The sequence below is a fragment of the Mesoplodon bidens genome (genome assembly GCF_964165515.1).
Source record: "Mesoplodon bidens genome assembly, chromosome: 4".
Lineage (NCBI taxonomy): Eukaryota > Metazoa > Chordata > Mammalia > Artiodactyla > Ziphiidae > Mesoplodon > Mesoplodon bidens.
In genome coordinates, this window is record NC_138160.1 from 113021947 (window position 1) to 114096587 (window position 1074641).

At 46.4% G+C, this 1074641-nt stretch overlaps 5 protein-coding genes and 1 pseudogene across 15 annotated transcripts; 1 reads left to right on the plus strand and 5 right to left on the minus strand.

Annotated features, from left to right (window-relative positions):
* Positions 1-10036: 10036 nt before the first annotated feature.
* Positions 10037-54231, minus strand: LOC308616355 (cytochrome c oxidase subunit 7C, mitochondrial-like; annotated as a pseudogene). Its single transcript has 2 exons — positions 54175-54231; positions 10037-10327 (listed from the first exon to the last, which is right to left on the minus strand). The product of its transcript is annotated as a cytochrome c oxidase subunit 7C, mitochondrial-like (transcript).
* A 5445-nt stretch (positions 54232-59676) lies between these two features.
* FSTL4 (follistatin like 4) lies at positions 59677-783488 on the minus strand. Of its 5 annotated transcripts, XM_081231113.1 has the most exons (20): positions 783258-783488; positions 778477-778679; positions 685648-685750; positions 644728-644830; positions 538161-538343; positions 482116-482251; positions 450385-450418; positions 302841-303089; positions 210809-211002; positions 207192-207315; positions 125205-125371; positions 110934-111054; positions 90555-90716; positions 90036-90170; positions 89082-89108; positions 85722-85840; positions 81322-81471; positions 72112-72219; positions 63065-63174; positions 59677-60923 (listed from the first exon to the last, which is right to left on the minus strand). In XM_081231113.1, exons 5-20 carry the CDS (start codon positions 538229-538231, stop codon positions 60215-60217), a joined length of 2616 nt encoding a protein of 871 aa, XP_081087239.1. In that variant the 5' UTR covers positions 538232-538343; positions 644728-644830; positions 685648-685750; positions 778477-778679; positions 783258-783488; the 3' UTR covers positions 59677-60214. The 5 variants fall into 5 exon arrangements, with proteins under 5 accessions (XP_081087239.1, XP_081087238.1, XP_081087240.1 ...); XM_081231112.1 differs by lacking the exon at positions 644728-644830; XM_081231114.1 differs by lacking the exon at positions 644728-644830 and having other exon boundaries at positions 538149-538343.
* Positions 783489-880190: 96702 nt separating this feature from the next.
* Positions 880191-892029, minus strand: LOC308617166 (keratinocyte-associated transmembrane protein 2). Its single transcript, XM_081233962.1, has 3 exons — positions 891855-892029; positions 883181-883707; positions 880191-881688 (listed from the first exon to the last, which is right to left on the minus strand). The coding sequence occupies exons 1-3, from the start codon at positions 891991-891993 to the stop codon at positions 881557-881559; spliced, it is 798 nt and encodes a 265-aa protein (XP_081090088.1). The 5' UTR covers positions 891994-892029; the 3' UTR covers positions 880191-881556.
* A 3361-nt stretch (positions 892030-895390) lies between these two features.
* Positions 895391-920544, minus strand: VDAC1 (voltage dependent anion channel 1). 2 transcript variants are annotated; one of them, XM_081230882.1, is made up of 9 exons: positions 920438-920544; positions 910279-910351; positions 909697-909746; positions 908867-909019; positions 908720-908772; positions 902785-903012; positions 899007-899157; positions 897248-897305; positions 895391-896327 (listed from the first exon to the last, which is right to left on the minus strand). In XM_081230882.1, the coding sequence occupies exons 2-9, from the start codon at positions 910343-910345 to the stop codon at positions 896236-896238; spliced, it is 852 nt and encodes a 283-aa protein (XP_081087008.1). In that variant the 5' UTR covers positions 910346-910351; positions 920438-920544; the 3' UTR covers positions 895391-896235. The 2 variants fall into 2 exon arrangements, with proteins under 2 accessions (XP_081087008.1, XP_081087009.1); XM_081230883.1 differs by having other exon boundaries at positions 910279-910348; positions 920438-920527.
* Positions 920545-999824: 79280 nt separating this feature from the next.
* TCF7 (transcription factor 7) lies at positions 999825-1032672 on the plus strand. Of its 5 annotated transcripts, none has more exons than XM_081232775.1 (11): positions 999825-1000232; positions 1000425-1000491; positions 1001005-1001129; positions 1022629-1022740; positions 1023584-1023674; positions 1025285-1025377; positions 1026634-1026753; positions 1027176-1027338; positions 1027450-1027557; positions 1028077-1028125; positions 1030681-1032672. In XM_081232775.1, exons 1-11 carry the CDS (start codon positions 999981-999983, stop codon positions 1030701-1030703), a joined length of 1203 nt encoding a protein of 400 aa, XP_081088901.1. In that variant the 5' UTR covers positions 999825-999980; the 3' UTR covers positions 1030704-1032672. The 5 variants fall into 5 exon arrangements, with proteins under 5 accessions (XP_081088901.1, XP_081088900.1, XP_081088903.1 ...); XM_081232774.1 differs by having other exon boundaries at positions 1030704-1032671; XM_081232777.1 differs by lacking the exon at positions 1025285-1025377.
* Positions 1032673-1039083: 6411 nt separating this feature from the next.
* On the minus strand, positions 1039084-1055884 carry SKP1 (S-phase kinase associated protein 1). The gene is made up of 6 exons (XM_081232779.1): positions 1055735-1055884; positions 1052891-1052987; positions 1047005-1047078; positions 1043158-1043301; positions 1040613-1040753; positions 1039084-1039968 (listed from the first exon to the last, which is right to left on the minus strand). The coding sequence occupies exons 2-6, from the start codon at positions 1052985-1052987 to the stop codon at positions 1039933-1039935; spliced, it is 492 nt and encodes a 163-aa protein (XP_081088905.1). The 5' UTR covers positions 1055735-1055884; the 3' UTR covers positions 1039084-1039932.
* Between the last annotated feature and the right edge of the window lie 18757 nt (positions 1055885-1074641).

Sequence of the window (1074641 nt, forward strand, 5' to 3'; positions counted from 1 at the left end):
CAGTAGTTGTGGTGCATGGGCTTAGTTGCTCCGCAGCATGTGGCATCTTCCTGGACCAGGGCTCGAACCCATGTCCCCTGCCTTGGCAGGTGGATTCTTAACCACTGCACCACCAGGGAAGCCCCTGATATCTTTCTTTTTCTACTATATATTATAATTGGTTAGTGTTAGTATACAGGAGCCATTGATTTTTTGTTGTATAAAAGTTTGACTTTCTTGTAGTCAAATTTATGTTTTTGTTTTTAATTGCTTCTGGATTTTGAGACATAGTAAGGAAAGTTTTCCTCACTTTTTCCAATCATGCTGGATATTCACCCATTTTTTTTCTAATTCTTGTATGGTTTCATTTTTAACTTCTAGAACTCTGATTTGTTTGGAATTTATCCTGGTGTTTAGTGTAAGGAACTGATCAAGTTTTATCTTCTCTATGACAATCTAGTGTACCAACACTAATTTTTTTTAAAGCCCATCTTTTCCCTGCTGATTTGAGATAGTGCATTATTGTAGACTAAATTTTCATATTTCTGGATTTTCTCTTTGGTTCCATTGGCCTGTGTCTAGTCATGCATAGTATCACGCTGTTTTAATCATAGAGGCTTTATCTCGAGTTTTCATATCTGGTAGGTGTGTGTGAGATTTGTTTTAGCACTCACTGGGTCCTTTCTTCCTGCAGATGCATATATTGATATTGATACGTCTTTAGCTGTGGGCCATGTTTAATGTTTGTTTTTCTTCCCTCTACTTTCCCCTCACTAATTTTCTTATGTAGTTTCTATCTTTCTATTACTTGGTGCCCTATTCTAAAAGCGTTTCTGGCCTCTGATTCCTTCTTTAGATGTATCCATCCTGCAACTCAGCTCTTTTATTGAGTTTTTTAAATCTCAAAAGTTTAATTTTTATTAAGAGTGGTGATTTTTCTAGCCTATTCTTTTTATTTAATGGATGTTATCTTCATATTTTTCTAAGTATGTAAATATAATATTCTTATGATAAAAAATCCTGTCCTAATTGCTCTCCTAACTCTATTTCCTTGGACTTAGCTGTCCTGTTTGTCAAGTTTCCCTCTTTCAGGTTGTTGGTGTTTGGTGATCCATCACTGTGCACCTATCTTTAGCTGAGCAGCCCTTAGTGTCTGCCTGTTCTGTGCACAGTGCGTTTGTCAGGATGGGTGGGAACCACTATTGCTGCTTTCCTGAGAAGGACATCTTGGGGGCTGATCTTCTGGGCATGAGTAAGGCTTGTCCCCCTTTCCACTAGCATTGTTCCCTTCTATTTGGGATAGTACCTCTCTCTTACCTAAGCATCCACAACCACTGCTTCTCCCTGGAGGCAGACACCTTCATGATGATGCTTGGCACATTGCGGGTGGTGGTGGGAATGAGCAAGGTTACATCTGTGTTCGTGTTACCAGGTCTCTGTTAGTCACCATGGACCCAGGCCTTCTCTGGCCCTGAGTTTCCACCATGAGCACGAAACGTTTTTCCCCCCACTCTTTCTTTTCCTTCTTCTTCTTCTTCTTCTTCTTCTTCTTTTTTTTTTTGCTAAGTGAATTGTTTTTGTTCTGTGTCCTGGTCAGTGGCATCCCTTTGCAGTTTTCAGCTTTCTCTCTTTTTTGCCTTTCATGGATTCCTCACATTTTGTGGTCAACTAGAGTTTCCTTTCTTGCTTTAAACATAAGTACAGTATATATTTATTATTAACGATTTTACCAACACTTTTATGGATTTGTTGCCAAAGGAGAATACCGTGGCCTTGATTTAGCTTACCATCTTGAAAGTGACACTTTGTTGTTTTTTTCTTTTCTTTCCTTTTTGGAATTTTGAAATGTATTTTTGTTTATTAAAAAAATTAGAAAATTATACCCACCATCCAGAGCCATATTTATATTAAGAATAGATTATTACAGTTTACAGATTATACTTGTATTTTATACTTTAAATAATAAGTATAGCAATGAATTAATTAAAAAAAATAAGACATAAAATAAAGGATAAATGTTGCAATTCTTTCAAAATTCTTAAATTATTTACAGTCTGGGTCTAACTTTAAAAATGTGTTCATTATATAGGGAAGTGTATAGCAAACTCTGATGTGCCCACCTATTATCCACCACCTGCTCTGTCACATGTCAATATCCTGCCATATTTTCTTTGGATTAAAAAATAATAGGATATTACAGATACAGTTGAACTCTCTTACATGCCCTTCCCTTATCCTATTCTCTTCACTCTCACTCCTGAGCTAACTCCTGATAGGGATTCTTTTGGTTGTCTTTATTATGTTTTTGTACGATCATTACATATGAATGTAACAATAGGCAATGTATAGTATATTTTCAATGTTTTAAAACCTTTATATATAAATGACATCATATTGTACACATCTTTAAGTAAGTTGATTTTTAAATTCAATCTTACGTTTTTGAGATTTATCCATGTTAATACATGTAGCTCTAATACATTCATTTAACATTTCCTTTCTGTGATTAGATGATGATTTTTTTTTTTTTTTTTTTTTTTTTTGCGGTACGCGGGCCTCTCACTGCTGTGGCCTCTCCCGTTGTGGAGCACAGGCTCCGGATGCGCAGGCTCAGCAGCCATGGCTCACGGGCCCAGCCGCTCCGCGGCATATGGGATCCTCCCAGACCGGGGCACGAACCCGTATCCCCTGCATCGGCAGGCGGACTCTCAACCACTGCGCCACCAGGGAGGCCCTAGATGATGATTTTTTAAAAAATAAATTTGTTTATTTTGGGCTGCATTGGGTCTTTGTTGCTGCACGTGGGCTTTCTCTAGTTGCCCCGAGCAGGGGCTACTCTTTGTTGCAGTGTTCAGGCTGCTCACTGCGGTGGCTTCTCTTGTTGCAGAGCAGAGTCTCTAAGCGCATCGGCTTCAGTAGTTGTGGCACGTGGGCTCAGTAGTTGTGGCTCGCGGGCTCTAGAGTGCAGGCTCAGTAGTTGTGATGCATGGGCTTAGTCGCTCTGCGGCATGTGAGATCTTCCCGGACCAGGGCTCAGACCTGTGTCCCCTGCATTGGCAGGTGGATTCTTAACCACTGTGCCACCAGGGAAGTCCTAGACCACAATTTTTTATCTGTTTTTTTTTTTTTGCCAATGGTCATTTAGGTTGTTTCCAATTTTTCTTTATTACAACCAGTGGTACTGTGAATATTCTTTAAATGTTACTTCATGCATATGTGCTAGACTCTCTAGGGTATATACTTAGAAATGTAACTGCTGGATTACAGGATATACACATCTTTAACTTAATTAGATTTTGTCAAATTGCTCTCCAGAGTGGTGGTGCCAATTTGTACTTCCTCTAGAAGTGTATAAAGATCCTGTTTCCCCAGGAACTCATCAGAACTGGGTGCTATTGGACTTGTTAATTACTGCCACTCTTATGAGGGTGAAATTGTGCTGCAATGTAAATTTAAAGAGCATTTTCCTAGTTATTAATGAAACTGAGTAACCTTTCATTTTATTGTTGCCCATCAGGTTTCACTTCTGTGATATGTGTGTTTATCCATCCTATATATAATAGTTTGCATGTGCTCATCCCAAACTCTCAGTGCATCCCTCCCCTGCCCCCCTCCCCCTTGGCAACCACAAGTCTGTTCTCTATGTCTGTGAGTCCATTTCTGTTTCATAGATATATTCATTTGTGTTGTATTTTAGATTCTTCACATAAGTGATATCATATGGTACTTATCTTTCTCTTTATGACTTACTTCACTTAGTATGATAATCTCTAGGTCCATCCATGTTGCTGCAAATGGCATTATTTCATTCTTCTTTATGGCTGAGTAGTATTCCATTATCTATATGTAACACATCTTTATCCATTCATCTGTCAGTGGACATTTAGGTCGTTTCCATGTCTTGGCTATTGTGAATAGTGCTGCTATGAACATAGGGGCACATGTATCTTTTTGAGTTAGAGTTTTGTCTGGATATATGCCCAGGAGTGGGATTGCTGGATCATATGGCAACTCTATTTTTAGTTTTTTGAGGAACCTCCATGCTGTTTTCCATAGTGGCTGCACCAATTTATGTTCCCACTAACAATGTAGGGGGGTTCTCTTTTCTCCACCCTCTCTAACATTTGTTATTTATAGATTTTTTTAATGATGGCCATTCTGACTGGTGTGAGGTAGTACCTCACTGTAGTTTTTTTTTTTTTTTTTTTTTTTTTTTGGCGGTACGCGGGCCTCTCACTGTTGTGGCCTCTCCCGTTGCGGACCACAGGCTCCGGACACACAGGCTCAGTGGCCATGGCTCATGGGCCCAGCCACTCCGCGGCATGTGAGATCCTCCCGGACCAGGGCACAAACCCGTGTCCCCTGCATCGGCAGGCGGACTCTCAACCACTGAGCCACCAGGGAAGCCCTCACTGTAGTTTTGATTTGCATTTCTCTTAGCGACGTTGAGCGTCTTTTCATGTGCCTATTGGCCATCTGTATTTCTTCTTTGGGGAAATGTCTATTTAGGTCTTCTGCCCATTTTTCAATTGGGTTGTTTCTGTTTTTGTTGTTGAGTTGTATGAGCTGTTTGTATATCTTGGAAATTTGTCCAGATATTTTATGTTTTCTTCTAAAGGTTTTATAGTTTTGCTCTAAATTTATCTTATCTCAATATGGATAGTTAATTATCTTAGAACTACTGATTGAATTGCATATATTTTCTCCCTGATTTTTAAAAATACTGCTTCTTATGCTGTGTATCTGGCTCATCTATCTGTCTGTCTGTCTATCTATCTATCTAATCTGTTTCTGACCTTTCTACTCAGTTCCATTGGGGTATTTACTCATTCCTGCAGCAATATGACTATATATATTTTGTTTGTTTGTTTGTTTGTTTGTTTTCAGTACGCGGGCCTCTCACTGTTGTGGCCTCTCCCGTTGCGGAGCACAGGCTCCGGACACGCAGGCTCCGGATGCGCAGGCTCAGCGGCCATGGCTCACGGGCCCAGCTGCTCCACGGCATGTGGGATCTTCCCAGACCGGGGCACGAACCCGTGTCCCCTGCATCGGCAGGCGGACTCTCAACCACTATGCCACCAGGGAAGCCCAATATGGCTATATTTTAATGGTTATAGCTTTGTAAGAAATCTTATCTACCATTCCCTACCCCCTAGATTGTCTTGGCTATTCTTGGTCTTATTTGAATTTGATTAGGTTTGATTGGAAGTACATAAAATTTATAGTTAATTTGGGGGAGAATGTCTACCTTTAGGATATTGGGCCTTCCCAGTCATGAACATATATCATCATTTGTATCAGTCTTTTATAAACATATAATTTTCTCTATAAAACACTTGCATATACTTTGGTTAGATTTATCCTTTGGTACCTTGTATTTTTTGTGCTATTATATATTATGCATCATTTAAAAATGACACTTTCAAATTGTTTGTATAAAATCACAAGTGACTTTTCTGTATCTCTTGTCAAAGTTGCCAAACTCTTTTATTTGTTCTTAATAGTATGTCTTTAGAAATTCTTCGATTTCCCACATATTTATATATACCATAAATAATAACTTTTTTGTTTTTCCTTTCCAATCTTATGTATGTCTGTCATCCACCCACCCACCCATATCTATCTATCACTCCCTCGTTCTGTCCATCCATGTTATTACCTATACTTGCTAGAGTCTCTGGCACCATACTGAAAGGAGGGGAGACAGTGAACATTCTTTGTTTTCTTTTATTGAAGTTACAACATTGTTTTAGTTTCAGGTGTATAGCAAAGGGATTCAGTTATATAAATATGTATATATAGTCAGATTATTATCCATTATAGTTTATTGTAAGATATTGAATATTGTTCCCTATGTTATATAGTAAATCCATGTTGCTTATCTGTTTTATGTATAGTAGTTTGTATCTATTAATTCCATACTCCTAATTTATCCCCCCCTTCCCCTTTGGTAACCATAACTTTGTTTTCTATGTCTGTGAGTCTGTTTCTGTTATGTACATAGATTCATTTGTATTATTTTTTAGATTCTACATATAAGTGATATCATATAATATTTGTCTTTCTCTGACTTCACTTAGTATGATAATCTCTAGGTTCATCCATGTTGCTGCAAATGGCAATGTTTCATTCTTTTTTATGGCTGAGTAATATTCCATTGTGTGATACACACACACACACACACACACACACACACATATACCACATATTCTTAAACCAGTCATATATTTGATGGACACTTGGGTTGCTTCCATGTCTTGGCTGATGTAAATAGTGCTGCTATGAACATTGGGGTGCATGTATCTTTTCAAATTAGAGTTTTCATCTTTTCCAGATATATGCCCGGGAGTGGCATTGCTGGATCATATGGTGGCTCTATTTTTAGTTTTTTAATGAATCTCCATGAGACATTGAACATTCTTGATCTGTTGCTGACTCTAAAGAGAATGAGTTTAACATGTCACCTAAAATATGATGTGGGATTTAGTTACCTCTGTTAGTTAAGATAATATTAGATGCTGTAACAGACCTCAAAACCTCAGTGTCTGCAGCAAAAAGTGAGTTTATTTTTTGCTCAGTTAACTTTCATGTCATGTATTTCTGGTGGATGGACAGTTATCTAAATGATCACACAAGGGACCCAAGTCCTCTCCAAAATGTGGCTTCTAAGGCCACCATGGAAGCAGAAGGAACACGGGAGGGTCATGCATAGGAGAATTTTATGGATCAGGCCTGGAAGTGGTGTGTACCACTTATGCCTACTTTCCAGTGGCCAGAGCTCAGTCATATGGCCACACGTAACTGTGATGGAGGCTGGATTCTGTAGTGGATGGGTGTATCTGGAAGGAAGAAAGAATGAGGTTTGTGAACAGCTAGGTAGTTTTTGCTGCAGTCTGCCCTTCCATGTACAGAAGATCTATTTCAATCCTTGTCACACATGTAACATGGTGCCCTCTCCCCAAGGGATACAAGCCAGGGCACATCTAGTTGCTCCTTCTAGGTCAAATACCGGGAGCTCTCTGGGAGATGCGCAGGCTCTCCTTTAGGTCCTGATATAGGTTCATGTCATCCGATGAGCTGTGAACTCATAAGACAAGTCTCGGCCCTCCCCTTGCCTAAGCAAATGACCGGTGGTGAAGCAAGTGCAGGATGGAGCCCTACATGAATTTCTCTTCAGAAGAGGAAAGATGACTACATACACAGCATTTCCTGGTCAGCAGTAATGACGAAATGCTGCCAGGCAGGCTCCGGGAGGTCCCCCGTCCACTCGGTTTCAAGTGCCAGTAATTGTACCCATTGGGCATTACTAGCGATAATCCTCAAAACTAATTTATTTCCCAGGGGAGTTCCCTTCTATTACTAATTAGTTAAGAGGTTTTTTTTTTTAAATCATAAATGGGTGTTTAATTGTATCAGGTGCTTTTTCTGTATCTATTGAGGGGATCACAGATTTTTCTTCCTTAATATGTTAATGTAGTGAATTACACTAGTACCTTAGAATTTATCAATGCTTGTATTACTGGGATATGCTCTTCTTGGTCATGAGGTATTATCTTCTAAAAATCTGATTTGCTAGAGTTTTATTTGGAATTTTTCTATCATTGTTCATAAGTGAGATTGGCCCATAATTTTCATTTCTTTTACTGTTCTTGTCTGGCATTTGTTTTAAGAATTTCCCAGCGTCATAAAATGAATTGAGGGGCTTTTCCTTCTTTCTATTTTCTGAAACATTTTGTGTAAGATAGAGATGCCTCTTAAAGTGTCTGGGCCTGGTGTTTTGTTTTTGTTTTTGTGAGTTGATTAACTATTGATTTGCTTTCTTTTATAGGCTTATTTAAGTTTTCCATTTCTTCTTGAGTTCATTTTGGCAAACCATTTTTCTAGGAAATGGTCCATTTCATTTACATTTTCATATAGATTGCATAAAGTTGTTTGTAGTAATCCGTTATGTTTAAAAAAATCTCTGCTAAATCTGTGAAAACTATGTCTTCTTTTTTGTTCCTAATGTTGTTTATACTCTCTTTCCTGATCAGTCTTGCTGTGGGTTTGCTATTTTATTAGTTTTTGCAAAGAATCAATTTTTGGTTTTATTAATCCTTGTTGTGATTTGTTTTCTATTTTAAAAATGTCTGCTCTTACTGTTTCTTTTTTGCTTTCCATTTTCTTCAGATTTATTCTGCTGTTCTTTTTGTAATTTCTTGAGCTGAATTCTCAGATCTCTGCTGTATAAACTTTTTATTCTTTTCTAATATAGACATTTTTTTCTAATGCACATATTTCCCTCCATCTGTGGTTGTACATGCATCATACAAGTTCTGATATATATCTCTAATAGGTATCAGATAATATATATATAGATGTATCTCTAATCACTTAATTTGTAATAGTTTCTAATGTCCATTATAGTTTCTTCTTTGACTTACAAATTATTAACAATTACACATTTAAGTCTCCAAATGTACAGAGATTCTTTGGTCATCTTTTCTGTTATTGATTTCTGTTTTACTGAATTATGATTAGAGAACATGTTTTATGATTTTGATTATGTGGTACTGAAAGTCTTTTTGTGGCATTGTGCCTGGTACATGGTTTTTTGTGTAGTTTTGTGTGAGTTTGAAAATGTTTTGTTTTCTCTAATTGCAGGGTTCTACATACATCTCTCAATCAAGCTTATTTGTTGTGTGGTTCAAATATTCTATTCCTATCACTTTTTATTTGCTCAAGACAATTATTGAGAGAGCTATGTTAAAATCTCCTGGCATGGTGGTAGATTTTTTGTTCCTCCTTGTAACACTATCAAATTTGCTTTATATGCTTTGAGGCTATGGTTTTATAATTTGTTTTATCTGCCTGGTGAATGGCAACTTTTATTATGTAGTAACTCTCTTTAACCTTGCTGTTTGCTCTGAAGTCTATTGTGAGGTATTAATATGACCAGAACAGTTAAAAATTTTTTTATTTTATATTGGAGTATAGTTTTTTTTCCAGCACTTAAAATATTTTTATATAGCTCAGCGAATGTAAAAATAGGAAAGAGGCCCTATTCCCATTCCCTCCAAGAAAATCCAGAATGTTACATTTGTATTTGAGCAAAGATTCGAACCAAGAATTCAAAATCATTTAATGAACCCTAAACTCTTACTCCTGCTTCTACTGTTCCCAAAGGTAGAAATTCTTAATGTTATATAGAAACACTCTCCAAGCACAGAATAACATCTGACTCATCAATGGATAATCAAAAAACAACACACAAATACATGGAAAGGTTGGACACAGTCATTTAAACTAAATTGCATCCATATTTAAGTAGCTGCCAGGTGGTTACTGAAGAGCCTAAAGAAAGATAGGTATTCTAGGGACCAAATTGGGATTAAAATACTCAGTAGCTAATTACTTTTCCCCTGCCCTAATATAAAGCCCTAGGAACTAAGTCATTACATTTTAAGTGGTAAGCAGCATTTCACTACTCATAATTTTGATTCACTGATACAAATACTAATCAGAGCCATCTCGTAACCCATTTCTAGTAGTCAAATCTGCAGAATAAAATGGGAATATTTCCTATGTTGTCTAATATGCGATTACATTCCATTTCAAATATTCTTTCATTCATTCTAAAAAAGACTACTGTTGGTCAGTAGCACATTTATCAAGTGAAAAATTTCAGTTTTAGGGTACAGGTCTAGATGAATAAAATGAAGCTCTTGAACTTAAATCTGCATACACTACTGGTTTTCCTAATGGTTAACTAATTGTCACTCATGGAGAAAAATGAATTTATTCCTTCAAAGTAAAAAAAGACTAAAAGTGTATCTTTTTTCTCCCCTTAAATTAAAAAAACGTACAGGACAAAGTTTGCATTTCTCTTTTACAGTGAATTACTGACAAATTCCTGAACAAGCAAATGAAAATTAAAATTCAGAATTTAAGACCAAGAAACAAGCTTAATCATGTAATATTTAATTAAGAAACTAATAATGGAATATTACCCAAATAAAAAGTAAGTACAAGCTCAATTAGCATGCTCCATATTTCAGAGGAGAAGCATTAAGGGTTTATGCCATAAGTTTATTTACAAACATATCTAGGATGCTGAGTTCAAGAATTTGATCCTTTTTTCCAAGAGACTGCCCCTCTTAAAATCTGCTCTACATATCTATCTCATGGATTATTTTTTAAGCAGTTGTTGTCTTCCCCTAAAGAAAGGCACAGCAAATCCAGACCCAAAGTACACACTCATAATAGCTAGTAACTGCTACTTCTTTTCCACTGAAAATGGTAAATTCTTCCCTGGACCCTCCTCATAGTGGCTCCTATGGACCACAGAGGTTGTGAACCTCTGGATGCTCTATCCCAACATAGTGCTGTGGGAAGCTCTGCGAAAGGCATAGAGACTGAAAGTGCAAGAAATAGTGGCGGCACACCAAGCTGTATTGGAGCATAGTTGAGTAGCAATGTTGTGTTAGTTTCAGGTGTACAGCAAAATGATTGAGTTATATATATACTTGTATCTATTCTTTTTCAATTTTTTTCCCATTTAGGTTATTACGGAGTATTAAGCAGAGTTCCCTGTGCTATAGAGTAGGTCCTTGGTTATCTATTTTATGTTTTATTTTTTTCCCAAATTTTATTTATTTATTTTAAACATCTTTACTGGAGTATAATTGCTTTACAATGTTGTGTTAGGTTATCTATTTTAAATAGAGCAGTGGGTACATGTCAATCCCAAACTCCCAATTTATCCCTCCCCCTCACCCTTCTACCCTGGTAAACATAAGTTCATTCTCTAAGTCAGTGAGTCTGTTTCTATTTTGTAAATAAGTTTATTTGTATCATTTTTCTTAGATTCCACATATAAATGATATCATATGATATTTGTGTTTCTCTGTCTGACTTAATTACTTAGTATGATTATCTCCAGGTCCATCCATGTTGCAGCAAATGGCATTATTTCATTCTTTTAAATGTCTGAGTAGTATTCCATTGTATATAGGTACCACATCCTCTGTTGATAGCCATTTAGCTTGTTTCCATGTCTTGGCTATTGAAAACAGTGCTGCAATTAACACTGGGGTGCATGTATCTTTTTGAATTATGGTTTTTTCAGGGTATATGCCCAGGAATGGAATTACTGTATCGTATGGTATCTCTATTTTTAGTTTTTAAAGGAACCTCCATAGTAGTAATATCAATTTACATTACCACCAACAGTGAAGGAGGGTTCCCTTTTCTCCATATCCTCTCCAGCATTTATTGTTTGTAAACTTTTTGATGATGGCGACTCTGATCAGTGTGAGGTGATATCTCATTGTAGTTTTGATATGCGTTTCTCTGATAATTAGTGATGTTAAGCATCTTTTCATGTGCCTCCTGGATATCTGTATGTCTTCTTTGGAGGAATGTCTATTTAGGTCTTCTGCCCATTTTTTTTGATTGGGTTGTTTGTTTGTTTTGCTATTGAGTTGCATGAACTGTTTGTAAATTTTGGAGATTAATCTCTTGTCAGCACCATTGTTTGCAAATATTTTCTCCCATTCTATGGCTTGTCTTTTCATTTTGTATATGGTTTCCTTTGCTGTGCAAGAGTTTTTGAGTTTAATTAAGTCCCATTTGTTTATTTTTGTCTTTATTTCCATTACTCTAGGAGGTAGGTCAAAAAAGATCTTGCTGAGATTTATGTCAGAGTGTGTTCTGCCTATGTTTTCCTCTAAGGGTTTTATAGTATCCAGTCTTACATTTAGGTCTTTAATCCATTTTGAGTTTATTTTTGTGTATGGTGTTAGGGAGTGTTCTGATTTCATTCTTTTACATGTAGCTGTCAAGTTTTCCCGACACCATTTGCTGGAGAGACTGTCTTTTCTCCATTGTAGAGTCTTGCCTCCTTTGTCATACATTAGGTGACCATAGGTGTGTGGGTTTCTCTCTGGACTTTCTGTCCTGTTCCATTGATCTATATTTCTGTTTTTGTGCCAGTACCATAATTTTTTGATGACTGTAGCTTTGTAGTATAGTCTGAAGTCAGGGAGCCTGATCCCTCCAGCTCCATTTTTCTTTCTCAAGAGTGCTTTGGCTATTCGGGGTATTTTGTGTCTCTATACAAATTAAAAAAATTTTTGTTCCAGTTCTGTGAAAAATGCCATTGGTAATTTGATAGTAATTGCATTGAATTTGTAGATTGCCTTGGGTAGTATAGTCATTTTCACAGTATTGATTCTTCCAGTCCAAGAACATGGTGTATGTTTCCATCTGCCTGTGTCATCTTTGATTTCTTTCATCAGCATCTTATAGTTTTCAGAGTAGAGATCTTTTGCCTCCTTAAGTAGGTTTATTCCTAGGTATTTTTATTCTTTTTGATGTGATGGTAAATGGGATTGTTTCTATAATTTCTCTTTCTGATCTTTCATTGTTAATGTACAGAAATGCAACAGATTTCTGTGTATTAATTTTGTATCCTGCCACTTTACCAAATTCATTGATGAGCTCTAGTAGCATCTTTAGGATTTTCTATGTATAGTATCATGTCATCTGCACTTACAACTTTACTTCTTCTTTTCCAATTTGGATTCCTTTTATTTCCCCCCCCTCTCTAATTTCCATGGCTAGGACTTCCAAAACTATGTTGAATAAAAGTGGTGAGAGTGGACATTCTCATCTTGTTCCTGATCTTAGATGGAATGCTTTCAGTTTTTCACCATTGAGTATGATGTTAGCTGTGAGTTTGTCATAAAAGGCCTTTATTATGTTGAGGTAGGTTCTCTCTATGCCTACTTTCTGGAGAGTTTTTATCATAAATTGTGTTGAGTTTTTTTGAAAGCTTTTTCTGAATCTATTGAGATGATCATATGGTTTTTATTCTTCAATTGGTTGATGTGGTGTATCACACTGATTGATTTGCAGATACTGAAAACTCCTTGCAACCCTGGGATAAATCCCACTTGATCATGGTGTTGATCCTTTGAATGTATTGTTGGAATTGGATATTTTGCAGGTATTTGTTGGAGATTTTTGTGTCTATCTTCATCAGTGATACTGGCCTGTAATTTTCTTTTTTTTGTGGTATCTTTGACTATTTTTTTTTTATCAAGGTGATGGTAGTCTCATAGAATGAGTTTGGGGGTGTTCCTTCCTCTGGAATTTTTTTGGAATAATTTCAGAAAGATAGGTGTTAACTCTTCTCTAAATGCTTGATAGAATTCACCTGTGAAGCCATCTGGTCTTGGATTTTTCTTTGTTGCAAATTTTTAAAATCACAGGTTCAATTTCATTACTTGTGATTGATCTGTTCATATTTTCTATTTCTCCTTGGTTTAGTCTTGGGAGACTGTACCTTTCTAAGAATTTGTCCATTTCTTCTAGGTTATCCATTTTATTGAAATATAATTGCTTATACTAATCTCTTACGATCCTTCGTATTTCTGTGGTGTCCATTGTAATGTCTCCTTTTTCATTTCTAATTTTATTGTTTTGAGACCTCTCTGTTTTTTTCTTGATGAGTCTAGCTAAAGGTTTATCAATTTTGTTTATATCTTTTCAAAGAACCAGCTTTCAGTTTTATTGATCTTTTCTGTTTTTTTCTGTCTCTGTCTCATTTATTTCTGCTCTGATCCTCATGACTTCTTTCCTTCTACTAACTTTGGGTTTTGTTTTTTTTCCTCTAGTTGCTTTAGGTGTAAGATTAGGTTGTTTATTTGAGATTTTTCTTGTTTCCTGAGGTAAGATTATATTGCTATAACCTTCCATTTTAGAACTGCTTTTGCTGCATCCCATAAATTTTGGTTCATTGTGCTTTCATTTTCATTTTTCTCTAGGTATTTTTTTGATTACCTGTTTGATTTCTTCAGTGATCCATTGGTTGTTTAGCCTCCAAGTGTTTGTGTTTTTCACAGATTTTTTCTTGTAGTTGATTTCTAATCTCATAGCATTGTGGTTGGAAAAGATGCTTGATATGATTTCAGTTTTCTGAAATTTACCAAGTCTCGCTTTATGGCCCAGCATGTGATCAGTCCTGGAGAATGTTCCATGTGCACTTGAGAAGAATGTGTATTCTGCTGCTTTTGGATGGAATGCTCTATGAATATCAATTAAGTCCATCTGGTCTCATGTGTCATTTAAGGCCTGTGTTTCCTTTTTTGATTTTCTGTCTGGAGGGTCTGTCCATTGATGAAAGTGGGGTGTTAAAGTCCTCCACTATTATTGTGTTACTTTCAATTTCTCCTTTTATGGCTGTAAGCTTTTGCCTTATATATTGAGGTGCTTCTATGTTGGGTGCATATATATTTACAGTTGTTGTATCTTCTTCTTGGATTGATCCCTTGATCATAATGTAGTGTCCTTCTTTGTCTCTTGTAACAGTCTTTATTTTAAAGTCTATTTTGTCTGATATGAGTATTGCTAGTCCAGCTGTCTTTTTTTTTTTTTTTTTTTTGCGGTATGTGGGCCTCTCACTGTTGTGGCCTCTCCTGTTGTGGAGCACAGGCTCCGGACGCTCAGGCTCAGTGGCCATGGCTTACGGGTCTAGCTGCTCCGCGGCATGTGGGATCTTCCCGGACCAGGACACGAACCCGTGTCCCCTGCATCAGCAGGCGGACTCTCAACCACTGCGACACCAGGGAAGCCCTCCCCAGCTGTCTTTTAATTTCCATTAGCATGGAATACTTTTTTCCATCCCCTCACTTTCAGTCTGTATGTGTCCCTAGATCTGAAGTGGATCTCTTCTAGGCAGCATATATATGATTCTGGTTTTTGTGTTCTTTCAGCCGGTCTATGTCTTTTGGGTGGAGCATTTAATCCATTCACATTTAAGGTAATTATCTATATTTATGTTCTTACTGCTATTTACTTAATTGTTTTGGATTTTGTTTGAAGATCTTTTGTGTTCCCTTCTTCTTTTGTTTTCTTTTGTTGTGATTTTATGACTATCTTTCGTGTTGCTTTTGGATTGCTTTTTCTGTTTTGTGTATGTTTCTATTGTAGATTTTTGATTTGCAGTTCCCATGAGGTTTTGATATGTCAGTCTATATATAAACAAAATTGTTTAAGTTGCTGGTCTTTTAATTTCAAATGGATTTCCAACATTCTGCATTTGTACTTACCTCTTCTCATGATTGCTGGTTTTGATATCATATTTATGTGTGGATGATTTCCTATCTCACTGTATTTTTTTTCTAATTTTTTTTCTTCTTACTGTATTTTTGCCTTTACCGGTGAACTTTCCCATTCCTAATTTTCTTGTTTCTAGTTGTGGCCTTTTCTTTTCCACCTAGAGAAGTTTCTTAAGCGTTTGTTGTAAAGCTGGTTTTGTGGTGCTGAATTCTCTTAGCTTTTGCTTACCTGTAAAGCTTTGGATTTCTCCATTGAATCTGAATCAGAGACTTGCTGGGTAGAGTGTTCTTGGTTGTAGGTTTTCCCCTGTCATCACTTTAAATATGTTGTGCCGCTCCCTCTGCCCATCAGAGTTTCTGGTGAGAAATCAGCTTATAACATTATGAGTGTTCCCTTGTATGTTATTTGTTGCTTTTGTCTTGTTGCTTTTAATATTTTTTCTTTGTCTTTAATTTTTATTAATTTGATAATTATGTGTCTTGGTGTGTTCCTCCTTGGGTTTATCCTGCCCGGGACTCTCTGCGCTTCCTGGTCTTGGATGACTACTTCATTTCCCATGTTAGGGAAGTTTTCAGCCATTATCTCTTCAAATATTTTCTCAGTTCTTTCTCTCTCTCCTCTCCTTCTGGGCCCCTTATAATGCAAATGTTGGTGTGTTTAATGTTGTCCTAGAGGTCTCTGAGATTTTCTGCATTTCTTTTCATTCTATTTTCTTTATTCTGTTCTGTGGCAGTGATTTCCACCATTCTGTCTTCCAGCTCACTCATCCGTTTTTCTTCCTTACTTATTCTGCTATTGATTCCTTCTAGTGAATTTTAAAATTTTAATTATTGTATTGTTCATCTCTGTTTGTTTGTTCTTTAGTTCTTCTAAGTCTTTGTTAAACATCTCTTCTATCTTCTTGATCCATGCCAACATTTTTTACCGAGATCTTGGATCATCTTTACTATCATTACTTTGAATTCTTTTTCAGGTAGATTGCCTATCTCCACTTCATTTAGTTTTCCTTGTGAGTTTTTATCTTGTTCCTTCGTCTGGGACATATTCCTCTGCCATGTCATATTGTCTAACTTTCTGTGTTTTAGTCTCCATTTTGTAGGCTGCATGATCATAGCTCCTCTTTCTGGTATCTGCCTCCTGGTGGGTGAGGTTGTTCCAGAGGCTTGTGCAGGCTTCCTGGTGGGAGGGACTGGTGTCTGCCCTCTGGTGGGAGGTGCTGGGTCTTGCTCTCTGCTGGCCATGGCCATGTTAAGTTTGTGTTTAGAGGTGGTTGTTGGCTCAGTATGGCTTTAGGCAGCCTGTCTGCTGATGAGCGGGGCTGTGTTCCTATCCTGCTGGTTGTTTCGCCTGAGGCGTTCCAGCACTAGAGCCTGTAGGCTGTTGGGTATGGCCAGGCCTTGATGCCAAAATGGCAACTTCCAGGAGAGTTTACACTGATCAATATTCTCTGGGGCCTCTGCCACCAGTGTCCTTGCCTCCTCAGTGAGCCACAGCTGACTCCTGCCTCCACAGGAGACCCTCCAAGACTCATAGCTAGGCCCAGCCCAGGGTCCTATGGAGCTACTGCTTTATGCTGGGTCCCAGTGTACTTGAAACCTTGTGTATGTCCTTCAAGCGTGGAGTATCTGTTTCTCCTTGTCCTGTAGAGCTCCTGCACTCCAGCCCTGGTGGATTCAAGGGCAAATGTGCTGGGGACTCCTCCTGATGCCAGACCCTCAGGCTGGGTAACATGACGTGGGGCTCAGGAACCTCACTCTTGTTGGAGAACCTCTCTGATATAATTATTTTCCAGTTTGTGTTTTGTCCCCCACCTCAGTAGGTATAGGATTTGATTATATCACGAAAGCACCCCTTCTATCATCTCGTTGTGGCTTTTTTGTCTTTGAATGTAAAATATATATATATTTGGTAGGTTCCAGTCTTTTTTGTCAATGGTTGTTCAACAGTTGGTTGTGAGTTTGGTGTTTTTGTGAGAAAAGGTGAACTCAAGTCCTTCTACTCCATCTTTTCTGGAATTGAGGGGCTGCTTTTAGTTTGGATGCTTGCTGTCTCTTTCCTCAGCATGTGCTGACCCTTGTCCCCTTTATATCGTGTGTGCAGGTCAGTGGCCCTTGCATGCCCCTTGGATGGTGGAGGCAGGGCTTGATGCCTGCTTGCAGGTCTCATATAGGTGACTGCTGTCCTTGCACTCCTGGGGCAGTGGGGGGCTGCACTTGGCGCCTGCTTGAGGATCTCCTAGCTGTGGTTGCTCTCCTCTCACTCCTGGGACAGTGGGAGTAGTGCTTGCGACCTGTCCACGGGTCTCATAGTGGTGGCCCATGCCCACCTCTGGAGCCCACAATGGTGGCGGCTACTTGCGTCCACCCCTGGAGTTTCTGTAGGCAGTGTCCTGTTTTCTGGGAGCACTCATAGGGAAAGAAGCCCTTATGGTGGTCCCACCTCTCTCCTTGTATGCTCCCCAACAAAGGTGCTTGCCTCTTTGGTGGACCCAGGCTTGTTCTGAATACACCCTCAGTTGCCACAGTCCAACCTCTTCAGGCTGTGTCTGTGCAGCCAACCCCAGCCTTCTCCCTGGGTCTGACGTCTGAAGCCTGTGCTTCAGCACCCAGCCCCCACCCACACTGACAGACAAGCATCTCAGTCTGGGGAACACAGGGCGGTGGTGCTGACCTTCTGTGCATGTTACTGTCCATTTTGCCTTCTGCACACCAGTTGCTGTGCTCTCCTCCAAAGCTCTGAAACTCCCCCTCCATCCAGGCTGATCTCCACGACAGTGAGGAGACTTCCCAGGGTGTGAGAACCTTTCCGCCTTCACAGCTCTCTCCCTGGGGCACAGACCCCATCTTAATTCCTTTCTTTTTCTTTTTTCCTTTTGTCCTACCTGGTTACATGTGTGTTCTTGCCCTTTCGGGAGTCTGAGGTCTTCTGCTGGTGTTCAGTAGATGTTCTGTGTGAATTGTTCCACTTGTAGATGTATTTTAATGTTTTTGTGGGAGAAGGTGAGCTCCCCATCCTACTCTTTTGCCATCTTGATCCTGTCCTCACTGTTAATTGTTTAAACTATTTGGAAGGGGAAATGGGGAGAGTCCCTCCACTCAGCCCCAGGGCTGTTCTAATGTCAGGGCTCCACTGGTCACTTGGGGCTCTTCCACCTCCTCCTTCGTGTCCTGCCCTCAGCCGACCTGGAAGCAGATGTCTATATTTAAAAATTGACATATGTATATGTATAACTGATTAAATTTGTTATAAAGCAAAAAATAAAAAATAAAAAAAATAAAAAAATTGAAGTATAGTTAATTTACAATGTTGTGTTAATTTTTGAATCACAGCAAAGTGATTCAGTTATACATATATATTCTTTTTCATATTCTTTTTCATTATGATTTATTATAGGATATTGAATATAGTTCCCTATTGTTTATCCAGTCTATGTATAACAGTTTGCATCTGCTAATCCCAAACTCCCAATCCATCCCTCCCCTGCCTCCCCGCCCCCTGGCAATCACAAGTCGGTTCTCTATGTTAATGACTATATTTTTATACTAAGTCTTGTTATTTGATAGGGCAAGTCTCCTCAGCTTTTTCTTGAGTTTCTTAGCTATTTGTGGCCTTTCAAACTGCTATAAGTTATAGAATTAGCTTGCCAAAATCACCTCTTGAATTTATGATTGAGATTGTTATTATTTTGTAAATCAGTTTGGGGAAAATTAATATCATTATATTATTAAATCTTCCAATCCATCAACATGGTATGGTTAAAGACATCTTCCATTTAATGTCTTTAATGTATACACTCAGAGTTCTCTTCAGAGACAACTTATATACCTTTGCTGATTTTATTCCTCAGTACTCTTTTAATGTTATTGTAAATGGTATCTTTCAAAAGAATAAGTTTTATTTTTATTGTTTGTGCTAGTATACAGAAATAGAATTGACCTTGTCATACTATTTTTTAAATCCAGTAACCTTACTCAACTCTCATTAATTTTAATAATGTATCTTGTATGTTCATTTTAATTTTCTACCTACATGATCATATAACCTTGTTTTTTTGTTTTCGTTTGTTTCAATCCCTTATACTTTTTGTTTCAATTTCTTGGTTTATTGATCTGGCTAGGACCACAGTGCACAGGGCTGAATTGAAGTGGCAATAGGTGGGATCTTTGTCTTGTTCCCTATCTGAAAAGGAGCACTTACAATATTTTACCATAAAGAATGTTTGTTGTAGATTTTCATCTCTAATAATCAAGAAAGTTTTCTTCTATTTCTACTTTGCAAAGAGGACACCATGAAAGTGAATGAATCTAGAATTTTTTTCAATGCTTTTTCTACATCTTTCCTGTGTTTTTCCTCCTTTAATCTGACAATGTTGTAAATTACATCAATTATTATTTCCTGATGTTAAATCAAGTTTGCTTTTCTGGGATTAATTCAACTTGGTCATGATGCATTATCCTTTTTCTAAGTTGATGGATCCAGTTTGTTGATATTTTATTTAGGATTTTGGTGTCTATTTTATGAGTAAAATAGGCTTGTAAGTTTTTCTGTCTTGAATTGATCTTGTTGGGTTTTGTTATAAAAGAGTTATTCTAATATCACAAAATAAATTGGGAATTTTAGTGCTTTCATTCTTTTCTCTGGAAGAGTTTGTGTAAAATTGTTATATCTTGCTTAAGTGGCTGATAGAATTCATTGGTGACACTGTCTGGCCTGGAGGCTTTAAATTAAAAAAAATTTGGTATAATTGTAGATTCACATACAGTTGTGAGAAACAATACAGAGAGGTCCTATGTACCCTTTACCCAGTTTTCTCCAAAGGTAATATCTTGAAAAACCATAGTATTATCTCACAAACAGGATCTTGACATTGACACAATCAAGACAAAGAACATTTCCATAACCACAGGGATTTCCCATGTTGTCTTTCATAGCTACACCCAGTTTCCTCTCACTCTTGTACCATTTCTTTAATTTTTTAAATTCTTTTTTACATCTTTATTGGAGTATAATTGCTTTACAATGGTGTGTTAGTTTCTGCTTTATAACAAAGTGAATCAGTTATACATATACATATGTTCTCATATCTCTTCCCTCTTAAGTCTCCCACCCTCCCTATCCCACCCCTCTAGGTGGTCACAAAGCACTGAGCTGATCTCCCTGTGCTATGCGGCTGCTTCCCACTAGCTATCTGTTTTACGTTTGGTAGTGTATATATGTCCATGCCACTCTCTCACTTTGTCACAGCTTACCCTTCCTCCCCCCCATATCCTCAAGTCCATTCTCTAGTAGGTCTGTGTCTTTATTCCCGTCTTACCCCTAGGTTCTTCATGACATTTTTTTTTCTTAGATTCCATATATATGTGTTAGCATACGGTATTTGTCTTTCTCTTTCTGACTTACTTCACTCTGTATGACAGACTCTAGGTCCATCCACCTCACTACAAATAACTCAATTTCATTTCTTTTTATGGCTGAGTAGTATTCCATTGTATATATGTGCCACATCTTCTTTAGCCATTCATCCAATGATGGACACTTAGGTTGCTTCCATGTCCTGGCTATTGTAAATAGAGCTGCAATGAACATTTTGGTACATGACTCTTTTTGAATTATGGTTTTCTCAGGGTATATGCCCAGTAGTGGGATTGCTGGGTCGTATGGTAGTTCTATTTTTAGTTTTTTAAGGAACCTCCATACTGTTCTCCATAGTGGCTGTACCAGTTCACATTCCCACCAGCAGTGCAAGAGTGTTCCCTTTTCTCCACACCCTCTCCAGCATTTATTGTTTCTAGATTTTTTGATGATGGCCATTCTGACTGGTGTGAGATGACATCTCATTGTAGTTTTGATATGCATTTCTCTAATGATTAATGATGTTGAGCATTCTTTCATGTGTTTGTTGGCAGTCTGTATATCTTCTTTGGAGAAATATCTATTCAGGTCTCTGCCCATTTTTGGATTGGGTTGTTTGTTTTTTTGTTATTGAGCTGCATGAGCTGCTTGTAAATTTTGGTGATTAATCCTTTGTCAGTTGCTTCATTTGCAAATATTTTCTCCCATTATGAGGGTTGTCTTTTGGTCTTGTTTATGGCTTCCTTTGCTGTGCAAAAGCTTTTAAGTTTCATTAGGTCCCATGTGTTTATTTTTGTTTTTATTTCCATTTCTCTAGGAGGTGGGTCAGAAAGGATCTTGCTGTGATTTATGTCATAGAGTGTTCTGCCTATGTTTTCCTCTAAGAGTTTGATAGTTTCTGGCCTTACATTTAGGTCTTTAATCCATTTTGAGCTTATTTTTGTGTATGGTGTTAGGGAGTGTTCTAATCTCATACTTTTACATGTAGCTGTCCAGTTTTCCCAGCACCACTTATTGAAGAGGCTGTCCTTTCTCCACTGTACATTCCTGCCTCCTTTATCAAAGGTAAGCTGACCATATGTGCGTGGGTTTATCTCTGGGCTTTCTATCCTGTTCCATTGATCTATCTTTCTGTTTTTGTGCCAGTACCATATTGTCTTGATTACTGTAGCTTTGTAGTATAGTCTGAAGTCAGGGAGCCTGATTCCTCCAGCTCCATTTTCCGTTCCATTTCTTTATCCCTCACAACCACTAATGTGTTCTCCATTTCTATAATTCTGCCATTTCAGGACTGTAATATAAATGGAATCATGTATTCAGTATGCAACCTTTTGTAATATGCCTTTTCAGTCAGCATAATTCTCTGGAGGTTCATTCAAGGCTGTTTCGTGTGTCAATAGTTTGCTCCTCTTTTTTCTCTGAGTAGTGTTTCATGGTGTAGATGTGCCACAGTTTTGTGTAATTATTCACCCATTGAATGAAGAACACCTCAGTTATTTCCAGTTTGGGGCTGTTATGAATAAACCTGTTATGAATATTTGTATGCTGTTTTTTTTGTGTGTGTGTGAAGATAAGTCTTCATTTCTGTGGGATAAATGCCCATGAATGTAATTTTGGGTCATATAGGAGTTGAATGCTGATTTTTTTTTTTAAACCTGCTCAACCATCTTCCATTTTACATGCCCATCTGCAATGTATGAGTGATCCAGTTCTTCTTCATCCTCAGCAGCATTTGGTGTTGTCACTATTTTTTATTTTAACTGAGTAATATTTAAGCAGTTCTGATAGGTGCATAGTGATATTTCATTGTGGCTTTAATTTACATGTCCTTAATGGCTAATGATGTTGAACATCTTTATTTTATTATATTTTATCTTAATTAATTAATTTTAATTGACATATAGTTGATTTACAATATGTTAGTTTCAGGTGTACAGTAAAGTGATTCAGTTACACATGTATATGTGTGTGTGTGTATATATATATATACACACATTCTTTTTCAGATTCTTTTCCATTTTAGATTATTACAAGATATTGAATATAGTTCCTTGTGCCATACAATAGGTCCTTGTTGTTTATCTATTTTATATATAGTAGTGTGTATCTTTTAATCCCAAACTCCTAATTTATCCCTCCCCCTCTTTACCCTTTGGTAACCATAAGTTTTTGAACATCTTTTCATGTGCTTATTTACTATCTATATAACCTCTTTGGTGAAATGTAGCCTTTAGAATTTTATAATTCATGTCCTTTGTCCATTTTCTAATTGGATTGCTTGCTATTTTAATGTTGATTTTGAGTGTTCTTTGCAATATGCAAAGTTACTAGTCCTTTGTTGGATAGGTGGTTTGCAAATATTTTATCCTAGTCTATAGCTTATGTTTTCATTCTTTTAACAGGATTTTCACAGAGTAAATGTTTAAATTTTTGGTGAACTCTGATTTATCAGATTTCTCTTTATGGATCATGCTTTGGTGTCAAGCTAAGAACTCTTTGCCTAGCTGTAGGTCTTGAGTATTTTCTACTATTTTTTTCTTCTTGAAGTTTTACAGTTTCATCTTTTACACTTAAGTTCATGATCTATTTTGAGTTAACTGTTTGATAAGATGTGTCATATAGGCTGAGGTTCTTTAGTTTTTTGCCTATGGATGTCTTAACTGCTCCAGCAGCATTTTTTGAAAAGGCTCTTTCCTCCATTGAATTGCTTTTGCATCTTTGTCAAAAATCAGTGATGAGTGTGTTCCCAGTTATGTTGCCTCATTCCCAATTATATCAGTCAGAGTCCAATCAGGAGACCAAATCTATACCAATTTGAAGAACAGAAATTTATATAAAGAATTCTTAACTAGCAACAGGTGGTTAACTACTAAAAGAGATTTAAGGAGATTCTATGGTGTCTAAAAGTATGAAGTACCAAAAAGTTGCTTATATCCCTAGAAGACTGGACAATGAAAGAACTAGGACTTAGGAGGGAGGGCACATCCCATCCCTCCATGAAGGCTGAGATTCAGACCACATCAAAAAGGGCAATGGTACTATAGGAACACACAGACTGCTAGTGCTGAAAAAAATTGGTAGAGATAGTGAGCCACAGTTGTTTGGGCAGATGGGAAGATAGTTGCCTGAGGGTGTGGCTGAAGCTGTAGCAGAAGTGAGTGCTAGGCTGTGACAGTGTCATCTGAGGGCTCTGGCCAGACTGTCACAAAAGTATATTCCAGGTGAGGAGAACATGGCTTGTGGCGGCCCTGAAAATGCAGCTGGGCTCGTGTGTCAGGGCTGCTGAGTTGAGTACCAACAAGTTTTCCATACCAGTCCTCTGGCTCCTCAGCTTAATGGAAAGGAAGGAGAAATGGATTCCAAAAGTAAAGTACCTACTGATTCAGTGTCTCCCAGAGCCCTCTATAGAAATGCAGAACTCTGAGCCAGCTGGCACAGAGGAAATGTGTACAGAGTTCACAACGCAGGGGAAAGAAACGTAGGTTTGAAGTTGAGAAGTAATTAGTTGATAACTGGCATACCAACCTTGAGGGAAGGTGTATTAGGGTTCTCCAGAGAAACAGAACTAATGGAATGTACGTATGGATGTGGGTAGGTGTCTGTCTGTCTATCTGAAGGAATTGGCTCACGTGATTGTGGAGGCTTGGCAAGTCCAAAATCTGCAGGGTAGTTGTCAGCTGGAGACCCAGGGAAGAGTTTATGCTACAGTTTGAGTCCAAAGGCAGTTTGCTGGCAGAATTCCTCTCCTTCCAGGGAGGTCAGTCTTTTTGTATTAAGGCCTTCAACTGATGGATGAGGCTCACCCACACTATGGAGGGTAATCTGCTTTACTTAAAGTTTACTGCTTTAAATGTTAATCTCACCAAAAACACCTTCATAGAAACATCTAGAAAAATGTTTGACCAAATATTTGGGTATTGTGGCCTAAGCAAGTTGACACATAAAATTAATCATTACAAAAAGCATTCAGCCTTTCACCATTAAAGATGATGTTAGCTGTAAGTTTTTTATAGGTGCCCTTTATCAGGTTGAGGAAGCTCCTTTCTGTTCCTGCTTTGCTGAGAGTTTTTTTTTAAAAATTATGATTAGGTAGGGATATTATCATATTATTTTTCTGCTTCTCTTAACATGATCACATGATTTCTCTATTTTCACTCTGTTTTTACAGTAAATTACATTGATTTTCAAATGTTGAGCAAATCTTGAATTTTGGGATAAGTTCTACTTGGTCATGATGTATTATTTTACTTATATATTATTGGATTGGAATCATTTAAATGTTGTTAAGGAAATTTATATCTATGTTCTTGAGAGATATTGGTCTATTTTTTTTTTCTTTTGCCTCATAGGATGAGTTGGGAAGTGTTCCCTCCTCTTGTGTTTTTCTGGGAGAATTTTTGTGGAATTGGTACTATTTCTTTCTTAAATATTTGGCAGAATGAACAAATGAAACCATCTGGCCTAAAGTTTTCTTTGCGGGAAGGTTTCCATTTATGAATTAATTTTCTTCAATAGATGTAGAGCTATGCAGATTATCTATTTCTTCTTGAGTGAACATTAGTAATTTGTCCTTTTGGAATTTGAGTGACAGTTTGATTAGTGGAGACATAAATACAAATTTATATTGATATTTCCAATCAATCCATATTTAAATTGTAGGGCTTTTAATAAACTTTTCTTGAGTTTATGCTTGCATCTCTTTTCTTGTGTGATAACATAAATTTTCTGTGGTCTTTAATGTTGCTTATTGATACTCTGTTTTCAGCTCTGCAGGGGCGTGTAAAATTCTGAATTTCCTGGTCCTCTTGTAGTTGGATGTGCGCACATGACATAATTCTGGCCAATGAGCTGTGAGGAGAAATAGAACTTTTCCACTTCCAAGCTAGAGAACTTAATTGCTCATTCTGGCTTCAATTCTCTTTTGCCCAGCCTCAGCAATTGTGGAAATGTATTGAGAGGGAGTTTTAATCAGCCTGGGTCCTTGAGAAACTATAATGCACAGAGCATCCTGACAGCCTCTACTGGATATATGGCATGTGCAAGAAATAACTCTTTGTTGTTTCAGGCCACTGAGCTCTGAAGTTGACTATTATTGCAGCAAAATCTCCTATCCAGATTGATATCATTTCTTATTTGCTTTATCCTGCTAAATAAGAAGGTAGCTTAAAAATAACAATACAAATAATATTAATCATAAAATATTATAGTATATACAGTATATGTACTATAATAATATTATTAGTGATAAGACTACTGAGTGAAGTATAATATTTCTTTGGCAGTTTGTTTAGCTCTTAATATGACCTACTAAGGATGAGCAAACTACTATGTTCCAAAGTCTCTTGAAATTATTATTTTCTTTCTGTGATTGTGTTACCTAATTTTATATATTGCTGAGTCATCTTTAAACTAAATTTGAGGCTTTTTGAATGTGGGTGATTTGAATTTGGTCTGCAGATGTGATTACAGCCACACAGGGACCTTCCCCCCATCTCCTCAGCACTAAGGCAACTTTCCTTGAGGTTCCCTGGGGCTGGGGTGGGGATGAGCTAGTCAACTTCTAGTTCAACCTTAGCCTGAGAGTATAGCCCTTCGAGGCCCCAGCTTTCTGTGGGATATGGTGTCCTAGCAGACTCCCACCTCGAGTGGGTCCTGCTCATTTCCCTGTGAGACTGTTGGAATGAAAGCCTGTTTACCTGGATAGACAAGTGCTCTCAGGAAAATAGCCTCACGGCCCTGCTTCTCTTTCTGGGTTCACATTTATTTTCTCATGCTCTTCACGCCTCCTTGGTGTTTAAGAAGATGTTCTTCTTTAAGAATTTTTAATCCAGTATTGTTAATGGTAGAATTGTCTGAGTGATCAAATCTGCCATATGCTCAGGGAGGGAAGTCTGACTATTGGTTCTGAGGTAGAAATTAATGAGGTATTTATATGGTGGTGGTTGGACCATAGGAATGATTCCACTGTCTTTCCATTAACCCTCATCTGTTTTGTTTTTCTTCCTTCAGTTGCATGGGAAGGATAAGGCAGGTTCAGCTCTGTTGTCGTTGCTTCTACTTGGGAGATGATCATCTCCCCTCACAGTGCCCCATTCATCAAAGATAGGAGTCCTTCTTGTCCTTGCCTGCCCCAAAGAGAGCAAGAGTAGATGGGAAAGTACTGCTCTCTGCCTTGCACCTATGCGGCTCATGAGTGGGTGTCAGTGTTAGATTTCTCTTCTTAATACAAAAGTGGTATACATAGCTCCTTGTAGAAATTTTAGAAAATACAAATAAACATATGAAGAAAATTAAATCTGCTTATAATCCCAGAATTTAGTGATAAACATTTGGGCCCATTTGCCCCCTAGTATTCTTTTATCAAAATGAGAATATACAGCATGAGTTTTCTTATATCCTGAAGCAACGGTAGTGTGGTTACCTAGCAGTACATCAGGAAGTGCTGATTCAGAGTGTCCTTGGATTTTCAGAACGCCTGATTAGTGTGAGCACAGGGCCATTTCTCCTTTTAGGGTTTCCTTGGGATATCTATGAGTTACGTTCTCTTTCTTATCTCCCAGGGTTGTTGAAAGTCTTCCTGTTGTTGGTCTGTCTGGGGGTGCATTCTGCCCATTGTACACTGAGTGGGCCCTATTGGTTGTCACTTGCCATCCTTTCTTCCTGGACTGCTCAGAACACTGCCTAGCAGTTCTTCTGGCCACTGCTTACCAATATCTCTTGTCTGGTAACTGGATTTCACGTTGGCAGGAAACTCTGTCTTGAAGAGATGAACTCCGATGGCCAGTGGACTTAGAGAAGTGGGAGCTAAGAAAACAAGCTAATTTTCTGTGGACGTATAAAAATGGTACCTTTGTACACATAAAGGTGATACCCGTCTAGACTTGAATATGATGTACTATTTATTGCATCAAATTTAGTTTTTAAAACTTTGATATTAATTTAATTTAAAAAATTGAAGTGTAGTTGATTTACAGTGTTTCAGGTGTACAGCAAAATGATTCAGTTATATATATATATACACACACACATATATATGTATTATTTTTCAGATTCTTTTCCATTATAGGTTATTACAAGATATTGAATATAGTTCCCTGTGCTATACAGTAGGTCCTTGTTGTTTATCTATTTTATATATAGTAGTATGTATCTGTTAATCCCAAACTCCTAATTTATCTCTCTCCCTCTTTCCCCTTTGGTAACCATAAGTTTGTTTTCTATGTGAGTTTGTTTCTGTTTTGTAAATAAGTTGATTTGTATTATATTTTTAGATTCCACATATAAGTGATATCATATGATATTTGTCTTTGTCTGATTTACTTCACTTAGTATGACGATCTCTAGGTTCATCCATGTTGCTGCAAAAGGCATTATTTCATTCAGTTATTTCATATATATACCACGTCTTCTTAATCTTTTCATCTGTTGATGAACACGTTTAGGTTGCTTCCATGTCTTGTCTACTGTAAATAGTGCTGTTATGAACACTGGGGTTGATAATAATTTTAGATTCAGGCGTAGCCAGCCCCAGTTAATAGAGAATTATGGCTCTGGGACCGTCTTCTAGCCACCATCCAATCTTCATTTAGAAGATGAAGGGGGCCCACTGGCCCACTGGCCCCCTGCATATTGGGATATTTAGACCCTAGGCCTGTTAGTCTTCTCACCCCTCACTCCCGGGGCCTGCATAACCCCTACTTCTTCTTCTTCTTTTTTTTTTTTTTTGTGGTACGCGGGCCTCTCACTGTTGTGGCCTCTCCCGTCGTGGAGCACAGGCTCCGGACGCGCAGGCTCAGCGGCCATGGCTCACAGGCCCAGCCGCTCCGTGGCATGTGGGATCTTCCCGGACCAGGGCACGAACCCGTGTCCCCTGCATCGGCAGGCGGACTCTCAACCACTGTGCCATCAGGGAAGCCCCAACCCCTACTTCTTAGTTTTCTCTCTCCTATATTCTTCTCCCTCTCATATATCATCTGGATATGCCTCCACCCCTCCCTGTGCAGCCCAAGCTTGTTTGGACACCCCTTGCCTATCTGGCTCCTGCCCCTGTAGCCCCTAATAGAAGCTCCTCTCTAGGCCTCAAAGTCCCAGGGTTCTGTGCTCACAGGAAAGGATCTGTGCAGGGCCATCTGTCAGCTTCTGCCTGCCTCCCCAAGGGGCATCTGCTTTCACTGTCTTTTCTCTGACAGCCCTTCCTCACTCCCTGAAGACAAACTCCTCTTGAGCAGAGTGATCCCAGGCTCTGGGCAGCTGGGTGCCCGAGCTGTGAGGCATCTGGGTCCTGGGTACAGGCCAGTAGTCAGAGTCACTGCTCTTTGCAGCACCTCTCTTTCTTCCACTTAGCCTGGACACTGTGCCCCCGGTGCCTGGCTGGGAAGATGCTCACCAGAGCCCAGAGGATGCTCTCCATCTTCACCACACCATGGCACCCCACCATGCAGCCATCAGCCTTGCTGTGTGCAATGACCTCCCCTCACAGAGCTGGTGTGCCTGCGGTGCCATTGTTCTCCACTTCTCTCTTGTGTCAGCCCTTTGCCTTTGCTGTTCCTGTCTGCAGGCAGGCGCTCACCCCTGCTGTTCTTCACTCAGGCCTTCTTGTGACTTCCACAACACCTCTTCTAGAGGACCTTTCCTCACCAAGCCCCCCTGCAGGTCTCTCGGTGACCCTATGTGCCACTGGTTCCTCTTGGGTCCATTTGACTCCTGCAGACTGTGGGGACCATGTGAGCAGGACTTGGGTACAGAAATGGTTTTTGGAAAATGATGGTTGAACAAGAGAGTGGATACATTGTGAAGGCTGTGAAAGTGGTCTAGCTGTGGGCAGGGCTGGTGAGTCTGTCCTCCTCCTCCTTCTCCCAGACCTTTGCATGCAGGAGCCAGACCCAAGCACTTTGCCTCTCCCTGAGTGGCCTCCTTTCAGCCTGGTTAGAAGGGAATGGGTGGAACACCAAATAAGATAGAAGCTTCTGTCACCTGTTGGGGGCAGGTCTGGTGGTAGGCTGCAGCTTTGCTGCCCCACCCTACCCCAGTCTTGACACCTGACATCCTGGGGCTTGTGAGCCTAAAGGAAGAATCTAGGGCATGTGCGGTGATGAGCCCAGCCTGTGTGGGCAGTGAGCAAACAGACTACTGTCTACTTTCAACCAAAAGTTTTTGGCTTCTAATTAGAAGCATTTCTTCTTGCCTAGGGGGTTGGCCAGACCCCGCATCTTCAGGGCTAGTCTGGGCAGTTAACTTTCTTGAGCCCCTAGCATGTGTGGCCTGTGCCACCTGGGGTCTGCAAGGAGGTGAGGCTGGTGCAGCTGGGATTCTGCTTTTTGTCAGGGTGGGTACTGCAGGGAGCAGGTTTAGTGGTTAAGAGCATGTGTTTTGGCCCCTGTAGACTTGCATTTGAATCCTGGCTCCGTTGTTCTGAGCCTCACTCAGTTTCTTTTTCTGTAAAGTGGAGATATAACAATACCTCCTGCCTTGTTGGGGTAAGGTTTAAAACAAATGCTTATTAAGCGCTTACCACAGGGCCTGGCACAAAGCAATCTACTCCCCCAGGAGAGAAGGAGCAACATCTTGTTTGTGTCATCATGATAGTTAATTTTGTGTCAACATGGCCAGGCCATGGTACCCAGACACATAGTTGGTCACACACTATTCTAGATGTTTCTGTGGAAGTATTTTTTGTTAGTGAGATTAACTTTTATTTTTATTTATTTATTAATTTTTTTTTTATGTAGGAGTATAGTTGATTAACAATGTTGTTTTGGTTTCTGCTGTACAGCAAAGTGAATCAGTTATACATATACGTATATCTACTCTTTTAAAAATTCTTGTCTCATATAGGTCATTACAGAGTATTGAGAAGAGTTCCCTGTGCTATGCAGTAGGTCCTTATTAGTTATCTATTTTATATATAGTGTGTATATGTCAATCCCAATTTTCCAATTTATTCCTTCCCCCTTTCCCCCTCTTGTAACCATAAGTTTGATTTCTACATCTGTGACTCTATTTCTGTTTTGTAAATAAGTTTATTTGTACTATTTTTTAAGATTCCACATATAAGCAATATCATATAATATTTGTTTTTCTCTGTCTGACTTACTTCACTCATTGTGACAATCTTTAGCTCCATTCATGTTGCTGCAAATGGCATTGTTTTGTTCTTCTCTATGGCTCAGTAATACTCCATTGTATATATGTACCACTTCTTCTTTATCCATTCCTGTGTCAACGGACATTTAAGTTGCTTCCATGTCTTGGCTACTGTAAATAGTGGTGCAATGAATGTTAGGGTGCATAAATCTTTTCAAATTATGGTTTTCTCCAGGTATATGTCCAGGAGTGGGATTACAGGATCATATGGTAGCTCTATTTGTAGTTTTTTAAGGAACCTCCATACTGTTCTCTATAGTGGCTGATCCAATTTACATTCCCACCAACAGTGTAGGAGGGTTCCCTTTTCTCCACACCCTCTCCAGCATTTATTGTTTGTAGATTTTTTGATGATGGCCATTCTGACTGGTGTGAGGTGATACCTCATTGTAGTTTTGATTTGCATTTCTCTAATAATTAGTGATGTTGAGTATCTTTTCATGTGCTTTTTGGCCATCTGTATGTCTTCTTTGGAGAAATGTCTATTTAGGGCTTCTGTCCATTTTTTGACTGGGTTTTATTTTTTTTGATTCTGAGCTGCATGAGATGTTTGTGTATTTTGGAGATTAATCCCTTGTCAATTGCTTTTTTGGGAAATATTTTCTCCATTCTGTGGGTTGTCTTTTCATTTTATTTATTATTTCCTTTGCTGTGTAAAAACTTTTAAATTTAATTTGTCCCATTTGTTTATTTTTGTTTTTATTTTCATTACTCTAGGAGGTGGATCAAAGAAAATCCTGTTGTGATTTATGCCAGAGAGTCTTCTGCTTATGTTTTCCTCTAAGAGTTTTATAGTATCTGGCCTTACATTTAGGTCTTTAATCGATTTTGAGTTTATTTTTTAATTTAATTTTATTTCAAATTTATTTTTGTTTTATTTTTCTAAATTAGTTTTTGTTGGAGTATGGTTGCTTTATAATGTTCTGTTAGCCTCCACTGCATAAAAATATGAATAAGCCATACACATACAGATATCCCCTCCCTTTTGGACTTCCCTCATATTTAGGTTACCACAGTGCACTAGGTGAGTTCCCTGTGCTATACAGCATGTTCCCATCAGTTGTCCATTTTATACATAGTATCAATAATGTATATATGTCAATCCCAGTCTCCCAATTCCTCCCACCCCACCCCCTTCCCCCTTGGTATCCATACATTTGTTTTCTACTTCTGTGTCTCTATTTCTGCTTTGCAACTAAGATCATCTATACAATTTTTCCAGATTCCATATATATGCATTATTATATAATATTTGCTTTTCTCTTTCTGACTTACTTCACTCTGTGTGACACTTTCTAGGTTCATCCACGTCTCTACAAATGATCTAATTTCATTCCTTTTTATGGCTGAGTAATATTCCATTGTATATATGTACCACACCTTCTTTATCCATTCTTCTGTCAGTGGACATTTAGGTTGCTTCCATGTCCTGGCTATTGTAAATAGAGCTACAATGAACATTGTGATGCATGTCTCTTTTTGAATTATGGTTTTCTCAGGGTATATGCCCAGTAGTGGGATTGCTGGGTCATATGGTAGTTCTATTTGTAGTTTTTTAAGGAACCTCCATACTGTTCTCCATAGTGGCTGTATCAATTTACATTCCCACCAACAGTGTAGGAGGGTTCCCTTTTCTTCACACCCTCTCAGCATTTATTGTTTGTAGATTTCTTGATGATGGTCATTGTGACTGGTGTGAGGTGATAGCTCATTGTAGTTTTGATTTGCATTTCTCTATTTTTTTGGCTCTTTTTTTAAAATAAATTCATTTATTTATTTATGGTTGCATTGGGTCTTCGTTGCTGAATGTGGGCTTTCTCTAGTTGCGGTGAGCGGGGTGCTACTCTTCACTGCGGTGGCCTCTCTTGTTGCGGAGGATGGGCTCTAGGTGTGTGGGCTTCAGTAGTTGTGGTGCGTGGGCTCAGTAGTTGTGGCTTGCGGGCTCTAGAACAGAGGCTCAGTAGTCATGGCGCATGGGCTTAGTTGTTCTGCAGCACATGGGATCTTCCTGGACCAGGGCTCAAACCCGTGTCCTCTGCATTGGCAGGTGGATTCTTAACCACTGTGCCACCAGGGAAGCCCTGCATTTCTGTAATAATTAGCAATGTTGAGCATCTTTTTATGTGTTTGTTGGCCAACACATGGCCAACATTTTTTCTGTATGTCTTCTTTGGAGGAATGTCTATTTAGATCTTCCACCCATTTTTGGATTAGGTTGTTTGTTTTTTTGATATTGAGCTGCATGAGCTGCTTCTATATTTTGAAGATTAATCCTTAGTCAGTTGCTTCGTTTGCAAATATTTTCTCCCATTCTGAGAGTTGTCTTTTCATCTTGCTTATGGTCTCCTTTGCTGTGCAAAAGCTTTTAAGTTTCATTAGGTCCCATTTATTTATTTTTGTTTTTTCATTACTCTAGAAGGTGGGTCAAAAAAGATGTTGCTGTGGTTTATGTCAAAGAGTGTTCTGCCTGTGTTTTCCTCTAAGAGTTTTAGTGTAACAGGTCTTACATTTAGGTCTTTACTGCATTTTGAGTTTATTTTTTGTATGGTGTTAGGGAGTGTATTTATTTATTTATTTATTTGCTTTTTAAAAAATAGATCTTTATTGGAGTATAATTGATTCACAATACCATGTTAGTTTCTGTTGCACAACAGTGTGAATCAGCCATATGCATATACATGTCCTCATATTGCCTCCCTCTTGAGTCTCCGTCCCACCCTCCTTATCCCACCCCTCTAGGCCATCGCAAAGCACTGAGCCGATCTCCCTGTGCTGTGCTGCTGCTTCCCACCAGCCAACTATTTTACATTCAGTAGTGTATGTATGTCGATGCTACTCTCACTTCGCCTCAGCTTCGCCCTCCCACCCCATGTCATCAAGTCCATTCTCTATGTCTACCTCTTTATTCCTGTAGGGAGTATTTTAATTTCATTTTTTACATGTAGCTGTCCAGTTTTCCCAGCACCACTTATTGAAGAGATTGTCATTTCTACATTGTATACTCTTGCCCCCTTTGTCATAGCTTAGGTGACCATAGGTGCTTGGGCTTGTCTGTACTTTCCTTTTTTTCTTTGAATTTTTGAATTTTATTTTATTTATTTTTTTATACAGCAGGTTCTTATTAGTCATCCATTTTATACACATCAGTGTATACATGTCAATCCCAATCTACCAATTCATCACGCCACCACACCCACCCCCCGTGGCTTTCCCCCCTTGGTGTCCATACGTTTGTTCTCTACATCTGTGTCTCACCTTCTGCCCTGCAAACTGGTTCATCTGTACCATTTTTCTAGGTTCCACATATATGTGTTAATATATGATATTTGTTTTTCACTTTCTGACTTACTTCACTCTGTATGACAGTCTGTAGATCCATCACGTCTCTACAAATGACCCAATTTCGTTCCTTTTTATGGCTGAGTAATACTCCATTGTATATGTGTACCACATCTTCTTTATCCATTCATCTGTCGATGGGCATTTAGGTTGCTTCCGTGACCTGGCTATTGTAAATAGTGCTGCAATGAACATTGGGGTGTATGTGTCTTTTTTTTTTTGTCTTTGTGAATTATGGTTTTCTCTGGGTATATGCCCAGTAGTGGGATTTCTGGGTCATATGGTAATTCTATTTTTTGTTTTTTAAGGAACCTCCATACTGTTCTCCATAGTGGCTGTATCAATTTACATTCCCAACAGCACTGCAAGAGGGTTCCCTTTTCTCCACACCCTCTCCAGCATTTGTTGTTTGTAGATTTTCTGATGATGGCCATTCTAACTGGTGTGAGGTGATACCTCACTATAGTTTTGATTTGCATTTCTCTAATAATTAGTGATGTTGAGCAGCTTTTCATGTGCCTCTTGCCATCTGTATGTCTTCTTTGGAGAAATGTCTGTTTAGGTATTCTGCCCATTTTTGGATTGGGTTGTTTGTTTTTTTAATATTGAGCTGCATGAGCTGTTTATATATTTTGGAGATTACTCCTTTGTCTGTTGCTTCATTTGCAAATATTTTCTCCCATTCTGAGGGTTGTCTTTTTGTCTTGCTTATGGATTCCTTTGCTGTGCAAAAGCTTTGAGGTTTCATTAGGTCCTGTTTTTTAATTTTTGTTTTTATTTTCATTACTCTAAGAGGTGGATCAAAAAAGACCTTACTGTGATTTATGTCATAGAGTGTTCTTCCTATGTTTTCTTCTAAAAGTTTTATAGTGTCTGGTCTTACATTTAGGTCTTTAATCCATTTTGAGCTTATTTTTGTGTATGGTGTTAGGGAATGATCTAATCTCATACTTTTACATGTAGCTGTCCAGTTTTCCCAGCACCACTTATTGAAGAGGCTGTCCTTTCTCCACTGTACATACCTGCCTCCTTTATCGAAGATAAGTTGACCATATGTGTGTGGGTTTATCTCTGGGCTTTCTATCCTGTTCCATTGATCTATCTTTCTGTTTTTGTGCCAGTACTACATTGTCTTGATTACTGTAGCTTTGTAGTATAGTCTGAAGTCAGGGAGTCTGATTCCTTCAGCTCCATTTTTCGTTCTCAAGATTGCTTTGGCTATTCGGGGTCTTTTGTTTTTCCAAACAAATTTTGAAATTTTTTGTTCTAGTTCTGTGAAAAATGCCAGTGGTAGTTTGATAGGGATTGCATTGAATCTGTAGACTGCTTTGGGTAGTAGAGTCATTTTCACAATATTGATTCTTCCAATCCAAGAACATGGTATATCTCTCCATCTATTTGTATCATCTTTAATTTCGTTCATCAGTGTCTTATAATTTTCTGCATACAGGTCTTTTGTCTCCTTAGGTAGGTTTATTCCTAGATATTTTATTCTTTTTGTTGCCATGGTAAATGGGAGTGTTTTCTTGATTTCACTTTCAGATTTTTCATCATTAGTGTACAGGAATGCCAGAGATTTCTGTGCATTAATTTTGTATCCTGCTACTTTACCAAATTCATTGATTAGCTCTACTAGTTTTCTGGTAGCATTTTTAGGATTCTCTATGTATAGTATCATGTCATCTGTAAACAGTGACAGCTTTACTTCTTTTCCAATTTGGATTCCTTTTATTTCCTTTTCTTCTCTGATTGCTGTGGCTAAAACTTCCAAAACTAAGTTGAATAAGAGTGGTGAGAGTGGGCAGCCTTGTCTTGTTCGTGATCTTAGTGGAAATGGTTTCAGTTTTTCACCATTGAGGACAATGTTGGCTGTGGGTTTGTCATATATGGCCTTTATGATGTTGAGGAAAGTTCCCTCTATGCCTACTTTCTGCAGGGTTTTTATCATAAATGGGTGTTGAATTTTGTCGAAAGCTTTCTCCGCATCTATTGAGATGATCATATGGGTTTTCTCCTTCAGTTTGTTAATATGGTGTATCACCTTGTTTGATTTGCGTATATTGAAGAATCCTTGCATTCCTGGAATAAACCCCACTTGATCATGGTGTATGATCCTTTTAATGTGCTGTTGGATTCTGTTTGCTAGTATTTTGTTGAGGATTTTTGCATCTATGTTCATCAGTGATATTGGCCTGTAGTTTTCTTTCTTTGTGACATCCCTGCCTGGTTTTGGTATCAAGGTGATGGTGGCCTCGTAGAATGAGTTTGGGAGTGCTCCTCCCTCTGCTATATATATATTTTTTGTATTTTTTTTCCTCTGCTATATTTTAGAAGAGTTTGAGAAGGATAGGTGTTAGCTCTTCTCTAAATGTTTGATAGAATTCGCCTGTGAAGCCATCTGGTCCTGGGCTTTTGTTTGTTGGAAGATTTTTAATCACAGTTTCAATTTCAGTGCTTGTGATTGGTCTATTCATATTTTCTATTCCTGATTCAGTCTTGGCAGGTTGTGCATTTCTAAGAATTTGTCCATTTCTTCCAGGTTGTCCATTTTATTGGCATAGAGTTGCTTGTAGTAATCTCTCATGATCTTTTGTATTTCTGCAGTGTCAGTTGTTACTTCTCCTTTTTCATTTCTAATTCTATTGATTTGAGTCTTCTCCCTTTTTTTCTTGATGAGTCTGGCTAATGGTTTATCAATTTTGTTTATCTTCTCAAAGAACCACCTTTTAGTTTTATTGATCTTTGCTATCATTTCTTTCATTTCTTTTTCATTTATTTCTGATCTGATCTTTATGATTTCTTTCCTTCTGCTAACTTTGGGGTTTTTTTGTTCTTCTTTCTCTAATTGCTTTAAGTGCAGGGTCAGGTTGTTTACTCGAGATGTTTCCTGTTTCTTAAGGTAGGATTGTATTGCTATAAACTTCCCCCTTAGAACTGCTTTTGCTGCATCCCATAGGTTTTGGGTCGTCGTGTCTCCATTGTCATTTGTTTCTAGGTATTTTTTTATTTCCTCTTGATTTCTTCAGTGATCACTTCGTTATTGAGTAGTGTATTGTTTAGCCTCCATGTGTTTGTATTTTTTACAGATCTTTTCCTGTAATTGATGTCTAGTCTCATAGCATTGTGGTCGGAAAAGATACTTGATACAATTTCAATTTTCTTAAATTTACCAAGGCTTGATTTGTGACCCAAGATATGATCTATCCTGGAGAATGTTCCATGAGCACTTGAGAAAAATGTGTATTCTGTTGTTTTTGGATGGAATGTCCTATAAATATCAACTAAGTCCATCTTGTTTAATGTATCATTTAAAGCTTGTGTTTCCTTATTTATTTTCATTTTGGATGATCTGTCCATTGGTGAACGTGGGGTGTTAAAGTCCCCTACTATGATTGTGTTACTGTCGATTTCCCCTTTTATGGCTGTTAGTATTTGCCTTATGTATTGAGGTGCTCCTATGTTGGGTGCATAAATATTTACAATTGTTATATCATCTTCTTGGATCGATCCCTTTATCGTTATGTAGTGTCCTTCTTTGTCTCTTCTAATAGTCTTTATTTTAAAGTCTATTTTGTCTGATATAAGAATTGCTACTCCAGCTTTCTTTTGATTTCCATTTGCATGGAATATCTTTTTCCATCCCCTTACTTTCAATCTGTATGTGTCTCTAGGTCTGAAGTGGGTCTCTTGTAGACAGCATATATATGGGTCTTGTTTTTGTATCCATTCAGCCACTCTGTGTCTTTTGGTGGGAGCATTTAGTCCATTTACATTTAAGGTAATTATTGATATGTATGTTCCTATTCCCATTTCCTTAATTGCTTTGGGTTCGTTATTGTAGGTATATTCCTTCTGCTGTGTTTCTTGCCTAGAGAAGTTCCTTTAGCATTTGTTGTAAAGCTGGTTTGGTGGTGCTGAACTCTCTCAGCTTTTGCTTGTCTGTAAACGTTTTAATTTCTCCATCAAATCTGAATGAGATCCTTGCTGGGTAGAGTAATCTTGGTTGCAGCTTTTTCTCCTTCATCACTTTAAATATGTCCTGCCACTCCTTTCTGGCTTGTAGAGTTTCTGCTGAGAGATCAGCTGTTAACATGGTGGGGATTCCCTTGTGTTTTATTTGTTGTTTTTCCCTTGCTGCTTTTAATATGATTTCTTTGTGCTTAATTTTTGACAGTTTGATTAATATGTGTCTTGGTGTATTTCTCCTTGGATTTATTCTGTATGGGACTCTCTGTGCCTCCTGGACTTGATTAACTATTTCCTTTCCCATATTAGGGAAGTTTTCAACCATAATCTCTTCAAATATTTCCTCAGTCCCTTTCTTTTTCTCTTCTTCTTCTGGAACCCCTATAATTCGAATGTTGGTGTGTTTAATGTTGTCCCAGTGGTCTCTGAGACTGTCCTCTGTTCTTTTCATTCTTTTTTCTTTATTTTGCTCTGCATCAGTTATTTCCACTATTTTATCTTCCACCTCACTTATCCATTCTTCTGCCTCAGTTATTCTGCTATTGATCCCATCTAGAGTATTTTTCATTTCATTTATTGTGTTTTTAATCGATGCTTGATTCATCTTTAGTTCTTCTAGGTCCTTGTTAACTGTTTCTTGCATGTTGTCTATTCTATTTCCAAGATTATGGATCATGGAAATAGAATCTTGGATCAGCTTTACTATCATTATTCTGAATTCTTTTTCAGGTAGACTGCCTATTACCTCTTCATTTGTTAGGTCTGGTAGGTGTTTATCTTGCTCCTTCACCTGCTGTGTGTTTTTCTGCCTTCTCATTTTGCTTATGTTACTGTGTTTGGGGTCTCCTTTTTGCCGGCTGCAGATTCGTAGTTCCCGTTGTTTTTGGTGTCTGACCCCAGTGGCTAAGGTTGTTTCAGTAGGTTGTGTAGGCTTCCTGGTGGGGGGGACTAATTCCTGTGCTCTGGTGGTTGAGGCTCGATCTTGTCTTTCTGGTGGACAGGTCCACGTCTGGTGGTGTGTTTTGGGGTGCCTGTGGCCTTATTATGATTTTAGGCAGCCTCTCTGCTAATGGGTGGGGTTGTGTTCCTGTCTTGCTAGTTGCTTGGCATAGGGTGACCAGCACTGTAGCTTGCTGGTCGTTGACTGAAGCTGGGTGCTGGTGTTGAGATGGAGATCTCTGGGAGATTTTCGCTGCTTGATATTATGTGGAGCTGGGAGGTCTCTTGTGGACCCGTGTCCTGAAGTTGGCTCTCCCACTTCAGAGGCACAGCACTGACTCCTGGCTGCAGCACCAAGAGCCTTTCATCCACCCGGCTCAGAATAACAGGGAGAAAAAGTAGAAAGAAAGAATTAGTAGAAGAAAGAGAGAGAGAGGGAAAGAAAGGAAGAAGGGAAGAAAGGAAGGAAGGACGGGAGAAAGAAAGAAAGGAGGTAGGGAGGGAGGAAGGATGGAAAGAAAGAAGGAAAGAAAGGAGGGAGGGAGGGAGGAATGAAAGCAAAAGGAAGAGTGAATGGAAGAAGGGAGGGACAGGGGAGGAAGGAAAGAAAGAAAGACAGGAGGGAGGGAGGGAGGAAGGAAAGAAAAAGAAAGTGGAAAGAAGAAGGGTGGGTGGGAGGGAGGGAGGGAGGAAAGAAAAAGAAAGAAGGAAAGGAGGAGCGGAGGGAGGGAGGGAGGAAGGGAAGGTAGGAAAAAAAGAAAGAGCAGGTAAAGTAAAATAGAATAAAGTGTGAAATATAGTAGCGTTATTAAAATTAAAAAGTAATTATTGAAAAAAAAACGGACTGATAGAACCCTGGGACCTATGGTGGAAGCAAAGCTATACAGAGAGAATCTTACACAGAAGATTACACATACACATTCACAAAAAGAGAGCAGGGGGAAAAATAAAAAATCTTGCTCTCCAAGTCCACCTCCTTAATATGGGATAATTCGTTGTAAAAAGAGGAAAAGGGGGGAAAGTCTTAAATCTTGTCCTCAAAGTCCACTTCCTCAATTTGGGATGATTCGCTGTCCATTCATGCACTCCACAGACGCAGGGCACATCAAATGGACCGTGGAGCTTTAATCCGCTGCCTCCGAGGCTGCACAGAGAGATTTCCTTGTCTCTTCTCTGCTCTCACAGCTCCCGGGTCTCAGCCTTGGACCTGGCCCCGCCTCTGCGCGTAGGTCGCCGGAGGGCGTCCGTTCTTCGCTCAGACAGGACGGGTTTAAAGGAGCCGCTGATTCGGGGGCTCTGGCTCACTCAGGCAGAGGGGAGGGAGGGGCGCGCAGTGTGGGGCGGGCCTGCGGCGGCAGAGGCCGGCGTGACATTGCAGCAGCCCGTGGCGCTCCGTGCGCTTTCCCGGGAAAGCCGTCCCCGGGTCCCGGGACCCCGGGAAGGCGGGGCGGACAGTGACCCGCGTTCGCACACAGGCGCGGCGGTGGCGGCGGCGGGCGGCGGCGGCCCACGCCCGTCTCCGAGTTCCGCGCCTTACCCGCGGCTCGCGCTTGTCTCCGGGGCTTCCCCAAGCAGCCCTCTTAATCCCCTCTCCTCCCGCACCAGGAAACAAAAGGGAAAAAAGTCTCTTGCCTCTTCGGCAGCTCCAGACCCTTTCCCCGGACTCCCCCCGGGCTAGCCGTGGTGCACTAATCCCTTCAGGCTCTCTTCCTGCCGCCAGCCCCAGTCCTCTCCCTGCGCTCCGACCGAAAGCCGATACCCAAGCCTCAGCTCCCAGCCCCGCCCGCCCCGGTGGCCGAGCAGACAAGCCTCTCGGGCTGGTGTGTGCCTGAGGGCACTGGTCCTCTGTGCCAGAATCTCTCCGCTTTGCCCTCCGCACCCCTGTTGCTGTGCTCTCCTCGGCTACTCCGAAGCTTTCCCCCTCCGCCACCTGCAGTCTCCGCCCGCGAAGGGGCTTGTAGTGTGTAGAAACCTTCCCCCCTTCACGGCTCCCTCCCACTGGTGCAGGTCCCGTCCCTATCCTATTGTCTCTGTTTATTCTTTTTTTCTTTTGCCCTACCCAGGTATGTGGGGAGTTTCTTGCCTTTTGGGGGGTCTGAGGTCTTCTGTCAGCGTTCAGTAGGTGTTCTGTAGGAGTTGTTCCACGTGTAGATGAATTTCTGATGTATCTGTGGGGAGGAAGGTGATCTCCGCATCTTACTCTTCCGCCATCTTCCTCCGGGCCCCCCTGTTGCCAGTTTTTTAATCATAGTTTCAACTTCAGTATGTGTGATTGGTCTTTTCATATTTTCTATTTCTTCCTGGTTCAGTCTTGGGAGATTGTACCTTTCTAAGAATTTGTTCATTTCTTCCTTAATATTTCTGTGGTGTCCACTGTAACTTCTCCTTTTTTGTTTCTAATTTTATTGATTTGAGCCCTCTCCCTGTTTTTCTTGATGAGTCTGGCTAAAGGTTTATCAGTATTGTTTATCTTTTCAAAGAACCAGCTTTTAGTTTCATTGATCTTTTCTATAGTTTTCTTTGCCTTTGTTTCATTTATTTCTACTGTGAACTTTATGATTTTTTTTTCCTTCTACCAACTTTGGGTTTTGTTTGTTCTTGTTTCTCTAGTTGCTTTAGGTGTAAGGTTAGGTTGTTTTTTGGGGATTTTTCTTGTTTCCTGTGGTAAGATTGCATTGCTATAAACTTCAGTCTTAGAACTGCTTTTGCTGCATGTCATAGGTTTTGGATCATCGTACTTTCATTTTCATTTGTCTCTAGGTATTTTTTAATTTCCTCTTTGACTTCTTCAGTGATCCATTGGTTGTTTAGTAACATTGTTTAGCTTCCACGTGCTTGTGTCTCTTAATTTCTTATAGTTGATTTCTAATTTCATACACTGTAGTCAGAATAGATGCTTGATATAATTTCAATTTTCTTAAATTTACTGAGGCTGGCTTTGTGGCCCAGCATGTGATCAATCCCGGAGAACGTTCCATGTGCTCTTCAGAAGAATGTGTATTCTGTTGCTTTTGGATGGAATGCTCTGTAAAAATCAAGTCCATCTGTTCTAATGTGTCATTTAAGGCCTGTGTTTCCTCATTGATCTTCTGTCTGGATGATCTGTCCATTGATGCAAGTGGGGTATTCAAGTCCCCCACTACTATTGTGTTACTGTCAATTTCTCCTTTTATGGCTGTTAGTATTTGCCTTATATCTTGGGGTGCTCCTTGTTGGGTACGTATATATTTACGATTGTTATATATCCTTCTTGAATTGATCTCTTGATCATTATGTAGTGTCCTTCTTTGTCTCTTGTAACAGTCTTTATTTTAAAATCCATTTTGTCTGATATGAGTATTGGTACTTCAGCTTTCTTTTGATTTCCATTTACATGGAATACGTTTTTCCATCCCCTCACTTTCAGTTTGTATGTGCCCCTAGATCTGAAGTGGGTCTCTTATAGATAGCAATATATATACAGGCCTTGTTGTTGTATCCATTTAACCTGGCTTTGTCTTTTGGTTGGAGCATTTAATCCATTTACATTTAAGGAAATTATTGATATATATGCTCTTAGAGCCATTTTGTTAATTGTTTTTGGATTTCTTTTTTTTTAAGTTAGAAAAATTAATTATTTTTATTTTTGGCTCTGTTGGGTCTTTGTTGCTGTGCATGGGCTCTCTCTAGTTGCGGCAAGTGGGGGTTACTTTTCGTTGTGGTGCATGGGCTTCTCATTGCGGTGGCTTTTGTTGTTGAGGAACACAGGCTCTAGGCATGTGGTCTTTAGTAGTTGTGGCATGCAGGCTCTAGAGAACTGGCTCAGTAATTGTGGCACTTGGGATTAGTTGCTCTGCGGCATGTGGGATCTTCCTGGACCAGGGCTTGAACCCATGTCCCCTGCATTGGCAGGCAGATTCTTAACCACTATGCCACCAGGGAAGTCCCCTGGATTTCTTTTTGAAGGACTTTTTATTCCCTTCCTCTTTTGTTCTCTTCTGTTTTGATTCAATGACTATCTTTAGTGTTGTGTTTGGACTGTTTTTTTTTTTTTATGTATCTATTGTAGATTTTTGGTCTGCGGTTCCCATGAGATTTTGTTGTAGCAGTCTGTATATGTACAAGATTGTTTTAAGTTGCCAGTCTCTTAATTTCAAATGCAATTCCCATATCCTTCATTTGTACTCTCCTCACCACTACTGGTTTTGATATCATATTTGTGTGTGGGTGATTTACTACATTTACTGTATTTTTACCTTTACCAGTGAGCTTTCCCATTTGTGATTTTCTTGTTTCCAGTTGTGGCATCTTTTATTTTTTATTTTTTTATTTTTTTAATTTTTTTAATTAGTTTCTGCTTTATAACAAAGTGAATCAGTCATACATATACATCTATTCCCACATCCCTTCCCTCATGCATCTCCCTCCCTCCCACCCTCCCCATCCCACCCCTCCAGGCGGTCACAAAGCACCGAGCTGATCTCCCTGTGCTCTGTGGCTGCTTCTCACTATCTATCTACCTTACGTTTGGTAGTGTATATATGTCCATGCCTCTCTTTCGCTTTGTCACAGCTTACCCTTCCCCCTCCCCATATCCTCAAGTCCATTCTCAAGTAGGTCTGTGTCTTTATTCCCGTTTTGCCCCTAGGTCCTTCATGACTTTTTTTTTTTTTTAAATTCCGTATATATGTGTTAGCATACGGTATTTGTCTTTCTCTTTCTGACTTACTTCACTCTGTATGACAGAGTCTAGGTCTATCCACCTCATTACAAATAGCTCAGTTTCGTTTCTTTTTATGGCTGAGTAATATTCCATTGTATATATGTGCCACATCTTCTTTTTTTTTTTTTATAAGTTTATTTATTTATTTTTTTAATTAGTTTCTGCTTTATAACAAAGTGAATCAGTCATACATATACATCTGTTCCCACATCCCTTCCCTCATGCATCTCCCTCCCTCCCACCCTCCCCATCCCACCCCTCCAGGCGGTCACAAAGCACCGAGCTGATCTCCCTGTGCTCTGCGGCTGCTTCCCACTATCTATCTACCTTACGTTTGGTAGTGTATACACGTCCATGCCTCTCTTTCGCCTTGTCACAGCCCACCCTTCCCCCTCCCCATATCCTCAAGTCCATTCTCAAGTAGGTCTGCGTCTTCATTCCCGTTTTGCCCCTAGGTTCTTCATGACATTTTTTTTTTAAATTCCGTATATATGTGTTAGCATACGGTATTTGTCTTTCTCTTTCTGACTAACTTCACTCTGTATGACAGACTCTAGGTCTATCCACCTCATTACAAATAGCTCAGTTTCGTTTCTTTTTATGGCTGAGTAATATTCCATTGTATATATGTGCCACATCTTCTTCTTTTTTTTTTTTTTATAAGTTTATTTATTTATTTTTTTAATTAGTTTCTGCTTTATAACAAAGTGAATCAGTCATACATATACATCTGTTCCCACATCCCTTCCCTCATGCATCTCCCTCCCTCCCACCCTCCCCATCCCACCCCTCCAGGCGGTCACAAAGCACCGAGCTGATCTCCCTGTGCTCTGCGGCTGCTTCCCACTATCTATCTACCTTACGTTTGGTAGTGTATACACGTCCATGCCTCTCTTTCGCCTTGTCACAGCCCACCCTTCCCCCTCCCCATATCCTCAAGTCCATTCTCAAGTAGGTCTGCGTCTTCATTCCCGTTTTGCCCCTAGGTTCTTCATGACATTTTTTTTTTTTAAATTCCGTATATATGTGTTAGCATACGGTATTTGTCTTTCTCTTTCTGACTAACTTCACTCTGTATGACAGACTCTAGGTCTATCCACCTCATTACAAATAGCTCAGTTTCGTTTCTTTTTATGGCTGAGTAATATTCCATTGTATATATGTGCCACATCTTCTTTATCCATTCATCCGATGATGGACACTTAGGTTGTTTCCAGCTCCGGGCTATTGTGAATAGAGCTGCAATGAACATTTTGGTACATGTCTCTTTTTGAATTATGGTTTTCTCAGGGTATATGCCTAGTAGTGGGATTGCTGGGTCATATGGTAGTTCTATTTTTAGTTTTTTAAGGAACCTCCATACTGTTCTCCATAGTGGCTGTACCAATTCACATTCCCACCAGCAGTGCAAGAGTGTTCCCTTTTTTCCACACCCTCTCCAGCATTTATTGTTTCTAGATTTCTTGATGATGGCCATTCTGACTGGTGTGAGATGATATCTCATTGTAGTTTTGATTTGCATTTCTCTAATGATTAATGATGTTGAGCATTCTTTCATGTGTTTGTTGGCAGTCTGTATATCTTCTTTGGAGAAATGCCTATTTAAGTCTTCTGCCCATTTTTGGATTGGGTTGTTTGTTTTTTTGCTATTGAGCTGCATGAGCTGTTTATAAATTTTGGAGATTAATCCTTTGTCAGTTGCTTCATTTGCAAATATTTTCTCCCATTCTGAGGGTTGTCTTTTGGTCTTGTTTATGGTTTCCTTTGCTGTGCAAAAGCTTTGAAGTTTCATTAGGTCCCATGTGTTTATCTTTGTCTTTATTTCCATTTCTCTAGGAGGTGGGTCAAAAAGGATCTTGCTGTGATTTATGTCACAGAGTGTTCTGCCTATGTTTTCCTCTAAGAGTTTGATAGTGTCTGGCCTTACATTTAGGTCTTTAATCCATTTTGAGATTATTTTTGTGTATGGTGTTAGGGAATGATCTAATCTCAAACTTTTACATGTCCCTGTCCAGTTTTCCCAGCACCACTTATTGAAGAGGCTGTCCTTTCTCCACTGTACATTCCTCCCTCCTTTATCAAAGATAAGTTGGCCATATGTGCGTGGGTTTATCTCTGGGCTTTCTATCCTGATCCACTGATCTATCTTTCTGTTTTTATGCCAGTACCACACTGTCTTGATTACTGTAGCTTTGTAGTATAGTCTGAAGTCAGGGAGCCTGATTCCTCCAGCTCCGTTTTTCGTTCTCAAGATTGCTTTGGCTATTCGGGGTCTTTTGTTTTTCCAAACAAATTTTGAAATTTTTTGTTCTAGTTCTGTGAAAAATGCCAGTGGTAGTTTGATAGGGATTGCATTGAATCTGTAGATTGCTTTGGGTAGTAGAGTCATTTTCACAATATTGATTCTTCCAATCCAGGAGCATGGTATATCTCTCCATCTATTTGTATCATCTTTAATTTCTTTCATCAGTGTCTTATAATTTTCTGCATACAGGTCTTTTGTCTCCTTAGGTAGGTTTATTCCTAGATATTTTATTCTTTTTGTTGCAATGGTAAATGGGAGTGTTTTCTTGATTTCATTTTCAGATTTTTCATCATTAGTGTACAGGAATGCCAGAGATTTCTGTACATTAATTTTGTATCCTGCTACTTTACCAAATTCATTGATTAGTTCTAGTAGTTTTTCGGTAGCATCTTTAGGATTCTCTATGTATAGTATCATGTCATCTGCAAACAGTGACAGCTTTACTTCTTCTTTTCCAATTTGGATTCCTTTTATTTCCTTTTCTTCTCTGATTGCTGTGGCTAAAACTTCCAAAACTATGTTGAATAAGAGTGGTGAGAGTGGGCAGCCTTGTCTTGTTCCTGATCTTAGTGGAAATGGTTTCAGTTTTTCACCATTGAGGACAATGTTGGCTGTGGGTTTGTCATATATGGCCTTTATGATGTTGAGGAAAGTTCCGTCTATGCCTACTTTCTGCAGGGTTTTTATCATAAATGGGTGTTGAATTTTGTCGAAAGCTTTCTCCGCATCTATTGAGATGATCATATGGGTTTTCTCCTTCAACTTGTTAATATGGTGTATCACATTGATTGATTTGCGTATATTGAAGAATCCTTGCATTCCTGGAATAAACCCCACTTGATCATGGTGTATGATCCTTTTAATGTGCTGTTGGATTCTGCTTGCTAGTATTTTGTTGAGGATTTTTGCATCTATGTTCATCAGTGATATTGGCCTGTAGTTTTCTTTCTTTGTGACATCCTTGCCTGGTTTTGGTATCAAGGTGATGGTGGCCTTGTAGAATGAGTTTGGGAGTGTTCCTTCCTCTGATATTGTTTGGAAGAGTTTGAGAAGGATGGGTGTTAGCTCTTCTCTAAATGTTTGATAGAATTCGCCTGTGAAGCCATCTGGTCCTGGGCTTTTGTTTGATGGAAGATTTTTAATCACAGTTTCAATTTCAGTGCTTGTGATTGGTCTATTCATATTTTCTATTTCTTCCTGAGTCAGTCTTGGCAGGTTGTGCATTTCTAAGAATTTGTCCATCTCTTCCAGGTTGTCCATTTTATGCGCATAGAGTTGCTTGTAGTAATCTCTCATGATCTTTTGTATTTCTGCAGTGTCAGTTGTTACTTCTCCTTTTTCATTTCTAATTCTATTGATTTGAGTCTTCTCCCTTCTTTTCTTGATGAGTCTGGCTAATGGTTTATCAATTTTGTTTATCTTCTCAAAGAACCAGCTTTTAGTTTTATTGATCTTTGCTATCGTTTCCTTCATTTCTTTTTCATTTATTTCTGATCTGATTTTTATGATTTCTTTCCTTCTGCTAACTTTGGGGTGTTTTTGTTCTTCTTTCTCTCATTGCTTTAGGTGCAAGGTTAGGTTGTTTATTCGAGATGTTTCCTGTTTCTTAAGGTGGGATTGTATTGCTATAAACTTCCCTCTTAGAACTGCTTTTGCTGCATCCCATAGGTTTTGGGTCGTCGTGTCTCCATTGTCATTTGTTTCTAGGTATTTTTTAATTTCCTCTTTGATTTCTTCAGTGATCACTTCGTTATTAAGTAGTGTATTGTTTAGCTTCCATGTGTTTGTATTTTTTACAGCTCTTTTCCTGTAATTGATATCTAGTCTCATAGCATTGTGGTCAGAAAAGACACTTGATACAATTTCAATTTTCTTAAATTTACCAAGGCTTGATTTGTGACCCAAGATATGATCTATCCTGGAGAATGTTCCATGAGCACTTGAGAAAAATGTGTATTCTGTTGTTTTTGGATGGAATGTCCTATAAATATCAATTAAGTCCATCTTGTTTAATGTATCATTTAAAGCTTGTGTTTCCTTATTTATTTTCATTTTGGAAGATGTGTCCATTGGTGAAAGTGGGGTGTTAAAGTCCCCTACTATGATTGTGTTACTGTTGATTTCTCCTTTTATGGCTGTTAGTATTTGCCTTATGTATTGAGGTGCTCCTATGTTTGGTGCATAAATATTTACAATTGTTATATCTTCTTCTTGGATCGATCCCTTGATCATTATGTAGTGTCCTTCTTTGTCTCTTCTAGTAGTCTTTATTTTAAAGTCTATTTTGTCTGATATGAGAATTGCTACTCCAGCTTTCTTTTGATTTCCATTTGCATGGAATATCTTTTTCCATCCCCTTACTTTCAGTCTGTATGTGTCTCTAGGTCTGAAGTGGGTCTCTTGTAGACAGCATATATATGGGTCTTGTTTTTGTATCCATTCAGCCAATCTGTGTCTTTTGGTGGGAGCATTTAGTCCATTTACATTTAAGGTAATTATCGATATGTATGTTCCTATTCCCATTTTCTTAATTGTTTTGGGTTCGTTATTGTAGGTCTTTTCCTTCTGTTGTGTTTCTTGCCTAGAGAAGTTCCTTTAGCATTTGTTGTAAAGCTGGTTTGGTGGTGCTGAACTCTCTCAGCTTTTGCTTGTCTGTAAACGTTTTAATTTCTCCATCAAATCTGAATGAGATCCTTGCTGGGTAGAGTAATCTTGGTTGCAGGTTTTTCTCCTTCATCACTTTAATTATGTCCTGCCACTCCTTTCTGGCTTGTAGAGTTTCTGCTGATAGATCAGCTTTTATCCTGATGGGGATTCCCTTGTGTGTTATTTGTTGTTTTTCCCTTGCTGCTTTTAATATGATTTCTTTGTGTTTAATTTTTGACAGTTTGATATGTGTCTTGGCGTATTTCTCCTTGGATTTATTCTGTATGGGACTCTCTGTGCTTCCTGGACTTGATTAACTATTTCCTTTCCCATATTAGGGAAGTTTTCAACTATAATCTCTTCAAATATTTTCTCAGTCCCTTTCTTTTTCTCTTCTTCTTCTGGAACCTCTATAATTCGAATGTTGGTGCGTTTAATGTTGTCCCAGAGGTCTCTGAGACTGTCCTCTGTTCTTTTCATTCTTTTTTCTTTATTTTGCTCTGCAGCAGTTATTTCCACTATTTTATCTTCCACCTCACTTATCCGTTCTTCTGCCTCAGTTATTCTGCTATTGATCCCATGTAGAGTATTTTTTATTTCATGTATTGTGTTTTTAATCGATGCTTGATTCATCTTTAGTTCTTCTAGGTCCTTGTTAACTGTTTCTTGCATTTTGTCTATTCTATTTCCAAGATTTTGGATCTGGGAAATAGAATCTTGGATCATCTTTACCATCATTATTCTGAATTCTTTTTCAGGTAGACTGCCTATTACGTCTTCATTTGTTAGGTCTGGTAGGTTTTTATCTTGTTCCTTCTCCTGCTGTGTGTTTTTCTGTCTTCTCATTTTGCTTATGTTACTGTGTTTGGGGTCTCCTTTTTGCAGGCTGCAGGTTCGTAGTTCTCGTTGTTTTTGGTGTCTGTCCCCAGTGGCTAAGGTTGGTTTAGTGGGTTGTGTAGGCTTCCTGGTGGAAGGTACTAGTGCCTGTGTTCTGGTGAATGAGGCTGGATCTTGTCTTTCTGGTGGGCAGGTCCACGTCTGGTGGTGTGTTTTGGGGTGTCTGCGGACTTTTTATGATTTTAGGCCACCTCTCTGCTAATGGGTGGCGTTGTGTTTCTGTCTTGCTAGTTGTTTGGCATAGGGTATCCAGCACTGTAGCTTGCTGGTCGTTGAGTGAAGCTGGGTGCTGGTGTTGAGATGGAGATCTCTGGAAGATTTTCGCCGTTTGATATTATGTGGAGCTGGGAGGTCTCTTGTGGACCAGTGTCCTGAAGTTGGCTCTCCCACCTCAGAGGCACAGCACTGACTCCTGGCTCCTCAATTTGGGATGATTTGTTGTCTATTCATGTATTCCACAGATGCAGGGTACATCAAGTTGATTGTGGAGCTTTAATCCGCTGCTTCTGAGGCTGCTGGGAGAGGTTTCCCTTTCTCTTCTTTGTTCTCACAGCTCCTGGGTCTCAGCTTTGGATTTGGCCCCGCCTCTGCGTGTAGGTCGCCGGAGGGCGTCTGTTCTTCGCTCAGACAGGACAGGGTTAAAGGAGCAGCCTCTTCGGGGACTCTGGCTCACTCAGGCCGGCCGGGAGGGAGGGGCACGGAGTGCGGGGCGAGCCTGCAGCGGCAGAGTTCGGCGTGACGTTGCACCAGCCCGAGGCGCGCTGTGCGTTCTCCCAGGGAAGCCGCCCCTGGATCCCGGGACCCCAGCAGTGGCGGGCTAAACAGGCTCCCGGAAGGGCGGTGTGGACAGTGACCTGCACTCGCACACAGGCTTCTTGGCGGCGGCAGCAGCAGCCCCAGCGTCCCACGCCCGTCACTGGGCTCCGCGCTTTCAGTCGTGACTCGCGCCCGTCTGTGGAGCCCCTTTAAGCAGCGCTCTTAATCCCCTCTCCTCGCGCACCAGGAAACCAAGAGGGAAGAAAAAGTCTCTTGCCTCTTCGGCAGCTCCAGAGTTTTCCCGGACTCCCTGCCGGCTAGCTGTGGCACATTAGCCCCCTTCAGGCTGAGTTCTCGCCGCCAGCCCCAGTCCTTTCCCTGCGCTGTGGCATCTTTTTTTTTCCCCCCTGCCTAGAGAAGTTCCTTTAGGATTTGTTGTAAAGCTGGTTTGGTGGTGCTGAATTCTCTTAGCTTTTCCTTGTCTGTAAATTTTTAATTTCTCTGTTGAATCTGAATGAGAGCTTTGTTGGTTAGATTATTCTTGGCTGAAGGTTTTTCCCTTTCATCACTTAAAAATATATCATGTCACTCCCTTCTGGCCTGCAGAATTTCTGCTGAAAAATCAGCTGATAACCTTATGGGGATTCCCTTGTATATTATTTATTGCTTTTCCCTCATTGTTTTAATATTTTTCTTTGTCTTTAATTTTTGTCAGTTTGATTAATATGTTTCTCGACGTGTTCCTCCTGGGTTTATCCTGTATAGGACTCTCTGTAGTTCCTGGACTTGGGTGACAATTTCTTTCCCATGTTAGAGAAGTTTTTGACTATAATCTCTTCAAATATTTCTTCAGGCCCTTTCTCTTTCTCTTCTTCTTCTGTGACCCCTAAAATGTGAATGTTGGTGCATTTAATGGTGCCCCAGTAGCCTCTGAGACTGTCCTCATTTCCTTCTATCATTTTTTCCCCTTTATTCTGTTCTGTGGCAGTGATTTCCACCACTCTGTCTTCCAGCTCACTTATTCGTTTTCCTGCCTCAGTTATACTGGTATCAATTCCTTCTAGTATATTTTTCATTTCAGTTTTTGTATTGTTCATCTGTGTTTGTTTGTTCTTTAAATCTTCTAACTCTTTGTTAAGCATTTCTTGTATCTTGGTCTGTGCCTCCATCCTTTTTCCAAGATCTTGGATCATCTTTACTTTCATTACTCTAAATTTTTTTCACGTAGATTTTCTATCTCCTATTCATTTAGTTGTTCTTGTAGGTTTTTATCTTGCTCCTTTGTCTGAAACATATTTCTCTGTCATCTCATTTTGTCTAACTTACTGTGTTTGTGGTATCCTTTACACATGCTGCAGAATCGTAGTTCCTCTTGCTTTTGGTGTGTGCCCCCTAGTGGGTGAGTTTGGTCCAGGGCCTTTTGCAGGCTTCCTCGTTGCGGGGACTGGTGCCTGCCCTCTGGTGGGTGGATTTGGGTCTTGTCCCTCTGGTGGGCAGGGCTGTGTCGATTGGTGTGTTTTGTTTTGTCTGTGAGCTTAGTAGGACTTTAGGCAGCCTGTCTGCTGATGGGTACAGCTGTGTTCCTGTCTTGCTGGTTGTTTGGCCTGAGGCATTTCAGCGCTGGAGCCTGCAGGCTGTTGGGTGGGGTTGAGTCTTGGTGCTGAAATGGGGACTTCCTGTAGAGCTCATGCTGATTAATATTCCCTGGGGCCTCTGCTACCAGTGTTGTTGCCCCCACAGTGAACTACAGCCAAGCCCTGCTTCCCCAGGAGACCCTCCAAGACCCCTAGGTAGGTCTAGCCCAGGTTCCTATGGAGTTACTGCTTTGTGCTGGGTCCAGGTGCTCTTGGTACCTTGTGTACACCCTCCAAGAGTGGAGTCTCTCTTTCCCCCAGCCCTGTGGGGCTCCTGCCCTCAAGACCCACTGGTCTTCAAGGCTAAATGCTCTGGGGGTTCTTCCTCCAGATGCCAGACCCTCATACTGTCTTGGAGAGTTATTTTTATGTGGGAATGTCCCTGTGTAGCCTGCATGGGTTTGAATTTTTTTTTTTGGGTGCAGTGTTTGTTTTCAGTATGGTTGTCATCTCTTCAGTGTATGCTAGCTGTTGTCTCCCTGATAGGGTATTTGACTGGTGTTTTGGTGACCAAAGCCTGCCCTGGGTATTGAGTGGAGCCTCCCCTTTGCTCTGTGGTTGTCACTGCCCTGTCAGGGGTGGGGTCTGCTCCCTAGGTATTGGAGTAGAGGCCTCCAGATCTGTTTCTTAGCTGTGTTTCTGATCTGCAGTGCGAGGGAGGTGGTGTTGGAGCAGTCCCAATAAGAGAGAAGCCACTGAGTATTCCTCCTTCGGCGCTATTCACCCATGAACATGCTCTGTTGTGTCACCTTTTACCCGTTGTTTGAACTCACAAGTTACTCTGTTGTCGGCTCTGCTCTCAGCCCCACCTTAACCACTGGTAGGCCGGCAATTGGCCTTGGTGTCTCTCAGGAGTTGTTTTCACCAGGCCACTAGCGTAGACCCACTGATGTCAGGTCCCAGGAGATTGCAGTAATCATGGATCTGGACCTGCTGTGGGTACTATGGGGGTGGCTCAGACTCTGGCCTGGCCCATCCCCCACATGTATGTGCTCACAAAGTCCACAGCTGCTAAAGCTAGACCCGTCTCAGCTGCAGGAGCATTTGTTGACTGTTTAGATGTTCTTCAGGTGCTGAGTTTACAAAGCCAGTTGTGGGGGTGTAATTCTGCCATTTGTGCAGCTGTGAGGAGAGATTTCAGCTCTTCTTTCATAGTTGCACAGTCCCTGGGGCTCAGCTGTGGTTTCAGCTCCACCTCTGTGTGTGGGCCACCCACAGGCATCTGCTCCCAAGGCTGCCCTGGAGCACAAGAGCCCAGCCCTGTGGGGATGGGTCACACAGCAGAGCCAGAGGCCGTGGGTGCAAGAGAGCTGGCTCTGGAGGGGATGGGGTGCATGGGGGAGCGAGCCAGTGGCCATAGGTGTGAGAGAGCCAGCCCTGGCGGGAGCCCTTCCTAATGCTCATGGAGGCAGGGGCTGGTGCATGGGCAGAGAGGCTTCAATGGCGACCTCGCCCTTTGTGTGTCCCTCAACAATGGCGCTTTGCTTCTATGGCGATCCGGGCTTTTTCCAGGAGGATTCCTGGTTGAGGAGCTCGTCTCTCCTGTCCCCTCAGGCTGTCACCTTGCAGAGAACAGCAGTTCTCTCCCTGGGTCTGCTCTCTAAACCCCACGTTCCAGCACCCAGCCCCTGGGCACATGTCTCAGTCTGGGATGTGCAGGGCCGCGGCTTGGACCCTCTGTGTAGGTCTCATTCTGCCCTGCCTGCCACAGACCAGTTGCTGCACTCTCCTCTGAGCCCCCAAAGCTCCCCTTCTGTCCCACATGATCTCCTGTCAGTGGGGGGCCTTCTCCGGATGCGGGAACCTGTCCTCACCTTCAGCTCCCCCCAGGGGTGTAGGTCTCATCCTGCTTCCTCTCCTCTTCCTTTTTCCTTCTTTCATCCTACCCAGTTATGTGAGAATCTTTCTTGTGCTTTTAGGTGTCCGAGTTCCTCTGCTAGTGTTCAGCAGGTGCTCTGTGAGATTTTTTCCATTTATAGATGTATTCTTGATGCATTTGTGGGGAGAGATGAACTCCATGTTCTCCTACTCCTCCGCCATCTTGACTCCTCTCTAACAAATCAGTAGACTTTGAGTAAAGCAGATTACCCACCATAGTGTGGGTGGGCCTCATCCAATCAGTTGAAGGTCTTAAAATCAAAATACTGAGCTCCCCTGAAGAAGGGGGAATTCAGCCAACAAACTGCCTTAGAAGTTGAACTGAAACTCTTCTCTGGGTCTCCAGCTGCCCACCTGCCCTACAGATTTGGACTTTCCAGCCTCCACAACTGCATGAGCCAATTCCTTAAACTATATCTCCCTTTCCCTACACACACATACACACACAGAGACATGCACACACATACACACAGAGTGTGTGTGTTTCTTTGTAGAACCTGCACTACTGGTCATGGCACAGAGGACTTGAAACTCACCAAGGGCAGGGACTGTGTCTCCTTTGTGCGGCCCTGGGTCCCCCTCCCTAGCGCCATGCTGGCACATAGCAGGTGCTCCATCCACATGGTAGCTTGGTGATCACCAAGCACTTTATACATTCTGCATCCTAGCTGGAAAGTCTGCCCCAGTAAGAATCCAGAGTGACTGGACTCAAGAAATGGATAAGAGTCTGGGGGCTGGGGTGGATTTTAAGGGCTTGCAGGGCAGATGACGAGAAGTTTTGAGCCAGATGTTAGTTGTGCATTTTGGGACCTGAAACTTCAACATGGGGAAGAGAGACTTCTGGGGTCAGATGCCTGCCTTTGTCCAGGCTCTCTTTGGACTGGGCCAGAGCAGGGTCCATTTTGCTTTGACCATCATGGACCTATAATGGCGATGGAGAAGGGGGAGAAGGCCCCCGAGTAGTCCTGCCTTAGGCAGTTCTCGCTTTAGCAAGTGCATACAGACTGGGTAACTTTTTTCACGTTTTATTGTAAAGTCCTCAGAAAAAGAGCATTTACAATGACAATACTTTATGATAATCTGTGAATTGTCTTTATATCAAGTGGTACTGCAAATACATGGTGTGTCCAATACTGTGAAATACATCAAAGCAAACACAAACTTATCTCCAATGCCACATACAGTTGCTGTGTTGGTACAAATTTCTACTAAAGTTGATGTATTAAAAATAATTTATATATATTTTATAAATAAGGAAAAATTCACATGTATAGTAATTATAGGAGGCCTTTTGAGAAATACCAGTGATTACAGAAAATATATTTTGGAGTCTACACAACTGCTCAAAATAATGTAATCTGCCTCGACATAAGAGATCTGGAAGTTTTCTGAGGTGGGGGAGGATGAGAATCCTAACAGGACAAATTGTGTGTGTGTGACTGCATATCTCGAGGGTCGTTCACTACACTATAGCATGAACACAGCGTGTGTGACTACAGCAGCAAAACTCCATGCCTAGTCTGCTTTTAGATCATCTCACATGGCCTTCAGGAAGCACGAGCAGTGGGGGAGGGGGAGATGGGGTGCGAAGGGGAAGGGCCAGGAACGGAGAGGGGGCTGGCCAGCCGCCGGAGTCAGGGTGTGGGTCGGGGGCACCACAGAAAGCTGTGCTGTGGGTCTGGGATGGGGGACTTGCAGACCACTGTCCCTCACCTCTCTGAAGCAGCTGAAGTAGCAAGGGACAAACAACTCTTAAAGCTATGGCCAATGTCATGCTGGGCAGTGCATGAAGGTTTAGATTTAGGAAATTTTCTCATGTGAGAGCTCTTGGGCCCCCCATATCCAGCCAATAATGGTTGCCATTCCTCAGAAATGATCTTGAAGACAGTGCCCCCACTGGGCAGCATTGTCTGATCCCGCCTTGGTGACATGTGGAGAGCTGCGTGTCACTGGGCTGGGGGTAGGGTCGAGTTGACAGTTATTGCTTTGTGGCATGCAGACTGAGCCCTCTACAGCCCTCCAGGGCATGGCCTGCTCCCTGGGGCCACAGCAGAAAGGGATGGTCCCATGTTAGTCAAGGTGAGCTTGGAAAGAGGGGTATGTGAATTGCGGTTTGTCCAAAAACCACGCACATGCTCAACACTCTTGTGCTGGCTAAAGAAGCCTTGCTGTGAAGTTTGGAGGTCAATTCCTGCTCTCCCCCTATCTTCCATAATTTCACACATTGCGTTTGGTTGAATTCCCAATGCTGCTCACAGGTCCAAAGGATGGGTGAAACTCTGCTTGCTGGGCTCCAGGTGTCGGCTGGGTGGCTGGTGCCTAAACCCTGAAGGCCCAGATAAGATGCTCAAATCCTCAAGTGGCTTGGCAGGTAACCTGGTGTAGACAGAAGCAGGAAGTGGGTTGTAGTCCACCAGGTATTTGGGGTCTTGCAGTCACACCTTGAGTATAAACACTGTATATTTCCCCCTTGAACTTTTTTAAGCCCCTCTGTTCTATGATCTCTTGATTTTGGAGAGAAATCAAGGCAGTTAGTGACTTTCTTGAACAAAACTGCTTTGCCTATGTGCCAATCTGGGAGCAAATAGTAACATCTGGCCCTATGAGTGACTTTTCACTTGTACCCAAAGCAAGGAAGCAGCATGCAAAGGCCACTGGGGGCTGGTGTGGTGGTCAGGTGAGTTGCCCCTTGAATTGTAGGAGTGGCTCATGAGCAGGAGGCCCCAGGCATAGGAAGGGAGCAGGAAAGGCAGAGAACAAAGTGAGGATGGAGGGAGGTGTAGCTCAGCCCTCTAAGGGCTTGACTGAGATGTTATGGTCTATATTCCCGTCTGACAGTTTCTGTCTGATAATAGCCGACTTCCCTGACAGTTCTGAGTTCTCGCTTGTCTTGGTCACCTAACTCCAAAGGGCTGTGAGCTAGGGTTTGGGGGGTGTGATTTTGGGTAGCAAGCGGCTATGTCCCAGTGGGTTCTGATTGTACTTGGAGTGGGATCTGGGGTCCTGGGTGGGGGAGGATGGCAAAGAACTTTGCCATCGATGTCGGCATCGTTGTCATCCTACATCACCTGTCTGGCCTCCTGGCTCAGAGGTGCCAGGTGCAAGGAGGAGGTGCCGGGTGGAAGAAAGAGGATGTGAGGTAGATTGGTGGATGTGTAGGAGGGCGTTGGGAGCAGTATCATTGCTCCTGGAGGCTGGCTTCTGAAGAGGAGGATGGGAGAGTGAGCTGTGGGATTTGGTAATGAAATGGTGCAGTGTCCGTGGTACCTGAATGAAACACATTGTGAAAAATGAATGGATTACTATTTAAGCCCCTTGTAGAAAAATATATCCATCATGAAGCTGTTTCACATCTCAGTTCTGAAATCTCCTTTAGTTCACAGGTTATTTGGTCAGCAGAAAAGAAGTGGGGGCCACACAAAGCCAACTCCAGGTTTTCCTCAGTGAAGACTCAGCAGTTACAATTCCCTAGGGCAGCAGGCGGTTCTTGGCTTTATTTGGGCTGGAGTGCTGTCCTCCAGGGCACTTACCTGGACCTGGGAGGCTGAGATGGGGCTGGGGGGTGGTGGATTGCAGGGACTGAGCTGTCTCCCGTGACGCTATCTCTAGGTCACAGAATATGAAGCTTGGTATGAGTGTGGCCCCAGCCTAGATTTACAGGGGTCTTCCAGCTACTTCTGGGGGCTTGGGGAAAGTAGCAGGACCCTCAAATGACTTGGAGCCTTAAAAAAGGGGCCTGGGCCAGCCCCAGGCAGGGCTCGCTGGCTCAGTGTTACTGGGGCTGCGATGATGGTATCTGCCTTACTGTGTGTGGTTCACAAGCAAGCTTACTTGCACAGAAAGTCCATGCAGGCGTCTAGAAGCAGACAAATCCCTCTTCCCACCATCAATCCGTGGGTGGCTGCGTGGGCTTTTGGACCGAGAACCTCCATGTGGGGTCTTGCTCACTTGGGCAGAAGGAGGATGAGGGCCTCCATTTCAAATCTTTAATGTCACCGTAGGTGTCAATTACTTCTGTTTGTTAGTCTGAAAAAAAATCTACGTTAAATTTTTGTGAAATGAACTTTATTTCAAAATCCAGTAATTTTGAAATAGTTCATCACGTAAGTGGCTTTGGGGGTGATTCTTTTGGTAAAATGAATACTCCTTTAATGTGAAATATTAGTAGATAGCTGATAATTTGTGTTCATCAGAAGGATCGCTGGCTGTTGTGATGACTTCGTACCGCAGTGGCTTTCAAACTGTGTTCCATGAGCCTCGGCTGGGGCTAATGTGTGGGAGAAAGGGGCGGGTGGAGTCCTAGCCAGCCCTTCAGTCGGTTGCACTGCTAAAAACACATTGACTTTCCTTTGTGAATTTGCAAATTTCACAGTTTTCAGGGCTGTGATTCCCCTCTCCTATATAATTGTGTCTGAAATGCTGGCAGCAAGACCTAAACTGGCCATCTCCAGCTTTGCTACTTCACAGTTACGACGAGAGGCAGAGAAGCTTTCCAGACACACTTAGAAGCGGAAGGAATTGTGGAAAAGGAACAGGTGCTGCTGAAGTCACTCCCAGTTGAAAAGGCCAGTTGGGACTGGATTGGTCTTTTACTCAGCAATCCTGCAGTCCAGAGGGGCCAGTGTTCTGGCCTGGCAGTTGGTGGGCTCTTCTTCATGTAGGCTCAGAGACTTTCTTTTTCTTCCAGGGACCGCCACAATTCAGAAGATGTTTTCCAAAGGAAGAAGCTCACGAAAGTTGGAGAATTTCAGGGATAGAAGTGGGACTTTGGAAGAAAATGTGTCAAGACATTGAGGCAGGAAAAAAAAAAAAAGGTGAGATGTGTTTTCCATCCATCCCAGTTATTGTGAAACTAAATATTAGGCTTTTGAGGTCAGTTTCTTCAACCTATATCTACATACTGTATCTTAAAAAAAATCCATGAATGTTATTTGTCTAGGCACACCCTGGGAGTTGTTGGGGACAAGAGTTTGGTGGACTGAGATGCATGAAACACACTAGAGGACTGGCCAATGTCGGGAACTCTGTGGCGGGCAGGTGGGTTGGGCAGTTAGGTGGGAGTGAGAAGCTCTGTTTCCAGTGAAGCAAGGTCTGTGTCTTCCTTTCTCTGAAAGGGGCCATTCCTCAGCAGCCCAGGAAACTCATGACCATGTTGGCAGGTGAAGGCATCTAACCTAATGTGTCTGTGATGGGACCACCTCTTCCAACTTCAGGTGGCTTGAAAAATGACCCTTCAAGCCAGAAAGCATACAAGTGCAATTTGGCCACTGATGTGCACAAGAAGGAAAGGGGTGTTTTGAGAGCCCAAGGGGGCCTCTTCCTTGCTGAGATTCTCTGATATGGGCTATCTTCATGGGGCTGTTGGGTTGTACTTCTTTGATGCCCAGTGGAGAGCCTACCACAGCCTGAGACATTTGGGAATAATGCAGCAGTGCCAGCCCGTATCCTTGTGTTATTACTGGGGAGAGAGGGACCCAAGTGTAAGAAACACTTACTGAAATGTGCTGTGCTATGATGATGCAGGGACTGGGGTGCCACAGCTGAGTGTGAGGGCCACAGGGAGAAGAGAAATGGGGTTTTAAAAGGGATAGCCTAAGGAACCCGCCTGAACCCCACTTGTATCCTTCGGGTTTCTGCATTGAGCCTGGAGGCCACTTTCTGCAGGCCGCACACACCTTTCCAGGCAAGCCTGGTCTGCCCTGAATCTGGGGTACTGGGCTGGCTAATAAATGTCCCCCTTCAGTACTGAAAAGCAGGCACGCAGGGTTTGTCTTGGTCTCTTGGGGTCCCAACCCAGAACGGAGCCTTTACCAATGTGGTGGCCTGATCTGCACTTGGGGGTGTCCCTGGTGCAGAGAACCACAATCGCTTGATGGCCATTGTCTTCTTTCTGGATGTGGGGTGGTGACTCTCAGAGCCATGGCCTAAGGCAGGGAGGAATACAGCTGGACCTCGGAGAGCGTCTTTCTGCTTACTAGCATTTGAGATTATAAAAAATTATTTTTTAATCAAAAATTCCAAAATAAAGTGAGTGATTTCCCCATCCCCCAAGATGCAATAAGTCTTGTTGGCTCTCCCTCAGGCTTACAACAAGTCAAATGGAAAGAAAAGCAAGAAGCAACTGCGAAGGAGAAAATGAGGTCCAGAGCGAGGGCAATGTGGCTCTCACGCCATGAGGGAGAGCCCTGCTCCAGGGAGCCTGTGTCTTCAGGCCACATCAGGGTGAAGTCTGGCCGGACCCTGGAGAATGACTAGGCGAAGGCAACGGACAGAAGCATCCGCCTGGAAAGCAGGAGCTCCTGGTTCCATGGCAGCCCAGGTAACGTGGCGCGTAGCTGGGCGCAGAAATGATTCCTTTACACAGCAGCATATTCTCATCGTAGCTCAAGGCAGAAATCATACGTCCTAACGAAAAACCCCCATCTTGTTAGCAGCGCATACCTTATACTAGGAAACTTGCAAGGAGACCAGTGTTGAACCACAAAGCGAATACAGGTTTTTGCTTTTGTCTGTAAAAATGTACAGGGTGCCTGCTTGGGGCTGCGGTGTCAGTACCAGGCGGTGCTCGTGGCTGCTTCATACCTCGCCCACCCACACCACTGTGGTCCCTCCCTTTACTCCCGCCACCTCACACCGCGGCGCGTTTTGTCTCGCGTTGATGAGAAGCAGTGACTCTTGGGCTGGCGTGAGGAGGTACTGCCCGAACAGCCCGCTGTCCCTCACGATCCTGCGGGGCCTGGCCCAGGCTCGGGCTGGCCCCGCGGGCGCGGGCGGCTCCTTCAAGCCCTTCAGCACGCCCGTCTTCCCCGTGGACAGCTCTAGGAAGAGCAGGTCCGGCTCTGTCTCCAGCGTGGCGTAGACGTAGTACTGGTCGCCCTGGGTGAAGGAGGGCTGGAAGGCCACGTCTGAGACGCCCTGGCTCACTTTCAGGTCATAGAGGGTCTGGATCTCCCCCCGCAGCGTGATCTCCTGCACGTGAAGCTGGGGGCTGTTGGAGGCGGCGCTGACTAGGAAGCGCCCATCGGGGGAAGTGTGTGGGGTGCCGGTAACGTGGCCGTTGGGGCCGACCACGGTGTCCGTGACACTGTCGAGCAGCAGCTGCGGGGCGGCTGGAGAGGAGCTGTGCTGTCGGCACTGGATGAAGAAGTAGCCGCCCAGGTGGGTGTGGGCCATGGCCTGTGGCAGGCAGCCGTGGCTCTGCAGCCCGATGGTCTTGAGGAGCATCAGTGTTTCCAGGTCGACTTTGTGGACTGCAGGGTCAGACTTGTTGAAGATGAAGCCGAACCTGGGAGGAGATGCAAACTGAGGTCAGAGGTCAGGAGGACATTTTGGGTAGGGGATAGGTCATTTGTCTCAAACGATGGCATCCTTTCTCTTTTCCTTTATCGTAACCCTTTGGGGATCTAGCAGCCTATTAATAAGATCTACCATTCTGCAGGAGATGGCTTCATAAGCGATTCATCTATGATCTCAAACCAAATGCAGTTGAGTTACAAAATGTTCCTGGATTTATGCTCTTGTAATATGCACGCATCTTTAGAAATGGTAAAGGAAGAGCATAATTGTGCCTCAGCAGCTTCTGCCTCGGGGGTGCCTTTGATTCAGCTCCCTAGAGGCCTTGTGGCAGCTGGGAAGTGGCGGGCCTGTGGCTGGAGGGAAAGGACAAGAGGTGTCCGCCCTGACTCTGCCTGCTAGGAGGACAGGAGAGGTGAGTCTATATCTGAGGTGGTTTTTGGACTACTGGCTGGGTCGGAACTTGGGGATGGAGATGCAAGAGAACAAGGACAGATGTCCTATCCATGCTCCCTTACCCTTGGAGAGGAACGTGGGTAAGGGTTGAGGGCAGCCTCTTCCCTGGCCACGTTGATGATGCTGGTCGCAGGAAGTCCCTTTGGGCTGGGGCTAAGGACAGCTTTTACCTTTACAGCCAGATGGCCTGGCACTGCTGCGGTGCCCTGCTAGCTGCAGAGCCTGGGGCAAGTTGCTTGCCTCTTCAAGCCCCTGCTAATATAAAGAGGGTAGTTCCTTCCAAGGGCTGTTGGGAGGATTAAATCTAAGAGGGAGCTTTAGTGGAAGAGGTCAGTAGGTGGAAGCTGCCACATCTGGACTTTGTGAAATTCCTCTTTGGAGGCTGGTTGTGAGCTGCAGAAGGGCCTGATTCCAGGCAGGACTTCCCTCTGATTGTGAGAGCCTCTGCCTAAACCCCTCACTTGCAGAGGCCTTTGGGTGCTGTGTACACCTACAGGAGTAGAGAAAAATCTCTTCCACAATTTTCTCTTGAATAACAAACAAGCTATGCCTCAGAGTAGGGAAAATGCCCACTTTACAGCATCTTTAAAGCATCCTTAAAGAGCTAGAGCATGGAAAGAGCAGGAAAGAAAACCCCATGCTTATAAGAAACTGTAATGTAAAAGTCACACACAGGCTCTGCAGAGCCTGAGTTTGCATGACTTCTGGCTGAATTCAGCTTCTTTGAGGGGGTTTACCATTTACAACCATTTTAGAGGCTCTGTCCCAGGTATTCTCTGCAGTGAGGTAGGGAGGTCATAAAGTGATTATTTTCTCCCTTGGGCAAAGATGAATGGGAGAGCCCTATTTTTACAAGTCCAGCTTCAGCTTGCAAAAATGAGTCATTTCTTCCTGGAAAAAGGTGCTTGATGTCAGAGTAAAGGAAGGCATAAACACTGCCACAAGACATTTGGGTCTTGATGACTTTATAAAAGGGCATGCTCAGTCTTCTGGCAGTGGTGCCTTGACAGAAAATGTCAGGGGTTCTCTGAAATGAACAGGGAAGGGGAGGGCCAGGGTGGGACGAGGCTTGCAGTCGAGGCCATGGCTGTTATTGTTAAGCTGTTCTTTTGGATGGTGGCAAACTAGACACCCAGGAGGCCTTGTTTCCTTGCAGGCCCCTGCATGGCTGCTCTGGGGACTCCTAGAGGAACCACAGGTTGTGGTTAGCAGAGAATGAGGCCAAATGGAGCACTGAAAGGAGACCCAGCTTTGCATTTAGTCTGACTCTGCCAGTTCCTGGCTGTGTGACTTTGGCCAGTGTCTTAACTTCTCTGGGCCCAAGTTTCCTCATCTATAAAACAGATTCGAGACCGCCTCTACTAGTTTCTTGCGTCTAGCAAGGAGAGGGTACTCAACTAACCACGGTTGTTTCCCTCTTTCCTCTGCTGTCCTCACCCAAGGGTGAGACTTCCTGACCTCACTGGGCCCCTGAGGGCATTAGGAGCTGGGTGCCTTCTTTAACAATTAAGGACTTGGGATGGGGCCATTTCTCTGTCCATTCCTGATGGGGTCCAAAGCCAGCCCAGGAGGAGTGGGGGAGAAAGAGAAAGGAGCAGGGCCACCCCGGGCGAAGCTGCCCCGTGCAGGGCTGAGCTGGGGCACGGAGTAGGTTAGGGCATTGCGGGCCGGTCTCACCTGACGTGGTTGATGATGAGGTTTGTTGGAGGAATGAAGAAATCGTCCACTCCTGCAAAGGGCGTGCGGATGAGGTGCTGGCCCTGACCGGTGCTGGCCTCTGTGATCACCTGCAACACAGAGCGGAAGTCCTTGTGAGGGCCCATCCCAGCGGGGCTTGGAAACCTGCAGACACATGCACGCTCGGGTGGAGACCCCGGCAGACAGGCTGCTTGAGAGAGAGATGATGGGCAAGTCACCATCTTGGCGGTGGTGGTGGGGGGCGGGCCAGGAGCAGAGTGGGAGATGCTTGGGAATGGCGTAGGCAGGGACCCATCCTTCCAGGCAGGGGAAGTGGGGAGACAGGAGTGAACGCCTGAATTGCTCCCTCCTGCTCGGTCAGGCCTGCCCCTGACTGACTGTGGTGCATGTTGTCAGCCACCGTGACGTGACAGCAGGGTGAGGACTCGGAGGGGCTGTGCTGGGGCTTCTGAGGGAGGGTCCTCAGAACCTAAGCACCTCTGCTCAGAGACGGCCTCCTCCACGACGGGGAGTCCCACTTCTCAACACCTAGGCCGCCCTGGGAAAGGCGGCGAGGTTTCAAATAACGAAAATGCTCAACGCGGAATCGCTGACTGGCTCTGTATTTTCCCTTGATGCCAGGCACCTGGGCTGGTTTGTTGAGAGTCTCTGTCATATGCGCCTCACAGAGGCGCTCTCTGAGAACTGTGGTTCCATAATTTATTAGAGAAAGCAGGCATCCTGTCAGAGGTGCTGGCCGTGTCATTTATTTTATTTTTTATTTTTATTTATTTATTTACTTATTTTAACATCTTTACTGGAGTATAATTGCTTTACAATGGTGTGTTAGTTTCTGCTGTACAACAAAGTGAATCAGCTATAGGTATACATATATCCCCATAGCCCCTCCCTTTTGCGGCTCCCTCCCACCTCCCTATCCCACCCCTCTAGGTGGTCACAAAGCACCGAGCTGATCTCCCTGTGCCATGTGGCTGCTTCCCACTAGCTATCTATTTTACGTTTGGTAGTGTATATATGTCCATGCCACTCTCTCACTTTGTCACAGCTTACCCTTCCCCCTCTCCGTATCCTCAAGTCCATTCTCTAGTAAGTCTGTATCTTTATTCCTGTCCTGCCCCTAGGTTCTTCAGAACCATTTTTTTTTTTAGATTCCATATATATGTGTTAGCATACGGTATTTGTCTTTCTTTCTGACTTACTTCACTCTGTACGACAGACTCTAGGTCCATCCACCTCACTACAAATAACTCAATTTCATTTCTTTTAATGGCTGAGTAATATTCCATTGTATACATGTGCCACATCTTCTTTATCCATTCATCTGTCGATGGACACTTAGGTTGGTTCCGTGTCCTGGCTATTGTAAATAGTGCTGCAATGAACATTGTGGTACATGACTCTTTTTGAATTATGGTTTTCTCAGGGTATATGCCCAGTAGTGGGATTGCTGGGTCATATGGTAGTTCTATTTGTAATTTTTTAAGGAACCTCCATACTGTTCTCCATAGTGGCTGTATCAATTTACATTCCCACCAACAGTGTAGGAGGGTTTTCTTTTCTCCACACCCTCTCCAGCATTTATTGTTTGTAGATTTTTTGATGATGGCCATTCTGACTGGTGTGAGGTGATACCTCATTGTAGTTTTAATTTGCATTTCTCTAATGATTAGTGATGTTGAGCATTCTTTCATGTGTTTGTTGGCAATCTGTACATGTTCTTTGGAGAAATGCCTGTTTAGGTCTTCTGCTCATTTTTGGATTGGGATGTTTGTTTTTTGATATTGAGCTGCATGAATTGCTTGTAAATTTTGGAGATTAATACTTTGTCAGTTGCTTCATTTGCAAATATTTTCTCCCATTCTGAGGGTTGTCTTTTGGTCTTGTTTATAGTTTCCTTTGCTGTGCAAAAGCTTTTAAGTTTCATTAGGTCCCATATGTTTATTTTTGTTTTTCTTTCCATTTCTCTAGGAGGTGGGTCATAAAGGATCTTGCTGTGATTTATATCAGAGTGTTCTATGTTTTCCTCTAAGAGTTTTATAGTGTCTTGGCCATGTCATTTAGATGCCTGTGATTAGGATGCTGGGGAGGGTTCCAGTTTCACAAAGGGGACTTGCTGTGAGAAGTGAAGAATTAGGCCCCGTGTTTTGTACAAATTGGTAGTGACAGAGCATGCTGCCTCTGTTTCCCTGGAGGTACCACTTTCTCCCCTGCGTGCCTGGCAGGAAGCAACTTGAGCCACTCCTTGGTGTGTGTCCCTGCTGTGTCTGTATCAGGGAAGCACATGGTGGCAGCACAGAACAGAGCCAAGTGATGTCTGGGGTTAGACAGGACGAGAGCATGGTTTGGAGGCCCTGCCAGAAAGCCCCCTGTGGTCAGGCTGGGCTTTTGTCCATCAGCTACTGAGGCCTTGGGCACAGGCAGGCTGGAGACACTGAGCCAGCGATCTTGTGTCCTCTTGCTTTCTGCACGTGCTCTTCAGCCTCCAAGTTCTAGGTGATTGCCCAGAAGGGTGGCAGACCTGCAGCCAGATGAGGGGCTTGGCCAGTTTGTGGGCAATTTTGGCTGGAGGACCCCAAGGACAAGCCCAGACCCTCTTAGCAGGACAGGAGGCAGATGCCAGACCCTGACCAGGGAGGGAAGACACTTTTCCTGATCTTCATGTTGTGGCCATTTATACAGAAGGAAGGATTCAGATTTTTGCAGCCTGAGGCTGAGGACAGTTTGTGATGGGGCTTTGTGACTCACATGGCTTAGAGCTCTGGATGCTTTTACCTTTTAAGAATGGAACTGCCTTCTGCCTCTTACTTTAATGACAAGACAAACAGCACCTGCACTGCTTCCTCGGGCAGGTTTGAGGCTTTAGTTTTTTGGATCATGCTTCCCGAGGGGTCAGCAGGCAGAATGCCGGATTAGAATGATGAGAGCTCTGATTTTCAGACGTGGGCAGCTCTAAAGTTAGGTTATTTTCCTGTGATTAAAAAAAAAAAAGGCCAAATGATGCTTCCATGGTAAGTCCATGGGAAAAGCTTAGAACTAGGCATTAAGAAAATATCAGTATTAGGAAACTGGATCTTAGAGAGTCCAGGTGAAAATGCCAGAGAATTCCGAGAAGCCATGCAATCATTGCTTGATATAAGGTCTGTCATTTTAGCTTATAATAGAGATGGAAAATTACAGGCTGTCAGCAGTCAGTGTCATTCATGCTTCACCACCCTGACACCCTATATCCAGAGGTTACTTCATCAAAACCCGGTGTCATGGGCCACTGAACTGATATGGGCTAGTCAGCCTCATTTCTCCAATGAGTCATGAGTTCCTTCTTGGCCTGTGTCCCAGCGCATGGCTGGGCACATTTGTGACCAAAAGATAATTATTGAGCCTCTCAAATTTCCTGGCTCTAGGGGCTTGGTTCAGGAGATGCACATAGTTGGCTGGGTATCAGGAGATGTAAGTTAGTAGTGAGTGTGGGGTAGGGAAGTCTGAGCATCTGCTTCAGAGGAGTGGACAAAGCCAGGTGAGAGGTGACAGCTGGGGAAGGGCAGGGTGCAAGATATCGAGTGCGATGGGCAGAGAGGCAGCTGAAAGCTGGGAGTGGGTGGGCGAGAGCATGATGGGCAGGATTTGAGACGGTGCCAAAGGTTCCAACACTGGCTCCTGGGGCAGGGCCTTGGTGGAATAAGCGTAATTTATAGAACCACCTTCATTTAGTCATAGCAAAGCTTGTTTAACCAATTCCTTAGTGTTGGATATTTAGAAACATTAAGATGGTATTTTCAATGTTTTGCAAATATAAACATTGCAGTAACATATAATGTTGTAGCTAAATCTTTGTGCCCATCCCTGATCCTCGTCTTTGGATAAGTTCTGAGAAGTCAAGTTGCTGGATTGAAAGTAATGTTCTGAGGCTTTTGGTTCACATTTCCAAATTGCTCACCATAAAGGCTCTGCCCACTGACATTTCCAGGAGCAGTTTCTGCAAGCAGTGGTTTCCTGAACCCTAGTCCACAGAGATGAAGGTAGGTTTATTCAATTTATTTCATTTTCTTGTCATAGTGCATTTCTAAGACTTTCCAATTATGGTGATGGTGGGCATAATGGTCTAATTCCTGCTATTAATTAAAATGCTTTTAGTGTTTTGTCATTTAGGCAAAATTTCCTCTTGGTTTCTCGGAAATAGTCTTCATTATGTTTATGTCTTCTATTCCTATTTTTAGTTTTTTTAAAAAAATTAAGAATGTCTGCTGTATTTAGTTAAATGCCTTTCCAGCATTTACTGAAAATATTATAGCTTTTTTTCTGTTTTGTGTTATGAGTAATGTTGACTTATTTCCTGAGAGTGAACCATTACTGCATCCCGGGAATTTGTTCCCTGCTTGAGCAGTTAGATGCATTGTTGGACTCTATTTTTAATACCATGTTTAGAATTTTGCTTCTGTATTCATAAGTGAGATTAGTTGATAGTTTTATTTTTTAATTTCTTCTGAATTTTTAAATTTTATTCATGTTTTTATACAGCAGGTTCTTATTAGTTATCTATTTTATACATATTAGTGTATACATGTCAACCCCAATCTCCCAATTCATCCCACAACCCCCCACCCCCCAGCAGCTTTCCCCCCTTGGTGTCCATACATTTGTTCTCTACATCCATGTCTCTTATTTCTGCCCTGCAAACCGGTTCATCTGTACCATTTTTCTAGGTTCCATATATATGCATTAATATACGACATTTGTTTTTCTCTTTCTGACTTACTTCACTCTGTATGACAGTCTCTAGATCCAACCACATCTCTACAAATGACCCAATTTCGTTCCTTTTTATGGCTGAGTAATATTCTATTGTATATATGTACCACACCTTCTTTATCCACTCATCTGTTGATGGGCATTTAGGTTGTTTCCATGACCTGGCTATTGTAAATAGTGCTGCAATGAACATTGGGGTGCATGTGTCTTTTTGAATTATGGTTTTCTCTGGGTATATGCCCAGTAGTGGGATTTCTGGGTCTTATGGTAATTCTATTTTTAGTTTTTTAAGGAACCTCCATACTGTTTTCCATAGTGGCTGTATCAATTTACATTCCCACCAACAGTGCAAGAGGGTTCCCTTTTCTCCACACCCTCTCCAGCATTTGTTGTTTGTAGATTTTCTGATGATGCCCATTCTAACTGGTGGTAGTTTTATTTTTTAATACTAAGGAGTTGCACCTTTTTTTCCATATGGTCTGGGATAGTTCAAATTATATTAAAATTATCTACATTTGAAAAGTTTGATAAAACTTGGCTGTACATTTTACTATGGTAGATCTTTGATCTTTAAAAAACCTCTTCTCTGGTAATTGTTCTATTTCAAGTTTTCCTTTTCTTAGGTCAGTTTTTTTTTCCTCCTTAATTTTTTTTTATTGAAGTATAGTTGATTTACAGTGTTGTGTTAATTTCTGCTGTACAGCAAAGTGACTCAGTTATATATACATATTTTTAAATTTATATAAATATTACATAACTATTATATTTATATCTTTTCTATTATGGTTCATCCCAGGACATTGAATATACTTCCCTGTGCTATACAGTGGGACCTTGTTGTCCATCCATTCTATATGTAATAGTTTGCATCTGCTCACCCCAAACTCGCAGTCCATCCCTCCCCCACACCCTTGCCCCATGGCAACCACAAGTCTGTTCTCTATGTCTGTGAGTCTGTTTCTGCTTGGTAGATAGATTCATTTGTGTCATATTTTAGATTTCATATATGAGTGATATCGTATGGTACTTGACTTTCTCTTTCTGACTAGGTCAGTTTTTTTTTTTTTTCTGCATTTTGCGAACAATCATCCATTTCTTCGAGGTCTTAAAATGTGCTGCCCCAGAGTTGCAGTGTAGTAGTATTTTACAATTATTTTCATCCTCCTTTATCTGCAGTAATATGTCTTTTCTCATTTCTCACTGTTTATATTCTTTTTTCTTTATCAGGTTTGTGAAGGATTTATTGGTTTTTGTTTGTCTTTTTTTATTTCTACTAATTTGAGTCTTTTAAATAATTCCTTCCTGCCAGTTACTTTGTTCTTTTTCTTATTTCTTAATACAAATACATTCTCTGCAGGCTTTTAAGACACAAATATTCCTTGTGTACAGCTTTCTCTGAATCCTGTAGGTTTTGATGAGAAGTAGTCTCTTTTTCATTGCTTTTGAGACAGTTTGTAATTTCTCCTTTTAATTTCCTCTTTGATGCAATAGTGATCTAGGAGTGCTTCCTGATTAGGTAGGTCACATTTTAATTGTTTCTAATTATCAGATAATGTAGCCTATAACACTGACTTTTACAAAATTTGCTAAATTTTTGTGATTACTGACACATATGTGGACATGTGAAAAATTTCTATTTGTCAGAGGAAAGGTTTTCTATATATTTATTAAACCAAGTTCCTTATTCATATTATTCATTTTTCCCATGTCATTATTTTGCCTCTTTGGAATGTACAATTTAAGTGCATTGTAAATCAAGTTCTTGTATTTTTAATCACTCTTGTATTATGTGTTTAGTTATGTTGTTTGCTATCTGTTGGCTGTTTGTCTCCACATAATGCTCCTCCTTATGCTGTTTAGTGCTTTTAACCTTAAATTTGACCTTGTCTGATATTAATATTACACTCATACATCTTTTTGTCCACCTACCATCACTATTTCCACCCCTTTCAATTCAACCTTTTATTATCACTTTATGGGTTTCTTGTAAACAAGTTACAGCTAGTTTTCTCTCCCTCTGTTCCAAACCCAATCTCATCATCTCTGCTTTTAATAGGAGAAATCAGTTTGTCACATTTGGAATAATTAGACAGTTAACTATCTCAACTATTAATTCAAAGAACATTCTCTATATCCTCTTATCCCTGTAAGATGACATTTTTGAGTATTTTTACTCTCTTTCCTCCACTCCCTACCCTTACTTTTACAGAAATAAATAACTTACCATCTTTAGTTAGAGCCTGGTATCAGAATTTCTCTTTCAGTGCATTGCTCCTAATTCAAATGCCCTTATTTAGCACTTATTAATACATTTCCCGGTAGTCTCTCCTCATCCATCTTATTTTTGGACCCTCCTCTCTAGGTTTCTTACTTAGGCCTGTTTCCTCTTTATCTTTCACCATATCGATGTCTCTGATCTGGTTCACCTACTGTTTTTCTGGTATCTTTCATGATCTTCTCTCTGAATTCTTGCATATCCTTAGGTCTTTCTTTTGTCCTGACAGGTAAATGATACCTTGGATATCAGCCCTTTTATCTTAATAGCATTTAGATGTGATGCCACGGTCTTCCAGCAGCTGTTGCAGGTGAGAAGTCCAGTGCCAACCTAATTGTTCTTTTACAGGTGACTTTTCTTTCTGCCTTGAAGCTTATAATATTTTTCCTTTATTCTTGGAAGTCCAGAGTTTTACCAAGAGCAGAGATGCGTTCTTTCTCATCAAGTTAGCCTGGAACTTACAGATCCCTTTTAATCTACATGATTTACTTTTTCAACTTGGAAATTTTCTTCCAAATTTATTTAATGTTTGACTCCATTCCAACTATTACCTTTTCTCTTTCTAAACTTCTTTTGACTTTGAAACATCTTTTGAGACTTCATATCTTAATCTTTTCTTGTATTCTGTGATTTGAGAATTTTTCTTTTTCTTTATCTTTCAGGCTACTATTTTGAGTCTCAGTAGAAATCATGCATTTTCAACTCATCTATCTACTGCAGTTTTAAAGTAGGAAGTCATTTTTTGTTAAATTTTAGTTTTAGAAAGATATTTTTTGGTGGCCCCTCCCCTTGAATTTCCTTACATGCTTTCTTAGAGCTGCCAGAGGAACCAATTTTCTGGGCTTATACTCTGTTCTGAGTGACCTTTACTCTGGCTCCCAGGTCCTCTAATTAATTGTTATTATTTGTCATCAGCTCACCGGGGCCCAGGATGTGTTGATGGTGTTCACTGAGGGACAATAGTCTTGTTTTGTAGGAGGTGAAGTAGTGTCCTTCCCCTGGCCCAGCAGCACAGAGGTAGGTAAGGCAGGTGGCCAGTCCCCAAGAGGAAGCTTCTGTAGACTGGGTATCCCTGGCCTCTTACCAGCCTTGGGAACAGTGTGAACTTGGCTCCATCCACAGCCCTTCTCAGCTGGGGTTCTGAGAGAGAATAAAACCCTAATATCCCGAGGAATCCACTGTATGCAGTGAATTCTCTTCTGTGCATCTAGAATGGTTCTATGCACCATCACTGGGAGAATCGAGGGAACAGGCATTCAAATCACCTTTTGTAGGGCTTAATCCTCTCATGTACCCCTGATGAGAAAGGCTGAGCCGGACACACTCAACATAGGGTTGGTGATGACCTTTCCTGACTGGTGGAGGAAGGGATCCCACAGATGTCCTGGTCCCAAGCTCTTCCCAAGAGGCAGTACAATGCAGTGGCTGAATGTATGGGCTGCAGGGCTGAATGTATGCCTAGGTTGGACCAGGGGCCAGTTATTGAAACCTGTGCCTGGAACACTGTGAGCACTCAGTAATGTGCTTCCATTTATGAACATAATTGCTGCTGCTGCTTTTCCTTCTCCTTCCTTATCATCTGGTGCCTGCTTTGACAATGTTCTCCAGCCCATGCACCCCAAGGTAAAGAAAGCCCTGGCTCCCTTCTCACTGCTTGAAGTCCAGAGGTTCATTTCTGCTTGGCCCCAGGAGCTCCTGGCTCAGAAGAGGCAAGTGTTTTGGGGCTGGGCTGGGTGGGGCCCAAGAGCCACATTCTGGTTGTCATGACATTAGAATCTTATCCATCATCAGTGTTATTGTCTTTAATAGCAGGCCTGGTGGAAGATACCCTGTTCATTGCCTATAAGGGGCATTATCCTGAGGATGTTTCCTACTCTCTCCTTAGGCTTCATGGACATACTTTGGATAAATGTGATTAGCCACCTAGGGAAGCAGGAGACATTTATTAGCTAGGGAGAGAGCCCTTTCCTGCAGGTGGGTGTTGTCTTCCATGTACTCAACATACCTGGAGGCTTGGTTGGGACTTATGCACGTTCCCCCAGCTCAGGACCCACACTTGGTCATGTGATTTGTCATAGGACAACTTAGCCGGCAGAGGGTCGACACCTATGGACTTGAAAAAAAACAGCAATAAGTTGGTCATTGTTGTAGAAGCTGATTCATTTCTAGGCCACTCTTGGGTGAGTGGAAAGCCAGCCTAGCAGCCTTGACAATGAGCCAGTTTGGGAACCCAGGGTAGAAACATCCCTTCTGGGTTTGTCTTCAGAGGCATAAAATTGGTTGTCAGTAATGTTCTTCCTTTTAAAAATTTCTTGCAGGGACTTCCCTGGTCACGCAGTGGTTAAGAATCTGCCTGCCAGTGCAGGGGACATGGGTTTGAGCCCTGGTCCGGGAAGATCCCACATGCTGTAGAGCAGCTAAGCCCCTGCGCCACAACTACTGAGCCCACATGCCTAGAGCCCATGCTCTGCAACAAGAGAAGCCACTGCAATGAGAAGCCTGCGCACTGCAAGAAAGAGTAGGCTCCGCTCGCCGCAACTAGAGAAAGCCTGCATGCAACAACGAAGACCCAACACAGCCAAAAAGTAAATTAAAAATTTATTTAAAAAAAATTCTTGGGTATCCCTGGTGGCACAGTGGTTGAGAGTCTGCCTGCCGAGGCAGGGGACGCGGGTTTGTGCCCCAGTCTGGGAGGATCCCCCGTGCCGCGGAGCGGCTGGGCCTGTGAGCCATGGCTGCTGGGCCTGTGCTCTGCAGCAGGAGAGGCCCACGTACCGCAAAAAAAAAAAAAAAAAAAAAAAAAATTCTTGCATGTCTTACTTAAAGGGTACCCAGACCATCTTGACAAAAGCCTAAACACAGAGTTTTTTTTTTTCAGTTTTCCACTCAAGAATCAGCTTCAGGACCCTCCCATCACTTCTCCTGTAAGCCTTTGGGGGCCTCTTGAACCCTCAGCATCCTTCTCTAGCTCTTCTTCCTGGGTCATCTGAGACTGACTTTGAACTCATCCATTATCATCTGTTTGTCTCTTAACTTCGTGCAGACTCTATCTGGTACATCATTCACCTGGAGCCTCTGGGACTCAGACTGTAGCATCAGGCAGAGTCTTTTCTACTGCTGTAACTGAAACGCTGCTATTTTCTGAGGACAGAGCTTCCCCAGTGGCCCTGTCAAATGGTGACTTTTCTACTTCTCAGAATGTAGTTTTTTTTTTTTTTTTTTTTTTTTTTTTGCTGTACGCGGGCCTCTCACTGCTGTGGCCTCTCCCGTTGCGGAGCACAGGCTCCGGACACACAGGCTCCGCGGCCATGGCTCGCGGGCCCAGCCGCTGCGCGGCATGTGGGATCTTCCGGGATAGGGGCACGAACCCGTGTCCCCTGCATCGGCAGGCGGACTCTCAACCACTGCGCCACCAGGGAAGCCCTCAGAATGTAGTTTTATAAGTTCCAAAACTGTTTTGTTATGCCACTATGACCCCTGCTCTTTTTGGCATTGGCCAAAGTTCTAGTCACTCCCTTTGTTCACTAAAGATGCTCTGTTTTCTCTGTCCCTCCCTGAGTCACCAACTGTGGTGCCTTCATTCAAAGCCCTACTTTCTCAGTTCCTTCTTGGTTTCAGTGGTCTTTTCCTCACTGCAGCCACCATAACTTAAACCTTGTCAACAGATTTCTGAAATTTCAGTCCACCATATTCTAGCCTTTCTGATCTTGGGGGAAAACCATCTTTGCACCCACTGGTTAAAACTTCTCTAAAGAAATGTCTATGGAGTCTATGGAGTCCCTGAAACCACTTCTTCTTAACTGTTTGTCTTCACCACTCCACTGAACTGCTCTAGAGCTTCATGTCAAATTCAGAGATCACTATGTGATCCTCCTCTAACTTGACATTTCACCAGGATTCCACATGGTTAACCATTCCCTTCTGGAAACATTTTATTCACTCAGCTTCCCATCTCCCTGGCTTCTCTTCCTCATCCTGACTTCTAAATGGTGGCATGTCCCCCGTCTTCATCTTGTCTCTGTCTATATCCTTTCCCTGGGTGAGCTCATTCAATACATGGCTTCAAATAACCCATTACACTCTGATGACTTTAGAATTCATTCCTCTGTTGATGACCACAACTTTATACAAATCTGAACTCTTGATTTTGCCTATCCCTGCTGAAATATATTTCTTCTCCAGTCATCACCATCTTTGAAGTCTCCTTGTACTTTCTTTTTTTTTTGTTTGTTTTTTTTTGTGGTACATGGGCCTCACTGTTGTGGCCTCTCCTGTTGCGGAGCGCAGGCTCAGCGGCCATGGCTCACGGGCCCAGCCGCCCCGCGGCATGTGGGATCTTCCCGGACTGGGGCACGAACCTGTGTCCCCTGCCTCGGCAGGCAGACTCTCAACCACTGTGCCACAAGGGAAGCCCTCCTTGTACTTTCTTGCTCTAATTAAAACTTCCTCTGCCCTGAAGCCTCAAGTAGAGGCTGTTTCTATTTTCCTATACTTCACACACCCCAGGTCCTTTGTTCATGCCTCCAGCTACTCTTCCTTGATCCTCTCATCCTGGCTGCTTCCCTTCATTTACCAAAGGCTTTATGATCTGGCACTGTCTTCCTCTACCCAGAGCTTCTTTTCTCACCAGTAATGATACCATTCTGACACTATCTCTAGTTTCTTGTATTTTCTCTATCACTCTTTAAAAAACCCTCTTGATTACACATTCTCCTCCAGGTATCCCATTTGTCTGCCCTCTTCACAAACTTCCCCAAAGTTTGGACTGCAGGCATTATCTCTCCTTTCTGCTTAACTTTCTCTAATCATTTTTCATATTCTCATTCTGACTGAAGTGGTATGGAGTAGGAGACTGAAAACCTAAACTAAAAATCTCTTACGTTCAGAACAGAGCTTTCCACAGTCTCAATATGCTAAGGAGCAAAGACATGGAAGGGAAAAGGTCCTGAAGAACACACCAGGCTCTCAGTTTAAAGACCTGAAGGGCTACCTAACTAGGAGTGAATCAGAGACTGACTAAGCCTTATGAAAGCTGCAACTCAGCCTTGATTCAACTTCGTACTTGATTAAAGTGATTCATTCTCTACTCTCTTTTCCTAGCAGAGAAAAGGGTAAACCCTCTTCAGTGGATGACAGCCATTTAAAGTCTCTACAATGTAATATGGAATGTTTGACATTCAGAAAAAATTACTAGGCATTCCAAGATACAGCTTATATAACTGAAAACAACATAAAAAAGACAACAGAAACAGACTCACAGGTGATCTGTAAAAAAATAATTTAAAAATTGTGTATATAAAAGGAATTAAGCAGAAATTCTAAAAGTGAAAAAATGCAACACCTGAAATTAAGATCTCAATAAATAGGTTTTGTTATATATACCTTACACACAGTGGAAGATAGGATTATTGAACTGAAAGACAAGTTGATAGCATATGCCCAAACTGAACCACAGAGAGACAAAAAGGATGGAAAATAAGAGTGAAAGAGATGTGTGGGACACAATGGAAAGGTCTAACTTTTTTTCTCTCAGAGTTCCCAAGGAAGAGGTGGGAGAGAATGAGGCAGCAGAATACTTGAAGAAATAATGGTTGAGAGTTTTCCAGTCTGATTAAAGATATTAATCCACACATTTAAGAACCTCTGAGAACCCCAAATCAGAGAACCCCAAATCAGAATAAATACAAAGAACACCATACCTGGGCATGTAAAACTGCTAAAGACCAAAGAGAAAAATCTAGAAAGTAGCCAGAGAGAAAAAAAGATACATTATCTTCAAAAGAGAGACAGTAAGACTGACAGTTGACCTATTAACAAAAACAATGGAAGATAACGGAAACGGCATCTTAAAATGCAGAAAGAATTTAACTGCCAATGTAGCACTCTATATCTAGTGCAAATATCCTTTAAAATAAAGGGAAAATTTTCAAACAAACAAAAACTATGAGAATCTGTTGCCAGCAGACCTGCACTAAAAGAACTATTAAAGAAACTTGTTCAGTCAGAATGAAAATGATCCCAGACAGAACTATGTACTTCAGGAAAGAATAAAGAGCAATGGAAAAGGTAAATATGTGGGTGAATGTAAATGACTATCAACTGTACAAAATAATAATAATAGTCATGTCTTGTGGGGTTAAATTACATGTAGAATTAAAATTCATTCCCACAGTAGTGCCAAAGGCAGGAGGAAGGTTAAAGGAGTTAAAGTGCTCTAAGTTTCTATCATTATTGGGCAAGTGAAGCAATAATTTGTATGAGACTGTATTGAGGCAAGGATGCATGTTGTAATCTCTGTGGTGGTAATAATAACAACAATGATAAGCATGGACAACAAGCTAATAGAGGGAGAAATAGAACAAAAATGTTTGACTAATCCAAAAGAAAGCTAAAAGACGAAGAAAGCAACATAAAGAGGTAAGTCAAATGAAAAAACAGTAAGATGGTAGACATAACCATATAATTACATCAAAAATACATGGATCAACTAATCCAAGTAAAAGATCAAGATTATTAAACTAGATAAAAGCCAAAATCCAAATACATGTGGCTTTATAAGAGATCACTTTTTAAATATATGAGATAGAAAGATTGAAAGTGAAAGAATGGAAAAATTATACCATGGTAACTCTAATCAAAATAAATCTGATTTAGCTATATTAATATTAGACAGAATGGACTTTCAGGCAAGAAGTTTTGCCAGAGATAAAGAGGGATATTTTGTAAGAAGAAAGAAGTCTTCCCCCCGAGGAAGATACTATAATTTTTAAGCAAAAATGGATGGAACTTGATAAATCTACAATAACAGTGGGAGACTTCAACATGCCTCTCAGCAGCTGGTAGACTAAGTGGACAAAAAAATCACTTAGAATATCTGAACGATACAATAAACCAACTTGACATAATTGACATATGTAAAATCTACCTTACACATTCTTTTAAAGTGCACATAGAACATCTATGAAAGTTGATAAGCTGAGTTATAAAGCAAGCGTCAATAAATTTCAAAGGATTGAAATTATTCAGAGTACTTTCTCTGGCCAGGGAAATCAATAACAAAAAGATAGCTGGAAAGTCTATCATATTTTTCAGGAGAAACCACCACCACAACTCTGGTTTTTATACAACTTTCTCCCAACAATGATCCTGCACCTGGGCAGCTGAGCATTCCTGGGAAAAAAAAGATACAACCCTCCTCACTGGTCTGACTTTACATTTGCACCCCTCATCCTTAAGTGGGCCTTCACTATTGCCCTGCAGTCCTATCACATTTCCCTGGTCAGTTCAATCTCACATCCTTTACCTCTTTCCTTAGACCTCCAGCCTTGGTGATAATTTTCCGTCTTATTTCACTGAGGAAATAAAGGCAACCAGAAGAGAAGGTCATCCAGCTATCACCAGTTGTATCACCTATTTGCACCCGTGTCTGAATACTTTCTATTTCTTCCTGTTATGATGAAAGAATGTGCTTTTATCTTAGGCTAGTATATCTACTTGTATGGTCTGGATTCCACTGACTACTGCCTACTTCGATGATGCAGAAGAAAGGGAAGACTTGTGGGAGAAGTTTTTCCCATTAGCATACAAGTGCTGTAATATCACCTATTCTAAAAGCTTCTTAGCATCCTCTTCCAGCTACTGCCTCATTTGTCTACTTCTTCTCATATTTATAGCAAAACCCCTGAAAATAGTTGTCTATATTCACCATCTCTACTCCCTCTGATTCTAACTTGAATCCACCCCCTCAGGCTTGCATTCTGCCATTATAGTCCTATCTGTTCCCACCAAGGTGATCCATGTGGTACCACATCCAATGGTTAGTTTTCAGTCTTCATAACATACAAATGCTTTCAGCAACCTTTGACACCACTGGCCACTAACTCTCCCTTAAAAAACTATTTTCTTGGCTTGTGGAACACCACCCTCTCCTCATGTTCTTCCTACCTTTCAGGCTACTCCTTCTTGGTCTCCTTTGTTGGCTTCCTCTCTCATTCCTGATCTTTAAGTGTTGGAATACTTCAAGGCTCCAACCTTGACCTCTTTTCTATCTGCTTCCCTCCATGATTTCCTCCAGTTAACTGGATTTAACACAGTTCACATGGGGATGACGCCCACATTCATATCTCCAGCCTAGACCTCTCCTTTGACTCCAGAACTATTTATCCAATTGCATATGTATATATATATATAAAATGGCAGCTCAAGCTTAAAAAATCTAAAGCTGAATTACTAATTTTCCCCTGTATCTGCTTCATGACCTGTATCCCCTGCCTTGCTCAAAGCCTCTGTCAGAGTGTATTAGCTTCCCATTGCTGCAATAACATTGCCACAAACTTGGTGGCTTAAAACAACACAAACTTATTCTCTTACAGTTCTGAAGGACAGAAGTCCAAAATTAATCTCACTGGCAGAATAAATATGTATGCAAGGTAGTGCTCCCTCTAGAGGCTCTGAGGGAGAATGCATTTCCTTGCTTTTTCCAGCTTCTAGAGCTGCATTCCTTGGCTTATGGCCTCTCCCTCCAATCTTCAAAGCCAGCAGTGTAGCAAACCTGCTTTAGTCCTTAAACTGCCTCCTCCTTCTATGTTGTCACATTTTTTCCTGCCTCCCTCTTATGAGGATACTTGTGCTTGCAGTTAGGGCTTGCCCAGATAATCCAGGATAACGCCCCATTTAAAAATTCTTAATTTGAACAAAAATGTTTACAATTTGCATGGAAACTCAAAAGACCCCAAATAGGCAAAGCAATCTTGAGAAAGAAAAACAGAGCTGAAGGCATCAGACTCCCTGACTTCAGACAATACTACAAAACAGTATGGTATTGGCACAAAACTAGAAATATAGATCAATGGAACAGGATAGAAAGTCCAGAGATAAACCCACACACCTATGGCCACCTAATCTATGAGAAAGAAGGCAATAATATACAATGCAGAAAAGACAGTCTCTTCAAAAGTGGTGCTGGGAAAACTGGACAGCTACATGTAAAAGAATGAAATTAGAACATTCTCTAACACCATACACAAAAATAAACTCAAAATGGATTAAAGACCTAAATGTAAGACCAGACACTAAAACTGTCAGAGGAAAACATAGGCAGAACGATTTTTGACATAAACTGCAGCAAGACCTTTTTAGATCCACCTCCAAGAGTAATGAAAATAAAAAGAAAAATAAACAAATGGGACCTAATGAAACTCTAAAGCTTTTGCACAGCAAAGGAAACTATAAACAAAACAAAAAGACAACCCACAGAATGGGAGAAAATATTTGCAAACGAAGCGACTGACAAGGAATCAATCTCCAAAATATACAAACAGCTCATGCAGCTCAATATCAGACAAACAACCCAATCAAAAACAGGGCAGAAGACCTAAATAGACATTTCTCCAAAAGAAGACAGACAGGTGGCCAAAAAGCATGTGAAAAGCTGCTCAACATCACTATTAGAGAAGTGCAAATCAAAAGTACAATGAGGTATCACCTCACACCGGTCAAAATGGCCATCATCAAAAAGTCTACCAACAATATATGCTGGAGAGGGTGTGGCGAAAAGGGAGCCCTCCTGCACTGTTGGTGGGAATGTAAATTGGTACAGCCATTATGGAGAACAGTATGGAGTTTCCTTAAAAAACTAAAAACAGAGTTACCATATGATCCAGCAATCCCACTCCTGAGCATATATCTGGAGAAAACCATAATTTGAAAAGATCCATGCACCCTAATATTCATTGTAGCATTATTTACTATAGCCAAGACATGGAAGCAGCCTAAATGTCCATCAAAAGAGGAGTGGATAAAGAAGATGTGATACACACACACACACTGGAATATTACTCAGCCATAAAAAAGAATGAAATAATGCCATTTGCAGCAACATGAATGGACCTAGAGATTCTCATACTGAGTGAAGTAAGTCAGAGAAAGACAAATATCATATGATATCACTCACATGTGGAATCTAAAAAAATGATACAAATGAACTTATTACAAAATAGAAATAGAGTCACAGATGTAGAAAACAAACTTATGGTTACCGGGGGGAAAGAGTGGGGGAGGGATAAATTGGGAGATTGGGAATGACATATACACGTTACTATAGATAAAATAGACTACTATAGATAAAATAGACAACTAATACGGACCAATTGTATAGGACAGGGAACTCTACTCAGTACTCTGTAATGACCTATATGGGAAAAAAAATCTAAAAAAAGTGGATATATGTATATGTATAACTGATTCACTTTGCTGTACAGCAGAAACGAACACAACATTGTAAATCAACTATACGCCAATAAAAAAAGTAAAAAAATATCTTAATCATACCTGCAAAATCCGTTTTGCTATACAAGGTGACATTCATAGGTTCTGAGGATTAGGATGTGGACATCTTGGGGGCCATTATTCATCCCACCACACATAGTAAATGGCATTACCATTCTACAGTTGCTTAAATTATTATTATTATTACAATTATTATTATTCCTTTCCCTCAAACCTTACATTCAATCGAGCAGAAAATCTTTCGGGGTCTACCTTTAAAATACAGCAAGACTTTGATAGCTTCTTACCACCTCCACTGCTGTCATCATCGTGCCCAGATTATTTCAGTGATCAATATCTCTGTTCTATCTTCCAGTCTGCCCTTAACTGAGCAGCAGATTGACTCTTTAAAAATGTCAGATTATGTCACTCCCCTAATTAAAACACCTGAATGTCTGGCTATCTCACTGGCCTTTGTTTACCCCTGACTTCGCCACATCCTACTCTCCCCTTCCTGGCTGTGCTCCAGTCCCACTGGCCTTCCCTCTGCTCCCAGAGCGGGAGTCCCACCTGGCATTCGGATCTCAGGTTCTGTTCACTTCCAGAGTGAGGCCCACTTAACAACAGTCTTCCAGTTCCTCTGCCCCTTTCAACCTGTAAGTAGCTCTTACCATCTATAGCTCCTAAAATTCTGATTTATGGTCTGTCTCCCCAGCTAGAATATAATTTCTAGGACTTGCTCATTCATGGCTGTTTTCCAAGCACCTAGACCAAAGTTTGGCACATAGTAGGCGATAAATACTTGATGAAAAATGCACATGAATCTTCTTTGCTCCCTCCCACTTCTGACCACCTCTCCTAGGAGCTGGGGAGTGTGCGGAAAACAAAGAAGGATGTGGCCGGCTGTGCCCCAGAACTGGAAGCTCCCCCCTCCCTCAGAGAGATGTACCTGGAGGACTTTCTGGGCCTGTACGTCGACCACGAGGACTCTGCTCAGGGCGGGCTGGGCCACGTAGATGTAGCGGTGCCTGACGTTCACTGCTGAGGCCCACTGGCAGGGCTGGGTGGCGCCTCCTTCCCTTTGAGGACAGATTTCTTCCTGTAAAGGAGATAGGTTGCCACATGTCTTCTTAATTTCCTGTTCCCCCATCATTGCTGGGTTCCCTCTCCCCGACCCTGCTCTGTCCCTTTCTTCCTCTCTCAGAATTCTTCACATCCAAAGAGCACGGCACGTGAGCCCTCCCGCACCACCAGGTTTTCACTCCATGTTCTGTTCATCTTTCACCTCCTCCTGCTCTTACTGAGGCTGTAACTTCCTTTGCCGGCCTCTCAATCAGCAGCTGCGTGGTCCGTGTTCTTCCACTCTGTGAGCTACCTCCTCCCTTTCCTCATCCCCATCCATCGTATAAACAACTTCTGTCAATGACCAGACTCCTGAAGGAGTTACCTATGCACTCTCGGCTTCCTCACCTCTCACAAGCTCCTTAATCTCCTCTGGCTCTAGTCCTCAGCACAGAGCTGGTGGTGTTCTCACCAAGCTCCAGGCTGACTTCTCAGTTATTACATTCAAGCTCTGCCATCATTTTATTTGAACTTGGGGCATCATCTGACAGCGTCTTGACTACTCCTTGGTTCTTTTCCCTCCATCCTCCCCAGTGGCTGATCCTTCTCTGTTGCTCAGTCCTACTCTGTTTGCTGATCTCTAGATGCCGGGATGCTCAGAGGTCGCTCCTGGACGACTTCTCTAAAATCCACTCCCTTTGCTAATCTTTGTTAATCCACGCCTATGACTTTAGACACAATCTACGTGCTTACAACTCCCAAATTCATATCTTTCGCTCAGTCCTCTTCTCCGAACTCCAGACTTAGCCACTTCCTAGGTCTACTTGGCTATTTAATTTACATCTCAAATGTATAAGTCCAAAATCAACTCTCAATTTTGCCTCCCAATCCTGCTCATTCCACTCAAATAAATGGCAGCTCCCTTGTTTTAATTCCTTAGACCAAACCTTTCAGGTCATCTTTGACTGCTTTCTCTCCCCATGCCCTCAGCCTTCATCCAATGCATCAAAAATCATTTCAGTTTTACCTTCAAGAATATATTCAGAATTAAACTTTCCGACCACTGCCACCTCTGTCACCGTGGCTCAAGCCACATCTGTCCGTTGAGTAACCGCTGCAGCATTCAGACTGTGCTCCTTGATTCCACCCTGACCTCCTGCTAGTTGTTCTTGACACAGAAACCACAGGGATCACTGTGAAATACAAGTCAGCTCAACTCCCTCCACCACAGGAACATTCTTTCTTGCTCAGAACAGGGTCCAAGTCTTCCTTGAAGCCAGCGAGGCCCTGAACACTCTGGCTCCTCTGCCCATCTCTTCTCCTTTTCCCATCCTTCCTGTGCACACGGCATGCTTGCTCTTCTGCACTCAGGCCGCCCGCCTGCACCAGGGCCTGTGCAGCTGGCTGTTCATCAGATGTCTACCTGGTTTATTTCCTCATGTCCTTTGGGTGTCAGCTTACGTGTCGTCGTCTTGAGACACCCTCTCTGGTCTCACCTAGCTTAGCGCCCCGGCATCCTCACTGCCTCACCTTGCTGCATTTGTCTGTCTACCTATGTTTAGTCTTTCTTTTTTCACTAGATAGTAAACACCTTGAGAGCACGCTCTTTGTTGGGCTCACTGCCATACTCTTAGCACCTAGTAAAGCGCCTGACACAGAATTGGTGCCTAAAATATATTTGTTGAATGAATAAATGGGAGAAAGGGGGACCTTCTTTTCCCTTAGTCTTCCATGATACACATTCTCATGTTTCTCCTCATGACTCATGTCCAACACTGTCTCAACCTTTGTGGTTCCTCTCGGTGCCTCTGCCCCTTAACTGCTGATGCCTCCCAGGATTCTGTGCTAGGCGCCCCACTCAAATCACTCACATGCACCCTTGGCGATCGGGTCTCCCATCCAGGCTTTCGTCAGTACCCTCATGCTGATGGCTCCCAGATCTGTCTTTGGCTCAGAACCACCTTCCCCAGTTCCCACGTGGTTCCCCTACAGTCACCTCATACACAACCATCCACATCTGAACCGGTCCTCGCCTCCATCCCTGCTCCTCCTCTGGGTCCTCATCACCATCTGGTCAGCCAAGTCCAAAGCAGGAACACCATCTTTGATTCTTCCTTCTCCCACACAAGTCACTGTGAATTAGTCCTCGAGGACTACAGAGATTGCCTCCTAAATCTCAGAGTTCTTCTACTTTCCATCTCCAGCCCCGTTTCTTTCCTAAATGGCTGCAGTAGCTTTGAAACAGGTCTTTCTCCCTTTACACTTGCCACTCTCTGTCATCACATTTAATCCTCACAAGAACCCCCATTTGCCTGTGAGAAAACGGAGGCTTAGAGGGGTTAAGTAGCTTTTCTAAAGCCACTTAGCCTGCTGAGTGACAGAGGTGGGGCCTGAACCCACCTGTGCAGATCCTGTTCTAAAGCCTGTGCCCTATTAATCCTGCCACTTCCTGCTGGGCAAAGTGGACATCTCATCCAGCAGAGGGGCCGGAGATGAGATGCCAACCTCCTACTCACTCAGCACTTGAGAAAGAGGGTCAGCTCATTGTAACCCTCCTGTGAGGTTCTAGACATTTTTTAGATGAGGAAAATGTTATTTGGGACTGTTCCATAGCTCATGGAGGTCTTGTGTTGCCTGAAATGCCTACGAGACCTCTCTTACTGTGTCTTGTTCTAGTTTCTTCGGAAAACTGAGCCCTGGTTAGGATTTGAGAGATGCCCCCTACAAGCTACAGGTTAGGTTATTGCAAATGTATGAGAAATTAATGCCAATGTGATGGGTTACAATTATTCAAACCTAACTGCTGGAAATTTACTAGGACCACTCTTTCTCGATGGTTTTGTGGCTATCACGTGGAGGGAAAACTTATCAGAGGTAATACTTTAAAACACGATTAATTCAAAGGAAATAGCCTGGAAAGCAGCTGCTTCCAAGCCGCAAATGTGAGAGATGCGACGCTCTGAGGTACACCACCAGTCAGGACAGCAATGCAACACACTTGTTTCAGGAACTTGTCTGGGCCAGGCCCACTTGCTCCATTAGCTCCAAGCCCATTCCTGTGCCCCAGTTTTATCCACTGTCTGTCCTCAAGGAGAGGGCACGTGGGGGCTTTTAGATGACTCTTGGATTAATGCCATACTTCTACCCTCAAGTTGCTAGGGATTAGAAGAAGCGGTCAGACCTCGAGCAAGAAACCACGAACACAACACCGAGTGGGATACCGGAGGGAAGGACAGAGCCGTGGGCCGGGGGAGCACAGCTCTGGAGGACGCCTCCTGACAGCTGGGTCTTGAGGGTTGGAAGGGCTTTTCTGGACCTGCTACCCGCAATCATCTCTTTTGCCTCTGCCCACTGCATGTCACGTTGCCACTTTCTACCTGGCCTCTTATTTGTTCACAGCAGCTCTGATGTGTGGGCCATTCACACGTTTCAAGCTCGCTCCCTTGTGCCCTGGAGGCCACTGAGGGCCTCCAAGCTCTAAAATCTACTCAGTGCTTCCCATTCCCACCACCACTGGCTTAACCCAGGTCACCACCCTCACCTGGGTGATCACAACAGCCTCTTCACCCCCTTCTGTGTTTCTAGTGCAACCCTTCTGATCATTACCCGCCGTGAGGCCCTGCACAGGTCCCAAAGCACCCTGATCCTGGCCATCCTTCACTTGAAGTTCTTCAGCGCTTCCCATGAGAACTCCTCAGCTTTGACCCTTACCTACTGTCATCCTAAATCTGAGGCCCTTCCCACATCCATTCGTCCCTCCAGGCATAGAGAACATTTGCGGCTCCCTGAATGTGACCTGATGTTTTATGCCTCTGTGCTCCATATTCATGACATTTCCTTTCGAAACCCATCACCAATTCCCACCTGTTCTTCACAGCTGAGCTCAGGCATCACCTGCCCCAGGAGCCTTCTCTGACTTTGTCCCCCAAGGTCTGGAGAGGCCTCTCTCCTCAATGTTCCAGTGCACCTTACACATCCTTCTAGTAGCACTTGTTTGGCAGCTGTCTGTTCACACTTCTGTTTCCGTCATTTGACTGCAAACTCGCAGAGGCCAAGAACCCATCCGTCCGCCCTGGGCCTCCCCTCAGGCTCAGTGCATGGAAGTGGCCGCTGGAGGAAGGAATGAGAGCTTAAGCCTCATATGCTCCTTCCTTAGCCTTGAACCACATCTGGAGCCACATCGCATGTAGCAACTGGAATTTAAGAAATCAAGTGGCACACATGGTGAAAGGCTGCCTCTCAGGATGCTGTGTGTGAGGTGGACGTGCCCCAGGCACAGACACTTACGTAGCTCATGAAGATCTTCTCCGTGGGTCTGAGGTGCCTCTGGATCTCACAGTCCACTGGGTGCAAGATGATTATACCATCGTCGGAGAAGATGTAGAACATGTTTCCCACACTGAGACCTGCAAGGAGAAGCACAGCCATACTTATGCCCCTCCTAGCAGTTGGTCCCCAGGCAGGGTCACATGCCACATCAGGCACAGATGAAACCTACAGTTTGGCTGTGTCTGATACAGGCACAGAGTACAAGGCCTGGTCGAGGTGGGGTGAAGAGAGATGAGCAGGCAGTGTGTGGGGAGCAAGTGCCCGAGGGCTGCGAATCAGTATGTACACCGAGGGCTCTGCAATCCCCAGGCTGTCCTCCCAGACACGCATACCTGTGCCAGGTCATCCAGGGCTGGCCGCCAACCCAAGTTTTCAAATAAGTGATAGCCTTGGCTTTGACATACATTTGACCTTTTCTGTTCTGAAAGGCAAAGTCTCCCGTGGTCCTTGTCAACCAGTCAAATCAGAATGGATCAGGTGATGCCAAAAAAGCAAAGGCTTTTATTTTTTTAAAACACATTTATGTACCGTGCTGCTACCTGGGATGTGAGGGCGTAAGCAAGCTGTGGTTGGTATTCCTTTGTCCAAACCAGGCCTGTCTGTGTCCGTGGCCCTTCCTTCAAGACAGTTTGCTCCAACATCTGCCCTACCAGTTTCCCTACAGCAGCCCCAGGCCAGGCGACGGAGCCCACAGCCTGGTCAGGCCACCTGCCTGCACCCCCATCCCAGCCCAGGACTGTCTGGGGAGAAATCTCCTTAGACCAGCAGAGAAGGGGCCTTGGGGACAAGTTAGTTCAGCCTCCTTATTTTAAAGACAAAGAACCTGAGGTCCAAGACGGGGAGGGGCTCGGTTGAGGCCTTGTGCCTTCGTGCCCGAGACGGGGTTAGACCCCGAGCCCCAGCCCTGGGCTGTGTCCCCTCACCCTGCTCTCCATAAAAGGTCCACATGGCACAGGGGTGGGCAAGGTCTAGAGTTCTCCCTCTTTCTCCCCTCCCCTTCCTCCCTCCCTTCATTTCGTTTGAAGGTAAAACATTGAAAAGATTGCTATGGATTCTAAGAGAATTAGCTATGTGGAAAATTCTCTTTCCAGTCATGCTGAGAAAACCAGTGTATTGACTTAATTGACTAGCTGGGTAAGTTTTTAGTGAGTTAGAAAATAAAACAGGCAAATAGGAATCACTGTTCCACTTGCTTTCAGGGGCTCTGCAGGTCATTTTCACCAGTGCCTGTGGTTCCCAGTTTGGACAGAGGTCCCTGACTGTGTGACACAGCCTCACCTGCCTCTGGTTCTGTGCTGAGAGGGGCTGCGGGCAGGAGGGCTCCTGCCACTAAAGACAGCTAGAAGCCAACCTCTCAGAAACTGGGAGCACACAGGAGCACTGCATAAGTCCCAGTGGGAATCCTGGAGTGCTGGGCAGCCTGTCCTGAGAGCCAGATGAAGCAGGCCAGCGCCTCCTACACGGCAGCCCAGTGTTTGGAGTGGGCTAGGTAGTACACATTCGCTCTGACCCCAATCTATCCTGTCTCCAGGAGGACTTTCTCTTCTGTACACTCTCACCTGGCACGCTTCTCTCACTCAAACCTGTAGGGGCCAGAGGGGGTCAAAGTCCCTGCAAGACCACACACCCTGCAATAGCCTCCCAAGGTTTTTGGAAAATCAGTAGCTGGAAGAACCCACATGAGATGGAAAGCTTCGTAGAGCCCACGTGGGCTTTGCAGCTGTGGTTACACTGCAGGCTGAGCACCGGGCCTTGTCCCAGTTGACAGTGCAATGTGAGGCTCAACAAGGCCTTGCTCCACAAATAACTGACTTCACCAGAGAGCTGGCCTCACGAGCCAGCCCCTGGAAGGTTCTGCTTGTGATTAGCTTGACCAAGGGGGCACACAGGAGCTTTCTCTGCCTCCTCGCGCCCATCATTTCACTGCTCCTATTGGGAGCTGAAGCGCCCTGGAGCCCTGCTGGCTTCTCTGCTTTTGCTTCTGTATTTCCCTGCCTCCAGGCCTGGAGTTTGAGCAGGGAGGGGTATGAGCAGCTAGCTGTCCAGGCGTGATGGAGTTTGTTCGCTGCTGGGCTGTCCAATATTAGCGCAGCACCAGCCAGCCTAAAGCCCCGAGGCAGCTGTGGGTCTTAAGTTGGCCTTTGGGCCTCCAGAGCTGCATTTAACACTTTCCAGGGCCTCCTGCATTCTCTGCAGGTCTCCACTTTTGAAATTTGGAAACACCCCTCAGAAAACACCTTTTAAAGACACAGAGCCAAAGCTCTCTGTGTGCACTGTGGCCTAGGGACTAAGTTCAGGCGGTGTCAAGGGACCACTGTCCATGATTAGCAACTGCTGCTCTGACTTTCCTTCTGAGGATTCCTAAAGCCCACGGGCAGCAATCCCTCATTTCCCAGGCTCTGCCTTTGTTTTGCTCCCAGACTTACTGTGTGAGCATTTGTGCGTGACATTCAGGAAATTACTCTGAGTGCGTGTATGCGTGCATATGCTAGACTGTAGGTAACATGGAAGTTCTTAAGGAAAAAATATGAGGAAATATGATGGGTTTTAAAGAAGGAAATTTAGTGCTTAGCCCCGAAATTGCATGGTGCTTTCTGCTGCTTCTCATACCGTCCCTCTGTCCACCTAGCTGGAGAATAAGTTACCTCAGGGGATTTGGACTCTCTGGTGGAGGGGTTCATAGGTAGGGTTGGGGTCCACGAATGCATGTACACCCCACAGAGTGACTCGGGCTCTTTAACCCAGCACCCACATGTGCCCGCTATTTTTGGAGCCATGTTATTAGACCATTTTTGATATACAAAAATGGCAATTTTGTATGGCCCAACCTAATATCTACAGATTGTTAGATAGATATAAATTTTAAAAACCCATTCATTTAGAAATATACATGTAAACATACATTTACAGAAATCATGGTAGCTTTTTAGTTCAGCATTTCCTCAAAGTATACACTAAACCCCAACACCAGTATCAGTTACTGGAAAAAAGTCTAAGGCCCAGCTCTGACCAGGACCCCTGCCAAGAAGCTGGCTTTAGCGGAGGTTTCAAAATTGCTTTAAATGGAAACTTTTCGTTTTAAAAATTCTAATCGTCTAATGTCCGTTAAAGACACTAGTAAGTTTAAATCTGCCTCAAGTGAGCCACTTGATTTTGACATGGACTTCCCCTCTCCCATCTGATTTGGCCAGTGGACCCCACTTGTGGGGACTGCTTGATGTCTGGAAAAGCTGTTGGTGGCTTATGGAAAGATGGCCTGTTATGGAACCATGAACACACGTGATCACAGGCACGACACAGAATAAGAAAGCTTGGTACCTTCTTCTCGCCATAGAATGTTTGCAACTGCAGCATCAGAGAACGGTGAAAGCAGGAATGTGATGGAGGGAAGGAAAAAAAAGAAGAAAGCAACTTCAGAACCTTCCTTGTAGTGATTCAGTTCATGAACATACTGGTATCTAGTCCATCATGTTTAGAACCTGCACCACTCATGGCCCCAGCAATACTGAGGGGGGACGCTGGATGTGGACAAATGCTTCCAGGGCTCAGGACCCTTTTGGTTCCTAACGAATCAGGTTACAGGATCACAGAAACTAATGGGACTCTCCTCTTCTGTGGATGATAAAGAGCAAGCAACGTCTCTCCCAGACCTCCTGGTCTACTTCCAGGACCAAGCTGGTTTTCTGCTAGGATTCTCCCTAGGAGGACCATCTGCAATACTTCTGATTTTTTCCCTTGATGATAAAGACTCAGCTTAGAGCCTTTGATCAAGGGAAAGAGACCGTGTCTAACACCCATATCCATGAAATCAACCTTGCAGGGTCTCTTGGGGAGCAGTAGCTACGAGGGAGAGCCTGCTTAGCACCCCTGGTGGGCAACAATCCCTGGAGTAAAGACAGGTGTGTGAGAGTGCACAGGCCAGTTCCTGGGCTGTGGATGGGCAGCAGCAGCTGGTGCGTGGTCAGCATGAACACTTTTGTGGATGAGGGACAGAGCAAGTAGGAGGCAGAACTGGGGGTATGATACGCGAGCTTCCTTGTGGTCCTGGGTTCTGTCTGTTGTCCAGAGTTTCCCTGTCTATGCCTCCAGAGTTGTCTAGGTTTACAGGGAAGGTCTACCCACCTCTGGCCACCCTCTGTCCCCAGCTTTGAGCACAGAAGGATATGAGGTTTACCCCTGTCTCAAGGGGCTCATGATTGGTGGCTGTGGCCCTTGCCATCCAACATCCCCCAACCAGCTCAGTGAGGAGCTCAAAGGCAAGCGTGGACTCACGGGTCTTTCTAGCCGAGTCTTCGATGAAGAGGGAGGAAATATCTTCGTCCACACCCACTTCATTTTTGGCAATGCAGGTATACGCCCCTGTGTCTTCATACCGAACACTGCCGATGTGGAGTTCGCTCCCATTGGCTGTAGAAGGGACAGTGCTCAGGGCGGCCTGTTCAGCTGGGACCTCCATCCTTATCCCTTCTCCCTTCTATTGAGAGTGTTGAGGTTAAAAGCACAGCCCCTCAGCAGGGTTGAGGGCAGCCAGTACCCTGATATATGCCCAGGAAGGGCTGGAACAGCAGAAATGAACTGCAGGTGACCTGGGACCTGATTGACAGCGTCTCATCATTGTGCTCAGAAAGATCTGTGTGAGTCCAGACAGCAGGGAAACTGGGGGAGATATCTGTTTGCTCCCCGAACGTCTGACTTAGAAATAAGTCACTCCTCTCATTTTCATTCCTGGGGAGAGCGTCAGCTTGAACTTGATGGGAATAATGGCAGAGAGACACCGAGCGGAGCTCTTACCTAAAAGGGAAAGCTGTTTCGACATCTGGGTTGAGACATCCATGCCATTTTTTAGCCAAGTGATTCTGGGCATAGGAATGCCCTCTGCGTGACATCTCAGGCTAGCTGCCACTCCGGGTTCCTGTGCCTGGGTCTCTGGATAGACACGGATGACGGGTGGCACTGTGGGTGAGAGTTAGTGCTGGTGAGAAAAGGCCTTCATCTGCCTCAGGCCTGTGGTCCAACTCTGAGACCCTGCCCAGAGGGCTGAACCGAGAGACAACTCTGGAGTTCTCTTTGTAACCAGCTTGCAGTCATCCTGCAGCAACTCAAGCCCTAAAAGAAAGGGCTATAAAATGGATTGCTGACAATAAACATGTCAGGCTTTGTACGCTGTAATTCATGGCGTTCATCATTATTCTAAATATGATCAGAGACATCCAAATATTTAAGGCTGTTTCAGCTGCTACAACTGCCAAAATTTATTTCTGAATGAATAAAATTCAGATATATTATTTCTCTTATCGGAAAGCCATTGGACAGGGGCTTAATTTCTTGCAGGAAGTGCTTCACAAAGTACTTATGGGCACTGACTGGCAGGGCTCCTAATTACATCACTGCTCTAGGGAAGACCATTGGTTTTCCAGTGGGTCATTTTTATTTTTCCACTTCTCATCCCCGGAACATGGGTGAAAGGCAAGTGTGCCCTCCTTGGCTCCTGACTCACTCATGGGTCCTGGCAGTCAAGTTCAGGGCTGGGGATGTGACCAGGTCCACTCATCAGATGAGCATCAGTACCCTCTACCCTCTGGCCTTTCCTACATGGGCTGTCTGTGGGGCAGGAAGGAGTGAGGACTGTCTGGAGGATCTTCCCTCCTACCCCTAGCTCTGGGCCCAGGAAATAAAATAATTATCATTTTCAGTGGAATTTGGGGCTCTTATTCATGCATTTTTCTCTATATACTTCCAAAAAGGGTTTATGAGAGCTTCTGTAAAGGCACCTGGATATTAAACTAAACAACAACAATAACAAAAACCACATCATACACCTTTTGGAAAGTTGGGAGATGCATTCTTTGCCTTGAAGCCAGCAACTACATTTTTCCAGAGTTATCTGGACACTCCTATTGTCCGATAAAAGAAAGTGACCCAGGACAACTTTCCTGGTGGTCCAGTGGGTAAAACTCTGCGCTCCCAATGCAGGGGGTCTGGATTCGATCCCTGGTTGGGGAACTAGATCCTGCATGCATGCTGCAACTGAGAGTTTGCATGCCGCAACTAAGAAGTCCACATGCTGCAACTGAGTCCGCATGCTGCAACTGAAAGATCCCGCATGCCACGACGCAAATCCCACGTGCCGCAATGAAGACCCAGCACAGCCTAAATAAATATTAAAAAAAAAAAAACTTAAAAAAAAAGAAAGTGACCCAGTATGTTAGGAGAGAGATTTTTCTTGGGACTAGAGGTGGAACAAACTGACGCATATATAGAAGGAAGTGATAATGTTGATCCTAGAACGTGAAGATTTCTAGTGATCTGTGCTTGGGTAGGCTGAGGACAAAAGAAAAATTCTATTACCTTATTGTGAGAAACAGATGCTGCAGGTCCTGTCAAAACCCAGGAGGCTGGTAATAATCTGATCAACTTAGCCTGAGTTTCAAGGCTTTCCTCTGGTTGACCTATGGGGCAAAGTAGGGGGCCGAGGACAAAGCCAAATGGATAGCTGGCAAAGGGCACAAACCCACCTTCAGAGTGGCCAGAGCTGTTTCCATAACATGAGCTCAGAGGCACCCATGACTAACCACACACAGACCAAACAATAATAAACTCTGAGTCATTTCCTTGGTTTCTCTCTGTTTGCAGTTCTGGGGGAGAGTCCCAGGGTGTGGGAGAAGGTCCTTGTCATGGGTCAGGCCACTTGGGATGGATGAAGGAAAAGGGGCTCTAGCTAAGGCGTATCTGGAGGAATGCTTAGAACACAGAAGTGGATCTCTCTTCTCTGATTCCCCTTGGTTCAAAGAAGGAAGAAACAGTAATTTATCTAGGAAAACTTCCTATACTCTGAATTTGTGGTAAAGAGAGGAATGGGGTTCAAGCTGCAGAGACAGCAGAGTTTTTTTCAAGAGGCTATGATTCAGAAGCACAGAGATAGAGCGGGTGCCCAGGAACACTGGACTGGTGGGGAGTTGGAGACGGAGGTAGAGCAGCCCGGGCTCTAGAACGTGGGTGGCCAGGACCTGGGAGTGAATAACCTTGGGCTCCTGCTAGATCACCATTTATTTATATAAGCCTGCCAAGCAACCACAGAGTAAACTTAAAGAAGGAGAGGGAAGAATCAAGAGAGATAGAAGCAGAAAGGAATGAATCAATTTGCCAAAAAAGAGTGGAACTGATAACTCTGAGACCTGGATGTTCGTGAAAATGAATAAAATAGCCAAATTTCTGGCAAGTTTGTTTCGTGAAAAAAATAAAGAACACAGAGGAGATGACAAAAGATGGAAGTACTTTGTTCAATTATAGGTAATAAACATGAAACTCTCAATGAAATGAATCACTTAAAAGGAAACTTTAAAGTATTTACATGGAATCAAGAAGAGAGCATTTAAAACATTTTAAAGCACTACTTTTCAGTTATGCAGTGAATAAGTTCTAGAGATCTGTTATACAATATACGGCCTATAATCAGCAATATTATGTTGTGCACTTAAACATCTATTAAGACAGCAGATCTCATGTTAAGTGTTCTCACCACAAAAACGAACAAAAAGAAAACCAAAGGGACACAAGGAAACTTGTGGAGGTGATGGGTATGTCTGTGACCTTGATTGTGGTGGTGGTATCCTAGGCGTATACATGTACAAGTTCATCAAATTGTATAGATTAAATATGTGCAGTTTTGGTATATAAATTATAAAGCTGTTTCTTTTTCTTTGTTTCTGCTGCCTCAATTATCCTTTATTTGTAGTTTACCTTGAATTACTCTGGTGACCTATTCAGGTTTTTTTTTTTCCTTCAATTCACGGTGTCTCGGCACACCTACGTCACCGGCTCCTTTACAAAGAAAGTCCATAAAGCTGTTTTTAAAAAGGTACTACTAACCCCCAAAGAACCCTGATTAGTTTCATAGGGAAGTTCTTTTGTACACTTCAGGAACAGATAATTCCTAGAGCATACAGCAGAGAAGATGTCCCAAATTTTATAATGAAGCTGTATAACCTGGACATGGAAACCTGCCAAAGAGAGCACAAAATAGATGATTACAGACCTAACTCAGTCAGCACTAGGTATACCAAAATCCCAAGTAAAATATTAGCAAATCAGGATTCTGGACAAGATGGTAGAGTAGAAGGACTTATGCTTACCTCCTCTCACAAAAACACCAAAATCACAACTAACTGTTGAACATCCATCGACAAAAAAGACTGGAACCTACCAAAAAAGATATTTTACATCCAAAGACAAAGAAGAAGCCACAAAGACACAGTAGGAGGGGAGCTTCTGCGATATAATCAAATTCCATACCTGCCGGTGGGTGACATACAAACTGGAAAATAATTATATCACAGAGGTTCCCCCACAGGAGTGAGAGCTCTGAGCCCCATGTTAGGCTCCCCATCCTGAGGGTCTGGCATCAGGAGGAGGAACCCTCAGAGCATGTGAATTTGAAGGCCAGTAGGGCTTGAGTGCAGGAGCTCCACAGGACTGAGAGAAACAAAGACTCCATTCTTGGAGGATGCACACAAGATTTCACATGCACTGGGACCCAGCACAAAGCAGTGACTCCATAGGAGCCTGGGCTAGACCTACCTGAGGGTCTTGGAGGGTCTCATGGGGAGGCAGGGGTTGGCTATGGCTCACTGTGGGGGCAAGGACACTGGCGGTGGAGGGCTCAGAATACTGATCAGTGTGAGCTCTCCATTTCGGCAATGAGGCCTGGCCCCACCCTGCAGCCTGCAGACTCCACTATGGGACACTTCTGGCCAAACAACCAGCAGGGTGGGAATCCAGCCCCACCCATCAGCAGACAGGCTTCCTAAAGTTGTACTGAGCTTACAGCTGCCTCTAAACACAACACTTGACACGGCTCTGCCCAAGAGAGGGACAAAACCCGGCTCCACCCACCAGAGGGCAGGCAACAGTCCTTCCCACCAGGAAGCCTGCACAAGCAGCAGGACCAACCTCACCTACCAGGGGGCAGACATCAGAAGCAAGAAGAACTATGATCCTGCAGCCTGTGGAAAGGAGACCACAAACATAGAAATTTAGACAAAATGAGATGGCAGAGGAATATATCGCAGACGAAGGAACAAGATAAAAACCCAGAAGAACAACTAAGTGAAGTGGAGATAGGCAATCTACCTGAAAAAAAGAATTCAGAGTAATAATAGTAAAGATGATCCAAGATCTCAGAAAAAGAATGGAGGCACAGACTGAGAAGATACAAGAAATGTTTAACAAAGACCTAGAAGAACTAAAGAACAAACAAACAGAGATGAACAATACAATAACTGAAATGAAAAATACACTAGAAGGAATCAATAGCAGAGTAAATAAGGCAAAAGAACGGTAAGTGAGCTGGAAGACAGAATGGTGGAAATCATTACTGTGGGACAGAATAAAGAAAAAAGAATGAAAAGAAATGAGGACAAGCTAACAGACCTCTGGGACAACATTAAATGCACCAACATTCACCTTATAGAGGTCCCAGAAGGAGAAGAGAGAGAGAAAGGACCGGAGAAAATATTTGAAGAGATAATAGCTGAAAACATCCCTAACATGGGAAAGGAAACAGTCACCCAAGTCCAGGAAGTGCAGAGTCCCAGGCAGATAAAACCAAGGAGTAACACACCAAGACACTTAGTAATTAAATTGACAAAAATTAAAAACAAAGAAAAAATATTAAAATCAACAAGGAAAAAGCAACAAATAACGTACAAGGGACTTCCCACAAGGTTATCAGCTGATTTTTTCTGCAGAAACTCTGCAGGCCAGAAGGGAGTGGCATGATATATTTAAAATGATGAAAGGGAAAAACTTACAGCCAAGAATACTCTAGCCAGAAAGGCTCTCATTCAAATTTGACAGAGAAATGAAAACCTATACAGATAAGCAAAAGCTAAGAGAATTCAGCACCACCAGCCCAGCTTTGCAACAAATGCTAAAGGAACTTCTGTAGGCTGAAAAGAAAAGAACACACTAGAAACAAGAAATGAGAAAGCTCACCAGTAAAGTCAAACATATAGTAAAGGAAGGAAATCATCTGCACACAAATATGATATCAAAACCAGCAATTGTGAGAAAAGGAGAGTACAAATGCAGGATATTGGAAATGCATTGGAAATTAAGAGACCAACAACTTAAAATAATCTTGTATATGTATAGACTGCTATATCAAAACCTTATGGGAACGACAAACCAAAAATCTACATTAGATATGTACAAAAAAACAAAAAGTAGTCCAAACACAACACTAAAGAGAGTCGTCAAATCCCAAGAGAAGAGAACAAAGAGGAAGGGAAGAAAAAAGTCCTTCAAAAAGAAATCCAGGGCTTCCCTGGTGGCGCAGTGGTTGAGAGTCTGCCTGCCGATGTGGGGGACACGGGTTCGTGCCCCGGTCTGGGAGGATCCCACATGCCGCGGAGCGGCTGGGCCCATGAGCCATGGCCGCTGAGCCTGAGCCTCCAGAGCCTGAGCCCCACAACGGGAGAGGCCACAACAGTGAGAGGCCCGCGTACCGCAAAAAAAAGAAAAAGAAATCCAAAACAACAAAATGTCTCTAAGAACATATATATTGATGATCACCTTAAATGTAAATGGATTAAATGCTCCAAGCAAAAGACACAGACTGGTTAAATGCATACACAAACAAGGCCCGTATATATTGCTGCCTACAAGAGACCCACTTCAGATCTAGGGACACATACAAACTGAAAGTGAGGGGATGGAAAAACATATTCCATGTAAATGGAAATCAAAAGAAAGCTGGAGTAGCAATACTCATATCAGACAAAATAGACTTTAAAATAAAGACTATTACAAGAGACGAGGACACTACATAATGATCAAGAGATCAATTCAAGAAGAATATATAACAATTGTAAATATATAGGTACCCAACAAGGAGCACCCCAATATATAAGGCAAATACTAAAGCCATAAAAAAAGAAATTGACAGTAACACAATAGTAGTGGGGGACTTTAACACCCCACTTGCATCAATGGACAGATCATCCAGAGAGAAGATCAGTGAGGAAACACAGGCCTTAAGTGACACATTAGAACAGATGGACTTAATTGATTTTTACAGAGCATTCCATCCAAAAGCAGCAGAATACACATTCTTCTCAAGTGCACATGGAACATTCTCCAGGATTGATCACATGCTGGGCCAAGAAGCAAGCCTCAGTAAATTTAAGAAAATTGAAATTATATCAAGCATCTTTTCTGACCACAATGCTATGAAATTAGAAATCAACTATAAGAAAAAAAACCCCAAGAAACATAAACATGTGGAAGCTAAACAATATGTTACTAAACAACCAATAGATCACTGAAGAAATCAAAGAGGAAATTAAAAAATACCTAGAGGCAAATGAAGATGAAAGCACAATGATCCAAAACCTATGGGACACGGCAAAAGCAGTTCTAAGACTGAGGTTTATAGCAATGCAATCTTACTTCAGGAAACAAGAAAAATCCCAAATAAACAATCTAACCTTACACCTAAAGCAACTAGAGAAAGAAGAACAAACAAAACCCAAAGTTAGTAGAAGGAAAAAAATCATAAGATCACAGTAGAAATAAATGAAACAGAGGCAAGGAAAACAATAGAAAAGATCAATGAAACTAAAAGCTGGTTCTTGGAAAAGATAAACAAAACTGATAAACCTTTAGCCAGACTCATCAAGAAAAACAGGGAGAGGGCTCAAATCAATAAAACTAGAAATGAAAAAGAAGAAGTTACAATGGACATGACAGAAATACTAAGGAAGAAATGGACAAATTCTTAGAAAGGTACAATCTCCCAAGACTGAACCAGGAAGAAATAGAAAATATGAACAGACCAATCACAAGTCCTGAAATTGAAACTGTGATTAAAAAACTCCCAACAAACAAATGTCCAGGACCAGGTGGTTTCACAGGCGAATTCTATCAAACTCTTTTTTTTTGCAGTACGCGGGCCTCTTACTGTTGTGGCCTCTCCCATTGCGGAGCACAGGCTCCAGACGCGCAGGTTCAGCGGCCATGGCTCATGGGCCCAGCCGCTCTGCGGCATGTGGGATCTTCCCGGACCGGGGCACGAACCTGCGTCCCCCGCATCAGCAGGTGGACTCTCAACCACTGCGTCACCAGGGAAGTCCTATCAAACTCTTTAGAGAAGAGTTAACACTTATCTTTCTGAAACTATTCCAAAAAATCGCAGAGGAAGGAACACTCCCAAACTCATTCTATGAGGTCACCATCACCCTGTTACCAAAACCAGACAAAGATACCAAAAAACAAAAATTACAGGCCAATATCACTGATCAACATAGACACAAAAATCCTCAACAGAATACTAGCAATCCAAATCCAAGAATACATTAAAAGGATCATATACCATGATCAAGTGGGTTTTATCACAGGGATGCAAGGCTTTTTCAATATCCACAAATCAGTGTGATACACCACATAAACAAATTAAAGAATAAAAACCACATGATTGTCTCAATAGATGCAGAAAAAGCTTTTGACAAAATTCAACACCCATTTATGATAAAAACTCTCCATAAAGTGTGCATAGAGGGAACATACTCCAGCATACTAAAGGCCATATATGACAAACCCACAGCTAACATCATTCTCATCAGTGAAAAGCTAAAAGCATTTCCTCTAAGATCAGGAACAGACAAAGATGTCCACTGTCACCACTTTTATTCAACATAGGTGTTGAAGTTCTAGGCACGGCAATCAGAGAAGAAAAGGAAATAAAAGGAATTCAAATTAGAAAAGAAGAAGTAAAACTCTCACTGCAGATTACATGATACGATACATACAAAATCCTAAGGATGCTACCAGAAAACTACTAGGGCTCATCAATGAATTTGATAAAGTTGCAGGATGCAAAATTAATACACAGAAATCTCTTGCATTCCTACAAACGAACAAGATCAGAAAGAGAAATTAAAGAAACAATTCCATTTACCATTGCATCAAAAAGAATAAAATACCTAGGAATAAACCTACCTAAGGTGACAAAAGACCTGTACTCTGAAAACTATAAGATGCTGATGAAAGAAATCGAAGATGACACAAACAGGTGGAGAGATATACCATGTTTTTGGATTAGAAGAGTCAGTATTGTCAAAATGACTACACTAAGCAAGGCAATCTACAGATTCAATGCAATCCCTATCAAATTACCAATGCCATTTTTCACAGAACTAGAACAAAAAATCTTAAAATTAGTATGGAGACACTAAAGATCCCGAATAGCCAAAGCAATCTTGAGAAAGAAAAATGGAGCTGGAGGAATAAGGCTCCTTGGCTTCAGACTATACTACAAAGTTACAGTCATCAAAATAATATGGTACTGGCACAAAAACAGAAGTACAGATCAATGGAACAGAACAGAAAGCCCAGAAATAAACCCATTCACCTATGGTCAATTAGTCTACGACCAAGAAGGAAATACTATACATTTGTTGTCTCTTCAACAAATGGTGCTGGGAAAACTAGATAGCAACATGTAAAAAGATGAAATTAGAAAATTCTTTAACACCATACACAAAAATAAACTCAATAAGACTGGATACTATAAAACTCCTAGAGAAAACATAGGCAGAACACTCTTTGACATAAATCGCAGCCATATGGTTTTCAAGCCATCTCCTGGAGTAATGGAAATAAAAACAGAAATAAACAAGTGGGACCTAATTAAACTCAAAAGCTTTTGCACAGCAAAGGAAACTATAAACAAAATGAAGAGACAACCCACAGAATGGGAGAAAATATTTGCAAATGACATGATTAACAAGGGATTATTATCCGAAAGTTACAAACAGCTCATGCAGCTCAATATTAAGAAAAACAAACGACCCAATCAAAAATTGGGCAGAAAACCCAAATAGATATTTCTCCAAAGAAAAGATACAGGTGGCCAAGAGGCACATGAAAAGATGCCCAACATTGTTAATTATTAGAGAAATGCAAACCAAAACTACAATGATATATCACCTCACACCAGTCAGAATGGCCATCATCACAAAGTCTACAAACAATAAATGCTGGAGAGGGTGTGGAGAAAAGGGAACCCTCCCCTACACTGCTGGTGGGAATGTAAATTGGTACAACCACTATAGAGAACAGTATGGAGGTTCCTTAAAAAACTTATAATAGAATTGCCATATGATCCAGCCATCTCACTCCTGGGCATATATCCAGAGAAAAACATGATTTGGAAGGATATGTGCACCCTGATGTTCACTGAAGCGCTGTTTACAATAGCCAAGACATGTAAGCAATCTAAATGTCCATTGACAGATGAATGGTTAAAGAAGATGTGGTACATTTATATAATGGAATATCACTCAGCCATTAAAAAGAATGAAATAATGCCACTTGCAGCAACATGGATGGACCTGGAGATTATCATACTAAGTGAAGCAAGTCACACAGAGAAAGACAAATATCATATAATATCACTTATATGAGGAATCTATAAAAATGATACAAATGAACTTATTTACAAAATAGAAATAGTCTCACAGACTTAGAAAACAAATTTATGGTTACCAAAGGGTAAAGGTTGGGGGGAGGGATAAATTCGGAGTCTGGGATTGACATATACGCAGTACTATGTATAAAACAGATAATCAACAAGGACCTACTGTATAGCACAGGGAACTCTACACAATTTTCTGTAATAACCTAAATGGGAAAATAATTTGAAAAAGAATAGATAAATGTATATGTATAACTGAATCACTTTGCTGTACAGCTGAAACTAACACAACACTGTTAATCAAGTATACTCCGATATAAAATAAAAATTAAGAAAAAACTGATGGACCTAGAGATCATTATGCTTAAGTGAATAAGTCAGACAGAGAAAGAAAAATATCATATGATATCACTTACATGTGGAATTTAAAAAAAAGATACAGATGAACTTATTTGCAAAACAGAAACAGACTCAGATTTCGAAATGTGGAATCCAAGAAAAAATGATACAAATGAACTTATTTGCAAAACAGAAACAGACTCACAGACTTTGAAAGCAGACCTGTGGTTGTGGGCAAGAGGAAATGTTGGGGGGGGGAGGAATAAATCAGGAGTTTGGGATTAACATGTACACACTACTATATGTAAAATAGATAATCAACAGGGACCTACTGTATAGCACAGGGAACTGTACTCCATTTCTGTAATAACCTATATGTGAAAACAATCTGAAAAAGAATGGATATATGTATATGTGTAACTGAATCACTTAGCTGTACAGCTGAAAGTAACACAACATTGTAAATCAACTATACTCCAATATGAAATAAAAATTAAATTAAAAAAACACAAAAAACAAATACCCACATAAAAATATTAGCAAATCAAACCTAGCATGGTATTATTGGGTAGGATGTATTATTTTCCGTAAGATGTTACAGAAAAACCTCACGACCTTTTTGGCCAACCCAATAAAAGAACATACTGTGACCAAGTATAATATGTTTCAATGACTAACTATTAGGAAATCTATGATTAATCATATGCAAGTCAAAGGCAGTCAAAAAAGTAAAACCATTTGATTCTCTTGCTAGACACTAAAAGGCCTTTGAAAAAAATTCAAAATCCATTTCTTGAGGGAAAAAAACCTCAATAAAATAGGAACAGAATAATATTTTCTTCCTACAATGAAGAATATCTCTATAAAAAGTGGGACCAGCACCAATCTTTTCAGAATGGTGAAACATCAAGTGGGGAAAAAACAAAAAGGAAAGAGGAAAGGAGGCAATATCAGACTCTCAACATTTTGCTGGATGTTACTGTCAATAGAAGGCAAGAAATGAGAGGGATAAATATTAAAGAGGTGGAGAAAAATGATACTTTACCTGGATATGCTCCAGATAACGAACCAAAAGTGTAAGGTTTAATAAGTGAGTACCATAAAGGGGCCAGTACTCAGACAGACAAAATTAATAGCTCACTTATGTACCAGTAGCGGCCAGATAGAAAACACAGTGGACCGAAATGAATGAAACTATAACATCTCACTGAAGACATATAAAAAGACTTAAAAAATTAGAGAGAGATGATCTTGGATAGAAGACTTACTGTTGTTAAGAAATAAGATACTCCAAATTACACCAAACATTTAATCTCATTCCAGTTAAAATCAATTGGTGGGGTCTTGACAAAATAATTCTCAAATTTAGCTAGAAGAAAGAATGTGAAAGAACAGCAGAAGAAATTCTGAAAAACAAGAGTGATGACTGTCAATTTTCCATACCAGATATTACAAAGTATTTCAAGTATTACAATAGCAAATAGGGGGAGGGGGAGAGGCAGGGGGAGAGGGAAAGGCAATGTGGGGAGGAGAGGGGAGGGCTGAGGCACTTCCCAGCTTTGAGTCCAGCAGCACATTATGGTCTTTATAGAGTTTACAAAGTTCTGTCAACTCAATATTGTACGGTCAACATTTATTACATCCCAACCAAGTGTCAGGCATTACACACAGAGCCGTGAATAAGATCGACCCAGTCCCTGGCCTCATGAAGCTTTCTGTCAGGGGGAAGATGAGTAACATAATGGCAAGTGTGATGAGGATTACCAGAAGGCAGCTTTGGGGACATAAGGACACGGGTCTGGGAAGACTTATCAGAAGAGAGCACTTGGATCTACTCTCTCCACCTCACAAAGGAAATACTGACCTTCCTTATGCCTGTGGGGCCTACCCCTTTATTGATAGTAGATTTGTCCAGTGAACTGGTGGTTTGTGGACCACCTCAGTGAGGTGCCCAGTAGCCAGCACAAGCCTTGAAGACTAGCCTTTGCCTCTGCCCTGCTCTTTGATGGGAATCTGTGGACCCAGGAACCTGTCACACTTGAGTGTGTATCTGCATCCCCTGGCTGGAGCGGGGGCTCTTGTTAAAACAATGTTGGGCCCACCCCACAGTGTCTGATTCCGGAGGTCTTGGTTGGGGCTGAGGGATTTGCTTCTACCTGTCAGGTTCCAGGTGAGACCCTGCGTCAGCCTGGACTTGGAAGCTCTTGCAGACCGACTGAACTGAAATAGGTGGTGCTGTTCTACAACAAGACGAAAGCTGACTGAAAGTCAAGGGAGTGGAACCGTCCATTCACTTAAAAACAAAGGACTATCTGCTGGGCAAAGACACCTGGGCCTCCAGTGACAGGGGTTAGAAGACAGCTCACGTATGCTGAGAGAGAGGAAACCCTGGCTGGCCTGGAAGTCTCCAGGAGCCGAAGTCATCCTGGGGGCTACGACCACTCGTCCTTGGACCTCCATCCCTCCATCAGCAGGACTAAAGATGGGCCTCAGAACCGCGCGTCCTCCACCTCCCAGTGGCCCCTGTCCCTAGTCTCCTCATCTCCAGCTGAAGACCATCAGGACCCTTTCCCTCATGCCCTTGATTTGGGATCCTGTCAGTCTACAAGAGCCTAGGCTGCTGCGGCATCCATCATCCCCAAAACCTTCTGTTGTGCCTTCTAGAACTCATGTTCTGCCGTCAGCAAAATGTCCTCTATCCTTAAACTCCTCTGTGAGTGTTCCTCACCTTCTTGCTCAGATGGAAACCTGGTGACACTCCTTCTCTTGCAGCCTTTTAAGTGGATGTGGCTCTCTCTCCCCACACTCTTCCCCCGGCCCCGTCCCCTACCCCATGGGCTGGGAGGTGTGGCAGGTGTTGCCACCGCCAGACCATCCTCCTTCCATTCTCCAGAAAAGGACCCAGTTTTGAGTTTCCTGTCCCGCGAGCCTCATTCCTAGATTCCTCACGTCCTGTCCAGGACGTCCCTCTAGCACTTCTCTCTCCCTCCTGCATCAGTTTCCCCCTTTTTACTGGATCTTTCCTATTAGTCCATAAAATGCTTTTAATTTCCATCTTGGAGAAAAAACCCCAAACCTCTTTACCCCAGCTTCTCTCCCCAACTCTGCCCCGTTTTTCTTCTTGGAAACACCCTGGAGAGTTGTCCATACTTGGTGGCTCTCACATCTCCTCCCCATCCCCCCCGGAGCCAGCTCCAGGCAGACCTTTCCCCACCACGTGTGGAAATGGCTCTGCTCTGGACCACAGTGCCCTGCCCCCCCGGTACACCGACCCTGACCCAATGGCCAGTTCTCTTTCCTCACCTTCCCTGACCTGCCGGTGGCACTCACCACAGCTGATCACTCCTCCTCCTTGGCCCCAGACACCACTTGGCCCCAGACACCATACTCCTAGTTTTCCTGTCTCTGTGGCTTCTTCTCTGCTTTCCTCGCTGCTTTTTCTCATCCCCCAGGCTCTCAGTGCTGTTGTGCTCGGCTGCTGGATGTTCTCTGTCTGCACTCCTTCAGCATCTATTCTGGTCTATTGACTTTAAATACCAGCGCCCCCCTGTCAGGCATCAGAAATTTATACCGCCAGTCACACCTCTTCCTTCAACTCCAGACTTAGATACCCCATGGGCTGCACGACATCACACGTTTATCACGTCCCCACGAGCTCCTGATCTTTCTTCTCCTAGCCTGCTCCTCCACGATCTTCTCCTCTCAGTGAATGGCCTCTACTTTTCCAGGTGCTCAGACCAAGATCCTTTGGAGGCATATTTGACTTTCCCACCAAGTGGACACAAATGTCATCTTTTCAGTATGGCCTTTACTTGCCATCATACCTAAAGCTTCCACCTTTTATCTGAGTCTCCTTATCCCCTCCTGTTTTAAAATTTTCCTCCTTAGTATTTTCCATCCTCTGAATTGCTCCATGAGGATGGGGATTTTGGTCTGTCCACTGCTGTTTTCAGTGCTCAGCCTGGTGAGTGGCATGGAGAGAACCTCAGTAAATGCTTATTGAATGAATGATGACGACAGTGAAGGATGAGGTGGTGTTGGCAGCAAGGCAGGGCGGAGTGGGGAGAGGGGGGTGGGAGGGAGGATTCTTAGCCAAGGGAACAATTAGTGCAGGGCAGTGGAGTCAAGAAGGCAGGGCGGGCATGGCAGAGAGAGAGAAGGTCATGGGGCAGGGGCACGTGGGAGGGGTGGGGCAGGGCCCGGGTCCCAGTGTGCGTGCGTGTGTGCGTCTGTGAGCGTGCACGGTGGACTCCCGGGGATGCAAGCTGCTGTTGCCTCTCCGTGAACCAGTGGCTTGGGCCTGCCCTCCTATGGTTCTTGAGGGATTGGCGTGGAGGAGGCCAAAGAAGCACAGCCCAGTCAGCAGCAGTGGGAGGGGGCCCTGCAGACAGGCCCAGATCCCTGGCTAGATCGGGGCCAGTAGCCTCCTGGATCTTCCCAGCTCCATGCCTGGCACGAGCGGGCCTGTGACATCGAAGGCAAACCCCGGAGTACCAAGGAGCTTCACCAAGAAGCCCGTTTTGCCCTGACCTGACCTTTGCTAAGTTGAAAACTGGCAATAGGATGTTAGAGGGAAAAAATAATCATCCCATCATTTGGGTAGAAGCTCAGCCACTGCCTTCAGGACCCAAATGTCCTCCTTGCATGTGATGAGGCATCGCTAAGACTGCAGCTGGTGTGGAACAGGCCCCGGGCTCTGAGAGAGCACTGCAGCCAGAGCCCTGATCCAGCCTCCTGCCAGGACAGGGAGGGCCTACGGAGAACCCTGGGCAGGGAGGCATCAAGGACCTTGGTACCCTTGGCCCCTTCTTGGCCAGGGTCCTGCCAGAAAAAGTCCTGCATTTTCTTTGTGAGAAACTACCCTTCCCAGGGTAGGGATCGGGTGGAGACACAGCTTTCTGCCAGCAGCAATGCAAAGGCCCAACTCTTTTCCTCTGGCCCTGATCTCCCCTCTTCCTTTGTGTTAATTCACACACTAAAAAGCATTCAAATTAATGTATCTGGGATAAACACATTCGTTTTCTTTTAAATTTGCAAAACCTTCCCATGAAAATATTTGAATACATAACACAAAGACACATTTTCTTTGGGAAACATCAATCATTTCCAAGGTGAAAGGCAGCATAAATATGTCTTAAGTAAGAGGCACATTCACAAAAGTACCAAGCTAGAGTAATAAACAGATTTGAGAGATTACTATTGTGTTTTGGGAATGAATCGTTACTTGTCTGAACTGTGGGGCGGTTGAGGGTGTTTTTAATTTAATGGATTAATCATTTATTTTGGAAGTTTCTGTTCCTCCTATGGAAGCAATGTGGGAAGTTTGCATGAAGTTATAAATCATGCCAGTGTTTGGGCCTCATCTCTGGGAGGTCTGGCCTATGGGGAAGTTATACTAATAATTTCAGAAAGGAAATAGTTGCCTGGAAGGGTTTCCTTTAGCAAACCAGGTCAAGGCAGAGTCCTGGATGGAGAAGAAGCTCCAGAAGATGGTGACCCACCCTGTATATGGGGCCCTGCCCCTGCCACCAGGGAGGAGGCAGCTCCAGGGAGAAGTCTATATTTTATTCCTGGCTTGGCAACTTCCTCTGGGTCTTGATTTTCCCATCTGTATAATGAGTTGGAAGGTCTCTGAGGGGCTACCAGCTCAGACCATCTGTGTCCACCAACTACAGTTAAATATGGCTTGAGACAAAACAAAATCTCCCCCATATCTGTCCCATCTTGGACTTTGAATTATATCTGGCCAGACATTTCCCAAGCATTTGACACATATCCTATCTCATCAGGCCTATAAGGGAGGAGGCACTATTGTTATTCCCATTTTACAGGTGTTTACTCGCCAAAGATGTACGTCAAGGAAGTACCAGCACTTGGATAGGTACTAGGCTTGAATCCAGGTCTCTCTGGCTCAGAGTTCATGTCTTGACCCTATGACAGAGGCGTCTCCAGCTCAGGTCTGCGCCGTGCCTTGGGTGGAACAGCGCCACCCAGCTCCTGTTCGCACGTGCGGTATCCCTGCCTATTGGGCCCACTGGCTACACATTGCCTCCCCAGCACACCTGACATTCACGTGGAGTCTTCTGAGCCCTCAGAGAGGCAGGGAGCTGGCAGGGCCTCCTCTCCCCGCTTCATCATCCTCCCCTTCTTGTCCTCCCTCTGACTGAGGAGAAGCAAGGAGAAGGAACCGACAGAAAATTGTTCCCTATCTGTGTGTTCTGGGCACCGCCTCGGCTCAGTAAGCCACAGGCCATCTGCCTGGCCAAGAGGGGACCAAATCCCACCACCCACAGCACAGCTGGGCGACCCCACCAATTCTACTCAAGCTGCTCTGGGACATCTTTCATGCTTTTGACTCACGCTTGGGATGACTGACGAAAAGGAACAAATCCCACAGATGAATCTGTTATAGCTTTCTCACATCTTCTCCATGAGATGCCTCAGCAAAGCAGTGCTCCTTCTGTCCTGAGCACAGACGGTGCCTTCTCACCTTCCCAGTCCTCCTGCCCGGAAGCCCCCCGTGCCCACCGCCTTGGTGAGCCTTCCGCAGCAGCCCAGCCCTCCTGGGCCTCCCCCTGGGAACCTGAGCAGCATCAGGCACCTGCACAGTGATCTGCCAAGCCCACCTGGAGCTGGACGACCAAGCCGTGCAGGTCATCAACTTCAGTCCTGCTGCAGGCAGGGCCTGCCCTTATATCTACGCTGTGGGTCCTTCATTGGGTGCTCGCTAAGCCAGCTGTTTCGGGGATAAACGAGGCAGGTTTTCTGTCCCTGGTCCCCCACAGTGTGCCCCACCCTTGACAGCAGATCAACACTGACCTGCTGAATGACCACATCTGGATTCACCAACAGCAACAGTGCAATGTCCCAAAGGGGAGGATGGGGCAGAGAAGGCGTCAAGAGTCTAGGCTTTGGTGTCAAGATCCATTTTGCAGTTATATACTAATTGTAGGGCTGGGGTTCCTGGGCAAATCACTTAATCTCTCTGAGCCCTAGTTTCCTCATCTGTGAAACAGAGATGGTGCCCAGTAATTATTCAGTAAATGTTCCTACTGTAATTGTGTCTTTCGTACCATTTTACTTTCAATGACATTTTCCCACCTTCCCACACAGATAGGGAGGTTTTCTCTCTCAGTCAACACAGCACGCTTCACTTCTAGAATACTCTGAAAACCTCGTGTCTTGCTCCCTGGTCAGCAGGCAATGGACTCATGTCCTTGGGAGGCAACACCAGATCTACCTTAGTATGGTGCTCCCATGAGAAAGCTGCTTAATGGACCCTAATGCCACTCCCAAGTGCCTGGGGGTCAGCCCAGCCCAGGGACCTTGTGGGCTCCTGGAGTGAGGCCCACCCTAATGGCCCAGCCCAGCCATCATGGAACTGAGCAAAGTAAGCCATGGAATGAGGTGGAAAGCCCACCACAAAATACAGAGGTCCCAGCATGCTGCTGCTGACTCTAGTACTTTGGCTGGAAGAGAAGTCTTAAATCTCTCAGCAGTTAGGAAATGGATCTCAGGTGGCCTCTCTCTGGATCTCAGTGGGGAGGTTTTGCTATTTAGACTCCCCTAGGCCCCAAGCAGCCTCTTTAGCAATCGCTGGGCTGGGGGGTGGGTGGGAGTGGAGTGCCTGGGGAGGCTCGAATAGAACTCTCCAGTGCCAGCTGCAGAGTCCACTCCCCACTCGGGAAGCAACAGGAAGCAGCCAAGTCTCTACTTTCAGCCCAGCAACACATGGTGCCCGTGGGCCTGGGCCTTGCTCCCAGATTCAGCACCGGGAGGAGGAAATGACTCATTCCCATCATGAGCTCTGTCTCAGAATTCTGGGGGAACAGGAGGCAGAAGGGCCCTCCCAGCACCGTGGACCTGCCATTCATGTATTAAAGGTGTTTAAGACCACAGAGTCTCCTGCAGGCGCCTGAGGCGAGGACAGGCTCTCACTCACGAGTTACTCTGGTTCCTGGGCTGGTGGATCCCCTCCCTTCCCCACAGATTTGTTCTGGAGGAAATGAAGGGGACCAGGCTCAAGCCCTCTCCTTGTACCCTCGGTTCTTATGAGATGGGGGCAGGATGCGAAGGGCTGGATGGAGGATCTGGGAATCCTGGGTGATTTCCCTTTTTCAGGCTGGTCTGAGGACCCGAGGGACCTGGGCCAAACCGTGCGGAGTTCTGCAACCACACATTCACCAACACTGTACAATGCTGGGCACCACTTTCTAGCTATAGATGATAAAGCCCTCTTCACACTGCAGAGTACACGCTCCGCCCCTGGAGCAGCCCTGCTCAGGGAGCGGCCCAGACACTGCCCGCCTGCTGCACACCAGACCGGCCTCTGAATGGCAGCCTGGGATGACTCACCCAGGGGGTATTATAACTGGGAACCCCTGGGTTATTTCTGATGAAATCCAGAAACTTCAATGTACACCCTGATTCAAGACAACAAACACAGCCACAAAGCCCCAAAGGATTAAATATGTCCCAGCTCAAGGGAAATACTAATAAAATATGGCTTCGGCACATATGAACATAAAAATCCCTAAAACATCCAATAGGACAAATGTAGAGGCAAGCTGAGCTCACTCTGTTGTCCTTAAATGGCTTGTCACCCAGGATCCCAGAGGTAAGTGACACTGAATCTCATGATGTAATTATTCTCAACACCGTGTATACTTTATCAGAGCAGAAGCCCTGGACACAGCTGGCACAAAGGACCTGGGGCTGACTTGGAGCTTTCACGTTATTCTCTGGTGCACAGACGCCCTGCTCAGGTCTGCTTGGTGAAAGCAGTGATGCCCAGCTGGGCGTGGCTGGACACGTCTAATTTCCCTGGAGTGCTGATCTGCCATGGCACTGTGATGGCTTGTTTGTTGTGATGGCTGGAGTGGCCAGCAGTGTGACAGAGGGCAGAGCACAAGCCCTGGGTCTAGAATGACACCTGGGTGTGACCCCAGGAAAGTGACCTTACCTAGAGACTCATCCATAAAGTGGGTTAAAATATACTGATTGGGAGAGTCCATGTGATGTGTTAGCCCACGGACTGGCCAGAGAAAGTCTCAGAAAACACTGCCTATTGTAATTGCCTGTTGTAATTGTTGATGTGGTCATCAGCAGGGGTTAATTCTTCTCAGTTTCTGGGAGTCCTGGCAACACAGGGGCCTGTGAGAAGCAAAGAAAACCTGCCCAGCCTGCTGAGGTTCTGCTTGCCTGGGCCCAAGCTGAGGCTCGTTAAGCCTCTGGGGGAGGGAGGTGGGAAGCAGACCCTTTTGCAGAAAGTAAGGCCTCCCAACTGGATACGTGATTTGGGTCCACAGTACCTGGAGGAGGAGTGGCGTGTTCTAGACAGTGTCTGCTTCTCACTGGATCAAGACCACAACAGCTTGCCATCTCCATGTCACTGTAACCGAGCAGGAAGGACCCTATGGGGCCTTCCCGGGACAGACTCCCTCCACAACCCCCATGTCCTCCACCTGCCTTTTGCTATAGAAAACCTTTAGACTCCCAGGCCTGCCCTGAGTGCCAAAGAATAAATTTAATCAGACAAGTGAGAAAATGCAGAAAGGAAAACAGTTAAGCAAGACAAAATAATAATAGTTTAGTCATTAAACAAAGTCAAGGACCTTTAGTTCCTCCTCAAGGGCTACAGATAACATTCTGAGCCATGTCCTTTGAGCTGTTTTGCAGATACTGAAACCCCCACCAGGTGGAAGAAGTTAACTCTATGCTGTCCACAAGTACATAGAACCCAGACTGGTTGGAATCAGAAGGTTGACAGTGTTGACTCCCGATTACCTCACCACCAACCAATCAAAAGAATGTCCACGAGCTGATCACGCACCCCAAAGCAAACCCCCCCCCAACCCCGTCTTTGAAAACCTCTCCCTGAAAGCCTTCGGGAGTTGGGTCCTTTTGAGCACTAGCTGCCTGGACTCCTTGCTTGGCACCCTCCAGTAAATGCTGCGCTTTCCTTCACCACAACCCAGTATCAGTAGACTGGCTTTACCTTGAGCAGGCGGGTGGACCCAAGTTCGGTTTGGTAACATCACCTACAGGGCGCACTCCACATTCTACAGGGGCCTGCTGGAGATGCTGGGTGTGACCTGCCTAAGTGATTCACCCCCTCCCACCTTGACTCACTTCATCAGAGGAGGCTCTGGGGAAAGCCAGACCAGTACATGAGTTGGCAGACTCTGCCCCTGTCTGCCCACCCCCCTCCCCAGCCCCTCTCTACTTACAGGAAAGATGGGACATTTTGGGGTCAGGTATTTCTTTAAGAAGACAGAATGCAGGAGGGGAGGAGGATTGTTCTGAGCAGCGTTTGGGAACACTTTGGGGGGACAACATGCATGAAGCCATTTACTAACCATTCACCTGCAGGACGTGGGTCTGGAACAGCTGCTCGTAGCCAGAGGCATGGCAGGTGTAATTGCCCATGTGGATGGTGGTCACCTTGGTGATGTAGAGGGAGTCGTCCTCTCCAAAGTCCTGCTTGGGCAAGGAAGACAACAAGATTGGCTTCTCTGTTGAGTAGCCTGGGAAGGATAGCCAGGTCTCTGGTTTTGCAGGAAAACAGAAACCCTGTAGCTGCGAGACACTTCCTTTCTGCCTGGCCCCCTTACTCAGCCAGAGCTCCCTGCAGGGCTGGGCAGCAGGCCCTCCATGTCTCTTCTGTGTTGCTTGCCCAGACCCTGTACATCCTTTTAAGATCTTGTTCACCTTCTCTGCGAGGTCTGGCTTGAACACCTTCCCCAGCACCCTCCCTCTCCATTTCTACAACTGGGCTCACCTGCCCCTCCTGTGCTGCTGCTTGGCTGGTTTCCTGATCTCTTGTCCACCTGCTGAGAAGCTCTGGAGGGCGGCCTCCTTTAGGGTCAGCCAGCTTTTTCTTAAAGGGCCAGATAGCAAACATTTTTGGCTTTCTGGGCCATAGGGTTTCTGTCAACTACTCAGCCCTGCCTTGTAGCATTAAAATAGCCATACCAATGCCTAAATTAATGAGTATCACTATGCTCCAATGAAATTTTATTTATTTATTTTATTTATTTTTTTATTAGTTTCTGCTTTATAACAAAGTGAATCAGTCATACATATACATCTGTTCCCACATCCCTTCCCTCATGCATCTCCCTCCCTCCCACCCTCCCCATCCCACCCCTCCAGGCGGTCACAAAGCACCGAGCTGATCTCCCTGTGCTCTGCGGCTGCTTCCCACTAGCTATCTACCTTACGTTTGGTAGTGTATATATGTCCATGCCTCTCTTTCGCTTTGTCACAGCTTACCCTTCCCCCTCCCCATATCCTCAAGTCCATTCTCAAGTAGGTCTGTGTCTTTTTTTTTTTTTTTTTTTTGCGGTATGTGGGCCTCTCACTGTCGTGGCCTCTCCCGTTGCGGAGCACAGGCTCCGGACGCGCAGGCTCAACAGCCATGGCTCACGGGCCCAGCCGCTCCGCGGCATGTGGGATCCTCCCAGACCAGGGCACGAACCCGTGTCCCCTGCATCGGCAGGCGGACTCTCAACCACTGCGCCACCAGGGAAGCCCCAGGTCTGTGTCTTTATTCCCGTTTTTATTTAAAAAAATGTGGTGGGCTGCCTTTGGCCCATGGGCTATAGTTTGCCTACCACTGGTTTAGATCTCACCTTCATCGCTAAATAATTTCAGGCAGCTTACAGAGATCTGGGTAACCTAAGAGAAGGGAAGCTGAACTCTGAGGAAAATGAGGGCAAACAAAAAACAAGGGCAGGGATGTACTAGAGAGCAGGAGGGGCGGATGCCAGGGGTTCCATGAGAAATGGCTCAGTAAGCCTTGTCCCTATGACCTCTGCAGCCTCACAGAGTGGGATCCTATTTGGCCAGCACGTGGGGAGGGATGGGCAGGAGGGGGCTTTGAGCTGGTCAGAGTCCCCTGGTGAGCGCTGGGCACACAGCACTCCCCCAGGGCCTCTCCAGCCAGCTGCCTTGTCTCCTGCAGAACAATGCACAATGCTGGCCCTGTCCAGGCACCAACTGCAGACATGCTGGGGAATGGAATTACCGTTGTTTCAGGGAGACCTTTCATCATGTTTGGCTTTAGCTACCAAACATCTCCGAGGTGTGGTGCTCAGAGCTGATGGGACAGAGGAGGTCCTGGCTCCCTGTTGAGAAACAGGGCTGGGCAGTACTAGCTGTGAGGAGTGATGGGGGAAGCCCAGTGCTGGCACTCAAGATACTCAGGTTTTAGCTTGAACTCTGGCACTGACCAATGTTCCCTCATCCCTCTGGGCACTGGCTTCCCCACCTGTAAGTTTTGGACAATTTATATGCCCTATCTGCCTCCTGGGGTGATGGGGAGATCTGGCAAGAGAATGCCCACGAGTACATTTTCCAGTGTGGGAAGTGTGACATACATGGGGGCTGCTACTTTTCTTACTATTAACAGAAGATGCAAAACTCCTCTTGACCCCCTGGAGACAACACCAAACCATCCCTCCCATCATTCTCCCTGTCCTTCCTGAGCTTCCTTTTTCCACAGAAGCAATCTCGTGGCAGGAGGGAAGGAAGGCCACCAAGTCCGTGTGGCACAAGGATTGTCCAAGGGCCTGGCCACAACCATCATGAGTCCTCTAAAGATGCTTTCTGGCTAATTAACCCAATGAAGGGTGCAGGCCCAAGAGAGGTTTGGGTTAAGGCACAGGTTGGAAGGTGGAGAGTGGATGCATGCAGCCTGCTTTCGGTATCAAGGAAAAAATACTCAGAAGTGCTCCCAGTGGAGTGAAATATTGGAGAAGGCTGCTGTGAGAAACCCTTAGAGTTTTCTCTGAAACACTGCTCTGCTGTAAAAAGCCCCATTCCTATCACGCAGTGGAAGCTTCCCTAATAAAAATAAAACACTAGATAGCTTAATTGTCCTGTGCCATAACAGAGACATAAAGGGTTCATACCTGAGTTGCTTATGAAAAGTTAATGATTAGTCAGTTCTGGGGCTGACATATTTCTAATCTAAGCTGTTTCCTGTGTCAAAACCTAAATCTGCAGGAAAATACATTTTGCTTGGAGTCTCAGTGGTGGAATGGCATCTCGAAAGAGGGCTGGGGAGCTGGGTGTGGCCCCACCTTGGGGAACCTCAATACCTCATTTGGTTGGTTCCTGGACAGACTCCATCCCAAAGGGCAACACCAGAGCTGCTTGTAAGGGGTTTGGTGCTGGGGCTCCCCTGGCATTTCCCTCTGTGCTGCCTTCTTGAGCCTTCATACCCACAGCCCTTCCTCACAGGAGGGCCCTTGTAGTCAGTCTCAGGTTCTGGCACCCCCTGCTCTTCTCGCCACCTCAGTGGGGTTGGGTGGTCATGGGACCCCAGGCTGAGAAGAGCCCCCAGGCTGAGGCTCCCACAGATCAACTGCAGAGTGGTGCCCAGTAATAACACCAGCTTACAGTCTCCACGAGCTAACTGTGTGCTAGGAATCTTGACATACGTCACTTTGTTTAAGCCTCAGAAAAAACCCTGAAAACCATACAGCAAAACACATGCCCAGTCCCCAGGGGGTGAGAAAGTAGAGCTCTCCTGCGCAATATATTCAGAGTCTGACCTTCTCTCACCACCTCCACTGCTACTGCCGTGGGCCAGACGCACAGTCCTCTGCCGCTGCCCCTCTGTGCCGCAGCCAGACCACGCCCCCCTCAATCAGAGTTCCAGCCCTAGAGGGTCTGCAGGGATGACCTGCCGTCCCCTCTCCGCCCCGTCTCCTTCCACTCTCCCTTGCTCACTCCTCTCCAGCACTGTGGCCCCTTGCTGTTGCTCCAACATGCCTGGCATCCTGCCCCCTCAGGAACTTTCTCCTTGTTGTCCCACTACCCCAGGACTATCAGTCTGGCTTGCTATACCTCCTTCAAGTCCACTCATATGTTATCTGCCGGCCCTATCTGTAACCCCCATGGAGCACCTGGCACTTACTTACTCCCATTTAGCATACTGTTTGCCACGTGTCTCCCCAACTAGAATGTGAGCTCCACCCTCGTGCCTGGTGCTCACTGCTGTGTCCCCAGTGCCTAGCGGGGCCTGACACAGAGTGAGCCCTAGTAGATATTTGCTGAGCAGACTGTACAAGGCGCTGAGCTAGGCTCTCTGCTGGGGCTGTGCCCTGGTTCCCGTTCTTTGGGTTTGACAATGGAGGCGCCCACCTCCTGCCTTCCTGTGCCCCCAAATGTTACCAATCACATGGGGTCCAAAGCAAGTGGCTGGTGGGGAGGCAGAGAGCTGGTCTCAAGTCTTGTCCCTGCCTTCCCACCTTGCCCGCTTCTCCATGCTGCATTCCCAGGCCTGGGCACACTGGGAGGGCTCAACTCAGCGCAGCAGGCAGAGCCCATGCGTGTAGTCCCAGACCAGGCTGATGGCTTCTGGGAGCCCCTAACAGAGTTGCTTAACCTCTCTGTCTGTTTTTCCTCACTGCTCCTGGGAACAGAGGCATATCCCTTGGGTGATAGCTCAGGTGTGGACGTGTGTGGGTTGCCGGATGCGTTATGGCTCTACTTTGAGCACCTAACTCATTACCAGCCTGTGAGTTAGGCTCTGGGGAGAACCTGACTCTGTACTAAATAAAATAATGGCTCTGGGATGAAACAATAGGCATCATATAATTATAGCAAAAAAGTGCATATTATTTTCTGGAGCATGAATACTGGCTACAGAAATCAGAGTTACCTCATTGGATGTAAGAAAATTACTTTAAAAATTGATTTATAAGAAATTACATAAAACTAAACCTGCAATCCTTCTTCTCCTGAAGGTTTTCTGAGGTGTGTCTGAATGCTGCTATCAGTGCTTGATTGCATCTCTGTAACTGTCTTTTTTTTTTTTTTTTCTTTTTGCGGTACGCGGGCCTCTCACTGTTGTGGCCTCTCCCGTTGCGGAGCACAGGCTCCGGACGCGCAGGCCCAGAGGCCATGGCTCACGGGCCCAGCCGCTCCGCGGCATATGGGATCCTCCCAGACTGGGGCACGAACCCGTATCCCCTGCATCGGCAGGCGGACTCTCAACCACTGCGCCACCAGGGAGGCCCTGTAACTGTCTTTTTATGGATGGCTTTTTTTTTTCTTTTGCTCTGATGCGTAGAAATGTATTAGCAAAATCAAGGTTCCTTCCAGAAATAAACAGATGCCAGATTAGACCATTCTTTGTATTGATGCACATCTGTCTTTGGAAAAGAGACAGTTTTACTTAAAGATACATTTTTTGCCTTTTAAAAAGCTATTTTCTAAGTATCTGCCCTTAATAAAGTAATTAAACGAAACTTCAGTATTAAACAATATTTAAGCAGAGGCAAGATGGGGGATGTTGTCATAGTGATACATGTGAGTCAGGTCTAAGTAATACGAAAATGAGCCATCAGTGCTGATTACTTAGTGACTAAACGTTAGACACAAGGACTCCAGAGTGATTTCAGAGGTTAGGTTAATGGTACTGTCAGTGCTACAAAGTTTAGAAACATTTATTCAGAGCTTTTCTAGCTCTGCCCTTCTCAGGAGCACTCTTGGCTCTCTTTGGAGAGGATGGAGTAAAGGAGAGGGTCTTTTCCTCCAGGCTGGTTTGACTCTGGCCCCCAGAATTCCACTAACCCTAGCATCTCACCTGCACAAATGCACCCAAACACTGAGCGATGCAGCGCCTTGGTGATAGCCGGTCCTCAGAGATGTCTGCACTCACATGAACACACATATCCATCATCCAGACCCAGCAAAGACCAGATGCATCACTGGTGTGCACAGACAAACATCCTTGTGAACACATGCAGTAAACATGAGCATGTGTGCACACACGTGTTCCAAACCACTGCTCTCTCTACACAGCTGACCCCTCGGACTCACACTGGGGTTCCCGTGTCGGTCACCTCCTTCTAGCCCCTCAGAGGACAGACCTGTCACTCTGGGCCTGCAGAAGCAGTCCTCTTGATCAAAGTCCTCTTAAAAGAGAAGTCCCTGCAACTTGAAGCAATGCCTAAGTGGCCACCGAGCCCCCAGGGGAAGGCTGCTATGGACAGTCACGTTCAGTGAGCAGCCTGGAGTGGGTCTGTCCTCCTGCCCACTCCCAGGCCTGGCCCAGGACAGGGAGCCACAGGTGTGGGAGAAGACACTGTGGGGAGGCTCCGGGCTTCCCCAGGACTGTGGGGAGTGTGCAGTCACTTGCTGCCTGGGGTTTATGTGGTCAGTGCCAAAGGGGAGGCACCTCATCTCTCTGTGCACCCCTGTCCTGTGCCCATGTGTGGCATGGTGCCTGGTGCATAATGGGTGCTCAGTTAGTGTTTGCTGAATGAATGGAGGTGTGTCAGCCTAGCGTGCTGGCTCGTGGGGAGCCATAGGAAGTGAAGTGAAGAAGTAACGTTACCCAGAGAGAAGTCTGGCCTTTGCCCTCAGCTATTGGGAGGTGAACTCTAGGCCTTGGGATGTGCCTTTGTTTGCTTGAGTAAACCAGAGCATCTAACTATGTGATTTATGATGGGAGCCCTGCACCACATGGTACCAGCTCTGCCTCCTGTCTCCTGGCTGGATACTAGGGGTCAGCCACGCGAGCAGTATGGGATCGAGTGCTGGTGAAGGCTCTGGACACAGACTTGGTAGGTTTGTTGTTACATGTCTATGCCGGGAGCCATGACCGCGCCAGGAGACAATGGAAGCTCCGCACTTGGACACTCCTGGACTCTGCCCTGTGGGCTTTTTCTCCTGGCTGATTTTAATCTGTATTCCTTCCTGATAATAAACCCTAACGGTGAGTGTAACAGCTCTCAGTGAGTTCTGTGTGTCCTTCTATTTAAATTATAAAACCTACAGGTAGTTTGGGGAACTCCCCAACTTGAAATCTATGTCAGAGTGAGGACGCTCTTGTATGAACTGCTGTCTCTAACTTTGTAATTGGTTCCAGAACTCAAATGGGGGAGATTCTGACCCAGTTGTGTGGATGCTAAGCATTTGCCCTGGGGACAAGCTTGAGTGTCTGAGTGCACACAGGGGCCTGGGTACCTGTACGAGAAGGCTCACGCCAGAGACATTGCTTTGAGCACCAGCTCGTCCATCCCCAGAGGCCAGACACCTCTTGACTGGCCACGACTCTAGAGTGTATCACGTGGATGAGTGGCAGCTCCTGGGGCCTTCCGGGGAGTTGCAGGCCTGAGCCCCTGAATGGGGCTTCGGATCCTTAACCGATCAGCCCTGTGTGCCCAGCCTGGGTGGGAAGGGACTCAGGCGCTAGACTGCACAGCAGGGTCAACTGAAGTTCCACACCATTTCGAACCTGCTGCCTTCATCTGGGAACCCTGCAACCCTCCCCCCGGGGGCCCCTTGCATCACGAGTCCCCAGGCCTAGAGGGCCTTACCAGCTCCTCTAACCTGGATCACACTCCCAGCCAAGACAGCTGATAGGCATTCTTGCTGTTCCGGAAACACCCCAGGGAGGATTTGATTAAATTTCCTTTCATGGCTCATTTCAGGGACCAACAAGGCTTGCAATCAAGAATTTTCTCCTGCTATGGTGTTTAAAAATCTTATACACCATTGGAGGGAGTATAAACTGGTGCAACTTTTTTGGAGGGAGATTTGGCAATATCCATCAAAACTGAAAACATGTCCACTCTTGGATATAGTTATTCCACCTCTAAGAACTTATCTTACAGGGCTGCTTACACAAATGTGCAAAGAGGTATGTATAAGGATGTTCACCACAGTATCGTTTTCATTAGATAAAGCCTGAAAGCAGCCTGAATGTGAGCTCCCCTGCGTAGGGCTTGGGGCTCTGCATTCAGGGTCTAGAAGCTGGATCAGAACCTTCCTGAGGGACTCTGTACCTTTGAGATGGGGCCACAAGAGGTCACTGAGCACAAGTAAAGCCTTGAAGCTAGTACTATTGAGACAGGTTGGGACCTGGGCCCCTTTGCTGCAGTGCTGCAGTGCTTGCACCTGGACACACCTCTCCTCGAGCAACAGAATACAAAGAAACTGTATGGGACTACAAATAACTGTGTGCACGGGCAGTTGGGGCAAATTCCGGACGAAAGATACAAAGAGACCAAAAAACCCAACTGCCGCTTTTGAAGAGCCTGGAGCAAAACCAAGGGGTCGGGAGCAAAAGCAGGGTACTGCGCATGCCCTCTGCACACACCACCACCGAAGGGGTGGGCAAACCACGTAAGCTGGCCCCCCAGCTGACCCACCCCGGACACACCCTACTCTCACCGCATATAAAGAACAAGCTCGCTGGTTCCACCCCGCTCAGCTAGTGAGCCAGCAAGGGATCCTGTTGTTTGTTCTCGCTCCCCGCTGCTGCTGCTGCAGCAGGGGCCCCAATAAAGCCTTGCCTGAATTTCTTGTCTGGCCTCTGATCAATTTCTGCTGATTAAAGAGGCCAAGAACCCTGGTGGGTAACACTATGGGGAAAGAGGGGTGATCCTGAGGAGGCCACTGAGAAAGCCAAGGCCGGTGGAGGTATTTGGGAGGGCAGAGACCTCCATGCGTTCCACAGGCTGATGTACCATGGGCCCGGGCCCTGTCTCTTGGAGAGCTCTGGCCAATTCTCCTTGTGGCTTGAGCTCATCCAAAGTTCAAAAGAACTGGTTGTTCATCTGTAACCAGGGTTTCTGACACGAGGTGGCCAAAGGCTTTGAGTGCTTCAAGTATACTGTTTTCCAAGATTTTAAACCAAAATGTACCCAAGCGTTTAATGAGATTATTTTAATGCAGAACCTACAACCACTGTCTAGCATGTTGCAAACAGCTCTCCATGCTAATCAAACGCTTCTCATCTTTTTACAATAGATTCATGACTGGTTCATACAAAGACAATAAAAATTAAATGAGTCATGAGCTCTTAAATCATTCTCTTTTGGTCTTTTTAATAACTCACTTCCAAAGAAGAGCTGGCTGAGAGCATATGCTTCATTAGAGTTATTTGTTCATGGTTTTACACCATAGAGGCACGGGGAAAAAGTGAATCTTTTAACACCTCCTTCAAACACTGCCACAAATAATTTCTTTTAATGGCTTTTGCTTTTCTGCTTTTGTCACTGTACTCTGCCTGCCGACATCTGAAAGCCCCCAATAGGGAGATTTGGTGAAAGAAAAAAAACAGCAAAAAAGAGTGGCTTTTTCAAGTCATTTGCAATATATGGGGTTTGCTATAAGCCTTTTTTTTTTTTTTTTTTTTTAAAGAAGAATACAATAGAAAATTTTTCCCTCTCCCTGAGAATATCTCAGCCAAACAATTCCACGTGCTGGTCTCAGAGCCTTCTGCCTTCTCTTTGCTGTGGCAGAGGCTGGTGGCTAACGAGATCTGGAGCCCCAGACACACAGGCTGCACCAGGAGGGGACACATCCACTGGGGCTCGGACACTGCAGTGGTTACTATTGAAGCAGGAGGCAGGCCCAGCTGCCCCAGGGCGAGGCCTTGGCAATGCTTGGTGCTAGGTGCTGTGTCCTAAGAGCAAGGAACCCGGGGAGCTCTGGCTGGGGTGTGCAGGCTGGCTGCAGGCCCTGGCAAGTTCCTGGATCCTCTGACTAACAGAACCCCACTTGCCTCACAGGGCTGCGCTGAGGATTAAATGCTTGTGAGTGGACTAGCATGGAAACTGGCTCCTGGACACAGCAGTGGCTTAGTACCGATGGTAGAAACACCAGCATTAACGCTAGCAAGGATTCAGGAGTCAGCCATTTTCTGGGACTTTGGGGATGATTTCTCCCTGCTTCTCCTCCCCTGACGGGCAGCCCCTGTCCTTGGGGATATAAGGGACAGTGAGGAAGACAGTTACGAGGGGAGGGCAGGTGACACTGTTGGGGCAGGGCGTGAAGACTGGGTTTGGGGATGGTCACTTTACTTCCTGAGTAGCTACTGTGTGGTCTGGGCAGGGCGCTGCAGCCTGGGATGGGTTCCACTTCTGCAGAAAGTGAGGCAGCCTCCCCCTCACCTCAAGGACACCTAGTGTGGAGGCCAGGGTAGGGCGAGAAGTGTATGGATCTGCCTCAGAGATGGGCCCCCACCCCAGCCCCGATGCCTGTCTCAGGGGACAGGCCTCGGGAGACAGGAAAGATGGAGGCTCTGTGGTCCAGGTGAAAAAGCAAGGTTCCTGGCTCCTGTGCAGGGCTTTCATGCCCCACACATCCGTGCTTCCCACACAATTTCCTTATCACAGCACTGTATGACCCCAGAGCCCAGAGAGCCCTCAGGGGGCACCTGTCTGGTCCCCTTTCCGCTTGGGTACCGCTGTTGAGAGGCATCTCCCTGCCTCCTAAGGCAGAGTCCTTCCTGAGGGTAAACGTCCCCCATGGACTCTGGTTGTGGCCCTCCAGAGTGACAGGCTGCCCTCCCCCACGTGGCACAGGGCTGTCTGAGCAGAGCAGAGGCCTAGGCTGGGCATGCTGACCGCAGGCGCACAGTGCATGGCCTGCGGGGTGCAGGCTTGCCCAGGCACGCCAGCATAGGTGCTCTCCTGGCTGGCAGCCTGGCCCAAGATCAGGGCAGGTGGTGCTCAGGGGGCTGCTGTGCCTGTCCCCTGCCCTCAGCTTCTGAGCTGGAGCAGTGGCTGTGGGTCCTTGAGGGCTGAGGTGGGGGCCACAGGGCCAGGTCTGAAGCCGCCAGACCCACCACTGCTTCTGTAAAGAGCCCAGCAGCTGGCCAGGAAGTAAACAAATTACAGGCTGCCCTTTGTGAGCTCTGGGGAACATGCATGAACAGAAACTATTGATTTTTTATCACCCAGGCACAGAAGGAGGTATCATAATCCAGAGACCCGCTGCTGGGAGGTGAGGCAGAATTCCCGCCCTTCCTGGGGAGCACCTGTCTTGGGGGCCTTTGCACTCCTGGTACCTAGTGCTGCCCTCTGCCTGGGGGGTTTGTTTTCCCGGCTCGTGCTGAGGCAGGGACCCTCATGGCCTGTGGTGCAGTGAGGCTGAGGCATCCTGCAGAGGGGGCTCAGGCATCCCAGGGGCGGCGCACAACAGGTCTGTGCTACCTTGCACCCTCGAGGCCGGGGAGAATGTCTTTGCTCTACGCTCTGGCACAGGGCTTGCCACTCGCAGGCACTTATTATGTGAATCCAGAGGATGGCTCCCCACGTAGGCCATCTGGATGGCCGTGTACACATTGGTGACTCCTGACAGCAACATTGCTCACTGGGGAATCCAAGTGGCTCCTTCTTGCTTGGCTCCAGGCTAGAAGGGTACATTTACTTTCTGATCAAATATTATTCTGATGCTTGAGGCATCCTTGATGTTTGCAAGTCAGAAAAGTTTAATTACATGTGTCATTAGCATGGCCTTCTGTAATAGCTCTGTGACTGAATTCATTAACAGAATTCTTAACAGGTAAGACAAATTAATATTTTGTTGCCCATGAAAGCCTCTCATTAAGAGAGTAGTGAAAAAGTGATTAATATTTTGTTGCCAATCAAGATGTCTCATACAAATGACAAAGAAAGGAGGCCCACACCTATCGGTGCTCTCTAATCTGCCCGCCTTGGGTTTTGTAAGCTGATCAGCTTCCCCTGTTTGTGCAGCACTTCGGAGCCTGTCGCTCATTACAAGGCCTGTGATCGTGTTTCATCTCTGACTGTGGCAGGTGGGGGAGGGCGCTGAGATACCACAGGCTGGGGGGCTCTAAGAACCCCTCGATCCTCGATCTTTGCTTGACCAGGGTAGCTCCCTCTGGGCTTTTCTCCCCGGACCAATCTTGCTTCAGAAATGCCCTGTGAATCCTGATGACCCAGCTCTACCCATCTCCAGCCTGATGTCCTCCTGGGGCTGCTCTCCTCACTGTCCTTGGACACGCTCAGCCTGAAAATGCTCACGCGAGAAGGACAGCCTCATCCCCGTTTCCCTGCAGGCTCAGAGAAGGTGGCGGCCCTGGACTTGTCGGAGGTGGCTGGTCAGTGTCTCCCTCCGGATGAATCAAGGCTGACCTGAATCAAGGCGACTACAGGCAGCAGGGGCACCCCAGGGTCACATGTGCCTGACGGGGAGCCTCACCAGACTGCGCTGGCTGCTGTTTGGGGACTCAGGCTGCAAGGGGTTGACAGTGTGGTCTGGTGGGAGCAGTAATCATCATCATCATCATCATCATCATAATAATAATAATAATTAGTAATATTGTGAAAATGAGAGTGATAATAGTTAGCATGGAACATTATATGCTAAGAATTTCATGTGTCTCTTAATCCTCATTATAATCCTATGAGGCAGGATCTATTATTTATCCCTTTTCCACAGAGGAAGAAACTGAGGCCTAGAGAAGTCAAGTGCCATTTCCAAGGTCACTCAACTAGTAAGTGGCAGAGCTGAGACTTAAACCCAGGTCCTTTTGACCCCAGAGCCTGGCCCTTCATGAGTAGCCTGTGCTGCGTCCCTCCCCTCTTAAAGGCAGGTGTGTGTGTGTGTGTGTGTGTGTGAGCGTGTTGTGTGTGTGTGTTGTGTTGTGTTGTGTGTGTGTGTGCTCGCATGCACCGGGCAAGGACCCCTGCGGGGCTGGCGCTGCCCTGCACCCTCACGCTGGGGTTTCTGAGAAGCACAGGTCCCTGCCTGCTTGTGGGCTGCTGACTTGCCCAGAGCAGCAAGTGTTTCCTGGGAGGTAACAAGAGGCCATTAATCTCCAGTTGCACCCACAATTACCCAAATTGCTAACCTCACTGTGAAAAGTAGAAATTCAATTGAGCTGGTGCTGGAGGCATGTTCGAGGGAGGGGAAAGACAGAGTAATTTAATTAACCGTTGGCAAGTGCATTAAGAGGAGTTCTGCCTCTGCCTTTATTTCTAATGTCTTTAAATAGAGCATCAAGCAATGCACATGGATGTTCAGACAGACACAGGAGGACCTGACCTAGTTCTGAATTAATCACTACTGGCCAAACATGGTTAAAAGCTGACAACCCACCTTGAGAGAGATGCACACACAAATGTGCACCCCACCACACACATGTGCACATGCACACATACACATACACCCTAGTCTTTACAAATAGGACAGTGCCTTCCCTTGCTAAGATTGTAGACAAGCCCTGGGCACCTTAGGCTCAGAAGATGAAGAATTCTGCTCACCCAGCATCTGACCATCAAGCAGCCACCAGGTTTGTGCTGGTACTGACATTCAGAGATGGGTGGGATATAGGCTATGCTCACTATAGTGGGGAAATTGCAAGGAAACCATCCTGCCTGGTGTGACCAAGGTGGGGCAAGGGCACTTCTGCCCAGCTCTGCCCAGGGTGGGACTCTAGAGTGACCCCCTCTTCCCATCTGCTTCCCCCATGTTCTCCAGGGCACATCCAAAGGGGCCTAGGGAGTAGCAGAATTCCAACTTTGTGGTTCCTGCAGGATTAAACGCTGGACCTCTCTCCCCACAAAGCAGTCTCAGAGTTGGGAGGGATCTTCAAAGTCATGGGGTTTAGCTGCCCTCTTGTGGCTAGCAGCATTGTTTACCATGATCCTGCTTGAGTTTGTATGCCTCTAGGGATGGGGAGCTCACTGCCTCCTGTGATGCTCACTCCATTGCAGGGCAGGGCTGATGGCTGGAATGGTGTTGCATCTAAGCAAACCAATTGGTCTCTTTTTGGTCCCTTGCCCTTTGTGCTAGTCCATCTCATGGGTCACACGGCCCAGGCCAGCTCCCTCTGCCCCAGCATTTCCCTCACCACCTCACAGCGGCTACAGGAACTGTTGGGACCTCTCATCCCAACAGGTCTTCCTTCTTGGGGCCAAGCAGCCCATCCTGGGTTGGCCTGTCCTGAGCCAAGGAGACCAGGGCTGCCCCTTTTCTGCCTGAAACTTGTATTCCTGTCACAGTAGCTCAAGACCTGTCAACCATCCTGGCAGCGCCCTGTGTGGGTGACATCACTCCATCTTCTCACATGAACTCCCAGGAAGCCACCTTATCCTGTGCCAAACCAGGGCCAGTGCATATTCTTGACTCAATCCCTTTATTCCTCAAGTCCAGTAGAAGGGAGGCACCGATAATGTTGCTCTTCTAATAGATTAATTCACTGAGGATCAGTTTAAGAAACTGTCCAGTCATAAAGGCGGAGTGGGGTGATGCTGGGACCCCAGTGTGGGGTGCCTGGGCCCTCAGAACCCAGGAGGCTCCCATTGCTCACGTTAGGCTGTGAGTGCTCTGGAGCTCTCTTCTTCTGCTCAACTCATCACATCCATACCCCCTCTCCCAGCAAACAAGGCTCCTGGGCAGGCCCCTCTGGCCTGATCTTTCCTTTCACCACCCTGCTGCCCCTGCCCTCCAGCCAACCCAGCCCAGAGGCTCACCTCTGCCCTCCACAGGGAATACCCCCTCCTCGGCATCCAGCTGTCTGTATCCTCCCCAGCTTCAGGGTCCAGAGTCTCTCCTGGGGGGCACCCAGCCAGATGCTCTCCCCTGCCCAGGAACCTCCTGCCCTGCCCACCGCGCCTCCCCTGTTCACCTTATTCTGGGGCTGGCTAGCAGCTTGCAGCCACCATCCATCCTATTCTCTGCACGAGGTGGGACTGATACCTCCAGACACCAGACAACAGGCTGAATGGCACCAACGTGGGATGTGAAAAGAAAGCCCTCTGGCCCTGCAGCTACCACATGGCATCTCGGCATCTTGCACAGTTGGCTTCCCTGGGAGGTGCGTCTGAGCTCAGAGTCAGAGCCAGGTGACTTACATTGATGTCTTCCAAATCCAGGAAGTTCAGGGCCAGCCCGTTGCGCTTCCAGACGATGGGTGGCCGCAGGTCTCCGTGGACAGCGCAGGTCAGCACTGTGCTCAGGCCCACAGTCACTGTGGCCACACTGACCCTCTCCTCAGGGGCGAGGCTGAGCTGTACCACCTCTGCAGGGAAAGGAGACGCCGTCAGCTGTAGGCCCAGGGGATGGAGTCTATACCTGAAGGGATACAGCCACAGGGATCTACTGCAGGTCAGGGGCCTCGGGCAAATTCCGGGAGCAGGAACATTGTCCACGATGTGCTGACTAAATGTACAGATGGACACACCTCCTGGGAGAGGGGCCACAACTTACGTTAAATGCTCAAAGGGCTGTTTGAGGCAAATCAGGTCAGGAACCACAGCTAGCGTAGGGGAAGTATCTGGGCTGTGGATCTGTGAGTCAAGCTAAGAGTGTGGGCTGCCCCTCCGAAACCAGGGAACCAGGTGTGCTGGCCCTGCCCTGTGCTCTCCAGGCCCCCTGGAGTCGGGGCCTTGCCAAGTGCTGTCAAGGTCTGCTGGCTGGGCCGACAGGTTTCTCATCCACCTGGGGGCAAATTAAAGGTTGCACTGTCTGAAGTCTGGGGAATGAACTGGCTGACCTTTGAAGGTTTGTTTCTGTCTAAGGATTCTCTGAACTTGGATTTGGATTTCTGCTCAGCCACCGTGCACTGTAGCCTTTAATTTTTTGAAGTGTACTTTAGGCTGTACAAATGATTCATCCTTGCCATTTTATACTTGATAACTGGCGTTAAGACTGATCATCCGTCAGGCAAAGAGGAAGGGTCTAAAATATCTCCCTGCGATCACAGGCCTTTTGAAATTCTCAGGATTAAAGAAAAAAATCAAACTCAGGGTATTCAAATGCCAAAATGGGATGAGGCTTGGAGGGGGCGTCACTAGCTCACTGACTGTACTACCTCTCCACTGTTCTGCCCCCAAATCTACTTGGGGAGCTTGGGGAGGCAGCCAGAGGCAGCAAGAGTGGAGGGAGGGGGCTGGCTCTGGGGGCCTGTGTTACTCTGGGATGCCAGCAAAGACGCTGGGACCTGGGGGCCTGACAGGTGTGCAGCAAGGCACAGAGCTGGGACCTGAGCTCTGTGACTCAGTGAGACACTTTTGAGCTGTGACCAGGCAGCACACCTGTGCTCACACCCTCTTGCCAGTGTGTGTGGGAAAGGAGGAGGGGACGAGGAGCAAAAACAGCTGTAGATGCCATGCACCGCAAAGCAGATGCAGGGAAAGCAGGTGCACTAAGGTCTGATCCTGAGCCCCAAAGCCCTTTCCCCTCTGCAAACATTCAGTGGCCTGGCCCTGGGCCCACAAAGAGGAACAAGATATACACTAGGTGCTTAATCAGTGCTTGTTGGATGGATGGATTGATGAAAAATGGAGAAAATGGAAATAAAGAAGGAAAAAAAAGCCAACAGGCCAGTGGAGAGGGGACAATCACACACAGGAAAAATGTGACTCCCGCTGAAGGAGCCACAGGAGGAAAGATAAGCACTGAGTGACTGATGCAGACGCAACTGGCGTTAATATTTTACAAACATTAAAGTGATGCATTTCAAGTTCCCTCTTAAATCATGTTCTGCTTGCTGCCCTCCCACCTCTGAGTCACGAGGCTTATTGCTCAGGGCAGAGAAGCTGCTAACCCTCTGTAGCAAGGCCCAGGCTCTGGAGATTCAGAGGGGTAGAGAGAGGGAGAGAAGAATTTGCTAAAATAGTTTAGCTCCCACTGTGCCCAAGTGCAGAGGAGACAACTCGTCCTCCTCAGAAGAGCCACAAGGCTCCGTGCTCTGTGGAAGTGGGAGGGGGTGTGGAAGGCACCCCTCGTCCCAGGCGTGTGGGAATAAGGAGGGAGACAGCGGGAAGGGCAGAGAGCATGCCTGATGGTGTGCGGGTGAGGGGAACCATGGGGGGCTCTAGGAGGAGGCTGAACCCTCCCTCAAGCGGCCTGCATCCCACCACCTCAGGCGACCACAAAGATGTGGCAGAGAGCCAGGGCCTGCGCTCGTCTGCCAGAGCCCCCTCGGTCCCTTGCGGCATGGAGGGGCCCAGAGGTTCCTGGCTGGGTCAGGGTGTGCTCTGGGCCTCTGTACCTGAGGAATGCATTGGACTCTCAGACCTGGGCCTGACGGAACGGCCTCCAGACCTCGAGGGTGCATCATGCCAGTGGGGACTCTGGACTCCACTAGGCTGAGAGTGTCCAGACCAAGAGCACAGCAGGGCTGACCTCTGCCGCGGGTGTCCGTGGACAGCGTGACCAGGGGTCCTCGTGGTGGGGACCAGAGGTGGCAGTGGACAGCCGCACGCTTCCCTCTACACTCAGAAACCAGCTTGGGGAGCTGGGAATTGGAGACACAAAGCATTTTTATTAGCTAGGGCATTACTTACGTGGACTGTTAAAATGATCAGCTCAGACTAAGCTTTACAATGGACTGAACATTTAGGGACATTTTTCTCCCAGTGGCTGGTGGGTGGGGTGTGTGAAGCGGTCAGTTATGTTACAAAAGGCACCTATGTTTCCTCTGCACGTATGAGCACCAATCAGAGTAAAAGTAAAAGGCCAACTGGGAAGTCAGGGAGGGGCCCTCAGAGGAAGCAGGACCTCCTCTGGGCTCCAGAACTCTGCTTCTCCAGGTATGGTTCCTCCCGCCACCTGCATCTCATCTCTGGGGCAACTGATCAAAACGCAGACTCCTGCCCCTCAAGCCCAGGTTGGTACAGACTGTCTGGTGGCAGGATGGGTATCAGGTTTTAACCATCATCCAGGGGCTTCTGTGGTACCTGAGGCCTGAGAGCCACTGCCTTAAAAGATTGGGGTGTGGTGGGAATGGGGAGATGGAAAGGGAGAATGTGGGTGCAGGTGGGGAGGGGAGGCAGTGTGGTCGGTGGGGTCCCGGGGGACTTAATTACCGGTCTAGGAGCATGGGAATGTAAGATTACGTGCAGTGTAGGAGCCCCTTCCACCACGTGTCCCCAAAGTCTTGCATTTTAAACAGTTGTAGAAAAATGGCTGGAGGAGCCTATAGCACAGGGCTAAAAACCAACCAACCAACCAACCAACCAACCAACCAACCAACCAGCCAACCAACCAACCAACCAACCAACCCGAGTGGGAAGCCTGTGTGGTTCGCCATCCGCCGCTGGGATAGCTAGTTCCCGCATCTTTCCTGAGCGCACCCTCGAACATTTGTATGTCTGAAGATGTATGATTTTCACGGAAAAGCCGCATGCAAAACTAGAATGCACGAATACTGACAAAACCATCATAATTCTGCTCCCATCAGCTACACAAATATTAACCAAACAGCAAATATTTGGGTCATTTAAAGTTTAATTAAATGAGTATTTTATTAGATTTAGTCCATGTCAATATTCCCCAGATCCTTTTAAAATTCTGGAGATATTTATGGCAAATGAACTGCCCCTCACTCTCGGTTATTTACTTTTCAACACGTCTCCCCCGCAGGCCCCATCTCCCAGGGTGATTTCCCAGTGAGGGAAAGACGGGGCAGCATCGTGGCCTGGGGCTCGAGCGAACTGGGCACATGCCTGGCTGTGGCTCTGGACACCTGGCCTCCAGGCCTGGCTCTGCTGGTGACACCCGAGTGGCCTCGGGCAGGTCCCTTCCTGTCCCTGGGCCTCAGTTTAGACATCCATATAATGAGGGATTGGGCTAGGAGGGCTCTGGGGGCCCGGCTGGCTTTCAGGCTCTAGGACTCAGAGTGCATGGTTCTGAGTAGACATCCCTGCTCACTCTCCCCGGTCCTGCTGGGAGCTGCCCGGCTGCTGCTTCCCTCAACGCCACCTGCCTCTGTTCCTTGCCCACTTGCCGTGATGGTACAAGTGATGCCTCAAGTGACAGCGTGAACAGCTGCCAAGCCCACAGGGGCTTCCCTCCTGATATCTCCTGAACCCTCCCATCCCTCTCCATCCAGGTCCTCAACAGCCTCCTGTGTGGTCACCCCTCCAGCTTGTCCCTTCTGCCCGTGAGTGTCCTGGTCACCACTTGGAGTACAAAATAGATCACAGCCCTGCTCAAAAGCTACTAGTGGCTCCCCATCACCCACAGATTCATGGTGAATTGAGAATAGTCCCTGACCTTGCCCCACATTCTCCTCCCAGGTGACTCAACATGGTACCCACTGGTCCCCATCCCATTGTAGTTTGGGGCCTAAGCTTGTGCCTCCTTGGCACCTTCTACTTGTCTATTCTGAGACTCTCACACTCTTGGTCCCCATCTCCAGGATGACCTCATAGGATGTTTCTGGGACTCTGAAGTCTTCACATAAGGAGACACTTGGACAGACATTGGGTGAAGATTGAAAGAAATCATCCTGGTGAACTTATCATGATCTTTTCAGCCTTAAGTAACAGAAACACTCAGAAATGCTCAACTAGCCTAGGAAAAAAAAAAAAAGAAAAAACAAGAACGGGGGTGATCTTAATGCCAGTAATTGGGAAATCTAAGGGGGTGGAGGAGGCTGCAAGCATCCAGGGCCCTCAACAATGGCACTCTCTGCGTGGCTGTAAGATGTCCAGGGGTGGCCCCACCCTCACACTGTTCCTGTACACAGGATCCCGGAGAAAGGGCCCAAATCCTTCCTGAGAGCCCTGCCAAAAAGCACGGGGGGAATCTAATTGCCCAGACTCATCTCCTGCGTTCTTTCCTGAAGCAATCAACCAGGCCAGGTGGATGGAGTACTCTGCAGTCGCAGTACTGATCGACCCACAGGCCTGAGCCATGTGGTCACCTCTGGGCCGGGTGCTGGGTGGTTGGGGGTGGGGTCAGATGTCATGACAGAAAGGGTGTGCTGGGCAGATCAACACCCTGTGACCCCCACAGAGACACAGAGAGGGCCCCTTTGGTCCCCTCCATTCCTTCACAGCCCCGTCTGGAAGCCTCTACGTGGTGCAAGATGATGGGACGGTGGCTGGAGCCATGTTGTGAAGACAATGAGAGTCATCAGAAGGAAACCTGATTTCAGTTACCACCGTCTGCCCCCCACCTGCCCCCTCTTTGGAGAGTGATCTGGAAGGGCTTTGTGGTGGTGGTGTGGCAGTGCTGAGGGGACCCCACAGTCCTCTCGAGCCTCCCATGGTGATGGGGACAGGAGGAGGGCCAGGCAGCCTGGGATTTGTGTAGATGGCCCTCTTATGTGTTCAGTGAACACACTGACTGAACTTCTACTGTGGGCTGAACCCCACCCCTGCCCAGGCACGTCTGTAGAGCAGGGGACTCAGGTATGTCTGCACCTGGACTCTGCTCTGGTGGGGCCCAGTGTCACGGGAGAGGGAGGTGGAGAAGCCACACTGCAGCCCTCCAGGGAGCAGCCTGCAGAAGAGCTGACAAGGGATCCTTCCAGCTCTTGGCTGTGGCTCTGCTGCTCCCATGGTGTTGACCATCTGTGGTCCCATGGGCCACTCTGTGGGAAGCATCCCTAGGTTTCTGGGGGACCAAGCAACAGGATATGCCTTGTGCCCCAGAGGATGGTGGGGGCAGTGACAGAGGGCTGGGCTGGGGTCTCCTGTCAGGTCTGGGGTGACAGTGAATCTGTAGAAAGAGGCTGGTGTCCCTGGAAAGGGAGGGCCAGGGTGGGGACCTTGTCTGGCACTGCTAGGCAGAGGTAGATACAAAGAGACAATGTCCTCACTATAAGAACCAGCACTGGAAGGCTGCCTGGTGTGTAGGCAATTCAAGGAGGGCAAGGGAGATGGGGGTTCCTCACAGCTTGGGACATCTGTCTCCCTATGGGCCAGGCCCTCAGACATCAGTCAACTTTTCTTTATTCCTCCTGGGATGAAGAGGCTCAGGTAGCATTGCCATGATTGTCAAAGTCAGCGTGGGTTGCTCAGCACAAGAGAGACCTTCCTGCTTCACTTGAGGCAGGAGATAGATGGGCCCCAGGCTGAGCAGCTGGAATCTATCCCCTATGGACAGATACTCCAAGATAAAGATAATGGCAGGAGCAAGGAGGAGCTGAGTCCTGCTTGGATGAAAAATAAAGAGACTACATATTTCTCATTTCTGAGGTCAAGGAGATTGCCCAAACTACACATGCACAGAAAGGTTCCTCAGAGATCAGAGAAGGGAGGGGGCGCCAGACCATAATATGTTCTGTCAACTTCTCAGAAACCCTTGTGCTGGAATCCACCTTGGCTAAGAGATGCACACGCACACAGGGGAGGGCCCTGAGTCAGACCAAATATGGACTCAGAGCCAGGCAAAGCAAGATGATTGGCCAGAGGAAACCAGAAGAACTGTCCCCATATACGTGATTTAAACTACCCCAAATGTGCAACTCTTCCTCTGAGCCCACCTGTGTGAGTCTATCCACACATACTTTTTTCCTCCTAATAAACACTGTTTCACTACTTTCCATCTCTTTGTTGAAATTCCTTTCTCCAAAGCTGACCTTGTCACTAACCACTGGCCCTGGTGGTCTAGTGGCTAGGATTTGGTGCGCTCGCTGCCGCGGCCTGGCTTCAGTCTCTAGTTGGGGAACTGAGATCCTGCTTTGAGCCACTGCAGGCCAAGGCCACCCGAGATCACACTCAGCAGGCTGCACGTCGGCAGGGGGGGTCCCAGCAGCGCTGTTTGGCCCTCCCGTATCTAGTACAGTGCCTGGCACACGGCAGGCGGGCTTCAGGTCCAGTCCAGGGAGACACCTCCCTGGCTCTCTAGGCCCTTCAAACCACAGTGGGAACACCCTTGGTTTTCCAGACACAGCCCTCACTCTCCTCCCCACACATGCACTCTCCCTGCTCCTTGGAGCTTGGAGAGAAGGGGCAGCACGGCGGATTAATGGACCCACCATGAGCGAGCGAACAAGCACGCTGCCTAGGAGCAGGAGGCCATAAAACTTGAATTGTGGGAGAACTGGGTTTTAGTTCCTATTACAGCTTTCCCTTAATCTCAGGCGCTATTTCTCACACTGACTTGAACTCAATGAGACACTCATAAACCCATCAGCACCCTCTCAAGCAGGCTTCTGGTGCTTCACAGCAATAGAAATTAAATTTCTTAAATTCCTGTCAAGTTGGTATTAGTTTTCTTATGCTAGAAATGCACTAATGGAACACATTCCTACCTGGACATTTGCCATTTTTCAAATGATGCTCTTGGTGGAAAGACTCTATTCAAACCTCAGTCTACCGGCCCCCACATCCCTGTGTTGACTGAGCTAGGCTCAGGGCAAACCTGGGCTCAGGGGCTGGCTGGAAATGAGGGAGACCTGGACAGACACCGCAGGCCAGGTGCTTAGAGAGCTCTCTGCAGTGGTGGCCTCTTTTCGCACTGCTCTCCTCCCATAGTAATGTGCTTCCCCTGTGCCCCGGGGAACACCCCCTCCCTGGGTGGCCTGGGAGTTGCCAAAGGGGGTGTGGCCCTGTGTGACAGACTCTATTAAGCTGGTCTTGTTCCTGTGACCAGGGCCACACTGTGAAATTGGTGAGTGGAACAGAAACCAGGGTAGAATGTGCATGCCTAAGGTCACCTGATCAAGTAGGGGACAGGCAACATCTAACATCCCCTGGGCCTGATGGCTTCCCCTGGCATTCATAGGGTGGGGCTGCTTTGGCTCACCCCATGAGGAGGTGATGGGGGTGCTTCGTGCCTCCCCTGTTCCCCTCCACCAGAGCCTGCCTCTCTGGGCTCCCTTCAAACACCTGCTGAGACTGTGTGGGTGGGAGGCTGGGAACAGGTGGTCTTGGGGCCTTTCATCTTGACACGCATGTTTTGAACACTGGGGTGTGTCTGGCCTGGGCAGGTGGCTCTGGACCAGCCAGACTTGCACTCATCCAAAATTTCCTGTTTCTTTATGCATAATCAGATTTAATTTTTGTGCCACTGTCATATTCCCTCTTGCTTGCTTCATTTTGGGGATGGTAATAAACGTACTAGTTAATTACCTCCAGGGAATTCCCTGGAGGTTCAGTGGTTAGGCTTTCACTGCCAAAGGCCCGGGTTTGATCCCTGGTTGGGGATCTAGGATCCCACAAGCCGAGTGGCGTGGCAAAAAAAAAAAAAAAATTACCTCCAGATCTGGGGGTAATTTCCTTTCTCAGTTGACTTATGTTGTTTGGGGCTGCTTCAACCATTTTTGCAGTTCAGTTAAGTTCTACTCTCTGAGGTGAACAGACACCCTTATAAGCTGCATGAAGACAGAAACCATGTCTTTTCTTTCTTTTGTATCCCAGCACCTAATACAATTCCTAGCACACAAAAAGGCTTAATAAGTAGTTTTAAGCAAGTGAGTGATTAGGGCAGTGTTCATTCAACAATTATATACTGAGCACTTGCCAGGATACAGTGGGTATCTGCTAGCAAGCAGAATAGGCCCAGAGTCCGCTAATCTGCGACTCCTGGCTCAGCACGGGGACAAGTGTTGTATGGAGGGAGAGCAGGCCCCTGAGCCTGTCCACAGACCCTGGTGCAGAGCCCCTGGCTCCTGCAGAGCCTGATACCCTCTTTTGGTAGAGCTCCCTGTTTGCCCAGTGGTGGGCCCTGCAGGGGTGGATGCAGAAGGTAGACCCATGTCCTGCTCCCAAAGAGCCCCGGTCTGGTGTAGCCTTCTCTTTGTTTGCAGGAGAGGCCTGTGCGGGGGCCAGGTCAGCTGGGCATCCTCTGAGTTCTAGGGTTCTGTTTTGCCTCCTCTGGCCAATGAACCCTTTTGGCTTTGGGAAAACTAAACCACACTGTGACTACTGTGGGCAGATGAGGGGAGGTGAGAGGTGAGCTCAGCGCCCAGAGACTGTGACACCACTGTCTCAGGGTGCCCTGGGGTGCCACGGGTGTGGCAGGCAGCAGACGCATCACTGGAAGCATGGGGTCAGCGCCAAGGTTCAAAGCCCAGGGTCTCCTGGTTAGCAGGGTGCGTGGCCTCCATGGTGCCTCCCAAGCTGGTCTTTGTGGCCTGGGGGAGCCTCGGCCAGGCCAGCCAGTCTATGTATTTCCCACACCCTGCCAAGCTGGCTCCCAAAAGGGGTGGAAGCGCCTCTGCTCAATATATTTGCAAAAGGAAAGTATTTTAACCAAAGTTGTCTTTTGGTGACTGTAGGGAAAAGAATGTATTGTCTTAGGTAATTGTATACTAGTTACTCGGAATTTGCAAAAATTCATACAGATGTCAAAGACTGGATCTAGAATCTCCTGGACAAGCTGTTGGTGGAGATGAGCAGACAGCTTTTATCTAACAGCACGAGGGTGCCATGCTATGTGTTCCCAGATGCTGGTTCATTTTCCAATCTCTGAGCACTCATGAAGACTATTTCTCAGCCCCTCTTGAAGCCAGGGTGCAGTGATATGACTGGTTCTGACCAAAAGAATCTGAACATGCCTGGCTACACAAGCAGTCCTTATGATGGTTAATTTTATATATCAACTTGACTGGGCCATGGGGTGCACAGAGAGTTGGTTAAACATTATTCTGGTGTATCTATGAGACTGTTTCTGGATGAGATGAACATTTGAATCAGTAGACTGAGTAAAGCAGATTGCCCTCCCTAATGTCCATGGGCCTCATCCAGTCAACTGAAGACCTGAATAAGACAAAAAGTCTGAGTAAGAGAGAGTTTCTTTTCCCTGACTGCCTTCAAGAGGGGCAGACTCTTCAGACTTGAACCAAGACAACATCTCTTCCTGGGTCTTGAGGTTGCTGGCTTTCAGACTGGAACTTACACCACTGGCTCTCCTAGGCCTCCTGCTTACTGACTGCAGATCTTAGGACTTCTCAGCCTCTATAATCATGTGAGCTAATTCCTAAAAATAAATAACTCTCCATCCATCCATCCATCCATCCATCCATCCATCTATCCATCCATCATCATCCATCCATCCATCCATCCTACTGGTTCTGGTACTCTGGAGAACCCTAACTAATGCAGTTATCATCCGCGCTCTCATTTCCTTCCATGGAGACTATATGGCGAAGCATTTTGTGAGAACAAAGAACAAAGTAGTCTCCTAGTTGCTGCTTGAGGAGAGCTGCCTGACCCTATCAGAACTGATGAGGGTGAGAAGTCAGTCTTTACTGCATTATGCCGCTGAGATTTTAGGGTTTCTATAGCACCTGGTGTTGATTACCTAATACATAACACCGCAGCCCCTCCCCCACTTAGAGGAAGAAATATAAGTTAATTTACTTCCACTGAAGAAATTGTAATGAGATGTGGAAGGGACTGGTGGGAGGGCAAGGCATTCAGGTCAGGAAGCCTCTGAGAATCCTCTGACAAGAGGAGATCTAACTTCTGTTCCAATCCCCAGAATATCTGTCCAGGGGTCTCATTCCCTTATCCCATAGCTATTACTACTGCTTTCACTATTAGTGTTTAAACTCTGTGCCCAAGGGAGGGGGCATCTAAGGGTGGGATGGGAGAGAATGTGTAAATAAATTACACAGTATAATATGCTCTATAGGTAGAAGGAACAAGATGCCAGGAGGGAATATCAGGGGAGCCCTATCAAGATGCAGGTGGAGACATTCAGGATCAAGATGGTGGAGTAGTAGGACATGAAGCTCAACTTCTCCCACAAATGCATCAAAAATACATGTACATTTGGAACGATTCTCACAGAATATCTACTGAACGCCAGCAGAAGACCTCAGACTGCTGAAAGGGCAAAAAAATTTCCATGTAACCAATAGGAAAAGAGAAAAAAAAAAAAGAAAGCGAGAAAGGAATAGGGATGGGACCTGCATCCATCCCTGGGAGGGAGCTGTGGAAGAGGAAAGGTTCCTGCACCCTGGGAAGCCCCCTCATCTGGCAGGGAGATTGGCTGGGACAGAAGGGGAGCTTCAGAGCTTCAGAGGAGAACGCAGCAGCCAGTCTGTGGCAGCCAGAGCAGAGGGAGAACTACACAGATGGTCAGTGCCACTGCCCTGCACTCTCCAGCCTGAGAGATGTAACCGCCCATGCGGGCAGGGGCTGGAGGCTGGAACTCGGGCTTCAGAGATCAGAACCAGGGAGAGGATTGAGGTTGGCTGTGTGCAAACAGCCTGGGGTGGCTGGAATCCTATGTGACCTCAACTGAGGGTGTACGCAGAGGAAATCTGGGCTGCCTTAGAGGTCCGTCGCCATTGTTTGGGGGGTGCCCAAGGGGAGAGGTGGGACCCAGATTGTAGCCCTTTTCCCTTTGTGCACACTTGCAGAGGGCAAGACACTGCCTGCACAGGCTCCAAGGGCAGTTGTGAACCATCATTGCTGCTCATCCAAACACCAGGAGTGGTTATGAGCCTCTGCCACTGCCCTCGCAGACTCCAGGAGTGGTTAGGAGACACATCCACTTCCATCATGTGCTCTGGGGATGCGCCTGAGCCGCCACTGCTGTTGAGAACCCCAGGACTGGGAACCAGCTGCCACATCTGTACACTCCCTATCAAGGGGATAATGACCAGCACTCCCTGAGGAAAGAGGCGACAGGCATCCATACTAAAAACAGCCCTCGCACCAAATATATTAAACCCACACAAGCTACACAGGGGCACCCTCACATATAAATAGTCCTCCAAGACCACAGTGGACAATTGTTTCTCCTAAACTCACAGAGTAAGACAAATATAAGTAAAATGAAGAAGCAGAGGAACCACTACCAGTTAAAAGACCAAGAGAATTTCTCTGAAGGAACAAATAATGAAACAGACTTCTTCAGTCTAATCGGCACTGATTTCAAAAAGGAGATAATGAAAATATTAAAGGAATTCAGAAAGGCTATTGACAGAAATGCAGAATACTGTAAAAAGGAACTAGAAACTATAAAGAGGAATCAAGAAAAATTAGAAAACTCATTTTCAGAGATGAAAGCTGAGCTAATGGCAATGAATAGTAGAATGAATAATGAAGAAGAACAAATAAGGGACCTGGAAGACAGAATAACAGAAACCACCCAATCAGGCCAGCAGACAGAGAGCCAAACAAACAAACAAAAAAGAAAGCAATGTGAGACCTATGGGATAATATAAAGCGTGCCAATCTACACATAATAGGGATTCCAGAAGGGGGAGAAAGAGAAAAGGGTACAAAAAATGTATTTGAAGAAATTATGGCTGAAAACTTCCCAAACCTAAAGAAGGAAACAGATATGCAGGTATAGGAAGCACAGAGGGTCCAAAATAATATATACACAAACAGACGTACACCAAGACATATTATAATAAAAAATAGCAAAAGTTAAAGATAAAGAGAGGATTCTAAAGGCAGCAAGAGAAAAACAAAGAGTTAATTACAAGGGAACCCCCATAAAGCTATCAGCTGATTTCTCTACAGAAACACTGCAGGCCAAAAGGGAGTGGCAAAATATTCAAAGTCCTGAAAGGGAAAAATCTGCAACCTAGGATACTCTACCCAGTAAGATTATCATTTAGAATAGAAGGAGAGATAAAGAATTTCTCAGAGAAGCAAAAACTAAAAGAATACAGCAATATTAAACTATCCTAAAGGAAATATTGAAAGGTCTTCTCTAAATAGAAAAGAAGAATCTATAGGAAAGAGAAAATCACAGTTAGAAAGTAAATCACTTAAATAAGCCAGTACACAGATTAAGAAAAAAATCAAAAAATTTCTGTGAAAGTGAAAATAACCACAATTAACAGCAAAAGGATGAACATGAAGATGTAAAAGAGGCCATCAAAATCATAAAATGTGGGGAAGCAAGAAAATGTAGATTTTTTCCCCCTAGAATGTGTTTGAGCCTATATGACCACCAGTCTAAGGCAAGTAGATATAGGAAGGGGCTAACATACTTGAAAAACAGGGTAACCACATATCAAAAACATATAGCAGATTCACAAAAACTGAAGAGAGCATAATTATAATACAAAAGAAAATCATCAAACCACAAAAGGAAAAACAAAAAGAAAAAGAACAAAGAAAAAATATAAAATCAATGGGAAAACAAGGTTTAAAATGGCAATAAATACATATCTATCAATCATTACCTTAAATGTCAATGAACTAAATGCTCCAATCAAAACACACAGAGTGGCAGATTGTATAAAAAAGCAAGAGCTTACAATACGCTGCCTACAAGAGACCCACTTTAGGGTAAAGGACACACATAGATTAAAAGTGAGGGAATGGAAAAAGATATTCCACACAAACAGAAATGACAAGAAAGCAGGGGTTGTAATACTCATATCGGACAAAATAACTTTAAAACAAAGGCCATAAAGAAAGATAAAGAAGGACACTATATAATGATAAAAGGATCAATACAAGAAGAGGATTTTACACTCATCAACATATATGCACCTAATACAGGAGCACCCTAATACATAAAATACTAACAGACATAAAGGAAGAAATTGACAGGAATACAATAATAGTTGGAGACTTTAACACCCCACTCACATCAATGGACAGATCTAGACAGAGAATCAATAAGGCAACAGAGATTGTAAATGAAACAACAGAACAGTTAGACTTATTGATATTTTCAGGACATTACATCCAAAAAAAGCAGAATACATATTCTTTTCATGTGCACATGGAACATTCTCTAGGATTGACCGCATACTATGGCACCAAACAAGCCTCAACAAATTTAAGAGTATAGAAATTATCTCAGGCATCATTTTTGACCACAACAACATGAAACTGGAAATCATCCACAGAAAAAGAAACAAGGAAAAACAATTACACAGAGAGAAATAACATGCTACTAAAAAAGCAATGGGTTAATGATGAAATCAAAGAAGAAATTAAAAAATATCTTGAGGCAAATGACAATGAAAACACAACCATAGAAAATATATGGGATCCAGCAAAAGCAGTTCTTAGAGCGAAGTTCATAGCGATACAGGCCCTATGTAAGAAACAAGAAAAATCTCACATAAACAACCTAACCCACCACCTAAAAGAATTAGAAAAAGAAGAATAAATAAAACCTAAAGTCAGCAGAAGGAAGTAGATAATAAAGGTCAGAGAGGAAATAAATAGAGATTAAAAAAACAAGCAAAAAAAATCAATAAAACCAAGAGCTGGTTCTTTGAAAAGATAAACAAGATTGACAAACCTCTGGCCAGGCTCACCAAGAAGAAGAGTGAGAGAACCCAAATAAACAAAATAAGAAATGAAAAAGGAAACATAGCAACTGATACTGGAGAGATACAAAAAACCATAAGGAAATACTATGGAAAATTATTTGCCAACAAATTCAACAACCTAGAAGAAATGGACAAGTTTCTAGAAACATACAGCTCACCAAAACTGAATCAAAAGGAAATAGATAGTTTGAACAGACTGCTCACTAGAAGTGAAACAGAATCTGTAATTAAAAAACTCCCTATGAACAAAAGTCCAAGGACCAGATGGCTTCACAGGTGAATTCTACCAAACATACAAAGAAGAACATATACAGATCCTTTTCAAGCTCTTACAAAAAAATGAAGAGGAGGGAACACTCTCAAAAACATTCTATGAAGCCACATGACCCTGATACTAAAACCAGACAAAGATACCACTGAAAAAGAAAATTATAGGACAATATCTTTGATGAATATAGATGCAAAAATTCTCAACAGATATTAGCAAACTGAATCCAACAACACATAAAAAAGATCGTACACCATGACCAAGTGGGATTCTTCCCAAGGTCACAAGGATGGCTCAACATATCCAGATCACTTAAAGTGATACACCACACAAACAAAAGAAAAGACAAAAACCACATGATCATCTCAATAGATGCAGAAAAACCATCTGACAAAATTCAACATCCGTTCATGATAAAAACTCTTACAAAAGTGGGTATAGAGAGAATGTATCTCAATATAATAAAAACTATTTATGGCAAACCTACAGCCAATATAATACTCAATGGTTAAAAGCTGAAAGCCTTCCCACTAAAATCTGGAACAAGTCAAGGATGCCCACTGTCACCTCTTCTATTCAACACAGTATTGGAAGTCCTAGCCACAGCAATCAGATAAGAAAAAGAAGTAAAATGTATCCAAATTGGAAGGGAAGAAGTAAAATTGTCATCATAGCAGATGATATGATACTATATACAGAAAACCTTAAAGACTCCACACGAAAACTACTAGAACTGATAAACAAATTCATCAGGGTAGCAGGATACAATATTAACATACAGAAATTGGTTGCATTTCTTTATACCAACAATGAAATATCAGAAAGAGAATGTCAAAAAACAATACCTTTAAAATAGCACCCCCCAAAATAAAATACTTAGGAATAAACCTAACCAAGGAGGTGAAAGATTTATACACTGAGAACTATAAAGTATTAATAAGGAAACTGAAGATGATTCAAAGAAATGGAAAGATATCCCATGCTCTTTGATTGGAAGAATTAATAATGTTAAAATGGCCATACTACCCAAAGTAACTACAAATTTAATGTGATCCCTACCAAATTATCCATGACATTTTTCACAGAATTAGAATAAATAATCATAAAATTCATATGGAACCATAAAAGACACAGAATGAATTGCCAAAGCAATCCTGAAGAAAAAGAACAAAGCAGGATGCATAACCCTCCCAGACTTCAGACAATACTACAAAGCTACAGTAATCAAAACAGCGTGGTATTGGCACAAAAACCGACATATGGACCAATGGAACAGAATGGAGGGCCCAGAAATAAACCCACACACTTATGGTCAGTTAATCTTCGACGAAGGAGTTAAGAAAATACAATGGGAAAAAGACCGTCTCTTCGGCAAGTGGTGCTGGGAAAGTTGGAGAGCTGCATATAAATCAATGGAGTTAGAAAACACCCTCTCACCATACACAAAAATAAACTCAAAATGTCTTGAAGACTTAGACATAAGACATGACAACATAAAACTCCTAGAAGAGAATAGAGGCAAAACATTCTCTGACATAAATCATACCAATGTTTTCTTAGGTCAGTCTCCCAAGGCAATAGAAATAAAAACAAAAATAAACAAATTGGACCTAGACAAACTTACAAGCTTTTGCACAGCAAAGGAAACCATAAACAAAATGAAAAGATAACCTACAGAATGGGAGAAAATATTTGCAAATGATGCAACTGACAAGAACTTAATATACAAGCAGCTTATACAACTCAATAACAAAACCCCAAACAACCCAAATGAAAAATGGGAAGAAGACCTACATAGACATTTCTCCAAAGAAAAAATACAAACAGCCAATAGGCACATAAAAAGATGCTCAACATCACTAATTATTAGAGAAATGCAAATCAAAATGACAATGAGGTACCACCTTATACTGGTCAGAATGGCCATTATTAAAAAAGTCTACAAATAACAAATGCTGGAGAGGATATGGAGAAAAGGGTACCCTCCTACACTGTTGGTAGGAACATAAGTTGGTGCAACCACTGTGGAAAACAATATGGCAGTTCCCTAGAAAACTAAAAATAGAATTACCCTATGATCCAGCAATCCCATTCCTGGGCATATAACCAGAAAAAAATATAATTCAAAAACGTACATGGGAAAGGGGGAAGATGGCAGAAGAGTAAGACGCGGAGATCACCTTCCTCCCCAGATACATCAGAAATACATCTACACGTGGAACAACTCCTACAGAACACCTACTGAATGCTGGCAGAAGACCTCAGACCTCCCAAAAGGCAAGAAACTCCCCACATACCTGGGTAGGGCAAAAGAAAAAAGAATAAACAGAGACAAAAGGATAGGGACGGGACCTGCACCAGTGGGAAGGAGCTGTGAAGGAGGAAAGGTTTCCACACACTAGAAGCCCCTTCACAGGTGGAGACTGCGGGTGGCAGAGCGGGGAGGCTTTGGAGCCACGGAGGAGAGCACAGCAACAGGGGTGCGGAAGGCAAAGCGGAGAGATTCCCGGACAGAGGATTGGTGCCCACCGGCACTCACCAGCCCGAGAGGCTAGTCTGCTCACCCGCTGGGGCGGGCGGGGCTGGGAGCTGAGGCTCGGGCTTCGGGTCAGAGCGCAGGGAGAGGACTGGCGGTGTGAACACAGCCTGAAGGGGTTAGTGCACCACAGCTAGCCGGGAGGGGGTCCGGGAAAAAGTCTGGAGTGACCGAAGACGCAAGAGACTTTTTCTTCCCTCTTTGTTTCCTGGTGCACGAGGAGAGGGGATTAAGAGCACGCTTAAAGGAGCTCCAGAGACGGGCGCAAGCCGCAGCCATCAGTGCGGACTCCAGAGACGGGCATGAGACGCTAAGGCCGCTGCTGCCGCCACCAAAAAGCCTGTGTGCGAGCACAGGTCACTGTCCCCACCTCCCCTCCTGGAGCCTGTGCAGCCTGCCACTGCCAGGGTCCCGTGATCCAGGGACAACTTCCCCGGGAGAGGGCACAGTGCGCCTCAGGCTGGTGCAACATCACGCTGGCCTCTGCCACCGCAGGCTCGCCCCGCACTCTGTACCCCTCCCTCCCCCCGGCCTGAGTGAGCCAGAGCCCCCGCATCAGCTGCTCCTTTAACCCCGTCCTGTCTGAGCGAAGAACAGACGCCCTCCAGCGACCTACACGCAGAGGTGGGTCTAAATCCAAACCTGAACCCCGGGAGCTGTGCAAACAAAGAGAAAGGGAAATCTCTCCCAGCAGCCTCAGGAGCAGTGGATTAAATCTCCACAATCAATTTGATGTACCCTGCATCGGTGGAATACCTGAATAGACAAAGAATCATCCCAAATTGAGGAGGTGGATTTTGAGGGCAAAATATATTATTTTTTCCCCCTTTCCTCTTTTTGTGAGTGTGTATGTGTATGCTTCTGTGTGAGATTTTGTCTGTATAGCTTTGCTTTCACCATTTGTCCTAGGGTTCTGTCTGCCCGTTTTTTGTTTGTTTTTTACTTAAATTTTTTTTTTCTTAATAATTATTTTTTATTTTAATAGCTTTATTTTATCTTACTTTATTTTATCCCCTTTCTTTCTTTCCTTCCCTCCTTCCCTCTTTCCCTCCTTCCCCTTCCCCCTTCCTTCCTCTCTCCCTCCCTCTCTCTCTCTTTCTTTTTCTACTTTTTCTCCCTTTTATTCCGAGCCGTGTGGATGAAAGGCTCTTGGTGCTGCAGCCAGGAGTCAGTGTTGTGCCTCTGACATGGGAGAGCCAACTTCAGGACAGTGGTCCACAAGAGACCTCCCAGCTCCATGTAATATCAAACGGTGAAAATCTCCCAGAGATCTCCATCTCAACACCAACACCCAGCTTCACTCAACGACCAGCAAGATACAGTCTGGACACACTATGCCAAACAACTAGCAAGACAGGAACACAACCCCATCCATTAGCAGAGAGGCTGCCTAAAATCATAAGGCCACAGACACCCCAAAACACACCACCAGACGTGGACCTGCCCACCAGAAAGACAAGATCTGGTCTCATCCACCACGACACAGGCACTAGTCCCCTCCACCAGGAAGCCTACGCAACCCACTGAACCAACCTTAGACACTGGGGGCAGACACCAAAAAAAACGGGAACTATGAACCTGCAGCCTGCAAAAAGGAGACCCCAAACACAGTAAGATAAGCAAAATGAGAAGACAGAAAAACACACAGCAGATGAAGGAGCAAGATAAAAACCCACCAGACCTAACAAATGAAGAGGAAATAGGCAGTCTACCTGAAAAGAACTCAGAATAATGATAGTAAGGATGATCCAAAATCTTGGAAATAGAATAGAGAAAATGCAAGAAACATTTAACAAGGACCTAGAAGAACTAAAGAGGAAACAAGCAATGATGAACAGCACAATAAATGAAATTAAAAATACTCTAGAAGGGATCAATAGCAGAATAACTGAGGCAGAAGAATGGATAAGTGACCTGGAAGATAAAATAGTGGAAATAACTACTGCAGAGCAGAATAAAGAAAAAAGAATGAAAAGAACTGAGGACAGTCTCAGAGATCTCTGAGACAACATTAAACGCACCAACATTCGAATTATAGGGGTTCCAGAAAAAGAAGAGAAAAAGAAAGGGACTGAGAAAATATTTGAAGAGATTATAGTTGAAAACTTCCCTAATATGGGAAAGGAAATAGTTATTCAAGTCCAGGCAGCACAGAGAGTCCCATACAGGATAAATCCAAGGAGAAATACGCCAAGACACATATTAATCAAACTGTCAAAAATTAAATACAAAGAAAACATATTAAAAGCAGCAAGGGAAAAACAACAAATAACACACAAGGGAATCCCCATAAGGTTAACAGCTGATCTTTCAGCAGAAACTCTGCAATCCAGAAGGGAGTGGCAGGACATATTTAAAGTGATGAAGAAGGAAAACCTACAACCAAGATTACTCTACCCATCAAGGATCTCATTCAGATTTGATGGAGAAATTAAAACGTTTACAGACAAGCAAAAGCTGGGAGAGTTCAGCGCCACCAAAGCAGCTTTACAACAAATGCTAAAGGAACTTCTCTAGGCAAGAAACAAAAGAGAAAGAAAAGACCTACAATAGTGAACCCAAACCAATTAAGAAAATGGGCATATGAACATACGTATCGATAATACCTTAAATGTAAATGGACTAAATGCTCCCACCAAAAGACACAGATTGGCTGAATGGACACAAAAACAAGACCCATATATATGCTGTCTACAAGAGACTCACTTCAGACCTAGGGACACATACAGACTGAAAGTGAGAGGATGGAAAAAGATATTCCATGCAAATGGAAATCAAAAGAAAGCTGGAGTAGCAATTCTCATATCAGACAAAATAGACTTTAAAATAAAGACTATTACAAGAGACAAAGATGGACACTACATAATGATCAAGGGATCGATCCAAGAAGAAGATATAACAATTGTAAATATTTATGCACCCAACATAGGAGCACCTCAATACATAAGGCAAATACTAACAGCCATAAAAGAGGAAATCGACAGTAACACATTCATAGTAGGGGACTTTAACACCCCACGTTCACCAATGGACAGATCATCCAAAATGAAAATAAATAAGGAAACACAAGCTTTAAATGACACATTAAACAAGATGGACTTCACTGATATTTACAGGACATTCCACCCAAAAACAACAGAATACACATTTTTCTCAAGTGCTCATGGAACATTCTCCAGGATAGATCATATCTTGGGTCACAAATTAAGCCTTGGTAAATTTAAGAAAATTGAAATTGTATCAAGTATCTTTTCCGACCACAATGCTATGAGACTAGATATCAATTACAGGAAAAGACCTCTAAAAAATACAAACACATGGAGGCTAAACAATACACTACTTAACAACGAAGTGATCACTGAAGAAATCAAAGAGGAAATCAAAAAATACCTAGAAACAAATGACAATGGAGACAGGATGACCCAAAACCTATGGGATGCAGCAAAAGCAGTTGTAAGAGGGAATTTTATAGCAATACAATCCTACCTTAAGAAACAGGAAACATCTCGAATAAGCAACCTAACCTTGCACCTAAAGCAATTAGAGAAACAAGAACAAAAAAAGTCCAAAGTTAGCAGAAGGAAAGTAATCATAAAGATCAGATCAGAAATAAAAAGAAATGAAGGAGATGATAGCAAAGATCAATAAAACTAAAAGCTGGTTCTTTGAGAAGATAAATAAAATTGATAAACCATTAGCCAGACTCATCAAGAAAAAAAGGGAGAAGACTCAAATCAATAGAATTAGAAATGAAAAAGGAGAAGTAACAACTGACACTGCAGAAATACAGAAGGTCATGAGACATTACTACAAGCAACTCTATGCCAATAAATTGGACAACCCAGAAGAAATGGTGACTAAAAATCTTCCAGGAAACAAAAGCCCAGGACCAGATGGCTTCAGGGAGAATTCTAACAAACATTTGGAGAAGAGCTAACACCTATCCTTCTCAAACTCTTCCAAAATATAGCAGAGGGAGGAACACTCCCAAACTCATTCTATGAGGCCACCATCACCCTGATACCAAAACCAGACAAAGATGTCACAAAGAAAGAAAACTACAGGCCAATATCACTGATGAACATAGATGCAAAAATCCTCAACAAAATACTAGCAAACAGAATCCAACAGCACATTAAAAGGATCATACACCATGATCAAGTGGGGTTTATTCCAGGAATGCAAGGATTCTTCAATATACGCAAATCAATCAACGTGATACACCATATTAACAAATTGAAGGAGAAAAACCATATGATCATCTCAATAGATGCAGAGAAAGCTTTCGACAAAATTCAACACCCATTTATGGTAAAAACCTTGCAGAAAGTAGGCATAGAGGGAACTTTCCTCAACATCATAAAGGCCATATATGACAAACCCACAGCCAACATCGTCCTCAATGGTGAAAAACTGAAACAATTTCCACTAAGATCAGGAACAAGACAAGGTTGCCCACTCTCACCACTTTTATTCAACACAGTTTTGGAAGTTTTAGCCACAGCAATCATAGAAGAAAAGGAAATAAAAGGAATCCAAATTGGAAAAGAGGAAGTAAAGCTGTCACTGTTTGCAGATGACATGATACTATACATAGAGAATCCTAAAGATGCTACCAGAAAACTACTAGAGCTAATCAATGAATTTGGTAAAGTAGCAGGATACAAAATTAATGCCCAGAAATCTCTTGCATTCCTAATACACTAATGATGAAAAATCTGAAAGTGAAATTAAGAAAACACTCCCATTTGCCATTGTAACAAAAGAATAAAATATCTAGGAATAAACCTACCTAAGGAGACAAAAGACCTGTATGCAGAAAATTATAAGACACTTATGAAAGAAATTAAAGATGATACATATAGATGGAGAGATATACCATGTTCTTGGATTGGAAGAATCAACATTGTGAAAATGACTCTACTACTCAAAGCAATCTACAGCATCAATGCAATCCCTATCAAAGTACCCCTGGCATTTTTCACAGAACTAGAACAAAAAATTTCACAATTTGTATGGAAACACAAAAGACCCCAAAGAGCCAAAGCAATCTTGAGAACGAAAAACGGAGCTGGGGGAATCAGGCTCCCTGACTTCAGACTATACTACAAAGCTACAGTAATCAAGACAGTATGGTACTGGCACAAAAACAGAAAGATAGCTCAATGGAACAGGATAGAAAGCCCAGAGATAAACCCACGCACATATGGTCACCTTATCTTTGATAAAGGAGGCAGGAATGTACAGGGGAGAAAGGACAGCCTCTTCAATAAGTGGTGCTGGGAAAACTGGACAGGGACATGTAAAAGTATGAGCTTGGAACACTCCCTAACACCATACACAAAAATAAGCTCAAAATGGATTAAAGACCTAAATGTAAGGCCAGAAACTATCAAACTTTTAGAGGAAAATATAGGCAGAACATTCTGTGATATAAATCACAGCAAAATCCTTTTGGACCCACCTCCTAGAGAAATGGAAATAAAAACAAAAATAAACAAATGGGACCTAATGTAACTTCAAAGTTTCTGCACAGCAAAGGAAACCATAAACAAGACCAAAAGACAACCCTCAGAATGGGAGAAAATATCTGCAAATGAAGCAACTGACAAAGGATTAATCTCCAAAATTTACAAGCAGCTCATGCAGCTCAATAACAAAAAAACAAACAACCCAATCCAAAAATGGGCAGAAGACCTAAATAGACATCTCTCCAAAGAAGATATACAGATTGCCAACTAACACATGAAAGAATGCTCAACATCATTAATCATTAGAGAAATGCAAATCAAAACTACAATGAGATATCATCTCACACCGGTCAGAATGGCCATCATCAAAAAATCTAGAAACAATAAATGCTGGAGAGGGTGTGGAGAAAAGGGAACACTCTTGCACTGCTGGTGGGAATGTGAATTGGTACAGCCACTATGGAGAACAGTATGGAGGTTCCTTAAAAAACTACAAATAGAAATACCATATGACCCAGCAATCCCACTACTGGGCATATACCCTGAGAAAACCATAAATCAAAAAGAGTCATGTACCAAAATGTTCACTGCAGCTCTATTTACAATAGCCAGGTGATGGAAACAACCTAGGTGTCCATCATCGGATAAATGGATAAAGAAGATGTGGCACATATATACAATGGAATATTACTCAGCCATAAAAAGAAGTGAAATTGAGTTATTTGTAGTGAGGTGGAGGGACCTAGAGTCTGTCATACAGAGTGAAGTAAGTCAGAAAGAGAAAGACAAATGCCGTATGCTAACACACATATATGGAATCTAAGGAAAAAAAAGTCATGAAGGACCTAGGGGTAAGACGGGAATAAAGACACAGACCTACTAGGGAATGGACTTGAGGATATGGGGAGAGGGAACGGTAAGCTGTGACAAAGTGAGAGAATGGCATGGACATATATACACTACCAAACGTAAAATAGATAGCTAGTGGGAAGCAGCCACATGGCACAGGGAGATCAGCTAGGTGGTTTTTGACCACCTAGAGGGGTGGGATAGGGAGGGTGGGAGGGAGGGAGATGCAAGAGGGAAGAGATATGGGAACATATGTATATGTATAACTGATTCACTTTGTTATATAGCAGAAACTAAATCACCATTTTAAAGCAATTATACTCCAATAAAGATGTTAAAAAAAAAGGTACATGCATCCCAGTGTTCATAGCAGCACTGTTCACAACAGTCAAAACATGGAAACAACCTAAATGTCCCTTGATGGATGAATGGATAAAGAAGATGTGGTACATATGTACAATGGAATACTACTCAGCCATAAAAAAGAACGAAATAATGCCATTTGCAGCAACATGGATGCAACTAGAGATTATCATACTAAGTAAGTCAAAAAGAGAAAGACAAATACCATATGATATCACTTAAATATGTAATCTAAAATATGACACAAACGAACCTATCTATGAAACAGAAACAGAATCATGGACATAAAAGAACAGACTGGTGGTTGCCAAGGGGGAGGGGGTCGGGATGGAGTGGGAGGTTAGGGTTAGCAGATGTATACATTTTTATATATAATGGATACACAACATGGTCCTGCTGTATAGCACAGAGAATTATATTCAGTATCCTATGATAAACCATAACTGAAAAGAATATAAAAAAGTATATATATATATATGTATAAGTGAATAAATTTTCTGTACAGAAGAAATTAAGACAACATTGTTAATCAACTATATTTCAATTAAAAATGTATATATATTGATTAAAAAAAGATGCAAGTGGCGAGTAGTGGTGGAAAACTTCTGAGTAGGAGATATTTAAGTAGAGATCTGTAAGAAGAGAAGAAACTAGCTAGGCCAAGAATGGGGGGAAAGATATTCCAGTCAGAGAAACAGCTTGTGCAAAGGCCCTGAGGTAGGACGGGGCTTAGAGTGCTCTGGGAACTGAAGAAGGCCAGTGTGGCTGAAGCACAGGGAATAGTGCAGGTGTGTGTGGCACAGATGCAGTCAGAAAGGCAGAATGCAGCCAGGTGGAACAGGCAGAGCCATGGTTCCTTGAAGGGAAGATGTAACAGTGTTAATTTAAGGCAATGGAAAGGGATGGGAAGGATTTTAAGTCACGAAGGGCTGTGATCTGATTTGCATGCTAAAAGGATCACTTTGGCTATTGTGGGAATGGACCATTAGGGGAGAGGAGAGGATGCGGGGAGACCATCCAGGAGGCTGAGGCAGTGGTTCAGGGGAGACAGGTGGTGACTGTGGAGATGGGGAGAAGAGGAAGGCTTGGAAATAATGTGGATGAGGGGGCAAGGGAAAGGGGTTTCAGGATGACTCCCTCCTGCATTCCTGGCTTGATCCTCTTGCATAATACAGTGGCATGCCCTAAGGTGAGGCAAGCTGGGAGTGGAGGTCCAGAGACCCACACACAGCCTTGAGGTGCCACCTCTGTCTTGACTGATAGCCGCTAAACCTTCCCAAGGCGTGTGATCTGAAATGTAGATTACAAGCACATTCTTGTTCTCTTCAGTGAATAAGAGGTGAAGAGGATTTCTAAACTGTGGCACTCTTGTTACTACACAGCCTCAGCCAAGGAAGAGGAACAGACACAATCCTCTACTGTCCAGGGGCTGGGGGGTGACCAAGCAGCAGAAGCCAGACAGGGAGCCTGTCCCTGATGCATCCCCTCACTCCACCTCTGCCCTGCAGCACAGGCTGGACCCTCTCTGAGCAGGGACCAGGCTTCATGCATGCAAAGGGGAGAAGCCATCGGGCCTTGCAAGAACATGAATAATATAGCCTGTTTTCTGTTTAATTATCCGGTCTCCTGAGGACGCTAAGTCACAGCTGCATTTTGTAAACAGGCATCAGCAGGCCACTTTGGAAACAGCTTACATCAGTGTAGTTGTTTTTGTCTCAATTCCAACTTCCGGAGTGCACCACAGCTCCGATGAACTTCTGATGAGGGGTTCCTGAGCCTGGCGGTGGGCTCTGCTTCTCCAGGGCCCACGGAGCTCCTGCCAACTTCTGTCTTAAAGGAAGCATTGCTCACGGCCTCCGTCCTTTCCAACACGGCCCCCAAGGACCTTGGCCCACCACCTCCAGGTCCAGGGTGAGCCATGTTCAGACTGCGTACTCCCTCTGTGTCCCCCCTCTGCCCCCAAAACTTTGGTCACTGAGTATTTATCAATGGGGCAGGGAGCTCAGCTGAGTCCAACTGTTGGAAGGAGAGGAGGTCAGTGTGGGGCGCTGGCCCTGACAGCCTGGCTTGGGTCTTGGCAGAGGGGGTGCAGGGTTGAATTTGGAGGAGCCTTTCCCTCACCAGAGTGTGACGCTATGAGCACAAGCAGGGAAAGGGCAGCACGGAGTTAGGGAGGAGGCCTCTGGGGGCAGTGGTCAGAGGTGAGGCTGGAGATGTGGTCAAGAACTGAGCTGGAGGGGCCCCATGACGACAGTGAGGAGTTTGGGTTTTATTCCATGAGAAGCCAATGGAGGATTTTTTTTTATTAGTTTCTGCTTTATAACAAAGTGGATCAGTCATACATATACATCTGTTCCCACATCCCTTCCCTCATGCATCTCCCTCCCTCCCACCCTCCCCATCCCACCCCTCCAGGCAGTCACAAAGCACCGAGCTGATCTCCCTGTGCTCTGCGGCTGCTTCCCACTATCTATCTACCTTACGTTTGGTAGTGTATATATGTCCATGCCTCTCTTTCGCTTTGTCACAGCTTACCCTTCCCCCTCTCCATATCCTCAAGTCCATTCTCAAGTAGGTCTGTGTCTTTATTCCCGTTTTACCCCTAGGTTCCCAATGGAGGATTTTAAGTAGGAGAGTAAAATGGTCTGATTTACACTTTTAAAGACCTTGTGCATTGGTTGAGACATTTTCAGCTGCATTAACAGAAAACCCTGAATGGGAATGGTACTGCCTAGTAAGGAAAAGCTATTATCGACACAGCGAGAAGGCCCTGGTAGGTTCATCCTGTGGTCCCAAGATGGCATGCAGGCTCTCCGCTTCCTGCCCTGCAGCCCTCAGAGTGCGGCTGTGTGGCACAGCTTTAGGCACTGCACCAGAGGGTGAGAGGAGGGACTCTCCCTTGAGCGTGAACTGTGGGGACAAGGAAGCCTCTCCCAGAGGCCCTCACGCCCCGACTTCCCCTCAGGTTTCCTTAGCCAGATTTGTGTCATGGGCTCACCCCAAAGCAACCATTGGAGAGAACCACCACGACTGGCTTGGGAGGCATGCAAATGTGGGAGGAGGTGGGCTGACCAAGGCTCTGTCTGAAAGAGGTGCACGGTGCTGGGGCAGCCTGCTGGGGGTTGCATGGTGGGTGGACAGAGCGGGCAACAGAGGAGGGAGACCTGTTAGGAGCCAGAGTGTTCTGGGACAACTGTTAGAGGCAGGGCCAACAGATGTGTTGATTGACTGAATGGTGGGACTGAGAGAAAGGAAAGGATCAAGCACGAATATTAGAATTTTGGCCAGAAAAACTGCGTGGGGTTTGGTTCCATTTACTGAAAGGATAAGGAAGAAAGAGCAGATATTTCGGGTGAAATTCATGTTCTGTTTTTCCCACAGTAGGTGGATTGAGGGGCAGGCAGTTGGCTATTTGGGTCTGGGGCTCAGGAGCGTGGTCCATGCCAGGGATACTGCTTTAGAATTCATCAATGCTAAGTGATATTTAAAACCATGGGACCCAGTGAGATCACCAGGGAGTGTGTGAAGAGAGGGGAGACATCTGAGAACTAAGTACTGGTCCCCACTGAGGTTCAGAGTTGGGAAGATGAGGAGAAGTCACAATGAGCCTGGGCAGGAGTGTGAGGGAGGGCGGGGGTCACCTGCGTCCAGTGCTGCCAACAGCTCCAGTCATGCCAGGACTGAGACCATGGGCTTGGCAAAATGGAAGGCACTCAGGAACTAAATGTTTGGAACCTCTAGTGTTTCATTAGAGCACTGGGGAGTGAAGTCATCTTCGGAATAGGCTGAGAGAGGACAGGAGGTGCAGAGGAGGAGTTCATTAGAAGAGTTTTGCCAGGAAGGGGAGCAGAGAAATGCGATGGCGGGTGGAAGGCCAAGGAAAGCCTAGCTTGCAAACACAGCAGCTTAAAAAACAAACCTGTAGGAACGATCAGATGGAGAGGGTGAACTTCATGATGCAAAAAAGAGAAGAGGTGATTCTAGAAGAAAAGCTTCTGAGTGGGTGAAGGTGGAGGGCCCCCAGAGAATCAGTGGAGGCCTGGGCAGGGTTGAGACTCTGCGCTTCATGACAGAGGGTGGGCAGAGCCTGGGTGCAGGTGGAGATGTGGGAAAGTGCACCCGATGGTGAGAGATGGGGAAAGGCCTGTTTGCTGTATATTAGTGCTTCACAACCTGGGGTGATTCTGCCCTCCCAGGAGACATTTGGTAATTTCTGGAGATGGCTTTAGTTGTCACATCTTAGGGAGGGAGTGTTTTCCTACTGACATCTAGTGGGTGCAGGTCAGGGATGCTGCTAAACATACTACAAAGCACTTAAGAGTCCCCACAACAAAGAATGATCTAGTCCCAAACGTCAACAGTGGCACCACAGAGAACCGTGGTTTACATTAATAACCACAATTAACAGTAATAATGTGACTTGTACAGCCCTCAAAGAAACACTGATCCTTAATCCTTGAAAGTAAAAGCCCCTTCACAAAATTTAAGAAAATTCAAGCATCTTTTCTGACCACAACGCTATGAGATTAGAAATCAATTACAGGGAAAAAGGCTGTAAAAAACACAAACACACGGAGGCTAAGCAATATGTTACTAAAGAACCAATGGACTGCTGAAGAAATCAGAGGAAATAAAAAAATACCTAAGACAAATGACAATGAAGACACAACAATCCAAAACCCATGGGATACAGCAAAAGCAGTTTCAAGAGGGAAGTTTATAACAATACAATCTTACCTCAGGAAACAAGAAAAATCTCCAGTAAACAACCTAACCTTACACCTAAAGAAACTAGAGAAAGAATAAACAAAACCTAAAGTTAGAAGAAACAGCCATAAAAAGGGAAATCGACAGTAACACAATAATAGTGGGGGACTTTAACACTCCACTTACACCAACAGACAGACCATCCAGACAGAAAGTTAATGAGGAAACACAAGCCTTAAATGACACATTAGACTAGATAGACTTAATTGATATTTATAGGACATTCCATTTGAAAGCAGCAGAAAACACATTCTTCTCAAGTGCACATGGAACACTCTCCAGGATAGATCACATCTTGGGTCACAAATCAAGCCTCAGTAAATTTAAGAAAATTGAAATCATATCAAGCACTTTTCTGACCACAACACTATGAGATTAGATATCAATTATTGGAAAACACCTGTAAAAAACAAACACATGGCAGCTAAACAATATGCTACTAAATAACCAAGAGATCATTGAAGAAATCAAAGAGGAAATTAAAAAATACCTAGAGACAAATGACAATGAAAACACAATGACCCAAAACCTATGGGATGTAGCAAAAGCAGTTCTAAGAGGGAAGTTTATAGCAACACAATCCTATCTCAAAAAACAAGAAAAACCTCAAATAAACAACCTAACCTTACACCTAAAGCAACTAGAGAAAGAAGAACAAAAAACCCCAAAGTTAGTAGAAGGAAAGAAATCATAAAGATCAGAGCAGAAATAAATGAAATAGAAACGAAAAAAAAATAGCAAAGATCAATGAAACTAAAAGTTGGTTCTTTGAGAAGATAAACAAAATTGATAAACCTGTAGCCAGACTCATCAAGAAAAAAAGGGAGAGGACTCAAATCAATAAAATTAGAAATGGGGCTTCCCTGGTGGCGCAGTGGTTAAGAATCTGCCTGCCAATGCAAGGGACACGGGTTCAAGTCCTGGTCCAGGAAGACCCCACATGCCATGGAGCAACTAAGCCCATGTGCCACAACTACTGAGCCTGAGCTCTAGAGCTCACAAGCCACAACTACTGAGCCCACGTGCCACAACTACTGAAGCCTGCATACCTACAGCCCATGCTCTGCAACAAGAGAAGCCATGACAATGAGGAGCCTACGCACCACAACGACGGGTAGCCCCAGCTCACCGCAACTAGAGAAAGCCCGTGCACAGCAACAAAGACCCAACACAGCCAAAAATAAAAAAATAAATAATAAAAGAAAATAAAATTAGAAATGATAAAGGAGAAGTTACAACTGACACCACAGAAATACAAAGGATCATAAGAGACTACTACAAGCAATTACATGCCAATAAAATGGACAACCTAGAAGAAATGAACAAATTCTTAGAAAGGTACAATCTTCCGAGACTGGACCAGGAAGAAATAGAAAATATGAAAAGACCAATCACCAGTACTGAAATTGGAACTGTGATTGAAAAACTTCCAACAAACAGAAGTCCAGGACCAGATGACTTCACAGGTGAATTCTACCAAACAATTAGAGAAGAGCTAACACCTATCCTTCTCAAACTATTCCAAAAATTTGCAGAGGAAGGAACACTCCCAAGCTCATTCTATAAGGCCACCAACACCCTGATACCAAAACCAGACAAAGACGTGACAAAAAAAGAAAATTATAGGCCAATATCACTGATCAACATAGACGCAAAAATCCTCAACAAAATACTAGCAAATTGAATCCAACAATACGTTACAAGGATCATACACCATGATCGAGTGGAATTTATCCCAGGGATGCAAGGAGTCTTCAGTATACGTAAATCAATCAATGTGATATACCACATTACCAAACTGAAGAATAAAACCATATGATCACCTCAGCAGATGCAGAAAAACTTTTGACAAAACTCAACATCCATTTATGATAAAAACTCTCCAGAAAGTGGGCAAAGAAAACATACCTCAACATCATAAAGACCATATACGACAAACCCCCAGCAAACATCATTCTCAAGGGTGAAAAACTGAAAGCATTTCCTCTAAGATGAGGAACAAGATAAGGATGTCCAGTCTCACCATTTTTTTTTTCAACATAGTTTTGGAAGTCCTAGTCACAGCAATCTGAGAAGAAAAAGAAATACAAGGAATCCAAATTGGAAAACAAGAGGTAAAACTGTCACTGTTTTCAGATGATTATATATGTACAAAGAAAATCCTAAAGATGCTACCAGAAAACTACTAGAGCTCATCAATGAATCTGGTAAAGTTGCAGGTTATGAAATTAATACACAGAAATCTGTTGCATTTCTATACACTAACAATGAAAGATCAGAAAGAGAAATCAAAGAAACAATCCCACTTACCATCACATCAAAAAGAATAAAATACCTTGGAATAAACCTACCTAAGAAGACAAAAGACCTGTCCTCTGAAAACTGTAAGATACTGATGAAAGAAATAAAAGATGACACAAACAGATGGAGAGATATACCATGTTCTTGGATTGGAAGAATCAATATTGTGAAAATGGCTATACTACCTAAAGCAATCTACAGATTCAATGCAATCCCTATCAAATTACCAAGAGCATTTTTTCACAGAATTAGAACAAAAAATTTTACAATTTTTATGGAAACACAAAAGACCCTGAATAGCCAAAGCAATCTTGAGGGGGGAAAAACCCCCCCAAAACAGAACAAACAAACAAACAAACAAACAAAAAGGGAGTTGGAGGAATCAGGCTCCTGACTTCAGACTAAACTACAAAGCTACAGTCATCAAAACAGTATGGTACTAGCACGAAAACCGAAATATAGACAATGATAGAAAGCCCAGAAATAAACCCATGTATCTATGGTCAATTAATCTACAACAAAGGAGACAAGACTATACAATGGAGGAAATACAGTCTCTTCAATAAGTGGTGCCGGGAAAACTGGACAGCTACATGTAAAAAAATGAAATTAGAACATTCTCTAACAACATACACAAAAATAAACTCAAAATAGATTAAAGACCTAACGTAAGGCCAGACACTATAAAACTTTTAGAGGAAAACATAGGCAGAACACTCTCTGACACAAATTGCAGCTAGATCTTTTTCGAGTGGTCTCCTACAGTAATGGAAATAAAGACAAAAATAAACAAATGGGACCTAATTAAACTCAAAATCTTTTGCACAGCAAAGGAAACCATAAACAAAATGAAAAGACAACTCAGAATGGGAGAAAATATTTGCAAATGATGTGACTGACACAGGATTAATCTCCCAAATATACAAACAGCTCATGCAGCTCAATATAAAAAAAAACAAAAACAAACCAAACAACCCAATCAAAAACTGGGTGGAAGATCTAAGTAGACATTTCTCCAAAGAAGACATACAGATGGCCAAGAGGCACATGAAAAGATGTTCAACACAGCTAATTATTAGAAAAATGCAAATCAAAACTACAATGAGGTATCACCTCACACCAGTCAGAATGGCCATCATCAATGTCTACAAGCAATAAATGCTGGAGAGGGTGTGGAAAAAAGGGAACCCTCCTACACTGTTGGTGGGAATGTAAATTGGTGCAGCCACTATGGAAAACAGTATGGAGGTTCCTTAAGAAACTAAAAATAGAGCTACCATATGATCTAGCAATCCCACTCCTGGGCACGTATCTAGAGAAAACCATGGTTCGAAAGGATACATGCATCCCAATGTTCACTGTAGCACTATTTACAATAGCCAAGACATGGAAGCAACCAAAATGTCCATGGCCAGATGAATGGATCAAGAAGATGCAGTACATATATGCAATGGAATATTACTCAGCCATAAAAAGAATGAAATAATGCCATTTGAAGCGACATGGATGGACCTAGAGATTGTCAGACCGAGTGAAGTTGAGTCAGACAGAGAAAGACAAATATCATATGATATCATTTATATGTAGAATCTAAAAAAATGGTACAAATGAACCTATTTACAAAAAAGAAATAAGAGTCACAGATGTAGAAAATGAACTTATGGTTACCAAGGAGGAAACGGGGGGAGAGGGATAAATTGGGAGATTGGGACTAACATATACACACTACTATGTATAAAATAGATAACTAATAAGGACCTACTGTACAGCACAAGGAACTCTACTCAGTACTCTGTAATGACCTATGTGGGAAAAGAATCTAAAAAAGAGTGGATATATGTGTATGTGTAACTGATTCACTTTGCTGCACAGCAGAAACTAACACAACATTGTAAATCAACTATACTCCAATAAAAATTAATTAAAAAAGAATAAAGACTATAAATAGCACCACAAAAAAGAAGAGTCTCCACAACAAAAATGATCTGGTCCCAAATGTCAGTAGTGGCACCATGGAGAACTGCGGTTTACATTAATAACCACAAATAACAGTAATAATGTGACTTGTAGAGCGCTCTAAGAAACACTTATCCTTAACCCTTGAAAGTGAAGGTCCTTTCTCTCACTGCCCTTCCCTAGGCAGGGCCGGCTTGCACATGTGGACGAAGCCCCGTGTAGACCAACCTAGGTCCTGGCAGTTACACTGTGGGGGCTAGAGGAGGCCCTTTGTTCCTCCCCGTTGCTTGACAAGGTTTGACAATCCTTACTCCGGGGCTCGGCCATCATGCTTTGCTGCTGACACCAGGATTGGTGGACCCCCTGCTGCTCCTGGGGTGGCAGGGTCTCCATTCAGGGAGGTGACTGGGGAGGGGGGACCTCAGAAGAGTGGGTGTTATGACACGGGTAGTTGTGACATTAGAAACCGACTCATTTGCCTTTGCTGAAACCTTCCTTGTGTCGGGCAAGATGCATGGCACCAAAATATTGGGATGTGAGAAATCTCTTTTCCCTCTATGGGATATTTCTCTCTCTCTTTTGTCTTGGGTAGGTTCTTTAAATTATCTCTCAGAGAGAACCCTATAATGTATGCTTTGTCCAAGGACAGATCTTGGTAAGAAAAATGCCTCCCGTTTCCTCTCTTAAGACTCCACTACAGGCTTCCCTGGTGGCGCAGTGGTTGAGAATCTGCCTGCTAATGCAGGGGACACGGGTTCGAGCCCTGGTCTGGAAGGATCCCACATGCCATGGAGCAACTAGGCCCGTGAGCCACAACTACTGAGCCTGCGCGTCTAGAGCATGTGCTCCACAACAAGAGAGGCCGCCACAGCGAGAGGCCCGCGCACCGCGATGAAGAGTGGCCCCCACTTGCCACAACTGGAGAAAGCCCTCGCACAGAAACGAAGATGCAACACAGCAAAGATAAATTAATTAATAAACTCCTACCCCGGGGCTTCCCTGGTGGTTCAGTGGTTGAGAGTCCGCCTGCCGATGGAGGGGACACGGGTTTGTGCCCCGGTCCGGGAGGATCCCACGTGCCGCAGAGCGGCTGGGCCCGTGGGCCACAATTACTGAGCCTGTGCGTCTGGAGCCTGTGCTCCGCAACAGGAGAGGCCGTGGTAGTGAGAGGCCCGCATACCGCGATGAGGAGTGGCCCCCGCTTGCCGCAACTGGAGAAAGCCCTCGCGCAGAAACGAAGACCCAACACAGCCATAAATAAATAAATAATAAAAAAATAAACTCCTACCCCCAACATCTTCTTAAAAAAAAAAAAAAGAAAGACTCCACTGCCATCTGTCAGTTTGGAAATCTCCACATCTTGACCCACAGCAAATCGCTTCTGGCTGCATCCAACAACGTAGTTCCTGCCCTGCGAGGCACACTCAGAGGCTGCAGGCTGGCTGAGTGAATGGTCCATTTTAGGGATGAATGAGCCAAAAATGTCATCTACCTCTCCACATCTTTACAACTATAGCCAAACCATCCTTGCACCCCTCTGAGTTCACCCCTTTCTCTTCCTCTCCTCCAAGGTTGCTCCGGTCAGGACCTCATTATTGGCCGGAACAGCAGCCTCTTGGGAATGTCTCCACCAACAGGCAGCTTGCCTCCAGGCCACCTCCCTGTTCACTGTCTCTGGAGGGAGCCCAACTCCTCTGCCTGGTGTTTAAGGCCCGCGAGCATCTATTTCCAGCTGCATCCCCACAGTTCCCGCTTAGTCTGAGCCAAACTGAACACACTCTCCACATGTGTCTTGCCCTGGACCCAGAGAGAGTACTCAGGGCATAAATGCTCAAAAACAGAGAAATTCCAACGATCACAAGAGTAGAGGTAAAACTAAAACATCCTCTACAACTTGACACATGCAGCATTTAGTGGGCTGAATTTTGGAGAACTGACCTCCAGACCAAATGCAGGGGAGTCATCCCCTTACCAGGGACTCACAGGCTGGCAGGAGGTGCCCGGCAGGCAGGCCGCCCAGCATCCCTGTTGGGCTGGCCATCCGGGGTCTCATGCAATTGACAGGCCTGTCCCCACGTGGAGGAATGGGAAAGGCGAGGCGCAGAGAGTTACAGTGGCAGGACCAATACCCTGCAGTTCTGAACACTGCTGTGTACTTCTGAGCACCCCATTTCAGTGGGGTCAGAGGGAGAGGGGGCAATGATAAATTCCAGAAGAGAATCTGGGTCTCAACCTCACGAGAGGACGGTGACTGAAGAGTTAAACACAGTGCCTCCGCAGCCTCCCTCACAGTCCCTCTGCCAGGCTGGGGGAGGGGGCAGGGGAAGCCCTAAGGACGCAGCAATGGCACCCTGTCCCTGGCCATGGGGACCAATTTATCTTGATCTCATGTGTTTTGCTCACGGTTGTGGCACTGAATGACTTTACAGCTGTATAACTGAAAAGGCTCATAGAGGCCGGGCCACTGCAGGGGTCCCAGTGCCCCGGGTGGAAGGGGACACACGCACAGCCTGAGCAGAGGTCAGCGTGTGACAAATGGCTCTCTCATGGGGAGGCCTGCACGTGGTGTGTGGGGACGTGTTTGGGCCTCACCTGGGATGCAGCCCATTTCAGGAAGCTGTGCTGGGTCCATGCCCAGTTCCTCTTTGGCTCATTGTACAAACAGACTCAGGTTCAAGTTCAAAGGCATCAGAATTCTTTGGAATAAAACAATCATCTGGGTTCTATAAATACCCCGCAGATAAACAAATTGCACAGATACCCCAGGACCCTGACCTGACTTCTCCATCCATGGAGACCCCAGTTTCATACCTCCCACCTGCTTGCTTGATTCTGACATCTGGCTGTCTGGAGTATCCTCGGGATGCCATCCTTCCTGCCCACTTATCTGTGCCAAGATGACCCTTCCAGGCCTCACCTCCGTCTCCACTCTGGCCCATCAGGAAGGAAGGGTTCTGAGAAACTAGTTCCTGCTGTGGAGCCGACAACAGCCAGATGTGTGACCCTCCTGGGTCCTGCCTGAGTTGCTTCTGATCTCACCTCACCTCTCCATACCTGAGCCCTCATCTGCAGGCATCTTGGGAAGGCTGGGGTTGGAGAAATGACCCTGATACCAGGAGGCCTGCCACCTGCCCTCAGCTCCATGGACGACACACACCACGGTCCCCCGACAGACCATGGGCTGGCCCAGCAGTCCTCGGGAAGAACTGGGAGTCACTGGCCACAGGCTCCTTCTGTTAAACCCAGGTGCTTCAGGAGAGTGGAGTTAAGGTCTTGAAACCCAGCCGAGCCCTCCCTCCTTAAGCCAGCGTGGCATGGTTGGAAGCAATCACCAACAGGAAAATCCATCTGTCCGTTCAGTCACTCACACCACGCCCCATGGGCCGAGTGCCTGCTGGGAGCCAGACCCTGTGTGCCCGGAGCTATCAGACCCCTGGCCCTCCTGGCTGGGGCCGCCCTGAGCTCTTGTGGAACCGGTGCTCTGACGTCCACAGGACCTCTACCCTAGGCAGCCTGGCCTTCTCCTCCCCTCGTCTTCCCCGGCCCGTCCCCCTTCCCGGGCCCTGCCACGCCATCCTTTCTCATTCCTTCCGCCTCTCGCCCCGACGGTCCCAGGACTGGTCCCCTCCTCCTTCCCGAGCCTTTCAGCTCGGCCTATCCTCCACTTCCATAACCACAGGCCAGAGCCTCCTGCCTCCTGCCCCACATCCTGGACAGCCACCCCGATGCCTGGGGAAAGCCTGGAGCCCTCGTGAGAGCTGGTGCAGCCTCTCATTTCCTGTTCCACCCGCCGCACCCTCCTGAGGCTTCCAGCCCAGGCTGCCCCTGCGGCCACACCCTCCTCTTGCACTTAATGTCGGAACCACGGCCTTCTCAGGGTGCCCTATATCATGTTTGGTGAGGGGTAGGCAGGGTTAGGAGCGGCAGGAACTCTCTGCCTGGTTTTCGGCTGCCCTCTCAGCACCTTGCACGGGACCTGGCACTCAGCCGATACTAATAAACGCCAACTGAATCAAGGAAAAATAAGCTTACCGATTGAAGAGGGAGCAAACAGGCAGCCGAGGCACCGAGGGACAGAAGAGCGGGAGCAGCGGGGAGCTGGAAGTGCCTGGGCCGAAGAAGGAGGAAGGGAGTGGCAGGGCGAGGATCATGGCGGCCCTGGTTTCCAATCCCGCTGTGCGCAGGCGCCACGGGAGTTACTCCACATCACGGCCACCTGGCTGGGCGGTGCCTCATTCCTGCGGCTCAGAGAGGAGAAGGGATGGCGCAGGGCTGCACGGCTGAGAAGCCGCGAGGTTGAAGCTGAGCTCAGGTTTAGCCACTGAGTGAGCGCGCTGCCCCCAGCAGTGAGGCTGGGATACACAGCAGGGCCTTATTTTGCCTCCCATCCCTCCCCTTCACGCCCACCACGTGATAGGGATTGATTGTTTGATAGCTCCAACCAGAAGGTACTCTGCCTGAAGGCAGGCAGTAGCTCTGTGAGTCCCAGTCATGCTGCCTCCACACCCCAGGCCCACAATGGGGTGCTCGGTAAGGGTGAGGGCACAGTGACTACCCAGCAAGGTGGCCCCAGGGCTGCCAAGTTCAAGGGCCCCACTACGGGTGACCACAGCACTCCCATCAGCTCCTGGCTGGGCGTCGTGAGCCCAGCAAGTACTGGCCAGGATGCTGAACATGCACCCAGCATGGGGGCCTCTGTGTGCAAACATGGGGTACACAGACCACAGCACGTGCAGCCAATGTGGCAGCTGAATGCCGTTTCCCCAACACTGACCTTGGGAGCTGAAATGAGTTTCCTTTCTCCTGGCGGCTCTACAGATAGGCCAGGAAGTCGTGGGCAGAAAGGCTTCCTGCTGTCCTGAAACAACACTGCTTTAATGAGCTCCTGCACACGTGGGGCAATCGCCAGTGAAAGGTGTCCATTAAAATGTATGTGGTTCAGGAGGCCTGGCCCTCTCCCGGCTGAGGAGCAGCTGAGGGTAGGCTCCTGGTGAGCCCTGTGCCTGCCTAGCTTGGACAGGGTCCACTTAGCAGCCCCAGCCTCACCATCCGCCCCCAGAGACACCCTCTACACTGGCTCCTGACCTTGGAGAGAAGATGGTGAGCCAAGAATGGCGTGGAACAAATGCCTGGGTGTGAGCGGAGCCTGGGAAATGCGGGAAGGCCAGGGCTTCTGGATTTCTCTGTTCTTCCACGGGAAGGGAGTGGGGCAGCTGCCTGCCTCCGCCCACTCCTTCACTAAGACGCGGGGCGTCCTTGGCAGCAGAGAGCAAAGGACACCATCCACCCCTGCCTCCTGGGAGCTGGGCACGTCCCCTTGTGGAGTAGGTGTGGTAAGCCTGCAGCAGCTGCAGCCATGGGCATCGCTGGCCCAGAGCAGTGACCAGGCTTCCCCTTGGTCCTGGGTCCCGCTGGGTGTCCTCAGCCTTTAGAATGGTTATGACCCTGTTCCCGTCCATAGGAACCAGATAGGGGCAAGCATGCCCCTATCTCCCCCCATGCCCTCGGAGAGCACCGAGGTCCCCACAAGTCACAAAGGTGGAGGGTCTGGCCTTCTGGCTGGGCAGGGTAGACCCCATCTTTGCATTTCCTCTACCCCTGGAGTCTCTGTGACCCCATTTCTCAGGACCACTCTCCTGGGAGGTGGAACAGTAGCAGTAGGAAAAACCTGGGTGATTTTGATTTGATAGGTCCTGTTGGGGAGGGGGAGGGAAGGAGTGAAAGACAAGCGACCAGGGGAGGGGGAGGAGGACAGAGCTGGCTCAGGCACCCTACAGTCTAACAAGATTCTGGGGGCCGGGTTCGGAGGTGGCCACGGGGCAAGCACGGAATCGGAATCGACAGGTGCTGAAGGAGGTGGGTGTTAACTGTCAGAAGGCTGCAGACCCACCGCCTGTCAAAGATCAGCATGTCTGCAGTGGCTGCGAGGGCCTCTCCCTGAGCCCAGGCCCAAGAGGCCCACAGGGCGGATGAGAGGGCATCCTCGGGCTGCGGTTAACTGGGCAGTGGCAGAAAGGACACCACTTCATCACAAAACACTTGTACATCCAGGGTCACATCACCCCATGGGGAGGCCTGGGAGGGGAGCATTTGCCCATCTCACAGATGAGGATGCCGCGGGCAAATGAGGCGAAGCAAGAGGCCCAAGGTCTCAGATGGGGGGGGGTCCTCTCCCTAACACCCTGGATGGTCAGAGCGGGTGTCCTTCGGAGGGAGACACTGAGGGCACAGTGACGCCTCAGTGCCTGGGGTGGGGAAGGACTCAGTGTTGCCCTCCTGCCAATGGATACATGGGTCCATCACTGAAGGGTCATTTTGCAACTGAAACTCACCTGGAAAGACAGTGCCTATCACAGCTATTAGTCATTAGCACTGAGGAGACAGCTAGATCTTTCCAGCTGTGGGGGAATTTGGTTTGCTAGGAGCAAAGGAGGGGTCCAGAGATCAGAATGGGAGCTTCCAGGAATAAGGTCATTAGACACAGGAGGCAAACTTCCCCAAGCTCCACATTTCAGTGGCCTGGCTTGGGTGTGAAGGGTCAAGGGCTCCTTCTGGCAAGCACCTTCCCTTTCCGCTCCTGAAGGATGCTTTCCTGGGGAGTACAGCTAACACCCCACACTTCAACTCACATGCACCTCAAGCGCTGTGTGCTAAGGATTCCCAGGCTGTGTCACCCCACACTTGGCTCCAAACAGTATCAGAGCTGCTGTTTGGCTTCCTAGATTGCATCACAGGCTCTGGAAGCTTCACCAGTATTTTCAAAAGCCATTTTTGTTTTCCAACTATCTGTAAACCAACAGGTTAAATGCTAGCATTCAATCAAATGATGCTCTAACCCTCCAGGTAACACTTGCATCCCTCCTTTGTGCTTGTCTCAGGATCCAGGAGCTCTCATGACAGATGAAAGGTCACGGTGCCAGGTCCTTCTAACTCACTGATTGGTCCACCCACTCTCTCGGCGGCCGCCTGCCCCCATGCACTGCTCCCAAGCTGATGAGGATTGACATGGCTGAGAAGCCAAGCGTTTGCAGCACGAAAGCAGGCTGGCTGGGATGGGAGAGACCCTCCCCTCCACTAGCCAAACCAGCGGAAGGAGATGTCAGGCCCAACCCGGGTGGGGTGATGCTGTGAGGGGCCAGTGTCAGCACCTGCACAGAGCTGGAAAGTCCACCTGGCATCCAGATGTTTTCCTCCAGATGTGGCACCAGATCAAACTCTGGTCTGAGAGTCAGTGCTGTCCTGTGGAAGACGTCTTCTCTGGAGGGCAGTGAGGAGTGTGTGTACGTGTGTGCGTGTGTGTGTGTGTGTGTGTGTGATGTTCTTGCTGTTACTATGAGGCTGCCAGCAGCCCTTCCTTTAGTCTGAAATTATTTCCTTTCTGACTTACACCCTTTTTTTATGATGCTGTGGTAATTGCAGAAGCTATGAGTCATTACTTGGCCAAATGAAAATTTGGCAGCCCTAAATTAGTCCTCTAAGTTTTTGTTTTTAATTAAAAAATTAAATTAAATGTAAAAAAACTTTAAAAAATTAAACAAAGTAAGTGTGTGTAATCTGGGCACCACAGGTGTTGGTGTGATGTTGGGACGCCAGCTTTCACCTCACTTCTTGGTCAGCCTCCCGTGCCTGTGGCAGCAGGGGTGGCAGGTGGTTCAGTGTCTGCACCAGATCTAATTGGTCGCATTGAGAAGGAGTCTGGGCTACATCCAGGCTCAGCAGAAAATAACAGTATCATTGATGTGCCGTGTCTGCCAGCAACTTGGGGAGGAATTTGCTTTCACTAGCACCAGCCTTTGGGTTGAAAGTGAGCAATTTCGCATCTAAAGAAAAAGAGCCAAAACCAGTTCAATGGGCTTAAATAAAATTGTAGCCAATACACAGTAATTTCTGAAAAGTCCAGATGATCATAACTCAAGCTTTAAGGAGGGCTTCACTTTGGAAACCTAGATGTCAGAGACATCTGGGTTGGTAATCAGAACATAAGGATAACTCAGGATAAATCCACTCAACAGGCCTTAGAAGGAGCACTGCTCACCAAGAACAGAGGCTGGATTCACTCCTGCTTGGAGCTTCATCTGCTGGAGTCCGAGCTCTGAGGTCACCAGGCTACAGTGCAGAAGACTTTGGGTTTTTAAACTCAGAGCTGCTCAAAGTTGTGCCTTTTCACTGGTGGATAGTTTCATAGCAACACCCAGAGCTCCATCTACCCCACTTTCTGTGCTGTTGCTTTTTGGGGGGCAGGAGTCTGTAAGCCACCACTGCCTGCCACGGGAGTTGGTTTGAGAAGCTGGGCTGATGCATACGAGTTCCTGGATGACTGAAGAGACCCAGGGACTTCTGAGGCCTCTGTAGGTCAATCTGGAGGTGGTGGAGGCATGGTTCATTTATCTTTGTAGCCCAGCTTCTCAGGAGCAAATTCTAAGTGCAAATCCCAGTTGCCTCTCTCCTCATTCCAAGATAGGGAGGAGAGCGTGGGCTGTTTAGTCTTTTCCTAACTTTGGAAACCATAAGATACAGAGACAAGAGCCTGTCTTTTGGAGGAGCTGGCAGGCACCTGCAAAGTCAGGTCCCTCCAGAAGTCTCTGTGAATTTATTTGATGGTGTATTTATGTGCAAAGATGTCTTTGACCAATGATGCTGATTGCAGTATTGTTTGTGATAATGAAAAACTAAGAACAACCTGATGCCCATCACCAGGGGATTGGCTATATACACTGTTTCAGCCCCCAGTAGAATATTATACAGCTATTGGAAGGATCCAGGTTCTGTTTGTACTGACTTGATGTGGTTTTAAGTGAGAAAAGCAAGTTGTAAAACAATGGGTAGATTCTGATCCTAGGTCACAAAAATACCTCTGCGGGTGTTTGTACACGCAGGAAGGAAAGCCTGGATGGGTCCCACCAATTTGTCAATGGAGGTTGTCCCTGAAGCACGGAACTGGGGGTCAGTGGGTTTGGGGAGGGGTTATCCTTCAACTTAATATGCAATTGTGTAAAATTAGCATATACTACTTTGAAACAAAAAAGACATTGCAAAAAGAAAATGAAAGAAAGCCCTTGGAGGCACCACTGTTTCAGGGTCTCACGATGACTGGATGGGAGAAGTTGGATTTGAGGGATGAGTTCTTAGGAGTTCATGCTGTGGGAGTTTTCAATCAGCCTGATGCTCTGGTCCAGGCCCTCACCAGAGGTGAGGCCTTTGCTTTGCTCCATCTGAGATTTTTCTGTTCATGTGTTTGCCTTTCAGCTGACTTTGGGATCTACAGATTTCTACAAGGCACAGTAAAGTGTCCTCTCTCATCTTGTTGGGTTATGGGCCACAGAGTTGACTGCTGCTTGAACTTTTATGATAATTGGTTTGGTGAACACCATGCTTGTAAACCTGATGAAGAGAGGAGGCTGCACTTGATGCCATCAGACCCTCATTACCAATTTCTGGTTGGAAACCTAAATGCCCACATACCTGGCTGTCTTCTCTCTCTCCATCCCTCTCCGAGTCTTGAATTCAGGTCAGACTTCCCTGGTAGCCCCTAACTCAACAGAGTGCGGGTGCCTAACATGGCCCTTCCTGTAGGGTTCCCCTTCATTATCTCCCTAATCCAACATGGAGACGGGGAAGATGAGCACAGCCGCTCTCTGAGTGATTTAACAGGATGCTTTAATGATGTATTGAAAATGAACACTGACCCCAGGTAAGAGGGGCTAAAGTGATACTTTCAAAGCATACCATCCATTTCGCTCTGATGGACTCTCCTCCTTAAATCACTGTGTTGTCACTTTTACGATGCCAATCTAGCTATTGAGGCTACAGGACTGTGAAATGTCATATAAAAAAGCCAATAAGAAAAAAATAAAATTAAGTTGCGGGGAGCAGGCATTAGCATTTCAAAAATGTTCTGTTGCAGTATGCTATTATTCTCTCTCTGTCAAGGGGCACCGGGATCCCGTCCTCCCCATAAAGAGACTATGCCACAGAATGTATTAGCGCTCCATTCCAGAAACGACGTGGTAGCTGAAGGGCATAGTTACGATAATGGTGAAATACATTTTGAACTAAATTTGATAGGACACTGGGGCCGTCTGTCTCCTCTGATGACAAAGCCTTGATTGCTTTTCTCCTTGTTGGCTCAAGCCTGTGGCTTTCAGAATTTTGACAAATTAGTGTTTTCAGTATTTCTGCCCTGGAGAAAAGTAAGGAGTGACATCTGCTGAGGTGAGGGTCTGACTCTCTGTTGCAGGTGACAACGTAGGGGCTGGGATTCCATGAGGCACAGGCCACCGCCACCCTGCACTTCCCTGCCTGGCAGCACGTAAAATACCCCAAATTACCCAAAGCCAAGTCCGCTTGAATTGCTGGATCTAGGGTTGAGTAGGCATAGTCCATCTGGAAGGGGCAAGTTTAATAATTCATAGTGGGCCTGGGTCAGCAGGACTGGTCACCTCAGGGAAAATTTACCCCCGTCCCTGGAGTTCAACCCCTTGGCTCTCTGAGGGGCGTCTTACAGTCTAAATGGAGTATAGCAAGTGCTTCTTCATGGGCTTCCAGGCCTGAGCTGGGCCAGAGGGAGGGACAGTGTCTGCAGAGGGGAGGAAAGCCTGCCAACCCTTGCCTTGAGGAGCCTCCAGTCTCCTGGTTAATTATGGGAATGTGATTCCTTTCTATGGCTCTGAATTTGGGGAAAGATAAATTGGGGAAGGTGAATCCAGTGCTCTTGGTAGTCAATTACACTAAACCACTGAGACAACTGCAGTGCTTTATCTGGAACCTTCAGAAAGCTGACTTGTTCCTTAGGAGCCATTGGCTTAGTGGAATTCCACTGTATTATTTTCCAATGTGATGTGCTGCAAAACTGGGTGGGTCAGCACTTTGGTTTGGGGAACATATTTTCATTTGAGAAGATGCCTCTGCTGGGCTTCTTGCAGCATTGGTTTAGGAAGCACGAGGCTCTTAGCTCCGCTGAAGGAAGGGGTCCTGGGGAGGCCATCACGGCAGTGCAGGGAAGAGGGGAGCACAGACCTGCCAGCAGTGGCGGGGGCTTTTAATTTTATTTTTTAAAAATATATTCAGCATCACGTCCAGCATGTGAGGTTCTCCACTGAACTGAATGTTACTCTTAATGAGATACCATGTCCCTTCTGTTGTCTGTAACAGAGACCTTGAGAGTTTTTATTAGCAAGCGAAACCACTTTTCACTGTTTTCATGTTTCCTAATAACGGCCTGAGTCGTAACCTGAATTTTTAATGCAACTAATTATGAGCGCGACTTGGGCATGAAAGATTTATATGATCAGATATTACCTGTGTTATCTCTGGGCAGGCGGGGGATGAGCCAAGAAAGGAAGTTGGTCACACAAAAGGCACCTGTGAGGTGCTGGCTGAGAGGTGGGGTGGATGGAGGGAGGCGGGAGATGCCCTCCTGGGACACGCCCCACCCGGGAGCTGCTTGCTCCTCCTCCACCCCAGGCCAGCCAGCACTGGCCATGGAGCCCTGGGAATCAGCACTTTTTCCTAGTGTGACATTTCCACCCTCTGCTTCCTAAGACCACCATAGCCAACTAACAGTCCTGAGGAAATGACATCAAGCACATGGCGGTGACAGCATTAATGGGAAACAGAGACATCTCAAAAAGGGTCAATTCCCAGGACCAGAATAGAAGCCAGAATTCTAATAAATGTTGCCACTTAAAATTTCATTTTAGGGACTTCCCTGGCGGCACAGTGGTTAAGAATCCGCCTGCCAGTGCAGGGGACAAGGGTTCGAGCCCTGGTCCAGGAAGATTCCACATGCCACGGAGCAACTAAGCCCATGCGCCGCAACTACTGAGCCTGCGCTCTAGAGCCTGTGAGCCACAACTACTAAAGCCCGTGCGCCTAGACCCTGTGCTCTGCAGCAAGAGAAATCACCCAATGAGAAGCCTGCGAACTGCAACGAAGAGTAGCCCCCGCTCGCCGCAACTAAAGAAAAGCCCGTGTGCAGCAACAGAGACCCAAGGCAGCCAAAAATAAAAATAAATAAATAAATTTAAAAAATTTATTATAAAAATTTCATTTTAGTTAAAAGCAAAGACAGAAAATGAACTACGTGGCCGTTCCTCGAAGCCCGCAACTGAAGGAATGCGTGTCTGCCGAGAAGCAATAGCTCTTGCCACCAGTCACACTCACTAAATGACTAGCGTATTGTTTATCTGTGGAAAAAGCAGCTTGCCCAGGGTGGCGGTAAGGAGTGCGTGATGGAGAGCCGGCCTGGAGAGCATGGGAACTCATGCGTGTTGAGGGCCGTAATGAGCATTTAGTTACACGGCCATTTGCTGAGGCCCACAACTGATTAATATACACAGGCCTGTTCATTTACTCAGCATTATGTTTAATCATTTAATTTCACAAGAGTTTTCAGATCTTTTAATCATCCTAATATTCTTCTTATTGCAACATATTACTAAGCTGTTAGTTCAATTAAAAAGTGTCATCTAAAAGTAATTTATTCCATGTGTATCGTTAAGTGGATATCCCAGATACGCTTGCAGTTTAAAGGAATAATAACTCTTCCGATTTATTAGTCTGCAAACGACTGCACTGAGTTAGCACTAAGGACGATACTGCGAGTGGTGAACGTCTGTGGGCACTAATGTGGTGGCAGATCTGTGACTGTTTCTCCAGGTTTTGCTCTAAGACTCAGAAGAGAATATGAAAACTTGGACCATCTGTTAGTACTCAGGTGGCCCCTGAAAACCCAATGTGACTTTCTGGCCCTGATCATATTTGTAATAGCACAGCCTCTGGTTTCCCCCTTTGGGGACCTCTTGGCCAGAGTTCCCACCAGCGCTGCCTCACTTCAGGAGCAGGTGCAGGAGGCCTTCGAGGGCCGGGGTTCAGGAAATAGCCTGCTGTGGGTCTGCTGGGGAGACTTCTTCCCTTGTCAGAATTCTGACCTTCCTGGTTGAATTTTTAGATATTTCCCCTGTCCTCTCTAGAGCAGTGCTGTCCAGTGGGAATGTAATGCAATGCAAACCACATAGCAGATTTAAATGTTCTAGCAGCCACATAAAGTAAAAAGAAACAGGGGCTACTAATCCCGCTAATATACTTTATTTAACTCAATATATCTAAAATATCATTTCAACATGTAATCAATACAAGAGTCAGATAGGAGAATGTAATGAGATATTTTACTTTCTTTTCCCATATAAGGCTTCAAAATCCGGTGTGCACATCTCACTCTGGACAAGCCTCATTTCAGGGACTCGGCGTCCACATGGAGCTAGTGGCTACCATACTGGACAGCACAGCTCCAGAGTCCTCAGGCAGGGGGCCCTGTGCCGCCCAGCTGTGGCTTCTCTGTGCCTGTGGCTCCCCTGGATTGAGGTGGTGAGACAGGCTGGAACCTGGGACCCTTTGCTGCAGTGTTGCAAGGGAACCTGTTGTTTGTTCTCGCTCCCCCCCTGCTGCAGCAGGGGCCCCAATAAAGCCTTGTCTGAATTTCTTGTGTGGCCTCTACTCAATTTCTATTGATTGGGGAAGGCCAAGAACCCTGCTTGGTATCAGTGGGAGCTGCTTGGGGCCCTGGGGGATCTGCCTTCAGAAATTGGTGACGTTCCCACAAGTGTACAGAACAGGGCACGCTGGTCACTGATGACCTCTGAGGCTCATCTGACCCTGAGGTTGCAGGAATCCAGCAGGCCTGGGAAGGGATGGCTTGTTGGAAAAAACAGCTGCAAAGATGCCCCTTGCTGTCTTTCCTTGTCCCTATGCCTTTGGGGAGCCAAAGGGAAACCCAGGTTTCAGGTGGTGGAAGGAGGAAAACCACTCCAGTGCTAACAGGGGACACTGATGGGAGGGTCCACATCCACTTCTCAGTCTCATTCCTGCCCCGTCAAGCATGACGCTGGGCATACATGGGATGTGCCGACTGATGAGCAGGTCTCTTTTGCCCCTCCACCAGGAGACTAGCCCTGAGGGCTGATTATCAAGCTCAGGGAGTAAACTTAGTCCTTAGTCTGCTGTGTCTTCCAAGGAAAGACTGACTTTCCTTGGGGAACAGAGTCCTCCATGATGAGGACACGTGGAATATTAATGCCTGCACTTTGAGTCCTAAGTGTTCCTTTTCCTTTGGCAGACCAAAGGTCAGTGGCCAGGGCCTGATGGAGGGTGGTTGCAGAGATGTGCTCTGGGCGGGCAGGGATGTTCCTTGAGTCTGGTGACAGCAGCTAAGTGCCATTTCAACATCCTACAACTTTGAGCAGTTAGTCCCCTGGGTCTGTCCCCTATCTGGGCCAGCTGAGAGCCTCAAGAAATCAGGGACAAATAGAGAAATCTTCCTGCTCTTTCCTGCTCTTGCAGAATGCCCTGATTATTAATATCTCGCTCTAGGAAGGGGCTATTTGTGCTGTTTTATAGGAGAACAGCAATAAAAAAGGGAAATTAAATTAGCAACTCTGTGTGAGCTTCTAATCCATTAGAGTGTCTTCAACTCCATAACCTGCTATCTTAAACTCTGCAGAGTGTCTTCAACTCCATAACCTGCTATCTTAAACTCTGGTCACCTACTTAAGAGGTTTCAAGAAAATAGCAGTATTCCGCCTGGCCCCATTTTGCACCAGTTACGATAAAAGTGATTAAATGTCAGCAGAGTCTGGTGGTCTGGTTCTGAGTGAGTGAGAGGGCTCTGGACAGGTCACTGTGCTCAGCCTGCCCACATGATCACAGATGCTAACCCCTCCATCAACAGACCCATGTCCTCGCCCCAGAGCACACACCCAACTCCAAGAATTAGTCAAATACAATTACCCGCATGAGGTGGCCTCTCCAATCGCTACTAAATAATGGGAAGATAAAACTGTCTTCAGAGGAAAACATCACAAAGGAATTGCATTTAATAACAAGAACAGGGTGCCAGCAACAGCAGCTAACTATTACTGAGTGCCAACTGTGTGCCTGGCTCTGTGCCATGCAGAGAACTGGCTACATAATTTGTGGGGCCCAGTACAAGATGAAAATGCAGGGCCTTTGTTCAAAAAAGTAATAAGAATTTCAAGATGGAGGTAGCAGAGCATTGAACCAAGCACGTGGCCTTCTGAGAACGGAGGCCTCTGTGGCTGCAGAGGTCGCCCGCCCATGGCCAGTCTGGCTCTGTGCTGTAGACGCATCAACTAGCTTAATTCTCACAACAAATCCTATTACTGCCTCCATTTTACAGATGAGCAAACAGAGGCTCAGAGAGGTCCAGAGACTGCTGGGATGAAGGTTTTGAAGTGGTCTGAATGGAGAAAAGTGGTGGGAGGGCTGAGTCATCCCCCAGCATATGGTGAAGTCTCAGAAAACCTCACAGAACTGCAGCAGGCTGCCCCAGAATCATGCTGTGAGCGCTGATTTAGTTTCAGGAAAACAATATCATTTGTTCCATTAAATTAATGTTGTTAATTTGAAGTTTATTGGTTTTGCAGTTTGTTTTTATTTCATTTATAAATTTGTTTTAGTTTTATGATTGTAAAAGAGCTCTTACTCATGAGGAACGTGTACCTAGTTTTATGTTTGTACATATTTAACTAACATTATACTAAACATAATTCAAGTCAACAGAGAGAAGCCCCTTTAAGTGGGGTCTGCATATTTCTCCAGGAGGGAAATGCATCTCTTGTCCCCCAAGGTGGGAGCCACAGGGTGTGCTCGCAGCCCCGCCCCTCGGCTGGCTGCCAGCAGGGGCCGTGCTGGCTGGATGCTGGACCCCGATGGAGGGGAGGGGAGGGGAGGAAGTGAGGGGGAGGGAAGGGAGGGAGAGGGAAGGGAAGGCAGGTGGCTCCTCTGAGCAGGTGGCTATCTAAAGAATCCCTGAAGGTCTGTCTGGCCCTGGCTCCTCTCCTGGCTGCTGCTTCACATCCCTTTGCCTTGGCCCAGGGAGCCCTCAGTCTATGATCCAGATTCCTGGAGAGTGGCCCAGGCCCGAAGGCAGGGAGGGGCCTGCAGGAACACCCAGGGGCTCAAGACTGTGGTGGGGGAGCATTTATGACCTCTCAAGGGCATGTCACTAGCTGACCCTGAACAGGTGCCTTTGGGCTAAAGGTCATCCTCCACCTCCCCACCATGGTCTAAGTCCCCAGTCTCATAGTAGGAGCATGTTTAAAACCAGCAGACAATACCTTGGTACTCTTGAATGGCAATGGCACTGCCAAGATATATTTCCCACAGAAATGCATGTCAAAGACTTGCACAGAACGTTCATAGGAACATAATTTATAATTGCCCCCAGACAGAAACAAGCCAGGTACATCAACTGTGGTATAATCTTACAATGGAATATTATACACCAATGAAAAGAAACAAACTTCCGCTACAGATGAAATTCAGTAGATGAGTCTCACAAACACAGTTTTGAGGAAGCAGCCAGACACAAAAGGGTCATATTATAGGATTCCACTGATATAAAGTGCAAACACAGGCAAAATGACTCTATGGTATTAGAAAGGCAGGATAATAATTACACTTGGGAGGAGGGAGGGCGTCTGGGTGCTGGACCACGGGGCCCTCAAACAGCAGGAAGGCATGCCTACTTCACAGATGGGACAACTCTTCCCAAGAACCTTAAGAGGTTTGCATAGTCACCTCCAGGGTTGCCCCCAGCATATCCGTGGGGACCTGGTCTCATGGCCTATGCAAAGCGCCGCTGGGCTGATGCAATTAGTGCAGCGATGTTCAGAAGCAGAGTGGTTTCACAACTGCGAGCTAAAAAGTGCCAGTTCATGGGGGGGGGCCGGGTGCCCACACCCTGTCCAAAAGCCTGCCTCCCCTGCAGCTCCTGGGTCTGATACGGCACGTGTGTTTGGAGCAAAAGGGATCTTGAAAGACCTTGCGTAACTCTTGCAGAGGCTCCTGCCCTCCTTGGCTCACCACGACTTCTGCCACGCCTCAGCTGCAGTCTTGACTCTTACTTAGCCCCACACCTCACCTGCCTGCCGGCCACATGGACAGCATTTCGGCTATCAAGCATTCCAGGAGGGCTCTGCCTCTGCTGGACCTTTCTTTCCTACATTCCATCAAGGCTAACACCAGCTTATGCTTCCTGTTCTGTCATGACTCAGATGGGGTTCAATGATGACTTTCCCCCGCCACAGTGTAAGGGAGCCAGGGTCCGTTCCCCTGCCTGCCCTGGGAGGCCATCCCAGAAGAGGTGCCTCGGGAGTCCCTTGGGGAACATTGGAGGTGGGAGGAAGTTCACAGCAGAAGACTGGCACCAGGTGCTGGGCTCAGAGGGACATGCTGGAGGTGGGTAGCCCTCTCTGGAGGGGCCTTGTGACAGGCCTGCACATCACTCTCACCTTAAAGATTCCAGCCACTCCCAGACAGCTGGGCAGGGGCATATCTGTGCTTCCCGCTCAGGACATCACGGAGGGAAGGGCCCTTGAAGACCATCTGGTCCCCCGCTCCTCCTGTGGACAAGTAAACCAAGGGATCCTCAGGTACACAGGACACTGATGGCCTTGCTGGGTCTGAAACTCAGGCCCCCGGACTCCCAGACCAGGGAGGGGGTGACGGGCATCATCTCCGCAAGATGCAGCTGCACACCTGTCAAACCCTCATGCAGAGGGAGGCCCCAGCCTTGGCCAACCTGCTCATCCTGTGTGGCTGTAATTCAAGTGTGGCTATGATGCTGGGGGTTTGTGTAGAAGAAGGTCAGTTTCAGCAGAGAAGTTCTTTAGAGCTGATTGTGTGTTCTCTGGACTTCCAGTGCCCTAGACTGTAGCCAAACTTGGGTTCCAGGAGCCTGGGAGGAGGTGCAGGCTGAGCCTGGGCTGGCCAGTGCACATGCATCCTGGAAAGTTCAGGGGTTCCTTGAGCGGACCCCAGGGAATGTAAGAACATGGTGACAACGGGAGTCACAGAGCACAGAGTGGCTGGGACGTGGAGGTGCCACAGGGCAAGCACCTGTGAGGGCCAAGACAGCACACATCAGGCACCGCACACCAACTCCCTGCCAGGCCCACCTCCTTATGGGCTATAGTGGGTTGAACAGTGTCCCCTTCAAATTCAGGTCCATCAGAACCTCGGAATATAACCTTATCTAAAGATAGGATCTTTGCAGATGTAATTATTTAAAGGTCTCAGGATAAAATCATCCTAGATGTAGGGTGGGCTCTAAATCCAATGACTTAGAAGAAAAGATAGAGAGAAAGAAGAGAAGGCCGCGTGAAGATGAAGGCAGAGACAGGAGCTGTGCTGCCATCAGCCATGGATCGCCGGGAGCCACCAGAAGTTGGAAGAGGCCAGGAAGCATCCTGTCCTAGAACCTTTAGAGGGAGCATGGTGCTGCCAACACCTTGATTTCAGACTTCTGGCCTCCTGAGCTATGAGAGAATAAATTTACATTGTTTCAAGCCACCTTGCTGCACTTTGCTATGGCCCTCCAAAGAAATGTACACAGGGGACTCCCTTGAGTTCAGGAGGTCGAATCAACCTGCAGCACCTTCTAGGCCTACATTTGGCTACCCGCTCGGACCCTAGCCAATCATTTCAGTGACCTCTGGCTTCCGGAAGCCACATTACTTAAGCTGGCTCCGGTGGAAAGTGGCAGGAGGAAGGGCTTGAAGTCTCAAGCCATAGGCTCAGTACTGCCCACTCACCCAGCTGCAGTTAGCTCAGAGCTCTCTACCTTGAGCCCAAGCATGAATATTCATGAGCCAAGTTACTGCAAGTACCTCAAACTCCCAGCCAAGGACCATGCCACGAGGGAGGTGGACTGGGCCAGGTGGGTGAAAATGAGGCATAAAACTCATCCCCTACCTGCTCTGAAAATTGCTCCTGAAATGTGGCTGCACCAAGGCCCCAGCACCAAAGGACTCCAAGACACTTCCCATCAGGCGGCGGCTCCCCAGGGGCAGGGACCAAGACTGCCTGGTCTCACAGGGCCCAGCGCAGAGCCTGGCACCCCATGCCCCCAAATCAAGCCCTACCCAGGGCCACAGAGATCTTTAATAAGCAGCTCTCCACCCCACACTGTGTAAAATCCAGCCTCCTTCCTTTTGAGAGCTGCCCGCTGACAGCTTCCCTGCACCACTACATCTCAGCCATGCAGCCTGCCTCCCGTTCCTGGGACACAGTGAGCCTGTTCCCGCTCCAGTTCTTCGCATAGGCTGTGTCCTTGGCCTGGACTTCGGCTGGCTCCTTCTCATGCTTTAGGTCTCTTCCTTTACTATATCTCTCAGTGGGGCACCTCACCCTGTAACTACCCTATCTAGAGGGAGTAGCCACTGTTTTTCTGTCTCTCTCCCCAAAGACTATAAGCTCTCCGAGAGCAGGAACCACATCTAGTTTTGCTCACCATTGAATCCCAGCGGCCTGTCCAGTGCCTGGCATGTGCAACACAGGTAAACACTTGGTAGTGGGCAGAGAGGCTCGCACACTGTTTCTCTGGGTCTGGGACACACTGGGATGCTCTGATTTGTGTGTGGGTGGGGGGGTCCACCTGATTCCTGCCTCTTCCATCAGCCATGCCTCCAGAGCCCTGAGCCAGCTAGCTCTCCTATTTGCCTGGTGTTTGTGATCTGCATTAATGGCCCTGAGGGCCACTTGAAGGTCATGAATTCAGAGTTCCCAAAAGACCCCTGCTGGCTGTTGCCTGGAACCCTCTTTCTAGGAAATGCTCCCAAGTAGATTGGATTTAGGAGGCCAATAATACTGATAATAAAAATAATGTTCCCTAAGCATCCCTGCCTTGCACTTGACTGAGTCCTATAAACACAATACTCATTGAACCCTCAGAACAACCCTATGAAACAGGTACTCTTTTGACTCCCATTGTACAGATGAGAAAACTGAGACTCAGAGAAGTGAAGCAACTCAGCTCTTCAGGACTCCCCACCTGAGCTCCCTAAAGGCTGCCGCAGTCCTGGTCCAGGTCTCTCCTGAGATTCGAGCTGAATAACTGGAACGAAGGACTAGAAGTGGAACAGTGTGATGGGACTGGAGACTGAGGAAAGTGGCCAGGGAGTTTTCTTTTTTCATGAGTTACCAGTTCAGGGTCGGCACTGGGCAGGCCCCCCGTCCTGGTATTCGGTTTTTCAGGGATGGGTTGGGTCTCAAGGGAGCCAGTCAGAGGCAGGTGTGGCCGTAGGGTTTTATCAGGACTTCTGGCCCTAGAAGATTTCACTACATGAGTGGCTGGCAAACCTGGGTCTGGGGTTAGGTTTCGTGGCTCTAAGCCTGAAGGTCAGGCCAAGGCCTGGCCTTTCAGGTGGTGGAGGTGTTTGGGAAGGTCAGTGCCTATTTTTTCCCTGAATTCATGGAGCACCCACTATGTGCCAGGCCCCACATGGCTTGGGGAATGGGAGACGAGTAAGTCCAGGAGAGGGAGCTGAGGACAGACTTGGGCGGTGAGGAAAGACTTGGGGGGCATCTGTTCTGTGTCCTTGGAGGTCACCCTGAGCAGGGGACACTTAAGCTGAGCCTCGAAGCAGTTTAACCAGAGGACGGGGAGGGGTGGGACCTAGGAAGGGGGTTCCAAGCAGAGGAAACAGTATGTGCCAAGGCACATACTGCTATGGGGACAGATGAGCAGTGGCAGGGGCACCAGGCCACATGCTGAGGGCTGAGAGCATGGCGGACATGCCTTAAACGTTTGGGGCCCGGGAGGAGTCCTGGTGTATCCTTGTGTGTTCTGGGGTGGGGAACCTGTGGCTGTTTGGGGGTGAAGCTGTCAGTTCTGGTTTCCTGCCAGCTCACAGTTGCACTGTTCCAGTTAACATTCACAGAGTAACTAAAATATGTGATTGGAAAACTCAAAATGTAGTTGAATCCCATTAGCAGTAGGATTGCTTTCTCCCCATAGGACTCCCCTTGTGAGAGGAGATGAAGGCACAGCAGTGGCTCCTGGGGGCGGAGTCGAGGCCTTCTGTCCCAGAAGATGTCCCTTCTTCATGCCCCAGGCTAGGGCTGTCCCCGGGGTTCTCTGAGCAGATGCCTGGGTCACTACGGCCATGGGTGCAGCCTGCTGATTCTGCCTGGTCAGCAGGACCTGCCCTGAACCTTGACCTGGGCTCAGCTCCATCGAACCAGGGGTTTGTCACATTCACTCTAGTCCTCTGAGCTCCGGGACTCTGCTCTGGAAGGGTCTGTACTGATCTTTTCCCACAAGGAACAAACAGCCCCTTTACCGGGAAGGCTGTTTTCTCTAAACAAACCCCACAGTCTCACAAGGCTCATCTGACATTTACCTCTTTGCCAAGACACAGCTGTTGACACTCATCAAGTTCTGAGAAATAATTTGGGAGCAGAGGGGCACGAAATGCCTGTTAGCACAAAGGGGGGGACCCAGGCGGGAGGAGGTGCCCCCATCCCAGCAGACATGCCATTGTTTTGTCACCAGGTCACAGAGGAACCTGCTGCCTGCCTCTGAGGACTGGTCACCAGTGACAGAGTTTGGTGGAGGGATTAAGTGCCCCTAAGCATTTTCCCCCTGAAGGTGTGTTCCAGGAGCCCTTCCTGGGGCCTTTGGGCCCTGAGCCCAGTGTGTGGTGTCTTCAAGGCTGTAATGGGGCCAGGCTGTGCCTTGAGGACCCAGCTCTGGGGCTGGCCCTTGGCTGTCCAGATGGTGGACAGTGACTCGGGCCCTGTCTTAGAAAGCTGTGTCCATTGGGAAATGAGAAATAAAGCCAAACAAGGCAAGTCACCAAGGCACAACTTGTGAGCACTCTGTTGGAGGTCCAGATCCAGGGGGGCAGCCTACCCTCTTGCTCAAACCAATCATGTCAGACGCACAGCTTTCCTCCCCATAGAGACCCCAGGTGGCAGATCACCAGGCGAGCAAATTCTGGGAGCTGCTGGGGGGGATTGAGAACAGGCCCTGAAGGTGTTTGGCCTGAGGGTGAAGAGGGAGCTGGTGGCTTCTCACGGAAACCGTGCTGGGGACCGTGAGCAGGAGACCCGTGTGCCAGATGAAGTCTGATCTGCACAGATGTAGGTGGGGGTCCTACCCTATCCGGCTGCACCCTGGGAGAGACCATTTGCACATCTGGAACTCCGAGCACATCATAAGGAGCAAACCTCACAAGTCTGTGCCCCCAGGTCAGACTGCTGCTAATCAAAGTGTTGTTTTCTTGACTTAGAACTGAGTCATGTCATTAAAAACACTATCTTTCTATTGTTGAAGTGCGCCATTCTTTCTTGATCCTAAGACATGTGTCGCTTGGGGCAGAAACTAGGGGAAGGACGTGAACATCTTTGGTATTCGCAGCTGAAGCTCTGCAGGTGTGAGCAGTTGCCTGCCAGTTAAGCGCTCCCTTCTAGGTATCCCCTCCCCCCGAAATCTTCCCCATTGTGCTCTTCCTCCCCCCACCCAACTGTGCAGACATAGTACCTGGCACAGCTCTGCCCAGCGCATGTGGCTCTATAGCCGCTCTGGGCCCTGACTCTGCTCTGGGCACTTGATCTTTTTCTTAAGTCCCTAGCCAACCCTGTTGGAGAAGACTCAGGCATCCAAGACCTGGATAAAGCCCCCATCTGCCAACCTCCTTCCCACTTCCTGCTTTAACATGGTTAGTAAAATAACACTCTAAAATCTGAGAGGATGTCCAGTGTCAGATGCTGGAGAGACAGGTGAATCAGACATAGCCCCTGCCCTCCTCGAACAAATGACCATTTTGGGGGGGAGGTGGGAGGGGGAGGGGAAGTGCTGGGGAAATGCAAATAGACGCAGGCAAGAGTCAGGCTGGGTAGAGCATTGGGGCGCTGTGAACGGGGTTGGCTGGGGCGTGAGTCCTAAGGAGCAGGCACAGGTGTTGAGACTCCGTGAGGCAGGAAATAGGAAGCCATCGAAGGCTCTGGAACAGGTGAGCACAAGGTGATGGGTGATCTTTGGGAGCCCTGCCAGGCAGCCTTGCGAGTGGTCAGAGCTCGGCACTGAGTCAGCCTTGGCGCTCTTGATGCTGCCCCCCCTACGCCTGGCTAGTTCACGGGGGACAGGGAGGTCGGCACACGTTCCTGTGCCCTCTTACTGTAAATAGGCAGAGCTCTGACTGAGAGAAGACAGAGAAGGCAAGAAATAATTATGAAAAATGAAAAGAGAAATGAAAAGACAGAGGGAAATCATGATGGAGAGGGAATTGCTAAAACCCTGTAACAGGAATGATATTTTGGTTTTGTACAGTGCCTTGGCGAAATGAGGGGAACGGATAAAGTTCCAGTAAGTCCAGCCAGGTGCCAGCCCGGCTGGGACCCCAGCCTTTCCTCCGCAGGCTGCCTCTGGCACCAAAAACTCTCTCAGACCTGCAGCAGAGACCTGCCCACTCCCTTGGCCCTGACACCTCACCCTTAAAGCCACCATGGAGTAGGATCTGAACTCTCGCATTTTCCTCTCCACAGTTCCGAAGGTATCATCTCCCAGTGTCCTTCAAGTCCCAAGGGTTCAAACACTGCCACCCCAGGGAGCCTCCCTGAACCTCTAGCTCACCTCATCTTTCTCCTCCAGAAGAGGCCTTTGAGGCCCTGGCCAGATGGAGTTAGGCACCCCCAGACACAGCTTGGGGCTGGGATGTTCCAGCAGCAGCAGAAGCAGGAGTTGGCATCTAGCTTTCTGCAGACCCCAGGATAGGCCCTCGGGCTTGACCACAGCCAGGCACAAACTCTGTCAAGACCTGCGTTGTGGGTTCTCAGCACCCTCAGGGTCGACCACAGTCCTGGGCACAGGGTCTTAGGGAGGGAGCGGATCAGTGGCCCCATTACCAGGGCATCAATAGCTCATCTCTGCACCAAGCCCTGTTTTGGGTGCCAGAGCACAGCAGAATCTGCCCTGCCTTCATGGAGCTTGCAGCCAGGGTGTGTGTGTGATACGGTCATAACATGAGGCCGGACTGCTGAGTGTCTCGGGGTATGAGGTCAAGCAGCGCTTGGGAGCCTCGGTTCTAATCCCAGCTCTACCGTTTACTGACTGTGCCACTTGAGCAAATTCCTTTACCTCTCTGGGCCTTGCTTTCCTTTGCTATAGCCTGGTAATCATTATAGGGTGTGCCTCCCAGGCTTTCCATGAGGATTTAATATGTGAAGAATATTTAGCATTGTGCCAGCTCATGGTAAGTATCTGTCCACTTGTATTACCACCAGGGAGGAACAACAGACTCCAGGGCTTTGGGAGACCTGCCCAGACCTCAAAACTCATGTACCTAAAAATACTTGGACCCAGTTTTTTCCCAAAGAGCTCTTGTTTCTATGGAGCACATTTTAGATACACATCCACCCACTACAAATTAATCATCTCTTTAGTCTTGACAAAAACTTTTCTCGCCCACAAGCCACGGTTCAAAAGAGCTTTTTAGCTTTTTAATTTTTTAAAAAACATCACCTCAGAGAAGCTGTTGTGTGAGGAGGGAGAAGCACAGCCTGGGGAGGGGTGGGGGCCTGACCAGTCACTGGAGACCCTGCCCCTGCTCACAGACACATCCCGGCATCAGGGACCCTCCCCACACATCCCAAGCAAGCCAGGGCCAGAGAGAAGGGTCCCGGGGACAGTTTCCTGGCGGAAGGGACATTTGAACTGGTCCATAATGACTGGAAAGATCCTGACAAGCCAGCGGGCCTTCCTAGCTGCTTTGTGGAAATGATTTTGGTTGTCTTTGTTTTTACTCAAAGCGTGTGTGAGTGTCTGGAAGTTATGAGACACACTAATCACCTCGATGCTTGCCCCCAGACATATTCCTCCTCTGGGCTTGAGTGAAGCGTTTTTAATTCCATAAAAGGAAAACCTAATTCAAGAAGTATTGATTTTAAATTTCTTTCCATCTCTTTCACTTAAAAACAAACCCTCAACTGCGGGCGGGTTGTGTGGACTGGTGATCTCATCTTTACATGCACAGGCCAAATGCCAGTGCTTCTCAGCCAGAAAGCCTCAGCTCTAAACGCATCAAAGCTTTATAGAGTAACTATTTTGCAGAGGAATGAAGCACAGCTGCTGGGAGTTTATGAGTCACAGTCTTTGTTAAGTCAGCGTTGGTTTGGGGATGCTACCTAGGCTCAGGCTCGTGACAGAGGAGCAGTTGGGTCATTTCCTTTTGTAAGATGCAGGCATGGGAGTCCCACCCACTTCAGCCCTGGCCCTGCCTCTACTCTGCCCAGAGCTTTGGATGGCTGTCCCTGGCCTTGCGTTGGAGGCCTGTGTGTTCTGGATGACCTCACCACTCTGGTTCCCATTGTCCCCTACTGCCTGCACCCCGTGCTCTGGGATACAGCAGTGACCTCTTTGCTGAATGTATTCTGTGCCCTCCAGTTTCCACGTCTTTCCTCACACTGTTCTTCCTGCCATTTGGTTCAATCACACGTATTCTTCTGGGTGCCATTCAAATGCCAAACGCCACCTCCTCCAAGGAGCCTTCCATGACCGCCATACCACAAGCACCCTGCATCCTTCTCTTACCCTCCCTTTCTTCTGGGAAGCAGAATAGTGCAGTGGACAAGCTGTTAGGAGTTGGACTTGCCTGGGTTTAATCCCAGCTCTGCTATTGCCTGATCTCAGTCACCTTATCTGTAAAAGGGGGTTAATAATAGTACCTGCAGACTGAAAACATAAAATATATAAACTACTTAGGAGAGTACCTGGCACAGAATAATGGCTCAGTAGAGAATAGTTATTGCCCTTTTAACAAAAGTCATTGACTTTTTAAGTATCCCAGCTCTACCTCTCACTGGGTGGGTAGCCCTGAGAGCAACTGACTTATCTCCCTGAGGCTGCGGTCTTGTGGAGTCTGCGGACCTTAGATGAGGGTCTTGGGGATGGGCGGGGCTGGGGGGAGCCGCTGCCCGCCCCTCCCAGGCCTCCATCCGGCGCACGCACTGTGCAGAGCTGTCTGCGGCAGGGCTGCTGCTCATGTGGAAACAGCGTCACCTTCAGTACTCACGACATGGAACACAGAACCTGCCCAGCCATAAGCGGCTTCAAGCGTGGCACAGTCACAGTGCTCAGAGCCCTGCAGTGAGAAACTCACCAAAACAAAGCACCAAACTTTTAACAAGCCCCGACCCTGTCCCTCTTAGCCCTGGACGCTGGGACAGGACCTTCTTGGGGGGGGCCTTTGTTCCGGAATTGCTGAGCTGAACCCAAGGCCTGGGGGTACCCGTGAGAAAGGCTGTGGTTCAGCTCTATTGACCTACCCAAGTGGCAGCCCCTGTCAGGACAGCTGGACAGCACTGAAGGGGGCACCTGGGGACGAAGGGGTACCCCGTCTCTCTGAGTCTCATGCCACCTCGCTAATTGTTCCTGGGTCACAGGAACAACTTCTTGCCCTCCCTCCAAAGACAAATGTCAGAGTCCATCAGTGGCTGCTCTCCACACCCCAGAGGTGGTGCTGTGCCCTCCCCTCCTGTCCCTGCAGCCTGGGCTCAGGGAAGCACAGCCCTGTAAGAGGGCCTTTGGGCAAGGGAGCTCCAGGAACAGCCCCTCTCTGATGGGGCACTCACCAGGAGCAAGACAACTCAGTGACACTGGCTTTCCAGCTGCTCTGTCAACATTTCAATGGTGCTAGAAACCCCAGGGGAACCCAGGCATGGGACACCCAGGTCCCTCCCTGCCCATGGGGTGAGCACAACCCCTACTACCCTGGAGGCTGGGATAACGGTGAGGACCTTGGAGGCTGCCAGGTCTGGAGCCCCAGGGTCAAGCAGGACAGAGCTGGAGGTCACATGTCTCAGCTTGGCCTGGAGGCTCAGTTGCGACTGTCCCACCACTGATCTGTCCAACTTCAGCCCTCCAGTCATGCAGACTAGGAATACAGCAGGTACTTAACCAGTGTTGGATGAAGGTAAATTCTTGAACCTTCTCTCCTAATCCCTCCTCTGAACCTTTGTCTCACCACAAGGTAGAGCCCTTTCCTTTTTTCTCTGTCTATTCATGTCTACCCCATCTCCATTCTTCAAGCCCATCTCAAGTCCATCTTCCTCCACGAAAGCTGCTGGCCTTCACCATAGCTCCATAGCACCTAGCACACAGCCCCTGTCGTTTAGTATTCCATATTCACGCACTGCCTTCTGCCCGTGGGCCTCATTTCCCTAGATGGGTCGGGAGCTACAGAGTGCACGGCCTGGGCCACCACTTCCTCCCCCTCCCCAGTGAATGACTGGGCATGTCTTTCTTCCCCAGAATCTTTGCTGATAAAGAAGCCTTCTAAGATAGTGTTTCAGACCCCAGGAATGAGGGAGGGACCATAGCGTGGCTGGACAGGTGTCCTGCAGTTGGGGTCACCTGTCTCCTAGCTCAGCTGACTCCTGGGTGGTCCAGCAGCCAGTCCTGGCACAAAACTAGCCCCAAGCCTGCCATTCTGCCTCCAGAGCTGCCCGAAGCCAGGTATCAGCCCTTGGCTGGTAAAGTAACCTGAGAGCTCCACGTGGCAGTAAGAGGTGGGGGATTTCGTTCACCTGACACAGCCAGGCACACAGTTGTTTATTTCCACTCTCCTTGGCCATCAGTTCACTTGATGAGAACCAGAAATGGAGCAATGGCTTCGGAAACAAAAAGAATTTTGTCTCAATTGCATTTGCATCCAAACGGGCAAAATAAATTCCAGCGCCTACCTGAGTGTGCCAACAGTGGGGTCTGCGTACCAGGGGGTTGCTGACAGCTTTCCACCCCTGAGAGAGAGAGACAAGGATGAAAAAGGAGGCCATAGAGCAAAGCTTCGCGGTCAATCTATTAGCGGTGGCGCAGGCCGCAGCACCAGGAGGTGTGGCCTCCAGGCGGGGTGTGACTCTCGCCCCTCCCAAAGGAAGCTCCGTGATTAATTATCGCCTAGGTGGCCCGGGACTGCAAGGAGGAGAGTGAATGAGTAAGATGGAATTTTATCTCTGCATGCGCTGGTTGGGAAGCATGTGAGGCTGTTTGTTGCTCTAAATGAACAGGAGGTTTAGAGCGCAACAATCAGCAGGCACATTCGGCATCCGCACCCACCACTTAACCCCTCCACGCCCGCGCCAGACACTCAACCCACAAGCGAGCTGGGGGGCAGGGCCCCTGCAAGACCATGGCGAATCCTGCCAGCTTCCTCCACGTGGAGACAAGATATAGCCCGAACCTGAGTCTTCCCTCTCGGTCCAGAGCCCTGCTTCCTGCCATGTCAGCAGCCCTCGGGGAGGTGGTCCCACGAGGGCAACAGGGGGACGGACCCTCATGGAGTTATACTTTCTGCAGGGTCTGTGGATCTTGACATGGATGTCTGAAGCCCCTGAATTTTAGCTGCCCTTCACCTGTGGTCTCTTGCCTGCACCTGGCAAATCCATCCGCAGACTCCTTTCCCTTCAGCATAACTCTGTGGGGCCCTGTTGAAATGCCAAGACGCTGGTTTGTTGGCCAGCCAGCCCGTCGGCAGGCAGCGACCCAGGCCCAGCAAGCCCTCGGAGGGCGGCTTCCTACTCTGGTGCTGCAGTCTCTCCACGGGGCCCTCGGAGACCCAACCACTCTCTTGGAGGCACTTAGCAATCTGATTACAAGTGAAGTACACTGAAGGGAAGAGGTGAAAGTACATTGGTGAGATAGGAGATGCAGAGGAGAGTGGGGGGGGATGGGGAGTCCGGTCACTTCAGTGTGTGGAGGCCACAGTGATGACCGAGGGGACACCAAGGGGCTGGTGAAGACCTGCAGCTAGAAACTTGGTGTCTGGAGGTGTGGGTGGGGCAAGACCCCCCTGAGGAGAGAAGCTTGCCTAAGTGTCTCAAGAAGGCCCTCTGCCTGCTTTTGTAAATAGAGTTTTCCTGGAACGCAGCCACACGCATTGGTCTTATGGCTGCTTTTGTGTCCCGATGTCAGAGTACTTGCCACCTGGCCACCTATGGAAAAATTTAAGAGGCTGCAAAGGAGAGGAGGTGGAGAAGAGGTGGAAGGCAAATGAGCGTCTCAAGGAGAGGGATCAGTAGGGCCTGCAGAGGTCACATCTGCTAAAGGCTGAGGTGTGTCCATGGATATGCCAACTGTAGGTCCCCAGTGACCTCTGTGGGCCTCAGTTTCCTCATCTGTACAAGGGTGTGGTGGAGATAGTGAGGGAAGTGGACAGGCTGCAGATGGCAGAGCCAGGAGTGAGGGGTAGGGTCACGGAGTCCATGCACACAGATGAGCCCTTGGTAATATGCTTGGCTGTTTCAGCAAGGAGCAGGGGCTGCAGGTATTAGGGTGTAAAGGGCAACCGGCAAACCCTTCTATATCAGATCCAAGCCTTGAAAATATTTCTGAAATATCTGAGTCTGCTTTCCTACCTTGGTTACAATTGTCCAGTCAGCTTCACAGACTTGGCCTTGTCAGGCCTCGAGTCTCCACAGGGGTCTGTGGAAATGGGAGCTGGACTGTAGAGAGGGGAGCAGCAGACCCAGGGCCAAACCTCGTGGGTCATGTTACCCTGGTGCTGGCCCTTGTCGGGGTCAACTCACCAGTTCTTTCCCATCTCTTACCCTCTTTCCACACCAGAACCCAGAAAATGTCTACTTAGTCTGCTGAGTTGAGGCTTTGCCATGCAGGCTCCAGCCCTTCCTCCTGGAGCTGCACTGGCCCCCAGGTTCTCTGTGTGACCCAAGAAAGAGCTCAGCCTGCCAGGCCTGGCCCCAGTTCTCCTGCCTCTAAGTGCTCCTCCCAAGACTGTACCTCCCTGCACCGTGGAGGTGGGCTTTGGGGTCTCTGTCCCACCTTACACAGCCTAGCCCCAGTGGCCCACTCCAGGAGGGGTCTGGGCAGCACTCCCCTGCCCCGCCCTGGCCTCCTAGAGCATGTCGTCTTGATTCCTCCCAGTGGTGCCACAGCTAGACCTGCAGGCCAGCCCTTGAATCCCCCCCCAAAAAAAGTGTGAAGTTAGGTAGCAAACTCATCATTTGAAAATCTCACGTTTCCTGAAATGAGATGATTCCCATTAACAAAACACCTTCGTTTTCAGAAAATCCATGTTCACAGCTTGCTCTGTAGAGCCTGCCCCCACAAGTTATGATTTATATTTTATTACAAGGTGAAAAGAGACAAAAAAAAAAGCCTCACAAGGAAAAAAACAAAAAAGCCCACTGACTCTTTATAGCAACTCTCAGGGCATTTGATTTAAAGGGACATTGTCATCTTTAATGTTTTCATCCAGAGGAATTAGAGAGCACCACCATGATAATTTAGAAGCCCCTGATTTAAGGGGCAGCCTCCGTGGTCTGGCTTCACTGTATTTCCCTTTTTATGGTTCCAGAGAGTATTTTCTGAGCAATAATAATGTTGGGTGATATTTCTCCTTTGTCATGTGGAGGCCCAAGAAGAAAATGAAAATAGGTCCTTTCTTCCTCCCTCTCTGATAGCCAGGCTGTGGATTGAGGAGGACTGTCATGGGCCACCTGCAGCCACTTCAGTTTCCCAAGGCCTGAGCCTGTCTCTTGGTGCTCCCACTGCGGAGATGGGGAGGTGGGCGGCCATCTTGGCCCCGCGGGAAGCAACTCCTGCCCCAGCCACTGATCACAAGGGCCTCTCAATGTCATCTCTTTCTGTGGCCCTTTCTGATCCCACTCCTGCCTCCACGTTCAGGTCTCCATCACCTCCCGAGTTCTCCAGCCCGTCATCTCCCCTGTGGTTATCTCCGGGTCAGTCCTTCGCAAGCTGGCTTTGATCATGTCTCTTCCTGCTCCCCTGGTCTCCCTGACTTCCTTGATAAGCCCAAACCCTGTGGCCTGATCTGGGGGCCTATGGCAGAGACTGCCATGTGTTCATCTAACCTGCTTCCTTTCCCTCCTGCGGACATAGCTGGACTACATTTCCCAGCTGCCCCTGCAGTCAGGCGTGGCCATATGACTGACTTCACTTCTGGCCAATGGAGTATGTCAGGAGGGATGCACATAAGTCCTAGCTGGGCTCCCCACAAATCTCCTGCAAGATCTTCTCTCTCTTTCCCTCTCTATATACTGGCCAGGTGCAGGGCATCTGGTAAAGGAATCTGAGGCCCTATGAGATGGTAGAGCCACAAAAATGAAGATGCATGGGTCCCTGTGTCATCATATGGCCGTGAACTGAACCCCAGCACTGAACTGTTACATGAGGGAGAAATAAATCTGTATTGTGTTAAGCCTCTGAGACTTGGCGGTATTTGTGCCTGCGTTTAGCCTCCTGACTAACACAAGCCCTTGCTGCTCTGGTTCTAATCTTTCCCTCCAGCATCACCTTCTGCTTCTCTCTTACTTATCCATGACACAAGGGATACACTGGCCATGCAGGATGGTCCTGGGCCTTCCCACATCTGGACTTTTGCCTGGGCTGTTCCCTCTGACTGGGATGCCTTTCCCTACTCCCATATTTGCCTATGAAATGCCAGCCATCCTTCTCTGAAGACTTCTGGCATCTCTTTGATTGGAGGTGTTACACCCTCCTCAGTTTCCAGGGCATTCTGTAGGCAACCATCTCCCAGCCTTTTTGCCTTATCTCTGCACATGTACTGATGTCCCACAGGAGAGTGAACTCCTTGGGGACAGGAACCACATCACGCTCATGCCCACGGTTGGAAGGTATGCTGTGTGGTGGCCAGGGAGCCAGCCTTGGAGGCAGACTCCCTGATTTGTGTTTCAGCTCTACCACCACTTACTGACAATCTGGTGCCTCAGTTGCTCGTCTGTAAAATAGGAATAAAAAGAGGACTCCACCTCACAGAACCTGCTCCTAGGGAGAGATGGAAACACCCGTGCAGGTTCCATGTACCACTGCCACCCCTCTCTGCTGCAGTCACCTGCTGAGGCTGGGTCATTCCTCACCCCATTTCTGATGCTCATAGCCTTTGGCTGACCATAGTCTCTCTGATGCTCCTCCTATGTTTACATCCACTGGGTGATATAAACATCCAAGTGGATTACCCTGCCAGCCCTCCACTTTACAGCCCTCACTCCCATGACTGTATCCCGGAGCCTAGAGATCGTCATTATAAATAATGGCAGACTGAAAAGGCTTATCTTCAGGCATCCTCCTCTCTGATCACTGCCCCACCCCGCCCCACCATCTCTTCTGGTTTATTCCCTCTGGTATCCAGACTCTGAAAACTCTTCAGCTCCACTGGGACCCACAATCTACTGACCTACCATCTAATTTTCCATTAACCCCTTTATGATGCCAATTCCTTCTCCCCCAGCTTCAGCTCCATGGAACTTAAGTCACTGGAATCATCCATTGCACACGCCCTCAATTCTCTGCCCTTCTCGGCCCTACTCCAGCCCTGGTTAACCCTGTCTGTGTGCTCTGTGCTTACATCTGAGTAGCTGAACATGGCTGGGGACAGCACACCACCCTGCTGACTGGGGTCCCTGTGAGTCCACGACTCTGCGCTTCACAGTGACCATGTCACCTCCTCTCCATATGGCCACCCTCCCACTCTCCTGGACGATCGTTCCAGACCTTCTCTCTCCTCAAGCCTCCGCATCTCCTTCCCCATCCTCATTCTCAGCCATGACCTTGCTTCCTGACTCACTGAGAAAACAGACATCTACACATGCTACCACCACACCTTTCCACCTGTGCTCACACCGTGGGCTTCTCTCCTGTTGGTATGGATCTATTATCTACCAGCCTCACCCTGGGTCAGCCCCTCCACCCCGGCACTGGATTCCAACTGCCCTCACCTGCTCAAAGAAGTCACTCCAGGTGTGTCACCACTTCCTTCCACAGCATCAGGTTTCCCCTTTCACTTGATTATTTCCATCACTGTGCAAACATGCTCTTACTACCCCTCCCTACTGTCCCTCCAGCTACTGCCCTATTCCTCTATTCCTCACAACAAAACTCCTCAGAAGAGCTCTTTATACCTCGTTCCTCCAGTTCCTCTCTTGCCACTCGCTTTTGCCCGCCCCCCACCCCCGCCCCCCGCCATCCCATGGAAACTGCTCTTCGAGGTCACTAAAGACCCTGGAACTCACAAGCCAGTGCTCTTTCCTCTGTCTTCATTTTAACTGACCTCTCAGTTGCATTCGCAGAACTCACCACTTCTGGCACATTCTTCTCTTGGCTCCTGGGACATCGCGCTTGCCTGGTTTTCCTCCCACCTCTCTGGCATCTTCTCGCTCTCTTTTGCTACCTCCGCCCACCCCCATCTCCTGACCTCTTCATGTCGGACACTCGTCGGACTCAGTCTTGGTTACTGACTGAGAGTTTCCATCTACTCTCACCCTCTCAGTGATCTCATCCAACCTCATTGCTTCACACACTGTCAACATGCTAAGGACTAGCACATTCCATCTCCAGGCTGGACCTTGCCCTAACTCAGTCTCGTATACCCAGCTGCCTGTTCTGCATTGCCACTTGTATGTCTGATAGGCACCTTAAACTCAATATGCCCCCAAAGTCACAGCGATCTTCCCTCCCAAACCTACTCCACCCACAGTCTTCTCCATCGCAGTAAATGGCAACTCCATCCTTCCAGTCCTCATGTGGAAAACCTCAGAGTCATTCTGGACTCATCTCTTCTCTCATAACCACACCCAACCCATGGGCAAATCTCCTTGGTGCTACCCTTCAAAATAAACCCATAACTGACCACTTCTCACCACTGTCATGCCTGTCACTTTGGTCTTTGCCACCATTATCTCTCACGCGGATTATTGTAAATGCCTCCTAACTTGTCTGCTTGTTTCCACCCTTGGCCTGCAACAGTCTATTCTCACTACAGAAGCTAGAGTGATTCCTTTAGAATATAAAGTCAGATCATGTCACTCCTCAACTCAAAACCCTCTGAAGACTTGCCGTTTCACTCAATGTAAAAACAAGTCCTCACACTGGCATCCAGGGCCCTGCAGGACCTCTGACCTCACCCCCTCCTTCCCACGCCAATCCAGCCACTGGATGGACCTATTCTCACCTGAGGGCCTGGGATGTGTCTTCCCCAGGTGACCTTGTGGCTAGTGCCCCTCGCCCACCCCAACACCCGGCTCAGACAGCCACTGCTTGGTGAGGCCTTCCCTGGAGTTCTGTGTTTAAATTCTGCCACCCACCTGCCGCTGCCTGTCCCCTGCCCCGCCCGCCCTCATCCTCTGGGTTGTTCTCAGAATCACTTCTTGTCTCCTAATCTATGCTTCGCTTGTTGTTTATTTCTGTCTCCTCACTGGAATGCAAGTTCCATGAGACTGAGAATCTGTGTCTGTTTTGAAACCTGCTGAATGCCACGGCCTAGGACAGTGCTGCCAGGAGGTGTTTGTTGTGTGAGTGACTGCACCCTGCTTCCAAGGTGAAGTGCTTTTCACCTGCAGACCAACCTCGAGGGGCTGGGGGGTTGTGGGAGCCTCGTGGAGGCTCGGGTGTAGGTTCTGCAAGGGCACCTCTGAAGCCACACGGGCAGGACGCACCGGCCTATCTCAACTGCATCAGGAGGCCCTCCAGAGTCAGTAATTGCACCCTTTGATGCAAGACATTTTGAAAAAGGCCAGGAGCCAAGAGGACCATTTTTCATGCCAAATAGCATCACCCAAAACTGTTTTGCACTAACGTGTCCTGTCTTACGTGTGAGAAAAGCATTTTGCAAACGCGTATTAATTGATTTTTACAACATCCCTGCCAGACAGAGGAAGAATCAGTCCCCCAATTAAAGAAAATTCAGTTTCATGATTGAATCAGGCACAACGATGGAGTGTGGGGAGCCCCAGGGCGCCAAGGGCAGAGGAGAAACTCCTATCTGCCCTCAGGCCAAGGCTTAAATGTGGTCACAAGTGGCCTCATCACAAATGTGCTGGAGGGCGCAGCAGCTGCAGTGCCTGGGTTCAAATCCTCTGCCTTCTGGGTGACCGCGGGCAAATTACTTAATCTTTCAGTGCCTCGATTTCCTCAACTCTAAAACGGGGATAAACGATATCCTTTTCATAAGGATTGTTGTTACTAGACAAGATAATGCAAAACCGGTTAACACTAGACAGATGTGATTAGTGGTAACAAATGCCACAGCCCCTGCTGCCTGTCTCTTCCATCTGAGTACTTGTGTGCCTGACTGGCCCCAGCTCCCTGTCACTCACAGCCCACAGAAGCCCCAGGCTGGACACAGGAGCCTCTGGAAGTGCTTGCCAGATTGGTCCTGGCCAACTGGGAGGAGGGCCCCTGCAGCGGTCCTTCACAGACCTGTGGGTAGGACAGACTCTAGAAGCAGGGGTGCTTCTGGTGCAGCGGCCTTTGTGGGCCAGGATGCAGGGGGTGGGAGTGGGTGGGACTGGGCCAGCTGTGCCCCCTCCTCTGGATACACTCCCTCCCCGCCAGCTACCGACATCCACGAGGCTAACACCTGACAAACTTGAGGTACCACAGGGGCCCTGCTGAAACACTCTGGGCATCACAGTGTCTAGAATTCCTTGAGTGGCAGTATAGCCTAGCTTGGCCTCTGAAGCCAGACTTCTGGGTTCAAATCCTGACCTGCAACTCCAGCTCTGAGACGCAGCAAGTTACTCTAGTGCTTGGTGTTTCTGGGCTTTTTCTGCAGAAAGAAGCTAATGACCGTCCCTCCCTCATAGACTGTCGCAAGGACTAATGGATTCACTTAGAACAGTGCCAAGGCATGTGCTAAGCACTCAGTAAGCATCGGCTCTTAAAGCTGTTATTATTCCCCAAGATTCATTATATGGCTTCAGAGGCAAGCTCTGCAACACATCACGGGCCCTGTAGCTGCTCTGCCCCAGAGTCCTGGGGCCTCTGCACCACCCTGTTGGGTGCTGGGTCAGCTCACACAGGAAATACCCCATCATGGGAGGGCTTCCCTGTGTGGACCCCAAACCATTTCCTCAGCAAGCAACTTGTAGACAGGGTAACAGGGCCAGGCCTGCTATGGTCACCACTATGTTCTCAGGGCCCAGGCTGGCACTTGCTAAGCATGAATGCAAACCGGAGAGCAAATATTTACCTGTTGCTTCCATTTGGAAGCATTTCCTTAAACTTGTGTTTACTCAGAGCTTCCTAACCTGATGGTTTTGTGACTTCATAGACCACGGCTGTCACATGGAAACCTCCTCCAGTAAACTAAGCCATGGTGCTGAGCCACCTGACACCTGCCGGGGGTGTCTCGGTCACTCTGGAAGCTCACTGTCCTCCGCAGAGACCGCAGGGACAGCTGCTGGTCAGGCCGCTCACGCTGGAAGCAACCATACATCACAGTGTCCCCATCTGAGTTAGGAACAGGGATTAGGGTCTGGAGGCCATCCCTGTACATTTGGGGAGACCCCCTGGCTGTGTCATTGTAAAGACCATCTGCTCTCCCGTGATGAAGGCCACCTCCCACACCCTGGGCATTTGGCAGATTCTGTGTTTGCAGATGTTACAGAGCCTGCAGGGCCTCAGCCTTCTGAGCCACGGCTCTTCAAAGAAGCAGGCTTGGTCTAGCCCAACACAGGCATTTTAAAGTTGAGCTGCCTAGACTCTGGGCCTGTGAATATTTCATCTACCCAGCTGCCCGGCTAGGGCTGCTCACAGAGAGGCTGTAGCCTGCGGCCTCGTGGCCACAGATCACAGGCTTGGGCTGGGTGTGTGCCCTTCACTTCAAGCAAGATCAATAACCTCTCCTGACTTCAAAGGGAGGTGGGCCCACGAGTGTGGAGGCTCAGGTGGGGCCCACGTGGACAGATAACCCTAGTTCTTCCTCCTGTGTCCGTTTCACCCTGGTTCTGCCCTCCTCTCCAAAACCACTGCTGCCCAGAGACATTAATCAGCAGCCCATCTAGCTGCCTAGAGTTTTCTCCCCACCTGTCTCTGCTTCCCCTTCACAAGAGCTGCTTTCAAACTCTAATGAGGCAGTGGCTGGTAGGCAGGGAGGCAGGGAGGCTGGGAGGCTTGGGGGAATCTGGGCATGAATAATCCAAAGTGAACAATCAGCCTCTGAATGATGGAGGGCTGACTCTAGGGGACCGGGAGCCCTGCTCAGCCCATGTTAATTTAGAGAATGCAAGGAAAACATTCAAAGTGGAAGCACATTGGCATTCCTCTTTGATTAGATGCAGCTACCGACTGCTTCTCCATCCAGCACATGCTGCTGCTCCCTTAGAAGCTACACAAGCAGCACTTAGAAGGTCTCCCACCACCTCCCCTCCTGTCTGGTAAGGGGTGTGTCTGTCCCTGGCTGGAAGCAAGGGGGGCGGGTGAGGTGCTCTGTAATGATGGGCTGGGGACAGTGAGAGCCCAGGAAAAACTAGTAGAACTTCTGTGTGGGGCACGGTCAGTTAGAGAATCCATGGGGCAGACTGGACCTTTGCGTTTAGGGTAAGATATGCCAGGTTGCCTCCGAGCCTCCCTGTAGGTGTGACACCTGCTGCTCTCTTTCCAAATCCCCTCCCTTCCTCACAGCCAACGCCTTGCCTGTGAACATTCCACATTTTCTGTTTCTTCCCAACCTGAAGCCCTGAGCTTCATCAGGAAGTGCTTCATTGACTGCCCACCAGTTCACGGGACAGTTATTCTGTACGTGATCTAACCCTCAGGCCACCAGGGTCCCCAGGGAGGACAGGGCTGTACCACTGGTCATGACACAGCAGGGCCCCTGATTCAGCCCTCACTTTGCACCTACCCCCTTCCTCCAGGATGGGGGATGTGGTCCAGGAGACATGACCACCATTGTCTCCACGGAAAGAGAGAGCCTGAGTGTCACTTGTCCACTCAGCACCCCCAGGTGTCAGGGCCGGCTGGGCCCTGGGCAGCCTCAAGAGCTTTGTCGATGCTCTTATTTGACCTCTAGTTCTTTTCAACCCAACTCCCAACCCACCGTTTTTCCTGTCTGGGCCAGCCATGGGTGGCCTCCACTGACCCTTAGATCCTGCACCGTGCCCTGTGCCCTGGGTGCTGGGCGATGGCGGCCCCACGTGTGGTCGGATGCAGTTGCCGCCTGGACAGTGCTAGGCCTGGTGAGCTCCTTCTTGGCTGTCAGCAGGGGGACCTCAGGGGAAGGGTGGTCTGAACACCCATGAACAGCAGTGTTGTTCCCAAGACGTCCTGCTGTAAAGCACCAGCACTTTTCTAAGTACCGCTGCACAGAGGTGGGCTTTTGAAGACTGGGACCAACACCAGGGCTGGACAGGCCCAGGAAGAGGAGGCTGTGGATGTGCTTTTACTTGTGGGAGCTGAGAAGGGATTGCACACGGACTTCAGGATCCAGAAAGGGCACACAGCGAGGGGCACTGTTCTGCAGCAGCATGTGATGAATGGCCCTCAGCGAGGATTTGGCCTCACTGACCCCTCCCTCTGCCCCATCCCAGAGTCACAGATTGTGGGGATCTTTCTGGATCTTGGCCTCTGGGGGAAGAACTGGAAACTCCAAAGGGTCCCGTCTAGAGCAGGGTGTGTAGCCAGTGCCTAAGTGCGCAGGTGTGATTCTGCAGACCTGGCTTTGTGTTGGTGTCTGTATTAGCAGCTGTGGGCACCTCACAGGCCCCCAGCCCCCCCGGCCTCAGTTTCCTTACCCTCAGAACTCGGGAGGGAGGCCCTGCCAGGCGTGGGTGTAGCGTCTGGCATGCAGCGTTGTGTGCTCTGGAGAGCCTTCAGCGCCTCGCCAGTGGGGCTGTGTCTGGAGAGGCTCGAGAGCATTTGGGAAGATGAGTGAGCCGGAGGAGGCACTCAGAGGGACCGCCCACCCATCTCACTACCCCTCCTGCCACCTGTGGAAGGCAGAGTCCTTTGGGCCCCATTTCTGCTCCCACCAGGATTCGATCTGTAATCCTGACAAGTGTACCAACAGTTGTGCCTGAAGCACCTGAAGACAAACGCCCATGCCGTCTGGAGCACAGCGGCTCTCCAAGGCTCAGCTCACGGGTGGCTGGGGCAGCGCACGCACAGCCTCCCTCCCACCTCCCGTGGGCAGATCGTACTGTGGAGGATCCAGGAACGGGACCGCGCCAGAGGACTTGGAATCCTGGCCAAAGCCCGAAATGGAAAACCATTGCCAAGTAGCCCCATGTTTAAAGAGCACCAGAAGGCCACTTAATGCTGGTGGCCCAACCGGTCAGTGGTCCTCAGCTCATCCTCCCCCTCAGCCCACAGGCAGGAGAAGCCTCAGGATTCACTGGAAAGTCTGCACAGAGGAGAATGAAACTGGTTTCCTGCCTGGACCTCTGCTGAGTCCTCCTGCAGTTCAAAAGACTGGTACTGCACATTGTTTGTTCTAGTCCCAGCCTGGATCCCACGGGTCCAAGAGCAACAGCAGAGTCCAGAAGTGGAGGCAAAGGTCTGAGGCCCTCAGAACCCCACCAAATCCTGTGTGAGCTGAGGCAGGAACTCGGGGCTTGGAGCACACGGCCGTGAGTAGCTTGCCTCCTACCCAGAATTGGAACATGTTCTCTTCCGTCAGTGGGGACACCTCCCAAGTCCCCATTTTACTGAGAAAGGCATTTGAATCCCAGTCCCCTCCTTGGCCTGGGGCCCCCTCCTTACAGCGTCCAGCCTGGAGCCTCCAGGGGGCATTTGGTAAGGACTTGTCAGATGCCGTAGTTATAAGGGGATCTACAGGTGGCTTTGCGCTCTCCCTCAGAGGGCCAGCTTTTGGGGAAAAACAAGTCCCACTAGGAGAGGGGTGAGTGAACTACAGCAGGGGTGGGAGCTGTCTTGGCAGAGGGCACCTCTCTGCCAACCCAGTGACCCAGATAACCCAACACCCCTGAGGAACAACGGTGGGCAGCTGACCCCGGCCAGTGTCACGCGTGGGCAGTAGGACGACCTCCACCACCAGAGAACCACCTGACTGTTCTGCATTCTCTCTGGGAACTGCTACAACTGCCTTGAACCTTTTTGCTTTGCTGAGATTTAGAAAAATCCATCATGGTTGTCAATCCTTTCAACAAGTGTTTATCAAGCACCTACTATATACCAGGCTGAACAGCCACCTTGTGGAAAGCTCTAGGCTTCTGTCTCTCTCTCCTGCTCCTTTGTCCTCCAGCTGGAACAAAATGCCTCGGGCAATAACAACCTTGCCTGCTCTCAGACGCAGTCCCTACCTTCCTTTGCCCTCTTGCCTCCTGGGTTTGCTTCTGCTTTGTCCCTTCTGCTGCTTCCTGCGTTCAGGTACTCTTGGTCACGTGGGCTCCGCCCATACATCCACCACCTACCATCTTTCCTCCCCTCAGTCCCAGGCCCAGCAGGAGGGCCTGGGGAGGGGCTGGGCCCTGGGCCAGTGGGAGGCACCCTCAGCCTTAGGGGCTGGAGAGTTGCTGAGTAATAGTCACGATAAGGTGAGGACCTGCGAGCCAGCAGGTGTGGCCGGTGCAGAGGACACCTGGATGGGTCACCAGGGTCTCCGACCAGCCCCTCATGTGCCACCCGAATGCCTGTTTCAGGCAGGCAGCAGCAGCTTGGGCGTTCCTTGCCCTTCCCTCTCGTCTCCCAGAAGAAGACAACTCCCTCTGACTATCCAGGTTCAGTCTGCGCCCAGAGCCTGGCTCTCCATCCACCTCCTGCCAGGGGCCACCCTGCTGCTGGGGCTTGCGAGCGCCCCCAGCCCCAAGAGTGGCCCATATGCCGCCCACCCTGTTGGTGGCTGTGCCCATGTAAGCAGAGCCCTCGCCCCGTCGCTCCCCAGCACTCTGTTCCTTGCCCGGCCCACAAGCTGGACCTGCAGAGTGGTAGTGGCCGGGGAGATCTTGGGGGGCGCTGTCACAGAGCCTGAAAGGAGGTGGCTAGAGACGAAGGAAAGACCACAAGGCACAGGACAGTGATTTATGCTCCAAATATCCTCCCCAGGGGCGCACAGCCCTGGGAGGGCTCATCTCTCAGGCACATACCAGGCAGCCCTTCTCCACGCCTCAGACCACGGGGGTCTCAGGTGCCACAGAGCCCACACCACCCCCAGGCCACATCCACACTGACATGTGGGTGTTGCCGGTAGGACAAGGGGGCAGCGAGCTGGGGGGCACCCTGCATTGCTTTCTGGGCTCTTGCCTGGAGCCTGAGAGGCAGCCTTGGCATCTGAGGAACCCCTTGGAGATCTGGGCTCTGGACAGCTCACCCATTCACATCCCAAGCCTTCCCAGCACCTTAATCCCAGGGAGCAAGCTTGGAGATCAGTAATGTGACCTTCAGTGCTTAACTGCGCGTTTAGGTCCTTGAAGTCCTCACAAAAGTTTTGCAAAAACAGTGAAATTTATGAGGACAATAAGGTACTATCCTGGTAAAAAGTTGACATTTAAATTGTTCTCATTTTATATCTTTGTAATGAAATTTTTTGTTTCCTCTGCAGCCATTTCTGAGTATTTACTAACATTTCTGTTCTATGCAAAACTTCAAGTCAGGCTGGCTGGGTGGCACATGAGCATAAGATCCACAGCCTGGCCTGGAGTGCCACCAGGACTTCTTACCTCAGAACAGGGAGAAACAAGGTATCCAGCCACCCTGCCCCTGCCTCTCCCTCGAAGAGGAGGGTTTAAAAAAAAAAAAAAATCACCAAAGCATCATATTTTAATGAGTTTTCTTTGCAATTTGTATATAATAGATTTTCGATAACAACCTGTAACAAGTTCATTTTCTACTATTCAATTGCTCTGCACTGAGGCCATTGACAGCCTCCAGCTGGGATCTTTAAAAATGGAAAGTGCTTGAAAACTCAGCTCCAGACAATGCTAGAAAGTGGGTCCAACAGTGCAGCTGTTAGCAGCAAAGCACTGGAGATGGGAAAGAGGCCATCTGGGTTTGAAAATTCCAAGGAGAAACTAGCAGAGGGCAAGGTGGCTGGTGAGCAGCAGTTCTGGCTCAGAACTGATGCCTCCATGGTGTGATGCCGGGCGAGACTGTTTCACCCCAGAGCCCTGATACATGCGTGGGGGGCCCCATTTTACCACCCTGGCTCCCCATGGGGATAAGGCACTCATTGAACACCGCCCCTCCCCCCACCCCCCCATCACGGGCTGCCAATGGCTTTTCCTGCCCAGCTGGGGGTGTTGGAGGGGTGAGCATGCCCTCGGCTGTGTTTCCACTTTCACAGAGAAGGGAGAGCCTGGAAGGACAGAGTTCAGGCACTGGAGCAACTGTTCCTTGGGACCTTAGACAACAGCCCTGCTCACTTTATCATCCTGACAGTCATCGCTGGAGATCTGAAGCTAAAAGGGCTTCCAAGGCGAAGTCTGGCTTTCCAGGTGATGCTCAGTGCTCTCTCCAGCGCCTTATGGGGTATGGGGTATGGGGGGGAGTGCGGGGGGAGGCAGGTGCGCACCTGCAGTGAAGGGGCCTCACCACTCCCCAGCAGCGCCTGCCAGGCCTGCCGGCCGGCTGGGGTAGGCCCCCGCAGATCCAAGTGAAGTCAGCCTTCTCCTGGCCCGGCCCCTCTGTCCGAGATCTGCCCTCTAGGGCCCCACTGGTCAGCCACCACTCCTCGTGACAGCCTCCTGACTCACTCCAAGTCCTTTGCCCCTTTGGGACCACACCCTCCCCGCATCTGTTCAGGACCCTTTCTCCTCCTCCTTTGCCTGATTATCCCCAGTTCTGTGTGCAGGCCTCCCTGCCAAGCCTGCACCCAGTTATTCTCTGTCCCAGCTCCTACTGTATTTGGTGGTTGTTCTGTTTCCCAACTACAACAAGCTCCCTGCTGGCAGGGCTTGGGGGTCTTGCTCATGTTGTGTTCCCTGCCTGGTGCTTGGGCTCTGGGAGTGTTGGCTGACCTAATGTTTTCCTCCTTCTAAGCTTCCTCATCTGTGTCTGCACCTTTCCTCATGCGTGCTCTCCCTGCCCTGGCCAGGCTCCCCTAAAGTGTTCTGGTCGCCCGCCCGGCCCCTCACTCAGTGGACCCTGCACTCCACGTGCACCTGTGTGGAGAGAATGGGCCAGAGGCTCCCTGCCCAGATGCTCCCTCCTTTCAGAGCCTGGCCCACACCAGCACCAGGGCAGATGCGCCCAGTCTTCCTACGGTGCTCCAGTAATAGTGCTGCTGCCTTTTCTGGTGCTGGCCTGAGTCAGGGAGCTTGGGTCTCTGTGCTCAGTGGTTGTGATCCAGAGGCTGGTCCTCCCAGCCTGCCAGGGCCCAGCTTGGGGGTCTCAAGCTGCCAGGGGCTCCAGTTTTCAGCAGGGCATGCTGTGTCCTCCTCCGTGGGCGCTGGCTTTGTGATGTGGCCTTAGGTGGGAGGGAGATGGCCGCAGGGCCTGGCAGGGGCCTGTGCCAGAGTCTAGGAGGAAGTGCAAACCCACATTCCATGCTAGTGAATTATTTTCCAAGGTGCACAGATTTGCACCAAGATGGCAAAGCTGACCTCCTGGTGTGGGAGCAGGACAGGAGCAGTGGGGCTGAGCCTGGACCGCTCAGAGCCAGGGTCTGTTGCCTCTGCTGGGCATGTGGCTATGGGCTGAGGAGCGGCTCTGAGCATGATCCCTTGTCTGCACACATAGTTGTCGGGAGTGGGAGTAATTAAGCAGTGGGCAGGTGACCTAATAGATTAACAGAACACGCATCCCAAGGAGGCTGAACGGTCGGTCAGTGGCCCTGGGAGTAGGACAAGAGCTTTATGGGACAAGCAGCTTCTGTCTTCATTAAGGGAGCATTAGGCACATGTGGGCATCAGGGGCTCACCTCACACCCCAGTCACTCATCCAGCAGATCAGGGGTGTCCGTGGAGGTGCCCTCTGGCCTGGCCTGGCCTGGCTGATGCTCCCCCACCAGTGATCCCACCTGTGAGGCCCCAGCAAGCTGCTTCCTCTGCCCCCCTGGAGACATGCTAAGGCCCTCCGTGACCCTTGGTGACACTGTGCTTGGATGCCTCTGCTTGCCATGAGCACATGGTGAGCAAAACAGCCTCTGGTCTCTTGGAGCTTATGGACTAATACGGGCCAGATGACAATAGTGTGGCACAGAGTGACAGGGGCTGGGAGGGAGGGGCTGGGAACACACAGAAATCTTTATCATCACCATCCTCACCTCCATCATTGACCTAGCTGGCTAATGATTACTTAGCACTTATCATATGCAAGGTATCATTCTAATCACTTTACACGTATTATCTCATTTAGTGCTGAGTGGTGGTTAGTATACCCATTTTATAGTTAAGGCACTTGAAGCTCAGCTTAACCTCTGGTAAAGACCTGTCCAGGGTCACACAGCTAGTAAGTGGCAGAACAAGGATTTGAACAAGGTCTGACTCAGTCCACACTCAACCACCAGGTCACAGTCTTATTACCGTGTAGAGATGAACCCAGGGCTATTGGCACACAGAGGAAAGCATGTGGGGCTTGGTAGAGGAGAGAAATTAAGGAAGACTTCCTGGAGGACGAGACCATTGAGCTGGGACTTGAAATTCAGGGAAACCCATGGTGGGGACAGTGAGATTCTCCTTAATGGAGAATGCTGATGAGTTGCAACTTGTGTTTAAATGCATGAAATGTTTCTGGAACCAGGCATTTGGGATCTCCTACCTGCTGGCTGTGTGACTTTGGGTTAGCTACTTAACTTCTCTGAGTTTCAGTTTCTTCATCTGTAAAATTGGGACATAATCACAGTGCTGACACATGATAAATGTTAGATATCATTTTATATGACTCAAGTAGTAAGAGCTCATGACTAACTAAAGCAATATTAACAAGCAAAAAAGCATTCAGATGGCACACTGACACACTTCAGGGGCACTGAAGCTCACGTGGAAACTTTCTGGAGCCCCTCTCTCTACTGGAGGTGAGGAGAAAGTCCTTGACAGGGGGTAGTGAGACTCATAGCACCTTCTGATACCAGTTTCCAGTTCCTCCCTCCAGTGGCCACTCCAATTTAGCTGTTTTATGCCCTTGAGCAAATGAGAGACCAAGAGCAGTGAATCTGTTTTTTTTTTTTGCCCCTTGATTTGCAAGTCCTGCATGAGGCCTCACACATGTTGGGGTTGGGGAGGCATCACACTAATGGTCTTAGCATCCGCCAACACCGACACCAGCGCGCAGGTTATTCCTCCTCTCCAAACTCAAGAGACAAATCTTCTCAGATAAAACTATTGATAAACCCCATGCTATCTGAAATTTTGTTATTCACTATCCCAAACTAAGGGAATGAACAGAGTAGGATAAAGTGGTATTCTTACCAGCTGAATTTCCTGTCTGAACTCATGCTACATGGATAAAGAGCCGGACAGATTTGGGGGAGGGATGGTTGCCGTTGTTTTACAATCACAGGGTGGCTGTGAGGGCTGACTAAGATAACGAGCCTGGCACAGCGTCTGGCCTGGGCGGGCATTATTCATTCCAGAGGATAACGACATGCGAGGTGAAGCCGTAACCATCCTTTCATTACGCAGAAACAATGGCAGAAAAACAGCTGTAAATTCGCCAAGCGACCACCTCCTCTGTTTCACAGAGTTGCCCTGGATACACAGGTATTGCAGTAATCAGATTAAATCACTGTTTTCCTTCCTGCTTGCCTGGAGCTGAGGGAGGGCATCTGACTCTCACACAATCAGCTCCCTGCAGTCCCCCTGACATGGGTATTCCTCCTGGACACTGTGCACCTGTGATCCCGGGACATTAACACGGGAAGCCCTTTATCCTGCACCACGAGCTGCGCAAACCCTTCCTTTGCATGCAGCACATTGCTCTCATAGGAAATGGACAAGTATCTTTCTAAAAAGCAGAAGGAACTTGTAATGAATTCAAAGTGAGAGAAAAATCCTCATTTAAAGCAACATGTTTTTCCCATGCTCCCAGCCCAAGCATTCAGAAAAGTGCAAAAACATGCGTTCTGAGAAAGATTTTTAAGCGAGCAACTTTTAGATTTATTTATCGAGATGAACAGACAGGCTGGCATGCACCACGCTTACCAGCAACCCTGGGGCCGGGGTCTCTGTCTCATAGCAGGGACGGGAGGTTCTGGGGCTTGTTAGGGATGGGGAGGGAGGAGTGGGGAGGAAGGGTGGGGGACATGTGCGGAGGGGACACTGTGTCTTTAGTTCCGAGATCAGCCTGTGATTTGGAAAGCCAAAAGCAACCTGAAGAGAATGTTTGGGTGATAAATAGAGGAAGAGAGGGAGGCCACCCTCCTATTCCACTGCCATCACTGTACAGAGACGGGTGATTTGCAGCCTTCCCACCTTCTGACAGAAAGAGGCTGACCTGACTTCCACGGCTAAGGGATCTGTCCTCTGCCCTCCTCGGGGGAGGGTCACCTGTTCTGCAAAGCCAGGAGGAAGGTGCAGCCCCACCACGAACCTGCTCAAGTGAGCGCGGCAGCCAGCAGCCCTAGGATCCCTGGCATTGCCCTCAGCCATCCATAGACAATGGCAAACACTGGCCCAGCCTGGGCTACGCCAGCTGCATGAGAAGACACGATTTAGGAGATCAAGCCGCAACACCAAAAACTCATAAGTACAACCCACTTCTCCAGGGAAAAGTCCCCTAGACCCATCCTTTAATAGAGCGGCCGAGTCTGTGCCAGGAGTCACCCCACAGACCCTGCCCTGCCTGGTACCCAAGGATCCTGGCAAAATAGACACTAAAAAATACAATTTTAAAGTCTCAACTTTTGCTAGCCTGTCAGCTGCAGTTTTGAAAATTAAACCCAAGATGTTGCTGCTGAAATGTTTCAGATATTACTTTCTGAGTTTTAGGGAGATTTCTTTAATGCCCATTGATTTCTGGTTAAGAAGTTGTACCTATATGTCTCATTTCAATTTCCTATTTAACATTTACTGAACCATAAATCCATTTCCAGAGCAATGGGAATTTAGAGTTCTTGTGACTTTGAAAGACCATTGATCCTGTGTGCTCCGAGTAGCCGACTGTGAGGCCTCTATGGCAGGGTTAACTCATGCTGCAGCTTCCTTAATGGCTGTGAGTTTATGTTTTATTGCATATCTCTTATTTGGGTTGGGCTGTGATGAATGGTTTGGCTGCCCAGTTCAAAACAAGTCCAAGGCGACAGCAGAATCTGATTTGCTTTAAAAACGGTGATTATAAAGCTTTTCAAACAATAATCCAGGAATGAGGGAAACAGCACATTGCTGTGCATGGGACATATGGCTGGAGGTGAAGCAAGGACTTCCCTCCTTTTCCATGGGCAGCTCTGCTCATCATGACCTCACTAGGGAGGCCAGGGAGGGCTTCTCTTTCATCAGGGGTAAAAGGGATGCTGCCATTTCCTTGAAAGTAGAGCCATTAGCTCCTATTTGGTCCCAGACCAATTCGCATGGAGCGGGCTCATGAGCTAGAGGCTTCTGTGGCACCAGGTACCAGGATGGTGCCTAAGCAGTCCCCTTCTCTGCCTAATGATGCCATTGTGGAACATCTGAGTGCGATGCTCAGTGTATCCCCCAAGTCCTTGAAGTCCAGCCTTGGCCCCCAGCTCTTAAAAGGCACTGATCTTTTTTTTTTTTTTTGCGGTACGCGGGCCTCTCACTGTTGTGGCTGCTCCCGTTGCGGAGCACAGGCTCCGGACGCGCAGGCTCAGTGGCCATGGCTCACGGGCCCAGCCGCTCCGCGGCATGTGGGATCTTCCCAGACCGGGGCACGAACCTGTATCCCCTGCATCAGCAGGCGGACTCTCAACCACTGCGCCACCAGGGAAGCCCCAAGGCACTGATCTTTTTCATTACAGTTCCTTTTTCAGAGGGGCTTGAGCGCACAAAGCACTGTCTCAGGGCTGCCCCCAGAGAGCATGCTGCTGCTTCCCTGATGTGGAGGGCGGCTCACCCTGTCATCTGCCCTGACATCTACTCTCTTTTTGTTCACTTCCTGTGGGAATAGCATCATCAAGAGGGCTCCGTTTGGGGAAGCTGGATGGAGAGGAGCTTGAGGGAGGTGGATGCTGAGGACAGGAGAGGAGGGAGGGTCTCGCCCAGCGTGTGCAGGTCAGTGCCTCACAATGGGCTCTCCAGAGGGTAAAGAGCAGGCTCGCCCTTTTGTAGCATTTGTGTAGTGTAGATTTCTGTGTTGTAAACACTCCTACTATGGCTGATTTAAAGCTACCAACCATTTCACTGTTTGCCTTGCAAAAGTCCTGAAAATCTAAGAATCGTCTCACGAGCTAGGTCTCTGGAGTTGCTGAGACTTCCATACATTCTAAAATTTAGAGATTTATTTCATGGAATAAGCTCCTCAATCCACAAAGCAAATCCCTCCCAAAGCAGATTGAGCCTATAGTCATTCACACCTTATTATGAACTACCAGATGTAGATATGGGTTTTAGCCGTAGGCAGGAAGGAGGAGGCTGGGGAGCCACACCTAGCCACTGTATATCAAGCAGAGCCCGGGAACTGGGGATTGGACTTTGGGTCTTGGTAACAGGGATGTCGTGGACTGGAAAGGCACCGCCTGCAACAAGCTCATGGACATTCCCCACAGGGAAGAATCACACTCATTTTTCTCCTCTTAGGTCACATGAGTACCTCTTCTATCTGCCACCAGAGCTCTTCTTGTCAACAAATCCCAAGGATTTTCAGGCCTTGTGAATGTTTGGAATAACAATAGCACACAGAGATGTCCACGAAGCAGGAATACCTTCCTGGAAAATGGAACTCCAGGTACAGGCTGGGGCCGGGGCCAAGGATGCCAGGACCTGTGGCTCAGAGTACTCAGGGCACCCTGGGGATCTCGTCCCTGCTTCCCCAGTTCCACGGCCTGCAGTTAGGAGCTGTGAGCTTGCAGGTCACGTCCAAGGACACCTCACACAGGGCACACACATTACCTGCTTTAAGCAGAGCCTGAATGCTGTCTGTCGTAAAGGGACTTGACCTCTTTGGGGCCAAGAATGTCCCCTCTTGTCTCGGGTTAGGGCCCCCGCATCATCCTTCCCTCTCCTCTCCTAGTGAGCTTGTCTGCAGTTACCTGGGGCTCCTTCCTGCATGTCGCATCTCTTGGAAGCCCTGTTGCAGCCCCAGCTACAGCTGGCGTGAGGTCATGTCTTGGGGCAGCACCTCAGGGAGAAGACCTGCATCCTTCAGCAGCCCTACCCACTTGCCGTATGTACTAGCGGCCCCACAGAGGGTCCACTCCGGGCACCTCCTCCGTTTTCAGGTAGAGCACCCCGTCTCTTCTTCTCCAGGGATTCCCCTGCCTCTCATTAACCAGGACCCTTGCTCTTCATCACCCTCCACAGTGACTGTTCCCTCTCCTGCCTGGCCAAGCCTCCAGCACCCTCCTGTAGGATTTACCCCCAGGTAGGGTTCCCTGATGGGGTCAGGCCACTGCCTGGGGAGAACCCTAACATCTGCTCCCCCCAGGTGCAGTCACAGAATCCCCTAGCGATGTGAGGCAGTGCCCTCCTAACCGTGCTCACGTCGCAGTCCCGGGTTCCTCAAACCATAGCAACAGCGCGAAGAAACTTTATCCAAAAGGAGCGGAGCGAGTCCCCCTACCACCCCACCCAACTCCTACCCTCCTTACTCTTCCCTTAAAGCTCAGGCTTGTTGCAAAACAAATTCAACTGCCTTCACCTATAGAAGAAGCCAATCTTGGAAACAACCAAGGACAGACTCCAGGCCCCTGACACCATTTTGGTGCAGGAATGTGTTTGCCCACTGTGAGCCCCGACTGGGGCCTGACTTACGGAAGGCTGTGTAGAACTCATGGAGGGTCAGGAGGCTGTCTTTGTTGTAGTCATCAAATCGGAGGAGGTCGCCTGGTAAGCACCCCAGGAAGTCCTCTTCCAGGCCTTGCTCCTTCAGCATGTGCTGCGGGTGAGAAAGGGAGCAAGGCTAGAACCGGGAGTGAGTTCAGAGCTGTGGGCACTGCTGGAAAATGGCTCAGGCCAAGTGGGTGGGGCTGTGCTCACTGGTCTGGTTGTGTGTGTGTGTGTGTGTGTGTGTGTGTGTGTGTTCGTGTGGGGACTCCAGCAACAGCTCGGTGGGCCATGAGGAGCATCCAAATCTCTTTGGTATTGTCTTGTTTGATCCTCTCATTTTATAGATGAGACAACTGAGGCTCAGAGAGGGAAGGGACTTTCCCAAGGTCACACAGTGATTGGGGCCAACTTGGGATTAGCATTCAGGCCTGTCTTCTCCCTGCCTGGGCAAACAGACCCCAGACAATCTGAGGTGGGAAGGACCCTGTGGTCACCTGATCTACCCCTTCACGTTGTACATGGGGAAACAGGGAAGAGAAGGGGCCTGATCAAATAAGCCCAGCAAACAGTGGCTGAACTCAGTAGCTCCCAGCTATGTAGAGCTGGAAGGTCACTGCTCCATCAGTGTTCCCCTCCCCGCCTCACCAGCCCACTCCAATCTCAGGGCAGCACGTCCTAGCCACAGCACTACCCCCAGGAAGGGGAAACTGCCATTCTACTGACCTAGGCTTGGGCCCCTGTCTCTGCCTGCCCTGTCCTGCCAGGAACACAAACCACTACCCTTAGGATTCTGTCGTGGGGACCACAGGGTGGGGTGGGGCTGTGAACTCCTCTCTGGATGTGGCCTGGGCCACAGGGCAGAGGTCTCCCCAGCATGACCAGTCACCTTTTGGCATGTGTGTCTGGAACTAGAGTCTTGCAAGGAAAATGCTCAGAAGGAAATCTCAGAAGAAAGAAAATGTTTTTATTTTTGCAGGGACAGGGGAACAGAGGCATTTCCTCTTTATTTAACAGTCTCAGTTGGGCCTGCTACGTTAAAGGCAATTTAATGTGATGATGTTCAAAAAATGACCCCCTTCACCCAGCAAATAAGAGTGTTCGATAAAAGGGCGATCAACCGTAACGCCCGAAATCAATCTTCCAAAGATGGAAATTTCCCTTTGTCTATTTCTGTATTGGAAATTGATTAACTTTTCATAGGACTGACAAGCTTTTCCCTGACGCCTCTGATTCAGTGTCAAGGAAAGGCCCATTTTAGCTGGCCCCTGCTCGGCAGATTTATGAAATGTACTTTAAACACATTAAATTTTAAAGAGGAAATCATAGTCCAATTACCACGCTTGTTAATGGCTTCAGGTGCCTCGGGACATGTCTCTGCCAGGTTAGAGCAATGTGCCCAGGAAGGTTCTGTTTACCTGGCAGCTACCGGGAGCCACGTGGGCCTGGGGCACCAAGACCCCACAGCTGCCTCTGTTAAATACGGAGAAAACGCCTGCCCTCCGGGCTCCCCGCACAGCCTGTATCGCGGGGAATCGAATCGCCAGACGGCTCTTCTCACAGGTAACCGTAACTAACAGGACCTGGGCTCTCCCCAGAGCGGCGTGGGTCACCTGTGGGTCCCTGGCCCTGCCCCTTGGGCTTTTAGCCATAGCTGGGGGCTGAGTGTTGCTGGAAGTGGTGACATGCAGGCTGGCATGTGCCTGGGAGGCCTCCTGGGGTGCAGGCCGTGGATGGACTTGTGCATGCTGCCAGGTGTGGGTGAGCGGGGGGGTGGGGGGCGCGGTCTGCAAACGCCTTAGGATCTGTGTTTCCCAACATACTTCCTGGAAGCAGGCTCTGGACTGGCTGGACTTGAGAAGGGGACCCTGCACGGGGAAGCGTCTGGATAACTGCTCTGTACTCAGATTTTATGGGCACCTGTCATCCCCACAGACTTGGAGAGGATCAGGTGGAGCCTGTGGTGGGAGCCCTCCCCCCAGGGAGCCCCCTGTACCATGAGGAGAGCAGGTCCACTCACCACCACCACCCCCCGGCCCCCGGGTTTCGTCTTAGTCCACCATGTTCTAGGTAGTACACACTCTGTGGGCAAGTCTCTTGATTTCTTGGAGCTGCTTCCTCATCTAAAAATACTTGGGAAGGGAGGATAACACTAGCACCTACCATAGAGCAAAGGGTGGCTGAAAGGTTTAAGGAGGAAATAATAACAATAAAGGTGATGATGACGAAGTGATGCTGACAGCTGTCACTTACTGAGAATGTGCCGCGTGCTGGGCACTAGGCTGAGAACTTCACATGTCTTAGCTCATCTAACCCTCCTGATGACCCTGCGACAGTCACAGACAAGAAACGAGGCGCAGAGAGGTGAAGTTGTCTGCCTAGACCCACTAGGTCCCTGTAAATGCTGGAGCTGGACCTGAACTCAGGCAGTCTGACCGTGAAGTCTGCGTTCGTAGCTATTCTACCTCCAAGTGAGGCACACATCTGTGTTGGGCACATCACAAGTAAAGGGCCTTGTTTAGGGCCGAGCCCACAGTGGGTGCTCCGTAAACGTCAGGACCCTCCCTAGCCTGGTCCTTCCTGGTGACCTGGTCACAGCTTTGATGAGGTCATTGCTGTGCCTTGTGAAGGATTTCTTTAAACCAGCATCAAAGGTGGGGACTCATCCTATTACCTGCCCTCTGGTGGGGGGCACTCTGTGGTCTCTGGGGCAGAGCTGCTAGGCCCTCCCATCCTTCCTGGGAAGGCTGACCTCGTCCTCCCTCCATATCTGCCCCTGGTGTGGCTCCAGGGCCCCAGGCCCTCAGAGGCAAACCAGCAGAGTAGGAGCAGGAACTCAGGCCCTCGGGCCCACCCAGCCTGCCTTTCTGCCACCAGCACCCAACAGGCCCATCCTGCAGCTGGCCTGCCTGGTGCCTTAGGTTGCTCCTTCCTCGCTTCTTTTTGCTGCAGATGCTCCAGGCCCTTGTACCACCTTGTAGCTGGACAGAGGGACACGTGTGCTGTGTCTGGGAGGGAGGCCCCATCCAAGTGTTTTCTCAAAGGGAAGAGCAGTATTTGGGGGTGGCCACAGGGCTTCCCGCAAGCCAGCAGGCTGGGGTGTGGGCTACTGATTCCTGGATACCGCAAAGGGCGAGGTCCTAGCGGAGAGGACGTGGGGACACCCAGGTTACAGCTCCAGAAGTGTTTGGTGGGAACCAAACCTGCTTCCTTTGAACCTTCCTGCTGAGGAAAGCAAAGGACTCAGGAAGAAAAGACTTATTTCCTAATGAAAACCTCAGAGCCCAGCCAGTGTGCAGTGTGTGTTTCGCCAGCTAGCCAAGAGTGCCTCAGAGCTTGTTTGTAAATATTGGCTGAAGGTGGCTGGTGGGAAGGAGACACTGACATCGTTCTGTTTGTCAGATATTCTCAAGAGGTGTTAAACACAAGCTCTCTGACTCCCGGGAGATGGCTTTCTCTTGCAGGAGCAAGGCCTCCTCGGCATCCCATTACAGAGATGGTTACAAATGACTCTCCCCATGTGGATCTCCCGGTTCTCTTCCTTCACACGCGGAATGGAAAACTGGATTCCTCCGTGATGCAATTTCACCGAATGCCGTACCCACCTGGGCCAGTTCAGAGCGGCTGAGGTGGCCATCCCCGTCTACATCCAAGTCCTTAAACAGAGATTCTACCAGGAGCCGCTTCTGGGAAGCAGGGTCTTCTCTGCTGTCCCCTTCATGGAGTGGCTGCAGGCGAGTCTGCAGCGCCAGAAGGGCCTTCTTCAGGCGGGCGTAGTCGGCCATGGTGCACGGGTCACCTGGAAGAGAAGATGGGGTTATTGCAGCCAGACTCCTCTCCCGATCTCGAGAAGACCCCCATCCACCCCACCCATCGGCAGTTACTGGGCATTCACTATGTGCAGTGCAGGGTGTTACCGGAGTACATGAGACCTATTCGTCCGTCTGTCCACCAGTCCATCCCATAAATATTTATGGAGCAGTGGATACATGCTACACATGATGCAAATGCTGGAAGGAGCCTGTTTGTTCATCTCGCAAATGTTTATTGAGCACCTACTACAGCCAGACACAGAGTGTTTGCCAGACGGAATGGGGAGATTCGTCCAGGAGAAGTCCCAGCACAGCCCCACAGCGGCTTTAGGAAAGCCGCCCCAATTCCATTTTGTAATAGCTCATCTTTGCCTTAATCCTACCTTAAAGGCTGCTTTGTAATCCTTGGTCTCATAGATTAGCGAGTTCCAGTTAACAGGACTAATAAACCCTGCTTAAGTTAATTAGGTACACTCCCAGAGCTGGATTACTTCAAAACCGAACATGAGTACACAAGCTTATGACCAAGACACAAAAGGCAGCTTTTACAAAATTAAAACCAAAGCGCACAGCCCATTGCTCTTAGGCCTTTTATCATGGCCATGCTTGGTCCACAGCATCCGAACCACACAGTGTTTTGGCAAATGAGGCCTGTGATGCACTGTGACACGACATAGTTTATCTCGCTGGCAACAGGCCATGAGGATGCTCCCCGCACAGAGCTGCACCGTGAGTGGAGGCTGCCGGGTTGTTAGCGAGCGGGAGAGCCTCTCTGGCCCCACTTCCCCACTTCCCGGGATGGAATATGTACTCCAGCACGTGGCTTTGCTGAGACCTGGAGCATGGGTGTGCACTCCTCCTCACCCAGTCCAGGGTGAAGCCAGTGTCCTGCTGGGAAGGGAGTGTCTGGGGCCTGGGGCTCGTCTCCTTAATTCCAAGGCCAGTTTAGGGCACCAGGTGATAGCTCAGGGGTGCTGGAGGGCACTGGATCTGGAGTCCACCAGGTTTGAGTCCCAGCTCTGTGGCTGCCTGAATGTGTACCTTGCACAAGGTGCCTCAGTGATTTCATCTGTGAAGTGGGGAGAGCAGTGCCTCCCACATAGGGCTGTTAGGAGGGTTAAATAAGATACGCACATAAAAGGCACAGCAGTGGTTTGGCACCAAGTAAGGGCTCATAAAATGATAGCTACTCTCCCCCTTGTCATTATTGGAACCACATTTGCTGAAGAGAAACAAACAGGGGAGCTGCTTGGTGGGGAGAGTACTGGTGGGGAAGTCTGCCTGTTTCTCTCCCTGCCTCCCTAGACAAGCCTGGATGGTCCAATCACTTTCTCTTGTGCTTGTTTGCGTTTCTAGATTTTCTTCCAATTTGGGTCAATTGATTCTTGTCAGAAACAGATGCCTGTTACCATCTCCTCCTGCATGTTTATTTAGAAAAAAATCAATTGCTGTGCTCAATATAATCAAATCTATTTGCTCTCTGGGAGTTTCTATGCTCTGACAAGAACAACTCACCCACCCCTCTTTGGCCTTGTAGGGTATCCACTCCTGGGAGCTCGTAGGACCCCCGGTTGGCAAACCCGATTCTCAAGTCTGTACGGTGTTGAAAATTGTGGCCATGTCCCACGAGCACACACTCCCGCCCAGGGGAAGACGTGGCGGCCTGCTGGGCTCTGCTTCCTGAGCCTGAACAAAGGTCAGTCTGGGGAAAGTAGAGGAAGAGCTTTGCCCGAATCCTGGCCTCCAGCCTCCAAGAGGGTGAAACTAGTCCCGGCAAATGGATGGAAGCTGGATGTGGTATCTGAGTGGAGAGAGAAGCGTTGGTGGAGACGGAAGTGGAAGTCTCTATGGGGGGATCTGCAGGGGCCTGAACTGGAGGGCCTGTCAGGCTTTCCTGGGGACAGGCATTCATGCCCAGATGCTGGGAAGCTAGTGCACACGGCGGATGTATATGGGGTTGATAGGAGGCTCGACTCAGAAATGCTAGCGTACACTTAGCCTCCTAAAAAAACACACTACAGCACGGCCACCTGAAGGATAGGCCAGGCCAGGTCAGATGGGCAGAGATGTCTCATCCTTACAGGTCCTCCCAACCCTCCAATTTTCCTCACAGACCCTGGTGGGGCACAGATCTCCTCTGAGCTCCCTGCTGCCCTAGGCCAGGGGTCCGAAGCTAGACAGCACCTCCCACTCTGGCAGGCCAGAGAAACCTTCAAGGTGGGTTCTGTCAGATGGGCTGCAGCAACCTCCCCAGGCTCTTGCCCTCTTATCACATCCCTACAGTTCATTGTCAGTTCACAGTGGCTTCTCCACCCTGGCAGCTGCCCAGCACATGACTCTTGGTGAGGAAGGTATGTACATGTCTAGAAATCAACTTGGGGGAAAGAGGTGGTTGCCCCCAGTCTCCCTCAGGGCCAGCTCCCTGAGCCCCTGGTCTGGCCTCCTGCTAGGGCTCATGCCAGCCATGCCCTTCCCATCCTTTTACCAGCATTTACTCACAACCTGTGCCCGATGCGGGGCGGCACTTTGAGGATACGATGGAGCTTCCCATCCTGGGCATCAAGGGTGCCCGTGGAGGGAGAGCTAATGAGGCCGGGGTGAAGGAAGTCTCCCTAAGGACGGGACCTGCAGGATGAGGGATCTGTGGGCAAAGGAGGCAGAGGGAAGGGAATGCCAGGTCACAGGGATTGCAGGTGCAGGAGCTGGCGGCACAGTGTGTCCGGAGCCCAGAGGAAGCTGGTGTGGCTGAGCCGGAGTGAGGCAGGGATGGGGGCACAGACAAGGCTGGAGGGAAGTGTGGAGCTGGCGTAGGATGCCAAGACCTGCAGATCACACTTTGCCAAACTTCCCGTGTCCTTCTTTCCTTTCCTGAGGGCCTCACTGTGCCTGGCTGCTGCTGGGCATGGGGGTCCTGAGATAAACTGAGCTGCTCCTGGAAGACGATTTGAAATCCTTCTTTATCCGAGGAGCACTTGCACTTTACATGAATTTCAACCTGGAATAATTAAATCATTGGCCCAATGTTCCTGAGCTCCTCTAATATCCCTATAGCTCTGGGGGACCATGAGCATCAGAGGAAAGACACCCTAATGGTGTCACTTTAGATTCCAAAATTCAACCTCTTTCAAGACTTCTGATGCTTCATCTCCAGCAAGGACTACCCTCTCAAAAGCCTTCCCTTTTGGTTTCCAGGATGAGTTTACCAAGCCCCAGGTTTATTTTTTTCATTCACAACCCCCCTGGTCACACTGCGGGGTCAGATGGAACAGCTCACCGAGGTGGAGCGTGGGCATCTGTGAATCTGCCAGAGCTGGTCTTTAGCTAGATGTTCCCACCCTGCTGCTAGTTTTAAACCTTTGTCTTATTGTAAAAGAAACACACATCCATCAAAACAACACACGTCCATCAAAACAACAACAAAAAAGAAACACATGTCCATCAAAACAACAACAACAAAACACTTGGAAAGTGCAGATGAGTATAAAGAAAGAAAATAAGTTACCCATAATCCTTCCCAGAGGCTGGCCAGAGGTGAAGCCAGGCCCTCTGCACAGGTGACCCTGACTGTGAGCCAAACTAGTGGAGCCCTGGCTGGCCTTGTGTGTTGCACGGGGCTCGAGGCCAGGCCCACAGAGCCTCTGTTTTCAGATCTTCCTCTTCCCTTACTCAATTTGGGCAAGAGCTTCAATACCCAAGGGTTGGGTCTTTCTCAGTATCATGCGGGTCATCGCTGCCCGCCCACCCAGCAAGTCCACAGGGGACTTGAAGAGGTAGGGGTGTGGAGGGAGAAACAATCTTAATAGCACCTGCCACACAAATGTGTTGCTTGGGGTTGGTGCTTACTGCTCCCTCCAATGTTCTTTTATTTTTCTTTATATAGCAGGTTTTTATTAGTTATCTATTTTATACACATCAGTGTATACATGTCAATCCCAATCGCCCAATTCATCCCACCACCACCCCACCACCGCTTTCCCTCCTTGGTGTCCATAAGTTTGTTCTCTACATCTGTGTCTCTATTTCTGCCTTGCAAACCAGTTCACCAAAAAAACCCCATTTTTCTAGGTTCCCCATATATGTGTTAATATACAATATTTCTTTTCTCTTTCTGACTTACTTCACTCTGTATGACTGTCTCTAGATCCATCCATGTCTCAGAAAATCTACAAACAATAAATGCTGGAGAGGGTGTGGAGAAAAGGGAACCCACTTGCACTGTTGGTGGGAATGTAAATTGGTACAGCCACTATGGAGAACAGTATGGAGGTTCCTTAAAAAACTAAAAATAGAATTACCATAAGACCCAGAAATCCCACTACTGGGCATATACCCAGAGAAAATCATAATTCAAAAAGACACATGCACCCCAATGTTCATTGCAGCACTATTTACAATAGCCAGGTCATGGAAGCAACCTAAATGCCCATCGACAGATGAATGGATAAAGAAGATGTGGTACATATATACAACGGGATATTCCTCCAATGTTCTTTACCCAAACCTCTGCCCGGCTTACTCTTCACTGTATATTGGCCACTGCAGAAACATCACCCAATCTAAACTAGCACCACTTCATAATTCTCTGTGCCCCACATGTCTGGGGTGGGCCTGGGTCCCAGGGACGGACCCTGCCCCTTTGGAGGGCAGGTCCCTGGAGGGGATACAGCAGAGGCTTGGGGACCACAACACCCCTCCCTGGTGCCCCTGTGGGGGCTGACTGTGATGATGGTGAGAATGGCCTTGCCCAGCCTGTCCTGGGAGCCCTGAGCCTGGGCATCTGTGGCCTAGCCTGCAGTATGGTCAACTTCCTCACTATTGATCCAGGGCGGGTGGGACTTCCAGAGAGGACTCTGGAGAGGAGGACATTTGTATATGATGTTGAGGTCTGTGCCTTGAATGAGCTCATCTGGAGCTGCCCAGCTGGGACCTTAGGGGACCTGCTTCATGAGTAGGCAGACTAACATAATTTGTACATGCTTGGAAAGTCATTTAAGTGTTTCCTCTGTGTCTTGGTGTTTTCAAGGAAAAGAAAAATTTGTGTCATTATAATATGGGGATTTTGGGGTCTCTTTGGTGACTTAGGCTTTTAGTGAGGCTTGGAGAGTCCCAGGGAAGACCCCTCCAGACCCGTAAACTCACTGTGCCTGACTGCAGCCGATGTTGGCCTGCTGGGTGCCTTCTTGCGTGCTTTCTCCTCTCCTCTCTTTCCCCTTTCTCTGGGGCCCAGCTCAGCCCCCTCCTGCGCACATACAGAACCACTGTCGTCTATCCATCTTCTTACTCTCTGCCCCGTACATATGGACTGTTTTTGTGTGTGTGTGAGGCTTGTCCTCTGTCTTAGTTTGGCCTCCTGCTTAGCAGCCCCTGCGACGAGGGTAGAGGGTGAGCAGTGTATTTGGAGATGATCCCAAGAAGTGCAGGGAGGAAGGAGGAAGTGAGACTGGGGACAGGGAGAGACAGTGGCCATCAGGGCTCAGTCCACAGGACCTTGCAGAGACGGTGTTGAGTAGACCTCGGAGCTGCTCCACCGAGGTGCCGGGAGCAGGGTGCTCTTCTACCAACTTCTGGCCCTCCTGGGCTGAGGGCTGCTCCTGGGGGCATTAACCCCACCCCAATCCAGCACTTCTGAACTCCCCAAATGTGGACTCAGCTCATGCTTGAGGCCAGAAAGTGCCCTCAGGCTGAAGATGAGGTTGGAAGCTATTTACAAGTGTCATGGGGACTGATCACCCAAAGCTGCACGGAACCTCTGGGTTGACTGCGGTAATCTGGATGGGGTGTTATCAGCATCGGCTACATCCCTCTGTGGGACTGCAAGTTCCAAGCTGGTGGGACTGGCCTGGAGAGTCACACACACAGTGTGACAGTGTTAAATGCTTGTGAATGTGGTTGAGTCCTGCAGCTCTAGGCAGACTCTCTCCTCAAGAAGCTAGGGTGACAGGACCACCGTGTAACAACCTTAGCTGGGGTCCTCAGGTAGAGACAGGCTTCATCATAGGCTGCCACACCTGACACCAACTCCACTAATGACAGTTGTTGCAAGGCTGGATGGAGCACTAGACGGGGAGGCAGGAGACCATCTCGTTCTGTTTTTGAGCAGCTGTGGGACCCTTGGAAAGGCATCCACCCCTGCCCTTCTTGCATCCACTTCCTACCTTAGAATGGGGGCAATAACAGCCCTTGACCACCTTACAGGGTCCTTTTACGTAAAACTAAATATAAACAGACTTTGCCATGTCTGAGTGGTCAGCCAGCCCCGAGGGCTTCTCTGCATGAAATGGGCCCAATGCCCTATGTGAGCCGGGGCCTGGTGCATTTGTCTTTGTCCCCTTCACTGATGCCCAGCGCCTGGCACAGGTGGCCACAAAATCAGTGAAGACATCTTCACTCCCTTCCCCTCCCCATGAACATTTCTGCTCTAGGGCCTTTCAGGGAGGGAGGCTTGTGTCCCGGCCAGCCTGGCAGTGATGAGAATCCCCAACAGGCCCTTGGAAGGGCCCAGCCATCCTCCGCTGGCTGGGGTGCCCCCTGTGCCGCAGCGCTGGCCCCTCTCGGCCAGCCCCCAGCACTGGCCTCGGGTTTCCTGCCAGCATGTGTGCGCGGGGCCCCTCCTGCTCACAGACTGGGCCTGTTTTGGCAGATAAAATATTGATCAGCCTGCTGAGGAGCCCAGAGTGTGATCCTATTTTCATGTCAGAACTTGGTAATGAACTACATTTATCAAGCCCGTTCTCCACGAGAAAGGTCAGCCGCAGATCTGGCTAAGTTGTTATGACACCTCATTAATCTAGTTCCCTCAATAATTGTCCCTCTTTGAAGATTCTAATGTTCTCCCATTCCAGCCACAGTCCTTCCACTCCGAGGGAGATTATTATAGCAGGAGCACAGGCACATCTGCATTTAATTTTTTGAGCAAAGAGAGATAGGAAGCAGGTAGCAGCTTCTGGAAGTAAACGTCTATCAAAGGCATGCTTTCTATTGCAAAACAAAGGGAAGCAAGAGAGACACTGAGAATATTCTATGAGTCACATGCGCCCCTGCCAGCCTGGGCCTCAAAGGGACGGTCTTCACTCTGTGGTAGGCAAAGCTTCCGGTCCCCAGTGTGGGAGGGGCTGGTGGCTCCAGAGTTGAGGAAAGGGGGGTTGCACAGGGTGGGAGGCAACAGCCAGGCAGAGGGACGCTCAGATTCTAACTGAGAGGGAGACAGGCCATGTGGTTGAGGCCCCGGACAGGCCCAGGTCCCAGATTCCGGGGGCGCCTGGAGCAGGGGACAGGGTGGGCTGGAGACCCGTAGCACCAGGAAGGGAGGTGGTGCAGGAGACTGGGGAGGGGCTGTCTCTGCCTGCCACCCTCTCCGACATCCCCCCGCCCTCCGTCTTCTCTGTCGTTGCCCTTTCCCTAGGCTTCACTCTCTGTTATTCATACACTATTGGTGTCAGGCTGCCCCGTCAGATGGGAGCCCCTGGAGGCCAGGGCCCTGCCTTGTTGCAGGTGTGACACCAGCACCTGGCCCACGTGCCTGCCTGCAGAAAGTGCTCATTAAATGCCTGCTGACTGGATAAAGGTGGAATCTTGGTGGAGAGCTGCTACAGCCCTGTCCTGAGGCGGGAACAATCCTGGCCACCCTGAGCCACAGTGACTGAGGTCTGGAACTCCGGAGAGGGCTGGGGGCTGTGTCATCACCCATCATTATCAGTTCCTGGTTGGAGCGGGGTGTGAGATGCACGTGTGGTGGGGCAGCTGCAGTGTGTGTACGTGTAGCTGTGCTCACTGCCGGGGGCACGGGCCCTACCTCGCTAGTAGGGGCACCCCAAAACGTGCGACAGTGCCCCACAGAGTTGCGCATGGCCGGGCTGGGAGTGGTGGTGGTGAGCCACAGAGGGGAGGCTGCCCTGCTGGACACTGGGTCACATGGAAGATGTCTCCTCTGAGCCCCTGTGGGGACACACACAGCTCTTTGGGACCTGCCTCTGGAGAGGAGGAGGATGAGAGGGTCTGTCCTCTGGTTCTGCCACTGCTGGTCAGGACACCCTGGACAGCCCTGTGAAAAGGCCAGGCGGGGGGTAGGGGGGCTAGGCTAGGAGCAGCAGCCCAGGTGAGGAGGCCTGAGGGGGAATTTGGCCACCGCACAACTTCGGGAAAGGCCTGGTCCCATACCAGGGATCTAATAAGTAACTGAGCACAAACTGACCCTGGGGACCATCTGAGCTCCCAGGGAGAGCTTTATACACAGGCAGAATTGGGGGGTTGGGGTAAGGGGGATCCTGAGGCCCCTGTGACGACTCCAGCTCCCAGAGGTCTCCAGGGTGCTGGCTCTTCTCTCACCAGGGCAGCCCTGCACTTCAGAAGTCCCCTGCAACCCCCATATTTATGAGAGAGGGGACTGCAGGACAGAGGTTACTTGATATCATGAAGAACTCCTCTGCCATTAGCAGAAGCCATCCCATTTGGGCATGGGTGTGAGCTAAGGAGCCGAAGGATGGGAAGGAAGGAAGCGCTGGGTGGGGGCCGGTGGGTCGTGCTCTGAGATGCCCACTTGTGGGGGGAGGGCAGCTCCCTTCCCGAGCCGCACACAGGCCATCCCTTCAGAAGCCACACAGCAGCCAGCCATGCCCTCAAGTCACAACCTCTGAACTCCAGTCCTCCTCGACTTGGCAGGGTGGCCCAGCCCCTAGGGTCAGATCGAGACCCCCACCTGGGAGAACCCCCAGAAGGGTCCAGGGGAGAAACTGGATGTGGCCACAACCTCTTGGCAGCTGTTGGGTCCGCTCATGGGTAGGCTCTGCCCCGAGCCCCACCCAAACACCAGCAGGTTCTCACATTGTCCCCAGATGGCCTGATAAGTAATGTCACTGCTGCAGGCAAAGCTGGGATCTTCACCACCAAAGCAAAAACTCAGCTTAATCGTCTGGCACCAACATCACAGCTGAACATGGTTGTGTTACATGGGCCTCCATTGCAATGTGTCATTCGGAAGTCTATTTTGAAACCGCTAAGCTGTGCAAAGAGCAAGAAGCATTTTACTTCCTGGTCTAATTTATGAGCCGCCATAACTTTACTGGAGTTTAGTTTAAGAGGAACAGATGTTTAACTTGATGTAAATGCATGAATGTTAACAATCTTTCTGCTGCCATTTCTGGGACAATTCAATTAACAATAAATGCCAAAACCAATGGGTTTATCTTTAGGATATGTTTTCACTAATACGATGTACTTTCACTGATGGTGTTGACCAAGCCACAAAATTCTGAAAATTCCTGGCGCTTGTTAAGCACACATAATACGGCCTCCTCACAATCCCCAAACAGACACAAAGAGTTGTACTCAAAGTCACTCCACCTGGTGACTCCCTGCTGGCTGTCCCCTGGGGCCCGTAACTTCTGAGCAGATGGGTCACTACTGCCACACTCAGGCCCCCTGGGGAGGTGTTTGCGCCATGGCCTGAGCTGCGATTCCTGGCTACTCCCACTACCTGCCAGAAAGCGGCCTGCAGATTTGCTTCCAGGTGTCCCTTCCTGGAAGGCCCTCTCTTCAGATCTGACTTTTCTCCCAAGGCCCGGCTCTAAGGAGGTGCTCTGTCTGCTCCAAGCCACACACTCTCGTCCTGTCTTCGTCTCTGCCCGTCTCCTCCGAGACCGTGCTCCAACGCCTTTGCATCTCCTGCCTGACTGTCTTCAGTCTCCTAGAGAACCGGCCGCAGGGACTGCAGTGGACGCTGTCACGGGCCACGAGGGTACCGGCGAGTTGCTGCCTGCCCTTGGTTCGGGGTGCTCGGCCAGCCTCCCACCATACCATCACTTTGGGCTCTGGCTGGCTCCCCTCCTCACGCACTAGTCTCAACCCCAGAACCAACAGCAGGCCCACCATTCATTCATTAGCAGCCCCTCATCGGCCCAGACCCCAAAGAGGGCCTAGCCTCAGTCTGGCCAACTGTCCTTGCTCACTGTCCTCTGCTCTTTTCCCTGGCCTGTGCTATTTGTCATCCCAGCTTCTTTGGAATGTTCTGGGTTGAAGGTACAGGACCCACTTTGGGCCCACAACAGGATCTGCACATCTATGGCTCCACGTGGCCTCCTGCCCAGCTTGGCCCAACACACATGCCACGCAGACCATGCACCTTCTTCCCCAGCTGCTGCACCAGAGCCTATCAAGGCTGCTCAGATGCTGGGTGGAAGTAAACACCTCCACCTGCACCTGAGTTCCCGGACAAAACCTCCTCTCAGTTTTCGCCCCAGCATCAGGTAATTTAAATTAACAAAACCACCCAGAGCTTTGCTAGACAAACGGTACATTTGCTCATCAATGCCTGGTTCAATTGATGTTGCCATACAATCTGCTTTTTGACATTTATAGTCCTCTCTATTCCTATTAGAGAAAGCAAAATTTGTTGGATTCCTAGGAGAGGGATCCACATACACTTTTAATGGTTGATTGGCACATCTATCAGGTGGCCCCAGAGTGAAAGAGTAATGTTTGAAAACTTGAATAAATGCTAAAGCCCTCCTGGCATTAAGAACTTTAGTTTTTACTCTTGTGTTCATGGGAACCTCACACAACTAGGTTCCCGACCAAGTAAGTCATGCTTTCTAGAAGGAGGACACTGACTCCTTACAGACTCCACTCCCCTAACTTTCTGGCCTGGAAGCTCAGGACCCTGCCTGCTCCTCACCTGCCCTCACCCACACTAAGAGGAGAAGCAGTAGTGCCGGACCAGAGGACGGCCAGCAGTGGGGAAGCCGAAGTACGTGAGGGGGAAGAGAGTGGGCACCAGCCCACTTGCTGTGATTCCATCAATTTTGTTCCTGAGAATTGCTGGGAGGCTTCCCAAACACCTAACCAAAGGGCAGGGTCCAGCTACTGAGGCTGCAAAAGTTTAGTTCCTTAGGGGTCAGATTGCCCAGAAAATGTTACTGCTTTGAGCGTTCGGCTGCCGTGTTTTGTTTTTTTTTAAAACATTTTTATTGGAGTATAATTGCTTTACAATGGTGTGTTAGTTTCTGCTTTATAGCAAAGTGAATCAGCTATACATATACATATATCCCCATATCTCTTCCCTCTTGCGTCTCCGTCTCACCCTCCCTATCCCACCCTTCTAGGTGGTCACAAAGCACCGAGCTGATCTCTCTGTGCTATGTAGCTGCTTCCCATTAGCTATCGATTTTACATTTGGTAGTGTATATAGGTCCATATATACACTACCACTCTCTCACTTTGTCCCAGCTTACCCGTCCCACTCCCCGTGTCCTCAAGTCCATGCTCTAGTAGGTCTGCATCTTTATTCCCGTCTTGCCCCTAGGTTCTTCATGACCATTTTTTTTTTAGATTCCATATATATGTTAGCATACAGTATTTGTTTTACTCTTTCTGACTTACTTCACTCTGTATGACAGACTCTAGGTCCATCCACCTCACTACACATAACTCAATTTCGTTTCTTTTTATGGCTGAGTAATATTCCACTGTATATATGTGCCACATCTTCTTTATCCATTCATCTGTCGATGGACACTTAGGTTACTCCCATGTCCTGGCTATTGTAAATAGAGCTGCAATGAACATTGTGATACATGACTCTTTTTTTTTTTTTTTTTTTTTTGCTGTACGCGGGCCTCTCACTGCTGTGGCCTCTCCCGTTGCGGAGCACAGGCTCCGGACACACAGGCTCCGCGGCCATGGCTCGCGGGCCCAGCCGCTCCGCGGCATGTGGGATCTTCCGGGATAGGGGCACGAACCCGTGTCCCCTGCATCGGCAGGCGGACTCTCAACCACTGCGCCACCAGGGAAGCCCCATGACTCTTTTTGAATTATGGTTTTCTCAGGGTATATGCCCAGTAGTGGGATTGCTGGGCCGTACAGTAGTTCTATTTTTAGTTTTTTAAGGAACCTCCATACTCTTCTCCATAGTGGCTGTATCAATTTACATTCCCACCAACAGTGTAGGAGGGTTATCTTTTCTCCACATCCTCTCCAGCATTTATTGTTTGTAGATTTTAATGATGGCCATTCTGACCAGAGTGAGATGATATCGTATTGTAGTTTTGATTTTCATTTCTCTATGCCGTGGTCTTTGAGTGGCCATTGAGCTGAGGGGGACCTCGCCCAGAGACGTGGTAGGGTCTGAGGCCGCCGTGGGCTCAGTGAGTGGTGGGGACAAGGGCTCCTGGTGCCAGAGTGAGGCTTACATCCAGGCAAAGTGAACACTTTGCTCTGTGTGGAGTCACAACACAGGAGAGGCACTCTACACACGATCTCAAGAAAGGCGGTGCTGTTCCCAGGATGCATTTTGGAATTCCATGTGGGTGTTTCTGGTTATCACAATGATTGGTGGGGGCCCTAGTAGCACTTAATGGGGGGGGCAGAGACCTTAGGGATCCTGCTCTCTGTAGCACAGTCCTGGAGGATCACTCCTCCACACACAATGTCACTTGAGTACTCAAACTGTCAACCTAACACGCCTGTCACAGGCTCCATCTGCAGCCGTGGTGTTCGCAGGATCCACGTGCCAGGGCTGACGTCTGACCACTGTGAGCTGGTGTGTGTAGCTGGTGTCCAGTTACATACTGAAAGGCATGTTGTATGCCCACGACTTTTCTTGTATTTCTCCTTTATATCCAAGGTTTGGTTAAGACATATATTCATTCAAGATAATACACGGATGTTACAGAATACTTGCTGTGAAAAGGTGGCTTTGGGTCTGACAGGGTTAAAGGCAAGTCACCTATGTGAACAACTAAAATCTGTTTTTTTCCTCCAACTTTTTTATTGTGGTAAGACACACATAGTATAAAATTTACCATTTTAACCATTTTTAAGTGTACAGCTCGGTGATATTCAGAATATTGTGCGACTCTCACCACCACCCATCTCCAAAACTCTTTCCATATGTAAAACTGAAACTTTGTTCCCATTAAACAACAGTCCCTCATTCCTCCTCCCTCAGCCCCTGCAACCACCATTCTTTTTTCTGTCTCTATGACTTCGACTCCTCTGAGTATCTCAAATAAGTGGAATCATACGGTGCTTGTCTTCTTTTTATTTTTTTATTTTATGGTCTATTCTCTTTATTTTCTTGGCATGTTAAAACTAACTGTACATCCAAACTACATAATTCCATTTATTTAAAGGTCAAAATTGAGCAGAAGATATATATGGTGCTAGAAGTCAGGGTAGTTGCTGTATTTGGGGGAGAAGTGACTGGGACAATGCATGGGGGTGCAGAATTTGGGTGGGTTAATAATGTTCTGTTTTTGTTTTTGTGGGTTTTTTTAATATGGATGCTGGTTACACGGGTGCTTTTGTCTTATTCAAATGCATTAAGTTGTACTCTTATTCATAGTACTTGTCTTTTTGTGACTGGCTTCTTTAACTTCACGTAATGTCCTCAAGATTCATCCATGTTGTAGCATGTGTCAGAATTTCCTTCCTTTCCAAGGCTGAATATATTCCATTGTACGTATATACCACATTTTGCTTATCCATTCATTGGTTGATGGACACTGACTTGCTTCCCGGTTTTAGCTACTGCGAATAATGCTGCTATGAACATGGGTGTATAAATGTCTCTTCAAGACCCCGCTTTCAATTCTTTTGGATAAACACTCAGAAGTGGAATTTGGATATGATTCCAGAAGTAGAATTGCTGGATCATATGGTAATTGTATTTTAAATTTTTTGAGGGACCTCCATACTGTTTTCCACAGCAGCTGCACCATTTGACATTCCCACTACCAGTTCCCAAGAGTTCTAATTTCTCCACATCCTTGCTAACATTTATTATTTTCTGTTTTACTGTTAGTGGCCATCCTAATGGCTGTGAGGTAGTGGCCTTACTTCTTTGGACATTCCTTGGTTCTGGGATTTTAAAGGACAGTGGGAACAGTGCAGGAGTGTACCTGAGTGTGTGCGTGCAGCCCCATGGCTATGCCGTGTACACGTGTACCTGTGTGCAAGCCCAGCCTGCAAAGGCCAAGCACAGGGAGGCAGAGGGTGCAGGGCCACACCTTGGGCTGTGGAGCTGTCTGGCCCTAGGAAGGAGGCTAGCAGCAGCCTCCGAAGACCGGGCTTCATCTCTGTGCCCACGCCGCTGGGGACGAGGGGCCCCGCATGGGCACCACCAGGGGGCAGGGACCTGCCTCCCTCCCCCTTTCTCCAGAACTGGGCTCTTTCCTGGCTCTTTTCTTCTGGGACGCCCCCTGGGCAGGGAATGTGCACTCTGGGCCCACAGGTGAAGAGACTGGGATGGGGAGTATTCTGAGCCCATGTCTCACACGCCTGGCGTGGCCCGTGGTGTTTTTCTCTCCTCCGTGTTGTCTGGGGGTGTTTGCTCAGATGCAGTAATCCTCAGCTTCTGAGTAAGCCAGAGAGCCACTGACTTTTAAGACAGCAATCAGAGACGCTCCTTCTCTGGCATGCAGGGAGTGTGGACTGCAAATCAATGCCACTGAACTAGGTTCTCCAGGAGAGAACTGCCCAGACGGGAATGGGGTCCCCCTTTCCTCCAGCAGAAGCTTAGCTGGGCTCGTGGGGACATTTACTTTAGAAGGAAAAGTATTAGAGGAAAACTGCCTGAGAATGTTCTCAGAAGCCAGGGTCTGCTCTAAGCTGGGGATTCATGTCTTTATGTGGCCTTGGCAGGAAATGGCATTTCAGAGAGAATTACCTGAACAGAGGTTTTTAGACCCAAGACGACTTGGAGAAGTTTCTTGAGGTTTGAAGATTTATCTGAACCTCTCTGACTTGTATGATTGACAGTAAATCCCAGGTCAAAACAAAGGAAAACAAAACTCCATAACAACTCTGAGAGAGAGCAACAGCTTTTCGGGGATAGCTTTGGAGTATTTCCAGTGCTTGCCGGAGGAGAAATAGAATGCTCTCCCTCTATGCATCTACACGTCTGTTCTGGGGATTATCCACACTGGAAACCTATTAAAATGCAGGCAGCCTGCAGAGAGAGCCCCAGAAACTCTTGTCTCCCTGAGAGTCAGCTCCAGGCCGGATGTGTCTGAGCTGACGGGCTGGCCACAGCGGTCCTGGTTCCATGTCCAGACCCAGAGCCTGGCAACGAGGAGCCGGGGGCCGACAGTGAAGGAGGGGGGCAGTGGGACTGAAGAGGAGTCCGGGGTACGGCTCCTCTGCTGCTCAGAAAGCCCCTCCCCCCCAGCAAATTGAGTTATTCCAGTCACACCTCAGCCACATTACCGTCTGCTCTGTTCGCTTCCCAAACACCGCTGTGGGATTTGCCGATGCGCTGACTCTCATTAGATTCACACGCTGGGAAACTGCTTGGCCTGCTCCTTGCTCGCCTTCATCATAAGGTCTCCCATCCCAAGAATGGCCTCCTCGTTGCCTTATCTGGGACGAAACTGGATTCAGGAGTTTTAAGAGGGCTCAGCACCCACAGGAGATGGGCGTGACAGGGACCCTCCAGGATTCTCCCAAGGACGATGTATACAGCCCGGAGCACACCTGGGGGTGGACCAAGGGGGGCCAGTGCCCCACAGCTTGACGCTCTTCACACCTGAAGTTGCGGCAGGTGCCCTGTGTGCATCCCTGTGGATGGGGTGCAGTCTGCATGTGACACAGGACTAGCGCGCTGTGCCTCAGCCTCAGGGGATGCTCACCTGCCTTCTTTTGAGTTGGGCTTTGAAAAAGGTGGGTAAAAATTTCATAAAGAACTTTCCATGGAGAAGGGCAAATCTGAGAAACCACCTGGTGAGGCTCAAAACCCACCACTTCATGATGCTAATGGCCCCTAGTAAAAATGGGAGCCATCGATCAAATAAGCTTATCCTACTCTTGCCTTGATTTGTGATTTTCCTGCTAATGGTGCTGTTTAATGAGTATAGTGTCCTGGTGAGATTTTCAAGAGCGTGGGGATGAGACGCTCTTTCATTTTTTTTTGTAGGCCCTCAGCATGCCACCCAGGGCCAGGTGCACAGAGGACACTGGGTAAAAAGTCCTTATACATGTAGACAGACACACATGCACACACACAGCTGCAGATTCAGGGGCGCAGCCCAGTGACACTGATCCTGTACCAGCGATTCAGCCCCAGCCTCGTCCCCCAGCCCTGTTCGCCTTTTAGAGACCCCTACACAGGCTGCCCAGCACAAATCATAGGCCGCAGATCCTAAGAGCAGAGGGTAAAGGCCTCGGCATGATGTAGTCCAGACTCCTCATTGTATTGGCATGGAAACCGAGGCCAAGGAAAACTAAGGGGTCTGTCTTCCTGCCCCAGTCTTCATCCTTCTTTCTTGTAAAGAAACCCCATGAGACATAAATAAACCTGTGGGGAAGGATGAAGGAGACTGTGATGGAGAGAGAATGGGATTTTCTGTAGCATGAGGAGGATGTAGAAACCTTGCCCAGACGTGAGGGCCTCTTCCTGGGCAAATCTTATTATCACCAACACACTGGCAGGTCTGGCCTTTTTCTGCCAGCAGCCTTGGCTCAGAGCTGCTCTTAGGAAGGGTGGAGTGAACTGGACCCCGCCTGACCTGGGAGGGGCCTTCAATGCCCTGTGTCGGACCTCTGGGTCATTAGAAGGTCCAGGCCCCACCCAGGTCCCAGGGCAACACCAGTGGCAGGAAGAGCCAACAGATCTCTGTTTTCTACTCCACTAATAATTTTTACTGCTTCCCTTCAATAGTCTCTCCTCCTTTGGGTGTAGAGCCTAGAAAGGGCCCGAGTTTGGGGTTGATATTGTAACCCATACTAGTAAATTCCTAGGCCATTGTTTTGTGTTCTAAGTGCAGTGACACGTCACAGTCGGCCTGTGCCTGCCAAACTCACTGGATCATTTTCTTCCACACTCACATGAAGCTTATCTTAACCCTCTGGCCTGTGTTTTCTTTCTCAGTATACCCTCTCTTCCTGGGGCCTCCTCTAAGTGACAGTGTTGGCTTTTGTCACTGATCTGGTTTGTCATCTTTTCCTCTTTCAAAAGGCAACCTGAATAGGGTGACACTTGGACGGGGACTTGAATGGAGCATAGTGTGGGGTGCTTCCGGGTGCTGGTCAGGAGATGTGTTCTTTGTGAAAACTCACTGAGCTGTACACTTCTGATTTATTCATTTTCTGTATGTGCTATACTGCAATATGCTTATTTAAAAGAGGCAACCTGATGGCTCTCAACATAAGCTGCCTTGGGTAGGGTCTTTGTTCTTGGTCAGGCACCTGCCTGGGTATACAGACTGGGAGCGGGGCTTCACAGCAGGGGGTCTGTGATGTGGAGTAGCAGCCGCCTGCCTGGTCCCTCAGGTTCTGCCTGCGGGCATGGCTCCGGTCCACACACCAGCCTGAGCGCCGGGATGCCCACCTTCCCTGGAGGTGTTCCTTGTTAGGGTCTCAGGCCTGGGTCTCTGCGGAGGGGGTGGGAGTGGGGTGGGGTTTGCAGAGGAGCCTTAGGAGAAGGAATGGAAGAGACTGAGATCAGGGGATCCCTACTATCTGGGGCGTCCTGGCCTCACCCCTGCACTCTGCTCCAACCTCAGCCCAGCAGCTAGGACAACCCCTCGTGGGCTCTGTGGGCAAGGCTCCGAGGCACCCTCCTGTGGAGCTCTGGCTCACGTCACGGGCCCGGCCGGCAGTGGGCGGCTCTTGACTCAGAGGTATTGATGTGGAGTCAGGCTATTCTCAGTGAGAGCCCTGAGTGCACAGGGCTTGGGGAAGGCCTGGGAAACCTCTCACAGAACTGGCTCCCGTGTTGGTGAGGACTGAAATGAGGACTCAGGCCCAGCTAGGACTGACCTCCATGGCCCTTCTGTTTGGCTCATGCGACCCAGAAAGGGGCATCAAGGGTCCCCTGCTCAGAGGGGATCGAGATGGACCCTTCTGCAACCTCACCTCATGGTCCAAATGCGCGCGACGCGCTTTCCATGACGACGGCACAGCGGACCCAGCTGCATCCTCCTCTTCCTATGCTCCTCCTGCCAAGGCCCTGGCCTGCCCTGCTGGGCATAGCTCAAGTCTCCACCTGGAAAGCTGTCCCTGGCAAGCTCCTCTCCCCTTTTCTGTGGCAACCAAGGTCCAGACCCTGCACCTGATGTCCAGCATTCACTCGTTTTCCAGTGGGTGGTGCACGCCTGCCAAGCAGATAGCCTGATGTGCCACAGTGGCAGCCGCAGGGGCGGGAAGGCTGTGAGCCCTCTCTTCACTTCCGGCACCCACCACGCCGATGCGGGATGCTCCATCCCTGGGGACGGACTAATTGGTCCTAAGCAACATGATGTTCAGATAATTTACACCAGGGGAGCAGAGGGCAGTTCACTCCACAGCGGGAGATAATTTACAACCATTTTGGACATCTGGCTTGGCAGGTGGGCAACCTCGTCACTCACCCCCGATCTGAATTCACGAGCACATGAATTACCACCGGGCTTACCGTAACTCTACATCTCAGCACGAATGTAGGCCAAAGCGGCACTGGGTGAAGAGCTCTGAATCCAAAAATCCAGGTGGGCAGCCCATTCTCCCCAGTGAAGCTGTCTAGCTGGGGAGGAGGGAGGGGTGTGGGTGTGCAGAAAGAGCACAGCTAACCCTGAACAGCTCTTAGGTTCTCTCTGCATGCATTCAATAGACATGCACTGACTCCTTGCTGCACTTGGGGTGTAGGTGTGCCAACCCTGGGCCAGGCAGTGGAGCAGAGAGGGGACAAGGCATAGGCCCTGCTCTCCAGAAGGCCAAGCCCTAGGACATGGAAAGATGAGCAGCACGACTGGGCTGCATCTTTCCCTCCTGTACCGGGTCAGGTCTCACTCAGGGCGGTGGGGTGAGGGGCTGCAGACCCCTGGTGCTCAACTCAGGGCAGCATCCTCCTGGTAAGGTCCAGAGCCTCCCGCCTGCCCTTTCAGGAGTGCAGGGCTGGGATGGGCATGCCCAGTCCCACCTCTGGACCACCTGCACAGGCTCATCAGACAAGCCACCCACCCAGGGAAATCATGCTTGCATTCCGGGTGGGCGCTTCTCTCCCTGGGACCCAAATGACAGAGCCAAAGGTACATTTTCCAACTAAGAAGAGAACTGTAAAGAATCCTGTGTAACTAATTTGTGTACACATTTTGCCTGTCTTTTAAAGATGAGGGGAGGAGCCTCAAGATGGTGGAAGAATAAGACGTGGAGATCACCTTCCTCCCCACAAATACATCAGAAATACATCTACACGTGGAACAACTCCTACAGAACACCTACTGAATGCTGGCAGAAGACCTCAGACCTCCCAAAAGGCAAGAAACTCCCCACGTACCTGGGTAGCGCAAAAGAAAAAAGAAAAAACAGAGACGATAATAGGGACGGGACCTGCACCAGTGGGATGGAGCTGTGAAGGAGGAAAGGTTTCCACACACCAGCAGCCGCTTCGCGGGCAGAGACTGCGGGTGGCGGAGGGTGAAGCTTCAGAGCCACGGAGGAGAGCGCAGCAACAGGGGTGTGGAGGACAAAGTGGAGAGATTCCCGCACAGAGGATCGGTGCCGACCGGCACTCACCAGCCCGAGAGGTTTGTCTGCTCACCCGCCGGGGCGGGCGGGGCTGGGAGCTGAGGCTCGGGCTTCAGTCGGATCCCAGGGAGAGGACTGGGGTTGGCGGCGTGAACACAGCCTGAAGGGGTTAGTGCGCCACGGCTAGACTGGAGGGAGTCTGGGAAAAGGTATGGAGCTGCAGAAGAGGCAAGAGACTTTTTCTTCCCTCTTTGCTTCCTGGTGCGCAAGGAGAAGGGATTAAGAGCGCCGCTTAAAGGAGCTCCAGAGACGGGCGCGAGCCACGGCTAACAGCAAGGACCCCAGAACGGGCATGAGACGCTAAGGCTGCTGCTGCAGCCACCAAGTAGCCTGTTTGCGAGCACAGGTCACTATCCACACCTCCCCTCCCGGGAGCCTGTGCAGCCCGCCACTGCCAGGGTCCCGTGATCCAGGGACAACTTCCCCGGGAGAACACACGGCGCGCCTCAGGCTTTTGCAACGTCATGCTGGCATCTGCCGCCGCAGGCTCGCCCCACATCCGTACCCCTCCCTCTCCCCGGCCTGAGTGAGCCACAGCCCCCGAATCAGCCACTCCTTTAACCCCATCCTGAGGGCGAAGAACAGACGCCCTCAGGCGACCTACACGCAGAGGCGGGTCCAAATCCAAAGCCGAACCCTGGGAGCTGTGCGAACAAAGAAGAGAAAGGGAAATTTCTCCCAGCAGCCTCAGGAGCAGCAGATGAAATCTCCACAATCAACTTGATGTACCCTGCATCTGTGGAATACCTGAATAGACAACTAATCATCCCAAATTAAGGAGGTGGACTTTGGGAGCAACGCTATATATATATATATATATATATATATATATATATATATTGCCCATTTTCTCTTTTTGTGAGTGTGTATGTGTATGCTTTTGTGTGTGATTTTGTCGGTATAGCTTTGCTTTTACCATTTGTCCTAGGGTTCTGTCTGTCGGGTTCTTTTTTTTTTTTTAGTATAGTTTTTAGCACTTGTTATCATTGGTGGATTTGTTTTTTGGTTTGGTTGCTCTCTTCTTTCTTTTTTTTAAATTACTTAAAACTTTTTTAATAATTATTTTTTATTTTAATAACTTTGTTTTATTTTATTTTGCCTTCTTTCTTTCTTTCTTTCTTTTCTCCCTTTTATTCTGAGCCGTGTGGATGACAGGCTCTTGGTGCTCTAGTCAGGCATCAGGGCTGTGCCTCTGAGGTGGGAGATCCAAGTTCAGGACACTGGTCCACAAGAGACCTCCCAGCTCCACGTAATATCAAATGGCAAAAATCTCCCAGAGATCTCCATCTCAACACCAGGACCCAGCTCCACTCAACGACCAGCTAGCTACAGTGCTGGACACCCTATGCCAAACAACTAGCAAGACAGGAACACAACCCTATCCATTAGCAGAGAGTCTGCCTAAGATCATAATAAGGCCACAGACACCCCAAAACACACCACCAGACGTGTACCTGCCCACCAGAAAGACAAGATCCAGCCTCATCCACCGGAACACAGGCACTAGTCCCCTCCACCAGGATGCCTACACAACCCACTGAATCAACCTTAGCCAATGGGGACAGACACCAAAAACAACGGGAACCACGAACCTGCAGCCTGCGGAAAGGAGACCCCAAACACAGTAAGTTAAGCAAAATGAGAAGACAGAGAAACATACAGCAGATGAAGGAGCAAGGCAAAAACCCACCAGACCTAACAAATGAAGAGGAAATAGGCAGTCTACCTGAAAAAGTATTCAGAATAATGATAGTAAAGTTGATCCAAAATCTTAGAACTAGAATGGAGAAAATACAAGAAACGTTTAACAAGGAACTGGAAGAACTAAAGAGCAAACAAACAGTGATGAACAACACAATAAATGAAATTAAAAATTCTCCAGAAGGGATCAATAGCAGAATAACTGAGGAAGAAGAATGGATAAGTGACCTGGAAGATAAAATAGTGGAAATAACTACTGCAGAGCAGAATAAAGAAAAAAGAATGAAAAGAATTGAAGACAGTCTCAGAGACCTCTGGGACAACATTAATCACACCAACATTCAAATTATAGGGGTCCCGGAAGAAGAAGAGAAAAAGAAAGGGACTGAGAAAATATTTGAAGAGATTATAGTTGAAAACTGCCCTAATATGGGAAAGGAAATAGTTAATCAAGTTCAGGAAGCACAGAGAGTCCTATACAGGATAAATCCAAGGAGAAACATGCCAAGACACATATTAATCAAACTGGCAATAATTAAATACAAAGAAAGAATATTAAAAGCAGCAAGGGAAAAACAACCAATAACACACAAGGGAATCCCCATAAGGTTAACAGCTGATCTTTCATCAGAAACTCTGCAAGCCGGAAGGGAGTGGCAAGACATATTTAAACGGATGAAGGAAAAAAACCTACAACCAAGATTACTCTACCCAGCAAGGATCTCATTCAGATTTGATGGAGAAATGAAAACCTTTACAGACAAGCAAAAGCTAAGAGAATTCAGCACCACCAAACCAGCTTTACAACAAATGCTAAAGGAACTTCTCTAGGCAAGAAAGACAAGAGAGGGAAAAGACCTACAATAACAAACCCCAAACAATTAAGAAATGGGAATAGGAACATACATATCGATAATTACCTTAAATGTAAATGGATTAAATGCTCCAACCAAAAGACACAGACTGGCTGAATGGATACAAAAACAAACCTGTATATATGCTGTCTACAACAGACCCACTTTAGACCTAGGGACAGATACAGACTGAAAGTGAGGGGAGGGAAAAAGATATTCCATGCAAATGGAAATCAAAAGAAAGCTGGAGTAGCAACTCTCATATCAGACAAAATAGACTTTAAAATCAAGACTAGTACAAGAGACAAAGAAGGACACTCCATAATGATCAAGGGATCGATCCAAGAAGAAGATATAACAATTGTAAATATTTATGCACCCAACATAGGAGCACCTCAATACATAAGGCAAATACTAACAGCCATAAAACGGGAAATCGACAGTAACACAATCATAGTAGGGGATGTTAACACCCCACTTTCACCAATGGACAGATCATCCAAAATGAAAATAAATAAGGAAACACAAGCTTTAAATGACACATTAAACAAGATGGACTTAATTGATACTTATAGGACATTCCATCCAAAAACAACAGAATACACATTCTTCTCAAGTGCTCATGGAACATTCTCCAGGATAGATCATATCCTGGGTCACAATCAAGCCTTGGTAAATTTAAGAAAATTGAAATTGTATCAAGTATCTTTTCCGACCACAATGCTATGAGACTAGATATCAAATACACGAAAAAATCTGTAAAAAATACAAACACATGGAGGCTAAACAATACACTACATAATAACCAAGAGATCACTGAATAAATCAAAGAGGAAATAAAAAAATACCTAGAAACAAATAACAATGAAAACACAATGACCTAAACCTATGGGATGCAGCAAAAGCAGTTCTAAGAGGGGAGATTATAGCAATACAATTCTACCTTAAGGAACATCTCAAATAAACAACCTAACTTTGCACCTATAGCAATTAGGGAAAGAAGAACAAAAAAACCCCGAAGTTAGCTGAAGGAAAGAAATAATAAAGATCAGATCAGAAATAAATGAAAAAGAAATGAAGGAAATGATAGCAAAGATCAATAAAACTAAAAGCTGGTTCTTTGGGAAGATAAACAAAATTGATAAACCATTAGCCAGAGTCATCAAGAAAAAAAGGGAGAAGACTCAAATCAATAGAATTAGAAAGAAAAAGGAGAAGTAACAACTGACACTGTAGAAATACAAAGGATCATGAGAGATTACTACAAGCAACTCTATGCCAATAAAATGGACAACCTGGAAAAATGGACAAATTCTTAGAAACGCACAACCTTCCGAGACTGAACCAGGAAGAAACAGAAAATATGAACAGACCAATCACAAGCACTGAAATTGAAACTGTGATTAAAAATCTTCCAACAAACAAAAGCTCAGGACCAGATGGCCTCACAGGCGAATTCTATCAAACATTTAGAGAAGAGCTAACACCTATCCTTCTCAAACTCTTCCAAAATATAGCAGAGGGAGGAACACTCCCAAACTCATTCTACGAGGCCACCATCACCCTGATACCAAAACCAGACAAAGATGTCACAAAGAAAGAAAACTACAGGCCAGTATTACTGATGAACATAGATGCAAAAATTCTCAACAAAGTACTAGCAAACAGAATCCAACAGCAAATTAAAAGGATCATACACCATGATCAAGTGGGGTTTATCCGAGGAATGCAAGAATTCTTCAATATACGCAAATCAATCAACGTAATACACCATATTAACAAGTTGAAGGAGAAAAACCATATGATCATCTCAATAGATGCAGAGAAAGCTTTCGGCAAAAATCAACACTCATTTATGATAAAAAAAAAAGTAGGCATAGAGGGAACTTTCCTCAACATAATAAAGGCCATATATGACAAACCCACAGCCATCATCGTCCTCAGTGGTGAAAAACTGAAAGCATTTCCACTAAGATCAGGAACAAGACAAGGTTGCCCACTCTCACCACTACTATTCAACATAGTTTTGGAAGTTTTAGCTACAACAATCAGAGAAGAAAAAGAAATAAAAGGAATCCAAATCGGAAAAGATGATGTAAAGCTGTCACTGTTTGCAGATGACATGATACTATACATAGAGAATCCTAAAGATGCTACCAGAAAACTACTAGAGCTAATCAATGAATTTGGTAAAGTAGCAGGATACAAAATTAATGCCCAGAAATCTCTTGCATTCCTAAACACTAATGATGAAAAATCTCAAAATGAAAATAAGAAGACACTCCCATTTACCATTGCAACAAAAAGAATAAAATATCTAGGAATAAACCTACCTAAGGAAACCAAAGGCCTGTATGCAGAAAATTATAAGACACTGATGAAAGAAATTAAAGATGATACAAATAGATGGAGAGATATACCATGTTCTTGGATTGGAAGAATCAACATTGTGAAAATGACTCTACTACCCAAAGCAACCTACAGATTCAATGCAATCCCTATCAAACTACCACTGGCATTTTTCAGAGAACTGGAACAAAAAATTTCACAATTTGTATGGAAACACAAAAGACCCCAAATAGCCAAAGCAATCTTGATAAAGAAAAAAGGAGCTTGAGGAATCAGGCTCCCTGGCTTCAGACTATACTACAAAGCTACTGTCATCAAGACAGTATGGTACTGGCACGAAAACAGGAATAATGATCAATGGAACAGGATAGAAATCCCAGAGATAAACCCACGGACATATGGTCACCTTATCTTTGATAAACGAGGCAAGAATATACAGTGGAGAAAAGACAGCCTCTTCAATAAGTGGTGCTGGGAAAACTGGAGAGCTACATGTAAAAGTATGAATTTAGAACACTCCCTAACACCATACACAAAAATAAACTCAAAATGGATTAAAGACCTAAATGTAAGGCCAGAAACTATCAAACTTTTAGAGGAATACATAGGCAGAACACTCTCTGACCTAAATCACAGCAAGATCCTTTTTGACCCACCTCCTAGAGAAATGGAAATAAAAACAAAAATAACCAAATGGGACCTAATGAAACTTCAAAGCTTTTGCACAGCAAAGGAAACCATAAACAAGACCAAAAGACAACCCTCAGAATGGGAGAAAATATTTGCAAATGAAGCAGCTGACAAAGGATTAATCTCCAGAATTTACAAGCAGCTCATGCAGCTCAATATCAAAATAACAAACAACCCAATCAAAAAATGTGCAGAAGGCCTAAATGGACATTTCTCCAAAGAAGATATACAGATTGCCAACAAGCACATGAAAGGATGCTCAACATCTGTAATCATTAGAGAAATGGAAATCAAAACTACAATGAGATATCATCCTACATTGGTCAGAATGGCCATCATCAAAAAATCTACAAACAATAAATGCTGGAGAGTGTGTGGAGGAAAGGGAACCCTCTTGCACTGTTGGTGGGAATGTGAATTGGTACAGCCACTATGGAGAACAGTATGGAGGTTCCTTAAAAAACTAAAAATAGAACTACCATATGACCCACCAATCCCACTACTGGGCATATACCCTGAGAAAACCATAATTCAAAAAGAGTCATGTATCACAATGTTCATTGCAGCTCTATTTACAATAGCTAGGACATGGAAGCAACCTAAGTGTCCATCGACAGATGAATGGATAAAGAAGAGTGGCACATATATACAATGGAACATTACTCAGCCATAAAAAGAAATGAAATTGAGTTATTTGTAGTGAGGTGGATGGACCTAGAGTCTGTCATACGAGTGAAGTAAGTCAGAAAGAGAAAAACAAATACCGTATGCTAACACACATATATGGAATTAAAAAAAAAAAGTTCTTACGAACCTAGGGGCAAGATGGGAATAAAGACACAGACCTACTAGAGAATGGACTTGAGGACACGGGGAGGGGGAAGGGTAAGCTGTGTCAAAGTGAGAGAGTGGCATGGACATATATACACTGCGAAACGTAAAACAGATAGCTAGTGGGAAGCGGCTGCATAGCACAGGGATATCAGCTCGGTACTTTGTGACCACCTAGAGGGGTGGGATAGGGAGGGTGGGAGGGAGGGAGATGTAAGAGGGAAGAGATATGGGGACATATGTATATGTATAACTGATTCACTTTGTTCTAAATCAGAAACTAAGACACCATTGTAAAGCAATTATACTCCAATAAAGATGTTTAAAAAAAAAAAGAGATGAGGTAAACTGGCAGTATCCGGCTCTGCCTGCTAATTTGGGGTGCTTTAGTGCGGAAGTGGAGCCCAGGGCATCTTCAAGGAGAGGTCTGGATCCCCTTATCTGGATCACATCCACCTGAGCAAATGGCCATGACCCTAGCTTTTAAATGACTTAGTAGAAGTAATGGATCACAGGAAAGAGTGTGGGACTAAAAGTAAATATGAAAGGAGGGAGTCTGCCGGCTTGAACGCTGGGGCTGCTGCGTCGGAACACCAGCGATAATTACATGTAAAATGCCGGCCCTGTCTTGGGAGATTCTTTTCCCTGCTCATGTCTCCAAGTTTCAGGCTGCCTGTTAGAGCTGCACCCCTCTCAGAGCTTTAAAGATGCACCAGGAAGTGAAGGATCATCATCCTATTCATCAGAAAGCAAACCTAAGAGCTGGAGAAGCATTCTTCCCAAGGTCAGCTAGCTCAGTGGAGTTGATTTAGCTTTTAAGTGATATGTAGTGAGCATCCTGGGGGACACTGCTTGTAGAAATGGAGACTTAAAATTGAAAACAGTTATGCCTCTCGCCTACAACTCACTTGTACCTGTGTGGCTCCAGATGACGGTGTTGCGGTGGTTTGTATGTGTGTGAAGGGCACCTGGCAGTGGACTTCTGGGAGTGTTGTGTATCACAGGTGTGTACAAGTGTGAGGCTGGGTCTCTGGGTATGTTGGTCTCCTGGCTCACCCAGGAGGTGAGCTTGAGAGAGGGGGCTGGATGGAGCCGGTCACCTCTGGCAGGTCATGAGCGAGTACTGGTTGAACCATGTTTCTGGAGGGGCCTGGTTTATCCTTACTACCTCTGCTCTGGCCCAGACCACCCTGTGTGCACTGGAAGCCGCTATCTGCCCAGGGGTGGGGCAGCTTGGGCTATTCACTGGCCCTGCCCACATCACGCTCGGCTCTTGGAGGCCCCAGTGGGGTGTGCTGACCTGCTCATGCCAGTGCCCCTCTCGGGATCAGCTCCTCTGAGCAGGTCGTGAGCGTGGCCCCCGGGTCTGGCCTCTCACCATGCTCCATCTTCCCACCCTGGTCTCTGCAGGCCCTTCTACACCTGATCATCGCTGGGGTATTTGGACTGTTTCTCCTGCTCCAGTGCCTTCCAGGTTTCCAGAAGCTTTGGTTCTTTGAGGATTGGACTGACATGAGCTGGTTGGAGCCTCTGGCTGCTCCCCAGTAGACGCTCAGTTCCTTTGATCAAGGGCTGGAGCTGGGGAAGGCTGGAGAGGTATCCACTCACTGTCCAGCCCAGACCCTCTCCTGAGCTCCAGACCTCACACCCCACTGCTGGCCTGACATCTCTCCATGTTGTCCCGCAGGCTCCTGCCTCATCACGGCCCAAAGTGAACTTGCCATTGAGACTGCTCCTTCTTTTACCTCCTAACCCCAGCCAGTGGCCCCTCTACCACAGCCCTCAGCTGCCCAGCCACACACCTGAGGTTGCCCTCAACACCCCGCCATCCCCAGCTCATCAGTCCTGGCTCAGGCCACTCCTGCCTCCTAAGTGTTCCTTCACGGTGTCAGTTTTCCCCACTCCTGAAGCCTCCATTCTAGTTCAAGGAAACCACTAACATGACTTGGATGACCCCTCTGCCCTGGTTAGCCCATGGCTCCAATCTCGCTCCCACTGACCCCATCCACTCAGCGGCTGGAGGAATCTGTGGGGGGCACCCCACCGTCCTCAGGGTAGAGCCAAGCTGCTCCCCTTGGCCTGAAACACCTTCTCCAGCTGGCCTGGCCCCTTCTCCAGGCTCACCTCTTCCCACCGCGCACACTCACCCCAGGGAACCTGAGCCACCCCCAGTACTGCAAACCAGCCTGGCATCACCCGTGGGCCGTGGCACCATCGCCACACCGAGCCCGTCTTCGCAGACTCCTCACCATCTCTGGGTCTTAGCTGGCACACAGCTTCCCCTGCATATCACTGCCCTGAGCGCTCTGGCTGGGTTCACACTCCTCCTATGTGTCCTCAGAGTGCCCTGGGCACCCCCTTCAGAGCATTTATTCTCTCTGCTTCCTCAGCTTGTCCATCATGGCCCTCCCGTCATGGCCTGAGAGCCAGTGGGGGTCCTGGCACGTGATTAGTGTTCAGCAAGTACACGCCACAGAAACGAAGGAGTGACCAAATGAACAGGCAAATGACTTCTGTCCAGAGTCCCTTCTACTGAGACACACATGGCCTCTAAGTTTCCTTCTGACCCAGGATGCCATAGAAGAGCCGTTGGGTTAGCTAAACATGGATATTCCATGCTCACAGGCCTTCCTTCCACCTCCACTTGGAACCTTCCTCCAGTCAAACCTTCACATGAGTGGGGGCAGGAGAAGAGGAACGGTGGCAAGTAGGCCCGAGTGAGCATGAGGCGCTCTGGCTGCGAGCCCTGCCCATGTCCAGGAGCTGGCCTGGGCCATCTGGGGTCTGCTGTCCCTTTCACTGATGGTGGAGGGAGCTCTGCTCACTGCGTGAACGTACGGGCACTGGGGTCAGAGTGGCTTGATAGTCCTTCCTTCCAGCTCTCTCTTTCACTTTATTTTCCCTCACGTGTATTCACAGGACAGGCTGGAGGGCTGGGTGTGCCCACATCTCTGTGTGCTCCTTCTCTGGGTATGTGTGTGAGCCGAGCAGCGCCTGCTTGCTAGAAACTTAGATCTTCTCTCCCTGAGCCGTGTTTCCTCTTGTGCACGAGGGGGCTGACCACCTGTGTCCTCCGGGGCTGTCTGAGTCAGGGCCCTGGATGGCCCCTCGCCTGGCACAGAGGAAGAGGACTCTGGATGGCCGGGAAATCCTTTCTGCATTTAGTGGGTCAGATTGCGAAGACCTCTGGGTTTGGGGGGAGTGTGGGCTCTAGGAAGTTACTGGGAATTCAATCTCTTTCCAGAGGAAACACCTCCAGGGCCTTGATCCCAGGGAGGCCCCAGGGCCCAGGATGGACACCCTTCTCTCTGGTGGCACTGGTAGTCGAGGGGGGAGGGCACCCAAGAAATGACTGTAATGGAAATATAAAATATCCTACTTCAAAGCAGGCACTTGAATATTTCGTAACGACCATTATAAACCTGTTCTCTGCACACTGCTAATAAATATCTCAGCCCCACACCACATTTTCAGGTATCTCTAAGGACACAAGGAGAAGGCAGGGGAGCCATAAAAGAAACATAAAAATACAGTTGCAGATGAGCTAAAAACTCATTTTGTTGAAGCTTAATTGATGGGAAAAGCTTCTGGCCCCAAAGAACTTAAAGGTCCATCATGCAGATATTTGATTAAGCATACCCATAGCATAGACCACACTAAACTGGAAATAGTTATGCAGTAATTGCAGATACATTAATAAAATGATGATGTGGGTTTGTTCGGGACATAAAACAGGAATAAAATAATTCATTCAGATAACTCAACAAAAATGTACACAATGCCCCTGAGCAAGTGTTGTTTGGGTCTCAGTCCTACGAGCCCTCTTGGGTTGTGGCCCAGGCCTCTGTTTTCAAAAGCTCTTGGGGTAGATGGAAGCATAGCCAGGCTTCAGCACCACGGACTGAGTCCAGGTATGTGACCCCCAAAGGTCCCCTGAAGTTACTGTCCAGGGAACCACCAGCCCACTTACATTCCTGTCACACAGCCAGGGAGAGACAGCCCCGCTCTGATGACAGTGTCTTTAACTATCATCTCTCTCCTAAACCACTAAAGGGGAATGTAGAAAATATGTGCAGGAAGTCAATCACATTTGCATTGACTACCTAAGATCTCAGCCAAGGCCAGGATGACTACCCCTAACCATGAGCTGGCTTCTTACTGGACATTAGGCAGGCTCTGCCACTGACTCCCGGACCCCAGAACACAGACAAAGAAAGTTCACCAGCCTCTTCTGGTGGTCCCAGGACTCTCTGCCAAGCTGCTATGTGAAAGTGTGTGCGTGTGTGTGTGTAGGAGAAGGGAGCGGGTAAGAGAAGTGTCATGAAGTCCTTTCATGACAGGAGGAGGAAAACATCTTCCTTTCTTCCCTGTTCTCATCTACCAATGGAGCACATCCAGCCACCAACACCTTTGTACAAACTCCAGACCCTGTCACTCTGTACCACTGCCCCCATGCCCTGCTCATACCCCATCTGTCCTTCCAGACCCATCTTGAAGCAGTCTTCCTCTAGGAAACCCTAGGTATGGACACCGGATATGCCACTTACAAGTTGTGTGACCTCAGGTAAGTCACTTCACCTCTCTGAATCCTATTCACAAAGCAATAACTGTATGAGTACCTACCTTATTGACATGTCTGAGGCCTCCACTGCATTGTCGTCTACGCCCCCCGCCCCCAGGCCCACGAGAGTGTGGGTATCTGCCCCAGGTGCGTGAGAGTGCCTGGTACCTGCTCTAGCACTGCCTCTCAGGTACCCACAGCTTCCTCAGGGCCCGAGTCACCTCATCTCTGGCTCTGGCAGCTCACATAGTGCTCTCACAGAGGGGACTTGTTAGAGAGCTGGGACCAGATGATAAGTGGACAGGAAGGAGAGCTGGGAAGGACCGGCCCAGGGGAAGGTGGGGCTGGAGAGCCTAAGGCAGCATCACTCGAAGTTCAGGGAATGGCGGGTGTGGGACCAGAAGGGGAAAAGGTGCTGGACCCTCATGTGGCCAGAGAGGGGCAGGAGGAGGCGTGTAAGGAGAGGCTGTGAGGGTCGGGGGGATGCACAGGGGAGGGGCAGGAGCAAAGACAGCTCAGAACCAGAGAAAACAAAACCGTGTCTTCGTTAGAGCAAGGTACGCTGGCAAGATGACTATGGAAACCTTGTGTAATTCATCCCTGAATGAGTAGCATTGTTCCTCTTCCACTTGCCAATACTTTAGTGAGGAGGCAAGCTGTTGACTTGCTCATTTGCTACATTTTTACCCCAAACGGCAGAGGAAGGACAAACATTTGGAGATGGTTTCTGTCTATTGGCTCTGGCAGGGGCCATGCATCTCAGTGGGTCCAGGTGCACAGGAAATGCACGGATCTTTAGTGAGGGCTGCTCTGGATACCTGGGTGAGCGGCGGGCACGCAGGGCCTCTGCACTTCCACAATACGTGCATGCGCACATGCCCAGGATAAGAGGATGCAGTGATACAGAGATGACATGTGTGCACCCTGGTCAGGTGGGGTGGGGAGAGGATGGGTGGTTTTCTGGCAGCCTCGACACTAGGAGCAGGTGGACAAATGGGACGTTAGGCAGGGCTGCTCAGGGGCAGGGACTGGGGCAGCTGATGGGGCCCCAAGGCTGCCTAGACTTGTTACTTTATGGGTACCCACCTGAGTAGGTCTTTGGAGACTTGCATGTGTGTCTGATTTCAGCCCCCTCCCGAACAGAAGGTATCCCTGGGAGAGCTCCATCTCTGACACAGAAAAGTGTTCTTTTCTCTGAGCCTGAATCTTTTGGTAGTCGGGGTGTTCTCCCCTCGCTGACAACAGGAGAGAGAAGGAGGGGTGGTCAGACCCAGGCAGTGTGGCTGAGTCTCAGCCCTACACCCTTATCCCTATGCTGTACTGTGGCTCACTTGCTTGTAAAATTATGAAGAGCCCAGGGCACTGGGCAAACTTCTGTTCAATGCAAATAACTAAGTGGTAGCCCTAAAAGTTCCCCTTTCATGGGGATTATGAGAAAATTTTGAAAAAGGAAAAAATAATCGCCAGTGGTTCTTGAACCTCTAACAGCAAGGCCACCTCTATTTCTGCATGGTCCCTTTTGCTGTCTGCCTTCATGCTGCACATGTTTGCATTATGGCAATGACCACACTCATGGCACCCAGAGTTCTGCCTTTGTAACCATCTCTGGGAAGATTTTGTTTACATTTGCTCACTGATCTTTTCACTGCAAGGGGAACCACTTCCTGCCATCCCTGGAACACCCCAGTGCTTATCAAAGTGACTGTGGGCCCTGAGGCAATTCCTTCCTTCTGAGGAGAAGCAGGCCTGGGAGCACCCCTGCTAGCTCATCAGGATGAAAGATGCTCCTGTCATGTGTGTTATTATTATGCATTATAATGAGGGCCCACCTGCCCTGGATAAATCCATTTTATTTTAATTAGCAAGAAGTAAAGCAGGACATAGATTTCTCTAGCAATTCTGGAAAAAGAAGGTTTCTGGACCCATCCTCTGAGCCCTCCACGAGGAGGACAGAGAGAGGGCCGAGGCTGGCTCTGATATGGAAGTTCTCCTGTGGGCCGCAGGCTGTGTCAACAGAGGCCTGGATGCTCAGCACAGATACAGAGACAGCCCACAGCCAGCCGTATCTGGGCTCCCTGGGAGGTCCGCCCAGGGCTACCTCGCTGTCCTGGAAACATCTGAGCAGCCCTGGAGCTTCACAAGGGAATACAGGGAACTTTTCAAAACACCGTGTCATCCTTCTGAACCCTGGGATTTGAGAATCTCAGATCTAAAATCACACGAGTCAAAAATACACTTTTTGCTCAAATTGCTTAGCACATCTGAAAAAGGACTCTGACCCTACACTTGTGACATAAAGTTTTTATGACTAGGGGCTGCATTTGCTGATATTTGCTTTGTTGTGTTCAAAGCACTAGGAGACATTTTTATTAACAGCACAGTTCCCATCACTGGGTTTCTATTTACTCTGCGAGATCTAATTCTGTATCGTCATTCCAAGAGCAGCACCACTGGAATCTAATCACTAGATTGTAAATTTCCTCAAGCAACTTCTATTTAGTCAAGGCCAGAATCTCAGTGGGTCGTAATAAATATCAAAGTACAGGATGGTTGAGAAAGCAAAGTAAAAAGCCCAAATCAAATATGATTATTGATCAACACTGAACTGCCTTAATCATCTCTTTGCTAATCCCAGATATATACATACATAGTGGCACTTTCATTGCATAACTACACTGACATTTTTAGCTGAGAATATATATTGAGCAATTCAAAATGGCAGTTTTTGGAGAACAGCAAATAAATAAAAATATAGTAAAAGGCACAGAATAGAAAATGCAGGGAACTCTTATAAGCATGAGATAGCCTGTGTCAATGAGTTGGGTGGAAGCTCTTCAAATATACAATACAGTGCCACTTTTTAAAACATTTTAAAAGCAAAATACGCACACCATAAAAACAAAACCCTAAACTTTAACACATTAAGATCAGTTAGGCAGTCTTTCTTGCCCCTTCACTGTGGAAGAAATCCAATCCCCGATCCCTCCCTGTTAACTTCTGATTTAAATGATCTACGTTAATTTTTACCTTGTTACACTCTGTAACTGTATGTAATAGGTGCCAGTTTCTATTCATTGAACCTAAATGTGAAAATGCATAAAGAGCATTATGAACATTCTGGTCCATCATCCTCAGCAGAAAGACACAGTGACCCTCCCTTCCAGGAAGGAGGTGGCAGCTCCACTGACTCACCTGTGCTGTTTTAGGCCTCAGTCAAATAGTTCTGTTTCTTCACCTTCCTTCAGTTACTCAAATATGTGACATATTTGAGTTTGCTTAATATGGGACCATGTCTTTCTTGTTCAGTAATTTGTTTTTCCCAGAATTTTTAACTGCCTTAAAAGATTTCTTTCTTTATCACTGAGGTTTAGAGCTTCTTAATCTTATTTTTGTGAAATGGAATCTGCTTTGTTCTTGAGGACTTTCTTCTCAGAACCTTCTGACTTCCTCTTCTAACCTGACTGGATCATCTCCCAGGTTCCCAGGTGGTCCCACCTGTCATGCTGGGATCTCCTTCATTACACGCCTGGGTTAGTTCTGCTGTTTCTTGGACCAGCTCTTCTTATTAAATACCTTTCCTGCTTAGTGGATTACACCACCCCTCCCCGCCCCCCGTTTTTTTTTTTTTTAATTAAAGGCTCCCTCTATTCCCTCTTTGAATTTTATTTATTTATTTATGGCTGTGCTGGGTCTTCGTTTCTGTGCGAGGGCTTTCTCTAGTTGCGGCAAGTGGGGGCCACTCCTCATCGCGGTGCACGGGCCTCTCATTATCGCGGCCTCTCTTGTTGCGGAGCACAGGCTCCAGACGCGCAGGCTCAGTAATTGTGGCTCACGGGGCTAGCTGCTCTGCGGCATGTGGGATCTTCCCAGACCAGGGCTCGAACCCATGTCCCCTGCATTGGCAGGCAGATTCTCAACCACTGCACCACCAGGGAAGCCCCCCCCGTTTTTTTTAAATTAAGAAAGAAGGTAATTTTCTGTGTCCTTGCATGTCTGAAAATGTCTTTATTTGGTATAGGATTCTAGGTAAAAATTGGTTTCCCTCAGACATTTGAAGGTAACCGCTCCATTGCCTTCCAGTGTTGATAACTCCTATCTGATAACAATGATCTCCTGACTCTTTGTTGATGACACGTCTTTTCTCTCTGGAAGCTTTTACAATCTTCTCTTTGTCCTTGGTGTTCTGAAATCTCAAAGGGATATGCAGCTGTGGATCTTCTTCATTTCCCCCTTCTCAGTTCTAATCTGGTCTTTCCACCTGAAGGTCTGTATCTTAGTTCAGCTTTGAGGAGTGTTCTTCTGTTCCTCTCTTGATAATTTCCTCCTCTCAGATTTCTTGGTTGTAAGTCAACTCATCTGAGTAGACAGATGTTCATTCCCCTAGGTTGATCGTCCATATCTCTCAGTTTTTCTCTCACCTTTTCCATCTCTTCAGTTTTTAATCTATATTATAGGATAATTCCTCAACTCTTTCTTTGACTCCTACTGAATTTTTTAACTTTAGCAACTATATTTTTAATTTCCAAGAAATATTTCTTGCTCTATTCTTCTTTCTCATAACAGCACTTTCTGATTATATGAAAACATATTCTCAAGTCTGTCTAAGGGTTTTTATTAGATTAAAAAAATTTTCTTTTGTTCCATATCCTCCAGGGTTAGTTGTGGGTTTTTCTGTTGTTGTTCATCTTGGTTCTTCTCTTTTATGCTGTTGGTTTTCTTCAAATGTCTCATGACCCCTGTTTGTCCAATCTATCTGTATGGTTAGTGTACTCAGCTGACACTAGTTTCCTCTGTGGTTGTATAGGTGTCTTACCCTGGGAGGGCTGGCTGTGAATTCTGTGCACAATGGTGTGTGTGTGTGTGTGTGTGTGAGAGAGAGAGAGACAGAGACAGAGACAGAGAGAGGCACCCAGCAGCTCACTTCAGGATGCACAGACAAGGTACCCTACCCAATCCTCCAGGACTTCCAAATGCTTGGAATGCCCCATGTAGTTTCCTCTTCTTAGCCCTCAAGAAGACTTTGAACAAGACAATTAACTAATAAAAACAAAAATAAAAAAGTTCTTACTGTTCATTAAGGGCCTACTTGAGCCAGATGTTTTATAGCTGCTTTATATCCATTTATCTTATTTAATTCCCCAAACCACCCTATTTTTCCATTTTGGAGGCAAGGAAAAAGACTCAAGGAGTGTAGGACACCTGCTCAAGTTCACACACGTGGGAAGTGGCAGAGCCAGAAGAACACAGTTCTCAGTGACCCCAGAGCATTGCTCTTTCCAGTACTGCTTCCACGTTTGTTTGAGGCCAACAGACCAACCATTATAACTTCCAGAAATCTACGGTCACTACAAACGGCCCTCACCTTATCACCTCCATGCTATGTGCTTCATAACTTCATAGTGTAGGGAATTATATTCAATATAATCTCCAGGTCTGAGCTTGAGCAGATGTGCAGTCATGTAACAAAGCCTCCATTATAACACAGCCGGGGAGGTAGGTGTTCTGGTTAGTAAAGCGCTCCCAGGAGAGACTTACTAGAAAGTACTGAGGCCCCTCCCGTGAGCCACTCATAAACAGGACTCCAGCTTCAGAGTCGGGCCTTATCTACCCCATGGGGACTTCTGGTTCTCCAAACGCAAGAGGGCAAAAATACACACTGCACAGTAAACACAGCTGGGCTTGCTCTGATGACCCAGGTGAGAGCTGTCACTAAAGTCGGTAGCAGCACTGTCACCGGCAGTTGTCCTGGCTCAGAGAGGCTGGTCTCAGCCTCCTAGAGCACCAAGCCTGATTCAGCCCTTTGCTCCAAGGCCCTGGAGCTCCTGGAGAAAACCAGCCATCAAGAGGCCAAAACACATCCAGACCAGTCATCCCCAACCCTCCTACGGACAAACCCCACAAACCCCATCTCTGTTGTGAAACTTCCGAGCCACAGTTCCAGGGACTTCCTGCCCAGCAACAAGCAGCAAGTTGTGGACCCAAGAGTTAATGCAGGAAACAAAAGAGGGCTTGGAGGGCTTTATCATGGACTTGCAGCTACTGAAAATAACCCCTGTGGTCATGTGAATACTGCAAAATCAGTTCATGCACTGACATACTGAGAATCACAGCAGCCTTGGGAGGCAAGCAGAGCATGGGGCATTACCCCCATCTTACAGATAGGCAAACTGAATCTTGGCAGAGTATATTAGTCAAATTCCTCTAAGGGCATAAAAGAATAGCTTAGGAAATTAATTTTCTCCACTAATTCAATTTTTAAATTAAAATTACACTTTGATCCAGAACGTTGCCCTATGTGCCCCCAGAAGTGTAATGGTTGTTTGACAGAGAAAACCTTGCTCCAGAAGGATCTAAGGTGGCTTCAACTCCCTCAAAGCGTGCTGGGGCTTGAGTTGAGCCTGGTCAAGCTTGCCCGTTCCTCTTTGCTGGTCTCAAATCTTCCCTATCCCTCCTCAGGGGCTGAGGAGGCCCAACTCCAGCTGCACCAGCATTCCGGGCCTCTTCCCAACATGTCCTGCTCACAGGACCTGGACCCCTTCAGAAGACCTGTCCCCCACCAGGCCTGGAAACAGAGGACACACCAAGACAGGCAGAGGAGGGCAGAAGTGCAGACCCGCGTTCAGCTGCAAAGCTCGCGTTGCTTTCAAATCTCTGCAAACTGGGGCAAAAGCCCTGCAGGGTCTGAGGATTTCCCCAGGAGAAAGCAGACAAGGGCAGCCCCTGGTGCTAGGCAGTGGGAGCTGATGGGAAGTGCCCCACTCAGCAGTGTGGCACCTGTGGTTCTCCTGTCCAGTGGCACTCTCCCCATGCCCACCTCACTGTCCCATCCCCTCCCCTTCACCCTGCTTCCCACACTTACTCCACAGCCCACTCCATTTTATGAATGCATGGAATGTGAAATCACCCAGTCGGAAGATGGAAGATGCAATGTGTTAGCTGCAGCCGGAGACAGCAATGAGTTTTACAAATAGCTTTCTAGAAGCCCTCATTCAAGTTCACAAATCAGGCCCATAACAACCCCAATTCTACATCCCTGCAGGTGGAGATGGCCAGCTTCTCATTTCTGGCGAGACCATTTGTCTTGGGCCTAATTTTGTTCATGCAGTGTGGAAGGCTCAGACTGATCCTGAATTTCCCCAATTGCCTCAAATTGCAGAGGAGAGAGACCCTTCCTCGCCCATGTCCATTTTGAATGGGTCCCAGCTATTCTGCTGGAATGCAGGAATCATGGGTCGTCACAGCCAGTAAGGATGGAGAGACCAGCAAGTTCAACTCCTCCCTCAAAAGACAAGGAACCCAAGTCTCGGTGTTACCCAAAGCCAAAGTCAGGGGAGCAGGACAGTCTTTCAAAATGATAGCTGGTGGTTTTTCATTTTCAGCAAATTAGTTTTTCTCCTACATTCTTTCACCATTAAAACTAGACCCAAGGCTGAGCATTATAGCCTCAGGGGAGGGTATGGTGCACAGAACACAAAGGTGTCAAATTCTTGGCTCTTGAAGCTCATAGCAGAGACGATTTTCTGGAAACATGGCTTTCAATTTGCAGAAGACAGGGTTTTTGAAAAATAATTTATTTCTAAAGCTCTAAAAGCTTGGCTTTTAATATCAAGAAATAAAGCTATGGAGTCCATAAAATGCAGAGCATATGCAGCTGAGCTGGGGAGAATGTGTGGGAATTTAAGAGCTTGTTTTCTCTCCCAGTAGGAGATCAAGTTACTGGGCTGGGAGAGGAGGGAAGAGGGGCTGGGCGATGAGATCAGTAAAGGTCATCCCTGGTTTCCCTCTTCTAGAGGGGGCCTTTATGGCCCCTTTACTTGGAGGAGATTACCAAAACCCCATAAAAGCTGGTGGGGGTCCCAGGAGAGAGGAGGCCTGTGCCATGAGGGGCTGTGAGCCTGCTAGATTAGACAGGCCCTGAGTCTAGCCAGGCCTGGGAGCTGGAGGGCAGAGGGGCTGCGGGTTGTCCCTCAGGGTGAGTCCCTGGGCAGGAGCAGGACCCTCTCAGCTGGGTGTCCCCACCTCGCCTCCCATGACTTTCAAGTCCAACAGATCTGAACTCACCCCTGGTCTGCGTCCTCCACTTCCTTGTGGAGGGACTAGTAGCTGATCAGTGTCCTCAACGGAAAAGTGGGGACAGTAATAGGGCTGACCTCACTGGGTAGTCGTGAGGATTGAGATGATGCATGCAAAGTCCTTAGCACGGAGCCTGCCACAGAGAAAGTACCTGAAGAACGCAGCTCTTATTATCATTGCTAACAACGACATGCTACCTTTGAAATCAACTCACTTAAACAAGCAGAACCAGGGAACTCCTGCAAGCAGGCTAATTAAAACATCTAAGTCATCATCATCTCTTCAATAAGTGCCAGTTAGAGTCAGGGCGCAAGGGCTTCTGGGGTCTGTAATCACATTCAGCGAAAACTCAGAATAGTTCTCTCAAGTTCACAGGCCAAAAATGAAACACATCTTGTGACAACTTCACTCCTCTTTGCAGAGGAGAGGCTGGGGTGTAGACCCTGCCTCTGTGTGAGAATCATGAACACAGAGAGGAGCACTGGGCAGTCCTGAGGGGAAAAGAAACAATGCTCTTCTAATTGCTAGAAAACTGAGTGCAAGGCTGCTCCTCCTCTTGGAAGCCAACGTGCATGTGTATGGTGTGCGTGTGTGTGCGTGTGCACACATGCACATGGGTTTCTCTGAGTGTCCTCCTCCTCCCTGTGGCCCCAGCTCTCTGAGGAGCTTCAAATAGTACAGAAACCACTGACCGACAGGACACAACCCCACTGCAACAAAGAATCTAAGAGCCCAGGCAGCACAGCTCAGCACTTTGAAATTTGTAAGTCTGCGATGCCAGCTGTGAGTGGTCATACCATAAAGGACCCACTTTATGCGGTGGGCTGTAGTTTTGTTCATCCTTGGAGAGAGTGTCATACATCTCCCAAGGGTGACAGTTATTGGAAGCACTGAAGTAGGACCCTTGGGGGCCAGCACAGCTGTACGGGAGCCATAGTCAGCCTCTCTTGGCCTCTTGCCCAGTGAGAACTTGCTGTTGCAGGAAGGGCCCATGCTCTGTGAACACAGGAGGGTCTTCCCTCCAGGCCCAGGCTCTCAGACTTGACCACCTCCCTTGGTTTCCCCCACATCCCTCCTTCTCAAGGTTTATCCCAAGGTTTGGGTCCCTGTTTTAGTTTCTGCTGTCAAAAGCTTTTCAGCATCAGTTAAGATTAAATTTGCTACAGCAGAAATTAACACAACATTGTAAATCAATTATACTTCAATAACATTTTTTAAAAAAGATTAAATTTGCTGTAACAGGAATCCCCAAAGGGTGACTTAAACATGTTATAAGTTTTTGTCATCTTTTTCATGTAAATATAAGAATCCAGAGGCAGGAAATTCAGAGCTGGGGTGATGTCTCCACTAGCTTGTCATAGACCTGGAGTCATCTCAGTTCACCCTCCGCCATCCTTTTGGTGTGGTCCTTGGCTTCATGGTCCCAGATCGAGCTAGAGCCTCAGCCAGAATTCCTCCTTCCCGGCAGCAATATGGGGGAAGGGAAGGGGAGGGCATGCCCCCTCTACTGTAAAGCAGCTTTCTGGAAATCTCACATAGCACTTCTGCTTCATCCCATTGGGCAGAACTTATTTGCAAGGCCAACTGAGTGATGAGGAAGGCCGGGAACATAGTCTTTTGTCTGAATGGCAATGTGTCCAGGTAACTTTGAGATTTTATTACTGAAGAGGGAGGTGAGGAGAGGAGATTGGAAGGCAACTAGCAGTACCTGCCCTATATAAATTTTTTATTTTGGCGAGCAAAGGGAACTGGGCACAGATCTCTCCACTGCCTCCACACTGCTTTTCCACTCCCTATCTCTGAGGCCACCTTGCCATTCCTAGTATTATTTCATTGTGTTCTAGCACCTATTGTTGTTGTCTTCTGCCAGTCTAAACATTTCCCCTTTGTAGGTAATACATTTTTTTAAATCTCTGGTTGCTCTTAAACTTTTCTCATTGTCTCTGGTGATCTACAATTTTACCATTATTTGTTTAATTTTGGATCTGCTTTTATTATCTTGTCCGGAACTTGCTGCACGTTCTCAATCTGAAGATTAAAGTATTTCTTCAATCCTGGAAAATTCTCAGCCATTATCTTCAAACATTGCTTCTCTTTCATTCTCGTTATCTTCACCTTCTATAACTCTTACTAGATGTATTGGACCTTCTTATTCTGTCATCCATATTTTAGCCGCTGTTTTCTATTTCCCTTCTCTTTATCTCTCGATGCTGCATTCTGGGTTATTTCTTCAGCTGTCTTCCAAATCATCAATTCTCTCTTCAGCTGTCTAAACTATACTTTAAAACTTTAGTCATAACGGCAATTAAAAACTTTTTCCTACAAGTTCCATTTGGCTCTTTTTTAGAGTATTTAGTTCTCTCAGGATGATCTAATCTTTCTGATACCTTAAAAAATTTAATATCCTTTAAAAAGTTATATTTTAAACATGTTACATAAGCCCATAATTTAAAGAGCCCAATAGTTACTTAAGGCTTTTTATGAAAAACAGCAAGCCTTTGCCCCTTCCTTCCATTTCCCTTCCCTAGAGGCAATCCCTTTCAGCATTTTTACTTGGTTATTTTAGAATTAACCTAAACAACACACAACTTATTTATTTATTTATTTTTTAGTGTTAGGCATTTTCCATTAACTTCCCAGTATGGAAGATGAGAATTTAGCTACCTTTTGCATAATTCTTCCCCCATCTCCACTAGAAACAGGCACCCTCCTGTCTACCCTTCCTCCCAGTAGAAATATGCTCTATTTCAGTTAGCTCAATGTTTAGTGTTTATGTTACTAGGCTTTATAAAGGCTATTCACAGCCGAGCCATGAAGTGCACTATGATGGCAACCTGATCCATGGGAGGAGGTACTGGGAAATTTTCTTGAGCTTTTTTTTACTCTGGAGATAATTTTTGGTGACAAACAAACAACCCCTCTGCAGAGGAGGAAACAAAGGTCTGCAGGTGGGCTGGAACCAGACTGCGCCCCCAGGTGGAAGGGTGCACGAGGGGTCCCTTCCACACCCCAAAAGAGGTAAGGGTGTGCTCTGGACTCCCTGGGGTTTGGTGGGAGGGTGTGTGGGGCGTCCTTTCTCAGATGGCAACAGTGTGGAGGGAGAATGGGAGTGCTGCACAGATACCTTGAGGGGCCAAAAGATGATGGGGGGGCAGCTGGAGCCACAAAATGACAGGTTAACACTTTCTGGAAGGCTTTCTTTAGAAAGTTGCTTCCTGACAGTGTTACAGCAGAGACTGAGGAGCTGTGTGCGCGTACACGTACTCCTGAAATAACAATTTCAGAAGCAGGAAGGAAGCATGCTGCCTGCCAGGACTTTGTTGGCCTCAGATGTACACCACATTCCTAGAGTTCAGTTCTTTCCAGTGGCAGCAGGAACCCCAAACATGCTGGGCAGTGCAGGGGGCACTGTCCCCCTTGTCACCTCCCCTGCTGAGGATGAGTCAGGGCCAGAGCTATGACCAACAGGGGCAAAGGAACAAGGCGAGGGCGGTGGCTTTAGAAAACAGGTGGCCCCGCCGCTCTGCACTGTGTGCAGGCTCAGGGGGCTGGTGTGGTCTGGACTTTGCTCCTGCTGGGTGGCCTCAGGCAGCTCCTGCAAAATAACCCCAGTTATGCAGGACTATCCTAAGGATTGAGAGAAATGATATCAGCAAAACAAAGCAAAGCAAAGCATGGAAAGTTTGTAATGCCACCCTGGAGTGATGGGCAGCTCTTACCAGGGTGGAAAGAGAGAAGGAGCTAGAACAACACACGATAAGCCGGCCCCAACTGGCCTTGGAACAAAGGAGGGCAACATCCCTGCTGTTGAGACGGGAACGCGATCGGAGGTTCCTAAAAAGGGTCCCCGTGAATGTGTCTGGAGCAGGATGGAGATTGTGGAGTAGCTGTGGGAGTTTCCTAGCTCAGCCCTCCTGGCTGAGTGTGCATGGAAGCTGTGAGATGGAGAGGACGTCATGGAGAGCTTTGGTGACCCAGGCCCAGGTCTCTCTGCCTTCTGCTCCCAGCAGCCCTGTGGTCACCCAGCCTTTGGCTATGCCCATTACCACTGGGTATGGATTCATTGTTACCTTCGCAGTGAGACCACATAAACTTCTTGTGCACAGAGACTGGACTCATCCCTGCTATGGCCTGAGATGGAGCTGCAGAGAGTGGTACAGCTAACGGCTGGGCACTGGGCAGGTAATCAATGAGACCACCCACAGGTATTAGTATAACTAAGTGGGCATGGCACCAGCCCTCTAGTTGATGGCTTTGTGACAATCTTTTTTTTTTTTTTTTTTTTTCAGTACGCGGGCCTCTCACTGTCGTGGCCTCTCCCGTTGCAGAGCACAAGGTCCGGACGCACAGGCTCAGCGGCCATGGCTCATGGGCCCAGCCACTCCATGGCATGCAGGATCTTCCCGGACCGGGGCATGAACCCATGTCCCCTGCATCGGCAGGCAGACTCTCAACCACTGCGCCACCCGGGAAGCCCTGTGACAATCTTATAATCCAAAGGTTGTGTCTTTGCCTATGCAGATCTCATGTGCCTTACATCAAACCTACAGCCCCAGGAACACTATTTTTCCACCAAATGAACAGACTGATGGCAGCGATGGGTGTGCGTGCACAGGTGTGGGAAAATGTCACTGCCCACTCTGGTGTGAGCTTCATGCCTGCTCTGTGGCTGCTGGCTCCTGTCACACCGACCGTGGACTCTGTCCACAGCTAATTGAATTTAGGAAGCCCAACTGTTAGCAGCAGTCAGGCTCCAGCTGTGGTATAGACTTTACTGGTCCCGAGCAGCTGTTAGTAAGTAGTCTGCATGTGAAAAGACAGGAAATACAGAATACTAGTCACAGGTGGCAGCAGCCTGTGCTAGACGTTTAACCAGAATAGTTGAGGGAACAGTGTTCTAGATGCCTGAGCATTCTAGTTCACAGTTATTCCCAGACGGCTCGTCAAGTGTCGAAGAGAGAAAACAGATAAGCAATACTTAGCGTGGAATTAAACTGAATTTGACTGAATCTTTCTTCCGGCTCAGAAGACATGCCAAGCTCCAGTGGAAACTGAGAACCAGCGTTAACATTGCCAAATTCAGTTGTAAAAGAGGATCAAAATCAAATTCTTCAGCTACTTAGGTTTTAATGGCCAAGAAGCGGTTTCTAATCCTTTATTGCAGACTCAGTATTCCCTTTTTTGTGCTGGTCTGAGATCCCCTTTGCACTCCTGGGGACTTGAAACCAACACCAGTGGCTACAGCCTTGTCTGTGGGAGGAGGCATCGGCTGATGCTCAGTGAGGGCGGGTGTCTAGGCCTCCTGGGCAGCCCAGTCTGGGTGGCGTTGTACCTTTTAAGAGGAAGACTCTCAAGGCCTTTCACAGAGGCATGGGTCCCGGGTCCCGAGGGGCCCTCAGGGATATGGAGGCCAGGTATGACTCACTACCCAAATCCTCTCTCCAGCCGAGAGCTGAGGGGGTCCTGCTATAAGAAGTCTTCATGATTAAAAGATAGTCTTTTATCCTCCTCCTCCCACAAAGCAGAAACGTTGGGGTGCATTATTTACATTGCAAAGTAATTCTTATTTACCAAAGATGCAATCACAAACACGTACTCCGTGTCTATTTTGTGCTAGACCCCAGGGACACAGCTGGGGCACTGCCAGCCTCAGCCCCTCTGGGCACTTTGGGTATTCCCAGGTGGGGGCTGAACCTGGATTTGGGGATGGGGTCTGGAGGGCCATGTGGAGGAGGTACCTGGAGGGTGCACTGAGAGAAAGAAGCATGTCACGGCAAGCCTGGGTGGCCAAGGCCAGGCCCCTGACCCGAGGTCTGGCCACATCCAGTGGGGCGAGGGCAGGCCAGAGAGGACAGGTTGGAGGCCCCTCAGCAAATTTCAGGGGACTCTCCAACCTTCTCCGGGTGGGAACAGGTGCCAGAGTGGCCAATAGGGCATCTGCTGATGGGTAAATGGTGGCAACTGGGCAGCAGGAGACCAGAAACCACTTTTGAGGGTAGCAACTGCAGGGGACGCCGTGAGACTAGAAACTGAAACCGAAAAAGGAGTGAAGAGCCCACCGTCTTGGTTCCAGGCACGGCTGCCCTAGGTCTGCCTTCTGGCCTGCCTTGCAGGGAACCTCGGGCCTACGCAGTCTTTTCAAAAAGGGGCCTCCTGAAGCTTCCTCTGGGACTTTAATGAGGATGCTGGGCATGCACGCGAGACCCTCTAGGCCACATCACACAGCCCTTGGTCTGGAACAGTTCATCTCAAAGTGCACTTACTCACAGCTGAGCAAATAAAGGGGCACTTCCCTGTCCCCGTTTTAAATTTGAGGTAAGTTTTATGATCTGGGGCAAGAAGGGGTGCAGAGCCCAGTTAAAGCTGCATCAGCCCTGGAGTCTGAGAGCCCAGGGGACCCGAGTGTGGAGCTGGGGCACATGGAGACCAGTAGGCACCCTTCGGGCAGGAACTGGCAAGCTGCTGGTCAGCGGGGCCGGATCAGACCGCTGGCAGGTAATGGAGGAAAGAGAGCATTTGAGATGGCCACTGTAGCCTCAGGCCAGGGCTAAGAAGAGCAAATGTGATGGTTTGGGTAGTTTTTCACTTCCTTCCTGTCTGTGCTCTCCTGGATCCCTGCCCCTCCCCCATCAGAAGTCCCTGTTTGCCGTCTGTCTCCTCCAGACTGGGCTCTCTCCCCTCTCTCCTGGCTGGATCCTCAGTGTCCGCTCCCAGGATATGCCACTGAGTAATCATACAAATAACCAACTGGCAGGAAGTAAAAAAGGCACGTGGACCGGGGTGGGAGCCAGGGAACCAATTTCTAGCTGGGTTTGGGCTTTCGCCGTTTTATAGAACGCAGTTTGGAAGGTGCTGATTTCAGCGAAGCCTTCAGGCTCTGTCTGACATCATCCCTCGTTAAGCAAAAGTGAATTCTTCCTTTGGATGCTGCCTCCCCACGTGACCTAACCATAAGAAGTGCACCCCTGCTCCCCAAGGCTACAGAGCCCTCTCGCTGCCTCATTGCTCCCTACAGGCTTCACAGACTCGGCTGCCTTCACAGAGTTCCCTGCCTGATTCATGCCCGAAGATTTGCCTCCTTCAGGCTCACTCTCTATAATCCCCCTCCCCAGAATGAGGCAGGAGCAGGTGACTTGGGCTCTGAGACAGCAAACAAACATTAGATATGCTTGAATAAGTCAAACATTACATTTAAGAAGAATTAAAGGAAAAAGAATCCCGTTTTAACTTCCAATATCATGAATAAAAAAAATTCTATCATCTAAGCAATCGGAAACATAGAAAGAAAAGAAAAAAAGAACAACACGCACACTGAGGCCCCCAAAGGAAAAGTATGCTGGGGTCAACCTCGCCCCAGACCCTTCCCAAGAATGCTCCCACCTTGTCTTCTCCGGCCCTCCCCACTGCTAGCTGCGTGTGGTAGAGCGGCCCAGGCGGGGCCAGCTCCGCTCAGGTTGACCAGTCAGCCGGTCATGGTGCCAGCTCAGCCTGGTGAAGTGTGCAGCAGGCCTGGACCCACCTGCATCTGCAGGGCCTGCCCGCACCTCCCCTGGGGCATGGCCTCACCCACTGCTCTCCCTTGGTCCTTCTCTCTCAGGGCAACTGTTGGCCTGTAGTCATCTCCTGTGGCTGCCTGGACAGACTGCCATGGACTTAGTGACTTAAACCAACACAGATTTGTTATCATATAGATCTGGAGGTTGGAAATCCAAAATGGGTCTCAGTGGGCTAAAAGTAAGGTGTTGGCACTTCCTCCTTCCTCTTCTGTTTGCAAGGACCCTTGTGATGACTTTGGGCTTACCTGGATAGCCTCCCCATCTCAAAGGCCTTAATTTAATCCCACCTGCAAAGTTCCCTTTGCCATGTGAGGAATAGAGTCACAGATTTCGGGATTAGGGTGTGGGTACCTTTGGGAACGGGCATCACTCTGCCTACCACACTGCCCAACTCAACCCGTCAGCTCCAACACTAACCAATAAAATTGCATTACAGAAATTAGGCTTCACATGTCACTTTCCCAAAGGCTCAAACAGCAGGGCCTTGGACTCTGACAGCAAAGGAGTCCCCACAATGGAGGGGCACTGTGGGGATCATGAGGGGGCCCAGGCCCTCCCCCGACGACCCCTGAGGCCGTGCCCAGACACCCTGGGTTCACTTGGGCGATGGTGCCTGTCCAGCTGGGGTTTCGTCCCTTCTCAGGATTTGGTCTGACCTGGCTCCTCTTCTCTGAGGACAAACCCGCAGCAGGTGATGGATTTGAAAATGCTTTCAAGGGCTTTTTTTTTTTTTCATAAAAAAAGAATTTTCCTGGGATCATTCTTTTTAATGAAATATTACAAAATAACCCACATTCCCTCAAGACAAGTTGGAATGTAAAGAAAGGCACCAAAAAGGAAATAAGTCTCCTGTGATCCCAACACCCGGAATGAGCATCTAGGTACAGTTACGTATAAGGAAATTCTTATGGTTGGGGGTCGGGGGGGAGCAACCATACACGCTGTTCTGTAACCTTTTTGCTCTTAACCTGTTGTCAACATTTTCTGGTGTCACTGGATGTTCTCTGAGCTAGAACATGATCTGTGACAACACAGTCGGACTCTCCCCTTCCCTCTACCATAGGATACTTAGTCCCTGGCGGCCATTCTGTAAGCTTTCCTCACTATTGTAAGCAGTGCTGCCATCTAAGCCTTTTGCATTGTTATGATGGTTTGGGAAACACCCCTGGCCATGGAAAAGCTGGATCAGAAGGTGCAGAGTAAACTCTAAGAACGCTGGTACCACGACTGTCTTTTCCACGGTGTGTCCACAGTGTGAAATCTATGGATATTTAATGACTGACTGGGGCACTGATGAATAAATGTGATGAATCTCAAAACTATTCAGCTGAGCAAAAGAAGCCAGATGCCAGAGAGTACATACTATATGATTACTCTTAGTAGACATTTTAGAACAGGCAACATTAATCTATAATGATAGAAATCAGGCAATTGCCCTGGGGGGTGAGGCGACAGACTGAGAAAGGAAGACGAGGGAGCTTTTTGGGATGATGGTAACGTTCTGTATCTTCATTGGCGTAGTAGTTATGCAGGTGTGATGCGTTTGTCAAAATTCCTGAGTTTAGTCCCTTATTAAGAGTAATATTAGTGTTTTGTTCTTATAGATTTAGAGTGTGTTTTAATGAACTAACATCCACCTTCTCTCCATCCTCTTTTCTGTTTTTAACAGCATTTCTTTACTATTCTTTGGCTTGATGGAAACTCTTATCTGGAACCCTCTCTCTCTGTTCCTCTGCTGACTGTGGCCTCAGCATCCCTCATGGGAGCATTCCGGAAGAACCAGAGAGGGTGGGGCAGGTGTAGAAGCACTCTCCCTGACCCTCTGCGCTGCTGGGTCTTAGATTAAAAACTGCCCTGACAGAACAGAGCCAGGTGTCCAGAGCTCCAGCCTGCCTGCAGGCTCCTATGCCTTCTACTTTCTAAACCCCACAAGGTGGGTTCCAAGCAGAGCAGATTTGCTACAGTGCTCCTGGGAAACAACAGTCCCGACAGTGGACAGAGGCTCGGGGCGTCCCTCTCTACCACGTGCAGGTGCTTGGGGGCAACACACCCCCGCTCCTCTCCACCGCCAATCATTTAGCGGCATTACACAGTCCAAGTACAATTTTCTCCTAAATTTTTTTTTCAAACTGTGAAGGAGGACTTTGGGTGACTTCCCCCCTACATGCACCTAGCTGTTCTCTGACCTTTTAAAACCTCTTTTATGGTGAGAAAGGAAGAACCCATTGTTTAATGCAAAGCTGGCTCCGTGATCTGACCTTAACGCATGGAAATGTGTTGTGGCCCAATGATCATTTTGTAGAATCTAAATCTGAAAATATTCTCACTTCCAATCTGAAGTTAAAAAACATAAACATTATCATTAGTGTCTCTTAGAGTTTATTTTTCAGGTAATGAAAACTTTTTGCAATAAACCAGCTTTCATTCTTCGTGAACAATCTTTAAACTCACTAAGTTTGATAGGCTGGAAAAGGAAACTAGACAAGGCAATAAAATCCCCACAGGAAAGTTCCTGTTGATGTGATTACAGCTTGAGGGAAATAGGAGATGACACATTTAAAAAGGAAACTTCTCTTCACATCATCCAATTATGCTCAGTAAAAATAAAAATATGCTCAAAGAAGTGGCTATGTTTTCAAAATTCAGGCAGTTAAGAGCAGCAATGCACTTACCCTTCAAAAATAATAAATAAAGTTCCAGAGTAATTGTAAAGACTCTTCATCTCTTCTGAGATGGCATGTCCCATTCTCTGTCATGTTTCCCAGTTATCACCGTGAGTAATACTCCCTTACACAGGGAGTTTAATTGCCATCTTACCATGTGTAGCATTTATTTTTTTTTCCTAAAGCAAAATTTAGGGAATTAAATCTTTGAGAATAAAACGGTTCAATCACAATAACACAACTGTGTATTAACTTTCTCCTCTCCTTGGAGTTTATAAACCTCAAAATTCTGCTCTGAGCAAGAAGCCAATTTTAGAAGTGAGTTATATGACCCAGAGCAAGAAGAATATCCGATTACCTTTTTTTCTGGGCCCTTCCAGCTGAGACTGAGTCTGAAACACGACTCCTGACTTCTTGCTCTAATGAATTTTCCAAGGGGTTCACATTCCAACTGTGCAGTGTTGGCTTCTTTCCAGAGCTTTCTAATAACTAGATGAAAAGCATTGTGTCTAGATGAACACCATGCCAGGAATGGGAGCCCCTTACCTCTGACTCTTTATCTGTTATCTTGAGATGTTACAGTCAATTACAATAATTCTTTATATATATTTACTACTCTAACTGAGAAGCATCCTCTCTTCCGTCAGCTCCTGTTCGTTCGACAACAAGCAGCAGGCTCTCTAGTGGGTCCTTTGGCCCTGCTTGAGCTCACACCTCTCCTTTTCTCCAGCAGTTGTCTTCTGTCTCCATGAGACCCATTTCACTGTTCCCTGCCTGAGAATCTACAGTGCTCCCCACAGCATCACACTCATTCACCTTGGCCTAAGCTCAAAAGCCTCTCTTGCAGGGTTTCCTGCTCTTGTTCCTAAATATCTTCTTTTGCAAAAAAAAAGTTCCCTGCCATTTCTGAGGCTTGGAATGTGTACCCAGATAGCCATGAGGAGGTCCAAGGGGCTGTCAAATGCTTTTTTTTTTTTTCTCAATTTTTCAATTTTTATTGGAGTATAGTTGACTTACAATGCTGTGTTAGTTTCAGGTATACGGCAAAGTGAATCAATTACACATATACATATATCCACTCTTTTGTTAGATTCTTTTCCCATATAAGCCATTACAGCGTATTGAGTCCCCTGTGCTATACAGTGGGTTCTTATTAGTTATCTATTTTATATATAGTAGTGTGTATATGTCAATCCCAATCTCCCAATCTACAGATTCAATGCAATCCCTATTAAATTACTGATGGCATTTTTCACAGAACTAGAACAAAAAATTTTACAAGTTGTTTGTAAACACAAAAGACCCCAAATAGCCGAAGCAATCTTGAGGAAGAAAAACGGAGCTGGAGGAATCAGGCCCCCTGACTTCAGACTATACTACAAAGATACAGTCATCAAAACAGTATGGTACTGGCACAAAAACAGAACTAGAGATCAATGGAACAGGATAGAAAGTCCAAAGATAAACACACCCACTTATGGTCAATTAATCTATGACAAAGGAGGCAAGAATATACAATGGAGAAAAGACAGTCTCTTCAATAAGTGGTGCTGGGAAAACTGGACAGCTACATGTAAAAGAATGAAATTAGAACACTCCCTAACACTATACACAACAATAAACTCAAAATGGATTAAAGACCTAAATGTAAGGCCAGACACTATAAAACTCTTAGAGAAAAACAGAGGCAGAACACTCTTTGACATAAATTGCAGCAAGATCTTTTTTGATCCACCTTCTAGAGTAGTGAAAATAAAACAAAAATAAACAAATGGGACCTAGTTAAACTTAAAAGCTTTTGCACAGCAAAGGAAACCATAAACAAAACAAAAAGCAACCCTCAGAATGGGAGAAAATATCTGCAAACGAAGCAACCAACAAGGGATTAATCTTCAGAATATATAAACAACTCATGCAGCTCAATATCAAAACACCAAACAACCCAATCAAAAAATGGGCAGAAGATCAAAAGCATTCTTGATCAGCCATGTTTCCCCCTCTAAGACGCTCGTTCTAAGTCAGGCAGAACTGCCTCCCAGCAGATTTTCTGGATATCACTGGAGCATTTTGGATTGCCACAATGACTGGGGGTGTGGTTGGTGGGGGAGGGTTGCTGTTAGTATCAAATGGAAAAGGACCAGGGATGCCAGCCATCCTGCATTGCACAGGATTGTTCTTCACAACAGTGAACTGTCACACGGCCCTATTTTGGGGGAATGTCTCATTGGGTATTCATGTAGGTGAAAATAATGGTTTAAGCCTAAAACCTAACACTGATTATACATAAACACAAGCTATCTTGTGCATAGTTTTAATATATTTGGAATTTTCCTGGGATACAACTGCTATGAAAACCAAGGGAAGAGCATACATTGTTTTGTTCAGAACTTTATCAAATGCTGTTCACTATGACCTCATTGCCTATGACAACACATTGTTCGTGGTATGAGCTGCCAACTCCATACACCTGAATCAGCTGCGTTTATGCAGGTTGCTTTCATGCCAACATCTGGCTTCCTCATTAGGAATTCTGTTGTGCTCTCACATGAGTACCCACATATTGAAATACATAGTATTTGACTACAAATTACCTTCTTTGTATTTTTCATTTATATTTCAGTCAGGGCATCCTCCTTTGAAATTACATGTATAAGTACATTATATTATCTATAATTTTCATTTTGGGATAATAAAGAGGGCATTACAAATAATTTGTTATAAAAAGCGGGCACTAGGTCTGATAGAGTTGAGAACCAGGGCTTGAAGATTTAGCTGTGGAACCCAGCCACCCCTCCCCAGAGAGGGCAGGGGAAGCCTTTGTTCATGCATTTGCTTGTATATTGGTTTCTTAGCTCTCACTCCCCAGCCTTCTAGGGGGCCATGAGGGGCTTGCTACCTGCACACTCAGGGTTTCTCTGATGGGTCCAGGCCCTGAGGCCTCTGGGCCTGCTTGTGTGTAAAGGAAGGACAGCCCTCTCCCACTCAAACTGAAAAACGCTGTCCCTCTGGCATGGGAAGAAAGGACGAGGGCTGGGGGCTGTGAGCAGGAGGTGTCAGGGCTGCGCCCGCTCTGGGACCTTCTCCTCAGGCTCACCTGCCTGGACACCTCCCGCCACCTCTGCTTCTCTTTTGCTCGGCAGCTATTTCTTCACTCTAGTTACCTTTTATATATATATATAATTATTATTTTAAAATTTATTTATTTACTTTTGGCTGTGTTGGGTCTTCATTGCTGCATGCAGGCTTTCTCTAGTTGTGGCGAGCAGGGGCTACTCTTCATTGCGGTGCACGGGCTTCTCATTGTGGTGGCTTCTCTTGTTGTGGAGCATGGGCTCTACGTGTATGGGCTTCAGCAGCTGTGGCACATGGGCTCAGTAGCTGTGGCTCACGGGCTCCAGAGTGCAGGCTCAGTAGTTGTGGTACACAGGCTCAGCTGTTCTGCGGCATGTGGGATCTTCCTGGACCAGGGCTCAAACCCATGTCCCCTGCATTGGCAGGCGGATTCTTAACCACTGCGCCACCAGGGAAGTCTTACCTTATATTTTAACACTCTATCTCCTACTTTTATTTGATCTTCACTTAATTTCTATGTTTTTAACCTATCTTTTTAATACTTAATTTCAAAATTCATCTGTTTTTTTTATAACTTTCTTTTCTATTTTACCTCAAGGTTAATATCTGGCATTTCAATTCTAGTCTTCTAATTCCTTTTCTCCTGTCTCATGTAGCTGCCAGCTTTCCAAACCTCTTGTCTTAAACTTCATCTGTTTTACTGATTCTCCTCTCTTCTAACTTACGCCTGGTTTATTTCCATTTCGGGGTTTTATGTCTGCTCTATCATCCTTGAAGAAAAAAATAACCTCTTTTTATTTTTTTCTCTTTGCAAATAATCTGGATGATCCACAGAGGGAAAAACCAGGTGTAGAGATAAACTCATGGTGCAGTGTTGGTGGGGACACAGCTGGCAGTGACAGCCAGGTGCCAGTCTCTCACAGGAGGAGGTCTCCCGTGCTTCCATGGGTGGGGTGTCATACAGGGTGGGGGTGTGCTGGGAGGTCCCCGACCTCCAGCTCCAGCCCTGCAGTGGGGGTCATCTACTGCAGCCCCCATCAACCCTTGCTTTTCCACAGGAATCCTGGAAACTCCCACCCAAGATGACTCCCCTTTTTCTTCCTACCCCCAACCTTGCCTTCCCCAGAGCTCAGCACCCCCGGGGAAGTCCTCTCTGACCGCTGAAGCCTGCAGGAACCTGGCAGCCCTGAATGCCTATCACCAGCCGCAACTCAAGTCTTTAATAACTCTATCAGCTACCTTTTCATTTTGCCTCCTTTGCTCTTTCTTTTAAAAACAACAGCATGCAGCCTCGATGTAGGAGGCCAAGCAAGGTTGTTCTTGAACCTACAGGCAGTACACTTGGTGCTATAGGATGATACTTGGGCTGCAGGGTGAGGGGCATCTCAGAGCTGGGAGGCTGGAGACCCGAGGAACCAGCTCCCACTCACTTGCTTGATTCTGCTGCAATTTCCCACACCAAGGGTTGCGTAAAATGCAGGCCGCCCACACCCTGCTCCACGTCCTGTCCTTCCGTCAGTGTTAAAGCTGTGTGCAGGCCTCTCGGCACTGAGAACACCTCACACTGAGCTAACGATGGTTTTCTGTGGCTGGGTTAATTCAGAGGTGGTGGTACAGAGGGCATTAAATTATGAACACTTGCCACTTTGCAATAACCCACCAGCCTTCTTGCTGATTACAGCCCCGCTCTGGGCCTTAAATGTGCTGCCAGGAACAGATATTTAAATAACACCTTCCTACTGAACACACTGGCTAAGGTGGCACATACTGAATTCCAGCATCAGCAGGCAGATTGACAGCTCAGAAACACAGGACCAAATGTGCCCGTGGGGTGGACGGTTCCAATCATTGCCCAGTGGGGACATGTTCAAAGCACATCTTGAGCTAGGCTCTATTTCTGAGAGACTCCAGACCACTCTCAAGCTCTAAAGTCGGGTTCTGTCACGGGGGGGCGAGGGTGGGCCTGCTGTCCCCAGGCCTGTGTCTCCAGAGAAAGTGCCATCATGCTTCCAGGGGACCAGGAGACTCTGGCCCCAGGAGGCAGGGGGGCTGTGAAGGAGAAAATCGGTGGGCTTGCCCTGTGCCAGGCGCCTCCTGCTTCTGTTGAGTTCTGATTTAAGGCCCCATAACCAAGACGCCTTGGCCCTCCTGCACAAGCCATCCCTCCCGACGCACATTAGCAAACAGCATTTGGGAAATTGTGCAGTTATGAGGCAGGCGCCGAAATGAATCCTGAAGGAGATGGTACATTTTTTAAGCCACTTAATTGAATCTGTGGCAGTAAATCTTTTAGTCTTCTCTTAGTATTTAGAATTTCAATTTACTCCATGGATTTTTGTGCTCAACCCCCAGTGAAAATGAGCATTTGTGCCGAAAAGCTTTTAATCAACTGTTCTGAAAATGTCAGTCCCCCTTATCTCCAAAGCCCACTGAAATCTCTGTGCCTTTGGTTTAAAAAATATATTCTGTGTATCCTGTTTCTCCCTTTCAGTTTCTAGCATCCTTTATCATGGTTTAATCAGAGTCATTTTTGATGTTCATCCCTCTCTTAATCTTCTTAGATTTCTTTTTAAGGTGAGCTTTCCACTTCAATCTGGCTTCGCCGATCTATTAAGATTCTCTGCAGCTGTTGCCTCATAGATGAAGACACACTACTGTGGAAAGCCCTCACAAAGCCCTCTGTTTTAGCACACAGAAGGTTAATCGCCCAGTCTTTAATTAAATCAGTCATTTTTCTTGAACGTTGTTTGTGGAACTCCATAATAAATGAAGCCATAAACCTATACTCATTTTATGAGCAGTCTGAGTTTTGACTGTTCTTGCTCACTCTTTTTCCAAAGGCTGTTCATGGCAAAAGCTAATTTCTAAAAAACCTTAGTAGAAAAAAAAAATTACAACTTTAGGGATTTTAGTGGCAAGTGTTTTATTTAGCCATGGTTTAGGGAAAGGTGGTTTTTTAATACTTCAGTGGTAAAACAGAAAAGGCTAAACCACTGGCCTGGCAGGACCCCTAGACAGGGCCTCTCTCCCCAGGCGCGACCTGGACCTGGACCAGGATCCCCTGGGCCCTCCAGCTCACTTCCAGACCCTGCTGTTTTTTGAGCAGCCACCAGGGGGCAGCATGCTCACCACCTGCTGATCTGCTAATCAGCACTGTGCTGCCCTGACTCCCTGCATGGGGCAGTGATGTTCTCCCATCGATTTCTCCCTGGCCCTCTGATTTCCAATGAGCCTAATCAGCTGTGCAGTTCAGTCCTTGCTCCTTGATTTGTCAGGAGAATGAGTTATTTGAGCAGACACTCTCTGTGATTTGTAGGTTGGAGGACTCAGCTATACTGCTATGACCTTTTTAATATTCTGTTATTAGATGGGCTGGCCATTTCAACTTCCTCCTGAACAAAGTGTCTTCCACGTGTGCTGAAGTGGGAGGATGGCCAGTTAATCAGAACACCCAATGCTGAAAAGGTCGGACCAGGACCAAGGGTATTAACACTCACCATCTGCATGAGCATCCCACAGCCTGCAAATCTCACATCCCAAGGTCTCTGGTGGGACCAGACAAAGGGATGAGGTTCAGCCTGAAGATCCTCTCCTATCTCTAGCAGACAGATCTACAAGGTTCCCTCTGCCTGGGTTTCTGGCTCCTTCCCTGACCTCGTCTCCTACCAGCCTTCACTTCACTTTTGATGCTCCAGCCACAGTGACCTTTCTGTGCCTTGAGTAGCCCTAGCTCCCTCCAGTCTCAGGGACTTTGCACGGGCTGAGCCTCAGCTTGGATCTCTCTTTTCCCAGATTTTTGCATGGCAGCCTCCTCCTGAACATTCAGCTCTCAACTCAAGTGTCACCTCACACAGGCCTTCCTGACAGAGACCCTAGCTATGAAACTCCCCATTGAAACATTACCCTATTTACTTCTTTTCAGAGTCATTTATCACACTCATCTGTTCATGTGTTTATTCTCTATCTCTGCTTGAATGTAGGCAGCTCAAGGGCAAGGATGCTGTCTGTCATGGTCACCACCATATCCCCAGTGCTTGGCATAATCACAAGGATACAGCAGGTCCTCAATAAATGATTACTGTTATGGCCTGAATGTTTGTGTCCCCCCAAATTTCATATTTTGAGATCCTAACCCCTCTAATGTGACAGTATCTAGAAGTGGGGGTCTTTGGGAGATAACTAGGTTATGAGGGTGGAGCCCTTGTGAATGAGATTAGTGCCTTTACAAGCAGAGTCAGGAGATCTTGCTGCTCCCTCTGCTCTCCACCACATGAGGATACAATGAGAAGGCAGTCATCTATAAACCAGGAAGCAGGCCTTCACCAGACACCAGATCTGCTGACACCTTGATCTCAGACTTCCCAGACTCTAGAACTGTGAGAAATAAATGTTTGTTGTTTAAGCCACCTAATCTATGGTAATTTGTTATAGCAGCTTAAAGGAAGACAGAATGAAAGCAACAGTGGTCTACTAAAATATAATCCCGTAATTCAGACTCCACAATGGCCACTGAAAGCTTTCTCCCACCTGCTTCCCTGTGCCCCCTTTCTCACCCCTTCTTGGGAGGTTCCAAAGCACATGTTCCCGTGACACCAAGGCCAGGTGAAACCCAGGACCCAGGATTTTAACTCACTGCAGTTACTTGCTCAAAAAATCAGCAAGTGATAGATCTAAAATAGAAGTTTCTTATACAAGCACAAAGCAGCAGTATCATTTGCATCATTGGCAGCAATGAAACCATTTTCAAAATCGAAGGTTTGAAATTAGACCTACTTAAAGCACTCACCCTAGCTTGAGAAGGCAAAAAAAAAGAAAAACCCTTTGCTTAATTTTTTGGTGCAGGGCACTTTAATGCTGACCAATGATCCATCTAAACTTGGATTTGCATTGAATGTTGAAGCTAAACAGTATACACTCTGTGAGATGATAGGGACCAACTCCCATGATTCAATGCCCTCCCCTTGAAGGTCTGTCCTGAGAGTGACTCTGTTGTAGGATCTTTGGAGCAGATGTAGGTGGAGGACAGCAGTCCTTCTTTCCTGGGAGAGCTCAGCTCAGTGCTGGTGAGGGATGAGCAGACCTGACTGCATACCTGCTTAAGGCAGCACAGAGGGGTGGATACCAAGACACCCAGAATCACTTGCCCTACAGTGAGTGAAGCCTCCATTCAGCCACCAATGCCATTTCCAAAGGCCTGAGATGTGTTTCACAACGCCACAAAGTGGGGGCCACTATTTTTAGCATGATCTAAAAATGTGTGGGGTTGGAAATGTTGTCTCTGAAACAATGTGGAAGATTCTGGCCCAGAATGTCTCCCTTCAGCCCTAAGGTAAACAAAGAAGCAGCCATATGGCATACTTGATTCTTAGACGTTTTTTAGGAATCCAACCAAAGCATCACAGAAAGGCCTATGCTGCTTTAATTCCATTCCAGACAGCCCCCAGGGGTTTAGGATCATGCTGCGAAGAGGCCTCAGCACCATGGCATGGGCATTTTTCCATGAGCACTTTCACACCGGATGCCGGTTGGCAGCGAGCAGAGCCATGGAATTTGGCTTAGCCGCGCTTCCTCCCCTCAGCCCTTCCTCACCTTGAGGATGAAATGTTCAGAAGTGCAAGGAAGCAGGTTTGCCTGCCACTGTGGGGTTTTCTGCAGTAGGCCACACCAGGAGTTTGGATTCAAAGATCAGGAGAGTAGAAAATTAAAGCTAATGGTTTTAAAGGGTCTGCCAGCTATCATCTTTGGGGGAGAACAAATCAAACGCAATTCCACAGGTAATATGGGATGTACCTGAACAGAAATCTAAGTTTCTCATTGCATTTGGCTGGTTGGCTGGAACTTTGTTCTCCATGCTCTGCTGTTGATAAACTGAGGCCCAAGAGGCAGGATCAAGACCCCAGAGCCTGAGACCTTGAAGAAGCCAGGAGACCAGGCTCTCATCTGACCCCTTCACTGTGTGCGGATGGAAACTGCAGTGAAGGATTAGCCTTGTCCAGGGAGAATCTGGCCTCTGCCCCCTGGCTCCTGGGAGATGATCGCTAAGCCCTTGGAATGTCTGGCCTGATAGATGTCTTTGTTGACCTGTGAGCTTTGGGCTGCATCAGACAGTCTATGCTAGCTAGCTAGCTAGCCAGGCAGCCAGCCAGCCAGCCATCTATCTATCTATCCATCTATTTATCTATTTATGCAGCGTTGGGTCTTTGTTGCTGCGCATGGGCTTTCTCTAAGTTGCAGTGGGTGGGGGCTACTCTTTGTTGTGGTGCATGGGCTTCTCATTGCGGTGGCTTCTCTTGCTGCAGAGCACAGGCTCTAGGTGCGCCGGCTTCCGTAGTTGCAGCATGCGGGCTCACTAGTTGTGGCATGTGGTCCCTAAAGCGTGCGGGCTTCGGTAGTTGCGGTGCTTGGGCACAGTAGTTGTGGCTCGTGGGCTCCAGAGTGCAGGCTTGGTATTTGTGGCGCATGAGTTTATTTGCTGCATGGCATATGGGATCTTCCTGGACCAGGGCTCAAACCCGTGTGCCCCACGTTGGCAGGTGGATTCCCAACCACTGCACCACCAGGGAGGTCCCAACAATGCAATTTATGATGGGGGCCAAGGTCCACATGGTGTCAGCTCCACCTCTGCAAGGGCTGGGGACTAATTGGCCACGTGGGCAGTCAGCCATCTCTATGGGACTGAGTCCCAATAAAATCTTTGGACACCAAGGCTCAGGTGAGTGTCCTCTGTTGGCGTTACTCCGTGTGTTGTCACACGTCATTGCTAGGAGAAACAAGCATGTATGCACAACTGCTGGGGGAGGACCATTAGAAGCTGTACTTGGAACCTCCTGGACCCTGCCCTACGTGGCTCTTCTTTCTGCTGTTTTTAATCTGTATCCTTTTACTGTAATAAACCATAACAACTAGTATACTGGCTTTTCTGAGTTCTGTGAGCCCTTGTAGCAAATTATCAAACATGAGGGTGGTGTTGGGGACTCTTAAACTTGCAGTTAGTATATGAAATTAGGGAGGTCTTGGGGCCTATCCAACTCTGTAGAGATTGAGGTTCAGAGAGGAGGAGGGAGACCCAGAAGAGAACTCAGGCCTCCTGACGGCCAGTTCAGATCCCTAGCACCACGGGGGAACGGCACGCAGATGCCCTGAGCTAGGAAACAAACATGTGCTAGAACAGAACTATACGTGGGGACCCTGCAATCTGGTCCCACAGGCACCTGTGCTCTTGACCTTGCTGTCAGATGCACCTGGATCCTTCAAGCCAAAGTCTACTAGGTCCTTTCCTGGTGCCCTAACTGGACACATTGCTGGCTTGTCATCTGGCCCAACTAATCACTGAAGGAAGATCAGCTAGCAGGCCAGGATTTTTCTCCTCATGCCAACTGGCTTTTCCTGCAAAAGATTTTCTGGCCAACAGCCCTTCAGTGGGAAAAGCCAGTCTTGAGCCAAATATAGGTGACCCTCCCAATAGGCGGAGAAGCCATCACAGTAGATGGAAAAGCAGCAGACGCCAGCTTCCAGGTCTACTTGGTATCCACACGGGGTCTGTCAGGCACGCCTGCACGGGGCCTGCTGAAAGCCACCAGCCTCCAAGCCATCCAAGTCTGCCTTTTCCTTGATAATGTTAATCCCTTTATATCTTTCAAAGCTCAGTGCCCATCTGGCATTTGAGAATTGGTTGAAGAGAATCATGCCTCTTAAAACAAGAAGCCAATTATGCAAGTTGTTGCGTTTGACAACTGGCATCTAGCTAATGCACGGCAAGCACCGTCCCTCTGTCAGCCGCCTCCCTGGGGCTCCTTGTTCCTGTGGGTCCTCAGCAGGACCCGGGCTGAACCCCCCACTGAGACATGTAACACAGCTCATGGAGGAGTCATGGAATATCACGGCGGGAAGGCGACAGAGAATCAGATCAACCCCTGGTTGTACAGAAGCAGAAAGTGAGGCCACCTGCCAGGAGGCAGGGCGGGGACCAGGTTTGTTCAAAGTCAGGACCCCAGGAGGTTGAAATGCCAGGCCAGCCCAGCACACCCCAGCCTAGCGCCGGCCTTGTTCCCTCCACCCTGGTGCCTGCTTTCTCATTCTCCGCAAAAGCTCAGCTTAGGCGGGCCCCATTCTGACAGGTGGGCGTCTCCTACGTGGTGACACTCTGGAGACTCCATCTGGCATGTAGAGCCTGAAATAACATTGTTAAATGGCACTCGTGTCATTTTATTTCCTGGGTGGACTCCTAGCCACCTGGTCACCTGGCATCAGCAGGACCCCATGAACTCACTCGACTCCCCTCCCCCTTTCCAAAGCCCCAGAGCCTCAGAGCTGAGGGAAGAGCCCTGGGTGGCAAGGACACAGGACAGAGGTGGACGAGTGGCACTTGTCTGCCTGGCGACAGTGAGGGCCTGCTGGTCACTGCCCTTTGTTGAGGCTGGTCCCTCTCTGACCCAAGACCATCGCACTGGATTCCAATCCCACCTCCTCCAGGAAGGTCCCCCAGTCCCCCCAGTGCTCACGGTCCCTCTCCTTTGAAGTCTTGCCATGTGTGTGGTGAGTTCCCCATACCCTCTCCTGGCGAGCATCCTCTTAAATCATGTCCTAATTATTTTCAGTCTGTCCTTATGAGACTCTGAGCTCTCCAGGGCAGAGCAGAGAATTGGTTGCCTCCAAGAGTGCTCAGCTCATGGCCGAGGGAATGACAAGGTAACTTGGATACTGCAGCCGTGGTTGGCAGGCTGGGCAGTGGGCAGCCAGACATGGGCTGAGACAGACTGCTTCAGCCCTGCTTCTTTGCCAGAGATGGTTCCATCATTGGCATCTGACCCTGAGGGCAATCCCACTAGAGTGAATCATCTCGATCATTTAAGGAGTCTATCCCTGGGGCAGTTTTAATTTTTAAAAACATTAGCCATGGGCCCTGCAGGAAGCCTAGCAGAGGAGACCTAAAGGAAGAGATGGAGGGCCTGTCCCAGCCCGGAAGAGAGACATGACTGGGATGTGTCCAGGGCAAGCCAGGGTGGTGAGGGACCTGAGGACGGGTTGGGGAGAGAGCTGCATGGGCCTAGGAAGCCTGGTCTATAGGGGGCATCAGGGTTTGGACTCCGTAGTTTCACCCACTCGAGGTGAAGGATGGGAGATGAAGCGGTGCTGGGGGAGAGAGGAAAGGCCAGAGAGTTCAGAGGAGGACCTGTCCAAGTCCGAGGTGACTGGCTCCATGGAGTGACATGGGCAGGTCAGTGGTGGCCGAGGGGAGGCTGGGTGCTGAGTTAACCTGGGGTTAAGAGGCCGCTCTGTCTCAGAGGAGATGACTGGGTGCAACCTGGGCCCCAGCACAGCCGTGGGCTTATACATCAGGCCTATAATTGGAGAGACCTCGGCTGCTTCCCCTCCCAGCTCCAGGCCTGGCTCTTGGGCAGTCTCGGGTAACGGTGGCAAGATGGGCCCATGGAGGAAGGGGCACAGCGGCCCGAGTGCCCCAAGGCACTGAGAAGGGGGCCGCTCCCAGGCCATCAATAGAGGACAGCCTTGGGGGATTGAGATGAGCCTCCCAGCCTGCACCTCGGCTTCCACGGACTGGGTAAGCTCTGCCCACGTTTTGGGGTTGCCCGGAAGCCGGCTCTGCTCTCTCACACCTACATAGCAGGTGATGTTCCTGACGTTGAACACACCTGTTCCTGAAGCCTTTCTCCAATGTGGGTCTCATGGAATTTAAAGCTGGAGCTGGTTAGTGTCCCCAAGGCCCCCGTGAGTGAAAAAGCAGTATGCCTGAAGAGGTCTGGGGAGAGCGTGGGATGCCTGGTAGCAGGCTGAGGCCCGTCTGGGGGGTGAGAAGCTGCCTGGGTGTCTAAGGCAGGGCTGCCACTTGCCTGTACAACCCAAGAATTCTCGGAGGGGGGAGAAGCCTCCTCTCCGTTTGAAGAGCCTGCAGAATAATACAGAAAGTGGCAGCTGATTCATGTGCATAAACATCCACTGGAAGACAAGGAAATGTCATCTTCTCCTTTGTTCTCAGACCCCTTTGAAGTGCGATGGAAAAAAGATGGCCACACTGATCGTTGGGCACTGTTTGTTATGGGAGCGTCATTTAAATAAACTGATTTGGGCTTGAAAAATACTGCTAAGGCCCAGCAGTATCTATTGGAGTGGACACCTCCAGGCTTGAGGGCCCTCCAGGTGACCTTCCCTCCCAGGGCAGGAAGTTCTCCCTCTCTTCCACCAGCCTCCACTGCTGCATCCCAGGATGGGAGGTCCCATATTCTGCTGCACATAAAAAACCCCCAGATGTTGGAAGGCTCACCATTTTATGGTAGAGGCTGCTTCCAGAGGGGAGGAGATGAGATTCACGATACTGACAAGAAGACTTTGAAATCTGCCTCTGACCCACAGGCCCAACGTCCACCTGCCATGGGGCCCAAACGTCCCACATCAAACTCCCAGGTGAAGGCCCTTCACACTTAGAGTCCTGTTGTTTCTCTTACTAGGGAGACTGTGCTTTAGGCTGAGATTTTGGGGAGTGTTGGGGAAAACCTACAGTGTTGTTTTTACTGTCCTATGGGAAGAAATGTCTAGACTGAGTGCTACTCTAGTCTTCCCTCCTTGGAGGCCACCTACTTGTCAGAATCCCCTTCAACAGGCAAAGCAAAGGAGAGAATATGCAACACAGCCTGGTCCAGCCAGTGCTCAGTGGGGTGTCCCTTCCCTCCCTCGAGGTCCCCGTGAGGACTGGGTCATTGCTCAGGCCTCCTGGTCGCCGCCCAGCCAGAGAGTCCATCAACCACTCCTGGAGCCAGCAGGAACCCCACCTCCAGCCTTCCATGGAGGGACTTATAAGGTGGGAAAAAGCCAATGAGGGGCAATTACAGAGATGCTGCTTCACTTTGGACCAGTTCCAAGTGACACTTGCAGTGAGAATAAGCCAGAATGAAAGTCAGGTGTTGTAGTATAAACATCACATACCTGGGGCAGATGGGGACACTCTCTCTAGACCTCTGGAGGGTGCCAGGAATCTGCATTTCAAATGTGGTGTGTTATGGTGGAAACTGGGCTTCCAGGGGGAGAAGTAGAAATTCATGACACTGACCAGGAGGGCACTGCCTCTAATTGTGCCCAGAGGAAGGGCAGCTCCTTGTGCCAGGCTCTCCTACCAGCTGCCCCCTGGTGGGAACTGTGTGGCCAACCTCCCACACTGAGGAAGAGGCTGGGGCTCTGAGGCCAGCAACCTCCCTGTTGCATTTATGGGGACCCCGTAGGGGGCTGTCTGCACCTTAAATCCCAGGCCTCGGGAAGTGCTGGGGACTGGGAGGGTTTGTTCCAGTGTGTTAACTCCTCCTGGAAACACATCTCAAGAGTGATAATGTGAAATCCACGGGCAACAGCGCGGGAGGGCTGTGTAACAAGGTGTCTACAGAAGAAGAGATGCACTGTGTGCACGTGAGAGGGAACTGGCGTCAACAAGCAGTAGTACCAACGTGAGAATGTGTGAGCTGGAATATTCTGCTTCTGGGGCCAAGCCAATCTACTCAGTAACAGCCCACTGCACTGGCTTCCCCGCTGGTCTCCACAGAGGTGGCTGAGTGTTATGGGGGGACAAATATCCCCTGGCCTTAATGACTCGGCACAGGTTGGCACAGTCCTTAAGCAGGTTGGCTGTGAGTCTGGGATGCTGGCCCCGCACTGAGTGACCATCTGGGGCAGATCCCACAACTTGCACACTCTCTGCATGGGAAGCCCCGACCGCAACCTAGGCCGTGCAGTCTGGGATGGAGCCACAGTGCCCCTTGGTCCCCCTGGGTGGGGTACTGACGTGGGTGGCAGTGGATAGTACCCTAAACTTCAGCATGAAGCATCATCTGGCATGCAGTGTGATGCTCTTCTCCATGCTGGCTTAAATAGCGCCTCACAGTTATCCACCCCCACCCTTTGGGAAGCACAGGAAGCTTCTCCCCTAAAGCTCTGCCTCCCCCCTGATCAGGACAGGTAGAAGAGCCAAGCCACTTGCCTCCGCCGGACCTGAAATGGAGGCCGTCGGGTAAGGGAGCCCTGAGCCCACCCCGGGTGGTAATTTAGGGTGATTTCACAAGCTCTGGGGAGGTCCTCCTGCCCACTGCTACCCCACTTGCCCCACACTCAGGCTTACTGCCCTGGGCACAAGGAGTTTATTTTATAATTAAAGGCAGTTGTACAAATTTCTCCTATCCAGTCACTATGGAGACAAGTTTGTTCACACTAAGGTCCTTTCAGGGGAGGGTTCATGTCAGTGGCAGAGCTGAAGGGAGAAGGGCAGGGTCTCAGCAAGGGGCCTGAGCCCAGGGCACACAGACACTTCACCAGAGACAAGCTCTGAAACACCGTCTCTTCTCTGTACGAGTAAGTTGTGCAGATGGAACGACCTTGTAACATTTCCCTTCTAGATGGAAATAGGGACGGCACTATATCCTGGTTAAATATGGACCCTTCCAATCATGTTCTTGGTGAAAAGCCAAACAAAACATCATCATGGCAACCATTCAGCCCTATGACAGGGAGATCTTGGAATCCCAACATTTTGGAGTTGGAAGGAACCTAAAGGTCATGAAAATCGTGAGTTAACCATCTAAAAAATGAGTGGGCTGAGCACCATGAGTGAACTGGCACGTAACCTAACCAAGTACATGATTTTAAAAATGCTTATATGATGCAGAACTGCAGGGGCTGTTTCAATTTGGGCACTTCTGCCTCTCCTGAAGGAATTCTCTGCCCACTTAACCTGCAATGCACCTCTGCATCCCCACCACCTGCCCTGCCTAGGTTGGAGGCCCTTCTCCCAAGAGAGTGATGGCTTGACTTACAATAACACTTAAAGTGTTATTTTGGAAAAAAAAAAAGGGTGTATGTATGCACATGGGTGCATACATACACATAAAGAAAAAAACTCTAAAGTTATATGCCAAAATATTATCCGTGGCTCTCTCTGATGGCAAATACATTTTATTTTTCTCCTTTGTGCTTTCCTGTACTTCCTAAATTTTCTGCAAATAATACATAATACCTTTGTAATCAGAAAAACAACAATAAAAAGAAAGCAACAGTGGTTACTTTAAAAAACCCCAATCAAGGTTTTGCTGCCTTGATTGAAGTAGCAGAGCCTCACGCTAGTTTCCCCATTGTCAGAAAATGGCTGGAATGTTGGTGAAAGCATGAAAGGAAACAAACTGGTTAGTTAACAGTGGTGGAGGAGCTTCAAAGTAGGTGCTACTTTGAAATGTACTTTCCTCTATTCTTGCTCCCATTGGGTATAGTTGGATCCATTAGAGGCAGCTCCCCAAATATCTACCTGTCTGGAAATTTGGCTTTCTGTCACATCTGGATCAGTAATAATCTCTAAGGTTAATTTGTTTCTCTCCCACGGACACAATTTAAAGTGAGATCAACCCTTGTGACAAAGGAGCGGAGACAGGAGAAAATGTTACAAGTCACTGAAAGATCCATGGCCTGGAGAGCAAACATACTGCTTGTATCAGTTGATATTCAGACCTAAAGAAATGGAGGGATATGGTATGTTTGGGGATTAAAAGATACAGTTGTGTAAATATGTCAAATCTCCCAAACTGACCCATAGATTCAATTCAATACAAATTAAATTTCCAACAGGGTATGTGCACACACGCATGTGTGCATGTGCACATGGGTGCGTGCACTGAACAAGCTTCTTCTACAATTTATTGATAGGTATAAAGGACCAAGGACAGCTGCAGTGCTCCCAAAGAGGAACAAAAAGGGCCTGCCTTATGACATATCAACACTTATTATAAAACTCTACTAATTGAGACAGTGTGGTATTGGTGTAGGAATAGATCAAATGAACAGAAGAAAGGGTTTCACAATAGGCCCCTGAAAATATGAGCATTTGCTATAGGACAGAGATCTTATTGTAGATCTCCAGGGGAACAGATGGACCTCTTAAGAAATGATGTAAGCACAATGTGGGAAAAAATGGCCTCTGTTTGACACTATTCATAAAAAATTACTTCCATGTAGAAGAAAAAATAAATATGAGATTCTACTTCTGGAATGATGGCATAAGGAGCTCTAGAGACATGCTTCCCAGAGAAACAATCATAACTGGTAAAATGATCTTTAAAACCATTTTTTAAAGTGTCTGGAAATTGTCTTAAGGGCATACGATACATGAAGAAACATTTTTTAAAAGAAAACCTAATAACTCTCAGTAAGAGCAGTGAGAGTCTTACTTGAGCAATGACCTGCTTACTTTCCCGTCTCTACTCTGGATGGGAGTGGTCCAGGACATAGAGCTCCTTCTCTTCCAGCTCTCAGTCAAGGCCTATAGTACCTTCCTGGGAGGGCAGGACACCAGCATTTCTCATACTTCCTTCCTCCATTTTGCACAAGCTAAATTCAAATCAAGTGCAGCTGAGGGATATGGGGCTCGCTTCTTATATCCAGCCCTGACTCATAGGATGGAAATTCTACTGCTGGCAAGGCAGGCCAAGAATACTGAGGCCCCAGCTGCTCTCACCCCAGCTCACTCAGAGGACACAGGTCTCATGATGGGAGAGGCAAGCTGAGAAGACCAGAGGCTACAATCGCCACCTAGCTAGCACCTCAAACCTAAACCAGGGGTGTCACTCTGAGAGAATCGGGCCACTACCCCCGCCTCAAGCTCTGGAGCACTGGCTTGGAGACTTTGCCCACGGGGAGAGGCAGGCCACAAAAAAAAATGGAGAGCTGTGACTAAGAGGAAGTGACTTTATTTGGAACAAAGTGTGGAGAAGTTCAAGCCTAAGAGTGCTCTTATAACAAGGAGGTTTTGGTGATAAGCAATTAAGAGGAGGCTGTTTGCTCTACAAACTAGACTATAGGCTGGCCAATTTACCAGGGAAGGAAATAAACAAAACAAAAATGAACAAAGCTTCAAAGACATATGGCATACCATTAAGCACACCAACATATGTATACTGGGAGTACCAGAAGGAGGGGAGAGAGAAGAAGATGCAGAAAAAATATTTAAAGGACTAATGGCTGAAAACTTCCCAAACTGGAGGAAAAACATTAATCTACACATCCAAGAAACTCAACAAATTCCAAGTAGGAGAAACACAAAAAATCCACACTCTGCCATATAGTAAAGATGTTGAAAGACAAAGAGAAAAATTTGAAAGCAGCAGGAAAAACAAACAAACAAAAAAACAACTCCTCAGGTACAAAGGAACCTTCAGTATGGTTAACAACTGACTTCTTATCAGAAACAATGGAGGCCAGAAGGCAGTGGGATGGTAAAAGAAAAAATAAACTGACAGCAATGAATGTTATTGCCAACAAAACTGTTTTTCAAAAATGCAGGGAAAATAAGGACATTCCCAGGCAAACAAAAACTTAGATAATTTGTTGCTAGCATATCCACCTTACAAGAAATACTAAGGAAGCTCTTCAGGCTGAAAGCAAGTGACCCCAGATGGTAATTCAAATCCACACACACAAAAAAACAAAGAACACTGGTGAAAGTAATTATTCAAGACAATATAAATATATTTTTCTTCTCCTTTCTTGTCTTAGCTGATTTAAAAAGCAACTGTATAAAACAATATGAAAATAATTGTATTGTTGTGCCTATAATATATAGAAATGTAATATATTTGAGAATGACAGCACAAGGGAGGCGAGTGGATGCAAAATTGTATTGGAGTAAGGAAATGATACCAAATGGCAACTTGAATCCCCAGAAACAATGAAGAGAACCAGAAACAGTAAATATGGTTAATATAACAAATTCTATAAATTTATACTTGCCCTCCTTTTTTTCAATCATCTTCTTTAAATGACATAAAATTACATAAAGTAATAATTATAACAATGTATTGTTGGGTTTGTAACATACATAGATGTAATATGTATAACCATAAGAGCAGAAAAATGGGAAGAGGAAATATAGGTATATAGGAGTAACGTTTCTATATCTCACTGGAATTTGGTATGAATCTGAAGGAGATTCTGATTTAAGATGTATATGATTAGGCTTAGAGCAATCACTAAGAAAACAAGTACAAAAATATAGTGAAATTGAATTAAAAGACTTAAAATATTACATAGAAAACATTCATCTCATGCAAAAGAAACCAATAAAGGAAGAATAGAGGAACAAAGTGACGTAAGACATACAGAAAACAAAATAAAATATCAAATGTGAATACAACTATGTCAGTAATAATATTCCATGTAAAAAGATTAAGCAATCCAACCAAAGGACAGTGATTGTCTGGATGTATAAAACAACAAGATCCAGATATATGCTGTCTATAGGAGATATACTTCAGAATTAAAGATGTAAACAGGTTAAAAGAAAAAGGATGGAAAAAGGAACTATAGAAAGCTAAACTGATTATACAATATCAGACAAAATAGACTTTAAAACAAAAAAATGTTACTAGAGATAGAGAGGAATATTTTATAATGATAAAAGGATCAATTCATCTGAAATATTTAACAATTATAAACACATATGCAACTAACAACAGAACCCAAAAATACATGAAGCAAAAACATGACAGAATTTAAGGGAGAAATAGACAATTCAATAATAATAGTTAGAGGATTCAATACCCACTTTTAATACTGGAGAAAACAACTACGCAGAAGATAAACAAGGAAATAGAAGACCTGGACAACACCATAAACCAAGTAGACCTACTAGACCTTTATAGAATTCTCCATCCAACAGGAGTAGAACACACATTTTTCTCAAGTGTACACGGAACATTCTCTAGGATAGACCATATTCTATACCATAAAACAAGGCTTAATACACTTAAAAGGACTGAAATAATATAAAATATGTTCTACCACAATAGAATGAAATTAGAAATCAATATCAAAAATAAAATTTGGGAAGTTCACAGATATGTGGAAATTAAACAACATACTCCTAAATAAACACTCAATCACAGAAGAAATAACAAGGCAAATTAGAAAATATTTTGAGATGATGAAAATGAAGATGCAATATAACAAAACTTAAGGTATGCAGCTAAAGGAGTGCTCAGAGGGGAATGAATTTATAGCTGTAAATTCCTCATTAAAAGAAAAACAAATCTCAAATCAATAACCTAACCATCTACCTTAACACACTAGAAAAGTAGAGCAAACTAAACCTACAGTAAGTAGGGGATAGAAATAGTAAAGATTAGAGTAGAAATTAGTGAAATAAAGAATAGAAAAATAAAATCAACAGAACCAAAAGTTGTCTCCTTAAAAAAAAACTGACAAAATTTTAGCTAGACTGATAAGAAAAAAATACAGAAGGCTCAAATTCCTAAAAACAGGAATGAAAGAGGGTACATTACTACTGATTTTACAGAATAAAAAGGATAAGGTAGTAACATGAACTACTGTATACCAACAAACTAGATAACTTTGATGAATTGGATAAATTTGTAGAAACACACAAACTACTGAAATTGACTCAAGAAGAAACAGAAAATCTATACAAGTAAAGATATTTAATTAACTATTTAAAAATTTACCACAAAGAAGTGCAGGACCAGATGGATTTATTGGTGAAGTCTACCAAAGATTTAAAAAGATTTAATACCAATTCTTCATAAAGTCATCCATAAAATAGAAGAGATGGGAACACTTCCCAGCTCATTCTATGAGGCCAGTATCATGCTGATACTAGAGCTAGACAAGGCATTACAGGGAAAATAAAACTATTGACCAACATCTCTTATGATTATAGGTACAAAAAAAAATCATCCTCAACAAAATACTAACAAACCAAATCCAGCAACACATAAAAAGGATTATATACCATGGCCAAACGGGATTTATCCAAGTAATGTAAGGTTGGCTTAGCATATGAAATCAATCTATGTAATATACAATATAAATAGAAAAAAGAATAAAACCACATGATCATCTCAAGGGATGCAGAAAAAAAAAGTTTGATAAAGTGTAAAATTCCTTTTTCTGATTAAAAAAACACTCAACAAAGTAGGAATAGAAGGGAGCTTCTCAACGTGATAATGAACATCTATGGAAAACCCACAGTTAATATCATACTTAATAGCAAAAGACTGAATGCTTTCCCCTAAGATCAGGAACAAGACAAAGATGTCTGCTTTTGCCACTTCTATTCAGCACTGCACTGGGGGTTCTGCCTATGGCAATTAGGCAAGAAAATGAAATATAAGGCACCCAGATTAGAAAGGAAGAAGTAAAACTATATTTATGCTCACATTATCTTATATATAGATAATTCTAAGTCATACCAAAAAAAACCTATTAAAACTACTAAATGAGTTTGGCAAGTTTACAGGATACAAGACCAATACACAAAAAATCAGTTGTGTTTCTATATATGAACAATAAGCATTCCGAAAATGAAAATACGAAAACAATTCTATTTACAGCAAATTCAAACAGAATAAAATACTTAGGAATAAATTTAACGAAAGAAGTGTAAAAGTTATACTCCAGAACTGCAAAAAAATGTTGAAAGAAACTAAAGAAGACCAAAATAAATGGAAAGACATCCCATGGTCATGGATCAGAAGACTTAATACTGTTAAGACAGCAACACTTCCCAAACTGATTGACTCATTCAATACAACACCTATTAGAATCTCAGCTGACTTTGCAGAAATTAACAAGCTGATCCAAAAATTCATATGGAAATGTAAAGGACCCAGAATAGCCAAAATGATCTTACAAAAGAATAACAAAGTCAGAGGATTCACATTTCCTGATTTCAAAACTTACTACAAGCCTGCAGCAATAAAGACAATGTGGTACCAGCCTAAGGATAGACATACAGATCAACGGAATGGAATTAAGAGTCTAGAAATAAACCGTCACAATTACGGTTAATTGATTTTCAATAAAAGTCCCAAGACAATTCAAAGGGAAAGAGTACTCTTTAAAACAAATGGTTCTGGGACAACTGGATATCCACATGTAAAAATGTGACACTGGACCCTTGTATCACAATGTATGCAAAAATTAACTCAAAATGGACTTAAGACCTTAATATAAGATCTAAATGTAAATGCTAAAATGTACGTAAGATGTAAATGTTACAACTGTAAGACTCAGAAAAAAAAACGATAGTAAATCTTTGTAATCTTGGGTTAGGCAAAGCTATCTTAAATATGACACCAAAAGTACAACTGACAAAATAATAAACAGGTAAATTGAACTTCATCAAAATTAATAACTTTCATTCTTCAAAGGATAACATAAAGAAAGTGAAAAGAAGAACCTATAGAGTAAGAGAATATTTGCAAAGCATATATACTATAAGAGACATGTATCAGGAATACATAAAGAACTCTTGTAACTTGATAAGAAAAAGACAAATTGTCCAATTAAAAATGGGTAAAGGATATAAATAGTTTTCCAAAGAAGATATACAGATAACCAATAATCACATGAAAAGATGCTCAAAATCATTACCCACCAAGGAAATGCAAATCAAAACACATGAGATACCATTTCACACCTGCTTGGAAGACTGTAATTAAAAAGACAGATAATAACAAGCGTTGGCAAAGATATGGAGAAATTGGAACCCTCATGCACTGCTGGTGGGAATGTAATATGGTGCAGTCACTTTGGAAAACATTTTGGCAGTTCCTCAAAAGGTTGAACACAGAATTCAGATATGACCCAGCAACTCTACTCCTATGTAAATACCCAAGAGAAATGATAACATATATATGTCCACACAAAAACTTGTACACAAATCTTTATAGCAGCATATTTATGACAGCCCCAAAGGGGAAATGACCCAAATGTTTCTCAACTGATAAATGAATAAAGTTTAGTGTATCCATGCAATGGAATTTTATTTGGCAATAAAAAGGAATGAGGTACTTATATATGCTACAATGTGGGTGAATCTTGAAAACACGATATTAAGTGAAAGAAGCCAATCATGAAAGACCACGCATTCCCTCAAATGTCTAGAATAGGCAAGTAGGTAGAGGCGGAAAGTAGATTACCATGTTTGCTAGGGCTGCTAGGGTTACAGGTGGGATGGGAGAAATGAGGACTGACAGCGAGTGGTTCAGGGTTTCTTTTTGGAGGGGAGGAAGATGTTTTAAAATTGTTTGCATAACTCTTGGGATATTTTAAAAATTATTGGACTGTATACTTTAAAGAAGTGAATTGAATGGTATGTGAATTATATCTCAATAAAACTATTATATTAAAAAAACTAAATGTAAAAAGCAACACTATAATAATGATATAGAATAATGTAGGGGGGCAGGGAAGGATTTATTTAAAAAAGCATAAAATCCACTAAGCGTGATGGAAAAGGTTTTTTTTAAATTGAGATATAATTGACATATAACATTGTGTATGTTTAAATGGTACATGTTGACTTGATACATTTATATATTGCAATATGAAGGAACAGTTTGATAAATTCAACTATATTAACATGAAGAACTTCCATCCTTAAAAAGAAAACAAGACAGAGTGAAAAGTCAAGCCACCATTGGAAGAATATGTTTGTAATAAACATAATCAACAAAGAATAAGTATCCAGAGTATAGGAAGAACTCTTACAAATCAATTTTTAAAAAAGACAAACAGCTGAATGGAAAAATGAACAGAAAACTTGGGCAGGTCCTTGAGAGAAGAGGAAATCAAAATGGATAATAAACAAATGAAATGATGCTTAGTCTTACTGGTGATTAGAAAAAAGTCTCAGTTAAAACCACAATGAGATAGCATTTCATACCCCCCAGACTAGCAAAAATTAAACATGTTTAGCTGTCACAAGTGTCAGTGGGAAGGGCAGGAGCTCTCATACCCTGCTGTTTTCAGGGTAAACTGGTCAACAATTTTGGAAGACAGTATGACAATATCTAGTAAGGCTAAAGAAGCATACTGCCCAGGGATATACACTAGAGGAGCTCTTGCATGTGCACAGTGGAAGACATTTATGAGAATGATTCCAGTGGCATTGCCTAGAATAGCCCCGAGTGGGAACTGATGCTGGCTGTCAGCAGGATGGATAAATGGTGATACGTTCATATAAGGGGTTTTCAGCAACGCAAACAAACAAGCTACAGCTGTACTCAACATGGATGAGTCTTACAGATAACGATGTCACGTGAGGGCAGCAAATCAAAACAGAACATCTACAACGCAGTTCCGTTTATATGAGATTCAAAACTGGGAAAAAGCAAACCATGTCTCAACACATATTTAGGTGAGACAACTATAAAGAAAAGCCAGATCATGATGATCACAGAAGGCAGAGAGGATAGCACACACCTCCAGGGCAGGGAGGAAGATGTGAGTTTGGTGGGGGACAGGAGAGAGGGGGTGTTTCTAAAGCACAGCCCAATTCCTAAAACATGGCTCTTCTCAAGGTTTTTTTAAATTGCAAATATACATTTTGTATCCTCTTCTCTCTGCATGTCATATTTCATCATAAAAAATGAAGAAAACCATTCCGTTTTCAACAAGTGGCTTCCCTTCCACTTCTCTGAATGTGCCGGCAGGTCAGCACTGCACATGGGCACATCTACGTGCAGGGGATCGCCAAGGCTCATGGAGCCCAACCTTGGAGGAAGAGGTGTGTCTGTGGGAGTGGGCATGGCCTTGGAACACTTCTCTGGCCTGAGCACACCCTGCTGTAGGTGACGCTGCCATGTGAGTAACAGACTGAGTGCTGTTCATCAAGGTTTCCTCTCCTTCTCAGCTTTGCAATCATCAACTGTTTGTTGTTCTACTGACCAAGGTGAAAACCAGGCTTGCTTCCGTCCAGTCCTTCCCCTGCTCTCCCTCCCTCTCCTGAGCACGTGTTTATGGCATGCTTAGTCCATGCCAGGTGCCCAGGATACAGCACTGAGCAAGGCGGATCTGGTCTCTACAGTTCAGCGGAGGGATGATGTTACCTATTATCTCTTAATTAATTGATCGCTATCGTTCCAACAGCTAAAAAGGAACATTTAGGCTTTATATACTCACGCTTGTTAAACCAGGCGCGTACCCAGGCCCAGGGCAGAAACCTTGGAAGACCTTGTGAAGTCTTTTAGTCCTGTCCCTAAAATGTTAATTTTGTGGATATTCTTAAACACTTGAAGGTTTCAGGGATGTAAAATTTGGTCACTAGGAAGTACTTTGTGTATGATTAATGTAATTGCTTTTGTTATGCTAGAAGTTTCAAACTGCTCTGACACGAAACTTAAAAGAACAGCTTCTTTTCGTGGCTTCATCATTTCTGTTTGCGTGTGCAGGATACCTGGTGGGCAAAAGTGAAACCTAGATATAATAACCAGGAGGTACTGAAATGACGTGTAAGGAGGTTGTTTCCTTCTGAGGCTACGGAGAGATGAATTTTAGCCTTAAACCCATCAGCCCTTATGTTCTGTTTTCCGGATTTACAGCCTCCATTGGATTTTCCCTAGTAGTAGAGTGGGACCAAGACGTGAAGGGGAATGCTGTTTAATTTTATCCAACGCACTCCCATTAGGGAACGCATTCTCATGGAAGGATACATGTACGCTTGTAGAGGTGGTATCACACACGACTTCAACTGACATGTCAGTGAGAGGACTCCAGAGAACAGCCCAGCCGGAGTAGTGCTCACTCACCATACCCACTTCCCCATCAGCGATGATGGGGGCGCCGGTGCTGAGGGGGGTCTGTGTGACTTGCTGTGCTGACTGGCTGTGGGGTGCGGTGCAGAGTACACCTCAGAGCCTTGGTCTCTGCTTCACAAGAGGGAATAATTCCCACCCACCAGCCTGACTGTTAGTTCCCATCATCCCCTCCTCCTCCCTCTTTAAACTGGAGGCAAGAACCATGAGAAATTACTCACTTGTTTGTTGAGTTAGTCACTTATTTATAATCTGGACTGTGATGGAAAAGCTGGAGAGAAGGATTCCTCTAACAAAAGACAACCTCGCTGGCTCATATGGAGTCACCACCATTCACACATCAGGAGAGTCATATGGAAGGGGTTCCATCCCCTACCCCACACTGGGTGATGATGTCCAGGGGAGGGTGGACAATTCCTTATTTCAACTGTGTCTAAACGCCAGTGAAACTGCTTAAGTCATTAAAACTACTTGTGCCACCCAGTTCACTGAGAAACAGGTAATTTTCCAGCTGCTTGTTTTAGGTATGCGTGGGCACACTCAAGCCAGACTTCCTGGGGAGAGGGGCAGAGAGGGAAAGCAGAAAGGGGGAGGTGAGAAGATGGGGGAGGGGGCAGGGGGGAGGAGAGATAGAAGGGGGAACTGCGCCTGCCTGGTGGATGTGCAGTCAGCTCCACCCCCCTCTTAACTGGCCTCCAACTTCAGCTGGCGGGGGCCCGTGTGCCCACGGGGCCGTTACTGAAATCTACTCCTCGGCCCATTCGGAAGTCAGCCTCTCCCTCGGCATGATCACCTCCTCCCCGTCAGAGCAAGCCTAGACCACCCTGACTTTGCCCTCCCCTGAGCTTCCAACATCCTGCGTCCCAGCCTCTCCTGTGGCCCACATCCTGCACCCCTTCCTGGTCATCCTGGGATCCCAGACCCCAGCGGGGTCCTGGCAGGGGCTCTCCAGACTCAGCCTGGACAGGGGAGGAGAGCTACCCTCTCACGGACCACGGACCAGGTGCACTGGGCACCTCTACTGCAAAATTCTCCTGGCTTCCCAGATTCGTAGCCTTGCCCTCTGGCTCTGTGAACCCCTGGTGAGAAACCCAACCACACAGTCTCCATGGTGGTGGGTGGTAGGGACGGGGAACCTATCTGAAGGACATGTCTTGTTCCAGTTCAGGCAAAGATACCTGTCAAAAACAAACTTCGGTCCCAGTAAATGACAAGCCAGTGCTCACTTCCCTGGAAGGAGTTTTTCTCCAATTAACTCAAGTCATGTACCTGCCTGTCTGACTGACTGGCCCCCAGGGGGCTCTGGGAGAAGAAAAGGCATCCCATCACTCGGCGGGGACACCTCAAACATTTGCTCTGTTAATTGGTCACTGTCTTATTAAGAGGCGGGTCTCCTGCTGCCGCCTTCATATCCAGGAGGTACTGCAGCTCCCTGTTCTCCCCGCAATGCTCCCGTCAACCAAGGCAGCTGATTAAATACTTTGATTCCTGTTTCTCTGAACCTGGCAGCTTGCCGGCTGAGGTGTGTGGTTCCAGACAAAGGTATCCTTGGAACGGAGCCACATTAAGATTTAATCAGCAGCCTTTGTGCCCTGCCACCATCTCCCGCCACGAGTACATCTTCCTTGTGTTTGGAGAAATTTGATGCCTTTGTTCCCCTTTGATTTTTCTCCTCTCAAATTTGCATCTTATATCATTTGAGTGTTTAAGTATAATTTCAGACAGTTATTGTTTAAACTATTAAGCTTGTGGGAGAGAAGAACTTTACTAGGAAAACAGCCATTGGCAGAAAGCACCTCTAAGGTTGGTGGGTGCAGGAGGGTGGGGCCTTCTGGGGTGAGTGCCACCACCCCCCTTCTGTGGATCTCCTGGGTGCTGGGTGGGGGTGGGGGCTGGGTTGCAATTCAGGAGAAGCAGGTGCAATGACCCTGTGAGTCAACACTCCATCTGCAGCCCAGGGTCAGGGACTGAGCCCCAGGGTGGGGGAAGCACACCTCTCACTGGATGTCTAAGCAGTGCCTCCTTCCTGACTCACGTCCTGCTCTCTAGATGGAGTGGCAATGAGATGCGCCCCTAACAAAGGGCCAGCATGTCTGCACGGCTGTTCAGGGCCTGGTCCAGATGGGATGCTTGGTTCCTGTGGATCGAAGAACCTCATGCAGACCTACCCAGCGATGGCCTATACTTACAGCTAGACGAGGACTGGCTAAGGTCTGACGAAGGCAGTTAGAACAACCCTGGGGTGAGTAAATAGTGCTTAGTTTTATGTGTCAACAGCACCCTGATAGGTGATCAAACATTATTCTGGGTATTTCTGTAAGGGTGTTCTGGATGTGATTAAAATTTAAACCAGTGAACTTTGAGCAAAGCAGATGGCCTTCCACAATGGGGGTGGGCCTCATCCAATCAGCTGAAGGCCTGAATAGAACAAAAAGACCAACTCTCTCTCAAGTAAGACAGAATTCTCCAGCAGAAGATCTTCAGATTCGCAATGGAACACTGGCTCCTTCTGGGTCTCCAGCCTGCTGGCCCATCCTGCAGATTTGGGACTTCTCAGCCTCCATAATCTCATGAGCTAATTCCGTATAAAAAATCTCTTTCTCTCTCTAAACACATCATACTGGTTCTGTGTCTCTGGAGAGCCCTGACTAATGCAGTAAGGGTAGAAGGCAGGGCTGACTCTGCCATCCCCAAAATGTTTGAAAGCCTCTTTAGGCAGGAATGGCTGAAGTCAGTTATAGAAACTGAGTCCCTCTTCCCCCAGCCTTCCTGCAGGGCCTTAGACTCCCCACGTCCACAGCAGACGGGGTGAGTCTACCACTCACAAAGCTTCCGCTCCTGCGTCCCCATCTCGGTGGAAAAGGCATGCGCTCCATCCAGGCCACGAGCCTCGATGTCGCTCCCACCTCCTCCTCCCAGGGTGTTCAAGCAGCCCCTGGTCCAGCCAAACTGATTTTTCCTGAAGAGTTCCCCAGTCTGTCCACTCCCTTAATTCAGGCTCCCACATCTCTCTGCTGCAGGCATCAAATGCCTCCACGCTGGGCTCTGCCCCAAGCTGCTCCCCATGGCAATGCCGGGTGATCTTTCTAAACACCAGCCAGACTGTTTAAAACCCCCAAATCCTGCCTGCAAAAGAAAGCCCCCATCCCCTTAACCTGAAGTTCAAGGTCTAGCCCAGAATTGGCCAAAGCCCCTCCCCAGATTCAGCTCTTGCTGCTTTCTCCCACCTTGAACTTCATATTTTGGAGAAACAGCAGGTGGCTTGTGGCTCCCCATACTGGCTTCACACCCCAACCCTTGGCCTAAAAGGCCCTTTCCCTTCCTCTTTGACTAACCCATTTCTACCCATCGTTCAGTACTCAGCCCAGATGGCACCTCCTCCAGGAGGCCTCCCGGTTCCTTCCATAAGAGCCTGGAGGTGCTCCACCGTGGTGCTCCCCACCCTGGTTTACATGCATCTCCACTAGGAGCTCCCCACAGGCAGGGGCCACTTCACACTCCTCTTGAGTCTCCAGCCCCTAAACTGGGCCAGGCACACAGTGCTTGTGAAATAAATGAAACGCTGAGTTGTTGAGACCTGCCAAGTCATGAATAGCCAGATATGAGAACCACAGATTTTTTTAAACAATCCTGAAGCCTAAGAGTGAACCTTGGTCCACGTAATGTTGAAAACAGGCCCACTGCTTTACTTGCCCCAGGAACGAGAGCGAACAGGTGGAATGAAGTCAGGGCACACCTTGGTGCCGCTTGTAAACCCTGCGTGATGCTGTGCTTTCCCTGATCACACCCGCTCCTATCCCCTTCTCCATGGACACCATCTCGGGCCATCCCACAGGTTCCTGGTCCTCCCAGGACCCCGCCTGGGGCCGCAGTGGGAGGCCAAGTCAGCAGGCCTGGTCGGCGGCTTGGCCCCAAGCCCACTCTGTCCACTGGCACCTCTGAGAACACACACGGTTCCCAGCTCATCCTGACCCACGGTTAGACTGGGTGGGGCTCACGGCAAAATCTCTGTCCTTTTTTATTTATAAAAATCAGCACATATGCAGAAGGCATAGGAGAAGGAGCAAAGACTACAAAGGAAGAAACGTTTAAAAAAAAAAATCACCATTTCTTTGTTGAGACAAGAGTGGCTAACAGCAAGGTGCCCGTCAGCTGCACGTGTGAAAAATCCCTCCTTCAGAACAGAACGTGGACACAGGCACCATCTGCCACAATGGTGAGCAACAGTCACTGAGTGCTTTAAAAGTCTAATGATTTCCAGAGCTTATTTCCTTTTGTTAATTGTAAAAATCACTCTAGGTATAAGAGATGCAGTACAGCAGTAGGCGCTAAGACAATATGTAACATTTAAAATCAAAAAGACAGAGCTGACTCTGAAGTGCAGCTCTCCCCCTCACCAGCTGGGTGGTCTTGGGCAAGTCACTAAACCTCTCTGAGCCTCAGTTTCCTCATCTGCCTAGTAGGAATACTAATAGTCCGTATCCGGGAGGGCCGTGTGGGGTTGATGAGAAAGAGTGAATAAAGTACTCAGCCTTGTGCCCGGCACACTGCATGAGCTTCTTGCATTAGCTACTACCCTGCCTTCCATTCCCAGTCAAATCTCTGATCTCTTCAAAAGGGTGAGAAGAGTGAAATCACAATAATTTGCTGAAAATTTTGATGATTGTAATTGCAGCCAACTGAGTCCCCGTGGACCTGCACCCAAAGGAAGGCCGACGGAGCCTTCACTTCGAGTTACTTCTTCCCCAGCCTTCTAGTCAGGCACGTTCAAGGGTGCATCTTGTTTCCCACCAACTGTTTCTCTAAATGAGTACATGGGCTCCAGTCGGCGTTTCTCAAGGGAGAGAAACCACATTTCCCAGCAGCGGACTCTGCCTTCTTTCTCTACAGATGCCCGTTCTCATTAGGTCTTCCTGATACCCACAACTGTTGGCCCTGAGAGCCACAAAACATTTTAAAATGCAAAGTCTGTTCCTTTAAAACCATGAGCAGACAGACACAGAAAACAAATTTATGGTTAACCAAAATGGAAAGGGGGGAGGAATATATTAGGAGTATGGGATTAATAGATGCACACTTCCATATATAAAATAGATAAACAACAATGATTTACTGTATATAGCACAGGGAACTATATTCAGTATCTTGTAATAACCTATAATGGAAAATAATTAAAAACAGAACACACACGCACTTATATATATATCTGAATCACTTTGCTGTACACCTGAAACTAACACAACATCGTAAATCAACTATACTTCAATTAAAGAAAAACAAACCTGTGAGTAGAGTGTTTCCTGAGAGAAGCCTGGCATGTAAACAAGACCTTCATGCTGCTATAGTTTGGCAGGGGTGGGGTGTTGTGGGGGTGAGCAGGCACACAGGTGAAAGGGAGATGCGGGGAGGCACGGGAGACACGAGCGTCCCCTTCTCCTGTTGAGCAGAGCCCGCGGTGGCTCCATGGCAGGGAGTGGGACTTCCTTTCTGTGCAGCGTGCTCACCTCACTGGTCATGGCACACATCCACGTGGAGACAGACACGGGTGTAAAACAGAGTGTGTGTGAACGTGCCAACCTCTCTTTCACATTCAAACAGGTCTGTGCAGGCTTCACTGCCGTTGACTCGCATCCCGGCCCTGGCGAGATGGTCCAGACTGTAGAATTACGGCTACCTGCATGTCACTGCCACTAAATACCACTAAAGGGTTGTAACTTCCCTGTAACCAACACTTGCGGCCACATAGTTGAGAGGCACCCTTGAAAATCTGGTTTTGTTCATGGGGGGAAAGGGGAACTCACAAGCTCACTCTCTAAATAACTGGCATGATGCGTCACTGACCCTTCCTGCCACCACCTCCACTGCTATCCTGGTGTCCCTGGGTGTCCCACTTTGAAACGCCTTCCTCTGGGGTTTTCTTCCTTCTGCAGCTTGGCAAAGAGCTCATCCTCAGTCCCTTTTTCCTTCCCACTACCCCCTACCAGGAAAGCTTCTGCTATCAGACCCATCATCCCCTGGGTTCCTGAAATCACTGGACAGGCTCAGGTGGGGGAGAAATTTACAACCTCAGCTACGAGGGCCCATGTAGAGCTGGGTGTGCACAAGTTCCACCTGACTGGGTGAAGCGAAGGTCTCTGCAAAGCCCATAAAAAAGACCTTGAACTTGCTATATTTTAATGGAAACAGGAATGATTAAGTGAGCAACACACACAAGAGACAGGGAGAGAGAGAGGTATGGGTAGAGGATCAGAGAACTCAGCCAGACAGAATGAAAGGGGCATGTGGGGCTCACAGAGGCATTTGCTGGTCCACCGGAGACAGGCCTGTGGGCCACACCTCACCTGACCAAAGTGGGCAGGAGAGGACTAAGGGACAGACAGTGGAGCACAATTCCCTAAGGAAGACAAGTAAACAGACATGTCTGCCAGGTCACTGGATGAGCTCTTTCCTCCCGCTGCAGAGAGAAACACACAACACATACACCCTGCTTATAACAAGTGGACAGAGTTCACTGCATCTGGTGATTTTAATTACCTGCAAGCAGAGTGATTCTACTACTTTCATTTAGGGGAGCTTTCTGAAAGTAGTTTCACTCTGCTTACCTTCATTAATGAGGGATCGGAACACATCAAAGCAGAAGTGAGCACAAGAAGAATCAAGGCAGAGGGCAGGGCTTGCAAGGACCGGGTGCCCAAGTCTGGGAGTCACTGTGAAGCTCTGCTCTCATTAGCTTCAAGAAAACCCCATGTTCTGGGCCCTGCTCTTCCGTGGCATGTAGCACAGGGCCAGGCACAAGTCCACCCACAATAGGAAAATGGGCGGTTCCTGAGCCCCAGGATGCTGCAGAGGGCTGGGCCCCAGCTTTCTGTAGCTCTGCCCCTTGGCTGTCCCAGGTGGGGACTCACCTCCACAGGCTGAGAGTTGGATCTCCTTATTCATGCATTTGATGAGCCTGCTCTGCTGGGGGAGATCAGCCATCACCTACCTCTCCCTGGGTCACTCTGTGGGTCTGCTCCACCCCCAAACTTCCCTGCTTTATTTCAGTTAATTTGGCATAGTGATAAGTGCACCTCCCTCTCTTTGGAGAAAAAAGATGGCCCAAACTGGTACGTTGCTTCCCTGTCCAGAAAAGCAGGCAGAGAGTCTGGGCACCCACGCCAGCCGCAGGGGCTGCAGGTGAGTCAGAGGGTTGAGAACCAAGAACTGCAGGCTGACCTGCAGGCCTCGCTGGACTCATGTACCCGCTGTCTCCCCAGCCACTGGCCCCTTTAACACCTTATGTCATCAGGGAACAGAAGAACCTGAAAGGGACTCCCTGTGTACAGAAGAGAGAGAAAGCCCTTGCCGTCAGCCTGTCAGTAAGCAGGAAACACTTTCAGGCAGGGACCCAGAGTCAACATATTTGAGTTGTGCCTGGCCTGACAGCTGCTGAGTTTGTCACACAGATAATTAAATAAACTGCTTGAGCACAGAGATTCAATATGTGGTGTCATTTAGCGGCTGCTACACGGGGGCCTTGATCTTCATTGAAGGTGCAATAGGGGAGAACCTTAAAGAAGTCCCAAATCAACTTCTTGCTCTAGTAATTAAACATTTGACTCCTGGTCATCATCCAAAGCCTCCCAAGTTTTGGCCTTAGTTCCATTAAATGGTGCTAAGCAGCCTGAACCAAGGGCCTCCCTCCTCTCCACGCAGGGCCTTCCTTGAGCAGCCTCCTGCAGGGAAGCTTGGAGGGCAGAAGGCTCCATGTCACCCCCTCACCCCACCTCCTTCTCCCTCCCTCCTTCCTCATGCTCCCTCAACACCCACTGATGTGCTCCCCCCACTGCCCCTTTGAGCAGGGTCCTACTTATGAATCTATCCCCTCCTTTGCTGGGACCCTGTGATTTGTGTTGCATGGTGGGCCTCCAGCTAGCGCTTTCCATCCTCTCATGTGGGGCCCTCTATGGGACTGTATGAGCCCTATAACACATAATCATCAATTTGTGCATTCATCTAAGAAATGAATGGAACATCTCCAATAAGCAAAGAATAGAAAGACAAATCACATTTCCCCACTCATAAGGACATCCAAGATAGTGGGAGGACACGCAAGCTAAGAAGAAGTTGTGACAGAGGGAGGATGCTGCTCTTGCTAGAAGTTCTGATGGCACCTTGAGCAGCTTGGGGCTTATGCAGGAAATCCCCTGGGCCCTATAGGTTTATCTCAGTTAAAGCATGAACCTAGAAATCCTTGGTGATAAGCCCCTGGACAGGTCGTCTTTTCCAGCCCACAGCACACCCCTCAAGATTTCTGGGGTGGTGATGAAGAGGGAGGTCCCCTCAAGGCCATCCCTGGGTGAGAGTGGTGGAAATTAGAAAGAAAACATAGCACAGTGGCTAAGAGTTTGGGCTTTCAGTGCTGACAAGGCCCTACCTGGATGATCTGTCCCTACACCTCTTGGATGTCTCTACCCTTCTGCACTCTGCTCCAGCAACCCTAGTCCCCTTTTTGGTCCCCAAAAGTGCCAGGAGACCTCTCACACCAGGGTCTTTGCATCTGCTATTTCTTCCGCTGGGATGCTCTTGCCCCAGATATTCAAACGCCTCCCTCCCTGACCTCCCAGCCTCCTTCAGGCCTTTGCTCAAAAGTCACTTCTCATGTTAGATGTTCTCACTAACTTTTTTCTCTGTCTTCCTCTTCTCTGGCACTTGTCACCACCTAAGCCACCTCATCTCCTGTTTACTGTCTCCCCCATAAGACTGTATGTTCCACGAGGGCAGGAACCCTGTCTGTTTGTGCACTGCTGTATCCCCAGTGCCCAGAGTAGACCTGACTCATAGGAAGTGTATGTTCTTTGGATGAATGGATGAAAGGGTTCAAGCAGGAGAGCACGTGGTCAGAATTACCTCTTGGAGGGTTCACTCTTCAAGCCACATGGAAGGTGGGTTTGAAGAAATATCTGACCAGGAGCTGGGAGAACAACTAGGGGGCCTGTGAAGAGTCAGAGGGGCAGGGGCTGGACCAGGAAGACTGATGGATACCCATATAGGAGGGATGTAGTAAGACGAGACCTGGAAAGTGTCACCTGGACTTGGCATTTACAAGGATACGGTGTTCTTAATGGGGACAAGAGCCAGGTGCAGGCCTTGGTGGGCAGAGCGCCAGGGAGCTGGGAAAGCCGAGGCAGCCAGCGCAGGCAAGGCTTCAGGTGCCTGGGAGAGGAGGAGGGGAGAGGTGAAATGGTACCTTGAGGGATGCTGGGACGAAGCCAGCTCTTTAGGCTGTAGGGTGAAAGAGTGTGAGCCTGTCGGTGGACACAGAGAAGGAGGGGCTGGAATAAGGGAGTGGGTGCTGGGAAAGAACAGGGAACATTGTGGGGGGCCTCGGAGACTGCAACATAAGTGAAATCAGTGCAGTGCGAGCCTTTCTCAGCTCAATAACTTATTAGCAATTTTTAATTACTGGAATGTGTTTGAAGTGTGGTGGTTCTGTGAAGCACACCACATGTGCTGAACTGGCAGCATTCTTGTGTACTTGCAGGGTGCTCATGTCAGGACACTGTCTCGCATAACACCTAGAGGAGGCATCTAGAGGGGACACGTGGTTAAGTCATGTTTCCTGATCCTGGAAGCAGATACTACTAATGGGATGACTGCGACCTGAGGGCCACTGTGCTGGCAGGCTCTTGGTGATGCACTGATGCCAGCAGAACCTATGGAGGAGGCTGCAAGAAGGAGACGGTCCGTGAAGAGTCGCGTTGGTCCTTGAGACCTTGGGGTGTCTCTGGCTAGAGCAGCCCCACACAGTGGCCCAGAGAGTGGGGGCGCTGGGGACTAGAACACAACCTTCTTTTGGCTGTTAATTCCATGATGTCAGGCCCGGCATCCTGATCATACTGGTACCCTCAGGTCCTGCACAGCCTTGGCACCCCAGTGGACATTCAACAATGTCTCTATCTCTTCGGCAAGTGGTGTTGGGAAAGCTGGACAGCTGCAGGTAAATCAATGAAGATAGAACACACCCTCACATCATATATAAAAATAAACTCAAAATGGCTTAAAGACTGAAATATAAGACATGACACCATAAAGCTCCTAGAAGAGAACATAGGCAAAACCTTCTCTGACATAAACTGCACCAATGTTTTCTTTGGTCAGTCTCCCAAGGCAATAGAAATAAAAACAAAAATAAACAAATGGGAACTAATCAAACTTATAAGCTTTTGCACAGCAAAGGAAACCATAAACAAAATGAAAAGACAACCTATGGACTGGGAGGAAATATTTGCAAATGATGCAACAGACAAGGGTTTAATTTCCAAAGTATACAAACAGCTCCTACAATTCAATAACGAAAAAACAAACAACCCAATCGAAAAATGGGCAGGAGACCTAAATACACATTTCTCCAAAGAAGATATACAGATTGCCAACAAACACATGAAAGAATGCTCAACATCACTAATCATTAGGGAAACGCAAATCAAAACAACAATGAGGTACCACCTCATACAGGTCAGAATGGCCATCATTAAAAAGTCTACAAATAACAAGTGCTGGAGAGGGTGTGGAGAAAAGGGAACCCTCCTGCACTGTTGGTGGGAATGTAAATTGGTGTAGCCACTATGGAGAACAGTATGGAGGTTCTTCAAAAACTGAAAATAGAATTGCCATATGATTGAGCAATCCCACTCCTGGGCATGTATCCAGGCAAAACTATAATTCAAAAAGATACATGCACGCCTATGTTCATAGCAGCACTATTTACAATAGCCAAGATATGGAAACAGCCTTAATGTCTATTGACAGATGAATGTATAAAGAAGATGTGGTACATATATACAATGGAATACTACTCAGCCATAAAAAGTAATGAAATAATGCCATTTGCAGCAACATGGATGCAACTAGAGATTATCATACTAAGTGAAGTAAGTCAGAAAGAGAAAGACAAATACCATATATCACTTATATGTGGAATCTAAAATACTATACAAATGAGTATCTATGAAACAAAAACAGACCCACAAATATAGAGAACAGACTTGTGGTTGCCAAGGGGGAGGGGGTGGGGGAGGGAAGGACTGGGAGTTTGGGATTAGCAGATGCAAACTAGCATATACATGATGGATGAACAACAAGGTGCTACTGTATAGTACGGGGAACTATATTAAATATCCTGTGATAAACCATAATGGAAAAGAATATGAAAAAGAATATACAGATGTATAACTGAGTCACTCTGCTGTACACATAACATTGTAAATCAACTAAACTTCAATAAAATTAAAAAAAAACAATATCTCTGAAGAGAGACAGCTTGGTGGCAAATGGCCACATCCCCCTGCGTGGAGCTCAAAGTGAAGGACAGGAAAGGTACAGAGAGGTTCCTTTGCAAGGGCTGGGGAAGCAGCAGCAGCCTTTGGACAGAATGCAGGTGGGGCCAGGAGTGCAAGGACAATTGGAAGAAACTGGAAACAGGTAGGGGGGCTGGAGAGAAAGTAGAGGCCAATGCCCAGAGGCCAGAGCAAGCTAACAGCGGGCATGCCCCAGAGGCTCTGTGGCTTCGTCTCCAGGCTCCTCTGGCAGCTCTGGGAGATGCTGAGTTTCCCACTCCCTCCTTAGGGGAGAGGAAGTGGTCTGGTGCTCTGGTGTGCAGAGGCCCTGTGGGTTCGGGATGACTGAGCCAGTTCTCCTGGAGGAGCTCCCAGATGGGCCTCTTGCTGACCTGCACAGCAGGGAGGCCTGGCCCAGCAGCAGAGGCCTTTCCCACTGACCATGGCTCCTGAGTCCTCCCTCCACAAATTCTCCTGGGGGAAAAGGATAAAGCAGTTGCATCTGCTGTGAACATGCCTTGCTGGGACCGAATTAAAAAGAGCCCCGAAGCTGGGGGTGATTATGAAGGGTGGGCTGTAGCGGCAGAGCCTGTGGAACTTGGGGCAGGTACTTGTCCTCTCCCGGCCTCCGGGTTCCCATCTGAGAAACGGGAAAGCTGGACTATCTTATCTGACACTCAGTCAGCTTGAGTTCAAATTACCTAGGTTGGCACACAGGCCTCACTCTTACCCACTTGTCTGCATTCACCTGTAGTCTCCGTCACCACCACCCCCCGCCCCCGCACCCAGGACCTGCATCTGAATCACCTGCTCTGTCCCGTCTGCACCCTAGGATGCCCTCACTCACCTTTCAAGATTCACCTCAAATGTCTCTTCTCCAGCTCCCTCCCCAGACATTCCCCTTCTCATCCTCTGGTGGACCAATCCCTCCCTCAGGCTCAACTGACAGTTTCTGAGAGCCTTTTATGCATTCCAGAAACTTCCTCTAGACCTGGAATCAGGAGCTCTTGGTTCTTCTCTTCCATCTCTACTAGCTCACAGGGTGAACTTGGATGACTCACTGCCATCTCTTTTCAAAAAGCAAGGCCGACTTATAGGGCAGGAATAGAGATGCAGATGTAGAGAACAGGTATGTGGACACGGGTGGGTGGGGAAGGGGAGGGTGGGATGAACTGGGAGATTAGGTTTGACATAAATACACTACCATTTGTAAAATAGATAACTAGTGCGAACCTGCTGTATAGCTCAGGGAGCTCAGCTCGGTGCTCTGGGATGACCTAGATGGGGGGAAAGCGGGCGAGGGAGGTCGAAGAGGGGGCGGATGTAGGTGTGCATATAGCTGGTTTACTTCATTGTACAGCAGAAACTAACACAACGTTGTAAAGCAATTTTACTCTAATTAAAAAAAAAAACCAAGGCAGTTGGAGAAGCTGATAGAAGTTTGATCATTTGGAGGTCAAATTCCAGTCATTCGTTAAATACACATGGAGGACAAATGTTCTTCTCTCCCCTTGTTCACAGAACATCCACACCCCTGACCTCTAAGCCCATATCCAGTGTGGTCACATGTGGGCAGGTTCTTACAGCCTCCCGTGTCTGCCTCTCGACTGTGCCCTGACATTTGCAATGACAATACCATCCTCTGGAGTGCTGCTGATACTGCTTAGAGAAGAGCCCTGATGATGTGACTGGCACTGCTCATTTTATGCTCACGACACCATGAGGTAGGCACTACCATCATTCCCATCTTACAGACGCAGTAAGTGAGACAGATCTTATGTGTCTTCTCCAAGGCAGTGTGGAATGGCCCCACGCCTGACCTAAAGCTGGTGCCCTTGGTCCTGTGCCACCCGCTCCCTCAGCATGGGCCTCTCCCCAGGCTCCAGCACCTCCCTGCTGTAGGGGCCACTCCAGCAGGGTGAAGCCAAATCCCCTAGATGCCTGCCACCATCAACACGGCCCTGTGCCCGCCGCTCCCACACCGTGGGACGCTGAGTCTCTCTGGGGCTGGGCCGATACAGCTGGGAATGTGAGTAGCTCTCCCTGGCAGGGCAGAGGAGACTTGTCGAAGTGTGGAAATGCCCTGGAGGCATGGGACTCAATTTATGTTTCTAAAGCAGTAAGATGCGAAGTAACAACAACAACTAAATACCCAAAAGAAGAAAAGAAGTCTTTGGCAGCAAGATCTATCTGCTCTGCTAACTTGTAACAGATGTTTGGTTTTTTATTCCTGTGTTTAGTAACACTTAAGAAAAAAAGGTTTATTAGTGAGCCTATAGTATGTTTAATTTTTAAAATAAAAAGTGGCAATTATTTCCTCTGATTTCATAAGCCTGGGAACTCCCCTCTGAAGCACCAAAGCATACCTACAAATTCCATGCAGGATAAGGAAGCTTAATGGTCTGTTTAGAACTGAAGCCCTAACAGGCTTCTTTCTTCCATAATTTCATGGTTTGTTGGGAAAACTGCCCAACTATGACACTATCATCTGGGATAATACACGCCAGGCGTGGTGAGTGATAGCTGAGTGGCAAGCTTGTCTTCTCCAACAGTGTAGGAGATAAAGCGTGAATTCAGAACTGAGTCAGAAAAATCATTTAAAAAGTGCCAGCTAGTACACAAATAGGAATGCCATGTCACAAGATAACTTTTAAGACACAAACTCTAGAAGAAGTTAAAGGTACAAAGAAATCCACCTACTATCTTCGTGTTCACTGGTAATATTTGGTACCGAGGACAAATGTGACTCTAATTTTGCCTCAAGGAGAAGGAGAGACAGTATCCCACCTCCCTTGTCCCCCTGACTTTCAGCAAGTGAGACCCTGCTTGGGACGTCAGGACTACTGGTATGGAAGCTGCCAACACCCGCTGAAGCAAGGCTGCTGAGTTCAGTTTTGATTTTCTCACCAGCTAATGACCCCTAAATCATGTTGTATTTCATTCTGTATTCACACAGTATCCCATTGCCATAGCAACGGGAATGTGATACCACGAGTTTTCTTGTACATGGGCTTCGAATGCTGCCTCTCCTCCTTGGCAGAGGGGTTAGTGTCATGTCCCCAGGCGGTACCCCTGAGAACCCCCTCTGCACCCCAGTGAGGGCTCAGGGGCTCTGGTGGCAGAGCGAGTGCTCTGGACTGTGGTGGCCTCGCCTAGGAACCCACCACCACGTCCCCGTCCCCCTCGCTCTACGTGCTCCAACCTCATAAGGACGGTCCTAATATAGTGACTTCTGGGGGCAGAGAAAGCCCCAGAGAGTGAAGTCATAACTTCTCTTTGTAAAGCTGGTAGGAAAAGACAGTGAAACATTATGATTTTAGAATTTTTGTTTGCATGGGAAAAAGGTGCTTTTAAGTTTCCTAGATCAACAACTTCCTGGAAATTCGGGATGACAGACAAATCGTCATCAATGGAGCTCAAGATGGCATTAAATACTCTGCTGCCATCTTGGGGTGAGGACTGAAGGAAGCTGTCCTTTATATCCACCAGACTTTTTCCCAAGAATCTCATCCTGCCTGCCGGCCAGCCCTCTGTCAATCCATTACGCCCCGCTCCCCATTGGAGCCATGGTTCTGGCGAAGGTGGAGAAGTACGCTCCCAAAGCACCCTCCTAGGCCTGGCTGCCTCCGTGCCCTCCAAGGCCCTGGGACCACTGAACAGGTCTCTACTGCTTGCTGGGCATTCCCTATGGAAACGCTAGAGAAGGAGAGGCCAGCTGGCCTCCTGCCTAGGAACTGGAGCTGATGCTGAACCAGAGGCAGTGAAGGCTTCTCCGTGGGGTCCAGACCCACGGGGCCAGGGCTACAGACGGGGGAGCGCTAGCCCCAGGTGGGCATCTCCAGGATAGCCTGAGGGCCTGACTCTCAGCACCTTCCTCTCCCGCTCTCCATCTACCAGCAAGCCATCCGGGCCCAAGACCTGCTGGTCAGAGCCCTTGTTCCTGCCTCTGCATTCCCCTCACAGCTTGTGCACCTGTCTGCTCCAGGCCTGAGGCCACACTGAATTAGATAAATGATGACATCAGGTGTCATTAATACCTGACACGTGTAACATACCCGGCCCACGCTAAGTGGTCTCTGTGCTGCATCTCCTTTACTTTTCTCCACGGAGCAGGTGGGAACTGCCAATAGCCCCTTTCTACAGCTGAGGAAAAGGCCCAGAGAGGCGGAGTCATGCACCCAAGGTCACAGAACTGGGCTGCAACCCCAGGTCCCTCTGGGACTTTGCAGGTACCCCTTTCCACCGAAAAGGGATCTTTTGCAGAGCGGCTCTGTCTGCCACTCGAATGGGTGGGAATTCACAAAATTGGTGAAAAACCCAACGAATCAGAAGGATTCGGTGGATAAATTCAATCAGCACGAAGCAGAACCAAGACCTAATCTGCCTGCCCCTCCCGCACGCTCTCCAGCTCTCCCCCAGCACCCCTCACCATGGCAGGTTTTGTGGTGGGTGATTTTCCCTCACGTGACATAAGAAATGCTGTTTGAATAACCGATGGTGAGGGAGGCTGTGCACACTCCGATGCAGAAATAAAAACCTTTAGAAAGATGCAAGTTGGGGGATACTAGAAACCGGAGAATGGAACATCAGTCTATAAAATTCAACATGGCCAATAAGGCTGGAGCAAGTGGTCAAGTGTTTTAGTGCTCACGGCTGCTGAGGCATCGGCAGGCCTGGGCTGGGCAGGGCTTCCAGGCCTCGGACATTTTTCCTGGGCTCATTTTGCCTTGATTCCACATTGGGCCTCATGATTTCTAAAGCACATCAGCATTCGTGTCATAAGCATGGCCATGAAAGAGTCCAAGACTTCCCATCACAAGATAAATTCAACTTTCCGGAGACCCACCTGCTCCGGGACCCTGCTGCCAGGGCCCGTGGATGAGGTGGGAAAGCTGCCCTTTATCGGAGTGCAGAAGGCCCACAGACCTGGACTCCTCCTGCCACATGGTCCTGGCACCTGTGAAAGTGAGACCAGAGCTCTGCCCTTCCCTCTGGGTACCCAGGCTCCCAGCTGTGACCACACAGAAACCCTTTTCTGTCAGTGTCACCAGCACTCTGCAGCAGGGCTCCATCCAGGCTTTCTCCTCCCCTCCCGGCCCTGCCCCACAGCAGGTCTCGGACCTCATGCAGCCCCATGTGGGCTCCCCACCTCCAGCGTCCCCCAGCTTGGGCCAGTGGGCCTGTTCCCACCTGCCCAAGTGCTGCTTCTGCCATCTCACATCGTCTAATTTATTCATGTGTGGCCATTTGGGTTCAGCATCACAAATATTTCTACAGGCTGTGGCATGCACCATTCATTGGGGCTGCATGAACATGGGAATTTGCGGGCTAGCTCTCTTATTCTTGAGCATCTGTGAGTTGTTGACGTCTTGGTGCAAGGCCCTGAGCCACGTGCTGAGACTATATTCATGCACCAAGAGCCACGGGCTCTGCCCTTGAGCTCTTACCATCCACTGGGAGCTGGCACTGCCCCTCTCACTCAAGCCCAGCAGAGGGCATGAACCCTTTGGCCCCAACTCCACGGACACGTTCTGAAGTCCTTGCAGGGCCTTCCTCATCTTGCTCAGAGGTGTTCTGGACAGGCCAGGTGACTGCTCTAGAGGCCAGAGTTGGAGTGCCCACCATACTGGGAACCACTGGACTGTGAGGTCCACCTGGCCACATTCTACACACAGCATGGTCTCCTGATTCATGAGACACTGTCCAGAGGGGCCAACGTACTCTCTGCCGCTACCTGGCAGGGCCCACCCTGTGCAAGAGACCTGGGCAGTGCCTTTCAGCCTGGTTCCTACTGGACACATGCTCTGCACCAGCCCAGGGCTTAGTGGGCCTCCCTGGCTTCTGCTCTCCCAGGGCCTTCCTCTAAGGGCAGGGGTCTCTGGAGGTGGACACAAATGAACACGCATCACTGAAACGCTACTGCTGCTGCTATGTTGTTAAGACTCTTTCCTCTTTTTTTAAAATCACATTTAACCTGTAAGACGCAGCACCCAGGTCGTCTGTCAGAAGGGCATTAGAAAATCCATGACAAAACCCACGAGCATAGAGTCAGGAAGCCGTCTTCCTACCTTTAAGGAAACAGTCCTTGCTGCGGACGATGACAATCTTCTTCCCCAGCAGGCAAGCAGCACGGTGGAGCTCACAGTGGTTTTCGTAAACCCTCCCATCAGAGCCACACACGGGCATGTAGCTGGGACTGCAGGCCTCCAGGCACCGGCACTCGGGCTCCCCCGTCTCCCTGCTGAGCGTGCACCTGCTCCCGAGGCTGCAGAACTTCTTCCTGCAGGAGGCCGGCAGCCCACGGTGGCCAGAAAGCCCTGCCAGGCACACAAACACAGAAGGTCGGCTGTGAGCACGCAGGGGTGTGTGGCACGGCCCACCTGTGTGGCTCTTTCAGGCTGTGGTGAGCAGAGGCTGTGAAGCTGAGGCCTGGGGGCTTGGGCGCCCCATGGAGCCCCTGCCTCTCTGGCGGGGGTGCTACAAGCAGTGCCCTGCCTTGTAGAGCCCAGGTGTTTCGGCTGGCTCTCGCCAAACATCTCAGACACAACCCCTGCCCACCCTGGAAGGGAGGAGTAAACAGAGGGCCACACGGAGCTGGCAAAGTACCGGTGGACCCTGCTGACCGAGCGGAGGAGGGCTTTCCAAGGGACAGAGGGCTTGAGCCAAGGCTCCCATAACCACAGCGCAGGGAGCACTTGCCTGTCTCTGGGAGGAGACGGTGTGGGTTGGGGGGATAAGGGTAGCAAGGCGTGGTTCTGCCTTATAGACTCAGACAGCCAAGCAGAGGCGTTTTGGTCTGATATGTTAGGGACTGGGGAGCCGTGGTGGGGTCTAGGGAGTAAGTGTGGAGTAAGGAGAAAATGGTACTCTTTTTTTTTTGGCGGTAAACGGGCCTCTCACTGTTGCGGTCTCTCCCATTGCGGAGCACAGGCTCCGGACGCGCAGGCTCAGTGGCCATGGCTCACGGGCCCAGCCGCGCCGCGGCACATGGGATCTTCCCAGACCGGGGCACGAAACCCGTATCCCCTGCATCAGCAGGTGGACTCTCAGCCACTGCGCCATCAGGGAAGCCCGAAAATGGTACTCTTTAAGTGTTCAGGATCGGGGGGCAGTCAAGGCAGGGAGGCCAGAAGTTGACCTATTCCTCTGAGGAGAATACAGTTCTCTAGGACACAACAGCAGTGGTGGCACCAGCAGCCTTTGTCCACTGCTCAGTCCTTCCTAGCACAATACTGCAGCCTGCAGCCGTGGGCAAGAAGGCTGAGACCATGGAAACAGCAGCTACTGTGTTCCTTTGGGTCTCACACTTGCCATGTTGTTGTGTGTCTCCTGCACCCAACACATGCCCATAGTGATCTCAGGCAGTGGTGTCCAGAGCTCACACACCAAAGCAGCAGGACAGCTGGTAGAGTGGCTTATTGCTGAAAAGGTACACTTACATGGAGGGCCAAATAAGCACCTACCACCAACGTGACACTCCTCCAAAGAGTCCAGAAAACTGGATGATTGCCACGTGGCATTAATGGCAACAGATAGGAAATTGAGAATTATAAAGGGATACCAAGACACAAATAATTAAAACATGAATGCAGATTTTATGGCCACAGGAGTCTTTGCTTTTAAGTTTTAATTAAATCTTCTTCAAAATATTGGCAAGACAGAATGGCCTGGGCCGTCAAGACTGAACTTTCAGCCTCAACTCCTACCCCATGGGATTAAAATGCCTAAGGAGAAAAAACCTTGTTTTTGGTTGAGTCTGTTTTTCATCATTATAGATTTGAAAAGAAAAAGTCAGTTATCGGTAGATTAACTGCTTGATTCAATAACTCATTTAAATTCCTCCAGCCTTGGAAAGCTGAGAAATATTGACTTTTTCTTGAATCATAATAAACTAGAAGGTCAAAATATCTCTGAGCAGTATAAAAGTGCAGATTGTAAGTGGGCGTGGCAATCTCCTTTATCCACTTGGCTAACCGTTGGCGTGTCACCGCGAAGGCTAGGTGGCATTCACTGGCCCCAGCATGCACCCTCCTGTCAAGGCTGACAGGCGGTGGGGAGCCAAGGCACTCGGCAGTGGAAGGCTCTGGGCTGGAGGCCCTTCACCCACGGTGTTTATGGCTGCTTTGCCACGGAGTGTGTTTGATTAGTATGATTCTCCTGGGTTATTGGAAAATGGGTTATCCTGGAGAGCACCAGAGGCTACTGGAAGAAACTAACCAGCTCTAAAAATATCAGCCTTTGTTTCTTTCCCAAGTCAATGTCAGGACACAAAGTGCTGCCATTGTATCACTATTTTAATAAACTTCCCTGTGGGATGAGAAGGATACCCACTAGCCACCTCATTTTGAAGGAACAAAGCTCAACTTTCCGAGCCTCTGGTCTTTCAGTTCCTGCTTTGGTGCTTTTGCCCCGGCTGTGCTACCTGCCCAGACGGGGCTCTCTCTGGTACATCAGCTCCAATGCACCCTTGGGGTCCACTTCCTCCACCAGGTGCCTGCTACCACCTCCAGGCCTCAGGACGCCCCACAGGTGCAGGACCTTTGTCTTCTTGAGCCTGCCCCTCACTCAGGATTTAAGAAACACAATAGTTTTCAAAGCTGTTCTCCCTAACTGTTTCGGTGCTTAACCCCCAGGCTAGCAACTGTCCGTAGAGGTGGGCCTCCTCTGGGGTAAAGGGGACTAGAACCAGGAATGGCAGTGCAGTGAGGCCCTTCAGAGACCACCTAATCCAGTGCAGGCATCAAAGGAAGGCCAGTGAGCTGTGGACAGGGGTGGGGAAAATCCTCTCTACCTGATCCTATCCCCTCTGAGATGCCTACATGCCCAGGCTGCACCCAACACCTCTGAGGACCAGCGCTGCACGTGGCGCTTCTGACACCCAGGTTTGATCATCCTGCAGGTGTGGCTCTGAGCGCCTCCCCCAGGCTGTGCTCTGAGGGGTCAGTGTTAAGAAAACAGTTGTGCCAACCTGTGCTCATCGAAGTGGCCAAGAACACTCAGGTTCTCTCTGACATGGAAGTGGGCTGTTGGCAAATATTTGATTCCTAATTATTTGCAATTAAGACAAAAGTACCTTGAAAGCCCTGCACCTGCCCTTCCCAGTCTGTGGCCAGTAGGCCCCCTGACAAGCGGAGAATGCCGTGCATGGGGGCAGCCTGGGGTCCTGACCCTGGCCCCCGAGATGCCGGCCAAGCGTGGTTTCATTAAATGAGCCCCTTGTCACCACTTCCTCCTTGTTATGAAAACAGAATGAAATCCTCCCTCCTACCAGGACGATGATAAAACAGTAATGGGAAAGGTAACCAAGTGAGACTGCCAGCAACTGCCTACAGTATTTATGAGGATGGCCATGATGCCTGAAAAAGATATAATGTGCTTAATTTATAGTCATAAAGAAAGTCATTTACCCAGGTTAGAAACTGATCATCTCACCAAATAAGCTGCTTTTCAACACTAATTAAATGTACCGAACATGGTCAGACATGGGAATTGTTACGTGAAAGTGATGGTGGCAGAAGAAACAAGTCCATTTGTACCAGTCGGTGCTAAAGCCTCCCTCTGCAATTCAAATAAGGATTCTCGATTTGACCGCCACAGACCAGGGATCTGCAGGTGGTGGAGGTTAGCCGTGGTGGAGTCAAGCCCGCCCGACCCCAGGGGAGGGATCAGAGGGAGAAGCCTTTCTCCTTCGCCCAGAGCAGGAAGCCTCCTTCCTTGGTTTCTCACCTCTGACCACAGCACAGAGCACAGACAGTTCAGTTATTTTGCCCCCAAACTCTGACTCAGTCTCTGAAACTGGTTCTTCACACAGAGTAAACCAGTGAGCTCTCCCCTCTCAGAGATCATGCCCTGAGTGGCACACAAGGGGAAACCCCTTCTAGTTCCGCTTTGGGATGCTAATTCCACTTCGGGCATGCTTGCCCAGGGCAGCATTTCACCTGAGAACTTGTCCTTGGCTTGCCTACTGAGGGGAGCCCCTCCCCTTTCCCAGCCTGCGGAGGTCATTCTAGGTTTCTGTGGGCGGTGCTGCCTAGACCCCCTCCGGCCGGCCTCAGTGTCCCAGCAAAGGGCTGGGGCTGAGACGCCCACTACCTCGCCCCACCCCTCCACAAAGCCACAGTGAGGCGATGGCTTGGCTCTACGGTGGCTGCACACTCTGCAGGGCCCAAGGCCAAGAAGAGTGGGATGTGGACGCGGAAGATGAGAGGCGACAGGTGCAGCCCCAAGTACTGGCTGCCCTGCATGCTGATGGCCTCACTGTTGCCTGCCGTGAACACCTGTCTGGCACCACAGCGGTCTCCAGCTTCTGCAGACAGAAGGTATTTGCACAGGAATGAGGGGCCCACCTGTCAGCAGACATAGCCCCTTACACACAGATTATATGCTTTATTTTCTGTGCATTGATATGGACCCACCGGGGAGCTGAAGCCCATATCCTGTGTCATGGTCAGGTTCTTTAAAGACCTAGAGTGAAGAGTGGTGTGTGTACAGAGGTGTAGCTATGTGGGCTGTATCAGGCAGGGGCTGAAGGTGATGATCCCAGTACGTGTCCCTACCTCATAGCCCCAGACATGCCCATGGTGGTCTGGAGACAGAGCGTCTGGTAAACTTTGACTCTGTTTAGCAGAGACCATGCAAGTGCCTTGGAGGTGGCTGCAGAATTTGGGTTTATGCGAGAGCAAGGCAGAGACCCAGGTCTGCAGCCAGTGCCGTTTCTACACACCAGATGCAGTGGGTGGTAACAACAGGGTGCTTCAGGAGTGCCTGCCGGCCAGCCCTCCAACCACCTATTCATCCAACAAATACTTACGGAGCACCTCCCATGGGCCAGACCCTATTCTAGGTGCTGGGGACACAAGGCAGACTGGGACACTGTCCTCAGGGCACTGACAGTACAGTGCAGGAAGACACACGAGAGCGTGAACAGGCAAACACACACACACAAGACAAATGTGGGTTGGGGAAAAGGCCAGGAATGAGTTAAATAGGGCGCTGCGGTGGGCTGGCTTTCATCTGAGGTCAGGGAAGCCTTCTTTTTTTGGCGGGGGGGGGGCTTTCATTTTACTTTATTTATTTATATTTTTTAACATCTTTACTGGAGTATAATTGCTTTACAATGGTGTGTTAGTTTCTGCTTTAGAACAAAGTGAATCAGCTATACATAAACATATATCCCCATATATCCTCCCTCTTGCGTCTCCCTCCCACCCTCCCTATCCCACCCCTCTAGGTGGTCACAAAGCACCGAGCTGATCTCCCTGTGCTATGCGGCTGCTTCCCACTAGCTATCTATTTTACGTTTGGTAGTGTATATATGTCCATGCCACTCTCTCACTTCGACCCAGCTTACCCTTCCCCCTCCCCGTGTCCTCAAGTCCATTCTCTACGTCTGCATCTTTATTCCTGTCCTGCCCCTAGGTTCGTCAGAACCTTTTTTTTTTTTTTTTTTAGATTCCATATATATGTGTTAACATACGGTATTTGTTTTTCCCTTTCTGACTTACTTCACTCTGTATGACAGTCTCTAGGTCCATCCACCTCACTACAAATAACTCAATTTCATTTCTTTTTATGGCTGAGTAATATTCCATTGTATATATGTGCCACATCTTCTTTATCCATTCATCTGTTGATGGACACTTAGGTTGCTTCCATATCCTGGCTATTGTAAATAGAGCTGCAATGAACATTGCGGTACATGACTTTTTTGAATTATGGTTTTCTCTGGGTATATGAACAGTAGTGGGATTGCTGGGTCCTATGGTAGTTCTATTTTTAGTTTTTTAAGGAACCTCCATACTGTTCTCCATAGTGGCTGTATCAATTTACATTTCCACCAACAGTGCAAGAGGGTTTCCTTTTCTCCACACCCTCTCCAGCATTTATAGTTTGTAGATTTTTTGATGATGGCCATTCTGACTGGTGTGAGGTGATAACTCATTGTAGTTTTGATTTGCGTTTCTCTAATGGTTAGTGATGTTGGGCATCCTTTCATGTGTTTGTTGGCAATCTGTATATCTTCTTTGGAGAAATGTCTATTTAGGTCTTCTGCCTTGAGAACATGAGATTTGATCTGAGACCTGAAAGTCAGAGGGCAGAGCCCCGGGCCGGGGAGAGAACAGCAGCCTGGGGGCCCAGAGCCCTGTGTACAGAGCAAGGGGGCGGCACAGGGAGAGGCCTGGATTGCTCCCAGGCATACCTCACTGGGGCAGAACCAGTCTGTAGAGTCAAATTTGCCGCCTTGCCCAGCTGTACCCAGGGAAGTGGGGTGACTCTGGTTCCCTGGAAGCCTGCAGTCAGCTCTTGGGAACTGAGTGTTGAGGGGGGGCGCCCATCTCCTGGTGTTCAGCACCCTAGCTCCACGCCTGGCTGAAAGGGCCCGTCCTCAAACACTCTCACAGGCCACAAGGCTCTTAGCACCTCACAGGCTGCTGGCGGGGACGAGAAAAGCTCTCCTGGTCTCTCAGCACTGGCTCCCTTGGTGGCAACCTCCATATTCTCTGGGTGACCTGAGTACTGCAGCTGCCCTGGGTCCACCTCTGCCCTGAAAAGTCTCATTCACGCTCAAGGGATGGAAAGAGAATCTGCAATTCCTCCCAGGGAGATGTGCATTTCCAGTAGTACCCAGCCGGGGGGCTGTTGCTTAAAGTAACTCCTAGTTACTGAGTAAACGGTAATCTCCTGTTTACTGAGGTGTGCCAATGGCCAGGCACCATGCCTAACACTTACATGAGCTCATCTAATCCTCATTTCATCCTCGTAACAGCCCCGTGAAGTAGACATACAGGCCTCACTCTGAATGTATTTGTGGCATGTATATGTGCCCATTTTACAGACTGGGAAATACGAGTCAGGCAGTGACATGCCTATGGTCAGAGAGCAAGTAGGTTGTAGGTGGTACAGCCTAGATTTGAATGAGTCTCGCCTCAAATCCCTCGGACTTGGGATGATCTGCTCAGTCAGGAATACGATCCCTGCCTCAAGGAACTCAGGCCAGGAGGGTTCAGATGTCCATAGTCTGAGCTTCTCCAACATCAGGACACATACAAATGTCAGCAGCCCTGGCCGGTAGGCTCTCTGCTGCTCACACACGCCAAGAATATGCAGCTACGAGGCCAATTTAGCAAATTCTCTTGAGGGCTGGAGGTTTACAGAGTCACAGGAGGAAGCGCTGCTTGGATCTTCGAACATCGAATCCCAAACCCACTCCTCAAGCACGGACATCGGGTCCGTGACCCCCTCCCTCCATTATGATGTCTTCCAGCTTCAGTGGCCCCCTGCCCCCCTCCTCTGGGCTTTTCCCCTGAAATTGTTCAGGTGACTAGTGGGCAGATGTGATGTTCTCTCAGTGACCACACAGCACAGCCTAAGCCCAGAGCACTGTGTGTTTCATGAAAATGGAAGTTTGACCAGCTCGGAAACACGTGACCAATTTTCCAGCTCCCAAAGCTTAACAGAAATACATGGTTACCCATCGCTGGAAGGTAACTTAACCTGTTCTGTGTATGGCTCACAGATACTAAATTAAGGTCTGATCAATTGGCTTCAAAACACACCACTAAGTCAAAGCTAGAAATGCCTGGCACACGGAGAGAGGAAGGAGGACCTTTAACCCTCAGCAGGCTCTCAGTTCTGCCTGAGGAATTCGATTCTAACCAATTCTACATCAAACCAAAACACAGAGTAGGATGCTACACACTGTCCAAGGTCCCTGGGCAGGGCCTCTGGAGGCAGTTATTTCCAGTCAGGGATGAAGAACATAAGTGCCAAAGTATACTTTCCAAAAACTTGAAAACAGGACTCTGATGAGAATACAAAATGAGCAAGTGTTAAAGATTTATTCAACTCAGTAATGAGGGACCTGCAAGAGGGTGAAGCTGGTTCAAAGGAGAGTTGGAGGATGTATACAGGCATTGGAGAGAGAAGGTGGGATGAGATAGCCAGGAGAGGCACACCACCAGGTAATGACCTACAAGGCAAGAACACCATACCGTTTGGGGGTTATTTTTTCCACCAGAAAGAAATAGTTTGCATCTTTACTGGAAACAAATCTGTAAGTTAACATGTAACTGCATAGTCTGGGTCTTTAATTAACACAAAATAGTGAGTTGAACAAAGATACAACTCCCTAGCATGGATCAGTATATCATTTTTATACTGCTAAACCATGTTCCCATATGACACGGGGAGAACTTGCCACCCTCCCTTGTCCTTATTCCCAAGCTCTGGATAATTTTCCCAATGCCACAAAGTGCCTACAGACGTCATCTGAGTCGGCTGCCAGGACTTTCACCCTTGCCTCCTACCTGGGGCAGCTCCTTCCTCTGGAGCCCCCAGCCTCTCAAAAGACCCCAGAGGGAGGAAATGAGACCCCAAACCACTGAGCTCAGCTCTGCTGAACTCTCACATGCGTAAAGGCACCTGGTGTGGGAGGGTGAGAACAAGCTGGAGCCGGTCGGGTGTGAGTGAACCCATCCTAGTGCTCACGTGAGCCCTGAACCACATCTGGGTTTCAAGCAACCCGCGGTTAAACCTCACATTGACCCTGCCCTGGGCTCCTGGCCTTGTTAGCTGTGTGATTCCAGGCAAGTTCCCCACCCTCTTTTCCCTCTAATTTAAAAATGAAGATAACAATGGTTTGCCCTTTACAGGATTTTTTTTTTTTTTTTAGGATTAAATGAGCTGATTCATGTGAAGGGCTTGGCACATAGTAAGTGTTCAATTCAGACATTTGGAATTACTGACAGGTTGAATAAATAAGACTGAAAAATAAGAAGCCATTTGGTTTTACTGATACAAGTGTATATAAGCGTGGGCTGGTTACAGTCTTCAGAAGGCCTGCCTTAAAGAAAAGGGGAGCATATTTATATTGAAAGTATTGCCTGGTTTTAAGAGGCAGACTCGCAATAGCATGCTTCATAATATCTCGAGGAAATGCTTCCCTTGCAGTTTCTCTTACATTGGAAGTTTGCTTGACCCAAGTAAAGTCTGCCCAGCTTCTGAGGGAGTCTGAAATCACACATTCTCAGGGCACAGTGAACAGCACTGTCCTGGAGCCCAAATGCAGCAGGATCCACTCCATACCTCAGGGTCCCTGCCAGGCGAGCCCAGAGCTCAGTTTCAAAGGTAGCCACGGCACGGGCCCTGGTCCTGTGAACGCCTCAGGCCCACTTACCTCAGTCAGTCCTGGTGTATCTCTCCCCTCTGGGAGTCCTTTGCACCGTTATGCCATCTCTCGCTCTATATTGTATGATGATAGTAAAGCTACCTGACTCACGATTTCTAAGAGCTTTCTCCCTGGGGCCTCCCACAGGCATACTCCATTTAAAACGGGCTTCCAGACTGCCCGCCTGGAGCTTTTTCTAGCTGTTTGCCAGCATTCATCACTTCTCACCCCCTGCTCCTGTGGCTCCCCTGACAGAAGAGCAGGCCCTGGGGCAGGGCCTCCGCAGCCGGACTTCACAGTCACCCAGAGCTCCAGGGCGGGCATATGCGGTGGTCCCTGTGGTTTCAGGGCAAAGACCATGTTCTACTTCTGCTGTTCAGAGCTCGGCACAGGGCCTGGCACAGAGTGGGTTGTGGAAAACGCCAGGTGAAAGACAGAATCTGATTAGGACACTACAGAGACCCAAGACGGCTTGCTAGGGATCTGAGTAATCAGAAATCAATGGTTCCAAAGAAACAGACATGGCGACACAATGAGTAATAGAAGGAGTGGAGACTGTGGACAGCATTTGGGTGGGAGACTAAGAGACCTGGGTTCTGTCTGGGTTCTATCAAAGCAAGTCTCTTTCACACCTGAGCCGCAGTTTCCTTATCGGTAACAAGAGGCAGTGTCTAGAAATTCCTTGAGACTGAATTTAGGGTGTCTGTAAAAGCCTGTGTTCTAACTTGCACATCTTTTGGCTGTAATAAAACTACAATAATCCCTTCTTTTTCTTTTTGCCTCTATTTGCCCTATCAAGTTATTTCAACTGGCCTCTGAAGGGTTATTTCAGAGGCTAACTTGGGAGGAAAAGTTGCATAAAAATGTGAAGCACAATAGGATTTTTGCCCTTGGGAGAGTTTATTTTACAAAACGGTTTTGTTTTAGAGTACTTCCTCCAAATATATTCCTATCCCCAAGTTCCCGTTCCTCTCCAGTTCGCATCTGTCTTATTCTCTGTCACCAGGGCCCTCATTTTTCCTCCTGGTACCGAGCTCCCTTGTCACTTTCTCTAGCTCCTCGGGGCTCCCTGTGTCTTCCAGCTGAGAGGGCCAGTTGTTGCTGCTTTCAGTGGGTCTTCACTCTCTCCCTGATGCCTCATTATGTGGGTTTGTTCGTGCTTCTCCATCAACTAATGATTCAAGGCCATGACACCTCGGACTGCCTCCAATTATTTCAAGGATTATTGTGAAGACACTCAGCGTGAGCCACCAGGATACTCCCCAACACTTTAGACCTATGACCGCAGAGGGGATGCTAAATCCTTCTAGGGCCCTTTACCTGCTGTACAAGTGCTGCCCCCAGGTCAACACATTATCTTGGTAGATCACTGGTCTTTAATGTATATCATAAACAGAGAGAATAATACGTACTTCTTGACCATTCTTTTAAAGAAAAAATGAAGCACAATGAAAACATCTAATCTTAGCACAGAAAAATTTAGTACTTTCAATCAGAAGGGCATCAGTTTCTCCTCTCAAAGATCTGCCCTTTTCTCTCATTGGGATTAGCAGACATAAAAATATTTGCTGGATAATATCAAAATAAAGCTTAGTAATAGTATCAAATAGGTAATTCCATTTCTCCTCTGGTTTGCCTGAACCAAGTGGCTGCTGAGGCCTCTGGCAGGTGGGCCTAAGGGCTCAGGGAGGCTGGCTACCCTGGCTGAATGGGTCTCCCCCCGAGACCAGGAGAGCACATGCTGACCAGAGAGCAGGAGGCTTCTTCCGGGTGTCTCCGCAGGGCCTCGACAACCTGTCTACTTCCACATAAAGGCCCTCAGGACCAGCCACCCCCTATCAGGGCCTATCTGGGAGACCACTACTGCATTAGAGTCCTTCAGCGTCTGAACTTGAGCTCCAGTGAGCAGGCAGTGGACAATAACCACGCACACTAGGAGGTCCAGCCTCCAGGGGGAGGAAGAACAACCAGAATCAGAGCTGCTGGAGAAGGATAACAACTTCAACAGAGACAACAAACTATCAAAACTCCAGGAGAAGTGACTACAGCACAGAGAAGGTTTTCAAGAGAGTTGTGATTTTTTTTTTTTTTAAAACAGGGCTTTCAGAATGAGTGTTGTTTTTTTTTTTTTTTTTAAACGGCTACAAATGCTTGGCTTATTTATTTATTTATTTATGTCTGTGTTGGGTCTTAATTTCTGTGTGAGGGCTTTCTCTAGTTGTAGCAAGCGGGGGCCACTCTTCATCGCGGTGCGCGGGCCTCTCACTATCGCGGCCTCTCTTGTTGCGGAGCACAGGCTCCAGACGCGCAGGCTCAGTAGTTGTGGCTCACGGGCCTAGTTGCCCTGCAGCATGTGGGATCTTCCCAGACCAGGGCTCGAACCCGTGTCCCCTGCATTAGCAGGCAGATTCTCAACCACTGCGCCACCAGGGAAGCCCGAGAGTTGTGATTTTTGAACCAAAAAGAAAATCAGAGGAAGTAAAAAAGAGAATGGTCAGTATTGGGACTCAAATTAGTGGCCTCCAAGATCAAGTAGAGTACATATCTCAAAGCCCAGAGCAAAAATAGAAAAAAGCTCTAAAATACAGTAGTCATTCTAAATAAAAACTTTAAGGAAAAAAGGCACAGAGGACAATTTCCAAATACATCCTTTTAAATGACCAACCACTGTTTCAATTAAAAATCAGGAGCCAGACAGGGATACTTGTCATCACCATTTTTATTCATAAAGGAAGTGTAGTAAGACAAGAAAATGAAATATTAGTAAAAATTTGGAAAAGACAACTAACAATTATCTCTTTTTGCTGATTGTATATCTATATACTTAGAAAACCAAGGGGCACTAGTGCAAAGATATGAAAGTTTTAAGAGAATTATTATGATGTGGTTGGACAGATGATAAATATGCCAAAATTAACCATTCTTTTCTTCACTAGCAAAATAATTAGAAATGGGAAAGGGAAAATAGTCCACTCATAATAAAGATAAGACTATAAAAGATAAGACTATATTAGCCCCAGATAACCAAGAAAAATAAGAAAAAGAATAATGAAGGGGGATGTGCCTTTCCAGATATCAGAACATCAAACCAGAAAGCTGCTATGATCAAATCAATATGATAACAACTGAGGAATAGACAGATCAATGACTGTAGTTGTGACAATAAAATAGAAGAGGGGATCCAGAGATAAATCCCTGTGTATCTGAAAATTCGATGTATGACAAGAGTGGCTACTGCATGGGGTGGGTACATGATAGTCATTTGATAAATGATGTTGGGGTACCTAGCTATCCACCTGGAATAAAATAACATCAGAACCCTATTTCACACCACATAAAAAGTCAAATTCAAGTAGCTGTAAATGTCTAAGTTATTCTTATTAAATAATGAGTGGATATAAAAGAACAGTTACACACTTTGTGGACAGCATAAGCGTTGCAGCACGATGAACAACTATGTACTCACCTACCCATTTAAAGAAAAAGAACAGTTTCATTAGTTTTGAGTTCCTCCGATACTATACCCTCATTTCCACTCAGAGGTAAACATTATCTGGATTTTTTTGTTTATTATTATTTTGCTTTTCTTTGTAGTTTGATCTCATCTTTGTATTTCTATGCAATATACTGCTTTTTTTTTACATGTTTCTGAACTTTACAGAAATGAATCACATTGTATTTATTTACCTGAGAAGTTACCTCTTTGCTCTTGCACTATGTTTTGTTTCATCCACATCGTTGCATATACCTGTAATTCATTTTCACTTATGTTGCCCATTGTACACACACGTCATTATTCATTTATATAGTCTATTTAGGTTGTTGATTGCCTTTTCCCATGGTCCTCTTTCTCTCTTTTGTTTCTTTATTTTGGATTGAATACTTCACCTGTCATTCTTTTTCTTCTAGTCATAAAAATTAAACATACTTTTTATTCTTCTACTCTTTACTCCATAAATTAAAAAATGTATAAACTAAACCAAGTCTAAAGTTAACCAATAACTTTACCCTCCACATGAAGAGCATATGAACTACAATCATTCCTTTCCTGACCTAAATATATGATAATAGTATATATTAATTCTATCCTTATTCCTCAAATTTTCTTAGTTGTGTTTGTCTAAAATATCCATTTTATCCTTGTTTTAAAGAGTCATTTATGCTGTGTAATTAATTCTATATTCATAGATTTTTCCTCTCAACTCAGTAAACATTTTATTCCCCTGCTTCTTGGCTTCCACTGTTGTTGAGATGTCAGCTGACAGCCTTTTCATTCTTTTGTAGGTAATCCATCTTTTCTCTTTGGATCATTTTAAGATCTTTCCTTTGGTTTTCTGCAGTTTCTCTATGATGTAAATATGCATATTTCTTTGCTTTTGTTCTGCCTATAATTCATTGGGTTTCCTGGAAGTGAGGATTCATGTCTTTCATCAATTTGTGGAACTCACAGCCATCTTCCTTTAGATACTGTCTCTGCTCCATTATTTCTCTCCTTTTTCAGGCATTCTGATTAGACATGTGTTACAAGTTCTCATTCTATCTCAATATCTCTTATCTCTTTCACCTTTCCCATATTTGGTTTCTCTGTGTTGCATTCTGTGTTATTTTTTCAAATTCATCTTCTAGCTCCTGAATCCCCTCTTTGGCTTTTTCTAGTCTATTCTTACATTCTCCCATTGAGTGTTTAACTTTGAATTTTTATTTCTAGAAGTTCTATTTAGTTCTTCATGAAGATGAATGGTCATCTGTAGAATCTATTGATTTTCAACCATATTCCAATCTTCAAAAAATATTAAACATACATATTTTATTCTCTGTGTTACTTTGCTATTTATGCTGGTTGTTACATGGTGCTTCCCCCCATGGTGTTTTAAGATTTTTTTTTTTTGAAGAATGAGCTCACATTTCCCGGAAGTTGATCTGTGAAAATTCAGGATGCACAGTTTGAAGATGGGCTCATCTTGATTGTGCCAGGCATTCAAGGACTCCATCATTCTGGGTTAAACTCAATTTTATGTTTGAGATTCTACAGACGACCTAGGTAGTTTGCATCTGAGCTACAATTTCTTGTGGAGATCAGCATATGGTTATATGTTATCATGGGACATTTTCCCTCTCTGCTCTCTAATTTTGTGCCAAGATTTGAGACAAGCACATTTTCTTGCACTTGCTTGGGACAGGGTGTGTTTCTTTCTTGTTTAACTCTCCACTGTGGATATAACCCTTTGGAGTTTCAGGTTTATAATGGGAAGGGGGAAATTTTTCCAAATATGTCCACCTTGGAAGGACCCTGGGATTTGTCCTTGCTGCCCTGAATTATGTTGGGTGTGAAAACCAAAGCTAAGGTTCACCCAGTTTGGCAAAAGCCCTCTAGGTAAAGCCAGCTTCATAGTTACATTACCTCTCTAGGTTTCTGATTTCAGTTGCTTTTTTAACCTGTAAGTATTCCTTACATTCTTACCAGCACATCAAAGCTGAAAAGAATGTATAAATATATTTCTCTGCCCATTGCCAGAGGCAGAAGTTAGATTATGACTTTAAAAAATTTTACATAACAATTTAAAAAACTGAGGTAAATACAGGGGTATGACATTCAACACAGCACTAGTTAGCTCTTTGGAAAGTGGCTGAGAACTGTTGTGCCACAGAAGAGACTCAGGAAAGGCTGGAGTCATTGCCAGATAGCCTATTGTAATTTTCCTGAGTCCACCTGCATGTTTAAAGCAAATTTAAGCCCTTCCATCACCAGAAAGTTAAAAATTAAACAGAAGTCTTTGAATGGGGTGCAGTGGAAAAAAAGAAAAAGACACAGTTGTCCCCAATAACCTATGTCCCTATCTGCCACCTCAAAGCCCAGAGCAGGTCCTCTCAGGAGCAGTATTTTTCTCAGTATACAGATGTGGCTGGTGACAAATACAAGGAGAGTGACTGGCTGCTTTTGGACCACTTGTGATAAAAGAAATAAAAAGATTGAGTTGAGTTTGAAGTATCTTCTGAATAAACAATGCCTTTAGGCACCGTGTGGGTCTCCGACCTTTAATGTCATCTGATCTCTAGTTTATATTGACCAAAGCAAACCTGCTTTCGATTGGTCCTGCTCTCTGGAGGCAGCAGCATCAGAGTGGGGGCTTTACTCTCATCGACATATTTCTACCTAAAGCCTGGGCAGAAGTCACTCTGTAATAGGTGTTGGCTCAACCTTATTTACAGTGGCAAAATGGAACAATATTAAAAGTCAAAATATCCTTCAAAGCAGGTCTTATTAGCCAAAACAAAATTATTATTATTATTTTTTTTTTTTTTCTTTTTGCGGTATGTGGGCCTCTCACTGCTGTGGCCTCTCCCGTTGCGGAGCACAGGCTCCGGACGCGCAGGCCCAGCGGCCATGGCTCACGGGCCCAGCCGCTCCGCGGCATGTGGGATCCTCCCAGACCGGGGCACGAACCCGTATCCCCTGCATCGGCAGGCGGACTCTCAACCACTGCGCCACCAGGGAGGCCCCAAAATTATTTTTGATTTGTGACAACTAGCATACTTATCATCTCAACTCTAAACATGTCAGAATGACTTTTGCTTTTTTAACTGAAGGAGAGAAAATTCTAATGATATTTTAACTTCAAAACTTCATAGTTAAGAGGTAGGCAGCAAAGCATAGTGGTGGCCAGGTGGGGGGGTGGGGCACCACAAGGAAGGGGACCAAAGGATGATGGCCAAGTTGGTTCTGGTAGGCAGCTGCACTGGGCAGTGGCAAGGTGGAATAAGGACCCACAGAGGAAGGTGGGGTCAGGACATTATGTTATATACAGAGGGACCTAGTAATGAATGAATACCTTGAGGATAATGGGAGCCAGGTTTCTCACTGAAGAAGAGAGTTATAAATATGAAAAGAGGGAAGCTAGCAGGAACCCTACAGAATGAACCCTGTATATATCTATGTGTGTGTGTGCGTGTGTGTGTGTATTTCCTGTATCTCTTTTCTGAGAGGGTCCAGGAGCAGCAAAACTCCAGTGGCAAGGAGCACATTTTACTCTCAGTCTTGGTTTCTAAATGCAATTCACCACTAATGGGAACCAAAGCTCTTTGAAGAAATGGCTTATTCCAGAGAAGGGGCAGGGAAAGCATATGAAGAGCCCAGAATATCTTGTTGTGCCAGAAAGTAAGGAAAAACTTTCTTACATATCAAAAGATGGGACACATCAAAAGACACAGAAGCTAGTTTGAAGAAGCTCCCACTGGCCAAATCTGGGATATTTGGGGCATGAAAATAAATAATGACAGCAGCAGATAATATCCCATTGAATAAACAGAAATCTACAAATCCACACTGATTTTTAAAAAGTGAGCAAATAAATGGAGAAACAGAAAATTCTTCCAGTAGATTACAGTAGAATTACAGTAGAATTTCAATTAATAAAAGTAGAAGAAATCAAGGAATTAGAGAATTTTCATTTGGCAATGATAGTACTAATTATTTCAAACCAAAACAAATCAATAAATGCTAAAACTAGTGGGTGAAAGAGGAATAACAGGATATTTACATAGTTTCAAAATAGCTCATCAGAAAACATTTATTAGTTTTAAAGGAAAACCGAGCAACTTTGCAGTGGAGAAAGCTGGAGATATTACTTTATTCAAGTGATCAGAGTTAACATCACCAGTGATGGGAGAAGTTGACATCAATTCTTAATTGCTGGGATGCAGGAGAAGTGCTCATCATAACTTCACTTATATTCTTGCCAAAAATTCATAACCTCAATGTAGTCACAAGGAAACATCAGAAAAACCCAAATTGAGAGACACTATTAAAATGACTGGCCTATAATTTTAAAAAATGTTAAGGATATGAAGGTCAAGGAAGGATTGAAGAACTGTTCTGAATTGAAGCAGGCTGAAGATAGATGACAGCCAAATGTAATGGGTGATCTGGTGTGAATTCTCTTACTAAAAAGGATGTTGTTAGGACAGTCGGCAAAAGTTGAATGGGGTCTTTTGTGAAGTATATGAGAGTTCTTTGTACTGTTCTTACAATTTTCCAGTAATATGGACAATATTTTTTAAAATAGGGCATCTTAAATTTCAGACAGAATTATACTTCTGTATAGGACAGAAATTTCCAAAAGATTGTTGTCCCCATTATAACAACAAAAAAACCCAGAAGGACTAAAATTCATATCTTTCTTAAAGTCGTGTGACAGTAATGATGGAATATATGTCTAAGTGAACCAAATTCAGAGAAGAACAAGCCTTTAATAGAACTGAATATACAATATATGAAATAAAGGATTTACTAGCTGGACTTTAATAAGAATAAGCTGACTGGACACAGAAGATAATGAGATCAGCAAATTCCTAGATAAGTCAATAATAAAAATGACTGAAGCACAGAGAAGAAAAGTAGTGAAAAAAAATTGAACAGATCACCAGAGAGCTGGGGGATAATCTGAATAGGACTAACGTACATGTAATTGGAGTTTAAGGAGAGGAGAGAAAGAATAGGGCAAAGGGAATATTTCAAAAGATATTGGCTAAAATTTAAAAAACTGACTCAACCCATGACACGGGAGGTAAGAGTATTCAAGGGAAAAAGACAGTCTCTTCAATAAGTGGTGCTGGGAAAACTGGACAACTACATGTTAAAGAATGAAATTAGAACACTTCCTAACACCATACACAAAAATAAACTCAAAATGGATTAAAGACCTAAATGTAAGGCCAGATACTATATAACTCTTGGAGGAAAACATAGGCAGAACACTCTCTGACATAAATCGAAGCAAGATCTTTTATGATCCACCTCCTAGAGTGATGAAAACAAAAACAAAAATAAACAAATGGGACCTAATTAAACTTAAAAGCTTTTGTACAGCAAAGGAAACCATAAACAAAATGAAAAGACAACCCACAGAATGGGAGGAGATATTTGCAAATGAAGGGACTGACAAGGGATTAATCTCCAAAATATACAAATAGCTTATGCAGCTCAATATCAAAAAACCCCACAAATAACCCAATCAAAAAATGGGCAGAAGATCTAAATAGACATTTCTCCAAAGAAGACAGACAGATGGCCAAAAGCACGTGAAAAGATGCTCAATATCACTAATTACTAGAGAAATGCAAATCAAAACTATAGTGAGGTACCACCTCACACTGGTCAGAATGGCCATCATCAAAAAATATACAAAAAATAAATGTTGGAGAGGGTGTGGAGAAAAGGGAATCCTTCTACACTGTTGGTGGGAATGTAAACTGGTACAACCATTATGGAGAACAGTATGGAGGTTCCTTAAAAAACTGAAAATAGAGCTACCATATGATCCAGCAATTCCACTCCTGGGCATAGGAGAAAACCATAATTCAAAAAGATACAGGCACCTCAAGGTTCATTGCAGCACTATTTACAATAGCCAGGACATGGAAGCAACTTAAATGTCCATCGACAGAAGAATGGATAAAGAAGATGTGGTACATATATACAATGGAATATTACTCAGCCATACAAAAGAAGGAAATAATGCCATTTGAAGCAACATGGATAGACCTAGAGATTGTCATACTGAGTGAAGTAAGTCAGACAGAGAAGGACAAATATTGTATGATATTGCTTATATGTGGAATCTAAAAAAAACGGCACAAATGAACTTATCTATAAAACAGAAATAGAGTCACAGATGTAGCAAACAATCTTATGGTCACCAGGAGGAAAAGAGGGAAGGATATATTGGGAGATTGGGATTGACATATACACACTACTGTATGTAAAATAGATAACTAATAAGGACCTACTGTGTAACACAGGGAACTCTACTCCAAACTCTGTAATGACCTATATGGGAAAAGAATCTGAAAAAAGAGTTGATATATGTATTCAATATACCTGATTCACTTTGCTGTACAGCAGAAAGTAACACAACATTGTAAATCAACTATACTCCAATAAAAATGAAAACAAACACAAAAAACAAAACAAACAAATGAAAAACCTGAAAGACATCAACCAAATATCCAAGAAGTTATGTAAACCAAAGCAAAAGGAACTCCAGCAAAGAAAACCACAAAGAAAACCATCATCAAACTACTGAAAACCAAATATAACAAGAAAATGTAAAAAGCAGCCAGAAGAAAAAAGGTGTATCACCTTCAAGAGAATAAGAAGAATGATGTTGGGACTTCCCTGGTGGTGCAGTGGTTAAGAATCTGCCTGCCAATGAAGGGGACACAGGTTCAAGCCCTGGTCTGGGAAGACCCCACATGCTGTGGAGCAACTAAACATGTGTGCCACAACTACTGAAGCCTGCGCGCCTAGAACCTGTCTCCACAACAGGAGAAGCCACTGCAAAGAGAAGCCCACGCACTGCAAAGAAGAGTAGCCCCTGCTCTCCGCAACTAGAGAAAGCCTACACACAGCAACAAAGACCCAGTGCAGCCAAAAACAAATAAATTAATTAATTAAAAAAAAAGAAGAATGATGTTTCATTTCTCATCAGAAATAAAGGAAGTCAAAAGACAATGAACAAAGCTTCTGCTTCAAGAAGGAAAAAGAAGAAAGAACACCGAAAGGAAGCAGAAGGAAGAAAAATAAATGTAATAAAATAAAGAATAAAGAAAAAGAAAACACCAAAATAGAAAACATTCCCACCAGCAGTATATGAGTGTTCTGGTTCTCCCATATGCTTGCCAACACTTGCTATGATCAGTCTTTTAAACTTTAGGAATTCTAATAATATCCTTGTAGTTTTAATCTGTATTTCCTAATGGCTGATGATGTTGAGCATCTTTTTATGTGTTTGTGCGCTATCCATAAGTATTTATCCAAGAGAAATGAAAGCCTATGTCCACAAAGGACATGTACAAAAATATTCATAGGAGCTTTATTTATAATAGTCCCCAAACGGAAACAAACCTAATGTGCTTCAATAGGAATGACTAAGCAAACTGTGATGTGGTCATTCAATGAAATACTATTTAGCAATAAAAAGGAACGAACTGATTTACCAACAACAGGGAGAAAACTCAAGAACGTGATGCTGAGTGAAAGAAGTCAGACACCAAAGATTCCCTACTGTATAGCTCCACCTAATGAAGTTCAAGAATAGCTAAGCTAATCTATGGTGACCAGAACTGGAATAGTGGTTGCCTCTGCATGTGGGAGGGTTGACTGGAAAGGGACGTGAGATCACTTTCCAGGGTGATAGAAATGTTTAAAGTTTTGATTTGAGTAATGGTATATACATTTGTCACAAATTATTGACAAAGACCTATACATTTCATTGCACGTAAATTATACTTCAGTTAAGAAAGAATCCACATTCAGGTTTTACTTTTTTCAAGACAACACTTAAGATTAAATGATCACAAATGGAAATTTAAGAAATCTTTTCTATTGCTCCCAAATCTTACGCAGCAATGCCGGGAGCCAGCAGGGCCGCGATGACAAGCTGCTGGGGGATTTGAGCAGGAGGGTGATTCGATATGATTAATGCTTTTAAAATGGATTCTGTCTGCAGGGGGGAGGGTTGACTGAAATGGTGGCCAAAGGAGAAGCAGAGGGACCAGTTTAGGAGGCTGCTGGAGTTGCCAGAGCATCAGATGCCGTGGTCTGGACTAGGGGGTGGGACTGGGGGAGGAGCGGAGGGGCTTCTGTGCTGTTTTAGGCAGGGCTTGCTGTTACAGCAGGTGATGCTGTGAGTGAAGGAGAGGGTCAAGCTTCTTGCCCGATAACCAGGTGAAAGCTGCTTACTATCCACTGAGACGGGGAGAATGGGGGATGATCAGGTTTGGTCATAACATCAAGGGATTTGTTCCAACTGCACTAAGACTGAGGTGTCTATGAAATGTCCCAGCACAGAAAATCAAGGGGCAGTTGGCTTTGTGAGCCTGGAGTCCAGGAAATAAGTGTGAGTGGAGACAGAGATTTGCAAGATTTTTAAATCATGGGACTAGATGACATCACCCAGGGAAACAGTGTAGATAAAGAAGAAAAGAGGGTTAGCCTGAAAAAGTTATTCTTAGACAATTCTCAAGTATGGCAATTTGTGAAATTTAACAATTCCACCTCTGCAGTTAGGAAATTTGTGTTTAATTTGAAAACGATGTGTTTAATTAGGTTATTCAGGCTACCTTAAAAGAAACTCTTGCCAAAATTATTTTCTCTTTACGGGTACAAGTTGTTCCAGCTTAGAAACAACACCCGAGGTCCTCGGGACTTGGTTATTGTTCTAACGACTGAGGCTCCTGGTCTGGTGATCTGACAGCCTGAGGCCCAATGAACAGGGAACAGACTGGAGCTGCATGGCCTCCCTGCGGCCGAGCTCCAGCTGTGGCGTTTCCTGTACACAGTTTCTGTATGAGGACCATAAAGGAGAAAGATCCCCTCGTATTGCTGAAACATGTTGGAGCCGGCACACTGGCTTCGTCCTCGGACTGCACACAGCAACTTGTTCCTCAGCCGGTGTCTCTGACTCCTGTTTGACTATGCAGCACTGCTCACCTTGATGGGGGCGGCGCCCGGACCTGCATTCGTTTACATCAGCAGACGCTTCAGTCCTCAGCCCATTCAGGCAGCACCCCAGCTGTCCCATTTGTACTTTAGGAGCTGGAGTGTGCGCATCTTCCTCCCTGGGGGAGGCCCCCGCCTTGCACCCTCACGTAGCCCGGTGCCCCTGCTGAGGGACTGCACACCAGGGCTCCCCGCAGAGGAGATGCTCCACACATCTGTCCCAACCCTGAGGCAGGGATGCTGCCTGATTCTGCTACAACACAAGGAAATAAGGCCCTGCCACATGCAAATAGGAGCTTCCAAACAGCTGTGTGCTGGGGAGGGGGTGGCGATGGGGGGGAGACAGACAGGTGGAAGGAGACTATGAATGGGGACCAGAGTGGGGACGTGGGGTGGGTGGGGGCAGTGACAGCGCTGAAGGTGAGGGTGGCTGAGTAGCGGTGGGATGACTGTGGAGATGAAGGGGTGGTGGTCCACAGTAGTGAGGGAGAGGACAGTGGTGATGATGATAAAGGGGGTGAGAAACACAGACCATTCTCTTCCCCTCTGAGAAGGAGTCCCCTAAATGACAGGTGAGAGAGGCCAGGGGCCCTGCACAGGGCAGGAAAAAGATGGATATGACCGAGTATGAACCTTTTCACAAAAGAACACGCAATAGGTCCACAAAGGCTGGGGGCCCACAGGCCAGGACGAGAGGCCCCCCGTGCACACGGCCCACGTGCTGAGGCTGAGTGGGGAGGTGGGGGACAGCGCTGCGGTTCCAGTGGGTAACCAACCCACCCCATGTCACTGCTTGCTCCAGGGCCAAGGGCACTCGCAGATAAGCAGGGCCACGTCTGCCTCTGTGAAACCAGGATGGGCTGTCCACCAGAAAGGGCATTCTGTGTGACACCACTAGAGGAGTGCCTGTACCCTGGGTTTCAGGGACCCCGAGACCTGAGGCAGCCAGCCATTCCTGGGCACAGGGTGCCCCTGAACTTTATAGCAGTTCAAAAAAGTCAGTGCAGAAGGATTCCACTCACTGGTTACTAGTGGAGACCTGTGGGCAGTGCAGGAGGCCATGTCGGGAAAACTTATGAAATAATCATGTCAGAATGATGAAAACCTTCTCCTGGGACCAGCTGACAACACAGGAAGTTCACAGAAAATTTGAGAAATATACAACCTGACAGAAATGTTTTCAAGATGGGGAAAAAAGATATTTTTATTCAACACATTAGAGACAAGGAAATAGCATATTTTGAAGCACTCTGAGTTTGCAGCCACTCAGTTTTGATATTTAGACCATCTAGGGCACCTGGGTCCCCTCAGTTTGCTGGCCCACGCTGCCTCCCTGTTGGTGATGCTGCAATACCTGGCCCAACACCTGACAGGTTAGATGACAGTGTCCTCTGAAAGGCACCACTGCCCATCCCAGGCCAAAGGAAGGCTGGACTGGACAGGGGAGCTGGCAGTGCCCTGACCATGTGGTCACATGGGCCATTTTGGCTGAGTTCACTATGGACAGTTCCCATTTCTAGGCTCATTTCTAAACACCAGAGAAGGGAAAGAATGCTGGCTTTGGGGTCCAACAATCTTGAGCTCCTCATCTGGAAAATGGGAGAACAAACCTTACCCGGAGGTCAGCAGAGAAGAATACAATGAACATAAAACACCTGGCCCAACTCCCAGCATACCCCAGAAACATGCTAGATCTTTCTCCCTTCCCAATAAAAAGAGATTCCATTGAAAGGAAACATATAAAAACAAATCTATAGATCCTTTACATGAAATTTCTCATCTATATCAGATTGTGCTGAAATTTTAGCCGTGAATTAACCTATTTCAAGTGAACATTGATAGAAAAGATTGATGGGCTCACATTTACTGAGAAGTTACTATGCTCCAGACACTAGAAGTTCTTGACATAGATTTTCTTCATGGGTGATTGTGTTACCAATTTTTAAAAACACTTTGCTACAAAGGTTTTAGTTTGTGCATCTTTTTAATATTAAAATTTCATTCAAGTGACAAAAAAGAATGAGCTTTAGCTAAAGCCCAAGATTTGTTCCAGGAGCTGTTCTCAAGCTATTCAGATGGCCTGTCCCAACTGGTCTTACCCTTTATCAAGAGACCCAGATTAAGGCATCTTGACTGGCAGACATAAGACCAGGCCCATCCCAGTTGTCAAAGCTGTTAAACTGCCAGGCCTGAGGTTTAACAACTGTCCATAGCAGAAGCTGTGTTGAGATATTAAGAAAGAGGCATAAGGGAAAACTATTTTGAACGTGAGTTTAGATTGTTCAGCAGAAAACCTGGCAAAGTAATTAGCAGACTCCTGTGAGGAAAGATTTAAGGCCCAACTGACTCCTAAGACTTTCAAGACATCTGAATCTCCACTGCTGGAGATTCATTTCTTGTAATAGCCCTTCTGGGTTCCTCTCTGAAAGTATCAATTTGAACTTTAAGTTAAAGCATTCATTCATTCATTCATTCATTCACTTATTGAATAATTTTGTGTTCCTACATGGGCTAGGCACTACGTCCTGGGAATACAGCAGAGAACAGGACACACATGGACCCTGCCCTCAGAGCTTATGGCTACCATATACAGCTGTGCAGTTTGTGCACTGCACAATACGTCCAGTGGGGGATGAAATCTAGCTAGTTCATAGTCTATGTTTCCTGGCATTGGGTTGAATTTGTCTGGATGAAGGGACACTATTTTCTCTGCACAGAGTTGTCCTCTACTTGCCAAGCCAAGAACTGACAGCGCTCTGTTTGCCCACTGGGGGCACTTTTATTCTGATGTATATGCAAAGGCTGTGGAGGAGACGGTCCTGAACACATGGTCACAGGGCCGTGACAGTCTCACGGATGTCTCCACAGCCTGTTGGTTTGGGCAGAGGCCTCCCCCTGGCCCACAGCCAGGCCTCAATGGGAGAACGGAGACATGAAAAAGAGAGTCTGTGCTTGAGGTTGGGGTGAGGGGAAGGGAAGCAGGACCACTTGGGGGGGCTCCAGTCCTCCTGTCCAGTGTTGTGGACCTCACTGGGCAAGACCCTCCTCTCCCTGGCCTCGGCCCCCTGCTCTTCGGTTTAGGGGCAGGTGGAACTGGACTATTTGTGACTTCCCTTGCAGTTCTCATCTGCCCTTATTGGTCCACCGTCCCTGAGAGTAGGCCTCTGATCTCAAAAGAAACCATCCCTCCCAGGTAGGAATTCTTAAAACACAGAACGTGCTAACGGAATACTGAGTGTGGCCCTTTATGCCTGACCACAGGGAGGTCTTCCCCACCAAGGGAGTGAGCACAGAGCAGCTGGGAGCCTGAGGATGCAAGGAGGAGACCGGCCTCCCGCCCCTCCGTGGGGCTGTGCTGACTGACAGGACCAGTGGACTTGGGGCTCCTGTATAACGAGCCACTGTCGCTGCGTGGTGGCTCTGGGCAGATGGGCTGTGCTGCCCTGCTGGCTTGGAAGCTCCCTAATTGGAGAACAACCCGAAGGTGGTCTCCTGACAGAGATCATTAGGGGAGAGACTAACAATTCTGATTACTCATAACACAGCTCCCACGGCCAATTAACAGCAGAGGAGGCTGAACTGTATCATGGGCTGGGGGGATGATCTCTATGGCTTTGTGCCTTCTGACGGGGTAGGACAGCGGGCAGCTGCAGAGCAGAGGAAGTGGTGGCAGAAGGGGTGGCGGAGGCAGGGCTGGGGGAGGAATAATCTGCGAGCATCCGTCCTGCTGCGCCCCAACCTGCAGGTGGACAACCTGCCAATCCCTGATTTAATGACACATGGATAGAACCTCCAAGTCCCTTCGTCAGTTTAACAAACTCCACTGCCACCACAAGGTGAGAACCCAAACCCCGGATAAAATATCTCCTCCTTCCAAGAGTCAGCATGGGTTTTGGAAGGAGCAAGCCAGCGTTTCAGGATCTAAAACCAGCTCAGTCTCAGCAGGTCTTGTCACATTCTTGGCATTTGACTTCTGAGCTCAAAGGCTCAGGGGACATTTGGTTTTATTGAATCAGAAAATACACCAACGTTCCTTCTTATAGGCTGGCTCACATCGTCTCCTCCAGAAGGTCCCAGCAGTGTCACCAGAAGAGAGTCAGCCAGCCCTGGTTTACAACCTGCTTCTGCTTCTGCCAGCTGTGTGGACTTGGACCAGTCACACCTCTCTGGGCCTCAGTTTCTACAGCTGAAGAGCTAACAACCAGTACCTCGCCTAAGGGTAAGAGAGGGCTCACTCACAGCACTCAGAACATGGGGCCAGTAGAAGGTTCTCAGTACTTGGAAGGGCTCCTTGTTCTATCAGTTTCTTCAGCCAAACCCTATTCTAAAGGAATGAACCCAGAAGCCTGAGAGGACGGAGCCCCCCTGGGAGTAGCTGTAACTGTCCATCTCAGGGGCTTGCCTTTCCCCATTGGCAGGGCTGCCACCTTCTCTAGGGCTCCCCAAGCCCTGAGACATGGACTCCTTTTGGTGGGAGGGTGGGAGGGGGAGGGCTGTACAGGAACACTCCTCACCAGTGCTTCCTGCCAGGAGTGCACATAACTGGAGGGTCAGTGATGGGGGGGGGGGGTGTTCAGGCTAAAAATGCAGATTCCCAGACTCCATGTGTGGAGATTCTGATTCAGCAGTTCTGGGGCTGGGGCAGGTTCTGGGAGTGTGTGCCTTTTTAACAAGTGCCCTGGCTGAAGTTAGGTTGCAAAGCTGTGGACCACACGCAGAGAAGCCCCGCAGGGCTCCAGCTCCTGCAGTCGGGACACACAAGGCTTTGAGTTCCAGTGGGTCCCGGCCTCTCCCCTGACCTGGGCGGCGGCCCTGCTTGGGCCGAGGGCAACACACCGGCTCAGAGGTTTCACGCAGCACCAGAGAAGTGTGGGCCTCTGGGTCTCTCAGGGGAGGTGCAGAGGACATCTGCTTTCCATTAAGGATCTTTCCGGAAAGTCAGGTGTACACAGAGGGTAAGAGAGAGAGAGCTGGGGAGGTGGTTATTTCAAGGACTCTGCTGAGGCCCCTAATGGGAGAAGAATCACCCTCTAAAACCAGATGTCACCTTCTGTTAGATGCAAAGTTGCAAGTAATGTGTGACTAACAATGCCTGAGGTGTGCCAAATTGGGAATGAGTTACTTTTCAGAGAATGAATTTTAAGTGGATTTAAATTTATCCTGAAAAAACTCTCATTCTCACACACTTGTGCTCTGAAAAACTGTGGCATATGTATGAGGAACTGCAGCCAACGTGTGTGGCACCGGGCAGAGCTTCTGGTCTTTGGTACCTGGGTGCGTGAGACAGATGATGTAACCCGTCACACATGTCACGACGGGAGACAGACCTACTGCACCACCTGGGCTGTGATCCACGGCTCTTGTCTTGAGCCGGCGCCTTGCTGGCCTCACCCTGCTGCCACCTCTGACTGGAACCGTGAGGGCCTCTGGAGAGGCCTGTGGGGAGGCCCTGCCAGGAGCCGACCAAACGGGAGAGACAGAGGGCGAGGGTGGAGGGGAGGGCTGGGGCAGGCCCGTTCCAGGTTCCAGTGGGTGGTCCACAGTGAAGCCCAGACATTCCTCCCATCAGAGACGCGTGAATGGCAGATGCTTTGCCGGTGCTCAGCTTGGCAGCAGTCGCCAGGCCCCGAGCACCTGGCAGCCCCATGCAAACAGGAAGCGACCGCCCAGGTGCCGGTGTGGGTGTGCCACGGGCAGGGGTGCTCGTCATCACGCGCTGCAGACCAGCCCTGCCCGTGACTGCAAACACGCACGCGGGCACTCCAACTCGGGATGCCCCTTTCTCTTTGGCCGTTAACCTTAATGCGACTCTTTAAAAGGATTTTTTCTGGGGATTTTCCCCAGTGCCCAGCCCAGGGCCAGCACACAGTGAGCTATGCCTGGCCCGCCGACTGGCTTCACTGTTAAGGGAGTAACTGTGATACACAAGCAGCGCTAGCTCTGTTACCACGTTAAATGCAAACATCATCATTCTAAGTTGCCTCCTTAAGTCCCAGTGGCATTTTTCAGAAATGAGTGAGTGCCTCCTTGTCCACAGGCAGGGATTTTAGTTTTCTCCTTCCTGCCTTAGAGATGGGCTCCTAAGGATACCACAAATGGGAAGAAATCAAACACTAGAGATTCCATAAAAGGTAATCTTGTGGAAATCTGGTCTCTGGAATGGCCTGACGTGGGTCCTGGGCGTAAACTGGTTTACCCCTTGGTGTCCCACGTCAGTGGAGACGGGCTCTCAGGAAGCACATCGCCCATAGAGCCACCAATGCTGAGGAGCTGCCCCCTTAATCCTCAGCTCAGAGAGCGGTGAGGATGACGACGGTGATAGCGCCGCATGGGCTGGGCTCTTACTGCGCACCAGGCTCTGTGCCAACGGCCCTGTGGGCATGACCTCATTTTATCCTCACAACAATCTCCTGAGGGGGGTTCTGGTATTCCCATGTTACAGGTGAGAAGACAGGCAGAGGGAGGATCCTATGCCGGGACTGCCTGGGGCCAGATCTTGTGTTCAGACCACCATCCAGGGAAATGGGAAGAAATAGGGTAGCGGTGACAGCAGTCACGCTGACAAAAGGGGTCCAGGATGGGGGCTGAGTCCAAGCTCTTCCTCCTTCCAGAACCTGCCTTGCTCAACATTAGGCCTGTCTTCTAAGGGTGGATCTCGAGGCTCCTAGGCTTCAAGACAGTTTAGGCCATCGGGGTTCACTGTGTTACAGGTGTCTGTATGCCCCAGGTTGCCCAGAGGAAACAGGACGGAGCAGGATAAACTTAGGACCCACTCCCTGTGAGGCATCGACTCTCAGTCTGTGGTCATGGTCCCTCAGTGACCTCCCAGAATCCACTGGCCCACACCACCCCAAGATATAACTCAATTAGAGGATAAGGTCCTTCCCCTCCTTTTTCAGGTTAATTGGGTCTGTACCATAGGTCACATATTCTTGCTTTCGGATCTCTGATTATTGATTAACGGCAGGTCACTGGTCACAGACAGACTGCATAGCATCAGCCTCTGAGATGTGAGCTGTACATAAATGCTCATAATTAGTGCTTGAGAAAGATTGGGTGGCCCCAAGATGCACAAAGCACTTGGGAAATGTGAGGTGCAATTTTTCCCTGTCCAGGCAATTTCCAAACTCTAGATATAAAGCTGTCTGGGTGTGGAATGTAAGTTGGAAGTAAGATTTTTCATACTAGGGGCAAACTTTACAAGAGAAGAATTGGAGAAAAACCAACTGAGTTAATTGTCTTTGTTTCACCTGCTGTTCCTAGGTACGTGGAGCTAGACATGCTTCTTCTGAAGCCTAGTATTGCTCCAGCCACGGTGGCCCTGTGGGGTGGGTCTCTTTGCTGTTTCTGCAAACACTTTGCTATCTCCTAGAGGTTGGGCTTAATGGGAAAGCAGCATTTGCAAAGGTTTTGGGGAGTGGCCCTGGGATGGTGATGTTTGTTGCCATAGAAATGAATACAAAGTCTCCAGTTCATCACTGTCATCTCAGCAGGGCCTGGAGAGGAATGGACAAGTCAGAGCCCTTATATGTTTGCTTACAGATGCAGTCATGAACTCACAAAAGAAGTGGAGGAATAACTGTTCAGGCATGCCTTAGCTCACTGCATGTGTTGTTTTAGCCAAACTCATATCAAACTCTTACTCTACAGAACAAGAGTGAAATATGACTTTCCAAAATAATAAGCTTCCTCCTTCCCTCCCACAAATTCCTGATGTGTATTTCAATAGGAGTCTACTTGGTAGAATTAGAAGTAACACAATCACTTGTGTTTTTCACCATTTCTTGAAGGACACACCCACAACTGGATGTAGAGATGCCTGGCTGGCCTTGTTTAACTGACTGGGTAATACTACAGAGAGTGGTCAAAGGCCTTAGAAAGCTTGTCCAGGAATGCATGGACAAAGCTTAGAGAAAAAGGGCACCTGATAAAGAAACGAATCCCCAGCACAGATCTAAGGCCCCACCGTTCCTGCAAAGTGGTGGTGAACAATCAAATTTGCTACAAAACTCTGTGGTAGACAATAGTTAAATAAGATCAGAATAAAACGTTGATGGGAAGAAAATAGGGTAACACAGAGAGGATGGGGTACACACTCTGAGGGATAAAGTACTAAGTCAGGGATGGCAAATATGGGGCACTCACACCCCAACTGTAAAGGCAGACAATGGGAATCACCCCACTCTTGCCCAGTGCACCCATGCGAGGCCTTCTCCTTTCTCTCTCACGTCACTCCAGGCAGACATTACCAAGAGAGTAGTTACCACCTGTGGTAGATTAAAGAAGGCAGCAAATTTTCTGATGCCTCTCAGAGGCAAAGTCTAATTTCCCTCCTCCCGAATCTGGTCTGTCCCTAGTGACTTGCTTGACCAATAGAATGTCACAGACATAACTGGGACTACTGAGGCTAAGAAGCCTCGCATGTTCCACAAGCGTGTCTTGGAACACTCACTCTTGGAGCCCTGGGCCACCATGTAAGACTATCTTGCAGGACAGACTTGTGGAAATGCTCTAAAACTATGTGGGAGGAGAAGAGGGGTCCATCTGACCCTGCCAAGGTGCTAGACATGTGAGTGATACTGGCTGGGACCCTCAATTACAGCCCAGCTGGCCTCTGAATACCACCGAGTAGCCCTATCAAAGCCACCTGAAGCAGACAAAAGAATCACTCAGCTGAACCTTTTCCAAATTCCTTACATAATCATGAGATACCATACAAAGGTTGTTGCTTTTAAGCTGCTAAGTTTGGGGGTAATTTGTTACACCACTATAAATAACATGCATATCACACAAAGTGAAACTCAGTGGCCTTCCTGGGTATAGATAAAAATTGTGTTCAGGGCCCAGCAAGAGTCTTTGGAGGTTTTTCCAGTAACACAATAGTAATAGTAGTACTTATTGAATGCTTACTATGTGCAAGACACCTGGAAACGTTTTATATGGAATAGCTCATTTATACACCAAATCTCCCCCAGTACCCAAGGATAGATACCAAACCCCCACGAACTGGGTCAAATACTGATGGACCAACCTCATTGAGAGTTAACTCAACCTAGCAGAGGGTTTGACAGGTATCCAATCATGTCTTTTCTCTCATTGCTGCCTCACTATAGCCCATATAAGCTGGGCAAGGCTAGTTTCATTTTACACATACACACACACACACACACACATATTTTAACATATGAGGAAACTGGGGCTCAGAGAGGTTGTGATTTGTCCAAGTTCATACTGGTTTGCAAAGGAAATGGAATTTGAACCCAGATATGACAATTCCCTGGCCAGTGGTTTTTCTGTACAATCACACTGCCTCTCTAAACATGTTAGCTAGTAGAGAGAGGTTCTCCTCACCATGAGCATCACCACCACCATTCCTGCTTCTCCCACAGTAGCTACTCAACACAATGAAGATCAGATAGGGTCCTTACAAAGGAAATCAGCTCTAACTTTCAGAGACTTGTGCTGCATGAGAGATTTGTAGCACCTAATGTCTTAGGTTCTCCTCTGCAAAACCCACCTGTGGGGGTGGTGTGAGGACTAAGAGTTCAAGTTGCTATGAGAATTGAGCCAGGCAAGGCACACAGGGAGTGCTCAGCAAGTGGGGGCATCACTTATTTATTTTATTTTTTAAAACAGTTTTTTCAAAAATTAATTATTTTTGGCTGTTGTGGGTCTTCATTGCGGTGCGCGGGTTTCTCATTGCGGTGGCTTCTCTTGTTGCGGAGCATGGGCTCTAGGCGTGCGGCTTCAGTAGTTGTGTCTCTCGGGCTCTAGAGCGCAGCCTCAATAGCTGTGGCACACGGGCTCAGTTGCTCCGCGGCATGTGGGAGCTTCCTGGACCAGGGCTCGAACCCGTGTCCCCTGCATTGGCAGGCGGATTCTTAACCACTGCGCCACCAGGGAAGCCCCATCACTCATTTATTAACTCATTTGACATTAATTATTATCTGCTATGTGCATGTGATGTTCTAGGCACAAGGGATTCAGCAGGGAACAAAATAGGCAGAAATCTGCCTCTTAAGAGATCTTATACTCTGCTGTTGAGTAGAAGCCTCTATGGGAAGGGGTGTTGGATGGCTGGCTAGGCCCACTCACTAGCTCAGTGATCTTTTTCCACACAGCAGCCTTGGATCACATTTGATTCAAATTTATTCCACAGCAACATGACAAATTAGTGTCCTGTGGGGACTTTTACAGTATAGTTAAGACCACAAACACTAAATCCGGCAACTTTTCAAATTTTCATGCTCTAGTGCCTTGCAGTGTGAGGTCATGGCCCAGTTCTTGTCAGCAGTCCTAAGGAATGGCTTACAAAAAGGGGAGAATGCTCCTTGGGTCCTGTCTCATTAAAGGGCAGCTCCACTAAGTTCTCTACCTCCGACTTCTCAGGCTGTCACACTGGGAAAGAGAAATTCCTGGAGTTGTGAGGCAAACCAATATCTAAGCTGCTCTCTCTTTCAGTGAGCTGAAAGCCAGAGGTGAAATCTTGCATGATTAAGACTGGAGCTCATTGGAATTCACCAAAACCTGGACCTGAAAAAGCCTAATAGGGTTATTTGTTTCTGAAGCAAGGGACACTGCAAATACATTCCACCTGCCCACCCACATTAATGTCATTTTCTGGTCTGGGAGGTTAGTGAGGGGAGGGATTTCCCACTGTCTGGCAATAGTGCATCTACACGAGGGCAGGATACCCCTCCAACCTGGAGATTTTCCAGAGTATTTTTTTTTGAAGATTGTTGGTCAAGTAGCCTGTCATGATTTAACTTTTCCTGTACTGATGAAACATTTTTGGTTTCATTTTCTAGTTCACGCATTCAGCTAGCATTTATTGCCTGCTAAGGCAGGGTTCTAAGTGAATATAGCAGGCTGTGATGGAGGTTGTATTCTAGTGGCGGAAGTTTAGATAGTACGCAAAGAAATAGACACATAAGAAAAAAATCAGACCGCAATGAATACTATGCAGAAAATTAAAATACACTGATTTGATCAGGAGACCTCTCAGAGGAGGTTGCATGTAAACTGAGAGCTGACAGGAAGGAATCGACTACACAAAGGGCGGGGGTAAGCATCCCAGGCAGAGGGAGAGCTAGAGCCAGGCCAAGGTTGGGCACATGAGGGAGAGGCTGCAGCACAGTGGGAGGACAGAGCCGCTTGAGATGAGGTCAGACAGGCTGGCCAGGATCTCTGGGGGCCTCTGGACCCTGCCAAAGGAAAGAACTTTGGATTTTACTCAAGGTGTGATGGGAAAACACTCAAGGGTTTTAAACAGGAGGTAATGTGGTCTGATTTACATTGGAAACAGATTACTCTAGCTATTGCATGGAGATTGGCCTATAACAGGGCAAAGGGGGAGGGAGGGAGACCAGTGAGAGGCTGCTGTGTTTGTCAAGGTGAAAGATGATGGTGGCTCTGACCAGGCAGGGCACAGTGCTGGGGATGGACAAAGCTGGAAAGATGCAGGGTATACTTTGGAAGTAGAGTTGATAAAAATTGGTTGATGGATTACATGTGGAGATGTGGGGGATGGTTATAAAATAAATGGAATGTTTTTCAGACAGAATAACTCAACATTTTAGTATACTTCACCTTAATATTTTCCAGTTACATAAACATACATACGCATTTTTATAAAATTGGAATCTGGATGTAGTTTTATATCATGCTTTTCAACTTAATGTTCTTTTTGTGAATATTTCTATAAGTCATAATTTTTAATGACTGCATAGTATCTCATCATGTAGGGCATACCATAATTGTTTTAACCAATCACTGCTTGACATTTGGGCTGCTTCCAATATTTCTGCTGTTATAAACAAGGCTATGGTAAACATCCCTGTACATAAATCTTTAGGCAATCTCTGATTTCTTTTCCTTGCGATAAATTGCCTGAAGTGGAATTACTGAATCAAAGGCACTTTGAAAAAGAGACTTGATAAATGGGTACTGCCAAATTATTGGCAAGAGAGGTGGTATTGTTTCATATTCCCATTGGCTGTACTTGATAGTACCTATTTCACTTTACCTTGCTGAAACTGAATTTTATCATTAAAAGTGGCCAATTTAACAGCCAAAATAATGTATTATGCTGTTTTAAATTGCCTTATTTTGATTACGAGTGAGGTTAAGCATCTCTCCAATATTTAACCATCACGCATATTTGGTGGATGGAAGGGAACGTGAGTGTGTGTCTATGTACTTTCCATTCTTGCTCTTCATCAACTTTGCTATTTGGATGGTAATCTTTTTTTTTTAATTGATTACTAAGAACTCTTTATATAGTACAGTTATTCCTAACTCCAACTACTTTTTTTTCCTTCAGTTTTTCATTGCCTTTATGATATTCAGAAGCCTAAAGATTTTATGTCATCAAATATATCAACTGTTTGCCTAATTGTGCCTTCCCTTTTTGTTTGGGTTAGGAGATACTCATTCACCTGGATAAAAGCATATAAATATCTGTGTATATTTATTTGAGGTCTTTTATGATTTTATTTACTTCTTAAGCTACCATTTCCCAAGTGGTTTCTGCAGAACATGAAATATCAGTCTCATGAAATGTCCTGCGGTCAAGAAATTCTGGGAACAGTATGTATAATTTCTCTTGAAATTACCTAGTTCACAGTAGCAACAAAGATTTTTGAAAAGTTTGCAATAAAGAAATCTGCTTACCTTGGCTTAACATAATGTTTCCCAGAATTATTTGACTATGGAACCCTTTTCCTATTATGATTATTAATGTCCTGTAAGAGTGTTTTGGGACAAGCTTTAGAAGAGCTGTTTTATCTAACTGGAACCATGGAGCAATCCCACTTTTAAAAAACAAACACTTGTTTCTCCCAGCACCATTTGAAAATATCCTATCCCTTTTTCACAGTTCTGAAATACTGTCTTTATGTTAGTGTTCTGTGTCCTAAGGTTTGTTCCTGGCCCTTACATTCAATTCTACAGGTTTGTCAAGGCCTCATGCTACAGCTCTTATTTTTCCTTCTATTTCTAACAGTAACGGCTGATGTTATTTGGTACATAAAGCTCCTTGACCACTGCATCTTCTTTATGGATTTTATCACCATAAAACAACCTCCTTTTTTCTCATTTAACTTTTTTACCTTGAATTCTACTTTGTCTATAAAATTGCTATCTTTCCTATCTTTTGTGTTTCTGACTAATAGATATTTGCCCACTCTTTTTCCTTTAACCTCCTTGTGCCATTTGATTTTAATTGTATGCCTTTTCATTCTCTCATCCATCAAAAATGTATTGAGTACTTCCTATGTGCCAAGTGTTAGGCATTAAGGAATACAATGGTGATCATAAAACAAATATGAAGCTTACCCTCACAGAAGTTAAAGTACAATATGAAAAATAGACATTAATCCATCAATAATTTCCTAAGTATATGTAAATTTACAATGGTGGTATATGTTTTGTGGCATAGAGCAAAATGAGCTACTAAATGCTACAAAAGTTTATAATGGAATCACTTCTTTTAGCTTGGGGGACTGCTCAGGAAAGGCTTCCCTGAGGAAGAGACATTTAGGCTCAGCTCTAAAGGATGTTTTGTTAACCAGATTGGGTGGGGGGCACTGGGAGCATACCAGACACATGGTGTGACCTTGTGGCAGGAAAGAACTTGTTGCCAGCAAGTGGGGCCAGAAGCAGTGGACCAGGAGAATACGGTACGAGCTGAGGTTAGGAAGGTCAGTGTGGTCTGACTATGAAGAACCTTTTAGGTCCTGCTGAGGATTTGAGCCTTCATTCTAGAAGCAATGAAAAGTCATTCAAGGGTTTTAAGCAGAGGATTTACAGGCAGTGATGCACTGCAGATTTCTGCACACAAGAGCAGAACTGGGCACATCTCTTCCCAACTCTGTGTTCAGTGACAGCACTGAACTGGTCACTTGAAATCACCCATGGTAGTAGTATTCATACCATGGATATTGGCAAATGTTACATACCAGGGCTTTCCCCTCCACCCCCTGGAGATCCAGTTGTTAAACATTTATCTGCATATAACTGATTGACATAATCATCAATTGCATTTTGAAAAGAAATTGCTCTGGTATCTGGGTAGAAAATAGATTCCAGGAGAGCAAAAGGGATATAAGGAGTTTGCTTAGGATGTGATTATGAGAGTCTGGTGAAGAAATAACTGTACTTTGAATTAGAGATGGGGAGAAGTGAATGGGTTTGAGACACATATGGGCTGTAGAGCCAAACAGATTTGGTGATGGATTGGATTGGGTAGCTACAGGAGGAAGAAGTATGGAGGTGGCTTCCAGATCTCTGGCTTCTGTAAATGTATGGATGGTGGTATCATTTACTGAGATATAGATGCTGGTTGAGTAGTGTTTTATTTTTGTTTTAGCAGGAGGGTTGGTGATGGGCAAAGACCATGAGTTTAAATTTGAACATTATGAGTATCAGTTGCCTGTGAGACACTCAAGTGCAGGTGCCCAGTTGGAAGATGGAATTATGGGCCTGGATATCAGAGCAGAGGTCTGAGTAGGAGCTATAAATGTGGGTCACAGCACTTTGGTGGCGCTTGAAACTCTGAGCATGGATGAGGTGACTGGAGAATACAGAATCAGAAGAGAAGATCATCTAAGACTAAATCCCTAAGATTAGAGCTTGAGGAAAGAACACTTATTAGCCAACATTTAATGCAAATAGAATATAGTCAGGTTATGGGGTGGGAGTTTTGAGTCGATGTAGGGGTCTTTGCCTTTTCATTGGGAAGTTGTTCTTTAAAAATTTTTTTCATTATTTCTGTTATTAATGTTTCCTTGCTTTGTCCTTTTCCCTGGATCATTATTTTTCCGTTTTTCAGCTCCACAGGCCAAGTTTTCCTCTTTAATTTCTTTCCTTCTTTCTTTCCTTCTGTGTCTTCTCTTCCTCCTTCCCCCTTCCTTTCCTTCTCTCTTTCTCTTTCTTATTATTAATGAATTTTAATATATTATTCTAATTATATATCCTTAATTCTGATATTAACTCATTTGGAATCTCATGGCCCATCCTTTTATGACACAATTTCTCTTTCTGGATATTTATTTTGATGCATTTATCAGTGGGGTGGAGTATGACTTAAAGTAATTTTTTTAAACAAGAAAAAGCAGGAAGATGTCACATGCTTCTGAACACTTACATAACTGAGAATGTCTTTCTCTTACCTTCACACGTGAACAACACTTAGGCAGGGTATGAAATTCTTGGATCATCTTCATTTGTTCTTAAAACTAACTACTGCTCCAGGATCTTCTGGCATTCAGTATTTACAGACAAGAACTCATGAGTTGATTGGATTTTTCTTCCACAATGTTAGTAGAATTTGTGTGTGTGTGTGTTTCAAAACATTTTCCAGGATATGTCTTTGGGTTGGGCAGTATCTATCAGGAGGAGAATATATTGTATTGGTGGAAAGAAATATACTAGGGCCTATAAACAAAAAGGAAACTGTGAAGTCCCTGCAGTCAGGGACACATATACAGGTCATTAAGACGATGCGGAGAAATAGACACGGGGGTGGGGGAAAGAGGTAGATGTGGGAGAAAGTGCAGAATCTTTGCCTTCACAGGATCGTAAACGCGGGATTAGTGAGGAACTCAGAGGGAGTTTGACTATGGAAAGTTTTCAGTGAAGCAGACCTGCAAATTCGCTGTCCTGACAATGGGACTCACACCTCATGAGAATGACATAATAATGAGGAAAAACCACATGTAAATTAGATGTAGAGGATGAACAGACCTGGTCTAGTTAGCTCCACCTTTGGGGAAGATCTGAAGAGGAATTAGGAGAGTATGTGGGCTGCAGGCAAAGAATGAGGTTTATGAGAAACGATTTGTACTATATGTAAAAGGGCCAGATGAGTTTGGATGCTCAAGAGCTGCTGGAATCCCACATACCTTTTTTATTTCTGCCCACTCTTGTGGAAGTCAGTATAGATAAAAAGTCATGAACCTGTGAGGTCACAATGTCTCTCTTATTCTACTGATTGGCAAAACTGCCTAGAAGGAAACCTGGACAGGGAAATGGCAAAGAGCATTCCATGGTGGCCTGGAATTGGAGGCCTGGGAGCAAAGTGATGCCACCGATGGGGCTCTTCTCCCAGCCTTGGCTGATGTCTGGGAGATTTGGGCCCCCTAGGGGTGGGGTGGGGGTAGCTGATGGGAGTAGAACAAGAGTGTCTAGAAATTGGTTTTTTTTTTTTTCCTTTTTCTAGAATTCTGTGAGCCCTTCAATCTATCGCCTCTTGAATTTAAACAAGACATTCTTTTTAGAAGACTTTTGACATTACCAGGCCAAGATCTGCCAGTATTTGGTTACTCCTGGGGCCATGAGTTTCTACCTTAAATCAGTACAAGTTATTTCAGGGCTCTGGGTGAGACGGAGGACTGATATCACGGGTTAACATTTTCATCCTGTTGTCAGGTGGGAGGTTGACTGTCCTCTCCACTGCTAAAAGTAAACAGTTTAGGATTACCAGGAGTTGAAAGTTAGAGGAAGCAGAGCATCTCGCCTCCTCCTCTCCTGCATCAGGAATCTTCAGGTGTTGACTCATGGGACACCTAGGGAAACTCCCTTTCCTCGTGGGGCTGTATCTTCCTTGTCTCTGAAGCAAGGTCTAGAATGAAAGGTGTTCCAGCTCTGGCACTGGTATCTATGACTGCAGAGATGGCGTCACTGTCCAAAGACAGCCTGTGCCCGGTGGGTGTGGCAGCCAGGGTGCACATGGGCAGAGCAGGCACCATGTGGAAGGCTTTGCTGAAGGCGACAAGCTCAAGGGTATTCATGTGCTTGGCCCACCTCCACCCATGCCCCAGCCTGGCACCATCAGTGGTGGAAATCCCTTCATTAGGAATTCACTCCCCCATTCGAAGGGATTAGGGCTCAGACCCCTGGGAGGAGACAGATGTTGATCTATCCATTCTAAGCACGATGACTTGTTCAGTCACTCTAAGGATGACGGTCCTTGGGGAGCAGAGCTTCTCGGGTAGGAGGACAGATGGGGTGGGAGGAGGGAAAGAAAAGCAAGCTTACAGTGAGGCCCTGGCCCTGGAAGAATGGCAGGTCCAGCCTAGCAGGTGGCACAGGAGAAGCTCTGGACACTGGGGCGCTTCCATTCACTAAATAGCTCCTGGGTGCTGGCGAGGGGCAAGGGCCTTGGGGGAGTGGTGTGGGCACAGAAACAAGCTCTGTCCACCTTGGCAGCTGTGGGCTAAGGACAGCTATATGTCGGCACCATGGGGTAATAAGATCCCAGCTATCTTCCTCCCTCTATTTGGTTACAGGAAGATGCAACAAGACTGCAAATTGATAGCACAAGCATCCCTTTCAGCTCCCAATCATTTCTCTTTGTTGCTGATTGCACAACTGCAATGTTTTGCCATTAAGTCACTAGAATAAAAGATGCTGAATTGTCTAGGCTAGCATGGAGTCAGATCCATTTTTATTGAACATCCTCTTCTGCAGTTTTTCTTGAGAGATGTGATGTTGATGCTTTTTATCTACCTCTATTTATCAAGATAAAGGAAAAAAAAACCCTCATCTGTTTTTGACCAGAGTCAATAAAAGCACGTTTGGTAAAACCAATACAATACAGCACGGGTGTCATTCTCTGATTTATTTTTTAAAAAGCTCCCGTGAGATGGTGTATCATCTTGAACTCTGGTGGAAGGAAGAAGAAAAAACACAGAGGCATGTGTGCAATGATCCTCAGTCAAAGGACCCCAAAATTCATGTCCTTCTTTCTTCTGAGTCAGATAGGCTCAATCGGGCTTTCACAGTCACCAAGACAAAACCGCTCACTGATGAAGTCACATTATACCGTTGAGCCAATACCACCAATATCTCCAAGCTTCATACACATTGTATCTTTTTGCCATGTATAATTGCACACCCTGTACCTTCTTTAAAGCAACAACAGGTACCTTGCCTATCTTATTAAATGTGAACAAAGCACATTAAGTCAAATATAATGAAAAACGTTCCATTTCCTTCTAACTTTGCAGGACCTAATCGAGACAGTTCACTCTGGGCTCCTCTGCCTGTGCCATGGAGTTACCACGTGTGGGCCATGATGGCGGGGGCATGGCCGAGGGAGGCGGAGGGGCAACCCTGGCCACATACCAGGAGGACTTGTGCACTAGGCACGTGACAAGCCTCACCTACAGGGTCAGCATCATTACCAGCCCAAGTTAGTTAGGGAAACGGAGGCACAGAGCAAGGAAAGGACTTGCCCAAGGCCATGTGGGGCCACCCAGAGCCCAAGTTCACCCCTAAGCCACAGCGTTATTCTCTCTTTTCTCAAGGCGAACTTTTACTTGACAGATGAAAGCAGGACAAAATGCATCTCCTGGAAATTTCCAAACCCTGAGCTTGAGAGAAGCACTCTGGCTGGCACAGGGGAAAAGACAATACACCTGGTGGGATCAAGGGTCAGATCCCTGAAACTCAAACTGGATAAAGTTCACAGAAACACACAAATAGCAACAATGTACACAGGGTTATTATTTTTTAAATACCATTTTAGTGCAAGCTACATGTTCCCACCATTCTGGTGGAAACTTCCTAATCTTTCAACAGAACTTTCTTTTTTTTTTCTTTCTTGGAACAGATGGCAAGATTTTTATCTCAAATATCTTCAACGAGGAAATTGTTATTTCCATCCTGTGTTTGCATGTGCGAGTACACGACGTTTCATCTATTTGCATGAAAGTAGCTGTGTTTAGTCTTTGCTCACACTTGAGATGCTGCGAAGACACTTTAAATTAAGCACTCTCAGTAAACAGTGATCATAAAGTAGCGGGAAGATAACACTGCACTAATTTGCTCCTGATGAAGCCATATGCCGCTCTCCACCCCAGGGCTGCCCTTCTGATGGTTTCTGTCCACTCTAACAGTCATGGCTTCTAAACTTCTCTCACCACCCTCTGTCTTCCGCAGGCTGAGCAACCTTCCTCAGTGAAAATGGGAGAGCACTGGGCCAGCACCCACCCATCTGAAGGGGAGAAGCACCCAGGGCCATATGCTAGGCACTTAGCTTCCAGCTCCACAACCTGGGGCACGTGTGTGCCTAAGGCCTCTACCGGTCTGTCCCCTTGGGTGTCACTCTGTCTACAGCACCATAGTGCTCACGCCCTTGAGTGCACCCGCTCACAGCACACATAGTGAGTGTCAGGTGCTCCCCTGCTCTTGGGGCTGACAGTGGGGTCACACCCAAGACGAGGGCCTCCCTGCCACCACTGCTCTCCCACAAATGCTGGCATTTCTCAGTCTCCTCCCAATGGCACTTTTGGGGGCACATTAACATCCCCACCTTAGAGACAGAGGCTGAGGCTGAGAGAGATTGCCAACAACTCCCAAGGTCAGACGTTCTTTAGCATTTCTCAAAAGGTGGCCCTGACCTCTTGCAGCATTTATTTAGAAGAATGTCCTACTGATTCAGTATCCCAGGATATGGGCTCTGAACAAACACTTTTTGTGTCAAGGTGCACAAAACAGCTTGACACCCTCTAAAGGGGAAAAGACAGGGATTTAAATTCAGGTCCCCGTTGCCAGTGCTCCTTTTAAACCACACCTGCCACCAGTGTTTCAGGTAATCGACTGACTAATTCACTCCCAGATGTTTAATGGACAATTGACTAATTCCTACTGGGGAGGTAATTCTGACAATGGTATGAACAGGTCTTCCCTCCCAAAGAATATTCCCTTTTCGTGGTGGCCTTTAGGCATATAGATAAACATTGAAAAGGGAACGGGGGCATGCCCAAGCCCCTACTCCTTGGATTCCCTTGGCGTGTGCACTCTACAGCAAGCTCATCGAACCACTGCTGCACCTCACTGACACTTGCGGCAGTCCCATGGGGCAAGGTGGCTGGGCCTTTGGTCTGCTCTGAGCTACCTCAGTGCTTCACCCTAGACTGGCCTCCCTCAGGAGCTGGGGACCCCACCGGGACTGCGCCCTCATGGCCGCCCTCGTGGCCAGTGGGTGGGGAGACTCTGGGCTCCAGCCCTGCCACTTCCACTTAGCCATCTACACACAGCCTGAGCAAGGGTTCCTGCACACTCACAGCTCATGGGGCCCAGGGGAGCCCTGAGAACCATCATCAGTCTTGTCTGTCTTTCATAATTCAGGAGAATCAGGGTTAAAAAAAGTGCATGAGCAATCGACATAATTTATATGCTGCAAGTGGATGAGCTGGCATCCTCTCGCATCATAAAGTTTAAATAACGGTGGTTTAACACCAGATGTAAGTGCAGCTGTCCTGAGTGGAATGCCATTAGCTCCATTACGATGGGAGATGGTGCTTTTCCCAGTTTAGCATCCCCAGGAAAACACTGCACCTGTCATCTCGGTGCCACAAGCAGCTGACTTGATGCAGGCGTCTACTGGTGCCTCTTTAGATCATATCCATCAAGGATCTGGGGCATTCAGAGAGGAGGGGAGGGTCGGCTGCAGACCAACGGGGAGAGAGGCCGACCGTGTCTGCATTTAGTGCACTCCAGACAAGACCGGGACTCCAGGTATTCCCAGGTGGCCTAGCCCTTCCCACTGTGGGAGCAGGGGGGACGGTGTCATGGCTGAACGGAGGGAAAGTATGGGAGACAAGGAGAGGGAGGGAGAAGGGGTAGGAGGGAAGGAGAGAGGGACAGAGAGGGGGAGAGGGACAGAAAGACAGATGGAAGGAGAGGGAGACAGAGAGAGAGGGAGGAATGGAGGAAGATGAAGGGAGGAGAGAGGGAAGGGCAGGGGATGGAGGGAGGAGGAGGAAAGGGAGGGAGGGAAACATGGAAGGCGAGAGTGGGCACTGGGCCTGGGCAACTTGGAGGAAGAGGCCTTCCCCTTGGCCCCTGTTTTGGCAAAGCCCCTCGAGGGCAGGTTGAGTTGACCTGGGCAGGCAGGGACTGTACCCATTGACTAGTTCCACCTGCCTTGGCTAATGGTCAAGGTTTCCATTCCAGTCAAGAAATCTCTTGAGGGCCTTCTACATACAAAGGGGAAACTTGAGAATGTCAACAGTAGTGCATTGGGGACAGGGCTCAAACACACCTGTGGACAGAGCCACTGGCTGAGCTCTGTGGAGCACCGTGCTGGGCAGAGAGCACTCCTCTTACAGACAAAAAATGGAGACCTAAAAGGGAAGGGATTTCTCCGATGCCCCGGGAACAATTCAGAAGGCAACAGAATTGTCAGAGTCAGGCAGAAGAACTGGACTTTTTCTATTTCTTGGGCAATGAAATCGCTGTAACTCTTCACTGTGGAAAGAGGGCACTGGGATCACCATGAGCTAGGAGCACCAAGGTGCCCACAGCCACAGAGAGAGGACCATCTGTTCTGCTGTCTGTCTGCCCTGTCACTTGCCCCACATCAGGAGGCACTGCAGGTGCAGACACAGACGACACAGTCCCTCCTCCTCCAGGAGCCCACACCTGACTGGGAGGCGGAGCTGCAGAACACCTGGGGCTTCCATGGGTTCCATGCATTGGCTGCGGGAACACAGAGGACGGAACCCCTGACCTTGCAGAGGAGTGAGTGCTGGTAGCGCAGGTCAAAGGTGGCCCCTGACAACATAGCCCAGGGTTCCACGTTCCAGGCCAGTCTCACACCCGCCTACCTGGAAGCCCCAGCACACACTGGGGGACCATGGTCTGGGCGCAGCCTGTGAATGTGCAAACCCACTGGGGCTGAGAGCCGTGGCCAGGTAGGTTAGGACCCTCGCAGACCAAGGCTGCTGGGAGACAAGATGTCAGCAGTTGGTAGGGTTACCTGCTTGGCCCAGTGTCCCTCATAAAAACTCCGGCTGCACTGCTGAGTGTCACTCTGGCCTGTCTGATTACCTGGGAAGAAGCACGTCTAAGAAGACACAGACTGTTTGGTTTCCACCATCCTTTGCTCATATCTCTCAAGTACCAAACCAAAGAATTGGATTTTTAAAAGATGACAAAGGTATTTGTGTTGCACCAAGCAACAAGAGGGCAAACAACACAGGAATACTTAGTGCGATCTGCAGCTGGGAAAATTTTCCTGAGCTAAGAGATTTCTGTGCAGGCAATTTCTGTAGACAGTTCTCATTTAACTGGAAATTCCCCCTGAAACACTAACAGTGGCTAACACATCCATTGCTTTACTAGGTGCCAGGCACTGTTCTGAGAGGTTTATGTGCATTAACTCACTTAATCCTCACAACTACCTTGTGAGGTACATACTCTTATTACATGTACTTTACAGATGAGGGAATTGAGGCTCAGAGAGGTTAAGCAATTAGGCCAAGATTACTCAGCTTATAAATAGCAGAGCCAGGATTTGAACCTAGGCACAGTCTGGGTCCAGAATCCATCATCTTAACCATGAATGTGCCAGGAATGGTAAATGATCTATAGTGAAAACATTAAATTAACTTTCACAACAAAGGCTCACATTTCCAATGACCTCTGCAGCTAGTTTGGAAGGATTTATTTAGTTAGTTTTAGTAGACTTTGACATAATTAATTTTGGGAGTCCATCTCAGAAAAAATTCAGAGAGGGACTTTTCCAACAGGGAAGAGTGGAAATGTTTTGCCATTCTGAGCTTCTGAGTCCTTCTTACACAGAAAAAAAAAAGGGGTTAGTGGTCTTCCACTGGGAAAGTAGGGCCCCAGGGGCCTGAGTGAGGTGTGCTGGCTCTATTCCCGCCCAGAGAGACCACACATGACACAGCTCTGCTGACCTCATCTAAAAACCCCACACATGATGGCAATGACTTTCTCTTCCACTGCAGGCTCACTCTGCACTGTGTCACACTGAGTCAATGAATGTTCCCAACGACCCTGAGAGGCAGCCGTGATGCAGGGGGCAAGTGACTTGGTGGGGTGATACAAACAATGCCTTGCGAACTTGGATAGATGTCAGTGTCCACAGCAGTGTCCGGAGCACATACACCCTCCAAAATGAATGAATGGATGGATGAACAAATGAAGGAAGGAAGGAACGAACAAATTACTCCAGATCCAATGACAACAAAGGCAGCGAGAAGGCCGAAAGGACATACAATTCTTCTCTCTCCTGCAAGGAGGTCTCATTCATGGGAGGGAAGGGCTAGAGGTGAGGTGAGCCCAGCAGTTGACACTCACTAAAGACTTAACTGATGCCACACTCTTCTGAAGTCTGTAGTCTGTCGTTGTCATCGTCATCATCATCATTATCCCCACGGCCTCATTAAGACAATATTCTGAGTGCACAGCATAGCTTTCCAAGTTCATGTACTGAGACTAGATGAACTCTTGAATTCATGCTTCCTCCCCCGGGCAGTGATACCTGTCCCTGGGAGCAGCTCCTTGCTGTACCTGGCATAGGGGCCTCACACAGGGGACTGTGCTCTGACTCCTCTGGGCTGTCTCAGGGGATCAAAACCTGATCTGGGTCAGACCCTGGGCTGGCCCTGACTCTTGCCCAGCCCAGGCTGCCAACTTGGGGAAGAAGATGGGAGAGAAGGAACCAGCCACTTTCTCCAAGGTCTCCCAGCGCGAGTCCATGGCTGGGAGCCACAGCACGCACCCAGAGGAGGGTGTGTGGTCCCCTCAGGGGTCCACCATGTGGATCACTTGGTTAGTGCCTAGTAGAGGCCCTCATGGCTAATTAGGGAGGGGGTGGGGTTGAGGGGCTGGAGGGGAGGCCACCAGCCTCAGAGGCAGCATTCTCACAGTTCTGAAAGCCACTGCAGCATTTTTATCTTCCACAAGAAGTGGAAATGACTAAGTTGGGCAGAGATGAAGCATACTGGCAACACAGCAGCTGTCAGAAGAGAAGCATAAACCATTCTCAGCGAGAGCAATATCACATTTCTTCCTCAATCAGTGAGTTTTAATTTATTTATCTAGCCGAGCCATGATGGATACAGTCTGCCCAAATATATTATATGGGGATAATGCAATCTCTTATCCAGAAAACCACCATATTATAGATACTATCAAGCTACTTCCTCAAAAGTGTTTGGTACCCTAGCAACCAAAGAAAAAAACAAAAAACAAAAAACCAACACACAACACTAAGACATAAAACTTACATTGCTTCTGCAATACTTTGTTGAAATTGGTCTTGCAATAGAGCATGTATTGTAAAAACAAAACAAAGGTTTAATGATATATCAGTTTGGTGAAAATCTGATTATAAAGCAAAAACACATACATCTAAGTAAAGTTGCAGAGCTTTTAAAAATGAAGTTTGGCAAGGAAGTCCTGGGTAAGCTCTATCTGAAAGGGTGCTGGGTTTGGTTTCTCCCTAATGTGGGTCTGCACCAATGAAATCCCTTCTACCACATCCAACTGCACGATGCCAGCCTCAATCGTGAATTTGATCTTGCAGCAGCAACTACTGGAGTTGGTACACTTAGACAGAGGGCAGATGGTTGCATGAACATATGAAACATTTGCCTACACAGTAAGCTCCCTCTGCCCTCAAAGGTGGCATTGCACAGAGCCTGGGAACACTGGGAGGTCCCAGCAAGATGGCTGCCATACCCTGTTATGAGCAGCCATCCCAGTCCTGCTGGCTGGGATCTGGTTGTTATGGGTGCCACACAGTCTGCCAGTCACTGGCTGGGGTGTGGAGGCTTTTGTTTAGTGTCCTCAGTCCCTCGGCCCCTGGACTGAGCCTGCGATCGCTGAGAAACCCCAAGGTGTGTGGGCTCTAAAGTACTCTGTCCTACCATTGGGCTCTCGTTGTGGCCTTTTGTTCTCTAATGTTCTCTGTTGCCAAACTCCTCCACAGGCTGGAGCACCTTGGGTGAGGACCACATCTTATGTGACTCAGCTTCCCACCCCAGCATAGAGCTTGGCACACAGTAGGCCTCACTCAATGTGAGTCGTTAAATGCCCACATGGCAGCCTCCATACCAAGGGAGGAGGGCACAGAGGTGAGCAAGAGATGCCCTGCTTGGAGAAACTTCCAGTGCAGCTGGGGAAGGGGAGAGAGAAAGGTGCCTGTGGCATGTCCAGCAGTCTCCCCATTTGGCCCTCCCTCCTCTTAGTTCTTTCACCTTCCTGGGCGCCTCACCTGGGTACTTCCTTGTTTTTCTGCCACAGAGAAAGAATAAACTCATCATATTAAAATGCCAGGCATAGTGTCTTGAGAAGTGTTTTTATTTCCTAAGAAAATAATAGGCTGGATGTCCCTGGTGGCGCAGTGGTTAAGAATCCGCCTGCCAATGCAGGGGACACGGGTTCGAGCCCTGGTCCTGGAAGATCCCACATGCCGTGGAGCAACTAAGCCCGTGCACCACAACTACTGAGCCTGTGCTCTAGAGCCTGCGAGCCACAACTACTGAGCCCACGTGCCGCAACTACTGAAGCTCACGCTCCTGGAGCCTGTGCTTCACAACAAGAGAAGCCACTGCAATGAGAAGCCCGTGCACCTCAACGAAGAGTAGCCCCTGATCACCACAACTAGAGAAAGCCCACATGTGGCAACGAAGACCACACACAGCCAAAAATAAAAAATAGTAATAATAATAATTAAAATTAAAAAATAGAATTAAAAATTTTTTTAAGAAGTAATTGAGATTGATCTTTAAAAAAAAAGATAGGCAGGGAATGTTTAACCTAAAAGAATGAACAGGAGCATGGCAGGCATGATGCCCTCTGGGTGGAGGTAATGCCCTGCAGCTGCTGCTGCTAACACAGCAAAAGATGAAAGACATTTGTTTTTTAAACATGTATGTACATGTACCTTACTGATTATACTTCTTAACCTATATGGATTGCCTTTTCAAATAAATTCGCCCTTTTAGAAAGGGTCAGGCATGCAGACTTCACCTCAGCAGAGGCTGAGGGCAGAGGGTCTTTGAAGGAAGCCTGCAAGAGAAAAAAGTCTAGAGGAAGAGAAGAGAGGAAAATCTCAGGGGCGGCTTATGCCAGGTAGAGACCAGACCCGAGGAGACTTCCACAGCACTAGATAACACTGAAGGTCTTGGGAGAGACATGAAAAGGCAAAGGCAGAGAGTTGGCGACGGGATCTACGGCCTGGTACCCATTCTACCTCTTGGCCTGCAGACAGGGGCTCCTGGGCAGGCAGGCCGTGTTCAGTGAAAAGCTGTACTGGCCCCCATCTCCTGGGCAGGATGGGAGAGCCTCAAGACTGGGCAGCGTCCAAAGGCTGTGGTCCCCCTGAACGTGCAGGGAAGCCCTTGGAGGGCCTGGTTGGACAGCCCTTCTACTCAGGCCCCAGCCCTCCTGGCGTCTTGCCATCAGCAAGCCCTGCAGGTGCCATTGGTGTGGTAGGGGCCGCTCTTCTGGGAACAGTGACATTAGCAGCTTGGGTATTTCCTGCAAAGAGCTTGAGGCTTTTTATTGAGTGGATCAGGCTTTCAGAGGTAATTTCTGGATTCCATTATGAACCCCAGTGGCTCCTCAAGGCCTGTAGCTTTGACTTCTGCATCACATCTGGAGCACACACACCCCACACCACACACACACACACACACACACACACACACACACACACACGAGACCAAACATCCCAGTGGGGAGAAATGAAGCCCATCGGCTGTGAATTCAAGTCCAGCTTACAAATGTGGAGGACCAGCTGATGTCTTGCCTCTGGACCACACTGCCTGAGACCCAGAGATGGGCTTCGCCTGCCCAGGCTGAAGGCCCTTGGTGGTCACTGACATTTTGGTTAGTACCCAAGAGTAGGAAGCTTTTTTTCTTTTTTCTCTAGAAAGGCTTGTCAATGGTCAAGACACAGCATCACACAAAGTTCTGCTTTAAGGAAACAACCCTTCAGCACAAGTAACAAGGCAAAGAAGCCTGAGATCTTCTTTACCAGCTCTGGTCCAGCACAGGGACAAGGCCCTATTGTACCCAACTCAGGATACTATAGGTTCTAAGTGCAGATGTGCCCAAAGTACACACACCTGGCCTGCTCCTCTGCCCACCTCTGGCTCCATTTCCATCCTGGTGACTTCCCATTTTTGCTCTTCAGATGTCTGCACAGTGCAGAACTCACTGACAGGCCCCATGAAATAGGCCTGGGGAGATGCCATTTCACAGACCCTTAGCAAGGATGGGGCTAAATGCACTGGTTGGAATTTACAACCTACAATTTTCTGTAACATTGTTCCCAGGGTGGGGAGGTAGAGAAGGAACAAAAAGAAAAAAAAAGAAAGCTAAGAGAAGGAAATATAATTTCAAATTCATTTATGATTTATCTGTTCCCTCCCTGTGGCTGCAGAGGAATTTTAACTCTGCTGCAAGATGGCCTGGTTGTTGGATGTTGCATGCCCCGGAGCCGCAAACAACTTGGGCAGTGTTAACCCCTCCTTTGCTGGCTGCTTCCCGCCCTCACTCTGCTGCTACGCAGCCTGGCATTTGGTTGATATCAGCCACTGGGCAGGACATCACAGGCCTACTGAGGCACAGAGGTGGCTGCACTCAGAAAGAGTCTCCCCAGAAAGACTCACTCCAGTCCCCACACAAACAAAATTCTCTGGAGCCAAAATGAAACAGAACAGGTTTGAAATCTGTGTCTTTTCCACTTCTGCTCCTTTCTACTTCATCCAATGCCTTCCCTTTGAAAGGCTGTAAAGCCCTGAAGGGAGGCAAGACAGCAGTGCAAGGCGACTTTCAGAAATGTCCGTTTCCATGTTAGCGAGCTGCGGCAGCAGGGCCAACCACATGCCCCGGAGCCTCCTGTGTTGCCTGCACCAAAGGGCTCTATCCACTAAGGCATCATCAGCACCTCAAGTCTGCGTTACCCCACAGTTTATAAAAGCCCTTCCTCATACATTTCCCCACTCAACCTCCTTCTGCCATTTAATCAAGGACCCTTTAACTTCCAGAAGGAAGGGCACAGAGACCTTGGAAGGAGTGGACAAGGCCATTAATCAGTGGTCTCTGCATGCAAGTGAGGGGAGGCCAATATGTACAGCTGAGCATCAGATTCCAGTTCGTGCACAAGACGTGTCCCAGGATGAAGGAGTTAATGCCAATGTCACTGGGCAAGAGCAACATGGGGAAAATTCATTCCCATAGTCTGGCCTTCGACAAGCATTCGTCTATCTGTACGTTCAGCTGAGCGTCCCCATTCCATTCTGCACGGTGAACAGTCATTGTTTAAAAATGTCACAATAATAATCAGCTTTTGTGGCAAAGATATGAAAAATGTATTGCAAGATCAAAAGGATGATATTGCCTTCCAGCAGATTACACATTCTGCCCAGAGAAAGGCTAATCTCATGTCCTCAGAGAGGAAATAGGTAAATATTTTCAACATTATCTCCATCTGTGTTTCATTTCTTTGGGTCTGCTCAAGAAAAAGTTATTTATGTATAAATAAAGAATGATTTTTGTCCTTAAGAAAATAGTAATGGAAGCCTTGAAATATCTGTTTTGGGTTTTACAATCTCAGCCGCATATTTGAGAGGAAACATGGATGCCATCATGCAACCTTCTTGGGGGGAAGAGATAACCATACTCCTCCCATTTCCACTCCGTCTGCACCCCAGCTTGAAGTTTAGTCTTGGAATTGGCCAAGGTAGTGTCCCACCCAACACTGTTCACAAGAGGAGAACAGACTCTCCTGATGGTAACTCCAGAGACGTGCCCTGGGGCTGGAATCCCCGCCTCTCCACATCCGGCAAGACTTTTGTCCTGAGTCTGACCCCAGCTGTGAAATGGGGATGACCTGGCCTCAGCAGGATGATGGGCAACTGCTGGCCACTTACGAGGCCCTCACAGACAGGAGGGGATGGCGCGACTGTCCTTACAGGCAAGAGTACTGTCATTAAACACAGGATGGGGTGAGGGAAGGAAGAGCACTTTGAAACCTACATCTTTTTAGATGATTTCAGCGAGTGTTTCCTGAATGACCTACTGCGTGCTTAGGCCTTGGCCAGCCTTCTGGGAAGGACATGAAACGTCCCGATGGAGCACTGGGCCAGCAGGGGATGGAGGACGGGTACACACACCGCCACATTCTAGCAGGGGTGGGCAGGGAGAGCCAGAGGGAAAGGGAGGTGTCCCAGCTTCTCTCCCCTTGAAAGTTCAAGTGGGCTGGTGCTGATGGACAGCTCACATCTCAGCGTCTCTAGGGGACGGGGCATTGTCATCTCCCCTTCCCCCAACAGACCCATGGGCTGAACCTTCCAAGGGAACTTTCAGCCAGCAGGCTTCCGGAAACTGAGGGGATTTCACTGTTTTCTCCTGTTTCCTTGGGCCTGAGAGGCTAATGCAAAGGGCACATATGTTAATTCTGAAGCTGAGAACATGGAGCAAGGCAAACCCACCAAGTGTTCCCCAGTGCTTTCCGACCACCCTGGATCCAGGGAAGGGGTGGGGAGGGAGACGGCCCATCAGCAACCACCCTGCCAAGAGCCTACACCTGGAGTTAATACCATAGCAAGAGCCACTCAATATTTGGGACAGTCAAGTGAAATTAGTTTTAAATCTTTGAATTTTAGATTTGAAAGAAACATTTGTCTAGAATTTCAAGTATAAATTTAAAATTGTGTTATTTTAAAAACACTGTTTTGCTCTCAGAAATCTATAAACTTGAGTAAATTCAATCAATAGATATTATCAAACATCTGCTGAGGGAACTGTAGAGAACTAAAAACAAAACAAAATAGTCCTTGTCCTCAAGCAGCGTAGTCTGAGGCAACGGGTCAGACAGAAGAGGAAAGAGACACATGAGTTCCCAGTGTCCGAGGCTGCCTCTCGACAGAGGGCATGGCAAGGCCATGAGGGGCCATGCCAGCCTAGGCTCTGTGATGGGAGATACTTCGGTGTTTATTTCTTGTTTTACCCTTGATGGGCTCTGGGCCGTGCACACTTGACGAGCGAACTATGACTACCTCCCCTTTCCTTCATCAAGGACTCTCCCCCTCCCCATCATGGAGAGGGTCCTTTGTGCCACAGCCCTCTGGCCAACCAGGGCAGCGACAAAGCTGCAGGGGGTGACAGCGCCCCCTGGTGTGGAGCTCTGCCAGCCCCCAGCAGGCTCTCAGAGGCACTGCCCGGCTCCTCCACAGTCTCAGTTCCTGTGCTCCTGCTATTTCCAGCTCCTTTACTTTCACCTTGTTGTTCTTTCTCACAGGAACACACATTTCTTCTCTCTTCATCCTGTCTGTAAGCTCCACGTCTCTACTCCCAGAGAAGTCTAACAGTAGTCCTAGGCCCCAACTTCATTTAAAAAAGAAGGAACAGGGCTTCCCTGGTGGCGCAGTGGTTGAGAGTCCGCTTGCCGATGCGGGGGACACGGGTTCGTGCCCCGGTCCAGGAGGATCCCACATGCCACGGAGTGGCTGGACCCGTGAGCCACGGCCGCTGAGCCTGCGCGTCCGGAGCCTGTGCTCCGCAACGGGAGAGGCCACAACAGTGAGAGGCCCGTGTACCGCAAAAAAAAAAAAAAAAAAGAAGGAACAGGACATATTTTATAGTGAAACTGGGGAAAACAGACATCCAATGGGGCCCAACACAACCCGGAAGTCCATGAATGTATTTGATAGTCTCTTTGGAAACTTCCCAAAGGCCTTATTCTCCGGGTCGGGGCGGGGGGCCTGGGTTCTTGTCTCACTGGCTGTGTGACCTCCAGCCAAATACCACACCTCTCTGAACCTCAGTTTCTTCATTTGACAAACGAGGGCTTGAACTCAACTATCACTCAAACCCTTTCCACGCTTGCACGCTATATGGTTAGCTTCTCATCTTCTTTCACGTTATACCAATCAAGGAAAAAAGAAAAACAATTTTCTCTTCAATGTTTCTGTTTTACTTATAACACTGGGGCCCCTAATATTAACTGCATATGTATGGTATTTTGGGCTACATTAAGGGTTAAATAAAGTTTTGGAGACTTGTCTAGAAATCAACCTCCATTCTGGGGAATATGTCTGTGGAAAAAATGCATTTTAGTTTCCAAAGGTCCAAACAATGGCCTCACGACAGACGCCAGATGCTGGGAACAAAACCCTCTTGTGAATTGTGGACTGCTTGCAAAATCACTTACTCAAATTCCATCTGTCGACACTGCTCCGCTATTAAAATTTCCAATCTAAAGGGAAAATGCCAAAACTAGTGTGGGTTTCAATCCCGTGTCTCAATATTGGGACCTGCCATCCATCCTTCCCTGTCATAACAGACTGATTGCCTTCAGAAGTGGTTTTCAAGAACAACGGGTGAGTCTCACATTCCCAGCAGTTTGGTCTCAGCAGTTTGGTCTCTTAATTCAATTCCTAAGTAGTTTACTGGGGCATTTACAAATTTCCTGTCCCAGATCCCAACTTCCCAGTGTAATCTCCCAGTTTTAGCTCACCAACGTTTGCTGCTGCAAATCTGTCCTTGAAACATCTTGGGATGAATGCAGATTTGATTTTTTCCCCCAAACCAAAAAAATTTCCAAGTTTTCAGAGAAATTCTACTGCAGTTGTAGGCTGCAGACCCTGCGGGTGACCGACAAGACACATCTGGGGGTTCACACATGTCACACTAGTGCCCTTGGAGATGGGCAGGCGGTCAACCCTGTTCACTGGTATGCTATTCATATCTAAGCATTTTATACCATTTAGATGATTTATTATGCTATTTGATCAGCTTGGGTAATGAATCTCATATATTTTCTTCATTTGAGAGCTCCACCCCTACCCCCAACATGTTTACAAAGAAAAGACCCAACGATCTAGGATGTTCAAATAAGAAAATAATTACACATTCTCACAACCATGCCTCGGAACCTTCCAGCTCTCAGCAAGAATGAGGAAAGCTCTAGGCCTGTGCAGGTTTAGAGGAAGAGTACTGCCAAGCACATAACCCCTGGTCCAGCCACTGTACGGGAAGTAGACGATGGTCTCAGGCAATAACAGGGGCATCTACTTTCACGAAACCATCTGGCCTCATTCTGAGTCATTCACAGGTGTCATCCAAGAAGGGGGTGGTGGGCACGGAGACATAGCTCCTCACAGCCACATCCTCACTGGGGCCAGACAGCCAGTGACATCTGCTCCTACAACGTCCCATCCTGTCCCTGAGGCTCTGATGGCAGATGCAACCGTCTCAGAGTGAAAGCTGGCCAGGTAAGGGGCTGACCGGGTGCTCACGCACAGGCCTGCGGCACACAACCCTGAGGGGCAAGGCCCGGGGCCTCGGCATTTGCTTCTCCCCGACACTCTGGAGGGTTCCTGCAAAGAACTGCCGAGCTCTGACCCCTTTGCTTCCAGGGCTCTCCTTCCCCTCTCACTCACTCCTTACTTAGCTCCGAGCCTATTAACACTCCACTCTGCGCTCAGAATTCCATTCACTTCAGGTGGACTCCATGTAGCACGTGTGAGGATGGATGGTTCACTCTCTAACTTCCTTTTCACTCCAAATGATTCAAGACACCCCTGAAATCCCATTTCCACGCCAATGCTTGGCTCAGAAAGAGGCATATATCCCACCCCAGCCAATGAAGTGTGAGGGGCACTCTTCTGGGCACTGAAGAAGGATTAAGAGACAGTCTTTTCTTCCAGTGGATGTTGTAATGTCGAAGTGTGACTCCTGCAGGGACCAGACAGATGGCAAAGCCGGCCCCTGGGGGATGGAGGGTGAAGTAGCCTGGTCCTTGATGATATCACTGATGGTTGGAGCCTGGGACCTGCCCTACCCACGGATAGGTGTGAAAATATCTTTGCTTGAGCCACTTTGAGTGGGGCTGTCTGTAACCTGAGAGAGCATGGTCTCAGAGATGGGACACATGCTCCAGGGATTTCTTGCTCTCCTGGAGCTCACAAGCAAACAGAGTCTGACCTTGACTTCTTTCCAGAGCCTGGCTGAGGAAGCCAAATGAGGCCCCTTCTAGATCTCAGGAATTAAACCATCTTTACTACGCATGGGGCACCTACAAGAACTCACAACAGCCAGTGGCCACTCCAGTATCCTTAGTACAGGGTGCTAGACCTCGCAGGTCAGTCTCCACCCTGTGAACACCTGGTGACAAAGACTTGACAAAATTTCAGTCAGGCTCCTTTGAACCCTCTTCTCCACTAGACCCTGGCCTTGGCTTGCTGAGCCTAGGTTTAGGAAAGAATCCTACTAAGCCAGTTTATCCAGAATCCCCCAACTCTTGATATTCTTTCAAGCTCCTGTCCCTCCACACCCGTGATACCTAACCAAGATCCTCTTAGTAATTTTCCATCCCCTCCCTTACTCTTCCTGCTGGTTATAAATCTCTACTTGTCCCTGTTGACTTGGAGTTGAGGTGAATCTCTCTCTCCTCCATTGCAATAGTCTTTTTTTAAAAGTTTTTTTTTAAATTTTTATACATTTTCTTTTTTTTCTGTTCTTTGCTCTCCTTTTATTTTTATGTTTTTTAATTGAAGTATAGTTGATGTACAGTATTATATAAAAGTTACAGGTGTGCAATATAGTGATTCACAATTTTTTAAAGTTATACTCCATTTATAGTCATTATAAAATATTAGCTTTTTTCTGTTATACAATATATCCTTGTAGCTTATTTTATATACAATAGTTTGTACCTCTTAATCCCCTACCCCTATATTGCCCTCTCCCTGGCTTCTCTCTCCCCACTGATAACCACTAGTTTGTTCACTGTATCTGTGAGTCTGTTTCTTTTTTGTTATATTCACTAGTTTGTTGTATTTTTTTAGACTCCACATCTAAGTGATATCATACAGTATTTGTCTTTCTCTGTCTGACTTATTTCACTTAGCCTAATACCCTCCACGTCCATCCATGTTGTTGCAAGTGGCAAAATTTCATTCTTTTTTTATGGCTGAGTAGTATTCCTGTGTGTGTGTGTGTATGTGTGTGTGTGTATGTGATCAATAGTATTGAATAAAACCTTCCTTGCTGTTTTTAGCAAGTGTTAGAATAATTTCTCCTGAACACTCCCCATCATCCCCCCTCAGCATTCCGATAGTTTTGCTTTCCGATAGTTCAGGCCCAGGCAACAACGCACAGGAAAAGACCTGTTACCCAAAGCACCATCTCCTCTCTCATTTCGTCCTGGCCTCTCAACCTCCTGGTACAAAATCTTTACATAAATAGGGGACAGAGCTTTCCATACCACAGTGAGAATTAAGGTTTAAAGCACAGATATCCTGTGTCAAGGAGTTTGACTTAACACACACTGAGGTTCTAATTGGTGATACCTTTTCCTGAGAGCAGATGATAAGAGAATGAATACAAATGGCTGCCCACAAGACTAAATTAATAAATTAAGGTGTTGAGCACCTGAAGGCAGGTAAGAGGACAGAAAGGACCAAAAAAGTAGGTGGAGGTCGAGGAGGCAAGGACAGGATCCTTTACCTGAGTTACCAACTTGCTGCAGGGCAGCCTCAATCCTTCCTGCACCAAACAGTTCCACCACGTCTGTTCTGAGTCGTCGTTCTAAATTCAGTTCCACTTACCTCCCCATGGGACAGACACTGAATGAGGAGTGTGTGCTCGCTGACATGTCATAACTGCCTCACGTCTCTAGGGTCTCCGCAGATGTCCTCCCCAGAAACTCTGCTCCTGGCAGCAGATGCTCACGTCAGGGATGTTAAAGAACCTCCTCTTCCCCACCCGCACAGCACAGGCACTGCCCAGAGCCTGCCGCGCGGCCACGTCTGGGCACGAGCCTACCGGGCCGGCTGCGACAGCTCAGGAACAGCCCAAGTTACCGGCTTCAGGGCTGCTGCATTTCCCCAGTGACAAACCATTCTTCTATAGGTGGACTCTATATGCAGGTTTTTCTGGTTAAATGGTGAGAAAGATAGTCCCACCCCTACCACCAAATACCCTAAGAAAGAAATCATAACCAGACTTTAAATGTTCACGTGGTCCAAAGGAAAAATCTCTTGTTTTCACAAAAGAAAATCACTGACTAGTTTTACAGTGAAGCACAGCCAGCCTGCTGGGCAAGTTCCTTGGACTGCTGAGGCAGAAGCACCAGGGACCCTCCCTGACCCTCTCTGCCCAGCAGGCCCCTCCCCACAGCAGGACTGCGTCTAAGCCCCTAAAGACGGAGAGCAGCTGCAGTACAGGAAGTCGGGGGCTGCGACTTCAGGGCGGGGAGCCAGGGGAAAGGTCACTGCAGGGTTTGATGGGGGAAATTCTCAAAGGTGACCTGAAAGAAAAGGCCATTTTCTTATGTTTTATGCTTTTCCTATGAAACATCACTGAGTGAACTAATGAGTTAAATCAGACTTTTCCAAGGATAAGCTGGGATGAAGTGAGAGAGAGGCATGGACATATACACACTACCAAATGTAAAACAGATAGCTAGTGGGAAGCAGCCGCATAGCACAGGGAGATCAGCTCGGTGCTTTGTGACCACGTAGAGGGGTGGGATAGGGAGGGTGGGAGGGAGATGCAAGAGGGAGGGAATATGGGGATATATGTATACGTATAGCTGATTCTCTTTGTTATACAGCAGAAACTAACACACCATTGTAAAGCAGTTATACTCCAATAAAGATGTTTTTAAAAAAAAGAATCAGACCTTTCCAGGGCCCACGTTCATCTGGATAGTCTGTGTAGTAAAGTGCACCTGTAGGCATTTCCCCCACCCTGGGTGAAAGGATCATTTGCACACAGGGCAGTCGGGTCTCTCACTGCCAGTCCCGGACAGGTGCCACCGTGCTGTCCTCCCTGGCTTCTGCCCCTCCTGTTCCCTCCTATGCCCAACATTGCCCCCAGCTGGAGCATCCACTCCATTACCCATCCACCCGCCAAAGTTGGGCTCCAGTTCTGGCTGCCTCTCAAAGCCCTGCCTATGTGGCTCAGCCCACATCCGTCTCCTCTGAGCGCCTCGAGGTCACAGGACTGCTCCACATGAATGTGGAAGACACCCCGTGTTGTCTGGTATTACTCCCTGTTACCTCCTGTGTGACGTGTTCTCTCCGATATGGAGTGACCCCCCTGAGGGCAGTGCCATGGCAAGCGTCCTGCGAGACCCCCAGACGGTGCTGAGCGCAGGGTGGGGGCTTGAGCATGGGGAGCGTGGGGAATTTGGGGGAGGGGCAAACTAGCAGAGGCAGAGATCCCGAGTTCCCAGGCGCGTGTAACCCAGAGCCAGTCTGTCCTTACTCTGGGAAGGGGGCAGCGAGGTCACACCCTCTGGGAACCCAGGCGGTGGCCCAGCAGTGGAGGGGAAGGTGCCATTGCTGCTCCAGGGAGCATGTTATCTCCAGCTGGGCCTCAGCGTGGGGCCTGAGACACAGGCTCGGCTGTGTGACAGCCCAGTGTGAGCTGAATGACAGACAATGCCTCTGCAAAGGGCGGGGGGGGGGGGAGAAAAAAGCTTTAGTGATGCGTCTGATGAAGTGGCACACAGACAAGCATGACTAAAATACATTCTACCCGGGATATGGTATTTCCAAGTAATTACATCGATGGTCAAAGATTCAAGGTAGCTTTGAAGATGTAGGATCAGGATGTGTTTCTGAAAGGGCAGGAGAAGTAGATCAGAGAGGAGGCGAAGGCTGATGAATCCATGGATGGGTTTCCAAGAGGCCAAGTCTGGAGCCTGAGAGAGGGAGGAGGATGTATGTGACTCAAGTTTCTGCCATTTAAAATTCTTCTCCAACTACCACCGGAATCTCTCAGGCATGAGTCTAAACCTTCCCTTGCATATGAATCTCCAGGGGTGCTAGTTTAAAATACCCAGCCCAGATTCCCCCCACCCCAGACACTGATTCAGCAGGACTGGGGTGGGGCCCCAGAAACTGATTTTTAAGAAACCTTCCCAGTGATTGTAGTGCAGATGGCCTGTGCCCTGGATTTAAGAGCCCTGTGAATCCTGAGAACAGGACAGACCTTCTAGCTGCATCCTCCTCTATTTTTCCAACACATCCTCAAGGAGAACTTTAGGTGGATGGGTGTTTCTGTGTTTCAGGATCTTCCTGTAGGGACACAGGAGGGGGTGGCTAGCTTGTCCGCAAGACCAGACCTCTATCCCTACACCAAGCAGGCTCCAGTGCTTAAGGGAGAGATTCAGTGGGTGGTTACTCAGTTTTAGTCGTGGAGCAGGGAGATAAGGCTAATTTGTGAACCTCACTTGGTTCAGAGTGGAAGGAAATAGGATACAGCCTCTGTCATCAAACTGCTGACCCACTCTTTGAACAAATGTCTCACCACGTTCTGCTCCCCACACAGGAAAGGGTGTTGCCCAGTGGAGAAGAGAATCCCCAGTTGAATCAACCCATCTCTCTCTCTTCCCCTGGGGTAGTTTCTGATTTTGAGTCAGGTTGAGGTGGAGGAACTTCTTGGGACGAGAGCATTTACCAATCCTCAGGGCTACTCATTAATCCACTGTCCATCCATCCACCCATCTATCCATCCAACATGTGTTGGATTCTCTCTGAGTAATAGATCTCTTTCCACATGCCAGGAGCAGAAAGCGAAGAAGGTAAGGCCCCTGCTCTCTCAACTGAACACAAACTGGTGAGAACAAGAGAGAGATAAATGGAGGCAACACAGCATAAACATGAGTAAAGTCCCAGGCCCAGCACAGCACAAAGGACAAAGTACCTAACTCCTCCTGCCACGTTAAAAAAGCTTCACAAGGCAAGGATGCCAGGCCTGAAGGCTGAGGAATGGGGAATGGTTTATGGCCAGAGTACGTGTGCACGTGTGCAAGCATCACACCCCTCTTAGGACAAAGGAAGAGCAGAATGAAGCACAGAGCAAAAGCAGGATGAATCAAGATGATTTTCAAGGTCTGCAGGCAGGCTGGGCCTGCATGTGGTGGCTGGACCTCCAGCTAGACAGTGCTAAGGGTTCTCTGGTGGCCTATAGGCAGCCACAAAGCTGTTCATAAGTGGGGGATTTGGATCCAATTAATGTTACTTGTGTTTCAGGCAGCCCCCATGGTGGCCGTGAGTAGGGCAGCTGGGAGGGAGACAGGGAGCTCAGTTGGTGGCTACTCTAGCCATCCTGACTGCAAAGGGTGGGCTTGGGCCCAGGCAGTGATGGGAGGGGATGGGCAAGAGGACACAGCATCCGCGGACCTTGTGGGGGCAGGGGCAGGATGCCAGGATGGCTCTCAGGCCTCCGCAGGACCCTAGTACACTCAGAGATGCCCAGCAGTGGAGACTCCCCCGGCCCCACCCTGATGGGGCCCGCTGCTCACCCAGAAAGGTCCCAACCTCCTCAGTGCCCCGTCCTTAGGCCTCTCAGGTGCCTGTTTGCTCAGACACCACTGGCTGTGAACTAAATGCTCCTGAAATGTTTCTTATACATTGCAGACATTTTTCTGCCCTGAAACACTCGGGTGGTTTAATTTGTTTTCTGAAATAAGAAAAGCAATTAGACTAATTGCCTTCAGAATGGGGCACTCATAGGGAACAGCCTCCACGCTGCAGAGGCTATGCCTGGCAGACTGATTCCAGGCCCATCACTTATGGAGCAATCTGCCTGTCCTGTCACAGGCAGGTGTCTCAGCAAGAGAAAGGTGTGCCAGGTGCTGGGCACCTCACTTCGCAGCCCCTTGGTGACTCCTCTTGCTGGAAGTTGAAAATAAGACCTGGCTGCATAAGCCAGGGGTGGTACTCACCCACCTAGCTCACTACCTCTGGCACCACCAGGGCACCAGGGCCCTTCTCAGCACCACGTGGGTGTTACTGCTCCAGTGTGTCAACCATGGATTGCAGACGATGCCATTCTGCTGAGCTAGCCCAGACCCCGGGACCACCGTCAGGGCAGCTGGGAATGATGCCTGGACTCAGTTCACAGCCATCTTCATTTTGGTTTATTCCTGAAGCAGCTAACGAGCAGTACAAGGGATGGCTATGAATTAGGATGTAAGGGGGTGAATGGGGCTCCGTCACTCCCTCTGTTTTCTCATGGAGGCGCAATGGAAGCTCCTTGGAGAATCTTACTAAAGCTGCCTGCTAAGGCACGGGGCACGGGGCACAGAGCTGTGAAACTGGTGTCTCTTAGAGTTCTAGCTACACTGGCTTGCTAAGAGCAATGCCTCCACTCAGGCACCAGGTTAGCTATTGAGTAAGCCCCACTCCCAGGCCTACTATCCAGGTTCCAGATTCTTTGTGCACCAGCACCAGGCAAACTCCCCTCTGATCTTACAGCTCAGTGGGGGAGACACACCTACCCAACCAATGACCAAGTGCGTGGCAGGGTGACCTGTGAGCTATAACAAGATGCAGGAAAGGATTGAGAGAGTCCCTACAAGAGCAGGGATTCAGGAGTCCTTCTCAGAGGAGGTAGCATTTAATCCAGGCTCTATTATGCTCTATGGGAAGAATTATGCTCTATGGGCAGAATTGAAAGAGGTCTGAAAGAGAGGGCATCTCAAGCTGAACAAAGGCACAGATATATGTCTGAGGGTGGCTGGTAGTGTCACCAGGTCAAGAGGGCAGGAGGCAGAGGAGAGCAGAGGGGGGTAAGGTTGGGAAGTCAGCTCAGGACCAGATTGTGGAAAGGTGGGACAGCCAGCCAGGGGACTGAATTCTCCTTTGTGTACTGGGAGGGGTAATGTCTACAGTTCTGAAAACCATGAGCTGCATTGGCTAGGGGTGCAATGGAGTCAGGGGATCTGCCAGAAAGATCAGCCCAAGGGGAAGACAACAGCCCAGGGGCCCATAACCCATCCACGCTGAGCATGTCCCCCCTTCCTCCCTCACCTGCCCATCAAAATTTTGTTGAGCACAACTGCCCCGGGCACCATGCAGGCTGAGTACACACTGGAGGAGAGAACCAGCATGATTCCTGTCCTCTGGGTACTTGGGATCCAGTGTACCACCTATCAATAAACTAGTAAATAAAACATGATGATATAAACAATTTGTATGTAAACATGAATTGGGATAAGGGCTGTGAAGAAAATGAATAGGTACAGGGACAAGAAAATAATGATTGGGAGAAACCTACTAGAGGGAGTAGACTCTGAGCGGTGCCTAAGGATGAGAAAGGGGGTGCTGTGTGGAGGGCTGGGGGCTGGGTGAGCACTGCTCCTTGGAGGAGGCCAGAGTGGCTGAAGCCAGAGGCAGACGAGAGGGGGAATGCTCTGAGGTTCGGGAGGTGGGAAGGAGTTAGTTCTCGCAGGCAGGCCCAGTGGGGAATTGGATGCTACTGAAAGGGCGATAGGAGCAACGAGACAGAATTACCTTTTAGGTTGATCGCTCTGCCACAGGAAGAATGGGCGGTGGGGCAAGAATGGAAGAGTGTGGAGGGGATTAGAGTCTTGGCTTGTCTAGGTGGTGGCACTGAGGGTGGAGATATGGACAGGTTTGAGATACAAACACAGAAGGCAGAGCCAAATGAACTTGATGCTGGAGATGGGAAAGGGAGGAATGACAGAAAGATGACTCATTTTCCATTTAACAAGTGGGTGGATTTTAGTGCTGTTCCCTGAGGTTGGTAAGACCAGAGGAGAAGCAGAGACTTCTCAGGGATGGCAGAGGGGATATAACAGCTCTGCTTTGGGCATGTTACACTTGAGATGCCAAGTGCTAATACCAGAAGGCCAGATCTTCCATAGGTTAGAACAAAAGGGGAGGGTTCAAAATGACAGGGTAGGCACGTGCATCCTCCTGAGACTCAATTAAAATGACCTTAAAAGAATAAATCACAGAAATGAAGAGAATGAGAGAGGTACACTCAGTGAGCGAGGTATTTAAAGACATGTCTTGAAGAACATTCACTGGCGAGCAGGACAGAGGGCACCTCAGCCCACAGCCTAGAACATGCACCGAAGGGGCAACAGCTGCACGACCCCTCCCACAGAGGCAGGGCTGAGATGCTCAGTGTATGGGAAACTTCCTCACCCAGAAAACACCCAGGGGGTTCTTCTCTAAACAAATGGAATTAACTGCCTGAGGAGAGCCATGGCAGTTAATGTGGGTGTTGGCGCCCTCCTCACTCTGGCACCTGGGCCACCCAGTATGATGTCTGGCTCACACCAGGCTCATTCTCAAGTGGAACCTCCAGCTGACAAGCCCTGACCATCAGCATTTGTACCCTCTTCATTATTACACCTGGAAGGTCAACCAAGAATCGCCAGACCCACAACCCAAAACAGAGCAACCTGAAAACAGCTCAACAAAAAAAGGGAAATTAAAGAAAACCACACACAAAGATAATCTACATGACAGAAGAAAAATAAAAGTAAAAGCAGAATTCAAACAGAAAACCAAAAATTACTGACCAGTATCCTCAAATACTTTCAAGGTGTCACTTGTAGAAATCAGAGAATGAGAAAGTGTGCTTGGAAATTAAAAGCACAATTCTTGAAGTAAGAAGTTTAATTCTCAGTTTGGATGATAAAACCAAGGGAATTTTCCAGAATACAGAATAAGATATATGGAAACAGAAACTGTGAGAGAAAAGGTGTGACAGCAACTACTGACCCAGGAGGTTACATATTCAATTAAGAGAAATCCAAGAAGAGGGAATTATTGGAAAAAATTATAATGCCTTTCATTTGAGGACGGATATATATCTTCAGATTGAAGAGCCCACAAAAGGGGCCACAGAGCCAGACACATCACTGCAAAATTTCATAACACCAAGAATATTAATTATTATTTTAACAGCATGGATTTTTGGGGTAATAATTTTTATTTTGTAAAATATTGTCTTAAATATTTATCTTGATTGAGTTTTTGTGCTGAAAGTGAGGGCCTTAGTCACCTCACCCTAATCCCAGCCCCATTACATACCAGGCAGAGATACTGGAGATAAACTAGTGAAACAAAGTGCCTACCCTCATGGACCTTAAAGGAGACAAAGAGATTATCCTACTAGCTTCCAGATAGATTAAAATGGGTCACCCACAGGGAACAAAAATCAGTCTAGCATTGGACTTGTTATCAAAGACTGCTTGCTGGATGATGCCTTTAAAAGTATGAAGGTGTGGTTTTCTCTACAAGCCTATATTAACTATGCTTCCAATTCCCCTTGCATCTAGATGGTGCCATGTCATTACTTCTCACAGAGAAAGTGTGATAGAATGATATATCACCTCTAGGCTGGGTCAGTTAAGAGCTGGCGGGCCTTTTCCATACTCCCATATCCTTGTCTACAGTGGTCTTGGAGACTACAATATAGAAGGAGTCTATCTAGGCCCCTGAATTATTGTATGGATCAGAGAACACCCCAATATTATGGAACAATGAGCAGGCTGTCATGGGACTGCATAATAAACTCTGTTATGCCACTGGTATTTGAGTTATCCTACCTTGACTACTAGAAGGAAAATTTTCAACTTGTAACTCTACATCCAATCTGTCAAGTACAAAAACAGAATAAAAGCATTTTCAGACATTTGAGGAGTAGAAAGTTGAACTCCTGTACACGCTTTCTTAGGAAGTTACACAAGGGTGTATGCCAGCAAAAGGAAAATGTAAGTTAACAAAGGAAGAGTCAGGACATCCTAGGAAGAGTGGTGCAACTGAAAAAAAAAATTCTAGATTGGAGCAAGAAAATGAGGCTCCAGAAGAGAGGACTTGAGGCAAAAGAGACAACTGATGATAAGTGAGAGTGTATGAATGCATGTGAGGATATGTGAAAGGCAACTGAGGGAGGGTGAAAAGGGAGACGCTATCTGAACCTGATGTCAGAAAAAAAGTCTTCACTGGTGACACAAGGGGTCAGTATGCTGGCACACAGAAAATGAAATGAAAAACTAGGACATGATTTGACTCTCCAGGGAACAATATTTCATAGTCATAATAATAGAAATGTAATTTATTTGTCCTCAACTTTTAGAATCAGCTTATAGAAAAATGATGGGAGGCCATTCAAATGCTGGCATGACAGGGACAGATCTCGGCCATTGAATTCAACCGCAGCCTTTGAAGATGAATAAACCAGAATTGGAATAGTGATGTGAGTTTCCCAAGGTTCCTCAGAGTGTAGCAGGGACTGGAGGAAAGTGGCCTTGGCTGTTGCCCTCATTATGACCTGTCTCGTGCCCTGCTCACCTGCCTGGATTCACTACCAACAAGCTAGGCAGAGGAAGCTTGTGCCTCTGACTTTGCCTTCTCAGCAAAGCCCGTTCTGACTTTTGCAGAGTTTATCATCCAGTTCCAGTTCTGAGAAGTCTTCCCGGCCCTGTTCCTTTAGACACTTTTCCTCCCAAGAGGGACAGCTACTGATTCCCTCTCTAGAGAAGATAACCTTGCCTGTCCAACATGTGCTAATCTAGTGCTCTCTTCCTTTAGTTTTGGCATGCTATTGGAAAGGCTCCAATTTGAAAGGAAAAAAAAAATCAATTGGTGTGCTTTGTAGAGGTGACACATCAAAGCATATCAGTCACTCGGCAGTTGGCCAGAAAGCAGCACCACAGCCCCCTGGTCTGCAGAGCGCCAGGGATGGAGTGCACTGCATGGCCTGCCAGTCAAGACTGGACAACATGGCTCCTAGTCATGTGCAGTGTGTCCCTCCCGGGGCCTCTATGAGCCTGCGATCAGGAGTGAACAGCCTGCCACCTTCGGCAGCCTGACCTGATGGCTGACCAAGGGGTTATAGGGTTAAGAAGTCAGCTAGGCCCATCCTCTGCCTCCGGACCAGTGCCACTACCTTGATATGCTTCCTTAGAATGTCTTCTGCATTTAGGAATTTAGGGAGGACAAATAACCGAGACAGAATTTCCAGAGAAATCTAACTCCAGGGGTGGCATAATCTATCCCACAGTAAGAAAACAGATTTCAGGTCTCACCTCAACGCTTCCTGCTAAACTTTCTTCCCATTCTATAGGTTCAGTGGGGCTGCATTGGAGCTGGTCCCCATCTTCAGTGCTATCTATGTCACCCCTGGAAACTGAGACATCTAGAGCGGTGGCTTGTGCACAGCTGGTGCCTAATAACCAGGGAATGACACACACACACACACACACACACACACACAGAATCTCTCTATGCCCCAGCTTTTGGCCCCTGCATCCTGCTCCCTGGCCAAGCCCAGCAATTCCAGTCATACTGCCTGAGGAGGCAGGACAAAGAAGAGAAGGAGTCAAGGACCCGCTGAGAAGCAGCAAGTGCTCAGGACCCCACTAGAGGACGTGACACCTCTGTATCCGGGGAGGAGGGGCGCGGCGCTCAGACTCTCCCAGGGTCAGGCCCTTTCCACTCCAGCCCATGTGGGGAGTGCACAGGCTGAAGGGAATGCCAGGACTTGCTTATCTGTGTTAGTCATCCTATCCTGCAGCTGTCACCAAGGGCATTCGGTGCTCAGGGATGAGCAAACCTCCATGCATGACTTACTTATGGTAATGCATGATTTACTGGCAGGCACTGCAATATTGAGCAGCTATTTGCGAAGAAGGGCCTTCATTATCTGCTCCCCTACCCTGGCATTAATAAGGAAAGCACGCCTAATTGCCAAGAGAAGTTGATGTAAGGAGAGAAAACTCTGAGCTCCAGGGTCAGTGGAAAGGGCTGGTGCACAGATTACTCTGAAATTATCTTTCCTCTGTCTTAGCAGCTTCCTTTAAGGCAGTAAACAAACAGCAATTTCTTCGCAGTTTTGACTGATACTTGGCCATTGAACTAGTTCTGTGATTTTAACTGATGGTTCTCTCTCACCCCCACTACCCCGTGGGAGGGAATCAGCCTCCCAGGGTCCTTGGGCAGCCTAAGTCATCCCACGGTCCCAAACAGTCCTAATACTTGGTTCCCACAGCCTGGCCTCAACGGGAGGAGACTGAAAGAGTATGCATGCTTGTCTCAAGGGGGCCGTGAGCCTCATGTCCAGCCCAGGCTGGGCCCAGGACGTGGCCTTGACAGACATTTAAGTAGGGGAGCATTCTTAGCTATGAACTGAAACTCAGCTCCAGGCTTAACTTTCCAAGAAGTTTGCTCTATCCAGAAACCTGCATCAATTTTCCCAGTTAACTACCAACAGGTGGGCGAGAAGAGCACCCAGCAAAATGTCATTTATAATTTAAAATTCATTACTGAAAAGGGTTCTGCAGTAATAGTCTGACCTCAGTCATTTCAATGATGCCTTCACGAAGGAGGTGCGGCGGGTTTCTAGGGCTACTTTCCTCGCCCCCCCTTACTGGGCCGAACCCCTCCCCCACCCAACCCTCCCGTCAGAAAGCTATTTTATCTCTGGAGAAGTTTTATGTCAGGGATATATGACCAGAATAGATGAAGGTCTTTTAAATTTATTTTCAATAGCCCTGCTACTCTCTTCTCTATGAAATGTTTAGCATTTAACTCGTTATTTCTGCGGCAAGCAAAGTCTCAGGTGCAGGTGGCTTTGTAGAGGTGGCAGGATGTCACAGCAAGGTAATTGTTGCTCTTTATTTCCTCTAGATAAAGCGTAAGTAACAGGCAAGCGTGAATCATTGGGCAGTGCGCTTCCATCCCGGGCTCCAGCGATAACATAAACCAGGAGACTGAATTTGGAGTGGTCTGCATACTCAGCTCCCCACCCCCAACTCCAAAAATCTGCCTGAGAAGCAGCCTGCATTCACGAGCCACTTCTGCTCCCCCACTGTCCTGTGTGTGTGATAGGCCCTGCTTTCTAGAAACTCTGAGTGGCAGAACTGCCTTTTAATATCCACCCTCAAGAGTTGTCTGGGCAGGCGGGACCAGCCTCCTGGGGCCCTGTGAGAAGGCGGCAGGAGGGTGCCGCGAGGAGGACCAGTAAGAATAGCTGAGGCACAGAAGGGCGCTGGAGGGCAGAGGAAGGTGCGAGAAGGTAGGTTCACGGAGCAAAAGCAGAGATCACAGCACCAGACCAGAGTCCTGATGAGTATCTGAACCAAATGGAATCAATCTGCAAACCTTCTGAAGCTTCGTCACTTAGCTTCAAGTAAATTACGTTAAGTTCGATTACAAAAAGGCGAAGGAAGCGGAGACCGATACATCTGGTGTTTATGCGCACAGCCCCACATCCTTACCTCCTGTATACCTTATTACAATTCGCTGTTAATACAGAGCAGGCTTCAGCTTTAAATGAATATGGGTCTAAGCACTTGGTTCAGCAGTACCCAGTTACTACATTATACCAATGCTTTTATACCTCAGAAAAATCGGAGACTGAGAACAAAGTTTGTTTTATTCCTCCTCCAATCATTTTAAGCAGACAAGGCATAAATATTCATGAGTGATAGGAAAGCTAGCTAGAGAGCAGTTGTGGTGGAGAAAATGGTTCTGTGAAGTTTTTATAGCCCAGCCACTTACCTCTGTGGTAAACTTTTACTCAGAAAAAAAGTGCATCAGATATCAAATTTACTATCATCACCAATGAGTGTTCATTCTCTGAGGAAAGAGAAGTGTCTGTCCCATGAATGTTTCCACCATGTTCTCCTGAGCCCTCACTTTCCCACCCTACCACTCTTCCTTTGTTCAGGAGGCAGAGGTGGGGAGAGCTGTCTATGGAGAGCAGACCTGGCTGACCCCATGTCAGTGGGATACACACTGACTGATCTTCAGATTTACATACATACATTATAACTATAACTGGAGGACTAATTTCTAAGTTCTTTCTAATGTCATTGTGTAGACCCCAGGGGATGGCTGGATGAGGGAGCAAGCTAAGCCTGGCTCAGGGATACTCAGTCCTTGGGGCTGGGATCAGAGGATCCTTCAGGTGGACCAGCAACTGACCCATCTGAAGGTTATACTCATAACCTGGCCTCTTTGGCAAACACCTGGGGCTGTGCCTGGCACATAGTAGGTGCTTAGTGAATCATTTTATTATTGAAGACTTGTGTGTTCTGCCATCATCATTCTGCTCAAGGAGCCAACAGACTAATATCATTGATATGCAAATGTTTACCATCTATGTTTAAAGTTTGGTTTAAAATAACTGCTCAAGTGACTCATTAATTGTCAGTGAGGAAAAAGAAATCTAGGAAGGAAGGAATGGAGGGAGGGAGGGATGTAGAGAGGGAGGGAAAGGGTTAAATATTGCTACATTCCTCAAACCTGCTAATAGCTTAGTTGGTGTATAAGAATATTGCTCTGATTTCTCAAAGGAGAAAGTCAAATTTCTCATAAATGATCAATCGTTCTGCCATTTTTGCTCTGCTATCCTAACAAATTCCAGTCTTTCCACTCCTTCCGGTAGATTACCATCATGTTGGGCATTAACTTTATGCTGCTTACTTCACTCAATAGTTTTCACACTTCTCACTGGATCCTCCCAGCAAATCTGTGGAGATAGGGCTTATGATGTTCCACCTTCCACATGAGGAAACTGAGGCTGGAGAGCATGTGTGGCTTGACCAAGGCCACAGAACTTGTTAGTACCAGTACTGTTTCCTGTTATTCCCAGATCTCCGCTCTTAACCAATTCCCAGTATTTCTCTTTTTAGGAAGATACAGAGCGACAGATGTGACCCTTTAATGTTTTGTCTGCTGCTCTTCTGAGAGAACAACCTGCTGAAATTTTAATTGGCTTGGGCGACAACTTTTCTAAAAGCATCTTTTTCAAACTTTATCTTCAAAACTCTGCAAAATCCTTCTTTTTTCCCCTGAGAAGTGCCAGTTTTCCAGAGAATTCAGACAGAAATTTGCCCAGGTAATTGATAACTCTTTTCGTGGGTACTGAAGCACACCTCTCACTGGGGACATTTCATATTACTTTATGCTTCAATTACTAAAAAGTTCTCATTGTCTGGCTTGTGTGACTTCAACAGTGATGACATCTGAGGCAGATGCCAATCCATTAATGCCAGTGGAACAATTTTCTCTTTCTGAATCTCACGCTGGTACATATCATTGTATGAGCCAGGTTCATTAGGAAGGAAATTATATTCTTCCATTGAAGGTCCCCAATGAACCAAAAATCACTTTTGATGTTCCTGCAAGATTTTACTAATGAAAAATATGTGGGAATGAACCACATAACCAATTCCATGATTTTTTTCTCCATAAAATTTATGCTGTACAAAGCCAGCATTGTGGACCCAATTGGATTTAGACTCACGTAGCTACCTTCATCCTCACGATTTATGATGCAACTGTACACACAAATATTCTAAAAATATCTCGACTGCTCATCTGAAATTCTAACTTTACTGGTGAGCTGCAAGCCGTCTGTCTCTAGTCTGCTTCTATAACTGACTGGGGTCCAAACCACAGGAAGGAGCATCTGTAACAGTGGTAACAGGCAGGGGATAAATAATGCATTTTCAGGCGAGAGCCTTATTTTGCTGCGGTTTTAGAATGCATTCCCAATATTACAGACTTGCAAATTTAATCTTAATTTCTTCTGTGATTTTCTCTTTAAGGTCCTCCATTGATCCCCTGAGTCAAGAAAATGTGTAGTTTATCATCTGCCTGATCAACAATGGCTGAGTTCACTTAAGTTGCCTCATCTATTTCCTTCCATCAGATCAGGACAAGATTTTAATTTTTCATGAACAGCAAAACTGTAGCTTTCTACACGGCCAGATAAGTGGGGTAATTTGCTCGCACACACTAATGCAGCTTCAGCTGAAGGCTCCTGAGGCCTCTGAGCTGCCCCCAATTGTGGAATGGAAAGGATGCTGCCTTGTCAGGTGGGGGTGGGTGGCATGGGGGAGAGAACCTGGTGTGTATTGATCCCACAAAGTGTGCAGAGAAGCCACATGCACCCACAAGGCAGTCCATGGGTGTGTCCCCGAGGTATACAGATAGAAATGATTTTCTCTGTTGTAAATCTTTGAATATTTTCCAGGCAAGGTGAAATTATTTGGGAAATTCTTTAAGTAAACAGAAATTTCAAATGCTGGGGGAAGAAATCTAGAGAAGATTAAAATAAAAATGCTAAAAAAATTCTGAACTCCTCATTACATTTTCTCACATTACCTTATGTTATGTCCTTCATAGCACTTATCACTACCTAACACTCAAAATTTTAAGTTTGTTTACTTGCTAATTGTCTCCCTCCACAAGAGTGAGAGTCTCACGGAGGCAGGGACCTTCTGTGTCTTGCTCACTGCAGAGCTCCCAGGGCTGAGTCCTGTGCCAGGAACACAGAAGGAGCTAAATAAATGTCTGATTGGATCAGTGAATGAGCCAGGAGGCACCAGCCTGCGTCTCCCTGACTCCACTGATCACGTAGCTGTAACAAGGGCGAAAGCTGAGACTCAAGTATCTTTTTCTATCAAAGAGGATGATACAGTAGCCGAAAAGTGGAAAAAACCCAGACCTTCCTTAACTGGTGGATGGATGAACCAAATGTGGAACATAGGACTGTATATAATTCAGTAATTAAAGGGAAGGAAGCCCCCTCTGTCCTAAACAGTGTTTTCTGCTGTTTTCCCCAGAGATGCCTCTCAGCAGTCCCCTTAGAATCCCACATCTAATCCTTAAAGCCTCTGCTTTCAAATGACCTTCCACATGACCCCAAAGAAATGCTCCACTAGATGATGGGTTTCTGTTTTCCCAGGAAGAGAAACTTGATTTTAAAATGGGGTTTCTCTCCCGAAGCCTTTGCCTGCCTTTCAGCAACACGTCCAAGAAAAGGGCAGCTTCTGACTGAGCACATCGCACGTGAGGCCTGCAGGGCAAGGGGTGGCAACGGGCCAGCCCCTGACACAGATGCAGCCCTGGCAATCCCAGACACCTCCGGGGTCCAGGCTAGAGGGACAGGCGCTGTTGGTCTCATAAGCAAGCCCGCCAGGGGCTGGGGACCGTGCTGTTGCTGAGGACGTCCTGAGAGTGGGCACAGGGCTGGTGCCTCCACAAACTTGCATGTGTGGGGTCCAGGTCTCTCTGGCCTTGAGATGTTTAACCCCTGCTTGGGGGCTGGGTCATAGATTTTCCTTTTTATCCTAATCACTCATGAGCTCCCAGGCATTACTGTGGGAGGAACTCAGCACAGGTGGTCAGCTGCTCAGCTCAAAAGACATTTTATTCGTACACTCATTCAACAAATGTTTACTGAGTGCCTACTGCGGGCCGGACTCTGTGCCACTGTCTGTGTTCACAAGGGTGACAAGTCAGCACAATCCCTGCCTGCAGGGAGTGATCCAGAATTGACCCCCCACCAAGGGGGAAAGTCCTGCCCCCAGAGATGGCAGCCTGATGCAGGAATTACATGGGGGTTGTAAACTTGGCCTCCTCTTGTTGGCATCTAAGAGAGCACCCCTACAGTGCCAAACCCAGGGGATCAGGCAGAGAGAAGGGGATCCTGTCTCTTGGGACTGATTTGTCTTGAGAAGGGCAGGTTGAGGAGCGGGTGGCGGGGAGGCAGCTGACACCAGGTGGGAGAGAAAACCATCTGAGAATGATGAGCAGGACCACAGTCAGGCCATGTCTGTTTGCAGACGCAGAGTGGGCGTGGGGTGAGGAGGAGACGTTGGCGTGCCAGAGAGCGGGGGACCCAAGGCCTCCTTTGGAGGGGAGAGGTTCAGGGATCCTCCCTTAGCCAGTGCAAGGGTCAGCTGCAATTTCACAAGAGAAGGGAGGCTCAGAGCAGGCCCACTGGCGGCTCTGTGTCTCTGGCAGTGATGACCCCTGACCCCATGCAGACAATCCATAGGGGCCACACGGGAGTGCTGTACAGAGCCCGCAGGCTCTCACAGACCAAAGCCATCCACAGAGAGCATATGCACCCAGCAAAGGACGTGTGGCCGACTGCGGGCCCCTGCTCAGCGGCTGTGTGTACACATGCCCCCGCATGTGTGCGCACTGCTGTGAGCCCATGACCAGCGCCCATCTCAGCAAAAGGGCTAGGATATGCTGGCTGGAGCTATGACTGGAATGTCTCCAAAGCCTGACCTTTTAAGGCCATTCAAATACCCTATGGCTGGGCGAGCCATCACCTGTTGTTTGACCATAGACCACCCCCCGACCTGGCATCAGACTGGCCTCACTATTCAGCCTGGAGGCCAAGGCAAATTCACCAGGCAACCTTTTCCTTTTGGTGTCACTGTTTCACAGAGCTTCTACCAGTTTTTGTGGCTTGGCAAAGGACACGTGCCTCATGGGAGTGGGAGGAACCAACAGGTCTCCAGGGCAGGTGGGAGCCTCTGGGCAGGGGCGGGGGTGGGCTCAGCAGAAGCTGAATCCTTCTCTGCTATAGTCCTGCTGCACAGCCCACCACCTGCCTCCCTGGCCCTCACCCAGGCAAGTCTCCCCAGAGTCTGTACTAGAGGTGCTGACTGCAAAGTTCCCACCACCTCTGGCTCCTCCTGCAGCCTGCCAGGCCTCCCAGCAAGAATGTCTACTCGCATTTTCTTTCTCTGGACCTTTCTCCCCATCCCCCTACTCCAAATCGCCAGCATCCATCACGCTCCATGCCCAGGCTCCAGCCATGTGCCTGCCTTTCAGTGCCCCCAACTGGCCCTGTCCACTCTCTCCCACATGTGTCTCTGCCCAGGTGGCGGGTTCACAAAGGCTCTCTGTTCCCTGGGTGTGGCACCTTCTCTGCTACACGGCAAACTGGGCAATTTCTTCATCTCCCAGGCACGGCCCCTTGAAGTGAATGGAAGGCAACAGCGGTGCTATCACCGCCTTTGAGGCCCCTCTTTGCAGAAAATTGAAATGTAGGAAGTAAAAAGGCTTTTGAGAAGGATGGTTCACTTAAAGGCCTCTCACACAGAACTCTGAGGATGACACTGGAAGAGAGGCCACTTAAACAAATAGGATGTAATATTTTTTAATAAAAAGAGTAAAAATCCTGCTTTCTTAACTAGTCAAGAGGAAAAGAAGATGAGACTAACTTATATGCAAGAAGAACTATATTCTCCTACTTTGTAAGAACCATCATGTGTCAAAGAAAAACATGCTTTGTATAAGGTTTAAAACAGCTCATCTGAGAATCCTCATCCTGCTTTTGCCTGACTGTAAAGAGAACTTCCACTTTCTAGGCCCCCATTGTTTTTTGTGCACTTGGCGGTTGCACTTTTTACACACTGCTCAGCAATGGTGTCTACTGTCTCTTAAGTGACAAAATAACACAGTGACAAGAGCCTGGTGCCAGCATTCAGGACACTTCAAATCTAGCCCCACTTTTACAACTGATGCCAGCATGAGGGCCTCAAAGTCCCTTTCTGTGAAATGGGGATGCCTTCCTTTAAGGATAAATTGAGATCATGAATGCGACAGCTTAGAGCTCTCTAAATGCAAGCACCTTGTATTTATTCATTAAGCAACAATTCTTACTATTGCTGCAAGAAAGATGCAATTTAGGCTGTCTCAATTCAAGCTTGATTTGACGGGTAACTTCACCCAAAGAACTTTCCTAGCTCTTCTCTTGTTTTTACCTCTTTGTCAAGGATCTCAATACATTTATATTACCCTTGACAGTAGCTATGAATTTTGGCTTAAAAATGAAATGTGACTGCCCCAGGTAGTGCCATTCCTCAGCCCAGAAAAAAAAAAAAAATTTATGAGACATTCTAGAGCAACAGGAGTTTATCCCAATGGCCCTGAGAGGACCCTGCAGCAGCCCACGCTGTAGACACATGAGCTTTAGAACAAGTACAGAGGCAGAGTTCACAGTCCCAGCTGGCTCTTAGGAGCAGATGCTAAAGAAATATCTGTCTGGAGATTCGTGGAGGAAGCAGGAGGGAGCCCTTTATAGGCAGGTAATGGCACTGCTTCCCAAGTAGGTATACCTCGCCACTTCACGCTAATTGGGAGGATGGCCAGCCTGTGTTAGCAGTGGCCGAGCTTGGGAACATTGAAAGTGAAATCTAATTTAATTTCAGTTTTGCAGCAACACAAAGTAGAAAGAATGGCCAGGACTTGCTGCTCTGCAGAGGTCCTTTAAACCCACTTTATAAGAGGTAAAGAATTTATAATCAGCACATTCCAAGCCAATATGCTAATGGGAGCAGCCCAAGCAGCTGCAAACAAGCTGTTGTCTTGAGTGGGTTGGCCGGGCAGGCTGCAGGCTCTGCTGCAGGCTCTGCCCAGCTCCTTAGCAAACACTCTGTCCCTAGAAAACTCAGCCAGTTTCTGGCTATCAGATAGTGTGTAGGAGACTGAGTTGTTGAGGTCCAGTGTACATGGGCACAAGTTGGTCCTGAACTACGGTTATCTGAGGGAGTGCATCCTTATAACCCCAAATAATTAGCTGTGACAATGCACTTATTGCAGAAGACAAACTCTCCTTTAAGTGGCAAATTACTATTTCCTCTAATCCTAGACCAGGCTCACTGTCTTTTTGTTGGTAAATGGACACATTCCCAAGCTGAGGAGGGACTACTTGCCACTGGGAAAAGATCAGTCACAGGAGGATTAGCTCACACTCATGAACATATCACCTTCATGTAGGCATCAGCAAGACACAGGCTCATGCTTGAGAGAGAGCACAGTGTGCGTGAGAGAGAGACGGGGGAGAAGGGCTGGCTGAGAGATACAGACAGGGACAGGGAGAGACAGCAAGAGAGGGAGGGAGGGCGGGGCAGAAAGACAGGAGAGAGAGAGACGGGGAGAAAGACGGAGGGCAAGAGACTGACAGAGAGAGACACTGATCAAGAAAGCCAGTGAGGGAGAGAGACCATGAAAGTATAAGAGAGAGACCTAAAGAGTAGAGAGGGAAGAAAGGGGGTACAGGGAGGGAAGCAAAGACTAAGACAGGGAAGAAGACAGACCTTGAGACAGAGACGGAGAGAGACTGAAAGAGGCTGAGGGAAAGAGACATTCCTCTAAGGAATAAGAGAAAGGGACAGACCTCCAGCAAGCATTCCCACCCCTGTTCTGTCCTTCACTTTCTCTAAAACCAGCTCAATCATCAACCAAGTCTGAAAATGCTTTTGAGGAGTTAAGTTGAAGAAAAATGTTTCCCTGTGAAAAACCCATCATCAAATACAAGTTATTCTCACTGGCTTGCACTAAGGAAGCAAAAACAACCCAGGTGACCCTTCACAGCTGATGGACATGTTACTGGAAGAGCCTAGAGACCCCCACCCCCCAGCTCCCTGTCCACAGAGGGAGGCTGAGGCCACATCCAGGTTTACAGAGGCCAGTGAGCCTGAAAGCTGGAGCTGGGGGTGAGGGGAGCTTTGCACCACACTGTCTTCGGCGCTGCATACATAGTGAAACTCCACAAAATTACGCAAAGCAATATTATCGCCGTTTGACTGATGAGCAAACAGAGGCTCAGGCAGGATAACGTGCTTGAAGCTATGCAGCGGTAGGAGGGGAATCTTGGGCTCCCCCATGACTCCTGTTGGAGGCCCTGACGCCGACTTCTGAGGAAAGAACTGTGTTTGTCAAAGATTTTGATACATTTACACCGTCCTTGATAGTATCTGTGGGGGGATGGGGGGAACTGGGTCTTACCCTATACTATACCCAATACTATACCAGCGAAACACAGAGAAGAACTGGCAGAGGCGATGCAAAGCAGGCCGACAGCAAGCAGGTCCTTGACGCCTTTTAAAAGCACCCCATGGGCTTCCCCGGTGGCACAGTGGTTGAGAGTCCGCCTGCCGATGCAGGGGACACGGGTTCGTGCCTTGGTCCGGGAAGATCCCACATGCCACAGAGCGGCTGGGCCTGTGAGCCATGGCTGCTGAGCCTGCGTGTCCGGAGCCTGTGCTCCGCAACGGGAGAGGCCACAACAGTGAGAGGCCCGCATACCGAAAAAAAAAAAACAAACAAAACCCATAAGCACGAGAGGATGCTCTACTGTGGGCATTCCACCCTGTGAGCACTGGGGGTCCTGACACTTGATCTCACCACCCACATCAAGAACTTACATCTCCCTGCACTCGGCACCCAGCGGTGCCGGAGCTCAGGATGAACACATGCAATTATCTGTTGCCCGTTTGGTATTCTCCTCCCGCAGCCTGAGCTGTCACCATCTTTCCTTGCAGATGATGGAGGATGAGGCACTCTGAGGTTAAGCATCACTCACCAGGGCCCCTGGATACATGATGGCAGGGTCCTTGTCTTGGTGAACTGTACTGCTGCCGGCCTATCTCTGTGACCTTGGATAAGCGATGGCCTCTGAGCCTCAGGTTTTTACTATTAAATGTAAAATTCCTACCTCACCGGGTTGTGGGGAGTGTGTACTGAGCTGTGATATAAACATATTAGCACAGTGCTTGGTAGACGGCCAGTCCTCACTCAGTGAAGGAGAGTCAGCCGTGGGAGAAGGCTGCTGCCCCCTGCAGGTCTCCAACATGCAGCAGGATCCCCACTCACCTTCCCTCGCCATCATCTCCCACTGTGCTAACCAGCCCCAACACTTGGCTTGTCTGAGCACTCTGCAGAACCACAGCAAAGGACTAGCACCTCGGGCCATCTCTAATCTCCAGAAGATTCTGGGAGACCTGGGTCTCCAACCTCCAACCTTGTTGCTGTGGGCCTGGGGTTCTCCATCCTTAGGACCAAGCATACAGGTGAGGTCCGAAAGCAATAGTCCTGTCCAGCACTATCGTCTCACACAGGGGAAATCGGATGCTCCAAGAGGGAAGGGGTCATGCTTCATGCAAAGATAGTTAAGGAACTAGAATTTAGACCGCCTCCTACACAACTGTGTATATATTTTCTATTATTAACCAGTGTTTATTAATTTTGATTTTGTTGATATAATTATCTTATGCTATTGAGGATTTTTAAAAAGCCCAGGAGAAATGAAACAATCATTGTGGTGAGAAACCTATACAGATCAATGATGGAGCATTTCCCACCATCTACTCAGCCTAGGGCACTGTGGAAGCCTGGTTCCTGTTCAGAAATTCTCACTGCACTAGGTGTTGGGAAGGGCCAGGTGTGATGTGAAGGAGAAACCTAATCAACCTGATCATGTAATAATTGTATACACATGGCTGTCAGTGTCAGGGGCTGTCACTGTGACAATCTCAGGTGGCAGGGCCTCCATTTTCCAAGGGAGGAACCCTTGAGTGCCTTTGAGGTCCCGTCCAGAAGCTCTATCATCTCAGATGTTGTCCATGACCCTCAGGAGAGCCCTAGGCTGAGACTCCTGAAACGTTCTCAGAAGACATGCATAAGCTCAGGGACCAGTGTTTGTTCTGGGGAGAAAACTTCCCTTTTAGAGCACACACAGCACACTGTGTCTGGGCAATGAATATATCTATCTCCATATATGTCACCCTCTAAATAACCCCCACTTCCTCAGCTCCATTTAGTTCCAGGGGGCTCCTGACTCTGCCTGCATGGCTCTGAGGCTCTCCCTGGGGGCTGACAATGGACGAGCAGCCACTCATCACTGACATCTGAATAGATATGGACGTACATAAGCCAGGTCATAGGCTTACTTCTGCCCTGAAAGCAAGAGTCTAGGCTGAATACTGCAACCACTGACATCATCTCCTACAGCTCATCCCTTTTGCCAGGAAATGCCCATTTCCACACCAACCTTGAATGCCAGGAACCAGCATCTCATTTCACGTTCTTAGTATAAGACATTCTCTGCTTTGCCAAACTTGTTTCTTCCATTTTTACATTTTATTGTACCTGCCCTAGTAATTATGTATACCTTGTCTTAAGTTACCTCCCATCCTTTTTGCCTTATTTATGGTTTTGTTTTGTTGTTTTTTTTAAAACAAATTTACATTTGTCATAAAGAATGGCAGTGTTTCACTCAGGTCTTACGGAGCACCAGTAGCTGTGTGGTGAAATAACACACTTACTTGCCTCTTAGGTTGTTTTGGTCTTTAAGTGAATTAAATGTAAGGCACATGGAAGTCTCTGGCACATGAGCATGATTATCACCAGTCTTGCCAGAGCTTAATATATTTTATTCATTTTTTTTCAGGAGGCCAGATCTTGGCTTCATTGATCATCACAACTGTTTGTTTTCTATGAATTTCTGCTCTTATCCTTATTATTTTCAAAGTTCTTGAATTGACCCCTTTGGCTCTTTGATTTGCAACTTTTCTAATTTCCTAACATTGCATTGAAGGCTATAAATTTCCCTTCAAGTATCACTTTAGCAGCATCCTATATATTTTGATATATAATGAACTCATTATTATTTAGTTCTAAACATTCAATATTTTTTATCATGACCACTTCTCTGACCCTTGAGTTATTTAGAAGTGTGTGTATATGTATACACATACACACACACACACACACATATAGACACACTGTATTTATAGTTTTAAATTGAGGTAACATTGTTTTACAACATTATGTAAGTTTCATGCATACAACATTGTACTCTAGAAGTATATTTTTCAGTTTCTAAATGTATGAGCTTGTAGTGGACTTTCTGTTATTGGGTTATAAATTTATTAAATATTGGTCAAAGACTATGGTCTATCAACTACTGGGTATTTGCTGAAGCTTTTTTCTGGCCTAGAATGTGGTTAATTTTTGTAACTGTATATGCAAAGGATGTATACTAGGTACACAGTTTTACATATAGTAATTGGAGTAAGTTTATTAATTATAATTTTCAAATATCTGTTTTTTTATGAATTTTGGTTTGCTTGGTTTATTGTATGAAATATATGCTAAAATATCCCATCATAATGGTGGACTTGTCAATTTTCTCCTTTAAGTTTCTAGGCTTTGCTTTATGTTTATTTAGCACCTATGTTAAGTACTTATAGGTTCATAATTGTTATGTCTTCTCAGTGAATTCTTTCTTTTGTCAGTGTACAGTAAACCCAACAATGTGTCTGGGTCTTAAAGTACACTTTGATATTAATGCTACTACAAAGCATGTTTTTTCTTTTAGTATGTATTACCTTTATAGTATACCTTTCCCCACAGATTTCATTTCAAACTTTGTGTCATTATATTTAGACATGACTCTTAAGTAGCACATCTCTAGATTTTAAAAATTCAATCTGAGAATTGCTATTGACTAACAGATGAGTCTAATTCATTAATAATTATTACTGATATTCAGACTTATTTTTGCCATCTTATTTTGTACATTTATTTATGTATTACTATTTTTATTATTATATATTATTACTACATTATTATGCTTTTACTTTGCTTCATTTTGTCTACTTTCTTGCCTTCTGTAGAATTGGTTGAGTGTTATTTAACAAAACCCCTTTTCCACTCTTCTGTGTTAGAAGTTATATCTCATTTATATTCTTTTACAGGTTACCCTTAAATTTTTAATATGCATATTGACTTAAAAATCTAAAGTTTTTTAAGGGCTATTATCTTCTCAAATAACACAAAAATTATAAAATGCTTTAGTATTGATCATCATCATCATCTCCCATCTCATATTTAAACACCCCGAATGAGTCATCTTATAATTGCTGTTTTTCTAGTTAATGCTTACTTATATTTACCTTTGTGTTTGCCTATTAGCCTTTCTTGCCAGTGATTTTTGTATTCCATTATTATCTTCTGGGTTCAATCACCTTCCTTCTAAAGTATATCTTTTAGTACTTCTTCCAGAGAGAGTTTATGAATGGTAACCTCTCAAATGTTTGTCATGAAGTATCTTTGCCCTCACTATTGCATATAATTTTAAGTTGACTATTCTCCCTCATAATGTGGAAGATATTATTCAATTGCCTTCTGGCCTCCACTGTTGCTGATGAAAATTTTGCAATCAGTAGTTTTTCCTTAGTAGTTTTTCTTTTTTTTCCTCTTTGTTTTTTATTTTTGGTATTCTGCAGTTCACTGTGATATAACCTGTACTCATCCCATTCAGGACTTGGTGTGCTTCTTCAGTCTAGAAGTTTATATCTTCCTTCAATTATAGGAAATTCTTAATCATTATCACTTCCAATATTTCCTCTTCCCAACTCCCTTCATACTTTCCTTATGGACCTCCTTATTCTCTCTCCCCAAGTATTAATATCTTTTAACAATAGCTCTTAACAATATCTCAGGGTCTTAACATTCTCTCAATATCTATTTTATGTTTTTTCAACTTTATGTCTCTGAGTTCTTTTCTGGATAATTTTCCAAGATCTATCTTCCAGTTCAATAATTCTCTTTTTAGCTATGTCTAATCTGCTTTATAACCCATCCACTGAGTTATCAATTTTAATAACTTTAATTTCTAGAAATTCTACTTTTCCAAATTTACCTGTTTTTCTCTACAATTCTTTCTTTATAATTCTCCTCTCCTCTTTATAATTCTCTTCTTCTTTACTATTCTAATCATTTCAAACACAAATTTTTAAATAGTTACTTTTACATTGTTTTATTATCTGAACATTCTGGAGGTGCTAACCCTCTGGTGTGCTGAGTCTGTTAACTCTTCCTCAATGCAAATTACTTCCTTATGATCAGCAATTTTATATTTTCAGGTTTTCTTTCTCCCATGGGAATCCCATATGTTCTGGTGTGGAGGTACTCATTTAAAATGCATTTACATGTGTTTCCTCTAGGATCCCTAGTAGTTTTACTGATCTGGGACCTACCTGCATGTTAATTTCTAGGTTTAGAATTTCAGAACCACATATAATAAACAGTGTAAATGCAGATCCTCACACTAATGTGTGGAGAAAACCTCAGCAGATCACAAATTACTTTCCACCTTCTTGGCCCAGCAGGTAAAAGTTTCATAGTCCCTGGAAGTTCCCTTGGTTTTGGTCTTTTGTAGGGGCCTTTTTCTATTGTGCAGGCAGACCACACCTGCTGTCCTGGCATGGATGTTAAAACCCCTGCTCCCAACCCTCATGGCTTATGTCTGGATTTGACACTACCCCTTGAAATGGCAGGGTGCCATCACAGTGGCATCCTCACTAATCAGTGCCTTTGAGAGTTCTTGTTCATTTCAGCACCTAGGAATTTTCCTTACCTTCATGTTCAACAGTGTATTTAGAAAACAAACCAACCAACCATCCTTTTTTCCTAGTAATATTTTACCCAGTATTTATATATGTTTGGAGTGGGGACAGTGGATGGGTCTGGTGTCAAGCCAGATCACTTCTGTCAGAAGGTGAGTCTTCCAGCCTCTCGCTTGAGTATTTGTTTTCTTCTGAGGTAAAAACCAGTCCCCAGCCAATTGTTGCTTCGAACTACAGAAAATTAAAAGAAAGAAAACTCCAACAGTAAAGCACGGAGCTCTAGAATGTGTAATAACAATAGCAGACCAACTATGTGCCAGACACTTTCTGAGCACTTTAGCCATACTGAGATGTGTGATCTCCACGATAGCCCTATGATATTACCATCCATTTTATCGTTAAAGAAACTGAGGAACAGAGAGGCTAAATACACACAGCAGCTATTTGTTTAACAACATCTAAACAACAGCAGAAAGAAGAAAAGGAAGACATTTCCACTTCTCTAGAATTGGGATGATGGAGGATTTCATATGTGACAGTCTCACAACTACAATCTGCCACTGAGGGCTTAATGCTGGGTTATCATGCCTAAGATGATACTTTTGGTGCAGTCTTTTTAAAAATTGTGTTGTACAAATGTGTAATTTAATTTCCTTGAAAGCTTCCCAAGCCCAGAATCTCACAGGAGTGAGTTCACTGAATCACTGATGTTGTTACTAATGCACAGAAGACATTAGCACACATGGACTCTCACTCTTGAAATACATTTGCAGACATTTTGGATACACTGCCAGCATAAAATACACTGAGAAGTAGTATTTTTTGGAAGTAAAATGTTCAACAATTGAGTCCTTAGACCTTATGGAATTCTGAGCATAGATTTTGGTCAAATCAGAATTCCATGGTAGTAAACTGTATCTGAAAACTGTGAAATCCTGATGTTCCTTTGAAGAGCATGGTCTGGCTTACGCACACATTTATTTCCATTACAACATTTAAAAGAAGGTGGCCTGCAGCCTGAGAAAACCCACTGGTGGGACTTTGGCGTGAACACAATGTCGCAGCACAGAGAGGCAGCGGACTTGCGTGCCAAGGCATCTGATGCAAATGCTTTGATCAGCCTGGAAAGTGAACTGTGTTTTTCTTCTACTCTCAGTCCTGGAACTGCAGGTTATATTTAGCAAATATTTTGACTGGTGAGGCTGCAAACAACTGTTTGCAGAAAACCAAACATATCCGTGTTGAACAAACAAAGAGGAGGGATGATACCTGCTTTGGCCTGCAACATCTCGACAGCAATCAGTCTGGGCAACAAACACTGCAATCTTTTATGAGAAGGATCAACACAAATGCTTACAAACCCGCCGGGACTGAGGGATTGCAGCTGATAGGAGATGTGGAGACACGTGCTGTTAATGAGCGAGGCTGGGACCTGCCCAGGCCCCTGTGGGGAAGGGCAAGGGTGGAGGTAGTTCCCAGCTCTCAGAGAAACTCTGCAGCTAATTTCCAGGCCTTCCACATGTCTATGGGTGAAAGAGCAAGTGTCTCAGATATGGCAGTCACACCTAGAAGGCAGTTTCCCTATCACTGAGGAGGACAAAACAAAACTGAACATCAATCCCAGCAAGTCAGTGCTACACGTCACCCCCTAAAGCTGGCACGTTTGAGGATATCTCTAAGCAGATGAGCAAATAATCCAAATAACTGAGCTTCAGACCTTTGCATGGTAAAACTTGTTTTATTCTAAGTGTGATCATTTTGGATGAGTCCCTTCTTTGGGGCATTACCCACATCCAGCCATTTTACAAAGAGAGAACTGAATAGCCCCCAGGGCTTTAGGCAGAAGTCAGATCATCCTAGTGAACGGCAAGGATTAGCCCATGCTCTGCTCCCAGGATCGCCCCAGGGCCTAATGAGGTGTAGGAGGGAGGTTTGGGCCAAATCTGAGTAAACTGGTGACCTTCTGTCTACTTCTGCAGTTTGCTTTTGGGCTGCCATCTGTCCCCTGCACTGTGGCCAAAATCTGCTGCCTCTGGCATCTCCTTTCCTGCATCTCATTGCTCAAGGGCTGGGAAACCACATCCTCGAGGTGGTTAGAATTATATTAAAGCAGGAGTCACCAGGCTCTGAGTGCTGAGAGAGGTTTCTCCTCTCACGTAGTCATGAGCATTTGCACAGGCTGTGGCCTCAGGATGAGCAGCTCAGGGGTCTTCTGGGTACCTCTGGGTTCTAAGATGTCCAGAGGGCAGAGGAGGGGCAGATGTGCTATGCAGCAGCTCCACTGCTGGGAGCAGAAGGACCAGTTCCACCTACAGCACGTAACTGGGATTCCACCCTCCCGACCACTCATCGTGTCTACAGCTATGCCCTGAAATCCAAACCCGTCTATACTTAATTTCTTTAAATAGAATGTATTTCTGTGACACAAGGCTGGTGGGTATAGCGTACCTTCTGCAAGTGTGCAAACATTTAAACAAACAAAGGCAACTTGTAGATTAAAATACAGACTGTTTTTTAAGATGCTAACGTGGGAAGGGAAAACACAGTGCCCAGTCCCATGGTCTGGCACTCAGTGCTCTCTCATACTAACCCCTCCACAGCCCAGGTCTGCAGAGGTCTAAGGTCTAAGAGGAAAAGCCACTATCGACTTAGCTTCTCCTCCACACCTGGCTACATGGCCCTCCCACCAAAGGAACCTTAGAGCCCTAAGCCCTGTGTCCTAGGCAAAGACCTACCTTTGCCACATGAGATTCTGAATCAACCCTGGACCCAGGAGATAGGCCTCCTTACCATCTCTCATGTAGGATGGAAGTGATGGTGAGGCCTCAACAGGAAATGCACAGGCAAGGATGAGGAACAAGGAAATCCTGAATCCCCTCTGCCTCAGCTTGCCTATCAGATCAGAGCTGTCCCAGAGGAAGAGAGGACCCCAGGGAGACTAAACCATTGTGACTGGGCTCCTCCCTACCAGTCTCTCCTCCTCCCAGCCAGCGCATGGCACTGCTCCCCCCCTGCCCTGCTCAGGACTAGCCTTGCTCTGGTCCACCACCTTTGGGACCACCCAGGACCACCGCCTTCCCCAGCAACCCCTCCCAGAGGGAGCTCTTGGTACCGGCAGCCCTAACTCTGCCTCGCTGCCTCTCGTATACCCTCCTTCTGCCCACCTTCTGGTATTGGAGGCCCCCAACCTCGTCCCCTCCCCTCAGGACCCAGCTGCCCCCTCTTCCTCCAGGGGCTGGCCCTGCTCATCTCAGCCCCAGGGTCTCCTGCCCGCCATGGTACATCTCCGTTCTGGGCTGCATTCGCTGAGCTGTGTTGACTCCCCAGAGCCTCTGTGAGGTCAGGGGCTGTATCGCTACTACTCCTGGCTCTGGTCCTGCCAGAGCAGATCAGACCAGACAACCCAGCAGGCGCTCAGTAAAAGGCAGGTGAATGGGTGTGGATTGAGCAGGCAGTGAGTGGAGAATGACGGTCATTTTTTATGAAATCTGAAAAAGGCTCCAGAAAGTTGGAAAGGGCCTTAAAGATATATCATTTATAAAAGGACAACTTTGATGATAAAATCCCAGTTCTTATCAATCTCTATGTTGCAATTCTTATTAAGCAAGGCCACGAATAGTGAGCTCTGGGGAGAGAAAACTTTCTCAAACATTACTTTACTGAAGGAGATGAGAGGATGTAGGATAAACACCAATGGCACTTCTGGAAGCTGTTAGGAGGACAGCTTGGGGTGTCAGTCATCCTGGGGGGGGTGCACCTGAGGATTTACCCTGAAGTCTCATTTGCCCAGCACACTCACTGCTCTGATCAAAGTGTGCCTCTTTGAGGGAGGTACTGAAAAATATTATGGGAGAGCTGCAGCTTCCCTTGCCAGACCCCCTTGGTGCCACCAGCGTGTAGACTGAGGCCATGCCTGCAGACAGACCCCACAAGTCACAGACAAGCCCAGTGCACAGACCACTTAGTGTGGGTTCAGCAGAAGTACCTTCTGGGTAAATTCTTTCCTGCAAATCTCCTTCCTCTAAACCTTTCTCTAAATCCTGGCTTTCTTGGGAGCATCCCCTACTTAAAAAATAAAATAAAATTGTACAACCACATTTTATGCTTCCTTCCATTTAAAGAGCAAGGAAAAAAAATTAGTGGGCAGAACAGGCAGACCCAGGGACTCATGAGAGCAGCAAGTTCATGTGTCGGGGTCTGAATCATGTTCCAGGCTCATCAGAGATGCCGGATGTCAGTGCACTGTGGGCTCCAGCCCCGGTGCCAGGTCAGAGGCCTTCAGCTCCAGCACCCTTCCTGCTGCCTTCTTGTGTGTGTGACACGACAGATTCTGGATCTGATAGAGACGCAGCCTGCCCTTTCCTTGGATCAAGGGCACTATGTCCCCCAAAACCGTATGTCAGGGGAAGAGACCTGATGAATGGGGATAAGGAACCAGCCTCGGGGCTGCCTGGGCTCAGCCTGAGCAGGAAGCTGAGGCTTCTCCCCTGCCCTTCAGACAAACAACAACAATAATCATATCAGTAGCCCTCACTACCAGTTACTGAGCAGGTACTATGAGTTAAGCAGTGTTCCAAGGGCTTTACATTACTCATTCTGATTTCCGTACTTCCTCTATGAAGTAGGCTTTAGTATATCCATCCTATCAGAGAGATTCAAGGAAAGTGACCATCTCAAGATCACACAGCTATGTAAGTGGCAGAACCAGGACTGGAACTTACATGGGTCTGAGTCCAGAATGCTAAGCCCTGCTCCATCCTGGGAAAGCTCCTCCTCAGTGGGGAAGGGAAGGTCTTAGATAATTCTGTGGAGAACCAATTACCTCAGAGCTGGGCTCAGTGGCACCACCTGTGAGGGCTGAGTCCAGGGGAGGAGATTTCCATTTTTTTTGTCAACATGCATCTTCCTGTTTAGAGGAAATGTGTATACAATCAACGCGTGGGTGTCTGACACGGAATACAGGAACTCCTCAGATCCCCTAAACTGAGCATGTTCTCACCATCAACAAATCACACACACACACACACAGTGTGCTTGAACACACTACTTCTACCCACTGGTTATTTTCCAAATGTTAAAAAACTGGTGTGGCACGAGCAGTGACCATTCAGAATGGACCACAGCCATAAATGCTTAGTTTAGACAAATGGTTGCAGTCTGGCTAAACTTCAGCCCTTTTCACAGCCATGTTCGAAAATCCACACACAGGAGAGCTGCTAAGTAGCTCTTAGTCTACCCCTGTCTAACCTGGTCCTGAGATGGCTGGTTTAAAGCTAGAAAAATAGCTCCAAGATTAACCAAGATACCAAGTCTTTGCTGAACTCTCTGGAGGGAGCTGACCATTTCATCAGAGGCTTCTCTTGGTTATACATGCCACTGGGTCTTGAGGGGGCCAGGGAGGCGTGGTAGGATTCCCCTGGTTACACAGGTGGGAGGTTCACTTTGTTGCGGATAGAAGCAAAAGTCAGACTTCCTTGATCAGGGCTATAGTGCTGGGGTTTCCAGGAGAGACTTGCACAAATTGTGACTGCCAACTGCTTCTCCAGGTTCAAACCCAGGAATAAAACAACCTCTCAGGGTTTCAGTTCAGCTTAAAATTTGCTGTTCATAACAGTGACAATGTAGCTTTGCTTCAGTGAAGCACATTCTTACATGATTTTCAGTTCCTTCTGTGACTGAGCGTGGGCTCAACGGATCCATCCCGTGCTGGGGATGCAGGGCTGCTGCTGGGACCATGCCACCCCACACCTCTCTCCCATCCCTTGGAAGTCCTCAGGGCAGCAATGATCTCTACCCGGCCCCACCTCCCATGGCACACAGTTCAGTTTGATAATGGGATCCTGGAAAGGCAGGACCCCAATTCTGCTTTCTCATATTTTGCTTGACATTCATATATTCAATCAACCAATATGTATTTAGAGCCCACTCTGCACAAGTTTTATCTTTACAACGAGACCAGATGGGCTGCAAAGCATGCTGCATGCTTCCTTCTTATACCCTCTCGTGGGCCAGCAGAAGGCTGGGGATGTAGAGGGTCCTTCGTAAACACTTGGAGCATTGAATAAATATTTGTTTTGTGCTACAGGAGTAGAGAGTGAGTTCTAAAGAGCCCGCCTTGGGCCTCATTTTAAGTTGAAGTGTCTTTTATCTCATGAGTCTGGCTCTCCATCCTCCTCTTCCCTGTCAACATCCCACATTCACATCTGCGAACTCACGTGACCCTCCCAACATCCCTGCAAGAGAAGCTGAGCCCTCACTCTGCAGAGAAAGACACAACGTTCGTGGTGGGTTCGACAACTTGTCCCGGTTTCATACACCGACGAGCTCAAAGCAGACACTGTGGTTACACTGATTGAGCCCTGGTCTTCGGCTCATCACACTGCATGATGCTGCCAGTGAGCAAGGTTAAGGAGACCAAGGCTGTGGGTTCAACTCCCTCCTCAGAAGAAGCCCTTCCTCATGCTGCCTTCACAGAATGACCTGCAATGCAAAACTCTGAGCCCAAAGGGCCCAGGTCGGAGCACACGTGCCTGGAACTTTGCCTCAGCAGCAAGAAAGCCCAGGCTCCTGACTCTGGTGGTGTCGTGTCATCTTGGGGTGCAAGGGTCAGTGTCCAGAAACACAAAATAACAACGGTGTTAATTTTCCAAGCTCACACCCTGAGGCTATTTTACAAATTAGCCATGTTAAAAAAAAAAACTGATTAACATGTTAACCTTTGAAGATATAAAAGCTGATAAAATAACCAAGCCCATTTCCAAAAAGGATTTCCTAAATGACTAATTCTCCTCTCTAACCTTTCTGGATGGAGTAGACGGTCATACGATAACGTAGCCTAATTAAATTCTCCAAAGGAAACTACCCGGAAGAGAACAAACTGGACACACAGTGGGAAGCCATTCAGCTCTCAACGTTCCTGTGAAACACTGACACCGGCAGTATGCTTTAACTTTTGAATCTGCTCGACATCTAGAGCAGGGGGAGATAAAGGAAGACTCTAAGTGCCATGTAGTTTCAGCCGTTACTCACAGTGGGAGATGTGCTTCTGGGTAAGATGAAAAGAGAGGGCAGGACGAAAACAGGTGGGCATGGAGATGACTCCAGCCCACACAGATGCACTTCCAGTGGGCGGCAGAGTGCGGTGCAGAGGGTGCCAGGGAAAGGAAGACGTCCTCCGACCACAACCATATGGGGGGAAATGGGGAGCAATTTGTTACATGCTCCGCAATCTTAAGAAAAAAATAAAAAGCAAGAGCAAACTTCCCGGCGCTGATGAGTAGAGCACAGTATTGGTCATGTTTGAAGGCTGAAGTTCTTTCTCATCACTGTGTCTTGTACCAACCACCTTAATCAGCACGGATGGTCAATTTCTACTGAGCCTGCCCCAAGAAAGAGAGCAGTATGGTCCATGAGACAGTCCTGTTTGGAAGGCAGACAATACACTCAAAACTGGAAGAAGGAAGAAAAGGAGTGAATTGAGGTCATCCAAGGAGGAGCCCTGGGGGCATGGAATCTATTTTTAGGTAAGGTGGTGAATGGGACAATTCCTCATAGGGCATCTTTGGAGACTGAGGTGGGTAGATTTCTAAGAGTGTACCCACCCCCAGAGCCTAGGCCCTAACTCCTAGAAGCTGCCAATATGATGAGATCCCATTTCCTTGATTACATGTTCCATAGCACTGTTATAGGCTGAGTTGTGCCCCTCAAAAAGATTTGTTAAGGTGTGGTACATATATACAATGGAATATTACTCAGCCATTAAAAAGAATGAAATAATGTGATTTGCAGCAACATGAATGGACCTGGAGATTATCATACTAAGCGAAGTACGTCAGACAGAGAAAGACAAATATCATATGATACCCCTTATATGTGGAATCTAAAAAGATGATACAAATGAACTTATTTACAAAATAGAAACAGACTCACAGTCTTTGAAAACAAACTTATGGTTACCAAAGGGGAAAGGTGGGGGGGAGGGATAAATTAGGAGTTTGGGATTAACAGATACACACTACTATATATAAAACTAATAATCCGCAAGGACCTACTGTAGAGCACAGGGAACTCTAATCAATATTCTGTAATAAACTATATGGAAAAAGAATCTGAAAAAGAATGGATAGATGTATATGTATAATGGAACCACTTTGCTGTACACCTGAAGCTAATTGTAAATCAACTATACCCCAATATAAAATAATCGTTTAAAAAAAAAAGATTTTCCGAAGTCCTAACCCCTGGTACCTGTGAATGTGACTATTTGGAAACAGGGTCTTTGCAGGGGTAATCAAGTTAAGATGATGTCATTAGGGTGGACTCTAATCCAACCTGACTAACTTTCTTTATGAGAAGTGGGTAATGTGAACATGGACACACACGCAGAGGAGAACACAGACACAGAAGGAAGATGGTCACGAGAAGTTGGAGTCGGATATCGGAGTTGTGCTGCTACAAGCCAAGGAATGCCTGGGGCTACCAGAAGCTGGAAGACGTAAGGTAAGATCCTCTCCTAGAGGCTTTGGAGGGAGAACGGCCCTGCTGACACCTTGATTTTGGACTTCTAGCCTCCAGAACTATGAGAATAACTTTCCAATGTCTTAAGCTACCCAGTTGCTGGTACTCTGTTATGGCAGCCCTAGGAAACCAAGACAGGAGAAGTTAACCTTAAGATGGGTGGATTATCTGAGTGGGACTGATCTAATGGCACAAGCCGTTAAAGACCAAGAGCTGTCTATGGCTGGTGGCAGAAGGTCAGAGGTTCCAAGTATGAGAAGGACTCGATGTTCTGCTGCTGACCTGAGGATGGAGGGGCCACAGGGGAAGGAATGCAAGTGACCTCTAGGAGCAGAGTGGCGCCGAGCTGACAGCCAGCAAGAAGTCAGGGGTGTCAGTCCCATGTTCAGAAGGAACTGAATTCTGCCAACAACGTGAAGGAGCTTGGAAGTGGGTTTTTTCTCCAGGCCTCCAGACAAGAGCCGAGCCTGGCCAGCCCCTTGACTTGGGCCTTGTGAGACCCTATGCAGAGAAGCCAGCTGGACCAAGGTGGACTCTGACCTAGAGAAACCTTGAGATAATAGGTTTGTGTTGTTTCAGGTTGCTAAGTGTGTGATTTGTTGTGGCTGCAACAGAGAACTGATACAGAGACTGAGGAAGTTCACTATTTCAACATGTCACTTGCTTACTCCCTCTTTAGCAGAAGGGGCTGGTAATTTAGAACAGAATCAGAGACTTTCAGAGAAACAGCAAAGCCATCACAGATACTCTCCTTCTCAGATGCCAATGGAAACAACCCACAGAATACCATTAGAAACAAAGTTGGTTATAAACAGTGGTGTGCTGGTAAATGTTTAACAACCAGCTCTCCAGGAAGGGGAAGGGGGAAAAAAAAGCCCTAATTTGTAGCATTTGCCAATTTCCATGGTGAGAGTGTTCCTATGATGGCCACTTGTAAATAACTGGCTCACAAAATTCCTGAAAATTTAATAAAAGCTCTCCTGAAGCAAAAGAGCTGGCTTCAGTACTCCACTTGGAGTACTGATTCACAAAGCAGAATGGACAGAACTTATCTTGAAGGAACGCAGACAGTCTTGGCCTAAAGGAGCTGAAGAGGCCCCGCCCAGTGCATCCACCCTCCTACAGATGAGCTCAAAGGCTCTGGCCCTCCAGGCCCTGTCCTAGGCCTTCTTCTCTGCAGACTCTACCCTCAGGCCCCAGACATTTTCAGCCAGTCATGACTTCTTTTGCCACCCACATGCTGATGACCCCTAAATCCTTATGTTCAGCCCAGGGCCCTCTGTTGCATTCCAGCCCTACCTGGCCAATAGCCTGTGTGCTGTCTCCTCTCCCACAGGTACATCCAGCTTGGCATGTCTAAACCAGACTCCATTATCTTCCCCCCAAATCCTAGTCTTCCCCCAGGGTTCCCCGTGTCAGCACCCAGGGCCTCTACCCAGTTGCAAAAGGCAGTAATCCATGAAGCATCCTTGCTGCTTCTCTCTTTCCTGCTTTCCATATCTAAGTAGTCACCGCATCTGATTAATGTACTCCTCAAAGGCAAAAACAGGTAGGCTGCACCCAATTCTCCCATCTCTGCTATCATTCTACTCCAAAGCACTGGCATTGCTCTTCAATATTACTGTAGTAGCCTCCTAACTCAACTTCTCACAGCTACCCCAGAGTCCCCATTCTTTGCTACAGAATAATCCTTTAAAACTGTAAATCTTATCAAGTCCCATATCTGATTAAATGCCATGATGGCTCACCACTGCTCTTAGGATAAACCCAACATCCTTAACTGGGGCCCTGAGTGATCTGGTCCATGCCTGCCTCTCCTGTGACATTCTAGGCCACCTACTCCCTCACTCTCTCAGCCACTCCGGCTACTCTCAGCTCCCCCAGAGCTCTTGTCTCCCTCCCACTCTCCCCCGGGCTCTTGGCTTTGACAACAATGCTTGCTCAGCTGTCAGCTCTGAGCCTTCATGCCACGTCCTCGGGGAAGGCTTCCTGATACCCAGACTAGGTCAGGTGCCCACAGTCCCCCGTTCTTCTCCTTCATTGCTCTTATCACAGTTGTAATCAAATGATTATTGGGGCAATTCTTTGTTTAATGTCCTCTCCTCTCAGATGAGCACTCAATAAGGGCTGGTCCAGTGGGCCCAGTCACTGCTGTATGCTCACAACACCACAATGACTTCTTCGTGGATAGATGCAGAATACGTATTTTTTAATAGCAACAAATGAAAACTGCAGTGTTAAGTGAAAAGAATCAGGTTACGGAATAGAATGTACAGGAAGATCCCAGTTTTGTGGAAACAACATAAATGCTTTAAGAGAGAACAGGCTGCATATACATCCGAATAACAAAGACGATGTCTGGGTGGTGGGATTACAAGAAAGTTTTGCTTCCCTGTCTACATATATATTCATTTAAAAAACTAAAGGACATGTTCTATTATTATAATCAGGAAAGAAATCTATGAAGGGTATTGTTTTTAAATATAAGAACACAGCAGAAGGGGCATTGTGTCTGAAGTTAAAGAACGACAGAAGGTCCTGCCCTTCTCCTCTGTCTCTGGTGCCCAGCAGGTCTCTGAACCAGTGAGCAAGCATCCCCACAGCATACGCTGGGCAGCAGCCAGTTCTCACAGGCCAACCTCTGTGCACTAGAAGGTCCCAGCCCCATTGAGAACCCAAGACAAGATTTTCTTCCTGAAGTCTGACTAGCCCAGAAGACAAAGAGTCAGAGAAGAAATGCCCACCTTTGCAGTTCCTTCTTAATCAAAGCCCAGGGGAGATTCCTGGCCATTAAGCAGGATTTTTATTTCCATTGGGATGAAGATATTTTAGAATAAATTCTCTCTTATTCCTTAGAATGAATTTTTAAAAGAGGGGATGCATTCTCTATAGCTGCCGGGGTTTTTTTTTTTTTTCTTCTTAATGAGTGGATGAGAAACTTTGACTCTAACATCTATATGATAAATTAAGGTTCCTACTAGCAGATGAAGCAATGGAAGGTTGTTTATAACTTTAATACTCCTGAGGCCTGAAATCATGGCATCAGGGCTGCATATCAACGTCTGGCAGAAACAAATCAGTTGCAAGATAAAATCCAATAAACTACATCTATTCTCAGCCCCCATCAAAAATACCCATCGCACTTGCTTGGGAATATATTCTTCAAGTAGGTTTATTTCAGGCAAGACAACTGCGAAATCCCAGAGAGTGGGCTAGGGGCTACCTGCCAATCCCAGCAAGGTGGGGTCTCTTTGGAGGTGGGGAAGGACCTTTAACTTCAGGGAGTCCTCATTGCATGCAGTATCATTAAAGCTGTCACCCAAACCCAGCTCTTAGAGAAAAGGCTGACAATTAGCTCATAAAAAATAAAGGTTGTGTCAATTCATTTGGTTTCCCAGGGATTTGTGACATGGCAGAAGTATGCTCTTACCTAGTTATAAAGTTTTAGTCCAGGTGTACCCCCGACTCTAGCTAACAGAGAGTCTGCCAAGCCAAAGGTAAGAGGTGTGTATGACAAGTTGCCAACCTTATGGCAGGTAAAGCAAGTGCACAGAGGGTAACAGTGAGTCACTATTCCTACCCATTAGCACAGAGGAGCTGACTCTATCAACTTGTCACTGTGAAAAGTCAATAGCTCAACCCTGAAGGAATGAGAGAAGGGACAGGTAAAAGAAGATGAGCAGGGAGGGAAAGAAGAAGGATCGGAAACTCAGCTGGGCAGAATGAAAATTCTGGCTTTTGATTCACCACTGACTTTGGTAGTTCATACAACCACTAATCACGCTCAGTCTGTTTTCCCACCTGTGTGACAGGGGTATCATCCACCCAGCGTTGTTGTGAGAGCAGATGTGACAGAAATATTCCACGGATTTGAGGGCCAAGGCAGGACACAAACAAAGGTGAGAATCAGGTTGAAAGCAGAGTGGTCTAAATGTCTATCTCTGTTCTAGGGCCCAGAACAGTGCCTGGCACAAATGGGGTCATTCAATACATATTTGTTGGAGGAATGGCTAGCTGAATAAACAAAAAATAGCAAGTATTTTTGCAAGATTCAACTGAAATAAATTAGATCGGGACTTTAAGAAAGTAGGTTAAAAAAAAAAACTCTTAATACAAATGCAGCATGCTGTACCAGTTCTTTATAGTTTCCCCAGTCAGGCTGCAAAGAACTTGGAACCAGTGTGTCATTTCTGCAGGTTGATCAGAAGGCTGATTTGGAACTAGCTCAGAAACTGCCTTCATCATCTCAATGATCTAATGCTCTCTTTTGAAAATACCTATAACATATGAAAACAAATCTGGCAGTGATTTTCAAAATGCAGACATTTCCCTGCCACCCTATTACATGGCCATCCCCATGTGGAAGCTTCGTTCAGACCATGGGAGAGCTGCCCCCTGCAATGGTGGGGGACCCTTCCTCCCGTGGCTATGCCATGGCCGCAGGGATGCTGCACCGCCCCTCCACCCCCCGCCCCGCAAGCCTCCCCTCCCCTGGGATTCCAGGCTCTTCTGGGACAGAGCCCTCCCCTCCTTTTCACACACAGCAAAGACCTGGCCAACCTATTCTGTGCCTCATTTCCATGTTCTGTTTAGATTTTTCTTTTCCTGATTTCCTCTCCTTTGATTCTTTACCATAGGGGAGCCATCACCGTCCCTGTGCCTTCCGCCTCCTCACTCATTACTGCACCCTGGATACCCTCACAGAGATGCACAGCACTTGGCAAGCACCAATTCATCCCAAGAAAACCTTTTAAGGGGCTGGACCACTGAGTGCTCTCTCTCGCTGTTCAGTTATGATCTCAGCCTAGGAATATGGCTGTGGGAGATTTCCCTTGTTTTCTTCTGGCAATGATTCATTTCATAACAATAGAGTCCTTCAATGCAGGACTGCAATAGCATCTGGGGTGCTAAACACTGAGTGTTTCATTATGGATAATGGGCCTAATACGATAACGTTTGTAAGCAACAGGAAAAGAGAAAAGACACCAAACCGGCTGTGAAACTGTGCAGTGTGCCAGCCCTGCCTCTCCTGCTGCCCTGGGCAGCGCCCACTGGCCAAGGGCCTTGACCTTGCAGCACTTGCATGGAACGTGGGCAAGGACCTCAGAGGTCGTGTACATGTCAAATGCCTACGAGGCTGCTCTGGGGACAAATGTCTGGCACAAGTCCCAGATGCTAGAGTTCATACACAGAGAGGTGGCAAAAGATCTGGCCCACTCACTCATACTTAATAACTGTAGCTAAGGTTTGAGGGCCCACTGCATGCCAGGCCCTGTGCCAAGGCATTTACACATGTTACCTCCTTTTTTTTTTTTTTTTTGTGGTACGCAGGCCTTTCACTGTTGTGGCCTCTCCCGTTGCGGAGCACAGGCTCTGGACGCGCAGGCTCAGTGGCCATGGCTCACGGGCCCAGCCGCTGCGCAGCATGTGGGATCTTCCCAGACCGGGGCACGAACCCATGTCCCCTGCATCAGCAGGCGGACTCAACCACTGCGCCACCAGGGAAGCCCCACATGTTACCTCCTTTAATCCTGATAACAACCCTATGAGACATGCATGAGTATTATCCCCATTTTACAGTTGGGGGAACTGAGTTCACTGTGGTTAACCAACTGGTCAGAGGCCACAGGGTCAAATGGCGCAACTGGGCTATGCAGCCTTGTTCACCAGACCCCAATGCTGAACTCCTACCAACAGGCTGCGGCTGTTAATTATTATATGGGACAAAAGTTAAATTGTATCCTTTGTCCAGAGAGAACAAAGCCTGCCGCTAGAACAAGCAGTGATTACATTGAATTCATTTTGACAAAGTGCATGAGAGCAGAGATCCTAGCAGCAGTACACCCTATGAATTTAGTTTGTCCTGCACCTATCCATATGTCCAGCATGTCAGAGGAGCAGTCAGTGGGACTAAAAGATACACTCGGTTAAACATTCATCATGAGCTGAATTCCTCCTATGACCTGCAGATGGGACTGGATTCTAGTGAACCTGTGTTCAGCAGCCCACATAGATAGACAAGGACAAGAGCATCTAAACACCCTGTCTATTGGCAAACAAGGAATGGGAATGGATCGTCATTTCGCTGAGTAAAGGATTTAAGTTCTTTACTTAAATCCTTACGGCAAAGGAACGGGGATAAGTGTCGGGGCGGAATCTTCACATCAAGAGCATATCTCCCTGAAGAGTCATATCAGAAAATGGTCAATTTTAGGATTCAGAAGAAAATTTAAGAAAACTCTGCCCCTCCGGAGAATTCAAGAAGTCATGGTTTCTGAGAGAGAAGCAGAGATTCATAGAGAAGAGGAACACATAAAAAGACAAGAGAATGAATCAACTCAGTAGAAAAGGGTGGAGGGACAACATGAGGAAATCTCATGTGAGGTAGCTTAGAAAAAAGGAGATTTTAAGAGGCAGAAAATGAATTTGCATAATTAACATCCATATAGGAGCCAGTAAAAAGCAGAACTGAAATGGTACAAAACTAAATCAGTGATGCAGAAGATGACTTCAGAAGCTTTCCCACAGCAAAGAGAGAGGACAGAGGGGTAGGGCAGGCAATAGAGATGTATGTACTCAGCTCAGAAGACAAACCAGAATGAATAATTAAGACATAGTTGAGGAAAATTTTCCTAAAAATCAAAGCCCAGATTAAAAATGCTCACCATGTTCTAGAAGAAAAAAAATGATTATAACTATACTTACCTAAACAAAACATGTGAGTAACAAAAATAAAATACAAGTGGTTCTAGCACTGTGATAAGAAAATAAAAGAACAATGACGAACAGATTTTCTGCAAGTAAACAAAATCAGGCCTCTCTTGGATTTTTATTTTGGAAGACAAAATACTGGAAGATGATGGAGCAATGTCTATGTAGTTGTAAGGGAAAATAATTTTATTTTATTTAAGAATTATAGCCAGGGAAGTTGTCTTTCATGCATAATAGTATTATATTCTTGGATATGCAACATTTCAGACAATAGAATACTCATGCACTCTTCCTTCAAAAGCATTGCTTGAAAATATAGTATTAATACAACTAACCCAGGAGAAGAAAGTTAATATCTCCTGAAACTATAAAAGAACCCTCAATAAGCCATGCAACTAAATAAACAATAGATATATCGAAATAAATGCTATTATGCTGGTTGATAAGCTGAAAAAAACTGTCAACATATTTTTTACTGAAGTATAGTTAATTTACACTATTATATTAGTTTCAGGTGTACAACATAGTGACTCAATATTTTTATAGATTATACTCCATTTAAAGTTATTATAAAACATTGGCTATATTCCTTTGCTGAACATTACATCCTTGTATCTTAATTATTTTATACCTAGTAGTTTGTACGGCTTAATCCCCTCCCCTATCATGCCCCTCCCCCTCCCCCTCTCCACACTGTTAACCACTAATTTGGTGCTCCTTATCTGTGAGTCTGTTTCAGTTTTGTTACATTCGTTCATTTTATTTTTTAGATTTTACATATAAGTGAAAACATACCATATTTGTGTTTCTCTAACTTATTTTACTAAGCATAATACCACCCCCAGGTCCATCCATGTTGTTGCAAATGGCAAAATTTCATTCTTTTTTGATGGCTGAGTAATATTTCATTGTATGTACGTATGCATGTATACACACACACAAACACACACCACATCTTCTTTATCCATTAATCTATTGGTGGACATTTAGGTTGCTTCTATATCTTGATCTCGTAAATAATGCTGCTATGAATATTGGGATGCATATATCTTTTCAAATTAGTGTTTTCATTTTCTTTGGATATATACCCAGGAGTGGAATGGCTGGATCATATGGTAGATCTATTTTTAATTTGGGGGGAAACTTCATATTGTTTTCCATAGTGACTGTACCAAGTTATAATCTCACCAAGAGTATACTAGGGTTTCCTGTTCTCCACATCTGTGCCAACATTTATTATTTATTGTCTTTTGGATGATAGCCATTTTGACAGCTGTGAGGTGGTATCTCATTGTGGTTTGGATTTTCATTTCCCTGATGATGAATGATGTTGAGCATCTTTTCATGAGTCTGTTGGCCATCTTTATGTCTTCTTTGGAGAAATGCCTATTCAGGTCTTCTACCTATTTTTTAATCAGGTTGTTTGTTTTTTTCATATTGGGTTGTATGAGTTCTTTCTATATTTTGAATATTAACCCCTTATCTGACATATCATTTGCAAGTATCTTCTCCCATTCAGTAGGTTGTCTTTTTGTTTATTGATAGTTTCCTTCCCTGTGCAAAAGCCTTTAATTTTGATTAGGTCCCATTTATTTATTTTTGTCTTTGTTTCCCTTACATGAGGAGACAGATCCAAAAAAATATTGCTAAGACCTATGCCAAAGAGTGCGCTGCCTACGCTGTAGAAGTTTTATGATTTCTGGTCTTACGTTTAGATTTAGATCTTTAATCCACTTTGAGTTTATTTTTGTATATGGTATGAGAAAATGTTCTAATTTCATTCTTTTACATGGAGCTGTCTAGTTTTCCCAACACCATTTGTTGAAGAAACTGTCTTTTTCCTATTGTATATTCTTGTCTCCTTGTCATAGATTAACCATATGTGTGTGGGTTTATTTCTGGGCTCTGTATTATTTCACTGATCTCTGTGACTGTTTTTGTGCCAGTACCATACTGTTTTGATTACTGTAACTTTGTAGTACAGCCTGAAGTCAGGGAGCATGGTACTCTGGCTTTGTTCTTTTTCCTCAAGACTGTTCTGGCTATTCAGGGTCTTTTAGGGTTCCATATAAATTTTAGGATTATGTGTTCTGGTTCTGTGAAAAATGTCATGGGTATTTTGATAGAGATTACATTAAATCTATAGACTGCTTTGGGTAGTATAGACATTTTAACAATATTAATTCTTCCAATTCACAAACACAGGATATCTTTCCATTTATTTGTGTCATCCTCAATTTCCTACATCAATGTCAACATTATTTTTTTAAAGACTCCAAACATTTTAAAAATTGATTTGGCTCCAAATCTCTAATAATAATAGAAACTAAAAAGTGGTAGACAAGTAAGGAAATAAATTGGAAACAGAAAAGAAGGTAAAACTTTATTAAAATGAGTTAATATTAAAATTCAAAAGACATTGTTTCAGTGGACTCAAGAGTTAGAGAAAGATCGATTTATAGTGCTTCAAAAAATTTAAATGTGGGAGATTTAAGAACAGGGAACAAACTGGCGACAGTGTGGAGAAAAGGGAATCTTTGTGCACTGTTGTTGGCAATGTAAACTGATGCAGCCACTATGGAAAACAGTATGTAGGTGCCTCAAAAAAATTAAAAATAGAAGTACCATATGATCTAGCAATCCCGCTTCTGAGTATATATACAAAGGAATAAAAATCAGGATCTCATAGAGATATCTATACTCCCATGTTCATTGCAGCATTATTCACAATAGCTAAGTTATGGAAATAATCTATGTGTCTGTCAATGAATGAATGGATAATGAAGATGTGGTGTAGGCAATGATATACACAATGGAATATTATTCAGCCATGAGAAAGAAGGAAATCCTGCTGTTTTCAACAACTTGGATGAATCCTGAGGTCATTATGCTAAGTGAAAGAAGTCAGACAAAGAAAGACAAATGCTGTATAATATCACTTGCATGTGGAATCTAAAAAAGTTGAACTCAGGAAAACAACGAGCATAGTGGTAGTTACCTGAGATGGGGAGTGGCAGTAGGGGAAATGGGTAGATATTTGTCAAAGGGCACAAACTTTCAGTTGTACGATCAACAAGTTTTGGGGATCTAATGTACAGCATGGTGATTATAGCTAATAATACTGTAATATACTTGAAAGCTGCTTAAAGAGTAGATCTTAAATGTTCTCACCACAAAACAGAAATGCTACTTACCTGATGTGATGGAGTTGTTAGTTAATATTATGCTGGCAACCATTTTGCAATATATAAATGTACCAAATCAACATGTTGTACACTTTAAACTTACTAATGTTATATGGCAATTATATCATAATAAAGCTGGAGAAAAAAGTTACATTGTGGAAGAGCACAGAAAAATGGTCAACCCTTACTGGTAATTGGGAATAAAAACTTACCCCCAAAAATGCAAAATAAAACACTAAAACATGATAAAGAAATAATGATAGTTCATTGAATAAAATATAGAAAACAAAAGAAGTATAAATTCAGAAAATAAAACAAGCTGAAAGAAGTAATTCCAGTCATAACACATATAATAAAATAAGTAGATGAAATACTCTTGTTTTAAAATAAAAGACTTGATTGGCTCAACAAAATAACACCTGGTATCTTTTTAAAATAAGAAAAGTATAGAAAACACAAATTAAAGGATGGACAAATAAAAATCTATGCTTAGCACATACTATGTGCTCAATAAATATTTGCTGGAAAATGAATATCAGAAAAACCAATTTACAAAAAAGCAGGGTTGGTAATAGTAACATCAGACATAGAGTAGATATGGTGGCAAATAGTATTTAACAGTCCAGTATATTGGGGAAAAAAAGGAATTTCCCAGTTCTTTACAAAGTGAGTGATCACTAACACAAACATGAGAAATGAAACATAAAAACTGAAAACTACAGCTCCATATCATGAAAATTTATGCAAAGTAAAAACCCTAAGTAACACATCATGACCAAGGAGCACTAATTCTAAAAATCTGGTGATTATTTGGGGGGAATGAATTTCATACATGGCAATAATAGCAGTAACAGCTATTAGCCAATATTTACTGAGGAATTATTATTATCCTGATTTAAAGGTGAGGAAACCAAGACACAGAAAGATTAAGTATTTTGTCCAAAACCCCACATCAAGTAAATGGGGATGCCAGAACCTGTACCCAGGAGCTTAGATCTAGAACCCACACTCTTAACCTCTTTGCCAACATATTGACAGTTCAAAGGTGAGAAACCACTTCACAGATGTAGAAAAGGCAGCTGACGAAGTTTCAAAGTCATTCCTCATGTAAAGCTCCTACTGAAAAGTACGAATATGATGCTTGCTCTATATGATAAATACTATCGACCTCAAAATAACAACCATCATTTTCAACCATGATTTACTTAGGGGCGTTCACTTTACTTTTGGAATTAAGACAAAGACACCTGCATACAATATATATGATTTTGTTTCCAGCAAGGTCTAGTCATTGCAGTTAGAGAAGAAAATAGCAGTCGAAAAACTTAGAAAGGAGAGAAAAATAATCCTCTTTTCTTAAAAAAATCTGCAATTTGCAAAGTTATTATTAGAATTTATTAAGAAGTAATAAAGTAAAAGTAATAAAATAAAAATATTAAGAAGTAAGGCAACTGTTTACAATGTAAATTGACAGAAAAACAAATATAATGGCCAAAAAGATCCAGTTTACAAAAGCAATCAGAAATAGAAAATGACTATAGAATGTGTGAAACACATATGAAGAAAATCACAAGAGTTTATTGAGAAAAATGAGAGACAACTAAATGGAATTTTGTAAAAATTTAAATTTTCTCTACGTTAACCTCTATTAATACAATTCCAATAAATCTCCAATGGGGTTTCTTTTTGGAACAAAGATTATTCAAATGCATGTGGAAAATATTTCCAAAATAGTATTTGGACAAGGCAGTAGAGAGTGTATGTATCCAACAATAAACTGCACTGTAAAACTAAGGAAACTGAAACAGTGGCATATGGGATTAGGAGCAGACAGATCACAATAACAGACTTAGAAATCCGGGAAGAAAAAATTATAAATGATCAGGGTGCCATTTCAAATTAAAGAAGAAGGGATATGCCATTCAATTTATGGTGTTGGGACTGCTAGTTAACCACGTGGGAGATAATTAATTCTCTGCCTCACAGCAAACATTAAATTCCTGACAGACTAAAAAACAAAAGTAAAAACAGACATCATAATACTATGAGAAGAAAGTATAACTTAATATTTATATCATCCTTGGTTTGGAAAGGTCTTTCTAGCATATAAGCAAATGCAGATATTATGAAGAATAAAAAAGAAAATTTTGACTAAGTAAACATTTAAAAAAACTTTTTGTATGTCAAACCTATCATAAACAAAATTAAAAGGCAAATAACAAATTGGGGAAATACTTGCAAAATATATGCTGAAAAGTTAATGTCTTTTATATATTAAAATGTTGTTTTACAAATCAGTAAGAAAAGATAAAATACGTGAGAGAAAAAAAGGCAAAGGAACAGTCAAGCTGCAAAGAAATCCATACAAGTGCCTGATAAACAGACGAAGACAGGTTCATCATCACCAATAATCAAAAACAGGCACATTAAACCAGGACATACCACTTTATACTATCAAATGAGTAAAGATTTTTTTAAAATATCAACACTCAGCAAAGGACAGGTAAGGGGAAAACAAACAGCATTCTGTTTAATTTCTGGTGATGTGAATTAAAATACCCTTTCAAAATGGCAAATTGACACTATGTTTCTAAAGATCTCAAACTCTGCATACAGGCTGCTCCAAATTCCAGCAATTTCACTACTAAAACTCCATGTTAAGGGAAAAATTAGGAATACATAGATGAAGATGTAAGTACAAAGATACAAAATGCTTGTTACTCTTAACCCATGCATGGGAAAACAAGCCTGATGGGACATACAAACAAACAGTAATGGTGTTTAATGTCCAGATGGTAATTTTAAAATATTTTTTGTGTGCTTTGTTGTGTTTTCCAAATTGACTACAATACAGATGTATCACTTTGGAACCAGAAGACAAACAAAAAGCTCTCTTAAAACTCAATTACAAAGGATATTATTTATCAATACAAATAGATGGAGATACCTATACAAATAGATGGAGAGATGTACCATGTTCTTGGATTGGAAGAATCAACATTGTGAAAATGACTCTACTACCCAAAGCAATCTACAGATTCAATGCAATCCCTATCAAACTACCACTGGCATTTTTCACAGAACTAGAACAAAAAATTTCACAATTTGTATGGAAACACAAAAGACCCCGAATAGCCAAAGCAATCTTGAGAACGAAAAATGGAGCTGGAGGAATCAGGCTCCCTGACTTCAGACTATACTACAAAGCTACAGTAATCAAGACAGTATGGTACTGGCACAAAAACAGAAAGATAGATCAATGGAACAGGATAGAAAGCCCAGAGATAAACCCACGGACATATGGTCACCTTATCTTTGATAAAGGAGGCAGGAATGTACAGTGAAGAAAGGACAGTCTCTTCAATAAGTGGTGCTGGGAAAACTGGATAGGGACATGTAAAAGTATGAGATTAGATCACTCCCTAACACCATACACAAAAATAAGCTCAAAATGGATTAAAGACCTAAATGTAAGGCCAGACACTATCAAACTCTTAGAGGAAAACATAGGCAGAACACTCTATGACATAAATCACAGCAAGATCCTTTTTGACCCACCTCCTAGAGAAATGGAAATAAAGACAAAAATAAACACATGGGACCTAATGAAACTTCAAAGCTTTTGCACAGCAAAGGAAACCATAAAGAAGACCAAAAGACAACCCTCAGAATGGGAGAAAATATTTGCAAATGAAGCAACTGACAAAGGATTAATCTCCAAAATTTATAAGCAGCTCATGCAGCTCAATAACAAAAAAACAAACAACCCAATCCAAAAATGGGCAGAAGACCTAAATAGACATTTCTCCACAGAAGATATACAGACTCCCAACAAACACATGAAAGGATGCTCAACATCTTTACTCATTAGAGAAATGCAAATCAAAACTACAATGAGATATCATCTCACTCCAGTCAGAATGTCCATCATCAAAAAATCTAGAAACAATAAATGCTGGAGAGGGTGTGGAAAAAAGGGAACACTCTTGCACTGCTGGTGGGAATGTGAATTGGTACAGCCACTATGGAGAACGGTATGGAGGTTCCTTAAAAAACTACAAATAGAACTACCATATGACCCAGCAATCCCACTACTGGGCATATGCCCTGAGAAAACCATAATTCAAAAAGAGACATGTACACATGTTCATAGCAGCCCTATTTACAATAGCCCGGAGATGGAAATAACCGAAGTGTCCATCATCGGATGAATGGGTAAAGATGATGTGGCACATATATACAATGGAATATTACTCAGCCATAAAAAGAAACGAAATTGAGCTATTTGTAATGAGGTGGATGGATCTAGAGCCTGTCATACAGAGTGAAGTAAGTCAGAAAGAGAAAGACAAATACTGTATGCTGACACATATGTATGGAATTTAAAAAAAAATGTCATGAAGAACATATGGGTAATACAGGAATAAAGACACAGACCTAAAAAAAAAAATTTGTTCATTTATTCCTCAAAAGAATTTTGAGAAACTATGACATTGACTTTATTTTAATCATAATGTTTTATTGCAAAAGATGTGATTTCTGATGTTCTTAAATTGTGCATATGCTTTAAATATATTTTCATCCAAGTCTAAAAAAAAAAAAAAACTCAATTACAAAGGATATTATTCCCTGACCACCAGAGCATGCAACAAAATTAGCAATAATCTTTGTATATGGTTAGTCCTTTTTTGAGTCTTTCATCAAACCAGAGAGAGAAGAAAGACTATTATGAGCACCACTTTACACATAAAAGTACTGAGACCTAAAGAGAAGAAAACATTTTTATAAACCCAGGCTCTGGGTTCCAAGGCTCACTTGTCAGGTGGGGACAAAGGTCCCCCAAGCAAGGATGAGGTCCCCCTCACACCTCTGCCCCTAAAGCTCCATTGCTTGTCCTTACTGTGTAATGTCATGTATGGCACTTTCCAAAGGCTACCATTTGTTTAGATTGTCATAGAAACCAACAACACATCTCCACTCCAGAGCGTGCCTTCTATGAGCCAGAATGTGCCCACTGCTCCCTGGACACACAGTGACTAAGTGGGCAGTAAGAACTACCCTACAGCTGGCTCCCTCCCAGACCAACACCCCTGGAGGCTGTCCCTTTCTGCTCCTACCCTAGCACCTGGCACCAGTGAGGAGATTAGCTGACCTCAGGAAGCCTGTGCTGGTAGTGCCTTGGGGCTGTTATGTCACCAGTCACAAGGGGCATGCCTCCTGTAGTCTGCTCCCTCCAAAGTTGCAAGCCAAAGGAGAGCCCCGATGGCCACAGGCACTTTGAGGCAGCTGGGTGGCCACACGCCTTTCAGAGAGGGGCAATGGCAGTAACAACGGTGCCTGAGCCACTCTGGCGTTTTTCATGCAATAACTAGCTGTACTTTTCCAACCAGATATTATCCCTCCTTCCCCAGCAAGTTGCCTTTTATAGAGAATTTTGTTTAGCAAGAATCACTTCTGCTCTAAGAGGTGCAGTCAGGAACGGGAATTCAAAATAAGTTATCTGTAAGATCTTCTAATCAGAGGGAGAGGGATCAGGGCCCACGACCCCACAAGTCACATGCGTTCATTCTCGGTCTAATTACGATACGTAGGCAGTAGATGTAGGAGTTAGCCCTGGCAAGGGGAGCTCCAGAAGATTGAGAGTAAATTTTCTACAGAAAAAAAATTACATAAAATTACCTGGGATAAACCAGCAGCTAAATTAGACAGTGGGCACCACTGTGTTAAAAAAGTAGCAACATAAACCAGATGTACACGAAAAAACCCTGGAAGGAAAACGCCAAAGAGGCAAAAGGAACCGGCTTTCCATATTTCTTCTCTAACTTTTCCTTCTCCTTTCTTTTACTCTTCTCCCTTTCTCTTCCTTTCCTCCCTCCCTCCCTTCCTCATTTTCTGTTTGCAATCTGGTTGTATCACTCACATACTTAAAAATACATACAGGTTTGAGGGGAAGACAGTGCAAAGGCAGATGGGCAGGGAGCTTCTCGGACAATGTCACTAGACCTCAAAGCAAAGAGTCCTGAGCAGTGGAGCAGGTCTGGGACCTGCATCCTTCCCCTCAGCCCTGCAGACCTCTGTGCAGCCCCAAGGAAGCATTCCAGTCAACCAGCCCACACTGAACACAGACTCCACAGTGCAGAGTGCTGGGCATGGCACCAGGAAGAGAAGCCCAGGGCTGCCCCTTGGCATGCCCAGTGTCGGGGGGCAGGGGTGGTGGCGGGCAGACGCCGAGGCAGCAAGTGACAGGCAGAGCTGTCAGGACACAAACAAGGTGCGAGGCGAGCACAGTACTCTAGGGGGAGAAAACGTCCCCCACCCCCAGCATTCAGCACACATCCACGGGCATCTACTGTGTGTCCAGTGTGGTGCTAAGTGCCAAGACCAGGGAGCTGCTTGGTGCCTGCTGTTAGACAGTGTAATGCTGAGCTCAGGCACTGGTCAGAAGGACGGGAGGGGGGAAAGTGTTCAATAAAGGGATTTTTAAAAACAGCGTTGCTTTTATGAAAAGTCATACATATGTGTATGTATAATAATATATGTATATTTTTACTATATGTAATAATTTAGAATTATGCATCGTTTTGGAAAACAAAGAGCTAGGCGCTGGAGAACGAGACACAGGATCAGTTCTGCTGGGTGAAAGGGCAAGAGTGTGTGAAGCGTCTAGAGGTGTTGATGTGAAGGAAGACTGTCCTTGCAGAGAGGACTAGGGAAATACTGCAAGCCCTTCCTAAAGGAGCTCAGTGCAGGGAAAGCTCTGGGTTCAACATCCAGCTTGGCTCAGTCCTGCAACCCTGAGTGGATCATTTAAACTTTCTGCAGTTTGGTTCCTCCTCTGGTGTAGTGAGAAGTAACTGCTTCCCCCCGTGCCACACACACGCACACACACCATCAAGCACCCACTATTCCTTCCTAGGATGAGAGTACCTGGAACCTGCTTTAGAGTAACCACCCCAGCCCCACTCTTTGGGTGACGCTGTCCTCATCCCCAGGGGGAAAACCTGGTCTCCACCTGACCATAGGTGCAACCTTTCCTTCCCTTTCCTTCTCTCTATAATGGGTGTTGGAGGATGGGCCCAAAATGCAAGGTGGTCCAGCGAGAGGAGACCTCGGGCTTTGGCTTAAGCAGCTGGGGAGGGGCTGTCTCTTGCTTCCCTACTGAGCTCTGAATGCAGCCATGCCTGGAGCCAGTTATCAGTAGCCTCTCCAGTTACACATCGCTTTCCTCTTGCTAAAGACAGTTTTGGTAGGATTCCTGTCGCTTGCAGTTGTAAATCCTAATTGATGAGGAATTGCAAGCTCCCCAAAGACAGGAACTCTGCATGTCTGCCACCCTCTCTTCAGCACCTGTGAGTGCCTGGCATCTAGTTGGCTCTTAAAAGCCTTTGTGGAATCATTGAAAGGATGACACAGGTGGGACAATAGCATCTCCTTTGTAAACCTGCTATATTTTAAAAGAAAAATGATTTTCAATAAACACTATTTCCTTTTCCATTTTGTTTCCCATTATCTTATAAACGCTTTCTAAATTAACTCCCAGAGAGGGACCCTACTAACTCTTTGTGGCCATTAATGTTTTAGTGGGAATTTTTATTAAATTCCTTTTCATGGAGAGGCAGAGTGGGCAAACATGATATCACACCGATTGTTAAGTTATAAGAAAGAACATCTCTGGATGTTTTGGCCCCAAAGAGGCTTCACAGTCATCTGGTTTAATCTCCTGCCTTCAGGTAGCTGGATACCTAAACTGCAGGGTTGTCCCAAGAGCACAGTGATGCAATTGAGTAGGGATGCCAAGAGGCACAACTAGATGATGTAAAGCTCCCCTTATGACAGAAATGCGGACATTTCAGGAGGCCCTGCGCAAAACAAGACAGAGGTACGGGTCCCAGGCCCCAAGAGGCCCCATAGGGACATAGGGCTGTGGGGGAAATTGTTAGTGAGTATTGAGATTTCCACCAGGCAAGAGAGGCTTGAGTTTACTTGCACAGTAACCAATCAAGACAAAGGGCCATCAGGACAGGACCGTCGGTAGCACAATTCTCTTGCTGGTCTAATGCAGCATTTAATCACAGTAAAAATTGAAATGATCACTTCTTTGCCTCCTCCACCTTTCTTTTGCTAGACTTGAGCCCATAACTCCTATTAAATTTTCCAAGAAAATGTTAAACAGTTGGCCAGCATTCTTCCTTAAACCACCCTAGAAGACAGTATATTACCCATTTGCCATAATCTCTTGGGCACAGTGATTTAAAAAATAAAAAACCGAAATACTTCCAACCTTTGGACTTCATGTACAAAATGTCCTTCAAGCCTCTGTATGCCCTTGGAGTGTTTATTCTCTGATATTTATCCTTTTCAATTCTACGTGAATTTATTTCACTGGAAAATACACTAGAGTTCATATTCCAGTTGTCCCCTTTAGTTCTGTCTGTTTTAGCATTTTTAAGAATACCCTTGGCTACAACGAGAGACATAACAGACTGTTTTCTTTTTATTTCTACAATTAAATTTGTAAAGTGTTGGGAGAACGTATATAATAGGGTTAGATGAGAAGGCAATCTTATTTGGCTGACTGCTGTTTACAAACAGTTCTAAATACAGTGACTTTCCCACAAAAAGAAAATAAGAAAAAAACACAACTCTTTTCGCTTTCCCTCACAGCATCATTTTCTGTCCGTTAATTCACCCTTGTTCATTTCTGGACCCCTTCCAGCTTTTTCACATTCTGCCTAAATTTTGGAGGTCAAAGCTGATGGCATAATGCTGATGCAGACATCTCTCTGATGTGACCTGCAGCCTAAACAATTTTCAGTTGCATTGTTCACATTTAATATTTCAGTGGCTGCCCCTGAAACCATACGCCATGAAACTCAAAAGTACCGCACAGCAAAGGAAACCGTAAACAAGACGAAAAGACAACCCTCAAAATGGAAGAAAATATTCTCCCATTTGAAGCAACTGACAAAAGGATAAATCTCCAAAATAAATAAGCAGCTCATGTGTCTCAATATCAAAAAAACAAACAACCCAACCCAAAAATGGGCAGAAGACCTAAAGAGACATTTCTCCACAGAAGATATACAGATTGCCAACAAACACATGAAAGAATGTTCAACGTCACTAATCATTAGAGAAATGCAAATCAAAATTACAGTGAGGTATCATCTCACACCAGTCAGAACGGCCATCAAAAAATCTACAAACAATAAATGCTGGAGAGGGTGTGGAGAAAAGGGAACCCTCTTGCACTGTTGGTGGGAATGTAAATTGATACAGCCACTATGGAGAACAGTATGGAGGTTCCTTAAAAAACTAAAAATAGAACTACCATATGACCCAGCAATCCCACTACTGGGCATATACCCTGAGAAAACCATAATTCAAAATGAGACATGTACTACTATGTTCATTGCAGCTCTATTTACAATAGCCAGGACATGGAAGCAACCTAAGTGTCCATCGACAGATGAATGGATAAAGATGTGGCACATATATACAATGCAATATTATGCAGCCATAAAAAGAAAGGAAATTGAGTTATTTGTAGTGAGGTGGATGGACCTAGAGTCTGTCATACAGAGTGAAGTAAGTCAGAAAGAGAAAAACAAATACCATATGCTAACACATATGTATGGATCTTAAAAAAAAAAAAAAAGGTCCTGAAGAACCTAGGGGCAGGAGAGGAATAAAGACACAGACGTAGAGAATGGACCTGAGGACACGGGGAGGGGGAATGGTAAGCTGGGACGAAGTGAGAGAGTGGCATGGACATATATACACTACCAAATGTAAAACAGATAGCTAGTGGGAAGCAGCCGCATAGCACAGGGAGATCAGCTCAGTGCTTTGCGATGACCTAGAGGGGTGGGATAGGGAGGGTGGGAGGGAGGCTCAAGAGGGAGGGGATATGGGGATATATGTATACATATAGTTGATTCACTTTGTTATACAGCAGAAACTAACACAACATTGTAAAGCAATTATACTCCAATAAAGATGGTAAAAAAAATTGAGCCTGACAATTTTCATAAAAAAATAAATAAATAAAAGCAATGGACAGTGGAGGGAAGAGGGGTCTCCCTGAGAGGAGAAAGTCAGCAATGGCCTTTCTGGAGAGTTACCGTCTGAGGGGACACCACACGGTGAGAGGGCGGCAGTGTGAAGGATCTGAGGAAGACAAGGCAGAGGGAAGAGCAAGTGCAAAGGCCAGGGTGGAATCAAGGCTGTTCTACTTGAGGGGCAGAAAGAAAACAAATCATTGTGTCTGGAGTATGGGGAACAGGAGAGAGAGAGGGAGGAGATGAGTGGCGAGAGGCAGGCAGAGGTGAGACCATACAGGGCCTTGCAGGCTCTGGGAAGAAATTGGATTTTATCCTAAGTATAATAGAAGGCCACGGGAGGGTTTAAGAAGATAAATCATTATCATTACTCTGGGTTTTCCAAAGTCTGACAATACATAGGGAAAAGGCTTTATGATGACTGAAGGGTAAAAAACCAGAGTCACAACCTCTGGCAGTGTAAGAGGGAAGGGTCAGAGTGGTGTCAGCCCCAAGGAGTTTATGAGGAACACATACCATATGTCACCTCGCCTTGTCACAGATTGCTGTAACTTGGGAAATAGAGGTCAAGAGCCGCCTGTTATAGATGAGCCTGCTGCAGACAGAGCACCAGAGACACGTGCTTTCTCCACACTCCATTGCTTAGGACTAGCACTGCCAGAGAACCTGGCATACAGAGGACCCTCCAGAAACACTCTCTAAGGTGGCTCACATGATACTGCAGCGATTCAAATGTGCAGAGTGGATCTCAGGAAGGTCACAACCAATCACACAGCATCCCACCTGCGCTGCCCATCTCCTGAAGGATGCCACCCACCTGGACACCAACTGGGACTTGCAGGTGAACATTGGATGTCAGGACTGAATTTGACCTCACTGTAACCAGTCCCCTTTAAAGCCCTTTAGAACCACCTGATCTTGCTAATTTGCATGTATAAGCTTTAAATGAGGAATCCTTGAACAGACCCAGTAGCACTAATATCTTGGATCAAACAGGCCTCTGAAATTTCACCTTTTAAACCCTGCTATGTGGAGTCTTCCCAGAAGACTGGTGCTCCAACCTTTCTCCTGTTCTGGCACAACAGCCTGAGGGATGATTAAGTTCAAGTCCACCTGACGTCTGGAGGATTTCTATTAATTATGAATCCCTTTGGTTAAAAATGCAAATGATCCTTGGCAGCCATTTAGACCTCTGTGCAAATTAGCTTATCACACACATTCTAACCCCAAGACAAGCCGTCCAAGTGTGATTTTTTTTTTTTTTCCGATACACGGGCTTCTCACTGCTGTGGCCTCTCCCGTTGAGGAGCACAGGCTCCGGACGTGCAGGCTCAGCGGCCATCGCTCATGGGCCCAGCCGCTCCACGGCATGTGGGATCCTCCCGGACCGGGGCACGAACCCGTGTCCCCCTGCATCGGCAGGCGGACTCTCAACCTCTGCGTCACCAGGGAAGCCCCCCAAGTGTGATATTTGATGAGGGCCGGATCTAGGGAGCTGGACGCCTTCTCCCTGCACCACCCATGTCCATATCAGGTTAGCTGGTCCTGGCTTCCTCATGAGGAAATGCCGAGGTCCCACTCAAAGGCAGCTCCTTTATTTCACAATGTGAATGAAGAGATGCTTCAGGGAGGATGCGAGCTAGCTAAATTAGAAGCATTAAAACATCCTGCCCACTAATGTGCCCCAGATCTGAATCCATAGCTTTCTCATTTGATGCTGGAGTGGGGAGAATTTGTATTCATCTTAATCTCCTCATGGTCTCTGCTCTCCTGAGACTGGCACACAGTCATGAGTAACCATACCGGCCTTGGCAATGATGCCATCCTCACTAACAAACTATGTCTCAGCTGTGTAATTGCCAGTTAAAGAGCACCTCATCCTAATTAACCTCTTTAGAGAATGAAAATAAAAGCATTAAGAATTTCAGAGTTCGCAGAGATCACAAACCCTTGTCATACAGATAAGGAAATCATGTATGAGGATGATTAGGGCCCAAGGTCCCACGGCCAACTAGTAGAGCACCAACACCAGAATCTGGATCTCTAGACTGACAACCAAAGCACCTGGTCGCTCCACCAGCCAGTATGAGCTGTCCATATTCCCTTCCTCTTTATCCCTTCAAACATGTCGATCAAAGATGTATTAGTTGAGCATGTATTATGGGCTCTGTACCGTGCTGGGCTCTAGGGTCATGGGGAACACATAACGGCTTGTTCATTCTTTTAATAACTATCTACTGAGCACCTATTATATGCTACACACAGTAAGGGTGCTGGTTAAAAGCGTTGCTTTTACAGGTAAACACCTTTGATTCCTGGCAGTGGGATTTACTAACTAAAGTGAGACACTGATACTAACTACACAGAGTTATGAGCCTATTAAGTGCAGTGATATTTAAGAGGGGCTTGGCGTAATCTTTGGCCCATAGTAAGTGATCAGTGGGTCCATAGATGTCTTTATTCTCCTCATCACATAGCTGGGGAGATGAGGTAATCCATGAGACCAAGCGGGTAGCCTCATTATCAAGCACTGGACAATAAAGGGTGGGTTTTGGGTGGTGAGGAAAAAGCAGATGAACAGCGAGAAAGTGAGACAAGACCTTGGCTGGATCTTGCAGGAAATAGAAAATTTATTCACAAATAGAAGAAGCCCAAATATACAGACAGAAGAAAGGAAGCATGCTAGAGCAGGGTGGGTGGCACTTGTCATTGGAGAGGAAGATGAGGAGTGATCAAGGATGGCCTCAGAATTCGGTCAGAAGAGCAGGGATGATGCCCAGCGATCTCCAACTCAGCCATTTAGACCTCCATGTGAATGAGCTTACGGCACACACTCCATCCCCAAACCAAGCTGGCCAAGAGTGAGGAGATACCATGGACCATTAGTGGAGTGGTGTTGGGCAGACTGGGGCCAGAGACGCCTTTGCAGGGAACCAGGGATGAAGATAAAAGGGTCACGGAGGGTTGGATCTGAAAGAGGAGGAGAAGGAGCAGCACTTGTTGCCAACCTGGATGTGGCTGACGCGGGACCAAGGGGGACTTGTGAGTGGGTTGAGGTTGTGCATTTAGGAGGATGGAGTTGCCAGTTGACTCCCTCGATCTTTAAAGGGACCTGAGGAGGAGGTTTCCCAGTCCTCCTCCTTCCCACCAGCAGAGGGGCAGGCAGCACGTCGCCCTGTGAATGTCCACAGAAGCATGAGTGATGTGGGCAGTGAGGACTCCTGAGCACACCCTCTGTCCAGAGAGCCTCACCGCACCCGGCACTCTCCCCAAAGGACGGCTAATGGGCAGCTTCTCAGTCACCGCGTGCTCCCTCTGCCTCTCATTTTGTTTCTATGCTGCTGGAAAATGAGAGGTTTCCGTGGAAGATGAAAAATTATCCTTTATTTTTATTCTGTGTCTGAATACCTTCCACTTCTCTGTAAATTGAAGGGTATAGTTTGATACTTCGTCTAATGCTTGGCTAACAGAACCAGAGAATCAAGAATCAGTCAAGGTTCCAGGAAGACTGATGCAGCTTGACACCTCATGGAGACACATCACTCTCACCAAAAACTGCTCTGACTCCTCATGAAAACCGGGGTTCACTGCATAATTGGGGGGGAATTGCTGTGCCCACTCCCCCCTCCTCTCAGTTGTAATCTCCCCATGTCCCCCTCACACACACACGTGTGTGCATGAGTGTGCTCACTGCAGTACTGATGGGTGTTATAAGCATTCCAGACACATCATGCTGTTAAACAACCAAGAATCATCTCTGAAAATACAGGCCAGAACTGATCCTGTAAGAGCTGTAAACTGAAGAGCTGAGGGAACTCAGAGTACTGAGTCATTCCCACTTTATTGATTTCCCCCTTATTTTTTCTCCTTATTTCAAAACATCAAGGTGCAAGAGAGACACAAGCATGCACAGACTGAGGGGACTGTGGAGTGATGACCAGCAGGGTTTGTGGCCCAGCCAGGTATGTGCAGCTCTGGGCCCAGGCAGGAGGGTCCTAGGGAGCCCCCGATGGCCTGGGGTCAGCCACACCGAAGTGCAGCCTTGGCCTCGCTTGGCCTCCATCTCCCAGCCCCAAGGAGTACTGTGTGCTCACCTGCAAGTCTCCAAAGGCACAAATCTCATTAACTTAGCTCCCCGCACTCAGACAGCCCATGCTGGGAATGAGTATGACCCCTGGTCATCAGGCGCCATGCAAGCACCACGACATAACCTTGGTGGGTGTCTGCCGCTTCACCTCAGGGGTGGTTAGATGTGTCCATCATGGACAGGTGGACGGTGGTCCTAGAGCCATGGTTGCAGGTAAAATACAATATGCTTTCATGCTGCTTCAGTATAATTCCTAGGACACACCATTGTGGCTCCAGAAAATAAGTCGCCTTTAATAAAGGGGCACTTCCCACAGGAAGATGAGCTACCCGGCAGGCTTGACTATAGCCCGTGGAGCTCTGCACCACCCGCCAACCCCTTGGTTTCCTGGCTTCCCTTCCCCCACCCAAGGTCTTGCTGCGTTGCGTTTCAGTTCCTTCCCCAGACTGTGCTCCCACTTCCTAAGGACCTTGCTCCTGGGATCCCTCTGCTCCAGACACCCTCCCTCCACCTGGCCCTGCCTGCCCTGCCCCTGCCGAGCCAGCAGCTCTGTTCTCTGGTAGACATCCCATTCTGGGGAAGGACACCTTGACCTTGTCCAGATCAGATGCCACACGTATGCTTTCACAGTGCACGTCGCACTGTATTGAGAATCTAATTCACATCTGTCCTCGTCATGTGACCACTGTGTCCCCAGCACCCAGGGCAGGGCCTGGCACACACAACTCTGTGAACATTTCTTGCTGGTTTGGTCAGCGGACAACATAGGAGTGATGCTGAAATGCCGGTTAAACTGCTCCCTTGCTCTCCTGCAAGCTTAGGTCACCGTGCCCTGGTTCATATGGCTATTTTCAGCTCAAGTGACTTGACACCCAACAACACATGTGAGTCAGCATGGCAGGGGGCATCACCCCCACACACTTTAGAAAGGAGCAAACTGAGATGTCTAGTAAAATCTGTTCTTCTATGGACACAGAGTGGAGTGATTTCTCCCAGCCGCTCCTGCTATTAGTTGTGACCATGTGATAAGTCCTCCCGCTCAGAGTGTGCAGGGTAGTGAGAGTGCCCCTCCAGGTCTGGCCGAGAGACCCTCCCACAGGCCTGCCTTCACCAGTTTCCAGGGCTGGCTCGGGTGCTAACTTGGAAGCTGCCGTCAGCCTGGGTCCCCAGATGCCCATGTGGAGGACGGCTGCCTTGACAAACTGAGCACCTGCCCAGAACTGTTCCTAGGGCAAGAGATAAACTTCTATTGTGTTGAGGCACTGAAACTGTGGGGCCTACTTGTTACTATAACCTAGCATACCCCAACGCATACCCTGAGGCTCGGAAAAGATAAACAACTCCCCCAAAATACTAACAACCAATGCCAGCTCCAGAATCCACGGTTTAATTGAGGATCTTCCCACAATTCCGTGCTGAGTGACATTCACCACAGCGTATTTCATTTAGCTGTCTCCTTCTCTGTCTTCTCTGATGCCACTAAACATCAGCTACCAGGAGCCCACCTATCACCAAACCCCGTACACAGGAGGCTCTCAATATTTTATTTTGCACACACTTACATAATGTTTCCCGTGTGCCAGGCTCGGTTCAAAGGTTTTTATAAACCTTCATTTAATTCTCTTAACTTCATGAGGGACACATTATCGTCAGCTCCACTAGGAATGAGGAAACTGATGAAGAAACTGAGGTACCACTAACTCCCTAGTGACTAATCCAGCAGCTGGAAACCTCCCAGCCCAGTCAGAGCATTTCTGGTCCTGAACCCACTCCCGAGCCCACGGGGCTCAACAAACAGTGATGTTCTGCTTCACTAAAGACTTGCTGCTTCAGAGTTGCTGGTTCAGATCTCTGTTGAATGATTTTTTTGTACAACACTATTCATCTGTAATAACATTTATTTTCTACAGAGAATGAAATGCAAGCAGTAAAATGGCTTTTAAAAAAAAATCCTCTATGGCTGCATTTGTGCAGCAGGCCCGAAACACTGATCCAAACCACTACGAAAAGACAATGGCTTTGTGTAACCATTTCTCTTTTCTAATGCAGCCTTTCCAACCTTTTGGAGTGTGACACCCAATTTGCTCGTTTGGATTTTGTGGCACGTTTCTTCCTCCCTTCCTCCAAACTCAGCTGAAACTGCTGTATTCTGCATATTCTGCAAAAGCAAATGGTTTTGAGAATCCTGTGCCAGCCCTTGAGACAGCTGGAGACACCCTGGGGTGCTGTAACACAGAGGGTGGGAACCACTGATTTGACAGAGGAAAAAGGGTGCAGGGAAAATTAGCATATCAGCATCTTTCAAAGCTGCAACACAATCCAGAGAGTGCGGCAGCCCAAGCGCAGCCACTGCTCATACTCACTTTCAAGGTTAGAGCAGGTGAAAACCACTTTGCAGGACTCCCAGCTGCCTCTCTGCTCCGCACCCTTCGCTGGCTGTTCCAAGACAGCTCATACAGCAGTTTTCAAGGGCCCCTGTAATCCTGAGTCAAGTGACCTGTAGTTTTGTACTCAGCACTAGCCTAGGCACCTTTGAAGCACAAGTTAAGCAAAAGCATCATCCCTGCCTTCAAGGACATGTTAGTCTAGGCAGGAAGACGAGACACACACATAATATGCTCTCTTGTGTCATGGATAAGATCTAAGTGTTCACAGAAACAGAACCTCATTTTCTCTTCTTAGAAATCGCTGTGTATCTGGGCTGCTGTTAGGTGGACCTACAGTTAGGGACCTGCCCCGACCCCACAAAGTCTCCAAATACAGAAGACATTTTGGCAAAAGAGAGCCAAGTAGCCTCTTGCTAACAGCTAGACCCAGGCCCCAGGCCCCACGCCCCACGCCCCAGTGCAGAGATCTGGCAAACAGAGCTGGGCTCGAGATTCAGACTGAAGCAGGTCATAAGTGGGGTCTGTGTGCTCCAAATACCTGAATCCACAAACTCAGGTCTGGATCTTGCCACACTTACTTGATCTGCAACAGCAAAGACACAAGAGAAGGATTTGCCCCAATGCCCAATATATGGACCATAGCAAGCAGTGCCCAGACCTGACATGGGCCCAGATTCCAACACCCTGGGGATGAGCCTGGAGACGAGGCTGGGCCCAGGTGGAGCCAACAGTCTTCTCTGCCAGGAGAACTAATGCAAAAAAAGGATGGACCCCAGCCGTCTTGACTGACCCTTTCCTAGTGTCTCTCTGGGACCACTGATGTGACTTTGTCTTTAAACTGTTTTTTTTCAACATCCCTCCATCGAAATCTTAACAACCTTCTGGGTGACATATTCCCCTACATAATTGTTATAAGGTACCACTTTTGGAGAAAGTGCTTCCCTCCACTGCTAAGAGTGAGAGGCATGAAAGGGGAATGGAGTGAGGTGGCTGGAGCCCAGACCATAGTGGTCACCTTGCCAGGGAGAGACCCACATGGTGAGTTTCAGAATTATTCTTACCAGGGAGTCAGGAGGCCTTGAGCATCCTGCTTCTGCTGTTAAAGACCAGCTGAGAAGAACTAGGTCTTGAGCTGCATATGGTGTGGCTCTCCCTACACAACAGAAATCGAGCCCCTCCAGGCTGAACTAGTTACCTAAAGGAATATTGTTCCAAGGAGGTCTCTCACCTCAGGGGAATGAACAGTGACAGAATAAGCAACCAATCATCTTATTTGCTAAGACTATGAGCTACAACCTGAAATAAATCAGTGTGAAATGAGAAAACAGAAAGGGAAAGATGACCCTTTTCAAATTGCCAGTCAAGTTTCAGTTGACAAAATCCCAGGTTAGTGATAGGAATGGCAATCATCAGATGTCTTGGTCACAGTCCTAGTCTCAACAGAATGATATTAAAAAGTATTCTAGGGCTTCCCTGGTGGCGCAGCGGTTGAGAGTCCACCTGCTGATGCAGGGGACACGGATTCGTGCCCCGGTCCAGGAAGATCCCACATGCCGCGGAGTGGCTGGGCCCGTGAGCCATGGCCGCTGAGCCTGTGCGTCCGGAGCCTGTGCTCCGCAACGGGAGAGGCCACAGCAGTGAGAGGCCCGCATACCGCAAAAAAAAAAAAAAAAAAAAAAGTATTCTAGTGAGCTCATTCCTGGCATCCATCACTGCAACATGTAACACTTCAATAAACTGTGTCCTTTGATCATGGGAAGAGAAACCAAGAACAGCGCTCCAGGGCAGGGAGCTAAGCAGGGAGTAGTCCCTAAACCAGCTCTGTAGTAGACAGAATACTGCTCTCAAAGGTGCCCATGCCTAATCCCTAGAACCTGTGAACACGTTGCCCTACGTGGCAAAAGGAACTTTGCAGATGTGATTAAGTTAAAGGTGTTGGGGGGTGATTATCCTGCACCACCCCTGTGAGGCCAATATAATCACAGGGTCCTTCTCAAAGGGAGGCAGAAGGAACAGAGGAGATGTGACAACAGAAGCAGAAGTCAGAGTGATGTGGGGCCATGAGTGAAGAAGGCAGGTAACCTCAAGAAGCTAAAAAATATACGGAAACGGACTCTCCCCTAGAGTCTCTAGAAGGAAGCACTGCCTGTGCTTGTCTGAGGCCACATGGACCAAGCAATCTTTATAACTTCCAGAAATCTACAGTCACTACAAACGGCCCTCACCTTATCACCTCCGTGCTGTGTGCTTCATAAATTCATAGTGTAGGGAATTATATTCAATATAATCTTCAGGTCTGAGCTTGAGCAGATGTGCAGTCATGTAACAAAGCCTCCATTATAACACAGCCGGGGAGGTAGGTGTTCTGGTTAGTAAAGCGCTCCCAAGAGAGACTTATTAGAAAGTACTGAGACCCCTCCCGTGAGCGACTCATAAACAGGACTCCAGCTTCAGAGCCGGGTCTTATCTACCCCATGGGAACTTCTGGTTCTCCAAACGCAAGAGGGCAAAAATACACACTGCACAGTAAACACAGCTGGGCTTGCTCTGATGACCCAGGTGAGAGCTGTCACTAAAGTCGGTAGCAGCACTGTCACCAGCAGTCGTCCTGGCTCAGAGAAGCTGGTCTCAGCCTCCTAGAGCACCAAGCCTGATTTGGCCCTTTGCTCAAAGGCTCTGGAGCTCCTGGAGAAAACCAGCCATCAAGCAACAAGCAGCACCTTGTGGACCAAAGAGTTAACACAGGAAATGAAAGAGGGCCTAGAGGGCTTTATCATGGACTCGGAGCCAACAGAAACTACCCCTGCAGTCATGATGTAGCTTGACACTTTGATTTTAACCCAATGAAACTGATTTTGGATTTCTGACTTGCAGAAACTGAATTTTGGATTTCTGACTTGCAGAGAATAAATGTGTGTTGTTCTAAGCCACCCAGTTGGTGGCAATTTGTCACAGCAGGGATAGGAAACACATGAGTTTTCCATGAGTACAATCACCTCCACCCCACTTTGGGTAGGACAGACTCCCAGTAAAGCCAGCTGAGGAGAATGGACCCTTGTGATCAGCTTCACCTCACATTAGAGACGAGTCACCCTGCGCGCACACCTCAGAGCCGACTGATTTAGCTCCCCACCGAGGAAGGGGGATGGCCATTCAGCCCCTGAGGCATCTCCTTCCAGCCTCACTGCCCTTTCCTGCCTCCTGACTTCTCTCTCCAGCAGCCACAGCTGGAGCTCTCCCCAGTCCTCTCCTCCTGCTGCAGAGAGATGAAAGAGGGCCTCTGAGGTAATAGAGCTATGGCCTCTCACCCACACCTCCACAGCCAAACCTCAGGCCAGAGCAAGTCACTTTAGAAGATAAACTGGTTGTATTTTAAAAAGCAAAAAATAAGGAAAAAATATTTTAAATTAAAACCTCCTATGAAGGGCTTCCCTGGTGGCGCAGTGGTTAAGAATCTGTCTGCCAATGCAGGGGACACAGGTTCAATCCCTGGTCCGGGAAGATCCCACATGCCGTGGAGCAACTAAGCCCGTGTGCCACAACTACTGAAGCCTGCGCTCTAGAGCCCGTGAGCCACAACTACTGAAGCCCGCACACCTAGAGCCCGTGCTCCACAACAAGGGAAGCCACCGCAGTGAGAAGCCCATGCACCGCAATGAAGAGCAGCCCTCGCTCGCCACAACTAGAGAAAGCCCGCGCGCAGCAACAAAGACCCAACGCAGCCATAAATAAATAAATAAATAAATTTATTTATTTATTTAAAAAAACCCAAAAACCTCTTATGAAATAAAAGTCTGCACGTTCAAGTTCACAAATCATCCTAAACTACTGGATGCAAATTATTTTTATATCACTTGAGTTTCAGAAAAGGTCAGTCCGTCAGTAAGGCCTCTGCCATTTCCCAGCCAGCCAAGGTCTGCTCTGCCTTCCGCAATCTGGTCCAAATGTGGACAAGCCCAGGCATGGGGAAGAAACAAGTCTCAGGGTAAGCTGCAAGGAAAATTTATTGTTGATACTGTCTAATACACTTAACTACAGTAATGAGTTCCTTATATGCTGATATATTTCTTCTCACTACCCATTTTACTTTTATTCCTGGTGATAAAAGTCTTGGGTAACTCCACCCTTTGTGTGTTCATTACTATACTATTCCTGTGTGACCATTAAACCCAGATCCATAAGGTCCAGTCCTGAAAAAATAATGTGGTTGAAGGAACATAGCCCCAAGGTCAAAAATCATTTTAACAAATAACACAATTCCTTTACTTGCTTTTTTTTTCTAAAACAGCTAGTGGGACATACATACATAAATTATGGTAACATCTTTTTTTCTCCTTGCCTCTTTTCCCTCGCACCCCCAGCTGTCCCAGGCATCTCTTCCCACTATTGCTATAACCTCTTCGTTCCCAGCAGCCCTGGCTTTTCCTCCATGCAACCACTTCTTTATCCTTTTAACACATGGACGAAACTGCCTCTTAATGAGCAAGGAAGGAGAACTGAGGGGGTAGAAACTGGGTTGGAAATCATGGGACTTTCTTTGGTTGATGGAAAGAAGTGAAGAAGTAGCATTCACTTTAGTATTAATGAGAGTGTCATATACTGTCATCATACTACATATGACACTGTATTATTTATACAGAGGCTGAACTCCTCCAGGGCAGGAACTCCTCCATGCCTTGCTTATCTTTCTTTTCCTAGTGCCAAGCAGAGGGCCTCACACACACAACAGATACTAAGTGGTTGATGGAGGAACAAGCAAGTGAACGAATGAGCTGAGCACATGGTGGAATATGTTCTCACCCACTCGCCTCTGTTTAGCAGCAGATTTTACCCCCTTACACACGTTTATTCTGGGAAAATATTATAAAATACAGAGAGTCATGAAGAAAAAAATTATTCAAGTTGACTTTAGAAATAAGTCTCTTGATTTTTTTGTTCTATATACTTCTATATTTATCTCATTTATTATTATTTTTTTACAAAATAGAATCCAATAGTGGATATCTTTTTATAACTTTTTTCCTCCTTAACAGCATATTGTGAACAACTTTCCATTTCAACAAACGTCACTGTACAACACTGTTTTAAATAGCTGTTTAGTATGCTATGGCATGGACCTACCGTAATTATTTTACTCAGTTGCTTTTTCTTAGTTTAAAATAATTTATTATTATAATTGATGCTGTGAAAAACATTTTAGACTTATTTAAAATTTAAAATTAACTTTTGAACAGAAACAAAGTATTTATAAAACATATGTACAAGATCGTGTAAAATAACAATGATTGAGTAAATTATTTGTAAAACTAATGTTGGTTATTAGATGTATATTAGATGTCTTTAATGTAAAGACATCCTTTTGTAATTTGTTTCTTTTGTTCAATATTTTGTTCTTAGAATATTATATCAATGTTATTACATGTAGATGTAATGCACTGATTTTCACTGGTCATAGTATTCTACTTCTTTCTATTTATCTTCTATATATCACTAGATAATAGATCACTATTTTATCACTGTAGACTATATCACAGTTTACTTACACATTCTTCTGTTGCTACACCTTTAAAGTTGTAGTTTTAAACTATTATAAATGAAGCTGCTAGAATTTTCTTGTTCATGTCTCCCAGCATAAAATATGCAAGAAATTCTGAGAGTATATACCAGGAGTGGAATGTCTAGTTCCCATGGTATAAGTACTATCAGCTACACTAAATAAGAACAAACTTTTCCAAAGGAGTCATACAGTTTATATACTCACCAGTGGTGTATATATTAGAGTCCCCTGATGTGTGTTTTTTCTTCAGGATGACCATCACTATTTCTGGTCCTTTGGTTTCCATATAAATTTTAGAACCAGATTGTCAAATTACATACACACATTCACATATACCTGATAGAAAGTTAATATACTGATCATTTTAGGGGAGAATAAACTTCTTTACAATATTGAGTTTTCTTATCCATTAATTTACGTGCTTCAATACGTTGTCATAACCCTTTTTCCATGAATATCTTACATATTTCAATTATATTAATTCTTAGAAACTTTATATTTTTGATGTCAGTGATTTGGGTGGGTATCATTTTAAATTATATTTTCTCTTTCTTGCTGTGGTATAGAACTGCAATTAGATTTTGTATATTAATTTTATATTTAACAACCTTATTAAAATATATTGGTTAATCCTAATAATTTATTCACAGTCATTTGGATTTTCTATAGAACCATATCAGTGTGAATAATCAGTTTCATCTCTTCCTTTCCAATTTTTATGCTGTTAATTTCCTTTTCTTGCCTTACTGACTAGGTATGCCATCCAGTGCAATGTTCAATAAAAGAGACACAGCAGGAGCACTTAGCTTGCTCATGATCTTAAAGGGAATGCTTTCAACGTCTATTAAAAACAGCGTTTGCTGTAGGTTTGTCACTTTTTATTTTAATACAATTTCAAACTTACAGAAAATAGAAAGAATAGTGTAAGAAAATTTTTTTTATCAATTCACCTTTTTGCCCTATTTGCTTGTCATTTATCTCTCTCTCACTAGTTAGAGATAGATATACACACACATGTATATACATGTGTATATATACACACACATGCACACTTTTGTGTGTGTGTATACACACACATACACACGCTTTTGGAGGAAACATCTGTGAACAAGTTAAAGGCATAATGTGCCTTGAAGCCTGAGCATATATTTCCTAAGATCAAAACATCCTTCTACACTACAATTGTAAAATTCAGCATTGCTACAATACTATTATCTAATCCACAGTCCATATTCAAATTTTGTCAAATGTTCCAGTAGTGTTCTTTATAGCTGTTTTTCTTTCCTACTACATGATTCAACCAAGGATCATAGATGTAGTTATGTTTCTTTAGTGTCCTTTTATCTGGAACAGTTCCTCAGCTTTTCTATGTGTTTCTTGATCTTGATATTTTTGAAGAGTACAGGCAAGTTATTTTCTAGAATATCCCTCAACCTGGATTTGTCTGATGTTTCCTCATGACAAGATTCCAAGTTATAAAAATTTCACAAGAATACTACAACACTGGCATTTTGTCCTCAGTACATCATATCAAGAGGCACACATTTTAGCTTGTCCTGGTACCGGTGATGTTAGCTTCAAGCACTTGGTTAAGGTGGTATCCACCAGTGTCTCCAAAGTAGAGGTAGTAATTTCCCTTTGTAATTAAAAAATTATTGGTGAAGTACTTTCAGAATATGTAATATTCTCTGTTCCTCATCAAAGTTTGGCTATTGGTTGTCAGTATCCACTGATGATTTTTTAAACTCCATCATTCTTTTTATATTTCTTATCTGGCATTCTACCAGAAGGAAGAGATTTCCTTTATCCCCATTCATTTATTCATCCATTTATATAAGAATGGACTCACAGATTCCTATTTTAATCAATGTGTTATAATCCTGTTCCAGTTATCTTTTGTTGTATAACCATTCAAAAATCTTGTGGCTTGAAGCAACACCACCTATTTCATGATCTCTCACAGTTTCTGTGGGTTAGGAATCTGGGCAGGACTGATACTGGCTGAGGTCCCTCATGTGGTTGAGGTCAGACAACATCTGGAACTGGAGCAGTGGGGGACCAGCCAGCTGTTGGGGGCTTGTCGAGCATCTCTCTCTCTTCATGTAGTCTCAGAGTCTCCTCATGAGGTCTTCCCACATTGGCTCATTTGGGTCCCCTCAGAGGATGGTGAGTTCAGAGTAATCAGACCGTTTACATGACAGCTCAGGGCTGTAATGTGAGTGATCCAACCAGCAAGGCAGAAGATTTGTTACCTTTTATGACCAAGCCTTAGAAGTCATGTAGTATAATTTCTATCACAGTCACAAGCCCCGCCCGAATTCAAGGGGTGGGAAATAGATCCCATCTCTTGATAAGAGAAAGGGCAAAGAACACCGTGAGAAGATATGTGATGGAGATACTGTTGCAGACATCTTTGGAAAATACTGTCTGCCATGTTCCACCCTCTGACCACAACAATTCACATACCTCCCACATGTATGCATGCCATCCTCTCCTTAATATCACCAAGTCTATTAGTGCAATAACACAAAGTCCAGGATACTGTTATCTAAATCAGGTTCAGGTTCAGATAAAAGATCTTGCTGTGATTTATGTCAAAGAGTGTTCTGCCTATGCTTTCCTCTAAGAGTTTTATAGTGTCCAGCCTTACTTTTAGGTCTTTAATCCATTTGGAGTTTATTTTTGTGTATGGTGTTCGGGAGTGTTCTAATTTCATTCTTTTACATGTAGCTGTCCAGTTTTCCCAGCACCACTTATTGAAGAGACTGTCTTTTCTCCATTGTATATTCTTGCCTCCTTTGTCATAGTTTAGGTGACCATAGGTGCGTGGGTTTACCTCTGGACTTTCTATCCTGTTCCATTGATCTATATTTCTGTTTTTGTGCCAGCACCATACTGTTTTGATGATTGTAGCTTTGTAGTATAGTCTGAAGTCAGGGAGCCTGATTCCTTCAGCTCCATTTTTCTTCCTCAAGATTGCTTTGGCTACTCGTGGTCTTTTGTGTTTCCATACAAATTATAAAATTTTTTTGTTCTAATTCTGTGAAAAATGCCATTTGTACTTTGATAGGGATTGTGTTGAATCTGTAGATTGCTTCAAGTAGTATAGTCATTTTCACAATACTGATTCTTCCAATGCAAGAACATGGTACATCTCTCCATCTGTTTGTGTCATCTTTTATTTCTTTCATCAGTATCTTATAGTTTTCTGCACACAGATCTAAATAGACATTTCTCCAAAGAAGACATACAGATGGCCAAAAAGCACATGAAAAGATCTTCAACATCAGTAATTATTAGAGAAATGCAAATCAAAACTACAATGAGGTATCACCTCACACCAGTCAGAATGGCCATCATCAAAAAAATCTATGGGGGCTTCCCTGGTGGTGCAGTGGTTGAGAGTCCGCCTGCCGATGCAGGGGACATGGGTTCGTGCCCCGGTCCGGGAAGATCCCACATGCTGCAGAGAGGCTAGGCCCATGAGCCATGGCCACTGAGCCTGCACGTCCGGAGCCTGTGCTCCACAATGGGAGAGGCCACAACAGTGAGAGGCCTGCGTACCGCAAAAAAAAAGAAAAAAAATCTATGAACAATAAATGCTGGAGAGGGTGTGGAGAAAAGGGAACCCTCCTACACTGTTGGTGGGAATGTAAACTGGTACAGAAGTAGAGTCACAGATGTAGAAAACAAACTTATCGTTACCAGGGGCTAAGGTGGGGAGAGATAAATTGGGAGACTGGGATTGACATATAAACACTATTATATATAAAACAGATAACTAATAAGTACCTATTATATAGCACAGGGAACTCTACTCAATACTCTGTAATGGCCTATATGGGAAAAAATTTAAAAGAAAAGAGTGGATATATGTATATGTATAACTGATTCACTTTGCCGTACACCTGAAACTAACACTGTAAATCAACTATACTCCAATAAAAAAATTTTTTTTAAAAAGGCATACTGTTAAGATCTTTAGAAGACCTTTTCTTTTTTCTTCTTCCTTTTCTTTCTTTCTTTTCTTTTCCTTTCTTTCTTTTCCTTCCTTCCTTTCTTTTCTTTTCCTTTCTTTCTTTTCCTTCCTTCCTTTCTTTTCTTTCTTTTTCTTTCTTTTCTTTCTTTCTTTTTCTTTCTTTCTTTCTTTCCCTTTCTTTCTTTGTTTCTTTCTTGTTGGAAGAGTCTAAGATACCTTAAATTTTTTGGAAGTTTTAAAAAAGAATTTTACAAACCTTCCATGGCTTTGATCTTTGCCTTGAAATCTTTTCTTAATTTGACCAGTTTTTTTGCTGCCAGCTTTGAGAGGTTGAGAATGAGAAAGTTTTATTTTCAAATTCAGTGAGTCCTAGCCCCTTACATCCTTAGCTCACCTTTCTCCTCTTATGTTTTATCACAGACAAGCAGCAGCCCGGGGGTTCTTTTGATATTCTGCCTGATTATCTGTTTAGCTGGATCACTGAGTTCATTTGGTAAATTTCCTATTATTGTATTACCACAGGTGACAATATTACCAAACCATCCTCTTTCATCCAACTTTTAATAACGTTTTCCTTTCTTGCCTTTAAGCTCTCACTGAGTGCCTCCTCAAGGCTCTTCAGGTTTCTGCTAACATTCTTACAAAGCCCTTTAAGCTCTCACCAGCACTCTCTTTAAGGCACTTCCTGCTTCTTCCTCTCATCCAGTCCCAAAACCAATGTTATATGCCTTGATTTTTTGCCGTGGCACCATTTCACATCCCCGTCCCAAATCTATTACAATTATCTATTGCTATGCAGCGAATCACCACAAAACTTAGCACTTATAACAACAACAAGCTTTTTATTACTTCTCAGTATTTCTGTAGGTCAGAAATTTGGGATGCGTGCAGCTGAGTTGTTTTGACTCAAGATCTGATGTAGTTGTAGTCAGATGGTGGCTGAAGCTACAACAGTGGGGAGCTGAAGCTGCTGGGGGCTGAGGCAGCATTATTCTTTCTTCATGAAGTCCCAGGGCCCCTCCATGTAGTTCCACCTCATGGACTAGTTTGGGCTTCCTTATAGCAATAGTGACCTCAGGATAGTTAGACAATTTATATGGTAGCTCAGGGCTCCAGCATGAGTATTCTAGGCAGCAAGGTAGAAGCTTTCTTGTCTCTTATGATCTAGCCTCGAAAGTCACATATTATCACTTCCACCATAATACAAGCCCACACAGAGTCAAGGAGAAGGAGCATAGACTACACCCCTCAGTGTGAGGGGTTTCAAAGGCACGTCGTAAAAAAAAAAAGTACAAAATGGGAAATACTGCTGTGGCTGTCTTTGGAAAATCTGTCACAAATATATTACTATCCTCTCTTTTCTTGTTTAAGTCTAAATTGCCCAGATGTGCCCCATGTGAGCCCTTTCAAGTTGGCAACTGTATCCTTTTGACAAGTTCCCATGATTTTTTGAGCACTGCCATACTTTCTGGAACAAAATGGTGTTTCAGATTCACTGTGTACTTTTTCTGCTCCACTGGTGCAATGAGCCATTTCTCCAAGAAGTCTTGGCTCCCTAGAGGAGAATCTGGGCACTAAGGGCTTTCATTGCTCCTGGGGTATCATGCATCTGGCCCATCTGAGCAAACAAAGCTAGGAAATGTTACAGACATACACACATACACACTTTGAGTTCTTACTGATACTTGCAACTCTAATTCAACAACAAAGGGTACATTCTAGACGTGCCTCTTTCCATATTTGTAACCCCCTTTCCTAACAGTGAGAAATCTGGTTCTCATTATACTCAATATATTTACTCATTTGTCTTCTGTTGAGTTCTTTACATTATGCTTTATTAAGTTAGATAAGTTCCTTTCTATTCTAGTCCTCCTTTTCTAATGATTTTTTTTCTGAAATAATATTACGTATTTCAAATGCTTTTCCTACATCTAGTGAGATCATCATATGACTTTTCTACTTAAATTTGTTGTTGTGGAGAAATACATCAGGACATTTCTAGTGGCAACCTAAATATAAATTTAGGGGATAAACTCAAAGTATTATGTTTCATTATTTTTTATTAATACACTACTAAATTTAGTTCGCTAATTTTTGTTTAGGAATTTCACAGCTATGTTCAAAACCCACCTTCCTTTTTAAAACACCATTCTTGCCAGATATGAGTATCAAGTTCATTCTAGCCTCATAAGTATACACACTTTTTCTGCATTCTAGAATGGTTTGTGTGAATCGAAATATTTATTCCTTGAATGTTTATTAATTTATTAGTACTTGTATCTGGATCTGATAATCAACTTCGTGGGAAGACTTCTAATTAGAAGTCTGATTCTATTTCTTTAATGATCATAAAAACTGATTGGGTTTTTTATTTCTACTTAAGTTTTGTAAAGTTTTATTTTAGTTTTTTCTTTTTTAGGAATTTGACCATTAGAGCTTTCAAATTTATTGGCAAAATAAGATTCTGTTACTGTTTTAATTTCTGCATCTTTAATAATTACATCTCCTTTTATTCCTCCTACTACATATTTATTCTCTCTCCCTCGTCTCCTCCTTCCCTCTGTCTCTCCTTTATTCTCTCGCAGAGTTTTGTCCGTTTTATTAGTTCTTTCAAAGAATCTGCATTTGGCTTTGTTTATCCTTTCTGTTGATTTGTTGTTCCAACTTTTATCATTTCTTCATAATGTTCTTTGTTATTCACTTCCTTCTCCTTTATTTGGGTTTCCTCTGCTAGTCTTTACCCACCTTTGTGAGTTGGATGTTTAATTCATTGACTTTGGGCCTTCTTCTACTTTAATGGAATTACTTAAGATGATGGGTTTCCCTCCAATTTCTACTTGAACTGCATACCACAAATTTCAGTATGTAATGTTTGTTATTGTTTAGTTAGATATTCTCATTTTTTCTTTGGCTCTTGTATTATTTAGAAAAGTATTTCATCTTCAAACATATGGGAGTATTTCTAGCCGTCTTTTTAAACTTCTTACTTTACTGCATAGAAATTTTATGAGAACTGCTCTTTGGTTTAGCTTGTGGCAAGATTCTTAAACTTTCTGTGCACACATGAGGAGCACATGCCTTCACCACTTCTGTGTACTCTGGGTTACGATTTTGGACCTTCCTTTTAGTTCTCTTTAGTTACGTCTAATTTGCTCTTAAATCTATCTATTGATTTTTAAGATTTCAATTACATATTTTCATTTCTAGACATTATACTTGGTTGTTTTTCAAATAATCAAGATCATGTATTATAGCCTTATTCTTTGTTTATATTTTCAGCTTTTTTAATATCTTTATAAGATATTCTACTTTTTTCTTTTCTTTTTTTTATGCTGTACCTGTTAATTCCAATATCTGAACTTTTGTTTTTGCTGGTTTTCACTTTGGTGTCTTTTTTATTGTTTTTATGTTTTTTGGTTTTTGACTGTGAGCTCACATTCCTTGGATGGTAACCTGTCAAAATCATCTGAGACCTCTGTTGAAGAAGGATTCTTCTAGACAGGATTTGCATTTCCTTTACCATGTCCCTGGGAGCACTACCGACAAGACAGCTTTGAACTAAATTCTTGGTTTGAGGTCTTCTCGGACCAGTCTGCTATATGAATTCCACTGAAAACCTGACTCATGGCTCTAGTTCTCAGAGGAGATATTTTAACACTTCACTTGGCATCAAGGCTGGGGGCAGGCAGTTTTCTTCACTCATCCCTGAGGGGAGACAGGTGCGTTTGTCTTCCACCCTCACACGACACATGTAGCCTTTTGGGGCCTCAGATTTAGGTGGACCAGGTTTCCTGACAGACTGATATGTCCTGGGCTGGGCTCCTGTCCCCCATATATCTATTTTTTTAAATTAATTAATTAATTAAATTTATTTTTGGCTGCGTTGGGTCTTCCTTGCTGCGTGCAGGCTTTTCTCTAGTTGTGGCGAGTGGGGGCTTCTCTTGTTGTGGAGCACAGGCTCTAGGCACGCAGGCTTCAGTAGTTGTGGCACACAGGGTCTAGAATGCAAGCTCAGTAGTTGTGGCACATGGGTTTAGCTGCTCCGTGCCATGTGGGATCTTCCCGGACCAGGGCTCAAACCACTGTCCCCTGCATTGGCAGGCAGATTCTTAACCACTGCACCACCAGGGAAGTCCCTGTCCCCCATATATCTTGACGTCATAAAAATTCAAAGCTCAAGGTCACCTGCATTGGGCAGATACCCTCAAAGCAAAAGGCAGCTTCAGAGCCCTGATTTTCAACTTTCACTGAGCTTGTGGCCTCTTAGGAAATCTCCACTTTCCTTCCTTCTCACTGATGTCACTAACAGATTATTTAAATGTTTTATCCATCATTTTAAATTATCTCAAGTGGGAGGGTCAGTTAAGGAACCTAGCCACACAGCTAGAAACAAAAGCCTGCACAAATAGTTGTAAACTTTTCACCTTATTATTGCCCACTCTTCCTGAAATAGTGGGTAAATGTGATTACTTAGGTTTAATGAAAGTAAATAACATGGACCACTAAACCCAAGGCTTTCTAACCCAATTCATTTCAGCAAGTGCTCACTGCAGATGTCCTAGTTTCCTATAGGTCCACTTAGAATTACAGGACACAACCCAGCCAAGCCCAGCCCTGGCGTGAGTGAGTAACTAACCATGTTGGCGAACAAGGGGCCTGCTCAGAAGGTGGGCCAGGGCTGTGCTAAGCTTTTTTAAATATGTATTTAATCCATACAAGTGTCATATGAGATAGAATTAATACTACCATTTTAGAGATGAGTAAACCAAGGCACAGAAGATTAAGCAACTTGCCCAAAGTAATATAACTCGTAAGTTGGATCATCCTCAGAAAGTCTGGCTACATTAAGTTTGAAAAACCACACAGAAAAATTAGAGAATACAAGGGTAGATGATGTGCGATTATATGAAGAATAAGACTAGGAGAAAGTCCCCAGGTAATGGTGGTTGGAAATGTTGCAGAGGAGCCAGGTGATACGCAGACAGACTTTGGGTGGCTTTGCACTCTGCAGGAAAGGCTTTCTTGCCCTTTGCTATAGTGTACCACGTGATGTGGTCACTGCACACTTAAGCCTGTCCTTAAATAGATGGGCACATCTTGCTCCTCTCCTCCCACATTCTGCCCTCTGTTAATTATGGTGCTTTTCTAGTAAATCTCCTTGGCTTCATATAAGTCCTTTCACAGCACAGCAGCCAGCAAATTGGGAATCACTGTTCCTAAAGACAAGGCGTGAGCCACGAGAAGCTGCTTGTAGCTCCACCTCTGTTAGAGATGAGCGATGTTTGCCTGCTTCTTGCCTCTGCTAATGACATCTGGGGAAGAAACGAGTGTGGGAGGGAGGACAAACCACAAGATAGTTTTTATAAAATGACTATTATAGAAATAATGAGAATCCAATAACTACCAACTACAGAGGCAAGAAAAATAATAAAGCAGAAAATGTACCAAGCAAACAATTAAGACTATTTTATTAAAACAGTACTTGCTACTCAGAAAGCATTAATTCTCACCACACAAGCGCAGTAACTGTTTATCATCGGAATTTTGCACATTAAGAAAATCACACAGAGGAAGTTAATATGCTCCTCCAAGCTCTAGGATACTTCGCAGCCCAGATTAAAAGTTAGCCATGCTCACTATTAGGCTGAGATGTCATCTCTCATTAAATTCTAAATCAGCTCAGAGGACACACCATGTTTATTACTTTTCTAACACCATGTGACTGATTCTGGGGGAGTCAAGAGAATCTTTGGGATAAATGCATTGATTAAAAGATACTTTATGGGCTTCCCTGGTGGTGCAGTGGTTGAGAGTCCACCTGCTGATGCAGGGGACACGGGTTCGTGCCCCATTCTGGGAAGATCCCACATGCCACGGAGCGGCTGGGCCCGTGAGCCATGGCCACTGGGCCTGCGCGTCCGGAGCCTGTGCTCCGCAACGGGAAGAGGCCCGCGTACCGCAAAAAAAAAAAAAAAAAAAGATACTTTAAATTTGTCTTTTTCTTTAGCCCAGTGAACCATAAATCAGAACTATTCTGGTCTACTGAGGACTGTAAATGTATATTTAGATGTAACAAAATATCAGTGGGAAATATCTTTGGAGAGTAATTACAGTATATGTGGAATGTTTTGTAAACACTTAAAACAACTGATGCATTTTAAAGGCCTAACTTACATAGAGAAGACACAACTACTAGTTACCAAGCTGGAAACTCACTTGCAAACTTATAGCCTGGAGTTAATGTTTACAGATCAAGGCATAACTATCAGAAAATAAAATAGTTTAATGGAAGGCTTAGCTGCTTAAACTGAGGACCCACTTGTAGACACCAGCTTCACCAGAGATGCTCAAGGAGGGCTGAGTAGATAAGAGTTACTCCAGCCTTTACACTAAATTTCTCCCTGCTTCCTGCTCTCTTTCCCACCCCCACCCTTGCTGACATCTGGTTCTCCTGTGCTGGTATTAACAAATTCTGTATCTGAGTACAAACAGGGACTGAAAACTCAAATACCGACACAGGCCACTCAGGTAACTTAATGATTACGGTTATGCTGGCATTTCAACTTGTTCCTAGTTATTTTTCAGAACTGCACCTGACACTTTGTGTCAGTATCAAGGAGGCACTAGGGACCAGGGCAGACTGTGGCAAAAGAGGAAAGGGTGCATACTCTCTGAGGACATGAGTGAGGGCTACTCACTCCAGCCTGTTGCTGCCATGAAGTCACACGGCCAGAGTTAACAAAGCGTTTCACTTTCCAAGATAATCAGCCTATTTGAATCTGTAAGTAGGATTTTCATGTTTTTAAATGTTGACAACTTACTCAAATTAAAATAAAAACACAAACAACCCCCTGTAGGCCAACACTGTGTAAGTCAAACAACACGATCACCGGCTGATTCTGGTCCACAGAACACCAGTTTGAGACCTCTCACACAGAACAAATATGGAACAGACTTTGGGCCCAGGGATCTTAGGAAAAGCTTGTGTCTGGTTTTCTTACAAAGAGGCAGACAGGCTTAGTGAGTTGCCCAGGTAGGGTATGACATGGCTCTTTAGAAGTTCTGGGACTCATTCAGGACCCAAAATGACTTTGGGGTGTTCACGAGGAAAGAAGGGATTGAAGCAGAATGGTGGGTTTAGGTATTAGTCAGCAGGCAGGGGAGGCATGTGTGTGCAAAAGTCCTCCCTGGCCCCTTGAATACAGGAGCAGAGCCACAGAATTCCCAGCATCCACTGGGCGCAGGGTGAGGCGGCCTCCAGGCAAAGTCCCTGCTCCCACCGTGCCCTGCGCTCCCACCCCCGTAGCCTTTTGGTCTCTGCCATCCGATATCCTGGCCCGCAAAACGGAGCTCTCCCTCTAGCCTCCTGGGGGCATGGCGGAGGAAGAGCCTGGTGACAGCTCACTGTCTATATCAAGAGGGTGGAAGCCCAGGTTTGTCCAAGATCAACAGGCTGGGCCAGCCTCCGACATTCCCTTTCTCTGTTTACATCAGTCCTCCACACTGCTCCCTCTTCCATCAAGGGCAGCCATGGAGGTGCCTGCTCTTCTTAAGCTTTTCAAGGGCTGACCATTTAAGGGCTGACCCTTAAGTTTTTCAAGGGCTGACCAAGGGCTTTGGGGAGGTACCTGAGAGCTGAGAGTTCTCGGGACAAGGGTCCTAGGGAGGCTACAAGAGCAAAACACAGGGACGCGGTATCACAGAGGACTCTGAATGTTCTGTTACAATGAGCGTTAATATAAGGGCTGTCTACTAATTGAAGCACTCAGCCAGCCAGATCACTAACCCTTCCAAAGCCCGTGTTCCCTCATCCGTAAAACAGCAGGTCACACTAGTGGGCCACACTGGACTGCTGAGTGTGGAAACAAGTTAACTTGGCAAAGCTTACAGTGGGGGCTTTGATAATGACAGTTGTCACCATGTGTTCCATCCCCCATGGTCCCCTTCCCTCAAGAGAGAAACAAAATATTTAGAAACATTTTAAACAAAAGTCAAAGCAGAAAATTTAACTAGAAATCTCAACCAAGATGCCCATCCCTAGGAAATGGTGGCTGAGTATCTAGGTTATGTTGGACACTGTGCCACCTCTTGAGAGAAAGGAAAACCTGGCCCCAAGGGTAGGAAGAAAAGGAAGAAAATCAACCACAGAGCGCCCGGAGGTCTATGCACACTGGCTCAGGTCCTCACGTCCTTCCTCTGTTACTCACTAGCCATGGGACCTCAGGTCTGTTACTTCCCCTGTTCAGGTGTGTGTCTCCACCTATGAAAATAAGGGTTGACCCTGCAGGGATTTTCTGGACGTGGGGTTGGATCATGGGATGATTCCATGAATGGCAGCACCAGAAAGAGAGCTAGACTTCCCAAGGAGGGCATGACCACCGCCACGCAGAGCATTCAGGCAGGCTGCTCGGTGGAGGGGGTACAGCCACAAAGACTGGCTGTAGGACTGGCCTTGGAAACAAAGAGTTAGGTGGGGGAACAGGGGGCACCTGGACCAGACAGCTAGGCACATCCAGCATGTTCTCAGGTCATCTCAATGGGGCTCGGCCAGCACTGGCGCATCCCTCACTATGTTCCGAGTATCTCTGATCTGTGAACACTGGCATCCTAATGGATCCTGCTGTCAACGACGGATAAGCGTTGAGCTAATAGATGTCAAACAGCATTTGCATTTCTGAGATGGCTTCATCTGCTCCCTCTCCCAGGACTCTCCAAAGTGAAATTTGAAATTTGGACAGACAGGTCCACTCCAAACGGCTCCTCTTCCAGAAATCCCATGGGAAAGAAACAATTATTTAATTACTTCCTACACAAACAGCTGAGCTTCTTAAACAGCAACCACAACTACAACCACTACAGGAGGCTGCTTCTCAACCTTCTCATCTGGGGAAGGCATGCAGTTCCCCAAGAGACGCATGGAAATGTTTATCACCCTTTGTAGTTTAAATAGCTTTCATTCATTCATTCAAAGCACACATCACAGTGAACTGTCTTGTTCATTAGAAATTCTGCAGAAAGCCAGTGAGAGGTTTGGGTTGGGAGAGTGTCAGGGAGGTGAGTATCTGGAATATGACCCAAGAAACAAACCATGAGGGTAGATTCACCCATGCTCCCTCTGGATGATGACAGCAGGGTCAGAATGGAGTTCTCAATTTGGGTCTCTGTTCCAGGGACATCTGTAGCAATCTGAACAGGCTGCAGAATTGTCTGTGTGGGGAGCATCTGTATTTGGAGGTTACTCTAAAGCAGTGCCCGGCACACAGTAATGAATGGATTTTCTGGCTCTCCCTGGCTCTATTTTAAACTGTCATCATTTTAAACCACGAAATATGTCAAGTGGTAATTAAACCTCACCACAGACAGATACTGTGAAAATGATTAACTTTTACCATTTCCCCCACACACATTTTGAATATTCTGAATCCCCAAGGTATGGGATCATTACATTGACAGATGAGAAAACTTGTCTTCACAGTAATTTATTTTTAAAAGAACCAAAACAGGCCTGAAAATTCTGTGCTTTCGCACTGGGTTTTAATTTGAAAACTTCTGCTGTAAACTCACACTCCTAGAGGAAGCCTGGTGGGAGGAGTACAGAGCTGACATCACGGCTCCAGCCCCACCTCCATTAGCTGCATGACCCGGGACAAGTCCTTTGCCACCTCTGAGCATCAAGTTTCCCCACCCACCAGTTAACAATGATAATATCCTCACTCCACCCAACGCGCAAGTTTTCTTAAATGTAGTAAATGAGATGACAAATGAGAAAGCTCTCTGAGAGCAAAAAGCAGCCTGGGAACACTGTCCAAATATAAGATGTACATATTCTGTATAAAGGGGGTAAGTGATAATGGTAGCACAGCTTCACAGACCTGCTGTCTTTAGAAAAACAAAAGAAAAAAAAACCAACCTCAACTCATTTTATTTTCAGTTGAAGTTTCTAAGCATGAGATTAGATCTGACCCTGTCAGATAAACGTCTCCTCTTAGCCACAGGACTCCCATTTGGGGCCCAAATAGGCAGTGATTCACATAAATGATAAAAATTCAAATGAAGCAGCCAAGCAGCTGGATGGGAATGCTGCTTCCAGCAAAAAGAGAGCACAAATAGCTGGTAAAATTAGTAAAACAAACGGATTTGAAATGTATTTTCCCTCCCATGACTCTTTTTCTGGACCTGTGATTTTCTCCTTTAAGCCCTATTTCTTCTGAACGTGGAGGTCTCTGGTTCTCTCTGGCAGCGGCAGCCCTGCAGGGTCCCATCACCCTAACCCTGTGGGCACTTCAACTGCAGAATGATGAGTTCACGTCTGCGAATGTGAACATTTCAATCAGAATTGTACAAACATTGCTGAATTTCCATCAAGAACGTGCTCTCCTGGACGACCTCAGTCAAGCCCATTTTAATTATTTTATCAATTTCCTATAGCATTCAAAGGGTCCCATGTTTTTCTTTATTTATAAAACAAAATTGCAATGTCTGTGTCAGAGGGTGTTTATGAGGATTAAATAAGAGACGGAGTGTGAAAATGTTTCCATTAAGAACCCTTCCAATCTAGGGAATTTATATTAAAGCAGAGAAGTAAGCCTTCACTCCTAAATTAATGTATAGACAAACAAGAAAACACTTAACTTTAAAAGTGGCTCGTGATCAAGACGCTGGTTTTCTGTAAGGCGCAGGTCACCCCACCACATCTGTGCCCCTGCCTGCCACATAATGCCCATTTGGAAGCAGCAGTGCAGAGAGGCCCTGCCGTCCCCTTTCCAAGAAAGAAGGGGGATCTCTTATGAAGAATGGAAAATAAAGCTTCTGGAAGCCTCATGGAGGTGAGTACTGAAGTCACCAAGCGGGGGGACTGGGAGGGTTTGCACATTAGCTTTTCATCTTTCTGCCCTTCGGCTGAAGCGCTAAAGAAAGGAGAATGTGTTGGGGGTCCAAACAAAGATAACACCCCCATAGTCGGGCCAGGGGATGCTCGCTGCACCTCACCAAGTCACTGTGTCTATCACAGGGGAAGAGGCTGAAGGAGCAGGAGATCCCGTCCCTGGAGGCAGCCATGATTTAAAAAAAACAAACATGCTGTATGTGTCATCAGGGATCTGGGTTCCAAGTCACATTCTCTTATAAGCTCCTGTGATCTTGGGTCATCAATGTTGTCTCTTAGCCTCGGTTTCCTTCTCGGAAGATGGAAGAGATGCCCTCCTCTGAAACATTAGGTAAATGCTGGCTGAATCTTCGCCTGTCTTTGAGGCATTGAACACTCCTTGGGGGTGGAGGATGTCATAGACACCAGATGTGAAATAATTAAGTAACTGATAATATGCACCTTCCTGCATTGTGTTCCCTACCTGGACACAGCCCTAGTTGTCATCTGGGGATCTACCTCCTTCTCACTCTCAGGGGTACAGCTTGTGACTCTGCTAAACCCAGCAGCATGTAGCATCCCCTTGGCCTCAGTCACTGATTTAGGAGGGGGCATGTGACCCAAGCCCATTCAATCTGAGTAGCTTTTAGCACTTTTGGGGGAAATAGCAGACCAGAAGCTCTCCCTCTTCACGGGACTTGGAGGTGGAAGGAGGGGCGGCTGGTACTCCCCATGAGCGGGAATCAGCTGCGAGAGGGAACATGAGTGAAACCAGGTCCTAGTACCCTACGTTAGGTTTGCTTGAAGCTGGCATCCCTCACACCTCCATCCTCTACCCAGCTGTCCGGTTACCTAAGCCAACAAGACCCTTTGTTTGGGCTAGTTGGACTGCATTTTGCTGTTTCCAACAACAAAAATGTCCCCACTAATTGAGTGTGCCCAAAAGGAGACCCTCTGCCAACAGAACCGTCCTTTGGGAACTTCGCTGGTGGTCCAGTGGGTAAGACTCCACGCTCCCAATGCGGGGGGCCCGGGTTCGATCCCTGGTTGGGGAACTAGATCCCACCTGCCTGCTGCAACTAAGAGCCCACATGCCACAACGAAGACCCGGCGCAGCCTGCATAAACAAACAAACAAACAAATAAATAACCATCCTTTGGAGAGAAGATCCTGAGAAGTCACGTCCACCAGGCCATTCAGAGAGCTGTTCCCCTAGGCCCCCATGTCGGTCTACACTGAGCAAATACTCTCCCACTTTGGGGTTGGCCCCCCCGCAAGGTGCCTAGCCATGGTGCTGGGCAGCCAGGTGCCTTTCTATCTACAGGACACTCATGCATCTCCCCGCTGACACATTAGTGGATGCAAGCGCTCTGTAAAGGCAGGGACCACTCCTTGTCATCACCGCACACCCAGCAGACTCCAATCCACCTGTGGAAACTTTCATTAGCACCTAATAAACCTTCACGAAACCCTAAGAATGGTATTTACCTTTCCACCAGAGTGGTTTCTCTTTTAGAAGTAATCATGATCAAAATACGTTCCCAGACATTGCTTTACAAGCACTGCAGGGGTGAGGGGGCAAGTGAGGGCCTGAGAACTCCCCACAGAGGCCTCCAGAGAATGGGTTGGTGGGCAACGACCAGCCTAGGTACCCAGGTGAAGTAGCACCATGCACCATCCAGCAACACTGACTGTACCCACACTCCGGCCCAGACTGCCCCCTGTTGACTTCACCCACATCCCAGAGGCTGCATGCAGGTCACTGTCCACATCCCACAGAGCCAGTGGCTAGTGAGTGCCTGCTCATTTCTGGGGCCCATGTTTCCTGAGTTCCTGAGAACAGAAGGCAAGCTAATCTTACCTCATGTAAAATCCAACATTTTGAAAAAAGTTTTCTACTTGCAGACCCTGAAGCATTTTCTTGGAACCCAATGACAGCCCCAGCCAAAAAGCATAACCAAAAACTGAGTGTGCAGAGAACCACTGGGTGGGCTGTAATGCCCAGGATGTCTGGCCCTCCTTACCTGGCCTGCAAGGGCCCTCCAGGGGCATGTAGCTTGTTCACCACATGCTTGTGCACCAGAGGGCACACCGTGAAGCCCTCACCACAGCCGCAGGGAGAAACAGGCCAATGGCTCAGAAGCAGTGAGCACCCAGAAGTGAGTGGGGCTGATCAGGAGAGAAAGCAGTGCATGCCTCCCTCCTTCAGATGAGACATATCACCTTGCAGATTACTCCCCATTTGGGCTCTGTGACTGCTGAAGCTGAGAGATTAAAGATTTGTTGTAAAGAGACAACACAATCTGAAAGTAAGGCGATGGGAGGGTTTTGTGGGTTTGTTTTTTTTAAGAATTTTTAACAGATGAAGTAATTCTGAGGACAAGAAAGGAATTACATCATAACGGTCAGTTGGATTCTGTATCTCGTTCCCAAGAAAGAAAGGCTGCTGAGCAGCAAAAAAATATAAGAGGCAGAAACAAATGATTTTTAAGTCACAGATAATTAACCCCAGAGGCTCGCTGATGGCACATTAATATTGCTGGGGCAAATGGCTTAACGAGTTTGAAAAGGACTTCAGTGTTTATATGCAGCAGATCATTTCAAGGGTTCCTGAAAAGCAGAGAAACTCCTTCTGGCTTGGGGGCCAGGCAAGGGGCGAAGATGACAAATGTCAGCCTTCACTGCTGGGATCTCAGAGAAGAGAGGCGACCCCCCTGGGCAGGATGGGGCCTCAGCAGGTCCAGCAGGAGTGCTGCACCTCACTTTCCAGGCCTTGACAGGCCAGCTTGGTGTGATTCAGAGTGATGCTGTCTTATGAAGGGTTTGCCGTACTGTCCTTACGAATCTGCAGTGGTTCGTATCTTTTAGGGTTTATGACTTCTTAGATAACATGACTCTTTCCCCACCAATTCCAGACAGGGAGCTATGTGCACATTTTGCAATGGCAACCCCAGGGAGACTCCTTGCTGACACAGCCCACTGTACAGGGCTTCCTGACCCCGCTCAGACCTACTGAGGCCCTTCATAACCAGAGATTTAGCTGATTCGCATGAGCACCTTTTAAGGACTTTCTATCAGAGGGACCCACAAGTTGTCAGAAAGAGCAGAGTAGCTCCCTGAGGATGGTCATTAAGGAGAGGGAGCCCTTCCAAGAGCAGCAGTAGTAAAAGTAAGCACAGCAGATGGGACAGGGGTGCCCAGGAACTGTGGGGTCCACAGCCAAACAACCTGGCAGCCCCTATACCTGTGATTTTACTTTATGAGAAGTGGAGGTGTGACAAAGAGCTGGGTCAGCCCTAGGACGTGCCAGGATCTAGCACTTTTTCAGTGCTCGCTGTGTGCACAGGGTGGGAGACCCCAGCAGGAAGAGCCTCGATCCTTGCTCTCCCAGAGCTCATCCTACACAGCAGCATGAGAGCTGCCACTGGAGCACAGGCCACAGCCACCAGTGCTGTGTGCCATGGCGCTGAGGCACCAGGTGAGGCATCACACACATTCAAACAGCAGCACGAGTGACTCCCTGAGGTGTATGCAGCAAGGTCCTGCCCCTTCCAAATCACTGGAGAAAATGCCATCAGCCAGATGATAGGAGGAAAAAGCCACTCACCAAGAGCCTGGAAGACCTTTGATTAAGGGAGAACATGTAAGGGGCAGTAGAGAGAACTCAGGCTCACTTGGGCTTAGTCCATGGCTGGTCTTTCCAGGTCCAGGCACTTAGAATTGTTTTCGGGAAGCTTGGGGAACAGAAGCTTGGGGTTACTCACAACCCGAGACTCCTCTGGCTAAGGCTGTGCTTGGTCCTTGGGAAGGCCATTGTCTGCACTCCCTGAGCTTTATTACAATGAAGTAATTGAAAGGAAATATTAAGGGTCTAGTAACTGTGATGCTCAAGACTGTTTCTGACCCCAGTGCCCAGGAAACCGTTAATCTGGGGAGACACATTTTATGTGTGTTTGTCCGTAAGTTCTTAAAGACATCATCAAGAAGAGAGCTGTTTGGTTCTTCTGATTGAAGAATACGAGAATCTGAGCAGAAAGTTAAAGACTCTGACAGAGGGGACAGATGGGAATGGCTAAATTTCAGAAAATCCTTCTCAGGAAAAGTCACCAGCCTGCAATATGCCAAGTCACCTTAAGTCTACTTGGAGACAGAGGAATGGGCTTGGTGACTGAGACATTCCTCATTGCATGTCTGAGGCCAAATCTACAGATATAGTGTGAGAATAGCCATAATGAAGACTACCAACCTCACTGGGCACTGACGCCACTGCCCACACTGTGCCAAGGGCCCTCCATGCCAAATCCCTCCCCAAATTATGTCCAGGAGGCTGTGAGGGGCATTGATTGCATGCTGCCCAGCATCCTTCCTCTGTGGAACAAACCTGCACCCACTCCCTGGCATTTGAGTAAAGGTGATTCTGCAAACCCCAAGGGGAGAATATGTGATCTCGCCTGGCCAATCACAGTATCCCAGTCCCTCCATGCCACAGTGATTGGTTTAGGGCTCGAGTCATGATATTATACAAGGCCAGCAAATCAGAATCCTCACTGAGACTCTTCTCCTGTCACTCTGGAGGAAAGCAGTTTCACCCTCTGAGATGGTGAGCAGTCAGGACCCTGTGAGCTGCAGCTGCTAGGAGTCATCCTGCAAAGCTGTGTGGAAGAGGCCAACACACCAAGAGAAGGAAGGAGAAGGGGTGTCAGAACCCCTGTATAAGCTGTTCTTGAAGCCAGATCCACCCTCCCTCAGATTCTGCAGTTTCACGGGCTTTTAGGCTTTAGCCAGTGCAAGTTGGGTTTCAACAACCCAGAGTTGGGACTAATGGTCTATACTATGACTATCCTCATTTTTCTCAGAGAAGATTGAGTAACTTCCCCAAAGTCACACTGTAATTGGAGAGGTGGGATTCTACTTTCTGCCAATTGGTCATGACTAAACTGGGTACCAAAACGTTGTATGCAACCAGAACACATCAGCCAGCTGTGTCATCCACTCCCCACTTAACCTGGGGCAACGAGGTACAATACAGTTTTGCAGCAGCTAAAGAGTGGCAGCACTATCCAGAAAGAGTCAACTGCTGTGGGGCTAGAAATCGAAGGAGTTAGATGCCACCTCCACCTTTTTGGAGCCCAATGACTGCAGGAGAGAACCAACAAGCTCCGCTGTATAGAGTGTGGGTAGGATGGGGAAGGAAATCCCATTTCTTTCCCCAGATGGCAGTCTCGATTGGAAAAGGACCCACTATCCCAGGCACTGTCAAATCTGGATGGCTCCCTTTTAAATTCGCTACATCTGCAGCCATTCAAGAAGTAATCTCAAACGAAGCTAGGAGTTTATTAATCTGTTTCATCGAAGACAGTCAGCCACTGTACATTACACCAAGATAGATTATGCAGGCAGCTGAGAGATCTAGAAAACATCTGCTAAACAAAATCAAAATTAATGGCAAACAGAACGCAATTCTTGATAGCTGAAGTTCACCCAGATGCAAAGAACTATAAAGGGGCTATTAGAGGCAGCTGCCAATTAAGGGGATAATTCCAAGGGTTTTCACAAAGTGAGGCTCTAGTTACACACTCAGGACTGGCAGGTCATATTTATGTAGGAGATTTGCATTGCTAAGGAGCCAGAGCCAGCCTGGCTGTGTGACTGTCACTCCCCTCTCTTTTTCCGTGAAGACAGCAGCATCCCTCCTCTCAGGTTTCCCTCACAGCCCTGCTGGAAGCCACACCAGGCTTGTCTAGACTGGAATGTGTGAGTGAACCATCGTTGGGAGGGTGGGTAATGCAACGTGACATTGGTGCCCACCCCAAAACCCACAGCCTCTAATGGCAGCACAATCACAGACATCTGGAATTGCTTACAGATCACCCCATGCTCTAAGAGATGGCTGACAAGGGCTGAATTATCCCGGTTGCTTGCTCAGCTTACTCAAGTGTTCTCTCATGGCTGGAATTCAATGTGATAGGATCAGTTAGAGAAAAGCACTGGTTTGAGTAGATGAATTCTGGCAGTCATAATCAACATCAGCCCTCAGAGTGGACATGGGAGTGTCTTGGAGAGGTGAGGTTGGCAACTTTTGCTGAAGCTTCAGAAAAAGTTAAAGTTAAATTGTAGGTGTCTAGAGGGAGGTGTAAAAACACCTGCATTACAAAGCAAATAAAGAAGCAGCCATCTCTCCTTCCCCGCGCAGTTGGCAAAGGTGGGTCCCAGGGTAGGAGGATAATATAGGACTGCCCTGAAGGTGGAAGTAGGTCCAGCTGGGGTAGGCATGTACCCTTCCTAAGAGACGTCCTCCCAGTGTTGCTGTCCTGCCACAACCTCTGATACTCTATCTCCCAAGAGCCCTTACCACAAATCTAAATTGGAAACAAAGCTCCCTTAGGAAGTTTTCTTCCAAGAGTCCCGCTCAGCTTTCTGGGCTTGGCAGTGATCATGTATGTTTAGAAATCCTTGGATGGTGAAGCGAGATCAAGTCACTTAAGCCACCCCACCCCACCCATTAGAGAGGTTCACTGCATCAGAGGGACATTGGTCCAGAGGGACCCTAACCCAGAGGACTCTTTGTTCCTACCAAAATTAGCATGGAAAGGAAGGAGTCTCATGCAAGGTGCTATCTTCTCTGCTCATACCATGGGTCACTGAGAGTCAAGGGAGGTAAAGAACATGAAAGCTCTCTGAAAACTTCAGAACAACTGAGACATAGTTATCATTATAACTAGCTCACCATTCTCTCCATGCACCACCCTTGGAAGACAGTCACTGGTGCTGGGGCATGTCCTGGGCTCTGAAGAAGCACTGCTTCTCCATGGACTCTCTAGAGCAGGGCTTGCAAAGAGCACTGCATGGAATGTCAGCCCAGAGATGATTAAAAGCAACAAATCAAGATGCCATGGGAAACTAAGTTTGGGAAATGCTGCATATTACACCTCCTTTTGAAAGTCCTATTTAGCATCTTAAAGAGCTGAGAGGTTCTGCAGTAAACATAACAACTACTAGCTCAATATTGAGTCCAGGCTTTACCAAGTGTATTATTTCCCTATGGCTGCTGTAACAAAGTTCCATAACCTGAGTGGAACAAGAGAAATCTGTTTTCTCCCAGTTCTGGAGACTGGAAGTCAGAAATCAAGGTGTTGACATGGCCACACTCCCTCTGAAGGCTCTAGGGGAGGATTCTTTGGCACTTCTTCCTAGCTTCTGGTGATTGTCAGCAATCCTTGGTGTTCCTTGGCTTACAGACTCATCACTCCAATCTGTGCCTCCATCAAAGCATGCTGTTCTCCCTGTGTGTCTGTGTCCATATTTCTCTCTTCTCAGAAGGATCTCACTCATTGGATTAGGGCCCACCTTATTCCAGTATGATCTCATCTTAACTTAATTACACATCTGCCAAGACCATGTCTCCAGGTAAGGTTACATTCACATGTTCTGGGTTAGGACTTCAACATATCTTTTTGGGAGACACAATTCAACCCATAGTACCAAGCTTATGTGAACATGGAGCACTTTCATCAATGCACCAGCTCGTAATATCTAGATATCCACAGAACACTCCCTAAAAGTGCCTTTGTAGAACCAATGACTCAGTGCCTCTCTTGCTTAGCACTAGGACAGAATCAGAGTGAAAAGTACATATAAAAAGCAATTTTTAAAATTTGCACTTTATTCAAGAAATGATTGTTGAGCAACTATAGGCCCTGGGCTAAGGCCTTGAGGACTCTGGGAGTGAATGAGGGGAGGGTCTCAGCTCTCAGGAACTGAATGACCTAATAGGAGCCCTTAACTCTCAGGTAAAGTAGGGTAAGCAAAACTCTTCAGAAAGAGAGTTGGAAGGGGTGAGGGAGCGGTGGAATTTCACAGAAGATGAGGGACAAAGGGCATGCAGGCTGCAGTAACAGTGAAGACCAGAGGCAAGAAAGCTGGGCTACAGTCTGGGAACTGTGGCATCACTGGATGGGAGGACCACAGGGGGAAATAAAGCAGAGAGTGGGTCTGAGGTACACAGTGCATTCATGTCACCCTAATGATCTCCAACCCAACTGTGACTTAGCCCAGACTCCATTTCCACTGCTAATATTAGCCCCCTCATTTCTCACTCCACAGACTTATTCAAGAGTTTGCAAAAGTCACATAGCGTAAAGTTGCAATTGGTCATCCATTTGTTGCAATGAACTCTGGCTGGAGCTGATATCTTGAGTCAGATGTAGTATTAAAAAAAAAAAAAGGAAAACATCTTGGGTTTTGTGGTCCAGAGGCTACCTCTCTAGACCTTTCCAGAATCTCTGGGCTTGGTAAACTGGGCAGAAAAATTCAGAGTGTTAATTATTTGCTCCTCTTTCAGTACCAGATCAAGATAAGTGTATGTTGCTAGACAACAATGTCTTACTTGTGTTTGTAGGAATAATAGTTTATTGAAATATTCACAGTGCTTCTACTATTTTTATACCCATACACTGTTCTGGAGAAGATTAATAACCCTACTCTCATGCTCCCATATAAGTCCACCAATGAAGGTTCTTGAGTTCCTCTTGCCTTGTCATGGGGACTCAGGAGTTGACCAAGGAAAACTATTTGGCCCCGTGAGGAATGGCACTGTCAGTGTCTGTCCTGGATGGAGCCTAGTCAGGAAGCAGTCTGAAAGTATACAGTTGTGGTCACCTCATGAAGATGCCTGGCAGGTGGCTCTCAGGAAAAATACTAAGTCTGGATCATCCACGTGGCAACTTTGCATGGGGAGATAGTGGCTCCGAACTGGAACTGAACTGCCTTCCACGCACTTGACCAAAGCAATGAGAGTGGTCAGTACGTGTAGTGTGAATGCCAGATTTAAAGAGGAGGAAATGTTTTCTGCTTTCCTTTGTCCTTGGACTACTCAAGCTGAACAGTAGGTGACCACTGTTTTAAAGGAACCAGCCCCAATTGGCTGGTTTGCATCAGAGCTCCATTTCATCCCTAGCCTTGAGTTCCTTTTGGTCTAGAAAGGTGGCTTGTTTCATGATATCCACAGCTAGAACATTCTCTGTAATTATGAATTGTTTTACATTAACTAAAAGAGAATGTCTTTGATCACTAGAGTTTGTCAGTGTTGGATTGTTTCCATTGTTTCCATTCTTAAATTTTTTGTTTCAAAATATTAAAGTAACTCATGTTAGAGACCCTTTCAACATGAAAGGCTTGTAGTTGAGACATTACATATATTTCACTGTTTACAAAAATAGTCATCTATACAAAAAAAAAAAAAAGATTAACAACCCTACTACCCAAGCCTGTGAATCTCAGACTTGAAAATACTCGGAACCCACTCTTCCTTCCTTCCTGCCGGGTTAGAAGCACTGACATTAAGGCACTGGGCTATTTCAGGAATTTTCAAACACTCAGCTTTGACAGAAAAAGCAAGAAACACATCAGTTCACAATAGGAAGAAAAAAGTCTATGTTATGTCAAGACAAATTTACCAGTACAAACCCAAGGCATATGCCAGTTGTGAAACATGCTGCTTCTAGAGAGAAGGGGATTATGGATGATTAGAGCACAGCCTGACCATGCTTTTGCTCATCCTCAGACACTCAGTCTTATAGGAATTGGGAGTCTCGGGTACAGTAAGGCCTTTTATGACTTTGAGCAAAAATACATGTGGTTCTCTCGTACCCTAGCCTTACTATTTAAAGACATTTCTAACACAAGGACAGTAATATTCCAAAACAGTTAAGTTTATATGTGATTCCATAACGCAAATTAATTCTAAACAGTCACACTCAGGGGTAGTGAATGAATAGTATTCTAAACCAAAGTTCATGCAACCTATCTCCTAATGGCTATTTCTTTCCAGTTTACATGTCATTGCACCCACTGTGAACACACCTTTGAATAAGAAATATGCCTTCCCTGCCCCACCCACCTTCATCCAATTTCATTTGATTGTGATATCCAAACAATGCAGTTTACACTATGGATGCAGTTCAGAGGACACTGAGTCCAAAACCAGATGATGGCAAATGAGAATGAAAGTCAGAAAATTCATCCTATAGCTAGATAATCCAGATCCTTTGTATCCAGGATTCCAGCACCATGGACAGCAGCAAACAACCAGTTCTATTAACCCATCGGTACAGATAGTATGGAAAGTTTAGGTCTAGGAACACACGTTGTTAACACGGTCATCCTGTGTCTTTCACTGTGCTGCATAAAATAAGAACTAAACTGGGGGGAGGTTTTTAGATTTGAAAGTCAATATGGTATTTGCTCACTTTGAAAGATTGGCGCTCTTTTTGGAGACAATACCACAAAGAAGGAGACATGATTAGGGCTAAAGCCAAAGGCCAGACTCTAGACCAAGAATTCACTTTGGTTTCTGACTTCATCCTCCCATCCCTGCAATAAAGGGCTTATTGGTGGTGATTTCCATATATCATACAAAAGACACCCTCTCATGAGAGACTAGGTATTACTGAAAGCAAGTAAACTTCAATTTCCACTAAAAGATTTCAGAAGTTACCACCCATATATATATATTTACCTCAGTGATCAGAAAACAAATGTGCTAGAGGAACTCTGGCAGGGAAAATAAAACACCATTGCATTGTTTTCAGAAGGGAAATTAATTGCTTATATCTATTTCAGCTTAACTAAAGTTGTAAAAATCTAATCAGAAATATTTTTCACAGTGGCACATTTTCCCAGATATTGAAATACCTCAAACCATAAACCATTTTTTATTGTTGAGGTGGTTTTCACTGGGTGGAACTAAATTATTACTTCAAACTTCACTCAAAAGATGAGGCCTCTCTGGAGAGACTGTAAACATTATCATGAATAAGCCAGTTCGCCAGACCCCATCTCTGATACTAGAAGGTAAAAGACATAGTTCTCACAAGCAAACCTGGACTTTAGTTCCTGCAGTCCCTAGAGGCAAGTGCCAAATAGTCAGCACCCAGAAAAGCCCACACGAAATGTCAAAGAACAGGCTGAAGTTCATCTTAACTTCAACAAACTACATCCAAATGTCAACAATGAAAATGAAATGAGTATGAATGCATCTTCCCTACCTTCTCTTCTTGTGACTTCAAGGCGTCTGGATTCCTGCAAGAAAAGAAAGACTTGGTGTTTTTGAAGAATTCATATGTAGAGATACTTGAAAATATCTCACCTGTTGTTAGACATTTATTCACAGAAAGGTGAACAATCTCATAAGGACAAGACATTCAGCAATGTGGGATTTATTAAATTCTCATACATACACACATCTGTAAATGTAAACTACTTGTTGCTTTGTTGGCTTAAGCAAAAAATACTGTTAATCATGCAGTTTTTAATGAGCAGAGCCAACTCTCATGGTCTTCCTTATGTGGAAACTGGGCTGGTACCAATTATTAGGAAAGACCTCGTTCCAAGTTGAATTCCCACCCTCCACCTACACTGCAGGTGTTTGTAGGGCCTGGGGAAAACATAAGAAGACAGGGGCCAGAATTACATGAGCAGCAGTAGGTTCTGATTTGTGGTGCCACGGTGAAGACTACCACTGCTCCTGTTCAGGTTACTGGCATGATCTGGTGACTGATTATGCTCATCAATAGTTTGCAAAGGGTGGGATATTATGGACAATTTGGATAGCCAGTCCATGCCATTGGACTGAATTAAGCCCTTGGCTTTTCTAAATTCAATCTCATCTTCATGCACTGTGCAAAGCAATAAGTGTTTCAGAAATTACATAGGTAAAACAAGAGTCCCTGCATTAAAGATATGCACAGTTGAATAGAATGGTACAGAACAAACACAAATTACTGAGAAATAAAGGGGTGATTTTGCCTTGATAAATACCAATATATTCACATTCAACTGAAAACATAAGAAAAAGTGTTTTTTTTTTAAAAGCACTTTGTAAATAGCACTGAAGAATGGGAAGGCTTTCAGACAGCAATAAGGGAAGGAGGGCGCACCAGGAAGAGAGAATGGCTTGAGAAAAGACAGAGTGGCAAAAAAGTACAGGGCATGGTCAGGAAGCAGGAAAAGACCCAGTGGGAAGTAATGGGGGGAAAGGCTGAAACATATTGCGGTTTCATAACTAATAAAAAGTATCTACAATCCATTATAAATGACCAGTTTAGGAATAAAAAGCCTAATCTTGAGAATAAGCTGAAAATCCATTCTAGCAATTGAAGAAAAGAAGATCAAACACCGAACTTGGGACAACTCAAAATCACAACCAAAAAGACCACTCAGAACCATCACTTTTTAAACAAATGATATTGTCTTTAATACCTTAACATTCTTGTCTAGCATTCTTATGAAGCCAGGAAGGGGAGGCAATATTAGAAAGGAAACTGAGGAGGCACTGAAAAGATTGTCCTGCCCAAATTACACTTTCTGACTGCCATCTCTGTAATGAGTCAAAAGCCCAAGTGGAGCTGATCTCCCTGTGCTATGCGGCTGCTTCCCACTAGCTATCTATTTTACATTTGGTAGTGTATATATGTCCATGCCACTCTCTCACTTTGTCACAGAGTTCACTTTGTTATAAAGCAGAAACTAACACACCACTGTAAAGCAATTATACTCCAAAAAAAAAAAAAGCCCAAGTGGAGACCAATTGAAGATACATGTTATAGGGCAGCAGCACATCACACAGCACAATTAACCAAACAAGCTTCCAATGTGCTGGTTCCTCAGCAGCTCAGGGTTCAAAAGAGGGAGCTTGGACAGTAGTAACTATAATGAGAGATATGAAGGCCATGAAGCACATCCTGCACTGAGTAAACCCAGCTCCTTCCACACTGCTCCTCAGATCTCTGCTCTAGGGGCTGGCACCTCCATCCTCAGAAATAACTAGTATTTGTGGAATAGGGATTGGTACAGCTCTAGAAAAAAACTTCACAGAAATTTTATTGCAATTGCATAAAATTTATAAATTAACTTAGGGTAAGTTGACATCAATATAACGTTGTATCCCCTTATCTACATGGTATTTTTAATAATTTGTTCAAGTCTACTTTTATTGAAGAGTATAATTTTCCTGTATATATGTTGAAAATTTATTTATTACATATATTTTGTTATCATAAATGGAATTTATCTTGCATTATATCTTATAACTGGTTCTCATTTGTATATGTGATGGCAATTGATTCTTATATATTGATATAACCGACCACTTGACTAAATTTCTTATTGTTTGTAATACGTTTCCCAATGATTCTTTTGGGCTCTCCATTTGTATATTTATACAATCTGCAAATAGCAGTGATTCTCCTTCTTCCAGTTTCTAGGTCTACAGTTGCTTTCTCTAGTCTTCTTTTTTTTTAACATCTTTATTGAAGGATAATTGCTTTACAATGGTGTGTTAGTTTCTGCTTTATAACAAAGTGAATCAGTTATACATATACATATCTCCCCATATCCCCTCCCTCTTGCGTCTCCCTCCCACCCTCCCTATCCCACACCTCTAGGGGGACACAAAGCACCGAGCTTACCTCCCTGTGCTATGCAGCTGCTTCCAACTAGCTATCTATTTTACATTTGGAAGTGTATATATGTCAATGCTACTCTCTCACCTCCTCCCAGCTTACCCTACCCCCTCCCTGTGTCCTCAAGTTCATTCTCTACCTCTGTGTCTTTATTCCTGTCCTGGCCTTAGGTTCTTCAGAACCATTTTCTTTTTTTCAGATTTTATATATATATATATATATATATATATATATATATATATGTGTATGTGTGTGTGTGTGTGTGTGTGTGTGTTAGCACATATGGTATTTGTTTTTCTTACTTCACATTGTATGACAGTCTCTAGGTCTATCCACCTCACTGCAAATAACTCAATTTCGTTTCTTTTTATGGCTGAGTAATATTGCATTGTATATATGTGCCACATCTTCTTTATCCATTCATCTGTTGATGGACACTTAGGTTGCTTCCATGTCCTGGCTACTGTAAATAGAGCTGCAATGAACATTGTGGTACATGACTCTTTTTGAATTATGGTTTTCTCAGGGTATATGCCCAGTGGTGGGATTGCTGGGTCATATGGTAGCTCTATTATTAGTTTTTTAAAGAACCTCCATACTGTTCTCCATAGTAGCTGTATCAATTTACATTCCCACCAACAGTGAAAGAGGATTCCTTTTTCTCCACACCTTCTCCAGCATTTATCGTTTGTAGATTTTTTGATGATGGCCATTCTGACCCGTGTGAGATGATACCTCATTGTAGTTTTGATTTGCATTTCTCTAATGATTAGTGATGTTGAGTATCCTTGCATGTGTTTGTTGGCAATCCGTATATCTTCTTAGGAGAAATGTCTGTTTAGGCCTTCTGCCATTTTTGGATTGTTTATTTTTTTTATATTGAGCTGCATGAGCTGCTTTTATATTTTGGAGATTAATCCTTTGTCAGTTGCTTCATTTGTAAATATTTTCTCCCATTCTGAGGGTTGTCTTTTCCAGTTGTTTATAGTTTCCTTTGATGTGCAAAAGCTTTTAAGTTTCATTAGGTCGCATTTGTTTATTTCTGTTTTTATTTCCATTTCTCTAGGAGGTGGGTCAAAAAGAATCTTGCTGTGATATATGTCATAGAGTGTTCTGCCTATGTTTTCGTCTAAGAGTTTTATAGTGTCTGGCCTTACATTTAGGTCTTTAATCCATTTTGAGTTTATTTTTGTGTATGGTGTTAGGGAGTGTTCTAATTTCATTCTTTAACATGTAGCTGTCCAGTTTACTCCTGTCCAGTTTGCTCCTTCATCTGCTGTGTGTTTCTCTGTCTTCTCATTTTGCTTAACTTACTGTGTTTGGGGTCTCCTTTTTGCAGGCTGCAGGTTTATAGTTCCTGTTGTTTTTGGTGTCTGCCCCCAGTTGGTAAGGTTGGTTCAGTGGGTTGTGTAGGCTTCCTGATGGAAGGGACTGGTGCCTGTGTTCTGGTGGCTGGGGCTGGATCTTGTCTTTCTGGTGGTGCATTTTGGGGTGTTTGTGAACTTACTATGATTTTAGGCAACCTCTCTGCTAATGGGTGGGGTTGTGTTCCTGTCTTGCTAGTTGTTTGGCACAGGGTGCCCAGCGCTGTAGCTTGCCGGTTGCTGAGTGGAGCTGGGTGTTAGCATTGAGATGGAGATCTCTGGGAGAGCTTTTGCCATTTGATATTATGTGGGGTGGTCTCTGGTAGACCAATGTCCTGAACTTGGCTCTCCCACCTCAGAGGCTCAGACCTCACACCTGACTGGAGAACCAAGACCCTGTCAGCCATTCAGCTCAGAAGGAAAGAGAGAAAGAAAGGAAAGAAAGAAAGAAAAAATAAAATAAAAAATTATTAAAACAAAAAATAAAAATAAATATTATTAAAAATAAAAAAGTAATAAAAAAAAGAAAGAAAGAACAGCCAAACCAAAAACCAAATCCACCAGTGATAACAAGCACTAAAATATATACAAAGAGAAAGAAAATGGATGGACAGAATGCTAGGACAAATGGTAAAAACAAAGCTATACAGACAAAATCACACAAAGAAGCATACACATACACACTCACAAAAAGAGAAAAAGGAAAACATATTTTTTTTAAAAAAGGAAGAGATCAACCAAATCAATAAACAAATCTACCAATGATAATAAGCTCTAAATACTAAACTAAAACAAACATAAAACCAGAAACAAATTAGGTGCAGAAAGCGAACCCCAAGTCTCCAGTTGCTCCCAAAGTCCACCGCTTCAATTTTGGGATGATTCGTTGTCTATTCAGGTATTCCACAGATGCAGGGTACATCAAGGTGATTGTGGAGATTTAATCCTCTGCTCCTGAGGCTGCTGGGAGAGATTTTCCTTTTTCTTTGCTCTCACAGCTGTCGGGGTTCAGCTTGGGATTTAGACCTGCCTCTGCGTGTAGGTCGCCTGAGGGCGTCTGTTCTTCGCTCAGACAGGACGGGGTTAAAGGAGCAGCTGATTCGGGGGCTCTGGCTCACTCAAGCCGAGGGGGAGGGAGGGGTTCGGATGTGGGGCGAGCCTGCAGCGGCAGAGGCCAGCATGACATTGCACCGGCCTGAGGCGCGCCGTGTGTTCTCCTGGGGAAGTTGTCCCTGGATCACGGGATCTTGGAAGTGGCGGGCTGCACAGGCTCCCAGGAGGGAAGGTGTGGATAGTGACCTGTGCTTGCTCACAGGCTTCTTGGCGGTGGCAGCAGCAGCCTTAGCATCCCATGCCCGTCTCTGGGGTCTGCGCTGATAGCCGCGGCTCGCGCCCGTCTCTGGAGCTCGTTTAGGTGGCACTCTTAATCCCCTCTCCTTGCGCACCAGAAAACGAAGAGGCAAGTAAAAAGTCTCTTGGCTCTTAGGCAGCTCCAGACTTTTTCCCCGACTCTCTCCCGGCTAGCTGTGGCGCACTAGCCCCCTTCACGCTGTATTCACACAGCCAACCCCAGTCCTCTGCCTGGGATCTGACCTCCGAAGACGGAGCCTCAGCTCCCAGCCCCCACCTGCCCCAGCAGGTGAGCAGACAAGCCTCTCAGGCTAGTGAGTGCTGGTCAGCACCGATCCTCTGTGCGGGAATCTCTCCGCTTTGCCCTCTGCACCCCTGTTCCTGTGCTCTCCTCCCTGGCTCCGAAGCTTCCCCCCCACCTCCCCCCCCCCCACCTCCACCAGTGAAGGGGCTTCCTAGTGTGTGGAAACTTTTCTTCCTTCACAACTCTCTCCCAGAGGTGCAGGTCCTGTCCCTATTCTTTAGTCTCTGTTTTTGCTTTTCTCTTTTGCCCTACCCAGGTACATGGGGGGTTTCTTGCCTTTTGGGAAGTCTGAGGTCCTCTGCCAGCGTTCAGTAGGTGTTCTGTAGGAGTTGTTCCACATGTAGATGTATTTCTGTTGTTATTGTGGGAAGGAAGGTGATCTCCACATCTTACTCCTCTGCCATCTTGAAGGTCCCTTGGTCTAGTCTTATTCTTTTAGGTAATTCCTCCACTTAATGTTAAGTGTTGTAAACATAGTGGGTATCCTACACTTCTTTCTGATTTTAAGAAGAAAACCTGTAGTGTTTCCCAATAAGTAAAATGCTGGCTCTTGGCCCAAAGGATGTTTATTATATTAGTGAAATCTATGCATATTTTATAGAGTTTTTAAAATAAATGTATGTTCTAGCTTGTCCTCTGACTTGTTTATTTATTGGCTGTTTCCTTCCACTGGAATGTGAGCTGGGATGGTGCCAGTATCTTTTTCACACTGGCATCCTCAGTGTTATTTATAATAGGGCAGATGTTCAATACATATTTGGTGAATGAAAATAAAATAAATGTGTGTTGAATTTTATGAAATACTTTTTCTGCATTTATGGAGTTGATCCTATGATGTTTTTCTCCTCAGCTCTATTAACTTGATGGCTTATCCAGTAGATTTCATAGTATTCAATTATCCCTGTATTTCTGGAATAAGCTTTTGTTAATCATGGTGCATTTTTTAAAATATGCTGCTGGATTCTATTTGCTATGATTTTAAATACATTTTTGCATTAATATTCATAAATGAGATTGGTCCATAATTTTTAGGTGTCATTTTTCTCAGTTTTAGGAATTAAAATTATACTAGTTTCATATAATGGATTTGGAAGTTTTCCTCGTATTATGCACTGAAATAGTTTAAATAAAAGTCTGATTATCTGATTTTAGTTGAAAATGAAGTTCCTGCAACTTCATTTCTCAGATATTTATTAAAATGGGAGGAAGTAGAGGGTCAGAGATGTTAAAATTTGTCTAAGTTCTCAAATTTTGGTCAGTGGCCAGCTGGGATTTAAATTCTAAAGTCTAATCCCAAAGTTTATGCACATAACAACATTCTATGTATTTAATTCATAAAGATAGTATAAAAATTAGATGAGATAGACTTCTGCTTCAGGCTGTGAAAGAATAGCTTGTATTATACCAATCCTTCTGTTAAGAATAACTATAAAGTTGGATAAATAACCCCCCAAAGTTTTTGTAGGCATCTGAGAGCAACAAAGGCAGACAGAACTTAGCCAATATTTGGAGAGAAGAGGAGGCTTCTGAGGTGAGCCCCATATTTACTGCCAGATTTTCCCTTTGGGGCATTTATGATTTTACATAGAAGCCAAACAAAAGTAATGTTCTGGAGCTTAAAGTAGCCTTACTGATGGGAGATACCTAAGTTGGGGCTACAAAAGCAACCAGAACTTGAGGGTCTACAATCCTAGAAAAGGGAATCAGAAAGAAGTGAGCCCAATATTCTGCACACAGCTTCCTCTTGAGTTAAATTATTATGCTTGAGCTGTATATATAAAGAGCAAGAGGTTGAGAAGCAAAAAATTAGCCTCAAACAGCTAAGAAACTAAGCACAGATTTTGACAGCATCATGGTGCTAGGAAGACAAAAATTCAGCTTTCAAAGGAAGAGTGGTCCTGGTAAATGCAGCTGACTTTCAGTTAAGATCATATATTCTCAAAGAATTTCTATTCCTGGGTAGATCAAGGTGATCTGCCAGTATTCTATATCTAACAAATAAAAGTAAATCTTCACTGAAAGACAATAAAGTAGTCTACAGAGTTTACAATTTTTCATATTTTTTACCTAAAAAAAATAAATTGTTAGTTATTTCTCTAGAAAAAAAATGGGGGGAGTTATTCAGGATCAGCAGATAAGTGAAATTCAGAGTCTACAACCATGATGAGCCATCTGCAAGTCCCCACATGGCAAAGGAAGGGAAACTCTTTTATAGAGGGGAAAAGAAAAATGGCAGGGCTGTAGTAAACACAGAGTTCATGGCTTTTCATTAGCTGAGTTGTTGCCAGGAAATAAAAGGAGTCTCTTCTTTCTTTTGGGTTCTGCAATTGTCACAGGGTGTCAGAGCTCCCCGTTCTGGTCTCCCAGCTCTATTTAATTGAGGTTTCTGTTTATTCATTTTTTTTCTTTTTTTTTCTTTTTCTTTTTTTTTTTTTTTTTTTTTTTTTTTACAATATATAATGTCTAGCATCCAATCCAAAATTACTAGGCAGGGTGGGAAACAGGATCAAATGACTAAAATCCAATAAAACAGACAGCATAAACTGATCCACAGGTTATCCAGATTTTAAAATTATTAGACACAAGCTGTAGAATAATTATGACTAATATGTTCAGGAAAATAGAAGAAAAGATGATGAATTTCACCATAAAATTTGAATTAAAATAAGAATCAAATGGAAATTCTGGAACTGAAAATTAAATAACTGAAAGATTCAATAGATGAATATAATAGAAGATTAAAGACAACTAAAGAGAGGATTAATAAGATGGAGTTTAGGTCAGCAGAAAATAATCAGACTAAAGATCTTAAAAGAACAAATCAAAATAAAAAACACAGTAGAGTATGAGAGACATTATAGGGTATGGTGAAAAGTTCGAACAAGCATGTAATTGAAGTTTCAGAGAGAGGAAATTAGGTAGAATCAATATTTGAAGAGATACTGCTTGAAAATTTTCAAAATTGATGGAAATCATCAAGCCAGAGATTTAGAAATCTCTACAAATGCTAAGCAAGATAAATACAATGAAAATCATCACTAGGTACTCATGGAAATATAGTTGAATATTCAAAGAGAAAAAGAAAAATCTTTAAAACAGCCAGAAGATGGGTGGTGGAGGTGGAAAGGACATATTACTTACAAAGGAGTAACAATAAGATTTGATAGCCAACTTTTCAGGAGAAAATAATGGAACCAGAAGACAATGGAATGACATCTTTAAAATTGTGAAAAAACTTAGAATTCTATATCCAGTGAAAATATGGATATTCATAAGGTAAAATATAGCTATATCTAGACAGGCAAAAACTGAGTGAATACATTGCTAGCAGATTAATGCTAAGAGCAATACAAGGTAACACTCTCAACAAAAGGAAGGTTTTTCAGATGAATGCCTAGTTATGCAAGAAGGAATAAAGAGCACCAGAAAGTGTTAAAAATGAATAAATCTAATTTTGGCTGCTTAACACAACAACAATAATGCCCTCTAAGGTAATACTATTTGTAGAACAAAAATGCATGACCATACGATCACAAAAGGTCAGGAGGTCAAATGGAATTTAAGTATTACAATCCTATTACTATCCAAAATGTGGTAAAAGTAGTGCTATAAGATCAAAGGACTGGGATCACAAAAAACTAATCAAAAAAAAAAAGACAAGAAAGAGTAGGGGGAAAAAGAATAAAGAAGAGAGAATAATATGTTAGATTTATAGTGAGAAAAGGACAATTTAACAGGAATAAATAGCAATTCTAAACTTGTACATACCTAACTACATAGCCTAAACACATATAAAATCAAAACTAAAAGAAGAAATCCACAGTGACAAATTCACAATAATCATTGGAGAATTTAAGAAACCTGTTACTAAATGATAAAATAAGTAGAGGAAAAATCAGTAAGGATGTAGAATATTTGACCCTCATGATTAACAAACTTCACCTAGTTGATGTACATCAAATGCTCTACCAACAAATGCATACTACATATTCATTTCAAGTGTCCATTCAACATTTATAAAAACTGATCATATTCTGAGCCACTGGGAAGTTTCAACAAATTTCAAATTATCAAAACCATATAGACAACATAAATAGTTTTCTGACTACAGTGAAATTAAATTAGAAATCAGTAACAGAAGATATGGAGAAAAATCTCCAAATACTTGACTGATGGATTTGGAAGTATATTGCATAATTTCCAAGAGAAACATCACAAAGGAAATAAGAAGACACAAAGGAAATCTGAATGACAATTGAATTATAGCATTTAAAAAATTATGGGATGTGGCTAAAGCAGTGCTTAGAGAAAAATTATAGCCTCAAGTGCCTATGTTAGAAAAAAAGGAGGGGGGCTAGAAATTGATGACCTAAGCATCTATCTCTAAAAGCTAGAAAAGGCCAATGTAAGCCCACAAAAAATAGGAGGAAAGAAATATAATAGGAGCAGAAATCAATGAAACAGAGGAAAATAATTATACCATGAAAAAATAAGGCCAAAATTTAGTTCCTTGAAAAAAATTAATACAGTTGATCCCTAAGAAGGCTGATCAAGAAAAAAGAGAAAAGGTATACAGAATGTGAAGTCAAGCAAGATATCACACATATCCAGTTTCTGGGGTTATGACAAAGGTGTCAGTGCAGCACAATGGAAAAGAATGGCTTTGTAACAGATAGAGCTTGATCCATTGGATATCCATACAGAAAACAACGACCTCCTACCCTGTAACATACAGAAAATTCATTTCCAGATGGACTGTAGATCTAAATGTGAAATGTAAAACAATAATGTTTCTAGAAGATACCATAAGAGAATATCTTCATGACCTTTAAGTAAGCAAAAATTTCTTAAATGGGATGTGAAAGGCAGCACCATAAAGGAAAAGAATGATATATTGGACTTTTTAAAAAAAATGAAGACTTCTGTTCATTAAAAGATACAATTGAGACAGTGAAAAGCTGAGCCCCATTAAGGGAATATATTTGCAATATTTATCTATATATCCGACACAGCACTCATTCAGAATAGAAGATACTTTTGCAGACAAATAAGACAAATACAAATAACCTAATTAAAAATGAGCAAAAGGCTTGAATAAGAACTTCACATGTTAAAACCACAGTGGGATATGGCTATACACCACAGAAAAGATAACAAGAGAACAAAGCAAAACTAATAATAGCAAATGCTTATGAGGATATGGAGCAACTATAATTTTCACACTTTTAGAGGAACCAGCACCAGCAGGACTCTCCTCATTGGCCTGAGACTCAGCTTTCTGGGGCTCCTCCCCTAGAGACAAGAGCTGCTTCCTGCAGTTATTGCTCTTAGTTATCACAGCAGTCTTTTTCTTTTTTTTTTTTTTTTTTGGCTTTTTGGCTTTTTAACCCTTTATTACCTGTTTAACCAATTCTATTAAAATAAGTAGTGCAATATTTCTGTCTTACTTGACCCTGCAATACCTCTCCCAGGTAAATGTCCAACTTAAGTACATTCACATGAGTACCAAAACACATGTACAAGAATGCTGATCACAGCATGATGCGTAATAGCCAAGAACAGGGAACAACTCAAAAGTCCACCAACAGTAGAATGGATAAAGTGTGGCATATCCACACAATGGAAATGTCACAGCAATGCAAAAGGACCAACTCTGCAATATGCATTAACTTGGATGACTCTCACAGACATAACGTTGACCAAAACAAGGCAGATGCAAAAGAGTACAATGTATAGGATTTTTGTAAATTTCAGAAACAAGCATAAGCAATCTTTGGTGACAGATTAGTGGTCACCTTTGGGAGTATAACAACAGGGGGATACAAAGGTGGATTCTGGGGTAATGGAAATGTTCTAAATTATGATCTTGGTGGTAGTTACTTGGTTGTGTTCACTTTGTAAAAGTAAATGGAGCTCTACACTTAAGAGGTGTACACTTTCCAAAATATTTGATGCGTCTCAATTAAAAATTAAAAAATATAATAGGACAAAGTACCCATAGTACACAACAAAAATTTGTTGAAGAAAGGGAATAATCATACTCCCTAATTTACAGATGAGAAAGGTTCTACAGAGGGAAAGGCTGCAGCTTGCTGACTCATCACAGGGTAGCAAGTGGCCAAGTCAAGGCTAGACTCAAGTCTTGGAAATCCTACCACTATGCTCTGCAGTCTCAAAGCAAATACTCAGTGAATGTTCAGGAGACACATGACAGATATTAAAAAATGGAACTCTGAAGTTGGATGGATCTGGGCTGGATCCTGGCTTATTCCTGACAGCCATGGCCCTGCCACCTTTGGTTAATTATCTCACCTTTCTAAGCCTCAGTTTGTTCATCTGTGAAATAAGGGCAGGAATGGTACCTTCTTTGTAGAGTTGTTGGGATGATTAAGTGAAATAATAAGCCTGTGCTACACTTAGCATGGTGGTTGGCATACAGTAGTCCTTAAATGGTGGCCATCATCATCTTTATTGCCATTAATGAAGATAACTAAGGGAGAGAAATAGTAAGATCACTTGGGGAGGGAAATGAGTTCAATGTCTCTGTCAATTATTGTGGCTAAATAGAATATCTTTTCAGTACTTGAAAAAGTATGCCCCAAAAAGCTGTAGCAGAACTGTACAGAACAGAATTCACTTATAGAAGTGACACCAGGGCCCCAGATGCTTTGCCTAAGGAAGCAATTATTTGCTGCAGAAGCTTCAAACCAGCTGGTTAGAAATGAGAGTTAGCACATGGGCATTACTTAATGACTAAATTTCTTTAACTAAAAATCTAATTTTATTATGGTATAAATCACATTTTCTTGAAGTAGGGAATTAATTTTAGATTTTTCATTTACTGTTCATAACCTTTCCACGAATTTGACAGCCAAATCATTTAAAATGTCATTTAACCAATACAACAGCTTTATTCTTCATTGTGCCCTTCCTGAATCCATTATCTTCTACTACAGTGTAGAAGAACTTAAGTAAAAAATTACCATTCCATAAAGCTGTACTTTATTGTGCAGTTGAACTGCATAATCTTTTGAATCAATATAATACGATTGCTGACTAATATTTTTCATAATCCAAAAATCTATTACGGATTCTCAGCGACCAAAAAATAGTTTGTGAGCTGCTGAAAGAGGACAAACGAAGATCCTGAGATTCCATGCCTGGATCCTTTTCATCCATCTTACGTGGTGCTCAGGACATTAGGCTGTATGTGAGCCTCAGGAAGAGGGTGGTGGAGCTTGGCCACAGATCAAATTCATCCCCCTTGGCCTTGTGTCCAGTCATCCTTGGTTAGAGAGTCTCAGTGTGTCACTTGAAATGTTATGGGATTCAGTGGCTTCTGGGAGAATGTTGGTTCTGTGAGTTAGCAAACTGGGGATCAAAAGCATCCACTACTCAGAAGAGAAGGCCATGGAAACAGCAAGTTGAATGGAGCTTGACGTGGCCATGTCTTTGTAGACAAAGCAGAGGTGAGTCTGGTGCAGATGGGGCATGGCCTGCTGAGGTGGGCAGCTGCAGGACCTCTGCCCCTGCCAGTGTCCTGGTGGTGAGCCCATGACCGGCAGCACCTCAGTCCAGCATGAGGGGAGCTGAGGAAGCCCCTGCTGCAGAGTTCCTCAGGCTTCCATTGCCTAAAGAAGCTATGAGAGGAAGCCCAAGTGCTCAATTTATAAACCACTTGGTACAGTTGGTATGGAAGCTTTGCTAACAGCACTCATCACTACTGAAATTCTGACAACTAAATTCTAAGGTTTTCATATCTGAGATGTTCTTAAAACGAATGCTTCTTTAACAACCTTTCTTACAATTTTTCATTTATTCATTTGAATTTTAAAAACTTGACTCTTAATGACTTTGATTTTTGCTAGCAGGACACCATTCTGCAATTAAAGCCTTCACCTGGATGAACAGAATACGGCTAAATAAAGCGACGCCTTATGTATTCCATCGCTGTCTCCCACCTACTGAGCACACAGTAAGTGTTTGGTACACTTTGTCTCACTTATGTGGCTCAGGTAGAGGCAGAAGGAAAACCACTGTGTTGTTAGACGCGGCAGCACATCACGCCAGGGCCTTCAAGGCCAGATGAAGAGAGGGTCATAGGGGATTAACCCGAAACTCAAGAGCTAGCTTGAGAGCCAAGGTGAATAATCCAGCTAACAACAGGATTTCCTGGGGGGTGCGGTGGGGGAGTCTGAACATCAGCTTTCTCCTCCGGTCACGTGGAGCCCACGGCAAGTGCTGAAGGAAAATACTGATGAGGAGGTGCCCACTTCTGAGGAATGCCACCTCACCTAGTCAAGGGGTCAGAGCTCATTCCCCACCTCCCTGAGAATAGCACCACGTGCCAGGAGTCCTCTGGGTAGAGCAGTGTGTGTCCTCTCAGGTAGACAGCCTTACAGGCGGGAGAGGCACAGCCAGCCGCCCTACATCTCAGGATGCTTAGGGAGCGGAGGATGCTGGGCAGGCATGGATGTTCCCCTCTCAGCCCACAAGCTGCCCGATCCAATGAGGCCTCCCTGGCCTCTATCAGGGAAATGAGAACAGAAGTGGTGGGGAGCATGACCACACAGGCAATGAAAGGGACCTTCTCCAAGACTTCGGGGCTGAAACATGGACCATACAGTGAGCAAGTTCTGTGTCCGTTCTATTTCCTGTCCAACGATAAATGGATCAGTGTAAGCAAACTGGTGTTTACACAGGACCCAAGCATTTAATGGAGGTTTATCAAGACAAATGGAAAAGATCATGTATGGATCATTTTGAAAAAATATCACAGAAGTCTCTTTATGATTAAGGTACAGTCATCTTTTTTTTTTTAAGTCATTAATATGAAATCACCAATAGCCTCCCTGTGGCACATTTGTGGGGAACATCAATTTCATTATGTTCACAAGGGAAACTGAAACGGGGTCCTCATAGCCTCTAGGAGGCCTGAATAGCCCGATTTTATTAGTAAGTGCTCCACCAGCCGCAGCCTAGACACCTCCCACTCCAGGTTCCCCATCTGTGAATGGGCAGACCAGACAGCCTAGCCAGGATAAATTAAGTAATGACTCAGAAACACGGGCGGAATCCACAGGCAGTTCTGCTCAGTGCTTTCTGATGGGGAACACAGGGGGGCCACATTGGAGAAAAGCTGTGATACTCTAAAGAGAAAAGATACTAATGGTGATTACAAGACACCAGAGTAAAAAGAAAGGAGGAGGATATTTGCCAGGCCTTCAGAAATTAAGATGACTTGGAAGTTAATTTTCTTGTTTTTAAAAGTAAAGAATGAATAGAATATTATATGAGGATTATAGGGATCTTAAATTCTTGGTAATATTTAAAGCTATATATTAAAGGTTATTAATTTACAATTAAAAAGAAAAGTTGGGCTTCCCTGGTGGCGCAGTGGTTGGGAGTCCGCCTGCCGATGCAGGGGACACGGGTTCGTGCCCCGGTCCGGGAGGATCCCACGTGCCGCGGAGCGGCTGGGCCCGTGAGCCATGGCCGCTGGGCCTGCGCGTCCGGAGCCCGTGCTCCGCGACGGGAGAGGCCACAGCAGTGAGAGGCCCGCGTACGGCAAAAAAAAAAAAAAAAAAAAAGAGAAAAAGAAAAGTTGGCTTTGGATTTAAGGTCGTCTTTTGTAGCAAATCTACTGGTATGACAGTACAAGTAAACATTAAATTACATTTGATGGAATAAATATCAATGATTAATTGATCTCTCTACCTTGTTAAACATCGTCACCTGCACACAGCCAGATGAAGAGACCAAGAAGGAGAGAGGGGCACTTTCCAGCTTCATCTCTCTGACAACCCAACAAATTAAAACGAATTAAGTTTATGATTTGGGGAAAGTAATGCACATTTCTGCTTGAGAACAAGTAATCACTGCAGGCAGGACTATCCTAAGAGTTAGCAGCATGCACCCCAGGGGCCACCCCATTACCAGTCGTCCTCTCCGGGGACACCAGGCAGGCCTGACAAAGCCCAGCTCACCACACAGAGCTGATTACAATGGGCCACGGTCATGCAGGACCGTCATTACTAGGCCAGCATCTGTCTCCCCGCTGGCCCACACCTCACTCCTCTCTCACCCCAGTACAGGTCCTGGCCTATCACAGGCCCTAAACAGATTGACTGCAAGAATGAAATCAGTTTATTTCATGATCTCCTGAGGAGAATACGGGGTGAGTGAGGGTCTCCTCCAGGCTTGTGGAACACACTGACTGTCACTGAAGTATGACTTTCTATGTTTTCCATTTTTAGCTAAGTTTCCGCAGGATCAGGACACCCTAAGATGCTTTTCTCATTCTGCGAAGCTTCATGTCCACCAGTCGTCCTGTCCTGTGCTCCAGCCGTCCACGGACGACAAGATAAATAAGACCATCTTGTCGGTGTTCGGGGGAGGACAGATGGCCTCTGGGAGGGAAAGGGACAGTAGTTTACATTTTAATTATTCATTATCCCCTCCAGGTACCATCCAATAGATAACGTAACTTAGCATCAACCTGTTTAATGTGATATTCAAACCTGCCACTTTATTTCTTTTGCCAGCTGTAAGCTACAATGAGGTTTAGAATAACCTGTGTCTAGAAAATTAAAAGACAAAAGAGGAAAAGAGGCTGCCCTCCAGCACTGTTCTCATGTCTGAGTCTGTTTTTCATTCTTGTTTTTACACATGGAGTGGGGGTGGGTCACAGATATAGATCATCTGACTTAAAGGTGCAAAAAGTTATAGAGCCATGGAGGGGCTCCTTTTTCCCCCCAAACCACACAATATTTATTGAACAATAAATGTGTGGCAACAATCCAGCTGTATTCTTTTTTCCATTCATTCATTTTTCATTGGGCAACTTCCATCACATTAGCTGAGTAACCAGTAAGTTGTTTGTTGTCTATTTTCTAAAAGGCTCTTCCACCACTATCTGCATCACTCACAGTCTTACAGTTTCAGAAGCTGAGTTTAGAGAGTAGCTACGGTTTGCCTGGCAGACTAAACTGAGATTGGTAATTGGCTGCCTGTCCACACCCCCTGCATTTGAGCCTGAGTCTCCAGCCCAGACACACCCCTTTATGGGCACAAGTAGGGAACAGAAAAAGGCCTGCATACCATAAAAAAAAAAAAAAAAAAAAAAAGGAACCTGAAGTAGTTTAAATTGAATGAATTATATATAATTCTGGAGTGGGTGTAAAGGTGAGCACACTAAGGACAGGCACACTCACTTCTCCCAAAAGAAACAGCAAAAACCCCTTAGTCCAAGCGTCACAACCAGAATCTCTCAGCTTATCCAGAAACAGTCCCCTCCCTTCTGGTCCTCCTGCTTGGCCAGTGGCCCCTCTGCCTCCCCTCGGCATCGCCTTCACTTCCTCATTCATCACTTCCTGCTTCTGTGGGCTCGCCTTTGCGGAAACATTTTTGTCAGGCCTTATCCTGCTATTCCCCACCACCCTGGTTCTCCCTGAGATGCTCAGCCCCTCACCCAGGGCTCCCAACAGAGCTCCTGTAAGTCTCTTGACCGTTCATTTATTCTTACCTTCATCTATCCATGTATTTGTTCATTCAATAAATACTGACTGTCCTGGGGATACAGCAATGCCAAGACGGCCACAGCCCTCGTCCCCATGAAGCTTATGATCTCACGCAGAGACAGCAACAAACAAGCAAATGAAATGTATGGAACATGTCATAGTAAGAAGTGCCATGGTCAAAAACAAAGCAGGGAAAGGAGACTGAATGAGAGAGGGGAAGGGGTTTTCTCCTTCAGATACGGTGATCAGGGGGCCCCTCCAGGGGCTGTTATTTGAGTACAGACCTGTCCCCTCTTCCCTGCTGTGCAGAGCATGACCTTTCCCTGCTCAGGACTATTCAGTCATTCCTCTGAGCCACCACACAAGCCCCCGTCTCCATCACCATCTCCCTGTCCACAGCTGTGGCACCAGCAGTGAGAACTAGCAGTGGAAGCAGCTGTGGCCCCAGAAATGGCAGCGAGCATCACAATGGCCACTTCTGTTTGCTGAGCCCTCTCCACACCCACCTCCTTCAATCTTCGTAACCCCCGGAGGGACCCCCAATGCCACCCCATGAGCCTCCACCACCATGCCTCCCACTCAGGACATGGAGATTTCTGATTGTTGTCTGAATTAATAATTGGCCTGTGTTCCCATGGGTATCTGTTTCTATACAAGGAGATAAATCCACAAACACACTTTGATTAGAAAGTACTTTCATTGTACCACTATAAACTTGTGTTAAAACTGGAACCTAAAGTAGTTTAAGTTAAATGAATTATATATAATTAAAAAGCCTCTAAGGCACAATAAGGCCCTTTTTCAATCTTCTTTTATAACAGAGTCAAAAAGGAAGAAAGGCACCCAATGGACAGCATAGCTGGATTGCTGTTCACTTGGTAGCTGGCCCTTCTGAGAGTCCCAGGTAAAACCGACAGTCTTTTCCCTGTCCTTCCCCTGCTGCGCCTAAGTAGGATGCTCCAGGAGCTAGGGCCTGCTCAGCTAGGAGATGACATTCAGGGTGGTGCCTAGAAGGTGGTCCTGAGAATAGAATGAGGCCTGTGCAGAGAACACTGAGCATCACTCCTCAGCTGGAGAGATGCCTGCCCTCCACCTGCCGGTCAGGAGCCAGGCCAGCCTTAGTCACCCACACCTCCCAGAGGGCCTTGCACTTGGGGCAGAGGCATGTGGGGGCTTTGTCTCCAACACCCAGAATCATCTCTCCCCCTGAAGAGCATTTGCTGAGAAGGACAATGATGAGAGAAGTGGGTGTTCCATCTGCACTTCTTCCACAAGCTAACCCACTGGTTCTTAAACAGGGATGTTTTAAACAATCCAGAGCTCAGGCCACACCCCAGACCAATTAAATCACAACCTCTAGGGCTAGGACACACGAATCAGCATTTTCATAAAGCTGGTTCCAATGTATGGACACGATTGGGAACCACTGGGCTAACCAAGTGTCTTACAAACTCTCTCCCCCAGAATAGGGTTCTCACTCTGCTTGTCGTTGCTGCTCATGGTGGTGCCGGGCAGCCTCTGATGGACCACCACAGCTTCCACAGGTGCCAGCCAGACTCTCCCAGGCACAGACACAGTAGCACCGATTTCTCTTTCCCAGCAAGATTTATTAAAGCAGGTGGATGGCTGGGTAGGCCTGGGGTCTCTTTCCATGGGGAGCAGTGCCACCCCAGCATCTAGGTCTCAGCAGATCTCAGCAGCCACTGGGTGCAGTTGGGAAGGGCAGGCTTAGCACCCAGAAGTGGGAGCCGCCCCAGTGATGGGGAGAACAGGGTGACTGGCCTGGAGCACACAAGCTGGCTTTGGGTGGTCGTGAAAGTGCTCATCTGGGCCCCAGCACCTTGGGTCTCTAGCTCCAAGGTGGTAACGTCAAGCTAGTTTCCGCGGCCGTAAAGTGGGATACAGGGTAGTGCCCGAGAGGCTGCTGGGAGACCTGACAGAGGAAGGTTGCTTGGTGGCTGCTGTAGCTTACCAGCTCCCAGCCACAGACAGCATCTGGGGGACTGTCGGGTGTCATGCTGCCCTCAGTCTGGAGTGTAGTGTCCACTACACTCCATCGGAGGCTGCCCGGCACCGTGGTGAGCAGAACAAAAGAGGTGCTCATCATTTTTTCGGGGCCTCTGGAGTGGGGAGGGGCCGACAGTTCTGCTGCCCCAGTGGGCAATGATGGGCAGAGACAGGGTGGGGGGACGGCGCCATCAAGTGGTACAGTGTCAATCGGGAACCATCAACACCTGGCCAGAGCTGTCCCCTCACCTGTCTTTTTACACCCACCCCAGGCTGCCTTCCCTGACTTTCTCTGACCCTCTGGGGCTGCCCGTTGGCTGACTGGCTCCAGCACACTTAAATGCCAGGATTCCTTCCCCTCGGTGTTCCACGGTGGGCACTCTGTATGCCCCTGCCCTTCCCTCCTCGTCCATGGGGCAGGGGCTGAAACTTCCTCGTGTGCTCGCCCACCTGGAGGAGGCAGGCATACTTTTGAAGGGGCCAGCGCCTGCTCCCACAGCTGAGCCAACCTTAGTGCCCTGTGTACCTGGGGCTGCCCCCTACCACTCCCACCTGTGGGGAAGACAGGACTGCCCTCCATGACAGCTTCCCCCCAGCAGCAGAAACACAGGGAGCCTGCCTCTGGCTGTAACACAGCACTGACCCCTTTGCTCTCTTCCAGTGGCTGGTGGAAGAGTCAGCAAACACCAACAGTTTCCAGCTGGGATTCCTGACCCTCCAGAAACCTGTACCTGACAGTAGCCACCTTGGTCATCTTGGTCACTGATGCTGGGACCCTTGCCTCTTCCCTAAAGTCAATGTCCCAGAGTACAGCTTCTGACAGGGAGACAGTTCTCATCCACCCTTAGGCACTCCCCAAGGCCAATTCTTAGAAGCAGAAACAGAGAGCACCACACACCATCATACTTAGGTCTCCATCCAGAGCCCAGACACCCACCTTTCCATGTGCACAGTCACAGCAGTGGGCCTGGCCAGGCTCTGCCCTACATGAGGGCAGATGCTCAGGGACCCACAGGGCAGTGACTGCAAAGTCCCCACCGGACCCCCTTGAAGAACAGAAGCAAACAGCCTAAGAGATGTTCATTCTCATGGATTCCACAGCTGCACCGTGGGCCCTTTCCCACGGTGGGAGAAGACAAGAGAAAGGTGTGCGTGTTGGGGAACCAGGGTGTGAACAGGGACAGGACATGCTCTGCCACTCCCCACGGGGAGGGTCAGGAGGCCCTGAAGCTTTGCTGCCCTCTGGGAGGTGGGGATACCTCATCTGCTGTGACAATGTCTGCTTCGGCCGTCAAAGCTCATCACCCTCACATGTCCTTTTCTTGGCCTCAGAAACACGTAGAGGGGGAGGGCTGGGTAAAAGCATAGCTGCATCTCGTGAGGAGCATAGCAGGACAGTCAGAATGCCGGGTGCAAAGCCCAGCTCTACCACTCAACACACAGGAGACCTCAGACAACTCGCCCATCATCTTGAAGCCCCTGTTTCCACATGTGTAATATAAGCAACGTAAGGGTGCCTCACAGAATCTTTTTGAGACGTCAATGAAGTAAAGTGCTTAAAGCTTTGACGAAATGATAGCTGTTTATTAATGTTATCAACATTAATAGCTATGGAATTCAAAGGTGTCCCTATCAGGAATCTCCTCCTTATTCCTGTAGAAGAATGATGAGAAGTATCATTCAGACGCCCAGCTCTGAGCTCCAGAGGCCACCCTGTCCTGACATGCCCACCCTGGAGGTGTCCCCGGTTTCCTAACACTCCGTAATTCTTAGTTACCCAGAAATGGACATGATAGCAAAAGCCAAGTTCCTAATGCAACGAGACTCTGCCACCTGGCTGGGAACAAAGCTCAGCCCCAGAACCGGGGGAGCATCCATCGTGTCTCGTCTTCCACGGTGACTGGCCTAATTATCCCATGGCAGCTCGACTGTGATGTTACTCGCTGGATTCCACAGGGTGGTGGACCCTCTAAGAGGCATCTGGTAAAGCCATGACTCCCCTCCCATGTAGCCCCATCTTTCTTCCCAAGAACAGTTCCAGTTAAACCTTAAAGCAGCTGCACTAAGGAGCTCCCTGCCCTACAAGATGTGTGAACTCCGGAGTCACAGGGCCACCTCCAAGCCCCAAAGCCTGCTGCCCTTTAGTCAACTTGATGGGGACAGGGCACAGGCACCAGGAGGGCTGAGAGGGTCGGGGTAAGGACTGGCGAGATGCGAGTCAGGCAGCCTTTACATTACAGCCTGTCTACTGGGATAAACCAGGGAGGGTAAGTTGGGCTTCCAAGCTGCCCAGCCGCACACAGGCCAGGTTGGTGTGGTGAGGGTAACCGTGAGACAGGTAGAGGAAGCTGCGCACACGAAGCAGAAGAGCAACGATTTAAGACCACGGAGGCAGGTCCTCCTACCCCCAATTCCAGCTCTGAAGGTGGGAAAGCTCAACTTGATAAAACGCCGCACTTCTGAAAACTCAGCACACATTACTCGGAGCCCCGAGAGGCTGGAGGTTGGCTCCTTAGCCTCACCAGCCCCATCCACCCGCAGTGACCTGCTCTCTTGCCTCTTCACTGGCGCCTCCCAGACCGCCACCTGCAGCCTCTGCTCAGAGCCCCTGAATGGGACTTCACCTCTGGGGACCTGTCGCCTGGCCACAGAGGATAGGACCAGGGCAGACGCTTGGCCAAGTGGAGCCAACCAGGTTGTCAGAGACTAGACCTCGACTGGGTAGTCCAGGGCCCTGGAGCCGGAGGTTCGTATGGTGGCCAGGCCATATTACAATGTAAAGGCTATGAGACGAGATTTGCAGGTTTGCAGAAAGGCCGGTCTCCAGAGAGAACAGGCAAAGGAGAGAGAGGCGGAGGTTGGAGATGGTGCAGCTGGGAAGGAGGAGGAGGGGGGATAGGCTTCCTGACGACTCTACACCCTGCACCCCCCAGGCAGCCTGCTGGGCTCCAGAAGGTCTCTGGGGCCTCAAGATAACCCTTCTTTGTACACAAACACATTGGAAGGTGATTCTGCTCGTGGCCACCAAGGGTCCCTCATGCGTCACTTTGCCAGCAGGCCTGGGTATCCACACCCATCAGTCCCTCTTCTTCTCCCTTCCCACCAGACACAGTCCTGTTCCAGCCCACACCTACACTTGGAGGGTGCCTCCTCCTTAAATACTTAAATGTTCTCCCCACCCGCATCTCTGCCAGCCTCTCCAAGGCCCTCTACCTTGAAGAGGCCCTTCCCAAGCCCGCCTCCCACCCAGTGCCTCTCTGCTCTCAACTCTCCCATCACCCGTGATTGGGCCCACACTGCTAACGTTCTGTACCACATTAACTGCTCACCATGTGCACGTGTATAGGTGATTTCCTAGAGCTGTTTGTGATTATTCCCTTTCCTTTCTCATAGTCTCGGGTGAGACATCAGCCCACCACACACAGGAATTTCCTATAGAATGCAGCTCAGGACCATCCTCTCTTGCAACATAAGAACAGTCACTTTGAATGAGATAAGGTTTAAAGTTTATTATACATTTTCATCTAGAATGTATAATGAATCAGATAATTTTGTCCTAGACAGCATGGCCACAGAAGTGTTTTCTTCCTGTAAATTACCAAACTAATTGGTACAACAATTGGTACAAGGATGGACACCTAGCTCAAGATGGGACTCAAAAGCAAGAGCTAAGACCTCCAGGTATGATGGTTTGGGCACTGGGGTGGTAATGTCACATGCTACCGCACCCTCAGAGACATGAGACCCAGCAACAATGAGCAACCATCTGCTCCCCATGGCCAGACAAAGTCCTCTGAGCCAACAAGAAGGACAAGGCCATATCGGGTAGAACTACCTTAGGAGAGGGCCCAGAGGGGTGCAGACCCTGCTCTGGTGGACAAGTTCTAGAAGGGCTGGGGGACTCTGGTTGAAATTCTGAGCCCTGGACACCACCAGCTACTACAGTCACCACTGTGTCCAGCCTGTGGGTATGACACCCTGAGATGCCAGCTTCTTCCAGCCCCCAACCAACCCTCTGAGAGCTCCAGAGCAGCTGAGTCATGGGCTGTGGATGAACCTGTGGTAGTAGATTTGCCATTAGTCACAACCCCTCTGGAGAGGAGAAAGTCTGGACTGTGAGAACAAGCATCCTGCTCTGGGACCAGGGGTGGACCAGTGAAACAAGGGAAGGCGGGAGTTACTTCCTCCTTTATTACTCAAGAGAGATACCTAATTTCCTTTAGGCTAAAGTTGACATAGGGTTAAATTCCTTCTGCTAACTCATATTCTGTTCAGCAATAGCCAAGTGCTCCATCACCCTCCCAATTCCCCACCCCACTCTCATGCCCCACTGGTCCTCAAGCCCCAAGAAGAGAATCACAAATCCCATTTCTCTTCATCCAGTTGTCCCTAGAACCGGGCCAAGCACACAGAGGGGTGCTCAGTGGATACCTACTGATGACTAAGATTTAAGACCACCCGATATCCCAGTTGGCCTAGATATCCCAGGGTCGAGAGACCCATACAAGGTAGGTGCATAGCATCCTGAGAAGGTCAAGTGGGAAGTTCTGCTTTGGGACACAAAGACATACTCCTTAGCTACACTGCCAGGGGATGAACACCCAGACAGGAGGCAGAGAATCCCATTCTTCACAGCCAAATGCTAAAGTGAAAACAACAGCATACGTAACAACCAAACAGAAGAGAGTGGAGGAGGAAGAGGAGGCCCAGTGGGGCACATTTTAGAAGCACTCCAATTAGAGCATCGCCTGGCAGGCCTCTCCCATTTGACATCTCCTAGGGTCTCCATGTGAAAGTCTAATTCCCTGGAATGAATGCACAAAATGTGACATCAGCAAAACCACCGAAACCTGAGGTCCTTGCTTATAGAGGAAGTTTCCCAGCATGTTTTAAATGCAAGGTTAGAAAGGCAAATAAATGGGAAGAGTTCTGTTTTCTTTATTTAGAGAGCAAGCTTTAAATGATAGAACAGCTTATGCAAGCTTTTACTACAACTCACCTAAGACTTAGCGTCAAGAAAAGCCATCAGGAGTCTAACAGCTATTTAACAAAATCCCCAAAGACAACTTCCATTCTCACTGCCCTCGATCCCTTCCTCCCTTTGTAGGGACAGTTGGCAGCCACCCTCCCTGGAGCCACAGACTATTTCTGCTGACCCTGAAAATTTGAAGAATAAACAGAACATCCTGCATGTGAGTGTACCTTGCACTCTAAGGTTTCTATTTTGGGTGAGGGTCTGGTGTGCTTGCCTGGTGTGTTGGCCTTTTCGCAGAAGGGACCGTCAGGGTCAGGCAGGACCTCAGACCACTCGAAGAAGGAGACAGCAAATGAGTCAGGGATTCCACCCCCGTCCCCCATACACAACCCATAGGACACTCTTAAGCTTCTACTGATTCAGTAAGGAAGATGGAAAGATTTGAAACTGTGACGGGATTCTACTACAAGTGGAAACCAAAGAACAGCCTGGTCTCTCCTGCGATTTCTTCTGTAAGGAGTCCTAGAAACTCAAGTCACCTTGTCTAAATCCCTACGTGATGCCAAAACAATAATAAAAGATCACTGACTCATTCACTTACTTGACAAGTATCTGAACATCCTGCTGTGTACCAAGCTCCCCTGGACACTGGGGACCCAGGGGGCCCAGACCCCAGGATACTGACCATTCCACCAGAAAGAGGACCCTCCCACCCCAAGAGCTACCTTGCTAAACACTGAGTGACAGGCACTGCAGCTGGTGGTGACACGCCAGCCCTCAGCACAAGAGAAGTGCATGGTCTTCTTGATGGGTACTTAGTGGGGTTCTGAGACCATGGACACAGACCACAGCTCTGACTGCCATGTTCTGAGCAGGTCCGTGACGGGTATTACATGCACCATCTTAGTCCTCATGACAACTCGGAAACCGGGGCTTTTATCGCCTGCATTTTACTCAATGCTAACCTGAAGGTCAGAGAGTAAGGAACTTCTCTCAGCCACACAGCTGGAAGGGGAGAAGCAGATCTGAACCACTGGGCCCTCTGACTTGAGGGGCCCCTGAGTCAAAGGCAGGACTGGAGATCCCTTAGGAAGCAGCACAGACAGGCAGAGCAGCAAGTGAGTGATTTGGCCCCAGCTGGAAAAAGCAGCTATGGGGTTTTAAAGCAACAACAAACATCATGGAGGAGAAAGAGGAAATGTAGAACATGCACAGTTCAGTTAGGACATGGCAGGGACAGCTGTCTGCATCAAGCTATCTATGCCAGGACCTTGCCCACCACCAGCCGACAAGCCACCAAGAGCACATAGAACTCTCAGCCTGAGCAGGGAGAGATGTGTGGTCAGAAAAGCAGGCTATGCTCCAGAGGCTGGGGCTGAAACCTGCCTGGGTGGTGACGTTGGCACCTGCCACCTCCCTCATAGCTGGTTAGGTGGTCAGCAAACGTGGTTCTTTAATCTACTTCCTACTATGTTAAGGGCTCGCTGGTCACCAGTGGTATTCTCTGGAAAGGACTTTTCTGAGCAATACAGGGATGACTTCTCAACTCTTCAAAAAATACACACATACACTTTCTACCCCAATACAAACCCTCAATGATTAAAGTATTTTAACAAAAGTAACAGTGGGAAGAGATATGGGAACATATGTATATGTAGAACTGATTCACTTTGTTATAAAGCAGAAACTAACACACCACTGTAAAGCAATTATACTCCAATAAAGATGTAAAAAAAAAAAAAAAGGTCCTACTGTACAGCACAGGGAACTATATTCAGTATCCTGTGATAAACATAATAGAAAAGAATATGAGAAAGAATATATGTATGTATAACTGAATCACTTTGCTGTACAGTAGAAATTAACACAACATTGTAAATCAACTATACTTCAATAAAATAAATTTTAAAAATGAAAAAAAAAAGATGCAAGTGTGTGGCTACAACAAGGGAGGCCCAATGGACGGAGGGCTTCTCTAAGCCCTGAGGGGCTCAGCTCGGCTGCTTCCTCCACCCAACAGCATGCACCTGGCCCTGCTGCAGTTTTCTCAGGTATGGAACCCCCCTCTCATCCTATGCCCTCCGTCTCCGGAGCCAGTACCCTCCCCTTCCCAGGGGGCTCAGAGCAGAAGCCACAGCAGTGGAGACAGAAGGACAATGGCCCTGGATTGCAGGACAGGGAAGTGGAGGCCACGCACAGGGGGCCTGCTAGAGTCTGACACCAACACAGCATTCACTTCTCTCTGAATGGGAAACAAGAGAGACAACCCACAAGAGACAAGTCACAGAGAACAAATCAAGCAGATGACTGGGGCCTAACAGAGCTGATGCTGCCAAGTGCCCGGACAACGGAAATCAGAGCCCCACTGACAACACATGGCCTGATGTCCTGCTTACAATCGTGGGAAGTTTCCTAGAGAGGCAGAGATTATTTAGCAGCAGAGACATACAGAAAATAGTTAGATGAGTAAAGGCTAAATTAAAAGGAAGAATAATGGTTTTCTGTGAACTCATAAGTGTTTATTTTCCTGGGTCACAGAACTTTTCAGAGCCAATTAAAACTCTGTCAACTATGATCTCAAAATACCAAAGGGACATACAGTGCAGTAACTGGTACAGAGTAGAAGGCTTGCTGGGAGTGGCGAGAGAGGAGAAATATCCAACACAAAGAACAAAGACGGTGGCTTCCCCTGTCCAAGGATAAAAATGAAAACAAGACCCCCGAACACAGCACCAACCCGGCAGTTGTGGTGCCCAAGGCAGCCTGGCTGGGTGCTGGGGACAGAAACTGGGCAGGACACGAGGATGTCTGGCACAGAGGCAGTGATGGTGAGAGCATGGGAGTGTGGGCCGACCCCCTGGATTTAAATCACCTGTAGGTAAGCCAGGGCGGAACTCTGGGTTCAGAGATCTAAGTTTTCTTATCTGCCTGCTTGCTTGAAAATAGGTGAAAATGACTCTCAAACCCAGGCTGTTTCAATTCACCTCTCCCCTCACCTACCTGCCCCTGCCTCCCCTCACCCGAAGCCAATTTCATGGCAAGCTATTTCCGGGCGTGACTGCAGCCTTTGTGTTTCTCTCCTTTTTCTGACTGCAGTCAGCGTCATCATGTTAGCAAGAAGCTAAAAAAGGCCAGGGCCCATCACCAACTGGATTCTCCTTCTTGGATGTGTGCATAGGGGGTGATGGTAGGGGATACCTCTAGGGCTTTTCTGCCCACTGTCCTCCAAGACTGGAAGTATCAGGGCTTGTTCACAAGCATATTGAAGCTCAAGAGACACTGGACAGGAGTACGTATAGCCCACACTAACTCTGAAGGTGGAAATCAGCTCATCCTCCCCTGCGGCTTGGAGTATCTGCCACCACCCTTCACCTTGGAAATTATGGATTTACTCACATCTGCAGGTGGGAGATTGTGCTCTCCCAATTTTACCTAAGAAACTAACATCCATACCCTCTGACACACAGTAATGGACAGCCATGGCCAAGAGTTGGAGGAGCAGAGAGAGGCCTTGCCGTCCCAGAACCAGCCCCGCAGCAGAAGTCCTGGATTCATGTAAGGGGTGTCATCTGCATCCCAGTGCACCTCGCCCAGTGAAAGGCCCCACTCGCGCCTCCTGCTGTGACACTTCACCCAGAGTTTCATCTTCTTTGAAAGCTGCAGTTGGTACCAGGGAGTGTTTAGGCAGGGTGATTCTGCAGAAAACAGACATAAAACCTGCACGCAGGCCTGTACTGCAGATGAGGCTTGGAAAACGCTGAGTATCCAGCCTGGACCCTGTCTGTTCACAGAGAGGAGGGAGTTGGTTTTCTCCACTCCCACAGAGTGAGGGGCCGGAGTGATCAACTCTTCTTCCCCGGCAATCAAAAGGAAGTCAGGGGCATGGGGTGAGAGCTGTGGGGGGAGAACATCACTAGAAAGGGCAGGGGAGCACTGTCTTAACTGCAATCAAATGTGTAAGAACAAGGACACTTATTAAGGAAGAAAAATATTTTTTTAAATTAATGCTCAGTCTTAGCAGCCCGAGTCCTCCTGAATGCCCAGCCAATGCAGAAAGAAGCCAGAGCATTTAAGTTCTCTGCAAATTGAAGGTGTCCTCACAGGGACAGGAGTGCAGTCAGCGACAGGGGCCAACACTTGCAGAAGGGGAACGGGCTGGTCAACCAGGGTAGGATCCTGCTCTCTTAGGCTGACCCCTGGAGTTAGGGAGGACAGGAAGCATCCTGACTACTGATACCACTCCTACTACCAGTTTTTTTCCCTCAAAGACTCTTATGAGACTTCACACACACTGAAAACAAATGGTGTCTGACATCAAAGCATATCTCGGCTCTATAAGCACCAAGGCATACAAAGCTAACAATTTTAAATGGAACCAATATTAATATTTACAGATATTTAGTGCATGACTAGAAACCATGGGTAAGAGCAATTTAGGAAAAGTTCAGTAAGATCAAGAAGGATGCATAAGGCTGTGTAACGGCCGCCATCCAATCCCAGAGCCCAGCGGGTGATGGCAACACAGTATCCAGGGCTCAAAGGGGAGGGGACCTGCCCATAAATGTCTGCCCCTCAAGAGGGACGTCCCTAGGGACTGTTATCACATCCCTTCTCACTTTCCTGGTCTCCCCAATATAAAATTCTACCAATATTGATTTTATTACTGTATCTATCTTGGCCAGAGTATTGGGGAAAGGGGGAAAATAAAATATAACTCTATTTCAGAATTTCGATAAGTTGTATCTCTCAGAATTGTTTCCTCTGAATTCAGAATTGCATTAGGATTCTAGATCATGCCCTGCCACTCAGCTCTTTATTAAAGAGGCACTCCACCCAGCTACATTTCTTTTTATCGACGTCTGTAAAATGGTAAACTCCTTGAAGCTATGTCAACTGTAGTCTTTGTACATAAAACAATAAGTTAACACAGTTCACAATTGTTATAATTGCTTTAAAAATGTGCAAGCACACACACATTGGTCATTTAATCCTTATTTACCCTTAGGACACTCAAGTAATTGGTATAATAACTTGAAAGGCAAATTAAATCTTATTAATGCTTTCCAAGCACTTAAAAAAATCTTAAGTCAATGAATGTTTTGGAAAGTACTACGATCAGGGAGAAAACACACACTGAAACATTTTACCATTTAGTTCCTGGAAAGGTTTTTATTCATTTATTTATTGGGTCTCAGGAAACTGTTGGCTTTGATTCTTTTAGAAAATAAGACTGTCTGAGGAAACTGCTAGAGGAGTTTAATATGGTTTAGGCAGTGAGTTCTGGATATTTAAAGAGCTACAATTCAAAGAAGAAACTACCCAGAACCTGTAACACACAGGACTATCTTGGATGTTGACAAGGTACAAGCTTGGCTTGGCCCACAAACTGCTAACAGATTTGCTGGGTGGGGGGGGACCATTCATGTCCACACCAGAAATGAGCCTGCTGTTCAGGGAGGTATAAAAAACTCATTTAAATACATGATAGTCTAATGTGAAATTTGAAAGCACCAAGGTGACTACATGACTAGTACCAAATGTTGAATAAATATCAATTGACTCAAACTCAATGAGCCTCTATTTTCCTCTTAAAATTATTAGATGCTGTAAGGAAGAGAAAGATAAAGAAGATGGCTTCATCCATATGCTAAAGTACAAATACAAGAGTTAAGAAAAAGACTAAGACTAAGACTAGGAGTTCAGAGAAAGAGATCAAATGTAACCAAGAGTGGTCAAAGAAGACTCTAGAGAAAAGGTAAGAACCAGAGCTGGGCCTTGGAAGAGGGGCTGATTCAGACTTGCAAAAGGAGGGGACGGCACTGGGGCAGGAGGACCCTAGTGAGTGAGGGCACGGAGGGGCTGTGCATCAAGTGTCATCAAGGTCAGCAAACTAACCAGTTACGCTACATGTCCTGCCCACTCTCTCTAAACATTCACAGAGGCTGTCCTATGTCCTGGGCCCATTCACATTGCCATCATCTCATTTAACAGTTGACAGAAGCAGACTCAATGAGCAGAAGTTACAACACTTCACAAAAACTCAGTCTACGGCAAAGGGAACTGGATGGGTAGGGCGGTTGTTCCGGCCTTTGGGAGTCCAGAGGCATCACTTCCTTTTCCCGAAGCAGTGAAATTCCCGAACCTGGGAGACAATGGCATCTCCGGGGCTCTATCCTAACGGGGTGAAGGGGGGAACACAACAACCCCCTCAAACAAGAAAAAAGCCTCACTTCTTCAGGTTGAGCATCATCTACTCTTTCTTTGGTACACAAAGAATTAGGGTGGTAACAACTAAAATAAAGAGACCTTAGGTTGATATCAAATTACCTTCAATTTACCTCCAGCTAAATCCCACAGTAATAGGCTTGACTCTTTTAATTGAATTAAGTGATTTAAAACAGTGGGCCAATGAGCCCCAAAAGTAAGAACACTAAATACACATAGCTGTGTGTTTGCCTGTTTGCTTTGCTATTAAATATTCAACAATCTATTTATAGGATTTAAATGATCATTTTCCCTCTGTATGGATATGAGTATAACGATTAAACGATTCCCATTGGGAAATGCTGGGCTCACTAGCAAGTCAGCCTTCAGACTCTTTCACAAGAACATTAAGTTGTGTCCTTCATGGATTTAGATGGGAGAGACAGTGTTTCTGTTTAATCATCTGCTCGCCACAAAGGGAAGCCACGCTAACTTCAGCAGGAAAAGAGTGCACATTAAATTACTTCTGTAGCTCCCTGAAGATTAAGGCTTGTAGTTTTGGGATTGCATTACAATTAAGTAATAATGAAAGAGAAATCGTGTCTTTTGCTCAAATAACGCATTAATCCTACCATATAGTGTGTATCGTTATTCACTCTCCGGGTAACGTTGACTTTTGGGGGTGATTTTTCTTCCTCATTCCACAGGACGGGAAGCACACACAGAGAAAAGGAGAAGGGGAGGCATCACGGAAGACAGTGGCAGTTAAGATGCCCTGGAAAGCTCTCAGGTAAGAATTAGTATTCATCACGTCATCAAGAAAATCCTAGGTGGTTTTACTGAAAGGGTGTAGTCATTTCTCAAGGTTCAGCATGTACAAAAAATCAGCATGTTCAGAAAATCTACATCCCTCATGAGCCCCAAATCCATGAGGCCTACTACCTGAGCAGGGCTGGCTGCAGTTTATGACTCCTCTTCACTACTTCAGACCAGAGTTCACTAAGCAATTAGCAGGATAGCAAGACTCTCCCGGGAGGTATTTGAGAACAAGTTTTTCAAGCACTTTAGAAGCATTTATGTATACTAACATGCCATTAATCATTCTTATCTGTTCATTAAGGCCGTCTCCCTTAGGACCTCTACACTCCAGTTCTTACTCAGCCTGGTTCTTGTTATCTATATAGCTGAAAAGAAGTCTATTTCCTTTATAACATATTTTTTAATTAAAAGACTTCATTAATTCACATGGGTGTGCTCCACCAATGAGTCAGCACTTTCAGAGTGCTATTAAATATCCACAAAGGCTGTTCTCTAGTGGGTCTGTGTGGAAGACAAAACATGCAACCACAGCTTGATCTGCAGATACATTTTTGGCACTGGAGAGATTTTAGACCATTACTTAACAGCATGATATAAACCTCCTGTCCTTATCAACACACGTGGCTTCCTTCTGTCCCCTACCAAAAAGGGGGCAGGATTTTAATTTTCACTGCAATCTACTTGATAAAAACTAAAGGTGGAAAGGAAATAAGATACTCTAACATTGAAAAGCAATGAGTTTTAAATGTCATGTCAGCCGTGACGTGACCATACCTCTTCCCGGGACTCTCCCACACCCACGTTCAATCCTCTGCTGGTTCCTGGGTTCATCCACCCCAGCGCAGCAGGCAGGGAGGCTCCAAGAAGTGTGAGATGCAGCCAAAAGCATCCTGGTTTCATTTTGTTGAGTCTGTTGAGAAAATGACAAACACTCAGAACTAAGTGTTGCAAAGTGTAAACAAAACAAGGTGCAGTTAGTGAGTACTTGTGCTCCAGAATCAGAAATCCGAGTTTAAATTCTGGCACCAACCGTTCTGTTTTCCTGTGGAGAAGTTATATTACTTCGGAGCCTTATTCACCTCTAAAATGGGGTCAGAATATGTACCCAATAGCGCTGCTGTGACGACTGAAGGAGGCAGGGTGGGTACATAGTAAGAACTCTAGAAATGCCAACTGGTATGTAGAAACCCACTTGAAATGCACCTGCCACTACATCTGCAAGAACAAATGAGGGTGAGAAGGCTGAGGCACCTCTGTTAGGTTACCCTATGTCCATGCTTCTGTTTCCTCAGAAAGTATTTGCAGCTGGGCACACTAGTGCTCAATAAATGCTGATGAGGAATCATGTTAAATCTGTAGCACCCCTGTTTGTAGCTGATGCCTCACTTAACAAGATAGTGAACTTCAAAACAGCATTAAAGGGTCTACTATTTTTATTTTTGTTTCAAGACCAGTCCTTGTAGTAGAATCCCAGCATCCAATGAATAGGATTTCAGTAGCATTTAAGATATTTCCTGAGACTCACTTGATAAATTGTCTAAGAAATGGACAATTGAAAGTAATCAAAGAATCACACGGATGAAAAAAACTAAGGATCGGCTATAATAAAAATTCAACTCCCTAACATATGCTGGGCATTGTGTTAAGAGGACAAAGACACAGACTGGTGCATTTGTCCAATTAGCTGTACTTTTTAAGGCTTCCACTGTGAACATATTCCAACCTTAATTTCAGTATCTCTAAGAAACATATCCAGATAGAACTCATCATGCAGTATTTAGAACTCTTACTCAAGGAAACTTTAAGAGTTATTGATTTCTGTGAGCACCATACAATTTAGTGCTTAATTGCATGTGGTCCACACTGCATTCTGCTCATGGCTGGGGAGATGAAAACACACAGAGCTCCTCGGAGGCCAGCACCCCCGTGACTTGGCTTAGGGCTGGTCATGAGCAGGTGTCCGAGTCAGAGATGATTAGCTGCTTGAGAGACCTTACAGCCTGTTTGAGGGGTCCACCCGTGCTCACCCCCAGAGCCAACAGCTTTGAAGGATCCCTGCTCTACACAAGGGGAGGTACCAAATGATCACTAGCGCTGATGCCAGGGCTGCCAAACAAATACACTCCTGCCACATTCCAGGTTTCCTTTGGCTGCCTTCCATACCCAAATAAAGCTGCTGCTCCAGATTTGCTTTATGTCCCCAACTTGAGACAGAAATGCCCACAGGAAAGAGAAGTCAAACTAAAAATTGTAGGCATATAACACTGGCCTATGAAAGGCAAGGTTATAAGTTATGACTGTCTTTAAAGAGAAGACATCTCTTTTTTCTTTTTCTCTCTCTTTTTTTTTTTTTTTTAAAGAGTCCACAGGCTCCTACTCCTACCTCTGTTGCTTCAGCCGTTCGTCTTTGACATCTGGAGGGAAAGCTAGAGTTACTGTGGAAATGGTCCGAGTGGCTAGTAAATACAATCTGAAGGTCATGGTCTCAGCACAGTCAGCACCGGCTCCTCCCTCTGAAGAAGGCAGAGTGGAGCAGAACGCTGCAGCTTCCGCAGCTACCTGGGAGAGGGCTGCAGCGTTACCAGCAGCCACCCAGTGCTACGCTCCCTATCCGGGGCTCGAGCTAGGGTGTGTGTTCTTACAGGGATGAGGAATGAAAATCACATTTGGGGCTACAAGAGAATAAAAATGACTTCCCTAACTGCAACCAGTTTTTCTAAAAATAAATAGGGCAACTCCCTACTCCCCATAAATTATTCTCTTCTGAACACAGAGCCATCCATGTTCCAGAGACTGCAGAAAGCAGTTGCTGGATTTTTGGAATTTTTTTTAAACCAGCAAGAGTAACTCAAGCTAGAACTAGAAAGACACTGCTTCCTACTCTACTTTTATTCATTCTTCCCTACTTAATCCACCATCAACCAGCGCTCATGGAGTGAGCATATATATAAAAGGTCTTCTTCTCTCCCTTTTCATGCCTCCAAGCCCAAATAAACTAAAAACAGCAAGATAATCAAAACTTACTCTAGATAATGTACAGATGTAAATCCCTGGAGTTATGAAATATTTGAGCCACAATACCTAGTATTTAGTTTTCAGTTTGCCTAGTAATCCAAGACCAATTATTTTGAATGTTCTATTATTAATGGATAATATCAGAATAAATTCTGTTCATTTCAATTGTTTTGGGAAGCGCCAAATCACTTCATTTAAGAGGGTGTGCCCAGACGTCTGGCATTAAACCAGCTGTTCTGAGATGTGTTTTAGGAAGCTGAACTGCAGCCCTACTGCACCTGGAGTCATCTCTGGTTTTGTCTGGTTTGTGTTGAGATTCCCATAGGATTCTACTGGATGACAGGGAAACACAGGAGCCAGGCCAACTACTCAAATATTCCTAGGCAGCCTCTCTGTAAAGTTTATTTCAGCTTGGCCACCACTAGATCAAACTTCATTTGCACGGCAGATGAGTCTGAGATGTCATTTTATACTCATGGTGATTGACAATTCATTCCATCTACAGCAATAACAGTCTTAAAATTTACAACCTAAGTTTTATGACAGTTCGGTTCATAAAAAAAGAATACTGCGTCTAAATCAATTTTGATGATCTGTCTAATAACCAAATAGAGACTATCTATTTGATTAACACATATAGCAATTACTATGTGTCAGGCACTGTTCTAAATGCTTCATAGGTATTAACTCATACTCCTCATTTCTACTCCATGAGGAGGGCAATGATTATCCTCTAGTCAAATGACAGAGGAAATGGGTGACAGAGAGGGTTAAGTACCTTGCCAAGGCCGCGTGGCAAATAAATGGCAGAGCTGGGACTCCAAGCCAGCCACGTGGACTTGGTGTCTACACTCTTAAACCCCATCCCCTGCTGCCTCTTGATACTTAGAAATATTTTATTTGGATGAATGGTTGGTTTTAGACAGGGAAACATCTATGTACAGCAAGATCAGAGGCCAGGAGCCCCAAGTCCCTCCTCTGACAGATGCCAAGAGCTGTGTTCCTTCAGCTTTCATGGCTCCAAGCAAGGCCAGAGGAGCAGAGTGAGGGGGAAGCCAAGCTGCCCCCCTCCTACACTTCACCCAGAATGGGGCCACTCGGCACACTCTCCTCGGCCTTCCTTGATGCTGTCTTCATTGGCCAAGAATGTGGTTGAAATAAAGAAACCATGAGGAGATACAAAGGATGCCAGGCATCAAGTACCCTTTAGCTCATGGGCAGCACCAACCAGCCTGGTAGACAGTCACTTTGGGCAAAGAGGACCTGTTGGAAGATTATTCATCAAATTCAAATAGCCCTACTAGCCCTCAGATGGAAGAAAATACAAGAATCTCCCTGTCATAGAAATGGGAAGGTACCACTAATAAGGTCACAAACCCTCTTTTTCAACCTAGGGCTCCTTTTGAAATCAATTTAGGTTTATAAGCTTCATTCAATCCATGCTAGAGTCCCAAGATTGGTTATAAATCTACCTGAGATTGTTCTCATAAAAGACCTGGGACTATCCTTCCTTTCAAACAACTCATAAGACACAATCACTTGATATCTTAAATATCTTGGAAACATCTCGTTTCCAAGAGAAGTACTTCACTGCTTCCTTTGAGGTTTCCCAGCTGAGCCTCATGTTTCCCCATGCTCAGGAGAATCAGGTGCCAGACTGGTCACTGCACAGACAGGACACCAAAGGCCTGGAAGGTGGAAGAATTCACCCAATGTATGAAGCCAACTCAGAGGCCAAACCTAGACTAAAACTCAAGCATCCTGACCCCTAGGCAATTGTTTTGTTTCTAACGTAATCACAAACTTACGTATGGAACATGTATGCATTCTCTGTTTAGACAGACTGATTTTGCTTTTTTTAGTTCAGGATGGGCCCCGTTAGATCATCTACCCCCTTGCTGTGAAAACCACAGGATCTTCTGGTGTTACAATATAAGCTGATATCATGCTATTATTTATTTGTATTTAAAATTATAGAGGTACGACAAATCTGTAGAATGTAACATTCCAAATACTGACTTGTTTTTTGGAGGAAGTTGAAAAACTGTGACCTAAGAATGCAAACGATCAGGGAGAAATAGGTATGAATATGTAAACTCCAAACCTACCCCACCAGAGAACATACAGCAGCATGTAAGCTGTCTTTACTGAACAGTGTCAGAAGCCAAAGAGAAGCACAGGCATAAGTACAAACTTCTCTTTCCTCCTCCAGGAACCAGCCCTGTTTGGGAAGAATGGGAATTCTGACCCTTGGAGCTTTTGGGAAAGCTATTCACTGGTTTGTTCTCTCTCATCCTCTCTCTCAGAATATGGTGACATTACCAGACCAGACACTATGGAATAGTCACACGGAAATGGTTTCTCTTTGTTACAGACAGGACCAGAAATTATGAAGATGATTTGGCAGAACTAAGCAACACCACCCAGCCTTGAAGAGAATGGTAAGGTCTGTGACTTTGAGGCACCTGAATTTCTAACCTAATTGAAAAGTGTATGCTCTAGCCAATTACTTTCAGGTGCATTGCATTTTACACATGTGATGTTGGCAATCAACAAATAGAAACCAGTTGGGGACCACCAAAATCCTACAGTTCTCTTCTGTATGCCTGCCCAATGTTGAAAGAAAAAAAAAAAGGCATATCAACTCCAACCTAAAACCAGGAAGCTGTATGCTAATTTCTTTTGCAAGGTTTAGGACCCCAGTTTTGATTTGTGAGGATTTTAGGAAAAAAGAAAGGGAAATTAGGCATGGAAACATATGAAGCCAACCCTGAAGCAAGCCATAATGAAGTTATATTGCATTTCCTATTAATTATCTACTTGGTATCTTTGGTTAATTGTTCCAACATTTGATAAATTTGATATCTAAATTAGTCTATATGCAATGTGTAAATCTATGACATTCCTATTTACTATGAAGTTAACGCACAGAACCCTCACCCTTCCAACATTCAGATTATACCTCCTAAGTACCATGTTCGCTCCACTATAGTTCTATTTTACTTGAAGTTCCATGCCTTGTGTTATGCACCAAGATAGAAAATGTAAGGAAAGATGTGCTCGTGAAATAACTGCCTAATTTGATTAATTCGTAAGCACAGAGCAACACAAGAAAGTTGAGTTTGCAAAGAAATACCAAAAAAGGCAAAGTAGCAATTAAGGAGATTTTAAGGAAATCCTGACTAGTCAATGACAATTTCTGAAATGTAATGTTGTCAAAAAAAAAAAAAAAAAGAAAGAAAGAAAGAAAAGAAAAGCCTGCAGCTCTTAGAAGGAGAAGAATCCTGAGTTACTGGCAGGTCAAGGTAGAAAAATCCAACCTTCCCCTCCAGGACACAGCCAAAGTGATAAAAGTTCTCGCCATACACAGAACAGAACAAGCTGGCCCCTCTCTGGAACAAAAAGCCTTCCTGGAACTGACAATTGAGGGTGGGCAAAAAACTTGAAGAGAGAAAAATCCATTGGAACAACTTTTATTAAGCAATTTTAATTCATTGCATCAAAGACTATTTTCTTGCACAACCTTTGGCTCTGTCTGAAGTCTTTGGAGAGACGGGCTGTCTTTTTCCCTAGCATGGGAAGAAAGTGAACATTCATCTCAGTGTGTTTAAACAGAAATAAACTAGTAATGCTGCAGTGTCTTCTCACAAAACTAAGATGGAAAGCAGACATGCGCCCTGTGGAGCATCGGCTCAGGTCTTCCATTAGAGTTACCGCCTGAGGGCTGCTGAGCCTCTGGGGTCAGAGAAGCCGTATCCCTCACTCCCTTGACCATTTGCTTCCCAGGTGAGCCTTCCACCTGACCACTGCCCAGACCCAGAGCCTGTCTGGGCCATTCCAGGATTAAAAGGACACTGTTAAAAGTCATCTCTAGCTTTCCCCTAAACTGATGGTAGGAAAATAACTCGGGGCTTTTGAGAAAAGCCCGAATTTCTTCCCGATCCCTTTTCTCCCCTCTCGGATTGTGTGATAAATCAAAATGTGCACCAAAAATGGGCTTAAGTTACAGCGCCCCTTCTATTGAAATTCTGTTTCTGCTTGGCTCGGAGAATGTGGACGGATGTTTGCGTCTCAGGAGCCCATCTAGTACAATTCCTGGCGCACAGGCTTGCAACAAATTCACTAAGGGAACAGACCAAAGCCACCGGCTCCGCTCGGCGGAAGCGACACCTAGAGGGGAGCGGAGGAGAGGCTGCGGAAGCGCTATTCATCAACGTCGGCGACAGTTACCAAGAGAGAGGTCGGCTGGACAGCGCATGTGGGACCAACTCTCTGGGCTAGACGCAGACCTAGAAGGCCCAACTCTGCAGGTCCCCAGGAACTTACATAGACGGACACGCTGCACGGGACGCTCGCCACGTTCTGGGCATGGTGAGAAACCCGACTGCTCCAGCAGGTTTCTGTTCCTGCAAGAGGGGCGGGCGCCGAAGTCCTCAGGTGGCAGGCCTCAAGCGAACGCGCTCGGGGCACCAATTTGTCAGTTGAAGGGAGCCCCGAAGGCTCGCGCCAAGCTCTCCCCCAAACTCAAGGCCACACGCGCACCCAAAGCGGAGAGCTCTGCCTGCTTCGCCTAGGTCCCCCCAAAACTTGGAACAGGTCTTTTGCTGGCGCCAAGAGGGGTGGAGATCACCCACATTACAAGCTCTTAGGACCAAGCCCCCTGCCTGAACATCCCCCAAACAAATTGTTCACTAGTGATTTCCCAACAAATAACACCGGCCGCTTGCTTGGAACAACGACCGGCCCGACCGAGCAGAAGGAGAGCGGCGGGCTGCCGGAGCCTAGTGGGGTCCCGGGTCCTTCCCGCCTCCTCCGCGAAGCCCAAGCGCTCAGCCCCGGACGCGGCGGCCCTCGGGGTTGTGAGGGCCACGCCGGGCGCCGCGGGCCCTTCGGGCTGCAGCGAGCAGATGCAAGTTTCCCCGCAAAGCTGGAGGAAAGAGGTAGTGAGAACGCCCGCCTCGCGCCCCAGCCCGGGGCCAAGGGAACGAGTCCGAGCCCAGGTGCAACCGCTCTCCCGTCTCGCCGAGGCCGCTCGGGGTCCAGAACACAAGAACGGCACCTGAAGGGTCTCGGAGCCCGGCGCCCGCTTCGGGCTCGGCTCAAGTGGTTCTGCCCGGTGCTCTGCGCGCAAGCCCGGTCACTCCGGTCCCCACTGTAGACCCAGGCCACACGCCTCGGCTCCCCAGCCTTTACCCCGAGTCCTGGCTCCGGCCGGGGTAGCCCTGCCCAGCCCGGGTCCTGGGGTCCCGTGCCCGCCTCCCGGCAGGCGGGCAAACTTGGCTCACCAGGCGCGGCGGTGAGGACTAGCAAGCGCCCGGCCGGGCCCTGCAGGGAAACGCGGGGCCGCGAGCGCCAGTACCCCAGCGGGGCGCCTCGGGACCGGTGGGCGGCGGCGGGGACGGCGGCTTGGCACCCTCCCCACGGCCGCTCCGAAGCTGCGCCCGCGTACCTGAGGCGGCCGGGGGCCGAGGGGAAGACCAGGTGGCCGGACTCGGAGGGCGAGAGGGAGCGCCCCGTGGTGGCAGCGGCGACCCGGTCCCGCGTCCTTCGGTCGGTCTCTCCGGCTGTCGGCGGGTCCTGGGCGCGCTGGAGGCTGTCGCGGCTCCAGCTCTCTAAGCCGCCGCGGCCCGCTACTGTGGCACCACCGCCGCGTCTGCCCTATTTCTGCCGCCGGGACCGGAGCCCGTGACGTCACCCTCCGGGCCCCGCCTGCCCAATCGCCGCCACCTGTGCGCGCGGCCCGCCCGCCCGCCGCTCAGACCCGCGCGGGGCCCGCGGCAGGTGCGCGGAGCATCCGGGCGCGCACTCGGGGCTGGAGGACTCCCGGCGCTCCAGGGCGATCTCTGCAGCCGCAGGGGCACGGGGTGCGCTCCCTGCCCTGGCTCTGTGGAGCCCGGCAGCTGACGAGCTCTCCCACCCCCCAACCCACTCCTCCTCTCCTCTGGCTCTTTTCCGGGCAGGGTTCCCCAAGTCTGTGCTCTCAATATGCGCTGCTGGTCTTAATCAGCAGCTGTAGCTTGTGGAGCTCAGGCAGACCAGTACACCGCACCAACTGCCCCTCGCTAAGAGCCAACAACCTGCGAAAGAGCGAAGTTTTTATTTCTTCTGAATCTGCCTTCTCTCACTGCAGAATCTCACTAAATCCTGGGCATACAGAGGCAGTCCCAGTTGACATTTGCCTAGCCTGGCCAAGCTGTGACCAGAGAGTCCCTTCTTCTCCCTAGAACCAGGCATGAGGCCTCGACCTCATCCCCAAGCCTGGGGCTCCCAAAGCTTTCTGGATCCCTCTTCAACATCCACAACTTTAGGAGACCACAGCCCAGTGACCATTTTGTTTCCATTAACTGGCCTAAAGATCAGTCTTGGTGCCCAAATAAACTGGAAACAACTTTGTAACTACTAGGGCCCCCCAAATGGTCATACTGTAGCTCCAGTCTGGCATCAAACTTAGGAGTAGACTCTGCCCAGTCTAGGCTGTGGTAACTGATGGGCAGGAGACTTTCTGGGGGAAAGCCGCCTACTCTGGCTGTGTGGGCACCAGGTGACTTCCTGGCTTAGGGGAACAGTGTCTTGTTCATGCCCCTGTGACCTTTCCTGGCCTGGACGAGGGGCAGAGGGGCTCTTCTGACGTTAAGGTTAGTTAAATATCAGGAGAAGGGGAAGAAAAATAGAAAGCTGACATGGAAGAAGAGGTGTTATATTTGTTCTTTCCTTCAACAGACATTTACTGGGCCCTCCTGTCTACCAGGCACTGTACTAGGTGCTGGGAGACAGCAGTGGATGGGCCAGCGTGGTCCCTGCCCTCTCATAGGTTTTGTTCTGGGATGCAGCCCACCCTCTACTACCACTCAGCTTGCAACCCAGAGCCAGTCATATTTCTGCTATTGGTATGTTTCCCCATCCGTAAAATGAGGACTTGGAGGAAGCCTGGGTGACTTCCAGGGCTCACTCTGCTGTGACTTCCTCCATGGATACCATGATTTGTGCTCAAAAGGATAAAGGCTACTCCATGCTCCGTGCCCCTGGCCTTGGCAGGCGTGATATTGTCTCAGAATTGACCATGAATCTTTGCCAAGGCCACGCATGACTGAACCTCCAAGGCTGGCTTGAGACCAGATTCTCTGTAGCTGGATCAGGAAAGGGATGGCACTGTCCATCTTGGGAAAAGGAAAATTAAGACTGAGCATAAAAGGAAGCAGGGAAGTTTGGAAACATCCTGAGCCTCCCCCTGAAATTTAATTCTAAGTCAGTGGTCAAGATGGAGCCCCACAGCCTGGAGGCTGGGTTCACCTCCCTTCACAGACTTTGAGGTGTTTGGAAAAGCCAGTTTCTGTCCTCAGCTCTGAGCACAAAGTCCCTGAGTCAGCCTAGTGGCCCTATTACATAAACAAGGTAGGCCTTGGGGTGTGTGTTTTTAATAACTTCAGGGTCATACGTAAGTCAGGATCTGTAAATCGACCAAGATCAGACATAGCTCTGTTTAATGCAGGGACTGGACTTCTACAAACTTCCTCTGCCCCCCAAAGAAGGGGGGAATGTAGCTGCTGCAAATCAAATGCACGGAATATCCCTTAGAGATAATGCTAACAACTGAAGTGAGCTATTGTGACTACTGGGCATAAAATAAGACTGGAATTAAAAGTCACCTTGGGGGCTTCCCTGGTGGTGCAGTGGTTAGGAATCCGCCTGCCAAAGCAGGGGACACGGGTTTGAGCCCCGGTCCGGGAAGATCACACATGCCATGGAGCAACTAAGCCCGTGAGCCACAACTACTGAAGCCCGCATGCCTACAGCCCGTGCTCCGCAACGAGAGAAGCCACCGCAACGAGAAGCCCACGCACTGCAACAGAGTAGCCCCCACTCGCTGCAAGTAGAGAAAGCCAGAGCACGGCAACAGAGACCCACTGCAGCCTAAAATAAATAAATAAATAAAATTGTTTAAAGTCACCTTTGAATAAAAACGGTGAAATGTGAATGACAAAATAAAAGAAGGCTCCAGGGAAGCAGCATCGGACGCCAGCAGACCTTGGCACCTCTTTGAATTGCTCTGTGCTTTCATCTCTCAGGGCAATCCTTGGTTTAGTAATAGTCCCCGACTTGGAAAACGGGCTAGATTTTACACAGAGAATTTCAGAATTTGCCTGAAACCCTGTTTCAGAACTTGCAAGCATCCTGATGATTCTCAGTAGCCAACTATGATGCTTAAATTTTGAAATCACACAATTCAGTAAATTTGAAAGGAGGAAGTTAAAAGGCAACATAAATTCACATTACTGCCCCAGGCAGACTCAGAGACACACAAAAGAAAGTTATCCGTGTATTTTTACAAGATCAAGAAGTTTAAAAATTCCCAATATATATTAGGGAGTTTACTCGACCAGTTTTAAAAGTTTTTCTATTTCTAATCTCACCAAAACACAACCACATGACCAAAAACAGCTGCCAAATAATGTGTCTCCTACAGGCCATTTCAGATTGCAGCTGCACATCAGGATACCCAGAGATGACACATAGCTGTGGGGGCTAGAAGGAAACAGGACACCTCCTCCAAATTCTACCAAAAGTTACCCTGTCACTAGCAATGGGTCAGGCCTACCCTGGGCTAATCAAACAGTCCCGGAAATACCCATTAGAAGCCAGTCCGGGAGGTCACATGAGAAGGTGGGAATAGGCAGGGACCTGTCTTCCTTGTCTTGCATGACTTAACATTCTGCTGCCTGTCCAAAAATGTCTTAGTAAATCTTCAAACCAAACTATGCAGTTGATTGAAGAAGCAGTCTGGATCTTAGGAGAGCCCTGGACAGAGAGGCAAGAGGACTGGGTCCCTAGCCTGCCTCAGCCCCTCTCTGGCTTTGTGAGTCTGGAGGAGTCCCACCTTTTCTGGTTTGTTTCCTCATCGCTCAAGAAGGGGTTGGGAGAGGAGTGGGAAGTGGTCATACTCAATGAACTTCTGAGGCCATTTTCAGTTCTGCAAGTCGATGCCTATATTTTGCTAGAAGTTACAGCTACTCTGATCTAGAGCTATGATGTTAAAGGTTTCCCTTAAGTCTAATATTAATGCTGATTTCTTAAGTGATGATTCATTATCATCTAGAAATTAAGGCAATGGAGGCAACAAATTCAAAAACCTAGACCTAAAATCACACTCAGAAATAATTATTTAAAACTCTGATTTAGGGAGAAAAGGAGCCAGCATGGAGATAAGGTATTCATTCAAGAGATAACTGATTTGGGAAATTTTTCAAGGCAATGAAGAAGTGGTATAGGGTCAGAATTTTAATTAAGGATGAATGAGAAGATGCAGTGGTGGAGAGGGAATTGTGAATGGGAAATGTGGAGGGAGGTGAACAACAAAACCCTTCATCATAGTACTGTTCCAGAGACAAAAGTCCCATCTAACTCCCAGGGCCTAGAGTGATGGTACAAGGGACCTAAGAAAGGCATTGACAACCAGAGGAAATGAAACTCAGCTACTCTCAGAATTCCATGTGCACAGGGAGAATCTGGGATGAGAAGGCCAGGCCTCTAAGCCACAAGGCAGCACACCTACTGGGAGTGGGAAGAGGCATGAAAGAGGCAGCACAGTAGGAGGAGAGCCAAGGGAGGGGCCGACCTCCTTTATTCACAAGGGATATTTCTGTCATGCCTCCGTTTTCCAACTCATTAGTAGAGAGTGGTAAATAGCATGACAATCTGAAAAAGAGATCTTTCAAAAAGATGAGCTCCTGCTCATGGAGGTTCCATCCTGGTGAATATCTGCTCCATTCAAATGAATATGCAGTATTATGGCAGGTCATCTTCAGTGTTATGAAGAGAACTATGCAAGACGAGGATGTAGCAGATGGTGCTGGACTTAGTTTATATACCACTCAAATCTGCGCAGCCACGCTGACCTCTCTGCCCCCATTCCCCACCAGGGCTTTGGCTACTTGCCTTGCTTCCTGACCAGAGTGACCCTATCAACTCTTCCATGCTATTTGCACAGTCTTAGAGCCAGGTACCTCTGCTGTTATTGCCAGCAGCTCAGATCAAGAAGCCCTGCATGTGGCAACAACTGACAAGAAGACACTGGCCTCCATGCCTATGCATTGGTCAGACTGGACCCCTGAGGCTCTGGCTTTTCCAGAGGCTGCCTGGGGGTGGGGGGGCTACTCACTACATCATAGAGGTGTGGGGGGGATTCCTGCTTCAGGGGTGGATTGACCAGTGGGAGAAAGGGTACAGAAGGGAGCCAGCAGATCAGTTCTCTCTTCCTTCCCTGGATAGTCTGTACAGAGCGGCAGAGCTCCCTATGCCCCGTCTCAAGACATCCCTGGAGACTAAGCCCTCGGCTACACTGATTACAAAGCTGGAGCCCTTTCAGTATTTGCTCTTTCTTCTTCCTTGTTCCTGCTTCCCTGGGACTTGGGACTGTATTCCTCCTCAATCAAGTGTCAGCACATGAGCTTTTGCCTCAGGTTGTTTTCTAGACAGTCCAGACTAAGAGAAAGAGTAAGTGGGAGTGAGTGTGGTGAGTGTTTTTAAGAGGGCAGATGACAAACTTCTCTCTGAGGAGGTGCTTAGAGCACAAACATGAATAAATGAGGAGAGAAGATATGAGATGATCTAGTGGGGAGAGTGTTCAGGCTGAAGGCCCAACAGGCAGGAAATCTGTGATGTAGGAACTGGCTTGATGCGATTCAGGCCAATGTAGAGGGATCTGGGTGGAGTTGTTGAAGAAGGCAGAGAGATAAGCAAGGGCCAGACCACATAGGCCCTGCAGGCTGTGATGAATAAGGACTTTAGATCTGATTTTAGGTGCAATGGGAGCCATGAGAGGGTTTTGAGCAGGAGAATGATCTGATCTACTATGTTTTTTTTTTTTTTTGGAGTATAGTTGCTTTACAATATTGTGTTAGTTTATACTGTACAACAAAGTGAGTCAGCTATATGTATACATTTATCCCCTCTTTTTTGGATTTCCTTCTCATTTAGGTCACCAGAGAGCACTGAATAGAGTTCCCTGTACTATACAGTAGGTTCTCATTAGTTACCTATTTTATACTTAGTATCGATAGTGTGTCTATGTCAATCCCAATCTGCCAATTCATCCCACCACCCCCCCGTTCTCCTTTGGTATCCATACGTTTGCTCTCTACGCCTGTGTCTCTATTTCTGCTTTGTAAATAAGATCGTCTATACCAGTTTTTTCAGATTCTACATATATGCGTTAATATACGATATTTGTTTTTCTCTTTCTGACTTACTTCACTCTGTATGGCAGTCTCTAGATCCACCCATGTCTCAAAAAATCTACAAACAATAAATGCTGGGGAGGGTGTAGAGAAAAGGGAGCCCTCCTGCATTGTTGGTGGGAATGTAAATTGATACAGCCACTATGGATAACAGTATGGAGGTTCCTTAAAAAACTAAAAATAGAACTACCATACAACCCAGCAATCCCACTACTGGGCATATACCCAGAGAAAACCATATTCAACAAGATACATGCACCCCAATGTCCATTGCAGCACTACCTACAACAGCCAGGACATGGAAACAACCTAAATGTCCATGAGCAGAGGAATGGATGAAGAAGATGTGGTACATATATACAATGGAATATTACTCAGTATAAAAAGGAACGAAATTGGGTCATTTGTAGAGACATGGATCTACTATATGTTTTTAACAGGTCACTCTGGATGCTGTATATAGAGTAGATGGGTAGAGGGCATAGTGGCTGCTGGAAAGAGTAAAAGCAGGAAAAACAGCTGTTCAGCTGTTGAGAGGTGCAAGGTCATGTCAGCTCATTATCATCACCACTGCATCATACCAACATCGCACATTCATTGATTGCTAACTATGCACTGGGCACTAGGCCTACCCGTTCATATGTATTGTTTTACCTAATCCTCACAACAAGTCCATTAGGTCCCCATTTTATAAGTTAAACTTAGAGAAGTTACACAACTAATCTCAGGCCGTTTGTCTGGCAAATGGCAGAGCTAGGATGTGACTTGGAGTCTGCCCTCACAATCACGATGCAATTCTACATTGGTTGCACAGAATGTCTATGTACGTGGCAGCTAATCCTGATCTCAGAAGTCATGTTCTACAAACCAGTGCCTGGAAACCTTTTGTTCTGAACCTGTAGGTATATTTACTTAATTGTCCTGTGAACCCTTGTCATATCAAAACCAAACATGAAGTCTTTCTCTCTTCTTCTCTGCCTGTAGAATGTCAATTCCGTTCAGCATGGTCTAAGCCAGTCATGGAGCTCCCATTCTCCCTGCCGGGAACTGGCCAGGGGGTGAGCAGGGACCCAGTGCTGGCCAAGGAGGGGTGAGAGAAAGTCAGCTGCGGAGATAAAAAGATGCACCAGAGGAGATGGTGCCTCTTTTCTCTCTTGATACCCTCATCAACTTCAGGGTCCCCTAGACCCAAGGTCACCCTCTTGTGACCCTGAGAGCAGCTGAGTTGACCCATGAATGGTGGCAGAACAGGGAAAGGAACATAGGACCTTCATGAAGTGGTGAAATGAGCTGCTAAAATAACCAACTCTGAAGCTGCCCTATCTCGGGATTTCTATTTTCCTCACGACTTAAACCAATTGAGTTTGGGTTTTCTGTTACTCAGGGTAGAAAACATAACAAATGAGAAAGAAGCTAAAAATGTAAATAAAATGTTGATTTGACTGGCTTTAGACATGCACCATGGGAGATAGGTGTCTATTAATATTGTCATCATCCCACTTAATTTGTCTAAGAACCCCAAGCTAGTGAAAGGTTGAAGTCTCTTGACCCCAATCCAGTGCTCAGACATATAGTAATTTTCAGTTATGGAGAACATGTCACTAACCAGGACTCTTATTTCCTAATTGTCCTAGATAAGTGCCAGTGGGCACTTAACAGCTGATTTGTACAGGATGCTTTAAAGCTGACAAATGCATGCACACCCACCACACAGCCCAGCCGTATGTGACTTGCAAACGCCTTTCACTACAACCCTCTCCAAAAAATTTTAAACTGGTTTTGCCATTTTTCTGTGGTATGTGACAAAGATGTGATTTGAACTTTCAAACACGCTATTTAAGAGTATTATATTAAGTATTGTATACTACAGTTTGTTTTAATGCATTCATTAATAATATTCATAATATACAGTCATTACAGACAAATTTCCACTTTGTATCATTTAACAACAAATGCACGTTTAACTCTTTTTAACTTATACAAGAGAAAGCATAATTTTCTAAATTATGCTAAATAAATATACTAAAAAATAATATGTCAAATCTGATTTGGAAACTGTATGTATACTAAAAATACTTTGGGATTTAACTCCCTGATACAGCACCAGTACAAGCAAAAGCTGTTTTCCAAGAATCTATGTCTGAAATTATGGAATTTTATGCTAAAATCACTACAGGTTTATTTTTATAATTTCTATGTTTTGTTTATAAATGACAAGAGGGGACAGATTTCAGGCCACTATTTGCAAGCACTCTGCAAATAGCACATTGTGGCTGTGGACCCTTTATTCTCAATAAACAAAAAGCCAAATTAGATATAATTGTCTATTTTCTCTTCTTAACACTGTTTTTGAAGTACCAAAGACATCTTGATATTCTATATAATGATTTTTTTTATCAGATGAATACCATTTATAGATTGGGAAAGGTAATTTTGAAGTAGGATTATAATCTGACCATTTTTGCTCTTAATTATCTTGTATTTCATCATCGGGTTCCTTATGTTTCTAGTCTTTAAACATGATCTAATATGGGCACAAATCAAACCTATTTGACTAAGAAGAAAAACAATTTAACATGCAGCAGTCTCGGGCTTCCCTGGCGGTGCAGTGGTTGGGAGTCCGCCTGCCGATGCAGGGGAACACGGGTTTGTACCCCCGTCCAGGAAGATCCCACATGCCGCGGAGCGGCTGGGCCTGTGAGCCATGGCCGCTGAGCCTGCGCGTCCGGAGCCTGTGCTCCGCAACGGGAGAGGCCACAACAGTGAGAGGCCCGCATACCACACACAAAAAATAATAATAATAATAAAATGCAGCAGTCTCAACCATCCCAGCAGTCAGTGCTATTCAGCCAAGTGATGAACTGAGTGATGGAATCATGAGCGTCCCCATCTGACCTCCCCCTAACGGCTACGTGTGCTCACTTGTTACCACACTGTCAGGCTCATAGTCTTATAAATGGAAAAAATTATATAATGTAGCACCTATTGGTTTTTTAACTAAACCTTTTATTTTTAAATAATTGGAGATTCACATACAGTTGTAAGAAATAATACACAGCAATCGTGTGTACCCTTTACCCAGTTTCCCCCAATGATAACATCTTGCAAAACTATCATACAATATCACAACCAGAATATTCATGTTGTTGCTGTCAAGATACAGAACCTTTCCATCACCATCATTTTATAGCCACACCTCCCTCCCTTCCCTCTCCCCCTCCCTCTTCATCTCTAACCCCTGGCAACCATTAATTTGTCTTCATTTCTATAATTTTGTCACTTCAAGAATGTTACATAAAGAGAAGAATACAATAGGTAACCTTTGGAGTTGGCTTTTTTCACTCAGCATAATTACCTCAAGAGTCATTCAAATTGTTTTACATATCAATAATTGTTCCTCTGTATAGTAGTATTCCATGGTATGGAAGTACCACATTTGTTTAACCACCTGGGTTGTTTCCATTTTGGTCTATTATAAATAAAGTTGCTATTAACGTTTGTATGCAGGTTTTATATGAACATAAATTTTCATTTTTCTGAGATAAATGCCCATGAGTGCAATTGCTGGTTTGTCTGACAGTTGCATGTTAAGCTTTTTAAGAAATGACCAAACTGTGTTCCAGAGTGGCTATTGCATGTTCCAACAACACATGAATGATTCTGTTTCTCTGCCTGCATTTGCTGGTGTCACTATTTTTTATTTTAATCATTCTGATAGGTGTGTAATGATACCTCATTGTGGTTTTATTTTACATTTCCCTAGTGGCTAGTGAGCTTTTCATGTGCTTAGTTGTCATCTGTATATTCTCCTTGTTGAAATGTCTTTGGGCCATTTTCTAATTGGATTACTTGAGGGTTTTTTGTTTGTTTGTTTTTACTGTTGAATATTAAGAGTTCTTTATACGTTCTAGATATTAGTCCTTTGTGGATATGTGGTTTACAAATATATCCTTCCAGTCTCTAGCTTGTCTTTTCATCCTCTTCGCAGAGACTTTTGCAGAGGAAACATTTTTAGTTTTGATGCAGTGAGGTTTATGACCTTTTCCTTTTTATAGATCTGCCTTTTGATGTCAAGTCTAAATCCAAGATGCCAAAGATTTTTCTATTTTTAAAATAAAAGTTTAATAGTTTTACATTTTACATTTAAGTCTGTCACCATTTTGAGTTAATTTTCATTCAAGGTCTGAGACTTAGATTGAGATTCTTTTTTTCCCCCTAAGAATGTCACTTTGCCACACATCATTTGGTGAAAAAGCTTTTTTCCTCCATTGACTTGCTTTGCACCATTGCCAAAAATCAGTTGGGCAAGAATTGCAAGGGTCCCTAAAAAGCCAAAACAATCTTGAAAAAGAAGATTGGAGGAAAAACAAAGTTGGAGGATTCATACTTCCCAATATCAAAACTTACTACAAAACTACAGTAATCAAAATGGTATGGTACTGCCAAAAGGATAGACATCTGGACCAATAGAGTAGAACTAAGAGTCCAGAAATATATATCTATGGCCAGTTGATTTAAATCAAGGGAACCAAGACTATTCAGTCTCTTCAACAAGTGGCAATGGGACAACTGGATATCCACATGTAAAAGAATGAATTTGGACCCCTATCTAACATCATATATAAATATTAACTCAAAATTGATCAATGACCTAATATACAAGCTAAAACCACAAACGTTAAGAAGAAAACATAGGGGTAGATTTTCATGACCTTGGATTTGGCAATGGATTCTTATATATGACACCAAATGCATGAACAACAAAAGAAAAAGAAGAGAAATTGGATTTTATCACAATTAAAAACTTCTGTGCATCAAAGAACATTATCAAGAAAGTGAAAAGACAACCAGGAGAATGGAAAAAATATTTTAAAATCATATATCTGATAAGGGAATAATATAAAAAAATACAAATAACCCTTACAACTCAACAACAGAAAGACAACTCAATTAAAAATGTGCTGGGCTTCCCTGGTGGCACAGTGGTTGAGAGTCCGCCTGCCAATGCAGGGGACGCAGGTTTGTGCCCTGATCCGGGAGGATCCCACATGCCGTGGAGTGTCTGGGCCCGTGGGCCATGGCCGCTGGGCCTGCGCGTCCGGAGCCTGTGCTCCGCAGTGGGAGAGGCCACAGCAGTGGGAGGCCTGCGTACCACAAAAAAAAAAAAAAAAAAAAAAAAATGTGCTAAGAACTTGAATAGACATTTCTCTAGAAAGATATAAAAATAGCCAAAAAGCACATGAAAAAATGCTCAACATTCTTAGCCATTAAGGAAATGCAATTCAAAATCAAAATTAGATACTATATAATAATTTTTTAAGTAAAATAACAAGTATTGGCAAGGACATGGATAACTGGAAACCTTGTACATTGCTGGTAGAAATGTAAAGTGGTTCAACTGCTATGGAAAACAGTGTGTTGGTTCCTCAAAAAGTTAAACATAGAATGACTATATGACCTAGCAATTCTGTTCCTACATATATACCCAAAGAATTGAAAACAGGCTCTCAAACAAAGGCTTGTACATGAATGTTCATAGCAGCACTACTTACAATAGCCAAAACTTAGAAACAACACAAATGTCTATCAACAGATAAATGGACAAATTGTGGTAAGTGCATATGATGGAATATTATTCAGCCATAGAAGGAATGAAATACTGATACATGCTACAATATGAATGAATCTCAAAAACAATGCATTACATGAAAGAAGCCAGACACAAAATGTCACATATTGTTTGATTCCATTTACATGAAATATCCAGAATAAGTAAATTCTGGATAGAATAGAAAGCAAATTGGTGGTTGAAGGGAAGAATGAGAAGTAACTACTTAATGGGTATGGAGTTTCATTTTGGAATGATGAAAGAGTTTTGGAACTAGATAGAGGTGGTGGTTGCAGAATATTATAAATGTACTAAATGCCACTGCTTGGTTTCATTTTAAAATGGCTAATTTTATGTTATATGAATTTCATCTCAATAAAAATAAAATAATCAGGCATATTTTGCAGGTCTATTTCTGGGTTCTCTATTGTGTGCCACTGACAGATGTGTCTTCCTCCACCAATATTGCACAGTCTTGATTACTGTAAATATAATAAGTCTTGAAATTGGGTAGAGTGTTTCCTCTATTTTAATCCTTAATGGTATGTTTGTCTTCTATTTCCTTTTCTTGCCTTGTTACATTGGCTAAAAGTTCCAGAACTATATTGAATAAGAGTAGTGAGAGCAGACATCCTTGTCTTCTTCCTGATCTTAGGGAGAAGGTGTTCACTCTTTCAGAATTATGTATAAGGCTAGTTGTAGAATTTTTGTGGATGCTCTTTGTCAAGTAGAGGAAGTTCCTCTGCATTCTGCTTTTTCTGAGATTTTTTATAATGAATGGAGCTTTGTCAAATGCTTTTCTGCATCAATTGATATGATCATATGATTTTTCTTTAGCCTGTTAATATGGTGGATTACACTGATTTTTCAATATTGAACTAGCTTTGCATCCCTATAATAAACCCCTCTTAGTCATGGTATATAATTATTTTTATATCCTGCTGAATACTCTGTTAATATTTTCCTGAGGATTTTTGTGTCTATATTCATGAGGGATGTGGGTCTTTAGTTTTCTTTTTTTGTAGTGTTTTTATATGGTTTTGGTATCAGGGTAATACTAAATTTATCAAATTAATTGGGACATATTCCCTCCTCTTCAATTTTCTGGAAAAAATTGTGTATAATTAGTGTTCAGTCTTTAAATATTTGGTAAAATTCTCCAGCAAAACCATCTGGGCCTGGAGACTTCCTGTTGGGGAAATTTTTGGATATTAAATCAAGTTCCTTAATGATTTAGAACTACTCAAATTATCTATTTAATTTTTGACGAGTTGTGGAAGTTTGTGTTTTTTGAAGAATTGATCCATTTCATCTAAGTTATCAAATTTAGGCATGTAGAGTGGTTTGCAGTATTACATTATTCTCCATTTGATGTCTGCATAGTCTATAGTGATATTCCTTATTTCATTCCTGATATTGATGATTGGTGTCCTCTCCCTTTTTTCTTTTGTCAGTATTGATACAGGTTTGTCAATGTCATCAATCTTTTCAAAGAAACATCACTTTGTTTCATTGATTTTCCTCTGATGTTTTTTTAATTTTTTTCTTTTCAGTGACATCAATTTCTATTGTTGCCTTTATTATTTCCTTCCTTCTACTTGGTTTGGGTTTATTTAGTTCTTTTTTTCTAAGATCTTTAGGTGTGAACTCAGACTATTTGAGAATTTTTCTTTTTTCTAATGTATGCATTTAGAGTTAAAATTTTTCTTCTCAGTACTACTTTCTGTTCCACAAATTTTGATATGCTGTATTTTAATTTTCATTCAGTTTAATATATTCTTATCTCCCTTAAGACTTCCTGTTTGATGCATGGATTATTTAGAAGTGTGCTGTTTTAAGCAGAAATAGAGACACAGACGTAGAGAACAGACGTATGGATACCAGCGGTGGAAGGGGAGGTAGGATGAATTGGGAGACTGGGATTGACATACATACACTACTACGTATAAAATAGATAACTAATGAGAACGTACTGTATATAGCACAGGGAACTCAATCCAACATACTCTGTAGTGACCTAAATGGGAAGGGAATCCAAAGAAGAGAGCATATATGTAAATGTACAGCTGATTCACTTTGCTGTACAGCAGAAACTAACACAGCATTGTAAAGCAACTATACTCCAACAAAAATAAATTAAAAAAAAAGAAGTGTGTTGTTTTGTTTCCAAGTGTTTAGAAATTTCCTGTTATCTTTCAGTTATGGATTTCTAGTTTGAGTCCATTGTGGTTAGAGAGCACATCCTGTATAATTTAGATTCTTTCAAATTTGTTGAGTTTTATTTTTGGGCCCAGGAAATGGTCTATCTTAGTATATGTTCTGTACATACTTGAAAACAATATGTATTCTGCTGTTGTTGGGTAGAGTTTCCTATAAAAGTTGATTAGATAATGTTGGTTTATGATGTTGAGTTTCCAATATCCTTGCTGATTTTCTGTTGTTTTATCAATTGTTGAGAGAGGGCTACTTAAGTCTCCAACTCAAATTGTGGATTTGTCTGTTTTTCCTATCAGTTTCTGCTTCACATATTTTGCAACTCTGTTGTTTAGTGCATACACATTTAGGATTGTTATGTCTTCTTTGTGGACTGACCCTTTTATCATTGTATGATGTCTCTCTATGTCTCTAGTATTTTCTTTGCTCTGAGGTCTACATTATCTGCTGTTAATATAGCCACTCTGGCTTTCTTTTGATTAATGTTTGCACTCTTTTACATTCAACTTTTCTATATCATTATATTTGAAGTGAGTTTCTTGTAAACAGCATATAGTAGGGTCATGTTTTTCACTCCACTCTGAAAATCTATTTTTAATTGGTGTATTTAGACCATTTACACTTAATTGACATGTTAATGATTGTCATTTTGCTTTTTGTTGTCTGTTTGTTCTCTCAGTTTTCCATTTCTGTTTTCTTTTTCCTGCCTTCCTGTGAGTTATTCACACATATTTTAGAATTCCATCTTGATTTATCTGTAGCATTTTTTAGTGTACCTGTATAGATTTTTAGTGGCTGCTCTAAGTATTACATCATTTCTAGATAACATTATAGTCTACTGGCTTCATTATTTTACCAGTTCAAGTATAGGAGCCTTACCTTCCTTTACATCCCTTTGTCCTTCCATTTATATGGTCTTAAATCTTTTCTCTACACAAATTTAGAACCACAACAGAGAGTGTTACAATTTTTTCTTCAAACATCAAACATGACTTATAAATCTCAAGAGGAGAAGGAAAATCTGTTGTATTTACCCATATTTTTGCTTACCACAGTCTTCCTTCCTGATGTTCCAAGATTCCTTTTTTATTTTCTTTCTTTTTTTGAAAACTTCCTTTAGACATTGTTTTAGAGGAGTTCTTCTGCAGACAAAGTCTTTCAGTTCTCCTTTCCATGAGAATGTCTTGGTTATTCCTTCATTCCTTAAAGATATTTTCTCTGGATATAAGACTTGGGGATGACAGGTTTTTTTACATTGGTTCAAAAATGTTGTGCCACTTCCTTCTAACCTTCATAATCTCTGATGGAAAATTCTCTGTAATTCAAATTGTTCTTGCCATATAGATAAAGTGTCATTTCTCTCCTGCTACTTTCAAGACTTTTTATGTCTTTGGTTTTCAGGAGTTTGACTATGATGTGTCTTGTTGTGGATTCATTTGCATTTATCCTAATTACAGTTGCTAACCTCCTTGAATCTGTAAATAAAGTCTTTTGTCCAATTTAACTTTCTACCATCATTTCCTGGAGCACTTTTTTTAGTCTTGCCCTCATTCTCCTCTCCTTCTAGGACTCATAACACAAATGTTAGAGCTGTTGTCATAGTCCCATGTGTTCCTGATAATCTGCTAATTTCAGCCTATTTTTCGCTATGTTGTTCACAGTGGAAAATCTATTGTTCTATTATGAAGTTTACTAATTATTTCTTCTGTCCCCTCCATTCAACTATTGAGCCCATCCGTTAAAATTAAGTTCATTTCAGTTACTGTATTTTTCAGCTTTAAAATTTTCATTTGGTACTTTTTTATATCTTCTATTTCTTTGTTGACTTTTTTTTTTTTTTGGCTGCACTGCACAGCTTGCGGTACCTTAGTTCCCCAACCAGGGATTGAACCCGTGCCCTAGGCAGTGAAAGCACAGAGTCCTAACCACTGGACCACCAGGGAATTTCCACCTATTTCTTTGTTGAGACTTTCTATTTTTTCATTTGTTTCAAGTGTGTTCATAATTGTTAACTGAAGCATTGTTATGATGGTTGCTTTAAAATAAAGCAAAATGGATAATTCTAACATTTCATTTATCTCAGTGTTAGCATCTGTGTTTTTTTTCATTGTTTGAGATCTTCCTGATTTTTTGTATGATGAATGATTTTTGAATGAATCCTGGACATTTTGGATATTATGTTTTAAGACTCTCAGTGTTATTTATTTGCTTTTCAGCCTTATTGAGGTATAATTGACAAATAAAATGAAATAGTATATTTTTAAAGCGTAGTATGTAATGATTTGACATATGTATACTCTGTGAAATGATTACCACAATCAGGTTAATTAACACACCTGGATCTTTTTTTAACATCTTATTGGAGGATAATTGCTTTACAATGTTGTGTTAGTTTCTGCTGTATAATATAGTGAATCAGCTATACGTATACATATATCCCCGAATCCCCTCCTTCTTGCACCTCCCTCTCACCCTCCCAATCCCACCCCTCTAGGTGGTCACAAAGCACCAAGATGATCTCCCTGTGCTATGCAGCTCCTTCCCACTAGCTATCTATTTTACATTTGGTAGTCTATATATGTCAATGCTACCCTCTCACTTCATCCCATCTTCCCCTTCCCCGTGCCCTCAAGTCCATTCTCTATGTCTGTGTCTTTATTCCTGTCCTGCCCCTAGGTTCTTCAGAACTTTTTTTTAAGATTCCATATATATGCATTAGCATATGATATTTGTTTTTCTCTTTCTGACTTACTTCACTCTGTGTGACAGACTCTAGGTCCATCCACCTCACTACAAATAACTCAATTTCCTTTCTTTTTATGGTTGAGTAATATTCCATTGTATATATGTGCCACATCTTCTTTATCCATTCATCTGTTGATGGACACTTAGGTTGCTTCCGTGTCCTGGCTATTGTAAATAGAACACACCTGGATCTTACTGAAATCTGTTTTAGCTGGATTCCTCTGACATTGCTCCAGGTTCCCTTCTCAGCTTCCACTGACACCTAAGGGGCGGGGGACTCCTTGTTACTGCTGGGCAGGGGTTGCAGTTCCATCTCCCTACTAGGCTTTCACTGTTACCTCCCTGGCAGAGGAGGATAGGAGTACCTCATTACTACTCCCTATATGGCCTCCACTGACACCATGGGGTGGGAGAAAGTGGAGGGAGAGTGGCCTTGTTACCAAGAGAGAGGCAGTGGTGAAAGTCCTGACTCCACAAGGCCTCCTCTGACACCACTTCAGCAAGAAAAAGGAGGGGTTCCTTGTTCCTGCCGGTCAGGGGTGGAAGTCTAGCTCCTTACTCAACCTTCTCTAACACCTTTGAGTCTTCTAATGTTTGTAATGTCTAGGCTTCTAGTTGTAGTTATTGGGAAGAATAGGGAAAAATCTGTCTGCTCCAGCTTTCTGAAAGTAGAAGTCCATTCGTTGATTTTTAAAAGTAGCAATATGAATCCTCTGGAACACCATAGTTGGGAGGTGCTGACACTAATGACATCAGCTGAGATTTGCGATATGTTAGATACGTTACTACTGAGAAAAGAACTGTACAGAGGGGTCCTTGTGCCCTGTTCCTCTATCATCCTCTATCATTCTTTGGCCTTCTCCAGAGAGCATCCTCATATTCTACAGCAAGTGGCCTGAAAACAAACTTCCCCAGGAAATGGAGAGCAATGCTTTGTTTACCCAGAGCTTAGTTTTATATACATAAACTTACATATATATGTAAAAACAAGAGACTCCAGACTTTGGGATCTCTGATTTATTTCATCACTGGTAGAGGGTAAAGGAATAAATAGCTCCTTTACTTGGCACTTTACCGATCTCTTGTCTATTTTATTCATTTTTTAAAAACATAGGAAGGAGTCCATAGACATCATACTGCCATCCCATCTGTTCTTTACATCTAAGTTGGAATGGAAAGCAGTCACCTGCTATTTTACATATAAAGGCAGTTAGGAAGTGAGGATTCATTGGTTTTAGGAGGCTTCAATAATGAGTCATATGCTGGGGTACTCTGAGGATCAGCATTCCCCAGGGGAGTAAATGATGAAAGCACAACAGGACTCTTAGGATCAGAGGAGATAAGGTAGCCTCCAGAGAAGACTGTGTTTATACGTTTGATAACAATGGTCTTGATGTGAAGTAAGCCAATTGCCCTGACAATTAAACAGGAAAAGACTGAAAGACATGTTGCCATTGTTTGTATATGGGAAGGTGTGTGGACTAGAACACTATCACCTCCTTAAAACTCCCCTGGTTCGTCCTTCTTGAGTTCGCAGAAACAGTGAAAATATCTCCACTCCTTCCTCCCCCAGCAAAATCCAAGTGAGTCCGTCTTAAGTCAAATGGTAAGAGGAGAAGCCTTGTTGTGGGCATGACTGACGCCAAGTGAAGGAAGGAGGCAGCCACGCCCACAGCATGATGCCATGTCACAGTGCATGGCACCACGTGGGCAGGGACTCTGTCTTGTCCATCGCTGAATCCACAAGGCCCAGGTCAGCCCCTGGCCCATAACAGTCCCTCAGTAAGTAAGTGTCGAACGAATGAATAAACAACCTTGAGAGGCTGTTAGGACAACGGCCATTTCACAGAAGATATTATACTGAGTCCTGGTGATATGCAAACAAGACTAATGTTCCTAGACCCAGGGGTCCCAGAACAGAAGCCCAACCTCAAGGAGCTTGCAGGCTCATAGGTCAGGGAAACTCTCAGCAGCCTTCACACTTCATGAGTGGGACAGGAAGTAAGGGCTACAGGAATTCAACAGATGTGCCTTGGCCCTAAGTGGTCAGGAAGGCCAGGCTGTGGGCTCCTTGAGGACACAGGCACTATCTTCAGCATTTCTAAATCCCCAGTGTCCGGCACAGGGCCTGGCTTACAGTCAACACTTGATAAATATTTACTGAACAGAGGATGAATGAAACAACCTGGCTCTTCTACCTGGGAGCTGTGCACCTGAGACAAGGCACCTAACCACTCTGTACCTTGATTTCCTTTTCTACAAAATGGGAACAAAAACACAACCTACCATTCAGGGCTGCTCTGAGAATTAAATGAGTTCATATGTACAAAGTACTCATTTAGTAAGTAGTAAGTGCTGTGTAAATATTTGCTCTTATTATTATAACTATGAATAAATGAATAGACAGTCTTGAATAGGGTCTTGGAGAGGATTTTAACAGATGGACTATGGGGGGTGGAACTAGCACAAGCAAATGTGCAAAAATGGGAATAAGAATTATTGTTATTTATTGAATATCAACTGAACACTATCACTTAATTCCCTTAACAGCCCCATGAGGCAAATATAGTAATTATCCCTATTATACAGATGGGGAAACTGAGGCTCAGAGAGGTTAAGTGACTTGCTGATAGTTACACAGTTCATAAGGAGGCTGGGATCTACATTGTTTGGCTGGAATAGAAAGGTGTTCGAGGGAGAGGAAAAGCAAGGATGAAAAGATGGATGGCAGCTGGATTGTGTCAGGGGAGTTTGGAGTTTATTCTGTTAGGAAGCTGCAAGGACAAGGTGAACGCCAGGCTCTTGGATGATGACACCATTAATGATGTGACAAGACAGACTGGACTCAGCATCATACTTTCTCCAGCTAGAAGCTCACTTGTCTGTTCTCCGTCCTGTGCCTGCACTTTCTTCCCCTCAGAGCCCAACCCAAATAAGCCTTCATTCTCATCACACCATAAAACAGCTCTTGTAAGGTCACCCACGACCTCCACACTGCTCCATCCAATGGCAAATTCTCAGTCCTCATCCTATTTGACTTACTTATTCACTCAAAAAATTATTTGTTGAGTATCTGCTATGTGCCAGATCCCAGTTTAGTGGCTAGACATCAAGCACAGAATAATATAGAAAAAGATGTCTGTGATCATGAACTTGCAGTCCAGTGATCAGTAGAACTGGACACAGTCAATCACCTGCTCACCTTAGTAACACTTCCTCCACTCCATTTCCAGGATGTCACTCTCTCTGCATTTCTTTCTCCCTCCCTGGCCATTCCTGTTCGGGCTACTATGCTGGTTCCTACTTGCATCTCCTCCCTCTAAATATTGAGGTGCTCTGGGTCCTAGTCCTGGGATCTCTGCTCTTCAGGATCTTGACTCACTGTATTCAGGAGCTCTTCCAGTGCATGGCTTTCATTACCTGTGCAAGATGCCAACTCTGAAACTTGTGTCTTTAGCCTGGACCACCCTGCTGAACTCCAGGCTCCTGTATCAACTGCCCTGAGCACCTCCCCTTGAATAACTAATAGGCATCTCAGATTTAATGGGCTCAAGTCTGATTCCTGACTTTTCTTTCTCCAAAGCTGCTCCACTCAGCCTTCCTCAGATTCGATCATGGCAGCTCTATCCTTTCAGTTGTTCAGGCTAAAACCTTAGAGTCACCCATGGCTCTTCTCTTTCTCTCACATACCAGTCCAATCCATCAGTAAATGGTTTCAGTTTCACTTTCCAACAGATCCAAAATCAGACAGCGTGTCACTGCCATTATAGCAGCCCAGCACTGTCACAGGCCACAACCAGCTCCTAGCTGCATTGTGAGCACCGGCTTCCCCTCCCACCAACCCGGCCCCGCCAGGGACTATTCTCGAAACAGGAGTCAGAACTTCCCTTAACTATCGATCAGGTAGACCATATCCCTCCTTTTCTTGACCCCCTCCCCCAGTGACTGCACTCCAAGGAAAACCCCAAGTCCTCATGACGGCCTATAAGGCCCTACACGATCAGCCCATCTCTCTGACATGTGTCTCCCTTCCGTCCTCCTTGTTCACTCAGCTGCAGCTGCCCTAGCCTGTGGAATACTCCAGGTGCACGCCTGCCTAAGGCTGCCTTCCTGGACACCCACCAGACTTCCTTCCTCGTCCACAGGCCTCTGCTTCTCCACAAGGCCTTTCCGGACCAGCCTGCTTAAAACTTCAATTCCTACCCATCCTAGCATGGCCTGTCCCCTTCCTCTGCTTTATTTTTCTCCCATAGCACTTGCTTTCGTTCAACATACTCTCTTTTGCTCCCCACTGAAATGTAAGCTCCCCGAGGGCTGAATGTTTATCCATTTGGTTCATTACTATATCCTCAATCCCTAGACCAGTGTAGCAACAGATCTATCAATCTTTGTTGATTGGATGATTTTAGTACATGAATGGGGACCCTGAGAGTCAGAGAGGGGAGGGTCTGTGACCAGCCCATCAGCTTTTCCCCACCCCCAGGTCAACAGAGAAGATGTGTGAGTCTCCTAGGGTGATGCTGGAGAGGGGTTAGATTTCCCAGGCAGATTTCCTAACAGCCTCAGCTCCTTCCCTGAGAGAGGCCCTCACCCTGTCCTCAGAGCTTTCTTTGCTTCCAAAGCAAACCCAGAGCTCTAAGTCAAGTCAGGATGTTCCAGGTAGGGCAGAATCCCTGGGGTAGGAAGGGGAGGGCCCCTTTCCCTGGGGCCATCCGAGGAAGCCCCACTGAGGGTAGAGAAGGGCAGTGGGCAGGGAGGAGCCTGCATGGACTATAGCCTCCAACCCCACCTCCTCAGGGGGATGTCTTCCCCCTCTACTGCATTACCTTTGACCACCCAGGTTCAAGGGGTTGCACAACAAGGGGAAGAAACAAGCTTTTATCTACCACCTTGTGCACTAAAAGCCCAGGGCTGAGCCTGGAGAGGAGACAAGTGTGGTCACCGCACCCATGGTAATCTTTCTCACAGGCTCTGAAGGGTCAGCACCCAAGACAGGGGCATTTTCCAGTCCCCATCTCTTTGTCCAGCCTCTCAGTGACCCAGGAAAAAGAGTCAGAACTGACTTTTTAGAACAAGAAGAAAGAATCTGCTCTGGTTCTGATTAACGTAAGAGGCAGGCCCCATTCATATCCACCACAGGTAAGCTAAGCAAACAAAAAAGTGACAACAGGCACAGTGCAGTGACAGAGGAGCCTATTGTTATCATGGTGACAAGGTGCGCTTGGCCCACATGCCATTCATTAAGGCTTCTCATTCTGCTGAAGCATGAAATTATCCACCCTGACGGAGCTGCACGTACATTCATGCCAACTAGCAACATGGCATCCTCTCATTATCCCCTTGGTTACAAATCCACCTGGAGGGGTGTGATGAATGAGAATCTCATAAAACCTGGGGGAATGGGCCATCCCTGGTGCCCTGTAAGAGTGAAATTGCCACTCACAGCCACATAAATCACCACATGTTAATCCCCGCTTCCTCGCTGTCACACCTTGGTGAGCCACCCCACGGCCTCCAAGATGTGACACGTTTTCTAGGACAGCAGAATCTGCTGCTCTTGGGGACACCTTGTACCTGACTCCAAAGCAAGGTCAGAGTTTAGCTCTAATTATCCCAGCACACTTCTGGCTCTGAGACCTCCTAACGGGGCAAAGAAAGAAGCAGTGTGTTTACATCAGGGGAAATACTAAATGTGGAGCAATGGCCTGATTCATTTCACAGCTGTAGTCTTTTTTGATTTTTTTGTAACTTTCTGCACTACTGCTTCCAATTTGATACTGTCTGGGCCTAGGATGACAATAAGAATGGGATAACAGATGATGAGCTCCAAATACTGAACACTGACAGAGTCACCCTGCATGTATGTACAGTCAGCATGTCACTTGGAAGAAGAAACCATTGGCCACTGTGCAGAGTGGGAATGTAAAATGTCACAGAATTCAAGATGCATTTCTTATGTACTTAGGAACTGTCACCATAGCTTCCTCACTGCTCAGGAAAGGAAACGGGCTTAATGTTTCATAATCAGTTGCCTTAGACAAATGAATTAAAAGTTCAAAAGAAGTATGGGAAGGGTTTCCAAGTGACTCCTTTTGCTTTGCTTGGCAGGGGTGCTATGTACTGTTGTGCAGGTTATCTACTGCACAACTCCAGGGGGGCACAATTTCCATAGACTACATTGTGAAATAGCACCTCCTGGAGTCAGGAAGTCATTTCCGTACAACCATATGCAGCAGCCCTGTGGGTGACTGAGCAACTTGGAGTTAATACTCCTAAGGGCTCACAGAGTGTCACAAAAATGGATCACAAAGACCCAAGCACACAGCATCCACATTGATAGCCTGAAATATCCATGTATAGACTCACAGATTACTAGTACAGTGAATTTTCTGTTATCAGGCTCTGTAGGGCAAGGGGCTGTTCCATTTATTCTAGATATTCTGGTTAATAAAGCTATCATGTAGAAACATGCATTGTTAATAATTAATTTTTAAATTATTTGATTATTATTAAAACTCTCTAAACTTTACAACTCCTTTAAACATGACCTATATTTGTTGAGAGGCACTTCAACAAGCTTTTAGGAAGACAATGTTATGATACATATCAAAATATAAGATTTTAAATATCCTGCGACCAGCACTTCTACTCCTCAGAATTAATCCTACAAAAATAAGTTAAAATATACCAATATAGGGCTTCCCTGGTGGCGCAGTGGTTGAGAGTCTGCCTGCCGATGCAGGGGACACGGATTCGTGCCCTGGTCCGGGAAGATCCCACATGCCGTGGAGCGGCTGGGCCCGTGAGCCATGGCCGCTGAGCCTGCGCGTCCGGAGCCTGTGCTCCGCAATGGGAGAGGCCACAACAGTGAGAGGCCCACATACCGCAAAAAAAAAAAAAAAATATATATATATATATATATATACACCAATATATTTGCACTTCTGTGTATATATGTGTGTATACATACACATACACAAATATGATTTTTAACAGCAAAAATAAAGGAAATCATTTGAATATATGTTAATAAGGAATTTGCTAAACGAATTATATGCATAAAATGCAATACTATGCATAGGTTAAAATAATCTGCTATAGCTATTTGTACTTGTAGAGGACTCCTCCTCCCCTCCCCCTCCCCCTCTTCCCCCTTCCCCTCCTCCTTCCTTTCCTCCTCCTCCTCCTTTTCTGCAGTCCCAGCAAGTTTTGAACATCTTTTAATGTTTGGAAAATCAGCTGTCTTATGATACCTTCTCCCCACAGCAGAAGCCAGAAATCCCACTTCCCAGCCTCCTCTGCAGCTAGGACACAGGGATGTAACCTGGCTCTACCAAAGAGACACACCACACAAGTTTTCAAAAAGAAAGTGAGGAAACAGGCTCAGAGAGGGGCAGCGTTTTGCTGGTGAGGAGAGTGCCTGAGACATCCTGCTTTAGGACTTGCAAGGCTGAGTTTCTGATACAGAAGTCCTATCAGTGCTAGTGGCAGGGTTATTTTCAGCAAAGGTGAGTTCCCAGCACAGCCAGCTGTAGCACCAAGAGCTTCCTGGTAGTGTTTTTTCATCAGGACAGCTCTGTATCATGGGCTGGGCCATTGCTCCTCAAAGCAGAGCTCTGGACCTAGTGCTCTGGCCCCCAGCACCTCTCTGAGCTACCCAATCTTTTTTAGTAACTTCATTTTCTCCTTACGGAGCTAAGTCAGCTTCCACTGCCCTCAAAGACATCCACAATACAGGTAACCTTGATTTTATAATTTCAACTTTTGAATAAATAACCCACACTTAAGCACAACACACATGGAGACCCTCTAAGCCATCACTCAGGTACCAGCTTTAGACCTTCAGAATTCACCAAAAGGATGCATGTTCGAGATCTGCAGGGTGGCGCTGTACGCCAGCCTCCAATCCAGTTTAAGGAGCATGGCCAGGCAGATTTGTACAATTATCCTTGTATATTTTACTGCATCATGCCCCTTTGTTTTATTAAAATGAATAATAAGAAGAGAAATTAAAATGTTGATATTTACAACAAGAAGACAAGGTCTCATACGCCTAATAAAATTGAAACAAAGAAATTACTGGGCACTGCAAGGAGAAAGTCTTCAGCCTTGATTTGCTGCTCATGGACTTAAGCTTGTGGACTTTGTGTTCAACTGCAAAGTATAAGAACAAATTCTAAGAATGTGAATGGGATGCCAGAATAATTTAGATTTCTGAGATTGCAATTACCTTAGAAAATGTATGTTGATTGTTTACTTTTGCATATTTAACTGCTGAACATCTTTTCAGAAATGCCTTATGTGTGAAAGTAGGGCTGCCCGTACCTTCTAAAGTAAAATAAAGTAGGATAAAATGTACAAAGGTTTGACCCCCCCGCTTTAAAACAATGATATGAACATTAAAAAAATCTGGAACTATACCTGCAAGCTCTGAAAACGTGTTAATTCTGTAGGTTGAGACGGTAAAGGAATTTCACTGGCTATTTCACACAGACTTGAACTACTTCAAATGCTGCAATGAGCAAGTTTTACTTACTGCTAGGATCACCAAAAACCTTAAAGGTATTTCCATTGTGAAGAATGAGTGTGATGGCTCTTCAGAGCTTTCTAAGACCTGGGGCCATTGTATAGGGATGAGTCCAAGACCCTGGGCCTTGGGAGACCCTCCTGCAGCCTGATGTGTGGCCTCATGCCTGTCATGCCACCCCTCTGGGCCTTATGTCTTGATCCCTAAAATTAGGGAGTAGGCACGTACTCCCATGGTGGACCTCTGGAGTTTTGCACAATGAACAGAGGGTTCTACCACCATCAAGGGCAGAGCAGGTCACCCACCAGACAGGTGCCCTTCCCATAAAACTGTCAATAGACACAAGAACTTAAGAGAAACTGCCCGACAATGTTGTTCAGGGTGAATAAAACTAATTGACTGTTCTGTTTAATAAAGTGCAAGACTGCCCCAAAGGCACCATGGGCCACGGAGCTCACAAGGATCAGAGAGAAAAGAGAGTGAAGCTGGCATTCCCCGCCCTGCTTACAAGGAGGGAAAGGAGAGCCTGGCAGCAACTCAGGAAGAAATGAAGCAGCAGCAAAGAAGATCCAAGGACAGAACAAAGCTATTCTTATCTTACTGCCTTGCAGGGAGGCAGCTTATCCTTTCTATCATTTCTAATAGTTCTGTTATTCTTCCAATAAAAAAAAGATTTCCTAAATTCAAGCATCTATCAAAATAAAATGGTGAGAAAAGGGTAAAGGTTTTGGGCTTTGTAAAATGTGTCCTTCCCAGGGCCACAGGGATGTGCTTTGTTAGGAGAAAAGAGGGTTCACTCTGCTTGGATGCCTGGACGTCCAAGAGAGATATGGAATCTGCCTTCAGCTGGAAGAGCCCTTCTGGTTGCTAGAGTTCAAGTTTGCAGCTGTGCTGAGAAGGACCACTCCGGTTCTCATCCTTTCCTTGGTTCCAGCTTGCAAGTCAGAAGTTAAAGTTCTCTTTTTCTTTCTAACCCTGTGGTGCGCAGGGACTGATCTGTGAACCCCACAGTAGAATTAAAGATCCTGCTGTAAAGATCCTCTCCCTGCCTGCTGTAAAGTCTTGCTGGGCATTAGCCCCTGCTCTCCACAAGCATCTTCACCCTCCAGAGCCTCTTGCAAATGTGGCTCAGTAGCTGGGTTCTTCCTGTCCCCAACCCTCAGTGTCACAACTGTTGGAACAACTGAGGTAGTCTCTCTGCTTACAGGGAGGGTGGTGATGGTGGGGGAGGTTCATGGGGGAGGGAGGGAAGTTTCTTACTTGTTGTTGCCTTGTTTAGACCAAGTGACAGCCCCTTCTGCCTCCTGCCTCTCTGATCCTTCAGATGGAGTCATTGCTGGTAATCTGCCCTGCTGGTAATTTTCCATTTGTGTCTCCTCCGGACCTTTGCCCTGTCTGCTTCCTGACTCTGTGCCCCAGGGGCTGAGGTCTATGGACTATGGGCAATACCTAGAAGCCCCCTTTCCTCTGGTTCTGGTTCCGTTCTGCCCACTGAGAACACCAGTAGATCAGAGGATGGATAGAGAGACAGGTTATATATTTCTCTCCCTACTCCCTCCCCGCTTTGACACCGTCTCTATCCATGACTATATCTCCTGCCAGGTAGCTCCATAGCTTAGCTCTCATGGGGCTCTGTTAGCATTTTTTCCTCTCCCTGTCCCCGTGGTCCTAAGGGTGGTGAGACCTTCCCACTGCGGACCTCATCATCCCTTGTTTGTTCCCTTTCCCCTTCCCACACTAATTTAAATAGTCTTCTCATTAAAGCCTCTTCATTTGACCCATCTGAGTGGATAGTTTCCTTTCAAGATCTTAAATGATACATCTGCCATCCTTTTGCTTTTGAGAGTCTGCTTTTTCTTCCCTCGTGGGTGATGCAGACAGTCTCTGAACAAAGAGAAGCCCTAAGAGATAGCCATGGTGGATGATGGGTGAAGCACACACCTCAGGTATACAGACAAGTGTTAACGCAGCAAGCCCAGCACCCACTTGGAAAAGACACCCGAAGGCAAATATTTCTAATCAAAGGTGAGGGTCACTGCAACAAGCTGCCTGGTTTCTATGATCACAGCAGCCCTGGTTGATTCATTCATTCACTCAACAAGTGTTTTTGAGCACGTACTGGGTACCAGGACCTTCATTAGGTACAGTGGGCTGACTAGTGGCCCCCAAAATATGTCCATGTCCTAATCCCCAGAACCTGTGGATATGACCTTATATGGCAAAAGATGTGACCAAGGATTTTGAGAGGAGGAGTTTATCCTGAATGATCTGGGTGGGCCCTAAATCCAACGATAACTGTCCTTATATGAGTGAGGGAGAAGGACATTTGACAGAAGAGGAGGAAGCAATGTGAACATGGAGAAAGAGACTGGAGTGGTGCAGCCACAAGCCAAGGGACACTGGGATCCACCGGAAGCTGGAAGAGGCAAGGAAGGATCTTCCCTTAGAGGCTTTGGAGGGAGCACGGCCCCGCCAACACCTTGATTTGGAGCTTCTGACCTCCAGAACTGTGTGAGAATAAATTTCTCTTGTTTTAAGCCACCCAGTTTGTGGTACTTTATAATAGCAACTCCAGGAAACTAATACACTAGGTTCTGAGGATACAGTACTGATCAAAACACACACGGTCCCTTATCCACTAGAATATACAGTCTAGGGGAGCAAACACACAATGAACAAGTGAAAAAAGATGAGTAATTACAAACTATGATGAGTACAACAATGTCCTTAGATAGAGAAGAATGCAGAGGAGTACTTTATTTAGATTGGAGGTCAGGGCCAACATCTTTGAGGAGGTGACCTTTGAGCTTAGACTTGAAAGATGGAAGGGAACCAGCCATAGGAAGCTCTCGGGAAAGAGTGTCCAGGCAGAGGAGACAACAAGCCAAAGGTTGTGAGATAGGAAACAGACTTACATGTTCTAGAAACACGAAGAAGCCCAGTATAGGTGGAATGAGGTCAGAGAGGTGGGGAGGGCCAGGACACACAGGGCTTATGGGCCAGGGTAAGGTCTCAGTATTTTATTCTGTGATGAAAAGGCATCTGATGGTTGAGAGCACTGGAATACCTTGGGCTAAGTTAAGGTTTTATGTCAGTTCCTCTGGTTATTGATGGGAAACAGCTTGGAGGGGGATCAAGGGAGAGCACAAAGACCAGTTAGAACACTCTTAAAGTCTTCTACTCAAGTACTGAAAATGGACTATGTGATCCCTTAGAGATGGAGAGAAGGAGATGGTTTGAAGACATATTTTGGAGATGGAACTGTCAAGAATTGGTGGATATTGGGTATAAGAGAAAGACATGAGTTAAGGATGAAAACAAGATTTTAGGCTTGAGTAACTGGGTGGATGTGGTGCCATTCATTAAGACGAGAGGAAGAGGGGGACGAGGAGCACAACAGGAGAGGAATGAGACTGGGAAAGGTCCTCCCACTCCTGTTAGAGTGTCAATAAAGTCTTCTGAGATACAGAAAGCTATCCCAGTTTCTGGTGTTTTGGGGACCCAAGGAAAAGTATTCTGGCTCCTGCAGAAGGGGTACTAGGACCATTGGTTGCCTAGATCTAGTCCCCAATACCATCCACAACACAACAATGCACAGAGAAAACCAGCAGAAGCAGGGAGCAGGGTCTTCTAAAGGAGATATCTCTCCTGTCTCCCATGCTGCATCCAGAGTCCGCTGTAATTAAGGGTTCCAGTGATTGGGATCTAATTTAATAACACCTACTCCCTATCCAATTGACTCTTCCAACCACTCACCATGATCTTGACCCTGTTGGAGGCACCAAGAGAAGATATGGGAGAAACAGTGGTTGAAAGTTATATCCTGAATACCTGGACAAACCACTACTTACCAAACACTCCACTAAAATATTTTATGTTTTAGGTCAATGTCACCCCAGGATATTGAGTTCTAAAAAATGACTACCCCTCCCAATCTTCCCTCTAAACATATATTATGAGAAACTTTCCCTATAAAAGGATAGCACATACACATGGTCTAAACCTTCCTCAACTACTCACCTGCCTTCCAGGGAACAGAGACAAGGAAACCTACAGTGACAGAGCCTGCTCGGGGCCTGCCATGCAGCTGAAGTCTTGTATTAAAATCATAGATGGTACTCTTTCTGGAGAAGGTATCTGAAGAATCACCTCCCAAATCTGCATGTAGGTCATTCTTTTCATTCCTCTCTAACATACAGCATACCACTAAGATCCAGGATGAAGGCAAAATACACACAGGGCCTCATACCACTAGCCAAAGGTTTAGGCATATTTCTCACCAGAAATCATAAATCCATTCACTCTAGTTTCACTCTGCCCTCCTTAGCATTTAGTTAATATCTTATTTTAAGGCTATGCCCAATACTAACATTCTTGATGATCTGATTTCCCAACTCACAAGAAGCTAGCAACAATAACTATGAAAAGAAGAGAGGTGATTCTAGAATGAGGTATATGCCAATGAATGACAGCTAAAAGCATGAGAACAAAGGAAGTGACAGAAATTAAAAAGTAGAAATAAGAATGGGAAAAGTTTGGGGCCAAATAGTACCAGGGCAAACAATCCCATTCATTTCAGTAACCTTAGGGGGCAGCACTGAATTGCTGTGTGGTTTAATAATTAGTGGTGCCAGTATAGCTACTGGGCAAAGAGGGTCTCCTCTGACTAAAGTTGTCAGGACCAACCTTTTCCAGGATGAACTTTCTGTTTTTAGGCTGACCCCCCAAAAGGGTTGTCACATACCAATGCAATAAAGTAGGCATTTATCATGCATGCACCTGTGGTGTACCCAGCACAGTTCCAAGCCTGGAAGAAGCCAAGCACAGCTGCCTGCTGAGTCATGGGGTGTTCATCAGCCTCAGTTCTCCTGGCCTCAAAGGGTCTGCTGGGCACTGACACTGCAGGCCAGACCAAGGGACTCGGTGCTGACTTTTTAAAATTAGAAACAAGGATCCATACCTGTTTTGATGAACATTGATATCCTGACAATATTCCAATAGATGTATTAAGTAAACATAAATGTGACAATGGCAAGTTAGGAGAGGCGCCCACAGTTATCATGGTGACAAGGGGTACCTTGCCTACAACCCATCTATTAGGTGTTTCATTTTGATTTTAAAATTGCCCACAGTCCATGCAAGGAGGGGGTTCATATATCCAGAAGTTACCCTGTACATACATGCTGATTCCCTGTGTCAGGTAATGCTGCCTTAGGCCTCAGACAAAACAAGTCATACACCACACATGCATGTTCATAGCCCAGAGCACATGCGTGTTGAGTCAAGGTGCAAGTTTTTAGTACAAGAAAGCCTTTTAGCAATGAAATAGCTCAGCCTCCTCCATCTGTGAGTGGGAAACTCAGGTGAAGGGAAGGGAAAGGAATCTGAAAACCCCTTCCAGGTCAAACACCATCATCCTAACTCACAGACTTATGTAGTTCACACAGCATTTTGTCCCTGAGGCCTTGTCCCGTCAGCAGACAAACTTGCCGAGGTGAAGCTCACCCCACTAGGCACCTGAGTCAAGTCGTTGAAGGCCTCTACAGAACCCCAAACTCTTTGGGTCACAAGGAGACAGCCCTGTTTGAACACTGGCTCTGGAAATCTCTTCCTCAGGAAAGTATCCCTCCCTGCTCCAATGCTGAATCTTCTTTCCTGCTGAGGATTAACTATGCTGCATCTTGGACAGGAAATGAGCTCTTTGCTGTTTATTGTGGTCAAATCCTAAAATGAAGTCAATCTAGCAGTGAAGGCTCGATAAGCTGATGTCTCTTTATTAATTCATGAGGCATTGTGCAGTCCACCACTGTCCATGCTGAGACGGATGGAAGCCGAAAAAAAGTGCACGTGAAATTACATCTTGATAACTTCTGCTTAACTGGTCTGTCAGGGACAAAGAAGATTAAATATCTGTGATTTATTCCTATGTTAACTCAACACACACATGCACACACGCTCACACACCACACACACCACAAACACACATGCCAGCTAATGAGAGACTGCACCGGACTGCTTCTCAAAATTTACTCCACCAATTTGTAGTGTGAAATCAGAGAAAGGTCAGTGCTGAAAGGCCATAACAGAAGGTTCATTATTCCTTTGTTTATTCCTTATTCCTTCATTCATTTGTTCATTCAACCTTTCCTCATCAGCTCTGGACTTGTTAAAAAGGGTCTTGCGCTAGGCAGAAAGAAGATTCCTGGGGGGCTGAGTTTGCTAATTTCTAAGGCAAACAGTCTGGCAGTAATTAATCTGAGTGTGTGTTTGAAGAAATTTCTAACCTCTCCAGCCCTGCCTCTCACAGGTCAAGTGGTCTTATGCAAACCTGTTCCCTTTCTCTAGGCTGCAGTGCTTGAAATCATTGCAGCCACCATGTACTGAGATTTATTATGGGCACTTAGACTGGGTCCTTTGCCTGAATGACCTTATTTAATCCTCACCACAACCCTCTGAAGTGAATACAATTTGTTTGCTCTTTTACACAGTAGAAGTCTGAGGCTCAGAGCAGTTACACAACCTGCCCAAGCTGCCGAGCTACAAAACAGGGATGCGAAGGCTAAACAGTCAGACTTCAGAGCCCAAGTTCTTCCCAACCCCCCAAACCCTGGGGCCAACCTTCGCTTCACAGACTGCCCTGGGTCACAAGCGGTCACTGCCTGCATTCCCCGTTTCCACCATCAGTTCACTGGTGTCTCCTGGTGAAGTCTTCTTGCTGTCTTTCTTTCTAGACCTCTGCTGATGGTGTGGATGACGTGGAAGGGACTTCTCCTGACCTGGCCTCAGTCCTCCCAGGGCTGGGTGCAGAGCCACAGGGATACCAGGTAAAGGCAAGGAAGGAGGAGAAGAAAGGCAAACATCCGTGATGGAGAGCTGCTGGGACAAGTGCCAAGGAATCCACAGGGATGTAGGGGTCCAGGCCCTTTCCAGTGGGAACACAGTCCTCAGGGCCTCCCTGGCCCATCTAGATCTTCTGAGGGCCGTCTGGTATTGCTTGGGATTCTCTTTGGACAGAAGTTGGTGATCACATTCCCCTCCATTGCTTCAACCTTCTCCAAGAAACAACATATCCACAAATTTTTGTCTCCAAGCCTTACCTCAGTTCTAAGCTGCAGACCAGTACATCTAACGGGGCCCCAACATCTGTCTGCCCCAGGTGACCTCTATTTTTCACACCCAACACAGTTCAAACTAGATTCACCATCTTTTACCTACGCCTGTTTCCTCCTGTGTTTCTTATCCCTTTCTGTCTAGTCTGGAGCCAGGTTCCAGACCTTGGAATCTCTCCCTGGCCTCCCTCACCCAACAGGCCCTCCTCTTCTTCCCCACAATTGCTCCCTGTGTCCAGGACCTCCACCTGCCTCATCTTTTCACCTCCCATCTGCCTGAGGCTAAGCTGGAGCCTCCCACAGAACCCCCGCCTCCAGCCTCTAAAGACCGCAGTTCACCCTCACCTACCATCAGAGCGAACTCCTGGAAGCACGGCACTGCATCAAGTCACTTCCCTGCCCCAAAGCCAGCAATGCCCGCCCCTCCCCCAATGCACAGAGCACTTTCAGCAGCAGTAGTGGGAGGTACACAGTGGGGGAACTCTTCAAGGGCCTTTAAAGGAAGGTGTTGACTAAGAGTCATTTACTAAACAAATGTGCCTGAGTATCAGCTGTGAGCCAGGTCCCAGGCCAGGAGCTTGGCGTGCAGTGGGGAGCTACACAGGGAGTCCATGTGCTTGGGGACCAAGGATCCTATTGAGGAAGACAGAAAGCAACAAATGAGCAAACAAGATAAACTATAATATCAGCTAGTGATGTGTTGCCACGGGGATTCAATGTGTTAATAAACATGGCGCACTTAGGAACATAGCCTGGTGTGTAGTAAGCATTCAGTAACTGTTACCTTGTGAACCCTGGATACCCCAATGAAAATAGCTCTTGGCCTCATTACTATTATTACTTCTCATTTCACAGCTGAGAAAATTAAGCACAAGAGCCCAAGTCCACAAAGTGAGTGAGCAGCGGGGCCAGGCTTTTCCCCCAGTAACTTGACCCCAGAATCCACTCTCCTAACCATTGTGCTGTGCCACTTCTCCAGGAGGTGATGTTTCAGTTGAGACTTGCTGGGGTTGGCAGTGTCTTAGTTTGAGTTCTCTCAGAAGCAGAACTGAGACAAAGATTCATGGGTAGGCAGCTTATTTAAGAGATGACCCCAGGAAAACTTGGCAGAGGAGTGGGAAAATGAAAGAGAGACAGGATGGCAGCCTCTAAAGGGCATGTCATCAAGCCAGATACCAGTGCGGGCAGATGGAGCCTAAACCTGCGGAAGGACCTCTGGGATCCAGTGTAAAACACATGCCTCTAAATCTCCTTCCCACCCAAAGGGCTGAGGGAGCTGGGATATTGATACAACACCTCCCATCTCATTGGTGGAGGGCTGCTTTCAGGGGCATGACTTCTCTGGCCCTTCTTACTGGCCATTTACAGAGGCAGATGAGGCTCTCACCTGCGAGAATACCCAGACAGGAGAAGCAGCTGCTGGCAGGTGGAATTCTGGCTGTGTGCACAGAGATGTGGAGGCCCAAGAGGATATGGTCAAGGCACCAGCAGCAGCTGCTAGAGCATTCCAGGCAGAGGGGACACCATGTGAAAAGGCCCACAGGTGAGAGCAGTGTTGGTGCACTCAAGCAGCAAAGAGAAGGCTGTGGCTGGTTGAGTGACTGAGGTGGTGGGAATTGCATCCAGAGGGGCACTAGAGGCTAGACCATGTAGGGACTCAGAGATCATGGCAAGAAATTGGCATTTTAATTAAAGTATGATGGGGATGCCATGGAAAGTTTTAGAGTAGGAGAGTGACTTTATTTACGTCTTTAAAAGGTCACTGTGGTTGCTGGGTGAAGGATGGACAGTAGAGGACAAGAATAGAAGAAGGAATATCATTTAGGAGGCTATGACAGCTCAGGTGATAGATCTGTAGGCTTGGACTAGGGTGGCATTTAAATTGTGGTTGGATTCAGGCTATAGTTTAAATTTATAGTGTATCAGAATTAACGATGGGATGGTCATGGAGTATGAAAGAGTCATTTATTAAGATGGAGAGTTTAGAGGGAGACACCAATTCAGAGCAGTGGGTGGGGAAATCCAGAAGTGTTTTGGACATTTAATAAGTTTGAGATGTCTGTTAGTAGACTGTTGGATACATGAGTCTGGAGCTCGAACAAGAGTTTGTTAAATTTGCTATGCTGTGCTGTGACCATCCCCACCTACCCTTGCCTTTCTATTGCTCTAAACCTTCCGGAGAGCCCTCCTGGGACAGTACTTAGCCTGGGGTGCAGAGTGCTCACATAGCTTGGCAGAGGGATGGTGGATTCTAAAACACAGTGGAGAGCTGGAATGTAGCAAGACTAGCAGCTCTGAGCACAAGATGGCCAGGAGAAAACTTAGCCCCAGGAGACAGTGGCATGCACCCAGGTTACCTCACTACATGAGCTAGATGGGAGCTTTTTAGCTGAGTGGCTCATGTTGCTCAATTCAATGCAAAGTCTTCATTGGTCTGCACAGGGCTTGTCTCTGGTTTTGTATTTTATTATTTCCCCTAGCCCAATGTTTCCACATCTGTTCTTCCCCACCCATAGGTAGCCTCTCTAACACATTTATCAATGCCACTAGATATCTGGGTATCCATGAAAAATATGTATTGTTTTATATGTTTGTTTTTATAATTCAAAAATTATAAATTTAATTCTTTTTTACTCAATTCTATATTAAGATCTATTTGCATTACTATATGTAAATCTAGTTTATTTTGACCAGGTGTTGTGTAGTGGGTTTTTTGGGTTTTATTTTTTTAAAAACAGGTGTATAGACCTCACTTTCTTATCCATTCTCCTAAAGGGGGACACTTGGGCTGCCTCAAACTCCTCCTTTATAAATGATGCTGTAAGAAATCACATCTAAAAAAATTAATTTTTAGTAGATAGACTTAGTTAAGATTGGAAATTTTCCTTTTATTCTGGTTTTCTCAGAGTACTTTTTTAATGATAAATAGATGATGAACTTTATCGAATGCATCATTTGCATATACTGAAGCAATCATGAGATTTTCCCCTTTATTTCATTAATATATTGAATCACAATGATAGATATTTTTAATGTTTAAACTTTCTTAAATTCCTTGTATAAATTCAATTTGACTGTATTTTAAAAAATAAACCATTAGATTTCATAAATTAATATCATATTTAGGATTTTCACATCTATGTTCATAGAGAAATTGGGCTCTAATTTTCTTTTCCTGAATTGTTTACATCCAGTTTTGGAATCAAGTTTACACTAACCTGATAAAATAATATGAACAATTTTCTCTCTATTTCTATTTTTCTACAGCAACTTTATAAGGTTGGGATTATCTCTTCCTTGAAAGTATTATAGAATTTAGCTGTAAAACTATCTGGAGCTGGGGCTTTCCTTGAAAGGGTGATGATGATTCCATTACAGTTAGTTTAAGGGTTATAGTTTTACAATCTTGGGCCACTTTTAGCATTTTTACGTTTTTTTCAGAACTTTATCTAGTTCACCTAAGTATCCAGTTTATTAGTGTATAGTTATACATATATTCTCTCACTCATATTTTGTTTATTCACATTTCCTCCCATCTTCCCCTCTCCCATGAGTCTTGCCAGAGTCTCATCTATTTTGTTAGTCTTTTTAAAGAACATGTTCAGTTCTGTTAAGTTCCTATTTGTTTTTGTTATTCACACTTAACTGATTTCTGCCCATATTCTTATTTATGTTCTTCCTTCTTGTTTATTTGGGTTTACTCTATTTGTCTCTTTGAACTTTGTAAGTGGAAAGCTTAACTCTCTTGTTTGCATTCTTCTTAATTTCTGCCATATTTAAAGCTATAAATTTACCTCTGAGTACTGCTTTGAATATGATCCACAAAATTTGGCATGTGGTACTTTCATTGCTGTTCCTCTGTAAGTATTTAATAGTTTAGCTTTGATTTCTTTTATAGCCAAATGATATATGGCAGTATTTTTAAAATTTCTAGACACAGGATTTTTAATTTAATTTAATTGCATCATGGTCAGGAACACTGTGTTTTATATATGATGCTGACTCCTAAATTTACTAAAGTTTCTTTTGTGGCCTAGCACATCCATGGGTATATGAAAAGAAAATATTTTGTTTCTTGGGGAAAGATAGGGACAGATTACATCAGTATAGTCTTCTATATCTTTGCTTATTTCCATATGCTTCAACTACTAGTTTTTGAGAGGGTATATTAAAATTGTCAACTATGATCTTTGATTTATTATTTCTATCCTAGATCTATCAGTTGTTGCTTTACGTATTTTGATGTCATATTGTCAGGGGCATACATGTTCATGATTATTATATTTCTTGATGTACTATTTGTTTCACTAATATATAACATCTTCAGTTTCCTCTTTTAATATTTCATGCCTTAAATTAATATTTCTTTCATATTGCAATTTCTATCTTGACTTATTTTTGATAAATCTTTTCCTATCTATCTTTTCTGTACCTTTTTGTTTTTAATATGTATCTTGTAGGCAATATATTTCTTGATTTTATCTTTTTAATTCAATTAGAGAGTCTTTATATTTTGAAGCATTTTAACTATTTACATTTATTGAATTCCTCTTATATCAATATTTATTTCTGCCCTTTTTTATGTTCCAAATTTTCCATGCCTCCTTTTTTATCCTTTCCTTTTTCCCTATATTCTGTTGAATAGATGGAATTTTCTTCTCCTGGTGTAAAGGTTATACATTTTATTTTTATTCTTCAAATAGTTGTCCCTAAGTTATTAAGAACAATGTTTTTTCCCCTATCAATTTTTTAAGCTATCAGTATGTATTTGTTCCTCCAGAAAAAGAATTTCAGAGAAATAGACATTCAAAACCAAACCAAAGTAACAGAGAAAAGATAAAAGGAGGAAAGTAAATGAGGGAGCAAGAAGTCAGCAAGAAACAGAGAAAAAGGGGGAAAAAACCATAAATCAACAAAAAGAGTTAGGGTCTGAGGGAATAAAGTCAGGAGTCCTGCACACCCAGCATGATCAAATTCAGACAGTGAGAAAAACCCTAGGCTTCATTCATTCCTTTCATGTAATGTCTCCAGATCATTTCTTTCTTCCCTTGCTTGGGAAAGCATTACAAATTATTTCATAACTATTTGCTAAGCAGCCACTGTGTTCTAGGCCCTCTGTCCAGCCTGGGGACAAAGCAGTGAACAAGTAGACCTTCTTCTTGCACTCCTAGGGCTCACAGTCAAATAAATCACTTTAAAAAGCAATTACAGGAAGTATTAATATTGTTAAAATGGCCATACTATCCAAAGCAATCTATAGATTTAATGTAATCTCTATCAAATTACCTGTAACATTTTTCACAGAACTAGAACAAATAACTCTAAAATTATATGGAACCATAAAAGACCCAGAATTGCCAAAGCAATCCTGAAGAAAAAGAACAAAGCAGGAGGCATAACCCTCCCAGGCTTCAGACAATACTACAAAGCTACAGTAATCAAAACAGCCTGATATTGGCACAAAAACAGCCATATGGATCAATGGAACAGAATAGAGAGCCCAGAAACAAACCCATACACCAGTGGTCAATTAATCTTTGACAAAGGAGGCAAGAATATACAATGGGGAAAAGACTCTCTCTTCAGCAAGTGGTGTTGGGAAAGTTGGACAGATGCACGCAAAGCAATGAAGTTAGAACACACCCTCACACCATATACTAAAATAAACTCAAAATGGCTTAAAGACTTAAATATAAGACATGACACCAAAAAACTCCTAGAGGGGAACAGAGGCAAAACATTCTCTGACATAAATTGTACTAATGTTTTCTTAGGTTAGTCTCCCAAGGCAATAGAAATAAAAACAAAAATAAAAAAATGGACCTAATCACACTTATAAGCTTTTGAGCAGCAAAGCAAATCAAACCATACACAAAATGAAAAGATAACCTACAAACTGGGAGAAAATATTTGCAAATGATGCAACCAACAAGAGCTTAATTTCCAAAATATACAAAAAGCTCATACAGTTCAATAACAAGAAAACAAACAACCCAATCCAAAAATGGCCAGAAGACATAAATAGACATTTCTCTGAAGAAGAAATACAGATGGCCAAGAGGCACATGTAAAGATGCTTATCACCACTAATTATTAGAGAAATGCAAATCAAAACTACAATGATGTACCACCTCACACTGGTCAAAAGAGACATCTTTAAAAATTCTATAGGGCGGAGTCAAGACGGAGGACTAGGAGGATGTGGAATTCTCATCTCCACACAACTAGGGTACCTACAAGGCACCAGTGGGGGACCATGGACACCTAAGGGGATGGGAGGATCCCCCAGTGACCAGGTAGGATGTGGGATGTGGGGGGAGTGAAAGGGGAGGAAAAGTGGAGGCGGGACAGGACTGGTGTCCGTGAGGGGCAGCTGGGGGATGGGAAGGGATCCCACACCCGAATGGGGAAGTTAGGGGACGACTGGGAGGGCAGAGGATCAAAAGGGAGCATGACCAGGGTTCCCCTGCCCACTTGGGCTCCCAGGAGCCTTCTGAGATCACGGGCCTGATCCTCTGCCTACTGGGGCCCCCTCCAGCCGCATGGGTTCTGAGGGAATGGGAGTGGGGGAAGGGGGAGCAAAAGTAAAGGCTGGACCTCCAGGACCTGCACACCTGAGGGATGGCTGGGGGAGGGGAGGAGTTCCTACATTCAGCAGGACCCACCCATGGTTAGGGGTCCAGTGGGGACAGGGGAGACGCGGGGGGAGACAGTGGGGGTGGGGCACGGAGGAATGGAAGGGAACATGGCCAATGCTTTCCCTGTCCACTTAGGCACGGGGGAACCTGTTGGGTTCCTGGGCCTAATCCTCTGCCCTCAGAGTCTCCCTCCTGCCATGCAGAACCCAAGGTCCACTCCTAAACCCCCACCCAGGGCCCTACATCTACACTTGGAGACCTCCTTCAATGCACTGGGCCTAAATACCACCCACACACCCTCACCCAGGGCCTTACCTCCAAACTCCAGAACTCCACACTCCAGAGGCCCTCCTTTGGACCTGCTGCCTCTCCCCTTCCATGCAGGTCCTTAGCAGAGGCCCTGCCCCATACTTGAATGTCAGCCCCCCACCCGCCTAGGTCCTGTCCCACCCTAAACCCCACCCAGGCTGAAGTTGCACCCCCACCTAAACTCTGTTCCCATAGCCAAGGCTGTTTTTGGCGGGGGGGTTTCCCTTCCTTTTTTCCTCTTTTAGATTGGGGTTCTGTTTTACCTTGTTGATTCATTGTTGCTTATTCATTTATATTTTTATTTTTCCTAATAAATCTTTTATTTCTCTAATTTTATTTTATTCTTTATCCTTTGTTATTGTTCTCTCCTTTTGGCTTCTTCCCCCCCCCACCCCCCTTTTTATTTTCTTTTTTCTGTTGTGGTTTTATTTTACCTTGTTGCAGTTGTTTCAATTATATTTTTATTTTTCCAAATATATTTTTTATCTTTCTAATTTTATATTGTTTTTTATTCTTTGATATTGTACTGCTCCTTTTAATCTTTCTCTCTCTCTCTCTCTCTCTCTCTCTCTTTTTTTTTTTTTTTTTGCCATGTCACACAGCTTGCGGAATTTTGGTTCCCAGGCCAGAGGTTGGGCTCAAACTCCTGTGGTGGGAGCTCCAAGTGCAAACCACTGGACTAACAGAGAACCTCAAGCCCCAGGGAATATGAATCAGAGTGAACCTCCCGGAGGTCCTCATCTCAGCACAAAGACCCAGCTCTATCCAACTGCCTAAAAACTCCAGTGCTGGATGGCTCAGGCCAAACAACCAGTAAGATAGGAATACAGCTGCACCATCAAAAAAAAAAGAAAGAAAGAAACAACAAAAAAATATGTAACAGATGAAGGGGCAAGGAAAAAAACTACAAGACCAAACAAATGAAGATGAAATAGGCAACCTACCTGAAAAAGAATTCAGAGTAATGATAGTATAGATGAGCCAAAATCTCAGAAACAGAATGAAGAAAATACAAGAAACATTTATCAAGGATCTAGAAGAACTAAAGAGCAAATAAACAGTGATGAACAACACAATATTGAAATTAAAAATACTCTAGAAGGAATCCATAGCAGAATAACTGAAACAGAAGAACAGATAAGTGAGCTGGAAGATAAAGTGGTGGAAATAACTGCCATGGAGCAGAATAAAGAAAAAAGAATGAAAATAATTGAGTGTTAACAGTCTCAGAGACATCTGGGAAAACATTAAATGAATCAACATTAGAATTATAGGGGTCCCAGAAGAAGAAGAGAAAAAGAAAGTGTCTGAGAAAAATTTGAAGAGATCATAGTCAAAAACTTACCTAACATGGTAGAGGAAATAGTCAACCAAGTCCAGGAAGCACAGAGAGTTCCATACAGGATAAACCCAAAGACAAACATGCCAAAACACATACTAATCAAACTATCAGAAATTAAATACAAAGAAAAAATATTAAAAGCAGCAAGGGAAAAGCAACAAATAACATACAAGGGAATCACCATAAGGTTAACAACTGATCTTTCAGCAAAAACTCTGCAAGCCAGAGTGAGTGGCAGGATATATTTAAAGTGATGAAAGGGAAAAACCTAAAACCAAGATACTCTACCAGGCAAGGATCCATTCAGATTCGATGGAGAAATTAAAACTTTTACAGACAAGCAAAAGTTAAGAGAATTCAGCAATACCAAACCAGCTGTACAACAAATGCTAAAGGAACTTCTCTAGGCAGGAAACACAAGAGAAAGGAAAGACCTACAAAAATAAACCCAAAACAATTAAGAAAATGGTAATAGGAACATACATATCGATAATTACCTTAAAAGTAAATGGATTAACTGCTCCAACCAAAAGACACAGATTGGCTGAATGGATACAAAAACAAGACCCATATATATGCTGTCTACAAGAGACCCACTTCAGACCTAGAGACACATATAGACTGAAAGTGAGGGGATGGAAAAAGATATTCCATGCAAATAGAAATCAAAAGAAAGCTGGTGTAGCAATTCTCATATCAGATAAAATAGACTTTAAAATAAAGACTATTAGAAGAGACAAAGAAGGACACTACATAATGATCAAGGGATCAATCCAAGAAGAAGATATAACAATTGTAAATATTTATGCACCCAACGTAGGAGCACCTCAATACATAAGGCAAATGCTAACATCCATAAAAGGGGAAATCGACAGTAACACAATCATAGTAGGGGACTTTAACACCACACTTTCACCAAAGGACAGATCATCCGAAATGAAAATAAATAAGGAAACACAAGATTTAAATGACACATGAAACAAGATGGACTTAATTGTACTTATAGGACATTCCATCCAAAAACAACAGAATACACTTTCTTCTCAAGTCCTCATGGAACATTCTCCAGGATAGACCATATCCTGGGTCACATATCAAGCTTTCATAAATTTAAGGAAACTGAAATCATATCAAGTATCTATTCCAACCACAACACTATGAGACTATATATCAATTACATGGAAAAAACTGTAAAATATACAAACACATAGAGGCTAAACAATACGCTACTAAATAACCAAGAGATCAGTGAAGAAATCAAAGAGGAAATCAAAAAATACCTAGAAACAAATGACAATGAAAACACGATGACCCAAAGCCTATGGGAGGCAGCAAAAGCAGTTTTAAGAGGAAAGTTTATAGCAATACAATCCTACCTCAAGAAACGAGAAACATCTCAAATAAACAACCTAACTTTACACCTAAAGCAATTAGAGAAAGAAGAATAAAAACACCCCAAAGTTAACAGAAGGAAAGAAATCATAAAGATCAGATCAGAAATAAATGAAAAAGAAATGAAGGAAGAAATAGCAAAGATCAATAAAACTAAAAGCTGGTTCTTTGAGAAGATAAAGAAAATTGAAAACCACTAGTCAGACTCATCAAGAAAAAAAAGGAGAAGACTCAAATCAATAGAATTAGAAATGAAAAAGGAGAAGTAACAACTGACACTGCAGAAATACAAAGGATCATGAGAGATTACTACAAGCAACTATATGCCAATAAAATGGACAACCTGGAAGAAATGGACAAATTCTTAAAAAAGCACAACCTTCTGAGACTGAAGCAGGAAGAAATAGAAAATATAAACAGACCAATCACAAGCACTGAACTTGAAACTATGATTAAAACTCTTCCAACAAACAAAAGCCCAGGACCAGATGGCTTCACAGGCGAATTCTATCAAACATTTAGAGAAGAGCTAACATCTATCCTTCTCAAACTCTTCCAAAATATAGCAGAGGGAGGAGCACTCCCAAACTCATTCTACGAGGCCAGCATCACCGTGATACCAAAACCAGGCAAAGATGTCACAAAAATAGAAAACTACAGGCCAATATCACTGATGAACACAGATGCAAAAATCTTCAACAAAATACTAGCAAACAGAATCCAACAGCACATTAAGAGGATCATACACCATGATCAAGTGGGGTTTATCCCAGGAATGCAATCTTCAATATATGCAAATCAATCAACGTGATACACCATATTAACCAACTGAAGGATAAAAACCATATGATCACCTCATTAGATGCAGAAAAAGCTTTTGACAAAATTCAACAATGATTTATGATAAAAACAATAGCCAGGACATGGAAGCAACCTAAGTGTCCATTGACAGATGAATGGGTAAAGAAGATGTGGCATATATATGCAACGGAATGTTATTCAGCCATAAAAAGAAAGGAAATTGAGTTATTTGTAGTGAGATGGATGGACTTAGAGTCTGTCAAACAGAATGAAGTAAGTCAGAAAGAGAAAAACAAATACTGTATGCTAACACATATATATGGAATCTAAAAAAAAATGTTCTGAAGAACCTAGGGGCAGAACAGGAATAAGACACAGACATACAAAATGGACTTGAGGACACGGGAAGGGGGAAGGGTAAGCTGGGATGAAGTGAGAGAGTGGCATGGACATATATACACTACCAAATATAAAATAAATAGCTAGTGGGAAGCAGCTGCAAAGCACAGGGAGATCAGCTCGGTGCTTTGTGACCACCTAGAAGGGTGGGATAGGAAGGGTGGGAGGGAGACGCAAGAGAGAGGGGATATGGGGATATACATATGCATATAGCTGTTTCACTTTGTTATAAAGCAGAAACTAACAGAACATTGTAAAGCAATTATACTCCAATAAAGATGTTAAAAAAAAAAAGAGAGCGAGTGAGAACACACCAGCTTGAACTCAGCCAAACCTGATTGTTATCTTTCCTCTCAATCCTGGTATGTCCGTTTACTTGTTCAGTTGTACCCATCCCCACTAGCTAGAAACCTCAAGATAATACTAAACGCCAAGAACAAACTACGGGGGAAAATCATTTTTCAGACTTTTAAGAACTAAGCTTTTTCTCCTCCAGGATCTTCAGAAGAGCTTTTCCTCTCACTCACACATAGAAAGAAGCAGGTGATCTTAAGATCCAGTGATGCCATTTCTCTGAATCTACTCTGGAGATACACTCACACAGCTATATAAGGAAGCATCTATGAGCACGTCTTTTGTAAGAGAGAAAAAGTGGAAAGAGCCTAAATGTCAATTAATACAACACGGGCTAAATAAACCATGGTATAGTCACAACACAGAATACCATGCAACAGCCAAAATGAATGAAGTAGTTCTATAAGTATCAATACAGAAAGCACTCCAAGACTGATTGTTTAGTGAGAAAGGCAATTTGAAGAATGATCGATAATGTATCATAGTATTGGTGTAAATAAAATAACCAACAACAAATCAACGACCTAAAACAGTAAATTGTTTCCTATGGCTACATACATATGCATTAAATGCATAGAAAATAGTCTGGGAGAATGCACACAAAACTGGTAACAGTGGTTACCTCTGGGAAGGTGGGAAGGGAACCAGGGCTGGGAATGATGGTCAAAAAATTAAGTGTTACCTGTATTTAAATTTTTTCACAAGTGTAATAATGCATTCACGTGTACATAATTTAATTAAATAATTTAATGTAGGAAAATCATTTAAAAAAATTCTATAAATAACAAATGTTGGAGACGGTATGGAGAAAAGGGAACTACACTGTTGGTGGGAATGTAAATTTGTGCAGCCACTGTGGAAAACAGTATGGAGGTTCCTCAAAAAACTAGACGTAGAGTTGCCATATGATCCAGTAATCCCATTCCTGTACATGTACCCAGACAAAACAATAATTCAAAAAATACATGCACACTTATGTTCATAGCAGCACTCTTTACAATGCCAACACATGAAAACAACCTAAATGTCCATAAACAGATTAATAAATAAAGAAGATGTGGTGTGTGTGTGTGTGTGTGATGAAATATTACTCAACCATAAAAAAGAATGAAATAATGCCATTTGCAGCAACATGGATGGACATAGAGATTATCATACTAAGCAAAGTAAGTCAGAAAGAGATAAATATCCTCTGATATCACATATATGTGGAATCTAAAATATGACACAAATGAACGTACTACGAAACAGAAACAGACTCACAGATATAGAGAACAGACTCCTAGTTGCCAAGGGGGAAAGGGAGGGGAATGGGGATGGAAGGATTGGGAGTTTGGGATTAGCAGATGTAAATTATTATTTATAAGATGGATAAACAACGAGGTCCTACTGTATAGCACAGGGAAGTATATTTGATATCCTGTAATAAACCATAATGGAAAATAATATGAAAAAGAATATATATATATAACTGAATCACTTTGCTATACAGCAAAAATTAACACATTGTAAATCAACTGTACTTCAAAAAAATTTTTTAATAAAAGCAGTTTCAAGAGAATAGGGGAGGTACAGGCACCTTGGAAGCATCCAGCCTGTGGGAATCAGGGAAATCCTCCCATACGTAGTGATACCTAAGCTGAAGTTGGAAAGACATCACTCCTCCACCAGTGGGTGTCAAGGGCAGAGGCTGGCCTAAACTGCTGCCCTGCTGCTCACTTGTCTTCTGCATCCTATGGGGCTGTGGGGAGGACATACCCATGTGGTCAAGGCCATGGTACTTATACTCATCATGAAGCCATGTATCTATAAACAGCTCAGGTCCTCTCAGTAAACATGCTCAGAATTCACAAGGTCCCTATCCTGTCCCATTTCCCCAGGCTGTGTCAATGTGTAAGGTGTCGATGTGACCACTTGGTTCCTGAGGCCCACCATGTCTCTCTGTAGCTTGTCTACATATTTGCTCCATGCCTTACTTTTCTTTTATGCATAATCAGACTTACTAATTTAGGTGGATCAAGGAAGGAGTCTGAGTTAGGAAATAATTGAAGGCAAAAAGCAATAAGGAGCTATGGTAAGTTCGGTGAGGCCCCTTTCAAATGCCATCCACACTGGCTTTAGGAATAGAAAGAGACAAGAGTACGGAAAAGAGTAGAAGAGATTATGAGCTCCCACTTTGGAGACAATTACCTGGATTCAAACCCTGATTTTACAGCTATCATCACTGTGACCTTGGGAACATGGCTGAAGGGCTCTGAGCCTCAGTTAACTCATTTGTAAAGACACTGGTTATAGATTCACAAGGTGGTGAAGATTAATCAGCACCATGCTTGTGACACACTTAGCACAGAGCCTGGTGTTTATCAAGGGCTCAAAAAGGGAGTTGCTTAGTGTTAGTGTTACCATTAGCATTAGCATGCGAACTACTATATTACAGCCTAACCTGGGAGTACGAATGAAGGACATTGTATCGTTATTTTCTATGGCGAGAAAATATGGGAAGTGGTTTCCGGTGGATGCATGATACCTAATCTATAACATTTACTAATCATTTCCTAGAGTTGGTTTAAACAAAATACAAAGCTCTAGTTCATAAAAATAACTTTGTAATTAAGCAAAGGGATTCAGATAGATTCTTTATGGATTTTTGTGTTGTCCTGAAGTTTGCATTATTTACTCATTTAAGGATCCAAGGTATCTGGTCACACCCTTATTAAGTTGTCCTTGTTCATTCATTCATTCATTCATCATTTATTCAACAAATATTTGTTGGATACCTATCAGAGAGACATTTGCACCAAGTAGGCACCTGACAATGTTTGTTGAATTTAAAAAATAATTGTATTACCAGAATCCAACCACGTATATATGCATGTCTAATTACATTCATAAAATTCTTGAGTTTTACTTTGCTTGACCTCTGAAACTAATTAGCTAATCTATATCCAATAAATTTTTACTCTTTGAGGACTGCATTAGAAATTTTTCATTCCATTAAACCTCCCAGATTTCTCAGAGGTGGAAGAAAAAACCCAAATTCCTTGTTTAGTGCCATGCTGTACATATATAAGCTCACTAAATAATCATTTTCATTCCTAAAACATGAGCAGCTCTCTTTTCCATCTAAACCTCAATTTTTACACATTTTACTTTTTCATTTACAGTTGACATACTCAGCAGTAATATTGCTAGTTGCCAAATCACTGTGGATATTTTCACTCTTTGGCTAATCACTCTCGAGTTTAACAAAGTCAGATTGGAATCTGAGTTTGTACAACTTTTCTCCAGATCAGACAGTCATAGAGTACACACACCCTTTGAAGGCATATACCATGGAGGGAGTTAGCAATATGAGAACCATCATCCCTGCTAGAATACATCTCTGAAAAAAACCTATAGGTTGACAAGTTTCATTACCCTTGATTTTTATGCCAACCATTTGAAAATGCTAAAATCTTTAGGCAGTGAAAAATGTTGGTGTTTTAAAGCACAGAGATAGTTAGAAGAGGAAGGCAAAAACTCGAATCCATCCCATTCATAGTTCCAGAGCCCCAGGGAACTCCACAAAGATGCGCTGCACCAGGAGAGCCTCCCTGGGATCACCCAGCTCATGCTACCAATGCTCCATGTACTGGCCATGGTGGCATGAGTCACTATATGCGTTACGGAGGCCTTGTCACATTGTCCAAGATAAAAAATATAAAATGTAATGATTTAGGATCATGAGTACATGTAGGCAGAAGATACCCATGGGCATTATGCAGAGTGGAAAAAGCCAGTCTCAAAGACTTACATACTGTGCTATTCCACTGATACAGCATTCTCAAAGTGACCAAAGCACAGTGATAGAAAGCAGATCAGAGGTTGCCAAGGCTGGGGGGAAGGATATGATTATTAGGGGGTAACTTGAGAGAGTCACACCTTGAGGCAGCAGAGCAGCCAGGGCAAACGTAGACAGCCAGGCTCTCATCAGGGCCTTTGACAACAGAAGCAAGCCAGGGAGGCCATCTAGGAGGTGAGGGGCCTGAAAGCCACATTGTGCTTCCGAGTCAGGCTGGGATGCTCAACCTGGAGAGAAGGTGTGTGGAGCCATGTGTATATGTCAGGAGGTATGGCCTGGCTGCTGTAAGCAAATATCTACAGGGCTGTTGTGTGGGAGATAGAGTAGATTTGCTATATTAACTCTGAGGGCAGGTCTTATATCTGCAAGTAGAAGCTAGATGAAAGCAGGTTTCAACTCAATATAAAGAACTGTCCAATAGATCTTCTTTGACAGGTAATAAGTTTCCAGACACTGGAAATATTTGAACATAGATCAAATAACCACCTGTTGAGGATGCTATAGGGATCTCCATGAAGGGCCTCCATCCCATTCTAAGAAGATGATACCAACAATGAAGACACTGGAGGTAGGGGACCCTGATCTGAAGACAAGATCCAGTGCAGCTCTTCCCTTTTAATTTTTTCAAACTCCATTATTGTGTATCTGCTTTCCTGAACACATTAACTCTTTGGTGGTTCATCATATCCCAAAATAAATCTCACCTCCCCAGCAGATTTCCAGGCCTTTTGTTAAGAGAGACACAGCCTGCACTGCTCCTTCCTCCCCCACAGAGCCTGGCACGAGGTGGGTGCAGAAGGGAAGCTCTGTAAACATGTGAAGCCAGGTGAATGATAGCTTTGGCATGCCCGAGGCAAGAAGCCAGCCTGGCTGCCTGCTGAAGTCCTCTTGCACTGAGAGTCCATATATTTTACGACCTCGGAGTGCTTCCTGGCACAGACTCCCCCCAATGGTGATTCATTTCTCCTTTGCAGCTTTGTCAGTATTTGGGTTTTCTACTTAGTTCTCAGTGAACTAGCTCTCACAGTTACAGCTCCCTAGGAAATGCCATACAGGAGCTCTGTCAGGGTTTTTATTTGCTTGGACAAATCGTTTTATTTCAGCAAGGTGTTTTATTAGCTTAGAGAGTCATGAATCATTTCAAAGGTAGAGGAAAGATGACCCAATACACAGAATTTTACATGAGATGTTGTTCTTTCTACTGAAGATGTCTCCTTAATTAGGACTGAGATCACTCTAACTTCATGCAAATTATGAAAAGTGAATGACATCGGCATACCTGTGCACTCACCCGGCCAGAGCTAAGAGGTTGACTCCAGCACCCATCTGGTTACCATCACTTGGGAAATCTGTCATCAACATGCAGGGAAATCATGATCCCAAACAAAGCAGTTTGAAGCTCCTTCTCTGAAACGTATGTCCTCCTGGGCCCAAACCACACCAGTGATGAAGACTCCCTGAAGTATGAGAGTGGCTATGAGAAAAGAGTTGTATTAGTTGGCGTAGGCTCTGCTATGATGCAGTAACACTTAAACCCTTAAATGGCTTAACCCAACAAACATATATTTCTCATTCTCATCAGATTTCCAGTGAGGTTTGGTCAGGCCTCATTTCAGGATGACTCAGGCATCAATCCTGTCCTCTTCCATCTTGTTACCGCAGGAAGAGAGGAGGGAATAAAGAACTCCACCCACTTCCCTCCTTTCCTCTCTTCCTCCCTTCCTTCCTTCTTTCCTTCTCTCTTTCCTTCCTTTCTTTCATGTTAAGATTTTATTTTTTAAAGCAATTTTAGGTTCACAGTAAAATTGAGGGGAAGGTACAGTGACTTTCCCTATACTCACCACCCACACACATGCAGAGCCTCCCCCATTATCAACATCTCCCACCAGAGTGGTACCTTAGTTACAATTGATGAACCTACATTGACACATCATAATTGCTCAAAGTCCATAGTTAACATTCTGGTTCACTCTTGATATTGGATATTCTATGGGTTTGGACCATTGCATAATGACGTGTATCCATCGTTATAGTATCACACATAGTATTTTCACTGCCCTAAAATCCTATGTACTCTACCTATTCATCTCTCCTCCCCCATCACTGGCAAACACTGATATTTTTCTTTCTCCATAGTGTTGCCTTTTCCAGAACGTCATATAGTTGTGACCATACAATAGGTACCCTTTTCAGATTTTATTAATATGCATTTAAAGCTCCTCCATGTCTTTTCATGGCTTGATACCTCATTTCTTTTGAGCACTGATTAATATTCCATTGTCTGGATGTACCATAGTTATCCATTCACCCACAGAAGGACATCTTGGTTGCTTCCAACTTTTTGCAATTATGGATAAAGTTTCTGTAAACACATGTGTGCAGATTTTTGTATAGACATAAGTTTTCAAATCCTTTGGGTAAATACCAAGGAGCATGATTGCTGGATAGTATGGTATGTGCATGTTTAGTTTTGTAAGAAACTGCCTAACTGTCTTCCAAAGTGGCTAAAGCATTTTGCATTCCCACCAGCAATGAATGAGAACTCAGGATTTGGCGCTGTCAGTGTCCCAAATTTTGGCCATTCTAATAGATGTGTAGTAGTATCTCATTACATATTGTCTTAATTTCCTTGATGACATTCGCCCACTTTTAAATGCCTGGGCCTGGAAGTGACACTCATTGCTTTCATTCACAGCCCACTGGCCAGCACTAGACATAGCCCAGCACCTGACAGCAAGGTCTGAGGAACACAAGGGAGCACCTGGGCACTGAGAAAGAACAAATGCCTTTGCCACAGGGCTTAACCCCCTGAGAATGGCTTTCTCAGCGCCTCCATCCCAACTTGATCTGTCACCATGGGGTCCAGGTTTGTTCTGGTGTGCAAGTTGGACTGGGAAAGCAGCCTCACTTCTGTGAGTGAAAAAGAACTGGGACTTAACAGCCCAGAAAGCCTCTTCTGGAAGCAAAGTCAGGAGTTAGATGTAGTGGACCCCAGAACATCTGGCTGACCTGGGGCACATAGCAGAGGGGGCTGCAAGGGTCTCTTCCTCCTCCTCTGTATTCAAATCTGAAAACACCCAGCCAGCAAAGAAATGCAGAGCAAGTGAGCACAGCCATGCCTCTGCACAGCCTTTGCTCCCTATGCCCAGGGAGGCAACTCTACTGGAAACCTGCAGAGCTGGGCTGTGACAGAATCCAATGGCACCACACACCTGGCCACTCGGGACCATGGCCACTCAGGTGTGGTATTTTCTCTAGACCTTGACCTCACTGGCTTTATACTGGCCAAAGTCCCCAATAGGAAAGTCAGGCATGGGAGTGTCCTACATATCATATCTCTTGTGCCAATTACAAAAAAAAAAAAAGATAATCACTAAAGAAATAGCTTGTAAGATGCAGCAGCATCTCATCTGCAAGTGAACCAGCCAAGCTGCTCAGATATTATGTTATACTATTATGGAATTCATGTTAGCATCTTCAACGTAAAGAATCATTTCAGTGAACAAAGTCCTTTTTCTTCTTCCAATTCCTGTTTTAATTAGAAAATTGATGGAAAATCTAGAACTACCTCCCTATAGCTAGTTTTAAAAAATCTATTTGGAAACCTTGAAAATATTGGTGAATTATAAAAGAAATTGAACTCTGATACTTTTCTCCTATTTTATTGTTCCCTATTCTCTGAAAAGCCTCCAACATTGTATTTCTATAGCTCAGAATAAGGGTGTATTTTCCACTTAGAACCTGTAGGTATTCTAATTATATGTAAATCAGTTCACATAAATATCCATGGTTAAAGTACATTTAAAATGTTAAAAAGCTTTTTCTCAACTGTTCACTGTTTTAAAACAAAAAAAAAAGTCTATTTCCAGAACCCTGGTAGCTTTAGCCCTCTTTCATGACTGCACAGAAGCATCGTCTCATACAATGCCATTTTCCTGGGCTGTTCTTCTCCCTGAAACACCTCAAGTGGGGATCACAGTTTGAATCTGATTTTGAGGCAATTCTATGTTGTTGTTTTTTTTAACATCTTTATTGGAGTATAATTGCTTTACAATGGTGTGTTAGTTTCTGTTTATATCAAAGTGAATCAGCTATACATATACATATATCCCCGTATCTCCTCCCTCTTGCGTCTCCCTCCCACCCTCCTTATCCCACCCCTCTAGGTGGTCACAAAGTACTGAGCTGACCTCCCTGTGCTATGCAGCTGCTTCCCACTAGCTGTCTATTTTACATTTGGTAGTATATATAAGTCCATGCCACTCTCTCACTTCGTCTCAGCTTGCACTTCCCCCTCCCCGTGTCCTCAAGTCCATTCTCTACGTCTGCGTCTTTATTCCTGTCCAAGGCAATTCTATGTTAATCACCTTTTTTTAACAGTGAAAACGATTTTCCCTTTTATTCAGAATCAAAACAGACAATTGGACAAAGAAACTCAATAGAAATTAAGAAAGTTGTTCCCATATTGAAAAGGGTATCTTAAGTAAGGTTCTTTATGTGCTGAAAACACTGCTACAGATGTGTGTTTAAAGTATCATGATTTCCCCAATATCTGAATTCTATTCCTCTCTAATCTCCTGGCCACATACACCAACAAAATGTTGATGATTCCCTTTTCTGTCTCCACCCCTGTGTCCTCAGCTCACATGGCTAAATGCCTATTTAATATCTGCACTCAGTTTCTCATAGGCATTGCAAGCTGAGCATGTCCAAAACCTAATCCCTGATCTTCTGCAAACCTGTTCCTCTCCCACTTTTTCCTTCTCAGCAAAGGGCAGCGCTGTGTGCTGGTTTCTCAGGGCAAAAGCCTAGCAGGTATCCTTCCTTCTGTTTTTTCTCTCACAGTCTGCTTCCAATCTATCAGCTAAGTCCTACTGGCCCCATCTTCAAAATTTGTCCAGAATGTGACCATGTGTTATCACCTCCACCATCATCATTACTCTGGTCCAAACCACCATTGTGGCTTGCCTACATTTTTTGCACTGATCTTCTCCCTGATTCTGATCTTGCCCTCCTATAGTCTAATTTGAACACCACAGCTAGAATAATCTTTTGAAAAGATAAAGAGAGTCATGCCACTTCAATGCTCTAAACTCTCCATGACCTCCCAGTGTCAAAGCAAAGTCCTATTATACAGATGGCCAACAGGCACATGAAAAGATGCTAAAACATCACTAATTATTAGAGAAATGCAAATCAAAACTACAATGAGGTACCACCTCACACTGATCAGAATGGCCATGATTTAACATCTACAAATAATAAACGTTGGAGAGGGTGTGGAGAAAAGGGAACCCTCCTACACTGTTGGTGGGAATGTAAATTGCTGAAGCCACTATGGAAAACAGTATGGAGGTTCCTCAAAAAACTAAAAACAGAGTTGCCATATGATCCAGCAATTCCACTCCTGGGCATATACCCAGACAAAACTATAATTCAAAAAGATTCATAGCAGCACCATTCACAATAGCCAAGACATGGAAACAACCTAAATGTCCATTGACAGAAGAATGGATAAAGAAGATTATATATATATATATATATATATATATATATATATATATATATATACACACACATACACACACACAATGGAATACTACTCAGCCATAAAAAGAATGAAATAATGCCATTTGCAGCAACATAGATGGACCTAGAGATTATCATACTAAATGAAGTAAGTCAGAAAGAGAAAGACAAATACCATATGATATCACTTATATGTGGAATCTAAAATATGACACAGATTAACTTATCTATGAAACAGACTCCCAGATATAGAGAACAGACTTGTGGTTGCCAAGGGGGAGTGGGTGCGGGAGGGATGGATTGGGAGTTTGGGATGAGCAGATGCAAACTTTTATATAGAGAATGGATAAACAACAAGGTCCTACTGTATAGCACAGGGAACTATATTCAATATCCTGTGATAAACCATGATAGAAAAGAATATGAAAAATAACGTATATATGTATAACTGAATCACTTCGCTGTGAATAAAATACTTGAATAAAAAAGTTTTTTAAAGAGCAAAGTCCTGTTAAAATGGCCCATAAAACTCCCTTTGACCTCACCTCCTACAACTCTCCCCTGACTCCCTCAGCTCCAGCTGAGGGCATTTGTTTCTCAAACTTACCAGGTCTGTTTCCACCCCAGGACCTTTGTGCTGACTGTTCCTTTGCCGGGGATGCTCTTGCCCAGATATCTGCAAGGTTCTTGCTCCAGCATCATCCCGACAACTGCAGCCATAGCATCCTCACTCCTAGCCTGTTCTCCCTTCCCTGCTGCATCTTCCTTCACATTTCTTGTCATCTAACATACTTTATATTGTACTTTATCTTTTCCTTCTTCTAGAATATAAACTCCACAAGGGCAGAGATTTTTAACTGTTTTGTTTACTGCTACGTCTCTTCGCTTAGTAACATTACCTGGCACACAGTAGACACTTAAAAAATATTTGTTGAATGAATAAATGAGATTCAGTAGTGACTCAATACATTTGATTAAACTAGGGACTCATTCTCACATTTCATGCCTCCTAACACTTCTCACTCGCACATTTGTGGCACGTGAACCCATGACTGGCCGAGGGGCTCCTTGTGACAGGACCAGCAGGTGCTAAGCTTGTAACTGAAACTTAGGTGTATGATTTTCAACATCTGAATGTACTCGTAGGCCACCCACTGGATCTTACCTCTGAGCTGGGCTTGCTGTGCAGTGTCAGTCACTGCAGGCATCTTGATGGGCTGGGGTGGGGTTCTGCACAAGTCTATCACACCAGGGACTGAGGTAGCCCCAGACCACTCATCTTACAAGAAGACAGAGCTGCAGGGGTCAGAGAGTAGGGGAGATTCTGAAGAGAGCCACGTGGATATGAGTAAATGAGACTGTCTCCATACCTTTTCAGTCAGGGGAGGATTATAAGTAAAAATGTAGATTTGTTTCACTAAGTGCTAGTATGCCTGCAGACAGATATTTGAAGAAGTGAGAAGTGATTTCTCCCCTCCACCACAGACACCATGCAGCTGTGTCTCTTGCAGGCTCAGGGACCTGCAGGCACAAACTAGTCTGTGGGCCCAAGAGATACTCCTAGAGACCTTCCAAAATATCCAGGAAGGGCCAAGGGCCCAAGCAGCTGGGGATGCATAAGACCTTTGGACATTCGGGTTATGCTGCTAACATGACTTCATCAGTAGCCAAAGACTGGTCGGGTCTGGGGATACTTGGACCCCACTTGGGTGACATTACCAGCTCTGCCAAGTCCTGGATGCTCTGCCTTCTGGCCTCATCAACCTGGAGGTGAGGCTTGGGGATGGGGTCACTTGTCACTAAAATAAATCAGCAGGGACCATTGGGAGTGCCGCTTTTAACAAGTCCTGAAAAATTCCAAGATGTGATGAAATCTAACTAAATATGTCACAAGCAGAAAGGGCAAGGAATGTTTCCAAGTTTCATTCACTCTTATGAAGTGACATCTACAAAGAAAATGAATCCGATGAAGAGGAAAAGGTGAATTATGATATTAAAAATTCATTTCCATTTAACGAATTTTCTATTAGCATCACAATTCAGGATACTTTAATAATTAGAGCCTCGGAGGAAGGCAGGAAGATGGCGGAAGAGTAAGACGCGGAGATCACCTTCCTCGCCACAGATACATCAGAAATTCATCTACACGTGGAACAACTCCTACAGAACACCTACTGAACGCTGACAGAAGACCTCAGACCCCCCAAAAGGTAGATGGAAGGCTCTTGGTGCTGCACCCAGGAGTCAGTGCTGTGCCTCTGAAGTGGGAGAGCCAACTTCAGGACACGGGTGCACAAGAGACCTCCCAGCTCCACATAATATCAAGCAGCGAAAATCTCCCAGAGATCTCCATCTCAACACCAGCACTCAGCTTCAGTCAACGACCAGCAAGCTACAGTGCGGGTCACCCTATGCCAAGCAACTAGCAAGACAGGAACACAACCCCACCCATTAGCAGAGAGGCTGCCTAAAAACATAATAAGGCCACAGGCACCCGAAAACACACCACCAGACGTGGACCTGTCCACCAGAAAGACAAGATCGAGCCTCAACCACCAGAACACAGGCACTAGTCCCCCCCACCAGGAAGCCTACACAACCTACTGAAACAACCTTAGCCACTGGGGACAGACACCAAAAACAATGGGAACTACGAATCTGCAGCCTGCAAAAAGGAGACCCCAAACACAGTAAGATAAGCAAAATGAGAAGACAGAAAAACACACAGCAGGTGAAGGAGCAAGATAAAAACCTACCAGACCTAACAAATGAAGAGGTAATAGGCAGTCTACCTGAAAAAGAATTCAGAATAATGATAGTAAAGATGATCCAAGATTCTATTTCCAAGATCCAAAATCTTGGAAATAGAATAGACAAAATGCAAGAAACAGTTAACAAGGACCTAGAAGAACTAAAGATGAATCAAGCATCGATTAAAAACACAATAAATGAAATGAAAAATACTCTACATGGGATCAATAGCAGAATAACTGAGGCAGAAGAACGGATAAGTGAGGTGGAAGATAAAATAGTGGAAATAACTGCTGCAGAGCAAAATAAAGAAAAAAGAATGAAAAGAACAGAGGACAGTCTCAGAGACCTCTGGGACAACATTAAACACACCAACACTCAAATTATAGGGGTTCCAGAAGAAGAAGAGAAAAAGAAAGGGACTGAGAAAATATTTGAAGAGATTATAGTTGAAGACTTCCCTAATATGGGAAAGGAAATAGTTAATCAAGTCCAGGAGGCACAGAGTCCCATACAGAATAAATCCAAGGAGAAATACGCCAAGACACATATTAATCAAACTGTCAAAAATTAAACACAAAGAAATCATATTAAAAGCAGCAAGGGAAAAACAACAAATAACACACAAGGGAATCCCCATCAGGTTAACAGCTGATCTCTCAGCAGAAACTCTACAAGCCAGAAGGGAGTGGCAGAACATAATTAAAGTGATGAAGGAGAAAAACCTGCAACCAAGATTACTCTACCCAGCAAGGATCTCATTCAGATTTGATGGAGAAATTAAAACCTTTACAGACAAGCAAAAGCTGAGAGAGTTCAGCACCACCAAACCAGCTTTACAACAAATGCTAAAGGAACTTCTCTAGGAAAGAAACACAACAGAAGGAAAATACCTACAATAACAAACCCAAAACAATTAAGGAAATGGGAATAGTAACATACATATCAATAATTACCTTAAATGTAAATGGACTAAATGCTCCCACCAAAAGACACAGAGTGGCTGAATGGATACAAAAACAAGACCCATATATATGCTGTCTACAAGAGACCCACTTCAGACCTAGAGACACATACAGATTGAAAGTAAGGGAATGGAAAAAGATATTCCATGCAAATGGAAATCAAAAGAAAGCCAGAGTAGCAATTCTCATATCAGATAAAATAGACTTTAAATAAAGACTATTAGAAGAGACAAAGAAGGACACTACATAATGATCAAGGGATCGATCTAAGAAGAAGATATAACAATTGTAAATATTTATGCACCCAACATAGGAGCACCTCAATACATAAGGCAAATACTAACAGCCATAGAAGGGGAAATTGACAGTAACACACTCATAGTAGGGGACTTTAACACCCCACTTTCACCAATGGACAGATCATCCAAAATGAAAATAAATAAGGAAACACAAGCTTTAAATGATACATTAAACAAGATGGACTTAATTGATATTTATAGGACATTCCATCCAAGAACAACAGAATACACATTCTTCTCAAGTGCTCATGGAACATTCTCCAGGATAGATCATATCTTGGGTCACAAATCAAGCCTTGGTAAATTTAAGAAAATTGAAATTGTATCAAGTATCTTTTCCGACCACAATGCTATAAGACTAGACATCAATTACAGGAAAAGATCTGTAAAAAATACAAACACATGGAGGCTAAACAATACACTACTCAATAACGAAGTGATCACTGAAGAAATCAAAGAGGAAATGAAAAAATACCTAGAAACAAATGACAAAGGAGACACGATGACCCAAAACCTATGGGATGCAGCAAAAGCAGTTCTAAGGGGGAAGTTTATAGCAATACAATCCCACCTTAAGAAACAGGAAACATCTCGAGTAAACAACCTGACCCTGCACCTAAAGCAATTAGAGAAAGAAGAACAAAAAAACCCCAAAGTTAGCAGAAGGAAAGAAATCATAAAGATCAGATCAGAAATAAATGAAAAAGAAATGAAGGAAATGATAGCAAAGATCAATAAAACCAAAAGCTGGTTCTTTGAGAAGATAAACAAAATTGATAAACCATTAGCCAGACTCATCAAGAAAAAAAGGGAGAAGACTCAAATCAATAGAGTTAGAAATGAAAAAGGAGAAGTAACAACTGACACTGCAGAAATACAAAAGATCATGAGAGATTACTACAAGCAACTCTATGCCAATAAAATGGACAACCTGGAAGAAATGGACAAATTCTTAGAAAATCACAACCTTCCGAGACTGAATCAGGAAGAAATAGAAAATATGAACAGACCAATCACAAGCACTGAAATTGAAACTGTGATTAAAAATCTTCCAACAAACAAAAGCCCAGGACCAGATGGCTTCACAGGTGAATTCTATCAAACATTTAGAGAAGAGCTAACACCTATCCTTCTCAAACTCTTCCAAAATATAGCAGAGGGAGGAACACTCCCAAACTCATTCTATGAGGCCACCATCACCTTGAAACCAAAACCAGGCAAGGATGTCACAAAGAAAGAAAACTACAGGCCAATATCACTGATGAACATAGATGCAAAAATCCTCAACAAAATACTAGCAAACAGAATCCAACAGCACATTAAAAGGATCATACACCATGATCAAGTGGGGTTTATTCCAGGAATGCAAGGATTCTTCAATATACGCAAATCAATCAATATGATACACCATATTAACAAACTGAAGGATAAAAACCATATGATCATCTCAATAGATGCAGAAAAAGCTTTCGACAAAATTCAACACCCATTTATGATAAAAACCCTGCAGAAAGTAGGCATAGAGGGAACTTTCCTCAACATAATAAAGGCCATATATGACAAACCCACAGCCAACATCGTCCTCAATGGTGAAAAACTGAAACCATTTCCACTAAGATCAGGAACAAGACAAGGCTGCCCACTCTCACCACTCTTATTCAACATGGTTTTGGATGTTTTAGCCACAGCAATCAGAGAAGAAAAGGAAATAAAAGGAATCCAAAGTGGGAAAGAAGAAGTAAAGCTGTCACTGTTTGCAGATGACATGATACTATACATAGAGAATCCTAAAGATGCTACCAGAAAACTACTAGAGCTAATCAATGAATTTGGTAAAATAGCAGGATACAAAATTAATGCACAGAAATCTCTGGCATTCCTGTACACTAATGATGAAAAATCTGAAAGTGAAATCAAGAAAACACTCCCATTTACCATTGCAACAAAAAGAATAAAATATCTAGGAATAAACCTACCTAAGGAGACAAAAGACCTGTATGCAGAAAATTATAAGACACTGATGAAAGAAATTAAAGACGATACAAATAGATGGAGAGATATACCATGCTCCTGGATTGGAAGAATCAATATTGTGAAAATGGCTCTACTACCCAAAGCAATCTACAGATTCAATGCAATCCCTATCAAACTACCACTGGCATTTTTCACAGAACTAGAACAAAAAATTTCAAAATTTGTTTGGAAAAACAAAAGACCCCGAATAGCCAAAGCAATCTTGAGAACGAAAAACGGAGCTGGAGGAATCAGGCTCCCTGACTTCAGACTATACTACAAAGCTACAGTAATCAAGACAGTGTGGTACTGGAACAAAAACAGAAAGATAGATCAGTGGAACAGGATAGAAAACCCAGAGATAAACCCACGCACATATGGTCAACTTATCTTTGATAAAGGAGGCAGGAATGTACAGTGGAGAAAGGACAGCCTCTTTAATAAGTGGTGCTGGGAAAACTGGACAGGGACATGTAAAAGTATGAGATTAGATCATTCCCTAACACCATACACAAAAATAAGCTCAAAATGGATTAAAGACCTAAATGTAAGGCCAGAAACTATCAAACTCTTAGAGGAAAACATAGGCAGAACACTCTATGACATAAATCACAGCAAGATCCTTTTGGACCCACCTCCTAGAGAAATGGAAATAAAAACAAAGATAAACAAATGGGACCTAATGAAACTTCAAAGCTTCTGCACAGCAAAGGAAACCATAAACAAGACCAAAAGACAACCCTCAGAATGGGAGAAAATATTTGCAAATGAAGCAACTGACAAAGGATTAATCTCCAAAATTTATAAGCAGCTCATGCAGCTCAATAGCAAAAAAACAAACAACCCAATCCAAAAATGGGCAGAAGATTTAAATAGGCATTTCTCCAAAGAAGATATACAGACTGCCAACAAACACATGAAAGAATGCTCAACATCATTAATCATTAGAGAAATGCAAATCAAAACTACAATGAGATATCATCTCACACCAGTCAGAATGGCCATCATCAAGAAATCTAGAAACAATAAATGCTGGAGAGGGTGTGGAGAAAAGGGAACACTCTTGCACTGCTGGTGGGAATGTGAATTGGTACAGCCACTATGGAGAACAGTATGGAGGTTCCTTAAAAAACTAAAAATAGAACTACCATATGACCCAGCAATCCCACTACTAGGCATATACCCTGAGAAAACCATAATTCAAAAAGAGACATGTACCAAAATGTTCATTGCAGCTCTATTCACAATAGCCCGGAGCTGGAAACAACCTAAGTGTCCATCATCGGATGAATGGATAAAGAAGGTGTGGCACATATATACAATGGAATATTACTCAGCCATAAAAAGAAACGAAACTGAGCTATTTGTAATGAGGTGGATAGACCTAGAGTCTGTCATACAGAGTGAAGTTAGTCAGAAAGAGAAAGACAAATACCGTATGCTAACACATATATATGGAATTTAAAAAAAATGTCATGAAGAACCTAGGGGTAAAACGGGAATAAAGACACAGACCTACTTGAGAATGGACTTGAGGATATGGGGAGGGGGAAGGGTAAGCTGTGACAAAGCGAAAGAGAGGCATGGACATATATACACTACCAAACGTAAGGTAGATAGATAGTGGGAAGCAGCCGCAGAGCACAGGGAGATCAGCTCGGTGCTTTGTGACCGCCTGGAGGGGTGGGATGGGGAGGGTGGGAGGGAGGGAGACGAAGGAGGGAAGGGATGTGGGAACAGATGTATATGTATGACTGATTCACTTTGTTATAAAGCAGAAACTAATAAAAAAAATAAGAAAAAATAATAATTAGAGCCTCACATAGGTGGCATAATTGGCTGCCTCACTGATAGGATTTAAGGGGCCCCAGAAAAATCCCTGTTCCCAGATCGCTTCTTCAACCGCCTGAGGTCACCTACCAGGGCTGGACACAGCTGACCCTTCCCGAGTTCCTCCTCTAAATACACATTCCCAGGGGTGGGGGTCAGCCACTCAGGCCCACCGTCCCCGGAGAGTGGGCAGAGCAGATGAGAGTCCCGAAGCAAAGACCGAGCGTGGGAAGTGAGGTTCTAGGCGGCCACCCTGCACACCAGAAGGCTTGTCCGCCTTGAGTCCATCTTCACAGTCTGACCTGTTCTTGCTGAAGACAAAAGTGCTTGGGAGGACAATGCTTTCTGGGAATTCACAGGAGAGACAGCAGGAATTGTGCAGTGGGACATCCTTCAGCTAGGGAACAGTGCTGTCATGGTCTGCGGTCAGGAAGGGCAGGGGTGTGCCCTGCTCTCTGAGCAGCTCCACCTGACAGCACCAGTCAGAGAGCATCTGAGGACCCACTAGGTCCCCCCGCCTCCCTTCAGCCAGGTTTCTACTGAGCCTCTAGAAAAGAAAAGGATCCTGGTATGACGTATCTCAGATATCCACCCTCATGCTTTGATAACAAGGCAAGTCCAGAGGAGATAAGCCCCAGATCAAGCAATAATGCTGAGGGTCCCAGTGCCTCTGCTTTCAACCATGACTCTCACTCGGGGAAGGTGAGCTTATTCCGGGTGCTACAGCCCCACCTACTCCCTGGCCTATGCGAATCTCCCCAAAGCAACCAGAGGGACTTCTGAAGTGCTAGACTGAGCTGCTCTGATTTCTCAGTTTAAAAGTCAGAAATAGGGCTTCCCTGCTGGCGCAGTGGTTGAGAGTCCACCTGCCGATGCAGGGGACACGGGTTCGTGCCCCGGTCCAGGAGGATCCCACATGCCGCGGAGCAGCTGGGCCTGTGAGCCATGGCCGCTGGGCTTGCGCGTCTGGAGCCTGTGCTCCACAACGGGAGAGGCCACAACAGTGAGAGGCCCGCATACAGCAAAAAAGGAAAAAAAAAAAAGTCAGAAATAGCTCCCCAGTAAGCTCAAGAAAAAGGCCCACATCCTGGCCTGGTATATCTAGTTGCACAAGATCTGGATCCTGCCCCTTCTCAGGCCTCCTCTTACCACCTTCCCACATGACCCCTGTGTCCAGCTACAAGCACAGCTCCCAAGATGTCCACACTACTGAGGACCTATATGCTCTCCTCTGACAACCACAGCCTTCTCCATCTCAGGCTCCCAGGTATTTGAGCTGCAGCCTAAGTCCTGCTCCCAAAGGATGGGATGTAAAAAGGGGGCGGGGATAGAGTAAGTTAAAACACAAGAAAGCTTGCTTTACCGAGATTCAGTTGTTTTTCCTTAATAAATATTCCTCATATTGTTGCAAGACTTTGGTTAATTTCCAGAGCTCTGAAAAAGTTAATCTTGACAGTTTTTTACCAGTATTCTCATTGCTTTTATGAAGGAGTAGGTTTTCAAAGGTCCTTACTCTGCCAGTCCAGAAGTGTTCTTGCCAGTGAATTGAATTTTGACATAGGTGCAAAGGCAATTCACTGGGTAAAGGATAGTCTTTCTGAAAATGGGCTGGAACAATTAAATATTCATATGCAATCAATCAATACATAAAAATGAAAAGAACTTTGATCCATACCATGCACCATACCAAAAAAAAAAAAAAAGCCAAAAGGATCATAGATCCAAATGTAAAACCTAAAGCTACAAAATTTCTAGAAGAAAACATAGCAGAAAATCTCCATGACCTTGGATATGCAAAGATCTTAGATACAGTGGTAAATATATGATCCTGAAAAGAACAAATCACCTTTGTGACCTTAATCAGTTTCCTTAAAATCACTGAACCTTAGTTCTATTTTGAAGGTGGGAAGAAAGTGCTTTCTTTCAATACACTATTTCTCCCCATCCTCTCTCTGACTGTGATTTTTTTCAAGGTAATGACACTTCATTGTTGTGCTATGAGAGGTTATTAATACAGTACTAGAGAGTTTCATTTATATTGTTGGTGAGCCAGTCTAAAGAAGTGAGGATCCAGGTTAAGACTGACTGGGCAGACTGAAACAGGTGGTAGTGACAAGATGTGCAGGGACCCTGGAGGACAAAAATCTTAAATGCAATGGTAAACATATGATCCTTAAAAGAACAAAGTGAACTTCATCAGAATAAGAGCTTCTGATCTGCTAAATCATTGTTAAAAGAATAAAAAGACAAGCAGCAGACTAGGAGAAAATATTTGGAAATGATATATCTCATAGAGGACTTGTACCCACAATATAGAAAGTATTCTCAGTACAAACTCTCAGACAATTCAATTTTAAAATGGCGAAAATATTTGACCAGACATATATGAAAGAAGATACATGGTTGGTAATTAAGCACTTGAAAAAATATTCGACCTCTTTAGTCACTAGGGAAATGCAAATCGAAACCACGATGAGATACCACATCACACAGATAAAATGGCTAAAATTAAAAAGACTGTTATATACCAAATGTTGGTGAGGATGTGGAGCCACTGGAACTCTTAGGCTGGTGGTAAGAATATAAAACTGTACAGCTATTTTGGGAAATAGTATGGCAGTTTCTTTAAAAGTTATATATATACCTATCGTATGCCTCGTCACTCCATTCCTAGGTATTTAACTGGGAGAAATGAAAGCACATGTCCACTCACAGACTTGTACTTGAATAGTCATTGCAGCTTTCTGTGTGATAGCCACAAACTGAAAACAACCAAAATATTTATTAAGAGGTGAATAGGTAAACAAATTTTACTATATCCATATAATGAAATACTGCTCACCAAAAAAGAGGAATAAAGTATTGATAAATGCAGCAATATGGATGATTTCAAGATAACTATTCTAAGTAAGAGAACCTAAACATAAAGTAGGGCTTCCCTGGTGGCGCAGTGGTTGAGAGTCCGCCTGCCGATGCAGGGGACACGGGTTCGTGCCCCCGTCCAGGAAGATCCCACATGCCGTGGAGCGGCTGGGCCCGTGAGCCATGGTCGCTGAGCCTGCGCGTCCGGAGCCTGTGCTCCGCAACGGGAGAGGCTGCAACAGTGAGAGGCCCGCGTACCACACACACACACAAAAAAAGTAGTACATACTGTATCATTCCATTTATCTAAAATTCTAGGAAATGTAACTGTATTCCATTTGTTCAATACAAACTAACCTGTAGAGACAGAGAGCAGAGGTGTTTGTGTAGGATGGAGCAGGGGTTAGCGTGGGTGGGAGGGAAGAAACACAAAGAGTCCCAAAAATGTTTTTGGACATGATGGATATGTTCCTCATCTTGAGTGTGGTGATGGTGTCACGGGCATATACATATGTCAAAACGTAGGTTTCAAATATGTGCATTTTATTGTATGTCAATTATTCCCCATAAAACTGTTAAAAATAATGAAGCCCAGGACCATCAATCAAATCAGTGTGTAGCTATAAGATCTTCTGTTAAGACATGTAAAAGAATTAATGCACTGTCCAGTAGAACTTCCCAGATGAACAAATGGGCTTTAGGAAGCTTAAGGGCAAGATCCCACAGAAGCCTAATCTCAACATAGCAGTAAGTTTAGAGAGAGGTGCACATTGAAATAATGGTGAAGTGGGAGCAGCTTTTTAAGCAGGAAGTGGGCAATCACAACATATATAGAAACTCCACAATGTTGTTAATGTGAGTTGTACTAATAAAAAGTGCCGCCAGTCTGGGCTAAAAGGAACCAAGACTGTCCAAAGTGCAAAAAGGTCTCTGATCCTTAACTTTCTATGGCCAGGAAGCAGGCTGAGAAAACTACTGAGCCACCAACATAGACCATTTCTTTAGAAGTAGCCACAGAGTGTGATGGAAAAGGAAGCTCATCTCAGAGGGCAGAGCCAGGAACCTAGATGGTAGAGTCAAGAGCTGGAGAAAATAAGGAACTGGAGCATCATTTCTAGGGAGCAGAACTGTGGTCTAATCGAGGAACACTCCCCATCCCAGAGTGGCAATCCCAGGTGACACTTCTGCCCAGCAGGATTTCAGAATTATTACAGATAATAATGTTATATTACAGATAACAGACTAGGTGGCTAGTCTTGTTTTGAAAGGGAATATTTATTGCTATGATGCTATCCTATTATGCTATCCTTGTTTCACCACGGTATGCTGGGTGTGTGCGAAGCAGATCACCTGTCTTTTTTGTTCATTACGTCTCCAGATCAAGAAGCGCTACATGTGGATTTTATGTAAAATACATGATCCTGGATTTTGAAAATTATGCCATGATTGGATAAGACTTTGGGGGGAATCTTCAAAGGGGAAGAGTGTATTCTGCATGGAGAAGGAAAGTGAATCATTCTGACAAAGGACAGACTATGGAAGATCTGTGAAAGGAAAATCAAAATAGAAATGATATTGCTAAGAGAGCTCTCTAAAATGGAGCCAGCAACATTGCTAATTACTATAGAAATGCAAATCAAAACTGCAATGAGGTACCACCTCACACCGGTCAGAATGGCCATCATTAAAAAGTCTACAAATAATAAATGCTGGAGGGGGTGTGGAGGAAAGGGAACCCTCCTACACTGTTAGTGGGAATGTGAATTGGTGCAGCCACTATAGAAAACAGTATGGAGGTTCCTGAGAAAACTAAAAATAGAGTTACCATATGATCCAGCAATCCCATTCCTGGGCATGTATCCAGGCAAAACTATAATTCAAAAAGATACATGCACCTCAGTGTTCACAGCAGCACTATTTACAATAGTCAAGACATGGAAACAACCTAAAAGTCCATTGACAGATGAATGGATAAAGATGTGGTACATATATACAATGGAATACAACTCAGCCATGAAAAAGAACAAAATAATGCCATCTGCAGCAACATGGAAGGACCTAGAGATTATCATATGGAATGAAGTAAGTCAGAAGGAGAAAGACAAATACCATATGATATCACTTATACAGTACGTGTAATCTAAAATATGACACAATGAACTTATCTATGAAACAGAAACAGACTTTCAGACATACAGAACAGACTTGTGGTTACCAAGGGGGAGAGGGAGTAGGGGAGTGAAGGATTGGGAGTTTGGGATTAGCAGACACATACTATTATATAGAGAAGGGATAAACAATAAGGTCCTACTGTACAGCACAGGGAACTATATTCAATATCCTGTGATAAACCATAATGGAAAAGAATATGAAAAAGAATGTATATATATAACTGAATCACTTTACTGTACAGCAGAAATGAACACAACATTGTAAATCAACTATACTTCAATAAAATAAATCTTAAAAAAAATAATAAAATGAAGCCAGGAAGCCGTTAAGGAAGTATGACTTATGCACATCCCAGCCTGGATGGAATCTAACCTACTGACCTGATGAAGTCATCCACAACACCTGCCAGATACTTATTGGACCCCTGCCCTAAAACAATTTGTGATTCCTTAAGGACAAATGTTTTCTGACTTATATAAAAGTCAATCACAATTCCTACCAGGCAACAGCCTTGTGACTTTTTGTCTTTATAAGTTTCTGATTCTTTCTCTTCCTTGGAACGTTCTTTTGAGATTACCTGAATCTGTGTCTCCAAACTGCAATTCCTAAGACCCCAAATAAACTCTTTTCTATTTGCAGCCTCCTGCATTGTCTTTTTTAGTTTTCCAGTTAAGTTTTTATTTTTTTTAACATCTTTACTGGAGTATAATTGCTTTACAATGTTGTGTTAGTTTCTGCTGTATAACAAAGTGAATCAGCTATATGTATATTTATATCCCCATATCTCCTCCCTCTTGCGTCTCCCTCTCACCTTCCCTACCCCACCCCTCTAGGTGGTCACAAAACACTGAGCTGATCTCTCTGTGCTATGCCGCTGCTTCCCACTGGCTATCTACTCTCACTTCATGCCACTCTCTCACTTCATCCCAGCTTACCCTTCCCCCTCCCCACGTCCTCAAGTCCATTCTCTACATCTGTGCCTTTATTCCTGTCCTGCCCCTAGGTTCTTCAGAACATTTTTTTTAGATTCCATATATATGTGTTAGCATACAGTATTTGTTTTTCTCTTTCTGACTTACTTCACTCTGTATGACAGACTCTAGGTCCATCCACCTCACTACAAATAACTCGATTTCATTTCTTTTTATGGCTGAGTAATATTCCATTGTATATATATGCCACATCTTTTTTTATTATTTTTTAACATCTTTATTGGAGTATAATTGCTTTACAATGGTGTGTTAGTTTCTGCTTTATAACAAAGTGAATCAGTTATACATATACATATGTTCCCATATCTCTTCCCTCTTGCATCTCCCTCCCTCCCACCCTCCCTATCCCACCCCTCCAGGTGGTCACAAACCACCAAACTGATCTCCCTGTGCTATGCAGCTGCTTCCCACTAGCTATTTATTTTATATTTGGTAGTGTATATATGCCAGTGCTATTCTCTCACTTCATCCCAGCTTACCCTTCCCCCTCCCCACGTCCTCAAGTCCATTTTCTATGTCTGCTTCTCATTCCTGTCCTGCCCCTAGGTTCTTTAGAACATTTTTTTTTACATTCCATATATATGTGTTAGCATACAGTATTTGTTTTTCTCTTTCTGACTTACTTCACTCTGTATGACAGACTCTAGGTCCATCCACCTCACTACAAATAACTCGATTTCATTTCTCTTTATGGCTGAGTAATATTCCATTGTATATATATGCCACATCTTTTTTTATTATTTTTTAACATCTTTATTGGAGTATAGTTGCTTTACAATGGTGTGTTAGTTTCTGCTTTATAACAAAGTGAATCAGTTATACATATACAAATGTTTCCATATCTCTTCCCTCTTGCATCTCCCTCCCTCCCACCCTCCTTATCCCACCCCTCCAGGTGGTCACAAACCACCAAACTGATCTCCCTGTGCTATGCAGCTGCTTCCCACTAGCTATTTATTTTATATTTGGTAGTGTATATATGCCAGTGCTATTCTCTCACTTCATCCCAGCTTACCCTTCCCCCTCCCCATGTCCTCAAGTCCATTTTCTATGTCTGCTTCTCATTCGTGTCCTGCCCCTAGGTTCTTTAGAACATTTTTTTTTTACATTCCATATATATGTGTTAGCATACAGTATTTGTTTTTCTCTTTCTGACTTCATTCTGTATGACAGACTCTAGGTCCATCCACCTCACTACAAATAACTCAATTTCCTTTCTTTTTATGGCTGAGTAATATTCTGTTGTATATATGTGCCACATCTTCTTTATCCATTCATCTGTTGATGGACACTTAGGTTGCTTCCATGTCCTGGCTATTGTAAATAATGCTGCAATGAACATTGTGGTACAAGACTCTTTCTGAATTATGGTTTTCTCAGGGTATATGCACAGTAGTGAGATTGCTGGGTCATATGGTAGTTCTATTTTTAGTTTTTTAAGGAACCTCCATACTGTTCTCCATAGCGACTGTATCAATTTACATTCCCACCAACAGTGCAGAAGGGTTCCCTTTTCTCCACACCCTCTCCAGCATTTATTGTTTGTAGATTTTTTGATGACCATTCTGACTGGTGTGAGGTGATACCTCATTGTAGTTTTGATTCTGCATTGTCTTTTTTTAGTTAATGGGTCAATTGCACAAATGGCCCAATTCTGAGTCCATAGGCTCTCCAGTGTGGCTTGGCCTCTCCACCCCTCAAGATGTGGAATCTGTCTCCTGACCCTCTGACTCTAGGGTGACTCGGGAACGTTCTTTGGCTGATGGGATACAGAAGAATTGATGGTGTGCCAGTCCCAAGCCCAGGCTTCAAGGCTCCTTCTATTCTCCAGCTGTCTTCCTTGGTTGCCTGCCTGCAATATGAGAATAAGCCTGGGCGAGCCTGGTACAGGGTGCAGAGCCTAGGAAAGTCAGCTGATGACCTGACTGCCTCCAGAAGCAGAGCTGCCTTGATGACCTATAGCTGATCACACATGGTGATTGGGTGCAGCTAAGACCAGAAAAACTGTCCAGATGAGCTCCACCTAAATTGTCAAACCACACACAGTGAGCTTGCCATTGGTCACAGAAATTTGTTACATGGCATGGATGACCTATAAATGATCACACATAGTGATTGAGTGCAGCTAAGACCAGAAAAACTGTCCAGGTGAGCCTCATCTAGATTGTCAAACCACACACAGTGAGCTTGCCATTGGTCACAGAAATTTGTTACACAGCACTAGATAACTGATACACATGCATCATCTCTTGTAATTCTCACAACAACCAGAGAGATAGGGGCCATTGCCCCTGTTTTACAGCTAAACCTGAGGCTTAGAGCAAGTTTCAAAACTATCTAGGGTCATAACAGCTAGCAAATGGCCTTGTAGTCATCTGAGCTGTGTGCCAATATTCTGGCTTTCCTTCCAGGCACTTGGTGAGACTGAAGTTGAACAGAATTTCGGGATTTGTTTTGGACAAAAACTTAAGTGGAAGCAATGTGGATCACTTCTGGGAGAACGACTCTAAAGGAAATGTGTGATTTGTCATGTTCCCTTCCTTCTGTTGCCATACCAGTGATGTACCAAGTGGTGACTGTGTCTTCCATCCGGGTCTCTGAATGTGATTTGGAGGACAGCTCCCAGCCAACCCACAATGGACATCACACATAATAGTGAAATAAACCTTTTTGGGTTTAAGCCACTGAGATTTGGGATAATCACTATAGCTGAGCCTAGCCCATCCTGACTGATACCACAGCTGAGTGAGGATTAAACCTCATATCTGTGTCATTCCAAAGCCCATGCTCTTATTCACAAGTGAATGGGTGAATAAGTGGTTTTTGTCCAAAGGACGAGCCAGACCAACAGTGCTAACTGAAATGGGATTAAAAAAAAAAAAAAAAAAAAGAGGAAAGACAACAAATCAATGCAATTGAGACAGCAGAGGTCAGAAGAACAAATTTTCTGTCCAGATTTCATAGAGAAGGCAAAGCAAGTACAGAGGGAGTATGGGAATGAGGTGCCTCCTGTCACAGCCCTTCAGAGCTGCACCACGGGGCTGAGAAGAGGGCTGGCTTCTGCCTCCCATCGGAAGGTCTCTGAAGAAGCAACTCAAAACAGGCATGACCTGGTAGCCATGAACATGGGTGAGGCGACTCCCTGTGGGTTAGGAGCCTCAGCAGTGACCCCGCCCAGGGGCAGCCCCCGACTGGGCCATCAGGGTCCCTCCCATAGAAGGGGCGCCTCCTCCCAGCTTGACCACCCTGGCTGCTGCTCACTGCTGGATCTTCCTCCTCTCAGTCAGGATGGCTTCTCAGCACTCCCGTCACTCAAACCTCTTCAACAAAAATAACCAAGATCATCTGATTAATCAACTCACAGTCCTGAATCTGACATCTCATGTTGCTCGCCAGCAACTGTGGATTCAAATTCAACTCATCTGCCTCCACTTTGAACTCTCCAATTTAGGCGACTTTTCCAGATACCAAACTTTAATTCTATGCAAATCAACAAATGCTTATCTGGGGCCTACTATGTGCACAGAGCTATGGCCAGGAAATAAATAAAACATCCTCTCTCCCTACAGGGATTCACAATCTAGTAAGGGAGAAAGATGTAAGTAAAAGGGACCTTCATTCAAGGCCAAGTATGATAAGGGCTGTATTAGAAGGACAAAGGTAACCAGAAAACAAGACAAGCAAGATTCTAGCTCTCCATGTTCCTCTCAGCGCCAGGACCTACCTGTCTGTGTGTTTTTATTATAATTTTCTACAATGCAATTCTCATTGGTTTTGCCTCAATAATGAGCAGTCTTGGAAACATAATTAAATGTTTGTAATCACTATAACAATAATTACAGTGTAAGGCAGGGATACAGCAACAACAGAGGTCCCCACTGTAGGAAGGGTGGTAACCTGTGGAGGCTCCAGGTGGCTAGATCGTCTGAGGTGACCTCTGTCTCCCTCTGTGAACAAAGCATTCATACACTGATGTCCGTGGACCACTGCTTCTATCCTGCTCACTTCTGTCACACACAGTGGTCTCCATACTTAGGGCTGTCTGCCTTTAAACTAAGTAAAATGCATCAGCTAGCTGGATGACAACAACATGCCCATCCATGAGATATTTTCCCACACCCACTTCGAAGCTTTCAGCTGTCTTTTTTTTTTTTTTACGGTACGTGGGCCTTTCACTGTTGTGGCCTCTCCCATTGCAGAGCACAGGGTCCGGACGCGTAGGCTAGTGGCCATGGCTCACGGGCCCAGCCGCTCCACGGATGTGGGATCTTCCCGGACCAGGGCACGAACCCGTGTCTCCTGAATCGGCAGGTGGACTCTGAACCACTGCGCCACCAGGGAAGCCCTCAGCTGTCTTCTTAATGGTGGAGGTCAATGCAATTCTAGCCTGCAGGGACGGGGGGCTGGACTATTATCATTTCTAATACTACTGGTCACCCTGAGGATCCACCCTTCACACAAAGTAACCAGAGAGGAAAAGGGTCTCTACACACTGTAATAAATAAGGGAAGCAAAACTTATTGATTCAGATCCCATTAAGACAAAAGAAACCTGACAAATCGCCAAGAATAAAGCAGGAAAGACCAAGGAGGCGTCCATACATACGTGTATGTTAGTTAATAGAAGCCGTGTGGATATGAACTAGCGGAGACCTTTTTGTTCTGCTGACTGGAGATCACACATGATGTACATCAGAACGCCATGCCTGGCATGCAGTAGGTGCTCAATAAGTGCAAACTGAATACAATTAGAGCAATCCCATGAGCTGTGTGAGTAAAGAAAAGAGAACCTGCTCATAGGCATCAGGGTAGAAAATTAAATATTATTCTCAACATAAGCTGGCAGATTTCTGATTATAATCACATATTCATTAATTTGGCCAATAACTCTATTCACTACACATTTACTGAGTTCATGCTATGTTTCAGGCACTAGTCTAGGTACTGGGCTCACTGCAGGGAACAAGCCCGCCTGGAGACTGCATTCCAGTGATGATGCAGACAAAGAATCAGCAAACTTAAAAATCAGGTTGTAATTTGTCCTATAAAGAAAATGAAACAGTGATGTGGTAGTGCCTGGGGAAGTGGGTTAGACTTGGGGCGGGGGCCGACCCAAGAAGGCCTCTCAGAGGAATGACATTTAAGCAGAGACCAGAAATCTCAGTAGTTTCTTTCAGTCAGTTCTAAAGGAAAAGCATTAGCGCAGAAGGAACAGCTTGCACAAGGGATCTGATGTGAGAAAGAGCTTGGAATGGAAATGGGAACATGGAATAATTTAAATTGTGGGAAGAATGTTTTTACATGGACAGTTTTAAAAAAAGTGATATTTGTTGCCAGTGATATTTGTCTCCCAATCTCAACATGATGCAGTGAGCAGTCACTGATTCTGAAATCACCCATTCATTGCAACCCAGGAGGCGGTGGGAGGGTATATGGGGCAGCTAGGCCTCCTGCTCACTGTGGATCTCGGGCAAGCCACTCACCGCTCTGCCCCGTTTCCACCTGAAAAGGCCAACGCCACTGACCCACAGGAGGGTTTCTGAGGATCAGGTGAGATGATGTACTCTATCAACATTAGGGCTTGGTGTTGTCAGTGCCTCACACTGTACAGAGCCTGTTGGCAGGAAGGAGAGGGTCGCAAACACCTAGTGGAACGGACCGAGCAAAGGTCCTTGGCCAGGTCTGGACTCAAGACTTGAGATTTAACCCTTAGAGGCTGGTTTGTAAAATAAGCCCATCACCATCACCCTAAACTGGTTGGGGTTGAGAATACACAAAAATGAGGAATACAAAAAAATTCAAGGAGTCAGTAAGCACAGCTCCTGTTTCTCACTTGGGTGGATCTCTGTGAACATGTCAGTGAGGGGCAGGAAGGAGCTGCCCTTGTTTCTGACAGCATCAGTGGTGGGAAGCCCTGTTGTCTGGCCTCCAGGCCTGGACTCTCCCCCAGGACTGCAGACTCAGTCCCGGGGGACAGACCCTGGGACCAGCTGGGGTGTTCCCGAGCCCCGCCCTTGGTGATTTCCCCATCTGGAAAACCCCTCCTCACCCCAGTCTCCTTGGCCAGACCCCAGGGGACCGGGGGACCCTCAAATGTATAAATGAATTAAACAGAACGTTTAATTTCTACTGGACTAGAGGATGCAGAGGAATTTTAGAGACCACAGCAAAATATAATAGTGGGTGAGGGGATAAGTATCTGCTCATCATATTTGTTTTCTAAGAAATATCTTATCATAAGGATTTCTTTAAAAAAACATTGTAACACTAACATTAGTTTGAAGAAATGAGGTTTACTTTTTTTGCTATCTTGTAACCACATGAGCTAACAATACTCCTGGGATTTTTCTGGTTACTCTTCAACTACTTTCAGATGAAAAAATTTATAACAATACCTTTTGTTAAGAACACTTTAAATTCCATGTATTCTTAGCTCTCTGAAAGTAATTCTGCTTTTAACAAGACTTTTTATTAATTAGTTTCTTCTTTCAAGATTCCAGTCCTTCAAAAATGCTTTGAAATGTAACTGTTCTCCCTGCATTTTTCTTTCACTTAGAAAAGCCTTTTCCTCAGGCTTAGAAAGAGTTGGATAATAACCAGTTTGGAGTTTAACAGTAAAACACACTAGTGTTAATATTGCCAATTTCCTATCGCATGAAGATGCGTGAACACCATGAGGTTTTGCTTTTGACTAAATCTATAGGATCAGATGTTTAAAAAATAGATTGTTCTTCTGGGCTTCTTAGGATAAAATTTAGTCAAGTTTGTGTCAGTCTGAAAACTAAATTGTGAATACTGTCATAATGGAAATTTCTCACATTTGCAAGCTAGTTCCTTATCAGAAAGTGGAAGGGAGAAAAGTGTGTAACCCTGTACTTCTCTCATCTAATTCTGTATTCTGTTTAATCTTTTGATGTTAATAGTTTAAATTACTCTGAGTACTTTTCCACCACGAGGGCTTTAGCTCTGCTTTCAAACATCTATACATATAATGATGTGCTTCCCCAAATGCCATGAGAAGTTTTATGAACTCTTTTAGAACGCTTCCCCAGAGAAGTTGCATTTAATAGAGGAAAATGTCATGTTTCATTATTATATTCATGCTCTCATAAATTTAGTCTTCGGAAAAGACAGTGCTTATAAAACTGAAACCAAAATTGACAAATGGTGCCTCTGTTTAAAAGCTGAAATCCTCAAATAGAGAATCCTTCTCACATACATCTAGATTCACATTTAGATTCACAGCATGAATCTAAAACATTTACTTTCCCCTCGAATAAAAATTCTTCTGCTAAGACTCTTTTCCTAGGGTGCAATCTAGAGACCCATGTCCCAAGTCCTGGAGGTCATTCAGCTTAATTCCATTGGATCTGGGCAGCTTTATCTACGATTTGTCCCCTGCATGGGCATGGATATGAAATCAGGAACACCTTTTAGCTTCACTGCCCAGAGACTGTACATTAATGACATCTGAGGTCTCTACCCCATTTTGACTTCAGAGGGAGGGGCCTGGTTAGAAACCAGAATATTCTAGTGTGGAGAGACCATCAGTTAAGGAGCAGAGTGGATCATATCCACTGGAGACACTGACCGAAGGCTTGGGAATAAGGCAGTCTCATAAATAGAGGTTTACATCCTTCATTTCTGATCCTAGGAAAATATTCTCTTCAGGCCTGAGCCGCCTAGGAAGTGGACACACATAGGGGAGAGTCTAGCAGAGCATTAAGATCTACAACTTGGGACTCAAAAGAGATTTCTAATCCCACATCTGCCACTTAATAGCTAATGACTTTAGTCAAGTTACTTAATCACTCTGAGTTTTCATGTCCTCAAACAAAGGGTTATTGTGAGGATTAAACAAGTTGTTGTGTTTACTGATTTATTTCTTCAACAAATAACCACCAAAAACCAGGGACTATTCTAGATGCTGAGAAGACAAGCAGTGAACACACCAATAAAGTCCTGACTCTCATGAAGCTTATATTTTAACACAAGGAGACAGATAAACAAATGAACAAAGATTATGTTGGGTTGTGATAAGTACTATGAAGAAACATTTTAAAAGGATCACCCTGGCTACTGTTTTGAGAACAACCTCAAGGGAGGTGGAAGACATGTTAATAAATAATCCCAACAGGGCCCAAATAAACAAAATTAGAAATGAAAGAGAAATATCACAGAAATACAAACATAAGAGAATACTACAAACAAATATGCCAACAAATTTGACAACCTAGAAGGAATGGATAAATTCCGAGAAACATAGAATCTTCCAAGATTGAATCAGGAAGAAATAGAGAACATGACTAGTACTGAAATTGACTAGTATTGAAATTGAATCAGTCATCAAAAAACTCCCAACAAACAAAAGTCCAGGACTGGATGACTGCACAGGGGAATTCTACCAAACATTTAAAGAGGAGTTAATGCCTATCCTTCTCAAACCATTCCAAAAAATTGAAGAGAATGGAATACTTCCAAACTCATTCTATGAGGCCAGCATTACCTTGATACCAAAACCAAACAAAGACACCACAAAAAAGAAAATTACAAGCTAATATTCCCGATGAACATAGATGCAAATATCTTCAATAAAATATTAGCAAACCAAATGCAAGGATACATTAAAAGGATCATACAACTTGATCAAGTGGGATTTATTCCAGGGGTGCAAAGATAGTCCAATATCTGCAAATCCATCAATGTGATACACCACATTAACAAAATGAAGGGTAAAAATCACTTGATCATCTCAATAGATGCAGAAAAATCATTTGCCAAAATTTAACATCCGTATATGATAAAAACTCTCAACAAAGTTGGTATAGAGGGAATATACTTCAACATAACAAAGGCCATTTATGACAAACCCATAGCTAACATCATAGTCAACAGTGAAAAACTGGAAGTTTGTCCTCCAAGATCAGGAACAAGATGAGGATGGCTCTTCTATTTAACATAGTATTAGAAGTCCTAGCCACAGCAATCATACAAGAAAAAGAAATAGAAGGCTTCCAAATTAGAAAAGAAGAAGTAAAACTGCCACTATTTGCAAATGATATGATACAATATATAGAAAATTTTAAAGACACCACCAAAAAAACTACTAGAACTGATAAATGAATTCAGTAAAGTTGCAGGATACAAGATTAACATACTAAAATCTGTTGCATTTCTATACACTAATAATGAACTATCAGAAAGAAAAATCAAGAAAATAATCCCATTTACAATTAAAACAAAAAGAATAAAATACCTAGGAATAAATTTAACCAAGGAGGTGAAAGACCTGTACTCTGAAAACTATAAGACATTGAAGAAGGAAACTGAAGATGACACACATAAAAGGAAAGGTATCCCATGTTCATAGACTGCAAGAATTAATAGTTAAAATGTCCATACTACCCAAAGCAATCTACAGATTTAATGCAATCCCTATCAAATACCCATGACATTTTTCACAGAAATAGAACAAGTAATCCTAAAATTTGTATAGAACCACAAAAGAACCCAAATAGCCTAAGTAATTTTGAGGAAAAGGAACAAAGCTGGAGACATCACACTCCCTGACTTCAGACTATACTACAAAGCTACAGTAATCAAAACAGTATGGTACTGGCACAAAAACAGACACATAGATCAATGGAACAGAATAGAGAGAAATAAATAAACCCATGTGTATATGATCAATTAATCTATGACAAAGGAGGCAAGAATATACAATGGAGAAAAGACAGTCTCTTCAAAAAGTGGTGTTGGGAAAACTATGCAGGTATATGTAAAAGAATAAAATTAGAACATTGTCTCACAACATATACAAAAATAAAGTCAAAATGGATTAAAGACCTAAATGTTGGACCTGAAACCATAAAACTCCTAGAAGAAAACATAGTCAGTATGTTCTTTGGCATTAATCCTAGCAAAATTTTTTTGGATTTGTCTCCTCAGGCAAAGGAAACAAAAGCAAAAATAAACTAATGGGACCAAATCAAACTAAAGAGCTTTTGCAAAGTGAAGGAAACTATCAATGAAATGAAAAGAAAACCTACTGAATGGAGGAAGATATTTGCAAATCATATGACCAATAAGGGGTAAATGTCTAAAATATAGAAAGAACTCCTACAACTCAATATCAAAAAAAGGCAAAAACCAAACAAACAAAAAACAACCCACTGTAAATTGCAGTCAGTGGAAAAGCGTATGAAGTTTCCTCAAAAAATTAAACATAGAACTACCATATAATCCAGCAATTCCACTCCTAAGTATATATCCAAAGAAAATGAAAACACTAATTTGAAAAGATATAGGCACCCCAATGGTCAGAGCAGCATTATTTACAATAGCCAAGATAGGGAAGCAACCTATGTGTCCCATGACAGATGAATGGATAAAGAAGATGTGGTATATACATACAATGGAATATTACTCAACCAAAAAAGGAACAAAATTTTGCCATTTGCAATAAGATGGATGAACCTTGAGGGTATTATGCTAAATGAAATAAGTTAGACAAAGAAAGACAAATACTGTATGATATCACTTATATGTGGAATCTAAAAAATAAAAACAAATGAACAAATATAACAAAACAAAAACAGATTCAGAGATATATAGATCGCACTGGTGGTTGCCAGAGGGGAGAGGGTTGTGAAGGGACAAAATGGGTGAGGGGGATTAAGAGGTACAGACCACTAAGTATAAAATAGATAAGTTAAAAGGATGTCATGTACACCACAGGGAATATAGCCAATTATTTTATAGTAACTTTATATGGAGTATAATCCATAAAAATATCAAATTACTATGTTGTACACCTGAAACTAATATAATATTGTAAGTCAACTATATTTCATTTTAAAAAGAAGAAAATCAATCAATCAATCAATCAAACAAACAAACAAACGATAATGATGGCTTTCGGGGTTGGCAGGAGAACACCAAGAACTAGTCAGACTTTAGATTTATTTTGAAAGTGAAGATGATAATGTTTGCTGAGAGCTTAGAGGTGGAGTGTAAGAAAATAAAGAAATCAAGGATAATCTCAACACTATAGATCTCAGCATCAACCATATAAGTGTCAGGACTAGTAACTGACATGGGGAAGACTGGGGGAGGGGTAGATCTGTGTATGAGTATGTGGGGGGAGTGTGGGTGTCCAGAGGAGGAAATCAAGAGTTCAGTTTGAACATGTTCATTTTGAGATGCCTATTTGGTATACAAGTGGAGCTGTTGAGTAGATGGTTGGATATATGAGCATGGATTTCAAGGGGAGACGTCAGGGCTGGCGATATAAATTTGGGAATCATCATTGTATAGAAGGTATGTAAAGCCCTGGGACTAGATGAGATCACCTGGGGAGGGATTGTAGGTGCAGAAGAAAATAGAATCAAGGATGAAGTCCTGGATAAGTCAATATTTAGAGGCTGGTAAAAGAGAAGGAGCCAGCAAAGGAGGCTGAGAAGAAGTGACAGGGTGGGTAGGAGTGGTGGAGACAGAGAGCGGAAAACCAAGATGTATGGCATCAGTTATGACCGCGGCCGGAAAGGCTGGGATTTGATTTACAGGATTCAGTGTATGCTCTGGATCAGCAACCAACACATGGTACTATTTTTCCCATAGCCAGAACACATGGGTCTGGAATCAAGGGGTGGAGATGGGAGTGGCTCCTCTCATTACAGCTAATAACAACACACTCACAGAATTTTTCTTTCCATTCTTTCAACTTTGGTCTCTGCTGGTTCAGAGGTCTTGGAATTCAAGAAAAGAATGTCCACCAGGAGGCACAAAAATGATGCCACTGAATTGGAAGCTGAGACAGCTCCCTGGCCAACTAACAGAGGACTACTGTCCTGAGATTATTGATCCTGCTTGCCCAAATCAGATTGCAGCTGCACAGAAAGGGCAGGAAGGACTGTCTAGAATCCAGAGGATTCTCTGCAGCAGCTCTTGGTACTTCCACGTCCACCCCAAGTTAATGGAAAACTCCTGCCACCAAAAAAGACAAGACCATCGCGGAAGAAGACCTTTAGGCATGAAAGTTTGGAATACCGCACCAGTAAAGAACCCCAACATGGAAAGGGCAGCGAGAGAAAAGAATTGTATCAATTACAGCCTTGTGACCAGTTTTAGAAACACAGACCTTTGTAGCTTTGCCTGTTTTCTTTCCTGTTTATATGTAACTGTAGTAACTAATTTCATCTTTCCTTGCTCTTCTTTCCCACATCTGCTGTGAGGAATTATTGGTGGTGATTAACTTCAAATTTTAGTCTTTACATTACAGACAGTTGTGTGGAACCATAAGTGAATTAAAAGAATAGTTAGCTTCACCAGGTATGGATACAGTGACTGCTGAGCTGTCATGCCTCCCCTTTTTAGGGAGAGAGCACATTTGTTTGTACAAAGGATACTTGCACCTTGGTAGGAAAACACACAAGTTGTATGAAAATTCATAGACGTGCATGGCAGGGTGTGTGTGGAGGCTGAACAATTCAACGGGTAGACTGTGCCAGTGAATAAGTTATTGGCTCTCAGCCCCTAACCCTCTGTCTAGATTCTGCTCTGTGATGCCAGCACCAGGACTTGAAACTAGTTTTCCTTGGCCACCTGGATTCCCACTAGGTTTTCCCTGTAGCGGTACTAGAGGTACTTCACCCTTGGCAGTGACAGTAGATTCCAGCTCCCCTTGAGCAGTGCCCCTGCTCAGATGTCTGAGTCTTAACTCCATGGGCCCCTCCTCTGATCTTCTAGCTTCTGACACTCTAAACCTCTTCCCTCCGTTCCCCAGCCATGGGGTAGTATTGCAGTGACAATCAATAAAAGCCAGAGAAGCACAATACCTGGTATGCTTTCTGTTTTCCCGACCAGATCCTGACTGGACTCTGATGGAAGGAAGCAGTGATTCACTTTATCAAATGCCACTCAGATTGCAGAAGATGAGACCAGAGAATTGACTCTTAGCTTTTGCAGTTCGGAGGAAAAGAGCTTGGCTCAGGGCTGTCCACAGAGAAGTGCTCAATAAATGGGAGCAGCTACTATTGCTGTCATTATTATTATGACTTTCTTCATGAGACAAATTTTGTCTGGCCTCACCTCCTGCCACCATCTAACTGGCCTTCGGCAATCAGACCCAGTCAAGCACATGGGCAGTGATGATGTGTGCAGCCAGGTGAAGGAACGAGGGTATCAAGATAGGTGTGGGGCAGGCTCATTGTCCTGAGGTGCTCACAGCCTGGGAGAAGGAGAAGCTGGTGATGGGGGGTCTAGCGGAGGTCCTCAAGAGCCCTCTCCGTTCAGAGTGTCACTAGAACAAACAGCATAGAGCTGTGCTCGGAGCTAAGGGTTATTACAGTTAGATGGTATACAGATGGGATATAAAATGGCATATAAGGATATACTGCAGGGTCATAAGGGGAAAAGACACAGGCAGGGTCTGAAGGAATCCGTGTACAGGAGTCCTTATGCTCTTTCCCTCCCATGAGGGATCACACAGAGCTCACTCTTCCCTCAGTGAGGAAAACATAGAATCATGTGGGTAATGTTTCTCCCAGGCAGTCCCATTAAGGCCAAGGTTTTTATCTGGGCTGGTCACACAGACACCCTCTGTCTAGCACGTACCAAAATTCCTGACTCCCAGGAGGAAAGCAGGTGTTCAGCATAAAGCATATTGTACAAACAGTCTGGGCACAGTGAGCCACCTTTATCATTCAGGGAAAGTTTCAGATCAGTGTAGGGAGCTACTGACCAGCCAGGTTCCCAGATGCCAGCCAAGTGCAATCGTGCAGGTGGAGCTTTCTAAGGCCAGCAGTCTAGGAAGAATGTTAACTCCTTCCTGAGTCGTGGGAACTGTGCTCCCTCAAGCATCTGAGGACTAAATGCTGGTCTTGAGGTGTTTCTCAGCAACCTGGGTACCCAAACTCTTGAAAAGTCCCAGAAGATGAGCCCATCACTTGGGCAGCCAAGAGGTGACCTCCTAGACAAAGGCTCAGAGAGCTGGAAAGTTGGTTGGATTAATTCCAGGCCTCAGGTGCAACTTCCTGAAAGTAAACTCCCTGGGGGTGTCTGCAAAAAGGCCACATTGGTCACCTATTAGCAGAACAGGCATCTGCTCAGGTCCTGCGTGGATGGGAGATGCCCTTCTCTGCAGAAGCTCTCGGCTCGTAGCCCCTCACCTGCCCCTTTGCTTCACTAAAACCCTCTGGCCCCAGGCCCACTAGCTCTTAGCTCCCACTTCCCTGGACTATGGAGACAGCCTGGGTACTAGCCTTCCTCTCCCTCCAGCCAGGTAGTTTCCTGTCTCCACATTCCCAGGCAGTCTGCCCCAGGGTGATCCCAGTAGGTAAGATACCTGTACAGTCAGGTATAAGACTCTAATAGAACTCAGCAGAGTCAAGATGATGAGATGAGCTGGGATGTCAGAGTGGCAGGTAGCTGTCTTCTTTGGTTTTGATTCCATAAATCATAAGTCTGGTCATTTCCCAAAACCTTTGCTGGTACCCCAAAGTCTACATAATAAATCCCAGATTGTGTTCCACAAAATGGCACAAGTTTTCATGCCTTCTCATTCACTCATTCACTCACATCTTCATTCATTTCATCAACATTACTGAGACCTACTATGAGGCCTTGTGCTGGATTCTAGAGATACACAAACAGCACACCATCCTCTCCTCACCCCAGTCCCACCCCGAGAAGCATGTGGCTGAGGGAGAAGACACACCTGTGAACTGAGGCTTTCTACCAGATGTGCAATGCCTGGGCTTGGGGGTCATAAACACATCTCCAAACACAGGATCCTCCCTAAAGAGGTGGACCTCTTCCTTCCAGCCATGCCTCATGCCACCTCCTCCAGGCAGACTTCTGTGGGCTCCAATCAACCTAAAGCAAGCACTCCCTGTCCAGTGTTCCCATAGCACGGGGCCCACTTCTTAGAGGATTACCATCTCACCCTCTTGTCGCCTCTTCTCTACCAGGATGTCACTAAGGACAAGAAACAACCCATGATTACAGGCAAGCTTGATTCCCAGTGAGTCCTCAGCACACAACCGTCAATGAAAACCTCTTATCAGACCACAGGACAAAGCCCCTCCTTACAGGCACCCCACCCCACCTCCGGCAGAGAGAAAAAGTGGACACCAAGTAATGCGGTAATCTGGTTATAGCAGAATAAATACTGACATCTCAACAGCCACCATTTGCAAAGATTTACAGCTTTCCAGGTCCTGTGCTGATAAAATCACATGTGTGACCTCCTGTTACCCTCAAATAGACACTGTTCATCACTCCTCTTTTACAGGTGAGGAAACTAAAGCTCAATGAGGCAGTGACTTGCTCAAGGTGATGCAGCTGCTCACGGGCAGAGTCAGAACTGAACCTAGGGCTTCCCTGGTGGTGCAGTGGTTAAGAATCCACCTGCCAGTGCAGGAGACACGGGTTAAGCCCCCACTCGCCACAAATAGAGAGGGCCTGCGTGCAGCAATGAAGACCCAATGCAGCCAAAAATAAGATAAAATAAAATAAATTTATATAAAAAAAAAAAAGAACTGAACCTAGATCTTTGGGAGTCTAGAGCCAGAGTCCTTCCCATTGGGTGCTGTGGCCTCTCTGCTGAGGCCAGATGTCTGGACGAAGCTGGAGCAGCCAGGGCAGGCAGAGGGGAGCATGGCGCAGGCGTGCCCGAATGGGTGTGATGGGCTCTCTCCCTATGCTGATTCCTGTGTTCTGATGATTTGCACTTCATGGTACAGCACAAGCCACCCGGAGCAGGGCAAATGTGGGAGGAGAGGTGGCAGGCGGGTGGGATGGCACCACCCTAACCTCATCCTCTTTCTGGCTTTGTTTCCAGCTGTCCAGTTGTCCAGGGAAGGCAGACCCCAGAGACCATGGCAAGGGGTCGTCCTGCCCTCTGCTTTCCTGAGCTGCCCCCAAATGATGTGAGGTTCGGGCCAGGAGTAGTGAGTAAAGCAGCGCAAACCTCCACCCCACAGGTATATGTTCTCCAACCTCAGGGAAATAAATGGTGATTATTACAGCCCTTCCTGACTCCAACAGCCCTGAGTCAGAGGCTTCCCATCTGGAGCCACCAGAAGGACTCAGCTGCAGCCCCATTGAGTCTGTGATCTGTTCCTGGATATGTTAAGATATTCTAAAGCCAAATGTAAGAGTGACATACTCTTTGAAAATCAAAGGGGAGACCATCTGATCCTCCTGTTACTGAGGGAAAAGAAAAAAAAACCTTGACATGACAATTGTCATTGGTAATGTGATGTACTTGACCTGCGTGTGCCTGGGGCTGATTATTACAAATTGTGATTTTAGAAAGGCTGCTAATCAGATGGAGGAATCGGGAGTCTCCTTGGGAGAGGAGCAAGGACAGAGGAAATTCCAGCTGCTGTTTTGCCCCCAGCAGGAGGGACCTAGTCTTTGAAAGATGCAGCATTCCCAACTCAGCCTTGGTTCCCTCCTGTATAGAAGTGACTGCTGAGAGGAGCCCCTTGGCCCCAACAGAGGCCACGGCCAAGACTGCCCTTGGAATTGCCTTGTAATCACACCCAGAAGATGAGACCAGCAAGCCACACTCAGGAAATGAACTCCCGGCATGGAGAACGTGGCCTCTTGCTAATGGATTCATGGTGGATGAGCCCATGGAAGAAAGGCTTCAGCCCTGCTTTCAGAGAGGATACAGGGCAAGTGAAACTCTGTATCTCATGGTGCAGTAAATGGACCTCACCCCTAGGTGGCATAGTTCTTCCTGGCCCAACCATCATCCTGACACCATGAGAGCCCCGCCCAGAGCACTGCCAGGGATATGGCACATCAACCCCTATACAGACCTGACAATCATCAGAGTTGGGACTCTGATGCAGTGAAAGGGACTCTTGATGCAGTGAAAACTCTCAAGGGCAAAAGTGTAAGTTCAGCCACCCAATCAGCTGACAGTATCCCAAGTAGACGCAGGAGTCCTCCCCATTCTTGCTCTCAACTCCCTTGGTCTGGGCCTGATCATGGCGCCCATCACACTGCGTTGTCATTGCCTGTTTTGCTCCTTGAGGGTAGGGACTGACTCAAACTAATGGCTAAAAATGGCATAAACCTCATGTACAACCCAGTGGGTGCAGAGTATTTACATGTTAATACCAGTGCTGGCAACAAGTATAGACATCTACCCAAAGAAAGCCTTTATAGTAAATAGGCAGCCTGTTCTAGGCACCTGGGTGATGACGAACAGCATCTAGCTGCCCTGGGGTAGAGCTTCTGAGAACAACACACCTGGAGTGTTTTTGTCACTGCAGCCATGTGACTGGAGCCCTGAGTTGTGTATGTCCTGAGAAGCACTGTGTCCTGACAGCCTATGACCACCCTTCAGCCTGCAATCCTCAACACATACAGTCCAACCCAGGAAAGGTGGGCTTATGGGTGGCCTCCTGCAGAGAGAGAACAGGGGATGCAAAATCCTAAGTTTAACCAGAGGTTCTGGTGCTCAGATGAGGAGACTGGGTGACAGCCCCCCTTCCTTATGATCCAGGTATTGATAATGAAGGCACCAACTCCTCCACCCAAGTGGTTAATATCAAGATATCCTTTGAAGAAATGTTTGTTAAGCCTTTGGGATATAGTTGAAGCCTTTGCACATCACAGAGAAGCAGAAAAAAGAGATTTGACACGGTCCATATTTTCCCAAGTATTTTCTAGGCATGTCTGCTGAGGGTGGAAGCACAAGGTACAGAAAGATAGCCAAGGTTTGCATATCTTGAGAGCAGGCACAGGAAAACCCTAATGAGAAAAGATGAATGTTATGTTTGTTATGCAGGAGGGCACCAGCGGACAGTTACATCTGCCATCCCCTAAATTAGAGCTATTTGTTCTCATAGAATTAATTGCAGAAATAAATAAAATTAATCTTCAATATTTGGCATGTGATCTTAGAAATTAGAATTCATGAGCTCACATTTTCGATAACTCACATATAAATACAAACGGATGTTTTAATGCAAATTTAATATACAGTAGTTAAATTAATGATTTTTCTCAGTTTGTTTTTAATTGGGGGAAAAAACCTCCCAACCACACCATATAAATCAAACTTGCCCAGCGTGTTTGCGTGATAGAGCAGTCGGCACCTTCACGGCCGTGTATCAAGATCCTATTTGCTTAAAATAAATGATTCCTGCTTCCAGTTCCAAACGTGGCATCATGTTAATGCATATTCATAACTGGCCATTTCTTTCCTTTTTTTCTCTTTTGTGTTTTATATTTTCTGGGTTGAAAACATAACCAAGGACATTTGTTCCCAGGGGCCACCTGGGTCAGGAATGCTGTATTCAATTGGATTAAAGACGTGATGAAGCATCTTTCACTGCCCTAAGAGCAGACAGGAAAGGAAAAGCACCTACTTCAGAACTGGACTTGGGCCTCGGGATTGCAGGGTGGGAGCCCTCCGGGTGGGAGCCCTCCCTGCTGGGGTTGAGGCGGTGGGTACACGAGCAAGGAGATGGTGAAGGACGGGACCCGGGATGCGGGCTCTGCTAATTGCTCCCACTCATAGCTCATCTCGCCTCATTCACGGTGGTTGCCTCTTGATTTCATGCTGGATGGCTATACTGCTACCAGGAGCCTCTTGGTGAGTTTGTGGACCATATGAAAAAGGCATTTTTATCACCGGTTTAATGCCCCATGGCTGACAGGAAACAGGCCCAAGAGCGAAGCGATGCTACAGCTAGGGCATTAAAGGGATCATTAAGCTCTGTGTTAAGGAAAGGTCTTGTTTTCAGTTACATGCCGAGCACAGAGCTGAAAGTGATGGGTAAGCAAAAGGCAGGAGGGGATGCTCACCTTGCCTGGCCAGACGCTGCTGTGCACCTCCACCTCCTCTGTCCTCCGCACCGACCATCCCGGTTAGCTTGGGGTGGTTATAGAGGGAGAGCATCCACCAGGAGGAGGGGCTTGCACCCCAACTCTACTAATTGGTTGCACACCTCTGGGAGGTGATGCAACCCCACTGCCCTTCCCTCACTTGTTGCTTCTCAGCCACCCTGAGCTTCCCCAGCTCAGAGAGGCAACAGCTGGCATTGACCCCCTCCTTCACCCCAGGCAACTGCTGCTCCCCAAGTACCCACTGAAGGCTTTCTTTGTTGCCCCACAGAGAGAGGCACACACTCTCTCTGTCAAGCCTAATCCCTGGTCTTACTCTCTGCCTCCAAGTATCCAGGGACTCATGATTGAGATACAGAGTTTGTGGAACAAAATCATTCAACCAGGGGACTCGAAGCATTTCAAGAAATGGGAAACTGCCCTCATGGTGCAATTAGCTGGTGCATAGATATCACCCACAGTGATGGCAGTCTGGAGAGATGGCTCCGTGGAAAGAAAAAAATCAAGTGTAATTGAGGGCTGCATAATTTATGGATGACCTGGGGCAGCTATAAATAATGAACATCCCCAAATTATTATTCATTGTTTTATAAGGCATCCTGCTTCTTCCCAAAAAGAAGCTCCAGGGATTGAGATATACTTGTGACAACATTTAAATGGCAACCACGTTGCTTTAGTCTATACCCAGAGGACCTGTTCCAAGGAGCCTATAAGTTCTTCTCTAACGAAGAGTTAAATGCCAGCATTGAACTCTTGACCAAGTGCACAGGGTCTGTCCAGCCCTAGCAAGGTCAACGAACCAGTGGCAACAGAAACACACAGTCCTAATTTTCAAAGGACAATGGCAACAGCTCCTCTGGTGTCAGGAACTCACCTCCAGGACTCAGCAACTCTCCTGAGATTAGGCCACCACTGTCCCAGATAGTACATTGTTTCCTCTGCTAGAAATCCAGCTTGGAGATGACAAACCCTACCCCCTTCCCATTCAGTTCAAAGTTTGTGGGCTTTTAATATGGCACCTCAGAAGGAACACAGAAGCTTACACTGGGGCAAGGTCCTTGGTTGGCTGAATTGGGAAGGGGAAGCTGAAACGGCCCAAAGAATAAAATTTCTGACGAATGGCAGTGGTCACCAAGGGCCCAGTATATGCTGTGTTTACACAAAGAAAAAAAAAAAAAAAACAGAAGTACAGAATGTGGGAGATTAAACAAGAGACATGTATGTACTCAGAAATAGTGAAATGCTGTCTTAATATAAGGGACAGTTACTCCTTGTTGCTGTGACTCTATGACAAAGTTGTAACACTCCTGCTGTTTTCTGGTGCTTCCACAAGCCTTGCCTAAGATAGAACGACCTCAGTCCTCTTCTTCTTTCACCCACAGACGCTTCAGTGGAATTATCCGGGCCCTATTAAGCATCCACCCTGTGCCAGTCATAACAGTAATGGAAGTCTGGAATAACTAGCCAGATATGAGCCAGAGGATGTGGGCTCACGACCAGCACTGGCAAGAGGCAGGCTGGCCACAATTCCCCGGTGATGGATATATGTGAAACCCATCCCAATCACTCTGCCAGCGACTGCTTTTAAAAAGCCCGTCCTCAATGTGTTCCAGCCATGTCCCCGAGGCTTATCAGCTCTGACATACTCCCAACTCATTTGTTTTTCTTATTCTCCCCACCGTCACTTCTAGAGGGGCATAATTTCCCTGGCAAATGGCACATTTGTCAGATCACCTGATTAAGAGGTCTGCATTTATTACTGTGAAATTACCAGCTCTGTGTCTGAAGGGAGCCCACCAGACAGACTCTGTTTGGGGGTTTCTATTTTCTCCTTGATGCCAAATTAAAATCACCATTATGACCATCCCACACATTTGCCATGACAGAGCCAGCAGCCCTCTGGCCCTTGCTAGCTTTGGAAAGATAGTCAGTGCAAACGTGGACAGCCCGGATTGCAGAGCGCGACTGCCTGCCTTCAGACCTCAGTTCCTCTACTCACTAACTCTGCCCTCAAGCAGTGTTTTCAACCTCTCAGTTCCCCCATCTGTAAAATGGGGATAAGAGAGGTACCCGTTTCAGAGAGTGGCAGATAGGATTAAATGTGATAATGCTGAATAATGTTTAACCAGTGTCTGGCACACAGTAAGTGCTTTATAAGTGTTTGTACAAATAAATGAGCCCCATCCTCTGGGCAGTTCAGTTGGTTCAGTGTCGGAGTTGACCATATTTGTTGGATGTGCCTCAGAAGCCACCCCAGCATCACGCCTCGGAGAAGAGATGTGTATATCCATACTAGGGAGTAGGGGACATTTATCCATGTACATTCCCACCATACCTGTGAAGTCCAGGTGAGATGGGCAGAGGACTATTATTACCCCCATTTCATACACAAAGGGACTGAGGCCGGAAGGATAAGAGAAATGACTTATGCAGGGTTACAAGGACAGGACAAAACCCAAGTCGCTTGACTCATTTGTTACTTTCATTGTTGTCTTCTCTGATCTGGGGGCCAGGAATTAAGACGTACGTAACCTGGGCTCTGCCTTCATGCAGCCATGGTGACAGATGGGCAAACTGCAGAGAACTGACTTCAATGGAAGGAAATTTTGCAGTGGAAGGGTGATCGGGGCAGCAGGGCAGGGAGGGCCAGCTCTGCAGGACGTGGTGGGTGGGAAGAGGTCAGCCAGTAAGGGCTGAGTCTTAGAGGATGAGAAGCTCATCAGATAAAGGGGTTGGGAATGGCATTGCAAATAGAGGCAGCAAACCCAGCATGGCATGGATGAGGGCAATGGCCCCATGACTTGGGAGCTGCGAGATGTACCAAGGACTGAGCCCATGCCCCAGGAGAAACTGGGAGCCCATGTGTTGTAACTCAAGGAGTATAGACGCTATCCTGCAGGGAGCTGATGACAGGCTGGGGCGAGGGGTGGGCTGGGTGGTAAGATGTGCATGGTAGCAAGATGAAGAAAATGATTGTGTAGACTAGACTAGGGTAAGAGAGCAGTGAGCCCAGAAGCCAGGAGACAGTTTGAACTCTACATATGCTAATCCAGTTAGCATGGGTGGAGCACCTATTATCTGCAAGGTAATCTTTGTAGTGTGGGGGTATGCAGTGAACCAAAAATCCCTATTCTCTTGGAGTTTACATTTCACCCCAGTAAGAGATGATGAACTTCTCGGCCAGGTGACAATTGGAATGAATTTGGAGAATAACTAAAGGGTGAGTTAACCCATAACCCATCACGGTGAGTTCTCAAAACTCATTGCCAACTGGCTGGTCTTTAGTAATGCCCCAAGGCAGCAAACCCAAACATTTTTGGGTTGCCAAAACCTTAAAATGGTTTGTTTATACACCTTCCTTATTCTCCAACTATACATATTCGACTTTTGAAAGAAAGAATTATAAATGAGGATCTAGATGGAACTGCTGTGAAGAGAGATGAGAAATAACAGTAGCTTCAACAAGGGAGATATCTATTTCTCTCATGCACGGCAATTTGGGCATAATCAGTCCAGGCTGGCCTGGTGACTCCAGGGTGCCGGGGGCTCAGACCCCTTCTGTCTAATCATTCCACCCACCCCAAGGGGGCTGCCCTGTCCTCAGGGTTCTGGCCAGCTCACCCCACCACTTCTGCATCCAGACAAAATGGGAAGGAAAACAGGGGGAAATCGAGGCACATGATTTAAGGGCACATCTGGGAAGTGGCTCACATCACTGGGCTCACCTCCCATGGGCCAGCACTTAGGAAGTGGCCAGAGCCAGCTGGCAGGAGCGCTGGCAAGTACAGCCGTGGGCCAGCTGAAAAGTGATGGTTCTGGAGAAGAGAGGATGGATGTTGTGGGACAACTCATCTCTCTGGCAAAAAAAAAAAAAAAAAAGGCTTTTGTGCTTTGCCATTGACTTGAAAATGCTTTCCATCTTAGCCTCCAAACAGCTGCTGTTCTCCACTTCTCTTGTCCTAGTCATTCTGAGGACAGAGCAAAGATTCTGTAGATAGAGCTCACGCAAGAGCCAGACAACTGGATTTAACCTTCAAGAGGAATAAATAGGCCTGACTTGGGACTCATTTTTTTCTGAATTCAATTACTCTGACTTCCTCGGTAAACATGCGACTTTGATGGAAAACATTAAGGGCCCACGGTTTTGATGGTCTGCCGGGTAGAAACTGGTGCTTAGCTGCTGACTTCCCTTGACTTTCCATTTTGTCCCCCATGAGGCCACTCATGCCATCAGCTGTAGCCCCAGGCCGGGCCCTCAGGACTCTGCTGAGGTGAGTGAGGGGAAATTGAATTTCATAGCCTAGAAAACAAAACCCTGTAGGCCTCTCATACTGCTTGGTCCTTTAGCTCCTGGCATGGGTGGCAGCCACCCACTCAGGGTGGGAGGAGCAACGCCATTCAGGAAGAGAAGCGGCACCGATGTCCTTGCTTGTCACCCTGAGCAGAGGCCTGCAGCCAGTGCCCTGGCCACCCACCCCTCCCCACGGTCCTTTGGGTTTTCCCCTGCTCTACACCCCACCTTCCTAGCCCCTTGCACCTCATTCTCTCCCTAGTGCCCCTACTGGCCAGCCAGTGTGCTCTCTCCCACCTCTCCAATCTGCCCTGGACTCAGCTCCAGAACCACGTCCTCAGAGCCCATCTTGGACCAGCACCCTCCCACGCTGACTCTACCTGGCGCAGGGGTGCCCTTCCTCTAAGGCAGGAGGTTCTCCTCCTAACAGCAAAATGAACTCCTAAACCTGAGGGTAATTATCTAAGTCTGGAAAACAGTGCTCCAGACCATCCACAGTGCCAAACACCTGCTTGAAATTCGGCCAACCTTTTCAATAAAATTGCATTCTTTTCACACCAGCCTCAATGTATGCAGGTACAGTGGTGGGTACCCATGTAAGAATAATTATTTATTCCATCTACAGACGGTGCTGTGCTGGGCATGAAGAAGGACCGCCTGCACAAACGCTGACTCCTCACTGGGAAACTCAGTCCCCTGAATAAAGGGAAGACTTTTCTTTAAGGGTTCAGGCCCCTGTCCATCCAGCCCCACCCTACATAGTTGCTTGTTCCCCCAAATTCAACCCACAGTCACAATCAAGTTAGTGGTCTCAGTGCTCTAACTTCCCCACCCACACTCCCTTTCCCCCATCAGCTCATCCTCCTCTTCGTTCGTCTACCCTGCTGTGAACATGCCCATCTTCTTTCCCTAACATAAGGGGACCCCCTCCTCCCACTCACTATCTTAAATTCCATTCATAAGGTCAGATGTGGGTCTAGTTCTCCTCCTCCAAGAAGCCTTCCTGGCTGCCCAGCATTCTCTGGTCCCTATCATACACCCAGGAAGGACCTCATGGGCAGAACAAAAGAGAGCACCAAGGGTGAAGTGTGCCATACTTATTGATTCTGTCTCTCAAACAAGATGCCACTTTCCTTACATAAAGGACATGACTTATCTCTCATACCCTGCATATGCCTAGCATAAGAGCTTAATAAATATATGTTTGATTACAGTTATTGAAAACCTGATGGCTGATTATAGTTATTACAAAAAGAATAAATCATTTTCAATTCTTGCTTGTGTGTATACAGCTGGCCCCATACAAGGAATATCAAGCATCTGGGTGGATGATCAATTCTAATGATAATCCAGATGTTTCCAAGTATAAAGATGCAGGGCAAACACTGACCCTGAATTTTTGATTTTTTGTATGAACTGAATTTTTAACTTTTCATATGAATGTTCTGGGCTCATGCATGGACAGCTTAAAATCCTTTCTGCAAACCTTTGCCCATAGAGAAAGTAATTTGCACATCCTCTCCTCTAGCAATTTCCAAACTCTAAAGCTCATATCTGGTTCTTCTAATAATTTTCCTCTGAACACCTGCCGCTGCTCCATTACCATGGGATGACTCAGAAAGAACAAGCCATCCTTTGCTGTCACATTTCCTCTACACTGGCAGGGGCATCTCAGGACTTATGCCATCTCCCAGAGAGCTCTGTGAAAGATGAGCTAGCCAGCTAGGAGTGCACTGGGTTTCAGAGAAGCTCTGAGCCCAGGGTATCCTGAGCTCACCAATAATAGCCGTGCTGTGCTTTGGATCAGAGGCCTCTGATTTAGACCTTTCTTCCCCTTAACCACATTGGTTTTCAAGGTTTCTCCGAAAAATCAATTTGGAAAGGCATTTTGGGGGAAAAGCAAATAAAATTTCATTGCTGAATTTTATTTAGGGAAAAATGTAGTACTTTCCATAAAAAGGCAATCTGATTATATTACAATTGCACTCCTAAACTGCATTTCCTATGTCAAAGCATTCTTTAATGGATCAGAAATAGATAATTGCCAGCCATACACTCTGTTGCAGCCTCCAGAAACAATATGTCTTCAATGTCTTCTCCCAGAGGCCTGTGTGGCTAGCAACAGTCAGGACAGACTCCTGCCAGTTGGATGGCCCACCCAGCTGGCTTGTCTTGCCATAGAGTTGGCTGTGATCCGACTAAGCTGCCCAGAACTGAGAACTTGAGGGAATGGACCCTTCACATCATGTCCCTACTCATTCCTGAATCCCTCCCTTCTGTCCCAGAAAGGATTTGAGGCAGAGCTACTGCTGAACTCCCCATAAATCCAAGTCTCCCACTGACCACTGAAACCTGCTCCCACCCATCCCCGAGCAGCTGAACTCTCGAGGCTGGGGTAAATGCAGGGAGGGCTGTCTGTCCCCTAGACCGACTCCTCCACAAGCAGAGAAATGGTGCCCAAGGGATGCTCCACAATCGATGTCAACAAGAAGCCAGAGCCCGTGAAGGGATAAGGGGCTGTGATGAACATCCCAGTGAGAGGGAAGAAGCAGGACACAGCCAGCGGGCTGTAACTTCACCATTCACTCATTTGCTGAGCACACACCGTGTGCCAGTACTCTAGAGACCCTGAAGACACACTGTGTTGTGAATAAGACAGACGTGTGCTTGGTGTCAGAAGGGGCACCAGCCAATACTAAACAAGCATCTGGAGCAAAGTGGAGTGGAGGACTAGATCCAGGAGCTGGAAAGGGTTTGCAGCAGGAGTCACAGGAGGCCTCCCAGAAGAGGTGACTTTTAAGCTCAGAAGTGGAGGATGGGAAGAAATCTGTCAGGTGGATAAGGGTTGGGGCAAGAAGAGTAAATGGCATGTGTGAAGACCCTGAGGAGAGGGAGAGCTGGGCACACCTATCAGCCCTAGCCAAGTCGGGCATCTGGAGTGTGTAGAACAGGGCCTGAGCGTGGATTCCATATATTGATGACATCAAACTATTGAAGGGCTTGAGCAGGGTGTGAAGTGATCAGATCAGTCCTACATGAAGACCCCTCTGGCTGTGAGGGATGGTGAGGAGGGCTGTTGTCAATCCAGGTGGGCTATGGCAAGAGATGGTCATGGCCTGGACTTGTGTAGCACAGCTGGATTTGGTCTCCAGAGCTGTGGCTGTGTGCAAAGTGGACAAGCTGAACAAGAAGAAACCCTTCTGGAGGACGTTGATGAAAGAGGCTGATGGGAGCTCTGACCTCTCCAGCAGGGACACAAGCTCCAGGTGGTCCAGGATGAGATCTTTGCTGCTCTGGCCATGGGAGGGAGGGAGTAAGAACTGGTGTCTCCCCCCAGTGTAAGAAGAGAACAGGTCAGACTCTCTCCCACCTCGTGCTGTTCCCTTAGCTTAGAGTGCTCCCCCCACCCTTTATCCAGTTAACTCCCACTTATCCTTCAAGCTCAACTCAAAGGTCACTTCCTCAGGGGCCCTTTCTGGCTTCCCTGATTAGGTCAGGCCCACCATCATCTGCTGTGGCTAGTTAGTGTTTGTGTAATGGATGTGAAATAAAGTCAGCCACATACTTTGTCTCAGGTGATAACATTTCTGGGAGATATGGAAAGATTTCCATTTGTGAGAAAGGTCTCTCTCTCTTGGCCATCCTCCTGGGAGATGGGGCCAGGAACTGGACAGGACCATTGCCTCTGCTCTGCTCAGAAGACGTGGACCCACTGAAAAGCATATAGCCAGAAGAATCCAAACTCAATAACTCAATACTGACTCTCATTTAATAAATAAATAAATAAATAAATAAGCTTTTAAAGATGGACCATTCTGGAGCCCAGGAAACATCCTTTCATAATTAGAAGATTAGGGAACCTTTTACGAGAACAGAACTATCATCATCACACTCTATGATGAAAAACTTATATACTAAATGATACAATTATAAAAAATGGGTTGCGTCTTCCCAAATTACAACCACCTATGTATCTCCCAAGGAAAATTGCATTTCTATTTCCACCTAGAGGGAAGCGGGGGGTTCTGATTTGGAATCTGAGGGGGATCAGCATGGGTTAATGTCAGCAACCATGTTTTACTGATAAGTTGATTGACTCGGTTGCCCTGGCTCTGTCCTCCCAGGGCTCTGCCAGCCACCTTACTACGGATGAGCCCTTTCTGTGCCAGGCATTACGAGCCCTACCCAAGCTCTGTGTGGAGGTCCAAAGACTCCAAATCCCACACCAGTGCCCCCTCCGGTCCCCTGCAAAGCCACAAACACCATCCAGTGCTGCATCATGTGCCTGAGATGGGGGAGAACCTGGGAGAGGAGAGGGAGGCCCTGCCCTCCAAAGGTGTCCCATCTGCGTCACTCTGTCCCAGGGCCCAGGGTGGGCCTCATCTGTGAGTGCTACTAAGGCCCATGTCCACCTAGAGCCTAAGGCTGCCCTTGCCTCGATGATCCACAATTTTCTCTGCACGCCCTGGAAATTCCCTGGTCACATCCACTCACTCAACAACATTCATTCACCAGATATTAACTGAGAGTGTACTGTGTGCAGGCGCTTTGGGGGTGCAGGGGACACAATGGGGAGAAAAATTAACCTGGTTCTTGCCCTCTTGGGGTTCAGTCCAGCATGGGCAACAGGCAGTGCTCAGCATTCTCCCAAGTACATACATGGCCATGGGCCCCACAAAGGGCCATCCTAGTGCTCTGTGCCCAGCTTATATTCCACATCTATTACCATCTGTCTTGTTTTGAGTTATCCTTGTTGTGGCACCAGATGACAACTAGGACCACCAGGTTTACCCCTCAGCCATGGGGATGAACACAACGGCCCTGTCAGGCCTGCCATGACGTTGCACTTGACCGTAGCCCTCTTTATTCTACCTCTTCTTCTTCATGAGGATCGCCGCTAACGTCCTGGAAGCTACCAGCTGCTGAGCACCTACCAGCAAAGTCGCTTTGCTAGCACATTCTCATCTTCCCCTCTGCTTCCAAACTGTTAATGCCACGGTGCACATCAGGTTCTGGTTCACGGCGGTGGTCTGTGACCCTAGCACCCCAACCCTGCACAGCAAGGTCAGAGGGCAGGGAGGCACAGCCCTGCTGCCACGTGGCAGAGGAAAAGGCAGGCTTCCCAAATGTCAAAGCAGGCAAGGCTTTTAGTTTCCTTAAATCATCACTTTTTTCAAGAAACTTGTACATAAACATAGCTCCCTCCAAGCAGTCCTTTCCCCTAAGACCAAAGAGACCAGAGGCTTAGAGGCCCCATGGCAATGACCCAGGATTTACAGGGCAGTGGCCACAGTAGGGAGGGTGCTGGGGGGGCCACCAAACTCAAGTCCAGCGCCTGCCTCAGCCACACCCTCTAAACCTGACATCAGCAGGAGCCTGGCACAGCGCAGTGCCAGTGCTGACCTCAGAGGCCCCAGCCAGAGCCAAGAGAGCCCGAGACCAAAGGTGTCCCCTGCCTGCAAAACCAGGAGGGAGCAGAGAATGTGGGCAGCGGGGGAGGGACAGGGTGGGAGTCAAGACCATAAGCGGCCTCCACTGAGGGCAGCCGGGGGCAGGCTTCTCCTGCCCACAAAATAAAGCCCGATCCCAGTGTTTGTTTCGGATGGCTCCATGCATGATCAAGCCCAGACCCACTTCCCTCTCCCATTTCCCTTCCTCGGAAAGAAAGCCACACCTCAACTGAAACTCCATCTCCATTGCAGTATGTTGGCAGAGTCTGTGCCTGAGCTCTCTCTATACTATCTAATTTAATCTTCGTGCACACATGGCCCTCAGCCTCAGGACACAGAGGTTCAGAAGCTATGAAGCAGGTCCCTGATCACACAGCTAGTTCATAGGGAACGGTCCTCAGGTCCATCTGCCTCCAGAGGCTCCTGACTTCCCCACTGTCCCCCCTCCCCTTCCCACACCCCTTCTCACTCCTGGGCTTGGAGCGGGGCTGGGATAGGGGAGGGAGGGCAGGGGAGGCCACATCTTTGGTCTGTGGCTGTCCTGATTCTGTCTGGGGCCTCTGAGAGCAGGACTGGTGCCCAGCTCCCAGCTCTGCCTTAGGGTCCCGATGACATCCTGGTGACTGTCCTTCTGGGGGTCTGCTCCACCCACTGGCCCCTTTGCAGGCCCCCAGAACCCTTCACAAGGCCCTAAACAGACTCAGCCTCACGACACCGTGCCTCTGCTCTTGCTGACCCGTCTCGTGATCCCCTTGCCCACCTGGGCTCCTCTGTAGTGTCTCGGAAACCTGGAGCTCCCTCTCCTTTAGGGCCCTGGGTCCTTTGCCTGTGCTCTCCTTTTAGCCCGTGTATTCCTCATTTCAATTACGCATGTCTACCTCCTCTGTCAAAAGGTCCACTCTGACCAGTTCTGTGTTGTATACGTCCCTGGCACGTGGCCAGGCCTCACAAAAGTATCTGTTAAGTGGCTACCTGTACACATGGATGGGCAAGCAGATGGACAGATAGATTCCTCCTGTGGCTTTAATTCATCTGGGTGAGGCAAGAAGGGTGGTGGGGAGGGAGGAGGAATTCCCAGCTGGCAGCCCCCTTGGGGATAAGTACCTCCCCGACCCGACTGTCTCTGCAGTAGGGGTGTGTGTGTGTACATGCATGCATGCGTGTGGAGAAGGAAGAGGTCTGAAATTCTGCTGTGAAATGATCAAGGTGTGAGACTGAGAGGCAGCCCCATGGGTCGCCCCATGGCCCAGGGCCCCTGAAGCTTAACTGGACCCATGCTTGCCTCAGAGGGCCCTCTGTGGGAGAGGAGACCCAACACCTAGTATGAGATCCTGGGCCAGACAACAGGGCCACCTCAGCTGCAGTGCCTGAAACACAGGACGATTAGGAGGAATTAGTGGAGGGCGGTGAGGGGGGCTTGGAAACTGTCATGGCAACTGTGGGCACATCCTCTGTGCAGCCCTCCTCTTTATTCCTGCCAGTGAATAGAAAAGGCATTACATAAGCAGCAAATGCGCTCTCTGTTAGGACTGAGCCCTTGGCACTGGCGGGCTGTGGGCCAGGAGGCACCACACAGGATGCTCTCCCATCCACCGCCATGAGGGAGGGCCCGGGCAGCCTGATCTAAGGTCCACTGAGGTCACCCTGAGGCGAAACCCACCACCCAATTCAGCACCTGCTGCCCAGAGCAGACCCTCCACCAGCCATGCTAGGCAGCCAGAGAGGAGAATCAGTGGATACCTCGCCCTCAGCCTCAGACCATGCTGACACCTGCCTCTTCCCCCCACTAAAAGACACTTTCAACCTCAAAAGCAATGGAAAAGACAGTCTCCACCCCCTCCCCCATTCACATGAATTTACCAAAAACCTCAAGTCCCATCAACAGCTAATGAGGAGTCAAACTTGAAGCCCCACTTGTCAGAATCTCTTCCTCTTTAAGAGACTGAATTTACAAACTCAATCTGAAATGGGCCCCCTCTGGCATGACACAGCCATCCTCTCCACAGCACCAGAGTGCTTGGCCCTCAGATACAGGGGAAGTGAAGGCTAATTGCCTGTAGCCCCAGGGAGGGTCACCACCTTTAGACCAAGCTGTGAGACCACCCACCAGCAGAGGCTTGCAAAGTCACCGAGGCGCCAGGACATGCTGAGATTTCTGAGGACTCCTTCCCTGTTCATGAACGCCTGCCTCAGCATACCTTCCCAGCGTCTGTTCCTGTCACCAGGGGAAGAAAAGTTTTCAAAAAAAACTCAAATAATTGAGGGCTCATCTCCAAGTCTTAATGCTCAGCATACCAGCTTTACTTCCAAGAGAGTTCTAGAACTTTGAGGCTGGTCTCTTTTCTTTCCTTTTGACTTAAGTCAATGGGGATTGATCAAGTACTCACTCTGTGCCTGGCTCCATGGAAGAAATCAAAAAGAGGAAGAGTCTCTGAGCCCAGACTGCCAAAGTAAACCACACAGAGAAAACAACTTTACAATCTTACTTAAAACTCACACCTGCTGGCTTCCAGAAAGTACTCAGACAGTATCAAGTAGAGTCCCAAGGGAAACTGGAGGAGCACTGTTCCAGAGGCCAGAAACTTCCAGAGCAGCAGAACAGCATCCGTACTGAAGGGCTGGATCTCGTCTGCGAGATTCCAAGGAAAGAAAGAGGGACAGATGCAGCCGGACAGAGACAATCTCTGTGGCAAGGACAAGCACAGCGTGAAGTCACAGACCTGGCTCCAAATCCCAGCTCTGCCACTTATAAGCCAGGTGACCCTGGGCAAGGCTCTCTACTTGCCTTAGCCTCCATATCCTCTTCCGTAAGGCAGCAATAGAAACAGTACCCCGTGATGGAGTTGTTGTGAAAATCCCAGGCAAGCGTGCATGGAGCACGCCCAGCACCACACCTGCAGAGCCAGTGCCCAGCAGGTGAGAGGTGGCCTCACTACCAGGACAGGGAGAAGGTCCCGGCTCTGTTCTAAAAAGCTCCTTGAGAAGCCTGAGCTTTGGATCTGCTCACAGTGATGGTCAAAGTTCTGGAGGGACTAATGGCCACGAGGTAGAACAAGACCTAGAGAGCCCAGGCAGTAGTTCTGAGACCTGGTGGGTCTCCTCAAAGGAGAAGAACCCACAGCACTCAGGCACAGAGCTTTGCCTTCACTTCAAAGAGAAAGATTTATTCTTGAAGCCAAGACATCAGCTGCTCTGACCTCTCCTTCACAGGATGATGGTGACAAGGTCCACACCTTGTGGAACAGAATCTCAATGAAGCTAGAAGGAAAGGCAGTCAGTGGTGCGGTGTCGTGGAGGTGTGGGACCCACTGCAACCCAGGCTCCCAAAGCCCAGCCCTCTGCCAGCCTTTGACTCTCCGAGGGGAAGCGCATGACATTTCCAACAACTAAGAGGAATGAAAATGAATTCACCGTAAGCCTTTGCATGTTGTCACTCAGGGTAAGCAGAGTCCCAGGTGGGGCCTGAGAAATCCATGCTACATTTTACTTGCTTCAGCCAGCCAGACCCACTGGGGGCTGGGGAGCCAGGAGGGACAAAGCCTGCTGCAATCAGCCTCTACTCCAAAGTCAGGGAGTCCTCCTCTACCAACACAGCATTAGCATCAAAATCCACCCTAAGGAAACAAAACAAAACTCTTAAGTATTTACTATGCGCCAGGAACTGTGCTTATCTCATCTCAGCCTCCCAATAGCTCTACAAGGCTGGTATTGGTGTTTCTATTTTATCCATAAAGGAATGGAGGCTCCAAAGAGTGAGTGAGTGAGCTGCCCGGGGACATTGTGCTAGTCAGTTTCTGCTGCATAGCAAATAACTTCATACATCTCAGTGCCCTATATAATAAATATTTCTTTTTCCAGGTGTGCATGTCAGCTACGATTTGGCTAATCTAGTTTGGGCTTGACTGCAACAGACTGGACTCCAGACTTCATGTCAGATTCACATCTTCCCATGAGTCTTCATTCTGTGGTCCGTGCTGAAGGATCAACAGCCCCCAAATGACAGATCAAGTAGCGCAGGAGAGCAAAAGCCAAACCAAAGAAGCACATTGAAAGCCTCTGCTCACATCACATCTGCTAGCATTCCAATGGCCAAGCCAAGTAACCATGATGTGTGCAGGCGACTATGTACTCCGCCTATACCAAGGATCTAGATGCTTAATTATACTCCAGGATGGAGTGCAGACCCAAGACAACACCCCACATCTACCACCATCACATGGCTCCCAAGTGGCAGAGCCGAAAGATGAACCCAGACAGCCTCTTCTCCTCACTGCTCTGCGATCCCAGCTACTGTGTAACTTTCCTTAGGCCCCTTCACCCTCTCAGCCTTGGTTTTCTCATCCGCACACTGGGTATAGCCTGACCTACGTTGTTGGGCTATGTAAGGATCAAACGAGGTGGTGTGTGAAGACTCTTTGAAGGGATCCAGGGGTACACTAGGACAAAGTCTCTCCCAGCCCTCATTTGGAAATTCCACAGCATTCTGACTCTCTTCCAGACATAGACAATGTCAGAATGACAAGAAGGTAGAGCTGCCCCATGACCTTGAGAATGACGGACCTTTCTTTACCAGCTGAGACACAGACTGATCCTGAGACACGTTCGTGTGAATGAGAAATGTCAGTGTCTCGATCATAATTATGACAACTGTCAAGGCTTCGTTGGCCAGGTTGACTGTCTTAGGGAGGACATTCCATGCCGAATACCAAAGCCAGGTGAGGAGCTGGTCAGAGAAACACACACAGTTAAAGAGGGCAGCCTGGAGCTCCCCGAGTGCACGCCGGCACTGCTGGGCAGCGCAGTCCCTCACGGCTGCTGGACACGGCTCGGTACTGCATGGACATCTGTTACTCCTCATCACTCATCGTTTGTTCCCTGCACACATCTTCTGACTAGTACAATTTGATATTTTATTTTCAGATCAAAATAACAGCAGGGATCAATCTTCTAAATAGAAGTGGTAGCAGAAACCGAGGGTCAGTCACAAAGAGTACACAGTAGAACGTGTCTGCATGTTTTCCCAACAGAATACCTGAGCCCAGCCACTCAGTTCCACAGAGAACGGCTCGGATTCCTGGGTTCCTTGACTGCCTGGGTTCAAGTCCTGCCTCTATCCCTTAACAGTTTAACCACCTGAGACTCGGTTTCCTCATCGGTAAAAGGGGAACAGTAATAGCACCCATGTTGCAGATAGGAGGATTCCACAAGAAAATCTATGCAAATCCCTCAGCACATGGTCTGGTACCAGGAAGTGCTCAGCAAACTACCGTTGTCTTTAGCACCCCTTCGCTCCTTGACAGGCAACCCCAAAACCATTCCCACCCCCTCAGAAACTTCTCTCCATCTCTAGCAGAAATTCTGGGAAGCAGAGGTCCACATGTCCCTGAGGATCCCATTTCAGTACTGAGCACACATCACTGCAATCTGATTTTAGGCATCACTGTGTAAACATATGACCCTTTAATTCTATTTCACTTCAGTTATGCAAATCTCATTATATATTCAACATCAAGCCATTTTTCTTTCCTCTAAAAATCTGTCTACCACTGGCCAGCCGAACCTACTACTACCGATTCGAGGCTCAGCGGGAGCAGAGTGCCAGCGTCTCGAGTTTGGAAAATGCATCACTCCTCAGCCCGGGCACAGAGCCAGGCCAGCGACAGGTGCTGATCACCCCGGGGCCCGAGGGAGTCAGGGCAGAAGGCAGGACAGAGGTCATCCCACCAGGCCCCTTCCTCCCATGTTCCACGGGGCCCCAGGAGGCCAGGAGGTACCCAGGGGGCCTCTCTGGGTGGGGACACAAGAGAGGTCAGTGGAAACAGGCGGGGAAACAGGACCCATTCTCCACTCGTTCCCCGATACAGTTCGCACTGCCTGTTCTATAGACTGAGATACCATGGAAATCTTAGTTTGGAAAAAAAGGATGCTACTGCTTTTATATTTAAAAGAGAAGAAGACAAAGAGGAACTAGTTAATTAATCCCATCCTAGAACCTTTATTCCAGACATGGGGAAACTGAGTTCCAGTGAGAGAAGAGAGTTAGGCAAAATCTTAGACTGGGAGTCAAAGCCAAGAGCAGAATCCAGAGCAGGGCTGTTTCCATTTGCACATGGAGCCCAACCCCTGCTTAAGGAGACCTGAGTTGTCAGAGCTTCCTCCAAAGACCAGGAGCAGGGCCACGCCACAGCTCCATCTTCCCTCTACACGGGGGCAGGAGCGAGAAGGGGCAGCAGACAGAGCCCTGGCACGGAGCCAAGCCACAGCCCGTCACACCCTGTCTGCTCCCACGGCAGGGAGGCCCTGTGGGCGGGAGAGCTGGGCTGATGGTGAGCATGGGAGGCCTCAAAGTCTTAATATGGCCTGTCTTAGCTTATTAACAGGAGATGGATAATATCTGACAAATGACAGGGGATAAATTGTTAAGCAATATGCAAATATGCCTGCAGCAAAAATGGAAAATTACTATACAGTAAAAGCTTTTATGGCTGCAAGAAAATTCAGAGGTAATTTGTCTCTGCGTCTCCTCAAATTCCAATCTCGCTGTTAGCTGTGGCAGAATGCTACATCCATTACCATTCCAATTAAATCATTATAAAGGGACTCCCGTGTAGACATCCTCTTTAAGGGGCCGAGGAGGAAAGGGCATTTACAAAGCTGAAGCTCAGCCACAGCTTCCCGGGGTCTGTCCCTCTGTCCATGGACTGTCACTTAGTCAAGAGCCAGGATTATACCCCAGGACCATTTCCACCAACATGCCCGTCTACTTATGATCACTCAGCCGGCCCAGCTGACCGTTCCTCACCAGACACTTCTGTAGGACACTAGACAAGATGTGTAAATGACCACTGTCTGCCCGGGCCAAAGAGAGGGGCCAGCAGGATGGAGAAGGACTTTTGTACCTGGGAAACTTCCCAAGAAGACATGGAACCCAGTGTGAAAGGAGGTCTCAGAGCCCCTGCAGGAACTCCCAGACTCGGCCTGACACAAACAGAAAATGAGATAGAAACTCTGTAGGATAGCAGGCAGGAAGAGAAAGCCAGGAGCTCACTGAGGACACAGATGTGGGCATGTGGACCTCAAGCCCGGTGGACTTCCACAGGGGAAGGCCCCAGACCCGAGTGGATGCAGGGCGGGGCAGAGGAAGCTGCCTGGGGCCCAGCAGAGCCCCAGCTTCTGCAGGAAACACAGCCAGCACTGTGGCAAGATTTTCTCCTTATTCAATTCAGGCTCTTTGCTTTTCCATTAAAAAACAATATAGGAAAAGAGTGTCAAGGAAAATCTCTGTGCTCAAAACACAGTTGTAAACAGCTGCTACCTACAACACAGGTGCGGGCCGGACGGTCCTGGGAGCAGAGGACTGTGAGGCACAGCAGAGGCCCTCCACCCCCGCCAGGGAGGAGCCCTCGGCCAGCAGAGGAAGGCATGCCCCTGGGGACACACCACGCTGGAGCAGGAGGTGGGCTGTGGGGACCAGCCACAGGGTCCATCCCCGCTTGGCAGGAAGGGAAACTGACCCGGAGAAAAGGCGCCATGCCCAGGCTGAGTTGGGCCATGCCACCTGAGCGTGGCAGAGCCAGCCAAGGCCACAGGTGAGGCTTGTGAATGGGAATCGGAGGAGAGCTCGGGAAATGGCTCCATCTGCATGATGGAGGGGAAAACCGGGAAACTCAGTCCCATAACTAGCTTGCTTGAAGGGATTTTGTTTGTTTGTTGTTGTTGTTTATTGATTTTTTTTGGCTAATCATGCCAAGAAATCGGTATAACTGACAGCCTCATGAAACTGACTGGCAATTCTGGGATCCTATAGGCACATCCCTAGTGAAGGATCTAGAGCAGATGAGTGGAGAACCAGGAGACCAACCTCATGACTCCTGTGGCCCCTACAAGTGAAGGTTCAGGCCCCCAGGCAAGAGAGACACCCGTGGCATCAGCTCAGATTGAACCAGGGGCACAGAATGCCAGTCCTAAATCCTGGTTGCCCACCGAAGGGGTCACAGGTGCAAGGTTGCCCGTGTTCTGACACAGCAAGAGCACCCAGGTGGTCCTCAGATATAGCCAGGGGCCTCTCTTGACCGAACTTCACAGGAGCTCAGGGCGTGCTCACTCACTGTCACCAGTGCCAGAATCACCCTGTGCCAGGCACGGTGTCAGGCAGGTCGCACACTGGATACTAATGGCACACGCACTGCTGACCTGAGATGGGAGACCAACAGAATCAGGGTTCATCCGTGATCCGGGAACACAAAAAGGCATTTGCCGTCTTCCTGGGACTTATAACTTCAGGTGACAATGCAAATATTTCTTTGGGGCCGAATTGCCCAGGCATCTGGATACTGGCTAAAGTGCCAGAGGACTGTGAGGGTAAGTGAAGGTTAGCGCACTGTGTGTTTTACAGATTAACTCTAGCTATGGTTATAGAAATGACAAAGAATCTGCCTGCAGACTCCGCACACCTCCTTCTGGAACAGGGAACCCCTGCCCCCGTCTGTCCCCGGCCCTGGCCACCACCAGGCCTCTGTGCAGGTCCTGCTCCCCTCCTGCCTCCGGGGCGGCCTCAGATGGGCCATGATCCCTTCTCACAGGATACCTGCCAACCACCACAGGATCCAGGACGACCTTGTGTGTTCCTCTGATCGTGCAGGGACCCTGCTGGGGGGCTCATGAGAGGTAATCCAGGGATGTAGGGGTTGCAACCACAGAAACCCAATACCTATCTGAACAGCACATTCAATCTTTTCTCCCTCCTTATTATGGGTCCTCTGGCCCCCCGCCAGAGCCCTCGCCCATCTCCTCACCACCTCCCTTGAATTCTTCAGGGTCCAAACCAAGTTGCCTTTCTTCCACAAAGTCGGACTTCTACATCTCGCTCCCTCTCTCTCTCTCCCTCTCTCTCCCTCTCTCTCTCTCTCTCTCCCCCCTCCTCCCCCCTCCCCCGCCACCAGTGGCTCTAGCACTTCTCAGCTATTTGAATCACTCACATGGCATGAAACTTCCAATAATGGAAAATTAATTGATAATACCTCTTTTTTACTAACTGGTTAGGAAAAGAATGTTCTGGTTAGTTAATCATCTTGGTTAAAAGAAATTTACCAGAGCTGCCATACTAAAACTACCAATTTTGCAAGGAAAAAACTAGCATATACTACAACTTAATAACCGATGAATCTGAAGACATTTAAGACTCTCCTAAGGTTTTCAGTCATCATTGAGAATCTTGACTATTTTGTGCTGGGAGATTTCATAAATGCCATTTAACAGGGTTTTCTGATTGCTGGAAGGAGATTTCATCCAACCTTTACTGTGTGAATGACAGACATGCACATACGTAAATACTCATGAGCATATATACCTACAGCCAACCCCCTTCCACATGGCTCTTCCATCTTCAACCAACACAGCGGAAATGGGATAGTTTAATCCCATCCCTTCCTCTTGATGTGCCAGAGCCCTCAAGGTTAGAAACCATGGGTATGTGACTCAGGGGAAGGAAGACATGAAGAGCCACCTTCAAGCAGTGCAGAGAGGCCTCACCCAAACAACTTCTGTGATCCTCTGGCAGCCATCACGTCCCCCTTAGGCCCCGGAGAGGCCACAGCCCATACCAGGTGGGCCGAGTTCCCTGACCCAGGGAGGAAGGTGCACAGAGTCCTGGCAGTGGCCGAGCCCGGAAAGGCAGGTTCACATTGCATCATCATTTGCTCAGAAGCGTATTGTCATCCCTGTCAGCAGGCGCTAAGCATCCATGACAATTCCAAGGCTTAGGTGAGCTCCCCTCTTCTACAAGAAGGAGGGTGTCAGGGGACTAAATTGGTACCCACTCAGATCTGGGTGATTAGCTGACTCACGCTGCTTTCCTGCTGCTGCTTTCCCGTTCCCTAACTCAATCCTGGTGTGCTTAAATAACAGGGATGATTTTGTGCCCCAGCTCCTCCAGGATCCAGCCTGTGAGCAGTTGTCAAGCTCCCTGGCCCACGGGAAGCTCCCCTCTCACTGCTTTCTTGCCAATTACAGAAGAGGTTTGTTCACATGGCCTAGGAAGCAAGGGTTGATGAAGCCCACAAAATCCCTTAGAGCCGGGGAGCGGCTTCTGACATTTCAAAAGGTCAATCAATCACGCTATTTCATGGAACATAATCATCTCCCAGGACCTAAATGCAACAATAAAACCAAACAGCGCCAAACACTTGGGGAAAATGAATGATGCGCACAGAGAGGAAAGGCTACAGTTGGCTTAGAAATCGTCTCTGCAGCCTGCCCTGGAGCCCCAAGCTCTGGGTTTGAATCCTGCCTCTGCTGTTGGCCTTAAGGCAGCTCTTGCACCCTCTCAGCCTTGAGGATGAAGTGAGCTGGCTTAGGGATGCTGTGCTCCAAGCACTCAACAGTAGTTTCTCCAGCAGAGAAAGCGTAAGGGGCCAGAAAGAATTTCACAGAGGTCACGCCAAGCCACTGAGAGGCGCCTCCAAAGAGAGCCCTCAGGAGGTCGCAGCTCACAGGGAAGAGGGGGGACCACACCTCACACTAGTGAGGAGACACTGAGCCTTGTGTTCCATGAGGCTAAGAGCCAGGCAGCTCTGTCTCCCCTGGACCAGAGAAGGGGAAAAGCAGCTGTTTGCTTCATGGAACCACAACCACCATGCCCTTGTCAGTTCCCCCTTCTTAAGGAGACATGAAGTGGCTGCCCTGCCCCTCTCACACTCCCACCTCCCTCCTGGGGAGCTGTACCAGGTTGGCAGGCATGCCTGGGGCAAGGGCTCCTGCAGATATGCTTGACGCCAATCGGAGCGCATCTAACTGTCTCTCAGGGTCTGGCCACAGCTCGCCGCAACCTCCGGTGTCTTCTCTCCTTGCCGTGGCCGACCCTCCCCTTCCCTCCCCTCCCACTGCGCCCTCCCTCCTGACCCTACCGCACCCCTGAGGACTCTTTCCATTGTCACCCTCTCTCCCGTCCACAGCCCCCTCACCTGGCAGTCCCCGGCCTCCTCCTCTGCGGCTCGCTCACATTCTCCAACCCCGTGCAGTTTCTTCGGAAGCCCTGGCCTTCTCCCTCTTCCCGGCACTCACGTAAACCTCCCTCCTTCTCAGACCAGTGGTTCTCACCTGGGCATCCATTAGAGGCATTAGAATCACCTGAGGGGCTTTTGAAACTCACAGGGCTCAGGCCACAACCCAGACCAATGAGAGCAACATCCCCAGGTGCATCAGGGTTTGTAAAGTTGCACAGGTGGGAGGGGGCATCCCCAGCAGCTCTGACGACAGGCTCAGCCCTCGTCTGGGTTCCAAAGTGGATCCATGTTGTTTCCTCTTGGGAGCCTAGGTCTCAACCAGCCTTCAGGTAGCACTTTATGCCCCTGCCACTGGGGAGGCTTCCCTGCTCAGAGCAGTGCATTTGGGGTCTTTCTCCATCTGTGCTCCCACAGGCAGGTTTGATTGTCAGGTTTGAAACCAGTCTAGGGTTCCCTGACAATGGGGGATGTGCTTCCTCCATGCCGAGAACAGAGCAGGTGTGTGGTATTGTCAGTAAATAGCTGTGGGGTAGAAAGAAAAGAGGGAAGTGGAAGAGAAGGAGGGAGGGAGGAAGGGGGGAAGGAAGGGGAAAAGATGTCAGGGTGATGCCACGATGCCCCTGTCCGTTCAAAATGAGGTGCTTTGCATTTATTGAACCTTAGCCACAAACCCCTCAAGGGAGGTTTCCTAGCAATGCCCCTTTCATCTCCTGGGTGCCCGGCTCTGATCCTCCCCCACCCATGGGTGGGCCTCTGCTCTTTTTTGAAGTGGGGGGGGCTACAGCAGGGCCACATCCCAGGCGGCCCGGTCCATTGATATGCACCTCCATTACCCACCAGACACCTCACTGCTGGACCTGAGACGTTGAACCAGACCCATTGGCCTGACCACTGTCCCTCCCAGGCCTGGGTGCTGCCCTGCTGCATTGCAGCAACATACTTCACTCCACAGGCTGCCCACGACCACCAGCTTGCAGTACGTGGCACCTGGGAGAGACCACGAGACCACAGAAGGCCCTGGCCGTGTTCTCCCAAAACACACAGCCGAAGGAGCTGCAGCTCTGCGTCCTGGCATTATCATCGTCTCTGGTTATTCTCTCCTTATAAAATTTGGGAACTGACCAATATGGCCCAAACACAGGGCAAGGGAGAGGTCACCTTGGTCTGGCTTTCCCTGAGATGGCAGTGGGGGAATACCCAAGCCAGCCTTAACTTCCCAGGGAAGGAAAGCTAGGGAAGGCTCTCTCCTCCACTAGAAAGCCCATTCCATGAGAAAGCGTACTGATGGTCTCATTCCCCACCATTTTATTCTTTCTTTTTTCTTTTTTTTTTTTTTTTGTGATATGCGGGCCTCTCACCGTCGCAGCCTCTCCTGTTGTGGAGCACAGGCTCCGGATGCATAGGCTCAGTGGCCATGGCTCACGGACCCAGCCACTCCGTGGCATGTGGGATCCTCCCAGACCAGGGCACGAACCCACGCCCCCCACATCGGCAGGCGGACTCCCAACCACTGTGCCACCAGGGAAGCCCCCCCACCATTTGGGCCCCCAGCAGCCTCCGGCACTCAGTAGGCAGGCTATAAACACTGCCTGTCATTATTGATGATAATATCAATCCATAACAAACTTCCCCAGAGCATTTAAAAGGGATTTGACTTACAAATCATTCTCTACACAACACTTTAGACATGAGGCCAATATCAACATGAAGCACAGCTGTTACCAACAGGCTGAAAGAAATCTTTCCAGATTACGGACCACCCGTGTCAAACCTGTTTTGACCACTTCAGGAGGAGCTAAGAAGACAGGGGAGAAAATGAGGGTTTTTACAGTGATTGGACCAAACGGTCCCCCAAGTAAAAGCCCACTTATTCACGAGAATCAGCTTCAGTCTTGAAAGGCCAGCTGGCAGTTTTGTCAAATAAACCACATTCTCTCCCTCATGTACCAGCTCCACAATTGACTTCTGCTTGAGATATGAGCTTGACAAGGACTGGCTTCACTTAACACTGGCTCCTTCGGTATATTTTCCGCAGGATATTTTTCCTCCTCAGCAGCAGGAAGGGCACTTTCAGAGATGTTTATCTTCCCTGATGAAATATAGTGATGCAGCCATCAGCTGTGCTTGGCATTGCCAAGCAATGGCCTGAGTCCCTCTGGAGCATTTCAGAGCAGGTAGAAGCTCCTGCATCCACTTTCTTGGGATGGTGACTTGCCCTGATCGTACGGTCCCTTCATTCTATTCCTCCCTCACTGCCCAGAGGCCCATCTCAAGCCACACGAAGGGCCAGAGACCCCACGGTGAATAGGTTTCAGACACAACAGCCTCATCCACAAGGCTCACGCCCCCACCAGCTCAAAAGAGCCAACCGAGAGGATGGCTATCCAGTCACCTTATGTAGGCCATCAATTTTATCTTTATTGTCTTGGAGGTGAAGGGGCTTTGACATATCTCCATAAATCTGTGGACACAATGCGCTCTCCCTGGGGCACGCTTGGCAGGAAGACCAGAAAGACACGGAGTTTAGGAAACAAGGCTGCAGAGCCTGGGGACGTCTCTTTCCCAGCTCTGCACTCCAGGAGGATCTGCACCCAGGTTCTCAAGGCAGAACTGAGGCTGACATGGAGGGGCTCAGGGAGCAGCACCCAGGAGGCAGGGATCCAAGCTCCAGCCCGATGCTCGGGAGGGTGGTGCTGTCAGCTATCAGCATTCCCCAATGCCTATTCCTTAGAAAAAGAGAAAAGCAGACCCTCCAAAGTGCTCACTTTTAGAACAGTTGCTTGCATCTGACGAAACCATCCCTTCCTGGGGGGTTGCGATCTGAACACCAAATCCTTTCCTCCCTCGGGCTCCCCTCTGTATCAAGCTTTCTGTCACCTCCCAGCCTGACGTGACAAGAGACCAGATGTGCCAGTTTGCCTGAGCCAGTCTTGGTTTACACCTCCTGTCCGGTGTAATTATTAATAGTGCTCCCTGTCATTCGAATGTCCCAGTTTGGATGATAAGTTGTACAGGCAGGGTTTCTCACACTCTCCTTAGCCTGGACCCTCAGGGGCCCCCATCAGACACTCACAAACTTGTGCCCTGCTCAGGGGGCACAAGCCCACCTTCTTGGGGTGCTGGCCACAATTTGTCCTTTCTCATTCGCTGTCCACTCCATAGCCCTCATCCCCAGCCTGACCACGTAGAGCTGCCCAGAGAGCTGGTTAAAAAGCATGACCCGGGGCCTCCCTGGTGGCGCAGTGGTTGAGAGTCCGCCTGCCGATGCAGGGGATACGGGTTCGTGCCCCGGTCTGGGAGGATCCCATATGCCGCGGAACGGCTGGGCCCGTGAGCCATGGCCGCTGGGCCTGCGCATCCGGAGCCTGTGCTCCGCAACGGGAGAGGCCACAACAGTGAGAGGCCCGCGTACCGCAAAAGAAAAAAAAGAAAGGAAAAAAAAAAAAAAAAAAAGCATGACCCGGACCTGGGCACCAGGCTTGTACAAAAAATTGTAAAAGCACAAGCACATAGGCAAAGAGCCAAGCTTGAAGGACCAGTTGTAGCATCTATCTGTGGGTTGCAAGGCAGCTGAGTAGCTCAGGACAATCTAGTAAGGTGAGAGCAGAGGAACCACCAAATTTTCACACCATCAGGACACGACTACCGCACTTTTGTCCCCAACCTTCAAATAAATACTGTAAAAAAATATATAAGCTTGCAGAGTGATGGCTGAACAAACAAACATGGCTACAAGTGAGCAAGTGAAGAGCAGCAGCCTTGGCCTCTGTCTGCACTCTGTGGGCAGAGCCGTGCTCATTTCTGAGCTCCGCAGCCTCTCCAGGTCCGGGTGCCGTGTACACCTGGCAGTTCTCTCAGCCAGAGAACTGAGGCACCAAAGAACAGTGCAGCCTCTCCTTGTGTCCCCTGTGCTGAGAGGAGAAATGGTGGAAGGGAAGGGACTGCTGACATTTGCTGGCTTGGGGCTCTAACTCTTCTTAAAACAGCACACCAAGGCCTTCACTTTACATGTGAGAAAACTGAAGACAGCTCAGAGAGGTGACAGAAATTACCGGAGGTCACACAGCTACAAAATATCCAGCCCAGTCCTTTGGACTTTTCTCCCCAAACCAAGGCCTCCCCAAGAAAACTAACAACTGAGATACAAGGGGATATGTGATAACTAGAGAGGGTGAGCGTTCCGATTCAGAGTCGGCAGTTAAAATGCATCGAGGGCAACTCAGAGTCATAATTCCCCATGGGCGCTCACGATTTATGCAGATGTTTCCCATTAGCTCTAATGGATGTGGGGAGCATAAATCTCGGGGCACAGCTCCAGACAGGCTCTTGTGATCTAAACACCACTAAAATCAATGACATCGTCCCAGTATTGATATGGAGATTGTGGCGCTTCATAAATAGGCCTGGCGGGGTTGGGATGAGGAGCGGAGTTGGCCTGCCTGCTACAGCCTGTCTGCGACACCCTTGCTAGTGGGAATGACGCCCCCCAGGAAGCACTCCAGCAGAGTGGGCCAAAAGCACCAATTCCAGAGCCAGGATACTGGGTTCAAATCCCATCTTCCCATCTCACCAGCTGTATGACCTAGCAAGCTACCAACGTGCCCTGAGCCTCAGTCTCAACATCTGTAAAATGGGGATTAAATGAATTATCATGCATAAAGCCCTTAGAACGGTGTCTGGCTGTGAAGTAAAGCTTCACTTTGAGAAATACAGAAGGCCTATGTAGACCATTTAAGAGAGAACCACTTTGTTTGGATTTGTCCTGGAGACCTAGGCAGAGTGCAACACAGAAGCCCAGCCAGCATGAAGGCCAGGATTCCCAAGAGGGCCTTTGAAGGTTAATGCCCATGAGTCCGTGCAGGTGTCTGGAAAAGTGGGTGGGAGGCTGGGCTCCACCAGCTGTGCACAGCCAGGCTTCTGCCCCAGCAGGCACAGCTGCCCACAGGACAACATAGGCACATGAGGATACCCCCTTTCGGGAGGCTCTGTGGGTTATGCATGGTTCTCACAGCCGCTCCACCTCTTTCTCTGCCCCGGACTGAAGACAGATGAGCCTATAAGTACCTGGTGTCTGAAACTCACTGGAAGGCTAGAATTATGTTCTACTCTTAACATCAATATTTCAATCAATGTTTTATAAAATAAATCTATGAGGAGGTCTTTGCTCTCCAAGGATAACAGGTAACAGAGACAAAGCCCTCTGTGAATCCACTCAAAACAAAGTCCACAGTGAGGAGTGAAGAAAAGCTTTTATTGAGACTTTGTCTTGAAAATTAAAACTAAAAATTATAAAGATATATTTATTTTAGCTTATCTTTTTAAATGTGATCATTGCAACTCTACTAATTATTAGAATGAACAGAGGATAAATGATGGGTTGGCATAATCATTCCAACATTTGCTTGGGACAAATCCATAAAAAAGCAAAGCAAGGTGCACGATCTGATGGGAAAGAAATGGCTCAGCAGCTTCCTCCCTTGCCTGGGAGGAAAAGAGGAAGGACAGCTTCAGCTGTCCTAAGCCTGTGGGCTACCCTCCCTGCAGGTCCAGAGCTGACTGATGCTGCCTTTGCACTGCAGGAAGCAAGCACAGAATGATGATGCCCAGTACCTGGATTAAAAGAGAGACAACAAAAGCCCGCAGAATTTCCAAGAAGGTAGGATAGATGCACTGAATCAAGGAACCATGAGCTCAAGCTGTCTACCAGACAGCTTTGGGGGATCATTCCATCTTCCCCCTGTTTGGTCCAGGCCAACCCCCCACCAGGGAGCTTTCATCCAGCTGTATAAACCAAGCTGCTGGGTCCTAGACAGCGGCCGGGAGAGACTGAGCATGTCGAGTCCTTTATCTTCCTGCCAGAGCAAGATCTGAGAACCTCAGAGAAGATAAACCACCAGACCAGGAGCAATGGGATCGCTTATTTTCTTCCAACACTGAAACCAGGGAGGCAGCCATGGTGAAGCCATTTCAGCCCTTGCTATTCCACTGTGGTGGACAGGGCACGTCTATAGGGATCCATTACCCTGCACACCAGCCCACAGAGGGCACCTGGACGCTGACCCACTTTGCCAGCTAGAGCCCTAGAGACCCAAAGACAGTGGCTGCTAGTTTCTCCACAGGAACAAGGTGCTCTCCAGGAGGGGTCTGCTTCTCCTAGACCCCTGCCTACTTACCCACAGAAGAGGTCAGAAGCTGGAAACAGCAGGAGGGGCCCGGCTGAGCTCTGGGTTGGAATCGCACAATGACACAATGGTCAGAGGCAGCTCCACAAGGACCGCCCTCCAGCTCAGCCCTGGCCCAGACATGGGAGAGATACAAAAACACCAGCCACGGCTCTTATCCAACAAGATCCCTCCTCTCTGGGAACATAGAATAACCGTGACTTATCAAGCCCCTTCCACGTGCCAGGCACTGTGCTCCACCATCGCATTTAACCCTCCAACAGCTCTATGACTCAGCTACTCATTCTAAACTGGGAGCACAAAGACACACGCCTGAGAAGTGGTATAGACTGGATTCTAACTCATGCCTGCCTAATCCAGAAGCCCATGCTCTTAATGGCCAGACAGGGCTGCCCTCCACTGATATCACTGGGAAGCCGAGAGCCCTGCTTATCTGGTGCCTCAAATAAAATCTGACATGGGTAGATGCTCAAAAAATATCTAGCTGGGCTGCATCTATACTTCACAACAACCTGGAGAATTGGAAAAACTTGGCAGATAATTTAAGCTTCATAATACTTCTGCCAAACTGGGATTAGGTAAATCCTGACTGTGAGCTCTTGAAGGCAGGATCTCAGTCAGGTCCTTGCTTTGCTCTCCCAGAGCACCATTGCTCTCCTGCTTTGCATTTGAACTTGTGGTCATATGGTTCACCGAGTAACGTCTGTCTCCCCCATTAGGGTATGTGTTAGCACAGCATCATCTCCATGACTGGCAAATAGTAGGCACACAGTGGATATTCCTTGAATGAAGACATAAATGACCAGCAAGGAGGTTGGCATGACTGGACCATGGCCAGGAAGGTAGAGAGCATGGGGGGTTGGGGTGGGGACTCCAGAAATGAGACTTGCACACCGACGGGGACCCTGAGCACCTCCAAGCCTTCCGTCAAGCCCCGGAGCTTCCTGTCTCCTTCCGGATCTCCACACGGGGCCAGGGCAGGCATGGCCCCCTGGTTCGATGCCTTCAGGATAGACTTTACTCATCCAGATCCTCAAAATGTTCCTCAGTCATTTTAAATATGTAAATTTTGTCCTGAATAGAAGAAAATGCTCTGAAAAATTATGTTTTGCCTTTCAAATGAGCAAAGATTCCTTGAATTATGAAAGTAAACAAATTAGGGTAGAAGATCTCCAAGTAATCACATAAACTCCAATTTCCTATGTTTTAACATAAACGTCAAAATAATAAACTCCGGCATACATGGGGGGGAAAAAAACCCAGCCTGATGTTGTTGCATTCTTTAGAAGCTGAAACCTAAGTGACTAAATTGGCAGTTTATTAACAGGAAAATTATGCTAAGTAGCTTCATGTTGATGTCAAGAATTTTATGCAGCGAGTTAACAGCGTGGTACCCTGACTGCCTCATCTGCATTTTCTCATTTAGAGAGAACAATGGCTCCAAATGAGTGCAGCATGTTCACATTACACACCCAAGAACATTTGCACAGATGGAAAGGAATTTCTTGATACCAGAGTGATTAAGCCTTTTGTTCTTTATGCTCCAGCCTAGACTTAGGGGAAAGGGGGAGATTAACATCCCTTAGGCTGGTAATGAAGGGACCTGGGGCCAGAGCTCTTAAATTTCTCAGAGGACCAGCAGTCACAGCCCTTAGGACATTATATTTTCAGGGCTCACCTGGTTTGGTTTTGCTCAGTGGGAACTGGGCAGTGTGGGGCTGATAAATAAATACCTGCTGCACATCACATCATGGAAGGCCTTGTGAACTCTGCCCCAACCGTTCAGGAGGAATGGCAGGGAGACCTGTGCACAGCCCACACCTGCAAAATCTGGGCTGCTCAGCTACACAGAGTGGGTGCTTCCCATTGGTTTGTTCAACCAATGTCTATCAAAAACACAAATTTATTGAGCTTCCACCTTGTGCTTAGTCCTCTGCTGGAAGAGGCAGCAGAAGAAAGCGCTGTGTCAACTCTCTAAGAGCTTATGGACCACCTGAGGAAACAATCCTTAGATAGGTGGCATCATCAGAAAACATGTGATTATATATAAAACCAAGTGCTGGATCAAGTGCAGTTAAGCATGCAAACACAGGTGCAGTTAATCGTGGCCATGGACCAGGAATGGATCATTGCAGGAAGTAACTCTTAACTGAGTATCTAAAAATGGATCAGAATTACAGCTCATCCAACAAGAAAATGGAGGGCACTCCAGATGGAAGGAATTGCGCAAGCTGAAGTATAAAAGCACAGGTGAGCGTGGCATTTGATAGAGACCATCAGAAAGACTTGTATTCACATCACGCAAGGCTCACCTTCCCAAAAAACCTCAGGTCATTGGCAGAGGCTTGCCTCAAACTGTAAATTTAACCTACTCAAGACTTCATGTGGCAGAAACAATGCCGTGTGTTCACCAAATGTCACTTCACATTCCTCCTTTTCTGAGAACATAGAAAACTGTGTTTCCCAGCCCCCCTGCCATCAGGCTGGACCATGTAACTAGCTCTGTGTGAAAGATAAACTTGTTGTTTAGTCACACTGAGCTTTAGGGGGTGTTTGTTACTGCAGCATAACCTATCGTATCTTGACTAATACATTCGACAAACATATTCATTATTAGAAGACTGACATCATCTATTCATACAATCATCCAAGGACTATTTACTAAGAACCCTCAATGTGCTGGGCACTCCATTAAGCACTGGGAACACAAGAATTAGCAAGAACAATAGAGTCCTTTCCCTCATGAGGTATCGTCAAATGGAAATCAATCCCAAATATTAACTTTTATGAACCACAAAACCCAATTCCAGTTTTTTAAAAAGGAAACTTTAGACAGAGTGTTTCTTAAATTACTGAATTGGAATAAGATATTCCAAACCAGTACTTCTTTCAGTGTAAGTACCTGTCCCTTAGCCAGCTGGCTTTTTGGCAAATCTCCTACCTGGTCCCTAAAAGCCAGAGTGTCCTCAGCCAGAGTGACCCTACAGGCAGCCACTCTTTGGCCTATAAATGGTTTTCTCTGACTCCCATTTGGAGAGCAAGCCTTGGAGGTTCATTATCACAGACAACACTCCTGATAGGGCACTCACTTCAGAAGTTCCAAAGAGGCATGTGAAAGAGTCCCATTTTTTTTCTTCAAAACAATACTATTATTTCATTAGAATGAAAGAAACATGCTGAATTTTTTAAAATGTGCTTTCTACTATACTGTTTTTTAAAAATTAACTTTACTGAGGTACAACTTACAAACTATAAAATGTACCCATTTTAAAAAATTTTATTGACGTATAGTGACTTACAATGTTGTGTTAATTTCTGCTGTACAGCAAAGTGATTCAGTTATACATATATATATACTTTTTCATATTCTTTTCCATTATGGTTTATCACAGGATATTGAATATAGTTCCCTCTGCTATACAGTAGCACCTTGTTGTTTATCCATTCTCTATATACAAGTTTGCATCTGCTCATCCCAAACTCCCAATCCATCCCTCCCCTACCCCCATGCCCCCTTGGAAACCACAAGTCTGTTCTCTATGTCTGTGAGTCTGTTTCTGTTTCATAGATAAGTTCATTTGTGTCATATTTTAGATTCCACATATAAGTGATATCATATGGTATTTGTCTTTGTCTGACTTACTTCACTTAATATGATAATCTCTAGGTCCATCTATGTTGCTGCAAATGGCATTATTTCATTCTTTTTATGGCTGAGTAATATTTTATTGTATATATATATATATATATATATATATATATATCACATTTTCTTTATTGATTCAACTGTCAATGGACATTTAGGTTGTTTCCATGTCTTGGCTATTGTAAACAGTGCTGCTTTGAACATAGGGGTAAAATACACTCATCTTAAACATATGTTTTTATGAATTTTGACAAACCTGTACACTCATGTTACCATAAACCTCAATCAAAATATAGAAATTTTCCATCAAGGTGAAAAGTTCCCTGGTGCCCCATCCCAGTCAAGCCTACCAACCCCAAGCAAACACTGATCTGCTTTCTGTGCCCATAGATTAGATATGTCTTTTCTAGATCTTCACTTAAATAAAATCATACAATATTTATTCTTCAGTGTCTTGACTTCTTTCACATAACATAACGTTTTTGAGCATCATCCATGTCTATACATGTAACAGTAATCCATTCTCTTTTATTGCTGAGTAGTACTCTATTGTGTGGATATACCACAATTTGTATTCACTTGTTGATGTACTTTTGGATTGTTTCCAGCATTTAACTATTATGAATAAAGCTGCTATGAATGTCCATGTACAAGTTTTAGGATGAACATGTTTTTATTTCATGGGGGTAAATACTTAGGAGTGGAATTGATGGGTCTTATTTTGTTTTTCTGTCTGTTTGTTTGCTTTTTGGCCATGCCACACAGCTTGCAGGATCTTAGTTCCCCGACGAGAGACTGAACCCACTCCCTCAGCAGTGAAAGTGAAGAATCCTAACCACTGGACCACCAGGGAATCCTCTTGATGAGTCTTATCATAAGTGTATCTTTAACTTTATAAGAAACTGACAAACTATGTTACAAAGTGGTTGTACCATTGTACACTCTCACCAACAAGGTGTACGGGTTCCAGTTGCTCCATATCCTCTCCAACAGGTATCCTCTTAATCATAGCCATTCTAATGCATGGGTAGTGGTAGCTCCTTGCCACTTTAATTTGCATTTTCCTAGTGACAAATACTGTGGAATTACTTTTCACTGTGTTTATTGGCCACTCATATTTTTTTGTGTGTGAAGAATCTCTTCAAATCCTTTGCCCTTTAAAAAATTAGGTTACTTATATTTGCATTATTTATATTTGCATTATTGTAAGAGTTCTTTATACATTCTGAATAATAGATCCTTGTCAGAAATACACACGGAAAATATTTTCTCTCAATCTGTGGCTTGACTTTTCCTTTCATTAACAGTGTCTTTAACATACAGATGGCCAAAAAGCACATGAAAAGATGGTCAACATCACTAATTATTAGAGAAATGCAAAACTACAATGAGGTATCACCTTACACTGGTCAGAATGGCCATCATCAAAAAGTCTACAAGCAATAAATACTGGAGAGGGTGTGGAGAAAAGGGAATCTTCTTACACTGTTGGTGGGAATGTAAATTGGTGCAGCCACTATGGAGAACAGTATGGAAGTTCCATAAAAAACTAAAAATAGAGCTACCATTTGATCCAGCAATCCCACTCCTGGGCATATATCGGAGAAAACCGTAATTCAAAAAGATACATGTGGGCTTCCTTGGTGGCGCAGTGGTTGAGAGTCCGCCTGCCGATGCAGGGGACACGGGTTCGTGCCCCAGTCCGGGAAGATCCCACATGTCGCGGAGTGGCTGGGCCCATAAGCCATGGTCGCCGAGCCTGCGCATCCGGAGCCTGTGCTCCACAACGGGAGAGGACACAACAGTGAGGAGAGGCCTGCGTACCGCAAAAAAAAAAAAAAAAAAGATACATGCACTCCAGTGTTCACTGCAGCACTATTTACAATAACCAAGACATGGAAGCAACCTAAATGTCCATTGACAGATCAATGGATAAAGAAGAAGTGGTACATATATACAATGGAATATTACCAGCCATAAAAAGAATGAAATAATGCCATTTGCAGCAACATGGATGGACCTAGAGATTATCATACCAAGTGAAGTAAGTCAGACAAAGATAAATATCATATGATATCACTTATATATGGAATCTAAAAAAAATGATACAAGTGAAATTATTTGCAAAACAGAAACAGACTCACAGACTTAGAAAGCAAACTTATGGTTACCAAAGGGAAAAGGTGGTGGGATGGAGGGATAAATTAGGAGGTTGGGATTAACATATACACACTACTATGTATAAAATAATCAACAAGGACCTACTGTATAGCACAGGGAACTATACTCAGTATTCTGTAATAACCTATATGGGAAAAGAATCTGAAAAAAGAATAGATATATGAATATGTACAACTAAGTCACTTTGCCGTACATCTGAAACACAACACTGTAAATCAAGTAAACTCCAATTTAAAATAAAAAAAATATTTTTAAAAAACAGTGTCTTTAAAAGAGCAGGTTATTTTATTTGATGAAATCAAATTTATCAATTTTACCTTTTCTGGCTTCTGTTTTTTGTGTCTTACGCATCTTTGCATATCCCAAGGTCATGAAGATTTTCTTTTTTTCTGGAGGCTTTATAGTTTTAGCGCTTACATTTATGTTTATGATCCATTTTGAGTTGATTTTTGTGTGCAACATGAGGTAAAGTTTGAGGATCATTTTTTTTCCATATGAGTATCCAGCTGTTCCAGCACCATTTGTTGAAAAGGCTATTATTTGTCCATCGAATTAACTTGGCATCTTTGTTGAAAACCAATTGACCACATATGCATGGGTCTATTTCTGGCCTCTATTCTGTTTCATTGAGCTCTGTGTCTGCACTTATGCCAATACCACACCGCCTTGATTACTGTAATTTTATGGTCTTACAACCAGGTAGTGTAAGTCTTCCAACACTGTTCTCTTTTCAAATTGTTTTAGCTATTCTAGGTCCTTTCCATTTTCATATTAAACTTAGAACATTATCTTTAGAGGGTATTTCAAAATGTGGTGTTTCACTGTGTTGACTTTGCCAGAAAAAAACCCTCAAACTAGATGCAGAGATGAAAACTTAGATGCAACATGGAGGTTGGTTAGTTCTGTGCAGTGATGGGGAAAATGGCCTATTACTGAGATATCGCATTAGTCTGTCAGTAAATGACTGGTCCACTGGAGATGTGCTCTCCATGAGCCAACCACTCCTCAGATCTGTGAGTTGTTTTGTTTAGGAGACGAATATCTCTCAGACATGCATGCCATGCTTTTAAATTGTTAATTGTAGGGACAATCAACCTTCAAAATCCTGCATCTGCCTCACTCCTGCCTTTCACCAAATCCTGGCTAACAGCCTGGGGTTACTGGTCAGAGTCTTGTCTCTGGGTGAGCTGGCCTGCACCACACACTGCCACTCACAGGAGTGTGAAGAGTGGTAATAAAACACTATGAGAGCTGTGGATATTTGGAAAAGGATGAAGCTCTACACCGATGTAAGGGGTTGTTATTAATAGCGACCTTCATATATTTAAAAGAGCGTATCTGGGTATGTGGGACTGAAGCTGTCTTCATGACTCCAAAATTGCAGTCAATCATGTAAAAAAAAGGGCAGTTTACTTTCTGTAGGGCATCAGATGGACCTCCATTTGTTGACACTGGGGAGATGCATGTGGGAAAATGTAGAGGATAGGGTCCAGATCAGAAATTTTGTCAGTACCTATGTCATTCATGAGATAAAACCTTAAAGGACAATGACCAGCACCACCACTCCCATCCCCCACCCCCCCCACCCCCCACATTCTCTCTCTCCCTTGGTCTTTGTTCTGAGTCCCAGAGTCCAGATTAAGCCAGCTAAGTACAATGTTATCATCAGACAATCCTTATGACTTTCACCTTCTCTGGAATGCTGAGTGATGTGCTCACTAATAGCTGAGCTATCAATGAGTGGCTGATGTCATCTCCCCCATGTGGAACTGACACCCATAGGAGACAGTATCCCTATGCCTGATCCCCACGCCTGAGCCCACCTCACTCACACATACAAGAGGAAAGCCAGGCCAAAAAGGTGATTGCATGACCCAGCTTAGCCATGCCACTCATCTAGACCTTACTGACACCCCTGCGGTACTCAGCCTTGCTGGCCATGGGGATACTTGTTATCAAGAGATGGCTTCCACTCCTGAGCACAGCACAGCTGACAGTGCCTGAAAACACTCTTTTTGTAAAAGTGGTCCTGAAGCTGGCATGTCCCACATCTATAAGGAAGGGCAACTTTTCATCCATGTCCTTCACAGGGCGCTTCACCTCACTACATCACAGCCATCCTCACTCTCCTCCAGGAAATGCTGCTATGGAAATTATCCTAATTTCCTTTATCCCCGTGAATGAGCCAAAAGAAGAAGCAGAAGGTTTTTTTGTGGCTCAAGGGGCATTTCTTACAGTCGTGGGGTTTAAAATATTTTAGTATTGTATGCACTGAAAATAATGAAGAGATGGATTCAAGAGAGGCAGGGCAGCTGGCTCTGAATAGAGGAAGAGGATCCCAGCTGAATAATATACCTTCAGCTTCAAAAAACTATGAAGGGATTCAATTTGTAAAACCAATCATTCTTCAGATATTGAAAATAAAGCCAGTTTGAACAATTCTTTCTTTTACTCCCATCCTTTGCTGAATGAAATTAAGAAAGGCATATCATCACTTCACATGAAAGATAAAGCACTGTCTCATACAAAAAGCAGTTTCATTTTTTTCAAAGTCTGGAGCCTCCTATGTTAATGTTTGAATTATTATCGAGCTGCAAATTGGAGCCAGTGGAATGTCAGTGAGTTAACTATACATTCGAAGCTGGGCGGCAGCAGACGAGGAACCATCAATTTATTCTCAATCATGTCTTTACATTATACAAACCACATCCCACATCCAGAGTTAACTATGTCCCAGACAAAGAGAAGACGCAGGGACCCAGAGAGCCATCAAATTTCAGAAGTAGCAGGACAGAAAATGAAATGGAAAAGCTCCAACAGGCAGCAAAGTTGGCAACAACAAAAGGCATTTTAATGACTAAAAGGAGATTTAGCTTGACCCTCATGTAAGCTAAATAGAGATGGTTACTTCCTGGGGGGCTCAGAAATTGTAGCAGACAGATCAGAACATTAGTTTCAACTTTTTGTTAGAAAAGCCACCACGACCTCCTCCTCCATTGCTGAAGCAGTCACCTTGCCAGGGTTGTATCTATGCAGTAAATGTATCCCCACCATCTGCAGGAGAAAGTCATCAACATTTTACCCAGATTCCCCCCAGATAGGCAAGGGGAGCAATCACTAAGGCCTGTGGGATAAGGCTAGCTGCGAAAGGACAATCCAATGGATAGTCTCTTCAAGACCCCAGGACCAGGAAAGGCTGCCCTACAAGGTAGAGGTAGGATAAGTAGGTCTTATGAGGGACAGAGAGGTGAAGACCCAGCCAACATCTAGCTTCTAAGGCCAGGAAGAAGACTGCAAAGCAGGACATAAACTTCTTCCCCAAATTTGGACCCTGGAACCATTCCACACTGGTTTAAAAAGGGCAGTTCTGGTGTGACTCAGAGGCCATCCCTCTGAAATAAACCACTGGAAGCTCATCACAACATAGCAAGGAGGCTGAGAACAGGCAGAGGCTGGAAAGGGCAGAGGATTCCATGACCGCATTAGGGGAACCAAGAGGACAGACGCAGTTACTGGCCTGGGGGAGCCCACCGCCACCCTTTGAAGCCCCATCAGGAATTATGGGTCTGGCAGGGAAAAAAGGATGGGAATAGAGAAGCACTGATGACTCACAGAGAGCTTTTGCTGGCCTCTTGTGCAAAGAGTGAATAGGAAGGTGAAAGGGGCCAAGGTGAAGGTAGCACCCAGCTCTGGGATATTCTGTCCACAGCCTGACTCAGAGCAAAGCGAGGGCCTGCAGAGGAGATGGCACTCCAGCCTGCTGAAGGGAGCTGTACCTTACACTCACTCAACAGATTTGTAAACTTCCAAGCCTAGGAGTGGCCATTTGCGGTGAAAAGTAAGAAGAGGGCATCTCCCTAGCACTTAGTGGATTATGAGTGCCCCGCAGACGACATTGCAAATGGCCCTCCCAGCTCAGGGATCTGGGGATGAGAGCCTGTGGAAGCACAATTCTCCCAGGTGCAGGTTCAGAGCCCCCAGGTGTCCACGTTAGAGCCTCTGCAGCTAGAATGCCTGGAAATCTACATACCTCCCATCGAGTGGCAGCCCCAGAAAACCTCCGAGAAGGGACCACAGGATTTAGAAACGAAGTGCTGGCATAAGTAAGTTACCCCAGTTTTATCACCGGACGCAGAACTCCATGTTCCCTAAGCAAGATACCTCCAGACATGGGGCGATAGGACTGAAAAGAAGGAACTGAAAAGAGAATACAACACTTTGGTCTTTGAAGGAAAACTCCTTTATTAAAGAGACTGGACTCAGCCTGCATGCATTCAACTGTCCTGAATGTGGCATATTTCCTCTTGGGAATTGCAACATGGTATGAAGTGACTTAGAGACAGGATGGTCTGCTAACAAACTGAATTACTGAGAAAAAAAAAAAAGAGAGAGAGAGACGGGGAGAGTATCAGATAAGGTTCTTTGGTTGTAAGCAATGTGTATCAAAGGGAAGCAGGAAGGCGGTGCGGGGTGGGGGGTGGCGAAGAAAAGAAAGAATAAAAATGAAAAGGAAAAATCCTGGAAAAAGAAAAGATAAAAAAGAAAGGAACTTATCAAATGGTTAAAGGGAAGCTCAGAGAATCAAAGGTCTTGGGAAGGACAGTAATTCAATGGGCCCAAGAACTGCCCCGGGTGACATGAGTCACAGGTCACCCCCTCAGAGCACAAAGCTCAGGACAACCCTACCCCGGGTTCAAAGTCCAGGGGAAAGTGTCTCATAGGTCCAGCTCAGGGACGTGCCTACCCTTAGCTCGGTCCCTGAAATTCGGTAGAGGAAGGTCCTCAAAAGATAAGAGGGAGGTTTACCAAAAAAGGAAAGGAGAGGCCAGGTAGCTGAAATAAAAGAAGCCCATCACGTATAACTTCTCGGCTGCTTGGCACATGCCTACCTGCGTATTTAGATTCATGAACACATAGGCCCATACACACACACACACACACACACACGCACACACCTCTCCAGATGCGGTATAACTTAGGGCTTTAGAACCAAACCGTCAAGGTTTGAGTTCTGTCTTGACCTTGGGAGAGCTACTTAAACTTTTTGCGTCCACTTCCTCACTTGTAAAACAGGGATAATAGCCCTATTAAGGCTTGCTGGTAGTGTTAAACAAATAATGCATGTGAAGTTTTAGCACAGTGCCTGGCACCCAGTAAGAGACCGATAAGTGTTCATTGTGGAGGTTTCCTCACATACACTTTTTAAAAATTCCTCCATCTAACACTGTGTTACCATCTCATTGCTTCTCAAAAGGAAACAGCCCAAAGTCATTTCTAGTTACTGCATTCAACTTCAAGGCCAAGATCTCTGGATAACATTCACTTCTCCCACCTCTATGTTTTACCACCTACAGACTAAATGGTAAATTCACCCACCACCAACACACCCTACTAATAATGGGAGAAGGGAAGAAGAAAAAGAAAGAAAATTTCAAGATGATATGATTCAGAAAGCAAGACGATACAGAGAGAACACTGTTCTTTGTACTATCCCACTCCCCATTTCAGAGGGGTGGATGTCAGATTCCGAAAAGACCTTGCCCTGAGCATTAGAAGAAGGAGCCTCAGGAACAGAGGGGTGAGCTCGGTGGGAACATCCTTAAGAACACCCAACCCTCCTGGCTCCTATTCTGTGCTCAGCAACAATCTTCTGATAATCAGAGCAGTTTCATGGTCTCCAACAATCTCTAGTAGAGCAACATGACCACCTGGTCATCTGGTAGACCCTTGCCCACTTACAGCTAGTAAGTTAGCTTTTATAGTACAAACCTGTATAAAGTTAATTTGAGGTGAGCCTGACCAATGCAGTCTTTTTATAGGACTTAAATTTTCTTCATATGAACAGCCTGAGGCGCTGGGACCAGATATTGAAGTAGTATGGGAAGATATAACCTTATTCATTTCTTATTCCTAAGGCTGGAGAGTTCCAAAGTGGAGAGAGTAAGAGCTCAAGTCTCTCAACCACGCCCACCTCATCAAGACTCTCAATATTCCCCTTGAATAAGATCATCCATTCATCCTTCCAGCAGCCTCTTATTAAGCTCCTTCTCTGTATAGCCTCCATAATGTGAAAGAAAGTTAGATAAACCAGGGGTCAGGAGACCTAGCTTTTATTCCCAGCTGTGTGATCCTGGGCCATTGCCCTCCAAGACTGCAGGTCCCATAGATCCCATGGATGCAGGACAGATGATTTGGCACGTCTTATTCAGCCTGAATCATGCCCAATTCTACACACACTGGGGGAACTCACAATCCAGCTGGTCATTTCTGGTCAACAGTGTCTTTCGCCAAGTCCAGCAAAGCTGCTAGACGCCTTCTGGAGGGAGGTATGGCCAGGCCCAGATGGCTTATTAAAAACAGGAAGTTTTTGTGATGGCAAACTAGCCATCTAAGGGAGACATGCAAGTGAACTGAAACATCTGAGCATCCCATTTACTTTGAGACGATTTTTAAATTTCATTTTGGCTAAAGAAATCAGTCCATCTGTCTGGCTTCTGGAGCAAGTAGAGAACACAGTAGAATTTGAAAGGCAGAAAATGAAACAAGCAAACAAAAAACAGTGGGAAATATGACCAAGAAAGAGATGCTGAATGCCTTGGATGTGTCCCAGAGAAGAAAAGAGATGGAAGTTGGCCCCTGGGAGTGGGCATGCAGACTGGAGCTGAGTAGGACACTTAACGGCCAGAGGGCTGCTCTGGCCCTGACCTGCTTTGGGACTCCCAGGCAGCCAGGGTAGGTGGGGGGCAGGGGGTGGGGGGCAGGGCAGAGAGCTGACCCAGTTTCCCTCTCTATAAGCAGCAGAGAAAAGGGGTGAAGAAACAACAGGCACAATTTAGGGTGAGCACACTTTTCTTGCCTGATACAGGGGCCCATACTGTAGCGCTCCCTCAGGGAGGTTGAGATCAAATCATCTGTGCCTGTGGACTTCCAGCAATGGCTCATTCACATTTTGGTCTGGGCTGGGCTGGACTGTACGAGCCTTGGTCTGAAGGCAGGGATGGACACAAAGGAAATCATCCACACACTGGAGAGGATTCAAAACACTGTTTCGATCAACACTGCTGCACACAGCACAGGAGAGAAAGAAGCTGAAGATGAGAACATCACAGGAAACCAGAGGGGTCAGGAGATACCCCAAGACCACACAGCAATCTAAAACACAAACACTCTGACACCTGGTCTGATCTCCTTGTATGTACAGGGCATCTAGAAAGTGGAAGGGAGGTTTCTCAGAGAGCTGAAAGCCTGGGAGTTTACACATCTGCAGGGGGAAAAATACAGACGGAGGATTTGGAGCTTGGCTAAGGTAGGGGGCCAAGGGAGTTTTAGGGTCAGCTATTTTTACACTACCTCTTGAGAGTAGCAATAAAGAAAGAAGGAAAAGAGATAAAGCAGGACAAAAGGAGTGCTGGCAGGGGGTGGGGTGCCCACTGAGTTGCAGAGCACACCCAAAGGTGCAGGGAGATGCTTGCCCAGAGAGAAAGCACACAGGCCCGGCCTGCAATGTGCCAGCACTTTAAGTCTGCGCCTGCCATGCAGAGAAATGAGAAAAAACTTTCTAATCAGCTAAAGTCAGTGCTCCTTCTTCTCCCTAATTCTGTGATTCATCTTCTCTAAAGCATCTCCTAGCCCCTTCTGCCAGAGGGTCGGGGAGATCCTCACCCAGGCACTATCTGATAAGCACCCCTCACCCCCAGCTGAGGGTGGTACCCAGTGATTCATGCACAACCAACCCACCTGCTCCCCACTGGGCACCTGGGGATGATGGGTCCGACAGAGTGGTGGAACCCCTAAAGTCAATCCAGAGCCAGTTGCTAGAGGAGCAGTAAACCTTCTGATAGGCACCCAACGCCCTCCTGAGCCTTTTTGCTACTGTAAGGAGAGGAGGCTTGTGGTTGAGACTATAACCAGGGCCTGTGCCCTGACCATGGCTGGGACTGCACTGTGGGCCCTGAGGAACACAGCCCTGCAAAGAGGATACCTCCACACTCAGCCAATCCTAGAACTCCTGACAGAAGAGCCATTAGGCAGAACCGGAGGGTCAATGGGATACCATCGCTATTGCTCCCTGCATATCTCTGGGGCCCATCTGCTCCATAACCCCTTTAATGTCCCTTCACATCCCTAGCCCAGCCCCAGGAACAGAGCTAGAAACTTCTAGAAAGCCCACCCATCTGCAGGCTCTGCACTCCCCCCTCCCCTACAGCCTAGTAGAACTACCCTCCCACCAACTGCTCCCTTCCCTTGTGCACAGCCTTCCTCCTGGGCTCCTCTTCTTGCTTTGTGTCAGGCACTCACTCCTTGCTCTGTGTCCTGTGCTTTCCCACAAGAATGCTTTTTCCTTTTCCACATGTCCAGACCCTCAGGCAGCAGTGGGATACAGTCCAGGACTGCATTGCCCACTACCCAGGTGTTCCCCAGCTCTCCATCACCACCTGCAATCAGATACCCCTGAAGGAAGGCCCACCTGAGCTGGCGTGGAACAACAGCCCAACCTGGACAGTCTACAACCAGATTGAAGATGATTTCTTGGACTTCTCACTGTGCATCAGTGGTTCAGGCTCACCACCTGGCCCTTCACCCCACACATGGCTTCTCCGAGCTCAAGTCCTTAATTTCATTCCTTCCTAGACAGTTCAAGTTCTAGCCCCTACCTAGCATAGTGCCTAGGCACATGGGATGTTCTCAAATATTTGTTGAATTACCAAATGAATGCATGAATAAACGACAGACATCCTCGAGGTATTTTTTCCCCCAAGAAGTATATGTGGCTGGTATATGTTTCTGAACTTTTGCATATCAGAATCAGTCAGCCTATTGTCTTTACTCTCAAATAAAAATCAGCTTGGTTGGTTACAAAATTCTTGGATTCCAACAGTGTCTCATGGTGGGTAATCTAGTTTTTCTAACTATGTACTTATACATAGGACTTTTCATTTTTGTCCTTGAAGTTCCAAAATGTAGCCAGACCTCCTGAACCTGCTGATCAGTCTTAACACTAAGCATGATGCACCTAGACAATGGGTACCTCCTGACACTCATCATTTCATGCACAAAGCACCACCTACAAAGTATTCTTGCCAAAAATATTGAACCAAATCAAGGTTCTAGAGCTAACTTCCATCTGCAGGAAACAAAGAGGACATAAGAACAAGTTAAATGACACTATAGGGAAGTTAATAAGGAAATCTGGGTGATGGGACATTCTATAAAACAACTGATTCAGTTTCTATTGTATGAAAAAAATAAAAGGAGGTGTGCTCTAGATTAAAACAGATATTAAAAAACAATAAATATTTATCTCACAATTTCTGTGGATCAGTAATTCAAAGGTTCATTAGCTAGGTAGTGGCTCAGGGTCAGGGTCTCTCATAAGGTTGTAGTCAGGATGTGAGCTGGGGCTGTGGACTCATATGAAGGTTTGCCTGGAATTAAGGAAGTGCTTCCAGCTTAAGTTTGCTTACTCACATGGCCGTTAAGTTGATACCCACTGTTGGCAGGAGGTCTGAGCGCCTCCCCATGCAGACATTTCCACAGGCTATTGAGTATCCTCATGATGTGGCAACAAGCTTCCCTCACAATGACCCCTCCAAGAGAGCATAAGGTGGAAGAATCAATGTCTTTATGGCCCAGCCTTGGAAGTCATATACTACTATTTCTGTCACATTCTTTGTCAAAAGCAAGATAATAAATCAAGCCCACATTCAAGAGGAGGGGAACTGGTCTCCATCTTTTGAAGGGAGAAGTGTCAAACAATTTGAGGACATACCTTAAAACCACCATAGCAAACAAATGTAATGTATGAACTTTGGATCATGATTAAGACAAGCCAATTATAAAGACATTTTGTAAATATTCAGGAAAATTTTCTTATGGAAAGATACTAAACACTGCCAAAGATTATTGTTAATTTTAACAGGTATGATAATAACATATATCAAAACCATAATTCAAAAAGAGTCATGTACCACAATGTTCAGTGCAGCTCTATTTACAATAGCCAGGACCTGGAAGCAACCTAAGTGTCCATCAACAGATGAATGGATAAAGAAGATGTGGCACATACATACAATGGAATATTACTCAGCCATAAAAAGAAACGAAATTGAGTTATTTGTAGTGAGGTGGATGGACCTAGAGTCTGTCATACAGAATGAAGTAAATCAGAAAGAGAAAAACAAATATCGTATGCTAATACATGTATATGGAATCTAAAAAAAAAAAATGGTTCTGAAGAACCTAGGGGCAGGACGGGAATAAAGACACAGACGTAGAGAATGGACTTCAGGACATGGGGAGGGGGAAGGGTAAGCTGGGACGAAGTGAGAGAGTGGCATGGACATATATACACTACCAAATGTAAAATAGATAGCTAGTGGGAAGCAGCCGTATAGCACAGGGAGATCAGCTTGGTGCTTTGTGACCACCTAGAGGGGTGGGATAGGGAGGGTGGGAGGGAGGGAGATGCAAGAGGGAAGAGATATGGGAACATATGTATATGTATAACTGATTCATTTTGTTATAAAGCAGAAACTAACACACCATTGTAAAGCAATTATATTCCAATAAAGAGGTTATAAGAAAGAAAGAAAAAATCCTTGGCTATGGGGGCGGAGTTTGGGGGGGTGGAACTTAGGCAGGGGTGGGACCTAGGCAGGTGGGGGGTGATGTTTGAGCATGGGGTGGGGCCTAGGTTCAGGACCCATGCAGCTGCAGCCAGAAAAGGCCTTGGCTGCGGCGGGGGGACACATTCAAACATGGGGCAGGGTCTCTGCTTAGACCTGCACAGAAGGGGAGACGCAGCACGTGGAAAGGAGGGCCTCTGGAGTGTGGAGTTCCGGAGTTTGGAAGTAAGGCCCCGGGCGAGGGTGTGTGGGTGGGGTTTAGGCCCAGCGCATTGGAGGGGGTCTCAGAGGGGGTCTCCGAGTGTAGAGGTAGGGCCCTGGGCGGGGGTGCAGGGGCGGGGCTTTGGTTCTGAGTGGCAGGAGGGAGGCTCCGAGGGCAGAGGATTAGGCCCCGGAGCCCAACAGGCTCCCTGGTGCCTAAGTGGACACCTAGGCCGAGTTCCCTTCCATTCCTCCACGCCCCTCCCCCACCATCTCCCCCAGGGTCTCCCCCATCCCCGCTGGACCCCTAACTGTGGGTGGGTCCCGCTGGGTATAGGAAGTCCTCCCCTCCCCCAGCCACCCCTCAGGGGTGCTGGTCCAGAGGTCCACCTTTACTTTTGCCCCCCCTTCCCCCCACCCCACTCTCTCAGGACCCGCAGCTGGAGGGAGGCTTGGTGAGCAGAGGATCAGGCCCGGGATCTCCACAGGCTCCCAGGGGCCCAAGTGCGCAGGGAAACCTGGCCACGCTCCCCTTTGACCCTCTGTCCTCCCAATGGTCCCCCAATTTCCCCCTTCAGGCGTGGGATCCCTTCTCCTCCCCCAGCCACCCCTCAGGGGCGCCGGTCCCGTCCTGCCTCCACTTCCCCTCCCCCTTCACTCCCCCCACGCCCCACATCCTACCCAGACGCTGGGGTTTCCTCCCGTCCCCTTAGGTGTCTGTGGTCCCCCACTGGTGCCTGGTAGGTGCCCTAGTTGTGCGGAGACACGAATTCCGCGTCCTCCTGGTCCGCCAACTTGACTCCGCCCCCTGAATCATAGTATTTTAACAAGGGTCTGAAGATTTCTTTGTATAACAGCAATAGAAAAACATTTGCCAACCTGCCAGTGTAGGTTTATTTTGTCACAAGAAAACTGGGGCCTCTACAAGCTGAAGAGGTTACTCCACATCTTCATAATGGTACACACTTTATTTTTCCTATCCCTCAGTTTGTAAAGATCAAGGAAGTATTTCCTGAAGACCCTGCCTAGTACTCCAGCTCACCTGAAAGAGGGAGAGAAGCAAAGCCAAGTCATGACAGAATCACCAAAGCTAGCATTCACTTCTCCACCACCAACCCTCTGACTCTGTAAAACAGGTCTTCAGTCTCTGGTGCTGGAAATGCAGAGAAAAACAACCAGTGGGTGGAACTATATATTACCCACACTCAACCATCCCTGGCCTTAATGCTATCTGGGACGTGGCTGGAAGTTGGAAGACTGAAAGCCATCGTGCAGGGTCTTGTAGGCCATGCCAAGGGGGCTTCCAGGGAGTGTGGGCTTTGATCTTTGGGAAGAGGAAACTGTGAAGGACAATCTCAATTGCATCCTAGAAAAATCTTTCTGTCTACAGTGTGGAAGATGAATGGGAGGAGGGAAGACAGAAGGCAAGAGGCCTCTTAGGAGTTGTTGTAAGGTCCATGATACCAATTATTACTTTAATTCCAGCCATGTTCACTGCCTGAGCCTGACCCACTCCTGTGGACATTTCTAGACCACAGGCTTTGATGTCAGTAAGAGAGGCCATGGGTTGCATGCAACTCCCCAAACTCTGTTATGGCATCTCTCATCATCTATCAGAATGACAGCAGAAGGAAAATGAGATTTAAAATAACAACCTTGAATTTGCTAATCTAGAAAAAAAGTAAATTATTTTGAAACATTAGTGCTTTAGTTATTATCAGTCATACATTGCATATGACACTTCTCCTCACTCAGCTGGATGCACAATGAATGGGCCACAGCATCACAGTCCAAACAAGAGATGCCAGGGGTGTATGACCCAGGGGAATGCCTGAGGAGAAGGAAGGAAGGGACTTGGAGTAACCAGACAGCTCTCAGGATTCGCTCAACCTGTCTCTGGTTCATTGAGTAGAAGCATTCCATCAGCATCCTGGCCAGGCTGCCCTCACCCAGGGCTCCTGCCAACCCAGATGGAAAGAATCCCTGGGCTTCTACCTCCCCCCCTCCCCCCTTCTCCTTCATGATACACAGTCCCAGAGCACAGAGACTTATTAGATTAAAGGCTTCCTAATTGGATTTCCTTGGAGTTTTCTCTTGGAAGATTTTAGTACTCTGAACTGTGAAGTTCCTGGAGTTTGCTTGCTTGCTTGTGTGTGTTTTCTTATAAAACAAAGAGCATTCCTTATTACAGACCCTGGTCTCCATCTGTGAAGCATGTAGAATGAGGATATGGTTTCAGTCTCTCCCCTCTCCTGTGACCTGGACAGATCTGGCCAAAGTCATGTTTGTGACCCCAACACCTAAGGATGGATCACATGAATGAGTCTTTGAGGGTTTGAAAAAGCTCCTAATTCCCTCCTCTGCCTGTAACATCCCACTCTGCCTGGCCATCATGGTGGAGGTGAGAGTAGCTGTTCTTCTGACCCAAAGAACATCTTTTGCTTCTCCAAATGGCAAAGTGGTCCCTGATGCCATCTTATGGTTGTCCCTTACCTGCAAACTCCTTTCTTCTAGGAGAGGTAATGCACTTGCCCAAGAAAGGATAAAGTTCTCAGGTGGGAGATGAAAAAGAGGGTTTTTGAAGATGGAAGCAAGTGACCACAACATGGACAGCCAAAGATGTCCCCAAGCTGCAGCATGGTATAGAGGAGTCACAGATGCCACCCCAGGCCCAAGGCTAATGATAAATGGAGCTTTTACTTCAAGGAGGTGATGGAGCCTAGGCTGGGACCCCACAGATCTCACCCACCACTCCTCCTAACTCCTGCCCAGCTGTTTCCATCCAGAACTCTAGGGGGGTCCTCAGTTGGGAGCTGCAGCAGTCCCAGTGCAAAGAGAAGCTGCTGCCAGGGGTCTCACTTGGTGGAGCTCACTGATCAGTTGCCTTCAGCCAGCAGCTCCCCACCATGGAGACAGCTGTGCCTCTCAAAGCCCACAGCTGCCAGGCAACAGGATGGCTACAGTGCAACAATGCATCTGTAGTTTTTTTTTACTGAGCACCAAATCCAAATTCCTGTTAGACTCAAATCCCAGTTACACAGAACATCCTAACCTGGAGGAAGAACCACAAATTATCCCAAATTGAAGGTCATCCAAAACTTGGGGCCACATGGAGCCTAAGAAACCAATTAAGCCTTTGATGTAATTTTTTCAGTGGCAAGCAGTTTTGTGATGGAGTGGACCTTGCACTGACATGGAAGTGAGCTTGCCAGTGGGCACTTGGGAGGGGATGGTAGATGAAGATCAGCTACAGAACCACGCCACCACCAGCAGAGACTCAACGTTCCACCCGGCTGGGTCTTTGGGAAGCTCACATGTTTATCTTGCCCGATCAGAGGAAGAGTCAAATCCAAAGAAAAATTCATAAATGAATAAATACATAAAAAGATATAAATTTAATAAATAAATAAAAAGAATTTCAGAGAAGAGCAGAAATTGTGCATTTAGGTCTTTCTCTGTCATTAAAGCAGCCATTCCACAATCCAGTCTGGGAAACCTTCTGAATTTCCAAGTGTCCTAAGGAAAGGTAAATGGCCTTCAGGAGGAGGAGCTCATATATCTATCTATCTATCTATCTTTATTTATTTATTTATTTATTTATTTATTTATTTATTTATTTTTTCTGCGTTGGGTGTTCCTTGCTGTGTGTGGGCTTTCTCTAGTTGCAGCGAATGGGGGCTACTCTTCGTTGCAGTGCACGGGCTTCTCATTGCAGTGGCTTCTCTTCTTGTGGAGCGTGGGCTGCAGGCATGCAGGCTTCAGTAGTTGCAGTGCACAGCCTCAGTAGTTGTGGCACATGGGCTCAGTAGTTGTGGCGTACAGGCTTAGTTGCTCCACAGCACGTGGCATCTTCCTGGACCGGGCTCGAACCCGTGTCCCCTGCATTGGCAGGCGGATTCTTAACCATTGCGCCACCAGGGAAGTCACAGGGCTCACGTTTATTTAGCATCATTCATGTGCCAGGCATTGTGCTAAACGCTTTGCATACACGATCCCCTTTGATTCTCACGATAGCTCTGTGAAGACGGTACAGTTATAAGCCCCATTACACAAATGAGGAAACTGAGGATTGAAGAGGTTAAGTATCCTGCCAACGGTCACTCAACTAGTAAGGAATAGAACTGAGATTTGGACCAGAACTTCAGATCTTAAGTGCTAAGTAATACCAGCTTCAAAATGTGGAAGAGAGTTGTTTCAATCACTTATACTAGGAACTGACACATCTCCAACCTGCAAGGGTCGGGGAGGTATTCTATCCTGTAAGCACTTGCTTGAAGTCCTGCCCTGCCCTGCTTGAATCCATAAAACAATCCAGATCCATTTTGTTAATGCCTCAATCTTGATATGAAAATATTCATGACATCCAAACCCATATCCTCAGCCTGGCCCAGACAGTGTGTGTCAACCCACTCCCTCTCCCCAAACCCCCCAAATCCCACCGCAGGCCATGCAATGTTCACCCGCTGATTGAAATAATGCAATTAGGGGATATAGAAAATCCATTCCACATGGTGCCATCTGCATTCTCTTCTGACAGCTAATTTGATTGGCGCTCTTTAATCAATAAAGCACTCATGCAGCAGCCAGATAATTTGCCTCAATTTTTCCTACACCATTTGTAAGTGAAAAACACTCCCCCTCCTCCTTCTGCTGTGACCCAGGACCAGGTGGTGAGCCTCTAGGAAAACAAGCTCATGAAATGGCAGAGAATGTACTAAAGGCGTGTCATACTAGGTCCACCAGGCCAGTTCCCACTTCTGGATGGGTGTTCTTCTTGGCTGAGAGCAGTGACACTCACCCTTCTGTTTCCCAGGCTTACCCATTCTCTACAGGAACAGAAATGAAGCCCAGCCTAGAAGCAATAGGTGGCCCCAAGCAGTCTCCATCTGGGCAGAATCTGAATCCTGGTTTTTTCACTATACAGGAGGGTTTGAAGGTCAGTCTCTGGGTGAGTGGATGGGTGGACAGATGGGCAGAAGGGTGCATGGATGGGTGGATGGGTGAGTAGGTGAGTGTGTGCAATTATATGAACCAGCTAAGTAGGGAAGAGAGAGAAAGTGTCGGGGGAGGCAAAGAAGGAGAATGGGTCTGCAGGACTGGAATGTATGGAGGACACCCCACCCCATTAATCCTATGCTGATGACACAAACCTGGTCATCGGTGACCATGTACCTGAGGTCAGATTCCCTAGAAGCAAGAACTAAGACAGGCATCTGGGTCCGTGTGATCTACTGAGCAGATATTCTCGGGAATATGTATTAAACTCAACAAATACTATTGGGAGGAGTGAGGCAACAGGACAAGGGAGGGGAAGGAGCAAGCAAGCGTGTGGCTGCAGCTGGAGTCTGGCTTTAGCCTGACAGTGTGACACGCTCTGAAGCACCAACCGTCCCTGTGAAGTTCACCCCACCCTGAGGCACGTGGGCTGACCTTTTATACCCTCTTGTCAGTCAGTCATTGGCCACAGGGGTGGGAGAGGTGGCGAAGCTTCCGGGCATTTCTGCTCCCGCATATGAGCGATACCAGACGGCATTTGTCCTTCTCTGATGACTCACTTCACTCAGTATGACAATCTCTAGGTCCATCCATGTTGCTGCAGATGGCATTATTTTGTTTTTTTGTTTTTTTAAATTAATTTTTTTTTTTTGGCTGTGTTGGGTCTTCGTTTCTGTGCGAGGGCTTTCTCTAGTTGTGGCAAGCGGGGGCCACTCTTCATCGCGGTGCGCGGGCCTCTCACTGTCGTGGCCTCTCTTGTTGCGGAGCACAGGCTCAGCGGCCATGGCACACGGGCTTAGTTGCTCCACGGCGTGTGGGATCTTCCCAGACCAGGGCTCAAACCCGTGTCCCCTGCATTGGCAGGCAGATTCTTAACCACTGTGCCACCAGGGAAGCCCCTATTTTGTTCTTTTTTATGGCTGATTTATAAAACAGAAACAGAGTCACAGGTGTAGAAAACAAACATGGTTACCTGGGGGAAAGGGGCAGAGGGATAAACTGGGAGATTGGGATGGACACATACGCACGACTATATATAAACTAGGTAACTAATAAGGACCTCCTGTACAGCACAGGGAACTCTACTCAATACTCCGTAATGACCTAGATGGGAAAAGAATCTAAAAGAGTGGATATATATATAGGTATAACTGATTCACTTTGCTGTACAGCAGAAACGAACACAACATTGTAAATCAACTATACTCCAATAAAAATTAAAAAAAAAAAAAAAAAACAACTTCCTGGGCAGAGGGCAATTCCTAGAGAACTCGCAGCACACAGCAGCCAGGGAATGGGAGCACTGGGAGAGAGGGGGTCAGGACGGGCACAGATAGCATCCAGCGCATCCTGTAACAGACACAAGAGCCAGAAAGCCGAAGAGACCTCAGAGCCTCCCTCCCCAGGAGGCTTAGGCTGTCACAAGGAAACTCAGGTACCCACACCCATTGCTCTGTGTGGTGGCCGCACACACTTCCTTTTCCACAGGCCAATCTTTAAAACGTTAACCCACAATAGCACAAGGAGTCAGTGTGAACCTCCCTCCCAGCCCTCGTGGCTGAGGGTAGCTATAACATGGAGTTTAGGAGATGCCTGTATCTTTAAGAAGACATCCAGTGCCACACTTCATATCTCAGAGTTGGCTTCTATCATCTTTGGGAGACTCCCTCACACTCTGTCACCCAGAGCCATCACCTCTCTAGGACAAACTGCTCCATGTCATCAACTTCTGATTCTGGACCCTGCAGAAGGGAAACGTAAACATGGCACTTTGCCCACAGAACCTTCATGCGTGGGGGTCACTACATCAGTGTCACGGACACCTGCACACTCTTACCTCTGGCAGGTCCACGTGGTGAGAAAGCAGCTCATTAATTTGAACACAAATGCATTCAATCATCCCGGTGCTTGGCCCGCATGATGCCAAGAAAGAAGTAGGGCTACCCTGTGGAGTGCGCTGAGCGGGCAGACACTGGACCTGGCACACCAAGCCACCATCAGAAGTGCCATCTTTTGCCCCTGGAGTCTGATGGTGCACAGACACTGGCTGAGCACAAACACAACCACCCCAAGAGAAGAAAATTCAATGTCCCCCAAATAGGGACATGATATATCAGGAAACAAAAGCTATTTTCAAGGTTGATGACAGAGATACGTACATAGATGGAGGGAAAGTGGAATCTCAGATGTAACTGCTATTGGGCAGGCATTAAGCAGTAATCCAAAGTTGGTACATGCAGAGCAACAGACCTACATACAGGGGGCACATGCTATGCCCAGATGATGAGAATCCCTGAGCCCTCAGAGGGTGGCTCTAAGGAGACAGAGAGCAGAAAGGACATCACAATGGCAAAACCAGATGAAAGGCACAATGAGCTACTGAAAATTAAATGTTCCTCCTCTGGGGATGGAGGGAGTGTGAGAGGGGGTTGGCTGTTCCATTCGGACCCTGGGAATTGGAGGCCCAGTGGGCTCTGCAGTGTACCTGGAGGAATACGGTGTACACCGGGACAGAGAGCCTGTCCAAATGATGATGAGGCGGGGTGCACACAGTGGAGATCAGAGTCCACCAGCTGAAAGGTGACACACCTTAGGTAGATGTACCATCACCCACTGGAAATTCATCCCTGGATGTGATTTGATTGCTGATTTTAGATGACCCAAGATCAGCAAAGAAAATATTTGAATATGACTTTTATTTAGGGGAAAAACAAAAGCCTATCAAAGGAATCACCTCTCCTAAGAAAAGCATACCAGGAGGAAAAAAAAAATCCCTCTCTCCCAGGAGCAAAAAATTCCAAGCACAGTTCAGACTCAGAGAGTCCTGGGCTGTCTAGGTTGGAAATGACCCATTCAGGGCAAATCTCAGTATTGCCCGGAAAGTCAAGGCAAAGAAGTTTGTACTTCCTGCTAGACATGGAGGAGGAAGCCTGCAGCCCTAGGAATTGCTGGTGGCCAGCATGGGCCCATCTAGGAAACCAGTCAAAAGGCGGCACAGAAAATGGAAAGAAACGGTGTCCCTGGTGACATCACTGAGTTCCTGGGTTCATCCTCACCTGAACTTACATCTGGACTTTTCTGTTAACTGTACCAGCAGATTTCCTTCATAGTTTAAGCCGGTTTAATTTTCTTCTCTCTTTTTTTTTTTTTTCCTTCGGTCACTTGCAACCCAAAGATTTATAATCCTGACAATGACCTTAAATGTCAAAGCCCCATCTTCCACTTTTCTGAGTTGGAACATTTCTCAGCACAGTTGGAACTACTGTCTTCTTAAGAAAAACAGCATGAAGCCTCCCAGTTCTTCTAAGACCCCGGCAGGACAATGATGCTGTGGTTCCGCCCTGTGTCAGGGACAAGCCCTGCTCCCACTGTGTGATGAGTGCCTCACATAATCGAGGCTTTGATCTTGGGAAGCCACAGCACCCCCCTGTGCTGCAAGGTGCACAGACAAGGCTGTCACCAGGCATGGAGACATCCCTTTGTAGGTCCTGCCCTGGTGCCAAGCATGGGGGCGATGACACTATGGTGTAGAGGCAGCTGTGGCTGAACTCAGCTCTTTGCTCCAACAGAAATCAAAGCTCTGGCTCCTCACCTGTCTTCCCTGGGCATCCAACGTTACACCACCAGGGACAAAAAGCCCTATTATCAGCTTTGGAAATGTTCATCCATCTGTCTCCCCTTTCTGCTGTTTGGGCTGAATGCAAACATACAACAGGCATGAGTCGGACCAAGATGCACCCACCCTGCTCACGGAAGTGTCAATGAATGTGGGAACTCTGAACAACTCCCCCAGAGGATTTTAAAGATTCCACTTGGGTTTCCATGGTAATTTTACAGAGCCAGCCCTCAATAAGTGTTTGTTAAGTTGAATTTATTGAAGACTAAAGGGAATTGGATATTCCCATACCTGGACTGCAACACCACAGAAAATTCCCTGGCCTGGCAAAGGGACAAGCTGGGAATTGGAGGCTTTTATCAGCAGTGGGGTCAAGGCTGTTTGGTCAGCTCTGGGCTTCCTCCTCATCTGTACCAAGAAAACAGCGTTCTGTAAGAAACCAGCGTGGTTTACGTAAGAACTGAAACTCAGTTCTAAAAAGAGACACTTCTGGCCCATTCTGCCATGACCAGAAAGATTTCTAGAGTGAGAGTATTTGCTCCTCGGCACAGGCAAAGCCCTTTCAATGGAAATACTCTGAAGGCCCTCTATGGATCTAACTTCCCTTCCAAATGGATGATCCTCAAGCTTTGGCTTTATTGAAAAATGTTTTACACCCAGATTAGAATTTAACAAGCAAAATTGCTGAATAAGAGCAAAAACTGAGAAGTCACCAGCCCCAACAGGGAATCAATAGCACACAAGTCAATAAGCACATAAGGAGACAAGCCATGGAGGCTCTTGAGGGACGTGGGGAAGTGGTTAACATTTTTTAATCCAGGTATCATATATACATAGATTAATGCTCCTTTAGCCAGAGACCCAAACAAATATAAATGCCCCCTCTGCCAGGCCAGGCCTGTGGCAGCCGGGCTGCACTGCAGATAAGCCACATCCCTGGCAGAAATGTGGAATTAAACATCGATTCCAAGGTGCCCTGCCCTTTGACCCCTCAGGCTAATTAGACTCAACCACAGAAACTTTGCTCAGGGCCAAAGCTGCCTGGCAGATTCATCTACAAACCAACTCCCATTCCATCTGCGGAAACTGCCACCCGTCAGATCTGTTAAAACTACCAACTGTCATTTTGTCAATAGGTATGGCCCATTTCTGAGGTCAGATCGATTCCAGGACAAAGTTTTGAGTGACAACATTACCCTTGGAGGGGTTCCAGGAGGTTTTGCTTTTGCATCCCCCTCACGTTAATGACAAACAAGTTCCCCATGATGGATATACCTGCAATGAATATTGAAGGGACAGTTAATGATTTCAAGGCACCACTATACAGGCCTCATATTTCAAATTTAAAACTCTCCTTTCAAAGTAGGATTAGTTTTCAAAGCCTAGGAGTGAATGCTAATATATTAGGCAAAACAAGTTTTTTAACGCCTCAAAAAATAAAGCAAAGAAAATTAATATTAAGGAGTCCACTCAGTTGAGACAACCCCATTATCCTTTAGACAGTCACGATGATGCTCTGTACTAGAGGCCTGTCTTGTCACTCCTTGTTTCAAAGGATTTGAGATCTACAAATCATTGATTCCAAACTCTAAAATATATATAACTTTCTGAAGAGCATATCTGTTAGCAGGCAGGCCTTACGCATGTGTGTGAGTCCCATTCTCTCTCTCTTTTTAGTCCACTGGAGATTATAAATGTAAGTTCATGGACCTACATGGCTCCATCCTTTCAGACAGACATATGCAGACAGCTATTCATATATTTCTTCTAAAGGAAAATTAGAAACTTACAAGGCAAAAAAAAAAAAAAGCTTAATATCTAAATCATAAAATCAATTTAGTTCCTGAATCTGGGGAAATTACTTTCCAAATATAGTGACTTTCTCCCCACCAGGCAGAAAAGAAGTCATTTCTGGCCCAAAAAATCAGACAAACTGCTAGTGATAACTAAACAAAACACTAATTCCAAGCTAAATGAATAAGAACAAGCATAAAGGAAAGCTGGTATTGTAAAAAAGTCATCAACAGTAGGCAAAGAGATGTGTTCCTTTTTCACCAAGAAAGAAAAAAGAAACCAAATAGACATCTAGGTAGCAAAATGACAAAACAACACATTGAAAATAATGATGGCATGAAGTAAGTCAGAAAGAGAAAAACAAATATCATATATTAACGCATATATGTGGAACCTAGAAAAATGGTACAGATGAACCGGTTTGCAGGGCAGACCTACATCTGTGTAGAGAACAAACGTATGGACACCAAGGGGGGAAAGTGGCGGGGGCGGGGGTGTGTGTGTGTGATGAATTGGGAGATTGGGATTGACATGTATACACTAATATATATAAAATGGATAACTAATAAGAACCTGCTGTATAAAAAAATAAATAAAATTCTAAAAAATTTTTAAAAAATGATAACAACAGCAACAATATTAATTCTGACACTTAACAATTAATCTTCAGACCAGAACCACACACACACACACACACACACACACACAGCAGTCTGAATCTATATCATAAAATATCATGTCAAGGAAGTGCTCGAATTATTGACAATCAGTGTCTTTCACAAGGAGTCTGTGGGATGGACAGTATTATTGTCTATTGACAGCTTGAAGACAGAATTTCTTCATCCATTCAACAAATGTTGATTGAGCACGCCAGGCCCTATGCTAAACCTTGGGGACCCAGCAGTAAACAAAACAAGCACAAATCACAGCTTTCCTGTATGCTATAGTCTAGTGGAGAGACACAGGCAAAAAGCAAAACAAGTCAAAATAAAGAATGTGCTATATAACGTGATGGTTAAAAAACAAAAAGAAAAGAATGGTGGCAGATCAATGCCAACAGCTAAACTGCCTCAGCCAGCGAGGAGAATAAGGAGCAGAAGAAAAATACCTCAGCTCCAGGTTTCCTGAGGGGCCTGGAGGAAATGCTCCATCAACTCCTCCTGGCCACTACGGGTGCTGTGAGGATAGATAAGAAGCTTCTCTTTGACCACAAAGCACATAGCTGAGAGCCCATGGCTGTGCCTTGCTATGCCCTACCTGTTGTTTCTATTGCCTAACGTGGACCTTTTCTCACAGGTCTCCTTTGGGACTAGGGCCTCCTGCCATCTGCAGCAGTGGGGGCAGAGAAAGCAGGACCTAGAACTCAGGGGCATAGGGATAGACCAATACACTAAATTTGCTACCCACATTATTCTATAAACACATAAAGTTTTCCCTTGCCAACTTTCTCTAGCTAGCTTCGTCAGGCCCATGGAAGCTAAAAGATTACCCCCAGAGAACACAAACCCAACGATTCTACCAGAGCTGTGGCACCCGGTAATTTAGCGACCCTTTATTGCAATGCTGATCAATCCTGATTGCAAATCCCACAACACAAAGCAACCACTGTTAGTAACAACCTCCTGTTTGTGCAGAGACTTCTGGGTCTCCCAGAATTATGCTTACAGTAAATTGCCTCTACCCACCCACCCCAGCCAGATGTATGAGTCCAACATGAGACTCTCAAGCTCTATTATCACCAATTAAAAAACAGGGTAAGAGAGAATGTAAGCCAAGATAGATTATGTAATCAGGCTCTAATAAGATCTAAGCAATTAGAGAATGAATCTGGGTTCATTCTCTTTTGGTTTTGTTTAGCACCTAAAGAGCTGCTGGGAAATTTCTGTGTGTCCTTGACTGTCTCCTCCCCCTTCCTCCAGACCTCAGACCTTGTCTGGGGCCTGGGGGAAGCCGGGAATGTGGCTAGTAGTGGACTAAAGCCAAAGAATGGCTTTAGACAGACTGATTCGGTGGGTAACAAGTAGGGAGTCCCAAGGGCAGTTAAATGATTGAGCTACTCAGTTTTGAGTCTCTAAACCCTGCCTTCAATGAACTCTTCCCTGCCCCTGCAGAATCTCTTGGAGGAATTTATGCATAGAAGACAAAAGGAAGTTTCTAAATAGCTAACTGGGGATTTGCATCCCCTCCCCATGAACCACTCAGATTGTTGAACAGACTGGCCAGGTGGAAAGGGCCTTTTCTCTGGGCTGAAGGCAACAGAGTCAGCCAAAGTAGTTTCTCCTTAAATACAGACAGGCCCAATGTCATGACCCAGCCAGGCCTTCTGAAGTGCGGGCAGCAGCCCCAGGCCCTGCCTACCTGGCCATGTTGGGGGGGAAGCAGAAGGAAGCAGGGAGAGAGTTGAGACTATGGGTGAGAGGTTTTCAAAGTCAGAGGTGGAGATGAAAACTTGGAGGCCACAGTTGCGAGCAGATGCATGAGACTGAGGGAACAGGCCCCGAGGCTTTGTGAAGATAGCACAATGGGTGTCAGGGCTGGGCCTCGGGGCAGGAGGAGATGGCTGCCAGAGGTGGAGGAACCACTTCAGGAGTACATTGCTTGTGAGCAGAAGTGGGTCAGGGGAACTGATCTTGATCAGTCAGCACTGCCTGGCACAGGCCTTCGGCTGGGCTCCAGGCCCCTCAAGGAATGCAATGATGCTTGAACTTCAGAGGAACCAGGGTGTGGGCAACATTCGGGGCTGGGACAAATGAGAAGCCGGAAGGCATGGAGTTAAGGTGTAGGTGCTCTTTCCTAGAGGGATTCACAAGGTGTGAACTTCTGAGTGACCAGGCCCTGCTCTGAGACCAGCCTGAGGGTTCCTAGCCAGTGCTACAAATAGCCTATTCTTTTCTATGAATGAGAAAATGTGCCCCCAGGGGTAAACACAGCCCTAAGGGCACACAGATGCAGCCCCCATATGCTGCCTCAGCTGAGCACCTTTGAGCAGTGCACAACCTGCTCAAGCAGCCAACTGTTAAGTGAAATACCAGCCACAGGCTGAAAGCAAGGGGCCAAGGCCCACCCACACGACACTGACCCTTAATAACATGTTCACATCTTGCCCTTCCCAAAGTCTCCCATCCCATCTCCCGCGGAAGGATAAAGCAGGGGCCACTAGCCTATTTAGCTGATGAGGGGACAGAGCTGGGAACCATCCTTACAGGGTATATCTGACAGAGCAGCTCTTCCCTCCCACAATCCCTGCCACCCTTCCCAGCCCTGCTGCAAGGTGCAAGTATCAAAAATAAAAGCATCACATCATCACTAAATCACCCTGAGCCTTAGAAAGCACTTGAGTAGGGTTTAGGGTAGAAATACTTAAGCCTGGTATTATAACAGCTCAAGAGATATGGTGAAAATCTCATAACAAAGTTTATTTAATCCACCTCCTTCTTAAGTTAAATGTGTTCTGCAGAGGGGAACAAGTCACAGAATCCTCTTCTCTCTGGGGGTTCCCAAACCAGATCTGCGGGGATTCACTCCACCATGGGGTGAGCTGACTAAAGATTATCGGGAGGTGTGGGAGGAGGACTTGGGGGCTGGGGTTGGAGATAGACTCCTATTTTGAGCCGACAAGCAAGTTGAAGCTTGGAGCATTTTTCACAAAGTGGTGCCAGGAAGGGAAGTGCCAGGAAGGGAAGTACCAGGAAGACACAGGACCCAGAGGGACCCTGAGAAATCCTCCTTTCTGGTAGTTGTCTGGCCTACTAGTTATCTAAAAAATCTAGGGCGTGAGCTTACTCCCCCAATTAATTACTCATAAAAGCCTAAAGCAGCAGGAATTAAAGCAAAATGTTGGTGGAAGGTGTTTCTTGGCGAACCATTGCATCATTTCTGTGCCTATCTCTTGCTACTCCAATCTCTGAGGATGTCTGCGGTTTCATGAAGTAAAAGGAGATTTTCTAACTCTGGCTTCCCCTCCCTCCCATCACAGCCCAGACCTCCTATGTGTAGCCCCAGAAGGGACAAGGGGCTGCGCACAAGCAGAAGCGTCAGGGCAGGTGAGGGCGGCCGTGCCCCCTCTGAAGCCAGTCATGGCCCCTGAGAGGGGAGAAGCACAAGATGGAAGGAGTCTCTAAAATGGCAGCAAGGACCCCCACCTCTGGGAGCATCTGAGGAGCCTGGCCTTCTCCCCATCCCAGGCTCCTAGCAGGCCAATTGGCCTTTGTGATTCTTCTGCTAAAATACCCCCAAGGCATTGGGCCCAGTGCCTGGCACACAGAGTATCTCAATAATGGTGGTCTTGTTGTGAGTCCTAGTCTCTGGGACCCCTCCCTCCACAGCCACAGGGCCGAGGCAGGAGGCACATCTTGCCCCTGCTTGCATGCATGACCGTGGACCTACGTATTTCAGCCAAGGTCAAAAGAGCACAGCCCTGAGAACTCATCTACAGTCCCTTCCCTACCCACAGAGTGGCCCCCTCCACTCAGGTCCCTGCCGACCACTCTTCACTTTCACTGTAACTGTTTCGATGTCTTCACCCTCCCTGTCCCCCCAATTCCCCATTTACCAAAGCTCTTCCCATCCTTCACCACCTACATGCACCCCACCTCTACACGAAGCTTCTGCAGACCCAGCTTCCCCCAGGCTTCAGGGATCTCCCTCCCTCAGAGCTCCTACTGCCAGTTATGTTTGTCCAGGGGTCCTCACCCCAAAGCTCTCTCCCTCTGACTCCAAGAAGGTCCCAGGATGCAGGACTCAGGCCTCGGTTTCTCTCTGACACTTCTCAAGGCCCTTCAGGCTAGGGACACTCTGGAAGAATTTCCTCTCACAGAAGGCAGCACACGTTCATCAGTCAATGCACAGTGTATTTCAAAACCATTTGTCATTCTAGTGGCCTAGTTATCAACTTCCCATCTTGTAAATATATCCCTCTGGGAGTAAGAATGGCTTCTTGTTATCTAAGGAAATTGTGAAATAGTAGTGTTCAGTGGAACAGTTGTCAAATCTGGCTTTGGAGTGCCCCATATCATAGGAATTAAATGTTTTCCTCATCTCACCATATTGAATAGCTGAGATTGCCACGGCCGGTCATTAGAGAGACAGATGCTTCCACGTTCTGTGGGGTGGCTGCCGCGAGAGGGGCGGACTCCGGTGGCAGATGGAAGGGGAGGGACCAAGGATAATCACCAACAAACTGGAATTATTGACTGTCTGAGAGGAGTCGGGCAAAATAGACTGCACCTAGAACAAATCGTCCTGTTACAAAATGCTTTGGGAAGATGCAACGGCCATTTCTTCTTTCTCTGCCCAAAACTACCTGTGAGAGGGGTACAGACCAACTGTTTCTGTGGAAAGCTGTTTGGAGTCACAGGTGGGGTTTGGAATCTTTATCTCACAAAGTCTGATACGTCAGTTGCTAATGGAGCCAAACAAAGAAAGATCCACTGGCAGGTCAGTCACACCGGCCATGCTCCACATCTCTGCCACTGATAGAGGCTGGGGCTCCTGGTGGCAAAAGCTGCGGAACACTGGTGGTTGTCCTGCACATCCCACCCTCCCAGGCACACCCCTGAGACTGGCCACCTGAGATGCTAAGCCAAGGAGAAGCCCACGTTGGCCCCAGAGAGGACCACAAAGAAGGCAGACTGGCAGAGCCGCCCTGGGGCTTGTGTTTGCCCGACCTGCTAAGAATATTCCATCAGAACAGGGTCTTTGGATGTGGGGCCTCGTTGGGGTGGAATGTTAGAAACAGAAGGAGTATCTCCAGCTTCAAAGAGCAAAGTCATCATCTATGGTTAACCCCTGGCCAGACTCCTGGGAGCACAGGAGGGCAGTGAAGGAAAGAACCCCCTGGCCAGTTTCCCCAGTAACCTCCCAGCCACACTCCTCCTCTCCTCACAGACTTTCTTTCCCGGCATCAGTGGAAAATATCTGAGATGCAGAGTGTGGAAAGTCCTCTTCCCTTGTACAGGTAATTATGACTATTTGTCACAGCGCAGGGGTGGTCGGGGACAGAGGGGTTTGAGGGCCAGTGCTGCCAGCGCTGATCCCTCAGAATTCCACCCCAGCCTGCTACCAGCCACTCAGCCTCTAATCAGGTCAAGTGTAGCGTTATTTTTCTCATGCTCTGAGCCCCCCACTTCCTTTGTCTGAATGTGGGCTTTCAAGAAAGAAAAGGGGAAACAATAAGACCTCTTTTGAATTCTCATACTATTATAATTCTAACTGTGATGGTCATTATGAAATAACCCCTTTAAAGGAAAACTGCACCACAATGAACCAGCATTCTTTATATAATCAGAAAAAGTAAATATGTTATCATAATACAAAGGAAAAAACCTTCTTTGCAGTTGTTGCAGGACCTGAAATACCTCAGTGCCTTATTCATGATGGAGGCCAAAAGCGATACGTTTGTTCCAAGTTCCAAACTGAGGAGGCAGCCCTCCTCTTTGCTCCCTGCTCAGTGTCCCACGGATAGGGCCAGAGGTCTGGAGGTCCCACACGGCTCCTTCTAATGGGGAAACTAGACCCTGCCAAGAGCCCGAAGGACCCAGGTGAGATATGTGGCACCTGGCAGACATGGTCACTTCTAGCAGTGATTTAACAGTCCCCATCACTGGGGCATTTTCTCCCAACTTCTCTGAAATAAAGGAAATTGGGATCCAGGAGTCCCTTCTCAGACAACTCACACTGCCTGGCTCCCCTATCCAGCTGTGCCACCCAATAACTATTTGACTCTGGGCTTATCCCTTCTCTCCTTGGGGCTTTGGTTTCCACATTTGTAGTGTGTTTATATGTGTGCGTGTGTGTGTGTGTGTGTGTGTGTGTAATGATGGGGAGGGTCTGGACCAGACATTCTATGACCATAACCAACCAACCCTCACCCAAATAGCATCAGACTGTAAGTGGTGTCTGCTGAGCACACAAATACAGTGAAATACAGTGTAACCCAGTGGTTTTAACTGTGGTCTTTGGATTCAGACAAACCAGGGTTCAAATCCCAATTTTGCCCCTTAACTTCTCTAAGGTGCTGTTTGCACACCTGTGAAATGGGATAAGAAAGGAGAATTTGATAAGATAATGTCTGTAAAGTGTTAGCACAGGGACAGCACAGCATGAATGCTCTGCAGGGAGCTGTCACGGAGCTGAGAGGGAAATCCTGCCACTTGCTTGCACCAGTCCTGAGGATATCCCAGCCTCAACAGGTGTCGCCAACAGAGGAGATGATTTATATACAGGACACAGAGTAATCAGAAACAGAAGAATTACCTTCACAATTCAATCACTCAGTCCTGGATAGAGAGCAAACCAGAACCATCTCACAGAGGCTACTCATAAATTTATAATAAATTGGTGAAGAAATAAATATAAACTATCAATCTTTTATCCTAGTCGTAATGAATTTTATTAGAAGGAATAATCTCCTCAAAACAGCACAGCTAATGGTTAAAATTTCACACGGTAAAGTTTGTTAGAATTTTATATATACATATCAAATTGCCTTGGTAAAATTTAGGTCTGCAAATATTTGTCCAGGAAAATTGGATTTGACAGAAGCAATGGTCACAATAGGAAATTCATAATGTCAGAAGTTATACTGGATACACTTTGATAAATGTATTAAATTCTTCCTGTAAAATTTACACAAACAAAATTAAATTATTTGAAAATAACTGTAGTAAAATTAAAAGTATTGGAAATGAGATGACTAGACAGGCTAGGAAACTGATCAAGGCATTAAATTGGCTTAATGGAACTCACTTCAGAGAATTCATCACATCTGCATTCATAAACACACCATCAAAACATCCATGTGATCAGCCAGGTCCCCACTCCGGGGACACAATGCCCAGTGCCCACTAGAGGGAAGTATCCTGAACCCAGTGGCACTCCCACACGTGTGGAGACAGCCCCGCTGATTCTGCTCTTCAGAGACAGCCATGCCTGGACACCATTCACTTTTCCATCCTGAGTTCCTCCCACCTTCCCCTCATCCTCCAGTCAAACTAGGTGACTTCTCCAGCCTGAGTTCCTTCACTTACATCATCCTCCCTTCATGGCAGGTATTCCCATGCCCCACATCCTACCTTTCCTTCAAGACCCAGGTCCAGCTCCTCATCATTGCCTTCCAGATAGTTTTCATACCACTGCAACCCATACCTTGCCCCTCCTCATACATCTGTGCCAAAGTCACCAATGACCTCTATATTACCAAATCCAACGGGAACTCTCAGATTGCCTTCTCTGCCCACCACTCTCTCCTTCTGGTAACCATTTCTTCCCAAGTTTCCATGGCTTCCTGCACAATGCAGCTCCTTTGGGTCAAGGGAAATTCCTTGAAGGGATGCAGCTGTGATCCATTATCCACCTATACCCAGGCCACCTGAGGGAATGAGGGCCTCAGTCCTGACAGAGGGAGCTGGGCAGTGTCCGCCACATGCCTCAAACTCAGAAGATCTAAGACCAAACTCATTTGGTGCTGACCATTCTACTTCCAAATTTTTCCTGATTGTCACTGCCTTAGTTGAAGTTCTCATCACTTCCTAGATTAATGTGCCAGCCTCCTTGGTCTGCTTGACCTATGCCAGTTCATCCTTCACACAGTCACCAGTTAACTAGCTTTTAAAAGACAGATCTGATTATGTCATCACATCTGGGAAGGAAGGAATGAAGGAAGGAAGGAAGGTAGGGAGGAAGGGAGGGAGGGAGGGAGGAAGGGAGAGAGGGAGGGAGGGAGGGAGGAAAGGAGGAAGGAATGGAGGAAGGGAGAAATGGAGGGAGGGAGGGAGGGAAGGAAGAAGGGAGGGAGGGAGGAAGGGAGGGAAGAAGGGAGGGAGGGAGGGAGGAAAGGAGGAAGGAATGGAGGAAGGGTGAAAGGGAGGGAGGGAGAAAGGAAAGGAGGAAGGAAGGGAGGGAGGGAGGGAGAGGGATGAAGTTAGAAGACCCTATAATGTCTTGGATCACCTTCTAATTCCTTAACGTATGTGGTTGGGGGCAGAGGGGGTTCAAGTGGAACGTCATTCCTCAAGCGGCCAGCTCTTGAGTCATAACCCCAAATAGTTCTCTTTGCTTTATCCACACTTCCCCATAGATAAGACTTATGCATTCAACATTACTTCCAGGTGTGTATATAATTGGTAAAGTAGGAATGCTAGTAGAAGTCATAAGCTAATAAGGTTTTAAGCTCATGCCACCAATGAGAAGGAAAAATATGGGCAATCACCCATCATGAACAGAGCAGAGCTTATTAGCCACCTCTCCTTGAGAGACTACATTATTCCACATCTGCAGCAGGATGAGGCAAGATGCAGACAAGAGCAGGACAGCGCACCTAGGTGGTGTGACCTGAGAGAACATGCCAAGGACTGTGGCTCTTAATCCAAGTGAGAGGGAAGCCACTGGAGGGGTCTGAGCTGAGGAGGGACCTGATTCAACACACATATTAATAGGTAGGTTCACTCCAGCTGCCGAGTTAGAAAGAGATCACGGGGTAATAAGTGAATAGTCCCTTTTTGTCAGGTTGACAAAAAACCCAGTGTGATAAACGAACTCTCAGTTCATCCAGTTTAAGAGTATCCTTTCTCCTAGCTCTGGGCCACCGTGGGAGAGGGGTTGCCAGGGCCTTCTCTGCACCCTACCTCCTCTTCGCCTCCCCCTACATGGAGCATCTGGCCCTCCGGGATGGAGGTCAGGGCAGGGGAGTGTTGGTTAGAGGCCAAATATGTAGGGTTGTGATATGTCAGTAGTGCTATCTGGATGAAGCAAGCCCTAAATGCTCAGTCTTTCTCTGTGGGCGCTGGGGCAGGGTTGGTTCTCCTTTTCGGAAACACCTGTCTCGTCACGGCGGGGAGAGGGGTCTGTCACCTGCAGTCCTCTGGTAGGGAAAAAGCCTCCTCCTACTGTCCACTTCTGACCACCCGCCGCCGGCCCCTGCCTGCCTCAGCAAGCAGTTTCTGGAAGTCTACTCGTGTGCTGAGGACTCAGCTCACGCCTCCCAGACAATGCTCTCAAGTGGGCTCCTTCTCGGGTTTCCACCCCTGTCTGAATCTCTGCTTTTGATGGGGGCCCCATCTGGCTCTTCAGAACCACAGGAATCATGGAAAACAGCACCAACAAACTCTGGAATCTCTAGCCCCCTCCCCATACAACCCCCTCTTTGACAAGACCTGCACAGATGGTTTAACCTGGCACTGTCCACAAGAAATATAATGTGAGCCTCATGTGTGATTTTAAATTTTCTACTAGCTACATTAAAAAAGTAAGAAGAAACAGATGACATTAAATTTAATAGTGTATTTTATTTAACCCAATATGGCTAAGATATTATCATTTTAATGTGCCATCAATATAAAAATTTACTAATGGGATATTTTACAGGCATTTTTTTCATACTAAGTCTCTGGAATCCAGTGTGTACTTTACACTTACAGGGCCTCTCAGTTTGGACTCCCCACATCCAGTGCTCAGTGCTGTGTATGGCCGGTGGCTACCCTACCGGGCAGCGCAGGCCTAACCCCTAGCTTTAGAGTGTGGGACACTTGTGTTCTCCCCCTCTAGGGCCTTTGCTAGACTCAGAGAAAAGAGGAAAAGGTGCAGCCAGCATCATGTGAAGCATGTTTGCTGAGCTAACTGAGCCCAGCGGCCCGGTCCTCGGGGAGGGCTTAGAATCTGGGGGTTGAGGGGGAGGGTTGGGTGCCTGAGCCTTTGCTGAGTTGAAGAAACTGTAAATACAGAGCTTGCTGTGTGAGGCAGAGCAGGTCTCAGACAGACACCCAAGGCTCTAGTCGATTCAAAGAAGCATCATTTCCATGATTTTCACATAAATTTGTTGAAGTCAAGAGGTGGTAACTCCACATGTGTACAATATGAAATAAAGCTAACTAATTTGTACAGCATACAGGGGATTTCAAATCCAAGGGCTTGACATCTGAAAGGCAGTCAAACCTCACTGCTATGAAATGAGGGCAGCCTGGAGCTCTGTCAGAGACGGTAAAACAATTCACTAGGGTACTGTATGCACATCCTCTTAACACACAGTTTGGTTAGTCTGAGTCGAGGAAGTCGGGATAGGTAATGCTTCGTTTATTTCCTCCTTTGATTATTAGTGAAAATAGCAGCAGGTATTTTTGACCTGCTCACCATGTATCAGGTACTGAACCAAACACTTTACTTGGATTGTCTGATTTCATCCTGATAACCCACCCACCGAGACATGTACTATTATTATTCCTATTTTACCAACAGGGCACTAAGATTCAAAGAATTTAACCCAGGTAGGCCGAGAATCAATGTATTACTGAGTTCATCAACTTTTAGTTACTGTTAAGGTCATCTTATCATCAACAATCAAGTGAAAAGTAAAAACTATATGCTATATTTGTATATACCACATGTTACTAGACCCTATTGTTAGACTTACTTAACCCAACACAGCTAAGATATTATCATTTCAATGTGTAATCAATATAAAAATTTACTAATGAGATATTTTACATCCTTTTTTTTAAATACTAAGTCTCCAGAATCCAGTGTGTATTTACACTCACAGGGCCTCTCAGTTTGGACTCACCAGGTCCAGTGCTCAATAGCTCCTTGCAGCTGGTGGCTACCATGTTGGACAGCACAGATCTAACCCCTCACTTTAAAATGTGAAGTAGTTGGCAGATAAGGTTTTATTCTCCACCTTTGCGGCCTTAGCTGAACTCCTCTCCCACGAGGTTGCAGTTAAGTGACAGCCAGGGCTGCGGTCATCTGAGGGCTTGGCTGGAGCTGGAAGATCCACCTCCAAGGTGGCTCACTTCCACTTGGCAAGTTGGTGCTGCCTGTTGGTAGAAGACCTCAGTTCCTCCCCTGAGGTAGCGGCTTTCACTACTTCTGCTGAAAGAAGTGCTTGAGTGTCCTCACAACATGGTCACTGACTTCCCCTGGAGCAAAACATTTCAGAGAGTAAAAAATGCAATGTCTTTTCTGGTCAGGCCTTGGAAGACACACATCGTCACTTCTGCCACATTCTATTCTTTAGAAGTGGGTCACTGCATCCAGCCCATGTTCAAGGGGATGAGACGTAGGCTCCACCTTTTGAAAAAAGAGTGACCAAGAATGTGCAGGCATATTTTAAAACCATCACACACTCCAAGAGGAAAATGAGCAAAAGATATAAATAGGAAATTCAGAAAAGACTAATACACATATGAAAAATTTCAAACTTGCTAATAACCAAAGAAATGCAAATTAACCAAGCAGATGCCATCAGACTATCAAGGATTTAACAGAATGACACTATTTAGTGTTGGTGATGGTATGGAAAATGGGCCCGTACATAATGTGAGTATAAATTGGCACAACCTTTTCAGAGGAAGGTGGTGATTCATACCAACAGCCCTAAACTTGTGACTCCCTTTGACCAAGCCATTCCATTCTAGGAATTTATCCTAACAAAAAAAAGCAGAAATGTGCTCAAAGATTAACCTACAAAGCTCTTTATGGTAACAATATTTATAATGGAGATAACTTGTTCATGGCCTTAAAGTCCAACAGTAGGGTCCAGTAATATGTGGTATATACAAATATAGCACCATGCAATTAGTCAGAGTTTCAAACAATATATAAAACTTACATACCAAGGAATCCTATTATTATGATTCCCAACCTGTTCCCCAAGTCACCCCCAGGCACTGCAGCAAACTCATAGGAAGTCATGAGATATTTTTAATTTTTGAGAGAAACAGTGATACTCAACATTGTTAGATGCCACATGAACCGCTGGCCTGAACTGGTTCACAATTCCAACACTAGATCATTCTACATTCTTCTATAGATGGGCTGAGGGATGATTTTTGTGTTCTCCATTATGCCTCTCTGTTTAATAAGCATGGCAGAAAAAATAACATTAAATGCCAGGGTGTATTTTGGGTTTTGCTGCTATGGAAGGACTAGACAGACTGAGCACTTTCTCTCCAACTCCCCCTCCATCCCTAGCCCAGCTTCCTGGACCTCTCAGAAACCCTAGGAGGGCAGTAAGAGAGAAGGGCTGTCCCAGGAGACTGCAGGGGGCCAGCAGAGGCAGGCAGAGAGAAGCAGGCCGGCCATGGCTACATCTTGAGAAGATGCCAAGCCCCCAGAGAGGTTGGACCAAGGACGCCAATAGTCAGCCTTGGCCACGAGCCTCTTCAGTGGTGAATGGAAGCCACAGAGTCACTGGACATCAAACTCCATGGGGTCATTCTGGGGCTCCTATTCTCCCGGTCCCACCAGAATTATGTGGTTCCCAGAAAGAGGCAGAGATTCCACTTTCTAGAATTGCTGACTGGCTGCTGAATTGCTGATCGCCTCCTCTGTCTGGTGAGTTGCAGCTCTCTGCTGCCTTCAGGCCATCACACAGGGATGTGGGACCCTGGGGCTGCAGCTCCATCTCTGCACATGTATCATGTCTGGAACTTGTCACTCACCCTCGGATGCCCAGACAGGGCAATCTCCTCTTAAGGGAGATGGACAGAAGCTCTCTGCCTCTTGCTTTTCCCATGCATTCTGCCTTTTTCCTAAAATCTCATCCTACACCACAGGGCTGAGCTTGTAGAAAATAAAAGCCAACAAGTCACACCGGCGACTTCTGCCTGCAGCCTGGCCATGCAATTCCACCGAGGCAATGAAGCCCCAAGCCTGCTACCTGCTTGAATGGGAAGCAGGAGGGTGGGGGATAGACAAGAAAAATGAATATCTCAAAATATGATTCAGAACACAGGCAATATTTGTTCAGCCATGATGGCTTGATGTGTCAGCAAACCAGAGCCACAGAGAGTGGCATTTCATCCACTGACCTCCAGATTCAAGTCACACCATAAAACAGCGAACAGAGTGGTGGGCTCCAGGCAGAAGGATGTGGGGAAGTGACCTTCAGGCTCAGCATGGAGGAAGCTCCTGGCCCACCAGCTCCATTCCGTTAGAGCTGAGCTATAATTGATCACCACAGCAAATCAATGCAAGTGAGGTCCCTTCCAAAGCCCTGTACAAACTGACTTTATAATGAAATATGAGCCTGTGAAGTTTCTCATTTTGTACTATTCTGACACTTATTGCAATGTGATTAAAATATAATAAGATCAAATAGAAAATACTCTTTGCTCAATCACCACCAAACCTAACACAGTCAATAGTCCAATTCCATCCAGGAAGAAAAGTCATTTCCAAGACTCCATAAAGAAGCCTACATTTAAATTTCATGTTCTCTGCTGTTACTTTGAAAAATTACATGTTTTAAATATAGGACAAATACAGGGCAGGCCAGTTCTTGTTATAGTAAGTTTTTTTCCAACATTCTCGGTAAATAAAATCTCCAAGCCCTAGCCAATGAATGGCTGCTTCAAGGTTCATTCGATAATACATAATTCCAGTCCAAATAATAATTTGCTCAATTCCTTTGAAGTCTAATTCAAGCCCCATTTTCCCTGAGAAAGCCCAGATACCAACAATTGTTTCCTTCTTCCGGACTTCTGAGAACATATACATCTGCAAAGTACACCCTGGCTTGTAGGTATGTGTGCCTTCTCTTCCCAGCTTGACAGGGCAGCTCCTCAAGGTGAAGGAATGCTATTCTCCCCCTTTAACATTATCTGGTACACATGGATTCTGGGTGCCAGCCCAGTGTTAGGCACGTTGCAGGTCCTTGATAGCTATTTCCTGATTGAAAGAGCCAGTAATGATGTCATTTAACCCATGGCAGGCTTTCTAGCCATCCATCTCCTGTGCTACTAATCCACAACACACCAATTGTTTCTAGTGAAGACATTATGTTATCCTCTGAGACCTCGACACATATGATCATTTTACACATTGTCAGCTGCATCTATTAATTTTCTTACTGTCAGAGACAGTTAAGGGAGCCTTCATGGAAACATCTGAGGATTTGTAAAACGGAAGCTTGTTTGTTTGGCTTCCTTTGACATATGGGCTTAGGAGCTGTACAATTTTAAGTAACACAGTGAGCTCTAAGACTTATGAATAATTGACTCTGGCAGGTAAGAACACAACTGAGAAGAGATCATTTTCTCAATTCACTAGTGTTTTCCTACTCACAGACCATTTGAAGAACAAACCTCAATTTTCAGGTTGGACTCTTCTAGATCTGGACCATCTCTAACCACCAACAAACCAACCACAAGCTAGACAAGCCTCTAGACCTAAGTGTCCCAACAGTGCAAAGAGGGCCTCTCCATGCTTATAAAGGGATCTGAGATGATCTGGTCAAAGAGGTGCCAGTACAGATCAGCTTCCAACGTTCCAACCTCCGATACAAAGCCTTGGTGTCTAAGGTGAACATTAGCCCCAGATGTTCATTTCCACCTGCTTTGGGCTCTAGCCTCAGGACATTAAAAAAAAAAAACCAGCCAAATCATTAACTTCTAGGATTGAGAGAACCTGAGAAACCAACAGGTCCTACATGTCAGTTAGAAAGCACTCAATGCAAGAATCAGAAAAGCCAACTGAATCACTTTGCTGTGATTCACACCTGAAACTAACACAACACTGTAAATCAACTATACTTCAATAAAAAAGAATCAGAAAAGCCAACTCAAATTGACTTGAATGATAAAGGAGATTTATGGACTCATACCTCCAGAAAGTCCAGCTCCATTTCTTTGTGATCCTCTCTACTCAGCTGCCCCCCATGTGTTAATTTTGTCTTCAGATCCTCTTCCGTCATGGTCACAAAAGGGCTGCCAATAGAAACCAGGACTCTATGCTTGACTTTTCACATCCAGAGGGGAAAAGAGTGACATTTCTCAGACCACTGAACTAAAGCCCTAAGCTTTGTTCTGCTTGGACCATCTCTCCATCTATCCCTCCAGCAAGGTGGGAGTGGGATTTCTCTGACTGACTTGGACAATTTGGGCCACTCAAACCATGAGGCTGCTAGATCAGGGAGAGCCTGGGTAGATGCTGACAAGGCAACTACAACATCCATTTCCTCTGCTTTTGAGCAGGATGGCACTAAATCTCCAATCCAACAGGGCTTTACCCCATTCATGACAGTTTTGCCCTCTCCCTTGGAAATGGCCTTCGGGTCCAGGAAGACTATTTGCTGTGTCATTCAGTCTAAACCAAACTTCAGGAGTGCTGGAAATGCTGAGAATTGCTCATCTCCCCTCCAGGATTCTGAATCAGGAAATCCCCAGCTACTTTGGACACAAATCCCTCTATTAACTGGAACACGGCCCCACCCCCATAACTCTGAGATGGGCCACTGGCCATGCTTTCCCGCAAGATGAGCCAACACCTGCTTTGCCACTGGGAGTGGGCTAAACCTGTCTTGATCAGCTCAGCATCTTGGAATTAATTAAGTGGCTCTAATAACTGACTCTATTCTCAAAAAGGGCCAGATCATTAGGGCAGCTTAGGGCATAGATGGAGTCCTAGCTCCTCCTTCTTTGGCTTTCCAGACAAATGACTATCTTCACACACTCACCTGAATAGCCTATGAGTCTCCCATGGCAGTGCCACATCCCCTCTGAGCCCCCTCCATGCATTCCCAGGTTCCAGCCAACTTTGACCCCATGCATTTCCCAGGAGCCCTTGCTCACCAGGAGCATCTGTTTGACCAGCTGACTATAGGGTATGAGCACACTGACCCAGACCCCAGACAGGAGGACACCTGTCCAGCACATTCAGCTGGGTCCCTGTTTCCCCAAGGGCCTTCTATACTTTGTAGTTTGTAAGACCCAGTCACCAATCCTCACCACCTCCCCCAACTAACCCTGGGAAGAATAAAAACAAACACTGCAAACCCTTCTACAGAAAGAGAGAGACTGAAAGCTAGAGGGGGAAGCAGGGGAGCCAAGGTGTGCCAGGAGCCAGAGTCAGGCCTGTACACTAGACCCTCTGACCCTCGGTCCAGTGCCTTGTCCCTTCAGGGAACTGGCTCCTTCAGCACCCACAGCAGCCCCCGGCAGTACTTCTGCAACAGAACGTGGCAGCAGCCTGGCCCGTGTTCTGCTCCCCAGAGCCAGAGCCGGAGCCAGCTGCTTCCTGCTACAGTCACTTCAGAAGAACTTTGCTCTACATCCCCTGCCCACCAGCATCCAGGGCTGGCCAGAGCCCAGACCCTCCCCAGGCTCAGAGGTAACTGCTCAGAGAGAGCGCCTCAGAAAATCTGATTTGTCTTGCCTCTTGCGGTCTTTGCTTTGGTTATTGTTTTGAGATTTCTTTCGCAGCGATTTGGGTCTTTGATTCACAAGTTGTGTGCCCAACTCCCACCCCAGCCTTCCTGGAAAAACAAATAGCCTCTTTCCTTTAGGAGGATGAAGGGCAGAGTGCTCTGGGGTCAGAGCAGCCCAGGTTCAAGTCCCAGTGCAGCCATTTTATTCATTCACTTATTGAATCATTCAACCCATACATATACAATGAGCACCAACTGTGCACCAGGCACTGCTCCAGGAGCTGGGACCCAGCAGAGAACAAACCAAAGGATCCAACTTCGTGAAACATCTCAACTCCTGAGACAATGACATGGGTGAGGAATTCGGGATCCCAAACCCTTTGCAAATCCAAAGAAAGCCCTAGACTTTCTCCCCAAAAGGATGCATAGAAGCAGGGGCACATAAAATTGCATGCCTTTTCAGAGGGCTGGAAGCCCACTGGTAGACAGCTTGGGGTCTGAGAACACCAGGTTGGGAACCTCTGAGCAAAGAGAAAGCTGATACAAGGCCCTCTTCAGTGGGTAGCACTCTCTGAGGGGTCTGTTCAAATACCACCGTGATCTGTTGAATTCCTTCTATGGATCATAATCACATTCAACCCGAATCCTCAGATCTTGACTTTCCTGCATTCCAAAGACAGATTCTTACAGGAGAGCTTCTTAAGATAAAAGAGTAGGAGAAATCCACATTCTGGAATATGAACTTACTGCCCTATGGGATTTAGGGTAGAACATCCACATCAGACTTGTAAATGATCTTCTCCTCACTTACTTGGGGTAACTTTTCTCTCCAGGTGACCATGAATATGCCGGAGAGTGCTTTATGCATTCCCTATGCTCCCGAAAAGTTATACCTGAATCAAAATCTTGCAAAGAAGGCCACTTAAAATGCACTAAGGGAGCTCACTACTGTATAAAAGCTGGCAGTGAATTCTGCAAACCAAGGGAAACTTGGGAATGTGCAAATTATTCCTCCTCTTCATTACAGTGGATTTCTGTAGAATGGGTAACTGTGAGGGAAGAATGCCAGTAGGGAAGAGTGGACAGTTTAAGGCATAAAGTTTCTATTTATCATGTATCTGTACCTCCAAGAAGGGTTTTTTTTATAAAAAATGTTACTTTCTTATTATCTGTTGCAAAGACCAAATTAACCAGTGCATGACTGACTCCTTCGAGGTGAAGAGGGCAAGAATGCCAAGAGATCTAATTCATCACAGAGGCAACCACCATGGTGAACAGTGCAGGGCAGGGCTCTGATACTCAGGAAACTCTTGAGTCCAAAACAGAGCTGGGTTGCAGCCAGTAAGTGGACACCTCTTTGGGCAGTGACTGGCTGTGACCTCAGGCTGACATCGGGGCCTGGGCTACTGCAGAGCCCTGGGGACCAGTAATGGAAGAGACTGTGCACAAGAGAGGCATAAAGGCTATCCGTGATTCCTGGGAAGGCCCCTGACAGTCAGGAAGGGAGGTGAGTTGGACAAAGCCAGAGGCAGAGTACAGCAGTGAGAGGCAACAAAAACAAGAGAAGGGCACATAGCAAATGTGGCAGGGAAAAGGTAAAGAATGGAGGCCAGGCAGGAGGTTAATATGGAGTCAGTTTCCAAAGTAAAAGCAGAGATAAGATGATGCCATTACCCATAAAACTCAAGCAGGGAGAGTGGCCATTTAGGAAGAAAGACCAGCTGAACTCCAGCAGAAATTAAAGTTACAGTCAAGTCAAGAAAGGCATGTTGTTAGGGAGAAACCATGCAGAGAAGGAGCAGGGGTGCAGGAGAGGAACCTTACCTGGTCCCCAGCCCAGGGCTGTGGTTGGCACTGTGCTCAATTCATCTCAACTTCTCAGGGATATTTCACAACCTGCCAGGTATGTACCCAGCCTGGGAGGGGACCCGTCAGAAGGAGTAACTTTGCCAAAGAGGTGCCAGGCACAGAGGAAGCACTTAATAAATGCCGCTTGGGTGAATCACCGAACTAATGCAGGGGCAGATCACAGCTTCTTTTTGAACTGCCTGAGAACTAAGAATGGTTTGTAAATTTTTTTAAGGGAGAAGAAGAAGAGGAAGAGAAGGAGTGGAAGGGAGAGGAGAAGGGAGAGGAGGGGGAGGGGGGAAGGGGGCCGCAGAAACTATGTGTCCCAGAAGGCCTACACTATTTACTACCTGACCCTTTACAGAATGCTTGCCAACCCTGAATTAATAGGTTAACCGTAAGCATTTTGAATTTAAGACTCACTCTTATATTTTCATCCCCATAGGCACTATGCCTAGTACATGGTTCACTATCTGAATATTCGTTGCTTGATAAATTTTAAGAACATCCCTGGGCCTCTAGTTTGAAGGACAGTTCAGAGGAGAAGACTCAACCTGCCTCCAAAGAAAGAATGCAGGGCACTAGGCCACTAAGCCTCAGGATAGGTGTCTTGGCAAAGTATGTGCAAGGAGAGGGTCACAATAATTTGGGAGAACTAAGAGAGTTTAACTCAACAAGCATTTGTTGAAAGTCCAAGTGCCAAGCTCTGGGTTAGGTGCTGCAGGGGATAAAAACATTTAGAAAGACATCATTCCTACAGAAAAGAGACACCAAATCCAATGAACAAGGATATAATGTAGAGAGGGGTGCCAGCAGAAAGTGCGCTGGGAGGGTTGGGTGGGGTCCTAGGGAAGGCTTCCTGGAAGAGGCCGCCTTTCAGGTTCACCTAAAGATGGCAGGAGTACCGAAAGCAGAGATGGGGAGCACCTGGCTTGAGCAAAGATACAAAGACAGAGCCAGGGGAAGATCAGAGAAAGGCAGAGCCCCTGGTGACGGGGCAAAGCTGGAAAAGGTCAGCTGGTGATTTAATTTGGGTTCCCTCAGAAACAGACCCTGAAATAAAGACTTCAGTGTAAGTAGTGTATTTGGGAGGTGGTCCCAGGAAATACCAGCCCTGTGGGAGACACAGCAGAATATGCACCTCAGAGTTACCTCACCCAAGGGACAAAGAAGCTGGGGTGTTTATATATCCACTCCCATCAGTCATTTATTTATTGATGATTGCTCTCAGGGATGAGGGAGGCATTAATTCCCTGGCTTTTCTAACCTATCCTGTGCCCTAGCAGGGTGAGCTCTGCTGCCAGGGCCCAATATTTACACATCGATGCTAGTGGGCCCTGAGGCACAGAGCCGCAGATTCTAGCAGGCGGAGGGCACTGATATGGTAGGACCTAAGGGATGCAAGCAGGACACGAACAGCATCTGCTACAGGTGGGTCCCGCTGTGGCGAGCCTGAGTGCATCTGAGCTGGGGATCTACTGGTCTATAGGGAACAGAAAACAAACAAGGCTTCTCAGCCTGAAGGTGGCATGGCTACAATTTAGAATCTGATTTGAGGGACAAGTGAGCTGGGAGGCTTCATGGAAGAATTCTGAAACCTTCCAGGCCATGATGTAGGGATGAGGAGAAGGGAACACACACACGTGGATGCCCTGGAGGCCATCGGTGGTAGCGTCCATGGTTCCAGCAGGCAGTCGGCTTGGGGGAGGCAGCATGGAGAGAGAAGAGTGGGTGGGTTGCAGGAGGGGTGGGGGCTCTGGAGGGTGCTGGATTTAAGAGGCAACTGCATGGTAGCTGGAAAGGAGTCTGGAGCTCAAGAGAACGCAGCATTGAAAAGTCGGTTGGGAAATCAATGGCTAAAAGGTCAAGTGATGGTCAAGATTATTCAGCAAGGGGATTTGGAGAGAAGAGACAAAGGCTCAGATCAGAATTTCGACAAATACTTGTGTTGATGGAAGAGGAAGAATATGAGTCAGCGAAACCGGAGAAAAGAAGTTGCAAACCCAAGGGAGAAACGCCAAGAAGAGGATTTTTAGCAGCTTCATCTTCCCGACATAAGGTAATCCTCCATGTGGGATGCACACACAGGCCCAGCAGACTTTTCTCCATAGGCAGCTGGTATGGGTTGTGATGGGTCTGCCTCTGCTTCACACAGGACCACAGATACTGTCAACCTCAGCATCCTGGACCTCAGGCGTATGGATTTCCAGATAGTCTGTGAACACCGATCCCTACCGCGAAAGTGTTGGCAGAACTCAGCGCCTGTGCGGTGGGCATTTTGTGGAGGAGGTGACCCATCACATTCAACGACTCTCAAAGGGCTCTGTGAACTCTCAAAGGACGAGAACCACAGCTCAAAGTAACCAGTGAAGCAGCAGCCAGTCCGCACTCACATTCGGTCTGTGATGGAGTCACAAGAGGGAGACCAGAGACCTCCCTGAATGAACGGGAATGGAATTTTTCCTACACTTTGCAGAAGGAAACTATCAGAACCAGAACACTAGACCTGCCATTGCTGCAGGCACATCTTGGTAGAGAGTTTCGTCTCTGTGTAAAATTTGCTTCTGTGCCTGCCCCAAGACCACTGCCATCCCGGCTTATCTGCTATTCAGGGCTGCAGGTAGAGCCACCAGCCAGCAAAAAAGATTACCCTGCATCTTCCTTCAGAGTACAGAGAGGCTTCTGTCATGGGAAAAAAAGGGAAAAGAGAATAAAGCTCCAATTTAAAAGGCTTTGAAGAGCATTTCGATGCAAGGAAGTTAGCTCCACTGCTGGGGGCACCTTGACGCTCCGGAAAGACAGCAATTGTCTCCTGCATTTTACATCAGATGTTTGGGGTTCTCTGGGTCTGTCCTGTGGGTCACAAAGATTGTTGTGTGGAAAGCCACACTGCTTCCACTTACTGGCCTTACCAACAGCTCCTGGCTTCAAGGAAGACTCTTTGAGTGTTTGCTTTCTAAATCTACAACAGAACCACATGGACCTAAATCTACTCAGTGTCCCAGGTACACAGCAGAGATGAGGATTGGCAATCACTCCTGGACTCCAGAGATAAACGCCCATCTTTGTCATCCTCTCAGCCTCAACAGGCTACTTGGCACAGCTGACAGAAAAGCCATTACGCCTGCCACAGGAAATGAGGGTCCATTATCCCTGGGAAGGGGAGCAGGGGATGTGCTCAACAGCAGAACTTTTCTGCAATCCTTTGTAAGGAGAGAAAAGACAGTGCTTGCTCTCATCATGGCTGGTAAATTACTGGGATGGTTTCCTCCTCAGTACAGAATATTAAGAGATCTGGGCCACATGACTGCTGTGCCTCTTCCAGCTCTGACATGCTAGACGCTTGGCCTCCTGGAGCGTGGTCAACCTTGCCTCCTGAAAAGCTAATGCACCCCACAGCACCATCCTCGGCAAAACCAGAGTGAGACCAAAGGTGCCTCTTCCTCTGCCTGACCCAAAGAGTGCCTACGAACCTTCTAGAGGGTTACGGACAGTAGCAAGGGTCCCTGTCCATAAGTAAGGATTTCCATTTCCGTTTAAAAAATAATAATAACATAAAATAATTATTTAAAAGTTAAAGAACTCCTAGGTACAAACTACTACGTATAAAGTAAGGATAGGAGGAGCTTCAAGATGGCAGAAGAGTAAGATGCGGAGATCACCTTCCTCCCCACAGATACACCAGAAATTCATCTACACGTGGAACAACTCCTACAGAACACCTACTGAATGCTGGCAGAAGAACTCAGACCTCCCAAAAGGCAAGCAACTCCCCACGTACCTGGGTAGGGCAAAAGAAAAAAGAATAAACAGAGACAAAAGGATAGGGACGGGGCCTGCACCAGTGGGAGGGAGCCGTGAAGGAGGAAAGGTTTCCACACACTAGGAAGCCCCTTCGCGGGCGGAGACTGTGGGTGGCGGAGGGGGGAAGCTTCGGAGACACAGAGGAGAGCGCAGCAACAGGGGTGCGCAGGACAAAGCGGAGAGATTCCCGCACAGAGGATCGGTGCCGACCGGCACTCACCAGCCCGAGAGGCTTGTGTGCTCGCCCACCGGGGCGGGCGGGGCTGGCAGCTGAGGCTCGGGCTTCGGAGGTCAGATCCCAGGGAGAGGACTGGGGTTGGTTGGCAGCGTGAACACAGCCTTCAGGGGGTTAGTGCACCACGGCTGGCCGGGAGGGAGTCCGGGAAAAAGCCTGGGCCTGCCGAAGAGGTAAGACACCTTTTCTTGCCTCTTTGTCTCCTGGTGCGCGAGGAGAGGGGATTAAGAGCGCTGCTTAAAGGAGCTCCAGAGACGGGCGCGAGCCGCGGCTATCAGCGTGTACACTAGAGACGGGCATGAGACGCTAAGGCTGCTGCTGCTGCCACCAAGAAGCCTGTGTGAGAGCACAGGTCACTCTACACACCTCCCCTCCGGGGAGCCTGTGCAGCCCGCCACTGCCAGGGTCCCGGGATCCAGGGACAACTTCCCTAGGAGAACGCACGGCGCGCCTCAGGCTGTTGCAATGTTCCGCCGGCCTCTGCCCCTGCAGGCTCACCCTACATCCGTACCCCTCCGTCCCCGCGGCCTGAGTGAGTCAGAGTCCCCGAATCAGCTGCTCCTTTAACCCCGTCCTGTCTGAGCGAAGAACAGACGCCCTCAGGTGACCTACACGCAGAGGCAGGTCCAAATCCAAAGCTAAGCCCCGGGAGCTGTACGAGCAGCCTCAGGAGCAGAGGATTGAATCTCCACAATCAACTTGATGTACCCTGCATCTGTGGAATACCTGAATAGACAATGAATCATCCCAAATTGAGGAAGTGGATTTTGGGAGCAAAGATATATATTTTTTTTTCCCTTTTTCTCTTTTTGTGAGTGTGTATGTGTATGCTTCTGTGTGTGATTTTGTCTGTATAGCTTTGCTTCTGCCATTTGTCCTAGGGTTCTGTCTGTCCGTTTTTTTGTTGTTTGTTTGTTTGTTATTTTTTACATTAAAAATTTTGTTTCTTAATAATTACTTTTTATTTTAATAACTTTATTTTATTGTACTTTATTTTATTTTATTTTATCATCTTTCTTTCTTCTTTTCTATTTTTTCTCCCTTTTATTCCGAGCCATGAGGATAAAAGGCCTTTGGTGCTCCAGCCAGGCATCAGGGCTGTGCCTCTGAGGTGGGAGAGCCAAGTACAGGGCACTGGTCCCCAAGAGACCTCCCAGCTCCACGTAATATCAAAACGGCAAAAATCTCCCAGAGATCTCCATCTCAGTGGCAAGACGCAGCTTCACTCAACGACCAGCAAGCTACAGTGATGGACACCCTATGCAAAACAACTAGCAAGACAGGAACACAACCCTATCCATTAGCAGAGAGGCTGCCTAAAATCATAGTAAGGCCACAGACACCCCAAAACACACCACCAGATGTGGACCTGCCCACCAGAAAGATAAGATCCAGCCTCATCCACCAGAACACAGGCACTACTCCCCTCCACCAGGAAGCCTACACAACCCACTGAACCAACCTCAGCCACTGGGGACAGACACCAAAAACAACGGGAACTACAAACCTGCAGCCTGCAAAAAGGAGACCACAAACACAGTAAGTTAAGCAAAATGAGAAGACATAAAAACACACAGCAAATGAAGGAGCAAGGTAAAAATCCACCAGACCTAACAAATGAAGAGGAAATAGGCAGTCTACCTGAAAAAGAATTCAGAATAATGATAGTAAAGATGATCCAAAATCTTGGAAATAGAATAGAGAAAATACAGGAAGCATTTAACAAGGACCTAGAAGAACTAAAGAGCAAAGAAACAGTGATGAACAACACAATAAATGAAATTAAAAATTCTCTAGAAGGGATCAATAGCAGAATAACTGAGGCAGAAGAATGGATAAGTGACCTGGAAGATTAAATAGTGGAAATAACTACTGCAGAGCAGAATAAAGACAAAAGAATGAAAAGAATTGAGGACAGCCTCAGAGACCTGTGGGACAACACTAAACACACCATCATTTGAATTATAAGGGTCCCAAAGAAGAAGAGAAAAAGAAAGGGTCTGAGAAAATATTTGAAGAGATTATAGTTGAAAACTTCCCTAACATGGGAAAGGAAATAGTTAATCAAGTCCAGGAAGCACAGAGAGTCCCAAACAGGAAAGATCCAAGGAGAAACACACCAAGACACACATTAATCAAACTATCAAAAATTAAATACAAGGAAAAAATATTAAAAGCAGCAAGAGAGAAACAACAAACAACACACAAGGGAATCCCCATAAGGTTAACAGCTGATCTTTCAGCAGAAACTCTACAAGCCAGAGGGAGTGGCAGGACATTTTAAAGTGATGAAAGGGAAAAACGTGCAACCAAGATTACTCTACCCAGCAAGGATCTCACTTGGATTTGATGGAGAAATTAAAACGTTTACAGACAAGCAAAAGCTGAAAGAGTTCAGCACCACCAAACCAGCTTTACAACAAATGCTAAAGGAACTTCTCTAGGCAGGAAACAAAAGAGAAGGAAAAGACCCACAATAACAAACCCAAAACAATTAAGAAAATGGGAATAGGAACATACATATCAATAATTACCTTAAAAGTAAATGGATTAAATGCTCCAACCAAAAGACACAGACTGGCTGAATGGATACAAAAACAACACCCATATGCATGCTGTCTACAAGAGACCCACTTCAGACCTAGGGACACATACAGACTGAAAGTGAGGGGATGGAAAAAGATATTCCATGCAAATGGAAATCAAAAGAAAGCTGGAGAAGCAATTCTCATATCAGACAAACAGACTTTAAAATAAAGACTATTACAAGAGACAAAGAAGGACACTACATAATGATCAAGGGATCGATCCAAGAAGAAGATATAACAATTATAAATATTTATGCACCCAACATAGGAGCACCTCAATACATAAGGCAAATGCTAACATCCATAAAAGGGGAAATCGACAGTAACACAATCATAGAAGGGGAATTTAACACTCCACTTTTACCAATGGACAGATCAAAATGAAAATAAATAAGGAAACACAAGCTTTAAATGATACATTAAACAAGATGGACTTAATTGATATTTATAGGACATTCCATCCAAAAACAACAGAATACACATTCTTCTCAAGTGCTCATGGAACATTCTCCAGGATAGATCATATCTTGGGTCACAAATCAAGCCTTGGTAAATTTACGAAAACTGAAATTGTATCAGGTATTTTTTCTGACCACAAGGCTATGAGACTAGATATCAATTACAAAAAAAAATCTGTAAATACAAACACATGGAGGCTGAACAATACACTACTTAATAACCAAGAGATCACTGAAGAAAAAAAGAGGAAATAAAAAAATACCTAGAAACAAATGACAATGAAAACATGATGACCCAAAGCCTATGGGATGCAGCAAAAGCAGTTCTAAGAGGGAAGTTTATAGCAATACAATCCTACCTTAAGAAACAAGAAACATCTCAAATAAACATCTAACCTTACAACTAAAGCAATTAGAGAAAGAAGAATAAAAACACCCCAAAGTTAACAGAAGGAAAGAAATCATAAAGATCAGATCAGAAATAAATGAAAAAAAATGAAGGAAACGATAGCAAAGATCAATAAAGCTAATACCTGGTTCTTTGAGAAGATAAACAAAATTGATAAACCATTAGCCAGACTCATCAAGAAAAAAAGGGAGAAGGCTCAAATCAATAGAATTAGAAATGAAAAAGGAGAAGTAACAACTGACACTGTAGAAATACAAAGGATCATGAGAGGTTACTACAAGCACCTCTATGCCAATAAAATGGACGACCTGGAAGAAATGGACAAATTCTTAGAAATGCACAGCATTCTGAGACTGAACCTGGAAGAAATAGAAAATATAAACAGACCAATCACAAGCACTGAAATTGAAGCTGTGATTAAAAATCTTCCAACAAACAAAAGCCCAGGACCAGATGGCTTCACAGGTGAATTCTATCAAACATTTAGAGAAGAGCTAACACCTGTCCTTCTCAAACTTTCCAAAATATAGCAGAGGGAGGAACACTCCCAAACTCATTCTATGAGGCCACCATCACCCTGATACCAAAACCAGACAAACATGTCACAAAGAAAGAAAACTACAGGCCAATATCACTGATGAACATAGATGCAAAAATCTTCAACAAAATACTAGCTAACAGAATCCAACAGCACGTTAAAAGGATCATACACCATGATCAAGTGGGGTTTATCCCAGGAATGCAACGATTCTTCAATATATGCAAATCAATCAATGTGATACACCATATTAATAAATTGAAGGAGAAAAACCATGTGATCATCTCAATAGATGCAGAGAAAGCTTTCGGCAAAATTCAACACCCATTTATGGTAAAAACCCTGCAGAAAGTAGGCATAGAGGGATCTTTCCTCAACATAATAAAGGTCATATATGACAAACCCACAGCCAACATTGTCCGCAATGGTGAAAAACTGAAACCATTTCCACTAAGATCAGGAATAAGACAAGGTTGCCCACTCTCACCACTATTATTCAACATAGTTTTGGAAGTTTCAGCCACAGCAATCAGAGAAGGAAAAGAAATAAAAGGAATCCAAATCGGAAAAGAAGAACTAAAGCTGTCACTGTTTGCAGATGACATGATACTATACATAGAGAATCCTAAAGATGCTACCAGAAAACTACCAGAGCTAATCAATGAATTTGGTAAAGTAGCAGCATACAAAATGAATGCACAGAAATCTCTAGCATTCCTATACACTAATGATGAAAAATCTGAAAGTGAAATTAAGAAAACACTCCCATTTACCATTGCAACAAAAAGAATAAAATATCTAGGAATAAACCTACCTAAGGAGACAAAAGACCTGTATGCAGAAAATTATAAGACACTGATGAAAGAAATTAAAGATGATACAAACAGATGGAGAGATATACCATGTTCTTGGATGGGAAGAATCAACACTGTGAAAATGACTCTACTATCCAAAGCAATCTACAGATTCAATGCAATCCCTATCAAACTACCAATGGCATTTTTCACAGAACTAGAAAAAAACTTTCACAATTTGTATGGAAACACAAAAGACCCAGAATAGCCAAAGCAATCTGGAGAAAGAAAAATGGAGCTGGAGGAATCAGGCTTCCTGACTTCAGACTATACTACAAAGCTACAGTAATCAAGAGAGTATGCTACTGGCACAAAAACAGAAATATAGATCAATGGAACAGGATAGAAAGCCCAGAGATAAACCCACACACATATGGTCACCTAATCTTTGATAAATGAGGCAAGAATATACAGTGGAGAAAAGACAGCCTCTTCAATAAGTGGTTTTGGGAAAACTGGAGAGCTACATGTAAAAGAATGAAATTAGAACACTCCCTAACACCATACACAAAAATAAACTCAAAATGGATTAAAGACCTAAATATAAGGCTATCAAACTCTTAGAGGAAAACATAGGCAGAACACTCTATGACATAAATCACAACAAGATCCTTTTTGACCCACCTCCTAGAGAAATGGAAATAAAAACAAAAATAAACAAATGGGACCTAATGAAACTTAAAAGCTTTTGCACAGCAAAGGAAACCATAAACAAGACAAAAAGAAAAACCTCAGAATGGGAGAAAATATTTGCAAATGAAGCAACGAACAAAGGATTAATCTCCAAAATGTACAAGCAGCTCATGCAGCTCAATATCAAAAAAAAAAAAAAAAAACAATCCAAAAATGAGCAGAAGACCTAAATAGACATTTCTCCAAAGAAGACATACAGATTGCCAACAAACACATGAAAAAATGCTCAACATCATTAATCATTAGAGAAATGCAAATCAAAACTACAATGAGATATCATCTCACACCGGTCAAAATGGCCATCATCAAAAAATCTATAAACAATAAATGCCGGAGAGGGTGTGGAGAAAAGGGAACCCTCTTGCACTGTTGGTGGGAATGTAAATTGATACAGCCACTATGCAGAACAGTATGGAGGTCCCTTAAAAAACTAAAAACAGAACTACCATACGACCCAGCAATCCCACTACTGGGCATATACCCTGAGAAAACCATAATTCAAAAAGAGACATTACCACAATGTTCATTGCAGCTCTATTTAAAATAGGCAGGACATGGAAGCAACCTAAGTGTCCATCAACAGATGAATGGATAAAGAAGATGTGGCAAAATATATACAGTGGAATATTACTCAGCCATAAAAAGAAATGAAATTGGGTTGTTTGTAGTGAGGTGGATGGACCTAGAGTCTGTCATACAGAGTGAAGTAAGTCAGAAAGAGAAAAACAAATAACCATATGCTAACACATATATATGGAATCTAAGGGAAAAAAAGGTCCTGAAGAACCTATGGGCAAGACAGGAATAAAGACACAGACCTAGTAGAGAATGGACTTGAGGCTATGGGGAGGGGGAAAGGGTAAGCTGTGACAAAGTGAGAGCATGGCATGGACATATATACACTACCAAATGTAAAATAGATAGCTAGTGGGAAGCAGCCGCATAGCACAGGGAGATGAGCTCGGTGCTTTGTGACCACCTAGAGGGGTGGGATAGGGAGGGTGGGAGGGAGGGAGATGCAAGAGGGAAGAGAGATGGGAACATATGTATACGTATAATTGATTCACTTTGTTATAAAGCAGAAACTAACACACCATTGTAAAGCAATTATACTCCAATAAAGATGTTAAGAAATAAAAAAAAAATTTTTTAAGAAAAAATATAAGGACATTGTACAGCCCAGGGTATACAGTCAATATTTTATAATAACTATACATGGAGTATAACCTTTAAAAATTATGAATCACTATGTTGTACACCTGATACTCATATAATATTGTAAATCAACTGTACCTCAATTTTTTTAAAGCTAAAGAGCTCCTTAAGGTGCATTAAGAGAGCAAGAATGGCAATGGAGACCTGCTAACAAATCAGTTACTTAATGGATTTGTAACTTAGCTGAACAAGTGGTAACTGCGATAGCAGGTTTAATCACTATACTCTTTTAAATGTCCTATTCTTATACATTATTTAACTTATAATGGACCATTGGTTAAAGTCAGGAAGTATAAGAAACACTGATGTTAAAATACAACAAATTAATGAAGACTATAAAAAATGATAATAATTCTGCACAATCACCCTAAGATGATTTTTACCAGATAAGGAAGTTGCAGTCATCTGATAAGAAATCACATATAATACATCGAGCTATCTTTACTCCTTCTAAAAAGAAAACATAGTGACAATTATATCCAATTTGGCTTTTCATTTGTTGACAATCAAGACTGCCCATACACAAAATATGTTATTTGTGACAAAATGCTTACAAATAACAGCCTGAGACCAATCTCTCTTACCTTGTCATTTCAAACAGTCAAAATAAACTATTTGTGTTTTTTTAGTGCAAAATGCAAGAATCCAAAACACCAGGTCATGAAAGCAGCTTTTGTCTACTTGATATTGAATCACATAATTAAATTTCAATCTGGGTTTTAATATATATCCAGTCCCCAACAAACATGATAGATGTCATATTTATTTCTTGGCAAAGCATGCTTTTTCTTGCATAACTAATTAAAAGAAATTAAATTAACGAATGCCTGCAAAGCACTCGCTATAGCAACTAATATAGAGGAAACACAAAATAAATGTTAGCCATTATTATTTTTTTTTGAGAATTTCTTTTTTTATATATTTATTGATTTATTTATTGATTTATTTATTGATTTATTTTGGCTGCGTTGGGTCTTCATTGCTGCTCGGGCTTTCTCTAGTTGCAGTGAGCGGGGGATACTCTTCATTGCGGTAAGTGGACTTCTCATTATGGTGGCTTCTCTTGCTGCGGAGCACGGGCTCTAGATGTGCGGGTTTCAGTAGTTGCGGAGCACAGGCTCTAGAGCACAGGCTCAGTAGTTGTGGCACACAGGCTTAGTTGCTCCATGGCATGTGGGATCTTCCTGGACCAGGGCTGGAACTGGTGTCTCCTGCATTGGCAGGCAGATTCTTAACCACTGCGCCACCAGGGAAGTCCCTAGCCATTATTTTTCTTATTATTAAATTATTATCAGTCGTTAAATGGGAAGAAGTTTAATTTGTTCTAACATTTAATTAATATTAAATGCTATTTGTGGAATAAACTTGATAATGTAAATGTTAATAATACTGATCTCAATTTTTTAATTAAAATTGTTTAAATTAAAATGATCTAATCTGTACCCAATTTTATGTATTTCTTCTTAATCTCTCAAATTATAAACTTACAAATTATAAGGGTTTATCAATAATAGACAATAGTTTTTCCTTTCTGTGTTAGCAGTAACCAATTAAAAGGAATACTGGAGGTGGGGAAACTATCTGATTCACATAGCCACAATGATATATCTAAGAATTTTTTTTAACATCTAATGTATACGATGAGTATATCAGAGTAATTAAGAACATGGGCTTTTGGAGACAGACTCTGTTTCTGACTTTGGACCTAAGGTGATCAGGGACAAATCACCTACCCTTCACATTCTTCAGTTTTACCATTATTAAATAGGAATAATGGCAAACCTCTCTCTTACAGTCTTAAGAGTTAAACGTATTCATAATGTATTTAGAACAAAGCCCTTCATAGCATTAATTTTCAGTAAGTATTATCTATTTTTACATGATATAGGACATGATAAAACTCTACTGAAAAAATATAAAAGAAGAGTTGAATAAATTAGGATACACGTTATGTTTCAGGATGGAAAGAAAGCTCATTATAGAAATGTCAGTTCTCAGGTTGTTCTGTAAGTATCATTTACTTCTGATCTGAATTCAAATAACAGCAATTCTTTCTGAAAATTGTCGACATGACTATAAAATGCAACTGGGAGAATAAATTTATGAGACTAAGAAAAAAATGAGAAGTTAGAGTAATGCAAGTTAGTTGTATTATGGGGTGTTAAAATGTTATGTCAGTGATGGTGAAGCAGATAAATTTAAAACACTTGGTTTCCCAGAGGTAGATCCTAAAATGTGTAAAAGCAAAATATTTGATAAAGCTCACGGCACAAACTAATGAGGAAGGAATGTACTATTCAATAAAATATATTGGAATATTTATTCAGCTATTTGGAAAATAAATTAATTTAGAGCCTATCTTCATACCTTATACCAAATAACATCCAAGGAATTTTTTTAAATTAAACCATAACAAAGTTAAAAGAAAATAGAGGTAAAAATGTATTTGATCACCAGATAGATGAACATTTAAGTAGTGAAAGAATTGTCTCCATTATCATTGTCATAGATAGTACTTATTATACATTTACTATGTGCTAGGCAATGCAGAAAGTGCTTTACATACTTTTCTCAAAGCAATAATATGATGTCTTATTGATTCCATTCTAGAAGCATGGAAGTTTAGGCATAAGAAGGAAGGAAGTGGCAGAATAAGAGTATGAACCTGGGCAGTCTGATTCTACAACCTATGCTCTTAGATTTTTACCCCAAAACATACATATAATTGAAATAAAATTGGAGAGGAAAAGACAAAATTATAAAAAGAAAGAAAGTAAATAAAACAAATGAGCCAAGATATAAATAAAAACTTTGAAATAGAAGAAATGCAAATGGATAAGAAAGATGGAAAAAAGTTAACTTCTGTAAATCAACTATACTTTAATAAAATAAATTTTTTAAAAAAGAAAATACAGAAAAAAGTTGAACTTCTGTAATCAGTTGTGCACACACAAAACAATACAATGGGACACCTTTTTTAAAACATAAAATCCATGCCACTTTCTTTGTTTTCCTTTACAATGATCATACTTAGAACTAGTAAGATCTTGGGGAGGCATCAATTAGGCATTGCCAAACTGCTTTCCAGAAATGACACACACCAGTTTATACTCCCCACAAGCAGCAAACGAATAGGAAGCCTTAAAAGTATTTATAGCTTTTGATCTAGAAATTCTACTTCTAGGAATCTATTCTAAGGGCAATTTTGGAAATGCAAAGTTATAATCATAGAGACATGTATTTAAATTTTTTCATTAGAATAAGGAAATTGGGGAAATAATCTAAATGCCCAGCAATAAGAAAGTGTTTATGTAAACTAAGGTATATCTAAGAGATATTATACTGTATTATACTGTAACTCAAGGGTCAGCAAACTATGGCCTGTGGACTGAGTCCAGTCTACTGCCTGTTTATTTTTTCCTACTTTTGTCAATAAAGTTTTATTGGAACATAGCCACATAAAAAATAAATAAAATTATGCCTTCATTATATACCACTCAAAAATGACTAAGTGATCTTTAAAATTCCTTTGGGACTGGAAGATTAAATTATGGCAAAACAAGTTCATGTGACAAAAAAACAAAAACTGAAAAAAAACCCTGGCTTAGCAACTTTTCCTGGTTTATCCACGATATTCCTCTCCAGTCTTCTCCATTCTTGCTCTGTGCCCCAGGAGGCTAGCCTATCTAGTTTGCTTAAATGGGTTTCTTTTCCCCTGGCTTCCAATTCAGCCACTAGGAGGCACCCAGAGATGAGAGGATTGGAAGGAAAAGACGTTAGAGTATTTACTCCCCCATCTCCTCTCCTTCCTGGCAATCATTTGACAGTAGTTACATTTCCAACAGTAGTTACCTTCAACAACTTCGGAGACCCCTCGCCCTTGTCTACGGCTTTCACTGGGTTCCAGGCACAGCTCTTTCCCTCTCCTCTTTTAGTCCAGGGGAGGGAATGGCTTGCTGCTCTTACTAATTTCTGGGTGCTTCACCATCTTTTTGTTTACTTTGGATCCCTTCATCCTGCTCACACCTTTATAAATAGTTCTTTCATTAACCTCTCTTTAATTACTCTTTTGAGTGTGCCACTTTTCTCTTGACTTTTACAATACTTGGTACTGGAAGTGGCACCAGGAAATAGGGCCTAAAAATGGGATTTGGGTAACTAACCTAATCGATGAAAGCCTCCTTTAAGGGCAGATGGGATAGTGACAATCTGTGGTAAGGAGGGGCATTACAACTACTCAAATCACTGGTGATGGTAAATGAAGAGTGACAGTAGAAGTCAAAATGTAGGGAGCTGAAGTGGCTCTGGCACTCTGGCACTATAGTGACAATGGTGATTACAAAGACCCTGGGATGAGCCAACTGCCCTGACTGCTGTAGGGAGAATACACACAGAAAATGACAAAATGAAGACCTTGAATTCCTGAGTTAAAAAAAAAAAAAACAGGTAGAAAATCAGGAAGACTTCATGGCAGTTTGAAGGAGTCCCTCATCCTCCATAATGGCAGGGCAGATATGGCTGAGGACCAAGCACAAAGCCTAATTATAAGCATTACAGAGTTCTCATACCATGAATATGGCTATTTGCCAGATCTCTTATACTAAGGCAGTGGTTCTCAACTGGGAGCAGTTTGCCTCCCAGGGAACATTAGGCAATGTCTAGAGACATTGAGAGTTGCCACAACTGTGGGGTGTACTACTGGTATCTAGTGGATAGAGACCAGAGATGCTGTAAGTATCAGAGAGGCACAGGATAGCCTCACACACAATGATTTAGCCCAAAATGTCAGTAGTCCCGAGGTTGAGAGACACTGTGCTAAGGTAAGAGGGCACTGGCTGGGAAGACATAAGACCCTGTACATGGAATGGGGACATTTAGGTAGATGAGAACTTTGAACCTCTAAATCCTCTTGATATTTCCTTGCTGATTGAAGTGGATCCTCATCCTCATTCAAAGAACCAGACTTCCCTTGCATAAAAATCTTGTGTGCAGTTATTGAGCTAACAAATTCTGGTCAATAAAAATAATCAGAAACCATTCATTTTCACATGGCAGGGACAGCAGTATACCTTCACTCTCTTATCCCAAAGTTATGTCAACTCTCCTATTCTGTCACAATATAGTCTGTTCTCTGTTGCAGTATAGTCTTAATTGTCTTGCTATCCCATAGAAAATCACAATAGCCTATTACATTGAAGTAATTATGCTAACTGGACCTGTTGAGAAGGAATGAGTAAGCACCATACATATTTTAGTAAGACATATGCATGCCAGAAAATGGGCGGTAAACTCGGCAAAAATTCAAGGGCCTGACATATAAGTAAAGTTTCTAAGGGTGCAGTAGCCCAGAACACATAGGTATATTCCCTCTAAAGTGACAAAAATATTGCTTTCCTTCCACCATTCACCACAAAGGAAAACATAATACTTGATTTGGCCTCTTTGGATTGTGGAGGAAATATGTAACACATTTGGGCATCTTGTTCTGATTTCTTCCTAGATAACTGGTAAGTCTTCCAGTTTTGAGTGAGATCTGGATCAGGAGAAGCTTCTATAGAAGGTCCTGGCTATAAGCTGCTCTGTGGCTCTTATGTGGTGACTCCAGCACATCCAATTGTACTAGAACTATTTCTGGCAGACAGAGATATTATATAGAGCCTCTGGCAAGCCCTAATATAAATATTACAGCACAAATCCCAAGGTTTTAGAGTAGGAATTCTTCTAGTAATAGTGCTGCATTTGTAAAGCAGCTCCTGGTTTCCTGCTAAGCTGTGGAAAATGCTGAACACCAGACCATGGGATACTAAATGACTATGTGACATAAACCACCCATCATGAACTAAGTGCTATGTGATCTGCTGAATTACAAAATTGGAAGTAAAGAGCAGAATTATACTGTCAGATGGAAATGGTATATATAAGATCTAGTCTGTACAGGTCAGAAGGAAGAGTAGATTGTACAGCAGGTGGCTCAGACTCCCATGGCACTTATTCCCAAAGCTTCAGCCCATCTGCCTTGATCCACACCTTTGCCTCATAGAGAGCTCCTTATAATCAGTAAAGAGATGAGGGAAAAGCATGGCGTGGTTTACTGCTGGCTTGCACAGTGTGCTCAACTGAGTCAGAAGTGGATGGACAATGCATCACAATCCCACTCAAGAATGACCCTGAAAGTCAACGGTGAGGGGAAACCCTCCCAATGCCTCCCAATGGGCAGAAACTCAGGAAATCCATGGAAGGAGAAAGAGCCTGATAAATCTACCCTGACTAGTCAGTCACTAACAGGTAGACAGCTTGTCAGAAACATACAAAGAACAAGAATGAAACATTGGTGACATAGATACCTATGAGGAAGGATGACTCAGAGTGAGCAGAGTTGTGTGAAGATGTCCTTGTCCCACGGGTATCCTCACCAGAGGGAACTGAGAGAACAAAGGCTCTCAAAAATCACACAGATGAAATGACCATCTTTGTGAAGCCGATCACCTATTTTCCCAATTACCCCAGCACTTGATCAATAGGCGCATGTAAAGTTTTAACCACGAGGTTAAAAAAAAAATAAGCCAGCAAGCCAGGTGCTGGCAGAGGATCAGCGGCACATGGAATGGTTGGTGAAAAACCAAAGCTAAGGTTATCAACTTTTGCCTCACGACCGGCTGCAGACCAGACTGCAGCTCCTGTGTTTTATGTTAATTAATTGTTTATTTTTTTCCCACTACCTTGTATGAAGCACACCAGTAGAAGCTAACGTTTTAATTAGATTCCTGGTGGGAATATAACTGGATTGATCTCCTCATACCAAAATCCAATAGCTGATGGGACTTTGTGTTTCCATGGTGTTGGGGCCATAGCTTTTTTTCCCGACAAAGGAGTGGAGCCCTATTCTGTGCCCCGGGTGGCTGGCCCAGGTGGACTGCGTGACCCAGGCTCCCTTTCCACCTCTGGCTTTTGGTTAGGTTTGCCAGTGGGAGAGGACTAGGAAATTGGAGGAAAAAGAGGTTGTAGTGTTTACCCTCCCAGCTCCCTCTATACTAAATCCTAGTTTATAAAACAGCTTAAGGCCACAGATTCTGCTCAGCAGCCTCTCTCTTATGACCTCAGCTCTCCCTGAGTTCCTAACAGCTCCTTCCCCCTCCCCCTACATGCCCAGGAGTAGCAATGGTTTCTAGAGATGCAGTTGCTAGCCCAGAAGTGCAACACCATACCCTGCAGGTTCCCTTCATCCAGTCCATGCCATTGTAAACAGTCCCCTCTTTAACCTGTCTTAAATGGCCCTTTAGGTTTTCTGTCTCTTTCTTGCTACAGGTAGCTTCACTTCTCAGAGCAGAAAACCAAGGCCTAGAAGAGGGACAGATTAAACTGCTCCCTTTCTTCCCACAAGGGCCTCCCTAGGGACCACACCACAAGGCTCTGCCTGGACATGATAATCCAGAGAACACACGTCTGGAAATCTCCTTGTCTGTATTCACAAAATGGTTTGCAGGCTGGTGAAAAAATGTTTTCCAGAGAGGGTAACAGAGTTAGTGTAAGCTAGTCTCCAACCCAGGACTCTAGGGCCCCAGTGTGGGACACTCCCATTCCATCTGCTGTCATAATTCCATAGAAGAGACATATATCCAAAAGGTACAAAGGACCTGACCTGCAAGCCTCTTCTGACTGAATTACTCTGGGACAGCCAGTGCTGGTCCACCTCTCTGGAACGGCCTCAGCTTCCCATCACCCTCACTCACACACATACACACACACACACATACACACACAGGCATGTGCACACACACACATATACACACACATGGACTGACCACACTCCATGTACCACACTGCACCAGGCATGAGAATAGTTATGCTTTTGTTGTCTCACAGACTGATGGAAGATTTCCTAGGCAAACAGAGATCACTTTTAAAATGGGAAGGAAAAATGGGAAATATCTAAATACACACAATGGAAAATTATGCAGCTATTAAAGATATTTATGCAGAGTCTGAAACAGTACGGAAAGCGTTTATGACAAAATGTTAAGATGAAAAAGCAGGGTACAAAATGATATCTTATAGTATGCTTAACACTGTGTAAAAATGCATAAGGAAAAAATGGACTGGAAGAAAATGCACCAAAATGCTAACAGTGGAACGTGAGATGACATTGCTCTGTACTTAACAAAGCTCTTATAATAGGCATCAATTATTTTATGTCCTGTATTAACCTTCTTAACCATACAAGTAATTTTGAAAAATATTCTCATTTTTAAAATACTCCAACTGTAGGTATGAAACGAAAGTCCCCCTTAAGGATGCCACCCGCAATCCCAGTCCCCTCCCCAGATAATCACTGTTTTCAATTTGCTTTGTCCAGCTTTTACGGTATGTAGAGAAATAAAGAGAGGATTTAACATAAATGGCATGTTATACAAATTATTCTGCAACTTACTTTTTTCACTTAGTAATAAAGCTTGGGGGTCTTTACATAACAGTATGCACATAACTAGCTGAAGGAATTTTACCCTTACATGCAGGTCCTAATATGACTATTCCACAGTTTAATTAATATCTAGGACAATTTAAGCTTGTTTCCATTTTGTCACTGTAAAAAACAAGTTGGAAGGAAGAGTCACATAAATGTCTCTTTGCATATATTAGGACTATGTTTCTAGAATAGACATTAAGAAGTGGAATTTCTTGATTCCAACTAGAGAAAGCCCACGCACAGCAACGAAGACCCAATACAGCCAAAAATAAAAACAAATAAATAAATTTTTTTTAAAAAGGTTGAAGGTCTGGATATTTTAGTGTTAAAAGTTCCCATAGACAGATCAGATCTCTCCAGATACCACTGGCTACTTCTGGGGAAACTGGGGGTCTCAGCTGGTCAGTGGATCCTAGGGCTCTAGAGGTGGGGTTTCCTAGCCTCCCAGGTCCCCATGGGAGGCTAGGAAACTGAGGGACTGCCCAGCACCCAGGAACACAGACTCTCCACATCTGCCCACCAGATGTGCCCTGGGGATCAAACCACAGACCCTGCCTGGTTCCAGCTGCCTGCAGCATCCTATTTCATATTCAGATTATGAAAAGGAGTGTAGCCAGGGGAAAAGGTTTCTCAAAAAAAAGCCCAGCACCCACTAAAGCTCACCATGAACTTTATATCTCATGCAGAAAGGAGTTTACATCTCTAAGATCTGTCCCCTGGGGGTCTGGAAGTCAGAGCCAAGCGTTTTAATATTCCAGATACTTCATACCTGAAAAACACATAACTTATAACAACTGTCTTGCTTTCTGAAGAAGTAATGTCTTAACAAACAAAAGCAAAATGGATTCCAACTCAACCTAATCACAGCTACAGTGGGCTCTGTCTGGCCCTTGCCTGATAGGCTGGGTCTCAGCAGGGGCCCCCTTGGCCTTTCATTCCTCAGGCAAAGCTCTCAACAAAACCTCCTTTTAAAGGCCCCTGAACAGGCCGCAGAAGGGCCTCTGTGCTCCCACCCCTGATTCCCTTCCATCCAAGGCAAGGAGCCAGGCCCAGAGAGGGGCAGGATCTGATGGAGACCTCACCCTCCTGCCCAGGCTCTTCCCACAGGACCCCTCCAGCAGGGCCCCAGGGCACAGCCCAGTAGCAGGGAGGAAGGCACAAGCAGCCAGGACAAGGTACAAAGTGACATGTAGAAAGGCTCCAACAGGGGCTCCTGGGTTCAGAGGAAGGAGAGGTGTGTGTGTCTGTGTCTCATGTCTGTGGCGGGGCAGGAGAGGACGCATGGAGGAGGACCGCCACAGGCCCACCACCAGCCCACAGTCCCCATTTTGAACTCTTAGACTTGCTATGACTTTGGGCAAACTATAGAACTGAACCCATGTGTCTAAATATTAATAGTGGCCAATCACCTACCAACCCTCAGAACAAACCCCAAATCACTCCCCTTGGCTACCCTCCTAGTTCAGGGCCATCATCCCTCTCTCTCGGGTGACTACCGCAGCCTCCTAACTGGTGTCCCTGCTTCCACTCTTCTCCCCTAATAGTTTACTGTCTACATAGCAGCCAGAGAGATATTTTCTTATAAAATAAATTGTATACTCTTACTCCCCTGCCTAGAAACTTCGAATAACTTGCTACTGCTCTTACAGAAAATTCAAATCTATCACAGCCAACAAGTCCCCAAATGATCCAGCCCTGCCTACCTCTGTAGCCTCTCCTCCATTCATCCTCTCCCCACTTTCTGCCGGTCTCTCATTATTCCTTCAACATGTCACACTCGTTTCTGGCTCAGGGTCTGATTTAGGTTCCCCAGAAGCAGAAGCTGAGAGGAGGTTCATGTGAAATTGATTTATTAGGGGAGCGTTCCCACAAAGCCAGTAAGGAAGTGAGCCAGAAGTATCAGGAGGGGATGAAGCCAGGCCAGCGAGCACCATCTAGCAAAGTCCCACAGTCAGTGGTTTGACGCAGTACCTCCGGGGAGTCCAGGAAACAGTGGAGGTCACTCCCCATGAGGGGCAAAGGGGCTGGCAGGTGCACCCCTGCACCCAGCAGTCACTGGCTAAAGGCTGCCTCCGGGGGGTGGGGGAGGATGAAAATTCCCAGGTATCTTTTCTGTCCGCCAGCAGCCTGAGGTCAGTTTGCCAACAAAGAGCTGCAGGCACCAGGAGTTGGGAGGGAAGGCAAGAAGGGATGATGGGGTCGGGCAGGAGTGTGCATGAGCCTGGGAAGGGATGCACAGGGTTCGGGGCAGAGCAGCCACAGCCTCAGCTAAGGGTCTCTGCCTGCTTTTCCCTCTGCCTCTTCCCATGACTCACTACCCCCCTCACCAAGGTATCCACTCAAATGTGGCCCCAACTACCTAAAATAACCTTCCCCCCCATCCTGTCATTCCTCACCACTTTACCCTGCTTTCCTTTTCTTCATGGCACTAACCACCATGTGCCATGATCCTGCTCTCTGACTGGTGTCCTGTGTCTCCCCTGGACTGGAAATGGGGGGGGGACCCTGTCTGGCTCCTTCACATCTGTGTCTCCAGCACTTAGTACAGTGGGTGTCTTGAGCATTTGGTTGGTGCTGCCTGGCACATCTCAGGCAATTTATGCAACTTTTATTTATATTTAACAAACACTTGTGTAGCATTTATTGGTCTAAATTCCTTACAACTCATTTAATTCTCCGAGTAATCCAGTGAGGTAGGTCCTGTTATTATCTTCATTTCACATGTTGGGAAGCTGAGACTCATAGGTTAAATAACTTGATTGAAGCTGCACAGATGGGGAGAGGCATGGAGGGGCATTCAGCCCATCCGAGTGGCTCCGGAGGCTGTACCACCTCTAAAATGACCAGCCACAAGGTAGGTATCATTATCCTCTATATATAGAAGAGGGAAGAGTGGCTCAGAGAGGTGCCATGGTTTTCCCAGAACTGGTGGGAAGTGAGGCTGGGATTCTGACCCCTAAGCCAGTTCCCCCACTATGGTGCCACCATGAGTGGACTCCCATGGGCAGCATTAGCAGACCCCCCCATCCTTCTTCCTGTGGCTCCCCGCACATTCTTAGCCCTCTCCATTGATCCCTGGTGATGATTTCTAGCCCAGTCACCAGGGAGGAAGGAAGCACTGCCCCACGGCTGAGGCAGTCTCCCAGGAGGGATTAACTCAGTGTGACTCCTGCCGAGACATGGGGACCCCAGGACCGAAGCCTCTCCCTCCTCTCATGAGCTACACACATTGGGTGACCCAAGTTGGGATGCTGATGTGATCCTGACATATTGCAGCCAGTAAATCTCACTGCAGCCTGTTCAGCTGCCCCTGCAAGAGATAGAACAAAACCCTCACAAAGTAATATTCCAAACAAACAAAGCCAGTAATGCTTAAGCAGTGGGGTGTGTGTGTGTGTGTGTGTGTGTGTGTGTGTGTGTGTGTGTGTGTGTTGGAAGGGGTAAGAGAGACTGGAGAGACGTACACAGGCAGAGAGATGAGTGAGGCAGTGATCGGATGTTCCACCTCTCAGGCTGGAAACTTCCACTATTCAGAGCAGCACCTCATTAGCCCAGATACCACATGACTGGAGATGGAGGGTGCAGTACAGCCCACCATGCCACCCACCAGGCAGGACAGCTCACCCAAAGGGAGCCCTCCAAATCAGCAGTGATTCCCGCCACACTGCAATTACCCTGCCCATCAACGCACCTTTGACAGAGACACACACGCACCACCCCTAGCTCACATGCCCACCTCCCAGCTCAGCTTGCCAACAACTACAGCAATTCCCAAATTGCTATAGACAACTCACTGGGAGCTACTCAGTACCTTCTAATTAGTGTTATACACTGCTTATCTGAGGCTATTGATATTGGCCCTAATCAGTAATTCTCACATAAAATATTTAATGACCAAACAAGAAATTTGATTAAGGAGAGAGCATTTTACTTGGATTCCCACAGTGGTTTTCTGGAGACTCAGCTGGTTTTTTTCTAGGCAGGAGTAACTACAGTCAGCACAATTACCCACCAAAGGTGGTGGAAAATAGCAAACTCAGATTCACCTCCCCTACTCCTCTGAAATATTCAGCAACGGCTACCAAAAAAAATGGGCAAAGATCACAGACAGGCAATTCACACACACAAAAAACCACAAATGGCCAACAAATCTCACTAGTAATCAAGAAATATACATTTCAATCAGACACTGTCCCTTCGATCAAATCAGCAGACTGTCAACTCTACCTCTGCTGCTGTTGGTAAAAATCTATACTGGCTCACCAGTCTTCTCTGCCACACTCTCCCCATCTTCTGGAAAAGGCTACCCTCCTGCAAGGAATCTCTCCACCAGCCACCCCGTCTGCAGCCACATGGCTGGAAGTGGGGCTGCCATGTTCTGCCTTTCTGTGACCTCCAGCTACTGCAAATGGCCAGAATCAGAGCTCTGACCTAAGCCAGGCCCCTCTCAGGTCCCCCCACTGCCCCCGGTGATTGGTCAGGATGGGCCAATAAGACACTTCCCTGTGAGCTTTCAATAGGGGACAGAAGGGCTGGCTTCATTCCCTCTCTAGTGGCAAAGCTGCAAGGTACCACCCAGGAGAGCCAGCAGTAACCACATTCTGTCAGACTCACTGTGACACTTACACACAGGTTCTTACAACCCAAGACCTGGAACAGGGTGGAGCTGGTTAGCATCGTGGTCATACACAACAGGCACCCAAGCCCCGGCCCTCCGTCCCTAGCTGTCACCCTCAGAAATGATGGCCATGTGCCTGAGTTCTCATCCCAGGCAGGAACACCACCCAAGGAGTCCAAAGCGAGCTGGGAATCAGGCCCTCACATTGTCTTTAGGAGGCAGGAGGAGCCCTGTGCCACTGTCACTGTCATGGGAGCTGGGGAGGCCTCAGGGATGCCAGGAACTCTCTCCCGCAACAATTCCAATGATAGCTTTGCATCATCAGTGCTCAGCACGGCCGCCGCCACCACCTCCACACACGAAAGACTACAAAGATTACAGTTTAGGAAGTGATTTCCAAAACTCTAGGAGCTCCCTTTAGGGGGAAGAACCCAAGTATAGAGACTCCCAGATGCTCACTGCTTTGCAGCCCTCCAGCCTTCCAAGGAGCTCTGTGGCTTTCCTCTTCCAAGATTCCTTCTCCACCTTTTTTTTTTTTTTTTGCGGTACGCAGGCCTCTCACTGTTGTGGCCTCTCCTGTTGCGGAGCACAGGCTCCGGACGTGCAGGCTCAGTGGCCATGGCTCATGGGCCCAGCCGCTCCGCAGCATGTGGGATACTCCCAGACCGGGGCACGAACCCGTGTCCCCTGCATCGGCAGGCGGACTCTCAACCACTGCGCCACCAGGGAAGCCTCTTCTCCACCTTTTAACGTCAAGCTCAATGCAGTTAAGTAAACTGTCACACGACTTCTAAATGTGGACACAACACAAACCAGACAAGCAGGGTCCTGCTCCTCACAGGCCAGAAAGGTTGCATTAATAAATAAATTGGAGCACTATCTACCCCAGGACAGTGGGTAGATAGTGTACCCACTACACTATCTACCCAAATTGTACCCAAGGACAGTTCCATTTCATGCTATTATCCCAGTGCAAGTATTAATAACAGCTTTCATTCAAAGGCCTCGTGGATTGGGCAATAAATTAGCCTTATCTATATATAAATCTACAATCAACCGAGCCCGAGCCCCACAGACACATGTGCCCTCTTGCCTCCTTCATCATGGTGGAATCTTCCGCCTAGTCTGAGCTCCAGGCAATATCTTTTAAACTTTCCTTCCGCTGTGTGCAAAATGCCGAAGAAGCACAATCCAAATTCGTTTCCAGCCATCAGCTCACAAAATGGCTGAGCTAGCCCTGTGCCCTTTCCCTCGTTTGTGCGCTGGGCTGCCTTGCCCTTTTCAGCATGCAAGCATATTTCAGAGGTTTGCGAAAGTATTTCTCTCTGCAGACTGGCCTTTAGTTCAGGGAAAATTACCGCAGCTTGACTGGTGTTGGAATCCGAGAGAAAATGAAATCACCTTCATGGGGCTCCTTCTGACAGGTTTGTAAAAAACAGTAGAAATTCCTTCCCACCCCTACTGCCACTGTCCGCCTCATTCTAGAATGGTGGGCTCCCAGGCAGGACTTTGGAAAGCTCCTGCTATGCAGGCCTGCCTGTGAACGTCTCTGCTCAGGAGTCAGACTGCCAGGGTTCAGACCCTGCCTCCATCACTCTAGTTCTGTGACCTCAGGCACGTCCCTTAATATCTCTAGACCTCACCTCCACCATCTACTGAGTTGAGAGGTGAGGTGGGAAAGCACATGCAGAGCATTTAGCCCAGACTTTGCACCATGAGAAATTTCAGATAAATTTTAGCAATTGTCATTAATAATACTAACAATCCAATAATGCAAGTTTAAAGTGGATGAGTAGGGTATACCCCGGTAACAAATGGCTTCAGCCTTTGAAAAGTGGACTTGCTGATATTTATGGCTAATCTGACCACAAAGTCAGTCTATTTCACGGATGCATAAACTGAGACCAGGAAGGCCAAGTGCTTGCCCCCAAACTCCAACCTCTAAAAAAGGCCAAGCAGAGCTAAAAGTCCCACACCCATCTCTCCACTGTGGGGAGAACACACCATTCCTTGACAAGCACCCATCAGAGAATTCACTTCATATGCAGAGTGTGATAGGTGTCATTGTGATCCCCGTTCTGCAGTTGAGAAGACTGAGGCCTAGAGAGGTTAAGTAACTTATCCCAGGAAGCCCAGCTTGTAAATGGCAGAGAGGGATGTGATCTTACATCTGTCAGAATCCCGAGCCCCCAGTATCAACGAGGAGGTCACATCACTCCTTTCTCCACTCCAAGGAAAAGCTTTTGATCTTGCCCAGCAGCAAGACCCAGTGAAATGGTGACCTTGGGGAGGAAGGACCAGAGGCCTGGGGGACCAGGGCCATGGGGGCGATGAGAACCCAGCTGATAGGGAACACACTCCTTCACCTCTGACCTCCAGCGGCAACAGACCTTCCCTGGCACTGCGCTCACCCACCTCCCACTCTACCTCCCTTCACATAGCTCCCGGCTCACACAGCGCACTCACTACATGCCCTGCTCAGCCCTCCCGCCGAGGGCACCAGGCTGAACTCCTGCAGCCACGCCATTTGCCTCTTCCTCCTAGCAGCTGTTGACAGCCGTGTTCCAAGGCACAGGGGGGCCTAAAGCAAAGAGAGGACTCCAGGTAGAAGCACACTCTGATTCCAAGAGATGTCAGTGGCCAACAGTGACCCACCACAGGGAGGGAGAGCCCAGGAGTGTGTGCCATGATCCTTTAGCTGGTAACTAACCCCCAGCCCCACCCAAACAGGCTCAGCTGATGCACCATGTGCCCAGCCCAAAGCCCACAGGGTGAGAGAAGGAGGAAGAAGGCCCCTGCCTTCCAGAAACACAGCACATCCTCCAGTAGGGCTGAGAGACCATCACGGAAGCCTGCGTGTGTGGCTCAGGGTCAGGTCAGGGTTCTTTCGGAGACAGAAGTCATGCCCAGGCCTGGGACCAGTCATGCTGGCTGAAGCTTCATGGAGGAAGCCAACATGCACAGTTTGCTTGCAGGGTCACCATAACCTGCCCATCTCCCTGGACGCCCATGTTCACCGGTAGCATCAGGTCAGGGAAGCTTGGCAGATGCCAGCCCACTGAAGGCCAGGTCTGCACTGTTGCTGGGCAAGAAGCAGGACAGGCAGGACAGCTTTGGGGGATTTTTGAGGACCCAGGGGTCACGTTGTCTGTTGACTCCCCCCAGGATGTTCTGGTGAGCACCTTTGTGCTGTGGGTTAAAAGAGCAGGGAGAGCCTCTGCTGAGCCCTCTCCAGGCCCTCTGTGCTCCCAGAGGCTCCCGGACTCTTCTCCACCCAAAGAGCCCAGTTCCAGTGCTCTGTGCCTCCCAGGTGGCCTTTTACCCCAGACGCCCACAAGCGAAGGAGGTCATCACGTGTTTTACAACCCCCCTCAGGCAAAGCTGCATCCCCCACTGCCCCACTTCTCTGAAGTAGGGAGCAAGGGATGTTTTCTACTTTAATGGCCGCAGTTAAATGTTTCATGGGCCAAAACTGAGGCCAGATCACTTTATAATCATTCTTCTGGCTCCTGCATAATTGATGTCCCTTATGCACTTTTCATGATCTAATTTATCTACCTCCTAAGCTGTTTTGTAAAACCTGAGTCCCATCTGTAATGATCTATGTCCCATTAGAAAGTCTACCAAGGGATTGGCTCCCCCAGCCCCGTTTCTGGGCATAAACTAAGCTGCACTGGGTGGAAGGAGGCATGATAGTCTCCAGCAGGGATGGAGACCCAATGGGCCTCAGCAACTCTAGAGTGTTTCATTTAGAAAACACAACCAGGGGACTCAGAGGGCAGGGGGACTCCCCAGAGAGGCAAGGAAAATGCAGGCCTGGCACCACTGGGGCCAGGCACTGGGAACCACTGGCTCTGCTGCAGCTTCCAACAAGGGCTTGCTCTAGGACTTGGACAAGCCACAGACCCCTCTTTGCTTCAGTCTCCTTAGCTGGAAAATGGGCCAAAGGCACATCGCTTGTTGCTGGGATTATGAGATCACTGTGAGGTTAGTACCTTCCCACCCTGCAGGTGCACAGTAGGCCTGGACACTTGGGACTCAAGGCCCCGGTCCTTGGCAAGTTCCTCTCCCACTGGCAGCCTCCTGAGCCTTGACTTGCCCTGGCCCCTGACAGTGATAAAGTCCCTCTCACGCACCTGGCCGTGGAGCCCTGCCCATGTCTGTGCTTCTCCACGTCAAGCCTCCCTGAGCAGAGGCCAAATAAAGATGGATATTCCCTCTCTCCAGGCAAACACGGCATCTCAGTCAATCTCTTGGCACTTGAACCACACTCGTTGTTCCTGTGCGGAATTCCACAGATGCTTATAAACACTTCCATTATTTCTGAAGTTTTATTTATGGTTTTTGTTAAACCTTTACTCTGAAATTTGCCATTTTTAACACTCCCTCACTGAGTAAGATTTATACGGGCTCCTCACACAGAAGCTACCTGTAATGGACAGAGCCAAAATCAACTTAGAGGGTCTCAAGGGCAGCTGACAACTCATTTTTATTGAGAAAGCGTTTTCGCAGGAAAAGGAGAGAAAACCTTAAGATCCCAGAAACATCGGCTTCCCAAGAGGCTGGTGGCACTGAGCACACCTCTCTGTGCCTTCTTGCAGACGAGCTCCAACAGCGCCAGAGCCCACTCCTCTTCAGACTAGGAATGGAAATGAGGGTGCCAGCCTCCCCGGGGGCTCCCTGCCCCTCGGTGGGCTCGAAATGCTCCGGGGGCACATGTTGCCACTGAACCCAGTGATTCAATGGAGGCCAAGAGCAGGAAGTGGCAAGGTTGGTGAGGAGAAGTCAGCCATGTTGCAAATTTATTTAATGTTCTAAAACTCTCATCTAGAATATTGTGAGATTTCCCAATTGCAGGATGTAAGTTACCATCACGTCATTTGTTGGCACTGGGGTGATTTCATAGCTGGAATTGGGCCCTGGATTGTGGTCTTGTGCTTTGAGTCCATAGGCAGCCACAATGCCTCATCTAGAAGTCCAGTCCACTGGACAGGGAAATTGAACCTGACCTCCTAGGCTACGGGAGTTCCAGAAAAGGAAAGTCTGTTAACCTGGTGGTGGCATCTCCCTGATGGCTTCTTCCCCAATTTGTAGTAAAAGTTGGCAAACCTTTTCTCATTCCTCAGATGTTTCCCTCTACCAGTATTTCTCAACATATGTTGCACTTTCTTCACAGGCATGCCATTTTGACTGGTTTTACAATCTTCTGGGAAGGGAATGGACACAGAGGTGGGGCCCTAGGCCTCTTGCCATCCCCTGCTCTGGGGGTGGAGTGATACTGCCCCCATCCCTCCTTCTGGTTCAGGGAAGGGTCTCCTTGCCCACAGCATTTCTGTTGGGAAAGGTTTTTAGTCCCCTGATGCTTCCACCCTTCTGTTTAGGCATGTGCCCAGAAACCTGGACTGATCTTTCTGCAAGAGTGAACCCCTGGGCCATTGAAGAGTGACATGGCCTCACTGGACACAAGAGATGGAATCAACAGGCAGAGACTTTTAAAGCCTTTAGAGAAAAAAATGAGATTATTTCATCTTTGGACTTTTCAATGCTGTTGGAAGGATTTTCTTTTTTCTCAACAGTGATAATAATGTTATAAAAGCATCTTTTTTTGTTATTTGTTTGCATTCCTCCCTCACACTCTGGTGTTTTCAAATAAAAAAGAAAGAAAGAAAGAAACTACAACACTTTTTGTACAAAAGTGCTTAAAAGATTTTTTAAAAACAAAATTGAAATAAAATTCCCATCTGAAAGGAACCTCACCCACATTTTTTCAGGCCTTGTCAAATAAGGAAATCTCTTCCTTTGAAGATCAATGGTATCGAGATGACTTTGAACTCTTAATATCAGGCATTAGCGAGATAATGTTAGGTTTTACTAAGAATGAAAAGAATTTACCAATTTTCTTCCTGCAACTCTGTGGGCTCCACAGAGAAGCTACTGACTAGATAATTGTTCAATGACTCTTCTGGTCCATTCAGAAATGTTTAGAGGAAGAAGAGAAGTTCCTTAAGAGACCAGTTATCAAATGGCTGAGCCCTGTAGCCTGGCAAGAAGACACAGGTCTGGAAAAAGCAGAATACCAAAGAGTCTGGATGTATTAGTCAGCTTGGGCTGCCATCACAAAATACCAGATTGGGTGGCTTAACCGACACACATTTATTTCTCACAGTTCTGGAGGCTGGAAGTCCAAGATTAAGGCTCTGGTGATTTGGTTTCTGGTGAGAGCTCTCTTCCTGACTTGCAGCTGGCCTCCCCTGGCTCTGTCCTCAAAGGGCCTTTCCTCAGTGCTTGTACACAGAGAGAGAGAGAAAGAGCTCTCCAGAGTCACGTCTTATAAGGACACTAATCCTATCAGATCCTGACCCCACCTTTATGACCCCATTTAACCTTAACTACCTCCTTAGAGGCCCCATCTCCAAATACAGCCACATGGGCATTAGGGCTTCTACATGTGAATTTGGTGGAGCGGGGGACGGGGGGGACACAAAGACTTAGTTCATAACACTGCATTCACCACAACCTGGTTCTCCCCTTCTTAGGGAATCCCTTCTCCAAGCCCCATTACCAACCCCCACTGTGTGGTCCAAACCTTCTCTATATTCCCTGCCTCTGGTCTCTACCTCTCCCCTCCCTGGTACATTCTTCAGGAGCCCCCAGGTTCCAGATGCCTCTGCCTAACCCACAGCTCTGAGTCCTTTCTCTGCTGAAACATCTCAGTGGATCCCCTACTCTGCAGAGAATTAGGTCCATAATTCAGAGAGTCAGTAAGTGCAATGATTAAAAATTTGGAGTCAGACCGACGTGCAAATTCTGGCTCTGACCTTTAATAGCTGTGTGATCTTGAATAATTTACTTAATGCCTCTGACCCTCAGGTTCATCTTCTGTAAAATGGGGAAAATAACAGCTCCCACTTCATCAGACTGTGGTGGAACAAAGAGAATGTGGGAAGTGCTTAACAGAATGCCTGGCGCTTAAAACTAAACAAAGCGTTGGCCCTGGTTGTCATTATATTCCATCAACCCCTCGGTGATCTCATCCTATCTTGTGGCATTAACACTATCTCAGGTCAACTGGACCCTAAATTTACATCTCCATCCCCAATCTCTCTCTAGAACTCTACAACGGAAGCCAGCTGCCCCGCACATCTCCATGCAGATGTCCACAATATCTCGGGTTTGTCATGCCTAAACCGGCTCCTGATCCAACCACAACCTGCTCCACCCACAGCCTTCCCAATCCCCATCACTGAGGCTGAAACTGTGTCTTCATCTTTGACTCTTCCAGTCTCTCACACCCCCATTCAGTCTGTTAAGGAATCGTCCGTGTCAAGAACGGAACTACCTGACACCACTGGCATGACACCACTCTAGCCAGGCCACCGTCACCTCTCACCTGGGGCTGCAGCAGCCTCCCAAATGGTCTCCCTGCCTCCAGGTTTTCACAGTCAGGTTTGCACACAACACACAGAATGACACTTTCAAAGCAGAAGTCACACCACATCTCTCATCTACTCGAAGTCCCCCAGAGGCCCCCACATCACTGACGCTGAAGTCCAAAGCCCTACGCTGGCCTCAAGGCCCCCAGGGGCTCTCTGATCTTCTCTCCTGCCACTGTCCCCCTGCGCACCCTGCTGCGACCACATGGGCCTCCTGCTGCCCCTCAAGCACATCAGCTCTCCTGCCTTGGGATCTGATGCCTGGAATGCTGTGCCCCCAAATATCCCCCGAGCTGACTCCTCACATCCCTCTCAAATTGCTGAGATGGCATCTCAGCGAGGCCTCTTCTGCAACCCTGGTCAAAACTGCAACCTCCGCCAAACACACACATACACCCCTGCTGTCCCCACCCTCTACTCATTCTTTCCCCCTACACTTACCTCTTCCTAACACACTGTACATATTACTTGTGTATTATATTTATTTGTTTACTGTCTGTCTTCCCCTGCTAGAATGTGAACTCACAAGGGAGTAACGTGTATCTGTGTTGTTCACAGCTGCACATCCAGCCCCTAGCGGTGTTTAGCACATAGTAGTCACTCAGTAAGTACTTGTCGGCTGAATGAAGGCTCAGCCGTTAACTCACACATTTATTCAGTAAATACCCACTGAGCATCTTCAAAGTGCATTAGGGCCTCGACCTTTCCAGCCACTTTCAGAACATCCCTCCACAGAACCTCTTACGAAGTGGCTCTCGTCTCTCTGTCTAGACACTTATGTTTTGGACGAACTTTCCCTGAAGCCTTGCCCACCCATCGCCATGTGTGGAAATCCCATCCATCCTCCTAGAGCCAGCCCCCCTCCTCCGTGAAGCCCTTGCAGCCACGGTGGGGTGCTTGCCGTTGGGTTTCTCCATGCCTTTCCTCTGCCCATTTTCCCATCTCGCTGAGCATCGTCGTGAATTGTGATCTATCCCATATTCCCTGCTAACCTCTGAGATCCTCAGTGTCAAGTCACATTTGCTCCTCTTAAATCTCACCCGCTCTGCGAGGCACACCTCAGCTGTTCCAGAAAAACTGAGGAGTGCACTAGCATGCATCTGTATCAGCCCATAAATTAAAAAGTCAAAAGTAAACCCTAGTTTTGGAGAGTCAGCTCATTTGGCCCCCTGAGACAAGAGTGCCATGAGATGATGTAATTACCTTCCTCCTACCTGGCTCACAGCCCTGTCAACAGCCCCAGAAGGAATATGCTGCCTCTCTGGGAGATGCACCTCCTGGGAGATGCACCTCCATCATGCAGCCCACGTGCAGCCCCTCCCCCGCCGCAGGGACGTGCAGTCCTCCCCACACCTCAACCCCTACCCTGGCTCCACCAAGACTGCTCCTCCAAGCCCATTAGCTCGGGGGAAAATCCCGAACAGGATTCTGTGCACCTAGGAAAATAAAAATGATACATTTGGTACAAACATGGGGGGTCTACTTGGCACCAAACACCAGTTCAACTGGATTTTATCCTTGAAGTAATGAGTTACGCTGTTCAGTTTCTTCCTTCAAAGAAGGAATGGGGCATCCTCATGCATATGATCAAAAACATACCCTCCAGCCCTGCCCTGAGACCTCATGCTATGGGAAACCAGCTGACACAGCACCCATGACACCCCTGAGCTCATGTGTCCCCAAAGGTTGCTCATTCATACATGTCTATGTAGGAATTCAAAGAAAAGCAACATCTGTGTTTCCGACACTTCATCTGGCTTTCACCCCGCTCTTAGCAGGGGACTGTTGGCACCGAGGTTAGGAGAGGAGGCGAGGCCTCTGCTTTAATCGCATTTCCACTGCTTCTGCTCCTCTTCCCGGAGGGGACTGCAGTGGGAGTCACGGAAAGCCAAAGGAGCGGCATTACGTTAAATTAGACATCCCTCCCCAAGTCAACACTGATCCCACGGCCCAAAGCAGCAATCCAAGTTTTATTTGCTCATAAACAGTAACGGGACCAAACCTCAGGGAAAGGAACAGGAAAAGCCAAATGCCAGAGAGCAAGCAGCCCCGTAAAACACAGATGCGGGGCAGGGTGGGGATAATCAGGTCTTGGGGGACAGGGGCTCTGAATTCTCCCTCCACAGATGGACTGTCTTTGCCAGCTTGGGGGATGGATCTGGGTGGCTTTTCTAACTCCTTGGAGTTCTACAAACACTTTTCTCTAGGAAGCATAAAAAACACTTAAAAGGGCTTCCCTGGTGGCGCAGTGGTTGAGAGTCCGCCTGCCAATGCAGGGGACGCAGGTTCGTGCCCCGGTCCGGGAAGATCCCACATGCTGCGGAGCAGCTGGGCCCGTGAGCCATGGCCGCTGAGCCTGCGCGTCCAGAGCCTGTGCTCCGCAACGGGAGAGGCCACAACAGTGAGAGGCCCGCGTACCACACACACACACACACACAAACACTTAAAATAAGAGCTGTGTTCTTAATGGCCCAACATCTGCCAAAGAGCAGCGGTGGCACAGGCCCCACCAGCGGGGTCTACTTCTCCCAAACCAACCTGAGACCTGGGGAGGGACCCCCATCTCAGAGCAGGGCTGGGACATCTTACCGGAAAATTGAGAGACCCCAATCCCAGACCCACCTTCTCAGTAACAACCCAAGTGATTTTAGGAAAACTCACATAATCTTTCTCAGCCTCTGCTCTGTCACTTCTAACACGGGGCACATCCCCTCTGCCAGCTGTGAGGCCCTGGGCCCGTGTGATTAATGAGAGAGAGTGTATGTGATTAATGAGAGCGTATTATGAGCCAGGTCCCTGCTAAGCGCTTTGTATGCCCTAACTTATTTGATTCTTTCAACAATCCTACGAGATAGGTACTATGATCCCCATTTCACAGGCTGAGAACCTGAGACTTAGAGAGCCTAGGCCCGTGGTCTGAGGTCTCACAGCTGGAACATGGCAGAGCTGGGAACAAAATCCAGATCCATGTCAAGTGCTTTTTAAGCCGTAAGCTATCAGACCTGACTCCACACAATGCCAGGCCCTAGCCTAGCACACAGCAGCTGCTTAAGCAAAGCTTCTTCAGTTAAATTAAGTCCACTTCCTCGGACTTACATGCCAGAGCCGCAGACCTTCGGAGGCCCCTTCCCTGGAGGTTAGAAGCAGCCCCAGGTCTGTTTTTCTCCTCTTACAGGGAGAAGAACCACGGGAAAGTAGAAGCTACTTCTGACCCCTCCAGCTCTGTATTTAGGTTTTAACTGAGAGGAGGGGAAAGAACACATTTTCTTTCCCAACTTCTCTCATTTGAATATTGGATTTCTACATATTTTTGGATTTGTAGAACCACGGTTCCCCAGAGGAATTCCCCAAGAAGCCATCTGCTTGTGTGCTTTTGAGACACCTTGGCAAAGGGAAATACAGGATGCTAATCAATCATCCAAGGGGGGCCACTCACTCTTTCCCTGGGAGATGGGTAAGCATGTGGCCTTGAGCATGAGGGCTACATTGCCAAAGAGACACAGATTCAGGCCCTGCAGATGCTCTGGCCATTCCAGGATCAACTCTGACTGGGGCCAGTTCAGGTCTGACACTTTGTATCAGAAATGTCAGGGGGCTGCCTCAGTGTCTGTGCCCAGAGCAGACCCCACTGCAGACACAGATAGGGATGCAGACATAACACTGTGAGGATGCCCAACAGAAGTCGAGTCATAGCACTATCCCCAGGAGGCCAGCTTTGAAATGTGGCTGGCCAATGCCACACTGACCCTTAGCTGTGGTTGCCCCAACTCCAGCACCATCTTGGTGGGCAGGAAAGCCTGGGTCTGTCCAAGCCATAGCAGGTCACACTCGGGTGGGCCCTCTAGGTGTAGCCCTCCCTTCCAGGATGGCCACTGGGTCCAATGTGTCTCACTAGGGATCAAGGTAACATTGGCAACAAACGTGTGAACAGACAAACCAGCTTCCAAGTAGAATCTTATAACCTAAGCTTTAACAAGCCCCAGAGAATTTGGTCTACCACTCAGTTTCATTGGTGGAGAAAGCCAGGCCTTGAGAGGTTCAAGTACTTGCCCAAGGACACACCACAAGCCTCCTAGTCCAGGACTCCATTGTCTAAAAAAGCAATGTACATACCTTCATTAAAAAAAAACTTTGTTGCAAAAAAATGCTAACCATCATCTGACAAAACAGCATTGCCACAAACCTTCTATTTATAAAAGATGCAATATCTGTGAATCACAATAAAGTGCAGAGCAGTAAGAGGAAAAAAAACAAAAACACTCGCAAGAACCAGCTCTGGGTCAGCGGTGCCCACCTTGAGCAGCCAGCAGCAACAAGGTGGGAGAAGGTGGCCACCCTGAGCCATTCCTGGCCCCTATGAAGGGAGCTCCAGCCTCTCGGGTGGTTCCTGCTTCCTCTCTGTGTCCCCCTGCTCCTCTCTCCAAGCTCAGGGAGCTTCTGTCACATGTTCAGGCTGCCCCTGTGCTTTGACAAAAAGGTTTTCAAACTGGTAGAATTCCTTTAATATTTCATCACTATATGCAAAACAAGACAGTCAGAACAGCCCAGGGCCTGCACTGCTGCAGGGGAGTGGGATTCGGCAGATGGAGTGTTTCTGCTCACATCTCGCCCTCCACCAAGCAGCCTGGGCCCAGGTGAGCTTCATTTGGCTGTGAAAGTGAGCACACGTGCCTGCCTTCGGGCCAAATGCTCTGGCTGAACCATAAAGCATGAACCAGGAAGCAATCAGTCTGCAAACTCAGGCTGCCAGAGGGGCTGGCTCAGCGGTCGAGGTGAACAGATGTGTCTGTGCTCTGCTTTAGCGGGCCTGCTCTAAGCTCAGAGGAGGCCTCAGCAGGCCAGATGATAAACTCCCTGCCTGATCTTCACCTTGGGAGGAAATTTAGAGCGTGTGAGTCCGTGAAGTATTGGGACTGGCCAAAAAGTTCCTTTGGGTTTTTCCTACGATCTTAGTTAGCATGAGAATATAGAGTAATCAGAGGGCCCCAAGGTGTGTGGGAGGACAGGAGACTTGCATAGGACTTTAATAGGCTTCCTGTAGCAAAAGGGATCTGCGGTCAAATGAGTTTAGGAAATACAGGATTAAAGAACGTTTAACAGATGCTTTTTTGCAGGACTTCTCGGAGCCTTTGAAATGCTACTGTTGATTGGGAACCTCCAAGAAGGAAGCAGAGGATGGGGTATCCCCCAGTATTATTCAGCAGGCCACAGAGCATCTCCCAGGACTGGTACCCAACGGAACCTTCTAAAATGGAGTGAAATAGTGTCTAGAGGAAGTTTCAGAGAGAGACACAAATGTCCACAGCGGCCACATCTCTGTGAGGTCTTGGGAAATTCTGCCTCCTCTTCTGTGAGGCCTAAATCCCCACCTGGGAACCGCCAATGAGTAAGAGAAGGGCACTGCCCAAGCTGGTGTCCACGTGGACACGTGTTGTGTGAAGGTACGTATGCAATGGGAGGGGTCCGCCGGGGTCCTCTCTGGGAGTCACAGGGCTCCCAAGCACTAAAGACCCTGACACACCCCTGAGTCCCTGAGGACCCTGCCCTGTGCACACCCCTTTCCATCCCTGGTCCCCATCCTTCTCCTCTGCTACAACTCCTCCCTCCCCCAACCATGTTCCAATGTGTCCCTTACACAGCTGTCTCTCAGATAAGCGCACAAGTTTCTTTTACAACCACAGAGAAACAAATCTGTGCTACCAGATTACCATGCAAAGCCAAAACATTTTGAGAAATCTTAGGGATTCACAGTGCCCATCCCCAGCTCCATTAAAGACCAGATTGCATTGAGCCCAGGACTCCTTGGTCCCCTTCACGAGCCCTCCTCCTCTCAGCCCTTCCTAGGAGTCAGTCTCAACCCCAGGTGCCTGCCCCAGGGCCGGGCACCTTTTTTCCAACTCCCATTGCTAAATTCCACATCTCAGCCCTCACTCCTTTTCTCTGACCCCAAAGCCCATCTCATCCCTTGGGCAGTGCTGTGCTCCCCAAATATGCCCTGAGGTCAACACGTCTCCCCCCAGACTCTCAGCAAACCTCTGAAAACAGCCTTCGGGACCCAGCGCACCCACAGTAGCCCGACATGCCAAACTTCTCCCCCCAGCACACGCTTGTCATCCAAGGACAGTGCTGGCGCCAAAGCACTTCCTTCACATGGGGACGCAACAACATCTGAGCGGAACCAAAACCTGCGGCAGCCCAGTAGCCCCAGGCTCACGTCTCACCTCGCCGTGCCCTCCTCTCACCTGCAGGCCTGTTGCCCACACCATCGCTCATCAGATTTTCTCCTTCTGGGTTGATAGGGTCCTTCACAGGCTTCTCATCAGGCTGAAAAGAAGTAAAGCATATTTTAATTCATACACTTTGGGATTCTTAAAAAAATGGGGTTTAGGGACTCATAACGTTATGATCTTCGAAATCCAGCTAATCCAGCCGCCTCATTTTCCCAGAAGAGCAAACTCGGGCTGAAGGGGGTGAGGAGAGGTACAGTTCTGAAAGGAGTTATCTTCAGAGGGAAGCTTTTAAAAATGCCAGATTTTATTACTGTGAACACACAAACCCTTCCCGTGAATGTGGTTCCTAGGCATGGTTTTACGGCAGCTCAGCAATGAGACTACGTTTAGAGAGAAAACTTCCAAAATGATCACACAAACCAGCATTAACACAGAGAGCAGAATAGAAACAACACACACCGAGTGCACGTGTGGGACTCAGAGAGATGCCAGGAGTGGAGACTGGCACCCACAGGCAGGGCCTCCCGGCACCTCTCTGAGCTCCTGGCAGGTGAGCAGATCTGCCTTCCCAGAAGCCCACCTGTCTGCAACCCCACCCTGGGCACAGGGCTCGGAGGCAGGTCTTGGGCTTCCACTGGGACCCGGAGACACTTGGTGCCAGGGCCAGGGAAGCACCAAGTCTCCGCTCCCGCCCTGCTTGTGTGCTGTATGCAAACGCTTAGTGATCTCACCTCACTCTCAGGTGATGCTGCTGGGCAGTCCTCCCCTGGCCAGCCTGTCTAGCTGCCCTGACCTTGACAACCACAGCAAAGCTGAGAACACACACACACACACATACACAGAATTCATTCACCCTACCTGAATTTCCCAGGACAGCCTCACATGGGATATCGTAACAAGGTCCAGGACAGAGACACTATGGGTGCTGAGTACCAGCTCCCCACAGGACCTTGGTCCCTTAGCAAGGAGGAAAGGAGCCGCTGAGGTTCTGGAGAGTTCACCCCACGCTCAACACCCTGAGTGCCCTTCTCTCTTAGTGTGTACATAGCCTGCTGGGGGAAGCCAGAGACATGCATGAAAGAGCAGCATGAGGGTCCCTATGGGTCCCTAGCCACCGAAATGCATGAGTCATGCAGAGGTCGATGGCCACAGGAGGTCAGTGAGGGATATTACGGACCAGGAAAATTTAAGGAAAGGAGGCTACAAAATGGGTTAACTGTGGAAAAGAGAGTGTTGAGAACGGATGGTTCCAAATGGGGGAGCAGTGAGAGCCAGGGGGCGGAGGTAGAGGTGTGGATGGGCAGGAGCATGGGCCGCAGTGCAGGAAGCTGGGAGCCCAGCCCTGCCCCAAGGCCAAGGTGAAGAGGGGGCCTCCACTTCCTCCTCCCACGGCCCACTGTGAGCCCCTCAGCTGGCATTTTCTCCTTCTCCCACCTACCCCAAAATATTTCCCCTTCTAAAAACGACTACTTTGCAGCACTTTCTGGAGGGGCTTTTAATGGCTTTTGAAATATAAGCCTGGGGCTGCAAACGCTGCCTGGCCAATTTGCTGGAACACTTCACCTCACCAGAAATTCCTTCTAAAATGACTTTTCTTCTTCCACCACAAACAGAGTCTTTGGAGCAATGGGCCTTTTTATTAATCAATTATAAGAAGTCTTTTTTTTAAAACATCTTTATTGGAGTATAATTGCTTTATAAAGTTGTGTTAATTTCTGCTGTATAACAAAGTGAATCAGCTATATGAATACACATATCCCCATATCCCCTCCCTCTTGCGTATCCCTCCCACACTCCCTATCCCCCCCCTCTAGGTGGTCACAAAGCACCGAGCTCATCTCCCTGTGCTATGCGGCTGCTTCCCACTAGCTATCTATTTTACATTTGGTAGTGTATATATGTCCATGCCACTCTCTCACTTCGTCCCAGCTTATCCTTCTCCCTCCCCACGTCCTCATGTCCCTCGTCTACATCTGTGTCTTTATTCCTGTCCAGCTCCTAGGTTCCTCAGAACCATTTTTTTTTCCTTTTAGGTTCCATATGTGTGTGTGTGTGTGTGTGTGTGTGTGTGTGCATGTGTTAGCATACGGTATTTGTTTTTCTCTTTCTGATTTATTTCACTCTGTATGACAGACTCTAGGTCCATCCACCTCACTACAAATAACTCAATTTCATTTCTTTTTATGGCTGAGTAATATTCCATTGTATATATGTGCCACATCTTCTTTATCCATTCATCTGTCGATGGACACTTAGGTTGCTTCCTGGCTATTGTAAAGAGAGCTACAGTGAACATTGTGGTGCATGACTCTTTTTGAATTATGGTTTTCTCAGGGTATATGCCCAGTAGTGGGATTGCTGGGTCGTATGGTAGTTCGATTTTTAGTTTTTTAAGGAACCTCTATACTGTTCTCCATAGTGGCTGTATCAATTTACATTCCCACCAACAGTGCAAGGGGGTTCCCTTTTCTCCACACCCTCTCCAGCATTTTTTCTTTATAGATTTTTTGATGATGTCCATTCTGACCGGTGTGAGGTGATACCTCATTGTAGTTTTGATTCACATTTCTCTAATGATTAGTGATGTTGAGCATCCTTTCATGTGTTTGTTGGCAATCCGTATATCTTATTTGGAGAAATATCTGTTTAGTTCTTCTACCCATTTTTGGATTGGGTTGTTGGTTTTCTTCATATTGAGCTGCATGAGCTGGTTGTATATTTTGGAGATTAATCCTTTGCCAGTTGCTTCATTTGCAAATATTTCCTCCCATTCTGAGGTTTGTCTTTTCATCTTGTTTATGGATTCCTTTGCTGTGCAAAAGCTTTTAAGTTTCATTAAGTCCCATTTGTTTATTTTTCTTTTTATTTCCATTACTCTAGGAGATGGATCAAAAAGGATCTTGCTGTGATTTATGTCATAGAGTGTTCTGCCTATGTTTTCCTCTAAGAGTTTGATAGTGTCCGGCCTTACATTTAGGTCTTTAATCCATTTTGAGTTTATTTTTATGTATGGTGTTAGGGAGTGTTCTAATTTCATTTTTTTACATGTAGCTGTCCAGTTTTCCCAGCACCACTTATTGAGGAGGCTGTCTTTTCTCCATTGTATATTCTTGCCTCGTTTATCAAAGATAAGATGACCATATGTGCATGGGTTTATCTCTGGGCTTTCTATCCTGTTCCATTGATCTATATTTCTGTTTTTGTGCCAGTAGCATACTGTCTTGATCACTGTAGCTTTGTAGTATAGTCTGAAGTCAGGGAGCCTGATTCCTCCTGCTCCGTTTTTCTATCTCAAGATTGCTTTGGCTATTCTGCGTCTTTTGTGTTTCCATACAAATTACAAAATTTTTTGTTCTAATTCTGTGAAAAATGCCATTGGTAGTTTGATAGGGATTGCATTGAATCTGTAGATTGCTTTGAGTAGTAGAGTCATTTTCACAATGTTGATTCTTCCCATCCAAGAACATGGTATATCTCTCCATCTGTTTGTATCATCTTTAATTTCTTTCATTAGTGTCTTATAGTTTTCTGCATACGGGTCTTTTGTCTCCTTAGGTAGGTTTATTCCTAGGTATTTGATTCTTTTCATTGCAATGGTAAATGGGAGTGTTTCTTTAATTTCTCTTTCAGAAATTTCATCATTAATGTATAGGAATGCAAGAGATTTCTGTGCATTCATTTTGTATGTTGCTACTTTACCAAATTCATTGATTAGCTCTAGTAGTTTTCTGGTAGCATCTTTAGGATTCTCTATGTATAGTATCATGTCATCTGCAAACAATGACAGCTTTAGTTCTTCTTTTCCAATTTGGATTCCTTTTATTTCTTTTTCTTCTGTGAATGCTGTGGCTAAAACTTCCAAAACTATGTTGAATAATAGCGGTGAGAGTGGGCAACCTTGTCTTGTTCCTGATCTTAGAGGAAATGGTTTCAGTTTCTTCCCACTGAGAACGATGTTGGCTGTGGGTTTGTCATATATGGCCTTTATTGTGTTGAGGTAAGTTCCCTCTATGCCTACTTCTGGAGAGTTTTTATCATAAATGGGTGTTGAATTTTGTCGAAAGCCTTTTCTGCATCTATTGAGATTATCATATGGTTTTTATCCTTCAGTTTGTTAATATGGTGTATCACATTGATTGATTTGCATACATTGAAGAACGCTGCATTCCTGGGGTAAACTCCATTTGATCATAGTGTATGATCCTTTTAATGTGCTGTTGGATTCTGTTTGCTAGTATTTTGCTGAGGATTTTTGCATCTATGTTCATCAGTGATATTGGCCTGTAGTTTTCTTTTTTTTGTGACATCTTTGTCTGGTTTTGGTATCAGGGTGATGATTGCCTCGTAGAATAATTTGGGAGTGTTCCTTCCTCTCCTATTTTTTGGAAGAGGTTGAGAAGAATAGCCATTAGCTCTTCTCTAAATGCTTCATAAATTTCCCCTGTGAAGCCATCTGGTTCTGGGCTTTGCTTCTTGGAAGATTTTTAATCACGGTTTCAATTTCACTGCTTGTGATTGGTCTGTTTATATTTTCTATTTCTTCCTGGTTCAGTCTTGGAAGGTTGTGCTTTTCTAAGAACTTGTCCATTTCTTCCAGGCTGTCCATTTTATTGGTATAGAGTTGCTTGTAGTAATCTCTCATGATCCTTTGTATTTCTGCAGTGCCAGGTGTTACTTCTCCTTTTTCATTTTCTATTCTGTTGATCTGAGTCTTCTCCCTTTTTTTCCTGATGAGTCTGGCTAATGATTTATCAATTTTGTTTATCTTCTCAAAGAACCAGCTTTTAGTTTCATTGATCTTTGCTATTTCTTCCTTCATTTCTTTTTCATTTATTTCTGATCTGATCTTTATGATTACCTTCCTTCTGCTAACTTTGGGGTGTTTTTGTTCTTCTTTCTCTAATTGCTTTAGGTGTAGGTTAGGTTGTTTATTTGAGATTTTTCCTGTTTCTTAAGGTAGGATTGTATTGCTATAAACTTCCCCCTTAGAACTGCTTTTGCTGCATCCCATAGGTTTTCATTGTCCCGTCGTGTTTTAATTGTCATTTATTTCTAGGTATTTTTTTGACTTTCTCTTTGATTTCTTCAGTGATCTCTTGGTTACTTAGTGGCATATTGTTTAGCCTGCATGTGTTTGTATTTTTTACAGTTTTTTTCCCATAATTGATATCTAGTCTCATAGCATTGTGATCGGAAAAGATACTTGATGCGATTTCAATTTTCTTCAATGTACCAAGACTTGATTTGTGACCCAAGATATGGTCTATCCTGGAGAATGTTCCATGAGCACTTGAGAAGAAAGTGTATTCTGTTGTTTTTGGATGGAATGGCCTATAAATATCAATTAAGTCCATCTGGTTTAATGTGTCATTTAAAGCTTGTATTTCCTTATTAATTTTCATTTTGGATGTTCTGTCCATTGGTGAAAGTGGGTGTTAAAATCCCCTACTACTATTGTGTTACTGTCGTTTTCCCCTTTTATGGCGGTTAGCATTTGCCTTATGTATTGAAGTGCTCCTATGTGGGGTGCATAAATATCTACAATTGTTATATCTTCTTGGATTGATCCCTTCATCATTATGTAGTGTCCTTCTTTGTCTCTTGTAACAGTCTTTATTTTAAAGTCTATTTTATCTGATATGAGAAGTGCTACTCCAGCTTTCTTTTGATTTCCATTTGCATGGAATATCTTTTTCCATCCCCTCACTTTCAGTTTGTATGTGTCCCTAGGTCTGAAGTGGGTCTCTTGTAGACGGCATGTATATGAGTCTTGTTTTGGATCCATTCACCCAGTCTTTGTCTTTTGGTTGGAGCGTTTAATCCATTTACATTTAAGGTAATTATCAATATGTATGTTCCTATTACCATTTTCTTAATTGTTTGGGGTAGTCTTTTCCTTCTGTTGTGTTTCCTGCCTAGAGAAGTTCCTTTAGCCTTTGTCGTAAAGCTGGTTTGGTGGTGCTGAATTCTCTTAACTTTTACTTGTCTGTAAAGGCTTTAATTTCTCCATCGAATGTGAATGAGATCCTTGCTGGGTAGGGTAATCTTGGTTGTAGGTTTTTCCCTTTCATCACTTTAAAATGTCCTGCCACTCCCTCTGGCTTACAGAGTTTCTGCTGAAAGATCAGCTGTTAACCTTATGGGGATTCCCTTGTATGTTATTTGTTGCTTTTCCCTTGCTGCTTTTAATATTTTTCCTTTGTATTTGATAGTTTGATAAGTATGTGTCTTGGCCTGTTTCTCCTTGGCTTTATCCTGTATGGGACTCTCTGTGCTTCCTTGATTGACTATTTCCTTTCCCATGTTAGGGAAGTTTTCAACTATAATCTCTTCAAATATTTTCTCAGACCCTTTCTTTTTCTCTTCTTCTTCTGGGACCCCTATAATTTGAATGTTGGTGCATTTAATATTGTCCCAGAGGTCTCTGAGACTGTCCTCAATTCTTTTCATTCTTTTTTCTTTATTCTGCTCTGTGGTAATTATTTCCTCTATTTTATCTTCCAGGTCACTTATCTGTTCCTTCTGCCTCAGACAGAAATCTCTGGGAGACCTCTCACCAATTGATATTACGTGGGGCCAGGAGGTCTCTGGTGGTCCAGTGTCCTGAACTCTCCCACCTCAGAGGCTCATGCCTGTCTCCAGGCCGGAGCACCAAGACCCTGTCAGCCACACGGCTCAGAAGAAAAGGGAGAAAAAATGAAAGAGAAAAAATAAAAAATAAGAATAATAAATTTTAAAAAGAAAAAAATTATTAATATAAAAAAATAATATAATGATAAAAAAAGAAGAGAGCAATGAAACCAATAAACAAATCCACCAGTTATAACAAGCGCCAAACACTAAACTAAGATAAACATAAAAATCAGAAACAAATCAGTCACAGACAGCAAACTCCAAGTCTACAGTTGTTCCCAAAATCCACCACCACAATTTTGGGACAATTTGTTGTGTAGTCAGGTATTCCACAGATACAGGGTACATCAAGTTGATTGTGGGGATTTAATCCGCTGCTCCTGAGGCTGCACAGAGAAATTTCCCTTTCTCTTCTTTGTTCGCATGGCTCCTGGGGTTCAGCTTTGGTTTTGGCCCCACCCATGTGTGTAGGTCACCCTCAGGCCTCTGTTCCCACCCAGGCAGGAGGGGGTTAAAGCAGCGGCTGATTAGGGGCTCTTGCTCATTCAGGCTAGGGGGAGGAAGGGATAGAATAGTTATAATCAGAATGCAGGGCGAGCCTGTGGTGGCAGAGGCCAGCATGACATTGCAACAGCCTGGGGCACGCTGTGTGTTCTCCCAGGTAGTTGTCCCTGGATCATGGGACCCTGGCAGTGGTGGGCTGCACAGGCTCCCAGGGGTTGGGGGGTAGGTGTGGATAGTGACCTGTGCGTTCACACAGGCTTCTTGGTGGCTGCATCAGCAGCATTGGCATTTCATGCCCATCTCTGGGGTCTGAGCTGATAGCTGTGGCTCACACCTATCTCTGAAGCTAGTTTAGGCGGTGCTCTGAATCCTGTCTCCTCATGCACCCCGAAACAATGGTCTCTTGCCTCTTAGGCAGTTCCAGACTTTTTCCAGGACTCCCTCCCAGCTAGCTGTGGTGCACTAGCCCCCTTCAGGCTGTGTTCACACTGCCAACCTCAGTCCTTTCCCTGGGATCTGACCTCCGAAGCCCAAGCCTCAGCTCCCAGCCCCCTCCTGCCCCGGCCGTGAGCAGACAAGCCTCTCAGGCTGGTGAGTGCTGGTCGGCAGCAAGCCTCTGTGCGGGAATCTCTCCGCTTTGCCCTCTGCACCCCTCTTGCTGCGCTCTCTTCCGTGGCTCCAAAGCTTCCGTCCCACCCACCCACCCCCCATCTCCGCCAGTGAAGGGGTTTCCTGGTGTATGGAAACTTTTCCTCCTTCACAGCTCCCTCCCAGAGGTGCAGGTCTTGTCCCTATTCTTTTGTCTGTTTTTTTCTTTTTTCTTTCGCCCTACCCAGGTACGTGGGGAGTTTCTTGCCTTTTGGGAGATCTGAGGTCTTCTGCCAGTGCTCAGTAGGTGTTCTGTAGCAGTTGTTCCCCATGTACATGTATTTCTGATGTATTTGTGGGGAGGAAGGTGATCTCCACATCTTACTCCTCCGCCATCTTGAAGGTCCCACTATAAGAAGTTTTAAAAGTCACTTTTAGAAGGCTGTCATGGCGAGCCTGCTCAGCTATTTTCTCTATTCCCAACGGACTGCCTGGTGGTGACAGGAAGCATGTGCCAGCGGGAGGCGGGTGGGTGGGAGCAGCCTTCATCCATCACCAAGCGACAGGCCCCTGGTGCCTGGGGGGTCCTCAGAGCACACATCTGCAGCCTGGGCAGCACAGGCATAATTTATCACAGGCAGGTTGTCGCCTGCACCCCGTCGGGTTTATCTGTTTGCTGGCTGCTTCTCCTCTCGCTGACCTCCAAACGCTCCGATCCTGGGGACCCGGGTCTGGTCTCCCTCAAGCCACACACAGGCTCCCACATCCATGATTTCACTCACCATCTCTGGGCTGAGAGCTCCCGCACTTGTGTCTCCAGCCCAGACCCATATATCCAACTGCTTCCCTGATATCTCCTCCAACTCAAAATGTCCAAGACAGAATATGTGTGCCTGTGTTTATTTCCCCGAAAGGCACCTCAGCTAATGGCACCACCATCCGCCAAGGCTGCAGCCTTGCAGCCATCCTTATTCTCTTTCTCCTCATCACCACATCCCATCTAGCTCTACCCATGAGTTTGCATGGCTTTACCGCCAAACTACACCATGAATCCAGCCCTTGGTGCCACCTCCACTGCTAATAGCCTCTTCCAAGCACCGCCATCTCTCCCTACCCGGCAGCCCAGCTTCCTCCCGCTCTGCTTCAAATGCAGCCAGGGAAGCAGCCCTGCAATTAGCATAATTACACCAGCATCCCCACCCACTGCCAACCTGGTCTTGACTTGAGAGGTTCAAGTACAGTTGGGGGAATGCCCTCCTCCCTGCCAGGTGATGTGAGGGGGGGAGCACTTAAAGGGGGCGTGAGGGAGCTGGACAGTGGCCTCTCGTGCTCATAGCTGAGGGCTCTGGTAGAACGGAATCAAGGTCCTATTCCCAGGCAAACTGGGGGTGGCAATGGAGACCCCACCCCCAGCCTGGCCTTCAGGCCCTCAAATATTTCCCCTTCCAGCCTATTCACCCAGCCCCGCCAGCAGGAGCCCCACTTTCCCTGCTCAGAGCCCTGGCATCCAAGCACACTTCCCCATTCCCTACCCTTTTAGCCTCATCAAAATCCAAAATCCAGCCATGCTTCAGCTCTCAGCTTAATGTCCCCTTCTCAAGGAACCTTCCTGCCCCAGAGCCAGGTCAGTCTTATCACCCCATGCTTCCCCCTTGGAGCATGTATCCCATCACCCCTGAGTAATGGATTCACCAACTGGGTGCTGTTTTTGCTTTGTTGATTATTTCATTTAGCTGACTTTAAGTTTGGACTTTAAGCCAGGACTGAGCTTGTTTTGTTGATCCCAGGGCCTTTCACACCCTAGGTTCTCAGTAAATATTGACTAAATAGATGCATAATTCAGCATTTTCTAAGTAGAAGCCCAAGGAATCAAGATAGAAAGACAAGAGAGGGAGAGCACTTGGATCCTTCCTGAATGGGGTACATTTCACCTTAAAACCCAATGCAGCTGAAAAGCCTAGTTATTTTCAAACAAGGTATCCAGGGAAAGACCAAATATGGCATTTAAAAATAAGTACATGGCAAATGCAACATAACTGAGGGGAGCAAGGAGCTTTGCTACACCCCAGGGAGAAGTCCAGCTGCTGGACAGTCACACCTGCTGGACACTTGCCAGCTCTCCCAGAGCTGGGGAAGGGTCCGGCTGGACGCTCAGTTACATGCAAGATGATGCCGACCAAACTGAGGGCTCTCACATGGCATTTCTTCTCTGCCTGGAGTCACCGTCATCCCAGCCCAGGCTTCTTCCTGTTCTCTTTAGTTCTAGAAATATGTTGCTTTCACTACAATTTTTATCCCTTGGGGAATCATCCCTCCTGCTCTCCATGTGTTACTGTGAGGCTATTCATGACAGTCTCCCTCCCCCAGCCCCAGGCTCTGGCCACAGACGTGGGCAGGTGTGCCAAGCCAAAACAGGTACAACGCCATGTCCCCATAAACACAGTAACTGGTCCAGGTGGACACCTGACCCAGCAAGCCCAATCATTTTCAGGTTTATATATCCATACACGGAGAGGAAGCTTACCTTCCACCGACTCACCAAGCTAGGACCATGTGAGCCTAGAGATGCTAACAGCACTTTTCCCTGACCATGTGAAGGAGGCCCACCGACAGCAGGAGAGGATGAGACCCACACCTGAATGAACATCAGAGAGAGCAGAGCCAAGAGAGGGAGAAGGTGGGACAAAGAGAATCATTTCTGCTGCTAAATCCAGCCTTGCCTGAAGGCAGACACCCCTGAATTTCTCAGGTACATGAGCCAATAAACATTCTTTTTGGCTCAAGTAGGTTTGCCTATCATTTACGATCGAGAGTTTAGATGAATATAGCCCTCATCATTGGGAGCTCCCACGATTAACCCCTGTGTCCATGAACAAACTTGCCTCTTCCAACTCTGGGCAAAGTGTCTAAGATTATAGTCTGAGAGGAAGAGCTGGCCATGCCTGGCCAGTAGGCCAGAGAAGAGAAACCCCAGCTGAGTCCAGGCTCCATGCCTCAACTCAGTCCCCAGAGATGCAGCTCCCCTGCAGGCCTCATGTTTCTCCACCATGGACTTCAGAAGCTCTAAACTCAAGAGCTGTTATTTCTACTTCCCAGGCCCAGGAGCACTTTCTGCAGTTCCAGTCCCTCTCTCCTAAATGGAAGTAAATCCTCTGGAAGCCCACCACTCACCCCACTCTTAGGGGCAGAAATGTGGTCTTTCTGGGCAGAATAGAAATGCCCCTCTGAATGGTGCTCCCACCCACACTTTGTTATTTCAATAAACGTGTTCAGCTCCTATTCCGTGCCAGGCACCGTGCTAGGCTTGTGGGCTACAAAGACCCTGTACCAAATTGTCTACTGTCCACATGGTATCATTGTGGCCCCTTCTACACTCTCTCCTGAATCACAGGAGAATCCCAGAGTCCCTTGTCCACAGGGTTCCAGTTATATTCTGCCAGCAAGAGCCACCCATGTGAGATCCAGAAGGGCTAAGGAGAGGTAGAAGCCATGCTTTTCTGGTAGCAGCTGGGAGCAGGTGATCTGAGGTTTCGTCACTAGCTTCCAGGTTTCCTCTGAGAATCTCCTACTCCAATGCTATAGGTGGTTGAGACCATCATCTACAGCATCCCGTGAGATTTCTATACTTTCAAATTTCCTGAGTGTGAACTTTTTGACCTTTGCTTCCCCCCACCCCACCTCCAACAACTGCATGAGGCCCTAAATCCCTACAGTTGACCACTTTCTGCTCAAAATGCCTAATGCAGCTCCTGTTTTTTGTTTCTTCTAAAGGAAAGTCCTTGTCTCTAAAGCCTTGCCTGGCCACATTGTCCTGGGGGCCTGCTGGACACTAGACCATGGTTCTAGTGTAGTACCTAGTATATCATGGTGAATCAGCTCAGCCGAGGATTATATGGCCATCGAAAACATGGATCGCACCTGACAAAAATAAGTGACCTTAGACTGGTGGGTATACTAGGGTTGAAAACACACACAAACACAAACACACACACACACACACACACACACACACACACATATATACAGTAAAACTGTATCTCCTTCCCTTAGACACTGAAAGGGCAAGATGGAACAATCCATAACAGGAATAAAACAGTCTGACCCGTAATTAACTGCACATCTATGTGATATCTAGAAAGGGGCCCAGGGGAGCCATTAATGCCGGCACCAGTCACCCACTGTTATCTGTGTGCAGCCCTCCTGGATGGGGGCTTCCCAACTCTCTCCTTGACTCTTAGGACCGCTCCTGTTGGGATCCTCTTATGACGCTCAGAGGGCCTTCCTCTTAATCCCACCTCTCTCTGAGTCCCAACCCCTCTGCTTCCTTGGTTTCTTAATTCCCTCTGCTCGCCCCTCCTAGAACCCCACTTTTGGGCCCCTCGGCCTTCAGACTCAGTACTCCGTCATCCTGCTCCTACATCTGCCACCATTTCCCAGTCCATTGCCCATCAAGCTTGAGGATGCGTCAGAGCCAGGCCCCCGGAGAGAGAATGAAGGAGACCCTGGTCTTCCCATCAAATATCCAGCAGACACCCAGGCCCCCACTCTGCCAAGGAGTCTGCCCTGGGCCCAGCGCTGCGTGCTATTTGCAGAAAGAGTGCCTGCCTCCATTCTCCCCATGAGGTCTCCCACCTCAGTGTATGCCCCAGAAAGGAGGTGTGTGCCACACTCCAGCTGGAGCGGACGAGAATAGCAAACAGAAAAACCAGCCTTCCACACATGCATATGGAAAAACACAGACAAAATGTTCACTGTTATATCAGGGCAGAAAGATGGTAGAGTTATTTTTTAGGATTCCCTATTATTATTTTTTCAATAAAAAAGAAAATAAAGTATAAAGAGATCATTAGCTCTCTCAGATCTTCCTTAAATGGGTGCTAAAATTAGCCCACACAGTACTGTGGGAGCAGCGCTTCCCTATCCTCTCTTTGTTTGAATAGTTGTCCCACTTCCAGGATGCCCTGTGACCTACTCTCCACTCAGTTCTCCCAACAGACTTGAGACTTCCACGGCACTGTTATCTGAGCACTGTTTTGAGTTCTATCAGAAACATTCAACCACGTGCAGGCTGTGGGTGTGAACTGTGCCCAGCCCTCAGTTCCCACCAGACTTCCTAGCTCAAGGTCCCTACTCTGAATCTCGACATTATCATCTCCATGGGACAGAATGTGCAAACCAAGTTACCATCCCCATGGGGAGTGGAGACCAGGCCTCCCGATCCATCCCTCAGTAGGAAGGCCCTCTCCAGGTCACCAAGTTGCCTACATCCCCATGTATGTTACACAGCCTAATGAAATTTGCTGGAATCCCCCCAGCCAATATTGCCAACTTTTCTTTTATCTTCTGTTCTAAAAACCTGTCAAACACATCATCTCTACCCCACAAATTTATTTTTTGAGTCATGTAGGAAAAAATTGAAGTTGAAATGCTGTGAGGGCAGAGGCTTTTGTCTTGGTGTCAGGCGTCTGTGAAATCTAATGGAGCCATTCTTTGACAACATTATCTGTGTTTGGCTAATTTGGTGGAGCAGACAACGTCCTCTATTGAGCAGGAAGAATAGAACACACAGTCCTACAAAAGCAGAGAGTTGGCCCACCGTGGATAATTTTCTTCCACTTTTCATCCCACAGATAGGCACTCAATTACAGACACGTTCACAGGTAAATTTCCATTCATTCTTTTATCATCTCCACACATTCATTTCATCACATTCATTTTATCAATAAAATAGTCATTTTCAAAATAGCTTGAAGCAGAGATGTGTGTCAGTAAACAAAGGGCAGGCTTCCCTATCAAAGTATATTTTGTCCTGATTATTTTTTCTTTTACCCCTTAGAAATCTCTGTGGCTAATTCACTCTTTTGGTCCCCTCTTGCCAACTTTTTTCCTATTAATGCAGCCCAGACTGACTGGTTCTCAAATGAGCAGTAGCAATAGTAAACCTTTCCTGAGGTCCATTTTCAAGGGCCTGGTCCCAGGGCGGAGGCTAGGTGGAGGGGATAAGAAGCACCCCCTGCTGCTGAGGAATCCAATCAAATCAAAGCAGAGCCAGGCAGACCAAGCAATGGGACCACAGAGCTGACCGATGGTCTGCCAAGGGTGGCCACGCAGGACAGGGACGGGGGCCCTGGGCAGCAGCAGGCACGGCTCACAGACCAAAGGTATAGGCGTCTGAATGCCCCAGGACCACTAAGAGAACTGCCCACAGAGCCAGACCTCAAGAGTCAGCTCAGCATATTTACCAAGGTCCAACTTTGTACAAGGTCTGATGCTGGGTACCGAAGGGGCAAGGATGAGTCAGCCAGGATCCCAGCCTCTGAGAAGCTGTCATACAACAAGAAATCAAGGCGAGGAAGCATCACTTCTGCCACAAACTCAGGTTAAAACTGGGACTTGGGGCTTCCCTGGTGGCGCAGTTGTTGAGAGTCCGCCTGCCAATGCAGGGGACACGGGTTCGTGCCCCGGGCCGGGAAGATCCCACATGCCGCGGAGTGGCTGGGCCCGTGAGCCATGGCCGCTGAGCCTGCGCGTCCGGAGCCTGTGCTCTGCAATGGGAGAGGCCACAGCGGTGAGAGGCCCACATACCGTAAAAAAAAAAACAAAAAAAAAACTGGGACTCAGACCCTGGAATGTTTTTCTTCCAGGATGAAGCACTACTTGAAAGATCCATGCCAAGGGGATGGCTCTAGAAAATCCCGGCCAGCTCCATTATGAGGAGCACATAGTCACACAGCAGGCTCACAGCAAGCCTATGACATCAAGCGTCAGGGAAGCTAAGTGTGATGGTTAATTTTATGTGTCAACTTGGCTAGACCACAGTACCCAGATATTTGGTCAAACACTATTCTAGATGTTTTGTGAAGGTATTTCCTAGATGAGATTATCATTTAAATCAGTGCACTCTGAGTAAAGCAGATTACCCTTCATGACATAGGAGGGCCTCATCCAATCAAATGAAGGCCTAAGTAGAAAAAGAATGAGCTCCCCTGAAAAGAGGCAATTCTGCCAGCAGACAGCCTTTGGACTCAAACTGCACTATCAACCCTTCCCTGGGTGTCCAGTCTGCCAGCCCATCCTGCATATGTAGACGTGCCAGCCTCCACAATCACAAGAGCCAGTCAACTCCTTAAAATAAATGTCTAGGGAGCTGAGCTGATCTCTCTCACCTAATACAAAACTCCATTGCAATAGCCCCCTTGAAAAAAATCTGCTTACCCTCTTTAAAATATACATAATAAATGAGTGGATGGATGGATGGATGGATGTGTACATACATCCTGTTGATTCTGTTTCTCTGGAGAACCCTGACCAGTAACGCCAAGCAGCAGAAATCCACACATTCTGTGGCATGTGTGGAAACCACCTAGCCAGCCCGCTTCCAGACAGAGAGGAGATTCACATCCCACTTAGAAAGTGCCAAGGTTTCAGACGTGGGTGAGGGAGGGACGCAGGAGCTGCAGGTGAAACCGAGAGTTGGGAGGGAAACAGGCGTTTCCTGTTTGCAGAGGCCTCCACAACATCCACACCCACCAGTCTCCTCCAGCGAGGGAGCAGGGGACAAAACCTGGACCACTGAGTAACTCCTAGGCCCTGCCGTCATTCTCAGGCCTCAGAGCTGCTTGGAGAGAAAGCAAACAGCATAATCTTCAGTCCACAGCGGGGGTCTCGGGAAGGCATGCGCCTTGCCTTGGCTCCCAGAATGGATGACGTACCTGGTAAGGAAACCCCAGGCACCCATCTGGAGAGCACCAGCCTTCTCACCTCCTCCCTCTTCTGACCCAGAGAGAAACTGGCTCCTGGGTGCTGCTGGGTTGGCCACACCAGGAGTATCAGCTTCTTTTTTTTTTTTTTTTATTGAAATGTATCTCCTAATGAGATCAGTAGGGCCTTTATTTTATTTATTTATTTTTGGCTGCATTGGGTCTTCGTTGCTGCACACGGGCTTTCTCCAGCTGTGATGAGCAGGAGCAACTCTTCGTTGTGGTGCATGGGCTTCTCACCGCTTTGGCTTCTCTTCTTGCGGAGCATGGGCTCTAGGCATGCGGGCTTCAGTAGTTGTGGCTCGTGGGCTTAGCTGCTTCACAGAATGTGGGTTCTTCCCAGACCAGGGATCGAACCCGTGTCCCCTGCATTGGCAAGCAGATTCTTAACCACTGCGTTACTAGGGAAGTCCCAGAGTATTAGCTTCTATTACCAATTATGCTTCCACATTGCTTGGGAGTCGTGGGAGAAATGTTTATTTTCCCAAAGCAGGACTTGGAGCAACGTGGATAAAGGCACCCGCTGTGCAAGAATAGGAAGACAAGTACTGCAGCTTACCCTCCAGGTAGATGTTACCTGAAGGGTCCCCGTCCCTGCAGAGCCCACCCAGATGGGGGCAGACACCCAGGCTCATGGCTGAGACTTCTGAGGGCACTCCGGGAACCCTTTCAGGTGTGGCCTGCCAATCACACTCTTGCTTTGTGAATATGCATAAGTGTCGTTGGATATTCATGAGCATCCCATCAACCTTGCAACAGTAACGCGATTCCTTTTGTTGTTAAACAGCCTCTTAACACTGAGTGGTCTGCTGGGTCAGGGGAGGAGGCTGGGAAGGAAGCCCCCATCTCCTCTCTCTGTTCCTCAGTCTCCCGGCAGCAAGACAAGACTAATATTTACTTACTGTAGCTAAAATCTGAAATGCCGGGTGCTTTTGGGGGGAAGCTGCTGCATTCCAAATGCAAGCATGACCCCGTGAGCACCGCTCCCCTCCCCTGTATAGATGGAGACTGTGTTCAAATCGCATTTCTGTAAATAGAATTCTACTTCAGAGAGTTTTTGTTAAAACATTCTTTTATGACTGGCTTGTATGGGGTCAAGAGGGCTCTTCACACTTTAAATGGAGGACAAATGCAATAATCGAAGAGGATGTTCTGCAAACAGACACTTCAACGAACAGAGGGATGCTCAAAATTTATGGAAGCAGGTCCTGCCGCTTCGCTCCCTTGGAACTCTGTTCCCTCGCTTTCCACCAGCTGACTGTTGTCTCTGAAAGTCGTGAGGACACTCTGTAACCATAAAGAGCTGCAGATGGGTGGGCAGTTTAAGCAACCCAGTGGAAACCAGAGGCCTTTGGTGAACAGGTGCAGGGGGGAGGAGAGCCAGAGGGCTGCCTCTTGAAGCTTCTGTGGACAGAGGGTCCGGTCCTCTCCCTGCAAAATCCAGATCAAACTAAGGGAGGCCCTAATCACACTTAGACAGAATCTGCCCACAGCGCATGAGCTCATCTTGTCCCTGGATGGTAAGATGGTGTCCTCTCGTCCTGCTTTGGATGGCACCTTCTGGGGGAAATGTCTCCATCTCCACCCAGAACCCTGTCCACCCCGAGCCGCACTCCCATACTTCCTGCACTTCAGGTATTAGCTTCTCACCTCCGATTTCCCCTCTGCTGTCTCTTCACCCACCAGACACTAGGAACTTAGAAGAAGGGGTTTCCCCAACACACAGCTTCAAATAAATCCTTGCCGGGTACACACTGAACTTTGTTTTTAAGGCATAAAATATGAAATACTCAACTGAGGGTTGTTGTTTTTTTAATATAGTCAAATTTTTAACTTTGCCCCCCTGTGTTTCAACTCCTCTAAATGTTGCTGCTCCAAACTAGAATGCAAGGTCCTGCCATCTTCAAGACTTAGCACATTTGCAACAGAACACGACACATGGCTTTCCTAAGCAGCCAGGGTGCTGAGTATCACGGAACCCTCAGGACCAAATTCGGGGAGGAGGCACAGAAGCGGGGAGCATCTCCAGGACAGAACAAAGTCATGTCACTTAAACTGGGGCACATCTGGCAAAGCTCAGTCTCCAGTCCTGATGGTCCAAGCCAATTAACTGCTACCAGACATGCCTCTCGTCATCGTGCCCTCAAACCCATCCAGGCTTGAGGGCCAGCATGGGGCTGGGAACCAAGGATAACACCTGCAGCTGCAAGACCAGCTGTTAAGGGGCTTCGGTGTGAACTTTGCGGTATTAAAAAAAAAATTCAAAAAACAAAACAGAAAAGTTAAGTATGCTATCTTAGCTGGTATCCTTTGGAATGACTTTGAAAGCCTGATGGTAAAATAGAGCCTTCTGGAATTTTTTTCCCACACGCCTCCCACAAAGTCATTGAAAGGAGAAATCAAGGAATAAGCTAGCTGGGATCTCTCACCCAGCAGGCCCCTCTGGGCTTTTGCACTGAGAGAGAAGGTAGAGACCCCAGGGCCTCGTGACAACACAAACACCCCAAGAAGCAAGTATGCCTTCCCTCCTCTGCTACCCACGCACACAAAACCTGGCGGGGCCTGGAAGATAGAACAGAAAAAAATGAATTCGGTGAAAGCACCAGAATCACTGGGGCTGCAGGATGCCTAGGAACTTGTAGCTCAGTCCATTCACTTCCAAGGCAGTTGTTCTGAATGAGTAGTGTGAACTTGAGTTCAAGGACCAGAGCCAGGAAGGCCCATTTCTTAGCAGTGGGTTTGATCACCCTGAAAGGTAACCTGAGCGCTGCTGACAGTGTGGAGCAGGGGAGAGAATGCAGGAATTACCTTTCTAACTCCAAGTGCTCAGCTTGGTGTGTTTAACAGCGTCTCCTGTGTCTGCACCCCACTTTCAGCAGAATTAGTCTCAACAACAAGGTCTGAAATGTCAAAACTCAAGGAAAGTGTCTACCCCTAAGTCAGGGTAGCATCTAACTTTTTTTAAAAAAGAAAACTGTGTAAAAATAAATCCCAAACTACGTGGCCAGAAGAGACCAGTTGGCAGCTCAGGAAGGAGACAGGAGGAAGAAGCTGGGACCAGCGTGAGGACTCTGCTCACAGCGGGCGTCCCACAACTGCTACGGGTAAAGGGCCAAGTGGGAGAAGCGTTATCACCCTCTCTCCCTCCCTTCCCAGAGGGGCTGCCTGGAAATGGACAGTAGGGCTCACTCCTCCATTCAGGGCTCTCCTCCCAGCCCCGACAGCCCAGACAAAGAGGACAGCACTGGCTTCCACTTGGTCCACAGACATTAACTGGGCACCTGCTGTTTGCCAGGCCCAGTGCTGCGATCTGAACATACCACATTGCACAAAAGTGTGGCCAGGCTGGGGATATAGACACTTAATAAGTAATTACACCAGTTTTGATAAGCATACAGTTGGGACAGGTGCTTCAAGCCACGGGTGTGCCACGGGTGTGCCACGTGCTTGGTGGCCACTTTGCTTCCTCAGACGCAGCCCATTCTCAAGAGCAAGGAGGGCTTGGGAATCACACCTAAGCCCTTCCTCTGCATACACCTGCCCGTGCAGGGCTTCTGACTTCTGGGGATCTGAGTCATGGGACCACCCTGATGCCTGAGGCCACCACTCCTCGGGTTGCCCCTCTAACAGGGGACACATAGGGGCTGGTCCAGGAGCTCAAAGCTGTCAGATCCTCTGGTTCATCTGGCACAACCTGCTCAGTGCCCTGTGTCCAGCCCTACTGATCTCCCCTGGACGTGATGACTGCGTTACTTGTATTTCAGAAACTCACTTGCCTTTCACATTGCCCCACGCCAGATTCATCAGCCTCAAACACCACCCTTAACTCAACATTCCACCCCTCAAAAGTGCAATACTATTTCCAAATGGGTACCAGCCCATCCAGCCATATTTCTCTTACACACCCACATAAAACCTCTACTTTTGAAAAAAAAATGTTATTGAGTTCTGATATAGCCACTTAATAGGTTATCTCATTTACCAAAATTAGACAGACTTCTTCATAAGCCCCCTTTCTCTTCAGCCCTTCTCCACACATCCTATGTTACTCCTGCCTCAGGTTTTGGTTTCAGACCTAAAGGGCCCTCTCCCATCTTAATTCTCACTGCCCTTCAAGGCTTATTCAGGGTTTGCCTCTTCTGTGAAGCCTTCCTACATTGCTCTCATCCGTGGAGACCTGGCTGAAATCCCATCCTGAACAAAAGGTGTTCTTGCAGCATCCTGGATGCTCCCTGGGATGCAGAGATAGCAGAAGGACTGCCTGAGGCAGCCCCAGAGCCCAACTCTCTTCCTTACACAACACTGAAGCCTCCCTGGGCCTGGGAATTCCTCAAACACAATCATCAAAGGGCCAGAAACTAGGAGCTCATGTCTGGAGCCAACCAGAGCTAGGCTCAGGAGTTTTAAATGTCCCAGGTTTGGGTTCTGTGCTTTCTGTCAAGTTTACCATCCCCTTTGCTGGCCCCTCTCCCTCTGCTCCCCCTCTAAGTGCTAGAGGGTTCTCAGAACCCTCTCCTTCCCCATCTACCCCAGCTCCCTGGGGATCCCATCAGAGCTGTGGCTTTAAATGCCACGTAGGTGCCTATGGCTTCTGTGTTTACATCACAGACCCAGACATTTCCCCTGAGCTCTATCCAGAGTCATACATCCAAGCTCCTCCTCAGTGTCTCCACATAGAATGTCTAAAGTAATCTTAAGCTCAACATGCCTGAAATTGCACTCTTGATACTCAATTCCCACCTCTTGCAAAATTCATTCCTCCCCCAGGCTTCACCATCTTGGTAAAGAACCCCACCATCCATTTATCCAGTTGCTCAGGATAAAAATCTAGGCACCCTGCATGATGCCTCTCTTTCCTTCACGCCCCCCCACCACCACAACAGTGAAAACAAACAGCTACTCCAGGCGGCTCCACCTCCAAAATACATCTTGAACCCAACCACCTCTTGCCACTATACTGCACCATTCTGGTTCACTCACCATCATGTCTGCCTGGAAGCACCGACTCCACTGTTCTTCCTGCTTCCATGCTTGTCTGCTGTCCATCCTCCACAGAGAAGCCAGAGTGATCACATCACCCTCCAGGGGCTCCCAGGGGCTCTTACACTAAACCCTGAACTCCTTACCGTGGCCCCAAGGTCGCACATGATCTGTCCCCTAATATTTCTCCAGCCTCAGTTCCTGTCGCATGCCTTCTGATCAGTCTTCTCCTGGTCCTCAAACACAACCAACCTGGCCAAACCTCAGGGTCTTTGCATGAGCTGATCCCTCTCAAGAGAGTGTTCAGCCTTCACATCTCCACCTGATGGGCTCTTTCATGTCAATCAAATCTATACTTAAATGTCACCTCCTCAGAGAAGCCTTCCCAGACCACCTAATTTAAAGTAGCTCCCCACATCTCCCTCCATCATTTTTGACTCACTGTCCCTGCTTTATTTTACATCCATGCAAATATTACTCCCTAAAGGCATCTTATTCATTTATTTTTGTACTTGTTTATTATCTGTTTCCACCAATGGATGGTAAGCTCCAGGAGGGCAGGAGGTTATCTGCCATGTCCACTGCTGCATCCTAGTGCCCAGGACAGTGCTCGGAACTTAGTAGGCACTTAATAAATGTTTACTGGATATTTTCTAAACTCTGTGACATGGTCTCTACGCTGGGTCCTGCAAGATAACACTCCTGGTCTGAACAAAGAAAGAGCACAAACTGAGCTGGGGCTTCCAAAAGAAAGTTCATGGGGGAGATGCCTCCCCATGGGCCATCTCAGTAACCTTCTGGTGATTGGCTTTCCAGGAAGAGCAGACTGGAGCAAAGGACAGGCCAAGATGTCCAGGGAGCATCTCAACCACAGGGCCATCCTCATCTCGAGAAGAAGTCATCAACCCCCTGTCCAACAGGGGAGAGCTCACCCTCCACACCACCCAACAGAAATATAGTATAAGCCACAAACAAGAACCAAATAGGTAACTATGAATTGTCTAATGGCCACATTTTAAAAAGGAAAAAAGAAACAAGTGAAATTAATTTTTGTGTTTTACTTAACCCAATATATCTCAGATATTATTTCAATCAATGAAAAAATTAATTGGCTATTTTATGTATTTTCTTTGTACCAAGTTTCCAAACTTGAGTATGTATTTTATACTTGCAGAACATCTCGATTTGGACCAGTCACATTTCAAGTGCTCAAGAGCCACGTGTGGCCAGTGGCCATTCTGTTGGACAGTGTGGGCCAAAATAACCAAGCTGTGCCTGTGGTAGGTTTGAGAAAAGCATTGTGTCAAATCTGGGATGCATTTTGTTCTCATATGTTTAATCTTTTTTTTTTTTTTTTTTTTTTTTTTTGCGGTACGCGGGCCTCTCACTGCTGTGGCCTCTCCTGTTGCGGAGCACTGGCTCCGGACGCGCAGGCTCAGCGGCCATGGCTCACGGGCCCAGCTGCTCCGCGGCACGTGGGATCCTCCCGGACCGGGCCACAAACCCGTGTCCCCTGCATCGGCAGGCGGACTCTCAACTACTGCGCCACCAGGGAAGCCCTGTTTAATCTTTTTACATGACGCAGGTTTTCCTGCATTGAGATTAAAACAGAGTCTGCATTGATTTTTCTTGCTTTTCCCTAAATTTTGGCAACAGAACCCTTTGCAGTGCCTTGAATCCACTGTATGTGTAAGTGCTGGGAACCAGCCCTCCCTGCCAAGGAAGAAAAGCAGGGTTTCCCCCATGACATTGCTGTGATCAGGCTCTGGTATTTCCGGGCTCCAGGTCCACCAAGAGACTACCACAGTTTATTAACTGACTTTAATAGGGATCTGTTTCTAATAGTAGAAATAATGATTCCTATAAACCAGTTGCAAAGGGTAAGAGCAATTCAATTCCAAAGAGAGAAGAGGCTTATTTGGAAATCTGAGTGTGTGCAGGAATCACACACCTTCATATTAACAAATCCCATCCCTGGCTGGTCAAACTCTCCTCCAATAAGCTCATTTCCTGGGCTAAACACCACATAACAGGGGCCGTGAAACCAGGGGATGTCAAAAACAAGGACAGCGACAGCCTGCTAAGTGAGAACGTACAATCTGACACTACTATTCCTCACACTTGCTCTCAGAGTAAACCCAGTGCAGGAAGAGCAAGGAATTCAACAGAATTTAATACAGTGAGTGCTTCCTGGGGCCGACTGGGCCTTAGCACAAGGCTTGTGTTGAGAGAAGGAGCAAATGGAAGAACAGACAAGATGTGCATCTTCCCCTTAGAGACCGTAAGGAAGCCACACTTATTTAGTTTTTTTTAAAGCTTTTTCTAATTTATTTTATTTATCTTTGGCTGTGTTGGGTCTTCATTGTTGTGCACGGGCTTTCTCTAGTTGTGGTGAGCGGGGACTACTCTTCATTGCGGCGCGCAGGCCTCTCATTGAGGTGGTTTCTCTTGTTGTGGAACATGAGCTCTAGGCGCGCAGGCTCAGTAATTGTGGCACGCGGGCTCAGTAGTTGTGGCTCACGGGCTCTAGAGCACAGGCTCAATAGTTGTGGCACACGGGTTTAGTTGCTGCGTGGCGTGTGGGATCTTCCCAGACCAGGGATCAAACCCGTGTCCCCTGCATTGGCAGCCAGATTCTTAACCACTGCACCATCAGGGAAGCCCAACACACTTGGGTTTAAAATGGAAAGTCTTCCAGGGTTCAGCGTAAAGAACATCTTCCTCTTTTGGAAACCAAACTGGGCAGGAGTTGGGGGGATTCACAGATAATCTTGATTCCATGCCCGTGGCCCCTGCACACTGTGGAGGACAACGACACCAGCCAACCCAGAAGATATGGCAGATGCAAGGGGATGGTGAAGAGAAACACAGTGATGGTACAGACTTCCTTCTTGCTCTCTCTCCTTTGTGATGCTCTGGGGAGAGAGCAGAAAGTTCAGCTTCCCATCATAAGAGCAGAAAGGCCAGAGAGGGTTCAGACAGTGAAAAGGAGAGTTAAGAGGAAGCGGTAGGGCTTCTCTGGTGGCACAGTGGTTAAGAATCCGCCTGCCAAGGCAGGGGACACGGTTTCGAGCCCTGGTCCGGGAAGTTCCCACATGCCGCGGAGCAACTAAGCCTGTGTGCCACAAGTACTGAGCCTGCACTCTAGAGCCTGTGAGCCACAACTACTGAGCCCGCACGCCACAACTACTGAAGCCCACACATGTAGAGCCCATTCTCTGCAACAAGAGAAGCCACTGCAATGAGAAGCCCACGCACACTGCAACAAAGAGTAGCCCCTGCTCGCTGCAACTAGAGAAAGCCTGTGCATAGCAACAAAGACCCAACGCAGCCAAAAATAATAAAAATAATAAAATTAAATTAAAAAATAAAATAAATTTGCTTATTTAAAAAAAAAGAAGAAGAAGAAGCAGTAAACCAAGCAACTCTGTCAAGAGCAGAAGGTCGCTCATTCAGCAAGTGGGTGTCTGGGGGCACGTCCACTATTGGTGTCATTTTGAAGTATTAAGTGCTGCAATGAGAAAGATAGTTTCAAATTATCTGGAAAACTGAATAAGGAACTTTGAGGTGAGGAAAGCTAGAGTTCAGTAAGGAACGTTCTAAACTGTGCCTAAGCGTTGACATTTTCTCAAATTTTGCTCTAATTTAGCTCCCACTGTATTGCGTGCATGCATATGAGAACACGGCATGTTCCAAGTGCTTCTCAGGTCCAGGGGCACATCAGAACCAAGGCCAGGGCCCCACCCCAACCAGCCAGATCAGAATCTCAGCACGAGGGCCCTGGGTATCAATATGTGGTCCTAACACACAGCCAGGGTTGAAAATCACTGCTCGAGAGGGCTGAAGTAAGACCAGGGCTGAGAGGGACAGGAAGGAGGGCATCCACCCCAGGAACGGAGAAGCTCTATCTAACCCATTGGGCCGCCCATGGGGTCACCAACACAGCACAAGTGTGGGCTCCTCTTGCTGGGATCATTCTAGCACTGATTGAATCGTTCAGAGGAGGTTCTTGAACTACTCTTTGCTAAATCTTAGATTCCGAGAGAAGTGAAAATCAAGTACCTCATGATGCAGTTGCTTTTATGGGCAGGCACCCATTTCCCAGCTCAGGACTGGGTCTGGAAAACGCCTACTGTCTTATTCATGTCTGAGAGGTGGCCTGAGACACTCATTTTGGGTAATAAAACCTGGGGCTTGGGGCCATTTCAGTGGCTTGTGGGAGCAATGGGACAGAATATTTGAAATCAGACTGTCCCCAAAATTACAGGATGTTGCATAGTTGTAAGGGTGATTGTTCTTTGTGTGTTTTTCTATGCCAGGGTTCCCAAACTCTGCTGGACATCAGAATTATCTGGGAATCTGGCTTCAAAGCGCATATCCCCAGGCCCTGCCTCCAGATTGGCTAAAACAGAGTGGGAGTGAGGTCTAAGAATTAAATTTTCTAATATTTTCCCAGGCACAAAGTCAGATTAAGAAACCTTTGGAGCTCCTCCCCTAACCACAGGTGGGGAAATCCTCGCTGATGGCCCCAAACAGCAATTACCTGAAAACTCTTCCTTCCTGGTAAGAGTACCCAGAATTGTACCCAAGGTCCCAAAGTGAAATCTGCACCCCTGTAGGGCTGGTCATGCAATCCTGAACTTTACAGAAGCCAACAGAGACTCCAGCCTGACATTTGCAAAGACCTGGAGAATCATGTCAGGCAAAACCTAATGAAGCGTTTGTTACACAATACGGAGAAGGCAGGAAGGAGGGAGGTAAGCGGGCCTCTGAACAGCAGGGAGAGTTCCTAGGGCCTTAAAGAACAAATAGGATCTGCACTCTCGGAGAGGAGAGGGCATCACCGGCAAGGTGCTGTGGCAAAGGCTGGGGGCAAAAAGGTGCACCTTGGGGGCTGACCTGTCTGAAGGAGAGGATGCTCTCGAGGCTGGGGACTTCCCGGTGGGGAGGGCAGGTGGTAGAGGGAGGAGCTTGCACTCTGGGCCTCTGCTTTTCTGAACGCAGGGCTCCAGCTCCAGCTCTCCAGGAGCATCCTGGGAAAAGGCAGGGCCCAACAGAGCTCAGGCAGGTGGGCGAGACTGCACAGGCCAGACGATCTGCTTAGGATGTAAGTTGTCTCAGCTCTGCTGACTCACATCCCTCCAAGGTTGGCAGAGTCTCTGCCTGCTCATCCTGGTCACACCCTCCCAACATCCTAGAGATAAAAAGCCCGGGGAAATCCATTCACAGTGGGCATGCTGACCCAGCACTCCATTGGGGCCCATCCATCCCCTCCGAGGCCCTGTGACTCTCAGATAACCCCCGGGGCAGGGCCAGCGCCACCCTCCCCACTGGAGGGTCTGAGTGAGAAATGCTGGGAAGTTTGGCCATCCAGCAGCAGATGAAATATTCCAGCTCCCCAAACCCCATGAGTGTCATTCGCAGTGGAAAATAACATTATAGGCTGGTGTGAGGTCATTGGCAAATTAGGTAAAATGAATAAGGATATTTTAAAAGCCACGTGAACAAGGATGCCTCAGACTGAGGCACTGACCTGTCCTCCCTTATCTGAGCCCTGGAGACTTGAAGAAAAGGCCATAACACTTACAGGTCCGGGGAGGGCCCGGCCCTTGGTGCTTAGCTGAAGCTCTGAGCTAAACTGGGAGAAAACATGAGACGGCTCCAGCCTGTCCCCATCCACACGGCCCTCCAGACCCCACACAGCCCCCAGCTGCCCATAGATACCCAGACCCAAGCCCACCACCTCACACACCCTTTCCAGTGGCCTCCCCAGCACTCCCTGGGCCAACCTGAGAAGGCAACGAACACTTCTGGAAACATACCCTCACGCCGTGTCGCTGTCCATTACCACACTATGTGAAGCTTTTACTTTTATTACTGCAAAAGAATTGTGTCTCATTAATTCCTCCGAATAACCCCATGAGGTTGGCTCTATTATCATCCCCATTTTACAGATGCACACATAGAGGTCACATAGCAAGAAGGGGTGGAGTCACGGTGTGTGAATCTTGCCTTGTCTGATTCCAAGGCTGTGCTCTTGTTATGATGAACAGAATTCCACTGCATGGATTAGAGACATGTCAGGGACACAGAAACCATGCAAGGTCCTCCACACGAAGGAGATTTAACACAGCAAATCGCGTATACAGGTGCTGGGACACTACTAAGGAGAAGGTGAGGTGACACAGAGATTAGGAAATTCAGGGAGCCAACACCTCCTCTGGGGCTGGGGCACAAAGGGAGGAGAGGAGGGGGCTTCAGCCCCAGGAGCTGGGAGATGGAGAAAGGGCCGCTGCGGGTGCTGCCTGCCTCTCAGACTCCACTGGAAGGGTCAGGAAGAGAGTGAGAGAGCCAAGAAGAACCAAGGCCTCCCCTACCTTCCCGTCTTCGGGCCTCCTGCAGGCAGAACCCACCAGGAGGTCCCCAGGCGAGGAAGCCTGGGGAGCTCCGTCTGTGGGTTTGCCGCCCCAGAAACACTCACAGATGGCAGGGTAAGGCGGAAAGACAGCAAGTGAGGATGTGGTGTGACGTACATGGTGCCTGGCACAGTGCTCAGTGCTTCCATACCTAATGCCACATAGCCCTGTGACACTGGTATAAATGTTGTCCCTATTTTAGAGATAAGGAAAATGAAATTCAAGAGACCACACAGTTTGCTCAAGTTATCCAGGAGAATTCGGATTCAAACCCACATCTGCTTGGCTCCTAACCCCGGGGGCACACAGGGAATGGGGAGGCAGGGTGATAGAGCAACCTTGTCCGGGGATGTGCAGCCCGAGGACCTCGTGGTGTGTGACTGGCCTGAGTGGGTCACTGTCCCCCTGGTGCAGGCAGGTCACTCCTTCAGGGATCATGAGCCTGGGGCTGACTCCCAGGTCACCATCACACACTCCAGCTCCTGGCATTTCTTACAGCAGCAGCAAGAGCCACGATGGGCAGTGGAACTAACAGCATTGACTCAGCCAGGAGCCACCAGGGCCAGCAAAGCCCAGGAACCTGCAGAAAAGCCGCGCAGGGCTGTCGGCCTGGAGGCAGCCTTGCGGCCCAACCCAGCCGCAAGCCAGTCACGGAAGCCCTGGGTCTTGCCGTTTAGGACCCCTGCTGATTTCATCCACCCTCTGCCCCCAGATTCCACTAGCTCTGCACACCATCTCCTCGCCCCATCTCACTACTGCAGAGGGAAGCGGGCTGTGCCACTGGGGGACCAAACAAGGCTAATTCCTCTGAAACCTCCATTAACTTTACTACTTCTGTGTAAGTGCTGCATTGTAAATAATGATTCCGCACCACAGAAACACACTGCTGGAATCTCCAGGTGGACGTAAAATTAAATTCACCTCCCATGGCCCACTTATGAAGCGTATTGTGATAGCTGCGTCATCCTCCAAGCCTCAGAGGGCTGCAAATGTCTTCCACCGAGCCCGGGGAGACCCTAGTGTCATCCACTCTAAAGAACAGGTTCCATATATATGAAATCTAAAAAAAAAAAAAAAAAAAAGGTTCTGAAGAACCTAGGGGCAGGACAGAAATAAAGACACAGATGTAGAAAATGGACTTGAGGACATGGGGAGGGGGAAGGGGAAGCTGGGACAAAGTGAGAGAGTGGCATGGACATATATACACTACCAAATGTGAAACAGACAGCTAGTGGGAAGCAGCCGCACAGCACAGAGAGACCAGCTCGGTGCTCTGTGACCACCTAGAGGGGCGGGATAGGGAGGTGGGAGGGAGATGCAAGAGGGAGGAGATATGGGGACATATGTAAATGTATAGCTGACTCACTTTGATATAAACAGAAACTAACATACCATTGTAAAGAAATTATACTCCAATAAAGATGTTAAAAGAAAAAAAGAACAGGTCCATGCACCCCTACACCTTCTCCCGCCCCACACCAAATCCCGGCTCTCTCTCTACAAACAAGAAATGCTGGAGAGGGTGTAGGGAAAAGGGAATGCTCCTACATTGTTGGTGGGAATGTAAATTGGTACAGCCACTATGGAGAACTGTATGGAGGTTCCTCAAAAAACTAAAAATAGAGCTACCATTTGATCCAGCAATCCGACTCCTGGGCATATATCCAGAAAAAAACTATAATTTGAAAAGATATATGCACCCCTATGCTCATAGCAGCACTATTCACAATAGCCAAGACATGGAAACAACCTAAATGTCCATCAACAGATGAATGGATAAAGAAGATGTGGTATCTATACACAATGGAATACTACTCAGCCATAAAAAAGAATGAAATAATGTCATTTGCAGCAACATGGATGGACCTAGAGGTTATCATACTAAGGGAAGTAAGTCAGAAAGAGAAAGACAAATACCATGATATCACGTACATGTGGAATCTAAAATATGACACAAATGAACATATCTACGAAACAGAAACAGACTCACAGACCTAGAGAACAGACTTGTGGCTGCTGGAGGTTGAGGGAGAGGGATGGATTGGGAGTTTGGGGTTAGCAGATGTAAACTATTATATAGAGAATGGATAAACAACAAGATTTTACTGTGCAGCACAGGGAACTATATTCAATATCCTGTGATAAATCATAATGGAAAAGAACATGAAAAAGAATTTATGTGTGTATAACTGAATCACTTTTCTGTATAGCAGAAATTAACACAGCATTGTAAATCACATACTTCAATAAAACATTTTTTAAAATAATAATAACAAATCCTGTCTCTCTCCAGATTCCTTTTCTAGAAGGAGGAATTAGACCTCAGTTGTAAGCTCAAAAACAACCCCACTCATCTCAGAAAGGGACTCAGCTTAAAGTCCCCCACCAAGCCCCCCAGCCCTTCTCTTCCAAAATATTCTTAGAAAAGATGTTTTTGAAGACAAAATAAACGTACACAATTTCCAGGAAGATCAACAGGATTTCATGAACCAAGCGAATCTGCCCAGCCCTTCACCCCCATGCCCACGCCACACACAGTTTCCGCAATCCTTTCTCAATGCTCCGGGCCCTGCCTGCTGCTTCCCCGTCTCCCTTATGCAGTGAACACTCCCCTGCAGCCCTGAGGACAGACACTGTAGGTTTCAGCTAAAATAAGAACCACCTAGAACAAGAGCTTAAAGTCAGCTTCACTTTGAAAATAAACAGGTGCACGCCCTGGGGAGGAAAGCTTCCCTCCTGACAGTTTTTATTTTATTTTTTACTTTTTGTATTATAATACTTTATTTTTTTATTGGAGTATAATTGCTTTACAATGTTGTGTTAGTTTCTGCTGTACAATGAAGTGAATCAGCTGTATGTATACCTATATCCCCTCCCTCTTGGACCTCCCTTTCCCACCCCCATCCCACCCTTCTAGGTCATCACAGAGCACCAAGCTGAGCTCCCTGAGCTATACAGATTCCCACTAGCTATCTATTTTATACATGGTAGTATATTTATGTCAAACCTAATCTCCCAGTTCATCCCACCCTCCACTTCCCACCCTGTGTCCACATATCCGTTCTCTACATCTGCGTCTCTATTCCTGCCCTGGAAATAGGTTCATCTGTACTATTTTCTCTGGGGACAAAAGCTTCCCTCCTGACAGTTTTTAAACAACGGGTTCCAGGGACATCAGAGCCCCAGGCCTCCACTCTGCTGGGCTTCTGAGAAGCACAGGTATCACTGCTGAGCCTGCAGGTCCCTCATGTTTGGCCTCTTGGACCACACAAAAGGCGTGTCACCCACTCTGCAGAACAAAGCACCGCCTGAAGGGCCCTGGGATCTGCAGGCTCTAATTTACGTGTCTCTCTGTGCCTGTGTGCCCTTTACTTGCTACAGTCATGGCAGCATTGGAGTTGCACCCAGGTTTAGGTGACCTGAGACATTCACAATACATCCAGAGATCAAGATGAAACCCGGCTGCCCACCCACACTGTTCTGGATGGACCCTCCTGCTTTCCAACTTCATATTCCCAACTCTGATTTAAAAAAGAAAGAAAGAAAGAAAGAAAGAAAGAAAGAAAGAAAAAGTCTGTTTTTCAGAAACTAAAAGCCTAACTAAACCCTTGAATGGGACGAACATTCAGACTGGGGGACCCAATATAAATGTCCCCTGGCCAGCACCTCCTTATTAATGAACTGACTGCATGACAGCCACCCTTCCTCTCCTTGGAGACATGACTGCACTTGGTCCTCACAGCAGCCCAGGTGGGCAACAACTTCAGCTCCATTTTCAGATAAAGGAGTGTTGACTCAGGCACATGACTTGTTCAAGGTCACTCAACTATATATAGTAAACAGCAGAGGTAAGACTTGAACTCTGATCTTCTCACTGGATCCTCTTCCCAGCTCAGCACAGCTCCTGTCCTGTGGGGCCTGGTGCCAGCAGGCCTGAGGGGTTACTGCTGCTGCAGGATCACTCCCACCAGCACCTCCTCCCCGGAGCCCATCCTCTCTCCGGCAGAGCCAGCGCAGTTTGGCAGGCAAGCTGGGAGGGCTTGGCTGTCACACTGCATTTCTCTCTGTTTATTTCTGTTTCCCTCATGACCTTGGTTTCACCAAAATGTTCCTTTAAATTAGATTCCAGAAGGAACTTCAAGGCAAATTCCTCCATCAGTGATGTTCATGGAACTTGTCATTGTTTATGCTATTTATAGTGTCATCAGATGCCTGGGAACACTCATCCTGGTGACCACGTTGGTTTTCTCCCCCTCAGGCAGGAAGCACACTCAAAACCAAAGGCTTCACTTCCCTTGGGCTCAGTGGTTAAGAATCTACCTGCCAACCTGCCAATGCAGGGGACACAGGTTCGAGCCCTGGTCCAGGAAGATCCCACATGCCACGGAGCAACTAAGCCCGTGAGCCACAGCTATTGAGCCTGCGCTCTAGAGCCCATGAGCCACAGCTACTGAGCCCGCGTGGCACAACTACTGAGCCCACGCGCATAGAGCCTGTGCTCCCCAACAAGAGAAGCCACCGCAATGAGAAGCCCGCGCACCGCAATGAAGACCCAACGCAGCCCAAAATAAAAAATAAATTAAATAAATAAAAATTTTAAAAAAAACACAAAGGCTTGTCTGGCACAGGCATTACCTCCTCATTCCCTACCCCACTTGATGTACATTTTTCTTTTCCTATGAAACATTTAAGTGGTCCTTCAGTTTGACCCCTCCTAGTGTCCATGATTTATACATCTCATAGTCGGTTGGCCTGTGTACAACAGTGAGGAGATAGAGTAACTTTACAGGGAGACCGGAGGTCCCCAACTCTACAACATTCCACCAAACCCAAAACCACATGCGGCTTGAGCTTTTTTAAGTGCTAGCGTTCACACTTTGTTTGTCACTTCTTTTCTAGACAACGTAAGAGCAGTCTACCAACCCACCAGCAATAGTTGTAGCTGGGCCTGAGCTGGGGGTGAATGAGGAATCAAGACATACAATATCTTATCCCCTCTCCGGGGATTTCTCAAGTTGTTGGGGGAAAAAAAGACATATTAAACTATTGCAGAACAACGCAATGTATGTTATAAATAAATACTGTGTCCTAACCAATAAGGGGCTATTTTCAGAAAAGGGCAGGGATCGATGGAAGTTTAAGATTTGCAAAGAAGTTATAAGAGCAGCCACGGATTTTATTTGAAAGCTATGTCTTCTGAAAACTTGTTTTAATCCTTCCCTCTAAAAGTTAAATACAAACTATGTTACAGGCTGCTGTCAACCTTCGGAGAATTCACAAGGAGGTTAGGAAAGAAAGTAAATGTTAAATAGTAAAGACACTGATTAAAGAGAGAAGGCTTTCTCTTTAAAGAACTTTCTTCTGATTAGTCGCAGAATTCCTTGAGGGATCCGTGATGTCACGCCATCCACATCTCTTTTTCATCTGGTTGTTGCTAAGACTGAGCTAAAAATGAGACCCTCCCTAGGACCCAGGGCCATCAGGGGAAGAATCGGATAGTGGGCAAGATGAGCAACAACTAGCAGAATGAGAAGTCCACACACAGAGGCTGTAACAAAAGGAAAATGTGCAGGAACAGCAGTGCCCTGCGTTTCCATGTGTGATGGCATCACTCGAGCCAGGCTCTGCACAAACCATGAAAGCAGTGGCAGAACTGTCTGTAAAAATGGATGTTCCCTCTCCCATGGTGTAGCACTGCCTTGGGAAGTGGTGACAACAAGGGAATCTATGTCCCAACCATTCCTGCATGCAGGGCTGGCCACGCGACTAATTCTCACAAATGGAATGAGAAACTCTGGGTGTCGTTTCCCGACGGGTAAGAAGCAGGTGTGCATTCTCCACCCCTTCTTCCACCTTCTACTTCGACACCAAAACCCACATGGCCCTCAGGAACAGAGGAGTCAAAATGAACAGAGTTTTGTATTGTTGACTCTACTTGGTGAGCATCTAGGGACTTGGGTTCATTGTGTGATTTTTTTTCTCTTCTTTTGTTTATGGTTCAAATTTTTTGTAATAAAGAGTGGTAAATAGCCCCCAGAGTCACCAAGAGGGCCAGAGAACCATCCTTGGAGGCACACAACCAGGAACAGATCTCCACATCTACTCCAGAACTGGTCCAGAGAAGCCACCACTGATGCCCCTGTGCCAGGTACAGACACCCCAGCTGGGGTTGCCACCAACACCTGATAGGAGACACCATGATTAGGACCACTGGCTGCTGTCACGGCTGCCACGCTCGCCAGACTAGAGTCCAGATGGTCCCTTCCTGCACCCTGATTGCAAGGGAAGCCAGAAAGTGAGTACCTGGCATTTTTCATTGTATTTGTAAGAGACACCGTCTGCCTCAAAAGGAGGAAATTCCTTAAGAACAAGGGGGTTCAGATACTAGAAAAACAAAAAGCATGGCAATGACCAGGACACATAACCGAGTGACATCCTATGCTCTTACCTGTGGTCCAACTCTTGGCACTAACAGGAAGGCCCCCTTCTGATGCAGAATCCATGCTCCTAATCTGGGGGCCACCACGCACCTACTGAGAGTTTCTAAGATGAGAAGCACAGAGCCAGGGGGAACAAAGGGCCTCTGGCACATAGCCTTCTAATGAAGACTTAGAAACTCTAACTCACCATGAGAAGCTTCCTGGAAGTGAGCCATCAAGGACAGAAAAGACCTGAGCTGAACTTAGCAGGAGGGTGAGAATGGAGATGGAAAGTGGGAGAACAATGGTAGGACACAGCTAAGACGACCACATGTCCTGGTTTCCTGGGACCATCCAACTCACACCCATTGTCCCAACACAATTACTAGTAGTGTCCCCTTTCATTATCAAAACCACCCTGGTTTGGACAATAGCTCATATGAACCAGCCTAGAATTAGCGGCAGCAAACGTTTGGAGGTGGGCATTAGCAGAGCTGTGGGGAGTGGGGAGCAGCGTGATGAAGAGCCAGCCCGCGTGGAGGGTGGAGCAGAGTTGGCGCAGGGAAGAGGGTGCGGAGCAGGGAGTGCAGGGCTGGGGGGAGGAGCTCCTAACTCCTCCTATGGGCAGTGGGGAGTCACTGAGGATTCTGGAGCAGCGTCATGACAGACCACGTGCTCAGAAAGGATGGGGAGGGACATACGGGAGGCAAGGAGAGCAGCCAGAAATCCAGGGGCAGAGAACGTGGTGGTTCAGGAAGGAGGAGCACGAAAGGCAGGGGTATCGGATGCCAAGTGCCTTAGAGAAGTCTGAGGAGATACCGCGAGAAGGAGGGGTGAAGACGAGCAGCTCACGCACGTTTCTAAATCAAACCTGCTGCCCTCCTCGAGTGACAGAGATGCCTTTTCCTCCAGTACTTTGCGTTCACACGAGAAAAGAGAAAAGCTGATGTGACAGAACGCTAAGAATTATGTCTTTGATGTATGAACACTCCTCGCCCCTTTGGACCTTATAAACCAGAGTTCACTGCACGTTCCCCTGACGTGCTCAAGGTGCACGTCTTCGGTAACAAGAGGTCTCTGAAGGTAGATCTCCTCTTACAATCGAGGGACAATTTCCATTTTAGGGGCTTAGAAATGCCTCCAATTAATTGTTAATTTAGCCTTTTGAGACCTCAATTTATAGGTAGCATTGACCAGTGTCTGCAAACAATCTGAGCTGAGGAAGGAAGAGGTCCTGAGGAAATTAATGTAATAGTTTCAGCTCATTACTAGAAGCGCTTGCTCTTAGAGCCTAACAACTTCATTCGTTCATTCAAAACTGATCTAAAATCCAATTAAAATCAGAGGTCACACACAGCAGCAGTGTTTATTTCCTCATTACTGAGAGGTGAGGGCAGACTTCAAAACTGCAGAACCCGAAGGAGGTGAGAGTGGAGCCCTGTGAAATAACACAGGGTCCAGCGTGAAGGAGGAAAGCTATGGATGGGAACCCTCCAGGGACTGTCATGGAAACGCACAGACATACAGTCTGGGGAAGGCATTATTTCAGAAAGAATATGGATCCCATCTTGAAGACATAGTTTTATATTCCTCCAGCAAACATCAAATGCCCTTTCTTGGAACCCACAAACTTTAGCTCTACCCAAAAAGAGGCCCAAAAGATTAAAATAAAATTAAATTAAAAAGCAGAGAATTAACCTTCAGAGAAAGTCAAAAGGTCTGTAGGTCTGTGGGAAGGAAATGTTGGCCACTTGTTCATTCATCCTTTTAACAATATTTATTGAGATCTTACCTGGGCTACATCAGTGAACAAACAGTATCTCTGCCCTGAAGGAGCTTACATTTGCAGTCGTGGGCATGGAAACAGACCATAAGCAACAGACATAATAACTAGGGAAAGTATATGGTAGATCAGAAGGTGATTAAGTGCCATAGCATTCAGGAGACGCATGTGAGGCAAATCCTCAATCAAGAAGCCAAGAGTTTCTACAGGGTCAAGGACAATGAACGAGGACAAGTGGAAGGCAGAGCCAGATCTGGTCATCACCAGGCACTCCTGTCACCCATGTATCCCCATCAGCTCCTTCCAAAATCAGCTTCAGCCACCCAGGAAACAAATCAAATGAAAAACATCAGAAGGGAGTGTCCCAAGGCAGCCCTGTTGGTCTCCTGAGCTACAGTCACATTCTGCCAGACAGGACTCCTCCCCTCCCCCCCTCCCCTGCCCTCCCCTCCCCTCCCCTCCTCTCTTCTTTCCAGGGTCTGTGTGGGGCCTCACTGGACAGGAGTGGTGAGGCCTTAGCCTGACATTAAGTCTTAGGGGACTAGTCATACAGTGGGGAGATCTTATTGGAGACCAGGTCCTCAGAAACTCAGAGACCCAACATCCAGCAGGGCTGAGAACAGCTCCCAGAGAGGGATGTGGGGTCAGAGACAGAACCCCCACCCCAGCCTCCCTCCTCCCTCCACCACCAGCCTAGAAACCTGGAGAGTCCTGCTCGGCCAGGAGCCCACAGACACTGGGCCGTCCACTCCCCTCTCTGAGTCTCAGGTCCCTCTGCTTTAAAATGAGCAGGTCAGCCCTATCATCAGGTAGTTTTCTGACCAAGGACAGCATACCCTGGGATTGGGATGAGGGTCGTCCTCATGGTCCCTCAGAGGCCAGCCTGACCCTGGGAAGGGAAGCAGCTAGGTAGGGCCACAGCTCGCCCACTGCAGAGAAGCCCCTACACTTTTTCTGTCTTACTTCTTGAATTTGCTCATAAAGTTTCATTTTTTAAAGGGTTTTGCTACTATATAGATACGTGAAAGCTACGTCTATGGTTCAGCAGTGAATAGCCAAATACATTTTACCAGCATTAAATAAGAGGTGATGCATTACTCAGCTCCAAAGCAGAGGTTAAAAAAAAAAAAAAAAAACTGGGGGCACAGAAGGCCTGTGCCTTCCTATGACGTGCTGGAGTGCCTGCCTGTGTGCCAGCTCCTCACCAGGACACTCATTGCCAAAATAGCTAAACTTCTCCTACCCAACGAGTGCAGGCGCCCTGGAGGCAGGGGAGAGGCGGACCCAGCTGTGTGCTGGAAGAAACCACTACCTTCTTCCAGATCCCTGAGTCCTCTCCCTGTCAAGTTTGCTGAACAGTACCCTGGTCCAGGACCCCCACCAAAGACAAAGCCCCAGCTGCCTGGACAGACAAGTCAAGAACATCTTGGCTCCCCTTCCCAGAAACCACCAGCTGGTTCCCTTTTCAGGGCTACACACTGAAGAAACAAACCCAGACCCTCCTTTGCTCAAAATGTCCCAAGGCTGAGAGGAAGGTCTTTCAGGTAGCACCACACTTTGGTCTTGAATCAAGAATTCATTTCAAAGCCCTTCTCAAGACGGTTCTTGCATAAATTCCACCCCAGCACAAAGTGGGTCGGCATTACAATTCCTCTGCCACCCCAGCCATTTACCACTGCCTTGACCTTTGATGCTAGGTTAATTATAGTTTCGTCTATTAGAGAAATTGAACTGAATTAGCCTAGTTTTAATCTCATCAATAATTCAAATGACCATTTCCCACAAATGAAAAAACTGTCTAGGGTGGGCAGAGGAGACCTCTACTCCTAGTGAGTGAGTTTTCATCAGGAGGGAGAGAGGGCACAGCCTCTGCCAGCAGGTCCACAGCCTCCCCCATAGGCCCCATGCTTGATTTCCCTCGGCCTGAGCTGGACCAGTGCCAGGGAGCACAGAGGATGTCCCAGGCCGGTCCGGCCCTGTCTGACAGCCTATTAGCCCCAGCTGTCGGAGACATCTGCCTACTCTGATCACCATCAGAGCAGAAGAGAAGCCTTGGCCCCTAGCATCCTGCTGTCTCCCCCTGCACTGAACTGTCATCAAGTGATTGTGCTTCCACTTTAAGGCACTCAGACCACATTCCTGATTGCTATTTATAACTTTCCTGTGAGGTTACCTACCGATGAGGCTGGAGATGGAGTGAGCCACTTCAGGGCTAAAGGCCCCAAACAGCAACAACTTCCTGCCACTGCCTCCAGGCAAGAAACAGCCAACCTCAGAGCTAAGCAAAATCCATTCATAAAAGATGTATGTGCAACATCAGGTCAGCTTTCACTGTGTTCCAGGGCTGGGGACTCCAGGGTACGCGAGAAGGACACCGAGACTATGGCAGCTTGCGATGCCATGGATGCCATGAGAGGCCTGGAGGGATGGATGCAGGGGGAGCCACACGCCTCCATGCCCAGGCCACACCCCAGCAGGGCTGTCCCATTCCAAAAAAATGCTGCCACGATGGCAAAGGGGCTGCAAATCTCCAGCTCTGACAGGCTGAGCCACCCTGTGTTCATTTCCTGCGGCTGCTGTAATAAATTACTGCAAACTGAGTGGCTTTTAACAACAGAAATGTATTCTCTCACAGTTCTGGAGCCCAGAAGTCTAAAATCCAGCAGGGCCACACATTCTCCAGGGGCTCAAGGGAGAGTCTTTGCTTCTTCCAGCTCCTAGTGGCTCAGCGTTCCTTGGCTTGTGGCCGCATCACTCTACTCTCTATCTCTGTGATCAAATTGCCTCCTCTTCTGCCGTCTGTGTCTTCTCCTCTCTGTCTCAAATCTCTTTCTGCCTTTCTCTTATTATAAGGACACTTGTCATTGGACTTAGGGCCCACCAGGTTAATACAGGATGGTCACCCCATTTCAAAATCCTTAATTACATCTGCAAAGACCCTTTTTCCAAATAGGGTCACATCTACAGATTTCAGGGATATGGACATATCTTTGGGGGAAAACCACCCATTCAACCCTTTATACACCCCACCTACAGAAAAAGAGCAAGAATAAGTCTTTGGGGTCGGGAAGCTCTGGGTTTGAATCCCGTCTCTGCCACTTACTCAATCACTAAAATTCAGTCCTTTCTTAGGATGTTACCAACACCCAGTTTGATTCTAATAAAGGGCCCAGCAGGGCAGTGATGTGAGAATAGGCTTTGCCATCCTCCTCTTGCACCACACAAGGCCCACCCCAGGCCCAGATGTGAGTGGGGATTTCGTAGTCCTGCAGGACGGCCTGTGGTGGAGCCACGCGCTTCCCCTGCTGCAGGAACTCAGCACCTCTCTGTCACCTCTCAGGATGCCATGTCTTCCTGGGCTCTGGAAGCTGGCTGCCTTCCAGCTCGTTTCTGCCTCAGTGCACTCAATACCACCAATAGGGCTCCATCCGGGCTTTGTTTGCCTTTAATTACTAAGCCAACTAATGAGCCCCCAGCGCCACCATGTGCAGACACACCTGGCTGCCTCTGACAGGTAATGACTCCTCAGCCATGTTCAAGGGCAGGCCTTCCTGACAACAGGAGGCGATCAACCGATCCAAGTCAGGGTGAGCTGGGAGGTCAAAGAATATTGAATAAGGAACGCTGCCCCCGCCCCATGACCGCCCTGCCCCCTCCCACTGCCCCTGAACTCGAGGCAGGCATCACCTGGAACTATGTGTTTCTGACAAGGAGGATTCATTTCTCTGGGAAAATGGAAAGTGGACATTGAACAAATACTCCCTTATAAATCGGCACTAAGGCAGAGATCCTTTAACACCACCTGTGAGTGACTGAGAGACAAAAAGTCACGTTTTCCTAAGGCCAGCGGGAAGACCGAAGTTTGTAAGCTCCTCTGGTATTATTTTCCTCCACTAGCTGAAAGGCCTGCAAAGCACAGATTTCTTCCACCCCACCCCACCCCAAATTCTGCACCCTGCCTGCAAGGCTGGCCACACACCTCCCTGGAGCCATCCTCCGGCAGAAGGGTGAGGCAAACGGCAGAGCAGAGGGCAAGGGCACAGTTTGGGGTCCTGCAGGCTCAAGGATGAGGACTCGCCTCAGGGCCTGAGAGGTTGGCCACACAGGGGCACATCAATATCCATCCCAGCCCAGGGCTAGGAAGAGTCACCAAGAGGTGCAGAACAGCTTGGTATTTCCTGGGTGACAAAGCCATCGAGGGACACCAGAGGGGACTCAGTCCCAACTCCTGTCCTGTGAGGACCCCCCAGCAGGTGCAGAGCTTTGGGTGTTGGTGACACGTGGTCTACTTTCTGTCACCTCCTGTGTGTTAAGATGGATCAGAATCCCTAGGGGACAGTGGCAGCCAGGGAAGAAGGGTTTGTGTGAGCTGACAGGTCAGCCAGCTTCCCAGGGAACCAAATACACCACGGCTGCGAGGATAAAAGGCAAATACAGTTTTGATCCCTTTCTTGTAAAAATTGTAAGTGCATATGTATAGGTATAGATACACACACACACACCCCTGGAAGAGTCTCTAGAAAGCCACACACTAAAGTGTTAACAGCGTTTTACCCTTAGAGCTGGGATTTGGAATTTATTTTCCATTATGCTTTGTTTCTATTTTCCAAATCTTCTACGATGCACAAAGTATTACTTTTATAATGTGGAAAAACTGCTATTTTTTAAACTGTACAAATGCAAAGAATTGGCAGCCTTGGTAATTCTCACATCTCTGCAACCATTCTGCAAGAACTGTTTCTAACAGACCATGCCTAATTAGATTACGAGAAAATCAGCCGCACCTTCAGCTGATCACGTATGGGGTACCACGGGCACTATGATCCCCCCAGACCAAGGATGACCCTGGACCCTCTATGCACCTCCCCTGCAAATACTGGAACCCCCATGCCAATGTTTATCCTATTTAAAAATAACCAAAAGATCCAAATAGATTTCATAAATCACTTAGTCTCTTCAGCCTTCTCCTTGAGGACACGCACGCAGGCTTCTAGCAAAGATGACGCAAAATAACAAGACAGATGTGGTAACTAATACAAAGTGCTTGGTTCACCAAACAGAGCTTTTGATGCTGTAACTCAATTTATGTTGGCATAATACCATCTGAGAGGGCTAAGAGGAGCCATATACAAAGGACAGGCAGCCCTGTCAGCAAAGGGGAGAGTGGAGCCCAGTAGCGCTTCCTGCCACCCACCCCTCCCGCAAACCACTCACCTGGGACATCAGAAGGATGCTCCCCCTCAGGTGAGACTCAGGGAGATTTTTCACTTTCCTCCAAGAAAAGACTCCAAAACATCCCAAACACCAAACCCAACCACCCTGTCTTCTATATGCCCTCCTCACCCATTCATTCATTCAGTACCTGTGTCTCAGCACCTGTGTATACACAGTATCAGCACCTTGATACTGTGTATCAAGCACCTACTGTGTGCTCCGAGATGAGTATAGCAAGGAATCTGACAGTTGCCAGCGCTCAGGAGTTCCCAAGCTGGTGGATACTTTCCTGGTGTTATCAAGGGATGTAGAGAAAGGGCCAGTGGTCCTGCTGTCCCTGCTGACCCCAGAGTGATAGAACAGAGCCCAAACTGCTGGCCAGTACAGGTGCCCGCCTGAGGAACAATGGGGGAACCTGGTGCCTGGTCTTCATACAAAGTCTGGTCTCCTCTCAAAGGCCAGGCCTGAGGAAGAAGGCTTTCCTAGAGACTCCATCCTGGGGTTTGCTCCAGGGTGGCCCATCGTCTCTCTTCCACCCTCACAACCATGGTCCCTCTGTACTCACCTTCATGGTGAGAAGACCCTCGGTGTCTGGGGATCCAGTGATCCATCCTTCTTCAAGGCTCCTCGTGAGGCCTTGGACAAGACCCTGTCCTCTCTGAGGGCCAGAGTGCCCACTGGTGACAGCCAGGGTTGGCCTGCATGAAGACTAAGGGAACAGCCCAGCTCTGCCCTCAGAGATGCTCTGAGGAACGTCCTGCATGACCCCCAAAAAGCGGGCTCCAGTGGCAAAATCAATAAGTTTTTGCCCACTTCTTCCAGACAGACGTGCCAATGAGATTGTTATAGCCTTAACCCAGTGGCCTATAGTCTTCACTTTGTACTCAGGCGTGTGTGCCCAAGTCAAGGTCAAAGGTCAGGGGTGGTGATGAGCTAATCCCCGATGGAGCAGGCTTCTTGGCCATGAATCAGGAGGATGTGTCAGTGTCAGTGTGAGACATGCTACCACAGGGCACACAGCTCCCCAGGGTGCCTGCCCAACATGGGTGGAAGCAGCTCCCAGAGGCAGGTCGGGGACCTGGGCTGGGAGCACCACCACACGGAGGAAATGAGGGGCCACCACTGCCAACAGAATGGATAGGGCCTTGGGCAGGGGGCCCTGCTCACCGCACTCACACTCTCCCTTCACCCCCACCCAGCCCTGTGCGGGCAGGGAGGGGTGCACACAAACCCGAGCACTTTCTTGGCGAGTCTACCATGGGATTCTCACAGGCACACAGGGAGGCCAACGGAACAGAATATCATCCCTACTTCCCAGATGAGGAAACCGAGGCTCAGCCACGGCAGGCGCGCAAGACACAGAGCTGGCCCCTAACGCCGGCCCCAGAGCTCCCTCCTCCATGCTGCCCGCTGGCTTCCACGGGAGTTTTCCTCAGTCAGGTGAACATCCAGGACTCTGCAGGAATGGCGGAACCACCCTCTGCCCAGCACTGGAGCTTCCATGGTGATTCTCCTCTCCTCTCCCACGTGTCCATTGCAAAGCTGGGCCTGGGAACTCAGAGAGATGCGCTCTGTTCCCTGCTCTGCCACTCACCACATGAGACCGTGGCAAAGCAGATCACCTCTGTGGGCCCTGGGCTCCTCTTCTGTAAAGTGACCGGCAGGACTAAATGGCAACTGAGGCTTCCCCAGCTCTACCCCCTACAACTCCAGGGCCATCTAGGAGGCATAAGTACCTGCAGAGCGCTGAAAGACACAGAGCTGGGATGCTCAGAGTGTGGAGAGTCAAACCTATTTCTTCCTGGGTGCTGTAAGAGATACTCAAATGGGAAACATCGTGCCCATCTCAAAGACCCACACTCTTGTCAGAAGACAAGACAACCCGTGAGCCAAGGCCATCCGCGGTAGAGGATGGAATCATTTTAAGCCCCCAGTGAGTGCTCTGAGTGCTCCCTAGAGGAGGCAGTAAGAGAACCAGCCCCTGGAGGGGTATGACTGAATGGGCCAGGGTGCCTCAGGCAGGGGAGCAAGACCTGCGGAGGCAAGGAGAGAGCAAAGAGCAGGGTGGGTCCAGGGCCACTGGGATCTGTGTCCAGAAACCTGCCCTGCAAGTAGCTCAAGGAAGGACAAGGGCCCTACATGTTGAAGGTTACCAAATTCCTTTTAATGACTCTTAAGTGCTTTCTTACAACTTTCTATAAATCCACCAGCTCATTCCCATCCCAGAACTCCACATGCAACCTCATTAGGAGGCAGTGAGTGGCGGGAAATATTGATACTTCTGGCTAATCGCGTTATTAATACCATTACCATTCATATCACCTCGTAAACCACTCTTGTAGGACATTTAATATGGCTAAGTCCAAATGAAGATAATACGATTGCTAATTATATCTCTATAAACATATTTTATGGCAGAGAACAAGAGCTCTTATATCCTCTGATTACTCAGTTGCCAGAATCATAAGGAAGTAGGCAAGACTTCATGAAGACGTGCCCTCTGGGGATGATTCATTACGAATAATTGTGGTTAGCAAAAGCACAAGAGCTTTCAGGAGATTTTTTAAAAGAAAGGGATTGTAACTTGTATAAGAGAAGGCAGGGAGGAAACATCTCAGGGAGCCAGAATAAGCGAGGCCGATTCAGTGGCCTCAGTGGCCTCTGGAACAGCTGGTCGGGATGCCCAAGCCTGCTCTCTCAGGTCTGTGTGTCCACGGGGCAGAGAGTGGTCTGGGGAGGGACAGCCCGAAGCTCATGTGTAGTGTCCATACACTGGTGTCAGTGACCAGGAACTCGGGGAGGGAAGCTAAGCATGTGTCTACATTTCATGAGGGGAGTCTAAATCCAGCAGCCCTGAGATAACATTTGAAAATTACTCACATTTCTTATTTTCTTAATGGTTTACTTAGCATTTATGGACTTAATGTGGGGAACATATCTGAAGCTGGTGGAGGGGCTTGCAACTTTCTCAGGAAGCAGTGCCAGCCGAGCTAGTCCCCCTCCTGCCTTGTTTGGGAAACGTCACTCCAAGATAAGGGTCAAAATGCTTACCCTAATGGAGGCTGTAAATAAGAAAATAAATGCTTTTCTTTTTCTCTTTCTAGCTGAGCTCAGACAATTTACAGTATTAAATGTCCCCTTGTACTCTGGAGAACTGGAATTGATTTTTTTTCCTTAAAATTGCTCATTGGGTTACTTATAAATTTCTCCAGCTGTTGTTATCAAGTTGTAAATTGACGTTATGAGAATAATCACAGATCGATTGAAGTCATTCTGAGGCAGGGCCGGGTCTACACAAACATAGGCACTGCAGAGTTTCGACAGGCATTTAAAGTAAATTATCTTTAGTTTGGATTCAATTCATTAAGAATTGGTGAGATCTCAGCCAGATACTAGGGAGAAGGTCATCTTCCCTCTGTCTATGGGGTCGTCATCAGTGCTATTCACCAAGTACTTCCAGGTCCCCCCCCTTACGTACATTTCTCCATCTCTTCTAAATTTAGCCAAGGCCAACTGACTTGTTTTGACCAGTGAAATGTGAGCAGGAGTACCATATACCAGTTCCAGGTAGTTGCTTTAAAACAGAGGTCAGCAAGCTTTTTTGCTAAAAGGCCAGATAGTATGCTCTGTGAGCCATGTGGTCACTGTCACAACTAATCAGCTCTGCCATTATAATATGCAAGTAGCCAGAGATAATATGTAATCAAAGGGGTGTGGCTGTGTTCTCATAAAACTTTTTTTATGGACACAGAAATTTGAAGTCCATATAATTTTTGTGTCTCCAAAATGTGATTCTTCTCTTGATTTTTTTAACTGTTTGAAAATATGGTAAAAAAATATTCCTACCTTGCAGAATGTACAAAAACAGGTGACAGGTCAGATTTGGCCCAAAGGCTATAGTTTGCCAAGCCCTGCCTCAAAAGAATCAGTGGGTGATTTGTTGTACCCACGTCCCCTGCCCAGATGACCACAGAAGCACACTTAGACATGGAGCCTCCAGCAGCCTGGGTCCATGAGTGCCTCTGATGAGCAGAGTCCCCAGTCATTTCCCACTGGACATGTAGAGTGAATAAGAAATACACTCTTGTTGTTTATATTCCTGAGATTTGGGGGGGGTCACTTGTTACTGCAGCAAACTTAGCCTATCCTGTCTGAAACGATCTATGAAGGATTTTTCTAAGTGAATTAATGGAATAAACATAACCTCAATATAAAAGTTTTATTAAGAAATGATTTTTTAAAAAAGAAAATAAATGATTTTTCAAACACACTTTAAACATCTTTTGTAGTGCCCATTTTCATTTAAAATCATAAATTATGTATAAATGACTTTCATCTGTTCATTAAAGCAAATCCTGAACATGCTGAAACTTGACAACATCTCCTAAATCTGTTTAAAATCACAGTGGAGTTTTAGAGTCATTTCCTTTCAACGATATTCACATTCAGACTAAACTTTCTCCTAATCTGTCCCATTCAGTGAGATTGACAGTTTGGGATCTCAGCCTCGTACCCAATATTTCCATCTTTAGCCCAGGTGACGGGTAGGGAATAGCAGATGGTTCCAGACAAAATGAGCCATTCCAGACATCACATTTTAATAAGACATGACTGAGAAAGAAAGAAGCAGGTAGTTAGAGACAGAGAGGTATGCAGTGTGTCTTTGGGCATGCCCCTTGTCCTCTCTAGGTCTCAGTTTTCCCATATGTAAAACTGGGAGATGGAATAAATGTCCTCTATGTGTTCTTTCAGTTCAGATATTCCAAGACTAGATATCATTTCAGACTATTTAAAACAGACCCTTTTAGGGACTTCCCTGGTGGCGCAGTGGTTAAGAATCCGCCTGCCAATGCAGGGGATACAGGTTCAAGCCCTGGTCCAGGAAGATCCCACATGCCATGAAGCAACTAAACCCATGCACCACAACTACTGAACCTGCACTCTAGAGCCCGTGAGCCACAACTACTGAGCCTGCATGCCACAACTACTGAAGCCCGCACGCCAGGAGCCCATGCTCCACAACAAGAGAAGCCACCACAATGAGAAGCCCACGCACCACAATGAAGAGCAGCCCCTGCTCTCCACAACTAGTGAAAGCCCACATGCAGCAACGAAGATCTGACGCAGCCAAAAATACATACATAAAAAATTTATAAAAATAAAAAAATAAAACAGAACCTTTTGGATCTGACTAACAAACAAAACAGAAAGGGACTCAGGACACAACACTATCTAGAACTCTGGATAAGAGCCTTCACCAAAGAAGTCAGATATGTCCCTATTTGGAATCCACAGAATTGATCTAGTGTGGCAGGAAATTAACAAGAAATGAAATACAAATGAACGATAAACATATAAGAAAATGTTCAACCTCCTAAAGATCAAAGTAATGCCAATTTAAACATCAAGATACCATTTTCCATCTACTGGCATTACAAAGATTCATAAGGAAGATTGTGTCCCACGTTGGTAAGAGCAGGAAGAAAAGAAGCCCCGTGCTGGGAATGTAAGTGGACGCAGCTTTTCTAGAAGGCAATGTGGCAAGAGGAATTGAAAACCATAAGCATGAGCATACTTTTTGAATGAGGAATTAAGCTTCAAAAAATTTTTTTAGAAAAAACTGGATAAGTGCAGTAAGATATAGATTACCCAACTAATAAATGCAGCATTGTTTCCAATAGCAAAAAAAACAGAAACAAGTTAATGACCAAAGGTAAGAAACTGTATAAATAAAAGATGGCACATGGATACAGTGGGATACAATTCAGTCATTAAAAGTAATGTTGCCATATATAATATGAGCCTAATTTTGATTTAGAGGGAAAAAAGTAGAAATTATATATAGGGTTGGCCAAAAAGTTCATTTGGGTTTTTCCATAAAATGTTATGTTAAAACCCAAACGAAATTTTGGGTCAACCCAATACACACATGGAGAAAAGACTGAAAAATTTTCACCAAAAATAGTAGTCATCTCTAGAGATAGTAGTTTTCTTATTTCCCCTTTTTTTGTATTGTTTATATTATCATAAAATTAGAAAAAATAAATGGTACTAAAATAAAAAGTATAAACCAGGCTTCCCTGGTGGCGAAGTGGTTGAGAGTCCGCCTGCCGATGCAGGGGACATGGGTTCATGCCCCGGTCTGGAAAGATCCCACATGCCACGGAGTGGCTAGGCCCGTGAGCCATGGCCGCTGAGTCTGCACGTCCAGAGCCTGTGCTCCGCAATGGGAGAGGCCACAACAGTGAGAGGCCCGCATACACCTCCCCCGCCAAAAAAAAGTATAAACCTATATTTATGGACTTTAAAAGTTTTAAGAAGTTTTAAGAAGTAAGCCATCAAATAATATTTAGTTAGAGCCCATTTTGGAAAATAAGGAAAAGACTGGAAGGAAATGCAATAAAAATTATCTCTAGGGGTAGAATTATGAATAATTATTTTTCTTCTTGCTTCTCACTTTTTTCTGATTATTCTGTACTGAACATAAATTATTTATGCAAAAATAATGAAAGGAAAGCAACTTTTAAAAAAATAAAGAAATGAATTGAGAAGGATCCAGATGGTTCAGGTAGGTTTGCTCTCAGTACTAAATAACAGTCACCTAGACCAACTTCCCCTCCCCTACTTCCAAAATGAGATAACCACCTCAATGGTCCATATCACCAGTGCCTGAAAGAATAGGCTGCCTGAAAGAGGCAGGTGGGCATATCTGGAGCTCAGGACTCCATGATGATGAGGGATGTGTCACTGTTGATACAAACATATACCAATATGATGGTACTTGGAGGTGGGGGCTTTCGGAGGTAATTAGGTTCAGATGAGGTCATGTGGATGGGACCCCATGTTAGGATTAGTGTCTTTTTTTGTAATTTTATTTTATTTATTTTTTAATTCAGCAGGTTCTTATTAGTCATCAATTTTATACACATCAGTGTATACATGTCAATCCCAATCGCCCAATTCATCACACCACCATCCCCACCCCCCCGTGGCTTTCCCCTCTTGGTGTCCATACGTTTGTCCTCTACATCTGTGTCACAACTTCTGCCCTGCAAACCGCTTCATCAGTACCATTTTTCTAGGTTCCACATACATGCGTTAATATACGATATTTGTTTTCCCCTTTCTGATTTACTTCACTCTGTATGACAGTCTCTAGATCTATCCACGTCTCAACAAATGACCCAATTTCATTCCTTTTTATGGCTGAGTAATATTCCATTGTATATATATACCACACCTTCTTTATCCATTCATCTGTCAACGGGCATTTAGGTTGTTTCCATGACCTGGCTATTGTAAATAGTGCTGCAAGAACATTGGGGTGCATGTGTCTTTTTGAATTATGGTGTTCTCTGGGTATATGCCCAGTAGTGGGATTGCTGGATCATATGGTAATTCTATTTTTAGTTTTTTAAGGAACCTCGATACTGTTCTCCATAGTGGCTGTGTCAACTTACATTCCCACCAACAGTGCAAGAGGGTTCCCTTTTCTCCACACCCTTGCCAGCATTTGTTGTTTGTAGATTTTCTGATGGTGCCCATTCTAACTGGTGTGAGGTCATACCTCACTGTAGTTTTGATTTGCATTTCTCTAATAATTAATGATGTTGAACAGCTTTTCATGTGCTTCTTGGCCATCTGTATGTCTTCTTTGGAGAAATGTCTATTTAGGTCTTCTGCCCATTTTTGGATTGGGTTCTTTGTTTCTTTAATATTGAGCTGCATGAGCTGTTTATATATTTTGGAGATTAATCCTTTGTCCGTTGATTCATTTGCAAATATTTTCTCCCATTCTGAGGGTTGTCTTTTCGTCTTGGTTATGGTTTCCTTAGCTGTGCAAAAGCTTTGAAGTTTCATTAGGTCCCATTTGTTTATTTTTGTTTTTATTTCCATTACTCTAGGAGGTGGATCAAAAAAGATCTTGCTGTGATTTATGTCAAAGAGTCTTCTTCCTGGGCTTCCCTGGTGGCGCAGTGGTTGGGAGTCCGCCTGCAGATGCGGGGTATGCGGGTTCATGCCCCATCCGGGAAGATCCCACATGCCGCGAAGAGGCTGAGCCCATGAGCCATGGTCACTGAGCCTGCATGTCCGGAGCCTGTGCTCCACAACGGGAGAGGCCACGGCAGTGAGAGGCCTGTGTACCACAAGAAAAAAAAAAAAAGAGTGTTCTTCCTATGTTTTCCTCTAAGACTTTTATAGCGTCTGGTCTTACATTTAGGTCTCTAATCCATTTTCAGTTTATTTTTGAGTATGGTGTTAGGGAATGTTCTAATTTCATTTTTTTACATGTAGCTGTCCAGTTTTCCCAGCACCACTTACAGAACAGACTGTCTTTTCTCCATTGTATATCCTTGCCTCCTTTGTCATAGATTAGTTGACCATAGGTGTGTGGGTTTATCTCTCGGCTTTCTACCTTGTTCCATTGATCAATATTTCTGTTTTTGTGCCAGTACCATACTGCCTTGATCACTGTAGCTTTGTAGTATAGTCTGAAGTCAGGGAGTCTGATTCCTCCAGCTCTATTTTTTTTCCCACAAGACTGCTTAGGCTATTGGGGGTCTTTTGTGTCTCCATACAAATTTTAAGATTTTTTGTTCTCGTTCCATAAAAAATGCCATTGGTAATTTGATAGGGATTGCATTGAATCTGTAGATTGCTTTGGGTAGTATAGTCATTTTCACAATATTGATTCTTCCAATACAAGAACATGGTATATCTCTCCATCTATTTGTATCATCTTTAATTTCTTTCATCAGTGTCTTATAGTTTTCTGCATACAGGTCTTTTGTCTCCCTAGGTAGGTTTATTCCTAGGTATTTTATTCCTTTTGTTGCAGTGGTAAATGGGACTGTTTCCTTAATTTCTCTTTCAGATTTTTCATCATTACTGTATAGGAATGCAAGAGATTTCTGTGCATTAATTTTCTATCCTGTAACTCTACCAAATTCATTGATTAGCTCTAGTAGCTTTCTGGTGGCATTTTTAGGATTCTCTATGTATAGTATCATGTCATCTGCAAACAGTGACAGTTTTACTTCTTCTTTTCCAATCTGTATTCTTTTTATTTCTTTTTCTTCTCTGATTGCCGTGGCTAGGACTTCTAAAACTATGTTGAATAATAGTAGTGACAGTGAACATCCTTCTCTTGTTCCTGATCTTAGAGGAAATGATTTCACTTTTTCACCATTGAGAATGATGTTTGCTGTGGGTTTGTCGTATATGGCCTTTATTATGTTGAGGTAGGTTCCCCCTATGCCCACTTTCTGAAGAGTTTTTATCATAAATGGGTGTTGAATTTTGTCAAGAGCTTTTTCTGCATCTGTTGAGATGATCATATGGTTTTTATTCTACAATTTGTTAAAATGGTGTATCATATTGATTGATTTGCGTATATTGAAGAATCCTTGCATCCCTGGGATAAATCCCACTTGATCATGCTGTATGGTCCTTTTAATGTGTTGTTGGATTCTGTTTGCTAGTATTTTGTTGAGGATTTTTGCATCTATATTCATCAGTGATATTGGTCTGTAATTTCCTTTTTTGTAGTATCTTTGTCTGGTTTTGGTATCAGGGTGATGGTGGCCTCATAGAATGAGTTTGGGAGTGTTCCTTCCTCTGCAATGTTTTGGAAGAGTTTGAGAAGGATGGTTGTTAGCTCTTCCCTAAATGTTTGATAGAATTCACCTATGAAGCCATCTGGTCCTGGACTTTTGTTTGTTGGAAGATTTTTAATCACAGTTTCCCTTTCATTACTTGTGACTGCTCTGTTCATATTTTCTATTTCTTCCTGGTTCAGTCTTGGAAGGTTATACCTTTCTAAGAATTTGTCCATTTCTTCCAGGTTGTCCATTTTATTGGCATAGAATTGCTTGTAGTAGTCTCTTAGGATGCTTTGTATTTCTGTGGTGTCTGTTGTAACTTCTCCTTTTTCATTTCTAATTTTATTGATTTGAGTCCTGTCCCTCTTTTTCTTGATGAGTCTGGCTAATGGCTTATTAATTTTGTTTATCTTCTCAAAGAACCAGCTTTTAGTTTTATTGATCTTTGTTGTTGTTTTCTTTGTTTCTATTTCATTTATTTCTGCTCTGATCTTTATGATTTCTTTCCTGCTACTAACTTTGGGTTTTGTTTGTTCTTCTTTCTCTAGTTCCTTTAGGTATAGGTTAGATGTTTATTTGAGATTTTTCTTATTGAGGTACGCTTGTATTGCTATAAACTTCCCTCTTAGAACTGTTTTTGCTGCATCCCATACATTATGGATTGTCGTGTTTTCATTGTTATTTGTCTCCAGGTACTTTTTGATTTATTCTTTGATTTCTTCAGTGATCTCTTGGTTATTTAGTAATGCATTGTTTAGCCTCCAGGTGTTCATGTTTTTTACGTTTTTTTTCCCTGTAATTCATTTCTAGTCTCATAGCGTTGTGGTCAGAAAGATGCTTGATATGATTTCAATATTCTTAAATTTACTGAGGCTTGATTTGTGACCCAAGATGTGATCTATCCTAGAGAATCTTCCATGAACACTTGAGAAGAAAGTGTAATCTGCTGTTTTTGGATGGAATGTCCTATAAATATCAATTAAATCTATCTGGTCTATTGTATAATTTAAAGTTTCTGTTTCCTTATTTATTTTCATTTTGGATGATCTGTCCATTGGTGTAAGTGAGGTGTTAAAGTCCCCACTATTATTGTGTTACTGTCGATTTCCTCTTTTATAGCTGTTAGCAGTTACCTTATGTATTGAGGTGCTCCTATGTTGGGTGCATATATATTTATAATTGTTATATCTTCTTCTTGGATTGATCCCTTGATCATCATGTAGTGTCCTTCCTTGTCTCTTGTAACATTCTTTATTTTAAAGTCTAATTTTATCTGATATGAGTATTGCTACTCCAGCTTTCTTTTGATTTCCATTTGCATGGAGTATCTTTTTCCATCTCCTCAATTTCAGTGTGTATGTGTCCCTAGGTCTGAAGTGGGTCTCTTGTAGACAGCATCTATATGGGTCTTGTTTTTGTATCCATTCAGCAAGCCTGTGTCTTTTGGTTGGAGCATTAATCCATTCACGTGTAGGGTAATTATTGATATGTATGTTCCTTATGACAATTTTCTTAATTGTTTTGGGTTTGTTTTTGTAGGTCCTTTTCTTCTCTTGTGTTTCCCACTTAGAGAAGTTCCTTTAGCATTTGCTGTAGAGCTGGTGTGGTGGTGCTGAATTCTCTTAGCTTTTGCTTATCTGTAAAGCTTTTGAATTCTCCATCAAATCTGAATGAGATCCTTGCCAGTTAGAGTAATCTTGGTTGTAGGTTCTTCCCTTTCATCACTTTAAATATATCATGCCACTCCCTTCTGGCTTGTAGAGTTTCTGCTGAGAAATCAGCTGTTAACCTTATGGGAGTTCCCTTGTATGTTGTCATTTTTCCCTTGCTGCTTTCAATAATTTTTCTTTGTCTTTAATTTTTGCCAATTTGATTACTATGTGTCCCCGTGTGTTTCTCCTTGGGTTTATCCTGTATGGGACTCTCTGTGCTTCCTGGACTTGGGTGGCTATTTCCTTTCCCATGTTAGGGAAGTTTTCGACTATAATCTCTTCAAATATTTTCTCGGGTCCTTTCTCTCTCTCTTCTCCTTCTGGGACCCCTATAATACGAATGTTGTTGCGTTTAATGTTGTCCCAGAGGTCTCTTAGGCTTTCTTCATTTCTTTTCATTCTTTCTTCTTCATTCTGTTCCACAGCAGTGAATTCCACCATTCTGTCTTCCAGGTCACTTATGCATTCTTCTGCCTCAGTTATTCTGCTATTGATTCCTTCTAGTCTAGTTTTCATTTCAGTTATTGTATTGTTCATCTCTGTTTGTTCTTTAATTCTTCTAGGTCTTTGTTAAACATTTCTTGCCTCTTCTCAATCTTTGACTCCATTCTTTTTCCGAGGTCATGGATCATCTTCACTATCATTATTCTGAATTCTTTTTCTGGAAGGTTGCCTATCTCCACTTCATTTAGTTGTTTTTCTGGAGTTTTATCTTTTTCCTTCATCTGGTACATAGTCCTCTGCCTTTTCATCTTTTCTGTTTCTGTGAATGTGGTTTTTGTTCCACAGGATTGTGTTTCTTCTTGCTTCTTCTGTCTGCCCTCTGGTGGATGAGGCTATCTAAGAAGCTTAAGCAAGCTTCCTGATGGGAGGGACTGGTGGTGGCTAGAGCTGGGTGTTGCTCTGGTGGGCTGAGCTCAGTAAAACTTTAATCCACTTGACTGCTGATGGGTGGGGCTGAGTTCCCTCCCTGTTGGTTGTTTGGCCTGAGGCAACCCAACACTGGAGCCTATGTGGGCTCTTTGATGGGGCTAATGACAGACTCTGGGAGGGCTCACACCAAGGAGAACTTCCCAGAACTTCTGCTGCCAGTGTCCTTGTCCTCACTGTGAGACACAGCCACCCCCTGCCTCTGCAGGAGACCCTCCAACACTAGCAGGTAGGTCTGGTTCAGTCTCCCCTGGGGTCGCTGCTCCTTCCCCTGGGTCCCGATGCACACACTACTTTGTGTGTGCCCTCCAAGAGTGGAGTCTCTGTTTACCCCAGTCCTATCGAAGTCCTGCAATGAAATCCCACTAGCCTTCAACGTCTGATTCTCTAGGAATTCCTCCTCCTATTGCCAGACCCCCAGATTGGGAAGCCTGATGTGGGGCTCAGAACCTCACTCCAGTGGGTGGACTTCTGTGACATAAGTGTTCTCCAGTCTGTGAGTCACCCACCCAGCAGTTATGGGATTTGATTTTACTGTGATTGCACCCCTCCTACCGTCTCACTGTGGCTTCTCCTTTTTCTTTGGATGTGGGTATCTTTTTTGGTGAGTTCTAGTGTCTTCCTGTCGATGACTGTCCAGCAGCTAGTTGTGTTTCTGGTGTCCTCACAAGAGGGAGTGAGAGCACATCCTTCTACTCCACCATCTTGGCTCCTCTCCAAGTCAAAATTTTTTGTTTTGACTGCTAGTATTGGAGGGTATCCTACAGAAGCAGGGGTCAGCTGTGGCTCACAGCAGGGACCAGGATTAGTGTCTTTATAAGAAGAGGAAAAGAAGTCAGCGTTCCCTCTCTCTCCACCATGTAAGGACACAGCAAGAAGACAGCCATCTGCAACCCAGCAAGAGAGTCTTAATCAGGAACTGAATCCACCAGCACCATTATTTGGACTTCCCAGCCTCAAACTCTGAGAAGTAAATGTTTGTTGTTTAAGCCACCCAGTTTATGGTATTTTGTGGTAGCAGCCCAAGCTGACTAACATAGAGGTTATTTTCTTTCACCATGAATAATGTCATTCCATGGCCTTCAAGTTTCCATTTTTTTCTTGGATGTCAGTATCATGCTCAGTGTTGCTCTTAGAAGGTAATGTGTCCTATTCTCCTTTGAATCCTTTAAGATTTCCTCTTTTTTATTTTTAACACTTCTACTATGATGTACCTAGGTATATTCCTTTTATTTTACTTTGTGTTCATAGTGCTTCTTAAACCTGTGGCTTGATGCTTTTGTCAGTTGGGAGAAATTCTTGGCCATTATCTTTTCAGATACTGCTTCTACTCCTCCTGCTCCTCTTTCTAGAACTCCAGTTATACACGTTTTCCATTTCATTATGTCCCATATGTCTCTTATGCCCTTTTCTGTATTTTCTATCATTTTTTCCTCAGTCCTTCAAAATGGCAATTGTCCACTTATCTTTCTCTGGTTCACCAATCTGCTCTTTCACCGTGTCTAATATGCAGATAAATCCCTCTATTGAAATCTCAGTTATTGATTTCTCAGTGACTGATTTCTCAAATCTCAAATTTCCACTTGATTATTTTATAGTTCCCAATTCTCCACAGAAGTTCTCTATGTTGCTGTTCGAATTCTTGAGCATATTAATCACGGTTGGTTTGAAGTCCATGTCTGATAATTCCAGTTGCCAGACTTCCTTTAAGTCTATTACACTACGTATTTTCCCTTGATTATCAGTCAGTTCTTGCCTTATGTATACCTAGCTATTTCTTAATGAATTCCAGATATTGTAGGAATAATGTGAGTTTCCGTATAATGTTGCCTTGTTCAAGAGAGGATTCATTTTTATTTCTGGTGGCAGATGAAGTAGAGACACATGACCTAAACCTAGTCACTGGGTGAGCTGATTTAAAGGCAGGATTCTGATTTTATTAGGGCTAGCCTATTTCAAGTTCAACTTTACTCTTAGTCAAGAGTTGCACCTGAAAGTCTGTGGTATTTACCAGGACTTTTCTATTTGGCAGAAGCTGAACCCCAGTTTTCCCCCACAGCCCCATGAAAATGCCAAGAGCTGTGCTCAACTTCTCAGCCATTTAGCAGCCACTTTCTGCTCAGCCTCTCAGCTGTTGCATTTGAGCCCATAATTAACCTGAGGGTGAAAGTGGCACCAAATGTCTGGCTCTCTCCTCTTGGGGTTTCCCTTCTTTCAAGAATTCTGGTCCCTTGAAACAAGCCTTTATTATTTTGATAGCTTTCCAAAGCCTTTAACATGTTTTATTAATTTTATGGGTCTGTGTTCTAGTTATTATGGCTGCACAACAAGTTTCCCCAAAACTTAGTGGCTTCAAACTATATTAATCTCTCACAGCTACTAGGTTCAGGAACTTAGGAGCTGTTCACCTGGGTGATTCTGGCCTGGGGTGTCTCATAAGGTTGCAATCAGATGGTAGATTTGGCTGGGGTCACCTCAAATGTTTCTTTATTCACATATCTGGTACCTGGTCTAGGAAGACTCAAACCACTGGGAATCGGGCTCCCCAGGCACCCCACTATCTCTGTGTAATCTCTCCATGTTACTATGACAGCCTGGAGGCTTCAGGTTAGTTGAACTTCTTACAAGTTGACTCAGGGCTCCCAAGGTATGTATCCCGGGAGAGAAAAGGAGATGCAGGCAGAAGCGTTTATGACATAGTCTCGGAAGTCAAGCAACTTCACTTCTGTCACATTCTGTTGGTCAGGACTATTACAAAAGCCCATCCATGTTCAAGGAGAAGAAACGTAAAACCTACCTCTCAATGCAGGAATGTCAATAATGTATTATAAGATGACATGACACACATGGACGTGTGGTATGGAATAGACATTGATGTGGCCATCTGGAAAATACAATCAGCCACAACTTGTCTAGTTGTTCTTGATAGTAGTTTAGCCTAAAATAAGCTAGAGTGTCACTTCCAAGCATAGAAATTCCCTTCTCCATTAACTTGGAGTTTTCTTTAATTGAGGTAAGACTGCCATAATTATGTTTGAGTGAAGGACACCTCTGTTTTGGAGCTCTTCTCTTAGCTCAGATGAACCCACCTTCCAGGTAGGCAGCACTTATCACATCAACATTGGGCAAATCTTCCCAGAGGCCCAGTGAGAGCTCAGGTACCATTTTGGAAAAGTTTTGGCTACTCTGACCATCAGAGCCTGACTCTCCTCTCCTACTACGCACTCAGACTCACTCCTAAGGCTTTCTCCAAGCCCAACACAGCAAAGAAAATCCAGACCACTTCTCATGGTCTATTCTACTTTTGCTTTATTCTCAAAGACTGTTCTATAAAAACTCTGGTCCTACAAGGTGTGAATTTTGTTTTTTAAAAACTTCAGGGAACTTCACATATTTCACCCTCTTCCAGATTCACAATGCATATTAACATACAGCCTCTGAAAAGTCCTCCAATGAAGAAATCTGCTTAACTTTGTCTCACCCCCAGGTCTCATGAGTTTATTTAATCATGGAAAGTAGGTTTGGGGGAAGTTATCCTTTTATTAACAGGATACCAATTAACACCCCATAAACACTGTGTAGAATACATCAACATTGCACAGAACATCCTCAGACTTTTGATTCCATCTCTGCTCTTGTGGGACTGTAGAACCAAGTTGTTCATAATAAAATATTCTGTCTCAAATTCGCTGGTGGGAGCGAGGTCATGGCTGATCACTCTTTTGCTCAGTGGGATGCATTTCTGGGTGTTCCAAAGCAAAGACGGGCCGTGTACCATTTTCCAAATTAGGCTGATGAATGCATAAACCTTTTCTACCTGCCAGTAACACAACAAGAAGTTTTTAAAAGGCTTGTGTTTACAGTCTGCCAATACACATGGGGCCATTAGCCAGTTAACCTTGTGCAAGCTTCACTGCTGCCAGCTTGCAGTGCGCTCTCCACTCCCTAGCTGAGAGCCACGATCAATGCCCCTTCGACGCAAAAGGACTGCAGGGGTGAAGGGTAGGGAGCAATTTGGCTTGATGAAGGAGTGAGAAACAAGGAGAAAGGGACAAAGCCTTCGTTCTAATCTCTGCATTAGAATCCTCCCACTCAAAGCCTTAATTCCAGGCATCATTGCCTGTCTGTTCTACCAATCTCTTGATAATTTAGATATGCTTCCAATTGAGAGCTGTGTTGTTTAATAAAGCAAAGACAATCGACTCTTCCTCAGTGCTATAATAGCCTCTCTGTGTGTTTACTTGAGAACAAATGCTGTTATAATTTCTTTGGGGAATCAATATCTTCCGGTGCATATGCATGGCCCTACTGGAGGTTCAGATTGTGTAAGGAGAGAAGGGGAAATTTATTGCCTTGTAAATGCCGGCAGAAGGTAGTAGGTTTAGCGAGAGCTGTAATTAAAGTTTTGCTGATAATAAAAAATGGAGGCAGTAAACAATCACACAGATTTTCCAGTCCTCAGCCCTAGAACAGCTACACCACCACAGGGTCCGGGACACTTGCTGGTCTCTGCACAATCAGCCTCTGAAAGTGAAGGTTCAGTGACCCCAAAGGCTGCCAGCTCCTGGACCCTCCACATGCTCCCAGGCTCAGCAAACTACTGTCACTCAATTTCAATCTGCTCTCTTCAGCTTTAGGGCCAGCGTTTGTTTTCGACCACTTCCAAGGCTGGCTATTCAAGCCATAGCCCTGCCAGGCCAGCACTCTACACAGGATTTGACACTGGGGAGCATAGTCTGGAGGCAAGGACCTACACTCCAAAAAGAACTCCAGTGTAAGAAAACGAATCATTTCCTTTCAACCTTTCTGAAAGGAATCCCTCCCCACCTTCCCACCCCAAGGAACCCAGCTCAAGCTCTCCAGAGCAGCACATGAAGATTTCCCAAAATGATCGCTCCTCCCTCATCCCTCAGCTGGGCACTTGCAGGGCAGGTTTGTGTCTGTTCTGGGCTGGATAGAGGCAGAGGAATTGCATGGTTGTGGGGCAGGGGGAATGGAGACCTCCCAGCACCCACAGGAGGCTAAGAAATGCGGACTGTGTCCAGAAGTTTCCACCAACCCCCTGCCCCTAGGCCAAGGAGGTCTGTACTGTCTTTGCCAAGCAGGATAAAATCAAGGTCACCTCTCCCTGAGATCCCATATCAAAAAAATGTCAAGCTACAGAAGAAAGAGGCAATGTCTCTGGCCCACAGGGATGGAGGCACCTTCTAGGCTTCCTCCTTGGCACTCGGCACCAAAGTAAGATCAAATGGCCTGAGGAAAACCAGAAAATAACCACTCACCAACATGACCCCTTCCCAGGCAAACTTCCCCAAGAGAAAGAACTTTGTCTAGAATCTCTGTAGTCATCCACTCAGTAAATATTCACTGACCATCTGCTATTTGCGTCGTACAGTATCACCAACACCCAGCACCAAACACTTGTGGAAAGAACAAACGAGTGAGCAAATTAACCTCACTATCAGCCAGGAGGTTCCTCTGAGAATGCAAGAGTCTGAGTTCTTCTAGAAATAATAACATGCTCTATACTGAGCATGTACTATGTGCCAGATAGTGTACAAAGCCCTTTACAGATGTTCATTCTCTTTCAGTCCTTACAACCTTACAACCAACCCACTGTGACGTGGAGATGGTGGTCATCTTTGGCAGCTGAGTTCAGCAAGGCTCAGGGGGTAAGCACTGCGCCCAGGACTGATGTCACCCAGCCAGCACAGAGCAGGGCCGGGGCATAAACCCAGGTCAGCTGTGTCTCAAGGCCCATGTTCTTTCTCTTACACCATGCTCCCTGTCACCTATGCTACGTGAGGCCCTCACCTGCCATCACACATCTTCTGCTCCCCAGCGTCTGCTGGTGGGGGCGGTAGAAGGTGCAAAGAGAGGGTCAGATGAGGGTCCCTGAGAAACCAATAGGGAAGAAGGGCTGACCCTTCAGAGGAGAACCACAGAGAAGTGGTGAAGCGAGCTGGACTGAAGCTAAAAGAAAGCAGGCTTGAGGTGGCCTACAAGTCCATGGGAAGGAAGGAGGCCTGGCTGGGGCCATAGGCTGCCAGCATCTCTGGATTCCATGCCTTCCTCTCCTGTCTCATAGTCTAACCTGTAGCCCTCCTCTAAAATGTTCAGAGGCCTAAGAGCTTGCAAGGGTCTTCAGTACAGTCTCCCTGCCAGAATGCATGGTCCACAACACACAGCACCAAGGTGGCCACAGCCCCAAGCTCCGCCCCCAAGGGGCTCTTAGCAGTGGGACTCCTCCAGCCAGTGCCAGGCACACCCATCCCTCTCCAAGGCTGGACCACACAGCAGACTCAGCTAGCACTAGACGGGACAGAGCACAGGGTGAGGGGCACCGGCTGGCTGCCCCCAAAACACAAGACTCTCCAGCGGTGCAGCCCCCTGCTGGGAGGCTCCCGAGAGGCAGGGGTGGGCCTGTACCATTGCTGATGTTCTCCCTGCGATCTCTCTCTTCAGACGCCTCCGAACCTGCACTGACTGCCTTGCTCATCTCCAAATGGACGAGGAACTTGCCCTGTCTCGCATCAGCTGCCCAGCATCTGCCCACGGGGAACTGCAGGCCCAGGTCAAGTCCCAAGAAAGTGCTCACGACTGCAGTTCCCCAGCCCTGCAGCTTCTCCAAGGAATCCAGTGGACCTGGATGAGGGTTCCAGAACTCAGGCTGCAGTGGGGACCCTGAGCTGTTGCTGATCCCAGAAAATTACCACCAACATTAAATCTATCCTCAGTTAACCCAGCGCCTTTAATAATAAAAAAGATTTTTGCACAGGGGATAAATACCATGTCTCATTTTCTCACTCTCACTGGTCTCCTGTCACTGTGCATTTATTAATACAATCACTAATATACAGCTCCCAATCAGCCACTAAAACGCCACCGTTATTCCTACTAATTCGACAATAAAATGTGTCTGCGCGAGGCCATAAAGTGGGCCGTCATGTGACTGGGGGCTATAGGGGAGGTGAGCCATGAGACCCAGGGGTCTAGAACTGGCCACCGGAAACCCAGCCACCATGGCCGCAGTGCAAGCCACACCCAGCCACAGCCCCTGCAGGCCCTGACTGCCAAGGGCCCAGACACCACCCAAAATGCAGACAGAGGTGTCCCCCACTCTATTAGTGTCCTACTGCTGTGGAACACATTCCACAAACTTAGCAGCTTAGAACACCCATTCATTACCCCCAGAGTTCTGTAGGCCTTTCCTCAGAACTTCTTTCACCTTCCCCTCCTCTTTCTCCCACCCTCCCCCAGTTACCAAGTTACCAACTGCCCACTGGGTTACTTCCTTGCCCCGGTTCTGGACATCCAGGAGTCACTGTTCTCAAGGATGCTGGGAGGCAGGGAGGACCACATCTTAGAAGCGCTGGGGAGCGGGGTGATGCGAACACGAAGACCTCCTGGGGCCCGACCTTGGGCAGGTCAGTGGGCTCAGAGACTGAGATCTGCCTTTGTGAACCTCCCAGCCCAGAGCTGCTGCCCAGGGGCGCTGCTCTCCTCCAGCTGCTTTCAAAGTGCTCTTAAAGCCCAGCGAGGAACTCAGCAAATTGGCTTTTTGTTTTAAGGGTCAGGTCTAGATGGCAACCCTACCTCCACAGCCCCGAATGGCCCCCATGCCCCGCCCCACACCCCTGCCCCCAGGGCCTGCACGGGATGCCTCTCACCCTCCCCACTCTGGCCTTCCCGACTCCACCCAAGCCCCTTGTCCCTCCCCACCTTTTGCTACTAAGGTACCCTCAGCTAAGAACACCTCACTCTCCCTCCTTTGCTACTTACATTCTTACTTATGCTTTTGCTTATCTTCTCACTTTCAGTTTGTGCAAACCAGCAGCAAATTCCTTGATACCCTCTCCCACGGAGAGGTGGAGTCCAATTCCCCTCCCACAGAGTATGACCTGCTCTTAGATACTCACTACTAGTGAAGAGAGTGCAGCAGAAGTGATGCTACATTACTTCCAAGGCTATGTCATCAAAGGTAATACAGCTCTGCCTGACTCTGGGGACCACCCTTCTTGTCCTGCAGCTGCCATGCTGCAGGGAAGCCCAGATTACGTGGAGAGGCCATCATAGCCCCAGCTGAGGTTCCGGGTGAAAGGCAGCCTCCAACACCAGACAGGTTAGCGAGGAAACCTTCTAGGATAACTCACCACAACCACCATCTGACTGCACCCTCACAAGAGACCCTGAATGAGAACCCGTAGATGAGCCCAGTCAATTCTCAGGACCATGGGAGGTGAGAAGAGTAAATGACTGTTGTTTTACAGCATTCAGTTTAGGTTCTTTGTTATGGATAACCAGAGCAGAGCTCACAGAGACTTCCAGAAACACCTCTCTCCTTCACATGCCCCCCTAGGCTAGGTTTCCCACCCTCCTCTGTGCTCCTAGAATAGTACAGCAGTTCGGAGTGTAGCTTCTGGGAACAGACTTGTGGTTGCCAAGGGGGAGGGGGTGGGGGAGGGAAGGATTGGGAGTTTGGGATGAGCAGATGCAAACTATTGTGGACAGATATGAATGGATAAACAACAAGGTCCTACTGTGTAACACAGGGAACTATACTCAGTATCCTGTGATAAACCATAATGGAAAAGGATCTGAAAAAGAACGTATACATATGTATAACTAAATCACTTTGCTGTACAGCAGAAGCTAACACAACATTATAAATCAACTATATGTCAATTTTAAAAAAAAGAAAGAAAGAAAGAAAAAAGACCAACTGTATAGGGGGAACAATGATTTGAATGACCATGGGTTTCTCATCAGAAGCCACAGAGGCCACAGGACAGTGGAATAGTGCTTTTAAATAATTCTAAGAAGAAAATGAACACAAATTTTTATATCTATAAATGAAACAACCAAAATAAAAATTCTAGCAGACAAAAAAAGAGTGTAGCCTCTGGAATCACACACTTGAGATCAACATCCAGCTCCTTCACATCCCGGCTGTGTGACCTTCGGCAAGTTTATTACCTTCCCTGAACCTCAGTATCCTCATCCATACCACGTAAACGATAAAAATAAAACCAATATCGGGGCTTCCCTGGTGGCGCAGTGGTTGAGAGTCCGCCTGCCGATGCAGGGGACACGGGTTCGTGCCCCGGTCCGGGAAGATCCCACATGCCGCTGAGCAGCTGGGCCCGTGAGCCATGGCCGCTGAGCCTGCGCATCCGGAGCCTGTGCTCCGCAACGGGAGAGGCCACAACAGTGAGAGGCCCGCGTACCACAAAAAAAAAAAAAAAAAAAATCAAATGAGGAAACTGCACACCAAATTCCTATAGCAAGTTGTCAGTGCCTGCTACGTGATGGCTGTTACCATTATCTCCATCACAGCATCATCAGACATCCTATCATGGCCAGGTTCACTGTGGACAGAAACACACTCATCTCTCCATCACCCCCTGCCCAGCCTGGAGCCAGGCCCTTGGTGGTTACTCAACAAATACTTATTGAATGAGTAAATAAACACATCAGAAATAACTAACAGCCTTGCCCCACATGTCCCTGAGGCCAGTGACCTGCCAACCACACAGACCCCAGAGTTAGTTGCAAGCCAGGGGCCAGGCTATGGAGAGAAGCATGGGGTGTCCCTGGTGAAGGCAGAAAGGTGGCCTGTGTTAGCCCCTTCAGCTTGAGGACCCAGGTCATGGTCAGCAGGATACAGTCAGGGCTCATCCCTGCCCTCACACTCATCCCACCCGAGGGAGATAGAGTGGGCTCTTCAACACCTGCCCAGGGAGAAAAGACCAAGCCACCTCTAAATAATGGCCAAGGTCATGTGGTCAAGCACAGTGTAGACACATAAGGAGGGGGCTGAATTATTTATGTCAGAGCTGAGGAAACAGGCTTGAGTCCCACACTGTATTTCTCTTCCTATTATATGCTCATCTTAAAGAGATGATCAGTGAGAAGGGTGAGCAAAGAGAAGAATGTGGATTTACACTGGGGTTCGTTGGCCAGCCAATACTGGGCCCAGGGGCTGTCAGTGGCCAAGGCCACCGTATGTGGGGACGCCTGGGTAGGTGACACCCTCCAATCCCCCACCAGATAGAGGCCCCAAATTCCAACTGGGCTGTTTGTTTCAGAGGGCACCAAACCCAGGGCCAGCGTTTCTGTGGCCCATTGCACACCCTAACCCTGGCCTCTGTGTCACTACCAGTCTCCTGTCCAGCAAGGAACAGGGCTGTTCTCTCAAGGCCCCGCCTTCCTATCACCCACCACACTCACGGGTGTGACCACAAGCCTAAGTAGCTCCCTTCAGGTTACTTGACTGAGCTCTGAAATCATCATCCAGTCCAGTTGCAGCCATAAACCATTAAGTACTTGCTGTATGTAGTGGAAGTCCTGATTTAGAATCAGCTCCACTACTCACCAACAACATACTCTCAAATAAGCCATTTAACTTCTCTGAGCCTTAGTCTCCTCATTTGGAAATGGGGATAATAATAATCACGTCACTCTCAGCTATTGTGGGGATTAAAGACAGAATCTATGTAAATCACTTAGAGAAGCACCTAGCAGAGACAGGTGCAAGAGACAGTGGTCAGGAAGGCTTCCTGGAAGAAGGGGCACTGGAGCTGGCCCGGAAGACTGAGCAGGATTTGAAGAGAGGAAAGGGGTGGTGGGATAGTAAATGCCTCCTTTGATTCCCATCCTGCTACCCTCCCAGGCCTGCCTGTTCTTCCCCTGCCCTAACCCCTACCCCACTATCCCAGCCCAGGTGGAAGCAAATCCTCTTCCTCCACCTGAAAGCTGTTGGGGTAAATTTCTCAATGTGAAGTTTTTAAATTTTTCAAAAGAAACCCTTCTAGGAAACACAGGGAAAAAAAGAACTCGTAAGGAAAATGCAAACACCTAAGAACAAGGCTTTTAAAGAACACAGATTTTCCCCCCCTCAGATTAAGCACTGTCTTTGATGTCCGGCCAGACAGCCATGAGCACACAGAACCCCCTCCCTGTCAGCTGGGTGCCTGGTCCAGTTGTCAGACTGTGCCTGGGAGATTGGCCAGCACCCACCTGGGCCCAGACAGGGTCCACAGCCCTGCAGGGGCCTAATTCCTGGCAGGTACCTCTGAGGGCAGGGAGGGGGTGTCCCCAGGGCAGTCCTTCTAGCCTGGGCCCCCGCAGCCGGTGCTGCATCCCCAGGCCCTCTCCGGCCACACACCCCCTCCACCCCTGCACCAGTCACCTGCCACCCTCAGATCTGCCCCCTGCCCCAGCACTGCATGTCAGGCCAGCTTCCCCCTCCCAGGGCAGGGGCTCTCTTGCTTGAGAATCCCATCACACCAGCCTGAAGGACTGCACACACCCTTCTCTTCCATCGCTGGAACACAGCCCAGAAGGCTAGAGTCGCCATCAGATTTTACAGAATCGCAGAGGAGAAATAGACTCAGGTGACCAGAATCACTTCTTCAGAATCAGATTCTGGGCAGGGGGGAACCTCACTCTAAACCCTTACTCTGCCCACTAAACCCAGGCCCAGGGGGAGCAGACATGAGTCCTGGCAGCAGATCCTGACTTTAGAGTGAAGAGGGCCACAGTCATCAGCATGTCTACGAGCTGCTGGCCCTCAGCGCCTCCTTCCTGGCAGCACCCTATGTGCTCCCCCTGGGGTACTAGTGGGCACAGTGCCTAGCCCAGGTGATGTCAGTGTTGCTGGTCCAGGGTCCGCACTTTGAGTAGCAAGACTCGGAGCAAGCGCTTTCTAAGAGAACATGAGTCACATCTGTAATTTTAAATTTTCTTGTAAGTACATTAAAAATAAATTTTAATAATATATTTTATTTAACCCAGTATCTCTAAAACATGATCACTTCAACGTGTAGTCCATATAAAAAATTATCAATGAGATAGCTTACATTCTTTTTTCTGTACCAAATCTTCAAACTCCAGGGTTCATTTTATACTTCCAGCCCATCTCGACCAGCCACGTTTCAAGGGCTCAGTAGCCACATGTGGCTGGTGGCTACTGTGTGGACAGGAGAGGTCCACAGGATGGGAGAAAGGGGAAAGAAGATGGGGGTACAGAAGAAGGATGGAGAGCAAGTCCCTGGGGTGACCCATCTTGGGACAGTACAGGACGAGCATAGAGAAGTCTACACCAAACCGCGCCTCTGACTCAGCATGTGAGCCAAGAAGAATCAGGTAAACTCTGGATCTCAGCCTTTCACCTGTAAAGTGGGGATAGCAATGCCTGCCCATCACTCAGAGTCCAGGCCAGACACTCTCCCCAGAGTGGGAAGAGTGGGACTCTGCAGAACAGAAAACTGGAGAGATTCTCCAGGTAACAATGCCGGGCTCCCCAGGGCAGGGCCTGAGCCCTCCACAGAGCTCAAACACGAGCACCTCTGCTCACGCAGAGCGTCCTGGGGGCCTGGCAGGCAGAGAGCTGCTCTACCCAGACTCTAAAACCATAGTGAATGATCTTGTCCTATCTGGGAAGGGCACTTTGCTGTCACTGTGAATTGAGGAAACGCAAGCAGATAAAATTAGTGCTGCCCCCTATCCCAAGCTGTCAGGGGAGCTATTTTGAGGACCCTGCTGTTGAGTTCATCTTCACGTTCTTTGCTCTGACTTTTTCCTGGGCTCCAAGAGCTGAGTCACCAGAGAGGGAGGCCCTAGTGGGCATTCTGGATTCTGGACCCCTGAGGCCCAAAAGGGAGTTGGGGGAGGGGACTTTGCAGCATGCAGGGCCAGGCCTGCGTATAGGCCTTGGAATACCAGCCTGCTCTGGCAAAGCAAGCACTGAATGCCACATGTAATCTCAGCCACCCACATTTTAAGATGATAAAACTGAGGGAGAAGGAGAAGAAACACAGGCAAAGTCAGGCGAGGTGACCTGACCACATAACCCAGCAAATCCCTTGGCAAGAACCTGAGTTTTCTAATACCTGGTCCTGTGATGCTGCCATACTAACAGATGCCCGGTGAGCCAACTGCCCACAAGCCAAGTGTCCCCCTTGGCACACTAAAAGAGCACAGCACACCACCCAGCTTCTAGCTCCACACACAGCTCAAGGGCTTGTCTCCCTGAGGGGGAGGGAATCTGCCACCAGGGTCCAGTCGCTGCCAGACAGTGGGCCGAGAGGCTGTCACAGTCATGCTCCACAGAGCCGGGGCCTGGGGTCCTCACGGTCCCCACACACTGGAAGAAGACTCCTGTTAAGTCCTCCAAACCCCAGCCAGGAACCAAGCACCCCCAGGCACTAGAAGGCACCACTCTTAGGTTAAACAAAGACAAGAGGAGCTTTCAGCACCAGCTGATGATCACACCACCTCCCGCCGACTCCTGACTGCAGCTCTGAGACCTGTCATTACAGTCAGGTGATCCCCAGATGAGGGTCCTGGCAGGAGAGACCATTTGAGGTCCCTGCTTGGCCCCCTACATCACCTCTTGGTTTAGTCCTCCTTGCTGGGGGGATGTGACACCTGCTATTTGTTCCCAAACTATTTTGTCCCCTAGTTAGTCCCAAGGGTCTAAGGATAAGGACCACTCCCACCATCCCCTCCCCAGCCTGAGACAACCCCATCATTCCAGGCAGACTCTGACATCAGCTGCCCCTCACCGTCACCTCCACAGTCCTTTGAGCTGCAAGTGTCTGACCACATCCCTACCTCACAATGTTCCTCTCAAGGTGCCAGGCCTGCACATGGCAGACCCAGTACCCATGCTTCTCTCATAGAAAAGCAAAGTACTAGCAGGATGACCTCTACTCATCCTTCAGAGTTCAATCTAAACATCACCTCCTCCAGGAAGCCTTCCCGAACTGGGTCAGGTACCTCTCCTCTGAACTCTCCCAGCACCCCATATTCCTCCTTCCCAGGGCTTACCACTCCACCAAGCTGGCAGGGGACTTGGCATCTTTGTGTGGCTTGTGACCAGTACACAGTTGGTGCTCCATAAATTCTGGCTCAGAGGATAAGCATGCTTAACAAATCCAGTCAACCTCATGGTCTGGGGCACTCACACACAGAAATACTCACAAACTCAGCAAACGCCCTTCTGAGTCATTACTGCAAACATGGTACTGAGAGATTCTTTGAAGTTCAGAGAAATGCTGGGCCCAGTTCCTCAGGCCTTGATGGCAGCCAGTAGACAGAGACAGACCCCTGCCAGTGCCATCGCTTTACCCTCCCCATCCCACCCCGAGAAATCGACACAACAGTTCTATGAAAAAAGGAAGCCAACAAAGACAGCAGCTGCCTCCCTCCACAGCCAGACCCCCGGAGAGTTTAAATGGAATTAAAATAATCTCACTTTATTGCCCCCAGCCACAGACAGACACAGGCAGGAGAGAACAGCCTGCTAAACTGCTCCTTTGAAGAGGCAAAGACTCTTGTACCCAAAAGCTATTTGTCCTCCCTAAATGGGATTTCAGAAACAGAGCTGAAAGGGGAGGCGATGGCCTCAAGAGCCTAAGCTTGTATTATACATTAGACAGATATTTAAAAATAAATAGCGATTAAAAGGAAAGCCGTGAATGACAGCAGAGAGCTCCAGACCCTCCAAGGCCTTCATGCAAATGTCTCACTGCTCTCTCAACACTGGAAATCTGGGCCAAACTGTAATCATTTCTCTGATTTTTAAAAAATGTGTTCACCCAGCTGCTTTGAGGGGCTATGCTCTGGTCCAGGTGGTGTGACCGAGTCTGCGGAGAAGCCTCTGAGCGGGTTCCCAGTGCCATACCCTCACCAAGGAGGCCTGTGCGATGCTCATGTTCCCGGGTCTGGGAGGCTCCCTCGCCCATCACTCCAGGTAGGTCTGTGCACCCACTCCCAACACTCAACACACCCTGTGCCGAGGCCTGTTTCATCACCAGTCTCTCCAGCAGCTGTGACCTCCAGGGGTCAGGAACCATGCCCCACACTGGGTAAGCTCGCAATAAGATTTCCTGATGGGCAGTCTGCCATGATACACACTCTTAAGAGGTATGACAGGAAGGAGGGCAAAGTCCAGGCCAATAAACACCGGCCTTAGTAGGTCTAAATTTTCCTTGTTAGTTATCATTGTTATTATTGTTATTGTTGGTATCATCCTCATTAGCATCAGCATCAGTGATGGTTGGAATCCCAGCCCTTAGCTAAAGACTTCAATCACTGCGAATACCTCTTTGAGACAATCATATGCTCAGCTTTTCTCAGTTGCTCCCTTTTCAGAGAAAATGAGTTTAGATCCTTTTGTTTTAGCTGCACTAAAACTTTTTCAGATTTACTTTTTTCGGATTTTATTAGTTTTGATCTGATGTCCGTTTCCTGTTCCAGGATCCCATCCAGGATATTACATCACATTTAGTCAACCTCCTAGTCCTCTCTCAGCAGTGCAAGTTTCTCTGATTTCCTGGTTTTTGATAACCTTGACAGTTTTGAGGGGTACTGGTCAGATACTGTGTCGGATGTTATTCTACTGAAATTTGTCTGATGTTCTTCTTCTGATTAGACTTGAGTTATGGGTTTTAGGGAGGAAGACTACAGAGATAAAGTGCCATTCTCATATCCAGAGTATATACTATTCAATATCAACATGATTTATCACCATTGATGTTGACCTTGGTCACCTGGCTGAGGTAGTATTTGTCAGGTTTCTTTAGATCTTTCAACTGAATGCCTCCCTCCTCCCTAAGAGGCCAGGTCCAAAAATCACCTCCTCCTAGAAGCCTCCCCAGATTACACACACACTCACTATGGGTTCCTCTCAATACTTAGCATACCTCCAAGTATTTCAGGTGTCCATGAACTTATCCCCTTATTTTGACTTCGGGCTCCGTGAGGGTAGGGACATAATATCTTACAGCATCTAGCGCATAATAAAATGTAAAAACCGTGTGACCTCTCATTTCGTGCTGAGTGCCAGTACTATGCTAAGCACCTCACTGGCACAACCTGGCTATAACCCAGTGAGGGTGGATCGCTTGTTATTGCCACCTTACAGATGAAGAAGCGCTCAGGAACCAGCACAGCGAGTAGCCAGCAGAGCTGGGATCCTGGCCGTTTGGCTCTGCAGTCTATTCCTGTATCCTCTGCTCTACTGCTCTCCACGTGGGGGTTAAGGGCTTTCAGGGTACCCTCAACTACTGGTCAGGGACAGGCTGCTGCAGTGAAGGCAGACATGTTAGGTGGGCTCAGAACAACAGCACCAAAGACACGACCCTGGCCTGGCCTGACCTTGGCCCAGCTCTGTCCCACCCCCAACCTCAGCAGTCCCCAGCAATCACCAGGCCTTCCCTTTTTGACATCCAGAGAGGGGGAGGCATGGCTGTGGGCCCAACATGCTGCATCAGCAAGAAGCCTAATGATGTATGTGGAGCTGGAACATCTCCCATAAATTATGTTTTATTAAATTTTAAACTTTAATAAAATAATGACACATTTCAAGTGTCAGCTCTGGGCTTCCGCATCCCCACCAGCCCACCATCCTCAGGCTCACCAAGAACCCTCTTGCTGGCAGAGTCTTCAGAGCACCAAAGTCTTTCATGGGTGTTGACTAACACTCAGGGGAAGCAGAAGATGGGGGTAGGTGGGGAGAGGATGGCTTTAGCAGATCCAGGCCCAGGCAGGTATCAGGTGCTGGGTATGATCCAGGCAACCAATACCAGAGGCTTCCAGTCCTCTAGACAGTAGAGAGAGCCAGCTTTGTCAGTTCTGGTTAGGGATGAGGTTCCAGTCCTTCAAGGGCCCAGATTTAAACAGTGGAGTTAAGAGACGGGGCCAGTTTCCTAGCCATGGTCTCAGACAAGACAGTCAGGGCACCAGGGACACATGGGGCTGATTCAGCATTTGGCCGTGCCTTCCATGGTGATGCTTAGGGCACTGAGGAAGACAACCCCCACTGCCCCTTCCCCAAGCAGCTTCCAAAGCACCCCTGTTCACCTCCTCCCCTCTAACCACATTGCCAGCCCCAGACCCAGCAGCCAGGCAATCAGTGAGCTTTCTCAAAGCGAGCTCTAAGCAAGCTCCCAAACTCGCAGACCTCCCAAGCTTTCCTCATCCTGTCCAAGCTCCTGGAAGGTGTCCAAGGCTCCCCACAGCTAGCATCCATTTTACCCCTCTCCCACCCCAGCCTCTCCACCCTCCCTCACCCATGCTCAGCACTGAATCTCCCCATTTCCATTTCCCCCTTACCCACCTCCAGGCCTTCTCCCTTGCTGGCCCCCAATCCCGGAACATCCTCTCAAACATCTCCCTGTCAAATCCTATGGAGGCCAGGAGAAGTGCTTCTTCACCCTAAAGCCTTCCCTGACTCTGAGTTCCATGGTATCTGAATGTCCCAGAAAGCCCCTTTCCTGAAACCCTCTCCACTCTCTGCTGGGAGCACAGTCAGTAGGGATACCCGGCATCTTCTTTGCTAACCAGCAGGCTCCATGCCTTTAGGGACATCTCTTCATCACTTTGCAACCCCCCTACCAATCTCACAGTGCCCAGGCAGTAAAAGGCACCAGGGACAACTGACGGGAGGGGGATAAAGAGACGGGTCACAGGAACCCAAGGTCAGATTCATGAGAAGGGCCTGAGAGCCATTTCCAAGAATCAGACGGCCAGTGGACAGGGCCCCAGAGAATCCCTCCCTTCTCTCCACCAGCTCTACCAGAATAGCAGACCCTTCCTCCTGTGCCCCTTCTCCCCGGCTTCCTTCACACCCAAATAAAAGGCAGGGGACAAAGTAATCAGAGACCTGAATGAACTTGGTCAGAACACTTCTCCACACTCACCACTCCTAACCTTGCCACCCCACTTGGGCTCTGGTCTGGGAGAAATGCTTGTCCTCTCCACAGCCCTTTTCAGCAGGAGAGAGAAAGAGGGTCCCCTGCACAGGGGGAGGACAGTGACCTCCCAGTTCCCCTGTGACACAGCAACAGCCTTGAGGACCTGGCTTCCCAATCCCCCAGCCCACCTCTCACTACTCACTGGATTGCCTGGCTTTGACATCGGACTTCTGCAGAAATGCTTTAGGAAACATGTTACAAAGCAAGCTGGTGACTGCGTGTGCAGAGCTGAGATGCGTGTGCAAGAAGCCTGCCAACTCTCCTGACACCCTGCCCCACAGGCCCCAACCCCTCCACCGCACGCTTTTTATGAAATCCCTTTGAGGCTCCGTGGAAGGTCAAACTCCAGAGCTCAGCTCCTTTCAAGGACAAGCTCCAGCCATAATCATTTTTTTCCAATCCAGAAATCTTGTTGGGAGGATGGGAGGGAAGAGAGAGAGAGCTCTGCTTATCCAGGAACAATTCCGCTGTCCCTCCAGCTAGTGGCCTCCATCGACCTTATAAAGTTCTCCCTGTAAAGCAGCCCCCATTTCCCAGGAACCAAAGCAGACCATGGAACCCCAGTGGAGGACCCAGGAATCCTGGGAGCTGGCACTAGCGACCCCCCCCATTGGTGTTGGATTTCAAGGACCCCCCGTGTCGGGCTCTCTGGCAGCAGCTGCTTCCTCCCTCACTTCCAAACCAAGCCTGTTATATTTTCTTCAATTCTCGATGCCCTTCATGGATAAATATATTTCCTTAAAATGAAGAAATGTTTTCTCTGTTGTTTTCTCCACCAAAGGGTGAGAATACTTTACACTAGGGAGAGGAGTGGGGGAAATGGTTCAATTAGGTTGCAGACGTAAGCCTGCCAAACCCCCTCTTTTGTAATTGAAAATAATGAACTTTAATAAAAAACCAGCACAGCCCCTTGAGCGGCAGATTAGATGTCACTGAAACTCATTTGAGCGCTGTCTTTCAAGGTTCCTTCCGCAGGGCATTGCGATGAGTGAAAGCCGTGGAGAAGAAGGGAGGTTAATAGTCCTGACTCCCTCCTGAACGGCCTCATCTGGAAGAAGATTCTAGAACTGGATGCCTTCCTGCCCACCAAGGCCCTCTCCGGGGTCTGCAGAGCCCAAATCAGGGGCTTGGCCTCCATCCTCCCACTGGTGAGGTGGTCACTTTACGCACACACATGAGCATGCACATGCACACATGGCAGGCTTGGGGAGATCAATGCGATGGCGGAAGAGCCCCTCCCTGGAAGCACTCTCTCTGAGCCAGCGAGGGTCCTTCAATCAACCAACAGGAGGTCCATGGTCCTCTCCCAGACTCAGAATGCTCAGTCTGGTCCATGACGTCATGGGCATTTCGAGGAGAAAGATTTACAAATTCACTCATTGAATCCTGGCCCTCTTTTTCTAAGCATCCATGAGGCCATCACCTCAACACAACTAAACAGACCTTTCCAGCATCTTCCACCCAAAAGATGCTCCTCCTCCTTTTTAACTTCTCCTCCTCACTCCCTCAATTATTTTATTTCAGTGTTTTTATTACAAAAGTAATGGAGGTTCATTATAGAATATTCAGAAAGATAAGCAATAAGAAGAAAATGAAAATATCTCATAACATCACCACTCAGAAATCACATTAACATTTTGGTTTATAGCTTTCCACCCATTTTTCTGTACATATAAAGATGGATTATTGCTTTTGTTGGTTTTTTTTTCCTGAAGCAAAAATGGGATCAAATGTGTTCCTATGGAAAACTCCCAAACTCATTCTACGAAGCTACCATCACCCTGACACCAAAACCAGGAAAAGATGTCACAAAGAAAGAAAACTACAGGCCAATATCACTGATGAACATAGATGCAAAAATCCTCAACAAAATACTAGCAAACAGAATCCAACAGCACATTAAGAGCATCATACACCATGATCAAGTGGGGTTTATTCCAGGAATGCAAGGATTCTTCAATATACGCAAATCAAGCAACGTGATACACCATATTAACAAGCTGAAGGAGAAGAACCATATGATCATCTCAATAGATGCAGAGAAAGCTTTCGACAAAATTCAACACCCATTTATGATAAAAACCCTCCAGAAGGTGGCATAGAGGGAACTTTCCTCAACGTAATAAAGGCCATATATGACAAAACCACAGCCAAAATCATCCTCAATCATGAAAAACTGAAACCATTTCCACTAAGATCAGGAACAAGACAAGGTTGCCCACTCTCACCACTATTATTCAACACAGTTTTGGAAGTTTTAGCCACAGCAATCAGAGAAGAAAAAAAAATAAAAGGAATCCAAATTGGAAAAGAGGAAGTAAAGCTGTCACTGTTTGCAGATGACATGACACTATACATACAGAAACCTAAAGATGCTAGCAGAAAACTACTAGACCTAATCAATGAATTTGGTAAAGTAGCAGTATAAAAATTAATGCACAGAAATTTCTTGCATTTCTATACACTAATGATGAAAAATCTGAAAGTGAAATTAAGAAAACACTCCCATTTACCATTGCAACAAAAAGAATAAAATATCTAGGAATAAACCTACCTAAGGAGACAAAAGACCTGTATGCAGAAAATTATAAGACACTGATGAAAGAAATTAAAGATGATACAAATAGGGCTTCCCTGGTGGCGCAGTGGTTGAGAGTCCGCCTGCCGATGCAGGGGACACGGGCTCGTGCCCCGGTCCGGGAGGATCCCACATGCCGCGGAGCAGCTGGGCTCGTGAGCCATGGCCGCTGGGCCTGCGCGTCCGGAGCCTGTGCTCCGCAGCGGGAGAGCCCACAACAGTGAGAGGCCCGCGTACCGCAAAAAAAAAAAAAAAAAGATGATACAAATAGATGGAGAAATATACCATGTTCTTGTACTGGAAGAATCAACATTGTGAAAATGACTATACTACCCAAAGCAATCTACAGATTCAATGCAATCCCTATCAAACTACCAATGGCATTTTTCACAGCATTAGAACAAAAAATTTCACAGTTTGTATGGAAACACAAAAGACCCCGAATACCCAAAGCAATCTTGAGAAAGAAAAACGGAGCTGGAGGAATCAGGCTCCCTGACTTCAGATTATACTACAAAGCTACAGTAATCAAGACAGTACGGCACTGGCACCAAAACAGAAATATAGATCAATGGAACAAGATAGAAAGCCCAGAGATAAACCCACACACATATGGTCACCTTATCTTTGATAAAGGAGGCAAGAATATACAGCAGAGAAAAGACAGCCTCTTCAATAAGTGGTGCTGGGAAAACTGGACAGCGACATGTAAAAGAATGAAATTAGAACACTCCCTAACACCATACACAAAAATAAACTCAAAATGGATTAAAGACCTAAATGTAAGGTCAGAAACTATCAAACTCTTAGAGGAAAACATAGGCAGAACACTCTATAACATAAATCACAGCAAGATCCTTTTTGACCCACCTCCTAGAGAAATGAAAATAAAACCAAAAATAAACAAATGGGACCTAATGAAACTTAAAAGCTTTTGCACAGCAAAGGAAACCATAAACAGGATGAAAAGGCAACCCTCAGAATGGGAGAAAATATTTGCAAATGAAGCAACTGACAAAGGATTAATCTCCAAAATTTACAAGCAGCTCATGCAGCTCAATATCAAAAAAACCAACAACCCAATCCAAAAATGGGCAGAAGACTTAAATAGATATTTCTCCAAAGATGATATACAGACTGCCAATAAACACCTGCAAGAATGCTCAACATCATTAATCATTAGAGAAATGCAAATCAAAACTACAATGAGATATCATCTCACACTGGTCAGAATGGACATCATCAAAAAATATACAAACAATAAATGCTGGAGAGGATGTGGAGAAAAGGGAACCCTCCTGCACTGTCGGTGGGAATGTAAATTGATACAGCCACTATGGAGAACAGTATGGAGGTTCTTTAAAAAACTAAAAATAGCACTACCATATGACCCAGCAATCCCACTACCAGGCATATACCCTGAGAAAACCATAATTCAAAAAGAGTCATGTACCAAAATGTTCATTGCAGCTCTATTTAAAATAGCCAGGACATGGAAGCAACCTAAGTGTCCATCAACAGATGAATGGATAAAGAAGATGTGGCACATATGTACAATGGAATATTACTCAGCCATAAAAAGAAACAAAATTGAGTTATTTGTAGTGAGGTGGATGGACCTAGATTCTGTCATACAGAGTGAAATAAGTCAGAAAGAGAAAAACAAACACCGTATGCTAACACACATATATGGAATAAAAACAAAAGTTCTTACAAACCTAGGGGCAAGATGGGAATAAAGACACAGACCTACTAGAGAATGGACTTGAGGATATGGGGAGGGGGAAGGGTAAGCTGGGACAAAGTGAGAGAGTGGCATGGACATATATACACTACCAAACGTAAAATAGATAGCTAGTGGGAAGCAGCCGCATAGCACAGGGAGATCAGCTCGGTGCTTTGTGGCCACCTAGAGGGGTGGGATAGGGAGGGTGGGAGGGAGGGAGATGCAAGAGGGAAGAGATATGGGGACATATGTATAACTGATTCACTTTGTTATAAAGCAGGAACTTACGCACCATTGTAAAGCAATTATACTCTAATAGAGATGTTAAAAAAAAATGTGTTCCTATGACAGTGCATTCTGGGTCACACAGATGCTGAAGCTCTGACACCCCTCCCCAAAAAAACCCACTCTGGGCACTCACTGAACTTGTGGCACCTCCTTCATCTGTCCCTTTCTCTGCCTCCCCATGTCTGTGTCCAGCCTCTGCCGGGAGGCCAGACTCTCATGAGCCTCCTCATTGGTCCCACCCTCCAAGCCAAGAGGGAGCAGTTCACTGGTTTTGCCAGCCATCTGCTTACACTGTGAGTCTATCTTCCTGGTTCACAGCCAATATCAGTGGATGCACCAGTCCCAGGGATCAGTTAAATTACAGTACATTCCAACAATGGAGGACCTGACAGCCAGGAACAAGTGATGCCATGGGAGAATGTTTAAAAAGCAGTGTACAGAACTATATTTAGGGCTTCCCTGTTGGCACAGTGGTTGAGAGTCTGCCTGCCGATGCAGGGGACACGGGTTCATGCCCCAGTCCGGGAAGATCCCACATGTCGCGGAGCGGCTGGGCCCGTGAGCCATGGCCACTGAGTATGCATGTCCGGAGCCTGTGCTCCTCAACGGGAGAGGCCACAACAGTGAGAGGCCCGCGTACCGCAAAAAAAAAAAAAAAAAAAAAAAATCCAAAAAAAACTATATTTACTGTAAAATCTCAGCCCTATTAAACATGATATATATTTATAAGTACAAGCATGTCCTATAACAATGAATTGACATGCACCAATAAGTTAATACTAATCGCCAGGTAATTTAAATTCCTTCCTATTGCTTTGCTGGATTTTCCAACACACTTATATATTGAAAATTTTTACTTCTGAAAATTTTTATTTTAAGAAATGGAGAAGCTTTGAGAGGGTTTTTTTAAGGCCTAGAGCAGTGGTTCTCAGATTTTATCAGGCATCAGAATCACCTGGACAGCTTGTTAAGCTACAGACTGCTGAGTCCCACTTCAGAGTTTCTGTTTCAAAAGGTCTGGGGTGGAAGGGTTGAGAATTTAAATTTCTAACAAGTCCCAGGTGATACTGCCGCTGGTCCAAGGATCACACTTTGAGAAGCACTGGCCTAGAGGTTCTCAGCAGATGGCATTAAGGAAGAAGGGCACCAAGACTTTGGTGTGCTGAAGCAGTGAGGGGAAGCCCTCTCTCTATCGTGGGAAGACAGTAATGTTCTCGGGATCCCTGAGCCTCTCACCTTCCCAGCGCCCCAAACGGAAGGAGGAAGGAGGCCCCTGAGATGTATAATGAACACGAGTGCACTAGCTTGGATCCTCTCCTTTCCCAGAGCAGAGGCCCTTTAAGGCCCATTAACCCCTGGTCTTTGGAACATAGCCCCTTCCTCCCATTGTGCAGAGAGAGAGCCAGAGAGATGATGCCAGAGAGACAAGGCCTGGAGGAGGGAGCTGCCTAACTGGTGAGCTTCTGAGACCCTAGGCAAAGCCCACACAGAGACCACCAAATACAGAAACATACATCCATGCACAGGATCACCCACCCCATCACAGAAGGGTGCTGCACCCTGTGGCCCCCATGTTGCCAGGACACCCTTGTTTCTTTGAGCCCATCCTTTCATTTCTTATTTCATTCATTTATTCAGCACTCGGCTCACCATTCCATCTAGTAGGACAGACAACAAACCAAACACCGTAGTGTAGGGTGGTCCATGCTAGGTCTGGGGTGTACATGAGCGTACACCAAGGAGGGGCATCAAAATAAGGTCTGAGGGTGGCAGGAGTGTTAAAATAACTTAGGCTTCATAAAAGCGAGACAGCAAAATTGTTACGAATGTGGGCTCCCAGCTCACACAGAGCTGGATTCAAATCCTCGCTCTAACTTGTACTAGCTTGACCTCTCTGGACTTCAGTTATCCCGTCTGTTAAGCGGGTGTGGTAGGCAGCTTCTAAGATGGTCCCCAGCACTCTCCGCCTCTCGTATTCACTGCCCTGCATAATCCCCTCCACGTGAGTGTGGCTGGATCTAGTCACTGGCTCTAATGGATAGAATATGGCAGAAGTGATAGGCTGTCACTTCTGAGATTGTGATAAAAGGACTATGGCTTCCATCTTGAGTTCTCTCTCCCTTTCTCCCCTTCCCTCATCACCTCTCTCATCCCTCACTCTGGGGAAAACCAGCTGCCATGTTGTGAGCAGCCCTATGGATTGCGGACTGGAGCCTCCAGCCAGCAGCGAGGGCACCCTAGGGCTCCCACCCATCACATCAGTAGGCTGGGAAGCAGACCTGCCCCCAGTCAAGCCTTGAGATGACGACAGCCCCAGCTGACACCTTGACAACAGTCTCATAAGACATCCTCATGAGAACTACCCAGCTAAGTGTCTCCCAGATTCCTGACCCACAGAAACTGTGAGATAATAAATGTATCTTGTTTTCAGCTGTAAGTTGTTACAGAGCAATAGATAACAATATAGCGTGGATAGCGATGGGTTTCTGAACCCCGTAGACGGTAGGGTTGATAGGAGGACTCACTAGGCTAACGCAGGTAGAGCTCTTAGCACAGAGTGTGGCACATAGTAAGGGCTTACCAGTGTTACTAATTGTAATTATAATAAAGAATATCTGCTTTCCACAGGTGTCCCCAAAGGAGTAGGTCTGCTGGTGCTATTTTAGGCACATAGCAAGCTGCAGGGGGAGAGACTCCAGGATACCTGAGTATTGCTGCTGTAACAAATTACCACAACTCTAGTGGCTTAAAACAACACAAAGTTATCACCTTATCATTCGGGAAGTCAAAAGTCCAATATGGATCATAAAAGGCTGAAATCAAGGTGTCGGCAGAGCTGTGTCCCTTCTGGAGGCTCTAGAGGAGAATTGTTCCTTACCTTTTGCAGCTTCTGGAGGCTGCCCGCATTCCCTGACTCATGGTGGCATCACTCCAAACCCTGCTCATGTTATCACATCTCCTTCTCTGACTCTGACTCCTGCCTCTCTCTCAAAAGAATGCTTGTGATTTCATTGGGCCCACCTGGATGACCCAGGCTAACCTTCTTAATCACACCTTAACTTAATCACACCTGCAAAGTCCCTTTTGCCATGTAAGGGAACATATTCACAGATTCCAGGGATTAGGGCAAGGACATCCTGGAGGGCCATGATTTGGCCTACCATGGTGGCGTTGCCCCTTATTTTCTCCAGGCAAAGTATCCCCAGTCCCATCAGCTGTTCCTCCACCAAGGACATCATTACCCCTTCTTCTCCATGCCCTCCATGTCCCTGTCTCTAAAAATCATGTTGAGATGGAAAACCTTGATGCTGTATTCCTACAGGACTGAATTTAATAAGTGAAGACTTGGGTTCTCACACATTTTGCAACACTTCAGGAAAACAAACAACATTCCCTTCCCTCCCCTGCTAACACTGTTATCAGCATGAAAATTCCTGCTTCCTATTCTAGCTGCTGCAAAGTTGCTCACATGAGAAAAGGTGAATTATTCGGTGCAGTGTTTAGCCCACATTTAATATTTGATCCATTAGCATTCTTTGATCCATGTCCTAACAGTGGGATGTCCCTGGCTCTGTGGCTGCATGAGCTAGGCTTGCTGTTTCCACAGGGGGAGGGCGTTCAAGGGGAAAAGAGGCTCACACACATGACCTGCATCTGAAACACAAGCAGCCTGAGCCTGTGCTGGGAGCGAAGGGGAGGTCAGGGTGAAGCGCAAAGGGGAGCGGGAGTGCGCATATTAGCAGGGTGGGCTCCGCCCTGGGAGTCCCGCACCCTAGCCCACCTGAGTGCCCACGGGGCTCCCGTGTCCCTGATCATCTTGCATCACTGTCACCAACCCCCTTGGCTTTAAGCAGCACTCAGCCTGGCCCACAGCACACAACCAGCATAAGATCCAAGGAACAAATGATCCAAACCTGGGGGATCCAAACCTGGGAGGCTCCCCATCCAGATGCCCATGGATTTGGACTCGGGAGCAGGCCTTGCCCTCCACCACCGGCCATGCAGGGACTGTGGAGGGGCTTAAGATGGTGGGTTAAATGCTCTTTGTCCTAAAAAGGGAGTTAATTAATCACCCTCACGTGAATTGCCTCCTGCTTTGCCAATCTGTCACTTGTCGAACTAGACTCTTGGATTTTTGGTTTCTGAAATGGGAATACGGCAAAAAGAGGAATGGTGTCTCCTAACTCATTAGAGGGAAGCCTAGACATGGCACAGACAGACACGCACACACATATATACATACACATGGATATATACATATACACACACACACGTGTATATACACACACATGCATATACATACATACACACACACACTTTAGGAATCTCTCCAGCCAAGCACAGCCCATCTTGGGAGCTGGCAGCAGGCAAAGGGCCAAAAATAGGCTCTCTCACAGGCTCCCGCAGCTTCAGTTCAAGGTTTCTGGATGGGGGGGCGGTGGAGGGGGCTTTCTGGCCAGCTGTGGCCCGGGACCCAGCCACAATTTAGTCCCCTCTTCCCCCTCTAATTCTGGAACAATACCACAAGCCAGATGTGCTGCTTAACACATGACAAGTGGTACTTGTGTGTCAGAACGAGACTTTAAGTTTCTGCACCTCTCCCACTGTGAAGTGATTCTGTGTACCCGTTTACTTGTCCCAAACTGTGAAGGAACCGAGGCTTTTGTTGCTCGGGTGTTATTAAACACCATCATCAGCCACCTCCTGCATCTGTCATTCATTGAGATAAATGACACTTTTTTTTCTTTAAAAAAAATCTACGCTTAATGAAGTCTCTTTTGTGCCACAATCTCAGCAGTGAGATAAATGAGAAACAATTTCTTGGTATCCATTATTTTAAATTACAGATATCAACCCTGATGCTGTTTTCAAGGTTTATTGAATTTTCATAGACTATCATCAGCTTCTACATTCTACAGGTGTAATAGAAACCTGAACTCAGAGAGGTTTTATGGCTTCCTTCTAAAGCCTCAGTGAGAAGGGGCCCCATTCCCCAGCCTCCCCAAGAAACCTTCCAGAAAGTTCCAGGCACTCTCTCAGCCAGACCAAAGGAAGGAAGAAGAGAAATCCAGCAGAAGGAAGGTAAGAGAAGAAGAGGAGAGGAGGGAATAACAAGAAGGGCTCTGGGTGTGTGTCTATTTCCCTCAGCTGAATGGAAACCCCCCTCCCTGGCACAGAAGACTGTTCTTTTCTTCAGTCTCCCCAAGGGGGGGCCAAGGCTGGGCCTGCATCACTCTTGATACCCAGCTGTCCAGCTGACTTCTCCTGGGTCCCCGCCTCCCCTTTCAGACAATAAATCCCATAGACAACTGGGGCTTGACTGCAGCTTGAGTAAACCCTTAGCGAGAAGGCGATGTGATGCAATAAGCCCCTCACAGAAGTCTGTCCCCACCACCACTCCCGGGCAAGTCCCTCTAGGCTCATGTGACCCTCCTGCTGCTGCCACAGCTAACCAGGTACATCCTAAGCTCTCTGACCCCCAGGGGTCACTGGCAGACCAGCAGAAGGTGGCACATAACCTCCAGGGTCACCAAGGTAGGTGGTCACAGAGCAGTTATCGCTATCCCTGTGAGAGAAACTGAAGCCCAGAGAGGTTAGGCTGACCCACTGGGGCCACACAGCAGGAACACTGGCAGCTTCCACAAACTGCATCTCAAATCATTGGAAGGGGGTTGAGAAGGTCCAGGCCCACCTGCGGTGGAGCAAGCTGTGGTCTCAACTATCTGAAGACTCCAAGCTGCCAAAAACTGCAGAGGCCTTTGGTGTGAGTGGGTGAGTGTGTGTGAGTGTGTGTCGTCTGTCTGTCTGCATGGGCACATCTGTGCAAGTGTGTACACATGTGTGGGTGTGGTCTCTCATTTAATGGGCATTTATTGAGCACCCAGTGTATGTCAGACCCTGAGGTAAGCTCAAGGGGTTCAGCAATGAAAACAGACAGTGTCAGTCCCCACAAAGCTGGTAGTCTGTGAGGGGTGAACAAGAGTAAGCAAGTGAATTAGCAAGAAAAGTGTAGCAGGAGAGTAGGCACAGTCAAACCTGGTACTTGAGGATGGACTATTTTTCAAGGCATAGGCAATGTTTAAAGAGGGCATAGTAGGGCTTCCCTGGTGGCGCAGTGGTTGAGAGTCCGCCTGCCGATGCAGGGGATGTGGGTTCGTGCCCCGGTCCAGGAGGATCCCACGTGCCACGGAGCGGCTGGGCCGGTGAGCCATGGCCGCTGAGCCTGCGCGTCCGGAGCCTGTGGGAGAGGCCACAACAGTGAGAGGCCCACGTACCACCAAAAAAAAAAAAAAAAAGGAGGGCATAGTAACCACTTCTAGGCCTGAAGGGTCAAAGGGAAAGAGAAGTTACTGGAACACTGAGAGGGTGTGCAAATGGAGAGGACCACCTGATGGGGGCTGAGGCCTTCAGCAAAGGGATGCAGCCAGCCCATGGAGACCCATCAGGGAAGGAGTCAGAAGAATAAAAACGCCAAGCTCACTTTCTTCCTACCTCCCCTCTCCTGCCAGTAGCCCACTAAATGAACTCAACAGGAAGCCAGAGGTGAGTGGGGGGCGCTGATGCGGCCCTTACGGGTCAGCTCCTGGAGGAGAGTATCTGAGGGACAAGCGCACAGGACATGGCTCTTGGCTGTGTAAAGACAAATTGTTACTTGTGCCAAGAAGGAAGCATGGGGTATACGCACAAAGATGAGTGGGTGAGAGGGCTGGGAAGGTCTTTCTGGAGAGTGACATTTTTAAGGAGAAAGGATGAGCAGGGGTGAGCTCAGGCCCTCAGAGGCTGGAGCGTAGTATGTGAGGAGATGTGGCTGGGAGGCTGGGTGGCTGGCCAGCCCGCGAAGGCCCAGGACAACATGGTCAGAGTTTGGGCATCATATTCTAAAGGTGCTCAGAGTCCACTGACAGATTTTAGTAGAGTGACAGTAAAGGGGTAACACCCTCAAACATGTGAATGGAATAGGAGACAAACAGCATCAAAATAGGGGAAGCTGGGAAGCAGGTGGCTGAAGACTACCTGGCAGAGCAGATCAGAGAAAACCAAGACCAAGTCAGCACTGTGGAAACCCTAGAAACAGTGGATCTGCACTACTTCCACCCAGAATGGGCCCTGGAGTCAGAGGTCCCGGGTACCTCTGAGAGCGGGGGCAAAGGTGACACTCATTACAGAGGGACTGCTTGCAAATCTGTGTAAGGAGCCTGTACACCCCCAGTGCCCTCCCTGCCTGGCACACACAGAAAGCTGGGGGCTTGCTCTCAGGAGAGGTTGGTCCCAAGTCCCTGCTCTCTGGGACCCCAGGCACTACTGAAAATGAATGACGTGAGAGTCCACCTACCTAAAGGCAAGAACCCCAGCTCCCTTCCCCTGCCTGGTGCTGGGAACACTGGTAACCCGGCTCAAAAGAAAGTTACCACCTCAAGAAAAGAGATTTACAGATATAGATGGACAAGTGGCCACTTTGCGGTGGGTCTAATAGTTTTCCCCCCAAATTTATGGCTACCCAGAACCTCAGAATGTGGTCTTATTTGGAAATAGGGTCCTTGCAGATGTAATTAAGGTAAGAATCAAGATGAGACCACCCTGTGTGAGAAGGGCCCTAAATCCAAGGAGAATGTCCTTTAAAAGACAGAAAAGGACAGAGACAGACATAAGGACGATGGCCATGTGAAGACAGAGATTGGGGCTGTGCTGCCGTAAGCCAGGGAACACCAGGAGTCATCCAGAGGCTGGAAGAGGCGAGGAAGCCTAGAGCCTGTGCAGGGAGTGTGGTCCTGCCAACCGACACCTTGATTTCAGATTTCTGGCCTCCAGAACCGTTCATGGTAATTTGTTGCAGCATCCTTAGGAAACTAATGCACCCCTCAATTCCATTTACCCTCAGTGAAGCTGACTGCTGGGCCACATACACACACACACTTCCGCCCTGCTATTTAGTGCCCCACCCTTAAATATGTGCACAGCTCTGCAGGTCTTCTGGGCACGGGGCTTTAATTTCACTTGCCACCTCCTAGAACACCAGGATCCTCTGACCCTTTCCCCAAAGGAGCAGGGCACAGAGCCCCAGCAGCTCGGAGGCCTTCTCCCACAAGCAGCGGCATACGCCCATTTTCTCTGCCCCCCTCGTAGCCAGGTCATAGCCCAGTTAATCACAGCAACCCACCCAATGGGGGCGATCTTTCACTGGCATGTGTCCCAGGGCACAGCTCCCCACAAGCACGAGTGCACCCTGGCAGGCGCTGTAGAAGGATGTGGACGCCATGTCCTGCGGGTCAGCAGGGCCTGCAGCTGTGGGCTCAGCCCTGGGGATGCACCCACACACCCTCTCTGGGCCCTGGTGAAGGGGGAAGGTGGCAGAGACTTGGAGAAACTCACAGCGCCCAGCATCCAGCATCAGAGTCACAGCTGGAGAGTTCAAGACACCAGAGGAGCCTCTCCAACTCACTACCTGTTTACAGATGGAGAAACTGAGGCCCAGAGAGATAAGAGGGTTTACATACGTTTACAACACACTGAGTTCAATCAGTAAGTCAGCAAGCGTTTACTGAGTTCCTACTGTTTTTCAGGTCCAGAACTAGACTATGATGATATAGAAATGAATAGAATGAAATATGCACCCTCAAATTACCCAGGGTCAGCCCAAGGAAAAGAATGCCAAGCAGCAGGAAGTACTAAATTGTGCAGACACACGGCCCTCCAGAGAACTAGCATTTTTCTACCAAGCATTCGAGCTTTGCACCAGGACCCCTGCCCAGCCCCATTTCCTGCACAGCACCCCCATCGACTCCTGTCACCCCAAAATTGTCAGAATGCATCCTCTCCTACTTCATCCGTTCACATCCCAAACATCATCTCAGGCCCCAAGCAAGACCCTGGAGCCAGAGAGACAAAAAAAAAAAAAAAAAAATGATAGTCCCCACCCTCAAGGGACCCAACCATGGTGAAGGGGAGGGAGGGGTGTCAACGGCCCGGTGCATGGGTGACTGGGTGAGCTCTGGGTCCAGAACGACCTGGGCCTTTCTGCACTGGAGAGCCAGGGAAGACTCCCTGACGCAGAGCTTGATGACAGGGAAGGGTTCTGGAAGCAGAGGAAAGGGCTGAGGTCTGGGAGAGCTGGGCAGCCACCTGGTGGGGGGGGAAGGGGGGCTGGGGACCTGGGAGAAAAGTGGGCAGGGTCAGAACAGAAGGTCCTCGAGTGCCCCATGGGGAGCCTGGACCCTGTCACTCAGACAAAGATTATTGTTCCCAGTTCTGTTCTCACTGCCCACAGCTGATGACTGTCTGTGACTCTCTCATCTTTACAAACTCCCTTGCTCACCTGGAGCTCCTTACGTGTTCCCTCGCACAGTAGAAGATGGCTGTTTTTCTTTGTTCTCTCCCTGAACCGATCATCCTATCCCGGGTACTTTTCTGACCTCAGCTACAAGAGGAAAATCACCTACGCTGGCGTTAAAGAGACTCGGGTGCTCGGCTCTTATCTGTAAGCAAAGAACAGAGCCCTGTGCCCCTTGCAACACCTCACATGGCACACAGGCTGGTGTGGGCAGGGGCATCTTCTGTGGCACAGACTCTGGTAGGTTTGTGGAAACTGAGAGAGGAGTCTCACCTGGATGCAGCCCCCTAAGAGAAGGTGGCGGCCCAGTGTGCGGGCTGCCTGGGCCTGGAGGCTGCCAGATCTGGGGCTCCGCCAGAGCACGAGCTCCTTCCCCACTGAGGGGGCGTGATGGGCCCTAGAGCAGCCTCTGGCCCTGCCGGGAGACTGACACTAGACCCCCGTGTGTTGCTCCACCTTCCAGAATAAGGGTCGGGGTCTCTCACCATCTGCTGGACAAGAAGCCAGCTGGCTTCAAGCTTCAGGCTGGAGCCCCGTGTCCCCCAAACTGTTCTTGAGCCTCCTCAGCTGGCCAGGCTGGGGCAGCCCCAGCTTCTGGGGTCTCTGTAGTTCTGCCCTTGAGGTGCCACCCCATCTGGGCATAACCTGCCCATATTCCCACGCAGAGAGCAGAGAAGCAAGTGCAGACACCTCACTCTGGCATCCCAGGTCCTCTTGATCTGGGCCCAAAGGCATTGCCCCCCTTGTTGTACACCACACTTCAGACAGCCCAGGCACCCCTAACATCGCCGTATTTCCCACCTCCAAGCCTTCACCCTTGTCACTGCATCAGCCTGGGGTGCCTCGCCCCGTCCTGCTTATCAGCCCTCCCTAGACTCGATGTCTGCCGCAGCTCAGCTCCAGCCCGCACTCTCGGTCCCTGATATCCCCATGACCCCCAAACCTTAATTCTCTTCAGTTCACCAAGATCAGAACTTGCTCTGTGCTTGGCCTGGAGACACAAAGACTTATGGAAGAGACTCCCCTCGTGGCTTGTGAACGGCAGCATCCCACGTGATGATTTTGTTTCCTCCACTGGGCTGTGAGTTCCTCCCTGATCAACACCAGCGGTCACCCTCAGAGAAATGCCCGGCTGCTACGTGCAGGTGAAACCTGTCCACAGATTCACTACCCACGGCACCGCTGCCATCTGCAGAGACATCGCTTCGGGGAAGGGGAACAGCCCTTTGAGAAAGGGAGAGGGGCCTCTGGGAGAGGAACAGCCCCAAGTTCTCTTCCAAGGACGAAAAGAATGGAAAGAGGCCTTGGGCTAGGGTGCCCCTGGAGTCTGGGGTCTCATCAAGCCAGGTTCTCCCTGCCCCGCCCCGCCCCCTGGCTTACACACCCCTAATCTCATGCCTGTTTCCAGCCTTGCTAATGCCCCCCTCACGTCATGCTTACCTTACCTTCTCCAGTAGCCTCCACCAGCTTCCTCAGTTCAGGCAGACCTCCCCCCTCCATCCTCACACCAGCATCTCCAAGACCACAGTCCTGCCCTGGGGTCAGCCCTCGTGAGCCTGGGCTCCTTCCCGCCCGAGGCCTCGAGAGGTGGCCCAGGCACACAGAGAAGTGCTTGCCCAGTCCCTGGGTGACACCTTGTTTAGCCCTGCCTCTCTGGCTATTTCTCCTGTAGCTCCAACACCTGGGGTAACCCAGGATTGCTGAGGCCCCTAGGTGTGCCAGGCACCTTGCTGGCTGCTGAGATGGCAGCAGGAGTCATACACCCTGTCCCTAACCCTGACCCTGTCCTCATGGAGCTGACAGTCTAGCAGGGAAGATGGCCGCGGAGCAGGAAGGGTTCAGAGCCACCCCTCACTCTGCCGGTCCTGGGGAAGGCAGCACCCCCCAGACTGCCAGCTCCCACAGCTTCCCGACAGGCTGTAGCCCTACCCCCATCCCAGGCCCCCTCCCAGCTTTGGGCCCTGGCAATTTTGCGTGTGCACCAGGTGCCTGTGTTTTCAAAGAATTTCTCTCCACTTTGCAAAATAATGAAGTCTCTAACGTAAAAATAGAGAGCCCATCGGCTGCAATCTGCTATTATATTTTTACTGGGACCCTCCACTGAGTGAGAGAATAATTTGTGAGATAATATAATTGCTGATAATATTTTCCAGGGAAGCATTTCTCACTGTTACAAACTGTTATCAGGGGGTATATTTGTTAGCACTGATGAGACACAGATTACCCGGCTTCTGCAACTAGATGGGAATACGCTGAATTTTCTCCCCTCTAAGCTGCTCAGCCTCTGAAAAAACAATTAGCATAATGTGCTGAGTGTTCTATACAGTTCTAAGTTAGTCTTAAAAACTCCTTGGTGAGTCCTCTCCCATTAAGGACTTTAAGTATCTTTATTCTCTTTTAATAGAGCAATTCATCAATGTAGTCCTCTAAGAGGTAAGTAATATAGATAAATTAGACAGGGGGACATGTTGCATAAAGAGGAACACTCCAGCAGAATTAATATTCTAATACCATGCCTGGCACTTAGTAGGTGTTTAACAAATGGATATTATGTTAGTTGATTGATTGTAATTCCCTAATATTTATAAAATAAGGCTTTCCAATATCATTTCAAAAAATTTTAAAGTAAGAAATGCTCAATCGTCATTTTCTGTTAATTTTGAAGTTGGGGTGGATTCTGAAGCTCTCCTGACAGCCTTCCTCCCAGACACGGATCGCAGACTTTGACCCAGCGCCACCTACTGCCCGAGCCTCGCCACCACCACTCACCAGCTCCCAGACCATCTAGAAGCACCACAAGGAAACCCAGAAAATGGTACATTTCATGCTCAAGCATTCAGCCAGCCTTCATTGAGGCCCTATTATGTGTGTGGCAGGCCCCAGGGAAACAGACAAGCTAGAACATATCCTGCTCTGAGGTGGTCCGTCTACAGGAGAAATGACCAGAGAGGCAGAGCTAAAGGGGGAGACACCCACCCCAGGAAGGGTCACGGGAGAGAAGCCCCCACCGGCTGCATGCACCCCCCGAAAAAAAGCCCTTTCCACAAGGTCACTCTCCCTCATCCATCCAGATACCTTCACACACACCCAGCACGGCCATCAGGTCGCCTGTGGTCCTGACCTCTGCCAGGGCAGTGGAGATGGCTGGTCACTCAGTACCTGGGCACTGGCCATTAAAGCAGCACCGTATGTAGGAAAACTCACAAGGAACAAACAAAGTCTTCAGCAGGCTCTCAGCTCAGGGCTGCACTCTACATGGCAAACAGGTTGTATTCCCATGTCTGCGGAGATGCAATTAATTATTGATCTTTGTGCAAAATGGGCATTGATAAATCAATACGGAGCTGATGCCACAGATAAACAGTGCGTGTCATCGGGAGGCACGGCATGTGTAAATGATTCGATACAGATTGGTATCAAGGGAAATTCTGCCTCAATATGGCCTAAAAAGCCAAACACCATTAGGATGTGTAGCAGCAGCTTTTGTGCTAACTTATTGCTGCTCTCTCATTCAATCGACAAGCACAGATGGAGCACTTTTTTGAGCCTCTGGCTGTGTGCTGGGCCTGGAGGACACAGGGTCGATTGAGGCCCCTCCCCGGCCACACCCAGGAGCTCAGGATCCAGGGCAGAGCTCATGGAATATTCTTCCCTGCCTTCTGGGGGACAGGAGACCTCAGCCAGGACGGGCCTCTGCTGAGTAACTCCTTGTGGGCCAGGCCCTGGGATGGGCACATGGTATACATTCCACTCAACTTCCCGACAGCTACTGAGGCAGGAGTTCCTGGCCCAGTTTTACAACTGAGAAAACTGAAGCTTAGAGAGGCTAAGTGGTCACATAGCTAGTAAGTGGCAGAGGGGGCATTTGAACCCAGGGCTGCCAGTTCTAAAGCCTAGACTCTTCTCTGACCTGGTTTATGCAACCAGTATCTTGGATCTGATCAGAGATCAGGCTGTTTGTGCAACCACAAACCATCCTCCCACCCCAGGCAGCCTACAAGCATTGACCTCATGAGAATGGGGAGCCCTAGAAGGAGAATTCTAGACCTTGGAGGCACAGGTCTGAGCCCAACTCTCTAGCAGGTGGTGGACCAGGAATATCCCAGACACTGCTGGGTGCCTACCCCACAGCATTACCCCCGTCTCCCTCACTAACAGAACCCAGTGCTGTCCAGGCATCCCTGTAGTGGGAAGGCTGCCCCTATACCAACCCCACCAGAGGATGTTAAACTGGATTAATTTAAACCAATTAGAGTCATTTCATTTCTTTTGCCAATGACTGGTTCAGGAGGCAGCACATTACAAAATTCCAGCCAAGGAGACCTTGCTCAGGAGAACAAGTCTGCTGAAGAAACTCCTGGAAATGGTTTCTTAGCTCTTAAATAGAGACACAAGGACCATTTTTCACCTATCAGATTGGCAAGAATCCAAAGGTTGAGAAGATACCTTGTGGGTTGTTGCAAAACCAGCCTTTCATACAGTGTTGATGGGAGAATAAACTGGTACAAACCCCAGGAAGGGCAATTTGCAACATCTGTCAAGGTCACAAATACATACCCCTTTTGCCTCAGCAATTTTACTTCTAGGAATTTATCCTCTAGGAAAACTAACAGATTTTCAGAATTTATTATAACAGCAAATATGGGAAACAACCTAAATATCTATCAAAAGATGACTGGTTAAACAAATTAGGTTACATACATATAAAGCAATATAATATATCTATAAAACAATGTGAAGGATGTGCTTTATGTACCAAAATATTTTGCTCAGTGAAAAACAAAAAGCAGTGTCAAAAAATGCTTAGAGGGACTTCCCTGGTGGCACAGCGGTTAAGAATCCGCCTGCCAATGCAGGGGACATGCGTTAGAGCCCTGGTCTGGGAGGATCCCATGTGCCACAGATCAACTAAGCCCATGTGCCACAACTACTGAGCCTGCGTTTTAGAGCCCACAAGCCACAACTATGGAGCCCAAGTGCCACAACTACTGAAGCCCACCCGCGTAGAGCCTGTGCTTCACAACAAAGAGAAGCTACCACAATAAGAAGCCCGCGCACCGCAACAAAGAGTAGCCCCCACTCGCTGCAACTACAGAAAGCCCACGTGCAGCAACAAAGACCCAATGCAGCCAAAAATAATAAATAAATTTAATTTAATTTTTAAAAATGCTTAGAGCATGGAAAAGTGACAGTGAGATAAAACTATATGTTCATATTTGCTTGTAATATGCCTTATTACACAAAGAGATTCTGGAAGGATGAAACCAAGCAGGGCCCTGTAGGGTTCCTGGGCATGGAAGCCTTTCTGTACCCCCTGTTTCTTGTTTGTAGGAAACAGACTCCAGCCTCCATGACCTTCCCTGAGTTTCCAAGGGCAGATTCAAACAGTTGCTAATCAGGGAAGGGAGGGGATGCGGAGACAAGGGAGGAGCAGCCAAGAAACAGTAGTGCAGCCTTGAGGTAAGGTCCTGGTTCCACCTCAAAGGATACACATAACAATATCTCTGAGCTCTTTACGGAACTAAAACCCCCAACAAACGGAAAATGTCAGCATTCTGCATTCCAGAGAAGACCACCTGAAGCCAGATTAAAGGAACCAGAGAAGCTCATCAAGAGATTACCTGAGACCAGATTAAAGGAGTGTAGGCCCTGCACACAACTTAATCTTATCAGCAACCCCACCCTTGAACCATTGCTATAAAACTCCTCACCAAATCCTCTGGGGTTGGGACACACAGTTTTTGAGGGCAGGAGCCCACTCTGTCCCCCTTTGCCTGGCAAAGCAATAAAGCTATTCTGTTCTACTTCACCCAAAATTCTGTCTCCAAGTTTCAATTTGGCACCAGTGAAAAGAGGCCAAGTTTTTGGCATCAAGAATAAATAAGAAAATCCTATTCATGAGAAGAAAGGATAGGATTAATAGGGAGACTTTTTATTGTTTGCCTTTTAAGTATTTTAGATTGCTAACCTGTGGATATAACACCTATTCAAACAATTCACCATGGTCTAAATATTTGTGTCCCCCCCCAAATTCATATGTTGTAATCCTAACCCCTAAGGTGATAGTATTAGGATGTGGAGCCTTTGGGAGGTGATTAGGTCATGAGGACAGAGCCCTCGTGAATGGGAGTAGTGACCTTAAAAGAGAGGCTCCAGAGAGACCCATAGCCCCTTCAGCCATGTGAGGAAACTGCAAAAAGATAGTCACCTAAATGAACCAGAAAGCCCTCACTAAACATGGAATCTGCCAGACCATGATTCTGGACTTCCTAGCCTCCAAAACTGTGAGAAATAAATGTTTGCTGTTTATAAAATACCCAATCTGTGGTATTTTGTTACAGCAGCCTGAACAGACTAAGACACAATTTTACTTTTTTAAAGAGAGTAAAACAACGAAGGGACGCTATCTCTTCTGCTTGTGGACACTTGTATACAAGGACATGAAGGTTGAGTGGAAGGAACCACAGCAGCCACTTTGTGACCATGAAGGGCACTAAAGTGGAGTAGAAAAATGGAAAGAACTTGTGCCCTCAATGACATTGTTGAGCTGCTAAATTAACCAAACCTGGAGCCATCCTATCCCAGAGCTTATCATTAGATGAGATAAATCTCCTTACTGTTTAAGCCATTTGGGTTGGGTTTTCTGGCATACAACAGCATGCCAGCAAGAAAACAGGGCAGACACGTAACAAACAGATGATCTGTGTCTCTGTTCATGCTTCTATCATAAAGAAAAAACTCAGGAGTCCAGAGTAAACACAGAGGACTAAATATACACACTTATTTCTGCCACACACCCTGCAAAAAGAACCCCCCCAAAATAGTAGTGAAGGTCTAAAAATGACAGAAACCCACAAGGACAGAGAAAAGAGAAGATGACAGAAGACAAGTTCTATCAACAACAGTTTGGAAGCTGGAAAGCAGATGGGCAAGAGCCAACTGGCTTAGCGGATCAGGGAAAGCTGAAGCCTGCTTTTGTATGAGCAAACCCATTCAGAACACTGAAAGGCCCAGGAACTGAGGAAGCAACAAATACTACCTCAGAAGGCAGAGGCATAGGTGGGGCTAAAAACTAGGAAAGTCCACATGAGAACTAGGAATCCTACCCCCACTTCCCAGCAAGATGACCACCCTACCCTCACCATGAAAATAGATGGGAGGCCAACTCTCTGGAGAGTTTGCATCAAAGACTTTCTGCCCTCAAGGACAGCAAACACAACTGAGCATGGGGGTGGGGGCCATATTTAAAACAGGGAGAATAAGGGTAATTCTATAAGCTGAACAGTGAAAACTCATGTCACCTTCTCCCACTGAGCTTCTGGAAAGTTCTCGCCCAGACCTATACCCCCTCCTCCAGGCAGATAATGGGAGGATTTCTCTCTGGAGAAACCGACCACCCCTAGAGAAAGGACCTGACATCAGGAATTCCATATGAAGATAACCAAGTCACCCCACCCCAATCACTCTATACTGAAGCTTACTGGTCATCGAGCCTCACTCAAGCACAGGGAGCATCCCTGGGGGTATCTGGTACCTCACTCTCAGATATGTGTGGGAGGCCATAGAGCACCAGATGTTAGAGAAAAGCCTCTAACTGAAGGATCAGAGCAAACAGGTGATAAAAGAATTCCAAAGGAAATAGAGAGATTGCAAGAAACAAACAAAATAATAATAAGGGCTTCCCTGGTGGCGCAGTGGTTGAGAGTCCGCCTGCCGATGCAGGGGACACGGGTTTGTGCCCCGGTCCAGGAAGATCCCACATGCCGCGGAGCGGCTGGGCCCATGAGCCATGGCCGCTGAGCCTGCGCATCCAGAGCCTGTGCTCCGCAACGGGAGAGGCCACAACAGTGAGAGGCCCGTGTACCGAAAAAATAATAATAATAATAATAATAATGTTTGTACTTTAATACTCTCAGAAAAATTAGAAGATATTGCATTTCATGAAATAAGAACAAGGGAACTATGAAAATGAATATTCAGGAAACAAGAAAAAACATGGAAATTAAAAACATGAGAGCAGATTTTTTTAATCAACAGATTATTTGAAAAATAAAATAGAACAAATCTCCATTAAAATAGAAAAAAGTAGAAAATAGGAAAGATAAGAAAATTCAAGGATTAACCTAGGAGGTCCATTATTCAACTAATAGGAGTTACAGAAAAAGAAAACTGGAAAACAGAGAGGATCCAATTATCAAAAAATAATACTAGATACTGTTCTAGAACTGAAGGAGATTCATTTCAAGGTTTAACAAATCTTCCAAGTATATGGCATCATGAATTAAACTTTAAAATAATAATTTTTAAAAATTTTTTTAAATTTTTAAACCATGCCGAGGAACACCATCACGAAGTATAGAAAAGAGAAATGGAGAGAAATTCTAAAAACTTCCAAAGTAAATAAGCAGGTCACATAGAAACCTCAGGATCTGAACGGTATCTGATATCTCAACAACAATGGAAGCTAGAAGACAAAGAACAATGCATTCAAAATTCTGAGGGAAAATGATTTCCAATTTAGAGTCAGCCACACTATCAATCAAATGTGAGGCTAGAATAAGGACATTTTCAGACAAACAAGGTCTCCAAAAACTTACCTCCTAGTCCCCTTCCTCAGGAAGTTACTGGAGGAAGTATTCCTCTCAAAAGAAGGGAAGAATCCAAGAAAGACAATGAAGTGGGATCCAGGGTGCAGGGGATGTCCTGGAGAAGGTGGTGGAAAGTTCAGGTAAGAATCTGGGTGCTGTTTTCAGAGAACAGTCTAGACAGCAGCTTCAGGCTGGAGGCTCTTCAGGGCTGTCTGAAAAATAAACAAAAAAACAAGTCACTTGGTGCTGTGTTTAAAATATTCAGAGATTTTCATTGCTGTCATGGAGTTTGGGAAATAATTTGTAATTGGTACACGTAAAACAAAATAAAGGAAAAGAAATGAGCAATTATTAACTTCTGAGAAAATTAAAGGTTGTACAAGAAACTATAATCATAGTACTACACGTGGCTCTCTGTAAATATTAGTTACATAGTCATAATAATATAAACATTGAATACTGACTTAACCCAAAATGAGGATTTAACATTCTCAGGAGAGAGGAAGGGGAAGCTCTTGGGAGGGGGTGGGGGGAGAGAGGCGGGGCAGGGGAGAAGGCTGTGCCAGTAATAAAAATTAATAATCCTTCCCTTCCTCAAAAGAAAGTCTATGGGTCATATCCAAAATGAAAAAAAAATCAAGCAGTTAAATCAAGTAGTATAGAAATATGGAGAAAATACAAGAAATACAAAAATAAATTATATTAAACATTGAAAGCAGTTGATTCCTGGGAGCTGGGAACAGGGAACAAGGGGCAGGATACTGCCATCTTTCATTCTAAGCCCACTAGTTCTATTTGGATTCTGAACCTACATACACAGAACCTGGGTAAGAAAAGTTTACAAAGCAAAAAAAAACCCAGAAAGTATCTGTTGATCTCCTGGCATATGGGCAGGTCTCTCTCCATTTCGGGGAGGCTGGGAGCCAGCCTAGGACCTAGCACCTGAACTTGGGACCTTACAATCCAGCTGAGACACAAGATGAGGACAACAGGCTGTTTCAATGCTGCACCGCTACCAACAGTGTTACGTGAACATCATTAGGATGTCTCCTTGCTGGTATATGCACATCTGTCTCTAGGCTAGAGATCTAGAAGCTGGGGGGTGTGGTAGGACAAAGGTGTGCTAGTTTAAATTTAATAGATACTGCCAAACTGCCCTCCATGAAGGCTGCCCCAATGTGCACAGCCATCAGCAATGAGCAAGAATCATCCCTCGTCTTTGCTGACACTCGATGATAGCAATCTGCTTAATGTTTGCTAAACCGTCAGGTGAAAAAGCTGCATCTCCTTTTTTTTTTTATATATATCTTCATGATTACTAGTCGTCTTAGTCTGTTCAGGCTCCTACAATAGAATTACCATAGACTAGGTGGCTTATGAACAACAGACATTTATCTCTCACAGTTCTAAAGGCTGGAGTCCAAGACCAAGGTGCCAACAGGTTTGGTGTCTGGTGAGGGCCTGCTTCCTGATTCATAGATGGCTTGCTGTGTCCTCACATAGTGGAAGGGGCAAGGGAGCTCTCTGTGGTCTCTTTTATAGAGACACTAATCTCATCTGCAAGAGCTTCACCCTCTTGACCTAATCACCTCCCAAAGGTCCCACCCCCTAATACCATCACCTAGGGGATTAGGTTTCAACATATGAATTGGGGGGGTGTGGGGACACAAATATTCAGTCCATGGCACTAGTATATACCCAATCATAAACTAGGGGACACACTGCAACATTTAAGAAGGGTACAGTGTTGACATGTTCTTGGCATGAAAGTATCACCACAATGGATTGTTCAGTGAAGGAAGCAATCTGCAAACAATAAATACCAAATGATACTGTTTATGCCTAAAAACACATACACAAAAACTCTGTTATGTGTAAATTCATGAGAAAGGTCTGAAAGAAGATACACGAAACAGTAACTGATCTTTGCTTCAGGAGGAGGAGGGAGTAAGATTGGGGGGGGAAAGGGGATATTCCACTTTCTCCATAGTACAGGAATCAAACACACGGGCTCTGACCAGTCTACCAGCTCTAAGCCCAGCTGTGTAGCCTCCAGCAAGGGCCTTCATTCTCTCTTCTATAAAATAGGGAAAACGGTGCTTACCTCAAAAGGCTGTATGAGGACTAAATGTATTATGTATGTATACATATACACAAACACATCTAAGATTATTGCTCTGAGTTAGCTATTATCAACTTGAAAAAAACGTACAATGGAAGAGCTGTGAGTTGGGTTTATTCAGTGTCTTACTGAGGACTATAGCCTGGGAAACAGCCTCTCAGAGAGCACTGAGAACTGTTCCAAAGAGGTAAGGGGGGAGGTCAGTGTACATGTGATAGGCGAAGGGTACCTGTGATCAAGCACACATCTCAGTAGAAGGTTGCTGCTTGGCACCAGGAACAGGTATCTTAGTTAATGGTTTTAGCGCTTTTCTAAGTATGGGGAGATGCAAGAATTTGGGTTCCTAAAATTTTCTCCTAAAAATATCTAACTATCTGAAGGACTGTTCTGCCAGTTTTCCCAGAACACAGAGTGCCTCATTGCTGATCTCCACCTGGAATTGCTTTCAGGGTGTGTTGAAGGTCAGCAACTACAGTGGCTATTGACTCAATCCTTGTAGAACCAGATGGCAAGCAACATTCTTTAGTTGGCACTCTTATCACCCATAATGTTTGATTTCTTAATAAGAATGGTTTTGTGTATTAATTGTATATTTTTTTGAAAGAAGAAAAAGGAAAAATAGTGAAATCAAGGTGGGACAAAATATAATCAAGTGCCCATCCAAATCAAGGACCAGCACACATGGTACCAACCCAAGAGACAGCTAACCAAGCATGGCCACCATTGCCAGATGCAGAGAGGCCCAAGGTAAAAGGCACGGCACCCTGGAGTTGGGCTCCAGAGCCTGGTCCCTACCACTTACCAGCTGGGTGACCCTGGCCCATCCTTTCCCTCTCTGAGCCTCAACTTCCTCACCTGTACAATGTGGGGGTGGGGGAACCGAGGAGAGTGTAAGGTAACCAAACTCAAAAGAGTCATTGCCGGCTATGCCAGCCCCAACTCCTCTCAAGCTGTTTCCAGCTCCACACCCACCTGGGCATCTGGGAGTCCTGTCACATGAGCAGAGGGGGCTCCTGATGGCCAGGTCGAGAGCCCGCTGTAAGCCCCCATCCTGCCATCCCAGGCCTTCCCTGAGCCTCTACCACTCTAGGACTACTGTCCCCTCTTCTTGCCATCTGGAGACCCCCAGGGTCTCACACCTCCAGTCCAGACACTGCCCCCCTTTCTCCCACCAGAGCCAGACTATCCTTCCCAAATGTGGGGAGGGGGGGATGCAACGTGTCTGTTTTGACAGGCCCCACATTCAGGACAACGTTCCTCCATCAGATCCCCACCCGGCCTGGACCCTTGGAGTGAACCCTGCTCTGCCTGCATTGCTGAGGGCAGCATCTCGGGTCTGGGCTAACAGAGCAGCGGCCACCCTCTGACCGAAAACCCCTGCTGCCCACACCCACCTCATGGAGAACCAGGCTGTATTCAGAGCCCACAGGTGCCCACTCACAAACTGACTCTCCAAAACACTCCACACAAAGGAGCTTTTATCTTGTTCAAAAACATGTTTTAAAAGCTTTAAAAGTCTTTGCAGTGGTTTCCCAGGTTCTGGTTTCTTTCAGATGATAATAGTTTTAATTATAACAATCATTGTACTATAATACCTTCAATTTAGGCAATCAGCTCCATTCAGTATATTTAAACAGGGGGGGGCGGGGAGGGTGACCGTGGGCACGCCTAGGCTTTCTCGCACTTGGTTTCAAAAAGAAAAAAAAAAAAAAAATTCTCGCACTTGGTTTCAAAAAGAAAAAAAAAAAAAAGAAGTTCCGCACATAGCACAGGGAGATCAGCTTGGTGCTTTGTGACCACCTAGAGGGGTGGGATAGGGAAGGTGGGAGGGAGGGAGATGCAAGAGGGAAGAGATATGGGAACATATGTATATGTATAACTGATTCACTTTGTTATAAAGCAGAAACTAACACACCATTGTAAAGCAGTTATACTCCAATAAAGATGTAAAAAATAAAATAAAAATAAAAATAAATAAAAGAGGAAAAAAAAAAAAAAAGAAGTTCCCTGGGCCAGGCAGGCGCTGGCTGCAGCCTGTGGGCAGGAGACCCACTTCTGGGAGGCCTGTGCGAGAACTCCTGCAGACAAAGTGCCTGGGCCTCCCAGGAGCAGACTTAGAGGGAGCCCACAGGGATTCCAGCACAGGAATCCCCAGGCCTCCCAAGCGGAACTCTGCAGCCCTCAGAGACCTACTGTGGCTCCCTATTACCCAGAGTAAGTTTCCAGTTCTTCAGTTCTCTCCTATCCGACTCCAGGCTCATCTTGCACAAAATCTCTGCACACACCACCTGCATCTGGCCCGGCCCATGCTCTTCCAACACACAAGACACAACTGCCACCACCTACCAGGCACTGACCCAGTGTCAAGCACCCTGCGAGCAAGATGACCAGTCATTCTGGTTTGCGCAGGACTGCCCCCATTTTAGCTCTCTAAAAATCCTACATCCTGGGATACCCCTCAGTCCCAGACAAACCAGGGTGGTTGGTCACTAGGCAGTGGACCTATGGTGGTGACCCAGACTTGCTCCCTGACATGACCAAGCCTTTGCTCCAGAAGGGAGTGAGAGCTTACAAAATACTGACAGTATGAATTGTATGTGTCCTAGGGCAGCCGTAACAAATTACCACAAACTGGCTAACTTGAAACAACAGAAATTTATTCTCTTACAGTTCAGGAGGACTGAAGTCCAAAATCAAGGTGTTGGCAGGATTGGCTCTTTCTGGAGGTTATGCGGGAGAATCTGTCACACGTCTCTCTCATTGCTTCTGGTGGTTGCCGGAAATCCTTTGTGTTCCCTAGCTTTTAGACACATCACCCCAGTCTCTGCCTCTGTCTTCACATGGCCTCCTTCCCTGTGTATTGCTGTGTCTTCTCTTCATATAAGACACCAGTCTTATGTGGGCCCACCTTAAATCCAGGATGATTTTATCTAAAGATCCTTAACTACATCTGCAAAGACCCAATTTCCAAATAAGGTCATATTCTGATGTTCCCAGTTGACATGAATTTGGGGTGGGTGTGGAGCACTATTCAACCCACCACAGGAATGAACTCAATAAATGCCAACTGCGGTTCATAAAAATCCAGGGCTAGAAGAACAGGAAAGCTTCATTCGTTCATTCCATGTTTATCCACTGAGCACTCACTACATGCCAGACCGTGATCTATAAGCTAGGAAAACCCCAGGGAATGAAATGGGGAATCTCTGTGCTTATGGAGCTCATGGTGAGAGGAAGGGGAAGCACTGGAAAAAAGTCCTGAAGGGTCGCTGGGATTTGGTCGAACATAAAATATGCAGATTGTTCTAGGTCAAGAATAGCCCTCGAGGGCTTCCCTGGTGGCGCAGTGATTGAGAATCCGCCTGCTAATGCAGGGGGCACGAGTTCGAGCCCTGGTCTGGGAAGATCCCACATGCCGCGGAGTAACTAGGCCCGTGAGCCACAACTACTGAGCCTGCATGTTTGGAGCCTGTGCTCCGCAACAAGAGAGGCCACGATAGTGAGAGGCCCACGCACCGCGATGAGGAGTGGCCCCCGCTTGCCGCAACTGGAGAAAGCCCTCACACAGAAACAAAGACCCAACACAGCCAAAAATAAATAAATAAACAAACCAATGAACAGACATTTAAATATATATATATATTAGTTAAAAAAAAAAAGAATAGCCCTCGATGGATTGAAAATGTGTAAGCCTGTCCTTGGACATCAGAACAGAAGAGAGGACTGGTATCGGGAAGCACCCCTCAGCCCAGCTGAGAACAGTGGCTAAGATTAGTGGCAGAGCTAAGCGGTGGCTGGGGGTGTCTGCGGGGCCCCCTCAGGTCCATCACTGCCCCCACTCCTGATGAGACAATTGACCATGTGAAGTGACACAAACACAGCAGTCCTCTAGCCCACTTTTCCACAGACCCTTCAATCCATGTAGGAACTCCAGAGCTTACATGTGGAGACCACTCGCCAAAGCTTGGCACAGAATAAGAAGCCTGGACTTAGTCCTCAAGGCTGTTATCTGAACCTTGGTTTGTGGAACCTCATGAGGCTCTAACACAAGCAGGACCTTTCCCCAGGGCCAGGCCTCTGCAGGGGCTTTCAGGGCTTAAAGATCACTGTCCTGAGAGTCACAGAGTCTAGCTCAAGGCCTGCCTCTGTCAGGAAGCACTCCCAGATTTCCACCTTCTTACAGCTGGTGAATTCACTTCCTTTCACCTCTTCAACAAAACCACCGATGTATTTCTATTTTTTGCAGTAAGTATGTTGTACATTTCCGCTCTTCACCCACTCTGGTCACTGTCTCAGATCCCGGCCTTCTCCAAGGGCTTCATAAAACTTTGCACCAACCAAAATCTTCCCACCGAAGAGCCCACCCTAGAGCAGAACCAGATGCTTCCTGAGTCCCCATCTCCTCCCACATTAAGTGCGTGGCAGCTCCCAAGATATGCATTTCAGCCTTTTCCTTTTTAACACAAAGGGACCCCTTCTTCTCTGCAGCAAATAGAGTCATTCCCCTCTAAGGGGCAGGGGTCCTGGGACTCATAAACCTAGGGTCAATTCTAACCAATGTGTTTCTTTCCTCGAAGCTGTAATCTTTCAAATAAGCCACTGCCGGGCTGCAGCTCCCTCAGAGATAAATGTGCATGCCCATGCCTATTGCATTCACCAACTGTCCTGTCTCAGAAGGCATCACTCACACTCTCTCTCTCTCTCTCTCTCTCTCTCACACACACACACACACACACACAGCTTCCAGGGCTGGCTGGCCTCTCATCCCTCCCGCCACACAGAGGGCTCACCACCTTGAGTGTGATGTGTCCCATCTCTCCCCTGCCTCTTCAAAGTCTGAAAGTGGAGCCGACAGATGCCTTTTCTGCAGCCAGTCTGCCCTGAACTTTTAGATGCTCTACCCACAGACTAAATGCCAACTTACCAAACCCACCCTCTATACAGTGGAAAGGGGGCCTCATTCCCTCCCTGAGGAATAATGTAAGGGAAAAAAGATTGGTTCTTGTCACTCTCCTGCTCAAAACCCTGACACGGCTTCCTGTGGCTTTTAGGATAAGGACTCACAGCTCACCAGCCCCAGAGGCCCCGTGAAACTGAATTGTACTGCAGGGGCCAGCACTCCCAGCCTCAGCCCTGAGGATGTTGATGCCTCAGGACACCAAGCTCTCTCCTCTCCCAGGGCTCTCCCCACTGACCAGCTCGCTTCTGAGGTCCAGTTTACACACAGCCTCCTTTGAGAAGTCTTCCCTACCTCCTGTGTCATCCAAATTCATTCTTCCTTTTCTAAGGCAATAGAGCATAGTGGTGAGCAGCAGGGAATCTGGACTCAGACTTGCTGATTCAAATCCCAGGTATGCTGCTTACGAGCTTTGTGACCATGGGCAAGTTACTTCACCTCTCTGAGCCTCTGTTTCCTCATCTGTAAAGTGGAACTAATTCACAGAGCTGTTAGGAGAGTCAAAGGACAAACTCCACTGAAAGTGTTTTGAACTGTGTGGAGAACGTAGTAAACAATTAGTGTCAGCCATTATTACTATTGCCAACATTTTACCATCTCCCATCGCTCTCTTTGCTTTGCCTTCATAGCCCTTCCCACAGTCGGTAACTGAACATCTACCTAGTGGTTATGTGCTGACTGCTGAGACGTCAGCTCCATGAGTGAGAGTAACCTCAATGCCTGGCATGATGCCTGGCATGCATAGGCACTCAATAATTCACAACTGCTGGTTAAAAAATAATCATCACTGGCTCTTCCTGACTTCAGGTGGGAGGGGCCTGGGGAGGAGGGAGGTGGTCAGGATAGATGTGCGTTAACTAGCTGAGGCCCCCACTGGGACACAGGTGCACGGGCCACCAGGGTGCCCATGTGGAACAGCTGGTGAAGAGCAGAGCTCAGAGTCAGGTTGCCCCGGGCTTGAGGCCCAGCTTCACCTCTGACCCCGGTGTGGCCTGTGAAACTTCAGTGGGAAACTTTCAGTGGCCAGTCAGGGCAACATCCCCAGGGAGAAGCGCAAAGCGAGCTCAGGCTTCCCTTTCCTGCTGGCCTGTGTCACGGCTCTTGACTGTACCCAGCATCTGCATTGCCATCTGCAGAGTATATAAATCCACACAATTAATATTCACCGTCATCCTACCACAACAACTTTTCTTCACGAATGTCTTCAGTTTGGGGGAACGTGGCATGCTCTAGAGGCTCATTTACATTTCATTATCTCTGAAAGCTTAACTACCATAACTAATGCTAGATTAATAATGCTAGATTAATAAGCATTTTATTTTTTTAATATAGCAGGTTCTTATTAGTTATCTATTTTATACATATTAGTGTATATATGTCAATCCCCATCTCGCAATTCATCCCACCACAACCTCCCCTGGCTTTCCCCGCTTGGTATCTGTACATTTGTTTTCTACATCTGTGTCTCTATTTCTGCCTTGCAAACCAGTTCATCTCTACCACTTTTCTAGACTTCACATATATGCATTAATATACAATATTTGTTTTTCTCTTTCTGACTTACTTCACTCTGTATGAGTCTCTAGGTCCATCCACATCTCTACAAATGACCCAATTTCATTCATTTTCATGGCTGAGTAATATCCCATTGTATGTATGTACCACATCTTCTTTATCCATTTGTCTGTCAAGGGGCATTTAGCTTACTTCCATGTCCTGGCTATTGTAAATAGCGCTGCAATGAACATTGGGGTGCATGTGTCTTTTTGAATTCTGGTTTTCTCTGGGTATATGCCCAGTAGTGGGATTGCTGAGTCATATGGTAGTTCTATTTTTAGTTTTTTAAGGAACCTCCATACTGTTCTCCATAGTGGCTGTATCAATTTACATTCCCACCAACAGTGCAAGAGGGTTCCCTTTTCTCCACACCCAATCCAGCATTTGTTGTTTGTAGATTTTCTGATGATGCCCGTTCTGACCAGTGTGAGGTGATACCTGATTGTAGTTTTGATTTGCATTTCTCTAATAATTAGTGATGTTGAGCAGATGCCATGTGCCTCTTGGCCATCTGTATGTCTTCTTTGGAGAAATGTCTATTTAGGTCTTCTGCCCATTTTTGGATTTGGTTCTTTGTTTCTTTAACATTGAGCTGCATGAGCTGTTTATATATTTTGGAGATTAATCCTTTGTCCGTTGATTCATATGTAAATATTTTCTCCCATTCTGAGGGTTGTCTTTTCGTCTTGGTTATGGTTTCCTTAGCTGTGCAAAAGCTTTGAAGTTTCAGTAGGTCCCATTTGTTTATTTTTGTTTTTATTTCCATTACTCTAGGAGGTGGGTCAATAAAGGTCTTGCTGCGATTTATGTCAAAGAGTGTTCTTCCTATGTTTTCCTCTAAGAGTTTTATAGTGTCCGGTCTTACATTTAGGTCTTTAATCCATTATGAGTTTATTTTTGTGTATGGTGTTAGGGAGTGTTCTGATTTCATTCTTTTACATGTAGCAGTCCAGTTTTCCCAGCACCACTTATTGAAGAGACTGTCTCTTCTCCATTGTATATCCTTGCCTCTCTTATCACAGATTTGTTGACCATAGGTGTGTGGGTTTATCTCTGGAATTTCTATCCTGTTCCATTGATCTATATTTCTGTTTTTGTGCCAGTACCATATTATCTTGATTACTGTAGATTTGCAGTACAGTCTGAAGTCAGAGAGCCTGATTCCGCAAGCTTCGTTTTTTTCCCTCAAGATTGCTTTGGCTACTAGGGGTCTTTTGTGTCTCCAAACAAATTTTTACAATTTTTGTTCCAGTTCTGTAAAAAATGCCATTGGTAATTTGATACGGATTGCACTGAATCTGTGTGCAGTGACTATACAACCCAAAGGGATTGCTTTGGGTAGTGTAGTCATTTTCACAATATTGATTCTTCCAATCCAAGAACATGGTATATCTCTCCATCTGTTTGTGTCATCTTTGATTTCTTTCATCAGGGTCTTATAGTTTTCTGAGTGCAGGTCTTTTACCTCCTTAAGTAGCTTTATTCCTAGATATTTTATTCTTTTTGTTGCCATGGTGACAACAAAATGGGATTTTGTTGAATGGGATTGGCATTGTTTGAATGGGATTGTTTCCTTAATTTCTCTTTCTGATCCTTCGTTGTTAGTGTATAGGAATGCAAGGGATTTCTGTGCATTAATTTTGTGTCCTGCAACTTTACCAAATTCATTGATTAGCTCTAGTAGTTTTCTGGTGGCATCTTTAGAATTATCTACGTATAGTATCATGTCATCTGCAAACAGTGACAGTTTTACTTCTTCTTTCCCAATTTGTATTCTTTTTACTTCTTTTTCTTCTCTGATTGTCATGACTAGGACTTCCAAAATTATGTTCAATAATAGTGGGGAGAGTGGACATCCTTGTCTTGTTCCTGATCTTAGAGAAAATGCTTTCAGTTTTTCACCACTGAGAATGACGTTTGCTGTGGGTTTGTTGTATATGGCCTTTATTATGTTGAGGTAGTTTCCCTCTATGCTCACTTTCTGGAGAGTTTTTATCACCAATGGGTGTTGAATTTTGTCAAAAGCTTTTTCTGCATCTATTGAGATGATCATATGGATTTTATTCTACAATTTGTTAATATGTTGTATCACATTGATTGATTTGCATATATTGAAGAATCCTTGCATCCCTGGGATAAATCCTACTTGATCATGGTGTATGATCCTTTTAATGTGTTGTTGGATTCTGTTTGCTAGTATTTTTTGAGGATTTTTGTATCTATATTCATCAGTGATATTGGCCTGTAGTTTTCGTTTTTGTAATATCTTTGTCTGGTTTTGGTATCAGGGTGATGGTGGCCTCATAGAATGAGTTTGGGGGTGTTCCTTCCTCTGCAATTTTTTGGAAGAGTTTGAGGAGGATGGGTGTTAGCTCTCCTCTAAATGTTTGATAGAATTCACCTGTGAAGCCATCTGGTCCTGGACTTTCGTTTGCTGGGAGATTTTCTATCACAGTTTCCCTTTCATTACTTGTGATTGGTCTGTTCATATTTTCTGTTTCTTCCTGGTTCAGTCTTGTAAGGTTATACCTTTCTAAGAATTTGTCCATTTCTTCCAGGTTGTCCATTATATTGGCATAGAGTTGCTTGTAGTAGTCTCTTAAGATGCTTTGTATTTCTGTGGTGTCTGTTGTAACTTCTCCTTTTTCATTTCTAATTTTATTGATTTGAGTCCTCTCCCTCTTTTTCTTGTTGAGTCTGGCTAAACGTTTATCCATTTCATTTATCTTCTCAAAGAACCAGCTTTTAGTTTAATTGATCTTTGCTATTGTTTTCTTTGTTTCTATTTCATTTATTTCTGCTCTGATCTTTATGATTTCTTTCCTTCTGCTAACTTTGGGTTTTGTTTGTTCTTCTTTCTCTAGTTCCTTTAGGTGTAAGGTTAGATTGTTTGAGATTTTTCTTGTTTATTGAGGTAGAATTGTATTGCTATAAACTTCCCTCTTAGAACTGCTTTTGCTGCATCCCATAAGTTTTGGATCATCATGTTTTTGTTGTCATTTGTCTCTAGGTATTTTTTGATTTCCTCTTTGATTTCTTCAGTGATCTTTTGGTTATTTAGTAACATATTGTTTAGCTTCCATGTATCTCTGTTTTTTACATTTTTTCCCCTGTAACCAATTTCTAATCTCATAGCACTGTGGTTGGAAAAGATGCTTGATATGATTTCAGTTTTCTTACATTTACTGAGGCTTGATTTGTGACCCAAGATGTGATCTATCCTAGAGAATGTTCCATGTGCACTTAAGAAGAAAGTGTAATCTGCTGTTTTCAGATGGAATGGCCTATAAATATCAATTAAATCTGTCTGGTCTATTGTGTAATTTAAAGCTTGTGTTTCCTTATTAATTTTCTGTCTGGATGATCTGTCCATTGGTTCAACTGAGGTGTTAAAGTCCCCCACTATTATTGTGCTACTGTCGATTTCCTCTTTTATAGCTGTTATCATTTGCCTTATGTATTGAAGTGCTCCTATGTTGGGTGCATATATATTTATAATTGTCATATCTTCTTCTTGGATTGATCCTTTGACCATTATGTAGTGTCCTTCCTTGTCTCTTGTAACATTCTTTATTTTAAAGTCTATTTTATCTGATATGAGTATTGCTACTCCAGCTTTCTTTTGATTTCCATTTGCATGGACTATCTTTTTCCATCTCCTCAGTTTCAGGGTGTATGTGTCCGTAGGTCTGAAGTGGGTCTCTTGTAGACAGCATATATATGGGTTTTGTTTTTGTATCCATTCAGCAAGCCTGCGTCTTTTGGTTGGAGCATTTAATCCATTCACCTTTAAGGTAACTATCAATATGTATGTTCCTATTACCATTTTCTTAATTGTTATGGGTTTGTTTTTGCAGGTCCTTTTCTTCTCTTGTGTTTCCCACTGAGAGGAGTTCCTTTAGCATTTGTTTTAGAGCTGGTTTTGTGGTGCTGAATTCTCTTAGCTTTTGCTTCTCAGTAAAGCTTTTGATTTCTCTGTCAAATCTGCATGAGATCCGTGCTGGGTAGAGTAATCTTCATAGGTTCTTCCCTTTCATCATTTTAAATATATCATGCCACTGCCCTCTGGCTTGTAGAGTTTCTGCTGAGAAATCAGCTGTTAACCTTATGGGAGTTCCCTTGTATGCTATTTGTCATTTTTCCCTTGTTGTTTTCAATAATTTTTGTCTTTAATTTTTGTCAACTTGATTACTATGTGTCTTGACATGTTTCTCCTTGGGTTTATCCTGCCTGGGACTCTCTGTGCTTCCTGGACTTGGGTGGCTATTTCCTTTCCCATGTTAGGGAAGTTTCAACTACAATCTCTTCAAATATTTTCTAGGATCCTTTCTCTTTCTCTTCTCCTTCTGGGACCCTGATAATGTGAATGTTGTTGCGTTTAATGTTTTCCCAGAGGTCTCTTAGGCTTTCTTCATTTCTTTTCATTCTTTATTCTGTTCTGCAGCAGTGAATTCCACCGTTCTGTCTTCCAGGTCACTTATCCGTTCTTCTGCCTCAGTTATTCTGCTATTGATTCCTTCTAGTGTATTTTTCATTTCAGTTATTGTATTGGTCATCTCTGTTTGTTTGTTCTTTAATTCTTCTAGGTCTTTGTTAAACATTTCTTGCATCTTCTTGATCTTTGACTCCATTCTTTTTCCGAGGTCCTGGATCATCTTCACTATCATTATTCTGAATTCTTTTTCTGGAAGGTTGCCTATCTCCACTTCATTTAGTTGTTTTTCTGGATTTTATCTTTTTCCTTCATCTGGTACATAGTCCTCTGCCTTTTCATTTTATCTGTCTTTCTGTGAATGTGGTTTTCTTTCCACAGGCTGCAGGACTATAGTTCTTCTTGCTTCTGCTGTCTGCCCTCTGGTGGATGAGGCTATCTAAGAGGCTTGTGCAAGCTTCCTGATGGGAGGGACTGGTGGTGAGTACAGCTGGGTGTTGCTCTGGTGGACAGAGCTCAATAAAACTTTAATCCACTTGTTTGCTGATGGGTGGGGCTGAGTTCCCTCCCTGTTGGTTGTTTGGCCTGAGGTGACCCAGCACTAAGGGTACAGGCTCTTTGGTGGGGCTAAAGGAGGACTCCAGGAGGGCTAATGCCAAGGAGTACTTCCCAGAACTTCTGCTGCCAGTGTCCTTGTCCCAGCAGTGAGCCACAGCCACCCCCCGCCTCTGCAGGAGACCCTCCAACCCTAGCAGGAAGGTCTGTTTCAGTCTTGTATGGCATCACTGCTTCTTCCCCCTGGGTCCTGATGTGCACACTACTTTGTGTGTGCCCTCCAAGAGTGGAGTCTCTGTTTCCCCCAGTTCTGTCAAAGTCCATCTCACTGTGGCTTCTCCTTTGTCTTTGGATGTAGGGTATCTTTTTTGGTGAGTTCCAGTATCTCACTGTCGATGATAGTTCACAAACAGCTACTTTTTTAAAAAAAATAAATAAGTAAATAAATAAATTTATTTACTTATTTATTTATTTTTGGCTGCGTTGGGTCTTTGTTGCTGTGAACAGGCTTTCTCTAGTTACGGCGAGTGGGGGCTACTCTTCGTTGCAGTGCACGACCTTCTCATTGCAGTGGCTTCTCTTGTTGCTGAGCATGGGCTCTAGGCACGCAGGCTCAGTGTTGTGGCACACGGGCTTAGTTGCTCTGTGGCATGTGGGATCTTCCCAGACCAGGGATCGAACCCGTGTCCCCTGCATTGGCAGGAGGATTCTTAACCACTGCACCACGAGGGAAGTCCCACGAACAACTACTTTAAACAACACCACTTATAAAGTCTCCCTGGTGGTGGAAGAGGACACTTGTATACAGTGACTGTGGCTGAGAAGGGGTCAGTCCAGTTAAGCAGGTCTAATTTCTGTATCTCCCACAAGAAACTCCACATACAGTTCTATTGAAGCAATTAAATCCCAGCCAAAGCTACCAATTTCCCCAGCCCCTGTAAATCTGGCACTGGAAGAAGGTCCAGATTGACTTCATGTAGACCACCCAAAGTATTCCCAATCCCTGTGCCCAATAGGGCCTTGCCTGGGCTCCGAGCAGGATGCCCAACTACAAGGCCGAGTGTGTTAAGTGACAGGATAGGGTAAGACTCACTTGTTGCCAGAAGCTTCACAAAGAGACTTAATGAAAAAGAAAACAAAGTGCCAATTTCGAGACATCAAAATGTCTCAAGACGCCAGACTCTGGCTGGCAGCCCTGGGGCCACCTTCCAAAGGACAGCGCTGGAGGCCTGCCATCCAGGCAGCCACAGGTATCAGGTCCTCTCTGGGCCTTAGCAACCCTGGAAGTGCACACTTTGTAAATCCTAGGCATTGCTGTTTGGGGAGGTGTTTATTATTATTGTATTTTTGCAACATAGGTGAGAATGAAATCTTGCAGTGAACTATTGATGCAGGTAGAGGGTAGGTTCCAGAAATCTCCTTCTCTAAACTTTCAATCCACCTGACTCCTTGCTCAGGCCCCCCAACATTTCAGCTCATGCAATTGATTGGGGTTTGGCTATTGCGACGTCTCTTCAATGCAATCTTCAATGTCCATGGAAGGCCCTTCTCCCACAAGAGTCTGCTCTGCTCTGAGAACCTGGTCACAGAGTTCTGAAGTCACACAGACCTTCACCCACTCTGCCCTCTGATTGCCTCCTCCCACTCTATACACTATGTCTGAAAGACCATTGCTCACCCTGCACAAATTCTCTGGCACTGCCCATGATCTTCAGCACAGTAGACCTAGTTCAGCTTTGGAAGAGTGGCTCAGGACTGGGAGTTTCAGGACTGGGAGTTTCAGGACTGGGGCCCAGGGAGGAGCTCTGCTCAAGGAAGGCCCATCCACAGCTCCCTCTCTAAGAAATTGGGGTCCAGGGCCCCCACAGTTCTGACTCTCTCATAGTTGTCCACCGCTGATCATGTAGATGCCCAGTAGCTAAGCCATCCACTTCCACCAAACCTCCTCCCCAGGAAGGTCTGGGCTCTCCCTGAGCTCTGGAGAACAGCACAGGTGCCCATCCAGAGTACAGGATGCCAGTTACTCAGCAGCACCCAAAGTCTGTGGCATTTTCCATCTCCCCGGAAGGTGAGGGAAGCAAGGCAGAGAAGAGCACCTGTGGGATCTTGCTCAAGCCCCATGGGGTGGCAACTGCACCTCTGCATCAGAATTTGTCCAGTGTCCCCTGTGTATAGCTTAGAAATCAACCACAAATCCTCTGGGAAGCTGAAAAACCTGTTCACTAATATCCTTCTTCCAGGTATCCCAGCAAAAGCCTCCATTTCCCAGGAAGGGGCTAAGAGTCCTGCATACTTGATGGGAAATGAGAATTTCCCATGATGCAAGGCAACTATCCAGCACAGCCTGCTACTGAACAGCATGTAGACAGGGAGGGGTACAGCCAGAAGAAAATGGGACATCTCATTCCCTGCTCCCCCCAATACGTGACCCTAGAAAAGCTCACGAGGGCAGGAGCCAGCCCTGCCAGCTAGATTCCCCCTGCAGCTCCTCAGCTAGAAACAGGGAGGTTAATAAAACACAGGACATAGGTCTCCCGAGGGATAGCTCTTGGCCGCCTCTGAAGTTTACAAAAGCAGCGCTTCTGATGCCTCAAAGGCTGCCTGTCATGGCTCTCTGTGAATTATTATACTGCAGGTTTTCAGGACACTCTGTCTGCAATGCCTTGGGAATTAGAGTAATTGTATTTTATCTGTTTGCCAAGAGTTTTCAGTAAACTCCTTTAATGTACTTTAAAACTCACAGCCCCAGATAGCAATGTGTGCCTTCTAGCTTATGCACCAGGCACGGAATAAAGGCAGGGTGATATATGGAGCTGGAAAGGACACTATTTATAGATTTACACCCTTTACCAAAACACACATTTATCTTAATGACGTTACTTACCATATAGGCCAACAAAAGGAGCCCCATGAAGGTCACAGTCACAGGCCTTCCTCTGAGATGGTCCCCTCTGCTTGCAGAAGGCCCTCAAGGTAGTCTCTGGACCAAGAGTTCCCCAAAATAGGCAGTCAGGTCTCCCCATGCCATCCCTGGGAGCCAGGAACTGGGGGCAGGAAGAACACCAGACCTCCCTCCTCATCCCCCGCCATGGGGCCCAGGCATCTGTGGGCACTGAATACCAGCCCCACACGGAAGCCAGCAACCGGCTACCCCAAAACCCAGCTTCAACTCCCATTGCAGCCTGGACAAGAAGGAGGAGAAACAACAAGAGGGGGAGGAGGGAGCTGGGTTAGAGGAGCCTGATAAAGGAGGAAGAGGAGGTGGGTAGCATCAATGGAGGAGAGGGGAGAACTGAAAGAGGAGGGGGCACGGCGTGAGGAGGAGGCTCCAGGGCACAGAGGACAAGGCAGAGTGTACCTGACCTGGCATCATGCTTCCCACCCTTCAAAGCAAGGTCACCCCAGCCAGGGCATGGAAGACAAGCCACCCGGGAAATGACACTGGGCAGTGCTGTGCGAGGCCACCAGCGCCTGCAAGGGTCTTGACCAGGGTGTCCTCCCAAACCCCCTCGGTTTCCCCATCTGGAATAGAGGAATTTGGACCAAGTGATCTTCAGAGGCAGCCTTATTACCCTAACGCAAGACACACCTCCTTCTTTTCGGGGTAAGGAGCTCCTCCAGAAACCCAGGCTGGCTCCACACTACCCTCCTCCCCACTGTGCTCCCAGAGTGAGGTCACCAGGTGATGAGTGGCATTTTGGCTGCCCCAGACATGAGAGAATGTGGATACTGGACATGGGAGATCTTGGACAGTGACCTGAGAAACCATGGTGATTAGACAAGAGGGATCACGGACAGACACAGATGCAGAGACCCAGGGCACCAGATGTGGGAAATCATAGACACTGGCCTGGCTGTCACAGCCACCAAACGTGGAAGAGAAGAGCCACTGGCTGAGGGGTTGAGTGGCAGGTGCGGGCACTTCCCAGGGAGCCCAGGCCTCTTCTGGAGGGCAGCCCTCAGCTTCTCTCATCTGGGGTCCCTCGCCAGCACCAAGCAGCTGCTGCCTGGCCCTGGAAGTTAGTTTCCTGCACTTGGTTCTGACCTCTCAGTGAGACTCAAAGCTCCCCAGGGTCTGAGACAGCAAGGTGGTACTGGGTAGCGGTCAGCCTCCTGCCACAGAGAGCCTACATCAGAGCCGAGCTGATGTCATAACGTCCCTTCTGCATACCTGGCAGATACTTGGCCCTCGTCAATGGGAACTGCTGTGCCAGTGACCTCACCCTGTGACGCTTGCTGGCCAATTCCTTGACAATATTCCCCATTTTTCTGTCTCCCAAAATTGAACAGGATTTTTCAGGAACCAGAAATTCTTAGAAAGCCTGAATCCCACCCCACCTCCCAGACACTAAACCTGCTTCTCCCACAGTCTCCCCTGTTCCAGAGAGCAACAACTTCATACTTCCTGCTGCTGAGGCCAAAACCGAGGAGTCAGGGTGTTTGACTCCTTCCTTTCTCTTACATGCTATGTCCAATCTCACAGCAGCACCTGTCAGTTCTACCTTCAAAATAAGTGCATTACGTGATCACTTTGCTCCCCCACCATCCTACAACCCTGGGCCAAGCCACCACTCCCTCTTGTTGGATTATTGCCCTGGCCTCCTCCTTGCCTCCTGGCTTCCTTCCTTTGTCGCCCACCCACCACCATCTCATCCATTCCCATGGGAGGCAAAATAATGCTGCTATCCCCCCAAAGATGCCCATTCACTAATCCCTGGAACTGGAGAATATGTTGCCTTACATGGCAAAAGGGATTCTGCAAATGTGATTAAGGTTAAGGATGGAGAGATCACCCTGGATTATCTGGGTGGGCCCGATCCAACCACGTGGGTTTTTAAAATCAGAGAACCTTTCCAGCTATGGTCAGAGAGAGCTGTGACTGTGGAAGAAGTTCAAAGGAAAGGCAGCATGAGAAGAATTCCACATCTGTTGTTGGCTCTGAGATATAGGAGGCTTCATGCAAGATGGGAAATTGGCCTGGAGGAGCTAAGGGCAGTCCCACCCAAGAGTCAGCAGGAAAACAGGACCTCAGTCCTACAGCTGCATCAGTCCGCATCCTGCCAACCCATGAATGAGCAAGGAAGCTGAGTTTCCCCAGGATCTCCAGAAAGGAATGCAGCCCTGCTGTCAACACTTTGACTTTAGCCTGGTGAGACCACGTCCTGCTTCTTGTCCAAAGAACTGGAAGATAATAAATTTGTGTTGTTTATCTAACCTACCACTTTAAAAAATTAGAAAAAGAAGAAAAAACAAAACCTAAGGTCAGCAGAAGTAAGGAAATAATAAAGATCAGAGAGGAAATAAGTAAAATAGAGATTTAAAAACAATAGAAAAAATCAATAAAACTAAGAGCTGGTTCTTTGAAAGGGTAAACAAGATTAACAAACCTCTGGCCAAGCTCACTAAAAAGAAAAAAGAGAACCCAAATAAACAAAATAAGAAATGAAAAAGGAGACATAAGAACCGATACTGCAGATATACAAAAAACCATAAGGGAATACTATGAACAATTATATGCCAACAAACTCTACAACCTACAAGAAATGGACAAGTTTCTAGAAACATACAGCCCACCAGAATTAAATCAAGAAGTAAAAGATAATTTAAACTGACCAAATCCAACAATGCATAAAAAAGATTATACACCACGACCAAGTGAGATTCATCCCAAATTCACAAGGATGGTTCAACATACACAAATCAATCAATGTGATATACCACATAAACAAAAGAAAAGACAAAGACCACATGATCATCTCAATAGATGCAGAAAAAACATTTGACAAAATTCAACATCCATTCATGATAAAAACTCTTACCAAAGTGTGTATAGAGGGAACATATCTCAACATAATAAAAGCCATTTATGACAAATATATATATATATAATATATAATACTCAATGGTGGGTTATATGTATATGTATAGCTGATTCACTTTGTTATAAAGCAGGAACTAACGCACCATTGTAAAGCAATTATACTCCAATAAAGATGTTAAAAAAAATACTCAATGGTGAAAAGCTGAAAGCCTTCCCACTAAAATCTGGAAAAACACAAGGATGCCCACTCTTACCTATTCTATTCAACATAGTATTGGAAGTCCTAACCACAGCAGTCAGACAAGAAAAAGAAATAAAAGGTACCCAGATTGGAAGGGAAGAGGTAAAATTGTCATTATATGCAGATGACATGATACTATATATAGAAAACCCTAAAGACTCCACACAAAAACTGATAACTGAATTCAGCAAGGTAGCAAGATACAAGATTAACATACAGAAATCAGTTTCATTTCTTAACACTAACGATGAAATATCAGAAAGGGAATGTAAAAAACACAATACCTCTCAAAATCTCACCCTCGAAAATAAAAAACTTAGGAATAAACCTGACCAAGGAGGAGGTGAAAGGCTTATAGGCTGAGAACTATAAAACTTAATAAAGAAAACTGAAGATGATTCAAAGAAATAGAAAGATATCCCATGCTCTTGGACTAGAAGAATTAATATTTTTAAAATGGACATACTACCCAAAGCAATCTACAAATTTACATGATCCCTATCAAATTACCCATGACATTTTTCACAGAACTAGAACAAATAACCCTAAAATTTATATGGAACCATAAAAGACCCAGAATTGCTAAAGCAAACCTGAAGAAAAGGAACAAAGCAGGAAGCACAACCCTCCCAGACTTCAGACAATACTACCAAGTTACAGTAATCAAAACAGCATGGTACTGACACAAAAATAAACATATGGATCAATAGACCAGAATAGAGATCCCAGCAGTAAACCCACACACCTACAGTCAATTAATCTTCAACAAAGGAGGCAAGATTATACAATGGGAATAAGACAGTCTCTTCAGCAAGGGGTGTTGGGAAAGTTGGACAACTGCATGTAAATCAATGAAGTTAGAATACACCCTCTCACCATACACAAAAATAAACTCAAAATGGCTTAAAGACTTAAATGTAAGACATGACATCATAAAAGTCCTAGAAGAGATCATAGGTAAAACATTCTCTGACCAATAAATTGTACCAATGTTTTCTTAGGTCAGTCTCCCAAGGCAATACAAATAAAAACAAAAATAAACAAATGGGACCTAATCAAACTTACAAGCTTTTGCACAGCAAAGGAAACCACAGCAAAATGAAAAGACAACCAACAGAATGGGAGAAAATATTTGCAAATGATGAGACTGACAAGGGGTTAATTTCCAAAATATACAAACAGCTCATACAACTCAACAACAACAACAAAAAACAACCCAAACCCAAAAATGGGCAGAAGACCTAAACAGACATTTCTCCAAAGAAGAAATACAAATGGCCAATAGGCACATGAAAAGATGCTCAACATCACTAATTGCTAGAGAAATGCAAGTAAAAACTACAGTGAGGTACCACCTCACACAGGTCAGAATGGTCATCCTTAAAAACTCTACAAATATCAAATGCTGGAGAGGATGTGGAGAAAAGGAAACACTCCTACATGGTTGGTGGGAATGTAAGTTGGTATGGCCACTATGGAAAACAGTATGTAGGTTCCTCAGAAAACTAAAAATAGAACTACAATATGATCCAGCAATTCCACTCCTGGACATATATCCAGATAAAACTCTAATCCAAAAAGAAACATGCACCCCTATGCTCATAGCAGCACTATTCACAATAGCCAAGATTGGGAAACAACCTAAATGTCTATCAACAGATGAATGGATAAAGAAGATGTGGTACATAGGACCCAGCAATCCCACTACTGGGCATATACCCAGAGAAAACCATAATTCTAAAAGACACATGCACCCCAGTGTTCATCGCAGCACTATTTACAATAGCCAGGACATGGAAGCAACCTAAATGCCCATAGACAGATGAATGGATAAAGAAGATGTGGTACATATATACAATGGAATATTACTCAGCCATAAAAAGGAACAAAATTGGGTCATTTGTAGAGATGTGGATGGATCTAGAGACTGTTATAGAGTGAAGTAAGTCAGAAAGAGAAAAACACATATCATATATTAACACATATATGTGGAACCTAGAAAAATGGTACAGATGAACCGGTTTGCAGGGCAGAAATTGAGACACAGATGCAGAGAACAAAAGTATGGACACCAAGGGGGGAAAGTGGTGGGGGCGAGGGTGTGTGTGTGATGACTTGGGAGATTGGGATTGACATATATACACTAATATGTATAAAATGGATAACTAATAAGAACCTGCTGTATAAAAAAATAAATAAAATTAAATTTTAAAAATGTCATAAAAATATATATTGATTTTAGTTTACTACTAAAGCAAGTATATCATTAAAAAAAGATGTGGTACATGTACACAATGAAATACTACTTGGCCATAAAAAAGAATGAAATAATGCCATTTGCAGCAACATGGATGCAACTAGAGATTATCATACTAAGTGAAGTCAGTCAGAAAGAGAAAGACAAATACCATATGATATCACTTACATGTGGAATCTCAAATATGACACAAACGAACCTATCTATGAAACAGAGACAGACTCAGGGACATAGAGAACAGGCTGTGGCTGCTGGGGTGGGGAGGGGGCTGGGGGAGGGATGGAGTGGGAGGCTGGGGTTAGCAGGTGTCAGCTATTACACATAGGATGGACACACAACAAGGTCCTACTGTAGAGCACAGAGAACTGTATTCAGTACCCTATGATAAACCATAATGGAAAAGAGTATTTTAAAAAAGAACATATATATGTGTATAACTGAATCACTTTGCTTCAGAAGAAATTAACACAGCATTGTAAATTAACTATACTTCAACAAAAAAATTTGTGGTCTTTTAAGCCTCCAAATTTGTGGTAATTTGTTACAGCAGCAACAGACAACTAATCCAACAGCCTGGTAGAATGTAAGTCAGATGATGTCACCTCTCTGCCCAAAACCCTGCAGTGGCCTTTAATCTGACCCAGGGTAAAAGCCGAGGGCCTTACAAAGGCCTATAAGGCCCACACGATGTGGGCCCCACCCCACGCTCTGACCTCACTCCTCCTGCTTTCCTCCAGTCTCTGTGTAGTGTCATCACCATAGCTATCTCAGACTCCTCCACAGATAGGTGTGGACATCCCCTCCCAGTACTCTCTTTTCCTACTTTATTTTACTTTATCTCTTTTCCTACTTTATTTTACTTCTTAACATTCACTAAGGACTGAATTTTTGTCTCCCAACAAATTAATAGGTTGAAACCTGACCCCCAATGTGATGGTGCTGGGAGGTGGGGCCTTTAGGACATAACTAGGTCATGAAGGAGCAGGTCCTCATCAGTCAATGAGTCAGCTGACACCTTGATCTTGGACTTCTCAGCCTCCAGAACTGTGAGAAATAAATCTCTTTTTTATAAACCACCCAGTAGATGGTATTTTGTTACAGCAGTCCAAACAGACTAAAACAATATTTATCACTACTGATATATAGTTGTTTATTGTCTGTCTCCCTACACACCTCTCCCAACTAAAAAGCTCCATGAAAGCAGTTTTTGTCTATTTTTTTTTTACTGCTCTATTTATTCCCAGATCCTAGAGTACAGTCTTGCAGTAGTCAGTGCTTTGAAATATTTGTTGAAGGGTGGATGACCTTGCTCCCTGTCTCACAGAGAAACTATACTATAGGGGAGGAAATAGGGGGCGAGGGAGGCTGTCTGCTCACAGGGCCCACACCCCAAGGAAGTTTGCCTCTGCACTCTTTCCAGCCTCTGTGATGAACCACAGGGCACCCCAGGACCTGGGCCCCTGGCCATGTGGAGAGGGAACAGCGTGTGCAAAGCCCTAAGGACTGACCCCATCACCCCCAGCTGTCCTGGATCCCCTGGGAAAAAACAACCATGAATGACTATCAGCTCCTTCAGGGCCAGAGACGATCCCACCTCCCCACACACTGGCCCTTCCACATGCCCCCTGAGAACAGGCTCTAGAGCTACATTGCCCAGTATGGTGACCACTGGCCACATGCGGCTACTGAGCACTTTAAATGTGGCTCGTCCAAATGGATATGTGTGAATATGAAATACATGGCAGATTTCAAAGGCTTTGTACAAAAGAGAATGTCAACTATCTCATTAACAGTTTTGTACATTAATTACACATTGAAATAACAGCATTTTGGATAGATTGGGTTAAATAAAATTTATTACCCAAATTAATGTTATCTGTTCCATTCTAATTCTTTAATGTGGCTACTAGAAAAATTTTAATTACCTATATGGCTTGCATTATATTTGTATAGGACAGCGCTGATCTAGAGGAAAAAGTCATCTGAGCAACAGTTCTGACCACAGGTCAGGGGGCCTTTCCTCTGAAATCCCCAAACTTCAAGCTTATCCCTGTGCAACAGCACAACCAGGGGTCTGTTCCTCCTCCAGAGCCGGGAACACTGGCATATCTGGGTGCCGATGGAGCTCGGGTCCCTTGCAGCCTGGGCCTCGGACACTGGCCAGAGGGGTCAGCCATGCCTGCTCCACGTGGGGCTCCCTTTGCCAGGTGTGACCTTCATGCCCAAAGGGCCCCAAACATCGCCCTTCACTGGGGTGGGCCTCATGTGAAATGAGAAGGAGAAGCAGCTGAGTTGGGAGCCCTGCCTCCTCACACCAGACTCTCTGTCCAAGTTGGAACCATGAAGACTAGGAATCCAACGTGGACACCCATGAAGATGACCTCTGACCATGACCCCAGCACTCAGGAGACACCAGGGCTGTGCTTATTTGATGACATGGCCTTGAGGTGTGGGCTGGAGCATCTGGTGATGTGACACTTCGTTTTTAAGAATAAGATGAGACCCGCATTTCTGGCACTAACGACTCTCAGATCCTATTACCCTTAAAAATATTCCCCAAAGACAGCTGTTGTCACTGCATTTTTAGCCCGTTGTGACTACTTCTAAGGCTGCAAACATTCCGGAGCCCTGCAGGGTGGAGATCGCAGATGTGTGAGTCTGCTCAGGGAGCACAGCAGCGGAGGTGGGACCTTACCCCTCTGATGCGGGCAGACTCAGGGGCTGCACTTCAGCTATTGCTGGTGAGGGGTGGGGAGCAGGATGGGGGTCCCCGGCTCCAAGACTTCTTGGGTGACCTTCCCTGGAGAGCTCAGGGACCAACCATCAGCCTCCCCTAAATCCACCTCTCACCTCCCCAGCATTGACAGATTAGAGGTCTCTTAGGGACACACTGAGGCAGATACTCCGTGCATCTGAGAATCCCAGCCCCCTGGGTTTCCCACCCACGATGAACAGTTTGATGAGGGAAGCCCAAAAAACCAAAGTCCACGTTTGTTGTATTTTTGTTCTTTGGGAGATTCAGAGATGTCAAATTGGAATAATGAAGATTTATAAATTGACACAGGCATCCCAGGATTAAATCACAGGAATTCCTTTTCACTCCCTATGAGGTTTTCAACTTTCCAGAGTTTTTCCAAAGTTCAGAGCTACCTCAGGCAGCTTCTCTCCGAGTGTGACTTATCTGAGATAACATTTAACTTGCATTCTGGTTTCTGTGCCCCTCTGGCCCTGATCAGTGCCAGCAATTCAGAGAAGGGAAATTGACATGGGTGTTTGTCAGCTAAAAAACAAATAAATAAATAACAATGGAGATCCTGGGTGTATCCCAAAGCCACCCTTCAGTGTCTGGGATGGCAGTGGGATGGCAGTCACTGTTTGGGATGATCTTTGGCCAGAGTCCTAGGCCATGGTCCAGTGAGCTGAGCTCGGGAAGGAGGTTCACAGAGGGGCCGGGAAAGCCACACAACCAACTCTGCCTTCTGGGACTGTGTGTAAAAGGACACTTGGGAGGCCAGACCAGAAATGAGCTAAACCCCCTTCTGACCCTTGGGACACCTCTTTGGTCTCTGAGGACGGCAGGGACTGGGGTTCAAGTGCTTGTGGAATATGGGAGATTTGCAGGGGAGCTAGCTCCCACCTCTGGCCTCCTGGCCTTTGACTCACCAGGCTACTGACCTCAAGAGCCAGGGAGCTTGATGGACATCTTCTTCCCTCTGAGTAGTCTGGCTGGTGTAAAGAAGGGACTCAAAGAATGTAAGGTCCAGAAAGGATGGGAGACTTGGCCTCCCTTCCAGCCATGCTCACCCCAGTTATGGGGTGGAGGGCAGTGGATATATAAAAGCACAGACTCTGAAGTAAAAGACTCCTGGGTACAAACCCCAGTTCTGCCACTCTCTGGTTCTGAGACCTTGGGAAAAGGAATAAAAATAATATCTGGCTTGCAAGGTGGCTGTGAGTTTTCAGTGAGATGCTGCATGGCTGGCCAAGTTTGCTGTCCACCGCTCAGGAGGTGGGCTGGGGTAGGTGCACAGGCCCTAGGGCAAGACTATGTCTCATATGGTGGAGGCTGCTGCTTTGCCAGTGTTTTCTGGTACTGCGGGTCCACTCACACACACAGTGCTGTTTCTAGAACATACCCAGAGCATGGTCCCCCACCACCCTCTGCAGTGAGCTGGCCAGGTCAGGCTCCTAAGACTGGGCCAGGGGAGTCACTCTGAGTCCTTGGGCCTGAGTCAGGGCATAGAGTCCCCAGGGTTGGTGACTTATTTCCAAGCTGCTCACCCCTTTCCCATGCCACTTGGTTTATGGGCTTTTAGGGCCACTCCCTCATGGCCAATGAAAATCCAGATAAATAAATTTGGCTCAGTTAGAAGTCCCAGTCCAGAGAAGGTCAGGTGAAGACTTGGACCCATGGCTTCTATTAATAGAGCATATTTCAGCAAAGGCCTCTAAAATTGTGAAGGCTCCAGGGTGGAAGCTGTAGGGGTGATGGATGTGGCTGGACGGGAGTTGGAAATCAAAGTGAGGTGAGAACGTGCGGAGTTTGGTGCTTGAAGAGGGCCCTTCTGTCCAGGCTCCCAGTGCTGGCTGCCAGGATCAGCTCAGCCAGGCCAGCCAGCCAGGAAACTGGCTGCTTTCAGACCAGGCTGTCCCTTTCGGGGAGAGAGAGTTGGGTGACCAGTACCGATGCCCACCCAGAGGGCCAAGGGAGATCTGCCTGCAAGTCAGGCCACCTGCCACCAGCTCGCTGTGGGCCATCACACTGGGTCAGTTTCTTCATCTGTCCTGGGAGCCAGTTAAACTGGATGGTCTCTAAGGATGGTGAGATTTGATGCCCTCTCTCTCTCATTAGAGGCCACAGCTGCTTAAAGTCGGGAGCACGAGAGACAACAGAATATGAAGCACTGCCTCAAGATGAAAATCAGGTGCCTTGCTCTAGAGGAGCCCAATTTTCCGGGGAATTCCCGATCACGATGACATCAGAGGGTTTGGGGATCCGGCTCACTCAGGAGTTGAGAACAGATAACAACCTGAGCTGTTCTCAGGCCCCCCAGGGCAGAGACAGTGGGTCAGATGGAAAGGGACTTCGTGCTAGAGATGGCCAAGAGGAGCAATGTGAGATCGCCACAGCACTAGTGCCACCTCGGCCCGAATTACATCTTCTCCACGGAACAGGACCTGGGATACCACCTGTTAAGTCTCTGGTTACAAGAAAATAACACTTCTCTAAATATCCTTAGGACCCCAAGCCCTCCCTTTTCTCTCCCTGTCTCCTGCCCTCCTGTCTTTTCCTCCTGCTTTTCTCCACTGTCCACTCTCTCTTCACTGGCAGTGACAGAGCATTCCACCTGTGTCAGTGCTAACCTGACATGCAGATGGGCTGATCTCCCTACTAAAAGAAGAGCTGCCACTGGCAAAACATCCTTGGACTCTGAGGTCTGGGAGGGCAAAGCCAGGGTTGCAGGGTATCTCTGTGTCCCCAGTGCCAGTCCTGTACCTGCATATAATACCTGCATGATAAGTAATCCGTGAAAAACTTCACGAATGAACTCTGAAACAAAATAAACACGTAGTTCTGCCTAAAGAAACCCTAAGAAAAACCTTAACAAAGCCTAACCCTAAGTAAATAAAAGCTAAAACATTGTCCTAATATGCAAAAAAATAAAGAAGGAAGCAAGAGTTGCATTATAACTGTTAAAGTAGATTGTAGCAAAGAGTATTATGAGATATGCAAAGGTACAATAAAATAGATTTTTTTTTTAATGAATCAACAATGGCAGCCCAAGACAAACATGCGGCTCAAACACCCATGGCCACAAAATAGATGCAAGAAAGATGGACACAAATGCCCTGACTGTACATTCTACCTTCTGAGTGACAGATCAAGAAGATTAATAGGGAAATTATAGGCGTGAGAAACGTGACATATGTGGTCCAATAGCTGACAAATGGAGGGAACCTGTATTAGGTTCTTAGGGCTGCTGTAACAACATTCCACAAACTGAGCGGCTTAAAACAACAGAAATGTATTCCCTCACAGTTCTGGAGGCCAGAAGTCGGAAAGCAAGGTATCAGCAAGGTCATGCTCCCTCTGGGTAAAACTTTTCCTTGCCTCTTCCTAGCTTTTGATGGTGGCTGTCAACCCTTGGTGTCCCTTGGCTCACAGTTGCATTACTCCTGTCTCTGCCCCTGTCATCATACAGTGTTCTCTCTGTATGTGTCCAAATTTTCCCCTCGTCTCATATGGCTATCAGTCAGATTGAACTGGGACCGCCCTAATGATCTCACCTTAACTTGATCATATCTGCAAAGGCTCCATCTTCAAACAAGGTCACATTCATAGGCACCAGGGATTAGGACCTCAGCCTATCTTTTGGGGTGACACAATTCAACCCATAACAGATCTCAGTGACAAAGCAAGAAGATACATTTTCTTTGCAAGTGTGCTCATGGTATTAGGTGCCATATCTTGGACTTTTTGCAGATACACGTCCATATCTGCATATTTATTCATATAAATGAAATCAATATCTCCCCAAATCTTACAAATCTCTTTTATATTATTGGTTGCATCTCATGTTTCATTTCTGGTTCTATTTGCTTCTATATTTGTTCTTTCTTTGATCCATTGGACTAACGGCTTTGTGGATTTTTTCAAAGGCCTAATTATTGGCTTTATCCATCAATACTCATTTTTTCTGTCTTGTTTATGCATCTTTATTATTGCTTGCTTTCCTAATTTTCTTAGCCTCTTTCCTACGTGTCTAAGAGCTTCAATGTAGGGACTCAGTTCTCTGTGTGTATGATTTGTTTTGTTCTGTTTTTTATCTTTCCTAGAGACATAGGGATTTAGAGTAATATAGTTTTTCTAAATGAACCGTTCTGGCAACATCCCATATGTTTTGATATTTTGTATTTTTTTTAATTATTCTGATTTTTGTTCTGGATTTTCTTCTTGACTTAGGCACTCTTCAAGGTAACTTTTTAAATGTCCATATAGTAGTACACCCCCAAATTATTTTTCATTTATTTCCAGACTTCTTGGGTTATGGTTGGGAATATGGTAAATGGAATTTCACCCACAGTCCAACATGTTCTAAGGGAAATGGGCCTGTTTGGGATGCCCAGATGTGATCATTGGCTCAACACATATGTGACCATGGATGGGTCCAACCTCTCAGGCTGAGTGCCCTAGTATGTAAGCCATGCAGAGTTGGCCCACCTCATGGGCAAGTCTGGGTATAAATTCACTTTCAAAAACTTACCAGTCCAAAAAGCAAATATAATTGCAAAGCAAGCTAAAACTTTATCTCCAGAGACTCCTTCATAAAGCATAACAAAAATTCTTAAAATCTTTTTTCTCCACCTTCCAGTCTGTTAGCATCCCACCCACCTGAAGCTGTACTCACCCTGAAGAACTCTCCCACCCAGGGTCTGTAAGCCCCCTGGTGTCTTCTGTCTCTCCTGCTTCTTACATCAGTCTTTCTGCTTCCAACTTGTGGTTCTCTGGCCTTCCCAGTAGAAAGTTGCCTGTGGGGCTCACCATACAAAGGCTGGGTCCTCTAGCTGGGGATGGGTTGGAGAGGAGGTTGGAGAGGAAGAGGATTTGGATGCTTTCAACCTGGTCACATCTGTGAGAGGGGCACCCGCTCTTCCAGTCGGAAGCCAGTGGCCGGGTGCAGATCTTGGAGACAACAACAGAGGTCTGGGGACCTCCCGCTGAATGCTGGACAGGTGCAAAGGTGGCCTGGTCTTGGCTCCCTACCCATCTCCAATGACACCCAGGGGCTAAGCCACCACTTGAGAACACCCACTCCAGCTCTCTGAAATGGCACCCCCTACTGGCTGATCCAGGCCTTTCCCTCCTGAGACCTTGCCCACTCTGCCCCAACAGCTACCAGGGCCACCCCTGCACTCACTCCACCTGGCTGGACCCGTCTCCCTCCTCCTCCTCACCAGCCCTCACCCCACTCCCAGAGGCAGGAGAGAGCACCAAGATGCCCAGCAGAGAGAGAATCTTCATGGGTTCTCCTGCCTCTGGATTCCGCTTGTGGACAGTCCCACTGCTTAGAACACTCTGTCTTTGTCTATTTCTTACTCAGCCTGCAGGTCTCAGCTTACTAGCTAGAGATTTGAGCACGTACCAAGCGCCCCGCACTATGCTAAGTACTTTACCTAGAAATCCATTAAATCCCCACAATAACAAGATGAGATAGATATTATTATCTCCATCTCAGAGATGAGGAGACCGAGGCTCAGGGAGGTGACCTCACTTGCCCACAGTCTCTCAGCTTGCAGAACTGGGACTTAAATCCAGGGCCACCTGACCCCAAAGCCCCCTCTCTCTAGCACTCATTCTTTTTTTTTTTTTTGGCTTTTCTTTTTGTTTTTGTTTTTGTTTTTGTTTTTTGCAGTACACGGGCCTCTCACTGTTGTGGCCTCTCCCGTTGCGGAGCACAGGCTCCGGACGCGCAGGCTCAGCGGCCATGGCTCACGGGCCCAGCCACTCCGCGGCATGTGGGATCTTCCCGGACTGGGGCACGAACCCGTGTCCCCTGCATCGGCAGGCAGACTCCCAACCACTGCGCCACCAGGGAAGCCCTAGCACCCATTCTTGTGGCCTAAACGTCACTGACTCTGGAAGGCTCCTCTGACCCCTCCCCTTTGCTCCCTCCCCACCCTACTTGGTCTGTGTCTCCTTGGCTCCCAAAGCCCCCTGACCACCCTGCTTCCTTGCCCTTCTGCCTTGGCCACTAGACAAGGGGCTTTTAGAGGTCAGGAAATGGATTTGGGTTGTTAGCTGCTTTATTCCCAGCCCTTAGAAAAAGGCTTAAGACTCATTAAGTGCTCCATAAATATTGGTTGGATAAATGGATGAATGGATGGATAGACAAATGGATGGATGCATGCATGCATGGATAGGTGGATGGATGCTAAGTGCTGGAGATTCATAAGGCACTATACTTGCCCTCAGGGAACACTCAGTATGTAAGAGGAAGAACAAGCCAAGAATAAGGATGCAGGGACTACAAAAGGGTGGAATGTGTGATTGGCTGGTAGAGCTAGTCTGCCAGAGGCTGGTTCATGGGGCACAGGCTCAGTGAATCATCCTCAGACAAAAGCTCTCATAGGTAGAGCCTAAGATCTATTAAAAGTTATGAATCATTGCTGCAGTGATCTTGCTTCCTCCATGTGTATCTTATAGTATTAAGAACAATCTGTAAACTGGAAAGCATATTTACAGCCTGCTCTAAACCTGAGAAATAAAAGTAACTATTGTTACCACCTTCTGCCAGTTTCATTTTCTCAACTGCAAGTGGAATTACATTTGGTTAAGGGAAAGTGGACCCTAAAGAACTTTGAAACAAGATGCCGTAGTGCAGTGAAATACTCCCGTTGAGGCCACTGCTTGAGCAACAGCATGGAGAAGGAAATGCACTCATGCCCAGGGAATGGTGACAGGGGGTGGGGGTGGGGGGGGTAAGGGGCGGGGATGGGGAAGGTGCTCATTTGGCTGAAGCAGAGGGAAGCAGAAGTTAGAGGGCTGTAAAGCTAGTTTGGGTCCTAATGATGATTTCCAGAAAAAGGCATTCAGACATTGTTCTGCAAACAGTGGGGTAATGCTGACACTGTCAGAGCGGGGCTGGAATGTTTACAGCTGTGCCTTAGAATGGCACCTCTGGAATGTGATGTGTGCAGGAGGATGCCAGAGGGGGAGGGGGGAGCATGTCAGGAGGTGAGCATCTCAAGGGCTCCGGCCGGTCACAGGGAAGCTGCTGTTTTGGCCTGGAAGGTCAGGCACCCACAGCATGGTAAGAAGTAGGAATTGAATTCCCGTGGAGCTGCTGCCATCCCGGGACCAGTCTGTAGAAGCCCAGAGGTATATCTGGGAACTAGGTAGGGGGGTATGGGGGGAGTGGGGAATGGTGGAATGGACCAAAAATGACAAGCTGTCAGAGAAGTTTTCTGCCTAGTTACACTTTAGCAATTTGAATCTCCAACGCTAATTTGAATATTAATCATTCTGAAAAAATGTACACATGCGAATATTTCTCCTTGTAAACACTTGTCACGGAGATCCTGATAAATGGCTTGCTCTGCAGCCCTGCTTGCCTCTGGAATCTCAGCCAAGCCATCCCACTTTCCTGCAGAGCCTCATGGATTCCTCCCTCGGGTAGTGCTTGGACCCCTCCTTCCTAGGCAGGGAGCATCTTCCCACTCTGTCCTGGGGCTCCCTAATACAGAGGAGGCCCCAGGATATCCTCCACTGGCCCCAGCTTGTGCACGCTGATGGACAGTCTTCCAACTAAATTAACCATGTGTCCCTAAGGATGCAGAGTCTCCCCCACCTCCACCACGCACCCCTGGGGGCATCTAAGCCGAGCCTAAGGGTCTGACCCAGAGAAAGGGGCTAAGGAAGCCAATGAGGAGCCAATGAGGAGGTTCTGGACTCCCAAGCAGTGGGTAGTGGGCGGTGCTAGAAAGATGCTCAGCATAGCCTCACATGCTCACATAGCTGTGACGTGGGGGGCAGTGTACACATCTCCTCCCCCTGCACCTCATGCCTGTCTGGCCAGGACTCCAGGGAAGGTCCTGCAGTTTGAGGCAACTGACAAGTGTCTAGAAACCAGTGAGGACCATAGTAATGGGTACAATGATGACGGTAGGGGTGGTAGTTTACGTGTACTGAGCCCTCCCTGTATGCCAGGCACTGTGCTAAGAGCTTTCAAAGTATTATCTCATGGAACCCACATCATGGTACCCAGAGATGAGTGCACTTATCACCTCCACTTCACAGAGGAGAAAACTGAAGTCTAAAGAGGTCACGGTCCTTGTCCAGTAGTGGCACCAGGTCCATTCCTAGGTCTGAACCAAGAGCCTGCATCATTACCCTCCAGGCCATGCTGCCCTTGGCCATGGCCCCTGAAGCCCTGGCCCCTGGTTCTCTCTCCAGTCCTTCTCAGCTGCTCTTCTGCAGCCTCCTCCCTCCCCCTCACCGGCCCTGGTAACCCCAGCTGAGCACCTCACTCCCACCTTCCACAGGCCCCACCCAGCTGCTCCCCAACCTCCCCCTCAAGCTGAGCTCTAGCTGGGACCCACATGCGGACCCAGCCTACTTTATCCAAGTGGAATCAAGGGACTTGGTCATTCTTTCAGCAGGCGCCTCCTGACACATGCCATGGCCAGCACTGCACCAGGCACAAGCAGACGTGCCTCCAGGCCACACCTGCCCCTTTCCCTGGTCTTCTAGGCTCAGGCTGCTCCTTGATGGGGCCTAAGGGCACCTTACTCTTCTGCCTTCAATGACATAGCTTCTCGGTCAGATGGTTAACACCAGAGACAGCCCCATCCCCAGGGCCACAAGCTTTGCTGCCCCTGGCACAGGTGACCACCTGTCCTAACCAAAGTTGTTCCTGGGAATGACATACCAGGGGCACAAGGAATGAGGCCAGAGGTAGGTCCTGGCACATGGCCAGTGATGGCTGCATAAAAGGGGAACTGGGTAGGTTCTCAAATACCAGAATGGATGTTGGGGAGAGGGCTAGACTTGCCTTTTCTTGGGTATTTACTGAGGAGGGATACAGATAAGGCTTGTCTTGAAGGAGGCAGGCACTGAGTAACCTGGATAGCCCTTCGGGACTCTAGTTTGCAAAGTTTTTGCATGTCCATTACTTCATTTTCATCTCTCACAAAAACCCAGTGGGGTGAGGCATCCTAAGAATATTGTGCCCAATTTACAGATGAAGAAAACAAGACTCAAAGAAGGGAAGCAAATTCCCAAATACAACCCACTTAATAAGGGATGGAGCCAGGGCACCCCACCACCAACAACAGCAAAATTAAAAATCAGGTGAATTTCTATCTGTGCCCCACTTTCCTGAAGGGAGTATATGGATGCTGGGGGGGAGGTGCTTTCTGTAACTGTCACGTGGCAGAGTCCCCTGCTTTACATGCAGAGTATGGACCCTAGTTTGCATTTCTGAGTTGAGGGGCTTCAGCTATACCACCCAGGGCTTGTTGAACAGCTGCGCACATCTCCAATCCACATCTGGGCAAGGGAGACTGTCATTTGTAACCGACCCACTCTCAGCATCAACCAAGCTCCTCCATGACAAATTACAGTACGTATTATACCCTCAGCCCCGAGACAGACCTGACCTCTTGAAGCCAAGATCTGAGTGCTATGCTGGCCTGGGCTAGACCCCCGCTTCATGGCCAACACCGCTTCTCCACGCCCCATGAGATGGAGAAGCTAATTTATTCAGATGTGTGACAGCTAACAGGCTTATCAAACTACAATAAAACAATTTTCTGAATTATTCATGTGCTATTCGAAATCATGACTGTAGGAACAAATTAGCTACCCCCAAACTGGAAATGAAGGCTGCCTTATTAATAATGCATCGGGCAGGGCAGGCTGGATAGCAGGAGCACAGACGACTCTGAGTATATGGATGGGAGAGTCCCAGTACCGAGGCCCTTCCAGCAAGGAGTGCCGGGGCTCAGCACGGAGACACACCTGTGCTCCGTCTTTGAGAATGGGGCTGCTTGGGCCTCCCAGGGTCCCTGCTTCTCTCTTCAGGTGTCCCCAAGACTTGCCTTCCACATCTGGCCAGGACTGCTCTGTGTGGCCCTCTGACCCCTCAGCCCTGAGGTGTCAAATATGACCCCTCATAATATGAGGGGAAGCTCTTTGGTAAGTGTAAACATAACAAGGTAAAATCAGTGCCGTTCAGTTCATTTATTTACCTAATTACACTCTAACTGTCCTACAAAGGATAACAGTTACATCAATAAAGATCTCTCTAGCCACGCCACTAATGCCAAGTTCTGGCCTTAGAGATCTGTAGACCCCCTCCCAGCTCTATCCTAGGTCTTCCAGGGGCCCTGGACTGGGAGAACGTGGGACGGCTTCTCCCACCAGGGAGGCCACCGCCCTGAGACCAGTGTGGAAGGTTGGGTGTTTCCACAGTCAGGACTGGGAGCTGCCTTGGAAACGACGAGAGAGGTATAGGGCCAGCTCCGGTGTGAGGAGGCCATGGGAGCCCTTAGAGCCTGCACTGCCAGCGAGCCCCTTCCAGGCTAACGCGGAGCGGACAAGAGCCAGAGGTAAGATGTGGGAACAGAGGAGGCACTAGTGCTGGAGCAGAACGTCACACAGAGAGCTGGTCTTCCAGAGGGAAACATGGGTCCCGTGTGCTGCCTTGAGCAGCTTCACCTTAGCACTGTCGCCTCCCAACAATGTACAGGACCACCCCCCAAGGGTTCTCCCAGCTGGTAGCACCTGTGAGCCACTGGCCTCCCCCTGGAGCCTCATCCGGTCAGACCCAGCCACAGGGAGTACACTGGTCACTCACAGCCTGGACAACGGGGTCAGCTGACTGCACACTGCTGTGTACGACGTCGACATCAACCAGGGGCAGCGGGCAGAAAGGAGCAATCTCTCAGTTCTCAGGCCCAACTTCTAAATAGGTCAAATATGATGGCACCCCTACTCCCCAAGCAAGCAAACATCCCAGATTTTTTTTTGCCGGAAAACAAATGTCTTCCCTTTAAAAATGAATATTGAGAGAGCTTCCCCGGTGGCGCAGTGGTTGAGAGTCCGCCTGCCGATGCAGGGGACACGGGTTCGTGCCCCGGTCTGGAAAGATCCCACATGCCGTGGAGCGGCTGGGCCCGTGAGCCATGGCCGCTGAGCCTGCGCGTCTGGAGCCTGTGCTCCGCTACGGGAGAGGCCACAAGAGTGAGAGGCCCACGTACAGAAAAAAAAAAAAAAAAAGAATATTGAGAGTATCTTTGAAATTCATGGGAGGGGCAGAGTTAGGTGTGGGCATTTGTCCCCCGCCACCACCAGCGCTGACCAGACAGGTGACTCTGGGCTATGTTATGACCTCAAAGAAACTACGTAAACCTTGAGAGGGGTTAATAGAAAAATGAAGAACTGTTCTTGAATTCAACCCAGCAAGGGCTTGCTGCACAGCCATGGTGTGTGACTGCTAAAGGCACAGATATTAGAGGAGGAGGGTCAGGAGACACAGCCCTGGCCGCTGGCCCTTGCGCCCCCAGTGGGAGCCGGATGCAGCTATGGTTAGGCAGCCCCGGGGAGCCTTCCTCAGCTGACCTCCCACACTCTGCTCCACACCTCATGTTCTGATTCTACATTCTCCTCCCTGACCCAGCTTGATCTGCACATCTTCAGTCTCAGCAAGCTCGTCACTTCTTCCAGGGAGCCTTCCCTGACTTCAACGATCAGGTCATACTTCCACGCTGTAGCCTCCCAGCACCATACCATGGAGGTGCCTCCCCCTTTCCTGGAATTTACCACCGTTAGCAATTTTTATATACATAGACAGATAGATTTGGACATATAGAGAGATAGAGAGAGAGACACACTCAGGAAATTGGTAGGTAAACAGCCACCTGCCCCAGGAGGTTGAGCTACACACAAGAGGTTTCACATCTGCGTGCCCTGCTGCCCGCCAGACCTGGGTCACAGAACACCCGCATTGTTGAACAAATGAGTGAAGAGCAAGCAGATGGTCCTCTGTGTCCTTGGCCTCTGGACCCAGGGGAGGCTCCAAGGCGGGAGGTCACAGAGCTGACTGCAGACGCAAGAGTAATGACAGCAAGGACCATGGGGCCCCATCCTGCAGGGACCTGGCAACAGGCACAGTGAAGGGGGAGACCAAACACCTGGGAAGGCCTCCCTCCTCGGTCTAAGGGACCAACACCCTTGGATCGGGGAGACAGGAAGAAACCCAAGAAGTCTCCCTGTCAGGTGCCCAGAAAACCCGAGTCCCAGAGCACCTTGCTGCGTGGCCCCAGAGTCAAGCAAACTGCAGCATTAGCCCAAGAAAAACACACCAGTTAGGGGCTTCCGGCTTTAAGAAGAGCAGTCAGCCAGAGAACACCGGTTGCCAAGAATGTAAAGGCAGAACAAGGGCCTGGACCTTCCCCCTGCCAACTTAGTGTCGGTCCATGAGGTATAAAGTAGGTCACTTGCTCCCTGGTGCGGAGGTGCTGTGTATTTTTATAACTAGGTTTGATCATCATCAGGTGATGAGCTTATAACATTGCTGTCCCCTAGGGCATGGCCTCAATTTATGAGCCTTATTTTTAACTGGCGGGGAACAGTGCTGGATCAAATGCCTCTAATGTGTTAAGATCCCCTGGGAGGAGGGGTGTACAGTGCAGAGTGATCAGACAAAGGGTCAAGGTGGATGGCCTGGCCATGGAAGGCAGAGCAGGGCCTAATGAACCATGCATGCTGGGTACCTCAGCATCCTTGGGGCTAGGCGTCCACAGCCTTTTGTCGGGTGTGTCCAGCTGTGATCAACCTCCTTTTCCTTCTGCCTCTTCCTCCCTTCAGCTCTTTATCTTCTCTGAGTGCCTTTCTTTGTTCCTCTGGCAACTCCCAGAGGCAGGATGGGCTGAACAGATATTGGACCCACCAGAGGTGCGAGGCCTCACCCATGGTCACCTGCACATCAGTCGGGGCAGGAGCCCAGCCTTCACTACTCAGCACCCCTGATCCTGCCGAGGCACCAGGGCCTTCAGCCAGGGGCTCACGCTGCCTGAGACATGTCCCAGGGGCAGCAAGGAGACACACCAGGATTCTGAGGCTGCAGATGGCCCCCATGTGGCCAAGCCAGGCCTCACAGCAGAGCACTGCCTGCTCACCAAAGCTTGTCTCCTCCTGGGCCTTCAGCCAGAAGGCCTTTCCCAGCTGCCCCTGTGGCCATGAGTCCTGACTAATGGAATGTGGGCACAAGTGATGTGTGCTCCTTGCAAGCCTGGCCAATACAAACCTTCCACGGGAGAGTCACCCTGCTGCTTTCCATTCTGGCTGGAGCGGAAACGACCCCTAAATGACTGTGGGTCACTGAAGTCAGCAGAGTCATGACATGGAGGGGGCCTGAGTCCCTGAATCACTGCATCAGCTGCCTGACCAGCGTCAGCCCAACTAGACTAGGTGTAAGCAAGAAATAAACTTTATAACATGATTGGTCTAAGCTACTGAAATGTTACGAATTTCCCGTCTTGCCCTGATAGATACCAGGTGCCCCAAGGGGCCGTGACCAATACTGCCTGGTCTCCTCTCCCGGCTCAGTGGGCTACAGGGGTAAGTACAGAGTGACAGTTTAAGGATCATGTATCCAGCAAGGGGCAGACATCCGCCACAAAGAAAAAGAACAGAGACCCTAGTGAGCTCGGCCCTGACCAGAACTTTCCACAGGCAGGCACACCTGGGCTCCAAGTCGGGCCTCCCAGGGCTCATGCACATCTGACCACAATAGGAGGTGGAAGGGCCTGGTGGGAGAAGCACGGGCCCTGGTAGAGAAAGGGCGGAGAAAGATAAATGAGCATCAGCTGCAGCACCTGCTGGGCCCTCAGGCCTGGCCTCTCCGGCCCCAGCTGTAGCGGGGAAAGAGGCTGTGAGAATGGAATCAGGTGCTGTGCATAAGGCACTTTGCACACAATACGCCTCACTAAAAGTTGGCTGATATTCTTAGACAGAAAAGTGGGAAAGAGGGAGGTTGCTGAGGGCTCTGGCTGAGCCGTGGACACCGAGCCTCTGTACTTTCCCACCTGCCAAGCCCCAGGGGCAGACCACCCAGACTCAGAAGCTAAAGTGGACGGAGAGAATGCCACGCTGCCCTTAAGTGCTCAGCTCTGAGCAGCCATGCCCGGGGCGGGGAGCATCCCTACCTCAGGCTGCCTGCTCCGGGCTCCGTGTGACAGCATACCAAGGATGGTCCAGCCAACTGCGGCCAGGCTGGTGAGCTAGAGACCCGGCTCTCAGGGGAGGCGAGGGGGCCATGAGGCGAGACGCAGCCGTGGGAGCTCCAAACAGCCCCACAGGCAGGAGCTGCCGGGAGTGCTGAGCGTGGGCGAGCTGACTGGAAAACAGCGAGGCCGGGCCTGAGCACGGAGCAAGCGCGGGGCACAGAGGAAAGCCCGGAGAACTTCCGCCTGACCCCGAAGACCACACACTCTTTGCAGACTGGCTGTGGGCCAGAAGGATGCTAGCCACATGGAGGCCAGGCCAACGGCAGAGGCACAAAGTCATCTTCAGAATGCTGGGCTGGGAGCTGCACTGAAAGGACCACCTTCTCCCTTAACCCTGATCTCATTAAGCCCCAGCATGGGATCACCTGGGGCCCAGGACCATCATCCCGCACGGTTACGGAAGCTTCTGCTTTGTCCCAGGGCTCTCCTTATGTCTGGAGAACATCTCCGTTCTGTGCAAAGAGCCTGGTCCACCCTCCTCTGCCCAGCACCCCTTGTCCCCCACCAAGCCTTCCATTCCTCACACTCACTTCTCCTACCTCAGTTCCATTCAGGGACCTGGTAAATAACTACCCCCTTCTCCACCTGAATCTGAGCCAACTGACAAACAAGATATTAAGGGAGGGGGGGAGACTAAAAGGCTGCCTTGATTTCTGAACAGGCTGAATTGAGGAATTCATTTCCTCAGTTGAATTGTATCTGAGGGCTTGTAGCTCTCTGATACTTGACCTCAAAAATATGTAGGCTTTCCCACCCTGTCAGGTGGGGACACACCACAGGACTGACAGCAGTTAGGAGTACGTGCTGTCTGGGGAGCCCTGGCTCCCAGGACCAAGACAAAGGAAAGGGGTAGGGCAGGCACACCCACTTCCTTCCCCAAACCTGTCAACCAGGCACAGCAAGGGGTGGGGCAAGGAGTCAGGAGCCGTCAAGGGAAACGAGAGGTGTGGAAGGGTGATATTTCCCCCAACATCATGGTGAATAAAAACAGCAGCAAATATTTAAAATAGATAACCAACCAACAAGGACCTACTGTATAGCACAGGGAACTCTGCTCAATATTCTGGAATAACCTAAATGGGAAAAGAACTTGAAAAAGAATAGATACACGTATATGTATAACTGGATGACTTTGCTGTACACCTGAAACTAACACAACATTGTTAATCAACTATACTCCAGTATAAAATTAAAAATTTTTTAACATAAAATTTAAAAATAATTTTTTTAATTTTAAAATAAAAATAAATTTTAAAAAATATCAGCAAGCTGGGGGAGGAGGAGTGGGATGGGAGTGGTTAAGAGCACAAGTTTTTGGAGTCAGACCTGGATCTGACTTTTGGCTCCACCCCTTACTAGCTGTGTGACACCCAGTGAGGTTCTTGGCATCTCTGTGCCTCAGTTTCCTCCTCCATAAAATGAGGATAGTCACATACCTACCTCGTGGGGAGTTTGGGAAATCAAATGAGATCATCACGTCAGGCCCTCCACCCAAAACCTGGCACCTGACGGTGGTGGCCATGGCAGCAGCCACAGAAATTCTCTTCACCTTTCCCTGGAGGCTTCACAGTCCAGCAGGCGGGTGGTCACAGACAGAACATTAGGCCACAGGAGCAGGGCTGGGCTGCAGGGCGAGCACAAGGTGCTATGACAGTGGGTTTGGTCTGGGGGAATCAGGGTAGGGATGGGCATCTGGGAGGAAGCGCCATTTCAACCAGAGCTTGAAAGATGGATAGGAGCTGGGGGAACAGGCTTGGAGACAGTGACACTGGGGGTGACCGGAAGGTGAAGAATAGGCGGGAATCCAGGCAGGGGCACAACATGTGTGAGGTGGGAGGGGTTAAAGGACCAGGAAGAGGTTGGTGGCAATGACAGGGTGGGATGGAGGAAGCTATGGGAGAGAAGACCAAAAAGGCAGCCTGGGCCAAGCGAGAGAGGGCCCAGGCCAGGATTCTGAAAACCAGGGGTAACGAATGTGGGGTGTGAGGCATCAAGTTAGAGATAGTACCTGCCAGGCACTCACTGACTTAAGCACAGAGATGCAGTGAACACCCAGATGCAAAACCCCTGCTTCACGGCGCCTGCACTCTAGTGGGAAAGACAACAATAAGCAAGATATGTGGGTTACACATGAAAAAGAGAAATATAGTGGGGAAATGGAATAGGGAGTGTGAGGAGGGGGTGCAATTTTAAATAAGGGGTGCAGGGAAGGGCTCGATGAAAGGGAGTCACTTGAGTCAGGACATGACCAAAACTGCATGCTCCAGAGCAGGGCTTGGGTGGCCAATGGAGAATGGATGGGAGGGGAGAGAGGCTGGAGGCCTGCAGCCACTAGGGGCTGTGGCCATGGTCAGGGTCAGGGAGCCCTGTCCACCAGCAGGCTGAGCCCTGTGGCTTCCGCCAGGGGACTCCCCCAGGCTGGCAGACCGGGTGGGTTCTACTCCCTCTTCATTCTTGGTAACGCATACTCCCTGAGCTGAACTGGGAGGGTTAATTCCAGCAGGCCTGGTATTGGGCTGAGCTGTGTTACAGAAACAGGAGACGTACCTGCACAGCGCTGCCCCCATGATCAGCGTGGGAAATTCACTGATTAACAGTATTGCTTTGCAACCACGGGTCTGAGGAGTTTCAAGGCACTTTATACCGGGTAGACAGCATTGTTTATTGAGAATGGCGAGATTGATGATTTGCACCTAGTCTCAATGAGACCCCAAAGGCTCTGCCATTAGGCCAGTACTGCAGCAAGAAATATGCCTATGGGACCAGCGGGGATAAGGAGTCCTGGCCAAGACTCCATTTCGGGCTTCCCAATTCAAGGTGTTCCATGCACGTGTTGGAGATTCCTGATCCAAGAGAGGAAGTGCATCTAGTATGACCCTTCACAGAGAGGACAATTGGAGCCCAAACTTGGCCCCACTGGGCGATACCTCAAGGCAGCCTTTGGCAGGGACACATTTCCTTTTTGTGTGCCAGTGCTGTATTGTATCCTTGTCCTGCAATAAACCACAGGTTCTTAAGCATCATGATTTGAGGTCCTTTGAGTCTGCTTTAGCAATCACTCTGTCCAGCTGCCACGTTAGTGCTCAACCTGGCGCTCCTCCTGTTTCAAGATGGTGGGCAAGGGTCCTCTGCCATTCTAAATTAGACCTTAAAACCAGGCCACCACTGCCACCACTTCTAAATGTCTTTCCCTCTATACTCCAGAAACAGTCACTGCTTATGGGATGGGGCTCAAAATTTGGAAATGTTTCCACCTATTTAAAAAAAAAAAAAAGGTTTTCTGAATTAAAACTTGTGGTAGTGGAAACTTGAATTTAAAGTCAGAATTTCTAATTGAATTGAAGGCTATGCAATTAAGCAAATGAATGACTAATGAAATGATTATAAAGCACTTTGCAGAAACGTTATGTAAATGCAGGCAGAGAATAACAAAAATGTGATGACAGTCGCACTGCCGTTGCTTCTGATTTGGGAGAGCGCAGTTCTGAGTCGTCCCGCAGGGACACTGGGCACTGGTATTCAAAAATACATCATTGGGCTTCCCTGGTGGCACAGTGCTTGGGAGTCCGCCTGCCAATGCAGGGGATACGGGTTCGTGCCCCGGTCCAGGAGGATCCCACATGCCGTGGAGCGGCTGGCCCCATGAGCCATGGCTGCTGAGCCTGCGCGTCCGGAGCCTGTGCTCTGCAACAGGAGAGGCCACAACAGTGAGAGGCCCGCGTACCGCAAAAAAAAAAAAAAATCATTGTCCTAGCAGCTCTGAGCCTGGGCCCTTTGCAAGAAGGGGGTATCCTAACTGCAGCGTTTGGGATTTGCCTGTAGGCCTCGGTGCCCATTGCATCCCACGTGGTGGGCAACTGGGTGCCTCAGATGGGGCAGCTGGGAGAGGTTCTGCTGTGTCAGGAAATGTCCCTCTCAGTCCCCCTTCCCAGCAAAGAGACCTGTAGCCACATAGATTTATAACCTCTTCTGAGACTGGAGAGTATCTGCACATAACCCCAGCCAGGCTGGAGCAAGGGTCCTGCCGCCCCAAGTCCTAGGTTGGTCCATATTCATACAGAAATGGCTGAGGCTCGCAGGGTCACAGCACACACAGCCTTCGGGAACTTCCTGTGGCAGCTGGACAGAGTAGTGTACCCGGCACAGTCGTCCCCTGTTCCTTTACCTGGAGAAGCCTTCTCAGGGGGCCTGGGGGTCCAGGAACGATTGTTTGAGGCAGAGCCAGCTGAGCACCTTGGAGGGACGCTTCTGGGGGAAGGTGGGGATGAGAGCAGAGGCCTCAGGAGGAAGGTGACACATCAGTCGTCCTGCCAGCCCACTGCCTGTTTCCAAGTGCAAGGTCCCACCCCTGCAGTTAACAGTCCCCCTGAAGGTGGGATGCCTGACAGCCCCGCTCTCCACAGTTCCAGGCTGGGACTCCGCCTGCACCAGGTGAGATGATCCATGCGTCTTCAGTGGCAGCGTCTACACACTGTGCAGAAGTGGAATCCGTGCAGACACAACTTCTAGGATCCTCATCTTATTTCCTTCTGCTCCACAATTATTTTTTCTTGACGGCACCTTGGAGCAAGCAGTCTTTTCATAGACCACCAATGCCTGGCCAAGCGTTGTGGAACTACTCTTCCACGATTAAACTTTCTAGACTGCAGTCATACCATATCTATAAACAAAGTGCAATTTTAATTGTTTGCTCTCCAAGGGGGAAAAATCTCCTAGAATCCAAATACCATGGGTGGAACCAAACAAAGGCTCTTCACAAAGGCTCTTGGGATAACGTGGAGCCCCCTTTCTTAGGAAAAGTGTCCACTCAGAGGGGAGCTTGGCCTTGCTGTTGGAGCCTTTAGAGACCCTCAGTGGGCATGAACATAGAGAGGTCTCTGGCGAGGCGGAGAAAGAAGTGAGGAGAGTAACAGATGCTACAGATGCCGTGCTTGGCTGCAGGCTGGAGAGATCTTCCTCCCGATTGGAACAGTAATTGCTTCATTGGGTCATCACTTTGAAAAATAATGTGGCAAGGGAAGCAGAGGCAGCTGGCTGTGAACGGCAAGCAGGGGCATGCAGAACTGCTGCTCGCAGAGGGGCCTGGGCAGCCGGGCGCATGTAGAGCCAGAGGGCCACTTGCCCCAGCAAGAGGGAGCTCCAAGAGAGATTCTCCATCCCTGAGCTGGAATATGTGGACAGGCCCTGGACCTGGTGGTGGAAGCCCGGATACTCCAGCATTCTGGCTCATGGGGGTGGCTGCCACCTCTAGGAGATGCCCTCAAGGAGTGTTTAGGACTTAAGTTAGCACGACAAGCGGCTACTCCAGACCACCTATGCCAGTCCCTGAGCAAAACACCTTCTCCACTGAATCCCATTCTGGCCTTATCATGCCAGGAGGTAGACATTATTACCCTCATTTGACAGACAAGAAAACTAAGGTGAAAGGGAGACTAAGCAACATGGCCAAGCCTCAGTCCTGGGCTAGCCTCAGACAGTCCAGTCCTGGATGAACCTTGGGATTTTTCTGGAGCTTTGTGTTGGACAATGTATAGATCAGCCCAAACACACTCCCCAGGCTTTAATCACCCCAACCTGTTCTGCATCCCTGCCCCACCAGGAACCCACACTAGTGGTCATCGTGCCCTGAGGACGTCTTCCAGGTTTTAGTACAGTCCGGTGGCCGATAGGAAACCTGGGACCTGAACTAAATTCTGGGCAGTTTTGTTTGCGTGATTATCTATCTGTTTGTCTGGCCAATAGATAATAACAAAATGATAACAAGAAAGCTAGGCAACATTTATTGTTTGTAATGTGCCAGCCACTAAGTTGAGCATTATCTTATATAATCGTCTTAACCGCCCTTTGAGGTGGACACTGTTATAATCCCCATTTTATATATGAAGCTTGTACGGGCAAGCCACCTGTGGTGAGGCAGAGTCTGGAACCCAGTGACCCGCCATTTTAACTCCTGGGCTTCTATGGTCATTTTCAGAAAACCCAGTTCACAGAAACCTGATAGTTCAGGGACAAATTATCCACATAAGGAAAGGATCTTTTACTTCGGGAAAGCACTCGCCTGGAGTTTGAGCAAACTTCCCTAATGCATTTAAAATGTGATCTGATTTACAATGTTTAGTGTCCTGCCTGTTGGGAACCTACGCTTGCCTCTGGGTGCCCTGGGCTGCTGTCCTGCCACTTTCCCTGCAGGGAAGAAGGCTTAATCATCCTGGGCCTGGGAATGCTGGGCCAGGCCTGGCTGGTGCCCAGCCCCTGTCTGGTTGGACTTTGGCTTCTAGCCTTGGAGAGGAGTCCAGAACACTGTTCTTGGGGCAGAGGTCCACACTCAGGCCCAGACCTGCTTGGTGACCTTGAGTGGGCAGCTCAGCCACTCATGCGCTGCTGGAGGTTACCCTGGCAGCGATGACTCGCCCTTGCTGGGGTTCCCGAGTATATCTAATTAACAATGTAAAGCACTTAGAGACATAAGTGCTTGATGGCTGGGGCCCATAAATTACCAGAGATGGAGCTCTGAGCATGATGATGCTTCACTTGCACTTGTTCTCAGTAATGAATAACTATCTGCTCAGACCTGCAGCCCAACTCCACATCCAAGGAGTCCCCCCTCACCCAAGCCAAGAGGAGTCATGGACCCTGGCTGCTGGGTTTCTCAAAGGGTCACGGGAAACAGCTGAATGGAATGCTTTGTCTTTCATTGGATATTAGTCTGAAGAAACAATTCTGTATGTCATATTTGGGGAAATCTGAATATAAACAGGGTACTGGATGGTGTCAGGGAACTGTTAACTTTGTTAGGTACAATAATTACTGTGATGGTTAATTTCATGTGTCAACTTGACTGGGCCACAGACATTTGGTCAAACATTATTCTGAGTGTGTCTGGGAGGGTTTTTTGGATGAGATTAACATTTGACTAGGTAGACTGAGTAAAGCAGACTGCCCTCTCTCATGTGGGTGGGACTCACCTGCTCAGTTGAAGGCCTGAATAGAACAAAAAGGCTGACAGGCTGACCCTCCCACTAGTAACAGGGAATGCCTCCTGCCTGACTGCTTGAGCTGGGACACTGTACCGAACCATCGGCAATTCCTGGGTCTCGAGGCTGCTGGCTTTCAGGCTGGAACTACACCGTCAGCTCTTCTGGGCCTCCAGCTTGCCAAATGCAAATCTTTGGACTTCTCAGCCTCTGTAATCACATGAGCCAATTCCTTATAATAAATCTCTTTCTATGTATCTACATACATCCTGTTGGTTCTATTTCTCTGGAGAACCCTAACTAATATAATGGCATTATGATTATGTGTCAGTATTATCTTATTTTTTGGAGTTGCATATTGCAATAGTTATGGGTGAAATGTAATAGTGTCTGTAATTGATTTTTAAATACTTCAGAAGTAAAAACCAGATGAAGCAAATATAACAGGATGTAAACAGTAGTTCAATGCAGGTGATAGGCATAAGGGTGTCCATTAGACTGCTATAATATACATTATACTATATATGCCCATTATACTATTCCTTCTACTTTTCTGTATATATATCTTCATAATATAAAGTTCAAAAACAACACAAACAAGCAAACCATGGTGATTTCTGAGACATGCTCTGGCCAAAGGCACAATTTTCCCTCATAAGCAAAAGACTGAGAGAGATGAGTAAGTGGCCAAGAAAGCAGAGCCTGGTGGGGTCTGGAAACGGGGTGGGGGGGTGGTCTCATGCTGGTGTACAGACTGGGGAGGACAGGCATCCAACAAGTAGTCCTAAATATTTGGTGGGGGGCGGGGGTTGGCTTACTTAATAGTAGTTTATTTCCTGCTTACAAAACAGTTTAAAGAAAGTGTCCCAGGCAGGTGGACAGCATCCTCCACACAGTGACTCAGGGCCCCAAGATTTTCATTTCTGTGGCTCTACCATCTCTTACGGCCTTTGGTCATCTTCATACAGCTGATAAAAGGACAAAGAATCTGGGCCAAATGGACAAAGAATCTGGGCCTTGAAGCAACATACATCTCTTCCATTCACATTCTATTGTCAAAAATTGGTCACAATACACCCTGAGGAAACCATAATTCAAAAAGAGTCACATACCACAATGTTCATTGCAGCTCTATTTAAAATAGCCAGGACATGGAAGCAACCTAAGTGTCCATCAACAGATGAATGGATAAAGAAGATGTGGCACATATATACAATGGAATATTACTCAGCCATAAAAAGAAATGAAATTGAGTTATTTGTAGTGAGGTGGATGGACCTAGAGTCTGTCATACAGAGTGAAGTAAGTCAGAAAGAGAAGGACAAATACCATATGGTAACACATATATATGGAATCTAAAAAAAAAAAAAAAAAAAAAAGTGGTCATGAAGAACCTAGGGGCAAGACGGGAGTAAAGACACAGACCTACTAGAGAATGGACTTGAGGACACGGGGAGGGAGAAGGGTAAGCTGTGACAAAGTGAGAGAGTGGCATGGACATATATACACTACCAAATGTAATACCGATAGCTAGTGGGAAACAGCCACATAGCACAGGGAGATCAGCTCGGTGCTTTGTGGCCACCTAGAGGGGTGGAATAGGGAGAGTGGGAGGGAGACGCAAGAGGGAGGAGATATGGGGATATATGTATATGTATAGCTGATTCACTTTGATATAAACAGAAACTAACACACCATTGTAAAGCAATTATACTCCAATAAAGATGTTAAAAAAAATAATGATACACATAAATGGTTCTGAAGAACGTAGGGGCAGGACAGGAATAAAGACGTAGATGTAGAGAATGGACTTGAGGACACGGGGAGGGGGAAGGGTAAGTTGGGACAAAGTGAGAGAGTGGCATGGACATATATGTACTACCAAATTTAAAATAGATAGCTAGTGGGAAGCAGCCGCATAGCACAGGGGGGATCAGCTCGGTGATTTGTGACCACCTAGAGGGGTGGGATAGGGAGGGTGGGAGGGAGATGCAAGAGGGAGGAGCTATGGGGATGTATGTATACATATAGCTGATTCACTTTGTTATAAAGCAGAAACTAACACACCATTGTAAAGCAATTATACTCCAATAAAGATGTTTAAAAAAAAAATTGGGGCTTCCCTGGTGGCACAGTGGTTGAGAGTCCGCCTGCCGATGCAGGGGACATGGGTTCGTGCCCTGGTCTGGGAGGATCCCGCATGCCGCGGAGCGGCTGGGCCCGTGAGCCATGTCCGCTGAGCCTGCGCGTCCGGAGCCTGTGCTCCACAACGGGAGAGACCACAACAGTGAGGGGCCCACGTACCGCAAAAAAAAAAAAAAAAAAAAAAAAATTGGTCACAAAAAAAACTAGTCACACAGTCATGCTTAGATGCATGGGATGGGGGTAGGGAAGCGGGGATGTGGCTAGAAAATGTCCCTGGATGGGCTTCCCAGATACTGCTCTTCGCTATGGCCAGGAGACGATGGATTTTCTTAGGGAGCCAACCATCTCTGCCACATGCAGCTTAGGCTTAGTTGTGTGGGCTAGTGATAGAGAGAGTCACTGTAATTTAGAACAGGTAATGAGTCTCCCGGGGGAGCCAGAACAAGTTGAGCCGGAGCCCCAGCTGAGTCTGGCCCTGTGCTCAGATGTGCTACAGGGGACCACCAAGGGGGCAGTGAGGCCCCAGACTCTAGGAACCCCAAGATATATTGGAACTCTAATGTGTGAAATGAGCAGGCACCAGACCAAGGCAGGAGATAATCAAATGCTGAACAGTGCCTGGCACAAAGATGAGGGTGTAAATTTTTGGAGGAAAGGAACTGTTTCTGGGAGTTAATGGCTGACTTCTCCATGCCCAGCACAAGGACCAGCGTGGAGCTAAACCTCACAAGACCTCTGTCCGCTCAAATTAAACTGTCCGGGGGAGATGGGGCAGAAAAGGATGAAGGGGTGGCCCTGAGCGTTCTGTGACCTTCCTTGAAAGGATTATGGGGATGGAGGATTACTTAAATAAAGGCCTGAGGCCGGAACCAAATCCATCAAGCACAAGGAACAGGTTGTTCTCTCTGGCCTGAGGGTAGTGGGAGTACTTTAGAGAGCTGGGGAGCTGACTGGGCTCTTTTCCTTCATGACACTGATCATTGGTAGTGATATATGAATCTACTACACCAGACTATGAGCTCCCTAAGGGCCAGAGCCTACCTGTCCCAGGCACCACTGTGCCTGCAGGCCCTGGGCCGGCCCTGGCCCATGCTAGGTGATCGGTGAATGAATGCATGAGTGAATGAAAGTAAGGCCAGCAGATAGGACAGAGAGCTACTGTCTGCACCATGAGGCTGCCCAGGGCAGGGAGGTATCCCTCTACCTGTCTGTCTATTCTGCCTGGAGCTGGATTCTACTTCCAGCCAGAACTTTCTTTGTTTGCTCATTAATTTAATATTTACCGTGTTCCACCAAGGGGCCTCAAGAGGATTGTAAGTTTTCCTTCTCCTATAAAAGCAAACTCATATCTGTCTTAAATGGCCTCATTTACCTCCTGATGGACCCCATCCTGGTGCTCCATACTCCCCCCCCCTCCAAGCTCCTCTGGAAGCAGCGGCCTGCTGTGGTACCCCTCCATGTCTCCAGAGAAAACCCAAGGACTTTCCTGGCAAGGACTGGGGGACAAGGGTTAGCAAGTGGATCCAGGGTTCCTCCAGGGGCCTCTGCAGCTGCAAGGTCTCCTTCAGAGGACATTAGACCCATCTGTGAGCTACTCATCTGCTTTCTCATCCCCTTCTCATCAGTTGGAACACTGATGTGTTTGGGAATCATTTTTTACTTTAATTAGAACACATTCAAACAGCATCAAACATTCATGAGACTTGAGGGGGGGTCGCTTATAAATAAACTTATTTAATTAAAGTGTGTCTGAGCCCTCTCCCCACTGCCTGGCTGTGCTGTCCCCAGTGTCCCCCTGGGCTGGTCAGCCAGAACAACTTCCTGCAACCGCATTCAGCAAGGCCAGCCTCCAGACCAGTGCCTGCTGATGGCTGTACCACGGGGCCGGGGACTTTCAAGCCTCTTTCCACCCTGACAATGGACTTTCTTTGCTGTCCATTTATCCTCCTATTGATTTTGCTATAAACCCACATGGCACTCCCCTCACAGGCCAGAAGGAGAAACCTCCATTGATTATATTGGAAGAAGGTTTGTTGTAAAAAAGCGAAATGCCTAAAACATCGAAATGAAGTAAGCTTTTTGAGGGTCCATAAATCACCCAGGATAATGCTACAAATGAACAGGACTTCTTAAACACCCAGAAAATACGACACCATAAAACAGTTCTGACAAGAAATCACAGCCCCCTCTCTCTGTAGCTGCCATTTGAAAAGCACCATCAATAATGGTTATTGCTGTTTGGTAAGCAAAAGAGGGAAGTTGTGTTGGACTCCTTTAGAAAGTTCCCTCAAAGTCACTTTGCCCGAATGGCAGTGTGACATTTTTTTGCACAGTAAATACATCCCAATTACGAGCATGTCATGTTAGCTTTTACAGTTCACTAATCACAAACTTTTTGTATGTCACTGCTAACCAGCGTCTTTCCCTAATCAGAATTTATGGTTTGGTTTGGCCATTAGTGGTGATCAGGAGTGTCAGAGTGGTGTCCCTATTTCAGATCTAGAGGGCTCAGCTCAGGCCCAAGGTCATTTCCTCCTGGCCTTCTCTAGTCAGAAGGCCAAGGTTCTAAGCATCCCAGGGATTGGGGTGGGGGCTTCTGCAGAAACACTGCTCTGCAGTCCCCTCCTCCCCAGGGCCCAGGCCACGAGGCTCAGCTTAGGCATCCTGATCTGGTTCACCTCTGAGGATCCACCTTCTCAAAAGCTCCAAACCACTCAGGGTGCAAAACTACTCAGCAAAGCCTGCAGTTAGGCACATCTCAAGAGAGGAGTAGCTTTAGTTCGTCTGAGAGAGAAGCCAACCCCATACAACCCATCTCTTCCCTGGGTCACCTGGCAGCCACCAGGTTGTGTTTGCCACCAGCCTGCTTCTCAGCTCTTTGGGGCTCATGCCAGGCCCTCCAGCAGACGCCCCTCATCAAACAGGCTCGGGGCCTCCAAGCCTTATAGCGTCAGGCTCTCTCTCAGACCCCCTGGCCTCTCCAGCCGCCACCTGGCTTTGTGGTTTGGCCTGAGCCTGCACTCTGGGGGCTGCTCCCCAGCCCATCAGATTCAGAATTACTGGGGGAATTCACAGCTACAATGACAGTGGTTCCAGACTAGCATGTTGGTGTGTCACCTCAGTGTTGCTCTGGGCTCCAGTCGTGTGGCCCAGGGTGCACACATCACGGAATGGGGGAGGCATATGAGGGATGCAGTCAGGCATCCTTCTGCACTGGGGAGGACCATCAGGCCGCACTGGCAGCGCCCTGGGGGAGGCAGCCTGCAGACACCTGGACGCATGGCCCAGAGGCGGCCAACACACATCTGGGGGATTGCATCAGACCACAGCAAACACCACAGAGCCACGGCCACAGCCATCAGGAACACAGGGCAGAGCTGGATCAGTCAAGACCTAGAGGACTCAAGCAGTGGTTCCAGATAAAAACAAAGCACACCATACCAAACTATAAGATGATCTAACACCACTCTGATTTCTCCCATGATAAATACTTAGATGATTTTTCAGGTAAATTTTTTCTTGGTGCCACATGAGTTTCCTAGAGCTGTCTTAACCAAAAACCACAAACTGAGTGGCTTAAAACAACAGGAATTTATTTGCTCACAGTTCTGGAGGTCAGAAGTCCAGAATCAAGGTGTTGATAGGGCCGGGCTCCCTCAGAAGGAAAGGGGAGGGTCCTTCCTGCCTCTTCCAGCTTCTGGTGGCTCCAGGCCTTCCCTGGCCTGTGGCTGCAAAACAATAATCTCTGCGTCTGTCTTTACATGGCCTTCTCTGTATCTTCTCTAGCTCTTATGAGGACACTTCTTATTGGATTTAGGGCCCAGGTAGTCCAGGATACTCTCAAGATCTTTAACTCAACCACATCTGCAAAGATCCTTTTTTCCAAATAAGGTCACATCACAGGCTCCAGAATATAGACATATCTTTTGGGGGGCCCTGTTCAGCCCACTCAGTGCCTTTGCTTTGCGCATACCCTAGTCCATGCTTAGCATTCTGGATGATGATTTGTTACTACCCTAAGGTCATCTCCATTTCTCCTGACCGTCATCACTACAGACATCACCTTCAGATAGTGACCAATAGATTACAAAAGATCTCTCCAGGAGACCCACTCTACAAGAAATAATAAATAAATAAGTAGGCATATTCTCTATGCTCAGCCTGTGAGGATACTAATTAATTTAAAAAATAATAACCCAGGACTTCTTAGAAAACAGCTGATGCCATTTCTAGAGCAGGGAAAGTACAAAGTGGACTTGGAATATCGTGGACCAGAAAGCAAGGGACTGATCAAAGATTTAATGGGGTCATGTTTAAAAGACATAACCAGCCAAAAGGGGATCCGATGGGTCAAATTTGGGACAAATCTAGCAACAAAAAGAGTAATGATGAGAGACAGACCAGGAACACAAAGACACAGAGGAAAAGCCATGTGAGGATACCTGACCGCCATCCACAAGCCAAGGAGAGAGGCCTCAGGAGAAACCAAACCTGCTGACACCTTAATCTTAGACTTCCAGCCTCCAGAACTTTTGAGAGTTTCAGGGCTGATCAAGAAAAAGCCAGGACTTTGGAGGAAGGTAGCAGAGGAGTAAGACGTGGAGATCACCTTCCTCCACCACCACCTATCACAGATACACCAGAAATATATCTACACGTGGAACAACTCCTACAGAACACCTACTGAACGCTGGCAGAAGACCTCAGACCTCCCAAAAAGCAAGAAACTCCCCACGTACCTGGGTAGGGCAAAGCGGAGAGATTCCCGCACAGAGGATCTGTGCCAACCGGCACTCACCAGCCCGAGAGGCTTGTCTGCTCGCCCGCCGGGGCAGGCAGGGCTGGGAGCTGAGGCTCGGGCTTCGGATGGAGCGCAGGGAGAGGACTGGGGTTGGCGGCATGAACACAGCCTGAAGGGGGCTAATGAGCCACAGCTAGCCGGGAGGGAGTCCGGGGAAAAGTGTGGACCTGACGAATACGCAAGAGACTTTTTCTTCCTTCTGTTTCCTGGTGCGCGAGGAGAGGGGATTAAAAGCCGCTTAAAGGAGCTCCAGAGACGGGCGCGAGCCGCGACTAAAATCATGGACCCCACAGACGGGCGTGGGACGCTGGGGCTGCTGCTGCCACTGCCAAGAGGCCTGTGTGCGAGCACAGGTCACTGTCCATGCCCCCCTTCCGGGGAGCCTGTGCAGCCCGCCACTGCCAGGGTCCCGGGATCCAGGGACAGCTTCCCCAGGAGAACGCACGGCGCGCCTCGGGCTGGTGCAACGTCACGGCGGCCTCTGCCGCCGCAGGCTCGCCCTGAACTACGTACCCCTCCCTCACCTCGGCCTGAGTGAGCCAGAGCCCCCGAAGCGGCTGCTCCTTTAACTGCATCCTGTCTGAGCGAAGAACAGACGCCCTCCGGCGACCTACACGCAGAGGCGGGGCCAAACCCAAAGCTGAGACCCAGGAGCTGTGAGAACAAAGAAGAGAAAGGGAAATCTCTCCCAGCAGGCTCAGAAGCAGCGGATTAAAGCTCCACAATCAACTTGATGTACCCTGCATCTGTGGAATACCTGAATAGACAACAAATCATCCCAAATTGAGGAGGTGGGCTTGGAGAGCAAGATTTATTATTTTTTCCCTTTCTCCTCTTTTTGTGAGTATGTATGTGTATGCTTCTGTGTGAGATTTTGTCTGTACAGCTTTGCTTCCACCATTTGTCCTAGGGTTCTATACGTCTGTTTTTTTTTAAATTTTTTTCTTCATAATTATTTTTTATTTTAATAACTTTATTTTATTTTATCTTACTTTATTTTATTTTACTGTATCTTCTTTCTTTCTTTCTCTTTCTTTCTTTCCTTCTTTCTTTCTTTCTATCCTTCCTTCCCTCCTTTAGACAACGAATCATCCCAAATTGAGGAGGTGGACTTGGAGAGCAAGATTTATGATTTTTTCCCTTTCTCCTCTTTTTGTGAGTGTGTATGTGTATGCTTCTGTGTGAGATTTTGTCTGTATAGCTTTGCTTCCACCATTTGTCCCAGGGTTCTATCCGTCCATTTTTTTTGTTTGTTTGTTTGTTTTTTCTTAATACTTATTTTTTATTTTAATAACTTTATTATATTTCATCATCATTTATTTTATTTTACCTTATCTTCTTTCTTTCTTTTTGTCCTTCCTTCCCTCCTTCCTCCCTCCCTCCCTCTTTTCTTTCTTTCTTTCTTTCTTTCTACTTCTACTAATTTTCTTTCTACTTTTTCTCCCTTTTATTCTGAGCCGTGTGGATGAAAGGCTCTTGGTGCTGCACCCAGGAGTCAGTGCTGTGCCTCTGAGGTGGGAGAGCCAACTTCAGCACACTGGTCCACAAGAGACCTCCCAGCTCCACATAATATCAAACAGCGAAAATCTCCCAGAGATCTCCATCTCAACACCAGCACCCAGCTTCACTCAACGACCAGCAAGCTACAGTGCTGGACACCCTATGCCAAACAACTAGCAAGACAGGAACACAACCCCACCCATTAGCAGAGAGGCTGCCTAAAATCATAATAAGTCCACAGACACCCCAAAACACACCACCAGATGTGGACCTGCCCACCAGAAAGACAAGATCCAGCCTCATCCACCAGAACACAGGCACTAGTCCCCTCCACCAGGAAGCCTACACAACCCACTGAACCAACCTTAGCCACTGGGGACAGACACCAAAAACAACGGGAACTACAAACCTGCAGCCTGCAAAAAGGAGACCCCAAACACAGTAAGATAAGCAAAATGAGAAGACAGAAAAACACACAGCAGGTGAAGGAGCAAGATAAAAACCCACCAGATCTAACAAATGAAGAGGAAATAGGCAGTCTACCTGAAAAAGAATTCAGAATAATGATAGTAAAGATAATCCAAAATCCTAGAAATAGAATAGACAAAATGCAAGGAACATTTAACAAGGACCTAGAAGAACTAAAGATGAAACAAGCAATGATGAACAACACAATAAATGAAATTAAAAATACTCTAGATGGGATCAATAGCAGAATAACTGAGGCAGAAGAACGGATAAGTGAGGTGGAAGATAAAATAGTGGAAATAACTACTGCAGAGCAGAATAAAGAAAAACAATGAAAAGAACTGAGGACAGTCTCAGAGACCTCTGGGACAACATTAAACACACCAACATTTGAATTATAGGGGTTCCAAAAGAAGAAGAGAAAAAGAAAGGGATTGAGAAAATATTTGAAGAGATTATAGTTGAAAACTTCCCTAATATGGGAAAGGAAATAGTTAATCAAGTCCAGGAAGCACAGAGAGTCCCATACAGGATAAATCCAAGGAGAAACATGCCAAGACACATATTAATCAAACTGGCAAAAATTAAATACAAAGAAAACATATTAAAAGCAGCAAGGGAAAAACAACAAATATCACACAAGGGAATCCCCATAAGGTTAACAGCTGATCTTTCAGCAGAAACTCTGCAAACCAGAAGGGACTGGCAGGACATATTTAAAGTGATGAAGGAGAAAAACGTGCAACCAAGATTACTCTACCCAGCAAGGATCTCACTTGGATTTGATGGAGAAATTAAAACGTTTACAGACAAGCAAAAGCTGAGAGAGTTCAGCACCACCAAACCAGCTTTACAACAAATGCTAAAGGAACTTCTCTAGGCAAGAAACACAAGAGAAGGAAAAGACCTACAATAACGAACCCAAAACAATTAAGAAAATGGGAATAGGAACATACATATTGATAATTACCTTAAATGTAAATGGACTAAATGCTCCGACCAAAAGACAGAGACTGGCTGAATGGATACAAAAACAAGACCCATATATATGCTGTCTACAAGAGACCCACTTCAGACCTAGAGACACATACAGACTGAAAGTAAGGGGATGGAAAAAGATATTCCATCCAAATGGAAACCAAAAGAAAGCCAGAGTAGCAATTCTCATATCAGACAAAATAGACTTTAAAATAAAGACTATTAGAAGAGACAGAGAAGGACACTACATAATGATCAAGGGAGCGATCCAAGAAGAAGATATAACAATTGTAAATATTTATGCACCCAACATAGGAGCACCTCAATACATAAGGCAAATACTAACATCCATAAAAGGGGAAATCGACAGTAACACATTCATAATAGGGGACTTTAACACCACACTTTCACCAATGGACAGATCATCCAAAATGAAAATAAATAAGGAAACACAAGCTTTAAATGATACAGTAAACAAGATGGACTTCATTGATATTTATAGGACATTCCATCCAAAAACAACAGAATACACATTTTTCTCAAGTGCTCATAGAACATTCTCCAAGATAGATCATATCTTGGGTCACAAATCAAGCCTTGGTAAATTTAAGAAAATTGAAATTGTATCAAGTATCTTTTCCGACCACAACGCTATGAGACTAGATATCAATTACAGGAAAAGATCTGTAAAAAATACAAACACATGGAGGCTAAACAATTCACTACTTAATAACGAAGTGGTCACTGAAGAAATCAAAGAGGAAATCAAAAAATACCTAGAGGGCTTCCCTGGTGGCGCAGTTGTTGAGAGTCCGCCTGCCGATGCAGGGGACATGGGTTCGTGCCCCGGTCCGGAAAGATCCCGCATGCCGCGGAGCGGCTGGGCCCGTGAGCCATGGCCGCTGAGCCTGCGCGTCTGGAGCCTGTGTTCCGCAACGGGAGAGGCCACAGCAGTAAGAGGCCCGAGTACCGCAAAAAAAAAAGAAAAAAAAAAAAAAAAAAAAAATACCTAGAAACAAATGACAATGGAGACACGACGACCCAAAACCTATGGGATGCAGCAAAAGCAGTTCTAAGAGGGAAGTTTATAGCAATACAATCCCACCTTAAGAAACAGGAAACATCTCGAATAAACAACCTGACCTTGCACCTAAAGCAATTAGAGAAAGAAGAACAAAAAAAAAACCCAAAGTTAGCAGAAGGAAAGAAATCATAAAAATCAGATCAGAAATAAATGAAAAAGAAATAAGGAAACGATAGCAAAGATCAATAAAACTAAAAGCTGGTTCTTTGAGAAGATAAACAAAGTAGATAAACCATTAGCCAGACTCATCAAGAAAAAAAGGGAGAAGACTCAAATCAATAGAATTAGAAATGAAAAAGGAGAAGTAACAACTGACACTGCAGAAATACAAAAGATCATGAGAGATTACTACAAGCAACTCTATGCCAATAAAATGGACAACCTGGAAGAAATGGACAAATTCTTAGAAATGCACAACCTGCCAAGACTGAATCAGGAAGAAATAGAAAATATGAATAGACCAATCACAAGCACTGAAATTGAAACTGTGATAAAAAATCTTCCAACAAACAAAAGCCCAGGACCAGATGGCTTCACAGGCGAATTCTATCAAACATTTAGAGAAGAGCCAACACCTATCCTTCTCAAACTCTTCTAAAATATAGCAGAGAGAGGAACACTCCCAAACTCATTCTACGAGGCCGCCATCACCTTGATACCAAAGCCAGACAAGGATGTCACAAAGAAAGAAAACTACAGGCCAATATCACTGATGAACATAGATGCAAAAATCCTCAACAAAATACTAGCAAACAGAATCCAACAGCACATTAAAAGGGTCATACACCATGATCAAGTGGGGTTTATTCCAGGAATGCAAGGATTCTTCAATATACGCAAATCAATCAACGTGATACACCATATTAACAAACTGAAGGAGAAAACCCATATGATCATCTCAATAGATGCAGAGAAAACTTTCAGCAAAATTCAACACCCATTTATGATAAATACCCTGCAGAAAGTAGGCATAGAGGGAACTTTCCTCAACATAAAAAAAAGAAAAAGAGTAATGATGATCGTGGAAATTCTAGCACATTTGATGGGGGAAAAAATCGTGAGTCCATAGTGACAACCAAAAAAAGAAAACTCTGTGTGTGTATATAAAGAGAGAAAAATGGAGTGGGCAAGAAGATATTAACAGGAATACACAGGTGTTCACGGCACAGTGTAGTTCTTGCAACTTTTCTGTAGGTTTAAAATTTTCCACAGAAAAAAAAAAAGAAAGGAAGGAAGGAAGAAAATTTTTTAAAGAAAAGAAATAGCTAGAGTACCTGATTCAAACCTTGGGATTTGTGATTTACATGTTGAGTGATTTTGAGCAACTTCATTTGCATCTTGGAGCCTGTTTCCCCCTCTGTACAAAGGGCATAACTTAGTCTCCATCTCCTGGGCCTTTGGGAGGATTAACTGGGCTAAGGGGTGTGAAGAATTCAGCACAGTGGCTGGTGCCTATTAAGTCCTAGTTAATAACAGCAAATGATATTAACATTAGCAGGAGAACCAGAAAGTCATGGAGGTCCAGGCCCCTGGTTGCCCATGGCAGGAGAGGTCAATGAGGGCTGGACTACTAGAGAAGACTTTATGGAGGAAGAGGGACTGAAGTTACCAGCAAAAGTGGAGAGGCACACGAAGAGGATGGTGGGGAGACGGCTCCCAGGGGAGGGATTTCCAGCAGCCCCTGGCCCAGCCTGATCAGTTATGAGCTTGGTGTGTGGCACAGTGGAGATTTATGTTCCATCAAAGCCAAGGCTACACAGGGGAGAAGTGAGTGGAACTGGAACTCTTTCTGGGACCAGTGACTGGCGCAGTAGTACCTGGCCAGAGTAAGGGCTTAATCAGAGGTGGGGTCCAGAGAGCTCTGTGACCAGAGTTGGAGCTCATCCTGGGGTCAGGTGTAGGTGGGGGCCAGTCAGTGGTCAGAGCTGGGACCCAGATATGTTCTGGAGCAGAGACCACAGTGGGGATGACCTTCATAGCCTTAACCTCCCAGCATAGCACTGGGCCCCACCGGGAAGAGCTCTCACTCAGCTGCCCCAGATTTGTTCTGGAGCTTCTTAAGGGGCGGGGGATTGGGGGGTCCAGGGGGAGGCACAGAACTTTCTCAGGAGTGACGGACATTTCCTTCCAGGTCTAGATGTTGAGGCAGCTCATTCAGGGGCTGGGAGTATTGGTCATCTCTGGTCTCCAGGGCAAAGAAATGACTCTTTGTAGTGCAAACATCCTTAAAAAGACACAAAGCAAGAGTCCTGCTCTGGACCAGGATAGAAGGAATTGAGGGGCTTGGGGCTGGAGTACATGCAGCAGCTCACCCACCGCCCACTCCTTCCCTCCCAGGGCCCCTTTCTCCCTGGCTCTCCTCCAGGGAGGACCTCACCTCGGCTTTGCTCCTCCACTGTCCTCCTGGACACAAGGGCTCTCCCCAACCCCCAGGGCATGCAGGCAGCCATCTGTCCCTCTCACCTCCGAGCCACTCAGGTGCAGCAGCGTGGGGTCTATGTCAGGAGTGGCACTAGGTGCACAAGTGGGTTGTGGCCATCCACAAGTGCTTTTTTTTTTCCTCTGGCTGCATTGGATCTTCGTTGCTGCGTGAGGGCTTTCTCTAGTTGCGGCGAGTGGGGGCTACTCTTCGTTGCGGTGCGCGGGCTTCTTGTCGCACTGGTTTCTCTTGTTACAGAGCATGGGCTCTAGGTCCGCGGGCTTCAGTAGTTGTGGCACATGAGCTCAGTAGTTGTGGGTCACGGGCTCTAGAGAGCAGGTTCAGTAGTTGTGGTGCACGGGCCTAGCTGCTCCGTGGCATGGGGGATCTTCCCAGACCAGGGTTCGAACCCATGTCCCCCGCATTGGCAGGCAGATTCTCAACCACTGCGCTACCAGGGAAGTCCCCACAAGTGCTGTTTTTTTCTGCCTCTTTTAATATTATCTCAGGGCTTGTGAATGGTTCTGCTTGTTCAGCTTCAGGGCATGCAGAGCTCTTGCTTTTGGTAATTACCCTGAATCCTCCCAGTTTCAGACAAAGGGAGCTGTTGCTCTGTGAAATGGGGTCTGGATGGTGATCATTTGTGACTTGTATTAATATTTACAACAATAACATTTTTCATGGGTAGGGTATTTTTTTTGTCACTGCAGGAAATGAAATGCAAATTAACAACTGTAAAGATTATAACAGGGCTTCCCTGTTATAAGGGAAGCCAAAAATTAATTAATTAGTTAACACAGCCAAAAATTAATTAATTGATTGATTAATTAATTTTTAAAAATCGTAACATAATGAAGTAGGACATAAATGATGAATAACTAATGAATTAAGTAACTCCAAGGCATGGAGGAATAAATGCCCTTCAAGAGCAAACATGCAGGGCTTCCCTGGTGGCACAGTGGTTAAAAATCCACCTGCCAATGCGGGGGACACGGGTTTGTGCCCTGGTCTGGGAAGATCCCACATTGCCGCGGAGCAACTAAGCCCGTGCGCCACAACTACTGAGCCTGCGCTCTAGAGCCCACAAGCCACAACTACTGAGCCCGTGTGCCACAACTACTGAGCCCGCATGCCTAGAGCCCATGCTCCACAACAAGAGAAGCCACTGCAATGAGAAGCCCACACACTGCATTGAAGAGTAGCCCCCACTCGCCACAACTAGCGAAAGCCCATGCACGGCAACAAAGACCCAATGCAACCAAAAATATATAATAAATAAATAAATATTTTTTAAAAATCATATTAAAAGAAAAGCAAACATGTAGATACAGCAAGAGATTAATAATCTGGGGAGAGGGCCTCAGGGCCAGGGCCTGGATTTGCCCCTTCCAAGGGCTGGTTTCTCTCAACCCTTTATCTGACTGGGTGGCTCTTCCCTGTCCACCCAGTTGCTTTAGCCAAAACAAAAACAAAATAAACAGGAGTCCTTGATTCCATTCTCCACACATCCCCTCAGGTCAATATGTCACAACTCTTAAAGATTTCTACTTCTCTTGAACCCATCACCCTGCTTATTCCCGTGTTCAGGGGCCCATCCTCCTATTACCCCTCCCCACGCCGGGAGCCTCAGCCCCTCCAGCTCACCTTTATCACAGCGATTGGGGTCCAAAGTACAGGTACAATCCTGTCATGCCGCCCTTTTTTTTAATATATAAATTTATTTTTATTTTTATTTTTTTGGCTGCATTGGGTCTTTCTTTGCTGTGCGTGAGCTTTCTCTAGTTGCGGCGAGTGGGGGCTACTCTTCGTTGCATGTGTGCAGGCTTCTCATTGCAGTGGCTTCTCTTGTTGCGGAGCACGGGCTCTAGGCATGAGGGCTTCAGTAGTTGCAGCACACAGGCTTAGTAGTTGTGGCTCACGGGCTTAGTTGCTCCATGGCATGTGGGATCTTTCCAGACCAGGGCTCAAACCCGTGTCCCCTGCATTGGCAGGTGGATTCTTAACCACTGTGTCACCAGGGAAGCCCTGCTCCCTTTTTTAAAAAAACTAATCAATAAGGCAAATAATAATAAAAATAATAAACATTTTCAATTTAACAAATATTTAAAATAAAAAATAATAAGAACTTTTTAAATAATAAAAAGCAAAGCAAATAATAAACCACCAAACAAAAAAAAATCCTCTCCAGGGATTCTCCATTGCTTTCTCCTCAGTCCCTCTTTGCTCAACCTCAGATAAAAGTGACTACTGTAAGATGCCCCTATGACAGAGGGCTCAGTGCCACATGGAACAGGTTTTCAACATGGGGGAGGGGAGCCTCACAATTGCAGTGGGGCATGTTTTCCATGTGGATGGTATTAGGGAAGGGGCACATTACTGCTTTGGTCAAAACTTTTGGTTGCAAATTCAGAAATCCAGTTCAAACTGACATAAGCAAAAGTGGGAAACTAAAAGTCTAGGTGTTTCAGGCATGGTTGGATCCAGGGCAGAGATGATGTCGTCAGAGCTCTGTCTCCTTCTGTGTCTCTGCGGTTTTGATTCTGTGCTGGCTGTTCACTCCACTGGGTAAAATGGCTACCAACAGCTCCAGGCTCATCCCCCAGCTAAGAACCATGAGGCAAAAGAGAGTATGTTTCTTATTCTTTATAATTTCACTAAGAGCCCTGAATGTGCTCCAATTAGACCAACTTGGGTCATGTGTGTGAACCAAACACTGTGGCCAGAGGAATGAAAAATGCAATAGGCTCCTTCCCTGAAACACATCTTAGCTTCCAGCAAACTCGTCCTCCTGGTTTTCCTCCCAACTCCCTGGTACCTTCTTTTCAGAATCTTTGTCGGTTCCTCCCCATCTCTCCCACTGTTTAACATTGGCCAGCTCAGGATAGAAGCTTCGGGCATCTTCTCTCTTCTACCAACAATCCTGCACTTGTGATATCATCCAGTCTCGTGACTTTAAATGTGCTCCATCTGCTGACCTTCCCAGCTTGATTTCTCCAGCCAGACTCACCCCTGAGCTCCAGGGTCACTCGACAGCCTCACTCGGATTTCTAATGGACATCACAAACCTTTCCTTTCCAGGATGGAAATGCTGTCTTTTGGCTGGAAGCCTGCTCTTCCTACATCGTCCACCTCTCAGTGGAAATCCATTATTCCATTTGCATACGCCACAAACTCCCTCACTCCCCCTCTCTCTCACTCCATATCCAAATGGTCAGCAAATATTTCAAAATCTGACTCCTTCCACCTCCTCCTCCCTGGTCCAGGCACCCACTGCCATCCCTCCCCTGGATCACACTGTGCCAGCCTCCCTACAGGCCTCCCTGCTTCCACCCCTGGCCCTGCATTCCATTCTCAACAAAAAGTGCTCCTGTCAAAACATGGGTGAGGCGCTGTCACTGCTCTGCTCAGAGTCCTCCAGTGGAAGTCCGAGATCAGGGTGCCAGCAAGGTTGGGTTCTAGTGAGGGCTCTCTTCCTGGTTTCCTTCTCACTGTGTTCTCACATGGTGGAGCAAGGCAGTTCTGATGTCTTGTCCACGTTTTATAAGGGCAATAATCTTATCATGGGTTCCACACCCTCATGACTTAGTCTAAACCTAATTACCTCCCAAAGGCCCCACCTCCAAATACCATCACATTGTGCAGTAGGGCCACAGCACATGAATTCTGGGGAGACACAATCGTTCAGTCCCTAATACCCACCCTGAAAACACCAAACACTAAAGGTCCATGCTCACATGGGAGGAAAAGAGACACGCTCCCTGTTTATTTGCGTCAGGCCAGGACCTGTGCTGGCTCTCACCCAGGCCCTGGTACCTAACTCGATGTCCTTTTTGGTGGCTCATCTCTAACCCCCTTGGCCTGTTGATAGTCACCAGCCCTTCCCAGCCCAGCAGGCTGGCCCCACCCTCTGCCAAGGCTCCACGATGGGGCCCGCAGCCTGCGAGGCCTGGGCCCAGACCTGGACAGAAGCTTGGAGATGGCGCCACATTGAAGCAGATGCTCCCGAGGCCCAGGGAGGCCCGCTCAGGCCATAACTCCCAACTGAATCCCACTCTTTCAGAGGCCGGGGGAGCCTGGCATGGGGAGCCGTGGAGCCACGTGGGTTGTTGCCGGGCTGGCAGAGTGCCCCCCAGGGCCTCCTCTCGGGCAGCCCGAACAGATGAGCCCTTACAAACACGGATTCCATTTTCATACGGATGTCTGTGGTCGTGGCAAACACACGACTGGGAGACAGAAACATGACCTAAAAGCCAAGTCAGTTCTGCAGACGATGCTTCCTGGTGTTGAGGGTGCTCCAGAGAGCCGTGTTAGCCACCTGTCAGAAACGGTGCAGGAACCAGATGGAGCTCTCTGGAGAAGCATCAAACAGGTTTGAGATGAATCTGCATGGAGAGGGGTAATGTAATCAGGCCCAGGAACTGCAGGTAGGGGTAGGCAGTGCCATCCAGGAAAACAAATAACTAACCACAGTCTGCTCCACTTGGCTTAGGAGGGCATCTCCCACCACAGGACCCGGCTCTCTCCCTAGCCCACCCATGCTCCCAGCTACCCCAGAGCTCCTCCCTCCTGGGGAGCCCAGCGCTTCCTGAGAGGATCAGCAAGTCCAGGAGCCCAGGAGGATTCGGTGCCAGATCTGAGGCTCTGCCATGACTTTTCTGCCCTGTCCCCTCCTCCCCTCCAGTTATCATCTGGAAATGGCAAGTGAGGGCTTTTCTTGTAAGGAGAATCCAAAGAATTGATGGAGTCCAAGTCGTCTACTGCAGGATGGTTATTCATTACGAGAAATGAAGGGAAGGCATAGGGAAAGAGGCTTCCAAAGTCCAAACCCACAGGGAAGCCCAGTGCTCTGGGAAGTTAAAAGGGCGGCCTTACTGCAGGTCTCCTTAGAGATGCTGGTATATGTGTTTGTGACATATTCCCTTATGCCCCCATGCAACAGACCAGAGCTTGCAGATTTTTCACAAAGCAACTTGAGGGCCCAAAAATTTCAAAGCACATTCTGGAAAATGCTGGATGGGCCGGCTGTTTTCTTTTTCAATGTCAAAATTAACAAGTATTAGTGTTCCTCACTGATCCAGGCTACAAGGCCTGGACTCCAGGCAGGAGAGCCAGGGTCACACCCCAGCCCCGTGGCATCGTGGACATGTCACTTCACCCCATGCAGCCTCAGTTTTCCCATCAGTCACACGGTGGTGGTAACACCTGAACAATTTGACCCACGACGCCCCCCATGCACACGCTCTCCAGCATCGTGGTCTCACTCTGCTTCTTCTTCGTCAGCACCTCAGGCTTTGGCAGGAAGAATCTTCTGGAAAGGTGGCCCAGCAGCTTTGCAGGATCCTGGGATTGGGGAGAGCCCAGAGTGTGTGGTGGCAACTGAGGACTTCTGAGTGCCACCTACAGTCTGGGTCTCACTCCTCAGAGCATCTGTGGAGGCTGTGGAAGACCATGGGGGCCCTTCCAGAAGCACCAGGGGGAGCTCTGTTCCTGGGTAGCTCGGGCAGGAACTGGGGCTCAACAAAGCTCCGCCGGCCACAGTGACCCCCTTGCCAAGAGGATTGTTTCCAGAGGCTCGGAGCCCAACCATTAGTCACTGTGGGGCCCCCACCCGAGAGCATGACATCCCTGCTCCAGTGGCATTTTCAAGGCTCCTTCTCGCTGCTCAGATGAGATAGGTGGAGGTGGACAGCAGCTCTGAACTGAACAAATGCAGAGGAAGTGTGAGCCTCAACAGTCCTGAATTGGGAGCATCTGAACACCCTGGAAAGCTGGGGTGTATGAAACACCAGGGGAGAAAGTGAAGTGCAGCGGTGGGCGCCCAGGAGCTGCCTCTAGAGACGTTGGATCCACATTCAGGCCAGAGCCCCTCTCTGCACTGCATGGGCTGTTTGCTTTTGTTTGTTTTGTCTTTAAGTCCAGCACAGCCACTTACCAACTCTATAGCCTTGGGCGATTAATTGGCTCTGTCTGTGCCTCGGTTTCCTCATCTGTCCAGTGGGGGCAGGAATGGTGTCCTTAAAAGGCCGTGAGGAAGGTTTAAATGAGATCACGTAGGTAAAGGGAAGTTTAGCTCTAAGTGGAAGAGAGCTCCGAAGATGGGCATTTGCCTCTGGCTTTGGACCACTAGGTCAGAGACCCCTTGACTCCCAAGCAGGGGCTTTATGTGGTAACACTTGACAAATCACTTTATCAGAAACATACATACAGTTTGACACACAAGGATATTTACTGCAGCATTACCCATAATAGCAAAAAACTGGAAACAACCCAAATTACCCAAAATAGGGAAAGTGTTATATGATTGCAGATCCACAGAGTGGAATATCGTGCAGCTGTTAAACCAAAGGCAGAAGTAAAACTCTCTCTATAGTGAATGCCCATCCTGTAAACTGGACCTACCCACATCTAATACACATAAGGTGCGACTGCAGGGTAAGATACCAAAATGGCAGTCGTGCTGACCCCTGGCTGAGGGTGGCTGTCTTTGTACTTTTCCATATTTTCCAAATTTTCTAAGACAAGTTACTTAGAATAAAATGAGCTTGCAGTGTTTCATGAGCGTGCCACTCACCAAGGTTGATGAGAAATCCAACATCTGTCTGGATTTAGGGAAGCCTCTTTCCCTCCCTAGAGTTGTGCAATATTCTTGGGGCTCCTGCACAGAGCAGAATATTCAGGAAGAATCTAACATCTTCAGTCTTCCCTGGTCACCCCCGATGTGGCATCAAGGGTGGACCTCTGCCAGGCCCATCTTGCCCACCGTCCTCCCTGAGGTCCTGCCCATTCTTAGGGAATGGCTAGGCCTGGGGCACCATCTCTACTGTTGTAAAACCTGCAAGCCAAACGGCCAGCCCCTTCCCAGGTTTAGGAAAATGGCCCCAAATGTTTCAGTGAGAACAAAACTGATCCACATTCAAATTAACTGTCCCTGCATCCTGTATTTCACACACAACTCGGCAAGGCATCATAGAGACCAGGGCCTTTGAGGACAGATGCTCAGTGTGTGTGGCATTGGAAAAGGTCTATGGAAGGGCAGGTGGAACCCCAGAAGGGGTCTGGCACAGAGCAGGGCAGAGCAGCAAGCCTGCAGGGAGGGTACAGAGGCTGCTGCAGTGAAGCACACACTGCAAGGGGCTGACGCGTCACTGCGAGAAGATGGAGACAAAGATCCTGACCAGAGGGCAGAACGATGGAGATCTGGAATGTGTGACTCTGGGCTATATCTCTCCATCTTGCCCCTGGCTCCCCAAAGCCCTCCAGGAGCCTGGATCCAGAGTCTGGGTGTTGGGGGGGGGCGGGCAGCAGTGGACACTCTGAGGGGCTTCCCGCTTCCCAGGAGCCTGAGCCTTCCCCTACCAGGTCAGTCTGTCTCCCAGGTGGCTAGGCTCCTGGCCTTGGGACCCCGGGTCCAAGGACACCCATATATGTGTTCTCCATCAGGTCAGAAAAACGAGGTTGTGCTCTAGTGGGAGTACGTTTGATTTGGTCTAAACACAGCAGGGACAGCTTCAAGAAGCATCCACAGCAACATGCCAGCTAGAGGAGAACTTCATCGGTCCCAAGCTCTCACTGAGCCCCCTGCACACGTGGCTGTCTGCCCAGTCTCAGCCTGTGTCACTCCCTGTACTTTCAGCAAGAGCGCCACAACCTGAAATTAAGGCCTAATATTATGTGCTGCCCGACATTCGGTGAAAATGGGAGGGTCTCGAATGGTCTAACCGCATTGCCCCTCACCACTCTGCCCCACAGATAAGATCCGCTAGCTAACAACCTTTCCCATCACAGAGGCCAGCCACAGCTCCTGCTTATCCCTGAGTAGCAGCGCTCAGTTCCCTGCCAGTCACTGAGTTACTCAAACAAGCCAATCACATCCTCCCACTGGAACAGGGGCCACCTCACCCTCTTGATGCTATAAAGTCTGCCTCTCATAAAGCCTGGCTGTCCACTCCGTTCCCACATGCAGCCCCCGTGCGGCCCTGCCTGGTGTGCTGTGTCCTCCTTCCCCAGGATGGGAGTATATATGACCCATATATTGCTGTCACTCTCATCTGTCCTTCAGCAGCCCCATCACCCTAGGGTAAACAAGAAGCAATGAAAACATCCTTACATTCTCTCGATGAGGGGTGGGGTGGGAGGGGTGCATGGTGGCCTGAGCAAAGCCAGCAAGGGGAGACACTCAACAAAAGTGTACAGGTTGGGGCTGCACCTAGGTCTTTGTCCCTGAGAAAGGCCCTCCCAGCTGGCTTGCCCATGGCCAAGAGGCCTGGACCACTTCCACGTTTCTAGTCCTCTGATTAAAAACCAAAGACATGCCAAGATAGAGCTGTAAACCTGTGGCAGGTTTTAAATGCTTACATTGAACAAATTACTACTTTTAACATTAAAACCTCACTTGGAATAATTCCTAAAGCCTAAATGTGAAGAGGTGGCTGTGAATGTGAGGCTTGGGCCAAAAGGCTCCCTGCCCTGGCACCAGCCTAGGCCCTGCACCCCCAGGGGGAGCGTTGGGGCCACGCATGTGCCTGACCAGGCCTGTCCCAGTGACCATGAGGCCAGGGCATCTCCCATCCCCTTCCTTCTCCTCCCCTCCCTGCCTCTCCCCCATCCTCCTCCTCTCAGACCTCTGAGCCCTGCAAACTATGAAGACCTGTTGGTCTGGACCAACTGCCTCTGCTGGCAAGTCCTCTGCCTTGCCCCTGGGACTTGCTGGGCTGTGGCTTGCCCAGGGGTGCCAGACTTCCAGCTCTCTGGCAGAGGATCTAAATGACCATGCCATCAGGCTGCCAGTGTGGGCAGCAAAGCCTGGACTCATCAGGAAAGGCTGAGGCTTTTGTGAGAACTGAGGCCAATCCCTGCGTCTTCCCTGCATCCTCATCTCTGTCTCCTGACACACCCTGGAGCCTTGCGCATCCCCTCCTGAAGCCTGGCAGCCTACACTGCGCAGGTGCCCCTCCCCAGCAGGTCCCGCCCCTCCACAGCCTGCTTTGTGAGTATAGGTGGTCTCCCTGACCCTCTGGACCACTCGGAGTGGCTGACACGATGGCACCGACCATGAACCAATGTGTATCCAGCGTCCCTGCTGCCATTACAGTCCTGCTGGCCAAAGACCTCAGCCCAGTGCTCCTTGCTCTACATGCTTCACACACCCTGGTCTCAGAGAGGTCTCAGCTGACCCCTCCATCTCCTTCTGCTGGCCTCAGCTGCTGAGGTTGCCAGATGTTTCCTGGGAGGTGGAGGGAGGTCTCAGCTGTGGGATGTGGGTGCTTCTGGTCCTAGACAAGTGTGGGCTCTGCTAGATAGTCCTTCTTTCGTTCATTGCACACTCACTGCACACCCACTGTGTGCTAAGCCCTGTGCAAGGGGATATAGGGAGAAACAAGCCAGACACTACCCCTGCCCTCGTGGAGCCTACAGTCTCGCAAAGGTGGCACACATGCAGCCAACAACGACACCAAGGAGGACGCAATAACGATTAGAATATGAGGTACCCAAGAAAAACACAGTGCCTCGTGAGTGTGCCCTGGGGGCTGACATCCACCAGGGCAGGGGTGCTCACCTGCAGAATTGAGGTCGGGATGAGAAGGGTAGCGGGGAAAGGCTGTTAGGGGAACAGGAAGAGGAGGGTGCTCTGGGCAGGGAGAGGAGCATAATGCGCAGCCCGGGCTTGGTGTTTGTGAGGTCCCAAAAGAAGGCACCTGGGGCCACGGTGTGGAAAGCACAGTGGAGGGTTGGGGGGCTGCTGAGAGCAGGCAGGCCGGATGTGGTCCACTTAAGTGAATTGCTCAAGTAGAATCCTCTGAGCACAGTCCCAGGCCTGACCCCAGAAGCTGGCTCCTCCTGAAACTGCCCCTGCTGTGGCCTCTGCCATCTCACAGTCTCCAAGAAGAAGCCAGTCAGGACGGAGGACCCCGAGGCCTGATCAGATGAGGGACAGGGAACTGGTAGGACCACAAGAGGGGGCTGGGCCGGTACTCCCCTCTGTGTAGACAAAGGCTGCTCCCAGGGGCTCCTACCCACCTCCTTCAGGCCAGGCTTGCTGGTAATGATCAGGGCGTGGGGGGGAGGGGGTGCAGGTGGGGGGACGGGCACGTGGAGCCAGGGCTACCTGCCGCATTTCAGACCCCCTGCCCCTCCCTGAACTGCCAGCCCCACTAGTCACACCCCAGATGGTACTTACTTTCAGCTCTGCCACTGGGTAATTAAGCTCTCAGAGGTGCTATATTTAAGGTTTTGTCAACACGGCTATGTATAAAATGCTGCTTCTCAGGCGTGGATTGGAAGCTCAAGGGGAGTTGGGGGGGTGGGCACGGCGCTCCTCCAGAATTCAGAGCCTGGCCAGGGCTCGGGGCTGCGGAGGCTGGTGGGAACGTGTATGGTCACCATGGTAGACATGGCCCAAGGACACGTGACCACTATCCTTGCTGTAAGGAGGCCGGTGTGCAGGCCGGGACTGGCCTTCACCCACGCTGCTCTCTGCCTCACGCCCCCCCATCCCTCCCCTCTTCAGCTGTTCAGATCCCACCACCCCTCAGCATTCGGCTCAGCCACCGCCTCCCCCTAAGCCTCCTTTGCGTCCTCAGCCCCGCTTCACCTTGATGTTATCACAGCGCTGCAGCTGGCTCTGTTCCTGGTTTAGAGAAAGGCCTCTACTCCACAGAGGCAAAAAGCCAGGAGCTTTGTTTTTTATTTTCCTTTCATCCCTACCTCCAAACACACTCCACTGGATCTCCTTTCTTGTCACTCAGAGCCATCTCGGGAAAATCCCATAACTATTGGGGTCACTTCTCGTTGTAAGGGTGATCTCATCTTCAGGTATTAAAAAGCCCTATCTATTGGGTCATTTATAGAGACGTGGATGGATCTAGAGACTGTCATACAGAGTGAAGTAAGTCAGAAAGAGAAAAACAAATACCGTATATTAACGTATATATGTGGAACCTAGAAAAGTGGTACAGATGAACCAGTTTGCAGATCAGAAATAGAGACACAGATGTAGAAAACAAACATATGGACACCAAGGGGGGAAAGTGGCGGTGGGGGGGGCGATGGTGGGATGAATTGGGAGATTGGAATTGACATGTATACACTCATGTGCATAAAATGGATGACTGATAAGAACCTGCTGTATAAAAAAATAAATAAAATTATTATTTTTTAAAAAGCCCTATCGGGCTTCCCTGGTGGCGCAGTGGTTGAGAGTCCGCCTGCCGATGCAGGGGACACGGGTTCATGCCCCGGTCCGGGAAGATCCCACATGCTGCGGAGCGGCTGGGCCTGTGAGCCGTGGCCGCTGAGCCTGCGCATCCGGAGCCTGTGCTCCGCAACGGGAGAGGCCACAACAGTGAGAGGCCCGCGTACCGCAAAAAAAATAATAAAATAAAATAAAAAAATAAAAAAGCCCTATCTAGTCCAGTTGAAATCAAAACTTTAGACAACAATGTGAATATACTTAACAATGCTGAACTGTACAATTTAAAATAGTCAAGATGGGGTGGGGGAAAGGGATAGACTGGAAGTTTGGGATTGACATGTACACACTGCTATATTTAAAATAGATAACCCACAAGGACCTACTGCATAGCACAGGGAACTCTGCTCAATATTCTGTAATAACCTAAATGGGAAAAGAATTTGAAAAAGAATTGCTACATGTATATGTATAACTGAATCACTTTGCTGTACACCTGAAACTAACACAACATTGTTAATCAACTATACTCCAATATAAAATAAATAAATAAATAAAAATTTAAAAATAAATAAAATGATCAAGGTGGTAAATTTTATGTAATGCATTTTTTAACACAATTAAAAACAAATTTTTTTAAGTTTTTTTTTTTTAACCTTTACTTTCACAACCAATTCTAGCCTTTTTGTAGCCCTCAGCTCAGGGACTGGCTGTCAGGGCAGGTAGTATAACTACACGAGGAGAAAGAAGCAGAACCAATAGGAAGTTCATATTGGGGCTGGCCAAAAAGTTGATTCGGGTTTTGCCGTAACATCTTACACTCAACCCCAATATATATGACAGAGAGAGAAAGACTAATTTTAAGGAATTGGCCATGTGATTATGGAGGCTGGCAAGCCAAAATCTGACGTCCCAGTTCAAAGGTCATCAGGCAAGAGAATCTCTTACTCAAGGGAGAGTCAGCCTTTTGTTCTAGTCAGTTCAGCCACAGATTGGATAAGGCCCGTCCACACTGGGGAGGGCAGTCTGTCTTACTCAGTCTACTGATACAAATATTCATCTTTTCCAAAAACACCCTCACAGAAATACCCAGAATAATGTTCGAACCAATGACTGGGCGCCATGGCCAGTCAAGCCAACACATAAAATTAATTGTCCCAGTGGTAGGGAGCAAAGACAGTAGAAGTGAGTCAGGAGGCCCGGCTCCACTCTGTTTCTGGCCCTCACTCCTGGCTGACCTCTCCGGGCCTCCGTTTCCACGTCTCAGCAGACGAAACAAGGCCAGCGAACCCCTCTGTCAGCTGTAAAGTGCTCCACACTTGTGGGCTGCCATGGTGGTGGTGGTGGGGATATTATGACTATTTTAGCGGCTCTTGGTAAATGGCCGGAAGACTGCTGAGGGCCTTGGCAGGATGCCCACATGCAGCCAGGCTGGGGGTGTGGGTGGAATAAGTGCCAAACACCTTCCTGGCATGTTGATTTCTGGAGGTGATTTATGGGCTCTGGCAGTCATAATTTCAGGACAACTTATCAAAAAAAAGTGCCCGCAGCCTCATCATAAGCACTTATTCCACTAGAAAGTTGTTTGCAAAACACAACAGACATCAATAACGATGTTCACGGAATTGTAAATCTTCTAAGCCTGCCTTCCCTTGCTCCGGACTAAGGCACTTGATTTGGTTCTCCAGGAGCTCCGGAGTTTCCAAATAGATAACAGAATCCCAGAGTCCATTAAGCAAGGTAATTTACAAGAGTGGCAGGCCAAATTCAGGAAAATGCATTAGAGCAGCTTCCCATCTGGCTTGTGGAAAAGACATTATTCTAAGCACACACACAATGAATGCTGTTAGGTGGCAATGAGGATGCTGGTTAACTTTCCTAACGAGTTTATTTATCCCCCTCACCACACAGTGCCTTAACTTTGAGTGAAAGTTGTACGACCAGATAAGATTCTCAAAGCCCTGACGTAGACACATGGGACCTCATTTCTGACCCATTAAATAGGCATCACTGGACACTGTAACAGGAGAAGGGGGAAGAAAAGCAACTTCGTTTAGAGCTCTGACTCAGACCTTAAGCCATCCCTGGTCAAAGGTGTGAAATAAAGAAGCAATTTCAAACTTCCAGAGATCCTTGGGAGAGTTTGGGGAATAAAAATTAAACACAAACTGATATCTGTGAAATTGCTCTTTGTTTTTTCATTTTTCATGTTTTAAATGACAACCAGAAGTTTGGCTCTGTTCTCTGCTGTTCTATCCAGGTTGCCCTCTCATCCCTCCTGGAGTGGACAGCATCTCCAGGTGTCCTCAAGACAGGAAGCTCCCTGGACTTCCCTGGTGGCACAGTGGTTAAGAATCTGCCTGCCAATGCAGGGAACACGGGTTCGAGCCCTGGTCCAGGAAAATCCCACATGCCGCGGAGGAACTAAGCCCGTGTGCCACAACTACTGAGCCTGTGCTCTAGAGCCCACAAGCCACAACTACTGAAGCCTGCGTGCCTGGAGCCGTGCTCCGCAACAAGAGAAGCCACTGTAATGAAAAGCCCGTACACCACAACAAAGAGTAGTCCCCACTCGCCACAACTAGAGAAAGCCCGTGCACAGCAACAAAAACCCAATGCAACCAAAAAAAAAAAAAAAAAAAAAGCCAAAGACAGGAAGCTCCCACCCAGAGAAAAAGCTTAAATTATACGTGCTTTTCTGTGACCCACCTATGGAACAACCCAAAGAGATAGAGAGATGCTAACCTATAATTCAGTAGTTATTGAGCTCCTATTGTATATCTTTGTTGCAAAGGACAGAAAACCAACTTAAACAAACTTAAGCAAAACAATGAATTTATTGGTAATTGGGATTGATCATCCCACCCAGTACAGTAAACCAACTCTTTGCCTGTTGGCTCAGCGTCATGAGGAGCCCAAAGTGGCCAGATGGCAGTCTCAACTTCCACTTCCACTGTGTGGTTGTTGTGTTGCCTGGTGGAAGCATTTCTCCCTTGGAAACCAAAACTTCAAAATAAGCTAAGCCCAAAGTTACAGGGCCATGAAGCAAAAATCATCATAGTGGGTTACTGGGTATAGTAGTGATGGGAGCCACTCCCACACTCACTCTCTTGATTCCTAGATCCCTGTATTCTGGCTGGAAGAGAAACAGCACCATAATTGGTCCTTGACTCAGAGTAAGTATACTGCATCATAGAAGACAGTATACTCATACAATCCTTCAGGATGTTGTCTCCCAATTGGTGCCACACATGAATCTTCAATCGGCCATTCCACTGTTATATTGAGTTGGATCATTGAAACTGCTTATTTTATTGAATATTGGCAATTTTATATGTTTCAACCTACTTTCAGGCAGCTACTTCTCGGCAATGGGTTACAGGATAAGACCAGTGAATTCCGTAGGCATGCACCCATTGCTGTGCTTGTTTTACAACAAAATGAGTTCCTTAGTCAGAAGCAATGTCATCTGAGTATCTTAATGGTGAATGAGGCATTCTATATGTCCATTAATGGCGGTGCTGGCAGGAAGCAGGGAAGGCAAATCCATATCCAGAATACCTGTCTATTTCAGAAAGAACAAGTTGCTGTCCCCTCCATGATGGAAGAGGCCAAATATCCCATGGAATGGTGCCATATCAGGGGCTCAGCATTGGTCTCTATTGCTGGCAGGTTAAGCATTCAGCAGTGGTGGTGATAACCATCAGCCTTGGAACAGACAAGCCCAGGTTTTGGGGCCATGTGTAGTCTCCATTCCTTCCACCATGGGCTCTTTGTTCATGGGCCCATTAAGCAAGCACTGGGACCACTGAGGAAAGAGGTTGACTAACTCTGTAGAACATGTCATCACATCCACCTGATTACCGAAAGCCTCCTTTGCAGTGGATGTAATTTGGTGAGCGCTCACATGGGATACAATCATCTTCATGCCCTGTGCTCTTCCTGAGAGAGAGAGAGACAGACAGACAGACAGACAGACAGATATAGATATACCTCTTAGCCAAGCCTCTACCAATTTCTTTTTTTTTAATTTTTGAATTTTATTTATTTTTTTATACAGCAGGCTCTTATTGGTTATCCATTTTATACATATTAGTGTATGTATGTCAATCCCAATCTTCCAATTCATACCACCACCACCACCACCACCGCTTTCCCCCCTTGGTGTCTATACGTTTGTTCTCTACATCTGTGTCTCTACTTCTGCCTTGCAAACCGGTTCATCTGTACCATTTTTCTAGGTTCCACATATATGCGTTAATATACGATATTTGTTTTTCTCTTTCTGACTTACTTCACTCTGTATGACAGGCTCTAGGTCCATCCACATCTCTACAAATGACCCAATTTCGTTCCTTTTTATGGCTGAGTAATATTCCATTGTATATATGTACTGCATCTTCTGTATCCATTCGTCTGTCAATGGGCATTTAGGTTGTTTCTATGACCTGGCTATTGTAAGTGCTGCAATGAACATTGGGGTGCTTGTGTCTTTTGAAGTATAGTTTTCTCTGGGTACATGCCCAGTAGTGGGCTTGCTGGGTCATATGGTAATTCTATTTTTAGTTTTTTAAGGAACCTCCATACTGTTCTCCATAGTGGATGGGTGTTAGCTCTTGTCTAAATGTTTGATAGAATTCACTGTGAAGCCATCTGGTCCTGGACTTTTGTTTGTTGGAAGATTTTTAACCACAGTTTCAATTTCATTACTTGTGATTGGTCTGTTCATATTTTCTATTTCTTCCTGGTTCAGTCTTGGAAGGTTATACCTTTCTAAGAATTTGTCCATTTCTTCCAGGTTGCCCATTTTATTGGCATAGAGTTGCTTGTAGTAGTCTCTTAGGATGCTTTGTATTTCTGCAGTGTCTATTGTAACTTCTCCTTTTTCATTTCTAATTTTATTGATTTGAGTCCTCTCCCTCTTTTTCTTGTTGAGTCTGGCTAAAGGTTTATCCATTTTGTTTATCTCCTCAAAGAACGAGCTTTTAGTTTTATTGATCTTTGCTATTGTTTTCTTTGTTTCTATTTCATTTATTTCTGCTCTGATCTTTATGATTTCTTTCCTGCTACTAACTTTGGGTTTTGTTTGTTCTTCTTTCTCTAGTTCCTTTAGGTATAGGTTAGATTGTTTATTTGAAATTTTTCTTATTGAGGTACGCTTGTTTTGCTATAAACTTCCCTCTTAGAACTGTTTTTGCTGCATCCCATAGGTTTTGGATCGTTGTGTTTCCATTGTCATTTGTCTCTAGGTATTTTTTGATTTCCTCTTTGATTTCTTCAGTGATCTCATGGTTATTTAGTAATGTATTGTTTAGCCTCCATGTGTTTGTGTTTTTTATGTTTTTTTCCCTGTAACTGATTTCTAATCTCATAATGTTGTGGTTGGAAAAGATGCTTGATATGATTTCAATTTCTTAAATTTACCGAGGCTTGATTTGTGACCCAAGATGTGATCAATCCTGGAGAATGTCCCAGTGCACTTGAGAAGAAAGTGTAATCTGCTGTTTTTGGATGGAATGTCCTATAAATATCAATTAAATCTATCTGGTCTATTGTGTCATTTAAAGCTTCTGTTTCCTTATTAATTTTCTATCTGGATGATCTGTCCATTGGTGTAAGTGAGGTGTTAAAGTCCCCCACTATTATTGTGTTACTGTCGATTTCCTCTTTTATAGCTGTTAGCAGTTGCCTTATGTATTGAGGTGCTCCTATGTTGGGTGCATATATATTTATAATTGTTATATCTTCTTCTCAGATTGATCCTGTGATCTTTATGTAGTGTCCTTCCTTGTCTCTTGTAACATTCTTTATTTTAAAGTCTATTTTATCTGACATGAATATTGCTACTCCAGCTTTCTTTTGATTTCCATTTGCATGGACTATCTTTTTCCATCTCTTCACTTTCAGTCTGTATGTGTCCCTACGTCTGAAGTGGGTCTCTTGTAGACAGCATATATATGGGTCTTGTTTTTGTATCCATTCAGAGAGACTGTGTCTTTTGGCTGGAGCATTTAATTCATTCACCTTTAAGGTAATTATTGATATGTATGCTCCTGTTACCATTTTCTTAATTGTTATGGGTGTGTTTTTGTAGGTCCTTTTCTTCTCTTGTGTTTCCCACTTAGAGAAGTTCCTTTAGCATTTGTTGCAGAGCTGGTTTGGAGGTGCTGAATTATCTTAGCTTTTGCTTGTCTGCAAAGTCTACGAATTTCTGATCATGTTCTTTCCAAGTCCTTGACCATCCAGCCAAACTATCAGCCACTGCCCATTAGAGTAGACTCTTACGTGTGGCCACCTCTGAGCCCATAGAAGGTGGAAAACCACAGGTGTTTCTTGAAGCTCTGTCCTCTTGGAGGATTTCTCTTCACCATTTTCTTTCAGAAATATTCCTTATTATGGTCTCTACCCTAGCAATCCTGTTCCAGAATGTGCCAGCATATCCTGCAGAACCTTCTGCAAACTAGGTCCATTTTTGCCTCTCACTCAAGTAGTTATAATAAACTCCCCCATTTGGCCGTAGGTGTGGATTGAGGGAGAGGAAGCAATGCAGCAAGAGCATCTACTTACTTACTCATGCACCTTACTTGTAGTTTCCAGTTCCTTCAGCAACCACTTCCACTTGAGGGATTGCTGCTATGGAAACCCAGCCTATGGCTGTGGTCAAATAAGACCCAGTGCACAATGGGTAGTTCAGGTGGCCTGTTTACTGTTGTCAGGAATTTAGTCTACCAGGGCCTGGTAGGAAGCCAGGAGCTGTTTCTCAAATGGAGAATAGTTCTTTGCATAAAAAAGCAAGTTTTTTTCTTCAAAACCCTAAGGGTCTCTGCCCTGATTATCCTCTTGGGGCTTACTAGAGTCTCCACACAGCATCTTTATTTACCACAGACACTCACTAGGTCCTAAAGCTCAGTCTCAGAGCATCTGTGCTGCTGTCCTGACGTCCTGCAGAGTCTCCTCTTGCTCTGGGCTCCTTGCAAAACTGTTAAGTCTATAAATTAATAAATAGGTCGGAGCAGCACACTCAACTGTTGTATAAATTGCTTCCAAGATCCAAAGAGGTCCCCCAAGCATTGTGCCTCTTGAAAGGCAAGGGATATAAGATGCAGCAACTTTTCTTTCACTTTGGAGGGCATATCCCCATATTCTCGAAACCACTGGACTCCAAAAGCCTCGAAGAATTTTCATAGGGTTAATCTCTCATCCTCTGGTTTATATGTGTCCTTCTAAGGCTTCTAAGATACTACGTACTTCCTGCTTATCTGGTCCAATCAGCAAGCTGTCATCAATGCAATGTACCTGTGTGATGTTCTGTGGAACGCTAAGATGATCAAGATCTCTACTGTCTATATAATGACAAATGCCAGAAAAGATGACATAATCCTGAGACAACACTAGAAAGGTGCCCTGTCAACAGTACCTGACAGGTAAAATCAAAAGTACTTGTCAGATCATACCAGGTGCCGGGGCTGTGTTGATTTGCTCCAATAAAGATACCACAACTGTGGCTTCCCTGGTGGCACAGTAGTTAAGAATCTGCCTGCCAATGCAGGGGACACGGGTTCAAGCCCTTGTCTGGCTCCCACATGCCGCAGAGCAACTAAGCCCGTGAGCCACAACTACTGAGCCAGTGCTCTAGAGCCCGCGTGCCACAACTACTGAAGCCTGTATGCCCTAGAACCCATGCTCCGCAACAAAAGAAGCCACAGCAATGAGAAGCCCATGCACTGCAACAAAGAGTAGCCCAGCCCCCGCTCACCACAGCTAGAGAAAGCCCACGCTCAGCAACGAAGACCCAACACAGGCATGCATAAAGAAAGAAAGAAGGAAAGAAAGAAGGAAGGAAGGAAGGAAAGAAAGAAAGAAAGAAAGAAAGAAAGAAAGGAAAGATACCACAACTGGAACAGTGTCTGCAACTAGAATTACCAAAAAATCTAGGTTTATGATAATCCATAGTAATTTTCCAAGATCCCCTCACTTTCCACATGGGTCAAATACATGAGTGAAATGGGCATGTGATAGAAATCACTACCTCTATATCTTTCAAGACTTCTTGATGCTAATCTCTGAAATCCTCTCCCTACCCTCTACCCCTTGCAAGGATGAATATTGGTTTTGGCCTAGCATCCTTGTAGGAAAGGGAAATTCTGTATTAGTTCTCACTTCACAGGTCAGGTTGCTAATGTGACGATTCTGCCAGTTGCTGGCATATCAACGCCAATTACACATTTAGAAACTAAGGAGCCATCACAGAGTAGGGCCATGGACCCAGTGTGAGAGGAAGATTGTCCAAAACGTCATTTATCACCTGACCATCATAAACCTTTTCTTTGACTAGTAGACTACAGGGGCATTTTAAGTCCCCAGGAATTAGCAAAAATTAAGATTCAGTGTTAAGTTGCCCCCAAAAGGGTTGTATATTTCCTTAGTCTACAGTCACCCTAGTAAATGGCTATGGATTCCCTTGGGGAAAGCTTGGGAGCATGTGGCCCTATGGTAGATTTCTTCCTCAGGAGAGCCAAGAACCCCCTTCAGTCGTGTGGTTTCAGGTATTCACATACCTGGCCTAGGTCTGGGAAACTGCACAAGAGATCACAACTTGGCTTCTGTCCACTGGATCTCATTTTTCCTGTTATGTAGACCAAGTAGTATTTGAGGATGCTGCCCATCTACTTCACCTCTGGGGCACTGTGAAGAGCAGCTACCAACAAAAATGTCCATGAACAACATATTTTGATTACCACACTAAATACGTGGGAAGGAGGAAGGAGGAGGATACCTGACTGTCACCAGTGTCATCTGGCATTGGCTTTCTCTGGTCACAACTGATGTTGAAAGCTGGTTTTCTCTAGACTTAACCTTCCTCTCCTGAGTGCTTTTGTGGATTCTTCAGAGACCAACATTGGAACATTTGGTTGCACTTTCCTCTGGATGGCTACTGGTCCCCTCCCTCCCTCAATCTGTGGGAATTTAGGGGTCTATCTCTAGGGATGCTTTCTCCTTCTGGTGTTTTTAGACCAGCCCTCTCCCCCTTTTGCCCATAGCTGGTCTGTAAGAACATTTATGTGTCAATGGCCTCACTTTTGGCAAAAGCATAATTGGCTCCAAATGTACCTCACACCTCTCTCTCTCTCCCTTCCTCTCCCTTCCTCTCCCTTTCTCTCTCTCTCTCTCTCTCTCTCTCTCTCTTTTTCCCCCAGTCCTCTCTTCTACAATCCTCTCCTCTTCTCACCTTTCCTCTTCCCATCCACCCCCCTCTATCTCATGTTTAGACTCTTCAGGTGTCTATCCCAGCCCCCCAACTCCAGAGGCCACATTCAAGTGATTTTCCTACAAGTGATCTTACCGAAGCCCCTCTTGCTAGACTTGCTGGGCTTGGGACCTCAGATGAGAGGTAGAGAACCCATTTCAACAACCTGTCACATTTCCATAGATGATTACATATGCATGAATTGTCTCTGGAAGGATACACGAGAACAGTGATTGTACAGGGGATAGGAACAGGGGACAGAAGTGGGACGGAGGCTTAGTTTTCACCATTTACCATTTTGTACTGTTTGAATTAATTTCTCACGTATATGTTTTAGCAATCTGGAAAATACAAATTAAACTATCACCTTTTAAAATAAAATTTTTAAAGTGACCTCCTTGCTTCTGACCTCACTGGACAGTTTTCTCAGACAGAGACATTCAGAGTCCCAACTCAGGGGCTATGTGGTCTTGGAGAAGGTGCTATAGATCCAGAAAAGCCCACTATTTTTTTATATATATTTATTTTTGGCTGTGTTGGGTCTTCGTTGCTGCACACGGGCTTTCTCTAGTTGCGGTGAACGGGGGCTACTCTTCGTTGCGGTTGGCAGGCGGATTCTTAACAACTGCGCCACCAGGGAAGCCCCAAAAAGCTCACTATTGACTTGAGCAGGCCCCTAAACTTTCTGGCCTCAGTTTCCCCATCTACTACACATTTGCCCCACCATCCTCCCTGAATTCCAGGGAGTCAATCCATCTGTCAGATCAAAGTGTGATAGAACGCTTTTCTCAAGGCTGAAGGACACAGCCATTCCTCCCTGCTCCTAGGAGTGTGCAGGGTGGGTCATGCTGTACTTCCCGAGCCCCAGGTCCCTCCAGATCAGGTGGGCGCAAGCACCTGGGGTGTGGAGGGGTCTGAAGCGTGTCTCCTGCTTGTCAGCCAGCCTCCTCTGATCCCCTTCCCCAAGATTCTGCCTCAGCGACATCCTCCGTGATCACCTTCAATTTAACCCCTCCACACCTCTGATTCTACCTTATATGATGGGAACACTATAAATAGTATATTAAATATGTGTATAATATCATATGTAATATATTATATATAGCAGTTATATCATAAAGTTCTTGTGAAAATTGAATTGGGTAATCCATTAGAAGAACCTAGCTAATGTAAAGGGCTCAAAACTGCCACATATTATTATTACTATTATTATTATTACCATTATTATTATTATTATTTTAAACCAGAGTACATAAATGGCCCCAACTGATCTACCAGGTGAGGAATTAGGGGACGTACCCTCCTCAGCAGCTACTCGGGCAGTGAAAGGCAAATCTCTGAAAACAGACTTGGAGGGACTTCCCCGGTGGCGCAGTGGTTAAGAATCCACCTGCCAATGCAGGGGACGTGGGTTTGTGCCCTGGGCCGGGAATATCCTGCATGCTGCAGGGCAACTAAGCCAGTGCACCACAACTACTGAGCCTTCGCTCTAGAGCCCACGTGCCACAACTACTCAAGCCCGCACGCCTAGAGCCCGTGCTCAGCAACAAGAGAAACCACTGCAATGAGAAGCCCGCGCACCACAACGAAGAGTAGCCTCCACTCGCCACAACTGGAGAAAGCCCGCGCACAGCAACGAAGACCCAATGCAGCCAAAAATAAATAAATAAATATTTTTTTAAAAAAAACAAAAAACATGGGCTTCCCTGGTGGCGCAGTGGTTGAGAGTCCGCCTGCCGATGCAGGGGACACGGGTTCGTGCCCCGGTCCGGGAGGATCCCACATGCCGCGGAGCGGCTAGGCCCGTGAGCCATGGCCGCTGAGCCTGTGTGTCCGGAGCCTGTGCAACGGGAGAGGCCACAACAGTGAGAGGCCCGCGTACCGCAGAAAAAAAAAAAAAAAAAAAAAACAGACTTGGAGCGAGCGTGCACACACAGACACAGTTTCCTTGAACTTGAGCCCTTTTACGTAAAGGCCAATTTGGGTGAGGCCTGGTGGTGGGGAGCAAGAGGCTTCGAATGTGGGCATTGCCTTGGACGCACAGACATTTTACAGTTTGAACACTTTCTGATTGACCGGTTCCCTCTGGCTGCCAGTAGGTGGATGGTTCGGGGTGGAGTGAGCAGCCTGTGATAGATTAGCATTTTCTTTTCACAGGGGCCTAGAGAATAGGGGAGGAATTTGGAGAAGCTACAAAGATAACTCAGGGCTGCTTTGAACATCTGAACCCAAAGCACTTCCGAAGCCAAGAGGTTGTGCAGCCACATCGATCTCTAAGTTCATGGAACTAGAGACTCAGATGTGGGTTGTGCTGAAGGACCCAGGATCTGAATTCCTCATGGAAGTTAGTCAGAGATCTCCCAGCCTATCTGTGCTGGGGACCAGACACAAAAAATCCCTCCTAAAGTAAAGAATCAGCCTTCAGAGTCTTGAGCAGGCCCTAGTATTGGCAGAAATGTCAGTGGAGTCATTTCTGGGAAGCTCTTGCCTGTTTTCCAAAGCATGAGACCATAGCCAGAGCTGGGTTGACAGAAGTTGCCCACAGTGGGAGCCAGCTCGTACCTTACCTTCCCACCGAGGTCCTCCGCAAGTAAGAGAAGTGGGAGATGACGCAACCACAACCCGCCAATACTCTCACCTCTTCCTCTCACTGTGGGAACAATTGGCTCCCAGGTTATGAGAAAGATGAGACTTTCTCACAGGCTTCTGCCTGAGAAACTCTAGACAGCCTAGACATTTGCCCACTGAAACCACTGCCGCATGGGGCCAAGTGGTCTCCCAAAAGCAGTACCATCCATTAATGTGTATAACACATCTGGGGATCTGCACTCCCCCAACCTCTAGTTCCTACCAAGAGGCTGTCTGATTTGGGAACCATCTGTGTATCCCTAAGGAAGCAAGGTGCCAAGTACCTGCCATGGAATCAGCGCTGTCGACTGAGGCCAAAGCCATTTCTCCAAGTTCATGCCTGCCCTTTGCTCTCCATGAAGTCAGTAGAGCCAGGGATTGAACATAGAATGACCTGATGTTGGGACTGATGGACCCCAAGTGCCCGAGGCTGGGGGGAACAAGGGGTGACCGTTGTGCAGCCTTTTACCCTCACTGTCTGTCGGAGCCTTCGGACCCACTGTGAAAGCCAGAAGCACTCTTCTAGGATCCATAGAAACTCTTAAGTTTCACTTTTCCTGAGAACGCAGGTAAAGGAGGGTCCCCTTTATGATGTAGTCACACTACCCCCTGCTGGACAGAAGGCAACATGACAATGAGGCCTGCCATGGCCAGCATTTGGAGACATTTGCCAAGAGTCCACTGCGGGCAAGGCACCAGGTATACAGTATGCACTCAATACATGTTAGTCATTGTTACTGTGGCTGTTTAGTTGCTGCCATTGTTGCCAGTGTGTCATACAGTGAGCACCTTGGGAGGTCAGTGTGGGCTGAGAGGGGTAGGGAAGAAGGGGTCCAGAAAGGGCTTCAGATGAGTGGGACTTAGAAAAGCAGAAGGGGGACCGTGAGCCAGAGCAGAGCTGGGACACATCAGGAGAGGCAGTGGGATGTGCTCCCCTTCCTGACCTTGCCTTGGCTGTCTCAGTCACCGGACTGCAAGTGTGAGCCCTGCGTGCAGGACCTTTCCTCAAGGTTACAGAAGAAGCTGCATGTGCCTGCGACACCATCACTTGCAACAGCACGTCCCACTTCCAGGGACAGCCCAGCCCTAACCAGCCAGAATAAGCACCTGTGGGTGCAGAGCCCCCTCAGCACCATTCCACTAGCAGACCCTCTGCAAACTCGGTTCGCAGCTCTACAAACATTTGCTGAGCTGATCCAGCTCAATTTTTGCTGTAGCAGACCAAAACCTCAAGTGAGCTAACATGACCTTGCTATTTTCATTTCCATCAAGATAAGAAAATGCTAAGATAAGTAATTGTCAGAGTTAATAATTTAACAATGCAATAGAGCTTGTAATTAAAAATAAGCTGAAGGAGGCCACAAAGTGATTGTAGTAATGTTTCAAGGGCCAATTATAGAAAAGCCGCCTCTTGCTCTGCAGGGAGAGCGAGAAGGGAGGGAGGAATCAAACCCATTAAGGCTCAGAGCAGTTCATGCACCATGAAAACCCGGTCCTCGAAGTCTGGTCTATCGGAAAGCTTTGGATCCATTTGGCCAATACTACTCTCAGCTCCATATATTTTCCCTATTCATTTATTTATCTATTTGTTGTTTTTGTTTTTGTTTTGCCTGAGTCAAAATTGTGAACTCCCCCTTGTCTCCCTGCCCCCGACCCTCCTCCCCTCCGGGTACATTCCTGGAGAGTCCAAAGCACCGTTTCTAAGCCTTGGTCCCATTACACCCTGGTGACCTTGGTTAGTGTTCCCAAACAGCTTACTTACTTTGTACAATAGAGCAGGTTGTAGAACAGTGTCCCCTTTCTTGTCTAGCATTCATACCTACTCTCCAGAGAGAGGAGAACAAGCCGGTGTTAGATCCATCACCTAGGAATGTGGCAGCTGTGGTTTCTGTCGCCCCCTAGTGGTGGTGCTGACTAGCTTCCCTCTGCACAGAAGGGCAGGCTCCAGCCTCCTAAGTCAACCCCTTTCCAACCACAAACAGAGCATACCACATAGTCCACAGATTTCCACCTAGAGAACCTCGTCTAAGCTATCTTTTCCAGACCTAATTGTTTTATTTTTAAATCAATAAATTTCCATCACAATTAATTCTAACCACAGTATCATAGACTTTTTCTCCCTCACACACACAAAAATCTGTGTTTCCTCAAAAATCTAAGCCTTTCCATGGAGGGGCACGGTGTATGTGAGCAACACCATCATGCCCATGACAGTGGGCAAAAGGGGAAAAGGGCTGTGCAACCTGGTTGGAGGGGCAGAGAGAGAAGATGGGGAAACCAGGGCAAGGAATGGTAAGGGCATTGTCCAGGCATACGGCCCTGGGCAGCATCTGACCCCAAACTGGAAGCTTCATCCACCAGTGTGGCCAAGAGAACCTCAAAACTACACCCAGCAGGCAAAAAACCCCTGCCTACCTTCCCGTATTCTATGGCTCCAGGCCCCATAAGCCAGAGGGCCCACGTGACTGAGGAAAGAAGGCAGAGATGTATTTGTAAAACTAACAAAAAGGAAGCCCAGAAATCATCTTTGGAAACCTAGGAAGTCTCTGGAGTCTTAGTACCATTAGATCCTGCAGAAACCTCCCTTCAACAGAAACTGAATTTACAGAGAAAATGCCAAGACTTTTTTTGAGGGTGGTTGTCTCACTTATTCAAAGAAAACACATACCCACAAATGTTCACCCTGGCCAGCAGTCTCCTTGCCCCAGAGTGAGGCTCATGGCACCTAAAATAGAAATTCCCCTTTTCTCCCTACCGGAAACCCACCTACATACTGAGGGTGCCCAGAGGTCAAGAAGAGAGGGTCCAGTCCCAGGAGTAACCCAGGGATGGAGTCCAAAGTTCCACACCTAATCCTACCTGTGGAGTGGGCCACCTAAAGCTCAGACAGCTATTTCTTGGAGAAAAGAGGAAGAGGAGTGAGATCAGAAAGAGTCCTCAACCCTCCAGAAAGGCCAGAGCTCGTTCATGCCTTCAGCTGTGGAAACACAACTAGGTAAGGGCTCTAGAGAGGGCCTATTCTAAGAGTGTGTGGGTGAGTTAGAGAAGGCCAGAGGTCCCCCTCAAAGCAGTGTCCCAGCCTTCAAAATGAAATCTCTGGATCCCTTTCTAGAAAATAAATTCAGTTTGTATGTTCTTCAATTCAAATAGAAATATGGAAAGATGAGTTGATTGCAATTTTTTCCCTCAGTTTTCTTTGGAACCAAGATTTGACCCCAGGAGCCAACTCAAGCATCATATCCTTGATGAATCTTCCCCTTACCCTGTATCCCTGGAACCCAACCCAGGGCCTGGCTCAGCACAGGCAGTCATCAAATGTCTATTGAATGAATGAGCTGCCTGTGGGCTCCTGGAGCAGGGTGAGACGCCAAACTTTATATTCCTTTATAGGCGTAGCATGTCTCAGAGTAACTCCTCTGTTTTGGTGTTTGACTTGGCAGTGGCTCCTTCCTAATGCTCTGAAAGACATCCCTTGTGTGTCCTCCTCTGTTGGAATATGGTTTACTACATGGCTTTCAGCCTGCAGGCCCAAGGCCTAGAGTCTGGTCCACATGCTAATGACTTACAGCAGCAAAGAAGCCAAATAGATTTTGAAGGTGTTGTGCTCCCATCCACCCTCCACCAGGCAACAGAGCAACATTAACCTCCTTGCTGCAAAAGAGCAGGCTAATGCAGGCAGAACTGAGTTTTTAATGGAAAATGAACACACTCTTTATTTGTTGGCAACAATAAGGTGAATGACTTCCAGGGTCCAAGAGAATCTTGCCATCGACGCTCATGTAGTAGAAGTCCCTTCACTTGAAGTACACTAAGGACGGGGGGGGGACACAAAACATCATATCGATTCACTTGCAGAGCCTAACAAGTGATGGTCCTATTGCTCAGAGAGACCTGACAAACACAGGGCATCAGAGAGAGTAGCTAGTTCTGCCTGACATCTTTGTCAACACATAATCCATTTCATCCAGAAAGAGGGAAACTGCTGCCTCTATGATGGAGTAGCTAGTACAGTCTAGCCCTCCCACCATAAACAACAATAAAACTGGAATATTTATTTGTTTGTTTGTTTTTTGTTCGTTCATTTATTTCCCAATCATGTTTCAAAGAGCTGGACTCCAAATAGAGCATGACAGTACTACCTACTGAGCTGGAGAGGCAGCGATCAGAGTTCAGAGCAGCTAAAGCAGCTATAATCTGAGAGGTAGGTCATTGAAAAAAAGCGAGATGGAGCCCAAGAGGTCAGTGTAGGGGTTCCTTGTAAATCTGTGGCTGATGGCTAGGCTATACATGTGTAGAAAGAGACCACCTAAGGCTTGCCAGATAGTAGCTGCTACTGGGTTGAGAGAAAGAGTGCTGAGGGAAACTGATGTTACGACCCTGCCTGAGTGAAGAAGTCTCATTAACACAGGATAACACCACATTAACACTCCTGACACTCAGCTGAGATATCCAGAAATTATTGAGCTGAAAGGGACAATAACTGAAATTCACTAGAGAGGTTCAACAGCATATTTGGACAGGCAGAAATAAAATCAGCAAACTTGAAGATAGGACCACTGAAATTATCAAGTCTAAAGAGCAGAAAGAGAAAAGTGAAATGAACAGGGTCTAAGAGACCTGTGGTACACCATCAAGCAGACCAACGTACGGATTGTGGGAATCCCAGAAGGAGGAGAGAGAAAGGGCGGAAAGAATATTTGAAGAAAAGTGATAGTCAAAAACTTCCCAAATGTGACAGGAAACATAAATCTACAAATCCAAAAATCCAAGAAGCTCAACTCCAAGCAGGATAAATTCAAAGTGATCCACAATGAGACACATTATAGTCAAACTGTAGAAAAACAGAGAGAATCTTGAAAGCAGTAAGAGAGAAGCAACTCATGTTGTACAAGAGATCCTCAATAAGAGTAACAATCAATTTCTCATCAGAGACCAAGGAAGCCAGATGACAGTGGGATGACATGTTTAAAGGGCTGAAAGAAAAAACTGTCAACCAATAATTCTAAGTCCAGCAAAACTGTCCCTCAAAAATGAGAGATAAATTAAGACATTCCCAGACTTGTTAAAAGCTGAGGGAGTTCAGTACTATCCAACCTGCCCTACAAAAATGTCAAAGGGAGTCCCTCAGATTGAAATGAAAGGACACTAGACAGTAACACAAAGCCACATGAAGAAATAAAGATCTCTGATAAGATAAAGACATGGGCAAATATAAAAACAAGTATTATATTTTTGGCTTATAACTCCACTTTTTATTTCCTACAGGATTTAAAAGATAAATACATAAAAAATAATTATAAATCTATGTTACTAGGCACACAATGAAAAAAGATGTGTGTGACAACAGCAACTTAAAGGGAGGAGGATGCAAATGTTTAAGAGCAGAGTTTTTAAATGGATTATTATAAATTTAGAATGTTAAATGTAAAACCCATAGTAATCACAAAGAAAATATCTATAGAATATATACAAAAGGAAATGGGAACAGAATCAAAGTGGTTCACTATAAAAAATTAACTAAACACAAAACAAGGCAGTAACAGAGGAATGAGGGACCCCCCAAAAAAGTATAAGACATACAGAAAATGGGAGGAGATCAAGATGGCAAAGTAGGAGGATGTGGAGCTCAGCTTCCCACATGAACACATCAAAAATATATCCACAGTTCAGACCTTTTGAGCATAGCTGCCCATAATTCTCACTGGGCCCTGCAATCAACAAATGCTGTAATTCCCTTCACCAAAAAAAAAAAAAAAAAAGTCTATATATGGAGCAATTCTCACTGAAGAACAAACTGGAAACTGGCAGAAAGACTCTTATACAACCAAGACTGTAAGAAAGATCTACACGGAATCAGATAGGAAGGGAAGAGAAGCAAGCAATTCAAGATCTGCACCCCTGGGAGGGGACACAGAAGAGAAAGGAAGTTACATAGGCTCAGAGATCCTCCCTGGGGAGTAAGCAGTTCCAACTACATATTGGGCACCTCAGTTCTGGGGTTCAACACTGGGAGGACGAGTTCCCCTAGCTGATTTGAAAATCAGTGGAAATGACAGGGGGTGCTGTAAGAAATCTAGACTCCAATCATGAAAAGTACACACACTTGCTTACCCTCGAAACAAGGCAGAAGAAACTGCCCTGGACTCTGGCCGATGTCCTGCAATCACCTAAGTGTGCACCCCAGCCCAAGCTCAGCACCTATTCCAGCCCACTTGCTCCAAGGCACAGCTCCACACTAAGGTGAAGGCTACCACAGCCAAAGAGAGTGAGCAGCTGTGGAGGACAGAGCCAGCTCAGACCCAACACAGCATCTGAACGGGGTGAGGGCAGCCATTGCTGGTGTTCATGGAGGCAGCCAATCAGGAGTGGCCTGGAGCTCTGACTGACGATGGGACCACCCCAGACTGCACCCCAACCCATGCCAAATACCCACTCCAGCCCCTCTTGATCCAGCACTGCTCCTCTCTGGGGCAAAGCTACCAGTGCTGGGAGGTGGGGAAGCACACATTTAGAGGGGACCAAGACAGCATGGAGCTGAGCCTCAGGGCTTCCACTCCAGAAACTTGGGACCCAACCCCACCCCCAATAGGGTGGTGATGGTCAGTGAGCAGAGGAGAAGCCCTGCCTTACACCTGGCTGGCTCTAGCCCCTCCATCTCCAGCCCCACTTCAGTGGTAGCTGCCAGCACACCCTAGGGGAAAACATGACTCATACTCATGTCAGACCCACTCTCCCAGCAAAGCCACTGGGCACATACAGACTGTATAGGGACATTCCCATACAAGGACACCCTTCAAGACCAGGATAGGTACCTGTTTCACCTAATTTAATAGATAGAAAGTTAAGCAAAATGACAAGATAGAGGAATTTGTTTCAAATAAAAGAACATGAAAGAACATGAAAAAAGAACACTGAAAAAACAAATAATGAAACAAAGATAAATAATTTACTAGATAAATAGTTCAAAGAATTAGTAATAAGAGTGCTAACTGAATTAGGAAAGATAAGAGATAAACACAGTGAGAATTTTAATGAGGAACTAAAAAAAATTTTTTAAAAGACGATCAGAACCAAAAAGATACAATAACGGAAAAGAAAAACACACTAAAAGGAATTAACAGTAGACTAGGTGATACAGAAGAATGCATAAGTGATCTGGAAGATAGAATAATGGAAATCACCCTATCAGAACAGCAAAAAGGAAAACAAATTTTTAAAAATGAGAACAGTTTAAGGGGCCTCTGGGACAACATCAAGTGCACCAACATTCTCATTATAGGGATCCCAGAAGGAAAAAAAGGGGTCAAAAATGTATTTGATGAAATTATGGCTGAAACCTTCCCAAACCTGAAAAAGGAAATAGATATCCAGGTACAGGAAGAACAGAGGATCTCAAACAAGATTAACCCAAATAGACCCATATCAAGACATATCATAACTAAAATTACATACAGAAAACAAATAGTAAAATGGCAGAAGTAAGTCCTTCCTTATCAGTAATTATTTTAAATGTAATGGGTTAACATCTTCAAGTGAAAAGGCAGAGATTGGTAGAATGGATTTAAAAGCATGATCCAACTACATGCTATATACACAAGAGAGTCACTTTTTAAAATTATTTATTTATTTATTTGGCTTTGCTGGGTCTTAGTTGTGGCATGTGGGATCTTTCGTCACGGCATGGGGGAATCTTTAGTTGCAGCATGTGGGATTTTTTTAGTTGCGGCATGTGGGCTCTTAGTTGTGGCATGAGGGATCTAGTTCCCTGACCAGGGATCAGACCCTGGCCACCTGCATTGGGAACATGGAGTCCTAACCACTGGACCACCAGGGAAGTCCTGAGATTCACGTTAGATCCAAAGATACCAATGTGTTGAAAGTGAAAAGACAGAAAAAGAAATTTCATACGAATGTAACCAAAAGAGAGTTGGGATGTCTATAGTAAATCAGACAAAATAGACTTTAAACCAAAAATTTTTGAAAGAGACCAAAAAAAAAGTCATTATATATTGAGAAAAAGGCCATCAAGAAGATATAACAATTATAAACATATATAAACCAACAACAGAGCCTCAAAATATATAAAGCAAACATAAACAGAATTGAAGGAAGAACTAGACAGTTCTATAATAATAGCTAGAGACTTCAATACACCACTTTTGATAATGGGTAGGCAATCAGACAGAAGATCAACAAGAAAACAGAACACATGAACAGCACTGTAAATCAACTAGACATAACAGACATACATAGAACACTACCCAACAACAGCATATACTTTCCTCTCAAATCCACATTGAATATTCTCCAGCATAGACCAAATATTAGGCCACAAAACAAGTCTCAATAAATATTTTAACACTGAAATCTTTAAAAGTATATTTTCCAACCACCATGGGACTAAGCTAAAAATAAATAATTCAGAAGAGAAACCAGAAAATTCAACATACTCTTAATCAATGATCAAACAAGAAAGCAAAGATGAATGGAAATGACAACATATCAAAACTTATGAGAGGCAGAGAAAGCAGTGCTCAGAAAGTTATAAATGTAAATGCCTATAATAATAAAAAAAAGGGAAAGAATCTAAAATCAATAACTTTATTCCTTGAGGAACTAGAAGAAAGAAGAGCAAAGTAGCCCAAAGCTAGCAGAGTAAAGAAAATAAAGATTAGAAAAGAGATAAATAAAATAGAGAATAGAAAAATAATAGAATCAGTGAAAGCAAAAGTTAGTTTTTAGAAAAGATCACAAAATTGACAAACTTAGCTAGACTGACAAGGGAAAAAGACAGAAAATACACATAATTAAAATCAGAAATTAAAGTGGAGATATCACTACTGACCTTACAGAAATAAAAAGGATTATAAAAGAATACCATGTATGCCAACAAATTGGATAACCTAGATGAAATGGACAAATTTCTAGGAACACACAAATTGCCTAAATGATTCGAGATAAAATAGAAAATTTCTACAGACCTATAACAAGTAATGAGATTGAATCAGTAAACAAAACCTTCTGACAGAAAAGGTCAGGACCAGATGGCTTCACTGGTGAATTCTACCACACATTTAAACAAGAATTAACACCAACCCTTCTCAAACTCTTCCAAAAAATAGAAGAGGAGGGAACACTTCCTCTCATTCTATGAGGCCAGCCTTACCATGATACCAAAGCCAGATAAAAACCTCAGAAGAAAAACTATATAGACCAATATCCCTATGAATATAGATTTAAAAATACTAGCAGGGCTTCCCTGGTGGCGCAGTGGTTGAGAGTCCACCTGCCGACGCAGGGGACACGGGTTCATGCCCCAGTCTGGGAAGATCCCACACGCCACGGAGCGGCTGGGCCCATGAGCCATGGCCGCGGAGCCTGCATGTCCGGAACCTGTGCTCTGCAACGGGAGAGGCCACAACAGTGAGAGGCCCACATAACGAAAAAAAAAATACTAGCAAACCAAATCCAACAGCATAATAAAAGGATTACACTTCATGACAGAGTGGAACCAATGCAAGGGTGGTTCAATGTAAGAAAGCCAATCACTGTAACATATCATATTAATAGAAAAAGGGGGGAAAGATCATCTTAATTGATACAGAAAAGGTATTTGATAAAATGAAAGAACTTTTCTTCATTTTAAAAAACACTCAGAAAACTAGGAATAAGAGGGAACTTACTTGACATGATAAAGAGCACTTACAAAAAATACACAGCTGGGCTTCCCTGGTGGCGCAGTGGTTGAGAGTCCGCCTGCCGGTGCAGGGGACACGGGTTCATGCCCCAGTCCAGAAGGATCCCACGTGCCACGGAGCGGCTGGGCCCGTGAGCCATGGCCGCTGAGCCTGCGCATCCAGAGCCTGTGCTCCGCAACGGGAGAGGCCACAACAGTGAGAGGCCCGCGTACCACAAAAACAAAAAACAAACAAACAAACAAACAAAAAATACACGGCTAAAATCATACTCAGTGGTAAAAGACTGATGAGGAATAAAACTAGAATACCCACTTTCACCATTGCTATTCAACATTGTACTGGAAGTTTTAGCCAGAGCAATTAGACAAGAAAAAGAAATAAAAAAACATCCAAATTGGAAAGGAAGAAGTAAAACTATATTTGCAGATGACATTATCCTATATATTGAAAATCCTAAAGAATCCACAGAAAGCTGCTAAAACTAATAAGCAAGTTCAGGAAAGTTGCAGGGCACAAGATCAAAACACAAAAATCGGGCTTCCCTGGTGGCGCAGTGGTTGAGAGTCCGCCTGCCGATGCAGGAGACACGGGTTCGTGCCCCGGCCCGGGAAGATCCCACATGCCACAGAGCAGCTGGGCCCATGAGCCATGGCCACTGGGCCTGCGCGTCTGGAGCCTGTGCTCCACAACGAGAGAGGCCACAACAGTGAGAGGCCCACGTACTGCAAAAAAAAAAAAAAAAAAAAAAAAAAACACACAAAAATCTATTTGTTTCTATACACCAGCAGTGAACAATCCAAAAATGAAATTAAGAAAGCAAATTCAGGGCTTCCCTGGTGGCTCAGTGGTTGAGAGTCCGCCTGCCGATGCAGGGGACACGGGTTCGTGCCCCGGTCCGGGAAGATCCCACGTGCCATGGAGCGGCTGGGCCTGTGAGCCATGGCCGCTGAGCCTGCGCATCCAGAGCCTGTGCTCCGCAACAGGAGAGGCCACAACAGTGAGAGGCCTGCGTACCGCAAAAGAAAAAAAAAAAAAGAAAGCAAATTCATTTACAATAGCATCTAACAGAATAAAATGCCTAGTAATGAATTTAACTAATGAGGTAAAAGTCTTATACACTGAAAACTTAAAACATTGCTGAAAAAATTTTAAAAGACCTAAATAAATGGAAAGACACCCTATGTTCATAGGTAGGAAGACTTAATATTATTAAAATGTCTATACTACTCAAAGAGATCTACAGATTCAATTCAACCCCTATCAAAATTCCAACACACTTTTTTGAAGAAATAGAAAAGCTGATGCTCAAATTCATATGGAACTGCAGGGGGCCCAAAACCACCAAAACAAACTTGAAAAGAAGAATAAATTCAGAGGACTTGTACTTTCTGATTTCAAAACTTATTACAAAGCTACAGAAATCAAAACAGTGTAGTACTAGCATAAGGATAGACATATAGACCAATGGAATAGAACAGAGAGTCCAGAAAAAAACCCATATATCTATAGATACTATTCTTGACAAGGATGCTAAGCCTATTCAATGGAGAAAGAACAGCCTTTTCAACAAATGGTGCTGGAAAAAGAAAACAAATGGTCCTAAGACAACTGGATTTCCACATGCAGAAAAGAATGAAGTTGTAACCTTAGCTCACAAGATGTTAAAACTAACTCGAAATGGGGAATTCCCTGGTGGTCCAGTGGTTAGGATGCTGCACTTCCACTGCCAGGGGCCCGGGTTCCATCCCTGGTTGGGGAACTAAGAATCACAGGCCGTGTGGCCAAAAAAACAAAACAAAACAAAAACTAACTCCAAATGGATCAAGACTTAAATGTAAGAGTTAAAACCATTAACTCTTACAAGAAAACAATGTTTCATGACCTTGGATATGGCAATGAATCCTTACTCACAAAGTCAAAAGCATAAGCAAGAAAAGAAAAAACAGACAAATAAATTGAACCTTATCAAAATTAAAATATTTTATGCATCAAAGAACATAAAATGGGAGAAAATATTTGCAAATCATATATCTGATAAGGGATTAAGATCCAAAATACACAAAGAACTCCTAAAACTTAACAACAAAAAGACAAACAACCCAATCAAAAAAAGGACAAAGAGATATACAAATAGCCAATAAACATATGAAAATATATTCAACATTCTTAGTCATTGAGGAAATGCAAATGGAAACTACAATAAGATACCACTTCATACCTATTAGGATACATATAAATAAATGAATGAATGAAAATAACAAGTGTTAGCAAAGATGTGGATTTAAAACCCTTCGACGTTGTTATCGAGGATGTAAAACTGGTGCAGCTGCCGTGGTAGTGTGGTAGTTCCTCAAAAAGCTAAACATAGCATTATGATATGACACAGCAATTTCACTCCTAGGTATAAACCCACAAGAACTTAAAACAAGGACTCAGATATTTGCATGCCAGTGTTAATTGCAGCAATACACAATAGTCAAAAGGTAGAAACAACCTAAGTGACCATTAACAAATGAACAGATAAACAAAATGTAGTATATACATATGATGGAATATTACTCATCCATTAAACGGAATGAAGTTCTAATACAAGCTACAACATGAAAACATTATATTAAGTGAAATAAGCGAGATACTAAAGAATAAATAGTATATGATTCAATTTATGTAAAATATCTAGAATAGGCAAATTCATGGAGACAGAAAGTAGATTAGAGGTTACCAAGGTTTAGAGGGTTTCCATTGCTTAATGACTGCAGAGTTTCTGTTGGGGTGATGAAAAAGTTTTGGAAACAGTTAGTGGTGATGGTTGCACAATGGTATGAATGTAATTAATGCCACTGAATTATATACTTAAAAATAGTTAAATGATAAATTTTAAAGTTATATTTTACCACAATAAAAAAAAATTTTTTTAAAGCCAACAGCAAAAAAGCAAACATTCCAGTTACATAAAGAGACATTTCACCAAAGAGAATATACAGATGACAAGCACATGAAAAGATATTCTGTATCATTATCTATTAAGGAAATACAAATTAAAACCATAATACGACATCACTACACACCTATCAGAATGCCTAAGTAAAAAAATAGTGACAACACCAAATGTTGGTTGGAATGCAGAGAAACTGGATCATTCGTTTGTTGCTGGTAGGAATGCAAAATGAGACAATCACTCTGGAAAAGTCTTTAGCACTTTCTTAAAAAACTAAATACACAACCATATAATACCATATAACCCAGCAATTGCAGTCCTGGGCATTTATCCCAGAGAAATGAAATCTTATACTTACACAAAAATCTGTATATAAATGTTTATAAGCAGCTTTATTCATAATAGTCAAAAACTGGAAACAACCCAGACGTCCTTGAACAGGTGAATGGTTAAAAAATATGGAGTACACCCACACCATGGAATACTACTGGGCAATAAAAAGGAAGGAACTATTGCTACTTGCAATGACCTAGATGAATTTCCAGATGATCATGCTGAATGCAACAGCCAATCCCAAAACGCTATATACTATATGATTCTATTTATACAACATTCTTGAAATGACAAAATAACAGAAATGGAGAAGAGCTTAGTGGTTGCCAGGGATGAAAGAGAGTTCGAGGGTGGGAGGGAAGTGGGAGTGGCCATAAAAGGGTAACAAGTGAGACCCTTGTGGTGATGGAAATGCTCTGTATCTTGACTGTATCAAGACAGTACCTTGGCTGTGATAGTGTATTATTCTTGTACTAGTTTTATAAAATGTTATCAAGGGAAATTGGGTAAAAGGTACACAGGATCTTTATATTATTTCTTATAATTGCATATTAATCTATAATTATCTCAAAATTAAAAGTTTAATATTATATATTAATAAACATTAAATTACTAAAATATATTTAATATGTATAATATATATTAAATCCAGATATATGTGTATGACTATATCTAGAAAAAATACAAATGTCCATCAATAGAAGAATGAATAAATAAATTATGGCCTATTAGTCCAATGACCACTACTCAGCAGTAAAAAGTAATAAACTGCTGACAATGCAACAATATGGGTGAATTTAAAAACAAAAACCAAAAGTAAAACCATTGTGCTAATCAAAAGAAGTCAGACAAAGAGAATACATACTTTTTACTCCACCTATATGAAGTTGTAGAACAGGCAGAGCTAATCTACGGTGAAAGAAATCAGAAAATGGTTACCTCTGAAAGGTGAATAAAGAAGCACCTGGAGGACTTCCCTGGTGGTGCAGTGGTTGAGGGTCCGCCTGCCGGTGAGGGGGGCGCGGGTTCGTGCCCCGGTCCGGGAGGATCCCGCGTGCCACGGAGCGGCTGGGCCCGTGAGCCATAGACGCTGAGCCTGCGCGTCCGGAGCCTGTGCTCCGCGGCGGAAGAGGCCGCAGCAGTGAGACGCCCGCGTACCGCAAAAAAAAAAAAAAAAAAAAAAAAAAGAAGCACCTGGAAAGAGGCACTAGGGAAGTTTCTGGGGTGATGGATCTGTTGTCTGGGGTGGCAGTCACACACATATATATATTTGTCAAAACTGATTGAACAACTTAAAATCTGTGAACTTAAGTATGCAAAGTAGACCTCAGTAAAACAGAGCTATAATATCCTCAGAAAACCTTAAGAACTTCTGTTCATCAAAAATACACCATTAGGGCTTCCCTGGTGGCGCAGTGGTTGAGAGTGCGCCTGCCGATGCAGGGGACATGGGTGCGTGCCCCAGTCCAGGAAGATCCCACATGACGCGGAGCGGCTGGTCCCGTGAGCCATGGCCGCTGAGCCTGCGCGTCCGGAGCCTGTGCTCCGCAACGGGAGAGGCCACAACAGTGAGAGGCCCGCGTACCGCAAAAAAAAAAAAAAGACACCATTAAGACAGTGCCAAGGCAAGCCAGATACAAAATAAGAGAAATGATGTCGCATATACAACCAAGGGCTCATATCCAGAACAGAGAACTCCCACAAAACAATAAGAAAAAGACACTCCAACAGAAAAATAGGTGAGAGACTTGAAAAAGAACTTCACGAAAGAGATATTCAAATGCCTGCTAAACATATGAAAAAATGATCAATATGATTAATCATTAAGGAACTGCAAAGTCAAACCACAATAATAGCAAGAGATATCCACCAGACTAGCTAAAATTAAGAACACTAACCAATGCTAAGTGTTAGCAAGAATGTAGAGCAAGAGGAACTCTCACACCCTGCTAGAAGAAAGAGTGTACATTGGTTCAATCAACTTGAGAAAATTGTTTGACATTAGCTATTCAAGTTGAATGTATGCATCCAGCAATTCAACCCCTAGGTATATACCCAGCAGAAATGCAAACACTCCTGCAAGCAACAAAAAATGTGTATATAAACGTGTATATGTATAAGAATGTTCCTAATAGTTTGAAACTGGAAATAACTCAAATAGTTTCAAACTGGAAATCATCCATAATAGTTTGAAACTGGATATAACTCAAATGTCCGTCAACAGTAGACTAGATAAATATATTGCAGCATATGTTTACAATAGAATACCATTCAGCAATGAAAGTGAATAAACTACTGCTACATGCTGAACTAAGATGAATCTCACCATCATAATGTAGAATGAAAGAAGCTAGTCACAAAAGAATATACACAATGCATACTGTATGATTCAATTTATATCAAAGTCCAAAACTTACTAAATTGTAGTGTTTAGGAATATATATTTACATGGCAAATCTAAAAAGAAAAGCAAGGTAGTGATTGCCATGAAGGTCAAAACAATAACTCCCTACGGAGGGAGGGGGAGGGTGATGATTGGGAAAAGGAGCGTGGGATATTGGCAAAATTCTATTTCTCTGCTTGGACAATAGCTATATAAGCATTTGCTTTTTAATAATTTGTTAAGCTGTACATTTATTTGATGCATTTTCTTATAGTGTGTTATGTTATATTCATAATAAAAACAATTTTTAAAGGAAGAAAAAGAGAATACACCTAAATGTTTAGGGCCTAAGGGGACAGGAGCTTTGGACAGTTTTTCTTCTTTTGTGTAGCTGTCTCATTTTCTATAATAACAGACAATTAGTGATTAAAAAAGAAAAAAAACAGGGAGTCTGGAGTCAGACCTTACCTTAATTCAAACCCCAGCTCTCTCTTATCAGCTCTGTGACATCAGGCAAGTCACGTGCGCTTGTTTCCTTATCTGTGAAATGGGGATAATAATAGTAACTACCTTATTTGGCCCGCGTGCACACACGGAAGAGTACCTGATCCATGGGAAGCCCTCACTGTTAGTTGCTATTGTAATAAGTCTAAATTACCTTGACTATGAAGAAACAAAGGTGAGGGAATTCCCTGGCAGTCCAGTAGTTGGGACTCTGTGCTTTCACTGCCATGGGCCAGGGTTCAATCCCTGGTCAGGGAACTAAGATCCCACAAGCCAAGCAGTGTGGTCAAAAAATTTTTTTTTTAAAAAGGTGCAATCTGGTTTCTGGTGTATAACATTCATCACACTTCACTGTGACTGCTTAATTCCTTTTCTTCTCTGCCTGACAGAGGGCACCATGGGGACAGAGACAGTGTCTGCCTTGACCTACTGGCACCCCCAGCTCACAGCAGAAAGCCAGAGCGAAAGGAGCCCAGGTGTTTGGCTTTCAGTGCGATGCTGTGGTAATGGCAGAAGGTGGACACCTGAGGGTGAACCTCGGCTCCCAAGCCCTGCCTCCGTCCTTACACGCCTCCCAACCCTCACCCCCAGCAGAGCTGCAGGCTCTCTTAGCTCAGGCACACTGAGGAGCCTAAAAGCAACCCTCCCTGGGGTCCTGGGTCTCACTGCCTTTAGACAAAGTTCTTGGGAACAGCCCAGGGCATGATGGGAAGGACCCTTTGGCCTTGCTTCAGGGAAAGGATGAGGATGGGAAGAGGGAATGGGGTTGGGAGGCTCCAAGGAAGCCCCATCTGTTCCCTAGAAGGCTGTACAAGCCTGGATGACAGGGTACAAACCCAGCTCTGACAAGCTGCATGGTTCCAGGGAGCCCCGGGGGAGCTGGGCAGGCAGTCACAGGACTGTGGGCAGCTTCTAGCAGCTCCTTCGGGCTCTCACTCCTTGGTGGGCCCAAGGTTCAAGCTGGCTCTTCTGTCGTCAGTGATGTGTTGGAAACTCCTCCCCCTACACAAAGTCCTTTCACAAACATAAATCCATTTTTTCTCCCTGACAAACCCGGAAGCTAACCAGTTGCCCATTTTATACGGTAGAAGGCTAATACAAACACAGAGCTCAGACCAAAGACATCCAGCCTTGACCTCATCCCACACTCCTCCTTCCCCTCCATTTCTCCCCAGGTCTGTCTTCCTAGAAGAGCAGGTAGGTGCAACGTGGGCCAGGACGTCCTTAGACTCAGCAAAGCCCAGGGACATTCAAATTAGCCCTGGAGATCCCGGACCCTTCCTCACTCCCAGAGAATCAGGAAATGTGTTTGGCCTCTCCCTGGAGGCTGCAAAATGGCATGTGAGGGACTCTGAGTCTAGAGGTCAGGCCTAGGGTGGGAATCCAACCCAGAACTGTCTGACACAGGGCCCACCAGAGCTCTAACCCACTGCAAGGCACTACCTCCTTTGGAAGGGTCCCGGGAGTGCTGTCCAATCCACACTCCGAAGGGTAGCCTGGGAGAGAAGCACAAAGGGCCTTATTAGAAGGGCATGCAGCAAGTAAAGGATTCCCAGAACACGGCATCTCTAGGTTTCCCAGCAGAGAAATGAGGGAGTTTGGGGGATTTGAGAGAAAGATCCATAGGGTTTCAGAGCAGAAATATTAGTGTGTTAGGTAGAGAAAGGCTTCCTAAGAAGCAGGGGCTTTTAAATCTGAAACCTCATCAATAGTAGCAGAGGGGTCTGGGACTCCTTAGGAGGGAGCTGGAAGAGAGGTGGGTAAAAGCTGGGGTAAAAGCTGCTGCTTACGGGTACAAAATCAGGCTCCCTGGAGTCACTTCAGCAGCCTAGACAGCTGGTCACCACCACACAGGGCTCTTGAGAGAGGAGTCGGAAATGGCCCCAGCCCCATTTCCACAATCTATCCTAGCAACTTCACCACAATTAAGTAAATGTCAAGCAAGTAAAACGACAGGTGAACAGAATCTAGCTACAGACTGACCTCAAACCTCAGGACAGCCCCCTCTTCAGCTCCCTTGGAAGACATCTGGCCCTCACAAGATAATTTTAACCCTTGAATTTCTGCTGGAAAGTTCCCACACCGTTTGCAGCTTACTGCTGAAAAGGAGGCAAACTGTTGCACCACCAGATAGGACTGAGAGAGGGCAAAAGGTGAAAGACAAAAGGCAAAGTCAGCCAGAGAGGTAAAGAGGGAACCAGAACACTTTGGCAGCTGTGCCTGCAGTAACCTTCTCCATCCCCTTCACCTTCACAGGCAGCAGCTGCTTTGATCAGAACCTGGGATTTGAATAAAGAGGTGATATCTCACACAATTAATGTGGGCTTTAGCCTCATGTAGGAATGTGGATATTCAGATAAAGCTCACACACTACATCTTGGTTCTCCCCCACTGCCTGCAGTGCTGGGTCCCAGATGTTAGTAGCATTAGGCTGTATGCCGACTACATGAGCCAGTGCAGGGCCTGTTTTCTCCTCATCTAATTTCGCAAGTATGTCATCGAATGATTTCAAGGGGCCTAGCAGGTGTCAGGCAGTGCTGAGTAAAGGGCTAGAGTTGAGTAAGGGCCAGTCTCAGTTCTCAAGCTCACACTCTGTGGAGCAAACCATAGCGAGGGCCGCCTCCTGCACACATTCTACTAAAGAGCTTGCACTCACCCTCTTGAGTTCACATCTAATATCAAAACCCCAGTCAAGACATGCCTGCCTGCACAAATTCTAAATGTCTGTTTCTGTCTGCCTCACAACTTTCAACACATTCTTTTTCAGATAAGATACAGAAAGAGGAACTAAAATGTTTTCTATTTTGCCGTTAGTACCAACATTTGGTGCAGTGCTCCTGGTCTCTCCAGAAACTGACACTGAAAGAAGGCAGCAGACACTACCACATGTAAGTAGGATATATTAGTGCTGTAAGACTCAAACGTGGGTCTTATCTGTGCCATTCAATCCTATTTACGCCTTTGCCTCATTTAACCCAACAAACCAATTCCAGTACAGAAATGTTCACCACAATATTATTTCTGAACCAAAAATTGGAAACCATTTAAACATTCAAGAGGAAAATAGCTAAATAAATTATGTAGCTATTAAATGTTTTTAAAGAATATTAATGATAGGATCTGTTAGGTAAAAGCAAGATACAAAACGCTATAGAGGTCAAATTCATTTAAAAATTGTTAACATACACATATGTGTGAATTATATACACATTTATAGACCAGTGGCTTGGGTGCCTCTGTAAGACACTGGCAGCATATTAAATCGATGTACAGTCTGATGCTCCAAAAGTCAGAGGCTACTTGATTGCAGCACTGGGACATCGGCAGCAAAGACTGTGCCATCAGGAAGCACCCAAGAACCCCAGATCCACTAAGGGGGATGATCCTCCAGGATCGGGGGGCCTTCAACAGGGAGACAACAGGGAAACTAGGATGCTAGAAGTGCACATTGATTTAGCTGCTTTACTTTTCTTTGCAATCCTACTTTGCTACAGTTTTCAATAAACTTCAGTACATAACAGTAAACTAGACCTAAAGTAAGATCTAGAAATGTACGTGGAATTCATAGAAGCACAGTCCTATTGCTAAAAGGAATAAAAGCAAGCTAATCAGCTTACCTTCCTCCCAGACACAGCACTACCCATCTATCACCAAATGAAGGACCCCATGCCATCATTAAAATGAAACACACTTATAAAATCATGGATTTATATCTTTGCCATTTATTTTTTAAAATCTTATTCAAAATATTAAATAATACAATTTCAGATATGAAAAAAATTACTGCAATAAAACAGTTCAGGTGTATTTCCACTCTGCTTCCCTTCCTTATTATAACAGTAAATTGTCCACCCGAGAGCAACAATGGACTGCTCTGCCTCTTCCATCTCTACACAAACTGCTTGCCCACTGGCTCATCTGGGCTTTGTGAGTGGTGTTTAACATATATTAGGGGTTATGTTTTCTAAAAAGTTGTCGTGACACTTGTAAGAAGTCAACCGGGTTTCAAATCACATATTTACATATTGATCAACTCCTTATGATAGAAAGACAAGCTAAAATTAAATACAGTAAATAATTTCCAGTTTCTATTAAAAAAGAACAAGAAAACAAAACAAATGCAGGGGGAGAAAGAGTCAGCGTACACATATATCCTTCATGTATACAAACAACTTCATTCAGGTATAATTTTAATTTGAAAGACTTAGATACAATATTATTTAAGTGACATGGCCCCTAAAATTTATTCAACTTACTATAAAAAAATAAACAAGTGAACAAATATGGTATAATTTAAAACTCTGCCCCTAGCTTGAAAGCTTGGAGAAACCCATGCTACAATCAGTTGCTAAGTAAAAGCAATTATTCACGTATTTAAAATCTTATGACAATTTCTACCTCTAAATTTAATTCAGTAATTCAAACCAAAAAAATGCTCTCTATAACATTTTATTTATGTCCACTGCAAACTGCAGAGTCTCTACTGCCAGAATTTCTAGACAAATTTATTAATGTGTTACTTAAAATTGTGGTCAGAATGAGCAATAATAAATTATGTATAAATTATCCAAAAATATCCAAAGCAATTTTCCTGGAAGAAAAAAATGTTACTTATATATAAAGCATTACTACATACATCCTTACATACATAGATACAGTTTGACAGCACAAAGAAATGTGTGCTTAAGAAACAGTATTTGGATGGCAGAAAGAGAATCTGAGTCAGCAGTATCAGATGTGTTAGAATTTAACTGTAAGTTTGGGATCTTTTAAAAGTAGCATTACTAACACTTCCAGAAAAAGAACAATAAAGAAATCTAAAACAATAAAAACAGGTAATGCTTAGCTCCACATTTTGGACACCTCATTGAATTCAACTCTAAAAATGTAGATAAAAAAATTATATACTCCTTGTTCATGATACTTAACTTCCAAAGCACCAAGGCAAAATAAAGAGAGGCCCACCTCTCATTTAAGTACTAACTGCCAATGGCGAACATCTGCACAATATCATATAAAAAGTCAAGCAAATAAAATTACGTAATAAGCAAATGCAAATCACAGTGCTTTAAAATATATAATCATTGGTAATCTTCAGAGAAGGCATTGCCTCATTAACATTCTGGTCTAGACGATGATATTCCACTGTTTTAGAACAAAGACCATCACGCCATTTCCTGCTTTGAACCAGAAGGAAAATCTGGAATAAAACAAAATAAATCAGATATGCAAAAAAGAAAATAGAGGACATGCTAAAAGATTTTTATAACAAGTGAAGTATCTCTCTCCTAGGTTCCCAAATACAAAAGCAAAATGTCAACAACAAAAGGGCTATTTTGTTTTCCATCTTGTAAACAAGGTGAGACAGTGCTTTTTAAATTTTAATGTACATAGGAATGTCTATTAAAGACTGATTCCTGGCCTCTCTCTTCAGAGATGAGTTAGTAGATTGCAGTAGAGTCGAGGAACCTATCTGTTTAACAAGTCCCTTAGGTATTTATAATAGAGATGGTCCAACACTAAACACTGGAATAAAATGTCACTGGCATTCAAAATTTTGTCCACCTACAAATATTTACAGAGCTAGTGATAGACCACTAAACCACAAATAACCAAAGGGTTTGCCTGCTTGTTTTCTAAGTCAAAACAACAAGCAAAATATTAGAATCACTGATTCTCAAAGCTGGAAGGCATTGTGAAATTCTCTGGTCCAGTTCTATCATTTCACAAGTGAGAAAATCAAGGTCCCAAAGGGGAAGGTGGCTGCCAGGAATAACAAAGCAAGTTACAACAAAGTCAAGACTGAGATTTCCTGGCCAATAAGTATTAAAAAGGACATTGTGCTTGATCTCCCTTTAAATGTACCCAGATGAACCCTCACACTAAATTATCCATCCAGTCCTATTTATGCCTCCTCTGCCTCATGTAGTCCAACACACCAATTCCAGTACAGCAGTGTTCATCACAATATTATTTCTGAACCAAAAACTGAAAACCATCTAAATACTCAGAAGGAAAACAGTCAAATAAATTATGTAGCTATTAAATCATGTTTTTAAAGAATATTAATGATATGAAAAATGCTCATGATTTGTTAGGTAAAAGGCAAGATACAAAACTCTATATGAAATAATCAAATTCATTTAAAAATTAACACACACATATATGTCTGAACTACACACACATTTACAGGCCAGAAATATACCAAAATGTTAATAATGCTCAGCTTTGGGTAGTAGCTTATATTTTCTTTTCTACACTTTTCTGTGTCCCTAAAAAAGACATGTAATGCTTTAACAACCAGGGAAAAAAGTTATCAAAATATCATTAAGTTCAGTGCTTAATAAATTAGAAGTCCTAAATTAACAATCTCTCTCCACAAGCACTCCCAATGAAGTAGCAATGCTAAGTTAAGATACAAAACCTTTTTTTAAAAAAATCACTGGGCTTTGGTTTTGCTCAATAAAAATATTTTGGCTTCTTTTTTTAGAAGCACATGTAGTAAAGCATTCTGTCTTTCATTTGTTAAAATACACCACAGATTTATAAGCTGATATGAGACATCTTGATATTTTACCATCAACTGAAACCTGACCAAAAAAGAAAAAACTCTGAATCAGCAAAAGTATTAATAAGAAATATGACTGAGATTATAGAGGACAACTAGAGGGGGTGAAAAATCCCAAACTTACCTTCCTTTTGTTGTGATATGTAATATAAACAACAGCAATACAAAAAGCAAAAATAATAAGATGGAAAAAGAAATGGCTGTCTTCCTCTTCTATATTTGAGGATGGGGTCTTAAAAGGTCTCACTGACTGTTCAATTTCCATATAGCTCCTGTTTTCTTCCAAGGCCTCATTGGACTCATCGTCCCGGGGGCTGGTGGTCCAGTCATAGTCTGGTTCTCCATAATCTCCATTGTCCAGAGTGTCTTTGGCAGTGGACGGAGAACTATTCAGTGTGAGAAGATCTTCCTCCTCTATGCTAGGATCTTCATTGTTATCAGCTTCCTCTTGGGACAGAGAAGTAGTAGGCGAGGGATGAGGGGACAGAGATGCCACTCCACTTTTTTCTGTACTAGTTGTGGGAGGGAGAGTGGTGCTGATTTGGGAAATAGAAGGTTTGGTTTGGTTTTCATTTGTTAAAGCATTCATATCTGAAGTAGAAACATGTGAGTTGAGTACAGTACTGCTCAGCGCATCAGACGGTGATAGAGCTAAAATAAGTAAATAAAGAACATTAAACTGAAATCTTCAAATTTATCTCCACCAAGCTAGAAGCACACATACCTAAATTTTTCACTAAGCTAGGATCAGCCACCTGTCTTTCTGTTCTGGGGTTGGGGTAATGTCTGGGTACTGAAGTCAAACCTCTGTGAAATGAAAACAGAGGGCACAAGCTCTGTGTGAACTTTGCCACTGTGACCTAAAGCCAAACCCCTTTCTATTCTTTCTTTTCTTTTTCTTACAGTGGCAGGCTATGTAATGCAGTAGGTCTCTTATGCTGCTTAAGTTGTTACTATCTGGCAAGGCAATTGTTACCTGATGAATATTTCATTTTTTATTTCAATTTATTTCATTTTCATTTTTTCATTTTTTTATTTCATTTTAAATTCAATGCCCAAAATTGAGATATACATGTAATGCTGTCAGCAATTATACTGTATTTTCCTAGTCCGTTCACCCTTCCACTCCCTTAGTAGACCATTCACATTTTCCTCTGTCCTCAAACTTCTAACACCTTCTCTGTTGTCCTCATTTTTTTTTTTTTTTTCTTTTTTTTCTTTTTTGCGGTATGCGGGCCTCTCACTGTTGTGGCCTCTCCCGTTGCGGAGCACAGGCTCCGGACGCGCAGGCCCAGAGGCCGTGGCTCACGGGCCCAGCCGCTCCGCGGCATATGGGATCCTCCCAGACCGGGGCACGAACCCGTATCCCCTGCATCGGCAGGCGGACTCTCAACCACTGCGCCACCAGGGAGGCCCTGTTGTCCTCATTTTTAAAGGCTAACATCACTTCCTAACTTCTCTGAGAAAAATGAAGCCATCAGAAGAGAACTTCCATGTACTACCAGAACTCTAGGCTCATAAGTCCAACCTGATATCTCCTCTTAGATGTCTGTCATTCAAATTAACATGTTCAAAATGAATTCTGACTTTGGCTTCCAGGAAGATGGAGTAGATGTATTTTTCCTTATTCTTCCCACTAAAAACAAATTAAAACCCTGCATATTACATATAAAATAACATAAGGGCTTCCCTGGTGGCGCAGTGGTTGAGAGTCCGCCTGCCGATGCAGGGGACACGGGTTCGTGTCCCGGTCCGGGAAGATCCCACATGCCGCGGAGCGGCTGGGCCCGTGAGCCATGGCCGCTGAGCCTGCGCGTCCGGAGCCTGTGCTCCGCAACGGGAGAGGCCACAGCAGTGAGAGGCCCGCGTACCGCGCAAAAAAAAAAAAAAAAAAAAAAAAATAACATAAGATAACTCTGAAAGGTGGAAAGAATAAGGCAGAGTGGTTAGAGACCTCAGGACATGAGAAACAACTCAGTGGTGACTTTTCTGGATTTTCTTTTTACCTCACATATTCCAGACTTGAGCTGAAGAGCCCAGCAACCTGGAAACACCACGGGTATGGACAAAAAGGGCCACCCAAAAAGCCTGCTCTCTCTTGCCAGGAGATCAGCAGAGAGGCAGCCTAGCAAGAAAGAAAACTTTTAGACAGTGACTGCTCTACTCCAAGCAAACAACACAGAAAAAACTGTGGCTCCACTCACACCTACACCAGCAAAGACCGAGTGGGCAGCCTAGATTTCCACCCTCACCAAGCTGTAATGAGGTGCCCCTTCCCCTCCACAATAGGATGATGTCAGAGGAGGCCTAGTGAACAGTCAAGATTTTAACCATGGTCTAGCAGTAATGAGGCCACCCCCAACAATATGTCAGTGCAGACCATGAGGGGAGCCAAAACTCCCACCCCTGCCCAGAACTAACAGGACCACCACCACCCTTCAGGTGCCAACACAGATCAAGTGGAGACCCTAGATTTCTAGCTCTACCTGCCAGTAATGTGCACCAATCCCCAGCTCCCCTGCCAGAGCAATGTCATAAAAAGCCAACTAAAAGAGAAAGTTTCAGACCAGAGTCTTAACAACACAAAGTACCACAATTTACCCCATACGAAATACATAATTTGAATAGCCCTTTAACTATAAAGGAAACTGATTTTTAATTTTAAAACTCCCCAAAATCAAATCTCCTGGCCCAGATGGTTTCACTGGAGAATTCTACCAAATGTTTAATGAAGAATTAACACCAATTCTACACAATCTCTTCCAGAGACTTGCAGAGGAGGGAACACTTCACAATTCATTTTATGAAGCTAGTATTATTATCCTGATACCAAAACCAAAGCCACTACAGAAAAAGAAAATTACAGACTGATATCTTTCATGAATAGAAATGCAAAAATCCTTAACAAAATATTAGCAAATAGAAATCAACTTTAGGACTTCCCTGGTGGCACAGTGGTTAAGAATCCACCTACCAATGCAGGGGACATGGGTTGGAGCCCTGGCCCAGGAAGACCCCACACGCCGCGGAGCAAATAAGCCCGCGTGCCACAACTACTGAGCCTGAGCTCTAGATCCCACAAGCCACAATTACTGAGCCCACATGCCACAACTACTGAAGCCTGTACACCTACAGCCTGTGCTCCGTAACAAGAGAAGTCACGACAATGAGAAGCCCATGCACCTCAACGAAGAGTAGCCCCCGCTCACCCCAACTAGAGAAAGCCCGCACACAGCAACGAAGACCCAACACAGCCAAAAATTAATTAATTTTTAAAAAAAACCTCAATGAGATATCACTGCACACCTATCAGAATGGCTAAAATAGAAAATAATGACAATGCCAAATGTTGGCAAGGATGCAGAGAAACAAGATCACTCATATGTTGCTGCTGGTAATGTAAAATAGGACGACCATTCCAGAAAAGAGTTTGGCAGTTTCTTAAAAAACTAAATGTACAACTACCATATGACCCAGCAGTTACAGTCCTGGGCATTTATCCCAGAGAAATGAAAACTTATGTTCACATAAAAATCTGTACATAAATGTTTATAGCAGCCTTATTCATAATAACCAAAAACTGGAAACAACCCAGATGTCCATCAATGGATGAATGGTTAAACAAAGTGTAGTACATCCATACCATGGAATATTACTCAGCAATTAAAAGGAACAAACTATAGACAAATGAAACAACATAGAAGAATCTCCTGAGAATTATGCTAGGTGAAAAAACCCAATCCCAAAAAGTTACATACCATATGATCCCATATATCACATTCACAAAATGATAAAATTATAGAAATAAAAGAGATTAGTGGTTGCCAGGATTTCAGGAGGGAGTAGGGATAGGAAGAAAGTGAGGGTGACTATAAAAGAGCAACAGGAAAGATCTTTATGGTGATGGAAATGCTCTGTATCTTGATTGTATCGATATCAGTATCCTGGTTGTGATATTGTACTACAGTTCTGCAGGATGTTATCACTGGGAAAAACTGGGTAAAGGGTACACAGAATTTCTGTATTTTATTTCTTACAACTGCAAGTAAACCTAAAATTATTTCAGAATGAAAAGGTTAAAGAAATGTGTTTTTACTCCCCACTCCAAAAAGAAAAACAAAGAAACAAAAACAAAAACTTGTTTTATCTATAGTCTCCCTCTCAGTTAATGGCAACTCCATTTTTCTGTTACTCAAGCCAAAAGCCTTGGAGTCATTATTTTAACACCCCACATCCAATCTGTTTCTCTGCCTTCAAAATATATGCAGAATTTGAAGAGTTTTCACCCCTCCATTGCTACTGCCTAGTCCAAGCCACCACAATCTCACCTGGATTATTATGGTAGCCTTCTAAATGATTTGTATGCTTCTCCCTTAACCCCTAGTGTCCACACTCAACATAACAGCCAGAGTCATCCTGTAAAAACTTAAGTTAAATGACGTTACTCCTCTGCTCAAATCTATCTAGTAGCTCTCCATTTCTCTCAAGAGTGAAATTCAAAGTCTTTATAATAGCCTGTAAGATCCTATATGATCTGGTCCCCATTATCTCAATGCTGTTATCTCCTACTAATCTTCCTAACTATTCTATCCCCACTGCCTACTTAACAGATAGCAGGCATTCAATAAATATTTATTGAAAATGCTCAACTCTCACCACAAATCCTACACTGCTTCCCAAGTAGTGTTTTTGCACCTACTACACCCTCTGAAAAGCCTTTCTCATAGTTCTCAGCCAGGTAAAACCCCACCACTCTTCTAAGGATATCTCCAATGTCACCCTATTTGTTGTTGTAACTCCAATACCTAGCACCAAGTAGGAGCAGAATTAATAAATACTGTTCAAGGAGTAAAAATGTGGAAGTTGGGACTTCCCTAACAGTCAGTGGTTAAGACTTGGCGCTTCCACTGCAGACGTCAAGGGCTGGATCCCTAGTTGGGGAACTAAGATCCCACATGCCGCGAAACGCAGCAAAAAAAAAAAAAAAAAACACGTTGACGTTATATACAAGAAAACAAACTAGGACTTCATCTGAAACATTTGATGTAAATTAGATCAACCTCCTGGACTGCCACTCCTTCAAATGAGAGGTTGATCCAGTCAGCTATAAAGAGTATTCAGAACAAAGTGATAACTCTGACTTTATGGATTTAATTGTTTGAGTTTATATATATATATATATATATATAACTTCAGACTTTTACGTATTGATATATGCTCCATTTCTACCCTTTCCTATTTGATATTACCTCCCTAGTTAAAACTTAACACTTTAAAAATTAAAATTTTTAATTTAATTCTCTCCTACTGGTACCTTTTTAAAAACTGCCTTAAAATAAACTATATCAATATTTCTCAAACAAGAATGCAGAAGACCCTGAGAATTCATTCACACACTGAATTCTGGGAAACAATGCCTTAAAACTTAAATACACATTGGGCTTCCCTGGTGGCACAGTGGTTGAGAGTCTGCCTGCCAATGCAGGGGATACAGGTTCGTGCCCTGGTCCAGGAAGATCCCACATGCCTTGGAGCGGCTAGGCCCGTGAGCCATGGCCGCTGAGCCTGTGCGTCCAGAGCCTGTGCTCAGCAACAGGAGAGGCCCCAACAGTGAGAGGACCACGTAACGCAAAAAAAAAAAAAAAAAAAAAAAAAAAAAACCACATTAAATAAATTTAGGCAACATCTAGGAGCAATATGATGGTCAATGTAGAAAGTAGGCACTTTTGAAATGGCATGGCAAGACTAGGTCATACGGTGAGCATCCAGTGATCCAAAATAACACTTACATTAACTTTTTAAAACTTTATCAAAACAAAAACATCTGTAAAAAGTCTTACAGATTGCCAAGAATATACCCAAGCACTGAAATTTTAAGAAACCTAATATGGAACAAGTTTAAATAAATCTGATATGGAAACTTTCTAACTTCCTATGCTTACTTGAAGTTTGGAATGCAATATATTCTAGTTAGACTTTAATTTTCTTATTACAAGAGTAATTACTTTGAAATCACTTTATAAGGCACGCTTACAAAGAACATTTATATTACCCAAAGCTTTACACATGCTACACTGTACTACAATGGAGCTGCTTCCCTATTAAAAGCATACATGTTAGTTTTCATTTAAGTTATTTTCAGTAGGGAATAATCTGAATTTAAAATTGATATATACAAAAACTTAATAAAAGAAAGCCATTCCCTGAAATGTCCTAGTATAGTTGGAGCAATGTTTATGGGACCCTAACAAACAAAAAAAGACAAGAGGACACCTTAATACTCCACACTCACCCTCGCTTACCCACACATCAGAAAATTTTCAACCATCTCTTAAGAGAAAAAGTTGTTTTTGAAACTAGTTACCAGCTACATATTCCCCAAACTGTATATCTTAAGCACTCCAGCAAGAAATATAAATGCTTAAATGTCAATTTTTTCTTAGATGATTAAATGACCAAAACAACCATGCTACTTAGGAACTTGAGGAACAGGAGTATCTGCATCAACCAGAGAAATCCTCATTATATTTTACTAACGATGAAAGGGCCTTGGGAAAATGGGCCACAGCCCTTTCCCACAGACTTACAAACACTTCTGGGAGGGTGGTCCAGGTGCCCTGCCCTCACGGCTGCTGGGGAAACCCAAGTAAGTAACCGCAGCACTGTAGTACAGGAATGTATGGCTAGACAGCCCCTGTTGGCAAATAAATGAACACTATCCCATTCATACTGTTTTTCATCTGAACTCAAACAAGATTTAGGCAGAAAAGGAAGGATCGTGTCTTGGCCTGAAATAAAAAAGGGACTACTAAACAAGATACTGCTTAATCATTATAAATTCTTATTAGTGGATTTGTTCCCCCTAAGTCTCAGGCCCTGGTCTACAGGTTTCCTCTTTTCTCAATAAAGCCTTCAATATCTTGATTCACAATGTAACATTTCTAAGAAAAGGAATACTTAATCGTGCAGGACTATTTACAATAGCCAAGATATGGAAACAACCTCAGTGCCCACGGATCAATGAATGGATAAAGAAGTTGTGGTACACATACACAGTGGATTATCATTCAGCCACAAAAGAGAACGGAATCTTGCCATTTGCAACAACATGGATGGATCTTGAGGGCATTATGCTACGTGAAATACGTCAGTCAGAGAAAGATATATGGTTTCATTTACACGTGGAATCTAAAAAACAAAACAAAACAAATAAAAAAGCTAAACTCATAAATACAGAAAACAGAATGGTGGTTGGCGAGGACGGGGGCAGGGTGGAGGTGAAGGGAATCAAAGGTACAAACTTCCACTTATAAAATAAATAAGTCATGGGGATGCAATGTACAGCATGGTGACTATAGTTAATAATACTGTACTGCATATCTGAAAGTTGCTAAGAGAGTAAATCTGACAAGTTCTCATTATAAGAAAAACATGTTAACTATGTGTGGTGATGGATGGTAACTAGACTTAGTGTGCGATCACAGTGTATACAAACATCAAATCATTATGCTGTACACCTGAAACTAATATGTCAATTATACCTCAATAAAAAATACTTAAATCCTACAAATCCATTAAAATGAAACAGGGTTGTCTGGTTAACCCAGGACACAGAGAAGGGGGACCATGTTTACAAAGAATCTCCCTTGTCCCAGAACTCCTCTTCTCCTCCCAAGCCCCTCAGGAGTCCAACGCCCCAGCATTCTGGCTCTTTACCAAGCCCCAGAACCTCCCAGTCCTCACAGATGCACCAATACTCAAAGATAGCTCTTTTCCTTTCACTTTCGCTCTCCAAATTATTCCATCGGATCGGTCCGGTCAGTGCCCCTACCCACCTTCGTCTTTACCGCTGATCTTACCCGTTCTGGAAAGCCCTCGCCTTCCCTTGGCCCAGCTAAACCCCTGGGCACCCGCACCTAACCTTGGGACTCTCACCTGTCCCCTCTGTGCTCTCTTCTAGACCCTCCTAACTCCCATCTCTGTAAAGAAAAAAAAGAAAAAAAAAACGTTGCATGCCATTCCAGTTCTACAAGAATCAAGCTATTAGCCACTGCAGTTGTCCACCTACAGTGGATCTGAGGGGAACTCAGGATGGAGAAAAACAGGATGAAGTATTCTGTTTTGGATACACGAGTCCTAGACAGGTAAGATGCATACCTAAGGAAGAATTTCAATAACCCCAGATTCTTGCGTCTTCCCATACAAAGTACTAAAATTATGAACTTCAGATGTCTGTTCTTTATGATGAGCAGTAATCTTTTGATGTTTGACTACATGTTTTTTTTCCCAGCAAAAAATTCATGCATTAACCTGGCTCCTGACTCACCTCTTCGAACAATTTCTCAGAACTGAGAAACTGGCTCCCCCGGCTACAGCCTTCAGTAAGACACTGAATAAACTCACAGTTCTTACAGTTGTGCGTTTTTGTTTTTGTTTGTAATCGACACCTCCAAGGAATCTTGGAGACGGCATCACCGCCATTCTCTGTGGCAACCCATTCTTCAAGACTCTCTAGACACCACCACCACTCCTTCCTCCCCGCCCATCTACACGCTCGCTGCCTGGGTCCCTGCAGCTCTCAACCCCACTTCTCAGGCCTCTTGGAGTCCCCACCTCCACAGACCCCTTCAGACAGCCTACTCTCCCTCGTCGGGGCTGTAGAGACCCTGTCCCTCTAGACATCGCCACCTGCTCCGGACACTCGGAAGCGCCCGTTCCCTGCCCGGGCCCGTCTTGGCGTTCCGCGCCCGGGCCCTCCCCGTCTTCCCGCAACCTCCCTACCGCCGCGCCCCATTTACCACTGGACATGGTGGCGGACGCAAGCAGAAGCGCCAGGACCAGCGGCAGCGCCAGCCCTCCGGGGACCTGGATGGCCGGCCTGGGCCACAGTTTCGCTTGCTGGGCGCCCCTCATCCTCCTCAGGGCGGCGGCGGCCATAACGGTCTCGGCTGCGAGCCTGCGCGGTTGCTAGGCTCTACGTCATGACGTCAGACACTGCGTATGGCATCGCGGCCGTAGACGTTTACGTCCCAACGTGATGACGTGTCGGCCTGGAGTTGGGTTCTGGGAGCAGGAATGAGGGAGCGGGGTAGCGGGAGTTGGGGCAAAGGGAAGCACCAGAAACTCGGCTGCAAGCTAAGGATGTATTGTGTAAGGTGTGAAGAGAGTCAGAACGAGCCCCTTCTTCCCACTTAATGGGCTACTATACAGCTAATAACTTTTAGAACATTTTTAGAAGGAATATCCAGCTGCGTAATAGACTGATCCCAAAAGAGAAGTAACTGCCCTCCCCCACCAAAGGCAAAGGGGGACTTCATTGGTGGCGCAGTGGTTAAGAATCCCCCTGCCAATATATAGGGTACACGGGTTCGAGCCCTGGTCCGGGAAAATCCCGCACGCTGCGGAGCAACTAAACCCCTGTGCCACAGCTACTGAGCCTGCGGTCTAGAGCCCATGAGCCACAAATACTGAAGCCCACGCGCAGGGAGCCTGTGCTCCACAAGAGAAGCCACCACAATGAGAAGCCTGAGCACCACAACAGAGAGTAGACCCTGCTCGCCGCAACTAGAGAAAGCCCGCGCGCAGCAACAAAGACCCAATGCAACCAAAAATAAATAAACAAAAAAAAGGCAAAGGAAATAAATGTTGAGTGGGTGTGGAATTTTAGGTTGTGTTCTATTTTTAACGTTTCCCCATAATCATTTATTACTTCAACAAATACTTAGTACCTCTCCATATTTCAATATACAGCACTGAACAAAACAAACTCCCCACCTTTGTGGAATTTATTTTTCTGTGAGGGAGACTACAGTGTAAAATACATACTATATACAATGGTAAAGGTATTATGGAGGAAAAGCAGGGAAGTGGGCTAGGAAAGAGGTGTGCAAACAGCTTCTACATTTCCTACAATAAGCTTCTTTTAAATTTTGTTAACTTAAACTCCCCAGAATATGAAAATGCAAATTTAGAAACTTCCAGGAAGTTCCCTTAGGGCCTTAGCCACAATGCTTTGGTCTGTGTGTTCCGTGAATGTTTTCTTAATGTCTATAGGCTTCAGCTCGTAAAATTACATTTGATTGATTTGCAGGAAAATCAGCATGGCATGAAGCAAGACATTTATTTTACCCCACAGCTTCACCACTCTGGTCTCCATGATTTCCTCAGAGGATCGCTGCTATCCCCCAGAGACAGTTGAGCTGCCTCTTCGATGAGAGAAAAGCCTGTGTTCTCCTGAATCTGGTTTCCCTTAACCCTTTATCTGGCACTAGTGACTGCTCAAAAACACAAACTCTGTGTTGTTAAGAAAACTAAGAGGTCATTCATCTATTCATTTCCTTAAGCCCACCACAAGCCCAGATAGACTGAATGGTGCACTTATTGCAAAACTTCCAGGGTAGCCAGGGTACGAAGTCCTCCCAAGTTCCCCTGGAGCTTTCCCTGTGAGTACAGAAACCATCACTCAGTTTAACCAATAAGCGTCTCAGTTCTAGCTTCTGCAGGTTGGGAGATTCAGACTTAATCAGGCCTTTTTCCTGTAATAAACACACCCTCAATCCTCTCTTCTTTGTCCACTTTGTTCCTTTGGCCCCATACCAGATTATTTCAATTCTCTTACTGGTGAGATATCATGAACTCAAGGCATTTTGCACAATACTCTGACATGCTACATGCAACAACCAGAAAATATGTAAATGGGAGGAAAATATTCCCTCAGAGGGCCCTTTGTACATTTCAAAATACCAATACTGCACCTGGCTTCTGACTGGATGTACCCAACAACCATTATGCACCAAAATCTCTGGACACATTTAATAAAGTGAACTTTGAAATAGCTGCGGGTCCTTATGAACCTGATGAAGACAGTATAACAAATACTGAGGCCAACAGGTCTGGGGTGACCAGTTACACAAAATGCTGGAAGTAAATCTGATACCTGTTGGGAATTGTCACTTCCAAACATCCATAAAAAGGAATTCTGCCTAAAAATATTTATCATTGAATAGAAAAAAATGTCTAGGGCTTCCCTGGTGGCGCAGTGGTTGAGAGTCCGCCTGCCGATGCGGGGGACACGGGTTCGTGCCCTGGTCCGGGAAGATCCCACATGCCGTGGAGCGGCTGGGCCCGTGAGCCATGGCCGCTGAGCCTGCGCATCCGGAGCCTGTGCTCCGCAACGCGAGAGGCCACAACAGTGAGAGGCCCGTGTACCGCAAAAAAAAAAAAAAAAAAGTCTACATTTGATGAAGCTGGATAATGTATATGCAGAGTTGTTACTATTCTATTGATACTTCGTAAACGTTTGAAATCCGTAAGTTATTTTTTTAAATATATATGGCAGAATTCTGAAACCATATCCAATGACCCATGCCTTTATATGATCCCCTGCCCTTGAGTGTGGGAGGAATCTGTGAATATGATGGGATATGACTCCTGTGATTAGGTTATGATGTGTGGACAGTTGACTTTAATGGGAGATTATCCTCAGTGGACCTGACCTAACCAGGTGAGTCCTTAAAAGGACAGGAATGCTTATAAAATAAATAAGTTATGGGGATGTAATGTACAGCATGGTGACCATAATTAATTGTACTGTGTTATATATTTGAAAGTTGGAAAGAGAGTAGATCTTAAAAGTTCTTATCCCAAGAAAAAAACAATTCTGTACAGTGATGGATGTTAACTGGGCTTATTATGGTGATCATTTCACAATATATACAAACATCAAATCATTATGTTGTACACCTGAAACTAATATAATGTTATAGGCCAATTATATCTTAATTTTAAAAACAAATTTTATAAAAATTATAAAGGTGTTTGGGCTCTTGGGGAGGATATTTGAAGTAGGGAAGGATTTGACAGTGAAATTTTTCTGTTCCAGCTCTGAAGATGGAGGATACCACATGGCAAGGAATGCGGGTGGCCTCTATTTGCTGAAAGTGGCCCCTAGCTGATGGCCAGCAAGGAAATATCTTATCTTACAACTAAAGGTAACTGAATTCTGCCACAACCATATGAGCCTGGAAGAGGACCCCAAACTTCAGATGAGAACACAGTCCGGCTGACATCCTACTTTCAGCATTGTGAGAAACTTAAGAAAGCCCAGGCACCCGGTGCTTGGACTTCAGACCGACAGACCTGTGAAATAATTGTTGTTTTAAGCCACTAAATTTGTGGTAATTTGTTATGCAGCAATAGAAAACTAAAAATATCACACACACACACACACACACACACACACACACAGCCACACCAAGGGGCCAAAGAACAAGACCAAACATATGCCCTGTTTATTTACACTTCTATTAATAAAGACAACAAAAGAAGGATAAGGTTTCAATATTTTATTCAAGTTTTATTTTAAGTGATGTTAATTACAGCATTTGAAGGGGAGGAACTAATTCCACACAAAATGGAAGACTCTAAAATGTACCCATTAAACTAAAAAATAAACTGAGTGGCGAGAATACAACAGAAGTTCAATTTAGATTCTGAGTGTTGTCACCATGTGATTACAGTCACAGAGACTCTTCCCAGCTTGCAGCTGGAGCTCTTAGAAGCTATTTCATACTCTGGTGCAAGGGCAAAAAAACACAACATGGGAAAAAACACAGTTAAGTCCTGAATTATTGGCTTCATCACATCCACCTTCTCCACCCCAAAATGGCACAAAAGAAACAGCTACCACGCCCTGCAGACTACTTTTGGTGTAAAAGAGGTGATGGATTGGGGTGGAAAAAGTCCCTGCCTAAAAAAGTCCCTTTCAGATGAGTTTGTATACACCATCAAACAGCCTCTCCTCAATCAGGGTAGGAAACCAAAGTTCAATTCTCAGGAAGTCACAATTTCATTCATTTACTCAATACAAATTTACAAAGTGCCTGCAAATTATCAACTTCCACTTGCAGCCATTTCTAGGTAAAAAAGAAACCTGACATCTCTAGAGGGGCCAGCAAGCTCCCCCTCAAGTCTACAGCTGAAAGGACCTTTTTTGAATTGGGTTTCTTCTGTACCTCTGAAAGGGTAACACCCTAAAGCTGAATCATCTTTAACCTGGAAGTCTAACATGATATTTAGCAATACTTGCATCCCAGACATACAACATTAAAAGGGACACTAAATTCTGAAGGTAGCTATGCTGCAAAATAGTTTAAAATTAAACGATTGTACAGTATCCATTTATGCTTGAAACTCCAGTCCTAGACCAAGCTTGTGGCCACCAGCGTTGACATTCTTGCCATCCAGCAGAGCTGACAGTGTCAGTTTGATACCTGCAGGGGGAGAAGTCAGGGAGAGGAAGGGAGAGAGGGAGGAAAGAAAAGAGAAGAAAGGTTAGCAAATGGAGGATGGCTGAAGCACACTGGTGACACCACACCAGATTCAGAACCTGTTCCAGGTGAGTGTGATCAGCAGGGGCAAAACCACAGGCCCTTCGATCCCTGTTACTCAGCGCCATCCGACTAATGACTGGGTAGCCGAGGATGAGCTTGTGCAACAATAATGATTACTCCATAGCTCACCCAAATCCACTTTCCTTCATCCTCTCATCATCCCCGCTACAAAATCCGTGCAGAAAACTTCTTTAGCAAAAGCCCCTTGAAATGAAACCCCAACCATGAATCAGACTCCACGGTCTTACACTCCCAATCACAGCATGCACACAAATGCAAACACACACACACACGACTAAATGCTATTTTCTCTAGAATAGCTTGATTCTGCCATCATGTAACCTTAGATTTCCAGGGTTCAAAGCCCCAGTCTGACCAAACTAACCCCAAGGTGGTATTATTTCCTGTAGCTGTAACATACTATGGACTGGCCTAGCTAACTGTGCAGAGGACACCTACAAACCAGTTTTACAATGGGGATGACTTACAGGCTGGTTTTAAGAACCTGCTGGAAATAAGTATCAAGCATTAGGCACACACTGGGAAAAAGAATGGAAGGAAATAACCAAAAATGTAATACATGTTAGCCTTGGCCTTTTTTCTCCTACTTACTACTTCTCCTATTCGCCAACCATTTTATAATGACTCTGCACTCCTTTACAAACAATCAACTATAAAACTTGGTATACACTCATTTACAATGTACTACACAGTCATTTTATAAGCAATAACATAAAGCAGCAAACCAGCACCACATCTTTTTTAAGACAAAGAACTAATTTCACACAACCAACACATACCTGGCTTTAGGGTCTGAGTATATCCTAACCCTATCAGGCTGGAGTTGTTCACTTTAGCCTAGTCAAGGAAAAGATAAGAGAGTGAAAATGTTAAGTACTTCACATTTCTGTCTCCAAACTGAATAAGAGCTTTTTAGTCAACCAACTCTGGACTTCAGTATCAAATTCTCTTTTTTCATGACCACTTTGTTTATAGGATTCATTAAATTCAATATGAAATATATCAAATTTAGGAACTAGGTCTCAGAAGGGTAATGCAAAGAGACAACACAATTTTCAAGTAAAAGAAAGTTATTATTTACATTTGATTCCTTACAGTATGTGTGCCCAATTCCATTTATACATAGTAGGTCTGTATTTTTAAGTTATTAACAGGTGAGGACACCTTCATTTATGGCCAGAGACATAAAAAACTTTCTTGTATTTGCTGGGATAAAGAAAAACAGACCAAATGTCAGATGGGGTTTTAAAGCATTTTTTAAATGGCAGAACATTGTTCGAATTTTTTCTTCATGAAAAAGAGAAGCAAAAATCAAAAAAAATTTGGCACTGACAAGCCTGAATTTTTGGAGCAAAACAATAACCTAGACAATCACTTAAATCTCAGCACTTACTGAATGCTGATTAATAATTAAGGAATAAAGCAGTTGAGTCGATAATAATTTTGCCCTTATTCTTCTGCCTGAGTTGTAGGGAAATCTGGGCCTCTCCCTGGCCCCTTTCTGGGGAAATAAGGAGAGGTCAGGAGCAGGGCAAGCTCAAGCTGTGAGAACACCTGGCGAAAGCTAGAGCCACCAGGGTGTGTGTTTTCCTGCTCACATGCTGTTTTTAGACCCAGCATCTCCCACAGGAGAAAACAGGAAGGTAGGCCTCCAGGCAGTCAGTGCCCCATCTAGATGTTCCATTTTGCCCATGCCCTCCAAATAATAAGGCCCCTTTTCCTTTGTTTTAAAGTGCCTAACATTAGGAAGCCAAATTCAGTTCCTATTTCAGAAGACTTAAAATAGGCTGTCTGTACATTACACAAGTCAGCCCAGAAACCATCCTGCAACATGAGGTTTCCTCATTCCACCCCAAAAAGGATACAGCCGGCAGTGCCCTGTGGCAACAGAGATGAGCTCAACAAGATTTAATGCAAAAACTGTGCAGCAACGCAAGGGTCCATTAGCTATGCTACAGGGTCTGCAAGATAAGATACTAACCACCCAATGCCAGGGCCTGATTTCTTAATATGCAGTACAGGAGCTGGGCAAGAGAATGAAAACTGAGGGGGAAAGGAACATTTAAAACCTTCAGGTTCAAGGTAACCCCCTTTACAGTCTGCAGCATGGACCAGGGACTGGTTAGAGAAGGAGGCTCCATAGCAAGGCAGTCTGGGTCAAACACAAACCCCAGCACTTACCACCTGCCTGCCCTTGGGCAAGTTACTCAACCACTCTAAGCTTTCAGTTCCTCATTTGTGAAAACATGGATGGGATAATTAAAAAAAAAAAAAAAAAGGCACCTATCTCAAATGGGTTGTATAAGAATTAAATACAGTAATCCGCATATAATGGTCTCCATACAGTGCCTGGCAGCCATAGTAAATACTATTACTATGATCGTTTTACTCATTTTTCCTCGTTTTACTCATTGTGAACCCTTTCACAGAGTTCACAGAAAATCTCTAGCCAAAGCATGGAACTCCATCAATCCAAAAGGATTCCACACCAAGGGTCAGGGTAAGGTCTCAGAGATACATGATTCCACAAGTACCCACCGAGAAGCAGGCGTCAGGGTCGATCTGGTACTTGGCTGCTATTCCGAAGCGAGTGTTACTGTTTCCTGCTGTCCAGGCCAGATTAACAGCAGTCTCCAACTTCTTATTCACCTTCTGATAAATGGAGCCACCAAACTCTGTCCCATCATTTCTGCAAATAAGCACAGCACAGACGTCAAGCAGCCCAGGAAGGCGACCTGAGCTGGGCAGAGCTGACCAAGTCTAACAGAGGACAAGCATGTTGTAAATGGACTCAACTGATCACAAAACAGGCACCAAATTACGGCAAGCCTGATAGGAATGGCACAGACACCAGGGTCAGGAAGGTTCAGAGGAAGGGAAAGACTATCTCAGCCATCATTGGGAACACCCAGAGGCAGCTCAGCCAACTACTCAGGCTGCATGGAACTTGAAGTTTGCTTCTACATTAATCTTTAAAATAAAAGCAGTAACTAGGGCACTGGGATTCTGGATTCTGAGTGATTTCTTTCTTCTGCTGCTAAGGTTATTACTTTTATAAACGCTCTATTATAAAAATGGAAAGAGAGAACAAAGCCAGAAATGGCAAGAAAGTCTGGGCCACTCATGTTCCTCAGAAGGCAGCTTACAACCCTTAGCACCAGCAGCTGCATCCACTGCTGAGGATGCACAGCCAGAACTGACCCAGGCCCTAGGAGGAACAGCAATTACAAGAGAGCTTAACCTATTATTCAGACTTGTTGGCCTATGCATTACTATTGGCCCATGCTGCAACATCTATGGTCCTGGTGAGATTTGAAAAGGAGCAACCTGCTACATTACAAAATGTGTCTGTCTTTCAAAAATGGAATGAAACCCAGCAAGCCAAACTCCTTCCTCTCTTCCTAACACACCGTATTGACCGCAGCCTCTGGGAATATCCCCTTCCCCACCCTAACATTTTTAACATAAAAATACAACATCAGGGGACTTCCCTAGTGGCGCAGTGTTTAAGAATCCACCTGCCAATGCAGGGGACATGGGTTCGAGCCCTGGTCCAGGAAGATCCCACATGCCGCGGAGCAACTAAGCCCATGCGCCACAACTACTGAGCCTGCACTCTAGAGCCCACGAGCCACAACTACTGAGCCCGTGTGCCACAACTACTGAAGCCCACGCGCCTAGAGCCTGTGCTCCACAACAAGAGAAGCCACCGCAATAAGAAGCATGCGTACCACAACAAAGAGAAGCCACCGCAATAAGAAGCATGCGCACAGGGTAGCCCCCGCTCACCGCAACTAGAGAAAGACAGCGTGCAGCAATGAAGATCCAACGCAGCCAAAAATAAACAAAAAAAATAAAGAAATTAAAAAAAAATACAATGTCAAAGTTCTGCCTCATCATTTTGGGTGTCTCCAGTGGAAATAGCACTGGAAACTATTAAGGCAGGTCCCATAAGCTTTGGAATCCAGCAAAGAGCTTAGAACTCACTAACCCATGAATAAATTGTTGCTGTTTCATTGCAAACTCTGCTCTTCACTAATACACTCTCCCTAAAGTAGATGCTCATTAAATACATTCCAAATTCTTAAGTTTTCCCCTGAAATTCAGCCAGACAGACACTGTGCTTCCAGAAAGTACAGGAAGAGCATAGACACCACCTGATTCACAGAGAATCCTGACTTCTTCAGAAAGTCTGAGCATGCTACAAAACAGCAGCTTGTCAAAAATAATAGACTTTAACCCAAATGGGGAAATTTCCTTGGGCTTAAATGTGTTTAAACATTAGATTTTTCAATACATTCTAAAACCAGCAACACTGCCTTCCTGTACTGAACTCTTAAAACCATAAAGGAACTCATTGTAAAAAAAATCATCTAGGGGGCTTCCCTGGTGGCACAGTGGTTGAGAGTCTGCCTGCCGATGCAGGGGATACGGGTCCGTGCCCCGGCCCGGGAAGATCCCACATGCCGCGGAGTGGCTGGGCCCATGAGCCATGGCCACTGAGCCTGCGCGTCCGGAACCTGTGCTCCGCAACGGGAGAGGCCACAACAGTGAGAGGCTGGAGTACCGCAAAAAAACAAACAAACAAACAAAAATCATCTAGGGCTTCCTGGTGGCGCAGTGGTTAAGAATCCACCTGCCAATGCAGGGGACACAGGTTTGAGCCCTGGTCCAGGAAGATCCCACATGCCGCGGAGCAACTAAGCCCATGCACCACAACTACTGAGCCTGCGCTCCAGAGCCCGTGAGCCACAACTACCGGAGCCCACATGCCACAACTACTGAAGCTCATGCACCACAACTACTGAAGCCCACGTGCCTAGAGCCCATGCTCCGCCACAAGAGAAGCCACTGCAATGAGAAGCCCACGCACCGCAACGAAGAGTAGCCCCCGCTTGCTGCAACTAGAGAAAGCCCGCGCACAGCAACAAAGACCCAACGCAGTCAAAACTTAATTAATTAATTAATTAATTAATTTTAAAATAAAAGCCATCTACATGAAGCACACAGAACACCTGTTACACACCTGGGCCTCTGAAAGACCAGGGCAACCCATATTAGCTGTGTCAGCTGTTTCCATACCAGTTCCAAAAATAAACCATGTCCACTTATTAAAAATCTTGAAACTCAGGTAAGTAAAACAGCTAAAAGTCATTGCTCTTCCTGGAACTGGTGCAAGTTCCCAATTCCAAACCAAGGAAGCACTTTCCATGTCAGCCAAAATTCTCAATTAAAAAACATTTCTATGCATGTCATATTTTTCCTATGGCTTTTTTGCATGTTACCTTTTTTAAATTTACATATCTTCTTTGACCTTTTTCAGTATACATTTCTATGAATTTTAATACAGACTCGTGTAGCCAGGATACAGAACAGTCCCACTACCAAACTCCCCTGTGCCACCCCTTCAAAGTGACACCCTCCCTGTTACCCTCCCCCAACCACTGGGCTGTCCATCTCCATAGTTTTCTTGTGATTTTTTTAAATTTTAAAAGACTCAAATTTTATTAATTATTATATTAATGTATTATATTTATTAATTATAAAAATTCCTCAAAATTTTTTATTATGGAAATGTTACTAGTTTAGACCCAAATACCATTTACTTGTCTCTAAATTTTAAGTCACTTCTTTAGTGACCTCTAGTGGAAAGAGAGAAATCTGGTAAATTTGTACCCAACTTGTACCATGCATTAGTTCTTCATGTCTACAGAGATTTCATGGATGAAATCTGTTTCCCTTAAATCTAAATCAGCACTCTGCTTCAACCCTCAAGTTTGATTACAAAGGGCTCTCTCTAACCTACCCTGTAATTTCCTCTTCCCTTCATGATACTGTCCAGTTAATAAACTTTTAAATGTTCTGCCATGCAGAGAAGACACTCACTATTTAACTGAGATAATCAACTCCTAATTTGGCTCCCATGCCTACATTTCATTAAAGCACAGCAAGCTGGTCCTCAGGCAGTATACAGAGAAAGAGAGCTACACCTCCCCACCCCCATTTTGTTAACTAAAATGAAAGGCCCTCCAATGTCCATAAAGCTGCAGGGAAAGGACACTCCTGTGGGCTGACGTCATGCTCTTGCCGTAAATGATCAGCCATTCTGTGTGTACCAGGGACAACATTTACTGTTCACAAAATACGAAGAACCTACATCACTTCAGGAAACGGGTAGGTGGGAAACAAGAACAATACTAGCAGGCCATTTGGCTCATCTGATTTCAACAAACTCACTTCCCAGTGATTAAAAATTGAGCTTAGAAAAAAATCATGGTAAACAGTCCCCCGACTGCACACACTCACATACACTTACACATTAGTGTGAAGCTGGAACTCATCAGTCTTGTAGCCAACTGCAAAGTTGCTCTGGGTCACTCGAGACTTTGCAGTCTCAAAATTCATCTGGTAGCCAGCCAGCCAGCCCTCGTAACCCAGCACCAGAGCACCCCGGATGGAAGGCCCGGCAATGTCGAAATCCACGTCACAGCCCAGGTTGATATGTTCCCGCTTGTACCCTGTCTTGATTTTAGCATTCTTTTTCCTGGAGGAAAAGAAATTGTATTAAAATCAGAAGCTAACTCATCTTGCAACAAGTATGCCAAGAGACACAAATTTAAAAATATAATAATCCCCGTTTGAATAGAAGGGTAGGAAGGCAAAGTCAGGGCCCCAGATCTCCCTTAAGCAACTCCCTTAAGCACTTCTTGTGCCACAATGGGCAGAACACAACCTCTCTTCAACTGGATTCCAGAATAATGAAGAAACACCACCATAATGAAGCGAGAACACAGGCAAGAAAAGCTGGAAAAAGAAGTGCTAAGTAATTTTTACTATCCTCTCCCTGTGCTTAATATAGTGACCTACACAGGCATTCATTACACAGAGCACCACCATGTAATTATGAAACAGATGCATCTTTGCTATTTTCCAAGTCTGTGGAAAAGATACATCTGTCATGAAGGCAGCTATCTAAACAGCAGCTTTTAATTAGATGGTCATCTTCTTACTTTGTGGCTCACTTAGTAAAGAAACATATACTAATTCCCTTCTAAGTAAATACAACAGTTAGACAGCTTTTAATTCAGTATCCATGAGATCCCAATGAGTATATATTTCAGAGAAATGGATAGTGAGGTAGAACCTAGGGCCCTGCAGTCATAGGGGGCCAGGAAGCCCTGGTGGACTGGACAAGATCCCAGGTCTGGTCTGCTGATCCCAGATTTGTGTATACGGCCAGATAGTGCCTCCCTTGACTATTACTCAAGACCTAGCATTTCTCAGGAAAGGCAGGTGAGTCATGTCACCTGCAAATATATTATCACAGTGACTTTTACCAAAAGTCAGCATTAGAGGCAAGATCACATCTATCAAATAAAATTTAGACTATTTTCACCTGATTGTTTCTGTCATTCAACTGCAAAATGGACATCTTCCACAGCAAGAAACATTCTCAGCAGAGACCACAGGAGAAACCAGATATGCTTCAAGGTTCAAGGACCACATAGCCCTGTCCAGCCCACCTTCATTCACACTGAGATTAAAGCTTCATCCCCAGCACCCAAACTGGGGGCCCTAAATACCATTCCCTCCTAAAAGGAACCAGCACTCCTCAGAAAATTGCAGATTACAGGTTGGGGCAGGAAAGGTGCAAGATGAGCTTGAAGCATCTATCAAAGCTATCAAAGACTTTGAGGCTGGGGCAAAAGGACCTGAGAGCTAAGATGAAGAGGCTCCCACAGGGATTTCCCTGGTGGTCCAGCAGTTAAGACTCCATGCTCCCAATGCAGGGGGCCCAGGTTCGATCCCTGTTCAGGGAACTAGATCCCACATGCCACAACTAAGAGCCTGCATGCCGCAACTAAAAGATCCCGCACGCCGCAACTAAAAGATCCCGCGTGCTGCAACTAAGACCCAGCGCAGCCAAATAAATATGTAAATATATTTTTAAAAATAAAACAGGCTCCCAAAGGCTTCAAATATGAGACAATATAAGCATCAAGAATAATATCAGCAGCGACTGAAGCATATCAAATGTTTAAATCTATGAACTCATAATGACACTCAAGACACACACACATTGGTCATCTTTAGAGACTAGAGAATCAATTTGTTATTTTGAAAAGAGTAAATAAAAAAGGAATCAAACATGTATCCCACCTTTCCTATACTAACTATATCTCAAAATAACCAAAGATTTGATAAGTTTCTCTTTATAGAAATATTCCAGCTAAAAAATGAAGAAAGAAAGATAAAGGTGGAATTATCACCAATTTGTAACCCCTTATGAGTAGATCATGAACGGCACTAACATACAAAGAGAAAACCAGGCCTTCTGTGTGCATCCCTATGGAAGCAGATTTCAGCACCCCCCAAAACGGAATCTAAATGTGATGAAGCCTCTAGACTTAACAATTCACAGGAAATGTGGGGGACAGGGGAACAAGTCAAACAACACCACAGAATGCAAACAGCAAAATTTACTCTATATATAATTCTAGAAGACAAATGATCTAGTTTTAACAAATAAATTGCAAGGGGAAAAAAAACAGAAGAAGAACCTAAAAACTAAGATTTAGGAGCCATATGAACCAATTTTTACAATATTGCATGGACAATTTTTTTTTTTTTTTTTTTGGCAATACGTCGGCCTCTCACTGTTGTGGCCTCTCCCATTGCGGAGCACAGGCGCTGGACGCGCAGGCTCAGCAGCCACGGCTCACAGGCCCAGCCGCTCCACGGCACGTGGGATCGGATCCTCCCAGACCGGGGCACGAACCTGTGTCCCCTGCATCGGCAGGCGGACTCTCAACCACTGTGCCACCAGGGAAGCCCTTGCATGGACAATTTTTGATTCTCTAAAAAATTTTCATGAAATCATGTAAATTTGAAGAGACTAGGCTTGACAATATTAAGAAGTTATGATTAATTTTCACAATGTGATATACTGTGGTTATACTTTTTTTTAAAAGGAAACTTATTTAAAGATACATATGAAAATATATACAGATGAAAGTATGTGATATCTGTTATTTACTTCAAAATAACCTGAGGTGGGAGGGGTTGATTATGGATGTATAAATAAAACATGATTGGCCATGGGTTGATAATTATTAAAGCTGGGTGATGAGAACATGATGAAGGTATAATATACTTTTCTGTATTTGTTCGCATGTTTGAAATTTTCCATAATAAAAAATTTAAAGATTAAACACTCCAAGTTCCAATGAGTCAGAATTTCAGAGGTCATAGGTGAAAATAAAGTTAACACCCTTCCCTAGTGACAATGAAACTTACAACTTCTGTTCAAGTTGCTTCTGTGCATTTTTGCAAGCTTTGAAGGAAAGGAGTGACAATCAAACTAACTCTCAATAAGAAAAACTTAAAATAAACCTATTTTGGTCTGCCGGCTCTTTAGAGGAAGAAACCTGGGTTATGACCAAGTATCCAGTTGGCACCAAGCAGGGTAGGATGATTGATGAAAAAAACAGTTGCTCAGAGGCTGACATTTAGAAAGAAGAGGAAATCAAGACATGTAAAAATCAGGCATCTTTTAACCACTGGGTAAAATGCTGCTGCTGACACAAAATGTGACACCTGTACCAGGGCCTCTGACCAGTGGTGTGCACAAGCCACACTGGACAGTTACACAGTGCCTCCACATGCCACCCCACTGGATTCTGGCCAGAGGCACCAGGTCCCCAGGGAATGGGCACTGGTGGGGCAGTGACTAGGTTTCTCTCCAGGCGTGGCTCTAAGGCAGCATTCTATGCCTTTGGAGCTTTTCCTCTTTCAAATATTATTGGGATTTTTTAAAGCTATTTAAATAATAGTGCTAATTTGACAGCACCTGAGAGAGGTATACCCTTAATCTGTGGTTAACAAGCTGGCTTTATCTATGGTAAGTACTCAGTGCGGGTGCCAGTCCCCTGATGAGGTCTGTCTGCAGCTTCATCCAAATGTGGTATATACTTAGCTCCTTAAAGGAAGCCAGGATACTTTCCCAGGCTGTACCCCTCAGACACTTAGGAAAGTCAGCTTTCATTTCCAATCTCCATCGAGCCATCAAAACTTTCCTCAAATACCCAGTAGCAATGAGTACATCTTGTGTCCACAGTCTTAGTTTCTAAACACCATTCTTCAATAAAAGGAACAAAGGCTCCTCAGAGAAATAGCTGATAGCAGGCTAGGGAAGAACAAGTACACTTTCTGAAGAAGTGCTCCAAAAAAATGACACGGGCTTGTCAAAAGCACACAGGATGTCAACTTGAAGGCTCCCAATGGCCATATCTGGGACAATATGAGTAACAAAATATAGTAATGGATTACAATCCATAGAATAAAATAAATGTCCAAGAATCCGTACTGATACAGATAACTGATCAAATAAATAAAAGGTGGAGAAGAAAGAGCTCTTCCTTTCAGTAAAATCCCAATTAATAAATGTAGAAGGAATGATGGGAATAGAAATTCACCATTTGGGGGACTTCCCTGGTGGCGCGGAGGTTAACAATCCACCTGCCAAGGCAGCGCACATGGGTTCGAGCCCTGGTCCAGGAAGATCCCACATGCCACAGAGCAACTAAGCCTGTGCACCACAACTACTGAGCCTGCACTCTAGAGCCCGTGATCCACAACTACGGAGCCTGCGTGCCACAACTACTGAAGGCCACGTGCTGCAACTACTGAAGCCCACGCACCTAGAGCCCATGCTCTGCAACAAGAGAAGCCACCTCAATAAGCCCCCCGACTCGTTGCAACTAGAGAAAGCCTGCGTGCAGCAACAAAGACCCAACACGGCCAAAAATAAATAAATAACATATAAAAAAATAAATTAAAAAGAAAGAAATTCACCATTTGCCAAACACAGTTGTTGCAGGCAAGAATCACCAATGGATGCTAATATTTGTGAGTCAAAGTATAAAAATTAGAATATTTGCATGGTCTCAAAGCATCTCCCCACAAGATACTTGTTAATTATAAAGAGAAAAAAAGTAACTTTAAAGAGAAATCTGGCAAACGTCACTTTAATCAAGTGACCAAAGTAACGTCACCAGTAATGAGGCACATTGATATATATCCCCTGATGTCATGCACCAAGATGGACAGAACACAACATCCTATCTATAGCTATCAAAAATAAATAACCTGGGCTTCCCTGGTGGTGCAGTGGTTGAGAGTCCGCCTGCCAATGCAGGGGACACAGGTTCGTGCCCCGGTCTGGGAAGATCCCACATGCCGTGGAGCGGCTGGGCCCGTGAGCCATGGCCGCTGAGCCTGCGCGTCCGGAGCCTGTGCTCCGCAAGGGGAGAGGCCATAACAGTGAGAGGCCCGCGTACCGCAAAAAAAAATAATAATAAATAAATAAATAAATAACCTGAGTTTAACCATGAGAAAACATCAGACAAATCCAAATCAAAGGATTCTACAAAATAATTGGCCAATCATCTTTGAAAGTGTCAGAGTCATGAAAAATAAAGACTTAAAGATGGTTGAGATGGTAAATTTTATGTGTATTTTACCACAAATTTTATTTTTGGCTGCACCACACAGCATGCAGGATCTTCCCCAACCAGGGATTGAACCAGTGCCCCCTGCAGTGGGAGCGTGGAGTTTTAACCACTGGACTGACTGCCAGGGAAGGCCCCACAATTTTTAAAAACTAAAAAAACTATGAAATGAAATTCAATACATGCCCTTGGCCTTGTCATCTGTGTGCAGAACAACTTTCCCAGGCCTAGGAGACCCACTGCTCTGAATGGAAAAAAACAAGAGTGTGTTCTAGAAGAGACTGATTCCCTCTAGCCACTTTGAAAAGCACCAGGAGCTGAGGCAGATCAACATGCCCTCTTGCCTCCTGAGGTGCCCAATAACCAGCAAGCCTAATCTGTCTGTGGCTGGAGGGCCTAAAGCAGGAAGTGCAGTCTCAGGAGCCACCTTGCAATTAAGCCCACACACTCTCAGTGTCCCTAAGTAGGAAGCTAGGGAAGAGGCCCTCCAGCATGAAAAATGGGGCTGGCAACAGTGACCAAAAGCCCTTGCTTCCAAACACTGCCTCCTGCCCTAGAGCCTTGGCCACTTTCATTGTGAGCAGCCTCACTCACATGGAATGGAGCATTACTGGACCAGAAATCCTGCAGCCTCCACAGCTGAGGCCAGGAGAACAATAACAAACAGCACAGAATGAATCTTAAATCTTACTATAAGACACCACTAAAGGTCCTTATGGAGAAAACAGATGATATTCTTACCCAGTGTTTGGTGAGAAGGATGAATCGAAGGTCAGCTTCAGGCCATGTGCAAGCTGAACAGAAAAGAAATTCACCAACAGGTTTAGTCACAAGACAGGCGGCCAATGTCACTTAATAAAACTGTGTCTTTTCACAAGTGACCATTACCTGATCTTCCACAGTAATCTCCGTGCCTAGTGTGTTGTCAGTGTTCCATTTCTCCGTAAACGTCAGACCATATTCGGTCCATCTGTACTTGGTTTCCAGACTGCCCGTCACTTTGGTGGTCTCGGTGTTGGCTGAACCTGAGCTTGTAAATTCCTTTAAAGAAGAGAGTCACAGCCTGCATGCCAGCATTTCATTCTGCATTGCTCCACCCCGAAATGCACTGTACTTTCCTTTATGTAAGAGGTGAGACCCTGAATGCGTGGGTGCAAAAGCTCCTTCTATAATTCAGTTAGATATTTGAAGTACAGATGCAGTCTGCTAATTAAAGGAATCTTTCAGGGAATTCTTTATCAGGAGAAAGCTTCCTTCCTCCCCTGGAACTCTTTAGTCTGGACAGGAAGGCAATTCTCCTTCTGTCCTACCTCCAGGCTCGTACAGAGAAAAAGCTTTGAGCTAAAGCTGACATTGCAGTAATTCTACCCAAAACTTCCTCCTTCCAACAATTCACAATCTAAAAGGAATTACTAAGATTTGGGGGTTTTTTTCAATAATTATGTGGTGTGGAACACAGGTCAATTTTGAAATAAGAAACATGAGGAAAAATAAAATTGAGACCTGCCCCATATTCCTATAAGTATTAACAGCTGCTGAAGTGGGGACCTAGTCACATGGTTCCCCTGGACCACCCATGCCACAGAGGATGCAATGAATGTGGCAACCACAAGCTGCCACAATCAGAAAAGTCCCTTTGTTTGCCACCCAGACGGAAGTTATTTATTATTTATTGATCTACAATAAATACCCATGCTCCATATAGGCAGACAACTTACCAGTCCATTCTCAGATTTTGTTTTCAAATCAAGTTTTATTAAGCCAAACCCTAAAGAAAGAACATGGTAACTGTTAATAGGTTAAATAACTAACTCAAGAGCAGCATCTCTGCCTCCCTTAGGTTGTTTAAAAATGAGATGAGTGCAGAGGGTACCGGTCTCCCCTGTGCCTGCCTCTCTGTGTGTGGAGCCCGGCTGCCATGGAACAGTGGCAGGCAGAACAGACACAGGCCCCACCTGCACTCCCAGTGGAGTCTGAGAAAAGGGTGCATGACAGCGTGAGCACATGCCTAAAGAAGAGCTCTAAATTTAGAAGCCACACTCCACTGCAGCAGCATCCACAGACCTGCTCCCGCCTAGGAGAGGAAACAAGAATGTCCACTTGTCTGCAGTAATTCACAAGCCTACCCGTACTGGGTGCACAACCAAAACTGCTTCACTAGCCACAGAAGGCTTATCTTTTTTCCCTGACATGAAGTTTCTGAGAGCTGACTGACCCAAGTCTCTCAAACTGTAATGGGTAAAATACCAAACACGCCAACCCAGTTTCTGAGCTGAAAGGCCACTCCACGCAACACTCACCATAGCCCTTGGTAAAGACATCCCTGGCAGATTTGCCAAGATCAGCATACGTGGGAGGCACAGCCATCTTCTGCTATAATAAAAGAACCACCAGAATAAATACATTGGTAATTATGGATATTAGTTTTCCACCAATAAAAATCATCAGCACTGAGTTCCAGGTACCTTATTCCCACAGGTGTGGACAAAGAAGCTTGTGCTATCTCCTGCTTCTTTCTGTGGCCAGAGCTAGAAACACCCAGTAAGTTTTTATTGACAGCAGACCAGCCTGACTTTGGACCTCTTCTCCTAGGCATCCCCAGGACTGAGCACAGGCCCAGAATATGGTAGGAGTCAGTCAATATTTGCTAAATGAATTCATTGGCAAAGACACAGTCCCATAAGCCAGCTACTTTACTGAACTGCAGGACTCTTGCCAATAAAACATATCTTCTTACAAAATATCGACTGCTAGGACATTAAATACACTGAAGAGAAATCAGAGCTTTTCATGGCAACGTATTTTCTATACAGTTCTGATTTCATTCATTCAACAAATATTTACGGAGTACCTACTATGTGTCAGAATGGACCCAATTTTTCACAAAACTTTTGCATTCTACGGGAGCCCACTTTTAGAGTATCATATTCCTCCTAGAGAAAACAGTAAAACCTACCTACCTAACTAGGCAATTCTTCACATGGAAGGAAATGCAACCACATCCCCCCCAAATTTAATTCAAATAAACATCTATTGAGCTTCAATGTGACTTTACTTTTAAAACCAACTATCAAAGTACTACTTGGGATTGACACACATCACTAAGTCAGTCAACAAGCATTTATTAAACACCTCGCTGTTCAAGGAAGGCAAGAACTTCAAACAGTCCTTGCCCTAAGGACCACACTGCGCTTCTGGGAGGCTCTGCACGGACACATTATGTACACAGAATTAAAACCCTAATCCGGACGGCACACACTCTGTGCTCCACCCAGGAGGAGAGGGGAATGCGAGAAAGCACCATCTTCTGCATCTTCTCCATCTCCAAAATTGTTAGCCTCAATTAGCCAGAAATTCAATTAACCCGAGGATGGTTCCATCCATTTTAAATACAGTATACCTAAATTACCAAACGGCATACACCTCACCTAAAATCACATATAAATGTACTCACACAAATTGACACCCACATGGCATATTCCTGGTTAAATGGGAACTCAATGAAAAGTGGTGCAAGTGATCTCAGGGGAACAATATCACAACTGGAAGTTGTATCCTGACCAAAGCCTCAACTTCAAAGACATTGCAGGGAGTCCAAAAAACCAATGAGTATAATGTTAAAAAACTATAAACTTGCATAATTTAAAATTATAAAACTGTGGTCCTGGTCCTATTTTACTTTTTTCAGAGGTTTTGCTAATTCTGTCCCAGCTCCCTTTTGTGTCAGAGCAGAGAGGAGCAGCCCAGTAAGCTGTTTACGCGATCCTATTTTTGTTGCTGTTGTTATTGTATTTCTCACACATGATCAGGCTGGAACCATGGGCAACTCAGTCCCCATTAGGAATGAGGGCATAAAGAACACGGTGGAAGACCCATTTCAGGCTGCTCCCCCTGGCTCTTTCAAGGCTTTCTCCCCTCTCCCCTTCCACCCCAAATGAACCCCATAGGCACACCCACCCCAGGGACAAACCAGGAAACCATCCACCAGGTCCTCCAGCAATACCCTCTGCCTTAGGCACACGCCCCAGCCACAGATGGGCCTGGGCCCCTCCCAGGAGAAGCAATGAAACAACCCTGGACTGAAGGCTGAGGTAACAGAGCTCCAAGGAAATGTGCAAAACAACTCAGCAAAGGGCCCAGAACATTCTCCACACACACACAATTGCTAACCGTTATCAGTGGACAGAACACCCCTCTTCAGTGCTGTCCCCTTCCCAGCTGGGCCCCAAACTCAGCCCCAGCCAGGTGACAGGGAGAGCATTCCAGTGGCAATATCTCCAGGTCAGCTAAGACCTCCTGTACCTCAGAGGTCAGGGCCTTCCCGAGTACCCTCCCCTGGCTCCAGGACCCGCCTCACCACATGTAGCACACGTGGCTTTCACGTCTGGACTGGTCCATCCCTCAGGAAAAAGTCAGAACACTCATCATTTAATGCTCCCCAAATGCCCCTGCTTATCCCTAATCCCCAAAACTCAAAAGCAAAGCCCCCTGTCAAAACACACTCCACCCACAGCAAAAATCACCCTAAAGTGGCCACTGAGGAGATTACCATGCAAGGACAAGAGAGGTGGGATGGCAGAGGGAGCTCACATAAGGCCAGGCTCTCCTTGCATCCCCAGCGCAGCAGCTGGCAGGGAAGATGCACAGGAGCCACGATCTGAGTGGAGCCAAACCCACTCCTGGCCCTGAGGTAACACCCACCAAGGGGCGCAAGACACTGACTCCCCTTCACCAAAGGCGGCGTGGCTGTAGCTTCCCCTTTTGCTTTTCATGGAGTGTTCCTCTTTCCCCACCTCTCACCTCCTGCTACACTTATCTGACAGGACTGAAGCAGCTCTGCCTCTCTGAGAAGCTCAGCTTTCCTACAGCTGCAAACAGCACCCGGCACAGTTCTCAGCACCTGCTTCAAAAACAATTTTAATGTAAGAACAATGACTGCCATCCACGCTTTCTCAGGCCAGGACTCGATGGGGAGAGAATTCAGCATTCTGCTTTCTCACTTAACACCCTGACTGCACTGACCTGGAGACTGAACCCTGGTCCTGGCCCCTCCCGCCACCTCAATCAGCTCCAAATCACTCCCCATCTGTCTCTGCAGCATCCACCCCACGTGTCTTCAGAAAAGGGAACCCTCATACGCTGTTGGTGAGAATATAAACTAGTATAGCCACTACGGAAAACAGTATGGAGATTCCTCAAAAAATTAAGACTAGAACTATCATATGAGCCAGCAGTTCCACTTCTGGGTATTTATCTAAAGAATATGAAAACACTAATTCGCAAAGACATGTGAACTCCTATGCTCGTCACAGCATTATTTACAATAGCCAAAAAATGGAAACAACCTAAGAGACCACCAACAAATGAGTGGATAATGAATGGATAATACTGGATAATGCATGTGAACGCGCGCGCGCGCGCGCACGCGCGCACACACACACACACACACACTGGAATACTACTCAGCCATTAAAAAAAAAGATGAAATCTGGCCACTTGTGACAACACGGATGGACCTTGAGGGTATTATGCTAAATGAAATAAATCAGACGGAGAAGACAAATTCCCTGTGATTTCACTCATATATGGAATATAAAAAAACAAAAAACAAAATAAATGAACAAAACAAACAAATAGATACGGAGAACAGAATAGTGGTTACCAGAAAGGAAAAGGAGGGGAGAGGGTGGGAATGGGTAAAGGGATTGATATAGTGATGGATGGAAACTAAATTTTTGGTGGTGAGCACACTGTAGTGCACACAAAAGTAGAAATATGAGGCTGCATACATGAAACACAATGTTACCTCAATAAAAAAGGAAAAAAAAAGAAGAAACTCAGCTTCTAGAGGCTGAGCATGAAGCAGGGTATTCTGACAGCACTGTCTGTTTAATGAGTAAATGCGCACTGAGCATCAAATTATTTTTACAGTAGGAAAAAAAAGGAAACTTAGTATCCGACAATAGGGACTAAGTAAATGACAATGTAACCAGTAGGCAGGAGCTCCCTCTACAGGGAAACTGCGGCACCACCAGGGATGGGGGGGAGAGGCACAACTAGCATGCCCCACCACCACAATGGCCTAAGGAGAGCTGAACTCAAGCTGAGGAGACCAACCAAGCGCCTTCAGAAGAGAGTACTGCCACTTCTGACATCAGAACCAAGCATGAACTTTATTAAAAGGGCCTCAGAGAGCCACATTAGAAAGTCTGACACATCTGTGTTTGGGCAGCTCACTCAACCAATGGATTCGCAAAAATGTAAATGACAACATCTACTGTTGGCATGGAAAATGATCACTCCCATTCTCCCCAAGTAGGAATACTAAGTACAATACAGCCCCTGAGGAGCCCATCGGTGGGCAGTGCCTAAGTGAACACGCAGTAACTCTAGCGGCAATTCTACTGCTAGGAACACACTCACAGTGGCACCCAAGGCACCCAAAGATGTATACAGGAGGATGCTCACTGCAGGGTTATTTTTAAACACAAAACCCAGAAGCAGCCTAAATGTTCACCAATAGGGAAACAAATGAATAAAAATTAAGGTGCCTGCAAACTAAGGAATACCATGTGGTAATCAAACAGAATGAGGTGGATTTCTACGTGGTGGCATAGAAAGCTACCTATGATAATAATTCAATGAAAAGAGCAAGCCACAGAAAATGTATAATTCCATGTGATTGGAGGAATACCATTTTACATATGCATCTTTATATGTTCCACATTTGTGAATGGATGGAAAAGCATGTGAAAGGGAAGGACATGAGCTAACCTGTAAACTGTGGCTGCCTTGGAGCTGCTTTTAGAAAGGAAAGGGGGTTTAGGAAAGGAGTGAAGTTAAAATAGGATTTTCATTTTTGATTCTACTTAATCACTTAAGTTGTTTGTGTACTTGATAATTTTTTTTTAAACTAAGGACAGAAAATTTAAAAACCTAACGAATGTGTTCAAAATTAAGCCACGCTGCATTCATGATGCCACAAGTCACATTCCAAAAGGCTACTGCAGCAGAGGTGTCAGAAGGGAAAACCATCAAAGTGTCTATACTGGTTCCAAGGACAGATTGAAATCACACCGAGGTGGCAGGGTTAACAGGTAAGGCCTGTGGGGGGCACACTCCACCCTCAGGTGACCATTGATGGCTTTGGCCACCCTGCCCAGAAGGTAGCAGTAGGGCAGAGCTCCCTAACTTCAGTGTGCATGAGAGTCGCCTGAGGCACTTTTTCAAAAGCCTCCTTCCTCCCTCTCAGTCTTTCACTGCCTATCGCACAGGCAGGGCAGCCCTCAGATGCCACTGAGAAGAGTGGGCTGGCTCCCCGCACCAAGCACCCCCCAGAACCCCCACTTTGAAGCATGTTCTTTTCTCTGCAGAAGCTCCCTCAGAAGGATCCAGGCAGGGGAGCCCTGGTGCTCTCAGAAAGCCAACAACCATTGCAATGGCTGATACAGAGAGCAGGGTGGCCATGGGTCCAAACGGCTCAGTCAGGAACAGTTGAGAGGAAAAGTTTTCTGAACACAGGGAACACCCAGTGAGTCAACAGACAACATTTTTAATGGCAAGGGTATAACTGGGCTAGGACCTAAACACCAAGAGCCACCCTGCCATGGCATTTCTCCACCCATCTGAGTACCCAGGTAGCAGGGCACAGTGATGAATGGAAGGGGCTATGAGCCTGGCAGAGGTTCTAGCTGTGTGACTTTGGATAAGCCACTTATACTCCTAGGGTCTCATTTTGCTCATCTATAAAATGGGGCTAACAATAGTGCCTTGCTACCACTGTTGCTGCAAGGATTAAGTAAGGAAAATAGATAGAGCATGCAGAAATGTCTGACACACAGTGAGTACTCAATAAATGGTAGTGTAAACACAATCCATTAATCTGGGTATTCTTTGTTTGCCCCTCCAGATCCACCTTCCTCCTTCGTCCTGCTCCATGCCCCAAGAGCTGATCATTATGGACTGTTTTCAGTGGGCTATGGGTTGGATCAGCAAATAGGGGGCACCAGCAGAAGATAGGAGAGTGCAATTGGGGTATTCATCCCCCAGGCTGCCTCCCTGTTGGTCCTCAGGTGGGCAGTGACTTTCTTCTACTCAACGCCACAGCTCCTGCCAAAGGACCCCCTCCTGTTCTAAAGGACCCAGGGGCCCACACCCCTTGTCAGGTTCCCCACACTCTGCCCACACCTTTGCAAATGATCCCTTCATCACGCTTTCTTTAATTAACCCATGGGAGTGTACATCTGACTCCTGCAAGGACCCCAACCAACACAGCAATCATCGCCTTCACCATCACCATCCCGGCTTCCCCTCAGGAAGGGAGAACTGTAGGAAAGCCTTTGGCTCTACTATTTCTAACACCATTCTAGGCAGTCTGTCAGGGCAGAACTGGGCCAGCCTATAAGAGGGGCATCAGACCAGCCAGGGATTAGAGCAAAAGCAACTACTCCTAACTCTGGGGACCAGGAAAAGCAACTTCGCCAGCAGGAGGCCAGAGCTGCTCTGAAAGCCAGTATGTGAGGCCAACGCCATCAGGAGCCTCCCTACACCCCTACCCCACACTTTCTCACCAGAAGTGGCAGCCCAGGAGAATGGCCCTGGTTGAATCTCCAGGATGCTGGCAAAGCCAATACCTGGGCTCAATAAGTGGTAGTGTAACCACAATCCATTATTCTGGATATTCTTTGTTTGCCCCTCCAGATCCACTCCAGACTCTGGTAGGTCTGTCCTCTCAGTGCATCTGTCCTCCCACACCCCTCCATGAATGTCTCACACAGGGCAGCTAGGCTTTCCAGGTATTGCTTCTATTTTAAAACACCCTGGGAGGTGGGCCACCACCGTCACAGCCTTCCACAAGCCTCAAGCGAATGCAGCTGACTTGGGGACACCCTGCCTGCCCACCCACCCATCAAGAGAAGACCAGGGCTGGCAGGCATCATGCCAAGGTCTGGATCCCAGGTGCACCTAGGGCTCCTGCTCGCTGCCTGGCTTGACCCAGTGGAGATAAAATAGACAGTGCTTGAAGGCAGGTAGACTCGGGAGTCCAGCAGACCTGAGTTCCAATCCTATTCCACCACTCTCTTGTTATGAGATCTTGGGCAAGTCACAACCTATCTGCCCCTCATTTTTCTTCAGTTACAGTACAGGAAAAGAGTCCCTGACTCAGCATCATTCTGAGGACTGAATGAGATTGCCAATACAAAGCACTTAGTACAGTGGCTGGTACCCAGTAAGTATGTAACAAACACAGAGAGAACTTATTACAGATTTTCATTTTATATATTTCTTATCGTAATTGTACCTGCTGTGCAGGTTGCCGAAAGGTCACCCTGAACCACAGGGTCCAGAGTTCTCCCCAACCATAATGAGGTATTGTTCAGCTGAATATTGTCCAGCCAGGTCCTGGAAGAATGCCTCCTACCTCATCCCACGGAAAACTGATCCTTCTCCTGATAAACACCCTGTGCCACTGTCCTCGCAACAAACAGGGTAACTCCACTGACTGCTGTCCACTGACAGCTAGACTACACCCAGCCATGCACATGTTCCCTCTGGTCAGTGTAAAAGGGTAACAGTGCCGCTCTGAATAGCAAGTTCTACCTTTCAAAAGGCACTCAAATCTATTAGCTCCTCACAGTGGCCCCTTGGAGTGGCAACTGCAGTGTGAAAGCATCAGCACTGGAGCTAGCCAGTCCAGGCCCTGAATCCCAACCCCGTTCCTGCTGAGCTGTGTGACCTTGGGATGGTTACCTCACCACTCTGTGTTCACGTCTCCTGACCCGTGAAATGGAAACAACAGTACCTCTCTCCCAGGGCTTGGAGGACAGTAGATTCAACATCATAATACATATGTCAACCAGCCAGGAGAGTGCTGGGCAGGCCCTCAATAAAGAATGACTGTAATGATGACGATCACACTTATAGTGGAGAAACTGAGGAACAAGAAAGTAACTTGGCCTGTAACTAGACCCTATGGCTCATGTCAGAGCTGTGTTATATGAGCTCAATCTGCTCTCCAGGACTCTTTCCAGCAGAGTTCTGGGTAAAGGGCTAAGATTCTCACTTACCCTCACCCCCCTGAGAGCAGGCAGTGAAATGGAGGATTGTGCCCAGGCCCGCCCAGCTGATCACCTGATCACCTTTCCTCAGTGGCAACCAGAGGGGAGCCCCTGAGCACTCTGAGGGGCTGCCTGCAGCCTTGGGCTGGCTCTCAGCCATACATGCCTCTCTCTTACCAAAGATGTCACACCTTGAGAAATCCCATCAAGGGCAAAATGGATTTTGGGAGCACCTTACCGGTAAAGGTGGTGGTGAATGTTCCCCATGACCACCAGCTTGGAGGTGGTTGTCCACGTGTGTCTATTGTCCAGTGGGGCCAGAGGCCCAAAGGCAAATCCTCACTATATGGTCCCCCTGAGCCCGTTTGTCTACAAACAGCCCCTCCTATAGAATAGCAGAAATAAACTAATTGACTGAGAGTAGCCCCCCATACCCAGGCTCAAGCACTTTATTCATGACAACTCCAGTAGAAGCCATTGACCCCCCTCACCATCCGAGAGGGAAGAGGCACCAGGCCCAAGGGCTTTAGGAGAATCCCCTTCATCAGAGTCACCCCCAGCCCCGCAAGCCCAGAAACACCAGTTCAACGTTGAAGTTTCCCAAAGGACTTGGAAAGTCACAGAATGAGGATAACATGTTCAAAGCAATTATGTCAAATTAGGAAACAGTTCTGCCTCTCACTGTTCTAGGGCTGTACACAGCGTTGTAGCCCTTTATTTATTTGTGACTCTCTGCTAGGCAAGGCTATTTTCTGAAGTGAATAAGACGTGTATCCCTCAAAAAGGATGTCCAAGATCAAGGGACTATGGTCTGGGCCTGCAGCCACTACATACACCCATTCAATAATCCCACAAATACTCAATGAGCACCTACTATAAGCCACATGCTGGAATGGTGAAAACTATCCTTCTGTCAGCAAGAGTACATTCACCCCCACAGACCCTCTCAAGTACCTAGTATTTCCAGGTGGCACCACCCCACGCACTGAAAACAAAGTTGTATAAGGCTTAAGTCTGACCCTGTAGGAACTCAGTCCAGAGCTGGGGTGGAAAGAAGGCAGACCCTGGGCAGTCTGCCCTGCCCTTGCCTACAGCACATTAGGCAAAGGAGGTGTTCATTTCCCTATCTCCTCTGGAGAGGGGAGGCTGGTCCAGGGGCTGTTCCTCAGGTGGAACAGGCCCAGGCTTAGCCCAGGTCTGAACCCACATTCAACTTTCTGCTCCAGCCTGACCTTGTCTGTCTGTAAACTTAAAGGTTTTTTAAATTACCCTGAAAGTTACTCAATGCCTGGCACACAAATGCTTAATAATAATGTTTAAAATAACAGAGGCCACCTTTATTGAACCCTTTTCAGAGCACCACGTGGAGCAAAATAGTCTGCAGGGGATGGGCTAGATCCTCCCCTAAAAGCCTCAAGGGTGTCAAGGTTTCTGCCCAGACCTTCTCCCTACCAGGCACTGTTCTGAATGTTTGAAGTTAATCAACTCATTTTATTCTTCCCAAAAACCCATTGAAGGAGAGGTATGATTGCTCCTGTTCTACAGATGAAAAAACAGAGGCTTAGTATCTTCCTGGCTGTGTGACCTTGGACAAATCACTAATGCTGCGTGCCTCAAATCCAAAGGGCTCAGAAGCAGTTTCGTGAAGGCACCGCTGCATTTGGTGAATGAATGAGCAACCGAATCAGGCAGGAATCCCTCCTAAGGCCAAGAAGGCCACATCACTACCCGCGGGACCTCTTTTTCCAAGGCCTAACCTTCTGCCCAGCCCCCAGCTCCGGCCCTGGTCCCTGCGGCCTAAGTCGACTGTCAGCCTCCCATTCCGCCCGGAAGGTGCTGGCAGGCGCAGACAGTGCCGGGAGCCAGCTTCTCCCGGCGTGGACCCGACAGGGCGTGCAGGGCCGGGGCCGCGGGACCACGGTCGTCACATGAGCTCATCCCCGAGGCGACAGCGTGGCCCGCACAGGTCCGTGAGCCCAGCCCCGCGAGCTTAGGTGGCGGGCGGGTCCCTGCCCGACCCGCGCTGGCGGGATCGAGGGCCAGAGGTCGCCTCCAAGGAAGGTCACCTAGACCTGCGGCGGGCTGGGCCTCCACGCGGCGGCCCGTGCCCTTCCGCCCGAAGGTCCCCGCGGGCTTTGGTCCCCAGCCGCAGGCGCCTCCGGATGTCCGGCCACCCGCTCCCCAGCCCGGGCCTGCTCGCCGCCCGCCCGCCCCGCGCGGCCTGCTCTGCCAGCCGCTGACCCGCCAGGCCCTGGCGGGCCGCTCCCGTTCCCTGCCCCGGCCCGGCTCTGGGCCCCTCGCCCTCACCCGCACCGCATCCCATCTCCTCCCCCAACTCCCCACGGACCGGCCCGCGACTCGGGGCGCAGTCAGAGGCCTGGCCCCTCTCCGCTGCGCCTACCTCAGAAGGGGTGGCAGTGGGCTCCGCGGCGGCTACGGCGGGGGCTGCAGCGTGAGGAACAGAGCCAGCGGCGGGGCCGAGGGCGGGGCAGCACAGACGGCGGCGGCGCAGACCCGCCCAGACCCAGCGAGGCCAGCCCCGCGAGCTCCGCCCCCTGGGCGCTCCCGGGACACCTCCCGGGACACCGCCCGGGCCCCGACCGGGTTCGCTTCCAGCGCCTGAACCGCGCACGGACCTTTCGGGGCCCTTCGGTACCTGCGGCGGACGCGTGTGCCCACGGGCGAGTGCGGACACGCGTGATTGCCTGCGTGCGCCCGGGCACTGGGCGGCGGGACGGCGTGGGGCTGACGTGTGCAGAGTTGTGTGCGTGCGCAGGGACAGGCGTGTCGCCGCCCGCGCGGGCCGACCTTGCTGGAGGTCCCTCCAGGTTGAAGCATTCGGGGAGGGAGGGGTCTTCCGGTTAGCTGAGCAGTGGCCGAGGTCGCCTGCGCTAACAGAAGACACGCGGGGACCTGGGCCTCCTGCTCGGCCTCGGAGCTGGGAGACAACACCCCTCCCCCAGGAGTTGATGTGGCGGGTGGCTGGACCAAGGCCTGGCCTGGGTGGACGAGGTGACCCCCGGGTCCTCCCCAGCAAAACCTGCTCAGGGTGTTAAATCGGACTCCGAGCCCCTGAGGGCAGTCACAGACCCGGAGAGGGGAATGGGCGCCCGAGGCGGCGCGGATATAGAATAGCGCCCACGAATGCTGCTCCTTGGCCCTCGGCCCTCGGCTCCCGGCTCCCGGCTCCAGACACAATGTTTCCGGCGCCTCCGACCCTCCGTCTTGCAGCTCCAGGCTCGCAAATCCCTGCAGGGGCCTGGAACGGAACGCGCTGAGAAAACCCCTCAAGATGAGTAAACAGTTTACCCCTATAGCGAAGCTGCTAGCAGCCATTTTCGGAGCATTTGAGAAGTGAGAAAAGTAAATTGCCTCTTGCAAGAACGTCCTCTGCTGGGTCCTATGGCGCGCGGACCAACCTAGGACCCCTTGGGAACCCGCGTTCAGACAGAGCCTGCCTGCCCGCGGGGCTCGGTTAAAGCGTGTGCAGTCCCCCCTAGGCCTACGCGACCCACCTGTAGCGGACTTAGAGAATTAACGAATGCCTGGCTGGATGAAGATTCTGCACATCCTTCGCCTTTGGCCAAAAAACGTTCTCCAAGGCTTGAGGCGTCTAGGGCCCCTTGGAGGAGGCGCCAGTCTACAGAATCAGGACACCGCTCACAAGCAGTGGTGGCACAAATTAGAGGAGTAGGCAACTGGGGCGTTCAGAGGCAATCAGGCCAGGCTGCTGGAAAGAGGCAGTGAGGAAAGTGGCAAGTAGTATTCCAGTGCCCTAGGGGTGTTGAAAAAGAAAGGAGTTTATGGTGGGGGAGCCAGTGTGAACAGAGTGCCCTGCCCCTGTAGGGGCTCCAGTCTGACTGAAAATGTGAGGAGGAGCTCCTGGACCCCTTGAGGTCCTGAAGAGTAGAAGACTAACACCAGAACTCTCCCCAGGCCCATGACCTGCTCCATGACTGACTGGAGACTCGGAGCTCCCCAACCTGGCCATCCCCACCCCCATACAAAGGCCCCAGCCCACTCCTAGAAAGCCACTGAGTTACCCACCAATGCAGTGAGGAAGAACTTGGGAGGACAGGACCTCAGAGAGGTAGGTAGGACCAGGTGGCTCTTCTAGAAGATGCAGCTTCAGAAACCTCACGAGCTAGGAGCAGATGCCTGCCCAAGGTCAGTAAAGCCCAGGTGTGACACTTGGACCAAATGTCCAAGGTGCTCCCTCCCCTCCAGCACCTCCCTGTCAACCCCCCTTTCACTGACCTTCAGCCTGGGGAGAGTTCCCCATGCCCCCACCTTCTCTGGGTCCCTTCTGGGGCTCCCCTAGGTGCTACTCTTGAAACAGGAGGGAAGGGGTCAGGGCACAACCTCTGAAAGAATGACAAAGCTCGAGGACATGACATAAACTGATGAGAACCAAATGCGTCCAAGATGGCGGACAAGTCGACTTCCACTAGACCTTGAGCCTCAGTATACACTCACTGTAACACATCAGCAAGCTAAATGACACACCCACAGGCGCTGTGACAGTTCCAAAACAGACCTTAAGGATCAAAAAGGGGTCGGTGGCCCAATTCCTGGAAATCCCCGCCCCTTCCTGAAATAGCTGGAATGCTCCTCCCACTCACTAGCCGATGAAATTACCCACCCCTATAAAAACTGAGAACCCCATACCCTGGTGCCTTTTCTCACCTTTTGAGATGGCCCACACTCTGTCTGTGGAGTGTGTTTCTCTCTAAATAAATCCACTTCTTACCTATCACTGCCTCTCACTGAATTCTTTCTGCGATGAGATATCAAGAACCTGAGCTCCATTAAGTCCTGAAACCAGGTGTGTGATCTCAGTTGGAAGACTGAGTTTTGGCCAGGTTCAAGTCCCAGGTGCATGGGTTCGAGTCCCAATCTGAGTTTTGGCTGGGCTTGAGTCCCATCTGTGTGGGTTCAAGTCCCAATCTGAGGTGCATGGTGTAACTTTCAGATTAATCACCTGAGTGCCCTTTGAATCACTTACTGGCTGTGTGACCCTGAGCAAGAGGCACAACCTCTCAGCTTCAACTTCAGAGGGTTGTTGTGATTTTAAAAAGAGGCACATACAAGTAAGCACTCAGAAGACAGTGAAGGAATCAGGTAGGACACGGACGCCTCAGGACCTAGTGCTGACCCCTCCCGACCGCAGCCCTGAGGGAAGAGCTGAGCAAAGGCAGCCTGTCCTACCAGGCTTACCACACCACCAAGAGCCACACTGCCAGCCCTGCCTCCACTCCTTCTGCTACAGCTGATTGGGCTGGGGATAGAAACCTGACCCAAGAGTGGCCAATCAGGTCCTCTCTTGCAAACTAAGAAATCCAGGTCAAGTCTAAAAGGATTCATTTGGGGGAATGACCCTTCTCTTCCTCCTCTCAGTACACAAGCTTTAATGGAGCTGACTCCATCCCTGACTCCATCCCTAACTCCAGGGCTGTCCTTGGGGTGACCCTGGCTCAGCCTGACCCATCAGAGTACTTCACTCTCCTGGCTATAGGGATGGACCAGTGAGACCCTCCCAGACTTCCTGGGTCTATTGAAATAAAGATTTTCCCTAAAAATGAAGCCAGCCCACAAAAGAGACAGAAACCAGGTCCTGGGGACATCTTGCTCCAGGATCTAGCCCTACCTCTGACTAACCCCTGTGCTTTCCAGCTCTCTGAAATGAAAGGTTCCCTTTTTTGCTTAGTCCAGTTTGGACTGGGTTTTCTTCCAGGTCCTAACTCTGTTCCTCTCCTCTGTGCAAGCAGAGCTATGTACAACATCCAAGAAAGGGGAGATTTTACTTTCATCTTTGATATTGGAATGGGTGATCAGTATAAGTACATGTTGTCTTCAGTTTCTTTAATCAGTGTCTTATTGTTTTCCAAGTATAGGTCTTTTACCTCTTAGATTTATTCCTAGGTATTGTATTCTTTTTGATGTTTCTCTGATAGTTCATTGTTAGTATATGGAAATGCAAGAGATTTCTGTATATTAATTTTGTATCCTGCCACTTTACTGAATTCATTGATGAGTTGTAGTAGTTTTTTGGTGGCATCCTTAGGATTTTCTTTGTACAGTATCATGTCATCTGCACACAGTGACAGTTTTACTTCTTCCTTTCCAATTTGGATTCCTTTTATTTCTTTTTCTTATCTGACTGCTGTGGCCAGGACTTCCTCAATATGATTTCTTAATACTGTCTTTGTCAAGTAACCAGAGCTTGAAGATGAGGTCCATGAAAATAGAAGTGGAAGATGGAAGATGGAACATATATATATAAATTATTCTTTAAAATTATTCTACTTGGGGGGGGGGCTTCCCTGGTGGCGCAGTGGTTGAGGGTCTGCCTGCTAATGCGGGGGACACGGGTTCGAGCCCTGGTCTGGGAGGATCCCACATGCCGCGGAGCGACTGGGCCCGTGAGCCACAACTGCTGAGCCTGCGCGTCTGGAGCCTGTGCTCCGCAGTAAGAGAGGCCGCGATGGTGAGAGGCCCGCGCACCGCGATGAGGAGTGGCCCCCAGTTGCCGCAACTGGGGAAGGCCCTCGCACAGAAACGAAGACCCAACACAGCCATAAGTTAATTAATTAATTAATAAACTCCTACCCCCAACATCTTTTTTAAAAAAAAAAACTACTTGTAACCAGCATCAATGAATTGGATTATAAAGCTGAACTGTTATAAAAAAAACTTTCCAACCATTTTTCAGGCTAGAGACTGGGTAGGAGGAGCCAAGACTGAGGATTTGTGTTCAAGAATCCCAGTCCATGGGCTTCCCTGTTGGTGCAGTGGTTGAGAGTCCGCCTGCCGGTGCAGGGGACACGGGTTCGTGCCCCGGTCCGGGAAGATCCCACATGCCGTGGAGCGGCTGGGCCCGTGAGCCATGGCCGCTGAGCCTGCGCGTCTGGAGCCTGTGCTCCGCAACGAGAGAGGCCACAACAGGGAGAGGCCCGCATACCACAAAAAAAAAAAAAAAAGAATCCCAGTCCATACTCCCTACAATGTGCCCTGTCACTCATTATCCAGGAAAGGACTTGACCAGGCCTCCAGGTTCTGAGTGACACGGAGAGCAGAAATCAATTGGAAAAACAAGATGGTAACCATCCCAAGATAAGAACAATAAAAGTTTTTCTCCCCCATATCCAAAACCATGAGGTGTCCTACAACTAAAATAGTTCCAAGAAGTTCCAATATCATAACCATGGTGGTGGTGGTGGTGGTGTTTATATATACACTCAAAGACAGAAATATTAGAAAGAATGGCATTAAATGCTAATGAAAGCTGTGTTTCAGTTTATGGGACTATGAGGTATTTTTATTCCTTTGGCTCTTTCTATATTTCCCAGATATTCTTTAATGAGGATGTAATACCTTTCCTATAAAAAGAACTTTCTTTCATTTTTAATGAAGCCAAATGAGGTTGATTAGGAGAGATCACGTAAAGTGATACAATCCGGGGTAGCAATTAGGCAATATGTAATACAAATCATAAACCTGCTCCCTTTGACCTGTTCCTGAGAACCTATGCTAAGGCAACAATCCCAAGTATGGGGAATGCTAGCTTCAGAAAGATGTATAGCAGCCTAGAATGCAATACAGACTGGTTTCCAGCATGAGCAAACAGAAGCACATCCCCTCAATGGAGCACTCATGGCCTTGAAGAAAGAAGGTTACAAAGACTTCCTCTGGGGAAATATTTCTGTTACAGGGCTCACTGAACACAATTATATTTCAGTATTACTGCAACCACAACTTAAAAACCTTAAAAATAGTAGACAGAATAATGACCTCCACAAGAGGTCCTTGCCCTTCATCACACAAGACTTCCATGTCAAAAGGAACTTAACAGGTGTGATTATACTAAGGATCTTGAGATGGAAAAATTAACCTGGATTGTCCAGTTGGGCCCAATGTAATCACAAGGATCTTTATAAGAGCCTCAGAGTGAGAGAAGGTGATGTAACAACAGAAGAAGAGATCAGAGAGAAAGAGAGAGAGAAGCCAAAAGATGCTACATGGCTGGCTTTGAAGATGTAAGAAGGGGCCGTGAGCTACATGATGCAGGCAGCCTATAGAAGCTGGAAAAGGCAAGGAATTGGATACTCCTTTAGAACCTTTAGAAAGGACCAGCCCTGCTGATACCTTAACTTTAGGCCTCTGAGACTGATTTTGGACTTCTGACCTCTAGAAATGTACAATAATAAATCTAAATTGTTTTAAGTCCCTCAGTCTGTGGTAGTTTGTTATGACAGCAATAGGAAAGTAATACATGAACCTTTGGAAGACAATATTAAAAATGATTTGTTAGAACGCTCTCAGCTCGGGCTGCTATGTGTAACAGAAGACTAGGTGGCTTAAAGCCATTTATTCCTCACAGTTCTGGAAGCTGGAAGTCTGAGATCAGGGTGCCAGCATGATTGGGTTCTTGGTGAGAGCCCTCTACCTGGTTACATCCCCACATGGTCTTCCTTGATGTGTGCAGGCAGAGAGATTCCTTGTCTCCTCTCCTTTTTATACGGGCATTAATCCCATCGTGAGGGCCCTACCCTCATGACCTAATCTAGCTCTAATTCCCTCCCAAAGGCCCCACATCCTAAGACCTTCCCATTGGTGGTTCAACAACGGAATTGGGGTGGGGAAACACAAACATGTGGTCCCTAATAAATGGCAAGGTTCCAAGTGGCTTTTTTCTTTTATATTCTCTACTTTCCAACTTTTAAATAATGTGGTAAATATATTAAAATCAAACAATCATGGAAAGAGGCAGGGATTTCTGCTATATAAAACCAACTGCAGTTTGGAACACAGACCTTCCTATCATTGTGCAGCCAACCCAGGCCTCAGTCCAGGCCCGGCTCTGTTACTTGTCCAGTCCCCTAAAAGGGACATCAGTGTATGTGCCTGTGCACATGGGTGTGGGTTGTGAGGGTGGTGAGTAGAATTGACCTGGGCTGGAATCCTACCAGAGACTTCTGAGCTAAGAGAAGCAAGAGTTTCTCCTTTGCTCAGCATGTGCTGGCTCCTGAGAGAGATGAAGAAAACTGGGGGAAAATTCAGGTGGGATCCCCTTTTATTGCAAGGGACAGGGAACCCCTTTTCCAGACCTTACCAGTAAGTGGACACATGTGCTTTTCCCTAAAGGCAGAAATGGAGCTGCCTCTTCCCCATGACTTGCCTTCACTGCCCAAGGGTCTGGGGTTTGATGAAGAATTTCCCAATTTCTACATCATGGACTCTGCTAAGAGGCACAGCTTGCTTTGTTTTTTAATTTAAATGGTGGGTGAAGTCAAATGGAGTTAAAAATGCTTTTATATCTGGTACCAACCTTGTAGGGCTGCCCAGGGATGCTGGCTTCCAGGCACTGTCTGTCCAAACCTGCCATGCAGGGTGGAGTGGTTTACACACTGCACAAGCACAGGCCAAGGGGATGCGTGGGGCTGAAATTCTGCCACAGCTCATGGAGCCTTGGGTCCCAACAAGACTGTGTCAGCCACAAGGAAAGGACTGTGTTTCTGCTTCTGGGCACGTTTTCACAATCTGTTTGGAGGCGTCAGCTGGCAGCTGGGGCCCACGTGTCTCTCTGCCAGGCCTTGACTTCTGTTGTTTTCTCCCACAGCTGGTGCCTTCTCACTCTCTGGGCCTCAGCTTCAGTTGGACAACCTCAAAGCTGCCTTTCCCCGCCCACAATCTAAGGCAGGTTCCTTTCTCCCCTCCATCCTTACTCAGAGCTCAGCCCTGTTTTCTCCATAGCACGCAGCACACTTTAAAATGACTTAACAGCTGGTTTGCTCTTTGTTATCTGTCTCCCCAGCTAGAATGAGTGCTGATCACATTGCAGGTATTCAGTAAATGGTGAGTAAATAAATGACTGAATAAATGATGAGGGACACACAGCATAAAGAAAGGGGACTGGGGCTTCCCTGGTGGTGCAGTGGTTAGGAATCTGGCTGCCAATGCAGGGGACACAGTTTCGAGTCCTGGTCCGGGAAGATTCCACATGCCGTGGAGCAAGTAAGCCCATGCGCCACGATGGCTGAGCCTGCGCTCTGAGGCCCGCGAGCCACAACTACTGAGCCCGTGCACCACAACTAATGAAGCCTGCGCACCTGGAGCCTGTGCTCTGCAACAAGAGAAGCCACCACAATGAGAAGCCCACTCACCGCAACGAAGAGTAGTCCCTGCTCGCTGCAACTAGAGAAAGCCCGTGCGCAACAAAGAAGACCCAATGTAGCCTAAAATAAATATATATATATTTTAAAGATATTGTTTAAAAAAAAAAAGAAAGAAAGAGGACTGACTTGGAGTTACTTACCACCCCTCTTTGCAGGTTGCACACCTTGGCAAACGCTGTTTTCTGTCCTAATGACCAGACATCTAGCAATCATGCTCTATGCGTTGTGAATCCTCCAGGAAGAGTGGACTCACAGCCATGGTGTGGGCTGGTAGTGTTTAATCTGCCCGTGTAAAGAATTTAACCTCACCCAAAGGAAGGTCTGACCTTTGCCCTAGGATTCTGGAAAGAAACCTCTAAGCCCTTGCAATGTCATGCCAGATAGGAGTATCTTTACTTAGGGCAAGGACTGGCCACACACGATAACCTAACAGTGTGATTTAGGGTGGGGACTGGCCACACGGGATAAACTAACAGTGAGATTTAGGGTGGGTGCTTTGACTCACACGGTATCAGCTGAACCTCCCAGACACTGGAGGCTGATGTCAGCTATGTGGATAGTCGACTACAGAGCCCCAGTAAATCTCTGAACACCAAGGCTTGGGTGAACTTCCCTGGTTGGCAATAGTTCATGTGTATTGTTACACATCATTGCTGGAGGAATTAACAGTGTCTGTGAGTCCACTGGGAGAGGGCAGCTGGGCAGCTGGAAGCTCCACATTTGGAGCCCTCCTGGACTCTGCCCCACGCTTCTCATCTTTTGGCTGATCTTTTTTTTTTAATTTTTTTTATTTTTGGCTGCATTGGGTCTTTGTTGCTGTGCGCAGGCTTTCTCTGGTTGAGGCGAGCGGGGGCTACTCTTTGCTGCGGTGCGGTGGCTTCTCTTATTGTGGAGCATGGGCTCTAGGCGTGCGGGCTTCAGTAGCTGTGGCACGTGGGCTCAGTAGTTGTGGCGTACGGCCTTAGTTGCTCTGAGGCATGTGGGATCTTCCCAGGCCAGGGCTCGAACCCGTGTCCCCTGCATTGGCAGGCGGATTCTTAACCACTGTGCCACCAGGGAAGCCCTTTTGGCTGATCTTAATCTGTACTCTTTCCCTGTAACAAACCATCAGTGTGAGTATAACGGCCCTCAGTGAGTTCTGCAAGTCCTTCTACTGAATTATCAAATGTAAGGATGGTCTTGGAGACCCCAAACTTGCAACTGCTGTCAGCAGTGGGGGTCATCCTGCTGACTGTCCTCCCTCTAATGCTGCACTGCCCTGACACCCCCCCACACACACACGTGTACACACACACATGTACACACACACGTGTACACACACACGTGTACACACACACACGTGTACACACACACACACACTCTGCCCAAGGACTGGCTTTTCCTGGTTTCTCCTGGCTGACTGTCAGACCACCAGGCATCTGCCCTGGCTGGGAGCACACTGCCTACTGGTTTTTATTCCCCAAGGCCTCCTCCAGGGGTTGGAGAGTAGTTGCTTCCTCTGCTCCTCTTTACCGGCTGCTGGGAAGAATTTTCTTTCCAGTGTGGGCAGTGACAGATAGACAACAAATCAGCAGCCAAGTTGGCTAAGAGCTCAAGTGTCCCTGCTATTGTCCCCACCCCAGTCTCTCATAGCCCCCTCCTCTGTGACCTACTCTAGTCTGTGCTGGAGAAGAGATTGTAGAGGGCGGACTGACCAACAGGGTTTTCTCTGGAAATGCTGGAGCTTTCCTAAAACTTGTTAGGACCCTCCTTTCTCTACTGCCCACCAGCTCCCGCAGCTGCCCAGGAGGAGACTGCAGAGCCACAGACAAAGTCCTTCTGGAACCGTGCACCTCAGATTGGGACTTAAACCCACATGCCAGGGACTTCCCTGGTGGCTCACTGGTTAAGAATCCGCCTGCCAATGCAGGGGACATGGGTTCGAGCCCTGGTCCGGGAAGATCCCACATGCCGCGGAGCAACTAAGCCCGCGTGCCTACAGCCCATGCTCTGCAACAAGAGAATCCACCGCAGTGAGAAGCCTGCGCACGGCAACGAAGAGCAGCCCCCACTCGCCGCAACTAGAGAAAGCCCATGCGCAGCAACAAAGACCCAACACAACAAAAAATAACTAAGTAAATAAATAAATATTAAAAAAAAAACCCCACATGCCAGGACTCGAACCTAGCCTAAACTCAGATTGGGACTTGAACCCACATGGCCACGCTTGAACCCGGCCAAAACTCTAACTGGGACTTGAACCCTCGCAGCCAGGACTCAAACCCGGCCAAAACTCAGATTGGGACTCGAACCCATGCACCTGGGACTCGAACCTGGCCAAAACCCACAGTCTTCCAACTGAGATCACACACCTGGTTTCAGGACTTAATGGAGCTCAGGTTCTTGATATCTCATCGCAGAAAGAATTCAGTGAGAGGCAGTGATAGGTAAGAAGTGGATTTATTTAGAGAGAAACACACTCCACAGACAGAGTGTGGGCCATCTCAAAAGGTGAGAAAAGGCACCAGGGTATGGGGTTCTCAGTTTTTATAGGGGTGGGTAATTTCATCGGCTAGTGAGTGGGAGGAGCATTCCAGCTATTTCAGGAAGGGGCGGGGATTTCCAGGAATTGGGCCACCGACCCCTTTTTGATCCTTAAGGTCTGTTTTGGAACTGTCACAGCGCCTGTGGGTGTGTCATTTAGCTTGCTGATGTGTTACAGTGAGTGTATACTGAGGCTCAAGGTCTAGTGGAAGTCGACTTGTCCGCCATCTTGGACGCATTTGGTTCTAATCAGTTTATGTCATGTCCTCGGGCTATGTCACTCTTCCAGAGGTTGTGCCCTGCCTCCTTCCCTCCTGTTTCACTTCCAGTCACAGTCAGCACAGCCCAAGACAACAGCAGCTTTGGATGCCTCTCGGAAGTTTCGAAGTTTCAGGTTCAAATCTAAACTTAGCAGCCCTGGGCTTCCCTGGTGGCACCGTGGTTAAGAATCCGCCTGCCAATGCAGGGGCACGGGTTCAAGCCCTGGTCTGGGAAGATCCCACATGCCGTGGAGCAACTAAGCCCATGTGCCACAACTACTGAGCTTGTGTGCCACAACTACTGAAGCCTGCTTGTCACAGCTACTGAAGCCTGCGCGCCTAGAGCCCGTGCTCCCCAGCAAGAGTAGCCACCACAATGAAGCCTGTGCACTGTAACGAAGAGTAGCCCCCACTCGCCGCAACTAGAGAAAGCCCGCGTGCAGCAATGAAGACCCAACGCAGCCATAAATACATAAATAAATTTTAAAAATAAGATAAAATAAACTTAGCAGCGCTGCTGCCCTGGTATTACAAAACAAGTTCATCCATGACTCTTACGTAAGATTAGGCCCTTTATTCCCTCCCTCACTCCTCCCCAGCTCCTCCTAACGCCTGGGGAAATCCTTGCTTCCCCTTAAGTGTGCTAAAACACCCCTACCCCCAAGGACCTCACCCCTCCTCTCCCTAAGCCACAAACACAAACCTCATTATTCCATACACAGTAAATCTGAAGTAGGAGAGAACCAAGTTTAGTTTCCTCCCTGTCTGGTGTGGTTTAAGCATCATCCTGCCCAACCACAGAGGATTGAACCACATGACCTCTTCATGACCCTGAGCATCAGGCTCAGCAAAAGTAAGGAAACACTCTTTATTTTCCAGGGATATGGAACAGGCTGCTTATTTACAAAGCCTTCCTGGGGAAATAAGTAAACAAAGCTACCAAGGTCTTAAGAGACACAAGAGAGCCTAAAGGAAAAAGCAGTCCAAGAAAATCCAAACTTAGAACACAGAAATGGAAAGGTGATGCTTCTGAACATGTGGTGTACATGAGAGTCACCTGCAGGGCTGGTGGACCATGAAGGGGACGGGGCCTCACCTCTCAAGCTTCTCCATTAATATTTCCGGGGTGGGGCCAGCACCTGCATTTTTCACAAGCACCCCAATTGATCCTGGAGCAGCAGGCTTAGAGAATGGCTGTGACCTTACATAACCTCACAGGAAGAAATTCAGGGTGTGGCTGCTCTGAACATCAGTCCCCTGGGGTGTTAAAGGAAATCAGTTCAGAAGATTTTTTTTTAACACTGCTCTTCCTCAAGATCCAACATCTGTGTGCTGTAGAGAGGGATGACTCTTTAGGAAGATGCTTCACTTTTTGCCATTGTCCTGTCCCTCCTACTCATTTACTCAGCCAATATTCATTGCAGGTTGCTATTTTCCAGACACTGCCCTAAGAACCGGGGATCTAATATAATGGTGGGTAGAAACAGACACTGTCCCTTCCCTGTGGAAAAGATAGACTTTGCTCAGATCATCATACAAATAAACATGTAAAGATAAACTTTGATAACTTCTATGGAAGAAAGATTCTTAGAAACATTCATTCATTCATTCAGCAAATACATATTGAGCTCCTACAGTAGGCCAGGCACTGTTCTATGTGTTGGGGACTCCGCATTAAAATAAACAGATATAGTCCTTCCTCTCTTGGTACTTACTGTCTAGTGGGCAAGACTGACAGCAAATAAATATGAATTACAATGTCAAGTGCTGGTAAGTGTTCTTTAGAAAATTAAGTCAAGGTTGGGGTCGAGAGCAATGGCGGGGGGGTGATCTACTCAGGACAGTCAGGGAAACCCTCTCTGGGAAGGTGACTTCTGAATAGAAATGAAGGATGTGAATGAAGTGAGCAAGTGGATATTGAATGGAGGGCCTGACCTGACCAGAGGGAGGTGGGCGTGGTGGGTTGTCTGTAAAGATGGAGGTCAGTTCATCCTAACCTCTCCTCTCATCAAGAGGTAGAGTCTGCTTCTCCTCCTACTAAAACTGGGCTGGCCTCGGGGCTTGCTCTGGCTAACAGAACCTGGTGGGTGAGACACTGTGCCAGTTCTGAGTCTAGACCTTAGAGACCAGTCAACTGCCGCTCTCTGTCTTTTGCAGCCTGGTCCCCCCCCAAATAAGTTCAACTACTCTGCTGGAGAGAGAGGCCCAGCTGCCTCCCCACCCCCACCCCCAGTAGCCACCTAGAACACTCCAGCTGCGACCACAGGTGTGACCCCAGGCAACACAACATGGAACAGAGGAACGGAGCATCTGAGCCACTGCACTAGCCCAGGCTTGGCATGAGTGTGGCTCAGACAATGGTGAGAACAGCAGTGAAGATGGGGAGAGTGGAAGAAGTAGACGAACCTGTAGGGCTCAGTGTTGGAGGTAATGCTTCTGGCTGTGTAATAAGGGGCTGGTACTCTCTCTACTGAGCTGGGAGCACTGAGGAGGGACAGGTGTGGGAAAGATGGTGAGTTTGGGTTTGACCATGGGAGGTGCCAACCTCCTGACTTTTTCCCCAAGCCCAGCCTGGTGGGAAAGAGAGTCTGAGGAGGAGGAATCATCACATCTGTAGGAAAAGGGGAGAGAGCAACCAATGAAGTTGGCCTGATTTTTTCTTAACAAGTACATCGTTAAACATTTAACCAAAATGATGGTAAAACGTCCCATTCTTGCTGACTTCCCTGGTTGCTGCACACCCTGGCCTTATGTGGGGCTTCTCTGGCCCAGCCTTAAGGAGTGGCCCTTAACTAGCCCGACTGCAGCCCACCTGCCAAGGCAAGTTGCTCCACTTGGCTCTGGGCTGGCTGAGCCAAGGGTGCACTCCCACCCACCGACCAACAGGTGGCAGCACACTCTGTGCCCATCACCGAGAGGCTCTGAACAACAAATTCTCAAAGAAGCTTTTCCAAAAACAAACAAACAAACAAACAAAAAGGGGGGGGGGACTTCCCTGGCGGTCCAGTGGTTAAGACTCCGTGCATCCACTGCAGGGGGCAACGGGTTTGATCCCTGGTCAGGGAGCTAAGATCCCACATGCTGCATGGTGCGGCCAAAAAAAAAAAAAAAAAAACACAACCGAAGAAGCTTTTCCGGTGAGACAGGCATCCGTCCCCCTCATTTATACCCCTAGCTCATCTTCATGCAAAGATTTCAGGCCACTAGGGTGCTGGGCTGGTTTTCTGATCCAGCTCCAAGGGCGATCCCCAGGGAGCATTTGGCAGCATCTGGAGATGCGTTTGTCACCACAGGGGAGCACGTGCTACTGGCAAAGACTGGAGAGAGGCCAGGGATGCTGCCAAGCATCGCACACAGAACAGCGCCCACAACGAGGAGGACCATCTAGCCCAGATGAGCAACAGCACCAAGTGTGAGAAAACCAATTTAATCAGAGTCTCAAGAGTGGGTGGCTCGTGGGGTCTTGGACATCCACGGACCAGGGGCCACTGGACTAGGCTGACTCCCAGCCCCCCTCCCCCAGGTAGCCATGAGAGGCCTCCCGTTGCATCCTTCACCTGCAGCATCTCCCTCCTCCTTCCCACAGACATCACCTCTTTCATGCCTCACTCGACAGTTCCTGATCCGCAAACATGTCCAAGGCACTGTTCTGGCCCTGGAGAGACCACAGCGGACAAAAGCAGATACAATCCCTGCCTTTTTCAAGGAGCTCAGAGGCTGCAGGGAGAGACAACATATTTTCAAATGTTACAAGTGTTACATGGGCACAAACAAGGCACTGAGATACCAAAAACTAGAGGGGTCCAAATTTAACCAAGATTGGAAAGGCCTCTGAAAGGTGACAGTTGAGGTCTGAAGAAGGAACCACTCTCTTTTACTGAAAAGACAATATAAGTAACACTAACATGCATTTCTTTACATTACTCACAATTCTCTCCCCACCCACTTACCATAACTGCAACTATGTTGCTGTTTGTATAATAAATTCATCTCCAGACCTTGTCCCTGTATTGCTATAGCATTTCAACCATCCCACGAGTGTATATATTGTGTCATAAGTCTTTTTCTCCCTTGTTGCTATGTAGCTTGGTGATGGTCATTTGTAAAAGCATTCAATGTTTCAGTGTGGCGAGAATTTTCTAAATTTTCTCAATGGTTCCCCAGTTGTTGTTCCCTCATCCTGTGGGAAAGCACATCCAAGTAATCTAATAGAGCTTCAGGAATCACGCTCAGCTCACCAATCTCACTAGCCTGGAGTTGCCCTCCCCCTCTTCCCTCCTGTGAGTATCCACTGAGGTAAGTGGGGTGACCACTATCTTACGGTGGGACAGGACCTGGAGATGGGCACATGTGACTGCACATCAGGGGTCAACAGGGAACCTTGATATGGTTTCCTGGGCTGTACCCCATTTGCCCAATCAAGATCTCAAGTATAGGCCGGTGTAGAGGGTTTAAAATATGCCCACTAATTCTTTCACAATCCTTCCTTCAAAAGGAGGATCCTAATTCTCCTCTCCTGATTGTGGATCAAAGGATTTAGTGACTTGCTTCTAATGAAAAAATGCAGTAGAAGTGACGCCATGTGCTTCCAAGACAGGTCAGAAAAGACATTGGGGCTTCTGCCTTGCTTTCCCTAGGATCACTCACTCTGGGAGAAGCCGATGGCCATGTCATAAGGACACTCAAGCAGCCCTGGAAGAGGCCCATGCTGGGAGGAACTGAGTCCTCCTGCCAACAACTGTTCTCCTTGTCCAGGACAGTCCCAGTGTTCACACTAAAGTCCCACATCCCATGAAACCTCTTAGTCCTGGGCAAGTGGAAACGAGTGGTCACCCCAACAGGCAGCACTTTTCCAGCCATGTGAGCAAGTCAGTCCTCCAGCCCCAGCCAAGCATCCAGACACCACAGCCCTGACCAACATTTCACTGCAATTTCATGAAAGACTCTGGGCCTAGTTACACGGCTGAGTCACTCTTTAACTCTTGACCTACAGAAAGTATGCAAGATAATAAAGGTTGACTGTTGTCTCAAGTCATTACTTTGGGGATAATTTATTAATCAGCAACAGATGAGTAATATACTCAAGACTCTATTTCATGACATTCCCGGGTGCCGTGGGCTATGAATCAGCATTTGTGAACCATGGATCTGGTCTTATTCCCTAAAGCAGCACTTTCCAATAGACCTTTCTGCAACGATGAAACAGCGGTATATCTGTGTTGTCCAGTGTGATAGTCACTAGTCAGCTGTGGCTACTGAGCTTAGAAATGTGACTGGTAAGACCGAGGAACTGTTTTTTTATTTGATTTCACTTTAACGAATTCTACTTTAAATTTAAATAGCACACGTGTATGATTCCATTTATATAACATTCTCAAAAAGACAAAATTATGGAGATGGAAAAGAGATTAGTAGTTACCAGGGGTTACAGTTGGTGGGGGAAATAGTGATGGGTGTGGCTATAAAAGGGCAGCATGTGAGAGATTTTTGTGGTCATGGAGTAGTTCTGTATCTTGATTGTGCTGGTGGTTACATAAATCTAAACATGTAAGAAAATTATATAGAACTATACACACATTGTACCAACATCAATTTCCTGGTTGATATTTTACCACAGTGATATAAAATGCAACCATTGGGAGAAACTAGGTGAAGGGTACATGAGACCTCTCTGCACTATTTTTGCAACTTCCTGCAAATCTATAATTATTTTAAAATAAAAATTTAAAAAAATTTAAAATATAAGCATAACGCATCAAATAGCACATGTAGCTAGTGCCTACCATGTTGGACAGTGAGGCCCTATATAATGCACAGATCCCCCTGGAATATCTTCTGGTCATTTAGCTTCTGTTCAGAACTCACAGTGACAGGGAACTCACTGCCTCACAAGGTTCTGTTCGGTGGCTCTAATAAGAAGAAAGTTCAGGCCAGCAGGTTTCAGGGTAGAAAAGTTTTCCCCTCACCTCTCCATTTGTGCTAGAATCATGAATTAGGCCCAGACGTTCTGGAACAAGTTCTCACCTCTAGGGAGCCAAGGGACGCAACAGGAAAAGTGCTCCAGTCACCCACCACTTTCATTACTATCACTTGTCGCTCATGAGACAGACTACAAGGACCTCACACTTTGCCCCAGTGCAGCCCTGGATGACCACCTTGTCAGATTTTGACGCAGCCATTACTGACCATTCCAGCTGATCAAGAAAGAACTAAACACAGGTATAGGATTTTAGAGAGTGAGGAACCTTAAAGACTTTCTGGATTTATCCCTGCCTTTTATAGATGGGAAAACGAAGACTTGGAATAAATCTATAAGTATCAAGTTCACTTAGTTCAAACAAGCATGAATTACCTGTAGTAGACTGCATAAGCCTACGTGCTAGTTTTGAAGATGGAGGAAGAGGCCATGAGCCAAGGGATGCAGGTCTAAAGGCTGGAAAAGGCAAGGAAACAGATTCTCTCCTAGAACCTTGGAGGGAACATGGCTCTGCAATACGTTGGTTTGGGCTCAGTGAAACCATTTCCGATTTTTTGTCTCCAGAACTGTAAGACAGTAAATTCATGCTGTTTTAAGCCACAAAAATTATGGCAATTTGTTACAGCAGCATTATGAGACTAACATATTGCCTAACGAAACTACATGTGCACCTAAGTTTTGACCCAGCAACCCACTTCTAGGAATTTACTCTGAAGCTACACCTCCAATGTGAAATATGCATGCACAAGGTTATTCATTGTAGAATTGTTTGTAATTGCAAAACACTGGAATCCACTAAGTGTTCATGCACAGGAAAGTGGTTGAATAAACTCTGGTATGACCACATGATGGAGTAGTATGCAGCTATACATAAAAATGAGGAAACTAGCACAAATTGATTCCCAAGAGATATTAAGTAAAGAAAGAAAAATGCAAAGGAGTATCTATGGTATCCTACTTTATCATGGAAGAAAAAGCGTATATAAGAAAATATATGTATATCTGTTCATTCTGCAAAGAAGTAAAATTGAGGAAGGAGAAACTATTAAATTGCTTACCTACACAGGAGGATGGGAATGGACGGTAAGAAGGAGGGAAGGGAAATGGGTAGAAGTCATGATGAGGGAGTGCTCCCTCTCGGAGTTTATCTTTTTGTATAGTTCTGAGTCTTAAAACCAGGGGAATATTTCATATACAAAAAAAATTAATGAAAATCAACCAGGATACGGGGGAGCCTCAAATGGAATAAAAACAGTAACAAATGAATTTAATTATATTAGAAACAAATAGAACCAGTCACACCAGAAAGTGAAGAAGAAAAGTGCTAATCTAAGTAACTTTGGAAAACATGATTTTGACTGTACATGGCTAGACCAAAAAAGAACTATACTTATATATTTCAGTTAGTAAATTTGTTTCTCAGGAGTGTATGGGTTAGCAATTCTAAAACTACTTTGTGTGCGTAGTGGATTGAGTTGTGTCCCCCAAAAATATGTGTCCAAGAATCTATGAATGTGACCTTATTTGGAAATAGGGTCTTTGCAGGTGTAATCAAGTTAAAGATCTCGAGATGAGAGGAGGCCCTAAATCCAATGACTGGTGTCCTTGTAAGAAAAAGAAGAGGGAGACTGGACACACAGAAACACACAGGGAAGAAGGCCATGTGAAAACAGAGACAGAGACTGGAGTTGTGCAGGCATGCCAACGGTGGCCGGCAGTCCCCAGAAGCTAGGAGAGAGGCATAGAACAGTTGCTCCCTCAGAGCCTCTAGAAGGAATCAACCCTGTTGACACCTTGATCTTGGCCTACTGGCCTCCATAACTGGAAGAAAATTAAGTCCTGTTGTTTTAAGCCACCCAGTTTGTGGTAATTTGTTACAGTGACTTTACAAAATTAATAAAATGTGTATACTGGGATTGAGCAAATAAGTAAACATATGTGGATAAAGAGGACCAGGGTTCTCATTTTTGAAGAAAGGAATTACAAATAAGTAAGGGGATAAGTTAAAATAAACCCTGGGGTACTGAATTGGGTCAGAGGTATCAGTATAAAGTCATGATTGTTTTAAGAGAGAGAAAAAAAAGAAAGAGATTGAGATGTATGTGTATGTGTCTACATGTCCATGTATTTCCTAGTTCTGTCCACTGACAGGGCCTAGAAGCAATGATGCTCCAGTAACAATGAGTCCACCTAGCCCCCAGATCTTGGTTTCTAAGCACCAGGTTTCAATAGAGAGGACCAGGGCTTTTTGGAGAAATGGCTGCCCCTGGGCTGAGGCAGGGACTGTACAAGGTGAGCCTGGTATATTTTGTGATTCCAGAAATTACAAATTTTCTATGAAAAAAAAAAAGGATAGGTTACCCAGGAGACCACCTGAAAGAGCTCTCAATTGCCAAACCTGGGACAGTTTGAGCAAAAAATTAGTGCTATTAATGAATTATAATCCACAGACTAAAATAAATCTCTATGAATCCATACTGATATAAATAAATATTAAATAAATAAATGGGGGAGAAAGGACAACTCTTCCTTACATTAGAATTCCAATTAATAAATGTAGAAGTACTGATGGAAGTAGAAAGTCACCATTTGCCAAATACCACAGTGATTGTTGCAGGTAAGAATCATCAACGGGTGCTAAAATTAGTGAGTGAAAATATGACAAGAAATAGAATATTTTTATAGTCTCCACGTGTTTCCTCTCAAGATATTTTTTAGTAATAATAGCTTTACAGTGGAGAACCCCAGCAGACACCACCTTAACCACGTGATCAAAGTTCACATCACCAGCAGTGAGACATGGAGACACATGTGCCCCCTGCTGTCACACTCTGAGAAGAGCACAGCATCACCTCTGTGGTCTTCCTGCCAAATGCATAACCTCAGCCTAATTGTGACAGTTTGGGGGACATTCACAAAATAACTGGCCAAAACTCTTGAAGTGTCAAGGTCATGAAAGACTAGGAACAGTCCCAGATTTGGAGAAACTGAAGAGACATGACACCTAAACACAGGATGCAATCTCTGGATTGGAACTTCAACCAGAAAAAAGAGGACACTAATGGGTCCATTTAAGTTCTATTAACATCTGTAGATTATACAAATAATAAATGCTGGAGAGGGTGTGGAGAAAAGGGAACACTGTTACACTGCTGGTGGGAATGTAAATTGGTGCAGCCACTATGGAAAACAGTATAGAGCTTCCTCAAAAAACTAAAAATAGAGGTGCCATATGATCCAGCAATCCCACTCCTGGGCATACACCTAGACGTAACTCTCATTTGAAAAGATACATGCACCCCTATGTTCATAGCAGCACTATTCACAATAGCCAAGACATGGAAACAACCTAAATGTCCATTGACGGATGGATAGAGAAGATGTGATATATATATTGATATATATATATACAACAGAATATTACTCAGCCACTAAAAAGAAATAATACCATTTGCAGCAACATGGATGGACCTAGAGATTATCATACTAAATCAGAAAGAGAAAAGACAGATACCATATGATGTCACATATGTGAAATCTAAAATGCAACACAAACGAACATATCTACGAAACAAAAACACTCACAAGTATAGAGAACAGACTTGTAGTTGGCAAGGAGGGTGGGGGAGGGAAGGATTGAGAGTGTGGCATTAGCAGATGCAAACTATTGTATATAGGATGGATAAGCAACAAGGTCCTACCATATAGCACAGGACCTTGTGCTATATCCTGTGATAAACCATAACGGAAAGAATATGTATAACTGAGTCACTTTGTCGTACAGCAGAAATTAAACACAACTTTGTAAATCAACTGTATTTCAGTAAAATTTTTTAAAAAGATCTGTAGATTAGCGCATTGTATGGTATCAGTGTTAATTCCTTTTTTTTAGATGACTGTATTATGGTTATAAATGATACATTAGGGTAAGCAGAATCAAAGTATATCTGAACTCTCAGTACAATTTTTTTAAATAATTTTTTTAAAATTTATTTTTGGCTGCGCTGGGTCTTCATTGCTGCGCGCGAGAGTTGTGGCGACCGGGAGCTACTCTTCGTTGTAGTGCGTGGGCTTCTCATTGCAGTGGCTCCTCTTGTTGCGGAGCATGGGCTCTAGGCGCGCGGGCTTCAGTAGTTGTGGCACACGGGCTCAGTAGTTGTGGCTCGCGGGCTCTAGAGCGCAGGCTCAGTAGCTGTGGCACACGGGCTTAGTTGCTCCGCAGCATGTGGGATCTTCCCGGACCAGGGCTCAAACCCGTGTCCCCTGCATTGGCAGGCAGATTCTTAACCACTGCACCGCAAGGGAAGCCCTCAGTACTATTTTTATAATTAAAATTATTTCAAAATAAAGGAGTTTTTTTAAGAGTATTTATTAAATCACATCTCTGTGTGAGGGACTGGGGTATTGTAGTAAATTCTAGATATGGCCTCTATCCTCAAGGAATTACAACATATGGGGTTCACAAACAATAAACAAGGAAACAAACACATAAACGATACATTTCAAAGAGTTAAAAGTGCAACAGAGGGGCTACAAAACCCTGATGCCGACCCCACCCCCAGAGATGACGCTTTAATTGGTCTGGGATGGCCCTCCGAGACGGCAGTACTTTGAAAAGCTCCCTCTGGTGAATCTAGGATGCAGCGAGGACTGAGAACCCTCTACCGCCAGGTGGAGACCTGGTTGCTATTAGAAAATTAGCCACTAGGTGGCAATAGAATCAGGCCCAAAAGGGCTGTTCTCAAACCCTCCTGGGAGGAGACAGAGTCCTCCAGATTAAGGGGGCAGGCGCTAGCCTCCAGCCCCCAGGGGGTTTTTTCACCCTAAGAGTGTGGGGTGTCTGCCCACAGACATTTCCCCCAAACTTTCAGACTGCTCCTGGCTGGAGCCTGAGTGGGCTTTAGTAGGCTGCACGGGATCCCAGAAAGAGCGCCCCTTCACACACATACAGAGCAAACTCCCCCATGCCTGTCAACTAAGAAAACAAGGGGTGCCAGCACAGCCCTTGTAGGTGGTGAGCCTACCAGGACCACCAAAAAAGGCCCCTCTCAGGACGGGGAGCGGGGCCTTAGTTCCCTCAGTCTGCAGGAAAATTACCGCCCCTTTTGGCAACCAAGAGAAACCCCTAAGCATGCAGCACTCATGCCTTAAAAGAAGCCACTGGCTCCCCATCTCCAAATGCCCTTTGAAGAAAAACCAAGGTACCCAATAGTGTGCCTACTTCCCAAATAAGAAAGAGGGGACTCTAGAAGGCATTTCTCCCTGAATTACCTTAACTTCCCCAGAGCGCCACATGGAGTATTGGTTTGATGAATGTGACATGCACATGAAACAAAAAGTTAACATGATGTAAAATGTTTTAATAGATTCTCAAATTTATACAGCAATATTGTATTTATTTTCCTTTTTAATTTTCATAAATTAAAAACAACAACAGAGGGCTTCCCTGGTGGCACAGTGGTTGAGAATCTGCCTGCCAATGCAGGGGGCACGGGTTCGAGCCCTGGCCTGGGAAGATCCCACATGCCACGGAGCAACTAGGCCCGTGAGCCACAACTACTGAGCCTGCACGTCTGGAGCCTGTGCTCCGCAACAGGAGAGGCCGCGATAGTGAGAGGCCCGAGCACCGCGATGAAGAGTGGCCCCCACTTGCCACAGCTAGAGAAAGCCCTCGCACAGAAACTAAGACCCAACACAGCCATAAATAAATAAATTAATTAATTAATAAAAAATTAAAAACAAAACAAAACAAAACAGAAAGTGAATTACTAAATGAAATAAAAATTTCCTCTCTCTGGAAAAAAACCAACCCCCAATACCTCATTTCACCAGGGAGGAAACAAAAGTTCACAGAGGGGCAGGCCTTGCCTAATGTCACACAGCAAGGGGCCTCAAAGCCATGCCTCTGCCCCAGGCCTCCTGACTTCAGTATGGGTCCCTGCCCTGGCCCCATGAGGAGTCCCCAGCTCCAAGGCTCCCTGTTGCTGATAGGGGACTCCATGGAAGCAGGGCCCACACAGGGTGGGCTGGCCAGCCCACCCTCCAAGGGACTGAGGCACAAGCCCGGCCACCACCCACCCCTCCTCAGACACTCTCACACTCCCTGACTGGCCTGGCCACCCTTGAAGCTCCTGAGGTGACCCATTTCCCTCAGCTTCAAAACAAACCAAAATGCAGACCAACATCCTTTGTTTGTTTTGGGGCATCAGAGAAAGGGGAAAGCAGTTCTGTGGGTTTGCACTTAAAAACAAAACTGCTCTGAGCTGCCCGAGCAGAAACCAGACCAAAGGAGAATGCAGAGGCCAGAAACCCTCGCGGCAATGCTCTCTCCAGATGAGTCAAGGGAGGGCGTGGCAGGCTCGGAAACAAGGCTGCCCACTGACCCGGCACCCGTGGCCCAGGTCCCACAGCAGCGGCTGCTCAAGGCCATGGCCACCCCTTGCTCACCCCATACTCACCCTGGGCAGACTGGACCTGGCAGGGGACCAGGCCCTGATAGGGCCAGGTCTCCTCCCTTAGCAAGGAAGGGTGAGGAGACAGGGCATGGCAATGGAAACCGAGCCAGTGACTGTGGACCTCACAGCCCACCCTCCATCTCAGCAGCCCACAGCCCACAGGCCCGTGCTGAGTGCCCAGGACCAGGTGAAGCATACCCGGGCTCTGCGTCGTGGGAGCTCCTGGCCAGCAGGTGAGATAGTGTGGGCTCACTCAGCACTGGTGCCGCAGGGCAGGTCCAGACAGGCTCTGGTTCATCTGCTTGTAGGACTTTTGTTTCCTGATGAAACTGGGCTCCCCCATGTTTCCACCCTCCTGCAGGGAGCACACAGCAGGGCAGAAACCAGGAGGCTCCAAGTGGCTGGGGACTCCCCTGTCTTGAGACCCAGGGTGTGTGGGCCCTGGGAGGCATGCTGGCTGGGGACCCTGCCTGGGCCTTTTCCCGAGTTTGGATGAGGGAACGGGAGTATCTGAAACCAGGCCCACAGAGGCCCATCTGGTGCTACTGGATCCTGTCAACAGCCTCAGTGAACACCCATGAGCCTGGTGTGAGAGGTGGCAGGAGGACCGTGGTCAGAGACTCAAGGGTCAGCTGGCCTGGCAGAGTGGTATCATCAATAATGAATGGCCAAGGATGGCCAGAGATGCTCCCAACTGATTGAGAATTCCTCACTTCTCCTAAAACTTTCAGATGCACAGTCTCATTTGAACTTCACAACTCTTCCAGGCTGGAGAAAAATGACGCAGCTGGGGTTCAGAGAGGCAAAGCAATTTACCAAAGGGACTACCCTGGAGGTCCAGTGGTTAAGACTCCACGCTTCCACTGCAGGGGGCACAGTTTCAATCCCTGGTCAGGGAACGAAGATCCCTCATGCCGCGTGGTGCAGCCAAAAAAAATTAAAATTTACTAAAGGCCACACAGCAAGCCAGCACCTGGTTAGCATGGGCCATATCCCTCCCAGGAATCAGCCCAACGAGAGCAGGATTCTAGGCTGTGGCGCTGACTGGTGGGAAGCGGCTGGAGAGGACTCCTCACCCTCCTTCCTTGGTTATTCTGGTCTAGGATGGGTTGAGTAGACTTTGTACTGAGTGCCTCCATTTTCTTCAGCTACGACGATTTTTCAGTTCTTTGGCAATGAGCTAAGCACCTGTTTCTCATTCTCTCATCTAATCCCCTCTCTAGCCTTGACGAGTCGGTGCCTTCATCAGCCTATTTCAGAGATCAGGAAGCTGATACTCATCAACCAGCCCAAGGTCACCCAGCTGGTCAGTGGCAGCCTGGACTCAAAGCCAGCCTTTCCCACTCCAGATCAAGCTCTTTTCTGCTCAGTACCCTGTCTCCCTCCCCTGTCTCTTTACCAGTGGAATTTCGAGCTTGCCCTTCCTCATTTCCATGATAACTGCCCCAAAGTTGGGTCTCCTCCAGGATCCCAGGTGGGTTGTGGTTTGGGGCCTAACCTTCAGGGGCTCATCTCCCCTTGGAGGAAGGTGGACTCAGACATCTGTGCAGGGGCCCCAGTCCCTCCCCATGCCCAGCTCCAGCTCGCATTGTGTGCAGGTGTGTGTGCCCACCAACGGCAGCCAACATCTGGCTACCCACTGACTATCAATGGGAAATCTGCCCCCTCCTTCCTGCCTGGTCCTCCTCAGCTGCTGGGCCCTCAGGGAAGCCCCCAGGTGCCTGTGGATTCATAAAAACTTCCAGGGCCCTGCTAAGCTAGCTGGCATTTCAACTCTCTCCACAGAAGAGAGGTTCCTCTTCCTTCAGAAGAGGGGCTCAACAGCACGTGTGTGCGCACATTCCCCTCTGGGTGTCTGTGTGTGCACGTTCCTATCTGTGTGTGTGTGTAGACATTCCTATATGTGTGTGTCTGTGTGTGCATGTTCCTATCTGTGTGTGTGTTAGTGTGCTCACTTGTATGCAGGTACCTATCGAAGCATGTGTCCAGGTATAGCGAAGACTGTGATTTACTGAGCTGTGTGTCTGTGTCACTGTATCATTCATTCAACAAACAATTCTTGACCACCTGCTCCATGAGAGTCACTGTGCCAGTTTTGGGAACACAAGAGAGACCCGGGCCACATGGAGAGCAGAGCCCTGATAGAGGGAACCCTCAACCCAGGCCACTCTGGGGAAGGGAGGCTGGGGAAAGGGCTCTAATTCTACCTGGGAGCAAGAGGTCAGTTTTAGCCTTTGGGGGGTTGGTCTCAAGGCAAAGGCCCAGCAACCCCCAACAAGGCCCGCCCGGCAAAGCCCCACTCTTTTCCTCCCTGACCTCTTCACAGGCCAACCCCCTAATGCCAACGAGGGACAAAGCAACAGCTCCTTCCATGGAGGAAAAAGAATGGCCAAGGAGCAAGATTCCCAAAGAAAATCCACAAGATCAATCAAAACAACTCCAGGCCCGGCTGGCTTAGACTTGGCTGCCTGTGGAGAAAGCACAGTGTGTTGGCCCTTCTGACCAGCCCCCAACTTGTTTACAGAGGGCACAGCTGAAGCCCTGTATATCTGCTTCCCGTTGCTGCTATAACAAATTACCACAAACTTAGTGACTCAAAACAATACAAATGTTATTAACTTACAGCTCTGGAGGTCAGAAGTCCTCAAATCAAGGTGTCAGCATGCCTGCATTCCTTCAGGAGGTTCTAGGGGAGAATCATTTCCTTGCCTTTTCCAGCTTCTAGAAGCTGCCTGCATTCCTTGGCTCTTGACCTCATCCACAGTCTGCAATGCCAGCCATGTAGCAGCTTGAAACCTCCTTCACCTCTGCTTTTGTTGTGTCACCTCTTCTGACGGACTCTCCCGCCTCCCACTTGAAGGAGACTGGTGAATACTTTGACCTCACTGGGATAATCCAGGGTCATCTCCCCATCTCAAGATCTTTACCTAAACACATCTGTGAAGTACCTTTTGCCATGTAAGGAAACGTATTCACAGGTTCTGGGGATTAGGACCCAGGCATTTTAGGCAGGTGGGGAACATCATTCTGCTTCCCACACTCAGAAATGGAAGGACTTACCCAAGGTCTGCAGCGGTTGGGTAAAGGCCAGAGCTCAGCCTGCAGACCCCCTGGTTCTGTGTCCTTTGGGGCAGCACCTCAGGGTAGAGGAAAAAGAAGCTGCCCCCCAAGCTTAAGCTAGTCTCCTAAAATATGCTGTGCAGACTAGTCAATAGCACCTGGTTTGTTTTTCATACCAGTTCCACCACCTACTAGTGGGGTGACCTTGGGCATGTGGCTTAATGTCTCAGCACCTCAATCTTTGCATCTGTGAAGTGGGGATGATGGGGAGAGCCACCACGAAGCCTGGTTTGAGGGTGCAATGAGCTTGCGTTATGGCTTCACTGTCAGAGCTGTGGCAGTGATCTCAGCAGCCCCCCACCACCCTATTCATCACATTTGGAAATGCGAGAAGTGAAGGCCAGGAGAGGGCAGAGAGGCACACATGCACCCAAAAGGCCTGGTAACCAAACAAGTGCCCTTGACCCTTGGAACCCTTCTCCTGCCCCTCCTCAGAGCAGCGGGGAGGCCACTTTCTTGGAATCTCCCCAGGGAAGGAAGCCTTTGATACCTAACTGGGTCTCAGAAAGGGAACAAAGGGATACTTTTTGCATGAAAAGCCACCTGTTGGTGCAGGGAAGAAACCCTGCTTCATAGAGTTGGGTATTGCATGACTGCAGACACAGGCAAGCAGTCCATGGGGTCCCCCAGGGGCGCGTTGCCCACACAGAGGCAACAGAGATTCAGTAAGTGTCCCCATAGCTGGGGGGGGGTGACATCAGAGGTGCTGCCAAGGTCTCTCCAAACAGGAGCTTAGGATGGGGTAAGGAGAGGTTCCCGGGGACTGGGAAGGCTTCCAGGGCAGGGGGTGTGAGCCAGGCCTCCGAGGACCATTCCTGCAGGAGAGAGAAAACATGCTCTCCTGCCCATCTCCAGGCCACAGGGTCTTCATTCAGCCCCGCAGTAGGGAACTCTGGGCCAGAAAAGACTGCAGAGCCTCCCAGGCCTCTCCCCTGAGGCTGCCTCCTTACTGTCATATGGCCAAGAAGTATTTCCTTAGCTGGTGGTACTGCAGACCCTGCCATCAGCTGCAACCAGCCCTCTGGGGTTGTCTTTGCTGTTTTCTGTTTTGATTCTGCACACTTTTCTGTGCCATGTGGATATATGCGAAGCAAATCAGCATATGACCCAGTGGTGTTCCCACGTGGGTGATGAGGCTGGCTTGGCAGTGACGCAGGACACGTATGAGGCTCTCAGAGGCAACTTCACCACCGTGCCCTGCTCTTCACAACACCCACATCACGGCATGATACTGGGTCATAAAAGGTTAATCAGTATGCTCCATCATTTTTCTCTGACTTTTTAAAAACATAGGAGCTTTGTCACCACTCATAAAAGAAGTTCGGGCCATCATCAAAAAATCTACAAACAATAAATGCTGGAGAGGGTGTGGAGAAAAGGGAACCCTCCTACGCTCTTGGTGGGAATGTAAATTGATACAGCCACTATGGAGAACAGTATGGAGGTTCCTCAAAAAACTAAAAATAGAATTACCATGCGACCCAGCAATCCCACTACTGGGCATATACCCTGAGAAAACCATAATTCAAAAAGAGTCATGTACCACAATGTTCACTGCAGCTCTATTTACAATAGCCAGGACATGGAAGCAACCTAAGTGTCCATCAAGAGATGAATGGATAAAGAAGATATGACACATATATACAAGGGAATATTACTCAGCCATAAAAAGAAATGAAATTGAGTTATTTGTAGTGAGGTGGATGGACCTAGAGTCTGTCATACAGAGTAAGTCCTAAAGAGAAAAATAAATACCGTATGTTAACACATATATATGGAATCTAAAAAAAAAAAGTCATGAAGGACCTAGGGGCAGGATGGGAATAAAATGCAGACCTACTAGAAAATAGACTTGAGGACACAGGGAGGGGGAAGCGTAAGCTGGGGCAAAGTGAGAGAGTGGCATGGACATATATACACTACCAAATGTAAAATAGATAGCTAGTGGGAAGTAGCCGCATAGCACAGGGAGATCAGCTCGGTGCTTTGTGACCACCTAGAGGGGTGGGATAGGGAGGGTGGGAGGGAGGGAGACGCAAGAGGGAAGAGATATGGGGTTATATGTATATGTATAGCTGATTCACTTTGTTATAAAGCAGAAACTAACACACCATTGTAAAGCAATTATACTCCAATAAAGATGTTTAAAAAAATAAAATAAATTGTAAAAAAAAAAAAGTTCATACTCATTAAAGAAAATTGGGTGGTAAGGACAGACCACCCGATGGCCTCACTATCCAAAGAAAATTACAGTTAATACCTTGGTTTATTTTTTTTCTCATCTTTTTTCCCCAAAGGCATCTTTTTATTTTTAACATGTCTGTGTTCATGCTGCATGCATACCTTCCGATTTTTCTTCATCTAGCATTAACTCATTTACTGCTACAGCTCCAGCATTTAGTGCAGTGCTTGGCACAAATAGGACCTCAATAAATATCTGCTGAATTAAGGAATGAATGAACATAGATAAATTTTCTATGTTATGCAAAAGCAATAATAATCATAATATGTGACAGTTGAGGGTTTACTTCGTGCTGAGTATTTTATATATATTATTTCATGTGACACTCACAATAACCCTATGAGGTAGGTGCTATCATTATCCCCATTTTACAGATGCATAAACTAAGGTTTAGAGAGAGAGAGAGAGATTAAGTTCCAAGGTTGTGTAGTTTCTCACCCAAGTTAGCTGACCGCAAGCCTATATTGCTAATGCATTGTATCACTGCCTCTCAGTGAACATTTTTAGAAAGAGCATTTAAAATAACTTCTTGGTATTCTTTTAAATAGGCTGAGCCATTCCTCAATCACAGCACATTTAGGTTATTTTCTGTTTTTTTCCCCTACTTTCATAAATAATTCTACAATAAACAACTTCATGCATAACGAAATTCTATATATGTCTATTCACTAGCAAAGACCCCCCAGAAATTGAATTACTGGTTCAAATGGTGCATTTTAAAATCTTTCAGGCATGTTTTCCCTTCAATTATGTTTTGTTTTGTGTTGTTTTGTTTTACATCTGGAAATGTAGACCTATTCAATCCACCACCTACCCTTCTACATGTTCATCCACTGTTTCCAGGTCTGAAACACCTTCCCTTTCCAGAGAAGTTACTAATTCTATTTTCTACTGGTTGTACAGTTTGCTTTTAAATTATTCAACCCTTTAGTTCTTCAGTGCATCCTTTGGGGGATATGCTAGAGAGAGGTCCCCATTTACACTTCCAAGTTCCCCCAGTAATCCCCCCTCCTCTGGGCAGGGGGAGAGATGAAAGGGAATGGAAAATAAGGAAAGTGAGAAATTCTACTGAGACTGATGTTCTCCTAATTACAGGGGAAGGAGTGCCCCCTCTTCTACACATGAATGACTTTCTCCCAAGGTCTTCCATTTCTTTTTCTTTCCCTTTGTCTTTTATTATTCTTTATTTACTGGTCCTACCAACATCACCCTTTACCCAGGCCCACTGTTCCTGTGTGCACTGGCTTTATAGACATATGTCTGTGTCCCAAGTTGCGACTGATTTCTCCTTCCTGTTCCTTTCCCATGCTGTGCCTCATTTTCTCAGAATATGAAGGAATTTTTGTTTGTTTGGGTCTGGGTAAAGGTTCTTTGACAGGAGAACATGCACATGATCTTAAAATAAAGACAACATTCTGACACTAAGGTAATGCACAGAAAAAATACAGTGCTCAAACACCACTGCAAATAAATATCCCATACAGTTGAAGTTTTCCTGTATGTAACAGTATTTCTTATGAATCAGCACTGTAAGAGAAGGTGAAAACGAGGGTCCCTACAACTAGGAATAAGAAAATCTTATTCCAGGAAACAGCATTGTTTTATTCTTGCTACTTATATTATTCTAACTTGTCCTGTATTTTGAAGGAGGAAGGGCATTTTTTCTTCTTCCTCCAGAGTACCAATTTGACAATTCACACAACTTCCCTCAGCAAATTAGGACAGGATGCAGGAGGTCTTCCATTTGTTCTTAGAAGCTTCTAAAGTGCACTGGTTGACCTGGAGTTAAGGCAGAACTGTCCTAATAAGAACTGGCTTAAGAAACTCCCTGAAAAACTCACAAGATGCAAAAAATTCTTCAGACGGAATATTAGAAATATGTCAAACTGGGGATGAGGTTGTTGCTGGGCACATTAGTGAATGGGCTTCGGGTGAGTGGGTGGGGGAATCAGGGTAAGTCACAGGGGGCTGTGACCCAGGTGGATAAAGACCTCCCTGCCTCCCCAGCAAATGAAGCACCAAGGGCAGGGGTTGGGGGCGTCTGGAGGGCCAGGGAAGCTACCTCCTCACTCTCCAGCCCCCATGGAAGAGCCCTCTGGGTAGTTCTTGACAGCGGGCATGATCCTGGCTGCAGGAAGAGTGGGCAGCGTAGACACCACACACAGTGTGTGGGTTGTGCCCTGCACAAAAGCACGTGGTCAAGGGAGCCAGGGAGGCTGAAATCCAGCCCGCACCCTCCAGCGAGGGGGATGGAACACCTTCTTGTGGTTTTCCCAAAGGTGCTGGAAAGGGCCAGCGTCTGCCTGGACTGTAGCAGTGAATTGCAGGAGCCCTGGACCAAGAGCCAGGGGGGCCAAGCCCTGACTCCCACTCGGCCATGGCTCTCCAGATGGGAACCTGAAATACCTTCTCTGTGCTTCAGTACCCCCATCTGTCTGAGGAGGGGGGTTGGCTAGCCAATTCCGATGGTCCCACGGGGCTCTGCGCTCTAAGTCTATTCTCAGAATCTACAAGCAGCCCTTGCACTACCCACTGTGCGTTCCGCCCGCCAGGGCGAGAGAGAAGACTCACTAGGGTGCTTGCACAGGTCAGGGCAACCAATAACCAGCCGTCTTCAGCTCCATTTTGAGGGCTTGATTATTTGTCAGAGCCCTAGTGAGTAAGTCAGCAGGTCCCCCTTGTTCGCCATCTGGATGTGACACCAGCTGCACCTTCTCCCTTTCCTCTTTCTGTAAACCCAGCTGAAGTGGCAGGAACAATCAACACCAATCAATGTATTGAGCAGTGGTGCCAGTCAACGTGCTTGTGCTCACTCACTGAACTCTGACCTGCAGGCCCTGGGGCCACGCTCCCCATTTTGCAAGGTTAAGGAACAGAGGCTCCAAATCCCAAAATACATAACTAAGCAGGATTCAAACTCAGATCATGCTGTCTCCAAACACAGGCCCTCATGACGTTTCCACCTCTTTTGTAGGTGGGGAAACGGAAGCAAGGAGTGGGCATGCCACTTGCCCAGCCCCGCAGCAAGTCAGCAGAAAGGTAACTTTCAGTTTATTCTGAGAAGGCCCCTACTCTATTCACAAACTCCCTCAGTCCCCCCTCCCACACACCCACCCCCAAAGCCTGAGAAATTCTACATTTTGTCAATTTCCCGTGGCTCAGTGGACCTATTGCCCAACCCTCCACCATTTGCCAGGTTCCTCCTCTGAGCCATGCCAGGGCCAGGTGCTCTGGGAGAAGGCCTGACCCCCATCCTGTAGGAAGACCTGCTCAGTCCCCCAAGAGCTGGGCTGGGAGGAAACCCTCAAGATGGGGAGTGGGAGGACAGAGCAGGTTGTTCACACCATCCTGCCTACCTCAGGCCACATCCAGGGCAGGAGCAGTGCCTGGCCATCCCACACTGATGGGCAGGGTCTTCTCTCCAACCTCCAGTTTGCTGAACAACTTAGGCAACTCACTCAGCGTCTCTGTGCTACCCCCAGACCACAGCCCACTCACCATGGCAGATATTCAACCAACCCCTGCCACCTCACCTGGGAAAGATGCGGTTTTTTCTAAACCACAAGTCAACCAGTCAGAAACAGTCAGAAACAGTCTTCTTCCCATTCTTTATCTTTATGGTGGATTCCTCCCAGAGCTGGCATTTACTCATAGACATTAAAAAGGCACAGAACAGAGTATACCAGAGAAATTACGACTTCCTGCAGTTTTGCAGAGCCAAGAGGAGGGAACAGTTGACTCCTTTGTTGCGAGGGTTGATGTTTGTCACTGACAATGGCATTCTTAAGGAATTATGATATTAAAGATTTAATAACCATTTGATATACAGAGTAAAACATTTCGGTTAAGCATTTCTGGGAAGTGCTGTCTTCATCTTTACAGGAATTTACCAAGTGTCTTTTAATTAAGTCGGTTCTAAATGAGACACCTCCTTGGTGTGGTAATTTTCTGAATGAAGCTACCCTGAAGTACTAATTAGTTTGTCTTTAATGCTTAGTTTACTTTGCCAGCACGGTGGTTAGGGTGGAGCTGACCTGCTGGAACTGGATGAGGTGCAATATGCAGCAGGTATGGTCTCTCCTGGCTGGAGAAATGGAGGGGTTTCATTTCACCCTGTCCAGCTTCTAAACTACCAGCTGAACTGACCACAGACTTTAAATTTACCTGGGAAATGCCTCAGCCACTGCCCCTGGTCTTGATTAACCCAAGGAAGCCACTAACTCCTCACAGGAAGGGGGGTGTGAGCTGCCTTGGATGGGAGTGGCTGCCCCATCACCAGAGGTGTCATTTGGGTGTTGGGTAGGAAAGTGGGCTGGCTGATCTCAGAGGTCCCTTCCCGTCCAGCGTCCCTCTGATGGTTCCTTTATTATTCATTCTTATGTCACTGACCAAACATTTATTAGGCTCCTCTCTGCGCATATAAATGAAAAGCAAAGAGGGGCAGGTTCCTGCCTTGGTGGTGCCCAAGGTGTAACTGCATGGGGTGGAGGGGGTGATAACCAGTGTGAAGAGGTCACAAAGGAGACAGGCAGGGGGCTCTGGGACATAGGGTGAGGGCAGGAAGGACCCCCAAGGGAGTCACTGGGAGGGTTGGAGGGTAGATGAGGGAAGTTGTTTAGGAATGGGATTTAGACCCAGTTGTGGCACCCACGGGGTGATCTGACCTGAGGGAGGAGGGACCCTGGGAAGAGTTTTCAGTGCTGGGGGAAGCAGGAGAAATCTCAGACACTTCCCAATCTCTCATGCATGCACATGTGTATTCACACAATCATTAGGGTCCTCATGATGCATAAAGACAATTGTTTATTTTTAATTGCTTTTTCTTTTTACTTGAAAGTAAACACACACTAGTAAAAAGTCACACAGTATAGGAATATATAGATTAAAAAGTGAAAGTCTCCCATTATCTCAGTTATCAGCCCCCTCCCAGAGAAAACCACCACTGACATCCTTCCAGACCTTTTCCTATGTGCGTGTGTGCACATGCGCACAAACACACACACACACACGCACACACTGGGCTTTGCTTGGTTTTTTGTTTGTTTGTTTTAATTTATTTATTTATTAAGGCTGCCCCGGGTCTTAGTTGTGGCATGCAGGATGTTCATTGCAGCATGAGGGACCTTTTAGTTGCAGCAGGCAGGCGGGATCTAGTTCCCCAACCAGGGATCGAACCCGGGCCTCCTGCATTGGGAGCACAGAGTCTTACCCACTGGACCACGAGGGGCTTTGCTTGTTTAACAAAATCATATTAAACACATGGTTCTGTGACTTGTTTTCACTTTATGACGTATCACAAACATTCTTTCATATTAGTTGGTACATACAGACCTACCTCATTTTTTTTAAACAGCTATGAGTATTCAATAGTACAGAGTCTAGTTTTTTGTTGTTGTCGTTGTTGTTGTTTTTGCGGTACGCCGGCCTCTCAGTGTTGTGGCCTCTCCCGTTGCGGAGCACAGGCTCCGGATGAGCAGGCTCAGCGGCCATGGCTCACGGGCCCAGCCGCTCCGCAGCATGTGGGATCTTCCCGGACCGGGGCACGAACCCGTGTCCCCTGCATTGGCAGGCGGACTCTCAACCACTGCGCCACCAGGGAAGCCCCAGAGTCTAGTTTTATTATATCACCCTATTGACAGACATTAAGGCTCTTGTTATGTATTTTTTAACAATTGCAAACAAAGCTGCAGGGAACATTCTTGAACTTAACTTTCTGTGTTACCTACCCTTGTAGACATACTTGGAGTTGCAAGAGGTTTTGGTATCATTTTGTAAATTTTTCATCATGAAATGTTCTCAGAAGTGTGCTGCTGGTTAAATGTTAACAGATACTGCCAAGTGGCCCTTCGGGAGCAGGCTGAGCCCCCTTGTTCCCTGCCATATTCATAGGACAGTACCTGTTTCCCTGTATTCTCTTCAGCACTGGGTATTATTAGGCCTTTAATTTTTTTTTTTTTTGCGTTACACAGGCCCCTCCCGTTGCGGAGCACAGGCTCCGGACGCGCAGGCTCAGCGGCCATGGCTCACGGGCCCAGCCGCTCTGAGGCATGTGGGATCCTCCCGGACCGGGGCACGAACCCGCGTCCCCTGCATCGGCAGGCGGACTCTCAACCACTGTGCCACCAGGGAAGCCCAGTCCTTTAAATTTTTTGCCAATCTGGTGAGCAGAAAAAAAAAATCGAAAAGTGCTCCTCGCCGTTGCCACTTCTGTCCTTGTTTTCTAAGTAAGTAGTGCAGAAAGGCTGAGTGAGGGGCTGTGAGGTCGGAGATAGTCGGGCCCCTGGGCCAGATGGCTGCTGTCTGTCAAGTGAAGTAAAATTGAAGCTTTGTTCTCACCCAGACACTTCAAGGACAAAGCTAGCGGCAGAAGCTGAGCTCTGCTGGAATAAAGAGATATGATGACCACCCCTGAGACCAAGGAAAACTTCCCTGTCTGAACATGTGCAGGAAGGTTCCTTGGGGGTTAAAAACGGACCGGGGGCTTCCCTGGTGGCGCAGTGGTTGAGAGTCTGCCTGCCGATGCAGGGGACACGGGTTCGTGCCCCGGTCCGGGAAGATGCCACGTGCCGTGGAGCGGCTGGGCCCGTGAGCCATGGCCGCTGAGCCTGCACATCCGGAGCCTGTGCTCCACAATGGGAGAGGCCACAACAGTGAGAGGCCCGCGTACCGCAAAAAAAAAAAACAAAAAAAAACCGGACGGGGCGCCACTGCATAATAAGTATGGACAGACGCCCACAGGCCTCTGCAGTGCGATCCATCTTAGCAAAAAGTTGTGCACACATCTTGGGGAGGGTCCTAGGACCAGTCAGGTGTGAAAAAAGAAACAAGATAATTGGCCAAATGTAAACAAAGACCTGGAAGGACTGTCCTATATAGGTGATTTCAATCACGTCTCTACGGTGCTCCTCATTTAGGACGTCGGCATTCCTCTCTGGGTGTGTTTTTCCGCCCCTCTTCTGACCTAAAGAAATAAACTGTTTCTCTGTGTGCTCTCCCACGCTTCTCTCCAGGGTACTGTGACCCCAGTGGACAGGCCCTGGTCCCCCCACCCCTTGCCCTTTCCCCCACCCCGAGCTGAGTCCAATCCACCCAGCAGTCAAATGTGGGCTTCATCACTCTCCCTAGTGCCTGAGGCTGGCCCTCCCAGCAGTCCTCAGCAGAACAGACAAGCCCAAGTGACTCAGCACTGCCCATGGTCCCTGGTCTGAGATGGGCCATGACTCACAAATTGCCAGTCTGAAAAGGCTTAGCCAACCTGAGAGGCAGCAACGCTGACAGGGAGCTACAGAGCTCTAGGCTTGGGGCAAGGGGGAAAGAAAGGCCCTGACAGGAGCAGCAGACTGGGCACGCCTACGTCTTTCCTCCCCACCAGGCAACGTGAGGCTCTCAGGTTCCCAGGCCACAGAGCTAAGGCCCAGTTTCAGGGGTGCGAGCCCAGGTGGAGGGCTTGGATGTGCTTGGGCCCAGGCCTTCCCCAGCTCCAGACCAGGAGGAAACTGGCTGGCGTCAGAGCCTAGTGGAGTTTCAAAGCCTGCGTCTTCCAACCAAAACTACAGCAGAGTCCAGGGCCAGGGCGCCTGCCATGTGCAGTGGGTATTGTACCCTGGGAGGGGCTCCCCTGCCCTCCAAGATATGCCCCACATCTAGCGCCTGAGCAGCCGTGCTCACAGTCACTAGTGGGAGCTGACACCTCGGGCCTCCTGAGCATCGGCACATCCCCGAGCCGTTGTAGCGTGCAAGGGCTTCCAGAGTTTTCAGACAACTGGGTGATTCTTCTGTTCTAGAATAATGAAGCCAGACACACCCTGTAACCCCTATACCCCGTGCCTTTAGTTCAAGAACAGATTCTCAGCAACAGCAAATGTAAATGCTACCCAAGTTCGACGTCCTGTTTGTTTTCTTTTGTTACAAATGTTTGGTTGGGTGGCTGAAGGTGACGCAGAGAGGCACAGGCAGCAAGGAATGAGGGCAAAGCCAGGCTTGGGCAGAGGCCCAGGGAGACTGTGCGTCGCCTGCAGAAACAATCACACCCCACCAGGGCTCTGTCCTTCACTCTCTGCCTCATGAAATCTACAGGCCTGCCTGCAACTTACATACCAGCCGGTGCCCAAGCTGCTGCACCAGCGGCTCTACTGGTGATGACTGGTTTTCACGCTGGGCTGCTAGCCTCCAGAACTGCGTCGAACAGGCTGAACACTGACTCTGATGAGCAGGCACTGGGCACAATGAAGCCCAGGGTAGGATCGATGGGAGACAAACCTTGGCAGATGAAAATTTGGCAGCTGTGTCATTTCTTAAGAACCAGTAATAGTGGGCCTCCCTGGTGGCGCAGTGGTTGAGAGTCCGCCTGCTGATGCAGGGGACACGGGTTCGTGCCCCGGTCCGGGAAGATCCCACATGCCATGGAGCTGCTGGGCCTGTGAGCCATGGCCGCTGAGCCTGCACGTCCAGAGCCTGTGCTCCACAACGGGAGAGGCCACAACAGTGAGAGGCCCACGTAACACACACACAAAAAAAAGAACCAGTAATAATAATGGTCCCCATATACGGAGTGGCAATCATGCTCCAGCCACTATGCTGATGCATCTCACACACATGATTCCAGCCTCAACCACTCACCCCAATGCTGAGGGCCTGCATCCCCAGTCCCTGGCACCAGGGAGGCGCTAGCTCAGGAATGTTGTTGCGTGAATAGTGAGGTGGACATGGATAAATCAAAGCTCCTCCCCGTCAAGGTACTCTTTCCAAACTTTTCTTTCCTATAATCATTTTTCTTTTGGAGATTGTGAACAGACACATTTTGCTTTATTTATTTTATCTTAATTTTGAAGTATTTCAAACACATGGAAGAGCACAGAAAATAATATGATAGATCAAATTTCATTTTTAAAGAGCAAAGAATTTATCAGTGTAACATTCAGGATAGGGCTTATCTCTGGGCTAAAAGACAAGGAATGGGGAAGGGGGACACAGGTAGCAAAATGGTGTTGGAGGGGTCACCAGGCTCATTTTTAAATTATACTTCGTAAGTCATATATTTGTTGCATAAATCATTCTATGTGTATTATGTATATTACACAGAAATTTTTAAAAAGAAAACCATGTAACATACTTGTACCCACCATCCAGATTTAACAAATAAGATTTTATTTGCTTCAGACCTCCTTCCTCTTTTTGTCTTTTAAGAAATATACATTACAGGGCTTCCCTGGTGGTGCAGTGGTTAAGAATCTGCCTGCCAATGCAGGGGACACGGGTTCGAGCCCTGGTCCGGGAAGATCCCACATGTCGTGGAGTAACTAAGCCCATGCACCACAACTACTGAGCCTGTGCTCTAGAGCCTGTGAACCACAACTACTGAGCCCACGTGCCTAGAGCCCGTGCTCCACAACAAGAAAAGCCACTGCAATGAGAAGCTCGTGCACTGCAACAAGGAGTAGCCCCCACTTGCTGCAACTAGAGAAAGCCTGCACACAGCAACAAAGACCCAATGCAGCCAAAAATAAATTAATTAAAAGAATTTCTAAAAAATAAAGAAATATACATTACACGTGTGGCTAAAGCCCATGCTACGTCCTGTTCCCCACCTTTCCTCCTGGAGACAATTGTTAAGTTTTTCATATCCCATTTGTATATTGACCCTATATCCAGCCATCTTACTTAACGCTTCTTTCTTCAAACAGTTTACCTGTAGATTTCTTTGAATTTTTTATGTTGATAATCATGTCATCTGTACATAAAACTGCAATTTTTTCTTCCATTGTAATTTTTATTCTTTTTATTTCTTTTTCTTGTCTCTGCTAGCTAAAACATGTAGTGCAATGTTGAATGGTATCAGCAATAGCAGGTAGATTTCTCCTATGCATGATTTTAAAGGAAATCCCTCAAATATTTTACCATCAAGGATATTGTTTGCTGTTGGTATTTGCTAGACAAACTTTAACAGGTTCAGGATGTTTCCTTCAACTCCAAGTTGGTCAAGAGTTTGTTTTATTTTTTTTTGCGGTACACGGGCCTCTCACTGTTGTGGCCTCTCCTGTTGCGGAGCACAGGCTCCGGATGCGCAGGCTCAGCGGCCATGGGTCACGGGCCTAGCCGCTCCACAGCATGTGGCATCTTCCCGGACCGGGGCACGAACCCGTGTCCCCTGCATCGGCAGGCGGACTCTCAACCACTGCGCCACCAGGGAAGCCCAAGAAAAGAGAATTTTTTTTGGTGTTCTCTAAACTTCACGGGGAAGACTGAGGCACACATTTCAATCACAGTAGCCATTTCAGTTGGCCTCCAACCCTCTGAATACATCCCAAGACAACAGACCTCTCCTCAATATGTCTCTCCCATCACCCATGCCCTAATAATTCAGGACTGTTCTTTACCACGTGAGGGGCTAGCCATGAATGGATTGCTGGAGGTCGGGGGACGACCACACAAAGGTGGAGGGATTCTCCCACAGCTAGCTAATCATCGCCTTTTAAGAAGAAAGCTGAACGTTGGACAACTCCAAGTCCTGTAGAAGCTCCCTTCCATCACCTCAGGGCACCTGAGTAGCATCAGAGAGAAGAGAGGGGTGAAAAGAACCAGACCCAGGACCTCTGGGAGACTACGGTCTGGGGGTCATGTTCCTATCTACTAACACTTCTAACACATCTCATTTCTCCACCATTAAGGCTTTTGGGTTGGCTTATTAGCAGCGGCAGAGCTGCTGGATCAAAGGTCTGCAGCGTTTTTAAGCACCGGTACAAATATGTTGCCAAATAGCCTGTTGGATTTTCATTGAAAACTCCTGCGCTGATCCCCCGCCCGGGCGGACTCCTCAACGCTTAGGTCCTGCCCAGCCCGCCCCACTTCCCCCAGAGGAACCTGTGAGGGCTCTGACTGTTCCACCCCAAGTCCGGAGGAAGTATCTAACCCTGAAAGAGGTCTGGGGGATTGCAGAAGTCTAAGCCTACACCCTTCGGCCCTGGGACCCGGGAGTCGAGTTCCTCCAGAGGCCTCTGGCCGGGCCTGCCTGGGGATGGGGCTGAATTTACAGAGTGCCCAGCGGGTGCCGCGGGGCCCATTCCCATGCAAAGCACTCGGCCACTGCCAAGGTGCGGGCGCAGCGGGGGCGGCGCCTCGCTGGGGACCGGGTTGCTAACTCGGCCACTTCAAAGCGTTCCGTTAGGGCGGGCAGAGAAAGGGGCCCGGCTTGGGGAGCCGCAGAGGGAAGCCTCCAGGGGACGCGCTCCTTCCCACGAGGCCGGGAAGGTCACTCGTGGCCGAGCTGTGCCACGCGGTGCAGGTGGAGACAGCCTCCTCGCCCAGCCCCTGGGGGGCGCCCTCCTCCGCGACCCCCGCTCGGCGCGGGTCAGGAACCCGACCCGCAGACCCTCGGTGCCCTCAGCCTAGGTTGTGAACGCGGAAGACCGGCCCCGCCCAGACCAAAAGTAACACACTGAGCTTTTCCACCAAGCAGGATTCCCCCAGCCTCGCTTTCGCTTTTTGGGTGAGGAGCGGGTATCTTGAGAGAAATGAGAAATTAAGTTTTGAGTCTGAAAGGATGAAAAGTCTCTCTCTCTCTACCCCCCAGTTCCAATATTACTGTAAAGTTCGCGAGAGAGGGCAGGTGGAGGGGTGGGTGATGGGACCCTGGACGGAGCCTGGCCTTGCCCTGTGCGTGCACCACCAGACCTTGGCCGGGCTCAAAGATCATTCCAGCCAGTCGGGAAGCCAGTCCTCCTCTCCACACTCTCCTCCGCTGTTGGCCTGTCCCAGGGTAAGCCCTGCATAGGAGGCAGAGTTTCCCCAGGGCCCCTTTCATACCTGAGGTTGTACAGAGGTTGTTCCTGTGGTGGGAACCAGCCCCTTGCAGCTGCTGTGCTGCAGATAGGGCCTCAAATAGCTGAATAGCTGGACTTAGGGTCTGGCCTCGCATCCAGGGAATGAGCAGCCTGAGCCCATCTTGTGGACACTTTCTAAGATATTTATCTGTTCATTTATTCAACAAGGGGCTGTTAGACTCTTACTATGTGCTAGATGCTGGGATTACAACTACAAACAAATCAGGTAGAACATTCGAGACTTTAGACATAGCCCCAAAGAGAGCAGCACAGAGGCATGCCAGCCTGCTTTAAACAGCACTCCTGCATGGGAGGAGAACTGGGTCTAAACTTTGCCCCCACGAGGGAGAGGCGCCTGGAGAAGCTCTCCTTGAGCTCCAAAGGCCCTCCCATCCCTCCCACAAATCAGCAGATTTGTGGCTGAGGCATCTTCCCTCCTCCCTTCTGTCACCTGCAAACACAGGAGCCAGCAGTCTAGAGGAAGCTTCCTTCTGATGACCCAGGCTGCTGATGTTCATGGACAGCATGTTTAAGGTCAAAGGGCAAGGAGCCTGGTGAGCGGCAGGGTGTCAAAATTCAGCTCTGGGGGCTTCCCTGGTGCTGCAGTGGTTGAGAATCTGCCTGCCAATGCAGGGGACACAGGTTTGAGCCCTCATCTGGGAAGATCCCAAATGCCACGGAGCAACTAGGCCCGTGAGCCACAACTACTGAGCCTGCGCGTCTGGAGCTTGTGCTCCACAACAAGAGAGGCCGCGACAGTGAGAGGCCCGCGCACCGCGATGAAGAGTGGCCCCCAGTTGCCCCAACTAGAGAAAGCCCACGCACAGAAACAAAGACCCAACACAGCCAAAATTTAATTAATTAATTAATTTTTCAAAAAAAATTCAGCTCTGGGTGGAGGTATGAGCCAAAAGCCCATTGGGGTCTGACCTTCAGCCTGCAACTTGACCATGCTTAGGTGCAGAAGTGTCCCCCTCAAAGCCACCAGGAAGGTCTGGGAAGGGGGGTGCTTTTTAGTTCCTAGGGTCCAGGCTCCTGGTCCCCCCACCCTTACCCCAGAGATGCTCTCCCCCAACCCCAGTGTGACCTCCTGTAGTCCAGCTGGAAACAAAGAGTGCCTTAGGGTCCTGAAACCTCAAGACCTTTAGAAGACCCTCTCTGGGGATGTGGTCTCCTGTTGTTTCTTTTATGAAAACCCCAGAGCACTTCCCAGTCACTCTCTGTAAACAGCTCACAGACAGTCTCATCTCTTCATTAGACTCCGCAGGGAAGAATGGGGTGAGGTCAGGAGTAGGGGGGTGGTGCCCAGAAAAGGCTGGTGCTGCAGGCTATGTCCAGTCAAGAGGCCCCTGGACTTCCAGACCGAGCTGGAACATCTGCCCAACAGCCTTGCTAGCCAGACCTCTGGACCCATAACCAGAGCCCTGAAGGGCCCTGCCTCCCAGAGGGATGTCAGGTAGAAAACCCACTTCTCAGTAGAGGGAGGGGCCCAGGGTGAATTCTTCCTGAACATTGTTTGAACTTTATTTTTAAAATTTATTTATTTATTTATTTATTTTTGGCTGCGTTGGGTCTTCATTGCTGCACAGGTTTTCTTTAGTTGCGGTGAGCGAGGGCTACTCTTCGTTGCGGTGCGCGGGCTTCTCATTGCAGTGGCTTCTCTTGTTGCGGAGCACAGGCTCTAGGTGCGCGGGCTTCAGTAGTTGTGGCGCACGGGCTTAGTTGCTCCGCGGCATGTGCGATCTTCCTGGCCCAGGGCTCGAACACATGTCCCCTGCATTGGCAGGCGGATTCTTAACCACTGCGCTACCACGGAGGCCCCATCAAGTCAATTTTAAAGAATGAATAAAAATTTTGAAATTAATCGAATTTGATAAAGGATGTTACCTTGAGAAGCAAGCATGCTGAGGTGGGGGTCCTGTAAGCCGGCGTCAGCACAGAGCCTGGGTGGGAGTCAGGCGCCAGAGGTCCCACCCTGGCTCACAGACACCAGGGCACAGAGAGGAGAGGGAGGAAGCACCAGATGGTGCAAATGGAAAGCAGGAGATTTTGCTGCCCGAGGGGCTGCTGGTCAGGCCATGTCAACCTAACCTATAAGGTGTCTGTAGCAGCCTCACCCCCAACCGCTCAACAGTGGGAGGACTGTTGGCTCCCCTTTCTCAAGAAACCTGGAGAAGAACAATGCTTACCCCACCCTGCAAGGATCTCAGGATCTCGGGCTGTTGGAGGGAACTCCAAGCCGGCGAGCGGAGATTTGGTATTAGATAGTCTTCACATATGCTGTGAAAATGTCCACCATCCGAGACTCATTTCCTGTGGAAACCTAGACAGAGCAAACAGCGCCATCATGGGTGGGTCCCTGCCCCTCCTTCAGATCCCCTGTAGCCTTGCTCAGCCATGCAGCTCCTCCTCCCTTCTGTCTTTCAACAGGTCCCAGGACCTTCTCACACACTGTTCCCTAGGCCTACGAGGCTTTCTCCCCAAATCCCCACTCACAAAGATAACTTGGATGCTCGCTTCAGATCTCTGAGGAAGCCTCACTTCTTGGGGAGGGCTTCCCTCAGACCAGGTCATTTCCTGCTGAGGTCAGCCCTCATTTTCATCTCGGCCATTTCCTTTGTAGGTAGTACATGTTGCAATGATGTTTATATATGCCTAATGTTCGTACAATGTCTGTCTCCCCATCTCCCCTCCCCGCTGAATCCCACGTGGGCAGGGCTGAGTCCGTTTTGCTCATTGCTCTCTCCCCAGCACCCAGCATAACCTGATACCCAGTGGATTCAGGTCCAAGGAGGATCTGTGGTGTCAGGGAGGGACTCCAGGCCCAGGCTGAGTGTTCTTACAACACAGCAGCCTTCAAAGTGTTCAAGACATGGCCTTTCCTCCACGGTAGCCATGTGCATCTGGTCATGAGGCAGAGAGCTGGACCAGATGGCCTCTGTGGGGCATGATCCCATCCAAAGACCCAGGGCCATTAGGTGCAGGAGGCTGAAGGGGCAAGAGAGACAAGAACCTGACTCTCTGGGAGCTGAGTCAGGTTGTTTTAAAGCAATGCAGTTTGCCTGCTCTTAGCTCAGTTTAGGTCTGTGTGGGTACCTAACAGTTCTAGGGGGAGGTTTGACTTAATAACCAGATAATAATGATTTCTAATTAGCACTACCCTTGTAAAATAAGCACTTAAAGTGTTTCTCCTTTTTTTTTTTTTTTTTTTGTGGTACGCAGGCCTCTCACTGTTGTGGCCTCTCCCATTGCAGAGCACAGGCTCCAGACGCGCAGGCTCAGTGGCCATGGCTCATGGGCCCAGCCACTCTGCGGCATGTGGGATCTTCCCAGACCAGGGCACGAACCCGTGTCCCCTGCATCGGCAGGCAGACTCTCAACCACTGTGCCAACAGGGAAGTCCAAGTGTTTCTCCTTTTAAGAGACTAAACATTCATCCTTAAACCTCCTTACTCTCAATTGCTTCACAAAGTCTGCCTTCCCTGACACAGAAAAAAAACTTCACCTCCACCTGGTCCAAAAAGACAAAAACTCTAACTCCTTTCAACAAACTCTTACTGAGCATCCACCATGTGCCAGATGCAGCCTCTACCCTCACAGAGCTTAGCCCTCATGAGAGAGGGATGTATGGCCCAGGCCCATGTACTTCGGGCCTGTCCTCCCCACATTGGGATCTGTGCACTTCCCACCACACTGGGGCGCCCACGGACCCCCATCATCATCATCATCATCATCAACATCATCATCATCAAGACTAACATATACAGCACTAACTGTGTGTCCATCTCTGTTTAAGAGCTTCATGTATATTCACTCATTTAATCCTCACAATAACCACAGAGAAGAACTAGGCCTCCCTTTTGCCTTCCTAGAACCCACCCAACCCAGGGAGGCCCATTTCTCCAGGAATCCAGGAATACTGTCTTCAGAACTCAGCAAAAATGGAATGTGGTTGTCTGAGTGTCCCAGCCTTGGCCACAGGTCAGATCTCCAGCTAAAGCCGGAGACAGACACAAAAGGCATTCAGTGTTCATGGAAATTTGCCCTAGAAAGAGATCCTTCCTCTTTGGCCCTGCCCCTAATTATCAGTGCCATGGAACGTGTTCCTTATAAAGCAAGCTGTACCCGAGAGCCTGGGGAGCAAGGGAGAACTGGGGAGTCACTGCCACCTGCCAGCTGCTTCTAGAGTCAGGTCCCCTGAGGTTAAGAAGTGCATAAAGTGATGGCTGTCCAGCACACACCTGCCAAGCCCCTGCTCCACGTTGGACCCTCCTTGACCCAACAAGCCTGGGTTGGCTTGCAGACACAGAGACAAACTGGACCCCTGCCTTCAGAGCCTGGAAATATACATGGGTGATGCATGCAAAACCAAGCTGCACACACACACATGCACAGGAGGGAAACGAACTCTGGCTGTCCCTCAAGAAAGGCTACAGGGAATGGGTCGTGCAGGGTTGGTGGGAATTCAGCTGAAGGGTGAGAGTATTTGCACTGGCATGGAGAGAGCAGGGGCTGTCAGGGGCCTATTCGGAGCACTGTGCAAAGCCCAGAAGGCCAGGAAGACTAAGGCTTGTTTAGGGAACCCCACGTGGCTGGGTATCCTCAGCACACAGAGCATGCCCTGGGGGCAGGATGAGTTCTGAGAGATGGGCCTTGTAGGCCACTGTAGGGACTTTAGATGTGCCACACGAGGTGTGCAAGGATAGTAAGCAAAGAAGATCTATTTGTGATGTGGTCCCTCAAGCATCTAGGAAGGATGGCTCTGGTGGCTGTGTGGTCTGTGGGTGGAAAGGGGCCAGGTGAGACAGAGGAGAAAGTGACAGCCTCGTGTGACAGGGGCCAGAAGGGGACCATCACAGAGAGTGTGGGGAGGAGGGGATGGATTTGGGAAACATCGAGGTAGAAGGACAGGTGGACTTAGTGTCCACTTGGGGTGGGGAATGAGGGAATAGAAAAGCCAGAGAGGTGCCTCCAGCGTGTCTGGGCCAAGGGAGCAGGTGGAGGTGATATTTGCTGAGCCAGGAAGTTGGAGGAGCTGCATTTGTTTGGAGACATACTACATTTCAATCTAGATCAGTCGAACAAACATGTATTGAGGGCCTACTATGTGCCTGGCCAGGTGCTCCCTTGGTTTACAAAAGCCATAGATGAGCTAGGTCATTTTCACGGCCTGCTGGCACAAAGCCCTCTTCCAGGCTTCCCCAGGTGAGGAGGTTCTGACATCTGCTGGTGGGGCCCACTGACACCCCAAGAAACCCACTCCACAGGAGAGCCCAGAGGCCAGAATAGAAAGAGAGAAAGAAAGGTTGTTGTTGACCCAAGAGGGAAAACCGGGCTTCCTGTTTGAACTCAGGCAGGTACTGGAAGCTGTGAGTAATGTCGAATCTCGGCCCGCCCAGAAGGCGAAGGCGGCCTGCAGCGGAGGCTTCTCACACTTGCTGTGAAGAGCGGCTTTGAATCATTCACTTGCAGGGGACCTGGGGCCCAGCCGGGGCAGGCTGTGTAGAAGGACCACTGTGTCAATGTGGGCAGGTGGCTGGGTGGGTGACATACACTCTGCACGCAGCAGTCACCCTCAAGCAGGACCCAAGAGCAGATGCTGAGGGCTTCTCAAGTCACAGTCCCCAGTGGCCCTGGCTCCCACCAGCCAGACCATTCTCAAGCCGTTGGAGGCTGGCATTGTTCCCTTTTGCTCTGCTTGGGGTTGGGCCAGTGCAAGATGCATGGGACCGGGGACACACTCTGACTGGGAATGCTGGCCTGCACTGTACCAACTCCCTGTAGGACCTAGGGCAGGGTCCTTGGACTCTCCCAGCCCCAGGTCCCTGTCTCTAAAGGGACCTCACAGTGAAATAAAATCTACAAGCCACCTATAGAGGTAAAGCACCAGATACTGGGCTAATGCCTTATCTCATTTAACCCTCATAACAATATTCCTGGGTTACAGACAAGGAAAGCATTGTCTCCTAAATGCACATATTTTTCAACTTTATTGAGGTATAAACTGCACATATTTAAAGTGTACAATTAATAAGTTCTGACCTGTTTATACCCATGCAATCAACTTAACAAATATTCCCATCACCCCCCCAAAGATTCCTCTCACCTCTTTGTAATCCATTCCTCCCTCCTTCCACCCCAGCCCTAGGCAACCACAGACCTACTTGCTGTCAATTTATTAGTAGATTCCTTTACATTTTCTAGAGTTTTGTATAGATCAAAACATACAGTATGTATTCTCTTTTCTCTGGATTTTCTCATTCAACATATTTATTGCGAGTTTTATCCATGTTGTTGCATGTAGCAATAGTTAACTACTTTTAATTGCTGAGTACTATTCCATTGAATGGATGTACCACAATTTGTTTATCCACTCACTTGTTGGTAGACATTTGGGATGTTTCCAGTTTGGGGCTATTACAAAACAAGTTTGCTGGAAACATTTATGTACAAGTTATTGTATGCATGTGTTTTCATTTCTCTTGGTAAATATCTAGAAGTAGAATGTCTGGGTCATATAATAGGTATGTGTTTAACTTTTCAAGAAACCGCCAAAGTGGTTTTACAGTCCCAGCAGCAATACAGTTGTTTCACATCCTTGCCAACACCTGGTATGGTCAGTTTGGGATTTTTTTTAGGCCATTTTGATGGATATGGTAGTGTTATCTCACTGTGGTTTTAATTTGCATTTCCCTGACGACTAATGATGTTGAGCATCTTTTCATGTGCTGATTAGCTATTTGAGTATTTTCTTTTGTGAAGTGTCTAGACAAATCTTAATATCTCTGAAACTGAGATACATCTTACAGCTGGTGGCTTAGCATAGCTTAACTGGCAGGGAGTGTTTTTCTCTTTCTTGCTGGGACATAAAATATGGTACACCTTAGGGTGGATGGAATCAGATTCATAAAATACATGAAGTCACTGGGTCATACAGTAGATGGGGGACAGAGCATCCAACACTGACCCTGTGCTTTTAAATAGCACATTATTCTACATTGTTAGAAGAGTCAGGACCAAGTTTGTGGGCAGTGTGAGAAAAACAAAGTGGGTCACCCTACTGCAATGCTGTGCTCTAAGTGCTAGGCCAGAGAGCACTGGTGTAGCCTGGCCCCTGGTGGGACCAGATGGAAGGAAAAGCAGCCCCCAGTCTTTTTTCTTTTTATGGCCAAGGAGCACGGCATGTGGGATCTTCCCCCCCAAGGATGAAACCCACGCCCCCTGCAGTGGAAGCACAGAGTCTTAACCACTGGACCGCCAGGGAAGTCCCAGCCCCCAGTCTTACAGGCCCCACTGGCCTTGGTACCCCCTCCACACACCAGGTGCCTTCACTCTCTGAACCTTCAACTAGCAAGGGCTTACCAAGACCAACTATGTGCCAGGCAGGTATGCGGAGCGGATGGCGCTGAATAGGATGCAACCTCTGACCTGCAACGCTCAGCCCAGAGAGGGTGATAAGTGAGATCCATGGAACACACACTCAGCGAGGATGGGAGTGCTCAGAAGACAGAGGGGTGGTCCCCAAGTGCTTTGTGAATGGGACAAAGAAGTCAGTGCTGTGTGGTGCCTACAACCCTGAGTGCTTTAGGTCATAAGATTCATATCCAGGCTCTAGCCCCTGTCAGCTGCATGACCTCAGGCATGTGGCTTAACCCTCTGAGCCTCAGTACCCCCCTCTGCAAAATGGGTGATAAATGATGTTGGCTGTGTATATTTCTATTTCCATTTTACAGGCAAGGAAACAGAGAGGATTAAATATGAAAATGTATGTAGAGCCCTTGGCTCAAAGGAGGGCTTTTTGGTCTGGGCTTTAAGGATAGCTAAGAATATGACTGGCAGGAGGAATGAGGGGATTCCAGCAGGGGAAACCTGTGTGATCCAAGGCAGAGGGCGTGGACACACAGGAGAGGTGCTGAGGGAGAAGACTCTGCTGGAGCAGTGATTCCCCTGCCTCCACCTCGTAAAGGCCTTTGTAGTTGCCTCCTGAAGTATCTCCTAGAATGCTGTCAGCTGTTGTGTGTGAGGAGGGTCCAGCCAATGAAGCTGCACATGATAAGGAGGCCCAGAGGGCCAGGCATTCTAAGCCAGACCCTGAAGTTCTGGTGCTTCTCAGTCCCCTCCAGGCTAACACAGTAGGGATCCCTGACAGAAGGGGCTGCCCACAGACAGTCCAGAAATCTCCACATGTCTGCTCAGGTCCTGGCCAGCACCAGCTTGCCAGAGTTCCTGCGGCTAGCTACTTAATCTTTCTGTACCTCAACTTTTCCATCTCTCAAATGGGGATATGAAAATATGGCATGCCTGCCTGCCTACCCCACAGAGCTGTGGCTGAGATCAAATGAACTGCTAAAAGGTATGTGAAAGTGCTTCGAAACCTATAAGATGTTATGCTTATGCAAATTCAGGGTAATTCATAGAATCACAAAATCACAGACGCTCATGCCTAGCAGGGACCCTGAAGAGCTTTAACCACGACACCTGTATTTTCCTGATGAAGCAACTGAGGCCCAGAGAGGTAAAGTAACTCACCAAAAGTCACACAGCTGGTTAAGCAGATTCAAGCCTGTTTGTCTGATCCAAGCCAGCTCTAATCCCTCTGCCTCACAGGCTGGGGATCTTTGGGGTCCCTGGGAACAAGGCAAAGCTAAAAATGAAGTCAAGGGACAGGATGATCTCTCTTAAGAGACTTGAGAAGCCACTGATTTTAGCCCGAATCTTAGAAGTCTTTGAAAATGCCTGGTCTTTGCAGACACAATTATGAGACCTCCACTGAAAAGCCCTTCTCTTGGCCTTGGAGTATTTTTTGCAATTGTCACTTTAGTCACTCTTACCTTTTCTGTAAAATGGGCCTAGTACCCTACTGGGGTTTGTGCTGGCTGCCATATTGATGTCAACCTTCTCCATGGGTTTGGAGATGAGATAATGGACATGAAAATGCTTTGAAAAAAGCAACCATTGCTTATACAATGCAAGGGTCTGTTCCCGTTGTGAGGTAATGACTCCAGGTGTGGGCAGCTCTTGGTAGATTCCAAATACCGATGAGCGAAGGGAATAGCTTAAAGTCAACCACAGGAGGTGCAACACCTGATGAATCCAGAACCTCAAGACTCCCCCGGGAGAGCTCCAACATACCCAAGCTCTCTGGGCCACTTAACAGCAGCCTCACGGAGTCTTTTCCGTTAAGGAGAACTGATGGGCCTGAGTGCACAGATTCTTGGCAACTGTTGCCAAGGGGAAATAGCTCTTTCTAGGACATGGCCCACCATTTTCTCCTCTTCTGATCGGTGCCTGGTTCTTTTTTTTCTCTTTGCAAAATCTTCAATACAGGCATCAGAGAGGAGAATTTCACAGACTCAGCACATTACTATCCCACTTCTCATAAGTTCGGGCACCTGATTTTCTCTTGTGACGCACATCCTATTGGTGAGCACGAGGTACAGTGAGTAGTTTTGAAGGCAGTTCCTTATCATGGAGCGTTATCTGGGCCATCAAAGTACACATTAAGAAAAAAGCAGTTTCAACATCAGACTTGAAGGGTTGACTGTTAAAAGGAAGAGCCGGGACAAAGTGACCACAGCTTTTATCGCACATTTATGAGGGCGGCGTGCGGTGGGAATACTATATTTTGGGCCCGCTGCTGAGAATGCCTTCATGGCCTTTGAACAAAAAACAAACCATGCTGTGGAAATTGCCGGTAATTGTCTTTACCTACAGTTTCAGAGGGCGCACAGCGGGCCTTGCGGTTGTGGGCGCCGTTTCATGCCGGGGTTCACGTCCCCGGCTCCGCGTGGCACAAAGAGAATGGAACAGATCAGGGCCTCAGATCTGCGCGCACCTGTGGTTTCTGGGGCAGCGAGGCGGGGATTGCCACAAGATAAGGCAACAATGGAAAGTTTCTCACCTGAAAGCTCTGTGGAAGAGCCCGGAGGCCTGGGCACCCTGGGGGAGAGTCATCTGCTCCCAGAAATTAGGAGTGTGGAGGAAGCCGGTCCCCCCGAATCCGGCCCCTCCCACTTAGGGACCCCAACCCCACGCTTCTCATTTTCTCCTACAGTTTCTTCAGCATCCACTTTGAAGGATCCATTTCACCCATTAAAAGGCAATGCCCTTTAAAACAGCAAACAGAACTTTGAAGATCAGAGATTTTTTTTTTCAAAAACTATGCTTGTTCTAAAGATTGCCCTTCGTTCACAGTGAGGGGTGCCCCAGGGCATCCCTCAGAGAGAGCTGAGGTTGCCAGGGCAGGCCTGTTACCAGAGGCCACCCGACGACCGTCCACAGAGGCTCTCTGACCAGCTACTCAGCTTGCGGGCTGTTCCTGCAGAAGCTGAGGCAGGGAAGTCCAGGCGGCTCTGACGATTCCTGACCTGATGAGCGACCATGCGGAATCTCTCAGAGCCAGGAAAGTCATGCCAATAGATCCAGGGCCCAGTGCTGGGCTAGGCCCAGAGTGGGCAGGGGCTACTAAGAAGAAGGCTCCACAGCCCCCTGAGCTTCAGGGCTCTCTGAGGATCAGGAAGTCCCCCTCACCTGTGACACCATCAGCACCAAGGAAGGCCTGGGACTGAGCCAGGCTGGGTAGGACAAGTGGGAAGGGGCTGACCGCTGGCTCATGGGGTGGGAGTTGGAGTGGGGGAGAAGAGGGAGGGAGTGTTCCAGGGCCCTGAGGACAAAGTGGGATGGAAAGGAGAGACAAGCCAGGGAGGGCAGTGAGTGCCTTGCTCACTCGTTCAATGTCCTGTTTTTTGTTTTCTTAACTTTTCTTTGTTGTTGTGTTGTTTTGTTTTGTTTTGTTTGGCTGCACCACACAGCCTGCCAATTTCCCTGACCGGGGACCATACCCATGCCCTCTGCAGTGGGATCTCAGAGTCCTAACCACTGGACCACCAGGGAAGTCCCTCTTAGCCTTTTTTATTGTGAGAAATAGCCCATTCAGAAAGTCCATAAAGCATAAATGTACAGCTTAATGAATGATTGTAGAGAACGCTCCTGTAGCTACCTCAGGATCAAGAACTAGAACACGGCCTGCCCCCTGGAATCCCCCCACCCCACCCAATGCAATCCCCAACCTCCTCACTAAAGGCTACCATCATCCCAACCTCCAGGGTAATCCCTTCCAACTTTAGTTTTATCTCCTAAGCTTACCTCTCTAACACCACAGAATAGTTTTACCTGGTTTGGAACTGTATATGAATGGAGTCCCTCATTCGTATTCTTTCACTCAACACCACACGTTTAAGATCCATCCGTGCTGTTGTGTGGAGCTTTGGTTCATTCATCTTCAGTGCAGCCGGCCTCCTGGCCTGCTTTGGTGCCCTGATTCTTGGTAGTGGCTGGGGGAGCCCAGAGTCCTCACTCCCCTGAACCAGCCTGGGGCGCCAGGCCTCCCACAGGCCATGGGGCTTTGCCCAGACTCGGTTGTCTCCAGCTGGCTTTGCTCTGTGGGGACAGGCAAGGACAAAGAGCAGTGTGCTCCCAACTTCCCCCACAGAGCTTCACATGGGGGCACGCTGGAGCCTGGGAGGGCTCACAGCAGAGGCTCACCCCAGCCTCAGCATGGATGTCTGGCAAGGGTAGTGACCCATGGCTGCCCTGCTGTCCCTCAAAACCAGCTGGGCCTTGGAAACAAACAAGAAACCCAGACACATCCCAAATGAGAAGCAGGTGGCTTCCTGGGACCAGATTTCTTAACATCGGTTTACCCCTTCTTCAATGTGGTTCCCATTTGAAGGAGTCTGAGCCTCTGGAGCCTATAACCCATATGAAAAATGATATAAATTATAGCTCACCATCCCAGCCTGGCTGTTTAGGGTTTGGGCATAAACTTTAAGCAAGGGCCACCCTGATTATAAGGTAGAGGTCCTGGGGGAGAGCTGGGAAGCCCCCCAACATGTCTCTCTCTGCTCCCCTTTGGGTGCGGGGAGTAGCCAGTTCACCTCTCACGGCCACCATTGAAAATGAGGCTCAACAGAACGTAGTGAGGCAGGCTCCGAGCCCTGGGAGCATGGAGACTCCCATCATTCCCCATGTTCAGGCCCAGTGAGTTTCTACCACCTACCTTTTGCCCATACTGCTGGGCTGTCCTCTCAGCTACCCACGTTTTACCATTCCCAGACCCCAGGAGTTATTCCAATTCTCCACGGGCTATTCATGGGCACTTGGTTCAGAGACCCACTGATGTTCTGCCCCCAAATGCCTGGCATTCCTCCCCCTCCTCTGAACCACACCAATTAGCGCTGATTACAGAATGCATACATTGTTCTTTAACGGTTTCATGTGTGCAAGTCCCAAATCCCCAGATGGGGAAGCGTGGAGGGGGTGGGGAGGTGGAGATTAGCCAGTTCTCTGCTCCTCTCCGGGCTTTAGTGCTCCCATCTTTGAGAGGAGATGGAGTCAGAGGCCTCGAAGGCCCTTCTCCCTTGCCCACTCCCCAAGTGTAAGGTCGGGGGGCTCTGGTTTTCAGGAAAGATAAGTGATGATGGAACATCTCCCAGCCTCAGCCTCCACCCTCAGGCCCTTTGCTGCCAGGAAACCCACTCCCACCAACCCTCAGCCTGAGGTCGCATCCCTTGGCCTCCACCCCAGCCCCACCCCCTGCCACTGAAAGGCAGCATTGGGGCAAACATCCTAAACCACCAAGCGCTTCTAAAAATACGGTGTTTTTGTCAGAGAGCAACCTTTTACTTCCTTCAGACTTTGATCTCCATGCAACCCACGGACAGAAGACACACTTACAATAACAGTTTAAAGCCTTCATCTTCCCTCGGGGGCTACCTCTCAAGGGCTTTGAATCCCCAACTGGGTGGTGGTACCCCCCTACGGTCCTACTGAGCATGCTCAGATCTATCTGCTGTTGGCTGGGGATGGAAGACTGACACATCTGCCCCCTGGGTGAGTCTGTGGTCAGGGAGAAAAGTCAGTAAAAGTCAGAAAAGACAGAGAGGTTGCTGGGTACAAATTGGCCCTCGAACCCTATGCAGTTTTCTAAGGCCCTTTGCCTTCTAAAATATTAAGGCTATAGGATAAGGCAGAATACACAAGTGTTCAAGTGCAAAAATGGGCTGGGAAAAAAGAATGGAGAAGTTACCACCAGCACGGTGCTGAACGGAGTAGGCACTCAGTAAATATCTGTTCAACTTTCAATGAATATACTGACGGAGGAATCAGGAAAGTTCTCCCCATTCTTCCCACAGCCTTTCAAGCTAGGCCTTGGAAGGATGCTAATAGATAGGGATGGAGAAGTGAGGAGCTTCTTAGCAATGGAACAGCATGGGCAAAGGCTCAGCCACATACTGAACAAGAGAAGCTCAAATTCGCACCATATTTGGCAGAAACAGAGCTATGGAAACTCTCCCACTACTACTGTATGAGCCGTTGCTGCCCTGCCGGAAACACAGGCAGAAAGAATAGGGACAGTGAAAAAACGACCATCCATGAGCACCCGGCACCAGTTCTAAGCCCTGAACATGGAGGTCCTTGCAACAGACCTGCGCTATCATTATCCGCTTTTATTTTTCCTTCAGGGAAACAGCCTCGGAGAGGACGAGTCCTTTGGCCCCAGGTCAGTGACAGAGTTGGATATGAACTCAGGCAGCCCTGCTTGTGATTCATAAGGCCGAGCAGGCTCTGCTTGAGGTCTCAATGCAGGCTGATTCTGTGCTTGCTGAGCAAGACCCCAGGGGTTATTCCCTTCCTGCTCAGCCAGGGAATAACCCAACTGCCCATTTGTTCAGGTCTCTTGGGCGCCAAGCCTTCTCTGCTCACTACCTCATTTAGTGCCCCAGCAACTCTTAAACTAATCCTGGTATTAGTTACCAAAGCCAGCAAGGAAACTGAGGCTCAGAGTGGTTAACTCACACAGTAAGTGGCAGAGTGTGGATCTGAATTCAGATCCATCTGACCCTGGATCCTGTGCCCCTAACTTCTCTGCAGCCTCTCTGGGTTTCACCCTCTGCCTGGGAATTCCAGACTGTGAGTAATTCAAACATGTCTCAAAAAGTCAAAATCACTATAATTTCCTAAAGACTTTAATGGAGGCAGAACATCTCGCTTCAAAACAAAGAATCTATCAGCAAAACTGCCAAGCGGGTTGTGAGTCACCATCTTGGCTTTCTCTCTGTTCTGGAGAGGAAGCTGTGTGTGGGAGGGCTCCAGGACAGGGGTCAGGCTTAGAAGACCAAGGTTGGGGTCCTGGCTTTGCCCCTCGCGTTCTGTTAAATGCTAGGGTAACGTCTTGATCATTCTGGATCTGTTTCCTCATCTAGAAGATGGGCAGGTTTCTCTGGGTGATCTCCAACACTGGTTCTAGAGTCCCCCCACTCATGCCAGTTCCCCCCACCAACCCCCTCTGGCCCGCCACAAGGATGGAAGACAGGTACTGTACTTGTAGCATTGCTGCATAGTTCAGTAAATTCTCTCCTGGGGCTTAGGTTATCACAGATTCGCATCCAAGTCTTTCTTGGTTTTAGCGCTTTACCACTTCTCAGGGACCAGCAGAACTACTGGAGTTTCCTTATGATGGCTAGTAGCTTTGACCAGGGTTTGCCAAAGACGCTTGCGGCAAAGGTCTCTTTCAATCTAACACACCATCATCCTTCCAGGGAATAAAAGTGATTTATGGATTCCTAAATCTACCAGTGATCGGCTGTAGTTGGGAACAGCAGCTGCCCTGGCCCTTGGCAAGCCTGAAGGTATGTGTGAGTCACTGGAGCACAGGTGCACTTCACCTGAAAGAGCTGGATGTGGTCCTGCAAAGTTAGATGTAAACGGAACCCACTTCAAATGCTCTGAAGGAAGACATTAATTTCCAAGGGTGGGCAAGATCACTGCCTGTTCTTTTTAATCAAGTTGGATTTTTGTGTATCGGCGATACTGAGGTGTGGTGAGGAAGTGTGCATGGTGACAAGACTGACATGTATGTATGTGTGTGTCCCCAGCACAGTCACACGGGTCCCCTGTGAGTGGTGCCCCCAGAGTTGTTCCATGGTAGCCATGCATGTGTGTCCAGTGAGCCCACAGGAAACAGGCCCAGCCGCAGGACTCCAGGCTGGGGCAGAGCTGAGCATCCCACCTCAGCCCAAGCCCTACAGACCTGTAATTGCCTAGGTGGCTGGTGATATCTTATCACAGGGCCCGACCAGGCCTCCCAGACGTGCCTTCAGACTTCCCAGAATAGGTGGCAGGAAGTGTTCCGGATCTCCCATCAGTGCTCCTCATATCAAGCTCAAAGCATGGATCTGGGTAGGAGAGAATAGGCCTTCATGCAGGGCAGAGACCTGCACCCACAGAGTTCTAGGGGGAGTCGGGGGGAAGGCCCTCTTCCCTGCTGCCCAGAGAGGACTGAACCATCCCCCGAGGGAGAGACAGCTGCTGGGCCACAGCCCTGCAGAGAGAGATAGAAAGTGGCCATGGCAGCCCCTCTCCTGTTGGCCAGTTCCCTATTCTGATCAGCACGTAGGAAACCTTTGAACGTCCCCAGCAGGAATGCCGTGCCTCACCAGAGAGTAACTGTCACTCTCCTACATCTGCAGAGCTTCAACCCCACTGAGGTGCCCCAAAGACCAGACTGTTGGGGCCCATGGGGAGTGGGGGTGGGCTGCAGCTGCCTCCCTGCTTGGCTTGATGCAGGTGACAGGGCTTATCGAATCAGCATGGAGAGTGTCCCGTAGGAGCCCTTGGAGTCTCCCTGCGGAGGTGCAAGTCCTGGCCAGCTCTGGGTCACTGCCTACCTGGGCAGATGGAGGGAACCCCTGACAGGCACCTGCCCCGTCTCCCCTCTCTTCTCATCAGGGTCCAGCTCAGAAACTAGAACAACAACAGAGCTTCTCCCAGTCCAGACACGTGGTCAGTCAAAGCAGTAGAAGATTGGAAAGACATGAAATGGGGCAGCTGCCTCTGTGCTCCCCACCAAGAGGCCCACATCCCACACCCTAAGGGCAATGGATGGAGCGGGGAGGGGCTGCCCTGGCCTGTAGCTGCCAGGTCCAGGGCAGAGCACACAGTGATGGAGCCTCCCAGGGTCCCTGCTGGGTTCCTGCCCAGGCCAGGAAGCCCTGGGGCAACCCATGGGAACATCTTCAATTTTAACCAAGAGCTCCAGGTTCCCTACACACGCTGCATGAACCAGAAGTAGCCCCATTTGGGAGTGTTAGCTCCTCTGGGAGTCTAGCCTCCTTTCGCAGCATTTCAAAGGGTTCCCAGAATACTACTAGCTGTGCAATGTGAAAAAGGCGCTGTGCTCACATGCATTTGGAACATTTGAGCTTAAATGAAACCAATGGGTTTCTTCTGAGCAGAAACATCTCAGAGCCTTTATTTCACATGGTAATATGCATCTCAAAAATCCAAGAGGAGAGATTAGGGTGTTTCATGGACTTTATCACAAGACTGTGGTTTATTGAAATCATTGGGGGACCTGCTTCCATACCTGATACTGCCATCCGCTCCCACTCACAGGGGCTCCAGTGAGCTGCAAGAGGCTAATGGGGCCCAGGGACCAGAGCTGCACTGTCCAGAAGGTTGCCACTAGCCACTGGCAGCTATTTATATTTTAAGTTACTAAAATTTAATTTAATTTAAAATGTAGCTCCTCAGTCACACTAGCCCCATTCTTTTAAAATTTTTATTGGAGTATAGTTGCTTTACAATGTTGTGTTAGTTTCTACTGTACAGCAAAGTAAATCAGCTATATGTATACATAGATCCCCTCTTTTTTGGATTTCCTTCCCATTTAGGTCACCACAGAGCACTGAGTAGAGCTCCGTCTGCTATACAGTAGGTTCTCATTAGTTACCTATTTTATACACTAGCCCCATTTAAATGCTCAGTAGGCACATGCGGCTAGTGGCAACCTTTCTGAACAGCACAGAGAACACTTCCATCACTGTAGAAAATTCTATTGGTCGGTGCTGATGAGACTCTCAGGGAGGCTAGGAGATAGCCCAGAGCCACACAGTAATTCTAGAAAAGAGCTCTGGACTTCTGCCCTATCGAGGAAACCAAGAACAAGCCTCCCTTGAGTCCTGAACAGCCATGGGGCACCGGCCACTGAGGCAGCCTCTACCCGAGTGGAGCACAGGTATTTCACAGGGACGGCAGCGAGGGGCACACCTCCTCCACCCAGGGCCTGACTGCCACTCTCTTGTTCCCTCCCAGGGCCTTCTTTCCCAGCTCCTCCCCAGGCCTCACTGCTGCTGGATGGGGAAGGAGGGGCCGTGCTCCTCTCTCCCTCCCTCCCTCCCCCCTCCCTCCCTCCCTCCCTCTCTCTCTCATACACACACACACACATGCTCCCCAGAGGAGTCCCAGTCCTGGGATGCCCTCCATGCCAGGTGACAAGGCAACTAAAACGTTGCCTCTGCCCCCAGTCAAGGCCCCACGCCAGCAGCTTGACTGAGCAGCCCTAGCTTTGGGATTTGAGCAGGTTCCAGAAGCTTTCTCTTGCAGGACTCTCAGCGTTATCAAATCCCTATTCTGGGGGTGGGAGTTGTAGAGCACGGAGCTCTCTCCTTCATCCAGGGAACAAGGGATACTCTGTTTCCACACCTCTGCCTTCCCCCAGGGCGATGCCACAGGCTGACGCCACAGGCCTCCCTCAATGTTGGCTGTTTGGGAAACCAGAAAAGGGGCTGTCTTCCCTGTGGACCTCCAGACTCCTTGCTGCCCAGGCCAGTGCTGCTCTGAGGCTGGCAGTCTGGGAGGTCGGGGAGCTGGTCTGGGGGTCGACCCCCAGCAAGCAGTGCCAAAGACCCCTGCCCGCTGCTTCCTCAGTACATCCAGGAATAGACCCAGGCACCACCCGCTTTCGGCCGAGGGACACTGTAGACCCAGGGATTGGACAATCTGCCCCTACCTCTCAGCTCCCTGGGGACTTGGGCTCCATGCAATGCCCAGAGCAGGCACCAGATCTACTCAGGCTCCTTGGGCCTGTCCTCAGACCTCCAGGCTCCCCTTAAGGCCTCCTTCCTGGGGGGCATCAGCCCTGCCCCAGGACAAGGGATCCTGGGCACTCCCCTCCAGGGGAGCTTGCTAGGCTGGGGAGCTAATCTCTGTAGGAAGCCAAGCCCGTGACAACATAGACACCCCACGTGGCGGTCCTATGCTGCCTCGATGTAGGTCAGTGCACACATGGTTGTGGACTGGCCCTGCCCAGACCTGGGTGCTCAGGAAGTCACACAGTCTGCTCGACATCAAGAAAGTAGAGACCAGTTTAGCCGCCTACCACTGGTTCCATTTGGACCCCAAAAGGGCCACCATGTCACAGAACTCCCAGGGTCACCATTCACATGACAGTCCACATAAACAACACCTCCTGGAGTTGTGCAGGCTAAGCTTGTTGACCACATGCAGCAACCCCAGAACCAGGCTGATGGGAGGGCACGTCCTGAGGAGAAGCCTCGATGTCTGTGTTGCACGGCAGCGAGTTTGCCCCTCCTCCCAAGGAGCTGCTGCTTCAACCCAGAGTCCGGCCCCAGCCAGTTCCTCAATGAGCCCAACACAGACCTTTAGCAGGAGATGTGGGGCTGGGAAAGGCCGAGAGCCTCATATGGTTCTTCAGTTCTTTCTCTAAAAAGCCACAATTTGAATCACAGGAATACTCCTGTAGTCCAGAAAGCACTCTTATAAACTCATAAGAAGGCTAACAAGCCAAAGGAAAAATGGGCATAAGGACACAGGTAAGAACTTAAAAGAGCGCTGCAACATGATGCCATCTTTCTTCATGGGAACAGAAAAGACTGACACATTTTATCACACTGAGTATTGGTGAGGCAGTGGTGGGCCTGGCACCTTCCTAAGTGGGAAGGCTACTTGGTTATTGCCATCACAGCTACAAACACGCATCCTCTTTGGCCCAGCACTTTCACAGTTGGGAATTAGCCCACAGATATACTTGCCTATGTGTGAAATGGTACATGTACCACATCATTCACTGCAGCATTGTTTATGACCAAAAATATACAAAACAATCCATATGATGATCAAGAAAAGACTGATCCATTTGAATATGGTTCATACAGTAGAATACTGTGTCACTACTAAAGCAGATTGAGAGCCATCTCTCTATACTAACATTAAGTGATCTCCAAGATACGTTGTTAGGTGAAAAAAAACAAAGTGCAGGACGATATGTTTAATATGCCATTTATGGCAGAAAAAAATTGCATTTGTATGTGCTTGTAGGTACATCGACTATTCCTGAAAAGATATACAGAAAAGTGATGGCAATGGCTATCTTTGGGAGGGGATGGGGGAAGCAAGGGGGTAGAAAAGAGACAATTTTCACTGCATATCTGTTTGTACCTTTTGAAGTTTGTCCCACTACCTATGTAGTCTTCTCAAAAGATGAAGGAGGGCTTCCCTGGTGGCGCAGTGGTTGAGAGTCCGCCTGCCGATGCAGGGGACACGGATTCGTGCCCCGGTCCGGGAGGATCCCACATGCCATGGAGCGGCTGGGCCCATGAGCCATGGCCGCTGAGCCTGCGCGTCCGGAGCCTGTGCTCCGCAACGGGAGAGGCCACAACAGTGAAAGGCCTGCGTACCGCAAAAAAAAAAAAGATGAATGAAATGAAATATAATAAAGCTCCCTTGGGGTGCACATTTCCCATTTCTCAGCCCTCAGGCTGGGCCAAGCTCCACCCTCTCATAGATTTCCCCCAAATTGGTAGTTTCTCTCTGGCCCCATTAGACCCTGCAGATGATGTGGAGACAGCCCCCAGGAACTCAGATGGAGGAACGAGTGAGGTGCTGCCCACCTTCAGGGGAAAGAGACAAGGCCAGAGCCAGAAGCAGACTTCTTTTCTTTTCTTCCAGCATTCAGATTTCCACAACTGTCTTTTTTCCCACATTTTCTTATTGTGGTAAAAACCACATAACATAAAATTTACCATATTAAGCACTTTTAAGTGTACAGTTCAGTAACGTTAAGAATATTCACATTATTCTGCAACAGAGTTCTAGACTTTTTCATCTTTCCACACTCAAACTCTATGCCCATGAAACACCGATCTCCCCCTCCTTCTCCTCCAGCCCTTGGCAACCACCTTTCTACATTCCTCTTCTATGCCAGAAGCATGATCCCTGCTGGGAAGATGGGCCCAGGGCCAAAGTTCCCAGGGGGTCCTGGCACAGTGTACACACACCTCTCACAGCTCAGGCAACCCCGTCCTGCCCTCCATACGTGCAGCATATTTTCAAGGTTGAGAGCATGGACATTCCAGCTTTCCACTCACAAGGTTGTATGTCCCTGGGCAAGTCTCAGCCTGTTTCCAGCTCAGTAAAATGTCAACTCACTTATAATCATGGTACCTTCCTTTCCATGGGATTGGATGTAGTCGAGCATATTAGATGAGTAGCCTGGCCCATGATACAGGCTCAGCAAATGCTAGCTTTGATCAACATTATCATCGGAGAAGCTCACATCTTAGTCTCAGTTCTCCAGATCCGTGCATGTGTGCATCTATCCATCTGTCCATCCATCCATCTGTTGCCTGGGACCGACACTGTTGTTCTGTGAAGGACACCCTTCCCTGTGTAATGCGGAAGGGTTGAGGTCACAGCCTTCCCAGGACCTGAACATATATTCCTAGAAGAGAGAGGAGTAAGCCTGTAGGTCACCACAAGTCCTCAGGAAAATCGCTGCCCTCAGAAGTTCCTAACCGGTGATCTATGAAATCGGACGCAGAACCAGGCAGATGTGGCTCTTTTTCCTGAGAAAGTCTTCTACTTTCATCAGGTCCTCAAAGGGGCCACAATCCATCACAAGTTCAGAACCCTCCTCCACCTGCTATCTGGTACCTGACAGCTTCTGATTGCCTTGGCCTACCCTCCATCTCCCTCCTTGAAAGGTGGGCTCTCCACCAGGCCTACCCATTAAGACATAAGCCCACCAGAGCACAACCCAGGCTCTGGGCCAGGTGGAAGTGGGTCTGGGGTGACTTGTTGGTAAGTAGTGCACTGGTGTGAGTGTGGGTCCATCCCCACAGCACATCACCTCTGGGGGAATGAGCACATTGATCCCCTGGGCCCTGAAAGCTTAAGATGTGATCGTGGTGAGCTTCATACCACACTTCCAGGCCCTCCAGCCCATTACTGAAGGGGGATGCTTCCAACGGAGCTTGGAAAGAGGTGCAGTAGAGTAGATCTGGCGATAAAGGGAAATATCCATTGTGCAGCCCATGGCTTGGCAAGTGACAAAACAATGTACTGTATGGCCTCGGTTTCAGAAAAAAAGCCAAAATGCATATATGCATGGAAAAGAAAGTCTGAAAGAAGAACATCAAAACCTTAAAAGTGGGGGACTTCCCTGGCGGTCCAGTGGTTAAAACTCCAGGCTTCCACTGCACGGGGCACGGTCCCAATCCCTGGTCAGGGAACTAAGATCCCACATGCCACATGGCATGGCGAAAAACCAAGCGAACAAACAAAAACCTTAAAAGAGGTTAACTCTGGATACTGGAATTATAGATTTTTTTTTTTTTTTTGCAGTATGCAGGCTTCTCACTGTTGTGGCCTCTCCCGTTGTGGAGCACAGGCTCCGGATGCACAGGCTCAGCCGCCATGGCTCACGGGCCCAGCTGCTCCGCGGCATGTGGGATCTTCCCAGACCGGGGCACGAACCCGTGTCCTCTGCATCGGCAGGCGGACTCTCAACCACTGCGCCACAAGGGAAGCCCTATAGATTATTTTTATCTTATTTTCTAGCATGAATGTGTATTATATTTTAACTCTGCAGTTCTCAACTGGGGGTAATTCTGTCCCCAAGGGGACATTTGGCAACTTCTGGAGACACTTTTGGTGTCACAACAGTGGGGGAGGGGGTGCATGTGGGCTACTGGCATCTAGCAGGTAGAGGTCAGTGATGTTGCTAAACATCCTACAATGCACAGGACAATCCCTGGTAACAAAGAATTATCTGGCTGAAATGTCAATAGTGCCAAGACTGAAAAACCCTGAGGAAAACATCAGAAGTCTCTCTAACAGAGAGACTGGGGTGGGGAGCATGAGGCACTGCAAGCCGACTTAGCCTGTCCCACAGGCCGAGTGGCAATCCCTTCGCACCCCTTCTCCATGTCTGAGTAGACACATATGGGGTCTCCAGCAGGCAAGCTAAGGCCTGGCCAAGGGGCTAACGGCCCCCTCTCAGGAAGCTGTGAATTTCCTGGGGCCCAGACCATAGCTGGAGGTTCACAGCTCCCAGCTCATATTCCCATCAGCTTCTCCAGTTTCACCCTTTCCCAAAGCCCATCCCTGTCTAATGAAAAGACATCGACACATATCAACACTGTCAGAACCCTTAACATCACTGCAATCAGTGAAACCCCCAAGTTCTCAAACATCCCGTTCCCAGCGTTCCGACAATGGCATCCGGTTTTCTTTTGGAAGGAAACCCAGGTTGGATTGATTAACAAATACAATCATTATTTAACCTCAGAACTTGGTTTTGAAATTAATTTACAATAAAGGAAAAAGTCCATGCTAAATAATCTTTAATTATATGTTAAGGGCTCAGAATGGAAAACATTCAGGATCACAAGGGCACAATCAAGCTCATTAGCTCTGTTTTTGCCTCTAAAGTATCCCTAGAGGAACTCACTGAGGGTCCAGGCGGAGAAAAAGGCTTTTAAAATCAGATCGTTGAGAACTTCACCCAGAACAGCCACAACACAAAACTCTTTTAAATAAATCTTTGGATGATGAAACGGTGAGGGTGCATTTACACTGGCAGCTGGGCACAGGCATAGGGAAGCCATCTCTTCCTGGAAGCCCACAGCCTCCTCGATTCACCAGGGAGAGGTCATTCCAGTGGCTCGAGTGCATTTGGTCCCTGCTGCTCTACACACCCCCGCCTATGGAGGGGCTGCTGGTGAGTGGACCTCAGCAGTGCCCCTCTGGCTGGTAGGGGGACAGGAGCAGCAGTGTGTGTTTGTCCGGAATAAGGGTCACAGCCATCAAGGAGATAGTTGTCTCATTTCCCCTGCAACTGGGGCTCAGGTTCCTGGGGACTTTCCCACTGGAACCTTCACAGGACAGGTCTTGCCAACACAAGGATTTCTTTTTCTTGGACAATTCTCCACCAGCCTCTGACACTGCTCCCCTCTCACCCTCCAATCCTCTGTGCCTGGACAGGTAGTGGTCCCCTGTGTGGCCCTGACCAGCAGCCCCATCTCCATCACATGAAGATCCTTGGCCCCAGGCCTCTGAGGCTTCTTGAATGAGCTCGGCCCAACCTTATCCTTGGAGGTATCTGCAGCCTGCATAAGTAGGGGGTTCAAGTCATGGTGACCAGGGCAGGCTCAGTGCCTACTCTCACTCCTGGAGTCTCCCCCAGAGAGACTGAGGCACTGGGGAGGGAGCCAAGTCCGAAGGGGCCAAGTTTGGGTCCATAAGGGACAGGAAAACAGCCCAGGTGGGCTGCACTGGATTCAAAGTTGTGTCTGAGGGCCTGTGATTCCGGGGCCTATATCTATTCAGGAGCAGGGGGCAAGCCAGACAGGGTTCCAGGCTCAGATCCTGCAGCTATGATGAGCAAGACGGTCAGATGCTGCTGACGCTGCCCCAGTGGGGGTAAAATTCTGAGGCCAAGGAGAAATGGAGCCTCATGAAGAGAAGCCGTGAGAGGGAAAGGAGAGGAGGAGGGGAAGTAAACAGACAGGCAGGAAAGACAGAACTCATTGAAACTCAACAGCTCAGAGCCTGCAGTGTTTCAGGTTGAGGCCAAACTCTTAGAAGTAGGGCTTTTGGGGAGATTGTAATTTGGGCCAGTCAGCATCTGGCTGAGCCTAGCTTAGGGGACTGTTCTGGCTTGCCCTCTAATCACCGCAGAATTGCCCCTCGATGGGATCGGCCCTCTAAGTTACCAGAAGTTAAAGCCCTCCTGCCTCTTGGGGCCCTGAAGACCCATGGGGGTCCCTCTCACTCCTTTCCTCTCCACTTCCCCCATTGGCTCATCTTCTCATCTGAACTACCTAGCACAGCTTGAGTAGAGCAGGGCATCCTGTCTGGGAAGTTTCCAGGGGCTCTGCCAGCTGTTAACCAGCCTTCACACCCTCTCCCTGGAGTCAGCCTTTCCCAGCTGCCTCCCTCACCTCACCAGAAACCGTTGTCAAGGCCCAGGGGTCAGGCCCAGTGGGAAGGGGGCTGTCCCACACCTCCCAGGCCTTGCTGGTACAGCCCGGCCCCTTGGCTGGCCCTGGGCCAATCCAGCAGGCTTTGTGCGTCCAGCCCTGTGCATAGGCCACAGGTGGAGCCTTATATTTATTAATTTAGACTTTATTCCCCACCTACTTCTCATAAGGATCTGAGGCCCCTCAGGGAGTACTTAGTGCCCAGGGGTACAGACTCTAACACTGCCCAGGGCACATTTCTAGAAGGAGGTGTCAGCAGATCTGCCCAAAGCCAGGGCTCTCTCTGGGGGCAAGCTGGATCAAGAGTGCATTTTCTGGACGGCACAAGCCAGCCAGAGCCAAGTCCCCTGCCTTCACATCTTACTCAGCTGGGCTTTGAGGGCACCCACTCGTTTGCATATCATTAGCATCTATTTGCATATGATGCAAAGGATGGAAAACCCCTCCCCAACAGTGGGCCCCAAGATTACAGTCCCTAATGCTTTGCTACCATATCTGTAGCGCCCAGTGGTAGACAGGGGATCCTGCCTGCGATCTGGGCCTCCTACCTAGAGGTGGCAGCCGCTGTGAAGGTGGTAGCAGCAGCAGACACAGGCCTCGAAAAACAAGAGACTTTCACATGTGACTCACACACCAAGCACTAAAAGCAAAATTACAGTGTGAAAACCAGAGATGGCAGAGCCTTCTCTGGGGAATCCCCTCCAGCTCCCTTCTGTTTCACTCCTTTAAAAAGTCCGGGCACCACCCAGCACTCTGGAACCCTCCAGGAAAGTGCCATGCTTTCCCAGCCATGATGGGCAGGGGCTGTGCCACCAGGCTGGGTTCCTTGATGCTCTCTCCTGGGCCTCTGGGTAGAAGCAGAGAAATAGGCAGAAGTGGATTTATCCCAGGATGTGTGTTGGGAGCTGGGGGTCATTTGAGACCTCTGAGCAGTTGCTGCCTTCCAGGCCACAGGGCTACTTCACATTCATCTTTTCCCAGCCTGGATCTCTCCTTCTAATCCATTCTGTGAGCCATCCCATATCCCTCCAATAAACTCCTATTCTGCCCCCAAATTACCAAAGCTGATTTCTGTTGCTTACAAGCAGTAAACCCAACTGGCACATTCCCCATGACGGCAGGATGCCCTGAAGTCCTTAGCAAAGGTCATCTTCAGCTCCTGACACACCCCAGTGATGTCTGCCATCCCCAAGAGAGAAGCCTGGCTCCAAATCCTTCTCCTATCAGCTACCAGTATCCTGACCTTGGAAAGGCACTTCCTCCCTTTGAGCCTCTAGTTCCCTCACTTGCAGAATGAAGCTGCTAATCAGGAAACATAGGATTGGAGTCAAGATTCCAGGAGATAAGCACAAGCTGAGAGATGAGTGGGGACTCAGCAGACCTTAATTTCCTTTGTCATATTTGCAGTCATACCAATGTTCTATTAATTCTTCTGATTGCTTTATGTCGTTATTATTTTCATTGTTATTGTCAGAGGCAAGAATAACATGGTACACTCATGCATTACCCTGTGAAGTAGTAAGGCAGTCATTATTGTTCCTCACTTTACAGAGAAGGAAACTGAGGACCAGAGAGAGTGATTTAGAGGGCAGGCTCCCAAGTCAGAGTCTGTGGGTTCAGGTCCCATCCCCATCACTAACAAGCTTTGTGACCTTGGGCCAAGTTACCGGTCCCCTCAGAATCTCTGTTTCCTCATCTAATAAAATGGGGGCAATAAGCGTGCCTGTCTCACAGGCTGGATATTAGATAACACCAAGGAATTATTACTCATTTTTTTTGGATGTGCTAACAGCTTTGTGGTTATTAAGAAAATGTCCATGTTTTTAGAAATACATACTAAAGCATGCAAGAGTGAGATGACATTACATCTGGGACTTGCTTTAAAATATTTAATTAAAAAGAGAGAAAGGAAGCGAAGGAAGGAAGGGAGGGAGGAAGGAAGGAAGGGGGAGGGAGGGAGGAAAAGCGAAACATTTGTGGTAAATCTTGATACTTGTGAAATTGGGACGATGGGATATAGGTGGGTTCATTATACAATTCTCTCTACCTTTAAGATTTTTCAGTAAAAAGAAGACCCCACTTGCCTCATGGAGCTGTTGTGAAGCTTCGGCTGTGCTGGCCCACAGGAGGCACTCAGTAAATGCCAGGTGACATTCTTACCGCCATTACTGTTGCTACTATCCTTCCAGCTTGAGCAGCTGAGCCGGGGTAGAGCCGGGCCTCGTGGCCCTGTCACTCTCGGGGCAGCCCTCACCATGGGACCTCACCAGCTGTGTACCACAGGTCTGTCAGCAGCACTGAAGGTGGGGCTCAGACCGAGGCTCAGGAGCAACTGGAGGCTTCCAAGCTCTCGTGCAGCCTGCCACCCCCGTCAGGCCCCGTGTGAACGATTCTGCTCTAAAAGACCCCTTCTGGGGCTCAGTGGAACCTGCACATCCGGCCGCCAGGCCTGCTCCAGAGCCCAGGTGAGAACCCTGTCACACCTCCCTGATAACTGAGGGAGGTGAATTCTGCCAGTGAGACCGAGCGTCTGTCCTCTAGTATTCTCTGGGAGCAGCTGTGGAGAGAGGCGGGGATCCAGTGTCCGCGCGCCAACCTCCTTACTTCCCACCCCTGCCGTTCAGACACAGCCTCTTCCAGATCCAGCCACCAGGGGGCGCTGTGCGCGGGTCCGGCTGCTCCCCAGCAGGATCCAGCCTCCCCAACACTGGGAGGGAGGAGGCTGTGGAAGGAGCCGCCTAGTCACCCGGGCCGGCCCCGGCAGTGAGGGCGTGAACTACTTGTAATGCAGCAAGCTCCAAAGCCCCACCCTACCCCGAAAGTGTTTATGTCCACCTGCATTTTTTTTAAATGACATTAAGTGGTTTATTTTTTATTACAAAAGCAGCTCATGCTCAATATACTAAATGTGTGCTTTGGATTTTTGTTTATTTTGCTGCACATTTCACGATGTCCTGAGCTTGGGGCAGGGGGCTCCTAAATTCTTTGAGCTATGGAGTAGAGGAAGGAGCGCCAATGATTTGTGAGACCTGCCTCTCTGGGCCTCTTTCCCTGCCTGCACATTCAGGGGTCCTGGCAATCTCCTGAGTCTCTCTGAGCTCTAGCCATCTGGCTTTCCTCAGTGCTCAGGGCTGGTCCAGGGAAGAAAGGATGAGGAGCACCTCCTAACCTCTGCTCCAAAGGCCCCCGTCCCTGCCTCCCATCTCATTGCCCTCTAGTGCAGCTCTGGCCCCTCCTCCAGGGACCCTCCCGGACCACTCTGGTCCTCACTGCTCTCCTACCCTCTGAGGCCTGCACAGCTAGACTCAGCTGTCTGGGGCCTAGAGTTACACCAGGCCCTCGTCCATACAGTGGAACTCTTTAACTTCCCACTGACGATCCCCCATTTTCTGGGGGCTCTGGCACCAGCAGTCAACAAGACAGTCCTGGCCCTCTCTGTGCCGGCATCACAGCTCAGCTCCCTGACTAGCCCGTGAGCTGGTGCCCTGGGCATCTTCGGGACTTTCTGTGGGTGTAAAGGGAAGATCAAGGCAGCATTTCCCACGCTGGTATGCTGTGGGTCTGTCTCAGGTACAGGTCTCAGCAACCAAAGGGGTTTCAAGTGCTTTCCCCCTACAGATCTGAATCTCATCTTTGAACACAAAACGAAAAGTTAGAGCTCAGCCACAAAAGCAAGAGTAGTTCTAGAACCAGCCAGGTCCCGCCCCTAGTATTTTGGAGGGGGAGGAGCTGGAGCAAAAAGCCTTGGAACTTCTGTCCCTCCCAGTTTGGGGTCCTGCGTACAAGGCTGAGCAGGGGGCCAGGAGTGTTTCTCTGGCTCCAAGGTGGAGGTATGAATTCAAGTTACTCTCTGAGAGCTCTGCAGTCCTACCCTCCCAAAACCAGCTGCCAAGCGCTAGCCCCACAGTCAGGATAGAAGGGCCATCCCAGTCCCTGCCTAAGGCCCAGAATCTGCTGCAATGGGCCAGTGGCTATGGCCCAAGTGCTGCAGCTGCAGAAACCCCCGCCCCAGCCAGAGCGGCTGCGAATTTCAGAAGGGGAGTTTTCTGCCTAGACCTAGTCCCGCAATGAATCAGGATGAGCAGAGGGCCCCACGAAAGCCTTTTCCCATCCCCCATTTTGTCAGGCTCTGCCATGTGCCCATTTTCCCAGGGCACTACAGGCCCCAAGAAGTAAGTTGACTTGTTTATGGTCAGTGGTCTCAGCTGTGCTAGAAGCTTCCCTCAGCAGTGGGGACAGCCCCAAGAGGGAGAGAATGTTGGAGAGAAAGAGAAGGGGTGGGTCACGGCACCAAGGGGGCTTGTATGTGCAGGGCTAGAAGAACCAAAGCCACTTAGAACAAGAAAAAGAATTCCCAGTTCAAAGGGGCACCTTCTCCCCCAAGTGCTGCCCTCAGAGCTGGGTCCACCCTGGGGGCCCCTCAGGCCTGTAAGGGGCAGGGAGAGGGAGAGGAGGGAGGCAGGGGAAGCTGCTTTTAAACCGCCTCCCACCTACCTCCTGCTTCAGCATCTTCCAAAACCACAGGCTGAGAGGAGAAAGAAAAGAGAGGAGAGAAGTTCCAAAATTATATTAAAAACAAAAGACAAAGCTTGACCAGAAGGGGAAACCCTTTAAGATATCAGTAATAATAGAGCAGTGAACAAAAAGTAAAAACAGCAGAGCTGACAAGGAAAACCGCAGTTGTCAGCAGAGGCCCACCAGTGATCCAGAGGTGAAGAGATGTACTTTCACCGCTGCAGAATGGAGACTGGCCTTTGGGACAGTGACTTGGATGCACCTCCCTGGCAAAGAGCTTCTGACTGCATGGACCTGTCTGTCTGACAGCCAGGAGAGGCTGGGAAAGAGCTTGGCATCCCTGAGCCTCCTCATCCCAGTCAGAAGCCCCGGAGGCTGTACCTCTGTACCTCTGTGTCCCAGTAGACAATAAGGCCATCTCCCCTGACGGTTTCTGAGGAGTACTTCTGTGCCGAAGGAGGCCATGGGGGAGCCTCCATCCACGAGGGGTTCCTTCTGTCCTCCCACTGTCCTCACACAAGGACAGGGGGAGACGTCTCTGTGGGCTGCGGAGCTACAGATAATTTGGAGCCCGGCAACCCGGGTTTGAGCTGTGTGACCTTGGGCAAGTCACTTCCTCTCTCTGAGCCGCAGTTTCCTTATCTACCTCTCAGGGTTGTTGTAAGGATCAGATGAGATAACAGAGGGGAAGGAATTTTGTAAACAGTGAAGTGCAGTGTCTGGAGACTTCTGGAATCCAACAGGTATTTATTGGACATCTGCTCTCCGCCAGGCCCTGGCTCAGCCCAGGGCACACAGTTATGAGCAAGAGAGAGGAGTCCAGCTGGGACAGAAGAGAAAATGGGAGTGAGCAGGACACCTTAGGCCCACAGCCCCACACCACCCAGAGAGACTGTGTCCTTGTCCAGCTCCTGTCCCTTGTCCCTGGAGCTTGTCTGGGGTGGCCCAGCTCTCTCAGCAGTGTCACCGCCAAGGCAAACACTGCCAGCCCAGAACTCCGGCTACTTCCAGGCCCCCTCCTCCCCATCATGGAGATTACTCAGCTGGAGGAAGCAGGGCTGTAATTTGTAACCGGAGTCACCCAGCAACGTTTCCACAAATTAGTCAGAGAAATCTCTCCCAGGCAGCAGCCACGAGAGGGGGCTTCCAGCCTGACCAAGGCGGATGGGGGTTGGGGGACGCCTCTGACCCCTTCCTGCCCACTGATCTGTTGTTACCCTGCTCTCATTGACACCTTACCTCCCTAGGGAGGCTGCAAACCTGTGGGGCAGCAGAGCCAAGTGACAGAGAGCCAGACCATCCGGAGTTTAAACCTTCACCCTGCCTCTCATCAGCTGTGTGACCTTGGGCAAGGAACTTGACCTTCTCAGATTCACTTTCCCTAATTTCCCTAATAATAGTAGTTTCAACCTCATTAGGCTGTTGTGGAGACTAAAAAAGGTGATTGATATAGAGACCTTTGCACGGTACTAGGCTAGGCCTAGGTGAGTTTATCAATTAATTTTTATCTATTTAACAAATACATGGTACTTACTATGGACTATTATAGACCACAAACAATAACTCACTTAATCCTCACAAGAACCGAATGAGGGAGGTATTATTATCTTTCCGTCTTACAGAGAAAACTGAAGCACAGAGGGTTAAGTGACTCGTCCAAAGTCACAGAGCTACCAAGTGGCAGAACCAGTATTGAAACCCAGGCTCTCTCCTCTCCTGCTTCTTCCCTTCTTTCTCCTCAGCCCCTGGTTTAGAAGTTGCAGCAAGAGAGGGGAGGCTGATTTAAGAATAAGACCCCTCCCACCACCAAGCTCTGTCCTCCGTGACCCCAGCAGGCCTAAGGCAGGTGCCTGGGTACAGAACAGGCTCCGGCTCCGTGATGTCAGCCACTGAACTAAGCTGCTGCCTCAAAAAGGTGACTTCGTGGTTAGTAACCCCCTGGAGATCAGCTTCTTATAGCAACACCCTCTCCCCTCCAGCCTCCAGCCCCAGTTTGGAGCCAGAAGTATCCAAGCTTTTGCTCTCACTCTCAGATACCTGCGGTGGACTCAGATGGGCCAGGGAGCAGCAGGCCCACTCAGGAAGTACAAGAGACTGCCCACAGCCTCGGAGGAGCCTCAAGGGTAGAAATCCCCTCAGTGGCTTCCCTCCCTTGGAGGCCCCCAGCCTCTGCTCATACACCTCTGGTGACAGGGAGAGCTCACTGGCTCTGTCGGTGGCCTGGGCGGCCCACGGTTGGCCAGTTCTGCCTGGTAGACGTGCTTCCTCAAAAGCCAGATGAAATCTCTCCATGTAATTTCCTCCCATTAGTCCTGCCTCTGCCCTCAGGCGCCACAGGCCAGCTGGCTCCCTCCGGCCTGCAGACATATGGGATGGCCACCTCTTGGCAGGAGGAGTCCCTACTCAGGAGTCCCCACTTGAATACTCAGTGGCCTCGGCCTGGCCTCAGAAGGCAGGGTTCCTGGTGCCTTCCCCACCTTGGTTCCTGCTCTCCACCCATGACTAGCAGGACTGCAAGATGGCAGGACAGCCTCTGCTAAGCACTTTGAAGGGGTGGTCCTGAGCTCAGCCCTGCTGGCTGGGATCAATAATAATAATTGAAACTGGTCACCACTTAGCAAGAACCTACTCCACACGTGACACCGTGCAAAGTACTTTACAAGCAGGAACTCATCTTCCCAGCTTTTGAGGCAATACTATTATTGCACCCACTTAACAGATGAGGAACCGAAGGCTCCAAGAAAGAGGGGACTCGCCCAAGGTCCCACCCACAATGAGTAAGTGCAGAAGCCCTAGTTCACACACAGGCTGTGAGCTCTAAGCCCCTCTCTTGACCACCAGACAACACAGACAGCAGTCGAGGGACAGGAGACTCACTCACAGGAAACAGAGACTGAACAGCTCAGGAGCAGTTGAGGGGTTCCAATTCTAAAGGCAATGGGAGTCTGGAAGGGAGAGAGATCCCTGTGGATCCAAGTAGGTGGGAAGGCTTCCTGGATAAGGGAGAGACCGGAGATGAACCTTGAAAAAGCAAGGCATCTCAGACACTGCAGAATTCCCAGCTAACAAACCAATGGGAATAGCCCCTGGGAGTTTGAGGAACCGAGGTGGGTTGGGCCTTTACACAACAGCCCCATCCCATGGGCAGCAGGCATTTATTAAGTGCCACAGTATGCTTGGTCCATATTAGCACTCAGCAATGGCACAGATGAAGTTTCCGTGATCCCAAGAAGCCGAGACTCCAGTAGGCCTAGAGTGAAGCCTGGTTAGAGCTGTAAAGACCAGTTTGGGGTGCAAGTGTTGCTAATTTCCTCCATATCAGGGACACAAATTGGAATATGTTCTGGATAAGGAGTGCCCATCTCTGCCTCCTAAAACCAGGGATACCAGCATTTCCCAAAAGACTTTCAGGGGAGCCACGTTCTTTGGAAAATCATACATGGAAAAATAGTTTTACAATCAGATAAGCTTGGAAGGCACTTAACCTAAGAAGGCTAGACAGAACTTTCCTGGTGCAGGACTTCTCAGAATCTTTACTGGCCATGTACATTGGGACTGGCAGTGACTCCAGGGTCTGGCCCAGGTCCCCCTTTTGTTTTTTTGCGGTACGCAGGCCTCTCACTGTTGTGGCCTCTCCTGTTGCGGAGCACAGGCTCCGGACACGCAGGCTCAGCGGCCATGGCTCACGGGCCCAGCCGCTCCGCGGCATGTGGGATCTTCCTGGACCGGGGCACGAACCCGTGTCCCCTGCATCGGCAGGCAGACTCTCAACCACTGTGCCACCAGGGAAGCCCCCAGGTCCCCTTTAATCCTCCCTACCTCCCATGTCCTGTTGCTCCTCCCCCCGCCCAGCTGCTAGAAAAGAGGGGGCACTCTACTTGGGGCACTGAGCCAGGAAACCCTTGAAGCCCAGTGCAAGATGGTGGATTATGCACCCAGGAAGTAGTCTGTCCTAGGAGGGGAGGTAAACAGGGAGAGCCGGTGTCTGGGGAGGTGGTACTTGGGAGAAATTGTCCCAGTTGGTGGGGGGCTGAGGGGACTGTAGGAAATGGGGCGTGAAGATGTGCCATTCTGGGCAAGGCCCAACAGATAGCCAAACTCTCCCCCAGGATCCTGGCTCACCTAGGCCCCAGAGACCCTATGGGGTCAAAGTTCATCACAACCCAGAGTGTGGGCTACTGCCCCACCTCCTAAATTCTACTTGCCTCCTAGGCTGACCTTCACCCTCCGGAAGCCCTCCCTGTCTACCATGACATGCATACAACAGCCATGTCTCCAAACCCCTGGCTCCTGGGAACTCTATTGGCCTGATGTCCCCCGCAAGATGGCAAGTTCCTAGAAAGCAGGTACTGGGCTTGCTACTTTCTCCCTGAATTCTAAGTGGTCACTGCTGTGAATGATTCACTCATCCATCTATCCACCTACTCATCCATCCATCCATCAAGTAAGTCATCCATCCAAAAACTTCTGAGCACTGCAGTTCGCCAGCTCTGTGTCAGACCCTAGCGATAAGCAGCAAAGCCCTGACAGCCCTGTTTCAAAAAGAGACGTCTAATGGTACTTTCCTGGTAAGATGTTCATACGTCAACGTGTCTCGGGCTGTTCCCACACCCCAAACAGCAGCGAACGTGGGCACACTCTTCCGTGAAACTGCTGGCGACTCTCACATGGACACTGGGCCTCAGTGTCCCCCACTTCTTGTTGCATTTGGGGTGCCTCTTGCCTCTCACCTCTGGACTCATCGCCACAGGCTCCTCATTGCATCCCTGAAACTAGGTAAGGGGCACTGGGCCCGGAGAAGGCAGTTCACCCAGCAGGCCAGTGGTGGAGCAGGGTACAGGACACAGCCTCCCACTACTGAGCTCTTGGGAGACCAGTGCGCCCTGGCGGCACAGTGCTTGGCATGCAGCAGCCACTCCCAGCTTCTTTTGCTGCTGACACCTTGGTGCCTCTGACTCCAGACCCCTTCCTGTGGAAACCCAGGACTCTTTATTCCTCCGGGTGAGCAAATCCCAGCCCCATTCACTGGGAACAATAGCTGGTCCCATGTGGGAGATTAGCCCCGGGAAACTGTCATAAGGAGCCCTCTGAACCTGTGGGGCAGCTCTCTTTATAATCTCACCACCACTACGACCCCTCAAGCCAATTTGGCCAAATTCCTTGGGTTTTCATCAGGAAAAACTAATATCGAGCTTCATTATTAACTTTCTATTTTAAGAGTAATTCTCCGGCTTCCCTGGTGGCGCAGTGGTTAAGAATCCACCTGCCAATGCAGGGGATATGGGTTCTGAGCCCTGGTATGGGAAGATCCCACATGCCGCGGAGCAACTAAGCCCGTGTGTCCCAACTACTGAGCTCACACGCCTAGAGCCCGTGCTCCGCAACAAGAGAAGCCACCTCCATGAGGAGCCCACACACCACAAAATAGAGTAGCCCCCGCTCGCTGCAACCAGAGAAAGCCAATGCACAGCAACAAAGACCCAATGCGGCCAAAAATAAATAAATAAATTTATTTTTTTTAAAAAAAGAGTAATTCTCTGTTAGTGCATTAATTGCGGGGGAGAGAGTCTGGGGGAGAACACACACAAGATTATAAAGATGGAAAAAATGACCCCAAACCCTGTTTCATTTTATTATTTTTTAAAAATTTATTCGTTTATATATATATTTTTGGCTGCACTGAGTCTTTGTTGCTGCGTGCGGGCTTTCTCTAGTTGCAGTGAGCGGGGGCTACTCTTCATTGCGGTGCGCGGGCTTCTCATTGCAGTGGCTTCTCTTGTTGCGGAGCACACGCTCTAGGCACACGGGCTTCAGTAGTTGTGGCTCACAGGCTCAGTAGTTGTGGCACGCGGGCTCAGTAGTTGTGGCTCACAGGCTCTAGAGCACAGGCTCAGTAGTTGTGGTGCATGGGCTTTGTTGCTCCGCGGCATGTGGGATCTTCCTGGACCAGGGCTCGAACCCGTGTCCCCTGCATTAGCAGGCGGAGTCTTAACCACTCTTGCTTCATTTTAAAGGCAGCTGCCAGAGCAGTCACATCCCAGCAATTGTGTGTCTTTGCCATTCTGCAGGCCACAACCTCCCACATGTACACACACAGACACACATGCACAGACGTGCAGTGAAACTACACAGAGTTTTCAGAGAGCAAACTGTGTTTCTAGTAACAAACCAGTCTGACTCTAGGACGTGTGACCAGGCTTTGCCCCGAGAGAGAAAGCTCCATGGGAAGTGTTCCTGCCTGGAGCCAGCAGCCCAGCCTCCAGGCAGTGTTCAGCAAGCCCCAACAGGATGCCAGGCGGCTGGCAGGCAGGAAGAGACCCACTCTGAACCTCTCTCCCCGTTGTAATTTACCAAATCCATCTGGGGCTCCTTTGAGCTGTTTTCTGGAAACACCACATTTCAAGGGTCTCCCTGTTAGAAAAGGTCAGAGAGTTCATGCGGGCCTTTCATGTTAAAGGAACTTGAAAGAAAAGGAAAGGAAATGTATATTTTCAGCCTTAGTTGTGATTAAGTGAGCTCAGGCCATGAGAACATTTAGATGATTTACATGACGTTACATGAAGAGCCAATTAGCCTAACAACTTCTGAAAAATATCTAGCTCAAGAGCACCCATTTATTAGAGTGCTTGGAATGTGCTGGGTGTTGTGCTAAGCTCTTTCCTAGGATACATGAGTCATCTCAGCCTTGCTCCCACAGTGCGAGGCAGGCTCTGGGGTGACACCCATTTTACCCCTGAGGAAGCTGAGGCTCAGAGAGGGTCGGTGATTTATCTGTAGTCCCCCAGCTAATAAATGACAGGGCAGGGATGGAAACCAGGTCTGTCTAAATCCAAACCTAGAGCTCTCTTGTTCCATCCCTCAACCCTTAAGAGCTCTGATTTTGTCCTGCATTCAGCATCTGATGACAGCGCGATCCACCTGGTTCATTTGTGTGAAAATGAAGCCTGGGCTGCGTGAGTCCAGAAGATTCTGGTGCCTCCCTGCAGCTGGCCCTGGTCCCCAAACTCCCTGGTCACCTCCAGGGGGGGCAGCCACAGCAGATCCCACTCACCACCCCACAGAGGAACCCCAGGGCCTATCATCTCTGTTTGGGATCTGAGTCAGCGCCCAGAGCAAGCAGTCTAGGGTGAGTCCAAGTGAGAGATGGTATGGGCTGAGGTCTGTCTGACTCAAGGGAGATGCTCTGGGCCCTCTCAACCAGCAAAGGGCTTGAGCCACCCTATTCAGACCAGCCAGGAAGTTTCCCCAATCCTCCTGGTGGCCCCTGTATGCAACGTGAGCCACCCAGAAAGCTGGGATTCTATTAGTGACAGCTCATTCATCAGCATTTGTCTGCAAAGATCACAAAGCAGATAAGGACACCCTCTGGAATTTTAGAAGTCATAATGGAACACTAGAGTGTGGTGGTTAGGGTAGCTCAGGAGTCAGGCTGCCAGGGTTTGGAATACTAATACCCTCACTTCTAAGCTGTGAGACCTGCAATGACTTATTCAACCTCTCTGAGCTTTTTAGTTTCCTCATTCATAAATGGGGATAATAGTCCCTATGTCATAGGATTGGTATGGTGAGTAAATGAGATAATGTGTGTGAAGCTCTTGCCATGATGCCTGGCACATAGTAATCACTCAGTAATATGAAATCACTGTGTGGATGATAGATTCAGTGCTCACTAGACAAGGGGCTGCTGCAGAGGTGGGTATATATCTTATGGGGACAAGCCTGAATACCTTTTCTTCTCTATCTCTCCAAGCACTACAGAGCCTTCCAGGCCCAGACGAAATCCGCCTCCTTCAGGAAACCAGCCTGACCGTTCCAGCCACATTGATCTCCCCATATCTGAGCTCCTTCTGCCCATCATCTGTACAGATTAATACAGTAACAAACTCAGCTCTAGTAATTTCTGAGCCTCTCAAACACTCAATGCCTCCTGGAGGGCAGGTCCCCACTTCGGCCCCTCCCTTCGCCACAGCCTGAGTCCAGGTATAGGGTAGAGGCTCCCTCAGCAAGCCTTCAGGCTGATTGCAGTGTGGCTGTGGATGTCTGAGCCTCAGCTTCTCTCTTCCAACCTTACCCCACCTCACCCCTCTGTTCTCCCTACTCGCCCACCCCCTCCCCCGGTTCCACCCAGCAGGGCAAGAGGTTGGGGCCATGACCCCATAGGGCAGCAGATCCCAGACCTTGGGATTTTACAGCCCTATAAAGTGTCCAAAGAAATTTGGGGTGGCAGAGGGAACAGAGAGTAGCCAAGTTTTTCTTTTGCCAAATAAGGATATTTAAAAAATCAATTCTTACTATCATTTTAGTAAAGAAAGGCTGTTTTCATCCCAATAGAGCAGAAAGTTCATAATCTCTGATTAAAGGTTAATACTTTTTTTTTTTTTTTTTTTTGCTGTACGCGGGCCTCTCACTGTTGTGGCCTCTCCCGTTGTGGAGCACAGGCTCCGGACGCGCAGGCTCAGCGGCCATGGCTCACGGGCCCAGCCACTCCATGGCATGTGGGATCTTCCCGGACCGGGGCACGAACCCGTGTCCCCTGCACCGGCAGGCGGACTCTCAACCACTGCGCCACCAGGGAAGCCCTAAAGGCTAATACTTTAAGCTGAAAAAAATTTAGCCTTATTGAGAAAAACAAACCAACCACTTCACTGTTGCCCTGACTTCTCTCCTTTCTCCATGGAGAAAACTTCAATCCCCACTGGCCTATGTCCACTGCGACGGCATGGGTCTGCGGACCTTCTCCTGGAGGAAGGAGGCTACTGCTAAGCTGGGGTCACCCGCAAACAGAGGAGGACCTCCAAAGCCTTTGGATTAGGCAGATTTGTATTCCCATTCAACTTCCCAGAGGACGCTCAATCCAAAGCCAGACCCTGCAACCTCAGGGGCAGGGGATGGGGGGAAGCTGTGGGCCCCTCCTCCTGTACCCTCTCCCCTCTCAACTGGGCCAAGTCAGGCTGGAACAACCCTCCCCCCCACACACTCTAGAGGGGATGAGTGAGACTGACCAGCAAGCTCACAGCCAGGAAAGGAGCCGGGGGAGACCTAATAGGCAGGGTCTTCCCACATCTCCATCAGCAAGCTGAGCACCAGTGCCCAACCCCCTCCCCCCCCACCCCCGCCTCGCCCCTCCAGCACCGGGAAGGGAGGAAAAGTGGGCACTCTAGCCCTGAGGTGGGGGGGGGGGCCGAGGCGCCCCGCTGGGCGGGTGCAGATAGGATCTGAACGCAGAGAAGGGCGGCCGTGGCTCTTTGATCCGCAGCCAGCCCGGCTGGGCCTGGACCCACAGGGGCGGCGCGGCCCTCTTCCGGCCAGGCTTTGCGCCGCTACAGGACTCCTGTGGGACTCTGAACCGGACACGCGTCCAAGACGCTCTCGCCTCCTAAATACCCTCTGCACCAGTTGCTTTCGGGAGACGTGGGAACGTCTACACTGAATCCAGCACCGAAACCTGCTGGGTTTACTGCACCGCGATCCAAAAGGGTCAGTGTCTTTCCTAGATGCAGTGGCTGAGCTGAGGTCAAGTGTGCTGAGGAGGCCCGCGTGGACGTGACACAAGGTGCCCGGTAGATGCGATGGAAGGTGTCTCACGTTCCCGCCCTCCTCCGGCTACAGACCCTGCAGCCTAGATCTTGCGAGGGCCCGCCTGCGCCAGGCTCAGAGTCAATGGGCTCTGCGGGAATGCGACTTCCCGGTTAAGTTGCTGGGACCACTGACCCCTCGTCAGAATCCCGCGGCCCACGTAGCTGCCCAAAGTCTCCCTCCCCCGGCCGCAGGTTCCAGGCAGGGAACTCAGTTGAGCGAGGTGTTGGGGGTGGGGTTGGGGGGTGGGGCTGGAGGATTGGAATGGGGTCTGGCGGGATATTTCCTCCTTGCCCTCTTGGCTGTGTTCGCGCCTCGGAGCCGCCACATGGCTGAGAGGCCCATCACAGATGTGTAATGTATGAGTCCCTCATACAACAGGCACTCAATAAATGTGTGAGGGGTATATGCTTGCGTTCGCACTGTGTGCGGGCGACCTGGAAGGCGGGCCCAGATTGGCAGAAGGCTGGAAGATGCTTCAGAGAATGGAGTTTTAAGGAGTCCTAACTCTGCCGGCCCGGTGTTCGAGCACAGCCTCGAGCAGCCCCCGAGCTCTAGGAGGCCCCCAGTTCCAAGCCCAGGACATACTGGGCCCGGGGCACAGACTCTGCTCACACCTTGGCTCCCGTTCCAAGGCACCCACAAACTCCGCGCCCTCCGCAGCTGGGGGAGAAACCTGGGCGCAGGAAGGGACTCCCTTGTTGTAGGTGAGGAATCAAGGTCAAGAATCTCCTTTAGAGTCCCCGCATTTCAGGAGAAGTGTGATGCTTTTCAGGCTCCTCCGACGCCTCACTGAGGTTATGCCTGGGAGAGCGAGCCCTTTAAGTCTCTACCCACTGGGTACATCCCGGCCTCTCCCGGGAGAGGAGGGGCGGGGCGCTATGGCTCCGCCCATCGGCCGGGCCCTCCCCCGGCGTCCCCGCCCCGCCCCCGGCACTCAGCCGGCGGCGCCTTTGATGTTCGGACCCGCCAGCTCCCCGAGCCTCTCAGCCCTGCGTCCGCGCCCGCGCCCCGCGCCCGCAGCCCGCCCAGGCGGAGTCAGCCCGCGCTCCGCCCGCCGCGCTCCGGGCTCGGAGGTCCGGACTCCGGGCTCGCTGCCTCCCGGGCCGGCTCCGCGCCCCGCACCCCCGCGCCCCGCGCCCCCGAGGGCGGAGCGCACCATGCCTCAGCTGGACTCGGGCGGGGGCGGCGCGGGCGGCGGCGACGACCTCGGCGCGCCCGACGAGCTGCTGGCCTTCCAGGACGAGGGCGAGGAGCAGGACGACAAGAGCCGCGACAGCGCCGCGGGCCCCGAGCGCGACCTGGCCGAGCTCAAGTCGTCGCTCGTCAATGAGTCCGAGGGCGCGGCCGGCGACGCGGGGGTCCCGGGAGCGGGCGCCGGTGCCCGCGGCGAGGCCGAGGTCGGGGCCGAGGTGAGCGCCGGCCCGCGCCCCGCTGCTCCCCCTCAGCCGCCGCGCTCCGCCGGCCCCGGCGCTCGACTCGCGCTGACCCGCCCCTCCCTCCCGCGGCCCTCGGGGGTCCGCATCCCTCAGACCCCTCCTGCCCCGGGCCCCGAGCCCCCAGCTTTCCCAGCCCTCTCAAGGCCCCTCTGGATCTTCCCGCAGGCTCTCGGGCGGGAACAAACTTCGCAGAGACTTTTCCCCGACAAACTTACAGAGTCTCTGGGAGACGGTGAGTTTCTGCCCGGCCCGGCTCCCCTCCTCCCGCTAAGGCCCGGCCTCGGTGGGAGAGCGGGGCCTTTGAGGATGGGAGGGAGCCGAGGGGGTGCCTCCCCCCAACTGCAGCTCGAGGAGGCGGTAAAACCGAGGGGGGGGTGGGGGAGTGGGGGGCGGGTTTCCCGGGCGCCGCCGGGCTCGAGTCACTTCCGGTGCCCTGACCTTTATAGGAGTAAACAGACCCCCGCCATCTCCGCCTCCCCTCCTGCCCAGGTGACTGACTAATCCCCCGACTTGAGGAGAAAGCGTTGGCCAAGGTTTCTTGGCCGGAGGGCGGAGTGGGGGCCGAGAAAGGGAGGCCCGAACTCGGGGTCCTTCGTCGAAACTTGGCACTGCGGGCACCCCCAGCCCTTCAAGTCACGAACTTGAAGGGGACCCCTTGGCAATTCCGATTTTCTCTCGAGCGAGCAGACAGCCTTCAGCCCGAGCCGCCCGGGCTGGCGCTTCTGACCAGCTGTGGTTTTTCCAGGCCTGAAGGCCCCGGAGTGCGCCAGCGGCATGTACAAAGACACCGTCTACTCCGCCTTCAATCTGCTCATGCACTACCCACCCCCCTCGGGAGCAGGGCAGCACCCCCAGCCGCAGCCCTCGCTGGTAAGTGGCCCCAGCAGCCCAGCCCGCCTTGTGCCTGCAACCTTCTTGATCAGGTATGTGAGGCATGGGCAAGAAGTGACTTTTGCCTAGAACAAAATGGATACAGAACTCTTGTTCTTGTCTTTTTCCCCATCCACACCCAGCGGGATCTGAACCAGAAGGAGAACTTTCCTGAAGGAAGGAGGGCTGCCCTAGGCACCCCACCTGCCTCCAGCGGTTGGCTTTTGTCTTCCCAGCTTGCTCACTAGCAGGCGTGGGCCCTGTCCTGGTGCTAGTGATGCTGGGATGGAGTCGGCTTGGAGAACGGTTAAGCTGAGACCACCCACTCCTGAGGGTGGTGTATGTAGTGTGCTCAGAGTTGTAAGCTTTGCTGTTAGCCTTCTCCCACTAAGCCCCAATCCTCAGTGTTTGGAGGAACGGGCAGAAAAGCTGGTCTGCTTCAGGCCTCCTGGTTGTAGAGGAGAAACGTGCTCTACTCGCTCTGTCCTTACTGGCATGAATGTGGCCTTACCAGAGAAACAACCCGAACACGATTTGTGGAAAGTGGGTTTTTATGAAGCTGGCTTGGTCTCAAATGCACCAGGAAGGGTTTGCAAAGGTGTTTCAAATCAGTAGTGTCAGTAAGCAGCCTGTCTAATGAATTTGCAAATTAAATTTAAGTACCCAGTGCTTTGAGAAGATTCCATGACCATTACAAACCATGCTTTTTGCCCACTGGTGCAGATGACCTAAAGTGTGAAGAGCCTTTTCTGAGTGCTGGGGAGCAGCAGTAAAGCTGCACTTACGAAAAATTCAGATTAGTGTTTCAGAGTGTGCTCAGCTGGCCAAAGTCAGGGGTGAGATTAGAGCTTCTAGGGTACATGTAAGGGTTTGGGGTCTGTGGTGGGTGGGTGTTGGGTGCAAATGTAGACCCAGGGCAGGTCAGGCCAGCAGAAGGAGGCTCACATGGCTAGTGGTGGGGGTCACCCAGAGGGCGGAGAGTGACTGCCAGGCTGTGTCAGATCAGGAGTGAGGAGGGTTGGTTCTGAAAGCTGTTTCATGCTGAAGCTGGTGGGACATGAGAAAGTAGATTGAACCTTCTCTCCAGAAACCCAGGATGGAAAACCTGGTGGTAGGCAGCTGACTAGAAATAAGCTCCTTGCCCTTTGGACTCCCGTTCCTTCATCTGTGAAGGAACATGTTGGTTGAGTGGTCTGTCTGGCTTTCTGCTCTGGGGTGGCTCCGTCTGTGAGGTACTCGCTTCCTTCCAAGTCTGTGGGGGCAAGGGGCTCACCTTCTGACCTTGCCACCTGACACAGCAGCTCTCCCCAGAGACCTCTACCCTCCATGAGCTGATACTGAAGGATGCTTTGGGGGCCCCCTACAAGGTATAAACCCTTAGATTTGGGGCCAAGTGGTGGGACATGACCCACCACTGCCAAACCACAGGCACATGAGCTGCTGACAGGGAGCTGGCATCCCTGATAATCATGACTAAACAAAAGGCCTAGGACTCAAAGCAGACCTAGCAGGCAGATTCCCTCCAGCATCTTATGATTACACAGAGGTGCAGGGAAAAGGCAGTGTTTCTGAGTTTCTTTCACAGCCTGGGCAAGTGGTAGGAGAGTGCCCAGAGTGGGAGTGCCTCGTTCTTCGTAAGGGTGTGGTGATGGGACCATTTGGTGTCCTTTAGCTTACACTGGTCGAAGTGTAGGCAGATGGATGGCTGCCTCTAGCGGTCAGGACTGGGGGGGAGTAGGAACTAGGGCAGGCACACCATCAGTACCCTGGCCTGGATCATTCATTTTTTCAACTTTGGGCTCTTTCTCAAGGTACAGCAGATGCATTTCTATGTGTCACACCCTCTCTTATAGGGGCAGATCCCTTTGTCCTCCTCCCCACACAGCTGTAGCCTCCCGCAGCCTGGCTTCTGGGAACACAGGAGGAGGGCAGGCTCTGGAGCTGACTTTCTGTGCCCTGGCATCGGCTGCTCCATGGGGCTGGGGACAAGGACAGAGGCAAGGGCCTAAGGTGGGGAGATGCTGGGTGAGGAAGGTGTACGTGAATATAGGGGAGCCTCCTTTAAGCAAATCTGATAACTTACAACCAAATAGCAAATAAGAGTAGTAGTTCTTTGTGTTACTCAGAGTTGTGTGGATATTTAAAATATGGTGAGGTTTTAAAAAGCAAAATTAATTGACCCCATGTTTTGGGAGCACATTTATCATGTGATTCAAGGTTCATGTGTCTGGAATGAGGAAAGAAACTCACGATGGGTTAGGAGTCCCTTGTAGGGGACCTGAGGAAAATCACCTTTGGAAGTTTTTTTCCAAAGCTCTGCTTTCCTGAGCCCCTCTTCAGGGGACAGATGACACACTGCCCAGCCCCTCCCCATGAGCCTTAGAACTTGGCCCCTCTTGCTCTTTGCCCTCTCTGAGAGAATCCAAGTGGTCAACAGTTGTGCGGGGTAGCTCAGGGCCGAACGCTTGACCTCCCCTGACAGTGGGGAAAACTCATGCCAGGGACCATCTGCCCTTGTGTGGGTGGAATACCCACACGGCTGCTACGTTGGACACCTCAAAGCAGGCAGACTTGAACGTTGTCAGGAGCAATGGGCCAAATGACCACCTCACAGACAACTGCCAGGGGGGCAGAGGGATTTTTTTCCCAAAAGGTTCCTTCTTTTTGGTACTTGGTTTCTTGCAAACTCTGTTTTTGGAAGTGGAAATTAGGTCAAAGTTAATTTCATAGCTGATGTCTTTCAGGCATCTAATGTAGGCTTGCAGACAGTTACTGGCCTAGACCAGTAGCCACTATTGTTTTGTTTTGTTTGCTCCGCTCTGGGATTGAGGTGGGGAGGGGCAATGACTGGTCCTGCGCCAGACTTTGAGGGATTTCTGGGATGAGTAAGGCATCACTACTTAGGGAAACTCAGAGTCTTAGTGCAGGACTGACAGTCTGGTGCAAATCCTCATCTCAAAAAGGATATGAGGCCATGTCACTCTTCTGACCCCTTCTGTGGGCTCTGCTTGGTATCTGTGGCCTGGAACGCTGCTGAGCCTTTTGCCATTTAGATGAAATGCCCAGAATAGGCAAATCCATAGAGACAGAAAGTAGAGGAGTGGTTGCCGAGGGCTGAGGGAAGAGGAGAATGGGGAGTGACTGCTAATGGGTATGGGGTTTCTTTTTTTGGGTGATGAATATGTTCTGGAATTAGATAGTGGTGATGGTTGCACAATCTTGTGAATATATTAAAAGCCGCTGAATTGTATACTTTAAAATGGTCAGTTTTAAGGTATGTGAATTACATCTCAATTTAAAAAAGTAGCTGAGCTGAGCCTTTTGGCTCTTGCAGGGACTTGGGGCTGTTTCCCTGTGCCGTACTGGTGTCTGGGCATGCCCGGAGACATCTGACGTGAAGGAGCCCACTTGAAGCAGTGGGCTTCTGGCCATCAGGCTCATGTTCTCTGACTCCAAGGTCTGAGGACCAAGTGAGGGGAGCGAGCCCTGGGGGAGCAGGAGGTGAGGGTATGAGCAAGACTTGAGCAGAGGAAGGAAGTGCTGCTGACGCGTGGCTAGCCGGTCTGGGGGGCCTCTGCAGAGATGCACCCACCCAACCCTCCACACCCCTCAGAGGGTGAGCAGTGGGGCCTCGCAGAGGAGGGGAGGGGTAGTGATGGTTGGTCATCAGCCCTGGTTGGGATGAAGCCTGTTAGGAGAGAGTTTGGCACCAGGCTGGGCACCAGACAGAGCAGAAGCAGCCTTTGCCCCTGGAGTGCCCAGCTGAGTGGAGGAGACAGATGAATAGACCTGAATCCCTGGCCAGAGGAGTACTGTCACAAAAGGTCCTGCCGGCGTGTCCTGGGCAGACCTGGCCCCTGCCTAGGCTGTGGGGAGGGTCTGCTGAGCAGCTTCCTGAAGGAGTAGAGTTGTCTGCCCGATGAAGACAAATAGGGGGCCGGCAGGCATCTGGGCTCCCTCCAGGCATCCCAAATCTTCCACGCCTCTACTTCATTCGCTACCCCCAAGTCCCAACCATCACCATCCCTCCCCCAGGAAGGCAGCCTCCTCTAGGGTCCCTGCAGCGGACCTGGGTCCCTCCCCACAACCCTACCCTAACCCTCAATCCAGGATCCACAGAGCAGCCAAACATAAGTCAGATCCCATCTCTCGCCTGATGAAACCCTGTAGAGGCTCCCATTGCTCCTGAAGTAAAATCTAAGTCACTCACCACGGCCTGAATGCCTGGGTGGCCAGCCCCTGCTGACCGCCCCTCCTCATCTGCACCATACTCTTCCTTTCTCCCTAAAAAGCAGCCACCTCAGTGGCCTGATAGGTTTTACAACCACCAGATTCTTCCCATCTCAAGACCTTTGCGCTCGTTCCCGCAGTTCGGCATTCTCTTCTCTAGCTCTTCACCTAGCTGCCGCTTCTCATTCCTCACTCAGAGCTTATTCAGATGTCTCCTCCTCAGAGAGACTTGCTCTGACCATCCAAGTGGGGCCCTGCGTCATCCCCCATCGGGCCTCGGCTGCCTTGTCCACCCCAGCAGCTCTTCAGGCCAAGGTTTATGATGCACTTGCCATGCTGAGTCCAGAGACAGTCCATGTGTCAGAAGTATGTCTGAGCCTTAGTTTCCTCATCTGCCCAATGGGAGTGGCAAGCCCTCTTCCCGGAGTTGGAGTGAGGACTGGAAGCAGCAGTACCAGGGACGTGCCCAGGAAGGTGCCAGCATGGCCTGGGCTTGGGGGTCAGGGTTTGGCCACAGTTGATCCCTCTCCCTTGCTGTCCTGGCTCCTCTGGGACCAGTGGTGGCTCAGTGGTAGGCTCCATGTGCACTCCTGTCTGGAGGACTATATCTCCACTTTGGGCCACGGGGTTTGGGGGTCTGAACACTGGGGACCAGCCCTCAGGTGGGACTCAGGTGTACAGGCCCCCTCCTCAATGCCTGCCTCACCCAGGCATTCTTGGGAGGAAAAGTGTTATTCCTGGGGCCAGATTGGGAGCCATAGCCACTCATTCCATCCTGAGAATCCTCTCCCACCGCCCAGAGATTTTTCGGAAAGAGGCTCCCCTTCCCCAGCCATATAGAAGCCCTTTACCCAAGATGTTAGGGGCTTAAGCTATTTTGTAAGAAAAAAAAGGGAAAAGACCTTCATGGCCATTAGCCTCTGAACCACTCCCAGAGCTTTTCTCACATGGTGCCCCGTGTGCAACACCCCTGTGTCTTGCTCCGACGCTTCCCTGGTGTGCAGGCCCCCAGGCAGTGCCCATGCACGGCTTCTTTGCTTGTTTTCCCTCATGTTTATTATTCATCTCTCCCTCATGTGGCTTCTAGTTTGCCCGCAGCTTGCCTTACCAGTGGGAACGATGCTCTATACAAATCACTCCTTAGTTTCCATTTTGATTATTTTCCTGGAGCATAATGTTCAAAGAGAATTATGGGTTCAAGAGGTAGGAAGAATCAAGGCCCCAGTTCACTGAGGGTTCCTTGCGGTGCCCAAGCATAGCTGACGTGGTTTCCCCTTTTTTGTTGTTCATTTTATAGGTTCGTGGTGGGCAGTGAGACTTAAAAGTAATTTTGACTTGCATTCCTTCCTGACTTGGAAGGCTGTGTGGTATTTGGAAAATCTGCAGCAACCCCCTCACAGCCAGCTGCTCCCAAGGTGAAACTTTGTTTTGGGGGCTTCCCTGATGGTTTCAGGGCCAGGAAAGCACCCTGAAGGAGGCCTATCCTGCAGACCCCTGCCCCACCCTGTCACCAGGGGCTGCGGTTTTAGGGCTGCCCTCCACTCCTCCAGCTTAGCAGGGTGGAGGGGCTGACAGAGAGCCCTGAGTTGGTCACCAGCACCCAGGTATTCTTCCCCCGGCCCCAGCAGGGTTTCACGAGCCAGCTTCCATAGCCCGCAAACAGGGATATCCGTACCAGTTCTGCCTACTTCCCCAGGTGCTCCAAGACTTAGGCGTGAGTGGAGTTGAAGGGGGGGCCTTGGTGGTCCCCTCTCATGGCCAGTTGGCAGCCCATGCCCTCCTGGGTCTCCTAAGATCACACCCAACCCCCGTTCCTGCATGAAGGGAGGTTTAGCTGAGCTGTAAGGATGGGCTGCAGGGGCACTGGTTTCAAGTCGCATAACTGCTGAGGTCAGGCTGGATCAGGATGGGCACAGAGCCACATGGAGGGGACAGGGGGAGCTGCAGCCTCCCTCTGAGCCTCCTCGGGCAGCTGCGGTCCCGAAGCCATACAGTCACACTCCCTCATACCTTGTGACTGGCTGCTTCCTGCCACTGTGTACAAACAAGACTGTTGGAGGAAACAGGTGTTTTATCAGGTCACAGGGCTCCCCCTCCCCCAACGGTACAGTGCACAGATCCTTGGGTAACAACCCTCCTCTGCAGGTGGGGACAGTAAGGCCAGGTCAGGGAAGGGACTTATCCAAGGCCCCTTAGAGGAGTGAAGGGGGAAGGCCTGAGTCGGGAAGCTCCGCCCCCAAATACCATATCTTCCACTCCTTGGCTGAGTGGCCTTGGGTAAGTTAACTCCTGTGGGCCTTAGCTTTCTCATCTAAAAATGAGGATAGCGAAGGTTCCTACCTCCTTGGGTTACTGTGGAATAGAACGAGATAGTGTATGTGGAGTTCCCGGCACATAGTAGTTGCTTCATGAGTGGAAGCCACTGTGGGAGGGATTGTTAACACTGTGTGGGAATGGCCCTTGTAAAGGACGCCGGGCCAGTAGGTGCAGTGCTCCTGAAGGTGCAGCTGGACTGAAGCCCCTGATGCTCTCCGTCCTCAGCTCAGCAGCCAGTTCCCCTGGGGCAGGGCAAAGAGGACAGCTGTCCGGCCCAGCCAGCCCTCGGGCCCTCAGCTGGTCGACGACATAGTGCCAGCTGTATCTAGAATCCTGGTCAAGACTCTTAACCGGTATTTACTGAGCCCCACTTGGCCTTGGCTCAGCACAGAGGGGACGGCTACCTCTGCCCCACCCCCCAGAGCTCAGTTCTGGCAAGGCAAAGAGACTCTCCTGGGGGCTCAGAGTGTTGGATAAAGAGCACTGAGGAGGGAGGGAGGCCAGTGGGGGCAGCCAGGAAGGCTTCCTGACAGGGGAGAGTTCTGGCTGGCCCAGAAACTGCGAAGGTGAGAGTGGGAGAATGCTCTAGGTCGGGGGCACAGCTCAAGGAGAGGAGGAGAGGCAGAAATTAGTATGTTCTTGGTCATTGGAAGAGCCACCCGAAGCCCAGGGTCTGTGAGGCTGGAGAAGGTCCAGCGCTGAAGGCCCAGCACGTGACCTTAATACCCGGGCAGCACTGGTTCCAGAGCCCAGGAGTGGCTTGGTGGGTACCTGCAGTGTGTTGGCAGCATGAAGGGCAGTGTGGTGCCCATGGGAGATGGTTTGAGTTGAACATAGAGGGTGAGGCGGGCAGAGCCGGCAGCTGGGGCAGGTGGATGCTGGGATGCAAGGGAGGGGGTGGGCTTTGGGCAGGGCAGACCCGAGCGAGCTGGCACATGCAAGGCAGGAGTGCCTCAGAGGTGGAAGTTTTGTGTTATTTCTTTTGACTCTCAGTCTCACTCCAGGGTCATGAGTCCAGGGTCTTGTCCGCTGTTTCCTGAGGGGAGCTGAACCCCAGAGGTCAGGTTGTGCAGCCCATTGGTGCTTTAGCCAGGGTGTGGAGAGCACGTCTCATTAGCACTGTCTCTAGAAGGACTCCAAGGCCCCAGGAGTCAATGGAGGGTCTCTGAGAACCCAGGACATTGTTAGCTTCTTCCTTCAGGCAGTTTGCTGTGTCAGCTCGCAGACCTTTGATGCTTGGGGTTTAGACGTGGGTGCCGCCTCCCTCTCTTAAAGAGGTGTGGCCCACATCAGCCTTGGCATGTGTAGTCTCTGAGCTGCAGCCCGGGAGGGTTTGTCCTGGTCAGAGGGTTTGGCCCCTTCTGGTCCTGCAGAACATGGGGCTCCCGTTGGCTCAGTCCCCTGGTGGGTAGAGGGACTGTCCCCTGCTGGATAGGGTCCCTGGCCCAAGGTAGTAGTTTGGTGAGTTTGGCCCTCTCTTGTGGGGAGGTAGCCATGTACCCTGTCCCACCCATGGAGCCTGCCTGCCTGGGCTGTGCCAGCAGATATGGCTTTAGAGCCCAGAGGGAGATGGTGACACACAGCCTTCATGTCACAGCCAACTCCACAGCCAAAACTCCTTGGAGATCAGAGGAAGCAGATGCTTTGCCAACCCCTTTACCCACCCCATTAAAACAACCATCTCTCTCTCTCTCCACGGACCGGAGAGGTGTCTGGGCTCCACACTCTCTGCTTTCAGCTGATGGCGAGTGTGCGGCTGGGGCTGCAGGCGTGGATGGGCAGGATGTGGCCCCAGGGAACAGTGGGTTCTGGGGGTGCATGATTACAGCTGCCCCAGCCCACCGTGTCTGGGAGGCCTAGCCAGGGCTGGCCGATCACCCCTCCCAAGGAAGCCCAATTTGCCCATGAGGGGAGGTGTCTATGATGGGTAAGGAAGCCAGGGACCAAGGCCACCTCCTCCCCTGGGTGTGTGACCTCAAGCAAATCTGTTAACCTCTCTGGGTCTAAGTTTCCTTCTGTAAATGGGGGTGGGGAGCTCTGGCCATGAGGATTTCTGAAGTTCAGATAAGTGTCAGCTGGAGAGGCCTGCTGCTTGGGTGGACCTCAGGTGGGGCTTTGTTGGGCATTGCAAGAACTGCTCCAGGCCTAGTCTCCCTGTCAGGCAAGAAGGAATTGTAGGGAGGGAGAGACAGGTAACAGGAGTCCAGTTGAGGGTATTCTGACTAACTCTGACCTGGCTCTGGTGGCAGGAGGCCCAGCCTCCCGGTCTGCTGGGCCGCCATCTGAAACGCATTACCAATGCTTTGTAAACTGCACATCATTCGGCCACATGAAAGCCTGGGATCTAAAAATAGCCATTCCCAGAGGACACCCCGCATTGGCGGGGCTCAGCTGACCTCTGCACGCACACCCACCACTAGGCCACCTCCCTTGCCAGGGGGCCCCGACTGGCAGGGCCACACCCACCCACCCTCCCAGTGTGGGCAGCTACTGCCGGAGGCCACTTTATCTGGGCACAGATCTCGTCCAGCTGGTCAAAGCTGCAGGCCTCAAGGCCTTAACTAGGGCAGAATGTCTGGAGGAGGCAGCTGAGGGCATGTCGGTGGCCGCAGGACCCCTTCCCTAGACCATAGATGCCTGCCATGTCTGTGGGAAGCCAGTGGAACCATCTTACAGATGAGCACACTGGGGCCCTGTGGAGGGGAAGCACAGGAAGGGGGACTTGGCCACTGTCAGATGGTAGACAGGAGGGCCGCTGGTGGATGTGCTGGTATGAGAAGGGCAGGGTCCTGCCCTGGACCCCGTGGTGTCGGTGGAGTCTGCCCCAGCATGAAGGCAACGCAGCTGTGGGTCTCCAGGCTGCTACAGTTGACTCTTTGCCCTACTTTCTGCAGGCTCCTTTTCCCTATAGTCTCTATGACCAACTGCAAAACCACTCTTTTCCCTAAAAATAAACATGCTTATGGGATTGGGGGAAGCTTTGTAGCTATCAAAGGAAATAATAGGGTGTTTAAGAAAATTACATTGCGTTTTAAATAACCAGCATGAAAGTCATTAAGTTTGAAGTTTCATTCAAATCAGATGGCTCTGTGGCTGGCCCGGTGGCCAGGCAGGCAGGGGGTGGGTGGGCACTTAGGGACGCTGAGAAGCAGCCTGTAGAGAGTTCTGCAGCAGCGGCAGTGAGGTCTCTGTGGCTGTAGCCAGGGTCCAGGCGGGGTGGCCCTGAGTGTGTGCCGGGCTGCAGCAGCCGCCCCAGAGCTTGCTGACAGGCTTTGAAGCAGGCTGCAGCCTGGGAGCCCCCCAGCTGTGGTGGGCAACCCCATGGGTGGGGCTGGGGGGTGAACATAGACCAAAGGGTGTGGGGCCAGATGAAGCTGGGATTGCAGAGGCCACAAGCGTTGATGGCCGTGTTGAGGTAGGGTTTAAGGGATGGTGGTTGGGATCAAAAGGGCTGGAGAGGATCTACAGGGCCAAGGCCACATCTGTCTTCTTCACTGCTGGAATCTTAGCGGCCAGCATAGCGCATGACCCATAGTAGGTGCTCGTAAACAGTTGCAAGAATAACAACAGCCACAGTAATAGTGCACGTGTCAAGAACTTCCCAAGTGCCAGACCTGTGCTGGGGACTTTTAATCCTAATATCAAGATCCTTACAAGAAGCCAAGAAAGTAGATACTATTATTGCTCTCATTTTACAGATGGGGAAACTGAGGCTCGGAGAGGTTAAGAACTTTCTAGTACCTGGCAGAGTCAGGACTTGGACTGAGGTGTGTCTTACCCCAAAGCCCAGGCTCTGCTCTGTCCCTTTGGTCTCGATTGTGTGGAGCTCGTTGGGAGCATTGCAGGCTGCAAAGCTGAACCCACTCCTGTTGAGTTTATGAGCTGAATTCCTCTGGCCTCAAGGAAAGACTTGGCCCTTACTGCCCCTCCTGGGCATGACCTCAGAGCTCTGGACCTGGGTCTGGGCTGGACCACATGCTATCGGGGGCCAAAAGGGTTGTTTCTTGGTTAAAAGCAGGACCTCAGGGCTTCCAGAATAAATATTACCTGGAAAAGTGTTTATAAATGACATTTAAGATGACATCAGGTTCGGGAATTCCCTGGTGGTCCAGTGGTTAGGACTCTGTGCTTTCACTGCCGAGGGCATGGGTTCAGTCCCTGGTTGGGGAACTAAGATCCCGCAAGCCTCACAGCGCAGCCAAAAATTAAATTAAATTAAAAAAAAAGATTACATCAGGTTTGATGCATGATTCAAGGACAGTTAAGAACTATGTATAGGTTGGTTCGTTCTTTCTAACTTTGGCCCTGGTCCTGGCTTAGCTTGGAGCTCACTGTTGGACTTCTCTGGCCCAGGTGCCCTCCTCTGTGTGGTCCAGGGATGGGTTAGAGGGTGTCCTAGGCTCGGAGACAACAGGAATGGCTGGACTGAGGAATCTGAGGGCATCCCTGCACATGGTTGTCCCCTCCCCAAACCCCTTGGGAACCAGATCCACCTCCCAACCCTGCTGCGGCATTTTGAGAGTTTCTTCTTCTACCACTGCCCTCCTCTGCTCCTCCCGTGCCACCCCCCACGCCTCCCCCAGCCCCTGCCCTGGCTCTGGTCACTGAGGGCTAGTCAGGAGCTCAGGAGTCTGGCCCAACAGCAGTCTGGCAGTAGTCCAAAGGAAATCGAGGGCCAGCAGCCCTGGCCTGGCACAAAGTCCGGCTTTCCTGAAAAGCTTTGGTCTAGGGACATGCTCGCCTTTGTCTTTTGTTTTCTTCTTCATTAATTTTAAAAAATATTAGCAGACACAAATATTACTTCATTTAATCCCTATGATATATGGATATTGTACAGATGGGGAACCCGAAGCACAGAGAGACACACTTTGCAAGTGCTGGAGGAGAGATGTGAATTCAGGCATCTACCTCTGTGTTCCCTGCCCTTACCACCTGCTACCTTGCCTCTTAGACAACATACCTATCCACTCATTTTTGAAAAGTTGGGTTTTATAGCTACAGCTGGGTCGCCTTGGCTCCCCCATCCCATCCATCCCCACTCCTCACCGCCCCCAGGAATTTAGTGTTTCACCCTCTCCCTGTGTTTTTATAGTGTTAGACTCAGGTGTGTATCTGTAAAAGCTGTTTGGTGTGGTTTTTGGAACCCCCTAACTCAACCTCATTAGAGGGCTCCACCCCAAGAGGCCCCCTGTGGCAGTTGCAGCAGCCCTGCACTCCTCCGTCTGCTTACACTTGGCGTGAGGGGCCAAGTGTAAGTGGGAGTGGGAGTATCCTGGGGCCTGTGGGTGGGAGTGGGTGGGAGTATCCTGGGGCCTGAAGCCTCCAGCAACTCCTTTCCACTCCTTGCCTTGTTCACTTGGGATAAACCGCTGGACTGAGTCCAGGCAGAGCCCCAAGGGCCTTCCTTAACTGGCAGTAGCTGCAAGGGTTAGACCCAAGTGAGCTTCGTGACTGTGGCCCCAGGGCAGAACTGTCCTCCGGGGCTGGTACAGGCAGCTGAACAGACCAGGTAACTCAGAGACCCCCATCTTGTCTTTGCTCGTCAGAAGCTGGCTGGAATTAATCAGGGCAGGAATGCAGTGCCAAGGCTGGGGATGAGATCTCCAAGTGTCTTCTGCCTCCCACCCTTGAGCCGTTGCTGACCATCAGCCTCCGCCTCTCTGGGCCCTGCGCCGGGCCGTCCTGGCTCTTGCTCCTAGGCAGCACGCTAACTCTTCTGCGGGTGGCCATCCCACCCCGCGTGCACGTGGACTGGGAAAAGAGGCCAGACCTGGTGGGAAGAATGACTTCTCACGGTTCCTTTAGTCATTTACGACTGAGGACCCACATCACCTCCTATGAGGGCAGTGTGTTGCTGGCAAAATCCAGCAGGTCCCGGGTGGGTGGAGGTCTTAGTGAGGAGACCCAGTGTGCGGGGGGAGAACCTGGCAACCACTCGGCTCCTGCGCCTCACACGTGTGGTCTCCATTGCTGCGCGCTACCAGCTGGCCTGTGAGGCCTCTCACCGAGTGGTAAAGATCTCTGGCCAGGAACCCCAAAGGGCTGGATTCAAATCCCGATCTGTCATTACTTGCTCTGAGACGTTGAGCAAGTCGTTTAACCTCTCCCGGCTACCCTTTCCTCATCCGCACAATCTGTACACACGTCACAAAGTGGTTGGGAAGACTGGTGGGATTCGGGGGGCGGGGGGCGAACCCTGCAGGGTGCTAGGCACACAGGAGGCTGCCACTAGTGGGGGCTGCCGTGTCTAAATCTGCACGTCCGCTGCTTTCTTCATGCCTTTTCTACAAAGCCTTTTGGTTTTGCTCCCAGGGGAACAAAACCTCTGAACTCCTCAAATGCCTTCTTCCCAGAGCCTGGCTTTCCCTACTGCCAAAGACAGCCTGAGCCCAGGTTGTGCCCCGGCCTCTGCCTCAGGCACATGGGCTCCTGGAGGGCTGGGCCTTGAGGAGCTGGGGGGGCGACTGCCTGGACAGGGGACGCCCAGCCCCGGGCTGCTGCAGAGTCCCCAGACAGTGTGTCGGTAGCATCAACTAGCAGCTCGGCTGCAGCAGCTCCCGGAAGCTTATATTTTCCTCTGAAAACATCCTGTCCTGAGGGGCGTTTACCTCAGAGAGGAAGAAGGAAAACAAAAGTAAACGAATGCATAGAAACCACTGGAGGCTGTGGACCAGGCCACTCAGCTAAGTGAGGTTCCGCCAGCTCCGGGGGTGCCTCGGGGCCAGGCTGGGTCTAGAGCAGGCCTGTGGTTTGCCAAGGCTGTAGGCAGCGACTCGAGTCCTCGCCTCTGCTGTGGCAGGACCCCGTATCTGATGTCGAGGCCAGGCAGCTGCTGGACTGGCCACGTGGACCTGGGAGGGCTCTGTGCATCCCTGACCACAGTCCTGTGCTGGCAGGCGGGACTAAAGCCTCCTGGTCCACAAGGGTGTGGCCCAGCCATACCCCAGCTCTCCAGCTCAGCTGGCCACACGGCCACGGCTCCATGCTCTGTGGTGGGCATCTAGCACAAGGTGTCCAGCACGCTGTGGGTGGGGTGCTTGAGGGCCGTCATCTGGAGAGCACCATGTCCTGGGCAGCGGGGGCTGGCTATAAAAGGGCATGAGCCCAGCCGGGGGATATCTGCAGACGTGGGGTCTGCGGGAGCCCGCACATCAAGGCTTGGCTGATATGCAGGCGAGTCCCCTTTGGAGGACCTGCTTCCTTCTGGGAAGTTCATTCTCATGGTCCCAGGCTGTGGGGCAGCTTCCCACTCAGAAACTGGCCAGACTCCTTGGCGCTTAAGCACCGTGGGTGCTGGACAGTGGATCCCCAGCTCCAGACCTAGAGGACTGGGGGAGCTGTGTGTGGTGGGCACCAGTGGGCCCTGGAGCTGGGAGAGGAGTCCAGAGGAACTGAACAAGGCCAGAGCAGAAGTTCAGTGGCAGACCCTGGATGGAGCGTGGCCTGGTTTCTGGCAATGCAGGGAAGAGAAGTGAGAACTGGAGAGGACCTCTTGAGCAGGGCCACTGTGTGGGGTTATGCAGGGGATCTGGGCCAAGGAGCTGAAATCTAGCCTGCACTATGCTCCCCAAGCCACGTGCCCTGGTGTGGGCCCGGCTGTCTCTCCAGAGGAAAGGGTACTTTTTCTAGTTAGCACAAAGGCACCATATGAGCTAGTGGTAGCCCTGGCTTTGACTGTCTGGTGAATTCTGACTCCCAAGGTGTTGCAGGAAGGAGGACATTGGGTAGAAGGAGGCACAGGGTCTCAGTTGCCAGGCAGGATGTCCCTGACTCCCAGCAGTGGCCCCAGTTCCTCCCAGCCTCCTGTGTGCTGCTGTGACCATGCCCAGCCCCAGCCAGGGTGCTTTGTCCAGTGCTGCCATACACTCCCTAAACACTGGCTCACACTGGGCCCTACCTACACGTACTGCTAGAGACCCAACTTTGAGAGCCCAACAGGTGGGGGGAGAGCTCTCCAGGCAGAGGCAACAGCATGGCCCTTGAGGCCAAAGTGGCTGGAGCACAGAGGGAGAGGAGGTGAGAGATGAGAATATGGCTGTCTGGTGTTGCTTGCAGACCCTGAGAGACCTTAAAGGGGTCCCCGGCACTGACTTGCAATTTTCTCAGCGTCACTGAGCCTCACGTCCCTCATGAGTAAAACGGGAAGGATAACGCCTGCCTCAAATCAGTTGTCACGTGTGGCATTTACAATACTGAATTTCACATCTGTGCACTTGGCAGAGAGAACAATAACTCTATCAATAGCCCACCCTTCTGTCTAGTTCGAGGTGTGGATCTGCCCTCCTTCTGTGGACTCGTCCCAAGGGCCGTTCCGCAGCTCCAGAGCGGGCATCAGGAATACCTCCCCTCCCCCTTCTAGGAGCCAAGAGACTGAAGTCAGGTCCATGGTTGGATGAGTGGGTAGGCATGCAGGGGTTCTGGGGCATCAGGTATTCTAGAGGCCTTCATTCAGCAAGTCTTAATGAACATGCCAAGTACAGACCCTGGAGAGGCAGAGATGACTAACAAGCCGATTCTGCCCTCCAGGACCCCCAGGCCAACAACCCCTGCAGCAAGTGGGCAGCTCTGCCTGCTGGGCTGGTGGAACCCCACCCAGGTCACAGTCCTAAGGAGGTGGCCCTTAGACAGAGGTCAGGATGAGGAGGAATCAATATGGCAAAGAATAGGAGGAAGTGTGGAAAGCTGGGAGGGGAGGGCGTAAGGGGTGGGTAAAGGTGCAGAGGCGAAGAGCTGGACGCCTGGGTAAGAGAGAGGCAGGCCTGCGTGGTTGGGTATGGCTGGGGTGTGGCTGTGCGAGAGTGAGTCGGGGAGATGTGGGCTGGGGACCTGGGGTCATGTCCCAACTATTGCCATCAGGCAAGCTCCCCGTGCCAGCAGCCCTGGCAGGCAGGCAGGCATGGGGTATAGCTAGAACCCCAATCCCGGGGTCCCAGAACTTAGTGGAGCATCTTTAGGGTCAGGGGAGCACTGCCTCAGGTGACTCTGACCAACTATGCTGAAGAAGGGAGAGACTGAGTTTAGGACTGGGACTCCTTCCCCTGTTCCCCCTTGTTCTATCCTTGATAACCGTAGGGCCTTTGCAGTACAGTGGGTGGAATCTCAGCTCTGCCACTTACAAGCTGTGTGACCTTGGGCAAGCTATGTAATGTCTCCATCTCAGTTTCCTCGTTTATTAAATGGGGATAATAATTGTACCTATTTCATAGGTTTTAGGAGTACATGAGTTAAACTCTATAAGGTGCTCAGAATAATGCCTCGCACAGGGTATAAACCATCAGCTGTCATTAGCAGATGCTGATCTCCTGGCCTGATACATTGTAGGAGCTTAGTAAATACATCCTGACTGACTGTGTCTGCTGATAGTGATCAACTGCGAATTCTGGTGCAGTGTGTGTACGTGTGTGTTGGGGGGTGGTGCTCCTCCTGGCATAGTCCCTGCCAAGGGGAGACCTTCTTGGGAGGGCCTTGTCAGCCTCACAGGCTTCCAACCCCCCAGGCTTGAGACCAGAGGAAGCAGCAGCTTTCTTCGCTGAGAAAGTGTTGTGCGGCTTCTTGAGCGTTTGGGGGTTTTCAGAGTCAACCGTTAGAGGCGAGGGAGCTTCTCTGCTGGCAGTGGCAAGGGCTCTCAGGGTGCACACAGCCTGTAAGCCGACCTCTGCGGTCTGCAGGGAAAATGCCGACCGTGTTTATTTTTCACCTGAGCCTGCAGGAAGTTGGGGGTTGGGGAAGAGGGAGGTGGGAGCAGCCCGGCCAGGCCCAAGCCCGACTTCAGAGCAGAGGAGACCGACCTCAGGAGTCCCTCATTTCCACCTCCTCCTGCCTGGCCCTGCCCTAGGGCCCCTTCTTGGCTCCAGCCTGCTCAGCAAGAGGAGGGCTTGCTGGGGCACCAGAGTGAGGAATTTCCAACCATGGGACAACGAAAAGATTCCAGAAGGATGAGGACCGCCTTTGGAACGATAGGTTTTGAACCGGTGTGGGGAAGCACAGTAAGAGCAATGCCGTGGCAGGAAGGACCGCCTCTGCTAAGGCTGTTCCCAGTCCAAGGGTCTCAGAGTCTAGACTAGTCCTGGAGTGCTGCAGTCTGGAGGGGGAGAGGGGGAAGGGGCTGTATGCAAAGGCCAAGAACAGGGGTCTTGGAGTGTGGTGATCAAGGAGTATGGTCTGCTGTTAGGTCTTTCATTTGTTTATACATCCCACCATGCTGGGAGCGCTTACTGAGTGCCCAGTGCTATGCCTGGCACTCTGCCCTTAGAGGTAAGAGATGAGGTTGTGCCGTCGAGATGCTCAGGGACCGGTGGGGACGATCAACCCAGGCCTGCCTCCTTCCCTTGGAGGCAGGGCACAGGCACCACCAGGGGAGGAGAGGAGCAGAGCTCCAGTCACTGGGCTCCCCAGACACAGGCCAGGCCCCAGGCAACTCCACCCTGCTGGCTGGGCAGCCTAGCCCTGGGACAGCCTTGTGCTAAGGCCGTGGAGCGGGACGTTCCATTGGCTGAGAGGGGCTTGGGGCACCAGGCCCTGCGCCAGACAGTTTCCCCTGGCTGCCACCACCGGGCATGCAGGGGGCTGGGGAGTGAGGCTGAGAGGCAGCCTGCACGAACGGGAAGGACTGGCCAGGCCATCAGTGCTCTGCCCTGGAGCCCTGGCCCCTCAGGGCCTCCACCTGCCGGCAGGTTCTCAGCCCCACCTCCACCCACCTGGCACTTCTCCTGTGGCCTGGCTACAGACTCCCGTTCAATGAGGCTTTTCCCCAGTTCCCAGGGAAGGATGGGGGACAGGATGAGCCCTCTGTCCATCTGCTCCTGTCACACACATACATAACCAGGCCAGAGGCTATAGGCTGAGCTGGATTCTGAGGTTTCCTAGACCTAGAATGAGCTGTGTTACAACATGGAGCTTAACCAGCCTGGCCAAGGAGGGTCAGCTCTAGCTGTCCCTCAGGTGATAGGGCTTCCTGGCCCAAACGAGCCTTCCCCAGGGAAGGTGGTGTGCTGCGAAACCTGCTGTGGAGCCACCCTCTCCCTGCCCTGGGCAGAGTGGGACTCGGGGACTGTCTTCCTAGAGCTGGCACCTTGGACCCCAGGCTCTGCTCCTACGATTTCCCTGGGTCAGAGCTGCCTGTTCCACCAGCCAGGCTTATAACTCTGAGGGCTGAGAAGCCAGAGCCAAGGCTGGATGGCAGGGCCTTCTCTGAAGCAGAAGTTTAGACTTGAAAGCTCCGTGGTCTGCAGGGCCCTGTGGAGGGTGTTCATTCCACCCATTGCACCAGGGCTCCAGGCATTTGTGCCCTTAGATGGCGAATACTGGAATGCCTTCCACCAGGGTCCCAGGTTCCTGAGGGAGTGGGCCCTGAGGCTAATCTCCCTGTGTGCCACAAGGCCTGGGATCTGGCTAATCCCTGTCCTAGGAACTTATCAGGGTAAAAAGGCCCCCGAGGTTTCCAGAAAGCTTTCCACCTTCATAGGCCCTTGGCTCCTGCTCCCCAAAATTCTAGGATACAGTAGGTTTTTTTGTATCCTTGACCAGTGAGGTAGGCAGGGTTGATATGATCATGCTCATTTTACAAGGGGCATACTGGCCCAGGGTCCTATAGAGGAAAGGTCAGTGAAAAAGGTCAGCGAGCCTAGAGCTGTACTTCCCAACCCACTTCCCATCCTGGCACAGTTAAAAATGACCACTGGAGTAACTAACTGGAGGAAGAGGCTGGGGGCTGGAGGAAGAGGCTGGAGGCTGAAACAACCATGAGAAGTGCTGGGCATAGTGAGCAAGGAGAGAGGAAGGTAATGGTGTTAGAGAGGTAGTTGGGGGCCTGATCCTGGAGCTTCATAGGCCTGGGCTGAGGAGCAACGTGATCTGATTTATATGGCTGCTGGATGGAGGACTGAGGAAGCAGGAGGCTGCTGTAGTCGCCAGGTGAGAAGGGACTGTGGCTTGGACTGGGTGGGGAAAGGGAGAAAGAAAGAAGTGGTTGGATTCTGTTATATTTTGAAAGTAGAGCCATTAGGATCTGCTGACAAATTGGAGGTGGAGTGTGAGAAAAAGAAGCGTCAAAGGTGACTCCAAGCTGTTTGGTCTCAGCCACTGGAAGGAGGGAGTTACCATTAACTGAGGAAGATGGAGAGGAATGTTTGGGGCAGGAAGTCAAAGGTTCTACTTTGGACATGTTGAATTTGGGGAGCATTTGGAGAGTGGCGTTCCTAGGAGAAGTGGGGGCTGGAGATACCGATGTGGAGTCATCAGATGAAGACGTTTAAAGCCGTAAGCCTGGATGAGAGCAGCCTGGGAGGGGAGGATTGATAGAGAACTGAGGGCCAAGCTTGGGTCAGGTCAGGGAGAAGATGAAGAGCCAGAAACAAGGCCGAGAAGGAGTGGTCTCTGAGGTTAGAGGAAAATCAGGGAAGTGTGGCATTCTGGAATCCAAGTGAAGAAACTACCACGAGGAGGGAGAAATCAGTTGTGTTCAGTGTGCTGAGAAGTCGGGTAAAATGCAGACTGAGAATTGACTGCTGAGTTCAGCAACATGGAAGTCACTGGGGACCTTGACGAGTCACCTAGGGAAGTGATGGGGCAAGAGACTGGCCTGGATGAAGGCATAATGAGAGCTGAGGACTAGAGGCAGCAAATGGGGACAGCTCTGCTGAGGTCTGCAATAAAGGGGAGCAAGACAGGAGGTGGCAGCTGGAGAACTTACAAATGGGAGAAATAGCAACCTGCTGGTACCCTGGTGGGAATAAGACTGCGCTTGCAAAGTGCTGGGCACAGTGCCTGGCATGTGGCAAGTACTCAGTACATGAAGGGGTCACATTCCCCCACACCCCATACCCCACACCTACTGTCCCAGTCTGCTCCCCTCTCTCTTGCCGGTCACCTGCAGGCCTGAGGATCCTGTTTTCCACCTTCCATTCCCCCGCACAATCCCAACCTGTCACAGGTGTGTCTGGGTCCGTGCTGGGGATAAAAGAAGGCCTGGGAATGACAGGAGCTTCCCCCAGCTTGTTCAGGAAGCCCAGCCTTCACAGAGCAACAGGAGGGTCCCACCAGCCTTGAACAGCATGGCCCCGTCTTCACTCTTCCCAAGTGATGCTGCCAGTGGGCTGCCAGGTGTGTCTGCCATCTCCAGGCAGACCTCCTTTGGCATAATAAGACCAAAGTGTCTGGCCCATGTGAGGCCTGGCACCAGGGGGCTAGGGAAGCACTCTAAGTAACGTTTCCTCCTCACTCTTCAGGGTGAATGAGGGGCTTCTTACATGTCCCTTCCTCATTACCTGACACCTGACTACTTGAGCTCCTGGCTTTATCCTCACAAGAGCCATTTGAGACAAGATAATAGGTGCTCAGGTATTGTAGTAAATTAGATCCAGGAACTGAACGTGGTTGGCAGACTCTTCCTCAGGCTCACAGTGGAGAGTCCTCGGAAGCTCTCCTGCGCTGCCCCAGGAGGCCAGGAGAGGCCTCTGGTCAGAGGTGAGGCATCGGCCTCAGGAAGTGGTTGTGATGCCAGATCCATGCCAGCCGCAAAGAAGGAGCCACCACTATTAGAGCATTAGCTCCTATCTGCCTGAGGACAGAAGGCAGGCTCATCATCCCTGGTATCTAAGACTCCTCCTGGTGGGCAGATGGATGAGCAAGGGACTGACAGGTGGCAGTGTGAGCAATTTACCGAGCCCTGAAGGGAAGGGTACAGCTTGTAGCCCAGCCTGAAGCTCCCCTGGAGGCAGGAATGTGGGAAAGGGGGTGGCCAGGGCTGTTGCTGGGAGGTGTGGGATCCTGTGCCCATCTGGGAGCCTCATGCCATGGCTACAGTGTGGCTCATACCTGCCCTTCCCTCTAGCCTCACTCTGGACCCCCAACAGCCAGTACCAAAGGACCAGTGCCAGGCCTCCTCACCAAGAGCTACCCTCACCTTCCCCAAACCTGGTGATGAAGGGATCATGAACCCCATCCACAGGAGAGGAAGCCCAGAGATGTTAAGGAGTCTGGCTAAATTCAGCCAGTGAGAAATTTCACCTACAGGGTGGGGAGGAGCCCAGACTACCATCTCTCATGACTGTCTTGCCCCAAAGATATCCCATTTCTTCTGTGTCGTGGGTTAGAAGTCACTCATCTGTGCTCCCAGCCAGCAGCATCCCCACAGGTGGACTTTTCCAAGTGGAAGCTGACCTTCAGTTTTAGATGATGTCTCCAGGGCCCTGGCCTGCAAAGGTGCGCACCGAGGATATGCAGAGCTAGGCCTTGGCCCTGAGCCGCAAACTCCCTGTGGTTGGGTCTCAGGGGAGCCCCCGTCCCAGTCTGAATATGAGTCAACTCATGACAAATCCATGTGACTAGCGTGAAAAGTAAGAGTCCTGTGGTGCTGAGGAAACAGGAAATGTGGAGGCTGGGTGGGTTGGCCCTGGGGGGAGCCTGGCCACAGCTGGCACCACTTTGCCCCACCTCCCCTGAGTTAGAGAGCTGAGGGAGCCCCTTCCCTATGTCAACAAATCCTCTTAAGCCTGAGGTGGTTCCAGAGGGTCAGACTCAAGCCCCTCAGTCTGGGGGCTAGAGGAGGGGGACAGCAAGCTCCAGGCTGTCTTAGGGCTGGAGGCTTGTGAGCAGCTCCCCAGACAAGCCATAGGGCCTCAGAGAAACTGGGGGATCTCTGAAACCAGGAGGCAGGAAGAATTTCCTGGGCAGGGGAAACGCCTCCTAGAACTGAGGGCCAAGAAAGACCGAGAGGCTCTCTAGGAGACTGGACTGCTTGGGCAAAGTTGGGTGGGGGGGCAGGGCCACTGGACACCAGGTGGCCTGAGTGGGGTCCTGTCCAGTGAAGCCTGCGGTTTTGATCACCTCCACTTTCCTCTGGTGGTTGGGCTGCCGCCACACAGCTCATTGGGGCTCTTCCTATATGTGCACCCCGGTCTCGTGCCTTCCTCCCTCAGGTCCCCCACATTCACCCACCCTCCTCGTTTTTCAGCACAACAAGGCCAGTCAGCCTTCCCACGGCGTCCCCCAACTCTCTCCTCTCTATGACCATTTCAGCAGCCCACACCCCACACCTGCTCCAGCCGACATCAGCCAGAAGCAAGGTATGGATCCTGGATGGGAAGGGCCCAACAAGACCCAGAGCTGGGGAGTGGGGAGATCAAGTCCCAGCCTTCTGAGACCAGGTGGCTAGACCATGGAGAACCTGGGGCTGTGCAAACTCAGGGCCCCTCGAACATGCCCAAAAGATTGAGGAGCCTGAGGGCACCAAAGGGTTGGGGAAGGTGGTACCTGGTCAAAATCTGAAGGCTTCAGGTTGAGGTAGGAGCCTAAATCCTGCATGACTACCCAATACCAGTATGGGAGTAGGCCTCTGTAAAGCTGATAAATATAAAACTTGTAGTCTTTCCCTCCCGCAGTGAGAAAATGGAAAGTGGTGGTTGTGATGGCTGATTCACCTCAGCCTCGGGCAAAGTCATTCTGAAATCAGCCATTGTCGGCTGTGGGAAACCTGCTGACTCAACCCTGGGGAGGAGGGGGCATGGGGAGGCGGGTGGAGCCCTGGCTCCCCAGGCCAGGGGGTCTGCCTCCTGCCCGGAAAGCCAGGCTAGAGCCCCCAGCAGAGAGGCCCCAGTTACAGATCAGCATTGGACCAGGGTGTGGCAAGGTCTGGCCTCCCACTCCTGAATGACTCCAACTCTGCCACTGTCCAGCCACTGTCCGTAGGCAGGTCACCCAAACCCTCTGCCCTTGATTCCCCTAGCCTGTAAATGGGGCACTATTACCACACTGGGATAGTCCTGAACAAACCAGTATGTCTGGTCCTCCCTCTAGCACATGGAGATGGGATCCTAGGAGGGCCCCACAGGAGGCTCCAGGATGCAGTAACAAGCTGAAGTGGCCTCCAGGTCAGGCTGGCTCACTTACTCGGCCCCTCTCCACTGCAGGAGTTCACAGGCCTCTGCAGACCCCTGACCTCTCTGGCTTCTACTCTCTGACCTCAGGCAGCATGGGACAGCTCCCGCACACTGTGAGCTGGTGAGTGAGGGCCCAGTGGGAAAGGGGCACCTTGCACTGGTTGGACCCATACCTGCCCTTCCATTTTCCTCCTCCACCCTTCTGTGCTGAGCACCCTGATGCCAGCTCTGTACAGGTACTAGGGGCTGGCCAGCAGCTCTATCCACGCCTCAGCTAGCCAGACATACTCCCTCTGGGAAGGCAGGAGACCTAGCTCCTGGTCCTAGCCCTATCACACTCTGCCGTAACGTCTGAGACTTTAACGGGGGAACCCTGGGCTGTTCAGGGCCATATGAGTATGTGAGGAAGAAAAAGTAGGCCTGACCAGGGAGGTGGCAGCATGCATGGCCACGAGAGGCTGTTGCTTCTCAGTGGCCTGGTGGACAGAGGGAGACTTCCCACTTGCCTCAGTGTCTACTGCTGGCTGGTCCCTTCCTTGGCTGAGCTGCTTGAAGGGCCGGGCCCTTCTTGCCCCTATGGTGCCTGCTTCAGTGCAAGCCCCTGGCATTCTGCTTGGAGAGCCGTCTAAGGCTGGGCCAGGGAAAGACAGCCTGGATCCCATTCAGTAGGCCCAACTGTGAGCCAAAGGGCCCGTCTTCACCCGGATCTGGGCCTTGGCAGAATACGTGACCCTTTGTTCATCATGCGCAGTTTGACCTAGGCAGGTCTCTAGCCTCTCTAGGTTGGGGCAATTACCCAAAGGCAGGAAAGCTTGGCTTCCCAGGAAGGCAGAGCAGGCCAGAAGCCCAACCTGGGGCCCGCCTGCCCCTTCCTACTTGCCCTTTATCCACGTTCAGCTCACTCTTCCATGTCCAGATTGTCTCCGGACAAAGCTCCACCTTGAATACAAATCAGGACTACCCTTACGAGTACCCCCAGGATTTAAGTGCACCGGGCAGGTTCTGGGAACCAGAGAAGCACTGCTGAAGCTGGTTGATCCTCAGGTCCCTGCCCTCTCAGAACTCATTCCACCCAGTGCACAAGTCAGGCAAGAGGCCAGTTACAGAGCACTGTTAGCAGTGCTTTGAGGACTGTAGAAGCCTGGAGGGACACCTCATCCAGTTTGGGATCTCAAGGGCTTTCAGGAGAAACGGTGTTTTGGCCAAGCAAGACCTTGACAGATGACCAGGAGAGTTTGAAGCAAAGTGGGACAGAAGAACAATCCTAACAGTGTCAACAGTGAGTGCAAAGGCCTTAGGGCAGGTGTGCAGGTATCAAGCCCGAATTTCAGGAGGTGAGGCTGGAGGGACCCCAGGGACCTACTAACCTGGGTCCCAGGAGAATGCTGCCATTTCTACCCCTTATACACGAGTAGAGGGAAGGTAAGCCTGTAGAGCAGGGGTTAGGAACCGGGCCGCACAGCAGGTGAGCGGCAGGGCAAGCCCCAAGTCTGTGGAAAAACATTCTTCCACAAAACCGGTCCCTGGTGCCAAAAAGGTTGGGGACCGCTGCTGTAGAGGGAAAGGTTGCCCTCTGGTGGCTGGTGTTTAAAACATATACTAGAGTGGTCCAAGCAGAAGCCAATTTTCCTTATTACACTAGGGGTCAGGCCCGAGCAAGGTGGGGAAGTCGTTCCCCACATTTGGCAAGTAGCTAGCCAGACTGCTAACAGCTATCTCTCCCAACCACAGGCCCAGCCCTCCTCTCTACCCCCTGTCCCCTTCCTGCGGATATAGACAGCACTTCCCTGCCCCCACCGCAGCCCCTGGCGCCCCCTACCCCAGGTGAGTCCCCTACCCTGCAGCTAGGCTCCTGCTTCCTGTTGCCCAGGCTTCAGTGCCCACAAGAGGCCATGCCCAGGCCAGTGCTTGCCCTGTGTCAGTCGTCTGTCCATCCGTCCGTCTGTCATTCTCCAGCCCCACGCTGCCCTATACCAGAGAATGAAGCCAGTGGGAGTGCAGGAGGCCTAAGCCCAGGCCATACAGTGCAGAGCACAACAAGAGCAGCCAGAGGCAGTGCATGTACACGTGTGCAGGTGTGTGTGCACTCAACTCTGTTGTGCATCCTGCTGAGCAAAGGACTGAGTCAGGACAGCATCCCCCGAGCTCTGCCCAAGCTGAGGCAGCACCTTTTACATGTGTCTCCAACCTCTGGCCCTTAGGGGCCACCTGCTCAGTTATTCCATACCTGTGCAAGCAGTAAGGGACAGATTGGTATCCATAGAACATCAAGAAAGTAAAGTGGGAGCTATGTGTATATGTGTGTCCTTTCACTTGGCTCACTCCCTCAGTGACAGGCTTGTGCGCAGGTATGGAACAAGGAATTCAACAGACATTTCTAGCCCTACTGGAGCCCACAGCCCAGGGTGGGAGGTATAGACACAGCAACAGCAGTTGAATGGGCTAGCTGGGTGATGGGGAAGCCCCGAGGAGACCCCAGCCATGTCTGATGGGTCAGGGAAGGCTTCACGAAGAGGATAACATCTCTTGAGTGAGGGGAACAAAGGGAACATCAGTAGCTGGAGATGGCTGGGGGCGGGAAGTGATGGGAAATGGGGTGGGGGGGGGCTAGAAATGTCAGCAGAGATGGCCATACAGGGCTGTGCAAGCCCTGGGGAGGAGCCTGGGTTTTATTCTGTGGGCAGTGGGGGAATTTCAACAGAAGTGGCCAAGAGCATTCAGGTGTTTTTAAAAGGTCACTCTGGCTGTTATATAGAGAGAGGCCTGGAGGGGTCAAGGAGGAAAGTAAGGGCAGCCACAGTGTGAGGCTGAGCTGTTGAGGGCAGGAGGTGAGAAGGGGATAGATTCAAAAGCTATTCAGGACTTTAGTAACCACCTGAATTTGACATACATGTAGATTTTTGCATCGTGTCTGTGCAGTGTGTTGGAAGCAGGTATTTGTATGTATTTCTGTGTACTTGTATGCAGGCCAGTGGAGGTGGGTATTTGTTCACCCTCTTGTACTGTGCAGGGGCCTCTCTGTGTCCAAAGATCTGGCCCGTACATACCTGGCTCAGTGTTAACTCTTCTTCTGCCTTTAGGTTCACCCATCCACCCCTGATGCTAGGTTCCGGTGTACCTGGTCACCCTGCAGCCATCCCCCACCCAGCCATTGTGCCCCCTTCAGGGAAGCAGGAGCTGCAGCCCTATGACCGCAGCCTGTGAGTGAAAAGACACTAAACGGGGATGGGGGGTGGGACAGGTAAGCAGACCTCAAGATACACATTCCTCCCACCAGGCCCAAGCCTGCTGCCTGGAAGGTCCAGGGACTGCCAGGAGGCCTCTGGCCAAGCCATCTTGTGGCAATTGCCACTGACCAGTTTTTTGATCCTCAGAAGCAGGAGGGGAGTGGGTGGATTTAGTTTGAGCCAAGAGGGGAGGGGTTTTCCTTACTTAGCTGCAGAATTCCTGTAAGGAACAGTTACTTAGCTCTGCTCACCTACTTTGGGGCAGCTAAAAAAAAGATCCCATTTACAAAACCCTAGTATCCAGGCACTTACACATACACTGGACACACTAGAGGAGAGTGGTAGCATCAGGACACCGTGGGGGCCCCTGAGTGATCTGTTCATGTGTCCTTCAGGAAGACACAGGCAGAATCCAAGGCAGAGAAGGAAGCCAAGAAGCCAACCATCAAGAAGCCTCTCAACGCCTTCATGCTGTACATGAAGGAGATGAGAGCAAAAGTCATTGCAGAATGCACACTCAAGGAGAGCGCTGCCATCAACCAGATCCTGGGCCGTAGGGTGAGGCCACGGGGCAGGTGGGCTGGTAGGGGCGGGCCCTGACTACCTTCACCCCGGTGCAGCCTGCTGACTCCCTGATGCACCTCCATCTGCCCCCCTTCCCCTCTGCAGTGGCACGCACTGTCCCGGGAAGAGCAGGCCAAGTATTATGAGCTGGCCCGCAAGGAGAGGCAGCTGCACATGCAGCTCTACCCAGGCTGGTCGGCGCGGGACAACTACGTGAGTGGCCAACACACAGTAGGGCAACCTTCAAGATGCCAGGCCACAGTCTCACCAGGGAAGTTGGGACTACTGTCCTGAAGGCACAGAGGAGGAGGGGAGGTGGTGGAATAGAGGGTCCAAGGCCTCCCATGGCTAGCTCAGAAGAGGATCAGATGAGGGAAGCTGCCCCTAAAGGCAGGCTCATTTTCCCCAGCATGTACTTCCACACAGGGCTGTTGTCCAGTACTTGATTGGGCTACATCAGCACAAGTGGAGGAAGGGGCCCAGAAGTCACCTCCTGCATTCAGAAAGGAGACCAGTGTGGGAAAGGGAGGAGGAGGCCCCAACTGCCCCGTGGTAACCTAGCAAAAAGCGCAATCAAGAGACACCAAGGCCCCCAAGTCAGAGGGAACTGTGGACCTGGAATCCCAGCGGCAGCCAGGTACTAGGCTGCAGGTGTCCCAACCACTCGCTCACTGGGGTTACAGTGTCCACCTCCCAGCATCCTCTAAGCATCCTCCGCTTTGCTCCCTGCAGGGGAAGAAGAAGAGGCGGTCACGGGAAAAGCACCAGGAATCCAACACAGGTGAGGCCTTCCCTCAGCAGTAGTGGAGGCTCCTCTCCGGGTCCCCAGCTCACGAGCAGCCCTGCTCTGGCCCAGGAGAGAGGCAGAGTACTGAGCCATGAACCTTCAGGGCCTGGGCCCTCTGGAAATGAGGCCTGCACCTCACAAGTCAACCCCCCACAGGAGAAACAGCTACACTAAGTCCCAGGGAAGACCTGCAGAAGCCAATTCTTAGAGCAGTGCTTTGTGACCCACCACACACACCCCCTTGCAAGCCCTGCTAGCGGCCAGCCTCTGCCAGAGAAGCTAGTGAGGAACTGTTAAGACTAAACCCAAATGCTGCATCCTGGTTAGCTCTGCGGAGGTGAGCAGCAGGCTGTCTGGGTGGAGGCTGAGCCAGGCCCCATGCCTGAGCCCAGCAGTCCAGCCTAGCAATTTCTCTATCTCCCCACCCCCAGTTCTCACAGAGGCGCAAAGTGCACCCTGCCTCAAGTCTTCCTGTGGGTGAATTCCTGTCCTAACTCTGATACTTCACACAAGTGACTTTCTCAGCTGTGCTGCCCCATACAGGGAAGCTGGAGGCTAGGACTGGGGCACGGGAGAGTCCTCAGTCCTTTTTCTAAGGTTGAAGAATGGGCTTTACTTCTGGAAAAGTATGTAGCATAGGCTTAAGCTACAGCTACAGGGGATATGGGTCAGGCAGACTGCACACTGGCAACGATGAAGAAAAACTGGATAAAATGGGCAGGGAGTTGGCGGGGGTAGTGGGGGCCCTAAGGCAGAAGAGGCTTGATCCCCACAGGCCCCCCAGGTTCTTCTCTGAGCTCCCTTGCTGCAAGGGGCCCCACAAGCCACAGAGAGGAGCCAGCCTGATAGGGTCCCCTCCCTCCCCACCCCCGCCATTCTTACCACTGCCTCTACACTGCCAGCTGGGTGCCACCCTTTCCTGATACCTTGGCTTTGGGCCCTGGGGCTCCCACTAGGGCTGGCTGTGCCGTGGAGAAGCCCTTGCCTGTAGGGACTGTGGGGTATCTGTGACTGGCTAACACTGATGTTACCTCTTCTTTCTGGGCCCTGCTCTGCCCTGCTGCCTGCCTGCTCGCCCTCTGCCCTGCTCTGCCCCTCTGGCATGGCTGTGAGCAGACCCTGGCTCGCCTAAGAAATGCCGTGCTCGCTTTGGCCTCAACCAGCAGACGGATTGGTGTGGTCCGTGCAGGTGGGTTTGTCCCCACCACTGTCCTCCCTTTGCTTCAAGCTGCTTCCCTTACTCTCTGCACATGTTCTGCTGGGCCTGCTGCCCTCCTTTGGCCCCTAGCCCCCAACATACCCACAGACTGGGGAGCCCATGCCTCATAAGAATGGGAGTGAACACAGAACAGCTTGTGGGGAAGACCACTTGGGTCTAAGAGGAAGGAGAAGGAGAGACAATGATCTAGGAGGAAAGGCAGACTTAGAAGGTATTTCTGGTACCTGCTGTCCAGGGTTCCCTGGTAATGTTGGTCTGATGCTCATCAGGCCTAGCAGGTCCTCAGCAGACAAATCACACACACAGCATTTAAATGGCCTGAGCCCCTGTTCCCAGGCCTCAAAGTCATCATGGTCCACCAGCTCCCTCACTTCTTCCAGTTGGGGTCCCTGCTGTACCATACTGAGCCCTTAATTCTAAGAATAACAAAGTGACTGTAGTAGAGAAAAACCTGAATAACTTGAATGCCCAGTGGCCATGTGACTTATATCATGTACGTACTGAGACCAGAGGGCTCAGAGAGGTAGGGAGATGTACAGAGGTACCCCTGGTAGCCATACTCAGGCCCTGTGGCATTAAACCTGTATGTTTCACCATACAACAGAGAAATATTTGTGTATGGGAAAAGAAAGTATACCTACCAAATGACTAAAGTTGCCTAGTTGAGGTTCAGGCCAGGCCTGCTAGGGCCAAGGCTGAGGCTGCTCCAGGCAGTAAGTTCACTGACTCTCGGGAATACTTGTCCAGCCCCTATGAATGCCCACCATACTCCTGTCCAAGGGCAAAGAGGAATTTGGGGGAAATAAGTATGTGTGTGTATGTACACATGATGGGAGGCAACCCTGTTCTCAGAGGAGGCCCTATTCCATCCATTCCATGCTAGTCAGAAACAAAGTGTTGTCCAGAGAATAAGATGGTAGGAATGGATAAGGCAAGTCACTGTCCATTTCTTTCCCTTCTCTGCCCCTAGCCTAGCTCTGAACATTTGGATTGCTCAGCCCTAGAAGCCACAAGCCCATTGCAGCACCCCCCACTTCCTTAATCAGATCTGAGCCCCACAGACATGTGAAGCAGAGCCTCAACAGCCTAGACTAGGAGATAGCTGCCCTGGAAGACAGCAGGCAGCCCACAGGCCAAGCTACAAAAGGTCCCTGTGCCACCTTGTGGCTCTGCTGGGAGCTGCACCTGTCCCAGGTCTGGGCCAGGCTCAGCAGTTGTAGCGCTAAGCATGAAGGCACAGGCATATCACCTAAGTCATGGGGAGCTAGGCCTGTGCAAGGACAGCATTTTTTGGTTGTGGAGTATGACTGAATTCACCCTCTGTTTACAGATAACTCTCTTCACTATTCCTAGGAGGAAAAAGAAATGCATTCGGTACTTACCCGGAGAAGGCCGCTGCCCCAGCCCCGTTCCTTCCGATGACAGTGCTCTAGGCTGCCCCGGGTCCCCAGCTCCCCAGGACTCGCCCTCGTACCTCCTGCTGCCCCACTTCCCCACAGAACTGCTTGCTAGCCCTGCGGAACCAGCGCCTACATCACCAGGTCTCTCGGCCACTCTCAGCCTCCCAGCCCCCTGGGCCCCCTCAGGCTCCTCACAGCAACCTGCAGAGTACACAGGTACAGCAACAGGAATCTCAGAGACAGGCAGCCTAGCATGCACAGGACACATGGCTTCCTCCAGGGGCCCACCCTCTGAGAGGAGACGACAGAGCCCCAAAGCACGTGGAAACCGGCCAGGGGCCCTGTTGGCTCCCTCTCAGAGTCCAGGCCCTGGAGATTTCAGAGGCTGCACATCTTCTGCCTGAACATGGGGCCATCAATTCAAACTGCTCCAAGTGGTGGGAATTAGATCTGCGTTGTGTCATTTGATTAAGGGCATCCCCTCATGCCTATGGCAGACTGGATCTGTTTTTTTTTTTTACCATCTATCTTACTAGCCAGATGCCCCTCCCTGCCTCCCTTGCTTTTCTGCTATAGGTCATAGATGGACTGGACTGAGCCCAACTGCTTTCCCTACTTCCCCCACCCAACCCCACCACGGCCACACCCTCCCCGTACCAGATACTTCATGGACCAAGAACAAGCTGGTTTACCAAACAAACAAATATGTAAGCATGGTCACAACCACAAAGCTCAAGACAACAGTGCTTCTCTCTTAAGGGCCTGGAGAAGCCCTGTTTACAGAAAACCAGCTGCTATCTGTAAGCTGGACCAAAGGAAGCTTCTTGCCACGTTCTTTGGAGCTTACAAGAAGAGGAGTGAATGGAATAGGTTAAATTTAGGCCTATCACCCTAGCCAACAGGAATAACCTGACACTACCTTAAAGGCAAGTGTGGGTGGTGAGGGTATGTGGCTCTAGCTCAAATTACTCAGAAATGTTTCCTAAGAAACTCAACCACCTAAGAAGCCCTGATACCAAATGCCTCAGTCACTAGTAGCTGCAGTCAACGGTTCAAGTAAGTCATGGCTCAAAATCTGGTGTGCATCCTTACCCGCTCTTGAGAGCCTTTTTCACAGATCCAGTTCCAGCCTATCCACATCATTCTAGCCAGCTCTCAGACAGTTGTAAGAGGGCAAACCAAACCTCAGGACAGCCAGTGCCTATCTTCCAGCATGAAAGTAGGCCAGCTTCAGTTTCCCTATGGGGCTGCAGGAAGAAAGACTATTAGAACCAAAGCAAGGAGCCCAGAAAACCTCTAGTGTTGGACGTCGGGTTTGCACCACAGCCTACTTTAACCCATCTCTGAGCCAAGCTTCAACCCTGAGCCTTAAAAAACAAATCTTTCTTTAATTTAACTTAGTTGGGTTTTTTGCCTCCTCTTCACTGTACATATAGCCTAAGTCCAAAGAGAAAGGGCTATCTCCATACCCACACACCCCCTCAACAAAAGCCTTTAGTTCCTACTTTAGCCACTGGCTTCTCAGAATCCAAAGATCATATGTTCTGGTGTAGTGCTGCAAGAAGTCTTGAGAGAGAAAAGACCATTGTAGTATTCAAAATATTTTTGTATTAATGCATAACAGAAAAATTTCTGATATGAGAATAAAGATACTTCTTACTGGGTTTCTTTTTCAAAGCTTGACTCTGAGGAATAAGCTGTTTCAGTGACAGAGTATAACACTCTTTCCTTCTCCACAGCCACAAAGTTTATTCTCTATTATGGTACACATGTTCTCAAGACCTTGAACCTACACAAGTCAGGGATTGATTCTTGTCATCTCTCCTTAAGGGGCTTGGGCCCTGCTCCAACCCAGAGAGTGGGGCTCATGCTAGGTATAAGTTCCCATTGCAAGCCTTGATCTTAACCCCCAGTCCTCTGAGCTCACCCGTGATGCAGGCACAGGCCAACCTACCCCACTGCTCATATGAGAATGGACTGGAAACTGCCGCCACAGCCCCTAAGAAAACCCAACCAGAAATAGGCACGTATCATCACTGGGCTCCATTTTCCTCTGAAGGCAGAGAGAAAAGACACAAGTACATAGCCTATTTGGAGGAAAACATGAACACACAGGAATCTTTTATAACCTGGTATCATCACAAAATCCAAAAGATGGGTATTTTAATAACACCCTTTCCTCCCAAAGACTGTAAGGTACATGAAGTATTTCTTGAGGTAGTCATATTCTTATACAAAACTTCTGAAGACTGATAAATCTACAATCTACTTTTTCCACAGCAGTTTCCATCATGTTAAAGTATAAACTTCTTGAGACCCATCATGAATGTAAAAGGTGTCACAACGCCACCTCAAAAGGTCAGTCAACCATTAGGTACAAATGGTGGGCAAGAAGTATTACAACAGCCAGCCGCTGGGTCACCATAATGTAATTTTCACTTAACAGAGTTAGTTTTTTGGATTTTATGTTTAAAAATATAAAGAAAGTCATCTTCCAGAGTAGTGTCTATTTAAAGTAGGCCACTGAAAGCTGTAATCCTAGACTTGCTTTTTTCTGCAAGGGTGCTAGAGGAGACCAGCCATTCTCTTGACATCTGTCCCATTTAAAGAATTCCGCTCTGGCTACTGGCCTAGTTGTTTCAAAAAACATTTTAACCAAGGCTTATGCAAGACTGGGTTGCTGCATCTGATCTGGTGTCTTATTTACAGCACAGGGGGTACATGAACAATGCACTCTTTGTGTATGTGAGGGTAAAGAGGGGGGCCTTGGCAACTTTGCTAAAATCAAACCAGCCTTTTAAAAGAAACTGACTTCAAAGAGGAAACTCAAATCTTTCTAGATCATACCAGCACATTCCTGTGGGGGCACAGGGTGACTTGAGAGTGTAGCCGCAAATTCAACTTCAAATACCACAGCAGTCCCACCTCATTTCCAGCCAAAAACATGCCGTTTTCTGAGACATAAGACATCCCAACCTCCCTTACACATTCCTAGACAACTGGCAAATTTGCTTGAAATACAGATCTTGATCCTTCCCCTGCTACAGCTGCTCCCCCTGCCCTCCTAGGCTCAGAAGACATGGTGAGGGCTCAGCCCAACAAGCTAGCAGGGCCTTCCCAAGTCTCCCAATTTGAGGGTGTTTCCCCCTTTACAGGAAGCTCTGTGGCTAGACTCTCTTCTGAACTGTAACTACATTCTGGATGGCCCAGAAGCAACGCTGCCCAGCTCTACTCAGTGTACCATAAGCCTGGCTAGGAAGGCCACATGTACAGTGAAGCAGAATGGTTCTTAACATTGTTCCAAAGAATAAGAAAGGAATCAGTTCCTGCATGCATTTCTACGGGGGAAAAAAAAAAACAGCGCAGAAGGAGCAAGGCTAACACAGACTTGCCAGGCCTATAAGATTTGGGACCAAAAACTAATTCATTATATTAAAAGAGCTGAGTTGGCTTTTCTGTGAGGTTAGAAAAGCTGCTTTAGCATGCCTGTTTCTCAGGTCTCTTGAGAGTTTAAGAGTTCACCAAGGGTCCTTGAAACAGAGCTGGCCACCAAAGCAGAACCTGGTTCCTAGGTTGTGTCAAGTCCCCCAACTACTCTGATCACCTTCTGTTTCAGATCTCAAATCACCATGGGCTTCTTTTTTTGTTTGTTTACGCGGGCCTCTCACTGTTGTGGCCTCTCCCGTTGCGGAGCACAGGCTCCGGACGCGCAGGCTCAGCGGCCATGGCTCACGGGCCCAGCCACTCCGCGGCATGTGGGATCTTCCCGAACCGGGGCACGAACCCGTGTCCCCTGCATCGGCAGGTGGACTCTCAACCACTGCGCCACCAGGGAAGCCCACCATGGGCTTTTTAACTCAGGCTCCCAAAGTCTGTACTCGTCTGCTTGTCCACAATGGGCAGTGGGGGTCTGAGAGGAGCTATAACTGAATGCTGTACTCAGGGAGTACAGCAGGAAGTTTTACAACAGAGAATATAGATGGGGATATTCCCATAGTCAATTCCCTCGAATAAAAGCCCACCTTAGATCAAGAGACATTTTGAAGTTGTTAAGAACAGTATGGGACTGGACAAAGAGTTAACTGGAAAGGGCATAATTCTGTCCTAGGGTAAGGGTAGGAATTATCCTATCCCTAGCAGTCCCCATGAGTTAGGTCACTAGCAACCTAAAGTAAGGGATATTTCAGCAGCTATGAATTATAAGGGAGATAGTTCAGGCTGACACTTCTTTTAAGTTCCCCCGGGGCTCTGGACCAGATGTTCCTTTTTTATTCAGTGTTCTCACATTCCTTTATCTGAAGTCTTCTTCTTTCAGGCATGTGCAGTCAATGGCGGGGCGGGGGAGGAATGGAGGAGTAGAAATTAGGTTCTAGACACACACACAGCCACTGTGCAAACTCCTCTTGAATATATATATATCTGAGTTTCTTCTGTATCCCCACCCTTCCTATAAGCCTCCTACGACAGAAATATCTGCAAAGCATCTGAAGCAGGTAAAAGAGGATGTGAAATGGCACATTCAGCACACAAAGGAAAAATACCAATTTGCAACATATACAGGTGGAAGGTTCTGAAGGTGAGAGTACTTTTATGGAATAGGCTGATCCTCAGAGTGAAAGAAGAGGCCAGCATATAGCAGGTTAATAAGTTCAGCAAATGACTCCTGAACATGTCAAGTTCAGCAGTGTCAGCAGGTCATAAGAACTAGAGACATGGAAGCAGGTATTATTGTGAGCAACTATATTCCACCTACAAAATGCCTCTCAGTATTGGCACACAGACCAGATATAGCCAACAGTGCAAAATACTGCAAGGAAGCAAGTATGTTATCCGTAAGTTAACAAACTGTCACTCAAAAGAAGTCCCACACTGGAAATCGCTCAAACAAGAGCCCCTTCACCAACACCGTTATGCCACCAACAATGCTGATATCCACTGACAACTCAACAGGAAGGATAGCATTCAGCCTACCTGCTTAGGTGTTCAAATGGCTAAATCTTGGGCTAAGGGACATGTTCTAAACTTACATCATTCTTCATCTTGTGTACACATACAGTTCTTACTCATTCTGTTTTTTGAAGGTAGTGACTTTTAACAATAGTAACCAAGAAAAAGGCATCAAGACTCTAGTTGTAAAGTCCTCAATATTCAGAATACTTTAATAATAATAAAAACATTCTGCTTCACTCAAGAACTGCACTGCCTAACATGAGTATGATGAATACTCTTCCTACAATGTCACCAAAATTCTTTCACCAATCCAGCTTTAATATCTCTTTCCAGACTATATTCTCTAGCAGGCCTAATGACACCCAACTTCTGCTACTAGTTCCAGACTGAGCACACTGCTTTCTCCCTCACCTTGCCATCCCTCCACCCCAACCAAATCCAACTTGACCTTTGAAACCAAGTTCTTCATGGAACCTTTCCTAGACCCTTCCAGCTCTGCAGCCCCCATTTCCTCACTAATGTTCTGTCTCAGAACATTTTTATTATTCATTTCCTCCCAGCAGTATTATCTTTGCCTCCTAAGCTACACCAAAATCTCCTAAGAAGGCAACCATGTCTTATACTTCCTACAAAGAAGCCAGGAGCTACACTTCAGGGATTTTACCATTTCATGTGCTTACCCTTTACTTGCAATCTTCTCCCTTATTCCCTTCTGGTTTTCATACAAATCCAGACAATTGAAGATTATCACCTTTTTAAAGCACAAGCAACTCATAAGGAGAACATTTATTTGGTACCTTCCCATTTCAGTGTATACTGAGCTTTATAAAAATAATCAGAAACATCTTCAAATGGAACTGGTGGCAACCAAAAGCTAAGCTTTGAAAGATGAGATTCTGATGGATGTGGATACAGTAAAGGCCGTGCTCAGATCAAAGGGTCTGTTGCTCTCTTTCCCTGTGGAAACCACTTTGTCTCCCTGGTCAAACTGCCGTATTAAGAGCCTAGGCAGGACTTCCCCGGTAGCACAGTGGGTAAGAATCCACCTGCCAATGCAGGGGACACGGGTTCAATCCCTGGTCCAGGAAGATCCCACATGCCATGGAGCAACTAAGCCCACGCGCCACAACTACTGAGCCTGCACTCTAGAGCCCGCGTGCCACAACTACTGAAGCCTGCATGCCTAGAGTCCATGCTCCGCAACAAGAGAAGCCACCACAATGAGAAGTCCACGCACAACAAAGAGTAGCCCCCGTAAGCCGCAACCAGAGAAAGCCCGCATGATACAACGAAGACCCAACGCAGCCAAAAAATAATAATAATAATAATAATCACGTGGTTTGGAGTATCTGCCTGCCCTGAGTCATGTGCCTGTAGTGACTCACTGTTACGCTCCTCCTTCTCCAGCTAGTTCCAGACTAAGCTCAGAATTACCATGACACCATGTTACAGAGCTGCAGTCCTAGCAGTCTACCAAGTTACAATATAGATCTTGCTTAATCAATTCCAGCAGCTGATGTGTTCAAACAGTTGTAGAATAAACAAATCACAGCTATAATGCCACTTCAGGGATCTGTAACCTAAAGGGATGCCTCTGTGAATCTTTGGAAAAATATAAAAACTGTAAAGCAATACCTACTTTGTATATTAAAAGTAGATTTATGAAGGTGAGCTAATAAAATATAACAGCACCTCAAAAGAGGTTAAGAATTATTAGAAACTGTTTGAGAGCGCACATTCTTAATCCTTGACAATGTTAGGGAGAAAGTAATAAGCTAACATTCAGAAGGTGGCTGGTTTACTTTCGATCACAAGTGACCCAGAGAATCAATGAAAAGCTGAGAAGCCAAAGGACTGTCACAGAGGAGTCTTCACCACCAAGAGCACCACACTGCAGGTAGCTACTATGTCCAACTTACCCAAGACGAGGTAGGCACTAAGAGGCAGAGGCAGGACTCCAGCCTCAGTTTGACTTCATGCTACAGCATTAGCTCAGAATAACTGGGAAATGAGAGGGCAGACAGGAGAGAGTGTGTCTTTGAAGACATGTTTGCTATTATGGATAATGGGTAAGGGCCACTCACTTTCCTTGGACAAGGTGAGAGCCCGGAAAACTCTTGGTAGACATATTAAAGAAATAGAATGTAACAGGGAAGAGGGAAAAGGGTAGGAAAGTGTTGCAGCCAGTTGAAGGGCCTCTTAATATGCCTATGATTTATTTGGGTACATAATGTCCACAAATTGCCTACTTTCTCTTGGATGAGCTGTCAGATTTCTATTAAACATGAGAGTTTAAGATTATCAGGAATCTTTGTTTGTTTAAAGACAAGGGCCAAGGTCTACAGAAAGTCAAGAAGAGAACAAAATTTTAAACTACTGTATTGTCTGTCCACTCAATCTTACATATTCAGAAAGATCCCAGTATCCTTTAAATATGGGTAGTGATGATATTTAGTCCTGTAATTGTAACAATTCTTGGGGGTTACAGATCAACAGCTAATAATAATAGGCTCCCACTTCCTATAAGCTGATACTTCCTTTCCAAACTAAATAGAGCATATGCTAACAATCCTGAACTTTCAAGAAAGATTTGTTTGTTATGATATTGCTAGGGATATACTTTAGGTAGTTAAACTTTTGGCAAGAGTTGACCACTGGGAAACAGCAGAAATGAGACACTCCAGCTAGGAGTGAATGCTGCTACCTTCCCCACTAAAACCAGAACAAATGGAAAAACAAGCTTACTTCCTGAGTAAAGGGAATCAGGGATCCAGAAGTAGTCGAAGGGTTTGCAATCTTTTTCTGTGAAGAGCCAGAGTAAATATTTTAGGCTTTTTGGTCAAATACAGTCTTTGTGTGTCTATTTTTTACCAATCCTTTAAAAATGTAAAAACCATTTTTAACTCACAGACTGCAAAAACAGGTTGTAGGCTAGATTTCACCCACACACAGGCTGTAGTTTGCTATCTCTGGTACAGACAACAAATGGGGATTTATGTGAGACAGCACATGGAACTTTATTATAAAGGTAGATTTGGGACAAATAAGAGTTGAAGTAAAAGCAAACTACTGTCAAGTAATAATCTGAGCCAGAAGAGCTCACAGTAAACATGAAGAGAACACATTAAGACTACATGTGAATATAGTTCATTCTAACTGGGAAAGTAAGTAAAAAGGGAACACAAGGAGGAAAGAAAAAAAATTAGAAGACAATTAGAACAGAGTCTACCAGAACCCTATTGTTATGTCGCAGCCTCCAGTGAGCCAGGACATGAACTGCCTGCAAGTCTTTTCCAACTAAACAACCATACGTAAACTTAACTTTTAATATTAAGTGAAGAGAAACATTTAAATACACAAAAAGCAAACCATTTACTACCTACTACGTAACTTACTTTTTATTGAAAGTATCTTGCATTCGTGACTGATGCTTTCTGGGTAATGCCATACATTTTAACATTAAAAGTTAAATTATTTTTTACATGCAAGTAGTGTTTATGGTTTTCCCCACATAGGATTACTGATTATAAAAAGATGACACACCACATGGGTTAAGTGTCTCTTTTAATAGAAAAGCCAGCGAACTGTCTAATTCTGTTTCCTCCCAAACCACAAACTGAGTAGTAAATGAGCCTCTAGCCAACATATTCAAAGCTGAGAGGATTAAAAATGCAAAAACAAGTCCTCAGATCCAATTAAGGGAGCCCTGCTACATACAGGCTAATCAATACCAGTGGACTCCAGGAAGCTGGAAGACATTCTCATAACCCCACTCTGATAACATTTACCTCAATCAGCCTTTTTCCAGTTTCCAACTCATGAATAAAGATAATACGTTGTTAATTCTATTTCAGAAAATTTTTTGCAAGTTGTTTTATTTACAATGCCAACTTTTAAAAGTCACTAAACTAAAGTTAACTGGACAATAAACTAGGCATAAATTGCTTTACAAAAAGAGGGAAAGCCCAAAATGCCACTTTCTATAGAGAACCCACAGTTCAATTTTATTCAGAGCAAAGAAAAAAGAACTTTTTATCATACTAGAAGAAACTGAGCCGTAAATTTGGAATCTGTACTGAAACTACACATGCAATGAGGACAACATTCTGCTAATACAACTGATTTGCTGCTGCATTTGTGGACTGTTTTTCTAATATTAACAATTATAAACAAAGCAGTGCAACTAGTATTTGGAACAATCCTTACAGTGTTACAGCATCAGACACAAAATTTCACTTCTCCTCACACCACTGGTTCTCTTTGCGTACCTAGAAGAAGAGACAGATATAAGGAAGTACCTTAAGTAGTCTTTTCTAAGACTACTATCTAATGATTCATCAATAGCCTGTGAGGTGGGTCAGAAGGAAATCGATGGAAAACCGGAAAAACCCGGTTAACATTACGCTTCCAGGTTACCATTCTTTCCCTCCCCAGTTTTTTATTGTGCCCTGCTGAAATTATCAAGAAAAGCAAAGACAATGGGCAATTACAGCTTTAGTCACCAGAGATGACCTGCATCAACAAAATCATTCTGATCTATTCATTTCTTCCCCATTCACTAAATTGCTCTGAAGTATCCTGGCACATAATCCATAGGGCCTGCTTTTCTGAAGTCAAATATTGATGGCTTACATGTCAGGTCCCAGGTGCCAAAACTAGTAACTGCTAAGGAACAAATATCAAACAGCACCTTTGGATGAAAACTAATTGTTCTTATGCTTATAAAAGAACAGTATCATCTAAGTGCTTAGACTAAGAGACAGACCAGAATATTTTTAGCATACAAAAGGTACCTATTTTCCCTCAGGTAAAGTCAAGACTCCTTGATATAAATACCTCTTTTCCTAGCATGCTATGGGTTTTAGTCTCTCTTGAAAAGCATTTGATCAAGAACAAGCTGTTAGCCACCTACCTGGGCTTCCTCTTCTTCAGTAAAATCATTTTTGATATTGAATGTCTTTCGAATCTCCTCAGGAGTTTTCCCCTTGATCATATTGGCAACAGTCTTGCAGGTAACATCAAGCAGACCTTTGATGTCTAAGTAGTTTGCTGCCTGTAAAGTAATTGTTGTTTTCATTAAAGTATACTTGATGCTTTAAATTAAATCCAAAGTCAGTGACTAACAATCCATATCTAACTTAGCTTAAAATACTAATTAATTTTAAGAAATTAAATGAATAAATAAATCAGACAAATTCTTCTGTGAAAGATTACTGTATGTCCCATTCTTTGTTATACCTCTGTAATATTGAGTCCTTGCGCTACATTCAGCAAACTACACTACCTCAAATGTCAAAGAATGGTCACTACTGGCAGTTGTGTACACGTGCACACACACAAACACAAGTTTGTGTTTGACAAAAATATTTAAAGAATTCAGTGATTTTCCTGGTGGTCCAGTGGTTAGGACTCTATGATCTCACTGCCAAGGGCCCAGGTTCAATCCCTGGTCGGGGAACTAAGATCCCGTAAGTAGTTATAGCATTACATTTTACTGACCTTCTGATTCGACTTTTGGTTTCTTTGATTTTCTCTATTGTTTTCCTGTTTTCTATTTTACTGATTTCTGCTCTTACCTTTACTACTCCCTTTCTCTGGGATGAAATTCATCTTTCATTAGTTTCTTAAGGCAAAAGCTTAGACTGCTGATTTGAAACTTTTCTTTTTTCTTTAAAAATATATTTATTTGGGGCTTCCCTGGTGGCGCAGTGGTTGAGAATCTGCCTGCCAATGCAGGGGACACAGGTTCGAGCCCTGGTCTGGGAAGATCCCACATGCTGCGGAGTAGCTTGGCCCGTGAGCCACAACTACTGAGCCTGCACATCTGGAGCCTGTGCTCCACAGCAAGAGAGGCCGCGATAGTGAGAGGCCCGCACACCGCAATGAAGAATGGCCCCTGCTTGCCACAACTAGAGAAAGCCCTCGCACAGAAACGAAGACCCAACACAGCTAAAAATAAATTAATTAATTAATTAAAAAAATATATATATTTTTATTTATTTATTTATTTATTTATTTTATTTTTGGCTGCATTGGGTCTTTGCTGCTACACGTGGGTTTCTCTAGCTGCAGCGAGTGGGAGTTACTCTTTGTTGCAGTGCGTGGGCTTCTCATTGTGGTGGCTTCTCTTGTTGTGGAGCACAGGCTCTAGGCACGTGGGCTTCAGTAGCTGTGGCACAAGAGCTCGGTAGTTGTGGCTCACGGGCTCCAGCGCACAGGCTCAGTAGTTGTGGTGCATGGGCTTAGTTGCTCCGCGGCATGTGGGATCTTCCCAGACCAGGGATCGAACCCATGTTCCCTGCATTGGCAGGCGGATTCTTAACCACTGTGCCACCAGGGAAGCCCTCTTCTTTTCTAATATAGGTGTTTAGGGCTATCAATTTCCTTCTACTACTTTAGCTTCATCTCACAGATTTTTGTATGTTGTGTTTCATTTCCATTCAGTTTAAAATACTAACTCTTCTTTTGATTTCTTCGTTGACTCATTCTTCAGTAATCATTCTTGATTACTAAGAAATGTGTTACTTAGTTTTCAAATATTTGCAGATTTTCCAGATAGCTTTCTGTTACTGATTTCTCATTTCATTCCACTGTGATTAGAAAACATATTTTGTGTGACTTGAAACCTTTCAAATGAGATTTTGTTTTGTTTTGCTTTGGCCGTGCCACACAGCATGTGGGATCTTAGTTCCCCAACCAGATATTGAACCCGCACCCCCTGCAATGGAAGCGCGGGAGTCTTAACCACTGGACCACCAGGGAAGTTCCCCTGTGACTTGTTTTAAGGCCCACAACATGTCTATCTTGGAAGTATACACTTGAAAAGAATATGAATTCTGCTGTCATTAGTCTTCTACATCCTTATGATTCTCTGTCTACTTGTTTTATCAATTATTTAGAGACAGGTTTTGAAATCTCTAACTATGATTGTGGATTTGCCTACTTATCCTTTAGAGTTCTATTGGTTTTTGTTTCACTTTCTGGAAGTTCTGCTTTTGGAAGTTCTGCTTTTAGGTAGAAAAACATTTAGGATTCTTATGTCCTCTTAATAATGAACAGACCACTTTATCATTATGCAATGACCCTCTTTAATCCTGGTAATATTCTTCGCTCTGAAATGTACTTTAATATAGTCACTCCAGTTTTCTTTTGGTTATTATTGTTAGCATAATATTATCTTATTCCACCCTTTAAACCTAATTGTGTCTTTATATTTAAAGTGAGTTTTTTGTAGACAGAATAGCTAACTCTTTTCTATCCAATGTGATGACCTCTAACCTTTATTTGTGGTGTTTAGACCGTTTACATTTAATGTGGTTACTGATACATGGATTTAAATATAGCATTGCAGAGTTTAGAGTTAAAATTCAGTATCAATGAATTTAACAAACTTAACTCTATGAAAAGTGCTAAAGGTATGGACTAGAAATATCTTATACTATGCATTAAAAACATACCAGTATAAGCTCAAAAAGTGTTCCTTGGTCAACTTTAAGGAATTCTTGATCCCAAACAGGGATATCATCTGTTCGCTTTTCTTTGTTCTCATCATCCTCAGGAGGAGGAGGATCATCCTTGTGGTGGGTGCACCACTGAATGACCTACAACAACAAAAGTTCATTCCTATATGGCATTTTATAACAAGGTACTTCGTTCCACTGCTGGGGCAAGGTTATTCCTACACGGGGCTAAGAACTAACTGTAAGTCACCTTGAATAATAAAGTTAGTAGCCCAGCTTGAAAAGCACAACCCTAGAGTTCATGGAAGATCTTAGATAACAGCAAACCATTAAGACAGATTACTATACTTGACCATACTAAAAAGCTCCTGTACAAAAAAACACATTAAGTCAGACAGGACAATGACTGGGAAATACCTGCAACATGTACATGCCAGCAATGGATTACCTTATAAAATATAAAATCTTAAAAATCTCTACACAGAAATGGGCTAAAGATATGAACAGGCAATTTACAAAATAAATCTGAATATGAATAGTCAAAATGGAGGAAATGCTCAGCCTCATTAAATGCAAAATTAACACTACAGATACTACTTTAGACTGTACCCCCAAAAGATAAATAAAAATCAAGATGTCAATACTAATCATTGGCAACAGTGTGAGGATAACATGAACTTTTCTACTGTAGAGTGTGAATTGGTATAATCTCTTTGAAAAGTAACCTAGGAGTACCTAGGGAAGCTGAATATGTGCATACCCTATCACCAAGCAATTCTAAACACCTTAGACACATGCACAACACTATCCAGTATAAGAACAACGCAGGAAAAGCCCAAAGTTCCCTTAGTAGTGGAATGAACACATTAAAGTTTCCAGAAGCTGATTAGCTAGACTGTGCACCATCATATAGACCACAATCTACACTGAAAGTGTTAAGTTACAGAATCTAAGTGGTAAGAAAATGGGTGTTTGCTGTATAATTTAACTTTTCTGTATGATTAACTTTTTTTTAATATTATAACATTGGGGGAATAAACAATGCTGAGAGAAAATGGGAGAACTGAGAAATTATACTACCAGGATACAAAAAAGGGAAAGAACTACATCTAGAAGAAAAAGCCAAGCATAAAGGGCTTTAATTAAATAGCTTTTTAAGAAGTATTCCAGTAGTATAAGAAAGAAACCAGGGCTTCCCTGGTGGCGCAGTGGTTGAGAGTCCGCCTACTGATGCAGGGGACACGGGTTCGTGCCCCGGTCCGGGAGGATCCCACATGCTGCGGAGCGGCTGGGCCCGTGAGCCATGGCCGCTGAGGCTGCGCGTCCGGAGCCTGTGCTCCGCAACGGGAGAGGCCACAACAGTGAGAGGCCCGCGTACCGCAAAAAAAAAAAAAAAAAAAAAAAAAGCTTTAAAAAAAAAAGGCTACGTAAGAAATTAATGCTGATGGGAGTTTCTGGTCAGAGGAGAGACAAGGAAGGGAAATTTTACTTTACACTTTTACAGTTTTGGGGTCATATAATCAGTAAATATACTTAACTTTAAATATTGATAAGTAATAATGCAAATAGATTGGAAAAAAATTATTCTAGGTGGCCCTGTTTCACCCAATCCGTTAACTCTAACCTCTACTTCCTTGCCTGTTCACTATGATCTAGCCACCACACTAGCCTCCCTGCCTTACCTCAAAAGACAGGACATGCTCTTATCTTAGGGTCACTGCACTTACTCCCATTGCCCAGAGCTTTCTTCCCCCACATATTCATGTCTCTGTTCAAAGATCCACTTCTCACAGTAAGGCATTTCCTGACCATCTTTATTTTACAAATAGCCAACTCCCCCCTACCATCCCACTTATAGTCCACAGCTTCTCCATCTGACATATTTGTGTTGTATGCTTCCCACACACCTTCAGAACGTAAACTACCTAAGAACAGATCTTGTCTCTTTAGTTCACTGTTGTACCTCCAGCACCTAAAAAATGCCTGGAATTTGAATGAACGCAAGTCAAAGTCCTTTTAGAAGCATATTACATTAGCATAAGATAGAATGTTAATTTGCAACACAAAATCCAGAAGTCAGAAAGGAGATCTGGGCTTCCCTGGTGGCTCAGTGGTTGAGAATCCACCTGCCAATGCAGGGGACACGGGTTCGAGCCCTGGTCCGGGAGGATCCCACATGCTGCGGAGCAACTAAGCCCATGTGCCACAACTACTCAGCCTGCGCTCTAGAGCCTGAGAGCCACAACTACTGAAGCCCGCAAGCCACAACTACTGAAGCCTGCCTGCCTGGAGCCCATGCTCTGCAACAAGAGAAGCCATCGCAATGAGAAGCCCGCGCACCGCAATGAAGAGTAGCCCCCGCTCGTCGCAACTAGAGAAAGCCCGCGTACAGCAACGAAGACCCAACGCAGCCAAAAATAAATAAAAAATAATAAAAAAGGAGATCTAACTAGATAAAAATATAAACCTGTGAATTGACCTAAGACAAGCAAAGTGGTAAAAACTACATAAAGAACTCCTATAAAAAGCCTATTAAGACTACAAAATGGGTGAACCTTGAAAACATTACGCTAAGCGAAATAAGCCAGACACAAAAGAACATCCTATGATCCCATTTTTATAAGATAGCCCAGTATAGTCAAATTCAGAGACAGAATACAGAATAGTGGTTACAAGGGGCTTTTTACCCAGACTAGGGATATTAAAAAGATTGGTAATAGCCAATCATGGTAAGAATATGGAAAAATATGCAGGGTCAAGAGAAAGCATAAAATGCAACTGCATATGGTCAATGACTCTGAAAATTCCTTAGGAAGGGGCCAACTGGAAATGATCGTTCCCATCTCTAAGCCTAGCCAGTTTTCCCCGCAATGTGGAAACTGGCTGCTGTTTCTTCAGAAGAGCATTCAGTTAAACAGCTGGCTCTATTAAGGAGCCATATGCTCTGAAACACTAAAATCCTATTCAATGTGGAGGGCTGGGGAATTCCCAGGTGGTCCAATGGTTAGGACTCGGTGTTTTCACTACCATGGGCCCAGGTTCAATCCCTGGTCGGGGAACTAAGATCCCTGCAAGCTGCGCACAATGCAGCCAAAAAAATATGTAGAGGGCTGTTTATGCTTAGACACAGGGTAAGGTTATCAACTAAAAAAAAAGAAACAAACCAAAAAAAGCACGTATCTTGTTCTCAAACTCCTTTTTTTTAATTTTTTTTTATTTTTGGCTGCATTGGGTCTTCATTGCTGTGTGTGGGCTTTCTCTACTTGCGGCGAGCAGGGGCTACTCTTCATTGTGGTGCGCGGGCTTCTCATTGTGGTGGCTTCTCTTGTTGCGGAGCACGGGCTCTAGGCGCGTGAGCTCAGTAGTTGTGGCTCGCAAGCTCTAGAGCACAGGCTCAGTAGTTGTGGTACACGGGCTTAGTTGCTCCACGGCATGTGGGATCTTCCTGGACCAGGGCTCGAACCCATGTGCCCTGCATTGGCAGGCAGATTCTTAACCACTGACCACCAGGGAAGTCCCTCAAACTCTTTTTGAGGCATACCCATTCAGTAGACAAGCAATACAAAAAAATTTCCCTTTTTGCTAAGCACATACCATTATATTTCAATAATTTAAATGTGTTAATGAAAAAGACTAGACAACTTAAATATTCACAGGGCCTGGTTAAACTAAAATAAATATCTTAGTCATAATCTTACTATATAGTTATTGTTTTTGTTTTGTTTTTAAGGAAGGTATCTATATATCAATATAGAAATATCACCAGGATATTGTTAATGAGAAAAGGGATATATATATATATATATATATATATATATATATATATGTATAGTTGCTACCTTACCTTTTTTAATATTGCTGCATTAACATTTGGCAAGGGGACTGGATCATCATCTCCTTCATCATCCATTCCCAAATCTAAGTAAACCAGAAGAGTTGCCATTATTTTCTAGCCCCACTATAACAACCAGGCTGTTTCAAACAAGTAACTTGTAAGACATGTTATCTGAAAGACTATAAAAGTACTTTACTAAGAATAGTTCTCTTGAAAGTATTTAAAACTGGCGGTTCCTAGCAACAGGTCCATGAACCACCCAAAACTATATAAAAATGTGTGAGAAGACAAATATAGGATTACATAAAAAGAGTTTTCTTCATTAGGAGGAAAAGTGATTTAATAAATGGGATTGAGATAACTGGGTAACCACCTGGGAAAAAATTAAAGCTAGATGCTTACCCTTACTCTTTATACCAAACTCTAGATGGACTGCACTTAGGAAAATAAAACAATGTGAGGTATTGCAGAAGTAACAGAATCTTAATCTGTTAAAATCTGAAGCCCAAAAATGTATGTACACACACACACACACACACACACACACACACCACATTGTGCAGCCACTGACAAAAAACAAGGCAGGCAGCTCTATACATACTGGTCTGATTTCAAGATTAAAGTTTTTAAAAGCCAGGTATAAAAGATAAATGTTACTTGAATAAAAATAGGAATATACTTATATTTATATTTAAAATATCTTCAAAAGGATATACAAGGAATTGTTAATATTATGTCTAAGGTAGTTAATGAGAACATGGGTTGAGAGACGTAGTTTCAACATATACCCTTTAGTGTTATTCATCACATACATACTACTTATAATTTTGAATATATAGGTTTCTCTAATAAAAAGTCCTAACTTTTAGACTATCAAAGTGGTTGCTGAGCTCCAAAGAGAAAACTTAAAATCCGTATGTTACTTAAAGATTCTAAATAAGAGTAGAACCCAAATGGGTCCATCCTTCAGTTTCTACAGGACTAAAAAAGAGCTGCCAAAGAAACTTATGTAACAGAAGTACCAAGATCAGAGGTCAAAAGTACTGCATTGCTATACTGGTTGTAGCACAGCACCAGTTATGCTGACACAGTTAAGTGCTGAGGCATACATTTGAGTCCCTAATATATAGCTGTGCTAGGCAGGGAAGAATCAGCAATGAATACAGGAGGATGGGAGGAACTGTTGCAATTTTAGATAGAGTTGCTCAGGATGCCTCACAGAGAAGATGACATTTTAATTAAAATCCTAAAGATGAGAACACCTAGGAGAGGAAATGGCAAATGCAAAGGCCTTCTGATAGTGTCCTAAAAACACTAAGGAATCTAGTGTTACAAGAGCAGAGTTAGCCAGGATGAAAGGAGATGACAGGGCCCTAATAGGGCCTTCTGCAATTTGGCTACTATATTGGTAAGAGATAGCAGAGAGCAGGAGGGGAAAGAGGGAAACCAATTATGGGGCTAGCAATGGTCCAGGCAAGTACAAGTGGCTTGTACAAGGTATATAGCTATGGCAGAAGAAATAGTCCAATTCTGTATGCATTTTGAAGTGAGAGGCAACAGGATTTGCCAACAGATGGAAAGCAGAATGTGAAAGGAGTTAGCGATGGCTAAGGCTTATAACATGAAGAACCAGATGGATGGAGCTGCCACTGGAGTTGCCACTAATTGATATGGGGAAGGTTGTCAGAGAACTTCTTTTAGAGGGCAGGGAATCAAGAATTCTAGTTTGGGGACTTCCCTAGTGGCACAGTGGTTAAGAATCCGCCTGCCAGTGCAGGGAACACGGGTTCAAGCCCTGGTCCGGGAAGATCCCACATGCCGCAGAGCAACTAAGCCCATGCGCCACAACTACTGAGCCCGTGCGCCACAACTACTGAAGCCCACGTACCTAGAGCCCGTGCTCTGCAACGAGAAGCCACCACAATGAGAAGCCTGTGCACCACAACGAAGACCCAATGCAGCCAAAAATAAATTTAAAAAAAGAAAACAATTCTAGTTTAATAAGTTTGAGGTATCTATTGGATATTCAATGGTAGACCAAGAAGTTAAATATGCAAGTCTAAAAATCAAAAGAAGAGATTAGAACTGTAGGTAAGTTTGGGAAATGATGTATAAATGATTTATAACACTATGAGTCTAGCTGAGGTAACCAAGGGAATGACTGAGTATTGATACAGTGAAGAGGTACAATGATTAAGCAAACTCCAGGGAAATGAAGGCTTTAAAGATGGGGAGACAGGTTGTCAGTGAGCTAAGTATTAAGTATCCTGAAAGCCAAATGTAGAAGGGACTGATCTACTGTCAAAGGCTATCAATAAGTCTAGATGAGAAATGAAACAATGCACTTGACAACATGGAGATCAATGAGTTTAACAAGCTTCTCCAGTGGAGTGGTAAGGATGAGAGTATATTCAAAAAGTATCCTATTTTCCTGTATGAGTACATTCACTCATCTCCCCTCTATTCCTCCCCACCAATGCCTTTACCTGATCCCTTCTCTGCTGAGAGTAAAACTATAAAATGACAATATTTCAATTTGGATCAAGCCACTTACGGTTTTCTTGAACTAGTATGAAGTATTTTTAACTCAGAGGGGAGAAAAAGAATTTATACTATAGAAAATACATGTGTTTGGGGAATGAACAGATTAGAGGAAATGAAATACAGAAGACCAGCTTGTTTAGATACAAATGTTATTTGGAAGAAGGCTTAAGTCACATTAAAAATAAGGGCCTTAGAGTTGTAAAGGATCACTTCTCTAGCATTTAAACTGAGGATTTGAAATGGTTTTTGCTTTTAGACTGAATGCACAAGTACCAACAGTCATTCCTTTAAGCTATTTAGTTTCAAGGACTTCTGAAAGACACCTGTATCCTGATACCACAACCTGGACCTGAAGAAATGAGTCAATACATGTGTACACATGCCAAGATTTTCACTTCTGATTGTCCACTGATTAGAAGATTTTATTTCAATACACTCCAGTCTTCAAGAGGCTAGAATTCTATATAAACCACTGGTACTTAAGATAAAGCCATTCACCTCTGATGCCCAAAGCTATGAAAGGAAAGAAACATTTTAACTGTTGCTATCTATCATCCACTTGCTTCATTGATCAAAGTTGGCAGAAAACCTTCAAGCAGCCCTATGTTCCTACACTGGCAAATGCTTCTTTGAAGCAGCACAGGAGAGATTAGTGTGCCAGGCACCAACTAAGATGAAATAAAGCAAGTATTCAGGCAGCAATTTTGTTATCAGTTTCTACATCTTCTAGATAAAGCCTTACTCACCTGCCTTTAGGGACACCTGGATAACTTTCACACTCTTTTATCAGTGACCATACTATAGTTCTTCATTCAACACAGTACTTGATGAACAATGACTGTGGGTTGTACCAAGGGGGTTACAACTTAATAGAAGTAATCTATGTAAGTCACCAGGGTGCAGGACTGTAAGTGCCACATAACTGGTGTCAATTACCAAAAACAACTTTATGTTCAGCTTTTATTTTCTATTAGAAAACAGGAAAAAAACTAAAAAGAAAACCGAAAAGAATATGTTCAGCTTTTATTTTCTATTAGAAAACAGAAGACAAACCTTCTGCAGCATAGCTTCTGCCTCTACCACACCTAATACTTGCTGTTAGAAGTCTTCTAACTTATTATCCCTGAAATCCTAAGTGACCAGCCTGCAGTATATGAATCTGATAATCACTCTGGTCACTTCAAAATGCCTCCCTTTTCCCTTGGCTTCCTACTCCACATATTCTCCACTTCTGACTTCACTCTTAACAGCCCATCCTGGCCCCAATATGGCCACCTGCCAAGCTCATTTACTTCCACAGATATATATATATATATATATATACACACACACACACACATACTCCTATAACCCACCATACAAAGTCAGTCTATCTCCAGCAGCCTACAACTCAGGGACCAAGATCCACATACTCAACTGACTAGTAGCTTATCACAAAGATCTTCTGAGGGAATCTCTAACATACACAACATGTTCAAGCTCAGAGTCATTTTCTTTCCATTCCCCTCGAACCTGTTCCTCAGCTCTATCAACTACAAGTATCACGATCACAACCCCAATTAAAAACCTCAATTTTTTAAAAACACATCCTGTCTACTTTACCTCACAATGATCTCCCAAAACATCTTAATTTTACTAGATTTGAAATATCACCTCACTAGTACTACACACTGCACTCTCTCCACAAGCCTAAAGAATAACATCAGCCAAGAAGTTCCCATAGCACCACTTGGCACAATTTTATTAACGCACTAATTATACCATGTGACCGTTAGCCTTGTTTGGTGTCTATCTCCCTGCCTAGTTTATAAATCCTTCAAGAGCAAAGACCACTTCTCACTTACCTTCTTTTCACCAGCACCAGGACTTACTCTTTGCCTGCCTTTCTGCTCTCATTGAACACTGACTACTATATCTCCCGCTAATGCTTGGCATATAACTCTTTAATTAAATATCTATAAGTTACAGATAAACAAAAACTTTTGATATTTGAGTGCACTCAGCCCTCCGTATCTGCAGGTCCCACATCCTCGGATTCAACCATGGATAGAAAGTATTAAAAAATAAAAATTTTAGAATTCCAGAAAGTTCCAAAAAGCTAAATTTGAATTTACATAGCATTTATGGTGTTATTAGGTATAAATATCTAGAGATAATTTAAAGTATAAGGGAGAATGTATGTAGGTTATATGCAAATACTACACCATTTTATATAAGTGATTTGAGTATCCATGGATTTTGGTATCCATAGGGGGTCCTGGAACCAGTCCCCTGCAGATATGGAGACAAATGTACTGAAGAACATTCTTATTACTACTGTTTTTTTCCCACCAATTCTAGAAACTGATTTGTATGTCTCCATATACTATTAATGTCTACCAACCCACTGATAATACTAATTAGAGATCCAGGGCTTCCCTGGTGGCGCAGTGGTTAAGAATCCACCTGCCAACGCAGGGGACGTGGGTTTGAGCCCTGGTCCAGAAAGATCCCACATGCCGCAGAGCAACTAAGCCCGTGCGCCACAACTACTGAGCCTGCGCCCTAGAGCCCACGAGCCGCAACTTCTGAAGCCTGTGCACCGAGAGCCTATGCTCTGTAACAAGAGAAGCCACTGCAATGAGAAGTCCGCGCACCACAAGGAAAAGTAGCCCCCACTCGCCGCAACTAGAGAAAGCCCGCGCGCAGCAACGAAGACCCAACCGAGCCAAAAATTAATTAATTAATTAATTAATTAATTGTTTTTTAAAAAGAGAGATCCATGTTAACTAGTAAAAGTTTCAAAACGTTGCAGGACCTGTTTTCTTGCCTTCCTTCTTTGATGCACTGCATATATGCTTTGCAGCAGTTTCAGAGGAATGACAAAACAGAAAAAAGGGAAGACTTGGTTAAAAAAAAAAAAAAGAAAGAAAGAAACAGACATCTACTCAGTTTACAATCTACTCAGCTTACTCCCGCTGTTGAAACAAGGTGTTCTATTTAGCTACCATATATAAGGTATCTCTTTTCCAAAGGCATTAGTTTTTGTCATTAGAAATTATGAACACAAATTTACTTGAAAGAGAAATGGGCCATTGTCTGAGGCTTGGAAATCATTTCAGTATTAACTTATGGTATTATCTACCTAATAAGGGAAAAAACTCAGTAATTCAAAAAATGCAGAAAAAATTGACCTGTACCAAAAAAAAAAATGCAGTTAATACGTTAAAGAAAAAAAAGTGAACTTTACCCCTTCATACCCCTGAGAGTTTTCTGACAGATTGTTACTTCTGTAGATTCGATGTTCACAGGTTATATCAAGCTACTCATTTCTTTCCCTTTCCCCTGACCCACGTTTTCTAATAAACTTACCTTCCAACATGGTCTTAATAGTCACAGATTGTTTCGCAATTTCAACATCAACTTCAAATATCTCTCCATCAGAACTCTGCAACTTAATTGAAGGCATCTAAAAAGAGGTATTATATTGAATTTGAAATTTAAGAGATATTACTTCTATACAAACTACATTTCAAACTAAAGTCTGTTAGACACCTTCTAACTTATTAACCGTAAAACCCTAAGGACCTATAGTATATACCCCTATAAAACACTAAGTCATTATTCACAGGCTAGCACACAAGTGTTTCTATAAAAATTTTGTCAAAGTATAACTCCTAGGAACAGAAGCTTTTAAAGCCTGCCCTAGCGAATTCATTTCTAGTGTAAGTTTTAGAATTAACACTTTATATTTTTGATGCAAAATGTATCTAAAATGGACTTATTCTTTGCCCGCCTTTCTGCTTTCACTGAACACTGACTACTCCACCTGCAAACCTGAGGGAGGTGAGTCCAAAATAAACAAAGCTACTAGATAAGATAGTAATTTTCCCACAGTGAGACTTACCAGTGAAAAATGAGTTCAGATCCAAAGAGTAGATCAGGATATACTTATTTATGTTTGGATCAATGCAAGACCATACACAAAAGAATAAAATATTTTAAGGTTAAGCAGATGTTGTAAACCTAGTAAATTTCAGAGTCCTTTTTACCTTTCATTACTGACTGTACAGGTGTCCAAGTTTGAGATCTCCTGCCAAAGTCCTCATAGTAATAACCTATTACTTGTGCCAAAAATGTATTTATTAACTCAGATTAATTATGAGTCATTAGGAAAAAGACACCTCTTACATAAAAGTTAATTAAGCAATTAACTTCAAAAGACTTGAGTTTTGGCAAAAAAAACAAAACATACAAACAAAAAAACACCTCTTTAAAATTAAAAGTTCTAAGCTTCTAAGCCAGCAATTTCTTACCATATTCAGATTCTTGGGGGAGTGGCGCAGGGGAGGGGGGAACGGCAACAATACCTGACTGTAAAAATTCAAAACCTCTTTAAATTTCAAGTATAGATTTTTTTAAAGGTCCATCATAATCCTGCGATGTCGTTATAACTTAAAAACATAGAATTTGGCATTTAAAACACTGATCGAACCTTTTTAGGTCCCAAGACTTAAGACCCATTAAATCAGCTAAAATATTCATTCCGCTTTCCCCAGACAATTGTCTCCATTTCCCAAACAACAAGCTGTTAAGGCAAGGAAGCAAAAAGGTAAAGCTGTTTTAAAACCAGCCATTGAAATATCCAGCTCTCACCCATCCATGGGTGGAGTGAATCAGATTTCATTTTACAGTTCACATATATGTCTGCTTTTCCGTGTTGCTCAGTACTTGCCAATAATGCAGTTGTCCTGCTCCATGGAGAAAGACCCAGAGCAGAGGACCTTCTCTGTGACAAGGCAATAACAAAAGGTATCCCCAAAAGAAATATTTTAACGTGAGCTCAATTTTTAATTACGAAACATTCTATGATCTTTTTATGTTCCACAGTACTGGAGTGAACATTATAGAATCAAGAGTCTGGCAACACAGTTGATAAAATTACTTTTAAGCAAGACGAATATTTCATATTTCAAATAACTTTTGATAAACAGCAAGATCTGCTTAGTCATAGTCAAATTCGTCTATTAGGTTACTCCTAAGGGAGCTGAGATCTTAATAAATAGCAGAGAAACAATCGGTTAATCTGTAATTCGATGCACTTTGTAACGCTAAACTTGGTACTCAAAGACAACTTTTTTAGTGTTTTACAGCTGGAATTCAGAGCAAAATTTTCGTATAACGATGGGTGAAATTTTGTTTGACGTGCTTTCAAGACCATTCCTTCAATTCCTTATGCTCCAGTACTTGTAAATCACTCTCTCTGAGTGGGTTCTATCAACACCATAAAGGAAAAAACCTGTTTTAAGAGACTCGAAATTCTGACACCTCTTTTTAGAGGGTAGAGTGAAATCTGCATTGCTCTATGACACAGAAACATTCTACTGTAACGCTCTGATGAAAAAAATCATGACTCAAAACCTAAACCTGAAGTCTCCATTAAGAAAGTAAGCCGAAGCAGGTGAATGTCCTACCCCTTCAAAAACCAGGCACCTCGAGTTAGGAGTTAGAGCACCTAAAAGCCACACCACTATGACGATGGCATCTGCCATTACAACAATGGTTTCAGCAAGCCCAGGCTGTGGCAAAGTAATGGGAGAGAAATATTCCGAAGGACCAGGCGGCTCTCTGCCAAGATTCGGACCCAGCACAGTTAGCCAGGACCGGTGACTAGCGACGCTAGATACAGGGGCGAGAAAAGGATGGGTGCCAAGAATCCAGCGCTCCCGGACTACCACCGCCACGCTTCCTCCGGACACCAAAACAACAAACACGGACACACGCCTACGCTCACGACAGCCCCGGTAACTCCATTAAAAGCTCCGCCGCCACCCTCGCCCTGGGTGCCAGTGGCTGGCAGGCTCAACGCCAAGCGAGGCCCCCGGCCCCAGCCTGGGCCCTCAGCCGAGCTCCGCCACAGCTGACGGTCGCCCCGTGCAGAGAAGGCCTAATCTCGGGTTCGGCTTGCACCTTCTCCCTCCCGCCCGCCCGCCTGAGCACCCATGGGGCGCCTTGAAGACGCGAGGCTAGAGGAGGCCTCGCCGAGTCGAGGGGCGGGGTGGGAGCACAAGGCCGACAACGGGTTCCAAACAGCCTGAGGGAAGGCCAGGCCCAGGTGCCTCCCGCCTCCAGCAGGGCCAAAGCACCAGCGGTGCGGCCACCAGCTCGCAATCCGCGGCGCCACCGCCCCTCCCAGCTCCATCGGCGGCTACTCACAGTGTTAGGATTCAAGGAGATGGCGGGCCAGAGGCTGATGAGAGCAGGGCGAGGTCTGCAAATAAAAAAAAAAAAACACAGAAAAGCGGAGAACAAGGCCAACACTGCGGAGCGGCGCGTCGTCTGCCTTTATACGAGCGGGCGCAGGCGCCGAGGACCCTGGCGCCCGTTACGTCACAGAGCCGGCGGGGCTGGCCGCCGAGATCGCCTGACGGCAGGCGGAGGCAGGCCGGGCGGACCAGGCGGAGACGCGGCGGGGCGGGGCGAGGCGAGGCGAGGCGCGGCGGGCCTTGATTCTCACCCCCTCCCTCGAAAGCTCGGCTCGGTCTCCTCAAAGCGGGAACGGAGGACTGGCTGTGGTACTCCACGGCCTGCGAGGGTCCTTCAGGCGGGGGCTGTCCTAAGCTGAATTAAAGACCCCAGACCTGAAAAGCCTAGAAGCCGCGAGCGGAGGAGGAGGGGGAGGAGGAGGAGGAGGAAGGAGGAGGAAGGGGGAGGAAGGGGGGGGAGGGGGGGGAGGGAGGGGAAGGGGGGGAGGGGGGGAGGGAGGGGGAGGGGGAGGGGGAGGGAGGGGGAGGGGGGAGGAAGAGAGAGGTGTTCTCCGGCGTGTGTGTTGAGGGTGGTGTTTGGGAGGGGCTACGGCTCCCTTTCAGGACGGGGAAACTGGGACTCCGAGAAAGAATGGGAGCTGGCCTTTCCAGTCAGCGCTGTGAGATTCTGCTCAGGGTCTCAATGTCCTCCCCTGAACCTAATAGGAGTTAGCTCACTCTCCACAATAATCCATGCGGTGAAGTATCGCTACCCTTTTTTATTTGTAAGGGAACAGGTTCAGAAAGGTCCAGTGGCAGAGCAAGGATTTTTTGATACTCTTAACCCCTATTGCCTATCATTGACTTCTGAAGAGGCCTCCAGTCCAAAGTAACCACTCTTGCAGAGAAACCCCAAGTGTACAGAGGACGCCTCTCTCTGCCAATGAATATCCATTCATTCAGCAGAAGTGTACTGGGGACGGGGGTGGGGGCGTGGAGGGGAGCGGGGCGGTGAAGAGCCACCGGGCGAGATTCTGCAGCGAACCAGGCAGCCAGGATCCAGCCTGCACAGAACTCTTGTATGGGATGCTTCCTGAAGGCTGTGTGATAGTCTCCCTAGGATGAAGCCAACCATTAAGGGAAAGGGGTTAGTCTGAAAATTCCCACCCCGCCCGCCCCCCATCCTCTCCAGTCAGAGACTTTGACTAGCTCTACCCTGCTCTGCTTAGGGAACATCACCACCCCTCCCTAGGAGACGAAGGCGCCAGGCTCAGCTAACCAGCAGGCACGTGATGGTATTCCTGACGCCAGAGAAACAAAAGACACTTCCACAGAGGGCCCCCTAAAGAAATCAGAGGCCTACAGCTCTTCTGGGAAGAGACTGGGCAGGGAGGCCAAGCAGCTCCTTGGGTTACCAGGTCTTTGTCTACTAGCTGTGGTATCCAGTGTCTGCCAGGTGCCACAGCTGATGACAGGAAGATGAAAGGACCTACAGCTCTCAGACTTTGTCTCACAACACTGCCCTGCCCTCAGCAGCTCAAGCTTCAGGTCTCCTCCTCAAGACCCACTGGAGCCCCTTTGCTCCCCAGCCTATGGCATACAAAGTGGCACCTTGTAAAGTCTTGTTGAGCATCGTAAGCAGTGCCACATCACACATCTAGCCTGAGGATCTAGCACGGGGCCTGGCATAAACTAGGTGTATGTTTTTTTCCACACGTCTGTGGTCCCCCAAAATTAGAGTCACCAAGAGATTCTTGTTTTTAAAAAGCACATTTTATTTACTCATGCAGCTATTGTACACATAGATTATCTCAGGAAAGATACACAAGTAATTGTTGGCTTCAGGGGAGGTGAACTAGGTGACTGGAGAAGAGGGTTGGGGTGATTTTTCACTTTATACCCCTTCTACCTTTTGGGTTTTGATCCATATGAATGTATTACATATTCAAAATTTCTTTACTTCAAAAAAATTGGCATCAGGTCAAGAAAAATACAGATTCCCAGGTCCACTCTTTTTTTTTTTTTTTTTGTGCGGTACGCGGGCCTCTCACTGTTGTGGCCTCTCCCGTTGCGGAGCACAGGCTACGGATGCGCAGGCTTCGCAGCCATGGCTCACAGGCCCAGCCGCTCCGCGGCATGTGGTATCTTCACAGACCAGGGCACGAACCCGTGTCCTCTGCATTGGCAGGTGGACTCTTAACCACTGCGCCACCAGGGAAGCCCCCAGGTCCACTCTTGATGTAATGAATCAGACTCCCTGGGGGCAGGTTTTTCTGCCTTTGAACAAGTTCCCCCAGGTGATTCTTAAACCCAGGGTAAGTTGAGAAACCACTATAGTAGGGACTTAGTGATGAAGCACTGCTAAGAGGGGGCCAGCAGTGTCTGTCAAAGGTGACTCATTTAGATTCACACTTTCTGAATCCACCATACCCTTCCCTTAGGAGACACAAGACAGTTGCAAGACTGCAGGGTGCAGGCTGGGGAACATGCATCCCCACTCATTTATCCGTAATCACCAGCCCAGGTCAAAAAGGACTGGCCCCGACAGAGTCCCCTTGGTATGTGGGTGTGGGTGTGTTTTTTTGAGGGGGTGGGGAGGCGGTGGTTCTACTGATCCTGGAGCTAGCTAGCCCTAGGAAGGCTGAGGTCTCATCCTTACTTCAGTCACTCCACACACCATGTGATCAAACTCCTTGTGCTATAGAGGAAGAAAATAAAACCAAAGAGAAGGGACTTTTCCAGTGTCACAAAGCCGTTGCAGAGCAGGGCTGAGGTTCCAGCCCCAGCTATGCTTCTGCAACCACAGCCCAGATATTGAATTTTAGCCCCATCCCTCAAATGTCAGGAATATTTTCTGATTAACTATTCCCAGCATACTACTTCCAGGGAAGCTAAAGTCCTGGGATTCAAGCAGTCCAGGTGGGAAAATCTGGTTTTTATGGTGAATTCATTTCCAGAGATGATCTCCTTTTGTAAATAGAGTTTCACTGATGTAAAGGGCTCACAGGAGCGTTCCTATGAGGACCGGCCCTCTCGGTGGGTCTAAAATCAAACTTTGCTGCCCAGAATTCAGTCACACTCCGTTTGTCAGGCATTTACCCATGGAAAAGACCTCAGGCTCTGGATGTGTGCTCCAGCCCATAGGACAGCATGTAAGCTAAGAAGTAATCCAGTCTACATGGTCAGAGATCTCCTGGCTGTACTCTCGTGCTGTGTCAACTTTCTCAGTCTTTCTCCCCTGATACAGTGGTAAGCACAGTGACTGTTATATGATCTTGGGCAAGTTATTTCACCTCTCTGAGCCTCACGTTCCTCTGCTTAGCCACTCCTTCTTCCCCTTTGTCAAACTCTAAGCCTTCCATCTAAAATCATCTAAAATCAGACTACCTATTACTCCAGAGGAGAGAGTGCTGAATGCAAAGAATAAAGAGTGAAATTCTTGGATCTTGATTAGCAAAATGGACTCTTGAAACCCAAAGCTTTTTTTTTTTTTAATAAATTATTTTATTTTATTTTATTTATCTTTGGCTGCATTGGGTCTTCATTGCCACACGCGGGCTTTCTCTAGTTGCAGCGAGAGGGGGCTACTCTTCGTTGTGGTGTGCGGGCTTCTCATTGCGGTGGCTTCTCTTGTTGGGGAGCACAGGCTCTAGGTGCGCGGGCTTCAGTAGTTGTGGCTCGCGGGCTCTAGAGCGCAGGCTCAGTAGTTGTGGCACATGGGCTTAGTTGCTCCGTGGCATGTGGGCTCTTCCCAGACCAGGGATTGAACCCGTGTCCACTGCATTGGCAGGTGGATTCTTAACCACTGCGCCACCAGGGAAGTCCCCCAAAGATTTTTAATGCAAGAAGTTTTTTTGAGCAATGAAAGTCCAAGAGGCTGAAGGACTCATATCTTAAATTTTACATCAGCAACAGCATAGTCAGGAAGAAGGTCAGAGCTAGTTTTCTAAAACACTGGGGGTGGGGAAAAAATCAAGGCAAAGGGAGCATTGCAGTTAGCTACTGCGGTGGGCCTCTTAGAAGGGACTCCCTCTCACTCCCTCCCCCGATCCCCTCTACCCAGGAATAGGGAGAGATTAGGACACCCAGAAAGGTTTGGGAGCTCTGAGAGTGAAGAGAATCTGTGCCTTGGTCTGTGAGTAACGTCTAAAGTCTTCCATGATGAGAAAGTATGGCAGCAGTGAAGTAGAAATGGCACCTGGGTGTGCCTAGGCAAGTGGGACCCTAAAACAGCATGGAAGTCGCTCAAAGAGGGGCTAGATAAGCAGCAAGGGGCTTGTGGGATGTAATAAATGGAACCAAATGAACCTAGAAGAATCTGGACAGTCCAAGCCAGAGACTATGGCACAAACACGGACATCCGTGGGCACAGCAGAAATCAAGGATGACAGTTCACAACTGGCAGGGGTCAAGTCTACGTGCCTTCCTGAGCAGTAGAGGAAGATGGATGATGACCAAGGACCAGACAATCTCCAGCCCCCTCAACTCCCCACTCCATGCCAGATCATATAAGCTCAGACTGTAGTTCTGACCCTGGATAGCAGAAGAGGGACAAAACCCTCAACTTGACTGAGTGTACCCCTGAAATGACAGTGATCATATAACCACTTGATTTAAGTGACCAGATTATATTTTTGCTGTCATCTGGAAATAGGTACTATAGAAAGTAAAAGAGCTATCATTTTGGCACACCTGAATTTTCTGACTTTAAAATTTCATACAGCCATGGTGCAAGGGAATCATATAGACCTGCTGCTGCCCACTTGCTGCTCACATCTGTGACCTGGGTGGGAGGTGTGGCTTCCCTTCTCTAACCCCAGTCTCCTTGTCTGTAGAATGGGCTTATAGCAATACCTACCTCACAGGATTTTTGTGAAAATTATTTCAATCGCTAGAATGGCTAAACTTAAGAGTGACAATACCAAGTGTTGACAAGGATGTGGAAAACTGAAACTCTCACATGTTGCTGGTGGGAGTACAAATTGGTATATTTCAGAAAATTGACAGTATCTACTAAAACTAAACATGCATATACCCAGTGGCTCAGTAATCCCAATTCTGGACTAATCCCCAACAGGGATAAGTCCTTATGTCCATAAAATATGTTTAAGAATGTTCCCAGTAACTTTATTCATAAGAGAAAAAAACTAGAAGTAACAAATCCATCAAATGTAATATGAAAAAATAAATTGTCATATATTCATACAATGGCATACTAAACAGCAATGAAAAGGAAACTACGGATATAACCATGGATGTATCTCACAATGTTGAGTGAAAGAAGGTAGACACAAGAGTACTTATGAGTCCATTGAAATTAAGACCAAAAACTAATGTAGGTTAGAGAAGATAGAATAATAGTTCCCTTTGCCAGGGAGGCAGGTATCAAAGAGGGAAGCTCTGGGATGCTGGCGATTCCCTATCTTGATCCAGGAGGTAGTTTCACGGGTGTATGCACATATAAAAATTCACTGAGCTATAATCTTATTTGTGTACTGCCTACAAGTTTAAAAAGCAGGGAGTGTAAAAATGGATGCTGCATAATTAGCATGGTTCCAGGGTCAATTCCAGAAGGAACTTTGAGCCCCTGTAGCCTCTCCTTCACATGGCTGCCCAACCCTCCACAGCCAAGGCTGCAGGAGTAAAGAAAGACATTGGGAGGGAAGGTGGGGGATTGTTGCAAGGCCCCTGTGCCTTATCTGCTCAGGGAAGAAGAGTCTAACTGAGGCCTTAGACAACGCTGCAGAAAGGGCCCCTCATCAGCTTCCTTGCTTCTATCACAGCCAGCCAGTGCACTGCATCCCCCGCCCCCGGTGGGCTATGGACCCACCCTCTGAAAGCTGCCATGGAAGCTCTAGGCAGAAGGGGCATCCAATCTAAGTGGTGCAGGAGAAAACTTCCTGACCCATATCTGTACCCAGCACCGTCAGAGAGCTGTGGGCCCAGGCTAGATTGGAGGGTTATCAAGCCAGAGTGGACCTGCCCACGAGATGGAGATGGGTTATGCAACCTGCCCCAGCCACATATCAGGGTAGTGGGGAGGTGGGATTTGAACCTAGATCTGACCGACTCAAAGTCACCGACAGAAGAATCAAAGCTTCCCAGAAGAACATGGGCTATTCTCTGTTCCACCCCCTCTCCCAGAGAGAAAGTCTATGGAGATACATGGGTGCCCCCTGTGGGCTCAGAGTGGCCAGGACGGACCCAGCAAAGGCAGGCACAGGTATGAGGTTGCCCTACAGGCTGGTCCTGGCCAATCCCCAAGAACTACCAACACTGATTGGTTTCAGCCAGCAGATGGTGCCAGAGGGCCAGAAGGCTGTCCAAGGAGGCCTTCCCCTCCCAGGTTTGCCCTCTTTGCCCTGCCCTCTCACTGAGATGCCTCCAGAAGCTGCCCTCTCTCCTCTCCAGGACCCAGAATCCTGTCCAGATCCCTGGTCTGGCCATCAAAGAATGAATGCCAGTGCAGATTTTTCACACACACCGTGGTTGCAGACTCCAACCCTGTGGGCCACAGCATCCTTCTGTGAAATCGAATTCACACACAGCAAGGCCTGGCAGCAGGAGTCAAGTAGGCTCAGTGAGGAGCAGGGCAGTGCAGTGCATCGAGGGCTCTTTTGCAGATGACAAAACCATGAGAGGTATGACCTATAATCTTCAGCTGTGTCTTCCCACTGTCTGCCTCCGCAGGAGATCAGAAGACCCCAGTACCAATGTGGCACATCTGTAGCCAGCACACCGGGGCAGAGATCACCAGGCAGGGTAATCTGTCTGAAAGGTGTGCAGCCTAGCCTGCCAGCTGTCTGCCCATGGAGCTCCAGGCCAGGCCCTGAGATGCTGAACATTCCAGGAGCCAGACTCAGGGGGACATCAGTGAGGTGAAGCCAAGTGCAGCTTGATTATGTCCTGCAAGGCAAGTGTCAGTTTGTGACTACTGAATGCCCAGGCAGGAAGGCCAGTCAGCCAAGGGGCCACTGAGTAGCAAGGATTTTCCCAGGAGAATCTCTGACTCAGTCAATGACCCACTCACTAACTGGCCCAGAAAGCTGCCAGTGTGTGGACTGTGTCAGTCAATTAATCAATGAGTATTTATCTAGTACCCTCTTGCTTCAACCACCCCCCCACCCCCATGTCATCAGCAGGCAGTGGTAAACAAGAAAGATAAAGGATTTCTGCCCTCAGGGAGTTTCTAATGGGTTAGATGTGACCAGCACAATTAAGGGAATGTTAAATAGGTAAGTACTGTGAAGAAAGTAAGAGTTGAAGTTGGGGAGAGGGGCAGGCAGCGATACATTTAAGCAGAAACCCGCTGAAGAAAGTACCAGCCATGAAAAGAAGTGGGAGAAGTGTTCAAGTAGAGCATGCGCAAAGGCTCTAAGGTAAGACTGAGTTTGGCATGTTTATGCTGGCATCCTTAGAGCTTACTGAATGGGGGGAGAGTGCAAAGAGATGAAGGCAGAGAAGGGCCAAAACATGAAGAGCTTTGCAGGGAAGACATTATAAGAAAGTTGGATTTTCTTCTATTTGCATTTAGCAACCTCAGGGGAGGGAGGGTAAGCAGCAAGTGGCATGATGGGATCTACAGTTTACAAAGATCACTTTTTTTTGGCTGTGTTGGGTCTTCGTTGCTGTGCGTGGGCTTTCTCCAGCTGCGGGGAGCAGGGGATACTCTTCGTTGTAGTGCACAGGCTTCTCATTGCAGTGGCTTCTCTTGTTGCAGAGCACGGGCTCTAGGCGCGTGGGCTCAGTAGTTGTGGCTCACAGGCTCTAGAGCGCAGGCTCAGTAGTTGTGGCCCACGGGTGCAGTTGCTCCGCGGCATGTGAGATCTTCCCAGACCAGCGATCCAACCCGTGTCCCCGGCATCGGCAGGCGGATTCTTAACCACTGCGCCACCAGGGAAGCCCCAAAAAGATCACTCTTGTGACTATATGGAGAATGGATTGTAGTGGGGGAAAGAAGGGAAGTAGTAAGATTTTTTAGCAGGCTTGAACGAGCGCAGGGGCAATGGAGCTGAGGAGAAAGATGTATTTGCAGGTATAGCTAATGAAGTACATGTGAGGGTTAGCCGCGTGAATGGCGGTACTATTTACTGAGGTAAGGGAACACCAGGAGTTGGTGTGGGAGGGGATCATTAATTCAGCTTGAGATGTATGTTAGAGATTTGAGTCACGTCAAGGAGGCGATTGGAAATGTAACTCTGGAGCTCAGGGGAGAAGTTGGGCTAAGGATACAAATTTAGGGCTCTTCCGCATATAGATGGGACTAGATAAGATCACCTAGGTAGAGGAGAAACAGCTAAGCATTTAATCATCCTAACGTTTAGAGCACAGGAAGAAATCGCAAAGGAACCTGGGAAGGAGCAAAAAGGAGAAAAACAAGCAAATCACTAGATTTGCCCTACGCTAGTAATGGTGGAAGAATAAATTATTTCCAGGAAATTGTTTTGGTCAATTGCTTCAAATGCTAGAAACTGGAATTTAATATTCAGAAAAATATCTACTATACTTGGCAATATGAAAATAATCTTAATAAAGCCAACGATTTCAGTGGAGTGGTGTGCTGAGAAGGGAATGTAATATGAAAAGGTGGACAGAATAGAGAACAGTTCTTTTAAGGAGTTTTGCTAAGAAGAGTATAGAAAAGGGGGAGACACTTAAGGGGGCTATGAGGTCAAAGAAGTTTGTTTTTAGGATTGAAGATACTGGAGCCATGTTTGTTTATGCTGCTGGGAATAATCCAATTGAGGAGATCAACATGAGAGACAGAGAGGTTGATGGAGGTGGTAGCAGGAGGGAGAGAGATCTTGTCTGACTGGACTCTGCAGTGTTACTAGGCAAGGTCATCAGAGCTCTGGAAGGGAGATGCTGGCAATCTGTATGAGTCCTTTTGATGGCTGAGAATAAAATCTCAGGAAGCAAAGGGGATTGTCTGGTGGCAACTATGGTCCCTACCAGTATAGTTGTGTCAGTTTCTCTAGCCATGTCCTGCTGCTCAGGTGCAGCCCCAGGCTCTGGTCAGAAAATCCCAGGCTAGACTACAACAGGTTCCCATCCAGCAGCTTCCTTCCTGCTGCCCCCGACCTCCCCGCCCCAGCAGGTGAAGACAGAAATTTCTGGGGATGTTGTCAGGTCGTGGGCAGTGCTGCTCTACAAACCACACTGCAGTTTTCTCTTATTTAAAATAAGTGTCATCTTGAGATAGTGTCTAATACAGACTGGTAAGAAGGGATAGCTCCTGCCATCCTTTAGGTCTCAGCTCAAAGTCACTTCCTCAGAAACCACCAGCCTCATTACTAGCCCAATCAGTGCAGTTAAAGAAAATTTATCTACATCAAAAAATTTAAAAGCCACTACATCAAAATGTCTTAATATAAGGAAAACTGTCATAATTCATAAACTTGAGTTGTGCAACAGACAACCTGCACAAAAGTATATGCAGGCTCTGGCTAAAAGGGCACCTGTTTTTACCCTCCTGTCCCCTTTATTTCTCTTCATAGCACCTGCTTCCTATCTTTGATATTTGTCTCTCATTACGTGTAAGCTTCCAAGGGCAGACACTTGGTGTTGTGCACCACTGTATTTATTCCCAGTGCCTAATAACACCTGGCATGTAACAGGTGGCTCAGTAAGCAGTTACTGAATGTTTAAATCTCTTTCCTTCTGCTTGCCCTTTCAAAGGTTGTTCCATTTTAAAAGGCTCCTGGCTGGGCTTCCCTGGTGGCGCAGTGGTTGCGAGTCCGCCTGCCGATGCAGGGGACATGGGTTCGTGCCCCGGTCCGGGAGGATCCCACATGCCGCGGAGCGGCTGGGCCCGTGAGCCGTGGCCGCTGAGCCTGCGCGTCCGGAGCCTGTGCTCCGCAATGGGAGAGGCCACAACAGTGAGAGGCCCGCGTACCGCAAAAAAAAAAAAAAAAAAAAAGTAAAAGGCTCTTGGCTAACACTGAGAAGTATCTAATGAAGAAACTTCAAAGCTGCAGTTACCCAAGACAACACACCTAGCATCGGGGTCCTCACTATACCCTTCCACTTCCTTCACCATGCAGTTGTCTTGAGGATAGGACACAGCCCTGTGCTGCAACAAAGTTAAAATGGCTCCCAAGCCCACCCAGGCCATCCTGTCACTTGTCTCACTCAAGGTACCTGTGATATACCACCTGAACCAGCCACTAGCCGCACCCTACCAGACCACTCAGTTCAGCTAGTGCTTGGCAGTGGCTTACCTACCCCGTGAGCTTTACTCAAACACTATGGCAGCATCTTTTTGTTCCACTCCCCATTGCGATGCTCCCCCAGATGGCAGCAACCCCTTACTACACTCTGAGAGAACGAAACCCTCTTGCTAGAATCAATATACCTTATTCCACCCCACAGCACACACTCATCCTTGCTTTCCCCCTTTCTTCCCATTTTTGTCGATTTATTCCTACCTTTGATCTCCCCCTTAGACAAATATTTCTGTCCTTTGCCTCAAGACTTGGAAAGCCTTGAAATTCTCTTACAAAACAAGAACATCAATAAAGCACAAGGTCTGGAATGTTGGGGAGTCAGCAAGCCCTAGAGTCACAGGCCATTTCCCCCCACCCCACATCTTCATTGAAGTATAAATGCTTTACAATGTTGTGTTAGTTTCTGCTGTACAACAAAGTGAATCAGCTATATGCATACATATATCCCCATATCCCCTCCGTCTTGCGTATCCCTCCCACCCTCCCTATACCCACCCCTCTAGGTCACCACAAAGCACTGAGCTGATCTCCCTGTGCTATGTGGCTGCTTCCCACTAGCTATCCATTTTACATTTGGTAGTGTATATATGTCCATGCCACTCTCACTTCGTCCCAGCTTCCCCTTCCCCCCACTGTGTCCTCAAGTCCGTTCTGTACGTCTGCGTCTTTATCCCTGCCCTGCCACTAGGTTCATCAGTATCGTTTTTGTAGATTCCATATACGTGCGTTAGCATACAGTATTTGTTTTTCTTTCTTACTTCACTCTGTACAACAGATTCTAGGTCCAAACACCTCATTACAAAAAAGTTTTTAAAACTTTTTAAAAAATATATTTATTTTTGGCTGCGTTGGGTCTTCGTTGCTGCACGCAGGCTTTCTCTAGTTGTGGCGAGCGGGGACTACTCTTCGTTGCAGTGCGCAGGCTCCTCACTGCGGTGGCTTCTCTTGTTGCAGAGCACGGGCTCTAGGCACGCAGGCTTCAGTAGTTGTGGCTCGCGGGTTCTAGAGCACGGGCTCAGTAGCTGTGGTGCATGGGCTTAGTTGCTCCACGGAATATGGGATCTTCCCGGACCAGGGATCGAACCCATGTCCCCTGCATTGGCAGGCGGATTCTTTAACCACTGCACCACCAGGGAAGTCCTGAGTCATAGGCTTTTCAAATGCAGACTGGTTCCTGCTGACCAGTCCAAGCAACAGGACTTAGGACTCAGGTGCTAATCGATTCATCCAGCTACCACCTCTGGCACTCCTCCACCAAAAACTCAGATGAGAGCCAAAGCAGAGCCTCGATTCTGCCAAGTTGGTGAGGGTAGGAAAAGCTTTCTGTACCTACAAGAGGAAGGCACAGAACCCCATACTGGGGGGACCAACTGTCCCAGCTTGAGAATTGAAAGCTCTGCTTCCTGGGAAACCCTTAAGTACTTGGCGAGCCGAGACGATCGTCACCCCATGTTGGAGCTGTACACAACTATGACCACACTCAACCAACCTTGTGAGTTAACTTCGTTTTGCCTCCCTGTTTAAAATTTAGCTACTTTAGGGGCCCAGCATACTTTCGCCAACTCACTGCTGTTATTTGTAAAATAATTAAAAGCTCATACTGGTTGGCATGGTATCCAAGATGCTTGGATACCATGCCAACCATGTACAGAACAGTGTCGGCTATCATTTGTTGTAAAAGGGCCAGGAGTAACACACACACAGAGTACCTATGTGCTGACACATGTAAAATTAACCTAGGTTGCTCCCAGGGAGGCAATTTACTTCTCATGATCATCATGAGGTAAGTATGGTAGATCATGACCACCATACCAAAGGCATGCTTTATGTGCTGGTATGTATGACTGTGAAGGTATCCACAAATCATTAACAGAACTTCACAGGCATAAGGTGGGGGAGATCATTTTTTTGTATACATCTCTATTGCTTGACTTTACTACAAGTATTATTTTATAATAAAATAAAAGATCAACTAAAAAAAAAAAAAAGCCGGAGCACCCATACAGATCAGAGGTGGGCAGCATTTGTAGAGCCAGGTCTTCCCTATCAGAATTTGTGGATGGTTAACTGGCACCAGGAGACCAGATAAGAAAGTAATTTGCTCTTGGCTTCTGGCTCCTCCCAAAGATGACAAATTAATGGTCTTCAGAAAGGTGGGGAGATTGTCAGGTGATGAAAAGCTAGCAGAAGCTTCCATTTACTCTCGTTGTTAAAGCCTGAACAACTGACTAGTTTCCAACAGTCTTATACAAAATACCAGATGTTTAATCAAAGAGTAAAATACCAGGGGCATTTCTCACATACAGAAATACTCAAAAATCATTTCCGGCTATCAGGGAGAAAAGGAGGAATTATTTCACTCAGATGCAACAGACTGGGGTCGGGTGAGGGAGTGGTGAATAGGTGGAAGAGAGGATTTTTAGGGCAGTGAGAATACTCTGTATACAACGGTGGATATGTCATTATACATGTCCAAAACCACAGAATGGACACCAAGAGTGAACCCTAATGTAGACTCCAGATGATTATGTCAATGTAGGTTCATCAATTTTAACAAATGTACCACTCTGGTAGGGCATGCTGACAACGGGGGAGGTTATGCACATTTGGGGGTAGGGGATATATAGGAAACCTCTGTACTTTCTCAATTTTGCTGCGAACCCTAAAATTTTTTTAAATCTTAAAAAAAAAATTGGATGGGATATCCCACTCCATATATACCTCATTAAAATAAACCATAGGTTTTCCTTTTCATTTTTAATATACTTGTCAAGCTAAGTCCACTGTGAAAGTTCCTTTATCCTCAGAAACAACAATTAGGCTGTGGTGGCAGGTGGTGAGTCGAAAATAATTTTCTTGATCAGACCCAGCTCTTTCATAATCTAGTTCATGTAAGTGTCTTTGGGACACACAGTCAAGTCATTCCATAAGCTTCAGGAGCACAGTGACCAGGATACTTGACTTGGGCCAACACTCAAGAGGGCCAAACCTCCTTGACTATGCTTCCCAAAGGGCCTGCCACATATTTGGCTTACCTGAAGCAGGGTCAGGCACACACACAAGTCACTTTCTCTAGACCCAAAAGCTGTGTAGGCTCTTACCCACACTTCAAAGGCCACTAAATACAAATTTCAGCAAAGGAAAGCGAACTCTAATGCTTTTGATGCCGAGCAGCACCCTGTGGGGCTCCTGGGCACGGAGGACTTTTGCCCCCCATTTCTTGTAGGCAAGAGTCCAGCCTCCAAAGGACCTTCCCTGAGTTCCAAAGGGCAGATTTGAACAGTTGCTAATCAAGGGAGGAGCAGCCAGAAACCACCTGAGGCAAGATTAAAGGGTCCACCTGAGACCCTGCATACACCCTAATCTTGTCAGCAACCCACCCTTCTGACACTTTGCAGGAGAATGCAAGACTGTTACTGCCTATTCCTTTATTACATACCTCTGACCACAGTCCTGATTATATAACCTCTCCCTATTCCCCAGGGAGTGGGGCACAGTTCCAGCTAGCCTACTAGTGGGGCGCTAGCCTACTGGGTTCCCTCTCTGCCTGGCAAAGAAATAAAGCCACTTTTTTTTTCTCCATAACTGTCTCCTTATTTATGTTTGGCATTGCTGCACAGCCAAGATTTTGGCAACGCTTTCTGAAAGTCAAGGACTCTGGGGTAACACTGCCTGAATAGCTTTACTTTCCCACCCCTCCTAAACTGTTGAGACAACTCAATAAAATAATCCGTGTAAAATGTCTGACACATGGGAAATGCTGTGTTAGACATTATTCACTATTAGCTATTTCTGCCATTTTAAGGCCTGAAGGTCCAATGCCTAATGCTCTCCTGACCACTCTGAATTCAACTAACCCCTTTACAGTAATGGTCATTTCAGCACTCTATTCTCCTTATTCACAAATGACACCAGAACCCTTACTTAGTTCAGAAATCAGCTACTGCTCTGAGGACTGCAGCATCAAAATCATGTTATTTCAGAAGCCACAGACCACTTACTCTGCACTCTTCAAACATACCTAACGATGTAGGCCACCTGCCATTTCAGGTTGAAAGCAGAAATGTCAAAGTGCTTCCAAGAGGTGGCTTAAACAGATACTCTCACCCAAGTCATCTATCCACATTCCCAGCCCTACTTTTAAAATCCTGCCTCCTGATTACTGCAGTAGGGTATTTTCCCTAGGATCTGATGTGAAGTTGGAAATACCCACAGGCCTACAGTGCAATCATTAAGATTCTGCTTTGAAGAAATCCAACACCTGAAACTAATGCAATATTGTAAATCAACTATACCTGAATTAAAAAAAGAAATCCAGAGCAAAGGACAAAATATGCAGCAGTGGCACCAGAAGAGGCCATAACCAGATCCCTTATCACCTTGAGCTTTTCAGAGGACATGAGTTACTGCACTACCACCCCAAAGATCTTGGTCCATATTTGATCATCCTCTCTCTCCATCCCTTCCCTCCCCTCCCCCTTCCCTTTTCTTCCTTGGCTGCATTGGGTCTGCGATGCTGCACACGGGCTTCTCATTGCGGTGACTTCTCTTGTGGAGCACAGAACTAGGGATGCGGGCTTCAGTAGTTTCTGCAGGCGGGCCCTGTGCGGGCTACTGTAGTTGTGGCGCATGGGCTTAGTTGCCCCACAGCATGTGGGATCTTCGCAGACCAGGGCTCGAATCCATGTTCCCTGCATTGGCAGGCAGATTCTTAACCACTGCGCCATCAGGGAAGTCCCTCCAGCCCTTTTCTGTACAACCAGCTCTGGTGTAGCTATGGGGAGGGAGTAGTGAGCTAGGGCTTATTGTCTTTGTGGTCTTTTAATCACAGGTCATTGAAAGGATTAAAATTAAAGAGGTAGTTTTATTTGAACCAATGTAGAGACCACTCTTCTTTTGCACATGATTATGGGAAACAAAGATTGCTCAAGACCAAATACATCATACAGCTTCTCCTCCCATTCCTCTTGCTTGCTACATTCAACACATACTCAGATCCTCACTGCTGCTGGCAAGGGACTTACCTTGAAAGGAAAGCTGGACTTAACAGCAAGGGTAATTCTACACACATTTTTACATCTGGCATATTTCACCATACCTTGTAAACTGGCTCTTTCCTGAAACACTCTTGGACATTCCTGACCTTGAGTCACGAGGCCCAACCTTGACCAGGCTTTACAAAACCTAACTACCAGTCCTTGCCCCTGCCCTGGAGGTAACACTGCTGTTTGATCTACTGCAAAAACCTTAACCATAATAGACCATGGAATCTCCTTACAGCTCAGAAGACATGCTAAAGCCTTGAAGCACAAGTGCTCAACAGACTCTGGCATTTCCAAAAGCTTTAATTAGACCTTTCACTTTGGTCTTCCTAGCGTCTGCAGAGCAAGCACTCTTAACTTCCTTTTCTATCACACAATTCTGGTCTCTGACTTCCACCAATGGGCAACAGACTGGATGGTGGCCATACTACCACTAAACTAATAAGTCAGCTAAGAACTTCCCTGGCGGACCAGTGGTTAAGACTCTGCAGTTTCAATGCAGGCGGCGTGGATTCAATCCCTGGTTGGGGAACTAAGATTCCACGTGCCGCTCAGCGCAGCCAAAAGAGAAAGTCTGCTAAATCATCTCTTGGAAGAACGTACCTGGTATTGTCCATTAAAGCCTAAATGGACTTTCCCAATGACAATATCTGGATGGCCGAGGCTATCTGAAGAGACTCCTAAGGTGGCTAAGTCTTCATATGAAGTGGTCTGCTCCATTAGCAGCATTTTAGGCAGAGAAAACTTAACAGCCCACCCACTTATCCCAAACCTGTTGAGGATACAAACTACTTACAATTAAATTTCAGCCATGAAAATCTGTGTTTTGCCTAAAGAAAAAATAAAAACAACAAATGAAAAAATGAAGCAAAAATAACCAAAACACAACCACAGCCTTTTTTTCAGCATTCAATCACTAGCTATAACCTCCTCCCTTATCAATTCCTGGGAGAGGAATTCTCATCCAGGTATGACAGGAACCTTGAATCTGGGGTTTGTCATCCAGTCCACTTACTCTTAGTTATCAATCATCTTTGTATGTTCAACTTTCAAACAAATTTGTACATTATAAATATCCATACTCCATTTTCCTTCCCTCAAATTTATATACCAGCTGATAAGTGAACACTGTAACCTACTTACTGGATAGCACTAGGACTTCAAGCCAATACTACTGTTTCTGCAACATTCTACTTCTGTCTACATGGCAGTAACCTGTGCAATTAATTAAATATATATAATAAGAAACAGAAATATAATGTACTTACAGCCCTAAGACATAAGGCTTAAACTATAATTGAAACAAATATGGAGAACATTAGGTGTGTCCTAAATAATACATCTACAACCTGCATAATGTTATTCAACAGAATATATAACTGTGAAGGGGAAAAAACCTAACTTAAAAAAGTTCATATTCCCTGGTGGTCCGGAGGTTAGGACTCCGGTTCAATCCCTGGTCGGGAACTAAGATCCCACAAGCTACAAGGCGCTCCCCCCATCTCCTCCCCCACACAAGAAGTTCATAAAAGCTAGAAATATGTCAAAGAACATGTGAGAACAGACTAAGGCTTTAATGAAAAAAAGTTTTAGCTCATGGGAACAGAATCTACCTCATAAAAAACAAGCCTATTATTAAACTTTAAGGTCCATTTCTAGTGACACATTACAGTTGAAAGTAAGGGACTACTTATTATACAGGACAGGTGAGTCACTACTGAAAGAAAATAATCACATGGTATATTTTAATTGTTCACTAAAACCCACAACAACCATCAATTAGCACAAAATCCAATATTCTTAAATTTGTAGTTGGGAAACTGAGCAGCGGTTCTTAAATCTAGATATAAATTAAAACCACTTGGGAAACTTAAAAATACTTACGCCTGGGCCTTCCTCCAAATAATTTAAATCATAACCACTGTGGGCATCAACGTTAAGAACCACAGTAAAAAAAAAAAAACATCCTTTCCCTATTAAGCTAAAGCTAGGTCTTTCTGAAAAATTATCCAATACTGACATGTTACACTTCTATTTAAAACACACCTACTGCAACCAAGAAAAGGAAGAGTCATCTATGTTTCCTTAGGATATTCAACCTAAGAAATAAGCACATTATTTTATCAATTCATTTTACCCTTACAAAATTAAGTTCCAAAGCAAATTTCACCAAGTCCTCAGTCTAGAACACTCAAAAACATTTTTTTGAACAAGCTTTGTAAAACTGAAAATTCTACTTTAATCTGTTACTAGTTGAGAAATCAGCAACAGCAATTATATATTAAAGGAAATTACTATACTTACCAATGCACTTTCTTTCTTTTTTAAAAAATTTATTTTTTATTGAAGTATAGTTGATTTACAGTGTTACACCAATGCATTTTCTTTACCCATGTCATAATCAGGTAGGTTACTAACACTTTCTAGCTTAGATACCCAAAGTCCAATCATTCTCTACAATTAGCCAATTCGTTTAAACCCTGGTAATCATTCTAAACCCAAGCCAGTCTGGCCACAAGCCCCACTCCACCCCTCCTTTTTTTGGCCGTGCCACACGGCATACATTATCTTACTTCCCCAACCAGGGACTGAACCCCTACCCCCCGCAGTGGAAGTTTGGAGTCTTAACCACTGGACCACCAGGGAAGTCCCCACAAGCCCTTTTCTGTTAACCACAAGGTCTACTTTAGAGAGGTTGTACCTGGATGACAATAACACATCAATTACAAGATACTCGTTCTTTTGGAGTCAATTTTGATCACGGGACCTGAAAAATCACTGCTTGGTATCTATTAATAGATCAGTTGGAAACTGGATTATGTACTGCACATAATAAACTATTTGTTCAGTCAGAAAGAAAACACATAAACTGACAAAACAAAAAAGAGACAGATGTATTTCTTATGAAAGCATAAAAGAGTAAAATGAAAGGGAGAAATGCGGAAAAACTAAGGGCTTTTGGACAATCAACTCCACGAGCTACCAAAAAAATAGAAAGTGGACCACTTAAAAAAATATATATATTGTGTATGTATTTTCTTCAAGCATCTTAGAAATGCAAAATTTTCCTCATCAGTTCCAAATTCAACACAGTACAAAGCAAAGAAACTTTTATTACTATACCCACACAAATAATGATTAAGTGTCTTGAAGTCTACCCTGGTAGCTTAAGACAATCAAGTATTAGTTTCCATAGAAAACCTGTCTTAACTTTCTAATCCTATTCAAAGGATAAAAGGGAGGGGAAAAACTCAGTATGTGCTTATCACCGCCACTTCATTTCAAATGCCGTTTTTGTCCTTGGGTGAATGTACATAACACTAAGCCATGATCCAGCAACAGTTTTCTATTTGGTTTAACTAGTATCATTTAAAGAGCATAATACAGGATAATGCTTTAACAGCTATATCTTATCTGAGACAAATTTAACTTTAAGGTCACGTGACAAGTAATGTAGAAATATTCGTTAAGAACTTACCACTCTGTCAATCATCTTAAAGTGTCCACGGAACATACATAGCAATATTTATAACCAGAAACTGCAGTGACTGATAAGTAGATACATTATTTAGTTTGTTAACCTCTACCTGAAAACATGCTTTTTTCATTA

What these genes read in the sequence shown, in the direction of transcription:
- FSTL4 (XM_081231112.1), bottom strand. Translation starts at nt 538,231, where the DNA reads ATGTTGATGACAGATTTCCCAAGTGATGGTAACCAGATGGGTGCTGGA. An exon ending in TGAAGTCACAAGAAGAGAAG is followed by an intron (nt 303,090 to 450,384) that starts GTAGGGAAGATG and finishes TGTGCCTGGCAG; the next exon opens with GGCTTTCTGGCCACCGTGGG. An exon ending in GCCGCTCTGAACTGGCCCAG is followed by an intron (nt 207,316 to 210,808) that starts GTGGGTACGGCA and finishes TCTCACCCGCAG; the next exon opens with CACATGCTGAAGGAGCAAGG.
- LOC308617166 (XM_081233962.1), bottom strand. Translation starts at nt 891,993, where the DNA reads ATGGCCGCCGCCGCCCTGAGGAGGATGAGGGGCGCCCAGCAAGCGAAA. An exon ending in GTCCGCCACCATGTCCAGTG is followed by an intron (nt 883,708 to 891,854) that starts GTAAATGGGGCG and finishes TACTTATTTTAG; the next exon opens with CTCTATCACCGTCTGATGCG. An exon ending in CATATCACAACAAAAGGAAG is followed by an intron (nt 881,689 to 883,180) that starts GTAAGTTTGGGA and finishes GTTTTATTCCAG; the next exon opens with ATTTTCCTTCTGGTTCAAAG.
- VDAC1 (XM_081230882.1), bottom strand. Translation starts at nt 910,345, where the DNA reads ATGGCTGTGCCTCCCACGTATGCTGATCTTGGCAAATCTGCCAGGGAT. An exon ending in AGATTACTGTGGAAGATCAG is followed by an intron (nt 908,773 to 908,866) that starts GTAATGGTCACT and finishes TTTTCTGTTCAG; the next exon opens with CTTGCACATGGCCTGAAGCT. An exon ending in TCCTTCTCACCAAACACTGG is followed by an intron (nt 903,013 to 908,719) that starts GTAAGAATATCA and finishes CTTTTCCTCCAG; the next exon opens with GAAAAAGAATGCTAAAATCA.
- TCF7 (XM_081232774.1), top strand. Translation starts at nt 999,981, where the DNA reads ATGCCTCAGCTGGACTCGGGCGGGGGCGGCGCGGGCGGCGGCGACGAC. An exon ending in CTCCCGCACACTGTGAGCTG is followed by an intron (nt 1,023,675 to 1,025,284) that starts GTGAGTGAGGGC and finishes TCCCAACCACAG; the next exon opens with GCCCAGCCCTCCTCTCTACC. An exon ending in GGTCGGCGCGGGACAACTAC is followed by an intron (nt 1,027,558 to 1,028,076) that starts GTGAGTGGCCAA and finishes TGCTCCCTGCAG; the next exon opens with GGGAAGAAGAAGAGGCGGTC.
- SKP1 (XM_081232779.1), bottom strand. Translation starts at nt 1,052,987, where the DNA reads ATGCCTTCAATTAAGTTGCAGAGTTCTGATGGAGAGATATTTGAAGTT. An exon ending in ATGCAGCAATATTAAAAAAG is followed by an intron (nt 1,043,302 to 1,047,004) that starts GTAAGGTAGCAA and finishes TTGTTGTTGTAG; the next exon opens with GTCATTCAGTGGTGCACCCA. An exon ending in CTGAAGAAGAGGAAGCCCAG is followed by an intron (nt 1,039,969 to 1,040,612) that starts GTAGGTGGCTAA and finishes CTCTTCTTCTAG; the next exon opens with GTACGCAAAGAGAACCAGTG.